The sequence below is a fragment of the Eptesicus fuscus genome, chromosome 11 (assembly GCF_027574615.1).
Source record: "Eptesicus fuscus isolate TK198812 chromosome 11, DD_ASM_mEF_20220401, whole genome shotgun sequence".
Taxonomy (NCBI): Eukaryota; Metazoa; Chordata; class Mammalia; order Chiroptera; family Vespertilionidae; genus Eptesicus; species Eptesicus fuscus.
Genome location: NC_072483.1, coordinates 77,040,863 through 78,194,295, shown reverse-complemented (window position 1 = coordinate 78,194,295; position 1,153,433 = coordinate 77,040,863). Strand labels below are relative to the sequence as shown.

Below are 1,153,433 nucleotides of genomic sequence, written 5' to 3'. Positions count from 1 at the left end.
GGAATATAATACCCATATGATTCATTTAGGAAATAATTCTATGCAACATAATAAATGTATGTAGTGATACACATATATTCATTAAAATACATGGCCTAAAATAGGGTTTAGAAACACATATTAATAGAATTCTAATCAAAATATGTACACTAAACATGTTTCTTTCATTAATTTAATATGTAGATGAGATGCTGTTATTTCCCAGCTCTCTTTCCTCCTTAACTTCCAGAACACAAGATACTAGTCTTGATTCTCTCAGCAAGACATTTGAAGATTGTTTTCTGGCAAATCTGTCCAGCCCAAGTTTGACATCAAAGTTCCCCAGCTAAAATGGTAGTCTAAGACATCCTACAGCCAAGCACACACCTGCAAGCTCCACTCATGACCTTCTAATCACTTGTTGGTGTTATATATCAACAGGCAGCCGATGACTAGTGCATATGTGAGGAAATCTTCTAACATTAAAAATAGAGGGGGAAATTGGAGAAAACTGAGCCTGAAGAGAGAAAAGCAGTGAAGAAGATTTGCCACTAATATTCTCAGAGTGGTGAAAACAGATTCTGCAGTCATAATGAAACAAAAAGGAATAATACAATAAAGTTATATTCCAAAAATATTAGATTTGAGAGCTAAAGTTGAAGATAAAGTTGAAATAGAACAAAATGACAAAGATAGAAAGGAAAGAGAAAATATAAAGAAATTATGGATTATTAATTCAGAAAATATAACATCAAAACGTAAGAATTTAGAAAGAAAAAAAAAGGAGAGGAAATTATTAATGAAATTACTTAAGAAAATTCTCCTACAAGAGAAGGAAGTTACTTTTCAGATTGAAAGAGCCATTAAATGCCCACCTAGTAGGTTAAAATTGATATGCAACACAAAGGCTATTGCGATGCAAATCCAGAGGATTCAGGACAACAAGTTCCTACAAGTTCATTCAAAAGGTCAGGGATTATAATACTTTTGGACCTCTCAGCAGGAACAGTGAAAGCTAGAAGGCAGTGAAAGAATGCTTTCAATATCCTGAGAAAAATATCATTTCCAAACTGAAATTATACACACAGCCAAACTATCAATCAAGCATTAGAGTACAATAAAGTATTTTGACAGGCAAGGTTTCAAAAGTTTACCTCCCTTGTATCCTTTCTCAAAATGGGCTCTAAGAAATAGGAGAATAACCCAAGAAAAGAAAAAAAAAATCAAGGGTTAGAGAAAGCACAGAATCCAACCCCAGGAACTGAAGGAGGGACATTTCAGGATGCTAGCTGCACTCCAGACACAGTGACAGCCAGTTCAGACTGAGGCAAGTTAGAAGGTTCTGGGAGAGAATTCCTTGAGATGATAGAATTAGTAGTTTAAATGATACAGAGGATGTCTTTATCATTTTTTTAAATTTCTTGTTATAAATCTAAAGGATTGGTACAAATGTAGGGGGCTGAATCACCAAAGTTTGTTTCTTTTAAGGATCCTTGTCAGTTGCAAGGACAGCCTTTTCTCTAAAGGTAAAGGGATAAACTCTTAGTACCTTGGACATATAAGGAATAATACATTTCAAAAAAACATCCTATTGCAATGACCCTGAAAATTGTCTAACATGGAAACAGACAACATAAGCCACTTGTTTGAGTAAGGTCAGTTTTATCTTAAAGTGATTATAGAGCAATGAGAAAGAATACACAAAAACAGAGTCCCAATTTATCTCTAAGAACATAACAGACATATCTCATAGTAATAAAATCAAATAGGTTTTTTGGTAAAATATATTGTTTTAGCAAAAAAAAAAAAAATGCATTGTGTATTAGATTTCCCCTTTACTTCTAAGTTAAAGGCTACCACCATCCCCATCTCTGTCATAATTACTCTCCTTGTTAACACCTCATAATGAAGAAAAAGCAAATCAGTTGTGTCATTATACCTTGCTGCTAAACAGAAGCAACACAGCTATTAATGACTTTAACATATGTTCATGTTTTCCTGGCCACTGGGAACTTCATTCATCTGTTTCTCCTTGAGGCAAGGCATGTCTGTTAATAACATGATTCTGAATTTCTTTCTCTGGGAGTTAATATTCAGAACAAAATTTTCAGGTTCAACCTTAGAGGTGAAGCGACCGAGAAAGAAGATGTCCATAAGGGATGGATGCCTCTAGGAGCATCTGTTCTCACATTCCCTCCCTAAGCCATATGTCTGCCTTCATTACAAATCAGCCCACTGGGTGGCGATATAAATATGTAGCACTTCAAAAATAAGGCATCAGAATCTTTCAAGACAATGCAACGGGTTTGTAATTTTGGTAAGAACATAGCATTGAGTAATTCACTAAGTATTTTGTCATTGACTTGGAGAGTATGAATTTTAATCTTTTCTTAAGTATATTTGTATTGATTTCAGAGAGGAAGAGAGAGGAGAGAGAGATAGAAACATCAATGATGAGTGAGAATCATTGATCGGCTGCCTCCTGCATGCCCCACACTGGGGATCGACTAGCAATCTGGGCATGTGCCCTGACTGGGAATGGAACCATGACCTCTTGGTTCATAGATCATTGCTCAACCACTGAACCACACCAGGGGGGCTGAATTTTAATCTTAGAACTGCAGTTTAAGTGATTACCAGATAATTAGTTTAATCATTTAAACTCCTCACACCACACCGTCCCCAAACCAAAGATGTGTTTTTAATTGTACATGAGTCATGAATCATTTAGCTCTCTGTTTCAGTTCTCATTTTTCCCCCTGTCAATTCAGTCTAGTCTTGGTCAAGTTACTTAACCTCTTCATATCTCATTCTTTTGACTGGTGATCTACTGTGAAGAAGCACTAATAAAAGTAATTATAAAACACTTTTCAAATTTTAGTGCCAAAGACAACTACACTGCTTTGAAGTCACCAGAAGTGTGACACATATTTGGACAAGTACATAATTAAACTGTCCAAACTGCATTAGCTATTGATGGCATTTAACTAGGGCTGTCTCTACAAACTCTGAGTTTAAATTGTAGCTGCCTCTGTAAGTCCCCTAGACTTTCCCAGAAAACTGGGAAGGGCATTGAAGTCTTAAAGTTTACCTTATCTATAAAGGCAGCAATGAAAACATTATCAGATTGAAATCTCTTCAGTTTCCCCTTTTGTTTCCCATAGAAAAAATGGTAACTCTGTTAATTAGTTTTTAAGGAAAATGTTGAGTGGCATTGCACATAATGACAAATCAATAACACTACAATTCAAAATGGAATGCTTTTTGTAACCTAAATGTCCCAGCTTTCACCACTCCATGAGTATAATTAAAGTCACATTAATATTTGTGCCTGAGTCTCACTGATACCAAGCTCTCAAGTGTGCACAGAGGAATTTTATTACTCCACAGTGTTTCTGAGAATTCTCGAGATGTGACTGAAATACATCCTAAACTAAGCCTGGTTATCCCTCACTCTCCCTGGTAGTGGAGCCTGATCCCTGAAGCTGTCAGCATCCCCTACAGCACCCCCAAGGGACCACTGACACAGACCTGCTTTGTTTCCTCTCATCTGAGGTATTATCACCCTGGTCAACTAAAGAAGTAGAAATCACTTCCATTATTAAAAAAAAAAAAGGAATTTGATGTATAAAAGTAGTTACTTAGGTAGAGGGTATAAGGGCTGAGAATCCCAACAGATGATCATGAACAACCCTAAGATTAGCAGCAAGAAGCCAGTATGCACCTGAACTGGAGGGATAAGGAGGAAGTGATGTCCAGAAGCCAATAGGTAGAAGCTGCTACCACAGAGGAGAGCCTGTCAAGAACTGGATTCATGAAAGAGATGCAGCTACTGCTCAAGAAGCTTCCAGAGCAGAGTAGAGGTATGAACTTCTTTCTCTCCCTTGGATCTCCCCCTGGGACTTTTCATTGACTTAACCCAGATGGCAGCCAGCTCTCACAGAGTCCTGCAGGGGAAATACACAACATTGCTGTATAGAGTGTAGCAGGTCAAGAGTGAAAAAAGGACAGTAGAACAAATGGGTGCAGGGCCTGAACAAGAAGACTGGCTGCTGCTGCTGGATGGATGGATGCTATCAGCTCCTCAGCTGTAGCTCAGACACCTCTGCTGGCTGACAGCTGCTCTGCGTCACCCATTCTGCTCTGAAGAATTAGTCACATGCCCTACTTCTGGATCAGGAAGCTACTCCATGGTCTTGCTGCCTCAGTATCTATTTTGTTTGGCCAAGTGGCCTTAAACTGACACTAGCCCCTTCATACAAATGCATACCCTAGATAACAGCCCACAGACTCACAAACAAATGTGAGATCCTTATACATCTTCCCCAATATCCCTTGTGATCAACAGTCTTACCCTTCTCCTTGTGTACCCCTTACAGAAGACCTCCATGATGCTTATCAAAACCCTACTCTTTAGTTTGAATTAACCAATCTGCCCTGAACTTGGGGACCCCAAAGCACTCCACCTACAGAACTTAATAACGGCATGTGCTCCAGGTCCTACCTCTGTGTGTATGTGTGCATTCTACCTTGATCTCCCTGTATGGCCCCTTGAGGGATGCCATGTACCTTCTTCCTGGAGCAAACTATTTCTTGAGGACTTCCCTGACTAATATGCCAAACATGGCTCTATTTGCCGGTACAAATCCTTAGAGAAACCTCAGGTTATTTTTTTGTTGTTGGGAAAGGTCGTTAGTTTGCTTTTTCTTTTTTTTTTTTTTTTTGTTTGAATCACTGCAGGGGCTCAGAAGCACCTGGTATTCTATGCTTTATTTTCAAGATGGGTTTGTAAATCATCCTGTACACATTTGTGATCCTAGAATGATTTTAAAACAAATCATTCTGATTCTAGAGTGATTGTTCTGGAGATAGAGAAGCCAGGTTTTAGAGGAACCAAATGTTGGGCTGGAGTGGAGGAGATGCAGCTGAGTTCAATCATTTGCATGTGTTTGTTGGTAGGCTTCCCTGGTTCTTTCAGCGACATCAGATAAATTTAGACTTAGATAACCTAGACAGGACCCTGTAATCAATCAGATTCAATACAGGATGTTGCAAAAGCACTAAAAAGTCTGTAGGAATAAAAAAGAAAGAAAATGGATCCATGGCCCAATGAAATAGGCTGATTATACTTATTACAGATTTGTTATTGATATATTATATATTTTAGACTCTGTCAAGAACAACAAACAAGTAAACAAGTAAAAAATCCCCCATGATAGGTATTTTCTTCCTTTGGGCATTCTACAGGGAAAAGAATAGAATATTCCAAGGTGTTAGCAGGGATTTAGGATACAATTATGTATGAATTGTAAATGCAATCACATTAGAATGTATGTGCTAGTCTTGCACAAGGATGATCAGTGTGACTCAGTTCCTCTACTGAGACCTGCATATCCTGACAAAATAGATTTTCAGAGATCATGGTCAACTGTTCCCCATCAGTTAACTTTCTCCCTCAGTGAGCAGGACCAGGTTTCCACTTGAGTAAGTCAAGTTGTAATCTGAACGTGTAACAATCAGTGTAAAAAGACAAAATTTTTGAGAGCAACTCTGATGGCAGAGCTTTGCCTGGCTATACAATGATAAATACAGGAAACTAAGAAGTAAAGGCATGGGGGTGGGGAAGAAGTTCCTAAGAATAAAAAACAGGACAGAAGGCAGAAAGGCAGGATTTATGAGAGCTCCATTCATGGGTGATATTGTATCAAATGAAATAGGAAAACTGTGAATGAGGCTGTAAATGCATGTCAGGATTTGGAAGAATTTTATTGCCCACTAGAGTTACATTCTTCTATATTTTGATATTTCTAGGTCCTTTTCAGAGTAATATACACTTTGAATTCTTCCCCAACCACATCAAAGCAGTATTCTGAACAATAGTTGCTACTATTCCAGAAGTTATAGTTTTTACTTTTATTTTTATTTTACTGAAGTCAGCAGTTTCTGAAAAGTAACCTAAAGCTCTTTTTTAAAAAATCCATCTTTAATAGTCTACTTTTTAACACTTTAGGGGAAGAAGGAGAGAAATATGAGGCCATATCTGAACATAAAACAGTAATATCATAGATAATAAAAAAGAAATGTTGATTTGTTCTCTTGTTTTCTGTCAGGAAATGGCAAATTTATAGCTTTTGTAGTTAGGACATGCTTTCTGAATATAGACTGTATGGCTTTTTGCATATTGTCATGTCACAGAATCTTTGACTCAGAAGTTGGAAGGGCTAGTTCCTCTAGTTTTACATTTACCACCCAACCAGCAATCAGCTGGTCACTATCTCTGAGAGAAGTACAGAAGCTCTGTTTCAAATGCCTGCGGAGATAAGAACATTCCAATTTCACAAGATGAATCTCTACCGAGTTGTCTAGATAACCAGAAAGTTCCAGCTTATATTGATCCAAATCCGTTTACTTGTGGCTAATGTACATCTTTCCTGTTACATTTATGAAACTATCCAGAATAATTCATCTTTTAAACTGGAGTCCTCCAACTATTAAGGCAGTACAGGAGGGACATGCTGAATTTCTATTCCAGAACCTCTTAGAAATATATAATCTGGAGAAACATTCCCAAACCATGTCTTAACCAAATTCAACCTTCAAAAAGAAGCACGTTAGATGCCAATCAAATTTACTCTTTAAATGAAAGCTAACTTACTTAACTTATACATAATTTAAATGCCACCATATCGTGTGTGTGTGTTTGTGTGTGTGTGTGTTTACCATGGATTTTTTATTAAATTGGTGGGTAGATAGATCCTTTACATAGCAACTCAGTCTGATGTGAGACAATCTTCACAATTAGTGTCACTGGAAGAATAATGGAGAGTGAAGAGAAGAGGGAATGATAGATTTATTACTGTATCTTATTGGATCTAACATGCCATTGGTTAAAAGATACACCTTATTTTATGTAGTGCTATGGATCAATGATTTGGTATTCATTAGTTTGAGATATTAGGAAGCTGAATCAGATCATTCTTTCTCTTTCTACCCTGGTCAAAGGGTAGGGATGGCTAATGACTGCAATAGGACCACATGAGGGCCTCTCCTCTCTATAGTTGTGTTATTTATGCCAAAAACTTAAAGTCAATCTTGAGAGTGACTAGGGATATAGCCTAAGGGACAACATAAATATGCTCCATATTTTTTTAAAAGTTGCATCATTTGAAGGGTAATTAACAGCAATTTTACTATCTTACCTAATAATAGAGAAACATGTAAATTGACCATACCTCTACTATGCCCACAGCCAATCAGAGTGAGTATGAAAATTAACCCAACAAAGATGGAGGTTAATTTGCATACATACCTGGGTCCCGGGAACCTCCTCGGCACCCAGGTCCCTTCCAGCCGGCCATCGGGTGGAGGCTTTAGCCTTGGGAAGGGGCTGAGCCTGAGATCGGAGGTGCGGGGGTGGGGGTGGGGGTGGAACCCCTTCCCAAGCCTACAGCCTGGGTCAGAGGCTTTAGACTTGGGAAGGGGCTGAGCCTGGGATCAGAGGGGAAGGGAAAAAATCAATGGAAACATATCCTCAAGTGAGGATAAAAAGAAAAATAAAGAAAGAAATGTCATATCCTATGAAAGACACATCTTGAAAATTTTTGCATGGTGAAGGGACTGGAGTTCGTGTTGATGAAAACACCTTGGTGGCTGCGGTGACTGGCAGTGGCTGCAGCAGCGGGGTGATGGGGCTGGCACCTTCCCCTGATCAGTCCAGTCACCTCCTGCAAAGGGAGGCCAGACTGCGGCTTAGGCCCACTCCCCAATGGGAGGACATCAGTAGGACATCCCCTGAGGGCTCCCAGTATGTGAGAGGGGGCAGGCTGGTCTGAGGGACCCCTCCCCAGTGCACGAATATCATGCACTGGGCCCCTAGTTTCTTTATAGTAAGATGTTCTACGTTCCTGGCATGTAGACAATAAATGTACATTTAATAAAATGTATCCTATTTTTAGATCTTATGGAAAGTAGTGATGGCAGGATGAAAATAGACTGAGAACTTTGGGGTGGGGTAGGTAATCTGGAAACATAAAAAAAAAGTGGTCAAAAAGGAGAAGCAAAGACATTCCGACAATTGATTTGCTTCACTAATGCTAGTCAATGTCCTCCTCAGTGTGTTTAACTTATCAAGTTCAAAGAACAAGTTGACAATACCACACAAGGAGAATATAATAAAAACTAGAAGGAAGAAGAAGAATGTGTAAGTGGAAGGATTTGCCATTGATAGTAGCAGAAACCAATATTTTCAAATATTCTGCTGTTATTGGATATACACAACCTATTGATAAATAGTGTCATGTTTTAAAAACTTAGGCTTAGATTAGTTTAGCATGTATTCCATTGCCAAATCAATGCTGACATTCTGGAGGGGGAATTTCACTACAGAAAAGTCCTTAGAGAAAATACAAACGGAAGTTTTTTTTTAAATAAAAAAGACTATAACTGAGAGCTACATGCTGCAATAGTTTAGTAACCCTTCACTGTATTAAATAAATCAGGTCCTCTTAAAACTTTCTTGAGTCTTTATAAGACAAGATTGTTTTACTAAACTTGTTTATTGACTTGAACATAGTCTATTATCCGGCAGTTAGGAATCATGACTTGAACTTGCTCAACTACCTTTACCAAATCACATACTCTCTTTTGAAATCCCTTGAAATGCAGAATGTTGACTGGCTCAAAAGGAGCAACAAAATTATTTTAAAGGATCACCTGATGTATAAATGAAAAAACTCAAGCCTTGGGCAGAATCCGAAGTTTCATGTTCATTACAATGGGGAAGTGTTCACTCCTACTCTTGTTTTTCCCTTTTCTCCCCTCATTTTTTTTACCTTTAAATTTTATGAAGAACCGTACAGTTTGCACTTTATCTTAACTTGACACTTAGGGGGAAAACAAAACAAAACCAAAGAAAAAAAAACATATCCATCATCGTTTCTCTTGGCTACTGTTAAGGAACTCTGTAGATACCAAGACAAAACCAGGAATTACTGGCAGAGAATAAAAATAAAGATTTGCTCAACTACTGTGCATGTTGGGTAACAAAGGTGAGGAAAGCCATCACCAGCAATCCTAGTCTGCAGCACCTATCCAGTTATTTCTTAAGAAGTTAATGTGAAATTTGCTTCTAATGTTACCTCTGACACCAGCCTACATGTCTGTACATAACTGTCTCTGGAGATTAATGGTGTATCCTTGTCTTTCACTTTCCAGATTTCTGGCAAGTGTCTTTCATTAGCTGATACTAATTTGCAACCAGCTGGAGAAGGGGATTCTGGGAAATCTATTTTCTAGCTTCTCTCAGTGATGCAGAAGTATCTGGTGATAAGGCTAAAATGGCAACAAAGAATCCAGCCTATAACCATTCCTTGAGGTAGTGATACTAAGTCTGATGTCCAAAGATTTTAAGGGAAAAAAAAAAAGGCTCCATATGTAGGTAGGGAGTGTAAGTGATATCTAAATATTACTTACATGTAATTTTTGAGAATTAAACCAGGAAAAGATTGAGTTGGGTATTCTTGTCATACTGTATAGGTATCAACAATTTATTCTTCACAAGGGGCTGGGGCAGTTTCTATTTTTCATTACATATTTAAACTTTTTTCCTAAAACTTACAAGCTTTGGTAAGCTTGGCATCCTGTTTTCTGATCATGCGATTTGTTAAATCGTTTCTTCCTCAGTTTCTGGAGATAATGTGCAGTAACATTTGACCTTCTCTTACCAATTGCATAAAAAATATTTCTAATATTATTTCCACCATATGACTTATTCTTGTAGCACTGCTGGCACTAACATTGCTTTTGTACTCCTTGGACCATAATGGAATTAATATTCTTTGTAAAAATTTCTCAAAAATATGACAAAATACAACAATACACTAGAGACAGTAAAGAACATAATTGACAAGTGTGATTAGTGGTGGTGGGCAGATTGCACAGGTTTTTAAACTTGCTAAGTTTGAAGTTCATGAGAAAAGGACAATCTGTATATATATATATGAATTTCCATTTCAAGCAAAATAAAGGTCAGTTGTGTGGCAGGGAATATGTGTCAAAAATTATGTTTACACAATTTATTAAATGCCCAAAACAAGCTGGCCAGGTGAGTATTATTCCCATTCTGTACTAGTTAGAGTTGAGGGCCAGTGAGGGTAAATAATTAACCCCAAGTTTCATAGTTTATAAAAGGCAGAAGTGGAATTTAAACCTCTGACTCAAACTGTGTGCTTTTCTTACTGCATCTCTCTGCCTCCACAAATGCAGTTTTCCAGTGCACAAAGTCCTTGCTGTTCTGCAGGGAGGAGAGTGCAGCTTTCTTTTCTATCTTGCTCTTAGCCTTACAGGCCCCACTACTGAATCTCAATTTGGAAGGGAGAGAAATTTAAAGAAATATAAAGCTTCAAATATAAAGCGTCTACCTTTCCTCTCTGGGATTTCTCACTTTCTGTCACCAATGATGACAAACAAAAGTTGCAAATGAAATTGTGTCTTGCCTGGCCAGTGGTGCTCAGTGGTTGAGCATTGACCTATGAACCAGGAGGACACAGTTCCATTCCTGGTCAGGGCATATGCCCGGGTTGCAGACTTGATCTTCTGTGTAGAGCATATAGGAGGCAGCCAATCAATGATTCTCACTCATCTTTGATGTTTCTATCTCTCTCTCCTCCTTCCTCCCTGAAATCAACAAAATATATAATTAAAAAAAAAAAGAAATTGTGTCTTACTTTATTGTGGCGGACATTTTTTTTTTCCAGTCCCCCAAGGATCTATTCTTTCTTCCTACCAGTGCATTGATTTCTTTTCAGAAGATTCCCATTGTCTTTCTGTGTGGAGTCCTAGGGGAATGTTGAAACCAGGTGATTGCCTCCTATGGAAGTGGCAGATACCTCGGCTCCCCACCCTAATACATTGAGGGTATGGATATATGACTCAATGTAATGGTCTCTTCTAGAGCTTTGAATTTTGAGTAAGGGATGGAAGTCACTCAGGCAATTTGGCTATCCTATATAATAAAAGCCTAATATGCTAAGTGTCTGGTTGTCCAGTCGGCTGTTCAACCAATCAAAGCATAATATGCTAATGATATGCCAAGGCCACTCAACCACTCGCTATGATGTACACTGACCACCAGGGGGCAGACAGTTAACCAGTTGACCAGTCGCTATGACATGCACTGACCACCAGGGGGCAGAAGCTCCGACTGGTAGGTTACCTCAGTGGTTGGTAAACTCATTTGTCAACAGAGCCAAATATCAAAAGTACAATGACTGAAATTTCTTTTGAGAGTCGAATTTTTTAAACTTAAACTTCTTCTAACGCCACTTCAAAATAGATTCACCCAGGCCGTGGTATTTTGTGGAAGAGCCACACTCAAGGGGCCAAAGAGCCGCATGTGGCGCATGAGCCGTGGTTTGCTGACCACTGGGTTAGCTTATTGCTGGAGTCCAGCTGATCTGGACTGAGCGAGATGGGCCGGACATGCCTTGGAGCCCTCCCGCGGTCCCTCCCCAGTTGGTCAATCTCCTGTATCCCTCCCTGGCCCCGATCATGCACCGGTGGGGTCCCTCGGCCTGGCCTGTACCCTCTTGCAATCCGGGACCCCTTGGTAGATGTTGGAGAGCAGTTTCAGCCCAATCCCACAGGCCAGGCCGAGGGACCCCACTGGTGCACGAATTTGTGCACCGGGCCTCTAGTTATGTGATGAAAAGGCAAACTATTTCTGCTGTAAAAATGACTTCTGCAGTGTCTGTTTCATTGTTGGTTTAGTTTCTATCAATTTCCAAATAACAAACTTCACTTAAATTCTGGGAATGTAAATTGCTACAATACTTGATTTTTCTTATTGAAGTTAGACACATTCAGTTTCTAGGTTTGAAATTAAAGAATCCAAATTAATATAATCTCTGTAATTATTAATCCCCTTACCTGCCTTAACTCATTTGAAATGTAAATAGCAAGTATTAAAATAAAAATAAATTAGAAAACTGGAAAAAATCACGTGGTATTAGGTAATTGTCATTTATTTAATATATAATATGTATAACAATTAGTAATGCTTTCAGTTGCAATTAGTCAAAATAATTTCAATTGTGTTTAAAAATCTTGAAAGAAAGTAAAAGAAAAAAGTGGGGATAAGAAAAGAAAAAATGGAGATGTGAATAATTATGGCACAACATTTATGCCATAAGTACCCTAATAAAAGTGTGCCTCCACTTTGATTAAGAGCTCTCTAGAAGTCTAAGCAAGAAGAAAACATTGTCAGTTGAATATGTTTGAAGATTCCTAAGAGAAAAACTAATCACTTGCTAAGAAGGATAATTTCTCCTCATACAGGTCCAGAGAAAAAAATTCCATTCTCACGTTTTTATGTGGGAACTGTACAAAATGCAATAAATAGAGTTTTCAAAAACACCTCTAGAGGAAACACTGAATTGTGATTCACAGACTGTTTTTAGTGATGTTCCTCACTGTATGTCAATAGTATCATACCAGAGAGAAATGCACCAAAAGTGGTTCTGTGGGGGACAAAAATATGACCCAGGTGTGTAACTCTCTGCCATGCTGCTGTTTTATCCATGGACAGATCTTACAATATTTAGAGGGATGGGTAAACTATTGACATTCGAGAACTCCTCCAAAACTATTGTTCTCCTAAAGTATCACTGAGAATTGAGTTTAAAGTTGCATGCTTAGCAATTATTTGTTGGGCAGTGGTTATACATTGGCAGTGGAGCAGATGGTTAATCTGGCCATTGTTAAATTGCAAGACAGAAGTATAAACAGAAAGAAACTGTTTTTCTGTTTGGAGAAAAGGAGAAGCATTCATGAACGAGAGACAAGATTATCCTTATGCAAGAATTAGGCAATTTAAATGAAGTACTAGCCCAGCCAGTGTGGCTCAGTGGTTGAGTGTCGACCTATGAACCAGGAGGTCATGGTTTGATTCTCTATCAGGGTGCATGCCCTGGTTGTAGGCTCAATCTCCAGTGTGGGGCAGGAGGCAGCTGATCAGTGACTCTCATCACTGATGTTTCTATCTCTCTCCCCTTCTCCTTTCTTCTCTGAAATTAATATATATATGTAAAATGAAGGACTAAAGACAGCATTAAAGGTAATGCCTAAAGGGAAGAAATGGTGGTAAAAGAAAGAAATCAGATAAATAGCTTTCTCTTTGCAGGGATATATAATTAATTATACAACCCATTATCTAACCAAAGCAAGAAAGTTATGAAAAAAACTCACACTATTTAAATTTTTAAAAGGATCAATAACAGATACAGAAAAAATTAAAACACATTTAAGAGTTTACGTGGCTCAACTATATAAAAATAGAATTATTAAATCTTGGTTAAAGTGATTATTTCTAAACATATACTTTTTATTTAATCTGACTATAGGAAAATATAAAAAGAACAGTCACTAGGAAACAGCTGTGAACTGAATGTTTGTGTCCTCTCAAGATTCATATATGGAACACTAAATTCTCAATGCCGTGATATTTGGAGGTGGGGCTGGTCTTTCATGAATGGATTAGTGACCCTATAAGAAGAGATGTCAGAAGAATGATCTCCTTTTTCTCTGCTCTGAGGATGCAATGAGGAGATAGCCATCTGCACACCAGGAAGCAGGTCTGCACCAGAGCACCGCCATGATGGAACTCTGGTTTGGACTTCCTAGTCTCCAGAACTGTGAGAAATAAATGTCTGTTGTTTCAGACACCCAGCCCCTGGCATAATTTTACAGCAGCCCAAACTGACTGAGACAGAAATTGTACAGTGGTTTAAGCCTCTACTGTTGTGGTTTGAGCAGCAACCGAAAACATATACATACCCCAAGTATATGCTAGAGATTTTTAGTCTGAATAAAAACAGCGGCATGTTGTTCAAAATAGAGATACTTATATAAAAATACTGATAGATAAAGTTAAAAACAGGAAGAGAGATACCATGCAAATAAATTAACCACATGAAAGCTAGTGTAGCTATGTCAATATTAGAAAAAGTTTACTTAAATTCAAGATGATTTAATTGAATTACCAATGATAGAGAATAACATTATGTAGTGATGAAAGGTTCAATTCAATAGGAAAACATAATCTTAAATGTGCATATAGCTGATAACAGAGCTGCAAGGTACATAAGACATAAATGGTGAACTGAAAGGAGACATATACAAGTCTACCGTTGGTAATTTTAACACATCTTTTTTATAAATTAAAAGAATATGCAGACAAAAATGTCAGGAAATTATAGAAGATTTTAAAAAACACTATTAACTGGTCTGACCACATTAACATTTATATCTATACAAAAAAAAACTACAGTAAATGAATTTTTTAAGTGTCCATTAAACATTCACCTAAATAGAGAGTATACTGTGTCATAAAACAAATCACAAAAAATTTCAAAGAATAGATATTATACAGTATATGTCATCAATTATTAAGGGAGAAACCACTAACAAAGAAGATGACTAAAAAACACCTGTCTGTTTGAAAATAAAGCAATATGCACCTAGATTATTCATTTTCCAAAGATCACATCACAATGTAAATAGAAAATATTTCAAGTAAAATGATAATAAATGTGCACGTATTAATGTTTATAGGATGAAGTCAAATCAGTTCATATAAAGAGTTCTTTTTTAGCTTTAAATACAGAAATTAGAAGGGAAAAAAAGCCGCTTGAAATTAATTACTTAAGCTTTAATATCAAGAAATGAAAAAGAACAGCATGAATATCCAAATAAACCAAGGACAAAAATCCTATCTAATAAAAGAGTAATATGCAAATTGACTGTACCTCCATGACACCCACAAGCCATGCCCACCAGCCAATCAGGAGCAAGTATGCAAATTAACCCAACCAAGATGGCTGTGGCCACAGAGCAAGCAGGAGGCTTGGATTTCCCCGGAAATGGAGGAAGCAAAGCTCCCTGCACACCCTGGCTGGCCCAGAACTCCACTCAAGCCTACAAAATTTCAATTATTGAAGATAAATAAATCCCAACAAAAATGGTGGCAGCCACAGAGCTGGAGAGAGCAGGAGGCTTGGGTTTTCCCAGCAATGGAGGAAGCCAAGCTTCCTGGCCTGCCTTGGCCTCCACTCAAGGCTACAAAGTTTCAATTATAGAAGATAAATAAATCCCAACAAAAATGGCTGCAGCCATAGAGTGAGCAGGAGGCTTGGGTTTCCCTGGCAATGGAGGAATCCAAGCTTTCCGCCTGCCCTGGCCTCCACTCAAGGCTACAAAGTTTCAATTATAGAAGATAAATAAATCCCAGATTCCAGGGCCTCTGCTTGGGTTGCTGGGGGTGTGGCTGGCCTGCAAACTACCACAGGCCCCTCGTTCAGGCCACCCCATGCCCAAGGGAATCCCCACCCTGATCCAGGACACCCTTCAGGGCAAACCAGCCGGCCCCCACCCATGCACCAGGCTTCTATCCTATCTAATAAAAGAGTAATATGCAAATTGACCATCACTCCAACACACAAGATAGCTGCCCCCATGTGGACACAAGCTGGCCGCCACAAGATGGCCAGCAGGGGAGGGCAGTTGGGAGGGACCAGGGCTGAAAGGGAGGGGAGTTGAGGGCAATTAAGCCTGCAGGGGAGTGCAGTTAGGGGTGACCAGGCCTGCAGGGGAGGGCAGTTAGGGTTGATCAGGCCTGCAGGGGAGGGCAGTTAGGGGTATCAGGCTGGCAGGGGAGCAGTTGGGTATCAATCAGGCTGTCAGGGGAGTGGTTAGGGGGTGATCAGGCTGGCAGGCAGAAGCAGTTAGGGGCAATCAGGAAGGCAGGCAGGCGAGCAGTTGCAAGCCAGCAGTCCTGGATTGTGAGAGAGATGTTCAACTGCCTGTTTAGGCCCAATCCTAAATGAGCAGTCGGACATCCCTCGAGGGGTCCTAGATTGGAGAAGGTGCAGGCTGGGCTGAGGGACACACTCCCTTATGCATGAATTTCATGCACCAGGCCTCTAGTAATACAGATAAGAATAGAAATAAATAAAATAGGAAAGAGACATTCCATAGAGAATATCAACAAAGCCAAAAGTTATTTCTTTATAAAGACCAGTAAAAAATGATAAAACTTTATCAGGAGGCATCAAGATAAAATTGTAGGGGGAAAATAGAAAAATTAGAAATGATAGAAAAAAAAATCTCATAGTAGACCTTACAGACATAAAGTATAAGGACATGATACCATGAATAAATTATGGCAATAAATTTGACAACTAATTTAAAATGTGAAAAGTCTTGAAAATGCAACATAGTGAAACTGGCATAAGCAGAAAAAATTCTGAATAGTCCTACATCTACTAAATATCCTATCTAATAAATAAGGAATATGCAAATTGACCATCACACTATCACAAAGATGGCAGTGCCCATAGCCACAAGATGGCAGCGCTCAGTCCCCTCAGCCCCACCAGAGTCCCCCAGTCCTTTCAGCCCTGCTGGGGGGGGAGGGGAGTGGCAGGTGCTCGGTGCAGCCAGACCCACCCTCAGCCCCCAGGGCCAGCCCAAGGTGCAGGCAAGCCTCAGATGTCAGCTGCCCAGCTGCCTAGGGCTGGCCCAAGGCACAGGCAAGCCTTGGATGGTGGCTTCCCAGCCGCCCAGGGCTGCCCAAGGCTCAGGTAACCAGGGCTGGCCAAGGCTTGTGCTGCCGACAGTGGCAGCAGCAGAGGTGTGATGGGGGCATCACCTTCCCCTGATTGCTGGGTTGCCTCCCGCCCCTGAGGGCTCCCGGACTGTGAGAGGGGGCAGGCCAGGCTGAGGGACTCCCCCTCCAGTATATGAATTTTCATGCACTGGGCCTCTAGTGTTTATGTAGTTCTTCAGCAGTTCAAAAAATTCCCCTTTCAAAACAGACAAACCAACAAGCCTCTAGACCTAGATGAATTCTCTGGTAAAGTCTATAAAATATTTAAGAAAAAACATAATACCATTCTATCACAAACTCTTTCAGAGTAAAAAGGAAGGTAAATATCTTTCAACTTCTTTTATATTTACAGTAGTTTACTAATACCAAGATCTGGCAGGGATATTCATGAAAAGAAAATTACAGGACCAACTGCTATATGAACATAAATATGAACTATCAAAATACTAGCAATTAGAATTAATGGTACATTAAAGACATAAAGTGTTATGACCAAGTAGATTTTATTTCAGAATCATCACTTGATTTAATGTTAGAAAAACAATGTAATTTCTCTTGTGACATAATAAAAAGAAGAAAACCATTGATTTTTTTAGATGTATAAAAATTAATAAAATTTATCAGTTTTCATAAGAAATATCTCTCCTCAAGCTAGAAATAAAAGGAAACTTTCTCAATCTGATAAAAGAATATTCACAAAAAGCCTACAGGTAATATCTGACTTGATTATGAAACTCTGAACACCTTTTCCCTAAGGTGAGGGGAAAAGAAAGATGTACATGATCACCGTTTTTATTTCAGGTTGTATTAGAAGGCCTGACTCATGGAATAATGTAAAAGAAAGAAAGAAAAAAAGGACAGAGACACCAAAACAGAGAAAGAGGGTCTGAGAGGGACAGAGAGAACCCTGAAGTGAAAACTAAAAAGTGTAACTGTCATTTTACACAGACAACATGATTGTGAATTCAGAAAATACAAGGAAATATACAAATTACAAGAGCTAGTTAGTAAATTTAGCAAGACCTCAGGATACATAGTCAATTGCATTTCTATTAATTAGCAATAAACAACTGGACATAAAAATTTTTAAATGGCATTTACAATTTTATCAAAAACATAAAGTATCTAAGAATAATACTAATAACCTATATGAGTTTTTCCTGAAAACTATACACATTTTAAATATTCAGATATCTAAATGGGTAGAAAGATATGTCATGTGTATGGATTGAAACTCTCTAAACTGCTAGATGTACATTTTATCTAAATAGAGTTGATGCAATCACAATAAAAATTCCTGCAAATTTTTTATGGATATATATAGGCCAATTCTAATAATTCTATGAAAATGGAAAGGACATGCAGAGGCAAGACCAACCTTAAAGCTATAGTAGTATAAACAGTGTCGTATCTGAATTAGAATAGGTAAAAACTTAAAAGGAGAAGAAAGTCCAGAAATAAGCCACATATATACAGCCTCTTGATTTATAACAAAAAGCACCAATGCAATTCAATAAAAATAAATATTATAAATTTAATTTATGATAAGGTGAAAACATGATAAAAGTTAGGAATAGCAAAACATTTCTCGTCTTAAAAACACACTCATATACACTATCTGTTAAGTTCAACCAAATATGACCATATCTGTAAATCAGTTGGCTAGTTATATACGTATTGTTTCTAATCCTTAAGTCCACCTTTCTATATTCTTTTCTTAGCTAGTATTTAGAGTCTTCAAAATACATTCACTAGACTGTCTTGCTATCTGCCTTTTTGATAGGTTCTACCAAGAAGAAGTACTCACAGGAGATTAGATCTCTGGGTAAAGGGCAAAGGAACTCTATTTCTGTTTCCACATCCTGTCAGCTTCTCTCTAGCTATGGCTTCAGCTTCCAGCTTCTCTTGACATAAGGAATAGCTGCTGTTGCCCTCCTCAGAGGTCCCAACCCAGAATTCTGGCAACTCCATCTCTTCTCTACCAACCACAGGAGTAGTAGCTGCTTCCTGCAGTTAATAATATTGAGGTTACCCGGAACCCTTTTTTATTTTTTCAATTTCAAACCAATGCCTTGTATCAACTCACACTATTTTATAAATACCTGATGTTTTTCACTTTTCTGGCTGGGACTTGAATCATACAAAGCCTATAATGCACAATAAATATTTCTCTTGAGGCAACTACATAAAAGTTTAAGATATTTATTTTGGGTTTAAATTTAGTTTTTAAAAACCCTCAGGCCACCTTAACCTTCTCAGCAACTAATCTTCCCAGTCCACTAATGAGTACTAATGAATTTCAGGTCAGTTAATGCAAGAATAAAAATAAGCAGAAGTGATTGCTTTCTACAATATTCAACATATCATTTTTAGAGAGAGGAATAAACATCAATTGGACTAATTATAATTTAATTTGTGATACAATAAAAAACTGCAATGTAGACTCCTCAGATTTTTCATACTTGCTACAATTTCTCACCACTGGTTTCTGTTTATAGGCTATTTTGGCAACATATTTCTCATTTAGGTTATGACAATTGTCCTTATTGCCAATAGCAAGTTAATCAATCATTACACAACAGCTGCAGATGGGATCCCAATATATCTGTTTCCAATCCCAGTATTCAAGTCCCTAGAGACAGTTGACTTGTAGTGAACAAGCCAAAGTAAATTTTTCATATGTCCAAGCAGAAAAACTATTTTGTTAGGAAAAGGTAAGAGTTAAAATAATCATGGTCAGATTTACTAGAAAAGAAAGCAACACTTGAAAGAATCAAAATATCTAAAGACAAAGTTCCTGCTTTCTATTTGCCCAAGTTCTTTCCCTTGACAACCAATAGATGAGAACTAAAATCAGGTAACTAGCAGAGGTGCATTTTAAATTTCATATATCTTATAGGATATAAATTTTAAAATGTGTTCCAAGAGCCCTTCAGAATCTGATTACTATAATTTTTCATCATATTATAGGAAGGAAATCTTAGTCATTGGAGAAGTTCACTCCAGGGCATCTACCAACTATTCAACTAATATAAATAGTCATTGCTGTATTAGTAATGACTGCCATATGTCAACAATTCTTCTCATTAAAGACCAAAAGCCATTTCTACCTCCATTAGGCATACTGTCTTGATTTGTTTTTTGAGGCTTTTGTCTTTTCCTAGGTGAGTTCAGTCTTGAAGGAGCTGTTGATTAAGGAACTCTGTCCTCACAGAATTAAATAATGGACACATGACCCAAACTAAGTTAAGTGAACTCCTCCCAAGAACTTGGAATCTTGCTTGGAGCAATTCAATAGCAACAATACCCTGATCAGATTCTCATATTTACTAGACTACTATCAAATTCTGTTTTCTGCTTTCCTTGAACCTCAATTACCAACATTTCCTTTGAGTCTCTAAGCTACTCAATATCTATCCTCCCAGGTCGTTTTCTGCTTAAAATATTTTATTGCCTTGAGTACTGCATATTCTATTATTTATTTATCTTTATTGTTAAAAGTATTACAGATATCCCCTTTGTGGTTTTCCCCCCATTGACTCCCTCCACCCTGCACCTGCCCCTGCCGGGCCTTCACCACACTATTGTCTGTGTCCATGGGCTATGCATATATGTGTATAAGTTCCCCAGTTAATCTCTCCCTACATGCTCTGCTTAAATGTATACAGAGTCAATTTCTGTTGTGTGCAAGAAATTTTTTTCTAAGGGATAATCTCTTTTTATAAATGAGAAAATTGATGCTTAGGGTGGTTAAGGAAATTGTCTAAGGTCAAACTGTTGGTAAAATGCAGAGCTGGGATCTTAACTCAGGTCCCTCTGATCTAATAAAGCCAGTGCTCTAGATAAAATGGCTTTGTAACTGAAAAGCAAATTGTATTCTATTCAAGGTAGAATATTTTTTAGCTATTTTTAGAAGTCTGGGAGGCTGCAAGCATTGGTCCTCGTAATTCATATTGTGAGAGAAAGGCTTTAATATGAATGGATAAAGATGGCCTCATGGCCCAGGTTCTTCCCATGGTTGAGACAGGGGTATAGCTAATCAGGCTGTATAATAATGAGTCAGATCCCATCTGGGGAACAGTATTCTGCTTTGATTTGCTTAGACAAAAAGAAACACAAAATACCTAAATAATATAAGATTTTGGTGAGAGAAAATAGTGACAGTTTAAAAGTATTTTGTGGTAAACAGTTTGTCAGTTCTTTAAGAAGTTAAACAAAGAATCACCATATATTTTCCAGCAATTCTACCCTAGTACTAGTATGCACCCAAAAGAATTAAAAACAGAGTCTCAAACAGATACTTGTACATGCATGTTCATAGACACACCATTCACAATAGCCAAAAGGTAAAAGTCACCCAAATAATATCCATCAATGGAATAACAGATAAACAAGAAGTGGCATATGTGTGTGTGTGTGTGTGTGTGTGTGTACATGTATATGTATGTGTATGTGTATATATACATATATATATATATATATATATATATATAAAATAAACACTACTCAGTCATAAAAAGGAATGCAATACTGATATATGCTACAATGTGGATACACCTTCAGAGCATCATGTTAAGTGAAAGAAGTCAAACACAAAAGGCCATATATCGTATGATTCTATTTGTATAAAATATCTAGATAGACAAATCTATAGAGACTAAAGCAGATTGGTGGTTTCTAGGGGCTGAGGGAAGGGGAGAATAGAGAGTGATTGTTTAATGGATATAGGGATCTATTTTGAGGTGAGGAAATGTTTTGGAACTAGATAGAGGTGGTGGTTACTAAATGCCATAGAATTATATAGTTTAAAATGATTGGTTTTATTTTATGTGAATTTTACCTTAATTCTAAAGCATGCCTCCTATGTGCTAGGTACAGTTCTAAATACTTTATATATAATATGCATTTACTTACCAAAATGACCAGTCAGTGGTAATAAACAACAGTCGTCTTAGCATCATCTTGCTGAGAAGCAAGATGGAATAAACTTAGAATAAAATATTAGATGAGGAATATATATTGGAACAAGATGCATTAGATATTTGCTATAAAAGAATTGCTATAAATGTAGTTGCAGACCTCAATGGTGCTTCATCCTACAAATATCTTTTATAAGGTTCATTTCTACTTGTCTCTTCACCAAAGTTAAATTTATTTTTGTTTCCGGGCCCCAGTTGTCATGTTATTTGTTACATTTATTTGTTTGTAATGCCTATCTCTTCAGTACAAACAACCAGGATTGCCAAGGCAAAATAAACATTTTTCAGCCAAATGTACCTCAGGCACACACCAGTGCACAATTTATAACCATGACTAAAATTATTCTTAAAAAAGCAAAAACAAAAGATATTAACTTTACCCTAAGCCATAGCCAGTTGTGTTAATTTATCACAAATTAACCTTGCACCTTGCATATGTCAAATACAAATGAATTACTTTTATTTATTAAAAAACAACATTTGAGTCATCATGCCAGATATACACTAAACACTGAAATGCAACAGCAACCAACAAAAACAAACATTCTTGTCTCATAAAGGTAGAAAAATAACTCTTATAGCAATTAATAGTTAATATTTATATGGAACTTAACATGTTTATTATGAGTTGGGGGACAACTATAGGAGTAGTGTGTTTGTGGATAAAGATTGGATGTTCTACTTTGGGCATAATAAGTCTGAGGACCAAAAGATACATAAGCTTAGAAGTTGAATAAACAGTGTTATGGAGGGGAGGGAGAACTATGGCAATAGCAGAGTAGGGTAAAAAAAAAAAAAATGAGGCCAGAGAAAGAGAAAGAGAGAGGGATGGATCAAGTAGGAGCTTATGGATCATAATACAAACTTACTAGTTACTTTTTTTTTTAAATCTGAGAACCCAATAGTGTGTTTTGAGCAGGGAAATTATTTGAGTTAGGTTCTATAAGACCAGTTGATCTAATGTGTTTTTAAAAAAAAAAAAAAAAGATGCTGAGTCCTAGCTGGTTTAGCTCAGTGGATAGAGCCTCAGCCTGAGGACTGAAGGGTCCTGGGTGCAACCAATCCATATGTCGATATGTGTCTCTCACATCAATGTTTCTCTCTCTGTGTCTCTCCCCCTTCTTTCCACTCTCTCGAGTGAGGATTAACAAAATAAAACAAACAAAAAAAGACCTTGGGAGATTGAATAAATTAGAGACTGGGAACTTGTGACTTCCGTTAAAAATGCTAATGGATATTGACTGGAGTTTGAATAGTGACATTAAATATAGGTCTGGGTTCGAGGGGAAAGGTCTATACTGGAGTACTAATTTGGGAGTCATCAACATATACAGGGTACTTTAACCTATGAGACAGGATGACATTTCTCAGTGAGTAAGTGTAGGTAGAAAAGTGTGGAGGTCCAAATACTGAGCCCTGAAATCTTAAAACATTGAGAGGTTGAAGACATAAAGAGGGATTGATAAGGAAAGGCCAGATGAATACCAAGAAAGCAAGGCAAGTGTGGTATCCCAGAAGGCAAGTGAAGCAAAAAAATCCAGTCTCTATTAGTGGTTTTCTTGAAGCCCTCAGTGGGCTTGAGTTGAGGTAGAAGGTTGGGGGCATAGGAAGTGAGGTGGTGGGTGAGGAAAAAAGGCAGCTCCCTCCTCTCCCCAGGAATGGGAGGGAAAATGTCTCAGCCCTTCCTAAAAAAAAGTAGATGGTTCTTTGCTCCTCTATACCCCAAATCCTAGACAAAAGACGTGGGGCATTCCTCTATCTCATGTCCTGCAAGTCCTTCAGAAACTCTCTTAAGAATGTGAAATTACGTTCCCTACGGGTTTTGGGCATCAGATAATAATCACATTCAAATAAAACCTCTCAATTACAATCCAGCAAATATGTTTTGTGCTCCTTTAACAAATATTTATTGAGCGCTCACTGTTCTTGGCATAGAATGTGTCTAGGAGGATGTAGTCTTCGCTCTCCCCTGGTTACCTCTTGGGAATAAGTGGCTGGTTTTTTACTTTCTCTTTTCTCTCATACAATTTCATACCATGGGATTTTTTTCAGAATGGTAGAAAATTTTATTTCTTTTGCATACATACTTTTAATTTCTTTACCTAATAGAACCATTCGGTTACTGTATTTTGAAAATGCAGGATGCTGGTCTTTTCCCTTAAGTTCATGACATTCTATGTCCATTGATTACAAGCTTTAGGAAAAGAAGAATCTCTGTTGTCCCAGTGACTTGTTTTATTTAGTAAGTGTAATTGCTCCTCTATACGGCATCGATTAAACTTTAGAAAGTAAAAGGTCAGATGTAGATTTATGCAAGATAAGACCACATGTTACTTGCCAGCCCATTCAAAAATGACATTGCTACTTGCCTTGTCCTTCTTTGTGTCCCTCAAAGATCTCTTTAGGATTTATAACCACTAATTAGAATGTATATCCTAGCTGCAATTAGCTTCTCTCAAAAGTCTCACTTACCTGGAGCAATTGGCTGTTTATTGCATCTCTAAAATCTATGAGAGAGATCTTTTCCTTCAAATGTGGGAGTTATGAGAAGGAGGAAGAGGATACACATCAAACACCATGTAGGAAAATATCAAATACCAATACATTAGTTGTCTATTGCAGTGTAACAAATTACTCCAAAACCCTGTTAGCTTAAACATTACCTTTGTTTATTATAACTTCTGTGATCCAAGAATCTGAACATGACTGAGTTAGGTACTTTTCTTTCAGGATCTCTCATAGTCTGCAATCAAGATTTTGGCTAGCGTTGCATTCATCTTGAACGATGGAAGGATCCATTTCCAAGCTCACTCACATGGTTGTTGGCAAATTTTCACTGACTACTGTCCTCGGGCATCTGTTCTGGGCCATGTAGGTCTCTCCTTAGGACTAGGCACAACATGGGGGCTAGCTTCCCTAACACTAACAGATTAGAGAGAGAGAGAAACGGTCATCCCTCAAAATGGAAGCCACAGTTTTGATAAATGTAATCTTGAAAGTGATAGTTCATTGTTTTACTCCAGTCTGTTAGAAAAGAAACTCTAAAATGAGCCCATCCTCAGAGAACATTATTATATTCTTCCTTGTCTGCAGAGTCAGTAACGGATAATGCTGTACAAGGGTGTGACTACTAGGAGGCTGAGATGTTTGGGGATAATTTTAAGGGCTGCCTACAACCTATATGACATTTTTATTCTCTATCCATATCATCTTCACTGCCTCAAAGTTCCTATTCTTCACCAGACAGAATATGTCTCTCATTCTTTCCTTCCTAGGAAGTCTAAAATTCTCTTTGTTTTTTAATGTTACATCTCCTCAGTTAAGACACTCCACTTAACAAAGGAAAAATACAGTAATTTAGCAGAATGTGGAAACTGTTGTTTCTTAAATATGCCCCTTGAGAGATCTCAGCAGTTTACATGGAACCATATAAACTTACTATAATGTTCTTCTTAGGATTAATTATTTCATATAACTATATAGCAATTAAGACTTTATTACTATAAAACACTGACAATAATCTCAACAATTGAATCTTTTAGAAAAGAGAAGCTATGCTCAATTGAATTCTATGTTATCATTGATCATATTTACAATGAGATTTCCCTAAATGAGTTGTGATTGTCAAAAGAGTTTTTCTTTTTCCAAGTTAAATTTTATTCAAGCAAAAATGTATGTATGTTTCCAAAGTCTCTCCTTATTGCTCTTCATGTGCCTCAAAGTAGTTCAATTACAGTAAAGAGGGACAAAGCTTTTGACATTTGGGCAAAGAACAATGTTGGTTATTAAACTCAGTCTTATCTTGGAACAAGCTGCCTCTCAGAGAACATTATTATATTTTTCCTTGTCCGCAGAGTCAATAACGAATAATGCTATACAGCCGTGAGTGCTCAGTGAACAAATGATACAGACCTTTGAGGCTTAGTGGTTTCTTTTCCTTTGCTGTTGATACTATGATTTTTTTGTTTTGTTCTTGGTTAAATTTAAGCTCTTTCCTAGGCTTGTCCAAATTTCAGAGGGAATAAACTTTTATGTAATAAGTCTCAGCCAGGCTTTTGCCTATTTTCAATTTCTCTCTAAACCTTGGAAATGGACTTTTTTTTCTGATCTTGGCAAAGAAAAATCACCCACAACCAATCAGCTAACTATCTATAATAACATGACTTGAGTATCCTAGGATTCTCTTGCCCAGGAAGATGGAATCACAAAAACTTTATTGGTTGTTTCAATACTTTTAAAAAAATCCATTGATCTGAGTAGAAGACTCAGCCATCCTTCATGAGGGGACTCAGGACAATATCAAATGACTGTTTACTTCTTAAGAGTCTTAATTTGGAACTATGAGTTCACTATCCATGGTCCAATATTATTATATCATGGATTTTACCTCAGCCCCAAAAGACCTTCACAGTAAAATCCCTTCTTTAAATAAGATTTCCCAAACCTCATAAATATTTTGTCCTTTTGTTCCTTCCCATCTCTGGACAATATTCAGACTCTAATAATGAAATGATCTCTCTTAGTTTGGCAGAGAACAATCTTATCTACAATTTAGTTACTTTATCTGGCTTCATTAACAAGTTGTTGCGGTTATTTTGAGGGAGTGGATAGTTGACAGAAGCAACCAAGTTATGCCTAAAATGGGAAAGAATTTATGTGTTAATCGCTGTTTATTCATCTCATATGAATCCTAATTTCTTCAGTGAGGGCTATAGCAATATACTCAAGTTGTATCATCTAAAAGTGATGAAAGAAATGTATGTAGGGAAAGTAAAACAAATTACTTAAGTGAAAATAATATAAAGTTCTATAGTGATAATAGTGACATGTCATATTACCTGAGATGAAATATGAGACATCGAGGAGTTCAAGCAAACAATGAGTTGAGGAATAAGTGACAAAGTATGTTGTATACATTATCTCCTTTCATCAGAGTTATGTGGAAAGGAAGTAATAGAAAGAGAAGATTTAAGAGAGAGCTTCTATACGCATGCAAATTGCATGGTCCTGCAACACTAGGGTGTTTGCTTTGAAGCTACTTCTCATTGAGTGTGAACCTGAATGTCCAAGACTTCAAGAAGGCTCAACAAAATGTTTGCTATTATAAAGTTGAAAACATGAAAATAACACATTGGTTATAGTGATGTTTATAGACATCGGGTGGATATAAGACACTGTCCCCTTAAGCACTGCTACGGAACATAAATTTCCCTTCTAGATGCAGATATGCATTTTCATTGTGCCAGCATCTCTAAGAACTCTGATGATCAATTTTCTGTCTAGTTCAATTAAAAAAGAAAGATATCACCTTGTCTCTCTGCTGAAGTTGTCCTTGAACACCAAGCTCTAGCTCTTCAGAGGTGGTCTTCCTGTCATTGGATTCCTGCACCTTCGTATCATGTTTTAAATCCAGTGGACATCATTGTCTCCAAAATAGAAGAACACTTCATGTTCTTATCAAGGAGTTCTTGGTCTTCCTCAATGAAAAAACAGAATAATGGCAGACTGAATCTCAGGTGACATAAAAGGAGGCTTCAGGAAGGGAGTTAAGCAGCCATTGAGTTGTCCCCATATTAATATTACATGAAGAAGTAAAATGAATACATCTTCTCGCTTGTTCCCTTTTTTTCTTTGTTCTTTTACTTTAATAAAGAAAATGTACATGGGCAAGGTTATGCATTGTTACGTGATGCTATATTAATTTTTTGACTGTGTCATCCATTTGCGATTTTGTGAGATTAAGAAGATTAAAGCAAATAACTTGATAGATAGACTACCAATGGCAGGTATCTTTTCTTTTTTATCTATACTTTAAGTTTATTTTTTTTAAATTTCTTTATTGATTAAGGTATTATATATGTGTCCTCATCCCCCCATTACTCCCCAACCCCCCACTCATGCCCTCACCCCACCCCACCCCCTGTTGTCTGTGTCCATTGGTTAGGCTTATATGCATGCATACAAGTCCTTTGGTTGATCTCTCCCTCTTACCCCCACCCTCCCCTACCTTCCCTCTAGCAGGTATCTTTATATCAATAGCAGGAATCAATGTAAAGTTTCCTTATAGAATTGTGGTAGCCTTCTTATCTTGGTTGTTTACTATTTTTATTTGGAATAACAGATTTTTCACTTCATGATACCAATCTGTTCCTGAAAGTGCTTGTCAAATTCATTTCCAATTCATGCAAGCATACTGAAATTCATGCAAGCAATATTCAAATGAAAATACACATACTTTTATCTATCACAAGATTTAGGGAAACTAAATGCATGTAAAGAATGCATACATATTTATAAAATTTTATTTTTTAATCTGAGAAAGACTTACCTTTTCTGATAATTAGACTCCATTTTTAATTTATGTTGCAAATAGTATTCATAGATATTTTCAAAATTCCATGTTAATGAAAAAATAATCTCTAATTTCAACATTCTTTTTCTGGCACACATGAACATTTCCAATTGGTCTTTTTTAAAATACCCTCTTATAAATAAAAACCAACAAAATAATGATTGTTTTCTTTGTCAAAGCCATATCAATGATCGGCTTTCTAGTGTTACATAAACAATCACCCAAAAACTTAGTGGTTAAAAAGACCCATTACTTGCACATGTTTCTATATGTTGAGCTGGGCTTAGTTGGGGGCTTGTTAGGCAGGGCTGTTTTGGGTCACGTATGTATTAAATTGGGGACAGGACAGCTGAGGGGAGATTCATCCTGGATGGCCTTCTTCATGTCTAGAACTTCATTAGGGACAGCTTGAAACAGCTGAAATGACTGTCACATGATAACAGCATCCTAGAGAGAAAGGGTAAAACTGCAAGGCTTCTTGAGATCTTGTTCAGTCACTTAACATTCCTTGTCTCATTGTATTGGTCAATCAAGTAAACCGAGGTTCAAAGGGTAAGGAAATATATTCTACATCTTGATAGAAGAGATTTCAAGAAATTGTGCCCATTTTTATTCCATCACAGTTAGTATCAGCAATGTTATATGAACATAATATTATAAATTCACTTAAATATGAATAAAAACATGTTTATAAAGACTATATTTTCTCCTAAAGGAACACTATAATGAAAATATTATGATTTATTGCTGAAAGTTAAATCCTAAACCCAAACAATAAAATTCTTATTTTAATTGGATTTTAAAATGCCTGATCAGTTCTTAAATATATGTGTTAGAATAAATATTCAGGATCTCCTATTAATATTGAACTTGAAAACAACATATTTATTTCAAAGTATTTAAATACAGTGATGAAAGACTTAACATAGGTAACTTATTTTAGAATTTATGAACGTGGTAATCAAACTGAAATCTGAAAATGTGACACATGTGTAACTCCTTAGATAAAAAAACAAACACAGAATACAGAATAATGTAATTGATTTGGTAAACTTGAATGATTCACCTCAGATTTCCCTTTTTTCATTGCATTTCTCATAGATAGAAAAACAAACATAGAAATACACAGAAAAGCTGCAAAGAAAGAACAATAAGAGGAGACCACTTTTATCAGGTGTTAAAATATACTATAAAATCTCTATAATTTAAAGCATATGGCACTAATGAATAGATAAAATAATTTATTGGATATATTTCCAGGAAAATCATATAAAAGAAAAAATAGAAAATATTTGTGACTTTGGGCAAAGGTTTTTTAATTAAGAAACAAATAAAATAGAAAAAGTATAACTAATCCTACTTTTTGAAAATTGAAAACATTTGTTTTTCAAAATAAACTTCAAAGAGAATAAAAAGGCTATAAAAATTGGAGAAAATATTTGCCAAGTATATACCTGACGAAAGACTTGTATTTAGGTTATATAAAGCACTCTTATGACTCAATAATAAGAAAATAGCCCAGTTTAAGAAATGAGCTAAGTATTTGATCAGACACTTTACAGAAGTAGATATGTGAATTACCAATAAGCACAAAGATGCTTAACATCATTAGTCATCAAGGAAATGTAAATTAAAACCAAAGTAAAATACTAACACACATCAAGTAAAATACTAACACACATCAAGACAAGGGTTTAATAAATACATTTCAATTAAACAAAAACTGTTTACAAAGATTATATCTTCATTTAATAAATTCTAGAGAACATACTTCATGAATATGGAGAATGACCCCCAAAGAATATTTGATATGCAAGAAGGAGCAGTAAACAAACTCATAAACATGTATAGAAATGTAATCAAGCAGTATATGTGGAAGTATTATTTATTATAAAATCTAAATCAAAGGGTTAGAAAATCAAAGAGTCAAGAGGATGCAAAGGAATGAGCCCTGAAGCCAGGAGGGTTAAAGCTTAGGCTTCACTCCCTAATTATTGATGCTCGTGGCAACATTCCTTTAAACTTTATATCTGTAACTTTATATTTATATGTATAACTCTCCTTCCCATTTTATAAAGTGGTTTTATGTTTCAAAGCTATTAATGAATACAAAGATTTTGAAAATTGTTAAATATAATGATTAAAATATCATGACTGTTATATAATAAAGAGCTAATATGCAAATGGTTGTCATGCCCTCATGCTCTCGAGCCCTCATCAGAACTGCTCAGACACTCAACACTGGGGAAAGAGAATGGGGACCAGCCAGGCACAAATGAGCTCGAGAGAGAGGAATGGGGACCAACCAGGCTGCAGCCCGGGAGAGGGACAAGCTGCCTGCCCCGCGGTCCCAGGTGCCAGAGACTGTGCCTGTGGCTGCGGCCTGAGAGAGGGATAAGCTGCCCGCCCCGCAGTCCTGGGCACCTGTGGCTGTGGCCTAGGTGAAGCCGCCTGCCCACAGTCCCCTACAGCTGTGGCTGGCCCGGGCAAAGCCAGCCCAGGTACTGGGTGCCTGCAACTGCCCAGAGGAGGAAATCCTGGGTCCCAGGTTTGGGGCGAGGCAGAGACGGTTAGGGGCGATCAGGCCAGCAGGTGATCAGTTAGGGGCAATCAGGCTGGTAGGGGAGCAGTTAGGGGAGAACAAGCAGGCAGGCAGAGGTGGTTAGGGGAGATCAGGCAGGCAGGCAGGCAGGCGAGCAGTTAGGAGCTAGCGGTCCTGGATTGCAAAAGGCAGTTGGACATCCCCCGAGGGGTCCCGGATTAGAGAGGGTGCAGGCTGGGCTGAGAGACCCATCCCCCTCCACTGCCATGCACGAATTTTGTGCATGGGGCCTCTAGTGAAATCATAAAATAACTAGAAAACACTTTTAAAAATCATTCATCTTTTCTTATGTTAGATGGGAAGTAGAGAAAGGCTAAGTGGCATGTCATAGATTATATGTCCCGTTAGTGACAATGCTTGTACTAAAATAAAGTAGGTTCCCTGACTCCTAGTCCAGTACAGTTATGTGCTGCTTATTGACTGGGATACATTCTGACAAATGTGTGGTTAGGCTGTTGTATAGCCTATGGCTCCTAAGCTACAAGCCTGTACAGCATGTTACTGTACAAAACAACATGAGATTAAATCCAGCACAAGAAAAAAATGATGTGATCAAGAGACTTGGTAAACAGGAGATATATGAGGTTGTCGGCAGTGTAACAGGGCATACTGTTTTACAGCAAACTTTTTATATAAGCAAAAAGACTACATTATAAATAACAATAAGCTATAGTATAGTAAATACATAGACCAGTAACATAATTGCACATGCCATACTTCTATACACATGGCAGACCAGTAGGTTTGTTTATTTTTATTATTAATTCTCACCAGAGGATATTTTTCCACTAATTTCTTAGAGAGAATGGAATGGAGGGGAAGAACCAGAGAGAGAGAAACATCAAAGTGAGAGAGACACATTGATTGGTTGCCTCCCACATTGCGCCACAACTAGCAGATCGAGGAGCCTGCAACCGAGGTATGTGCCCTTGACCAGAATCAAACCCCAGTTCAATCGTGTACTGTTGTTCTCTGTATGGAGCCAAACCGGCTAGGGCACAGTAGGGTTGTTTACACCACTATCATCATGAACACATGAGTAATACATTGCTCTCTGACCTTATGATGACTTTGACATTGGTACAGGGATAGGAATTTTCAGCTCCATTATAATCCTATGGAATATGTGGTCTATTGTTGACCAAAATGTCATTATGTGGGCACATAACCAACTATATATGATTTTCCTTTATTTAACATTCAGATTTAAAGCACTAACAGGAATGAACCCTGGATATTAAGTAGAAAGAGAATTGTTCCCTACTACTGTTTTTTTTTCAGGTTGCTTCCGTGCCTTTGTGAAGAGAAGATCATGGACACTTTGAGAATACAATGCAAAGGTCTTATGTAAGTATCTCAGCTTGTTTCTCTTAGGCCTATTATCTTTATAACATCAAACTTATTATAAAAATTTAGCTGAAATGTAATATCTTTCTATAAAGATACCCTCCCACAGACATACACAAAATTACTCTTTGAAATTAGCTTAAGTGAGTACATTTGATGAGCTTATTAAGGCTAATATGGTACCATTGCCTTCTTATCATCTTTTTCTTCATTAAGCCTTTATCAGAGGACACAGAGGCTTTTTTCTAGATGTGGTGCAAAGACAGAGATCCATTTCAGGCCGGGGAGCCAAGTCATTGAAAAGAATATGAAGTAGTGTTTTTTAAAAAGCCTTTGGTGTCCCATAATGTTTTACACCCTTCCTGAAGAAAATAAACACACACATACACACACACACACACACACACACACACACACACACACCGTGCACACTCACTCACGCAAACTTTGAATAGATTGTCAGGAGACCCAAGGGCCTCAAGTTAAGAATTTGTGGTCTGGAAATGGGGGAGGGGGGAGCAGCCTAACATATGGCTGTTCTTCTAGGAAACATGGCTGGGTTTCTGTGTCAGCAAGCACCCAACTCCAGATGGGAGTTATATTCCCTCAAATAAAATAAACCCTCTCAACACGCCATTCCCAGAAACTACAGCTGGCAATCTCAAACCTTCAATATCCCTCTAACACACCCCAAGTAGAATTCCATCTTAAGCTTAAAAATCACTTTGTTCTCTAGTAACCTTCATCTTTCTCTCTACCAACTTTCCTTTTCCCGGTTGTCTATTTTATATTATGTCTGTATCGATTATTTATTTATTTATAATTTCGTTTAATGCACTTAGCTTTAGAAAAGAAATCCTAACGCTTCAGTGGCCCACATGAAGCCAATGAATCTCCTGTGTGCCTGGTGGAACTCAGAACATTCCAAAAGTCTTCATGGTACTGCCATGAAGAAAATCGCAAATGGTTAAAATGTTGTAACCTTGAATAACCTGACCGCATGTGAACACAGGCAAATTGTTAGTGATCCTCTGTCATTCCTCCAGTCCTCCATGTCCAGGTGTCAGGTGGGGACAATTCATCATGAGGAGGATCCAATGCTCTGTTGTTTTTCCCCCTCAGGTTACAGTCTTGCAGGATTTCGTCTCAGATTTTCCATGAAAGCGCTTCACTGCTTTCTGCTTTCTTTGCTGCTGTGACCAGATGGAAGCATTACCTTCCCTTCCAGAAAGTCTATGAACAGGCAGAGTAAAGGTGACAGCTCACACGGAGTAGTGCCAGATGCTCTTGTTTATTCCAGAGTGGTAAGGGATATTTATTGGCAAAAGATCAATGGTTTTGGGGAGAATTTTCCCAAGAGGTACATTTTTGGCAGGTGGTGATGGTGAAAATGTGCTTCTGTGTGCAGCCCCAATAAGAGAAACATACTAGACTTCACTTTGTGTTTCTTGGTTTACATTCTTTCCTCAAAATACAGGAAGGTTTTTAAAACCCAAGCATGTGTACTTTAAGGGATGCAATATTCTTGTCAACTTGCTCTCTTTAAGAAAATTAAAATTAGGAAGTCAGAGTTGCAAATTTGCCCCTTACCTTTCTTTTATTTTACTGAAAATGAGTCATAATTGTATTGAATTGAAGTAAAGGTTATTTAAAAAATGGAATACAGAATAATAAGTACCAAGCCTGTTTATTTTACTATAAACTCAAGCTATCTTAAGACTGGAGAGAATAGCTATCCTAGTTTTGTTTAATCAACAAATGTCTCATAATACTACAGAGGATGCAGTATTGTTAATGCTTATGAGTGTGGGCATTAGATTCCAATTTTGAAGCTTACTAGTATCACCTTGGCAAGTTTATTTAACTTCTTTATTTCTCAGTTTCCTCATATATAAGATCATCATACACATTGTAGCCATCTCATCCAATCTTCTTGTTGGCTAAATGAGTTTTCTCATAAAACATGTTTCAGAAGGTACCTGACACATAATAAGTATGCAATAAATGTTAGCCACTACTACCACCATTGTTATTATCATCATTATTATTATGCAGCCATTTTTGTTTGACTCATTACCTTATAAAATGTGTATACTTTTTTCTTTGGGTAACACCTGTTTTCAAAAAAATATGTCAAAAATACTCTATTTAAGATGGCAAGAATCTCAAGAGATTTTCCAATCTCAGTTGTAACAAATAAATTACAGAAGTAAATGTTTATTCTTTTGGGGAGCATTCTCAAGACTCAAAACCAAAATTAACATTTCTTCCATGCTTTAAAAAAATTAAACCTCCTTCTGAGCAAAAAAAGAATTGTCTCCATATATATATATATATAATCACCCCATCTATTAATAAATAAAGCCAATTTTAAAATGAAAAGTTAAATTACTTAAATTTTTAAAAAGAAAAATAATTAAATGATATTTTTAAACAAAAATGAGAAGCCTTTGAATTTTATTAAATGAGAAACCCTTTACTAGTATGACTATTTTTTCACTTTGGAGGAAACCAATTTAGTCATATACATTTACAGTTATATATAAAAGGAGAAATTTCATCAGATAAACTGTAATAAAAATATCTCTACCTATGAATTCTCAAGATTTGAATTTTAAAACCCAAGTGACTGATTTATAAAAAATATTAATTTATTTTAAAAACTTAATATAATTAATTATAGTGCTACAAATAATATTTAAATGTGCTGAAATTTATGTAGCTTGTGAAAGTGAACCAGCTTTCATAATTCTAGAATGCTTGTTTTGTTTTATAAAATGGATTGTTTTAAAATGGTAAAATACAGCTGTTAAAAATGTAACTTTTGGCTGCATATACCATAAAAGTATGTGATGCCAACTTTGATTGTTTATATATAAATCATTTCTTTGACTCTCATTAACTCTGTTCCAAGATAATAATAAATACTTCTTGAAAGAATGAATCTAAAAGCGGAATTTGGAATGGAATCCACAAATCTCAGTTGTAGTGACACCAGTTATTGATGGCACCCCTTTTGCATAACTGCATAATGTGCAATTCCACCCACATTTGTCCCTGGCTCTAGCCATATGGCAATTCTTCCTGAATGTGTTGGCTTCTCCCTTCTCTTTTGCTATCATTAGAATTATTATGGCTTTATTCCCATCAATCCTTGCCAGCTGGGAAGCAAAAAGAGTATTATTTTTATCTCACTTATTTTTTATCCCTATTTGAATATTCTTGGTTGCCTTAAACATGAACTTCAAACTGCTTGTATCTACAATTTAAAAGATCCTGTTCATAGGAACTGTTCTATTAGGTGAGTTTTAGGATCCATATTTCTTTAACGCACCTTATTTTTCAATTATCTTTTAAAGTGAGAGCTGTGGATGGAGACTTGAATTCCTTGGGGTACAAGTTCCTACAAATCATGTGTATACCAGTATAGTGGAGAAAAGCCTTGAATACATCAGTATTTTTATGTGTTTTTTGTTGTTGTTGTTGTTGATTGCTAATCCTTAATAGAGGATATTTTTTCCATTGCTTCTCAGAAAGAGTGGGAGGGAGGCAGGGAGGGGAGCGGGAAAGAGAGAAACAGAGACACATCAACTGGTTGCTTCCCATAGGTGCCCCAATCTGGGGAGCGGGGAGCAAACCACAACCCAGGTATGTGCCCTTGACCGGGAATCCAACCCACTACCCTTCAATGCGTAGGCTGACGCTCTAACCATTTAGAAACACTGGCCAGGGCGTCAATGTGTTTTTTTATAACATGGTCTCCTGATTATAAATTCCATTGGGGTTGGCTCATTATGGCCAAACGAATATTCCTTTAGGGTAACAAATTTGTGACTTGCTTTTTTGTTTGTTTGCTTTTTCACAGCCATATATAACAATGCTGGTAGATTGGACAAATTGGAGATTACCCCCCTGTCTGAGAGAAAGTAATGTATAGCACTGCATTTTGTAAATATGAAAGTTTATTTCCTAAAAGCATTAACCTGAGGTCAGCAGCAGTCGGCCGACGGCTTTTATCATGAGTTAATAGGGACGCAGGCCTCTGCTTAGTCATCACAACCAAACCAGCCTCAAAAGAGCACATGCGCACCGAGAGAGGGTACCTGGTGAGTTCTTTCCTGTGGCCACAGAACTGTCCATTATCAAAGGAAACATCTGTAAAATGTTGATCCTCAAAAGGAGTTTCTTAACAAAGATCTCTAACCCTAAAACCAGAAAATGATCCACCATTTATTAAAATAAGGGACAGAAAAATAAACAAAACATAACTTTTTTTGTGATGCATTTGGGGAAAAGATTTACAGTGATTCACATTTTACTGACCCTGGGTCACCCAGGTATTATGGATACTTTTATTATACAGGGCTGCACTTGTTTGAGATTCACAACCTCCTCCAATTACATATGGTCTCCGCAAGTTCCCAAAATGTGCTCTTTGAAATTAATAGTTAACTAAAAAGATGCCATAGGTTTAGTTGTGTATTTTTTTTTATTTCTTTTATGTGGAGGAAGGAGAACATTGGTTCCGGAAAATGGAATACATAGGAAATTGCCTGAATGATCATAAAATAGAAATTATGCCATGCTTTAGGTTTCCAGGGGTTCAAAAAAATAATCCTTTCCTGGTGATCAAATCTATAGTGAAACATGTATTTATTTAATAATCTATTTAGTGTAATATTTGTAATCTGCAAATTTTCATTAAATTTTTGAAGCCTGAATCTATTTCTATATGATCTTCCAGTCAAGAAATACAATATAAATGTACTCCCAAAGGATGTGTCAGATGCATGTTCTGTGGTAAAACATGGCCGGTCGATAAAGATCCAACAGTGTTATGAACAGAAATAGATAATCACATCCTAGATTTTTCAATTATCAGACCATCTTAACCAAGGGAAAAAAAGGTTAGAGTGCTTACATTTAAATGATTCTCTGATTCAGTAAAAATGTTTTTTGACTAGAATGTAACTTCATGGGCATGTATGAATCTCATCCATATTTTCACAGTGGTCACACTGTCCACATTTAACATGTGAGAACCCATAACCTCAGCTAATTGGGATGAACTTTAGCATGCAGTATTTTTTTTAATAATTATTATTTTCAAGGAGCAGCACCCTCCCCATCATTATGACCACATTTATTCACTTGTTTGACATTTATTGACCACGTAGAATATTGCCACTACACAGATGCTCAATACAAAATCGAAAAAGACTCAATTATGGCTATCAGAGGGTTAATTGTCTAGTGGAAAAGAAGCACATTAATGCTTTGTTGCTGCTCTGAGTGATGTGTCTTATAACAATGGTGTAGAGTTCAGTGAGAAGAGAAAAATGGGGATTCACATTGTAATAGTCATAAGAAGGCATCAGAGAAGGAAGCTTCTTTGAAAGATGACCCTTTTTTAATTTTGAAGAATAGATAACAGAATATATCCAAGAAATGGAAATAACTCTACAAGTCATTTTATATTCCATATAAGACTGAATACACCCTACCCCCTCACACACAACAGCAGTGAGGGTAAGAATAAGAAAATGAAAGAGGGGTGTGTGTTGGGGGGGGAGGCTGCGTATGTGGGTGTGTGTGTGTCTATTGAGAGCTGGAGAGGAGGGAAATGGAAGAGGGCACACAGGATTTTGAGGAGGGATATTATGTAATAAACTAAACTCTGTGTGTTTCTTTTTGAATGCTGTAGGGCAGTATCAAAGGATTTTAAAGAGGGGAGTAGTAGGATCAGGTTTGCATCTGAATGCGGCAGTGGAAGCTTGTTTGAAGGATGCTAGGCATGTATCAGGTACACTCTGGGCCTCATGTAAGTCAGTTTGTAGGGGTAGCAGCCTGCATTAAAGCAGGAGACAAGAACCAGGCATTGCCTGTAAAACTTATACCTTTTATGACTCTTAGCTCTTTGGAGAGCAAATGCATGTTTTCTTCTTAAGGAAAAAAAAAATGAGGTTGTCCCTCTTTTCTTACAGAGTATATTATTTTTCTATTGCGGCTATAACAAATTACCACAAACAGTAGATGAAATAACACAAATTTATTATTTTATAGTTCTAGATGTCAGAAGTCTTAAATGGGCCTTGAAGGGTAAAATCATGCTGTCCGCAGAGCTGGGTTCCTTCCCGAGGCTCTAGGAGACTGTTTCCTGGCCTGTTTTAATTTCTAGAAGCCTCCTGTCCTTGGCTCTTGGTCCCTTCTGCCTTCATCAAAGTGCTGTTTCTGTTATCATAAGCCAGTATCCTTTCTCTGATTTTGACTCTCTTACCTCCTTGGGATTGCGTCAAGGCCCACAGGATAGAAGGCATCAGAGAAGGAAGTCATCAGAGAAGGATGCCATCTCAAAATCCTTAATTGCATCCATGGTCCCTGTTGTCATGTAAGGTAAAATATTCACAGCTTTCAAGGATAGGAACTGACTACCACACTGAATATCTAGGAATCATTGAAACCCCTCCCATAGTTGTGAAATAGGACTAAATTTAGTGCCTTTGTCTATAAGACCAGACTGAGGACCTGCTGGAATCTTATTCTGCGCTTCTTTAGCCCTCTGATAAGCTCATTCATTGGTTTAGCATACAAAGAAGAAGAAAAAAAAGCTATTTTTGCTACTATAAAACCTTCTAACCTCCTTTGCCCACCTGCAAGGTAAATGTGGATTGCTGTGTCAGATGTGTCATACGAGCAGCTTTCACTTATGTGTATTAGACCAGTGAAATATTGAGGTTAAAGCATGTTAGTCATTGAACAGGGTTTGTTTAATATATTCCCTAATTGAAATTTGCTATGCCCATTGCTTCCAATTAAAAACCATGCCAAAAAGCTAGACTAGATGCTAGAAAATCATTTCTTTTTTTCCTTATCTTTAAAAAATTACATTTAAAGAAAACCTAAAAATTATTGCTCTCCATAATGCAGTGGGGAATATTCATGGTCTCTATATTATCTCCACTTTCCCAATGATATAATAGAGAAATTGAAAAATTAAAATTCTGCCAATTGTAACACATACTGAATCAGTACGAAAAACATGCTGTGTTAACTAGCTCACTATTCTTTTAAACTTAAAAATCTTTTTTTTCATTTAACCCCTCCCCCCTATAATAAATTCTTAACTGTACTACATAATTTGATTATGCTACTTTCACTCAGAAAGGATTACTTGAACTTTCTTAACCATGAAAGCCAACAAACACTACTAGCAGTCCCTAAGGACATCCTCAATCCTGTGGAGGAGAAAGAGCAGATTTAGGTCTTAGCCTTTCAAAGTCATCTCTCTTCCTAAGCTCATGTTTATCTGAAAGTGAATATAATTTGGATCTGTTGGCTGTAATAAATATGAAATATTTCAGAGGTGATGTTATAAGGCAGGTACACTTTATGACTTACATTTTATAGGCTGTCCTCTGGGTCTTCCTGTTTATTGAATAAAAAACCAAACACTTAGGTACAGGGTGAGGCAAATGTAGGCCTACAGTTGTGAGTATGTGAGACACAGAGTTTATTCTTGTGTTATTATTTGTTAATTATTATATTACTTTCCATATGAACAACTGTAAACCTACCTTTGCCCCACCCTGCACACACATGCACAAACACACATTCTTCGTCTTCTTTCAGCCCTGAGAAAGAGCAGCAAGCTTTTCCATCTTCACACTTGTTGAATCAGAACATCGGATTTCCTGGTTGCATTTATTATCTTGGTAAGCCTTCCCTTTAGTATGCCTAAGTGAACTGATACTAAGATATGCAATTTGTTTTCCTTATGTTGCCGCTCAGCATAGGAGTAAATTAAATCCTAAAATCAGGAACATACATCTGTCATTGGCTTTGAGAAGGGTTGAAAGAATCTTTTCCTGGTAAATCATAATTGCTGATGACTGCTTATCCCATGCAAATTTTGTCACATGTGGGACTATTAATGTGGCAGTGACCTCAATGAAATTGTACAGCTGCTACTAAAAGGGCAAATTGTGAACAATATGGTGTATCTCCATGGTATAGGTGGCCAAGTCAGTGACTGGAACGCTCCCATAGCACTGATTCTGTTCCACATAAAAGAGCTTGATAAAAACAAAACCACAACATTTTATTTTTTATTTGGAATTAATTATGAATATTTTAAATCAGTTAATTTTAATTATAAATGCATTTTGCAAAAGGATTTTAGAATGCTAATGTCTGAAGCTCTAATTTAAATAACCAACCTTTCTATATCTCTACAGTTTTATGATATTAAGATGAAATCAATACTGACTTCTCTGTTCTATTAAGCTTTCTGAAATATTTATCTATAACTTTATAGTTGAATGTAAACTTGCCTATGACTGTGTCTCTACTGCATTGTTGATGTCTTAGCACTAGAACAAAAAGGATTTTGTGTGTGTGTGTGTGTGTGTGTGTGTGTGTGTGCAAGCTTTAAACTTATGTTTAACTCTGTATTGGTAAGAATGCAAGGTTAGTTGATAGATAAGATAAAGACCAAATAACAGCTATATATAAGATAGTAGTGAGTATCTCTCGATAATTGAACAAGTTTAAGAAATGTGTCATTGATTTTGTCATTGAAACTCTAAGGATCTAGGTTCTTTTTCTCTTGTTCTACCATCCTTACCATACAGCTTCCATTTTATCATTTAAATGGTTCCTCTAGCAATATCAACAGGAAGGAGAGAGGGACAGTGGAAGGCACAAAGTTTCAGTTTAAAAGTATGACCAGGAAATTGCTCATATCACTTCCTCTCCCCTTCCACTGATAAAAACTTAATTATATTATCAACCTGCCTGCAAGAGAATCTTTAGCATAAGCTCTTTTAAAATTAGAATTTCTATTACTAATGAAAAAGAAGAGAATGGGTATTGATATCTAATCAGCAGCCTCTGTCATATACTCTAACATTACTTTGGAGTGCTTTGAAAATTACTATGTCAAGGAGATCCAGAGACATAAAATCACACCAAGAAAATGTTGTCATTGCAAAGTTTGGCTGTCTTAAGCCAATTTTTCTTTTCTTGTTTCCTTCCTTTCATTCTCTCTTTCTCTAAATTATATCTTCCTGTATTTAACTTTCTTATTATCATTTATATTTTAGATATTATCTTACGCACTAAAGTTTAAAAGGTTTTTTCTCTCACACATAGTCATATAATAGGAGAAAGCAATAAGATAGCACAATATGGTAAGTGTTATTTTAACAAAACACTGTAGAGAACTAAATCTTAGGTGGATCAGGATAACATCCCCAATAGGTGACATTGAAAATTGATCTTCAGAATGGAATATGAGTTGCTGCATGATGCTTAGCCCTGTTCTTTTCCTTTGCTTGGTTGAGCTCAAATCCTATCTAAAGACTTCATTGATCTCTAGAATGCTGATGTCTGGCATGAATGACACCACATTTCTCCCCATTATTTCCAGTTTACCTCCTTCCAGGCATGAATTAGGATTGCCTTTACACCCTCAACTTTAGAAGTGGCCATGTGACTTGTTCTGTCCAAAGACAGGTGAGTAGAGCTGAGAAGCATTACTTCTAAGTAGATACACTAATAATTTCATGCATTATTCTCTCTCTGGCCCTGCTGAGATGGTAGTAAAATTACAATTTGATGCGGAGGTACAAACTGAGCTATCACATGCAGGGCAGCTATTTTGGAAGTGCCAATACCTGAAGCACACTCCCATAGAAATACATTTTTTGCTGCTTTAACACAGAGATTTGTGTGTTGTTGTTAAGTAACATCATTGAACCTACTTTAATGAATACATCTAATCACCAATTCATCCTGCCATTGCTCTTCTCATGTGCTCTGACTTTCATGCTTATACTCTTTTGTCCAACAATGAGGTGATAGTGATGATGTAAAATTAAGGGCAGAAATTAGAAAATTCTGGATTTTCCTCAATGAAGTAAATTCTTACTTATCCTTAGTGAATGTTTTTATTAGCTAAACATGGTGATTCACTTGACTTTGTACAGGTCATTTGAGTTCATTTTAAATAGATAGATTTTAATTTATTCTCTCTAGAAGAAATAAGAAATAACATCTTGCCCTGGCCAGTGTGGCTCAGTTGGTTGGAATATCGCCCCATGCACCTACAGGTCACCTATTCAATTCCCCATCAGGTTGTGGGTTCAGTCCCTGGTCAGGGTGCATATTATAGGGAGGCAACTGATTGATGTTTCTCTCTCTCATCAATGTTTCTCTCTCTTCCTCTTCCTTCCCCTCTCTCTAAATTCAATAAAAACATATTTAAAAAAAATATTTTATATCTAATAAGAAAGCAAAATATATGACATTTGCTCAAAACACAATAAGTTTTCACAAGTGGAAGATCAAAATAGATGCAATTTGTTTTTTTGCTAAAAAGACATTGCAATATGCCATTTAATGTTATCAGTTCCTAATAAAATCTATTTGAGGGTTTTTTCAATCTCTTACATTATTCACCCATTAAGATATAGTCTTCTCTGTTACCTACAATGAAGCCTAAGTTATCAGGATATGTAATTATTAAAATATGTAAGACATTATACTTTTGGGCCCAGCAGAAATATATATCAGACAGGGGAGCCCTCGAGGGGGGTACCCTTGGTAACTGAGCCTGAGAAAATGACCCTCCATTCACTCACTCTGTGAGTAAGCATTGAGGAATGTGCTGGAACTCTCACTGGCTCCTTGTCTCTGGAACTAAAGGCAAAGGGAGTCTTGATCTCTGTCAGGAGGAATCAGGAGAGTATTAGAAATAAAGAGCTGAGAGAATGGTAAAGAAGACAGAAGAGATAGCTCCAGATATGTCATGGGATGCTCTATTGGGACTTTAAAAGCCAAAGATGCTTCTCCTTCTAACAGAGAGAATGCTGTTTTATCTTTACAGTCAATGTTCAAAGTCAATGTTCATACTTGTGCCGTTTGCTCATTTCCGTTGGTTTCTCAAGCAATCACCATCCCCTTACTGAAAACTACCCACACATAAGTCTCATATGACAACAATAGACAAAACTTTTATGGAATTGCATAGGTGGAAACTTAATATTTATTTAATAGGAGGTTTATTTACATACTAGTAATATTCTGAATTTAAACACATAAATGGTCTAATCAATTTGATAGAGAAATATTTGATTTAGAAAAATCAGATATATGTGTCTGTCATTGTTATTATTCATTAAAAATGTTCAAGGTTAACATAATTAAACGGTAGTGTAGGATGAAATATAAAAATCTATCAATGAAATAATATATGAAAAATTCAGCACAGGTAGTAGGAATGAGGATGTGATTAGGAAGGAAAGGTTTCAATTATTAAAACATTTTTCTTTCTCAAGCTGGATTGAGAATTAGTACATAAATTTTGTAATAATATTTCATGCCATTTTGAATATCTGAAATGTTTCCTAATAATTGAAACAAATTTCCAATCTCATACTCTCATTATTCCCCTTAACCTATTTCATTTTTCAGATATTTTATTTTATTTTAAATATATTTTTATTGATTTCATAGAGGAAGGGAGAGGGAGAGAGAGACAGAAACATTAATAATGAGAGAGAATCATTGATTAGCCGCCTCCTGCACGTCCCACACTGGGGATCTAGCCTGTAACCCAGGCATGTTTCCTGACTGGGAATCAAACCATGAACTCCTGGTTCCATAGGTCAACACTCAACCACTGAGCCACACCAGTTGGGCCATTTTTCAGATATTCTAGAAGTTAAAAAGCATGAAGACAGTAAATCACTTTTAAAAATTATTCCAATCATTAATTTTCTTCTTATTTTGTTTGGATTCATTTGTTTCCTCATCTTTTCAGCTACTGCTGAACTCATTTAATCAATTCTGATGTAAATACATTATTACTTTGTTGTTACTGTTGTGAACTATCAAGAATGTTACTTTACTTTGATAAAGTGAAACTAAAATATACATTGTGGAATTATACTGATAATGTAGACAAAAAATTTATATTTGTGCTTTTATAGGAACTTTTGGAGTAAAGTAGTGATCTGAGGTTTAAGGGCCTAGATTTTCTAAATAACTGCAATAGCTGCTTTTACTTTGCCATTATAGATCAAAACAGTGAAACCACTAGTTCCAAAAGAGCATATCATTTCTATTTTTATTTCATTGTTTTCATCTATTCATCTGTTCTCATCAGCAGAGAAGCCATATAATAGGTTATGTTTTCTGATGGCAAAGAGATTACGTCCTGTGGGCTAAGATAAATGGGTCATGTTTTGAATATTTACGGGAAAAAAACAACTGTGCAGAAAGTGATATTTTAAGTATGTTTTCTTGCATTGAATTGTGATTTACAAAGTCTTGTTATTAATATGGGGGAAAAGGCATGCTATTTCCATCTAGCTGTGTTTGTTTTTTAGGTGCAGCCTCACTTACTCTGTTTACATTTTTTGTACCTCAAAGTATGTACTTCTCTAAGTTCAGGGGGTTTTTTTTAGAGGGAAAGAAGGGTCAGAACTTGTCATAGAACATAAGACATGTCAGATTTTAGGCCATTTCTCTGAGTTTATCTTATGCAAAACATGCACATTAATTTACATGTGACCTTTGTAAAACCAAACAAAGAAGGTGACATGAGGGTAATTTCCTAAGCTTAGCTAATGAACTGTTTATCCCCCAGAAGCCTGGGAGTCTGAATTACAATGGAGACTGGAAAGTTCACTTCAAATCCTGAGGGGCAAATTAATCCCTGAAGTAGATTTTTAATAAGCAGTTTGTATAGTACTCAGTATTTTAATTGTTTGTTACCAAACCGCCCAATACCAAGAGATCAAGTTTAATTTTTTATTATTTCTCTGTATCTGAACTATTGCTCTTTCAAGAGTCCTTTTTATTGGGGGAGGTAAGAAAGTGACAAAGATTTTCCAGAACATATATAATAAGACTAGAGGCCTGGTGCACGAAATTCGTACACGGGGGTGGTGTCCCTCAGCCCAGCTTGCACCCTCTCCAATCTGGGACCCCTTGTGGAATGTCTGACCACCCGCTTACGCCCGATCCCACCAGTCGGACATCCCTCTCACAATCCAGGACTGCTGGGTCCCCACTGCTTGCCTGCCTCTGCCTGATTGCACCTAATTGCTTCTGCCTGCCAGCCTGATCACCCCCTAACCACTCCCCTGCCAGCCTTATTGACTCCTAACTGCTCCACGGCCAGCCCGATTGCCCCTAACTGCCCTCCCCTGAAGGCCCAGTTGCCCCCAACTGCCCTCCCCTGTTGGCCTGGTCCCCCAAACTGTCCTCCCTTGCATGCCTGATATCCCCCAACTGCCCTCCTCTGCTGGTCTGAACTGCTCTCCCTGCTAGCCTGATCGCCCACAATGGCCCTTCCCTGCAGGCCTGGTCCCCCCTCCCAACTGCCCTACCCTGCAGGCATGGTCTCCCCCAACTGTCCTCCACTGCAGTCCTGGTTCCCCCCAACTGCCCTCCCCTGCTGACCTGGTCTCCCCCAACTTCCCTCCTTTGCTGGCCCAGTCACCCCTAACTTCCCTCCCTTCTTGCCTGATCACCTACAACTGCCCTCCCGTGCAGGTCTGGTCTCCCCCAACTGCCCTCCTCTGCCATCCTGGTCACCCCCAACTGCCCTCCTCTGCTGGCCTGGTCACCTTTAACTGCCCACAACTGCCTTCCCCTGCAGGTCATCTTGTGGTGGCCATCTTGTGTCCACATAGGGGCAGCCATCTTTGACCACATGGGGGTGGCCATCTTGTGTCTTGGAGTGACAGTTTTGCATATTACTCTTTTATTAGATAGGATAAATTTACAGACATTTTCACTTAAGCTTTATTTGTTCTCTAAAGCAAACAAATTTGATGTATAAACAAATTAAGAATATTTGTATTATTCTTTCCCCATATATATAATTTCTATACAAGCATATGGCATAATATTTCTAGATAGATATCTTAAGTGGTTGCCATGGAAATGATTTTGAGGACATTCCAGTATATAAATCTTCCCTATCATAGCAAATTCAAAAGAAGAGAAATGATTTACATTTGAGACTTTTAGACTCAATTGACACACTAAGGTTTTAAACTCGTCTAAGCCTCCATGTGTAAGGTTTAAGGGTAATGTCTGAACCAGAGACAGTAATGTGTGGTAAAAAGGACATAATTTGACATGCTTGCCAACTTAACACTGATGTTAACTGATTGATCAATGTTGACTGATGTTAACATTAACTGCTTGTTTTCTATGCACATTCCTGACAACATTTTACATTAATTAGCTGTATTAACAGCTGTATTATCTGTTTCATTTAAATATTGGTCAGAATGGTCTACTTATACAATTATGGATGAATCTTTCAAATAATTGATGTCTATGTTCCCTAATAACATAAGATTTCCTTTCTCTGTGAGATATTGATCTAAGACCTGAATGCCTCAGAAGTTCTCCAACTTTTCTAGTTATTCTAGGTAAAGGCATTAATTTAATATATATGACAATGTCATAATCAGAAGATGAAGTCTAGATTTTGAACTTCACTGAGTGCTTTTCCTATATCTATTATGATTACTATATAGTTTTATATATTTAATTTTTAATAAATAAAAATGTATAATAAATATTATAAAATGTTTTAATAAATAAAAATGCATTAATAAATCATAATTAACATATTCTTATATTCATGAATTAAATCAAATATTTATCACTTTTTATTACTTGTTTGCTGGATTTGGTTTAAAATATTTTCTTTTTCTTTTTTTTGAAAGAGTTTGTATAAAACTGGAATCATCTTGTCCTTATTGTTTATTAAAGCTGGTTTTGGGAGGTAGGATTTAAACTGCAGATATAATTTGTTTTCATGGTCATCAGTTTATTTACCATTGTTAATTCATTTTGAACAATAAGTTATATTTTTCTAAAAAATTATTCATTTTGTCTATTTTTCAAATTTATTTCATAATGTTCTTTGATTTATTTACTTTTCCTTTTATTTTTCCTTTATGGAATAAAAGAGTTAAGCTTTTGTTCAAATAATTCTCTTTTAATTATATTTTTATTGATTTCAGAGGAAGGGAGAAGGAGATAGATACATCAATGCTGAGAGAGAATCATTGATCGGCTGCCTCCTGAACACTGCATGTTGGAAATCGAGCCCATATCCTGGGCATTGCCCTGTCAAGGAATCGAACCTTAACCTCCTAGTTCATAGATTGACGCTCAATTACTGAGCCTCACCAGCCGGTCGGTCTCAGTTAATTTTTATACAATATTTCAGATCCTCTTAAACTCAAAGGCTTGTATAGTGAACAGCTCTAACTTCATGCAGGTTAAACCTTGATATCTAAACCTCTTGTCCTTTGCTCTAGGTCACCTTTTATGTTTAGTGGGGACTCCATGGGATCACAGTCAGGCCCTACGCTACGATCACATTCCCTAATAAAAATGTAGTGCCTTTACTCACCGTCTTAGGACTTGCGTTTAGGTTAGGACTAAATAGTATTTTTTTAAAAACCACACACACACACACACACACACACACACACACACACACAAAAAAACAACAAAAAAAAAACAGCTTCTGGCTTTGTTGAGTCTCTTCATTGTATTATTATTTTGTGTATATAGTTATTTCAATTCTTATATTATTTCTTTCAATTTTCTTGAGTTTCATTCTTTTGTTTTTATTACAATGTTTGAAACTGAATACTTTGTTAATTTTAGTCTTTCTTGTTTTCTAATATAGGAATTTATTGCTTTATTACCACTGACTTGTATTCCACAAGTTTTGGTATATAGTATTTCATGTTAAATTTGAAGTATTTCTGACTTCCACTTTGAATACTTCAAGTTAAGAAGTTGTTATTTTCAAATATATGCTTTGTTTTGTTTTATTTTTAATTGCTTATTGGTTTCCACTTTATCATATCATACCTATTGTATCTAATTCATCTTTATGATACTAAGCTTTACAATTTGTTGAAGTTGTTTTATGGCATAGTCTGTGACAGTTTTCCAATATATTCCACATGTGCTCAGAAGATATTAATTTCCTAATTGTTGGCTGCAGGATACCACATATGTCCTTTAGATTAATGTTGTTGTGCTGCTCAAATCTTCTATATCATTATTAAGTTTATGTCTGCCTCATCTATCAGTTACTGAGAGAAATATATTAAAATCTTCCACTATGACGGTCAATTTCTATTATTTATGTACAAATGCACATACATAAATTTGAGGCAATGCTATTAGCTGCATACATGTTTACAATTATGTAGAATTTTAATCTAGCCTTTTATCCTATTCTCTATTTCTAAATCTTTTTTTTTTTTGCTTTAAGTCTCCTTTGTTTGACATTATTATAGCAACTTCTTAATTTTAAAAATACTTGCTCTGCACACCTTTTCTATCCTTTTTGTTTCAATTTTTTCTGCCATATGTGTTTTTTTTTTAATTTTCCTCTAACAAGCATCATATAGATGAAATTTAAAGAAGAAAGTTTAATTCTGTAATATTTTTATTTTAACTTGCGGGCTTACAGCAGAAATTAATAAAGTATTACTCTCAGACCAAATAAGGCAGGCTGTCTATTTTGGTAAATAAAGGTATCTTGGAACAGAGCCACACATGCTCATTTTATATGTTGTACATTGCTGATTTCATGCCACACAATGACATAGTTGAATGATCATGATAGAGACCATATGGCCAGCAAAGCCTAAAATATTTACTATCTGTCCCTTTGCAGAAAAAGGTTTCTGACTTATGGATGAGTGAATTGATATTCACGATAATTACTTACATATTTGGATTTTGTGTTTTTTATTTGATTTGTCGTTGTTATATGTTTCCTGTTTTCTTTTGCATTTGAAAAATATTGCACTTTCTCTGTCTCAATAAATGGAAATTTATAGTCTATTTTTAGTTTTTATTTGTCACACTTACTGTTGTTCATACAACTCACAAAACAGTATTAATGAATAGCTCAATCATTCTTCAGATCAGTAAAAGGATTTCAAAGTATTGTCATGTTATTACCTTATTCATATCATATATGTAATTTGTTTCAAAATTTTAGTCCAATTTGTATTTTTCACAAAAGATAGTCATTAATGACATATATATACTAGTATATATAGTCTATTGATTTATATTTATCTTTTGTTTACTAATTTTTTTACCATCCATGCTTCTTGCACTTCATACCTTCATTCTGAATTTATTTTATTTTATATTTTGTTATTTTTATCCTCACCTGAGGATATGCTTATTGATTTTAGAGGGAGAGTAATGAGGGGGGTGGGGAGAGAGAAAGAGAGATAAAATCAATATGAGAGAGAGACATCAATCAGTTTGCCTCCTGTATGTCCCCTACTGTGCCCTGATGGGGGATGGAAACTGCATCTCAGATATGTGCCCTGACAAGGGGTCAAACCCACACCTTTTGGTGTACAAGATGACTATCTAGTCAACTGAGCCACTTAACCAGGGCCATTTATTTTATATATTTTTTCCTTATTTTATTTTTTTCATCATCATTTATCCCCTCTATGCACCCATCCACTGCCACCCACCCACTCTCATTCTTTTTTTATGTATTTCCTTGATCAGTTTTTTTTTTTTTACTGTTGTTAAGTTCCTGCAGTATTTTAAATGTATTTCTTTTTTATTCTTGCATACTTAGCATGGTTTATATTTAGAAGAGAATGTACTTTAGTTTTGATCATTATTTTATTTTATGTTTTAGAAAATACTAGAGGCCCAGTGCATAAAATTCATGCATTCGGGGGAGGAAGTCCCTCAGCCTGGCCTGCGCCTTCTTGCAGTCCAGGACCCCTCGGGAGATGTCCACCTGCCGCCTTAGGCCTGCTCCCTGGGGGATCAGGCCTAAGCTGGCAATCAAACATCCCGCTGGCAGCCCGGGAGCCTTCAGGGGATGTCCAACTGATGACTTAGGCCCGCTCTGCAGTCAGACATCCTTAGTGCTACCAAGGAGGCAGGAGAGGCTCCTGCCACCACCACTGCTCTTGCAGCCATTAGCCTGGCTTGTGGCTAAGCGGAGCTCACCCTGTGCAAGCACACTGACCACCAGGGGCCAGCTCCTGCATTGAGCGTCTGCCCCCTGGTGGTCAGTGCACATCATAGCAACCAGTCGTTCCTGGTTGTTCTGCTGTTAGGGTCAATTTGCATATTACCTTTTATTATATAGGATTCCTCTACAATCTTTCAGTTTTTATTAATGCCCTCTAGAAAATTATTACTTCATAATGATCTTCTTTTAGTAGGCCACTTTCTCTTTTCCATGGCTAAATTTAGGATCAGATTTTTGTCTTTCGTGTTCATCAATTCCATTAAAATATATATATGAGAACTTTTTTATTTTATGTTCCTGTACTTCATAAATCTAAATATTTATGTCATTTATCTGATTATCCTCTTAGAGGTTCTTCATAGAAACTTATTTACATGAGAAAATTTATATTAAGCATATTGCTCTCCCTTGTTTTGTCACTTAAAGATCCCTAGCACGTCATAAAAATTTTGAGTTTATCATAGTGTTTAATATTTTTATGCATGTTTAAATTACTTTTAGTTTTTTGTTACAAGCCTTAAAGTGAATAATTTTGTGCACATACCATTTTATATATGTAAATATAATATTAAGATAAATTCCCATAAGTGGGCCTTTATTTAAAGAGTATATATATTTTTAATTTTGATGGATATTGCCAAATTTCCCTGCAAATATATCAATTTGCACTCTGACCAACAATGTAATTTCATACAAATTAGTGGTTTTAGGTCAGTAGAAGTGGTCGTGGTGTGTTTTCTAATTCTTGTTGTTTTCTATTTTCCTTTGCTTTATTTCTGAAAGGAAAAAAAAAAGGCAGGGGTAATAGACTATAGCCCTTCCATATTTATACTATAATTCTTTTTATAAAATTTTAACTTGGAAACCAACTGTAGAAAAAAGTCAAACTTTAGTAAGGTAATTTGGAAACAAAATTATTTTCGGAGAAACAGGAAAAACAGAGGAAAGTGATAGAGTCCAAAGTGATAAGGTCACTGGTCACTGGAGATGTTGATAAAATATGCTTACACTTTATTTTTCCCTGAGAAAAGGCAGTGAGCCAACTGGTCCTGAATCTTATTCACTACAAGGACAGTTGAAGCAGGGAATTTAAGAATTCAAACCTATGAATTCTTTTCACCTTCTTTCTTAAGCAAGCTTGGAACCACAGAAACTTTCGTGTAAGGACAGAAAAAACAACCTTAATCATGAGTTCAGTATGGACATAGACCTTGGTAGGTAAAATTTTTCACCTTGGAAAAAACCTAATTAGTCAAAGCAGCATTAATCTACTTGACCAATACATGTTACCTTTGATTTGTCCCTTCTTGATGTTGAGGGTGATTTTATAAATGGGACCAGCTGGCCATCATCTTCCTCCGTTCTATGAGAATGCACTAATTGTAAAAGTTGCTCATAGAAAGGCTTTTCTCCTTAATCAAGTACAGAAAAGACAATCATGTAGAGGTATAAGTCTGAGTAATGACTCCTTCCTTCTCATGAATTTTGGCTCCTCTCTTGTTTCTATAAATTGCCCACACTTTAAACAAAGAAAGGTAATTGGAAGAACTAACCAAAGACTTAATTTTGTTCAGAAAATGAGAACTCATCAAGTATAGTTACATGATGCTCATTAACATCTAGTGTTATTCCTACTAGAATAAAAGCTATTCACCTTGTATTATAATTAAAATATGATTACTATGGATGGTCTGAAAGGTTTATAATACTGTACTTACTGGAACTCACAGCACCAATTTATTCATTTTCACATCTGTAAAATTGAATGCAATTATTTATAAATGATAAGGTTCTTTCAGCTATCTTCTCCCAGCCAACACAATATTAAAGGCAACGTGTGGTCAACAAAATGGCAAATAAGAAGCCCTAAAACTATGAACATGACTAAGTACCTTTTATGTCTATAAATCTGAAACTACTTTAGAAGGCTTTAAAATTTATAAGTACTTTAACTATTATAAATTTTTATCAAGTGTGGCCTTTAAAACTAAAGTTTTTATTCATATTATGTGTGGGGGTTTTTTTGCATGTGTTTTTGTGTTTTGCACAGCTGACTAACACCAATTATATATAAACCTTTATTGTCAGAGAATACCTCATTTGATAACCATATGTCCTGAAAACAATTAATTCAAGCCTAGTTTAGGAGCAACTTGAATTGATTTATAATCATTAACTATACAACTTTCCTGGGAAGGGGGAAAGAAAAGATGAAGCAAGGTCATTTCCTACATATTCCTTGATGATTATCTTTTAATAGGTCTTTCCAAGTCAATCCCCTTTGGAAACACATGGTTAGAATTCTTTTCCAAGAAAGTAGGAAAAAAGTAGAGCTAAGTTGGTGAATTTAAAAGTTGACTTTTATTAAATAAACAAAGTGATTTTTGCTATGTTTGGGCTAGTTCCTGTAGATTCTTCATGTTATATTTCATTTCTTCTCTTAGAAGACACAGCATTTCCTCAACCAGATTATGTTTACATTTAATGTTATTTTTTGATCTGGTGTCTATAAGAGGTGAAGGATCCTGAGGGGGCTCATTCATCTCAATATATGATCCAGCCTGGCCAGTGTGGCTCAGAGGTTGAGTATTGATCTATGAACCAGGACATCACAGTTCAATTCCAGGTCAGGGCACATGCCCAGGTTGTGGGCTCAATCCCCAGAGTGAGGTGTGCAGGAGGCAGCTGATCAATGATTCTTTCTCATCATTGATGTTTCTATCTTTCTCTCCCTCTCCCTTCCTCTCTGAAATCAATAAACATATTTTAAAAAAGAATCAATATATGAACCACATTTTACTCAGTAACTTCCTAATGCCTTTCAACTTTTCAGTTGAGATAATCCACCAAAATATGGTAATGATGTTTCTATAGAAGCAATTGTTTCCAGTTGCTGATTATATCAAAATCTCATTTTGAATACCAGTAACACTAATTAATCATAGGGAAAACAGTAAATATTTTACTGTTACTCTGTTCCGAGATTATTTAGAGAATAACTAAATTAATTATGCCTTTAGAAATAATATATTTAGGTAAACAAGCCTACATTAGATTCCAGAGTTAGAGCAATGAGTTTTAATGTGGAATGCTGTGGAACAACTCATTTAGAAAATGTCTGATTTTTGTCTTAAAGTGTGATTACTAGGAAATATAATAATTTTGTAAACTATAATGAATACTGACTTTTGAAGTATCTGCTGCTTCATAGTAGCTCAGGTTTAAAGATGTTAGCTATGAAATATTACAGTAGACATAGTGAAGCAGTTTGAAAATTTTATCTTGATTACCTGTGTAAGACACTATTTTGTTTGCTGTATTTCCAATAAGCAAAGCATATGTTTGGAAGTATGAAAGGATGACTTCAACTTCAAATAATCTCACTCTTTGTATTAACCACCAATGATTCTGGAAATATGTGTTTCTTTTAGTTTGGGTCTCTAAATATGTTTCTTCACACCTCTGTGTTGCATGTCCTACCAACCCTATCTTCCATGGTAAGTTGGAAGTTTCAAGGAGAGCTACAAATTTGCTCTAAAAAATGTATTTCATCAACATGTGCTTCCCTTATTATCTTTGTTTCCTATGGTTGAGTTTTCATATATATATTGATTTCAGAGAGGAAGGAAGAGGGAGAGAGAGACAGAAACATCAATGATGAGAGAGAATCATTGATCAGCTGCCTCCTGCATGGCCTCTCCTAGAGATCAAGCCTGCAACCCAGACATGTGCCCTTGACCAGAATCAAATCAGGGACCCTTCAGTCTGCAGGCCGACACTCTATCCAGTGAGCCAAAGCGGCTAGGGCTAGTTGAGTTTTCTTATTCTTTGATTCTTCTGATGTCCAATACCACTAACTTTATTAACTCATTGGCTATGTTCTAGGCTTTAAAGTCTGGCTGTGCTTCTTGATTTCTGATCTTATCCAAGTCCTGTACCATAAAGTATTTGGGAATCACGCTGTTGTTTGGAATGACTCAACGTCCCAGTTACCGATACTGTGTGTAGCTCTTACCCAGTTCTGTACACAAACATATCCTGAGCTTCTACAATTGAAAAATCAGCATTAGAAAGAATTTTAATAGCTTGTATTAAAATACAAAAGCATGAAAACTACATAAGGTCATAGCCTGAAGTAAAATTGCAATTATCCATGAAAATTCATGCATGTTTGCTTTTATATTAAGAAACAATGAGACCTGGCGAGACCCATCTGGAATGCCAGTAAAAAACTTTTTTAAAGAGAAATACAATAAAAGAACAGCACTCTGCACCAGGGATAAAACAAATACTACATCAAAATACTAAGAAAACAATGTCACTTAATTCTAGAACTATACTCTAGTTATATACATATATTTTATATATATACTGGCACATTTACATTTTATGATATTTTAATAACATATATAATCATATATAATAAGAATATGTAAGCTTAATCTTTTCAACTAAATATTAGTTTTGCTTAAAAAGTCACTGGTAAAATAAATATTTTGTATTTTTCCACAATGTCTTTTCCTTGGTTTGGATTACCTGCACAGTTACCGCTACCAAGGCATGCTTAACTCTGAAATCAAAATATTAACAAAGAATAACTTGTTATGACTACCCTCTACCTACTTGAAGCTATAGGTTTGTGGGCTATGATACATATTACATTTGCATCAAAGCTAGCAGCAACTTGGAATGAAATCTTTTTCATCAAGAACATCTTTAAGTATGTGAGGATTATGTAGATTTGTATGTATTTTGCATTATGTATTTCAATATTCCAGTTTTATTTTTCTCTTTCTAGTTTATTCTCATTCTTGGCAAGAATAAAAATGTACCAGAAATTATACATTAAATTGACTCTGAGCCTTAAAAAAAGCCACTGGTTATGAAAGTTTTATTTTGGTATTTTAAAAGAGAGATTCTAGAACAGAAATTGATAACCAACATTTGCCTTGGTTAATTCCTTTTCTTCATTGGGAAATAAAAGTTAACTATATCTCTCAAATAAAGATAATTTAACAGGGTAGGATAAGCTGAGAACATGTGCAAACTTCAAAAGAGAGTTAAATTCCTAATCCTACTTCTGAAGAATAGTACATCGGTATAGCCTTTGTTGATTAATTATAAACCGGTAACCTATACATTACATTTCCAAGACTAATGTTGAAGCAGTACACGCCCTATAGCTGCTTGGCTGGCAGCTATTCTGATTGACATTACCTATGCCATACAGGCAATTAAACTTTTTTTTTAATCCTCACCTGATAATATTTTTCCATTGATTTTTTTTTTTAGAGAAAGTGGAAGAGAGAGGGAAAGACAGAGAGAAATATTTGATGTGAGAGAAATACCATTGATTGATTGCCTCCTAAACATGCCTTGTCCAAGGCCCGAGCCTGCAATTGAGGTGCATGCCTTTGACCAGAATCAAACCTGGGACCCTTTGGTCCACAGGTCAACGCTCTATCCACTGAGCCAAACCAGCTAGGGCCAGGCAATTAAACTTTTGGATATCACTCCTGTGAGCCAAAAATTCCTTCTTGTTGTATGCTCTCTTTAAAAAATAATATATAAATATATATTCTTTGCAGTAATTCTTTATAATATCAGAAATTACAATTAAGGACATTTTGCCAACATCTATAGACATAAGAAAAGAAGATTTTGATGTGAACAATTACGTTGCATAAGTTTTTACTGGAAACTGGAACATCAAGTTACCAACTGCTGCTCCCAAATGGAGCCTGGCTGGCCCACTGCTTTAAGTAAGGCATTGTTGGTAGTGTTTCCACAATCTAATACCCAGCCAGCCTTTAGGAATGCAGCCTGAGAACTCTATGGTATTAGCCCTTCAGATATGATTGTGCTCTGAGGAACTGATTCACAGTGGCTAATCTCCCAACAAAGAGGACAGATAAACTAGAATGACAATTTATGAATTCACAATGCACTGATTTCTGCTAGGATAAACAGCACTTGCCATTTCCCTGGATTCTCCTTCTTGATTGTAAATCATCCCAGGGCAAACAAATTATAGATCACAGGGCTGATCTGTGTGCCCAGGACTAAAACAAAAGTCATGTTTTAGAGATATTTAAGTATATGAATCATAATGTGATAAATATTCTGCTTCAAAATTTTTTTCACCCAAATAACTGATAATTGTTCTTAAATTTTGTCACCCTTTTCCTGTTCTGAAATATGGAAATCTACACTAATAAAAGAGAAACATGCAAATTAACCGTCACTCCGCTATGCCCACCAGCCAATCAGGAGGGAATATGCAAATTAGAAGGACAAAGATGGTGACCGCCCAGCTGCTCCAGGTGTGGAGTAGCCAATCGGGGGCAGGATGCCTGCTATGAAAGGAGGGCGGGGGGGTGAAGGGATCTACAGGAGCAGCACCCAGCGCAGCAAAGACGAAGAATGCAGACTCTGGAGTCTGCAGCAAAGACCAAGATGGCAGACTCTGGCCAGAGTTGGCAGCAAAGATGAAGACTGCAACTCTGGCAGAAGTCTGCATCGAAGACAAAGATGGCAGACTCCGGCTAGAGCGAAGGCCTGGGTCCTGGGTGCTGGAGGAAAACCAGTGCTGGAAGCCAAGGGAAGGAAGGCTTATTGCATGAATCTTTTCATGCAACAGGTCTCTAGTATGTATATATTATATTATTTGGGTGAACTATACAAATACGCATATATTCTATTATTTGGTAAATGAAAATAATTATAGGCCATATAGGATATTTCTTTTCTTCTTCTCCTTCTTCTTCTTCATTTTTATTTTTCTGCTTATAGTTACTTTGAATATGTTTTGATATATTTGAAAATATATAGCCTTTTTTTTTTTTTTTTTCTGGCATACACCTGGTCTCAGGGCAGACCTTTGTCAACATGGCTATGCTTGGGAGCAATTTGTATGTCTATTCAAGATTCATTCAGCAAACTCTTATTGCCTGACATGTTGGGCATTGACAGACACAAAAATAACCACTCCTGGCTTTCAGAAAGGTTAACAGTTCAGGGAAAAGAAAGGTTAACATACAAACACTTCTTATTTCCAATGATAATTACTACAATCTCTAGGACATATGGTACTATAGATTCACAAGAGAAAAGACAAAAACAAAAAACACTTAGAAAAGAATTTCTAGAGAATGAAGAATTTGTACTGAGCTGAATCTGTCAATTGACTATTAGAAGGAATGTGCTTAAGGTCGTAGGTAAGATGATGTACAATGAACAGATTTTTGATTTATGAGAAACCCTAGCTTTCTTGATTGGAATTTGGAAATATTCCAATCTCGGTAGCACCTCTATTCTAAACCTATTAAGCAAACCTGTTCATTGAAATGAGAAATGTCATCTTTCATATTTATTAACTTTAATATCAGAGGGTGATTTTTTCAGTTTTGTAACATAATTCTCAAAGTTCACTTTATTTGGAGTTTTAGTCTATAGTGGAATCATTATAACTAGAGAAACTCATATCTGACTCTTACTGGCTAATTGGAGAGTTTGATATTATTTGAATTCCTACTTTATTGCTCTATCCAAGCAATTCTGTACAGTTGGTAACATGTGCCTTCAGGCTATGAGAGCTAGAATAACCCAGCATTGATTTATTTGGTGTTGAGTATGCATATTTTAAATTTTAATAAAAATTCCATATTTCTATTGTTTCACAATCCTTCATAACTTGGGTCAGGGTATTACTAATTGTATGCTATATAACACTTTAATGTTTAGCCATACACAGCTTTTCCCCTCTCTCCTTCTTCACTTGCCAACTTCAACAGCAAAGCCTACATTGTATCATTAGCCTGTTCCCCAAAGGAAAAATACAACTTTTAGAAAAATGTATAAGTCCTCATAATGAGAAGACAGTTTACAGCTGAACTCGTGCAATACTTTCAGTAATCCTATGAAATTGATGAAATAGGCACTATAATCATCGCTATTTTGTGGATGTGGAAACTGAGGCATTGAGATGTTATGTAATTTGTTAAATGTCACACAGCCATTTAGTGACAGAGTTGGGGTGCTAACCAAGTGTTGACTGGTTCCTAAGTACCATACTTATACTACTTTCAGAAAAAAAAAAATCTTGGACCAAGGGATGAATGTAGGGAAAGGAAGGTGGTTGAAGAAAATAGACATCAGACTTGTGTCCATGACAACTTAGGTGGACAAGTGACCATGAGATACTGGGTTCCATCATAAATGTCTTCAGCACCAAAATGTTCCCCTTCTGCCAATACTTTGATGCTATGTGAAAAACACCTTGTCTACTGAGACCTGTATGTTACTCTGCTGGGCTGGTTTATTTTATTTTATTTTTTTTCTGAAACCCCAAAGTACTTGAAATTGGAAGGTAATTCAATATAGAAGAAAAGAAAAGATATATTTAGTTTCTCTCCAAAGAGCAACAGGAGGCTCATTTAACAAATTAGCAAACTAAGTCACAGGATGGTTAAGTGGCTTACTTATGACCACTTAGTCCTCTTCAGTGTCCTTCACTATATCAATCCAACAGATGTGACAGGGACTTTCAAAATTAATGCTTATAGAGCCTGTATTTTTTCATACTTAAAACTTTAAATTAATAATTTAAAGTTGTAATTAAAGTTATTACACATATTTGTCATAGACTATTTGGAAAATGCAGAAAATTTAAAAAAAAGTTCTCTAAGTTTTTCCTCTTAGACCTCAGAGGAAAAACCATGTTGCATTTTCCCAGTTTTTTATTATGTTTCTGTGTATATGTATGAATGTGAATGATCTTATAACATGTATATAAACTTTTGAAAATTTGTATTATTACCTTTACATTTTGTTTATATACCCGTGACCTTAAATAATTTTAGATATATACTTCATAGTGTTGCACTGTGTCAAATCTATATGTAATACATCTAATATTTCTCTGTATTCTTTCTAGGTTATTACAATAATCAAAACTCTAAATGAACAACTTTTAATGAATTCTTGATAGTTTTATTTTAGAAGAAAAAAATGTAGACGTTATTAGATCAAGGGCCTAAGCATATATGTAAGATTCTTGATATAAATTGTCAAATTGCCCTCCAAAAAAGCTGTACTATTTTCCATTGAGTAGCTTTGTATAAATTTTAAAAACATATAAACAAACAAAATAAGTCCTGTTTTCACCTCATTGAAAACAGGTGTTAGGTTTGCTATTAAATTTTATTTTCTTAGCTCTGAAAAAATCATAACATAACTAGCAAATTAATTTAAATAGCTACAATATGGTTCAGTCAGTAAGCAAAAATCTTGCTTTATTCTCTATATTTTGAATCTGGCTATGTTGTGCTTATAGGACAAAGGTGAGTTTTGTTTTCTTGTATTGCTTTTGTTTCTGGTTACTACATTTAAACTCTATATTTTCACCTGGCTAGCTGAAATGGCCTTGTTTTTTAAATAAAGGAGTAGCACCTTTAGGGTTTCTATATGAAAATGAAGCAAAACAATTTAAGTTCTCAGTATTATACCAAACAAAATATAGTATGTAATGGTTTATTTATGGTTTATTTTGCCTTTCAAAACAGTTTGACACATAGGATCCTATCTGAAAGAACTAGGGAATAGTTATAGGCCTGCAAGTTTAATCTAGCATTTATCTTTGCATTAGGAATAAGGACCAATTTCCAAACACCCAACTGTAAGTTGTTAGATATTTCCAGTCTGGCTTCTCTATCTTTGATGATTTCAAGATGTTCTTTCTGTGGACTTTAGGGCCTTTATCAGGAAAAGACTTGCAGCAATCTGCTAATTATTTCTGACCCTGACAATAGGGGGCCTGTTTTCTTGATCACAATCAGAGATGATGTTGGTGACTAAAAGAAAGGTGTGATTTCCCTGTACCAAGTTGACTTTTAAAAGAAAGCACAAAAACTTATTCAATTCCTTCCTAAAATGAGTGAATATAACACATATAAACTTCTAGACAGCCTTTCAAAATAAAAATATGTTTTTTGTCCTTCAAATTTCAGGGAAACTTGTTTTAAATTTCCACACATAATTTGCAAATGTTTTACACCTGAGTAGGTGGTATATTCATTTAGAGTTCAGTCTTTTGTATTTACTTATTGGTTGTTGGTTTTTATTGCCTTGTTTCTTTTTTATTTTTCTTCAACTCTTTGAATTAGAAGTATTCAGTTAGTTTTCAACAACTTGAATTTAAACACAAGCAAATAATAAATCTATAAGCTATAATAACATCCTTGATTTTTTACTATTTTACTTATTGCTTGGTATAATTTGAGCACCATGAATACAATGGCTTTAAGATAATTAATTCTTCCTTAATCATAAGCAAAATAAAATTTATTACTCAAAATTTGCTTCAAAATACAAACTGTAAATTATAGAGATGAGATTAACTTTCATGTCTATGTATTGCAAAGTCTGAAGTCATTAATACAAGAATAGATATTATCTAAAACAATATTATATGAAATAATATTGTAAAAATTGTTTCATGAGCTAACAACTCATAAACATTTCTGCTAAGTTTCCAAATGACAATACGTGGGGAAAAACAAAAACTAAAACAAGAATGGTCAAGCATATTAGCTTTGCAGGCTTTCCCAATGGAATTTTCCATTTGCAAAAATTATTAGTGGGCATCCAGATTTGAAACAAGCCCACTTTTAATCATGATCAAACACTCTTCCCCTAGGCAATATCTGTGCTAAATAAGTTTATAGTTTCTTTCCTTTTTTTTTTTAAACCAATTTTTAGTTTTATAGCTATAATAATGCCCTCAACATGCTAGCAATAAATCAACTAATTAAAAATAAGTGGGGCCAAGACCGGTTTGGCTCTGTGGATAGAGCATCGGTCTGTGGACTGAGAGGTCCCAAGTTCAATTCCGGTCAAGGGCATGTACATTGGTTGCGGGCACATCCCTGGTGGGGGGCGTGCAGGAGGCAGCTGGTCGATGTTTCTCTCTCATCGATGTTCCTAGCTTTCTATCCCTCTCCCTTCCTCTCTGTAAAAAATCAATTAAATATATTTTTTTAAAAAATAAGTGGGGATTTATATCTATATTAACAATATCATTACCCAGATTTCACCTTAATTTAATAAAAATAGGTATCGATAACTTTAAGATATTTCATGGGATCATGATAAAATATACTTATTTCTGAAATTTTAAATTTTCTAAGTGAAAGTAATCAGATGAAGGCAATCCTATATAATAAAAGGCTAATATGCAAATTGACTGAAAGGCGGAACAACCGGTTGCTGTGATGCGTGCTGACCACCAGGGGGCAGACACTCATGCAGGAGCAGCACCCTGGTGGTCAGTGTGCTCCCACAAAGGGAGCACCGCTCAGCCAGAAGCTGGGCTCACAGCTGGCAAGCACAGTGGCGGTGGCTGGAGCCTCTCCCACCTCCAAGGCAGTGCTAAGGACCCCTCTGGGGATGTCTGCCTGCCAGCTTAGGCCCACTCTCCTGGCAGGTGGACATCCCTAGAGGGGTCCCAGACTGTGAGAGGGCACAGGCTGGGCTGAGGGACCCCCCACCCCCAGTGCACGAATGTTGTGCACTGGGCCTCTAGTTAAATTTATAAAAGTAAAATAAGAATTTCTAGTCCCTTAATAATGTTAAAATGTTGAATTTCATACTGTGCCCAAAAGTTCTGAAAAACTCTCAATTATTCTGTGGAGGTATCTTCTGTAGAAATATATAAACTCATATTTGATAATATTTTATTATAAAAGTTTGCAAAAGTACAAAAAATTTAAAGAATTCCATTGTGAGCCCTAGCCAGTTTGGATAGAGTATCTGCCTACAGACTGAAGGATTCCTATCAAGGACATGTACCTTGGTTGCAGTCTCCTCCCAGCCCAGTCCCTGGTTGGGCGCGTGCAGGAGGCAACTAATCAATGTGTCTCTCTCACATCAATGTTTCTTCTCTCTCTGTCTCTCTCCCTCCCACCCTGGAAAAGAAAAAAATTCTGCAATATTCAACAACAAGGATTGGCCCTGAGGCCATTTTAGTAAGTGGAATAAGTCAGACCCAAAAGATAAGTACTAAATGAGTTTACCTTTATGAAGTCATCTAAAAATAGGCAAATTCATAAAATCAAAGACTGGAATGGTCGTTCCCAGGATCTGGGGGAAAAGGGAAGTAGGGACTTATTAATCAATAGGCATAAAGTTTCAGTGAAGTGAAAAAATAAGTTCTAAAGATCTGCTGTAAAATATTGAACTATAGTCAACAGTAATGCATTGCACACTTAAAATTTGTTAAGTTTTCTTACCATAATAAAATTTAAAAAGAGACTATTATGAAATTTTATGGCAATAACATTAATGATTCTGAGATAGTTATAATTTATTACAACCAACTCAAGAAGATTAGAAGCTTAAATGTCTTAAAACTAGAGGCCCAGTGCATGAAATTCAGGGAGCGGGCCTAAGCCATCAGTCGGACATCCTTAGCTCTGCTGCAGAGGTGGGAGAGGCTCCCGCCACCGCTGCTGTGAGCCCAGCTTCTGGCTGAGGGGCGCTCCCCCTGTGGGAGTGCACTAACCCCCAGGGGGCAGCTCCTGTGTTGAGCGAGATCAGGTCGAAACTGGCTCTCCGACATCCCCTGAGGGGTCTCGATTGTGAGAGCTGAGGGACCCTACCAGTGCACAATCAGGGCCAGAGGGACGCGGGAGGTTGGCCAGCCAGGGAGGGACCACGGGAGGGCTCCAGGGCATGTCTGGCCCATCTTGCTCAGTCCTGATCGGCTGGACCTCAGCAGCAAGCTAACCTACAGGTCAGAGCGTCTGCCCCCTGGTGGTCAGTGCACATCATAGCGACTGGTCGACAGGTCGACTGTCTGCCCCTGGTTGGTCAGTGCACGTCATAGCGAGTGGTTGAGCAGCCTTAGCATATCATTAGCATATTACACTTTGATTGGTTGAACGGATGACTGGATGACCGGACACTTAGCATATTAGGCTTTTATTATATAGAATAATTAAGAAATTAAATTGGTGACTAAAAATATTCAAACTCATTCACATCAATTGCTTGTGGAATTGCACAAATCTACAATATTGTAACCACTTTGTAAAAGGACTTGACAGTATCTTGCAAATGAAAGCATATACCTACCCTGTGACCCCTTGGACAAAGGGGCCACAAACCAGGGAATACAGGCATATACTAGAAACTAAAGAGTCAGGGAAGTGTATTTTCCACTCAGACCTCCCAGAAGCAATCAGCCCTGCTGACACCTTGACTTTAGCTTAGAGAAACAAATTTTGTAATGATGGCCTCTAGAATCCTAGGAGAATAAATTTGTGTTGTTTATGCCATTAAGTTGTGGTAATTTTAATAGCAGCAATAAGAAACTAATATAGTCTGATAAAACTATGTGTTGATAAAGATCTATATTTTTATACTGAAGGAAGAAAAGTGAATTGATATTACCACTGTATAAATATCTTTAAAGTTCAACCTTTGTTTGCAATATAAGATCTAAGGGTCCCAATCCTAAGTGGTTAGTCAGAGAAACCCTTAAACATGTAAACAAGTAGATATGTGGAAAAGCTTCTACATTTTTTGTTTGACTAGTAAATAACTCTGAACAAATAAAATGACCATAAATAGGAACATCTCTATATATAAAAGGCTAAGTGACCGTCCAACCATCCGACCAGTAGCTATGACACGCACTGACCACCAGGGGGCAGACACTTAACACAGGAGCTGCCAAGCTGAGGTGACTTGGCCACAGCAGTTATCGGGTGATGCCCTCAGGAACCAGAGAGGAGGGAGCCCGATTCTTGGGTGTGTCACCTGAGAACTACCCTCTAGCATCCCCCCTTTGGGGGATGTCAGAGAGCTGATTTTGGCCCAATCCCGCAGGCCAGGCTGAGGGACCCCACTCACTCTGCAGACGCACTTTGAGCCAGGGCACTGCCCCAGGTGCAACTGGCCAGGGAGGGACCATGGGAGGTTGGCTCCAGGGTGTGTCCAGACCATCTCACTCAGTCCCACCCTGCTGGCCACCTTCTAATTAATTTCCTTTCAATATGCATGAATCCATGCACAGGGTCACTAGTAGATAAATAAATGTTGATGCATTAAAATAATCCAATAACACCTAGCATTAAAAATGTATGACAACAGCCCTATCCGGTTTGGCTCAGTGGATAGAGCATCGGCCTGCAGACTGAAGGGTCCCAGGTTTAATTATGGCCAAGGGCACATGCCAAAGGTTGTGGGTTCGATCCCCAGTGGGGGGCGTGCAGGAGGCAGCTGATCAGTGATCTCTCTCATCATTGATGTTTCTATCTCTCTCTCCCTCTCCCTTCCTCTCTGAAATCAATAGGGAAATATATATATATTTTTTAAATGAATGACAACAGCTACTCACACCAAAATGGTCTTAGAAATATGGAAAGTGAAAACCAGCATAATTTGAATAAATACACAGTGTTACTTCAAAAGCAGGAGAATATTTTAAAAAATCTAATATGGTGTTTCAATATGATAGTTCTCTAAGGGAAAGCAGAAGCATAGAGAGAGCTTCAAGTTTGACAATGTGATAGCTCTTAAGGAGGGTAGGGAATTCACAGATGTGATGGCTTTATTGAGGTGGCAACTTGGCGAGGCCATAATCCCCCAGTTACTCAATCAAACACTAATCTAGGTATTGCTGTGGAGGCTTTTTGGAGACATAAACCCCATAATCAAGTGACTCTTAGGGGAAATTACTTTGGGTAATCTGGGTATACCCAACTGCATCTATTAGAAGGTTAAAATCAGAGTTGAGGTTTCCTGGAAGAGAAGGAAAAAAATTCTGCCTGTTGTGTAGGTTCCATTGTGCTCATTATCTTTCCATCTTCACTGCCTGTCCGGCATATGTGGACTTGTTTATACAACCCCCATAAGAATGTCAGCCAACTCTTTGTAATAAATCATGTATTCATCCTATTAGTTTTACTTCTCCGGTGGAATCTTGACTGATACAACAGATGCTGCTTTAGTATTTTCTTATATTATTTACATACTAGAGGCCCGAAGCACAAAATTCATGCAAGGGGCTTTGCCCTTGCAGCCCCGGGTTCATCCAGAAGGTCATCCGGATGGTTATTTGGAAGGTCGTTTGGATGGTCGTTCTGCTGTTCAGTCTATTTAGCATATTAGCTCTTTATTATATAGGATGGATTCATAATCATTGTTCTGGAGCAGTGTAAAAGGTAGGGTATGTATGCTTCATTTTTATTTTATGTATTATTAGTTTTTGTAGATAACCAGATCATCAAAAATCTGTCACTATTCAGAATGAAGGGCTTACTATTGTTTTGTAATGACCACTGATAAAAAGTAAAAGGATTACATTTTCTAAATGAATTAGAATAATCTCATAATTCTGAAGGAACATGTAAACTAATTATGGTTTAGACCTATAAAGTGTTATACAATATCCTCTGCAAATAAGCTCTCATCTTAACAAGTGGGATTGTCTTAAAGCATTTATACATAGATATCTGGCCAGTTTAATCTCACAATCCATTTAAATAAAATATAGGAAGCAGACACACACACACACACACATACACACAGAATAAAATTTTAAAAGTGGATTTTATTTTAGGTCACTACACTGCCCCTTCTTATGTTTGCTGGGAGCACCTGTCACCTGTCACCTGCTTTCAGGATGGGGCAAACTGATGTTGGGAAAATACTAGTTTGAAAACACTCAAGGGGCTACAATAGGCTACTTTCATAGCTTTCTGAGAAGGAGTAGAAAAAGAAGCCTGAATTACAAAAACTGCACCAACAGGAGCAGCTTTTCTGTAGGATGGATGAGCTGAATGAATAAATGCTTTTATTAACCAAAGGTAAACTTTCCCCAACTATTTCATCTGCAGCAGGTAAGAAGAAAGGGAAGGATTAGCATAAATTGAAGAAAAAGTAGGTGGAGAAAGTGACTGTGCAGTGGGTGACCCCAGGATCGTCTCTCACATTCCCTGCATGTATGACCTTGGATAATTAATCTTCTTAGAATTGGTCTCCCACTCTGCAGAATGGGAATGCTAATAGAATCTACAATACAGGCAGTGGTGGCTTGAGACTGTCTATATCAGAGGATTTTGTGTGGCAACCTAATGACAAGCGGAGTAGAAGATGGAGGGTTTTCTTAAAGCTCTAAAAGCAAGCGCAGTATTTCACATTAGACTCTTTTTATTTACTGCGGTTGAAGGGGAAAGGTGCCGGGACTGCTAATAGGATTGCAGTGATGAATAATGAGATGATGCATACAAGGCAGTGAGAACACTCCTGCCCAATAATAAATACTTTTTAAATATAGCAGTAATTATTAAGATTATACTTTACTTCTTCCTTTTTTATTTCTTTATTGAGGTTTGTTAATAATGTAATATTTGTAAGTGAGGTGATTGTAATATAAAAAGATTGACTTTATTTAATCTTATTTTGACTTTATGTTATGTGATACAGCTAAATACATGAGAGCTAGTTAATATTTCTATTTGGAAATATTTTATAATACATTCATAAAATGTTTAACTTCTATTATCTTTATAGTGAAAAGCAAAAAAATCATAATTTGTTTTAAAGCAAAATATCTTAGCTAACTTAAAAAATTAATAGTGTTTTTAAAAGCAATTCTAAATCACCTCCACAATCTCCATTAGACATTATATACACACTAAAGTAGTCATATTGCACACCCAAAAAAGTCCAATTATTTATCCTAGGTATGTGACCATATTTTGTTGCTTTTCGTCTACAATATTCCCTAGTGAACATAAATGATCATTTTATCAAATTAAAGTGATGCCATTACTAACACTTTTTACACATTCTATAAAATAATGAGACAAGCCAACACATATTACTTCTGGAAAATCATTTCAATAACATATAAGCTCCTTAGATGTTGTTGAAGTTATCACTTATAACACAATAACATACCAAAGCATTCCAAACTGAAAATGCACTCAGTGTACGGAGAGGTAACTGTCATCATCATCATCATCATCATCATTATCATCATCATATTAATAATAAATTACACCTCACCTGATAAGAAATATGTTTTCCATGATATATACAGGCTGACTGAATTTAGGTAAATCCATTATAGTTGGAAGATTAAAAATATCATGGGTATCGAACTATGACATGGTTCTCATGAAGGCATAGCATTGGAAAACCATTTCAGTGAAACTGGCTCTCTTTGGAAATGCACTATAAGATTTTTAAATTAACAAACCATATTAATTGCCAAGTACAATTACCAAATGTGTGTTCCTATCGATCTTAGAGTTTAGCACAAATTAAACAAGCAGGGTGAAATTATTTCTTTCTCTGTTTCTCCAACTATATATAGTGAGTTCAAGCTCTAGAATCATAGGTATAAGAACTGGTCAAATGCATTCGCTATGACCTAAGAACATCATCATATTTTCTTCAAACTTAAATTTCCACCTTATTAACATTTATCCCTGTTATAGATTTGTAGATTTCTCCTATACTCAGTTTCCTCTCCTGATTTTCCTTCTCATGCAGTTTATCCTCTTGCTATACCAATTGATGATAATAGCAAACACTTATTTGCATATTTCTGGGTCAGGCAAGACTCTAAATGTATTACATGAACTAGTTTATTTAATCCTCACAACAATCTTTTGGGGTAATTACTATTGTTCCTATTTTGCAAATACAAAAAATTGAGGTTAAAATAGTGATATTATATACTTTGTTCACAATCATGCAGCTGGTTTGTGGGTAAGTGGTAGATGCAGCATTTTTATCTTTTATATTAGAAAAATTTCAAAATAAGTTTACTTCCAGTTCATCAACAACTCATGTCCACTCTTGGTTTTTATATAATACCATTTCACTTCACTTCCCAAATGGATACTTTTGAAATATATATCAGAAATATTATCTATTTAAAAATATGTCTGCATGTATGTCTAAAATATAGGAGCCTTTCTTAAACATGACAACAATGTCATTGTCACAGCTACAAATTAAGAATTATTCCTCCAAATCCAGTCAGTATTTAAGTTTCCATGATTGTCTCATAAATACACTTTTTAATTAGATGTTTGAATTAGGGTTCAAGCAATGTCTAAATATTCCATATTATTATTGTCTTATAAGTTTCTTTTAATTTATAGATATCTCTCCCTGTGATTCTCACTGTTTCTTTATTTAATACAAAAAGCAGATCTTGTTCTGTGAGGTTTTCTAAATTGTGGATTTCTCTAATTGTATCCTAAAATTTCTGCTGTTGTCATAATTAAATGTGTTGTCATTTAATATGTTCTTCTGTCCCTTGAATTACCTGTAAACTGATAGTTGCACCTACAGGCTTAATGTGAATGTCAGTATGTGTATGTGTGTGTGTGTGTGTGTGTGTGTGTGTGTGTGTGTGTGTGTGTGTTTTGTTTCAATTTGGTTTTGTTTGAAAAACTATGTCATAGATGAAGTGCCAGGGTTTTAACTCAGTCTAACTCCAGCATCTGTGTTTGTATCTACTCAGCTACACATTCTAACAAACATGTCATGCTCCTTTCATCCTGTTCACAGCTTATTGGCCCCTGCCTCTGAGGAGCCTTCTGTTATGCCACTGAGCTATCATAGAATCTTAGTCCTCTATTGCCTAGGATAAGATACTTACTTTGTGTGGAATTTTTTGTATATTTATCATATCTCAAGATACTAAAACAATTTATTAGTGATGTATTGCATCACTAATATTTTTAAACAAAATGATGTGCCTTTATCTTTGTATTTCTAGCATCCAGTCTATATCTGATTCACAATGATGGTACTAATAAATATGTGTGAGCGGAAATGTGTAAATGAATAGATGAATACAGGATTGACTGAAATGGAGATGCTTAAAAACCACAGAGCATCTAGACAAGGTAGGATTAAGGTTAGAGGTTGAAAATTATCAGTTTAAAATACTAGGTACAGAAAAATTCGGGACCCTGATTCAAAATCCCAAGCATATCATGAGGTGTTTTGACATATTAAAAGAAAGAGTAGAAACTTTGCATTATATTATATTATAATATGTAGCAAACAACTTTGGGTAACTTCAGAAAAAGCAAATTGGTTACAAATATAGAACCCTGAGAAGTAACATCAGAATCGATATAATAGTCTTGGAAATGGGAAGTCATGGAGCTGAGAGACAGGAAGTTCAAGTGCACTCATAGTGTCTTCACTGGAAGGAAACTGTCTCTTGTGTTTGTTTTGTTTGTTTATTTGTTTTTGCCTCTATGCTTAAGATTCAGTTTTCAGGAAGGGATCATCAAATCATGAAATGTAATCTCTTCTCTGATCTTGGACTGAGGGAAGGCCAGGTTCCTGATTTATAGTTCTACTGGTTACATCCCACGGAAAAGAGACAATTCCACCAAAGCAGAAGTGGTGCTGTTAAGAAGGAAAAGAATGTATACTTTAATTCCTTTACAAAATTCCCAGAGCTACTAATATTTCCAAAATATTTCTGAAGTGCCTACACTAAGAATACAACTAAGAACTAGACAAATATGAAACCTGCCTTTATGAAGTTAATAAAACATATAAGTGTGGTAATAGTCACAAAAAGGTAAGTAGAGAGTGCTGTAGAAACATACAACAGGAATAGCTAATTCAGCCTGGGTATTCAGAGAAGACCTCCCTGAGGAATAAACGTATAATCTGAGTCCTAAAAGATGGGTCAGAGTTACCTAAATAATGGAAAGGTGAAGGATGTACCAGGATAGAGGAATAAAGTGTGCCTGCATGTGTCCAGGCTAGACAATGAATCTCCTTTACTGAATAGAGACAACCCCTTGGAAAAGAAAATAAACTTTGAACAGAGCCCTAAAAAGCAACAGTTTAAATGTGGTTGCTGGTTTAAGAGGTGTCAAGAAACTGAGGACAAGGAAAGAAGAAATTTAGTAATGTGTGTTGTGATGAATATTAAGGAGAGAGAAGGTTGAAGAAGGAGAAAGTGATCAGCAGTACTGATGGCTGCTTGAAAATAAAGATTTAAAATTATTGGCTGGATTTAATTACATAGAAGCAGTTGTTAATCTAAGTAAGGAAAATTCAGTAGATTGGTGGGGATGGAAGTCAAATGGAAGAAAGTTAAGGTTTAGATGTGAGGAACTATAAATAAAAAAAGAGGAAAATTGTTTTAGAAGATTTGATGATGAAAAGGAGGTGAAATAAGTAGGTGATGACAAGGGAGAAAAGCTTTAATCTTGTTACCATTGGCAGTTGGAATTTTGGAAGCCACTATTGGATGGTTGACCTGTGTAAATAAGTCCCTTTAAATGGGCATGATACTGAAATTGTATTATTTTTATATACTTTGAGCCATTTTGTTTTATATCAGTGATCTTCAACTGTTTTAACCCAAACAGCCACCCAAAAACTGGAATGGCAAATACAATCCTTTGCAACACAATTCTTCAGGCAGCTATTCTAAAGAGTAATGGATTTAGAACTTGTAACAGTACCTAAGGCTGAATTTGGACTCAACAAGAAAGAGTGCCAGGATTGATTAGCCATGTCTGCCACTAGCTCAGAACTAGAGACTGATGCTGCCAAATACTTGCTGACAGCAGCCTAGAAACTTCACTTGGCAGCATAACCTTCTGAAAGGACTGGTTTAGTTGATAGTCAAGGACAAATAATTATGATATAAACTAGAGGCCCGGTGCATGAAATTTGTGCACTAAGGGGGAGGATCCCTCAGCCTGGCCTGCACCCTCTTGCAGTCCAGGACCCCTCACTTCTTACCACCCGCCTGCTCGTTGCTCCTTACCACTCAACTCACTGTCCTTAGCGCTGCCGTGGAGGCGGGAGAGTCTCCCGCCACCGCTGCTGCACTCGCCAGCCATGAGCCCAGCTTCTGGCTGAGCGGCGCTACTCCTGTGGGAGTGCACTGACCACCACAGGGCAGTTCCTGCGTTGAGCATCTGCCCCTTGGTGGTCAGTGCACTTCATAGTGACCAGTCGTTCCACTGTTTGGTCAATTTGCATATTAGGCTTTTATTATATAGGATTCTCTTTATGCCTCAAATCCTCTTTATGCTCAATGTAGGATATAATATATATTTCTAATACAGAGCCTATCTTTTATTTTTTTTTAATCTAATGGTATTGCCTCTTTATAGTTTGATAATATATTTGAGCACAGCTGTCTGGATTTGTAATTATGTGGGGGTTTTTATTCTCTACATTTACATAGTGGTTGAGATAGTTTACATGCAATAGTCCTATTAACATTAACTTTTCAATGTTAGCACATAAATGTTTATTTCTCAAAGAAATACGTCCCTTGTCTGAAAAACAGCTGATTGCAATATGTTCCATCTCGGCTCCAATGCTGTCACTAGGGGAAATGCATCTTGGCGGTCCTGTTGAGATTTGTGTTTGAATACAGACCTTGTCTGAACTGCAGATTACATCCACCTCATTGTCAGTGCTGCACAGGGGTCTGAAAGTGTGAGTTTTATTTCCCCACAAGTGAAGAATTATGGCAGCAAAAGAAAGGCAATAGAGAAATAAGCAAAGCATCAATTTTAAGACGAAGCCTTCAACCTGAGTGTTAAAATGGAAAGGATCGGGTCATAAAAGGAAGAAAAGATGTAAGGAGAGATCCCAAACTATTACTTGAGTGAGAATGTTCCTTTGCTGTGAAATGTACCCCAAAGGTCTTGTTTAGTTTCCCCAAGCTGAATGGCATTGGAAAGAAGACTACTAGATAATTAGAGCACAATGGGGACCATTTATTTTCTGACCATGTCTCTATGGTGCCAGTCAGCCAAATGTTAGAGGAATAAGTTCACTGTTCAGTTCATCTTCTTGGTAGCTATCCCTTTTTGGTAACAGGTTTCTGTCACCTAAATATGTACCTCACCCCAACACTAAAATATTAGATTATGAAGAAAATACATTTTAAGACATATATTTTAAATGTGTTAGAACAGAAACTATTTCTCTCAATCAATTAATTAAATAAATAATTCAAATGCTATTCAGATATTATCATAAATGAATGTCAGTCTTCAGATGGTTTCAGTTGATTTTACAGTTCCTAAGATCATTTCATGGTTTTGTTTTTAATAAGAAATGGATATTGAGTAAAATGAGACTGTAATTTAAATAAGTGGTTGGCAAAACAAAACTCTAGGGAAACTGACTTACCATGTGGATGAAAACACCCAAGAAGCAAGGTTTCATTGAAATTTAAAGAAACAAATTATTCTAATGGGATAATGTAATTGAATGAATATAGGCCTAAGTAAAACTGATTTTATTCATAATCTGCTGTTGATATTTTTTTATTGGCTTCAAAGGCATAGTCATAATGATAAAGCCAGTACCTCGGAGTCCTATGAGCTGAGCCACTTCATAGAAACCTATAAATAAATAGAATTCATAAGGCTTCTGTCTGCACACACAGGATTATTAGATTTGAGATCAATGAGCTTTCTTTCACCACATCCACAAGTCATTTGTGACCACTGGGAAACTTAATTTTCTAAGGATGATCAATGTTTTCTTAATATGTAAGAGGCACCCATGTTGATGCAATAAAAGGAAATAACATTGAGAAAATAAAGTTCTTAGAAGAAATCCAGTGGCTAACTATTGAGAACATCAAAAATGTGTAATCTGACATTTTCTAATAAAAAGTGTGAGGATGATTTGTTCTATAATTGTCCAGTAGAGAGTACTATCAAAAATATTTTACCCTTCGAAAACAAACAAAAAACACAAAACATTTTATTTACCCAAGAGAAAAATTTAGAGTGTGCTCTCCTAAATATATGCCTATATATATCAAACTACTTTTCCTAGTAGCACAAGAAATGATTCAATTATCAGTGTAAACTAAAGATACTATTATAGCAGAAAAAACTTGTTTTTTTCCAAATAAAAATATTTTTTTGTTTAAAATGTATTTTATATATTGGTTTTAAATGATGGAAACCACTTGATTTATCAGAAAAGCAGCTATTAATCTTTTCACTTTTTTATTCTTGGTTCATTTATTTAAGTCTCATAGTATGTACGTACTTTTTCAGCTACAAATAATAAGATATAAATGCATTTTTGATAACCAATTATAGAACCATTATTGTGTAATATGGTGTGGAGTCACCTACTAATTATAATATAAATCAGTCCAATGATTTTTATAATAAACAAGTTCTACTTATTTACATTCATCCTCATAAAATGTTCAGAAATTGATTTTTCTAAGCACAAACACATTATTTAAAAACAAATAGCAGGAATGTCTTTGAATTTAAAAACGAATGGATCAAAAAAAAAAGAAAGAATAAAGTGATAGTGATTAAGTAACAAGTGCCTTTTGAATTTTGAAATAACTCATGATGAATTATATTCATCAAAGGCAATTGACTATTCTTAAATACTCCAGCACTGCTCACAATGTCCCATCAAAAGACACAGATAACAATGTGACTTGTTTGATTTGTAACTCACAATAAAGCATGAACCAAAGTCTCAAAAAATGTTATTCTTGAATTTATTCCACAGAATTACTTTCTGGGAAAGAATCACTGATGCTAAGAGTCAAAAATCACCTGCCAATATGCATGCATCCAGTGGGGATCAAATAAATTTGAATCCATATTCTAAATCCAGGTTCTAAAAATCCGTGCTCTTTCTATGTGTCATACTTGATATCTCCCTTGTTTTCCTCACTTTGAACACTGCCATATCTGTGGCTTACCCTGACACTCAATATGCTGCTATTTAAGGTTATAGCCCAAGCACTGGTGACAGGGCTTAGGCTCCCATTTCTATAGGAACATTAAGAAATACTAAAGGTAGAAAGAGTGACGCAAAACAGTGCTCAAATTTATAAAACTGAAAATCACCAATTTTATCACTGACTAGTTTTTTGTTTCAAAAGGCCCATTTCATCTAAATCTTAACCCTGGTATTACTCCATTTTATTTCTTAGGCATTTCCCTTCTAAAGGAAAAATTGCCTTGTTGGACGCAAGTATCTGAATTTGGAAATGGGTATTTCTGGAATGTAGTAGAATAGACCTGAGATTGGATCAAGAGGGGCTTCCAGAGAAGATTTGACTTCTCAGCAACATATGAAGTTGAATGGAAACCAAAAGTGAATTACCATAGTTTTAAAGGGAATACACTTATTTAAGGCCAGGATATCAAAAGTGGATCAAGACTAGAAGGGGTTGCCATGTGCCTGTGTCAGGGAGAGAAGTCAGGGCAGCTGATGAAAGCCCACAAAAAGGTGAAGTTACAAATGAGAACAGGGGAATACAGAGGAGTCAGTGTCCAAAAGCATCCAACCCAACACACCCATGCCTGGGACTGCCCAGCTGGCTTCTACTTCTGTGTTTTCAAGTTATGGATTCTACCCCAGAGGAACCTTTAAAGAGTTCTTGGTTCCTAACAATTACTTAAATGACATGCTTTGAAATAGACACAGATTAATTATATAATTCTAATATTAGAAAATAAACAAACTGGGTGAAAGGAGGAGAGTGTTTCATCAGAAGATTAGAATTCTAATCTGCATAAAAATTGAATAAAACAGATCTTCATCAGAAAACTTCTAAGGAGGGGGCGGGGGCAGACTAGAGGGATCAATGGGGATATATCTTTATTACTTTCAACAATGAAGATAAATTTTAAAAAAGAAAATTTGCTGGGTCAGCATGGCTCAATGGTTGAGCGTTGACCTATGAACCAGAAGGTTATGGTTCAGTTCCCAATCAGGACACATGCCCAGGTTGCAGGCTCAATTCCCAGTTTGGGACGCGCAGGAGGCACCTGATTTATGATTCTCTCTCACTGTTGATGTCTCTCCCTCCCCCCCCCTCCTTTCCTCTCTGAAATCAATAAAAATATTTTTTAAAAGAAAACTTCTAAGGAAAACCAGAGGGAGTTGTTGTATGTTTTATCTCACTCTCTGTCTTTTTATTTTTTAACATCTTGAGAAAATTAATTCTAGAAAATCTACAGTGTTAGTTCTTTTGGAAAATGTATTCATATGAATAGAAGGTAATATTTATGTAAAGCAAATTGTGATTTTAAGGCTAAAAAATAAAGCTCATTTTTTATTGAGAGAGAGAGAGAGAGAGAGAGAGAGAGAGAGAGAGAGAGAGAGAGAGAGATTTGTTGTTCCACTTATTTATGTATTCATTGGTTGATCTTGTATGTGCCCTGATTGGGGATCAAACCCGCAACAGTGGCATGATGCTCTAACCCACAGAACTACCCACCCAGGGCCTCCAGTCTAACTTGTGAAGTCCATTCATTTGACTTTTGAGAATAAAATTTTATACTATCAACAACTACTTACACTTACCATTTAAAATGAAATCATTCTCTAAAATTATATTTCTTAAAATTCAAGCAATATTTGTGAATTCGGACCTTAATGCATCAGATATTTATTTGAATAATCTAGGGGCATTTTTTAAAAGTTGAATTATTCTTTTGTGAATGTTCCTAACTAATGAATTCCACTATGCTTTGGCCTATGGCTTAACTTTTTGGGGTCACTGACACATTTGTAAACTCTCTGTCCCTGGAAAAATACAGATGTGCTTACGCAAAAGATATTGCATTTCCAAGGGCACCTGGAGTCTTAGGTTTAGAATCTTTGGCTTACAACCTTATTTAACTATGTCATCCCTTGGAGTAGGAAAATTTCTCAAGTAATGTTTTTTCCCCCCACCCCCACAAGGTAATTTAAAGAAGACAGAAAGGAAAACCGTGTGTTTTCTCTCCAGGATGGTAAACCAGTAAGATTATGCAGGCTGTGCCCTACACAAAAGCACCTGCAGAGCGAGTAGAGATTGAGTGAGGGTTGAAATCTTCAATCCATTAGCCTTGTCGCCGGGCTATGGTCCCCCTGGAGATAGAAGCACACTTTCTCCATTTTGTCTAGCCAGAAGGGTGCCTTTTCCATTACGAATTGTTAGTTGCTGCCCTGCTTTCCAGCTCTTCTAGTTTGGCTCCTCTTGTACAATGAGCATAGAGAAAACCTGTATGTATAACAATGTGTGCACACATACAACTTATCAACTCAAGACAGTTTGATCATTAAAAATTGAAATCTTTAATTCATTTCTTTCAATCTCATTTCCACTCTTAGGAAATGATTCTTTTTTTTTTGTTCATGTTTTTAATTTGACATTGGCGATCAAGATATGACAAAAAAATATATGTATCAAGGCAGATTCTCTCTCTTCCTCACAAGTATAGTCTAACAGTGGAAGGTTATTTTTAGTTAATAGGAAAAAGTATTTTGTATTCCTCACAGCTGTGGACACAAACTATAAGAGAAAAAACACTGGGGATCCCTTAGGAGAGAAAGTTTTGATTTAACTGTTGCCTGTGTGTGTGTATGTATGATGGCCTCACTCCCATTGCCCACAGGGAGTTCTACCTAGCATGGCTCTCACTCTTCAACTCCATTAGCCCTCTTGGATCAGTGCTTGTAGAAACACTGTCGGACGTTCCCTGAAGCCACACCTTGCCCACGTAGGAAGGCACACCTGTCCCCTCTGACCCTACACAGCCTCAGTCACCATTCGGTTGGTTTCCGTAAAAACGAAACTTGATGAGTCTGAACACCACCACTCTTGCCACCTTATTCGGCTCTCTACTCTAGCAGAGAGCCATCGCTGCCATAACACTCTGGATGTATGCAGGGCCAAGGTCCTCTTCTCCCAAGGGAATCTTTCTCTCTGTGTCTTCAATACGTTTCCCTTCAACCACAGAGAACCCTGGGTGACAGCAGGCTCTGAGGCTTTTTTATTCTTCAAGCAGGAAAGAAGGCTGTCGTGTGTCTTTATGTGTATTGTCTAAATTGGAAGATGTTCTATACTCAAACTTAGTGCAAAGTCAGTCTTGCTACCAGTGTGCTCAGTAAACATGCAATAAATATTTATTGCTGTTAATGAATTCAGGAGCGGGATTTGTCAGCGCCCGCTGTGATGGACAGCTGCAGAAGAACGGAACGGAGTCATTGTCTAGCACAGCCCCATGTGCTGCAAAAATCTGGAGAGGCTCTCAGACTGGCGGTTTGCATGGCGCTCTGCCCTCCATCCCAGGTGTCAGGGCTTAAACCGCCCTGGCTGGTCCATCCCGACAGCATGAAGCGCAGCTCAAGTTGTTGCAGATGCTTTCCATTCCCATTCCCGCTGACCTCTCCCTGACCAGCGTGTTCCTTGGGGCGGTACCACAATCTCATCTTGTTCAAGCTCTCTGCATTCCTGTTTACTTAGATTTGCCAATGGAGCTTGAGCATTCAAATAAACATAGGCAATACAACCTGCAAGGATTCTGGATCCTCGTTTGCCTCCATTCGGAGGGGTGGCATGCTATTTTCAGGGCACTATTGTTATAGATCAAAATTGCTCTCATGCTATGCAAGCACGTGGCATGAAACGCCGCATTCTCAATTTTAAATGCAGCGGTCTGAGTGTGAAAGCGACAGCAACAGGCACCCAACTCCTTGACTGCCGGCATAGTTTCTCTCTGGTGAAGGGTTTATTTTCCTCGTGGGGCCAAGAGTCATGTGTAAATAAGAGAAACATATTTTCGGGATTGTCATTCAATAGTGCATGAAAGTGGTGTGATTATTTTTCTTCAGATATAAACAGCTTCTGACCTACAAAATCCTCCTCTGCTTGGTTCTCGTTGCACTATCTGGAGGGTCAGTCACACAGCCTCTAACAGGCAGGGCTGGAGGCAGGGCAGCAATGGAAGGGAAAGGTAGAGAGAGTGAGCTGCCTCTCGTTCTAGCTCAGTGCTGTTAGATGGAAAACCTTCGGTAAGGTCCCTACATTATAGCCTGTTTCCTTTTCTGAGCAATGGGTAATTTGTTATGGGAGCAGAGGTTCTGACTCCTGGCTGCATGCCAGAGTCATCTCAGGAGCTTTTAAGATGTATTCATACCTGGATGCCATTCAGACTAACTTAAATCAGAACTTCTGGGCCTGGGGCCTAGGTACTGGTATGACTAAATGCTCCCCAGACTCCTGCAGTTGCCTGGATGAACAGGATCTTTATACAGACAAACAAACAAACCCCACTCTCAGCCTCACACCTCACATAGAATGTCAGCATTAAAAGGTGCCTCAGAGTCTTGAGTTTTTCTGAAATTTGACATCATGCTCAGGCTTGCTTCTCCTTGGTGTCCTCCTTGCAGTTACTGGCATTCAACATTATCCTCTGCATATTTTGAGTTTCTTGCTTCAAAAAAATTAGTCCCTATCCTGCCTGTGTGGCTCATGAGCGTTGACCCATGAACCAACAGGTCACTGGTTCGATTCCTGGTCAGGGCACATGCCTGGTTTGTAGGCTTGATCACCAGTAGGGGGCATGCAGGAGGCAGCTTCTCTATGTTTCTCATCAATGTTTCTATCTTTCTACCCCCTCCCTTCCTCTCTCTCTAAAAATAAATTTTAAAAAACATTTTAAAAAATCAGTTCCAATCTCTTGTCTGCTCTTATCTCCTCACTAGAGGCCCAGTGCACGAAATTCGTGCACAGAGGGGATTGTCCCTGAGCCCAGCCTGTACCCTCTCCAATCTGGGACCCCTCAAGGAATGTCCGACTGCCCGTTTAGGCCCGATCCCTGGGATCGGGCCTAAATGGGCAGTTGGAAATCCCTCTCACAATCCAGGACTGCTGGCTCCCAACTGCTTGCCTGCCTGCCTTCCTGATTGCCCCTAACCGCTTCTGCCTGCCAGCCTGATCACCCCCTAACCACTCTGCTGCCAGCCTGTTTGCCCCCAACTTCCCTCCTCTGCCGGCCTGGTTACCCCTAACTGCCCTCTCCTGCAGGGTTGATCATCTCCAACTGCCCTCCCTTGCAGGCCTGGTCCTTCTCAACTGCCCTCCCTTGCAGGCCGGGTGCCTCCCAACTGCCCTCTCCTGCTGGCCATCTTGTGGTGGCCATCCTGTGTCCACATGGGGGCAGGATCTTTGACCACATGGGGGCAGCTATATTGTGTGTTGCAGTGATGATCAATCTGCATAGTACTCTTTTATTAGATAGGATAGAGGCCTGGTACAGGGGTGGGGGCCAGCTGGTTTGCCCTGAAGGGCGTCCCGGATCAGGGTGGGGTTTCCCTTGGGGTGTGGGGCGGCCTGAGCGAGGGGCCTGTGGTGGTTTGCAGGCGGGCCACGCCCCCTGGCAACGCAAGTGGAGGCTCTGGTATCTGGAATTTATTTTCCTTCTACAATTGAAACTTTGTAGCCTGGAGTGGAGCCAAGCCTGGGGCTCCCTCCGAGGCTGGCAGCCATTTCTATTGGGGTTATAATTGAAACTTTGTTGCCTTAAGCGGGTGGGCCCAGCCAGGGTGTGCGGAAAGCTTTGCTTCCCCTGTTGCCGGCGGCAACCCTGGCCTGCTCTCTCAAGCTCCATTCTGCCGCCATTTGTTTGAATTTGTTTACCTTCTATAATTGAAACTTTGTAGCTTGAGTGGAGGCTTAGGCCTGCAACGGCTGGCAGAAAGCTTGGCTTCCTCTGTTACCTAGGAAACCTTGCTCTCTGTGGCTGTAGCCATCTTGGTTTGGGTTAATTTGCATACTTGTTCTGATTGGATGGTGGGCGTGGCTTGTGGGCGTGGCCTGTGGGTGTGTCGGAGGTATGGTCAATTTGCATACTTGTCTATTATTAGATAAGATTTTAAAGGATTCTGTTTCCCCCATTTACTAGTGTTTTAATGGTGTCTTGAGAAAGAGTAGAAATGTAAGTATTTAATCCACTGTGTTTACCAGACATATTTTCCTCTCTCAGCATCTGAATTTCTCATTAGATTTGGCGGGAGCCTTGCTAAATGTCCTGCTTTCCCTGATATGCCAGCATCTAGAGAGCTCAATTGACACCCATCTGGAAAAAATGTATGGTGCACTTTCAACCCTCATTTTCCTCTGAGAGGCCAACTCACCTGTCATACATCCTTAGTCATTTCTGGTGTCACAGGGAAGAGGGGGAACTTTTCACATTATTCCAGAAGGCTTCTCTTCACCTTGTACTTCTGTTCCACCTCCCTAAATCTGTCAACACCCTCCCTTTTTAGTGATCTCCTTCACAAATCTCACTTCTATTTCCCCTAGTGAGAGATCTTTCAAACTCCTTGCATACAAACCAGTGCTACAACCAGTTTAAGAGAGAAAAAATAACCATTCAAAAATATTTTTGAAGACAATTAGAATTTATTTAAAAAGTCTTTTTAAACAATGGTAGAAAACAAACTTCTTTACCTTAAAAAAGTTATAAAGCCCTGACCGATTTGGCTCAGTGGATGGAGCATTGGCCTGCAGACTGAAGGGTCCCAGGTTCAATTCTGGTCAAGGGCATGTACCTTGGTTGCAGGCACATCCCCAGTGGGGGGTGTGCAGGAGGCAGCTGATCGATGTTTCTCTCTCATCGATGTTTCTGGCTCTCTGTCCCTCTCCCTTTCTCTCTGTAGAAAATCAAGAAAACATATTTTTAAAAAGTTATAAAGATTACTCACTTTGCAGCTTTTTTTTTTCCTTTAATATAATGTGGAAGTCTATAAGTAACTCCAACCTGCACTCCTGGCTGACTATGGTTCAATTTGATGACTATGGAAATGTCTACTAAGAAGTAAATGGGGGAATTCCTGATTATCTTGAAGAAATACACAATACACAATATACAACCTATATGATATCTTTGAAAATTTGAATGTCTTTCTAAAAGGAAAATTTCTGTCTTAAACTTATACATTTCTTCTGTCTCAAATTATTCCTCATTGTTGCTTTATTTATTTATTTATTTATTTATTTATTTATTTTTATATTTTATTGATTTTTTACAGAGAGGAAGAAAGAGGGATAGAGAGCTAGAAACATCGATGAGAGAGAAACATCGACCAGCTGCCTCCTGCACACCCCCTACCGGGGATGTGCCCGCAACCAATGTACATGCCCTTGACCGGAATCGAACCTGGGACCCTTCAGTCCGCAGACTGATGCTCTATCCACTGAGTCAAACCGGTTTTGGCCTCATTGTTGCTTTAATTATAATTTTAATTCCCTGTCTCTTACTCTTTTTTGTGTGTTAGCAATAATGGACAATTCAGATGGATTTTTGATGCCACTCTAGAGATATACCTGAATTCAGCTGACAACAAAATCACCTTGATCTGTAAACACTTTAGTAAACGCACCGAAGCTTAATGACTTCAACTGTTTCCATCATCATATATGACCCTGAGAGCACGCCAATTTCATACATTTCACAATAGTAGCAAAAATAATTATTTTAGCTTCAATATATTGAAGCTCTTCCAGTGTCAAAAACAAGAACAAGCTAAAAACAATCTATATGCTAAACCATATTCACTAAGATTTGAAACCCTGGTTTCTACTTTGAAGTTCATTAAATTTTATGCTGTGTGTCTATGTATCTGTACATTTTTATGCATATGTATATATGTATACATATATATGTAATATATATGTAATACATTTATATGGCATATATTTCCCTATTTGTGTATGTGTGTACATACACATGCACATACATGCACCACTCCAGGTTTTAGAAAAATGGAAATGAAGATCACTGTAAAGTTGAATTATCTTTTAAAAGTATTCTCTATTTAGATATTAATTATATTATTCTTCCAGTATTTAAAAATCAATATATTCAGAAAAAAATTTTAAATGTAAATATGATTCTGTCAAATTGGTGATTTTAAGAGCAGATCCGTGTAAACCCAGAGGAGTGGATGCTGGCCAGAGGTCTGATTGTGGTGAATGTGGGGTCCCACCCTTACCCTGTTCTTGAATGTTTTTCAATAAATAGCTACTTTATATGGAAGAATCTGTTCAGCTTGGTTGGCTGATATGTGCAGTTAGGTTCTTATGAAGCAGGTTTGATTTCAATAAGATGATCCTAGACCAGCCCCTTTCATTTACAGTTGCAAAAAAAAAAAAAAGTGTCGAAACTATTAGACACTGAGAATTGCAAAAGAAAGCCTTTCTCCTCAAAATTCAGGACACCATATTAATTATCCAGAAACAAAAGGGGATATTAATGGTGGTCACATTATACAAACTAAACATTTCAGAGGTTAAACCACTTTAAAACTATGCACAGTTCAAGTCCATCAAATTGTTCTTAAACATCTAAACTGTGCCTAGAGCAGGACTAGACTCTGTGGGAAAACTATAGAAAGGGGTGCTCTCCTCTCCTTTACAGTCTGAGCTGGTTGCAGAAATTAGATTCAAAATATAAATCAATTTGAGAACAAAATCCATTTTGTTTTTAACATTAGAATTACAAATTGTTGATTTCTGTCAACAGGTCCTCACTGTGCTGGTGATAAAACAAATAGCAAATACAGGCAAGGTGTCCACCCTCATGGAACTGATAGTACTTGGCTTTATCTCCTCTCTTTATCCCACTCCAGGACTTAGCCATTTCATTTCCTGGAGTTTCTTTCTTGGACACTCCACATACCCTCTTCCCCCAAATATGTCTCCCTTCTTATACAGAGCAATCACACTCTAAAGCCTGGGGGAGGCAATCGAGGAAGGCATCACTCAGCTTGGTAGGTCAGAAGTGACCTGCAATAAATTGGGATTTTCCCCACTCCCTTCTTGCCCTCCTTTAACTCCATAGTTTTGTTGTTGTATGCATGTGATAGACACAAACCAAAGTATTCCTAAAAATGGATCCTTGCTTCTTTCTGGACCATTGGTTGACAGTTAAATGCATCTAGGTAGGAATTTTGAAATGTGGACTCAGTATTTTTTCAAGAGTAAGTCTATTGAGATCATAGAAAAAGGTTCAAACTTTAAAATCACCAAAGAAAGATAATATAACAATTGAACAATTGTGGTTATAAGACATAAGAATTAAATTTTAGGGGGGAAAAATCCCTTTCTTATCACTAGCCACATAGGAGTGATACAACTTGATTTTTATTTGCACTGTGACTATGTTTGTTTCTTGTTGGTGCTGTGTTTGCAATGAAATCAGAAGTGATTAATTAACTCTATTAGGAAACTCAAGTATAAAATATTTCAATTCAACTTAAAGTGCATATTTGAAAATTACAAATGATTCTAAACTTGAAAGCTAATCCGTCATCTTCCCCACAACTATGTTTTCTTCAGTATCAATGTTGTCTCCAATTATGCACATTTTGCACATGACTATTAACTACAGATTTCACAGTAAAAAAGTCTCAGATTCAAATTTTCCGTTTTAAGATGATTTATCCATTATTTCCCTTCATAGTTGTATAATCTATGCAACCTCCTCTCTCTCTCTCTCTCTCTCTCTCTCTCTCTCTCTCTCTCTCTCTCTCTCATCAACACATTTGTGCCCAGTTCACACTCCATTGGGCTGTTCCCTGTGAATGATGGAGCATGGCAGGGGGACTAGTGCCCACCCATTTCTGCCTTCACAGGATTCATCCAGAAGATAACCTTTGCTTAGGGACCTTCCATTGGTCTGGTCAAAACTTTTTGAGAAATGTAGTGCCACATGACCCTCTTCTTATCCAATCCTTCCTTCTCTCTCCCTTTTCACAGGTGTCAGGTCCACATCTTGGTGTGAAATCTCTCCCTTCCTACTGTTCATTCTCCCTTCTATCCTTCACAAATGTTTTCCCAAGTAAATCCCTTGCACATCTAATTCCGCTTCTTAGAAAACCTAAACTAACACATTCGTGTGTGCTTTTAAATAGAATTTTCCTCAACTGCCCTTTAAATGTTGATGTTTCCCAGGGTTCCATTCTATATTCTTTTTATTTTATACTGTAATTCATTTTAATTACATATATATATATATATATATATATATATATATATATATATAACATAGTAACCATTTATTACTGCATCCAAATCTTTATCTATGGCACAATTCTCTTCCTGGGCAACTAGAACTGTGTATATAGCTCACTATTAGACATCTTCACTTGATAATATGTTGATTGTGGCACTACACAATCAACATATTACAAACTGTGGACCCCAAAACCCACTCTTTCCCAGTACCCAGCTTAGTAACTTCTAACACCATCCAATGGGAAACAGTTACCCATGTTAGACAACTGTTATTCCTCTATGATTTCTCTATTTTTCCATCCCCTCATCCAGTCACCATGGTCTATCAATCCTCCCTTCTTAATATCTCATTCATCTATTCTTCCATGCCTTGTATCAGCCAGCTATTGAATTAATGTATACAGAGAATACCAAGTGACTATAAGTCGGACTCCAAGGAGAATCAACACTATCCATGATGCAGAATTCCTGAAAAGTCTCAAGAATTGGAAACACCATTTATTGCTGACATTTTGTGTAAGATGTAGGGCTGAAAACAAAGGGATTGTTTAACAGCCTTTAAAAGGAGCTTTAGATCCTGCACAGCCAGACAATTGCTGGCGCCTGAAAGCTTCCTCGGAAGTAAACTGCATCAGACAAGCTCCAGGTTTGGGGACTCTGGGTGCAGTAGAGGGCTGGGAGAGGTGCCGTAATAAGAAGCGAGAGTCTTGAAAGGCAAGACCTTTTGTTCTTTTCTGCTTGGCTCCAATAACTCTGGTTCATAGTCAGACATAAAATTTCCAGTTTTCCCTCTTTCTTAACATAAGAAATCAAAAGACTCTTATGAGGGAAAACTGAACAGCTCACAAGAAAAAACAGAACAATTGTCCTCATAGGAGCATAGAGGGTTCCTGGGAAGACACCTTCAGTGGGTGAAGGTGAAAGAAGTTGATGTAGAAAACCAAGCACAGACTAGTGTTTAGAGCCGTGGTCGGCAAGCAAACTGTGGCTCGCGAGCCACATGTGGCTTTTTGGCCCCTTGAGTGTTGCTCTTCCACAAAATACCATGGCTTGGGTGAGTCTATTTTGAAGAAGTGGCATTAGAAGAAGTTTAAGTTTAAAAAATTTGGCTCTCAAAAGAAATTTCAATCGTTGTACTGTTGATATTTTGTTCTGTTGACTAATGAATTTGCCGACCACTGGTTTAGAGTAATTTGACAATTCTCTTAGATGGTTTGGGAAGAGTTACTGATGAAACACAGGAAATGAAGCAAATGAAATGGCAATAATTAACTCCAGGAATTAAAAAAACAACCATTAGGAAATGTCATAAAGCACAACCTAGAAGAGAACAATCTGAATATAATCACTGAGATAAAAGTTGTATATTTATTTAACAAAAGTGTGATATCAAAAAGTAAAGGACTCGTGAAAATGAATTAACTGCCTTTAAACAGGTATCTTAAGGGAAAAGCAATCTGTTCTCAAACATAAGTGGGCATCAGAATCAGCTGTGGTGTTTGTTGAAATATCAATTTCTGGGTCACAGCTTCAGTAGGTCTGGGTGGGACCCAGGAATGTGCATTTCTAACAGCTTCCCACGAGATGCTGCTGTTGTAGGTCTGGGGCCCACACTTGTACAATCGCTGCCATGGGATAGTGCACTTGCAGTGTTGCATCAGCTGGGCCCTCCCTGGAAGCACAGCTTATTTTTAATAGATCTTCAATAACAGTTAGGAGCTTATTTTTAAATATATTTTATTGATTTTTTACAGAGAGGAAAGGAGAGGGATAGAAAGCTAGAAACATCTATGAGAGATCGACCAGCTGCCTCCTGCACACCCCCTACCGGGGATGTGCCCGCAACCAAGGTACATGCCCTTGACCGGAATCGAACCTGGGACCTTTCAGTCCACAGGCTGACGCTCTATCCACTGAGCCAAACCGGTTTTGGCAGGAGCTTATTTTTAATAGATCTTCAATAAAGACAGTTAGGATATGACAGACATTGTCAAAACGTAATAATCACAGCCTTACTCTTTCCCCCCCGCCTCTGTATTTGCTCCCTCCTTGTAATTCCTTGTTGTCTAATTAAGGGAAAGTTGCTTACCTAATGAAAAAGTGGCCCAGTTAATAATTCACATAGTAAGAACTGGCTTTGGAAAAAGATCACTAAAAAAGTAGTAGTCAGTTATACTTGTATGAAATTTTATAGATGCAAGAAGAGAAGTGAATTCCAATTTTGTGTTCATTTTGGCTCCTTGTATACTGCTTTGAGTATACAGCTGTTTTAGACTTCTATGTATATATTCCTCAATCTATTATTTACTTAAGAAATGGTAAGTGAGTACCCGGGAAAGTACGGTTTTCCTGAATCACCTAACAGATGCTGAAAACGAAGAACAAAGAATTCTGAAGCTGGAACATAGCACTTTTATTCTCCCGAGAATTGAGTTTTAACTATTATCTAAGAGTAAGAAATCAGAAAGGAGTACAGAGCCAGCAAAGAAGGGCTTTGTGTGAATTCATCTGTGCTTGATAGCTAAACCTGCAGAAGCAGTCATGGGACACTCAGCCAGATGCAAATAGAATTAACCTGGATTAATCTCTGTGCTCCAAAGGGAAAAATCCTTAAGTCCCCCAAATAAAAAAAAAACAACATTGGAGAAATAAAATTCAGGTAATCCTACTAAAGTATGCCAATTCTTAATTGTAATACTCATCACTCTTAAATCACCCCCTACTTATATGCTCTCATTCAATAATGCATTTTGTTACTACCAGTTTTCTGCATGCAAACTTTAATGTAGCATGTACGGGAGGGGACAGAGTGATTGTTTCTATCATAATGCTTCACATTTTTCTAGTGCTTTAACTACTTTTCCAAAGCACTTTCACATCTGTTATACCTATCGTTTTTACCTTTAGAGCCAAGAAGAAATGCTTTGTTTTGGTTTCCTGGGGAATCTGTGGCTTACTATATTTTCTAAAATCGTGCAAGTTTATTGAAGGATAAGTCTCCAGTCCCTTTTTCCCATCTAGTTACTTACATGAAGACCTCAAGGTTAATCTCCTTCTAGCACTTAACTTTCCCTTGAGACAACTACAGAAGCTAGGAAAGGAGCTGGTCCACGTTCTTTCACTACAGAGTAGTGAAACATTGGCAATCTTCTCCCACTTGTGCAAGTGCTGTAAAGAGTAGAGGCTAAATGTGAATCCTTTGGGATTTTGTGTGGAGGTGATTCAAAGAACTGTGGAAGGCAGTAGATGCTTGTCACTACCTCTCAAACAAAGCAGTTCTTCTCTTACAGATCCACTCCTGTGGGATGCTTCCTGGGAATGGTAAGTGAAAATAATCCCAAACTAGTAGTACATAGTGGAATGTATTGTCCCATCTATCATTTAGTTTTATTTCTCTTAGCTTCTCAAACATGAAAGAGAAAGATGTGCGTGGCATAGTGGTAGGGGATCATATTTGTTTACTTCTTTTTAATAGATGCAGTATGCATCCAGTGGTTCTTAAATTTATTATTATTATTTAATTTTTTGGTCAGAAGCCTTTTAAGAATCTAATTGAATCCATAGACCACTTCCTCAAATAAATCATATCCTAATCAAAGACAAGGTTGTGCATACAGTTTTAAGAGATTCATAAACTCTGTAAGGCTCCTTTCTGAGGTTTCCTGAGAGTGAAACACATACTAGCTTTGAAGTTAAAACAGGTTCAAGTCTTAGCCATGCCACTTGTGGCCTCATTAGCCTTGTCCAATTTGACCATCCAAGTTTGCAGAGCCTCCAGTTGGAGAACTGACACCACAATGTGAGCTATTGTCTTCAATGGAGAACAAAGTTGAACTATTCCTAGTAGAGTCATCCCTCTATATCCACGGGGGACTGGTTTCAGGACCAAAATCCACAGGTGCTTAGGTCTTTTATATAAAATGGTGTGGTATTTGCTTGTAACTTACACACATCTTCTTGAATAACTTAAATCAACTCTGAACTAAATTGACCCTTGAACAACATGGATTCACTTATATTAAGAGTTTTCCCCCAGTAAATACCTATAGAAAACACAAAATATTTAAGTAATTAAAGCACCACCTACAAATTAGAGTATGGGGAATTATGGATCTAGGGAAAAGACATAGCAATAAGCTAAGACTTTAAAGATCTTACAATCTTACCTATTTCTTTCCATAAAATATTTTATGATTTACGAAAACAGTGCTATTAATAAAGAGAATTTTATTAAATCCTCCTGGGAGAGCCACCTCATCTCTCTCAATATCAATTCCCTAAAGATGTTTTACTTTTCTTGACACATTAATTACAGTTTGTTATTAATAGTTTCTGGATTTATTTGATTCCAATGATTTCTTTCTTGATGAAAAGAAAATGTCACTTTCTATAGTGAATTAAGTTGCACATATTGCCTCTCTCTGACTTCTGTGCCTATAAGATGGCAGCTACGGAGATAAGGTTGGCATTATAGGAAGAGAGCAGGTGATTCTGAGCAGTTGTTCATGGCAGCCATTTCCCATGGTCCTACAAATCAAGTCATTTCAGGATTACCTCTTAAGGAAGGGCTTATCTTGCAAAGAATTCATGGACGATGATATTTCAGTCTATCCCAGCTTACTTTACAGTTCGGTCATTTGAGCAGAGCAAATGCATTTTCAGGGCTATTCTGAATTTTCTTCTTGGCTTCTCGTTTTTCCTACCACTGCCCCTCCCCTGCCACACACACGGAAAAATGAAAGTTTGCTAGTTATAGTTTTCTGAATCAATTTGTTAAAATCTATAGACCTAAATATGAAGAAGAAGTTTAAAGCAATGCATCACAATATTGTACTTTTTTTTTCCCCTTAGGACTCACTCAGTATACAGAAAGAAATTGTAATGTATAGTAACTTTAGTTTCACTTTCTTGGGCCCTAACAGTAAAAGTTAAAAAAATAAAATAAAAGCGGTTTGGTTAGCCTAGATAAGGGTATTCAAAGACTCAAAATAATCAGGGTGACTAGAAATAATACTGAGAAAAATAAAGATAAGGTAACATACACTGTCTAAGGAACATTTTTAAAGAAAATGGAATAAGGATTCTACCAGGAACATCAGTGTTGGCTTATTTTATCCTAAATCCTTCTGGTGTTATTTTCTATCTGCTGTTCTAAGACTGACTCTTCTCTCTGTCTTTTTGTTTTGTTTTGTTTTGTTTTGTTGTTAGTCTTGTTTTGATGAGCAGTACTGCAATATTTCCAGGTTCATGTTTTTCTTTTCCTTTTTATCCCACTATTCATTCTGTATGGGAACAAGTGAGCATATTTGTTTTTTACAAACCTGTCAATATTGCTGATTGTGACTCTAGTAATTAAGAAACACATACTCTAAAGCAGTGATTTTCCACAGGTTACGGCAGAAAAAAAAAATAGCTGAACACATGGCAGCATTTTCTAACTACACAGAAAATTTCCCTTAAAGGTTATTATTTGACTATAAGCACACAGGGAACAACAGGCACCTTGCCTGCCTTCATTACTTTTTGCCCAGAAATGAAACTGGCAGATGGAAAGTGTGTGGGGGAGGAGAAGAGCAAATATCACCTCTCTTCCCAGACCAAGAAATACCACTGGCAAGATCCAATGTTAATAAAATGAATAGACCCTATTCTCAAGAGCATTGGGGCAGGAGGATAATTGAGAACTCCTCTTCTCTGCATGTGACGTGAACCCATTACATTTTAAATGCTTCTTTAAGGCAGAGAGAAGTAAGTAATAAATAATATTGCTATAAACACAATAGGAACTCACTGTCATAAAAGTTGCTTTAAAAGTTAGCCCGTGCCATTCTAACCTCCACATTATCTAGCGTTCCCAACTCAGTGGTTCTCAAGAGAAAACAATAAATATCTATTGAAATGAACCAAACAAAGATTAAAATGCTCATTCTCTCTGAAGAAAGATGGTTGTGGTAAATGCATTTGTGTTTTTATTTCTCAATCACATTAAAATTCTTCAAATTTTCTACACAAATTTTAACAACACAAAAGCTGGAATTTCAAACATGAGCTCAAATTCTTGATCTTCCACCAAATGTCATGTAACTCTGGATACTTTAGTTAGCCTCTCTAATAGAAAATCCATTTCCTCATCAGCAAAATTAGAATAATTATTTTATAGTGCTATCATAGCAACTGTACAAATTATACACTCAATAATAAGTGATAGCTATCATTTTTACATAAAATTAGGTCTGTAGGATATTGACCAATTAGTCAATGTATAGTTAAGTATGTGTTTCATTCCAGAAAAAGTTGTTTATTTAATTACAAAGTAAATTCAAAATAAACAAACACAAGTGTCTACTTTGGCAATTATTTATAGATTATTCTAGCTTTGTCACTAAAGAAAGCTTAAACTAAATGATAAAGGAATTAATTCTGATTGTGAATTTTCTATTTTAGCACATTTTCATGAGACAAAAAAAGAATAAAACGTCATCATTGCACCCTAAGAACTTATAATTTAATTCAATAATTTATTCAAATTATTGGGTTTGTGTTTTGTTTTCTTGGGGGAAAATTTGTCCGTACAAAATGTTAGTATACAATTAAGAACTACCACTTGCCCCAACCTGCCGAAGTTTATGAAATGCAACATATTCAGAGAAGAAAAAAAAGCCAAGTATAAAAAGTTAAAAGGAGACATATATTAAGAAAACAACTTTTCTAGGGAAACTAAAAATTATTTTTCAAAGCAGAAGAAAACACAGCATAGAAATGAGCCTGGATTAAAAGTGAGGAGACCTGGGAGTTCTTTCTGGGCTACCAATATGGCATAAGACTTGGAATGAGGCACTACTTTATAAAACATCATGCATTATTTTCCAGTTTTGTTGAAAAATTATTCACATGTGTTATTATATAATTTTAAAGTATAGAGTAGTTCCATTAGTTCCGTTAAGTGGTATGGTCTATTTCTCATCAACCAGTTTGCTCTGCCCTGAACATGATCCACTTTGTCTATGATCCTTTTAAAAGAAAGTCCTTAGATTTGAAAATAAGACTTAAACACAGTAGCAATAAAACATGATTTTACTGAATATTATATTTCTTAATGTTCATTAGTTACTTTTTTTTAATTTCACAGTGGATTCATGGTGTCTCTGATGCTTGCTCAGAAGTGTCATATGTTCATGTTACTGAGTGCATATTTGCAAACTGAAACAATTTGTAGGAGAGATATGATGAAAATGATGATAGGTAAATTGACTTTCAATTTTATACTGTCATATCCTCTTCAACTACCTTTCTTCCTTTTTCCTCTTAGCACTTTTATTTCTACATCCCAGAAATTCCCAAGCCTGGTTCCTCTTTCAAGGTTAATTTATTTGACAAATATATATTAAATGGCTACATAGTGCATGAATGGAGAGTGCTGCTGGTAAAATGCTTTATTGTCCTTTATTCTTCAAGCCACTGGCATCTTCCCAATTCTACATTTCTTTTACCCCATAAATTCTCTAAACTTAATATCCCATGTTTGCCTTTAATAGATTCAGTTAATATAAGGAGATATGAATCCCATAGACGCCTTGAGTTAGAGACAGCTTTTTGAGAGATAATCCAGAGGATCTCAACCACAGGGATTCTGCCCGCAGGGTGCATGTCTGGAGGCATAGTTGGTTGACACAACTGGAGCCGTGTATACTACTGACATCTAGTGGGTAGAGGCCAGGGATACTGCTACACATCTTACAATGCACAGGACAGCTGCCCCCCTAACAAAGAAGTGTCCAGTCCAAAGTGTCAGTAGTGCTGAGGTTGAAAACTCTTGAGCACAATTAAAGGAGACTTTAATCTACATTTTTATATGGATGGGTAAAACAGACAGAGGTGAATTATCAATTTGAATTTTGACTAAAAATTTTTAAAAAGCTTAAATTCGGAGAGATTGTTTAGCTAAAAGAACTTTCAGACTCTAGCTTCTTTTAGCAAATATTCAGAGTACTTAGGCATTTTTCTTGAATGGTTGCAAGTATATTTCTGCCTAAAAGCACTAGATAAAATGTGAGGACATTTAACGATTTTTACAATATTACTAACATTCTGTAAACAACAGATTGGCCTGTTCACCAAATAAACAAGCAAAATCCAAAAAGCAGGCCACTGCTTTGCAACTTTTTCCTGGTTTTCTTTTACTACCAGTGGTTATGAAATTATCTTCTTCATATATCAATATTATATCTTCAGTCTCATCACCGCAGGTTATAATATGTGATATTACCAGAAAAATAGCCTGATTGACATAAAAAATCTTAGCTCATTTTGCCAAATCCATATTTGTGTTACCTCTGTGGTAAATAGCTACAATTGCTATACTATTTGAAGTTTATTTGCACTCAACTATTTGAAGTTGATTTTGTACTCTTAAACATTATAACAATAAATTGTCCTTTCAGTTGATAGCTATTTTAACACAAAATACATGCAAATGCAATTCTGTGATAGTTCTAATGGATGTAGGCTCCCTCTCATTTTTGAAAAACAGAGCTCATCTTGTGGCTATGTAGATTTTCTGTTCGTTGTGTTGTCTGTGCTTGTTTTTACAAAAAAATGACATTTAAGAGATTGTAAATAAGAAAATTCAGGTAACTTACACTTGATGTTAAAAGAGGGTTGATTTTTCACAACTATAATTTAAAATACTTTAAATTACAGGAACTTTCTCCATCCTATATAATAAAAGCCTAATATATTAAGTGTCCGGTCCTCTGTTCAACCAATCAAAGTGTAATATGCTAATGATATGCTAAGGCCACTCAACCACTGGCTATGACCTGCTTTGACAACCAGGGGGCATATGCTCTGACTGGTAGGTTAACTTGCTGATGGGGTCCAGCCGATTGGGACTAAGCAAGATGGGCCAGACACACCCTGGAGCCCTCCTGTGTCCCTCCCCGGCCCTGATCATGCACTGGTGGCATCCCTCAGCCTGGCCTGTGCTCTCTCGCAATCCAGGACCCCTCGGGGGATGTCGGAGAGCCAGTTTCGGCCCAATCCCACAGGCCAGGCTGAGAGACCTCACTGTTGCACAAATTCGTGCACTGGGCCTCTAGTTAAATGATATTTTGGCATTCCTTGACTATTTGGAGAGCCCATTTTGAGTGGTTTTGATAGATTCTATTTTTTCCCCCAGGTATTAGTGATCTCTACATTCACTTCGGGAGAGAATAGCTTCTTCTATCTTGGATGATAGCTATTTATGTACATATCTTCTTTCCTTTTAAATTACAAACTGCAGAGACAAAAAAGTGCTCTTCTTAACCTTATATCTCCTAAACACTCAACCAAATTTCGAGAAAATAGATTTTCATACTGATGCATAAGTCTCTCTCTCTTTCTCTCTCTCTATATTTATATATATATACACACACATATATATGTGATGTGTATCTTCTCTATCTACTAGTGACCTGGTGCATGGATTCATGCACATTGAAAGGAAATTAATTAGAAGGTGGCCATTGGGGTGGGACTGAGCAAGACAGGCCAGACACACTCTAGAGCCAACCTCCCACAGTCCTTCCTCGGCCGGCCGCACCTGGGGTGGTGCCACAGCTTGAAGGGCGTCTACAGAGTGAGTGGGGTCCCTCTGGCAGGTGGGGTCCCTCGGCCTGGCCTGTGGAGATTGGGCCAAAACCGGCTCTCTGACATTCCCTGAGGGGTCCCAGAGTGCATCACCCAAGAACAACTGCTGCCAAGTCACTGCAGCTTGGCAGCTCCTGCACTGAGAATCTTCTCCCTGGCAGTCAAAGTGCATCATAGCTACTGGCCGGTTGGACGGTCGGATGGTTGCTTAGCCTTTTATATATTTAGATAATTAAGGAGGAACTGAATTGATACTCTAATGTAAAAGAAAAACACATAATTGTAAGTCAAAAGTTTGATATGGCTCTGGCATTAATGAGCCATGTGACCCGAGGCAGCTCATCTAATCTTTTTGGGACATCAAATCTTCTAATCTATGTATTTTTTTTTTATTACCTGTCCACCTAAATATAAAGTGACCAATAAGATATCTTCCCATTTTGTCTCAGAGATGAACAGAAATAAAGGTCCCATATTCAGACAAAAATACGCCCTGCTGCCAGATTTAATCAGAGTCTTAAAGTCATAGTCTTCTGGCAACTGTTCTCGTACCCGGATAAAGTAGTTGATGACAGCTTGATGGCCTTGGAAGCCTCTGGAAATTAAAGCTTTACATGGCCTTTCAAAGAGGGTTATCAGAGTCCATTTCTTTGCTATTGGGCATCCAACCTGGAATATTACTTGTGCCTCCTACGAGGCAAGTTGGCAGGTGGTTGGAGGAGGTCCTTATGGGTAAATGCAAGTTTGTCATCCACCAAACAGGCAGAAAATCCAAGAGCAGTAGGTAATTAAACTCCTGTTGTTCACCTACAAACCATCCTCCTATACTCGGCTTTGTGATCTGGGCACTGGGACTGTGCATACCACACTTCTCTTTTCTATCTGGCTCCCTTAAGCTATGCTAGTAGAGGCTTAGAGGAAGAGTGGAAAGGTGGAGAAAAGAAAAAAGAGTTATTATTTCCTCTTTGCTTTCCCTTCCCGTTAGCATCACCCTAGCAGCAACTCCTGGTCCAATTTCCAATTTTTTCTATACTCTCAATACCAGCGTCATTACACTCACAATCAGCCGACTTGACTGATGCACCCTTTACAGATGCCTTAGTATGAGCTCCAAAGTGTTTGTACTCCAAGATTCTGTGTCCTGACACCCTAACGTTATTTGTTGGTCGCCCCAACCCCAGCAACTATAGCTGCTTCCTGCATTTGCTATCTCAATGTTACTTTGGTCATCCCTTTTATCTTTACTGCCCTCCATATCTATAAATCCAATTCCTTATATTAAATGATGCTTTTTCTGACTGCATTAAAACTAATATACCAGCTAGATTCAAATATCCAAACAGGTAGATTCACAAGGCCATTAGCCAACAACGGAAACCTAAACACACGTCTGGGACTTGAAGATGGAACTCTAGTTTCATGATGGCGATGTGTACATACATATGTTTGCGTGTGTGTGTGTGTGTGTGTGTGTAGGGCCCGACAAGCTAAAAAAAGATAGGTCCAGCTTACCTCAAGACCTAAATAGCTTGGAAATCCAAGGCAGTTACTAATACCAAAACTTAATGATTCTTAAGATGGCAAAATTGCCCAACTGCTGATTTCATCCAGCAACATCAACCTTAAACTACAGCAGTAAAAATAAACTTGGTTTTGATTAACTAAACAGCACAAAATAAAATAAAAACTATAAGTTAATATGGAGAGAACAAAGGCTGTCTATGTCTGCCACGCTCATGAGAGGTCATAGGCAGGAGTGAAAGAAACAGGTTTTAATTTATGCTCTAACATCTATTGTCTTTGGACAAAGAGGGCCTTCCCCTTCATCTCAGAAATTGGCAGCAACATCCAGAATACTAGGGCCTCTGCATGATAAAATCAGAAATATAGACATATATCAGGTAAGGAGGTAAAAAAATATAAATGTGGACTGAGAAACCACCTTCTGGCACTCATTCTTCTGTTCCCTCCTCTTACCCCTAGGACTGACAGATTACAAATCAAAGGAGACTGCCTTCTCCCAATACTCTTGTCTTGAAAAGAGCAAAAAATTAAAGATGAACAATTGATGAGAGAATTGCCTGGGGAGTTGGAAGCAGGTAGGTATGATTAGCACTGGTTTGGACTCTCCATCCTAGGAAACAGGTGGGACACATAGTAAGATGTATACGCACTGAAGAATAGATAAATATCACACATAAGAATTCTCCCAGGAAGAAGCAGAAAAGAAGGCAAAGCTAGAAAATGCAAAAATAATGCATAACATTAAACCAAAGAAGAAACATTGTCTCCAATGGGAGGCGACAGGGAAAGAAAAAAAAAGTGCAGCATGTAAAAATTTGAAATAAGAAAACAAAAAATCATAATATAATAATAATTATAATATGTACATAAGTTATCTCACCAATTAGCAGCCATTAAAAGCTCATTAAGTTATAAAACACCAATACCACATATACTAAGTTTTTGCCATAATGAAATAAAATTAGGAATTAATGACAGATTAATAAAAATCCAATGGGTGGAAACTACTATCTCATTGAATAATTCTTTTATTTAAAGGCAAATTAAGCAATACTTAAAGATGAATATGATGAACATGAAATGTGAAATTTGTGAGAGGGCTAAAGCTGTAGAGAGAACTTCAGATTTGTATATCATTTATTATAAAACTAGAGGCCCAGTGCATGAAATTCGTGCATGGGGGGGGGTGTCCCTCAGCCCAGCCTGCACCCTCTCCAATCTGGGACCCCTCGAGGGATGTCCGACTGCCCATTTACATCTTAAACGGGCAGTCGGACATCGCTCTCACAATCCAGGACTACTGGCTCCCAACTGCTCGCCTGCCTGCCTTCCTGATTGCCCCTAACCACTTCTGCCTGCCAACCAGATCACCCCTTATCCACGCCCCTGACAGCCTGATTGATGCCTAACTGCTCTCCTGCCAGCCTGTTTGCCTATAACTGCCCTACCCTGCAGGCCTGGTCACTCCTAACTGTCCTCCCCTGTAGGCCTGGTCCCCCCAACTGCCCTTCCCTGCAGGCCCAGTTGCCCCCAACTTCCCTACTCTGCCAGCCTGGTCACCCCTAACTGCCCTCTCCTGCAGGATTGATCACCCACAACTGTCCTCCCTTGCAGACCTGGTCCTTCCCAACTGTCCTCCCCTGCTGGCATGATCGCCCACAACTGCCCTCCCTTGCAGACCTAGTTCCTCCCAACTGCCCTCCCCTGCTGGCCATCTTGTGGCGGCCATCTTGTGTCCACATGGGGTCAGTCATCTTTGACCACATGGGGACAGCCATCTTGTGTTTGGAGTGATGGTCAATTTGCATATTACTCTTTTATTAGATAGGATAGAGCCCTGGTGCATGGGTGGGGGCTGGCTGGTTTGCCCTGAAGGGTGTCCCGGATCAGGGTGGGGGTTCCCTTGGGGAATGGGGCGGCCTGGGCGAGGGGCCTGTGGTGGTTTGCAGGCTGGCCACATCCCCCGGCAACCCTAGCGGAGGCCCTGGTATCTGGGATTTATTTATCTTCTATAATTGAAACTTTGTAGCCTGAGCGGAGCCAAGCCTCCTGCTTGCTCTGTGGCCGCAGTCACTTTTGTTGGGATTTATTTATCTTGTATAATTGAAACTTTGTAGCCTTAAGCAGAGGCTAAGGCAGGCCAGGGCTGCGGAAACTTGGCTTCCTCCATTGCCGGGGTCAGTTCAAGCTTCCTGCTCTCTCCAGCTCTGTGGTTGCTGCCATTTTTGTTGGGATTTATTTATCTTGTATAATTGAAACTTTGTAGCCTTAACTGGAGGCTAAGGCAGGCCAGGGGAGGTGGAAAGCCTGGCTTCCTCCATTGCTGGGGAAACCCAAGCCTCCTGCTCTCTTTGTGGCTGCAGCCATCTTGGTTAGGTTAATTTGCATACTCACTCCTGGTTGGATGGTGGGCGTGGCTTGTGGGTATAGCAGAGGTACAGTCAATTTGCATATTACTCTTTCATTAGATAGGACTAGAGGCCTGATGCATGAAGATTTGTGCAAGAATAGGCCTTCCTTCACTGTCTGTTGGCACCAGCTTCCCTCCAGCACCCGGGACCTGGCCTTTGCTCTGGCCACTGCCTTCCACCTTCACTCTGGCCAGAGCTGCCTTCCGCCTTTGCTCTGGCCCTGCCACCCTCCTGTAGCTCCCTCCACCCCCTGACAGCCCCTCATAGCAGGTGTCCCACCTAGCCTCAACCGCTCTGCGCCTGTGTGCGTGCGCTGTCCAGAGGTCTGGAGCAGCTGGGGCGGGGCAGAATGCCTGCATTGTCGCCATGGCGATGACACAAGTGTCCCAGCCACTGCCATCTTTGTCTTGTCAATTTGCATATTCCCTCCTTATTGGCTGTGGGCACCTCCATCTTTGTCACGGAGTGATAGTCAATTTGCATATTCTGTCTTTATTAGATAAGACAAGAAAAGCCAAAATAAGGAAGCAAAAGATTTAATTACAGAAGTTGTAAAAAAGCTACCAAGTCAACCTAGAGCAGTGATGGGCAACCTTTTAAGCTTGGTGTGTCAAACTTCGCCAAAAAACTGAGCATAACTCGGGTAGTGTGTCACTTTGAGGAAAAAACATTATTTCGCAAATGTTTCATCCTCAGGAGCAGCAAATGTTTCATCCTCAGGAGCAGCAAATGTTTCATCCTCGGCATGCGGCCGCCTCAGCGGCCACGTGTCATCAGAAATGGCTACGCGTGTCAGTGCTGACACGCATGCCATAGGATTGCCATCACTGACCTAGAAACTCAGGCAATTATGAATGGGATCTGTAGTCAGGAGAACCAGGGTTAGAAGTTGGAGACATGGTCTCAGGTGGGATGGCTTAGTGACTAGAAATGAGATGAAAGATCAAACCGAGATGGAGTCAGAGTCAGAATGACTGGGAGCTAAATCTCCATGGTATGAAGAGAAACATCCTTAAATTCCTCATATGGATACTATTTTGGTCTGACTGAGGTAGGAGCTGAGCATACAAGTTGGAAAAAACAGTGATAGTAGCAGTTTAGTTGGACTAATTCACCTCTCAATAATTTACTTTGATCTTTAGGAAGTTACTTCTCCATGTATTTGTTTCCTTATCTGTCAAAAAGAGATAATAAAAGGTTCTACCTCATAAGATTGTTATGAGGATAAAATACCGTGATTCATGTAAGACATTTGGAATAGTAGTAAGCATTATATGTTATTCCTATTATTACTATTCCAATGAATTTTAGAGTATTGTATAATATGCATATACATTTACAAGGATTCATATGCATTTAATGTATAACCCAGGTACTATTACACTAAGTAGTTTGTATTAATTATCTCACACTAGTCATCTGTGACTATTTTTAGGCCTATTTTAGGGGTTAAAAAATTGAGGCTCAAAAAGGTTATGCCATTAACCCAAAATCATATAATTAGGAAGATGTGGTTCAAGCCAAGTAGTATGACTGTTCATAGCTAACTAAGAGAGATCACATCCAATGGGGGACAATTATTGGCCCAGATGACTATACATAATGTTTAATCTCTTAACATTAACTTAATTTTCTTAAGGTCCCAGCCCAGACTAGTTTGTGCATAGCTGACAGCTCTTTATTAGTAGTTTTGTGGAGCATGGGATATTTTCATTAGTTTACATGTTGCAGCTTTTATTCCTATGAGATAGCATTTTCCTGAAAGATGGTAAAGGATTAGGCTCCATTTAATTAGGGTCAAAGGGATCATCTGTGTAAGAACTGATATTTAAATGAAGTTGTCCTTTGGAACTGGCCCAGGAAAGGGCTTTAAACTAAGTTTGAAGACACTTTAGTTGAGAACTACAGAACAAATAAGAAGACAAGACTTTTTGAGCCTCCCTGAATAAAAAGTGGCCCTTTTTTCAGCAAAGGTAAGAATACATTTTGGAAATCTTTGAAAATATTGGAGATATTTGAAAATCTCATGCAAGTTGTAATACAGAAGTGGTAGAACCTTTAAAATGTAAGAAAATATGCCCTAGCCAGTTTGACTCAGTGGATAGAGCATTGGCCTTCAGACTAAAGGGTCCCAGGTTTGATTCTAGTCAAGGGGACATACCTGGGTTGCAGGCTCAATCCCCAGTAGGGGGGTTGCAGGAGGCAGCCGATCAAAGATTCTCTCTCATCATTGATGTTTCTATCTCTCTCTCCCTCTCCCTTCCTCTCTGAAATCAATAAAAATATATTTTTAAAAAATGTAAGAAAATAAGTCCCAGGACCACAGAACTTTCCACTTAGGTTTCACCTAAAAGCTTATCTCATTTGGCCACTTGTGCCCTGTATCAGTCAGAGATGTTATAAAGTTAAACCAGAACATCTTGCAATGATTTTCCAAGAAGAGATTGCATAGTGTATCTCAGAGTCTATTTCCTTAGGTTGTGGTTTAAGTAATAAGAGACCCTCACGTTTGTGAGCTCAAGGATCACCAACATTTTCAAACAGAGAAAAATATCATAGTTCACATGACCTTTTCCAATCATTAAAAAAGCTTGCATTCTTAGCCAAAATGCAAAACTATGAAAAGCTTTAGGAATATACTGCTATTATTTTTTACAGTTCTTAATTTAATAGATACTTAAAATAATGGCTTATTTTTCTTTCTATCATCATGAAAAAAGGCAGAGAACCTTATTATAAAGACTGAATAATGATCAAGTTGATACCACAAATCTTGAGTGACATACATTCAACTCAAATTTACTGGGCACCTACTGGTACTTGCTCAGAAATTGTTAGGGTGGTGTGGGGTTCGAGAATGAGAACTTAAAAATTGTGGTACTTATGAATATACTAGTGGCCCGGTGCATGAAATTCATGCATGGGGGCGAGGGGGGGGTGGTTGTCGCTCAGCCGGGCCTGCACCCTCTCCAATCTGGGACCCTTGTGGTATTGGGCCTAAACTGGCAGTCGGACATCCCTCTCGCAATCTGGGACTGCTGGCTCCTAACCGCTCACCTGCCTGTCTGCCTGATCTCCCCTAACCACTCTGCCTGCCAGCCTGATTGTCCACAACTGCCCCCCCTTCTGGCCTGATCACCCCTAACTGCCCCCTGCCATCCTGATTGCCCCCAACTGCGCCCCCCCCCATTGGCCTGATCACCCCACTGCCCCCCCCCTTGCTGGCCTGCTCACCCCCAACTGCCTCCCTGATGGCCTGCTCGCACCCAGCTGCCCTCCCTGCTGGCCTGCTCTACCCCAACTGCTCCCCCCGCCAGCCTGATCACCCCCAACAGCCCTCCCCTCCTGACCTGATCGCCCCTAACTGCCTCTGCTTGGGCCCCACCACCATGGCTTTGTCTGGAAGGTCTCCCAGTCTAGTTAGCATATTACCCTTTTATTAATAGAGATTTGGGGAACCATATTTATTGATGGGTAAAATATGTATGGTGAAAGAAACTGAAGTTCATTTTTTTGTCCATATTCAGAAGTTTGAATGTTTGAGCAGTAAATGTGCTATGTTTATATAAACAACTGAGATATTCTAAAACAGTTTTGCAGAATAAATAAAATTAAAATATCTCATTGATAAAGAATTAATTCATATTGTGTCTGTATGGTTTACTCTTTATCACTTTTAAGTATTGTATAAAGCCGATCCATGCACAATCCCAACAGCCTCCATCTTTTAAGACCAAACAATCCTTAACAAGAAGTCCAGATAAGAATTCTTTGAAGAACAATATATAAAGGAGTTATTGTTAGAAAGGTGAGTGAGATATATAAGAAAAGCAAGACTACATGTGCAAACCAAAGCCACTTAAAATTTCAATATCTTCCAAAACCTAAAAATAATCACACAAATGAAAATAAATGTAAATTCAAAAATAAACTTTGCAAGTTGACAATAAATCACTTGCTATTTATAGTCAAGGCAGAAGTTTTAAAGCTAAAAAGAAAATTGCTCTTCCAGCAATAAAAGATGCTTATCAGAATGTGACAGGACAGGGGTTACACATTCAAATGCACCAAGATTAGGCTTTGGATTCCCAAAGTAGGAAGGACTTGTTCAGCAGAAATGGTTTTTATGTCGCCTGTTAGGCTGCTTTAGAATCAATTCTATTTATCTTGGCATCAGATGTTTTTCTGAGTGGAGACTTTTAGTAAAAAAAAAAAAAAAAAAAAAAATCAGACATACTCAATTCTAGCATTTTCTTGATGATCAAAATGCAATGTGACATGCTTTTTATTATTCACAGATGACTTAAATTAATTACTTTTAATAAAATTATAAGATATAATTTTAAAATTGCATTTTCAATGTTTATATTAAATAAAAGAACTCCATAAAGGAGTACTTATATACAAAATAACTGATTTGTTACAGCTATCTCTTTTATTCCCCATATTTTCCAAAACCTAATAGTTAATTTTTTATTAAGTAAAAGAAACTTAAGTAAAATATTTAAATCTGAGCAGCCTTTTATTTTATGCCTGGGTAATATTTTTATCAAGCAAAGCATATGAAGGTAAAAAAAATGCATATGAACATTCACATTAAGGTCATATTTCTCTCTTTCTTAGATAATTTGGCTAGTTTTCTGAACTTTCTAGTTCCATTTGAAGTAATATTTCAAATAAAATAACTAGAGGCCTGGTGCATGAATTTGTGCATGGGTGAGGGTCCTCAGCCTGGCTGGCCTGGTGGAGGGAGAGCGGGAGGTTGGCCAGCCACAAGAGGTTGCCTGAGGGAGCACACTGATCACCAGGAGGCAGCTCCTGCATTGAGCGTCTGCCCCCTGGTGGTTAGTGCACGTCATCGCGACCGGTCTTAATGGTCGCTTAGGGTTTTATATATATAGACTAGAGGCCCAGTGCACGAGTTTGTGCATGGGGGGGGTCCAGCCAGCCTGGCCCCAATTGGGGCAGATTGGGGCCGGGCCTGTTGGGAGGAGGAAATGGTGAGAGGTTGGCCGGCCAGCCCACCAAGATCAGTGCCCAATCAGAGCCAGGCCAGCTGGGGGGAGGGGCCACAGGTGATTGGATGGTGGGCCCCGCCACAGAATGGGGTGGGGGGAGCTGATCAGGGGTCAGCAGCTGTGGGAGGGCCCATGGGAGATTAGCTGCCCAGCCCCACCCCCAATTGATGTGGAGGGGGGGTGAACAGAGGCAGAGCTAGCTGGGAGAAGGTTCCATGGACAATCAGGATGGAGGGCCCGTCGGGGGCAGGGCTGGCTGGGGGAAGGGGCCACAGGCAGTTGGCCAGCCAGCCCTGCCCCTGATTTGGGTAGGAGGGCTGATGTGGGATGGGGGTGGGTGGGGGGAGGGGCTGTAGGAGGTTGGCCTGCCAGCGCCAACCCCTATGGGGTGGGGGGCAATCAGGGGAGGGCTGGTATGGGGGAGGGACTACAGGCCAATAGGGGTGGTGGGGGCCTATCAGGGGTGGGGACAGTTGGGGGAGGGGCTACAGGAGGTTGGCTGGCTGGCCTGCACCCTATTGGGGTTGGGGGGACAATCAGTGGTGGGTCCGGCCTGGGGGAGGGGCCGAGGCAGTTGGCCGGCTGGCCCTGCCTGTGATCAGGGTGAGGGGACCAATCTGGGGTTGGGCTGGCCCAAGGAGGGGCTTCGGGCCCATCAGGTGCTGTCGGCTTGGGGGAAGGGCCGCAGGGGAGGGTTGGCTGGCTGCCCCACCCTCAATAGGGGTGGGAGAGGCTGATCAGGCACGGGGCTGGCTGGGGAAGGGGCCATGGGATGTGGGCTGGCCAGCCCCATTCCCCAATCGGGAGGGTTCACTGGCCACAGTAGGCATTATAGCAAACAGTTTTTCTAGTCATTACAGCATTCTGATTGCTGGCTTTTTATATATATAGACTAAAGCCCCAGTGCATGAAATTGGTGCACAGGGGCAGGTCCCTCAGCCTGGCCTGCACCCTCATGCAATCCAGGACTGCTGGCTCCTAACCACTCACCTGCCTGCCAGCCTGATCACCCCTAACCACTCTGCCTGCCTGCCTGAATGCCCCTAACCCAGTGATGGGCAACCTTTTGAGCTTGGTGTGTCAAACTTCGCCAAAAACTGAGCATAACTCAGGTAGTGTGTCACTTTGAGGAAAAAACATTATTTCGCAAATGTTTCATCCTCAGGAGCAGCAAATGTTTCATCCTCGGCATGCGGCCACCTCAGCGGCCGCGTGTCATCAGAAATGGCTACGCGTGTCAGTGCTGACACGTGTGTCCTAGGTTCACCATCACTGCCCTAACTGCTCCCCTGCCAACCTGATCACCCCTAACTGCTCCCCTGCCAGCCTGATTGCCCCTAACCACCTCTGCATTGGCCCCTGAACCCGGGACACAGGCTTCCCTCCCTCTGGCTGGCTGCAGGCACCTGGGACCCAGGCCAGCTATGCCCGGGCCTGCTGTAGTCGCAGACTCCTGGGACCTTGGGCAGCTTTGCCCAGGCCAGCCGCAGGCACCTGGGAACGGGGGTGGCTTCGCCCAGGCTGGCTGCAGGCACCCGGGACCACAGATGGCTTCTCCCAGGCCAGGCTTTGTCAGGAAGAATGTTGAGAAGACATCTGGTCTACCCTTTTATTAGTATAGACTAGGAGCCCGGTGCACGAAATTCGTGCACTGGGGGTTGGGGGTCCCTCAGCCCAACCTGCCCCCTCTCACATACTGAGAGCCCTCAGGGGATGTCCTACTGACGGCTTAGGCCCGCGCCCCACAGGGAGTGTACCTAAGCTGCAGTCTGGCCTCCCTTTGTGGGAGGCAACCAGGCTGGTCAGGGGAAGGCACCAGCCCCATCACCCCACTGCTGCAGCCACTCTCAGTCACCGCAGCCACCAAGGTGTTTTCATCAACACGGACTCCAGTCCCTTCAACAAGAAAAAAATGACAACTTTCTTTAGGCATTTTCAACATGTGTCTTTCATAGGATATGGATTTCTTTATTTATTTTTTATCCTCACCTGAGGGCATGTTTCCATTGACTTTTAGAGAATGTGGAAGCGAAAGGGAAAGACAGAGAGAAACACTTTGATTGGTTGCCGCCTGCATGAGCCCTGATCTGGGCCCCGGCCAGGGAGGAGCCTGCAACCTAGGTACATGCCTTTGATCAGAATCAAACCCAGACCCTGCTGACTGCAGGCTGAGGCATTATCCACTGAGTCAAACTGGCTAGGGCAGGATATGACATTTCTTAGCCTTCCAGCAGCGGACCTTCATTTTTTTCTCCAGAAGTGTGGTGGAAAAACCCTAGATCACCTTTTTGGATTCTTATTACCCAAGTTACTAAGAATATTACCAGTGGCATACAGGAAGCTTAGCCAATGTGCAGTCAGAAAAGGTGTTTCCTCTATAGTTCACACCAACTGAGGGCTGGGCCCTGCCCAGGCCTAAAGCCTCTGGCCGAAGCTTTAGGACTGGGCAGGCCTCTCCAGCTCCCTCTGATCACTGGCTCAGCCCCTGCCCAGGCCTTCCCAGACTGAAAGCCTCTTGGGCAAGAGTGGACCCCCAGCTCCCTTCAATCGATGGCAGGGGGTCCGCTCATACACCAGGCCAAAAGCCTCCAGAGGCTTTTGGCCTGGAGCCGGAGCAGACAACCAGCTACCCGCTTTCGATGGCAGGGGAGCTGGGTGTCCACTCTGGCTCCAAGCCAAAAGCCTCCGGCTCCGGCAGAGGCTTTTGGTCTGGTGCCAGAGCAGACCCCAGCTCCCTGCAATCTGTCGCAGGGGGTCAGCTCAGGGTGCCTATGTATGCAAATTAACAGCCATCTTGGTCGAGTTTATTTGCATACTCGCTCTGATTGGATGGTGGGCTTGGCTTGGCTGGTGGGCATGGCTGGTGGGCGTGGCTTGGGCGTAGCGAAGGTGCGGTCAATTTGCATATTACTGTTTTATTAGGTAGGATATACATCACTGTACAGATTGCAATAGAGTGAAAGATTGCTTTCCCCCAAAAAATGTATATGTTGTAATCCTAACCCACATATGAATACTTATAAATTAAACAACGTATTCTTAAACAAAAAGTGGGTCAAAGAAGAAACCAAAACGAGAAATAAAACATTTTGAGACAAATAAAAATAAAATACAACACGCAAAACTTATGGAAGACAGCAAAATAAGTTCTAAAGGGGAAAGTAGCCCATGCCAGGCTATCTTTGAGCTCCTCGACCGAGAGGCTGAGCTCCTTGTACCTTAACCAAACCACTAACCCAAACTCTAATGTTAACCCTAGCCTTGATTCTAAGCCTAAACATAATATTATCCCTAAACTTAACCCTAACTCTAAACCTAGCCCTAGCCCTAACCATTGCCCTAACCCTAAACCTAACCCTAACCTTAAACCTAAACCTAGCCCTAGCCCTAACCATAGCCCTAACCCTAAACCTAACCCTAACCTTAACCCTAATGCTAACCCTAACCCTAGCCATAGCCCTAACCATAGCCCTAACTCTAACCCTAACCCTAACACTAACCTATCTCTAACCCTACACCTAAATGTAACCCGAAACTTAGCCATAACCCTAATCCTATCCTAATCCTAACCATAACCCTAAACTAACCCTAACCCTAACCCTAACCCTAACCCTAGCCTTAGCCCTAAAAATAGCCCTAACCCTAACACTAACCCTAACCACAGTCCTAACCTTAACACTAACCCTAACCCTAGTCCTAATCCTAACCCTTACCCTAACCATAACCCTAACCCTAGTCCTAAACCTAAACCTAGTCCTAGCCAAAACGATACACCTAACCCTAACCCTAACCCTAGCCCAGTGGTAGGCAAACTGTGGCTCACAAGCCATGGTTTGCTGCTGCGCCAACGACTGACCTAGACTCTCAATTCCAGTAATTACAGGCTGTTATTTTTCCTTGTGATTAAGCCCCTACCCCAGTGGTCGGCAAGATAATTAGTCAACAGAGCAGCAAAACGCGGCTCCTGAGCCACATGTGGCTCACCAGCCACAGTTTGCTGACCACTGCCCTAACCCTAAGCCTAACCCTAGCCCTAGCCCTAATCATAGGCCTAACCCAAACCCTAAACCTAAACCTAACACTAGCCCAAACCCTAGCCCTAACCCTAACCCTAACCCTAGCCCTCACGATAGCCATACCATAACCCTAACCCTAACCCTGGCCCTAACCCTAACCCTAACCCTAGCCCTAAGCATAGCCCTAACCCTAAACCTAACACTAAGCTAAACCTAACCCTAACACTAAACCTAATCCTGGCCCTAACCCTAGCCCTAACCCTAACCCTAAGCCTAACCCTAGTCCTAAGCACAGCCTTAACATTAATGCTAACCCTAACCCTAGCCTTAAACCTAAACCTAGCCTTAGTCCTTACCAGACATAACCCTAACTCTAACCCTAACCCTAAACCTAAACTTAGCCTTAAGCATAGCCCTAATCCTAACCCTAAACCTAACGCTAACTCTACCACAACTCTAGCCCTAACCCTAACCCTAACCCTAGCACAAGCCCTAAACATAGCCCTAACACTAACCCAAACCCTAAGATAACCCTAACCCTAAACCTAACACTAGCCCTAAACCTAACCCTAAACCTAAACCTAACCCTAAACCTAACCCTAGCCCTAACCCTAACCCTAACCCTAACTCTAACCATAACTCTACCCCAACCCTAACCCTAACCCTAACCCTAACCCTAGCCCTAGCCCTAAACATAACCCTAACACTAGCCCTAACCCTAACCCTAACCATAGCCCTAACCCTAACCCTAACCCTAACCCTAACTTTGTGCCTAACCCTAGCTCTAGCCTTAACCCTAACCCTATCCCTAAGACTCTTTTTGTTGCTTGCTGGATTAAACAAATATGTTTATTTTCTACAAGTGGCAAAGCTATAATTTCAACAATGGTTAATCTAATCCAAAAGCCCATATTTCTTCCATTACATTGTTACTTCATGAATGAATGAATAAATACATTTTTAAAAATGAAAAATAAACTAATATATTTGTAAGGTAGTCAACTTATATCATAAAATGTAATCCAAATAATTTACACTTATAGGATAGCTTTCAAATCCTTTAATTAATCTTAATTACTAATCACATATAGAAGGCTCTCCAATTGTGTGTAGTGATATCACAATTTTTGCTAGGTGAAAAATGGGGACAGGGAGTTTCTTCTTAGTAGAAGAAAGTCAGATGGTGTTAGAGGTTATAAAAAACGTACATAGAAAAAGACAAATAAACCAAAAACATAATGAATCTTCCTTACTACCTACAGTAAGGAAAACTTCTAAAAATGTGTTGGCTCTAACCTGCCTCCTACACTATGTGCCTGGTTTAGGGTCTATAATTTATAGTTTGAGCCTATCAATTAACTATAAAATCAAAGAGATGAAGGTGTCTCATAGTTCAAGGATGAACTTGGAATATAAAGGTATGGGAAAAGGGTGTGTTGCTAGATTTCATTTATTATTATTAACTAGAGGCCCAGTGCATGAAATGTGTGCACTGGGGGGTCATCCCTCAGCCCAGTCTGCACCCTCTCTAATCTGGGACCCCTCAGGGGATGTCTGAATGTGAGATCAAGCCTAAACCAGCAGTCAGACATCCCTCTCACAACCCAGGACTGCTATTTCCTAACCACTCGCTTGCCTGATTGCCCCTAACCACTTCTGCTTGCCAGCCTGATCACCCCCTAACTGGCCCTGCATGCCTGGTCCCCCCCCAACTGCCCTCCCCTGCAGGCCCAATCACCCCCAACTGCCCTCCCTTGTCAGCCTAATGACCCCAACTGCCCTCCCCTGCAGGCCTGGTTGCCCCAACTGTCCTCCCTTGCAGGCCTGGTCCCTCCCAACTGTCCTCCCCTGCTGACCTGATTGCCCACAACTGCCCTCCCTTGCAGGCCTGGTCCCTCCCAACTGCCCTCCCCTGCTGGCCATCTTGTGGTGGCCATCTTGTGTCCACATGGGGGTAGCCATCTTTGACCACATGGGGGCAACCATCTTGTGTGTTGGAGTGACAGTCAATTTGCATATTACTCTTTTATTAGATAGGATAGAGGCCTGGTGCATGGGTGGGGGCTGGCTGGTTTTCCCTGAAGGGTGTCCCAGATCAGGGTGGGGGTTCCCTTGGGGTTTGGGGCCGACTGGGCGAGGGGCCTGTGGTGGTTTGCAGGCCAGCCACACCCCCTGGCGACCCAAGCATAGGCTGGAAGCAGGTATCCGAGATTTATTTATCTTCTATAATTAAAACTTTGTAGCCTTGAGCGGAGGCCAGGGTACACCAGGGCAGGCAGGAAGCTTGGCTTCCTCCATCACAGGAGGCAACCCAAGCCTCCTGCTTGCTCCAGCTCCGTGGCTGCCGCCATCTTGGTTGGTTTAATTTGCATAGTTGCTCCTGATTGGCTGGTGGGCGTGGCTTGTGGGCGTAGTGGAGGTACAGCCCATTTGCATGTTTCTCTTTTATTAGATAGGATGTTTTGGATGTATCATCTCTCCTAGGTATTGCCTAGTGTTCTGCATTCTTGGAAAATCAACTTTGGATTCTGATTACTAAAAGTCTCACATTCCTCCATCTTCAATAATAAAAACTTTCTTTATGAATAATAGCACTTGCTCACTCTCTCTCTCACCATCAGGTCATGACGTGGAGATGACCCCAGGAGGCTGTCAGCTGCACAGTAGGGGGCACTGACAGAGGAAGTATTAGAAGACTGCTGACTGCATTCTCAATCTATGTTGGATCAGTTTATCTAGGGTGGATCAAGAGAGTGACTAATCATGCTAAATTTGTGAAGAGAAAGAGGATGGCAAATTTCCTTTTTAAAAGTAGAAGTTGACAAAGTAACATAATTATCCAAACTCTTTCAAAAATAGCACTAGAGGATTGATGCTTGATTATGCTAATCATCAATGATTTTTCTTGATTTGAATTGAATTTAGAAATAACACTAAGTAAGGGTGATTTGCACATTCATCTTTTTGCGGAAGTTGGCCTAACTTCATAGGCTGGCATTCAAGGCCCTCAAAAATGATGAAAATCTATATTTGATTTTGATCTATTATTATTTCTGTAATAAAGTTGCCTTCGCATTAAAGCATCGTGTAACCTCTCTGTCATTCCTCATTCTCACAAACTGTCCACCCTTTAGGGCAAAGACTGGGGTCGAACTGGTTGTACATACAGTGTCTGACACTGTATGAACACAATAGATATTTTTATTGAATAAATTAACACTTATTGTTTACCCTTCTCTTGAAGTTTAGTTTTGTTAGGAACACTTTATGTCTAGAATATGATACATCACAATCATCCTTATCTTGAGGGAATTAAGGCACAACATCATATTAAAGGAATTTCACTAATGTCTACTTGTGCATGAATATTCTACTTATGTATTAATATTCTTCTCTGAGGTGGGCTTCAGAAAGATATCCTAGCCTATTCCAAAAACGGTAAGAATAGCTGAACTGAGATGGGGACTTTTCTCATCTGTACGAATGCCATTTTACTCTGGTTAACTGTACGTAGATTCTGTGTATAAGGAAACGGAATGCTAGAGCATTGGCTTTGGGATCAGACAGACAGGTACAGATCTTCTAGGCTTGTGACCCTGGCAAGGGACCCAAAGTTTTAAAGCCTCATTTGATTTTCATCTGTAAAATACAAATAACGATATATACCTGAGTGAGTTCCAAGTATTAAGTAGTATGCTGATAAAAATTTTTAACACACTGTCTAGCACATAATAGGTCTTCAGTAAATGTTTGAGACTTCTACTTTCTAGAGGCATGAAGTAAAATACCCAGTTTAAACTTGTATGGTGATGTACTGACATAATATGTTTAATGTTTTAAATGTAAACTTTTAAAAAAACATAGAAGTTATATATTCCAACAACTTAATCTATACTAATAAAAGTGTAATATACTAATTAGACCAGACAGCCAAACAACCTTCCAGATGTCATTCTGGACATCCTTCTGGACAAAGCCGCAGTGGCAGGGGCTGAGGCAGAGGTGGTTAGGGGTGATAAAGCCAGCAGGAGAGCAGTTAGGGGCGATCAGGCCTCAGGGGAACAGTTAGGGGTGATAAGGCCAGCAGGGGAGCAGTTAGGGGTGATAAGGTTGGTAGGGGAGCAGTTAGAGGTGATCAGGTTGGCAGGGGAGCAGTTAGGGGTAATCAGGCAGGCAGGGGAGCAGTTAGGGTGATCAGGCCACAGTGGAGCAGTTAGGAGCAATCAGGCTGGCAGGAGAGTAGTTAGAGGTGATCAGACTGGCAGGGGAGCAGTTAGGGGCGATCAGGCTGGCAGGAGAGCAGTTAGGGGTGATCAGGCAGGCAGGGGAGCAGCTAGGGGCAATCAGGCATGCAGGCAGAGGTGGTTAGGGGCAATCAGGCAGGCAGGCAGGTGAGTGGTTAGGAGCCAGCGGTCCCAGATTGCGAGAGGGATCCCAGATTGGAGAGGGTGCAGGCCAGGCTGAGGGACCTCCCACCCCCTGTGCACGAATTTCATGCACTGGGCCTCTAGTTTTACATAATAAGGCAGAGAGAGTTGAAGTAACATAGGTTAACCTATGGCACTTCATTGTGATATGCTATATGTTTTTAATTTTTTTTTCTTTTATCATTTACTTGAAAAGTATACACACAAACACAGTTTTTACCCTAGGTAACCTTCACTATAATTTTACAAATAAAGTAATGTAAGAACATCTGGTTAAGAGTGTCTATTGAGTTTGATTTAAAGCTTATCTGGCTATTTTAGGCATTATAATGCTAAACATGGAATGTAGATTTAACTTAAAATATCGGCAGCCCAGAATAGAATCCCTCACTATCAATAAAAATAGAAAAGAGCATTCATAGGAAAAAGTAAGTGGAATTGTAGTGAATATTGTAGCCAATTTTGATTTATTCTGGTGTCTAGGGTTGGTAAAAATTTGTAGAGCAGTCACAGTTTACGTGGAATGGAATTTAAAGTTATGTTTAGTTAAAACTTCTAATAACAGAACGTTCATACCACCCCTAAAAGGCCAAAGCCTTCAGGGGTAGGGCTAATTCAGAGAATATAGGTCAAAATTATTTGTTGCAGAATCTTAAGATATTTTATTGGCCTCATGTAACCCTCAGCCTCATTGCAACAGGTCTTGGAAATCTTAAACCTAGTCCATGTGTATAGAGTTAGAGCAAAACGCACATAAATTAAAAAGCATTGTTCAATGGTAATAACTAAAATACTTAATGCTTCAAAAATATTTCCCTCTATCTCAAATTATTTTATTTCAACCATCTCCATGAGGTAGGCATTATCATTCCCATCTTATGTATGAAGAAATTTAGGCTTGAGAAGGTAAGGACATTGCTCAAGGTCATATAGTAAACTAGACGCCCGATGCCTGAAGATTTGTGCAAGAATGGGCCTTCCTTGCCCTGGCTTCTGGCACCGCCTTCGCTCCAGCCCGGAGCTGCCTTTCTGCCTTCCCACATTGCCCAGAGGCCCAGAGATGGTGGGGCAGTGAGGAATGCCTGCGTCGTCACCATGGCAATGATGCAAACGTCCCACCCTGCCCCCGGCCACTCAGCACCTGCATATGCAAATCAACCCACCATCTTTGTTGGGTTAATTTGCATACTCACTCCTGAATGGCTGGTGGGTTTCGCGAAGGTATGGTCAATTTGCATCTTACTCTTTTATTAGTGTAGATGATAAATGGAATCAGGACTTGAACTGAGGTACCCTGCCTCCAGAGCTTGAAGTTCTATCTTATGAAACTGAACCAAACCTTAGTTACCTTCCAGTTTATGTCTCTTCTCACATTAGTACTAGTATAACCGCCAAAATGTTGGCAAGGATGTGGAGGAAAAGGGAACATTGTGTAGATTGATGAATCACTATGGAAAGAAAAAAAGTATGGGGTTACCTCAAAAAATTAAAAATGGAACTTTCTATGACCTAGTGATTCCACTTCTGGAAATATATCCAAGAAACCCAAAACACTGACTCCAAAGAATATATGGATCCCTATGTTCATTGCAGAGTTATTTACAATAGCCAAGATTTGGAAGCAACAAAAGTATCCATCAGTAGATGAGTGGATAAAAAAGCTGTGGCATAGTTACACAATATAATACAACTTGGCTGTAAAAACAGAAGGAAATCTTACCTTTTGCTGCAGTATGGATGGACTTAGTGGGTATTATGCTAAATGAAATAAGCCAGTCAGTGAGGCAAGTGTCACATGATTTCACTTATAAGTCGAATATAATGAACAAAATAACACACAAAATAAAAACGGACTCATAGATATAGAGAACAGACTGACATCTGTCAGAGGGGAGTGGTTTGGGGGACAGAGTAAAAATGGTAAAGGGATTAAGCAAAAAAAAACAACAAAAAAAAACCAAAGCTCATAGACAGACAATAGTACTCAGATTACCGGAGGGAATGGGAGGTAGGGGGAGGTAGATAAGGGTATACAGGGGGATTAAATGGTGATAAAAAGAGACTTGACTTGGGGTGATGAACACACAATACAATACGCAGATGATGAGTTATAGAATTGTACACCTGAAACCTACATAGCTTAAAGACAATGCTCTCTGCTGATAAACAAACACAAATTACAGAGGGACAATACAAGAACCTTTAAGAAGCTGAATAGAAGTATTTACAACTCACATCTGTTCATGGCTGTCTGAACAGTTTTGCTTAGATTTCATATTTCACTTTTTATGGCTGGTTTGATGGAAGTCTTAAGTGAATAATATCATTTTGTAGCTTTTCATGATGCTATTGTACTCTCCAATAAACTGTATATTCTTCATTTAGATATGCTAAACAGTTATTTTCCTCTTTTAATAATGGAAAACATCTCTTTATATGGTGTTCTGAATGAAAATTAATATTAATGTTAATGTTGTTCCCCTCTGGGTTCGTAAAATGAATTTCAATATCTTCAATCAGCTGTGGAAGAAAAAAGATGTTGCAATAAATGGACAAGGTTTGGGTGAGTTTTAAAAGTGATAATGATTTACAGTGAAAGTTGTTTTTATTAATTTAATAATATAAAGTACTTTTGTCATAAAAAAATCACATTTGTAAAATCAAATAAGTTGAGTTACTTCTACTAACTGTGTTCAATTTAAATGAGCATTGCTCACATAATCCTGAGTCTTACATGTCAAAATTCATTTGGATCAGAATGAACTCTAGAGAGGACAGTTAACACAGTTGGTTTCATTTCCATGTTTTGTTTTGGTCTTTAAAGAAAACTAGTCTCAAATACCTAGTAAAGCACCTTCCATAATTTGCTTCCTTCTCTTTCTCTGTATGCCAGCTGTAAGATTTAATATTTAAGCAACACTTCCCAGTTAAATGTAGTTCTCTATATTAACAAAGGGTCAAGAGAAAAGCATTAAATATCCAGAAATTTTGTATGTATTTTGTCTAAGACGTTGAACTTAGATTTTTATAAATATCATTCTCATTTTGCTAGGCATGTTTGCCAGATTCATTTATTCTCACCAATTATTGTGAGCATTGTCCTATAATATATATGTAGAATAGAGGTATGTGATCACTAATAAAAATGAATGTCTCTCATCTCCAAGGATGTGAACCAGTAATGATGCCTATAGCGGTCATACATTATGAGTAACAAACAAGTATAGTAAAAAAATATATATATATAATACCTGGCCTGGCTGGTGTGCTCAGTGGTTGAGCATTGACCCATGAACCAAGAGGTTCCAGTCAGGGCACATGCTTGGAGGCAGCTGATCAATGAGTCTGTTCATCAATGTTTCTATCTCTCTATCCCTCTCCTTTCCTCTCTTTCTAAAATCAGTAAAAATAAATTTTAAAAAAAAGAAAAAAGCATAGTGCCTGGCTTCCAGGCAATTTCATCTTTTCGTTTTTCTATCTTAACGTGAGGATAATCGTTATTCATCTTTCACTGCTTTGTGTTTAAATAAAAATATTATAGTGTAAATGTTGATGTTTTCCAAATAATATTAATAGAATCTTGCTCATCCATCTATGTGTTGACCTGGTCTTAAGTTTGGATCAAGTGTGGAATAAAATATATGCTGTAGTGTAAGACGAAAGGCAAAGGTCGTTGGCTAGGGTCTAGAGAACTAACTAAGGGAAGTACACACAGTCACAGTCCAGCACGTCAGCTGTCTGAGAATGAAGCTCATCCTTTATCATTTCAAATACTGTGCGAGGTGAAGAACAAGGAAGGCGCTCAGTGGTGGTCACGGTGGACAAGCACTGTTTTTGCAAACATGGACAGCCTACTGCAGAGAACGCATATTTCAGAGCCCAGCGAAATGAGCAAGCTGTTCGCACACGGCCAGGAGGGATGGTGGCTAAACCCTCCAGGCTATAAGTACACACCGCACCACCTCCTCGGAAACAGATCAGGTGTGCAATGGCAAATAGCCAGTACTTATCACACGAAAATGAAAATTACAGACTTTTGAGCTAAAATAAAATGTATGTTACACACTACGGTTAAAATATTTTGAATGGAAGTTACGGAAGCTAACAAAGGCCAGCTTGAACAGAAATAAGAAAATTGTGAATACGAATGTGGGTGGTTTATGAAACTAAAATAAAAACAGAACTTATTTAATTTTAAAGTTCTTTAGGCCCAGAGAGGGCCAGGAGGCTTTGTCCAAGGGTGGTGATCACGGAGTAAAATGTTGCTGTGAGAGGCCCATCTTGCCAACGAGTGAGGGCAGATTATGTGGTAATTTTCACTTAAGCAGACATCCTAAGAGTTTCCTGTTATGGTAAAATTGGCAGGGTCGTTACGAAAGGGCCACAAGTGGTATTTCTGACCAATTATCATTTCTAAACATTCACCTGATGATTTTAAATTCCACCATCCATTCGTGAGACAAATTAAGATTCTCCTGCCACTTGTTGAGTCTGGAGTTACTTCCATGTCAGCTTGGGAAACATCTGTTTCTTAGTTAACAATTAAGAGAAGAATCCACACAGTGATAAGGCAGAGATTTCAGGAACTGGAATTTGTCTTTGCATTGGCAAGGTAGAAAGAGAATAATTATAGCTAAAGTTTTCTCAGCAGTTACTAAGTACTGTTATCTTGGAAGGAACAGTAGCATAGAGAGTTTAAGTAACTTGCCCAAATTTGCATGGCTAGTGATGAAGGAAAAGCACATCTCAGCCATCTATAAAACTACGTGACACCTTAAGGCCAAATGTTACTTCATGAGAGAGAAAAAATATATATTTGTGTTGGAATTATCAACAGATGAAGATTATTAAATGTCCTTACCTCTTTTACTGTGATTCTGGAAATCATATTTCAGTATTTTGGAAATTGATTATAGTATGGTTCTCTGCACTTACCTTATTTGTTATTTATATTCTTATCCTCAGAGCAGATTTTCTTCACTTAGTATTTTCTGTCTCTGACCTGTCCCCAATACAGTGTCCCTAATACAGTGCTTCTACTTATTCATTGCCCAAGGCTCCCACTGGTCCCTTGTTCATAGCAGCTGGCACTGACTGAGCCTCTAAGAGCACTCAGGAAGTGTTTGTTGAGAGAATGAATGGATAAAGAATTGTTCTTTACTGCTTTAAAAAACTCAGTGGCTTAACATTTCTTAGAGAATATAATTCAAATTTATTACCATGGCCTTCAAAGTCTTTTTCAATTGGCTGTGCAACCTGTCTCATCTCTCACTGTTCACTTTTTCTTCCTATTTTGTGAAACAATTTACATCAGAGACTCTCAACTTAGCTTTCTCCAACAACACTTATGACAGTTGACATTCATGGCCATGGCATACTTCTATGAGCACAGCCTCTAGCATAAATAGGGAGGGCATGATTTATGGGGCATCAGTCATCACTTCACCCTTTTGTCTCCCACTCAGAAAATTGTATTAGAATGCTAATGAGTAGAACTGACATTATTTTAGTGAACACTTTCAATCCACTCTATTAAAAAACAACATTAGAAAATGTCAGTGTACTTTATTATTTTTAAAATATAGTTTGGAAAAAATAATTCTATCAAAATTACATGGTTGAGTATCATTTTTAATAATAATAGTTAATATTGACTGCTTGTTTTCCAGATGTTGGGCAGTATTAAATATTTTATATGTATCAATCTTTATAACAAACTTGTGAAGTAAATACCATTATTATCTATCCTTACTTTATAGAACAGAAAACCAAAGTGCAGAGAACCTAAGCAACTTGCTCAAGGTCACACAATCCATTAATTTTATGTGCCTTTTAATTAAAGTCCTGAAGATGTTTGTCAAACTCCTCCCTTCCCCTCTCTGCCACAGTCATTTCTTGCCTTGATGGCTTACATCCAACATACATACACACAGAACACACATACTAAATTTTAAGGTTTTTCAGTACAAATTATATGTTTTCAAGTGATATGGTATTGTTAAAAGTAAAAAAATCAGTACTTCTTTAGTAGAGCAAATTTCATTGCACAGCCGTGTACCAGGCATACTTGATCCAAGTATATGAAAGTTCAGACTTGATGTCATTTTTGGCACTGTGGCTTCAAGCATTGCCTATGCCAAGGCTCAAAGGAAGTATCCCTATTTTTTTATTCTGTCACATCAACTTGAATTTTCTGTCCCTCAAATTGATCAGATCCAATTCTGTTGTGTTTGCTTCCCATGCGAATGTGACTCCTTCAAACTTGGCTCTAATCTAATACATACATATTGGTTAAATACATTTTTTTGCATCAAAGATTATATATAGAATTTAGTGATACCTCCATGAGTGCACAGTTATAATTCCTCTAAAATGTTTTCAAAAACTTATTCTATTTTTTTTAATCTTTCATTTATATATATATATATATATATATATTTTATATTTTATTGATTTTTTACAGAGAGGAAGAGTGAGGGATAGAAAGTTAGAAACATCGATGATAGAGAAACATCGATCAGCTGCCTCTTGCACACCCCCTACCGGGGATGTGCCCGCAACCAAAGTACATGCCCTTGACCGGAATCGAACCCAGGACCTTTCAGTCCGCAGGCCGACGCTCTATCCACTGAGCCAAACCGGTTTCGGCTAATCTTTCATTTAATAGGAAATGGAGTTGCACGTGCACACACATTCACCCATGGGTACACACACACACACACACACACACACACACAAACGCACAATTTCTTTACAAGTATGGCTCTGTGGCACTTTCCTCCGTGAGGATATTTTGTGTAGTCTCCAATTTTTTCCTAAAATCCTATGGAAAGTAAACATTTTCTGAGTAAGCTCCTAACTGAGTCAGAGGCTTTACTGCAGAAACTCAGGTTTCCTCTGCATCTCAGTGAATGCAGCTCAAGGACCCCAGTGGGTACCAAGCAGCTCAGAGGAAATAAACATTTACTTCTTCCTTGTTACAACAAAATACAATATTTGTTAGTTCGTAAAAATAAGTAAGATATTAAGGAAAGGTGAAATACAAAATTTTGCAGAATTTAGAATCTTTTCTCTTCTTCACAGGTTGGTGATGTTGAAAAATACAAACAAGGAAATGGAGCCTTCGTTTTAGGACTTGGATAAAAATCCAAACAGAACAAAGTTAACTAGGGAAACATGACTTGATAGGATAGTGAAAGTAGATAAATAAATAATATCAGAAAGACGATAAACTAAGCAACCTAATGAGACAACTTTGAAAATGCAGCCCAAATTTGAAGATAAATAGGAAAGAAGGAGGTAAAATTATAAAAAAAATAACTTTTCCTCCAAGGGAAGGCCAGATTCTTGTTAGAATATAATAATTTTTGAAATATGGAGAGCTTTAATATGTTAAAATAAAAGAATTAAATGCCTCAATATTTGGAAAATAGAGTGCTTAGGGCAGGGATTCTTAACCTACCTTAGTACTATTGACATTTTAGACCAGATAACTCTTTGTTGTGGGAGCTGTGGTTTGTAAGAAGTTTCACAGCACCCCTCACCTCTACCCACTAGCTGCAACAGCACCCCATCTCCCATTTAGATAATAAAAAAGGTCTCAAAACATTGAAAAACATTCCCCAGGGAGACAAAATTCCCTCCTAGTTGACGATAACTAGCTTAAGGGAGCCACAATTATTAAGTTAGGCTGGAGGTGAAGAAAACACTGTGGATTGTAATGGATTTTTATATAGAATATACTATTAACTGGTTTTCTATTCCATCAAGTCACAAATGAATAGCAAATAGGATTTTTTAAATGGAAAAGTAAATCTTTGGGGAATGTACAACGCATCTCAATGGACGGATTTCTAATAGGAATCCACAGTTAAGTAAATTTTGCCCAATAGGGGAGCAGAATTACTTATTGTGGCTTTATGCCATTAATATTTTATTAATTACTTTATTTTATTATTTTATGAAATAATTAAATACTAAGTTATTCAAACATGTACTAGACAATAAGAAAATACATAATATAAATGCACAACCCACTTGGATTTAACAATACTTGGTCATATTTGCTTCAGATATATTTCTTTCTTGGTTCTTTTGCTTTTGCTTATGTTTTGATGTTGTAGTTATATCTAGAACATGCTCTTGCCTTGTCTTTATACGGTCCCTTCATGCCTAGGGGTAGGTAACCAATATCCTGAAGACGGTAAGTATTCTTTCTGGGTATGTCTTCATTTTACATCTTGATTATGTATAATTGTACCCATGACAGCATATGGTGTTGCATTCTTAGTATTTATGTGTGTATTTACATAAATAACATCTCTCTATTTGTAACATTGCATATTTTATTTTTCATTCAATTTTGTATTTGCAAGATTACTTATCTTAGTCATATATAGACATTTGCATTTATAGATACAATGAAGTACTATGAAGCAATTAAAATGATGAGCTATTTTAATCATTTATAAATAACATAGCTACAGACAAAAGAAAAATATAATCAAGCTGTTTAGTTCACTTATACACTAAATTTGGCAGCTAGCTAAGGCACGAGGATTCCAAAGTTGAAAATACCTGATCTGTCTATGACCCTGACGTGTACAGGAAGAAGAACTAGGGCATAATCAGGAAAAGTCAGTCTTTTTTTGTTTTCCGGGGGGAAAACATTCTCCTCGTAGAATCTGAGCGAGCAACCACAGACAGAAAGCCATAGCACCTAGGTGGGCAGAAAAGCCAGACTCTTCTCCTGGAACAGTGGTCGGCAAACTCATTAGTCAACAGAGCCAAATATCAACAGTACAACGATTGAAATTTCTTTTGAGAGCCAAATTTTTTAAACTTAAACTTCTCCTAATGCCACTTCTTCAAAATAGACTCGCCCAGGCCGTGGTATTTTGTGGAAGAGCCACACTCCAGGGGCCAAAGAGCCGCATGTGGCTCGCTAACCACAGTTTGCCGACCACAGTCCTGGGAGAAGAGGCCTGATGGGCCTTTCTAGTGGCCTCGCCAGCTTGGAGAAAGAAATGCATGGAAAAGCCACTGGAAGGGCCCTGCACACAACAGCAGCTGAGCCCTGAACTGGTCTGTCTTTGATGGGGAGAGTCTCAATCTAAAGCCCAGGGGACAGCCAGCAGCACAGGGTGTCTGAGAGCTGGAAAACTCTGTGGGTGGCAGGGACCGTGTTCAGGATTTAACTTTGGTCTCGGAGGGACTTAGCACAGTGACCATAGCTCCAGTGACACTGGCCACTGTAAGAGGCAGAAGTAACGCTGACAGGAAGGAAATAAGCCCCTGGACATGACTGGAGGCCCTCTCGGTTCAGGCCAGACGTGCAGGTTAACAGACATGGACAGCCACAGCAGAGCCTCTTCTTAAGCCACTTTACAATCATGCTCAAAGTGATACACCTGGAGGAGGCTGAGGGTCCGGTGTGTCCACTGGTAGGTGGCTGAGTGAATTACTTTGGTTAATGCATATTGATGCAAAGCCCTTGGCTGGTGGGATTTGGGAAATCACCTGAAACTTTTAAAAGCAAGGAGTGCTGCTTTAAGTTTAGATGGGCATTTCTTTGACGTGGCAACTTTCTTGCCTGACATTAAAGTTTTTTAAAAAGAAACCTTTGATTTGAAGCTTATTACAACTGAGAGGAGCAGGAAGATTTGTTTAGCAAATGTTAATATTTTAGTGGCAAGAAGGATCACAATCTCAGAATTCCCAATTTAAGGTATGTATCTTCTAAAACGAAATTAGGGCCCCGGCCAGGTAGCTCAGTTGGTTAGAGCGTCGTCCCTATATGCCAAGGTTGCGGGTTCCATCCCTAGTCAGGGGACATGCAGGAGTCAACCAATGAATGCATGGATAAGCAGAGTAAAGGGTCTCCCTCTCTCTCTCTCTCTCTCTCTCTCTTTCTCTACTTCTCTTCCTCTCTCTCTAAAATCAATAAATTTTTAAAAATGATATTAGGGTGTTTTGTTTGTTTAGATTATCTACAAATGCAGATTCTGAGACAATAGATTTCAAATGTGGTTTATAGAGAAAATGGTTTCAAGGAAGGAATGGAGGTAGTGGTAAAAAGGAGGAAAAGTGAAAGCAAATGTGCATTATCCTATTAGTCATCAGATCAATCCTGCCAAGATCTCCCAGGTGAATTATAGTATTGTCCACAGAAGCGAATAGCCTATGGGCTCATTTTTTATGAATGAAGGGTTGTTAACTCCATCTCATTCCCAGGTGGTCCACACATGAGCTCTGAGCAGGCTCCTGCAAGGGCCCCAGGAACTAGAGGGTACCTAGGTGGAAAGAGTGATATTCCTGGTACAACTGAAATGCAGAGCCCTCTAGTTACTAGAGGTATTCCAAGACAAATGCATTTTAATGGAATTTACAGACCAATTTCAAGTTACAAAAATGTGATTATTGATTTTGGTTAAAGGCCAAATATCAATAGGTATCTGAAAATTTTAAGTTAAAAAAGTCGTTACCTTGAGATGGAACTTTTTTTTATCTTGTTCAATCTAAAATAATCTTTTCAAAAGAGCATATCACTTTTGGTTGGAGACATTATTAATTGCAGTGATTTTTGGTTTTGGAGGGGGCAAAAAGCGGTGGTAGTATTAAGTTAATTATGGTAAATACTACAAAAGAGCATTATGTGAAAAATTTGAACAGGCTTATCAGGAATAATTTTTGCAGGATTGGCAATCAGACTCCAGATGAATGGAGTAGATCTTATCTTGAACCAAGGGCATTCAGAAGCTGAGTCTGTCCAATTATCATTAGCAATGTTCTGAGTGAGATAGAAGCCTGAAAATACTAAGAGAAAATTTTACAGTTATATTCTGAAAATTCAACTTTCAACAGGTAGAGAGAATCACACTGCTCATTTTCTTCCCATAAGACACCTGTGATCCAAGAGATGTAGTTCCAGAATGCAGATGGATATACCCCAGAGTCCAACCTGCTGCCCAGTCTAATGTAGAAGTGGTTCAGTACAATTTATCAGGGGAGGAAAGAGAAAAATGGAAAGGAAATAAAATGAGCTCCTTCAGCTACACTTAAATAGTGCTGAATAATGATGCTAAGTTTTGTTGCTAACCTAGCAAGTACGCTGATCAATATTGTACACAACCCAATGTAGTAGCCTCTAAGTCAAATGCTATTTCAGAATACTTCATCACTTTTGCCCGTCTTGTGCTGTGCTCAAAATGGGCAATGTTTTTTTACGATCTCAGATATAGTGTTTTTTCTTGGACTTTGAGTATAACTGAGAATTCTAGGAAAAGTGAAAAGTCTGGGAAATTCATCTCGACTTTGGCATCATACAAGATAAAAGTAGTTAACAACTTTCTCATGTGTAGCTATCTTTCTTAATCTCATTAAAGTAGAAATTAAACCAGTTTTTAGATTATTTTATTATTTTAGTTGGCTTTAAAGGAATGGGTGCACACAGTGATGCATTAAAACAGCACCAATTTTAAATCATCGGATAGTAAATTCTGTAGATTAATTACTGGCATTTTAAACATAGTATTTAAACTATACTCATTAAACCATTAATAGTCAAAATGCATCATGCCTGTGACCAAATAGATCTACTATTAAAATGAATAACACATGCCTTTTTAGTTGTAATATCTTATCATACAAATAAATGCATATATTGCATAGGATGCAATTCACATCTTTTACATTATAGTTCTAATTATACTGTGTCACCATTAACTTTTTTTCTCTCCATTGTGACTTTCCATCTGACTTTCAATAGAAAGGTGTTTTTTTTAAAGTTGATATTTAATTTTAATAAAAGACTTTCAAGACATTGAATATATGCTAGCAATTTTGAGAGACTGAAACTCTATTGCAGACATATTGTTCAGGGAATGGCTAATGTCAGGTAGAAATATACAGCCTGAAAATTTCTTATATCTTTCTTATATAAGTCTTTTCCTTGCATATTCCTACTCATTTAGTAGCTTCATTAATTTGGGGGATTCAGTATGTTTTCTTCCTCAGGGAAAATAAGGCATGATTTAATTTTCAAAGAATTGAAGTAACATTGTTTTATAAAAATTGATACATTTAACTTTTTGCTTTACTTTTATTTAGGTGCTTTATCCAAATGGCATCACCATTAACATGCTATTCTATTTGGAAATGCCAATTTCTAGGTTACTAAAAAATCTAGACTGTTAGAATAGGATACTTGAAAAACTAAAAATATTTTAAATAATGTAAGAATAGGAAAAAAGTTCCATGCTGAATATGTGCTGTTTTCCATCCAGCCTAGCATTCAGACAGAGGAAGGCATCAAAGAACTTGGAGTTTATTTTTCCAAATGTCAAACTGAAAATTTATAAGTGTGCCTGGACAGCATGGCTCAGTGGTTTAGCATGGTCCTGTGAACCAGGAGGTCATCTTTCTATTCCTAGTCAGGGAGCATGCTGGGTTGTTGGCTTGATCCCCAATAAGGGGTGTGCAGGAGGCAGACAATGAGTGATTCTCTCATTATTGATGTTTCTATCTTTCTCTTCCTCCCCCTTCCTCTCTGAAATCAATAAAAATATATTTACAAATAAAAATAAAAATCCACAGGTGTATTTTAAAATACCCATAGCATTCTAAATGAATAATTACGATTGCTTTCCAAAAATATTTTCTAAACCCATTTATATTCCAGTAGTAGTAGTAACAGTTGTTGTTGTTGTTGTTGCTGTTATTCCACATATTCTGGCTGGCAGAAATGTTTATGTATTTCCTCTGTCACTGCTAAAAACCAAGTGTCTTTGTTAACAAGTCCTCTGGTACGGCTCCTAGGGCCTAACCCAGTAAAGATTTGACCTTGTTTTTCCCCTGTGGTGTGTGCTTAGAAAACAGATACTTTTGCTTTGGTTTTCTTTATTGGGGGTAGGGGATGAAGAAAAGGTCATGCTTAAAGAGTTTACCTAAAGAGCCCCTTAAAAAGCAACCAGGGCCTATTGAACTGGGATGATCTGGAAGAGCTGCCCCTAAAATTTATACCTAGCACTTTTACTAATCCCCAAGCCTCTGCTCTAGATGTATAAAGCTCCACAGATCAGTGAGGATTAACAAGTACAAGTATGTTGGACAAGTTCCCAGAAGACAAATTTAGTCTTCTTTAGTCACACCCTGTTAAGGTAAAAAAGAACTAACAGCAAGGAGTTTTAACACAATTTGTTGGCAAGATGTGCTGTATACAGACAGAATATATTTGAGGTCTTTTGGAGAATTTGCAGAAACCTATGGAAACCTATTGACCACTGCTTTACCACAAATTTGTCGTAAACCTAAAACAAAAGAATAAAGTAAAAAGATGCTGAGTTAAGTTCTCATATCCCCAATATGCAAATTATATTCTTAAATTTTAAAATATATTTGCAATTAAAAACATACAGATGACAGAGTGATAAATCAATAGATAATGTAGCTAGATATTAAGGAGTTATTGAAAGCAAACAACTATGTAATTTACATCAAATGGTAGTTCTTTTTCTAAGCTATTAACAATAAACAAAGAGCCTCTGGCCATAGATAATATTTCTACAAAATATAGTATTTCCATGATATCTAGAGTGATACAGTGGACACCAGAACAGAGGATTTGCAAATTGAATAGCAGTGAATTCTATGTTAAGCAATTTCTTCCTTCCTTTCCATTACCAACCTCCATCTATAGACTCCTATGGAGTCCCAAGGCCCAAGACCAAGAGATGAATAAACTGGTAAGCTTATAAGACATTTGAGATTCAAAATTAACTCTTGCAGTGATTCTCAGAAAGATTTGTCACTAAGATTTGATGGCATAAGATCTATATTTGTTTAGAATATGATCTGAGTCTGTTTAATAGTATAGGATCATAGCACTCTATGTCAAAAAGCTTGTGGCTACATTAAAATATAAGGTAAGCCTTTCAAAGAAAATTTGAATGAGAATAGATTATAAATATGGATAATTACTTTACAGACCACCCATTCAGGCTGTGCCTATGAAAAATACTTTGAAGATGTATATTTGAAGGTACACTCATGGATATAATAAAGTAGAGATACCCAATTGAATATTCTATGCCTAAATATTAGTTGGCATATGGCATATTGCAAAGACCTGACTACCCTTGCTGACCGCTTCATCTTTTATGATATTAATACAGCAATAAGTGAATTTAATGTTCTAAACGTAACTTTGATCAATAATAACATGATTGGTGAACTATAGGTGTTTTTGAGAAAAAGTAATGGTTATTAGAGAGGCAAAAGAAAATTTATAAGCACATTGAGTTTATAAAACTAATCCTAGGGACACAATTTAATAAGGATTTCTGACCTGTGTGTTGGCTATTTCAGCAAGTTTCAGGTTCCACTCACCTAATGTTATTTTTATTACACTCTGAGTGGTTATGTGAGAAAAAATGGGATGAATGTTGAATAATTTTATACTCTTTGAGTCCAAATTATACTGAACTGTTTTAGATCAGATGATTAAACAATCTAAATTTTAGAATATTTCCATTTCTGGGAATATATCACAAGAAACACTAATTGGAAAGAACATATACACCCCTATGTTCATTGCAGCATTGTTTACAACAGCCAAGATTTTGAAGCAGCCCAACTGTTCATCAGTAGATGAATGGATAAAAAAGCTGTGGTACATTTACACAATGAAATACTACTTAGCTGTATAAAAGGAGGAAATCATACCCTTTGCAACAGCAGGAATGGACCTGGAGAACATTATGCTAAGTGAAATAAGGCAGTCGGAGAAATACAAGTACCATATGATTTCACTCATATGTGGAATCTTATTAACAAAACTAGAGGCCCAGTGCACGAATTCGTGCACGGGTGGGGTTCCTCGGTCTGGCCAGCGATCGGGGCTGATCGGGGCCACCTCACCCAGTCCTTATCAGGCTGATTGGGGCTGGCCGGCCAGGGGGAGGGACCGCGGGAGGTTGGCTGGCCGCGGGAAGTTGGCTGTGGTAGCGCACTGACCACCAGGGGGCAGCTCCTGCATTGAGCGTCTGCCCCCCCTGGTGGTCAGTGCACATCATAGCGACCAGTCAAACGGTCGTTCAATTGACAGGCCGTAACAGTTGCTTAGGCTTTTATATATATAGATGAACTAACAAAATAGAAACAGACTCACAGAACAGACAGCTGTCAGAGTGAAGGAGGGCGGGGTGTTGTGGGGCTGGGTGAAAAAGGTGACCAGATTAAACAACAACAAAAAAAGAAAAACTCATAGACACAGACAACAAACAGTATGGTGATTACCAGAGGGAAAAGGAGGAGAAAGAATAGGGTATGGAGGGCTAGATGGTAATGGAAGGAACTTGACTTGGGGTGGTGAACACAGAAAGCAATATACAGATGATGTATTATAGAATTGTACACCTGAAACCTATATTATTTTATTAACTAATATCATCTTGATAAATTCAATAAAAAATATCTTCTCAACTTTTGAATCTAGTAAAAATAAGATGACAGACTGGTGGTCTTTTTCATATAAAGCAACTAAGAAATCTCCAAGCATCCCTTATATGCCTAATTATGTGCTAAGAAATTAGTGTAGCTGAAAATATTTATTTGATTATTCTTCATCCTTCTTTTTCTGAGGAATAGTGTTTAATTTTTTCTTCACTTAAATAACTTTAACATAATGAAATATTGTACTCTAAATGCATATTTAGTTCTCTCCCTGAATTTTACATTTAGCCATAGTTAATTATTTTGCCTTTAAATCCCTTTTAGATGGTGCAATTTGTTGTTAATGCCTTACTTTCCTCCTCAGTCACACAGCTGGAGTGGAACATGAAGACTCCATGGAGCACGTCTCTCTGGGTGTACGTTAAAAAAAATCACAACTAGTAGGCAAAAAGCCATTTCCTCTAGTCAGACTGTAGTTATCTTGATCTAGCATGACAAATTGGTGTTCCCAGTGTGGCTGCAAAGTAATCAGACTGTGACAAATGGTTTACTTATAGCAATTTGTTTCCATTTTACCCGAAAATTTCCACAGTCCTAAAAAAATAAAAAGGTTTTTAATGGTATTTGAACATTGTTGAAATTGAACTGCTTGAAATGGCCAAAGCTAGACTCTAGAATTACTGTGATCTTCCATGCGATCTGACCAAAAACAGGACTTCTTGGGTCATGGATTACCAGAAGGAAGTCATGCTTTCATCCACTGGGCACAGAACTGAGTGACCCTCAATCTTAGGTAGAGCCCTTTAAGACTTTGCTTTCATCCTAAAGGATCGGTGGTATTTAATTTGGCACAATTTATCTTCTTTAAGGGTCTTCCTCAAGCCTGGAAAGGTCTGCTCTTGTTGCAATAAAGAAATGTCCATTTGGGCTTGGATTTCCCACCTACTAGCCCCCTTTTATGGCCATATCCCTGGTGACATATACTGATCTTTCCTCAAGTTCTCCTTTTGTCCCTGATTGAACCCTGTAAGATGACTCACAAACTGATTCATCCTATGCCTGATTGATCTCCTTCCTGGCTAAGCCCCTCTTTTGTCTCTTTCCCACTTCAGTAACTCTATGGATGGTCTTCAAGTGATGCTCTCCAGGTCTTTAAAGATACCTCTCCCTTCTGCCCTACTTTTTTTAAAAATTTCTTTATTGATTAAGGCATTACATATGTGTCCTTATTCCCCCATTTCCTCCCCAACCCCCCATTCATGCCCTTACCTCCCTGTTGTCTGTGTCCATTGGTTAGGTTTATATGCATGCATACAAGTCCTTTGGTTGATCTCTCCCCCTTACCCCCACCCTCCCCTACCTTCCCTGAGGTTTGACATTCTGATCCATGTTTCTCTGTCTCTGGATCTGTTTTTGTTCATCAGTTTTATGTTGTTCATTATATTTCATAAATGAGTGAGATCATGTGATATTTATATTTCTCTGCCTGGCTTATTTCACTTAGCATAATGCTCTTCATCTCCATCCATGTTGTTGCAAATGGTAAGAACTCCTTATTTTTTACCGCAGCATAGTATTCCATTGTGTAGATGTACCACAGTTTTTTAATCCACTCATCTGCTGATGGGCACTTAGACTGTTTCCAAATCTTAGCTATGGTAAATTGTGCTGCTATGAACATAGGGGTACATATATCCTTTCTGATTGATGTTTCTAGTTTCTTGGGATATATTCCTAGAAGTGGGATCACTGGGTCAAATGGGAGTTCCATTTTTAGTTTTTTGAGGAAACTCCATACTGTTCTCCACAGTGGCTGCACCAGTCTGCCCTACTTTTTAAAGGGGATGTAGGTATTGGGTATAGAAAGGGCAAGGTTTACGGTTGAGTTAGCTCTGTGCCAGGCAGACATCAGGTAAAGTGATTTGCCTATGTTATCCCATTGCACCCCATGAGGTCAGCATTATTCTCCCCATTCTATACGTAAATGTGACTCAGAAAGATGAGTGAGATTGATAGAGATTAAGAATTTCTGAAGTCTTCTTCTTGTTTACCCTCAATACCATGCCTTACATGTATTTCTCAATCCATCAGTAGCATAAGGCATTCTTCCTTTCCCATTGGTCTGTATTGTGAGTTAATACTGAAAAAAGTGAGAAAACTATCCATGAGTTAGTAGACAAATAGTTAATAATATAGAAATTCAAATAGGAAAAAAAAACAATTTCTTAAAGCCATTACAATGTTAAGCTTCAATTCATACATAACCCATTTAAAGCCACTTGCTTAACTCTGCATCTATTGGTTAGTTTTACATTATATTACTCCTTCACTTATGTTGTTCCCACTGTTATCTAAATGAGCACTGAAAAAGAAAAGTTTCTAAACAAGAAATAATGTGGTATTATTTACTTCAAAATCTAAGAAAGGCTTTGAGATATACACATAACTCTGTTTTGTCCACAGAAGGCAAAAGAGAGAGAGCTATTTAATTTTATTTAAATAAAAATATGTTTTATTTTTTCTCCCTTTTAAATGAAGCAAAAGTCAGGTATAAATGCTTTACACAAGACATGGTTCAAACAACCCATTGTCTATATAATCACAGCCCCCTTGCTCAAATACCATTGCTAATCTGATATATTTGCACTTTTTCTTATATTATTTCAAAATATTCTTTCCAGTCTAAAATAATTTAGTTTGATTGTTATAAAAATGTAGGACAAATAATTAAAGAGCAGATTTATGAAAATGTGTAAATAACCTGTAAAAAAACACAATGATTTTCTTAATTTGCCAGGACTTCAATAAAAATCCAGAAATAGTATTTAAGGATTTGTTGTCTCTTGATTTTTAAGATATGGGCTTTACATTTATCAGTAGAGTATATATCTAAAATTTACTTTTATTTTCATTTATACCTTCAATAAAATTTCTTTGTACTATATCACATAACTGACTTTTGGAGGAATTCTCTAATTATTAAAAATTAGAAAGAATCCATTCTGTTTAAAGTCATCGTGTTATTTATTGATTTAACTTGATTTGGGGCTTGATGACAAAGTCATAGCAGAAAAAACTTATTGTATATGTGGTATTATCCTTTTAATGCTTTGGGAAAGTTAGATTAGATAGACATGCTAATAGAAAGTTTGGGGAGGGAAAGATTTTTGGCTTTGCTTATGAATTTTAATATAATATCAGGCTACAGTATACATATTAGTTAAATAATGTAACATTTATTTATTTTTCTAGAAAACTATATACCAAACATGACTAATGCAGGTTGAAGGTTACTTAGTGCAGGGGAAGAGATTCTCTATGCTACTCTCCTCTCAGTATGGATTGAGTGGATATTTAGAAGCTCCTTGATCCTTTGCAATGACCCATAGCCTTCTAGTCACTTTGAATCACTATGATTGCATTAAGATGAGGTGATGTGATTCCTTCACATTGCTAATGGAATACTAGACTCAAAGCATGTCTTCCAGCCTCCACCAACATGCTCTAAGTGAATCTAGTAAAGGTACACTAATTAAAAATTATGAGCTCCAGCCCTAGCTGGTTTGGCTCAGTCGATAGAGTGACGGCCCATGGACTGAAAGGATCCCGGTTAGATTCCAGTCAAGGGCACATACCAGTAGTGAAGGCATGTGGAAGGCAACCAATCGATGTGTCTCTCTCATATTAATGTTTCTCTCTGTGTCTCTCTTCCTTCCCACTCTCTAAAAATCAATGGTGAGGAATCCTACCTAATAAAATAGTAATATGCAAATTGACCGCACCTTCGCTATGCCCAAGCCACGCCCACCATCCAAAAGCCACGCCCACCAACCAATCAGTGTGAATATGCAAATTACCCAACAAAGATGGCGGTTAATTTGCATATGCTGAGGGAGGGAGGAGTGAAGACTGAAGACAACTTGGAAGAGGGAAGAAAAGTGGAAAGCAAAGTGGCTGCCAGAGGGAAAGCCCGGGCAGGGCGGAGCTGGGTGGAGCGGGCAGGCGGTAGCGGTGCGCGGGTGCAGGCGCGGTAGCGGCTGCGCAAGCGGCTGCAGCGGCTGCTTGCAGGATTCTTCCTGCAAATGGGCTACTAGTAATAATAATAATAATTATAATTATAATGAGCTCCAAACTCAATTAGAGCATGAACTTTTGAAGATCTAATCTATATTCTTTCCAAATATCTTGGAGAGAGTTTATTGAAGAGCCATTCTCTAAACCTGACCATATCTCTTTAGAAATATTTCTGGATTCTATAGTTGCTATAGTTCTTCCTTCCTAGGTGTCCAGGGAGTATTCTCTTGAAACATAAATGCCCAATCAATCCATTTGAATAGTCAACAAAGACCACTGCTTACTATTCTTATCAAAGTAATAACTTTGAGGAAAATTATTTCAATTATGCCTCTCTTCCCTCTCATGGTTAGCCACCAACCCAAATTCAAAGCCCTTCTTTTAATTATCCACTCAGTGTCATGTTGCATAATTAAGCTCTCCAGTTCAATTCCTCCTTTCACAGATGGCTTTTCCTTTTTACCAGTGGGTGCTGGAACCTTCATGCTCTTACTATACTGCTTGGTATCCTTAATCTATTCACAGGAAAATACTGCTACCTAGTTGTTGATTTGAAGCCTGGATCTCCCATGAAAATACACATTTCCTTGTATCCCAGTTGAGTGAGAGCTTTTTATTCTTCCAAACCCAAAAAACATTTGGTTTAGAGTTATTACTGGTAATTTCCTTGCTCCCAAATATTTTTTATCCTAAAGCAAAAATCATTCTTTGTTGTTAATTCTCACCTGAGGATATTTTTCCCATTGATTTTTTAGAGAGACTGAAAGGGAGTGCAAGGGGAGGGGGAAGGAGAGAGGGAAAGGGAGAGAGAGAGAGAGAGAGAGAGAGAGAGAGAGAGAGAGAGAGAGAGAGAGAAACATATCTGTGAGAGAGACACATCGATTGGTTGCCTCCCAGGGTGCCCCAGGTCAGGGCCAGGGATCAAACCTGCAACCCAAATATGTGACCTTTACCAGGAATCGAACTTTGGTTTCTGGGCCAATGCTCTAAGCACCGAACAACACTGGCCAGGGCAAAATCATTCTTTTTTTAAGGTTTATGATAACTTAGTATGCCATCATTTACCCCTCTTTATTGATGCCATGCTCTGCAATTTTGACTACCCTTATTCATTCATGACTCTAAAACCTAGCTCTCAGTCATCTTTATTCCCACAGTAATATCAACCATTGTCAACTAGGTAACTTCTACATGAAGATAAATCTTTCCAACCAATAGTTTCAATTGCTTGACTTCAATATCAACATTCCTACCCCAGTTCCCTTCCCCCTAAACCACCACCAAAACAATACTATGGACCTCATCACTCAAATTGTATGAAAGCTTAAAATCTAAAATGTCATCATCCTAACCAATCTCCTGTACTTTTTTGGTCTCTCACTCTTGTTCTTTTTATTCATGAAGAACTATGGATTCTGTTTCCCTTCCACTTAATCACAGTTCATCACCCCTTATAGTTTTACTTTATTTTCTCTTTTTGCTTGGCACCTTAGCAGTTTGTATCAACACTTGTTTTTGTTTTGTTAATATCTGAACACTTGCATTCCTGCAAATTACAATTCTGAAAATGTTCAGATCATCTATCTGAACACATTGGTATTAGACAGTTACCAGTCATATTTATTGAATAGTTATTTTCTGAATTACATGTCCTATTGTTGTTTCTTTCCAACTTAAAAAAATTAAATCTCACCAAGTTTCAAATAAAGTTTTATTTTATTTTTGTATTTAAATAATGTTCCTCACTCCTGAGAGCATCAGGGCTTTTCTAAGACATGTAAAATCTTACAACTTTGTGGTAGCTGTTATTTATACAATGTGCCTGAAACTCAACATTTAATTTTATTTATCTGCATATGGCATTTGGCTGAATATCAACAGCTGAATGATGTGAATCCATCATCAATCTATGTAATGGAGAAATATTGGTATTAAAATACCCAGAGAAAAAAGTTATTAGTCATTTAAATAAAATTTATCCACGTCTGTCTTTAATGTATTTAATATTATTCACTGCTATTTTGACTTAAATTATAGCCAATTATATTATCAGTCATATTAGTATGAGGACTTCTCCAGTTTAAATCTATAAAACGCTGGAAAACCTTTTTTGCAGAACTAGCTTGTTAGCTCCCTTTCCTGTTGCAAGTATAATTGAACACTACTTCTCATTCCTTCCACCTAAATATATCACAAGCTTCTCTATTTCTTTTCATTTCTATCTATCAGTTTCCTATTCCTAATGTAACAAATTATCACAAACTTTGTGCCTTAGAACAACACATATTATTATTTTATAGTTCTGGAGGTCATAAGTCCAAACTAGGTCTCACTGGACCAAAAATCAAGGTATCAAAACGAGGCTACATTTCTCTTGGAGACTCTGGGGAAGCATTCATCTCCTTGCAGCTTCCAGCATCTCAAGATTTCCTGTAAATACATATTTCTCAGTGCAGCTCCCCTTACCTCCATCTTCAAAGTCAGCAGTATAACACCTTCAAATCCCTGAGTCCATTTTAAAGGAGTGCTGTGATCACATCGGACATACCCAGGTAATCTATGTGACTGTAAAAAAAGGAGCTCTTACCCTTTGAGACAGCGTGGATGGACCTGGGGATTGTTATGCTAATTATGGGAATCAGATTAACTATCTTCCCGTCTTTTCCAGCCTCAACTCCTACACACACAAACATGGAAGGAGACCGCATAATAATGACCAATTACATCTACTAAATACTTAATGTATCTCATTAGTTCCTGACAATAACCAACTAGTGTTGATATGGCTACGAAGCCCATTTTACATTTTTTTGATGAAAGAAATAATGCTTAGAGAGGTTAAGGAACTTACTAAAGATAAAAATTACCACAAAGTAAGCAGAAGTTCAGAGTATTGGGAAGCAGGGATTTGCTCTAAATATTGTTTCTCTTTTTTCAAAAACAGATAGGAGCAATGAAAAAGATAATAATCGGGGTTCTTTTCACCATGTGCATCTCCACAAGTGAGTTCAATTTAAAAACTGGGTGTGAATGTGTGTGTAAGTGTGCACATATATGCATAAGAGATGGAAGATAAAATGAAGAATGGATTAGTATTATGTCATTATCATTGGGGAAAAACTTAGAATATGTTTTTCTTTGACATTCTAGCCATGTTAACTTCAAGATTAGAAAAATATGCTATAGATTTAACAGAAATCTGTGTTCGGGGGGGGGGGGGGATTGTGAAAGCCTTCCATAGAATCCTGATCCATAGTTAATAACGGTACATGATTTATCAGTTTTAGACAGGAATCACTCCCATTGTGACAAAAAACAACAACAACAACAACAAAAACAACAATAAAAAAAAACCCTCTTGGTTGGGCATCCCTGGGGAGCCACCTTCTTACTGCACCTGATGACTCTATGAGGTCAGTACAACTCCATTGACAGCCCACCTACTGAGATCACTGTTTTTGCCCATAGAACTAAGGAGTTGGCATTTCTCAGGACTCTGCAATTACTATCCAAATGTGAAAAAGTGACCTCCAGATCTTGAGGCTAGCCTGATTTTTCATTGTGCCTTTCACATTTCCAAAAGTAGCTCACTCACCCCTTTAAGCTAACTGCACTTCCTTTCTTGGGGGCTGCCTGGGTTTTGCCTTTGAAGTTTAAACCTGGGAGCAGTTATCTGCCAGCTGTGATAAGCACTCCCAGGGCTTCCCCGGGCAGCAGTCCTAACAAAGAAGGGATACGACCTCTGAGTGCACTTTGCCATCTACCAACCTGCAGCAGAAAAAAGAGCAATCAGGGTTCTTTTCATGGGATGCTCCAAGAGTGAATCCCATCAAATCAGAAGAAAGTCAAAGAGAAAAGATAAAATAGCTTCAAAAGAGAACCCACAGCTATGGACTTGCCTGTCCATCAGCAGGAGCCACAAGCCAATCAGAGGTGAAGTAAAACATTATGTGAAATGAAATGCATTAGAATCAGTTGCATTTCACCAGAATAGGGAAAAGAGGAAAATGATAGTCAACTGGTACAAGGTGCAGATAAAACTGATAATCTGTACATCTAAATGCATCAATAAAGGTCAGACATGCCTAGCTGACTTGGCAGGATTTCTCTGTGTCCAGCCATGATTTTGCCATCCTCACAGGCTATTGTTTATAATCTCACAAAGGTGGTATAACCAAGAGAATTAACAAAATTCTTAAATAAGTATATTAGCTAATTTGTTAGGCAAATTAAATTTAGTAATTTGTGTAATGCTTTTTCCCCTTGACTCATGTAGGAGTGTGTTTACCCATCTTTAAAAAGTAGCTAAATCCTGGTGTTCCTAAATATAAAGAGTTCTTATACTTGTTTCAAAAAAAAGTGGCCACAGTATAATTTTCCAGGCAATACTATGCAATCTTGTTCAGAAAAGATCAGATTCATTTAAGCACTGGTGCTGGGTAACCTGTGAGTAGGAGAACAATGAAGGCTTGGAAAGGCCAGGCGTGGCTAGACCAGACAAGACAGGTTAGCTTGCTGAAATGGGGAGATGATGAACTGCAGGGAGTTTATGGGTCAGAAATCTGTGACCTACTTGCATGCAGTGCCATTGGTGGGGGAATGATAACAGGAAGCTCACTGGCTGAACACGTGTTGAGGCTTTCCAAGGGATCTATGGACAAGTCTGTAGTTGGTGGGGTTGGAAGGCCTATGACAAATCTTTGTATTCTCTTGGAGAAGTAGAACCTTACCTAAAGAATAATAAAGATAATGATAATCAAGGACCAAACCTACTTTTTTTCTGGAGGTCAGAATCCTAACCCTCCAAAGATGCCCACATTCTAATTCTGAGATTCTGTGAATGTCACCTTACATGGCAAAAGGGAACTTAAAGATATGATTAAATTAAGGCTCTTAAAATGGGGATATTACCCTGGATTATCTAGGTGGGCTCAATTTATACAAGGGGAATTAAAAATGGGAGACAGAAGTGTCAGAGTTAGAGAAGGTGATGTGAGAACAGAAGCAAAGGAGAGAGAGAGAGAGAGAGAGAGAGAGAGAGAGAGAGAGAGATTTGGAAATGTTACATTGTTGGCTTTGAAGGTAGAAGAAACCATAAGGCAAGAAATGCCATTGACCTCTAAGAGGTAGAAACAGATTTTCTTAGAGATACCCTGCCAAAACATTTTGAATTTCTAAATTCAGGAACTATAAAGTAATATATAGTATTTGTGCTATTTTAAGCCAATAAATTTGTAGCTATTTGTTACAGCAGTATTGGAAACTAATACTGGCATTTTTTAATGTAGGCATTCTTGTACAGACCATGACTCCATGAAATACTTTTGCAGCTTTTAAAAGTATATACATACATACATATGCAGAAAGCTATGGGTATGTCTTACATTAACACAGTGGTGAGTGAATATTATAACAAGATAGTCTATTATTCAATATATATTATAAAATAGTACTACATATTTTTCTATTTTGCATATCAAAAGCATCAATGGAGCTGCTTTTGGTGAAGAGGACCAATAGGGAAGTAAGGGAAAAAATGGGAGTAAGAAGGAAACAATCAACCAACTATTCAAGAAAGTATGAGTATCTCTACTTTTTGCACCTCAGTTTCAAACATTTGAAAAGGAAAAGTTACAAATATACTATTTGTCCAATATATTTTCACATGGGAATTTAAACTATATCTATGTAATAGTAAATATATGAAGGGACATGACATCAAATTCAAAACCTAGAAGAAATTATAATTTATCCCATCAAGCATACTACTTATGGAATATTACCAAATTTAATTGAATTAATGAAAATATTGTCTACCATAATAAAAAATGTCACTCAATTATTCTTCACTAGATATTTTTTATAATTGCTATTGAAATGAACACCCAATGCTCTACATCTATCACATTCTCTGCATTTTCTTATAAAAATGAAATGTCATTGACTATTTTGTAAAAGTAACAATGACTCACTAAGCAAAATTGCTCTTTAGTCTTAATATGATCTAGACTTTCAAAAAGGAGGTCAGATTGACATTTGGGGTCTACCAATTTCCGAGTCACAGATTGACCTGATGACAACTAGGAAGAATCCCCTGAATCCACTTGCAAGTAAGACCTGTAAAAAGAAAGACTGAAGGCCCAGCCGGCATGGCTCAGTGGTTGAGTATCAACCAATGGACCAGGAAGTCACTGTTTGATTCCTGGTTGGGGCACATGCCCGGTTGCCAGCTCCATCTCTAGTGTGGGGCATGCAGGAGACAGGGAATCAATGATTCTCTCTCATCATTGATGTTTCTATCTCTCTCTTCCTCCCACTTCCTCTCTGAAATCAATAAAACTATATTTTTAAAAAAAGATTGAAGGAGAGTGAGAGGAAGAAAAAGGAAGGGAAGAAAGGAGGAAATAGAAAAATATTTTAAGCCAACAGTATTTTTTAAAAAGCACAACAATATAAGAAAGAAATATTTTACAGATCATATCTGAGTTGTAATTATTAAATATAAAGGTAAGGAAAACCTTGATGTACTGGGAAAAATGCATCTTAGAGGAAGAGGGAAGGAAAAACAGAGAGAAACATCGATGTGAGAGAAACACTTCCATTGGTTGCCTCCTATACATGCCCTGACAAGGGCCTGGGCTGGGGACAAGCCTGAAACCAAAGTATGTGCCCTTGACCAGAATAGAACCCGGGATCCTTTGGTCCACAGGCTGACACTCTATCCACTGAGTCAAACTGGCTAGGTCAGACCTCTGATTTTAAGAAGAATTAATTTGGTATTTATCTTTGAATAATTCAAATAAAAGTGATCTTCATGTCTGTGTGTATGTGTGGTTGTGTTCTCTTATGATAGTTTTCATGCTAACTACAAAAAGGTCTCTTTTAAGAAATTAGCATTGGATTTCCTAAAGAAAAGTCAGTTTTATCCAAACATTACACAAGGGTTGTAGTGGTATCAATAAAAATTCGAAAATATTTTATTCTAATTTTAGGAGAAAATAGAATAGGCAATTTATCTGAAAATATGTGTAATATGCAAATTTCTTGGCAGTAATTTGGAAACTTTAAATATAAAATGGATCCTTGTGATGAATCAGTTGCTCATGGGATGAAAATGGTGATACTGACAACTCTTCTCTTTTTTCTTTTATATCTGACTAGTGCCCTGGTGTTCGGATTCATGCACATTGAAAGGAAATTAATTAGAAAGTGGCCAGCAGGGCAGGACTGGGCGAGATGGGAGGTGGGCTGGACACGCCCTGGAGCCAACCTCCCACGGTCCCTCCCTGACCGGCCACACTTGGGGCGGCACCGCAGTTCAAAGGGTGTCTGCGGAGTGAGCGGAGTCCCTCTGGCAGGTGGGGTCCCTCGGCCAGGCCTGCGGGGATCAGGCCAAAACTGGCTCTCCAACATCCCACGAGGGGTCCCGAAGTGCGAGAGAGCGGTTCTCAGGTGACACACCCCAGAATCGGGCTCCCTCCTCTCTGGTTTCGGGGTGCGTCACCTGAGAACCACCACTGCCAAGTCACCACAGCTCAGCAGCTCCTGTGTTGAGCGTTTTCCCCCTGGTGGTCAGTGCATATCATACCTACTGGCCAGTCGGATGGTCGGATGGTCGGATGTTCACTTAGCCTTTTATATATATAGATAGTTGAAATGTTACTCTTTCGCCCCCCAAAATAGTTAACACATATTTTACCCAAGAAAGACATTGAGAATATCCCATATAATAAAGAGCTAATATGCTAATTAGACCAAAGAGCAGAACAACCATCCAGGTGACCTTGCAGACAACTGTTGGGATGACCTTCCAGACAAAGCTGGAGCTGCAAGGACCCAGGCAGCCAGGGCTGCGAGGGCCAAGCCCCTTGCACAAATTTCATGCATCGGGCCTCTCATAGAGAAAATAAGATTCCTCCTGTGATTCCAGAGGCTGCACAAGTAAACACCACCAAGTAGGAAAGAAAAATAAAAATAGCTGCTTGTTTTCATTCTATATATTTTCTAAGCAACTAAAACATAAAATTTTACAACCTAAATTGGCATTGAAAAAATAGGTATGTCCTGGGAGAGCAATGGATATATGATGCTAGATTGAAGGCTTTTTAATTCCTCAGTGGAGTCATAGTCATTTCTTCCAATTTTTAACAGAATATAATTACTTTTTTTGAAAAGTAATTTAATTTCCCAACATAAGCTGTTTTTGTTCTCTGGTGAAGATGATTCTCCTCAAACAAAATGAATCAAATTGCTCATCAACTATGAAAAATATTCACAAAAACATTCTAACAAAAGAGAGATATGTTTCAATTATTACCAGTCACGCTCCTGCCCAGAGAAGTGACCTTAACTATGTTTAAGGAATAACTAAAAAAGAAAATCCTTTTGAAATGCTTGTTATTATTTTAAAAATGAAATAACAGGCTGCTGTCTTCCTTTGTTTGGACCAGCATTCTAGTTGAGTATGCTTTCCTATTCTACAGATTTTATTTCTTCACAATCAAATTCAACCCCAATAGTTCCCAGCCTCTTTCAATGAGGGCCAGCACAGAATGGTGGTGTACATATGCTTGAATTATTTTCTAGAACATATCAAAATGACCTTAATAGCTCACTTGAATCAGTGCTTCTTTTGCATTTGAGCTCTTTCCTTGTTAGTGATAATAAACTATTACATTTGAATTTGATTAGACATATTTTATCTAAATAATGCCCAATGAATTTAAAGAAAGAGCTCAGAAAATTATAGTGTACAGTATAGTCAAAATTGTGTGGGAAAAGAGTTTCAATAATTTTGTTTCAATAATTTTTTGGTAAGATTGATTTGAACAACTTGTATGATTTGAATGATATAAATATTTTACCAGTTTAGAACTTTATGCTGTCAACATGTGTTGACAAATCAGAAATGGGGTTTATTGAAGATATGTTCCAAATGAAAAGCGGGCCAGTCAAGAGAGAGTGAGAAAGAGAAAGAGACAGTCATTGGGCTGCTTTAGCTCACTCCTCTGTAGAATCTAATGAACAAAATGAACTAACAAGCAATATAGAAAGAGACACATAGATGGATCAGCTGTCAGTGAGTGGGGGTTTGGCAGTTGGGGAGGGTGGAAAGATTGAGGAAATAAAGAAAGAATATTAACAAGTGGAATAGCTTTTAAATTAGTTACAGTGGAAGGAATCTTTTGTTGTGAAAACTGTACACTCCCATCTTTATGAAACTCAAGTCCTACTTTTCTTTTTCTAAAAGAAGCTTCAGTGATGTGGTCAGGAGGATTTTTAGCCATAAATATAAGTGAGTTCTTTCTTCCCTGGACTCCTTTTATCCTATCCTCATGTACCCAATACTTACTTCCAGTAGTATTGATTCTATTCTGGCTTGTCATGAGACACTAAACTCTCTGGAAAGTGGGAGAGCTTTTATAGAGACCAGCCATACATGCAATAGAAAGTAGTAGGCTTAATAGCGGCGCATAAATCTTTAAAAAATAAATACACATATACACACATATATGCATTAAAGAATGAAATTTCCACTCTTAATTCTCATCTCAGTAGATTCAATCATTCTAGAATGAGCAAATTTCTAGTGCTATTTCTACTTTTCAGGGCTTTTACTAAATGACTAGAGGCCCGATGCATGAAATTCGTGCAAGAGGCTCGGCCCTTGCAGCTGCAGCTTCGTCCAGAAGGTCGTCTGAAAGGACGTCCGGAAGGTTGTTCAGCTGTTTGGTCTAATTAGCATATTAGGCTTTTATTATTATAGAAGATAATTAATAAAACAGTACGTGTTTATATGAAGAAAATCACACTAATTTAGAAAATAAATAGAAACAGATGTATCATATGGAAGATACAGAGTTCTGTTCTTCCATTTTAAAAAGCCTACCAATTAGAAACAGCAACAATAAAAGTGCATTTAACTTAGAAACAAGCCATGGTCTAACCCAGTACATCAAGCATGTCAAACTCAAAGGCTAGCATGGGCCAAATAAACAAGGTTTAAGTTTATGTGGGCCACAATAAAACAAAAGCTTCAATTTTCATAGAAACATAGATTTATTTCGATAGAGACCTGCTGAATACAAAGGGCTGAAATAAATGAGTTATGGTTAACATAAAATAATAGAGCATTTTAATAAAAATTAATATATTTTCTTGAAAATTAACTTACCAGACACTGAATAACTGCACAAATTAATAAGCATAATGCAAATAAACCTATTTTTTTTGTTCCCTGAAAGTGAAATATTTCCTGTTGTGCACACCAAACAAGTCAGTCCAAGACTAATGACGTGGCAATCGGTTGCTAAAATATTCACTGCTAGTATTAGTGGAGAGAAATGGTGCACATGCGTATAAGGCGCATAAAGAAAATGAAAGCAATGATTATAGCAGTGGTTCTCAACCTTTCTAATGCCACAACCCTTTAATACAGTTCTTTAATACAGCAGCGGTTCTCAACCTGTGGGTCACGACCCACAGGTTGAGAACCACTAGCAGGGTTGCCTAAGACCATCGGAAAACACAGATATTTACATTACGATTCATTAACAGTAGCAAAATTACAGTTATGAAGTAGCAACGAAAATAATTTTATGGTTGGGGGTCACCACAACATTAGGAACTGTATTAAAGGGTCGCGGCATTAGAAAGGTTGAGAACCACTGGATTATAGTAATCAGTCATTAGCAAATGTTGTAGTTCATTATTAATAATTATGTAAAAATTAAGTTACAAAATTTTTATTAAAATGTTTCTTATAGCCCTAGCTGGTTTGGCTCAGTGGACAGAGCATCAGCCTAAAGACTGAAGGGTCCCGGGTTTGATTCCAGTCAAGGGCACATGCATGGGTTGCAGGCTCGATCCCCAATGGGGGTGTGTGCAGGAGGTGGCCAATCAATGATACTCTCTCATCATTGATGTTTCTATCTCTCTCTCCCTCTTCATTCTTCTCTGAAATCAATAAAAATATATTTAAAAATAACGTTTCTTACATATCGTTATATTGGCTGGGCTGCAAAAATACTCGCTTTGTGGCATAAGGAAGGCCAAGAGACATATGAAAACATGCTCAAAGTCACTAATTATCTGAGAAATGCAAATTAAAATGACAATGAAGTACCATCTCACACCTGTCAGAATGGCCATCATCAACAAATCAACAAATTACAAGTGCTGGCAAGGATGTGGAGAAAAAGGAACCCTCGTGCACTGCTGGTGGGAATGCTGACTGGTGCAGCCACTGTGGAGAACAGTATGGAGTTTCCTCAAAAAACTAAAAATGAAACTCCCATTTGACCCAGTGATACCACTTCTAGGAATATATACCAAGAAACTAGAAACACCAATCAGAAAGGATATATGTACCCCTATGTTCATAGCAGCACAATTTACTGTAGCTAAGATTTGGAAACAGCCTAAGTGCCCATCAGCAGATGAGTGAATTAAAAAACTGTGGTACATCTACACAATGGAATACTACGCTGCGGTAAAAAATAAGGAGTTCTTACCATTTGCAACAACATGGATGGAGCTGGAGAGCATTATGCTAAGCGAAATAAACCAGGCAGAGAAAGATAAATATCACATGATCTCACTCATTTGTGGATTATAATGAACAACATAAACTGATAAACAAAAACAGATACAGAGACAGAGAAGCATCGATCAGACCATCAAACCTCAGAGGGAAGGTAGGGGAGGGTGGGGGTAAGGGGGAGAGATCAACCAAAGGACTTGTATGCATGCATATAAGCATAACCAATGGACACAGACACCAGGGGTTGAGGGCATGAATGGGAGTGGGATGGGGGGTGGGCAATGGGGGGATAAGGACACATATGTAATACCTTAATCAATAAAGAAAAATACTCGTTGTGGGCCACATGTGGACCGCGGGCTGCAAGTTTGACATGCTTGATCTAGACATTTAAAACTTTGCAATTAAGAGACATTTCATCTGGGTTTTACTTAATCAAAAGAGCTATTCCCTCCCTAAAAGAAATGTCTACCAAACTCTTAGGACATCCAACACAAAATATAATCAGGTTTTAAAAGCAGCTTTTAATCCTTCCTATTAAGATAGATATAAATATACTAGTAGCCCGTTTGCATGAAGATTCGTGCAATAGACCTTCATTCACCTGGCTGCCTGCACCAGTTTTCTGCCGGCACCGGGGACCCAGGCCTTGGCTGTGGCCACCGCCTTCTACCTTCTTTCAGGGTCCCGGCTTGGCCCTGGGCGGTGGCCTTGGGCTCGGCTGCACCCAGCGTCCCTGCTACCCGATCTCAGGAGCGAGCCGACCCCCAGGTCAGCTCGTTCCTGCGATCGGAGCAGGCACCCCGCTGGCGCCCAAGGCCGGGAAAGCCTCGGCCGGCTTTCCCGGCCTTGGGCTCCGCCGCACCCCAGTGTCCCTGCAAAGGTTTCCTGGTGGGCGTGGTTGATGGGCGTGGCTTGGTTGGTGGGTGTGGCTTGGGTGTAGCGAAGGTGCGGTCAATTTGCATAGTTGTCTATTATAAGGTAAGATAGATAACTGTGTGTGTGTGTGTGTGTGTGTGTGTGTGTGTGTGTGCCTGTGTGTCTGTGTGTGTGTATGTGCTCTGAAAGAATGCACTTCCAAGTGTTTATGAAACTTATCTCTGGTGGTAAAGTTGGATATTTGAGGGAGTTGGTGCCCAATTTTTAAGGCTTTAAAATTACCTGAATATGTTTTAATAATAAACAGGCAGTGGGTAATCTTTAAGTTAAAATATACATAATTCAAAGATAAATTAGGAAGCATCTCAGACAAACTAAAATAGGATCATTCCGACTTTTGAAAATAGATGTTTCCAGTGGCAAAAGAGAATCTGGGCCCCAGAGATTGCTCTCCTGTGGATAAATAGAGAAATCAGTGGTATCTCTCCCTTAGTACTCAACATTTTTCCTCCTTTAGCAAATGCTGACAAGTGTAGAGCTTCCCTGTCCCATGCGGTAGCCATGTGGCGATTGAGCACTGTAAATGTGACCGGTGCAACTGAGAAACTGAATTTTTAGATTCATTTGATTATAATTAATTTAATTTTAGTTTAAAACATGGTGAAAGTACAATACTTTAGATATTTTGGGCTAAGTAAAATACATCATACATATTCATTTCACTGGTTAAAATTACATGTGTGGCTCACATTATGCTTCTAGTTTAAAACTTGTATTCAATTTAGTTATTAGAAAACTCAAGGATATTTCTAAAAATTGGGTTCTACGAATCAACCTTTTCAATTGTACATTTTATGGAACCTAAATGCAGATAAAAATATTTCCCCAAAAAAACTTGCTATCTGAATTGAGATGTATTGTAAGTATAAAATGCATGCCAAATTTTGAGGATGAAGTATAACAAAAGAATATATCCGATCAATATACTTCATATTAATTACATGGTGAAAGTACAATACTTTAGATATGTTGCGCTAAGTAAAATACATCCTACATATTCATTTCCCTGGTTGAAATCACATGTGTGGCTCACATTACGCTTCTAATGAACGGTGCTGCCCTAGAAGACAAAGGCATAGCTTAGTGCAGAAGCCACACACTAGCAGAGAACACTGAGTGTACAGACTTCTGATGTTTGTCCATGCAATGTTTTTAATTTTTGTAACTGGATGCCAGCATTTTTATATATGACCTATATATAATTTTTATCTTCTATACATAATTTTTTGAAAAATCATGATATCTGTCTTCTGAAAAATCACTGGAACTGACAATGGCTACCCGCCTAGCTAGGTGAGAGCTCTTCATTTTGCAGAGCCCAGCTGCCAATAAAACATAAGCTGGCTCTGCCAGACCTCTGAAGATGTTTGCCTTCGAAACTCCTGAGGCGCATGACAGGATGATGTAAAAGAAGAGGGGATTTTACCCATTAAATTTGTTTTTACAAATGGTCTCTGCATTGGGCAGTTTCCCTTTTTTTTTTTTTAGCTACAAAAATTGATCAACATTTTGCAAGGTGAAAATGCCATTGAACATTTTAACAGCTGCTCATAAATCAGGTGACAAGGCCAGAATGCAGTCACATCTTGCACTGTGGTACAGAAAACCCTAGTTATATTTAATACAAAGCCTGCTCCTTTAAATCCCAGGAACCTCCCAGGTCCTCTCTGCACTATTGGCCTATATGACAGGCTTTAATTAGCACAGATTTTTCACGTTCGTGGATAGATTGGAAATTTGGAAGTGCTTAATGAAAAAGGTCTGTTACCTTGACCACTCTGAAATTGCAGTTAGAGGACATTTGCTTGCTCCAAAGGCTGACTGCATACAAATATATGAATATTAACACTATGCATACAAAAATAAAGTTTTAGAATTTTAAATTTAAAGGAATAATCATTTCAATCCACTGTTAATAATCCTGAAAAATGTGAGTGGCATTTTGTGTAATACCTATGAATTAAATATAACTAGATTTTTTTTTGTCATGTAGTCAGGCATCATAGCTTTCTTTTGCCTGTTGAATTAAAAAACAAAAACGAGGTGAAAAAATGATGTTGTTCATCTTGTACTTTAGCTTGCTTCCCATCTGTAGCTTACAGTCTAATAGGATACAGAGAATAATTGGAACACAAATAGATACATTACATATGGAGGGATTCAGATTAAGTCCCCCTAAAATGGCACACCAAACATTTGTTTACTAAACATTAAATCTCTTTATCTCCCTGTGAATTGCCTTACTTCCATTTGAAGTCTAAGACCCTCCTTCTATTTAGTCCACAATGATACTAGAAGATAAAGGGTCATCAGGAAAGACCTCTTGGGAGGAGTAAAATTTGAGATAATATTATTGCTGGGGTGTCCTCTGTGTCCCCACCTATTACTGGTGGCAGTGGAGTTCTTGGGGTGCTGTGAGAACAAGAATTTCCTGAGGCCCCCACGGAAGCCTGAGGTATTGTGGAAAATTTTATTTATGATGTAACATTGAGGGAGTTCCCTTCCAAGGTGCCATCTCCCTCTGTTCCACATGGAAAAAGTCCCATCTTACCCTCAGCAGAGCCAGAATGAAAGCCACTGCCCAGAGTCTTCTCTCCATATTACAGCACAGTCCAGTCCAGCATCTGACTAGCTAAGCCTGTGTTCCCAGCTGCAGCCCATTGCATGTGGGGTCTGCATGGCTATGCAGGAAGGATGGGTGAGTGCGGGTCACACAGTAAGATAATGCAAGGAAGCACCTTCCCTACATCACCCCGACTGCACTGTGCATGAGCCCATCTTCACCTTTGTTGGACCCTTTCCCGATGATGTGCTGGGAGGGGACTGATGGTGCCCTGGGGAGCATGAAGCTTCCTGGTGAAGTTGCCCAGAAGACCGTGCATATAATGCCTGGCCTCCCCTTTGCTCTCCTCCTAATTTCACATGAGCTAGCTAATTGTGATGATAACAGTAAGACCTGGAGAAAGAGACGTCTAGAGCAACGTGAAGAGCAGAAGAAGGTTCCCAGCTGAGGGAGGAGCATGTACAAAGCCTTGAGACAGGCATGTTTCTTTCTAAAACCGGGAGAAGCCCAGTATGGCTGTGACACACCCAGACCTGGCCACCCACCTTGTGGGCCATGGAGCAGACCCCATTGGGCACTGTCATCCTAGCTCTGGTACAGCACCTTCTTCACAGAGGCAGCCACACCCACCGTCTCTGGCAGGCTCTTCACATGCGCAGCATGAGCCACTCAGCCCCCAGTACTCCCCTAAACCAACAAGCCTACATGTAACCATCCAACCAAGAGTTCTAGAGACATTTCTCTCCTTAGATGGATTCACATGTTCCCTTTTTCTTTTTTTGACTTTAAAAGACCTACCCACTATCCCCTTGTCCAACTTCCTCACCCAGAGCCAAGACCCTGTGCTAAATTGGACTCCTTGCTGGACAGTCAAACTTTTCTACTCTCTGCTCATTCTTTGGTCTCCTAGCCTTTACTTTATTTCTTTAATATTTGAAAAGAAGAAGCTAAAGAGCAGTATAGATGAATTGGGGAAGTAGAAGTCAAAGGACATAATTTGGACTTACTTTTAAGTGTAAAGTCAGACTAATGAAGAGTATTAAGTAAGGGATATGACAAGTCCTAATTATAATTTAAGATGATTATTCTTACTGTTATGCAAAAAAAATGTTTGAAGATGAGTAAGAGTGGGATCATAAGAACATTAGGTAATAAGGTGTATAAGGGTGTAGAAGTCACTGTGCACTGAATGGATGTGAGATCAACATGTTGAATTAATATTTACTGTCATGCTAACAGTAAATGTTGGCAATTTCAACAATTGATGAGGAGAAAAATCAATGTTTATTGAGTACAAGCTACTTTATATGGTTTCTACATCAAATCCTTGCACAAGTCTATGAGTATGTTATTGAGCTCATTTTAGTTAAGAAAATGCAGACTCAGATAGGTAGCCTAAAGTCACACAGCAAGTAGCTGAGATCTAAACCAAACTATAGAACTACTGAGCTTGCACTATAACAGATGTAAATTTAAATAATTAACAAACATTGCTGAGAGGCTGTTGTTTGCATTACTCAATAAAAGAAAAACAAATGAACACTGAAAAAAAATTAAGTCTTTGATTATTGTTATATAATAAATGAATAAGATTTATTTTTTCTGTACAAATACAGGAATATAAATTATAATTCAAAAGTCTCAAGTTTTTAACCTTTTGCACTCAGATGTTGAGTGTGACTCGACACGGTTAGCATAGGTAGCAGCTCGTATGTCGAATTGTATTGAATGTATCAATACTTTGAAATATAAAAAAAATCCAAATAAATAAGTTTGTATGAAAAGAAACTCCAGTTTTTTATTCTACTGCCGCACTTTGTAAAATCTGGGGTATTTAAAAAATTAAATCCCGAGTAGAATAAAGGAATCGAGAAAAAAGCAAGCAAGTGCAAAGGGTTAACTTCTATTATTATCAACTAGAGGCCTGATGCACGAAACTCGTGCAAGGACTCGGCCCTCATAGCCGCCGCAGCTTGCCTTGGCCCTCGAAGCCCCAGCTTCGTCTGGAAGGTCGTCCAGAAGCACGTCTGGAATGTCGTTTGGCGGTCCAGTCTGATTAGCATATTTATTATTATAGATGGTACTTTTAAAGGTATAATTTAGTCCTATATCCCTTTTTATTAAAAATCCTCACCTAAGAATATGTTTAGAGAAAGGAAGAGAGAGAGAGAGAAAGGAAGAGAGAGATTGCCTTCTGTATGTGCCCCCACCTGGAATTTAATATGCAAACTTTTGCTGTTCAGGATGATGCTCCAACCAACTGAGCAACTGCCAGAGACTGTTCTAGATCTTAAAGATAGCTTTAAGTTTTACATAAAGTTAATGAAGGAAGCCATGTTTGTATCTCCTTTAAAAATCTGTAATTAGTGGATTTAGTCCTTTTCAAAGGTGGAAATAGGTAGGAGATAGTGAAGGAAATCAAGCCATGGTCTAAATAAAAAACTATTGATTTGTTAGTAGCTTTGCTGAATCTTTTTTTGTTGGGTGACTAAACGACCCAGGCACAAGTCAGGAAGATGGATTACTGTACTAAGTAACCTCATGGTTACACAAACAAGTCACCTTCCAACTCAAATCAGGAACATTCACTTCTATATACCCAGCCACTTTGTTCCTTACCCAACCTTGTTGGATGTGAGTGAGGTAGGGGATTTTGTTCTGTGTCCTAATCATACCCTATTAGCACTTCGTTTATTCCGCATATCCTTGCCTTTTGTTTGCTTTTCTATTCTAGTACCAAATTTTGGGTATCTGTATCATTTTAGTTCAAGCTAGTCATTTAACAAGGCAAATTATTCTCAGCATTAGAATGGAAAAACGAGCACGTTTTGCTTTCTAAGACCTTCCACTGAGGCATACGAATGGTCCATTGGCTATAAAAGTATCATTGTCTCAAGTGGTATATTGGAGTATGCAAGCCCACCTGCTCAAAAACAAAGCTTTTGGTATCCCTGCATTTCATCGGACTTTTCTACTTCCTGCCCCTGCTCACACCCTGTTCTGGGAAGATAGCCCCAGGCAACTGTGGAACTGTTTTCTTTTTTTTACCAACCCCCCAACTTCCATGAAATTAATTAAATGATGTCATGCTTCATTTTATCTGATTTGGAAGCAATTCATCACCCTTTTGCTGGTTGTATTAGTCCAATGATCAGCATATTAATTCATTCGTGAGAATAAGCTCAAGGGTAATTACAGTGAGGAGGTTTAATGCCTAAATGTGTTAATGTCTGTAATCAAAAGTATTTTCTCAGTGCGGAACAATTGTTAGACAATTACTGTTGGATATGATTGCCCTGGTAGACAACAGACGCAGTGTCAAGAGGGAAATAGCAAAAGCTTGTTTTGCAAGTCCTGTATTATCAGCAAGTTCTCTCTTTTTCCCCCAACAATATTTTCTACTTTGTTCAGCTCATGTATAACCCATCCTAGTGCTTATTCTTTACAATGTTAAGTGAAAAAGTTGTATTTGTTATGTAAAAGAATCATAGGAGACAGATTGGTGCTTCCTGAAAGTCTTACCCTTTTCTTATTCTTTCTCTTCTGGTGCTTTGAGTTCCTTTGGCATAAAATTACCAACTTAATAGCTTCCCTTTATTTCCCAATATGCCCCAGAGTCCCCATTACTTAATTTTTTTCCTGTACTAAGAAGATTCTTAGGTCTGACTGAATATCAAGATCCAAACACTTTTAACAGAGGGCAGTCCCTCTCGATTAGCAAGTTGCAGTGAATTGGATAAACACAGTGGGGAAACTTGATTATTGATTAACACTCATTACTCTGCTGGAGTGAATTTGAATTTAATCTCCATTACTTTTCATTTCCTTTTTACTCAAAGCTTTATGATATAATCAAACATGGAAATGCAATCATAGTTTCCTCTTTACATGGTATTGCTTTCCTGGACCTCTTTTAGAAATGTATGGGATTGTATCTAGTTGCAAAAATTAGAAAAGGAGCTCAAATAGTCCTTTGCAATATCACATGAAGAGAATATGTTACCTTGTGTACTTGAAACATCCCAAAGAAGAGGAGGTTTAAGCATGTTTAAGCAAGGACTCCAGTTTCATTTACTCTAATTCTATGATTGCCACACTCCACCCTATGTTAAAATATTTTTAATGTTCTCACTACCAAGGTTAAAAAAAATTCCAGGGATGATGGTGTTGAAATTGGGCCAATCCTGGCAAATTTTTTGCCACAAAGTGGGAATGGAAACCAAGTATATTGCCCTCAGTAACTATTATGGGGAATATATCCTTTTAGTAAAACAAAATGACTTAGGTATTGTAAGAGTTTGATAAGAGAAGATAGACGAGAATTTCATAACTCAGTTCCCACAAAAAGTGTAATAATAACAGCTATTTTTTAGATAATAATTATAATTCTTAAATAAATAGAATCACACAGGGATACAAATTGGAAAGGAAAAGAGAGGATTAGAAAAGAATGAGAAAAAAGGTAGAAATGATGGTGGAACCCAGTTAATGGCATGTATCAGTGAGAATCAGAAACTCAAAATATCATATGCTTAGTGCAGATGAACTGGTAATATTAAATGATTTCAATATCCATTTATAATAACCCAACACCACTCTAATAATAGCTTTAAAATTTATTTTTATTTAAAATTATTTGGGCCCAGACGGCAGTGCTCAGTAGTTGAGCATCTACCTATGAACCAGGAGGTCACAGTTCGATTCCTGGTCAGGGCACATGCCCAGGTTGTGGGTTTTGGCCTCCCATCCCCAGTAGGGGACATGCAGGAGGCAGTTGATCAATGATTCTCTCTCATCATTGATGTTTCTATCTCTCTCTCACTCTCCCTTTCTCTCTGAAATCAATACAAATATATTTTAAAAAATTTTTTAAATAAAATTATTTGGCATTACATTAGAGTTGTACAATATAGTGATTTATGTGAAAGGCATGTAATGAAACTGCTCCAGTCCATTTAATTCCTACTATCATTTTGAAGAGCCTTCTTCAACTGTTTTCATGTTAAGAAACATCTTTTCTTCTTATTTTTTACTTTTAGGCTCTTCAATTCTAAGGTGCTTTTTTTTCCTGTTGGATGCTGTGTCTACATGACACTACTATTTGCAAATAACTAAACTATTTAACTCTTATAATCATGTTTACCTGTGAATAATTGTTGCAAACAGCATATCCTAGAACAAGAAAATAAGTTTTCAATCCATCATTTGAATCAGTGAGAAGTTATACTATTTTAAAATAAATAAGACAAGAGGGAATAATTATGGGTTTCATAAAACTTAGAGTTAATGTTGCTTTAAATAAACAAGCAACAACAAGAGTGGAGGAAAAATAAGATTTCATACCTAAAAATAAACAAACAAGCAAAATGCTAAGCAATTTTAGTAATTGTCCATTGGCCAAGAAGAACCCAAGAAAGGAAAAAGTATAATCATGTACGGAATCTGCCATAATAGCTCATTAGTACATAGAATAAAACTTCCCCTAGTAAAATAACCCGGCAGGATGCATTGACATTCTTTTGAGAGTCTGAACCCATATGGCAAGACTGACTGACCTATTAAATTCCATATCAAAGATCTTTGATTCTTTTTATACTCCTTGGTTGTATTATGCTAACTTATCCTGAGATTTATAATTCCATATTCCTTTGGTGGATATTATTGAAATGAGTTCATTTTCAATAAAAATCTTACAGCTTAAGTTTAAAAAGGAAAAGAAATTTTAAAATTCTTCTTGGTCTCTCATATACACACCCACCAGATGGGTGAGATGTCTTCAAACCAAAATCTGACATGTTAGTATTTTTACTAATATTTCTTAAATCTGAAAAACACTTTCATGACTGCAGTTTAAAACCATCTTTGAAATGTTCACAGAAGCCTTCTTCATTACAACATTATTTCTGAATTTATCATTTGCTGCCATGGGCTGTTCACATTTTCTACATCCATTTATTACTTCCAGACAGCTTGCTTCAGTAAATTGAAGTTGTTGTATGAAAATATTTCTCTAGTCATGATATCTAGCGTTGATGTTATCCAAACTTTCCTGAAAAGCTGAGAAACTAAGGAAAGGAAGTAGAATTTTTCTTTAGGAATGTTGTTAAAGATACAGACTGGTTTTTGTGATTTTTTATGTGCTAGCTAGTCAATGTTTTCATGGCTCAGTGTTAAGATGTCAAAAACCATTAAAAAGAGTTGTCTTGTAATCCTCCTACCTTCTGGCCAAATTGACCTTTAAAATTCTTTCCTTTGCAGTTATTCTCTAGTGATAGGCAGAGTCACTGCCCAGTCAAGCAACGTGCTTTGGCATATGTGTTAGATATAGAGAGACCTTAGTACAGACTAGAGAATTGTTATGTCTTCATTGGCACATCTACCTTCCCTCGCAAGTGCATTCTCCTTCCTCACATTTTTTTCTCATCTACCTCATATTTTATGGTGAGCATTTTCATAATAGTCTTTACCATTATTGTAAACTCTCATTATTTTATGGATGTGTTTTCTTCAACTTGTCTGGAAAAAAAACGCATCTTTGAATGGATCCAGTGATTCTATTTCTCCACATGTAACGCTTGAATAAGCATCACTACCGAAACCAGGTCAGAGTGATTCCACTAAACATTTGTTATCTCACCACCTGTACTGGGACTTCCACAAGGTTTATTTCTAGGTCTCCCACTTCTCTCAGTCTTAACTTAGCAGGAGAACCCATTCCACCTGTCACTTCAACTGCCACGTATGAATAAATTGTCCTTGCATTCTATCCTCCAAGCACTCAACTGGCATGATGAACTGCCTAAACAATACCTCAAGGGTGCCTCCAAAGCATTAGCTACAAAACTGAACTTATGGTGATCTCTCCCAAGCAATAAAGTTCTTGAATTTGTTTCTATTTGAGATAAGGGCAAAACCATTTATCTAGTTATGATAATCAGCCCTAGCCAGTTTGGCTCAGTGGATAGAGCATCGGCCCTCGAACTGAAGGGTCCTGGGTTTGATTCCAGTCAAGGGCATGTACCTCGGTTGCAGGTTCCCCTGCTGTGGTCAGGGTGTGTTCAGGAGACAACCAATCAATGTGTCTCTCTGTCTCTCCATCTCCTTTCCACTCTCTCTAAAATCAATGGAAAAATATCCTCAGGTAAGGATAAAAAAATAGTTATGATAACCATAAATTTAGGAATCATCCTTAGAACCTCTTTTTCAACAAATCCAGCCATAAGAATATCTATATCTATATACCCATATCATCTGTAGCCATATCATTTTTCATTTCTTATATCACCATTCCCACTTCTAGTCTAAGCTGTCATCATCTCTCAGCTGAACCACTGCAAATAGTCTCTTAACTAGTCCCAGCCTCTACTTTGGCACTCTTTAAACTATTCTTCTCACTGTGAACAGAGAGAGTAATAGATTGCAAATGAGATTATGATCATTTAGGTCATCTGTTTACACCCTTCAATAACTTCCCAGTATTCGTAGGAGAAAAATCAAAATCCCTAACATGATCTCTAATGGGCTGGGAAGTCTGAGTTTTATTTATTTTCTAGCATGATCTTAAACTTCTCTTTGCTTTCTTCTCATTGGACAAAAACCTATCCTTTCTCTGCCCTGAGTCCTTTGGTCTTGCCTTTACATATTCAGTTTTCTCTCACAAGTATGCCCTTTCCTCCCCTCTTTGTTCAAATTATTACAACTTATCCCTTTATATCCTAGCTCAAGTGTCAATTCCTTGAGATCCTTCCCTGGCCACCCTGACTGGCTCTAAAATTTCCCATTACAGGGTTTCATAGCACAAGATAACTCTTTTTTATTACACTTAGTACTCTTGCAAAGTAACTTTCCTTTGTGTGTCTCTCCACCAGACCATAGTTCTATAGCAGCAGGAGATATATTGGTTGTATACAGCATTAGTTTTCACTCTCGATCTCTAACATATTATTTAGTTAACACCTCTCTAAGGGGAGTGTGTGTGTGTGTGTGTGTGTGTGTGTGTGTGTGTGTGTGCAGGTGGAGAAGGAATTGTTGAAGGTATTGGCAAAGATGGAATAAGAAAACATTATTATAGTTTGAAGCCTTAATTCTCCTGTTCTTGTTTCTCATCGTTGTCATCATCATCATCATCATCATCATCCAGTAATATTCTCTGAAAGCTTGCCATGTGCCAGGCATTAGCCTAAGGACTTTGCATGCATTAATCAATGTGTTATCTCATTTGACCCATTTTTCTTAGGAGAAATTGAATTTCAAAAAGATAAGACATCCAGGTGGAGTTGTAAATTTCAATTCAAGGTTTTCTGATTCCTGAACCTGAGCTCATATCACCTCACAATCTCCCAAGTCTAACTTAACCTTTACCTTCTCTAGGGGATTATCTTAAGTTTTACCCATGAAAATTAATGCATGTTCAATCTTCACTCTGATTCTACAAGCTACTACTTTTGTATAGCACTTATTTATTTCTCACTTTTATTACAGTTAGTTGTTTATAACTTTCTTTCTCTTTGAAGCAGTTGCTAAGTCTTGCCCCTCTCTCTATCTCCAAACAGTGCACATAGAATAGTGATTTAAACATGGCATATAGTCAAATATATTAAAGTGTTATATAACCATGCTTATTAAGCTGGGGTTGGGTATGAAAAAAAATAATGATTCTTCAAGAAATCCATATTCCTAGGCTCAATTGGCAGAAAATTACTATTGAATCAGAATGAGATACAGCTCAGGCATCATGCTTTTATAAAGTTTCTGAGGTGATCCTAAGCATAGTAATTTTGGCAGTTTGGGGGAGGGAGGAGTGTTCATTGAAATATGACAGGACTCTACCAGCCCTGAGATAACATGAGGTTACCATGTGGACATGTGGATGTATTCCTGAGTCATGAATCAGTATTTATTTATTTATTTATTTATCTTTATTGTTGAAAGTATTACATATATTCCCTTTATCCCTCTTCTAGCCTGCCCCCACTCCCCCACTCCCCTGGCCTTCACCACCCTATTGTCTGTGTCCATGGGTTATGCATATATGCATACACATTCTTTGATATTTTCACCTCTTCCCACTGACCCACCCCGCCTTCCACCCCTGCCTTCCCTCTGAGAATGAATCAGTATTTAACCATGAAATTGTGTAGACTAGAGATAGGAACAGAGAGGCAACCAAGGACCCTTTTGTTTCAGTCTGGGGGATTTGCTTTCACTGTTTAATGTACACCCTCTGTAAATTAAGAAGTGTGCACTTTAACGACAGCTATAACTAAAGGTAATATAAAGATTTTTATCAATATAGTCTATTCCCAAATTTGAAATTATTCTAAAGATAATGTCTAAGGGTGCATTCTCTTTTTAAAAAATGTTCTTTTAAAAGTCAAAGGTTAATTTACATAAGTTAGCATTGAAATTCTAACTTCACCTAATGTTCCATAGCATCTGATCCAGCTATCAGTGTCTCTTTATCAGAGTCCACCCTTAGTGAGACCCATTCCTCTATGATGATTGTGTTTCAATATGACATGAAAATACAAAATGTCAATCTCTTAAAATTTTTGGAAGTGATACCCTATAAATAGTGTATTAGCTTTCTAATTTCTAATGTCTAATTGTTGACATCACACATGACCTCATACTTAGTGCCTCACAATAACACATTCATTACCGTACAGTTATGAAGGTGAGAATTCCATCAGCAGGTCTTACAGGCTAATGGAAGGTGTCAGCAGGGCTGGGATCTTTCTGGAGGCTCCGAGGGAGAATCTGTTCCTTGCTTTATTTAGCTTCCAGATGCCACCTGCATTCCTTTAGCTCTTGGTTCCTTCCAGCAATGGCATCACTCTGACCTCTGCTTCTGTCATCTCATCTCTGTCTCTGACTCTAAACCCTCCTGCCTCTATTTTATAAAAACTCTTGTGATTGTAGTAGGCTCATCTAGATAATCCAGGATAGCCTCTCCATCTCAAAAATCCTTAATTTGTAAGGTTAAATATTTACAGATTCTGGGGATGAGGATGTGGACATCTTTGGGAGGCCATTACTCAGCCTACCAGGGACAGTATCTCAATTACAGACTACCTAATGCCTGAAACTTCATATAAAAACAAGAAAGTCTAGCTTTCAACTTATTGCATTTAATGTATATTGCATAGATAGGTAAATTATACTGTAATACTGCAATCCTATGTAATAAAAGAGTAATATGCAAATTAACCACCACTCTGCGACAAAATGGCAGCGCCCATAGCCACAAGATGGCAGCGCCCAGTCCTCTCAGCCCCGCCAGAGTCCCCCAGTCTCAGGGAGGACTGCCGCTGACAGCCTGCAGAGTAAGCGGCCTGGCAGAATGCTGCCCAGAGGCCCTCCTGACCCTTTATAAAAAACAAAAACAAATTCACTCCCCACAGCACAATCCTCCCCCACCACCTGCCACCTGGGCTGGGGTCTCGCCACACCCCCACGGCACGATCCCCTGCCAGCACTGGCAGCCTGAGTTGGGGTCTCAGCCTGGCAGGGGCGCCACACCCCCACGGCATGATCCCCTGCCAGCACTGGCAGCCTGAGTTGGGGTCTCAGCCTGGCAGGGGCACCACACCCTCATGGCATGATCCCCTGCCAGTGGCGGCAGCCTGGGCTGGGGTCTCAGCCTGGGAGGGGCGCTGCACCTCTACGGCGTGATCCCTTCCCAGCTGCGGCAGCCTGGGGTCTCAACCACTGAGTCACACCAGCCAAGCAGATATGGAGGAATCTTAAATGTTTCTTTTTTTAAAAATAATATATTTTATTGATTTTTTACAGAGAGGAAGGGAGAGGGATAGAGAGTTAGAAACATCTTTGAGAGAGAAACATTGATCAGCTGCCTCATGCACACTCCCCACTGGGTATGTGCCCCCAACCAAGGTACATGCCCTTGACCGGAATCAAACCTGGGACCCTTGAGTCTGCAGGCTGATGCTCCATCCACCTAGCCAAACCAGTTAGGGCTGTCCAATATGTTAAAGAAAAAACTCTATCTAATAAAGAGGGAATATGCAGGGGAAGGCATTTGGGGGTGACCGGGTTGTCAGGGGAGGGCAGTTGGGGATGATTGGGCTGGCAGGGGAACAGTTAGGTGTCTATCAGGTTGGCAGGGGAGTGGTTAGGGGGTGATCAGGCTGGCAGGCAAGCAGTTGGGAACCAGCAATCCTGGATTGTGAAAGGGATGTCTGACTGCCTGTTTACAGATCACAGGGATCGGGCCTAAACAGGCAGCTGGACATCCCCCGAGGGGTCCCAGATTGGAGAGGGTGCAGGTTGGGCTGAGGGATACCACCCCACCCCCAGTGCACGAATTTCATGCACCAGGCCTCTAGTTTATAATAAAAATATACATTTGGTCTTTATCTCTGTTTCTGGCAAAGAGCTTCTAAAACCCTTGAAATTTCCTAAGTGAGAAGAACTATACAAGTGTCTTGTTATTCATAACAAATGCCTTTCAACCATATCTGAATTCATGTTAATGAGGTAACTTTCTGAAAGCATCTAAGGATGTGGGCTGGTTACCAGGGGAATTAACCATGTGATTAGAGAGTTGGATTTTTAGTCCAAATTACCATGACCTTCTGGAAAGGGAAGAGAGGCTGCAGGTCCAAACTATTGACAATAGATAATGATTAAATCAAGTGAGCTTAGGTAATGAAGCCTTCATAGAAACCCAAAGAGTTGAAGTTTGGAGAACTTTTGGGTTGGTGAACACATAGAGATTGGAAGCAGTGGTGCACTCAGAGAGCATGGGTGCTCCATGCGCCTTCCCCATACCTTGCCCAATGCATTTCTCCCAACTGACTGTTCCTGAATTATATCCTTTCATAATGAACATGTAATCAAGTCAGTAAATTGTCTCTCTGAATTCTGTGAGCCATCTAGTAAATTAATGGAACCTGAGGAGTAGGTCATTGACACCTCCAGTCTATGGCAGGTGGGTCAGAAGCACAGAGGCACTGGACTTTCCTCTGAAGGGCAGGTGGGCAGTCTTATAGGAATGAGCACTTAACCTGGGGATCTGATGTTATGTACAGGTAGATAGTGTCAGAATTGAGTTGAATTGTAGGACACCCAGCTGGGAGAAAAGAATTGCTTGGTGGTATTAAAAAGAAACCCACATACATTGGCATTTAGTGCAGAATATTAAATGGATAGATAAATGGATGGGTGGGTGGACAGATGGATGGATGGATGGATACATACATAGAGTTTATAAATTTCCCAAATCAACTGGTAAATCACATAGAACTCTGAGGGACTAGAAAAGTCTCAATCAAAATGATAGTTGAGACTTAAGAAATCTCATGAGAGAGCCTATCTGTGTGCACAATGAACTTGTTCCCACAGAGGCAGGGGCTCTCTATTCTACACACACACACACACACACACACACACACACACACTCACTCACTCACACACACACTAATTTCATAACATTAGGAAAATTACCTTCATAGATGTCTGCTTTTTATTCTAAAGCACAGTTTCTTTATAACAGGTGCAGAAGACAGTAACATATCTCCCAATTTGTAAAGTCACTAAAGATCCTTCAAAAGAAATCAGAAATCATTGAGAAAAACATTTTTCTCGTTGTATCCTCAATTGGCTGTGACTACAGTTTTATTCTTCACCTCATATTGTTTCTGTTTTTTAAAACATGTTTAAATGTAATGGATTTCTAACTTTTTTTTCACCATCCCCCTAAAAAGCCTATAAGTTTAAAAAACAGATAGTGAGGGTGGGTAAGAAAGGCCTGGATGTCATTGTGCTCACAATATCCATGAATGTTCTTTCTTTTCTCCCCTTTACCTTTAATTTTTTCCTTTATTTTTTGGAAGAAAATTATATTTTTTAGAAGTGGTGGGGCAGAGCTGTCCTCTAATGTTTTATAAATTTTAGTGAACATAAGTTTTTTTTTAAAATTACTTTATTGATTAAGGTATCACATATTTGTCATCAACCCCCTCCCCCCGTTCCCTTCCCAATCACCCCCACACGCAAGCCCCCTTCCCCCTGTTGTCCGTGATCACTGGTTAGGCTCATATGCAAGCACACACAAGCCAATTAGTGTCTTGAAATTCAGACTCAACTATATGCAACAATGCTCATTGAAGTTGACTTGATTTAACTAAAATTGGAAACTGATTATTTGCTTGATTACTTACCTATTTTATTATAAGAGACTGAGCTTGAATCTTTTTTTTTCCTTACCAAAGCATGTTGTGAAAATTTATAGGGTAGTCTCTGAAAAGCAGAGTATCCATCATTCTGACAAGTTCTAAACTCATCGTCTGTTTTCTGGTGAACATGTAAAGAACAGCCCTTCTGTAAGAATAAACAATTGTATAGTGTTTCTTGCTAAAATATGTTTATTTAATTGACAGCAGAGAGTAACCACATTTTAAACTAGTTAGTCTACTTCCTCCCTGCCTGCATCAGAATACCAAGCACCCTGCCTCCTGAGCCAAACCTGCCACCTTATCGCTATTCACTTTGGTCCAGCATTAATGACGACTGATTCCTAACTTTCACTCACAGTGACAAAAATGCAAACTACGTGCTGACAGCAGAATCTATTTATTGGAAATTCCCAAAGTATGTAGCTTACTCTGCATTTCCAATTTCCCATGATTTAAAAAACAATCATTTGGAGATTGATGGATATGAAGAAAGAAAACCCTATAATGAATTGTGTTTGTATCATTGTTTCTGTAAGATGATATTTATCAAGCAAAATTAATGAGAAAAACATTTAAAATGGGTCTGTGTGCAGCACTCCACTCCTGCAGGTCTTTCAAACAGTCACTTTTTTTTCTTTTAAAATAATTGTCTTTTCAAAGAACAAACACAGCTTTCCCTTTCTTGATCAGAACCACCAATACCTATTTTATTCACCCACAATTTTAGGATTTATAAATGTACTGTAAAAATTTGTTTTATTTTACTTGAACTCCCACTTAAAATAAGCTAGCCTTTAGGAAATATTATTAAAGCATTACTTAATATTCTTCTAAGCAAAAGAAACAAAAATGCTTTATCATTTCCACAAACTTATTTAAAATTATACCTCTAAATATCTGGACAGCAAAACAAAAAAGTAGCCTGAAGTGTTAATGGCAAATCCCTTTGCTCCCTATCACCTGAGACAGGGCAGGTGACAGCTAAGGCTAGCCAGGACCCAGGACCCTTATGGAGTTGAATTCACCAGAAGTTATAGGGAAACTTTAGTTTTCACAAAGGCTTTCATACATTATTAAGAATGTAGAAGCCATGCATAATAGAATATTGGGGATCCTTGTTGCAAAATGTACCATATATGTCTTCTACTGATGCATAACAGTTCAGGTATTTACCTCCATAAGAAGTAAAAAACAAACAAACAAACAAAAAACATGTTATAGAGTCCTATCAGAATAAATTTTTAATCTCTTTTAAAACAAATTATAATGACACATGATCAAGTGAGAGGATGCACTTTTCTTGGGGTAGAAACCCATCAATCCAAGTTACTACAATTTACTAAGACCTGCCTTTGAATTGTCAGGTGTAACTTGTAGCTGAATATTAATTAGTCATCAAGTATTCTCATTAGTGAAGTCTTGATATGATCTTTTGCAAGGTAACTCAAGCCTACCATTGTTTCTGTTATTTTTTTTATTTTATGATTTGATTGTTTGTTTCTTTTGTTTTGCGAAACTACACCTGGGATTTCTGGGATATCTATCCCTGCAAAGACAACAGCAAAATTCAAATCTAAGATTGTTGATTACTTACATTTAAACAATGAAGTGAGGATGGTACCAAAACGTGTTAATGCTATATGTGGTATGCAGGATTGTTACACATTCCACTTTTGTTTCTTATCACACAAAAGAAACATAATCTGACAATAATGGTCATGTCTATATGCATGCATATGTGTATAAGAGCTCATCCAGCCAATAAAGTTTCTTATTTTAGTGAAGTCAGACATAGATATATTTACTTATGTGTTTTATATTTTATTTGTATTGGACAAGTTAAATAATAGTGTGAGCACCAACATTTACCAGACCTACCAAATAGTAGCTTGCAGAGTTCTGATGTGAACGTGTGTACCAAGCATTAACCAAACAATACTCTTTGGCAATGTGCACTAAAACCTAACACCTAGTCACACATTCCCTTTCTGTATGAATTGCAAGTGAATAGGAGTGCTACCCTGGATATTACTGATGGCGAGCAGATTCCAGGGAGCCCATGATCTCCCAGAGCATCTGGGAGGAAAGTCAGTAACAATGAAGCCATCAGCTGATTTTTTTTTCAAAATTCAACCATGAGTCAGTGACAAGAGTTTAAAACAACAGCAGCAAAATTCTAACTTCTGAACTTTCAGTCACACAAAATATAAACACAATTACCCTCTTAAGACTAACAAGGATGGAAACTACAGCCTGTCCATCTTGAATGGTGACGAAGAATATCATTCCATACGTAAAAGCGTATGGAATTCACCAATTTTAGAGGATGGAGCCAAAGGCAAATCATGATAATCCCTTGCAATTAGTCATTAAAATAAACTGTTGCCTCTTAGGCCACGATTTTGAAGGTTATTACCTAGTAGGGACATCTCCAGAAGGAATTCTGGAATCTGAGTTTAAGTTTTGAAAGCTAGATCCTTTTCTTGTAGGGATCCAAATAGAAATTAAAATAATCATTTTTATTTTTCTTAAAGTATTGTGGTTATGATGGTACTTGCTAGGAAGTACACCAGTATTTTTTTCCAGGTGACATAAATGCATGTCCTCTCAAATAAAGACATAATAGTTTTATGTGTCACCCCAATACAGAATGGGGAGATGTTTCAAAACATTTATTTAGCAGCTGTCAAAGAGAAAATTATACCACATAAAGTTAACCAGACAATGAAGAATTTATTGAATGCTACTGCAATAGGGGAGAGAACTCAGTCTGAGCTCAACTACCCTAAAACAGTGGTCGGCAAACTCATTAGTCAACAGAGCCAAATATCAACAGTACAATGATTGAAATTTCTTCTGAGAGCCAAATTTTTTAAACTTAAACTTCTTCTAATGCCACTTCTTCAAAATAGACTCGCCCAGGCTGTGGTATTTTGTGGAAGAGCCACACTCAAGGGGCCAAAGAGCTGCATGTGGCTCGAGAGCTGCAGTTTGCTGACCACGGCCCTAAAACAAAGCGCTGGAGTCTTTTTAAGAGCTGGGTTGGAGGTGAACGTGAAGACATAAAAGGTCACCTGTGTTTGCTAATTGGCCTTGCCTAAATGAACAGTAAACTTCCCTGGCCGGTGTGGCTTCTTGGTTGAGCATCAAACCATGAACCAGGAAATCATGGTTCAAATCACGTCAGGGCACAAGCCTGGGTTGTGGGTTCGATCCCCAATAGGGGCATGCAGAAGGCAGCCAATCGTTGATTCTCTCTCATCATTGATGTTTCTCTCTCTCTCTCCTCTCCCTTCCTTTCTCTGAAATCAATAAAAAACACACAAAACAAAACAAAAAAATCTTTCTCTTATGTTCATGACAGAAAGTCATTTTACAACTTGGAGCAAGAGTGTCTGCTAAAGTTAGGCTCCTGTCTTCCCACAGAGAACAGGAGAGAGAATCTGTGAGATAAAACTATCTATCCCAGTGATCTTCACACTTTTTTAAAAAAAAATCTCATGGCACACATAAACTAATTAGTAAAATTCTGCAGCACACACAAAATATATATTTTTGCCGATCTGACAAAAAAAGGTATATTTTTTATTCTTTCACAATGAACAGCTATTATTTGGTTGCTCCTTGTCATTTTTTCTTTGACAATCTAGGGCAGGGGTGGGGAACTTTTTTCTGCCAAGGGCCATTTGGATATTTATAGCATTATTCTCAGGCCATATAAAATTATCAACTTAAAAATTAGCCTGCTATATTTGGTCAAACATTTATTTTATTTTATTTTATTTTATTTTTTTAATATATTTTATTGATTTTTTACAGAGAGGAAGAGAGAGAGATAGAGAGTCAGAAACATCGATGAGAGAGAAACATCGATCAGCTGCCTCTTGCACACCCCCTACTGGGGATGTGCCCGCAACTAAGGTACATGCCCTTGACCAGAATTGAACCTGGGACCCTTGAGTCCGAAGGCCGATGCTCTATCCACTGAGCCAAACCGGTTTCAGCTGGTCAAACATTTAATTAATTCACCCCCAATGCCTTGGCAGGGCCAAACCAAATGATTTCTAAGGCCTTTTATGGCCAGGCCAGACATTCCCCACCTCTAAAGGGATAAGAGGTCAGTGTCCCTAACTAAACAGGCATTGCATGTTGTTGTTTTTTAATATATATTTTATTGATTTCAGAGAGGAAGGGAGAGGGAGTTAGAAACATCAATGATGAGAAAGAATCACTGATTGGCTGCCCCCTGCTGGGGATTGAGCCCACAACCCAGGCAGTAAATTAAACCTTGACCTCCTGGTTCATAGGCTGACGATCAACCACTGAGCCACACCGGCCAGGCATTGTATGTTTTAAACATTCTTGAAGCACACCGGTTGAAAATCACTAATCTCCCCTAATGATTGCATTTCAACAGGATGGTTCTCAGATCCTTGAGGAAGATAAAGATTTACACCTTAAAAAAAAAAAAAACTGCAGAGAAAGAATTTGTAATAAAAGTTTTCTAAAGTAAATGCTCTAAAGAGAGGGAGATAAGGGGTCTAGAGGTAGGGATTAACCTTCCTCAAGTTTGGTCAAGGTGAGGGAAACATTAAGGTCATTTTGGTCACATATCACCTTCCAAAAATTAAACAAAAAACAGTATGTTCTCATTTTCTTAGAAACTTTCTCACAAAGAAAGTATTAAGAAGCTGGAAAGATACATTTAGCCTCTCCATGTTTGCTGCATTGTCTGGAGTTTTATACCCAAAATTATGTCTTCTAAGGGTAAAGACTTTGGGTGCCAGGGCTGGAAACAGGATGTTGGGTCAAGCCTTAGAGCTCAGGTTGGGCTGAGGGGGATCTCTGTGAAGAGTGCAGCCCCTGGAAGATGAGTGTGCTCATGGCAGGAATTACTCAGATGTAGACTAGTACACAGCCACAGCTGGTGGTAATTATGTTAAGGGATATTTGAACAGGAGTCATACAGTGGAAATCTAAACGAAAGCAAATCAGTATGAGAAGGAAATAGCTAATAGTAAGCTTTTATTATTAAAAAAAACAACACCTAGATCTCTATCTAGATTTATACATTTTTTAATATTTCTACTTTTAAGATGAATCATTACTCTAATATGTAGCAACTTCTCTAAACTTTTCCCCTCCAAGTTAAACATGGTATTAAACTCTTTAGTCATCTCAAAGAAGATAACTTCTATATACCCTGGGATGCTGGTTAAAAATGCAGTTTCCTGCCCAGCTGGCGTGGCTCAATGGTTGAGCAGTGACTTATGAACTAGGAGGTCATGGTTTGATTTCCGGTCAGGGAACATGCCCAGGTTGTGGGCTTAGTCACCAATATACCTTAAACTAATAATGTCAACTGTAATAAAAAATTAAAACAAAAACAACAAAAAAATAATATGATATGAGAATCATCCAGGTCATTAAATATTCTTCAGTCTAATGAACTTAATTAGCTCAGAACTTCTGAAAGACCCAGAAAAAACTAGCTTCCCATTTTCCATGTGTTCTAGTAAAATAATTCTTCAAAAATATTAACTTTTTTAAAAATAATAACAAGCAGGGAATGTTTGCATTGCCATATACATCATAAGATGACTTACTTTGGGGAGAGATTTTTTTTTTCCCCTAGATATTTGCTAAAATCTTATAAATAAAATAATAATATTTATAATAAAAGAGGAACAGTGAGGAGGAAAATGCATGGATCATTCTGAGCCTTCGGCAAATTTAAATGGAATACCACAGATGAAACATTTATTTGCCAGGGGGTGAAAACCAGGAATTAGAAGGTCAGAGAGAAATAGAGAAAAGAAAAATGGGAGGGAATAAGGCAATTTTTTTCAATTTTCCTCATTACCAGATCTTCTAATGAGGTTTAGTTTGTAAAAGATTTACCAGGAAATATTATGTCCATATGTAAATAACTCTGTATATATATACACATATATATATAAAAAGTGCAGTTTCTTTATCAAAGATAAAAAGAAGATAATTTTATTATTTACTGAGGAAAAATAGACCCACTGTAAAAATATAAAGCACAAAGGACATAAACAGCAGTTAACTCATTAAATGAATGGTATAACTCTATTTAAATTTAATCAAAAGTGTTTGCTTGCCAATATACACTAGTACATTTCCAGTTAAAACTCTTTGTGCACCACTTCTAAAATTTTTATGTCCATTAAGTATTCCAATTGTGTGTATATGTTTTGCTTTGCAAATGTGTGTTAGTAAGATCATTGTCAGTTCCAAGTGTTAGAACACAATTTTACCAGCCTGAGGAGAAGACTGAGATGCAAGGAGGAAAGAAACATCTACTAAAAGTGGCCATTGCCTGGGAGAAAGTCATTCCCCTAATGATACTGAATTTGGAATGTTTTTAATATGTAATTGTACTTAATTTTCACAACAATTCTGTGAGGCAGAAATGAAAACAATCTTTATGAAGAGGTGAAAAAACTGAGTAAATGGGAGCTTATCCCACTTGGTAGTGGTAGGACTGACATGACATTAGAGCCTGTTTTCTTTTTAAATATTTTTTTTTTTTACTTCAGAGAGAAAGGGAGAGGTAGAGAGAGAGTTAGAAAATCAATGATGAGAGAGAATCATTGATTGGCTGCCTCCTGGGCATCGAGCCCGCAACACGGGCATGTGCCCTTGACAGGAATTGAACCCAGGACCCTTTAGTCTGCAGGCCGAGGCTCTATCCACTAGGCCTGTTTTCTTAATTGGTCACTATTTTGTCTTCTGCAGCCCAACCCCAATGCCACCTCAATTCCTTCATACCTGGAGGACTTTACAAAGACCCTTAGGAGAGAGTATATCTAAATAAGTTCTTAACTAATGTTTAGCAAGATTATATTAACAAGTAATGGAGGAATGACCAAGTAAACCTTTTAGGAAGTGACGAGACATTTGCCTAGTGTTGGGTTTTCCAGCTTTGTCCTGGCAGAGGTACCTACAAAATGAACCACTATTCTGTCTTCTATCTCAGCATACAGTACAAAAATGTTGCATGTCTAGGCATTGATTCAGCCTTCAACTGGCATCTTCTAAACTACTTGTAAAAAAAAAAAAAAAAAAGAAAGAAAGAAAAGGTTTGTGTTCTTTGGGATGGCTCTGGTGAGACCCTAACTTCTTGCTTATTGATTTTTATGTCATTGTTCCTGGTTATGAACTGTGAATTAAAAACAACACACTTTTATGATGACTAGCAAAAGAGAAAGGCAGGAGAAAATTCTTCCGCCATAACCCATACCACCTCCACTAGCTTCTTTTTATTTTTTATGTAAATCTATAAACAATTTGGAAAAAAAACAAACCCACAGTATATAAAAATCCAAAATGTGTCACAGAAAGGCATAAAGAAATGGCAAAATACAAGGTGTCTGAAAAAGGGAGAGCCTCCATGCCCCCTGCAGAGGGAGGTGAGCCAGAGAGGACATTAACCTTTTCCTTCTCAAAAGAACGTGCACCTGATGATCAATAATGAATTTCAGTCAGCAGTCACGGACAGGGAAGGACTAGTGTTTCTGCTTTCATATACCCAGTCCTTTAATGAAGCATCAGGTCTCATAACTTAATTATATCATTGCAGACAGCTGGGATATGAGGTGTTGAGTTGCTGCTCCTTTGCAAAGAATTAGAGCTCATAAGTCATTTTAATTATGGCTCATTGGCGATTTAGTCCAACCTAAATATATAGTTCACATTTTCTTAGGAACTGTCTCACAAAGAGAGTATCAAGAAGTTGGAAAGATACATTTAGCCCAAGCATGTCAAACTCAAATTCTAATTTGACAAATAGTTTCCTGAAAAACATGTAGATAGGGAGAAATCAAATTATCTTGATATATACATTAAATAATTGGTTTTATGCTTAAAAGGGAAAACCAACTTCTAAAAAGATTCTCTGCTAAATAAATAGCATTGCCATTTAATTAAAAATTCTGGGCGGTTTTATTAGAGTAATAAGCTCTTAAGAACAACCACCATTGCCCCAGGACTCAGTTTATGATTGGAAGGGGAAGACTTCTAGAGTCTTTTCTATCAGTACATTACGTTCTCAGAGATGTTATTTCTGACCTCATGGGCAGTGAGGATCAAGTGAAAAGCCACAAAAAATAAAAGATTGAAAAGCAGCATGAACCCAAGGGATAGTGGAATTACCAGCTGTATGATTTAGAAACTGAGACACTAATAATGACCACTTACTATTAAAAAAAGAAATGTGAGGAGTATTGAAACTTCAGAATGAGACCTGCCAACTGCTTTTGGGGGTAAGTTCTTTTTATGGTAAATAACGTATGCAGAGAAGTGAATATGCTAATTTAAGCAAATCTAGTTTATTTCCTAGATATAGACTACAGCCCAGAACTCCATATCACACGTGGGCCTGTATGGTATATTCGGAGAAGCTTCCCTGGGCTTTCCCTACTGTGAATGCTGATGTGCCCAGCACCACTCCAAACTCTCGGCAAATGAACCTTATTACATTTATCCTGCAGGAAAGTGTTATTCTCAGTGTTTACTATGCACAACTGTAATTCAGAGACCTTAGTTAACGACTCTAACAACACTGTCTTAACTGTCAGCTGTCCGGGAGCACGGCGCTCGGGTAAAGTTCAAGACTGTCAGGGTCCACTCAAGCGAGGCAAAATGAAAACGCTGTTTTGTTTGTTTGTTTGTTTTTTAATCAAAGATTAATGCATCCTTCATAACTGCAAAGAAATCTCCACAAGTGGTCAATCTGACTGGAATAAGGAATTTCTTCTTTTTCTCTTTTCTTTATACAATCTCAACTGCCAGTAGGATACCCTTAGATCTTCAGTGTGCCTTTGTTCATTCATTTATTTGTTCAACACATGAGTCTAGGATAGTAGTGTCGGAGACAGGCTGGCTGTGGATCATATTGGGTGCATTTGACTGCAAACGGGAGATGGGAAGATTTTTCAAAGGATTCCTGAGGTTTTGTTAATGAAAGCAGGTTTTGGCTTCCCCACTGTCCTCACAATTATTTCTTAAGCCTCAGTTGCTGGAGGACCCTGCTTTGGTGTCTTCCAACTCTACCCCCACCTGGTGTGAGCTTTGGTCTGAGTGAAGGGAAGAAGATCAAAGAGGAGCCTTCCCTGCACCCACTGGGGTTCCTCCACATTCTGGGACAACACCTGCGGCCCATGCCTGGGGTACAGCTCCTTCCCGTGACAAGGAAGGACTATCAGACACCGATGGGCCCAGGTTCACCTTGGGTTTAACCGTTCTATTAAAAACTTCATTAATATTGCTGTTTTTACTAGTATGACAATCCAAAGTTTTATTACACAATGGTATATTTTTCTTAAAATCTGCTATGTGAACACAATGATTTGCTGTCCCTTCAATGTTAAAAAGGTATTTAATAAAAGACTTTACCTTAGCATTTACTTAAAAAACCAATTTTACCTTATGTAGATGCAATCCTATATAATAAAAGGCTAATATTCAAATCAACCGAATGGCGGAACGACCAGTCACTATGATGTGCACTGACCACCAGGGGGCAGACGCTCAACTCAGGAGCTGCCTCCTGGTGGTCAGTGCGCTCCCACAGCCAACCTCTCCCAGCCGGCCAACCTCCCTGGGCTAGGACGGGGAACCGGGGTGGGTGGCGGTGGATGCAGCCCCTTTCCCAGGGGGCTGAGGGCTGGCTTCCTCCTTTGGTCAAGTGTCCAACCTCCTGTGCCCCATCCCTCCCCCTGGCTGGCAGGCCCCAATTGGCCTGCTGACCGCCTGCTGCAGTGGTGGCACAGTGGTGAGGGAAGGAGTGGGGGGAGGCAGGGAACTGCGCAGTGGCGGGGCGCCAACCATGGCGGCATCGGTGTCTGGCGTCTGTTCCTTCCGCACCCAGCCCGGTGACCATCGCCTCCTTTCCGGCCTGGCCCTGATTTGTCTGGCCCCAATCGGCCCTGATTGCCGGCCAGGCCTAGGGACCCCATCCATGCACGAATTTCATGCACCAGGCCTCTACAATATATATATATATATATTAACTAGATTAGAGTTTTCTCCAAGAAATCCAGAAAAAGGCAGAATGTGCCACTCACTGCCTAACAATGCAGATTCCATGGTAGACTGGGTGGAATGTAGCAGCAAGTCAGGGGCCGAGGTGAGAAACCAGAGTAAACTTGGTCCAGGGGCCTAAACAAATATCCGGCCTAGCGTCAGAACATAATCCAATCAAATGTTAAATTCTTTTTTAAGAGAATGAAAGCACTGTACAAATTATGTTATAATTACATATTTTCCAACTAGAGGCCCGATGCACGAAATTCATGCAAGAGTAGGCCTTCCTTCACCTGGCTGCTGTAACCAGCTTTCCTCTAGAACTTGGGACCGGGGCTTTCCTCCAGCCAAAAGCAGGCACCCGGGACCCAGGCTTCCCTCACAGCCCCGGCTTTGTCCAGAAGGTCATCCAGAAGGATGTCCGGTCTAATTAGCATGTTATGATTTTATTATTATAGATGGCTTGAAGATGTGCTATAAGTTGGGAAGTACATTTAATACTTAGAATCTTAAACCTTTTAGTCTCTTTCCGAAGCCACACAGAATTTTCTGACACAAATAAGACAAACATGATATGTTTCCTATGGGAGGTTTCAGGTGTGAATCAAAGGCCACACCCTGGGAGCACAGTCATATGAGTTTAAAATGTTGGTGCTTACATTTTAAGCTTTAAATTAAAGGCCAGAGTACTTGTTTATGAAATTTTCCTTTTGTCTTTCTTTCACAGGTCAAATTTTCAAGGTGTTAGAAATAATGGTTTATACCATGCTAATTCCTGTGGGCAGTGTGAAATGACAAAGAAATAAAAGGGTACTTGGAAGAGGAACTTTAATTCCTAATCTATCAGCTGATTATCATTGTGTTGTTCTTATATCCTTTGTGTCTCTCCATGTCTCAGAAATGGTGTTTCCTCTTTATCTCCAATAAAGAAACATTTAATTGCTTTTGTCTTGACAGTTTAGCTCATTCAATTTCTCTTGCAAGTGAGCCAAAGGCCCCTTACAGTGAGATGAGTAGCAGAGGTGGAGGGGATTGAACTCAGAATCTGAAACCCCATTCCTGCTTCTGCATCTCAATAACTGAGACTGTGCAGTCATTTAACATCTTTCATTATATTTTATCTTTTCACAAATACTATTAGTAATCTATAATAATAAAAGCGTAATATGCTAATTAGACTGGACAGCCGAATGACCTTCTGGACAAAGCCGCAGCTGCAAGGGAGGGGCCCTTGCACGAATTTTGTGCATCGGGCTTCTAGTGCTATTAATAATGCTTGTATTCTGTATATTAGAGGCTGGTCATGGTGATCATTGCTATGCAATGTATAAGCACTTGGTAAAATAGTATGTCAGTAAAAGAATTAACCATAGAATTAAAATAAGATACATCTAGATGGATACATTTTGGCTAATAGCCCCAGGCATTTTTAAAGTTCTCAAACAAAATAATCCTGACAAGATCAAGTCAGGAAAGACAATTTTGAGAAAAGCCTTGAACAAATGTTACCATGGGATTCAGAGGAGGCGACTTGGTGAGTATGTGCCTCCTGCGGTGGAATCATTTTTTGAGACAATGTCACTGTTTGTCTCCCCCTATTTTCCTTCTTTCATTTAGGCAAATAGGAGGCTAGGTGATCCCTTGCCTCAGGGGTGGGCTGTGGATAAAACTTTACTTTTTGGACTTCAAAACCTAAACTCACTGAAAGGATTATGTAAAATAATCTTCAGAAGAGCTAGTGCCTCTGAAGAAGGCATACTTTGTTTTAATGGATTCCTGGAGGCCAGCAAGGGACCAGAGAGCTGAGAAAGCAGAAGGCTGACACTTGATTCTAGCATCATATTGGCAAGTGGCAAGAACTCAGAGATGGCCGCCTGGTTCCCCAGCTTTTCAGAGAGAGTCTTCCTCGAGCACGTGCAAAAGTTGCAGAGCCAGGGACCTGAGATCATCATGTGAACTGAAACAATAAATAGCTTGTCAATAAGGTGTGGATTGCCAGCCATATGGACCTCCTCAGAGCCTAAGACCTTGAGATCTATTCTCCAAGGGGCAGCCCCAGGTGATCGCATTTGTCTTCTTGACCAGCATAATCAGCACTATTGTCAAAATTATATTGATGTTACAAAAGTGTTTATTCTTGCCACCTGAATTATGAGATTTCATAAAAACAAGTGTAATAATAATAAGGAAACCAACTTAATTGGCAAATCTACCTGTTTTTTCTTGCCAAAACTAAGCTACAATCTGATTGCTTTCTCTGATTTAATTATTATTAATTGGTCAATCAAATCTATTTAAGATATCACACCTGTCATTCAACTAATATCTATTGAGCACCCTCCTTGAACATAGCACCAAGCATGAGAACAATGTAGTTGTTCCATTGAATTAATTTTGTAATACAAATAGTTCTTAAGTCTTATGCTTCTTTCACATTCTGGCAGCTATGTGCCTGAATAAAGCAAATTTCAAAACCAGGCCTGAATCAATCATCATTCCCCAAACAACATTTTAATTACAGCTGTTATTAAGTAACAATATGAATTATATTGAATCTGTTCTTTTCATGTAAAATTATGGGATCTTAAAGCTGAAAGTGACCTTTGAGGTATAATTCCTACTTCCTTCCAACTCTTCTATTTAACAAATATGAACACTGAACCAAAACCTTAACTAATCTATCTAAAGTCACAAAGCTAAATAGTGACAGAAGAAGGGTTAGAATTTACAATTTCTGACTTCTGGCCTTAATTCTTCCTTTTACATTGTGAACTTATGTACCCTCTTTAAAATGGCTATCTTATCCAGAGAAATTATACCTGAAGAAAAACTAGCATTGAGTGATAACATTACTATCAGAACACTTATTGAGTTTTTACTATATTCCAGGCACAATTCTGCATGAATTTTTCTCATCACATTTTAAAAACAATCCTAAGAGGCGGGTAACATTAGTGTTGTAATTTTACATGTTAAACTAAATTGAGCTAAATGCCGAATGGAAAGAGTCTAGTCAAACGTCTCATAAGTGAAGGATTTTCTATTTAAACACAGGCAGTCAGACACCAGAGCTCAACCTAATGAGAGACAGTTCCTCAAATTATAGAAAATTGACCAAATTGATGTTAGTAGTTTACTCACTTTGCAAGTGTTTAAGTTAAATAGTTAAGACTTCTATGCACCAGGCTCTGATCCAGGCACTGGAGATAGACAGCAAACGAGGAGAACAAAGTCTCTGAACTTGAAGATTTTGTATTCAGATACCGTACTTTCCGGCGTATAAGACGACTGGGTATATAAGATTTTCCTGGGTTTAAAAAGTCGTCTTATAAGCTGGAAAATACGGTAGTCCAATATATCTAATCCATTACATCTAATCCCATCAATATAGTCCAATATACCGTATTTTCCGGCATATAAAATGACTTTTTAGCCCAGGAAAATCTTATACGCCCAGTCGTCTTATACGCTGGAAAGTACAGTACTAGTTAGGTGTTTTTAGAATGCAAGAAATTAAACCATATTTGGTTATTTCAATTGATAGGCAGTTCAATTAAAGAAAACATGGGAGGTAAGAAATACCAGGCAGCAGGCCACACAGCTACTTAGCCAGGCTTCCTGAGTGTGCAGGCCCCAGCAAAACTCTGGAGCCCTCAGGCACTCTGGGAATATGATGAGGTGTCCCCTGAGCTAGTGGTCAGAGATTTTGAGGATTCAGCATAGTCGCCTCTATGCTCTGATCATTTACTCAGTCTCTGGATGGTTCTCAAAATTCCAAGGAGAGTATCTGACTAGATCAGCTGTCATTGTGTCACACAGAGCAGGCCCGGTAGGCAGAGCCGCCGTGTCAGTAGCCTCCTGGTCAGTGGCCCACTTATGGATGGCTGCATTCTAGTCAGGTGCCAGCTCTTGTTAAGCCAACTCTGGCAAAGGTGCAGGATCGTGATAGGCAGGACATAAAGTGAGTCAGGGGGTGATGGGACTCAGAGAGCCATGTCCTTCATAATTGCAATATTCCAATTCTATAAATTGCAGACTCACGATTATTTGGGCTATATAAAGCCACTCATTTATTTTTGAAAACAAACATTTGTTGAGAATTAGATGAAACTTGGGTAGGTGGCATTGCATGAAAAACACTTTATATGCAAATAAAAATAAAACTTATCTTGACCAGATTCATTTAACTGCAAGATAAAATTTAAAGCTTCACACAATTTCAGTTTTTCTTACCTTAACAGAACCTTCCCTGATAGTCTCTCTTTTCACTTATATATAGTTCATTTTTAAGAATTGAAGATGAAAATTCAATGATAAAAAAAGACATAGTTCCCTTCCCAAAGATGCATGAGGAAGTCAGACAAGAAAATAAACATGAGTAATACATAAGATAACAATTCACTCTAGATACTAAGAGAATCCATGGCAAAGGTATCTTCTGGGGCTAGAGCTGGGAGTATGGAGAGGTTTGAAGAGGCTACCCAATTAAGAAGAGACAGGGTTGAATCAGATATGAGCATTTATTCCAATATTCAGGCAGTATGGTAGAGCAGCAGGTCATCCACAAAAATCTGTTCTAACCCTCCCCATAAGCCAGCTGCTTATATTGGGTAGAAGGGCAAAGATTATGTGGGAAAGTAAGAATTACAGGCATGGAAAAGCAGGCAGGGTATAATGGTTACAGGCCCTATTAATGGCTAAAGGCAATAGGACTGGGGTTGTATAGGGCGGGTGCCTCTGGGACTAGATTACAGGCAATAGGGGCTTGAAGTTGCAAAGAGAGGCAAGATGCCTCTGGGACTAGATTGTTTCAGCCACGGGTATGTAAATCTTTCCATATAATAGGCAGTTGTTGGGAAAGGAGGATGGACTGCATTCCGATGTTACCTCCCATGTCCCAGTGCACACAACTCACAGCCAGGTTAGAATGTGCTTTCTCTAATCAGAACAGAACTATCACGGTTAACAGAGTGTGATTAATATTTCTTATAATTATAGCTGGTCCCCAATATTCTATTTCTGCCCTTAACAGTTCCAAGTGTTGCATAGGATGTGGAGGAGGAGGAGTCCTGAGAACTAGGTCTGAGGGTGCAGGTTGAGTCCATACTGAGGAGTTTAGGAGTTTAGACTTATTCTGTAGGCAATGTCTAGTCCTGAGCAGAAAAATTAAACAGAGTACTTTGTGATAGCATTCTTTCATCTGATTACATGGTGTTATTAATAATAATTGAACATCTCTTCCTCTCTCTCTCTCATACACACATACACACACACACACACACACACACACGCACACACACACACACACACCAGGTACCATGAATGCACATTGTACATCCTGCAACTTATCCAGCATATAGCCTAAAAGATAGTTGGGCAGTTTACATATGTAATTTTTATTTATTTTTAGAGAGAGGGGAAGGAAGAGGGACAGAGAGATAGAAACATCAATGAGATAGGAACATCATCAATCAGCTGCCTCCTGCATGCTGGGGATTGAGCCCGAAACCTGGGCATGTGCCCTGACTGGAAATCAAATCAGCTTTTCTGGGGAGACACTCAATGATTGAGCCACACCTGCCCAGCAGCAGCTTTTTATTCACATGATTTAATATGCGAGCATTTCAGCTCATCCTGGGTAAATGCTGAGTTCTGCCCTCTCCAAGTCAGGCACTGGTGGGCATAGTCAGAAAATCATGTGATAGCCTCAGACTTGATAATTTTAGCATACTTGAATTTAGAAAGACATTTGTCATGGCTAGTCTGGTTGATTGTGAAAATTGCCAGCTTCTGGAGACTTAAGAGAAATCAGTCACTAACTAACATAATAAGTAAGGCTTTTTAAAAGATTTTTACTTCTTAAAATAAATTCTTGATGACATAAGATATTTTTTCCATTGATACTAAAAAGTGCCAGTCTTTTTTTTAAAATATTTATTGTTGAAAATACTGCCCTCTCCCTAGACCTTCACCACACTATTGTCTGTGTCCGGGGGTTATGCATAAATGCATATAAATTGCCCCTCCCCCCAATAATCTCTCCCCACCTACTCACCCACCCTCCACCATGCCTTCCCTCTGATATTCCTCAGTCTGTTCCATGCTTCTATGTCTCTGGATCTATTTTGTTCTTGAAGTTAAAGAGATGTGGTTTAAAATCTCAGCATCATCATTAACTTGTTGCCCTTATAAAAATGTATTTTACTACCTTAACTTAGTATCTTCACATGCAAATTGGGTCTATTTACCCTCCAGCTAATTCTGATGTTCCCAAGTGTGAGAACTAAAGATAATAAGGTAGGCCCTAGCTGGTTTGGCTCAGTCAAAGGGTACCAGGTTTAATGCTGGTCAAGGGCATGTACCTTGATTGCAGGCTCCTCCCTGGTGGGCCCAGGTTAGGGCACCGCAGGAGGCAACCAATCCAGGGACTTTATGTATTAAGGTTCAATATAAGGGAGTTGGATGTGTATTTGAATAACAAAGAAAGTGATCAGGGAAGACCTAGTGAATCTAGTGACCTAGTAAGTCTCCAAGGATTTGTTTTAACAAGTTAACTGTCATGTGTCCAAAACGGAAACCATCCCCACAAGCCACAATATTTTGAATTTAATTCAAAAAATCAATTTGCAATGAATATTATAAAAATAAATATATTACTCACAATTCAGGTGTTGTTGAATATTTCCAGCTGAAGATTCTCACGAAAAAGGATTTTAAAGTTGGTCAGGGCTGCCACCTAGGGAAAACATTTTTTTTTTTTTATAGACGCACATGGCGTGTGGGGAAGGTCCGCCGCTTGCATCTACAGACACTTATGACGTACAATGGGTAAAATATATTTTCATTGATTTCAGAGAGGAAGGGAGAGGGAGAGAGAGAGAAAAACACCAATGATGAGAGAGAATCAATGATTGGCTGCCTCCTGCACGCCCCATACCTGGGGATTCAATGGAATCAAACCATGACTTCCTGGTTCATAAGTTGACCCTTAACCACCGAGCCATGCCTGTGAAGCCATGGTTTTAATATGAGTATAGGGAAGAAAAAATATTTTTCTCTATACTCTTCTAAATTCTTAGCTGAGACCCATGTATTAAAAGACAGGCTAACAAAAGTTGTGGTAGGCAGTTACATAGACACGAGCAGAGCAAGGACTATAGGCCAGGTACAGAAGGTCATCAGGACGGAAAGCCCCAGGTGCCTAGCAACAGACAATAGTAGGGTGGGACCTTGCCCCCAGGGTGGCCTTTCCTCCCTAGCCTACTGCTGGTCATGTGATTTGGACCCCCTGACCTTTCCTCCTTAGAGAGAGCATCTAGGCGACCTTGTATTTCAGCTCCAGTTCCAGATAAGCAACAAAATCAGCCACAGCTGACCATCAGGACCAGCTGCATCGAATAATTACCCCCTGCCCTGGTGCTGGACAGTCAATCAGTGGAGACTTAGATCCTGAAAGGAAAACCACTGCATTGCCTTGCTGATGTAGCTCAGTGGATTGAGTATCATCCCATGAACCAAGAAGTCCTGGGTTCAATTACCAGTCAGGGCACATGCCCGGGTTGCAGGCTAGATCCCTAGTAGAGGGTGTGCAGCAGGCAGATGATTGATGTGCCTGTCTCATTGATGTTTCTCTCTCTCCTTCTCCCTTTCTCTCTGCAATTAATAAAAATATTTTAAAAATAAAAAAAGCTGCTGAATATTCTATTGAGATCTTCCATTGGGACTTCCCCTAAAATCTCCACCCTTAAAACTCTTAAGACTGAGGACCCAGCTTACTCTCCCTCCCCAGAGCACCCCTGCACCTTTCTCTTTCCCTCCCCCTGCCCCATCCCCCCACTTCCCCATCACCTGCAAGCACATCACCATTAGCTTCCTCTCTCTGAAGCTCCAAGGGTCCTTCCTTTACTACTTCTTCTACCTCTGCAATTTACCATTAAATGTTCTCCTATAGTTCGGGTCTTGGCTCTGAATTCTTTCCTAGCCAGAACCTAAGTACCAAGGTTGCTGAACTCAGGTGCCATGTGACCCCACCAGTTACTGCAGCATACAACAGAGTGAAAAAAGAAAAAGAAAAAAAACACACACAAGTTCATTAATATATTAACCTTGCCCTAGTCCAGTGGTTGGCAAACCGCGGCTCTCGAGCCACATGCGGCTCTTTGGCCCCTTGAGTGTGGCTCTTCCACAAAATACCAAGTGCGGGCGCGCACGTACAGTGCGATTGAAACTTCGTGGCCCATGCGCAGAAGTCGGTTTTCGGCCTGGGCGAGTCTATTTTGAAGAAGTGGCGTTAGAACACTCAAGGAGCCAAAGAGCCGCATGTGGCTCGCGAGCCGCGGTTTGCCAACCACTGCCCTAGTCAGTTCTGCTCAGTGGATAGAGCCCTGGCCTGTGGACTGAAGGGGCTTGGTTCGATTCCGATCAAGAGCACATGCCTGGGGTTTCGGGCTCGATCCCCAGTAGGGTGGGGGGGGGCATGCAGGAGGCAGCCAATCAATGAATGATTCTTTCTCATCATTGATGTTTCTATCTCTCTCTCCCTCTACCTTCCTCTCTGAAATCAATAAAAATATATTATATTAACCTCATGTATACATGGGAGATATTTAGGAAAAAGTGAGAAATTCTCCAAGGTGGCTTAGAATTCAGGCCATCTTAATAGGGAAGGGGGAGGGAGATGTAGGCCTCTTAGGGGAGAAGAAATGATTTTTAGGAAAGACAAGTGGACCCTTGGAAGAATATACGGCAAGTTTGTGACAAAGTTTGTCCGTGTATGGTATCTATTTCTCTCCTTTCCTGTTTTTAGTCAATCTCCCCTGGTAGATGAAACTTCTGGGGAGTACATTTATAACAGCTGAGTTCCTTTATGTCTTTCAGCAAACAAGGGGAGTTCAAAGAGTGTCTCCCTCAATTTTTGTTTTCAAGTGCCTACATATCAAAATAGTCAATATACCAACTTGGCATATGTTGGGGTTTGTGTGCCCTGAACTCCTGCAGTCATATTTTGGGGTGCATACTCTGCTACTATTCTTCAGGAAACTGAGACTTAACAAGGTAAACAACTTTTAAATATCAGAGTCTAAGCAGGAATTAGAACCAAGACTGCTGTAATACATTGAAGTCAGGGAAACAACTTTGCAGGCTGTATCATTACAGGTCAACTCTTCAGGTCAGAGTCGCTGAGAATGATGGAAATAGGATTGGGAAGGAGGGATAGGGAATGACTTAGGATTTATAGAATTTTTTCTAAGAAGACAATTCTCCATAAGCCTCAGGCAGATCAGAAATGAATTAAAATTTTATATTTAAGAATTTTCCTAGAACAACCCTCCACCCAAATAACATTATTGCTATTGGGAAGATAAAAAATAATTGAATAGACTAAGATCACCTTGATATAAATTACACTCCAAAATTGAAGATCCCGATATGGATTACAGGGAATCTATTTCTCCTACAAATTGAAGAGAATAACTATTAATGACTGATGCCAAATAAATTTTTTATCTGAAAATGGTGAGGCAGAAAGTGGTTCTTCCAAAAAAAAAAAAAAAACACAAACAAACACAAGAGCAGCTCTAGCTGATTTGGCTCAGTGGATAGAGCATTGGCCTGTGGACTGAAGGGTCTTGGGTTCAATTGCAGGCAAGGGTAAGTACTTCCGTTACAGGCTGGATCCCCTGCCCTGGTCAGGGTGTCTGTGGGAGGCAACCAATCGACATCTCTCTTTCACATTGATGTTTCTCCCCCTTCCTTCCACTCTCTCTAACAAAATCAATGGAAAAATATCCTCAGGTGAGGATTAACTACAACAAAAATAAATAAATCAATCAACAAACAAATGAACAAGATCAGTGGCAATGCCCCAGGCAGCCCAGATCCTCAGAGCTTGGTCCATGCTTTGCCCTTTAATAACCGTTGCCAACGCATCCAAGAGGAAAGACAAGTGAGCAGGAGGGGGAGTAAAGGGAGAGCCCAAGGAGAGATGGGCCAAAGTACCAGCAGAAAAACATAAATCTTCAGACAAATAAAGTGCAAACTAACAGGAATTGTTGTGGAGTGGACCCGAGTGAAGGACCCCTGGAGCCCAGACCAAATTAAAATTTAGGGAGCCTTTATTAGCTGGCCAGCTGGCCGGCCAGCCGACGGGCGACTGTTCTGCCTTTCTCCACGCAGGGAGACCAGAGAGCAGCAGCGACCCTTTGTGTAGCACCGCTTTTAAGCCCATTAGCCACATCCTGTTTTTGCAGAACAAGTAATCTAAGACAAAACAGTTTTTTCTAAGCTGTGTCAGGATCATGCCATTGACGATCATGTTATTCACAGGGTCATCCTGTTCTTCAGAAAGCTGACAGTGTTCTATGAAAGAAGCCCTACGGCCTGGCCTAGTGTCAGCACTGACAACTCCATCTGGGGCATAGTCCATGGCCTCTCTGGAAGCAAGCTCAAAAATTCCCACTCTCCAACAGAATGAGGGAGCAAAACGAAAAGAGGCAGCACTAGCCAGGAAACCCAATGAGAAGGGCCTGCAAGGACAGAAACCAGCCTCGGATGAAACAGGAGAGAAGGAAGCCACATCTGACTCCCACAGTACTTGTGTTATCTGTGCTGCCTGTACCTCCTCCCTCACGTACAATCTAGAACAGTGGCTCTCAACCTTTCTAATGCCGCGACCATTTAATACAGTTCCTCATGTTGTGGTGACCCCCAACCATAAAATTATTTTTGTTGCTACTTCATAACTGTAATTTTGCTACTGTTAATGAATCATAATGTAAATATCTGTGTTTTCCGATGGTCTTAGGCTCTACAGCAGCAGTTCTCAACCTGTGGGTCGTGACCATCAGAAAACACAGATATTTACATTATGATTCACAACAGTAGCAAAATTACAGTTATGAAGTAGCAACAAAAATAATTTTATGGTTGGGGGTCACCACAACATGAGGAACTGTATTAAAGGGTCGCGGCATTAGAAAGGTTGAGAACCACTGATCTAGAAGAATATTTTTATCACTTACTTTGTAAGTACAAATTTTTAAAGCTATAGAAATACAATTTTTAAAAAGGGTGACTCTCATTCTACTTTTAAAAACACATTTTAAAAAACATAGTGTACCAGTAAGTGCATTAAATAAGTGAAATCTTGTGCTGATTGGTATTTTTGTTCATGAAAATCCAAAACATGTTGGGATATGGATTTAATGCAGGTTTGTTTGTTTTTTTCATGTGTGTCAACATTTCAATGACTAATGAAACAAAATTTGAAAACCAGTGTTTGCCAGGAGAGAACTATAAAGACATGGAAAGCAGGGGAAAATGTCATCCAACATACAACCCAGGGCTGTGAACTTTGTGTAAGTTAGTACACACATCTATTTCTGACTTGTTATATGCAAGTTAACATAATCTTATATTCCAAATAAACAATGAGAAACAGGGACATTTCCAGTAAAGAGGATTAAATGACCTTTCCAGGCTAGTGAGTGTAAAATATCGAAGATATTAAAAAAACAAATAGTTGGCACCTAGGGAAATTGGAATATTTAAAAATACGCCTTGAAGAGCTAAATGACCTTTACTTTTTTGAACTAAATATAAAATGCTCACCTGCGTCCAGATTACACATTTATCTATTGAGAGAGTTTGATTTGAGGTAGTCAAGCATTTAGACTTAGGGCATTTGACTTGCCGAAACTCATAGCATTAAAATAAAAGGGAGTTTTCCTGGGAAGATTTTTATCTGTATAGCTAATGTCCCAGGAGAAACATAAATGGAAATTCACTTTGATATAGTACTTGGAGCTAAAACACAAAGCAACCACCACCTTCACTTACAAAACAGCTTTGCAGTTAAAAGCTTTAGTTTCCCCTTTTCTCTAATTTGGCCAGGGAATTAGGGGGTTCTATCAGGCTTAACAGCTATTGTGGTGTTTCTATCTTCTTAACAGCATATTCTAACAATCAGGTAATTAGAGGCGCTTCTCTTAGTACTTCTCTTCTAGGGCAGTAGACTGTTTAATAAGCATTTAATCTCCAATGCCATAAAATTATCATTCCTCATTTCTATGCTAAAATAAATAATGCCTGCTCAATAACTAGAAAGAAAAGTTAGCCTGGCCGGCATAGCTATGTGGTTGACCATTGACCTATGAACCAGGAGGTCACGGTTCCATTCTCAGTCAGGGCACATGCCTGGGTTGCGGGCGGGATCCCCCGTGTGGGGGCTGTGCCGGAGGCAGCCAATCAATGATTCTCTCTCATCACTGATGTTTCTATCTCTTGCTCCCTCTCCCTTCCTCTCTGAAACCAATAAAAATATATTTTATGAAAAAGTTAAAACTTTTAAAAATTATTATAAATACCTTATTTCCCTTTGCCTTCCTGGGAAAGGATCTCTATAGAGCTTGAGAAGCTACCCTTTATCCAGGGTCTTGCTTTCTCTTGGGTTTTGTTTCAAAGCCCTTTTGGTACAGACCATTAGCGGAAATACCCACATGATTTAGATCATTTGGAAATTTCTCATCTTAAATTCTTCAACGGATGCTAATTTTATTGAATTCAAAGCAAGGTTATCAACATGAAAAATAGATATAAAAATAGTAGCAGTGGCTACTATTGGAAAAAGGTAGGTAATGGAATGGAAGCAGTTTTAGTGGTAGCTTAAAAGGGGGCGAGTTTGACCTTAAATCCCTTCAAAAGGGTAGCAGGGTCTCATTGGTATTTCAAGTCTACATTATAACTTTTTATGTGAACTTGGTTTTTTCTTGAAAATAATTGATATTACTTCTCCAAGAGTTCTAAGCCACTAAGACTGTTAGAAGAAAAGTGATGGTATTTGCATAATATGTGCAGTTTTATTTTAAAAATGTGTAAGTAAGTGTAAGAACCTGGTCTTTAAAGTGCAGCTATTAAATCCCCATGCTTTTTAAAGCAGAAAATTAAGTATAATCTGTTATCGTTTTTGACTTGCTGCAGCAGCCATGGCATCCTTAATGGAGGAGGAATGGAAAAAAAGAATGGATCCCAGCACAAAGTAGCAGCAATGCCAGTTGGCTTATCTAAGAGCTACCAAATGAATGCTGAAGGAATCTGCTTCAAATCCCACAAGCGAGAATCACAAGGTTATATCACAAAACTAATGCAACTCTTCGTGGTTGAGTAGGAAGTAATTCAAATTAGGAAAAGACATTTCTATGGCTTCATAATCAGTGTCCTGCTCAATGGACTCCTGTGTTAAAGACGATTTTATATGGAAGGACAATTTGGCCTTTGATCTCAGATCAATTTTCTCTTGCCTGGCAATCCATCCCTGCTCACTTCTCTAGTACTAGAGCAGTGGTCGGAAAACTCATTAGTCAGCAGAGCCAAATATCAACAGTACAACGATTGAAATTTCTTTTGAGAGCCACATTTTTTAAACTTAAACTTCTTCTAATGCCACTTCTTCAAAATAGACTCGCCCAGGCTGTGGTATTTTGTGGAAGAGCCACACTCAAGGGGCCAAAGAGCTGCATGTGGCTCGCGAGCCGCAGTTTGCCGACCACGGTACTAGAATATAATCAAACTTATTGTCACTTGGGTAAAATGTTGCCAGAGAGGATGAGGAAGCTTCCTGAAATAGAGAAATCCTCCAGGTCGTATTTTATGTCAAATGAATAAATAAATAAATATTAAACACACACACACACACACACACACACACACACACACACACACACCAAAACATTGTGAGAGGAAGCTGAAAGTCAATACCCTTAGCCGCACTTATGCACAGAGTTCTGAGACTTGAATAGGCAAAAGTGGTACCCTGTGGGTTATTTGGATTTAAATGACTGTACATTTGTCCAGAAAGATCCCCCAAAGCCAGACATGCAAATCACAGCAAATTAAAACATTATTTCATAGTTTGTGAAAAAAATGTGCGCATTGACTGACTACAGAATTCTACTTTAAGAATTTGTCTGAAGAAAATACTGTATGATGTACGTGAAAGACCAGAGAAATGTAGATGTCATCAATAAAAAATGTGGTTAAAAATTTAATATATCCAGACAACGGAATATGCAAATATTATCAACAAACTTTTCAAAGAATGTTTATGAATTTGGGGAATGATAGTGATATGTTTTAAAGGAGGAGAAGAAGTTAATAAAACATATATGGCAAATAATCCCATATTTGCAAAATATTCTGTGTGGATTATTTTAAAATTTTTATTATTTTGCTTCTGTGTTCTCTGGTTTTTACCAATAAATGTGTAAAATTTGTAAAGTAAAATCTAAATTAATTTAAAAAGTAACCTGCCCAAGATGAAATATTGAGTTTGTGCTATACCTACTGACTTTCCCAGGCATTCTCATCGTGCCTGGAAAGAGCAACCTGGCTGGCTTCTCCTGGCTTAGCGATTTCAACACAAAGCTGCCCTTCTGGCTTCATCCATTTACTGGGAAAAAGACAAAGCAGCTTTAGACCATCAAAGGGTAATACTAATCACCTTCTTCCTTAAGACTTGGGATGGGACGGGGGAGGGGAGAGCAGGGAATGAAATCATTGGGTTGCTTTTCCCATCCTACCTCCAAAACATGTCAACAAAGATGTGTGGAACAAGTTGGCATATCAGTTCTGATTGCTCAATCCTTGCATGTTTCCAGGGAAGCCTTGAAACCATGATTGATCCTTGGCTAACTCCTGGGAATATGGCCCTCAGCATGCTTTTTATGTCACTTAATTGATGGTGCTGTTATGTGCACCTGGAGCAAAGGGGCATGCTGTACCAGCTTGTCAGGACTTGTCAGGATTGATTAATGCAAGCATGAAGATGGTGATGTGCCTGGTTTCACTACCATGGTTCAAATTTCCGTTACCATGCTTGGTTGCATAGCAGAATGTGCCTGCCTGGTCAATCCTCCATAAAATCTTTGGATCCTGAGAATTGAGCAGGCTTCCCTGGGCAGAGACACTTTGCCATGCATCTGCGCATTTCCCAGCTAAAAAGAATAGTGCATCTTATCTTACCTAATAATAGGCAAACATGTAAATTGACTGTACCTCCACTATGCTACCATCCAATCAGGAGTGATATGCAAATTAATCCAACAAAGATGGAGGTTAATTTGCATACACAGGCGCTGAGTGACTGGGCAGGACACTTGCATCATCGCCATGGCGACGACATAGGCGTTCTGCCCCACCCCCGGTCTCTCAGGGCCTCTGGCCAGTGTGGGAAGGCTGGCTGGAGTGGAAAGGGGCAGCTTCTGGAACAGAAAGAAGTGGCTCCCAGAGCAGAAAGAGGTAGCTCCGGGGCCTGAGCAGAAAGGGGCTGGGCCGGAGTGGAAAGGCAGTGCCAGCAGCCAGGGAAAGGAAAGCCCATTCTAGCATGAATCTTCGTGCATCGGGCTTCTAGTGTGATTAATAAAGGGGAAGGATTCAGAAGCCTGCTCCTGACTTCTCTGGACTCTTTCCAGAGCATACCCTTTTCCTGTAGCTCTGGCTCCTTTTGCTATAATAAACCGTAGTGGTGAATACATCTAGTAAGTCCTTCAAGTGAATCAGAACACTCCAGGTTGGTAGTCAGACCCCCAAAATATAAGCTCTCGATTCCACACACAACTTGCACGCTGTATAGCCTGTGTTGCCATTTCTGTGTCCTACCAAGATGGCATTTGATATATGTCTGGAGTGCATCTATTTAACAATCTTTCTGCGCAACTGAATCTAAGGGGCGCATCTCAATGGACACCTCTTTTTGTCTTGTGTGAGGAGTTGAACCCCTACACCCAGAGCTGAGAGCCTTCCTAAGACACGTGTGAAGCATAAGAAGAACAAAACAGTGAACTAGAGAGCAATATAACCAGTGGCGAGATTTCTATCCTGAAGATAAAAGAGAATGCCAGAGTGTCCAGGCAGGGGTCTGTAAAGGTGGTGGCTGCAGAGAAAACCAACAGAAAGAAGTCAGAGTGCCTAGGTTCCTAGCAGCTGCCTTGATTCTTTTGATTCTTTGGTGTCAATTGATTTTGAGCAATTATTTAGGTGATGTAGTCACTGATGTTTACTGTCACTCACCCCATGGATTCTTGTGCCTGAAGTGTTATTAATTTCCTCTTAAACCTTTTGTCTCTGGCTGTGTGAACTCTGTTCCATCAGGTTTTTTCCCTAGGAAATAATTTAAGATCATTAATTATTTGTTGAACATCTCTGAGATGTTTTGAAATTTTGTATACTATGTTTCAGACATAAAGCTTCATTGGTAAATTTTAGCTATCGCTATAGATCTATCTACTAGAAAATCAACAACTACCATTTATATATGTTTCTCCTTTGCACACAGAACATTCCCATGTCCCCTATCTAGATCCATTAATATAGTTGAGAGAATATACACATTTTTTCAAGTATTTATATTTCTTAGAGTTTCCTATAATGAGGTAATCTGGGTGGGTGGATGCACAGTACAGTTTTGTTTATTGGTCACTTGGAATTTAAAAATCTATGAATCAGATTATAATAATGGACGTTCACTATAAACACGATTAATTTGATTTATAATCATTATTCTTAAATAAATTTAATACTTGTTCAGGCGATTACATCTATATATAAAAAGCCTAAGTGACCTGACGACCAGACAACCAGACAGTAGCTATGATGTGCACTGACCACCAGGGGGCAGACGCTCAACGCAGGAGCTGCCACCTGATGGTCAGTGCATTCTCACAGCGGGAGCACCACTCAGCTGACAGACATGTGCCAGATGCTGGGCTCACAACTGGCCAGTGCAGCTGCAGTGGTGCAAGCCTCTCCCATGGACACTTCCCCTGTATGCCCGAGCTGGTGGCAGGCACAGTGGGGAACCAGGATGAGTGGGAGCAGTGGCACAACACCCAGCGAAGGCTTGGGCTCCTCCCCGGCTACCTGCTGCTTCACGCACTACTTCATGCTGTATGGGATTGACGTGGACAGCAGGCTGGAGCCTGACAAGCTGGCCCGTAAGGCCTGGCTGTGGCAGCACGGAAGACCACTGATCCCCGCAGGCTACTCCGAGGGACCCCACCAGTGTACGAATCTGTGCACCAGGCCTCTAGTTAAAAAATAAAAGAAAATAATCTAACATGTTTGAAAAAAAGAATATCTTCATGCACATTAGTTCCTTTGGAACTACTTTATTTTAATGGATTTCAAAATTTTCAGAAGGCCCATCATCTTTATTCCAAGACACTCTAAATTCTCTTCAACTTATTCCTCTGGTTGACACTGTTAGGCCTATCTTCCAATATTTTATCTTCTTCCTTCACCTTAAAAGTCAAGCTAACCCTTTGACTAGGCAGGAAACAGCAGAGCATCTGATTAGGACTTTGTTATCTATTCTTTTGACAACAATGACAGAAGTGTTACCAAATTTAGTTAGAATTCCAATTCAACCCAAAGCAATGTTATAATATGTTCTGTAATTTCCTTTCTATTATGAAAGAAAGATGTCAAAATATTTTTATCTTATAACTTTTCAACCTATACAATCTTTGAATTAGCTAATGCAATTAGATAACACTGAAACAAAAATTTATATTTTTTTACATAATAGTAAAGTCAATTCATCTGATAATGGAAGTTTTGAGTGCCTTCGGGATGATCACTACTGTTCTGTCCTTTACTGAAAGAAGGGACCTAGCACATAACAAGAGAGAGGTCAATCATTTTTGTAGAGTGTTAAGCAATTATATTCCTACTTCCAACAGTAAAGTGCTTTTGAAATTCTCCGATAAAACAGTACATTATATATAACCCATTGGATAGCAAAATGCTCTTTTACCAGAATTACAATGTCAATAAGCACAGTAATTTTATTATTAATGTAAAATTTCAAATTTATTTTTGAAGTAATGTAAGTACAGTTTCTCTCCTTCCCTCCAGACACCTTCTTCCTCACTCTGGAAACTCCAGGAGACAAGTGGGTACCAAGCACTGAGAGTTTGGAAAGCAGAATGAGCCAAGATAAAGTAGGTGTGGGCTGACAGGCCCTAGAGAGGTGAATACACAGTAACTCAACACATCATAGTTCCTAACAGCCATGCAAAATACACAGTGTGCAAGACAGAAGAGAGAAAAGGTCCAAACTGAAGAGTGAAAAGAAAGCCCAAGGAAGCCCTACTAAAGCAGATGTAGAAGAGATCAGATCCACTTAGAGAGCAGTATAGCTATGATCTAGGTGGGCCTTGATCTTCTAGCTGTGTGATTTTTATTAAGTAACTTACACATTCTACATTTCAATTACTTTAACTGAAAAGCAGGAACCATGAAAGCATTTAATATAATATTTCACAAGTGCTGTATTGACCCAGTTTTGAAAGCATGGTTAAAAACTCAATGTTCATTGTGGGAAGTTTGCCAAGTCTACACTCCGACACCTTCCCCCTTATCAGGCTTAACACTCCTGGGTCACAATGCACACATGTAACTAACTGCAAGAGGCCCCAGATGCCAAATATCTAAGATGGCCTCTTCTTAGGTCAGCAGAATATTCAAAATGATACTATTGTAATTAGCTACTTATTAATAATAGGAAAGGAGCAAGGGGGAAGCCACATATTATAGCAACCACTCCCCATAGATCACTGGAAAAAAGGGGTCCAACAAAGGGGAAATAGATACATGCACAAGGAACAGAGGTCATTGGCCACCATGGACAGGGACAGTGCAAGCCCTCGAAAATTTAGGAATACACAATCCCCTAAACAAAGGAGCTTGCTTTCTTGGTGCGCCTGGCTTTGGCTCTCTTGACTTTCTTCGCTTGTTTGCCTTTGCCTGTTTCCTCCATAGCCATGTGCACCCACATGCAATAGACTGATGGATTGCAACTGGGAACAAAAACTAAGAGAGCCTGGTGCTGGACTGAACACTGCTCCAATATGGAGCAACATTTCTGGACACTGGCTTTGATTCTACCTCTGTTGAAGCCACTGCTATACTTGTTCAATGGGAAATGAGAACTTGGAAACTCAGGGATTTAATTCCACAGAAATAAAGCTTTCTACAATACCTCATCCTCCCATGGGGGCCTCTGAGAATTCTTATTCCAGGTGTACCCCAAGAATCGCCCTTCCACAGTTAACAAAAATAATAAATCAACATGAAACCTATGAAACATACCTAACTTTAACCAGTATGCCATTCATAAGCTGTCTCCTGCATTTCCAACAGGCCATTACCCTTTCCCCAGGTACAACTGCCTGTGTGGCCTTGCCTGGCAGCCTTTCACCCACTGACAGAGCTGTAATCAATAAACAATTCTGCTTTTCATTTCTGTAGGGGTAATTTATTATGTCCCACCATCATCAGAAATCAACAACTGTTAAAATACAGCTCTTACCTTATAATTTATAAAGATGAAGGGAGATAATTCATATGATTTCCTTAGCACAATACCTATCATGTAGGTTGAGTTCCCCCACCCCCACAATTTTTTTTTTACCCTTTGAGGAACACTTCTTCAGGATATAAGGTAGGAGACCTTCATGGCACTACAGGGAACAGAACTAGGAAAACAAAAATCTTGGCCTTTCAATTCACTATTTAGAACAATATCGATTAGATGGAAACAATGCTTCACAATGCTCATCTTTCCCCACCAATCCCACTTTCCAATCTTTAAAAATCCTTAGATGTTAGGAAGGAAGAACTAAGATAAAGAAGAAAATGACATATTCTGGTGGATTTCCATGAATAAAATCTGATTCTATTCATAGAAATGTAATTTTGTTCTGCACCTTCCCTCAGGTTAAATTTAGAAATGCAAACAATTACTCACATGAACGCAGAGAAGGAACCACACAAAATTTTACTTGCCCTTGGATTGGATGTAACAGGGTAGATGGGTCAGCATGGGGAGCCTCAGGTAGCAGGACCAAGCCTCACAGTAGTGTGAGGAAGCATATTTTAATGTTTCCTCTAGAAAGGTCTGGGATTTGCAAGAGAGTCTGAAGATGCTGGTCACAGTAAGGAATTTGCATTAAATCAAATGACAGGATACTAGGTGGGAATGTAGACATCTCAGTGGAAGACAGAGTAAAAGAATGACCATTACAAACAATTAGATCTATAGCAAATATCCTAACACATACCATCATAGATTTGGCTAAGGGTAGACAGTACCCTTCATTGTCATAATGCTACATCAGAAATGTGTCAGAAAAATTATACTCAATCAATATCTATGTGCTCCACAGCTCCCTTGAACCTGGGCAGGACCAAGTGACTAGTTTTAAACAATGAACTATGAACATAAGGGATATGTCTTTTCTGGGCTGTGGCAGTAAAAAGTCCTTGTTCGAACTCCCTAACACTTGCTTCTCTGTTTTGGCAATCATAGAGGTAACATGTTGAGATAGATGAGACACAAGATAAAGGTAGTCTGGTCTCCTAAGGCATCATTTGAGATAAAGCAGTTTGACACACCACAGAAATTAGCTTTTGAATGATAAGCCAACGATATTTCCCAGTTATTTATCATGGCTACAGAATCTTGTAAATGTTTACCAACATAGGCATCCAGAATGAAAAATAACCCCTGATAGGAAATGATGGAAAAAAACTTTAAATTGGCTTAACATATTTTGAATTAATTCTGAAAAAATTTTAATTGGTCACTTTATGTTTTCTACTTCTAGATAAAATGGAAATTTGTGAAAGACACTAAGGAAATTAAATTTATTACATAACTGAGTTTAAAGTGTAAGGAAAATCCATACCTCCTACACCATTATTAATATTATAGACATATACAGTTGACCCTTAAAAAATAGGGGCTTAGGAATGGTGAATCCCTCATGAGATTAATAATTTGTGTATAAATTTTGACACCCCCCCCAAAAAAAAAAAAACACCAGAAAAAAATCTTAACTTGTTTCTTGGTATCCATGGGGGTTTGGTTCAGGACCTCTTGAGGATACCAAAATCTGCAATGCTTGAGTCCCCTGTATACAAAGATATAGATCAATACATACAGTTGGTTCTCCACATCCTCAAACTCCCAACTGTATGTGTTAAACAGTAAAATTATTTATTAGAAAACAAATTAGTGTAAAAGTATTTTGATATCACATGGCTTTATGTCCCAGTGATGCCACTTTTTGGGTGGCGTTGGATAAGCTTTTTTTTTTTTTTTTTTAATCTTTCTAATATTTTAGTTTTCTCATTTATGAAAAGAGAAAACTAATGTAACTTATAAGGTTGTAGGGAACATTGAAATGAGACAATGAGCATAAAGTTCTTAAAAGAGGATCAGACATAGGGAGTCTTTAATCAACACCTATTGTTATTTTAATATGGTTATTATTGTAATGGCTAGAAATCCACACAAATATAATAACTTTGCATAGAGTTAAAGTCAAGATGATTCAATAAATCTCTGTAATACATGGAAGACAATGATATAAGAAGGTATTTAAAGTAACTGGAATGAAAAATTAAGGATTTATTTTCAAGATATTGTAGGCTATGTTTATGCCTCTTGCAATAGGAACTGGTGGGCAGCTAACAAAATATGTCTTTAAAGCTTGGAATCTTTATTTTACTGTTTCTAAGAGAGGCAGAAAACCTGGATTATATTATTTTGTAGAACACTCTACTTATCTTGGAATTACAAGTAAGTAGAAACAGGTTTGCAAGATGGATATTTTTCTTTTAAAAATCTATGGGTAACTTGCAAGAGCAGGTATTTCAATACTCACATGTCTCATGTGTACCATTTGGTTTACAACCTCCTGATTGCTATCTTGTAGTGAATTGTTCTGTTTATGGCTCTAAAATTGCTATCTGGGTGACAGTCTTCTGTTTCTAATCTTAAGATGGTTGTCTAGTGGCTTTGATCCCCATGGCTCATCATGCAGCCTGATAATACTGTGAAGGGAAATACAATTAGCTAACCATGCACCTGCTCCGTTTAGAATATTATGAGTGTAACTTGTAATATGATTGACATCTTGAGGCTTGTAATCATTTAAAATAGAAATTCTGTATGAAATTCTGAAACATAAATATATGTAAATATTTTGTGTAATATATTCTCTCTCTCTTTATAATATATAAACCTCCCCAAAGAGCTTAAAATGTTAAATGATTGTGAATTGTGAATTCAGAAATCTTACAAGAGAATAGTTTGAATTTTTACATTTATTTTAGTTTTTAACCATCTATTCTATTGTATACCTCACAGCTTCTTCATAATCTTTTCTCTCTTATCATCATTTTAATTGAATTTTGGATATTGTTTCAGGATCATATTATTTTATTTAAGTATTTCCAAAGTTGCATCCTGTAGTCATTTATCATGTAATAAACTCTAGAAAATTTATCAACTTATTTGTAATCAACTTATTTAAGTACTTAATGAGAGAGGTTTGACTTCTGTTATCAATAATGTATTTAAAATATTGCTAGAGATAAGCATATTGGTATGCCATAGTCTCTGATATATGTAGGGGCCAAGTGGTTCCTTTACAGAACAGATTTATAAGACCTTGAGAAAAGAACACAACCAGTAGACCATATAGTAATTTTATAGAGAGGAGGGAGGGAAAAAGTGGAAAGGAGAAAGAGAGAGACAGTGAGAGAGAGAGAGAGAGAGAGAGAAATATTGATATGAGAGAGACACATTGATTAGTTTCCTCCCGCACACACCTGACTGGGGCTGGGATCGAACCTGCAACCCAGGTAGTGCCCTTGACTGGGAATTTAACCCAAAACTCTTTGGTGTGAGGGCTGATGCTCTAACCACTAACACCAACCAGGGCTCTACATAATTATTTAAAAAATATTTTTACTTGTGATCATGTTAATTTTTTTTTTCTTGAGTGAAATAAACCTGATTACCCATCATAAATGAGTTGCTTTTGGGTAGTTCGAGGAGCTGAAGTGAAGTTTTCAGTAGTATCAGAAGAACATTTGCAAGGGTCTAATGAAGACCACTGGTACTTTTAAAATAAGTCAATGTGTTAGCATAAAGTATGCTTCTATCAGAGTAAAGTTCTTTTCTCAGCAGAGGGATAAAGAGAAGTGTTTACTAATTAGAGGAAGAAAGATATTTCTTCATCAGAAGATAAAGCTTTGCGGGTAAGTACCACCTTCTAGTAATGGTCACATAATTATAGATTTTCCTTATTTTTCTTATCTGGATGACTAGGATTATTCCAACAAAATTTATATATTAAGTCAAATGAACCAACATATGCAGAATAAGTTTATACATGATAAAGCAGTATTAATTAATGAGTCCTACAACTGCTATGAACTAACATGGTGCTATTGGAAATGTCAACTGTACCTTAAAGCATTAGAAACACAAGTTGTTTCATTCTCTTCCTCAATTTATCAGTGGCTTAAAATACAGAGCACCTTGACATATGTTACTGTGAACACTATGGAATGACTATGATCTCAAATAAATGGGCCTAAACATCTAAGAGAGAGAATATGTGAATATCCATGCAATTAGCAGACGGTGTGATCAACAGGATCTTTAATACCAATACCTGATCTTTAATACCAATACCAATATTGTTGAAAAACATTTCCTATCCACTGACTCAGTTGACATCATATATAATCAAATAACCATAGCAGTTTTGAACAGTAATATAATCCTAAATGAGAAGTTACTGAAATCTTAAAGTTCTTACAGTGTGGAAGTATGAAGGGGTGAGAAACAATATTAAAAATAAGAAAATTGGAATATGAGAGTGTTGAGAGATCTTGTTCATGTCATCAATGTTTCTGAAATCACCCCCACACATGTCTGTGGGCTTGTCTCAAGTCACCAGTCACCAGTTACTAAATAGTGACAGACTCATAGATAGAGAGCAGGCTGACAGCTCAAGAGGGTGTGGGGGAGGGCTGGGAGGTGGAGGGATTAAGCAAAAAGAAAAAATAAATAAACCATGGACAGGGACAACAGTGTGGTACTTGTGGGGGTGGAGAGGTGTGGGTGGGTAGAGAAGATAAATTGTGATAAAAATAAAATTTTTTATATTTAATAAAAATAAAATAGAGGTTTAACCCTGAAAAAAATAAAAAAATATTAATGGTTTTTGGATACAACCTACCCAATATTTGTTTTTTTTTAATTTCTAAAGAAACAAACCAACCACAGTTAATTAAGCATAGTCTGTACAGATGAGTAGTCTATACACATCAGTAGGCATTTACGCTAGGTGGTAAAAACATATGGAATGTATCACATTTCAAACAACCAAAGGGTTCCTAGGAATAATTAATGAGATTCATAACTATGAACAAAAATAAGCTAATCACACATCAGATTATTAAACCAAAAACAAATCTTCCTCTCCCCAATTGGTTTTTCTTAGAACAAATTTATGACACAGAAGAGAAAATTTGTTTCATATTTTATTGAATTTCATTTATATTAAATTAAAAATATATTTCTGACAGATTCATGTAACAAAAAAGCAGAACAGTTTTCAAATTGTTCAGCTGGGATGATCAGTACGGAATGAGGCAAAGCAGGTCGCATTCTATAATTGCCTTGTACAGGTACAATTCTTTCCCAAGAGCCAAGAGAGGATCCTTGAGAACTAACTGAGAAGCCTAATTACAGAAATTTAAAAGACAGTGTGTCTCTCATTTTCAAATAACAACAGAAGTAGGGGGAAGGGGAAAACGAAGGGGTTGAAGGGTTACAGAAGAAAAAAGATTAAGGGAAATTATACTAAAAATATACCTAACATTAAAAAAGTTAGTATGAGTTAAGTGCATAATCCTTCATAGATAAAATAGAAAAAAAAATCAAAATAACATTTTACAACACACAATTGTCATATCCTATTGTGTAAGCGAGTGCAGAGGTTGAACATGTCACAATAGTGCTGAACACAGAATCACAAGTAATGTCAAAATTATAACTTCCAACCAAAAAGAAACAATCACAAGCCAATTACTTATATACAAATCAACCCTAAAGACAATTATGTTCCAAATAAAGATGTCCACAAAAGAAAATCAAAGCAACATTATCCTTATTTACAAATGCAACTAGCCATGTCTTTAACAAGCTATAAAAATACTATTCACATTTTCAAACATACAGTAGTATTTTTTGTTTATTTCAAAAGGCAGCTAACTTTGAACACTGGGGTTTAAATGAAACACTGATGGCTTACCAACTAGGTATTTTTACACCCCTGTCCTTTGAAGGTACTTCATAAGAGAGAGGGCTTGTTTTCTCTTTACAAGTTAAGAAGACAAGGAAATGAACACAAACGTATAAAATACCTTAAGCCTCTGTCTTTTTGGTGGTGTCTCCCATGAACACCTGAACTGATCTTAGTTACTATGTTGATGTGTGTATGAGATGAGTGTCTGAGAGAAGATTCAACATGACATTTTTTTTTGTGCTATGAATTGTCTTACAGATTGGTCTCATTTTCATTTGATCTTGTTACAATGGTGCTCAAGAAAGACATGAACAACCAGTCATACCATGAGACAATGCAGTTTCGACATGCAGCAGTGCAAGTCCCTGGAGCTCACAACATGAGATGTAGACGCAACAGCCAGTGAGATGTGCATTCAAAGTTAGCTGCCCTTGCACAGCTGCTCAGCTTAGTAATCGACCCATTTAACAGCAGTACCAGTTTATGCTACATATTTCAAAGTACCTTACTTTAAAAGAACAGCTCACATATCTACATTTAGAAAATAACTTTCGTAGCTGATTACTGTAGTAATCCCAAAAGTGGATTACTACAGTAATTACTACAGTGGAGTGCTATGGTGCAGTCCCTTCACTCCCTCCTCCCAGCCCCTGAGAGATCCAGAAATATACAGGAAAATGACTTCCACACGAGGGAAAAAGCACAACCCTTCATTAACTGAAAAATCTGGAAATGAGATCCAAAAATCAGGTTATGTCAATATATAGGATGTATGATTTGCTTTCCTTCAAAAGGCTACAGGCTGGGGCAAACTTTACACACCAGGGATAAAAATAGCAGTAAAGGCAAAGTGGCTTGGACCAGTTAGACTATTGCCTACAGGTATGAAACTTTGTTTTCTTATATTTGTATATCTGTACAAATATAACCATGTCTCATGATATGGGTCAAACTCATTAGAGTCTTGGAAGAAAAATGTCCTTGGAGAGCATAAGCAGAGAAAGAATGGCAACCTCGCAGACAACATGAATTTCCATTACAGTGAAACTGCACTCATTACATATTTCTTAGATGGATAAATGAACTAACAAAAGATCACAGGAGATTCTCAAAGCTGAATAGCCTTTACCTTTTAGGATACTAAGACTCTTCATTTGAGGGGGAAAATATAGCAGCTATACAATATTTGCCATCAGGAATAAAATAAGATAAAGTAAATAAGTTAATGTGCTGGCAAAACTAACTTCTCAGTGATATGTAAGGTTTTCATGAAAAGAATAGATCTAAGACCCTACCAAGGGCATGTGTCCCTATGTGAGTTTCAAGATTCATCACAGGGCTGACTCATCTCAAATCCTACAGAGAAGGACACAGTAAAGGAATCAATCTTCATGGAAAAACATGAAGCAAAAATTAATATCACCAAGTATACTATGTGCAGTAATTTATTTGTACATAGTTCAAATCATGTCCAAATTGCTGGGATCTTTTATGAAAAAGTCAGGCATGTGAGAGCAGAGGCTAAGTGATTATTTCACAAAGCAGGGCGTGGGACCTCAGAGATCCACTATGGCTTAAGAGAGGAACAGCATCGAGAGGACCACTCCAAACTAGAGTGGGGGAGAAGTGAAGACAATGGAGGTGGTTGTGCTAGTGGGAAGGGAAAGAGGATGGTCTTTTCCTCTAAGGTCCAGAGAGAAATGAGCATTTCTGTGATACCTACCAAGACAATCACTTCTAAAACTGAGGGTCAAAGGGTATTGTTTTCCAGGGAAAGCATGAGAACACCCGTGAAATGGGGGCTTAGAGTCTTTTCAGCTCATGACCAGAGAAGCATTTTCTTCTGCCCAAAATTTCACCTGGCTGGGAAGAGGTGAGGCAGGGGTCCGCAAATGTAGCACATCCTACATTTTTGCAAAATCAGGGGGATTTGAACAGAGTGTCTAAATTTTCTACTTTTTTTTATGGGGACTTTTCTGTGAATGAACATAACAAAGCAGCCCATGGTGTTAAAAGCCACTTGTCCACACAAAGAAAAGGTTTTCCTGACCCAACAAGGTGCCCACCACAGCTTCATGGTGGTAACTGGAGAGACAACTGCTCTCCAAAGGCATGCCTGGGATTAGAATATTGTATTACTTCTACCCAGAAATATAAAACCTGGCCCCACTGCAAGATCTGCAATATTAAGGTCTCCACTGATCTCAGTATTTTAAATTATACCCACTCTATCTCTCTAATGCTATTCTTTCTTAAGCAAATGGCAATTAGAAGACATGAGTCTGCCTTTATGTATCAACATGGGTTCAAAGCGATCCTTCAAAATTCCATATACACGAGAGGCACAGCAGAATTCTCTGTCCATAGCATATACAGGAGTGAATTTATCTGATTTTTTTTAACAACTAGCAGCTTACACACCTGGATTTCTTATTTGCTGTATTACAAATCATCAGTCTAATAACTGGAGTTCAAAATAATGAAGATACAGCAGTTTGAAATGCTGGTGTTAGCATTTCTTTATTAGAATATTGTTCACTAATTCCTGTTTGTTTTGGGAAACCGGAGGTATCAAGGAAAAAGAAAGGACATGTCACAAATTAAATGTTTTGTTTGCTTAGTAAATGGCACCACTCATTCTTTGACTCTGCCTAAGGTAATAGAACATTTACATTTCCCGGACTTCATTTGGAGACCTCTCACTTCAAGTCATAATCAACATATTTGCCTGTAAAACTCTTCAAGGTGGTGCTTGCAAAACAAATTTTAAAATGCCTCTTTACACTTAGTACATTTTATAAAGGTAAAGGAGTGAGAGTGTGAGAAAAGAATTAATTGTCGTTCTTTAAAGCAGTTTCACAAGTGGAACCAGCCCTCTCCATGCCTACTTTCAGTTACACCCAACAAATAGCGACTTTAAAGGGTAAACTTATGTTTCACTTTGCAAAATCCATCCTACACTCTCATATCCTGCGTTGTATTTTGTTACATTATATTTCGTGGTTAGTTATCTATCTTAATTTATTTAATAATATTAAAACCATTTAATGGCTGATGACCTAACTAAATCTACATCTTACAGCATTTTCATGGTCTGCCCAGTTATATACATGCTTTCGTGATCATCCTTCCTAGTACCTTATGAACTACATACACTAGATAAATAATCAACATTTATAGATGGATGGGTAATTCAAGTTTTGAAATAAAGGTTAGATAGCTAGAAAAAACTTGTATTTACATCCTTCCCTGTCGGGCTTAAAGAATTAAATTTTTCTTTTCACTTTCGACACTTCAAGAAGCACACCCATAGTCCCTCTCACTTCATATAGCAGTAGACCCTCACAGTCCTCTTAGGGTCTGTCCTTGGCATTGGGGATATCCCTGATCTTCATGCCACGTCCTGCCTTTAGAAGCTATTAGCACACATCATAACACGTCTTAAAAGAATACTCTCTTCTCCGAAGCTACAGATGATCATCCTTCTTGATATACTAAGAAAGAGTCCCATATTTTTACTTTGCATTTTTTAATATAATTTGAGTATTTCATTTTTTTATGCTATTTCAAAATTATTACTAGAGAAAGAGCTCTCATCCTAACCTGTGCCACTAACATTTGGAAAACCAACCGCTGCTCAGCAGCCCAAGCACCTCAGCATGGTGCAGGATGCTTTGTGGTTCTGGATCTACCCTGGTTTACAGAACATCTTTCCTCACCTGTCTCAGAAGTACTTCTTTAAACAACCTTTCCATTATACCGTTTTTCATACTTGAAAATAGGATTCCCTAAAGTAGATATAAACTACAAAATTGGGTGATTTAAAAAATATAGTTTGTGCAACTTTAATAGTAATTTTCTTCAAATTTACTGAATTGATTCTGCATATTAGCACGGATACATCTAGCCTCAGGAACATGATATTCCAATGCACCTTTCAGGCTTTGATTGGCATTGGAACATTACGCTCCACTGGGCTGACCAAGTTATTCTTTGGAACAAATGGAATTTTTCTTCTCCTTCTCATCCACTCTGAAATATGTTTTCCAAGGGGAACAAATATCTAACAAAAGGGAAACCCTAAAACAACTGAAATCAAGTATGTACTACAAAAAGCACTCAAAAGGAACAAGGACATGGAGCTCTCATGAAACATTTTGGGTCATTTTAGATTATACTCACATCTATCTCCAGTTATTAGTGGAAGATTACCTGATGTCCAAGGGTCTCATGTTCTTAGGATGAAGGAGATTACATTCACTGGATACATTTCTATTACCTTAAGAGTAAAACAAATTATTGTTCTATCCTTCTACAAAATAAATGATTGTGCTTTCCATATCACAAAAAAAACAAAAACATATGAATACTGTAAATCAAAAGAAAAAAATCAAGCTCTAGTATTCAACCAGCATGCTGTCAATGCTGAGTTGGTACAGATTTATCCAGAAGTTGGAGGCTGATATTTCAATTTTGATAAGTACTGAAGTGAGGTCCCCTTTTCCTGGAGACTCCTCTGAATGGGTGAGAGTGCTCTCAGCTGTCAGGCTGTGGCACCTGAATTATTCTTGGGAAATTTATGGTTGAACTTTACTAGAAAGGATCTCAGAAATCACTTCATCGCTTTTCCTCACTCTTTTAGCTTACCTCTCTTTTCAAAACCTAGAACAAAACTGATCCCAATGCCTCCAAGGTTCTTGGCCAAAGCCCAACATCGACTGCTGATTTAATGGTCAAGTTTGAATCCAGGCAGGCCAATAGGCCAGTGATGCAACATCCTTCTAGACCCGTTTGTGCTTAGAGGATAGCATTGAAACTATCCTATTTGTATATTTCAGTAACTTGTAGGATCTTTCATTTGTGTCTCAAATGAGTTCACTAGATTTTATAATGACTACTCACAAAAAGTTCATGCAATCTTATTCTTTAAATTTATGAAGAAATTCAAGTGTCATCCCAAATAAACTAGACTAAAATGTTTACGTTAGGAATAATATTACATTTATCTCAGTGTTTCCCACATAACACAGTGCTTTTAATAGACTCTAAATAAATATTAATTGAAAAAAATAAGTTGAAGGTATTAATGGATTTACATTTTCAAAATAAGCAGAAACCTAGATTTTTTTTTTTCTTTTGCATCCCCCGCCCCCCACTCCAAACTCTCTGTTTTACCATTTGGAGATTTTTAGTCTAATTGCTTCTTATAATAAAGTCAAATTTGATCCCACAATGTCAACATTAGAAAAAAAAATTTAAATCCAAATGACTTGGGATGGATTTTCCTGGAAAAGAGAGACATATCCAATTCTCCTGATAACTGACCTGAGGTTCCCTTTTTCTGGAGACTCATACCTACCAATTGTTCCCATTACTCATCTTAACTCAGCAGGTATTCTCTTGAAACAATACATAATAAAGATGGTCCTAGACTAGGATGCTGTGTTTGAGGAAAGGAGTTATTATATAAAGTATCAAAAGATTAGTATGTGGGATATTAAAATAATTACATGAGAATATTTTTCAGGTTTATTTACAAGTTTTGACCCAAGGACCTATCTATAAGCTGTGAATGCTTGTCTTTCTCTTTTGTTATACCAATTTATGTGCAAAGAGTTACCTTCCCCTTCTTATAAATAGAGTCTCATACTAGAAATTCCATGGAATTCAAGCCCATCCTTGCTTGCATTTCTTAATTTTCAATATACAAACTGGACAACTTTCCTTGCGTAGCAAATGTGATATCACATGTACATAAGGTGCTGTCCCTGTCATCATAATCCCTGGATACTGTTCCAAAGTCCTAATTGGCTTGGTTTGGTATTTCCACAGTCTTTCTTTCTTTAAGCACTTTTTAAAAAAATGTACTTAAATTAGCTATTTTGCTGGTTGCTTCCATATTGCTTCATTCAAAATCCAAAATGGAGTTCAGAAAGAGAACAAATAAAATTATAGTTTAAGTGCAAACTACATTTCCGAGTATCTGCCAGGTAGACATACCCAATCCAGTGTGTTTCTTCCAGTTCAATGGATTCCCCATTGGATAACCCCTGAAAATATCAGTAGTTTTCATGAACCACACAGAACTGTCTCTTAGTTTCCCTTCTTTTTTTTTCAACCATTACCAACTGCCTATCAAGTACTGTCATTTATAGAGAAGAAAACATTGAAGGATGAAAATGAATGGGGGGGCGGTGGTACATGTTCAATAGTGTAAAACTCAAAAGTGAGATTTGATGCTATATTTGACTAACATCTTGGCCTCCCTTTCTAATTTTAAAGACAATATATTTTAAATAGTGGCCATTCCACTTCCTTTTTTAAATTTCTGCCAATTTATAGCAATGCATAAAAAAAATCTTAGCCATTAGAAATTAAAGCCAAAAGTAGGGGAGAAAGTAATCATATGAAGGACTAGAGCCAAGCAAAAACAAAAAAGGAAAATAATAAATAAAAACACAAGAAAGCCCTCCACGCATAATTACGTCATAACTCTGGTGTCGATTCAGAAACGAAGGCTGAGTTAGCCACTCTTGCTTGTCAGGATAGAAACCGTGGCAGAAAGAAATTTGGATTTCCCCATCTGTTATATTACATGTTATAGAAAAAGGTTATCTTTTTCCTTATTCTAATGGAAAGGTTATTAGGGCTTTCAGGGATGCTGAAACTGTACACATCAGTTCCTGTAGACAGGAACAGATAGCATGGGTCTTTCAAGACTCTGCATTTAAGAAAAAAAAAAAAAAAATAGAAAGAAATTTGAAAAAAAGAAAAAAAAAATTGGAAAACTAGTTTGACAGCCGGCAGTATTGCCTGACATTTGCTGGTTCTGTCTCCTGACCAACCCATGCGGAGAAATGGAGAAACAGTGTGGTTTTTCCCGTCTTTCTCTCTCAAGTCCTTCCTTCTAATGTTCAAGTTAGATACGCACATTAACTATCGTTGCGTCTCTCGAGCTTCCCCTGGGAAGTCTCACAACTACTGGCCTCGGGAGCAGAAGGGGGACCGTCAGAGAAAGCGTGGTGGCGGGGAACTGGGAGCGGGCGTGTCTTCCCGCCCCGAACCCCCCGCTGAGCCTACACCACGGTATTCCGGTGTCTGTAGGGTGGAGGGGGCAGCACAGGGCCTGGCTTCAGCGAGAACTCAGAGAGGTACTCGGGGTTCTCTGCCACGATCGGCCGGATCCGTCCGTTTTGTTTATAAAAATACGTCGCGCTGTACTCCTGCAGGTAGTCTGGGTGCTGGAGGGAGCTGCGAGCGGGCAGGCTGTGGTTCCAGTAGTCGGGGTTGTCGAACGCCTTCCTGGCCTTCTCCGGCACGGCCAGCACGGGGTTCCTCGGGGGCTCCGCGGTCCCCAACGTGTGGGCGAAGGCGTTGAGGTACAGGGGCTCCTTCACGCACTCATCCTCTGCCTGGGGCGGGCCAGGGGAAGCGTGGTGATATTCGGGGTTATCCAGGGCTGGAAGGTCTCCGTTTTTCCTCCGGGAAACGAACGGGTTCTCCTCCACAGGGTTCAGATACTCTGACGGAACACGAAAAGGATCGGTTAGCATCCACTGCCTGGAAAACGTTCATCAGAGCAAGGTTACACAGAACGGCTGGCTGCTTTGTTCAGAACGGTAAAGCCATGGATTCTCACAGAACTATTTTGTTGATTACTACTGTCATTAAAAAAAAAAAAAAGAGAGAGAGAGAGAGAGAGTAAATGGGTCAAAAAAAAATATGATAAGGACAAAACAAGACACCTGCAGGGCTGGTATCAGTGTTTCTGTCGCCTAGATTGTTCTTTCTCTGTCTAATTGCATTTGTCTCTCCCACATAGGGGGCCAGTTATCCAAACTTACGTTGGAAGATAAGACAACCTATAAGCGTTAAATAGCCTTTAAATATGGAGAAATCAGAATTTTTTTAAAGGATAGTGAAAAATCTAAATATCTATAGCCGAATTCTACTCCAAGATCAGTCGATAAAGTGAAAGGATAGCATTTTTAGCAAGTGAGGTTTACTGTGGTGCCTGTACAGTAACAAGGATTTGATTACAGATGTTCTCCAGAAAGCTTTATTCATAGGAAGAGAAACATCTAAGAAAACAAAACTCAACTCCTAAAACAAATCTGGTAGACATCTAACATGCTTCTAAAGTGACTTGCTTGCCAGTACGTATGCTTAACAATAAAGTATAACAATTTCCAGTGGCTACTGATAATCACAAAATACCAAACTATTAGTTTGAATCATATAAAATGTCTCTATGATCCATTAGTCGATATTTTGTCTGATTTAATCGAATAAATTGATCTAAAATAGGTACTGGCTCAGAATTTTTTAAAAATGCTAATTAATGTTGTTCTCCTCAAGTTTAATTCCTGTATATTATGACTATATATATAGACATGTATCCAAATATATGGACCATATTTTTGTCTTGTCTTTTAGTATATACATAAAAATGACACTTTAGCTATTCTTACTTTGCTGAGATGCCAACATTCTGAAATAAACTTTCTATCCCCCATACTTAGTTTGACATGTAGAGAAAAAAATCTCATCAACTCAGGGTTATTTTCCCCTGGATATAGGCCTACTGGATGTACTTAAGTATTTAGCATCATGTGCAAGTTAAAAGGTGGTAATGAATATCTCATCATCATATACTACATGAATTACAGTTCAGTAATGTACAAGGTACTCTCATTTCATCCTGCATCAATCCTGTGAAAAAGGAGGTACAAGCTGTAGTTTTCCAGCTTTATAGGCAGAAAACAGAGATTCAATAATGTATGAAGGATTCAATTAGCAATGAACTAGACTTCAGGTCTTCTAACTCCTCCTGAGTAATCATCTTGTTCTTCTGCACTGTTTTCATTATTGCCCCTACAGGAGTGGGGTGAACTTTACCTTTGATAAAATGTTTTAATTTGAAAGGGGCTCAAAGCTACTGTCATTTTAAGAAAAAATATATGAATAAACTTAAAAGGGAGCAGAAATTGTTTTCCCCCCCAGATTTCTGAACTTCTTCCTTAAAAGTATAGGAATGTCTATACTAAAATGCTCTAGTCTTTGAGAACTACTAGTAAGCATTCCTTCTACAGAAACCTGGTCTCTTAGTATTCAGAGGCAAAATCTGAGGATGCTCTACAGAGAGTCTAATACACTGGCCACTCAGTGTATATGTATATTTTAATAGGCTATTTATAATGTGTATTTCACATTTTATAAAAGTGAATATTACAGGACATAATGGGCCCTCATACAGAGTCTTAAAATACAGTTTACTGTTGACACTGAAGATGCTGAGACAGGATCATCAGTTTTGAATAACAATCATCTATTTTCTTTTTGTGATGCTTTTAAGGTAGAAGGAAAGAAGCTTTTGCAAAATGGAAATGTTGCTTGATTTGGGTGTTTAACATTTCCACCACTAACACTGTATACTAGTCCCCCCTCATCCATGGGAGATACATCCCAAGACCCCCAGTGGATGCCTGAAAGTGTGGATAGTATAGATGAAAGTGTGGATAGTATGAAACCCTATATATATTACTGATTTTTACCTATAGATACATAACTTCTCACTTACAGAAAGAATTTTATAGCTTTTCGTTGGCATCCAAATTGCCAGCCTTTCTACTCTTGCACTTTGTAGAAATTATTAAGTAAATAAGGGATTACTTGAGCACCATCACTGTGATACAGTCAATCCATCTGAAAACCTAGATGGCTACTAAGTGACCAATGAGCCGAAAGTGTACACAACATGGACACACATCCTGGGTGGGTCAGAGCAGGGTGGCCTGAGACTTCATCACACTGCTCAGAACAGCACACACTTTAAAACATAAACTGTTTATTTCCGTCATTCTCCATTTGATTTTTTCAGACTGTGGTTCACCATGCGCAACTAAAAACATGGAAAACAAAACAGTAGATAAGAGGGAACCACTACGGTGCTTTATGAAACCACAAAGTATGGATATTTTTAAGATGGAACGGTGTATGTGTAAGTATATGAAGGGCTAGGACTTTAATTTTTGAAATGTGTCAGAAGAAATCATAATTTTCTGTAATAAACTGGGTCATTTAAATGACACCACTTTAAAGAATCCACCAAATCTTTTACTAGTGCCATTAAAATCTTTGGACACTTTTGCCAACAATCCCAATTTTTACGATCTCCACAATAAGTCCAATAAAACAATGGTTCTGAAATCTTGTGATATGCTACCTCATTCAAATATTTCAATAACGATATGTTTCGGTTAGTGTTTCTCAGACTTGACCATGTTAAAAAATACCTTGGGATCTTGTTAAAATTCAGGCTCTTATCCAGGCAGGGCCTGAGACTCTGATTTCTAAAAAGCCATCACTGCCTCGGATGCTGCTGGTTCAGACAGTACAGCCTGGATGGCAGCAGCCCAGGTCTGTTTCTGGGTCACAAACGATGCATAGTCCAGTGCTTTGGCCACTCCCCTTCTATACTTTGCTTATTTTGATGGATGTGAGTGTGGAACGGCAATCATTTCTGAACACCCTGTTTGTACCTTGTTTGGGTTTGTCTCGCATAGGGGTCATGTAGCCTTCTTCATCCAGCTCCCCTCGTGGGCTCCGTTCCGGGGCAAACACTGTGGGGTCGGCACTGTACCTCTGGGTGCTGCTATCTTCCTGGACATGGGGTGCCACTGGCTTGCGGAGGGTGCCGTTGCAGCAGGCGTCATCAAAAATCTCGGCTGTGGCCCCCTGAGCCACGGGAGCTTCTGGGATGGTGCTGGTCGTGGCTCTGTAGGGCACGGGCACTCCCTGTTCTGCAGCAAAACCCCCATCTCGGTACACAAATTGGTTCTGTCAATAGTAGAGACACATTCGGACAACGGTCATTGTTAGGAATAGTTGTAAAAAATGAGTGTTAAAAGCTAAAGGATATGGAAGCCCATCTTTCAGAAAAATGTCAGGTTTTTTGTTTGTTTGTTTGTTTGAATTTACCTTATTTTTCCCTAGTGGCTAATGGCTTTGAGTTACAGACTAATCACACCTAAAATTCCAATTTTTCTTAAAACTTAAGTCATGGAAAACAATTTGGAACTATATACAGTCTTTTAATATTACTAAGCACCTACCACCACATGATCTAATAAAACATATTTCACATTTCTCCCCCACAATTGCCCGTTTTTGATAGAAAATCCGAAGTGAATTTTCATGACATATAGCAACATAGTTAGTTATAGACAGTTGCCATTAAGAACAGAAGCACATTGGGGCCATTTGAATGGTGATGTTTCCTTACTGCATTCTACTCTGTAGTTACTGTGACTGTGAGTCTCCAGTACCTAACTGGAGAATCAGCACTGAGATTCTGACTTTGTAGCACACAACCTAACATCGTGGTAGTCAAGATCAACTCCTCACTAGAGATATAACTTATGAGCCCAGGTAAAAATCAAAAGCTACTGTTGATGTATAATATCTCCATTTTGGATTATCTACTGAAATAATAGATATCTAAAAAGGTTGCTTCACAATCTATAGCAAATTCTTAACTTACTGTTGGCAAAGGCAACATGAGGAAATTATGGGGAGACAAGAGAGAGGAAACATGGTAAGCAAAGACCAAAAATCCTAAAAGATGAAGGTTGATTGTGAGATACTTACTCCTGACATGGGGGTGTAGGCGGGAGGAGGGCTGTGTCCAATTTCACTCTAATAGGAAAGAAAAATGGAATGATGGATATAATAAGAGGTGATATGAATGAAAAAAAAAAAAAAAGAAAGAAAAAGAAAAGCCACACGAGTCGTATGAACCAGAGAGGAAACCACGCCCAACAGTGAAGTTTGCTAAAGAGTAAAATTCTACGCACTTTGAACTACAAAGCAAGTTTATTGATGTGTTTTGAGGAGATTAAATATTTTAACTCAGTCCTTAAATAGGAAAATCATGTAGAAAAAGTAAAATTTTTAAATGGATTAAAAATTAAGTGGACAATGATTACTCCTCTGATTAGCCCTAGGAGAAAGGAAAAAACAGTAAATGATTAACTGTAATTTTAAACAAGGAAGATTTTCTTCATTAATGTTAAATAACTGAAATGGCCTCATAGCATTGCATTAACTTTTCTCTTATAAAAAGACAATTCTCTCAAAGAAGATAGAAATCGATTTCGATTTGCCGGGAATATTGTTTTTTTCTAACAACTTACATATATTTTTCACCATTTCGGCAACGGGTCAATTTCTTTTTCTTTTTCTTTTAAGTTACTGTTTAACTTTTATTTTATTTATTTATTTACTTTTAAAATATATTTTAATTGATTTCAGAGAGGAAGGGAGAGGGAGAGAGAGATAGGAACATCAATGATGAGAGAAATCATTGGTCTGCTGCCCCCTGCACGCCCCCTACTGGGGATTGAGCCCACAACCAGGGCAAGTGCCCTTGACTGGAATTGAACCTGGGACCCTTCAGTCCACAGGTCGATGCTCTATCCACTGAGCAAAACCGGCTAGGGCAAAGAGTTAATTTCTTAACCTCTCCTTATAAAAAGGTACATGATCTTTCTCTTCAGTCTTATTTTTTGTTTTAATGTGAGACTTCGTTTTATTTTATTTTTTATTTTTTCATTGAGTTCAGCAAGGAAGGGAGAGAGATAGAAACATCAATGATGTGAGAGAATCATTGATTGGCTGCCTCCTGCACACTCCCTATGGGGTGGGTGATCGAGCCTGCAACTTGGGCATGTGCCCTTAGCTGGAATCGAACCTGGGACCCTTTAGTCCACAGGCCGATGCTCTATTCACTGAGCCAAACCGTCTAGGGCTCAGTCTTACTTTTTTTAAAGCTAAGGAACAGCAGGAAATTTTAGAAAATTAATTTATTTCATTTATTTAGAATCAGTAAAATCACATTGCAATTAAAAAACAACAACAACATAAAACAAGCCCTGGCCAGTGTGGCTCAGTTGCTTAAGCATACTCCCATGCATGACCCAGGAGGGTGCTGGTTTGATTCCTGGTCAGAGCACAAGCCTGGGTTGTGGGCTCCATCCCCAGTTAAGGGTATGCAGGAGGCAACCAATCAATGTTTCTCTCTCATTGATGTTTCTATCTCTCTTTCCCCTCCTCTCTCTCTAAAATCAATAAAAACATTTTAAAAGGAATAGCAAAAATATCTATTTTCTTATAGTTCAATACACCATCCAGACTATGGGCTAAGTAAAAGTAGATATAAAAATAAAATAAAACATTAAAGACAATGTTCCTTAGCATAAGTAGAAGGGGTTGTATAAACACCAACTCTGTTTCTTAACAAAAAATTACATATAGAAATGTATTCATCAAACACATTGTTGAGAACCTACTGTCTACATGGCCAGGCACGTTTCTAGGCAGTGGACTTAACCGAGAAAATAAAAACAGTTGATTTGATAAAACTTGTATTCTCTACAATTTGTCTTTGAATGAATAGAGACAACTAAACTAAACCTCAAAGACAAAAACATCTTGAAACATCAATGAAATATAGCTAACTATTATTCCAGGTCGTTTTTTTTTTTTTTTTTGGTACCATTTAGAGATTCATAAAACAATCTAAAAAGAATATGGTCTCATGGAGGTGAACTGTTTAATGTAAATTAGTAACTACTGGATAATATAATTCCTTTAACTTAGTCCATTGGACTAAAGGGAACAGTGAGTTTACATTTGAACTTCCCCACAACTGAGTCACTTACATGATGGCATAGAAAATATTTACTTCTTCCCTTCTCTGATAACAAAACTTAAGGACACATTAAAGATTGAGACATGGAAAGTTAGAGATATAATTAAAATGTAATGCCTAGAAGGTGGTATTCCACATTAAATAGACAGATTGCCTTATGATTTGCTAGAAGCTCTGAGTTCCAGTCCCAATTACAGGTGATGTGGCCAGTCATGAAACCCTTCAGATCCTCATTTTCATTCCTGGCCTCTCTACCTCATTCTTAGTGCAGACAAAGTAAGTTAATGTTTATAACTGTACTTTGAAAGCTCTGCACATATGTAGAGAATATATAAAATTTAAATATTCACATCTGCTTAATCGGATTTTTAAAGTCAAGCAATTAAAATGCCAAAGCTACTCATCAAAAAGGCATTTAAAAATCCTTACCTGTTCTACATTACTTTAAATATAGGTATTTTTTGCTAACTTTTAGAATGACATGAAATCAAATATATTGTTCATATTATTTGAGAAAGGAATTTTATATATAATCCAGTGATACACAAAACAGATAGATGGTATGAGAAATACAACAATTGCCTGGTGGAACTTTATTGTATTACAACCCTTGGTTTTACCCTATCATGAAACCCTCATCATTTAGCAAGCATTTAACAAAGATTTATTAATTCTCTAAAATAAAAGCACAGGAATGGTGGGAGATGCTGGAGGTGTCACGATGCACTAAGAAACACATGGTCACTGGCCTTTTGCAATTTACACTGTACTATCAAACATTACCTGAGATTATTAGAAGAAAAGGCGAGAAGGAAATGAGGCAGCAGTGGATTTATTTCAATTACATGATTACATATTGGAAGATAAGGTATAACAAAACATTAGTAATTACCAGTGTCCCTTTCACCTCTTACTTTGCAAGAGTTGCTGTACTAGGCAATGTCTGATTAGAATCACGCTGAGGAAACAGCCTTGATTCTTCATCAGGAAATACTTTAATATCTATATTCATGATCTGGGCCTGACCATCTTCAGTTGTAAAGGCATCATATTAACAACTAAAGGCCTGTTGCATGAAGATTCGTGCAATAGGCCTTCCTTCCCCTGGCTGCCGGCACCGGTTTTCCTCAGGCACCCCGGACCCAGGCCTTCACTCTGGCTGCCTTCTTCTATCTTTGCTCCAGCCAGAGTCTTCAGTGTTCGCTCTGGCTGGAGCCTTCAGTGTTTGCTCCGGCCGGAGCCTTCAGTCTTCTCTGCTCTGGCCGGAGTGCTGCTCCTGTAGCTCCCTCCGCCGCCCGCCCTTCCCCTCATAGCAGGCATCCCACCCTGCCAGGCTGCTCCAAGCCTGCATATGCAAATTAATCCACCATCTTTGTTGGGTTAATTTGCATACTCACTCCTGATTGGCTGGTGGGTAGCACAGAGGTACGGTCAAGTTGCATATTTCTCTTTTATTAGTGTAGGTAAGTAGCCCTCATGCATAGTCTGTTCAGACACAGGAAGTGAGGTGCTGTGCTGTTAGAATGTACCCACTGTCCCTGCCCTGACAAGTCTTTCTGTGAGCAACTTGCCAACTCGATATCTGGATAGACTGCCAGATACCATCACAGGAATAGGAGCATCTTCATGCTTTTGCCACTTTTAAATGCTTTTTGTTACACTAAAATAGAAAAATGCTAAGCAAAGCCCCTTTAGCATTCATTGTTTATTAGGGTTATTGGCTGCTTTTTATGTTTGTGCTTCCATTTTTTTTTTCCCTTTTTTCTCTTTTCTCTTTACCATGATGAAAAGCACCTCATTCATTTCCCCCTGGAAGGGCAGTGCAGCTACAAGGGAACATCTGTGAGGCCAATTAGCTGGGCCGGGAATGTGATATAATTGTTGTTTAAATATATTTAAATTACATGTTAATCGCTATGTCATAATTTATGGGCTTTGAAAATAACTTCTTGTACTTGAGAGCCAAGCCAGATTTTACTTGTTTTTTTTTGTTGTTGTTGCCATTTTTAGTTTTTGCATCAAGCTCTTCTCATTGCCTGCCACCTCCCGCCCCCCAATTCCCCACACTTGAAGAGCTGAACTTTAATAGTGGAAAGAATGACAGCTGCAAGTAAATTGGTTGAGTAGAAATTAAGATCCCCACAGTCAGAATGAGCTGGAGTGACCTTAACGTTCTACCCAGAACAAAGCAGGGCCCTCCGTGAAAGGCTTTTGTTTTTCCCTTGTGCCGCTTTCCGCTGTCCATCAAAGCCCAGCCTTGCAGACCTTCCGGAAGCAGCCTGGGTGCATCTGTTCAATCAGCTGGTGAGGGGAGCTGCGGTCAGCAGCGTGGAGAGAGTGGAGGTGGGTTGTACGCTGGCAGGTGATAGGGAGAATTGTTTTCCTGGCGGGGCATTTGTAAGGGTGATGGAGAGAGTTAAATTTAATTTTGTTGCCCATATCACTGGGACATTGTGTGATGAACTTGGACTCAAATGCCAGAGGGTATAGAGAAGGCAAATGTCAGCATATATCAAATCCAGTGTGAAAAGCACTTTTACACACATCATGTCCTAAAATTTACTTTTTAGTTGAATGACCAAGATTTGACCTGTCTTATTACATGCACTGTGTTTCTCGTATTTATTGTTCTAATTAAAATGTTGTCTTGTTTAATATTGTTCTTGGGAAATTTTGAATTGTTAACCAGATGAACTGTGACTTATGATTTTTTAAAAAAATATCATACAAATCTATCTGCTCATGAAACAAACAAAAACACAAGCTTAATGCCTGTCTTCCATCTAAATTAAGCATGTTCTTAATGAGAGCCAGTTTTTTAAAATCTTCTGATAATTATTTCTATCAATATTAACCATAGGATTAAAGTTTCTAGGGCCAAGAAACACTCCAATCCTTTTCACTGAAATAAAATGTGTCTCTGTAAGATGTTGCTAACACATCACTACTAACTTATTACATAGACACTTCCCATATAGCAACTTTTAAGGGTTCTCTATTTATCCTCTCCGACATATATTCTTAACACTTTGGTGGGCATTTTTTTTTTTACATTTTCTCAGGCCAGGTAGCTGATGGATTTAATGTTTTTTTTGCATTATGTACAATTCCTGATTTGTGGCTCTATCTTTTTCCCTACTTAGTTCAACATATGAGTGTTTGAGACATCTAGATTTAGAATCTTCATTTTTCATAGAACAATCAGAAGAAAAAAACCAAAATGTGGCCATATACAAAACACCAGTAAGGACTGGGGTAAGCTTATTGAATCTAGGCATCTGGCTTACACACACACACACACACACACACACACACACACACACACATACTACACAAACATATATTTCACAAATGTCTTTTATCTACTTATGTTTATTAATGTATTTATTTATCTATTTGGTTTAATTATGCAGAACACTGATTTTTTTTTTACAGAAACTAGGTTTTTACTCTATAGACAAAAATAAGTAAATTAATATTAATGATATATAAAATATAATAATGATATAATATTATAAAAAATAAACAAGAAGATAATAATGACCTAATGATCCAGCTGAAGAAATATTAACTTGGGCTCTTATCTTTTTTCACTTTTCATTAACCCTAAAATATTTAATTTTTCTCAGATGTCTCATCCACCCTATTCCTGAAAATTATTTTTAATAAAGGAAAGGTATGCAAGGCATCAGTAAATATAAATGGGAGTCAATGGATTTTACAAGTTATGTCGACATGGTGCCTTTTATAAACATTAATAATTCCACTTTAAGTCTGTTCTTGAAGTTTCCTGAGTTATAATGTCTATTCTGTTTCATAGATGAATATATGACTTCTCTTAAGAAAACTGACAAGCGGGAAGGGAAACTAACACATATCATGTACCTACCATATGCAACAGACAATTTTAGGTTTTATTAATGTTTATAAAGTTTTAAGGTAACTATCATGATGAAAACATATGACTCCCTTTTTACAGATGAGAAGACTGAGGATCAGGGAAGTTAAAAGTTCTTCCCATGTACACACAGCTACAGGTGGCTATGTGAATCTATTACCCTTTCATTATGCCACATGTAGATTTTGACTTTTCTATTTTCTTCTTGCCCTCCTCCCTTTGTCCCTGAATAGTACCTGAATTCTTCTGTCAGGTAAGTTGTCATGGTTTTTCTTTTGGGGAAAAAATAATCTCAAGGAAAAATTTAAAAACTCACTAGCCTTAGCTATAAAATACTGATAATGCTTTACAGCCTGGCCCCTTGAGCTTATTTGCATTTTAACTAACTATAGGATTTAAGCTGAAAAGGAAATGATAAGTAGAATGTTAAGCGCTAATAGGAGACATATATTAAAATTTATATAATATATTTATATATATATATATGAAAAATATTCTTTCCTAATAGTTTTTTCTTATTGATCTAAAATCATAGTGATATCTACACTAATAAAAGAGAAATATTCAAATTGACTGTCCCTCCACTACGCCTTCCAGCCAATCAGGAATGAGTATGCAAATTAACTCAACAAAGATGGCAGTTAATTTGCATATGTAGGCGGGGAGCAGACTGAAGACAGTGTAGAAGGAAGCCAAGAGCTACAGAAGGGAGCGAGGCAGTGGAGAAGGGAGGGAGCGAGGCAGTGGAGACGCAGGAAGCCCTATTCTTGCAGGAATCTTCCTGCAATGGGCCTTTAGTATATATATACATTCCCAAAAAATGTACACACACACTTTGAATAATTACAAATGCAGTGTTTATTAAAATACATTTTATTTACAAAAGTGAGCTATCAGCTATTAAAATGTGTATGCATTTTTTGGACACTCTGTATATATGTGTGTGTGTACACACACACACACACACACACACACACACACACACACATTTACCTACCTTGCCAGAGCAAAACCAACCCTGAAGCAGGTGGAAATTTTTTTTTTATCCTCACCCAAGAATATGTTTATTGATTTTAGAGAGAGGAAGGGAGAGTAGGACAAAGAGAGAGAGAGAGAGAGAGAGAGAGAGAGAGATAAATTGCTGTTTAAGAGAAACATCGTGACAGGTTGCCTCCTGTATGTGTCCCAACTGGGGATCCAACCTGAAACCTAGGTATGTGCTCTGACCAGGAATTGAACCCGCAACCTTTTGGTGTAAGGACAATGCTCCAACCTATTAAGCCACCCACCCAGAGTGGGAAATGGTTTGAAATAACTGGAGAGCACAAATATTTTCTATGGCAGCATTCTTGCTTATGAATTTATAGTTCCTAGTCCAGGGCTTAGTCAATAAATTCCTTTTCCTGCTTCACCAAAAATAAGTAAGCTATTGTGTCCCCAGGCAGCCATTCTTATACCCTTTCCAAATATCATAGAACAAGAGCATATTCCCTTTTAAAACATTCATGGCTAAATGAGTCAACAAAATGAAGGTGAAAATTCATCACTTTATATTTTTCTGCTTTAAATCTATGCTCATATTATTTGATGAAGTAAAAAAAAAAAACATAGTCAAAATAGAAAAGATATAAAAATATGATTTCATATTAGTGCCAACATTCCTTAGCCTCATTCAAGATAACCAATAAGAATTTTGTCACCATTCTTGAGATTAGTAATCACATGGAATTTATATCTCTTAACCCTGGTGAGAGTTTGAAACATTTTTGTTTGCTGGTTTCTGGCAACTTTCTTTTTGCCTGTTACATTTCTTTTCACAGCCTGTTGTGATATTTGAACCTTTTCTTAATCATCTCTTACCTGCTAATTAACACATTCAGCTAGAACTTTAGGAATTATAAGCACTTCTGGAAGGTTTTCTTAAAGACCTCCCAGCAGTTCTTTTCAATTAAAGATGAAATTGCTTTTTTCCCTTAAAATTCAAACTTATTCTTAAGAATGTCTAGTTCAATTGCAATATCTTTTTTAAAAGTCAAAATAAAATTATTCAGCCTTTACTGTGTCCAAATTCTTGGGCAGGTTGGTTACGGCTTCAGTGAAGATTGAGGTTGTCTGTCATTCTGCTTGAGTGCTTTCTTTTATCCAACATCATGAACATTATTTGTGCAGATTTCTTAGTACATGAATAATACATTGAGGTTGGGAAACTCTTGAAGACAAAAATTCCATAGACCTGGAACAAGTGATCACATGAGGTCCTTCTACCTCTAGAATTGTATTCTGAAACTTTTTGCCACGAAACAAGTGGCCACTAACAAATTCCTTAATCTCTTGGGCCCTCGGTTTATTTAACTCTGAAAAGAGGAATGGGGCAATAGAAAAGGTAATGAGGAAATTCACTTCCAACTATCAAATTGTTTGTATGTGAAATGAATATTTTGCCTTAAGCCCACAAAACTGATTATTAAATACTATAAAATGCTATTAGGATTAAAGCAAAGATGTCTACAAAATTTTTGCATTAACCCTTTGCACTCGCTTACTTTTTTTTTTTTTGAGCTGCTATCAATGCTAACCGTGTCGAGTCACACTCGACATCCGACTGCAAAAGGTTTTAATGTACTTTCCAAAGTAATCACTCCCCCGCCTCTTTTTCTAAATGGAATATCTATAAAGTATCTTAGCCTACGTGCAACATATAGTTGTATGTTTTGGAAGGCAAGATTATGTTCGGCTGGTGACTTGTAAAAATATAATTTTTAAATAAAATGATTGAATTTAAAGTTTTAATTTGAGAGATGGAGATACCGATGCTAAGAGGGCAGGTTAATTTTCAAGGCACAGGAATGACTGTACTAGAGACAGGATTCCCTGAGTCCCCACCTTGTGTGCATCCCATTATACTTTACAGCCTCCAATTGGTATTTAATAAATGATAAAAAGTCAGTTTTGGAGTTTCTGAGGCACATTTTTTATGTTTTTAAGAAAAAAATTTTTTTTACTATACCTGATAGGATTGGCCTTATCCACTATGGTATTTGTTTTTAATTGAAAAACACATTGATATGCTTTTATAGTGAATTCGATGGAGCTTCTTTTTAAGACAGATATCACTTTTTCGTATTCAATATGTTATAAGTTTATTAAATGAAAGTAATACCTTAATAATACTAAATACTATACATTAAAGCTGTCTATACACAGATTAATTAAAAGCAGAATTTGTTAAAATACTTTATTTACAAAACAGATTGCCTTCCATAGAGAGAAAATATGTTATTTAAATATATATATATAGATATATATATAGATAGATAGATATATAAAAGCCTAAGAGACTGTTTCGATGGAATGACCGGAACAACCGGTCACTATGACCCACACTGAGCAGGCAGGCAGGTGAGCGGGTAGGAGTGAGCAGTCCCGATTGCAAGAGGGATGTCCGACTGTCGGATGTCTGACTGCAGGGATGGGGCCTAAACTGGCAGTCGGACATCCCCTGAGGGGTCCCAGATTGCAGGGGTGCATAAGCCAGGCTGAGGCTGAAGGACCACTCCCCACCCCCCCACCCCATGCACGAATTTTGTGCAGTGGGCCTCTAGTTCTACCTATAAAATCCAGTTATTAAAAAAAAAAAGATATATGCATTTTTACCTTAATGGTGAATGGTGTTTATGTCTGTCTAAAACTATAAAATGAGAGAAGGTATGGGGATTACAGAAATAGTTTTAAAAATTAAAGAATTTATAGGGCAGGTTTAAAAAGAAAAACAAAAAAACAAAAACATTCTGAATTTGAATGACATTACTTTAGAATTTAAAATGCTATGCCTTGACTTGAGTATAATACAGGGTGGGCAAAAATAGATTTATAGTTGTTCATATGGAAAATAATACAATGATTAATAAATAATAATACAAGAATAAACTTTATGCTTCGTGTACTCACAACTATAAAGCTAAATCTACTTTTGCCCCAGCATGTATGTTTTCTTTTTGTACTACTGGTAAAGACTTATTTAGCCTGGCCAGCATGGCTCAGTGGTTGAGGGTCAACCTATGAACAAGGAATCACGTTTGATTCTAGGTCAGGGCACATATCTGGGTGTAGCTCAAGTGCAGGAGGCAGCCAATCAATGATTCTCTCTCATCATTGATGTTTCTTTCTCTCTCTCCCTTTCCCTTCCTCTCTGAAATCAATAAAAATATATTTTTAAAAAAACATTTAAATCACAATTTTAGGCTTTGTGTGTGTGCACATGTGTGTGTGTACACATATGTGTAGGTATTCATACACACACTAAGAAAATTAACAGCTTAAAACCAGATAGCAAAGGTATATTTAACCTACTCAAACTAAGACATTTTCTTTTATAGGCTGTTAGCTCATTTGTGAGCTTGTATTTGCTTTGTTTTTCCATTCTTCACATGTGGATATTATTTATCAGTGAATGACTCTTGTTCACTAAAACACTATGAATGAGAGTGTTCAACTTAGAAGTATTTCTTTAGTGGTTATTTGTAGTCATTTTATTTACTTGCAAGTAATAAGGCAATAGTAAAATATTCCATATTTTAATCTCCCACTTAGCAATAATCTAAGCTCGAGAAGTTTTATTGTATTTTCAAAATAACAATGACAGTTTTTAGACTAACCTAAATTAAGAGAATGTAAAAATTATGAGGAGCATAGTTTGTGTAGTGAGAGATAGAAAACAAATAATATAGAAAATAGAATTGCAAATTTTATAAAACAAAATTTGGCATTTAAATTGATTCTGTGTCTTATATGATAGGTGTTGGCAACAAACAAACAATTTAACATAATACAGATAAGGTTTTCAGTGTTCATGTCATTTCAGTATGGACCAGACTGGAAATATCTTCAGTTATGATAGTTTTATGCAAATTATTTACCATATGAAAAGTTAATTTGTAACAATGGCTGATTCATCTAACTACTGCTCTTTAAGCTACCAGGTGGCACAGCTGTTGATGTAAGTAGCAAGACTTCCAACAGTCCACCTGGAATTAGGACAGCTGGTTGGAGTGAGCTGATCTGAATAATATACTGTGGATACTTGGGTACAGCTACTGACAGAGCAAACAGCACATGGCTGTCCCATCAGCCCAGAGCAAACACCAGTTACATTTCACAGAAACAGGCTGGTATTTACAACTGATTTGAGCCAAAATGAATATCGGATTGAAGGAAGCAACCCAAGAGAAAAAAGCTCTTCCCAAAGCCCCCAAATATCATTTTGCTGCATATAAAAAGGAAAAAGAAAAGACACAAAGAACTCCTTCATCTATTTGTAAAACACTTTGGAATTTCCTAAAATAAAAAATGACCAATACTTTCTTAGTTTTCTATTTATATTCTAGATTAGCCAAGACCACGGTCATAATAATTTCCCTTTAAGTTCTAAAATGGCTAAAACTTTAATAAAGAAATATAAAAGAGGCAAACTATAAAATAGACCTGAAACAAGAGAATCCAGTTTAAATCTAACATGGATGCCAGAAATCACTGAATCACATTCTATTTTCAGCTAAGGTAATAGAGATGACAAGTGGTTTTTTTTTTTCTCAAGCTCACACAGAAATCAATAGGCTTAATTAGAAAAACATTTCATGGTTTACTATGGCTAGGAAAAAAATCTATTTGATATAACTAGATTAAGTTTGTCTAACTGAGTTAAGGGCAACCCAGGTGAAACTCTAAAGCAGGTGAAGTCTGATCTCAACATTTCCTCTCCATGGTTGACTTCTCAGTTGCAGGCCCATGAGTCTTGACTTATCCCTAACAGACTCCAGAGCCCACTGATTGCTGCCCTAGTTCTATAGGAAATGTGACTATATCTATTATTGTCTTCCTACCAAAGATGGAACATTTTGAGTCAGTAACTCACTTCAAAATGGTCCTCGCTTACTACACTCTTATCCTTCAGGGATTTGCCTCTAGCTGGACACAGCACATCCATTTATTCTGATTAATTTGGGAAATATTTCTCATATTGGTGTTAGTAGATCATAATGGCCCTGCATCAGGTAACACTGAACAACTGAATATCAATTTTTACCCATATAATTAACTGTTGGCCTGACTTCTCAATTGGAATGTTCCATAGCATTTCAAGTGTCACATTTCCAAAACTAAAATGAACATCTATTTTCCCTACACCAAATCAAATTCTCTTATCTTTCTTGGCTTGGTGAATGGTATCAACCACTTATCTACTTGTGCTAGTCAAATATCTTAGTTTCATCTTTGACTCCTCCGTTTCACTTTTCCTTTCTAAGCATCCAAGGTCTACCCCTTCAAATGTCTTAACACCTTGAGAACCCAGCCATTCTCTCCATCTACATTCACACTATCTCAGTTGTGGCTAAAGTGTTATTCAATTTTTATTCTAACAGTAATACTTTGAGTGTAAAAAAGTGCTATTAATGATTAAACCAGGATAATAGGAGCAAACCATGACTCTCTAGCATGTGATAAACTTAATTATGACATAATTTCTTAACTAGAGTATCTTAATAGCTGCTCAACGGGTCTCCTCAACCTTGCTCTTTCTCTTCACCCCACTCTAATATTCACACTTCATTCTCCTGCTTTAAAAACTGTAATCCTTTATTGCCTCCGGCTAAATCAAGTCTCAATTTCTTATGGCATTGAAGGCATTTAGTAGCTAGTGTCTTCGTCAGTTTCTCCAGCCTCACCTTGGGCTCCCTCAATTCCCTCTATGGTCCATTACCTCTTTCACCTCCAGGTCTCTGCCCAAGATGGTTTCCCCAATGCTTTTTCTAGCTTGTCTGCCTTCATTATAGGTTTATGCCATGGAAAATTATCATTGCAGTGATTACATTTCACTATTGCTTCAAAAATATTTTATCAAGAACTTATGTGCCCCGTATAAATAATTTATCAACTACATTTGAATTGTTCATTTACTTCATTAGTATGTCTTTTTTTCCTTAGACTCTAAACCTTCTTAAAAGAGGACTTTCTCTAATTTGTCATCATATCCTTCCTTGATTCTTAGCACAGGCCAGAGAAATGGGCATGGTGAATGTTCAGTAAAGGTCTCTGAATCAAAGGGTGGACACATAGGAAGATACATTAAACCCAAGCGTGTCTCTATTGATGTGAATCTCAGGGACTCAATTGAGCCATTCAGATATGTTTTAAAGAATACAGTATTTTAGCACTCCTCAAATTATATATTACACAGGTCTTACTCTTCAGATAATTCAGGGGAGTCCTAAGTTAAAATTGAACCCCAAAACAATGATCTGAATATTACATCTCATCTAGTATATTCACTCTTCCTATCAACTGGTATCGAGGCACTGTTTGAAATATTAATTCTAATAGCAAAAAATATATATTAAAAAATAAAAATAAAGTATTCCTACAAACAGTGAATGTTTCCAAATACAACGGACACTTCATATCCAGTTATAAAACTTCAGGATTCTATTACGAGCATGACAGTACTCCCTTGAGACATCTGTGTGTTTTCTACTGCTTTGGAGGTCTAGAAAGCTCAGGCTTCAGCCTGAAGAACATAAATTGTTAACTACGGACAAAAGGAAAGACAGACCTTGAGGATAAATTGCCTGTAGGCAGATGGAAAATGTAGTTTGGGCTCATAAAATTAAACACAAATCCCTACAAGTATCTTTTTAAAGTGGTACATACCACCCATCTATATTTCTACACCAAGGAGAATTACACAGACACCTATAGGGAAGAATCACTTAAAATTTTTCAAAAAGCATTTTTTAAGATAATCGTGGCTGAAAAGTATAGTTATAAGTAATTGAAATTCTAAATCAAAATTATAGAGTGCGGGTCTCTAGAAAGAGAAGAAGCTGCATTTGTGGGAAGAGGACTGCCTCCCAACAGCTCTGCTGCTGTAGGTAAGTTTTCCTCAAAGCGTAGTGTTCTCATCTGTAAAATGGGCATAATGTCTGTCCTGCCTCCTTTATGAGTTTCATAGGTTCATGTTCTTGTTAAATAACATAAAATAATGTATTATATGCATGTGCAACATGGTACTATTTCTAATCAGTTAAAGAAAATACAGGTGGATGCTAACTTGTCCAACATTCATACAAACCATACTAAATGCTGCAAACCAAATAAGCATACATTTCTTAAACACCAGAATAACATTATTTTTTCTTATATACCAGATAAAAGTGTTCATTCAGCTACATATTTATGTGTAATGATAGATAGAGCTTTCTAAAAATTTAGAATCGCACTTCATATGAAACAAATGTCAGAAATGTTTGATATTATGGAAGTAAATAAAATAATGGGAAATAATTTACAAGTTTTATTTGAACGTGTATTAATTACTACATAAAAAGACATTGTAAAACATTCCTTTGAAAATTAAAAATAATGATATGCTTTTCTTTGTGCATCAGTAAATCAAAGCAAGACCCTTTAGAACTCTTTTTCCACTTAGTCTCAGAAAGGTACATATTAAATGTCCAATGATAAAATCCTTAACCTACTAAAATAAATTAACTGAACAACCTAACAGTAGAGATTATGATAAACTGAAATGAAATCTTCATGACTTTTGTTTTCTTTAGAAGATGATGGTGAGAGTCAATGAAACACAAACATTAGAAATTCATATTTCTGCAGAGTATGTGTTGGCCTTGATTTTCTTGAATCACTTCTACTGAACACTTGAATGCATCCAGACAGACTCCTAATAAGAAATGTCTCAGAATTCATGCTGAGGCATTGTCAACAGGCCAAGGAGAAATCCTCAGTGCTGAACATGTGCTTAGATGAAATTTTTTCTTCTCTGGGATGGCTGATTTTTTTTTTTTTCAGGGAAAACTGGCACATTAAGAGAGACAACATAGTAATGCAGGAAATGTTTGAACTCTCTTACCCTGTTTGGTGGAAAGACAATTTCTCTGTCACCTCTTTAATAAATTAATATTGGAAGCATTTTATAGATTTTATGAGCATATTAAAGACTTATAAGAAAAACATGCCTCCAAAAGAAAGTAGCTAAGTTACAATAAAGTGCTTAGATTTGCAACCTGAAAAAAAAAAAAAAAACAACCTTGATAAATGATTTGGAGTTGGGAAAAATAAAATAGATTAGACTTTCCTACATATTATAAATCCCAGGCTTTCTTCCAAGGACTACCTTACCAAACAAACAAAAAATGGGTGAGACAGGCCTCTGGTATATTTCCCAGGCCACCTTGTCCTTTATTACGCACTAGCACAGATTATGACTTATTATTTTAAAGGAAGGTTTTAAGCCAAGGTGAAGCTATGTTCTGACAACAGAAAATATTAATACTTGATCTAATGAATACAATCACAACGAAAATAATGGCTGTCTTTTTTGCCATATGTCTTTAATGTTAGGTTCCCCAGGCTTTCTTAGGAATCTTTACTGTTTTTTATCATTTATACATATATCCAAGAGTTATAGAAACTGCTTCTAATTCATCTGAAACATCTTTTAGGACAACAAGCTCCTGAAATATATAACCAACCAGTTGTATTAGTGTCTCGTCTCTTATTTCTCTCAAATTTTCTTATCTAAGTATTTAAAAGATAATCTAGTTAGTCCAGTTTTGCAAAAAAAAAAAAAATCAGCAAGAAGTGGACATTTTGATAAGTCCTAGGCTTGATCTCTTAAAATCTGATTGAAAGGTCTGACACTCACCGAAGTTCAGGTAAGAACCATTGATAGGGGCAGAAATAGAATACTGGAAACCAACTAGAATTGTAAGAAAAATTAATCAGCTCTGTTAACTGTTATTGTTTTATTCTGACTAAAAAAGGCACATTCTAACCTGGCTGGCAGTTGCCTCTGGGACCTGGGAACTCTCCTGGAAATGCAGCCCTTCCTCCCCATTTGGAGCTGCCTATTATCATGGAAAGATTAACAATCTTGTTGCCCTTTGATGACCCCAGCTTTTGCCTATCACTAAGCCCTTTGAAGACCCCAGTCCTTTTGCATCTCTGTATACTGTCCATTTGCCCTTTTTGCCTACTTCCCGTGTAATCTTGTCCTTCTACCCAATATAAGCAGCTGGCTAATGGTGGAGTGCAGAGCAGATTTTTATAGATGACCTGGTGCTCTCCTGTACTGCCTGCAGTATTGGAATAAATGCTCATATATGATTCAACCCTGTCTCTGCTTAATTGCCTCAAGTAGTGACAAGCAGCACGGACCCATGGACTGTCCAGTTGCATAATTAGAAGTAATATTTGCACACGGACAGCACTTACAGGATTTTTATCCAGTCGGTTGCCATACAAATGCATATTGCATGTGCATTATGCAGGAGGAGAAGGTATTTCCAACACAGCTTGATTCAAGCCCAGGCTGTGAATTCTTTGCTTTGAAATACCTTCACATTCTCCTGCTGGAAAATTCTGGTCAAGAGAAGAGCAAAAACAAGCGGCAAGCTCATCCTAAGCATATGGTCAGGTGGACATTCATGAAATGTTTACCAGCCCACAAATGAAATTTTAAAAAATGCTCGATTGTCCTCCTTCACAAGGGAGGAAGGAAGCACAATAAATAAAGGGTTCTTTGTTATATTAAATTTTGGCCTACACCATCATCTTGAGTTTCTAAATAGAGAAGGCCCAAAGGAAGCTTTTCACTAACATGCTATTTGAAACCAAGAACAAGTTCATTCCCCTCAGCCATTTCATCTACACACTTTCTCACCTCTACCGAGGGGGAATTTACCTTAAAGCACGAAGCTTAGAACTTTACGCCCTCAATTGCATAGCCTGGAAAAAGCTCATTTCATAGGTTCACATGATTTGGTAAATTTGCGATTTTTATTTTCATATTTTTATTTTCATTTTCTTAGAGGCTCCACCCCTACTCCCAATGATGTATCTGGCTCCACAAAAACCTCATTCCATCCATACTCTATCCCCCCCATTTTAGGGAATGTTTCCTACAGTTTACTCTTGACCAGAAATCTGGCACTCACCAACAGCTATCCTGCCCATCCAGAGGCTTAATGTCCTTTCTCGTGAGGAATGTTCATTCCATGACTCAGTTTAGGCATCGGAGCCAGGGTTAATATGCTGTAAGCTTCCACAGCTTCAAATAACTCTTCGAAATTCATTCAAACCCCTCCTCTTCTTGAGGTTCATGCTGAATAATTACGCTATAGGCCCTTATCCTTGTGGTTATTATTACAGGCGCTTTCCCACACTCAGATTGTTCACTGGTATCTCTCAGGTTGCTCAGCGATATCTGATTCATTTCTAACCCCTTTCGCCATGAAGGACACTGGATATCTAAGCACCATAGTTTCCTCCTGGTCTATAATCTTATCTCTACTTCAGTTTATCTACCAGATAGCCATATCTTGACATCACCAGGAAAAACATCCTGTTGTAGAGTTTTTAAAAATAGCTTTTTCTCTGGCCATAACCACCTATTCACTCAGTTGATTTCCTTTTTCTAATTCAGTCATTTCTGCCTCCCCCCACCCCACCCTCTTGAGGGCTCCTCAATTAATTCCTTGACACTTTTATTTTATGTACCAGTATGAGCTTCGTAGTAAGCTAAACATGGGCCTGAATCCTCATCTTTTTGTTAATGTTATACTTTATAAGAACGTATGTACTCCTAGCTGGTTTAGTTCAGTGGATAGAGAGGCAGCCCATGGACTGAAGGGTCCTGGTTTGCTTCTTGACAAGAGCATGCACCTGAGGTGTACCTCGGTTGCTGGCAAAATCCCCCGCCCTGGCTGGCACGTGTGGGAGGCAACCAGTCGATGTGTCACTCTTACATCAATGTTTCTCTCTCTGCCGCTCCCCCTCCCTTCCACTCTCTCTAAAAAATCAATGGAAAAATATCATCAATTGAGGATTAACAACAACAACAAGAGGATGTATATAAAGGGAAACCTATTTAACACTCAGTTCATATTAGGGACATGATTATATATAAGTATGTAGATAAGAAGATAATTAGAAGGGTGGACAGATGAGAGATAGATAAAAAAAAAAAAAAAAAGAACTTACCTAGGCTATATGGTTAAGTTCTTCATTGATCCTCAATACAACCTTCAATTAGTTCCTTCAATTTCTATATTGTTTGGTACAGCTGTCTTACCAGCTCTCAACTCTTGATATGTCAAATAATTTTTTTCTCCCTTGCTCATATTTCCCTTGGTACAATGAACAATGATGCATCCAAGCAGAGAGGTGCCTCTAAAAAGCTACATTTCTACCTTTGGTGAGTCTAAAGATTTACTGGCCCCTAATTAGTCTTTGTTCATATGCCTTACCACTGCATTTTCAAAAACTATATATTTTTCTTGATTTCAGAGAGGAAGGAAGAGGGAGAGAGAGAGAGAAACATCAATGATGAGAGAGAATCATTGATCAGCTGCTTCCCAACTGTCCACACTGGGGATCCAGCCCGCAATCCGGGCATGTGCCCTGACCTGGAATCGAACTATGACCTCTTGGTTCATAGGTCGATGCTCAACCACTGAGCCACGTTGGCTTGGATTACCACTGCATTTTTTTTTTCCGCAAGCTTTCAGCAATTTTTTTAAGCTTCTAAACACATCTCTGTTCTTCTCCCTCTCTGAAAACAACCTTGCTCTCTGTATAGTAGAATATAATCTAAACATTGCAATGTTTGGTGCCCCTCAGTTTAATCTCTAATTTATAACAAAATGGAAAAGTTATTACTTGTTATGACTTGTTACTACAACTGGTCTGAATATCTCATGGGAGACATCTACCTGAGTTTGTTAACAATTACCAAAAAATGTTGATGAAGTGTTTGGTGTAGAAGGCAAATCAACCATGAGGTGAGTGTCGAGGCTTCTGATGGAAGGAAAAATTATACTATAAGAAAAATAAAATAAAATGTGGGTCCCCATATCATTGTGGTAAAGTGTGCAGCCTCTTGGGACACTAGCACCAGGCTGCCTGGTTCTGTCACTCAATAGCTTTGCTTCAATTTTTTCTTTTAAAAAAAAAATATATATATTTTATTGATTTCTTACAGAGAGGAAGAGAGAGAGAGAGAGTTAGAAACATCAATGAGAGAGAAACATCAATCAGCTGCTTCCTGCACACCCCCCACTGGGGATGTGCCTGCAACCAAGGTACATGCCCCTGACTGGAATCAAACCTGGGACCCTTCAGTCCACAGGCCGACATTCCATCCACTGAGCCAAACCGGTCAGGGCTGTTCCTCAGTTTTCTTACATAAACATAGGCAATACTAACAGTAACTATCTGGTAAAGTTTTCATGAATTTAAAGGAATAAATAATTTATATCTGGCACAAAATAAGTGATAAATAGGCATCACCTAATATTATTTATTCTTTGAAACACATCTTATACATCTGTGTAATTACTAAAAGTAAAGGAATGATTTAGGCATTTCCACGCAGTGAGTATCCAATGGCCTGCTCACTCTAACTACAGAATCTAGCTCCAATTAAAATGAGATTATACCAGACTCCAAAAAAAAAAAAAATCTGAATTATGTATGTCTCAATATCTCTACTATGCTAAAGAATTTTAAACATTATTGTTTTCTTTCAGAGGCAGAAAACTATTAAGTATGGATGTTACTAAACAATGCATATGGTTATTGTTGAAAAAGGCAACCAAATTTGTTGTGAATTAAACATCCAAATTCTTTCCCTCTCTGATTTACAGGACTTTTTTCATCACAATGTAGAAAACATTTCACAGCAAATATATATGGAAATCTTCTCATGGTGGTCTACTTACCCCTTAATGCAGCTTTTGCTCAAGTGTAATGACAGGCTGGTCCACAGAGCACAATTTAGCCTCCCTTTAGAACATGCTGGTGTGCCAGAATTCCAAACAAAAAGAGGCACTTTTCATTTGGGCAGGTGAGGGAGGAAAGAGACCAAGACGCAAGATGCTTGTGATGAGGGGATGTTCAACAGCGGGGAGTGCACAAAGGAAAGCTGATGAGCAAGCCCTGCCCCCACTATGCACAACGATCTTCTCCATTCTGTTTCACGGAGTAATCACAGGATATTCTGAACCTCTCAAAATGCCATCAGTCCTTATTGAGAATGAAATAGAGCATCTCTCCCTCACATCTTTGCAGAAATAATCATGGTCGCAAGCTGGCCTGAACAGGGAGCTCTGGCAGACAAAGATGGATTTGTACAAATAAATAAATAAATACATAAATAAATACATAAATTAACTTCCCCACACTATGAATGGGAAGTTGATGATAATCTCCCACTTCTATTGTGTAAAGGCTGAAGAAACTCACAATTATCCTCTCCAGGTCTAGTGCAGTAAAGAATAGGCTTCCTGATGAGATTGCTTCCAATAACGTACAGTCAGAGCTGGGAGTCTTGTGTCAATAATACTAAAAAATAACCATCTCAATGACTTAGATAAAACGTTCATTAACATTTGAAATCTAAGTATCATCTCTCGTTGCCCCTTCCTCCTCTTTGTTTCCTTCCCTAGATCTGATTTTTTTTTTCATTTCCACTTTTGAAGGGAATAAAAGCCTCTTTTGATTGTTCAAAAAAGCTTCTTATGTTAGCTGACAATTGCTCAAGAGTAAAATAATTTCATAAAGATCACTGAAAGATTTTCCTTAAACAAGCAGCATTTCTATGGTCCATGCTGTCTCAGTGTTTGTGGGAACCTGTTTGCAGTGTCTAACTCCAGTACTGATAAGAATCTACAGTGATGCCTGCAGGGTGTCCTTTAAGATGAATCATTATTAGTGGGCCACTCAGTTTGCAGTTAGAAGACCTGACCCTGGTTTGGTTCTCGAGTTACCAACCTATTAACCAAGTTACCAGTCATTTAATAGGTCAGGGATTTTGATTACTATGTTATTGGGATTCTGGTGTGAAAATAAAATGCCACCATGTGTCAGAGCTCTTTGTAAACTTTGAAGCATTATTTAGCTCTCACTTATTTTTGCAAATGGTCCAAGAATGAAAGTTTCTCTCTTATTTTATAACTAGTGGCCCGGTGCACGGATTCATGCACATTGAAAGGAAATTAATTAGAAGAAATATTTTAATATTGCTATTCATCCTTTCTCTATAATAGAAGTGTCAACCAAATTCATGATTGACAATGACAGATCAAAACACACGCGTGCGATTGGCGCCAGTGAGAGCTTTATATGTGTCATGCATGTGCGAGTCAACTTAGCCTTTTTTAGATATAAAATAAACTTGCTTAATTAGACCTGCTTTCTGATTTAGCTAAACTCTTTCCAGCCCAGTGAAGCATCCCAACTTCTCTTTCAGGTAATTGTCAGCAACACAGCAATAAATATCAATACGAAGCAGATGATTAGTGTAGATCATGTAGGGAGAACAAAGGGTAAAATATTTAACTGCAGCAGTGTTTGACTATATTCTGCACAGTGAGAAAACCAAAAATCATTTTCAAGGTCCACCATTTCTTACTTCTTTTCAGTTGGGTCAAGTTTCTAAGCTTTCTAAATCTCCATTTTCTGGCAAATGAGAAGAAAATAGGATTTCATCGAGTCTCCTATCTACCTACTCCAGGACTTCTGTGAGGATCAAATGAGATGAGGCATGGGTAAACACTTCATAGACATCTGGTTAAAGTGTAAAATGATTGCACCTGGCTACAAAGCAAGCTGTGTTCCTGGGCTAAGGAAACTCAAAGGAGGCTAGTCACTAGGAAGAGGAAGCCAGGTGTTGCTATGTGACTTCATTACCTGGTGCCTGCAGTGACCATTTCTGGACTGGGCTGGTCTATGGGCTGCATTTTGCACCATGGGGTCTCGGCAGTGTTGGCTGAGATTTGGTGGGCTGTGGCTCATGGGTGGTGGCAGGGTGTGTATCCCAATTGGGGGGAGCCTAGTGTTGCTTTGTTGGTGCCAGGTCCATGGTGTTATTTCTTTGTAAATGTCCAGTTTGCATCAGGGCAGCTCCTGTGTTGAGCATCTGCCCCCTACTGATCAGTGTACATCATAGTGACCAGTCGGATGGACACTTAAAATATCAGCCTTCTATATATAGACTAGAGGCCCAGTGCACAAAATTCGTGCACGGAGGGGGGGGGGTGTCCCTCAGCCCAGCCTGCACCCCCTCCAATCTCGGACCCCTCTAGGGATGTCCGACTGCCTGTTTAGGCCAGATCCCAGTGGGCAGTTGGACATCCCCCTCACAGTCCAGGACTGCTGGCTCCCAACTGCTTGCCTGCCTGCCTTCCTGATTGCTCCTAACCTCTTCTGCCTGCCAGCCTGATCACCCCCTAATCACTCCCCTGCCAGCCTGTTTGCCACTAACTGCCCTCCCCTGCAGGCTTGATCACCCCCAAATGCCCTCACTTGAATCCCTCCCAACTGCCCTCCCCTGCTGGCCATCTTGTGGTGGCCATCTTGTGTCCACATTGGGGCAGGATCTTTGACTACCTGGGGGCAGCCATCTTGTGTGTTGGAGTGATGGTCAATCTGCATATCACTCTTTTATTAGATAGGATAGAGGCCTGGTGCATGGGTGGGGGCCAGCTGGTTTTCCCTGAAGGGTGTCCTGGATCAGGGTGGGGGTTCTCTTGGGGTGTGGAGCAAAGCCTGAGCGAGGGGCCTGTGGTGGTTTGCAGGCCGGCCACGTCCCCTGGTGACCCAAGCGGAGGCCCTGGTATCTGGCGTTTATTTATCTTCTACAATTGAAACTTTGTAGTCTGGAGTGGAGCCAAGCCTCCTGCTTGGTCCATGGCTGCAGCCATTTCTGTTGGGATTTATGTATCTTCTATAATTGAAACTTTGTAGCCTTGAGTGGAGGCCAAGGCAGGCCAGGGCTTCAGAAACTTGCCTCCATCACTGGGGGCAACCCTTGCCTCCTGCTCTTTCCAGCTCTGTGGCTGCCGCCATTTTTGTTGGAATTTTTTTATTTTCTATCATTGAAACTTTGTAGCCTTGAGTGGAGGCCTAGGTTGGCAAGGGCAGGCAGAAAGCTTGGCTTCCTTCATTGCTGGGGAAACCCAAGCCTCCCTCCTGCTCTCTGTGGCCGCAGCCATCTTGGTTGGGTTTATTTGCATATTGGCTCCTGATTGGCTGGTTGGCATGGCTTGTGGGTGTAGTGGAGGTATAGCCAATTTGCATATTATTCTTTTATTAGATAGGATTATATTGCTTGTAGTGGACTTTGAAACCTCAAAGGATTCGAGGGAGAGTGAAGGTAATTTTCAAAATATTGCTTTGTAGGCAAGAATCAAAGAAAATTTCATAAAGATTGTCCCAAATACTTTAAAAAGAAATTAAAGAAATTAGAAATCTGTACCACCTATTTTAATGAACTTCATTTGAATAATTATATAGGTTTGTATTTATATTTTGTTTGTCCAAATCTATTAGAAGTGATTTTTATGATACCTGGAGATACAATTTAAAAAAGAAGTCTAAAAATGGTCTCTATATTACTTAAGAAATTAAAGAAAAGTTTAATTTTGTTTGTAATTCTAAACACAGGGTTAAGTGAAGAATCCACTTGTACTATAGAGGGTTTATCATTATCTTTAACAAGATGTTATGGCCAAAACTTAATGAAAATCCTTATAGAGTCAGAGTAAAATGAAAGTACTGGGTAAAAAATACTTTGTTAAAGAAAAAAAAAGCTTAGGAAGAGTAGTATAACTAAAGCAATATAGGCAGATTTTAAGATAGTCACTGGTAGAGAGGACATTATGCAAAAAGATACTGATATTTTGTTATATATGAAGTAATGATTCAAGAGGGTGAAGGATACTCTCTAATTAGTAGAAAATTAGAGAGATCAGTACTTTTTAAAAAATATCTTTGTAATTTTCCAAGGACTTGGAATAATAAACAAATGCTATTTGACACTATGTTCTTATTTAGGAAATAAAAAGACAAATTCATAATGCAAAAGCATAGACAACTCTTTGTTAAAATAAATCAGCTACCCACCCACACCTTCAATCTAAAACAGAAAGCACCAGATGATCTATATTTTGAAAGCGATCAATGTTGGAATAATGCTTACAGCTCTGGGTATTTGTGTGGTGTGAGCTAGAGAGTAGTAAAAAATAAATTGCAGGGGACTGGTCAACTGGAATGACCCAGGCATTTCCTGGGATAAATGTTCAAAAGTCCTTCAACTGTTTGCGACAATAGGATTATATATCATATAAAGAGAGATCGAATAAAATATATATCACTCAAATGTATCCCAGTGATGAAAATGATACTAGTAGGTGTATTCAAAATAATATTTTATTATTCCAAAAATATAAAAAGGAAGCAGTGCTGATAAATGATCAGGTGCTTGAAATAGTCACTCATATTGTTCTTCATCTGGTAAAATGTAAACACTATATTTAGAAATTGAGTACATTATTTAAAAAACCAGATGTCAGGGGGATATTGTAGTAATTCCTGTGAAGTGGTGAGGGCCTGAATTAGAGTCACGGTAGGAGAAAGAGAAGTTAGGAATTTCAGAGTTTTTTTTTCAAGAAGGCCAAAATGCATTTTGTTTTTAATTGGGTGATTTTAATCAGAAGCAAGAGATTCCAAACCTTCATAACACTGACCAAAAATCAGAAAACTGGAAGAAGGCCCATCCTACTTCCTTAGATAACTTACAAGAATTTTCAAGCATGTACAGTATAGAAATATTTTCATTTTAATACTAGGTTTTCAAATAGGTAATAGCCAGTATTAGCATAGCTTTAAGGCTTTGAATTAAAGACACCCAAAACAAAACAAAATACTAGGTTATTAAATGTAAACTTAAAAATGCATTTTTTTTGCTTTTGTTCCTCTTGGATTTTTATTGTTGTTTGCCTTCTGACAAGTTTCAGACCTGCTCTCTCAAAACTCTACCTTGGTTTCAAGCTACATGTTTAGATTCATCCTCCAAAAATAACACAGCTAAAATAACTTTCTATAGCTTCTTTAGTTGATTGGATTCCCTTTGTATTTTTCTTGTAATACCTGGCATACCGCTCTTAGAATTATCATTTCCTCAACTAGAATATAAATTCTTTGCAGGCACAAACCTTTGTCTTGCAACTCTGCACCCTTATGTCCGACATAGTGCCTAGACCATGATAAACATTAAATATATTAACTAATTTAATTCTTCATCATAATAAATTGGACGGTTTAAGGCATTACCACTTAAATAAGAAACATATTGTGACAAAAAAGACCCAGTGATATAGAATGTCTTAATAGGAAGAGCTCCTTCTTCTGGCTTAATAGATAAGGTATAAAACAAACAAACAAAATCCCAAGCATCAGACTAAGGATATTTTGCAGGAATCCTTGACATATTTTGGAAGAAATGTAAAACCAATATCCTGAGTCTACAATCATTTATCATCAAGTAGCATCTGAGGTTAGAATTGATATTGATCCTTGGTAAATTTCAACCAGAGTAACCTTGAAACATCATCACAAAGCTCTCCCACTACATCATTTAGCTACAAGACTTCTTAACGATGGGGTTTTTCTCTTCTATATTTAACCACATAAGAAAAAAGGTTGTGTAGAGGAGCAGCCCAACATGCTTTCAGTCATTTTCCAAATAATACTCTTCACAAGTAAATCAGTGCATAAATATAATCTTCATTTTGAAAAGTCATTCTATAGTAAGGTATTTTTTAAAATCAGAAAAAAACTTACAGGTGATCTATTTCCATCTTCTCATCATTGACAGGAAAAAACTGAGTCTGATTAAATGATGCAACCGAGGCTGAAGGATCAAAGCATTGGTTCTAGAATGTGAAATTCTTGACATTTAACTTTGTTACTGTTAGCCAGTTACCGCTGAATGAAACCAAAGTGTTTGTTCCATAAGTAGCAAGAAATTTAATAGTAAGTTGCTATGTCAAGAATAGGACTCCATGTGGGACTGCTGAAAGCTGGATGTTCCAGCTCTGCTTTTTATCATTTGTAAGTTACCTAAACTTTTCACAGCTCAATTTTCTTAACTCTTAAAATCAGACAAATATTAGCACCTACTTCATAGAGCTTTGTGAAATAGTTAATATTAAGCACCTAGCATAGTACCTGGGTTATAGTAAATACTCAGTAAGCTTTAGCTGATATCATTACCATTACTTTTATTCTTTCTTAAAATAAAGGTCATAGTTTTGATTTATTGGACTGCAAAGACAAACTCGAATGAAATTCTCATATTTTCAAATGTCATTATTAAGAATAACATCATTGTTTTTGCATCATCATTTTGCTTGAATTTCCACTAGTTTATGCATTACTAGAAACATATATATCACAATATTATAAATATTACAGGGAGACCAATGTTTTATTTCTATTTTTTAAGTGATGAATTGGTAAGAACATCAAAGATAACTATAATGTGTGTGGTAACCTTACTAAAGTATGTTTATCGAAGTTATGAAATATTATCTGAAGGCAATGTGATAGTGGTACAAAATAAAGTATACAGAGAAGTCACATATTTTGAGATGTCAGATATTTAGCCTATACTCAAGTATTGAGAAACTGATAAAAATTTGAGGTACCAAACTCTTATTTTACTCATCCTTTCCTTCTTCTGACTACATTTAGCCATATTTCAACTCATTTATATACCCATTTTTGGAAGAGTGAGGGCAAACAGGAACAATAAAGTACAAACCTGTTAATAGCGTTATTCCTTAACAAATAAAAAAAAAAAGTGGAGAATGTTTAAACTGTAACGATAAATCTACGGTGGGTCTTTGGCTTCACTGTATGCAGGAGCTACGCCTCCCCTGTCTCTGCTGGCTTGAGTGATTTGGAATCAGCTGATATGTTTTCAAAGAGGTGGGGCACTTAATCTCTAAAGCTACTCATCACAAATGACTGAATGGTTCTGTAACAATTGAAATAATGTCATCCTCTATAAAAAATGCACTGAATCTTTTACATTAAACTTTCTACTATTATTAAAACTAAAATCTATTTAGCCACATTCATTTATTACTTATCCGTTGCTGCTGCATTTAATGTACAGTTCATTATGCCAAACAAACACAAATCTAGGTAACTTGAAAGAAAAAAAAAATCTGCATTAACAGAAAATAAATGTACGCAGAAATTTCAAAACTGTATTGAACATTTCATTGAAATGTTGGGCAAAATGTATTTAAGTAAATATATCAAGAGAGAAAAAAAGGTAGCAATAGAACCTAAAACCTATTGATAGATTGGTTATACAAACAGACAATGACCAGATCATATAAAAAAAAAAAAAAAAAAAACAGAAATCTAACCCACAACTAACAGCAACCTTCCCAGGAAACCGTATGTGCCATACATGACCCAGAAAGCCAGTTGGCTATGTCAGATTTATAAGAAGCCAGGTTACTATCTCGAAGAGCAGTTCAGGAAGCTAAACGATAACTTGTGTAACAGTTGGTTCAAAATTACCAAGAGTTAAAAAAAATTTTTTTAAAATATATTTTTATTGATTTCAGAAAATAAGAAGGGAGAGGGAGAGAGAGACAGAAACATCAATGACAGAGAAACATTGATTGTCTGCCTCCTGCATGCCCCTGACTGGGGATTGAGCCCACAACCCGGGCATGTGCCCTGACTGGAATCAAACTGTGACCTCCTGGTTCATGGGTCAACACTCAACCACTGAGTCACAATGGCCAGGCACCAAGACTTGTTTAATAACTAACAGCTTCCTTCATCTTTGTCCCCACTTTCAAATTAGGAACTTTCAGAAAAAGCAAAATATGTACCCCTAATGAATAACATAAGATGCCCCACTTATACTCCGCCCACATTCAGCTTCCTCAGGACAACAGCCTCCAAGCAGAACGTACCCAAAGCCTTTCTTTGTCTCCCTATAAAGTTTTCTCTCTCCTCTGTCTGCCTTAGAGTCTCTGCCAAAATATTAGCGATGGTGGCTGATGCCTTTGCTATAGCACCCTCTGAATAAATAGACTTTGCTTTTCTTATTTAGTTGGTTGGTCTTCAACCAAATACCTTTGGGTGATTCTAAAAAGAAGGTAATAAGTGTTTACTTGCTGGGCACTTCAGATACTCTGCAATTTTTCAAAGTCATATGCCTAATAACCATCTTAGATAAATACTAATGTGTTTATTTTACAAATGAGGAAAAAAAGTCATAAAGTTATTCAGAACATTACCTAAAGCTGCTTGGCTAGTGAGCAGTCACTAGCCAAGAAAACTGAATTATCTTATGATTTCAAAGTCCAAAGAATATTCTTAAGAAACATCAGATTAAAATTCACTTTAAGATGTTTCTTTACCACATAAGTGGTCCACAGATCTTAAAATTGAAGTAACCTATTTTCTAAGTATAACATAACTTAGCTTTATAGAAAAGAAGGGGGTGGGAGAATTTTCACATGTTAGAAATTACCATAAATTTACATAAAGCCCGATTGGAAAAAAATAGAATAACAGAGATGAGTAGTAAAGCTTTTTAATGCCTGAAAATGAAAGTGATATTTAAGCATAATTCCTTTAACAATGACCAGAAAAAGTAAAAAGAATACTACAGATAATACTGTTTAAATAATAATGTAGAATAAGAAATGATGGGCTGAAGACCGAGTAATTCCTCCTGTGGGTTCTACTTTTTTCTCATTAATTCCATTTCATTACCTTAAATTTTTATTAAACATTCCTTGCATTGAGCATAAATTAAAATGAACAGAAATTTGGAATTTTAGAATTCTTATGAGAAGAGAAAGATTCAAGCTTTTGGACTTTGTAGAATTTCATGTTAAGGAAGGAAAACAATTTCCTTGAAATTTCCCTGTTTTAATAAAAAAGCTATAAAGTTGTCATATAGAATTATAAGTACTGAAGGCATAATTTGGCCATTTTGCTAAATGTACAGAGGAAAAGAAAGGTGCCTCTTTCATACATCTAACAACTGTTCCTTCCCATGAGAGACTGATTGTCAATATCTATTAGTTGATTTAATTTTTAAATCTTTTAGTTATATCCCCTCCCCACTGGGATGCAAGACATATTTTTCATAGAAAAGAAAAGTTAATTGAGGTCTCCACCACTGACTCTTTCTATATCAGACCTTCTAGGCTGGGCAAAAGGTGTGGGGCAGGTTGGGAATGCATTTTATAAGAAAATCACCTGGGAATTCCCCAAATAACATGTTGAGGTTGATGTCAATAAGAACAGCCATATCATGAAAATAACATATTCTATTAACTCTGAAGCAATAGCTTGTGGAGTAGAGACCGACTGCATTCATTAGAAACCTGCTCTTCCATTGGCTAACTGTGTGACACTAGTCAAATAACATCACTTTGTGACAATTTTAAGATGGGAACAATAATAATAGGATCTCATGGGACTGCTGGAAGAATTAGGAGACACTATATTTGTGTTGACACATAAGAAATACTAGGTATTACTTTATTATTGCTTTCAACTTTATTTTAGAGAATGAGCAGCAAGGTGAACATTTTGTTATGCCCATGGTCAAGACAAATAGAATGCTCCTTGTTCTGTGAGTTCTAATGTTCTTAGATGGAGGAGGAGATGTAGAGAAAAGAATTGTTCTTTAGGAAAAAAACAAACAAACAAAAAAACTTAGCATCATATTTATGCCTTTTCAATGGAAAAAAAAAGATTACAGGCATTATTTTACTGCTTCTCCTTGCTATACCATGGCCAGTTCTTGGTAACAACACGTATACTGTTGTACTCTGTCTCTATAGTTGTGTGTCTCTTTCATTTACTGGGCACTGTTGAAGGCAGGAGGTATGTCGAGATCCTTTCAATCTCTAGTGTCTAATAATGCCTCACATGCAGAGATACTCAATACATGCTGAATGAATTATGAATAACATTTTAAAATAAACATATAAATGAATACATAGACAGTTTTCAGAAAAAGAATGGTATTCATAGAGAATGGGCTTAATATGATCAGTGAAATGCAAATTCTTTTCAGAAGTTTCTTTCAAAACTTAAATCTACATCTTCAAAATGATTAAGCAGTCTTCCTAATATTATTAATTTCATTCAAAGGATTGAACAATTTTCTCCTTTTGCTTCTACTGACAAAATATTTAATGTCTCTGAGTGAAAGAGAATTGTATTGGTATTACCTCTTGACTAATAAGTTATATTATCTTATTAAGAAAGAAAAGTAGAAAGCCCATCTTGATAAAAAATTTCATTTATTTATACATGTGCAGTTTTATTTATTTGAATTGGTTTTAGGATTTTAAAAATAATATTTGTTTTAACTTAAGAGAAAGAAAACATTTCTCTTTCTGAAATCTTGAAGATATTTCAAAGTACATATTGTATTGCTATACTTTTCTTCCAAAATTAACTATGTATGGCAAGTTTATTGTAGCTATTTTTGGCATGGTATATGGTATGTTTTTAAGCTAGCAATCACACTGACTTGGGGTATAAAATTGTTTTGTAATTTTAGCCTTTAAATATATTTACATAATTTAATTTCTCAGTAATAATATGATACTAATATGATACTTGATATATAATTACTTCTTACCCTATTTGAGTCAATTCTTGCTCTGGAAGTATAGATGGGAGGTGGGATGTTGAAAGCTTGAGGGACCAAGTATTCCTCAGCATCCATCATATCTTCTAAATCTTCTTCATCCAAGAGATTCTGAAAGAACTTGCTGTCGTTTGGACTGGGAAGCTTCATACGATCATCACCCTAAAGGATTGTCCATGAGAAACACAAAAATTGATTCTTCCTTTTATCTTAAATACGTGGCCTTTGCAGTAAATTTATGTAATATCAAAACCAACGTTTGAAAATTCATGTACTCATGTAAAAAATAGTTCTTTAGCATAACTACTAGCCATAAAGGAGCCTGTAATATGCTCAGATATGACAAGGAAAACACATTTAATACAAAAAGAACACACTAAATGCCATTAGAGATAAATAAAGCAAAATGCTATGTTTTGAGGAAGGCAAAACACATTTCAGATATGAGAGTAGTGGTCGGCTTTACTGCCAACATGGTGTCTGGGGTTTGACTTTAAGAATCCAACCTAATAAAAGAGTAATATGCAAATTGACCCTAACTCCGCTACACCCAAAAGCCACGCCCACCAGCCATGCCCATCGGCCAATCAGGAGCACATACGCAAATAAACCCAACCAAGATGGCTACAGCCTCAGGAAGCAAGGTTTCCCAAGCAATGGAGGAAGCCAAGCTTTCCGCCTGCCCTTGCAGGCCTAAGCCTCCACTCAAGCTACAAAGTTTCAATTATAGAAGGTAAACAAATCCAAACATAAATGGCGGCAGCCACGGAGCTGGAGAGACCAGGCCAGGGTTGTCCCCGGCAACGGTGGAAGCCAAGCTTTCCACCTGCCCTGGCTGGGCTAGGCCTCCACTCCAGGCTACAAAGTTTCAATTATAGAAGGTGAATTAACCCCAACAGAAATGGCTGCCGGCCACAGAGCGAGCAGGAGGCTTGGCTCCACTCCAGGCTACAAAGTTTCAATTGTAGAAGGTAAATGAATTCCAGATACCAGGGCCTCTGCTTGGTTCGCCAGGAGGCGTGGCCGGCCTGCAAACCACCACAGGCCCCTTGCTCAGGCCGCCCCATGCACCAAGGGAATCCCCATCCTGATCCGGGACACGCTTCAGGGCAAACCAGCTGGCCCCCACCCCTGCACCAGGCCTCTATCCTACCTAATAAAAGAGTAATATGCAGATTGACCATCACTCCAACACACAATATGGCTGCCCCCATGTGGTAAAAGATCCTGCCCCCATGTGGACACAAGATGGCCACCACAAGATGGCCAGCAGGGTAGGGCAGTTGGGAGGCACCAGGCCTGCAGGGGAGGGCAGTTAGGGGTGACCATGCCGGCAGAAGAGGGAAGTTGGGGGCAAACAGGCTGGTAGGGGAGCAGTTAGGCATCAATCAGGCTGGCAGCAGAGTGGTTAGGGGTGATCAGGCTGGCAGGCAGAAGTGGTTAGGGACAATCAGGAAGGCAGGCAGGCGAGCAGTTGGGAGCCAGCAGTCCTGGAAATTTAGAGGGATGTCCGACTGCCCATGGTGGGATCGGGCCTAAACGGGCACCTAAAGGGGTCCCAGATTGGAGAGGGTGCAGGCTGGGCTGAGGGACATCCCCCTCCGTGCACAAATTTCATGCACCGGGCCTTTAGTAAATAATAAAGAGCAATTGATTTATCAATCTTTGTTTTTAGGGTGGTTTATTTAATAGTGTAGAGTTATCAGGATGCATAGGCTCTATATTTGTCCTACAGCACACAACATAGTTGAAGTGATAGCATTCAAAATCACAGCCCACATGGCATCTTACCTTATAATAGACAAATATGCAAATTGACCGCACCTTCGCTATGCCCAAGCCAGGCCCACCAACCAAGCCACGCCCATCAACCACGCCCACCAGGAAACCGTTGCAGGGACGTTGGGGTGTGGCGGAGCCCAAGGCCGGGAAAGCCGCCCGAGGCTTTCCCAGCCTTGGGCGCCAGCGGGGAGCCTGTGCCGATCGCAGGAGACCACTGGGGGTCGGCTCCTGTGATCGGTCACAGGGATGTTGGGGTGTGGCAGAGCCCAAGGCCGGGAAAGCCGCCCGAGGCTTTCCCGGCCTTGGGCACCAGCGGGGTGCCTTCGCTGATCGCAGGAGACCACTGGGGGTCGGCTCCTGCGATCGGGTAGCAGGGACGCTGGGTGCGGCCGAGCCCAAGGCCACTGCCCAGAGCCAAGCCCGGACCCTGAAAGAAGGCAGAAGGCGGTGGCCACAGCCAAGGCCTGGGTCCCCGGTGCCGGCAGAAAACTGGTGCAGGCAGCCAAGTGAATGAAGGTCTATTGCACGAATCTTCGTGCAAACGGGCTACTAGTGTAACATAAATAGGAGTGGGAGAGACACCCAAACCCTTGTTATACTCTTTCTTACTTCATCTATTTCATATATATACTAGAGGCCCGGTGCACGAAATTCATGCACTTAAGGGGGTTGTCCCTCATCCCAGCCTGTACCCTTTCCAATCTGGGACCCCTCAAGGGATGTCCGACTGCCCGTTTAGGCCCGATCCCTGTCGGACATCCCTCTCACAATCCAGGACTGCTGGCTCCCAACTGCTTGCCTGCCTGCCTTCCTGATTGCCCCTAACCGCTTCTGCCTGCCAGCCTGATCACCCCCTAACCACTCTGCTGCCAGCCTGTTTGCCCCCAACTTCCCTCCTCTGCCAGCCTGGTCACCCCTAACTGCCCTCTCCTGCAGGGCTGATCACCTCCTACTGTCCTCCTTTGAAGGCCTGGTCCTTCTCAACTGCCCACCCTTGCAGGCCGGGTGCCTCCCAACTGCCCTCTCCTGCTGGCCAAATTGTGGTGGCCATCTTGTGTCCACATGGGGGCAGGATCTTTGACCACATGGGGCCAGCTATATTGTGTGCTGCAGTGATGATCAATCTGCATATTACTCTTTTATTAGATAGGATAGAGGCTTGGTACAGGGGTGGGGGCCAGCAGGTTTGCCCTGAAGGGTGTCCCTGATCAGGGTGGGGTTCCCTTGGGGCGTGGGGCAGCCTGAGCGAGGGGCCTGTGGTGGTTTGCAGGCTGGCCACGCCCCCTGGCAACTCAAGCAGAGGCCCTGGTATCTGGAATTTATTTTCCTTCTACAATTGAAACTTTGTAGCCTGGAGCAGAGCCAAGCCTGGGGCTCCCTCCAAGGCCGGCAGCCATTTGTGTTGGGGTTATAATTGAAACTTTGTTGCCTTATGCGGGTGGGCCCGGCCAGGGTGTGCGGAAAGCTTTGCTTCCCCTGTTGCCGGCGGCAACCCTGGCCTGCTCTCTCAAGCTCCATTCTGCCACCATTTGTTTGAATTTGTTTACCTTCTATAATTGAAACTTTGTAGCTTGAGTAGAGGCTTAGGCCTGGCAACGGCTGGCAGAAAGCTAGGCTTCCTCTGTTACCTAGGAACAGAGGAAGGCCTGGTCCTTCTCAACTGCCCACCCTTGCAGGCCGGGTGCCTCCCAACTTGCTCTCTGTGGCTGTAGCCATCTTGGTTTGGGTTATTTTGCATACTCACTCTGATTGGATGGTGGGCGGGGCTTGTGGGCGGGGCTTGTGGGTGTGTCGGAGGTATGGTCAATTTGCATACTTGTCTATTATTAGATAGGATTCAAAGTTATATGATTTTTCTTTTGGTAAGTAGTTTTCTTTTAAAAGTTAATTTGAGGTAGATAGTTGGAGATCATTATCTTGTAATACCTAGCTTTTATCTTCATGTCAGACTCTATATATATGAAGATAATCACTACCTTGTTTTATTGAATGTAAGCCTGTCACCAGCCGGCACGGCCATGGCACACTCAGCCCCAAGGCGCCTTATGTGCCACGCCAGCTCAGCTAGGTTCAGTGACCCTGAGAGGGGGCGGTGAAGGACTGAGAAAAGACAGACAAGAGAATGAAAGCTGGGTCTGGGTGGGATGCTGCTTCTCTGATGGAGAGACAGCGCCACGGACTACAAGCCATGTCTTTATTTTATAGCCAGATGCCACGAGGCAAAGTAAGGTCGTGGTCAAGATGTTTACAACATTCTCATGGGTTTCGATCCTACTCAATTACATGCACCTGATCAAGCTTTGTTTACTTGGAGCTTATATCATGTAGGCACATGGGGCCACGTGTTCAGACAATAGGTTCAAGCTTACAACTCCAGCTGTTGGCTATAATTGTGCTGGGAAGGCTCTGCCCTCTAAGCTGGGACTTGCACGTGGCTGTGAGAGGACTGTGCCCTCTCATTAGTCGGAGGCTTGAACCTGTCCATACACTGTAGCTGCTCTCCACATAAACCAAGGTCTATTTGTATATGTTTTAGGTAAAAATCATCACAGAAAAATATTTTATACTTTTTTAAATTACCCAATCCATTTTTTAAAATATATTTTATTGAACTCAGAGAGGAAGGGAGAGGGAAAGACAGATAGAAACATCAATGATGAGAATCATTGACTGGCTGCCTCCTGCACACCCCCTCTTGGGGATTGAGCCCACAACCCAGGCATGTGTCCTTGTCTGGAATCAAACCCAGACCTTTCAGCCCATAGTCCAATGCTCTATCCACTGAGCCTAACTAGCTAAGGCTCCAAATCCATTTTTTTTTTTCTAGTGTTAAACATGAAATCTTTTGGCCTGTTATTTAATTTACTAGAGTCCTGGTGCACAAAATTCATGCACGAGGGGGTGTGTCCCTCAGCCCAGCCTGCACCCTCTCCAATCTGGGACCCCTCAAGGGATGTCTGACTGCCTGTTTAGGCCCAATTGGACATTCCTCTCAGAATCCAGGACTGCTGGGTCCCAACTGCTTGCCTGCCTGCCTTCTTGATTGCCCCTAACCGCTTCTGCCTGCCAGCCTGATCACCCCCTAACCACTCCTCTGCCAGCCTGATTGATGCCTAACTGCTTCCCTGCCAGCCCGATTGCCCCTAACTGCCCTCACCTGCCGGCATGGTCACCCCTAACTGCTCTCCCCTGCAGGCCTGGTACCCCCCAACTGCCCTCCCCTGCAGCAGGCCTGGGTCCCCCGAAACTGCCCTCCCCTGCAGACCTGGTATTTCCCAACTGCCCTCCCCTGCAGGCGTGGTCACCCCTAACTGCCCTCCCTTGCAGGCCTGGTTCCCTACAACTGCCCTCCCCTGTGGGCCTGGTCACCCCTAACTGCCCTCCCCTGCAGGCTTTATTGCCCCCAACTGCCCTTCCCTGCAGGCCTGGTTCCCCCCAACTGCCCTCCCCTGCATGCCTGATCACTCCTAACTGCCCTCCCTTGCAGGCCTGGTCCCCCCCAACTACCCTCCCCTGCAGGCCCCGTCGCCCTCGACTTCCCTCCTCTGCCAGCCTGGTTACCCCTAACTGCCCTCTCCTGAAGGCTTGATTGCCCCCAACTGCCCTCTCCTGCTGGCCATCTTGTGGAAGCCACATGTGTCCACATGGGGGCAGCCATCTTTGACCACTTGTGGGCAGCCATCTTGCATGTTGGAGTGACAGTCAATTTGCAAATTACTCTTTCATTAGATAGGATTTGTATATCAATTCATTTGAATCTGAGTTATACTTAGATACTACATATCTTCCCAAACAATTTTAAAAATAGTTTTCTATGAAATGAAATATCAATATATTGAAGCTTTAATTCATTGTCTTCAATCATGGACAAGATTAAGATAAAAATCGACCCTTTTTTGATCTGAAAAGAGAAGATTATAATAATGAACATGACACACATAATACTAACAAAAAGCAGAGTGCTGGAAGGCTAGTCAGAGGATTAAGGCTTTTTGTGTAGATGGATAATCATAATTATCTGGCTATTCAATAGCAGAGGCACTTGAATACTAAGGGAAGGTGCTTAGAAGAATTCTGACATCAAGTAAAAGCTCTTTTCCATAAGTCATTTCACATGATATTCTGCTTAGTTAATCTATTTGTGAGGGTGATTTCCACAGTTTCAAAGCCCAGATATTACTCATATTTGGAGTGAGTTTGCCATTGGGAGATTCTTAAAAATCTAAGACATATGTACTAACCTGAATAACTAAATATCTTTGAGGGTCCCGAGCCATCCTCGAAAATTCAGCAGCCAGTTCCTTAAATTTAGGTCTACTGTCAGCATCAATCATCCAACCTAGAAATTCAAATGCAATAAAAGTCATAATCAGGAAGAAATGGGACATGGAATTTATGAAAATATAGGCTAAAAAATGTTGTTTTTACAATAATGTTTTGAAAAACAAAGAAAGTTAATGAAAGAAACAACCCAAAAGGCGAGGGTTCTACTTCAATCAGTTTGTTGACACAACTAAACATAATATATTGTAGAATAACATAAATTTTTATTTTCATGATCTAAATTAAAATTGTTTTCTTCCTACAAATATATCTAACCTAGTTTAACTATACTAACTTACAGAGTTTCAGATAATTTTTTCTTAGATATAGAGAGAGTTCTCTTTTAAAACTTTCCTTTGGTGGTTATAGAAGAGGTGATTGGAATATAAATTATTATTCTGTATCAGGAGAGCCATGGAATAAAAGCTTTGGTTATAATGTGGCACAATAGCACAAAGGGTAAAAAAAAAAAAAAAAAAAAAAAAAAAAAGAGCAGAAAGCAACTTTTTAATGGTACCTTTTTCCTGGTTGGGGGAAATAAAAACCACAACAAACTACTGTACAGTGATTGGTAACGTTTGTTCAGCCATCACCATTAGCTTATTTTAGTACTAGCCTTTTCAGAATAAAAATTCTCTCAGCAATTTTCAAGGTATGCCTTATTATTTAGCTGTGAGTCTAGCTAAAGTGGGTCTCATCTCCCCAGGCTCTGTGCAGCTGATGCGATGACAAAAATAAAAGTACCAAGCTTTCCTGGATTTTCTTGCCAAATGACCCTTTTCTTAGGTATTAAAACTCCTAAAAGCAAGGTAAAACTCCCTATTGGGCAAAGTTTTCTTAATTTTTCATTATTCCATTAGGGTATCTAAATGAAGAATCTAAATCATCCTGTATGCTAGGTATGGGATCAAATTATATAATGAGTGCATGTTTTTAAACATTCTTCCATAGACGACTTCTGGTCAGTGCTTGATCCAATAGAGCCAGACAGCTCCTTTCTCTTTTGTCTAGGAGTTCAATATTTATTCTTGTTCTGGAAAGTCTTTGGGTGTCATTTTGTGTATTATTAATTACACGTAAATTTTATTTCTTCTAACAAAATTGAAATGCTCTGTATTCTACACGCATTCATTGGGGGAAAACAGTAATACTTTTGATGCCAAGATGCTAATAAGATGATAGTGTTTCTGGAACACATTGGAACAAAAAAAGGTTAACTTCACAGCGAGGTTTCAATTTCTTTCTAACTAAATATTGAGTAAATAGAACTATGCTTAAAGAAAAGGGCATGCTGACCTGCACTGGGAAGCACATTTTTTATTTCTTCCCTCACTGTCAGAATGTATCACACATGTCATGAATATAAATAGGGTAGACCTGGGTCCAAAGTCTCTTATTAATAAGATGCTTATTCACCTTCACCAGTTTGTTTCTTTGCTAATCCTGTGCAAATCAAAAGGGGAAAACCCCAGATTACACAAGAAAGATCGCTGAATGTTAATCTCACTTAAATTAAGTCAAAAACTCCAGAGACTTTTCTAATTCTATTTAAATTAAGAGCCTCGGCTTCTAAAACATGTGCCTAGGCATAGAAAGGAGAAAGAAAAGTAAGAGTTAGACATAAACAAATGATCAAATTGAAATAAGTAAACATGCGTAATCTTTTTAGTTCAATATAGATTCATGTCTACCCACTTCTCCTCTGCCTGGCTCATTTCCTGTGGCCAAAAACCCATTTCCATGTCATTCATTTTTAAGCTATCAATTTCAAGCTTTCTTTCTTTGTATTTAGACTAGAGGCCCGGTGCATGAAATTTGTGCATGGGGGCGTGGAGGGAGGGTGTCCCTCAGCCCAGCCTGCACTCTCTCCAATCTAGGACATCCCTCTCACAATCCAGGACTGCTGGCTCCCAACTGCTCACCTGCCTGCCTGCCTGATTGCCTCTAACCACTTCTGCCTGCCAGCCTAATGAACCCCTAAACACTCTCTTGCCAGCCTGATTGATGCCTAACTGCTCCCCTGCTGACCCAATTGCCCCTAACTGCCCTCCCCTACAGGCCTGGTCAATCTTAACTGCCCTCCCCTGCAGGCCTGGTTCCCCCCAACTACCCCCCCATGCAGGCCTGGTCCCCCCCAACTGCCCTCCCCTGCAGGGCTGGTCCCCCCCAACTGCCCTCCCCTGCAGGGCTGGTCCCCCCCAACTGCCCTCCCCTGCAGGCCTGAGTCCCACCCAACTGCCCTCCCCTGCAGGCCTGATTGACTCCAACTGCCTTTCCTTTCATGCCTGGTCCCTCCCAACTGTCCTCCCCTGCAGGCCTGATCAACCCCAACTGCCTTCCTTTTCAGGCCTGGTCCCTCCCAACTGTCCTCCCCTGCTGGCCTGATTGCCCACAACTGACCTTCCCTGCCGGCCATCTTGTGGCCACCATCTTGTGTCCACATGGGGGCGGCCACCTTGTGTGTTGGAGTTATGGTCAATTTGCATATTACCTCTTTATTAGATAGGATCATTTATTTAGCCTGGTTCCTATAACAATAAAAGCATAATATGCTAATTAGACTGATGTCCTTCCGGGCGTGCTTCCTTCCAGACAAAGCTGCAGCCGGAGGGCGCCTGGGTCAAGGCCCTTTCAGAATTTCGTGCATCGGGCCTCTAGTTTTCCTATAAAATTACTAATATTGTGACTAGTTACATCTCTTTATGTAAGACAATTTGATTGTCATGGAAATGATAAAAATCATATAATTTGACTTCATACCACAGAGGCATGATACAGCTTCATTTTAATAATGATCACAAAAAACACAGGTGTTTACATGCTGCTTCCATAATTATTTTTGAACTTTTATCTTTATCAATATACAAAAACATTATGCAGGTAGATTAATCTGTGCTATCACTTTACTAAGAATGATGATGGTGGTGATGAAATTATTTTGCTGTCTTACATTTGACCATGACCATGTAAACGTCAATAGTGCAGATAGGAGGCTGGGGCAAACGTTCTCCTTTCTCTAATAAATCAGGGATTTCTCGGGTTGGAATTCCATCGTAGGGTTTTCCTCCAAATGTCATCAGTTCCCATATGGTGACTCCTAAATTGGAGATCAAATTCTTATGTAAGCATATTAACAACGTATTTTGAACAATTGAGCAATACACAAGTGGCAAAGGAATACTCCCCCGAGGGCAATCAAAAATAGATTTTAAAAAGGCTCTTCTGATTCCTCTACTCATTTTTAGACACCCAATGACAAAATATTTGTAAGAAATTTAATTATTATTATCTTGAAATTTTCAATGGGTGGCAAAGACAATTCAGGATGGATATCAGAATAAAAAGTCTGTTCCCCATTTATTACTTATAAGTAACGCTAATGTTTGCTGACCCAAGTTAAGTTTCACTATACCACATTAGAGCAGAAAAAACAATCTATTTACTATATACATGTGTATTCAGCACCGAGTAAATATGATTGCAGGTAAAATCTGATATTGATTAAATTCAAGATTAACATATTTGCTATTAAAAGTTCTAAAGGCTAAGCTGGTGTTCCTGAATAATTAGCTTTTGTTAGGGTAAATAATTATGGCTCCCCTTTTTAACTAACACAAAGATAACACGTGGAATAAAAACAGGTTCATTTCTTTAGGATATATGAGAACCTGAGTGATAAATAATCCATATGTAAGATATTATACATGTGAAGTAGGGATTACAAAATTGAAAGAAATTAATAATCATTTTTTCTTTAGATAATAAAATCACATTCTTGAATCACCAGAACATTGATTTTCTTGGTAAAAGCAAACACCTAAAATATTAGCATGCAGATAGCCAGCTTTAATAATAATTATTATTTTGATTTGAGCAATAATACATATATTAGAGATCTCTTCTTCATTATGATGTATAATTAAAATATATAGTTTTCCTGAGGATAAAGACTCTAAATTCAGAAATAGGTATCTGGGCACAATAGTATTACCAAGAGAAGTGTCACTGATGCATATATTCAGTATCTTTTCATGTAAAACCTATTAATTAAGGCTATGTTTTCTTTTCCACTGCCATCTGTAATAAATTATTTATTCAAATTGAAGTCTTTTTAAAGCTCATAACACTTTTATGAATGAAAAAAGGTGTTCTATGGAAAGTAACCTCACAGGGCGATCTGATCATAAATTTCTAATTGGGCTGCTCATGGTGGGTAGTCATATCTTAGGCATATAACTTTTTAGTATCATTTATTTACCATAGCTCCAAACATCACTCTGATGGGTGAATTTCCTATAGTGGATACACTCCAGAGCCATCCATTTAATTGGCATCTATAGAGAAATAAAAAAGTAAAAGTTTTATAGTTATATAAAATATTTTCTATATTGATTTCTTAAATGTGAGTCTTGCTTCAATTATATTTTTGACTGTGTGTATTGCAAATGTAAATATGTTGTTTTTCAATACAGGGAACAAATAAATTGACATTTATAAATTCTTAAAATGAGTTAACTTAAAGATACATTCATTTTTTAAAAATCTTCATAAACAGAGAAAACTAAAATAACAAAATAAGCATCACTTTTTATAATTCTTAATTTATGTAGTAATTAAATGTAGATAATATTGTTTTACAATTCTAAACACCAACACATGTACTTCTATAAAATGGGATCATATTATATCTCCCCCAAAATCAGATTCCTTGAATTCTCACTTATCCCTTCTCACCCTCAGACAAATGCCAGCCCACCAGTAAAATAGACTCTCTACACTGGCCCCCTTCCCTCTCCTTTCATATAATTTGGTCACTAAAACACCTAATAAAATGAAACCCAAAGTTAGTCTTGCTCTGGTCCTCAACCCCAAATGATCTCCCTCATCTTGATTAGCTAGTATTGAAAATTTGTACCATTTTCAGTACAGAAATTATATAAAAGAATGTGAGGGAATCAGTACAAACCCACCATCACTACAAGCAAAACAACTCAACTCACATACCCTGCTGCTGATGGGTCAGCAGGATGAGTTTCACTATGAAGAGCAGCATTATATAGCTGAAAATATGACTAGATTCTATGGAATAAAGATAAACATGGCTACTTGGCAGTTGAAAGCTTAAAACTAAATAGGCCTTTGAAAGCATGAGGTTGGCTGCTCACCAAGGTGATACCAAGGTAACTCCATGACAGAATCACGGCATTCAGTGAAAGGGAACAGAAGACACATTGAAAATAATTTCCCTATGGGCAAGGAGTTAGCTGACTTTATGGATTGCGGACATTGTGTTGAAGAAGTAAGTTTAAATCACAGGTGGCTTGATAAAGACTTAATGGTTACTAGGCATTTAAAGCTATAATGAATCTTGCTTTAGACGAATCTTACAGCTGTATGTTCTCAAGACAAGTGAAGTCATGTGATTTATAGACTTTTTTCCTGTGCAATCTTGCAGTCAATTTCAAAGCTGTGGTCTCAAACTGCTGTGATAGGGTAATAAACAGGCAAAATAGGCTAATAAAATCAAGGAAAAAGCCAGATAATACTACAAAACTGCAGTTGTATTTTTAAAAATAAATTTTGTATTCTTGATAATATTTGAATACATATGGTTATGTAAGAACTGAATATAAAAAAAATCAATGATAAACCTTTAGAAGCCTATCACTTCAAAATATTTATAAAATATATTTGGATGGTGCATGTTGAATAAAGCATATAATAAACATATTATTTATATGATGTATGAATGACAATTTTTTGTTAGTAATAGCTTTGGGTCACCAGAAGTTAAGACTGCATTTTTGTTTTTTCATTTGGCTTCTCCTTATCTAAGTTTCCCCAATTCCAGCTAGAAGGACCTCCACAAGAAAACTATACTGGTTGGTTAGCCAAGAATGGAAAAAGACAAAACCTAAACCATGAACATCTGGTGGATTAGAGAGGCAGGACCACAGGTGTCAGGCAGAGCCTGGGGCTGGAGGGTCAGAAAAGTTAGGAGAAACTGTAGCTATTCAGACCCCTTGGGATATAGCAAGTTACATTTTAGAGGAAAGAGTCAGGTAATAAATAAAGTAAATTGGTAACACCTACACTATGATAAAAGCTAAAAACAAATAAGTCAGATAAGAGGAATCTGTTTTATCTGTTATAAGAGGATTAGAAGTTAAATAGGATGGTCAATCTTCCTATGGTTCTAGGTAAGCAGCCAAGCTTCTCGCCAGCCTATGAGAGAGAAATTGTATCCCATGTCAGAGTCAGTTCTATGCTTTTAGGACCAATGCAACAATTTTTATAGCCCTGGATTAAAGTTTAATTTCTGGAGTCCCTAAGGACCCACCCACTTTCCCACACTGGACCTGACATAAGGACTGCCTTTGTTTTATTTGAGCTACTTTTGAGAAAGAGAAGTTGGCAATATGTTCTTTCTGTATATTTTAACCCTGGCAGGAGAAAATGTAAATGGTAGAATTGGGATTATGTAATCTCTTAAATCTCAGGCTTATTGGCTTCTTCCTATAAAATATAAGTAGATTAAAGGATACCATAATATGCTTACAAGCAACATTGCTCTCAAAAAGATACTCACTTTTCCTCCGTCAGCATTATACTCCTTTTCATCTCCTTCCAAGAGTCTGGCTAGTCCAAAATCTGTGATTTTCACATGGTTCGGAGATTTCACTAAGACATTACGGGCCGCCAAATCGCGATGAACAAGCCGTCTTTCTTCCAGATACATCATTCCCTAAAAAACACCAAGTTCCCCAATGACAGTCAGTTAATGCCTCATCTTTTCTGTTGACTAAAAGGGCATTTTTAGCATTTAGTTTAAAATGCTTAACTGTTCTAAGTGAAGCAGATTCCTGGAATATTTTCAAAATTAGGGAAAATCTGGGATAAAAAAGTGAACAACAAATAGCTTTTTGCCTTTTCTCCCTGAATTCCTATAAAGAAGAATAAATTACCGGCACACAAGCTAAATGTTAGATCATTTTTTCCCTAGAGACTTGATGTTCTTTTGCAAACACTCTCCTTACTGAGGTGTGCAGGTGTCTTTGTAGATAAGCTAACATATATTTGGAATGATCCACATATTCCTAATTGTTTTCTTCTCAATAACTCCTGTGTCATGTCATCTTCCCCATGCATGCCCGCTCCAAACAAATACAACTATCCATAATTTTGAAAGGTATTTCATATAAAGATTTGATGGTGCCAAAATCACCATCATAGATTCTATCAAGGTTGCAGAATTAGATTATTCTTATTAATTATGCAAAAAGTGAAGAATACCCTGCAGTCATTAAAAGCCTGTAATTTAAAAGAGGCTTCAATGACATTTGTAGTGTTTATAAGAACACACGAATGAAATTACATAGCTTAAATGACCTTCAAATTAGCTTTTAATATGTTGTCTTCATGAAACATATAGGGTAATTAAAAATAAAATGTATTGCTGATTGCCAACAAGAGATACAGCTGGCTCACCCTACAATATAACATGTATATATGTGTATATATACATATGTATACAGATATGTATATATGTTATATCTACATCACTTATGATAGATAACATATATTAGTATTTACAGAGATTGTTAAAATTTCATAGAAGCAATAATTACTAATGGTTACCTCAGCAGCAGGGGAACTAAGAGTCATCATACACTAGCTTTAATGAAAAGGTTGATATAAAGCCAAGGATATGAATTCAGAGGCCTAGAGTGAATATATTTTGTTTAAGTAAACATATTTTTATTAAAGAGTTAGAGGGTATTCTTTATTGGAATATTTCAGTGGTAAAAAGAAAAGGTTGTCATTCCAAAGCAAATCAGAATTTTTGTAAATGGTTAAAGCATACTCTCAAGCCAATTGCAAATCAATGCTGTTGGCAGTTCACATTACAACTTCAGGACTTCGAAGGATTAATGGTTTCTGATATCAAAACAAAAGCTGTGGAAAACAGACACATAAATCACACAGGTCAGAAAATTATGAACTGTATGCCCAGTGTAGTGTAAAGAGAAGATTGCTTCAAACAACATCATGAGCCAAACTCTATATAAATGTCCATTAAACACAACCAGTGGAGATAGTGCCTGAGATGGTCCAATCAGTCAGCAGTTGGTGACACCACATGTATTACTGTTTTCTGAAATCAACCCATGACTGGGATTTATGGGGGATTTGCCCTCTTTTTTAAATAGTGCTTTCTATTTGATTATGCCAAATTGGACATTCCTAGAATAAAGTGAATCTGAAAACATATAGCCCTTAGGAGACTTGAAAGATCAAAAAACAACAACACCATATTGCCTAAGAGATAATCATCATTAAACTTTGTCATTCTAAGAAATGTCTACAATAATATTCATTATTTTCTTTCTTACCACACTCATATCAGAATATGGAAAGCGTGTAGGCAACTTACAATTCAGATCCACACACAATGACAGGACACAAATACTATGTGCCTAGCACTGTGCTAGACACCAGAGAGACAAGGAGTCAAAGTCTTTGCATTAAAGGAGGACAGAGCTAAGTTAATAAAGTGGGCAGATGTGGAATACAAACTCCAGTGGATCGGCGTGATGCATGTAAGGCATGTAAGCAGAGCTGTATCTTAAGGACTGTTTGTCGTACAGCCTAGCAACCCTATATGAGAGAGAGGCTTTAAGGAGATACTGAGTGATAAGTAAGACTTGAATAATAGCCACCCGTTGGACAAGATGAAGGCAAAACTGCAGATGGAGAGAACAAGTACAGGGGCATTAATAACAATGCATACTAGGACACAGGCATGTCATTCTGTATTTCTGAAGAATAATATATAAGGGAAAGGGAACGGTGAGTGATGAAACAGAAAAATTAAGGAGAAACTAGACCCAAGAAGGGTCCCTTCCATGTCATGGTAGAGAATTTGGCCTTGCATTTTGTGCGGCCTTCAATGTAGTGATGCTGAAGTTGTTTGAAAAATGAGAGTGAGGCAATTATCCGTGTCCTGAGGATAGATTGGACACAAATATAGCTGAAGTCAGGAGCCACTGCCACAGCCCAGAAGAAAAGAGATGAGAGTGTAAAATAAAGGTTGCATACTGGCAGTCTATGCGCTATACCCATTTTTCATATATATTTTCAGTTCCCATACCAGGCAAGTTTCAAACATTCTCTTTAGCTAATTATTAGATGTACCCCATTGGGAGCATCTGGTCTTCTGTTTCAGGATCCCACTATTTTGCTAGTATCCTTTATGATACTCATCCAGCTTTTACATACATGAGTGAGTGAATCTTCAACTAAACTAGGCCAGAAAGAATATTAGGAAATAGATTTCAAGGTACATTTTAAAATAAAATAATTACCCTTGTTAACTGACTGAATAATAAAGGATAATAACTTGAGAATAATTTTGGTTGTGTGTGTGTGTGTGTGTGTGTGTGTGTGTGTGTGTGTGTGTGTGTTCTATAATTTGGGTAGATAATGATTCCTTTAAGTAAATATCAACCTAATGGAAATGTCATGTATATATTTCTTAAACATGTGCAGGAATAATGATATATGCTATACCGATGGGGAACTAACATTCACCAAGATGCTAATGACATATTCTACGTTACAAGCAAAATTTCAAAAACTCTAAAGTTCTTTGAAACTCCATACACAAAGCCTCAGCAGGTGACACAGTATCTTGAACCTCAATAATATTTATCCAGAAAATGTATTTTCTTCAAAATAATGAAAAGTCAACTCAGGAAACCAGATGACAACCTGTGTACGATTTTCAGCACCCACCCGACCATCATTAAAAGAAGTAATAACAGAAGCATCTATGTTATTACGAAGCCATCAAAACACATTTGTATGGTTGCTTTGTGACTTGAAACATCATTGTACAAATGCACACTTTAAATCCTTCATTTTGAATGCCACCTTAGTTCTACCTTCACATCCTGAAGTAGAGTGCTGAATTGTCTATGGATTGCTAACAACAGGTTTCTGCACATCACAGTCATGAAGATAGGATTTCCTTACTTGAAGTTCTCATTAGAGTCATATTCTCTGCTAGACTCCTTCAAAATGAAATCACTCCTTAAATCAGAACGTGATGCAATTATGGAGGTAAGTAGCTATCAGAAACAGACAAAAATAAACTGATGTCCCTTAAAGTTCAAAGATGGTTAAAGAACAATCACTCATTGTGATAGAGGGATGCAGTATTGGTTGTAAAGAAACCTTTTACTCTGCCCTGTAGCAACTCTCATGTCCTTACCATGCCAGCTCAGGTGGAGTACATTATGGGAACAGTGACACTGACAATCACAGTTAACACTGACTGAGTACCTAGAACATGGCACACATTAAACCAAACAGTTCTACATCCGTAGGTTAACTTATCCCTATGAGATGCATACTGATTTCATCCCAATTTAAATATGAGAAAACTGATGCTAAGAGAGGTCAAGGCACTTGGATTTGATCCCTTGCTGTGGCCCCTAAATCTGCACGTTTAAGCCTACCCCCTCTCTCCATAGGTCACAGGGTCATGTGGGCATACAAAAATCTATGTACACAGTGCAGTCATATAACTATAAAGTATTCTAGCACTTTGGAGAAAAAAATATTAGATATTTCTGTGAATTTCAGGGCATTATGCAGGCGATTGAGTTATTTGCATTTATATTTAAAATACAGCTAAATAATAGAACCTTTTATAATATAGCAGGGCTTTGAATTGTGTAAATTGGAAACTCAGTTCTTGCTTTGGCCCCAGGGCATGCAGGATGTGTGGTGGGTTTGAGTGCAGATTCTGGAGTCAATTGCCTGAATCAAACTTGAGTGCTGCCATGTTCCAGCTGTGTGACCCTGGCCAGTTAATTAAAATCTCTGTCACTCACCTTCCTCCTCTTGAAACAGCCATAATAGCACCTATCTCACAGGTTGTGGTAAAGATTAGATAGATTAATATATGTAAAGCACTTAAATAGTAACTGGCATATAGTAAGTACAGAACAAGCATGTTTCCATTATTGTTCCATATTTAGATATGAATAGTTCTAGTGTGCATAAGAATCACCTGCCCTCATTAACTTGAATTGCCTATTGCAGAAAATCTGTAAACCTCAACTAATATATGTCACAGTAGGTATTCAATACATGTTTGCAAATGATGATAATACATATACCCATAATCTACTTGTTATTAATGTGTAGATAGAAATTTGAGAACCATTATTGTTCACAGTATTATGTTAATATAATTCACCTGAAGATGCTGTCATCTAAGGAGAACAAAAAATTAGGGACTCTATCAAAAGATTTGGTGCCCTCCATAAATACATCGCAAATTCAGGAATTTAGTGAAGATAAAGTTCGAGAACAAGATAGGTCGAAATTTTCAGTACTAGAAAATATTGTCCATGAGTAAATGACAATACCAAAGTCTCTGCCTTCTATCACTCAGCACTGAGGGGAGTTTTTTGTAAACGTGTTTTAGGGGCATTTAAAAATATGTTTTTATTGATTTCAGAGAGAGAGAGAGAGAGAGAGAGAAGAGAGAGAGAGAGAGAGAGGAGAGGGAGAGAGAGAGACAAGGAGAGATGGGGGGAGGGGGATGGGGAAGAAAGAGAGAGAGACAGGGAGAGGGAGATAAACAGGGAGAGGGAGAGCGAGAGACAGGCAGGAAGAGGGGGAGAGAGGGAGAAAGAGAGAGAGAGAAAGAGAAAGAGAGAGAGCTGAGAGAAACATGGATCGCCTTTTGCATGCCCCCTAATTGGAATCAAGCTGGCAAACCGGGCATGTGCCCTGTTCAAAAATCGAACCAGTGACCTTATGGTGCATGGGATGATGCTCAACCAACTGAGCCATATCAGCCAGGGGTTTAGGGGTATTTTGTCTATTTCTTGGTCTAGGTGCTAAAAGTCTGATTTTATACAAACTATTCAGAATTTATCATTACCCAAGCCATTAATAATTTTACCATTTTTCATACTTGCTTTTTACGTTATAAGTTTTCAAAGAATGCTTGTTTTCTTTTTTGCTGATACCTCTTAAAATGTGCATCAATAAATACGAACTAGCTAAGGAAAGACAAATTTTACTCTTGACTTTCAGAAACACACTTTAATACAAAATCCAAACATACTTTTATTACAACTGAATTTAAAGTTTTAATCTCTGGTAAGAATCAACTCATATAAACTGTTCTATTAAAAAAAAAAGATCAGTGACTCAATTTTAAAATATCAGTTTTGAAGAGCACCTACCAATGACCTTTTTAATCTTATGATATTTGAGTCAGAGCTGTCTAGCAAAACTGCATTATTATTGTTTTAATTCAATGTGAAAATGAATTCTTCCCAGCTGCAGGAAGCTAATGGAAGTCAAGAGAGACCAGACTATTTCTGACAATAAATATTTGCTTCCCATATATAGGCCATGCGACAATTTCATGAAACGTGTGGAGCTAAAAATTTCAAGCTGCAGTCAGCTCTCACAGGCATTAATCTCTGGAGTTAGCAAGAGTGCTTTTTTTTTTTTTTTTTTTTAGTTTTCATTCTAATAACCTGAAGCTTTCTTAATAAAAGGAAGCTTCAGGAAAGGTAGCTTCAAATGAAAATAACCCCTCTTTTTTACCTTTCCTTCTGAAAGCAATTCTATCCCTGAGGAAAAAAAAAATCCAACTATAATTCTCTCTACTGTTAGAGCTGAAGATATGAGCCTGTTCCAGGGAAGAAAGGGACATCCTTTAATGAAGTAACCGACTTTATGCAAATAGTGAATGAGGGAAACTAAGGGGGCTCTGTAACTGAATCAACGGAGAAGTCTTTTCAATAAGCAAAAGCTGGCTCATGGAAGCGTAGAAAGAACACAGGCCTGAATGTTGCAAGATAGAAGTCCTGGCCATGTCACTTGCTAGCTTTATGACCACAGGTACTCATTTTACCTCTCCTATAAAAGTGACAGATTGGCCTAAATGACCTCTAGCTTTAAATTTTTATTCCATGATAGAAGGGGCTGTAAAATATATCTATCTAAAATATTAAATTGTAGTCCAATAATAGACACAGAGAGTAGTAAAGAATGGGGTAGACCAGATGCCTCCCCCTTTCAATGTTTAGTGAGAGCCATGAATATGTTTTAGTAGAAGACAGTTCAGTGCATCCAATGTTTAAGGAGACAGACTAGAAATAAACCTGGCCACCTACTAGCTATATGACCTTGGTCAATTTATTTGTGGTTCACATTCCTTATCCATGAAATGGGGATAATGATAGCATCTACCCTGAGGATTTCCTTGTAGAGTCAATGCCATCATGTTTGTAAAAAACCTCGATATTCTAAGATACCATGGTTTTTTAAATAAACAAATAACCTCCACATTTCATCCCTCTTATTAAAAATACTATTTGATCACTATAAAGCAAAAGAACAGTCAGCCAACTAAAACATCTACTGGTTACTCAGTAGGTACACTGAACTAAACTAAACTAAACTAAACACTTGGATTTGTTCTGTTTCTCATTATCTTTGTCCCTGAATGTTCTTCCTATCATTCTTCTCACAGAGGAAGAATGCAGATTCACACGACTGTCCTAAACTGGCTTGGAGTTAACAATGCTGAATTCTCACATCTTCCAATTGCACCTATGATCTTCAAGAGACTTGGCCAGGTTATAGTTCTTGAGATTTTGAAATATTGAAGCCAACCGAATTTCGGTCATTTGAATAATGTGCAATGAAAATATTATTTGTTGCTATTTGAAACATGTTTTTCACAGAGTCCCAATAATATTTTTTGAGTGTGTTCATAGTAGATGCTGTGGTATCCCACCCAGAAACCTCTGCGGTACCAAAGTATTGATAAGCTCAGCTCTCCAATGTGTTGGCTGCTGATGGCTCTCATTAAAGTTGCATCAGTTTTGAGATATTGAAACCCCCAAACCAACTGTAAAGGGAGCCACAATGCGGGGGTTTCACCCTTTCACAGGAGACAGCTACATTCAGCAATCAGTTGATAGAGACTTACAAAGGCCATGCCCCCTTGGACAATTAGGACAGGCTAGTATGTTCCAGGGTACTACATAGGATCGGATGAGACCTCAGTTGCAATTTAATGATCGCCCCGAATTTCCCTCTATGTAATACTGCTTTTCACTGCCTTGTAGATGTTGTTCCTGAGAACACTTGCCAGATGACATCCTGCATACAAGTCAGTCTCAGAGACTGTTTTCTGGGAGCCAACCTAAGGCAATGTGTGTGAATTTCTTCTTTGTTTTCTTTTGTAATCTCAGGTACACATCATTTTGAGCTAACCCTACTCTATAATTCATGTGTGTTATTATTGCTGTTCCCTTCCATTCTCCACCCAAATATCATTTTTCTATCCATTATAAACATCCACGGCATCATCCTCTTCCAATCCATCATCCATAATTTATTTATTTTATCTATACATTTTTAAAAAGTGTATTTGCTATTTCTAATACATAAATAGTATTAGGTCTTAAACTAGGGGCCCAGTGCACGAATTCATGCACCTTATAAGGAACTGTGGGCCATGAGGCTGTGGTAGGCAGAGGGGTGGGTCTCAGCCCATCCTCCGCACCCCTGCCCTACCCCTCCCGCCAAGGCCCCTGGTCCCCTGTCTGCCAGCAGCTCTGCTCCCGCCACTGCTCCCACATGCTGATGGAGCAGAGAGATTGGGGCCAGTGCCATTTGTGGGTGCGAGCAGCGGCTGCTGCCCTGATTTCCCCTCAGGAGTATGGGGAGGTGGAGAAGCCCTCAGGAGCAATCAGGACCAGCAGCCACTGCTCGCATCTGCTTATGGCGTTGAGTGATCGGGATTGGTGCCAGGAACCACCAGCAGGTGTGAGCAGCGGCTCCGGTGCCAGCTGTGGGTGTGAGCGGGGTCAGCACTGGCAGTGGGTGCAAGTGGGGCTGGGGCTGGCAGGAAGTGTGAGCACTAGGCAGAACTGGGGCATACCAGAGCAAAGAATTTTCAGAAACCACCAGAGGCTCGCTCCGATGACAGCAACTGGCGCCCTGCCTTGGTCTGGCACCCCTCTCACCTGCTCCACCATACCACCACGGCCAACGCCCACCATGTTCCGCATATGCCCCCTGGAGGTCAGCACACGTCCTAGCAACCAGTTGTTTGGTTGTTCCGCCATTCTGTCTATTTGCGTATTAGCCTTTTATTATATAGGATAGGTTCATGTTTTGCTCATTATGCTTTCTTTAGATTCAAATATGTTACTATATGCAATCCAGTTTATTGCTTATCATTGTTGCATTAAATTTTACACACAAACTCAGACATATACACATATATCACACAGGCATGCACTGTCAATTTATTGTCTATTTCCCTACTGATGGGCACCAAGCTTATCTCCATGTCTTTGACACTAAACAAACTGAATTGAACACTAACACTATTTGTGCAATCCTATAAATTTGCTTAACAATATAAATAATGTCCTATTTTGTACTAATTTTAGCATAGGAGAATCTGGACACATAATAATAGCAATGGTTACAATGGAAAATACAACATGGAGATGTTTATTATTTGTGAACACTGAAATCACATGGGGAGGACAAAATATAATTATGTAAGTTATTATTAGGAATGTTTGTATATATAAAAATTAATAATTATTTAAGCACTTTGTGCCACGGCACTCTTTTAAGTGCTTTGTATATAAGAACTCAGAAGAACCCAAAGAGGTCTGTACTATTGTTATTCCCATTTTAAGATAAGGAAACTGAGGACCAGGGAACTAAGATACTTGACCAAGGGTCATAGCTAGTGGAGGACAAAGCTTAGAACAAATGAGACTTGACTGTAGGCAGTTTGACCCCAGAGGCAGTAATTTTACTACCATAGCCAATAGACTACGAAATCATATATGAAACTATTAAAAGACAGCTTATGTAACGGAATGATTATTGTACAGACGGGGTGCTCTGAGAATTCAATGAAATAAACACCCTTGTGCATAATAAACATTTGAGGCTTATAAACAGACCTGTTGAGTTTCGCTGGGTTCCCCTAGTATGGTGCCTCTGGAGGAACTTTACAAACTGTTTGTGAATTGAACTATGTATTTTTGACAATTTTTAGATTGCCTGCCATTTAACTACATGTTTGTAGTTGGATTAAATGAATGATAAAACCAAAATTTGTAAGGTTGTCCAAGCAGTAGCAATTTTTTTTTCTTTTAGTGCAGGGGGAGCAAATTTAAAAGTTTACAGTATTGGTGATGGGATGGAAAAAAAGGAAACCCTGCAGCAGTCAGGCCAAAACCCCAGAAGTTGACATTAGAATATCAGCAGGAGTGTGTGTGGACGTAATTTACAGATTTCTGAAGCTGGCAGTGATAATAGTATTTTCTTTCTTCTTGTTCCGACATTTCTCCAAATATTCCTCTAAAATTGAATTTGCTACCCTACCCAAACTTCTGAACATTTCATTGGAAAAATTTTCAAGTCATACACCTTGGAACTCAAACTTCTCTTAAAGAACAAGAAAATAACAATAATAAAATAAACAAGTAAACGAAGGAAGATTAAAAAGCATAGGTGAGAAGCCACTGCTTTCCTACTAAATAAATTGCAGGAAAAAGCTTATTGGCCTGGATCAAGGGAATATAAACACAGCACAGTTTTTCCCTCTCCCTGACCTCTTGCCAATATAATTACAATGGGAGGAGTGAATTGTAGAGTGTCCACACTCTCAGAGAAGTATACTTAAAATGGATTACTTCTGCTCCTTAGGCAGCTGATCAATAAAGACGTGGGTTGCATTGAGAGCAAAGGTATCTGTGGGATGCAGTAGTTACCCTCTGCGTCTCTTAAGAAATTAATTAGAAATCAATGAAGTGTGCAACCTATTAATGCAGCAACCTCTAGATTAAGAGATAGAAGCCGAGCCTTTCTCTGAGCATACATATTGTGCAAATACATTCAAACGCTATAGGGGAGAGGTGGAGTATCTGACACCTTAGCTATAATTGAGCAGAAACAGATCATTCCTAATATTCTGTACTTCCACAGAATTGCATGCTGCGGGTTGAAAGCCATGCAGTTCAATAAGTGGGAATATGTCTATACGATTTCCTTATGATAATGGTATCAATTTTTCTGAAATATTCTTGTTACAAAGCAAAACTTCTGCCATCATGCAAAATTAAAGAGTTTCAGTGAGTGTTTTCTTGAGTGTAGTTTACTCACTTATGAGTTCAGGCAGTTGAATTTCATTATAAGCACTGAATATTTTTAAATAAGTATCTTCTCAAGAAGAGAAAGTGGAATTCCTCGAACACTAAGTGCTCTCCTGGGCCGACTGTGCCAATGCTTACCCAGCACATGCGAAACTCACAGGGTGGTACCCACACACTTCCCACTGGAAGTCAACTAGCTACTTCCCGATCATCTGCTCTGACCCATGCTCTGCTGCAAAGTCCTCACAAGGATCTGAACCCGAGCTTTCTGCTTTCCTCCCAATCCCTTACAGTTGATTTGGAAGCCCAGTGTGATGCATTTCCTTTGTTTTAATCTTGGCACGCTCCCTCTGACAGAATCCTAGGGCTTTCTCTCTAACCCCTGCAAAGGAACATAAGGTAAAAAGATTCTTGCTTTATATTTTCACTCATTTTCTAGCTCAACATCATCACGGGAGAATCAGATATCACATAATTCTGAAAGGAGGATGGCCTATTCCTATTTTAACTGGTAAGAAGTTGTCTTCTGGGTTTCTGTTGTATTTATAGGCTTCAGGATACAGTGTCATAGGAATAACACAGATTTCACTTTTTCTAGGCTCAACCTGATTGCCCCTTAGAAATATTTTCTAGGTATTTCTGGGGTTCCCCAGGGAGCCTCACAGATGTTCATAAATACTTTATTGGTTCTTTATCTCAGGACTCTTGACTGACATCCTTAGTCATTAAACCCTCAGGTTGAACTCCTGTGAAAATGCTGGTATCTTTGTCCCCATGTACTTTCTGTCATTTCATCATCTCCCACCCCCTCTAACACATGTGTATACACATGCACACACACATGCACATGCACAAGCACTGAATCACCTCTTCTCTCCTGTAGCCAAAGAAAATCCTTAAGCAACTTGACTCTGCTTATCACCCTAGCTTCTTTTCTTGAAACTCCTCAGCTAGAACTCTATGGCCCAAGCTAACATGAAAATTATCTTGGCTTTCTTGTCTTTGAACTTACTATTCCCTTTACTTGAAACACCCTCTCACCATACATTACTACACTCCTCCTACCATGCTTTAAACAGATGATCTATCCACTGAGCCAAACTGGCTACGGCTGTGCTCTTTTTTTAATGTAAATGAATAAATAGTTACTGCTTTCTCTGAATCTATCCCCTACCCTAGTGCTGACCAATCAGTAGAGATCATGACCCTGACAATGACCCTAGCTCCCTTAGTCACCATGATTAATGACTTTTCCTCTGTATAACTCATCCCCTAGAAGCCATCAGGGAGCCAGGTCTCTGAGCATGAGCTACTTGTGACTCTGGTCATGGTGCTATCTCCTTAATAAACCCTACTTTCTTTGCTGCAAACTCCTCTTTGTGTCTTATTAAGCCTTGATGCATGCAGGCAAATGAACCCCTCAATCCAGTAACACTAACTTTAAGAAACTATAGACCCTTTATCAACCACTAAAAGAGTAGTACAATGAAGTAACACACACAAGCCAAGGAACTAAATATATGGATTTAATGAAACTGGTGACCTTGGGTTATAAAAATCAGTGGGTTTATTTTGCTGTCAGGGAGAATTTATTTGAATCATAACTTCTATATTTCTTTACAATTTTAATAATATTTGGCAAAGTTGGACTACCTTTATATGGCTTCACAGTATTCAGTTTCATTTTAAAAACACCTAATGCAAATTTAGTACTTTTGTCTTTTATGAGAAGACTTAGCTCAGTCTGCAATAATCGCTGTATTAACATTTTTTACCCATTCAAATAGTTCAATTCATTATTACAAAACAGCAAGCTTCCCCAGCCCGTCATTAATTCCTACTGTTTTAATTACAAGAAAAAAAATACTCCATGGAAGGCTTTTGTGGATAATGACACTGTAAACACAATCTTATGCAAGGAAATGAAAATAAAGTGAAATAGTATTTTTTTTCTACATCAGTATTCTGGTAGCAATACCATATTTTTGCCTCCCAAATCTGTTAAAATACAATGGTACTTTCTTTGAATTAAGTCACAAAAGGGCTCTTTGAAACTATATGTCAATTTTGACTATTTGTAAACCCATAAAAGCTACATTCAATACCAATATTTTAATAAAACAACTCTGCATCCATTAGGATTAGACATATTATTTTTCTTACTATACTCCAACCAAACTTAATTTCTGCTCTGTATATTGTGACTGAATGTAAATGACTTCAGTATCAGAAGAGTCAAGCTATACAAACCTTAAAATAAAGTGCCATCTTAGCTTTACCAAGAAACAAAATCCAATTTTTGACATCTGTGATAGTAGAATATTTAAATAAGAGTTTTTACAAAACTGAGTACTTCATTTAGAATATATGTTTCAAGGACTATGACTGAGGTTTTGACAAGTGAGGAGAAACTCTATAGTATATATTTGTTTAGCCTTTTTATTATCATTATTATGTTGAACTTAAATCAGAATATATCACTGAGGGAGATTCTCCTGAACTTTACATCCCAGAGAAGTTGAGTTTTAATCCAAGTACTCTTGGAGGATAAATAATGGGCAAAATACTCTAGCAGACACGTAGAATATTCTAGAGCCAATGGGCAACTGTACATGTGCACATCCTGTCAAATCTATGCAACAACACATACAGAGATAGAATGCATGGAAAATTGTGATAAATACTATAATGGAGGTACAAAGATTATATGCATACCTGGGGATGAAAAATGAAATCTGAATGGAGCATTTAGCAATGTTTGCTAACAAAAGTGAGACTTAAGATACATTTTGAAAGACCAGTAAAGTTTAGGAAAATTTTAGTAGAGATATACTGCATTAAAAAATATACTTATATACTCTTCAAAGATTAAACACAAGAATAGGTAAAATATTTTTTGATAAAATGTTTAAAATATGTAGAATAAAAATACAAAAAATAAAATTGTAAAAAATAAAATATGTATGTAGATCTACAGTAGATGTCTGCTAGCACGGGGGTCATATATCATAGTAGAAGCCCAGTGCATGAAATTCTGCACTGGTAGGGTCCTTAGAGGCTGCCAACTGCTAGCCAGGGCCTCCCTCCCTTCCCCTGGCCGGCCCTGCCCCTGGTCAAACTCCCTGACGAACTCCCGGTCGAGGGCACAATTTGCACACTACACTTTTATTATATAAGATATCTCCTTCTGAGAGCTTCACTAAAAGATATGCAGAACTAAGAACTGTGAGAGATTAAAATAATTAAAGGCACCTTTCCTATTCTTATAATATTCAAAATATCTTTGGGAAAGCTATAATATTCAAGGATACATATTTAATGTCTTTCAGTGTTCTCAATTAAAAAGACCAATCACTAAGTTTATTAACCACTCTTCTATTTACACTTCTAGCATCAAATTTAGTTACCCATATGAACTAAAATTATTTAAGTCTAGATAATCATATCCACTAATATCTTATAGGGCATCCAACACATAGAGTTTGATAAAGAATGTTTAAATAAATTATTGGTGATAGCATTTCTGAATTTCTATCAGAATCATCTGGCAGAACTAGACAGAATTTAACTTACAAAGAAGCTGCATTTTCATGTTATTACAGTATTTTCCTAAAATGCTTTAGATGGTATAGTATTACTAGCAGAATATTGAAAATTGTATGAAAATAAGATGTTTCCTCAGGGGTTTAACTATTTTATAAAATCTAATATTTTAAATTTGATAGCCCAAAGTTCAATTACTATTTTCACCTATTAACATTTGCAGTTGAAGCATAGTTTATTAAATTATCAAGTGGTTATTCATTATAATGTAAACATAAATTGAGCTACTACTCATGAATGTGTTAATTGTTCTTTTCTGTTGAGGACAGGAGTTTATATCCCCTTGTATTTCTATTTATTTATTTATTCATGTATTTATTTTGCTTATACCCACGTTTTAAAATAAACAAATGATTCATGTGCAATCTAGAGTAAATCTAAGCATGAAACAGAAAGCTCAAATAACATCTGTGAAGAAATAGCTTCATCCCTCATTAATGTGTATCAGGTATTACAACCCATTGCATTACTAAAGACAATATTGGGTTTAATAAAATAAAACTCATTTAATGGAAATGAGAAATTACCTACAGGACTATTGTACACATTGGCTACAATATCCTTGGACTAAAGAAGGATAACTTGATTCCCATGCAAGTTGGAAGTCTGGATGTATTTGTGCTCAAAAGAAGATAGGAAGGAGCCTCTAGAAGCTGACTAGGGAATCGTTTATCATTCTAGAAGTGTTTACAGAGAATCTACTATATTCTAAGCACTGTGACATATTAGCAAGAATTTCCATAATGGTAAACTCCCTGTGGTACACACTTTATACAACAAATTCATTTGATACATACTACTATTATTTCCATCTTATAGATAATAAAACTGAGGCATGGCAATATTAAGTGACTTTGCAAAAGACACACAGTAAACAATATAGTTGGAATTTTAACCAGGCAATTTGGCTTTAGGTCTAGGGAATAGCATGTGCAAAACTGAGGTTAGAGGAATATGAAATTTGGCAAGTCTATAAAAAATCCAATGTGGCTGGGCAGAAATAATGAGATGGGATCTTGGTGTGTGATAAGGCCTATATGCAGCTCAGTAATCCACTTTAGGGATTTTGACTTTTATCTTAAGAGCAATGAAAGTCATTGGGGTGTTTTAATTGGGAAGTCAGGGAAGCAAAACTACTAAATTTTATTTTGAGAAAATATCATTGGCTACAGTGTGTATTAGGACTGATTAAAGAGAGAAGATAAAAATGAACATGAGAACTAAGAGGCTATTTTATAGTTCAAATGAGAGTTGATGATAGTCTGCACTGGGGCGGTGGTCATAATGGTGGTAGAGATGAAGAGAAGTGGTTTGATTTGTAAGATAATTTAAGAGCTGATATCAACAATAGTTAGTATCACATAGAATAGGAACATGAGAGGAAGTGCCAAAGATAACTTCATATTTTGAGTTAGTGCTACTGGCTAGATGATGATATATGCAGGACTAGCTTTGACATTATTCAGGTTTCTGCTTAAATTTCCTCAAGAAGCCTTCTCAAACGATTTGAACTAAAATATCACACTCCCCTCTGTAAGTCTCTAAATCCTTATCCTCTTTATTTTTCTTCATAGTTTTTAAGATTACCTGACAATAGATAAGCATATTATTTATTTACCTGTTTACTGTCTGTTCCACCAACTGTAATAAAAGTACCATGATGTCACTCGTATGTAAGTTTTACTCTCTACCCTTGCATAGAACAGTGCCTTGCATATCACAGGTGGGCAATCAATTTTTATTGAATAAACACATGAATGGAAGGAAGAGTCGCCAGAATATGTAGAATGATTAAAGCTGTGGATATGGATGAGATTCCTCCAAAGGGAGGAAACATATATGAGCAGTAGGCAAAAAGAAGAAACACTGGGGAAGAATACTGAGATGATAAATTGGGGGGATGGGAGAGGAGCCAACAAAGAGTAATGCTGAGAAATCTGACGAACAAAATAAATTGATGAGCAAAATAGATCCAGAGGCATAGATGTATGGAACAGAATGACAGATCTCAGTGGGGATGGGGATGGAAGGGTCCAGAAGAAATTAACCAAAGAATATATATGCATATATGCACAACCCTGGACACAGATAATAGTGTGGGAAAGGCCCAGGTGGCGGGGGGGGGGGGGAGGGTAAGGGGGAAAGATGGGTGACATCTGTAATACTGTCAACAATAAATAAATTTTTAAAAATGAAGTAATTGACAATGTCAAATCCATAATGTCCATATAAGAGGAGTGAAGAAATGCTATTGGAATTGAAATAGGCACTTAGGAAGTTATTTGTAGTGTTGTTTTTTAAAATTATATTTTTATTTATTTCAGAGAGGAAGGGAGAGGGAAAGAGAGATAGAAACATCAATGATGAGAGAGAATCATTCATCAGCTGCCTCCTACACCCCACACTGGGATCAAGCCTGCCACCCAGACATGTGCCCTGACTGAGAATCAAACTGTGACCTCCTGGTTCATAGGTCAAAGCTCAACCACTGAGCCAAGCTGGCCAGGCATTAGTAGTGTTATTGAAGAAAGTTTTGCTTAAGTGTTAGGAACAGAAGACAGACTAATGGTTTGAAGAGGGAACTGGAGAAGAAAATGGGAAGATAGCAAGTTTAATCTATTCTTTCAAGAGATGTGACTATGAGAAAACGAAGGGAGGCAGGGCACTAGTGAGGGGTGAAGAGAGAAGATGATGCAAGAAGGAATAGTAAGTATATAAAGTATATAGAAATTGATGCAAGCCTCAGAGAATGGTGGTCAAGAGAATTTGATCAAAAGCACAGCCAAAGCATAACTATTCTTAGCTAGGGAAGAGGGTAGTAAGAGAAGAGCAAAGGTAGGTAGAGGGACATATAGAACCTAGCATATGGACTAAGCTATACTAAGCTGGTTTAAGCAACAAAATCAAACTAAATTCCAACTCTTGCAAAGCTTCTAGGTCAGCAAAATTATTGCTAACTTAAATAATATATATATAGCTAACTTAAATAATATATTCTAGACTCATGCTACACAACTTAAGGCTATATAAAAGTATCCCGTCTCAAAACAAGATTTAGAAAGAACTATTTTTTAATAGTTTCAAGTAGTAGTTGTTAGTGCCTAACTTAAGTGCTAGACATAGAGTGTGGACTCAAAAGTTATTAGATATTGGAAGTGTCAAGTTAGCAGGAGTAAACTTCTATTATCTGTAAACTTGGCTTGTTTTCTCATACTATAGTCATTATATTTCACTAGAAGTAGTACTCTTGGGAAATTTATTTTTTATTTGTACTTCTTTTAAGTGACATTCATCCCAAGAAACAGCTCTAATATTTGCCATCTAATCAGAACTCAAGCACACATAATTATATTTGAGTTAAAGATGAACACACATATTTTTGCTTAAGAAGGAATTAAATTTTTGGTTTGTGTTTCAGGTAATGACATTTTTAATAAAAATATATGAATAGATTTTTGTATTCCCATTTTTTATGTATGGGAAAATAAGTATTGTCCCATATGATTTTAATGGATCAACTAAATATTAATACCCATGAAAAATAAAAACAATGAAGTAGCTCTGTAACCAACTACCTCAATTTACAGCAGATTATCTATATGAATATGGCATTGGCCAAATTAAGTCATGTAGGTAAATATTACCAGATACTTCCTTTAAAACCATCTTTATGCACTATGTATTTCATAGTATAAGACCCTAATTACATTTCTATGACATCAAAATGGTAGAAAATATTGACATCACTGAGTTTTATCTAAAATAATGTTATCAGTATTCACGTTAAATAATTTGATATTCCTAATAGTTTATAAATAAAGCACAACCTATATAGACATAAAATTATATTGTACAGCAAAATGTGTACAATGCTAGCTGAAAAAATAACAAATAATTAAATATGTCTGTCACTATGTTTGAATGACAAGACATTGAAAATTTAATTTAAATCATTTTCTTTTAAGCTTTTATAGTACATTAAATTCATGCAATACATCTTTAATTTCTTTCCCCAATACTAAACTTTGAGGAGAAAAATTTTAGCCTAGCTTCCCAGTGATTTGCTATTGCTTTATTAATTGTCATATGTGTCTTTTCATTTGAGGTGCTAGATAATGGTTTCAACAATGAGATGGTAACACTTCAAGAAATGGGCAAATTAACATTTGATTAAATAAAATAATTATACTCATCTCATTTTGTAGGAGTATAATTAAATTCATATCTTTAAAGTTTAAGGTCTCTAAAGTCCTGAGCTCATTTTAAAAGTGTGTTAAAGGTACCAAACAGTAGCTAATACTCAGGGCCACGGCACATTACAACACTAAAAAGGACTACTCACGTACCAGATTTTGGTTTATTTCATTTTACCACGTTTATTCTTTCTCTTGAAATTTCCCTCATGTTCCCTGTTTCATAGTCTGGTACTCTTTAGTACCTTCACTAATTAATTATCATTTAACAAAAAGAAGAAAACAAGCAAAATGGAAAAGCACAAGAGAATTAATAGTGTACAAGGTGTTTTTTTACTACATCTACTAGACGTATTTTCAAATGAAAAGCTATAACGCTTTCTTAAATTCATGAAAATTGAAGCACACACTGCATTAGTGTACTTTGGGTCTTAACTTCATAGACATGTTATAAATCAAACTATTATCTCATCCACAAGGAAATAGCAGAAAAACAGACATGGATCCTGGTACAAAAACTGCTTTGTGTGGCATCAGACTAACTAACATTAAAAATGTATCTATGGCAACTAAACCATCTGTCTGCTTGCTATTTGGTAGAGAGTTGTTTATCTGCTTTAATGTACCTGTACATCCCATTTTACAAAATGCACTAGCACTACTTCAGAGAACTGTCTAGGAAAGAAACTCCTAACCTACTAAAGTTCAATATTAGTTGTAGGAACAGTAAATATATGAAAACTCCACATATCCTCACAAGCGGAGAAAGTCCAATAATCAACTGTAAACATACTAAATACCTTTAAGAAAAGACAAGTAAATCTCTAAACATTTATCTACAACTGTACTGTGTAGTTTTTCCCACCATTTTTATCTAGTAAAATATACTCATCAGCACTTTTTAAAATAGGGTTAATACCATGGATTAATATTAGAGTAAATCTAGCCTTTTATTGTTGCATTAATATATTTTGTTTAAAATTATGTATTGATTACATATGTGAAATATCCTCCTTTAAGCATATTGTAACCTGAAAATACTTATGCAGAGAATATAAATTATGACCTATTAAGCTTTAAGAGCTTATGAATAAAACCTTAGAAGGCATCAAACAGTAGAATATTTTAGTTATATCTAAGACATTACTAAGTTGAAAATCCAGTTTATTGGAAATCCATGTATTTGCTCACTTCATGTTTCACATGCTTAGGACATATTTTGCATGTAGTAGATGTGGTGGTACATATTTTGAAAATCAGGTACCCAATCCACTGATGCTAGAAGACCTAGAACATTAAGATTCCTAGAGCAGATGCATTTGTACCCTGACTTATTTTATCAATTTAAAGATTTTTAAGGTGGTGTCAGTTAATGCAGGAAACCAGATTTTTAGAGTACATGTGACAAGAGAAACTTACAGAGGATGTCAGTCAAGGGATTATTGTATTAATTTTGAACCTCACATCTACTCCCTGTTTTAATTGGGATCATTTTAATTGATGTTACTCAGTGTTTGGAAAGAGACACCCATGATAGCTCCATTAGATAACAAGCACAGGTAATAACTTTTCATTTTAAGCAAACAAAGACCATTACCAACTCTCGGATTGTCAGGGAGCCTTCCCACCAGGATGGTTCTGCCCCATCCCTTTTGTAAGGAGGTGGATGTGCTCTCCATATCACCTGGTAAGTTTTGAAACAATCCTATCTAGCCTATCTAATAAGAGAGTAATATGCAAATTAACAATCAATCCACTACACCCACAAGCTACGCCCACCAGCCAATCAGGAGCAAGTATGCAAATTAACCCAGCCAAAATGGCTGCGGCCACAAAGCGAGCAGGAGGCTTGGGTTTCCCAGGCAATGGAGGAAGCCAAGCTTCCCACACACCCTGGCCTGCCCAGGCCTCCACTCAAGGCTACAAAGTTTCAATTATAGAAGATAAATAAATCCTAACAAAAATGGCTACAGCCACGGAGCAAGCAGGAGGCTTGGCTCCACTCAAGGCTACAAAGTTTTAATTATAGAAGATAAATAAATCCCAGATAACAGGGCCTCCACTTGGGTGGCCGGGGGGCGTGGCCGGCCTGCAAACCACCACAGGCCCCTCGTCCAGGTTGCCTCACACCCCAAGGGAACTCCCACCTGATCTGGGACACCCTTCAGGGCAAACCAGCTGGCCCCCACCCCTTTACCAGGCCTCTATCCTATCTAATAAAAGAGTAATATGCAGATTGATCATCACTGCAACACACAATATAGCTGCCCCCATGTGGTCAAAGATCCTGCCCCCATGTGGACACAAGATGGCCACCACAAGATGGCCAGCAGGAGAGGGCAGTTGGGAGGCACCCGGCCTGCAAGGGAGGGAAGTTGGAGGCGATCAACCATGCAGGTGCAGGGGAGGGCAGTTAGGGGAGACCAGGCCAGCAGAGGAGAGCAGTTGGGGGGGACCAGGACTGCAGGAGAGGGCAGTTAGGTGTGACCAGGCCTACAGGGGAAGGCAGTTAGGGGCAAACAGGCTGGAAGGGGAGCAGTTAAGCATAAATCAGACTGGCAGGGGAGTGGTTAGACAGTGATCAGGATGGCAGGCAGAAGCGGTTTGGGGCAATCAGAAAGGCAGGCAGGCAAGCAGTTGGGAGCCAGCAGTCCTGGATTGTGAGAGGGATGTCCAACTGCCCTCGAGGGGTCCCAGATTGGAGAGGGTGCAGGCTGGGCTGAGTGACATACACCCCCTCCCCCCCCCGCCCCGTGCAGGAATTTCATACACTCTAGTTTCCTAAATAAAACTCTAATATTCTATGAACCATTCTTTTTCTAACGTATCAGTCTTTGGTTCTTAGAATGCGTTTTATCCTTAACGATGCTCCTTCAGTGTCCTTTTTATTTCTGCCTCCAATAAACTTCCTTAATGCAATGAAACAGAAATTACCCTGTCTAATATGACCATCTGTTTCAATAGAAAATACTCTTATACACATAGACAGCTTACATTTTTTTGAGTGTATGAAACATAATTCAGTGTTACATAATCTACTATTGACTGCAAGCTGAATTTTTTTAAAGGGATTATAATAATGATTTCCTACCAGATGATTTGAGAAATTATTTCTGAAGGCAACTCAATGGACTTGTCATTTGAATGCCATCATATTCTAGGCACTGCAGGGGACAATGGATTCACAGGAGTGCTTGACAGCTCTCTGAGCAGTAAGTAGGTGGCAGCACTGTTCAGCTGTCTTTTGCGTGTATGTTTTTGTTTGTTGATTGATTTCTTTGGTAAGTTGGTTGGTTTGATCTTTTGCCAAATGAAATTAGTTTATTTACCATCAGAACTAAAAAAAAAAAAAAGGGGGGGGTGGAAGATTCAAATGTCTATGTGTACATATAAAGCCCATATAGATTTCTCATAACTTGGGAGTATAAAATAAAATGATTACCTAAAGATCAAAATCACACACACACACACACACACACACACACACACACACACACACACACGTTCATATTATCGTACTTTTTTCTTAGCTTGTTCATATGTGATTGATTCCTTTTTTATTCTGCCCTATTTTACTATTTGGAGTAAAAAAAAAATGACAATAGTGAAATCTGTCCCCAAGAGCAGTGCTCTGAAATTAGTGCTTCTGTAAGCTTTCATTTTTGCCAGTTTCAAGACAGATTTATCTTTTGTGTTTCCTCAGATTCTTCACAATTCACACACGCCTAATGTTACCAATTCCAATAGTAATCATTTGCCTTTGAGTGACTTTTAAAAGAGTAGCCATAGTTTCAGCCAGTTCACAGAACAAAGTTTCAATTTTTTGAAGGTTCAAGCATTTAAACGTATGGTGGGTGATTTGCTAGTTTGTTTTACTCAGTATCACACATCCACATATGTACACACTTAAACATGTACAATTCAAGTGTACAAACTTATTGTTTATAAATTCATGAGGATTAGGCACTTGGGAAGCCACCTATGATAACTGAGGAATCTGAGGTAAGACACTTCTTTCAAATTTAATATTTTTCCATTTGTTAAGTGGGTGATAGCAACAGCTACCTCATGAGAGAACAGAATGACATACAGTATATAAAACATTCTGTAATTAGAATTACTCTGTTTTAAAAACCATTTTATGCCTGTCTTCTCACTAGGCAATAATCTAGGCAAACTATGTAAGAATATCAAATGTGATTTTGTATTATCAGGACTTAACACAGCACTATACATGCTTTAGGCACATAAAAAAATAAATGTATTTTGTATCAATAAATAATTGAGTTTGTAATGTAAAAAAAAACTAACTTGGACTTAACTCCTAACCTTCTTAAACAGAGATTACAGCAACTACCATCACAGCCTCTCCTGCCATTGCTGGATACCAAATCACTGGTGAGAGTGGCCGCTGGTCCAGGGTAGGTCTCCTGCTCATCTACTTAATTTCATACCACTTATATGCTATTTCGGATCCTTTTGCCTTATCTCCTGGCCCTTTGGAATTTTTTTGATTCTGGCTGCCACTGAGTCACTAATTCTATGTGGATTCAAGTCAGGATAATGTGGGACAATCATTAGCAGGTGCTTTGTTTCATTCTCACTCAAAATACCACTCCCTTACTCGTCACCCACCCGTGATTGCCTGTTGACAGTGAGGCTGTGAGACTTGACCAGCTACCACACATGCACAGCCAGGAGAGCAGAGGAGCTAGCCTACTGGAGGGTGAGCCTTTGGCCAATAGGAGGCAGGCCACTGTACTAGTAAATAAACTTCCCTTCAGAGGATTTTTCCTGAGATGGAACCATTCCCATGACAGATTGCCCCAGGAAGCGAGCAGAGATTTGCCTGACTCCATCTTTTCTGAGACTGTACCTCCTGAAAAAGGAAATAGCACATAAGCTTTTGCTTCAAGCTTTGCTTTAAGGAGAACCCAGGCTAGAATACACACTGCGAACAAAATAGAAAATCCAAATCAAACACACAAATGAAATCCCTCAACCGTTACCGGTGCTCGCAGAGTCTCCTGCAAACATTGAAATGAGCAAAGTCACAGTTTTCCACTGCTCTAAGAAAGGTGCACAGAGTGTTATTGACTCAACCAAATGTTCTGGAATCTGACAGTTTTCTTAGTTTTCTTTATTCTTTTCGCCTACATAGTGATAAAATGATCAAAATTAGAATCTTCTGAATTCAATTGAGAATTTGATTTCACTTACCATAAGTCTTATTTCATAAAAGCACAAACTAGACTTTAAAGAAACACCTAAATCGTGTTTTGTTTTTTTAAATACTAAGGTTATTTGCCTCACATCATCCCAAATAACTGGTTATATCTTACATTCCAAGCCAGCATTTGTCAGTGTTCAGAAAATCTTGAAATAAAAGCCATTCATTTCTTTAGTAACTTGTAGCACAAATTGTTTTAAGAAAAAAATGAGGACAACTGAAATGGTGGAATAGGAACGTGACATTGTGGTCAATGAACTATTTCTTTGGAGTGGGGATACTCTTTTTATTTGAACAGTCTGCTTTCCTTAATATTTTTTTTCCATCCAAGATGGTAATCCAACCATGCTCCTTCTGGGAAAATGGGACAATATCCAGGAAAAAATAACCCACACACATTTGTTCCTGAGAAGGAAAACTTTATAATTTTAGATTACCTCATAGTTGTTCATCTTTAGAATGAACACTGACTTGAATCACCACAAGTCAGCCAACTTTTGAACCTCCCTGTGTACCCTCTGTATTAACATCTTTATTGTATACATACGCACAGACTCTTGGTAAATGGTTAATAGGCAATATCAGGTCACTAAGGTTGGAAGAGAGGAACAAAAGAAATGTAAAGTTTAATTAGGGTCAGAATGGAAGCTGAGGGAAAGAAAATGAATATAAAGTAAAGATCTCCACCTTTTTTTTTTTTTTTCAGAAGTCCTGTAGTTTCAAAAACCTCCATAATAGCTAACTCTTTCATTACCTCCTCACCCAATTCCAGATCAGAATTCTAGGACTGCTAGAAAATGCCAACACAACTATTATAAATAATCGTTTTTCAAAATTTTGCATTAATTTTGTTATCAATAAAAATTGTAGTGTGAGCCCCACTGTCTCTTTCATCAGTCTGTACCCCTCTTAAGTCAAATACTTTCTCTATTGCTGATAATTATCTTCTAATTTCCATAGAACTGCAATTACCTCAAAAGACTTGTCTAACAGATTTATGTTTGTAAAACTTTAGTGTTCCACATAGTCCCTTGCATATAAGAGATCAATAACTATTTCCTGAGTAAATGGATGCATTTTTGTTGAACCTTAACCAGTCTATGCATTACTAGAACATTCATTTCTTAGAGTGAGTTAATGACCATTGTTAACTCAAAGTTGCACATCTCCATAATATATTCACTATAAAACAACTGGAAGTAGGCCTTGCAAATTTTAAGCATAATCATTGTTTAAAAACCAGGTCAATTCAATTTCCAAATTTGCATAATTTGTCAATAGAATCTTCTTCCTGGCAAAAATCTGATAAACCAAATTCTAGCCATGCACTTGTATTATGTATTATCAATAATTCATTATATTATTGAAGATTACTGCCAAGACCTGGGTTCCTATGTAATTGATGTAATCCAGATTCAAGGGAATTATTTCTGCCTTTTATTTTTATATTTCCTGCTCTTTTTTTTATTTTAATATTATGTGAATCTTTACAAATTTTTTGGTATAAAATAAAAGTTTGTACCTAGATCACATTAGAGGCTGTCTAGTCTAGTCTAGTCTAGTCTAGTCTAGTCCCAATTTAAGAACTGTAAAACTTTCTTTCAAAAACTAAAGAAAACATGATTCTGAATTTATGTTATTGAAGTTCTGCACTGACTTCTTTGACCAGGTGCCCTGTCATTCTCCTTGCTAACTCCTTCTCTTCTCTACACCATCACAGAAAGTAGAAAATGAAGTACAGGAAGGCTCTGATCTGATAATATGGCTTATATTAGAGAGCTGCTGGTATTCATGTTGTTTCCTTGTATAATTCCTAGAGATTGCAGGACATCTTGCTCTTGATTAGATCATCTTGCTTCACGGTTAATTTAAAAGGTATTTGGCTGCTCATATGTGTCATTTCAAGTGAAAAAAAAATTGTATTGTTCTATTTTTTAAAATCAATTTAAGACAAAATAAGTCACTTGTTTCTAAAAATAGAAAAATTTATTAGATGAATAAAATCAAAGATGATCACAGTGTAGTAGAAATAAGGTGGAAGAAAACACAAATATACTTCCGTGTCATTTTTACTGGTTAAAGAAGTAGAGACAAGAAAAATTATCAGAGCGATCAGAGGAACTCATTAGGGTAATTTCTTTTTCTTCATCTTTTCTTTTTTGTAGTATCCAATCTTCTCAATATCTGGTCTGTAGGAAAATATTTTTCCCAATGACTTTAAAATGAGCATAAAGACACAGATACTGATCAAATAAACCACTGCTTATATTTGGCCTGGGAAAATGTGTTTATGGTTGGGGAATGGGGAAAGGTGCAAGCAATAATAACCACAGACATGAAAACATGGACAGAGAGAGAGATGTACAGTATGAAAATGTGGGCAGCCAGGCTGAAAAATAAAGACACCAACTGAGCAGAGGTTATCTAGAAGAATGTATTAAAAATAAAATAATAATAAAACCTTAAAGAGGAAAAGGAAAATGGTAATGTACTTTTAAGATACTCTGGGACAGCCATTTTCCAAATGATTACATATTATTTCTAACTTGCAAGTGGAAATACAAGTGTAGATACAAAGCAACTGGAGGTAAGGTATAATAAGTGAGCAAGAGCTACCTATGATATTCACTAGGAAAACCCAGAAAGTATCAGCTCACAGAAAGCAAGTTTCATGTGGTCTAGAAGGTGGAAGAAGAAAAGGGTTGTTTTTATTTTTATTTTTTAAGAAAATGATTGATGCACTGAGACCCAAAATAAAATAGAGTCTATTGTTTAATCTGGCTTGCTCCAATTTAAATATATATATATTTATATATCTATATCTATATCTATCTATCTATCTATCTATCTATCTATCTATCTATCTATCTATATATTTATATGTCTATATCTATATCTATCTATCTATCTATATATATATATATATATATATATATATATAGTTTATTTTACAGAGAGGAAGGGAGAGGGATTAAAAGTTAGAAACATGATCAGCTGCCTCCTGTATCACCCCCCCACCCCCGCCCTTACTGAGGATCGAGCCTGAAACCACAGTACATGCCTTTGACCAGAATCAAACCTAGGACCCTTCCGTCTTGGGCCAAAGCTCTATCCACTGAGCCAAAATGATTAGGGCTGGCTTGCTCCAATTTGTATTGGGATATTAGGCTTCTTAGCATTCTTGGAAAAATTAGCTTTCCCAAAGCATACAACTGATATCCCTTTCTAAAAGTCAACACTTTGGAACAAACTATTAATTGAAGGGGAAAATATTTTATCAAATTTCCATACATTTCATTTTAGTCTATTTTTAAAAAGTTTGAATTTCTAACCTGAAATTATGCTTCTAAAGTTCAAAACCAATAATGATTTTTGTTTTTCTTCAATCCAATTCCAAACTATATTTTCTAGTTTCCCTTTTCTATTTACATAGAAAAAAAAATCTAAGAGCACACCAGAGTTCCATGTGATAGAAAACAATTTGTTGCTCCTTAGGGATAAACTACCATAGAAGTATCTTGCGACCGCATGGCTGGTTTAGGAGTAATTTGCCTAAAATTATCCTGGATCAAGGAGCTTCTGGGGACTCAAGGGCTCCGATGGAACATGCTCTTCCGCTGCCTGCTGGGATACCTCTGCTTCATAATGATTCCAGACCCGAGGAAGGAACTCGGAAGCTCTGTGCTTATCTGTGTAATTGGTAATTCTCCTTCATCTACAAAAAGCACAGCTATAGTTTTTAGTTCCAAGGTTCCTGGCTCAAATTCCAGCAGGAGTTGTTCATGTACAAATTGCAAAGCCACTCATTTAAGAAAGGCTAATTTAATGCTGTTGCGTGGATTCTACACATGCACCTCAGAGATTTTGCAAATATCCCTTCCTGGGGACTCACAGGGAGTTTCTCAGGTGCTAGATCAGCTCTGATTTGCAGAAGCATGTAGTCTCTTTGTAGCTTCATTAACCTAACTGGAAGTGAGCCTCATTTAGCATTACCCAGATGGCAACATGGAGGTTGATTATCTGCTCTCTGGATGCTGAAATGGGATAATGGGTCAGGCAGTACTTCACAAAGTTTAGTGGACATAGGATGCAGCTGAGAGCAATTTAAAATACAGATTATATAACCCTACGCCCAACATTCTCACTCCCCAGATCCTAGTTAGAATCAGCATTTTTATCAAGTATCCTCCAACCTCCTCTGGCAGGCCTTTTGTGGAAGTTGAAGAGTAGATCAAATGGCTCCTCAAATAGTGGCTTCCCATCTCATTCATAGCAATAGAGGGGGAGCCCCCCAATGACCTGCAGAACCCTACCTGACCTAGGCCTCTTTAGCACTCTGACCCCCTCTCTGTCTCCATGTTTCCCGATCACTCACTCTGCTCTACTCACACTGAACTCCCTGCTGTTCCCCCAACACACCGGGCATGTCCCCTACTTCCTTCAGTTTTTAGTATTCTTTCCCAAATATCTGCATGTGTGGGCTCCTCATTTCCTTTGTCTTATCTCACATGTCACTTTCTCAGTTACATGTGAGATAAGACACAATCTAAAATTGTGTCTTATCTCACATGTCAACACAATCTAAAATTGTAACCCCTTCCACACTTCTTTCCCCTTTCTTTGCTTAATTTTTTTCTTGGGCATATATGTTGTTATTTTCTGATTTCACTAATAGAAGATAAGATCCTCCAAAGCAGGAATTTTTGGTCTTTTTTGTTCATGTCTGTAACCCCAGCATCCAAGATAGTGCCTGGAACATATATAATAGGCAATTACTAAATACTGATTGAGCATATGGATTAAGAAGGAGCCACTGCATGGGGTCATGCAATATTGTGGCCTTACAAGCAACTGGAGGATATCTACATAAGCCTTAAAAAAAAAAAAACAAACAAACAAAAAACACAACAACAACAAGAAAGAAAGAAAAGATCTTTGCAGGTATAATGGTGTTCTTAACTTTTGGCCAGCTCAATAGAACCAAATCAAAAGCTCACAAGGCAGTAACTAAATGTCAATATTCATTTTAGAGGACAGTTAGATCAGGGGAGACTGATACTTTGCCAGTTTGTGCTGGGGGATATATATATTGTGATTACTCCATCAGAGTAAAAAACAAAACCATTGTTAAAGCCAGAAAGGCTTGGTTCAAGTCCCAACACCATCATTTATTATCTATTTGGTCTTGGTCAAATTACTTAAAGGTTCAATTTGAATAGTATATTACTAAGGTCACTGCTGCATATTCTCTTATCTATAAAAAGACAACAATAACAAATGCTTCTCTTACCCTACAGAATCTTGCAAACTAATGTGAGAAAGGCATTTTTTTATGAAATAATGTGTTACAGTGCTTGCATATTTTATGCAATTGATGTGACAGTGGTGGCTCTTAATGAACCATGCCTCACTATCCATGAAGTCCCACAGTGACTCATTCAAACCAATGAGAGATTAGCATTAGGAAGCAGGATGCAAAGAGACAGGATCAGGATCTATACAGCTGCCATGCTGTAAAGAGGTTTGTGTTAGTCTCTCCAACAAGGATAAACTGCATGGAGGATATACTGCTGGTGAGAGGCTATCTTAGATATTTTGGCCTCAAATGAATTCCCAGTTGAAAGTGTGAGGGGCTTCAGACACTCCAGGGGAGCAGATGTACTTCCCAACTGAGTCCATTCAACCAAGGAGTCAAGAAAAATGATAAACTATTGTTTGACTCCGTTAAGTTTGGGGATGGGTTATAATGCAGCAACATATCATTGAAATCCCTAGGTTTTTTTGAGACAGACACAATAGCCCAAAAGAGTGACTTCAATGGCAGAAATTCTATACATGCCAGAAGCCAATTCCAGCATGTCATAATTGCAAGAGTTTCATCTAAAGGTTGATGGAACTTGAAGACTCAACAAGGGCTGAGTCACATATGTTATCACCTGTTGGAAATGGCTAAAGGCATTTCCCCAAACCTGAGTAGGATACATTAAATTGATTGTTTGCTGCCAGACAGCTTAGGGCATCTCAATCTACATGTTATTGACTCCTGTTGGCCAAACACCTGAACAGCCAAAGGCAATTCCCAGTTCTGACAGTGGATTCTGTATGAAACCCTACCCTTTGAGTGTACATCTACCTTGCCTTAGGAAAAATTGTGTTAATAAAAAGCAAGGGGTCCTGAGACAAGAAGAACTTGGTTTCTTCAAGCCAATCTCCTCTCCCCCCCCCCCCCCCCCCGCCCTCAAATGCCTTTCAAAATTATGTTTCATCCCTGGACTCTTATTTAATTTATGCACAGCTCCTTCTCCAGATTGCTGAACCCTTCTAGATGCCAGATCAAGACCACCGGCGTTATATACACTGTGTGAAGTAGGAAACAGACCATGGAAGGAATCAGACATTGACCTATTTTAGACTATGTTTGAAGTCTAAATGACAGCTAGTACATAAGATATCACTTATTCCTATAAAAACAGAAAATGGAGTCATTTATGCAAATCCCTTTGAATTAAAATCGATATTGAGCAAAACAAAACAATAAAATATATAACATAAAAACGTCCTATCTGATTTTTCCAAGACTTGTCAATTGAGAGTAGCCAAGCCACTACCTGGGCAATGTTGAATTTTTCTACTGTAACTTAAGAGTAGTCCACCCTTTGGAGGGAGTCTATTGTCAATGATTAGCACTTCTCAAAGGGAGCAAAATCTCAGCCACTTCCAGATTTACCAGTGGGGATCTGCACCTTGATGAATAAGGCACTTTGCTGGAATTTCAACCTGGGTCTTAATCAGCTCTGAAGCTAAATTCAGGTAATCACAGGTCAACCCTTTTTGGCTGTGATTCTTGCTTTTGTAAGTGAGGTCCTGTTTCGAAGCATTTTGTCGAGCAATTGGCAAAAGGGTAGAAGCCAGGAAGTGAAGTTGTTGTGAAAGTGCAGGCAGTCACAGGGCATTTTATTATCATTTTGCGAAAAGTATTATTAACTCAGAAAGAGCCCTGACATTTTAAAAGAGACACTGCTAAGCCTTTACTTGAAACCTGTGCCCTCTGTGTTGGCATTGTTGTTCCGCACAATAGCTTTTACTTTCTAAGCACCAAGGTTGGGGAACTTTTCAATGTGAGGTAAAAGGTGTCTTCCTACTACAAGTAACATGTTTTCATCTCTTTTGTAGCTTTCTTTTTTAACCAAGAAACGCATTCATGATGCAGTGAAATATGGATGAGTTTCCTTTCTCAAATTTGTGGTTAACATCCTTGTTATTGTCGAGAAACTCAAGACTCAGAGGAGTAAATTTTTGTTGAATCTAGGACAGGCTGCCAAACTGGATTCTTTGGTTCTTACTTATATGTGACAGCACTGATATTCAGCAAAACTTCAAATGTAACAGAAAATGGGATGTGCTAATCCTGAAACATTTAGTGGTTACAAAAAAGGCACACCTATGACTAACTAGTACCTTTAATTTCTTATATAAGCACAATGAATTAAACAAATAGAAGAAAAAGGTGACAGCAACATGCTAGGTCTTAAAGGTTTTTTGCAGTAATTTGAAGGGCAGCAGAATATGCCAACTCAATTCATGCCATTTTGGCATATTGGTTATTTTGAGCTGTAGGCACTTGTAGAAAAGCAAATACGGGTAGAAGCTTTCTCTGAATTCCCCTTATCTGCCTCTAAAAAGGAGCTCAATTGTCATAAATCCTCTCCCCAAGAGTTTCATCAAAACCAGGGAAGGTGAACTCTTTTCACAGGAGGGGAGAGAAGCCAACACCACACCCAGACATATGTCACACATTGCCCTACATCACCTTTATTCTTCCAAGGTCCCTGTTATCTTTCCTAAAAGTCATTTACTCTCCCCCTAAGAGCCCTACACCTCCCTTCCCTTTTTCTTTCTATGGTGGTATTTAATCCTGAATTCTAAGCCACCTCAGGCTCATTTTCCCCTGGGTCTCTCTCACATATCCATGAGGTTCACATGTGAATAAGCTGCTGTTTTGTTATTGTTGTTGTCAATCTGTCTTTTATTTCAGGGGTCTCAGCTAATAACTCAGAAGGGTAGAAACGCATTATATTTCCTCCATTACAGACTTATTCCACACAAAGTCATTGAAAGAAGATATGCCAATGATCTGAAATCCTGGAGCCTCCATATTAAAATGCTCCAATGTAAGTACTTTGCTGTATTGGGGAATCTCTCACTTATAAATGAGAATACAGGCTGGGGCAAATGTTGGTTTACAGTTGTTCATATGGGAAATAATATAATAATTTATAAATAATAATACAAGAAGAAACTCTTTCATATATTCACAATTATAAACCTACTTATGCCCCACCCTGAATACGCCCTTCCCCATCTCTCTTTTTCTCACACACCCCCCTCCCTCTCTCAACAGTATTTAACAATATATAGATTGATTTCCCTTATGAAATATGTAATAAGTGGCAGTGTTGTAAAGTACTTCTTTCTTGATTTAAAAATATTTTTCAGGCATGATATATGATATGTTTTACTGGGATTTCACATGTGCCATTGACTGGACTCCTGTCCATGTCAGCAATTATTCTAAGAATCCTTCCTTTAGAGTAACTGGGTGGTTGTGAGGCTTAAGTTAGATGTTGTTTATTAACGCAATTTGCAAGAGTAGAGTAACATAGAGGCTTACGATTAGATGTGTTGTTTTTAGGAAGAATCAATCTAATTCTTTTTATTCTCAAATAATATCTTCTTGTCTGCATACTCAGAATGCCTCTACCTGTTCAGGTAGCAACCTTTATCCGTGGGGAGACTTCTATGGAAAAATGTAAATCAACAAAAAGCGCTCTGAATGCCTACCTGATAGAGACTCCTTGGAGGCAGTGGAAGCGGCTAGCATGGAAGGGTGCTTGCAATCACCCTTAAAGTCCTCCTGGCTTCTTACAGGACTAAACAAAGCAGGTGGAGGCTTGGCCATATTGGAGGAGAGAGGCTAAATTCCCATGGAACCCGGACACTCACTCCTCCTTCACCCCGAATACCCTAAAAGGTGATTTCTAGATAAAACAAGTGATTTTAACCCTCGATCAGCAGTCAGGAGGTACAGCGATTCCCAAAATACCCCTGACACTGTGCTAATTGGGCTCTTAGCTTGAGTAGGAAAGTCATAAACTCTACTGTACCTTTTTTGGGAAACCTGAAGGGGCAGTCTAAGGGCACTTTGACACCCAAATTTGAAGCAGCTGCTAACCGAGGCCCTGAAGAAGAGAGTTGGGTAAAGAATGCAGCTCTAAATAGATGGATTAGAGTCAGCGCAAGGCATGTATTTATAGGCAAGAGGATGTTTTGGACATATACATAATTATCATCTATCGTCTTTATGCAAACATCATTTGGGGATCCTAAAGAGGAAGGAAGAAGAGGAAGAAGAGAAGAAAAGAAAGGGCAAAGTTCCAGTAATGAAAAACTACCTATAGGCCACGATGTGCTAACACACAGAAACCAGAATGCGTTGGCAGAGAGAACAAAGGGAAGGGAAACGCAACCCTGCCAGGAAGAGCAGATCCAATGCTCACCTTTGTGAAATGGAAGAGCAGATCCAATGCTCACCTTTGTGAAAGTGAGGCACACAGCAAAGTGGCTGCCCCTGCCAAGGCATGTGGGGGGTTGGGGTTAGATATGCGGGACAGACAAGAGCATGTTCCAAGGATGAAGGCAGTTGACAGAGAATGGCACTGTGCTTGTAGAAGACCTATATGAAACTCTTGAAGTTACAGCCATGGAGGAGTCTGGTTGCCAGGAAAGTATACTTCTTATGACGTAGGGGGTGGGAGAAATGGCCACAAACCAACTCCGATAAGCTCATTAGTCTTCGAACTTCAAGCACATGAGGGTGATGAAGAAGGGCAGTCCTATTTGATGTTTAAGAAGAAGGATTTATAAACAGAAAAATATTAAAGTGGCATTAATATTTTATATGCCCCAAATGTAAAATAGCAGAAGAATAACACAGCAATGTTTTTATTATTAGCCTCAGGACAGAACTGTCCCTGGGTAATTCAGCTCCTGTACAAAAACAACAGCAAAACAACAACAACAAAAACACAGCATACGCTTTAAAAAATACAGTATATGCACATTTTCTTCTGTAAAGAACAACAATGACAACAACGACCCTTAAAGGTGGTGAGTCCTATGTTCTATGTACAGTGTTGTCAGCTCATCGGGCAGAAATGAGAAAGCTGACAGCCCTCTGGAGAGCTCGAGCCGGGGCAGCGTGCAGAAGGCTGGGAGAGCAGAGACTCCATTCTGCATGTAATGAGACCAAACAGAGCCGGGAGGGAAACTCTGCTTGCAAACCTCCTCAGACAAAGGATCAAGCGGCCAGCTGCCTGCCTGTCATGCTTCACCTTCCTCTTCAGTGGCCTTTTTTTTTTTTTTTCCAATCCTCTGGACAACATCAAAAGGCTGCAATATCTTACAGTTCGGTCAACAGCCATGTGGGACACAGTGTAAACATATTCATTTATTTATCCACTTATCCAACATTTATCAAAAGCTTTCCATATGCCTGGTGCTGGCAAAGTGTTTGGGATGCAGTGATAAATGAGGTATGTTCTCTACTAGGGAACCTTCATATTTACAATATCACAAAGTAGAGAGGGGTAGTGGTGGGGGAAGTGGAGATGTAAACACATACCCATGTACATCAGATATGCATGTACATTTCAAGCCAGCAAAAACCTCTTTCCACAAGTATGTCAATGCAAACAATAACCTATTCAATTAAAGAAACATATCTTTACTAATAAAGAAACATATATTTACCAAGATTCTTTATCCTTAAATCTCAAAAAAAAAAAAAAAAAGCTAATGGATTTTGATCTTGTGCATACGATTGGTTAGGAACTAAAATATTTTTAAATTAAAAAGTTGTAAAATTTGATTTGACTAGGTGTTAATTAGAATATTTTTCATATCTAAACCACATCTTTGTCATACATAAGTTTTTGTCCTACAATTATAACTAAGGCACCTAGCTATGTACCTGGGGTGGGAGTGTAAACCTCACCTACTCCTTTCTTTTTAAGAATAGAAAAATGTTTAGTAGAACAAAGATGTTGCTCTAGCAGCTTCCCAGTGGGAAACTGTCAACCTTAAGTATATTTAAGTGGGCTTGGGAGGGAGGTTCAAGTGTTAAATCATGTAATTTTTTGAAGTCAGACACCTGAGGAACTGGGGAGTTCTAGCAATAATCTTATACTTGGAAACATGAGGAACAAAGCACAGTACTTTCCCTCCTTTTATTTAAAATTAAAAAAACACATTTATAATTAACAATTAATCCCTCAAGAAAGCACTTAGTGATTTCTTAAAAAAAAACAAACAACCAACCACTTCACTCCTTGTGGTATCCTGCAGCAATCAAAAAGTTCATATTCAAATGGAAAGAAGTACTTATCCCACTAATGTAAATGGTAGTAAAGATGAAATTTGGAAATTGAGTTCCTAATTAACATTGCAAATTTTAAGAGGAATGAGACATTCTTGAGGGGCAATGAAGGAGAGAAGGTGGCACTAGCACTCTGGGCTGGGTCCAGACTGGACCCCCTTCTGTCTCTGACTCCCTACACATTATAGTATCAATTTGGACAATATTACAAAGTAGAGAGGGGTAGTTTTTCTTCATAAGCACATCAGGCAATAACTAAAGAAGAAATGAATGAATTAGAATATCTCTATTTTCAACCCTTAAGGAATCAATTGATTTGATCACCAATGTTTGCTAATATTACTAAAAGATAAGCAATAAGCTACTTTATTGAGCAATGAAAGAATACAATATCGTTTATCAACTTGGCTTGCAAAAAAAAAGGAAACTAAATCTGATTGAGTTTTGAGACTAACACTACCTTAGAAGAACTACATAAAGCAAAACATGTTAAACTGCTCAATAATGAGTTAAACAATCTATAAATTAAACAATCCAGTTTCTTCAACAAATAAATTACAAAGGAAGAAAGCATTGGAAGAGGTAAACCTATATGTAATGGTTAATTTTATATGTCAATTTTCCTGGGCCATGGTGGACAGATATTGGTTAAACATTATTCTTGATGTCTCTGTACATGTGTTTTTAGAATGAGATTAACATTTAGATGGTTGGACTTTGATTAAGCAGATTACCCTCCATTATGTTGGTGGGCCTAATTCAATCAGTAGAAGGCCTTAATAGAACAGACTGCCCTCCTCCAAGCAAGAAGGTATTCTGCCAGCAGACTATGTTTGGACTTGAATTGCAACTTTTCTCTGCGTCTCCACCACATTGGCTCACCCCGCAGATTTAGAATATACCAAGCTGCCACAAATGTGAGCCAAGTGAGCCAATTCTCTCTCTCTCTCTCTCTCCCTCCCTCCCCCCCCATCCTATATAATAAAAGCATGATATGCAAATTGACTGAATGGCCAAACAGTAGGACAACCATCTGGAACCACCTTATGACACCCACTGGTGCCAGGCCAGCCAAAATGAGTGTGATGCGATTGGTCGGGGGCCTGGCCATCACCCCATGATCACGCCGCAGAGGGAGGCCCAGGCCACCAGCCGGTGGGGTGATCAACCAGGGGGCTCCACGATCGCCCCAAAGAGGGAGGCCCAGGACAGCGGCCAGAGGGAAGCCCAGGTCCCAGGTGCTTAAGGGAAGCCGGTGCCGGCAGCTGGGGAAAGGAAGGCCTACTCTTATTTATAGATTTGATAAAAAGAGATTTAAAATATATACCAAATGAAAAAAGCAAACCCAAAAACATAAATTATAATTTTTAGGAATATTCACTCGTGCTATAAAACTATAAAGGAAAACAAGGTGATGGTCATAAAAGTCCGGTGAGTGGTTGGTTACCTATGGGATGAAGGACCCAGCTGTGATTGAGACAGGACAACCGAAAAGGGCTTCTAGGGTGTGTGGGAACATTTTGTTTCCTGATCTGGCTAAGGGTAACAAGGGTATTTATCTGATAAAAACATATTAATGAATATATAGGTTATATGCTATTTTTCTATATTTGTTTTAGATTTTATCTAAAAAAGCAAAAGAAACTATAGGAAAAGGATAACACTATAAATTTGCTATGGCTTTTAAGTATTAATGTTGAGTATTAATGTTAAGTATTAACATTCTAAAGAAGAGATTTTCAATCTTTTTCATCTCATGGTACACATAAACTAATTACTAAGATTCTGCAGCAACACAAAAATATATTATATTTTTGGTCGATGTGACAAAACAAAAGTATGATTTTGATTCATTCACCCTGGATGGCTATTGTTGTGTTGGCTGTCGTCATTTTTAAAAAAAATTGACAATCTAAGGGAAAAGAGGTCAGAGCCCCTGACCAGGTCAGGTATTACATGTTTTAAAAATTCTTGTGGCACCCAGGTTGAAAACTGCTGTTCTAAAGCAATATTTATTGCATAACATTTCTCTTTGCCTCTGTGGAACAGCTGACCTATTATTTACTAGAATAAAAGAATGATACTATAACAGCCAAATAACATTTTGCATAGTAGTTGTAAATGAATAAATTCAAAAGACTATTTGGAAGTATGAGAAAGCAGCTCACCTTCTGTGAGTTAGAAGAAGTAAATCAGCTAAGAAGAGGTCCCTCTGAGCAGTTCATGCTGCAATACCTACAACACCCCTTGGCTCATGTATTCTTAGCACTTATGGCCAACAGGAAGCGAGATCTGCTGTCCAGTTTGTGCAGGTGCATACTCAGCCAAATAAATAGACGCCAAGTCCATTCATGGGGTCATTAGAAAAAAGTATACAAAGGATACAGGCTAAAAACTGGAGATGGCATTGGGAAAATTACATTATCTATACCAGCATTGGCTAACAGCTTACAATGAAGAGAAATAACTTACTGAAACTCTAAGGATTCCTAAATTAATATTTGAATAGCTGGGGGGTTGGTATCAAGCAAAGATTAATCATATATCTTGATGTTCTAATATTAAAGAAAAGAGGTGAATTTCCAGATGTATGTTGGCTATTTCTACTTGAATGATCATGAGCACCTATTAGGTAAAGTGTGTATGTTTAAAGGCATCTAAGATTCCTCCAAAAACATCTCTTCCTAACATCCCTATTTTTATTCTTGGTACAATCTCATCTGAATTTCTGGAAACAAATTTATCTTCTTCCCTTCTCCCTCTTCATCTCCAACCAGAGGCCAAATACTTTTGTTTCTGAAGAACTTGAAACACCTCTTGCATCGTTTCATTTAACAGAGAAAACAACACTTGACTCTATTCACTGCTATTCATTTTTGCTTTCAACATCATAATTCAAGCTCTTACACTTCTTGTATGAACTACTATGAGTTTCCTAACACTTTACAACACAATTTTATCTTTTTAAATTCCTCGTGTAAAGTATTACATTAATATTTTTCATACGTACTAATGATAACATCTGTTTTTCACAAATAAAACCAAAACCAAGGGGGAGAAAAACTTCATATGTACATTATGTATAGCATAATGTTGAAATTCCTCAGTTTGTGAATTTAAGACTTTCTCATGCTTCCCCAACTGCATGTCTGGTTTTGCCTAATTTCCTTTCCCTATTGTTCAGTTGTTCACTTGGGCTTCCTTCTGTATGTAGCCCATATTTGTCATCTTGTCCTTTTGTTCCAATTGCCTCCTCTAACTCAGTGCTTCTCAAACTTGAGCCTGCATCACATTCACTTGGAGGACCCAGGGAAGCACGATGGCTAGGCACCAGCCTTAGTTTCTGATTCAGGGGGTCTGGGGTGGGGTCGGGAAATGTACCTTTCTAATACTTTTCCCGGGCGTGCTGCTGCTATTGGTCTGTGGATCACATTTTTAGAACCACAGCTGAACGAAATATGTTCTCTCTATTTCTGCAAGAAACCTATCACTTAAGTCTTCATTCGTTATCATCTCCTCCTATATCTGGGCAAAGGCCCCAGTCCAAAGCCATGGACACATTCTCTGAAAGCCTCTAGTGTCATATTTCTATCTTTCTTACAACACTTAAGATGACCCATTTTTCATACAGCCACACGGAAGAATTTAATTTTCCTTATAGACTGTAAACTTTTTGAGGCTAGTATCTATGTTTGAAAAGACTAAATCACAGATCCACAGCACACAGTACAATGTCTTATCAGTGAGGCATAAAAGAAATGTTTTCCGAGTGGTAAGAACACATTTGAAAGAGGATATAATGAGGCTGCCACGAACATCGCCTGGCGGGTAAACTGGCTAAGGTAATATACTAGTAAAGCTGTCTTTTGGTGGAATGCTTCCTTTTCACTTCACATGTGTCCAATAAATCTGGGACTCCTGCTGTGCTCCCATCTGTTGGAACCAATTACAATGTTTTGGGGCAAAATATTGGGGGGAAATATTGAAGCAGTTCAATTCAAGTATTTTGTCATCTGAAGACAAGAAAAAGAGAAGGCAGTATTTGCCACTCAAATATCATATATTTAACACACTCTGTTTTCTCCTTCCCTTCAGAGACAGGGTAAGTTTCAGAGCACAGTGATCATGAATCCAAAGTCTCATGGCCTCACGGGAACAAGGTGGGAGGCAATGGCATGCGGACGTGTGGCATAAGGTGTCTCTGCCAAAAATCACTTGAACAGCTATCTGATCGTCTGCCATCATTGGAGCTGATTTAATCCTTTATCTCTTTTTCCTTCCTTTTTTAAGTCATACTCAACATAGCATTTTTAGTCTTCCTGTTTTTCTTTTTGCTGTCTTTAGGGAGGTGACATGGTGCCCTAGACGGGTCCAGGAATGAGGAATCCTGTGTTCTAGTTTTGCTGCTGCCCCTATGAAGCTGGTAAAATACTTTATCTCATTAGGCTTCACAATCTATCTGTCAAAGGATAGGGAAGGATATGTTCTGTTTATGTCTGGCATTTCATAAATCTATTTCTCTCTTGAGAGGAGAAACCTCTATGGTACTATAAGGTAATATATCATTGTCTTGAAAGCTTTAATGAAGCCTTTGGAACTAGTTTTTATTTGAGTTGGGAATAGCATGCTCATTATTTACATTATAACTTAGTATATTTAGTTCATAAACTGCCAGTTCTATTATTCAATCAATTCCATATATCAGCATGACATAACTGCTCAATATCGTTAAGTGGGACTCACAACCTCCAGTCAATTGACTTGCCAATTACACACCTACATCTACATCTACATCTCTTTTATTCTAAATAGCATTGCTTTCTTTGTCAGGATTCCATTAAGGGGTTATAGGAACCCGGGTGAAATGTAATTGAATAACACTTTGAACTTAGATCAAAGCACAGTGGCATATTTCAAAAGTACTACTGAAGTAATAAGAAAAAGAGAATTGATATGAAGTAATGAAACTACAAGGTGGAAAAAAGCTACATAGTGCATATACATGTGTGAATGGTAAGACAGCAATGCTATTCTATTAGTTTCAACTTCTAATTGAAACTTCAGTATATCCTCCTGCTATCCTGCATTCATGTCTTAATCTTTTATAGCCTTCTGAGGGTAGGACAGAGTTAATATAGCATTTGTGCTTAAAATATTCTTAAACGATGAGACTAAAGTTCAGAAATGTGGAAAACTTTGTTTAAGATCACTCATAAGGTGACAGAACCAGGGCTAGAAATCTTTTTTTTTTTTTCTTACAAACTAATACATATATATATATATATATATATGTATTCATGGATACATATTTCATGAGGAAAGATGTTTATTAAGTAATTTTGTGTCTCTCACAATCTTCAATATAGCACCTATCATATATATTTAGGATAAATATGTTGAATAAATGTCACTTCAGGGTTTCATTTGTTCTGAAAAATTGTCATGTGATTGGTGATGGCCTTCTAACATAGTGGTGAAACCGAGGTATTATTAATAAATAAAATTCTCCTCAGTTTTTTAAAATATATTTTTATTGATTTCAGAGAGGAAGAGATAGAAATATTAATGATGACAGGGGATCATTGATTGGCTGCCTCCTGCATGCACCCTACTGGGAACCAAGCCTGCAACCCTGGCATGTGTCCTTGACCGGAATTGAACCAGGAAGCCTTCAGTCCTCAGTCCAACACTCTTTCCACTGAGCCAAACCGGCTAGGGCTCACCTCAGTTTTATGTTTATGGTCAAGATGGACAAATAGTGACAGGATTTTCCCTCTCACTTGAAACAAATAAAAAATCAAACAAAATATATTAAACAATGTTACTTAGGATACTGAGTACCAGGCATTGAAGGAAAATGACCCCCAAGAGATGGGTAACAAAGGAACTGAGCGCTCAGATTGCTCCCGCCTACTGTTTGGAATAAGTTTCCAGGTCATGGCGCAGGGGGAGGAAACCCAGATCCAGACTATTATTCTCCCTGGGTCATGGAGATGATGCTGGGAGCTCCAGGATGACAAGGAAGCAAGAGTTCACAGGCAGCATAGGCAGAGAGGACAGAGCTGCACACAGAGAATCCCGTAGAACTGCAATGTTCCTTTTTGAGGATTCACTGAATTCTTGATCAGGTCATGGGTGTGGAGAAACTACTCAAGGGCAGGTTAAGAATCTCCAAAATGATAACAGAGGACAGTGTTTGAATTTCATATCAACCCTCAATAGTTCTTGTTCCTTATAACTGGAGTAGAAAACTTTTCAATTTGGGAAACACTAAAGAACTATGAAGGATCATACCTCAGTAAATGGGAAAAATTAACTGAGACTAAATGTAGTTCTAGTCTGACATAACAAAGCTTAAAGCAAATCTGAATGGACCAAAGGTTGTCCAATAATTCAGCACCATTCTAGAACAAAGCTCAAGAATATTTATGTGAATAAAAATAATCTAGCTCTAAAAATATCTTAAAGTTTCTATTCTAGTTAATAATCTAGCTCTAAAAATATCTTAAAGTTTCTATTGTTAAAGTGAAAGGATGATAAATGTTATACCTTGCTAATAATAACTTTAGCAGCATGGAATGAAAACATCAATATGAGACAGAGTAAATTTCTGAGTAAAGAATATGACTATGGATAAACAGTATCATTTAATAATGACAAATGGGTCAATTCTTCAAGAAAACATAACAATCCTAAATATTTAATAACAGAGTTCTAAAATATTTAAAGTAAAAACCAATAGACTACAAGGACAAAAAATCTGCAAGTATACTTGGAGATCTCAATATCCATATTTCAATAATTGTAGAACAAGTAAAAGAAAAGTTAGCCCGTATGAACACTAATTGGACAAGTGATCAGTTCAGTAGTGGGTGCCATACCTTGCTCTAAGTGATATAATGAGAATTTTCGCAAATATTTTGAAATCATGACTGAGAGAGAACAGGCTCTTTCACGGCTGAAGCTAAAAACATTAAAGTCATGAGCAGTCAGCCCTCATCTTTTCTACCAAGACCAGAGTATGAGGGGGAGGCATTATGAAGAGATAAACCAACAAGGAGAGAAAAGAGACTGACGTGATGCTCCATGGTACTCTCGTTGCTGGTTCTCTTCCTGTTACCTGCCTGCATCTCCTTTTTTGTGTATGTCCGACTTTTTCAACTCTTAATTGATGTTGTGAGATATCGCAGAACCTATCTCTGCCTCAGGATCTTAGAGCAACACAAAAAGGCACACATAATGGGAACACAAAATCTGAATTTATTTGTCTGGTATTGAAGATCCTGCCCTGCTTCCCTGTTATTATTCTTGCCCACTCACTCCTCATCCATATGAAAACTGTAGACCAGCAGAGACTATTGTTACTCTCATACTTCATCCTACTTGAATAGACTTCTGTTTTTTCTACTTCCTCTTTCTGACCCAGTTCAAATTCTATCTCTTCAAACATGACTTCCTAGACGAAATTAAGTTCAGGGATCATGTGCTGCCCCCCCCCCCCCCTCTAAATTCCTAGGCCATGTTGTCTTTGCCACTATTACAATACTTAGCCAATTTTCTCTTACTGTTATACAACATCTTATGCAAATGTCTTGTCCCCCAATTCAGGCTGTAAATTTAGTAAGGCGATTGGGCTTTGTCTTAAATATTAAGACAAAACATCCTTCTCGCCAATCTGAGGAAAGTGCTTTAAATAACAGGTATTGCATAACTAGTCCAATGAAAATAAATTATCAGGGATTTCTAGGTTGCTATTGGGACCGAGAATCAGTTTGTAATTTATTGTTTTATGAGAAAATTTATTCTGATTTCCAACTGGTTTTATCAATGTTCACAACTCAATTCATTCTTACATGTGCTTTCTGTATTAATTTGTAAATTTATTTATACATTAGAAACTTGACTCTATAGTTTTATTTATAACAAGTTATCATAACTAGGCACATCCTGTAATTGCTAAAAAGTTTACAGCTATTAGCAAAAATTAATTCATCTTTCTTGAAACTTTGTATCTGCTGATAACTGTAGATTCAAGGAAAGAGAATACCTTGCTTTTTTCCCCTCTTAATTAAGGTTGCTTAATGCTGCTTCATTCCCAGGTGCAAAAAGAGACAGTTAATGAATGCTATTAATAAATGGGGAACAATATTAAATATTAATTTTCCATTTTTTCATCTCAACAGCAGAGAAGGATTTCCCTAAAGCATTCCTTTTAGTGACTCTGTTGGAAATGGATTCTTTAACTTAAAAAGTCATTATCAATGTCCTTAGTTTTTGAGCAACCTCAGCCAGAGTTCATCTCAAACAGAAACAAGTGATAGCTGCAAAGTACCTAAGATAGTTTTCTATTAAAAATGTGGAAGTGAGTCTAACCATATTTCAGCCACCTTACATCCAATATGTAAGCTGTGTGTAGGTCAGGAGCTCAGGGTTTGATTTTAAATGAATTTGTGATCAAATCCCATGTCTGCTGTCACCCTACCTGATCCTGTGTAAGTACCACAATTTCTTCAAACCTCAATTTTCCTCCTATGGAAATTGTGGATGATGTTAGTACCAAATCACAGATGAAGTTTAAATAAATCAGAATAGGTTAAGTGCCCACCACATGGTAATTGCATAATGAACTTTAGATTCAAATATTTGCAAAAAAGGTAACAGTTGTATTTTATTTGAATTGATGAGTAGATTTAGTATAGATTATCTTTATATAGTATATACTAGCTTTATTAAAGAATGCATTTGAAAAATAATTTATGTTGAAAATATATATGGAGAAACCTTATTTTTTATTTTAAAAATGGTGAAGTTTTATGTTATCCAACTTTGAGACTGCTTATATACTATGTTAGCATAACTGGTAATAAAATCCTATATAATAAAAGGCTAATATGCAAATTGTCCAGGCCCCTCCCCCCAGCTGGCCCCACCCTCGATTGCCCCCCCACCCTGATCAGGTACGGGGCCAGCTGGCCAACCTCCCACATCCCCTTCCCCCTCTGGCCCGGCCTGATTGGACCTGATCTGGGCAGGCCGGCCAGACCCCACCCATGCACAAATTCATGCACCAGGCCTCTAATTTATAAATAAAAACAAATATAATCACTAAATCATTGTTTTATAACTGCAATTCCAACCTCTTTGGACTAACTTTCTTTCTTTCTTTCTTTCTTTCTTTCTTTCTTTCTTTCTTTCTTTCTTTCTTTCTTCTTTCTTTCTTTTTTTTTTCTTTCTTGTAACTGAGTTGACTATATACTTTGGCATTATATGGACATATACTCAAAATGTCAGCATAGCAATATGACATTTAAAAAACAATTCTTTTCTATTTCATTACAAAGGTCAGAATTCCTGGGACCATAGGAACAAGTGGCATTGTAATGTGTCCACTAAACTAGAGCTTGGATATCACCCATTGATTAGGCCTGTGGTCGGCAAACTCATTAGTCAACAGAGCGGCAAACCAAGGCTCGAGAGCCGCATATGGCTCGCGAGCAGCAGTTTGCCGACCACTGGGTTAGGCAATTCAGAAGATAAATATGATAAAAGGAGGCTGTGCCTTTACATAACCAGGAGGAAAGCACAGTAACTACAGAATATTATGTTCTTCCTGTAAATTACACTGACAGCAGAGGGCCGTGGGGTTAACGAAAGGGAGAGGAGCTACACAATAACCAGTGGCTGGAGTAATTAACTGGGGTAATGAAGAGAGAGGAAAAGTGTGTTGGACACTCAAGCCCTGTCCTGTCAGTATTATTGTTCTCCAAGGCTTTGGAAGAACAATGCTCTGCTGAGCCGCCAGTAATTGTTATACATGACTACTCATGAAGAGAGTAATTAAGAAATGTCAGTGTGTCTCTGGAAAAAAAATTAGCACTCACACCACACAGAGTGTTTTCCCTGGAAGAATGCCAATATTCATTCTCTCTCTCTCTCTCTCTCGTTCTAAAAATAATTATGCACTTCAAAAGAGTGAGCTATGAATAGCTAAAAAAAACCACAAACCAACAATGCAATTGTTCCCTCCCTACCTCCATGCCTACCTCCCAGACTCAAAGAAAAGGCTGGGCACATATGAGCTGGATGGAAACTATTCGGAGCTTTGTATCCCAGATATCCCACATCTTCCAGCCTCTCAGCTGCTCTATGTCACATTGCCCTAGGCTATGTTTGCCATGGCACTCATCACTACTGGAAATTGTCTTTATTAGTCATTTATGAATTTATTACTTCATTTAATTTTAAGTGCCCCGAGAATAGAGACATTGCCTTTCTTGTTCACCATTGAATTTCCAGTGCCTGAAAGATTATATGGTAGTAGTGAATGCTGAGTATTTATTAAATTAATTCAATAACAGCATATTGTTCAGGAGAGTCTATTATGGAGTATGACCCATGCCTTAGGAGGCCAAGTCCTCCATTAAAAGCAACCATTTTTACTTAAAAATAAAAACTCCCAGGATAAGCAACACATGAAGAAGTCCTACACAAATCACAATTTTTTTTTTGCCTTTAAAAAAACAAACATATTTTTATCGATTTCAGGGAGGAAGGGAGAGGGAGAGAAGAGAGAGATAGAAACATCAATAATGAGAGTCAGTGATCAGCTGCCTCCTGCATGCCCCTACACAGGAGATCGAGCCTGCAACCCCGGCATATGCCCTGATGGGGGATGGAACCATGACCTCCTGGTTCATTGGCTGACACTCAACCACTGAGCACACTGGCCCGGCTTTTTTTGCCTTTTTATTTAATAGGCTAAATTTAAGGTATAAAACTTATTTGATAGTTATTGCTAAGTCAGTTTATCTAAATAATTCAAAATATCTACCAAACAAAAGTCCATCCTCATCTGGCAAATGATGAGATGTCAGTAATTTTTTGTACATAAGCAGATCAAGGAAATGAAACCAGACACTGCAGAGCAGAAAGATGAGAGCACTAATCCTGCACTAACAAGGCTAATCAAGTCAAACAGTGTTCTATTCCATTCCAACTTATTTACTCTGCACTCTGAATTAAGCATTTGTGTCTATATTGCTAATTGTAGCTTTGATTCTCCAATTTGCTCTTTAATCAGATTGCATTAGAGGTAAATATTTATCTCCCCAAAGTAGTAGACTTTATGGTAGTTAAGAAACAAAAGTTAATGTTTTGCATTTTCCAGGTAAGACCACATTTTAATTCAGGAAGAAAATAAGTTGAGCTCCAAGAATGAACAAGATGGTACATTAATTTGAAAGAACTTTAGCTGAAAACAGAATTGATCATAATTCCTAAATTTTCATCAAAGCTGACTGTTTACTGTTTTCTTAATTCTGAAATAAATAAATAGATAATAGAAATGTTTTCTAGCGGCTACAGTTCATTATCACTACCATAACACAGTATAATGTGGTGGTAATGAACTCAATGGGGGGAGCCAGAATGTCTAAATTTGATTCCTAGCTCTTTTACTAGTACGTAATAGCTACATGACTCTGGGCATTAAAACCCTGTGACTCAGCTTCCTCAAATGCAAATTTGGAATAATAAAATAATACAACTTCAAGGCATTGAAAATAAGATTATAATGATTAAACATGGATTGTTATGTGAACAATAACACTACATGATGGCTATTATTGATACTATTATAAAAATACTCATTAACTGTAAAAATGAAGAGAAATGTGTATATGAATAATTATTGATTTATATTTTAACATGTATTCAGAGTATTGAATCTGTGCTGGTCACTGGACATACAATGAACCGAATAGAAGCAGCCCCAGGGTTTATGGAACATACTGGCTAAGCAATAAGAATTTAAAAATACATATGCACACATACTCAATGACAAATAGCATAGGAAAGAAAGCTACACAGTATTAATTTATTCATCTACTCATTCTTATTCAGCAAAAATATTTTGAGGACCAACTATATGTCACATTGAGAAGATACAAATAGTGATCATGATATATAAGGTCTAGGTTTTAAAGAATTGCGAATGGAAATACCAGGTACTAAAGAATACTACTGAGAACATAGAGGTCATTTGTACACTTTCTTTGAGTGTCTTCAAAAACTCAAATTTGGTGTGGTATTGTATATAATTTCTGTTTTATAACCCTACAGCATTGCTATTTTTTGTATAAATCTTTAATTACTGGAATAAGCTCCTAGGCCAGTGGTCGGCAAACTCATTACTCAACAGAGCCAAATATCAACAGTACAATGATTGAAATTTCTTTTGAGAGCCAAATTTTTTAAACTTAAACTTCTTCTAACTCCACTTCTTCAAAATAGACTTGCCCAGGCCATGGTATTTTGTGGAAGAGCCACACTCAAGGGGCCAAAGAGCCACATGTGGCTCGCGAGCTGCGGTTTGCTGACCACTGTCCTAGGCTAATAGTTTTTAAAGCTGTAGAGACTATCAGCTCTCAGTGAAAAAATGTTGAAGTCACCTGATGACTTAAGACAGTGGCAGACCCAGAGCAGGTAGCCAAAATTTAGTAGTAGAAATGGTAGTTGTTATAATGCAAATTATTTGATATAATTATCTATAATAATAAAAACACAATATGCTAATTAGATCAGACATCCTTCCGGACCACCTTCCTGATGAAGCCTGGGCTTCGAGAGAAGCCCGGGTCCCGGGTGCCAGAGGGAAGCTGGTGCTGGCAGCCCAGGGGAAGAAGGCCTACTCTTGCATGAATTTTGTGCATTGGGCCTCTAGTTATCATTATAAAAGTCAATCTTGGATCACTAAAGGATATACCATTGTGATTTATTTTCCCTCCAAATATTCTAGTTCCTAGAAATTTCCACTAAAGGAAGTTCACATTAATTATCTTATTTTCAAATATGTTTTTCACTAAAAGTGAAATTGTTATGCACTTACAATATCACCTGAGGAATGCCAAGACACCCATGCAAATGAAAAATAATTTTCATTGACTACTTCAATGAAATAGGATATTCTTAACATCACTTAAATGTATTTTTCTTTTTATTTTAATTGGGGCAAAGTTTCTATTCTCTAGAGCAGTGGTTGGCAAACTGTGGCTCGCGAGCCACATGCGGCTCTTTGGCCCCTTGAGTGTGGCTCTTCCACAAAATACCATGGCCTGGGCGAGTCTATTTTGAAGAAGTGGCGTTAGAAGAAGTTTAAGTTTAAAAAATTTGGCTCTCAAAAGAAATTTCAATCGTTGTACTGTTGATATTTGGCTCTGTTGACTAATGAGTTTGCCGACCACTGCTCTAGAGAACTGCTTTCTCTTACTTGAATGGTCAATATCATATAATATAAATGACCACAGCTTCCTTGAACACTTTCTTTTACTTTCCTGGATTACCTCTGGCTTTTACATTCCGTTTTCTTTGTAGACTTTAGCGCCTGTCCTTGATTTCTTACTAGAGTCACTGTAGGTCAGTATTAGCCCACTTTATACACCGGCTCTATGTGAGCTCATCTAGTCCCACAGATGCCGCCTCTATGGTGACAGATCTTCGATGAATATGTCTGGAGCTTGGAATGGTGCTATAAGATATATTCTAACTGCCAGTTTGACATCTACATGGATGCTTCACAGCCATCTCATATTTAATGTGTCCACTAGTGACTTTTTATCTCCCCAAATCCACTCAACTAGTTTTTTTTTCTAATTTCTATAAATGACAACTCTATCCAGCCATGTCAGAAATATAATACATTCTCTGTCATGTCAGAAACAGGGAATTTATTCTTCATTCCTCCTTTTCCATTATCCTCACATCTAATTTTGTCAATTTTAACTCCGTAATATAGTTCCTAGATCCCTTTACTCCTATCTATTTCCCCTTGCCACCAATTTAGTCTAAGCTGCCCTCATCTCGTGTGGAATTTTTACTCCTTCTAAACCATTCTCCATAGAGTTATCAGAATAACCTTTATTTTAAAAGGGTGACATTAATTAAATCCCACAGGATTTAAGTTTGGTCCTTCAGTTCAAGAAATGAGCTGGCTCCTTCTTCCTTGCCTTCTGCCCACTTCTTAATTGCTCACTAAGTTCCACTCATGCTGGGTTTTCATCTCTTCCTCAAATGTGCCCATTTCTGGAATTGATATTCTCCTCACATTTTTTTCTAACTGCTACTTGTCCTTCAGACCCATCCATCAGAGAAAGCATTCTGAACCATATATTTAGGTCTTTGTATTACACTCTCTCATGAAACTTATTATTTCTTCCTTCAGAGCTTTTAACATAAATATCAACTACCTATGTACCCATTTATTCCTTCATAACCTATCTCTGCCACCAGACTATGAGTTCCATGAAGGCAGGGTGGTTATTTTTTTTCTTACTGAACCCAGCACCAATGAAGGCATTTCACCTATAATAGAATTCGGTAAATGAATGCTTAATAAATTAGTGGTTGAGTGAAAAGTAAATTGGTAAATAACTATCGAACTAACGTTTTGTAAATCTTGGGCAGCCCAGAGAAAGACCTTCAGGAGGTACAAAGGAATGAAAAGGTGGGCCTAGGTTGGAGAACTGACACCAACTCAAAGAGGTGAATAAGTTAGGTGCCTGTGGCTGGTGAGATGAGGGCGTATGGGAAAACGGAACAGGGACGCGTATTGAAGGTAATGTGCTTTTTCTTGCTTTTACCCCTATTGCCTTCCCGTTTTACCCCTCACTTACAATACAGCTTTATAAAACACAGGGGAAGAAAGGGATTTTTGATGTCAGTTGTTTGCTCTCCAGAAAGCCATTACATAACCCGCATTTATTTTCTGCTGCAGTTGTGTGTAGATTTAAAAATAAGAAACTGTAGGGTGTTTCAGTTATTGTTCATTTAATGTGTGCTATCAGGAAGACCCAACTCCTCATTGTTAAATCCATATTCCCCATGCACCCTGCTTGGATTCTAATGTGATGCTGACTATCTCGGGATCTCCTGTGGAATTTGTGAAGTCTCTGAAATCATCAGGTAATGATGTTTATACTTCTAGGGCATAAAGTGTTCACAGGAAAGGGAACATTTATCAAAGACTGATTTAGCAGAAATGACTGTAACGGTATAGTAGCAATTTGTGGTGGAGGATATTTTTTTCTTTTAAATCTTTCAGAATAAAGCCAAATTTTAGAACTAGACCAAGCCTCAAAGAGGATTTAATTTGATTCTTTTATTTTATAGAAAAAGAAACGATATCCAGAGAGAAAAATTGGCAGAATCAGGATGTGAATCAATATCTCCTGCCTAAAACTGATAATTGTTCAACTGTATAAAAGATGCCAAAAGGCATCACCACCATTTATTTAAATAAAACCAATATTCCTTGAAAATGCTCATAAGTGGTTAATAATTTCAATAAGTATCTAGGGTATTAATTTAGTATGTCTTAGAACCCCGCTCTAATTATAAATATATACACCATCAAATATTTATTGAACACCTACTATTCTTAAAAAATTGTGCTAGGTTTGGTAATTACATCAGATTATAAATAATAAATCATAAAGGTCCTGGGAATGGTGATTATACTGTAAATTAATACTAGAATTAGAATATTTAGAAAATAAAGTATGTTTTCAAATTGGAGTTTTAAAAATAAATCATGAAGGAGATCAATGAAAACATTTAAAATGTTAATTGGTTGCAGAAACATCTGTTTTGCTTTGTTTTGTTTTTATTCTGCCACATTATTTCTAAATCTTTTAGCAATGCCTCATTTAGGTCATGTACACAGTAGGAACTTGATAAATATTTAATGATAATGATAATATGAAAGCCTGAGGAGTCAGGGCCTGAGGCAGGGAGAATAGCAGACTATTTGTACTAATACATTGTTATTGCTGTGGGCACTTAGGGTCCTCCATCATGTTTCCAATCAAGAATATGAGGATGTCCATCATTCAGTGGCTAACTTAGGGCACAAGAAATCTTAGCGAGGATGGGAAAATGTGTCATAAGAAAGAAGAAAGACTTGTTTGTAACTAAAGACAATATATTGTAATAGCTAAAGAGTGTGTCATTCAGAAGCTTGAACTACTTTGAGAGCCTAGAAAGAGAGTTCCAATAAAATATTGACAGTGTCCATCTAAGAAAAGAAGTCTTAGCTAACACATTCAGTTGACGCTACTGGGGCCACTCAATTTCAGAGTTATATAGAGCAAAGTTCAAATCCTGACTCAACAACTTCAAATAAAACCTTCAACAAAGTACCGCATTTATGCGTTTTATTTCCTAAAATTGAGCTAATAATTGCTATAGTAATACAACTTACTGGGAACATTAAATGGGATAATACAATAATAATAACCTACCTATCACTGAGGATTTATTGTGTGCCTGGCACTATTCTAAACACTTTACATGTATGTTCTCATTTAATCCCTATTAAAACCCAAATGAGGAATATTCTACTGAAGTAGGGAAAAAAAAATGGTGTTCAATAATTTCCTACCTTGCTAATCTAAGAAGTAGCAAACAAACAAATAAACAAAAAAAAAAAACATTGAAAAACAGATTATCAGACCTCAGAGCCCACTCTCTTAAAAAAAAAAAAAAATATATATATATTACATAAAATATATATATATAATTAATTTCAGAGAGAAAGGGAGAGGGAGAAAGAAATAGAAATATCAATGATGAGAGAGAATCATTGATCAGCTGCCTCCTGCATGCCCCCAATTGGGGATCCAGCCCACAACTGGGGCATGTGCCCTTGACCGGAATCAGGCTGCAGCTCTATCCATTGAGCCAAAACAGCCAGGGCAGAACTCACTCTCTTAATCGCTATTCATACTGCCTACTTATAGCTTAAGTCACAGTAAGTGACATATGGGTAACATTTAATAACTAGTAACTAATTACTCATAATAATGATGATGTTATGATTAAAAAGTACAAACTATTTTAATTGGATCAACTATTTATTCAACACATCTAACTTGATTACTTGGTTCTGGCTCTTGCTCACCAAAGATGATTTAGTGACTAAAATTTAACTTTCCAAATAATGTATCTCCAGTAAGAGAAATGCTAATCATGAGACACTAGTGCTAAAGGCTGCTTGATATTATATTTTATAAATTAATAACTGGCATTCAAGCTTTATATATCATTAATGGCTTTGGTTAATTTAAGTCTTCCCAGAGAGGTGGAGTTATGGGCTAGATTCTGAGTAATAAATGTCAAAACATGAGGTCAATTGAGAGTTTATCAATCAACTTTCCCTTTTGGTCACTTTAAACATGTTTCTGCCTCCCCCCTCCAATTTCCACAGTAATCAGAATTTCTCTTTCAATTATTTATAATACATGTTTCATATTTTTATACCTCCAACATCATTAAAGCAAATGCTAAATTTATTTTCTCTTTTAGATAGAAAGCTGATTGAAAGCAAATAATTTTCTCAGTTTAATATATTGAATGAACACAATAATAAAATACATTCTTTCCATCATCATATTCCCTTGTTTAACTGAAAATCTCATTATTCAAACTCTGAAGAAATAATTTTCCCACAGCATAAAATAATAGAAAGTAATTTGGAATACTGGGTACCTAAAACAAAATGAGTAACGAAATGAAAAACAAACAAACATTATCTGACTTCAAAATAAAGATAAACTGTTCTTAAAATTGTTTTTATTTACATGTGGCTGGTTCCTTTTCTGATCCAGACTGTCTGGCCAGGCCCCTCCTGATTTTAGGAGCCTGAGCCTGCACTTACTAAGGAACTCTCATCTATGAAATGGATCCTCATTTGTAAATCTTTTAAAAAAATATATTTTATTAATTTCAGAGAGGAAGGGAGAGGATGAGAGAGAGAGAAACATCAATGATGAGAGAGAATCATTGATTGGCTGCCTCCTGCACACCCAATACTGGGGATCCAGCCTGCAACCTGGGCATGTCCCCTGACCAGGAATCAAACTGTGACCTTCTTGTTCATAGGTCAAAGCTCAAACACTGAGTAACACTGGCTGGGCTGAAATATTACCTAGAAGAGCAAATTTTCTTTAGATTAAATTTTAAGGCATTGTTGCTTGGAAAATATATAAAAATAATTTGTTAAAAATATACTAAATATAATCTAAAATATTGTTTCCTATAATTACTTATATATGATCATGTAATAATCAGTCTTTTGTAAAGAATAACTACTTCTACTATGAAAGAGCTTTGAAAAATAAATTTGTCTGTATATATGTACATGGAAGAAAACCATTTCATTTTTCTATTTGCAACACCAATGTTCCTTCACATACTCATTATTGTGACAACAGGTTGAATTTGCAATTCACCATCTGCCTAAATAGCATTAACCTTGCCGTAACCTCATAATATCATTGTTACGCTTTGTCTGATATTTGAATCTCTCTAATATAAGCTAGGAACAAAATATATTGTCCTGTCTATTAGGAACAAGTCAGTCCATTCTAGAAGCCAACAAAAACAAAGTATCACATGGAGATAGACATTAACATTAGAAATTCTTTCAATTAAAATGCATTAAAGAGTTCAAAAAATAATCAGAGAAAAATGAACTAGCTAGCAAATAATCTCAGCCAGAACAGATTTTAAATAATACACTGTAACAATGACAAATTTGTATAGCACCCTACAATTTACAAAATTATATTCACATGCTTCATTTATATCTCTGTTTAAAAATATATTTTTATCAATTTCAGAGAGGAAAGGCGAGGGAGAGAGAGATAAAAACATCAATGATGAGAGAGCATCATTGATCGTCTGCCTCCTGCATGATCCACACTGGGGATCGAGCCTGCAACCCGGGCATGTGCCCTGACCGGGAATCGAACCATGACTTCCTGGAATCGAACCATGACCTCCTGGTTCATAGGTTAATGCTCAGCCACTGAGCCACGCTGGCCTGCCCTTCATTTATATCTTAAAGGGAAACCTATATAACATGCTAAAGATATAGCCTTATAATCTCCATACTGATACATTTATTGGTCACTTCTTAATTCTCATTTTACTTGACTCATCAACAGCACTCAGAGAGTTAATCATTCTTTTCCTCCTGAAAAGTGTAATTAGCTCTGTTTTCTTCCTACCTTTCAGATGGCTACTTCTTTGTCTCTTTGGCTGGTTCTTCTGTATCTCTCCAACCTCCTAATTTGGAGTTCTCTGGTGGTGAGAATTTGGATTTTTTTTTCTCTTTTCTACCTACTGTCTCTCCCTAGGTGATTTTAGACTGTTTCATGGTTTTAAATGCCACCTAAATACTGATGATCTCCAAATGTGTAGCCCCTGCTGGGATCACTCCCATTAACTCTTTACCCCTATATTTAACACCCTACTTGACATTTCTTACTTTGAAATGTATAAATGTATCAAATGATATATGTCCAAATCGGGACTCCTCATGATTTCCCTCAAACCAGGTTATGGACCAGTCTTTTCCATCTGTCGCAGCAATACCCTTCTTCCAGTTGCTCGGTCATAATCGTTGGTATCATACTTGAAAACTGTCTTTCTCTAACACTGTGCATCCGCTTGTTGAATTTGTCTTCAACAAATAATCAAATTATGATTACTTTTCCATGCTCTCTTACTCCCACCATGATCCAAGGTATCATGTCACATCTCACCTAGATTATTTGATTATCAGTGTCTCTATTTTAGTCTTATCATCTTCATCTGTAGTCTGAACTCAACATAGATGCCAGACAAATCCTATTGAGATGATGGACTATCCCTTCTCTGTATCAGACACTACAATAGCTGCTCCTCTAACTCAGAGTAAAATCCGAAGTTCTTGCTAATACCTAGAAAGTCCTAGATGAACAGGTCCCTTTTACCTTCTGACTTTATCTCTTGCTACTCAGTGCCTCATCATTCAGCACCTGCCACACAGGATTCTTTCGCTTTCCTCCAATCTGCCAGGAACATTTCTGCCTCAGGACCTTTGGTGGTATTTGTTGTTCCCCTTGGCCTGTGTTATCCTCCAATCACATGGTTAGCTCTGTCACTTCCTTCATGTTTTCTCTCAAGTATTCACTTGAGGGTTCCATTCCATCAAAAATTAGGCACACACATACACATATCCCTGACATGTCATATTCCTTTCTCCTATTGTTTATGTTTTGACCTTCTGCCCTTTAAAAACTCCTTAAAGGCAGTATTTACTCTAATATGTCCCTAGCACCTAGAATAGTCCTAGTACATAGTAGGTACTTAACAAATATTTATTGAACGCATACATGAGCAGAATTAGAGTTGTTTACATAATGTATATGTTGTTTCAAAAGTGCCAAAATCAGCTATGATGTAATATAATTGACCAATTTATTGGCATACAGTGTTCTAATAATGTACCTTTATAGTTTAATAATTCTTTAATAACACAGAAACATTTTGGATGAGAAAAAAATGCAGGCCTGATTTAAAAAAAAAATGTTAGAGATGAGCATAAATGGTAAAGGGCAATCTTTTTCTGGTATTTGCTTTTTTAGTCTCTCCCTTGATATTCTAAGTACTTTTGAGAGAGCAGTATGAACAGTATGGTCTCAGTGTCTCAGACTGTTTAACACATGGTAGATATTCAATATTTGTTGAATTATGTATCTACTCATACCGGCATCCCATGAAAACATCACTGACAGACAGGAAATGAGATTGTGAGAAGAAGTGAGGTCAGCACCTATTTCAACAGGGACACCCACAGGAATGAAGCCCATTATGGAAAAGTTTTCTAAGAGAACACCACCATACGAAGGAAAGAGGGACATATATTTAGTTGAAGGAAAGACAGGACTTGTGTTAAGTGATTGAATAGAAGACAGGGAATAAAGGGATGAAAAATAGCATACTTAAAGGATGGAAGAGGCTCTTCCGAGAGAGATTACTTATTTCATGGCAAGTCCATATATTTGAAAAAGTAAATAAACTATACCCTGCTACCTATGCTGTGAAAATAGTCTGATTCTGAAAGGCAGAAGAGTGTAAAGGTGCTTAATTTTTCACATGACATGTATTTTTTGCCTACCCACCAAGAGGCAGGCAGGAAGAAACTTCACACACCAATATGGCCAAGTTGTTGAGCAGCAGGTGAAACAACCAGGATGAAAGACATGTTATGGGCAAGGTTTTGCCAGGAGCTCACCCATGGGTGGCTGCACTGTGTCCCATCACCATGACGCCTGCATACTTTAACGAAGATCATGTTGGTACCCCATGTGGAGTGCCGTGTGAAGCCCTCTCTTCCCCTTAGTGAGCAATGTGTGTGTGTGTCTGGTTCCTCCCCACAGTTTGCCAAGTCCACCACGTCCCTCACAATATGGTCTGCTGCCTTCTGGCAACCTGGACACCCTTCACAGTGATGTGTGCTCTCATTGGTGGCAAAGTCTTCAGCATGCCTTTTCATCATGTGGGATTTGCAACCCATTCTTGGTATTTAAGTATCCTGAAGGACATCGGATTGGAATTATTATACTCAAAGACATCCTTGTTTACTTTCTTTCTCTGTCATAAGACTAATTCTTAGTTCATTCAAATCTGGTACATTAATACCAACATATATGTGTGTGTGTATAATATTAAGATATACATATAATATGAATACATATGAATACATATGATCATTTGAGCAGTTTGATTGTAATTATTTCTAAATACTACCACTGCTAGTATATTGTGCACATCTCACAATCACTAAAATCCTAAGACATTATTAAGTACACATTATGTTACTGAAATGTTTTCCTAATAAACCATTATCTCAAGCATCATAAATGGTATCTGGTTGACTCCATAGAAGACATTTCAAATGTTTCATCAAATGGCTATTCACGTATTTTCTAACTTTCTCAGCAGGAGACTGAAAAAGTGATCTTTCCTGCAGCAATCCTTCCGATACCGCCATATTAAAATGACACTTGACAGAGAGGCCTTATGCATAGGACAGCCTTGAAAGAAGCTGGTCCTAAGCTGCTTATGAGTTCTGAGAGACGGAAGTTAGAAGGTTGTGTAAGATGAGCACAGGTGCCACCTCCGTTGGAAATATGACCAGAGAGCATTATTAGCGGACAAACACGAAGTAAGAATGCAACAGGTGACACTGCAGAGCTGCTGATGCCTCCATCGGGGACACAGATGAGGAAACTCGGCAGGATTGACTAGCAATGGGGTATGAAGCAGCTCTGCCATGTGCACAGCTGGACAAAGGCTTTGTCTGTGAGATTCTCCCTTGTAACTCCAGCACTGGCACAGAGCATGAGCAAGCATACAATCAGTTTGCTCGATTGAGGAATGAATAAGCAAACACTTCTGCCTGTATCCTCATCATTTCTTCCATTTCTTCATTCCCTATTATGTATTAGGCTCTGGGCCAGTTGCTTATGTACTTGAACTCATTTAGTATATATTTTTTTTTATGAATGTAATACCCATTTCAGAGATGAGGAAACTGTGACTCAGAGAGCATAATTAATGTGCACAATCACTAAGCAGCAGAGCTGGGTGCGTTGGTTATTCCATGGATGGGAACAATGTCTCTGGGGCCTGGGGGTCACCTAAATGTGTAAATATAGAAGGGGAATCACGAAGACTTTCTGACTGATTTCAGGGTACTTTTCTTTGTTCTTTTTATGTAAACACATAAAAAATAAGTTCTGGTTTTGAGATGGTGCATAAACTCTCTCAAATTGAGGCAGGGCAATCATAAATTTGCTGTGGAGAAAAGTTTTATTGGTTTCAAACTCAGTATCTTATCTCAAGGACTATTGCAGAAACATGTGATATTTCTAAAGCATAGGTGCCTGAATGACAAGGGGACACTGAAATCATGCATAATGCTGTACCCTACATGTACATGGTGTGTAGAGAGCACCTGGGAAGGCACGTGGGCATTTCTTTAAATTGTCAGCTGAATCCAGGGCTGTCAGCAAAGCCATGCCCTGGAAACATGCTTTGCCAAAAGGCAAAAGTGTTCTCAGCTAGACCTTCAGCCCAGGTGCCAGGAGGTGGGTTTTATTATGTAAATCCAGCCAAGCACCAGGAATGAATATGACCCTGGCCCACCCTAGAATGATCTCCTTTGTCTTTACTTTTAGTAAAACTTCCTGGTATTTGGGGTATAAAATAAACACGCTGTATTGGCTCTGGGTCCCGGTCTCTCCATCAGAGGATAGTGGTTCCACCTGGTCCCAGCTTTCCCTACTGTATCTGTGTCTGTCTCTTTCTTTCATTTCCTCAATCCCCTGTCACCCCTACTCAGGAACCGGATTGCCTTCTATCCGTGCTGGATGTGGAAAAGGGATCTCCCTCTACAGTGGTGTTAACTTCTACCTACTATTGCTGGACAATGGCATCTTCACCACATGGTGAAGAGTTGTAAAATCATAAAAGCCAGCATTTCAGTAAGGGCCTGAGGTCAGTTGAAGACAAGGTCAGTTGAAGACAATTAGAACAAGTCAGCCAAGAATGTTGAGATAGAAACCAGATAGCCATCTATGGCTGGGGGGAACTGATACCAAGAGCTTGTGCATAGCTAAAGAAAAATGTTTATATGTCAACAGACTTAATTGTCTTAATTGTTCCAGGAAGCAGAAAACCACAGTGGAAAGTTACCGGGTTGTAAAATGGAAAGACCCTGCCCCCTAAAGTGTATTTAACCTGTGCTCAAACCCTGCTTCGGGGCCCACAACCTCTGCTCTGTGTTCAGAGTATGTTGTGGGACCGGGCATGCCTGTACCAATAAACCCTTTGCTTTTTGCATGAGAACGTCTCTTGGTGCTTTGTGAGTGCGGCCAGCGTTCCGGGCGTTACAATGGAACTAGGAAACATATGAAAAGGTAAAGTGAGATTGATGGAAGTGAAGTGAGATTCTGAAAATATTTAGCATTTATTTTCTCTATCTGCTCATGGTACAGTCTGCCCTGACCTTTTATAAGTTCTACTAGAGGCCCGGTGCATGAAATTTGTGCATGGGAGGGGTGGGTCCCTCAGCCCAGCTTGCACCTTCTCCAATCCAGGACATCCCTCTTGCAATCTGGGACCGCTGGCTCCTAACTGCTCACCTGCCTGCCTGCCTGATCACCCCTAACCCCTCTGCCTGCCTGCCTGATCGCCCCTAACCTTCCTCCCCTGCTGGCCTGATCGCCCCTAACTGCCCTCCCCTGCCAGCATGATCACCCCTAACTGCCTCTGCATCGGCCCTCACCACCATGGTTTTGTCCACAAGGAGGACCAGATGACCAGATGATGTCCAGTCGAACCAGTCTAATTAGCATATTACTCTTTTATTAGTATAGATAATGACAGATTAATAATTCCATTCATAGTTTCTCTCTCACATACAGCCATTTTAAAGGGGAGAATTTAAAGCACATTACTTAGTCAAATATTTGACACAATATTTCCACAGGTATATGAAGAGTAACGTATTTTTAAAATTCTCACTGCTTTATACCTAGAATAGAAACTTAGCAGAACTCTAGATAATAGTTTGAAGCTTATTTACTAAAAAAAACCAAAACTTTAAAAATAAAGTATTTGATTGAAAACTGAGTTATTCACCACAATAAAGACAGTTTATTTAAATTTTAACCCATTAATAGGTCTGATTCTGTAAAAATATGAATCCAGTTCATTAAAAGTACCTCAATTCCCTTTTCAATTCCAGCCAGAGGGCCAAAGTGCTTCCTCACTATTATTAGCTTATCATTAAATTACTAGAGGCCCAATGCATAAAATTTGTGCAAGAGGCTTGGCCCCGTGCCACCCCGGCAGCTGCCTCTGACTCGGCCCCCGCCCACCACAGTGGCTGCCCCAGCCCTCCCAGCCCCAGCTTCATCCAGAAGGTCATTTGGTCTAATTAGCATATTATGCTTTTTATTATTATAGATTGAGAATTTGCTCTTTGTAGGTCATATTAAAGAAATGGAAATAAACATCCAAAGAGTCACAGTTGCCAGGAATAATAAAGAGAAGAATCTTTTTTGTTTTAATATTCTGTAAGCATATTATGGTTAACATTTCTAAATTAGCTTTTTGTGGGTTAGTGCTTTTTCCACAGTTTTTTGAAAGCTAACGTTTGGAAATGGTGTTTGTACACATCTCCCACTGTGAACACTGGTTTGCTAAGTCATTCTAATTATTTCATTTTTTAGAGACTGACTCCTGGTATAATAGGTTTGGCATTAATGAAATGAAAGGTTGAGACTAAACAACTTTAATGGTCTAACAATTCAAAAGTAAACATTTTTCTTTTGTCCCCAAGTTTATTTTCTCTCATTACTTTAGCTAAGGTTTGAAACATATATTTCACTGGAAGACCATTATCTGTTCATAATTTGCAATTCCATTAAGAACACTATCTAGTTAATTTATACGAGGCCACCTGTAAAAAATAAATAAAAAGGTAAGCATCCAATAGAAGCTAAAAGGGAAGGAAGCATTTATGTATCTCATTTGAAATATAGTTTATTAAAAAATATGTCCTCAAAGTAAGATTTATTAAATAGCATGTCAAGACATTTGACTTGTTTCTTTTGCTTTTTAAAAAACATAATAAGATATTGTTTTATAATTCTCCCTTTACTTTCTGAGTGTATATACCGACATACTTGAGTACATACTTGAGTATATATATATATATATATATATATATATAGCAATATTATATTCATCTAATGATAACTGCCATGATGTAATTCATATAACCATAGTTCTCCTAAAAAGAATCATTCATTTCACTTGCTTTCATTTTAATCATGCTACTAACATTTTTCTAAAATGTGTTGCACTCCTTTAATTATTAAATAGAATATACAAAATGTAACCTAAACATCCTATGTTGCTAATTCAGGGGCATCTTATGGACATCAATTACTTTCCACTGCTGCAGAGCAATGCCTTCAGGAGCTTGAGAGGTGTAGGGCCACATTGAATGTCTCTGAGCATTCATTAACTATTTGTTTTTATTTCTTGTTCTTCCAGATTCTCCCGTTACCTGAAGCTATTATTTTTCAGTACAACTACCTTTAATATCTTTACAGAAATATTTAGGGATCAGAAGTACAACCTACTTTTACATGGTCAAACTCTATCAAATGAATTATCTGTGCTCAACAAAGGGACAAAATGTAAGTTCACATGGCAAAGAGATTGGGAGAATGACAATAAGTAATAAAGTCAATTCCAAACAATAGTTATATAATTATGTGTGAACACACACACACAATATGTAGATATATGCCTACAATTGTAGCTATAGATTATATACTTATATTTAATTTTGAAATAAAATTTACTTTTATTTCAATGTGAATAATAATATTCTATAAGCCTTCTAATCCTAATGTAGATAGGTATTTAAATATTTCATCATTGATGTTTCTCTCTCTCTCACTCTCCCTTCCTCTCTGAAATCAATCAAAACATATTTTTTAAAAAAGAATTATTTTAATTATAAGGTAACTCAGAATAAACTATTAAAATAATAAATAAAATTTATACTTTAAACTTTAAACCTTCTGTTACAGCAATAAGTCATTATAAACAAAACAGAGGTATAAGAATTCTGATTGGATTAATTTCCACGAATTTAATGAACTCAAAGATAATTATGAAATCAATGTTTTATTAGACTAAAATGCCTAGTCTAGTTTTATTAGACTAAAACATGCCAAAATAAAATACATCATAATTTACATAAGACATTTAAAAATATCTGAAATGCTGAGCATGTATATAATCCTTATTATATTCTCAACATTGTCTAGCATTGCTTTTTGCACATGCTAGGACCTTGAAAAAATATATTAAGCTAATTATAGGTGATGGGATCTGCTAGCAATGTCAGAGTTTTTAGTTATTTTTATTGTGTTTTAGAGCATGGGAATGTGCATGTACTTGCATACAGAAAGAAATATTACAAAATAGCAACAGTGATATTATGAGAAGTGACACTAAAATGAAAATGGACTATGAGCATTACTGAAAGAGAATAATTTAATGGAAAATTCCTGTGATGTTATACCCTGAAAAAGCCAAACTTGAGCTATATCGACCATAATAAGAAATGACAAACCTTGAAAAGCTATCTATACATTTTCTTGAAAGCAGCATGCTTTTCAGATAAGCAAAACTGTTTTACATTGTTACCAACTTCTATAAATGCCAGTTCAATTTCAGAATCCATTGTTAAATTGTGATCATATCAAAGAGAAATCCTTTCTAGAGAGCAAACGCAATAAAAAATGGAAAAAGATTATGTTAATAAAGCAATTTATCTTGTTACCATGGTAACTTTGAAATTAAAATATTCAGAAAAGTATTTTTCCCCCTTATGCTATTGTTTTTCTAGGGGCTGGTTAGTTGATTACAGCTCATGGAACCATAATCCTTTTAAATGGTGTCATTTGAAAGGCAGAATATGAGACATATGGAACAATAAGATCATATTCCCATGCTTCTAGGGGAAAAAAATCAAGGAGACATAGCATGTCAGAGGGTACCCTAACCTAAACTATTGGGTGGATGTGAACGGATTTTTTTTTTAAGTATTGGTTTAAATTTAAAATTACTGTATGAAAGCATTTTAATGATAAAGCATATTATAAACTTTAAATGCAAAATTCAAAGATATTCTTTGGGAAAAAAACTAGAAACATCTAATTTGGAATGTTGGCTGGCTCTGTGGTCTACAACCCCAGGCACCAGAGTATACAAATGTGTCTTCTATTTTAAGGTATAAATTTTGGAACTTTGAGTATGAATTAAATGTCACATGTCCCATTTGGAAATTGTAGACATACAGTTCTTCCTTCCAACATTAATGTCATCTTAAATCTTGTTTTATAATACTTGGAGATCTTTGTAATATGAATAAATTTCAAAGGTAAGATCCTTTCAATAGAGCATTAATTTCTGATCTGAAGAGTTCTCTTGGTTTATTCTATATAAAAAATGTTCAATACTTTTCTATAGGAGGAAATTTGATGGCAACATTCAGACATTTGTAGACCTATTAGAAGTCACTACTGCCTCTGAGAAGTGAACAAACCCAATGATATTTTTAAAAAGTGGTTTTTACTTTCAGAATTACCCCTAAACATATATATAATTTTTCCTTCTAATCAACAAAAATTTGCCATTTTCTTAACAGTAAGAAAAACACATTTGCTGTTCGTTTCCAAAGAATATTATGCCTTTACACGTTAACAAAAACAGTTAACCTCAAAGTACAATTCTTTAAAAAGGCATTTTGTTTGGGTAGGAACATTCTCAGCGGGTCACCCACTGCCATGTTTGGAGATTTGCATAATAACACAACTAAATACCTGACCCATCTCTGCATGTAGAAATTAATAACAAAGACTTTTCTTCCTTCTAGGTGTCCATTGCCATAGTTACCTCACAAGTTTCTGAAAATACGCTTAAATAAAGGAAGTCGTAGGCACTGGGGTAGAAATTAATCATTGACTAGAAAATAAGTTTTCATGATGAGGTCAGGCTTTTGTTTCTGGGTCAGACTGAAACCATTAGACAGAATTCTGATTTGAGCAGAACTGATTGACTCTGGTTGGAGATCTGGTTCTTAGGGTCCCACACAAAACACTGGCCTACTGGAGTGGTCAGGGATGGCTGCTTTATGCAGTTATTCTCTCAAGTCCTATAAAAGGAACTTTCGACCACTCCCCTTGGCATGGTGAGCTCTGACAGCAAATCGGTAGTGGGAGTGCAGTGAAAAGATCAAAACAAGGACCAGTCTCATGGGAACAAATGTCTGGTCTAGATTCTCTAGCGATGGGCCACCCCTTTGCAAGGCTCTTTCATGAATAAAGGAATTTGGAATATTTTTGTGGAGATGACAATGACTCAAGCTGTGAAACTTAATATTAGGAAAAATCAGGCACAGGAGGAGCAAACTCAAAGCTATCCAATAATAATAAGAAAACCTCAGAGAAGAATAGACATAGCTTAAATCCCATAGAGTGTGCAAAGGGATAGGCATTCCCCTGTATACCTGGCAGGAATGCAAAGTGGTACAGACCTTCTGTTAAACAATTTTATGATGTCATCAAAAACTTTGAAATATTAAAATATGTTGATCCAACAATTTCATTACAAAGAATATTTCCCAAGGAAATGAGATGCTTGTCCCAGCATTATTCATGCTAGTAAAAAAATTAAAAGGATGGTTCCTTAGTATGTTATACATAAGTAATTATGCCATGTCCAAATGTGCAATGTTAAAATTATGATAAATATAATATTTAGCTAAAAATCAGAAAAAATATGTAATATTTTATGATATAATATCTATTTAAGAATATTCTTGCTTTATATCAAGACAGGTTGTGGATCTTATAGAAGTTTCTTAGAAATTTCCTCTCAGGTATTTTGAATTTCCTGGATACCAATTATGTAGTATTTTCCTTTCATGAAATGAAAGACTATTAGTGTCTTAATATAATACTGTTCCTAAGAAGATATTAACTATAGGGTCACTATATCTTTTTCATGTGAAGTTTTTGTAAATTTGATCCCAGATATTTTATTTAGGGGTTTTTCCCCCTTTCTCTATAAAAATCCTTAGTTATTTATATTTGTGAGTCAGGTACTTATGATTCAGTGTATTAAGCTTGCCTGGGGAGATCTCTGCCCTATAAAGTCTAAAAGCATTTAGATTGAAGATGGGAAGGAGAATGGGAAAATCTTTTTTTTTTTTTAATCAAAATTTTTCTTTTAAACCCTAGGAAAAGAAATCTTGAAAGCCCTTTCAGTTGCTAAGCAATAGATCTTTGGCAGCTCCTTCCCTCTTCATCTTGGCTTTTTCACCCTAAAAGGACTGAGTACTACAAAATAGGCTCAGGGCTCAAGACCATTGAAACAAGTGATGATGCTAATGGCTGAGTGTTGCTTGGGCAGTGCCTCTAAACATGAAACCTATCTCAGCTCCTTAGGGTCCTGAAACAGACAGGTCTCATTACAATGAAAAAGATGCAAGTGTGGTCAGCTGAGCAGAGCTGGTCACATCTAATTTAGCCTAAAGCCACCGTGCAATGAATGATTAGTGTTTCATGCCTTTCACCATTTCCAACATTTCTATATAAGCACATAACAGGAAAAAAAAATGAGTGAAAAAAAAGTTGAAAATTTCCCAGATAACTCAATCAATGGCTTATGGAAACCATCACTACATGCTGACTAATCCAGTTGTTTATTTACTCATTCAGCAAACATTTACTTCCTGTTTGAATTTTTCCCTCTCAGGCGCAGGTAGTAAGACTGGATTTGCTCATTCAATGAAGCCAACTCTCTTCCATCATTTAGTTGTAGATCACACCACTTTTTTCACACTGCTTTTGTGGACAAACATTTTAGGATGATGCTCCTACACTGGGAAAAGCCAATAACTTTCAAATAAGAAAGCAGCAAATGAATCAGAATTTCTCTGCTTTACCCTTTTAAAATTCTGTTTGCATTTTTCTATAATTTATTGAAGATACAATGCATTAGAATGAAAGCCTGTTGTACAAGTAGCCAAAAAACTTGGGTTCTAGCAAGAAATCTATACTTTCCTATCAAAAATGAGAGTAAATATCCCTATCTGTGAAATAGGGATAATAAAATCTTCTCAGCCAATTTTATAAAATTATTCATGAAATAATAAGGGCTACCTTTTTAAAAATATATTTATTTTATTGATTTCAGAGAGGAAAGGAGAGGGAGAGAGAGAGAGAAACATCAATGATGGGAGAGAATTATCTACTGACTGCCTCTAGCACACCCCATACTGGGGATTGAGCCTGAAATCCGGGCATATACCCTGACCAGGAATCTAAACATGACACCCTGATTCATCGGTCAATGCTCAACCACTGAGCCATGCCGACTGGGCATAAGGACTATCTTTTAATTTTGTACCTTAAGGAAGTGACTATAGTGAGATAGAAATTTGGCTACTTAGGGTTCCCATATTGCCATCTAAAAACAAAGGTTTTGTGGTGTTTTTTTTTTTCAAGATTCTTATATCTTTTCAAAATCTGGCATTCTTCAATGTTACAAACTGGAAAGAGAACATTTTATGGGTGATTGCTGATGGTTAGATAGCTTTTTTTTTTTTTTTTTTTACATTTTGTCCCATTGCCTTTGGTCCTGGTAAAATGTAAGCACACCTTGCTTAAATAAATAGAGTTCTGCCTATGACATTTATGACATTTCCTGCCTAGGAAAACATTAATTTGTATAAATTACAAGAAAGCAAATCACTATCCTATATAATAAAAGCCTAAAATGCTAAGTGTCTGGTCGTCCAGTCATTCATTCAACCAATCAAAGAGTAATATGCTAATGATATGCTAAGGCCACTCAACCGCTCGCTATGATGTGCACTGACCACCAGAGGGCAGACAGTCGATTGGTCGACCAGTCACTATGACATGCACTGACCACCAGGGGGCAGATGCTCTGATCGGTATTTTAGCTTGCTGCTGGGGTCTGGCCAATCAGGACTGAGCGAGATGGGCCGGACACACCCTAGAGCCCTCCCGCAATCCTCCCTGGCTGGCTAACCTCCTGCATCCCTCCCCAGCCCCTATTGTTCACCAGTGGGGTCCCTCGGTCTGGCCTGTGCCCTTTCACAATCCGAGCTGCGAGACCCCCCCCCCACCCAGTGCACGAATTTCATGCACCAGGCCTCTAGTACTTACATAAATTAAATAAAAAGCCAAGACATGCATTATAGAGCATTTGCGAGTTGTCTGTACTTTTGACATGCAGAAAATTAATTGCCAGGCCCACCAAGATAAATAATGATACAAAATAGAGGAGGTGAATTTTAATTTTGATGTCTTCTCTGTTGATAATCATAAAAATAAGAAATTAGAGCTTTCTTTCATATTAAGCAGCCTCATAAATCTGCCTTCTCCAAGTAGTATTATATTAGCTACTCATTTCACCACCACACATTTCTTCATTTCTGCCTGGTCTGGTTGTACCTATCTAATTATTTGCCCTCACTAGTAATTATACAATGAATGTATCTACTTGTATTGCCTGTGATTTTCTATGATTTGTGTGCTTCTCTTAAGACTTCTTTTATTGCATAGTATTTGAATCTGGGCTAAGGGCAAGGTCTAGAATGAAATTTAAAAAAAAATTCTAGGTGTCTCAGTTTTACTCATCTAAAAAATGGGCATAAAATTCTACCTTCCTCATAGGGCTGATAGAAGAATTAAATAAAATAGTCCATAGGAAGTGATGTATTCAGTGAGAATTCAATAATTGTTAGCTAGTTATTAATCTACACCAGAGATAAAATTGATTCATTAAGTCTGTCATTGAATTTGCATTTTCTATGCATATTAATACAAATATACATGTCTATAACATTGGTTGCTATTTATTTTATACAAATGGGAATATGTTATGTAGATCTTTTATTAGTAACTTACTTTTTTCACTTTGTATGTTATATTGTTCCAAGTTCTTACAGATTGGGAATATATAGGTATACTGCATTATTTCTAATTGCTTTATAAATTTCCCTAGGCATGTACCATAATTAATTTCTTCCCTTTTAGATATCACCTCTCTTTTAAACATATAGATAGTTCACTACTTTGGTATTATGAACAATGTACATTCTTTTGACCATGTCTTCTATACTTTAAAATTTTCCTTTCATTTTACTCAGGCTCAGCTGTCACTTTCAAATGCCTGTTAGCATATATAATTTTATCATTATTCTTAAGCACTTTTTCTAAAAGAGCTCTTATCTCTTTTTAAAAAATTATTATCATAATCCTTACATTATTTTAAAGTTGAACTTTGGAAAGGAAAATAAAAACATTTGACAAGTATTGAGTAATCTGTTTAAATATAGATATGGGTATTGATAAACAAAGATCCAGAATTATCCAAGTACATGATCTTCTGCCAAAGAAAATGATGAGATCATTGGAAATATCTAAATATGGACCAGATAACCTACTTTCAGAGTCATTTCAGAGGATAAAGTACTCCATGAGTGGTAAGTCTGGATTACTTTTATAAACTTTCCAACCTTGAGACATTAAAAAATTTGTAAAGAAGTTGGGGCTAGCCCTGGCTAGTTTGGCTCAATGGATAGAGTGTCAGTTTGAGGACTGATGGGTCCTGGGTTCGATTCCAGTCAAGGGCACGTACTTCTGTTGCAGGCCCTGGTCAGGGCAAATATAGGAGGCAACCAATCAATGTGTCTCTTTCACATAGATGTTTTTTTCTCTGTCTCTCCCAACCCCCCCATCCCTTCCACTCTCTCTAAAAACAGACAAACGAACAAAAAACACCAATGGAAAAAATATCCTCAGGTGAGAATTAACAACAACAAAATTTGGGGTTAACTATTTGTAGCACATGACTTTGAACCTTATTTTAAATTCACTCATATGTGATAAAATAACAATGGGCTAAGTAAGAAACATGGGCTGAACTATTTGGTCAAATATGCACTAATTTGACAAATGCAGTAAAATCTGGCTAAATAACTTGGTGCTCATGATTAGTAAAAAGCAAAAATTTCTCAGATTTACTTTTCTATGATTTCAGGTAAATTGAAATGAGATATCAATAGTATATTCCCATAACTATTGCCCCAACATGACTGATTATTCATCATTATTGATGCAGCTGCAGAATTATTCACTATGCTTTATTCTTATCTGTCCTTAGCAAATAATTCTTTTAGTTTTCAGTCCTTCTCAAAGTGGGAATTCCTTGCTATTAGTTGCTGTCAAATAAATAATTATTTACCCTTAATCCTTTTGTGCAGTATAGGTGCTGGTGGAGTAATGTAGGCTGAGCCTCTTACCATTCCTCATAGCATAGAGACATAATTCATACATATACTTATGACTTCGAATAATAGAGAAGTGGGCATTCTGCATATTAATACATGGCAGGGTCAACTCAGTAGAAAGCCACTTTTATTTTTGCTAAAAGGTCTTGCTATTTTAAAACTAGTAATAGCACTCTTGTCAAGAATATCTTTTGGTTATTAACTTTGGAAATTACATAAACTCTCCATCCTCTTACAGGGCATCATTACATTTTGGCCTCTGATGATAATTGTGATTTGAAATGGCCATAGCAACTAGGACTTTGACATTTATTATACTATGTTCCATGGGCTTTTTACCATACTCATAAGGGATGCTGCTTTGTAACCGTCATAATATTAATTGCTACCATTATCTTGCCTCTCATGCTAACTTTTGGGTCAAGTGATTGGTATATGTCTAAATGAGCAGTCGGGGATGAAAAGGACAAAGGAGTAGGAGGAATATGTGGCTAGTCTGAGTCCTGCTGCATACTGAGAGGTAATTTACACAAACAGGCTAGACGAAAACAGATGGGAAGAGGGAGAGGGGGAGAGAGTTGACTAATGACACCTGACTGCCAAATGACCCTGTGGGTTGGAATGCTGGCAGGACACCTAAAACCGTGCCAGCAGCCACTTGGAACTGCCCAGTGCTCACTCACATTTCATTTAACAGGCTCACCTTGGTCTTTCTATTGTTTCCGTGGCCAGGGAAATTTATACAGCCTCCAATCACGATCCAGAAAATATACTTTCTACCTGGGCTCTCTCTTCTTTCAGAAGCTGTGTGTTACTGAACTGTTAAGGAGTTTATTGTTATCACAGCCTTTGTTTCCAACAGGGAAAATGCGATATATTTGTTCTTTTAAGAGCCTCTTTTGTAAACCAATAGAGTATGTGCCACTTTTTGTGGCTTAATAAGAGCTGTGGTGAAAAAGAAGTAATTATTTATTCTGAGAACATGACTATATTATTAAAGACATTGTTCATGGTAAAATACCTTTCATTCTGACAAGTGAGGAGTTCCTAAAACTATACATTAGAGACTCCTACCCGTTTCCTATTCTCTTTTTCACTTTTGACTCTCAATCTCTTTGAAACCACCAAATTAATGTTCTTGGATGTATACTGAAATGCACCCTGAGCTTGGATTAAGAATTTTAGGTAACAGTACATGTTATACTACAAACTAACTAAGTGAGCTAAAACTTAATTTGGCATTCTTGTGCTTAAGTTTTCCTATATCCAAAAGAGAATAACGTATTTTCTCTAGTGCTATTGTGAAAATCATAATGAGAAAAAAATGTGTGTGTATATATAAAGTGGAAAATATAGATTATTATGTTTCCTAGATCTGTCTAGAATTTATTTCCTTTGAAAATATAGAACTTCATAGCCGACTGAAAGATTAATAGCAAAGACTGAAATTCTTCTATATTAGCTAAGAAGCCTTAGAATAAAGATAGTAATTATGCTATTGTATGCATTTATAAGCAGCATTTGTGGATCTTAAGAGTTACACATATTCTTGAAGACAAATCATCCATTTTTTTTTATCTTTAAGGAACAGCAAAGTTAAACAGGAAAGATAAACTGGGAATACAGACTGAGGCCTAGGCCATATTTAATATTTCTAAACTACACCCTGTTGAATGATCATCACTATTGTAATTTGAAAAGGCATTCTGCTTGCCTACCTTTTTCTGACTTGAAAAAGGGATTACATTTGAACACCAAGAAAAAAAATGAACTGCATTGTATAATTTTATAACTTTCAAGTTGAATGGAAAATTTTAGGTACCAATCAGTTCAACATGATAATGAAATTATTTCCCTTTCCACAGCCCTATCATTTCCTATTCCTGCATCTAAAATGAACTCTAAGTTTAATATGTTATTTCATCTCAACTGAAGGATAGAGGCCACTGGGTATGGAAGCAAATAAAGTCTAGATTGGGACAACTGAGGTGCCATATAATCAGGCAGCGAACATTCCATGTGCTGGCAACTGAGAAAGAGGAAGGTCCTCAGACATGTCGAATATGACCTGGAAGGTAAGCCTTGGCAAAGACTCACTCTCTGGGCCCTGGAGCCCAGAGATGCTTAAGGAAATGGTTGGGAAGTGTGGGAAGATGGGAAGACCCAGGGATAGCCAGAATGAGGATCCAGAAGAAAAGAGAGAAAAAACATATATGATCAGTGAAGATGGTTGTAGAACAAACTGATGGTTGCAAGATAGTAGGAGGGTTGGAGGCAGGGTGAAAAAGGTAAAGGGATTAAGAAGTACAGGTTGGTAGTTACAGATAGTCATGGGGATGTTAAGTACAGCATTGGGAATACAGTCAATAATATTGTAGTAACTTTGTATGGTGCCAAGTATCACTTGGTAAATTATATAAATGTCTAACCACTATGCGGCACACTTGAAGCTAATATAAAATAATATTGAATTTCAACTGTAATTAAAACTTTTCAAAAGGCACCGTTTTTCTTTATTCTTTGGTTCTAGCAATGCTAATTTCATAAATTCTAGAGATGAAATACTGTAAAAGGTACACACTTAAGAGTAAAACGTTTTACAGTTATTTTATAAAGTGACACTGAAAAATAATGAAACATTAAAATTAAGGAGATATCCACTTTCCTCATGTTTATACCCACCACTGTTCATCAGGAGGCTGATGTTGTCAAGGCTTCACCATTTGATCAATGAGCCCAATGGTATAGATTATATCTACTTTTCCAACGAATACAATGGTTTATAATGATATTTGTAAACAGAACAAAGAGTACAATATGTGATTTCAGTAAAATGCTAATTCAATTTTTCAGAAAGTTCTTTAATTATTTGAAATTTCTCAAAAGAGTGAAAAGGCTTTTCTTTAAAAAAAATGTAAAGAAGTGTATAGTTTTGCAATGAGTGAAGCAGGAATACAAGATAATTTGGAAAGCATTTCTCAGAGGTATAAAATGTTAAATTGTACCCTTTCTTAAGTCAGGCCCCTCATGTTAAAAGACATTTTCCTTTTAAAGGAAAGCTTTATATTTCTGGGTGCTTTTATGTTACTATGACTGCTTGTCAGGGAAAAGAGATGGTGGCTGAAGAAAGTATGTTTTGTTAAAGTACATTCTTTTATATCAAGATAAATATAGCTTCCAAATATAACATTATGTCCAATTCAACATTAAAAATGCTTTAGTGAATTTAAAATTTATACTTGTGTCACATAAAATCCAAGCTGAATTGAGTTCAAGTTCATATTAAAAGTAATGAAACAAAAGTCAAAATTGAAGTTCATTTTGTATTTTATCAATTTATAATGAGTTATGTACAAAGGCTGCGTAAATTTCTCTAATTTTCTTTTTCTCCAATCATCTTAAGGACAATTTTCTTAAGAACAAGTTTCTTAAAATCTCCTTTAAAAATTTATTATTGTTATTTTTTTTAACCTTCAATATTCCATTGATTTTTAGAGAGAGTGGATGAGAGAGGGAAAGACAGAAGCATCAATGTGAGAGAAACACATCAATTGGTTGCCTCCTGCATGCCCCTGCTGGCCCAGTCACCCCCAACTGTCCTCCCCTGCCGGCCTGGTCACCCCTAATTGCCATACTGTGCTAGCCTGGTCCCCCCAACTGCCCTCCCATGCAGGCCTGGTCCCCCACATGACCTCCCCAGCAGGCCTGGTCACCTCCAACTGCCCTCCCCTGCAGGCCTGGTCCCCCCAACTGCCTTCCCCTGCCAGCCTGGTCACCCCCAACTGCCCTCCCCTGCTGGCCCGGTCTTTCCTAACTGCCCTTCCCTGCAGGCCTGGTCTTCCCCAACTGCCCTCCCCTGCCAACCTGGTTGCCCATAACTGCCCTTCTCTGCAGGCCTAGTTCCCCCTCAATTGCCCTCCCCAGCAGGTCTGGTCGCCCACAACTGCCCTCCCTTGCTGGCCATCTTATGGTGGCCATCTTTGACCACATGGGGATGGCCATCTTTTACAACATGGGGGTGGCCATCTTGTGTGAGGGTGTGAGGATCAATTTGCATATTACCTCTTTATTATATAGGATAACACTACTAGTGTTATAATACAGTTATCCTTGAATCCTGAATCTATTTCATCAAAGTATTTCTATATAACATCTTATATAAATTATAATTGTATTTTATAAGATTATATGTACATATATAAATTCTGATATATATATATATATATATATATATATATATATATATATATATTAGTTTCTGAAAGCAGAGGTCAATTTTCTCTGTCTTTTACTTTGTGATTATGTATAAGAAACATTTCACCTGCATTTCCTTTTTTGGGGGCAACGGGTGAGTATAATGTGCTATTGCTCTATTTCTCTAAAGGCTCTTTGATAAGATTCTCCAGTTAAATATATTTTTCTTGATTTGCAAGAGATGTATGCTGTTTTCTCAGCATGACCCCAAAATTTTGTTAAGCCATGCAAGAAAAAAAAAAATCCTACTCTCAGATACTATCTACATTGTTAGTTGTTTGTTCACTTCCAAAGGCCTCCTTTCTTTTCAAAGTAAACTAAAATGAAGAAATCAAACTGCCTCTTGTGTTTCTATAGACTATCTTTTCTTCCTTATTCGCAGCCGTCCAAGTCTTGGGCTATAATTCTGCTATATTAATAGCATTGTTTGCTTCACCAGGATGTGCAGCTAAATTTGGTTGGTTTGGCGATCTCTTAGATTGCCAGAAAGACAGCCTGCCTCTGAATATTCTTGTCAGATCATGTCACTGCCTCCCTTTTCTCTAGAAAGGGTTAGGTCATTACCAAAGCTCAATCTTGGGTAAGAAGTCTTTGAAATTGGTTATGTGAGTTGTTTTTTTTCTCTATGTCATAGAAGGTCTTCATCAGGCCTTTAGCCAATGGAATAAGTATAGATGCTTACATCTGTTATAATTTCCAATGATGGGTATTTTCTTCTTTTTCTTTATGGTACTAGTTTGCTTTAATTGTTAAATAGATCATTTTCATCACTATTATCATTTATGAAGCTTATCAAGTTTTCACTATGCATGAGGCATCGTTAAACTCTTACTATCCAGCAGGCACTGTGCTAAATGATAATACTTAGTTACTTACATATGTTCACTGACATGTGAGTTATGTTAACACTCACAACTATAGCAGGTAAGTACTTCTATTATTACCATTTTCCAAAGGAGGATCCTGAGTTTTAGGAAGATTGAGACCAAAGCCAAAGAAGTGATTCATGGTGGAGGGAAGGCCCGTATGTTTAATATTTATACTGATACTATTACTTAGGTTCTTTTGATTTTCTAGGTTTCTTATTGGATTATTACTTTCTTTGTACCGAGGAAGTCTTCATCCTGTTTAATAACCTGGAGCCTAGAAAGCATTCCGCAAGTCCTTTCCTTGCATCTCTGGAATGATGATCAGCTTACATTCCGGGCACACGGAACTGAGGAGTGCCTCAGGCAGAAAGACAAACGTAGCCCATGGCCTGCAGGTGCTAGAATACTTCCCTCAGTCCCACACTGCTTGGGCATCAGAATGAAGCAGTCTTTTGTGGCTTCCCCTGGACATTCTTCCTCTAAAACAGTGAAGGAAAAATGCATTTTTGTTGTGGGCTCCTGGCTGTAACACTATAGAATAAAAGAGAAGGAAAAGGAACCGGGATCCTGACTTCACCCCAACCTTTCCATTCCCCACTCCTTCCCTGTTAGTCTGATCGCATCCCATGTAACTATGGCTCATAGGACTTATGGAGCTCTTTTCTATGGTTCTGTCATACTTCTGGGCCTTTGGGGACAAATAGTAGCTAGAAGCTTTATGCTAATTTGTGTGATAATACCTGTAAGTATTCAACATGATAAGTGAGCCAAGGTAGGAGGACTGAATAAACTCTGAACTGGATGCCTCTAATGAGGGAGAGGGAGAGGGAGAGGGAGAGGGAGAGGGAGAGGGAGAGGGAGGGAGAGGAAGGGGAGAGGGAGGGGGAGGGGGGGAGGGGGAGGGAAAGGGAGAGGGAGAGGGAGAGGGAGAGGGAGAGGGAGAGGGATTATTATACCAAGGGATATAGTTTCCCAAAAAGACCAAATCAAAACTGTATGGGAAAGAAAGGCCAAATAAATTTTGTCAGAGCCTTTTAATTTTGGAATCTGCTAAACTCTGAGAAGGAGAGGTAGGCGAGCCTATTTGCCATCCATTTTAGGAGTAGTAGTGTACAAAGCATTTTACTAAACATAAGCATTCATCCACGACCAAGTAACTGTAAGAGCCCCTTTTCCTCCTGCTCTTCAAGCCCTTTGTGAGATCATCATTTATCTCTCATGCAAACTGCTTGATAGCCTCCTAAGGGATCCTCCTGTTCCCTGTATTTAGATGTTTGCAGTTTGGGCAACTGGTCAAAAAGAAACTATAAGTAAAAGATATTAGATGCCAATATCTCATGGGTAAGTGTCCTCTGATATCTGTGTGTATTTTGACTAACACCTTTCATCTGCTTTCATAATATCAAAATTTGTTAAGTGATTTGAAATCAGGTTTTAGGCCTACCAGTGATGCATATGTAAATTCATTTTATCAGGACCAGTGTAAGAAGTCTTAATGATTCTACACCTTTCTTCCCTACCCTCCAGGCCAGTGGTCGGCAAACTCATTAGTCAACAGAGCCAAATATCAACAGTACAACAATTGAAATTTCTTTTGAGAGCCAATTTTTTTAAACCCAAACTTCTTCTAATGCCACTTCTTCAAAATAGACTCGCCCAGGCCGTGGTATTTTGTGGAAGAGCCACACTCAAGGGGCCAAAGAGCTGCATGTGGCTCTCGAGCCAAGGTTTGCCAACCACTGCTCCAGGCCATGTTCATGCTAAGCAGATCCTAAGTAACCTTGTTTCATTCAACAGGCCTTTGTTAAAACATTGAAAAGATGCCTTAGGAACTTAACTCTTGTTTACAGCAATTACTCTACGGTAAAATTGATTTTATTTAATTGTCGTTTCACTTTAAGTCTCAGAACCAATTGGCGATGTTAAGTGAGACCTTATTGTATAACTTTAATAAAATACCACTGCTGCTTTTATATACTGGGTGTCCCCAAAAATGTATACACATTTTAACAGCTGATAGCTCAGTTTTGAAAATGAAATGTATTTTCATAAACACTGCCTTCATAGTTATTCAAAATGTGCGAACATATTTTTGGGACACCCTATATTTGTGAAAAGAGGAGGCAAGTCAGAGATTGTCTTAAAAATTTGTTTTTTAAATTTTATCCCACCCAATTTAGGGAATTAGGAATATTAGTTGATGGCTTTGACTAAGACTAGCTAAGGTAGAAGTTTTACTTTTTTCCAATTTCCCCCCTCCTTACAGTACTTACATACAGATTCCCCTTTCCTTATACAAGAATGTGTTTTCAAGTTTTTAAAATTACTAATGACCAGAACTCTATCAGGAGTGATTATTCTTAAGTCCTGAAATCACAATTCTTTGAGACCATAAATGTAGCTTATGCCACATTTGACCCAAAATAGAGGTTTTTAAATTCATTCAATACCCAGGTAGTGTTTTCCTGTTAATTCTTTTTATTTAGAGAAATACAAGAGTAAGCTGTCAGAATAAGGAATCCTATTTTCACTGTCTGCATAGTATGTGTTGTGGGGATAGAAAAACTGAGAACTTCCCACGTAGCAATATCTGTTGACAAGAAATTCAATTAAGTTGTAACGGCAGTTGTTTTGCTGATAAAACTCCTGATTCTAGTAGTCCATTCAAGGTTGTAACCATTCATAAATTTTCTATCAGTCTTTCTTAGGCATACCAGTAAGGAGGGGGGCGGGATACACTATTGTGGATTGCACTAACATCAGTAGCTTTGAGGATACTATTTCTGTGGGTTGCATTTCCATTCTTCATTTGTTCTTCTCCCATGCCTATAATCCAATTTCTTTTAGACTTTAGACTCATATGGTGCCAATTTCTTGAAAGCTTATTGTAGGAATATTAAAAATCTCAATCTCAATATCAAATTAGCCCCCAAATCATAAGGAAATAAATCCATGTGGGCTCACAAAATTTCCCCTCAGGCCTTGGGATTCTAGTTATTTGTTTCTTTGTTTCTTATGAGGAACGAATTGTTTTTAATGTTGCATTTTAAAAAGGACTTAAAATATGTCGCTGTCTCCCAAAGTATTTGACTTTAGTGGCATTTTTTAAAAAAAAACACACAGAAAACAACAACCATAACTTGGAAAATCTCAATATTTGAGCGATGATAATAAAAATTGCTTTGGGCTGCAATTCTGTATTCTTCATCACAGTCCACAGGAAAATTTTACAGCTAAGAAATAAGCCTGGAAAATATGGGTTTATAATGAAAATGTTGACAGACTCCAGCAGACACTGCTGTAATATCTTGAATCTGATTTAGAAGAAGTTTTCAATAATATTTTTCCAAGCCAGTCTTTTGGGGAATGCAAGTTTAAAGAAAAACAGTTTTCCACTACCTCAATGATTGATGAAAATGTGAGGAATTTGGGGCCAGACACCTCAGGACACCTGCGAATAAGATCATGGGCACTTGTAACAAGAGCGCAAGCATGGAGAGCTACTGTCCTCCAGGTTGAAGTTAAAGTCATCCATTTCACCAAACAGGGATATTTTGGCATAATGTTTGCTCATAATTGCTCTATGGATGACACTGGTATGTCCTCAGATAAAGGTAGTAATGGAATAACTATCAGTCCACTTAGCTATGTTTTTTTAAAATATATTGTTATTGACTTTAGAGAGGAAGAGAGAGATAGAAACATCAATGATGAGAGAGAATCATTGATTGGCTGCCTCCTGTATGCTCCCCACTAGGGATGGAGCCTGCAACCCGGGCATATGCCCTTGACCGGAATTGAACCTGGGACCCTTCAGTCCGCTTTATCCACTGAGCCAAACTGGCTAGGGGCACTGGTAGCTATGTTTTAATAAAGAATTATGTGAGGATAATAAAAGTAGCTGGGACTAGGTGATTCTAGAAGTAATCAAGTTAATACACACACACACACACACACACACACACACACACACACACACACTTTCCCACATTCTTCTCAAAATTATGGTACAAGCTACCTGGGTAAACTTTTATACTTTAAATTTTACTGATTATGATAAGAAATATAAAATATATTTTCTTCATTTATTTAATTAAGAGGGAAAGCTAACTAGTTAGGCATGGGTACTATTAACTTGAGATTGCTGCCTTGCCGTGTCCATAGACTTGTACAATATAAGGCCTTGAGAGAGGCAATGTGTGAAAATGCTTAGGCTAAGCTAAGGAGCAGATCATCTGTGACTGAATCACACCACCATGCTTATTAGCTATGTGCCTTTGGACAGGTTACATAACCTCTCTAAGTCTCAGTGTTCTTCTCTGAAATAGGAATAATATGAACAATAATAAGAGGGATATTAAGAATAGCTAATGCTATTAAGTGTTGGTATATACCAGGTATTGTGCAAGGTACTCATTTAAACACTAGAGGCCCAGTGCATGAAATTCGTGCACGGGGGGGGAGGGGTGGTATCCCTCAGCCCAGCCTGCACCCTCTCCAATCTGGGACCCCTTGAGAGATGTTCAACTGCCCATTTATAGGGATCAGGCCATGGGGGTGTGGCCAGCCTGGGTAAGGGGCTGAGGGCTGTTTTCAGGCTGGCCACACCCCCTCCAGGGTGGGGTCCCCACTGGGGTGCCTAGCCAGCCTAGGTGAGGGGCTGATGGTTGTTTGTAGGCTGGTCACACCCCTGGTGACCCAAGCTCCCAGCCCCTCCTTTTTTTCTTTCTTTTTTTTTTTTTTCAGTGTCTCCTTGAGCGGAGGCCAGGGTTGGCTGGAAGCAGGTATCTGGGATTTATTTATCTTCTATAATTGAAACTTTGTAGCCTTGAGGGGAGGACAGGGCTGGCCAGGGCAGGGCGGGCTGGAAGTTTGGCTTCCTCCATCACCAGGGGCAACCCAAGCCTCCTGCTCGCTGCTCCAGCTCTGTGGCCACCGACATCTTTGTTGGGTTAATTTGCATACTCACTCCTGATTGGCTGTTGGTGTAGCAGCGTGATGGTCAATTTGCATGTTTCTCTTTTATTAGTGTAGATATAATAGTATATATCTTATAGTTTGTTGTAAGAATTAAAAGAGGTATCCCACGTAAAGCCCTTAGCCCAGTGACAAGCATAACCTCAAGGCAAGTGTTAGCTGCTTTTGTTACTATAGGATTGATCTCATTTCATGAACACTTAGGGTAAAGAGACATAAGGGTCATTATGTTCCATCATTGTTATTGGCATAAACTGTCAGTGTCGGGCTGTACAAAACCAAACTATGACACAACAACTTATTCCACAAAAATCTTTGATCAACACCAGTCAAGATTAGCTGCATACCAGGGACTGGGAGGAATTCACAAAATTTTATCGAGCCATTATGAAGGACCATTGGTATACACACTTGGTTTAAGGATTACCATACATTCTTCTACTCTACAGGAGGAACTGAGTCATTTCAGGCTGATGTTCTGACTTGATGTGCCCAAGTTTAAAGAAATAACCATTTAAAAATGTAAAGTATACTACATACAACTAGACTCAAACTTTTTAAAACAATACATTTTTTTTCACAAGCTGAGTACCAGCACCCAGATTAAGAACAGTACTGATATCACGGAAGCTACTCTAACTCTTATTAGCTATATTTTATGGAATTCTTTAACCTTGTATAGAAATTAGCTTAAGAATATGATTTTATTAAGCATTGAATGCATTCTTGGTGAAATCTTCATTAATTCTAGTTCACGTTGGTGCAGTAACTTTGGCAATTCTTAATACATAGCAGAAAGAATATGAAAATATAATCATTCATTTTATTTTAAAAATAAAATAATTTAAATTTTAAAGTTCAGCTCAGTCTGACATCTAACCTACAAGAGACTTTATAACAAAACCCTTGGCTTAAACCTTATATACTACAGATTCTAACTGAGCAGCCCCATTAGTAAACTGGATTCATGCTAATGTGCTAGCTTGGGGCAATGATCATCAGAGTCCTTCATTCTAGTCCTTGCCAGTGAAAGTGCACTAGGAGTGGGTGATGTAGTGTTGTAATTATATAATTAGCCTTGTCAGGGCATGGGGCATTGGGAATAGAAGGATCCTGCAGCTTTAAATGTGGCTACCTGATAGATGACTGTCATTAAGCTCATCCTTGGTTCACTCTGTGATGGAATAGACACAGCTTAGGAACAGGATTCGTAATGAAGGATAAAATCTCTGACCCATAGCCACTCTTGTTCATGGGCTCATCACCACTCAGCTCTCCATCCTTTCCACAGCTACACCTATATCCTGTTGATCTCTCACCTTAGCCTGATGAAAAATAACATCTGCCAAAAGCTCTTTATAATCAATCAAATTCAAATGATTAGAAGTGAAATTTTATACAGATATTGTCTAGCTGAGGACTTCTAATCACAACAACAATGGCTCTCCCCATCCTACACTCCTGTTCATAAATATTTCCTAACTTGTGTAATTTTGGCTGCATAGACTATTATATATTTAAGACATAAATTTTCCTTAATAATTATATGAAAGATATATAAAAGCACTGATACAGATACATATGTGTTAATGCATAAATGGATGTCTGTATGCACATGCATACATACATATCATGTAAGCCGTGTTTATTTTATTTCACCGTGCATGATACTAAATAAAAGTTTGAACTTGCTGAGAAGATAGGAGATTGGTATACAGCCTTAAGCTGCTTTCTCTCATTCATTTTCAGCTTGTCTTCATTATTAACCTAATTTTCCTCCCTCCTGGCTCCATGCCCTCCTGGGTTTGGTTGGGCTATCTCTCTTCTGCAGCAGTGACCTTCTAAACCACTTCTCTATGGTAATTAGAAGGTGCAGAAGTAGGAGTGTAGATGTTCCCACTAAGTAATTGCAAGAGGACCTGGTACTACATTTGGATGTCGCATCCCTCCTATGTCACGTAACTGTGCACAAGCAAGGTCTCCTTTTTCATAGCCACTGTTCTAAAACATGTTTGTGCAAATCTATAGAGGATGTCCCTTGAAATAAGACAATGTCAAATTAACCAATGCTAGAATAAAACAGTGTTCAGAATAGTACATGTTCATTGTAATGTTTGAAACAAATTAAGTTCAGAAGTTATTACAAAATAGGTCATTATTACAAATATTGATCATGGTAAGACCCAAGTACAATTAACAATAAAAAACTAGGAGGTGTGTGCATGTGATTATAAAGGGATGATATGAGCTCATAAAATAGTTCTATATCTTGATTGTGGTGATAGTTACATGAATCAACATGTGATAAAATTGCATAGAACCACACACACACACACATACACTTGAGTTTATGTTCTTGATGCACATATTTGTCTTCAAATGTACAATTATTTATCCAATGCATTGAACATCTATAATCTCAAATGTTTTAGCCTGACTGGTGTGGCTCAGTGACTGAGTGTTGACCTAGGAACCAGGAGATCACAGTTTAATTCCCGGTCAGGGCACTTGCTGGGGTTGTGAACTCAATCCCCAGTAGGGGGTGTACAGGAGGCAGTTAATCAATGATTCTATCTCATCATTGATGTTTCTATCTCTCTCTCCCTCTTTGAAATCAATAAAAATATATTTTAAAAATGCACGATATATGTATCTATGAATTATAAACAAACAAAAATATGCCAAGAAATAACCCTAAAGTATTTGAAAATCACTAGTTCATCTGAAGTGTATTGCGATTTAACAAAAACAAAGAGATGTTTCTTTTTGCAGTTACACCTATATCAATGGCCATGTCTGCAGTATTGTACTACAATTATTCAAGATGTTATCAGTGGAAAAATTGGGTGAAGAACAAGGAAACCTCTCTTTAAAATTTTTGTAACTTCCTGTGAGTCTACAATTATTTCAAAATCAAAAGGTTTTAAAAAGAGCTATCTGGAGAAAGAATTGGGAGGATGTAAAATCTGTTTTGCCTTCAGTTCCACTTCCTATTTCTAGTCAAATCTCTTGATCTCCTTATTCTTTTTTTTCTCCTATGTGTAGCAAAATGCAAGTCCTATCTCTCTGAGTTACTGTAAACATTTTAAATCTGTGGGAAAATGACATTGCACGCATACATCTGAAAGATCATGAATATATACCACAAGTGCCTGAGAGCAATCCTGTAACACCCACATGCCTCTACAGTTTTAGAAACAAAAGCCATAAGGGAGCCATAAACTAGATGTGCCAGTCTCGAGACTTTGATTCTGCATTGCAGTAAATCACTGTGTTCCTAAAATCTGCCACAATACCAAGCTTCACATCGTCAGGACTAATAGATGTCATTGTGAGCACTTTACACACCTGAAGTACAATTTAGTCCATTTAGGTTGGATGGCTCTCAGTTTTCTGTCAAAAAAGTACATTAAAAGTACTAAAGTATGAATTTACAGGAAAGAAATTAAGCTTTTTATTTTTTGAATGTGTGTGGTAGGTGAATGAAAACCTTTGCCATTTGTAAAGTAACTTCCTGACTGAATTAGAGCTGCTCAGCATGCCAAAGTCACAGGCAAAGCAAAGCAAGACGGAAGCTTGCTATTGAGAAACCAACTAAATGACTTCTTCTCTGAGAGAGAGACCTTTGTATTTCATGCAAACCCCAGGAAATAATTAAGGTTTCAGCGCAATTCTGGGACCTGTGCTCCAGAAACTCCCACAATAGACTTTATTCTCATCTGGTGCAATTGAGATTCTCTTTTATCCCTCACTACCCCTTGTATACTGTTCTCCTTTAAGGCAATGAGAACTCGGCACATGAATAAAAAAGCATGCAGTTGTTTCAGGGATGGGATAAACACAATTCAAATTCAGCCAGTTGCTTTAGCACCATTTTGGGAGGACGCAATGTTATTAGACATTATGATATAAAGATGGAGAGGGAAAACTATTGGTGGAAATGCGATATCCTATATCATAAAAGCAGAATATGCTAAGTGTCCAATCGTCTGGTAGTCCATTCAACCAATCAAAGCATAATATGCTAATGATATGCTAAGGATGCTCAACCAGTTGCTATGACATGCACTGACCACCAGGGGGCAGATGCTCTGACTGGTAGGTTAGCTTGCTGCTGGGATCTGGCTCATTGGGACTGAGCGAGATGGACAGGACATGCCCTGGAGCCCCGATCGTGCACCAGTGGGGTCCCTTGGCCTGGCCTGCACCCTCTTACAATCCGGGACCCATTGGGGGATGTTGGAGAGCCGGTTTTGGCCTGATCTCGCTCAATGCAGGAGCTGCTCCCTGGTGGTTAGTGCACTCCCACAGGGGGAGTGCTTCTCAGCCAGAAGTGGGGCTCACAGATGGTGAGCACAGCAGTAGTGGTGGGAACTTCTCCTGCCTCCGCAGCAGTGCTAACAATGTCCAACTGCCAGCTTAGGCCCACTCACCAAGGGCAGCGGGCCTAAGTCGGCAGTCGGACATCCCCTGAGGGCTCCCAGGCTGGGAGAGGGTGCAGGCCTGGCAGAGATCCCGCCCCCACCCCCCGCGTGCAAGTGCACAAATTTCATGCACCGGGCCTTTAGTTCAAAAATAAAACACCTTGGAAGCTAAAACAAAAACACTAAAGTACTAACATAAGCTAGCTGCCTTTCACTTAATATTCTATAACTGGAAAAGTTCATTAGATTATTTAAACATTATCACAAGAAGTATAGACTGATTCTCTCTTGTACTACAGTAGTCGTTTCCTCTAAATTACAGATGAGGGACCCTCAAATCTTGTGGAGTTGAGGTAGGAGATGTTGACTGTCAGTCAGTTGATCTAGGCTGAGCACCTGGGTTGCCAGGGTCCTCTATGAATTCAGACCCTGGCTTTGTCACTGAGAAGCAATGGGGTCTACGTGGACCCTGTCACCCGTTAAGCTGTCATCAGTTTCTGGTCTCCGACTCTGGTACACCAAGTCGTAAAGCCGGTCTCTGGGAGAAACTAGGGAACTCTCAGGTTCCATGACGGCCCCTCAACACCCTTTGCTGCCGCACTCTGGCTCAGCTTTATTTAATTAGGTTTTCAAGTAAGATTTCATTTGACAAAACAATTTCATGCCTTCATTTTTTTTTTTTTTTTAAATCACAGAACTAGATAATCTTTTCGGGCTCTTTGCTTTGAAAAATTTTAACAAGCATGATATTCTTTTTTTTTTTTTCCCCAAAGATTCCCCACCTCAAAAAACAAAAAACTGCTCTGGACTCGGTTCTTTCCATGTGAATTTTTTATTGCTTTCCTTTCTTTTTATATACACAGCAACATATTTTTTTAAGATATCAATTTGCTTTTTCTGCTTGCCTCTTCAGAGTAAATAGGATAATCTGTGTGTTTCTGTCCCAGCTCTCTATCTTGAAAGGGTTTTTAAGGGTTTTTGTGCTTGTAAGACCTAAAATTGTAATTCCAAGGCACAAGCCTCACTTGGGTTTTGTTTGATAAATTGCCTTATTTTTATCTAGAAGTAGAGGTGAGGGTGGGATATGAAATAGGCTGAACTCAACGACCTGAGGAAAAAAGGCTAAGTTCTCCAAGATTAAAGAAGGAAGGGGATCACTGGTCCCACAGGGGGCTGGCAGTGGGTGTGGTGGGAGGACCTCTGGTCCTACTCTCATTCTGTACCCGCAAAGGTCCAAGCCTCCCAAGGTGTGGTGTGCGGATCGATGTGCAGGCCCTGAGGGACTGCACACCATGAGGCAGAGTTCGTGGGAACAGTCTCAGGCTGGCTTGCAGGAAGAGGAGAGTTATGTGACTCAGAGCCCAATCCTCCAGTCATCCCAGTCAGCTCAGCCTAGATCAGCTGACAGCCCGTGGTCTCCTGGCGTGTGAATGAGCGTAGCCAGGGTCCCAGAGCCACTCACTCATGAGCAATAAACTGCTATGTTATATGCCAACTACAAAAAGAGAGAGAGGGGTGATGATATGGAAGCTGTAATGATTGCCCGTACCTGACAGATTGCACAGCTCTGCTTCCATGGAGCTGAACAGAAGCGCCTTTATGTGTCAATTCTAAAGGTCAGCAAGCTGGAGATCCTGCCCCTGTTTGTTAAGCCCCAAGTATTCCTCGTCAGACTCTTCACATCCCTAGAAGAAACCTTGTGGGAACCTTCCAATAAATGATGAAAATAGAGTTTTTGACTTTCACAGGTTAGCCCGAGGCTGGAATACTTCTAATTTAGAAAAAAAAGTGCTGTGATATTTCTCTAATCTAGTATATCAGACCATGAAGGAATACAAAAGTTAGTACAGATCAATAAAGAAATACGTATATTCCTGTTTTGTAGAAACCTTTGTTTTACTTTTAAGATTGATACCAGTTGCTCCTATTTATTTATTAATTCCAATTTGATAAACAGAGGTTATTCAAGCATAAGTATTCTCATTTGGTGAAAGAGAAAATGCCTCTCCAAGGTCTCAAAACTATGATTCAGAATTCAAACCAAGATTGTATTTCCCTGTCGTTCATATTTCTCCTGCTACACTATGCTGTCTTTCTATAGAATTCTTGTCTGAATTAATTTTGATGATAATAAATATTAGATCACATATTATCATTTTACTTAATATTATATTACAATCTATTAGGCACTGCAGCTTTGGTAGTAAATGTGCAGAGCTGATGCATGATGTATTTAACCATCACCACAGATGGACCAGTGGAGGCTACTGGCCATTTTATAGGTAAGGAAATGGGTTCGGAGACAGTAAGTAATTTCCCTAAGTCATACAGATGATAAGTGGTACAGCTGAAACTGGGACACTGTAGTGCTTCCATCTCAATCCTGCTCTAAAAACTGTTGAACGGTACCATTTCATCTTCACCACATGAGGCAATATTTCTTTTCACTTGCTTTTTTTTTTTTTTTTTGTGTGTGTGTGTGTGTGTGTGTGTTTGTGTGTGTGTCTATCTTCCCCAGTGTCATATAAAACTGATAAAGAGACTTGTTGTTCTTGAATTCTCAGATCTTGGGATCGTAACTGTTACATCATAACTTAATATTTTTTAAGTTAATAAACAAACTGCTCCTGGTTAAAAAAAGACCGCAGATATTCTTTTTCAAATCTCAATTATTGAATTAAGACATGGGTGTAAGACTAGACAGAGATTATGAAAAATTCACCCACCAAATTGCCTCTTTAGAAAGAAAAAAAAAAATAGCATCTTCATGGAGTAATCAATGACCTGTCCATGATTCTGAGTTCAGTTCTACATCCTTTGATGAGTTCACATCATGGCCCTGGGAAAGTCACTGAAGATATTATTCTGAATATAATTTTACTACTGAGTCAGATTTATGGCACTGAATTTTCCTAAAGATATAATAGCAATTCACAAGAATATATAATGCATTCAAAGTTAAATAATAGAAGTAAAAATGTAAATATTAAGCAACCTTATGTCCTTACCTCTCCCAAAAAGTAGTTATATGATAAAAAAAATAATCTCTTTATTTTAATTTAAATTAGTGAAATGTCATTAAATGGAGTTTAGCTATGTCACTAATACTATGACTTGCAATTCCAATATTCCTCTTCTATTTTACCTTTATAAATTATAATAATTTCTGTGTCAAAACATACCCAAAGAATGTATTCAGTATACTAGTATTGGTGTTCATAAACTCCTAAACATATTAAATATCATTACTATATTATTAAATGTGATAAGGGCCAATTTTTTCTTTTTAGGAATGTTAGTACTATTCTCCCTTTTCTCTAGACTATTATTTTAAAATTGGATACATTAATTTTATATATATTATAGACTTTTGTGAATATAACTGAGGTGACATCTACATATAGAGTCTGGTCTTGACCATAGACAAAAATTCAGTGCTCAGTTCATGAGTTTAATTGGCATAAGATACTCAGATTTTAACTTAATATTATTTGTGCAGAAAAGAGTGGCTAGATTAAATGGGAAATTACATTTTCCTGTCACTGCATAGCTGCTGCTAGAGAAAAATGGAAAAGAAGAAAGAAGGTAAATGAAGTCTCTGCTCATGTTACACATTCAGGCCTTAAGGAAAACGCTGCATCTGTGCATAGGAGAATGCATTTTTTGACACAGGAATCTGCTCTTCTTCCAATCATCGAGAACTACAGTGTTGAACTGAGAAATATTCTCTCTTCACCCCTCCACTAACTCCCACTGCTGCCAATAGTTAAAATAAAACCAGTTTCATAGACACCTCCCAATGGCCACAAAATGTCAGGTTTCACAACAGAATTCTCATTAGTGCGAAAAGTAATTTGGGAACAAACATAGTAGAATGTAAAATTAAAAAAAAAAAAAGTTGGAGGAAATCTATTAAACTGGCCTAAAAGTCACACTGACCTTTGAGTAATACTTTTTTTAGAAACCATAAATGCTAGAATCAATCTATTAGTAAAATTATGACTGTGAGACTTTTATTTATAGGCAGAATCTAAATTATTCTAGTTAAACATATTAGACTAGTTTTTATTCTTTAAAATATGGAATGGTTTTTATTTTCATTTCCTTTTGGAAGGATTTTAAGATTGGGTCAATTTATGACTTAATCAGGCAATGAATCATCTTGAAGTATACCATGGACCACTGACATATGTTTTTAGAATTATCTCTTTAACTAGTTTCAATGGTAAACTACTGAGAAAGAAAGCCATTGGGACCCTACATCTGAATTAAACTGCAAATCAATTAGAGCTCCCGAGGAAATCTGACAGTAAAGTAAAATAGGCCAGCAAAGCCCTCAGGAAGGCTGCAAGATTTTGAAAAATAGTAGCTTATATTCAGACTTTACAAATACAGTAACAACAGAAAAAAAAAAAAGCTGCAAGTAATATTTTCCTTAGAAAGGAGTCAGGAGCTTATAGTACAGTAATAGGAAGTCAACCCAATATTAACTTTTTCTAGCCTGAGATTGAAAAGCTAGAATTTACTCTTTGGTCTCTTCAGTAATAGACTATATTAGTCAAAGAATTACAACTGACCTCAGATCTTTGCCAGGTCACTGATGGTTTCACATGTTTTTAATATTACAAATAAACCAACAAGAAAATTAGAGGTCATGATAATGGAACGTGTATAATAGCATCTTAGATAAATGTGTAGGAGATCACATGAGGATGGAAGGCTCAAGTCCTTTCTTCTAAAAAACAGAAATACTAAATATTAAATAGAAGATTATGTTCTCCTACCTCAAGTATGGTCTAAGAACAAATGCTTAATCTTTTATATTTGAGATTTAAAAATTGAGTATTTTTTAAATGACATCATTAGGGTGTTGCAACTATAAATGCGTATCTTTCCTATTGTTTTCATCTTAGATATTATCCAAAATAACACATAGTGTACATGCCTACTCTTTGATAAGCAGTATTTTAGTAGGTTACAAATATTATCTTATTCTCATAATTACTCTAAAAAGTATTATTACTGTATCAAATTTTAGGGGGCACAGAGAGATTAACTTACTTGTCTAAGACTACACAGCTGATAAGTGGTGAAGGTGGAATTTGAACCTATTAAGTCTGGTTCGTGAGTCTGTATGCTTAACAGAAACTAGTGCCAAACTACAAATTTTAAATTCTTAATGTAGAGTGTCACTTGTTATCATATTTATACTACAAAATAATTCACAGAACACTTTTGAGCTTCCTTTATTATAATATTGTATTAAAAAATCACAGGTTGAAAAAATTCCCATATGAATGAATATCTAGTATGTTTTCTTTAAAATGTGACACAGATGCTAATGATAAGGCAGTAAAAATTTTCATGAAGACAAGTATTATTTATGATAGAATATTTTCTATTATGGGATTAATGCTGTCACAACTACAGATAAAATGTCAGGCTCCTCACAACTCCTCAAATTCACAAGTCCTATTGGAGGAGTGTGAGTGCCTTCAAGCTGCAGTGATGTGTGTGTGTGTGTGTGTGTGTGTGTGTGTGTGTGTGTGTGTGTGTGTGTTTGGAGAGGAAAGTGCAGATTGTTTTACAGGCCTGGCTCAGGCATCAGTTACCTGGTATAGAATCCAAGCATCTCAATCTATTGTTTTTATTAGGACTTACCTTCACCCATTTTCCTCATCTATCAAGTGGGAGAATAATGGCATTATTAACTATAACAGGGAATACAGACAGCACTGAGCAGATGCTATGAATGAAAGACATGCTTTATCTACATGAATTCAATAAATATCAGTGTTATTCACCATGAAGCTTTTCCACTGTTAACTCAAATACACTTTTCAGAATCTGTGAAATTGTCTTGTAAAAAGCTGTTTGCACAACTTGTTAGTAACAACTGTGAAAGAAGAAATTGTCACTATTATATGTCTGGCTTCATAAAGCACTTGGAAGGCATTGTTAAATAATAACATGTTCTGCTCTGCTTACCAAGTTAAAGCAAGATTCAAATGAACCATGTGCAGAGGAAATATAGCTGCATATAAGAAGCAAGCACAAAATGTTGGTCCTTAAATTTGTGATTTCTATTGAATAACCTTTTTAAAAAATTTATTTTTTATTGATTTCAGAGAGGAAGGGAGAGGGAGAGACAGAAACATCAAAGAGAGAATCATTGATCGGCTGCCTCCTGCACGCTCCACACTGGAGATTGAGCCTGTAACCCGGGCATGTGCCCTGATTGGGAATTGAACCATGACCTCCTGGTTCATAGGTCAGTGCTCAACCACTGAGCCACACCAGCCAGGCCACTGCATAACCTTTGGTAGAATAATGAACCAAGGGAAAAATGTAAAAAAGCCTTGAAATATGGCTGAAATATTTTAAATACTTTCTTAAATGTAAAAACAGATTCGTGATTCTACTGTTCATTTATTAGTGTGAATTTAATCAAGTTACTTAAATTCCCTGTGACTCTATCTGTGAAATAGACATAATGATCCCTAACCTGATAGATCTGAGATGAGACTAATTAATTAATAACATATACAGCTGTCCTCACAGAGAGTAAGTGCTTAATATTAGCTATAATTCGTATTTCTTCCACAAACAGTTAAACTTTCCACTGGGAGATTATAACACAAATATCAATTGGTTATTTCACAGCACCATCTCCCCTCCTCCCAGCTTTGTCAACCAAAAAAAAAAAAAAAAGGGGGGGGGGAAGGATACAGCCCAAATGGAAGTGGGTATTGGAGTAAATAGGCTGATATTTCTCTTACTTTCATAGTCTCTTTTGGTGAGAATTGAAAGCAAAGAAAAAGAAGCCACTAAGTTATTGAAATAGCTATTTATAAAATACTCATCTTTACTCAGACTATGCTACTCATATTTTACAGACATTTCTAAAACAGCTCTCTGTTTCATGGTTTTCAGGCTATAACTAATAAAGGGGATTGTTTTTAAACACTCTATGTTCTAGGAGCTGAGCCAGGGACCTTCAGTAGGCTATTTTATTTAATCTGTGGAAATCATTATGAGGAAGCGTATTTGTTTTTTATTGCTGTAAATAATAACCACAATTTTAGTGGCTTGAAACAAGACAAATTTATTTTCTTACAGCCCTGGACATCAGAAGTCCAAAATCAGTTTCCCTGGACTGAAAACAATGTGTTGGTAGGCCTGGGCTTCTTCTGGAGGGTCTAGGGGTGAATTGGTTTCCTGCCTTTTTTGGTTTCTAGAAATAGAATAAATTCTTCAGTTTGTGGCCCTGTCCTTCCTCTTCAAACTCATCATCCAAAACTGTTTCCAACTTGGTATCTTCTCTCTCTTACTCTGGCCCTTCTACCTCCCATGTACATACAAGGTTCCCTGGATTACACTGGGCCCACCTGAGGAATCCAGGATAATCTCCCCATTTTAAAATCCCGATTTTAATCACATCTCTGCAGTCCCTTTTAACATGTCAAGAAACATTAATAGATTCTGGGGATAGTACATAGCATCTTTAGAGATAAGGGGTTGATTTTCAGTCTACTGAAGGTAGACACTATTCTACTTATTTTGCAGATGAGAAAAAATATAATAATTATTAACTCCATTTGAGAAATACAATTCAAAGAGACTGAATAACTTACCCAAAATCACCAAACTAAAAGTGGTCATTGACATACTAATGTAGGTCCTTCTGACCCTAATGCTGTTTCTACTACACAATTCTGGCCCCAAAGTAGAAAAAAAAAAAAAAGATGAAGGAAAGGTTCCTTCTTTAAGAGTATATTTTAAAATGTTTTATTGGTTAAAATATTTGTTAAATTTTTTATTGAATGGCTACTATATACTATTAAAAAAGACTCAATTTTAGATGCCGAGAGGATATATGAATCAGACCTAGTCAGCCCTAGCAATCCCCTATTTTAGCCACATATTTCAATGCCTATAACTCCTAGTTCTACATCTACAGTCCTGGACAAATTCAACTATCTAACTGACAACTCCAGTTTTGTGTTCTATACAGTTTTTCAATTTGCCATGTCTGGAACTGAACTTTGGAATCCGTTCCCTGCAAATAAGTTTAATCTCTCAGCCTTCTCCACTTCAGGAAAGAGCATCGCCCTGCTTCTCTCCCTCATAGCCCACAGCTAACAAATAATCAAGTGCCTGAAATTTGTCTCAAAAATATATCCTGATTCTATTTATCTCTCATTATTTTCATTACCCCCACACTTCTATCTGGTATCTTCATTTCCATTCTTATATTGCCTCAATCTATTTTCCATACATAAACTCCTCTGAACATAAATTGGATTATGTCAATTCCACGGTAATATACTTCAACAACTACCTACGACATTTCAGGCATACTTTGTTCTGTTTAGGACATTTGTGTGCCTGTTGTCCTGGAGTAACTAGTAATAGAGCCTCCATTCACTTCTAACATTCTTCCATTTAGATAATAATTTACATAGCCACCATATATTAGGGCTTTGTGTAATCTTTTCTCTGCTTACAATTTCTTCCCAGAGCCAAAGCCTTTTTCCCTTAGGACTCATTGGGGCCTGCCCTGGAGTCTCCCCCATAATTACTTTTCTTCAAAAGCTGAGCCACAGTGTTTAATCCTATACTTAATTGTTTTGTTTGTTGAATGTCTGTTCATGCTATTAGGGTATACAGAGAGAAGCAGACCCATGCTGATGTTGTTTACCCATAGACACTTCAGTCAGCATAGAACCTGGCACATGGTGGGTATCCACAAAATATGGATATTGAAGGATTAATGGCTAAGTAAACTTGCCATACAGTCAGGGAGTTATGTAAACACACAGTATGCCATTTAAATAATAAAAATGTGTTCAAGACACCAATGACCAAAACTAATACAGAAGAGGAAGAATTACTTCTGTTTAAAGAGAGAGGTTGACTAGGGAAGGCACCATAAGGGGAGGAAGTCCAATCGGTGCTGATGAATGAAAAAGAAACTATGAGAAAAGATTTCCAAGCAGAAGAGATGGCATTTGCAAAGGCAAAAAGGTTTAAAACAGTGATTATTCAGGGAACTCAAAGCAGTTTCTTTTATTAGAGTATACAGTCTTGCATAAATGATATATTAATGCCATGTATCCCTAAGGACAAAACCTAAATTATGGAAAACACTGCAGGAAATATAGAGAAGCATTAAGAAATTTGAAACTTAGCTTTGTTTTCATGTACAGTGCTAGGATGCTTTGAGAATTCTTATTGCATATTTAGCTCACCTTATGAATTATAGACATTCTTAGATAAGCAAATCACTTTTTGAAGAGTTATATTTGAAACTTCATTACCATAAAGAATCCTCCCAGTAGTGAGTTTGTCATGCAATATTCACAAAATTATAATACATAATCCATAAGAAGCTATATTGAGATTTATGGTATATAAAACTGAACTGGGATTTTCCTTCAAATAATTCTTTTAGTTTTCATTTTAAGAGTTATCTCAAATTTCTTCTTTGAGATATGTATTCCTATTCATTCTTTGATTGCAAAAAAACAGGCTAAGACTACTAAATTAACACTTTCACATTTATATTATACAACTGCAAAGATGACTATAACTGTATAATTTATAAAATATCAGGTCATTTTTAAAAATATATATTTTTATTGATTTCAGAGAGGAAAGGAAAGTAGAGAGGGATAGAAACATCAATAATGAGAGAAAATCATTGATTGCTGTCTCCTGCATGCTCCACACTGGGGATGGAGCCTGCAACCCCGGGCATGTGCCCTGACAAGGAATCAAACCATGACCTCCTGGTTCATAGGTAGATGTTCAACCACTGAGCCATGTGGGAAATTGAGTCATATTTTAATGTAAGAGTTGAAACAGTGAATTAAAACTCAACTCAGGGGTATATATCTAGAAGGAGAAATTTCTCAAGAAATATCCTTGGTATAGATAACCATAAATGGTTTCCTAAACATAAAAAAAAAAATGTATACCAGAAATTGAATACTGGTGGACTGCAGGACATGAATGCTTTATTTGACTCTCAGAGCAGTTCAAAGTTTGAGTCAAGATTTAAATTTGGAGAAGTCACATAAACCATCCAGTTCTAGTGCCTCTTTAAAAAATTGAAAACTGAGAATACTGGTGGTAAAACCAGTCTCCTACAGGGGAGTAGTTACTCTTAAGTTCATCAGAATCACCTACCCCATCAGCCCAGGTTCTGAAATCCAGACCACTTCCCTCATGTATGTTACATACCTGAAACCTTGTGCCAGACCAATAAAACCCCCAACCATTAAAGACCAATTAGCATTATCAAAATGTCTACAAATGTATTAAAATTTTCACATTTTGTAATACTGAAAATAACATGTACATACTATTTTCAAAAATCATCTAAAGATGGGACTATTAAGACATTTAATCTCTTCTTCTTTGGGTTTTGTTTTTTCACTAAATAGCACCAAAACAAATAAAAAGCCAAACAAGTTCAGGATATATCTTCAACACAGGATATATCTTAAAGCCGATCTCTGTGAGGACATAGGGACCATGAATCCCTCTTAACACCCTCCTGCAGCTGAACCTATGACTTGGTTGTATTTTTTCAGATTTTCAAGAAAAATTTCACTTCACACAATTAAGTGAAATTTTTAAATCATGGAACTAAATAATGTACCAAAAATGCATTAAAAAGCTCCAGAACATTATCTTTTAATTTTATTTTTAAATCATGGAACTAGATAATGTTCTGGAGCTTTTTAATGTACCAAAAATGTTAACAAGTGGCTATACTCATTTTTTAAAAAAGATTCACCACTCCACAAACAAACTTTTCTGGACTGGGTCCTTTCCATGTCATTTTTATATTGCTTTCCTTTTCTTTTATATGCACAGCAAAATGTTTTATTAAGATATCAATTTGTATTTTATGCTTGCCTCTTCAGAATAAATTGAAAAATCTGTGTGTTTCTGTCTAGCGCTCTTTGAAAAGGTTTTTAAGGGCTTTTGTGCAGTAGGACCTGAAATTGCAATTCCAAGGCACAAGCCTCACTTAGGTTTTGTTTGAGAAATTCACATATTTCTCTGGCAGTGGAGGTGAGGGTGGAACGTGATTTCCTTTTCCTTTTCCTTATCAAACACAGGTATATGCATTTTCCCCCTGGCTGGTGAGCTATTCCTTTTGTCATCTGGTCACTATAACAGTCCAAAAATATATAAATATATCATGCCTTTGATCAGTGGTTTGAATATAAATACTTCCCTATACTATATCTTTTAATTGCAAGCATAATGTATTTAAATAGATCAAAAATATGACATGTTTTCAATATCGAAACAGTTGTAGGTCAGGAAATATAAAGCTAGAAAGGTCATTTCCAAAGGAAGGGATGGGCACGTACCTTAGCTATCTGGACACACCAGTTAAGCAGCAGCTGTGAACCAATGTTATCCTTGTGTTCATGGACGTAATCCAACAGGCAGCCATGCGGCATAAGCTGTGTCACCAGCTGAATAGTGGGGCTCAGACACACCCCCAATAACCGGACTAAATGTGGATGGTCCATACTTGCCATGATCAGAGCTTCCTGTAAGAGAAAATGTAACACCATCATTTCAATTCAAAGTTCTTTACAAATACAGTTAGTTGCACTGCACTCGTGGTGCTGATAAGGATTTTGAAATGCATTCTCACTTAAGAGGTCAATTAAAAATGTTGCTATTATATTCTTAGTGATTTAATTCAAGTAAAATTAAATAAAAAAATAAGCACTACACATGTATCAAAGTAGAAAATATTTTAGAATAAGTGAATATGAATTGAATAGCAGTATTTTCTCTTTTGTAATACAGAGTATATTAATTGTTATTTACTGCCAAATAAGTTGAAATGGAATCCTGCCTTATACTATGGTTTTTCACCTTTGGTCTTTGGTTCTAGAGTACAGTAATTTGTACAAATACAGTTATTTACATGTATAGTAAAGTGATCCAAACTTAAGTCACCCATTATTCATAAGCAATATACCTATTGTGTATTTATGTGAAAGAATAAACATTTTAATAAACATTTTCTCCTGTTTGCCTTAACTCAAATTTATTTTATTTTCAAAATTATAAGTGACATCTTATTTATAGAATTATAAAATTTGAGAGCTAGCTTGAGACTAAAAATATTGTCTATTCCAAATTCAATGAATAGGAAACATTTCTATTTTTTATCATAATTATCAAGGCACTTTTGCTTAATGGATATAGATTTTAGAGCATACTAAAGTGAGTTTCTAATGAAAAGTTATTGAAAATGTCTTTATATGAATTTGAAACAGATATGACATTACACACACTTACCCCCTCCCCCCCCCCCACACAGGGGTGTGATACATATATGACAATTATTATCATCAGTTTACCTATATGAAGGTTTGTTCATTGTACTTGAACAATTTCTGTAGCTTAAAATTTTTTCAAACCAAAAAATCGAGGACAGAAAGCTATATTGAACTTCTTTTTAAGATGGCATAGCATATTGAATACACTCATTTACTTCCATTTGCCCTCAATTCCAATTTAGTATCAATAAAGGAATTATTAAAAGCCAGAAAGCAAATATCACACAGATGAAGCAATAAGGAAAGAATACTAGAAGTAGGAATTGGCTTGGCAAATATAAGAAATCCGAAGCCTAACTTGGCAAGGGGAAAACTGAGAAGAAATCCGATTTACATCACAGGTATACACAGGCGTACACTATCAAAGGCTCAAAGAGTGTTAGCGCCATAAACCTCTATAAGCCGAGCAGGAGGGCATGCATGACTTCCGAAAGATTGCATCCAAGTATATTTAGGAACAACTTGGACTACAGATCTATTTCTTCCCTCCATCCTTAGGAGAGACTAACAAAAAGGATTGTGAACTGTACTATTAGGCACAATAGAAAGAGAAGGACTCTGACAAAAATACTAGACTTATGTAAATTAACACATGTTGAAAATCGGGAGCACTCTCTAGTTCCTTCTTCCAGATGGAGCCGTGGCTTCAAAATTCTGAGGTTTGTTTAAAACTTGAATTCTATACCCAGGAAAATGTTAACAAGGTGAGTAGATATACAGACATGTTCAGACATATCTGTTCTCAAAAAATATTGTCTCAAGTGCTTCCTTTCTCTGTTAGATGTGTGTATTAAATAAAGAGTACATTAAATTGAGAACACAAGGAAATAGCAGTGATGGAATATTTCAGAATAAAGGATGTGCAGCAGAATGAGATAACAACGTTCAGTCTGGAGTAGAACATGTCACTCCGGAAAGGTGATCCTAGAAGATGGAATTGATAGAATACCTAATGAGATTAAAGTACATTAAGAGTGCCTGGCTGGTGTAGCCCAGTGGTTGAGCATAGATCTCTGAACCAGAGCTCATGGTTCAATTCCCAGTCAGGGCACGCGCCTGGGTTGTAGCTCAATCTCCAATGTGGGCATGGAAGGCAGTCTATCAATGATTCATCATTGATGTTTCTATATATTTCCCCCCCCTTCCTCTCTGAAAACTGAAAGTACATTAAAAGCATATCCACTTTTCTAGCAAAGGGGAAAATCAAATCAGTGATAGATATATAGAAAAATAAGCAAAAAGCAAAAGTAAAAAAAATTAATTTGATGTGAAACCAGAATTCCACAAGAAAATAATTTTATTTACTATAGAACACAGCTGGAAATAGTTATATAATCATAACGTAAACACAAAATGCTGAAATAAGCAAACATCATATGACTAGATTGGAATATGAAGAGCAGAGAGGTACACTATAGCAAGGTGGTGATGGAAAGCGTGTAAAAGGTATATTTCTATTGTTTTAGTGAAAAGTTAATACTAGATGATGCATAAAACCGAAAAAACAAGAGTTGACAGTATAAACATATTATTTAGATATATGGAGTTATGCTACAGGAGAAATTGCCAAAAAGTTGAAAGTGATTGCTTTGATCTATGGAGAACGGGGTTGGAGAAGGGAGAGGTAGGTAGCTAGAGACTGCTGTTTTTCATCTTTAGCCTTGAAGAAGTACTTGGCTTTTACTGTTATTATCTTAAAGCTATTTCTGAGGCTATTATTCACTTTTAACCTCCACTACTATTTTAGTGTTGTTGAGTTCAGTTGAGTTTAAAGGTTATTCACAGTTATGGGGTCTGTCTGGCGGAGTATATGTAAATTTACAGGATCTAGCCAGAGTCTTAGGTGAGGTGTAACATTTTACAGTTTTTGAGTAAGTAAGGTGGGACAGTATGGGCACATGCTGGGAGAAAGGAGTGATTCAGGTCCACACAGAAGAAATAAGCTGGTAGGATGGCATCAGCTTTACTCAAAGAACTTTGTTTTAGAGTCAGTTTTGCAGAAGCTGAAATAATCATTTCCCAGATGCTTCCAAGTACATTAGTTCCTCCAATTCCCCTTTCCTGAGACACCCCAGGAACCAGGGTGAGTCATAGAACACCGGGGAGAACACAGGGAGAGCACCAGCTCCTATGCTTCCTGGCTGAGACCACCACCACCACAACACCTTGAAGATGGGAAGCCCGGAGAGGCATCACCTCTGGCAAGGGCACTGGCATTCTCAGGTGGTGCCAGTCAACAGTACCAGGGGCAGGACCTCTCAGCGGCTCCACCTGGGGGAAAGAACTGGTAAGAAAGGACAAGGACTCTGTAGATACCACAGAGTGACTGAACTGGGAGACTGGTTTATGAGTGTGTATGAGACCCCCAGGCACTTACCAAACTATTTGGGAAAGGTTCACTGGGGACTGGAGTTTCTGCAGAATCAGCAAATCCAGAAACTTGAGTTATTATTATTGATATGGCCCCATCTAGATCAACATTTTGGTTTTACTTACTGTATATTTCAGTCAACATGTGATGTAAAGCAAATTACTATGGTTATAGGAGAGTACAAAGAAGAATGACAGCCAAGTTAAATGACCTGTTATGCAATCAGTAATAAGATTAGTTGATTAATTCAACATTAATTAATATTAAAAGTGTAAGTCAGAGGGTTCCTGTGCTGAACTGTGTGATACGCACACATAGAAATATGCACACACACCAACAAATAAGCAAAACATGCCATCAAATGAATATCGAAGTTCGTCAAGTACCGAATTAAATATTTAATTAGCCATTAAATATTAGCTATCTTGTTAACTTAAATGTATTCTGATTGTATTCTCTCTATTTTTCTTCCCTGGTAGCTCTCAGTCTTTCGTGTGCATAAGGGTCATCGAAGTTTATTCCAAGTGCAGCTTTCTTGATCCCACTCCCAGAAAGTCAGGTGTAGAAATGGATCAGAAGTCTGCACTTGTAACAAGCTCCCTAGATGAAGCCACTGTAGGAAATAGGGAACTCTGAGAACTTCTAGAACACCTCCATTAAATCTGTGTCCCTGTAATCTATTTCTAAAACAGTAACATGCAACAGTGTTTTGATCATTATTATAACCCTATAAAGCAGTCAAAAGAGGTAGTAATTCTCCACTGTAAAATTAAGCACCGGGGTAAGTAGGATTGCTGCCTCAGGTCAGCTCCCAAGGCAGGATCAGTTTTAAGACTCCAGCTTCCTGATTCTTAGCGCAGTGTTATTTATTATGATAGTGAAAATATAATTACTTTTACTTCGGTTCCGTCAGCACTCCGCACTGTAGATGCCTGTCTTGTTACCAAGAAGACAGCCTCAGATGCCTGAATTAGCCAGACCTGTATAAATGGGGTTTACTTCTACTTTAGTTCCTGAGAAGCAACTAAAGTCAAACAACAAATTTGTACTTACAGTTAAACTGCTATCACTTATAATATGCTTTCAGAAAAAGAAAAAGAAAAATCTCTCTAATTTCCTAAGAGTGTTATCTGGTACAGACCATTTCTTAAGATAAAGAAAAGAATAAAATTCCAGATAAAAGAGAGATTTTGAGTTTATTTCAAGCTTCTTTTTAGCATGAAATATATAAACAATAGGTGTGTGTTTTTTTTCTTTCCAACTCAAGGAGTAATGATAATTCTATTCTAAATATGCATTTGAAAAGTTTACATCAGCAGAATGTGAAAAAATCACTTGGAAGTTCTATCTTAAAAAATCTATTAGTAAGTCCTGGCAAAAATGCTGGGTTGTATTAAGGAAAATAGCTCATTACACTACAAAGAGTATTTGAAACAAAATTGCAGAGTATTTGCATAATAGTTCTCTTTTTTGTTGTTGTTGAGAAAGAAAAGATGAACAAGACACTAATTGTAGGTTTTATTTTTTCATAAAGAAAATAGCAGATGGCTTTTTTGAGGGATAGGGAAATAGATAAAGAAATGAGAATATGGATTCATTTAGAGTGACGAGTGTGATGAAAAAGAAAAAAAAATCCAGTATTTTAATAATAGAGTGTTGGGTTTTAATAAATCACTCTGTGTTAAAACTAATAATGTGTGCTGCTGCATATTTCGTGTGGCCCATGGAAAGAATTTTGGAATCTTTGCTGCTGTCACTAAAAAAAAATATCACCAAGGCCACTGGAATAAGTACAATTTGACAGGCGCATTATCAATTTTTCCAGAAATAAAATTATTAACTGTCTTTGTTTTCCCTTTCATACATTTTCTTCTTGGAGGTGAATTAAAGGATTTTCTCATTGGAAAGGGGGAAGATGTAACAGGTACTACACTGAAAACTAAAGCATGGACATTTTTCTTTATAATGAGGTCTGGTTTGTATAAGGACATTTTTTTTAAAAAAACCACCAAGGGACGACCAAAATCTCTGAAGCGTGTATACCATTTTTCTCTAGCCTATGCTATTTGTTTCTCTATTTTGGTCTGAAGGGAAGACGTTTCTCTACAATAATAAAACTGAGCAATGCCATTTGTCACATTAAGGCATCATTTTGCCCAGCCTTCAGATGTTTATACCTTGCCACTTAAACTTGTTTTCTCACTCATGTTGGTTAACGGTTTCACAAAAAGAAAATAAACACACACATATGGCCAGTGAAAACTTATGGGCTAGTCTGTTGTTTTTTTTTAAAATGTTAACTTCAGCCAAACTTTTACTGTTTCATTATATCTATGGGCCATTAATTCAATACCCTCCAGCCGAAAACGGAGAAAAAATATCATTGTAGCAGGGATAAGGAAGATAAAAAGGGAGATAAAGAAGAAAAGACACACAATTAATGTAGACATATAAAACTGTGCTTAATGCAAGAGTCAGCACTTATGAATTCTCCAAAGGAATGTTCCTAAAGACAGTGATGGTGATGAGGAAAACAAAGAAGATAATGGTGATGGCACTGATGAAAATGAAATAAAATCATTGGTCCATAATAATGTTTTGCAAACCTGTTCTGCTACAGATGCTACCCAGATAATAAATTAAATGGAATCTCCATTTCTTCCCTCATGTCTAGAATAAATAATAATTTACTTGTGCAAGTAGTGAGCAGCACTTAGGCTGAATCAATGTCATCAGTTTAAGTTTGTCCACCTTGCTCAGTGGTCTTAGCATTCCTTCCAATCTTTGGTACATTTTTTGTGGCTCGAACAATCCAGATTAGGATCTTCCCAAACTTTTAGAACCATCCTTTTCTTCCATTTCTATTCCTCATCACTCACCCATTGGGAGGTTGAAACTTAGATTTAGATAATTCTTAGACATGCTACATGATGAAGAACACTGAGAATAATTTCACACAAGGTATAATTCTACTTTCTCACTATGTTTTCTATATTTCCCTTGCTCCTCATTAGACTGAATTTCCCTTCATTCTCTTTTTATTTTCTTATCCTTCTGTTACATAGTCATTCACTTAAAACATTTATTGAAGACCTGGCATTGATGAAAATTGGGTCTAAAATATCATCTCTATCCTCACGAAGCTTTCCTTCTACCAAAAGAGCCCACAAATAAACAGAGAAACCGAATAAATATAAAATAGATGTATAAATAATTATAAATTATATTAAGTATTATGGAGAGAATAAAGAGCTCATTGTAATAAAGTAATAAAATGGTGTTGAAGAGCTACTTCAGATAGGGTTAGTCAGGAAATGTGTTCTGAGATCTGAATTATGAGCAGAAGCCAGATAGATAGATGCAAGGAATGAGCCTAAGAACTTGGCAAATTTCGGAGTCTGAGAAAGCTAATGTGCCTGGTGGGGGCCCGATCATGAAAGGGCTTGCAGTCATGGGAAGAAGGCTGAAATTATTCATAATTGTTAAATGCTTGCTTTCTGTTATGCTTCTTTTCTCTTCATTATTAATGATTTCAATGAAAGCATTTACCATCATCATATGATCTTTTCCCATAGATTTTCCCATTTTGCCAGTCCTTGGCCAAAGGGTATTGCCTCCACCTGAATATTCAAACTTTCAAATGTTGTTAGAGAAAGGTATAGATTCATGGGGATTTGTCCTAAATCTTCTGATCTGTTCCTCCTAAAATAGCCCTCTGTTTCTGTTTTTAATTTCTTATTGACTCTTTATCACATTATTATCTGTATCGATGAACAGAAAAATAAAAAAAAAACCTTTCACAATATTTACTCTGTAAAATGTACTCCTGACATTCCATTTGCTTTCTTTAATCATTTTACCAGTGTTTCCTTCTAGTACAAGTTCAAGCTCACTCTATATTGTCACCTTTAAGGTATATTTAGATGCTCCATATTCTAAAAATGAAAGTTCCTTCAATTTTGTCATTTCTCTACTTTGGGAATATTTGCTATTCTTACTTTGGCTGTTTATTTTATAGTCTTTCACTCCTTAGAGGTCTAGTGTTCTAAACTTTGCTGCACTTCTACTATTCAAATTAGTCTTGAAAAAGTTACCAAAACCTCATTTTCACTGGTCAACAGGTTTATTCTCTCATTCATACATTTTCCTGGCATTCTGCACTATTTTAATTCACTGAACACCCTTCGTTTTGAAACTCCTTCTCTGTCTGATGTTACTCTTTTATTCTAACCTAATTTTTCAGTCTTTCTGGGTATTCTTATTATAATCATTGACACCTGCTTTCCCCTCTCATACCTTAAATGCGGAAATGCTACAATGGCTTTTAGGAAATATAATTAGCAAACACCTGGAATCAACTGAAAAAAAATTGTAGTTTTTCAGAATTTGCTTTCGTTTGAAGCTATTTAAGTAACATTCCTATTTACAAAGTCAGAAAACAAAATCCATTAGCATTACATCCAAAATATCTGTCCGAAATATTCCCAATATGAGAATTATGCTGTGCCTTTATTCAAAGCAGTTTTGACGGGGCACTTGTTTGATTTCAACTGTCATTTCTGAGCAGGAACTAACAGGTCTTTATTTATGTATACCTTCCATATTGTACTACCTATCAGAGTCTTATTAGACTGTTAAGTGTCTGCCATCTCTAATGATTTTTCTGAAAGAAGTAGTATTAGTTGTTCATTAGTCTATGACTAAATTCTTGTTGAGTATATGGCTCATAGTAAACAAAATCAATATTATTTTATTAATAAATGAACAATATCTTTATTATATACCCTACTTCCCATTCCATCTCATCCTTATTTCAAATGCCTCATATTGACATAGCTATCCTGCTGAACTTCAAATTTAAGATTCAAAATAAAATCCTCCATAAGAGATCGTCTGCTAACTCTATTAATTTTATAAGTTTCAGAAACATTTTCTAATTTGGTTTTAAAAATCTTAGATTCATATTTGGCACTCTCATTTTTATTGTTTTCCATTCCATCCCATATCCAATATTTTGCCAAGTTCTAATAAATGCTTATTCCAATGTGGCTCAAACATGTATCCTTCTATGTATTTTGATTCTGATTGCTACTTAAGTTCAGACTCACATGAGTACAGTAAAAAGAATGCTGATTTTGTCATTAACTCTAGTCTGTTTTTGCTATAACCTACAAAAGTATCTGGAATTTTTTGGAGTATTACACAGAGAGCCTTAACATTGCATATGCTCAATAAACATTTGTTGTATCAAACTGGATATGTTGAAAACTGCAATACATTTTGTCATGAAGAAGCTTAGACTGTGCTTCAGCTATGACTCTAACGATCTGTGGGATTGACCTGCATATTTGTCCTTGCCCTGCCAGGTTCATTCTCTATCCTCCTCTACTCTGCCACGTGCCCAGTGAAACTGACCCAAATGCATGATCAGAGGCTAGCTGTCCCCTGGCTTTCACTGGGTTCAGCCAATGAAAAGCAACAGCAGACGATAAGATAGACGAGTGAGTTTGGTTTTACCCCTGAGCCTCCACTTTCCTGCAGACCACAGCTGCTGTCAGGTCAGGGTAAACTCCCCCTTGCTCAGTCAGGCCTGGTAATTCTGTGATGCGTCTTGAGTTACTTCAACAATCTCAGTGGCTGCTCCTCAACCCTGCCTATACCTTTATAAAACCTCCTTTGCTAAACTCTCTTCCGTTACTCTAACTTTGTACACCATGTATTTCCTGCAGGGATTTTCCTGATACACTAATCTTGGACAAGTCATTTAACCTAACACTTTTTTGTAAAATGACACACTAGGTCACTGATGGCAAAACATAGCATGCATAATATACCAACACCCCCTCAACTAATCCATGGTGAATATTGCTAAGCAATCGCTGCAGTAGGTCGATAATGAATCCCCCAAAATGACTGCATCCTAATCACAGGAACCTGTGAATGTTACTTTATTTGGGAAGAGTCTGTACAGGTATGATTAAGTTAGGGATTTTGAGGTGAGGAGATCATACTGTACCCTGGTAACAGGGAGCAGAGGGAGATTAGCACAGACACACAGAAAAGGTAGTGTGAAGGAGGAGGCAGAGATGGGAGTGACGCAGCCACAAGCCAAGGAACACCGGATGCAAGAAACAGATTTTCCCTTAGAGCTTCTGGAAGGCAGGGGGCCATATCAACACCTTGATTTCAGAAATCTGTCCCCCAGAAATGTGATGTAATATATTTCTGTTGTTTTAAGTCACCAAGTTTGTGGTAATTTTTTACAACAACCTCAGGAAACTAATACCATCACTGTATTCTTTCCTGCCTGGACTGGATGAGGGCTCAAAATCTTTCTCAACTCAATGCTTTAGGTAACAAAAACCAATTTACTAGGAGGTAAAGGTGAGGTTAAACATTGTTTCCCTGATTTTATACATACTTTAAAAATTAATATTGCTACCATACCTTATTTAGTTTGGATGTACTATATGAGTCTAGCCTAAATGACCCAGGTACTATTTAATTCATTAAAATATTAACATATATATCTAACAGCTACATGATATAGTAGAGGCAATGAGCTTATCACAGAGCCTAGTACACTCTTAAAATGGTAGTTATTACTACGTTTGTATTAAACCGATTATATCTAAAGGGAATGAAATTGTTGAATACCAAAGGCATGGCCAAGAGTCCGGAAAAAAAGCTGCAACTGCAGGGTAAGTGGTCAATTTGAGCTTTTCCAGTCCAGTGGGGATATCTGGGATGCGAGGCAGGAAACCTTACCAAGAAAAACAAGCAAATAGGTTTTTGTTTTTTTTGTCAGCATTTTAGAAGCTATTCTTTTTCTATTTCAGCCCAAGGAGAGGTGCAACTCTCTCCTCCCACCTTCGATATAAAATAGTCATGAAGAGTTAGGAGATTATGGGGTTGCAAGAGAAATTCAAGGGCTACATAAGTAACAACAGCAATAACACTGCATAGAAATCTGGGTTAAAGTAGATAGTAGACACCAAAGGGTACTGGCGAGTGCGTGTACAGTACTCCCCCTTACCTGTGGCTTTGCTTTCTGCAGTTTCCGTTACCCACGCCTAACCACAGTGTGTGGCATTTTGGGCAGTGTGATGAAATCTCAGGTCATCTCTCCTGTCCCACCCAGATACTACCCACTCAGTAGCCATCTCGATTATCAGATTGACTCTTGGGGTATCATAGTGCTTGTGTTCAAGTCACCCTTATTTTACTTAATAATGGCCCCAAAGTGTAAGAGTAGCGATGCTGGCAATTCAGGTATGCCAAAGAGAAGCCATAAAGTGTATGTATGCATAGGACAAAATAGTAAATAAGTACACACATATATCTATAATAATAAAAGCATTATATGCTAATTAGACTGGACAGCCAAACGACCTTCCGGATGTCCTTCTAGATGAAGCCAGGGCTGTGAGGGCTGCGAGGGCTGAGCCCCTTGCACGCATTTCTTGCAAAAGGCTCTAGTGTAGACATATGGTTCCGTACTATCTGCAGTTTTAGGTATCCACTGGGGTCCTTGGAAAGTATCTTCTGTAGATAAGGGGGGACTAGAGGGGACTACTGTAACTATGTTTATAGCTTACTGAGTAATCATAGCAAAGCTCTAGAAAGAGAAACACAGAGGTGTCTGCTATGAACATTTCAGGACTGATACAGAAGAACAAACTCAGCAAGGTCCAACATGAGTCTTTTCCAGAGGACACTACAGTGTGCCATAAAGAATAAAGACTCAAACACACCTGAACTAGAATAATTCCTCTGAGATATATTCTACCACCAAGGAGGAAGAAATAATTATTATCTTCCAAATAATGTCTTTCTTTCATTTTGTTCTCTCTCCATAAAAGTCAATTTCTTTAAGGGTTATTTAATCTGTTGGGTAATTCCTGTATTTAGTTCATCTATATAGTTTACCAGTTTTTAGTAAGTCTATTTATGGTCCCTTTACAATCACCTATTAAATAATTTCTCCAGATCATAATACCTTTTGTTGAATTATGCCTGGCACAACACTACTCGTTTTACATACTAAAACTCAGTTTTCAGGCAATCTTGTCTTGTCTAACAGATATTATTCTATCAATTAAATGATAAGGAGACAAGTTTGAGAAGGATAAGCAATTTACCAATACCATAAAGTTAGTAAGTTGCCAACCTGGGATTTGAACCTGGTTCTCATTGTGTCTCTGGCCAAGGCTTTCTACCATGCTGCCTCCTCAGGAGTTCCTCAACTGCTTAAAATTAATCCTCTAATAATAAATGGCTAAATTGCCTTGTGGAAGGGGACTAAGACTAATTTGTGTCTTTATTCTCATTTCTGCATAGGAGAACTTGATTCTAGGAGTACTTAATCAATAATTTTAAAAATTCAATTTGACTTAAGGTAGATAAGAATCTAACAATTTTGGTAATAGCTCTTATTTAATCACTTAGAACTTTCTGATTTGCTGTTTTGTATATTTTATGGAAATAATAATTCTGTTTTGCTAGATACTACATCTTCTTTAAAGGAAGACAATTTACTGTGTTTCTAGTTGGCAAGAAAAATCTGTTAATTAATTACAATTAGATCAAAGGCATGAAATGACAAACAACTAAATAAAATTAGAGAAATCCTTCCTTAACATCCAATAAAATATCCCACCTACACTGCTGGCAAAGGAGCAGGCTGGATGGTGTTTTTTTATGATTCATTCAAGATTAAATAGTGAGTGACATTAATTACTTACCAGTCGCATGCTCACATGGGATAATTCATATAAAGAAATAATTTGTCTTATCATTTATTTTATTCTTATCTCCTCTACTTTTTATAATGAATTTAATTATTACCATCAGATATATTAAATTTGAAACCATGATTCATATGCAAGTTCTTATATTAAATATTCATGCCAATGTTATTTTAATATTCTACACCTACCCTGATGTCAAGGGCATGCTGTTAGAGGCAATAACTAGTGAAAATCTACATTAATGTTACTTATGCTTTTATGTTTTTAATATAGGAGTAGTAAATATGATTACCACCCACACAAGCCAAATAAGTTATGACAAACCCTTAACAAAAATTATATGATGTGACAAAGACCCCTACTGCTAAAATCTTTATTTCAGGCAGATATGAGTCAAAGGGTGTGTGGATTTGTGGTTAGACACATACATGAGGGGGTTAGAAAGTGACAGTGAAACAAAGAGTACCTCATAAAAAAATTCTCTGCGAGAAGACATTGAATCCTGATCTGGCATTTGAAATGAGCCATTAAAAAATAACTAATATTTTTATTTATTTATTTATATGTATATTTTTAATCCTACCTGAGGATATTTTCCATTGATTTTAGAGAGTGGAAGAGAGAGGGAAAGACAGAGAGAAACATCAATGTGAAAGAAACACATTGATTGGTTGCCTCCTGCACACGCCCTGACTAGGGCCCAGGCCGGGGAGGAGCCCATAATGAAGCAAAGCCAGCTAGAGCTTAACTAATATTTTAGAAATGAAATGGTATCTTAGATTTAAGTAACCTAGGAATGGTTTATTCATCATAATTATATTCATCACCAGCAATCTCAAACATACTGCAGGGCACTATAGTGGTTTTTGTGTGATATATTACTTTATTAATAACTGTATAGAGTTAAGGAGTATTTATAAGGAATACCTAGTCATTTTTTTTTCATTCATTCAAGCTCAGTATTGACTGGAAGATTGCTCTATATATTTCCTGAGAGCCCAAGAATTAAAAATACATATATTTACTCTTATATAGCTAATATTCTAGTAGAAGTCTTTAAAATGTACTAAAAGTAGATTATAAATATTAATAATGGTTGTGACAAATATTTATGATGCCTGTTTTCCATAATAATTCAACAAAGATAGAGACTACCGTCTAACTGAATAAAAGGATAATTGAATACTGGGGGTGGGGGAGAAGGAGGACTTTGCTGAGCAGAAAAATCGGAGTGCAGATACTAGGATGTGGAAAGAACATTTTACAAAAGAATAACTGACAAGGGTGGGTGGTGTGATGAGGAGAAAGAGATATGGACACTAATTCACACCAGTTCTCTCCGGAGTCTGCTCTGTCTTTTACCAGCAATGTCATAAGAAGCAAGTCATTCTCACTGTCAAACCCTCAGGTTCCTTGTGTACAGCAGAGGATCAATAATGCCCGTCCCGTGAAATAACAATTTCACAAAATACATATGAAGGATCTAGGACAGGGATTCTACATTACAATTATCCAATATAATTAGTTTTCTTTTCTCCTAAAATTAAGAAATTGGAAAAGTGTCACATGCTTGGGGAATATGAATAGATCAACTAACGTATATGCAGCACCCACTATATGACAGAGCACAGTAAGGGAAGATAGGTTGAGACTGGTGCTTGGAGGACTGTAAATAATAGGCTGATATTTGAATTTTATTCTAAGCAAACTGGGGATCAACGGAATGTTCTTGACCAAAAAACTCACCTAATTTGGCAGCACTGGTCTGGTGTAAATCATAGGAAAAGGGTCTGTATGCCAAGAGGTTGTTTGGGAGGTGCTGTCCATGAATGAGGTAATGGGATCCCGGCACAGACAGTATATTCTGAAGAATCTGAAATGTATGTCTAGCTTGCTAAAGGCAGATACATTTTTAAAGGGCCTTGTGCTATGTCTGGGGTTACCTACTTTGACTCCTTTTTAAAAATCCTTCAATATAGAACAGATACTTTTGAGAAATTTCTCTTGTGGGTGATGACACTACAAGTCAAGATAAAACTTTTTCCTGTTCTTTCTGGACAGAGATGCCCTCTTTGAATCCTTCTTCCCTGCAGAGGGAAATGATGTGCATGTAATATAAGTAAAATTTTGCTTCTCAGAATCTTTCTTCCCATCATTCTTACAAATGGTTGAGCTTTCTTAAGACTAATGGGTGCATTTACCCCCTCCATCAAATTTCATGTATGTGCTGGTCAGTCAGACCCATTGCCTTGTTCACACATATCCTCCGCTTAATATGGGCATACACATTATTCCTTGACCACTCTGCTAAACAATTCTGAAAAAGGCTAAAGAAGTTACAGTATTCAAGCCCGTGTAACATCGAATAATGTCTTGGTTCTTCATACATATATTCAGAGACAGCTATTCCAATGCAGTACAGAGACTTTTGTCTGTGGTCTCTATTCATTGTTGCTGTTATTGTTCTATCCCTACAAGTGAGGATAAACCAAACTCTGAAGCTATCCCATTAATCTTTTTTTTACTGTGCATATTTTACAGTATTATACCTTCCAGAATTTCTGAATTCTCTGAGTAAATACCACATAATGTTAAGGTTCTGATGATGGCCATGACAACAACAGTGTGATGATGTCCAAACGGAAGCGGGTGCAAGGGTGGGGGAAGAGGGATGGGGGAAGAGGAGGAGGATGGGGACATCTGAAATAGTATAAACCCGTGGTCGGCAAACTGCGGCTCGCGAGCCACATGCGGCTCTTTGGCCCCTTGAGTGTGGTTCTTCCACAAAATACCATGGCCTGGGCGAGTCTAATTTGAAGAAGTGGCGTTAGAAGAAGTTTAAGTTTAAAAAATTTGGCTCTCAAAAGAAATTTCAATCGTTGTACTGTTGGTATTTGGCTCTGTTGACTAATGAGTTTGCCGACCACTAGTATAAACAATAGAAATAAAGTAAAAAAAATAAAAGTGAAACAAACTGAACTGAGATGGAATGGTTCTAGAAGCCTAAATGCTAGTATAAGATCATTTTGAGAGTTAAAAATAAAAATTGTAAAGTTAGTATTTATGATTATGAAAATTTCGGACTATTAGGAAATGTTTCTGTGGCACTTCAACTCTCAAGATATTTTGCTTCATTTTGTTTCATCAAAGGAACCAGAAAAGTATTATTTATGATAACACATAATTTACTTAGATTAAAAGTAAAAGAATTCATATATTCAGAGTAATTATTCATCAAATCTTCTAACGGTATGCAAAATCCACTCATAAGAAATAAATTCTTCACTTTTTAGGCATTTTAATTGTAATTTATATAAGTTAATATTCACGGATGTGTTAAAACATGTACTGGAACATCATAACCTAAAATTTATTTCGATTTTTAAAATCATAGTATAGAGAAAGCAAGCATTTGAAGGTTCTTCTAAACCAATTTCAGTGATTTTTAAGTGAAAACTATGCAATTAAATGTTAAGTGTGATTAAAGAAGCAATGAACTTGAGAATATTTGAGTTATCAGTAGAGGTATGGCGCTCTTTAACATTAAGGCATTTTTGCACCTGTAATGTATTTCTTTTGAAAATGTGATGAATACTTCATTTAGTAGTTGTAACATGATATTAGATAGCTTTGAAAATAAATATCTACATATATTCTGTTTCTGCACTAAGAGTTTATAATGGAATAGTGTACTTTTTAGATAAAAACATAAACAATAGAATTAATTTGATCAATAAACATAAAGATTTACTTACATTTAATATATATCCAGCCTTATTCTAAAAACAAGAATGAATTGCATATCACTTGATATTAATGAACAGTTTATTGTTATAATTTTCATGTTTTTAGTCTCAACACAGATTTAAAATTTGTTATTTAGTGATTATGATGTTACAAATATTTTCAAATAATACTAGTGGGTGGTGGAAGAGTTGAGAAAAATGAATTTTGATCTTTTTTTAAAATTTCAGAATAAGCATTGGTGAGTAAAAACGAGCTAAAAACATAAAAAGTAATAAACATTAATTGAAATATTCTTTGGGAACTATTTATAAACTATTTATGTTTTCAAGATTTTGGAAGTTGAGTACAATGAATTATCTTCCCTGGGTAAATTATGTTTTTATATTTTAAGAGTTATATTTTCTAAAACAAATTCAAAATAAACTATATTAAACAATGTATACATTTAAAAATGAGGATATAGTGATTACCTGTAATAAATAAATACTTGTATTATTGTATTTTATATCTTTTAAATAAAAAAAGAAAGAGGAATGAAATTTAGAAAAATATTTCTGTAGATATGACACGTTAATCAATACAAGCACTGCAATTGGTGAGCAGAAAGAATACAGAAGGGCCACAGAGGTTATTTTTTGTCAATTATACTAATTAACAGTATTTTCTTTTTGTAGGTTCTAAAAATGTCTCCTGGAAATAAGAAATTGTTCTTTGCCTTTGTCCCTCAGTTTCCTTTAATGATGCATTCCAAACAATTTAAAAGTCACCAAATACAGTGCTTGTCACTTATTTTTTGATGAGTTGAAAACTCCTAGAAGTAAGAATCAAATACTTTAGACCATAGTGTGAATTCTGCTGGAAATTCATAAGCTGTGTAACTTCAGCTGAGTTGATGATTTAACTCATTGGTTGGCAAACTCATTAGTCAACAGAGCGGCAAACCTTGGTTCGTAAGCCGCATGTGGCTCGCGAGCCACAGTTTGCCGACCACTGATAACTGAATCACCACTGCCCAACTTTTTTTTTTCTTTTTTGTTAATCCTCACCTGAGGATATTTTTCCATTGATTTCTAGAGAGAGTAGAAGGGAAGGAGAAAGAGAGAGTGAAACTTGGATGTCAGAGAGACACATTGATTGATTACCTTCTGCACGTCCCCCGATGGGGGCCAGGGGTCGAGCCTGCAACTGGGGTATATGACCTTGGCTGGAATTGAACCCAAGAACCTTCAGTCCATGGGCCGATGCTCTATCCACTCAGCCAAATTGCCTAAGGCACCATTGGCTCACTTTGAAGATGGGCATTATAATACCGACCTTGTTGAGGTTCTGTAGGATGTGAGTTCTTTGTAACCTGAAGCATAATGCCTGACATGTTGCAAGCACCCAGTGAATTGCTGCTGTAAAGGATGCATGGAGACTGGAAGTGAGAGATGAGGATGACTGAAGGCTTCTGAAACTGATAAAGGATTCAAAGAGGTCAAAGTAGATGATGAGAAAGGGAACCTCACTGGGAGAAGCCCAGGAGGAGGTTCAGAGCAGTTCCAGGGCCAGAAGAAATGCAGGGATCCTAAGAGTGGAAAAAAGGGTTTTGGCACAATAACGAGGGCTTTCTCCATGTTGACACTAGAAGAGGGGAGAATCCCCCTTGTGTGGAGCCTGGATGGAAGCTGGCAAGGCGATTTTAACAGAAAGTCAAGAATGGTGGTGGTAGAAATCAGAGCTGTAACAGACCGTAGAGTGGGGGAGTGGGGGTAAGAAAGTAGGTGAAGAAGTTGAAGTGATGGATGATGGGCCGTGAATACAAGGCAGGCTTTGGCAGCTAACAGACTTAAATGAGAGAGGACGCTTAGGGGCTCTGAGTAGGGCCAAGCAAATATTTAATGAAGTGTGGGAGCAAGATAAATGCTAGAAAAGGTCATTGTGGTCAAAAGCTGCACGTCTAAGAGTTTGATTTCTCAGAGGTAGAACCGTTTTTATGAAATACAAGACAAATCTATCTTACCTAAGGATAGTGCAGCGTGTTCACCGTCCCTAAGCCTAGCCAAACCAAATCCAAATGAACTCAAATCTTAGCCTTTCTGCTTCTCCCTAACATTGAAAAACTTATTAAACTTTCTGTTCACTGAAGCACAAAATATAATACTTTATAGCATTTCATCTTGCGTTCTTCCAAGCACATTAAAATCCCCCATCACATATACTCGTAGAGTTTGATGGTCATGTTAAGTCAGATTTGTGTCTTATGTCATACAGAGATAATCCAGTACCTGACCCCCTGTTTGCAAAGTTTATGTTGCCCACAAATAGATTTATTTGTTAATATGTGGTGGTGCAAGAGGGCCACTGTCCTGATCCCCCTTCAAGAAAGGACTGGTTTACACAGCATCTGAGACTGCCACTGGCCAACTGCCTTCGACAGACATACCCTGCATAAAACCACTTCATACAAGTCTATACTCCTTCCCAGGGTGACCCACACCTAAGAGCTACTGGACAACTTAGGTGGCTCATTTTAGCTCAGAGCTACCAATGGGATCAGGTGAGACTGTTGTCAAGCCTGATTTATGTGTCCAATCCTACTTCCCCCATCCCAGCTCCCTAGCTATTGAGCCCAAGGGCACTTCCAAAGAACGTTTTGCATATTAAATTCTATCTTTTCTGGGGAATACAACCTGAAACAAATCATTTAAAAGTGAACTAAACAATAGTTTTAGCAAAAATTTGTAGACATTTTAGAAATAGCTACTAGTGTATCATATATAGAATGTCTACCAATGGAGCTAAGAAATTTTGTTTATTTATCTTTATTACAGTCTCCTCCGTTATGCCAGGAACTAAAGTCATGACCAAAACAGACATGAAACCTTACATAAGAAATCTATTGTATTTATAGAAATAGCTAAAACCATGTAAAATATAAAAATAATGATAATGTAGGTAAAGGGTTTTGTTACTTTCTAATGGGCAAATTACTTAGGGATTTCACTCTCGCATAATCTCAAGCTTCATGAAGTGAGTGGAAGCAAAAACAATACAATCCAAGACTGAAATACTAAAAGATTATAACAAATGTGGCAGTCATCTATCTGCTTAAACTTACCCAGTTTAAGAATAATTTATTGCCAAACAATTTGCAGTTTCTCTTACTGTTTTTTGAGGAGGATTTCCTTTTCTTTATATGTACCTAGAAAGTAGTTTAGGTTATAGCCTGAGGAAATCTAGTTTATCATAAATTTGTCTGAGAATAAGAATAATTCAAATAAAGTAGGTATTGAAAAAGCATAATATATTTTCTGGTGGAACTTTTCATAAAACCAGGTAAAAACAAAACCTGCCTAAACGTTGTAGGCAATGGTGTGCCTAGAAAAGACAATTAATGGAACCACTTGGAGAATCTGCACTGAGAGACTTGATGACTGCTAAAGATTATTCAGTAAAACCATGGTAAATTGTAAAAGATAAGATTACTGGAAAGCCTATAAGTCTAAAATAAGTAGAGAAACAAACAAAGGCATATTAGAAAGAAAAAAGTCACCAAATTTGTAGAAATGGAAAATTAATTTAAATGAAGATAGAAAAAAAACGTAAACTATAGTTAAGATATCACAATAATAAAGTTGGAAGCCTTAATAAGGAATGGAAAATACAAACCTAAAACATTAAGAATAAGGAAAATAACAAAACTGTAGGGGACATAAAAACAAGATAAAAACATAGTTACTAGAAGGATTTGCAATAGTAGGAAAATACTACTATTGTTTAACATTTATTTCTCTAAAGGCTCCAGACTTTGATATAATATAAATATGCAAAATCAGAAATGTTCTTTTGTGTCAACAATATCCAATTAAAAATATAAATGAGAAATAATATTATAATGAGACCTAAAAGTACATAATACCTAAGAGTAATCTCAGTAAGAAAAATACAATCATCATTTAAGAAAATTATAAAATACACCTAAAGAAAAATTTTAATATTGTACAGATTCAACTTCCCTAAAATTAAACTACATATTTAATTCAATATTAAATAAGATACCGCTTGGGAAAGAAAGAGATATTAATGCATCAATTACAAATTTTATCAGAGAAGGGAAAAGACAGTATGCTTACTGTTTCAAATATCTCAATAAAGAGAAAGTAAAACAAATGGTGTTTTATTTCATTTTATGAAATAGGAATAGACAAGTCAACAGAACAGGGGTTTCAAAATAAGATAAATATTTTCCGGTCCAGCCAGCATAGCTCAGTGGTTGGGCATCGATCTATGAACCAGGAGGTCAGGGTTTGATTCCCGGTCAGGGCACGTGCCCAGGGTTGTGGGCTCTATCCCCAGTGTGGGGTGGGCCGGAGGCAGCTGATCAATGCTTCTTTCTCATCATTGATGTTTCTATCTCTCTCTCCCTCTCCTTTCCTCTCTGAAATCAATAAAAATATACTAAAAGAAAGATAAATATTTTCTGGTAATTTATACTGGTGGCTTGGATCTAATTTTTTTTTCCTTCTAAGAAAAAAAAATAGAAATATTTATATTAACTCTGACTTGTCTCAAAGTTTCATATGGTGCCAATATGTAATGTGTAGAAACTCTTAATCAATTTCCATCTTCTCTTCTCTGTTCTAGCCCCTGGAGCCCCTGGAGTATCTTGCCTAACTGTGAATAACTTTCTCTACTTCTAGTTTTGCATTCTTGTTCTTCTGATATTTGTTTGTCTCTAAGCTATCACCTCTTGAAAGCCCTTTCTCCTATACATGCAGTAACTAGAGAAAACATTTTTGAATACTTATTCATTTATAGTCAGAATATAGTAAAATAAATGATTTATTTGTACGGAATATGTTAATTTTCTTTTTCAATCACCATACATACAACTATTTGATGAGTAATGTTTTCCTTCATTGCAACTCAGCTACTCATTCCTGTATCAAGTAAATTTTAAGGGTTAAATAATTTTTGTAATATAGTAAAATGATTTCAAAGTAAAATAATTATAGAGTATGGTTAAATTCTCATTTAAATTCTCATTTTCAAGGCAAATTGACTGTATTATACAACATTTTAGAATAAATTCACAATTTAAATGTATCTTTTACATATTCATTTTCATTAGAGCTGTACTTAATTAAGAATTAAAGCATCAAAATGGTCATAACTTTGCAAATCATCATTTAAATTTTTATTTTTTGAACTTTTGAGTCATATAAAACTATCACTTAAAATGATCAGTTGCTAAATGAACTTCATCAATGGATTTTACAATTCAGAGTCCAACTTTTTAGCATGAAATGGAATTTATCCAAATAATAGAAAATTTATGTGTTCTTATAATGGTATTGTCTGATGAGAAGATCTTGTATTTCATTAATATTAGATCGTAATCAGAATGTTGTGAAAACATGGGAAAGGATAATTCAACTAAAGTAGCAGTTGGATGCCTGTGGGGAATCGGAGGAAACATTAGCTAGGTGCCCTGATGGCTCTTGGCAGCCTCTCCCAATTGTAGGTATAAGGCATTAGAGCAGCTGGTACACTCTCTGTGAGCCTTTACGTTATGAATACCAACTGCTGAGAAAGATTAGAGAGTTCTGGGTCATGCCATCTCTCAATGTTCCTCTCCTGCCACCACTTCCAACCCCCCTTGTCCCCACCCCTGTCTCTGACACTAGGATTAATGTTTCTAAGCTGCCTCATACAAAAATTCTAAACAAATACTCTGCAGTTAAATCATTGGCATTTTGCTTCAAGGACCTTTGTGGCAAGCTTGCAAAGCTTGGACTAGAAAAGATCAAGCCTGGAACCATGAAGATCAGGGAGAGTTCACACTGGAAGTTTCTTTACAATTTGGTGTTGGAATGAGAAATACAAGAAAGCTGGAGGTGCTTGGCTCATGGCGTATGGTGTTCTCATTCACTAGGGCAGGAGGCACAGGAACAAGAAAAGCCAGGTCTAGGAGTGAAGAATAGGTCAGTTTGGGGCACGTGGAAATGAGGGCCTATGAATCCTCCATGTTGTTTTAACGAGTAAGCAGTTACATGTTCAGATCTAAATTTCAGAAGTAAAGTCTGGGCAAACATCTGGGAAATCTATTCTTCATCTTAGTCTAAAATATTTTTACCACTTAAATATCTAATTTATTTTCCTTGTGTAACCTCTACGTTTATTTTACCTATTTTTTTTCATTTATTTAAAAAAAGCTCCTAGCCCAGGGAAAGTTCACACTTATATAAATAGAAAAATACATCATCTACTAGTAAAAAGAGAATTTGGACATTCTTTTCCACCCAGTTGGTGTTACTACTATGTTTTTTTTTTTTTTTTTTAGGTTCCTCCAAGGCTGAATGATATTCCCACTATCCAAATATTTTATGGTAACACATATAATATATTATCAGGTCCAAATTTATTATTTCTCACAAAAGGTATTCAACAGTGTGACATGATAACCTGGCTTAAGGAGACATTTTTTGATCCAAGTCATGAATTTGAATACAGTCTCCTCACTTACTAGTGAATATTTGGGCCAATTATCCACTCCTCTCAGAATTTCAGTTTCTTCATAGTAGAAATGTATTTTCCAGATTGTTGTGAGATTAAAGAAGGTTAGATACACAAAGGCCCTGGCAATTTTCCTAATATGCTGTCATTGTTGAAACAACAATAACTTAGAATAGTTTCTTGGGCAGTCTAAGTACATATATTAACCACTTAAACCTCCCTCTCATTGGATCTAGGAATAAGTATGCTCCTAAGAGAGGCTGATGAGAATTTTTTTCCTAGATTATTATATGGAGGAAATTAGAGGGTACATATGGCATCCTCCTCTCTAAACTCGGAGCTAGTGGGGCACTTTACACAAGCTTCCTAGAAGCTGAGATGAGAGAATTATCTGTGGCTACTCGAAGCCTTTCATTTTCAACGTCCAGATCATTCCTGAGCCACAGCAGTATTTCTGTGTTCCACCAGATCATTATCATTGTTCAAGTGGGTGTATTTAATTTACTTTTCTGATCATAAAGCCCCGCATTTATAGAGAAACTCTTTCCACTCTCTCAAACTATCCGTTAGTTTATAACATTTTATGTTTTCTCCGTGACAAACTACGGGCTGAGTCTCATAGTCCAACACATAGGTCAACAGATGTTGCAATGGCAAATTGAAAATGCCAGTCATCAGGGATAAAATGGAGATATATTATGATTCTCAGGAAAGTGTTATATAGTAATCAACACCCCGAGAGAAAGAAACATGATTTGAAGAGTCAACTTATATGCTTCTGCGGGTCATGGTCTCTTTCTAAATCTTATTTGAGCTTCTACCTATTCTTTTGTTTCATATGACTTTTTAAATGGTGAGGCTAATTTTATTCTTACTTACAATTATTTCACCTTGGAATTAAGCCACTATTCCCTATCCAACACTGACATGTTCCCAAATTTAAGCACTTTTGAGAATGAGAAATCCAAATGATAAATATCACTGTGTAATCCTCCAAGGCCCCTTGTCCCTGAATATTTTATGCTCTAATGCTGATTTGTAAGTCAACGCGTTGAGGTGGATGCCAGTGTTCCCATTCAGCCTTATCAAACTCCTAGCACAAAGAGACCTTGTAGAGTGATATCTCCTCACCAAAAGGACAGTGAGATAACACAGGATCGTGCTTCAACAATGGCTTAGCCGGAAAGCACATATTCTTAAGCAGACTGCGTGGTTGACTTGCATATCAGAACTGTCTTTCATCAAGTCTTGATTGGCTGGACTGTTAACCTTGAACTAATAGTGGGCCTGTTCGGAATACATTTCATTTAAGGCGTTGAAAATAATATCTTGTATTATTAACAGAGATTCCTTAAAACCTCCATTTACTATCCACATAATAACAATCTGGCATCTACATTACCCTTTAGAAACCGAAACATCACTGTATCTATTTGAATTGCTAATGGGAAAAAGGAGACATGCAGAGAAAATTCTTAAGTAATAGGAAGTTCTTAAGCATAGGCTTTCATTTTCTTATTGTGAAAAGTTGGCATTAATAATTCAGGTCTCTGTGCTAAAGTATACTTTAAAGCCGACTCATCTTTGATGCTTTATTACCATTTTAAATGGGAGAAAACTTGGTCAACACACATGATCACAGTTAACAGATTTTAAACAAATTGTTTCTTTTTTGCTTTTTGATATTGTTTTAAGAAGTTCAAAGTAGTCAGAGCCTAAATCTAAAAGGGAGAAAATAATTTATTGATTCAAATGGGCAATGGCATGGGCCTTGTGATGAGATACATATTAAATTTACATCACCTTCATTCAGACTAGGAAATGACATATTGTTCTTCCTAGGGAAAAAAGACTTTGGAAAAAATACCTGGAGATGGGGTTCCTTTCAGAATTAACAGCAAAATCTGCTGGACCACATTAGGGAAATATAAGCATTCTCAGCCACTGCCCATCTCACTATAACATATGCCCTGTTGTATTTCTAACTTCCTGAAGTCAACCTAAGTCATGGAACATGACCTAGAATTGATTTCCTTTTAAGAGAGCTAAGTGTCATTGGGATTGATTTAGTAATTCCCAGCTTATTCTCAGTTCTAAAGTGTGCCATCTGAAGAGAATACCACTCAAAAGATTGGAAATGAATGGATGCTACTTTCCCATAAAAAACAACAACACTATTTCATATTTATATCATACTTTATATATGGAAAAATAATTTTAACATATTCAACAACACTTGATCATCTTTCATTAGTTTGCTTTACAAACTAAAAGATATATCTGAGTTGCCTATTAAGTTTCTACCTTATAGGAAGTAGAACTAGAATTTAGATAAAGATCTTCTAAACCAAGAGTCTAAATTATGTAACCCTAAACGGGCAGTCAGACATCCCTCTCACAATCCAGGACTGCTGGCTCCCAACTGCTCTCCTGCCTGCCTTTCTGATTGCCCCTAACTGCTTCTGCCTGCCAGCCTGATCACCCCCTAACCACTCCCCTGCCAGTCTGATTGATTCCTAACTGCTCCCCTGCCAGCCTGTTTGCCTCTAACTGCCATCCCCTGCAGGCCTGGTCCCCCATAACTGCTCTCCCCTGCAGGCCTGGGTCCCCCCCAACTGCCCTACCCTGCAGGCCTGGTCACCCCCAACTTCCCTCCTCTGCCGGCCTGGTCACCCCTAACTGCCCTCCCTTGCAGGCTTGATTGCCCCCAAATGCCCTCTCTGGCAGGACTGGTCCCCCCCAACTGCCCTCCCCTGCTGGTCTGATTGCCCACAACTGCCCTCGCTTGCAGGCCTGGTCCCTCCCAACTGCCCTCTCCTGCTGGCCATCTTGTGGAGGCCATCTTGTATCCACATGGGGGCAGGATCTTTGACCACATAGGGGCAGCCATCTTGTGTGTTGGAGTGAGAGTCAATTTATATATTACTCTTTTATTAGATAGGATAGAGGCCTTGTGCACGGGTGGGGGCCAGCTGGTTTACCCTGAAGTGTGTCCTGGATCAGGGTGGGGGTTCCCTTGGGGCATGGGGAGGTCTGGGCGAGGGGCCTGTGGTGGTTTGCAGGCCAGCCATGCCCCCTGGTGACCCAAGCAGAGGCCCTGGTATCTGGATTTATTTATCTTCTATAATTGAAACTTTGTAGCCTGGAGCGGAGCCAAGTCTCCTGCTTGCTCTCTGGCTGCCGTCATTTTTGTTGGGATTTATTTATCTTCTATAATTAAAACTTTGTAGCCTTGAGTGGAGGCCTGGGCCTACCAGAGTGTGTGGAAAGCTTGGCTTCCTCCATTGCCGGGGGCAACTCAAGCCTCCTGCTCTCTCCAGCTCCATGGCTGCTGCCATTTTTGTTGGGATTTATTTATCTTCTATAATGGAAACTTTGTAGCCTTGAGTGGAGGCCTGGGCCTGCCAGGGTGTGCGGAAAGCTTGGCTTCCTCCATTGCCAGGGAAGCCCAAGCCTCCTGCTCGCTCCATGGCCACAGAAATCTTGGTTGTAGTTAATTTGCATACTTGCTCCTGATTGGCTGGTGGGAGTGGTTTGTTGGTGTAGGGGAGTGATGGTTAATTTGCATATTACTCTTTTATTAGATAGGATTTGACAGTTCTGTTTACTTCAGGAGCAGTGGAGAGACTTTATGCCTTATTAGGGAAGGGCTTTAATTTATTTTCAGTTAGAAAACTTAGCATAATTATATATAAACTATTTTTAAATATCTTAATCTCCATTGTAAATAGGAATGTTATTTCTTTAACAGCTACAAATGTATATGAAGTATTGAAGTATAGATTTTGCATCTACATTTGCACACAAAAAAAGATTACTAAAGAGATATGTAGATACTATAAGACAATATAACCCAGCTGAGGAAAAACAAAAGTCTTATGAAATGGCACTATTTTTTTCTATAGGCAGCTACTTTCTTTCTCCTTTTTTTGTTTTGTTTTTTTTTTGTTTTTGTTTTGTTTTGTTTTGTTTTGTTTTGTTAATCGTCACCCAAGGATATTTTTCCATTGATCTTTGGAGAGTAGAAGGAAGGGGGAGAGACAGAGAGAAACATGGATGTGAGATATACACATCGATTGATTGGCTGCTTCATGCACCCCAACCAGGTCTGGGAAACTAGCAACCAAGGTACGTGTCCTTGACTGGAATCACACCCAGGACCCTTCAGTCCATAGGTTGATACTCTATCCACCAAGCTAAACCAGCTAGGGCTAGGCAGCTACTTTCAATGACAATTAGATTTCCAAGCAGAAAAGTTGATTTATCTTAATGAACCAGTTTATATTATTCATAGCTCTCAACAATTAAAAGATAAACAAAAAATACTGCCACAAACAGTATTTGAGAATTTTGTGTTTACAGTGTATAAAAGGTTGTTCTTTACCTTTTCAAAATATGTTCATACCTACAACCCAATAATATGTCACTCCTTTGGGTGAGCATTTATGGCCAGAAAATTTTAATAAGTAATAATTACATTTAAATGGAAATCAACTAGTTTTTCCTTTTAAGTAAAATAGAATATGTATTAAAATTTTAAAATAAACATGTTAGAAACAGTAAGTTTCAGCATTTAAATTAAGAAATCAGCACCTATATCTTAGAACTGTATTGAACTTTAATATCATATGAGGATATTAGTGTTAAATGAGTTGCATGAAAATATTTGCATATTCATTTATCCTCTCCTTACTTAAAGTGGTTTTCAAAAAATAAACCAATGAAAATCACACACACATAAGATGGTTAGAAAATCCATACAGTGTATGTGTATATATACACACATATATATGGCAAAAATAAAATCAGGATAAACAAATAAACTAAAACAAGTTTCTGTTTATTTCATAAATGCATGCATTTTAGATAAATGCATCCAAATAAATTGGAAGGCCAAAAAATGTTGGCATTCCTGCACTGCTGAAGAGTTTAAAATATCTCTAAAGCCAACATTAATGATACTATTCTCTTCTACTAATCTCCGATCTTACTTTCTCTGTACCAACCTGATGAAATATTCTCTTTTGTTATCAATTTAATATGATACTAGACAAATTTCATTAAAGTTAAGCCTATGCATACTCCATCTTTACAATACATAGATAGCATGGGTCTTTGCACATAGTAAGCACTCCATAAAAGTCTAATGAAAAATAAATAAAGCAAATATATCTTACCCATCCTTCCAAACTAAAAATAAATATGTACTGAACACTTACTATTCAGGATATGGAAATTGTGGGAGCTACAATGTGTAAAGTAGCTATTAAGCAAAGACACTGACGACCTTGTTGGAGATGCAAAAAACAACACACAGGTTTTAGGCGTTGTTCTTAGCACTTATATAATATATTTATAAAATATTAGAGGAAAAGGAGTAATCTAGGATGAAAGTCACTCTTTCAAAACCAACATAAGGTGAAAAACTAGTCAATTTGTATTTTAAAATATCTCTGCAAAAGAATGAAATGCTTTCCTTTAATGAGAGTATAGTAACATTTTCCTTAAGTGAATTATTGTTCCAGATCTTGAAATTAATTTATTTTTAATTTTAAGTGAACTTAACTCATTGCTTTAAAAAGAAAAAAAAGATATTCTGGTTTATAATCACAGCTATTGTGCTTGGAATCCTCCCAAAAAGCTCACATTTCCTATGGTTCATTCGCCACATGCTTGCTAGAGCTGACAATTTTTAATTAATTTTTAATTAATAGGTGTATTGTTTATAGGCATTATACAAAATATAATCCTGATTCACTAAAATTTCATTGTGGAGAAACAAGGAAATTACAGTGACTATGACTGACATCAAGTGGGCCTTGGATCTTAATTATAAATTATCAAAATATAATAATAATAACTGGCTCCCTTGGCTATTTTCTTACCAGGAAACAAATGAAAAAGGGAAATTTATTTCTGACCCCAAATCCCAAATGTTTCATTTTCATTTTCCCCAAGTTAACTTTCTCACCTAGCTAAGCAGCATTTCCTGCTATTATTAGCTGCTGGTCCAATATCACTGAACAGCAGCCATCCACCCCCTAGCTTCAATGAGCTTAGGGACTCCCAAGGAAACCCCTGTATGCAGACTTCTGCTTACAGCTCCTAATTATTTTCTAAGAGATAATGGTGCATTTAGAGGTTAGATTAAATTTGTAAGTGGATCAAAACCCTAGATAAAATTGCAGTATCAAGTATCACTGTAGAAAACCCTAAGCTTTTTAGTTTTGAGATAAAGAGCCCTTGCTGATTGCCTATTTTCTGTGACAAACTGGTCCCATAAATTGACTACCTCAGAGGTGCTCATTCTTATGTCTAATCACACTGTGCCAAGCTAAGGGTAAAGTTTAAGCTCTGAGCAACAAAAACAGGGCTTCTTAGGAGCTACAGCAGCAGTTACAACTGTTCCAAAGACTGTCTTGATATTTTTGTGGAAAAACAAACAAACCAACAATTGAGCTGTTTGTATAGCATGCATATTACAACTTATTGTCTTAACAGGCTAAAAGAAGTATGGATATGGTAATCCCATTATGCAAACTGGTAATTATGAGCTTAACATGTTTATACAATACAATGCATTAGAATTCTTTTTGTTTGTATAAATCAGAGGATTTGTCTGGAATTTTGTCTGGTAGGAAGTCAGACGTAGTCAGTTTGATTTCCTAGTCTGAGGGCAAGAATGAGTGACATAAAATGTCATATGAAGCAATAATAAATAAGAAGAAAATGATGAGGTCATCAACAGGGCTTTAAAGAGCAAGAATACCTCTTGAGGCAACCTTGAATTCAATGAATACGACAGGTCACCTCAGAAACTCAGAAGAAAAAACTCAGAAAAAATAAAAGTATAAAGGAACTGCTACTTGTTTTATCCCTGTGACAACTGTCTCTCACTTAGATACTGTGATTTTTGGAGAAGACAGAGTAATGTATGAGGAACCAATAGACTTCGGAGCTGGAGAGATTTCTGTTGAAATCCAGGTTCTGTCTTCCTTTACTGGCTTTGGAATGAGAAAAATGATTTAAATGCTATTTGTTCTCCTCACAAAAGAGACATATTAATACCCATCTTCAGACTTAGCTTTTGCTCAGTCCAGATGCAAAAATAATAATAATTATAATAATTTCTTTTGTCACTTTCTAATCTGTAATTTTGATCTCGATTTTACATATTAGGTTCTAGAAAATATAGTTAAAAACCGCTGCTATTTATAGGTAATTCGTGGTAAACATGATCAAGGACACAATAGATAGATGTCTTCTCATTCTGATTTTGCTTCATCAAGTTGCAGTTTTTGTCCAAATCCACCATAGCATATTGCACAGATCAGCTTTTTCAGCTTAATAAAGGGAGGGAGAATTGAGTGCAAACAAAACAGTACCCGGATTCATCCTTGCTGAAATAGTATCTTAATCTAGATGGAAATCACTCCACGTGTGATCCACGATTACTGACTCATTTTTCTAAATGTGGGCTTAAACTAAACATGAAGATCTCCAGCAATCTTAGGTGAATTTCTGTCCATGTCCATGTCAGAACATCCTTGTACTATAACTTAAGGATGATGATAGCATGGAGGCAATGCTCACAGAGTTTCTATTTGCAAATATTTTGATGCAACCAGACTCTGTCAATTTGTTTAGTTCTGGACAGTCTATGCTTTGCAAATTGTAGACACAAACCTATTACTAACATAGCATTGGTGTGAGGTTCAAATGTGAAATACATTTGATCATTTTGAGGAAACTATTATAAGAAAAAGTTTGAGACATTCATGTGAAGTAGTCACTTTTGTATTATCATTTTTAGCAATACCAACTATTTGCTAGTTATAATAGATGATTACCCAGTGGTGAAATTATATTTGCAAAGGCACATTAAAGTATGGTGGAGAGTATGTTTGCTATTTATCCCTACACCACAGTGCAGTGAATATACATACATCATTGTTGTAGTGGTGGAGTTAAGAGACAATCCCTGTTATTAGGGATCCTGTAATCTAGTGGTGGAGAGTGGGACTCTACCATAAAAACTAGGACACATAAACATATCATAACCTATCATGATAGATGCACTAAGGAAAATTTCTGAGCGCTGTTAGTAGGATACAATTTAGATTAAAGTGGTCAGCAAAGGGATCTTTGAGGAAGTATAGTTAGGCTGAGAAAATAAGGATAGCTAAGAGTTCATTATGTGGCATTGGGGGAAGGACACTCCAGGCAAAATCATTGCTTGGCTTGGTTGGCTTGGAAGAGGCGTGGTAAGAAAGTCAGTGAAGAGAAAGAAGACGTGGAAAGTAAGTAGGAGCTTTAGGAGCCAAAGATCTAGTATTTTATTTTACTTCATAAAGACACTAAGAGGTTTTATTCATGCTTAGTATTGACAATTGGAAGCTATTCTCATAATTCAAACTGAAGACACTGGTGGCTTTGATTAAGGTGGTGCCAATGGAATATATATATATATAAAAAGAAGCTGCCCTCCCAATGTGTTTTTGGCACAGAATCAAAGTTTTTGCTTTTGAATTGGAAGTGGATATTGAAAGTTTGAGAGGTCGTCACATTCAAGAATAAATCCTAAATTTCTAAAAGAGACAAACAGTGTGGATGGACACACACATTATATAAATAGGTAAAACTGAATGCAGGAGAGATCTAGAAGAGAAGATGAAGGGGTGCATTCTGAACATGTTATACTTGAGATGCCCCTGAGATATCAATATGGCCATATCAAGGACAGAGATGAGGTTAGTTTTATAAAATACACTAGAGGTGGAATTCGATAATCTTGTGAGATGATCTAGGGAAAATGTATAGATTGAAAGGAGATATAGAACAAGGCACTGAGAAATAATATTTCTTGGATTGCGTACTGCCAGTTTAATACTGAAAAGTGAGAGAGTTGGAGATTTTTGTAAGAATGTCATTATAATGCTGGGCCATGAATATAAGTTGGCTGTGGAGGGATGTGAGAATAGGTGGCAGCTGAGGGACAGTGAGAAACAGGAGAGAGTCAATGACTGGGAGATATCTAAGAGGATAAAACATTCCTCACCTAAGTATCGTAGAAAATACCTAGAGGAATAACTAGAGGAGCTGGACAATGTGGTCAGAGAAGTGGGTGTTTGAAATAGTGATTTCAGCTGTGATATCATTTCCAGCCAATTTCTATACACTAACAGGTTGGGTACAAAGGACAATGAGACAAACTATAACAGAAATAATTTACTTTAGTCACTAGGAACTTTTTCTTTTCATTTTAGTAGAGCTTTGACTTTAAATTCTGTCTCTAATGGAGTTTATATATTCTCTTCTGAAGATATTATTTTTATGAGTAAAGTAACTATCTAAAACTTTTAACTACTTTACCTTATTTTTTTTTAAGGAAAAAAGGATTTAACTAACTTTCATGATCATACAAGCATTTAAGTAATGGGCCTTAAAAAAAGAATTGTGCATTTCTTTTTACCTCTAAAATTGATGAATTATATTCATGTCTGTAAGTGAGAAAAATCTATCAGGTCTAAAAATATGATTGGATTAAATTATATGAATTTTTTAGAATCCACTATTACTATGACATGGAGTCTAGCTAAGAATTAGTGATAAATGCATGAAGCTATATGCATTTAATGCAGAAATAGGGTTGTAGAACAAAATATCTTTTCAAATCATTTTGTGATAGGTCTGCTATAATCTGAGAGAATATACAAATTCTGGCAACAAATTATATTTGTTCAACCCACTAATATGACATCAATTAGTGTTGAAACAATTCCCGTCAAGACATTGACTGTTATAAAGACGATATATAAAAGAGAAACATATAAACAAAATTCACATGAAAATTTCTTCCAAAAAACAGCAACATGACAGTAGCATAATATAAACAGAATGTCCTATTGTATAGGGTAAGGAAAAGACATAATTTTTCTTTTAATAAGAAAATCACCATTTACAAAATAAGGCTGGGTGATTTGAAATGCATTTCCTTGCGGCACCTGACTGTGAACTCTGTAGTTGATTTGGTGGTGAAACAAGCCAAGGAGGCTCAGCTAAATTTAACTATTATTGATAAGGCACTAGAATTTAGGATAATTATAGAGCTTCTTTTATCCAAATATTAATTTTTAAGAAAACAAATTAATTTAAAATAATTAAAAACATATGCCCTTCCTAGGCAAATATAATTACGTCAAGTGATATGAATTTAAATATTAGGAAAAAAACACACAATAATGGTGGAAACTTAGGAAAACTTAAGAAACTGCTTGATTTAAATGGACCATGGACTCCAATTCCAAGAATCCTGTTCAATAGCCTCATTTTTAGGTATGTGTTCTACACCACATAAAATAAAAGACAAAACAAAATGAAGCATTTCCCCAATGAAACAGTATTATTTGAAATAAAAAGGAATAGATGTAAGCATTCTTCTTATAAGGTGGACCTTTAGATAATATTCCAAATGTTGCTCAATGTGATCTTCCTTTATGGGAATGAAGAATGTACTGGCCATTCACTAGCAGTACGTTATTACTGTCATTATGAATCCATTAGACATATTCAGGTGAGCTGAGTAACAGCCTGGTGACCAAATTCTCCTTCTCTAGCTTTTAATGTAGCATTTAATAGAACACAAATTGCTTCTTATTTATTTTTTCCTGTAGTAAATATTCTAAGAAAATGTAAAAGTCCTCGCCTTTGCCCTTGGATATCAAAGAAATGTTAAATGTGGTGAAGTTTCAGTCTTAAGTTGCTGCATTTGTATTGTTTATTATAATAACCAATAAAGCATAGTTATAGCTGATAAAAACTAGTAGTAGAGGTTACTGAATCTAGAATACTCGATCCTAAGTGTAAAGTTTGGGGAGTGGTGGGGGGAGATGTCTAATGCTTAATAGGAGTGTGCAGTTTCCATTGTTTTTGGAATATTTATTCCCCTTCTATAAAAAATGGTATAAAACACATGCACACATGTACAGATAATACAAATACACACATGCATTTGTTTGTGAAAGAGACAGGTAGCATGGTTGCAGTAGACCTTATATGAGTTTGAAAGATATGCTTGGAACACTCTAGTCTAGTTCTGTATTAGCTGAATTCTACCTGCCTTCCTTTGGCCAATGGCTCTTTCTACTAAGCCTGTTGTACCACCCTTGGCAGGTAGGACATGCAAGAGCGTTCAACCAATGACTAGCAGCTGGAGTCTTTACATCAGCTTCCTTAACCCTTGAGTAGGATAACCCTGAAGTATGTGTCCTATACTGGCTGCCAGAGTCTCTCCAATGAAAAAAAAAAAGTCCAGTCACTCACCATGGCAGCTGGCATTAGTGACTCCCCTGTCTCTTTTCCATAGTCTGCTACTGATAGTCCGTTACCTCCTAAATAAACTACTTTCACTCAAATCCTTGTCTTACCTTCAGCATCTGCTTCTAGAAGAATCTAGACTAAGACATATGCCAACCATATGACTTTTAATTTAATAACCCTGAGAATATTTGAAATTTCAACTTAATACTTAGGTACAAATTAAAAATAATTTTGCTTACACAAACCTTTTTATTGTGATTTAATACGTTGTTCAAGTTTTTATAATGATCTACACCCATAACAGATGAGCCAAAAATGTAGGTATGAGATGTAGGCATATGTTTGCCTTAAAATTATACCAGGCTATTTAAAATACTACTAAATTTACCATTAATTTTGCCAGTTCAGCTATGTTTTACTAATCCTCATCTGAGGATATATTTTCCCCCAAGATTTTTAGAGAGAGTGGAAGGGAGGGGGAAAGACAGAGAGAGAAACATTGATGTGAGAGAGATACATCCATTGGTTGCCTTCCACGTGCCTCGACTAGGCCGGAGACAGGGATTCCAGCCTGCAACTAAGGTATGTGCCCTTGACTGGAATCGAACCCAGGATCCTTCAGTCTGCAGGCTAACGCTCTATCCACTGAACCAAACTGGCTTGGGCTAAACTGTGTTTTAATCATTGTGTTAGCCTTATAATGTTTTTATTTATTTTTATTATTTATTTATTTTATTTTTTTATTGTTTAAAGTATTACACATAGTAGTACATATATGTTTTTAAATGTCATAAAAATAGTAAGAAGTGTTTCCGCTTGTTATTTATTGATATTCTGCCAATAGCAATTGATCAATCTGTTAATCTTATAGCATTTATCCACAAGGAACAGTCAAAATATTTTCCTTAACTTTTAAAAAACTTAAAAAAAAAAAAAGATCACCATCCATCAACCATCTAGGAAAATGACTCCTTTTACGACTCCATCACAGCTTCATTTCAAATTCAGCAGAAACCTAAGACTTAAAGCTGCCACCTCACTCATGTTTCCATGGGAATAGACCTCAGATCAGGGAAAAAGAAATGGATGGGGTTAGGAGCTCTCAAATAATCATTCAAAATCATGATGAGGGTTTTAGAGCGTCTTTCTTAGGTGATGATTTTGTAGCCTCTTAACCCCTTTTTGCCGGTCTGTTTCCATGGAAATATGACAAAAATGGCTGTACAAGCTTCCTGCAGAGACCATTAGTGTTCTTGTGAATTTCAGCTTCCTCTGCAATCTAGGCTGGGCAAGATCTTTTTTCTATCAGTTTTACGTATTAACCTACACTGTTTCTACACTTTGGCATTTCCTTTCTAATTTCTACTTTCTTTGAAAATTCTCTTCACAAATTTGTAGCAAGATCAAATTGATTAGTGATATCACTGAGAAAGGCTTCAGTTTTACATTTTAATACATGAACCAGGACATGTAGCCGCAGAGGGTCAGAACTTTTAGAGACCTACAGAAGGAAACATTATTCAGTTACTAGACTCAAAGTCTGATAGATAGGTTTGGTGTTATTATCACAATTAACTAGTTAATGTTAATAATAGGAAGAAAGCAAAGGGGAGGCCAGACATTGTAAGCATGACCACCTGGGCAGCTTCACTAGGAAGCTACAGCTTCACACTCCCCAGGGAACCACCAATCCATTCCCTGCAGATCAATGGGGGAAGGGATCTGATCGAACAAAGGGATGGACACTTCCAGTGAAGTCAGAGTGACAAAGGGGAGGTGCTTGCCTGTCAGTCTAGCCTGGAGAAAAAGATCATTGGCTAGGAGGGTGGGAGCCACAACAAGGTGGAAAACCTTGGAAGGAAAAAAATGCTCAGATAAAAGAGTCTTCTTACTCCCTTTTCCCTCTCGCCCTCTTGCTCTGTGACCCACACTCACCATGTGCTCACCTGTTCTCTCTCCATAGCCATGTGGCCTGAGGCAGCTGCACAGCCCATGGCCATGAGGACCCTGCACACAATGGATTGCAGCTGGAAACACAAGCTAAGCTAGCCAGAGGCGGACTAGACTGGACTGTATTTTAATTTGGAACAGATATTCTGGATAGTGACCTTAATCCTGGCCCTGCTGAAGACACGATTGAGCTTTTTCAATAGCAAGATGGGATTTTGGAGGGGAACCTCCTTTATTTTACACTAGAGGCCTAGTGCACGAAATTCGTGCAAGGGGGTGGTGTCCCTCAGCCCAGCCTGCACCTTCTCCAATCTGGGACCCCTCGAGAGATGTCCAACTGCCCGTTTATGCCCCATCCCGGTAGAATTGGGCCTAAACGGGCAGTCGGACATCCTTCTCACAATCCAGGACTGCTGGCTTCCAACTGCTCGCCTGCCTGCCTTCCTAATTGCCCCTAACCGCTTCTGCCTGCCAGCCTGATCATCCCCTAACCATTCCCCTACCAGCCTGATTAATGCCTAACTGCTCCCCTGCCAGCCTGTTTGCCCCCAACTGCCCTTCCCTGCAGGCCCAGTCGCCCCCAACTTCCTTCCTCTGCCGGCCTGGTCACCCTAACTGCCCTCCCCTGCAGGCTTGATCGCCCCAACTGCCCTCCCTTGCAGGCCTGGTCCCTCCCAACTGCCCTCCCCTGCTGGCCATCTTGTGGTGGCCATCTTGTGTCCACATGGGTACAGCCATCTTTGACCACATAGGGGGCAGCCATCTTGTGTGTTGGAATGATAGTCAATTTGCATATTACTCTTTTATTAGATAGGATCATAAATCTTTCTATGAAACCCTATCCTCCCATTGGGGCCTCTAGAAATTATTTTCCTCACGGCACCCCAAGAATTCCACTTCCACTGATAACACTGATAGATATGTAACTGGGGTGATATTTAACTTATTTAGTAATTGATAAGGCACAGCACCAACTGATCAGAGCAGCAGGTTTGTATTAGCTCATTATCAGCCATGTTACTACCAACAATAATTTAAACTAAAAGTAGTTCTACATAAGATAGTTAGCATCGTACCCAGATAAAATTTCTAAGGTCACAAACTGAGCTCCTATAAAATTTACAAAACACTTTATAACAGAAACTGGGTACAAATAACATCATGCTATGTGTATAGCTTCATCTCTTCTACCTACTGAAATTTGCTGAACAGCTCAATCCACAATTTTTGCCAGGGGAAATCTTAAAGTTCTGATTGACCTTATAAAGTACTTTTATTATTCAGAACTCTCTTATTTTTATAGTTACAGTTTCTACCTTTAAGATCTTGTCTTCTGAACTTGAATTAAATAAAAGTAAATTTCAATTGGGTAATTATCTGATTTAGCTAGATTCCTAATTTAAATTCAATACAAACTAAGTTACTACATTAATTACTCTCTATTGATGTTTTCAACTAAACAGGTCATAACAACAATAATATCCAGCAGTCTGAATAATTTTTCAAATCATCATCACTATTCCCAAATGCAGTTTGTCATATTAAACACATGGCCCTTGTGGCCAGGGTTTGGCCTGCAGGCCAAGTCTGTCCTTCAGATTGTTTGTGTAAATCAAGTTTTACTGGAAAACAGTCATATCCACTTCTGTGTTTCCTCTCTATGGCTGCATACTTACTAAAAAGACAGAGTTGAGTAGCTGCCGCAGAGACCACATTGCACAAACGCCTATTTATTCTCTGTGGTCTTTTAAGAAAAGTTTGTGACTGTGACGCCAGCTCAAGCCTTTAATTTTAATAAGATTATAACAATTTTGGAGTCTTTTTTTTTTTTAATTCTAAAAGCAGTATCTTAAGAATAGACCAAAATGAGATTGCCTATGTCTGTACTTACATCCATGAATTCCACATTGGCTTTGGGACCAGTTGTTTCATTAAGAATCTTAATAGCCACAGGAATCTTCACTGTTTCTCCTTCCGGTACCCAGATACCCTTTGAGGGAAAAAATTTTCACATTAAATCTTTATTGAGACATATACAATATTCAATCTAGGAACAAAATTTGATTTAACACTCAACCTATTAATTTCTTGAACATAATTTGCAAGTTCTATATTCTTTCATGTAATCAACAAATATTTATCAAGCACCTGTTATATGTTACAAGTTACTCACAATTTGTCTGCTTTTATTATCTGAAGATGAATTGTGCATGTGTTCTGCTTTCAGGGTGTTTACACTATTATAAAATTCCATTTGTGTGCATAAAAAGGCAGTAAATAGTGAAAAATCATTGAAACAAGATATAATAATATATTTGATGTGAATTATATCATCAACTTTCCAAGACTTTGCGAAGGCTGTTCCAATTTTTGAACTTCAATTGTCTCATTTGTAATTTAGAAGGTTGGACTAAGTAATATTGGAGGTTCTTTGCAGCTTTAATATTATCTAATTAATTCTGAAACCAGAAAGAAAAAAAAAATGTTCTCATGTTCCTGAAGTTTGATTTACAAATTAATTTTCTAAGGTGATTATTTAAGAATTAGTTTTCAAAGGCAAATACTAGGGAGTATTAAGCACATATTAATTTGTCTATATTATTAAATAGTGTTGTGTATCAAGGATTTTTATCTCCAAAGTAATATAAAATATTTAGTTTGGCCATTGCCAGTTCTTTCTTCTTATGGAAATGTAATTATAATATCTGAGTAGGATCTGTATATTGGGAAAGTATACAGAGTTTAAGTAAAGTACAACATTAAACTAAATAACAGCATTTCTGCATAAACAACTAACTCATTTGAATAAAGACCATGATTTTGGTAAGGCTTAGTTGGATGCATGTATTACACAAGAATTTTTTTTTTCATCCTCAAATTATATTGAAAGAATATTCAACTATCAGGTGTCAGAATGCTGGCTGAGGAAAAATTGATCATCCTTTAACATGTTTACCTTCTATAATTGAAACCTTGTAGCTTGAGTAAAGGCTTAGGCCTGAAACTGCTGGCAGAAAGCTTGGCTTCCTCTGTTACCTAGGAAACCTTGCTCTCTGTGGCTGTAGCCATCTTGGTTTGGGTTAATTTGCATACTTGCTCTGATTGGATGGTGGGCGTGGCTTGTGGGTGTGTTAGAGTTATGGTAAATTTGCATATTTGTCTATTATTAGATAGGATTGTCTCAAATGAACACATAAGCAAATATGAGGTTATATTTTAAAAATCTTAATTTTTTTTATTTGTTAGCCCTGAAATTGAAAGAATCTTCTTAGGTCAGTTTTAACATTAAAATGAAAGAAAGAAAAATTTATATTTTAATTGTTAAAATGTTCTGTTTAAAAATTTTGTCTTAAATAGAAAAAAATTTTGTAGAGCTCTGTGTAGGGGAAAGGAAAATGGGATGGGAGCTGGATATTTTGGATGAGGATAAAATTTGTCAGAGGGGAGATAATATCAAAAGGGGATCCAAGGGGTGTTGAGAGAAAGAACTAAACTTAGGCTTTGTACCAATGTTTCCTGTTCACTCACATTTGTACCTGTTCCCAACTTGATTAATAAAAACTAATGAATTCATTTGTGCATCAACATCTCCATACTATAAAGCTTCTCCTCTCTGGATATTAAAAGGGAATTAAGTTGATTAGAGCAATAACCCTGGCTATTAATTAAAACACGCATGGGAAAAACTTAAAATAACTGATGGTACATACTAATTTTTTACTTACTTTATAGACGGTTCCAAAAGCACCTGAACCAAGTACTTTTACTCTTTTGAGTTCAGTTTCTTTCAAAATGCGAAGTTGAGCTTGATTGGGCGCTGTGCCACTTGGAGTTAAGGGTTCTACCAACTAAAAAAATAAATAAATAAGACAGGTTACAACTTCCAATCCAACAATCAGTGCTTCTCTTTCTTTCTCTATCCCTCGCTGGTTCCCATTCTCACACATACAAAAACACACAAGCACACTTTTTCTTGAAAAACAATATTTTTGTAATATAGATGTCACCATCCCTTCAGACTCTATCCTTTCTCTTCTCATGCTCTTTGACTTGGTGAGCTCAAGTAACAAATGTGTGTCTACCTGGAGTTATACTGGGCTAGGAGATTCCCATCCCCCCATTTTTAGAAAAACTTAGAGACTAATGAGAGGCTCTTCATTCTACTTTTTCAGCCCCTTTCTTTTTGGCATTTTCAGCTAAGACTTGTTGCCTGCATACTCTAGTGAAGTTTTCTTTCTCATTTAAGATGGTTTGGCACATAAAAACACGAAATGGTGCCTTCTTGGCACTTAATAGCCAGAGTAAACATGTCAGAAGAGGAAAAGAAAAAAGAGTTAGCACAATGCCAATACTCCTGGACAGTGATTCTAAAACTTCCATGTACATATCAATTACTTGAAGCCCTTGCTAAATGGCAGATTCTGGTTCAGTAGGTCTGCAGTTGGGGCTGAAATTTGCATTTTACAGAACTCCCAAGTGATTCCTCTGTATGATGATGGTCCCTAAACATATTTTAAGTAGCAGGACCCAGTTATCTTCTAGATAAAAAATTCTGTGAATGGATTCTAGATCATGAGTGAATGCTAGGAAATGCAAAGGAATAAAACTACACCAAGAAGTGAGATTCATGAGGTTTGGTTTCCTGAAGGAAGAACACTAAAACTGTTCTTGAGATGATAAAAAAACAGGTTGTCATGAAAGATGACACTGCCACCATGAACGGTTTAGACACAGCATTAAGGAGAAGGAAGATACCACAGGGAGTGGAACAGGTCTGAAGGGTGGGGACCACCAGAACATGATGTGGACTGGGTGTGGCCAAAGGAGGTAAAATGAGGCTAGTACTGTTAGATGTCATAGCTTAGATGCCATTCAGTCAGAGAGGGTGAATATGAAGGGGATATGGATGTGAATGTGTGCCAATGTCTTGCTTATGTGAGAAAAAAAAATGTAGACAATGAAGAGACCCTGGCACCACAACGTCTATATCCTATGTTCAAATTTTAGGTGTTTAATTATGCTTAAGGAAAAGGCAAGTGAAATGGAAGTTGCTTTTTTTTAAGTTAAATAAAGGAGCTAAATTTCAAACACAGACAAATAGCTTGTTCTTTATCAGCATAAGGGAGTAATTAAGGGCTACACCTACTCAAATTATCTTGAAAACCAGCACAATATTTCAAGCTGTCTGTTTATAGGGGTAAGTGCACCGTGGCCCTCCAGCGTGGTTATTATTAAGCTTCTGTGAACATCATGGTTCAGTGAACTGACTGCACAGAATGTTGGATGTAGGTAAGCTTAGCCATGGCAAGAATTTTGGGAAGAAGATGATAAAAATTATCAATAAACTTACGTTGTTTTCTAACAGTCTGACAACTAATACACTTTTATTTCATCTTCAAATTTACATTGTTAAAACACATAACTGCATTTAAGTCACATAAAAGAAATCTTAGAAACAATCACAAAATCCTTTGTTAAATCTGAAAAAGGGTCTCCTGAAGAGATTCCCCTTGATTTGAATTCACCTCTGTTGTGTAGCATTTGGTTAGTACATTTTGATAAACACACCATGAGTAAGTTTTATGAATTATTTTTAAAAGCCCTGTACAAAAGTCAAATAAAATCATCTGCAAGATTAGAGGCTAGATTACATACTTTAGGCTAGCTTTATTTAAATATATATTTTTAAAGGAATATTCTACACCATATTATTCCTAATTATTCTTAAGCAATAATTACAATTGTAATATATATTGTATTCATGCTTTGGCATACACAATGCGATAATTTCATATTTTGAAAGCTTCACAATTCTACCTGAGATGTTTAGTCTCTTACAATTTCCTGGGGTATCATTTAAAATTGTCTTAAAACATGTTGTTTTTCCCCCCCAGGAATTTGAGTATTATACCTTTAACTAAAGCATAGTTTCATTTTGTGAGCCAAAATGGTAGAAAGAGAATTAAGTTTACAGTCATAGGTTTGTATACCAGGGCTACCATTCACAGGCTTAGAAAGCAACTTACCCTTCATGCCCCTTCATTCCACATCAGTGAAACAGGTATACCAATAATTACCTTAGGAGATTGCTAAAGAAGGCAATGGTTTATAATATAGAGTGAAAACTTTGGAACATTGCCTGTCATATGTAGGCACTGAAACTGTCACTCTTCCAGGGGTAGGATCAGCTGTCATTAATACATTACAGCATCTATCAAAGTGTCAAGCTTACAGTGCATCTCAGTAAGTATGTGTTGAAAAAATATACATTTCCTACTTTTATTTTGTAACAGAAGAAAGACAAAATCTGAAGCAAAAGTTTTGGAAAAGTATGTCAACTTGAAATACATTCTAATATACTATGCTTTAACAAACTGTTCACTGGTGAGTCAAATTTTCAACTTGGATATTAAGGATTTAAGTCAATCCTCTTAAAAATTCCTCTTCTATTGCCCAACCAGCATGGCTCAGTGTTTGAGCATCATCCTATGAACCAGGAGGTCATGGTTCAATTCCCAATCAGGGCACATGTCCAGGTTGCAGGCTTGATCCCTAATGTGGGGTGTGTAGGAGCAGCCGATCAATGATTCTCTTTCATCATTGATGTTTCTCTCTCTCTCCCTCTCTAAAGTAATAAAAATATATATTTTTAAAAATCCCTCTTATATTTAGATGGTAAAAATCATAGGTATTTACTTTTACTGAGAGAAAGATAGGAATGAATTCAACAATTATCTAATTTAGTTCTACATAACTTTCTACATAAATAGAATTTATAGATAACTTTCTACATAAATAGAATTTGCTTTTGGAACCAATCAGTATGAGTTTATTTAATAATAAAATGCCAATTTGAAGGCACCATATTAACAAAACAAAACAACTCTTCATAACAATGAGTTTTTCTGCACCTGGTTAAGAGACATAATTTCTCTCCTATATATTCAATCACCTAAATGTCTACTGCTGTCCCACGCCTTCAATTCCTCTCCAAATCTTATTTATTCGCTTTCCAGAATTCTCTCACTGACTGCCCCAAGCTAAACACGAGGGAAATTCTATCTGCCTCCAGCATCCTACCTAAGCTGAAAATACACACAGCACATGCACTGTGCTCAAACTTATTCACATGTGTGAGCGTGAAACCAAGTTGCTCTGTAAACATCCAACTCAACTAGAAATCACTACTATGTTGTCCCATGTATGCAACTAACTACCTTTTTAAAGTTTACACATGTCTATTGATGGGACAGCCCGTTCTAATTTTAGATAACTCTAATCCTTAGGAAGCATTTTAATATATGTAACTATAAAGTAGCTTCTTCTATCTAATTACGATTTCTTGAGAAAAAAGCTAAAATTTAATTCATTATCAGTGTGCAAAATTTATGAATGAGTGAATATTTCAATTTCTGTTATTGTTAAGAGGAAAAATCAAGACTGGCACACACAATTAGAAAAAAACAACACAAAACCCAAGGAAGGCTGTGTCTCAGAACAGATTAGCTCTGAATAGCTCAGCCTGGCAGGGGAGTGTGTATCAGGAGGAATCCACAGTATGCCAGTTAGGACGAATCTGGTAATACATATTCCTCTGTAATTGTTTTTTCCCTATAACCAGTACAGTGAAAGCTATCAGCTTTCATGCTAGGGAACTCAGTGTAGCAATAGAAAAGAAATTATAATAATATATGGAAATTTACATATTCACAATGACTGACATGCACAATATTAAATGCATCTCATAAATTGTGCGGTAAGGTCTGTGTGATTACAACACTAAGCGTTCTCCTGTAAGCTCAGCCTTTCACTGCTAGAATAACGACCCCAATTAAAGCATAAACTGCTTGCCTATCTGGCTTTATTTTGAACCAGAAAAATTCTATCCCTAACATTTTTCTAGATCTGCTACTAAGATATCCTCTATCTGGATAATTTCTAGATATACTAGAACTTGGTAATGGGACCCCGCCTCCAAAGAAACAGCTGCCTTTTCCTCAATAAGGTAATTTCCTTGACCTCTGCTTTTTATCCCCTTTAAGCCATGAACATGCCTTGACTACTTTTACTATATACTCCGATTTTTTTTATAAAATATAAACCCTCTGAACAAAATTTTCACTTGGATTAAAAACTGAGTATTTTATAAAGCCTCCAAACCTAATGAAAATCCCTAAACACATGAAGAGAAGAAATAAACAGGTCACCTCTGTTTCCAGGAATCTTCTCAAGGCTCTTTTCTTCTTGATGCTCTTTCTTCTCGCATAAACTGCAAACGTTAGAGCCACGATGACCAGGATAAAGAGCCCTCCAATGACTCCGGCTGCAATTAGAGGAGTTCTGCCAACCAGAATGGAGAAGAGAAAGAAAAAAGTATGAAGAGAGAAAAGACAGAGGAAGATCAAAGAGCAGTTGTACATAACCACATATCACAAATCTAGTCAGTTAGATGTAATAAAAATAAAAATGCTTTAGAGCTATAACAAAACTTTTATGGTAAAATAGGTAGTTGTTTTTTTTTCAAATAACAATTCATGCACATACAACTAATCTTGGGATATGAGCAGCCACCACATGCAATTTCATTAAAAAATAAAATAAAACGTGGTAACAATGAAGAACTCAGGCCAAAATGTTAATATAGGAGCATTCCAAATTATTTTAATGTAACTTTTACCTATAAGTGAATGAAAAATACATCTTAATTGGATTGTGGTATTATGTAATATTATTTTCAACATTTTCTCTAAAATAGGCTTTCTCAACAGTGGCACATTTGGCATTTTGGGCTTCATATTATATTTGTTGTGGGGGGCTGGCTTGCGTTTGTTAGGATGGTTAGGAGCATCCTTGGCCTCCACCCACTAGATGTCAGTAGCACCTCTGTTTTCCGGTCATGATGCTATCTCTACATATTTTCAAATGTCTACACAAATCACCCCTTGTTGAACCCCACTCCTCTGAAATATGAGGGTACCAATAAGAGAGATGTATTGGCAGAAGTGCTATTTCAAACTCTGGCAAAGGCAACTCTGTTGACAGGAGAAAGATAAAAATTCGATCAGACAGAGTTATGATGACAGGAGTACATATTATTATCAAAAGTGTGCCTAAGCATCATTTGGCCATAAAACAGGTTTACAAATTAGGTATTACATAAAAAGGTGTTAATAGAACCAAAAAGGGATTAGAAAGAGACTGAGAAGAGATTTTTACTCTTAACATTGTTAGCTAAGTTATAGTTTTGTTTTGAAATATATTTTCATTGATTTCAGAGAGGGAGAGAGATAGAAATGTCAGTGATAAAAGAAAATTACTGATTAGCCTCCTCCTGCATGCTCCACACTGGGTATGGAGCCCGCAACCTGGGCATGTGCCCTGACTGGGAATGGAACCGTGACCTCCTGGTTCACAGGTCAGTGCTCAAAACTGAGCCACGCTGGCCAGCAAGATGTAGTTTTAAAGTGAATTTTTATTGTTTTTTAAGATAAAATATTAAAAAATAATTTTAAAACATTTCTTTAAAAATAATATTTGTGGCTTTAAATTCTTGTTCTAGAGTACAGTAGTATCTAGTAGTATATATGTATTCCAGAAAATATTTTAAATTTTCAACTCAAGGTATAATTTTTAGTTCAAGTGCCTAACATATCCCTGAAAAGCCACTATTCTAAAAAAGGGTGTATTTTTGTTTTCTTGGCCCAATTTTTAATTGCAAAGGATTTAAGTATGATTTAGAATAGTGCCCAACATTTTGTTAACTCTAAACTTGCACTAAACTCTAAACTCATCTTGTTTATTTTGCAAAGAATAAGTGATATGTATTTATAAAAATATATACCAATATCACTGTAAATGGTAAGAAATTATCTATTTGGCATTTATTTATTTTGTGTGTGTGTGTTAAGAAGGATCACTATGGACCAGAAATTGGAAATATTGGGTTACAAAACTGTAGGATTACAAGTAGGGAAAATTGAGACTGTGTGTGTGTGTGTGTGTGTGTGTGTGTGTGTGTGTGTGTGTATGCATAGATGTATGTATAAAGATCTGTAATAACTATATAATAAAGATGTAATATGCAAATTGTTGTTACACCATGAATTGTAACGACCGACCACATAACAACCAACTGTAATGACCAGATTATGGAGCAGCAGGAGGGTGGGGCAGAGAGCTACAAGTGGGCAGCGGAGAGCTACAGGAGCAGGCAGAGCAGCAAGCTATGGGGGATTGAGGGGAAGGGGGGAGGGGGGAGCTAAAGGAGGGCAGGGCAGTGGGAGCAGAGCTACTGGAGGGCGGCAGCAAGCTACTGGTGAGCTACTGGCACATGGATTCGTGCACAGGGCTACTAGTATACAATAAGACACTAATTAGTAGTTGTCTCTGAATAGTATGACTATGGTGCTCTTATTTTTGTATATTTACTGGTGGGAATTTTCTAATTTTCTACAATGTATTTCTTTTTTTGAAATGAAAGTTTATTAAATTAAAAAAACACAAAAAACAAATCATTGTCTAAAACAAGCATGTCAAACTTGTGGCCCATGGGCCACATGCCTTGTTTATTTGGCCCGTGTTAGCCTTTGAGTTTGACAAGCTTGGTCTAAAAGTTTATTTTTATAATACTGACTTTTTTTCTTGAATGTTTACTTGGTTATTTTATTTTAAAATATATTTTTATTGATTTCAGAGAGGAAGGGAGGAGAGAGGAACATCAATGATGAGAAAGAATCATTGATTGGCTGTCTCCCACATGCCCCCTACTGGGGACTGAGCCCTCAATCTGGACATTCTTCTAGGACTAATGCGGGCTATTGCCAACTAGTCTATATTTCTGAAAGTGTTTCCTCTTATATAAGTGAGCAATAAATGTTTACCCATATAATTGTTAGTCCAATTTAGAGAATTAAAGAGACCTCAAACTAACAAGTCTTTATACAGTGTGTGTGTGAATGAATGGTTCATAAATTAAGGTCAGATGAGATGATTCTCTGTAATCTTATATATATATTTTTAAAAGATATAATTAGGTAACATTGCTATCATCCTATACTTTAGCTTCCTTTTGACAAATTTATAGTGGCCATCAGACAAAAGCATGAGTCTAGCATAAACCAGAGGTTAAATGTATTTTCAGCAATGTACTCCATGTTTCTTAATTTGCTCTTGCTATCAGAAAACATATAGTTGATCAAAAATATGTTGCTTCTTTATTTAAAGAAAATTCTTACAATCACTTGTCAACTGAGATAGAAAACATAACTCTGAAAATAACATTTTCACTATTGTATTAACTATGTAAGCAGTTTTAAAATAGCAAGTTTATACAAGAGAAATGTAAGATTTGACTGACATCAAAGTCAAGGTACTGATGGGTTTTATAAAACATTTAGTGTCACTAAAAATTCACTTCATTTTCAATGGGAAGTAATCTAATAGAAATTAAAATGTCAAAGACTTTCTATCCAGATATAAAAAACATTCACTTCCATAGAAGTAAACCTGAGATTTATTTTGTCCTATACACTACCCTTAAATTCAAATAATTTAAATAGATTAAATATAAACTTTCCAGTCTAATAATACTTGTATATTTTTCATGAATATTTCTTTTTATAAGCATTGTCTATTTTTATAATAATATGTAATGTAGATCATATTACCTTCACACTTAATAAGAAATAGACTCTCACATAGTTAATAAACCTAGATAAGTTCAAACATAAATAATAATGCTAACATTTTACATCTTAGAATCTCAAGTCCATTAATTTTTTTAGCTATGTCATGTTGTCTCTCTTTCTACATATGATTCAATAGAATTGTTTTTTAAAGTAACTAAATATGATTCATCAGATTTTTCTTCAATACCTATATTTGATAGTAGAGAATAAAAATGCACATGTGTTTATTTAGGGGTTCTAATAAACTCTTTGATTTTACATTTACTTACATCTTACTACTGTGATTCTCATCAGATTTTTGTTTCATCAGCATTGCTATGTTCATTGTGGTTTAAATTTAATAAATACTTTATGACCTTATTAGAGTTGGTAAGTGACATTATTCTTTACTTAGATTCATTTCATTTGTTTTCTCAGTTAAGAGGAGGGAGGCTTTAAAAACTGCATTTCCTTTAAGGAAGGCAGCGACAAGCATTGTCTATTACCCTCCTGACAGTGCCTCTGCATTGCTACTCTGATCAGCCTTCCCCAAAGTAGCTTGGATTTGAAACAGGAGACCTTGAAGCACTAGGAAACACTGAAATTCCTAGTGCTTTTAAGGGTTACTGCCTAGGGCAAGGAGAGCCGCATTAACACGATTTTTTTTCCTCCTGCAAATTGTGCTTATTCTGACCCAGAATTCCACCTCCTCTATAAATATGACATATATTTTCCTTTTGAGGAAATGAATGTGATCTGGGTCAGAATCTGATGTAGGCCACAGTTGACAGTTACAGTATTTGTATGTCTTTATGCTTTGATTACAATTTGAGATTCCTCTGTTATGTCTTAAATATGACCAGGATATACATTAAGTGCTGAAACAAATGACTTTCAGCATATTCTCCTTCTTTCTAAGCATATTTGAATGTTTCGTGATTTTTCTTCATGTGTTAAAATAAAAATTTTTTCAATAATATTTCAATATGTAAATGTTACATATTATTTAAAACCGAGTTTCAAAGCATTCCAGTGGAAATATCATCAATATGTAATATCATCTGGATTCTTTATTTCTAGATTAATAACAGAAAAATGTCTAACAGTTTCACAGTAATTCCTTCCTTCTTTTTATAAGCAATGTTTACACATATCCATGATTTTTGTTTGTTTGTTTACAAGTCATAGGAAAATATACAACTTGTACATTTGATTTCTGAAGCAATCACTCTATGATTAAAGACACCATCCTGAGGCTATCTATAACTCACCTATGAATTTTACACCTCTGAATTTTTTTCCAGATTAATTGAGGCATAATTGACAAATAACTGAATTTGTCTAAATAAAACAGTGAATGGGAATTTGACCTGGTGAAATTCAACATTTTTACCTACAAAATAAACATAATTTTATATGGTAAAAACATAAAATAAAATAAAAGGTCTTTGTATGAGCTCAGATCAATTTTGGTAGAGCGGGTTTATCATTGTACACATAGTTCAAATATATAAATATGTTTAATGCCACAAACAAAACATTGCCAACTTTTAATTAAAAATATATTATCTACTAAGTACTATTTCATCCTATTATGTACTCATTACGTAGACATGGTAATCTGAAGCAATATGCCAAAAGATTAAAAAAATTGAGGATAAAGCTCTTAACTTCAGTTGTATTACCTACCAAAATGGTTCAACATGTTATGGGATTTATTAGTTTCACATAAGGCAATAAATATTTTTTCATAGACTCTGTTTTATGAAAAAAGTGGAGGTTAAATCATTACAGGCACCATTCTTTGTTCTCATATGCTAAATTTTCTTTAACCTCAAAATTGTCATTCATTGTAAGGACTGTAATTTCAGATACCTGTGTTATCAACTGAGATTATATCCTATTGCAAAATGCATCTCTCTATATCTACCAAAGCATTAAGCCACACATTTGTGCAATGTTTACTGCGCACAATGAATTACAGAAGTAAGCAGCCTCATTTTCTGAGAATTTACAACCTAATTTTTAAAGTAATAGTTCCACTTCTCTTTAAATGCAATTCTGTATATAAACATCTTTGAATAGTTTAGTATACTTTTTATACATCCCAATCTTTGCCTTAGAATAAAAACATTTTTTAAATAAAATGCTTTCACAAAAGTACTAAGGAAGTGTCATCCTTTAGAAGCATCATTCTTTTCACTCAGATAAGTTTTCTACTTATTTTGCCTGCTGGTAGCCTCCTTTCCTTCTGAGAGGACCTCTGAGTGGTCACTGAGGAGTTGATAGCCTTTAAGAATTCTTAAGATTTGGAGGAAGTATGATGGGAGAAGAGTTTCAGAGGCAGGTACAATTGTGGGAGCAAATGCCAGGAGTTTAGATATCCATGCAGGCTCACTGAACATTTCTTGCAAGATTAAAGGATGAAGCTACTTTTACTAGGTGTTTCATATATGTGACGCCAAATAATTCTTCCAACATAATTAATTATGTATGATGAATCTGTGGTGGGTTACATACAACTTGCCCAAGGTCACAAGCAAGACTTGAATGGGCAAGACTTGAATCTTGGCAGCTTTAGCTCCAAAGCCTTCTGCTTCCACTAAAATATGATTATAAGCTTATATGAGAAATATTATTCTGGTAGCAAGTCACAAAGAGAAGCCAGGGAACCAAGATATTTTTAAGAAGACTAGTTAGCTGACTATTTTAATAGTCCTCATCAGTGGCAATGAGGGACAGACTCGGGAAGTATAGGGGATGAGGCAGAAAAGCATTACAGTAACAGAAAAGATTTGTTTTTTTAAGTATAAACTCAAGGTGAGGACATGTAAGAGTCACCAAAGATGGCTGAACCCCTCCCTATGCCTGGGTGAGTGGAAGGCTAATGAGGCCCTTCATTCACTCTGTTACAAATAAATGAAAACTTCATTTAAAATGGAGGAGGGAAGCCCTGAAGAGGGCGCTCTCAAACACTGCCATCCAAATCCTAAACTGGAAGACTTACACAGAATTTCCCCTTGCCAGGCAAAACACCTACCTGAGCCTCTTTATTTGGATGCCTCAGGTTTGTGGTGGGATTTACAGCCCAGCCAATGAGAAACTGCCACACTCAGCCAATGTGAAACGGTTACCACCCTCACTTTTCCAAATCTCCCAGCTTCCTCTATTCCTCTGTAAAAGCAAGCCTTTTTCCTCTGTTCTCCAGACATGCCTATGGTTTGCCATACTTTTTTTTTTTTTTTAACATATTTTATTGATTTTTTACAGAGAGGAAGGGAGAGGGATAGAGAGCTAGAAACATCGATGAGAGAGAATCATCGACCAGCTGCCTCCTGCACATCCCCTACCAGGGATGTGCCCGCAGCCAATGTACATGCCCTTGACCAGAATCGAACCTGGGACCTTTCAGTCCGCAGACCGACGCTCTATCCATTGAGCCAAATCGGTTTCGGCAGTTTGCCATACTTTTTTTGTCCCAAATATCTATTCCTCTACTATGCCCAAATAAGCCCATTTTGCTGGCAAAATGCCTGGCTTTTTTTTTTTTTAAGGGCAACAATAGACACGGGAAAATCAGAAGGAAGACAACATTTTGAAGGGAGAGGTTTTTAGTTATTTTGAATATGTAATTTAGAGGCACTGAGGCATATATGGCTATATCATTATTGTTTTTATCTGCTTTTAAATGTCTGTGTCCACTTGTTTCTCCTGTAATTTTGAAACTTCTGTGTTTATTTTATTAGTAGCACTACATTTTTTAATTAAAGAGAGCTACAGATAACAATGTCATTCCCTTTGAATTTCCCCCCTACTTTACCCCCCTCCCCACCCCCAATGCTAAAAATGAAAAAGAGAGAAAGCATGGTTCAAGGGTGTGTTTTGTTTTGTTTTTTCTTACTTATTTCCTTCCCCAGCTTTTCCTTTTGTTTTCTGGATACACTGTTATTATATGTGGTTTGATTTCTCTCATTAAGATGCATTCTGCTGTTTCAATGTGTTTTTGTTCTTATCTCTTACTGACCTTTTGAGAGCCATCACTTGCAAGCAGAACACACTGTTAAAAACACATATTTAATACATTCAAAATCCTGTTCATACTGTTGTCCATGGAGCTGCTCTTCACCTCAGATAGCACATGCTGGAGCCAGATGCCTTAGTAAACCTACATGGATTTCTGTTCATTTTGAGCCCTCATGGCAGCCCAGGTATGTGCCCTAACCAGGAATGGAACCTGCAATCTTTTGGTGCACAGGACGACCCTCCAACCAACTTGAGCCACCCAGCCAGGGCATCTTAGACATAATCTTAATCAATCAGGTAGTAACATTTCATAAGAGTGACTACTTTCCCTTTCTCAAAACAGTGTCTTCCTTAGAAGTTCCATCAGAGCACTTCCTGCAAGTGTCTCCTCTACCTGGTCACTCCTTTATAGTAATTTTTGCAGCTTTCTCCTAATCTCCCTGACCTTTACATGTAGGAGTTGCCAGGACTTGATCATTGCATTTCTCTTCTCTACTTACATTTTCTCTCTAGATATGACATCACCCAACTCTTTATCTATACAATGATAAGCAAATATGTAGCTTCTGTCCAGACCTGTCTTCTGAATTCATATTCAGTTGCCTTCTTGATGTCTCTACTCAGATATTTATATACCATCCTTATTAATTCTAAAATAATCTTTAATTCCAACACTCCTTCTCTTCCCCAGAAATATTGCCTGCTCCTCTCTAAATCTCTCCTATTTTGGTAAAGGGCAATTGTATCTTTCTGTTTTCTTCCACATGCCACATCTATTAAAGCTAGCCCAAAATTTATAAACATATAATCAAATGCTTGCCTCTTTTAATCCTTTCCTCTTTTTATTTAGGTACAATCTATCCCTTTGAGGGCAAAGATTCTTTCAAATCTATATCATTTACCTCTAACATATCTCATGGCATCCGCAGATTTCTAGTTTAATTTAGCTCAACTAGAAGTTCTAGAATAAAGTTGCCATTTAAGGGCTTTATTTTCATGAATTATGTTTAAATTTCAAATAACTTTAGAGAGAAAAATAACTATATTTACATATTCAGTGCTAAAGGGTAAAATAATGGTGTTTCTATTTTTTAAAGTACAAATGTAAGTCCTTTAAAGTGGTAGAGTTGTCACAGATGTCTTTATATTTATTTGAAGGCAAAGTTATTGTATCATGAAAAGAGATAATAACTATTTAATAAAAGTTAATATTATTATTAAATAAACTATAATAATAAAAGCATAATATACTAATTAGACCAGATGTCCTTCCAGATGAAGTCATAATGGCAGGGGCCAAGGCAGTTGCCATGGGTGGTGGGGGCCGAGCCCCTTGCATAAATTTCATGCATCAGGCCTCTAGTTGTTACATAAATAACCAAATGAATAGTTTTCTTCAATAATTATTTACATACTATTTATCTTAAATAAACGCTTAAAAGCACATATTTACTTCAACAGTTTCAGAACTTCCTATCAATTTTTAAACTTACAAGCACAATTTTAAATATCTGTAATGAAAAGACAATGGTAAGAATTATTTATTTAATACTTCTCTGAACATGTTTAATATTTGCTTATTCCTGATTTCATGCTGATTGGTAAAGTAATATATTCTTATAAAAGCACTGGACATAATCCTGAAACCAGTTATTATTTTGTTTGCTGCCAGAAGCTAATTCCAACAGGTCATAAATGCAAGAAGTTCATCAAAAAGTTGGTGGACCTTGAGCCTTCAGCAAGGGCTGGAAAATATATATTATTGCCTCTTGGAAATGGCTAAGGGCATTTCCCCAAACCTGAAAAGGATGTATAAATGATTGCTTGCTGCCAGACAGCTGAGGGCATTTCAATCTACATGTTATTGCCTCCTACTGGCCAAATACTTGAACAGCCATTGGCAGTTCCCCCAATCTGACAATTGATTCTGTATACTAAACCTTGCCTTTGATCTGTTTATCTACTTTGCCTTAGGACAATTTGTGTTAATAAAAAGCAAGGGGTCCTGAGACAAGCAGAATTTGGTTCCTCCAGCCAAGCTCCTCTGGCCCCCCAAAATGTCTTCAAAATTATGTTTCATCTCTGGACTCTTTAATCATTTACAGCAGCCCCTTATCCAGATTCCTGAACCCTTCTAGATGCTGGACAAGACCCCCGGCAGTTTGCCTGTTGTAGTTTAGTTGATCTCTCATACCACCACACTGTGTCCAAGTCCCTGGTTGACTAAACCAACAGTCATTCCTATTCGCCTGCTCCCTAACACCTTCTAATTTAGTAATTTTTAAAAAGTTAAGTAACTTTCCCAGTCTCTCTGCATCTTGGTGTGAACACATTTCTGACCAATGAGAGGAAAGCAAAAGTTGGAAAAAGGAATTCTGGGAAAGGACAGGTGCAGCTGATGGAGCTTGTCCCTCCACTCTGCACTTACAGCTATAGCAGCCTTCTTCTACCAAAACAGAAAGATAAGAAAATTACATAAATTCTGGCACAGATGTTAGTGATCCACGAATCAATGGCAGCAATTCTCCTACTTCTAGCCTTTTATTATGTTAAAAGAACAACATAGAAAACTGTTTATTGAAGCCAACTAATATCTGGCTCTATTTTACTCTTAGCCAAGTGAGGGCCTAGCTGAAAAAAGAACTATATTCAGATTTTCCACCGTTTTCTTCTTTCCTTGTATTTAAACTGCCAGATGAATTATCTCAAGATAATCAGATTTATAAAACTAAAACATGAAACCAATGGTCATTCCTTTCCAGATAACAGTTAATAACCCTGGTGCATCTTTTATGTCTGCTTAATTTTCACATCCTCCTGGTCATTCATTAGGCTTTAGCTACATCATTCTTGACTGAACACTTTTTTTTGGGGGGGGATGGGAGAGGGTGCCCTATACTTTTACAAGTACCACTAAATAGAAGCTTGTAAAGCTTCCTCCAGGATGTAGTTTCTGTATTTTGGAATTCAAATATGTTGTAAGCTTCCTCCAGGATGTAGTTTCTGTATTTTGGAATTCAAATATGTTGTAATGGACAGCATGTTCATTGTCATCTGTTTTCAAGTTGTGATAAAATTCAAAAGTAGTAAGATGCTTTCCTAACTTACGAACCTCAAGGAAATATTATACTAGCAGACCAATAAAAACAAACAAACAAACAACAACAACAACAAAAGAGTTCTTAATTAGCATTTAACTTGGCTAACATGAATTTCCAATTTTTCTAATTTCTGGTTCCATAGTAGGTTGGAAGTAACTCAAGGAAAAAAATGAGAGGGTGAGGCTGTTTCTGTCTATCTCTTTTAAAATATTCCACAGAGGACTCGGGGAAAAGACAAACAAACCTTTTTTTGCAAAGACTTTTGGTCACTGCATCTTGCTTTAAGTAATGATTTTAACATAGAATAGATTGCTTTATATACTAAGGGGAGGTTGACTGTGACCAAACTCACAAAAACACATTTAAAATCTTATATAATAAAAGCCTAATATACTAAGTGTCCAGTCATCTGGTTTGCCATTCAACCTATCAAAGAGTAATATGCTAATGATATGCTAAGGCTGCTCAACTGCTTGCTATGATGTGCACTGACCACCAGGCACAGACAGTCAACCAGTCGACCAGTTGTTATGACATGCACTGACCACCAGGGGACAGACACACTGACCAGTAGGTTAGCTTGCTTCTGGGGTCTGGCCAATCGGGACTGAGTGAGATGGGCTGGACACACCTTGGAGCCCTCCCATGGTCCCTCCCCAGCAGGCCAACCTCCTGTGTTCCTCCCTGGCTCTGATTGTGCACTGATGGGGTCCCTTGACCTGGCCTGCACCCTCTTGCAATACGGGCTAAGAGACCCCCCAACTCCTGAGTGCACGAATTTCGTGTACCGGGCCTCTAGTAATTTAATACTAATGGTTAGCAATATAACTCCTTTTTAAATTTAAACAAATGTCCAATCCCTGATTAAAACACATTTCTAATTATGGGGAAACACATTTTTTACTAAAATGATTGCTTAGAAGACATTAGGATTCTGAAGATGTTCTGAATACAGACTTAGAGCCACCAGATAATGTAAACAAAGAAAAAACTGGAATCTATGTCAATTCAAACATTGAAATAATATAAATGGTTTCAGACAAAGTGTCAAGACAACTTTACACTTTGCCTGAAACCATTTCATTTGCATGCAAAAGAAATCATTACTACTACAGTAAACACATAACAAAATAAAACAAAAAACATCTACATGAACCAGATTCTCTTGCTAGCTGTAATAATAATTTTTCAATATGTTCTTTGCCTATTATTTTTCTATTATTGGAGTTAGTTATACTATTTATATTAGGTCACATTTGATGGTCTGAATTGCTTTGGACATCCAATAGATAATATTTTAAAATCTCTTTGTTTTGTACAGGATTATTCAGTAGATAATCTAAAAGTAGTAAGGAATCTCTTAATAGGGGATTGGTAGTACATCAATAGAAAATAAATACAACTATAAAAAAAGTTATAGTGATCCAGAAGGCTGTCCATAATGTACTATTCAATGAGTAAAGAAAGTTGCTGATAATGTGTGGAATATGTTTCCATATATTTTCCATAAACAAAATTCTTTATTATTGTATATATCTTAGTATACAGATATATGTGTGGAAGGAAAAACAAACATATAAACACATACATCTATATTTAAAACACTAAGTATGGATTACTTTTATAATTTTAAATTTTATTTTAAAATATAGTAAAGAAAACAATCTTTTAAAAAGGAAGAAAAAAATACCTAAATTATGGCTGGTGAGCTTTACCCATCAGGGTAATGAATTCTACATTTACTTGCTCTAGATTTAAAAAGGAAATATATAGCAATAATTGCTAAGACAGTAATCATTGCTTGAGGATAAATTTAGTTACATCAGTACAATAAAAAAGCCAAAGATATTTTATTTGTGAGGTATTCTTCATCATATTTCCTTACTTAAGAGTATTTCCAAAAAACATACTGAAAAAATATTTCAGTATGATTTCCTGATATACTAATGCTCTGTTCCTATACAATCACACAATTGTTTATGTTTATAGTAATGGTGTAATTTGGAATCATTCTTATATATCAGCATTTGCAATTATCATTACAGGTACTGAAATCTGTTAATTTCTCATAATGCATACAGGATGCTGTTAGATACTGATTAAATATTTAATGATCTTCTAATTTAATGAGTCCAGAATCACTGATAGCAAATCATAACCTATCATTTTCCATGCAAAAATAAAATATGTTGACATGTGGTTCAATACATATAAAGTAACACATTGAGAATTATTGATGATTTATGAATTAGTGACAGAATATTTTGAATGTGAAAATTAGCACAGTTTCTATTGGAATTTAATATTCAAGACCGTCACCTCTTTAACATGCTGAGACACCAAAACCCTCCTTCCTTTTGGCAAGATAACTTCATCTACAACTTCAGAGAGAATGTAGAACATTCAACAGAAACTCCCTCAGCCTTTGTCAATTCATCTATCTACACCTTTCTGTATCCTCTACTTATTCTCTCCCGATGACCAGGTGATGGTTTTTTGTTTTTGTTTTTTAAATCTCCAAATCTAATCTTTTTACATTTCCTTTGGCTCCTACTCTAGTTTATTTTATTTTTTTTCCAGGAGACTACCATGATTGATTGATGACCTCTTTTCTCCCCTGTATCTCCAACCTTTCACTCTCTAAAGATATTCCAAATGAGACTCAAATTTCATACATCTTTCAAATGTCTTTCTTTTGATATAATTTACTATTTCCCTATCTGTCTCCTTTCCTTCATATGCAAATTTCTCAAAATACATCAACACTTGACTCTCTGTATTTCCATATTTCCTACTCATTTTTAATTCATGTCTACATATAGAAATACTTCCATATCTGTGTATTAAAATTCCCATTTAACATTACTTGGATTTGTTAAAATCACCACAAATTCAACACATCAATTCATAATGAGTTTAGTACCCCTCTATTGTGCCAAATCTCAGTTGACATTAACAATATCCATCCAATTTTGAAAGCTAGAAGCCCAGGAGTAATTATTAACCATTTCTTTTCTTAATTATGTCATATACAGCTAATGGTCAAGCACAGGAATGAATATTAAATTCTAAATATTTGTTACATCTTCCCACTTCTCTCCATCTCCATTCAACTTTCTGGTTTCCCAATTCCCTACTTATTCATTTCCAATAGTTTCAGCCACCCACTTTGATTCATTATCCCAAATACAGGGTGTCCCCCAAAATGTATACATACCATAACAGCTGATAGCTCAATTTTGAAAATGAAATGTATTTTAATAAACACTGCCTCTATAATTATTCAAAGTGTGTGTATATATTTTTGGGACAGCCTATATTTATATTCCCAGTAACTCTACCTCCTTCAGAATCTTTAGTTCAAGTACCCTACTCTAAGACCAGCAGTTCTGTTCTTTTGAGTTCACCTGCTGCAGTACCTCCTTTAAAAAAGAATATGGTATGTTTAATTGATCAATCATGGGAAGAATATTTCTTAGCATAAATAACTTTTCACCTTATCAAACACAAAGAACAAAATGATGCATAATCTAGGATTTATACTCTACCACCTGAACCCATTACTACTCTCAGTCAACTTCGCCCCATCTCATAAATCCTATAGTAAGAACAGGGGAGAAAAATCATCAACAATCAGTGAGTATCAGGTCTTATGGAAGTGGTTCTCATACATAACACAGTAATTTTACCATATTTTTCCAGAATTTATAAATAAGTGACATTTTAGAAAAGATGAAAAACTGAGCCTATTTACTCATAAATGTTTTAAATTAGTCACAGATGTATTAAGAATATATATATATTTATATATTTACATTATGTTACAATATATATACATTATGTTACAATATACAGGAGTATATATTTTCCCCTCTACAAGTAAACTTTTTATAAAAGATGTTGTGTGGAAACAAGCAAATTACTAGACATTGGAGGAAGGCTCAATAAGTAAAATAAGTTTAGGGCTAAGAGAAAGATAAAGGGTGACATTGTTTAAGTAGACTATAAAATATTCAGTCATCCTTATCATATAAATAGCTCTTAACTGTTCTTCTAGTTGGGAACCAGTCTGTTAGAAAAATAAAATAAAATGTGTTCTTTAGAATCAGACACACTGGAACGCAGATCTTTGTTCTGCCACATACTAGCTAAGTGATTATTATAAGCTAGAGGCCCGATGCACGAAAATTTGTGCAAGAGGCCTTCCTTCCCCGGCTGCCGGCACTGGCTTCCCTCCAGCACCCGGGACCCAGGCTTCCCTCCTCTGGCCACCAGCAGGCACCCAGGACCAGGGCTTCCATCCTCTTGGCCACCCACAGGCACCTGGGACTCGGGCTGGCTTCCCTCCAGCCCCCGCTTCGTCAGGAAGGACATCTGGAATGACGCCTGGAAGATGTCTGGTCTAATTAGCATATTACCCTCTTATTATTATAGATTGCTTAATTCTCTGAACCTCTTTCCCCATTAGTAAAATGGTAATGGTGATGACTATTTTCATATATTTTTCATAAAAATTAAGTATAATTATTTAGTGCAACTGAGATATATTAGGATTTTTTTAAAGAATGGTGAAAACAAGCCTCTAAATCTGAGAAGGTTTTGGAAAAATGTTGAGATTTTCCCACTGGTCCTTTATTTCTTGGTTGTAGAATAATTTAGCTATCCATTCTGGGATTTGAACTTGGGATCTGAACTCTAGGATTTGGGATCTAGAAGTTCAAGAGAAAAAAGTAGCTTTGGGTGTAGATTTTGCTTTGTTTCATTTAAAAAATAATAATTTATTTTCCCTTCTACAAGTAAACTTTTTATGGAAAGATATTTTTGTATTATTGTTTAATTTTACTCTACTAAAAGTAACTATAATTATTCTATAAATGACTTAAGCATATGGAATTCTTTACTCTGGGCAAAGTAGCAGAATGCCATAAAAATTGCAATGGCTAAAAGCATTTGGAGTTTATTAGAGGTGTATTTTGCTTCCCTTATTATTCATTCTTTACTACTGAGTTATTGTAATATTACAATGAAATTATATCACTTTGGGTTTGAAGGTGGATGGTAGCAGAGAATGAAATCACTGAGAGGAATTTCGTTGGTAAATCCAAGTGCTCTCCGTTAATTAGCTCCTGCCTACATGCATAGTATGTAAAAATAATTGTATGTTTATGGAAGAATGATTACTTAGGAAATGTGCTGTGGTAATAAGAATAAAGCATGAAGAGAGCAATCTGAGTTAATATGTAAACATCATTTTGTGTAACAACATCACAGAAGGGGCTCCAGTTAGATTCCTTTAGCTATACAGGAAATATGGGGAAAAAAAGTACTTAGGGTCTACTATAATATACGGTATACTTACTATATATGGGGAAATAATTTGGAATCTTTTATGAATATGTAGAAAACTAACAAAAGAAACTTTGACCTATATTTAAGAAATATTGCTATGTAGTGTTTTTTATGACATATAAAAACTGAAACAATATTTTAATAGAAATATTGGCTACAAAATGTAATTTTAAGAGAGTTTGTACAATATAATTCCAAATCTTTAAGTAATTTTTAATTTAAACTGTAGACAAAGCCAGAAATTCTAAATGCAGACTCAAATTATCATATTTTAGTATTCTCTTGTGAAAAATCCGTGTGGACATATAAATGTACAGGTATAGACAATGAGTTTAGGCAAACAGATGTTTTTCCTTGGCTGGGTCTGACTCATTCCATCTGTCATCTATTGAAGATGCAAAATTAACACCCTTCTGTGAATATGCAAAATCATTTCCTCCACCATTCTTGTGTGCAAAACTGTTGCCAAAATATCATTCATAGAGAAAAGGCCTACTACCTCTCCATCCAGATATGGCATTCTAGAATCAAAATCTGAGACCTCCTAGGTGGGGAAGCAAAAAAAAAAGTTTTATAATTTATATTTACATTAAATTTGTATTTCATACTTTTAAATATCTATCATCAATTCTATTTATGTATTTGCATAGATTTGTGTGATGAAAAGATTTTCACTAGAAAGAGTGAGTATTCAAAGTTCCATGATGACCACTCTAGAGCAATGCTGTTTAACAGAGACATAATGCAAAGCAGTATGTTATTTAAGATATTCTAGTAGATATATTTTAAAAAGATAAAATTACGAACATAAAATGTCATTTAACCCAATATTTCCACAATTTTGACATGTAATCAATACAACAAAAGTTCAATGAGATATTTTGTATTCCCTTTTTCAAACTACTGTATGTCTTCAAATTCCAGAGTACCTTTTACAATTACAGCACCTGTCAATTTGCTTTAACCAAGATAAAGGGCTCAATGATCACATGTGGCTAATGGTCACCACATTGAACAGAGCAGGTTTGGAGCACTCTTGGGGAAAACTCACTATACTGATAAATACATAGAAAGGCCATAAGTTTGGTGTTAACATTGGGGCAGTTTTATCGTACTTGTCTATTTATAGCTTACTGCTCAAAAGTAACTGCTTCCTGAACACTTTAAGTCAATGTGTATATTGCGACCTTACCTTATATAGTTATATAAAACAAAGGACTCCTGTCTGTCTGATTTGCTCAGTGGATAGAGCGTGGGCCCACAAACTGAAGGGTCCCGGGATTGATTCCATGCAAGGGCATGCACCTGGGTTGCAGTCTCCATCCCCAGTGGGGGGCGTGCGGGAGATAGCGGATCAATGATTCTCTCTCATCATTGATATCACCCTAAGGACCACGTACACAACTCTGTGCCACTAAATACTTTTGTTTAAAGTAACTACTTTAACTGTATGAAGAGCAACAACTGAGCTGAGATATTTTACTCTTGCCTTATATTTCTTTGATAATTTTGTATTTTATGAGTACTGAAAGTGTGGAACACAAAACAGCTGAAAAGAAGAAACTCACACCTTCCTTTGCCTCTTCAAACTGTAATTCAAAAGTGAATGTAATATACAGAATGTGGTGGGATGAGGATAGACTTATAATAAAAAGCCTGTGCGCTTTTATTTATTGGAGTTAGGGGTCATAACACAACTGCCACTCATCTAGGCTAACCATCTATAGGCCATTTTGGCCATTTGATTTGGACATAAGTTATGAGGCCAAAACAAACAAAGGAAACAGATTATGCCACTTGTCTCATATATCACACAAGGGTCACACTGCTAAAAGATAAACTGTTTATATGACCTCTTAGGTAATAACCACTCTACCATAAAGTAAAAATGTGACAAAGGAATTAAAATGCGATGGGAATATAAAACGTTTCAAATATCTGCTCATGTGAGATTTAGAGAGTTAAACTGAATTCAGTGACCTCTTTCATATTGTGAAACATCTAGATTAATTGACTTGGAGCTGATAAGCCAGATAAAAATACTTGAACATATACCTAGTAGTTTTCATAATTTCTGTCATGAATTCAAAAAAATTATTAGTTTAAATTTTGGATTACTAACAAAGAATAGTTTCCCAATAGAGCCTTTGCTTATTGAGATGAATAAATTTAGGCCCTAATGAAATAAGAGATGAAGATTATAAAATTCTTTGGATATACACTAAGTGGCCAGATTTTTATGATCTCTGAGTGCATAATTATCTGGCCACTCAGTGTATATTCTATATAATAAAAGGCTAATATGCAAATTGTCCCCTCGACCAGGAGTTCGACCAGCAGGCAGGCTGGCCAACCACCCATGTCCCCTCCCCCTGGCCAGGCTGGGGGAATTCATGCACCAGTCCTTTAATATATATATATATATATATTTTTCATGCACCAGGCCTCTAATATATATATACACACTGAGTGGCCAGATTATTATGCGTTCAGAGATCATAATAATCTGGCCACTCAGTGTATATTTGCCAAAGAAACTAAATTAGAATAGAATCTAATGTTTTGTTTTTGTCTAAATGCTTTGTTCTATTAGAATCTATATAAAAAGAGCATTGTATAAGCTAAAATAGATAGCACCTAAAAATAATAAAAAGAACTTGTTGAACATATTTCTTCATAAGATTCTTGATGGAAAAGGAAGCACATCAAAGAAGCACATCAAATATAAATTCTATTTCTCAGACATATAATTCAGATAAGGAAAGCATGGAGAAGTCCTAAAATATCAAGTATTATTTTCACTGCAAGTAGTATATTCCAGGAGGCTACATGCAAAGAAACAACCACATTCTATTCTATACTATCCAATCTTTCCGGAAGAAATTCCAGCAGCAGCCTGGAAAGTAAATGGAGTGTGGAAAACCAATTCACAAATTGCAAGCTTGGAAAAGAATAACACTGCTTAGAAAATGAAAGTCAATCAAGATTGGAAACATTTCACCTGTTTTCATTTAAATCTTCAATCTTTTTTTTCCTGCTGGTTTAAGAAACAGCATCCAGCATAGAGGGGCAGGAGGGAGTATGAACTCAGTATTTCAAAACAGCCACATTGACATGCTCAAGGAAATTTCCTGTGACTAAAATTTTTATTTGACTAAGAAGACAACCAGGCATTTGGATAATCTCCCAGTCACAACATTGTTTATGAAACTTAAAGCTATTATTTTCTATCATGCTTTTTGTCCTCCCTATATGTAAGATCCACTTTAATTAATTAAGACAAAAGCTTTTTAAAAAACCATCATGGAATTTATAAAAAGGTAAGTTACCTGAAACATTACTTGATTAGTCCCCTGCTTTCAATTAAATGTATATCCACCCCATTTCAGAGCAGTAAACATTTACTGCAATATTAAAGAACTGAAAAGGCAATGGCTGTTACTTTCACTTTTCATTCAACCTGCATCAAAATTCCCCGCGGTCATAAACACTCTTCCAAAGTGCACAATCCAAATCTTTCCTATAAATTTCAAACTGCTTTATAAATAGCCTCTGACAAGTCAATGCTGACAAAGTCAATGGAATCAAAGAACAGAGTCACATTGCTTTAAATTTAAGTCTAAACCAGGTATTACATTTTAAGACAGGTATTAATTAAATATATCCAGAATTTTCTAAAAGGAACAGTTGGCCCCCTATTATGAATTCTTTGAAATCATTATATTTAAAGTCTCATACAAAATTGAAATGCTTAAAATCCGAGAAATTTAACATGTCAATTCTGTAGCTACTAAACTATTGAATTAATGCCATACTGATATCCTATATAATAAGCCCTAATATGCAAATCGACCGAACAGTGGAACCATCGGTCGCTATGATGCGCACTGACCACCAGGGGGCAGACGCTCAATGCAGGAGGCCCACAATGGTCAGTGTGCTCCCACAGGGGGAGCATGGCTCAGCCAGAAGCCAGGCTCATGGCTGGAGAGTGCAGCAGCGGTGGCGGAAGCCTCTCCTGCCTCCGCTGCAGGCAGGCGGTAAAAAGCAAGGGGTCCCAGACTGCTAGAGCCCCAGACTGAAAGAGGGTTATCTGCCTGCCAACAAGCGGACATCCCCAGAGGGGTCCTGGACTGTGAGAGGGTACAGGCCAGGCTGAGGGACACCCCCCCTCACCAGTGCCCTCCCCCCACACACACACCAGTGCATAAATGTTGTGTACCAGGCCTCTAGTATATATATAAATTAATAGAACACAACCTCATAAAATTTTCAAAAAGATTTATTTTTCCAGTATTTCAATAGGAGACTTAACTATCATGAGGGTCCATATACTAGCTAATGGATCCTGTGCATCATCTCAAGTAATCTTCACACCAATCTTACTAGGTTTAACAATTCCCAATTTTAAAAATTACCATTATCATCTAATTTTACAGATACCAAACATGGCAGAGCCAATACTGGGACCCAGGCTTTCATGTTCAAGAACCCCTGCTCTTTATCTGCACAAAGGTATACAGGTGATTTTTCACAGGAATGATAGATGAACTGTACTATCTAGTCTCTGTTGCTGGCCTCGATGATCAATTTTTGTCAAAGATAATATGAATTAAGTGCATTAATCTGAGACTATAGGGAATGGCCTGGGAATCCAGGCAGGTAATAGGATTAAAAATTACCAAATCCCTTTTGTTTGAATGTTGGAAATACTAAGGCAATAATAAGATATTTTGAACAAAAATGTGGCTCTGTAATAACTCTGACCAAAAGTAACCTCACAGGTTGATCTGATCATAAATTCTTAATGGGGCAGGTCCTGGGTGGTCGTGGGTGGTCGTGCCCCAAGCCTATATAAGCTTTATCTTAGCCTTAAGCAAGCCCTGTCCATTGTGCTTGTGCATGTAGGGTAACCCACCACTGAAATGCCAGAGTAAACCTCTTTTTCAGACCCCTGGGAGGCTTAACCACCCTTAGGGGAACAAACAATCTTGTTAACTATCCTGTAACTTGCTTTCTCCCATCTTCATGTAATCTTCCTTATGTTCCCTCCTTAAATCCAGATGTATAAGAGGGCCTGAGAGGGGGAGTGGTTGGGAGGGGAATTGGTGGGGATAAGGACACATATATAATACCATAATCAATAAAGAAAATAAAGGCACTGTAAAACTGTCATTCTCCAGAGCTTTTGAGGTTTTGCTTCCTGACATGTCACCAGTTTGGCAAAAATAAACCCAAATACACTTTTATAAATATTCTCTAAAGTTTTTATGTTTTGTATGTTGACAATACACTATGATTTTGAGTTATACAACCTCATATGGCATTGAAAGCCACAAGTGAACCATCACTATGGTTTTAAACTTCTCAGTCTCTGTAGATGCCTCTGCCTGTGACCTACTACCATTGGTACCTGTAGCTCTCATGCCAGTGAGAAAGAAATCACTTCCCTTCCCTCAAAGGACCATCAGAGGAGTGGAGGTACATAGGAAAGCTACCTGGGTTACTTTGAGTGACTTCCCTCCTCTCCCTGGGAGGTGTTTTCCCCATCCCCAACATTAAAAATCCTTGATCTATAGAGAAATAATAAATAACACATATTGAGTGATTTATCTGAGCCAGGCACTGTTCTATGGATTCATTCAATCTTCACAACCAATTTATGAACTATATTAATATTACTATTTTATATATGAAGAAAGTGAGGCTCAGATAAATTAAGGAACTTACCCAAGGTCATACATCTAAAAAATGGTAGAGCCTGGCTTTGACCTCCGAAAGTCTGATCCCAAAGGCAGCACACTTAATCACCATACTACACTGCCTCTCACTAGATGGTTGAAATCATTACTTAAAAAATAATTAAAACAAATAAGAAATCACCCTTTAGAGTTATAGTAAAGAGACTCAAAGACTCTAGGAGGAAAAATTATTTCATGAATATAGGTCCATTCCAATCTAAAACAAACCTTGACTTATAAAACTTTAATTTGGACCTGGGGGTGGGAGGTTCTCTCTCTCTCTCTCTCTCTCTCTCTCTCTCTCTCTCTCTCTCTCTCTCTCTCTCTCTCTCTCTCTCTCTCTCTCTCTCTCTCTCTTTCTCTCTCTCCATGTCTCTCTCCCTCCTTCTCCCTTTCTCTCTCTCATGTGTGTTGACTTTTGTTTCTTCATAATTTTGGCCTTGCTCTAAACAACTGTTACAAACTAGTCTTGATTGTGCCCAAGTGCCAAAGTGCCACTATTGTATAAATCGCCAAAGTCTACCATATACATTCTTTTTTAGAACTTGTCTATTTATTTCATTAAAAAATAACACTACTGACATATCACTTATTTGATTGCTTTAAAAATACTTTAAGGCCAATATCATATAAATCTAAACACTATGACTAAATGTAATGACATAAGTGAATCTCATAAATATAATATGTAGAAAAAGAAGCCAGATGTAAAGGGTACGAACAATGATTCAATTTATGTAAGTTATAGAAAGTACAGAAACAGGGAAGCTGACCTACAGTGCTAATGTTCAGGACAGCAGTTACCCTTGCAATGGGGCACAAGAGGGTTTCTGGTTCTGATACTATTGTGTTTCTTCTTGATCTGCCTGACGGTTACACCAATGTTGCATTTGAAGAAATTCACTGAGATTTACACTTATCTTGATGTACTTTTACACTACATATGCTATATTTCAACACAATGGTTTGCATTAAAAATCATTAAGTCATCCAAAACTCTCATTTTGCTAATTATAATTTTGCACTACTTTTTCTCTTCCAAAAAATACAATAAATGCTTCATAAAGAAAGCGAACAATATTTCTATATAATATTGTAAAATTACTATTTTCCTATATATGAGTTTTAAATGTCAAATTTATCAAGTTATCATTTATGTACAGTAAAATTCATCCTTTTTAATGTACTGGACTATGACTTTTGACAAGCACATATATTCGTGCAACCATCACTACTATCACGATGCGGAACAGTTTCATTAACCCCCCAGATTTCCTCAAGCCCTTTTGTAGTCAACCTTATGCCTCCTTGCCCCGGCCTTTGGTAACACCGGCCGATTTTCTGTCCTACAATTTGCCTTTTTCAGAATGCCATATAAATAGAATCATACAGTATGCATTCTTTTAAGTATAGCTTCTTTCACTTAATGTTTCTGAGATCCATCCATGTTTGTTGTATGCCAGCAGTTACATCCTTTCTATTGCTGAGTATACTTACAATGTATGGATATACCATAACTGAAGAACATGTGAGTAATTTCCAGTTTGGGGTGATTCTGAATTAAGCAACTACATTCATACTTAGGTTTTTGTATGTGCATTAGTGACACATTTCGTTTTTAAATTCCAACTTGTACTTTTACCTTCACAAAATATTTTCTTTATTGCCTTTAATCTATGGTAATTCTGATACCTAGAGCATATACCTACCAGTTCAAAATAATATAAAATCAGAAACTGAATCAAATAGCAAACATCTTATAAAAATATATCAACTTTTGCAAATTCCTCCCTTAAAATACTTCTTTTTTAAATAATCTACAGAATTAAGAATGAATTATTTTATAAAAGTGCTAGCTTAATTCAAAATTAGTTAATTTTGTTTAATTGTATAAAATTTAGAATAATTATATTACTAATTTGGATTTGAAGTCATAATCAATGAAGTGAGAAGAGGTAAGAAATGTGGCTTGAAAAGTAAAGTGTAATATGTCTTCCTAATTCCCTAATTTAACATATTATAAATTTTACCCAACTGGTTAGTACTTTTCATCCATGATAACTGGGATAATTTGAGTGACAAAATGGAAACATGGTAGATGTTACCTAGCATGTTGTGGTAAAGTGGAATGGCCCGTCCAAGGGTAGTAAATGCAGTCATGACTAGTGGGACCGCTACACCTGCAGGCAATTACAGAACAGAAAACATCATTCTCCATTCACAGTGACATGCACACACATGCACCAGTGCTCACACATGGAGCCGCCAGGAAGAGCATGGGAAGCAAGCACACCAAGTACCTATCCATCAGGCCGATGCAGTCTTCAATACTTGAGCCTATGCACCTGCAGAAGATCCAAATTTTAAAAATACAAGGAAAAAATTAGTCATTTAAAAAAATCAATAAGATAAATACCAATTGTGTGAAATTCTTAATTATAGTTATTAGACAATTTTGGAACACCATGAATTTAAAGGCAATGAGGAGATTATTGCTGCATGGATACACAGGAATAAATTGCAAATACTACCCAAGTGGAATGCACAGAAATATATTCACAGAAAAGGACATTTTGCTGTATTTTGTGGGTAGTTTCCAAACACATATTGCTCATTTCTAATACTTTCTATTCATTTGCATCATTCATGATTATATGTCTTGATGAATAACTTGATATTTCCATGGCTATAATTGGTTTTATGCATACGGTTTCTTTTAAAAGCTCTTCAATTTAAGTAAACACAAAATCAATAAAAAAGGAAACATATACTATTGAATATAATATAATAACTTGATGCTTAATACCCATTAAAGATTGATTTTGGCAGAAAGTGAGTTAACATTCTTTAATGCTAGTCTCATGGATACTTTACATAATCACATTATTCCATTCCTTGGATGTGACTGTCTTTATAACATACTTATCTTTAAACATGAATTCATTTAAAAAGCAAATTAACTGGTTTCACCATACTGCAGTTTATCTTGACACTCTTTTTTAAAAGAGCAGTGCCATAACAGGCAAACAAAAACTGGTTTTAAACTGCCAAAATATTTAACGTAAACAGTAACAAATAAATCCTCTCCAAGGAAACGGATACGTTTAGACTCAGGTAACTAAAAGTCCACTGAGATTAACATTTACTAGTAAGTGAAATAATATAAATTTCACAAAATTCAGATGTACAGTCCCTATAATTTCATTCTGATGTATTCTAGAAATAGTCTTTTTCCAACTTCCAATGTACTTGAATTGCTTTTCTTTCTGTTTTTCCACATCAAAGACATATAGCTCCAGTGCATCAAGATTCCTCATACAGCTATAATTTATAGAACTGTCTAATTCAGTGGTAATGAAAATGACTTTTTCCAAACTAAAATTTCTTAAACATAAAAAGAAGTGATGTTAAAATCACTATATAATGAATAAAAATGTATCATGCATAAGGCCAGACTATCCATTATGTTTTTAAACAACTAAACATTGTTGAACTATTATTACTATGCCCCAAAATAATTATGTCACTATGTTCCTATTTCAAAACTATGTTATAACATTCAGACTAGGTAAAAATTGGAATTGGTTTGTTTTTGTTTTGAGGATTGTTTTTGAGAGGTCAGACATTTTTTAACATATGGGAAATACACTATAAAAAGTTTTTAATATGCAAATAAATAACTAGAGCACATAGTTTTTAATTGATACCATAATCTGTAATTAAACCTTTTTTGAAAATGGAAAATTAACTGCTTTAAAAGTTTCCAAATTGTCTTATTATGGTTTCTTTTTATTCAATTCTGAAGAACTTATTTTTTCTAGGTTCCTATTATATTTTCTTCAAAATGTTATTTTTAAATATACACTATTGCCATTTTGGGAAACTATTAGCCTACTTACTTCCAAGTGAGAATTTGAAAACTATGGTTAGTTTGTAATCTATGTCTTTTTTTTTAATCCTCATCCGAGGATATTTTTCATCAAATTTTTTAGAGAGAGTGGGAGAGAGAGGGAAAGGCAGAGAAAAATATAAATGTGAGAGAAACACATTGATTGGTTGTCTCCTGCAAGTGCCCTGGCCAGGGCCCAGGCCTGGGAGGAGCCTGCAACAGAGGTAGGTGTTCTTGACTGGAATCGAACCCAGGACCCTTTGATCCACAGGCCAGTGTTCTATCCACTGAGCCAAACCAGCTAGGGCTGTAATCTGCATCTTTATAATAATCTTTGGAAAATATTTCCAAGTGAAATTAAACTTGAGGAGAAAGTGTGAATAACAAAAAATCATTCACTCATTAAAAACAAAACAAAATTTGTGTAGCATGCCTACTCAGCATTCCTACCATTTTAGGACCTGGAGGTGAAAAAAGAAAAGACGAGTTAGACATTTGCCTATTTTTAATGAGCTCACAATTTAATGAAGGAGACAGATGAGGCAATAGGGACAGGGAAAAGTAGAACCTAGAGCATGAGACAGGAACCAGAATTTGAAACATAATAAAAAACCACCAGAGGGTTTCCAAGAAGTAGCGAAATGGCTGGCTTGTGTTATACATAGATCTCTTGGTGGAGACTGGTCAGTTCGGAGCCAGGAAGACATGTTTGTTACAGAGACTCTTTTAGTCTATTCAAAAGATGATGGACTAAACTAGGAAAATGGTACCTAGGATAGAGGCAAAGGGACAGACTAAAAAAAAAAAAAATCTCAGAAGGTATGGGGGGGGAAAAAAGAGAAGTTAATGGCTAATTTGATGATGAGAGGGGAAGAAAGAGTTAAGAATGACTTACATTCTAATTTTGAGACTAGTGCTACCATTAGTGAGAGAGTGCAAGATGAGGATCGTCGTTGTCTTGGGCGTGTTGGGGCAGGAGGAGTTGCTAATTTCAGTTTTGTGTAAGAGCTTAGTGTGGCTCTTCTATAATCCAGCAGGAAATGTTCCTGAGCAGCTAGAAAATGAATCTGCCGCTGGAGGGTGGGGGTAGAGGCAGACGGCACAGTGTAATAATCCATTTTGAAATAGTATACAGGAGAAAATTGAAATCATGTAAGTGAATGAGATGGTCGAAGAAGAACCTATAAAGTGAAAAAAGTATAGATTGAGACTGAAACCCAAGGAACTCCAATTAACTAGTGAGTCAATGACATGCGATGAGCTCATATCAGAAGCATGGGGGAAAATAATAAAGTACAATGAATTAATTACAGCATCCTTGAAGCCCAATCATAAGTGAACTTCAGGAAAAAGGGTGATCATCAGTGTCAAATGCAAGGAGAGGTCTAGTAAAATAAGAACTACTGAGAGTATTTCAGTTGTCATTGTTGAGCTCACTAGAATTTAGGTTGTTGTGAATTGAGAAGCTAATTGAGGATAGAGGTAAGCGAAAAGGAAAGAGAGAGAAAGAGGGGACAGGACATGTGCTAAAGAAAATTTGTTGAGAGACTTGTGTAGGATATTAGAGATTTAAACATATTTATAAGCTGAGTGTACAAGAAACAATGAAAGACAAAGAAGAATGAGGGTATGACTGAAGTGGTACTATCTTTCTCAATAAAAGTCAATGTGTATTTAAAGATGTATATTCTATTTCAACTCTGTACTTTATATAAACAATTATTTAGCACATACAATTTATATTGATTCAGCAAGATCACATAATAATGAAAAAAGCTTTTGAAGAGTCAAAAATCTCAAGTAAGAGGCTGAATAAGGATATGGAATAATACGACTTTCAACAAAATTAGTGTTCTAAAGTAGAACATTGATGGAAATATCAGAAAGAGAAATTATGATATATCAGTGTAACATTACAAAATATCTGGAATTTCAAATATTAAACTGTTTAATATTTGTCAGTAACATAGTTGAGATTTTTTTAAAACTTCTTTATCAGTTTATATATATGTTCACAAAATCTCCAAATTCTTAAATGAAAATGGAGGAATATTTAAAAATCAAAATTAAAATAGTGTAGACAATAATTCCACAACAGCCCATCTTTCCTCCTCTCTATCAAGAGAAATTATTTCACTAAATAAATTTAAAAATATAAAAAAGAATTGACAATAAAGAGTAAGACATAGAAGCAATTTAATAATATAAAATCATGCTTCTAATATTAACAGACATTTAATAAAGTTTTTAAAAAATGCCCTTATGAAAAATAAATATCCCAGTCCATGTCTAAAAACCAAATTAAATTGACATTTATCCTGGACTAGCGGCGCTAGTGAGGAAACTATAATCCCTGTCCTTATGGTCATTTAATTACATAGTAAACTTACAAGTCCACTTTAAAGATTTCTGTCTGGCTGATTTCACATATGAAAATCGTCCCTAACATTTAAATTCTTGCTCATCATTTCAAAATGTGGGCAAGGGTCTCTAAAAGACAGATTTAAACTGTTTAGAATAAAACTTCACTGCACAGTGACTTCCTAGTGGTCCAGAGCTGTCTTGCCTATTTCTGAAGTTGGCTATCACTCACTATTTCTGATGCCCAGCAGGTGTTTAATGAGAAAAGACTGCTAAACTACAGTCCTTTAGTCAAAACAAAAAGAGACAACATTATTATTTTCTTTTCTCTGGGAATATTAGTGAGAATCTCCTGACAGGTGCTAAATGGATAACCCACTTTTTTAAAAAGTATCTAAAGAACTTATTAGAGCCAATTTATCTAATGCACTTTTAGAGTAGTAAATGTGCTTTCAAGGTATTAAACAGATAATTTCATTTTCAGAAAATCATTAAACAGTATTCAAAGTCAGAAGTCTCCTTCTTAAAAAAATAAGTGATTTGAAAGACTATGTCCATTTACTTCGTTCTTGAATGATCCAGCTGACATAACATCGGCAGATAAAAGAAAAGCTGTTTTCTAAAGTGGAGCTGGCCTGGTGAGCTCACACATCCTAACAGGGTAGTAATTACATGTGTTTTGAAATAAAAATAGTCACTCGTCCCATCATGCCACCCTGCCCTGGCGATCTTTCAGGGCTGCGCAGAGCACTCCACTGCTGCAGGACGGATCTCAGTGCACAGTGCTTCCCAGCGGTGCTGTGCAGAGGGGATGCAGGAAACACGGACAAATCTAAATTCTGTTGGGTGGCTGGGGCCACAGAACTTGCATGAAGTGCGTGAACCCGGACCGTATGGAGGCTATTAGGAAAACACACAAAAGGGCCCTAAACTAAATAAAAGCAGAATCGGAAATCCTTCAGTCGCTCATTACTGAATCCATGTACCTTGGAAGATGCCAGGGAGTAGACTCTTCAAATTCTGTCTCCCCTCCATTCTGTAGCAGTGAATGTAAAAACATCTTTCTATTTACTGGGCGGTCCCCAATGATCTGGTCAGGTGTGTTCCCTATTACACCTGCCTACTCCTCCCTTTTGGCTGACATCCACCTGTGGTTGCTGTCGTAAATTGATATCTTCATTGTCTCTCCTTCTACTTCCCCCCATGATATACGTTTTCTTTTTATCGTATAATCACGATTTAAAAGGGCTGAGGGCAAGACACACCAGTGACACACGCAGACTGGGGCTCTGTGATCTCACTTTCATTTCCCTAATGGCTTCCTTGTTATTAGATTCGCAGAAACAGCAAAAGGCCTCCTTTTGAATGGCAACAGCTGTTGACGTCAACATTATATTAAATAATTTACTGGTTTAATTTTAGCCGCAAAACAATAAAACCCTCTTGTGGATGATGATTTCAGCGGCAAAGTTTTCCCTTTCAGTTGTTGGTGCTTCTGCTCCAGCAGTACCAGTAGTTTCTTCGTGAAATACTCTTAACCCAAGCGTGCCCAGAACTCACAAGGCGAGCTGTTTATTCCTTCTAGTTTCCCGGCAGTACAGTATCTGTGTGACCACTTCAGGGCCCTCAACCTGGGTGCTTATATCTAAACCAGTGAGTGGCATTAGCTCTTCCACGCTGAATCTGAATGGCACAATATGGCTTTACCTTTGAGGACCTGCCATTCCACAGGGCGACTTAAACTGATTTCTTGACCTGCAGGAAACTGTAGCAGCATCTGCACATTGATGCCCTCTTGGCAGAAGATAATGTTGCTTGCTTCACTTCTCCAATATCCCCCAACAGCTAGCCCTTAATTTGGCAGAAAAATCTCTTTACGGAATCTCACGCTTTCCTGCCAGAAATAAAGTAACCAAGATGATTCTCAACAAGTGGATGCGTTTGTACATGTGTGTGCACATGGGTATGGGCACTCACAAGAGAGATGAGGTTTTATGGACAGAAAGGAGAGAGAGCATGTGAAACTGCTCTCGATTCTAAAATTATCCACATTCTGGAGGAAAGAAAAAGAAAAGAAAATACCTTACTAGCATAAATTTGTTGGAAAAAAAAAAGTTGTTGGGATTTGTTTGGTAACTGACATTATTTCCATTATAGTTCAGTACTTTTCTTCGTTCTGTAAAATGTCTTTGTTATTCAACTGTTATCAGTATCGAAGATAAATCTACTTTTTATTTATTTTATAACATCTTTTTAAAAACAGAAAAAATGTGTGTCCATCTTTGAATTGTCCTACATCAAACAAAAAATAATTTCTCAGTTATAGGTTAACCTGTAACAAAATTATTTTCAAAAAAAGCACTCATAATTCTATTAAAACACACATTACTAGGGTCCCCTCTTTTCTGCCACTACTACTTTTGCTTATATTTTGTTGATGGAGTAATCCAAGGCAGTATTTCCAAAGAGAGCTAACCTTACTTTAAACTGGTTGTAACAACAAAGAAACAGAAAACCTCTGCTAAAGATTTTCTAAGCACACATCTTAAAAGTATGATTACTATCTTGTCATTTCTGATAACTTCAATCTCCTGTAAGTTTGAAAGAATTTTCACACTCCATACCAAGTATACCTGACACCAGCTTCTTGAAGACGGCAATAAAACAGTTCTGGTTAAAAGGAAATATTTCAAAGGGTATACATTTGCTTCCTTAAACCATTCTCTTAGAAAGGACTTTTCTTAAAGTCAACATGTTAAATATAAAGATGAATAGAATTTTGTATGAGAACACTATACATTTTGTAGCCTGTGTCAGGGATGCAGGCATGGGCGTGGACCTTTGGATTAGCAATACACGCAAGCCTGAGTCCCTGTCAGCCGATGCTTACCCTTGCGTGCAGTTTGGATGGCATGGGTGGCACTCCCGATCCTGATCAGCATACTTGAAAATGAAACTGTTTGCCCCCTGTAAGCCATCTGGACATTTTTCCACACAGTTTGGGCCATCCTTAAAATGGGAGCACTTTGTACAGTTGTCAGGTCCCTGAAATGTGAAAAACAAAGTAAATTAAACAAAGAAACATAGATGCCATTTACCCTGAAATGTATTTGGTTGGCTTAGATACTGAGACTTGAGTGGGTGGTCAATACGCCTCTATGTAATTGGGGAACATTTTCAGCAATAAAAATGGGGATGTAGCTCTTATAGATTTTTGATCAGCAACATTTTCCAAGGACTTTCAGAACACCAGTATTTTATTTCTGTAATTTATTAATAGTGATATTAAAGATCAACCACATTTGATAGCAACACTTTTCCCCCAGAAATATGAGAGATTTCTCACTAAATAGTTAATTTGGAAAAGAAAATGGTAGGAATTACACAACACCGAATTTCATATAAAAGTAAGATGTTAACTCTCCTTTGGTTGTCCAGTGACAATTTGAACACTAAATATTAAAAATCAATATGGCTGAATTATCAGAAATTAGGCAGTGTGGGCCAATAATAGTTCATTTCTACGTTAAACCAGCCTGTGATAATGCTAAAAACCATATCACAATGATTTTTAGGGATTTTACTAAATCATACAACAGTACTAAGAGCCACAGAAAGACATCCTATATAATAAAAGGCTAATATGCAAGTTGACTAAACAGCAGAATGACCGGTTGCTATGACACACACTGACCACCAGGAGGCAGACGCTCAACGCAGAAGCTGCCCCCAGGTGGTCAGTGCGCTCTCATATGGCTGGCGAGTGCAGCGGAGGTGGCAGGAGCCTCTTCTGCCTCTGCAGCAGCGCTAAGGATGTCCGACTGCTGGCTTAGGCCCGCTCCCCACTAGACATCCCCCAAGGGCTCCTGTCCTGCGAGAGGGCACAGGCTGGGCTGAAGGACCACCCCTCCCCCCCAGTGCACGAATTTCATGCATTGGGCCTCTAGTACTCTTATGGTCAAATATCCAAAGCTTCATAATAATAAAATAAATACATACAAAAAATTAATGGAGAAACTTATCTAAGAGTGAAATTAATATAAATATGAACATGATAAATTTAAATAAAACTGATGTTATACATTTATGTTTATAATATACAATAATTTTATAATATGTAGGATGTTAGTAAGCACTAATAATATGCATTAAATATATTACAAATACCTAAGTACCATAGCAAAAGTAAAAATTTAAAATGATATTAAACTTCTAATAATTTTACAAAAATCTAATTTGCATTTGGTGCTGGAGGAAACCTGCAAGAAATAAAGTAATATATCCTCTCATCATTTTGAGAATATTTTGATTAAAAATGCTATTTTCTAAGAGAGGCCCATGTGTTCACGTTCAGCTCTTTGAAATAATGATATCACTTGCTTGAAATCCACTTTTAGGTGTTCTTTTGGAATATCATATTGTCTTAGGATTCCTCTTTGCTGTGACCACCTCCCTGGAACTTCTTTCCCTGACCCATTTCTCCACGAAATCTGTCTATATTCCATAGGACTCAACAATTAGGACAGATCACACTGAACATCATTTGGAAAAATAAGATACTGTAAGTATAGAGGGAGAAAATTCATTTTATTAGGTTAATAATTACTGACAGTGTGAATTTGGGAGCCAAGAGCAAGCAGACTTTATACAGAGCTATGTGTTATGTAAGGGAGTGTGGGAATCAGTCCATTCACGAGAGTTATTTCATGTAAATGTTAACCCAAAAGCAGTTAGGCTTTGAAAACTGGTAACATAGGAATCCAGAAATCAAGAAATATGAAGTTTTAAAATTTAAAGAGAGAGGCTGCTGATGAAGAATAGTAGTGCCAAGAAGTCAAAACTGATCTGGAAGACTTTTCAGGAAATCATGACTGCTGAGGTTCCATCAAACACCTGTTTATATCTCTATTTTGATGTGAGACTTAGAGCTTTGAAAAAAATAAATTATCCTATGACACCTAATCCCTATTCAACTTGAAGAGTTTGCTATTGGAAACTTCTTATTTCCTTCCAGAAAAAAATACTTCACATGCTTCCAATTTTAACACCTGCTCATGGGTACTTAGGCACGTAATGCCTTCTATTATACAAAATCATTTACTGTGCAAGTATGCTCAGTGGCATGACTTATTGTACAAGACAAGAGACATGCTGATGTCTGCTTGCAGAACACAAGAATATAACTTACTATGAGTAAATTAGGCAGCTACAAGTGGCAACTAGACATTATTTTTCTATAAAATTGTAATGCAAAATAATGTCCAGGTAAATCAGAAGATATAAAAATTATGAAGCTAAAATTAAATTCACATTTAAATTTAAGTACACTATAATAAGATAAATTGTTTTTGTTTGCTTATTTTTTTTCAAGTATCTCAACTATTTCATTGTGTTATCATTATACAAAACCTGATATCCTAAGCTGAAATAACTAAAAAATGTCATGGCAAATTTCAAAAGAAATGAAATGTACTGTTTCTCCACCTCATTTCAATAATAAATAGATATATGTGTGTCTAATGCTTATTCTTTTATCATTATATTCCCAAAGCTTTTAAGAACCTAGGTTCAGAGAATGAACTAATAAATGCAATAATCGAAAACATAGGTGAAGGCAATATTCTTCCTTATCTCTGATTTTAAGCTATCCTTGGACTCAATAAATTAGACAGACAACTATAAGATAGACCACATCCTGATGGAAACAATGCATTTTTTTTCTCAGTGACAATGTTTTTCCCAAGCAGCAATTGTAAGAGACAAAACTGCTTTTCACCAGTAACCAATTCTCTTCCACTTCCAATTACATGGAATCTTGAAATTCTCTTCTCACCAGAGGTGAGGTATATCTTGCTTTGGACAATGAAATTAAATAGCAGGCATTTATAGAACTGCCAATGCTAAACTCTTCAACCTTCTCTTTTCCTGCTTCTGTGATGCAGGTCACAATGTAATAAAAGAATGATTTAAAAGAAACTCATAAACTAATTATTTACTAGAATAATTTATGCCACAGGAGCCAGCATGAGGAATATAAAGAGCATGGATTTCTCTAGCAGTCTGACATGGTCAGAGGAGATGGTAAATTCTTGATTACACTAAATATACATTTCCAAAGTGTCAGTCTCTCTAAAAGAGATTTTATTATTCTATGACTTATGGTCAAGAAGGTGTCTAAATATGTTAGTTTTAAAAGAAGTCTTATATCAATATCTCTTTAATAACCCACTATGAAACTTTATTTCCCTATGTTGTTTCATGACATTCTTTACAAAATCTCTATTTCTCAATCTCTATTTCTCAATCTCTATTTCTCAAGCCATTTTCTTTTGCCACTAAGGATAGTAATGGAAAATTGTATTTTCCATTACTATCCTTAGTGGCAAAAGAAAATGGCTGCATATGCCCTTTACATACATGGAGATCATTACGTATTAAACTGTCTTTTAGACTGGTTCTTCAGGCCAAATCACACCACTTCTTTTTCTCAGAGATCTGATTTTCCAAGTTTTCCACATCCTTCTTCAGATGACGTTCCAGTACGGCTCACTGGGGCATAGTGGAAGTTTGGAGGGCTCAATGATTTTTTTTCTAAGTTAATTAAGTGCTGAATGAGCACTGTGGCAGAAAAATCAAAATTCAATTTTAAAATAAATTCTTACCAAGAAATGTTGAGGCCTTGGCTACACCCAAATGTTGGTTCCTAAGTCATCTATTGAGAGATGACTCAATACACAAATGAACTGGAAATTTTTTAAAAAGGATGAATATGACACTTTGGAATGACAAACACATACCAATTTCATTATTAAAATAAAGCCTGAATGATGGGACTCAAAGGGAAGACTGAAAAGTAATGATCATTTTCTCTGTGAGGCTAACTTCAAACTCTATAAATGTCAACTTATCCATGAAGACTTCCTGATCCCACACCCTCTACCACACCTTCTCCTAAAATTTCCATAGCTCAATTTTCCTCTTTGCCATAGTACTTATCACACTGCTTAAGACTTTAGTTTGTATTTGCCTTCCTCCTTCTTTCAATGGGCCTTCATAACTATTATGTTAACAACTAGAGGCCCAGTGCATGAAGATTCATGCACTCGGGGGCGTCCCTCAGCCCAACCACCCTCTCACAATCCGGGACCCCTCGGGTAGGGTCCCTAGGCCTGGCCTGAGATCAGGGCCTATCAGGTCTTTCCTTCCCAGGTCTGCAGGAAGCTGGCCCCACCCCCGCTGCTGCCACTGCTTGCCATCTGTGCAGCACTGCCTCCCCTTCCCTGCCACCAGAGGCCTCCCTCTGCAGGCGACAGGTTGGGGTGCAATGGATTGGCTGGCTTGGGCCTCCCTCTTTCTTTGCTGGGGGGTAGGGCCAGCCATGCAAGGGGCTGTCAGCCTACCTGATTGCCCCTAAGTGCTAGCCTACCTGCCTGATCACCCCTAACCACTGGTCTGCCTACCTGATCACCCCTATCCACTCTGCCTGCCTGCCTGATCGCCCCTAACAGCTCGCTTGGGGGCATGGCCAGTCCAGTGAGGGTCTGTCTGCCTACCTGATCACCCCTACCGCTGGTCTGCCTACCTGATCTCCCCTAACCACTTGCCTGCCTATCTGATCACCCCTAACCACTGCTCTGCCTACCTGATCACCCCTAACCCCTCTGCCTGCCTGATTGCCCCTAATCGCTTGCTTGGGGGCGGGGCCAGCACTGACTTCCAGTTGGTCAGCCTCTGGTTGTCGCAGGAGCCGACCGCCAGTTGCCTGCCATCCATTGCAGGCTCTCCGCTTTTGCCCAAGGCCGGAAAAGCCTCCTGTGGAGGCTTTTCCGGCCTTGGGCTCGGCCACACTCCAGCATCCCGGTGACGGATCGCAGGAGCCGACCGCCAGTTACCTGCCATCCGTCGCATCTCAGCGTCGCCAATCAGCCACCCGGGCCACCCAGAGTCCTGCCCCCTGCGCCTCCGCTGGCCCAATCGTGGGCATAGCGGAGTGATGGTAATTTACATATTACCCTTTTATTATGTAGGATGACATAATAGTTAAATAATTAAACACAGAATATTATAGTTTACCTCAAAACAACACCAACTTTCACATTTTCATATCTTTGCATATTTCTGCACTCCAGATTCTTATTCAAAGCATAGCTCAAACATCACTTCTCTATGGCCTGCTTTGATGGCCTACTTTCCATCCCAAAGACAGATTTAGTTCCTCCCTCAACTTTGTTCCTATACCAATCCTATATAATAAAAGCCTAATATGCTAAGTGTCCAGTTGACCAGTTAGCTGTTCAACCAATCAAAGCATAATATGCTAATGATATGCTAAGGCCACTCAACCGCTCACTATGATGCACACTGACCATCAGGGGCCAGTCGACCAGTTGACCAGTCGCTATGACATGCACTGACCACCAGGGGGCAGACACTCCAACCGGTAGGTTAGCTTGCTGTGAGGTCCTGCCAATTGGGACTGAGTGAGATGGGCCAGACATACCCTGGAGCCCTCCCGTGGTTCCTCCCCAGCAGGCCAACCTCCTGTGTCCCTCCCCAGCACCGATTGTGCATTGGTGGGGTCCCTTGGCCTGGCCTGGGCCCTCTCGCAATCCAGGACCCCTCAGGGGATGTCAGAGAGCCAGTTTCAGCCCAATCCAGCAGGCCAGGCTGAGGGACCCCACTGGTGCACAAATTCATGCACCGGGCCTCTAGTTTATAAATATTTTAGTTTATCAATTATTTTTCTTCAAGTTAATTACTTGTTCATCTCTGTTTTCTTTTCAACACTGCAATCTTCAGGGTCAAATCCATATCTCCTTTTGAATACATAATCTGGTACTTAAATATTTAAGAAATTAAATTTTTACATATTTTACCTCCATTACCAAACTTAAAAAAGTCTCTTGAGGGTGAAATATCAAACATGATCCCCCCTTACATCCTATAAACACCTATAGAATGAATGGATGAGCAATACAGCAATGACACAAACACTCACACATGAAACTCAATAAGGCAACGCAAGGACAGATGTCCTCAGGCTTACCGGTCCATGGCACGTGAGGATGCCATCTTCCATCTTCTCACACTGGGGGTCACACTCCACACAGATGGAGCTGTTCGCAAACTCCCGAAATTCTCTGTGAAAACATCAGCTGCATGAGGTGGTGTAAGCAAACAAGCTGTCAACTTAACAAATGAAGTAACATCTGCTAAAAGTCCTATTGGCAGAGTAAATTCTAGAGTTTGTTTCTCTCTGTGCCAGGAGCATCAGAATCATTTCCCTGTACATTAAGGAGTAAGTTCTCCATTAGGAGGGAAGATAAACTGCAGCCAGATGGCTCTCCTTGGCCTCCACTGGGTTCAACGATAGACTCATTCAGAAAACCTCTCACTTGTGAGAGATACTGTAGCCATCTCAAAAAAAAAAAAAAAAAAAGGAAAACTCTTCTGATGACACAGCAGAACCATTTTAACTTTTGAAGTAAGGCTATCTCTATAAAATTTTACTCTTGGTGGAAGCTTTGTTATTTTAAACTCTGAAAGGACTATTGTAATTTTTTTGTTGCAAAGTTGCATGAATGTTCTCCATCCTTGTCCTTCAAATCCCAAGACTCTTTCATTTATTTTTGGTGAAACTTCAAAAAATGCTTTGATTTCTTTTCTTCTTTTAAAATATCTGCCTTAGAGAATTAGAGAAAAGACCTTTTTATGGTGGGTTTTATTTTCTCAGATTATTGATCTAATAACATTTTTTTCAGTTTAAATTCCTTTTGAAGTAATTTTATATGGCCTACAATAAAAAATAGTTTAATGGTAACATTCTAAACTTGATAATTAAAATCTGGAATGATGATCATACCTCCTCACACCGTTACATATTGTGACTATTTGAATATTAAATGTTATCCATATAAGTTTGATAATCCATATCTACTCTAAAATTTTCATTTTAATAATTGGTTATCAGTCATGTCCAATATGTTTAAATGATTCCATTCCCACTACTGTGTGAGTGGGTGTGGTAATGGGCAAAGGTAACTTAAGATGTCATTAGCAAAACTTGAGCCCTAGCCAGTTTTGCTCAGTGGATAGAGCATCGGCCTGTGGACTCAAGGGTCCCAGGTTCGATTCCGGTCAAGGGCATGTACCTTGGTTGCGGACACATCCCCAGTAGGGGGTGTGCAGGAGGCAGTTAATTGATGTTTCTCTCTCAATGATGTTTCTAACTCTCTCTCTTCCTTCCTCTCTGTAAAAAATCAATAAAATGTATATTAAAAAACGACAACAAAAAAAACTTGACTAAATATTTATAGCTACTGTATTGTTTTGTGCCTTTGTACTATGAGCTACCATTCCAACCTAATAGCATTGCAAATATAGCAATTATGGATTAATTAGGTGATAAATTCAAATTTATTTTTCCCTTGAGTGAAATATTTCCTTTTTTTTTCCATAGTAAACTATCTCATTTGGTTACTGTAAAGCCTTAATAAATGACAGAAGTCCAAAGCATGGGCTCTATTTTCTATTGGATAGATTAATTCGACACCTATTCCAAGGCAAAATAATTACATTTGGTTTTCAAAATGAATAGCATAAACTGATGGTTTAGTTACGTGTAAATGCAAATATTTAATTGCCTGGATTTAACATTTTCAAAGTGCTAGTTTGCTATTGATTGTTTTATGATTTTTCTTATGTTTAAAATTGCAATGAATCAAAACAGATTTTTTCTTGCATGTTTCATCAACATGAGTGATATAAAATACTTAACTAGGAAATCTGCAGAATATAAAGGGAAACATGGCCTCCTATTGGGAGGAGTACCTAAATTGTAAAGAGAATCAGAAGCATTATCTATTTAATGATAGTGCATGACCGTTACAACAAAGATTGTGTCATCAGCAAATTATTTATTTTGCAAACAGGTTTCTGAGGTGACTAAAGGGTTATGGTACTAAATGAAGGTCATAAATTTTGTGATACTAGAACATAGGTCATGCTTATCTCTCTCTTCTCTAAAATCTCCTTTCTGGCATGCAGAGTTGATATAAAGTTAATATGTGATTAAAAATTACTACAGCGCTAGCCAGTTTGACTCAGTGTCAGCCTGAGGACCAAAGGGTTGCAGGTTTGATTCTGGTCAAGGGCATGTACCTCAGTTGCAGGCTCCTCTTGGCCTGAGCCCTGGTCAAGAGGCACCCGATCGATGTGTTTCTCTCACATTGCTATTTCTGTCTTTCCCTCTCTCTTCCACTCTCTCATTCCAATGGAAAAATATCCTTGGATGAGGATTAAAAAAAAAAAATTACTAGAGACAATCTAGCTGCCTTTTCTTCTATGGACTACATTTCCATTTGTAGGGCTCCTGGCTTTCTTCCCTTCTGCTCTCAGAACAGATACTTCTTACAGCTTCTATGACTCCTGCTCTATATTGTTAATGCCTCCATCAGTGTTCTGTTTCTTCCTGGTCCACCTTGCCAGAGATTCCCTTTCACTGGAATCCGACCTAAGAAATCAGTCTACTGAGCATGTGCATCGCATCCAGAGTGCTTTATTCCTTGTTTTTGATGCTCTACATTTTTCAGTTTGTTGTGTGTCTGCTACCTTAGCCAATCCTATGATCAATAACAAATACTTTGAAGTCACACCCTCCTCAAATTCAAATCCCAGGATCCAGGCTAATATTTCTAGGCTTTAAATCCCTCAACTTCTCAAAGCTTCAGTTTTTAAGCATCCTCTGTAAAAGGGAAAAAAAAATGTTTCAATGAGAGGTTGTGATTATTAATGTAAAAATGCCTACAAAGAGCTTAGACAGGCACTCTTTTTGATGTTTCTGTGCTCTTAAAGTTTCAGAAGTGTTTAATCACAGTGCCAGATAAGAAGAATGCAAGATTCCATTGCAATTAGCTTTCTCTTTCATTTTGATAGCGTGTGCATTGTAGTTAAGGGTTGCCCAAATCTAGTGACTCAAATGATTTGAATTTTGAGTGTTAATAGCTAGAAGTTGGCTGATTTTCTTCTAACCCTTTTTCAAAAGTCCTCTATTTAGGATTTCTTCTCTTATGATAATAAACCTCTTTTATAAATGTGAATAAGATTTTGGTAAATGTCATACTGTATTTGTATTTATTTTTAGCAGTTTCTAAGGTAACTTTTCTACCTAACCATTTGATCAGCTCATATTAATAGACACAGAAAGAAAATAATGAGTTTTAATGGGCAGAACGCTAATAAAATGTTATTATCTATTCCTCATTTAATAATCACAACTATTTTATGAAGTTGGCACGGTAACTATTCCCGCTGCCATAAAAGAAAACGGAGTTTACAATGGTTAGGTTATTTGTCCAAGGTTGGACGTTCCAACTAGAGAGTGATGGTTAGCTTTGAATTCATTTTCCCTCACCTGCTGTTTTAACTATGAGGCAATGTTGGGAGAAATTATCCACTCCCACAAAACTGGAGATGAGTAAGTATATCCTTGCTTGGGTAGACAAGAATTACATCAGATTCTTATAAGATACTGTTGTTTATTTTTCAAATTAACCCTGTGAGTATGACTTTCTAGGGCCCTATCACTTTTTCAAAATACATAAAAAGTTTTACATTTCTTTAATTCATTTCATTTAATAACATGGAAAATGGTAAGTTTTCAAAAACAATCTGGTAATCATTGTTTACTTAGGAAACTGGTAATTTTCCTTTACTTAGTTTTCATTGTTTTGCACAATTGAGAGAGAGGATGATGTATACATCCACATATTTATCAATTTCATATTTCTGATAAGTTTAAAATGAAATATTTTTTTAAAAAGCTATGGCATCTGAAAAGGAAAGAGAATGAACATGATGCCCTGGGTTGTAGTAATGGCTTGGGCCCCTTACAGTGTTATGACCTTGGCCAGTACTAATTCTACCAGTTCTCAGTGATTATAAGATGCTGCTATAATAACATGAATCCTAGTATTCATTACTTCTTTAGAACTGCACATATACAGAGTGGCCAGATTATTATTATCTCTGAATGCATAATAATCTAGCCACTCAGTGTATATCCTATATAATAAAAGGCTAATATGCAAATTGTCCCCTCGACCAGGAGTTTGACCAGCAGGCAGGCTGGCCAACCACCCATGTCCCCTCCCCCTGGCCAGATTATTATTATACATTCAGAGATCATAATAATCTGGCCACTCAGTGTATATTCAATAAACTTTTACTATAACATTCACTTAATGGAATTAAAGTCTATTAGTTTCATTTTAGGGGTATCAATTGCCACCCACAAACAAGCATATTTTAATCTAAGCTACTTTATGTACAGAAAATATATTACTTTCATAAAAATAAACAACCATGAATACATTTCACTGAGACAAACAGCACATAATTTGTTATTCGTTATCAAATGTATGAGCTGATTGTACCTTGCAAAAATAACAAGCTGAAATTTTCCTGAAAAACTATTAAATTCTAATTTAAAAATTTTATACTTAATTTTCTAATTTTAATGTTTTTCCTCTAAATTGCATGGACAGAATTAAATTTGGTCATCTTTCAAAGAAGAGATATATCATTATTACTATTATTCAAAATAGTAGACTTGGGAGGGGTTTAGGGTAGAGGGGGTCAATGGGGGGAAAAGGGAAACCTCTGTAATACTTCAAAAAATAAGATAAATTAAAAATTATATTACTATGATTCAGACATTTTAATTTTTCTTTTATAAAATACAAAATTATAATGTTATCTAGGATCATGAAAACAGTTGCTAAAATTGGACAATTCATAAGGCAGAAGAAGAAATGAAATAAAGAAATTCAAAACTGCAATTTTACAAAACTGTTGAAAGTACTCACTGTGAGCAATATAAAAAATTTTGACTCAGGGACAGTACTGAAAAATGTGTTATAACACTAATGAAGGACAACTATGATGCATGAAATGGCATGTTATGATAAAGTGATTTTATGAGCATGTGAGATGTCATGCAGGAAGGTATATACTAGGTTTTATTATAGTAATAGAAGAAATGTAAAACATTTTATTTAAATTATTGCTTAGGTTATCTTTAGAAAGTGGCAGAACACTTAGAAAAACCTATTCAACTACAAATTATGAAGGTAGTTTTTCTATAAGGCTAAGCAATTGTCAGAGACATAGAAATGTGTGTCATTCCTAAAATAAAATCAAATAGACATGCAACCTAAATGGAAAACATAAATAAAAGTTATGTATAATTAAAGGTGAACATTAGTAGAAATTATGAGAAAAAAAGACTATTGGGACATATAAAAGGAAAGATTGCTTATAACAATCCTTTTTAGAAGGAGAGGAGAAATATATTTTCAATTTTATTTAAAGTAAATTTCAATAATTTGTTAATAATTATCTGTTTTGTTACATGTTTTTAAAATGTGAATAATAGTCAATATATATTTGGACTTGATATTTCCAGTAATATTATTTACTCTTTTAATAATTCATCTATAAGTTGTCTACTTTATGCAACTAAAGCTCTCCTTAGTATAAAAATCTTGGCTTGTATACCCATACTGAAATTTTATAATATTCTTATCATTTTATTTTATTTTATTTATTTTATATTTTATTGATTTTTTACAGAGAGGAAGAGAGAGATAGAGATAAACATCGATGAGAGAGAAACTGATCAGCTGCCTCCTGCACACCCCCTACTGGGGATGCCCGCAACCAAGGTACATGACCGGAATGAACCCGGGACCCTTGAGTCCGCAGGCCGACGCTCTATCCATGAGCCAAACCGGTTTCGGCATATTCTTATCATTTTAAAATCTGAATCAACCAGTACCTCAAAAGTCAAGAGGTAAAGGTGACATGTAAGATCCTTACCCATCGTAGAGGTTACAAGAGTCTATGCAGGTCCTGCCCCTGCTGAAGCGACGGCAGGACAGGCACTGGTCTGGCCCGGGTCCCCAACAGCCATCGCTTGAGCACAGATGGTTACACACCATTCCTTCAGCAGCTGGAAAACACACCAAAATCAAAAGGAAATAAACAGAAGCTTGTGTCACAATTTACAATCCTATATAATAAAGAGATAATATGCAAATTGACCCTCACACCTTCACACAAGATGGCTGCCCCCATGTGGTCAAAGATGGCTGCCACAAGATGGCCGGCAGGGGAAGGTAGTTGTGGGCAATCAGGCCAGCAGGGGAGGGCAGTTAGGGGCGGCCAGGCTGGCAGGAAGGGCAGTTGGGGGCGACCGGGCCTGCAGGAGAGGGCAGTTCGGGGCGACCAGGCCTGCAGAGGAGGGTAGTTGGGGGCAATTGGGCCAGCAGGGGAGCAGATAGGCATTGATCAGGTTGGCAGGGGAGTGGTTAGGGGGTGATCAGGCTGGCAGGCAGGCAAGCAGTTGGGAGCCAGCAGTCCCAGATTGTGAGAGGGACATCCCCTGCGGAGTCCCAGATTGGAGAGGGTGCAGGCTGGGCTGAGGGACATCCCCGCCTCCCCAGTGCACAAATTTTGTGCACTGGGCCTCTAGTTTTAATATAAATCCAAGTAAAGCTATTTCTGTAGGAGTTTGTTTGAAAGAGATCTATGGCAGACCACTTTGGTGGCCTCTCTAGTCACCATTATTCACATTAACCCCAACTTCTTCCATATTGCAGAGCTCAGTCACTGTGGTTGTGTAGCAACATTGCGTTTTTTAAAAAAATGAACAAATGCCAATTGTTTACATCCTAACTCTAGGGAGAAGGTGTGATAGAAATTGACCTTCCAGTTAAGGTAAGGAAAAAAATCCACATCTTTCTCAAGTCAACCCTTTGTTCCACAATTACACCAAACTTTTGGCTTCAATTCCATAGGACAGCATCATTAAGATAACAAATGACACTTGTTATAAGACAAAAATAATATTAAACGAGCAAATGAGCATGGCTGGTGTTGCTCAGTGGTTGAGAGTTGACCCATGAACCAGGAGGTTGCAGTTTGATTCCCAGTTAGGATTTCAGGCTCTACCGCCTTTAGGGGGCATGCAGGAGGTAGCCAATCAATGATTCTCTCTCAACATTGATATTTGTCTCTCTCCCTCTCCCTTCCTCTCTGAAATCAATCAATCAATATATATATACATATATATATATACACACACACATATATATATATATATATATATATATTTTTTTTTTAAAGAGCAAATGAAAGAAAAAAGAATATATGAAAGATAAGGGGAGAAAGGAATAGAAATAAGATACAAGTTTAAAGATGTCTGCTGTAGTCTCAGTATTTGGATTTGCATTTCCCAAATGATTAAAGATATTGAGACTCTTTTAATGTGCTTATTTGATATCCATATATCTTGTTTGGCGAAGTGTCAACAGCCTTATGTCCATTTTATATTGGAATGGTTGTTTTCTTACTATGGATATTTAGAGTTTGTTATTAAATTCCATAAGTATTTTCTCCCAAGTCCTAGCCTTGACTTTTCCTGCTTTAATATTGTTTTTTAAAAAGAACTTTTAACTTTGGTAAATCCAATTTATCAATTTGTTCTTTTGTGAATTGTGCTCTGGGTATCATATCTAAGAAGTCTTTGTCTAACCGAAAGTAACAAAGATTTGCTCTGATGTTTTATTTTAGAAGCTTTATGAGTTTTGGTGTTACATTTATGTATACATCCATTTTGAGTCAGTTTGTGTGTATGGTATTGTATTAGTCAGGGTTCTAAGAGAAACAGAACATGATTCTAAAATACTGAATCAGCTTTGTATCCCTGGAATAAACCCCATTTGATTATGCTGAATATTAATTTTACATACTGTTGAGTGCTATTTGCTACTACTTTGTTAAGGATTTTTGCTTCCATATTTTTGAGAGATATAATGGTTCATACTTTAAATTTTTTCATGAGTGTAGGGCACTTTTTGTTCATACATGGGTGCTAATCTTCAACTCTATCATGCAAAGTAGGAATGCTTATTCATTTGACAAATGGGCAGAGGTTCAGAGAGGCTAAACTGCTCAAGGTCACAGGTGTCAGATTAGGGGTTTAAACCCAGTCCTGCCTGGGCTCTTTACTGCCCAGTGGGGACGAAAGCCCCAGCTCCCTTCTCTGCCTTCTCTGACACCATCTTGTGGGGGTTGGGGCATTTCTCTACAGCCTGGCGAAGGTGGGAAGCCTACACTCCTATTCTTCTGATGCACAGGTGAAGTTGGGGCTACAGATTTTTCCTTTGACACTTGGCTGGGGCTGAACAGTTATTGTCTAAAAGGTTTTTGTCTTGCTCCTCTGCACCTTTCCAGGCCCTTTGGAAGAGAAAACAGACTTTTGTTGGGGGCTTTTTTGGTCTGCACCTGTTCATGTTTCTGAGTTGCCAATTTCTACACCTCCAAATCTGGGATATATGAGACAAAGATAAAATCTAGGGAACTCACATCTGTGTGCTTCTTGGATTTCAGGGTGCCAAACCTGTCTTCCTTCTTCTCTCTTCCTTCCAAAAATTTTTATGTTTCTGTTATGTATATAATACTCATTGTTTTTAGTTGTACTCAGCAAAAGGACTAGAGAAAAGTATATCTACTTCATCTTCTCAGGAGCAGAAATGTAGTATATCTCTTTAAGTGACTGCAGTCTATTTGGAAGTTATATTTTACTACTTCATACAAACTCTAAGGACCTGAAAATAGGATACTTCCATTTCTCCATTCCTAACCTTTGAGCTATTGTCATACACTTTACTTTTCCATATGCTTTTCACTGCACACTCATAATTTTAAACATTAGATTGTCTTTGGACATGATTTAAATAATAAGATAATCTATAATAATAAAAGCCTAAGCGACCATCGCAACCGAATGGATGACCGAACAGGCTGCGTGGGGCGACTAGGCCGGAAGGGGGGTTAGTAAGGGATGACCAAATGACTGAGCAGCAGGCTGTGTGTGGCGACCAGGTCCGCATGGGGGCAGTAAGGGGCAACCAGGCCAGTGGGCGGGGGCAGTTATGGGCAAGCAGGCTGGCTGGGGGGAAGGGGGCAGTTGGGGGTGACCAGGGACGGCAGGGGGGGACCAAACCAGCAGGGGGGGTGCAGTTAGGGGTGATCAGGCAGGTAGGCAGGTGAGCAGTTAGGAGCCAGTGGTTCTGGATTGTGAGAGGGATGTCTGACTGCCGGTTTAGGCCTGATCCTAACAGTCGTACATCCCCCGAGGGGTCCCAGATTGGAGAGGGTGCAGGCTAGGCTGAGGGGACCCCCCCATGCATGAATTTAGTGCACCAGGCCTCTAGTTTTATATATTTATCCATGGAGTGTTCTTAATCCCATGTATAGAATCATATATTCGTCTGGCATTGTTTCCTCCTGACTAACAACCTTCCTTTACTATTTCTAGGAGTGTGGTTTTCTTCCCTGTGCTGCTCTCTTCTCTCTGGCACTGTCTGCAGACTTGAGCCTCTTTGGGCTATCAGCTCCGCCTCCTCAACTCAAGAGTCTTTGGGATTCTACCTGGGTCTCTCCAGACTGTACTATGGCTCAAAAATTCTCAACGTAGTTAGCCAGAGCAATCACAAGGCTCGCCTCATTTGTTTCCTCTCTCTGCTTCATTATCTGATATCTACTCCCTTGCCAACTGTCATTTCATATATTTTGTCCATCTTTTGGTTTTTTCATGAGGAACGGTAAATATAATCCCTTTTATTCTATCCTGGTAAAAGTAGAATCTGATATTTATTTCTAAAAATCCAAAGTAAGATTACTTGCTGTTTCTTGCTTCTTGTGTATAAACACAATTTTTATATAGAATTTCTCCAAAATGCCCATAGCTTCTAAACATCCATAAACTTTATTGAAAATTATAGTTCCTTCTAATCTATTTTAACTTATTTAATTTTTAACATTATTATAAATAACATAAAGGTGAATTTAAAAAATAACCCGAAAGAACAGAGATCAAATAGAGTGTTTTCCTGTGTACATAGGATTGTCCCTCTTCTCAAATAGATTTTCATTTTTTAGGTAACTCATCAGTTTTGCAGACCAAAGTGGTACTCTCCATTTTTAAAGATGTATTAAATTGAAATAGCATATATTATAACTATTTTTCTCTTCTTATGTGGAGACATTTCTTTTCAAAAGTTGAATGATTTGTTGCTCAACTTGGGAAATTCTGACAGTTTATCTCCTATATTGATTTTAAACTAATTGCAAGAGTTCTTTCCTTCTGACTCATTCAGTTCTCTCACCGTGCAAAAGAAATGTCAGTAGAAATGGAATCTTAATATAGGTCTCATATCACTGATTCCCTAGGAGTAAAAGTGACTTCCCACTGATTTATGAAGATGTAAGAAGTAAGAAAGTTCAATCAAGCTGATGGAATATAAATGTTTAAGAACAAAATCTATATAATAGCTTAAGAGTTAAAAAGGAGCAAAGATAAATTATATTAATGGATATAAAGCTATAATACCCATTTTTATAAACATTCAGCCATTTTAAGGTTTTTTATGAACTATTTCATAGTCTGAAACATATATGAATTTACATATAATTCTCATATATACTTGCTTATGGAATAAACATGATCATCAGAGGAACCCTTGAAGAGGGGGAAAAACACACCATAAGTTACATTACAAATGCAACTTGTAAAGATAAGTAGAATATATTCAAAATCATGTTGCTCAGTGTTATGAATCTCTGGCTCTTCGTATTAATCACCTTCATATTTGTATAGAAAACATAATCAATGCCTCAAATTCTTAGTTTACCTACTTGTCTAAGGCCAAAAAATACATTTTAAGATTCCGCCTTCAGGCTGTTGGTAAAGGTATCAGTACCTCTTTGTTACTGCCCATTTCCTGATAATCCATCAACTCCCTGATCTACTTATTTCTACATATTATTTTTTTGGGGGAAATGGACAAATGACTATTTTTGAAAGGAGATAGGATAGTATAATATTGGGTTTTGGAATCTGCAAATAGTCAACTTAATGTGAAGCCTGGTTATTTTTCATGTTCTTCTTTTAATTTATCTATATATTGTAACACTTTTGGTAATAAACAAGTATTCCTTTTATAATAACAATAATATAGAGACTTATTACAAAATAAAAACTAAACAAAAAACACTATATATATATTTTTTTTTAATTATTATTTTTTTGTAGTTTGAAAACCTCTCACTCTTGTCCCTTCACCCTCCCAAAGCTGCTATCAGCTACTCTATAACAAGTGGAACTGTTTTGTCATATGGTAGTATTTTTAAAAATTTTTGAGGATCCTCCATACTGTTTTCCATAGTGGCTGTACCAAATTACACTCCTTTTCCCCACATCTCATCAGCACTTTTCTCTTCTCTTTTGAAAATAGCCATTCTAACAGGTGTGAAGTGATATCTCACTGTGGTTTCAATTTGAATTTCCCTGGTGATTGGTGATGTTGAGCACATTTTCATATATTTGTTAATCATTTGTATGTCTTCTTTGGAGAAATGTTCATTCAAATCCTCTGCCCATATTTATTCAGATTTGTTTTGTTTTTGTGGGTTTTTTTTTGTTTTTTGTTTTTTGGTTTTTTTTGGTTATTGAGTTGTATGAGTTTTTTATGTCGTTTGGATATTAACACCTTATCAGATACATAATTTGCAAATATTTTAGCCCATTCTGTAGGTTCCCTATTCACTTTGTTGATGGCTTCTTTTGCTTTGAAAAATGATTTAGTTTGATTTAGTTCCACTTGTTTATTTTTGCTTTGTTGCTTCTGTTTTTGGTATTGTATTCATAAAATCATTGCCAAAACCAATATCAAGAGGCTTATCTCCTATGTTTTATTTTAGGAGTATTATGGTTTATGTCTTACATTTAAGTCCTTAATCCATTTTGAGTTAATTTTTCCAGCTTTCAGCAGCCACTTTGGCATTCCTCTGCTTGTAAATACATCATTCCAACCTCCGTTTCCATGGTCACATCACCTTCTCCTTTATTAAAATGAAATCTCCCTTTTTCTGCTTCCTATAAGATCACATGTGATTACATTTAGGGCCCACCCAGATAATCCAGATTCATCTTTCCATCTTAAAATACACAGCTTGATTACATATGCAAAGTCCCTTTTGCCATATAAAGTAGCATTCCCAGATTCTGAGGATTAGGATGTGGGCATCCTTGTGGTAGGGATTATAAAACTCTATTGCAATAAGCTCTTTATGTAGGGAAGGTTAGACATATATAAGTGGGAATGACATTATGGGTCTTTGGAAAATGTTAGAATAAGTTAAAGCCATAAAATTTAGGAAAAGGTAGGAGTGGAAGAATAAGACATACCCATTCACCATACTGAATAGGGGAAAGAGATGTTACTGAAAGTTTGTTCATTCTTCAGTGCTCTAGGTACTATATCTCTGACTTGAGTGGGACCTGGGGAGAAAACTCTGGTAGAGGGATATATGACAGGCAGCTGTGACAGCAGTGATAAAATATTGAAAAGTCCTTGCATATTCTTAGAACACTGAGCACATTATAAAGTACTTCTCAGAAGGCACATTAACTTTAAAAAAGTAAAAGAAGTTCATAAGTGTGTTGTTGAAGTTCTGAAGTAAGTAAAATATAATAGTAAAGTATATATTGTACTATAATTAGTCAATGTGTAAATAAGCATTAAATATCCCCTTTATTGTCTTGAGTGTGTTAGATTAGTAAAAGGATAAAACAGAACACTATTCATAAAATGCTTTTTTGGTCAATTCTTTCTCTTTGTCTCCCAAAACTGTTATTAAATACTAGTAGCCCATTTGCAGGAAAATCCTGCAAGCAGCTGTTGCAGCCGCGTGCGCTGCCACTGCTGCTGCCACCACCTTTGCGGCCACCGTGCCTGCACCTGCTTGCCACTGCCGCCCGCCCTGCTCCACCCCGTTCCACCCCGCCCCGCCCCGGCTTTCCCTCTGGCAGCCACCTTGCTTTCCGCTTTTCCTCCCTCTTCCTTCTAAGTTGTCTTCAGTCTTCACTCCTCCCTCTCTCAGCGTATGCAAATTAGCCACCATCTTTATTGGGTAATTTGCATACTCGTCCTGATTGGCTGGTGGGTGTGGCTTTGGCTGGTGGGCATGGCTTGGGCGTAGCAAAGGTGTGGTCAATTTGCATATTACTATTTTATTAGGTAGGATACAGTGTTAAGTTGCCCAAGAGAAAATTTTCTACAACAGGTCCTTTTTGAGAGAACAAATCCTCAAAAGATGAAATGAATTACCAGGACAACGTGTTTTTAAAATATATTTCTGACTACAGAATAAAAGGGGGAATAATGGGGGGTGTTATAAAGTACAATAGAGTTTCTAAAAGGATTTTCCTCAGACACCTGCCTCAGAATGATCTGGTATTAAAAATGCAGAACCCTGGGTCCTTGCGATCTATATTAGTTTTCACTGTTATACCACTGTCTATATTAGTTTATCAGGTCTGGTATAACAAAATGCCACAAAATGATAGCATAAAATGACAGACATTTATTTTATCACAGTTCTGTATTTCTAAATCAAGGTATTGGCTGGCTGGATCTTTCCTGGGGGCTCCCTCCTAGCTTCTGGTGGTTGCTGGCAATACTTGGTTTTCCTGACTTATGGCTGTGTAACTCGATTCTTTGACCCTGTCTTCATTGGTTGTCTTCCCTTTATGTGTGTACTAGAGGCCCAGTGCAGGAAATTCGTGCAAGGGGGTGTGTCCCTCAGCCCAGACTACATCCTCTCCAATCTGGGACCCCTCGAAGGATGTCCAACTGCCCGTTTAGGACATCCCTCTCACAATCCAGGACTGCTGGGTCCCAACTGCTCGCCTGCCTGCCTTCCTGATTGCCCCTAACCACTTCTGCCTGCCAGCCTGATCACCCCCTAACCACTCCCCTGTCAGCCTGATTGATGCCTAACTGCTCCCCTGCCAGCCTGATTGCCCCTAACAGCCCTCTTCTGCAGGCATGGTCACCCCTAACTGCCCTCCCCTGCAGGCCTGGTCCCCCCAACTGCTCTCCCTGCAGGCCTGGGTTCCCCCCCCCACAACTGCCCTTCCCTGCAGGCCCGGTGGCCCCCAACTTCCCTCCTCTGCCGGCCTGGTAAACCCTAACTACCCTCCCCTGCAGTCTTGATCACTCACAACTGCCCTCCATTGCAGGCCTGGCCCCTCCCAACTGCCCTCCCATGCTGGCCATCTTGTGGTGGCCATCTTGTGTCCACATGGGGGCAGGATCTTTGACCACATGGGGCAGCCATCTTTTTTGGAGTGATGGTCAATTTGCATATTACTCTTTTATTAGATAAGATATCTTTACATGGTGTACATGGTGTTCTCTTCTGTGTGCCTGTCTGTCTCTGTATCTCTTCTCCTATTCTCACAAGTTATAGTGGATTAAGGGCCCATTCTAATCTGGTATAAATTCATCTACATTTTAATTACATTTACAAAGAATCTCTCTCTACATAAGATCAAATTCATGGTGCCAGTAGTTATAACTTCAACACACACACACACACACACACATATATATATATATATATATATATATTTTAATCCTCACTTGATGATATTTTTCCATTGATTTTTAGAGAGAGTGGAAGTGAGAGGGAAAGACAGAAAGAACTATCGATGTGAGAGGAGCCTGCAATGGAGGTGCATGCCCTTGACCAGAATCTAACCCAGGACCCTTTGGTCCTCAGGCCGACACTCTATCCACTGAGCCAAACTGGCTAGGGCTCAACACATTTGTGTGTGTGTGTGTGTGTGTGTGTGTGTGTGTGTGTGTGTGTGTTGGGGTTGGCAACACAATACTATCTAAACAACAATCATTGAAAATTGGAGACCAGACTTAAAAGTTTTTGCTTTAAAATATCTCAAATACTGACCTACAGGCAAGTTATTAAAATGTTGCCCTTTGTAATAAAAACTGAAGCCTGCAGTAATCCTGGCTATTATTGTTGAGAGGCCTTTCATTCTTTTAGAGTTTCCAGATTACAAATGGAAGGGATGCCATTTCTGAATTTGTAACTGCTTATTAACCTTTTGATAAGAACACAGAGACCATTTTGCAGCATTGTAATTAAACATTGTGCTGTTTCAAATACAGTAAGAAAATCTTATTTGAGGGTTTTTTTTTTGTTGTTGTTGTTGTTTTTTACAAAGAACAGTGTATTAATGTATTACTTTGGTAATAAAAAATCTTAAAAATACAGTTAAGATTTTCTATCTTCTGATTACTTAGAGGAATAGTGACTTTACTATATCCCAAGTTATGCACTTTATGATTCATACTGAGCTATGGTTTACCTAAAGGTGTGGCAAATGCAGAATGTTCAGTTATTAGTAATTAACTATAGTTTTACAATTCCTTTTTACTAATTGCATGTTAAGTGAGGTAGATTTTTTCTACTATCAAACTTCAGGAATATCAAAATCAGAGATAAATATAGAACTGTATATTTCTTTGATAATCTTTGTGCAAAAAGTATATTATACATCAGCAAATACTTGTATACTGAACCAGTATACTAAATTCATATTGTGTAGATTTTTAATAAATCACTAAGTCTGTTACTTAATAAAGCCAATCTTAAAATGTTTAAATTACAAGAGAAAAGGAAAAACATTTTAGAGGAAATCAAGCATATACCTATTCATCGTTTAAGCTCTTAGGAGATCATTTTAAAATTCCTTAATATCTAGGCTCCTATTCATTACTCTTATTCCTTCCATGTCTACCACTGGTTGAGTAAATGTGGGGAAAAAATATTAAGAATTAGAAAAAAAGAAAAGAAAACTTTCTGTCAAGAATCAGAAATGTATAAAACTAAGGATATAATCTAGGCTAAATTAAAGGACACATCTCATCCAATGTAAACATACATATTTTGGTATATAATAAAATTTTGTACTTCTTGAGTCTATGTGGAATAGAAGAATGTGTAAGAACTTAAGTTCACTCACAATAGGAATCTCATGTTGCAATAGATCTCTTTTCTCTGGAAAATATTTTTCAGGATCCAAAACAGCTAAAATGTGAGTTCCTCACAAATTATAATTATAGTTTATGAAAATTGGTAACCTGAGATGCCTTAAACCCTTTATAAAACAAGGTGGAGTATTAGTAAATAAATTATTTTACTGACTACTTTACTTAGTAAGCTTAAATTATATTGCTTTCTTAAGAGTTTATATTTTCTTAAAATGATCTAACCCTAACCGGTTTGGCTCAGTGGATAGAGCATCGGCCTGCAGACCGAAGGGTCCCGGGTTCGATTCCGGGCAAGGGTATGTACCTTGGTTGCAGGCATATCCCCAGTAGGAGATGTGCAGGAGGCAGCTGATCAATGTTTCTCTCTCATCGATGTTTCTAACTTTCTATCTCTCTCCCTTCCTCTCTATAAAAAAAAAATCAATAAAATATATTTTTAAAATGTCCTATATTATCAATTCACATATATAAAAAATAAATTTAAACATATGTGTTTATACCCTTGTAATTGTTCCAATGGATTAAATAAATAAGAAGGCATCCTGATAGCAAAATATTTCTCAGGGGCTGTGACTTTTTAACAAGATTAATTCATCATAACCACAATTAGAACATGTTTTTATGAACAAATCATTTAAATTCTAAGTATTTTATTTGATATTTATCATAAGCAAGTCAGACAAATGCATAGTAGTGGAACTCATAGGATGTAAAAGATAGTAATACTCAGTAGAAAATCAGGGAAGTATAAGACAGAAATGGTCTAGTTATGTACCCATGAAAACATCATCAACTTCTGTATAACAAAGAAATGATGGAGTGGATCAATAAGTATTAAAATAAGTGAGAAAAGAGATAGTGAATGAGAAATGCACTTATGAAATGAACTTTTTTTCTTGAATAGCATTTCACACTTTTCAGAAGAAAACATCTTCATTTTTTCCACCACTCCCAAATGGGAAATACTCTGTTATCCTATGTTATCAAATTCACTGAAAGCGAACAGAAAATTCAATGGGGTGAATTTCCACAAACTGATTGGATCCAAAGAATTACCCAGATGCTTATTAAACATTTAGGTGTCAAGTCCCACTTACACCTATTGAATCTAAATCTCCACAGGTGGATGCTTATAATTAAGATTTGCACATACACAATCTCTATATATAAAAGCATAATATGCAAATCGACCGGACGATGGAATGACCGGTCGGCTATGATGCACACTGACCACTGACCCCGATGGGGAACTGGGAACCGGGGGTGGGTGGCGATGAATGCAGGTGGCACCGGGGCCCTGATTGCCCTGCCTGTCGCCCAACACACAGAGGGCACCCCTCAGCAGCGGCGCGGGGTGGGGCTGGCTGCCAGCAGCCTGGAAGATCGGCTCTGGTCACAGGCCAGGCCTAGGGACCCTACTCATGCCAGGGTCCCTAGTATACTATAAAACAAGTCACTTACTCTGATTATTATTTATGTGCCAGGCCTCTAGTATACTATAAAACAAGTCACTTACTCTGATTATTATTTATACTAACCATTCTTAAGGTTTGAGAAAAAAAAAGAAGGCTAGAATTCTGACCCACTGTAATTTTAACTGTTTGGGTCAAATATAGAATGGGAGAAAATGTTTAAAGCTTCCATTGTTTTAAAAATATATTTTTTTATTGACTTTAGAGAGGAAGAGAGAGAGAGATAGAAACATCAGTAATGAGAGAGAATCATTGATTGGCTACCTCCTGCACACTATGGATGAGAGAAAATCATTGATCGGCTACCTCCTGCATGCTCCCCAACTCAGGTATGTGCCCTGACTGGAAATCAAATTGTGACCTCCTGGTTCATAGGTTAATGCTCAACCACTGAGCCACACTGGCTGGGCTAAAACGTCTATGTTTTAATGTCTGAGTAATGTACTTACTACAGTTTTCAGCCTTCCTGTTGTCCCGAATCACTATTCTTTGGTTGATGGTGCTGAAGAGTGTCGTCCAGTTGATGGTGTGATAGTAGCACAGGTTGCTGTTGTCAGTAATATAGATGTTTCCTGCACTGATTTCCTTCAGGGACTGGAACTGCAGGGAAGTGATACCTTGTTGCTTGAGGATAAGCAAGGAGAGGCCACTAAAGAAAGGGGAGAGGGAACATGGAACAATAATAAATATTTTTTGGCCAGGACATTCATTTCTGAAGTAAAATACCAGGTGTCACATCTTACTCCAAAAGAAGATAAACAGACCACAGAGAGAGATTGAGTCAATAAATCTGAGCTCAGAATATTAATCTTCACATGCTATATACTGGAGGTTTTAAAAGTAATACCCAAAAGAAACATGTTCACTTTTAGAAGTATGAATATTAATGTCTTTGTGTACTTATTTACCACTGACGTATCTACTCACTGCCTTCTCTCCTTCCCTCACATCTCCAGTTCCTCAAGGATGAAATCCTGTGTAAAGACTAAATAATTAAATAAATGTATGTAGAATGGCTTGCATATACCCTAAGTAAGATAGTAATTATATTCTATTTAATAGATGCAGAATGATTTCCAAGGATAAATATTGCAAAGAATGTCTTTGATATTAGGCTTTAATTTATTTAGGAACAAAAGAATAATTGTAATAGCTGAAGAATGTATAAGTAAAGGCAGGGGATATAAAAATTTACAGAGATGAATGAACTTAAACTTCAATTTTACAAAATACTCAGAAGGCTTGGACAACTGGGGAAAGAATCTCTAAATGTTAAGTAACAACTACAAGGTAGAAATGATAATTTCAAGGAAATTGTTTTTATTTCAAAATAGTTCACATTTGTAATTAAGTTCCTTTTGCATTCTCTGAAAAATAACTGTGTTTCCCACATTTCAACTAATCGACATGATTTTACATTTTGGAGATCTAAACTGTTGCCTTTTATTTTACTTCTAAATCTAAAAATAGTTTGCTGACATATATATCAGCAAAATATGCATGTGTATGTGTGCACTCAACTGAGCTGTAATTCATTTTCTCAAACCCTGGCTCCCATTATAAATACTTTGATTTGTAGATTATAATATGAGTATAATGATGCCTTGATATATTTATTTTATTCAGTATATAGTAAAATTCGTTGCATATAACACTTGACTAAGTTGTATCTCTGAACTATCCTTTTATATTAATACTTTCCCATTTACCTTTTAAAACCTCTTATAGATATATACCTATTTTAATAGAAAAATTCAATGAATTTTCTGTGAAATACGATCATAAAATATTTGACGACAATATTGATTTCAGGAAGCATTTAGATTTAAGCAATAAACATTAAATATCCTTAGGTACATCAGTTTTTAACTCTTCATAAAGAAGATTTTCATAAAGATAAAAATCTGAAATAAAATAAAAGCAGTGGCTTAATAAATATTAACTCTACTTTTATTACATGAATAAAACTATTAACATTGGAAGAGCATCCTTTTGAGCCCTGATCGTTCTGTTTATTACAACTAACACTGCACACAGGGATGGGGACTAATTCCTGAAACATCAGCTCTATGATGCTTGGTTCAAATGAAAGCACCAGAGGCAAAACAAGAACTTCTGGTATGGCACTTGTATCCCCTAAGTCTGAGCCATTTCTAAGCCATCCAACTCTCTCTTTTGATTATAATAAAACTAGAGGCCCAGTGCACAAAATTCGTGCATGGGGGGGTGTCCCTAAGCCCAACCTGCACCCTCTCCAATCTGGGACCCCTTGAGGGATTTCCGACTGCCTGTTTAGGCCCGATCCCGGTAGGATCGGGCCTAAACAGGCAGTCGGACATTCCTCTCACAATCCAGGACTGCTGGGTCCCAACTGCTCGCCTGCGTGCCTTCCTGATTGCCCCCAACCGCTTCTGCCTGCCAGCCTGATCACCCCCTAACCACTCCCCTGCCAGCCTGATAGATGCCTAACTTCCCTCCCCTGCAGGCCTGGTCACCCCTAACTGCCCTTCCCTGCAGGCCCAGTCACCCCCAACTTCCCTCCTCTGCCAGCCTGGTCACCCCTAACTGCCCTCCCCTCCAAGCTTGATCGCCCCCAACTGCCCCCCTCCCTTGCAGGCCTAGTCCCTCCCAGCTGCCCTCCCCAGCTGGCCTGATTGCCCACAACTGCCCTCCTTTGCAGGCCTGGTCCCTCCCAACTTCCCTCCCCTGCTGGCCAACTTGTGGCGGCCATCTTGTGTCCACATGGGGGCAGTCATCTTTGACCACATGGGGCAGCCATCTTGTGTGTTGGAGTGATGGTCAATTTGCATATTACTATTTTATTAGATAGGATAGAGGCTTGGTGCACGGGTGGGGGCCAGCTGGTTTGCCCTGAAGGGTGTCCTGGATCAGGGTGGAGGTTCCCTTGGGGCATGGGGTGGCCTGGGTAAGGGGCCTGTGGTGGTTTGCAGGCTGGCCATGCCCCCCGGCGACCCAAGTGGAGGCCCTGGTATTTGCAATTTATCTTGTATAATTGAAACTTTGTAGCCTTGAGCAGAGCCAAGCCTCCTGCTTGCTCCACGGCCACAGCCATTTTTGTTGGGATTTATCTTGTATAATTGAAACTTTGTAGCCTTGAGTGAGGCCAAGGCAGGCCAGGGCTGCGGGAGCGTGGCTTCTTCCATCGCCGGGGACAACTCAAGCCTCTTGCTCTCTGTGGCTGCCGCCATTTTTATTGGGATTTATTTATCTTCTATAATTGAAACTTTGTAGCCTTGAGTGGAGGCCTGGGCCTGCCAGGGCAGGTGGAAAGCTTGGCTTCCTCCATTGCCAGGTAAACCCAAGCCTCCTGATCTCTCTCAGTGGCCATAGCCATCTTGGTTGGGTTAATTTGCATACTTGCTCCTGATTGGCTGGTGGGCGCGGCTTGAGGGTGTAGTGGAAGTATGGTCAATTTGCATATTACTCTTTTATTAGACAGGATATGATAAAAAGAGGGCTTAATTTTATGCTTCATATCATGAATTCCATACCTGCAAAACATTACTATTACTTTAATGATAGGTGGTCGGAAAATACAGCTGTGTATTCTGTATACTTTAAGCACAACTGGGGTATTTTTTGTTGAGCATACATTGGAATTAAAAAAAGAAACCCAATATTTATAGAATCAGTAAATTCATGAGGCTAATAGTTTTGATGTAGTATACGCATGATACTACTCTTGAAATCAGAGAGACCTGCATCTTTGAACATATAAACCTACCTGTAGAGTACTCTTCCACCAATGGTCACCAGGTTAGAAAAAACACTGAAGTCAGTCATGTTTGGGGGCCATGACTGTATGTTCAAGAAACCTATAAAAGAAGAGGACAGTAGAAAAATTCATTACATCATTGTTTGAGCAATAGTGCTTAACACTGATTATTCTTGAAATATGATGAAAATGTGTTGAAAGAGAAGAAAAGGGAAGTGAATATTCCTACTTTTGAACCATTCTATCTCATATTTCTTCTTCCTAATTGGAGTGCCTTAGCCAAAGTAGGGGGACAAAGAGGGAGGAATGGGGGACATCTGTAATATTGTCAATAACAACAATGATAATAATGACAATGAGCACCAAAATCTATATTTCTCAGACATATGGAATTATATAATTGTAGATGTTAAACTACATAAATCTTAATTTAATGTATTCTTCTAAAAGAAAAAATATTTAATCTAACTAGATAAAGAGAAAATTTCAATTACTCTGAAATCTTTTACCACTGTGTCTATATACTTGACTCCATTTGCCCATCTTCATTCTAAGACATAGATATATATACTTATCCCTCCTCATTTGACTTTATACTCTTTAATAACAAATCATGTTTAATTCATGTCTATAAACCCATATCATCTACTATAACAGCACCAAATGTATTACATGCTCTCTAAACATGTGCTAAATGAATGATATGCATTACCCACACTAAATAGTACTTCCTGTGAAAAGGTAAAAACAAAACAAAACATGCTTTGAAAGATCAATTGACACTTGCAAAACAGTAACATCAAAATTTCAAGGATATTTTACTCTTTAAATTCCATGGGCTTTCAAAATGTGCACACATGCTAAGGAGTAGAGACTTGAATTTACTTTGAAATTGAGTTTCTGGTTCTAATATTATGTAATATTTTCAAGAAATCGTTAAAATTCCCATGGTTAATAACACAACAATTTTACTTGAAAAATTACCTGTTATCTCTCGAACTGTCCGAAATACATTCAGTTTCTCTGGGTCTATAGCTTCAATCGCATTGTAAGGGTCCCTAGAAAACCCAGGAGAGAAGCAGTCAGATTCAAAATTAAATAAAGGAATAAAAATATAAAAATATGACATTATTTTATTTAAGTTGAATGGTCATTATCAAGAGGAAGTTTAATAATGTCTGTCCAAATTTTCCTGTCTTGGATATGGAGGAAAATTTAAAGTTGCTTTGAGGACCATTTTGATGACAGAGAATCTGAGTTCATCAAAGCAAGTCTAGATTTAGAGAAATGATTCAGTTTGATTATACTGAAGGATCCTCCAAATATAGGAAGTCCATTTATTAACCATGCTTTATATTTTGCTTTAAATGTTTATTCTTAACTGAGAAAATAAAACCTGCAAACAAATTATGTTAGAGTAAGGACATTGCCTTCCAGGCTCTTCGAAGCACTCAAAATTGTGAATAACACTTGTAATTTTTTAAGAAGCATAAAAGCAAACACATGAAGTCACCTTTCTTGCTGTATCTCCACATTTATCTATTAGTGATTTTTCATAATATTTATAACATTATATAAAAGTTACTCTTCATATGAATTATTCAGAGGAATTCTGTTCCTAACTGGTATTTATATTCATTTTTATAACAGACCTATTTGCTTCCATTTATATAAATCATACTAACATTGAAAAACACAATTTACAACAAATTTAATAACATTCAAAAGGTGTTATAAATTTGAAGATCTAATGCATACACATATTTTTGTTAAAAATGTTTTTGATATATATATATGGAGAGAGATGCCCTGTCTTTTCAAAAATGAACATAAATATCTTTTAAAATTAAATGTTTAATAGGGTTTTTTTCAGAGGTTTTCATCTTAAGAACATTTTTTAGGTATAATATACTGATCACATAAAATAATTGCACACTTGAATATTAAACAAAACATAAACATAATAATACCAAATATTTCTCCATAATTCAAGGAATATTTTCAATATTTAAGGAATACATAGTATTTTTTAAATGTTTGATTACTTTAAAATTATTTTGTGTTATCCTGAGCAAGTAGAGACCCAATCTTAATATGTACTCTTCAGACAAAAATTGAATTCTCTTCATTGGTCACTTCTCCAAGAGAGATCAAACCTTCTAAGAACAATGAACTTAGACTTTTATAGAAGCATATTCACCTGTAGCAATAAATTGAGTTTTATTCTTGCTGTGAACATCTGCCAATTTTTTGCACCTTATACATACATACAATCTTTATTTTTTTTATATTGCTTCTTTTTTATTTTTAATTAAATATATTGGGATGACATTGGTTAATAAAATTATATAGGTGCAAATGTACAATTCTATGCTATATCACCTGTATATTGCACTGTGTTGCCCACCACCCAAAGTCAAATCTTTTTCTGTCACCATATATTTGACCCCCTTTACCTTTTACTACTCCTACCACCTCTCTTCCCTCTGGTGACCACCATACTGTTGTCTGTGTCTAAGTTAATACAACTGTTGTTTTACCAATCTTTAGGAACCTTCTTTTATGTCCAGGGAATAAACACTAAGATATGGTGGTCCATTGGATGTAAGTTTCACAGGGTTATCAATCCAGGTGCTCCATAGTCCCCTGACAAAATGGCATATGGCCTGTTTGGGGAGAATCTGAGTGTGAATCTACTGGCATTTATTTATCTTAGCGCTTCTTAATAGACTCTATTAGTTCCAGCAACCATGATATATGGAACTACCTTTAGTGTAGCTCTCTCCACGTGACTCATTGGCATATTCTTCTACACTGTGAATATCCCATATTGTCAAAGTGGAAAAAAAATTGCTTGATTAAATGACTGTTTCAAACTAAGAAGTGCGGTCCATTTACTGTACAACTAGTTTAACATGGAGAGTTTTGGAGAGCTTGGAGAAACACTATAAATGAGTTTCCCTGTAATTCACACATAAACAATGAATATTTTCCTAAATGTGATATGAAGAGCCCTCAAAGGCTTCAAGTCTAAATTAAATGTTCTGGCAGACATGCTCTATTTATAACTGAAGATGCACAGGATGAATGACTATGCTTTGTATGAATAGAAAGCAAATAAATAAATAAATAAAAAATAAATAAATAAATAAGTTCACTATGTGGTAAAATTCTTGTTGTTATCCTATTTTATGGGCAGACTTTTGTATGCAGAAAAAATGTCAGCACTACAGTAGCAGAATGAACTTTCAACATTTGATTTTTGATGAAAAGCAGTGTCTAGAACAGCTCTGGTCATACAATAAAATATTCTGACTTTATTGAGAAACACTCAAAACCCAGGGCAAGCACACAATAATGGGGTCACTTCAGTCCTATATTGAGAATGTGTCCAGGTTGTGGGGAATTAAGTGAATTCTGGACTGTTCACATGAAGCCCAATGGACCACAGAAATTTTATATATTTAATTTTAGAGGTTCGGGACTCTCATAAAATAAATTGACAGAATCCCACTTACCAACTTCAGAGTACCTGTAGGGAGTTTCATTCTACAGCCACTTGAAATCCATAGAACTATAAAATTGAGAAATTTACTAGCTAAATTCAGAACCGTGAGTAAGAACATTACATCCACTCTGTCACTGTTGTTGGTGATCCAATGTAAAGCTCAGGATAAAGACAGAGCAACATGTTTTCACAATTGCATCACAATATATTTCTTCATTCAACCTATTATCACATGCCCATTGTCTTTCATCGTTGCAGTCTGTCACCTGAATACTTTCTTGTCAGTGTCTCATTGTGACACAGCATGGACATGTTTATCTGGGGAGCATTTTGTTGCTTCAAGCACATGTGCATAAACCATGTCAAACATGACAAGATTAAAGTGGGATCATTCCCATGGATAACCCTAAACACTGAGTTTGGCCTGTGGTTCCCATTCTAAATAAGGAAACAAGAGTACCTAGTCTATTTCTGGCAATGGCACTATTGTTCTAGAAACTAAACATTTTCTCTTATTTCTTCTTTAAATAGATCCAGAGACACAGAAGCATGGAACAGAGTGTCTAATCTCAGAGAAAAGGTAGAGGTGGTGGGTGGGTGGAAAACGATTAACCAAAGAATTTATATGCATAAATGCATAACGCCTGGACACAGACAATAGAGTGGTGAAGGCCTGGAGTAGGGGGATGGGTGTGGCCTAGAAGGGGTCAATGGGGAAGAAAAGGGATTACCTGTAATACAACAATAAAGATAAATTTATAAAAATAAATTACAAGTGAAGAATTAAAATCACTTTATAAAATTATATATATATATATGTGTGTGTGTGTGTATATATATATATGGAAGCTTTCTTATCTATGACTTTTATTTCAGAATTGAAAAGGAAGTATTAAAATGCTGAATATATAAGAGATGGATATTGGTCTGATTGGGATGAAAACCACTTGTGTAATGCAATTAATGTGTCTGTTTTCCACATTGATGGACTTCAGGCCAATTCATTTATTATATCCAGGTGAAATCAGGCACTATGAATCAAGTGGCTTATGTCTTATTTCTCAGAAGATACTGTTAACATGATATGATCTGTCATTCATGGTGATATTTGGTATTCAGTATAGTTAAAATATGAATATGTTGTTTTACTAAGTGTCACATATGCATTAAATTATATGGAAGCATCTAAATATCAACACAGGTCTTCTACCCAAAGGCCAAGGAGGCAATGAAAAATGGATACAAAGAGCCAGTGGGGTCTATAGTGAATTTGATTGAATATATCCCATCTAAAAGGGCTAGTACTACCTTGCTTGAAGAGATTGTTGCTATGTAAAAATGTGGGCTAAGAGCCAAGTGCGTACATTTTTTAAAAGAACTTAGAAATCTTGACCTTTAAAGAAAATACTACATGGGCCAATATATCATACCTGGGGTAGAAATTATATACATATTATTAGAGTATCTGGCATAGACCCATATTCAAAGTTACATTCTAAAGTAAAGAAATGCTTATGTAATAAGACCAAGAGTAATTTATTTAAATAGAAGAAACAAACAACTCTGTTCTATTTCTCTTGCTGTTTCTGTTAGGACATATTTATTCTAAATGTGTTAAATTATGTTCCTTCTAGAAATGATGTGATACATGTTTAGAGTAAGATTTTGAACTGAAATATGGGAGTGATATTTTTTATCTGTAGCCTGTAGCACTAATATATAGGGGTTAGGTAGTAATGTAGACAAATAGATAAAATATAGAGTAAAAATATTGACATTTTTATTGCAATTGAAAGACTACAAACTGGGTTGTTTTCCTAGTTAAAACCAGCAGGTGGTTCTGTAATGAAGGAGCCCAGAAAATGTTACGATTTTTACTGCTAAAATGAAATTCATTTTATAGATCTCTTAGAGCAGTACTAACTTTCCAGTCTTAGAAAAAAGAAAACTACATGTAAGGACAAAGAGACGTTCTAAAAGCTCAGGACAATTTTAATTTCCTTATTTGCTTTTTGTGAGATACTTTTTAATAAAGAAGTATTAACTTATATTGCTTTAAACTAATTTTTTAGAAATTTGAATGAAATTCACCACTTCACCCATTGATATTGTTTCCCTAATCATATCTGAAGATATGCCAAACTTACTGAAATCTAAGGATTTAATGAAAATGTCCTGCAAATACATTTTAGCTTGTATATAAATTTATATTTTTAAATCTAACCAGTCACTAATCTCATGATCTGATGCATCCCAAACTTTGGTTTACTATCACTGCTGGTGACGCCTGGCATCCGATTTTGTTGGAGAAGAGCATTAACATGGGTAGAACTCTTCTGGGTCAAAAGATCAAACAGACAAAGCAAAAGACTGTTTTAAGCTTTGTCTACACTTATAAAATAATTTTCTGCAAACATTTAATACTAACCCATGAATACCAGTGACAAGGAAGATCAAATTCCCATTGATTTTGGTGCAGTTTATGAATTTGTCGATGTTGCTGGAATCCACGGTCTGCGCTGACATCAGTGATCCCGTGCCGATGCCATCACAAGCTGGAGAAGCAAGAGTCACAGTAGGGAAATTGAGAAACTCTTCTCAGTCAATAAATCATTGCATTTTCATTATAAAAATAACAGTATGTTTTCATTATAAAATAAAAATATTTACCATAGAAATACATTGCTTTCTAACAAATAAAATAATAATACATTCAAGCAACATTTACTACTTGGCCTGTTTATAAATATTATCCTAGTATTATTGTCTAGTGACCATGACTTATAAGAATTATATTTTATATCAAGACCCTGTATATATGCATAACAGATACAAAACTAAAACAAAACTTTCCACAATAAGTACGTCCTCTTACTACATAAAATCACCTCATTTCTAATCCATCCTAAAATATTTCTTTAAAATACTTTTTAAATGCTGGTCATTTAAATAATTTCATAGCCTAATGATAGTCTACAATCTGCAGTTTTAAAAACACTGGTCCAGTTAAGAATATATATTAAACAGAATACTAATGATGTGAGTTGAGTTAAATTAAGTATTACCTGTGCCTTCTGAAGGCTGTACTTAAAAAGAAGAAGAAAAAAAAACCCAACACAAAACACTTGTGTGTTTGTGTGTGTGGGAGAGAGAGAAAGAGAGAGGGAGAGAGGGAGGGAGGGAGGGAGGAAGAGAGAGAGGGAGAGAGAGAGAGAGAGAGAGAGAGAGAGAGAGAGAGAGAGAGAGAGAATGTAGTCTAATAGTAAGTCTTAAGTTTGTCCTTTTAAGACTTTAAGGCATTCCTGCTACTTTGAAAAACTCAAAAATATTAGAAAGTTTTGAACTGCACGTTTGTCTGGCTTAACTTAAGTTTCATTCTGGTGAGGAATTTGAGCATCATAGCTGGAAGGTATTTCTTTCTCCACTAAAATTATAGAACATAAATTATATGTGTTTATTTAACACTTATGGTAAACATCTTTGTCATTTTATATATTTTATCTTTCAAAATATTTTTAAGACCTTGAGAATAAATGTCACATTGCATTTCTCTTTGTGCCCCTTTTTATGCATAGCAGATCATTTTGCATACATTGGCAAGCAACTAATATGTGTTCATGATGCTAAAATAATTGTGTAAACACTTGTTTGGCTCCTAATTTCTAAGATTTGCTGCATATAGAAGAAAATGCAACATTTTTCTGAGTTCCTATCAAACTTAACTCTGAGTTTTATCTGGACCATTCTGGCTTATATCATTCAAAATCAGTAATAGACACTGTTACAATAATAGATACTTTGGGGAACTGTTCAAAGTTATGGACAGTTGTGGGGGGGTAGGTTTGGTTGTGGGAGTGGTGTGTTGTGAGAGGCCCCATTAAAGCACACAGGAAAACTTTGTTGTAGTCCCCCTCAGCTATCACTCACCTTTTGGGCAAATATCAGTGCAAGGTTTGCACATTTTAATCCCATTTTCCTCCACTTCCATCTTGGAACTTGGGCAGGCACGCACACAAGAACTGGAATCGACCACAAAGTTATCTGATAAAAAAGGTAAAATTAGCAATAATGTGCATGTTCTGCAAACAAGTTTACAAGGAGCTATTTTCGGGTGTGAACATAATTAAGCATTTTTGATAGTATAAATGTCTGTTTCCCTAAAACACCTGTTTAAATATCTCAACCTGAAACAGCACCCAGGACCATCCACATTCGAATCTGAGGCCCGCGTGTATTAGCAACACCTAGGACTTGCTTGACTGAGCTCCACAGCCCGAACTGCCCCTAAGATAGAGCACATTTCCTTTATAGACTTAGGAAACTACATGACATTTAGTTTGTGTTTTTCAATAGTTCCACTTCATTTCAGGTCATGATGCCAGTCTGAAGTCTAAAATACTTCAAGTCACAGGAAGCACAAATAAAGCTGGAGTTAAACTGCCTTGGATCAAGAGAGTGCACTTCAGATCCCGGAAGAAATGTTTAAAAAGTGTTCGATCTTTCAGTGGAGAGCCACAGAAACTGTCCCGTAGCTGGACATGATGAAACAAAATGAAAGCTTAAAGGGCACGACTTAAGAAAGGTATACAAAATAGACCAAGAAGATCTAATGGCCTGAAACATGGGTAAACTGTTTAGGGGTCCAGGGATATGGAATATGCCAGAACATTCTCCCTCAAGGAAAGGTCACAGTATTGCATTTTGAGTTTGGGGTGTTTTTTGTTTGTTTGTTTTTTGTTTTGTTTTGTTTTTAAATATATTTTTATTGATTTCAGAGAGGAAGGGAGAGGGAGAGGGAGAAGGAGAGAAGATAGAAACATCAATGATGAGAGAGAATCATTGATTGGCTGCCTCCTGCACGCACCCCGTGGGGATTGAGCCCGCAACCTGGTCACGTGCCCTTGACTGGAATTGAACCTGGGACCCTTCAGTCCACAAGCTGATGCTCTCTCCACTGAGCCAAACCAGCGAGGGCTTAAGTTTGGGTTTTAAAGGCAGCATCCTTCCATGTCTGTGAATACAGCTGCTGGCTCAGTGGTCAGTGATATGGGAGGTTTCTGGCCTTCAAGGGGACCCAGAGCACAGAAGGCATATGGTGCAGGTCCAGGCTGGGGGGTAAGTAGCACTGCTACTTGGGTAAAATCTAAGAGGAAGTATGATATTAGAAGTATCTATAGATGCCATGTGGAGTTATGGCAATTTATAATTAGGAAATCACAAGAGACCGCTAGGATTCTAGAACTCAGCCACACCATCTACAGCATAAAATTATATGCCACTTAATAAACAGCACCTGGGTCAGGGAAGAGACAGAGTACCTAACCATGGGTCACTAATTGACCTGGTAGCCAGACTTTCCCTTAATAAACAGAGTTTGTTAGAATCATGATGTCATCATGTTTGACAGACCCCACAGAAATCCACAGGAAGATGGAGTCAGTATATTTGGGATTGGATGTGACCTCCAGCAGACACACAAGTAAAGTACGTAAGCAGTTGGTCCAGACCTCCACATCGTCCCCCATTGTGCTGGCACTGCCCACTCCGGTCACACCTACAGCTGAGTGAGGAGGAAGACAGGGCTCTTATGACAAGCTGATGGAGGAGGAAAAACACTAAGCTTGGTATGCGTGTGCGTGTGCAAGCAGGTGAAATTGGTGGCAGCTGCCCTGTGGCCTCTCTAAGGAGTGGACTTGAAAGGTAGTCAAATGATCATTTTCTTTGTGTGGAAGTGACCTAAGCTTAGAATAAACATGATCTCATGAGTAGTGGCTTGCCCTGGGAAAAGAAATCCTGGAAATTCTGGAAGTGAAGGGAGTCTGGAGTAGATGGTTATATATATGAATCCATGAGAGTGGGCAGAATGCCTGAAGACACTTGTATTCCAAGTTACCACCCACTAGAGGGCACCCATCACAAAAGGAGGCACTCAGGTGGCTGCATCACAGCCTGATGACACTTGCCTTCCTTCCGCCATAGGACTTGATTTCTAGAACACTCCTTAACAACCTAAACTCTATCTCAGGACAACCCAACCTGATGCAGGTGCAGGTCCTGTATAATACGCACCCATCCTTTCTGTAAGGCCTTTAGGAATATCCCTTATTCCACATTTTTGCAGCAATTTATGCCACAAAGAATAAATAAAGATTATAAATAGCTTGGTGTCAAATTCAGGTTCAGGTTCTTCAGCCAAATGGGTTTGTTATTTGGAATTTTGGGGTTTCAGAACTCTGGATTAGGGATTGCAGAGCAGTATTTAGAAGCTAAACATCGCTCCCTTCCCCCCACCCCTCCAGTTTAGCAACCATGCCTTATGAGCAAAGTCCACCAAAGATTTGAATTTTAAATAAATGCTGAAGTGTTGTTTTTTTTTTAATATATTTTTATTGACTTCAGAGAGGAAGGGAGAGGGAGAGAGAGAATGTTTGACTGGCTGCCTCCTGCATGCCCTCTACTGGGGATTGAGCCTGCAACCCCAGGCATGTGCCCTTGACCAGAATCAAACCCAGGACCCTTCAGTCTGCGGGCCCACACTCTATCCACTGAGTCAAACCGGCTCCGGCTGAACTGTTAAATTAGTCTGTAATTGGTAGATCTAAGCTAATCTGAAAAAGGAAGTGTTTGAGATACCATTATCTAAGGTAGCTGGGCATGTAATTTCACCAAATAGTTCTCAGCATTTAGCCACTTGCCAAAATTTACAAGTTAAGAGCCTTCAGATGAGCCACTGTAAAGGATATAGTAAAGAAAGGGAATTCCAGAGCCCAGATTTTCATGGTAACTCTTCCAGCCCACCCCCTGGGCCTCAAACTCAGGACTTGAGTAAAAGGTAATGTATCAAAAATCACCCCAAAAGCATAGTTTTGACTGTCTTTGGGCAGAGGCATCATCATTTGAAGGTAGTAGAACAGAAAAACATTTGTCTAAGAAAAGGAAAAAGTTCATCATCAAGCCCCATCCTATAATACTTTCAAGACCCCTATTTTGCAGGGATACTAGATGGTGAGATACAGAGTAACTTTAAATAAGAGGTTATTAGGTCAAGAATGTAAGTTTGAATATTAAAGTACTTAAAATGGAAAAATCTCTACTGACCTAGAGTTAGTGTGTCTGTTACTTTAAAATCCTAATTCAGAGGCATACTAAATATATATATATATATACACATACATATATATGTATATATGTACATATACATATATATGTATATATGCATAATGATTCATTTAATGAATATAAAATATTTAATAATAACTAGAATTGTCATTGTATTCAAAACTTGTTTTTATATACTATCTCTCTGATCCTTTTTCCCTCTCCCTTTGATACTTATAATGACTCTGAGAACGAGAGGAAAGATATGATTATTACCATCAGCATCTTAGAGAGGAGGAACTAAAACAAAAACAAAAACACACAAAAAACCTAAGTTCACTTAGAATCACATGGCGAAAAGTGGGCAAAGCCAGAAGCCATAGCCACTCTGACCCCATGTCACACTACCTCTACCATCACATGCACAAAGCCAAGAAAACCATAATGTCTCAGCAGTGTAGACTGTAAAGCCTTCTTCTTCTAAATGAATATGTGAACAAATGTGGTGATTTTTCAACTTTTCCATCAAATAAAACATTGAAAAAATATCCCATTTGGTCACTCCAAGCAAAGAAACATACTCAAGCAGATATCAGGACGCATTTTAGTGAATTATTGATGAAAGTTAAGTTGGTCACCTTACATCCCCAGGATGAATTATCAATTTGGTGAAGATCTCTTAGTGTGCCCTTCTTATCTACTGTTATTGTTTACTATGATTTGATATTAAAACTATAATGCTATATGTTCTATTACAAATAAGTAATCAGAAATAATTTTAGGTAAAAATTAATTGGTATTAGAAGCATACTCCATTCATTACATAGCTTGCTGCCCCAAAACTAATCACTCCTCTGAGAAACAGCATCATGTGTAAGAGCAATGCTGTACAGTGAAAATAATGAGTTTGGAAGTCAATGAGACCACACTCTTACCTCAAACATACCACTTCTGTTCTGAGACTTCGGACCGATCACTTTAATTTAAATTTCTTTATCTTTGAAATGGTAGTAATAGTCCCCATACCCAAGTAATTCATGATATGACAAATTTTAAGTTAGAATAAATTTACATGAAATTATTTTGTTTTTAAATAATGATGTAATTGATTTGGCTATTCTTATCCTCTACTTACGTGGGCATTTCTTGACACAAAATGCTCCATATGTGTACTTCGCATTGAAGTTATGCTCCAGTTGAAAGGTGGTTGGATTGTAGACAAAAGTTTGGGGACACTGAGTCACACACGCTCCACTGTCATTGAAATTCATGCAGGCCTGCAACATAGCAAGTATTAATTTCATTTAAAAATAATCTTAATACTACTTTATTAAAGGAATAGTTTTTAAAGAAGTTTGTGTACTTTACTAAGAATATATCAATTTCATAAAAACTGTAAATTTTGATAATTTCATAGTCATTAGTGCTTAATTTTAATTTCAAATTTGCTTAGGACTTCTACAATTCTACAAAACTGTTTTTCCAATGTTGGTAAATATACCATCTATAATTTATTGATGTTCAAATTGTTTAGCATCTGTCCACTAATTTATACATTTTCATTTACTTTAAATTATTAAAATTAGCTAATAGTGAAAAATTATTAAGCTCGCACTGATTCAAAGGGTTTATGTTGAGTCTTAGAGTCTAGCACTAATAACGAAATTCCCAGTTCTACAGGGGATTTCGTTATTAGTGCTAGACACTTTTTAAAAAATATTTTTATTGTTTTCAGAGAGGAAGAGCGAGACAGAAACATCAATATTGAGAGAGAATCATTAATTGGCTGCCTCCTGCACTTCCCCTACTGGGGACTGAGCCCGCAACCCAGGCATGTGCTCTTGGCCTGAGACCCTTCAGTCCACAGTCTGACTCTCTATCCACTGAGCCATACCAGTTAGGGCCAGGTTAGACTATTCGTAAAGCTAGTGTTTGGAGAGTTCAGTGCCTTAAGTGACATTCATGTTCACTGTATAGTGAGAAAACACATGGTAGCTCATTACATTGAACTCAAAGAAAGACTCTCGCAGGTGACTGGTCAAAGAGTAAATGGAGGGGTATTTAATGCCAAATTGAATAATATGATGCTATTTCCTGTATGATCTTTTTCACAATGCCACACAACTTGGTACAAGCTACCAATTCAAGTAAAACAATTAATTTCCACTGGCATATATTAAAATCTAAATTTGTTAAATTGTTCAAATGCCTTTAAGAATAATTAAAAATAAATTTACTACCCAAAAGTGAGGTATTTATTACAAAAATGGAATATAATGACATAAAAACATGTGATTAACAAAGAGTGGATGAACTAAATCTCTTAATTAAAATACATTAAACCTCCTTAGGAATAATTTAGGCCTTGCAAAGCAGGCTAATGTGAACTCAAATAGTATTTTACAGTCATCATAAATTGTATGTATGATTATTAATAAGCACTAATTTATTCTGTTTCCTCAAAACATTTTCTTCATCAATTGTTGTTTTAGCAAGCACTTTATCACCAACATGACAATTCCCTGATGATGGTCTACTAGATGCATAATCAGAACAAGAATCACTGATGATACATTATTCACTGAGCTGACACTTTCCAGGAAGAATCTATTAAAAACCAATCTAGAAAACTCAGTAAGTTTTAATTTATGGCTATAAAACTTCATGTGTCCTCATAATTGCTTTACTAACATACTTTATGAGATGTTGTGCACAGATTGCTTAGCAACAAAGGAACATAAGCCAGAGGAACGCGACAAACACAACAACATCGCTTACACTCAGGCCTTGATCTGGCATTCCTGAGCATCCTGTAGCCAATGCCAAAGTGGAATCACGGGGCCATTCCATAAAAAATGCAATAAAAATTCCGAAGCTCTCTTGGCACTCTGCTTATCATGGCAATGGGACCATGAACAAAAACAGAGTGAAAGCTATGACTATTGGTGTTTTATTGTCGTTACTGTTTTGGAATTGTGAACCCAATGCTTGTTTAGCGTCCTCCAGATCCTGTTTCCATCCCATGTCTGGAGACAAGCAAATGAAAAGGGACTCAATCCAAGACCTGCTGAGGAGCTGCTCTAAATTTTTAATATTTTAATATTCTCTTCTTCCTCGTGACTCACTTCCTCTGCAATACAGACTTTGTTCACTGTAGAATCAGGGTAGACAAGTTAAATTTTTTTGTGACATTAAAAAAAATTCACAAGTGACCATAGCATAAGAGCTGCAGTTTCTATTCTGCTTATTTTTCAGAATTAAGTGCCAATTTGAAAAAAAAAATTACTCAATTCTAAATATATATGTGTGTTCTCTGAATATTTGAGAAGGGGTAACAAGAAAATAAATTCCTGGGTTTATTTTTACCAACAAAAACAACTTATGAGTCAGCTTAAAGTGTTCTGTGTGTGTATGAAATTGCATTAACTATAGCTCACAGAATTGCTTGTGTGTATTCAAAAGAACAGAAAGAACTGTATCTGAGCTATCAAAATATAATTAAAAGTGTCCCCAACAAGTGGTACATGTTAATTTTAAGAATGTAAAAGTATCCTCTTCTAAAATAAAAATCACACAGATTAGCAATGTAAAACGCTTCAAGTGTGTATTTGTAAATCTCATAAATTTTGAATAATATCCATTTGTAAACAACATAAACTAAAAATGCTTAAATTTATAAACATATCTTAAACTCATATTTAAGAAATAAAATCCAAGTGCCTCCACTCAGAAACTCAATGATACAACAACATAAAGAGGTAATCACTATAAATTTTGGGAAAATGCTATTAGTTTTTAAAAGATGTTTCAATATGCTCTCCTTCAATTCTCTAATAAATCTCACTGGTAATATAAATTGCAACAGAAAAACATAACGGACAATCCTAGTTCATCAACTGCCACCCAGTGAATGCATGACTTGTAGGAAGGCAGGTAATCGTTCTTAATCCTAAAATGGTTAAATGAGATCTTTTTCAATGAGGTGTTAAGGATTCGAGGTGCCTGAGTCAAACCAAGAAGGGCGGGGAAAAAGAGCACCCAGACTTACAAAGCAGTCGGTGTCCTTCGGACCTGAGCAGCCTCCAGCACACTCTCGATGACAGCAGTCACTGACATAGGGTCCGTAGCATCTGCCGTCACATTGTTCTGCACACACCGTCCTTGTCACTGCAGAAGACAGATATGAAGCCTGGTCAAATCAGCCACCAAGGGAAGCATCTAAGGGGACTTGGAGTAAGTAGCTGGGAAAAGCTGGCCTCTAGAATATCCATTGACCCACCATTGACTCCATTCAGCCAACACATGCTGAAAGAAGTCTGCAACAGATCAAAATTACTGCACAAAAATCTTCAAAATTAACACATAATTTATAGATTATTTCTTGTGCAAACAAATACTATTGTGATTTACTAAAACCATACAATTTAACAGGAGAGAATCGAGTTTGAAATAACTGAATGAGGCACTCTAGTAGGTTACGAAAGATGGAATCAATTCCCACTGGGCACAGTTAGGTCCTATGGCAGGTGTCCCCAAAAATAAACCTGAGGATTTTATCAGTCAGTGAAAAAAGAAAAATATAAATCTTTCCATGATCCAAATTATATCTTACATGATTCATATCAGATAGACAGATGGATATACAGATGAAATGAGAGAGGGAGAGAGAGAGAGAGAAAAAGAGAGAGAGAATTAAGCAATAGTAGCACAACTCTTTCTATTCCTGAGCTATCAGTGAAATTTCTACTGAGAGTCTTCAAAAAGAGGAACCCATGTAAGGAACAGAGCAATATTCTCAAAGGAAGGGATGGAGAGAAAGAAAGAAGAAGGTAAGAAAGAAAAACGGGAGTGAGGGAGTACAGGAGGAAGAAGACACATTCACACTAAACACAACAAAAACTTCCACTGGTCTTTTTTTATAACACCCTTTAATACAGGCTGGCAGAATCCTACAGGTACACTTTAGTAGAATCAGTGCTATAAACTGGGCTTCAACATTATGGTATTGAGTAAAATAATTCTGCTTATCTCACTTATTAAAGAGATATTTTAAAGTATTTTGGAGAACTAAATTTTATAGGATACTAGAGGCCTGGTGCATGACATTTGTGCATGGGGGTGTGGGGTGGAGCATCCCTCAGCCCAGCCTGCACCCTCTCCAATCTGGGACCCCTTGAGAGATGTCCAACTGCCCGTATAGGCCCAATCCCACTGGAAGTCAGACATCCCTCTCACAATCCAGGACTGCTGGCTCCCAACAGCTCGCCTGCCTGCCTGCCTGATTGCCCCTAACCGCTTCTGCCTGCCAGCCTGATCACCCCCTAACCACTCTCCTGCCAGCCTGATCGACACCTAACTGCTCCCCTGCCAGCCGATTTTCCCTAACTGCCCTCCCCTGTGGGCCATCTTGTGGTGGCCATCTTGTGTCCACATGGGGATAGCCATCTTTGACCACATGGGGGCGGCCATCTTGTGTGTTGGAGTGATGGTCAATATGCATATTACCTCTTTATTACATAGGATGTGTAGCATGTCACTTCTTGATTTCTGTATTTCCATTTTAGCCTTGTGTCTTCCTACCTCTTTCACTAGTTATTCAAAGCTTCCTTCACTGCTTCGAAAGCAAAGCACAACTCCTTAAACGTTAGTATTCCTCAGAATTGGTTGTGGTTGATCTTGGCAATTTTCTTGGGCTATGGGCTCATGCCTGAATGAAATCATTCATATTTTACTTTGCATACTACCTATAGGGAGATTACTTTCAGATTCAGATCTGAATTTTCTATTGAGCTACAGCATGCATCTCTCTCTTTTATTTCTCTTCCTCTCTCCATCCCTCCCTTCTGTCCCTTCCTTCTTTCCAGCATTTTTGTTATAGCATCAATCACCATCTAATATATTTTACAACTCATTTGTTTGCTAGTGTATTCTAATGTCTACTTGGCATTCATGTACTTTTTATTAATATTTTATATACGTTATACAACATATATTACTTCTACATTATACAGTATATGAAATATACCCAAAAAAATTATATTATATATACATTAATGTTCCTACATTTTACCCAAGTGGTATATTTATTTAGATGTCCTAATTTGTAAACCATACCATATAAAGAAAACACTTATATTTCATATTATATTTAAATAACAAGTTTAAATATAATTCCTCTTTCTTATTTAAAAAGGCTTTTTTTGATGTACCAAGAGCTGCTAATTAAAACAGCAGATAAATGTTAAGTAACCAAATTACTAGATTTGAAATAAGTTTTATCACAGGGTTGTCTATTAATTTGCTTTTAGTAAAAAGGAATTGCTCAGCTGGAAAATAACATGAAGTGAGTCAGCAATCATATCCTATATTTTAATCCAAGTCATGTACATTGCAGTGTTAATCTTTATTTTTAACTCTATAGTGATTAAAGGTAACTTTACAAAATGCCTTTCTCTTTATTTATATGCTTTGCTTGGTCTCTCCCACAAAATGAGGAAATTAGTGTAGATAATATTTATAAAGATAATTAACCATACATTTATTTTAAAATTATTTATTAAATGTTTATATTAAGATTATTACAGCCGAAACCGGTTTGGCTCAGTGGATAGAGCGTCGGTCTGCGGACTGGAAGGTCCCAGGTTCGATTCCGGTCAAGGGCATGTACATTGGTTGCGGGCACATCCCCCGGTGGGGGGTGTGCAGGAGGCAGCTGGTCTATGTCTCTCTCTCATCGATGTTTCTAGCTCTCTATCCCTCTCCCTTCCTCTCTGTGAAAAATCAATAAAATATATTTAAAAAAAAAAAAAGATTATTACAATGAGTACACTATTTAAATATGAAAATAATATGCTATGATTATAATCTAAGAGTACAATCTTATTTTCTATAATAATATTATACTGTGGAACTTTTAAAATATGTGTTTTAAATAATTACACCATATGTATTGTTGAGTCATCTTTAAATTTTTCAAAACAGCTATTTATTTTATATAGTGGTCATATATGTCATATTTTTAGGACATTTTGATCTTAGATATGCCATTCCATTTGATGGACATGCAAAGGAATATCTCTCTAAGTCATTACCTTTAAATGTTTTAATTTAAGCTATTAAAAGATAATGAAATTACTTTATTTGCTTGAAATAAAGGATTTGCTTCAAAACCAATCTAGCATTGATTTTAAAAATAAAAAGTGAGATACATTTAACACTAAAAATAGCACTTTTTGGCATCATGGTTTTCACATGCCTTAATACCAACTGAAAATTCAGCCTGGCTGGTGTTGCTCAATGATTGAGCGTAGATCTATGAACCAGGAAGGAGGTCACTATTTGATTCCAGGTCAGGGACATGCCCAAGTTGGGGGCTTGATCCCCAGTGTGGGATGTGCAGGAGGCAGCTGATATTTGAGTATCTTTCATCATTGTTGTTTTTATCTCCCTCTCCCTTCCTCTCTGAAATCAATAAAAAATATTTTTTTTTAAAAAAAGGAAGTTCAATAAACATGAAACATATTTTGGAAGTGTTTGCTTGACATATATAATATAGTGTAGATAATATTTATAAATATTAAGCAAAAAGGACAAAATACGTTTAATCTCTAAACAGTGATGTGACATAGTTAAGAAACATTTCTTCGCATTATGTGAGGTTTGTTTTTAGAAAGAAAACATTCTCTCTGTAAAATCCATTTAAGGGCATTAGTTGATTAATAAACATTACTTACTATGAATTAAACACATCAAACTATACTCATATTTTATTATGACAGAAACAAAACAAAAATAGTTCCTGAAATCAATGAGATAACTCACTTAGCCTCCATGGGAACATTAACTTATAATTGCTTTGGTTATATTAATTTCTATCCTTGCTTGAATATTAATTCATTAGCGTTTTCCCTGTATTTTACTAACATTTATAAATTGCTTCATTGGGTACATTAAAATATTTTGGTCAAATATTAACGAGCTTAGTCATTGGTGATACATCACTAACTGTGATTGTTTAATACGAAGGATAAAACCTGGGAAGTTAAATGTTTATTGTATTAGGGTGAGTAAACTTGACATTGGGAATGGGGATTCATTCAAAATTTCCATGAGAATCATATGTGTAATGTTTAAATACCAAATATCCCACAGTTAGGGGGTACTATTGAGAGACTATCATCTCAAACTGTTACTGCTACTTGTAGTCCCAAGGAGAATAACCGGGCACCTCTGTGTACCCAGTGCCATGGAGACACTAGGAAGATTTAAAGTAAAGATGCATGCCCTCCTCCTACATTGATTCAGCCAGTCTGAGGAAGGGGCCAGAAAATTCATTTTTTTATTGGGAGCCCATGTTTTCAGAAGTAGACTTTATAAACCAACATTTCAAAATCTTTATTCTACGACTCTTTCTTCTTATTCATGAGAAGACATCCATGAAGGGTAAAATATTTGTTTAGATGGAAATGGGTCTTGAACTGCATGGCTGCTTCCTATCTCAATTAGATTGCAGACTAACTAAACCAATAATTGTTGCCACACACAGTAAGGTCTCAGGATGTATAAGGCTATCTCCTGATTTGGATAAGAAAATAAATTTTTACTGTAAGGATTTATCAATTATTTTAACCAGCAACATAAGGTCTAACATATTGGGGGTGGGAGGGGAGGCTCTCAGAGAATTTATTTAATTCAAAATATTGAATTTAGCCAAGCAGGATTATAAAAAAGTAATTGGGCCTTCCAAACTACCACAATCATACCCAGTTTCACATCACAGAAGAAAATGTAGCTGCTTATCTTCTACACCTCATTCCTAATCAGTCGGTGAAAGCGACCTTAAAGAAATTGGCTAAGGCATACCAGGAGGTATACACTTCCACAGGTAACATAAACCACTCAAGAGCATTAACCACTATAGTTCAACTGAAAAAAAAATGTGGCAAACACATGCAAAGCCCTTATTGAAATTGACATTCAGAGTCAGTTAATTAAAATATGCCCAAAATTTAGCAGCTAATAATCAGGTAAATTATTTGTCCCAGATAAATCCCTAATGATCTATGGGCTATGACATGATAATATTGTTAGTTGTGTCAAATAGGAAAGGAATCTTGCCTCATCTATTCTTTATCACCAGCTGCCTTATTCATCTATTTAATGAAGTTTTATTTAATATATTTTTTAAAGACATGTGAGTCAGGATTTAAAAAAAAATATTGCCTCTTACAATAACTTTAAAACTATTCTTGAATGTGAGCATAAATTTTTTACGTATCTCATAGGACCGTATATGCAGGTTTTAGGATAATAAAAGAAGTGCATAAATCTGAATAAGAAAATAAGGTGTTTTTAAAATGTTTTTTACATGTGAATTGAAGACTACACCTTACAGTACATATATAAGTGATACATTGGAGATAAAGTAATAAAAAAAATGGAATCATCATATTATGGACCCCTCACAAACCAAGAAATGAGAAAACATTGCCTTCAACTTTTCAAAATCACCTCTCATTATAATAGACCACACATCTCTGCATCCAGACTTGGTGGAAAACACAGACACACACACACACACACACACACACACACAATTTCTTATCCTAGTTCTCTATCCAAAATATTCATAGATGGGAATAAAGATAATCTCTCTTTCTCAATAGGAAATCTGTTTTATTCAGTGATTAAAATAATCATAAACTATTAATATGGAAAATACACAGCCTCACATCAGGTAAGCAATGGATAAATATTTGAACTAATGAATGTTATCTATTCTAAATATATCAATTTATTGATGAGGAAAATGAAAGTGAAACAAACTATGGGAAAATCCAAAATAATGTCCATACATCTCTAAGAGATCTCATAACCACTTCAGGTTTTCCAAGCAGTTTATTAACATAACAGCAAAGCATAGCCTATCTAATAAACAGGAAATATGCAAACTGACCATCACTCCACCACAAAGATGGTGGCACCCAGTTGTCTCAGCCTTACCAGAGTCCCCCAGTCCCGGGGGGGGGGGGGGGGCGGCCACTGAGAGCGGGCAGCATGAGTGACCTGGCGGAATGCTTGCTTCATCGCCACAACTAAAAGGCAAGCGTTCCACCCCAGCCGCGGAGGGCATCTGGGCAGCGGGCACAGAGCAGCTGGGCGGGCGGGGGCACACTTGCGTGGCCGGGCATGGAAAGCTTGCGTCGTCACCCCGGCAACTAGGTAAGTGTTCTACGCCTGGCCGTGGGGGGGCTATGGCCGGGGAAGGCAGTTGGGGGCCATCAGGCCAGCTGGGGAGGGCAGTTGGGGGCCATCAGGCCAGCTGGGGAGGGCAGTTGAGGGCCATGAGGCCAGCCATGGAGGGCAGTTGGGGGCCATCAAGCCAGCTGGGGAGGGCAGGTGTGGGGCATGAGGCCAGCAAGGGAGGGCTTTTGGAGGCCATGAGGCTGGCAGGGGAGGGCAATTGGGGGCCATGAGCCCAGCAGGGAAGGGTATCTGGGGGTGATCAGGCCAGCAGGGGAGGGCAGTTGGGGGCAAGCAGGCTGGCAGGGGGGGTAGTTGGGGGTGAGCAGGCTGGCAGACAGAGTGGTTGGGGTGATCAGGAAGGCAGGCAGGTGAGCAGTTAGGAGCCAGCGATCCTGGATTGCAAGAGGGATGTCTGACTACCAGTTTAGGCCTGATCCCACAGGGACATTCCCCAGCAGTCGGACATCCCCTGAGGGGTCGCAGATTGGAGAGGGTGCAGGCCAGGCTGAGGGACAACTCCCCCCCATGCACGAATTTTGTTCACTGGGCCACTAGTGTTTTTATAATCAGTTTGGGAATTAAAATAAGAAATGATAATGAAATGCAAGAAAAAAATACTTCATTTATAAGCACTAGAAAACTGAAAGTTAGTTATACTCAACTACATTATTGTGCTCCGTTCTGACATCAAATGTTTGTTTTTCTTCATCAAAATCTAAACTCATTCACTTTGTTTCTATCTCAAGATAAAAGGAATGTTCTTTTTTCTGCTTTAGGTTTCTCCTGAGCTCTACATTTCCCCACCCCCCCTAATTTTCAAGTACAATTTTTTGAATTATAAACTATTTATATTCTCTCTTCTAAATCGGCCTCCTTTTTTTTTATGGTGGGACACAAATATTTGATCTTTTTCAAAAACTTTAAAAATCAGCTATTGTGAGAAAAGTAACTAAACCCACCATTAACTTTTCTGCCATCTTCACTAAGCCAATATATCATCAGAAAGATGTAAAACAGCACATTTAGAGCTAAATTTTTTTCTATTACATTTATTATAAAGAGACGGGCCAGACACACCCTGGAGCCCTCTCACAGTCCCTCGCTGGCTGGCCAATCTCCTGCATCCCTCCCTGGCCCCACGCAGGAGCTGCCCCTGGTGGTCAGTGCTCTTCCCCAGGGGGAATGCCACTTAGCCAGAAGCTGGGCTCATGGCTGATGAGTGCAGTGAGCACAGTGAGCACAGTGGCGGTGGTGGAAGCCTCTCCTGCCTCAGCTGCAGGCAGGTGGTAACAAGCAAGGGATTCCAGACTTTGAGAGCCCCGGACTGCTAGAGGGATGTCTAACTGCCGGCTTAGGCCCAATCCCCAGGATGATCAGGCCTAAGGTGTTAGACAGACATCCCCTGAGAGGTTCTTGAACTGCGAGAGGGTGCAGGCCGGGCTGAGGTACCTGCGATGGATAGTCCCCACAGAGGGAGGCCCTGCCCACCCAGCTGGGACTCTGCAATGGATTGCCCCTGCAGAGGGAGCCTGCTGCATCCTGCTGGTTGGTGGCCTGGGCCTCCCTCTGTGGGGCGATCATGGGGCGATGGCGGGGCCCCCAACCAATCGCATCGCATCTGCCTTGGCTGGCCTAGCACCAGTGGGTGTTATAGCATGGTCATCCAGATGGTCGTTCCACTATTCGGCTGTCCAGTCGATTTGCATATTATGCTTTTGTTATTATAGATAAATATTTACAATGATTATGTATAAAAAAAGTCTTATATAGCAAAATGCAGTAGAACAATTGAGCCAAGAATATGAATAGAAAATTTAAGAAAGATATTTAGAAAAGGTTAATGATTATGTAAAAAAACTAGTTGGGCCTCAGTTATAATCCAGGAACTATGAATTAAAACAGGGAAATAAGGGTACTGTGTATATAATTCCTAAATACAAAAGAAATGATATCTAATTTTGATGTGGATAAAACATTGGGAAAACTACTGGTGTGTGTCTAAATAGATACAAGATTTTTGAAGAGCAATTTGTCTCTATCAAATTCATGTATGTAAATTCATGTTGATCAAATACTTCTATTTCTAAGAACCTGACATAAAAAATGGGCACATATGGACAAATATCTCTCTATATAAAAGTGTCCTGCTAAGTGTCCCTCCTACCATCCACTTGGTAGCTACGATGCACACTGACCACCAGACGTTCAATGCAGGAGCTGCTGAGCTGCAGTGACTCAGCAGAGGTGGTTCTCGGGTGACGCACCCCGAAACCAGAGAGGAGGGAGCCTGATTCCTTGTGGGGCCATGTGATTCCACCTTTGGCCATGGGTTATGCTGTTGCTGGGGCACTGTTGGCCCCAAATCTGGTTTACTGCACACTTGTGTTTGCGTTCCACACTCTGTAAGACAGCAGCTTTGCAAAGTGCCCACTCACACTCTGGGTCCCCTCAGGGGATGTCAGAGATTCCCACAGGCCAGGCCGAGGGACCCCACCTGCTGGAGGGACCCCGCAGATGCCCTTGAAGCCATGGTGTCACCCCAGGTGCGGTCTGCCAGGGAGGGACTGCAGGAGGTTGGCTTCAAGGCATATCCAGCCCTTCTTGCCCACCCAGTCCCGCCCCACCAGCCACCTTCTAATTAATTTCTTTTCAATGTGCACAAATCAGTGCACCAGGTCACTAGTATATTTAAAATGTTCATTGGTTGTAACTAAAACTAATACAATGTAATCTAAATGTCCATTAATAAGGAATATTTATGTGAATAAATATACCCATAAACACACATATATATGCCAAACTTGTTACCATATAGTAATCACTTTGTGGAAAAATATAGGGTGGGGCAAAGGTGTTCATTGATGGGAATACATTATTATACTTCAAGTCTATATACTTGAGTTATATGGCCTTAAAAATCTATAATATGAAATAAGCTATATACTTGACAGAGCAAATTAATTATCCCAGTGTTACAGATGAAGAAGTTAACATTTAAAAAATATTTAACTAGCTTATACTGGGTTGCATAACTTATCATTTCCAGACTCCTATATATCTTCACTAATATGTTTACATTAAGAGCCACAAATAATAGGTATCTCAATTTAAAGACCAAATGGGGTGGGGTGGGAGGAAGATAGTTTCAGAAGCTATTTTAAATGTAATATGGAAAAACTAAAATGATCTACACATCTCTGCTTTACATGCTTGAAACATAATTTGTTCTGGAGTAATTTTATGTAACAACACAATTACGAGTGATGAGTAATGAAAACTAAGATATTACTCAAACACACTTCAAATGGTGAAAGCTACAAAAATAAGATTATAGTATACTTAGCACTTTATCAAACCTCATATATGACTGATTTTAACCTATTGATTTTAGAGGAGGACACTGAGACCCAGATGGGGCCAACATTCAAGTCCACAATCTCAGTAATAATAATCTTAAAGTGGAACCACCACACACATGCACTTCAAGTATATGAGGAAGAATGATTTCAAACTATGACTTTTCTTCTCCCAGAACAATTCCAATATTTCTGACTATTCTGCTCAATGTCCTGTCAGTAATCTTTCCAATGTGCTTCATTCACTCTCCAATCTTGCTGATCAGGTAAGATTATCTCCCTGCACCAAACCACAGCTTGCATTTCTGTAGTTAAGTGCCTGATACTAAGCTTTTGATAAAGCCAACCAAGGAGCTGTGTTTGAAGACATCTATCACAAATAAACATATGGTCAGCTATATGACACACTACTATTAAAATACCTAGATAAGAAGCTAGGCCGCCATCCCCACCCATACAATTCCCTTTTTAGAAAGCCCTGGTAACCTAGGTGACTGACAATTTAAGTGACCCCACTTTTTCCTTTCCACACACCAATTCCTGCTCTTACGTTTTAAATTGGCCAAGAAAGAGTGAACCCATGAAACTCTAGGCATCCAAACCTGGATTCCAATAAAGCAGAGTCCCATGTTCACATTCATTCTCTCTCTCTCTCTCTCTCTCTCTCTCTCTCTCTCTCTCTCTCTCTCTTCTCCCCTCCCCCCCATGACCTTTTTGTGTGGCCATTGGGCCATCCCCTCCGGGACCTGGGAATAATAAGCATTATCATTGTCTTATTGAAGTTCCCTGATGGTTGTTGCTGAGGTATGTCTTGCAATCATAATAAGAACCACAAAGTCTGGTCCAGCCACAATGTTGGCTCTGGTTCAAAGAAGTCTGTGAGGGTGGGCCACCAGTAGAACAGGCTGAGGGGAGTGGCTCAGGCATTCCAGTGACTGTATCACTATCAGCAGGCTAAAAGGGACATAAATCAATCCCCCAAACTACCTGTATCTATGTCAGTGTCTCGTCTATGTGTATATGATCTATAGCTCATCAGTGAGTACGCGTACAGGCACACACATGCAAATACCCTTACCATGTAAGAAGCAAGAACAGGTATCATTGTTTTCAATATTTTTATTGTGTTGATAAGAGAACTTGAGGAAACTGAGGGCCTTGAAATTAAGTTTAGAGTTAGAACTACATCTCTAGTCTCCTGATGCCCTTAGTCCAGTATTTTTATTTTTTACCTTTTCAAACATTCCTCATCTTTGTCTTATACCTTTAGACATTTCCAGAGAACAGGCACAACTTTACATATTTGCTTTATATCATTTGAGCCTTTAACATGGCATTAAGCAATCTCTCTTGAATTCAAATGTATTTTATAGAACTTTTAATATAACTATATCTTCTGTAGTTAAAATGAAAAACATCCCATTCTTTTAAATCTTTAAAAAGGTCACCAAATTACAACAAATACAATCAAATCATAGCAATATCAACAGCATAGTAGAAAAAATATTTCTCTTATTTTCTTCAAGCAAATTATTGGATATCTTTTGGAAATGTTTTAGATGGGCATAATTTTAGAAATGTATGCAAGTCATCAGACCATTATAATGTTTCCATTAATTTTTACAACATCTCCAGAAACTACAAACACAAAAAAATGGAAATAAAAAATCAATAAGAAGGCTTATGGACATTTAAAGTTATTAGTAAAATACAAGAGTTTTAATTAAAGCTGTTGACTTTTCACAAAGGCTAGCTGTTATCCTGATTGATTGAGCCTGCTGGCTCAGCTCTTTCCTTTTTCCCCATTGGTTCCCACTTGGCCTTTCTCTGCTGGGATTGGATATTTACCACACCGGCACCTTCTTTTTAAACAGCATTTGTCCCACTAAAAACAATTACATTTTAATTAAATTGTATGTGTATGCATTTATGTGGGTGTCATTCGTTTATTACTATATTTATGATTTCTCATTTTGGTTTTACGACTACTTTTGGAAATTTCATGAAGAAAAGTACATTTCCATTTTGAATTGCTACATTTTCTTGCTTGCTGAAAATTTGAGGACCCGAAATATATAATTATCTTCTCATATTTGTAACATTCCCTTCAAAGAAATTCCGGATATATTTAGAACAAGTAAAAGTATATATGTATCCTTCCTCTAAAGCTTGCCCTGGTAGTAAATAGACTCCACAAGCCAGGCTATGGTGGTTTTGTTTTTGTTTTGTTCCTATGGTTAAACTAAAAGTTTTCATATATTACAACTACTGAAAGTAAATTTGTTTATACATAAATATAATTAATTATTGAGGAAAATGCTCAATACTTTTCTAAATTTTTCCTAGTAAGTTCTATAATATCTGCATAGAAACAATAAGTAACAGGAAGTGCTGTTTGGAACTCATTTCTATTTTGCCAGTACAGTAAAGTGCTCCATTCACCATTATCTACAACAGAACAAATACACTGCTTTTATTAATTTTAAGGCTGTTCTATTTTTAATTTAAAAATATTTTGAGATAATCTAGCTAGAAACAATATTGTAGAAGTAATAGGTGAATTTCACAATGTAGTTTTCCTTTGGTTAAAATGATGAATAGGCTTTAATCAATTTCATAGACATTTCAATGATCAGAGTATATCTTTTCACTCCAGTAGTTGAAACATGCTATTGTCAAATGCACTTACATTTTTCAATTAGTTTCAAGGCAAGAAATATCATATGTAAAACAACTTAGAAGACTGAAGTGTATAGCGAGTAGTAATCAGCAGAGAATATTTTAGTTAAATAACCTTCAGTTGAAGACAATTACAACTACTTTAATGCAAGATGTATGCAAAGATGAGGGGAATCAAACTCTAATGTTTTGATATATTCTCCTCCTTCTAAAAACAAAAATAAAATGCAGTGTCTTAAGGAGGTGACACTGGGTCTCAGAGGACAAAAGGAATGTCTAAAATGAAAATCCACACTGCCTAATAGGTCACTGGAGAGAACTGACCTGATACTGTGTTCAAAGAGAAAAATGGGCTTGTGGTATCTACTTTAAATGAGATAAGTGTGCCTTAGACATCTTGCAGGCACAGAGATAACATTGTTCTTTTAATCGTTATTATTTACTTCTTAAAGCTTAGTCTCTCTCACACCTAAACCTATGTAGCTCAGGACTCAGTTCTTATGACTAGAGAGTTGTCATTCTGACCAGTAAGCCTGCTAAATACAATTCTATAAGCTTCAGAATTGACAGAGCAGATAAGTTTGTCTCCCCTGACATGACTATATTAATCCACCAAATCAATTTACTTAAGGTTAAGCTGTGTTGTGGAGTAATGCGGCCACGATTTAACTGAGCTTACAAGAACTTTCAAATCTGAGTCACTTCTCCACATGTAATGCAGCTCTCAGTACTGAATCACGAGCTCTATGTTGACCTATTGCAACTATGTAAGAAACAGTCTTGTTAGGTTTTTAGAGTCATGATGCTGTAACATCAGAAAGAATTTAAGGAGAATAAATTTTAGTCACTTTAGAAAATCATGAAGTAAAACAGTAACAACGCTTGGCTAGATTCTATAAGCACGGTTTTCTTACTTTAATATTTATAAAATTCTTTTGGTTGCCTAAAGTTTTTCCTTTAGAAATTTATTTATAAAAATAACATATTTTAGAGAAACGTTTAAAAATAGGTGCTGGTGCTGCAGTTAGTAGGCTGAACATTATATAAAGCTATAGAAGAACAATAACAGACTTAAATTATTCAACATGCAATGAAATCTAAATATAGCACACAAGCCAGTATACAAAATAAGTCTCATAATGTTACTAAATTTAACAAAAACTTACAAAATTTTATTAAAATTTCTATAGGCATGTATAAGTTTTTTGTTTGTTTGTTTTTGTTTTTTGTTTTTTTTTTTAAATATATTTTATTGATTTTTTACTGAGAGGAAGGGAGAGGGATAGAGAGCTAGAAACATCGATGAGAGACAAACACTGACCAGCTGCCTACTGCACAGCCCCTACCGGGGATGTGCCCGCAACCAATGAACATGCCCTTGACCGGAATCGAATCTGGGACCCTTCAGTCCGCAGACCGACGCTCTATCCACTGAGCCAAACTGGTTTCGGCGGCATGTATAAGTTTTTGCCCATAGTAAGTTGTCAATTTATTTATACCCTCCTTCCATTTCACTAAATTATTCTTTTTCATTCCTTCTTTTAAAACTTCTGGACCTTTCACTATTTCACTTGACATAATACCCTCTAGATCCATCCATATCATTTTACTTATATGTGAAATCTAAAGAGTATAAACAAACAAACAAATTAATTTACAGACAAAAAGAGCAGACTGATGGTTGTCTGAGGGGTGAGGTTTGGAAGACTTGCCGAAAAGGGTGAATGGATTAAAAAGTATAAATTGGTAGTCAAAAAATAGTCATGGGAAATATAGTCAATGCTATTGTAATGGCTATATGGGGTGCCAGTCGGTACTTGAGATATGGAAGGGGAGGAACTTTGTAACATACACTATGCTATACACTTTAAACTAATACAAAGTAGTATTGAATGTAAACTGTAATTAAAAACTAACATTTAAACAAACTTCTGCCCCTTGCAGACTTTCCTTCAAGCTTACCACTGTTACCCACATTTTTATTTTCCCATATCTCTATTCAGAGATATCTCTTTCTGATCACCTCTCTTTGCTTTATTTCATCCTTACAAGTCATTCATTATCACGGATTTGTTCTTCCAGAGCCTGAATCATTTCTCTTTCCTTCCATTTCTCACTATTTAGTCTTATTGAGGGTAATTCCTGGCACATTTGCTGTTTTAGGGGACACCTGTGGGAAGATGTCACCATTGATAAGATGTGGTGAATGAACACAATTCTTAACATTGGATTCCTTAGTGGAAATGTGGGATTTTAACTATTTTTATTGTTCTTTCCTAATGTATGAAGAGTCTCAAAGAATAATTATCCATTAAAAAATAAGAAAATACTTGGCAAATCATAAAGTTGAATATCCCAGAGAAGCCCCTGAATGTATTTTGGTCATTAAGAAAAGAAATCATGCCCTAGCTGATTTGGCTTGGTGGATAGAGCCTCGGCCTGAGGACTGAAGGGTCCCGGGTTCGATTCTGGATAAAGGCATGTACGTAGGCTGCAGGCTCCTCCCTGGCCCGGGCCCTGGTCAGGGCTCATGCAGGAGGTAACCAATTGATGTGTTTCTCTCACATTGGTGTTTCTCTGTCTTTCCCTCTCTCTGAAAATCAATGAAAAAAAAATATATATATATTCTTGGGTGAGGATTAAAAAAAAGAAGAAAAGTCATTTCTGAATAATATAAGACTATGTCTTTCAGATCTTACAATGTACTTTTGTGTGGTCAATCAAGAAGAGCTCAATATTTTCAAAAACTTGCACAATGTATGCTTTCTAATTTCTTAAACGGTCAATCAGGATTCAGAGATAAGTGCAGCTCAAGTAGGCCTAAGGAGAAGAAACAGTTTAACTAACAGAAGGATCATAAAAAAATCTAAAATAAGCCTGGATAATTTTACTTTTTTTTTTTTTGCTCATGTTATGTTACATCTCTATGGAACTCTGGAGGTCTCACGTCTCTATGGAATCTCTCATGAGATCTAATTCTCAAAAAAATATGACCATATTTCTAAAATTCAGGTTCTACAATAAGTATGTATATCTTTGAGTAGTTCCAAAATACATTTTGCCTCAGGATGTTGGGCTTTTTAAATATGGATGAGCAATTTCCCTTTCAAGTAACTCAAACTAGGAGAGAGAGAGCAGGAGTGAATGTCAAGGGCAACCAGCCTCCACTTCAGGAGCCTCCTCTTCACTCCAGGGCTTTTCCCAGCCATGATGGTCAGGAGCCTTCACAAGGGGGAACTGGGCTACTCTATCTTTTTAATTCATTCAGATTTAAGAAAGATTGTTTTCTAAGAGCATCTCCTTTAGTATATGAAAATATTAGCTATTCTTTATTAGGTCCTTAGTATATGCCAAAAATATTTAAGCATTTCAACTACATTACTGGATTGCATTTTATTCCAATAGAGCAAACTTCTTCTGAGAAAAGTGTAATTATTTCTATTTTATAGATTTGGTAACTGAGATATAAAAAGATTAAGTCACTTTTTCATGCTAGGAAGTGGAAACAACTGGGGTTTGTTTCAGCTGTTTGACTTGAAATCTAATGTCCTCTCCCACTAAGTTGTGTTATGCAATATGGTATACAGGAAACAGTGTTGTAATTTTCTCAGCTTATATTTCCCCAATTGTTAAAAAGAGGTTAGTGATAACTAAGCCTTTTTAACTCATAAGCATATTGTGAAAACAAATCTTAAAATGAAAATATGTTATAAGCTCTACAGATTTATGTGAATAAAAACTAATCTAAAATTTAGACTTGTACATATCAAATACATGTAAATGTCTATTGAATTTAAATTTTATCAATTCTGCCTAGCTGGTGTGGCTCTGTGGTTGAGTGTTGACCTATGAACCAGGAGGTCACGGTTTTATTCCCAGTCTGGGCACATGCCCAGGTTGCAGGCTCCATCCCCAGTGTGGGGCATGCAGGAGGCAGCCAATCAATGATTCTCTCTCATCATTGATGTTTCTATCTCTCTCTCCCTCTCTCTGTATGAAATCAATAAAAATATATTTAAAATTTTTTTATTGATTCTTTGGAGTAGGCACAGTGACCATTAAACAAATTTTAGGTTATAAAGTAAAGTTAATGTCTATGCTGAAAAATTAGGTGAATTAAATGCCTTTTTGGCTGATGATTTAATACATGAGCTATGGTGTGATGCTTTTCATACAAGACTCATTCTCATCCCCACTTTGTGGCAAGTAACAAAACTCATTTAAATGTACTAGAAAAACACTGTTTCTTAAGGCATCAAGAACAGAGTAGAGCTAAACCACATGAAGGCCAGAGAAGTAGGTAGGAAGTAGGAACTGTCAAACTACCTCTCTCTCTCTCTCTCTCTCTCTCTCTCTCTCTCTCTCTCTCTCTCTCTCTCTCTCTCTCTCTCTCCCTTTTTGTTTCTGATTCCTGTTAGTCCCTCTATGGCTGATTTATTCTTCTGAGTCACTGAGGACTGGCTGTTTCTCTTTCTCATAACACATGGTTTAAAATGGAAACCTCTACTAGGTTTACTATCTCTTCAAGTTCAAGTTTCTATGATTGTGCTACCAGTATCTGGATCCCAAGTCCAAATTCTCTAGGGAGAGAATCCTATTGGTCTAGCTTGGGTCAATATCTACTCTTATTACAGAATCTCTCAACCTTCAGTTCTATTAACATTCTGTTCTGAATCATTACTCTTCGTTCTGTGAGAGTGGAACTCTCCTGTAACTTGGTAGGATGCTATTAAAACACTGCCTAAAATATTATAGCAAGTATACCTATTTCAAACAGTAATTTAATCAAAGTCCTGCTTAAAATTATTGTCAATACTTTGCCCTAAAACATTGATTTTATGAAATAAGTTAATTTAAGTCTACTCTGATATACTATGCTTCTTCTAACCTTTTTTCAAAGACCCAGATCTGATAATACACTGTTTTGTCCAGGGAATAGAAAAACAAGCATGTACATGCATTGCTCTTGGCAGAGGAAATTGCTATAAACTTTACAGAGAACAACATCTCCATGTTGGTGATTTCTATCAAATTTCTTATACACATATCCTTGACCCTGCAATGACCACTTCTAAGAATTATCACCACAAATAAACTAATGCACATATGCATGAAGTGAAAAAATCAAGGGGCACTGCAAAGCCTACTAACCTTTGAGTGAAAGATGGGACAGATACTAACTAGTACACCACAAGGAAGCAAAAACTCATTTCCATGTTTCTTATCCCCAGAAATCTGAAAATCATCAATTATTAAAATTACTTGACCATTTCAAGCCTCTGCTCTCTAAGAGTTGAGCACTTACAAGTCTGGCAATGATTTTCTGTGGGTCCCCAGCATCGGCCAGTACAGGACTTATGGCAACGCCCACCTGCAGAAGAGGCAAAAACACATTCAGATTATAATCTTTCACTCTTTGACTTTATCTCCTCTAATGAAATATTCTTGCTCCTTTATGAGGATGTTTAAGTCATGCTAGAGTTGAAGCATAGCTCATAAAACGCTTGCTTAAGTAACAAAACCTGAATGTCAAATGCATGTGACGTGAAAAACAATCTCTTCATATTCAGAATCTTGTCATCATTTTATATATAAAAAAGGAAATCAACGAGTTTGTGCATTTTACTAGCTAGTAAGAAGCAAATATTTACAATAAATACATTTTACTTTGATTGCTGAACAGTTTTATGCTTATGAACTATTGTATTCGATATAATTTCTAAAGTGCATGGCTTACTGATACCAACAGTTATTAAGGGTTAAGTCAACACTTAAGTTCAAGTCTATAAAAACAAGAATATGTTCTTATAAGTACATAACAAACCATCAGAATAAAAGGCTGCATACATCATTTAGATTAACGTTAATTGTAGGAAATCATCAAGAGGACTTGACCATCACTTGAACCTTGACCTGGACCTGGGCAATTGGAAGACCCTCACCTCACCCCTGTCCTTGGAATGTATATCCTAGCTGATGTCCCCAAACCAGCGCTGTTTCAAGGGTGTAACCTAGAGAGAGTAGGTGTTGTTGAGACCATCTGGCCTGAACACATGACTGAACCCATTAAGGCCTCTATATTAACTTTTAAGATGCTAATGGGAGTGTGTGGAAGTCTACTCATCTTGTGGCCATCAAAGACAAGCTTCATATATAAATTCCCTGGCTTACTAGGATTAAACCTGCCACCTACCAATCTGGAGTTGCCTGCCTCTTTCTTCCATCTCTCCTTGACCTCAGTGTACAGGTCCAATGTGTGAACCAATATCTTAATATAAATTTTTAAATATATATTTTTATTGATTTCAGAGAGGAAGGGAGAGGGAAAGAGAGATAGAAACATCAATGATGAGAGAGAATCATTGATCGGCTGTTTCCTGCATGCCCCCTACTGGGGATCAAGCCTGTGACCTGGGTATATTCCCTGACTGGGAATCGAACTGGTGACCTCTTGGTTCTGGCTGGGCTTAATATAAAAATTTTAAGCATTTAAACAGCTAAATTTTTTTTTTTTTTGGAAATCTTAATTTCATTATTTGATATCCTCCTCTTAAATTGTTATTGTGACTACCTTCATTTTCAAATAGCAGCCTTTATCTCCTGCAGTAGCATCTTCCTCTTAAAGACTATGCTAGCATGGATATTTGCCTCAGCAAATACAGTTGTCTCACAGAGAAAGTCCCATAAGGACTCAACAAAAGAACATTAGCTAAAGCAATTGTACATAATAACTTTCTTTGAAGTTTGTTTCTGAATTTTATAAGCTCACTCTACATTTTTGTTGGTACAAGGGTATGGAATGGGCTTATTTTTAGAATAAATAGTAGACATGAAAAATGATTAAAGATGAAAGCTTAAGCTCTGTTAATTTTCTAATATTGACTTCAAGTGGGTATATGACTAGTCAAGATGTTTATTATAACACTAGAGGCCCAGTGCATGAATTCGTGCACCAGTGGGGTCCCTTGGCCTGGCCTGCGGAATCGGGCTGAAACTGGATCTCCGACATCCCCCGAGGGGTCCCAGATTGCAAAAGGGTGCAGGCCAGGCTGAGGGACCCCACCGGTGCACGATTGGGGCCGGGGAGGGACATGGGAGGTTGGCCAGCCGCAGGAGGGCTCCAGGGCGTGTCCAGCCTGTCTTGCTCAGTCCCAATCAGCTGGACCCCAGCAGCAAGCTAACTCACCGGTCGGAGCGTCTGCCCCCTGGTGGTCAGTGCACATCATAGCGACTGGTCAACTGGTGGAATGTCTGCCCCCTGGTGGTCAGTGCATATCATAGCGAGCGGTTGAGTGACTTTAGCATATCATTAGCATATTACACTTTGATTGGTTGAACAGACAGACACTTAGCATATTAGGCTTTTATTATATAGGATGTTGCAAAAATTATGGAATAGGGTTCTATCAAATGTTTCCATCTTTTCTTGATCCAGTTTTTAACTCTTCAACTTACAGTTGGGCAGCCTCTCTCTCTCTCTCTCTCTCTCTCTCTCTCTTCTTATGGTACTGAGTATGTTTATTAAGTTAAATGCTTTCACAGTTAAGGAACAGGTTCAGCAGACACACTTTTTAGAATGAACCTCAGACCAGCCTCATGGTTGACCCTTCTGCAAGTAAACAGTACTAATCAAGTTAATACAACACGTAGGCTCAACTCCAGTCACCTTCTTAAAAGTGTCAGGATCCAGAGTTTATTTAAAGCAATTCTGTTTGTGAAGCGCTGCTGCTGCTGACATCACCAGCGTATAATATCCTGTCACTGGGCCATCTGTTTATTTAGATCTAAACACATTATAACTACATAATCAAGCTCATTCTAGCTGACAGGAAAAGCACTCCATCTGGCCTGAACAATATAACTTTAATCAGTGATAACGATAATTATTATTAAAAACCTACTGGAGTTCTTTTGTACAAAGCTAATAAATCCAAATAGATTTATACCAGCGGAAATTAGAAAGTTCTGTGAAATAAAATGTGAAGCAGTAAAAACTTTTTTTAAGTATAAACTTCTTTTATGAGAAAGCAGCTAATGTTAATGTATTTCTTCAGATGTGTTAAAATCCTTTAAATCGACCCATTAAGTGGTCTGTTAACCCAAACTATCTTAAGCAGAGGATGATCTCCCATTTACTCCATTAGTTGACAAATTGTATTTGGAGCTAATAAAATATATAACTTCATTCATTGTACCCAGAGTACTCTCTGTAGCCGGGGGCGGGGGGGGGGGGCGGGGAGAGCTTAGTAATATTAGACATTTTAATACTTTCAGTGTTCCTCTTTTATTAAATTACATATATTTTTAAATATTTTTATTGATTTTGGAGAGGAAACGAGAGGAAGAGAAAGATAGAAATATCAGTGATGAGAGAAAATCATTGATCAGCTGCCTCCTGCACACCCCACACTGGGGATGGAGCCTGCAACCAGGGCATGTGCCCTGACTGGGAATCAAACTGTGACTTCCTGGTTCATAGGTTGATGCTCAACCCTTGAGCCATGCTGGCTGGGCAGGATTACCTTTTTTTTTTTTTTTTAATTACTACGCCAAGACCTACTCCTAGATGCAAGAAGAAAAATACTATGACTATACATTTTGAATTTGCTTATGATCCTTCAGAAAATATCATGCAATATCTACCTAATTGGGAACAAGTAATACAGTGTCCTTCTCCTGCCCCACCCCCCACCCCCATCCCACCATCCACACACAAAGTTTAAATAGTGTAAACTTGACTGCCTACATGCCACTATAAGATTTTGTTGGGCAGTTTTCATTTTTCATTCATATTTAAACATAAATATCTTTTACTGCTATAAAAGGAAGCCAACAATTGCTTCTCTTCTGTGATTTTACCCTGTCTTATTTGTATTCTCTCCACCCCTTTGGCAAACCCAAAGGAGGTGATCACATCTCAGCATTCTATTTCCCCAAATGTGCTGCGGAACCATGAATTCAATGTGCTTCTATAAATGGTTGCTCATTCTGCCCTGTCCTTCATGTTATTATCTCTAGAGCTTTGACCCTGTAGAATCTGCCCAGGCATTCAGTTCAGCATTCGTCTTCCAAACTGTGTGATACATGGCACTTGTGCTAATACTATTTTCACTGAGCTTTTGCAATTAAGTAAATGTCAAAATATTTTATCAAAATCTCCAACTGGAAATATTTTTGAATTAATGCATTTGCCACACTTTCATGCCTGCAACCTTGGTTTGATTCTTGTATACAATTGGGTAGTGTAGTTTTATGGACTGTTAAGTTTACTCTGTTTTAAATTCTGTTTGTAGCTTTTAGTTCCAAACATTTCTGCTACACGAAAGTGTCAAAAAATGAGAGGTTAAAAAAAAAGTGTTTCCTTAGTAATTATCTAACATTAGGAAAAAACACCTATAAACTTTTTTCTTACCTTCCTTCCATCCTCCTATCCATAAGTATTTCTTGAGTACCTTCCACGTTTATATATTAAGAACTATGTTAAGAATTGAAACACTTAACATAGGCTGAAACGGGCATGGTTACTCCACTAACAGAGTTTAGAGTTAATTCAGCATTATTTTGAAGGGAAAATTTTTTGACTGTTCTATATCCAAAATTCACTATCTATGGGTTTAAGGAAAGAAGCCAGTAAACCTGAATGCTTCACAGACCCCTAGCTCTGGAAAGAAGAGAAGGACAACGCCAGGTGAGCGGGGGCATTTCCAATGTAATGCCTGGTGGCTCAGAAGTCTGCTACATTCCTTACTCAATGATTTGTCCATTGACATCTACAGTGACATCAGCTCAGAGCATTTCAGTGGAGAGGAAAGTACAACCTCTGGAGCATCCCTTGTGGGTCTCCTAACAAAAAGAGAAATACTTTCACTATTGCTGGATATCTTATGGAGAACTTGTCCTCTATTCTCAGATACACGGTGCTTCAGGAGGCCTGATTTCATGAGGGAAATAAATCACATACACCACTAACATTTTAATGTGAATCATTTTTATAAACTACTCTCCAGTAGTACATTTTTTTTAAAAAAATATTTTTTTATTGATTTCAGAGAGAAAGGGAGAGGGAGAGAGAGAAACATCAATGATAGAGAGAATCATTGATCAGGTGCCTCCAGTGCCCTGACCAGGAATTGAATCATGACCTCCTGGTTCATAGGTCCATGCTCAACCACTGAGCCGCACTGGCCAGACTCTAGTAGTGCATGTTTAAGATGAGGACAGCAAAAAGAGGGATTAGCCTCTGTAAATAGGAGAAATGCTTTGGGGCACTAACACTTTGCCAGTGCTATACAAATCTGCCTACTTGCAAGTCCAAATCAAATTATTTTCTATTGTTTATTGCAATAATTCTTTTAAAACTATGTGAGAAAATATGCCGATTAAAAATAAGAATCTGACTGTCCAAAACAGTTGTTAGTGATAGCAAACATTTAAATTAATTAACATTTCCATCTCCTGTCATTCTGGCTCAATCGGAGAGGTAAAATATAAAATGAAAGTTATGAACAAATATTTCTGCAACTTTAGCAACCATTGAAATCTTTTAAAATAAGTGCTGTTTATTGCACATCAGCATTATTTTAATTCACAGCCAATCGGCTCTGCTTTGACAGTGCATTATTCATCATAGAAGTTAGCAATATGACTAAAGTCATCTTTTATGCTTGTCCAGCGGATGTTACTAAAAATGTAGCCTTTGCATTCTTTTTTAGGGACTGGAGTCCCTGAGCCACTTTGATATTTATAAGAGTCATAAATCCACGCTAGAAGTTTGGCTTGTTTGTGGAACTGCCAGCAGAGATGGGATTTAATTGTACCTCTGGATTGGTTTCTGCAAGTAATATGCCAGGACAGTTGAAGAGTTACAAAACATGAAGTCACTGGCCACCATAAAAAAGATTATAGCCTCCAACTGCCTCTAGCTAAAGACAATGCAGTTCCATCTCTGGATTCTTCCTTCAGTCCTTTTAAATTATGGCAAACTTGACCTCTTCAAACTACCTTTACTGGGGAATGAATGAGAGAATAATAATTTTTTATGACGGTATAATTCAAACAGGGAAGCACAACATTTATTGAAAGTCTACACAACACCAGTCCCTATCTTGGCCAGAGGCTAAAAAGGTGACAAGTTAGTTCTCTGTCTTCCAGGAGCCTTTAAGATGCAGCAAATAGACAGAAAAAAATGGCAAATAATTTTGATAATAATTATATTTTCTATCTGTCTGGATAAAATGGACAGGAAGGATTTGAAGAAGGGGTGTACATTTCAACTGGGCTTGAATGTCTCCTTGGTCCATTTTAAATAAATATGAGTTTGTGGTGAGTTTTTATTTTTTTTTGGAGGATTTACCTTCCATCATACAGACTTAGAATATTTCATTTAACCAATTCGTGTTATGGAATATTTTGCTAGTACATGTAGGAAATAAATACATATTTTTAAATGGAAATACACATTAAATAAATATCACTAATTTTACATCCTATTTTTCTGAAGATTTGTAGCTCTTGGAGAAATGATTTGGATAGCAGAAATAAGTTCATCATGTCCTTTTTATACCCTTCTGTTAAACAATAGTGGGATCTGGAACAGGCGTGTGGATTGCTAGGTGACAGGCACGTGTATCAGAACATTGATAGAAGAACTGATGTCAGTTCTGGCCTAGTCTGATGCTCTGGTTCTAGCAATGTGCCAAAGGCCCCCATCCCTATCTATCATATTTGGCCTTTGAATTACTAAGTTGGATCAAAAACATTGAAATACGGGTACAAAATTTGCAAAAGACACAGATCTAGAAGGGGTAGCAATTGCTCATACTTGAATAACTATTCAGAATTAGAAAGCAATTGGTAGATGAAGTAATGAGCCAAAAGTAATCCTATGAAATTTAATAGGATCAATGTAAGTTTCTGCAACTGTGATTTTAAATCAGTATTTCATGTGCATCTCCACACGCACACACACAAGTACACAGAGTCTGTTTTGCAGGGGATGAATCAGAATTTCAATGCTTACTCTGGTAATGGCTGATTCTGTTTTTTATTTTGTATTTCAGTGTTTGTCTCATACATGGAAGTTCACACAATGCTCCATCATCCACTCTAGAAATCATCAACATCATTGGTCTCACTACATCATCTATAGTTTATTGAGTGCTTTCTACATTCTAACTAGTAGACCAAGTGTCTTACACATAGTATCTCATTTAATTTACATAATAAATCATAGCATAAATACTATTATTTGTCTCATTTTATAGGTAAGAAAACAGGAACATCCTTAAAGTGGAACTAGAGACTTGTTCCATTGTATCATAGTAGCTCTTTTTTACATATCATATTTGCTTGTCAACATTTTTTGTACTTTTTTGTTTGTTTCTAAGTGGCATTTATTTTGATTCTATTACTTGCTTATTAAGGTTCAGCAGTAATGGGGCTAAAATAAATGTCAATTCAATAGAAACACATTTTAGTAAATTGGCATTTTTAATTATTGTAGGAAATTACAGCCCTAGTTTAGGGAAAATGAAATATTTGAAAATACTATTGAGTATGTAAGCAATTTATAATATTGCCACTTATTGGTCTAAGTATTCATTAAAGTGCTGGTAAAACGCAGAAAATACAACCTCTGAAATCATTTTAATCTGTATTCAGTTTCCACTATTTTAGTTGGTGGGAGCTTAGGCAAGGAACTTTACCTTAGAGCTGACTTTCCTCATTATTAAAATATACATGATAATGCTTCTTATATGTGTCAGAAGTAACTAAGTGAAACAGCATGTGTAGTAAAGTGCCTGGCATGTAATAAGCCTCAATTACTGTTAATTCCCTTCTCCCTCCCTAATAACATTGTATATAAAAATACTAGAGAACAACAAAGAGAGACAAAGAGTCAGAGAAAGTGATGTGGCAGACAAATCAAGTAATCTGAGACAGAAGTGTTTATGCAAATAGAGTTGACATTTTCAGTAGGTACCACAGTCAGGCTATAGGAAAGGGGTGTGTGTGACACCGTAGGCACTTTGACAGGCTTGGCAGACAGGGACAAGTGGGTTTCAGAGGTCTCTGCATGCCTTGGCAAAGTTTGAGACGCCATAGCCTCAGCAGAAATGTTACTAACAATCCAAGCACAGTGACATCTCACTCTGCTCCTAGGATACCACACTCTTGTATATTTCAGGCTAGTGGACATGGGAGGAGGAAACGGGTGCAGATAATATTTCAAAGTATGTGTCAGAAACAGAGAGAAGAACCCAAGAGTGGAACTAATCTTTGGATAACTGCAGAGGATTAGATGTCATTGATGCTGGGATCTCTCCTGCTCCATGATCCTCATCTGTGAGCTTGCTAATTAGAGGTGCAAATGGATCCCTGAGGAACTGCAACCACCGACATGTTCAGTTTGTGAGTGGTGTCATACTCGGGAAGCATGGTTCAACAGCCAAAATTCAACCAAAAGAACTTGACTAAAAACAAAAACAAAAACAAACAAACAAAAAAACACACACAAAAAAAACCCCTGAAAACTTAACTCCTCTCAAAGACCATTCATTGGATCCAAAGCATGGGCCACAGTTCTAAGTCTTTTCTCATTTTTCTCACATGACTCTCACTTTCTGATACTTTCATTCCCCACAACCCCACCCTCAAGAGCTCTCTCTTTTTGTGTCTTCTCCATTCACAAAGCTTTCACTCTTCCAATCTCCCCCACTGAATCATTATGTCATTGGTCAACTTAGCCATCCTCCTTAAATACTTTATTCCATACAGCTTTATGGTCAAATAATTCTCTGTTCATGTTTTATTATGTATCCTGAGTGTGCAACGTGATACTCTAGGAAGACTGTGTGTGTGTGTGTGTGTGTGTGTGTGTGTGTGTGTGTGTGGGTGGTGTGTGGTGTGGTGTGTGGAGGAGTGAGAAACATTTTGGTCTAGTGGGCTGGAAAGATCAGGCTTGCAGACACAGAATGTTTGAGCAGGAGGGAAAGGAAAACCGTGAACATTCCCATATTTGTCCTTTTTATCCTGTCAGAGTAGATACTACTTGAGAAGCAACGTCCTGGACTCTTTCACCATAAAGAAGTTCCCATCATCTGGGTGTGGCATAGTCTCCATGAGCAGTCTCTGTTTTCATCTGTCTTCTACTTGACAGCTCTAAGAATAGATCTATCTCCTCTAGGAATTAATAAGAAGTGGGTATTGTCATGGGAAAACGGAAATGGGTGAAATTATGACAAGCTCCTTAAGGAAAGATTCTAGCAGTACTCAAAGCACAGCAGGCTTCACAGATTGACGAACTCAACATTTCCTTTAGTAAGAGGCCAATATCTTCACGCTAGAGTGCTAACCCAGCTTCTTCCACCATGAGTAAATAATGAAGGGTCTTATCATGTCTGTAGTTTGGGACTTTATAATTATAGCTGGAACCATTATTCTTGCAACCTCTTTTTTTAAATTTTATCTGAGATTGAGAATGCTTTTTTTGTTATAGATTGCTAGCCTGTAGCAGTCAGTTAGGAAGAAGAGACATCACTGAGACAGATAACAAAGAAAAATGGGAAACAAATTGGAAAAGATCATGTAGCTGCATGGCACTATATTAAACAAACTCCTCTGAGGTATAGCAGCCAGAAGTCTCAACTTGTGTTCCTACAATTCCTTCAGCTGTCAAAGGGACTTAACTATATGGGTAGATATGTATTCACCCCTCTGAGTCCTCACACTTAAAATAAAAACTACCACATTAGCAAACAGGCACATTTCTAAAAGCCACCGTAAGCCTAAGGAATGAAATGTGATTTTAAAATTGATGGAGGTTATAAGAATGTGACCCAAAAGGCACTACAGGTAGTAATGAGCCTAAAATGTCTTGGTGTAAAATGTTTTCATTAATTTGCCTTTGAAGTTCATACACAAAAATGAAAATTCAAGAATAATGGATTTATAATTTATTTTAAAAATAGGATTCCATCAACAGGCATTTCAATGGAGTTTCTTGTTGATGTACTAGTAGACAGATGTGGAAACTGAGTTATTTACAAAAAATCCTATATAATAAAGAGGTAATATGCAAATTGACCCTCACGCCATAACACTGTCACAAGATGGCGGTGCACACAGTGGAGGCTGGGTTCCTGTAACACTAGATGGCTTCACCCACAGGGGAGGCAGGGTTCCCATAACAAGCGATCAGCAGGGACCTGAGGCTGCATGGTGCCAGGCCGAGGTGGGGACATGAGGCTGCATCCCCCGCCCACCCAGCAGGGCTTAATAGGGGACCTCAGGCCGCACTCCCTGCCTGGCGATGCTTGACGGGGACCTGAGGCTGCACCCCCAACCCAGCACCAGGCCAGGGGACCTGAATCTGTGCCCCCTGGGGGCAGGCCGGGGCTGGCCGGGTCTGGGTCTCACGCGATTTCGAGGTGCGCCCTGGTGGGTGGGGACTTGACTTTGGTTCCCACAGCGCACCCCAGACTCTGACAGGAGGAAGAATTTCATATACATTTTACTAATTTTCTTTCATCTCTGACACTTCTATTATAAAGAAAGGGCAAATAGCGATATTAAAATGTTTCCTCTAATTAATTCCTTTTTAATGTGCACGAATTTTGTGCACCGAGCCACTAGTATATATATAAATTACTTGCAAACCACTGCATATACACTGGTTGTATTCCATCACAATATGATTTAGGCCTAAATATCAACCCTATTACCTATCATTCTGCCTTAGGGAACTGATTTCTGAAAAAATAATATTGGTATTGTAACCATCTGAAATGCAAATCCTCCAGATAGAATCAAAGTCCCTATCAACTAGCACATTAAATATTTAGCCATAGCTTATATGTAATGTTATTTTATCACACAGCATGCATTGTTCTAGGTGATTTATTTCCTGTGACAACCTTAGGAGAAAAATAATACTACAGATGAGAAAACTGAGGCCAGGGAAGTTTAATAATATGTCCAAGCTCTCACAGTAAGTGATAGATCTGAGGTAGTGTGGAAATTGGAGTCCAGAAATATTGGTTCCTTACTCCATACTCTTAATCAATACATAAGCAAGTATCTAATTTACATTAATATATATAAGAATATAGAAAGTCATGTGGGACAAAGGAGGGCAGAGCACAGAAAACAGATTATTAACATCACTAGAGAGACAAACTTTAACTATATCACAATTGGCTTGGTTATCATAGGATAAGTATAAATACTGAGCAAGTTCAATGATTTTAGGAGTTCAAAAAAAACATTAGGCAAGAATGTTGCATGAGATCAATGATCCATACACATTCAAAGTCACCTAAGGAATGACTGGCATGGAGTTAAAAATATGATTTTAGGTCACTTGCCAAGATCTTTGATTTGTATGTGATGAATATACAACGTTTAGAAGATGACTTCAAAGGGCACAGTGGAGGGTTCCATATGTGCATGTCAAGAGCTTTAAAAATGCTCTTCCCCACCCAACTTCCCATTCCCACAAAATTATAGGTGCATTAGGTTTAAATTATGATGGAATGGCCCTGGTCACTGTGACTTAGTGGTTAGAACATCCACCTGTGCACTGAAGTGCCGCAGGTTCGATTCCCAGTCAAGGGTACATACCTGGGTTGTAGGTTCAATCTCTGGCAGGGAGGCAACCAATTGATGTTTCTCTCTCACATAGATGTTTCTCTCTCCCTTTCCCTCACTCCCTTCTAAAAATCGGTGGAAAAAATATCCTCCAGCCCTGCCAGCCTGGCTCAGTATTTTTTGTTTGTTTGTTTGTTTGTTTTAATTTTATTTTATTTTTTAAAGTATTACATATAGGAGTACATATATCTCCTTTTTTTCCCCCATAGACCTTCCCCAGCTTCCCCTATCCCCTGTCACATGCCCTCATCCCACCCCCTCAGTGTCTTGTGTCCATTGGTTGTGCTTATATGCATGCACACAAGTCCTTTGGTTGATCTCTCAGTGGTTGAGTGTTGACCTATAAACCAGGAAGGTCACAGTTCCATTACCCTTCAGTGCACATGCTTGGGTTTCAGGCTAGATTCATAGTGGGAAGCATGCAGGAGGCAGCCAATGGATGATTTTTCTCTCATTGATGTTTCTATCCCCCTCCCTTTCTCTCTGAAATCAATAAAAATATATTTAAAAATATTATCGGGCAAGAATTAACAACACAAAATATTATGATGGGACGCTAAGAGAAGGTTGATTACAATCCAGCTTTAGCATAGGTTGTAAGATACCAGGTGTCTCTATAGGAGGAGCAGATCTCCAACTACAACCACTAGAAATGACACCTAATATTTATGTACACTTAATGTGGAAGACACTGTTTTAAGACTTTTCATTCATTATCCCAATTCAGTTCAGTGTGAGAAAATGAAGAATAAAGGGGCTAAATAATTAAGTTAGAAATTCCTGGAGTCAAGATTGAAATTCTTATAGAAGCCTAGAGCTTGAGCTCAGTCTTTAGGCTACTCTTTAAGGCCAAGTGGTAGAAGAATAATTGTGCCAAAAGGATGAAGATTCGGTGGGGGAGATGGGATGCCCTAGAACAGGGCTAGGTAAAAGGTGTTAGTAGGGAGGAAAAGAAGAGGAGAGAAGAACAATGATGTAATTTTTCTTTCTTTATGATTATCCATTTAAATATTTTTAAAGTACCATGTATTACATGCTTACTCTAAATGAATTTACTATTGATGAAACAATATTTTGGGTTTTTCCCCCTCAGATAAAATGCCTGTGCCCACAGTATGGATTAACAGAAATCATGTATGACTTCATAGGGAGTCTTATGAAACTGTACAATATTTATTTACGTTTCTCTACAAACTCAAACCAGGCAGGTATCTGTCAACTATACAAGAAGCCCCGGACACTTACTTATTCCACTATAAATACACAGCAAATATTTTCATTAAAATATTTGATATATGAAATTATAAAACATAATGCAATTTAGAAATGAAGACGTGATGGTTACCCAACATTCCATTGCTTTTAAAAACTTTTATAGTTTTATCATTGTAGTTTTCCTATAAAGCAAATTGTTTTACTTTGAAAAACACACTGGCATATGGTAATTAGCAATAGCTAACTATTAACAAAGTAGCAACTGTGGCATACAGTTAACTAGTTTAATTTTGTATTCTACTTCTTGAGTACAGAGTTTGAATTGATTCTATAGAAAATATTTTTTAAAGAAACTACCCAGATCAAAATCTTTGTTTAATAAAGCGTGAGGAAGTAGGAGAACAAAAGTGGCTGATCAAGACACCTAATTTTGAGATGACTTTGCCTTTGCACATTTTTAAATCAGGCTCCCTCCCTCCTTTTATATATTTCTCTTACTTATTCTTAAAGGAGAACTTTAAAAGAAATGTCACTGCATAATTTCCATCCCATTTTTTTCTTCCCTGCTTAGAAAGAGCACCTACAATTGCCAAAAGAATCACCTCTAAATAGAACATAATTTGTTCTTGCCAGGCAGCAAAGAATTAAATAAAAGTTGCATAGGGCTGCTTGCAACAATCTAGGCTTGAAAGATTGTTAAGTGGGTTAGCAGCTTGATCTCCTTATTCATTTTTCTCCAGCTCCCTGGAGAGATGCCAGCCCCTCCTGTCCCAACCCTCCAGTGTAACTAGCAATCTCTCCTCTACTTCTGCTCCAAACTTTCAAATAAAAGTGGCTTAGTGAGAGGATACCAATAGAAGACGGACAGCACATGTATAACTTCATCTTGGTAAATGTTATGAAAAGAGGAACTTAAATGAACAATTTTCAGTTACTTGTAAACATCTTCCTTTTACTTCAAAACTTTCTCTAAGTGATGAGAAATTAGAGAAGAAAAGGAAAATAGTAAGCTCTTTAAATTCTACTGAATTGTGCAACTGAGTTCCATGAAACCACTTTCATTAGTGAATGGGAATAGATATATGAGCAGTAATGAAATGACTGAGTGATGGTTGCAAAACAGGATCCAGGCACAGACATAATCACTCTGAACCCATTACAGAGTAAACAGATCAGAGAGAAATAGAAGCTGGGTATGCTGAATGGATTCAGTGTAATTTTCATTCAGTTTTACAGTTGCTTTAAATGCCAACTACACAATTAGGGTTTTATGTTTTTAAAAATCAACTATGAAAATCTTTGTGAAACTCTTTGTTTAAGGCATTTGTTACTGATCAATATAATTTTTTGTTGTTCTGATGAGTATCTTTCTAAAAATTTAAGTCAGTTTTTTATCAATGTAGCATTTCAACCCCTATACCTAATTCCTTCAGGCTTAGAATTATTTGAAAATTCTCATATTGCAGGATGTTTTAAAACATTATATAGGGGTACATTTTTCAATTATAAAAAAAGGAATTAAAATGTACCAGATTACCAGATGTGTCCTACTAATAATCCTTGATTTATATTTTTTTTAAAAATTATTGTGAATAAATACACATAAAATTCACCATCTCAACCATTTCAGTGGCATTAAATGCATTCACATTTTTGTGCAACATATATGGCCATGAGTCTTTTCACCTTACATAAATGAAATAATACACTGAATCATTCCCATCATTCCCTGCCCCAGTCCCTCACAAGCAACAGAATATTTTCTGTCTTTATAATTTGGACTAGTCTAAATATTGTATGTAAGTGAAATCAGACAGTATTCACCCTATCTAATAAAAGAGTAATATGCAAATTGACCATTACTCCAACACACAAGATGGCTGCCCCCATGTGGACACAAGATGGCTGCCACAAGATGGCCAGCAGGGGAGGGCAGTTGGGAGGGACCAGGCCTGCAAGGGAGGGCAGTTGTGGGCAATCAGGCCATCAGGGGAGGGCATTTGGGAGGGAGCATGCCTGCAAGGGAGGGCAGTTAGGGGTGACCAGGCCGGCAGGGAGGGAAGTTGAAGGCGACTGGGCCTGCAGGGAAAGGGCAGTTGGGAGGGACCCAGGCCTGCAGGGGAGAGCAATTGTGGGGGACCAGGCCTGCAGGGGAGGACAGTTAGGGGTGACCAGGCCTGCAGGGGAGGGCAGTTAAGGGTGACCAGGTCTTCAGGGAAGGGCAGTTAGGGGTGACCAGGCCTATAGGGGAGGGCAGTTAGGGGCAATCAGGCTGTCAGGGGAGCAGTTAGGCATCAATCAGGCTGGCAGGGGGTTATGCTGGCAGACAGAAGCGGTCAGGGGCAATCAGGAAGGCAGGCAGGCGAGCAGTTGTGAGTCAGCAGTCCTGAATTGTGAGAGGGATGTCTGACTGCCCGTTTAGGCCCTATCCTAGGATCGGGCCTAAACGGGCAGTCGGACATCCCTTGAGGGGTCCCAGATTGAAGAGGGTGCAGGCTGGGCTGAGGGAAACACCCCCCCCCCCGCGTGCATGAATTTTGTGCACCGGGCCTCTAGTCATTTTTATAACTGGCTTACTTCACTTGGCATAATGTCCTCAAGGTTCACTCATGTTGTAGCATATGACAGAATTTGCTTTTTTAAGGCAAAATAATATCCCATTGTATGTAAATACCACATTTTGCTTATTCATCCATCACTCCATAAACTTTGGAATGATTTATCCTTTATTAAATTACTTTGATTAGATTTTTCTTGGTTGTCATAAAATTTAAACAGAGTGTGTAGCTCTTAATACTTTTTCCTTCCAATAAGATAAATGTCATTCAATTCCAAAAAACTCCAATTTAAAAAACTCACTATATCAAGAAATGTTAGCAGTTACTAGTTAAAAAACAAAACCTTGATAATTCTGATTGCTTCACCTTTATTCATCCTGTCTGAACAATGTAAAAGCCTTTTTCATAATAACAGTGACTTTTAGTTAAGTAATGATATTCTTTTTCAATCAATAGTGAAAGGCTAAAATTTACTTTTAAGTAAAAATATCCAGGAGAAAATAAAATCTGAAGGCTGCCCCCCACTGGATAATTTGAATCTCAGAGATCTTCAATTTCATGAACTTTTCATCTTTCAACCATTCACTGGAAGATAGCAAGTCCTTATTACTAAAAATTGAAAGTTGTCAAGGCTCTCAGCAACCACAAAAGGGATTCTGAATACCTATCTTACAGAACTTCTATAAGATTTGGAAGTGGGGTTCTTTAAATGCATGTGATACACCAGGCCCAGAAGGTCACAGGCACTTAAAGCACTGCTATTGCTATGCTGAAAGTAGTAACAGAAGTTTCATATAACAACAGTAACAGAAGTTTCATATAACAATCCTCTCTAAGAGGGGATTCATGTATTTGGTATTTGGCTCATTTGCAGCAAGCCCATATTTTCTATGCCGTTTTGAGTCAGGAGCAGGTCTGAAATATATTCATCATAATAAGCTTTGCTAATCATCTTAAGAGCATAGAAATCCTACACCAGGTCAATGCTACTTATACCTGTCATTAGAATCAATTGGAAAACTTGGTGATAAGTAGATTCCCATCCTTAAGCCAAAATTACTCAGGGAGAAACTTGAGGAGTAGATTCTAATGCATGTCTAAGTTTGGAAACCATCAATCTACTTATCTCTGGACATAAATAACCTTGTCCTTTCATAATGTTAGACCATAATACACAACACCTCTGCTGTCACTTTACATAAAAATAATTTTCCTTCTAACAGGCCATGGTCATGGTGATTTATTTGAAGGTAGAAAAATTTAAGAGCTAGAGCAGCATGCATGTGGGGTACAGAGGAGTTTATATATTTGGGGTAGAAACTCAGTTTACTCTGAGAGGGAACATTTCTGTAAGATTTTTATTCAAATAGAAGTAATGTCTAGCCATTATTCTTGCAGAAATCGTGTGTGCAAGAAGTCACATGAATGCAGAAGCTCAGTATACTGTTTAATATTTCAAATGAAAAATGTTAACAGAATATGACTGTAGAGTCAGATATTTTATGGCTGTAAATTTTTAGTTAAACTTCCCTGTTCCTAAAGAGGCTATTTTTTCCTAAGTTGTTTGCCCGTGTGTGTGTGTGTGTGTGTGTGTGTGTGTGTGTGTGTGTGTGTTGTGTCTTATTCAACATTTGCTCCACAGGAGACTAAGGTCCACGGTCTGTTCATATCATGCATGATGGGTAGGCTTAATTTTGTATTTGCATCATTACAGAGGTAAATGATAAACACTGGACAGGGCTTAGCCCTGCATTACCTCCCCATGACAGTAGAGTACACAGACTACCATCAGATATTCTAAATTTTGAGAGCTGGTTGTTAAGTACAGCTGTTATAAAATATTAAATTATATAATAACTAATTAAATTTTATTTAAAGAAAGCAAATATATACTTAAAATTCATCATTTCATTTTCTGATTCACTTACTATTATTTTACTATATTATCTGTACAACTGAGCATATTTACATCTCTTGAATCTGTATGGTGGAAATACTATATAATGGCAAGCAAACCAGGCATATCTTCCAAAATCCACATTAGTTTCTAAAAAGGGACAATGATAGGAATGGTTAAACCATGGAAATAAGAAAGCTCTACAAATTAGGGTGTTTCCCCCTCGTTTTGAAGAGTGCTATTATACCAGCACACCGCTGACACGAGGTATCATTTGAGACTGAAGAAACCGTGCTTTGGGAAAAGCACTATTAAAACTTCTCTAAGGAGGTCACAATATATGCCATGCCTGCAAGGGGCATTTCCTTAGGAAACAAATTGATTCCACTAATTCAGAAACAGAAGATGAAAAGAGCCTTTACCGGGAGAAGAAGTAAAGAGCCCAGGAACAATAAAGGCGTTGGTGCTCCAAAGTTTGGAAATGAGCAGAGGGATATCCTCGCCTGAATTTTATGGAAATCCTCTTCTTATGATTCCGTCTCACAGACTCTCATATATCAGTCAGGTCGAGTTCTTACTCTCTCATTACGAACATTAAAACGATAGCAGAGCTGTGGCCCATTTGACTCTGGTTAGAGTGTCAGCCTGTGGACCAAAGGGTCGTAGGTTCCATTGCTGGTCAAGGGCATGTACCTCCGCTGCAGGTTCAACCCCTGGCTCCTGTTGGTGGTGATTACTGTGGGAAGCAATCAATAGTTGTGTCTCTCTCACATCCAAGTTAATCTCCTCTCTCTCTCTCTCTCTCTCTCTCTCTCTCTCCCCCCCTCCCTCAGGTGAGAATTTAAAATAAAAAAGACAGCAGAGCTACACTTGAAATACATCCTAGATTCTATTAGTTTTATTTGCTAATATTTTGTTTAGAATAATTATAACTGAATTCCCACATGATCTTTTTTTAAAATATATATATTTTTTATTGATTTCAGAGAGGAAGGGAGAGAAAGACAGAGATAGAAACATCAATGATAAGAGAGAATCATTGATTGGATGACTCTTGCAGCCCCACACTGGGGATTGAGCCCAAAACCTGAGCATGTGCCCTGACTGGAAATTGAACCGTGACCTCCTGGTTCACAGGAGGTCACGTTGGCCAGGCCCTATGTGATCTTTAGTTCATTTGTTTTATTATTGATGTTCATAAAGAATCTACTTCAATTTAATAGGTCTGTTCTAAGAGCTATTCTTTGAATTGATAAGAATTCATTTATTCTTCTCATATAGATTTTTTTTCTATTGATTTAATTTAAACTCTCATGTAAAAATCTTTTGAGAAGAGTATGCATGATTTGACTATGTTTGCATTTATTTGGGACTGGATATCTGCATGTACACTGATTGGCCAGATTATTATGATCTCTGAACGCATGATAATCTGGCCACTCAGTATAGCCTATCTAATAAAAGAGTAATATGCAAATTGACTGTACCTCTCCTACACCCACAAGCCACACCCACCAGCCAATCAGGAGCGAGTATGCAATTTAACCCAACCAAGATGGCTGTGGCCATGGAGCGAGCAAGAGGCTTGCGTTTCCCCAGCAATGGAGGAAGCCAAGCTTCCCTGCACACTCTGGCGGGCCCTGGACTCAACTCAAGGCTACAAAGTTTCAATTATAGAAGATAAATAAATCCCAACAAAAATGGCTGCGGCCACGGAGCAAGCAGGAGGCTTAGGTTTCCCCAGCAATGGAGGAAGCCAAGCTTCCTGCACATCCTGGATGGCCAAGGCCTCTGCTCAAGGCTACAAAGTTTCAATTATAGAAGAAAATAAATCCCAACAAAATTAGTTGTGGCCACGGAGTGAGCAGAAGGCTTGGGTTTCCCTGGCAACTGAAGGAAGCCAAGTTCCTGGCCTGCCTGGGCCTCCGCTCCAGGCTACAAAGTTTCAATTATAAAAGATAAATAAATCCCAGATACCTGGGCCTCCACTTGGGTCACCGGGGGGGGGGGGGGGCGTGGCTGGCCTGCAAACCACCACAGGCCCCTTGCCTAGGCTGCCCCATGCCCCAAGGGAACCCCTACCCTGATCCAGGATACCCTTCAGGACAAACCAGCTGGCGCCCACCCGTGCACCAGGCCTCTAACCTATCTAATAAAAGAGTAATATTCAAATTGACCATCACTCCAACACACAAGATGGCTGCCCCCATGTGGACACAAGATGGCCAGCAGGGGAGGGCAGTTGGGAGGGATCAGGCCAGCAGGAGAGGGCAGTTGTGAGTGATCAGGCCAGAAGGGGAGGGCAGTTGGGAGGGACCAGGCCTGCAAGGGGAGGGCAGTTGGGGGCGATCAAGCCTGCAGGGGAGGGGAGTTAGGGATGACCAGGCCTGCAGGTAAGGGCAGTGGGGGGCACCAGGCCTGCAGATGAGAGCAGTTAGGGGTGACTAGGCCTTCAGGGGAGGGCAATTAGGGGCAATCAGGCTGTCAGGGGAGCAGTTAGATATCAATCAGGCTGTCAGGGGAGTGGTTAGGGGGTGATCAGGCTGTCAGGCAGAATCGGTTAGGGGGAATCAGGAAGGCAGGCAGGCAAGCAGTTGGGAGCCAGCAGTCCTGGATTGTGAGAGGGATCCCAGATTAGAGAGGGTGCAGGCTGGGCTGAGGGACACACACCCCCATGCACGAATTTTGTGCACCAGTCCTCTAGTGTGTGTGTGTGTGTGTGTGTGTCTGTGTATTAGAGAGTGGGGTCTGGCCAGCCTGGCCAGGGGGAGGGGACATGGGCAGTTGGCCGGCCTGTCTGCTGGTCAAAAGTACAATTTGCATATTAGCCTTTTATTATACAGGATATACACCGAGTGGCCAGATTATTATGCATTCAGAGATCATAATAATCTGGCTAATCAGTGTATAATACACATAAATTGAAGCTGTATTGAAATGCTTTGTGGGCAAATTTTCCTGCTCCTTTTTTTTTTAACTCTTCTACAAAAGTTCAAACTTAGAAGAGTGCTTCTATTTTATGTAAATATTTCAATGTTGAAGAAGTAACTATTTTGGAAATAATATCAGTTTTAATTCTACTCTATTATTTTCTAGTTCAAGAAAGTTATCTATGTGGGATACAATATGCAATATTAGTAAAGAGTGAGCAATTATTAAGATATATGAGTCATTAAAAGAAAAATGTAGTTTCAAGTTTTCCTAATTGATTTAATTCAGACAGACCATCTGGTTTAAACAAATAAATTACTCCTAGAATTATATTTGTGAACTTAATGCTCTTTTATGTATTTGCCAATTCCAATATACTTCATGTCTATCATTAGCTGGTTTGGGTTTTAGAAAGCAATTCATAATTAGTGGTGAATCTCAGCCTGGCTTGTGCCCTCTCACAATCCAGGACTCCTCAAGGGATGTCAGAGAGCTGGTTTAGGTCAGATCCCGCAGGCCAGGCTGAGGGACCCCACTGGTGTATGAATTCGTGCAATGGGCCTCTAGTTGTGAATAAAGCTACTATGCATATAGATGTGTAAATATCTCTTTGAGGCCCCGCTTTCAAATTTTTTGGATATATAATAAGAAATGGGATTGGTGGATGATATGGTAGTTCTATTTTAAAATTTTGAAGAACCACCATACCATTTTCCATAGCAATCGCACTATTTAGCAATTTCATCAAAACTGCACAGGTGTGTAAATTTCTCCACATCTTCACCAAAACTTAATATTTTCCTAGTATTTTGATAGCAGTCATTCTAATAGGTGTGAAGTAATATTTCATGGTGTTCATTGCATTTCTCTAATAACTAGTGATGTTGACTATCTTTTTGTATGCTTATTGCTATTTGTATATCATCTTTGGAGAAATGTCTATTGTGATCTTTTGCCAGTTCTTGCATCAGGTTATTTTGTTGTTATTTTTGAGTTGTAGGATATTAACTCCTTATCAGATATATGATTTATAAATATCTCCCTCCCATTTTGTAAGTTGTATTTTTACTCTTTGATTGTATCCCTTGATGAACATAGTTTTAAGTTGCATGTAGACCCATTTTTCTATTTTTGATTTTGTTGCCTAGACTTTTAATGTCATCTATCATAATCATTGGCAAATCCAATGTCATGAGCTTTTCATCCATGTTTTCTTCTGGAAGTCTTATAGTTTGGGGTCTTATATTTAGGTCTTTAATCCATTTTGAATTATCTTTATATATAATGTAAGATAAAAGTCTAACATTGAACTTGTGGCTATCTAGTTTTCTCAACACTATTTGTTAAAGAAACTGTCCTTTAAAAATAGTATTTATGCCTATCACCACTTCAAAACTCCACTACATATTAATTATGCTATGAGAATTTTTTATTTAATGTACAACTAAAGAAGCATTTACTATATCATATATTTACTTTTTAGTATGATGATACATGTATTTAATATAATTTTTATTGCAATCCTTTGTAGTAGATTTCATAAATGTATTAATTTTTATGAATTTAAAATATAACATCTTTATTTTTGTGCTTTTTTATTTATTTAAAAAATATTATGACAAGGGGACTATGGGTTTCACTATACTGCCACAGGGTCCATGGTCTCAAAAATATTAAGAATTCAGAGAATTTTTTTTTCAGTAACTCTGGCAACAGATGAAGTCTTGAGCTAGAGTAATGGAAGTAAGAACTATGCAAAATAAAGAAATAAGCAAATTTACCATGATTTAATGATTAAATAAATGCCAAGACCAAAGAAAAGGTGAAGTCAATGATGACTATCCTGTTTTAAACTTAGGTGACTGAGTGGTTGGTGGTGTGTGGCTCTGGGAGTCAGCAGTGTAAAAGTTGCATTTAAAACCACGGGAGTATCTGTGATCACACATGGGAAGAAAGTCAAGGAAGAAACTAAGGATAAGAACATAGGTGATCAATATTCAAAGACCAACCAATTCATTATCATCAATTATGGTGAAATGCACTATATATAATGAGTCAGCAAATAGAACTAGTATATAAAGAATAAAACTTTGATAAGCAATTGGTGGTTAATTTTCAAAGTACCATTCATTATGACTCTATTTTGCATTTATAATTTTTGTGCTTGCAATTACTTGCAGGCAAAAAGGAATGCAGCTCTAGTTGCCTAATTATAGGCACAACCATCCAAATTCACTCAGAAAAGAACAGCACAAAGCGATACCATCTGTGAGTGTGCAGCAAGCCCCTCAGACCTTTTTTCTTCCATATTCTATATGGCTGGTGGACACACTTCCTTTTGCCTTCTGCCCTGGGCTTTATTCTTGTCTGATCTTGTTCGTGCATTACAGGCTAGTCCCTCTAACAAGCTGACAGACAGTCAGTGGGCCATTCCTCTTATCAAGCCATTATGCATTTTCTATACATAATGTACCATAGTCTGAGCAGACTGAAAATGGAAGCCATTTCTGAAACACATCATTTGCCTTGTTAGTGTGAACAGATTCAATCTTTTATTCTCATATAATTTTATGAGGTAGGCAACTTGAACACTGTAAAGATGAAATTACATACAAATTTCTGCTCAAAAGCGAGAAGAAAATTATGTTACTCTACTTTAAAAAAAAGTTCCAGCCATTTATTGAAACACAGCTGTCAGTTTGAATCAAATATATTCATATTTCCCCCATTAAATTCTTAGAACTGTAATGAAACTTAATACTTGTCCCTTGGAGTTTGATTTCCTATAAAGCATCATAACACAATCAGTACAATTTCAAATAATTGTTGAACTGTGTGACGATAGTTATGATTTCAGGTGGGAAATATATAATAGATGAGAAATATAAAACCCAGGTTAACACTGAATAAAGATTCTATTCTCATACAAACATCAGTAATAAATATGGGGACAAGATAGCCTCCTTTATGAAAATGACACCGATTCTTGACAGAAAAATTTTCAAAGGTTTCAATGACTGAATATTACTTGCTTATAATTTAATTATATTGAACACTTTGGATTTGATAAATCCTCTCTGGTAGAAATAATTCATTTTTAAGATTGGTAAATTGGGTTGTTTGTTTGCAGACTAAAACCAGAATATGACATGTATTTCTTATATATAAAGCATATATTTTTACACTCTACTTATTGTGTTTGGGATTGTCATGAGGGTTTTAGGGGCAAATGAAGGCTTAGGAATTTTAAAATGTTCAATAGTTTTTAATTTTTTAAATTTATAATAAATAAAAAAGCACATTGTTGTTCTACTACCTTAATCTCAGTGATGAAGCAGTCGTTAGACATCAGCCTTAAGTTTATGGACAATGGGGCACATATTTATAAGTTGAAAATATGGTAACATAATTTTGATTTATTGAAAAACTTCATGTTAAGGAAACAGTAATTTGTAAAGGGGAAGTATCATTCCAAAAAAATAGAGTACAGTACAAGTAAAAGATGTATAAAACAGAACTGTTGTATAAAACAGCACAGTTCAATAGATGCAATCAAAATTCAAAATATTATCAATGGCATGATAAACAAAATCTGTTCATTTTCACAAGAAGCAGAAGAACATTTTCAGACATTAAAAAGGGTAATGCTACTCACATCCTGAGCTACCATTTGTTGACACCAGAGTCAAGTTGGAAGGCCATGGATTCCGAACAATATCTTGCCAATGAATTGTGTTTGCGTAACAAAGAAATTTGTTCTGGTCTACATAGACTCCACCATTTAGGATTTCTGTATTAAAACAAACAAACAGAATTTGTTGTCAAACCTTTTGTTGATGAAAAGGTAGTCAATAAAAATGAGTTACCCTTAAAATATTTTCAATGTTAGAATTACTTCATTAATAGCCAGTGTATCTTTAAACATATTTTTTCTGAGTCATATAAATTAAATGGCAGAAATTGAAAAGGTAAAAAAATACAAAAAACAAACAAACACTCATAACCCAAATGTTCAGAGAGAAAACATTCTTAACATTTTGGCATAGACGCTACTGATCTCTTTTCTTGTTCTTTTTTTTTTTTTCAAAAATGGGGTAATATTACATATAATATTGCATAGGCTGCTAATTTTAATAGTAAATGGTGAGTAGTTATTGGTAATCAAATAACATTCTACATTATTTCTAGTGAGAATACAATATGCCAAAGAATAAATTAAATAGTACTTATTTGACGAATCCCCTCTTTTTGGTCATTTAACTTGTTTATCTCAGATTAGTTCTTTAAAATAAATTTCCACAAATGACATTATAAAATCATACATTTTTAAGACTTTTGGTACAAGTTGTCAAATTTCCCTTACAAAAAAATTGTTTCAAGCAATGTGACATTGACTAGACTCACTGGGTAAATAATTAGTCCCAAATGGAAGCTAAAACTAATTAAGGCTCCAATCTTCAAAAAATGTTCTTTGTCTTGGATGGAATCTATAGAACTGCCAATCATTCCTTGAGAACAACACAATGCAAGATAGAATAAAAACACTATGGTTCATTGGAACAATGGTATGACCATGGGATAAAATACACTGATGCCAATTTTTACTTGTTTCACCTTTTCACAACACTTGCCTTGATCAGGTAACTTGTCTCCCTGAACAATGGTTGATCATATACATTGATTCTCTTTCAGTTATCCAGAAGTAAAGTTAATATTATTCTGCAAATACTATTGTTATTTTCTGAAGAAGTTGGTTAGAAATATACATAGCATCTTCCTGCTCAATATCTACCACATTTTCTCTTCTTGTTTAATAAAAATAACAACTTAAGATAAAGTCATATATTAGTCTATAAAGCATTCAGTTACAAGTACAAAAACTGAACTAATAGTAGCTAAGGGATGGTTTTTCTCACGCAATAATAAGAAACCCGTAGAAGGCAGTTGCAGATCTTAGTTTGGTGCTCTACTGTACATGCAACCTGTTCTGTGTGTTGGCTTTATTCTCTCCAGGCACAAGAGGGCTTCTGCATCTCAAGGTGCTAGTCTAAAGTCAAGGCATGTGAGGAAAGGAGAACAAGCAAGATACTTCCTCCTAGTAAGGCTCCAACTATCTCTTTGGGAAGAGATGCTCTCCTCAGGGGTTAAATGTGTATTCATTGGCCAGTACGATCTCCCGTGGCCATCGTTCTGCAAGAGAGGCTGAGGAAGCAAGTATTTAGGTGGACCTATTGCTACTTGAACAAAATCTAAACAAGCACTAGTGTTAATGAGGAAGAAGAGGATATTGGGAAGGCAAGTGACTGTCTCCCATGGTAGCCTTGAGAGAATCATCTCTCCTGTACAGTATCCCACGCTAAATTGTTATGAGTGAGCTAAAAAAAATGAGGGAGATAAAATACAAAAGGAATAGGTGACACCAGAAAAGGGGTATTTGTGAAAGTGAGACTGCTGGGCACCCCTAAATTGCCATACTGTGTTGCATGTATAAAAACCTCCAGATTTATTTTGATACTGCATGGCTTTGCACATTTAAAATCACTTGTATTTCCATCATCAATCCTTTCACTGACGATGGGCTCCATTTTCTCAAGTGAGAAAAAATAAAGAAACAATAAGGAATTAGATAATTTTTCTACTTCTAAAACTCAGCTCATTATTTTTCACAACCTACCCATATAACCTTCATCAAAGCAGAAGGGAGATGTAAGATGCAAGAACGATTGTGAAAATGAATGTCTACATTAATGTTTGGCATTACGTTTCTATCTAAGAAATGTGACAATCTCATACTAATAGCTTTCTCATGAGACATTAGGGGATGCTCTTCTTCTACAGAAATAATTCTTCATTAGGTGACAAAGAAAGGAGATTTTGACTGCTATCCAAGAAATAAAGGTTATTTTTCAGTCTACATTTGGAAAGTTCCACTTAAAAAGAAAAAAAAAGTGAAGAGAAAAGTAATAGCTCACACATTGTAGAAAGAGCCTGCATTTTTCAGGAGTCACATTTTAATTCAAATAGTTTATACTTAAGGAACACAGTATCCATCTTTAACTTCCTATCTAGAAATATTCAAATAGAATCAGATTACATTATATTGAATAATAATCTCATCAAATCCCTTTCTTCAATAATATTAATCTGCTACCAATGTTTACATTTATTTCTTAGGAATATTCTGATCGAGAGCTTGGTTTATACTTTGGAAAGGATTTAGAAAGGAGGCAATAATAATGCCAGTATAATCTTACATGTTAAAATTTCAAATTAAGACTACAATCATAAATCTGAATACTTTTGTCATCCTAAATTCAAAACCCAGCATCTCCTAGCAGTTTTGATCAGGAGGATTTATAATTTTTTTGTATTTAATGATAGATAGTTTATTCATGTATGTGTGCATTTTCTCTGAAAATAGTTTTTTTCCTTTATGTTTGGCTTAGAACTATTCTTTGTTGAATGTCAAAACCCACAACCAGAAAATGTGTATTTTATTGATAATTACAAGATAATTTTAATGTATATTATATCTTATATTTTCTTTTTATCAACTTGATTACCTAGTTATGTCAGGATATAATTTAAAAATTGCATTTATTTGTATAGTTTACAATGATTTTATAATGTTATATGATATTTAAATATTAATTAAATATGTTTTATGGGGAAATATTTAGTTAGATTTATTTCTGGAATAAGAAAATTCTGGGAAAGGTATTGACCTATAAGAAAGTTGTTAAGGTACTGATTATTAACTGGACAAAAGGATTAACTAATGTTTCTGCCTTGGTTAACTATAGAGACAAGATAACATTTTTTTACTAGAAAGAGGGATAAGAACTAGAAAAAGAGAATAGCTTGATAAGATATTTGCCTAAGAAGATATAAAAAAAGAAGTCTGGCTATACTTTAGATCTATCTTTGCTAACACAAGAACAGCAGAACTTTCCATCAGTATTATTAAAGATTTATTAGAAGGTACCATCTCTGTTACACCAAGAGTTTCCTTCCCGCTATCATGAAAGAAAATGATAATTAAATTTTAAAACCATGACAAAAAAAGACAAATTCTAATTCTTAGCAGGATAAGCAAATGAGGTATAAATTTAATGGATAGTCAAACAAAGATACATGCAGTCTAGAAGAGTTAAAAGTCTCAAAAAATGTTGAATAAGTAAATAAGTTCAAGGCCATCTCATCCCATTCCAAGTCACTTCCATTGTAGCTAATATATTGGAGTAAATTGAGAGGGACACAATTAAATTCTTGGCCATTGGAATAATTGGTAGAAAAAAGCTACTATGAATTTTCTTTTATTATATAAAAATATTTCCAGCAAGTTCAGAAAACAGTACTGTGTCTTCTTAATAAATGGCATGGTTAAATATAGTAAGATATATTAAATATGACATTTTGTGAAAAAAGCATTTCATTACTGAAAAATTCCAGTAAACACTTAAATATGTTTGTGTCTCAAACATTTTCTACTAGATTAATACAAGTCAAGTAAAAATATTATGAATCATTTTGTATTTTCAGTAAATTGTAAACCACACTATTTTTTAATATGTTGAATTTAATATATATATACATATATATATACTGTATATCACAATATTAACTGAAATATTAGATTAAACTGCATGAAGGCAGGGGATATTTTTCAGTGCTGCATCTACAGCATCAAACCTAGAACAATGAATATTTTTTAAATTGAGCTGAAAAATAAAAGTACCATGGAAATTGCCACGAACATTGATCAGTTAACTTCCATTGTTTTTCTAATTTTAAATTATAGTCTGGTGAAAATAGAATAAGAATAAAAGATGTCTTTTTTCATAAACACTCAATAGCTCATCTCATCTTGTTCTACATTTAATTAAGTCTGTTTTATTCAAAACTGTGTCTAATATGCAAGGCATAAGTAAGATACACAATAACTACTGCTTCATTAAATAAAATCTAATAGTTGAGTATAGAAAAAATTAAAAATATACATATAATTTTGAGGTTAGAACTTATATAAGCTGAAAGAGAAATATCATTGTTATAGAAAACTCTTTTAATTGATAATGTACAAAATTATTGCAGGCAGGGTGTTTGATATTTACTATGCACATTTAGACACGCTCTTTGGTATCCCTAAACCTATTTTGTGAACCAAATTCAATTATTTATCAAGTGAATAATAATGACTTTGTGCTACCCCAGACATACCAAATTTCCCCATATCTGTGCAAATTATTTAGCATATGCTACACAGACGTCTAAAATCATGTTTTTGTATTGAACCATAAATCTACCATATATCGTTCCTTAGATTATTTTTTAGAAAGTTCCAAAGTGCCAATATGACATTTTAAAGAGGATATATTATACTAGTGTCATAGCCTTCTACTTCAAAAAGGTTGTCAGTTTGACCATTTTCCCCCATTGATTCAAATTTGCATAAGTCTAATGAAGAAAGAAATGTTTGCGTTATTTAAAGAAGTTCTTTTGTGCTCTTTATTTCTTTGCAAATGCGGGGTTATAATAGTGAATTTGGGGATGAGTGACCATTAAGAGAATCATTGACATTTTGCAAATATAATCTCTGAAAAGAAAATGTGATAAAACACTGAATCATGGCTTTTTCTCCTGCCCTGTATGAAATAGCCTAATTGTGATGTAGATCCCTGCTGAAAATACAGATTAATCTGACCTCCTTACCACACTTCGCAAGTCGACAAAATTGCTTTGATCCCATGCACAATTGGTAACCATTTCATAAAGAAGATGGAATGTCCTTTCTTTTTTTAGAAAATAAATATTATAATGTTAACAGCAGTTAGCCATATTCCACTTCAGTCTCTATGACTGGCATCAAGAGTAAACATTTTATTTCTACTCACAAAGCTACCAACCACAATTATATAAGAAAGACCTAAGAAGCAAGAATTAAATACTTCATCTCAATTCCTGATAGTGTATCTAAATGTCTTTTTTTTGCGTGGGTGTATCTACAGGTCAACCTCACAATTATAATGATAATAAAAGTAAAGATTAGAAATATTGCCCTTGTCTAATTACAGTGGGAATGTTTTAATAGTGCATATATCACAGTTACATTGCCTATCCAAACCAAAGGTCAAGAAGTCAAAATCCAAAGTGGCAGCCCATTTTCAAGATGAAGCTGCAGGAGGAAGCAGTTACTAGATTTTCTCAGACATAAAGCAATTCATCTTTCTCGCTGTCATCACTGAAAGCCACACAAGTCTGTTGTCTGATAGGGATACAAAAATAATATAGCTGACATCACCTACCTTTGATACTTAATACATCATCTCTGGAATGGACTTGGTCCAGAGATTCCTGCATCTTCCCAAACCCAGACCTTTCAGCTGGGAGCACAATGAATAGTTGCTACCCCACTGGGTCAGCCCTCAAGGTTCATTATTAATAAGCTGAGACTCTAAAGGATAATGAGAACTGGGTGCTTGAGGAGACAATGGCTCATTCATCATCAATCAAGCTTTGAAGTTTTTATACAGATGATTTAAGGAGAGTTGAAGTGTGCAAAATTGAAATGTCACATTTGTATTGCGAGTGGGGAGAGGGTGATAATGTAAATGAGTGATGTACCGTCTGTATTTCAGCTCAATGGTCAGAGTCAAAAGCTCATGGATGCAAATACCAAATGTTAGGAAATAAGAGTAGACAGTCTTTTGATCAGAGCAAGGCAATTTCTAGAGAAATTATTAGATGTATTGGATAAAAATAAGTTTAAAATGGAAAATAATAGCAAAACTATCTTAGTTTGAACTAATGGACCTCAATAATGTTCTCCATAATGTTTCCAAAGCATTAATATATACTTTAAGGTCCTCTATAATTCTTTAGCTTTCATTATGTTTTCAACTTGAGTCTCAGCTCCTCTGAGAAGTCTACCGTGACCACCTACTTTTTAGAGGTTAACTGACTCTAACTCATACAACACAGATTATCTGAGGCACTCATCTAACAGAGCAAATGCTACATCACCTTCTTTATTGTTTTGTGTAATTGTCTCCCCTATAATATTGTAGGTCTCTAGAGGATAAAAACCATGACATACATCTTTTTGTGGCCCTAGTGACAAAGAAAGAGTCAAGCATATAATAGAAATTCAAATTTTTGAGTGATAACTATGGTAATAATATCTTCAGCACATGACTAACATTTGTAAAGAAGTTGTTAGTGGCTTAATTGACAACACAATGTTGTGTTCTTATGCGCTAGATAATGTTTACATTATAAATCACATACATATTGATTAAAATTAGTGTGATGTTAATGTATTAATTATTTCTAAAGATTAGGGGAGTAGTAATCCACTTAAATTCATTGATATTCTCTGGAAAACTTTAAAAATAAGTTGCATCTTATAACTGTCTTTAAGTGATAAAGACAGGATTTTCTCCTCAAATTGTTCTCTAACCTCATTTATAATTCTATGTGTGTGTGTCAACATGTTTACTATTTTTCCTGTAATGCTTTACCCCAAACTTATACTCTCCCTATATTTTCTATTTCAGGTAAAATCAGAACAATATGCTGAAAAAGTCAATTATAGTTGAATCTTAAACAAACACAGGTTTGAACTGTGTGGGTCAAATTATACAGGTATTTGTTGTTGTTTTTTTCAATAAATACTGTGAATGTATTTTTTCCTATGATTATGTTTACATGTTCCTTCTGTATCTTACATTATTATAAAATATAGTATATAATACATAAACATACAAAACATGTGTTAATTTACCATGTTATTGGTAAGGCTTTAAGTCAATAGTAGATATATAAGTTTGGGGGGCGTCAAAAGTTATATGCAAATTTTTGACTGTGCAGAGGTGTCAGCACCCCTAACCTTCATGTTGTTTGAGGGAACACTGTAGAGTCAAAACTCGAGATTTATCATGAATTCCTCCACCTCTAATCAATACCGTATGCTTTCTTTCTTGTTTGGCTTCCTTTTGCCCAACACTATGTTTGGGAGTTCATTCATAGTGTTCATTTTCATTGTTGTATGGCATTCTTGTTTTGTTTGCCCATTCTACATTGATGGGCATTTGGGTACTTTCATATATGTGTTATTACAAATAGTATTATTACAAGACAACTTGAATATGTCTTTAAGTGACCAGATAGATATATAGGTTTATGTTGCTTACATACCTAGAAGTAGAATTTCTGGTCCTTAGTACAATCAGTTTTCCACAGTGCCTTTACCAATTTATACTCCCATTTGTGTTGTATGAAAAATATACTTGCTTCTTAGCCTTGTTAACCCCTGTTTTTTTCTCTATATATATTTAATTGTAGCCACTATGGTTGGTGTGACGTTGTATCATTTTATTTTGCACTTACCCAATGATTAATAAAGTTGAGCCTCTTAAATACTATTTTTCAAGTATAATTTATAAAGTCAAGGGGTTTATTTCTGTTTACTTGAGGAAGAGTCTCCCTATATGTGAAACAAAACACTGTGGAAAACCTAATCTCTATTTCAGGCTACTAGTAAACAACTTAATAAATTAATGTGCCAGGAATTACACTCCTAATTTTAAAAAAAATTTTTTGTGAGACACTAAGTCAATATTTTGAAAGTGACATTTTAAAATGTTGAAATATATTTAAACTATTTCAACAATTATAAAAATAAAGAGCAAAGAATTAATTCTGGAAGATAAATGAGAAATGCATATTAAGTAAATATGTCTCTAATAAGAAAGATGAACACAATTAAAGGTATATTAAAAGAAAAGAATGAGAAATTCAATATATTCTTGCTATTAAAGTAGAACACTCCTTTACATAATGATCAAATATGTTTTATTCCCCTATCTACCAGAAAGCCCTCATTACAGACAACAATCCTCTTAGATAACTGCTCCAAGTTTCCAGAAAAATGTAATTGCTTCAGTAGAACAAATCAGTAGAGTATAATGTTTTCATTACCAATAAGGGGGATGTCATAGATATATCCAGAAATGATTTGTCCCTTTAATTTACAGGCTTTACTACAATAAGCCTGGGATATACTGCAAGGTCACTTTCAAATATCTCACCTATGATATTAGTTTTTATAGTTTAATAACTACTCTTCTCATAGTGTGATTTCTTTACTACTTCTTCCTTAGAGTAGATAGTTCAGAAAAGTATGATTTTTCCTGATGACATTAATAATAAATAATACTGCTATGTATGTCTGTGGCTGGCAAGCTAAGACTTGCAAATAAAAGATAAATAAAATGAAAGAGAAATGATTTAATCTTGTAAGATGATTACAGTACAATTTCAAACATATATTTTTTTAAAGTTTTGCTTGTGTATTAAGTTTATAGAAATGGGATGATACAGCATGTATTCTCTTTTCTTGATTTTTCTTACTCAAAATAATGTGTTTGAGATTTATTTATGCTGTTGCCTGCATTAGTAATTTGTTCACTTTTATTGTGTAAAATTCTATTATATGAATGTGATACAATTAGTATACTGATTAGCTCATAGTTGAAGCACATCTTGGCTATTTTTTCTTGTGTGATTTCCAGAAAGTTAAAGTTTCTTTTTTAACTAGATGGCATGTAAACTTTCACCTATTTAAAATTCGCATTACAGTACAATTCGCATGTGACTTCAGTGGTGGGAATGTGATATACTGTAGGGATATTTCAGCAGCACACATTCCAAACCTCATTATATTACCAGAGGCTTATGCCACCTCCCTGACCACTAATGGGGATCAGAAGAATGAAGCCGAAGTACAGAAGCCACGGCCTTCTAGAATCTGTTCTTCATGTAACTGTAGGAACTTCTGCACTATTCTTTACTCTCTCATCCTATATAATAAAGAGGCAATATGCAAATTGACCGTCACACCATTGCACAAGATGGCCACCCACATGTGGTCACAAGATGGCCACCACAAGATGGCATACAGGGGAGGGCAGTTGGGGGCGACCAGGCCTGCAGGGGAGGGCAGTTGGGGGTAATTGGGCTGGCAGGGGAGGTAATCAGGCAGGCAGGCAGGCAGGCGAGTGGTTGTGAGGGGTATGTCAGACTGCCAGTTTAGGCCAGGTGGGATTAGGCCTGAACCAGCAGTATGACATCCCTCGAGAGGTCCCAGATTGGAGAGGGTGCAGGCTGGGCTGAGAGACACCCCTTCCCCCAGTGCACGAATTTCATGCACCAGGCCTCTAGTTAATTATAATACTGCCTCAGCTTCCCTTACCATTCTCTATCAGTACGTAGAGGAGCTGATAAGACTTGACCAATAAGATCCCATTTCAATGTGGTTATTGATGTAAAGACTGGTTAATTATTGAGGAATACGCATATTTAGTGATTTATAAACCAGATGTGCTAGTCAAAGGTCATAACTGGACCTTAGACATGCTTTTCACAGGCAGTGTAGAAAAAATTGAGTTATTTACCAATAAATTATGGGTTTCTGGCCCCCGTGAACAAAACTGAGTTCTGACAACCCTGGGTCCGCACTGCCTTTTGGTAACACTTTTCCAGATCTGGGCAGTCACTGCACTTTTTTAAGTGCAACATGTGCTCTCCAGTTTGTAACAGTTCACCCACTTCCTTAAATATCCCTTGTCTTACCCATTAAGGCCAAGCTCCAAGAGATGTTTGAATTTAAAAAAGGATTTTGTTTTTGTGTATGAGAGCATTTAAAAGAGGAGGTGTTATAGAATTCATTATAATATTACCTCTTTCATAATAACTTAATATGCACTATATAGATAAAATTATAGAAAGTTTATGAATTTTGTCTTTATGTTATCTAAACCCATTTATTTTCTTAGAATGCAGTCCTTTTTTAAAAAATCCATTCAAGTAATGATGTACCTTGGATTGACTTCTCTTTAATTACCTCTGAAAATAAATGTAGGTTTAGATAAAAAATTTAACTTGATATATCGCCCTATAATTAATATGCTTTTGCTACCTGTCAGCCAACTAGATTCAAAACTACTTAACAAAGTTGAGCGAATAAATGGAAAAATGTATAAATAAATGAACTTCTGCACTTTATCGCTTTAGGATGGAACTGTGTGGAAGGAGTTTCCTTGAAAACGTGCCAACTTTTTGTCAACTTTTGGATCACATCTTACTATCCCAGCTGTAATCAAGAATCTTGTGAAATTAAGAACCATTAAATTCAATGAATTTTCAACATCAGAAATTTACCCAGAGGCATCCAACCGATGGGTCTGCCTAAACTTGGGTTTTCAGACTTCTCCCTCCTCTCCTCCCATTCACTCTAAAAGGGAGCTTCTTTTCCATGAGCTAATTAATTACACCTGCTGGCAAGCAGATGGGTCTGTAGGCTTTGAAGCAAGAAAATAGCTAGGTGCAGATCAGCTAGCTGGAGCTTTCTTCAGTTACGATTTAGATTATAACTCTTGAAGCTCCGGACAAAAATAAAATAGTAAATAGTTACAAAGAAAACAACATCTTAAAATAATTTTTATTTCAAAAATGTATTTTAAGTTATAAAATGACATTCCTTTATTCTGATCTTAACACGTTCTTTTAAAATAATCTTATTTAGCACCTAGCTTGGAACAATCCTTGCCAGAATTCGCCATTTAATTGCTTTGAGCTCTGAAGTTGAGAATGTAGGACCAGGGCCACTTAGAAAAATGTTAACAATTTTCAAAACATTATAGCTTTTTAGTAAATACTGTTATTGTGGTATTTTTTTATTTGTTTGTTTGTTTGTTTTTAGCTATGGGAAAGGTGTAAGTGTCGCAATGGTGAAAGTAGGTCTGCTAACACTACCACTTGTATTGTAGAATTTTATGCTAATCTGGTTCTCCCTCTGCCTCCTCCTCTCCCTTTCCTTCTCCCTCTCCTCCTCCTTCTTCTTAGATATTATCACTGGAGCTTAATTATCTGAGTGAATAATTTAAATATGACATAGCTATATAAACACATGTCCTACAAAAGTAAATTAGACTTAGACTATAAATGCATTCAAGATAATCTATGTAAAATTATCTTTAGTAAGGTCACATTAAATATCTAGTTGAAATCTTTTTGAATTTATAACTAAACATTTAATTTCATAAAATTTCTAAAAATACTGGTATATTTCCTAATTCTACTTTATATGTGAAAAAACAATGAAGTCTATCCTATCCTTTTGTTAGTAGAATAAACATTCTTCTCCATATAATATATTATATACTTATCTGTGTTCTCAGTACATTTATGAAGTTAATATAAATAAAATTAATGAAGTATCCTTACCTCTCATATAAAATCACTTCCTCATTTACCACTCTTTTAAATAAAAGTTATCTGACAGGCATGTCTAAAGATGAATATATTTAATTATATCAACCAAAGGTAGGAGGATCATTTTAAAGATTTATGCCCCAAGAAGGCACTTCTGTCTTCTAACAATATTGAGTGCTGTGCTATCCAATCCAATAAGTTTACCCGCAGAGAAGATGCTCTGGTAAAGCTATATTTAACCATGTGTTTCAATTTTGAATTCTTTTTCCTTCTATCATATGAGCTTTACCTCATTTGACTTTAAAATGGTTGGGATATTAAGCTTCATATTAGAATAAACTTTTATTAATTTGATTTCACCAATTTGAATGCTTTGCTCTTTTGATCTCTTTGAATTAACTGCTCAACAGTAATTAATAGGAAAAAAAAAACACATTATAAGGAGAATGGCGACTTGACCAGGATCAGAACCAAATACCCTGCACATTTAAACTGCCCATCTTTGTGTTTTTAAAAACACAGTTGCAAAGAACATAGAGGCAGATTCTACTTAGGCTATGATTTGGGATAAGGTAATTACAAATCAGTTTACCCTACTCATTCAAAAGAGCTCCCATGGACTAAGCACAGAGTTCCCACAGTACTTGAATATAAAATTGCACTTTTCTTTTTTTTTAAATTTAGTCATTTTATTTAATTGAAGGGCATTTTTGTAATTAGGCTGAATTTTTGAAGATTCATTGTGCTTCATTTTCCTCTGTGTCGACTTTTGACAGAGGCAGAAGGAATACACCTCCAATGAGGAGGTTGGGATACAGTCCAGACATCTAATGGAGCCAAGATTCTTGTTTCAATGTACAGCTTTTCATGCAGAAAATTTACCTTAAAAGCATAATTTTACCTTTCAAATCAATAAAATATTTTCAAAAAGTGCTTCAGGGAAATTATGTGAGTTATTAATTATACTTAGAAATAGATTACATAAAATAGAATGGTGCCTCAGCTCTGCTTAAAGTTTCGTCATCCTTTAAATTTCCCAGTCTTTCCTTCTATTAGGAAAGTAGTATAGAATTAAAAAGCTTAAAAGCAGGATTTCAATTCAGCACTTACAATGAGTTGGAATAATAGTTCTCTAGAACTCTTACCAGCTATTTACCTCTCTAAACTTGTTTTCTCAACTGTAAAACAGGACCAGTAATGCTTATCAACCAGGACTTCAGTAAGAATTAAGAGAAATATTGCATTACTAGAGGCCCGATGCATGAAGATTCGTGCAAGAAAATGGACCTTCCTTCCCCTGGCTGCTGGCACCACCTTCGCTCTGGCCCGGAGCCACCTTTCCGCCTTCCCATGCTGCCCTGAGGCCCGGAGCGGCTGGGGCGGTGCAGAACACCTGCATCTCGCTCGAACCTCGGCTGCTAGGTGCCCGCGTATGCAAATTAACCCACCATCTTTGTTGGTTTAATTTGCATACTCACTCCTGATTGGCTGGTGGGTGTCACAAAGGTGCAGTCAATTTGCATCTTACTCTTTTATTAGTGTAGATAAATATGTTCAAATGGTGGCAGTGTGACCAAGATCCAGCGTGACTGGCATGAGCCAGTCAACATGGACTTTGGAGCCTGATAAGCAGGCTTTTGACTCCTAGCTTGACCCCTGTGTATGTGTGAGGCATTTGGCACCTTACTTCATCATTCTGTGTCCCATTTGTTATGCCTTTGAGGCACAGGAATTCCACCCAAAGAAAGACAATTCTGAATTTAAAGATCTTAAATAATTTTAAGGGCATCCAGAAACCATAATGTTCTCCTAAAAGGGTATCTGAAACTCATATATGTAAGTTGAAAACACCTTTTTTTTTTTTAATGAGCAAACATAAACCCACATATTCTAACTTGGCCTAATAATGTTGCCCCAGGTTCAGCTCTCTCTAAGGTGTATTTATGAGAAGGAGCAGAGAAAATTGTTAAGCAAGATAGATGAAATCTGCTTACCAGAGAACTTGTAGCATCTTTCCTTTAAGAAGAATAACAAGAGTACATCAGCTGAACATCTGCTGTATGGCAGACAATGGTGAGCATAAACATATATCAAACTCATTTTCTCCTTACAATTGCCCGGGGAAAGAGGCATTCATAGTATCTGTATCCCATTTTATAGATAAAGAAACTGAGGCTTGGAGAAGATAACAAATGTGGCTGTCTCTATAGTGGAGTCATGGTTACCCAGTCTGACCTCGTAGCATGTGGAGTTATTTACCTTCCTACAGTTTCTGCTTCTTGAATATTGATATCTTGAGTTGACTGAACCCTCTGACATTGGCAGGCATTGGAGTTTTGGGGTCATTTCTTCATGTCTAGCCTCAAACAGCAGCCAAATATCTCAAATTATTTTTAAAACATACTTACTAAACCTGGGAAAGTGGAATCATTCTAAGATAAAAGGGTATTTTCATATTGAAGACATGATAACAGAGGTTACAGAGCTATACCATTGCATAGTGAGTGTATTCCATTATGACATCAAATTTTACAATATAAAAAATAATTTTTAATAGAGAAAATGTGATTGGTAGTGCTAGGAACCATAGACTATAATGATTCATTAAAAATAATGTAATGAGTATAGATATTTAATGTCATTTTTCTTTTGAATACTTTAAATATATAGCTTTAACTATGAAAATCTCTGAGCAGCCTGGCTACTAGTGGCTCAGTGGTTGAGCTTCGACCTATGAACCAGGAGGTTGAGGTTCGATTCCTGGTCAGGGCACATACCCTGGTTGCAGATTTAGTTCCCAGTAGGGGACCTGCAGGACACAGCCAATCAATGATTTTCTCTCATATTTGATGTTCCTCTCTCTTCCTCCCTCTCCCTTCCTTTCTGAAATCTACAAAAAATATTTAAAAATGTTTTAATGTCTAAAACAGACAAAACAATAAATATTCATATTCAAGACATAGATATAATATCCTGATAACCAAACAGCTTAATGAGCCAGAGTATAAGCAAAACAGGAAGTCGCTGATTTTCACTATGTTAATGTATTATTATTATTTGTTTAGTAAATAGAGAAATAACAAGCTGTCACAATTCAGTAATGGCTGTGCATACTGGAGATAGACCTCCGAGGCCAGGGTTACACGCTGTCAAGTGTCTTGAGTTGCAATATTGTGTTGTTTTGAAACCCATGAAGCACTGAATCTTGAAAGAAAAAGAAAAATTCCTACAGGGATCATTTTTATTGTACATTCCATGCCTATGGCATAGTTTGTAACAGAAGATATCCAATGTTCTTTCTATTTCATATATTGCCTTTCTTTACAGGAATTTTGTGTTCTTCCCTATGTATTCTACTTATCTTTGCATCCAGTGATTGTTTTTAGTAACAGCAAAATTTTCAAAAATATTTTTGGGATATTTCCACTTTGTCCTAAAACTGTGACTTCCAAAACAGGTAGATGCTTATTGACTTAGCTCTATGAGAAAGGACAGTATACTAGATCTCCTGAATTCCTTCAACAAAACTTGCAACTTGAGTCTCCTATTTCCAAAAATCTGAATGTTAATGTTAAAACTACTCTCATAATTAATCTATAATAATAAAAGTGTAATATGCTAATTAGACCAGACATCCTTCCAGACAACCTTCTGGACAAAGCTGCGGCAGCAGGGGCCGAGCCCCTTGCATGAATTTTGCGCATCGGGCCTCTAGTTTATTGATAAGCATGAAAAAAAATCTTAAGTTAGTAATTTCCTTCTAATCAGAGAATTAGATAAAAAATCATAATAAATTCATATTTGTATTATATATAAATGAAACTATTAGAAACTTGCCAAATGTCAATGAAAATTTTTGGCAATGAAAAGCAACTTTTCTTTGAAAATTAGAGTAATAGCAATCTCCATGAATTTGATTTAACGTATAAGTTTAAAAACATAAAGTGCTATAATTATTAAATTATTTTTACAACACCAAATATATTTTTCATAAAATAACTTTATTATAGAAAGAAAAGTGTTTGCCTTTCCTCAGGTGTTATATTTTCCTGTTTTGGGGAAAAATATTAGCAATTTGCTTTTTCTCAAAGGAATGAGGTAAGGAAGCAATATATCACATTTCTAGAGATTGTCAAAAATGTTAAGAAATAATAACAAAATAAGAGAAGTATTTCCTTCAGGAATTTCAAATACTATTTTTAAGACTCCACTTTTGTGACAAATCCTATACAAATATTTGATTCACTGCATATAGCACACACTTAAATTTTTATATTTTTGTTTATGGTGTGTAATGCTAATACAAATGTAAAAATTCTATTTAACTCCATAAAATATTAGTTAATACATAATATATGTTATTATGTATTATTTATGAAGAAACATTGATAAACTTTTTTAAAACAAAAAAGTTGAACATTTGTGATAGAAAAAAACAGTCACATACCTCAGCAAGTTTTAAATAAAATAGTTAAATTACACTAAACAACCATCACCAACAAGCACCACCACCCTTAAAATGCACAAACTCTTGAACAAATAATCAATACATGAATTCACAGAAAAAAAATATTGTGATCAGTACTTAATATTTACTTCCTCTATTTATAGAAGCATTGTCAGTAGTTACCAAGCAATAGAACTTGAAATGCGATGCTATTAAGGTGTAGCTGTCATATCTATACTAATAAAAGCCTAGGTGGCCCTTGCACCCTCACGTCATCACAAGATGGCCACCCCCACGTTGTCACAAGAAGGCTGCCACAAGATGGCCGCCCCAACGTCATCACAAGATGGCTGCCACAAGATGGCCAGCAGGGGAGGGCAGTTGTGGGCAATCAGGCCTGCAGGGGAGGGCAGTAGGGGGCGACCAGGCCAGTAGGGGAGGGCAGTTGGGGCTGACCAGGACGGCAGGGGAGGGCAGTTGTGGGCGACCAGGCCAGCAGAGGAGCAGTTAGGCATCAGTTAGGCTGGCAGGGGAGCAGTTAGGTGGTGATCAGGCTGGCAGGCAAAAGCAGTTAGGGGCAATCAGGCAGGTAAGCAGGCAAATGATTGGGAGCCAGCAGTTCTGGATTTTGAAAGGGATGTCCGACTGCCGGTTTAGGCCCGATGTGGTGTCAGGCCTAAACCGGCAGTCGGACAACCCACGAGTGGTCCCAGATTGGAGAGGGTGCAGGCTGCGCTGAGGGACACCCCAGCCAGTGCATGACTTTCATGCACCGGGCCTCTAGTCCTATATAATAAAAGCCTAATATGCAAAGTGTTCCACTATTCCTTCCACCTTTCGACCAGTTGCTATAACGTACACTGACCACCAGGGGGCCGACACTCCAATTGGTAGGTTAGTTTAGTTTGCTGGGTTCCGGCTGATCAGGCCAGGGTGAGATGAGCCAGACTCACCCTGGAGCCCTCCTGCAGTCCCTCCCGGCCCTGCTTATGTACCAGTGGGGTCCCTTGGCCTGGCCTGTGTTCTCTCACAATCCAGAACCCCTCAGAGAGCCGGTTTCAGCCTGATCCCTGCTGGCCAGGCCCAGGGACCCCACCAGTGCATGAATCCGTGCACCGGGCCTCTAGTATAATTATATTATTTTTACATGTAAAACATAATGATTCAATATTAGTATACACTGCCAAATGATCACTACAGTAAATCTAGTTACTATCTGTTGATATATAAAGCTACATTGTCTTTGTGATGAGAACTTTTAAGATTTACTCTTTTATCAACTTTAACATATGCAACACAATATCATCGACTATAGTACCTATGCTGTACATTACATATCCATGAGTTATTTATTTTAAGAGTGGCAGTTTGCCACTGGAATTTTGATACCAATTACAGTGACCTATAGGTCATTTTGAGTAATATGAACATTGTAAAAATAATAATGCTATAATTTTATAGACAGTAAACCCTCAAGACTCCACAAAAAAACACACAAAACTGTTAGAACTAAGAAATTAATTCAGTCAAGTTGCAAGGTACAAAATCAATATATTAAAATTGGTTGCATTTCTAGACACTAACAACAAATTATCAGAAAAAGAAATTAGGAAAACAATGCTACTTACAATTGCATGAAAAAGAATAAAATTCCTCGGAGTAAATTTAATCAAAGAGATGAAAGGTCTGCACATTAAAAACTCTAAAACACTGATGAAATAAACTGAAGGAGATACAAATAAATGGAAAGATATTCTGTGCTCATGGACCAGAGGTACAATTTTCTAGACGAGATGGAAAATTCCAGGCTTGAACATAAGTGGCCATTAAAACTCTCAAGGGACCTTTCAGGGAAAGTGGAAGTGTTTGACTCAATGTACTGGCTTGATTTCAATTATTTACAACCAGCCCACCTGGATTATTGTAGATTGTTTTATGTGAGAATGTTGTTGTTTCCTTGTTTAGTTTTGGTGCCCGGGTCTTCCTCTGAAAAGTGCTTCTCACAAAGATAGAGGGGGTTTTCTTATAGCTGATCATTCTTTTATTTGCATTTATTTTATTTTAAAAATCTTTATTGTTGAAATAATTACATATGTCCCTCTTTTTCCCCACTTCTAGCCCACCCCCTACCCCACCCCAGGCTTGATCATTTATTCACTCAACCACTGAGTCATGCCAGCTGGGCTTGATCATTTCTTTTAAACAAAAATGAAAACCTAAGCTTGCTTAGCACCAATCTCAAAGGCTTCAAATAATTAGAGTCCTGAAATTGAATTGATACTGAAATTTGAATATGCCTATATATTTAGATTTCGATAGAAGGAAAGCATGGAGAACCTCTCCAATTTGGAGCCTTAAGAGAGCAGAGTACCTACTTATCAACGGAGGTGGGGTGAATTTGGCAGAGGTGAGCAGTTCTAATGTCTTCACTGAATCTCTCTTAGGTATAATTGTGATATATCTGATTATTACTCCACCCAATTACAAATAGCAAATATATACATATAGGGTTTCCCAAAAAAATATACACACACTTTAACAGCTGATAACTCACTTAATTTTCACTCCTTTTCTACTTTAACTGATTTGAAATAATGGGTGAAGCCAGATTAAGCTTTGAACACAGAAGCTAAAGTGCCACTATCCTTTTTTATGGGGATACATAAAAGATGAAGTTGATGGCACAAAATCGGCAACAGTAGATGGATGGAGGGCACACAAATACCTAATGAAATGATTCTTGATGTTTGTGATTCCATTGTTTCGTGTTATCAGCTGTGCCTGGACCAGAATGGTCATCAGTTTGACAATAGGCATTGAAAAAAGTTATTCATTCCCATAGATTCTTTTAAATTTTGAAAATGAACTGTATGTTAGTAAACACTGATTTTATAATCATTCCAAGTGTATATATATATATTTGGAGACACCCTGTATATATCAACCATGCAAAAAACACACAGCTTTTATTTTCCAGAGCAAATATTGGACACTATCATCAATTTACTCTTTGCCTCCGATGTCGTAGCAGAGATTGCTATTGTCATCCCAAATTCTTCCCTTTCCTTTCCTCTATAGTATTAAGAGATTTGCTGGTCATATTCCCCAAACTAAAGACTATCTTCCCCGGTGTTCCTGGCAGCTAAGTGTGGCCATATGATGAAGTCCTGACCAATGTAGTGACGTGGGCAGTAGTGAGGTGTGCCACTTTTGGATCTAGCCTTTAAAGTTAAGGTGTGAGCAATTCTGCTCCCTTCTCCAACAGCACATACTTGAGAACCACTGTTTAACTGTACACGTGAGAGCAACTTCTAACGGATGGTGGTGCCATGTGATAGAAAGCAAGGATCTGAGTCCTCAACAACGTGGAAACAACATATGAGCTTTAGACTCTTATAGAATTAATGTATTTAGGCTGCTGTAGGAGAGAGAGAAAAAAAACTTGTATCTTGTCTAAGTTACCATTCTTAATGTGGTTCATTATTTCTTAGTTGAGCCTGTATCTTGACAAATGAAGAACATTACACGATATCTCCCTCTTCCTATCTCTCCCATTAAAGAATGTTTTATAAAGGCTTCTTTGCTGTGGGAAATTCTTTATGCCACAATCAAATGAAAACTGAGATCTTGATAAATAGATACTGTTTTAAGGATATGCCAGGTACTCTGTTAAGTGCTTCTATTATGGTTATTCATTTAATCTACACAATCTTTCCATTAACAGGATGCTACTGTTTACCCCCATTTCATGGATGAAGAAATGGAAAAATCACGTGGGCCAAGGTCACAGTCTCTTAGTTGACAGAGCTCTTAATTGACAGGTCTGAGACACAGCCTCATGCAGTCTGTCTGTAGGAGCCTTGAATTCACATCATTTGGGGAGTCAGGTAATGCAAATGATAAACATGTGTGCACAGGGACTGTGGCAAATTGGACACCACATGCCTAATTTCTAAGTCAAAGTTGTTTCTTAGTTCTAGCCACCTTATCAGAAGTGTAGAATGCAATGGAATGATCCTCAGATTCTATTTTCTTTAAAAAAAAAAACAACAAAAAACTTGGAAAATGTTATGTCTAATTATTAGGGGGACAAATTGAGATGGTTAGCAGATACTGTGCAGAACAAAACAACTTTGGCTTATCAGTAGAGAAGTTGCAATGCATATGATATGATAAATACAGTCTCTACTAGGCATCTGTCTAATGGCGGAGTGAGATACAGCATGGTAAGAGCTAAAATAGGGTACCGTGAGAACACAAAGAAGAGCCATCTTTTGTTGGAGAGTCTTCCTGAGCCAGGAGATGTCTTGGCTGAGTTTTGAATTACTAATATTTGCCACTTATATAAATATGGGGGTTTGGGCAGAAGGGTATTCCAATAAAAAAAAAATACTAACAATGGTCTCTACATGAGGAAATGCTTATCTACTTATTTTTAACTACTTTGAATTGGGCATGAAATAAAGATAATCTTTCACTTTCAAAAAAGGATAATATATGTGACTCTGAAAAAATGAAAATTACGGCATTAGTTCTTAGAATAAATACACTAAGGCTAACATCCTACCTAATAATAGACAAATATGCAAATTAACCGTACCTTTGCTATGCCCGCGATTGGCCAGGAGGCGTGGGGGGGCGGGACTCGGGGTGGCCGGGGTGGCTGATTGGGCCGTCGGGATGCTGAGCTCACGTTGCCAGCGGCGGCTCGAGCTCAGCATCTGCGCCATGGCTATGCTGCGGCACAGAAGGGGCCTCTGGGGCAGCGAGCTCACGTCCCACCACAGACCATCAAAAGCGGGGGAGCTGGGTGCCTGTTCGCTCAGGTACCAGGCCTTTCAGAAGCCTCCAGCGGGGAGGAGGCTTCTGAAAGGCCTGGTGCACCAGCGGACAGGCACCCAGCTCCCCTAGATCGAAAGCAAAAGTGTGGGAGCTGGGTACCTGTCCACTCAGGCACCAGGCCTTTCAGAAGCCTTCGCCGTGCCAGAGGCTTCTGAAAGGCCTGGTGCACCAGCAATCGAAAGCAAAAGTGTGGGAGCGGGGTGCCTGTCCGCTCAGGCAGCAGGCCTTTCAGAAGCCTCCGCGGCGCTGGAGGCTTCTGAAAGGCCTGGTGCACCAGCGGACAGGCACCCAGCTCCCCCCCACTAAACGTGCATGATTCAATCATGCGCTGGGCCTCTAGTATATATATATTTGATTAACTTGAAGATTTCAATATTTATGAAAAGAAACAGTGGATATATTTTTAAAAATCTCAGGCCCATAATGAACACAAATTATGTGAGGAGTGATGTGCTCAGTGAGTGGGAAAGTCAGACCACTAAGAAGAGAACACAAAAGTGGAGAATACAATTCTTGTTTTTAGTTAAATATTTTTCCACATGTATTTATAAAATGTCTGCTCTAAAATGTGATACATTTTACATTTCTTAAAGTACTATTTAAATATGATTTTTCTCAGTTTTTCTATCAAGTTTTAATGATTCATTTTGGAAATCTAATTTTGAGTGTTATTTCCAGATTCTAGATACAAGATAAAACTCAAATACTAGTACTATGATTTAAACCGTGCCTAAATTTTTCATTACAATGATTCACCTGTGGCCCAGAGTACATATATGATTATTTAGAAAAATAATTGTCACTCATGTATTCAATTATTACTTATTTATTTGCTAACTGGGGACATGCTTAATAATTACCCACTGTGTGACAGACCTTGTGTTAAGAGCTAGAGACACAAAAATAAAATGACATAGTCTTCATTACAAGGAAAACATTCTCCAGATAAAGAGAAAGACATAAAAGTAAATTGTCACTGGAAGAGGCCCATGCTATGATGAAGATACTAGAGGCCCGGTGCACGAAATTCGTGCACGGGGAGGGGAGGGGTGACCCTCAGCCCAGCCTGCACCCTCTACAATCTGGGACCCCTCGAGGAATGTCTGACTGCCCGTTTAGGCCCAATCCTGGTAGAATCGGGCCTAAACAGGCAGTCGGACATCCCTCTCACAATCCAGGACTGCTGGCTCCCAACTGCTCACCTGCCTGTCTTCCTGATTGCTCCTAACCGCTTCTGCCTGCCAGCCTGATCATCCCCTAACCACTCCCCTGCCAGTCTAATTAATGCCTAACTTCTCCCCTGTCAGCCCAATTCCCTCTAACTGCCCTCCCTTGCCAGGCTGGTCACCCCCAACTGCCCTCCTCTGCAGGCCTGGTCCCCCCCAACTGCCTTCCCCTGCCAACCCAGTCACCCCTAACTGCCTTCCCCTGCCATCCTCATCGCCCCTAACTGTTCTTCCCTGCAGGCATGGTCCCCCCCAACTGCCCTTCACTGCAGGCTTGATTGACCCCAACTGCCCTCGCTTACAGGCCTAGTCCTTCCCAACTGCCCTTCCCTGCTGGCCTGATCACCCACAACTACCCTCCCTTGCAGGCCTGGTCCCTCCCAACTACCCTCCCCTGCTGGCCATCTGTGGCAGCCATCTTGTGTCCACATGGGGGCAGCCACCTTTGACCACATGGGGCAGCCATCTTGTGTATTGGAGTGACAGTCAATTTGCATATTACTCTTTTATTAGATAGGATAGAGGCCTGGTACATGGGTGGTGGCTGGCTGGTTTGCCGTGAAGGGTGTGCCGGATCAGGGTGGGGGTTCCCTTGGGGTGTAGTGCGGCCTGGGAGAGGGGCCTGTTGTGGTTTGCAGGCCAGCCACGACCCCGGGCACCCAAGTGGAGGCCCTGGTATCTGGGATTTATTTATCTTCTATAATTGAAACTTTGTAGCCTTGAGCGGAGGCCAGGGCAGGCCAGAACGGTGGGAAGCTTGGCTTCCTCCATCGCCAGGGGCAACCCAAGCCTCCGGCTGGCTCCAGCTCCATGGCCGTGGCCATCTTGGTTGGGATTTATTTATCTTCTATAATTGAAACTTTGTAGTCTTGAGCGGAGGCCCAGGCAGGCCAGGATGGTGGGAAGCTTGGTTTCCTCCATCGCTGGGAGCAACCCAAGCCTCCTGCTTGCTCCAGCTCCATGGCCACTGCCATCTTGGTTAGGTTAATTTGCATACTCACTCCTGATTGGCTGGTGGGCGTAGTCAAGGTACGGTCAATTTGCATGTTTCTCTTTTATCAGATAAGACTAGAGGCCCGGTGCACGAAATTCGTGCACTGGTGGGGGGGTGTCCCTCAGCCCAACCTGGACCCTCTCCAATCTGGGACCCCTCGGGGGATGTCCAACTGCCTGTTTAGGCCTGATCCCACAGTCGGACATCCCTTTAACAATTCAGGACTGCTGGCTCCCAACTGCTTGCCTGCCTGCCTGATTGCCCCTAACTTCTGCCTGCCAGCCTGATCACCCCCTAACCACTTCCCTGCCAGCCTGATTGACACCTAACTGCTCCCCTGCCAGCCCGATCGTACCCAACTGCCTCCCCTGACAACCCAGTCACCCCCAAATGACCTCCCCTGCATATTTCCTCTTTATTAGATAGGGTTTTTTCTTTAACATATTTTTTTTGGACAGCCCTAACTGGTTTGGCTAGGTGGATGGAGAATCAGCCTGCAGACTCAAGGGTTCTAGTTTTTATACCAGTCAAGGGCATGTACCTTGGTTGGGGCCACATACCCAGTGGGGAGTGTGCAGGAGACAGCTGATCGATGTTTCTCTCTCATAGATGTTTCTAGCTCTCTATCCCCTTCCCTTCCTCTCTGTAAAAAATCAGTAAAATATATTTTTTTAAAAAGGAAACATTTAAGATTCCTCCATATCTGCCTGGCTGGTGTGACTCAGTGGTTGAGCACCTAGGCTGCCGCCGCTGGGAGGGGATTGTGCCATGGGGGTGCACGTCCCTGCCAGGCTGAGACCCCAGCCCAGGCTGCAGCCGCTGGCAGGGGATCACGCCATGGGGAGTGAATTTGTTTTTGTTTTTTATAAAGAGTCAGGAGGGCCTCTGGGCAGCATTCCGCCAGGCTGCTTACTCTGAAGGCTCTCAGCGGCAGCCCTCCCTGAGACTGGGGGACTCCGGTGGGGCTTAGAGGACTGGGCGCCACCATCTTGTGGCTATGGGCGCTGCCATTTTGTCATGGAGTGACGGTTAATTTGCATATTATCTTTTATTAGATAGGATAAGCAGAGTGCAAAGGAGGGGAAGAATCGTGGAATCTGCCAGAGAGAGTTAGGAAAGACTTTACTCTGAAGCTTGTCGAATTAACAGGAATTTGGCATAGGGATTGCTGGAAAGTGAGTATTCTAGGAAGATGCCCAATATCTGTAGGAAACAAGAGATGTAAAAAAGTGGTAATAACTAGTAACTGCTAAAGTAGTTCTGTGAAATCACATGGTAAGAACCGCATTTTACTTCAGATGGCTAGGGTCTTCATGCTGTTCTCTAGCTGCCAAGAACCCTCCACTGAAGCATGTTAAAATGGTTGCTAAAAAAATATTTTCTACTTGATGGTTTCCTCCACTCCTCCTTTTAAAGTTTAAGCTGCCTTGATTCTCACTCCCTTTCAGCTAATTGATTTAGAAAAGCAGCATCTGCTACACTAAGTCCCCTCAAAGGACTGGACTACTTTATGTGATATCTGGTCCAGGAATATTTATTATTTAGCAAAGCGTACCTGCTCAGGCTGCACGAGTGAATGCAATTGTGTTGTTGAGACACTCTGACAGTATGAAAGGCCAGGCAAGGGAATAATTTAGGTAAATAAAAGCTTTGTAGTATATTTCAGATTGTAACATTTTTTTACAATTATCTGTTTCATTTATACATGATCTGCTCTGGGGTCAAATTACCTCTTGTTAAATTAAGTTTAACCCATAATACTGATTTCCTTGAAAAGATGAAATGCTTCTTCAAATAAATGCTCATATATTTATAAGTAGAATTCAGGAGTTCTTTAAATAAATTGTACCAGAAAAACCTGTGTTGGTTTTTTTTTTTTTTTAAGTGTTTTTATTGACTTTTTGGAAATAGAGGGAGGAGCATCAGTTGGCTACCTCCCACATGCTCAAAACCTGGGCATATTCCCTGACCAGGGAGTTGAACCGGTGACCTTTTGGTGCATGCTCAACCAACTGAGTCACACTGGCCAGGGCCAGAAATACCTGACTTTGAAATATATGTTTCTATAGAAAAGAAATAAAAATTTTAAAATAATTAGTCGATGGTTAAAATTAAGATCTAAGAATAGAAAAGAAGGAACATGGAGTGCACATTATTACAAACTATTATTATGTATTATTTTTCCTACTTCCAAAGATTTCTGTAATAGTTAATTCATTTGCAAGACATGTATTTGACTTCACCTTCGTTAATATCACTATATTCTACATCAGTGTATTGTAATACTTTCATATATTACCTTCTATGTAGTAATACTGTTTTAAAGCTTATTATGATTGCATTATAAATGACTGATTTAAATAAAGTTAATAAATCAAAAGAGAGGAACAAACCTATGGCAGCATGACAGAGCAGAAATAAATGTTGGCAAGGAAGGAAAAGGACAGGCTATACTTTCATATCACAGATCACTGTATGTTTTATTTAGCAGAAAAATCAAGCATGACTTAAACTGTAAAGTTTACTGAATAGTTTGAATAAAATTAAAACATGTAGATTTATCACCATCATCACCATCGTAATGATACTAAGTAGATAACAGTGATGAACATACTTGTATTTATTCCAAAGCTTTTATGAGGCTACACAATTGAGAGCACATACTTATGAGCCCTTATTATTTCCTTAATGGAGCCACTCTGAACAGGCTCCATGAAAAGATCCACAGATGACATTGTATAAATAGCAAAATGAATTTGATCTTTTGTTTTGTCTCTCCTGTCTTCTGTAACTTTGCAACAACAGATTAAATATTATATCCTGATTCTCTGTAACACTATTATGAAATTTTCTACTTAACAAAATGGATTCTAGTCCCCAGCTTCTGATCTAATTGTTCTGAGCATTTAGAAATTCAGGCAACTTCATTAAATCCTGCAATGTGTTGTATGCTTTGAAGATGCAGAGATTAATGGGAGTCAGTCCCTGACCTCCAGGGGCTGTAATATGTTAGGAAAAGAACATTTTAAAAAATATTCTCTAAAATAAAGCTGAATGTTTAAAGCAATCCAGATAGAAATAGAATATATTTGTTACATATATTTATATTCATGCATCATAATTCATTTAATATTTATGAAATATTCCTGTTAATTTAGGAGCTTTGGCTTAGGGAAAGATCCCTAAGATCTTTCTTATCAGAATTCTCAAGTCAGACTAATGTTACGAATAGTAACTGCCTACATATGAGTTTCCTAAAATGTACTTATTCCAAAGATAACATGGCGATAATTTGTGGTAAGCTTTTGGGCTTTCATAGAACACTAAGAAAATGTAATAAAATATATTCAACATAAACACACTCTGAACTTTAATATTTCAAATATATTTTATAATGTGCTAGTTTAATATGAGGATAATTTCATAAATAATTTTATAATCAAGAATCATGAAGTACATAATATTCCCTCATTCATTTATGTTTTCTTTTACCCAACACATATGAATGAATATCTACTGCATTTCAGCACTGTCCTATGGATTAGGGTTATAATTATAAGCACACACATATATTTCTCCTGCCTTCATGGAATATAACTTACAAAAAGATTTTCAAAATGTTAACAATGAGTTTTGGGGAAAAAAAAAATCCCTGTTTCTTCATAGCTGTTATCAACCTCTCATAGTATTTACTTATTATGTTTATTACTGAGTTTTTGTCTCCCCTTGAGAACATATCAGCTCCACGAGGGCATGAGTCTGTCTGTTTTATTCCATGGTGCGGGCAAAGCATTCAGAGCAGTGTCTGCCATTCGGTAAATATTTGTTAGATGAATGGATAAGCCTGACTTTGCTTAATAACAATATTATGTAGAATGAGAACTAGAAACTGAAATTTAGAAAACAGGCATTACTCTGAGACCCTATGCCACCTTAGTCACCTATTCAGAACATTTACTATGAAAACCAGTGTATAGACCTTAGAGTTTCTTCTAGCCCTTCAAGTTTTGCTACGGATTTGTCAATATATCTTCCTGCAGCAATTTGCTAGCACATCAGTTTGCTCCAAGATGTCTTTGCTGAGCTGCACATATTTATGATAGGACAATGGATGACACAAAGATATCAAATTACCATATAACATAATTGAAATAGGTTCATTGTAAGGAAAATGAAAAGCAAACCTAAACCAAAAACCAAAACAACAACAAAAAAAACCCCACAACAAAATCATTGTAAGTTTACCCTAAAGTTAACACTGGAAGCAGATGGCCCTCAAGTTAACACTGCTCATTTCTTCTAATTCCCATCTCCAGAGGTATGATTTTGAACTTGTACTTTTTAGAAGGTCCTGCTAAAGGTAAAATTTTGACTAAGATGCATTGTAAGAAATATTCAGCATCTTGGAGCCGGTCTTGATCATATTAAAAGAGAATCCAAGCACATATTAAGTAAGGCAACAATAAAGGTACAAAGACACTGGAAACTTGACCTGCAAGGAAGGTGAAAGTGTGTGTCTGAGGGACAGACAGCACTGAGTTCCTTGGAGTTGGTGAGGAAGCTCTCTAGAACTGAAATTGGGAAGAACACACAAGATAAGAAAAAAAAATTGTAATAATGTCTAGTCCTGCTTAAAAGAACAAAGAAATGTTAAATGCAAATAAAATAAGGTCAACACTTCCATGGATGATCTTTATGCCTATTTATTCATATAAAAAGTTGGTTGTTTGCCCTGGATGGTTTTACTCAGTGGTTAGAGTGTTGGCCCTCAGAAAGAAGGGTCTAGGGTTTGATTCCTGGTCAAGGGCATGTCCCTTGGTTGCAGGCTCGATCCCTGGTTGACCAGAAGCAACCAATTGTGTCTCTCTCACATAGATATTTCTCTGTCTCTGCTTCCCTCCTCTCTCCTCTCCATTCTCTCTTAAAAAAAAAATCAGTGGGAAAAATATTCTTACGCGAGGATTAAAAAAAAAAATTAAAAAGTTGGTTGTTAATATATATTTAGCTTTCTTCATGGGGATTTATGAAGAAGTTGGAAGAATCAAGTGAGTTCATGCAAATATACTTTGTAAATGATGGCTGTGTGGGAGATACCAAAGATTCCCTACTGGAGGAACTCATGAAACCCATATATAGTTGTATATTTATTATTAAAATTGATTACAGGAACCATAGTAAGGATATATAGCCAGATAATAAGGAAAACGCAGGCAGAATCTGGAAGAATCCAGGTGCAGGCTTCTACACAGATAGCATTCTTCCTCCAGCAATAAACATGCAACATGTGTGCAATGTTTCTTCAAAGGAATCCCTTTAGAGATTTGGTACCAAAGCTTTTATTGGAGGTTGATCACATAGTAGGTACCCTCTGCCTAGCATTTATTAAACTTCCCGACCCAGGTATGCAGCATAAACCACATTGTTTGTACAAACAATGTAGGAAGAGTAAAGCATTCTTACAAATTGGGAAATGGTTGGAACACTTCAAAAATCCAAGTTCTCAAGGGCCAACCTAGCAAGTAGGACTCTCTATGAACATCATTTTCATGGCTGTTAGGCTTACTCTTTTCTGAATAATAGCAGTTACACAATAGCTTGCCATATACTATTATGTTATGCTAATCTATCTCTATCTCTATATCTATATCTATACCCTTATTGATCACATAGTAGGTACTAATAAATGCTAGGCAGAGGTTACCTACTATGTGATCAATAAGGATATAGATATAGATTAGCATAACATAATCTATCTATATCTATATCTATATCTATATCTATATCTATATCTATATCTATATCTATAGAGATAGAGATAGAGATAGAGATAGAGATAGATAGAGATAGAGATAGATTAGCATAACATAATAGTATATGGCAAGCTATTGTGTAACTGCTATTATTCAGAATATATTGCTGGAGGAAGAATGCTATCTGTGTAAAAGCCTGCACCTGGATTCTTTCAGATTCTGCCTGTGTTTTCCTTACTATCTGATCTATCTAGATATAGATATAGATATAGATATAGATATAGATATAGATATAGATATAGATATAGATATAGATATAGATATAAAGGTCTAAGAGACTGTTACAACTGGACAACCGGATGACCAGCCAGTAGCTATGATGCACACTGACCACCAGGGGGCAGATGCTCAATACAGGAGCTGCCCCCTGGTGGTCAGTGCACTCCCTCAGCCCACATCCCACTGCCAGCCAACCTTCCACAGTCCCTCCCCCTAGCCAGCCAGGCCTCTCGGGCCCTGATCGCCAGCCAGGCCAAGGGACTCCACCCATGCACGATTTCGTGCACTGGGCCTCTACTAAATTAATAGAATAGTAAATAATAAAACATTATAAAAAGTTTTAGTAAGGAGTAATGTGTAAAATTGTTCTTTTTTCATTGCCCTTCCCATTTCGACCCTCAAAAATGAATAAAGGGGAACCAAAATGGCAGCATAGGTAAATGCCTGTCCTTACCTCCCACAACCACATCAAAATTACATCTAAAATACAGAACAACCATTATCCAGAACCACCGGAAAGCTGGCTGAATGGAAGTCCTACAACTGGACAAGTAAAGAAGAAAGCACAATGAGACTGGTAGGAGGTGCAGAGGCCCGGAATGGGCTGGTCCAGCATCCATGTGTGCCACTTTTTTAATTGGGAGGGAGATTTCCTCTGCGGAAGCCACCTGGAGGAGCAAGGGGTTCCAGCCCCACACCAGATGCCTAGGCCAGGATCGCAGAGCTGAGCAAAGAAGTCCCTATGGGCAGCAAGAATGGGCTGTAAAAACCAGTGCGGATTGGGGCTGACTGACACACAGGCTACTGGAGACCCAGCTGCTCTTCTTAAATGGCCGGCACCATGAACTGAATTTACAAGGTCCCACTTCCTTTGAGCTCCAGCACCAGGGCGAGGTTCTGGGGGACCAGACACATATGAGCAGAAACTGGACTGTCTCACATTGAGGCAGGAACTTGGGGGTGGCTTTCCCCAGACGGAGGTGCTTGCAGGGATCATTGTTCCCATGCTGGGACCTCCCTGGTCACAGGGCTGACTGGCAGCAACTCTGTTTGCTCTGCCTAGTGATTCCTTGAGACCCTGACCCACCTAATTTACAACCCCACCAAAGTTGTGTGCAACGGCTGTTGCATATGAATGGCCTGTCCTTTCTCAAACTAAAAACCTGTCAAACAAGCTGCACCTGGGTCAGGGAGCCCCAAACCTATCAATAAAAGGCCCAAGACCAGGCACCAGCACCAGCCTGCCTTGCTTCACAGCTTGGATCATCTGGGCATTTCCAAAGCCAATACAAAGAGGAGGAATCTGCAGATCTCTCTATAGCTCCTGCTGGATGGCCCCAGTCAGTGGCTGACTTTGCACTCCCTGGAGACCCAAGAGCCAGTATACCCAGTGGTCAGTGTGAGACCATACCAGATTACAACTCTTCACATCCATAAGCAACACACTCAAGGGGCAGACTCAGTGAGCCCCGAAACCCACTGGAAGCAACTCCTGATCCATAAAGGTGTCTCCTGCACAGCAGCTCTCCCACTATAGTCACAGCTGGTTCCCAGAGCCAATTGTCCTGGAGGTCAATTCCTCCCAGTGACACCAACAGCAATCAAGTCTCAACTACAAGACTGTGCCCATAGCCCACAAAGGGGTGCACCAAAAGTGTCCACCTCAGGTGACTGGGGAGGCTGAGCCACTGGGCCCTATAGGACACCTACTACACAAGGCCACTCTATCAACTCAAGGAGACTTAGCAACTATACTCAATACATAGAAACAAACACAGGGAAGCAGCCAAAATGTGGAAACAAAGAAACATATCACAAATGAAAGAAATGGCAGAAAGCAAACTACTGGACATAGAGTTCAAAACCACAGTTATAAGGTTACTCAAGAATCTTCTAGAAACCTCCAAGGAACTTAGTGAGACTTTCAAGGATCTTAGTAAGAATGCCAAAAAAAATGAAAAAGGACCAGTCAGAAATTCAGTAAATTTATTTTATTGAGTAAAATAAAGAATAATATTTGACATATGAGGAAGCAAAAAACACCCAACCAGAAGAGCAAAAAGAAAAAGAATCCAAAAAGATGAAGATAGTGTAAGGAGCCTCTGGGACAACTTCAAGTATACCAACATCTGAATTATGGGGGTGCCAGAGGAAGAGAGAGAACCCCAAACAAAAGGAATCCAAAGAGGACACCAAGACACATCATAATTAAAATGCCAAGAGCAAAAGACAAAGAGAGAATATTAAAAGCAGCAAGATAAAAATAGTTCGTTACCTACAAGGGAGTGCCCATACGACTGTCAGCGGATTTCTCAACAGAATATGCAGGCCAGAAGTGAGTGGCAAGAAATATTCAAAGTGATGAATAGCAAGAACCTACAACCAAGATTACTCTACCCAGCAAAGCTATCATTTAGAATTGAAGGTCAGATGAAGAGCTTCACTGATAAGAAAAAGCTAAAGGAGTTCATCACCATCAAGCCAGTATTATATGAAATGCTGAAGGGTGTTCTTTAAGAAGAGGAAAAAGAAGAAAAAGGTAAAGATAAAATATATGAACAACAAAGTGGCAACAAATACATATCTATGAACAATTGAATCTAAAATCCAAATGAATAAAAAATCTGATGAACAGAATAAAGTGGTGAATGGAATAGAATCAGGGGCACAGAAATGGAACAGACTCATGATTCTCAGAGGGAAGGAGAAATGGGGGGGTGCGGGAAGAGATTAGACAAATATCTTATATGCATGTATGCATTACCTATGGACACAGACAATAGGGTGGCGAGGGCCTGGGGTGGGGTGAGAACTGGGTGGAGGGGAGCTATGGGGGGGAAAAAGGGGATATTTGTAATAATCTCAACAATAAAGATTAGTTTTAAAAAATGAATAAAAACCATACCCAAGTATTTTTTATTATGTACACAATTAGCATTGCATCACATGTAAACAATATTTAATAATGTTATAAAATTCCTTAATTAAAAAATGTATTATTTGAAAATATGCTAGAAATAACAAAGTAGTTCCAGAAATACACCAGTGAGTCTGTGATTTGGAGATAACTGCACTGAAGATTATTTCCTGTTTTAAGGTACAGTGTAAACTGTATCACCTTCAGAGATGTTGATAGAACTGAAACTAGTGAACTCTGATTTTTCGCCCAAGGAAAAGCTATTTTCTAAGCATTCTACTGTGAAATTTGCTTACAGCAAGGAAAAAGAAAAGCAAAAATGATTTACCAACTGAATAAGCCAAGGCAAATTTACTGTGTGTACATACTTAGTGCTTAATACAACTATGGACCACCTCTTTGTACTGGAGTATAAGATGGCTTTTTTCATAATGCATCGCCACAATCAAAGGCAAGATATGGAAATATTTTTTTAAAAAGAAAATTTAATTGTTACCCTTTACTCTCATATATCTTCTCTATGCCTTGAGCTAGTTCACTTAAAAAGTAGCTTTTCATAGAGAACAGATATGCAAGGTTTTATAAGAAATAAAACTCAACCTTTAGGGGGTATATAGCACTTATATGATGAATATAGAACAAACTGCATTGTAAGCATTAAGGTAACCAGATTCAAAATATATTCTGGCTGCTTCCCAAAACAATTCTTAACTAGGTTTTTCCAGATGCTTCTATTTTCATAGTAGAATGTACATCCATACCACAAAATGAGTCATGGGTCACCTTTCATCATCACCATCCTCATAACAATAAAAATAATAACTGTATGTCTCTGACTTTATTCTGCAACAGAATCATTGATATAAAGTTTCGATAATTCAAATCTCTCTCTAAATATATTGAGACATTTCTATGCATTGGTACAAAAAGTATAATGCTTAAAACACTAGTGTGAATTTAAAACCTGTCTTGATCTAAGTATTACTGGACCGAATGCTAATGTTTTAAGTTTACAGTCTATGTAGGTCTCTAGAGTAATGGTCTCAACAAAAAAGAGGGGGTTGTATGCACTCCTGAGTGTGCACACGGTATCCATTGAGTTAAAGAAATAAAGTATTATAAGTTCTATTTTTATTTATTATTTCAGCAAAAATAAGCAGAAATAAACCCAAGCTTTGCTAATAATACATAATGTGTGGACTGATGCTGGGCCCCTACTCATTAGCTGTGACAAAGCCCTGAGTCTACAGTTTGCAAAGGAATCTCAAGGGGAAAGTTGGAGCTGCAGAGAGCAGACGATGGCAATGAGGCTCTGCCTCACCCTCATTTGACATGTTTGCTCTCAGCATATTTCTACTTTCTATAGTTTTCATGCATGAGCCTGCCTAAGGAAGTTCACAAATTATATTACCTAGGTTTAATTACACTAACCCTCATGAAAAGTACAATAACTTTTCAAAGTTTCTTCAAAACTACGGAGGAAAACATTAATAAGGCAAGGGAAGAAAGACCATAAGAGTGGCTGAGCTGGTACTTCCCTTATGCAAGTTCTTAACCACATTATGCAGTAGAAACCATGATGATCTAATTAGATCTGACATGTAGTAGGCACAAAATACAACAAATTGAAGCAAACTATGCAATATGGATTTATGTCCACTATCATTAATGACAAACTTTGTCTCAGCAAGGTGTTGTGCTTGGAATTTTAATGAATAATAGAAGTGCACTTTTATGCAATTTACAAAAAAGAAGAAGAAGAAGAAGAAGAAGAATACCTTAACTTTTTAACAATGGTGAATCCTATTTAAAGTGTGAAGATCATTATTCAAGTGAACAACTGGCCAACTGCCTTTGACTAAGTTAGACATTTTAACAATGTTAAGTAATACATTTTATTTTTTCTACTTTCTATACTGGCATACCCAAATATTTGCTTAGATTGGTCAATTCCATTATAATGAAAAATATGATTCAAATACACATGGCCAAATTTGATACAAATATGAGCATTAAGAAATTGAAATAATATGACATAATTTACTTTATGTGAAAAACTTCAGAAAATTCTATTCTCAAAAAGAAATAAGATTCAAATCAGGCAAACTAAATAAGTTGTTACTATGTTAAGCAAAATGACACTTGTATGGGTTTCGAGGGCACCAGCCTTTTGTTTACAGAAGGAGGCACTTCTCTGAGTGATTTTCATGACTATTGGGCTATTACAACATTACCAGTTATCATAATCAAAATGACGTTTACAACAATAACAATGGGATATGTTATGATTATAATAAGGATTCATATACAAGAAAACACTATCATGGAGTAGGCAACATTACTCTTCTCTATGATGCAATTTTGAGTATGTTTTTAATAACATAACTCTATTTTCATATTTTCTTCCTGACCTTTACTATCTTTCTTCCCCTAGAAATTTTAGATGCATTCCTAAATATATTAGTCTAAATAAATAGATTAGTACTATAACTCTCCTTAGCTATACTCTATCCTATTTAATAAAAGAGTAATATGAAAATTGACTGTTACTCCAACACACAAGATGGCTGCCCCCGTGTGGTCAAAGATGGCTGCCCCCATGTAGACACAAGATGGCCGCCACAAGATGGCCAGCAGGGGAGGGCAGTTGGGAGGAACCAGGCCTGCAAAGGAGGGCAGTTAGGGGCAATCAGGCTGGAAGGGGAGCAGTTAGGCATCAATCAGGCAGGCAGGGGAGTGGTTAGGGGCAATCAGGAAGGCAGGCAGGTGAGCATTTGGGAACCAGCAGTCCTGGATTGTGAGAGGGATGTCCGACTGCCCCTTTAGGATCGGGCCTAAATGGGCAGTCAGACATCCCTCGAGGGGTCCCAGATTGGAGAGGGTGCAGGCTGGGCTGAGGGACACCCCCCTCCCATGCACAAATTTTGTGCACCGGGCCTCTAGTAAGTATATAAACACACACACACGCACACACAAACACACACACACACACACACATAAACACACACACACACATACACACACACACACATACACACACACACACAAAACCAGCTTCAAAGCATGACAGTTTTGCATAATGACTCCATAGGCAATCCTATACCACCAGTAGAGATCAGTATTTATTTGTTTTTTTTAAATTATTGTCTTAGCTGGCTTGTGTGGCTCGGTGACTGAGCATCGAGCCATGAACCAGGCTGTCACCAGTTCCATTCCTGGTCAAGGCACATGCCTGGGTTGAAGGCTCTGTCCCTGATCAATGTTTCTTTCTCATCAGTTTTTCTATCTCTCTATCCCTCTCCCTTCCTCTCTCTCTAAAAAACTCAATGAAAACATAGTTTTAAAAATATTGCCTTATGAAACTTTAAAGGAAAAAATTTAAAAGATGGCTATGCTTCTAAATGTTATCAGATGGCAGCAAATAACATTTTTTTAAAAATGTTTTTCTCTGTGCTAGTTTGATGCTTGTTATTTAGTTTAGTTTTATTCTACTTTTATTTTAATGCTATGTGAAGTCTTGACTAGCATACATATTCTCTTTAATATGCTTCAAATTTTTTACCTACTAAGAAAAAGGCTATTTGTTCTGTATAAATATCGCAATTGAACATGCCCCATCTGTAACTCTATAGTGCATTTCCCTCATACTTGATAAATGTGGGACATGTAAAATCTAAGCAGGGTTGACAACATTTCTAAGGAAACATGTAAATGTCTTAATAATAGTATTTAAATTAATGATGATGGTTTCACAAATGAAGAAAATGAGACTCATGAATTGCTAACTTTCCACAGAGAAGTCTGTAGTGGGATTGAATCCAGTCTATCACCAAAGCCAATGTTTTGTTTATTTAAACTACAGTGCCTCACACTGAGTGTTGTATTTTGTCAAGTAAAATCCCTGAACATAGCCCTGGCAGTTTCAAGTCCTATGTTAGCCTGACACATGGAAACACTAATGTTTTTATTACTAAATAGTATTTGGGTAGTATTTACATAGTAGTACATATTTTTTCTCATTTATCTTACTAACCATTCAAATATGTTGTTCATTTTAAAATAATATTAAATGAATAAATTATTTTTAAGGGCAGTTAAGTGATTTCCCAAATACTCCAAATCTAATAAGTATCAGAGCTTCATCTCTTGATCTAGAGCTTTATTTCTCTCCCATTGAAGAAGTAAGTCTTAATCCAGGAGTCTGAAATTGTGTGTATAATTCTGGGTGTATTGCTGAGGGATAGGCTTTATCACTCTACAAAATCTCAATAGGCTAGATACTTCAAAACTCTTAAGAACCTGATGGCTCTTTCATAAAATAACAAATAATTTTCCATATTTCTATTGTTGATTGTTCAGTTTGTTTACATTCACAATAATGAGTGGTATGTTACTGTAGTATTTTAATACTTCAGGATTCCTGATAGTCACTGAACTCCAAATACAATCTATTGAAGTCATAAGCCTACATAGAACACTACTGAACCCTGGATATAATAAACACCCTGCCCACTTTCACAGAGTGCAATTACTGTTGGGGTCCTCCAGCAATGTGATCTGAGGCATGGTATGGGCAAGGGAAGGGCACTGCACTGGGAGAAAGGAGTGCTATTTTAGAGGCGAAGATGCTGTTCTTGGGAAACACTCCAGGTGGCCTAGGCACTCTGCTCTGAACTGAATGAAACGCCATCAGGTCCTCCTCACTGACAGTGGGCTCTGTTCTCATGCCCAGCCCATTCCCTCCTTCTGAGCATCAAGTGAAAAATTTCCCCAAAGCTTATGCTGCACACCAGCTCCCGAGGAAGCTAAAGCATTTGTTCTCAAAAATATCAACATCCCAGACAAATTAAATCAGAATCCTCCCCTGTTTCTTTTTCTCCCTGACCCCATTACCTTCCCCCTCAAAAAATCACTCCCATCAGGATCTGTGCAACTCTTCCCTAGATTATTTTAATGAGGAGCCACAGGTATAGCGCTTCTCTGTTCAGTAAAGCCTTCTTCGGGGAGTGAAACCCCACAGGAGGTCATTACCACAGAGAGAGAACTGGCTGAGTATCATTCCCAAAAGGGAAATTTAAAAAGCCTTTGTCTCCCCCATCTCTGTTGTGGGTGCCAGCAGCCAGCTCACCTGGCTACCAGCGGCCTCATCCCTCTCAGGGAATCTGTAAATCTCTCATCATTTCACTAGATTACCTTGATCATAGGTTGCGGGGCCTGTGTGGACCATTATTAGGGATTTAAGAAACATATATCGCCCTAACCGGTTTGGCTCAGTGGGTAGAGCATCGGCCTGTGGACTGAAGGGTTCCAGGTTTGATTCCGGTCAAGAACATGACCTTAGTTGCGGGCACATCCCCAGTAGGGGGTGTGCAGGAGGCAGCTGATCTAAGTTTCCCTCTCATCGATGTTTCTAACTCTCTATCCCTCTCCCTTCCTCTCTGTAAAAAATCAATAAAATATATTTTAAAACAAGAAACATATATCATTCTTAGCTCTTTTTGAGGGGGAACTCCCATTTGACTTTAGCTCGTTCAACTTTTGTAAAAGATTGAGAAATACTTTTCTGAACAAAAAAAGAAGACTCCCTATATTTCTGTGTTGGGCCATTTGTTTAAAACGTTGAATACTGTACCGAACATACTGATCTATTGCAAACTTGTCTTATTTTACCTGCGTTTTGTCAAAGTAACATAAGCCTCTCCTCTTCCGAGGTAAGATAGCTGTGATGCTTTGTTATCCCTTTTGTTGTCTGGTTATCAAAGGACATGAATGACACTCAGAATTTGAGAGCATGCAAATTATTTCTTAATCTTTATGCATTTCCTGAATTGTCAATTAGCCTAAGAAATGAAAAGGGAGGTAAAGTATTCCTAACAAATCAGCACAGGCAATAAATGCTTTTTCAATTAAAACACTGTTTAGTTCCCCCACCCACATTTATAGTGAATATTATTCATGCTGTCCACTATATAAATGACTTATCCCTAGGGCATTTCCCTCTAACTGCACTAGTTTTAGCCATATCACTCACTGTAACGGCTGAGATTAGTGCAGCTTTCCGACCATCTTTAAGTAAGAATATTCAGATGCTTTAGCAGCTGCCCTGCTTCTTAAAAAACTCACTAATCCTTTAATCTCCAGACACTTTTTTTTTTCATAAAAGATTCACAAGCAAAACAAATGCAATATGGATCAAAAAATTTAATCAGAGTGCTTAAAATGCAATTACATTCATCAGGGTGTTCTGTTAGGCTGGGTATTAAATCTGGGCTTTATTCAATATCCTCCTTTTATTATAAAGCAATATTTTTCCACTCTGTAAACCATCTGATCCCTAGGCTAATGTCCTCTCCGCTAAATATTAAAAATAGAGAGCGCTATGAAAAATGAGCTGAAGAAATATTACTCTTATTTCAATGAAAAAAGTTCAAACCAGACTCTTCCTGAAATCCTGTTGTACAATTGACCGGATAATTTGATCACCTGGAATTCTAAAGTTACACTTTCAAACAGTAGGGACTGGATCCGCTATCCTGTTTTACATGTCTAGTGTATATCCTCCTCCACACCTCCTCAATGGAGTTAAACATGTCGACAATTTAAATATGAAAATAATAGCCTATTCCGAATTCAGTATTTTCAAAGTGAAAAGGAAACGCTGGCTTCTTCATGCAATCAGAATAGCCCTACAAGTTTTCTTTTTAAAAAATCCATCTTGGTTATATTTCTCCTATTCTCTATTTCACATCTAATGGCATTCAACTGTAACAATAGCTTTGAAATAAAGAGCTGTCCAGACAGCATGCTTTGAAACAGCTGGGTGCTTTCTGTTAAGCCTATACCCTAGCTGTAACACCATGGTGGTTGGAGTTTTGTAAGACATATGGAAGCTAAGTGAAGCAGTGAGAGAGTTCAGAGATTTCCCCTGACAAATGCCATCCTTGGAGTAAGGGAAATGTACTCAAAGATGCAGATGCTCTAAAACCTTAAGCTTCGGTTAATATTTAATGGATTGGTTGCACTTTTTTTTTAAATCTCCCAATTATGTATTAAGCCAGTTTGCCCTATTTTTCTTCCCAAAATGAGCTTCTGCAATGAAAAAACAAACCAAAACCTTTTTCAATTCCAATTTTCCCCCATTATATGAAAACAGAAACAATTGGTTGATGTTATTATCACAATCCTTTACATAGTAATCAAGCACTTAGTGTACTAATGCTAAAATCTATTATATATCATTAATTCAGTTTCCATTTATCATGCTCCCAACTGAGCCCATATGAAGACACTACATGGACCACCAAGGAGATCTGACATCTCAATGGGCTCAATGCCCAACTGCCTGTACATTCTCTACAAGCTAGGAACTAGTGATAGCTTTCGATTTCTGAGGCCATCCCATGTGCCAGGCTTGACATGTATTTCTTATTAAGTCTTCATAATAGCATGATGATTTTGTTCAGCGTGTATTATAAACTTGCCTCACCTAGGTCCCATCAGTCTAACTTATATATACATGGTTATTACAATACTTATGTTACAGGTGAGAAAACTAAGAACTAGAGAGGTTATGTACCTTGATCCAGGTCACTTGGCACGTAAGGGACAGAGCTGGGTTTCAAACCCAGGCCGTGTGACTTAAGAGGCCATGCTCTTATTTTTCAGATGAACGCTACCTTCCAATGTCAGCCTGTACCCTGAACTTAATTCTCTGTCTGGACCTATTTGTCATGAGGCATGTTGAACCATAAAGATTGGGATGATGTCTCCCTAATAATAGGAACATCACGCAAAACATTTAAAAACCTGATTCTGGCTAAAGTGGGTCCATTTCTGTTTGTAGATGGGGTATCCCTCTGTGTCATGTGCAAGATGGGCCAAGGCCTGGCATGGTGTAGCCAAGGTTAACAGGAAGACATAGAATGAAATAGTCTGCAAGTAGCATGGTGGGACAAGAATTCTACTTTATATGGAGATTTAAAGTGAACCGTGAATCTTGACATAGTCTTTAATCTAGCCGCGGGTGTAGCATGCCACAAGTCCACTGCTTTCCCACCTCATAGGATTCTCAAGTCTCTGCAGGCTACATGGACCACCTGACTATGGGAGTGTCTCTTTAGGAACTGGAAAGCATTTAGGGGGCGACATCTATTAGTTTGTGTCCTTGCTTATCATTCCTCTGCTTCTAGGTTGGTCCAGAGGTGAATGAAAAGAGAGCAGTCATGAAGATGGTCAAAGTTGTAAGTCTTGCAATAATATGAACATGCATTGGTCTTTGTGGTCATCCTGGCACATACAAGTTTGCAAGCAAGAATCCAAGTTATCCAGCAGAATGCAGTATAGTCTCTAAACTCTTTCTAGAGATTCCAAATATGAGAGGCAGTAAAGACTACGACATAAGTAACAAATAGAAATGTGTTAAAGTAAACCAGTAATGTATCAGCTGGAATGCTACAAGGAGATGCTCAGCTGAACTTGACAATGTCAACCTTTAGTCTTTACAGCACTTAGATGGACTTCCAAAGAAGTGATTGTATGGTATTGAGTAAACCACATACAAAATGATTTTTCTCAGCAGATAATGGTTCCAATTTTCTGCTTAACCTAATAATTCTCACATTCATCTATTTCTAAACATTCCTGATCATTCTTAGACTGTGGAAAACTCACTGGTGATATGTAAGCAATGAGCATAGTTATCTTTTTCTCTGAAGAATATGGTCAACATATTTTCCCCCTATACATTTCAGCATGGAAAATTTGTGACTATTTATGCTTTATAAATGTATATACATGTTTTTATTACCCAAGCCAGGACAATTTTGATAGTGAAAGTACACATTAATTACTAACTTTGGGAAAACAGATGGGAGTAGTCCAGGCAAACTGGAACATATGGTCACCATATTTATAACGTACTGCAGAGGAATTTGTACTATTATTGTGTATAATTCAAAGTTTGAAATAAAATTTCCACTTTTATATTACAATGGATGAAGACAATTTCAATGAAATAATGCAAGTATTGAATTATTATAGTTATAATAAAGAATAATTACATTTTTATCCAATGTGTAATTATCAAATTTGACATAGATCTTGAGCAATATTCCTTTAAAATAGGCATATGGTGCTAGCTAGCTCTTCAATCGTTTAAATATTCCTTTATAGACATGTTTAAAGTTACTTATTGTTTTAAAAGTGTGCAGCAGCCAAGTCATTATTTTTATGTTCCCTTTAAAAAACAACAACATTTCATTTTACTTTTTATTGTCAATATGCAAAGTTACTAAGATTGTTTTTAACAAATACAAAAACACACATAGTCTGAAATGACATTTTTATTAAGGTCATCGCTCTACACTGGCATTCCAAAGAAGAGAACCCCAAATATACTATCCTATGGCATAGCAAAGTACAATTATAAAGAAGGTAAGAATAGCAGTTTATGTACAAATAGCACACATTGTTTTTAAGAATGACTGCCAGGCAAAGCCATAAAACAGTCTAATAAAAGTTTATCCGTGGATCTCAGCCTATTCATTAAGCTCTTATTATGTTGTTCCATAATATATCCAGAGTTGACCAAACTGTCTCACAGGTCTTGCCTGCAGTCATGATATTCATGTTACTAACATTTCTATCTTTCATCTAAGCTTTAAGCTTCCATCACATTCTCATAGAATTATGTATTTATTTACCAATAGTTTCCAGTTTTAAGTGACTTTCCTTCCCATTTAAGCTTACAATGGTAAGCAGCAATTTGTTATATTAGCAACTATCCTATGGGAATTCTGAAAATGCTTTGTTTAACCCTGTGTGCTGAGATTTTGTTACATATCGAGGCTGTGTTTTTTAGCTCTTCCAGTGTAAATTCATGTTCACTTATTCTCCAACTAAGCAGTAATCAAAATATTTATTCAAAAAAGGTGAGAAATTGCACCAAGGGTTACAGAGAACCCCATCATGAATAAGGTTGAGTTGTACTTTCAATGAACATATAAGCAAGCAGAAGAGAAAAATTATTAAAGATAACCACAGAAATTAAATAATATATGAAAGAAGTAGCACTTTCTACAGGCATTCAGAAATCAGAAAGGATATCTGGTTGGAGTAACTAGAGAAGACTTATCAATGAGTTCATTGTTACCAGCAATGGTGATTTTAGATTACAGAGTTGCCATGGATGAGTGGTAGAAAGGATACAGTGTTGGAAGAATGACATAACTTAATATTTATATGGGCCAGTTCATAGCTCTTTCGTCAAGAATTCAATATTCTTCACAGATAGAAAGGACAGCACTACCTAAAATTATTTTTCTTTTTCTTAGAACTGCAGGATATCTAAAAATAAATAACAATAAGCAATTGCTAAGATTTGGAAGGATTCCGATTTGCTCACAATTATGTCTGTTATGTTTAAGGCAAGACATTTGGACCTTGCCATCTGACTCAAAGGTTGATTTGACCCCGCTTTGCCTATTATTCACTACAGTTACAGAACTGCAGCTCATCTTAAATTGTTTCAGAGACTCAATATTTAAAACATATTATTTCTTTTAGAACTAACATGCCTAAAGCAAAACTAATAACACATAAAATGGAATACAAAAGTTTTGTTTTGAATAAAAATTAACAGAGCATGGCCCTGGCCACATAGCTCAGCTGGTTAGAGCATCATCCCGATACACCAAAGTTGCTGGTTAGATCCCCAGTCAGGGCATATACAAGAATCAACCAATGAATGCACAAAACAACAAATCAATCTCCCTTTCTTTCTCTCTCCCCCTGCCTTTCTCACTCAAATAATAAATAAAAATTTAAAAATAAATTGACAGAGAATATATGGAATTTGACTTGAGAAAATGTAACTCAGTAAGAAATAAAGGCTGTAAAAAAATTCACAAATGAGGAAATGCATCTGATAATATTATCTAATGGAGCAAACCATTACTTTAAGATCTATAAAGAAATTATTTAGCCAATAAAAATAAATTTGGTTAAAAATGAAAAAAATATGTATGTCAAAAGCATGTTCAGAAATTAAATTGCCTCCATGCAGTTAAAATGAGAAAATAATTTAAAAAGCTGTACTAGGTCAAAATAGAAGGAGCAAAACATCTAATGGGTCAAAAAAAATATGGTCCAATTATTTGGAATCCATTATAGCTTTCTCCTTTGCTAAACTAGAAGCTCTTGCTTTTTTCATGTTTATATTAAAAAGATTTACCACATCTTCTAAAATATGATAAATAACAAATGTATATGAGTTGAATAACATGGTTACTGTAAAACTGAACCGTGTGTATGATCATATTTATCAGAATCACATAGTATAACCTGGGAATAAAAAGGGCATGAAATGGTCCTTGCTTTCAAGATGTTTTTGATCTTATTGTGATAACAGGATGGGTGAAAAAGTAAACATGAGATACATGCACAAAATGATTAAAATACAGCAATTTTTTCTTAAAAATCATTTCTCAAAAACTTTTATTTTTTTATCAAAAGCAAAAATGAGATGACCAAAGGCTAAGCATTCTACATTTTACTGTTATGAAACACTGAAATATATCTACCTTGGTAGATGCTTGTGTTAAGCTCAGTAAGGTCTGTGTTGATATTCTCTGCTATAGGGATATTTTGCCAAATAGTCACACAAAAGAATTGAAAACATTAATAAGCCTCAGCATGCATTATTTTATCCCTCTCGTTATTTGTAACTTCCATTCAGTTTCCACTGCTTCCACTCTAGTCTCGGCCCCCATCATTCCATGTCAGTTTCTTATGGGTCTTGAATGCTTCCAATATCTCAGATTTTCATCCATTACTAGCAGATTAATCATCCAAAACCTTAATTTCCATATATCACCTCATGCTCAAGCCACGGGGGAAAAAATCTGACTTTAGTCAAAGGACAGTAAATGAGAAATATATTTAAACTTTCTCTTAATGACCAAGGGACAGTATTATATATTTTAACAGAGAGAAGATGATAGCTATTATCCTAAATCCATCCTGACCTACATAAAATCTTTAACATCACGTCTGATGGGGAGAGTGCAGTAACAATGATCTCTAGCCCACACCAGCACATAGTACAGTAGCCAACCTTTTTGTCATTGCCATCACTAAGTGCTCTAGCTACACTTCAATGGGCATTCGTTTGTCTAAATAAATGGAAAAAAATGTATTTTACCCTTTTTTAAGATCCTACTATTTCCTGCAAGAGGTTATGCTTTTCTTAGCTCAGTGCTATCTAAGGAGAAGTGAGTTGTATGGTTCCCTCCCTGGTGCTGCTAATGATGACTAGAATTTAGAGACATGCCCCATAAAAAAAAATAAACTAAAATAAAAAAAGAGACGACCCCACTGGCATACCATGTTAACTTCCCAAATTCTTAATGTCACTGCGGCTGGCCTCACAGTCCTGTCACCACACTGACTGTGGGTCCAGTAATGCCACTTTCTGCTCCCCTTCTACTGACACGTTTTCCTCTTCTTGGGGAGACAGCGATACAAAGGGTGGTATTAACACATTGCGGACGGATCACGAGAATTCTCGTGTTTCCTGTTATTACACAATGTTTTATGAAGTATCATACTTTAAAAAGATATTAGCTTGTAAGAACATGTAATAAATAACTTGAAAATGCAATGGGTATTTAGTTTTAAAGTGTGTCTTTAACTTTCATGTAAAACGTTTTTTGTACCTGTTCAATAGAAACTTACCTGGCCGCTGGGTAAAGTTGGCAATAAAACTACTGGTCCGCAATTTAAGTAGACCAGCCTCTGAGACTCCAGAACTTTCTAATATGTATATAGTTTGGGGCTGAAAATGCAAACTAGATCTTCACATAGTTGTTTGGAAAAAGACAGAATCACCAACACATTTTGCTCTTTTCCCCCCTTTATTTATCTGTAATCTTGCAATAAGTTGATAGGTTCAGAGTGAGAAGTTTACATTGCTTTCTTTTTAAATTAAGAATCTATTATCTATCTATTTTAGGACAAGGGCTTTATTCTACAGTGACAACTTCAGTCATATAATTCTACTATATACATATTAGAAAGTTCTGGATTCTGGGATGTGTTTCTATAAAGAACCCTTTTATGTTTATGATTTTTTGCTGTTGTTGTTAATCATTGTCTGATGATATTTTCCCATTGATTTTTAGAGAGAGTGGAAGGGAGGAGGAGAGACACAGAGAGAGAAACATTGATGTGAGAGAGACACACTGATTATTGGTTGCTTCCTGCACATGCCCTGACCAGGGACAAGGATTGAGCCTGCAACTGAGGTATGTGCCCATGACCAGAATCGAACCCAGGATTCTTCAGTTCTTGGGCCAATGTTCTATCTACTGGGTAGGGCTATTTTATTTTTTAAAATATATTTTTATTGATTTCAGAGAGGAAGGGAGAGGGAGAGAGAGAGATAGAATCCTCAATGATGAGAGAGAATCATCAATTGGCTGCCTCTTGCATGTTCCCCACTGGAGAGCCCATAATCTAGTCCAGTGGTCGGCAAACTCATTAGTCAACAGAGCCAGATATCAACAGTACAACGATTGAAATTTCTTTTGAGAGCCGAAAACCGACTTCTGCGCATAGGCCACGAAGTTTCAATCGCACTGTACGTGTGTGCCCGCACGGGGTATTTTGTGGAAGAGCCACACTCGAGGGGCCAAAGAGCCGCATGTGGCTCGCGAGCCGCAGTTTGCCAACCACTGATCTAGGGCATGCCAGTGACTTCCTGATTCCTAGGTCAATGCTCAACCACTGAGCCCCACCGGCTGGGCTAAAGAACCCTTTTAATCTGTGTATACAGCATATGTTCCGGCTCCTAAAAACTTTCTCCCCTACAATCTCCTCACAGCAGACTAAAAGTGGCAGCACTGGAATGCATTTTATAGGCATAACCTCCTGAGAGAATAACGTGAAACTTACTTTTTTCCCCCCTCCTCTCCTCTAGCTTTTCTTTCACATAGTTTCTGAATTTTAATAAAAACATAAAAAAAGAACAAAAAGAAAAACAGAAAATCTAACTTGGGATAAAAACAAAGGACAATTTTATAAGCCTCAGCATATTCTGAGAAATTAGGTAAAATCATATTTTCAAATATGACTTACCAAATAGTAATACAATCAATCTACGTGAAACTGTTTTACTTGGGTAAAATCTTTTACAAAGGCACATTTTACACATTATAGGTAGCTCAAGTGGCAAATTTATTATCTAAAAAGAGGGAATTTGAAGCTTCTGAATACTCCTCTAAGAGAAAATGAATGTATTCATTACTGTAGGATTAAAATGCATGGGTAAGGTATCACCTTCCTATGGAAAAAGGTGAGTACCTGGAGGATCTGCAAAGTTGCAGTTAGTGAAGGGCATGGCCAACCTAAGTGTGCTGATAGTTCTGTAGTTTGAAAGCGTGCATGTGTTTCTCAATGTAACACACACACACACACACACGCACACACACACACACACATAACTGCAATTAGGTTTGCGTACATATGCCTTGCTATTAGGGAAAAAAAGACTGAGAGGGGTAGGTGAAAGTGAGAAGAGAAGAGGAAAGAGAAAAAGAAACAAAACACACAGTCATATAGAGACACAGACTGAGGGATGGTCAATGAAGATGAGTTGGCTGATGTACAAAGAGAGGAAAAGCAAGAAGTCATTCCAAGGGTCAGGGGAGTAACTCCCCCCACCCTCTTCTGGTATCATGACTAATTGCATAACTAAGGTTATCTGCTGTGATTATCCAAGGCTGTTATCATATGAAAGTATGTCCAATAAACCTACTTTCCTAAATGTGATATTCAGAGTTTATGAAATTAAAAGTCAAAACAAATTTTTAGAGACTAATAAAGAAAAGTCCTTAATAGAATGTGGTTTAGACCATTTTGTGTGAGCTTAGTAAGGTTCTACCCCATGTTAAATGAGTAACATTAAAAACAAAACTGAGAGTGAAGGGATAACATAATCATACTTCACAAAGGAGATTTTTTTTTCCTACTGGCCACAAGAACCTTTGCTAGCATTTTCACTGTTAGCTATAACAAAAACCTAGCTGTATATAAGAAATAAAATTCTGAGATAGATGTTAGATAGACCATAGAAACAGACTTTCTATTATAACCTGGTATATTATGATTTTCTCATTCCAAATAGACAATGTATGTTTCAATGTGATCATGCTACCCACCACCTCTCTCACAGATGTATTGTTAAAAATCATTCCATTTTAATCATAAAAACTGTAAAGACATTGAGTTATTCAGCAAGAAATGAAATAAAAATGAACAGTCTTTGTTGTTACCTATTCCTCATTCCATCCCTTGAAATCTTTTGCTCTAGAAAAATAAATCTTTTGATAGATGCAGTTCACAAATATATAGCAACCATTATTTTTAAGAGATAACTCGATCACTATCCTGTCTGGTTCACATACATTATCTGACACTTGTCAAATTATAAAAATATTTTTGTATGATTCAGGTAAATGCCTTTTTATAACATCATGCTATGTGTAATTAAGTTTAATATTAAAATTTCCCCAAATTAATTTTAGATTCACTTTATAGTTATAGAGCAATGTCTTCTGGTTATATAAACAATTATATATCTAACTTTATATGGGAATATTCCCTTTGTTTTATTATAGAACTACTTTGCGTTGATGGCTCATTTTGTGAATTGAATTGCTCACATTGGATGTAAAAGCTGAAGGTAAGAATGGCAGACACATGCAATTATTAGTTTTTACACTCAGAAGTGATCAATTCTATAAAACTCACTTCCTCACTGTACAATATGCAGAAATAGTTAACAACAATGAGGAATGCAATATTTTTTTCTACCACCTTTTTGTCCTATCTGTAGTAGACATATCACAAAATTAGTAATTTCTTTAAAACTTATAGTGGCAATGGTAAAACAAAATAAAGCTGCTGACATGATGACTAAACTCTCACACATTCCTAAAATTGCATAAAAACATAAATCTCTTGGCATTCATCCTAATTATTTGTCAAAAAGCAATTTGTTTCTAGAAGCCTTTGTAAGCAGAACCACAAGCCCATTGCTAGAGTAAGTCACGAAGTCTAAAGAGCTCAGTAATGGACGATAAGGAGAGTATACTGTGGTTGAATGATGTTGGACACAATAAAAAAAAAAAGATATTGCCTTTCACTCTTTATTATTTGACTCAAGTTGTGCTTTTTAATTACTCAAATTATTTCTTCGTTGTTCAACATTATTCTGATTAATTTCCATCTACAGGGTCTTCGAAAGATTGTTATAAACCCACCGCTCTTAAATTGCTGCTTTCTTTGTTTCGGCAAGCATCAAGAAACTCACAAAACAAGTTTATGCGTGTCAACTTTTAGATTAAAAAGAGATTGCTCCTTTTATGTGATAACAGATTTGAAGCAAGATGAAGTCACCTCAATTATCAGTGTCCCTGGGTTTTATTGTGCACTAGCCATCTAGATAAAGAATTACCTAGGCTTTCTAACTTGCAAGCAATTCACACATTTTAAAAAAGTCTGCAATTTTCTGCATTTCTGTCCTCCTGCTGGCACATAAAGTTTATTGAGAGTAAATATTATAAATGTCTATATTTTCCATAGACATACTCACTGCTATGTAACTGATATAGATATCTTTCAAAAGTATATTTAAAAATCAAAAAAGAATAATACTCATGGCTACACAAATACTACCATGAAGTTAGGTTCCTTAAATAACCACTGTCTGGCCAGTGTGGCTTAGTGGCTGAGCGCCAACCTATGACTCAGGAGGTTGAGGTTCGATTCCTGGTCAGGGAATAAATAAATAACCACTAAAAATACTTTGGTATACAAATAAATTATTCCTTAAATATGTTGTTTTGGAAATAAAGGCAAAAAATTCAGAAAGAATTAGGAAAAATCCAAAGACAACATTATATATTTAAAAAAATCTTACCTATATTAGCTAGAGACTGACAATGAAATGTTTTTATAATTTTCCTCATCTATCACAGGTAATATATGTGCTATACACACACACATACATACACATTCCTGTGTATATATATGCACCATATTTTATATTCTAAATATTGCCGAAGGAAATTATATGCAATCAATATATACATTGAGAAGGAGGTATCTTTAGAAATACACTAAGCCATTCATACTTAATCCAGATATGTATGGCACCTTTAAATGGTTAGCTTTATGATAGGTTCTGCAGAAGATATAAATTAATTCTCTATAAACCTGTTTGATGTAGGGCTCATTTTACCTCACTGATATCATAGTGTATCCATGTGATGCAACTCTCTAGGACTTGCTATTATTTGACTAGGGTCATAATCAGTCAGTCAAAATAATTTGAGTTCTGAGAAGTAAGTTAATTGAGAGAAAGTAGGTTATCTTTTAGACTGAAATAGTTATACAAAACAATGAAAGAAATCATATTATTCTAGAAGAGATGGGTTATGAGGATTGGAGACACAAGGAAAAAACTAAAACAAACAACTCAGTAGGTGGGATAAGTGTTTGTGATCAATAAACAATAAGAAAACTAATAAACTAGAGCAGGGGATCTGTAATGCTGACTAATGGGGTAATAAAACTATCATATTAAATTTTTACTGCTCTCAAAGCCAACACAAATATTTTTTTCAAATTTAAAGCATAAATAGATAATGTCATTTGATTAAAAAGAGCAATTCTTTTTCTATTTCTACCTTTAACATTTTACATTACATGTTATTTGTATTTTAGTCAGTATAAAACATGAATAGCCAGTAAAATTTTAATTGTCCTTGATGCTCCTCAAATATTCAAAGGCACTGATAAAAAGAAGAGCTGGCCTGGCAGGTGTGGCTTACTGGTCGAGTGTCCACTTATGACAAGGAGGCCAGGGTTTGACTCTTGGTTAGGTCACATGCCTGGGGTGCTGGCTTGATTCCCAGTAGCGGGTATCAGGAGGCAGCTGATCAATGATTCTCTCTCATCATTCATGTTTCAATCTCTCTCTCCCTCTCCTTTCCTCTCTAATATTAAAAACAAAAATGTATTTTAAAAGAAAAAATAAATGTGTAAAAAAAAAAAAGAAGAGCTATGTCTCACAGGAAAATTTTATTCAAGATTCTGGTTACATGGCATATAGAACAATCATTAGATGTAGAAAGTGTTCATTTTAAATGAGAACTTTGAACTTTTGGGGCAATAGATAATGAATGACCCAGAACTTAAGTTGAAATGTCTAAACAGGAATATATCAAATCAAAATATTAAGATCTGTAACACAGAGTATCCATCTGAGACTAGGTAAGTAATTTTCCTTTGTCTTCACAAGTATTTAATTACATTTATTCAACAATTCACTTATTTTTAACATATTGACATTATTTTAATCTCTCTAACCCTATATTTTTAATTTTCTTATTTTTATTCTTGAAATCATTATATTGTCAGTGGTTCTTTGCTCTCAACTCTATGTCATAGCGTTAAGTTATGATTGACTAAATATCTATAGTAAAGAAGTTAAAAGATGGAGAGTTTAAAGTTGGAAGAGAGAGAATCTGAAGGACAAAGAAGGTAGAGAGGGAGAGAGAGAGAAGCAGACAGAAAAATAGAGTGTCAAAAAAAAAGTTTTCTTTCATGTACTTTAAATAAAGCATGGGTTTTTGTTTGGCTCTTTAAGTAATCAGAATAGTCCTGAAACATAGAAATGCTCAGTACACACTTGTTAAAGAAAAAATATGGTAAGTATTTTAGGAAGATACATATTATAAAATAGTTTTAAATTAAAGAGGAGAAATAGTAAAATCAAAATAACCAGGTAGAAAACCAGTGCCATGTTTCTGTATTTATACTTCAATGGCTTCAACTATGATAATAAATACAATAGACATTTCTGTCTAAGCACACCTAGGCAATGGGGGCCTCAATAAACACTTTCTAGAATCTAGTATCACAAACCCAAGAGGTCATGCCTGAAGATTTCTAAATTGTTTCGTCGAAGCTCTATAATATTGTATTATTGTAGAAGTATAAGCACAGGCCTTCAGAGAGATTGCTAGGGTTTGACAATCAAAGCAAACATCCCTTCACAAGGTGAACACTGCTCTGATCAGAATTTGACACTTACAGACTGTAAATGATTTTCAATCCTATAAGTCAAGTGTGAATTATATAATGAAGGGCACATGAACAGACTTACATAGATATTTAAAAAGTAAGCCAGGAAAATAGTATTAGTTGACTCTGTGACTAATATGTACGTTGATTTAAAAGTATTATATAAGCTTGTCTTCCTGGAAATTTCTTCAATCACTTGGTAATAAAAGCAAATATAAATTTAAAAATATATCAGCAGAACTATGACAACAAACACACTGACCTAGATTACCTACGGTTTTTTATTTTGCTTTTCAAGTGTTCTGAAATTCTAATGTGATCTGAAGAATACAAGTAGCCTGAACTGTCACAAAGTATAAAATGTGTAAAATGACAACTAAGTCTACACATTTTTTCAGATTCTTGTTAATTCTGTCCTCTGTGGATAAAGAATGACACAGTATAGTTAATGTTATTATATCTGCTTTTAATATATTCTTTAAGGATTTTGATTTACCTATGCAAAAACAACCATCGAGGCACAAAATTGGCAAATGGGCCTGAAATTCATATTTTCTCTAGTAAACCATCTTATAATCATTTGCAAGAATTGAAAATTTCTGTAAATACACAGATCTGCATAGGGAATAATTTAAAATTATATAAATACATGCATCATCAAGGACTTAAGTGATAAAAAATAAGGATAACATTAATACAGAAAAATGGTAAAATAAGTTTTAAAAATTAAAGTTTAAAACATATAAAAGAGGCATGATAACAGAAATAGTAAGACTTTCAACATAGCTTTAAAAATCACATGGAATGCCATTTATTATGAATATAGAATTCTTATAAAGCACTCCCTTTTTATCAAATCAACTGTTAAATTAAATCTTTGTGAAACAAATGAACCCCTATGTTTGTTGTTTTGCATAATAAATGTTCAGACTAGAATTATGTTTTCCAGCTTTTGAACGTGTGCCCATTCTATCCCATAATAATTCATCCCTGTGACTGAGGAATTTAACAGCTCAGCTCTCAAAATCACTAGCACTCTTTTTCTAAGAGAAGTATTATTTACAATCATGGCATCTGCTCAGGAATGAGACAAAATGCATATAACTCCTTCAAGTTATCAGACCTTACTATGACATTATAGTAGGGTTATCCTGGGGAGCAGCTGTCCTCTGATGAACACCCATCCTTTCAGATTTCAGATCAGACTTCGTTAGAAAAGAGAGAACCTGTGATGTTTAGAGATGGGAGAAATGTGCCTATGTATAGAATTGGGGGTCTGTCCTGGGAAGCAGTGGAAGAGTAAGCTACAGAGGGAGATAAATATAAGTAAGTAGCTCTTAGTCTCACAAAAAAATTTCGACTTTCAGTAATAAGAATTAGAAAATTAATGAAGCTCTGCTCACTTCTAACAATGTTTGTCTCTTTCGGTTTTGTGAACTCAAATCATTCTTGTTCCCCTAAGTGGAGATTGCTAAATATAGTTGTATGGTTAGTCTACAGGATTTCCCTAATGTCTGATCCTCTGAAATGAAACATAAATGGTTCATGCGAATCTTTTTGACTACATGGCAGAGTGGAGATAAACATGTTGAACATGGTGAGTGTGAATGAAGAGCACAGGATTATCTTTGAAAACCAATTGTAGCATTCATAAGTGATACTTTTTAATTGAATTTATATGTCCTGTAGCTCAGCTATTTGATTGTTCTTTGGTTAAAAAAGCTCTAATTTATTCTTTTTATTTTCATTAACTGTGGTTATGTTGGTGCTTGATAATCTAGGCTAAACATTATAGAGTGTATTGAATAAATGAATACTTTTACAATTACTATTTAGTGTCATGGTTGATGACTTTCCACATCTCTCAATGTTTTCTGACCAATTCCTGAAATAATGCCTCAAGTTCATAACCTTCAACATGTTTAAATTCCAAATTTCCTCACCTCTCAAAAAGTCTATTGTAACAGCCTCTTTATAAGATCCTTGTCTTGTTTTTCTTTCCTAAAATATAAATATCATTATGTTTCTCCCTACATGAAAATGTGTGGTGCCTTACCATTTCCTCTAAGATAGTTTAAATATCATCAGCACAGCAGATAAGCCCCTTATAATCTACTCTCTACAATGTTTCATTTGATTTTTAATCATTCCAAGACATGAAACCTTTGATCCAATCCAACAGAATGGCTTCAATTCTGCCAGAAACCACTATATTACAATGAAACACAGTTTAGCACAGTGGTTAAGAGTATAAACATTGAAGCCAGATGCCTGATGTTACCCATATATAATCTTACAAGAATAGCTGGCACATGGTTGTCTGTTATAATAATATGAAAGCTACTCCTGTATAGATTCACTCTCTCCTCCCAATGTCTGCTTAACCTGCCTTTCTCCTGCTGTATGCCATGCCTTCTCATCCCTGTCAAAGTTAGCATAAATCTAAGCCTATCTAGCATGGCTTCTCCTACTTCCCATTTGAATCCTATAATAATTACTGCATCTTTATTATACCATTTTATCACCTAGGAGCACTTTGGTCTATTTACATTCTTTCTCTACAACTGCATATTTGATTTATTAGACTATGGAGGCCAATTTGTTATTTTAGTAATCCTAGTGCTTAGCATATTACTTGGCCCATAGGAGAATTTTCAATAAATGTTTGTTTATACTAAGTTAAGTAAAATAATGCAAAAATTAAATCACATTGCTTAAAAATACAACATTGGACAAATACTCAGCTCGAACATGTATCGAAGGGGTATTTTCATATTCTGTTGGAGTATACTTATTGCATTTTTTCTAGCAGAGTATTATCAATATGTCCATTATATTAATAAATTTAGTATTTTTCAGAAAAACTTGCTTTATTGACCTTTAAATGTCCATGGAGGCAAATGACTTATCTAGATGGGCTGTTTGTTATAATTCTCTTAAGAAGTGATATGACTTCTAACAGTATCCTGACTCAGAGTGAGTTGTATTCAGTGCGAGTCCACTACCCTCCACTGTCCTCCAAGGTCCTCTTATAGGTCTGACTTTTCTAGCATTTCTCTTGGTACCTGTTATCTTGCTTTTCTTCCTCCAGCTTTTTTCCTTCTTCTTCCTGTTTCTAACATTACTCTTTATAGTTATATATACAATTCTAATAAGATTTCTAAAATTTTAACTTAAAAATATATCACTTAGCATTACATAGATTGGGGAATGCAACTTAATATATTTCATTGTTCCTGCCAATCATCTATAAAACATTGTTGCTGTTTTTACTTCCCAAGTACCAATGACCATAAAAATACCATTTTTCCCTAGAGTTACATCAAATTTATAAACACTCTTATGTTTTCTTTTTTATATAATTGTGGCATTATATTGAAATACTTTGTTCCAGTAATTCATATTACAGATATTTGTTAATAATGGATTTTCACACTGAAATATTATAGAGATTTTGCAAATGATACGGCCTATATTTTGAAGCTTAGCCAGATGTCTTTTATAGAGTTATTTATATTATTTTGAAAATAGAATTATGAGATATATACAACTTCCATTTACAAAGGGGTACTTCAAAATGGGTCACTAATTTTTATTACAAACAGTACTGCTTTATCCAGATAAACCAAAACAAATGAAACATATTTTCAGTGCCCACTTTTGTGAACTTAGAGCCATCAATGAGAATCCCCACTTCTGTGGTTTATGAAATAAGGAATATTGGATTTTGATACATGTTATTCTTATGTTGATTTCTTATTATCTGGGGCAGTATTAGGGATTTCAATTATCCACTCAATAAGCAGCTATTTCATTTCTGTCACCTAACAGACATGGTGCTCATTCCTGACATAAATGTACTTAAGACCTGAACTGACTTTTAAGAATTCACAGTTTAGTGTGGGAATATAATTCTAAATATCATGCCATAGTGTGATTAGTGCTGTATTCAATGTTGCATAATATTTTAATAGCATTGTCAGGAAGTGAATAACTTCTCCTGAAAAAGTGGTGAAAAGGCAGACTAACAACAAGCATAAAGTCTGGAAAGAGAAAAAAAAAAAAGAAAAAAAAACACTGAATGGGGAGGTAGAAGGTGTCAGTTCAAAATTCTTTAACCTATTAAAAGATATTCACATTAACTCCTATTCACTAGGACCATGTTTTCTGGTAACTAATCAAATAATTTGATCTGTGCCAATAGATTAATTGATGATACAATACTTAACTATGTGCCTATAAAAGGCCTTTATTAAAGGCAGTATATTGACAGCAAGGATAAACTTTAATAATGTGTCGTTCAGACTCTATTGTGGACAAATTGCAGAGCACAGAGCCACAGTAGTACATTGCTGGGGTTGACCAGACCCTGAGCCATGGATGAATGATTACTCTGACACATGTTTCTACGAAAGAGAAGGCTAAGGGACTGCCTGGCTAGAGAAACCAAACAGCCCGTTCACCTATTTCCTTAGGTTTTTTATTATAACAACAGCTTGAACTAAAATTAACTATTAGATACTATCAGCAGGGTAAACATCTTTGAGAAGACACATGCGTCTGCAGTGTCCTTTAATCAAGGATGTCTGAAGACTAAGCATAAAGATTCTAGTAAAGACCCAGGGGCTCACATTTGTTTGGAAAAGTCAAGGCAGGGATGGCTGCCTTCAGCCAACTCCCCCTGGAGGTTCCAACCTTTCAGAATTTCCTCTTTACAAACTTTCCAACCAAGTTCTGTGCTTCCCCACAGTACACCTATATATTTCTGAGCAATAAGTATAAGAATACACTTTAAACCTTATTTCAAAAATGAATAAAGGAAATTTAACTTCAGCAAAATATGTCTAACCTGTGTTTTCATTCATAAACAAAAGATAAAAATGTCTACAAATAACTTTTAAAATTTTATCCAAAAAGTTTCATTATGGTGATGATAATGTCAATTAGCAGCTATGGCTATTATGCTTCTTACTAATTGCACAACACTAAAGAATACTAAATAGCCCCGCCAGTATGTCTCAGTGGTTGAGCATCTACCTATGAACTAGGAGGTCACTGTTAGATTCCCAATCAGAGCACATGCCTGGTTTGTGAGCTCAAGCCCCAGCAGGGGCATATAGGAGGCAGCCAATGAATGGTTCTCTCTCATTGATGTTTCATCTCCCTCTCCCTCACCCTTTCTCTATGAAATCAATAAAATATATTAATAAAATAATATTAAATGACACTAAACAAAAAGAACACTAAAGACTAATAAAATACTAATATAATCCTATATAATAAATGTAATATGCAAATTGACTCCCATGCCCTCACACAAGATGGCCGCCCCCATGTGGTCAAAAGATGGCCGCCACAAGATGGCTGGCAGGGAAGGGCAATTGTGGGCGATCAGGCCAGCAGGGGAGGGAGAGCAGTTGGGGGAGACCAGGTCTGCAAGGGAGGATAGTTGGGGGCAACTGGGCCATAGGGGAGGGCAGTTAGGGGTGACCAGACCAGCAGGGGAGGGCAGTTGGGGGCGACCGGGCCTATAGGAGAGGGCAGTTAGGGGTGACCAGGCCGGCAGGGAGGGCAGTTGGGGGTGACAGGGCCTATAGGGGAGGGCAGTTAGGGGTGACCAGGCCGGCAGGGGAGGGCAGTTGGGGGCGACCGGGCCTATAGGGGAAGGAAGTTAGGGGTGACCAGGCCGGCAGGGGAGGGCAGTTGGGGCGACCAGGCCAGCAGGGGAGGGCAGTTGGGGGCAATCAGGCAGCAGGGGATCAGTTAGGTGTTGATCAGGCTGGCAGGGGAGTGTTAGGGGGTGGTCAGGCTGGCAGGCAGAAGCAGTTAGGGGCAATCAGGCAGGCAGGCAGGTGAGCGGTTGGGAGCCAACAGTCCTAGATTGTGAGAGGGATATCCGACTGCCAGTTTAGGCCTGATTCCACAGGACAGTCGAACATCCCTCAAGGGGTCCCCGATTGGAGAGGGTGCAGGCTGGGCTGAGGGACACCCATGCCCCCCCCCCCCCCAGTGCACCAATTTTGTGCACCGGGCCTGTAGTTACTATAATAATTATATTACAAATCATTAATATTAAATACTTCTAATACTAAAGAATACTAAACCTAGTTAACGCAGATTCATAAGACTATCTGTGATCATTGTAATACAAATGAATGGAGAGAGAATGAGAAAAGAGATATCCAAAGCTGAAGGAATGTACTAAGATAGGCAGAGGGTACAAGGAGCAGGACTGCAAATAAAAAACAGCAGATTAAATAAGCATGCATTTTAATATTATGCCTGTGAAGTCAGACATACATGTTAATAATTTCCTTAATGATTATTCATAAATTAATTAATTATCTGAACTAAAAATAACATTGCATACTTGCTAAATAACATTCCCTCAAATGAAAAACTATATATGAAAGGGCTAAAACCTTTTACATCATTAGTACTTTTGTAAAGTCTTAGTGTTTTATCTTGTTATAATTAGTGTTTGGTTTGTTAGAACATTTCCATATGAGAAATTACAATATTCAGTTTCATATATGGTTATAGTATACATGGAAAAATATTGTCAATGAATTAATATTCAGTGAGGTTATAATAAAATTTTGTGTGTACTAATATATGACTCTGCATGGTAGTCTCTGCAAAGGTCAGATAAAAGATTTTTAAAAGACTTTTATTTTCAATATCTCTTGAGAATATTAATTATTTGAAAATCTAGGGCTTTGTTAACATGTTTTGCATTAGGATTATAAAAATCCCCCAGTCTGTAGAGAAAATAGATTCTGAAATGATGGAAAAAGTTCTTTCTTTTTCTGTTTTTACTTAGAAAATAATAGTAGTAGTCATGCTGGAAAGTGTATAATTAAACAGCAGGTCAACATATTTAAAGGTTAATATGCTATAGTAATTGCCCACCAAAAAAAATTATCCAAACCCACTTAGAAATAATTGTTGTATATTTATTTTTATAGTTCCCACATAATAAATATACTTATATACAAATAAATGTATAAATTTTATCATGTGTGTGTTGATTCACTAGACTTTACTGATTTTCCTGATAAACTTCCATTGTAAAGAGAAATTAGATCCATTGTGGTCATGGACCTACAATGTAGAAAATATTTCTTGATTAGTTTACAAGATGAAGTATACAATTTTTTTTTAATGATAGCATGTATTCTCATGCTTAAAATACAAATACAAATGAAAAGTAAATAAAATGTTTTTAATGTAAGGAGTATGCAGGCTGTCTCTTCCAAAGCAGATAGATCTGCATTTATTTGGTTGTTGGTTATTAATATTTCATTAATTTTCAAGCTATTGCAAACTCCCACTGATATATAATTAAAAAATACATCTGAATCAGTAAGATTAGAGTTAAAGTAGCTAAACTAGAGAGCCCATTTAATTACCTAGAAATTTTAAGAGTGCTGAGCTCTTGTTTTAATTGAAAGAATCGAATAATCCTATGCTCTTATGATTATAAAGAGCTTTAGCTTTCTCTCTTTGATTGGTAATTATATTATTTCTCATATTTTCCCCACATAGATGCATTCTTTTAGTTGCCATTTTAAAGTAATCATGAGTAAATTTTAAGGGCAATAGATGAGTACATATATTTCTGAAACAAAATGGAGAATTGACAAATATGCAAGCAGTTAACATTTACAATATCAGTCTTTTTCTCCTCAGTTTCCAAAGTGATTCATAACATTTTTAATCAAGGAATATGCTCAACAAATTAATTGCATTAAAATCACCAAAATATTCAAATTTCCAGAATTGCTTTAATCTTGTACTAACTCTAAGGATACCAAATTTGCTGATTCTAAGTGAAATGAGTAACAAAAATGACTACTTAAAATCACAAATTTTTGTATGGAAATGGGACAGAATAAAAAGTTAAATTCCACCAAGAAAAAAAATATTTGCAACATATATGATAGATTAATCTTAAGAAGCTCTGATAATTCCATGAAAAATAATTAACAATAAATATCCTTTAGAACAGGCAAAAACATAAAAAAGCAGTTTTCAATGAAAGCAATCTAAATGAACAACAACCAGCTCTAGCTGGTTTGGCTCAGTGGATAGAGCATCGGCCTGCAGACTGAAGGGCCCCAGCTTTGATACTGGTCAAGGGCACATGCCCCGGTTGCAGGCTAGATCCCCATTAAGGGGTGTGCAGGAGGTAGCTGATCAATGTATCTCTCTCATCATTGATGTTTCTATCACTCTCTCCCTCTCCCTTCCTCTATGAAATAAAAAAAAAATTATTTTAAATAATAAATAAATGAACAATAACCAAATAAAACCATGTTTAACTTAACTGATAATCAAATATTCCCAAGGTTGAGCATATTAAGTTATGCTACTTTTCATCTTTTATATTGGTTAGTGTTCAAATGGTTGTTATTGCCATTTTGGCCAGGGTGTGGCAACATAGGCATACTCATGTACTGTGTTAGAAGAACATATTTATAAAAGTTTTTAAAACGTAAGATATGTACCCATGTTTAGAATGTGCAATAACCCTTTTGTGGTGAGACCACCCATTTAATAATTTAGCCTAATTAAATAAAAAGGAAATGTAGTTGACATAGTCATATCTGTAAAAGTGAAGAATTAGAAACTAGTAAAATGTGTATCTATTAGAGATTGGTTAATCAAATTATAGTACATTTCCACAATTGAATATCATCCAATAATATAAAAGTGAATATATAAACAACTAATCCTAATATGTGAAGATGTCCCTGGTAAACTAATAAATAAAACAAAAAATTGTTACACAATGCAATGGATTGAAGGGCACTATTTATGCTAATAAGTATATTTTACATGTACTTTTTAAAGCCAGGAAGACTTTACAAAAAAAATCTTATCACTGATTGGCTTAGAGTGGGTTAGAATGGGAGGGGATGGGTATGAGAGTGGGAAGAAAGATTCCAGAGAAGAGTTATATTTCTGCTTACTAATGACTATATGGTTTTATATTAACATAATTATTTAAATATTTTACAAAAGACAGTAAAGCATATTTACATCTTGAAACAAAATCCTTTGCATTCTATAATACTCTATCTGCCTTCTGCCTGCCAATCATTACACTCAGCAGCTAAATCTGATTCTTAGGAAGGTTCTCACCAGAATGAGTGCCCTTGTTTTTGGATCAAGACTTTATTCTCATACCCAAGACAATGGTTGTTTTCTTCTCTTCCTAGAATGTTCTCCTCTTTCCAATTCTACCTGTCAATAACTCTTTAGTAGTAGGTACTTCTCAAAATGCTACTCACACCTTGGAACTTTCTGTGTTATATCTTCTCTCCTGTTTTTCATTAAAAACAACAGAAATAAAAATTCTTAGAGGACTTACCACAATATGGTATTTATTATATAACCTGTATGTTTCTCTTCTCTAGGAACCTGTAAGCTGCTCAGTGCCAGTGCCTTCTATATTTTTGGCCTTCTACCATGCCTAGCCCTCAAGCATGTAGATGCCCCTAAATGTCCACTGAATTGCTTAATTAAATATATATTTAATTACATATAGAGAACTTTAAAATGATAATGTGATTGTTTTGTCAATTACTGAAACAAATGATTTATCTAGAGTGAGGCTGGCTTTCACTGCCTTGAGAAAATGGATATTAAAATTACTCACATAACAACAAGAGGCGCAGCAATGTTCTTAATACGTGAGGAATTTTAAGATAAACGATGCCCGGGGGAAACTTTTTCAGTGTTAACGCAGGAGCATAATGGTCTTTATTAAAATTGTAGTATAAGTAAAATTCTTGTGATGCTAACAAGGTTGAGAATCTGAAGTTCTTAAAACTCTTCAAGTGAAGTCACCTGACTCCAGGTAAGGGCCTGTAATTCCTACACTCAGGTACCGGTTCTACCAATTGAAGGGACTGGCAGAAAACTGTGAATCAGCATTAAATCAATCCTTGTGCAATTTATCTTCATTTCACTTAAGTCACATCTATTACCTTCTACCTTTTCTCTGTGTTGGGTTCTAATAGCTGCTGTTTTCTCACCTTATTCCGTCTTAGCTCCCTTGCCAACCCCCCCCCAAAAAAAAATAAAACCAAAAAACAACAACAAAACAAACAACAAAACACTATAGTTTTTTTTACAACTTGGAAGTTTTTGAGATATAATTGCCTTGTACCTTCTATACAGTACAGAAAATCTCAAATGCTGCTATCACCTAGCAAATAATATTTCAGACAATTCACATAATTCTAGGGATGGGGGATTTACAGTACTCTATAGTAAAGTCTCTAATTTAAATTGTCTTAGTATTAAAGGAAATCAGTTTGAAATTAAAATGAAAATATGTCTCCTTATAATTTCTACCTATTGGTTCTATATTCTGCCTTTGAAACAGCAAAATATAAAATAAACTTGGTTGCTTTTCAGTATTAAACCTGAGTCTGTTTCAAGTGTCTCAATTCCCTTCCACTCTGTCTTTATACTAAGCACTCATACCCAATAGCAGCAACTCTGGATACTTGATCCCAGTAACCTTGCTTTTCATTTCCTGTGCTCTCACATTCTTCCTATTTTACCCTCTGTCCAAGACACTAAGACAGTCTTATTGTCCCTATTTTTCAAGTCCCTTCATTTTCTCTCAGGCTTTAATCTTGTACTAGTAAGCTACCCTGCACTCTGAAAGTTGGCATGTTGAGTTGTCCCTCCAAACACTAGTACTCCTGCCTACCTTTCTTGAAACCCTGTGAAAGTCTGTCCTGAGAATCTATTTTCTACTTTCACTCTGTCATCATATGTGAATTTCCTATTTTTTATTCTTTGTCCAATCTGTTTCTGAAAGCTGAATCTAGATTGTATATACAGAAGGGTCATCTTGCACCGATGGAACCCCAGATATTAGTAAAATGTGTCCATTTTCATGATTTCTAAAGGAATTTGATATTCTTCTACCAGTCACACCTGCAGATCATAGAGTTTTACCATGTCACATTCATAATTCATTGAGATAATAGCTCCTATTCTTTTTTAAAAAAATATATTTTAATGATTTCAGAGAGGAAGGGAGAAGGACAGAGAGATAGAAACATCAATGATGAGAGGAAATCATTGATCGACTGCCTCTTGCACACCCCACACCAGGTAATGAGCCTGCAAACCCTGTATGTGCCCTAACCGAAATCAAACCGTGACCTTCTGGTTCATAGATCTATGCTCAACCACTGAACCATGCTGGCCTGGCATAATAGCTCCTACCTTTAATCTAAGTCCATCAACACAGACTTGCAACCAACAATTAATACCTACATATCTTATAGTGAAGGATGTAATTTTCCAATTAGATTAAGCTGAAAAAAAAATTTGACCATAGCACTATATCTCACTTTTTTCTGCTATAGAGAGCCAACTCTGAGAAAAAAAAAATTATACAAAATTGTAATAAAATTAGAATAAGGAAAATAATGCTATCCTATTACCCATTTTATTTTGAATAATAAAACAATAACAGTGCTATCTTGTTTATCCTTTTATTCTGATAAATAAAAATATCTTATTTCTAGAAACAAAATAAATAAGAAAAATAGATTAATTCTACTTAAGATATATGTATCAATTCAGATAATGGGTTGAAAAAATATATATATATATTTAAATGTATTTACTTCTCTTTAATTAACCATTTTAAAATGATGACTGTATGTATAGCTTTTTTATCAAAGAGATATTTAAAGTTAAAATGCTTTCAAAGGTAATGACGCCTTCACCATCTCTTCAATTTCAATCTGGCTGAAACCTTCCAATGAAGCCCTACCACAAATTACAATTTGTTATGACAAATCAAAGAAAAACAATAAGCACGTAGTATACCAGAGAGAGGCCAAACAGTTAACCTTTTCTCTCCCAGGCCTGAAAGAAAATCAATACATGCATCTCTGAAGCTTTTACCAGAAAAGCTGCACCTTGAGTGATAGTGAAGAAAATCTACTCAGAAATTGTACCTTTTAGAGAAAAGAGATGGAACAAAGAATAAAAGAAGTTCTCTAGAGAAAATAAAGAAACAGTTGCTACGGTCTTTGAAAAGTTCAAGTGAGTGTGATCATCTTCAGTCAACCTCACACAGGATTCAACATTAGTTCAAATGGATCTTTTTTTTTTTTAAATAGATTTTTATTGATTTCAGAAAGGAAGGGAGAGGGAGATAGAGAAACATCAATGATGAGAGACAATCACTGAATGGCTGCCTCCTGCACGCCCCACACTGGGAATCCAGCTCGAAACGCAAGCATATGCCCTGACTAGGAATTGAACTGTGACCTTCTGGTTCATAGGGTGACGCTCAACCACTCAGCCATGCTAGTTAGGCTCAAAATGGTTCTTGATGAAATATATCTTTAAGGTTAATGTCATTATTTTAATGTTGAAATTTATCTTTCAGTATTTCAGAGAAAGGTAAATTAGAGAACAAATCATGTGCCAGTTTGAAGAATCAAATAATGGTGAAAATTAAATATGATTAATAACATTTCTTTCATTTTTTATTAGCTCAAATTACATAGAGCATGGAAGACAAACAGGTGAAAACATATTTCTAATTTTATTGCAAAAGGTGACGAATTTTTTTTTTTATTGTGTATTATTGGGCCTTTGTACTTCCTGTTCCCTCAGCCTGGATCTTACTGCTCACATGTATCTGTACGTCCTCTCTTTTGCTGTTTTAGGTATTAATTCAAATACATCCTTTTAATCACACTTTCAGTGTCCATCCTATTCAAAATTGTAAATCCCACCCAACCAGTTCCTATCCTTCCCTTGGCATTTTTCTGAGCTCTGATATATACCTTCCCACTAAAATGCTTCACAAGAGCAGAAATTTTTTAAACGTTTATTAATATATTATTAATATTTATTAAAAATTTATTAATATATTCTAAACAACAAGCATAATGTGCAGCACATGGAAGGCCAACAATAGGCATTGGTTGAAATAAAAATGAATGAGGAAGGAAACCTAGAAAATACTCATATAGTAAGCCTATTAATTTTTAACTAGAAATTCAAAAAAGTTCAGAAGAAAAAATAAACATATAAGCATTGATTTAAAGGGCTAAAAGAAATGTGTAAGGCAGAAAAAAGCAGAAGTCATAGAAATAGAAAACAATAGTAAGCACCTTTCATGTTTAACACAGCATTTTGGGGAGGGCTCTACTGTAATTTAATTTTATCAGAGCATGTACACAAATAAAATAAGCACTTTGATGTTAAATTAAGAAGTCTCAATTTAACCCATATTCTTCCTTAATCTCCTCAGCTATTCAGTCAGACCATCTCATTATTTTTATGGGCTCACCACACTGCCAACACCTATGCTTAGCCTGCCTAGCCTCCGCACAAGAAAGGCATTGAACTGTCGTTCAGTTACAACTGACATACTTGAAATGGAGATTCACCATAGGTGCTCAGACACAATTGCTGAAGACTTTCATTTGTTCCATACAATTTCCAACTTCATTACCATCATTGTGCATCTTTACACGCTGAATTCTTGGCTTTTATTCTTTAAGTTATTCTTTGGACATAGTTTTTTGGTTTCAAAACAACAATATTTCTTAATAGGTTCAGACATTATGTATCATTTTCTTCTTCCTTGTAATGGAACCACTCTCCTAAGTCAAGATCTGTGTACCAGTTAGAACTCTACTGCAGTGGCAATAAAGATATAATGTACAGCTTGGCCGGTGTGGCTCAGTGCTTGAGCACCAACCCATGAACCAGGAGATCACAGTTCAATGCCCAGTCAGGGCACATTCCCAGGGTTGTGGGCTTGATCCCCAGTAGAGGGCACGAAGGAGGTAGCCAACAATGATTCTCTCTCATCATTGATCTTTCTATCCTTCTCTCCCTCTCACTTCTCTCTCTGAAATCAATAAAAATATGTACAGTAAACAAAAAAAGATAAGAGTAAAAAAGAAAAGAGATAATGTACACATTCTACTCTAGAATTAGTGAACATTGTAACTGGAAAATTATAGGGACTTCTTCCATACACACCCACACACAAATGGAAAACAAAGGAAAGAAAGAAAGTAGGTTTACTGAATGATTCCTTTAAACCTAGATAATCACACAGAAAGCCTGTATTATGTTTGGAATCAAGATTTCATGGACTTAACCTACTCTATGATGTTCAGTACCTGTATCTCTCAAATGCCAGATTTATCATTTTATTTATATAATTAAAATGCAGCAGGATTATAATTACCTCAAAAAGATAATGTGATTCATAGTCCTCTTTGATATTATTCTAATTCAACCTTTCAATATTTTTCCTAACATTACTTGGTAAACAAATCTACCTAATCATGTCTCTTCAGATGCCTACACTTTCCCTCCCAAATTGTTCATAGTCTGATATTTAATAATTTTATCATATTCCTCCAATGTTGTTTTTCTTTTTAATTATTTATTAATTATCACACAAATTTGTTGATCCGTCAATGCCGGTCTATTTTGCTCACTGATATATCCCAAGCACTTGGAATATTGCTCTATAAATTATTTTAAAATATGTTCTATTCCCAAAATGACCCTGAGTCATTGTTTCCTCTTTGTATGTCTGATTTAAATTATGCTCTCATGAACACTTTCCAGGAAAATTATAACTCTTCTAGCTAAATGCATTCCCAATATTTCTCTAGGCCAATGAATCCTCTCCTCAGAAATGTCTACTAAAACAAAAATCTGATCAGATAATTTTTCTCTTAAAAATTAGTCATTTGTAAGAAACTTTGTTTTATAGTCTTACCTAAGTCTACTTATTCAATTTCTTCAACTGCCATTCCACAACCAGACAACTTCTCTTTGGGTAACTCTACTGAAGAAAATAGTTGTTGTTTTTTTATAAGCAAAAAACACAGACCAATGAGGTTTTATAAGAAATAATGGAAACTCAAGGTTAGTGAAAATATGGCAAAAGATGGTGACAGAACATAAAGCCCTCTCAAACAATGACTTTCAAACTAGTTTATTCACCATTACTTTGCCTCTTAGGTATATACTACATAAGAGTATGTGTAAATCTAAATTTATATATGTATTACCAAGTTCAATGGGATATTTGTCATTACTAAATGCAATCCCTATTTTTATTTTTATCCTATTACTAGAGGCCCAGTGCACAAAATTTGTGCACTGGTAGTGTCCCTAGTGGCTGCTGGCCAGTGCCTCCCTTCCCCTGGCTTCCTGCCACCTCCTCTGGCCAGGGCAGAGTCTGTCGGGGGGAGGGGCCACAGGCGATGGGTCGGCCAGCCCTACCCCCTGGTTGAATTCCTGGTTGAGAGGATAATTTACATATTAGGCTTTTATTACATAGGTTGTTCAATTTTTGCAGGTACAATTCACTAAAATAATTTTATAAACCACTACTGAGCTGTGATGCACAACTTGAAGACAGACAAATCTGCTAAAGGAGTTTGAATCTTTTCACGTGGCTGAATTATAGCCCAGGTTACAGAAAGCATTATTCAATAAAACAGAGTTTCTGTTGCTGATTCTGCAACAGTCATAGAAAATTGCATTGATCTGTAATACTGAGTGAGTAAATGCTACTTCAATTTTCAAAAAGAACAGGGAAAAGTCATAGTTCATAAACTACATCAATGGTAATAGTCTAAGATGGATAATTTAAGAACCATTTGAGAACATAAAGAAAAAGAAGTTGTAATCACTAGTGCCCAACATAACTTCTGTAAAAATTAATCAGACTAAACTCAGCTGCCTAGTTGCTATGCTAGTATATTAAATAAAGGTAGTTTAATTTTCAAAAACATAACATCATAAAGGTTCCTTTCATTACTATGATAGAGATAACATGGTGTGGTCACTATCCCTGTTTCCTTCTTCAACTGTATATACAACTAGATTTCATTTCCCCAGTCTCCCTTAGGTTAGAAGGAACCATTGACTGAGTTTTGGCCAACTGATTGTGAGCTGGGAGTGATACACACTGCTCTCAGGTGGAACCCTCTTCCATGTTATGGCAACACTTCCTGTCTCATTCCCCTCACACCTATTCTACTAGTCAATAATTTTGATTCCTTTAATGTTACCACCTTATTTCTCCACTCTTGGCATGTCCAAGATCAGTCATTAAATTCCTTCTCTCTGCCTAAGCTCATTTACTTAGAGGAGCTTTCACTAAGTTTCATGCCTTTAAATACCAATTACACACAGATGACTGACAAAATATATGTCTAGCTCAGACTTTTTTATTTATTTATTTTTTTTACATCGAGGAAGGGAGAAGGATAGAGAGCTAGAAGCATCGATGAGAGAGAAACATTGCTCAGCCACCTCTTGCATACCTCCTACTGGGGATGTGCCCGCAACCAAGGTACATGCCCTTGACCGGAATCGAACCTGGGACCTTTCAGTCCGCAGGCTGATGTTCTATCCACTGTAGCTCAGACCTTTTAATTGAACATTAGACCTGCATATCCAACTGCTGAGTAATTTTATCTAATAAGCATTGCAGAGTTAACAAGTCCAAAACTAAACTCCTCTCCAAACCTAGACTTCACCAATCTTCTTTATTTGGTAATTGATAAATCCATTATTCTACCTTTAAGCAAACATTAAAAAAAAGCCTCAAAATCATTCTTGAGTACTGTCTTCTATACTCCACACTCAGTCCATCAGTAAATCCTTTCCCTTTAAAATCTAGCACAAGCAGAACAATTTTCATCAGTGTTCCCACTGCTATTATCCTGGTCCAAGTTGTCCTCATCTCCCATATCTTGTTATTACAATATTTTTCTAACTTGTGTCCTTATTTCTACCCTTTTTTCAACCTAAAGTCTGTCATCCATACAGAAGGCTGGGTGATCTATTTAAAAAATTTATAGTCTTAAGAATATTGGTATAATAACAATATCCAGGATGATCCTTTTATTTATTTATTTTTAAAAAGTATATTTTTATTGATTTCAGAAAGGAAAGGAGAGGGAGAGAGAGAGATAGAAAATCAATGATGAAAGAGAACCATTGATTGGCCACCTCCTGCATACCCACTATTGAGGATTGAGCCTGCAACTTGGGCATGTGCCCTGACTGGGAATCAAACCGTGACCTTCTGGTTCATAGGTCGATGTTCAACCACTGAGCCATGCTGGCGTGGCCAGAATGATCCTTTGAAAATGACAATTGGATCATATCACTTTTCTGAACTTCATACATATGTTTACAATCCTACTTATTTGGCCTTGTGAACAAAATATATAGAATTAATTTGCTTAACCTAATCTGCCAACCTGCTAGAGCACTACTTGGGGGATTTAGCATTAATTTAAATAGTCATCATTCTTCAGTAACATGTATCACATGCACTGTAATTATATTCTCTTAATATTCTATATTTTAATATGTATATAATATATACCTACAAAATATACTTGAAATTATACAAACATTATCTAAGTTTGAAGCTCTTGATTATGCTGATAAATATCAGTAAGACTGTATTAATAAAATGAAGAAAAAAAAATCTAAGGGAAAAATTACATAAGCACACACTCTAAACTGTACGCCTTATTTTACTATAGTCTTACATACATACATAACATAACTTTTTAATCAAGTATAGACATAATTTTATGAAAGTATGTGCATATTATCTCATGTTAAACAGGTCTGAAATGAATTTTTGCTAGTTGCTACTAGAGGTTTATAGATATTTAGCTAAGTAGGAATATAAATAAATTAAACAATAGCACTTTACCTTTATAATGATGCATGGGAAGGGCTGTTTTCATCTGGTATAATACCGCAAAGCATAATTTGTTTTAAATTTATAATTGCAGTCCTCCACACAAATTGAAAAATCAAGAATATGGAATCAGACCTTTACAATCTGGCTCATAAATCCTCCCCCCGCCCCCCGCCCCCGCTGCGCTAGCTCTTCTGAATTAGACTCAGTAGGATTCCTTTCCTTGCCTCCCCCCAAACCTGAAGATAATCGATGCTAAGGAATCCTTTTTTCTTGTCTGATCCAACTCTGTTCCTTAAAAAGAACTTTTATCTATGAGTTTTCTTTCTAACAATAGTAAACTTTAAAATGGAGAGGTCATAATAATACCTTTGAATATATAATATCTTTCAAAAGAGAAAACAATAATATTGTAAAGTTAATATATATTTTCCTTTAAACTAAATTATTTCTTTATATTTTAAATGTAATATTGCCAGTGTGCATTATCCCAAGTCTCTGGAAGAACGTTTTGATCTAGTTGTTTTAATCATTTTGACATGAACACTATATAAAGAGGATGTCTCATGACTGGATTAAACATGTTATTTCATTGGCATTTCTTTTAAACTTAATTTGTGCCTCTAGCACAGAAGAATTAGAACATTACCTGGAGTTCACTGCCACAAGTGATATTATGGAGGCGTAATAGATTTTCTTCAAGTGCCTATCCATTATAAATGTAAGTTACTATGTATCTGACAAAAGTAATTTGTAAGAGGGTGTTTCTAAACTATATTACATGTATTTATAAAGCATCTTCTGCACTTAAATTAGAATGACTACAGAAATTTGCTAACCTTTTAGGACACAGTGATTTAAAAATCCATTAAATGTTTAAGAAATGTACTACTTGACTCCTTTGTAATTCTAAGAGCAAATAGCTATCTAACATTTTCAGGGTCATTAAATTAAAAATGATAAGGAGAGAAAATCATTACCTAATTTGTATTTCTCTTCTAATGGGAACAGAATTAGTAATTACTTTTGCTGATGAAACTTCCTATAGTCAGTCACTTGTGTCGACATCATATGCCTATCATTCAAGGTATGGGACCTAATGACCTTCAATTTCAAAAGCTCACAGTTGTATTTACAGACCAGTATCAAAATAAGTGAAATGGAATCTTCAAGCTTATGCATCTCATCTGTTAAACTAAAATTTCCTTTTCCTATAATGCATTTACTTTTTTATTTTTTATAAACTTTAATCATGTTTGGCCCAGTACCTGATTAAATATTTACTAAATTAATGTGTGGGTCAGTTGGGCATTTAGGAAAAAAAAAAAGAGAAGTTGCCCTGCCCAACTGTTGCTCAGTTGGTTGAGTGTTGTCCAATGTACTGGCAGGTCACAGGTTCAATTCTGATCAGGACATATGCCTGGTGCTGGCTCAATCCCCAGTAGGGGCCTGTGCAGGAGGCAGCTGATCAATGTTTCTCTCTCATTGAGGTCTCTCTCTCTCCCTGACCCTCTCTAAAATCAATAAAAACATGTATATTTTTTTAAAAAAAGATTACAAGCAAGGCAAAAATTGTATATTCAAGACTTTCATTCAAATATCATAAAATTCACAGAAGTTATAATGATTATCCATCAAAACTTCAAGTTTTACTTACTCCATAGAATAACTTATAAGCACACAAGGAATTAATTCCTTTTGCATTTCGCCTGCTGTCCTTGCTAAAATGATTATAGAATCTCTGGTTTGAAATTTTTGAAGATACCTTCACTTTGTCCACCTATTTCCTTGACAGCATAAGTGATCTAACTGGTCATATTTTATTTCAGTTTTAAGACTCTATTTCATATTCAGACAGTGCATCCATCAGTAGCATTTGCTATATTTTTTTTTCAAAAAAATTCATATAGGGCAAGTTAATAGATTGTCACTCTTCAATAAAAATTATGAAACCAACAATAAAACATTTTACAGAATTTTTGAAATGATATACCCTTGCCAAAACAATAAATGTGATTTAAACATTGTATCTCCACTGGTATGAGCTATTTTAATTTAAATGTCTTAAAATACATTTTTATTTTTTTTTTGTTTTTTTTAATTTCTTTATTGATTAAGGTGTTACATATGTGACCTTATTCCCCCATTACCCCCTATCCCCCCCCCCACTCATGCCCTCACCCCGCTGTTGTCTGTGTCCATTGGTTAGGCTTATATGCATGTATACAAGTCCTTTGGTTGATCTCTCCCCCTTATTCTCACCCTCCCCTACCTTCCCTCTGAGGTTTGACGGTCTGATCGATGTTTCTCTGTCTCTTGATCTGTTTTTGTTAGGGTCTTATATTAAAACTCTATAGAATTCCTATAGGATTCCTTAATGGAACAAGGCCATATCTCTGGTAACTTGAGTTTAGCACTAATAATCTTATATTTTCTTAATTATGGATTGCTATAACCCTAGAGATAATAGTATCATACAATGAAAATGGTATGATATATAACATTGTCAATCTGGTATCTTTTCCTTGTTTTGGCAATCAATTTTTGCTGTATTATTGGCAAAAGAAATACTCTCTAGCATTAGGCAGAGAAATGTGAACTTAACCCAACTTATAGACTTATACTGTAGTCCTCAAATAAATTTAATAGGTCCTCCTGTTGCAAACAGTATAATGTTAATACCTCTTTCAATCAGCAGCCAAGGTGTCCTACGCCCAATCTTACAGAAGGGGCTGCTCTGCCCACGCTAACCCGCGGTCTCAGCTTCCCAATGCAGGCAGCACTCCACATATACGCACCCAGCAACTTCCTGAACTATAACACGATCCCTACACACAAGGCTTGTTTGACAAGGAGAACTTCAAAAACTGAGTGGCTCTGGGCTGCTCAACCAGAAATTCTCCTCATACTAACTGGGATTTCAGAGTACATCGACACAGAGCAAGCAGTTGTTCCCACATCTTAAAATAGCACAGACTGAACATTTAACCTTTCTGTTGTCCAGTCAGGGTCTAATTACTATTTTATGTTTAAAAACATACACACACAATTTCCATGTTGCATTTCTCATAATGGGCTAGGGCATAGATGGAGGTAAAACAAACTCATTGATCTTTAAAAGTTGGAAATTAGAAACAGTTATTTGCAAGAATTTTAAAAAAATTAGGTCACACAAATTTTCTATTAAAACGTTCGTCCTTCAAAATAACTCTATTTTAAGTAATTACCCTTTAACTGAAGGATTGGGGGACTCTTTAGATTATTCATGATGACGGGTAATGATATTTTCTAATCCTGGTGTTATATTTAGCAACTTACTAAGGCTTTATAGAGGACATGAACTCTCAGGGCACTTAGAAGAAACTGTGGCTGCCCAAGATTTGTCACATGTTCACTGTTTATAAGTAACCTAGTTTATTTATTAGATACTGTCAATGCCTCCTCCTAGCAACCTAGATTCCCGTTACTGACTTTTAGTCAGCAGGATTGCCCTAAATGTATTGCCATTTTCTATTTTCCTTAGGAATATTTATAGGCCTACTTATTTTTTCCATTTTAAAGTTATATATTAAATTTAAGAACATCTCCTAAGCCAACATCTCAAATCTGAATCAGAATGGCTAAACAATAAATTTTCAAGTTTTTATGTTTAATGTAATCATATTGAACTTTTCCACTGTACATGAGATTAAGAAGCAATTGGGTATTAAAATCAATTAAATGACTGTTTGGTTTTATAGATATATATACTATATAGTATTTTTTATCTTGAAATACATTTGAATTTATTTCCTATTTTTCTTTCATTAGGTCAAACAAATGGGTGGTAACATGGATGATACATTAATTGCTCCAACAAAATAGAAGCATCATATTTTTTTTATGACAAAACCCAGAGTATGTGCCTTAGCTCTTCTCCTTCCTGCCCCTTGATCTTGGGTAAGTCAGTTAGCTACTCTGAAACCCATCTTCTTCACATCTATTAGTGTTTGCTCTCTTAACTCATCTTCTTCACATCTACTAGTTTTTGCTCTCTCACTTTATAGAGATTAAGGCAGCAAATGGGAATTTTTCTGTGATGGAGAAAAGATTGTCTGGTAATAGATACATCCGATCCCTTCTGGGAGTGTGACAGGTACATGGCGCTACTCTGTGTGCGGGCACTGATCCTGGCAGGAACAGTGAATGACCTGCTGTCCGAGCCCATGGAGATAATTAGAAGGACTGTTCCAAATGTCCTTCCGAAAGCATTATATACCTGGGGAAACTCCTCATCCAATGACTGCTGTGAGATAGCTCTGTCATAGCTGTGCTTTTCGCTGTGGCCTCCTCGCCACTTGCACAATGTCTACCCTGTTTGAAGATGACATCTGTGGTGTTTTCCCATATCATCATCCCAGAGGATGAAGGCATCACGCATAACTGGGATCATTATTACTATGATCACATCTGGCACTTTTGGAATTGTCAAAGAAAACTGACAGATCCTCTAGCCTAATAACTTTTTTCTACATTTCATCATCCTTGATATGAAAACTCTCAGTTGATGTCCTCACTTGTGAGCTGGATAAAGGATGCTGTATCCGCAAGTATAATTTGAAAAAGCAAAGAGAATGGGAAATTTGGCTTTTACATAATTATGATAGTAAGAGTACTTAATTTGTAATGCTTTCTTTCTTTATAGAAATGCAACTCTTCAGATATGCATGTATAGGTACAGAATATTGGGTGGTTCTGCTAGAAATCATGCCCCACTTTTGTTTGATTTATTTTTATTATGACTTTTGTCAGATTTTTAGATTTACAAAATATATTTTTTTTAGTTATAAAGCTTCATAACTCTACCAGTTCATATGCACTCAACTCCCTCACTCCTTTCCAGTATTGTTTTACTCATTTATGGGATTTGTTTAAATCTGTGATTTCCTTGTGGGATGATATATGCTTTTTTGAGGACAGAGATCACTATGCATTCATCTCTGAGCTCCCACAGTGACTTCTCCCTTATTTTGCAAAAAAGGAGTTAATTAAAATTTTAGTAGATTATAAAGAAGTAGAAATTGTTTGTAATGAAGAAGTCTAATAACATTTTAAGAGGAATATTTTTTTCCTTTTCTAAAATCAAATTTATTGGGGTAACATTGGTCCACATGATCATACAGGATTTCTATGTTACAAGATCTGTATATTGCATTGTGTGCCCACCACTCAAATCTTCAGTCACCATATATTAGGGTACCCTTCACCCCCAACCCGCTTCCCTCTGGCAACCACCACACTGCTGTTTGTGTTCCTACATATGAGTGAAATCATATGGTTCTTAGCTTTTTCTGACTGACTTATTTCACTTAGCATAATATTCTCAAGGTTAAAAGTAGTCAATGAAATTTTTATTAAATTATAAAGAAGTAGAAATTATTTGTAATGAAGAGGTCTAATGACATTTTAAGAGGAGATTTTTTTTTCTAACACTAAACATTTAAACAAAACAACAAACATTTCTAACATCTGTAACATGTAATGGTGGAAGATTTTTAGTCCTATTTCACACCAGATAATATGCACAGAGTATTTATTGACATCTAAGAGCTGACATATAATAAAGTGACTAAAATAAAACTAAAACAACTGTTCTATCTATATTTATAAAAGCCTAAGCGACTGATTGACCATTAGACCAGTAGCTATGATGCACACTGACCACCAGGGGTCAGACACTCCAACTGGTAGGTTAGCTTGCTGCTGTGGTCCAGCCAATCGGGACTGAGTAAGTCGGGCTGGATATGACCTGGAGCCCTCCCATGGTCCCTTCCTGGCCCGATCATGCACCGGTGGGATCCCTTAGCCTGGCCTGTGCCCTCTTGCAATCTGGGACCCCTCGAAGGATGTCCGAGAGCTGATTTCAGCCCGATCCCTACAGGCTAGGCTGAGAGACCCCACCAGTGCACGGGCCTCTAGTATATGCATAAGAAAGACAAAAGCTATTCAAAACTAATCAAATTTCTAGAAAGAGTTTGAGTTCTTCTTTCCCTTTGTTTCAGCTAATATTTTTGAAAACCTGTTGCAAAGCAGATTTAGTGAACTAATAAAGTCTCAAAATTTAATAATTTTCCTTCTATGTATTATTAAACTATTGTGGACTATTACTATCATATATTACTGAGTTAGTTTAATCAATGATATTACAATGACAAAAAGAACAAGAAAGAGAAATAACTCTAAAAACAATTCAGAAAGTTTAATTGATTTTAAACTTTGTTTAAAACCAATTATTTTTTTATTATTTAAAATTATTTAAAATACTAAAGGCCCAGTACATGGATTCATGCACTCGTGGGGTCCCTCGGCCTGGCCTTCAGGGATCGGGCCAAAACCGGCTCTCTGACATCCCCTGAGGGGTCCAGGATTGTGAGACCCCTCCTGCAGGCCCAGCTCCCAGGACCTGGATGCCCACCGGCTCCCTCCTCCCTCCTCTCTGGGTCCAGGGTGTGGGTGAAGCACATTTGGGGCCAACAGTCCCCAGCAGCAACCTAACCCACAGCTGATTCCGCAAGGAATCGGGCTCCCTCCTCTACTGATCAGAGTGTCTGCCCCCTGGTGGTTATTGTGCATCAAAGCTACCGGGCGAATGGTCGAATAGTCACTTAGGCTTTTATATATATAGATACCTTAAGTAATGTTTTTTTAAACTACTATATTTTAGAAAACTAAGAGAATTCATTCAGTGAGACTAATTATCTCTATAACCTCAATCACTGTACTGTATTTCATTGAAATATATTAAAAATTAATTCCGTTGCACTTTTCTCCAGAATATCTCATATATAGCCCTGATATTGCATTTTTCTTCTCTCCTATTCATTATAAATAAATAATTATTTATTACAATAATTTACAAGTATGTTTCCTTCCAAATCCCCCACAATTTCCCTTTCTCTCACATTAATCAATCAGAACTTGAGAACAATATAAATGTTATCACTCACAGTTCCACAAGTATTGTTTAAAAATACTCTTGATAATCAATAATTATGTGATTAATTAAAAAAAAAAACCTTTGTATTTACACCTTTATTTTAGAATAAAAGTAAACACCATATAGAATGAAGGTACACCTTAATGTCCCATAGTGTTTTACCAAATTTGGTCAGCTTGACTTAATCCCTGAAATGTGATCTAAAGATTAAAAAAAATACAGAAAAGAAATCTAAACAAAATGTAAAAAATCCAAATAAACAAGTTGCAATGGGAATCTCACTTTGAGAGAAAGACCAATTAATGGGAATTAGGTTCATGAAATTTCAAATCCTGTATCATCATTCCTGTATGGAAACATGGTTGCTTTTGTAAGTTGCCTTCATATACTTGAATAAACAATTTAAATTTCATACATGGTTCCTATTGAAAACGGTACTAAATAAATATGTAGGTGACTGACCATCTTTCAATGGAGAAACTCAGCAAGGAACCATAATATTTAATTCCTTTGTTTAATTTTTCTCCTAGACAATATACTGATCAGATAAAAAAAGATTCATGTTAAATGCTTTTCTTTTGCTCTGCAGTATTGATTGCACAAAATGAAAAGAAGGAAATGCCATCTATACTTCAAGCTCATCTTCTTGTTGTAGGATGAATGGCCAAGATTCACAAGAAAAGAAACACTGCTAAATATATGCTAGAAACATGTCCTTACATGTTACCCCCATTATATCAAACAGATCTTAAATTGCTAAAACTCAAAACTAGTTAAAGAAGAAAATAATAACACATCAAATTATTAACTAAATATAGTGCTATAGAAAGAATATTCTGAAAGAAATATTGGCTGTTTAAAGATAAAGGAACATTAGGGTCAGCCATTAATGTCAAAGGCAAGCAAATATCATTCAAAGTATCCCAGATAATATGCACTAATAGTGGGTTTTAGCTGGATTCAGGCTGTGGCAGGTGCATGATTAGCAGCTGCAGAGGCAACACACATACACACACACACACACACACACACATGCAAACAGAGCATAATATAAACAGGCTCTCTTGAAATGCAGACAAGAAAACTGTAAACAGAGAAACCTCAAAAAGTAATGAGCTCATATAAATGCATAAACACTAGCTCTCCATCTCCTTTTGATAGTTTAACCCATAACAGTCCAAGATTGTACTAGCTTTTTAAAAAATTATTTTATTTTTAATTATTTATTTTGAGAGAGAGATCTGTTGTTCCACTTATTTATGCATTCATTGATTGATACTTTTATATGCCCTGACCTGGGATTAAACCTACAGCATTGGTGTATCAGGATGATGCTCTAATCAACTGATACCTGGCCCCTGCCAGTCCAAGATTTTAAAGCATACAATGGACACATACTTAGGAGAAAATTCTTTCTCCAAAATACTTACTTGCTGGTGGGCCCAGAGCCATTCATCTAATTTTCCTTTACCCTAGTTTCCTCCTTCTATAAAATACCTTAACAGTTGAATTTATAACAAAGTCTCATTTATAGGATCATGTATAGGCATAATATCTACATATAAAGTAGTGCAATGCTTGGTTCATAGTGCTAAATAAGTTTTAATTATTACTTCATTAATATTATTCAATAGCCAATTAATAGTTGGATGAAGTAATAAACAAAATTATCTGTTTTATTATCAGACCATGTTACTTGAATTCATAAAAGCATACTTTTCTACTAATTTTCCAGTTATTCAATATATGTGTTTTATTAGACTTTTAAATAACACTAAATACAATGGTTATTAATTTGTAAAAGAACAGTGGCTCTCAGTCGTACTTTTCCTATGTTAGACTAAAAAGAGATGAGGTAGTCACTGACAAACTTAAAACAATTACACTCCCTCACAAATACACAATTAGCATTTCTGAAAACATGGGTACTATTATAGGTTAGACAGAAAGGAAAGGAGGCAATATTTTTGGTTTCCTGTTTTTGTTTATTATCAGAAGCAAACAAAAGTATCCTCATAGATGTAAAAAATTGCCACCTTAAGCAAATACCTTGCCTTAGTTAAGAGAATATCCAAATTATATTAACAGCATCATGGTTGCGGTGCATAAATAGACTGTCGCAAGGCATGGTTGGAGGCAGAAAGACCAGCTTGCAGGCTTTTCTAATAATCCAGGTGAGAAATAACAGTATCTTGGACCAGGGTGAAAGCCAAGAAGGTAAAGAAACATGTAGTATTTGGATATATTTAGAATGAAGGGGTGACACATTTTAATGGTGAACAGAAAGTTTCAAAAAAAAAATGTATCCTGTACAGCCCCCAAATTTCTATCCTGAGCCAATGGAAGACTATAGGTAATTTATAGAATTGGGACAAACTATAGGGAAAGCATGTTTAGAAAGAGCCAAGCAAGAGCTCTGTTTGGACACATTAAGCTCATAGACACCAAAGGGATTCTGCTGTCGGATACTAATAGTAATCCATCAATATTCATCCTTGCCTCTTTAATAACAGAACTCTGGAGATGAAGCCAGGCACATTACTTAGACTCTCTTCCAGCTTGCTGTGGCTATGTGACTTAATAATGATGTCCTGTTTGATCAAGCAATACCTACTTTTTACTAGCATGTAAGAGCAAGTGATGTGTGGCAACTCTGGGCTGTGCCTGTAAAAGAATTCTATGTGTATTTCCCTGACTTTCTCCATTCCTGCTACTAAATGTTGGAAAATCAGAGTTGTCCTACCAACCTTGGTCATCTACACGAGAGACGCATTGCTAAAGTCAATATATTTTGGAGTGCTTTACAGCAGCTTAGCTAGTGCTTGATTAAACATAACATATAAGTAAAGATACTGATTAGAATGCTGACTCCTGCACTATATGACTTCCCTGTTCAGGGGATAGTTCAAGGACAGAGAAATGCAAGTGGGACTCTTTAGCATCCAGATGATATCTGAAGCTGGGGATTGGACAAACTGCATATGTCCAGCATTTTCTTTAGATAAAAAATCAATATTATCCACATTCATGGATCCAATCTACTGGGATGAAACAGTATGGCTTTTGACTTGACTCCTCCTCCTCCCCCCCCTTTGATTATCACTCAGCCGACTCATAGTACTAAAGACTAGACATCCATCCATCAAGCCCATAGTAGAAAAGTGGTATTTTGTCTTGGAAGAAAAATACATCATCTTATTATTCATTATTTTACTATACAGACTCAAGACTTTTTATATCTTCTACTTGGATATTTAAGATTATGTTCTTGGGTCCTAAATAATATGGGTTTCTTCCTATCAGAGGTCATATACTGAAGAATCCAGAGGGCAGAGATGTCCTGTTTGATCAAGCAATACCTACTTTTTAAATTAAATCTAAGTGCCTTAGGTAAAATTTTATCTTTCTAGAACCCATCAAACCCCACAACTGTCTATGGTACTCATTATCTGACCCACACAAGAATACAATCAAATTGTCACTGCTAAGGATGTAAGTTTGGGAGTGCAAGCTAAAACTCATTCTTCTTGAAGGATTGAACCCTTATGCAAAAGTAATACATGTTTTATCTTGCAAATTTCTTTACCTTGTACACATCAGCTACTGAAACATCATAGTGAAACATCATAGTGAAACATTATGGCCTAAATCCATATATCTTCCATTCTCTCTCATAGCAATTTTACTGAAGAGCTGGGAAAACATACTCAGGTATCTCCTTCACATTCATGGCATATTGCTTTATACAGACAGCACAAGACAGGGAAGAGATTAGAGTTTCATCAGACTGGGAGCCAGGACTTGAGCTCTGAAAGTCTCAATGGACCAAGAAGGGTTAAGGACGATGTAGGCGTTAATGACGATAGGCGTAAACATTTCAGAATATCACAGTTATAGCCTCACTTTTGTCTTCAAATTTGTGTTATGCAATAAGCTAAATATTCCTGACATTAATGTACTTTCAAACAAACTTATTTTAAGTTGGGATTGCAAACAGAGCATAACACTTGTTCCTTTTTCTCCTATAGTAATGAACTCTGGAAATAAGAACCATTAAATAGATTTTCTTATTATTATACTCTTGATTTCAAATCTATTGAGCAATTTTTTCTCACAAAATCTTACTTAATAAAGTTCTTCAATGGGAAAAAATCTATATAACTAAATAAAATCACAGACATAACTGATTATATATCAATGTGGGTACAACAATTGTATATGAATAAATTTAATTGGGGCACGAATCTGAACATGAAGTGAGTCAGGTTGTCCCCGGATTCAGCCAGCATTTTATGAAACCTATTATTCTTATCTGACATTACCACAGAATAATAGAGCATAGTGACATTTGATTACGCTCTGTTTTATTATTGCTTTGTAGCAAATTGTTCTCACCAATAAGTGATAAAAATACAGAGGCGGTTATAGTACACTGTGAAGACATCTATTAACCTTTTTGCGTAGTGTGTCCAGAAGTACATGAACAGCATGTATCTGGCCTCTTTATTTAGCCCATCTTGAAATAATTGTGTCACAGATAGAGAATTCATATACTTTACCAGAGAGATAAAAGTATATTTCTAAGCCAATAAAAAGAAAAACAATGAATAGGCTTAACTATTTTATCTGTAACTTAAAGACTGACCCAAAATGTAAAATATTAACTACAAATATATGTTTATATCCATGGAACTTATTAGAATATTGTAAACAAATAAAGCAATTCACTCTAAATGCTTATAGTCTATTTGTTACAATACTATTCAGTCTTTTATAGTGGAGGAATATTTGCTGCAATAAACATCCACAAGCTATTTGAAAACCATACATTTTCCCACTATTCTTTTTGACAAATATCTCCTGGGAATGAGCAAGTGCAACAGTGTAGATTTGATTTATGTGTTCAATTCCTTTAATATCTTTATTTTTCCATGATTGTCATAAGGTTATGATTATATATCCATATATAACTCTGTGTCTGTGTTGATTACTTTTCCATTTAATACCAGATATGAGAACAAGATAACCAATCTAAACAAACAAGAAAGTCTTAATTTAACTTAATTAATACACTTCCCAAAGTGTATTACAAATTAATTTTACAAATTAACTTTATTCAAATTACCTTTAATAAATGTAAATGGTCATATCGAATATTGGCTTATATTTTCAACATGATTTTCCATTCAGTGATAACATTTTTATCCCTTTGCCATGCCACAAAACATTATATTGATTTGCATTATTCTGTTCAAGCTTATTTCCCATTGTCCATATGGTAACAGCATTGGAGCCAAATAACCTGCATTTAAAATTATAAGGTAACCATAGGTCTAGATGATCACATCTCATGTCCTTCTGAAAGAAAACTCTTTTACTAAGAATTAAAAGACTATGTTATTTTAGTCATACTAGACAAAACCAAGTACAAGTGCCAACCAAATTGAACCATTTCTAAGTAATAACCAATATCCCTGCTTGGGAACATCATGGCCTGCAGCACCAGTATTTATGAGAACAAAATACACTTAATTTGTTACAGATTTCCCACTATTTTCACTAGAAAATGACTCTACAATTTATGTAAATAAGAAATATTTGCAGCTTGCTGCATGCATTTTGGAAACATGTGTATAAGCTGAAAATAAACGTCAATTTGAAGAACCCCACAGATATTTATTTTTTCCTTTCGTCACCTAAACATAAGACCTGAAACAATAAATTACATAGAAGAAAACATAGGTGCTAAACTCAATGACGTTGGTCTTAGATAGGATTTTATGAATTTGACCCCGCAGGCAAGATAAGTAAAAGCAAAAATAAATGAATGGGTCAATATTAAACTAAAAAGCTCTGCCCAGCAAAAGAAACCAGCAACGAAACAAAAAGGCAACCAATCAAATGGGAGAAGATATTTGCAAAACACAACTCTTACAAGGCATTAATATACAAAATACATAACTTACAAAACTTAACAACAAAATACATAAAGAACTTACAAAAAACAACAACTTATAGTCATTGCTTAAGGTAGTTAATTTCTGTGATAAAAGAATGGACATCTTCATTTAGCCATTATTCATAAATTTAGCATGCCAGCATTTTATTAACTATTTTAATGTTACTATCTGCTTAAATAGATTGCAAAAGCCTATGTAAAATCAAAACAAGAAATAATGTGGAAAATAAAATGGACCTAAACGTTTGAAGTAAAAACAAACAAACAAAAAAAGAAACTAGAAATCACTTTGTAATATTGTTTCATCCACTGACTCCAACTCTCCCTTTTGCATTCACAAAATCGAGATACAATATGATCTCATAAGGCTGTCATGAGGAATAAAGAAGGAAATCTATGTTAAATATAAAACTTAGGATGGGACCGTCTGTAAGTAATAGATGCTTTTAAAAAATATCTAAATGCAATAAAATATTGCATGGTATAATAAAAGTGGAATAAAACTGGGTAACTACTTGTTACCCATTTCAACTAGCTATTTGGTAAAGTGTCTATCACAAATGGACCTTTTCTCTTATTTAGTCTCTGGATGTGTGCTGATTACTTATTTATTTTTTCAAATATATTTTTTTAAATATTTTTTATTGTTTAAAGTATTACATATATTAGTACATATATCTCAAATTTTTTTCCCCATTGACCTTCCCCCAGTCTCTCCTGCCCCGTCGCATGCCCTCATCCCACCCTCTCTGTGTCTTGTGTCCATTGGCTGTGTTTATATGCATGCATATAAATCCTTTGGTTGATCTATTTCCCTCCCTCCCCAACACTCCCCAGCCTTCCTGCTGTAATTTGACAGTCTGTTGGGTGCTTTACTGACTCTGTATCTATCTTTTTATTTATCAGGTTATAATGTTCTTTATTTTCCATACATGAGTGAGATCATGTGGTATTTTTCTTTCATTGCTTGGCTTATTTAACTTAACATAATGCTCTCCAGGAATAATGAGATTCTTGAATGTTTAGAAGGTGTTTTTGTGCATGTTTGTTTGTTTGTTTTTAAAGCAAGAGCCTGAACAAATTATATACAAGACTAGAGGCCCAGCGCATGAAATTGTACGTGGGTAGGGTACCTAGGCCTAGCCTGTGATCAGGGCCATCTTCTGCTCGCTCGCCAGTCCCCAGTCCCACCCTGCCTCCACCCCCCAGTTTGCTGTGGTTCCAATCGCAGCATGGCTCCAGTTCCCCAGAGCCTGCAGGCCAGGGGGGAGGGACCAAGAGGCCAGTGTGATGGCAGCATGGCTCTGGTTCCCCAGAGCCTGTGGGCCATGGAAGGGACCAAGAGGCTCGGTCCGCCATGGTTCCCCTTTCGCCATGCTGTGAACAGAGCCTATAGGCTGGGGCAGAGAGACCGAGAGGTGGTCAATGCACCTCATGGCGACTGGTCGAGCGGTCGTTCTGGTCGTTACGCTTATGGTTCCTGGCCTTTTATTATATAGGATATTGAGTAGTAAACTAAATTTATACTGTAGGACTTGCTTTTATTTATTTTATATTCTTTTATTGATTTGACATTGAGAAAGAGAGAGAAACATCATTGTGACAGTGAATATCTATCAGTTGCCTCCATCATGCACCCTGACTGGGGATGGGAACACAATCTGGGTATGCGCCCTGATGGGGAATAAAACCTGCCATATTTTGGTGTGCGGGACAACACTCTCACCCACTGAGCCACACTGGGCAGGGCTTATTTGCTTTTAAAATTTTATGTATTAAAATATTCAAATGTAATCAAATTTAAATATTATTTTATATAATTTATACTAAATTAAAATGCCTAAGGTGCTAGGCAATTCAATTAGTGAAAATAAGGAAATTTATGCCATAAGATGAAATTCTTCTTAAATAGTGAGGTTCATGAAAATACCTATTAATCTACAGGTTTTATATAAGCAGATAAAATAATGCAAAAGTGTTGTACTATGTTATATAAAATTATAATCATGGATTTAAAAACAAAAACAAGCCCGGCTGGCATGGCTCAGTGGTTGAGTGTCTACCTATGAAACAGGTGGTCACAGTTCAATTCCTGGTCAGAGCCCCATGCCAGGGTTGCAGGCCTGATCCCCAGTTTGGGGGTGTGCAGGAGGCAGCCAATCAATGATTGTCTCTCATATTGACATTTCTATCTTTCTCTCCCTCTACATTCCTCTCTCAAACCAATACAAATACTTTTTTTAAAAAAGCCAAAAACAAAACAAAAACAAGATGTTGTATTTTCATTCAACAAATTGGATAAAAGTGTTGAGGTTTGATCTAAATTAAATATTAGAAAAGTAAGTAAATGAATGGATATAAAAGACCTTGGAATAAAAAGAAACAGAAAATTATATGATATGGAAATGTGTTATCTCATTCATTTTGTGTATGTATGTAAATTTGTTTATCCATTTTGCAAGACAGTTTGAAAATAGCTATTAAAATTTAAAATGCCTATATACCAATTTTTACTGGTATTACAGAGAAATATCCACATATGCGCATAAGGAGGCATGTTTAATAATGTTTAAGAAAAGACATTGAAAATAAATATTTTGTTGATGAGAATATTAATAATGTACTTATACCCTGGCATATAAATACTATGAAATATAGACTAGAACCAGGTATAGTAGATCTATATGCGTTAAGAGTTAAGGGTTCTTGAGACTTATTTATGAAAATGAAAAAGAAAACCATACAGATATTGATAATGGATGATACCTTGTGGTTGGGTGAGGGGTAGTCAAGGTTGGCGTGAGGATCATAAAGCCACACCCTCTGTAAGCCCACTGGGGACAGATCAGGATATAAGAAAAATAAACTGAGCTGAAATGTTCTCAGAGGGTTTGGTGCTTATGGATGGCTCATCTCCTTAGACTGGCCCTACATTTTTACATATTTTTCTGAATGTAATTTTTATGCTTCCCCCGCCCCCTTCCCATGGAGAGCCATCTTATTCCCTAGTTCCTCCCAAAGCTCTTCTTTCCCCAACCGTGAACCCCCAAGTAGGAAGGGCTCTGGCTGGTTCTGTGAATTACTGTTTTTAAGAATTGGTTTTCCATATGGCAGTTTCCAACGTAATAAAAGTGTTTACCTGTCTATCAACAATAGAGAATTATAAATCCCCCCTGAAGATTTCCAAGCTCCTTCCAACTGAGGTAAAGGTTAAACTTGAGAGCAAGTGGTTAATGGGATCACCCAAGCTGAGAATCCAGCTGATCCGCTATCTAAAATCACCTCCCACGCTTTGAAGGAAGAGAGAAAAAATAAAAGAAAATCCTCCCGTGTCCGCTTGCCCATGCTATTCATCTTCCATTCTCACTCTCCTGTTGAACAACCACTAGACATGAAATACTAAGATAAAAAACTAATTGCTTACGAACATTTTTATTCAGATACTCTTACACTAGGAGCCTAAGCGTCTACTCATTCTGGAGCCAGACTCAGGGGTGTGAAATCTGAATGAACCACTAAGAGCCATGGTGGGCATGCCACTTAACCTCTGTACGTAGACTGTGACTGCTTGAAATGCCCTAATGTTTTTATCAGTTTTATTTAATCCTCCCCTGAGGATATTTTTTCATTGATTTTTAGAGAGAGTGGAAGGGAGGGGGAGAAACAGAGAGAGAGAAACATGGATGTGAGAGAGACAAATCGATAGGTTGCCTTCCGCAGAAGCCCCAACCAGGGCTGGGGATTGAGCCTGCAATCTAGGTACATGCCCTTGACTAGAATTGAACCTGGGACCCTTCAATCCTTAGGCCGATGCTTTATCCACTGAGCCAAACTGGCTTGGGCTTTATGCGTTTTACTTAAATGGAATAACATTTCTAATATTCTTGGCCCAATGGCTGGCTATTTGGATTTACTAAATAAGTCTTAAAAATAAACTTCTGCCCTAGCCGGTTCGGCTCAGTGGGTAGAGCATCAGCCTGCAGACCAAAGGGTCCGAGGTTCGATTCCGGTTAAGAGCATGTATCGTAGTTGCAGGGTCCTCCCTGGCCTAAGCCCTGGTCCAGGCGTGCGCAGGAGGCAACCAGTCCATGTGTTTCTCTCCCATGGATGTTTCTCTCTGTCTTTCCCTCTCTCTTCCACTTCCTGTAAAAATCAACGGAAAAATATCCTCGGGTGAGGGTTAACCAAAAAAATAAATATATAAACACACTTCTAAGACCATTAGCCGTTTAAATGGAGTCATGTTATTTTATAAAGCTTCATAAACTACATATAATATTCAATATGAATAGTATCTCTGAAAATTATAGAGTTACATGCTATCCTTACGGGGATAAACCCAAAATTGGGCAGGAAAATGAACATTTATGTCATTTGATGGCATCATAGTCATGTAAATAAAAATTAAATGTAATAAAGAATGAGTAGAGCAAATAGAAAATAACAATAAACTGCATAAACAAGACCTTATTTAATCTCACAAGGTCTCATGGTATTTATTCTTTGGAGATTTTGAAATGGGACAGTTTAAAATGGTCACTGACCACTGGAAGGGTTAGCACTTTTTAATGTCTTTAATTCACAACATTTAATGTTCAGATGTTATCAGGCATTAATATAAAAGTGATTATATAGTGTTAAAAGTGTTCTAGTCCTTAGAAGTGAGAAGTTGTTTATAGTTCCATTTCCATGCATGGTCTGTGATAAACAGATCCCAGAGAATTGCTGAAATAGTACCAAGGCAGGCAATTCAGTATGCAGACATGCCTTCATATGATGCAAAGAAAAATTCCATTCCATGAACTCTGCCAAATCTATTGATCAAAATGATGGAAAATACTCTCTATTCTGCAAAACTGTCATATCAAATATATAGCATTATGAACAACCACTAGTGTTTTTGGATTATACAGAGAACTATTCCATTTCACTTAAGGACGTGTGTGTGTGTGTGTGTGTGTGTGTGTGTGTGTGTGTGTGTGTGTGTGTAATAAATCATAACTTTGTCTTAAACTTAATTCTAAATTAATTCACAGTGAATTAATTTAAAATGATAAAAAATCTGGTGAAAATTATTATGATTTTAAGAATGCAATTGACTGCCCTGGCCGGTGTGACTCAGTTGGTTGGAATGTCAACCTGTGCCCCGAAAGGGGGCTGGTTTGATTCCTAGTCAAAACCCATACCTAGGTTGCAGGTTTCATCTCTGGGTGGGGCATGTGTGGGAGGAAAACAATCAGTGTTTTTCTCTCTCTCTTTCTCTATCCCTCTCCCTTCCTCTCTCCCCTCAAAAAATCAATGAAAACATATTTTAAAAATAAAGTAAAAATGCAACTGACGTAAACACGGACATAAAAACATCATTTAATTTAATGTATAGGCAATTATAAAATGAAGAATGGAGTCAAACATGTCCAGTTTCAAAACAGCCCTTTATTCTTATTGCATATCAGAAAGTGTAAGGGATTTGTCACTAAACTCTTACATTATACTATAGCTTTCACCTTTAATAGATATGCAAGTCAAGCTTATCTTTATTGAATATTTTTATTTTCATTCCTAAAATTGAACCAATGTGCATCATCCTTCTTCCTACCATACATGATAGATCTTATGAGTCTTAACAAGAGTATCTACTCATGCAGAGAAATGATAAAAGGTGGTACATTTCACTCTGAGCTGTTTATTACTCTCAGCATACACTCAAGTATTTATTGTAATCACAGAATTTAAAAATGTCTAACTCCAACATGAATGCTTTAGCTTGGCACATTTCAACCTTGACCACAACACTGCAAGATGAGGGTGCCAATATCCAACACAAAATCCCTCATCTGCACATGGTAAACACTTTTAAATCACCTGGAAAACAAAAACTCCAGTAGCTGCTATTAGCAAGCTGTTGATATTCTTGGAGCTATGACTTCCTTTAGAGTGCTCTGGCTATAATTTTGAACTGTCTCAAGACTATGAGCTTTTATATGCCTATAAGATTGTGTTTTCATTCCTACTTACAGGGTGATCAGTAATTAAAGAGTCTTATTTATCACTTCTTTTAGGGATCCCTTTCAATAACAGAGTATGATACAGTACAGAGTTACTGAAGCACACCTATTTTAACTAGTTTCTTAATATTGAAATCACTTTAAATGACACATTACATTCAACCCAAATGTATATTTTAAGCACAAATGAATAAGACATTCAAATACAAATACGTTTTTAAGGTAACCAATATTTTTGCCTATATGAGAAATAAGTAAAACTTGGTGTCAAACTTGTTAAATCACCTCACTGCATCTGTTGTCATATTCAATTTCCTGATAAATATTATCATTTCTCATACACCTTACTAGAATTGGTTCTTTTCCTTCTATCATAACAAGCACATCTTTAGATTGAATTTCAGTTACATCTCAAATTCCTTTTATTCAGAGATTTCTTTTTACCCTCCCTTTCTTGTCATTAATCCTCATAATATATCTGAAAAAATAGCCTCTCTTACCAGCTAGTATGATCCCCACATTCCATGAAAGTAACAGCTTGTACACTGGACCACAGGTACACAAAGAATATGAGCTGAGTGCAAAGATAGCGTAAGATTTGTTTTTGAGATAGAAAATAAACAAAAAGGATCAAACTAAAAAAACAAAAGCAAACAGACTGCCCAATTGTGTGAATCTAAAAATCAAATTAGAAAACCCTCCATCCCACTATTCAACAAAGTTATATTATATCAGTGAATGAGAGGGAAGAGATTCCTATTCTCTTCAAACAAATATTCTAGAAGGAAGAGACAATAGGTTAAAACAATAAATGTTACTCCTTAATTTAAAAATAAATAAATCCATAAATAAACATATAAGAAAGCATAAGATGAAGTTAAGGGCAATGAAGAAAAATCAAACAAATAATTTTATAGAGTGACTGGTATAGGGCAGGGGAAGAGGTACTGGATTACACTGGATAAGACTGTGGGGAATGGAAACTAAAGAGAAAATAAACAAGTGGGACTACATCAAAATAAAAAGCTTTTGCACAGCAAAAGAAACCATCAACAAAACAACAAGAAAGCCCACTGCATGGGAGAACATATTTGCCAATGTTATCACCAATAAGGGTTTAATCTCCAACATTTACAGGGAACTCGTACAACTTAACAAAAGGAAGATAAACAACCCAATCAAAAAATGGGCAATGGACCTAAATAGAAACTTTTTGAAAGAAGACAGAAGGAAGGCCAAGAAACGTATGAAAACATGCTCAAAGTCACTAATCATCAAAGAGATGCAAATCAAAACGACATCTCACACCTGTCAGAATGGCTATCATCAACAAATCAACAAATGACAAGTGCTGATGAGGATGCAGAGAAAAAGGAACCCTCGTGCACTGCTGGTGGAAATGAAGACTGGTGCCGACTGTGGAGAAAAGTATGGAGTTTCCTTAAAAAACTAAAAATAGAACTCCCATTTGACCCAATGATTCCACTTCTAGATATATATCCCAAGAAACTAGAAAGACCAATCAGAAAGTATATATGCACCCCTATGTTCATAGCAGCACAATTTACCATAGCTAAGATTTGGAAACAGCCTAAGTGCCCATCAGCAGATAAGTGGATTAAAAACTGTGGTACATCTACACAGTGGAATACTACGCTGCAGTAAAAAAGAAGGAATTCTTACCATTTGCAACAACATGGATGGAACTGGAGAGCATTATGCTCAGTGAAATAAGTCAGTCAGAGAAAGATAAATATCACATGATCTCACTCATTTGTGGAATATAATGAACAACATAAACTGATGAACAAAAACAGATCCAGAGACAGAGAAGCATCGATCAGACCGTCAAACCTCAGAGGGAAGGGAGGGGAGGGTGGGGGTAAGGGGGAGATATCAACCAAAGGACTTGTATGCATGCATATAAGCCTAACCAATGGACACAGACAATAGGGGGGTGAGGGCATGAGTGGGGGTTGGGGGTCAATGGGGTGATAAGGACACATAAGTAATACCTTAATAAAGAAATTTTAAAAAAATGACTGTCAGGGAAAGCTCCTGTGGGGTAATAACTTTTGAAATGAAAATTGAATGATGAGAAGGAACCAGCCATGGGAAGAGTTGGGGGAAGAGAGAAGTAGAAAAAAACCATTGTGGACAGTAGTGAGAGATACAAGCAGGAATATGCTGGTGGTATCTCTTCGGTCATGATCATATAGAGAAGAGTGACATATCTATAGTAATAAAATAACATAACTGATATCTAGCTCTTTTAATGTAAAGAAAGTAAAACAAACGTGATCTTAACAAAGGTGGTAAAAGAGCCAAGATTAGGACTCACCCTAAGGTGACCAGATCGTCCCGCTTTTGGCGGGACAGTCCCGATTTTTAACAATTTGTCCCGTGTCCCACGGCGTTTTAAAAAAGTCCCTATTTTTGGAAAGATTCAAATAGGGACTTTTTTAAAATGCCGTGGGATGCGGGGCAAATTGTTAAAAATCGGTTTTGTCCCGCCAAAAGCGGGACGATCTGGTCACCTTACTATCCCCCATTCATCCATCTCCCTCTCCAAACTGCCATTACTTCTAAGTCTTTTCTTTCATGGCAATAGAGGGTCTGAGCTTGAGAGGGTGGTTAAAGGAAACTGATAAGTAAAAATAGCTTAGAGACAGAACTTTGTGAAAAGTTTCTTTTCATCATCTAATCAATGAGTCTCCAAGCCAGAGGCAGTAATAAAGCTTCAAAATTCACGTCTAGTTGGAGACTATTTGCTCTGCACACAATGAGAAAATGCTGACTGCAGTTAAGAGCCATCTAGTTGGTAGAATATTTCATAGAAACTTCCATACTAAAATGGTACCGAGTTTCATGAGATTTTATCAACACATAAACTTTCAGAAGATTAATTTATTATAAAAATAACAAACATAGTCATATATAACGTCAGAGATGCAAATACTACCAATTTATCTCCACTCCTATCATTTTTGAAAGATGGAATAAGACCACTCTGGAATCAAAGTAAGGCTGCTTCTAAAAATTATAAGTCCATAGTGATATTTAGTATTATGTAGGATTATAATATTTTTTTATTTTAGTAATATGTATATCTTTATACATATCCTAACAAATAGAGAAGGTTGAAGTAGGAAGGCATTTCTACTCATACATCTTTTTCTCTTTTTCTTTTGCACTCTTTTGAGTGTAGAACATAATAACCTTATTTTTAATTGGAGGAGGTGACCTTGCAATATTCTGCATTTAACCTTAAACTCCACTCCTCCCCTTAGTGAAGTAGAACTAGATAAAATTGAAATAAGCACTAAGGAATTTCAAGCTTCACAGCCAGCTGAGAAGGCAAAGGCCAAAGAAAACTGTGATCTATTGTGGAGAGAAAGACAAAGGATTGCTGAAGGGAGGCGGTTAAAAGTCATTCAGCTATGACGAGGAATGGCTGGAGGCCGCATAAGTGCCTGCCTTGACAAGACCAATATCATGGCTGTATAGTCAGCAGGACCTACAACTACACACACACACACACACACACACACACACACACACACACACACACACACCTTGTTTCTTTCTCCATCTTGCTATGCATTAGATACCTACTCAATTCTTCATTAAGTTCTACCATTAGCTGCTGGACATTATTTAAAATACTGTATCAGCTGAAACTAAGTGCCTATAAAATAAGACCCATTTTCACAAAGCATAAATATTTACAGAGAAAAATACTAGAGTTTGAATTTCAAATCACTGACACAGACTAGAAAAACATTTTTGCTTCACTGAACATTATATTGCTTTGTATATGATAAGTTCTTGGGTTTTTTACCTATCATGATCTTAAATAATCCTAATAATTCAAATATATATCATTAAATTAATGTTTTTAAACTGCAATAAGATATCATCTCACACCTGTCAGAATAGCTATCATCAATACGTCAACAAACAAGTGCTGGCAAGGATATGGATATATCTATACTATCTATCTACATATCTACAAATATATATGTGTATATATATATATTAATTAATTAGGAAAAATAGGCTCTAAACTTTTTGGAACATCAAGCTGTAATACCATGATCAAAGCAATGGAAAGGACATTTGTTTTTACTTCTGGCTTCTGAAATAATAAGAATGATTCATTTACTGTTCTATTTATGTAAATAGTGAGATCTTCAAATAAACAGAGATAATTATCAGGCTCCACACCAACAGAAGCCCCTCAAGCAAAAGAGCATGATGACCACATAGGCTTTAGATTCTGGGAAGCACCAACGTAGAATGAGGAAAATAAAACCATTACACAAAGTTCAAAATAAGTGGGTTCTACACATGACACTAGCTACGTCGGTATCTTCTGGAAAGTCATTTTTCCTCTCTATGTCTCATTTTATTGTTTGTTTGACTGGTTACTAATTTGTAAATTACGGGAGTTAGTCCCTTTCGTCACTAGAATATTATACTTACAAGGAGTATAAATACTATTTAACCAGCATAACTGTTGGCAAAATACAATAGTATTTTATTGTGCATTCATAAGTATTTACACAGTAAATATGCATTTGCTAGCAGTATTACTATTTTTAATATTTACTATGTAATATTTTCTATTAAAGTAGTTCAATCTTCTTTTATGATGCATATGGCAGTAAATCTCTGATAACCACCTATCATATAATTCAGACACTCAGAGAGAGAAGGGAATATTTAAGCATTTTCTCTCCTTCTGAAATTCAGGAACAGTTCTGCCCCAAAACAACACCATTTAACACCTAGGTATTCACAGGTTCCCCTTAGCAGCAAGAACTGTTCCCTAAGGACAGGCAGGCCCCGATGATTTGTTCAATCTCAGTGAGACCTTTGTGGGAGTGAAAAGGTCTTGTCAAATGTCACGTCTTGAGTTTAATCTGTATGTAGAATTATATTTTTGACTTCTTCCTAAGAATAATAATTGCAACCTTTCATCAAGAGTGGGCTTGTTCTCAGCACAGCCAGCCCTTCCACCACCCACTCCAGAGAACAAAACTACCATTGTCCTGTGGAGAAGCCAGCAATGTGAAAAATGGGAGGATGGCACCTGTTAGTTCACTGTTATCAAATGCCAGCCCAGGGGCCACCCCTGGGAAGAGAGCTCTGACTTCTAAACCACAGAGCAACATAAACTCTTCTGAAAAAAATCTCGTGTGTGCAAACGGAAGTTTAGAAGCATGCCTTCTTCCTGGGAGGAAAAGAACATGCCTCTTACCATCAAGCCTTGAAGATACATTCATTCTGTGTAAGCTCAGTCATGTACTGAGTATAAGTAAAGTTATATTAAGCTTCCCAATGATTGTCAAGCTTTACGTAAGAGATAAAAGTAAAGGACTCAGGATCAGAAATTGATATTAGTATATCACCAAGCTAATGTTTGTCTTCCAAAAATGTAACTACTTGAAAAACTCATAAAAATTTTGAATTTTGGGTCATGTTTTTAAAATAAAAATCAGTTTCATATGGCATATTTAAAAAGACATTTACCAGGATACTTCCTTCTAATTTATAGCTTCCTAAACAATGTCTTATGTGTAAGTTTAAGGTGACTAGAAGCGTGGTTTCAACCTGAGATCACTTAGGTTCAGAGTACATTAAAATAGGTTTTTAATTGTCCCCTTTAGTGGGAGAAGTGTAAAGCAAATAGTTTTAAACAAATAAACATACAGCCCTAACTGGTTTGGCTCAGTGGATAGAGTGTCAGCCTGCGGACTGAAGGATCCCAGGTTCGATTCCGGTCAAGAGCATGTAACTTGGTTGTGGGCACATCCCCAGTAGGGGGTGTGCAGGAGGCAGCTGATCGTTGTTTCTCTCTCATTGATGTTTCTAACTCTCTATCCCTCTCCCTTCCTCTCTGTAAAAAAAATCAATAAAATATATTTTAAAAATACATTTAAATAAATAAATACACAAACCAATAAGCAAACAGAAAGAAAACTTAGGTGCCTGTAATAGGTATTCCCTTCATTGCCATCTTTTTTGATTCTGTCCTCAGTTAATACTGTTTGTGATCTCAAGTTCTGGGAATGCTATTTCACAAACCCTGACTGTGGACTGTGCAGCTATCTCTGTAGAGACACCCACACAGGTTGAATGCTTATCTTGGGAGTGTGTGTGTGTGTGTGTGTGTGTGTGTGTGTGTGTGTGTGTGTGTGTGTGAGAGAGAGAGAGAGAGAGAAGAGAGAGAGAGAGAGAGAGAGAGAGAGAGAGAGAGAATATGAACACACAGTTCATTTGTAATTTACTCTTCTTCTTGGCAGTATGTTTCAAAAGAAACCCATGCGTTTTAAAACATAAAAAAGAAAAGAAAACCAAAAGGGTTCTTGCAAGACAGACCCTAGAGCAGTCTGACAACATCAAATAAAACCCCTCCAGCATGTTCTTCCCATGTGATGCCTTTGTACATTCTTTTCAGCCCGCGGGCACATTTCCCCTGACACTCCAGAGGTTTCTGTGCCATGTGGGTAGATATAGACACATATGGATTACTCATTTCCCATGCTGTCTGGTACGTTCCATACTGCTTTCTATAAAAATAATTTTATATGAAAACGAGTCCTTGGAAGCCCATAACATTTCATATGTGATTAGAAAAGTAGGCTTATACCTAGTTGGTTATGCTGATTTTCAGATATGTGTCAAAGGCAATTTGCATAGCTATGCATCATAGTCAGAAACTATATAAACACATCAACATATGCATACATCTTGGTATGTGTGTATATTTACATATATGCATATTACATTTCCATGAAGAAATATCATATATACATATATATTATATCTCTGTGTATGTGTGTATATATACATATATGTATATAATATTTCTATATACACAGCCACATATAACCTCTTTTTCTATTATCTATGTATAAGCCCATTTTTTCTATGTCTCTCTTTGGTCTTCTTATATGTCTTTTGCTTAATTTTAGGTATGTGTTGGTACTTTTTTTAAACTTTGAAATACATATGATTTGTTCACCAGTATGGATTTATTATTACAATTATTTCATAAAAATGATTCTATAATCTAACATAAATAGTAATGTTTTATTTACAATTTTTCTCTTAAGTTTCATTATTAAAAAGTTTAAACAAAGATATAGAAATTGTTGTTAAATATGCTTTTATGCCATGCAAACAATAAAGCCATGGTGATTATTTGCTTACATTACAAAAGCTTTTTTGTTGTGCCTATACATTTTAAAAATGATATTAGTACTCTATAGTGGTTCTGTATGATCTAAACTTTTGATTACCATATTATAGGGTAAGGTAATATATTCAAACATATGAAGTAGGTCTGTGAACATATGAGAAATGCCACTAAGAAGGTTTCCCTGAGTCTTTATCTTCGGAGTAACGCAGCTAATTTTAGAATGCAAACCCGAAGCTTCAGGCAGTCCGGAGTCCGGAAACCAAGCTGACTCTGCAGGTGCCTCGTGTCTCCACTGTTTTGACAGCACACGGTTCACCTCTCGTTCACACACTGACAGAGACCCAGCCATGCTATAGCAAGTAGCTACCAAAATACTAGCAGCAGTGTCCTGCCCTTTCTTAGAAGTTCAAGTTGAGAAACAAATAATATTTTAATCATTTCTAAATGCCTCAGAGGATACTTTTCAAATAGATTTAGCTATCTATAATAATATAAGCGTCATATGCTAATTAGACGGGACATCCTTCCAAACAACCTTCTGGACAAAGCCGTGGCTACGAGGGAAGCCCCGGTTCCGGGTTCCTGCAGGCGGCCAGAGGGAAGCCTGCATCCTGGGTGCCAGAGGGAAGCTGGTGCTGGCAGCTGGGGAAAGGAAGGCCTACTCTTGTAGGAATTTTGTGCATTGGGCCTCTAGTTCTATATACTAAAAGGGTAATATGCAAATCGACTGAACGGCGGAATGACCGGTCATTATGGTGCGCATTGACCACCAGGGGGCTGCCATGTGGAGCGAGCCTAAGCCATCAGTTGGATATCCCCTGAGGGTTCCCGTGCTGTGAAAGGCCACAGGCCAGGCTGAGGGACCTCGCGCCCTCTCTGAGTGCACGAATGTTGAGCACCAGGACTCTAGTTTAAAATAAGTCATCAAAATATCCTTATTGTAAATTCAGCAAGTGGGGAGAGCTGAAAATAGACTTTGCATTACTTCTGCTTATTTAGAACCAGGTATGAAGTACCTAGGCATTCAAATCGCATTCTTTCCTGTGCAATGAGGATTTAAAAGGAAGCAATGATTAATGAGTTTCAGATACTGTATAAAAGTAATCTCTGGGGAAACGAATTCTCAGCAGAATTGGTAGCTTTACCCAGCATGGGCATTTGAATACTGGAGAGGAACTAAGAAATTAAGAAATGAGAAACAATGAATAGGATTTGCTTGGCACCACTGGGAAAATTTGGCTTAAACTCGGTATTTAAAACCAACTGAAATGTTTTTGTTGCTCAGCTTACGTTCCTCTTTGCTTTCTCCCTAAATGTCATCCAATGGTGTGCTTTTCCCCTGAGGTTTCACAATCTTACCAGGAAAATAAATGTACACACATGTGGATATTATTACTGTGGCACGTTGTTATCTCTATGTTAGGAAATAAATGCACACTGAACAATTAAACCCTAATAAAAGTTCCTACCCACATGGACTTGCATTTTTTTCATTAAAGGCTTGAACTTAAGTTGCCAAGAGTTCAGAGAGCAAAAATTTGGTATCATAATAAATTTAGTATTATTTGAAAGGGTTAATATCATGTCCTCAGTTGTCCTAAAAAAAGAAGTTAAGCAATAAAGATGTATACATATTTTTAAAAATATATATTTTAATTGATTTCAGAGAGGAAGGGAGAAGGAATCATTAATTGGCTCCTCCTGCATACCCCCTAGTGGCAATAGAGCTCTCAATCTGGGCATGTGCCATGCATGACCAGGAATGGAACCCTGTCCTTGTGATTCATAGGTTGACACTCAACCACTGAGCCATACTGGGCGGGTGCAGACACCTTTCATTCAATTCTCATTTTCGGGTGAGAAAACTGAGACACGGCACTTAAATGGTTTTGACATTCCCCTTGTCAGTTGCAGTGCTGGTATAAACTTTCAAATTGATCAGGTTTCAAAACCCAAGTTCTTTTTCCTAGTCCATGCTGCTGAGATTAGAATAGAGTGTGTTGAAATTATTGCTTTCATAATCTAGAAACATACCTTTTCATCTAGAACAAATAAACTGGTTTTGAACTATGGGTTATAAATCAACATTCTAAGGCAAAATTTATATTCCTATGTCAAGAATCCTTCAATCATTTTACCTGAGCTCAATTTTGATCATTTTCTCCTTCTCCAAACTATCCCTGACTTTATGCCCAAGTCATAGAGTATATCTTTCACACAATAAAAGCTATATCATTCTCTGTGACTGTTTTACATTTTTTCATGAATGAAGGGACAATCAGAGAACTATAAATGGCAACAATCAGTGTTGGCTCTTAGTTACATGTACAAAGATTATAGACACCTATGGATTTTCAACTGTCCTTTACACCTTACTAATTTTATTGCATTTATTTCAAAGGACTTTTTCTACTTTACAAACTACTTGGTTTAAGTAGTCTTTGGCAATTATAATGAGAAATGTTTTTCAAAGAGAAACCATCTTGTGGAATATCATTTTATGTTTATTTGCACATGCAAAATTTAGTTATGTAGTTTGAAGCTTTAACTTCTATTAATTTAAGTTTTATACATTATCATTTATTCCTTCTTTTAAATGTAAGATTTTGTGATACAGAAGGAAAACGTTTCAAAATCTTCTCTGATACTGAATATCTCTAAGTCACATTTTAATGGATTAAAATATAAATGAAGTAAAAAGCTACATTAAATCTCTCACTAATTTAAATATAAATCAGGCACCATATTGACATAAAATGGTTCAATAAGTACTACTGAGTTTTAAATATTCTTCAATGTTTTATATTTAATAATCAACCAAATGTAACATGAGAAGTCACTGACCTGGTAATACATATTAAATACATAAAATAATTGAATAGCTACCTAAATTATGCAGATAATCCTCACTAATGTCACAAAGGAGGTGATCTCTGATATATTCATGTTACACAAAAGATAGTAGGATTTTTCTTAATTTTTAAGAGGCACTTGAGCCAAGACACTAATTGTTGATTCACCCCTTTTCCCTGAGCACCATAGGCCGGCATTTGAAGCATGATGCAATTTTAATTGCAAAGATTTATCATTATGACATGTAATTTCTAACTACATGATATGACAATGTAATGCATATGTGTGAAATTCAGCCTCATATTCACTATGTGAAAAGTAATAGCAATGATGTGGGCTGCTTCTCTGCTTCATTTCATTTTTCTGCCTTTACTATAGAAAATATATATCTGTACATATGGCAAGTACTGCCTTCATTGTCTTCTCTATCTTTGCCTTGCAATACATGCTAAATGGTATTCTTTGAGTGATACTATAAAGCTCGTGTCAAATTTCACAGTGTTTTGTAGATAAACTAGAGGCCTGATGCACGAAGATTCGTGCAAGAATGGGCCTTTCTTCCCCTGGCTGCTGGCACCGTCTTCACTCTGGCCCGGAGCCACCTTTCCGCTAAGGACCGGAGCCACCTTTCCACTTTCCCACACTGCCCAAAGGCCTGGAGCAGCTGGGGTGGTGCGGAATGCCTGCGTTGTCGTCATGGCAATGATGCAAGCATCACACCCCACCCCCAGGCGCTCGGTGTCAGCATATGCAAATTAACCCACCATCTTTGTTGGATTAATTTGCATACTCACTCCTGATTGGCTGGTGGGTATCGCAAAGTTACAGCCAATTAGCATGTTACTCTTTTATTGGGTAGACCAGAGGCCCAGTGCATGAAATTTGTGCACGGGGGTGTGTGTCCCTCAGCCCAGCCTGCACCCTCTCTAATCTGGAACCGCTCAAGGGATGTCCAACTGCCCGTTTAGGCCTGGGATTGGGCCTAAACGGGCAGGCAGACATCCCTCTCACAATCCAGGACTGCTGGCTCCCAACAGCTCACCTGCCTGCCTTCCTGATTGCCCCTAACCACTTCTGCCTGCCATCCTGATCACCCCTTAACCACTCCTCTGCCAGCCTGATTGATGCCTAACTGCTCCCCTGCCAGCCTGATTGCCCCTAACTGCCCTTCCCTGTTGGCCTGGTCACCCCTAATTGCCCTGTCCTGCATGGCTGGTCCCCCCCAACTGCCCTCCCTTGCAAGCCTGGTCCCCCCCAACTGCTCTCCCCTGCAGGCCTGGGTCCCCCCTGACTGCCCTTTCCTGCAGGCTTGATCACCCCCAACTGCCCTCCCTTGCAGGCCTGGTCCCTCCCAACTGCCCTCACCTGCTGGCCATTTTGTGGCAGCCATCTTGTGTCCACATGGGGGCAGCCATCTTGTGTATTGGAGTGACAGTCAATTTGCATATTACTCTTTTATTAGATATGATAGAGGCCTGGTGCATGGGTGGGGGCTGGCTGGTTTGCCCTGAAGGGTGTCCCGAATCATGATGGGAGTTCCCTTGGGGCGCGGGGTGGCCTGGGAAAAGGGGCCTGTGGTGGTTTGCAGGCCGTCCATGCCCCTCCCAGTGACCCAAGAATAGGCTGGAAGCAGGTATCTGGGATTTATTTATCTTCTATAATTGAAACTTTGTAGCCTTGAGCGGAGGCCAGGGCAGCCCAAGACAGGTGGGAAGCTTGGCTTCCTCCATCGCTGGGAGCAACTCCCTCCTGCTTGCTCCAGCTTGTGGCCGCCACCATCTTGGTCGGGTTAATTTGCATACTCGCTCCTGATTGGCTTGTGGGCATGGCTTCTGGGAGTAGGGGAGGTACGGTCAATTTGCATGTTTCTCTTTTATTAGATAGGATGATGCATTTGGATTACAATTGGGTCATGTCCCAGGGGAAGGGGAGATGGGAACTGGCTGAAAGAAGGTGAAGGGATTAGCCAAAGAACATGTATGTATGACCCACAGACATAGACTATATAGTGTAGTGAGACATAGACTATATAGTGTAGTGATGGCCAGAGGGAAGGCAGGATGGGAGCCCTATGGAGGCAGGAAAAGGGGGGGAAATGGGGACAATTATAATAGTGTCAAGAATTAATGAGTTAAAAAAACAAATGAAGGAACAACAACTAATAAAATTCTGGTAATATGAACATTTTAAAAACTAGCAGTCTGGGTGCAGTGGCTAAGTGGTTGAGCCTAGACTTGTGAACCAGGAAGTCATGGTTGGATTTGTAGTCAGTGCACATGCCCAGGTTGCTGGCTCAATCCCCAGTGGGGGCCCTGCAGAAGACAGCCAATCAATGATTCTCTCTCATCATTGATATTTCTTTCTTTCTCTCTTCTCTTTCTCTCTCTCTCTCTCTCTCTCTCTCTCTCTCTCTCTCTCTCCATTTCTCTCTGAAATCAATAAAAATATATTTTTTTAAAAACTAGCAGAATTTATAATAGGATTCTTGATGGGATATTAGCAGATGTAGAATTATACATAATATAGAGCCATCCTGCTAAATATTAAAGTAGAAAGTTTTGAGAATTGGGGGAACAATTATGATTAAAGATATTATTTACTTTGTTAATAGTTGGCAGAATATGCTCATTATATGTCACTAAAAACCTTTAATTAAAGTTTGAGGCCTTTTATTTCATAGTAGATAGAAAATTAAAAAATGACCTTTCTGATATTAGCTTTTCTCAATATTACTGATACTATAAAATAAAACTTCTAATTTGTATCACAGAGCAAATGAGATTAAATTAAATTATCTTAGAAGGAAGAGAGAGGCTCACCATCTTTCTTACTTTTCCTTGTAAATATTTTTGAAAATTGTAATGATTATTACAATTCAAAACAATTTGACTTAGCCTACAATACAATTTTAGCTAGGATGTATAAAATGTATTGCACAGAATGGGTCATAAAATATTAAGGGTGGGGGAAGGGAAAATATTATGGGAACTACTGTAGAGCAACATAGAAAAGCCATGTATTGAATTTCTGGGTAGACTGGTATTACATGGGTTAAGAAATTACAAGTGAAAAGATCCTCTTTTCTCTATGATATTCTATCATGAATTCTAGCTCATATGTATCACTAAGAGGGCAAAGTTTAAGAAACTTCCTAGTGTAAATGACTTTTCTCCTTTGAACAATAGTTTCTTCTCTTTCACCAGTATTGTCAATAAATCAGCTATATCTCAGGAAAAAACAACCACAATAATTCAAATTTCCTGGCTAGTAATGTTTATTACATCAAAAGGTGTTGAGCCATGCAAATTCTCATTTATCTATTCCCTGATAGATACAGATAAATGGAAAATTCAATTCATCATGTATGAAATATTGGCCACTTCATTTGCAACTTGTTTTATATACTTCTACAGTGAACAGTTTCACCATTATAATAGAAGTTATCTTGCTATAATTCTAGGAAAGTAATGAGGTTTGTTGTACCTCTTTTTTTTTTTTTTTACATATTACTATATTTAGATTTAATGATATATAGTAGATAACTATTTCAGAAAATGTTTTATGGAGGAGTTTCTTTTGTGCTTTATTTGTTGTTAAATAAATGTTATATTATGATGATAAACTTTGAATATGGACTTGGGAATCCTAAAGATATAGGCAATGACTATGCCAGAAATAATTCTCAACACTTTTCAACACAATTTCTCTGCAATAAAATAATTATAATCTTCTCGCCCTTACTTGTCTCTATTTAGTCATTAAGAAACAGAATATGGGAACTATTTATAACTATCCTATCTAATAAAGAGGGAATATGCTAATTGACCCTCATGCTGTCGCAAAGATGGCAGCACCACAGCCAATAAGGAGGAAATATGCTAATTGACTGTCCCACCCTCAAAGATGATGGCACCCACAAAGATGGTGGCGCCCAGTCCCCTCAGCCCAGCTGGGGTGGCAGGCACATGGCAAGGCCGGGCCCGCCCCCAGGTAGGCCTGGCCGCTCGGCACACCTGCCTCTGGAGTCCCTCAGTCCCCTCAGCCCCTCAGCCACCCAGGACCAGCCTGAGGCACAGGTAAGCCTCGGATGGTGTCTTCCCAGCTGCCTAGGGCCACCCAAAGCTCAGGTAACCAGGGCCAGCCTAGTCTTGTGCTGCCGGCAGTGGCAGCAGCAGAGGTGTGATGGGGCGTCACCTTCCCCTGATCACCTGGTTGCCACCCGCCCCTGAGGGCTCCCGGACTGTGAGAGGGGGCAGGCTGGGCTGAGGGACCCCCGCCTCCAGTGCATGAATTTTCATGCACCAGGCCTCTAGTACAGTGGTCGGCAAACCACAGCTTGTGAGCCACATGAGGCTCTTTGGCCCCTTGAGTGTGACTCTTCCACAAAATACCACAGCCTGGGCAAGTCTATTTTGAAAAAGTGGCATTAGAAGAAGTTTAAAAAATTTGGCTCTCAAAAGAAATTTCAATCATTGTACTGTTGATATTTGGCTCTGTTGACTAATGAGTTTGCCGACCACTGCTCTAGTATACTTATATTGTGGAAACTGAATGTGAGAGTAAAAACAAAAACTAATTTTTAAAAAGTCACATTTCTGACAAACAAGAAAACCTAAGTTCAACATCTAGCAGCTTAAAGCACTTTAAGAAGCAATACCTGGACTCCAGAGCCCAGCTGACTCAAATATAAAATGCGGTTAGATCCTAAATCATAAATGACACATTTTATATTTTATAATTTAATTACATGAGCCTAACATGCTTTCAATTATTATAAAAATAGACTGTTTCTATTACCTTTCACCAAAAGCAGACTTTTTTTCTCAAATAAGGCATAACATTTATTGCAGGAACTACATTTAATGCTGTATGTGAAATTTATAATTTCACTTTCACAACCATCTTACCAACTGTCGATTCTCATTATACTCCTTTGAAGATGAGAATACGGAGGCTTAGAAAGGTGAGTTTCTTGCCTCGGAAGAGAATGTGAACAGAGGGAGTCTGGATCCAGAGCCTGCACTCCGATTAGCCATGCTTGGTAATAAAGCCCTCACCTCCTGATTGGGTTCCGTAAAACATGGTGTCCATTCAGTGCTGCACTAACATGATCAGCACTAGCACACGAGGCTATTTATTTATTTATTTTATTTATTTATTTTTTTGCACATGAGGCTATTTAAATTTAACTGAATTAACATTAGATAAAATTAAAATTTAATGCCCTTCACCTCACTAGCCATATTTCAGGTTTTAAGCAGCTACATCTTGGCTACTGGCTACTCAAGTGTGCGGCAGAGACTGTCTCCACCATCACAGACAGTTCTATTGGGCAGTAGTGCTTTAGAAGGTAAAACAGGAAAATAGTGGTGCTTGACTCTTAAGTAATAATAATAGTAGTGGGGAAAATACTTTCAATGCATTCACACAGTGGCTGGTGGGTAAATATTTGTGAGAAATTTAATATTTACTGAGAGGAGACAGATGTGCAGAGATAATTTGGAAGGGCTCGTATCTCAGTGTGTCTTGAATATACAAGTAGAACAAAACAAAGCCAACAAATATTTGAACTGGCATCACATTCCAAAGAATCCTAAACGTTTCCCATTAAAACTAACTATTAACAAATATTTGTCAGTTAATGGCTAAGAGTATAGTAACCTTGATTGTCGAAAGCCACTGTTGAATGGCAGTGGTTATAAAATGAGTTAATTGATCTTTTAAATCAAATCTAGTGTTTACAATAGTATCATTTTGTGTATTTATTTATGTATTTTTTGTCAACTTACTGCCATTTTCCGTACATACACCCATGATGTATTCAAGTATCATGCCACAATTAAAGTCCAAGTTCTTTCTAAAATATAAACTTAAGTTCTTCTGCTTAATTTTGAAATGTTTATGCTTAAAGGAAATTTATTATTTTGCTGACTGTGGTCCTATCCTGAGAAACTGTCCTAAGCATTGTTATCAATGGCACAATATGAAGAGATGGGAACTTACCTAGATTTCACACAAGTTAGCCCTATTAGCCACAAGACCTTGGGTCTGGTGTCCTTATACGCAAAATAACAATAAAAATACTTTCCCAGTCAGCATTCTTGGACTGTGTGTGTGAGAACATTTTAAAAAGGAACATGAAAGCATTTTTAAAAATGTATAAATCTATAACAATGTAAGAATTATAATAATTGTGCCTTCGATAAACATTGGAAGACAGCAACATGAAGCCTCACTTCTTATCTAAGACAGAGAAAGTTTACTAGATGATACATTTACATATATTTTAAATTGCATTAGAGACTTGTCAAAGATTGCATACATTCTTTATTCCTTCTAAAATACAAATTCATGTTATTCCCAAACATGACTCACACTGCCTCCAGAGCTCTGGTTTGATTCTAGCAATTCAGAAGGTGCAAAGAGCTAATGACTCTGGCCCCTGCACTGCTTGGTGACTGGGAATGGATACAGAAAGTTTGCCAACTCTTTTTTCCCCCTTTTTACTAAATTTTTTGGGGTGACACTAGTTAACAAAATTATACGGGTTTCAGGAGCACAATTTCACACACATCATCTCTACACTGTGTTATGTGTTCACCACCCCAAGTCAAGTCTCCTTCCATCATCGTTGGTGTCTGCAGGCCAAACAAAGCTAATGTCCAGCTCTAAAGACGAGGAAGCAGATATTCTGATTATTTTTACTGCTTTCCTCAGAATGAAATCATAGATTCATGGTGATATCTAATCAGTTTCTATTATTGCATTTGGGACCCTGCAGAGCCAAGACTCTCTTCCATTTTCTGAATGCCATAAGCAAGCAAGCATGCTTTCTCAACAAATGAGCTTTCATAACGGAGTATTTTTACCTTAATATGCTTTCTCTCTTAGGGAAGGGTACACACAGATCTTAGTGTATCTTAGGAACAACAAATTGGTTCTCTAAATCTAGGAACACATTCTAGAAATTTGCGGAAATGATCACTCTATCTGATCCCATATTTATAAGATTTCCTTTCAATTATATGTTTCTGTTTTACCTGTACACAAAAACACATTGCTTATGGTTTTCCTTCTTTTAGTCACTATACATCATCTGGCATGACGAGCAAACCATGTTCTTTAAAATCATTGATTAGAATATCATTTTTTTAGAAATTGTAGACCTGCTCTTAAAATTGGCACCTTCATAAGAATGTACCACTCTTCATGGATTCCATCTGACTCAGAGGATTTTCAGTATGTCAGTTTTGATTAAATTAATGTTTCCAAATAATTTATCCTTAAGTTAGGAGTATTCTTGGAATCAATTATTTTCTTCAGATTTCAGAACATGCTGTGTAGCTCTCTTAAGGTAAATATTAGCAGTATATTTGTCAAACATTGTATCTGACAGCAATCTGAACTAGGCTAGTTGAACCCACTCAAACATTAGTCAGACCTTACACAGAGCAACTGAAGAATGCTTAGCAACTTTAATGTCAGAAAAAGAACTCAGAATGAGTACGTCTGTTGTTTAGGTCAAGACAAATGTCAGGGTCAATGAAAGATGAATCATGATGATGGAGACTGGAAATGAAGGGCTGGGGCAACAGATGCTTGACCCGAGCCACTGAACAATAGGAGAGCGGTACTGGGGAGTACCGAAGACAGCAGTAGTACTGAGAGTAGACAAAAAATAAATAAATAAAAAGCCTCAGGCTTTTCACTTCCAGAGAAATGATCTTATACATAAAGACTTTCAAAGCAGTATCAGAATAGGCTATGAAATTCGGTGCCACTTTTTGTCTAAACAAGTCACCTTTACAAACCTCAATGAAGCAACAGGAAGGATTTGAATATACAGAACATGTAAGGTTGTTTCATCAGTGTGCTGACACAAAGGAAAGCTAAAAACAAAACAATACAGAGAAGGAAAACTAAGGTTCCCTAAGCATCCTCTATGTGAAAGGGCCGTGGTTGACAAGTTCCCTGCCTTATTTCATGAATGCCTGAAACAACACCGTGAGGTGGAATTTTCCATTTTAAAGAAGAAAAGGGAGACAGACTGTCAGTAGGGATCTCACTTTTGAATAGAGAATTTTCTCATTCCACATCCATACTTATTAAAAATACACTGAGTCATTTACAAATGGCCTGTCCATTTCCGTATCAGGTTATTTATTTGAACATTACTGAATAATGTGAAGGGGGTTGAGAAACGTAAACTTTAAAAGGTACTGTGTTACTTGTACTATTTTAATTAATAGCTTATGTTTATTTGAAGACAGACATTCAAATGTAATGGTCATAAGTTACATTCTTCAAATGCAACATCATTCAGATGCATCTCCTGGTCTAAACATTTTATTTTATTTTTGGTTGACCAGAATTCAGTAAACTTAATATTTTTTTTTACTTTTTTATTGAGGCCTCCCCAAAATATTTTGGCATTTCACTTTTTGTTTAAAATGTGTTTTTGTCCACATCTCAAAAACAATCTAATCAGGATGACCTAACATGCAGTTAACCAATTAGAATATTTATAAAATCCTATATAATAAAGATGTAATATGCAAATGGTCATTATGCCATGAAGCGTAATGACCGATCACGTAACAACCAGATCATGGATCAGCAGGAGGGTGGGGCAGCGAGCTACAAGCAGGCGGCAGAGAGCTATAGGAGGAGGCAGGGCAGCAAGCTATGGGGGTGGGGGGGAGTGGGCAGCAGAGAGCTACAGGAGGGGGCAGGGCAGCAAGCTATGAGGGATGGAGGGAGATGCAGGAGGGCGGGACAGCAGGCAGAGAGCTACAGAAGGGAGCAGGGCAGCAAGCTATGAGGGGGAGGCAGGGGGAGCTACAGGAGGGAGGGACAGCAGGCAGAGAGCTACTGGAGGGCAGCAGCGAGCTACTGGTGAGCTACTGGTGCACAGATTTGTGCGCAGGGCTACTAGTATTAAATAAAGGCACTAGTACATAAATACGTTGGTTTTAAAAAAGGAGAGTATTTAGCCAACTTTTGAAAAACATAAATTATATATTTGTAGATCCCAAATTTCACATACTCAAATAGATATCCTTATAATTCATAAAATACAAATTCAAATATTTAATGTAAAGTATGGTGAGAAAAATGTACATATTTATGTATTAAATTTGTACCTATGTATGGAAAAAGTCTGTAAGTATCACATATTATAAAATAATAATATAATTCAAGAATTATATAAATTTCAAAACCATTATTCATTTATTCTTTGATTTAATCATAGAAAAATTGTGAAGAAAACACAATGCTTCCTATGCAACTTTTAACTGAACCATATTATTTTTACAGTCCTAATTTCAATCATGCAATTTGCTCTATCTGTTCCGTTTCCAAGTTCTTCCTCCTATCATTATTTCCATGCAAGTAGTAATTTAGTAAAAAAAAAAAAAAAACTTGCTTTTTTTGTAAGATAACTATCTTTGAAACAAAATAAAAATGTTGATGAAGTAATCTATAAATTCAAAAAATTTTGCATTTATCATCAAGCATTCAATTCTATGGCAATCATGTCCAAAGTCAATAACATAATCAGTATTCCTTTCTTCATCCAAAATATTCCAATTTTAGCTCTCATGTCTGGCTAATTATGAAGCTACTTCTAACTTAAAATGATATATTTTACATTCATTATAAATAAAATAAACTAGTCATTTAAATATCCTGTTAATAATAATCTTATGTATTTCTTAATATTTTAAAGTAATATTTCTAAAGTATTTCATTTTTTAATATCAAGAAACATTAATAGTGAATGAACTCAAATACATAGAAGGGCACTATATATTTTGATGCAAAATATACAGATATTAATTTAGATTAAATTAATAGCTTAGACTTCTTTATCCCACTGTGGGATGATAATTAATTACTAATTAGCACATTTTGATTACAGGCACACATGGCAAAATTTATGATTAGAAACCCTGCCACAAAAAGCCTTCCACCGCAGCCTTTATGAACTATGAACTGTGTGAACTATGAAGTGTCTGAACTAAGAAGATATCAGTGGGTTGCAAAGATCAGTTTAAAAACAAATTCCTACCAAGTGTGTTTTTTTGTAGCAAGATGATAACATTAGGTTGTTAGCAGACTGTCTCCTTGATTAGGGGGGGAAATCACTGATGATATGAAATTAAAGCGCTCTGAGAAAAAATCACAGGGGCATTTAGCGAGTTACTACATAAGAGAAATCAAAACTTAATTAATAAATTAGATATGTTTTCCAAAAATATGGAATTGTACAAAGTTCTAGATACAACGGCTTGTGTATTTACTGAGCTTTAACGAGACAGTTGCTTCACTGCAGCTTTGATGATATGGTCGGCCATTCACCTGAGACCCCCAAACACAGCATTCTTAAACCTGCTTCCTATCTCAGTTTTCAGTCACTGAACATTTCCTGAACAGTGTACTTCTGTTCAGCTGAGATAACAGTATTAAGGTCTCCCTCAGACTGCACTCACAATATCTGTTCATAAAACAAGGGAATCATAGGGAATACTTTCTCATAAAATGAATAAGTAGTAGATATAAGTAGTGTTCCTCAATGTAACACATACTGCAGTAACCGCACACACACAGGTGTGTGTCTATAACGTTATATTGATGAGAGTATTTTACTATTTTATATATTTTCCTTACCTGTCAAGTTCTTCAATCCAAGTTCTTGAAGCCCAAAGTTGCCATCTTTTCTGTAGTTTAAAAATATTGCCAAGGCATATCGATCCTCATACAGTTTTGTCCCACGAATAATGCGTAAATTCTCCAGAGGCAGGTAACGAAACTGGTTAAGAGCCACTAACACGTAGCCTGTGACTTCTCGAATAGACTGAAAAGATACAAATAAATGCCTGTGTTAAAATATTAAAGATTATTTATGTAGTCATTTACATAAAAATAAGTCAGTTGTCTATTTTTTCAGTATTAATAATATACCCATTTCCACACCGTGTTGAAAACAATTGCCTTGATAATACAAGATCACAAAGAGTTAAAATATCATTTGAAATATGAGTTGTATTTTTTTAAAGTCATGTATGTGCCTACAGTAAAATAATGGATTTTGTTTTAGGAAGCATTTTTTATACTTGAGAGTTGAATATAATGCAAGGCATGGAGATGTCATTTATTTTTATTTTTTTAAATATATTTTTATTAATTTTAGAGAGGAAGGGAGAGGGAAAGAGATAGAAACATCAATGATGAGAGAGAATCATTGATTGGCTGCCTCTTGCAAGCCCCCCACTGGGGATCTAGCTCACAACCCAGGCATGTGCCCTTGACCAGAATCGAGGTTGGGACCCTTTAGTCCACAGGCCGACATTCTATCCACTGAGCCAAACCAGCAAGGGCGAAATCTTGTTTATTGACAGACTAAAATGAGTAAGAACACATAACCATCAATCAAATTTCATATAAAAATGCAATTGGTAACCTTATCACAAATAAAACAAAGCTGTATCAGTTTGTAAATTGTGGGCAGATCGCAAACTGCTAATTTGGTGTTGAATGCTATACTATCGGAGAACAGTGGCCTCATCTGTCTCTGGGGAACACATATATAAAAATATGCACTAAAGACACTATGGTCAATAATTTGATTATGAACACAATTTTTATTTTTACTGTCTACTTTTTAATATAGTTATATATAATATAAATTAATTAATTCAAGGTTTGTGAGACATTTTAAAGCAAAAAAAAAGTCACAAAAAAAGGCTTTAGGTTTCGTTTAAAGAGACTTCTCTTGGAGCAATGGGTGCAGGATGCAGTGGGCGGATGATGTTTCATTGAGTTGTACACTTGAAACCCTATATGGTTTAGTGAACCAATATCATCCCAATAAATTCAATTTAAAAAATAAAGGTATAGTTTTCCAGTAAAAAGAATAAGATCATAATGACAGTTATGAACATGTGTGATATTTTTGTAAAAAATTAAATACACTGCAAAAGTACTAAAATGTTTTATATTTTTAATGTCAATTTTATGTTATTTTAGACCTCTTAATTTCAAATGTCCCAGTGCTCAGTCTTTGGTATTCTCCTCTCCTTCCACTTTTACTCCCTTGGTGATCTTATCCGGGTTCAACTTTGCCAATCTCCAAACTTTTACCTCCAAACTCACCCCTAAACTCCACACTCATGTCCAACTCCCTTCTCTACATCTTCACTTGAATATCTAATACACTTCTTAGACATACAACTCTAAAACTGACCCAGCATCTTCCTTCCCCCATCCCTCCAATAGTCTTCCCCATCTCAGCTGAAGTCAATCTATCCTTCCTATTGTTTAGGCCAAAGTCCTGAGATCATTCTTGACTCTCCTCTCACACACCTTCCTATATGTCCAATATTTAAAATGATCAGGGATCCAAACACTTCGTACTATGTCAGCCACTGCTGTCATCTGAGCCACCATCACTCCTCATCAAGATTACTGCAATAAATCTCTCTGTTTCTACTCTTGATCGCTTATGGTGTTTTCTTGGTTAAGGCTACCCCTGATCTTTAAACAAAAATCATATCATGACACTTAAATTCTTAAAATACTGAATCTTCTCCCAAGTCACTCAGAGTAATGCAAAATTTTTCCAATGATGAGTCAAAACCTCTATCTGGTCAGCCTGGTGCAGTAAGCACTAGCCATATTTGTCTATTAAGCACTTGAAATGTAACTAATAAAGATTGAGAGATGTGTTGTAAGTGCAAAATACACTCTGGACTTCAGAGATTAAGCATTAAAATTACATTTTAGATATATTGCGTTATATAAACTGGATTATTAAAGTTAAGTTGACCTGGCTCTATTTAACTTTTTATTGTGGCTACACAAAAATTTAAATTACATTTTATAGGTATCATTATAATTCTGCACTATGCAATCTGGCCATCAGTGTTTTTATTCTGACTTCTCTCTTTTTTTTTTTAAACTCTCCACCTTGTTCATTCCCTTTGTTGTTCCCACATGACAACTGTGGTCCTATCCCTAGGTGCTCACACCACTCTGAAAGGCTTGAGTTTCTCTCCGTCTTGTTATCTTCTTGGCTAATTTCCTCACTGCCTTCAAGTTTCTACACAAATCTCAACTTCTCAGTAGAGGTCAACCCTGCCACATTCCCCGCTCTAACTTTCATTGTTTCTACATTACTTCTCACTTTCTGATGCACTATAGAGTTTATATATTTATTAAATTTAGCAATAACAATCCATCTCTCCTATTCCAAGAATATAAGCTCTACGAGGACAGAACATTGATTCATCCAATCATGTGTCCCATGTGACCAGAACAGTGATGGTACATAGTGAGAAACCAACAAGTATTTGTTGAGCACTCCGGCTGTTCTCTGGCCACACCTTCACCACTAAGCAAAGTCTGTGGAGTCAAGAGAAGTGCCCATCTGGAGTCAGCACTCATTTTTTCTTGACCATGCTCCAAGCGACTTTGATTCCAGAATTCCATTTCCAGATATCCCTGAGTCATCATTCAGGGCCTGTGATACCATCTTTCCCAGCTCGGACCCCACACAGTAGACTCTGCCACCAATGTCCAGGCACCTTGGAAGAATGGGTAGACCAGGCACAAATGTCTGAGTGGTGAGGGCATGGATTTTGGATGTGTGGGCTACAGTGTCCATTCAATTGTGTACACTTGTGCTCAATGGTTGAGCGTCAATGTGAACTGGGAGGTCACGTTTCCATTCCATGTCAGGGCACATGCCTTAGCATGTAGGGCTTGCAGGAGGCAGCCGATCTATGATTCTCTCTCTCATCATTGATGTTTCTATCTCTCTCTCCCTCCCTCTTCCTTCATCACTGAAATCAATAAAAATATATATTTAAAAAAGAAACTTAGGAGTGAAGAAGTGAAGTCAGCAGCAATTTTATAGTGTTTATTAGGGAGATGAACTATTTTTAGCTATCCTATATAACAAAAGCCTAATATGCTAAGTGTCCAGTCATTTGGTCATCCTTTCAACCAATCAAAGCATAATATGCTAATGATATACTAAGGCTGTTCAACCGCTCACTATGCATGCACTGACTACCAGGGGGCAGATGCTCTGACTGGTAGGTTAGCTTGCTGCTGGGGTCCAGCCAATCGGGACTGAGCAAAACAGGCAGGACATGCCTTGGAGCCCTCCCACAGTCACTTTCTGGCTGGCCAACCTCCCGCATCCCTCCCAGGCCCCGATAGTGCACTGGTGGGGTCCCTTGGCCTGGCCTGCCCCCTCTCTCAATACAGGACCTCTCGAGGAATGTCAGAGAGCCGATTTCAGCCCAATCCTGCAGGCCAACCCGAGGGACCCCACTGGTGCACAAATTCATGCACCGCGCCTCTAGTTAATTAATAAAGATGTGCTATTCAGCATGGCTTTTAAAACACACATTAGCAGAAGCTACAAATAACGAGCAAATAATAAGGGCTCTGATATAAGAAGTGTTCTAGGTATGAGCCAGAAACAATGCTGAACACAGAGAAGGATCAAATCAACATAGAAGAGGAAGCTCCAAGTGCATTCAGTTATAAGAGAAAGTACATCATAACTCTGAACTTATCTGCATCTGCATATTATTTAATGTTTTTATATTTGAATTATTTACATTGTAAAATGTATGAATTTCTAATTCTAGGGTAGTCATTAAATTATTCTTTGAAACAATTCTGTTTTCTTCATAGAAGTCCAGGTTAAACCAACAGCTACTCCTTTGTTGAGATTCAGGGACTGGAATAATTGTTTATTATAACTGAGATTCTGGTGTTGAAAATGAGTCTCTTTTATTGTACATTCTGCTTGTTATTCTCTTGTCTTGCAAAATAGTGTGTGCAATTTAAACATCGGCTTAACCAATATCCTTTTGCTATGTGAACTCTGGACATCATTATGTGTCAATGCCGAGGATGCATCTGTTTAACCCACTTTGAACAAAGCCACCAAAAGTAGGTAATATGTAATTCACCGAGAGTGAATTATTTGATGATAATGATGGTGAAGGCCCTATTCACCTTATTCCACATATCCCCTTCTCCTATCCAGACAATGTAAACAATAGGGGGAAAAAGATAACACAAATCTCTCAACCCAAGATTTATTGCTGTAACATTTTATGTCTGGAGGGGCTCACAGAACCAATAGCTTTTTAACAAATTTTGGAGGATAAATTTAAAATTCTTTTATTGTAATACAATCAATTATGCCTTAATTTCCATCACCTAATTCTTCTATTTATCTGCTATTCATAGTCACATCCTTTCAGGTACTCTTAAGACCTGTCTGTGAACAAATATCTTGAAATATCTCAGTAAGAAGCTCCACTGCAGATAACATGAGCTACAATGCATACTGATTGCAAATAAAATCACAGGAAACAACTTAGCAATGGTCGGATTACTTTCAGCTTAATGCTGAGAAAGATGTAACAGTCTGATCATCACTCCGATAAATATGTCTTTTTAAAAAGGTGCTGTGTAAAGTTAGTCTACTCTAAAGCCAGAATTAGAATTCCTCCGAGTGATGCCAAGTTCCATTTGAAAGTTATTTACAACTGGCTTGGGTGCAGAAGCCATTGTCTTCCAAAACCTTGTTGTAGTTGGCGTGACAGTCACTGTGTGGTGACCTGGAGTACACCACTTAAAGTTTATGTCGTTATTAATGATTGTGGGCATGTTCTATGCAATAAATATATCTAAATTGAATTATGGTACCAGATAAAATTATAGAAGGGAAGAAGCTTGTCTAGCATCTCTTACCATGAGTAATCAACAAACGATTTCATACCCTCCTTAAAAAAAGAGTCAATAACATGGTTATATGTTAATTTTGGCAGCTCACTAAGCAATCCTGGTAAAAGTCAAGAGTTATCTGAAAGTGACAATTAACTTTTACAATGCCTGATAAGGTCACACAATCATGCCAGTTACCCATTGTTCTTTCCTCTTCAGGCATCAGAATCTTAGTAGCACAATTTAACTACCTAAGAACTTTTTATGAAAATAAAACAACTCTTAAACAAAGGACTTATCGAAGGAAATTATAATAGTAAGAAATGAAGGTTCAACTGCCAAGCAAAGCTAGGCTCAAATCCAGCCTTTGTGCTCCCTGGCTTCATGATCTTCATCAAATTGTTTATTCTAATAAACCTCAGCTTCTTCATTATTATAAAAGTTTTAAAAAGATTAAAAGATATAATAAAAGTGTCTGACAAATAATAAGTGTTCATAGATGCTAACTATTACAAATATTATCTCAAATAATAGCCAAATGAGCTCTCTGTGAAGAACTGGATGTGAAACAAAACTGAGTAGAACATCATTGCATAAGAACTGTTGCTTTTAATTCCTTTGTTATGTAACTTTGATATGTTTATGTCTTGCCTCTTCCAGTTGTAATGTATTCCTAAATGAAAGGCCTGGTTCCTTATACTTTTCTTCTGTGTATGTTACAGCCCTTAGTACAGACTCTGGCACTGAGCAAACGTTCACTAATGGCTGCTGAATGGAATGGAATTGGAAAGTAAGAAGTTATACTTAAGGTCTTTTGAAATATCGTTTCCCATGGAAAATGTTTCATAAACGTTCTGCTAACAAAATCGTTGTTGGAACAACACAATCATGATTTGTGCCCAAGAACCACAGTGGTGAGAAGACCTCGCCAGAATGCCTCAGCGAAGAGAAAACCCTGACTCTGGTTCTGGCTCAGTAAGTTTTAGTCTCAGGAAATTGCCTATTTTGTCAACCAAAGAGTGAATACTCACCTGCCGATATCTCTCTCCTTGTGGTGTAAGCTTCTGCTGACTATAACTGATTAATTTCCATTGTCAAAGCTTCTACATCTGCTTTGGTCAAGGAGTGAATACAGCTGAGGATCATTAAAGCTTTAAATGCTTCAAAACTCTTCTAAGCCAAGGGGCAAATTTGTTTTGCTCATGGCATTTGATGATGAAAACCAAAATAAATGGCAAAACACAATAAATTTTACCAATTTTCCATACGATACTAATGATCAATCTTAAAAAATACATGGTTTCTTCTAAAGGACAAAAAATCATAAGTATTCTTCTCATAAAATATTTTTAATGTGACATCTGCAGTTATAAACTTCCTAAGATTCCCAGTGGATACGAGTCTAATCAAAGATTAGCAAGATTTCATTGCTTCAGTGGGCTTTCCATTTACCTGCAAATCATTCCAGGAAAAAAAAATCAGCATTATTTTTAAAACTCTATTTCATTTCACAACTAACTGTAATTTTTTTTTTTATGGCACAATTCCTTTCTTCTTTTATAAATGTTTTTATTGAATTTCAGAGAGAGAGGAAGGGATAGGGATAGAGAGATAGAAACATCAATGATGAGAGAGAATCATTGATCAGCTGGCTGCCTCCTGCATGCCCCCTACTGGGAATTGAGCCAGCAACCCAGGCCTGTGCCCTGATCTCAATCAAACTGTGACCTCTTGGTTGGGTCAGTGCTCAACCCTGGAGCCACACCCGCCAGGCTTTTATTCTTTCGTTTTAGCATTTTTCCCCTGTCTTTGTCCTTAGTGGGAGTAGTAAATAGATCCTTCAATGATTCTTTATCTACCTTAAGATTTAAGTGATTTCAGAACCTCAGGATTCCTGAAAATTTAATCAGTGTTTAGGACAAATTTATGTACATTAAAAGCAATTATACATTTTTTACTAAGTGTGTAAAACTCTTTCCTAGATTTTCTCCTACTCGAATTATGCAGCAAATCTACTTTTGTTGGTTATTTTTCTTTAATATAAGCATCATTTGAAAATGTACCTCTTTACTTTTGTTAGAGACCTCCTGCAGTGAGTTGAACTAGTTCTGAATTCTTAAATTCTACTCCAGTTTCTTGTGTACTCACATCCAATTATATATCATTCAAAAATAATCTTATCTAAGAAAGAGGAAATATGCTAATTGACTGTCACACCCTCACAAAGATGGCAGCACCCACAGCCAACAGGAGGGAATCTGCTAATTGACTACCACACTCTCAAAGATGGCAGCACCCACAGTCACAAGATGGTGGCACCCAGTCCCCACAGTCCCACCAGGACAGCAGGCACACGGCCCGGCAGCTCCGCGCGCCTGCCTCCAGAGTCACCCAGTCCCCTCAGCCCCCTAGACACGCAGGGCCAACCCAAGGTGCAGGCAATCCTTGGATGTCAGCTGCCCAGCCACCTAGGGCTGGCCCGAGGTGCAGGCAAGCCTCAGATGTGGCTTCCCAGCCAATGCCCAAGGCACAGACAAGCCTCAGGCGTCGGCTGCCCAGCCGCCCAGGGCCATCCGAGGCTCAGGTAACCAGGGCCAGCCAAGGCTTGCGCTGCCAGCAGTGGCAGCAGCAGAGGCGTGATGGGGCGTCGCCTTCCCCTGATCGCCAGGTCACCTCCTGCCCCTGAGGGCTCCCAGACTGTGAGATGGGGCAGGCAGGGCTGAGGGACCCCCACTCCAGTACATGAATTTCCATGCACTGGGCGGCCTCTAGTACAAATATAATAGTGAATACTATGATCCCTAGACTTGAAACTAAATAATCTGCAGTATCCCAGAAAAGAGTAAGGAGTAGAGAACTATGGGGGTGGAAGGTGGGGGAGAAAGCCCCTCCCCTGGCAATGACTGTAGAATGTATGTGTTCTCTGACAGTGACAAATGTTACAGCAAATTGTAACCTCTCTATCAGTACGGCTTTCCATTAAGTTTCCCTAGGCAATTAATTTCTGTCTCTGCCCCTTAGAGCAAGTCCGGGAATGTCTAAAGCAGAGAACATTCATAACTGTGGCATAGTATTTAGAAATTTACCAGGAAAAATATTAGTAAGGATATCGCAAACGTTACATATTCCTGCTGCATGTGGAGAGAGAAAGTGACTGACTATATACCTCATTCCCATGCAAAACCTCTGCATGTGATGGTGCATTTGGCTTTGGCATCTTGCTATCAGTTTTCTCACTTTCCTTAAAGCTCCCATGATTTCACCACACTGGCGAGCAGGGACTCAACGTCTGTTCTAATTAGATTTGGAAACATGGAGTAATGTGAGATGTCATGTACCCTGTGGCAGGGTTGAATCCACACTCATTTTACACAGCATGAAGCAATACTGTATATGGACAGAGAATCACATCCAATTCTTCCCCGCAAAACGGCTAGCACTCAGCGACTATGAGCCAGGCTCTCGGGGGCTACTGCTGCTACCATCCCTGCTTTCCTAGAATGTACACGCCATTCATTCATCACTAGCCACTCAGCCAGCTCTCAACCATAACTTCCTGGCAGGGTATACCTTAGTTCCACTGAAAAGAGGACTTAACTCTCCTCTCTCAAAGTAATCATCTTTTTCATTGTCCCCTTATATCTTTCTTAGGTAGCCTGAGAGTTCTTAATAGTCGTGTGTCAGGTCCACATTCCCAAATGGTTGTTCATCTCCTGACCTCATCTCAGGAATATCCCTGTATCATAGACTTGCAACACTAGAGTTAGGTTACACAAATTAAATTGGGAGCTTTGGTAGATCCATTTATATAATCATACACAAATCTCAATTTCATGTGTCTGTATTACCAAAAATCCAAACTGCAAAAACTCCAACATCTCTAAAAATGTATATGTATAGACATATGTGTTTACGTATATGTGTTTATATAGGTACAATTAAATTTTTAAACCTAAGTTAACAAAGTACCACACACTGAGTGATTTAAACAGAAATTTACTTTCTTTCAATTCTGAAACTAGAAGCTACTGATCAAATGATCAATGTGTCAGTCCTAACAAACTAATGCACTGCCTAAGTTCAAAGTCTAGCATTTAGCTACATTATAATGGGTATATTATTTATCTTTTTGTATCCGAGTTTCTTCATCTGCAAAACGAAGATACTAAGGTCCCAGATTCCTAGGATTGTTTGGAGAAGTAAATCCCTGTAAATTGTTTACATGCACAACATTTTTATCCACTCATCTACTGATGGGCACTTGGGTGGCTTCCAATGGAATACTACTCAGCCATAAAAAAGAAGGAAATCTTACATTTTGTGACAGCATGAATGGACTGGAGAGTATTATGCTATCTAAATGAAATAAGCCAGTCAGCGAAAGACAAATACCATATGATTTCATTTATATGTGGAATCTATGAAAAAAAACACAAACTAACAAACAAAGAGGAGATAGATCCATGGATATAGAGAAGAGACTGAAAGTTATCAGAAGAAAGGGTTTGGGGGCTGGGTGAGAAGGGTAAAGGGATTAAGCAAAGAAAAAAATGAGGATTCATGGACACAGACAACAGTATGGTGATTGCCAGAGGGACGTGGGTGGGGGAAGTACAAGAGGATAAAAGGGGGATAAATGGTGATAGAAGGAGACTTGACTTGGATGGTGAGCACACAATCCTATCTAATAAAGATGGAATATGCTAATTGACCATCACGCCTCACAAAGATGACAGGGCCCACAGCCAATAAGGAAGGAATATGCTAATTGACTGCCATGCCCTCAAAGATGGAGGCGCCCAGTCCCCTCAGCCCTGCTGGAGCCACAGGCATGCGGCATGGGTGGGCCTTCCCCACGCACCTGCCTCCAGAGTCCCCCAGTCCCCTCAGCCCCCGAGCCGCCCAGGGCCAGCCTGAGGCACAGGCAAGCCTCAGATGGTAGCTGCCCAGCCATCCAGGGCTGGCCCAAGGGACAACCAAATGACTGAACAACCAGGCTGCGTGGGGCGACCAGGCAGGCAGGGGGGTTAGTTATGGACGACCAAACAACTGAACAATCAGGCTGTATGGGGTGACCAGGCTGGCAGCGGGGGTTGGGGGGAGGCCATGAGGGGCAACCAGGCTGGCAGGGGGAGTAGTTGGGGGTGACCAGGACAGAAGGGGGGCTGCTGGGGGTAACCAGGCCGGCAGGGAGGCAGTTGAGGGTGACCAGGCCGGCAGGGGTGGGCAGTAAGAGGAGACCAGGCTGGTGGGGGATTGCAATTATGGGCAACCAGACCAGCAAGGGGTCAGTTAGGGGTGACCAGGCTGGCAGATGCAGGTAGTTGGGGGCAACCAGGCTGGCGGGGGGCGCCAGTTAGGGGTGACCATGCCAGTGAGTGGGGGCGGTTAGAGGGACCAGGCCATCAGGGAGGTGACAGTTGGGGGTGACCAGGCCAGCAGGGGGGCAGTTAGGGGAAATCAGGCCAGCACACAGAGGCAGTGAGGGGAGATCAGGCCGGCGGCGGGGGGAGTTAGGGGTGACCAGGCAGGCAGGCAGGTGAGCGATTAGGAGCCAGCGGTTCAGGATTGTGAGAGTGATGTCCGACTGCCGGTCTAGACTGGCAGTCGGACATCCCCCGAGGGGTCCTGGATTGAAGAGGGTACAGGCTGGGCTAAGGGGACACCCCCCCATGCACGAATTTCGTGCACCGGGCCTCTACTACACTATAAAGATGATATATACTAGAACTGTATAGCTGAAATCTATATAATTTTATTAACCAATGTCATCCCAATAAATTCAATTAAAATAAATAAATAGGTAAATCCCTGTAATTGTTTTTTTTTAAAAAAGGGGGGCCTAATTTATTACTGGCTCTCAATATTAGATGTTATTTTTGCGTGTGAATCCTGAATTTTGACTCTTGTTCAACATGCTGCCTCTGAAGCCTAGCATCTATAAAACTGTATTTCTCTCTTTCTAAGTGAATAACTACACATCGCCAAATTTATGTGAGAAAACTGCTTGATACCACTTCAATTTCAATTGAGAGTGACAGTTTCAAGTCTGAGGTATTTTATAAATGTGATTTTTTTGTCCTCTGAAAATTTAAAGGAGGAAAATGGTCCTTCATGAAATGATGTGTGACAACAGCTGCCTCTTTTGAAAAGGATATGGGAAAGGGCCTTTGAGCATTCAGGAGGTAGAGGTGACTGCTTTTGTGACTAGGCTGCTGTTATTTTTAAATGAAAAGGGTGAGCAATTTCAGAAATAGTAGAGCCAAAGCATCAGGACTGGATGTGACAAGTCTGCCAGGAAACACTTTAATATCTGTGTAAATATGTGTTTGTCAAAACAGAAAACAAACGTCTTAATTATTATTTTAAAGAATAAATACTTGAGTCATCTTTTCCAGTGATGAGGTCTTATGTTATGATGTTCTTATTATTCAAGTCAAACAAATGCGGCAGATATTCTATAGATATCTATGGATACAGTCAACACTGCAGACATAACATAAATTGAGATCAGAGTTTTGGAGGTTAGATATTAAAATGCTTTTCATATTTAAGTAACTTTGTGCAAGTCAATTTGGTGGTACAAGCAAGTTATTTAAATTTGGAGAACTAGTTTTTAACTGTATGACCTATGTCAATATGTCATAGTACTTGGCTAAAACTGTGCTTTATTATTAGTAGCAGTAGTAATAGTGGTTAGGCAATCATTTACTTTACAACATGTTCCCCTCATATATCCCGTTCCCACCATACATAGTGAAGCTGTGCTTTCTTAATCAAATTTTGGAATTAGAAACTAGATTTATATCTAAAAGCAACTGGCACATACTAGTTATTTAATAAAATTCACTTGACTTCCATTCCTCATAAAATTCGTTAAGTCTCTATGCTTTCCACCTTATCCTTTCATCCATCCATCCATCCATCCATCCATCCATCCATCCATCCATCCACCCATCCATCCATCCAATCACTTACTCCACAAATTACTTATTGTCCCCCTACTTTGTAAAAAGCACTGTTCTAGATGCTGGAGGCACAGTGGCACACAAAATAGACCTGGTTCTTCCTCTCATGGTGCTTACTACCCTTCATCACTTCCAATCTCAAGAAGATAAAAGCTCAGCCAAGAAAGATAAACAGTGTCTTGAAAGCTTTCTATCGTATCTTTGTTTCTTTAAGCATAAAATTTTATTTTAGAATTTCATGCATTAAACATCTCTTCATCTTGTATAAAGTTATCCCACATTCTGTCACACATCACCGCCTTCCATTTCTGAGAAAAAATTTGCATTTTTCTTTTTATATGATATCTTACCAAGAGATGTACTTGTGTATGTGTCTGTATGCCTGTGTGTGTGTGTGTGTGTGTGTGTGTGTGTGTGTGTGTGTGTTTTCAGCAGCCTCAAATAAACAAATTCACCCTCAAATGTTGTCCACCCTGTTTCCCCTTTACAGAGTTCTCAAGTGCGGAAATCACACAGTGTCTTCTAAGATAGCTAATATATTATTTACAAGGTACAGGTATATTGATTTTAAAATATTTTCTAAATGTCAAGGCTTTCTTTTGCCTATTTTGGTTTCATTCATTCAACAAACTGTATAGTGTGTTAGAAGTTATGCTTTGCTTTAGGTTATTAAATACCCAGGGACCTAGCATCTTGCTTGTGGTTTTGAAATGTGCTTTCATGAAATACACTTTGAAATACACTTTTTGTTGTTGTTGGAGAAATCTCAGAGCCTGAGTCTGGGGCAGTAAATGTACAAGATAGGCCTAAAACATCTCCTAATACCAGATAGTGAGGACGCTATCACAAATGACTGTGGTCATGTCAAAAGGGCCCTAAAGCCAGCTGGAAGAGACCCTTCTGGGTCAATGATGGGGCAGTTTGAATTACAGAAATGATGAAAATCACAATTATGGAATCCTACAACATATATTTGAATCTATGAGTTTATTTATAATAATATTAAATGAATTTAACTAGTCAAACTAGGACAATAATAGAGAACCAATTTGTTTTCTTAATAACTAGTAAATAAAAGAAAATAAGCATTTTTTTTCTAAATGAGCTAAAACATTGGGTAAGCAAATAATAGGTTAAATACAGCATGTCTTTATAGAGTATTCTAACTAATAAATAAGGAAAAAGTTAAAATGAGTGTTAACCAATACCAGTTTTTAATTGGAACAAATTAATATGAACAATAAAGAAAACTGAATGTGAGCTATATAGGAACAGTCTGTACTTCACAATTTCCCTATTTACCTAAAACTTTTCTAATAATGAAGTTTATTTTAAAAATTAGAGCTATATCCTTCTAAAATTTCTTCTGAATGAATAGTTCTAGGTATTCAACATCAATGACTGATCATTACAAATCATCTATAATAATAAAAGTATAATATGCAAATTGACCAAACCACCGAACAACGGAACGACCATCGGGATGACCACGCTATGACATGCACTGGTGCCCGGGCAGCCAAGGCAGGTGTGATGCGATGGTTGGGGTCCCAACCATTGCCCCACGATCGCCCCGCAGAGGGAGGCTCAGGCCACCTGGTCGGTTGCACTGCGGTAGGTGGGTGGGGCCTCCCTCTGCAGGGAAATCGATCTGGGGGCCCTGCGATCAATTGCCCCACAGAGGGAGGCCCAGGCCACCAGCCAGCAATGCTGTGGCAGGTGTGCAGGGTTGGCCAGCCATCACCCTGCAGAGGGGGGCCTAGGCCAGCTAAGCAATCATACCCTATTCCTGTTGCCTGCAGAGGGAGGTGACAGTGGTGGGGGAGGGGAGGATCGCTGGACAGATGGCAAGCTGTGGCAGTGGCAGGGGCAAGGCCAACTGCCAGCAGCCAGAGGAAGGAAAGCCCTCATAGGACCTGATCGCCAGCCAGGCCTAGGGACCCTACCCGAGGGGTCCAGGATTGCAAGAGGGCACAGGCCCGGCTGAGGGACACCACCCACCCCATGCAAGAATTCCATGCGCTGGGCCTCTAGTATCATAATAAGAAAAATTGATGGGAGACAATTCTGTATGGCATTTCTGCATTGCTTATGACAGCTTTTGTTCTGGACTATGTTTTCAAGGATGTGTGTATAGCAAACAACACTGGAATATAATAATAGTTTCTCCCTACAGAGCAGAGGGTAAATTTTCTGTCAGTCCTCTTTAGAAGACAGGGGTTTCCTAAACTCAGAGTTTTTCAACTTGACAGAAAGTATTTTTTTTTTTTTTTTTTTTTAGGATCCACTTGTGCCTGCTTTCCAATCACCCCACGGAAATTGCCCAGGGGATACAACATAAACACGAAGCTCAGGCTGATTGTTGTGCCAGAGAATCTCATGTCTTCTGCCAACCCAAGTGCCAGGCTATGTTATTAGCTTGCAATCAGGCTAAAATTCTCAGACCTTAGGCAATTCTCAACAACAACTAGCCGCTATGTGCTTCTGGCTCACCTCACCACCACCCTCGCTTTTACCAAAGGAACTGAGCATGAATATGATAAAGGTTCTGGATCCAACCACCAATTCAGAGGAACTCCAGAAGACAGAGGAACATGTTAACCTCCATCATGAGTAAGCAATAAACAAAGCACAAGCTTAGGAAAACGCTACAGAAAAATGTCCTAGGCTTGAAGGGATAACATTATAAGGAACTTGTAATTAAAAGTCTTAAATTAAATATATATATATATATAAAATCCCAGCAACAAAATGGCAGAACTACTCGTCGTTATGATGCGTAATGCTGTGGCCAACCAGCTGATCTGGCCCCATTGGCCACCCCACCCCGATCGGGGGCGGGGCTGGTGGCCAACAGCCTGTGGTCTCTCCCCCTGCTGGCTGATCCCGATTGACCCCCCCCCCCCAGCTGGCCAACCACCTGCATCCCCTCCTCCCCACTGGCCTGGCTCCCGATAGGCCCCCATTAGAGTGGGCCGGCCGGAACCCACCAGTGCATGAATTCGTGCACCAAGCCTCTAGTATATATATATATATTTACAAAAACCAAACTATGGTATCTGAGGAAGCATTATTTAGTTATTATAAAATTATAAACAAACTCAAGAAAGCAACTTCTGTAAAAGTACGAATAGTGCTAATTCTTGAGGTACATTGATAGTTATAAGAGTGTATGTCTTGCTGAAACCGGTTTGGCTCAGTGGATAGAGCGTCAGCCTGTGTACTGAAGGGTCCTGGGTTCAATTCCGGTCAAGGGCATGTACCTTGGTTGCAGGCACATCCCCAGTGGGGGGGGTGTGGGAGGCAGCTGATCGATGTTTCTCTCTCATCAATGTTTCTAGCTCTCTATTCTTCTCCCTTCCTCTCTGTAAAAAATCAATAAAATATATATTTTTAAAAAGAGTGTGTGTCTTTTATATACTCCTTAAGCTATGTATTTGTTTTATGAAGTTTCCAGTATTTGTCTTATATTTTCAATATAAAAGTTATAAAAATAGTTATTAGGTGGAAAAAACAAGCAAACACATAAAGGTGTCACACCTTACCATTTGATATCTGAAATTTTGGACTCAATCAACTTCAGATTACATGGTATTCCTCTTTCTAAAATCTTCTCTATTCAAACTCAGGAAATGAATGTGTTAGAAGGGCATATTTGTGCAATCTAGGCTGAGCCGATGACATGTCTATTGGCAGACTGGCTTGAGATAGCCTGATGTGTTCACAGGTCTAAAAGTCCTGAATAAAAAAATGAGTCTAGAGGACAGCAGACCCAATATGAAAAAAGGTAGAGTGGAAATTCAGATTTTTATCTTTCAGGAAATGGGGATTTAATGGTGCTCTATACAGGAAAATTAGGCTGTGGTTTGTTTTGTAGAATTATCTGCCTGGTCGCAGTGTAAAAATGAAGTAGGGTGGCAAAAAGCTGGTAGAGAAAGAGAAAAGTTAGGAAAATCTTGCCAGGTAAGAGAAGATGTGAGTACAGAATAGCCAGGCTGATATTCAAGCCACCTATCATAGGTGGAATAACAAATACTTTTGTGACTTACTGGATATGGTAATTAAGGAAGAAGGAAAAAAGTGGTAAATGACTACAGTCTTTAGCTTTTGAGACAGAAATGTCATTGACTGGGATAAAGAACAATTTGTTGAGAGAATTTTCCCAAATACTACATGAACTTTGGGTCATCTGAAGCTAAACTAACATTTTCTTCTTTGTAAATACTTTTTAATGACATTATATATATGTATGTTAAATGTGAGTAACAAGCACATGTATCTGGATATATTTTTCAGTGTGCTGGGCCTGTTTTTATCTTAAATTGTTATTTTATATCTACTTATAGCTGCCTATTTACATTATCCTTTACATATAATAAAACAGTGTTTCTCAACTGGGGTGTCTTTTGCTTGTAAGGGGACATTTGGCAATATCTGGAGATATCTACTACAGTGGTCACCTTTGGGGATGGCTAGCATCTTGTGGATAGAGAACTGGTATGCTAGTAAACATTATACATGTGCAGACAGACATTGCTCACCCCCAATAAAGAATTTTCAGGTCCAAAGTGCCAATAGTAAAAGAGTTGAGAAACCCTGGCATAGACTTTTCAATTTGGGGCAACTGTGTAATTTTATTGCTTGTAGAGATGCTTGTAGAGATGTAGTGAAAATTAATGGTGTCTACTCATGTATTTTTAACACAATCCATACATATATGTTCATATATATATATATATATAATTTAAATTAACATTCTTATATTAATGACAATTTCTATAAACTAAATTTATCATTATACATATCCAAAAACACAAGCAGGTAGAGAAATAGATAATTATACAGACAGGCTGACAGAGATGGCTGTATGAATGGTGAATGGATAAATAATTTCATATATGTAAATTATAGAAAAATAAGCACTCTCTTCCTTTTCTCTTTTTTCACTTTGTAAGCTATTTTTGCAGTAGCAAAACATTATACATTGACTTTTCTTTCACTGTTAAAAAGCTTGCCTAATGTAATGCAGGGACATTAAAACTAACATGTTATATTTATAAACAGCACATAGATGAAGTCAGTCTTAATTGACATAATTCTCTTTTCTTCCTGAGGTTTTTTATACTAGAAATATGATATTTTATAGTCTCCAAGCTATACTCAGTAACTAAACTTGGTTAAATATATATATAAAAGAGTCAATATCTCCTGGGATAGGAACAAATGATAAAATGAACAGTCTCCTCTTAACTTTTCACACATGCTTATGATGAACTTTTTAGTTATTCTCTTTTACTGAATTCCCTTTAAGCCAAACAACAAAGATATCTGATTGCTTCTCTCTCCTGAGTCAACACCTTCCTATTGGGGATGGATTTATTAATCACACCAGGCTTCAGTGAGGTAGACAACACAGGATTGCATTCCTAACAGTGGCTACTTGATTCATTATGTGTTCATTAAGACCAGAGACATTAACATCCTAGACCCGTTGTCGGCAAACTGCGGCTCGCAAGCCATATGCGGCTCTTTGGCCCCTTGAGTGTGGCTCTTCCACAAAATACCACGTGCGGGCGCGCACGTACAGTGCGATTGAAACTTCGTGGCCCATGCGCAGAAGTCAGTTTCGGCTCTCAAAAGAAATTTCAATCGATGTACTGTTGATATTTGGCTCTGTTGACTAATGAGTTTGCCGACCACTGTCCTAGACAATGAATGAGGGTATTGACTTATTCTAATTCCAATCACTATCTTCATCATCTTCATCAACATTATCACAGCTCTAGTGTCTTATCTGTACATCACAATTTATAAAGCCTTCCACATAAATAACACATTTAACTTCCAATCACAACTTAATAATTCAATGCATTTCAATAGATTATTCAGAATATGTTCAACTATAAAATACACCACACCTTTATGTTAATGAATTTACAATAATCTTAGAAAGGAACCGATATTAATAAAATTATTATAAAGGTAACATTTGTTTTAACACTCTTGAATTACACTACTGGAAGACATTTCACCTACCTTTCCTAGAAGTTGCTCTTTTAATCCTATATTAATCTCCTGAAGCAGTCCCCAATCCTAGGATCTGATGCCATCTCTACTGGTTGGCACACTGATATAAAATTTATAAAATAATTCAGACTAGGTTCTGTTTAGCTGACACAGTTATCTCAAAGCCCTTGTAGAAAGAGTTCATATACAAAAAGATAGATGAAACAAATTAGGTGATGGGCATTAAGTTTCTGTAGATAGATGTTTCCTACTGCTCAGCTCCACTTCCTGTGCTGCTGTTCACAACACTGCGACTACCATTATTACTCTTACTACCGTTCCTTCCCCTTTTATAACTGACTACTTTTATGCCCACCTACTCTGTAACAGTTACTGTGCTCGGGGCTTTTATATAAAACATAAAAGCTACTACTGGCTGGGTAGTTTGGTTGGTTAGAGCATCTTCCTAAGGTTGAGGGTTCAATCCCTCCCTGGTCAGGGCATATACAAGAAACAACAATGGATGCATAAATAAGTGGAACAACAGATCAATTCTGTCTGTCTCTCTCTTCCTTCCTCACTCTAAAGTCAATCAATAAATATTTAAAAATAAATAACTAAAATATGGAATTTAATTATCATTATCGCCATCTTACATTTCTCTTAAAGACATGCCTAGTTTGATATGTCCAATTATACCACAATTCTTCTGTTATAATCCACAGAATAAACTGTCATCTATCCTGCATCAACATAAAGCCATGGCTGATTACCCAAATTTTATAATTAATTGGTCCCCATTACTAGAAAACAATTTATTGACATTGCCATGCCACAAAAGAGGAAAAGACAATAGGGACAATATATAAAAACATTTTGTGCATCGTGGAATCTGTTGAGAAAAATTATGTTTTCTGACATAACAGTATTTTACCAAAAAAAAAAAAACAACCTACTACAGATGTTAGAATTGTTACTATTCCCACTATAATAGTAACAAAAAGTAAATATCTTATTTGAAAAAGGAAAAAAAATATTTTTTAAAATGGATTTAAATATTAGATATAAAGGATCGATATAATGTTTTCTCGTTGGTTTTTAATTACCATTAAAGATATAAATATGCCTTCTTCAAAAATATTTGTCTGAAATAACCAGATGAATGCTCTGGTGTTGAAAGACATTTCCTTAGTAACAGTTCTACACTTTTATTTTACTTCAGAGACTGTAGTACAAGACAGCAAAAATCAATCAAGTTGTCAGATACATACTTTTTTAAGTAATAAGGTAATACACAGCAAAAATAAAAGTCAATATTATTTTAAGAGAAAATGGAAACTCCAGAATTTGAGATTCTGAATAATTGTGCTAATATTAAAACTTGAAAAGATAATCCCTTCCACAAAACATAATTAAGAAAGCCATTGGTTTCTACACATATTTCTCTAAACTTAGTTAAATAGATGCACTTACTTTTATCACTATATAAAAAAAATTAGTCATATTTAAAGAAGTGCAAATATTTATCTTTAGCATCACATTTTAAAAAATTACCTCGATTTTAAAAAATCTTTCAAAATCAAATTAAAAAAACAAACAATAAAATGAGCCTGACTAATGTGGCTCAGTGGTTGAGCATCAACCCATGCAACAAGAGGTCACTCTGATGTTTCTTTCTCTCTCTCCCGCTCTGAAATCAATAAAAATACATTTTTTAAAAAAGCTAGAGTATGACAAAGTATCAATTTTTATTGAAATTGAATTTAGGCTACACATTTATTACATTAAATTAAATTAATTATACTTGTGAAATTTCCCATAATCTATGAGGGATATGCATATTTATTTTCATGCTAAAGTAATGTAATAAAAATGTCAAACTGTTTTTGCAGTCATTTTCTCCTGCTTTTACCTTCACACTGAATATTCTTTCTTTTTTTTTTTTTTCATCTCATAAACTTGTGATTTCAAACTCCTTTAGGCATCATTGGTTTTTCAGATGTACAGCACAAGCTTCAGTGAAAACACCCTCAAGTTTAACTGAATGGTTTGTGGACACAGTTCATGAAAATAGTTTCTCTAGTGCTTGATAGTAAAACAAATGGAGCATCACTCCAAGAATCGCTCTGCCAGTTACCCACAATGTTACAATGAAAAATATTAAGAACATAAGTTTTAATGCATGTTTTAGTTAGGTCCAAAATGTCTGTGATTAAGATGAGGGCATTTTTTATGAATTAGAGTGGAATATGTTTTTTATTGATTTCAGAAAGAGGAAGGGAGAAGGAGAGGTAGAAACATCAATGACGAGCAAGAATCATCCATCAGCTGCCTCCCAAACGCCTCTACTGGGTATTGAACTAGCAATCCAGGCATGTGCCCTCACCAGGAATCGAACCATGACCTCCTGGTTCATGAGTTGGCCGTCAACCACTGAACTGCACCAGCTGGGCCTATATTATTCTTTAATCAGTGTTGTAGATGTTTCATTTATTGTTGTGATATACTTTTGTCAGCCGTCTAAATGGGTTGAACATTTTCAAATCATAAGCTGAAAGTGACTGTTGGATTGGATAAAGTAATAAAGCCAAAGAGGGTTTCTAAATTTCCAGATCACAACACCAATAAAAGTATATAAAATTAGTAACTTCTTTTTAAGTTATATATTTATTTCTTTTTTGTTTCTTCAATTTTTTTTATTTTTTATTTTATGGGCCAAGTAGTTATACTTACATGTAACATAAACAGTTGCCCAATGATTTAGTAATGATTTCTTTTAATTTTCTACCTCTCATCCTTTCAACTTGCTCTCTCCAATTCACAAAATAAATGTCATTTCTACCCACTGAGAATCAATTCAAACTAAAGCCAAACCCAAATTAGTAATTTGCATTTACTGCAAAACAAGAGTTTAAAGCCTCCTTTTTTCCCTCTTGTTGTGCCACTGAGAGTATATAACAAATGAAGCAGCAGCATGAAAACAGATGCTTTTTTTTTTCTCACCGTCCTCATAAAATCCTCAAATCAAAACAGAGATGCAGATAAACTTTACATCACTTAGCCATGCTAAGACAGGAAGTAAAACAACACAATTAATTTCAGAAGTGCATTAAAGCATGCCTTTTTATATGAATTAAAATATAGTTGGCACACACTATTATATTAGTTTCAGGTACACAGCAGAGCAATTTGACATTTATGGATCTTATGACGTGATCACCACACTAAGTCCAGGAAGCATATGTCTCTGTGAGCAAGTCTTCTTCAGCAAGGCAGTGACAAAAATTAAGACAAGTGAAAATGATACTAATAGCTGCAATAAAATCCTTTATAAGAGATACCCTTTTACATGTAGAGCTGGATGCTCAGTGGAGTTTGAACATTATGTTAGATAATATAATATTTTTTTGAAATTTTTTTCAAATTCAGTCTGGAAAAAAAAAGTATATTTTTACCTAAAAAATTTCAAGTTTTTTCATGAGAAGCCTGAACTACTGCATATAATTTGTGGTTATTGTATGTAAGTATATTGATGCTAATTGAATATTAAACTATATATACATGTTTTCTCCTAGGTGCAGATTAGGTCTTTCCCAGTATAATTAATTTTTATCGTATTCATAAAGTTGAGAGTTGCGGAAGCCTCTAGGTGTGGTTGAGGGAAGATCTGAATTGGCTACCAAGGCAATTCTTTTTTTTTTTTAATTTCTTTATTGATTAAGGTATCACATATTTGTCCTCGTCCCCCCATTCCCATCCCACCCCCCTCCCCACACATGCCCCCACCCCTCTGTTGTCCTTAACCGCCGGTTAGGCTCATATGCCTGCACACAAGTCCTTTGGTTGATCTCCCCCTTTACCCCCACCCTTCCCTACCCTCCCCCCGAGGCCCGACAGTCTGATCCATGCCTCCTTGTTTCTGGGTCTGTTCTTGTTCATCAGTCTATGTTGTTCATTATTTCCCCTAGATGAGTGAGATCATGTGCTATTAGAAATATACTTATAAGAACCGAAAATGAGACAAGCAATAATGGTTATGGTGATCGGCAAATGAATCAGTGTGTAGTGAGTTTCTTTCTGGGCCTACAGTTCTTTTGAGACCCAATTTCAATATCCTATTGCACAGACTGTAAGGGGGCTCCTAGAGAGCATTTGTGAACTAGGCTACTGTCTGAGTTTCAATCTCTCTTGCACTTTCACTATCAGGGCTACAACCAGACCAGTCTCTTTATCTTGGTAACACCAATGCCCACCATAGCTCATAGTAAAACCTCGATGAATATGGAAAGGAAGAAATAAAAAAAAGCAACAAAGTAGGGAAAGAGGGGAAATAGAATGATAAAAGAAAATAACATGGTGAAAAGCTCTTGATTATTGTCCAAATTTTGCCAACTAGCAATATAACCTTAGGTAAACTACCTAACCCTTGTCTTTCATCTCTAAAATAAAGAATGTCTATTAAAGGATCTCTAAGATTCCTTCCAGCTTATATTTTACTTATATATTTTTTTCTTATTATAGAAATATTACTTCAGCAATTTAATGTATATTCTTCCAAATATGTTCACTCAGCAGAATATAAATATTCTTCAAGCATGATGTTGAAATGCATACATTCATGGAATCCCCATCAGAAACTAGTATAATCAATGATTTTAAGTTCTTACATAATCTTCATAATCTTCATAAAACTTAAATAAAGAAATATAACCCCACTCTTAAATAACTGAGCCCAACGGGGAAAAATTAGACCATTAAAATCTTTTCCAATTTTGTCCAATGGATCCTTAATTCACTGATTCCAAGATACTAAAATAAATTATAGAGCACACTAAAGAATCTGCTAAAGGTTGAAAGGGAAGCCTAGCCACACTGTTAACACTCATTGCCTCAGGGACTGAATTTTGGAGCTCCATTTTGCTCTTTTAACAGAACAATCTCACTTGGAAAAGACAAATGGTCAAAGGAAGAATTAGTAGCAACTCTATCATAAAAACAGTTTACAAATAACCTACAAGTTTCCCCTCTACCTACTTAGTTTGTATTGTTTGCTTCAAATTATGTCTTTTGAAGGATTAAGCTCATTTGTCCCTAACGAGAATGTTCTTCCATCATCTATCAATATTAAGATGTCTTACTCAAATGTGTTCCTGATTTACCTTCATTTCACTTACCTCTTACAAAATTTTTCAATATATATTAGTAACAGAATTCACAGGATGGATGATCTTGTAAATGCCAATGAATTTACTATCAGTAACCATGCTAGCCCCTGCAAAAAGTCAATGTTTGCTATCAATGAAATAAACACTATTTTATTTGCAACCAAAACATCCTCTCAAAAAGCAAGTGTTAAGAAAAATAGTCCCTTCCAACCAATTCTTCACTAATAGTATTCTATTTAAATTTTCCTCTGCAAACCTCTTCTCTGCCTACCTGTGAGTCTCTAAGAATATTTAGGATTCATCTAGCATAAGAAAAGTTTTGATAATATAAATTATTTTAGTCCATTTCATTTGTATTATATTGCATTAACTTGTGCAGAACAGTCAGACAAGCTATGTACTCATCTTTAGTTGAAATCGAAGATAACACCTGGGAGGTTTACATATTAACATAATATATCATTTGCATCAGCTATTCCATTGAAGTTTTATAATCAAAGCTAAATCAATTAAAATAGATAAATCTCTAATAAAGTTTAACTCTAAACCAAATTTAAGCATCCCTCATTGCCTGGGGAATGAGCAAGGATACCTGAGGCCAAATTTACTTAATTGTTTCAGGATAAAGACCTGGGTTTAATCACATACTTCTTCAAAGGAATTCCAGACAGTTTTAATTAATTAGCTTCCTTCCTCAGTCATTAATATAATTGAAAATATTTTATATCCTTTATCATAGGTGAAAAGCTGATTTATTTATATACCTGTTTATTTGTTTATTTATAAACTGCAGGCTATCTTGGACAGTTTCCACCACAGGGAATAGAAGGTGAATCAAGATGGCTAGTACATTCGTACCCCCTTATGTTCAAGGCCTCCAAGTGCCTGAAACTGAGGATAGTGCCAAACCCTACACACTGTGTTTTCCCTACACATACATACCTATGGTAAAGTTTAAGTTATAACTTAGGCACAGTAAGATTAACAATAATAAGTAATTATTTAATTGAAAAGAAATTGTAAAATTTACTTCAGCTAAAATAAACAAACTGCCTATAACAATTTGTACATCATGTTTATACATTTTGTCTGTTTTTACGCACCTTATTACTTGAAGAGTAATATCAGTTCAAAAGCTCTTGAAACTGCACTAAAATGCCTGATTCTTCCATTTTATTTGCTGGGCAACTGCAGACTTTAGATTACTTGGGACCAAATTATACTTTGGCAATTTTGAAAATTATTCAAGATTATTTTAATTTTAAAAGAACATTTATTTTAAAAGATAGCTCTCGTTTTCCTTTCTGACTGTCTCTTAGTTCACTTCATCAGAGTGAGATAGCCAAGAAGTGAAAAGTAGAAGTTGGTTATTTGATTACAAGAATTAGTGGAGTGTGAAGTATTACAATACAAATTTTTACAATAAAAGTATATTTCAAATTTAGAATTAACATTCTAATAATTACTAAGAACTATTGAGAGGCTTTCAAAACTTGATTTACATAAACAGCTCAGTTGATAGAAGTAATGATAATGTAAGTGGTTGAAAAATTTTCTGCACTTTATGCTCCATTGAACCATTTCTTCTCAAAATATGACCATTAATCAGCACCATTTACATTACCACATGTATTTACTTACAGGCCCAGGAAAGATACTACTTCTGTCCTAGAGGCTTTTGTTTGTGTCTTTATTTGTGTATTTGTTTTAAATAATGTTAGTAGATAAGGGGCTGTTTATCTGGTGGGAAAATGAAAGCACTAACATCACAAATCTCCCTTCTTAATAAACTAATGTATACGAATGGAAAATTATTCAAATTAGAACAGCATGGAAACTGGTCTTCCTCAGTGTCCCAAGTAGTAAATTGCTGTTCCCTTTGTAGCTTTTGTTGACAGGGATGAACTGGGGTGACAGCATTTCATTGCAAAGAAGAAAGAGTAAATTTTACATATTCTGTCTAATCCAAAAAGAACTTGCTAGTTTAACTGCTTGTATTTGTGTATCCATACCAATAGTGTGAAATGGCATTTCTTTAACAAATAATGGTTATAAATATTTCATATGAAAATATTTGAATTTATGCTAAGCCACAAAATGTACTCCTGCAATTATTTATTTGATATTATTATAGCTTAGCATGAGGTTTTAATATCCAGAAGATCTGGCTATTTAATTATTTTAATACAACTCTCCTTTTCTGTCGTTGTTAATCCACACCTGAGGATATTTTTTCCATTGCTTTTCAGAGAGAGTGGAAAGCAGGGGTGGGGAGAGGGAGAGGGAGAGGGAGAAAAAAAAGGAGAGGGAAAGGGAGAGGGAGACATCAACTGGCTGCCTACCACTCTTGCCCTAATCAGAGACATGGAGCAAACCCACAACCCAGGTACAGGCCATTGGATCAGGAATTGAACCCACAACCCTTTGGCACATGGGCCAACACTCTAACCACAGAGACACACCAGCCAGGGCTAACTTTCCTTTTTAATTGTTATTTCAAATTAACTTTGTTTATATTCAACAAAAGAACAATATGCAAAGTCTTTTGAACCAATATATATTTTATACTGTAATAGTTTGATCTCTCTCCTTTGGTGACAAATGCAGTAGATAATTGCAAATTCCAAAAGTGTACGGAAGCATATAGAAAATTCTGAGTATCAAAGTGAATTATATTTAGATTCAGGTTCTCCATGGTAACACTGAATTAAGTTCAGAGTAGCACCATCGAAAAGATGGTGGCACCCACAGCCAATAAGGAGGGGAATATGCTAATTGAATGCCCCACCCTCAAAGATGGTGGTGCCCATAGCCAATAAGGAGGGAATATGCTAAATGACTGCCACTCCCTCAGAGATGGCGTCATCTACAGCCACGAGATGGTTGTGCCCATTCGCCTCAGCCCCGCCAGTCACACAGGGCCAGCCCGCGGCACAGGCAAGCCTCAGATGTCAGCTGCCCAGGGCTGGCCCAAGGTGTAGGCAAGCCTCGGATGGTGGCTGCCCAGCTGCCCAGGGCCACCAAAGTCTCAGGTAATCAGGGCCAGCATAGGCTTGCGCTGCAGGCAGTGGCAGCAGCAGAGGTGTGACAGGGCATCACCTTCCCCTGATCACCGGGTCGCCTCTGACCCCTGAGGGCTCCCAGACTGTGTGAGGGGGGAGGCCGGGCTGAGGGACCCCCCCCTCCAGTGCATGAATTTTCATTTCCATGCACCAGGTCTCTAGTAGTTTTAATAACTCCTGTAGTATTCTTGATACTTGATTTCTACTGTTAATAGGTCAGTAATTTATCAACAAACCATTTTACTCAATTCAAAGTACTTCCATTAAGTACCTATGATGTAAAACATTAGCCTCTTTGGAGGCTAAAATATAAAAATAATGTAAACTCTTATCTTAAAGAAAGTTTATTTTCTAATAATGAGATAAAACAGTAACAATGATAAATACAATAAATGTAGTGAGGTGAGTTTTGTGGGAACCTAGAGGAAGATAATTTTTTTCCAGTTAAGATTGACTGGGACAGATATGAATAAAGGTTGTGAAAAAAAAGCAATAGTGAACTACTAAAAAAAATATCACTCAGTAGTACATCATAAATTTTATATTCCCTAGTTTAGAAACTGCCTTATCTTTACAGAATTTAATCAGATGATCATTTCTTACAAGTTATTCAATTCACTCTTTCATTAGCAATGCTAACTTATAATAGGACTGTCATACTTTGAGTTCATATTTTTTCCTTATGCTAGTGGACTTATTTAACTTGGCAAGCCTGTATAAGTTTCTCCTATATGAATATATCAGCAGAGAAAACTTGAGTCTTGAAATAGCCTGATAAAACAACAGTTGTTCATCAACCACCCACTACATGTGACTACACCAATTTATCTCCTAATAAATGAAAGCCTTGCTATAAAATGTGTGGTTTGGATCTTTTCTCTATTTCAGCTATTTATTAAGAGTGCTTTCAGTCAAGCTACTTTTATATATTTCATAGCCAAATATATTGCTATACAAATAGACGAAAAGATAAAATGTGCTCTCAATCACTTAACAAAAAATATTCTAATGAGATTCCTTCTCTTTGTACCTGTCTCATTGATCCATTTACTAAACAAAGTTCAACTACCTGAAAATTACACATTTCTTTCACATTGAAGATTTTCAAACATGCCTCCTTAATATGTGTATATGCTATTTACACATTTTATGATATGCTATTTTATTGACATAATAAGAAACCTCAAAAGAAACTTATAGACAGTCACTATTAAGGGCGATTAGTAAAACAATAAGTCTAGTATATAAAACTTTAAACATTACCAGAAATATATACATTTGTCTTCATATTATTGATGTTTTGTATAAAAGCGTCAAGCAAATGTTGAAAGCCATATACTGACACTAGCTCATATCTCAATATATATTATGCACTAGGTCAACATTCTTCATTAAAGATAGTATATGGAAATCCATATTTCATACAGTCTTTTTTTTTTAAAAACATATTTTATTGATTTCAGAGAGGAAGGGAGAGGGAGAAAGAGATAGAAACATCAATGATGAGAATCACTGATCGGCTGTCTCCTGCATGCCTCCCACTGGGGATCGAGCCTGCAACCTGGGTATGTGCCCTTGGCTGGAATCGAACCCGGGACCTTCAGACTGAAGGCCGATGCTCTATCCATTGAGCAAAACCAGCTATGGCCAGTCTTCTTAATCATTTAAATTTCTTGCTTCTTCCTTGTCAGATTTTATTAGATCATCGCTAGTTGTAATGATGTAAGCTTGTAGGGCAGCTGAAGAACAGCTAAGAAATGTCCTGTTGGCACTACTTCTTCCCCATCCCACTTGTATTTATATCATCATTTCTCTTCAACCCAAAACTTTTTTTTAAATTTTTATTTATTTTTTAAAAATATTTTTTATTGATTTTTTAAAGAGATGAAGGGAGAGGGATAGAGAGCTAGAAACATCGATGAGAGAGAAACTTCGATCAGCTGCCTCCGGCACACCCCCCACCAGGTATGTGCCCACAACCGAGGTACATGCCCTTGACCGGAATCGAACCTGGGACCCCTCAGTCCGCAGACCGACGCTCTATCCACTGAGCCAAACCGGTTTCAGCCCAAACCTTTTTGAAAGAACTTTATATTTTGTGAAGTGTCAGTTTCATTAAAAATCAATAATATTTTCCAGAAAACCCACTTAATCAGGAACACAATCTACAATACCAAAAATATCCTGAAAGCAAAGTTACAGCTGAGAGAGGGTACCACTGTGTACCCCTTTGCATGATGGGACCCCACTCTTTACTAAGAGCAATTCCTGTAAGCGCCTTGTATGGGACCTCTAACAGGCACATAAAACCAGGACACCAGTGCCAAGCACATATTAGGAAAGCTTACTGAATTTTCTTATTATCCTATCTAATAAAAGAGAAGCATGCAAATTGACCATACCTCTGCTATGCCCACAAGCCATGCCCACCAGCCAATCAGGAGAAAGTATGCAAATTAACCCAAGAAATATGGCGGCGGCCACAGAGCTGGAGCAAGCAGGAGGCTTGGGTTACCTCCAGTGATGGAGGAAGCCAAGCTTCCCACCACCCTGGCCTGCCCTGGCCTCAGCTCAAGGCCTCAAAGTTTCAATTATAGAAGATAAATAAATCCCAGATATGAGGGCCTCCTCTTGGGTCGCCAGGGGGCGTGGCTGGCCTGCAAACTACCACAGGCCCCTCGCCCAGGCTGCCCCATGCCCCAAGTGAACCCCCACCCTGATCTGGACACCCTTCAGGACAAACCAGCTGGCCCCCACCCGTGCACCAGGCTTCTATACTATCTAATAAAAGAGTAATATGCAAATTAACCATCACTCTAACACACAAGATGGCTGCCCCCATGTGGTCACAAGATGGCTGCCCCCATGTGGACACAAGATGGCCAGCAAGGGAGGGCAGTTGGGGGAGATCAAGCCTGCAGGGGAGGGCAGTTAGAGATGACCAGTCCTGCAGGGGAGGGCAGTTAGTGGCAATCAGGCTGGCAGGGAAGCAGTTAGGCATCAATCAGGCTGGCAGAGGAGTGGTTAGGGGGTGATCAGGCTGGCAGGCAGAAGCGGTTAGGGGCAATCAGGAAGGCAGGCAGGTGAGAAGTTGGGAGCTAGCAGTCCTGGATTGTGATAGGGGTCCCAGATTGGAGAGGGTGCAGGCTGGGCTGAGGGACACACACCCCTGTGCACGAATTTTGTGCACTGGGCCTCTAGTTTTAAAATAAAAAGATATATAAATATCAAAAACCCAATATATGATCTTGCCATGAAGAACAGGTTGAAAACTGTTCCCCTACATTCTAAAAGAGTGAATTTCTAAAAGCCAAACCTACTCAAACTCTAGTGGCTTGCATTTGACAACTATTTTGTCTAAATTCTTTTTTTTTTTTTATGGTATTCGAGCCTTTCTGATCCCCTCTGGCTTCTACCTTAAATGCAAGCTTTGCTGCAATGCCATTTTCCTAAACACTTGGTGATACCATGGTTCGTTCTTGCTGTTTCCTCCACGTGGAATGGCCTCCTTGACATTCCATTGTGCTTGAAACACTCAAGTCACTTCTTGCAGTTTTCCCCTTTGAACACTTTTGCAACACACCCAAGCATACTAACATACTTACTGATACACTTTTTAGTTTTGGCAAAGAAGGGTCTAGCAATTTTCAGAAACTAATTTATAATGTTAAACCAGAATATGTATGTTTTAAAAATTATCCAGATTTGTCTGCTGACAGTGATAGATTAATAGTTGTCTGAATGTTATAGAGTGAAGACAGAAATATAGAAAATGAAAAGGAGGAAGGAAGGGAAGGAGGAGAGAAGGGGGGGGAGGAAGAAGGAAGGAAAAGGAAAAGAAGAAGACTGAGTGAGGGAAGACAAGGAAGGAAAGGAATTAAATCCATTGTAAAACCATTTTTTTTTACTCTCATTTCATCAATGAAATTAAAGTTTATTGGCATATTCTTTAATATTTGGCATATTCTTCAAATATTTGGCATATTCTAAATATTTACTTGTTTACAGTAAATAAACAAGATTCATATATTTACTCTCATTTCATCAATTAAATAGCCAGTCTCCCCCACTGCCCTCCTCTGCTCGATCTATAGGTTGTCAGTGTTTTCATACTGTCTAATAAGTACAGCGAATTCAATCATAAACAAAGGAATATGTCTAAATTACTTTCTAGAACAACTCCAGGAAAACAACTTCAAAGTCTACCTCACTGACCAAATCACCCAGCAGGAACAGGGCTCACAGGGGACAACAGGAGCAAAACTTACTTAGTCATCACGCAGACCCTGGTGGTATTAAAAGCAAACGATATTTTATATGTAACAAGTTTTTTTTTAACCAAAAAGACATACAACATCAATAGTACTTGAAATATAAAACATAAAAATATAAATACAAATGCAAGATACTAGTTACAGCCAAAAATGTAAATAGTTCTGTCACTCATGATTATTTTCTCCTATTTATCAAGGGATTATGTCGCTAAATGCTTTAGTAGGTAAGATGATATTTTTTGTTAACAAATAATAATTACAACTAGATTCAGAAGGACTAAATTGCACCTAGTTTATTAACATAATCAAAAACCGATTTAGATGAAGGCTTTCTCATTTTCTTATATCTTACCTAATTCTTCTTATACATCTTTATCTCATTAGGCTACAGAGGATGAGATTAGGATGGAAAAAACACACAACTGTGTTTCATTTCCAATAACTCATAATTTACAATTCCAAAGTACATAGTCAATACCTTAGACATTTTAAAGTCTTAAATGATTTATATTACATTCAACCAAAACTAAACTTTAAAGTTTGAAAAATAATTTCAAAAATAATAAAAACATCTTGGGCATTTTAAAATAAATTTTACTTAAAGTAATGAACCAGGTTATAAGCTACCATTAAAGTTTAGATTTTTAAGGAACCATACCTTCTGTGACTTCATGTTTCTCAAAGGGAGTATTCTTAGTGACATTATAGATTTCTGTTTTTCATAACTTTAAAATTGTTCTTGATGTGAAAATAATAGTGTAATTATTTGTAATATTCTTTGCAAATTTTAATTAGGTCTTTTTGATGATAAAATGAAGCTTAATTAAAAAAAGATAATTTACTAGATAGAAGAGATTTTCTAGAGTACAAATATGTATACTATTAATTTATACCTATGAGCTTACTTATGCTTAATTAATTTTCACAGTTGTTATGATTAATGTACTAGAGGCCTGGTGCATGAAATTTGTGCACTGAGGGGGGTTGTCCCTCAGCCCAGGCTGCACCCTCTCCAATCTGGGACTCCTCGGGGAATGTCTCACTGATGGTTTAGACCTGATCCCTGTGGGACATCTCTCTCAAAATCTGGGACTTATGGCTCCTAACCGCTCACCTGCCTGCCTGCCTGATTGCCCCTAACCGCTTCTGCCTGCCAACCGCTCCCCTGCCAGCCTGATCTTGCCCCCAACTGCCCTCCCCTGCTGGTCTGATCTCACCCCCAATTGCCCTCCCCTGCCTTCCTGGTCTCCCCCACCGCCCTCCTCTGCCAGCCAATTTGGTTCTGATTGGTCAGTTTCTATGCCAGTCAACATCAAAAGCTCCCCCTCCTAGGCAGCCATTGGCTCCTCACAGCTGACCCAGATTTGGTTTTGATTGGTTGGTTTCTATGCCAGTCAGCATCTCTGGACCTATCAACAGGGCCTGATCAGAAAGATGGGGCTGATCAGCAGTCCTGGTGGAGGCCTAGAGAGAAATGGAGGTGAGGCTGCTGACCAGGATGGGAAAGAAAGAGAGAGGCAAGTGCTGATCAACAGCTACCACAGAGGCTATAGATCAGATCCTGCTTCTCTCTTCAGGCCTCTCTCTGTGTCTGATTAGCAGCTCACTCAGCAGTCAGTGCTGGGTCACCATGCCTGCAGCCATAGCAGTCAGTGCTGGGTTGCCATGGCAACCCAGGGCTGACTGCTGCAAGGACTGCTTAGTTGCACCTCCCAGTCATTGCAGATGTGACAGATCCAGGGTTTTTACATATTAGGATAGTGTTTAAGTGTGAGTTCAAACTATCACTACTTAATTTCTGATTCATACAATTCACTAGTTTTCTAATCTTGAGCAACTTGGTTTCTCTCCAAGCCTCATTCTCCTCATCTGTAAAATAGGGATACAAATCCTAGTTACAGCAAAGTGGAACTTACAATTCCATATCACATTTACCATGCAGACAATTGACCTGGCCTACTTAAAATTTACTTTTCTAAAATAAAAAAACATGCATAAATTGAAACATTATTTTCTTCTTTCGTTAATATAAACTCTAAGATAGCATTGCCATTTTTCCAAGTTTCTTTTTTATTCAATATCCCCATTTATTTCTTGTTTAAGTAGAACCATAACCATAGTAGAGATCCTTAAAGGTCATTTTTCTGCTTTGGAACAATAAAATCACAGGAAGATAAGACACTTGTTTACCAGATGGCTCGCATTAATTAGAATGGGTCTTTTGAAATATGTTCACACTAGAGGCCCGGTGCACGAAATTCAGCATGGGTGGGGTCCCTAGACTTGGCTGGTGATCCGGGCCCATCAGGGCCTTCCAGCTGCCAGCCAGGGCCTTCCTTCATTCTGCGCCATCTCCTGGTGGTCAGTGCACATAGTGAGCGATCAAACGCCCAGTCTCCTGGTCGAACTCCCAAGGGGACACTTTGCATATTAGCCTGTTTATATATATATATAGATGGGTGGAGTCCCTGTAAGCCTTCTCTAGGTCTTCTTGCAAGAAAGATCGAGCAAAGTCTTAAATTTTACCAATTACTATATGCAGTATGTTCCCCAGCAAAGCATTTATTTATTTTTTTCTTTTCTAACTTTAGCCACTTATTTGATTGAAAAGCATTCCCAATACCAAATGAATTGGTCATTTGAATTTTACAACTGTAATTGATTTAGACAACTGTTGCCTAATGTCATTCTTTATATTGATCCTATGTTCCCATGTTTGTATTTGTTCCTTTATAGTATCCCTAAAATATAGCTTATGGTTGTACAATATTTCTTCTTGATTCAATTTAAAATAGTAAGAGAAAAATGTAGTTTTCTTATCCTCTCCCTCAATTATGCTAAGCATTGAAATTCCTCCATCAAGACCACCATCTTATATTTTTTTCTACTTTTCAGCTGTTAGTAGGGACCAATAATTGGGATTAGCCAGTGGGTGATTGGCTATGCTATAAAGCATATTGATAATCCTGGCAGAGGAGCATTTTAATGGCATTCCCTAGTTACTTTATGCACAAAACAAATGTCTTTGGTGAATGTGGTTAATAATATATTAAAGTAGTACTGCATTCACTTTTATAACTCCACCCATGTTTTATGTGAATGTTTTCCTCAGAAACAGAGCTCTCGTTCATTTTAGTAGTATGAATTTGGTATATGAAATTAGGGTACAATAGACTCATTTATTTCTTGGCTTGTATTTACTATCATATTTATTGTACAAATTAGCAACATCAATAAAAATGATATCAATAAGTAAAGAAAATCAGTTTAATTAATTTAGGGGAAAATACATACAATATTCATATTATTGCTTATTAAATCCCCTTAAAGTTCTTTATAAAATAAAAGAAAGAATTTATCATACCATTTCCAATCATGAATATGCCAGGCAGTAAACAATTCTTAGTGGGCATTTGAATAAATGTCTAGTCAGGAAATGTGAAAGTGGATTATTGTGTGGGCAGTGAATTGTATAATGCTTTAGAAATTTATATTGCGTTATTATAATGAAAAGCCATAAAAATGTCTTTGGGTTTAACACAGGGCTGTAGAACTTCCAGCAACTTCAATATATTTGTGTATGCTATAGGCATCCTACTTCTTTTTTTTTTTTACAAAAAACTATAAATGTTTCTAGAAGGTTATCTTAATATTCACACTACTTTGAAATGACTGTATTTTCTACAAGATTCAATAAGATTTTTCTGAGTGCTTACTATGGGCATAGCATTGCACCGAGCTGCGAAGGCAGTAACAAAAATAATGATAATATAAAAGTACTATTCAGACAATCCCCAATTTAGAATAATTCAATGTCTAACAATTTGTCAAATGTAAAATACCCAGCCTGTTACGGCCATGTTATTTGAAGAAGGCAAGACGTTCACAAATAAATTTAGAATCAGTATCACTCAGTCTGCTTCTTGGGTGCTCAAATGAAAAATCCAGCCTGAACATGCAAATGGAGTCTTGGACAAGCCTCTCTTAAGGATGTCAGATGCTGCAAAGTTTAAAAGATAAAAATATAAGAAGCCACTAATGAGAATAAGGTATGATTCAATATGAGTACCAGGAAAAAAGTTAGTAAGTCCAGATTTTTTTATGTGACTGGAACATTTTAAAATTATAAAAAAATACGTTAAATGGTGATATTATTTTAATTATATAAAGATTTAAAATGAGAAAATTTATTTGAAATGCAAAGTCTCACATATAGATTTTTAAATGGTTTTAAGAATTTACTATGAAAATGCTTCTTACTACCTTAAACTAAGTATATTTTCTTCTAGTATATATAGGGTGTTATTTTTATATTTAACTTCGAAATATCATTGGGAATACATAGATGTTTACAATCTTTCATCAAATAATTGTTTGGTGGTTTTTCCCCCCAAAAAAAACCACAAAACAATTTATCTATACAGGTATGTGTAACTTGTCAGTCTAGAAACTAGTTTCTTTTAGACACAAGAATTACACCTATAAAACCCTCTTTAATTCAAAGCACAGTTCAAAGAGTCTTGGATAGCACACTGACGGAAGGAATAGAATTTAGCCATCGTGAACAACAGCAAAAACAATGTAATTAACAGAGAAGGCACTCCTAGGAAACAGATAGAAGTCATTTTGCAAAGAATACAATGAATTCCTAATGATTCATGAAGCTGTGCACAGTAACATGACTATCCAAAACTGCAGAGTCTAAGATGACTAAATACCAATCCATTAAGGCCTTTGACTTTCTGAGAATCTGCTGATGTGGATATTAAAAGCTCTCAATGACCACAGCCATCATTCCAACAGCGAACAGTGGACAACATGGGACACAGAACAGAAATTCTGAGGAGAATTTAGCCATTCCCTTTAGACACGCCTATAAAAGGGATTCACTAACTTTTTGTTATTTTCTAGACACTTTATGTCAGACCAGAATGAGAATGCTTTATAATCAGCTGTATTTAATAACTAGAGGCCTGGTGCATGGATTTGTGCACATTGAAAGGAAATTAATTAGAAGAAATATTTTAGAGGCAAGGAAGGGACTGTGGGAGGTTGGATCCAGGGCAAGTCCAGCCCGTCTTGCCCAGTCCCGATCTGACAGACCCCAGCAGCAAGCTAAACTCCTGGTTGTCGGTCCCCTGGTGGTCAGTGCACATCATAGCGACTAGTGGCACGGCCGAATGGTCGGACACTTAGCATATTAGGCTTTTATATATATAGATGTTTGTCAATCAAATGCAATTTTTGTTCCGTTCTTTGATTTATCAAATTTTCTGGTCTAAAATTTTTGAGTTAAAGAACTCGTTTAGAAACTTTTAAAATAGATATCCAGTCCTTTTAAACTATATCTATCCAGGTGAACTCTGATACATGATTAATAATAATTCTTAAGTATAAATTTGGTTGAAATCTCAGGAGCTTCCCATTGCCTCTAAGACTAAAATCCCAGTTCAACATTGTTTTCTTAGGCCCTTGCCATTTTATCCAAGCTTTTACAAATTTTACTCCTCAAAATTATGCAGAAAAACTTAATTCCTCGTGGTTATTTCATGTGCTGTGCTTTCCCAGAGCCCCTGCACATTACTGCCCATGTCTCAGACACTGCACCTATTTTACATGGCCTCTCTGTAGCCTCTAAACCCCTTTATACTGTATTTCCTTCAGGTCTAGGTGCAATGTTACCCAGCTGCCAAGACTGGACTAAGAGAAACTTCTTTGTATTGTGTACTCCCATATCCTTTCCATCCAGGATTCAGAGAATACCTTTGAATCAATTAGCAATGAAGGCAGCTAAAAAGGCATTTGATATCCATAGTGGTCAATTTAATAGGCCCTAGGAGAACAGCACCAAACAGTATTCTTCTTTGGTACATTGTATTCTTGAGTGTACACCTGATTCAATATGTTCTTTGCCTTGCCACCCTAACAGAAGGGTTGGTTCTGCAGAAAACATCCATTTTTGCTTCGGAGACCAGGAAGGTACACACTAATTAGTATCATTATTTCTTTCTAATATTCTAAAAATAATTTAAAATAATTTTACCAGGTAGGCCTTATCTTTTTTGTTTTTGTTATTTATATGTAAGACTTCATATATTTTTATAAAGTAAAAATTGTTGTTTATCATTATATTTTTATGTGGCAAAAACATCAAATTAAGTTTAGATATTAAACTTAGTTTTATTATTTATCGGCCTCTGGTAACTATTGATAATAGGATATATTCCTGTATTGGGCATTATTCAAACCTGAACAACATTTTTGGAGCCTCCCTTTTCCTAATTTAAGAATGAAATCCGCCTGGCCAGTGGTGGCTCAGTGGTGTGGCTCAGTGGTTGAGCCTGGGTCTATGAACCAAGAGGTCACAGTTCAATTTCCAGTTGGGACCAGGTTGTGGACTCAATCTCCAGTGTGGAGTATGCAGGAGGCAGCAGATCAGTGATTCTCTCTCATCATTCATGTGTCTCTCTCTCTCTCCCTCCCTCCCGCTTCCTCTCTGAAATCAATAAAAATATATTTTTTAAAAAGAATGAAAGCTGGTAGAGTATTTATAACAAGTCATTGCCTATTTTTGCTACTTATGCCTATAGGGAGTGATTATCACATGTATTTAACCAGAGGAACCCCATTAGAAATTGAAAGCACCCACTGTTAAAATCTAATTAAGGTTTTTCCCCAAGCTGTTCATTGACTTGCTCAGTAAGAAAAAAGCATTAAAAAATATTTGTTTAAGACTGCACGTTTTTAAAAAAATATTTTCTAGATAACTTGTACAATCTTTTATGTACAAATCCTGATTATTCAGACCTCTGGTTTGTTCCCTTAGTTTGCAGTAAGAGTTGTTTGCATAGCAAAAGGAGCTTGCACATGGTCAGTTCACTCATAGTTTCCCTGTATGTGTCAATGCATATGAGAAGGGTCTTCCTGGGACTGGCCCCCTAGATAGTCATCATGTTCAATTTAATCAATCACCATAAAAAACATAAATGTCTTGCTGAAACTAAGATGGACTCTGAATGCCAAAAAAAAAAAACCCAAAAGGAGGTTTCCACTGGATTTGTAACATGGACGGTCTCTCTTGGTTAAGGCCAAACATCACTATGAGGCTTGCACCCATCCCTAGCCTATGTTTAGCCATGAAACAGAGGTTGGAAGAAATAGAAAGAGAAAATCTGCAATGTACAGTCGACCAACTGAAGAAATAAGGGGAAGAGAGTATCGGCCAAGTATCTAGCTGCCCTGACTGCAAATTTAGATGAGGTCTTTGTCCTCTAATCTATCAAAGAAGTGATGGACCAAACAAGCATTCTAAAATTCAAGGCAGCATCAGGAACACTGATCCACTCTGTAACAGACAAATTTATCCAATCTACTACTGTTACCTTTTTTAAAATTCTCCAGACCCTCTGGTAGCTTGTGCTACATATACTATATAGGATATCCCAAAAATTGAATACACACTTTTGACAACTGATAACTCACTTAACTTTCACTCCTTTTCAGGTTTAACTGATATGAAATAATGGGTGAAGCCAGACTAAGCATTGAACAAAGAAAATTTATCCACTAGACTTTTTATGGGGATACATAAAAGGTAAACTTTATGGTACAAAACCAGCAACAGTTGACAAATTGAGGAGGCACAAATACTGAATGAAATGATTCTCCGTGTTTGTAATTCCACTGCTTCGGAATATCAGCCGTTTCTGGACCAGAACAGACATTGGTTTGAAAACAGGTATTGACCAAAAAAATTCATTTCTATCGATGATTTTAAATTTTGAAAATGAACTATAAGTTAATAAACACTGACTTTATAATCAAAGTGTGAATAAATTTTTTGGGACACCCTCTATATAGCATTTACTGTAGCAAGTAACCTACCCAAAATCTAACTCTTGATTTCTCAAAAAAAAAAAAATCAAACAATGAAAAGTATTGAAATTGAAACCATCTGTAAAAATTTACAAAAGGAGAAATACACATCTTAATAAATACTTGGCAATACTGCTAAATATTAAAATCAAAGTGAACTACTTGTATATTGGTGAGAAGTCTTCAACCCATTGGCAAACAAGCATGCACTAATAAGGATTTGTTCTTTAAGATTTGTCAGAATCACTTCTATTTGGAAATTATTTCTTTATAAATTGGCCAAAATAAGGTATGCTTATATTTATTTTTTGGTATAAAACTTGGCAAATTTCTTGATGAAATAATACACTATCATGGATTAAACCCTGTGTGAAAAAAGTAAACTAATATATCCCATTGGATTGTCCCCAAATTTATCTTTTCAAATATTCAGGTCAATGTATTATAGAAAGAAGATTTATTGAAATTTAGATGTATTAGTAAACATTCAAATAAATGCATATGAACATATTTGTGTGTATGCTAAATCATTTTGAAAGGGTTTCATGCAGGAGGAATATTTACATATAAAACAATTAGTAAGCATAGGTTTATACCAATATAATATCTAAAGTAAGCCGATTACTTCTAATAAGTAACATTATAGTTGAATTCATATATAGTTTTAATGTCAAATACTACATAAATTTTTTGATGTTGTAGACACAATCCATGGTATCTATGTATCTGTATTAAATGATAAATTCTACATATAATACATGTTTATAAACATTATTATCAAACATTCCTTAAAAAGGCTATACCTTTGGTGCAATGTTAACTTTCTTCATTTGTCATAAGTAAAGTAGGTATCCATTCTCTCTCTTTCTTGTTCTTTCTTCCTCTCTCTCTCCCCATGCCTTCCTCCCTTTCTCCTACTAAATACTAAGTATAAGCAAATGAATTTATTAAGTACCAGAAACACCACGTTGGCAATCTTTGCCTACATTATCTCATTTAATGCTCGGTATAGCATAAAATTGACACATATTTAATCTATTTATCTCTCCATTACCACCTAAAAATGTATACATTATGGACTGTTTTCATACATTGTGTCCATCTTGAGATTATTCTACACACACACACACACACACACACACACACACACACACACACAATTGCCTGAGTTTAGATAGAATACATTATGTATTAAGTTCAAATATACCTAAGCATTGCAAACATGCTTTCCATTAGAAATCACTAATGACTGAAAAATCAGTACAGACTTTGTTAGATAAATAATCACTTTTTAAAAAATTTGTAAGAGAAGCTTTTGTATTCTTGCTTAGGGTACAAAATGGCACTCGTCCGTTGAAGGAAGATCTCTCTAACTAATGTCAATGGTCAATCTAATGCCTCTGTGTTCATAAACAAATTAGAAGTCTAACTTTGTGATTTCTTAAAAAATAATTTCATAACCATAATATTTTGGAGTTGTTGTGAGGATTAAATGAGATATAAGTATATTACCTTTTATAATGTGATATACTACATAACCTATTGTTATGTAGTGTGTGTGTGTAGAATAATCTCAAGATGGACACAATGTATTTTTAGGTGGTAATGGAGAGATAAATAAATTAAATATTTATCATTTTTGTGTTATCTATTTTTATTAATAAGAAAACATTATAAGTCACTACTGTGATTACACTAATATCAATTTGTCTTTACCGGGGAGTGAAGTAATAAAAATTTCAAGTATTATTCATGTTGATATTTAAGCATTTAACAAAAATCTTTTATAATGAAAATGTTTGGCCATATCCCAGGCTCTATGTTTTTCATTTCTTAGGGTGTTTTATTTTTAATTAAACTAGCAAAAATCTTTCCATAGAGACATAATTGGATTTTATGAGTATTTAATAACTGATAGTATATTCTTTTCTGAACTACAGCAGACTTTATTACATAGGAAAATTAGTTTTCTCATATAACTCTATGCTCCTCATTTATCTGATTTTATTGACTGCCTTAATTAAAGTGACAAAATATATTAGTAATTGATTTTGTGATAAGTAATTGTAATTAATTAGTTTTTAAATTATTAGCATAAATCAATTTTCTACTAGCTTTCCTTTATGTTTTTTCAGAATTCATACACTTGGATCATGATATATACAACAGTGATTCATCTTCCCTTGGACAGATGACGATACAAAATATCCCTTTTTCCCCTATTTTTTTAAAAGTCAGCAGTGGTCTCTTGATAAGTCTTGAACACTTCTCAATAGTTCAGACTCCTTTACTCTACTTAATGTCAATAGCTGCAGGTGCCTTGAACTAAGAGCAATGTGAAGTTAAACAACTGAATATAGAAGAATCGGGAGAAAAGGATAAAATCCCTGCAAAATAGCATATGCACAGAGACCCCCCAAACTTTTACTGCTTTGTGAATAATCATGTTCATTTATACACTGAAATAAATGTCACTACATATGGATCACTTCTCTTTAATTTCTTTTGCTACTACTTACAAACTATATTTTCATTTGAAATTGATTTCTCTGTTTTTAAATTTGCTAATATTTTGGGGTTAGAACCATCTTACTCGTATATTTTACTGTAGACTCTGACTCTAGGAAGTGTAGTTTGATGGTCAGTAACACGTCAATCATTGCTTCAATTCTGTTATTTAAAAAATCTCTCTTTATATTAGACCACATAACATGACCCTATGTAAATCAAATGTCATATGTTGTCTCTAGCTACAGTACTAATAGAACATTTGAGGGACTTTTGTAATTCCATTCTAAAATACATGTTACATACAGTTTCTAATCTTATGACTTGTTTGTCTGAAAAGGAAGACTTCATAACCTCACTTGTAAAAATTAATAAAAAATTAATGCTAGCATTTATCCTTTATGTTTCTCATGTCAATAAAAAAGGAAAAAATGTATCAGATAGACTTTACATTGATATCTGTCAATGTTTTTGACATCCTCATATCATATGGCCCAGCAGTTACTACATTAAGTTTAAATGGCCAATGATATAACATTGATCTTAGAGAAATGAGGGGAGAGAAACAATACACTTTCTTGCACTGGATGGCTATTCACAAAGTCCAAAAATGGTTTTACAATATTAATTGGCTGCCTCTTCAGCAGATTTCTGTTATTGATAATCAAGGGAGATCTTGTGGTTGACACTATGCATAAAGGCCGGGTGAGGGCTGAGAGAAGGAAGAAGTGGGAGTTATACTTTCCCTTCTTCAGTAATCATTTACTCTCCACAGAGTAATAACAGTCAGCATCACAACTAGTTCTCACTCAAGAACATGTGAGCAAAATAGAGTGAAGGTTGCAATACAGCACAGGAGCATGGCCAATCTTTCTAAAGTTGAATTCTGAATTGACTTAAATTCAAAAGTTGACAATAATTCAAAGCCATGACAATATGGTTAATGAGGTCAGAAAAAACTATCTACCAAAATCTATATATAAATAAAATTACATATACAATTATATTTCATAACATACACTTAGTGATATAAAACTACAAGGAGGTAAGCATTATGCAATATGGACTCTGAACATTCAAAAAGGTCGTAAAAGTTATGTTTGTACTAAATCTAAGGAAAAAGGTAAATTATATCCAACAATGAGCACCAATTCATATTTTAGGTAGAGAGAATATTTTGGCATTTCTCATTTTTACATTGTATATTTCAGAGGAACATAAGTATTTTTTCAAACACAAACTTTTAAAGATGGATTTTTAAAGGATGATGTTTCAAACATAAATGTTATTTAAATAATCCCTATGCTATTAGATTCTTTTAAATTTTGCTGCATGAATATTAATTTAAATCTTTCTATCAATTAATTATATTTAAACCCTGGTTGTTTCAGGCTATCATGTGAATTTCCAGATACGGACAGTGGTTATTTAAGAAAAGGATCACTGTTTCACTTCATACCAATAAGACATAACTAAACTTTTTTATTTATTGTAAGTTCAGTTATTTCTTTTTATTGCTCATATGTCCTGAGATTACTGTATCTTTCACAAATATGTGATAATTCTATATTTTCTGCCTTCAATTTGAATGGTTTCATAGGTTGTTATGTTTGTTCCCTGGGAACATTATTTATTTCCCATGGCCATTAATCAGTGTCACTTGTGCTAAGAGGCTATGCAGGGATTTCTGCCTAACGACCAAGGAAACTGAATTTATTGTTAGGGAAATTTTCAGCTACAGCTACTAAACTGCTATTAGTACAATCCTTAACAGCTCATTACCACAGGGATATGTGCATGTACAGCGTGGCTTAAATGGTAACCACATTTAAAGAAGAAAAACAGTTATTTGATTATCCTTCCCTGACAGAGCTCAGCCAGCAGAATAAACTTCCAACATGACAACAAGAAAAAAAAAAAAGACTCTGACAAGATGAAATAGCATCTCTTTCTTGTTAAGAACTGTTATGAAGCATTCAAACTAATATGTACAAATTGCTTCATCCAAAATTATCAATATCGTGTGAGGCAACAGATTGTCCATATCCAGGCTCAGATAGAAATGTACATAAAAAAGTTCTAGTAAAGAAGCAAATAAGAAAAATGTAGTCTCTTATGTAATACCTTAATAAAAAGAAAAAAAAACAGAAAAATTTAGTCTCATGTTAAGCAGTGTGAACATTAAAAAGGGCATACTTGGTAGTATCTTGGAATTTACACCTTGTAATTTTGGTAAGCATTTATAGATCAGTTCCTAAAGAAATAAAGATTTTTTACTGTTATTATATGGGTACTATTAAAAGAACAAACAAACAAAAAAGCATGATCAAGAATAATCCTGTGTCAACAAGGTAGGCTGGGCACATGGTCTCCTCTCGCCCCACTGACAGCTTTAGTTATATGACCAAAAGATGATGCTAAGGTAAATAAACAACTCCAAGATATGGCTGATATTAAAGCAAAATATATCAAAAGGTTCTAGAAACTAGAAAGCAGACGGAAGCAACTCTAGTGATAGACCTAAAGAAGCAAGAACCTAAAATTCATGCAGGAGAGGGTTCCAGGTGTCACGGTGGTTCAAGGTCACTACAGGATGGACCAGCTGATATAAAGTACAGAGGTCAGTACAAGAAGTTTCTCCAGAGGGATGACATGTAGTACTCTATTTGAAGCCAGTTAGAGCTTCACTATTATCACTCCATCCCTAACCCTATATGTTTGTGATAAGCAGAGGACAACAGCCAATTTTGTTCTGAGGTAAACTGAAACCCAATGGCAAATCATAACAAAAATAAAGTATAAAGATAATATGATCATACAACAAGGCAGATATTTGAGAAAAAAGTAGCCTTTATAACACAGGCAACCTATACACAGAATTAACATCAAAGAAAAAAAGAAAAAGTTGAAAATAAACATAGTGAACATTTCAGGGGAGTGAAGAGATTGATACATTTCCATAAAGCAATAGCAGTGTGTTATGAAGAAAAAAACAGAAGTCTTGGAGATTTGAAAAAAGATTGTCAAAACAAAAATCTCAGTTGGCCAGCTAAATGGCAAAAATAAGGTGTAATGATAAGGCAAGTTGAGATTTGGAAGACTGAGCGAAAGCATCCCCCCATAAATGAAGAAAAAAATTAAACATTTGTTTAGGTCAAATAAGTACCAATGCAAATATTAAACAAAATCTAAAATTAAAGTCCTAAAGGGAAGGTGAATGGGGTTAAGAAGATTGGGAAAGGAAATGTTCACCTTTTCCTCTATCTTAAAATATAGGTTGTCCCCAAAAATGTATACACACACTTTAAATAATTATGAAGGCAGTGTTTATTTAAATGCATTTTATTATCAAAATTGAACTAATTTAAAAATTGCTTAAGAGAATATATCACTGAAGCAACATTTTAAAATATATTTTTATTGATTTCAGAGAAGAAGGGGGGAAGAGAGAGAGAGAAACATCAATGATGAGAAACATCATTGATAGGCTGCCTCCTGCATGCCCCCAACCCAGGTTGTGGGGTTCTAGCCTGCAAACAGGGCATGTGCCCTGGCCAGGAATCGAACTGTGACCTCCTGGGTCATAAGTGGATGCTCAACCACTGAGCCACGCCGGCTGGGCAGCAAACATTTTTTAAAATGCAATATTCCATAAATAATACCAAGCTTTAGAATAAATGAATCACAATGTTAGAAAAACACTGTAATACCTTGTTTTAATTGAAAGAAGTGAAATTCATACTCATCAAAAACCTTAACTACTACTTAAATGTAATTCTTCCTTCAAAATAAACAAATAGAAATATTGCCATTAAAAATCAATGGGTTTGAACATCATCTCAATAACGCAAGGTTTCAGGTTCAATGCCTGGTCAGGGCACATACAAGAATCAACCAATGAATGCATACATAAGTGGAAAACAAATTGATGTTTCTCATTCTCACTTCCTCTCTCTCTAAAAATCAATCAATAATTAAAAAAAATAAAAACTATAAAGAAGGAAGAATATGAAGGGCTGGGGAGAGAATAAAAATGTTGTATATTTATTTCTTTTCTCATATACATTGATTACTGCCAATCCTATACAATAAAGAGCTAATATGCTAATTAGACCGAACAGCAGAACAACCGTCTGGATGGCCTTCTGAACGACCATCTGGATGACCTTCCAGATGAAGCCAGGGCTGTGAGAGTCGAGCCCCTTGCACAAATTTCATGCATTGGGCCTCTAGTAGTATATAATTTGACAAACTACCAATGGTAAAATATTAAAATAAGTCTGAGGAATGTTATAAATTAAAAAAACAGAAGTTATGAAATTCAACCATAAAGTATTAGCACAACATAGAGTTGGAAAATGGGTTTGAGGTGGATTGTGGAGGTCATTGAATGTCATCTTAAAGAACCTTGGGCTATATCATCATGCTGTTCACAATGATTCAGTGCAGGGGTTTGAGGAACAGAGTGACATGACTGGAACAATTATTTTAGTAACAATGATTTAAAGTTTGTAGACTATCTTTTCAGGAGAAGACAGACAGTCTACAAATCAAAACAGGAATTCAACCCAGCCAGTGTGGCTCAGTGGTTGAGCACTGACCTATGAAACAGGAAGTCAGGGATTTGATTCCTAGTCAGGGCACATGCCTGGGTTGCGGGCTCCATCCCCAATGGGGGACATGTAGGAGGCAACCGATCAATGATTCTCTCTCGTCATTAATGTTTCTATGTCTCTCTCCCTCACTCTTCCTCTCTAAAATCAATAAAAATATTTTTAACAAATACAGGAATTCAGTAATGAAGCAGACAGATTCAACAAAAGAAAATGAGATCAAGAAGCGGAGGAAGGGGAATATTGAGAGATGAGATGTTTTGAAAGTAAATAATTACTAGTGAAGTAGAGGAATAGTGAAAAGGCACAAAAAATAAATAATGTTTCTATGTTGATTAGCTAGGAGAATGGTAATACCGTAAAAAGTGACTGACAGAGAGAAATTAGAAGCATGAATCAAAGAATTCCAAAATGTGTTAGATAAATTGTTCAAGGAATCCAAAGAAATTTAGTTGAAGTGATTCAAAATCTTAGACATGAAAAACTCAAGGTACCATTGACATTGTAATTTTTTTTCAAGTTGAAATCCAATCCCAATAAGTGTCTTTAATTACCATCATTCTGTTACAACCAGTAATGACTAAATCCATATCTTGTTTCTATCAAATTGCTTAAATCTCCACAATCAGATACTTAAATTCTTGGTTCATCGGTGAACAGTGACTGGAAGTACTTTATTGCCTTTCTATTTTTAATTCTGGCATAATTTGTGATGAATAAGGACATTAGAATCAATGAACCATAATGCTTGGCAGATTTATGACAATTTCCTCCCCTTACTTTGTTTCTTGGTTTCCTATCTTAGTCGGAGGTGCTAAATGAAGACAAAGACAAAGAGGGATGAGACCCTTTGCTACATCTAAGTCAATCTTTAATACATCAAGTCAATTAGCATCATTATAACTTAACCACAAACATAGAAAGAGCAGTAGTAAATTATAAAGATCAGTAATTTACTTTTACACATTCAAAGAACTGCATGTTAAAGACCGGGTTATTCATTTTCCTTGTCCACATCTCAACTCAGAGTGCTCTCATTTATGGACAGAATGGTCCAATATTCAGGGTTCTGACCCAAAAAGACTAGGATTCTTATTCCAACTATCACTGAATGGCCAAGTAACTTGGATAGAGTGTACACACACTTTCTAAGCCTCAGTTCCCGCAATAGGGATGACAATACAAGTCTGTACATCTGAGGTTGTTGTAAAAGAGATAATCTTTGTAAAGCAGGTGGAAACTGCACTGTAGGCCTTCCATAATTGCTAGATAAATGTTAACCACTGCTATGACTACTAGTGGCAAAATTATTCATAGTATTGCTTAATAATCTACATATAAATGATCTGTAGTGGTATTTGGTATTATTATCATAGTAAGGTAAACTTTTGAAAATGGAAAATTATATGAGAGAGATATTTGTAGAGCAAAAAAAGCAAAAGACTCAGAGGGAACAATTCAAAAAGCTTCCCACATATGAATAAAACAGACTTTGAATATTTGCCTTTTAGGCAGTATTTTTAGTTACTGAACTAAATCCCCTTTTCTGCAAACTGTGACCCTACTTTTAGAAACATACCATCCATCATCAAATAAGACACACCTAAAATTCTGGAAAGAAATTTCATTTTTGCCTCTCTGGAAGTGAGTAAACATGTTAGCTTGACCTAAATACCATATGGATCCCAACTCTTGTTGACACTTACAGTCCTTTAAGTCTTGAGCCATAGTATTCTCTCTGATCTTGAAATTATTTCCTATTCCTGTCAATCAGGTTTTCAGTGTCTGCCAATCCATGTCTAGGGGACAATTGCTAAGCCACTCTTCTAAATTTACTGATTTTAAACTTGACTGATTAATCCAAAAACTTTGATATTACTATTACCTGGCACTGGATTAAAAGGCAACTAACATGAGTCCTGTCTAGGTATCTCAGTTGGTTAGAGCATCATCCCAATATGCCAAATTGTGAGTTCAATCTCCAGTCAGGGCACATATGAGAAGCTAACAATGAATGCATCAATAAGTGGAAAACAAAATCTGCCTGTCTCTCTCTTTTAAAAATTCGAAGGATAAAAACAGAAAACAACACGAAACCTTTGAGGTAAATTCCTAACACCTGCAAAACCAAATAAGCCATGAGAGATTAGCTACAGAAAGACCCATTTCAATCACACTACAGAGAAGTGTTAATTAATTTAATTTATATTTAAGATACTATAGACCTCAAAATAGGTAATAAAATGTAACGTGTATTCTAAGACCATTACCTTTGGAGGCCACCAGATATTCCACATATACAGGGTGTTCTAAAAATATATATACACACTTTAACAGCTGAGAGTTGTTAAATAAAAATGAAATGTAGTTTAATAAACATTGCCTTTATAATTATTCAAAGTGTGTATATATTTTGGGGGATACCCTATATTTATCTTTCCTTTCAAGATTGAATTATTTTAAAAAACATATTTAGTTATTTTAGTAAGGTAAAAGTCTGGAACATCTTTTAACTAATTTTATTTTTCCCTATGTCTCATCTGACCTTATTTAATGTTTCATTTGCATATTGCCAAATTGTTGTTTCTCTAATATATGCTATCTCAATCTTGATTATGTGGTTGAATTAACTTCAATAAGTATATACTAAATTATCAACTACAGAAAAATCTATTGCTTTCAACTCTGTACATAAAACGCAGCAAACACCAACATATTTAGTTCTTTTGGGTCAACATTAAGATAAAGAGTCAAAGCCATGCCCCGCTAACTGGGGTTAGCTCTAAAGCAGAATTTAAAACCTTGTAACCATGACCTCCAGAGGGCGGACCTGGAACATCTAAATGACCACCTTTTAGAGCACAGTAATGGAGACCTGGGGGCTGTAACCATTTACTTCTGCATTCAAATACATGTTTACTGGACATCTACAAGGTTCTAGTCAGAAATAATACGAAAGATTCTGTATAACCAGTAATTGTAAACAGGAAATTACACATAATACAATGTGCTGCTATAGCATTTGGGTACAGAGGATGCATTACAGATGTCTTGGAAGATCAAGGGAGGCTTCCTTGAGGAGGTTCTCACCTAAGCTGAACATAAATGGGTCAGACAAGGAACTTAGGGACAGTGTTCCAAACCATGAGAGCAGAAAATACAGACGGCTGGAGAAGAGAGATTTGTAGGAATACCATATGAAGTTCAGAGCACCCCCTTACAGGGTAGAGCCCATACCTGATGGATTCACCTGGTAAAATGTATAAAAATAGCTCTGAAAATAAGCATAAGAGAATATTTTTTCCAATACTGGGCCAACTTTGTTTTTATACATTTTGCCAGATATTAACAATAACCTAAACTTACATATTAGGATGGGGGGGGGGGAGGGGACATGTGTTGCTGTAAAATTATGACCTGACTTTGAAAAAAAATTAAAGAAAAATGCCAAGTTCATTTAAACTAATGCAAGTATTATAAACTGATTCAAGTTGGAAAATAAATGATCAAAAAGAATTACTTGACCAATGGCCCATAGAGAATATTATTTGAATGTGTTGTGATTGAAGCAATCACTCATTGGTCAATTGTGTTCTGATTTCCATTATGTTAGGCTCTGAGGATATAAAGATGAATAAAATGTGTGTTTTCTTCATTCTTTTCTTCATTCATAGTAACTGTTTAACACTTGTCTGTTGAATGACTGAATGAATGAATATGAACAATTGAAAGCTCTGCACATTCAATCACTGTATGCACAAATACACAGAAGTGAAAAGGCAGCGACTACATTAATTTTTAACAGTTCATAACACTGTCCTCTACTCATGAAACCATATATCTTAAAATGACTGTCAGGTTCTTAGAATCTGCTTTCTAAATTGGATTAATTTCATAGGAGTACATTTAGTGGCATCTACAATACTAGAACTTTCATAGGGGGTGAACATTACTTCCAAGTTGTCAAGAACTTGAGTAGAATCATTTCCCAAGAGAAAGTTAGGAAACTGACAGCATTTTAAGATCTGTATTTGCCCCTAGAATGCACCAAGTCAGCGATACGTAAGTCAGCAGCTGCTCCCACTCACTCAGAGGACAAGATCCACACTTGACATGACATCTGTCTTAGCCCTTGCAGACAGAGCTCACATGATTAAATCTATACTGGCAACAGCTCTTTTTAGAGATTTGGAAGGTGGCATCTATAAACAAAAAACTTAGAAGTTTTTCTGAATAGAAAAAAAAAGTTTCTCAATAGAAATTGTACTGACATATTCATCAAAATAAAAAGAATTATAATACTCTATTACAGCTAACATAATGTGTTGAATGTTGACTCTCTAAAAAGATATTTCCAAAGAATGTAGCATCATTTGGAAAGGTTTATTGCAGATGTAATTAAATTAAAAATATCAACCATAAGAAAAAATGAAATACTGACATTTGCAACAACTTGGATGGAACTTGAGAATATTGTGCTAAGCAAAATAAGTCAGACAGAAAAAGTTAAGAACCATATGAGTTCACTCATATGTGGTTATAAAAGTAAAAGCAACAGATATACAAGAAAACAACAACAACAAACAAAACAAACCCTCACAGATACAAATAGTAATATGGGGGTTCCCAGAGGGAAGGCAGGGAGGGAGGGTAGTAAAGAGTAAAGGGGATCGAATATATGGTGACGAAAGATGATTTGACTTTGGGTGGTGGGCACACAATACAATATACAGATCGTTTATCATAGAAATGCGTACTTGAAATCTACATAACTTTATTAACCAACGCCATCCCAATAAGTTTAATTAAAAATAAAAAGAATTTAAAGGTTAGATCATCCTGGAATATCCTAAATTCATCCTGGAAGATCCTAAATTCATCCTGGAAGATCCTAAATTGAAGACAAGTGTCTCTGTGAGAGAAAATGAAAGAGATTTGAACCATGTAGAGGAGAAAGCCATCTGGAGATAAAGGCAGACACTGGAGTTATGCAGCCATAAACCCAGGAATAGCTAGGGTACTGGATGCTGAAGGAGCAAGAAAAGCTTTCCTTCTAGAAGGCACATCACCTTGATTTTGGCCTCTGAAACCCAGAAATGTGAGAGCATTAATTTACGTTGTTTTAAGCCATCCAAGTTTTTGGTTCTTTGTTACAACAGCCACAGGAAACTAATACAGTAGCCAAAGTAAAACCGTTTTCAAAACAGTTATTTTCATTGGCACAGGGGAGTTAAAGGCTGGTAGTAAGAGTATTACTTCCATGGGATTAGTAGGTTGTGTTTAGGAGTAGAATTAAACCTGAAGATGTGACAATAAATTGAGCTCACCATTCTTTCCAATCTACCCCCCACCTTTTTATTTACTGTCACAGTGAGCGGCTTCATCATGTAAATAATATTCCAAAGCTGAAATGTGGGAGTTTTGCTGAGACACCTTCCTACCTCCATCTCTTTGACATCCTGTTCCTCCTAAATGTTTTTGAAACCATCCTCCTCCCATCCTCCTTTATTCCTACTAGATATATAATATCTCGTGTTGCATATTCCTTTCCTTCTTGTGGTCATGGTAATTCCCCTGTAACTCAGACAGCAGAATTCTATTGTATCTATGTACTCCCTTTTTAAAATCCTTATCCCATTATCCTTGCCTAATGATGTATTTTACCTGCATTGGAGTCTCTTCAAGATGTAGTCCTGTTATATCTGTCTGGCCTCTTTTTGGATCATACCAACACAGAATTAACCTGGGCATGGTTAAACACGTCCCTTGTGGCTCACCGAGTACCTGAGACTTTGTTACAGCACTTTCCTCATTGCTATATACCATCTGGCTTCTCTACTAGCTATGTCTCCCTTGAAGCCAGGGATTAGGTGTTATCTGCCTTTAATCCTCAGAAACTAGTACTATGGCAGGAGTCTCAACTCTAATTGGGATTCCATTGTTCTGACAACACTCGGTAGATGTGTTCATTTGTAGGAAAAGATGGGTAATTATTTTTGTTGTTGTTATTGCTATTACTTTAACTTTCCAGAGGGAAGATTGTGTATCTTTGAGAATGGCTAAGGAAAGCAGTATTGATTACTCCAAACTAGGCATATAATATTAAAAGAGAGCTCCATAGATGAAGTAGAAGGATTTATCATAAGCCACTCTAATGTGAGGACCTGGGAAAGTATATTGGGGTTTGCATAGTTGCCCCCCCCCTCCAAATTCATGCTCAGAGGAATTCTATTTGAAAATAGAATTTTTGTAGACATAATCAAGTTAAAATGAGGTCAGTAGATTAGAGCAAGCCCTGAACCCAACATGACTGCCTCCTCATAAACACAGGGTAATTTGGACAAAGACACAACTACACAGAGAAAAAGACCGTGTAAAGATGGGAGCAGAGATTGAAGTGATACATATATAAGCCAAAGAATGTCCAAGATTACCAGCAACCACCAAACGCTAGAAGAGGAAAGGAAGGATTCTTCTCTAGAGCCTGTGAAGGGACCTGGGCCAACACATCGATTTCATACTTTTAGCCTCCAGAACCACCAGAGAAAAAAGTTGTCTTGCTTTGAGCCATTCTGCATAGTGTACTTTATTATAGTCGTCCTGGGAAATGAACACAGTAACTGAACATGATACCCAGTGTGGGGAAGAGCATTTTTCCAATTTCTATGTGGAACACAACTTGGATTTAATGCTCACAGGCTTTGGAATTTATAACTTTGGAAACATTGGAGAAAAAAACTCTCTTGACCCAGACTTAGCATTGTCACGGTGGATGCGGGCCAGAATAGCTCTTGTGAGATGCCATTCTCAAGTGGCTTTAAGTACAGCCAACATTAACAAGGAAAGGTCAAAGTGAAAGATTATGGAATAACGTTAACATACGCAGCCTATGTGACACATCTCTGGGGCCTCCCAGATATAAGTAGACTAGACTTTTGAGAAAAGCTATACATCCTTATTAAGCAGACCATGGTAAGAACCAGAGTTCATCACTGTCAACAACATTATATTAATACTCTTAGTCTAGTAAAAGTCAGGTTTAGTACATTTCTGGCCTCCAATAAATGTCTGAATTATTTGTTTCATCCTTTATAGGATGGAAGACAATAGGAAATAGTTGCCAATGAAAAAGGAAGAGAATATTTTTAAGAAAAATTCGTATTTTATGATAAGAATGCTATTAGTTAATTCAAATATTTTATGAGAATTAACTCATGCTACAATTATGGGAGAAGGGGAGAAGCTGTAAGGTACAGAAAGAAAGAAAATGTGTTCCGTTGCCAGAGTGTTCCTTGTCTAGTTGGATAAGCAGACATGAAAGCAAATGATGATGAAATTTGACTAAGAGATATACACTAAGCACTTTGGAAATAGAGGAGACAGTCTATGTCTGTTAAGGAAGACTTCTCAGAGCTGATGTGTGAGCTGCTTTCTGAAAATTCAGGATTATGAATTTTCTATGACTAGAGCATGACAGAGTTTGCCATGGTCTAGAAGTATGAGAAACCATGGCACATGCAGGAAATGTAATTACATTATTTTTACGGTACTAAGCCTAAGGGCTAGTGAAAGAAGTATGTGTGAGAGGTTGGATGAAAGGCAGAGAGAAATTGCAAGACTATCCTATATAATAAAACCCTAATATGCAAATCGACTGAACAGCAGAATGACAGGTCACTATGAAGCTCACTGACCACCAGGGGGCAGATGCTCAATGCAGGAGCTGCCCCCTGGTGGTCAGTGCGCTCCCACAGGGGGAGTGCTGCTCAGCCAGAAGCAGGGCTCATAGCTGGTGAGGGCAGTGGCAGTGGCGAGAGCCTTCCTGCCTCCACAGCATGTTGGCTGTAAGGAGCAAGGGGTCCCAAACTGCGAGAGAGATGTCTGACTGCCAGCTCAGGCCCGATCCCGCCCCCCCCCCCCGCCCCCCCAGAGATCAGGCCTGAGTTGGCAGGTGGACATACTCCAAGGGGTCCTGGATTGCGAGAGGAACCCATCCCTCCTCCCCAACCCCCCAGTGCACGAATTTCATGCCCTGGGCCTCTAGTTTCACTATATCAAGGCAAAAAAGTTAATGGCTTAATTAACGTCATTTGTTCCTCATTCATAATTGAAATTTTTTCTTCTATGTAACAAATAATTATATGTATAAATAGATCTGCAGTCCTTTCTCAACCATTGTCCCTTGTAAATTCTAAGTGAAAACACCGAACAGATTTAGTTGAATATTATGGGTGTGGAAAGAAATGTGTGATATCTTGGGTGAAGTGCCTCTCTTATAAAAGTGAGTCAAAAAAGCAAAACAGTGAAAGCTTGATTTTCCATGTTTACATCTCTCAGAATTGTATAAGCTTCATTGAACACCCAGCTGCAGAGCCAGCTGTTTACATTAAAGATGGAGGTCCTGAGGTAAGTGATGTCAATACTGGTTAAGACTTCTGGGCCCAAGGCTTAACTCTGGGAAGGAAAATGGAGCAACTGGTCCATCTTCATTCATAATTAATGACTTGGTCCCTAAGTAGCTTAGGAATAAAATGAGTATTTAGATTGGAAGAATCAGGAAGGCTTCTTGGAGGAGTCATTATTTCATATGGGTTTTCAACAGGCTCACTGTCCTGATTTTGTGAAAAGAAAAAAATATACAAGGAAAAATGTTAACATTGTGTCATCAGCCACCTACCTAACTCAATCCCAATAAATGATTCTCTCTGTAAACAGACTGCTAAATTTTTAACTGAGAATTCACTAGGAAATTTGTTTTAGTCTAATTTCAATCCTTGGTTAAAGACAATACTAGAATAGACAGAATTCATGGCTCTAATTCTGAAGATTTTACCCTACTAGATCAAGCCAAGTGTAGATGTTTTACTTTGTAAACAACATATTTATGTATGTTATATACTTTAAGTAGTAAAAGCGGTTTTGCTTTCATGAGCAACGAAGCATAACTGATGATAGAGGGCAAAGAAACCTTTTCAAAAATAAAAAACAACAACAACATTCAACAGTAGCAAAGGGCGTTTAGAAACTGAATAGGAAAACTTGCTTTTATATGAAACATTATTCTTTTTGAAACTATCTCCCATGTAAAAGCTCCTTTTGCGAAACTAGGTTTTCATCATCTCTCACAAGCAAGCTATAATGCCACGGATGGGCTTTAAACCATCAGAATGGTTCCTTACAGCAAAATACTGAAAACGCAGCCAGCCATTCCTGCTGAACTGATTTTAATGAGCTTGGGTTATCTTGTAACAAACCTAAAACTGTTATTATATTGGCTCCTGCTACTGCTGCTCAAGTTTTAAGTACAAATCCATTGCAAATTCAACTCTTACCTGCTTGGAATGCAGTTCAAAACATCTTGCTTTCAAATAAAACTATTTGTGCAAATGCCCATCTTCAAATAGAGATAGGCTCTGTAAAAATGACTTAAAGTGAAATTGGACAATTAAAACTGTATTGTTCAAGCACAACACAGATCTGGATACAGATGCCAGAGAAAACAGGAGAGGATATGTGCTTTATAATATTGTAAACAGGGTCAATGACAAATATGTAGACATATACTATCTTTAGAGCATGATTGCCTTGATCAAATCTGGGCATTGTTTTTGAAAAGTACTGGATCCCAGTGAATGAGAAGCTTTGAACTGGAAGCTTTTTCCACCCCTCACCCCTGCTCTCCCACTTCAAAGAATCTAAAGAGTACACGTACTTACAGTGTGTGCAGTTCAGACAATTCAAATGTAACAAAAATTACCTGAAGAAATCTAACACTCAGCTTGAAGGTCACAGAAAACACATCTTTATTTACTTTTTATATTTTTTATTAAAATTAACCCATGTTTTTAAAAATTACAAAGAAAGCAGATAGATGTAAAGATTATATATATTTTCCTAATCATAAATGTGAAAATAAGTTATTTTATCTCTCAAACTTAGCATGCCTTTTTCTTTTCTTTCCATACCTTGCATTTTATATTCCCTTAGGGCATATAAATAGAACCCCCCCCCCCATTTCTCTTCTTCACCTGATAACTTACTCTCATCCACTTATACTTCCAGACTATACTCAAAACCTCCTTGTTTCCATTAACATTTACATTCCATATATCCCTTTAAATACTTTCATCATACTTGTATTTAAATACTTTCATCATACTTGTTAGCAATAAATCTTTAAATATATGTTCTCTAGTAATTATACTATTAATAATATTTAATGTATAAAATGTATTATGATTTATTCAACACCCACATAGGACAAAATAATCTTTATATATAATGGATTTTATATAAATGTATACATATCATATATACATATATATAATTTCTTTTAATCAAATTTGAAAACGGATCTCAGCATTTAAGTAATGTACTTAAAGACACACAGCTTATAAGAATGTATTTCTGTATTTATCCCCTTCATGAAATTGTGGGCTCTCAGAAGTTAGAGATTGTATCTCAATCTTTCTAAAACCCTGGTAGGCTCTAAGTAGATGTTTGTTAAATAATATACATTTTATAAATGAAAAATGCAAACCTATATCTTTTAGAAAAGTCAATTTAACTGAGAGTATTTCTTGATCTTTTAAGATTTTAAATATCAAATATTTTCATGTTCCTCACACAAATGAGCATGTATTATTATTTACTTTCCTTTGTTGAGATTATAGAATATAATTAAATGACATCTACTAGTAAGTGTGATAATCTTTCCATCACCTCAGAAGCTTATAACATGTTGTCAGTATATTAGGGTTCTAAGGACAAATATGATACTTAACATTTCATGATAAACCAAACAAGCACAGTTATCCGTGTTCAAAACTAATCCTTTATTTCTGGCAATATGTGATAAATATGAATGATACTTTTGAAGAAAACTTCTTTCTTGCCTGCTCAGTAATGATTAACATTTTTATAAACCAACTAGAGGCCTGTTGCATGAAAATTGTGCATGGGAAGGGGGGGCGTGGTCCCTCAGCACATCCTGCACCCTCTCCAATCTGGGATCCCTCTCACAATCCAGGACTGCTGACTCCCAACAGCTCACTTGCCTGCCTGCCTGATTGCCCCTAACCACTTCTGCCTGCCAGCCTGATCACCCCCTAACCACTCCCCTGCCAGCCTGATTGATGCCTAACTGCTCCCCTGCCAGCCCAATTGCCTCTAACTGCCCTCCCCTGCCAGCCTGGTCACCCCTAACTGCCCTCCCCTGCAGGCCTGTTCCCCCCCAACTGCTCTGCCCTGTAGGCCTGGTCCTCCCCAACTGCCCTCCCCTGCAGGCCTGGTCCCCCCCAACTGCCTGCCCCTGCCAGCCTGGTCCCTCCTAACTGCCCTCCTTTTCTGGCCTGATCTCCCACAACTGCCCTCCCCTGGGGCCATCTTGTGTCCACATGGGGGCAGCCATTTTTTGACCACATGGGGGAAGCCAACTTGTGTGTTGGAATGATGGTCAATTTGCATATTACTCTGTTATTAGATAGGATTAATATGGCTCTTGTACAGTTTCAGCATTCAAAATGTATTAACTTAATTTTTAAAAAAGCTTTGAGATAGGTAGCATTATTATCACCATCTAAGGTACAAACTAAGGCACAGGAAAGATAAGTAATTTGTCTGAGGACATACAACTGGTAAAAGGCAAAGTCAAGATCAAAACACAGCCCAGCACTAGAGTGCCTATCTCTACAACCATTTCCTACTGCTTCCACACCCATCTTCCATTTGAACATGAAGACATTGTGTTTTGTCTCACTAAATAAATCCATGCCTTCCAACTATTCTTCCTGATTTAAAATACATAATCAATAATAAATTTAATTCTTAAATACAGAATTGAAATGGACTTAGTTCTTAAATATGTAGCTTTCTTTTAATAAGTCATGACTGAAAGTTGAGTAAATAAATGTCCACCTCATTGTTCTTTTATACCCTTTATTGACATCAAGCTTGTACGTTGTAACTTTTTCTTCCCTTTAAATATTTTTCTTCCTCTTCACTCCACTACCAAGAGAGTTATTTTTCTAAAATGCAAGTGTTTCTTATCATCTGCCTTGAATGATTGTTCATTACCTTAGGGATACAGTCTGAACCCATATCAGGGATTTCAAGGTAAACAAGAAAAATCTTACAAAATCAGATGAATGACTATGTCCCATACAAATATACTCAAAATTTTGTGCCTAGGGCCCCTTGTCATGAACTGATCTTGGCTCTATTCCTTTCCCAAATTTCCTACTCAAGAGTTCCTCCATTTATCATTTGACAAATGATGGCCATACTTTTCAACATTTTTGGTAATTATTTGTGTCTTTCTTCCCCACATAATTTAAATCTCCCTGAATATCTCTCAATTCACCTAATCAAATGAGGGGAGTGCCTACAACCATCAATATAACACTCATTCCAGCTCTCTCCTTATCTCCACTCCAGTGTCTAACAAATCCTTCTGAATTCCACACATCTAATGTCAACACAACCCATTTGTAAATGGTTGACTATTTCTATATGTCCTATAAAAATACAGAGCATTCCCTAAATAAAGATAAATATCTATGTTTAGATTTATAAATCCTAGAACCACCAAACTAGTGATTCATCTTCTAACACAACCCCCAAATATACAAAACTCTCAAATGTACTGCCTGCCAGGAATGGATGTACAGAAAAAACACAACTTTAATTTCCACAGTTGCTAAATAGTTCTTCCCTTTCAACAATGGTTTGAGGTTTTTTTTTTAACTTTTTTTTTTTTTTTTATCAATTTGTATACCCCTTACTTGGTTTTCATCAACTTCACATCAGGGGAACCATGGGATAATCAGATAGAAACAGGTTCAGCAGAGGAACAGCTCAATAACCAGTGGGAAGCAGACACAAATCTTTAATGACCAATGAAAAGCTGACTCAAATCAAAATAAATCAACTCTAAAGTATTTAAAAGAATAAAAAAGAGAAGAACTGGAAAACAATGAAAGATAATTACTTTTAAGTACAGACCAATAAATTCACACTAAAAACTTACATTCAATTATTCTGAAAAATATTCACATGCAGTGCTTTAGTTTTAGTTAAATTTACGAAGAATAATCCAATAGCATATTCCACCTGTTTAGAAATCTAGTATCAAATATTAGTTAACAAGTTAATATTTTTCCTCAAAATAATATTTGATATCTCCATAGGTTTTTTCTGATTTCAAAATTGGAGGTGAGTGAAAAAGTCTTTATTTAATATGCACAATAAAATCTTCTAGAAAAATAGGGAATGTGATTTATATTTTCAACTAATAAGGTATTTATACAGCAGTATAATCCACACATTCTTATTTACAAAGAAATAAGGATTAGAAATATACACTGACTGGCCAGATTATTATGATCTCTGAGCACATAATAATCTGGCCACTCAGTGTATATGCTATATAATAAAAGGCTAATATGCAAATTGTCCCCTCGACCAGGAGTTCGACCAGCAGGCAAGCTGGCCAACCACCCATGTCCCCTCCCCCTGGCCAGGCTGGCTGGACCCCACCCATGCACGAATTCATGCACGAATTCATGAGTGGCCAGATTATTATGCATTTAGAGATCATAATAATCTGGCCACTCAGTGTATATATTTTTTGGTAATCCTCACCCAAGGATTAGAGAGTATTGTTAGAGAGAGTATAAGGAGGGAAGGAAGGGGAAAGACAGAGAGAAAGAAACATCAATGTAAGAGAGACACATCAATTGGTGCCTCCCCCACTCTTCCCGACCATGGCCAAGGATCAAGCCTGCAACCAAGATAATATGCCCTTGACGGGAATCGAACCCAGTACCCTTTAGTCCACATGCCGACATTCTATCCACTGAGTCAAACTGGCTAGGACAGCATTAGAAATATTTTCATAGAAAAGTTGCTTAATTGTATTTTATTTCATGGTAGTCACCTCAATGGTTTTCATTCTAGTATCTTTGGGGACCAATGGAGCAGTCTGAGTTACATTGGAATGGTGTCTGTGTGTGAGACCTAAAGTAGGTTAGAAAAAATGTGCAGCTTTATGCATTAAAAGTAATATTTGTGTACCTTTTTTACTATGCTCCATACCACTTATTTTTAAGCATAAAAAATTTATTTTCCCAATAAATTATTTAAGGATAGCATATACTAAAAGGAGATGCATTTTATTACCTGCATAGTAACTGCAAAACCACACTTAATATGTTCTTTATAATATTGAAAAAAAAATTACTCTTGTGTGTGCTCTTTTTTTCCTAAAGTAAATCAAATTTCAGATATGCTGGGTATTTAATTATTTTAGAGACATTAGTGGATTTTTTTAAATTGTAGATGATGATCACTCCTCGTGGACGATCCCCATGCTTCTGGAGCTTTATAATAGTGATAAGGAGAAACCAAGATGGCGGCATAGGTTAAACACCTAACCTGCAGCGGGGCACAACAATTTCAAAAATACAACTAGAGGTCAGAACGGACATCGTCCAGAACCACAGGAGAGCTGGCGGACTGAAATACCCACAGCTGGGGGGAAGGAGAAGGCCACGGGGACAGTCGGGGAAGCCGTAAAAGCCTGAGGTATGGAGAAACGGGCGGAGACACGAGCACACGCGCCTGCGGGGAGGATGGAACCGGAGAGGAGGGGGCGGCTGATGACCTGGCCGGAGTTCACTGGCAGGAAGGAGATAAAGGCTCCGGAGTGCGCTGAGCACTGGCTCCGATTGCACTGAACCCCATTCCGGGCGAAACCCTGGGAAACTCACTCACTTTCGCAACTCCGCCGCCCCCGCAGGCCGCCCGGCCCGGGACGCTGGGGACGCCGCCGCAGCGGCGGCGCCCGGAGCCCGGCGGCCTCCCAGCACCCGTCCCCGCCGCGCAGCCCCCGCGCGCCTGGTGCCGCGGGCCGCGCGCCCCGCACACCGGACGGAGGCCCGGGCGCCCTCTCCGTGCACCTCCCGGCGGCGCTAGACTTCAGTAGAGTTGACTGAATTCAAGGGATTAAGAAGTATAAATTGGGGGGACGCCGCGGCAGCGACGTCCGGAACGCGGCGATGGCGGTGCCTGGAGCTCGGCGGCCGCCCAGCGCCCGTCCCAGCCGCGCGGCCCTCGCGCGCCTGGTTCCGCGGGACGCGCGCTCCGGGCACCCTCTCCGTGCACCTCCCGGCGGCGCTAGACTTCAGTAGAGTTGACTGAATTCAAGGGATTAAGAAGTATAAATTGGGGGGACGCCGCGGCAGCGACGTCCGGAACGCGGCGATGGCGGTGCCTGGAGCTCGGCGGCCGCCCAGCGCCCGTCCCAGCCGCGTGGCCCTCGCGCGCCTGGTTCCGCGGGATGCGCGCACCGCGCACTGGACGGAGGCCCGGGCGCCCTTTCCGTGCACCTCCCGGCGGCGCTAGACTTCAGTAGAGTTGACTGAAATGAAGGGATTAAGAGGTACGGATTGAGAAGTTTGAAAAAGATGGCGGCGGAGGTTAGGGGCTGTTCTGTTGCCTCGCACCCAGCGAAATCGGAGGGGATGAGGTGTGGAGGTGCGTGGGTCTGGCTGGTGGCGGGGGAGAGGGGCTTTTGTTCCAAACCTAGGGGAGATTGGCTCTCCATCACCCTGAAACCCATCTTCTGGCGAACCCCGGGAGACCCAGATGCCTGCGGGGAGAGGCGGGACTCTTGCGGAGGTGCGCCCAGCAATCAGTGTTTGCTGCGCTGGAGTGCGGAACGAGGGGACTTAGATACGTGGAAGGCAGAAGGACCAGACTCACAGCCATTGCGGCTCGCCGCACCATGGCCTGTGGGCGCCCTGAGACCCCGCCCCCCCCTGGGACCCGCCCCGCACGTTTTGAAGACCTGCCCCGCAAGTCTCGCAGGCACACCTGCGCCCCAAGCAACGGCTTATGCATGTGGGTGGCCTGCCCTCTGGCAGCGGACCAGATGATCTGCTGTTCTAGTCGGACTGCTCCAGGGCCACTCAGACAGGAGGAAGAAACTACAGTTTTTGCTGTAATCCTTGCTGAGTGCCTAAGGCAGTAGCTGATCTACACCCCATTGGAGACCCAGAAACGAGGGCATCTAGTGGTCTGTGGGAGATGACACCAGATTTCAACCACGTGCATAAGGGACACATTCAACGGGAATATTCAGTGAGCGCCAAAGCTTTGCTGCACCAAGACCCGGCCCATAAACGTGTCTCCTGCACAGCAACTCTTCCTTTATAGACAAAGAGAGCCCCCCCAGTGACACCAACAACAATCAAGACTTAACTATACAAAGGAGGACCAAGATGGAGGCATAGGGCGGAAGCCTGATTGTTGCCTACCACAACAACTTTGAGACTACGACAAGAGAGCAGAGCAGACACCATCCAAGACCACCATAGGGCTGGCTGAGTAGATGCTCTACAACTAGAATAAAAGAGGGGTATGTGGGATGATGCTGATGCCGGTGACCCAAAGACCACACTTTAAGAACTACGGCTCAGGCGACACAAAAGAACTATGGCTCAGGCGATACAACAGCGGCCTGGAACGTGCTCGGCGCAGTTCCCCCGGCGGTCTCCGGCTGAGGGGACGGCTCCACTGGCAGCCAAGCACGGACAGACGAACCCCTATGAGACATGGGGTGGGAGACTCCTCGCTTGCTGACCTCCGAGTCCGTCAAGAATCTCAACGCCCCGGAAGCGGCCAGGTGCGCATGCTCGGCGACCGGCCACCGATGCAGACCCAAGGGCCGACGCAGCGACGCCAGACCGGCCCACCGCCATGCACCGGGTGCACCGGAGCTTCGCCGAGCCGCCGCCCGACGAGTTCTGCAGCAGCCATACTGGAGCTCTGGAAGGATGGCCAGGGGAATTGCTGAGGGGGGATTGACCGGCAGGAATTGGGATCGGGAAGACGGGGCCCCGCTGAGACCCGGGTGCGGGCGGGGTTGCGCGCCTCTGGGCTCGGGTGTGGTCACATGCCTCTGGGTATAAGTGAGGCCTCAAGTCCCTGGGTCTAGGTGAGGCCACATGCCCCTGGGTCCAGGTGAGGCCGGACTCCGGGTCCGGGTGAGGCCAAGTGCCCCTGGACCCGGATGACGCTGGATCCCGTGCCCGGGCGAGGCCAAGCGCCCCTGGGTCTGGGAGAGCCCACACACCCCTGGGTCCAGGCGAGACCATGTGTCCCTGGATCCGGGTGAGGCCGCGTGCACCTAGGCCCGGGTGAGCCCAAGTGGCCCTGGGTCTGGGAGAGGCCAAGCGTCCCTGGGTCCGGGTGAGGCCATGTACCCCTGGGACCGGGTGAGGCCAAGCGTCCCTGGGTCCGGGCGAGACCATGCGTCCCTGGATCCGGATGAGGCCTCGTGCACCTAGGCCCGGGTGAGCCCAAGTGGCCCTGGGTCTGGGAGAGGCCAAGCGTCCCTGGGTCCGGGTGAGACCATGTGTCCCTGGATCCGGGTGAGGCCTTGTGCACCTAGGCCCGGGTGAGCCCAAGTGGCCCTGGGTCAGGGAGAGGCCAAGCGTCCCTGGGTCCGGGTGAGACCATGTGTCCCTGGATCCGGATGAGGCCTCGTGCACCTAGGCCCGGGTGAGCCCAAGTGGCCCTGGGTCTGGGAGAGGCCAAGCGTCCCTGGGTCCGGGTGAGACCATGTGTCCCTGGATCCGGGTGAGGCCTCGTGCACCTAGGCCCGGGTGAGCCCAAGTGGCCCCGGGTCTGGGAGAGGCCAAGCATCCCTGGGTCCGGGTGAGACCATGTGTCCCAGGATCCGGGTGAGGCCTCGTGCACCTAGGCCCGGGTGAGCCCAAGTGGCCCTGGGTCTGGGAGAGGCCAAGCCTCCCTGGGTCCGGGTGAGACCATGTGTCCCTGGATCCGGGTGAGGCCTCGTGCACCTAGGCCCGGGTGAGCCCAAGTGGCCCTGGGTCGGGGAGAGGCCAAGCGTCCCTGGGTCCGGGTGAGACCATGTGTCCCTGGATCCGGGTGAGGCCTCGTGCACCTAGGCCCGGGTGAGCCCAAGTGGCCCTGGGTCTGGGAGAGGCCAAGCGTCCCTGGGTCCGGGTGAGACCATGTGTCCCAGGATCCGGGTGAGGCCTCGTGCACCTAGGCCCGGGTGAGCCCAAGTGGCCCTGGGTCTGGGGGAGGCCAAGCGCCCCTGGGTCCGGGTGAGACCATGCGTCCCTGGATCCGGATGAGGCCTCGTGCACCTAGGCCCGGGTGAGCCCAAGTGGCCCTGGGTCTGGGAGAGGCCAAGCGTCCCTGGGTCCGGGTGAGACCATGTGTCCCTGGATCTGGGTGAGGCCTCGTGCACCTAGGCCCGGGTGAGCCCAAGTGGCCCTGGGTCTGGGGGAGGCCAAGCGCCCCTGGGTCCGGGTGAGACCATGCGTCCCTGGATCCGGATGAGGCCTCGTGCACCTAGGCCCGGGTGAGCCCAAGTGGCCCTGGGTCTGGGAGAGGCCAAGCGTCCCTGGGTCCGGGTGAGACCATGTGTCCCTGGATCTGGGTGAGGCCTCGTGCACCTAGGCCCGGGTGAGCCCAAGTGGCCCTGGGTCTGGGAGTGGCCAAACGTTCCTGGGTCTGGGTGAGACCGTGTGTCCCTGGATCCGGGTGAGGCCTCGTGCACCTAGGCCCGGGTGAGCCCAAGTGGCCCTGGGTCTGGGAGAGGCCAAGCGTCCCTGGGTCCGGGTGAGACCATGCGTCCCTGGATCCGGGTGAGGCCTCGTGCACCTAGGCCCGGGTGAGCCCAAGTGGCCCTGGGTCTGGGAGAGGCCAAGCATCCCTGGGTCCGGGTGAGACCATGTGTCCCAGCATCCGGGTGAGGCCTCGTGCACCTAGGCCCGGGTGAGCCCAAGTGGCCCTGGGTCTGGGAGAGGCCAAGCGTCCCTGGGTCCGGGTGAGACCATGCGTCCCTGGATCCGGATGAGGCCTCGTGCACCTAGGCCCGGGTGAGCCCAAGTGGCCCTGGGTCTGGGAGAGGCCAAGCGTCCCTGGGTCCGGGTGAGACCATGCGTCCCAGGATCCGGGTGAGGCCTCGTGCACCTAGGCCCGGGTGAGCCCAAGTGGCCCTGGGTCTGGGAGTGGCCAAACGTTCCTGGGTCTGGGTGAGACCGTGTGTCCCTGGATCCGGGTGAGGCCTCGTGCACCTAGGCCCGGGTGAGCCCAAGTGGCCCTGGGTCTGGGAGAGGCCAAGCGTCCCTGGGTCCGGGTGAGACCATGCGTCCCTGGATCCGGGTGAGGCCTCGTGCACCTAGGCCCGGGTGAGCCCAAGTGGCCCTGGGTCTGGGAGAGGCCAAGCATCCCTGGGTCCGGGTGAGACCATGTGTCCCAGCATCCGGGTGAGGCCTCGAGCACCTAGGCCCGGGTGAGCCCAAGTGGCCCTGGGTCTGGGAGAGGCCAAGCGTCCCTGGGTCTGGGTGAGACCATGCGTCCCTGGATCCGGATGAGGCCTCGTGCACCTAGGCCCGGGTGAGCCCAAGTGGCCCTGGGTCTGGGAGAGGCCAAGCGTCCCTGGGTCCGGGTGAGACCATGTGTCCCTGGATCCGGATGAGGCCTCGTGCACCTAGGCCCGGGTGAGGCCACGTGCCCCTGGGTCTGGGAGAGGCTAAGCGTCCCTTGGTCCGGGTGAGACCATGTGTCCCTGGATCTGGGTGAGGCCTCGTGCACCTAGGCCCGGGTGAGCCCAAGTGGCCCTGGGTCTGGGAGTGGCCAAACGTTCCTGGGTCTGGGTGAGACCATGTGTCCCTGGATCCGGGTGAGGCCTCGTGAACCTAGGACCGGGTGAGGCCACGTGCCCCTGGGTCTGGGAGAGGCCAAGCGTCCCTGGGTCCGGGTGAGACCATGCGTCCCTGGATCCGGATGAGGCCTCGTGCACCTAGGCCCGGGTGAGCCCAAGTGGCCCTGGGTCTGGGAGAGGCCAAGCGTCCCTGGGTCCGGGAGAGACCATGTGTCCCTGGATCCAGGTGAGGCCTTGTGCAACTAAGCCCGGGTGAGGCCACGTGCCCCTGGGTCTGGGAGAGGCCAAGCGTCCCTGGGTACGGGTGAAGCCAGATCCTGGGTCCGGGTGAGGCCGTGCGCCCCTGGATCCATCCGGGTGAGGCTGGGTCCCAGGCCCGGGTGAGACCACGTGCCCCTTGGGTATGGGTGAGGCCACGTGCCCCTTAGTCCGGGTGACGCCGTGCCCCTGGGTTCGGCCGAGACCAAACCAGAGGGAGTCGGACCTCCGTTACCACCATTTGTCCACCATCCAGAGCTGAGGGTTCAGTGCTGACATGTACACATAAGGAACTACTGGACATCGAAATTGGGTCTCAAAAGAACTGTTGGTCCAGGGGGAAGCTCGCTACAGATTGATTCATTTGCCTGTCAGCATAAATATTATTGCTCGTCTCACATTCAGTTCTTATTAGTATATATCTAGTGACATATGATCTCGTTCATCTAGAGGAAATGATGAACAACATAGACTGAGGAACAAGAACAGAACCAGAAGCAAGGAGGCATCGATCGGACTATCGGGCCTCAGAGGGAGGATAGAAGAGGGGAGGGGGAGGGTGGGGGGAGGGGGAGAGTTCAACCAAAGGACCTGTATGCATGCATATAAGCCTATCCAATGGTTAAGTTCAACAGGGGATTGGGGCATGCGTGGGGAGAGGGGTGGGATGGGAATGGGGGGATGAGGACAAATATGTGACACCTTAATCAATAAAGAAATTAAAAAAAAAAAAAAAAAAAAAAAAAAAAAATAGTGATAAGAATGAGAACTTTGACCCACTGCTTCATATCTGTCCTTCCATAACCCTTAAAAACATGCCATAAGGTAGATTTTATAAGTAATAAAAGGCTCAGAAAATTCACCTTATTCAGAGATGGTATACAAATTAAGATAAATTCCAACTCACTTCTGATGCAAAAGCTATGCTCTTTTCAGAAAACAATTTTGTCACATATGTAAATTTCTTTTTATCTATATCTTCTTCTGTGTCTCAGGCATTTTAGGGAAACATTTATGAAGTTTTACGTATCAGCCAAGATTCTTAGCACCTGGTAGCAACCATTAGATTTTCAGTTATTTCACAACATTCTTAGGCAATACTTAAAAGAGACAGGTAGCATACTCAAACTGGGCAATTTAAGGGTAGTTGAATAAAAGGATTATTTACAAAGGCATATCTAGGGTTTAGCGGAAGCAACAAGAAATAATTCAGAACCCAATGGTTCGTATCTATGTGAAGCAGTAGTCCGGGGCGTCCAAAGGGGTCTGACCTCACTTTGTTACTGCCCTGCTATCCCCAGCTATTGGCTCACTAGTACACCAAACAGCAGCCAGGGGGCAAGAAGCCCAGGCGAGGCAGCCCATAGGGGTCAGCCTCCAGAGGCCCAGAACATGAAGGAGCAGGGAGAATTGTTCTGGAGGGACAAGGACAATATCCAGCACAGAAGATTCCTTCACAAAATTTATGCAATCCCTATACAAAGTGTTTGGAGAAATGCTGGGCCTTCGATGAATGTATGTATGATGCCGGTGTGTTTTATACAGCCGTCTTTAAATAAAAGCAACAACAAAACTTCTAAATCCTAGTGGGAAATGAGCTTTATTTTTCCCATGTTTGTTTATTCATAATCTGCCTTTTTCCAGAAAGCTTTTAGGGCTATTCACAAAAATGCAAGCATACATACAGGAAGATAATATGAAATGGCAAATAGAGAAAAAAAAAAGTCAAAGGAATGTAAGAATAGGAAGATAATATGAGGCCAGGTATAAATCTCTTATTCTGAGGTCCAAAATAAGCGAGACCTGGAGCCGATATTTAAAGCTACATGTTCTAGCAATCAGAAGAAACAATGTACTTAATCACATTTATAACTCAGAAAATAATTTAAAAACTGTAATCATCTCCTTGCTCAAGAAAGCATGATTTCTAAGAGAAGATGATTTTTACATATGTCCTCACGAAGAAAAATTTACATTGATGTCTCGTACTTGTGTGTATAATTGCCTGAACGATGCCTAGGCCTTAATAGATCGTTCTAATGGCATTCAAAAAAGACATGTTAAATGTGTGCTTTGTTTGTTTTATATTATTATATCATATTATATCAAGATTTTGTTATATGACAAATGGTTATGTAGTAAATAATTAAGTTCTCCAGATTAACAGCAGTCTTTTGAAAGATAAATTCTCTGCCTCTGCTAACATATTCTTACTTTAGTGTAAATGTATACAATTAGATGAGAATCTTAATAATTCCTTGTTAGATAGTAATGAGGCTGTCTTAATGGACGTACAGAGATATTTTTTACATGTTTTCATTCACACATAATTTAGTGCTGAGGAAATTTCACAAGAAATATCTCTGACATGGAATATATGCCTAGAAAGTGCAGTAAAAAGTAAAAAATACCAAAGAGAGAGTCTAATCTGGAGCCTTCCAGTCTGGAAATGGGCCATCGGACAACTCAATATTCAAATCACAGCTTAGGTTCTAAACTTTGAAATTATTTTACTAATTAAGTTTTTTAGTCCATTGTAGCTCAATTTAAAATTTGATTACCAATGTTTTGCTTGTTCTGAAATTCTGTGATTTATGACCTTCTTAGATTGTTATTCTTTTTTTTTCTCTTTCTCATACATGCATGAGACACTGTTTCCAGACATTTATCTCTTAAAAAGGCATTAGCCAAGAATCTTCAAAAGACAAGTGAGGATTTCTCAAGTATAGAAAAAATTCTGTTGAAGATCAGTTCAATAAAAGTATTTATAAGTGTTAACTCAAAATTAATATATACATAAATCAATAAAAAGCTCTAAAATGATAAAAAGCAATGTAATTGATCTATCATTCCTTATTCATAAATTAAATATATGCAAACATAAACTAAATAAGTATGCAAAAATTTTCTGAAGTGGAGAAGATAAATATAAAGTTTTTGCTAACTCCAAGTTTCTTATTTAATGAAAGAAAAAATATATACTTTATTGCTCTGGTAAGGAGAGTCAATTAAGTCAAATCACTCCATAGGTGTCCAAATAGCAGTGACACCTAAATTGGGAAAGAAATATAGCTTCTTAAAAATGTGAAGGGAATAAAGATGTGTTTGTAATGATTTTTAGGGAAAAATATAAAATATACAGCAAAACCAGACACATAAAAATTCTGGCTATTTATTTATTTATTTATTTTGGTAAACCACATCTATTATAATATCTGGAAAGTTATCAAATAAAATATAATAATTGACTCCTTGTACTGTAAGATTAGCTTTCACTTTTCTTTCATTCCTAAAATTCTAATTAGATAGGGTTCCATTCTGTCTCTTCCTATCTCCTCTGCTCTTGTCTCTGAACACAAGCACATACTCTACTCAAGATACTTTAGGTGGGAGCCATTTAACTCTTTGTATTTAAAACTGCACTATTAAGAATAAATGCACATAGAATGTCCCGTTATTTTTATGAATATGTTGTCTCAAATCAAATAACTGCAAACAAAATATCTATAGATTATATTTGTAGTTCTTTTTTTCTACATCCTTTTTCTTCTTCTGGTTATGTTTTTATTTACAAAATAGATAGTGGTTATTCAAAATAATTTTGCAAAGTATACTAAAAGCAAAACGAACTTTGTTTAACTTTACATTTAACATTATTGCCAGTAATAACATCTTCCTCATTAATGAGACCTCCCAGAAAAACAATCATAATATTCAATGAACACCAAAAGAAATACTTTGTTTAATCATGACTTTCGTTCACACACACATTCTAAGATAGAAATGGGTTCTACTTGCTCCTTAGATCTTCATACTTCTAAGAATCCATTGCCAAATTCCTTGTAAGTCATTTTGACATTTAAAAGGAACCAGATCAAAAAAGTTCTGTTTCTGTTTCCAAAATCACTTTTTATTTTTCTTTTACCAACAGTCCAACACCATGTATTAGTTCCTACTCACCTCTAACTCTTTTTTATTCCTAGATTATTTTATTGAATTTACTGGGGTGACATTGGTTCACAAAACCATACAGGTTTTGTGAGTTGGCCCCCAAACCTGTGGAAAAATAAAGTGACAATCACCTGTATAAAAAGGAAAAAAAAAAAGTAAAGCATTCAGACAGGATCTACTGGTCATCTGGCCTAACACCAGTCCTAATATCTTCACTCTAAAGAGCAAAAATCTAGTTGTAGTCCAATGTAATATGAATAGTGAAAGGTACAGAACTATCAAACTATAGTAGCGACCAAAGACCTTGAATTCAAGACAATGTAAGTTAAAATCCCCTGTGATGTTAAATAAAACTGTTGAGATTCCTTGAGTTGTCCTCACTACAATAAAGAGCTATTGATACATTCTTTAAGGAGTTATCCATTAATATAACATTAATTATATAGTAGATACCTAACACATGGCATCTCATATTATCTGTATTAAAGGTAATAATTTAAAGAAAGGGGAGGTCGAATAGGATTTATAGAGAAAAATAAAGAGGGCATTTACTATCAATTGGTGCACAGAAGAGATTATAATCATCCATTTGTAATATCAGCCAATTAAGAGAAGGCATTTGATAAGTCCTCTGATTGACATTCAATTTGCAGACCACTATCAGAGAGTATCACCAAAATATATTTCAAAGTATTATCCCTTACTTAACAGCCTAGAAATAAACTTAGAAAATGCATTTAGTCACATTGTGTGTGTCTGCATTTGTAGAGAATAAGAGGAATTATTTTTTAAAAAATGCTGATCCTCAAAGTACACTCCTGTTAAATGCAGATAATTTTTCTTGCCCATTATGTCAATAGAAAAAAAGGAATAGTTCATTTGAGCCTATAAGATAGTTTTCTTTTTTCACTAACACAATATCATTCAATTATATTCTTAAATCTGTTGCCTTAATTATAATGTATGCCTTAATATATTAGCTTATCAAGAACTTCTCCATTTAGACAATTAAAGTTTCCATTAAAAACATTCAAGCTGACAACTAGTAAATATACTAATATTACTCTCTCTTTTCTAGCATTGATCATGGGTAATCCATAAAAGAATCCTTAAGGTAAGCCGATGAGCCAAAATTTATAGAAACTCTTCTTTTAGTCAAAACATAATTAGATCTATTTTATTCTGAAATGCCCCTAGAAAATAAAGTATGTTCAATTAGCTCCCTTTTGTGTGATTGAGGGCAAATCTCTGAACCTCTCTGAACCTTAATCCATTCTCTTGTTCATAAGAATGGAATACAAATAACTGTTATGAACAAGAGTTATTTATAAAGTTTCATCACCATTGAAACTTTATCGCCCATAAAGTTTCAATAGGGATGAAAATGAATAGCAAATGTGTAAATGTTTTGAAATCGACATAGCACTATACTAATACTATTATTGGGAATGATATAAAATGGTATGGAAGCCACAGCAAGTAATAGTCCTAAGGTAAAATCCTACATAATAAAAGGCATTAACAAATCTACTGAACAGTTGAACTACTGGTTGCTATGACGTGCACTGACCACCAGGGGGAAGACACTCAATGCAGGAGCTGCCCCCTGGTGGTCTGTGCACTCCCACATGGGAAGTGCCACTCATCCAGAAGCCCTGAGCCAGGATCACAGCTGGGGAGCGCAGCCGTCAATCCAACATCCCTCGAGGGCTCCCAGACTATGAGATGGCACAGGCTGGGCTGAAGGACCCTCCAACCCCCAGTGCTGAATTTCATGCACCGGGCCTCTTCTGTAATGATTTAAAAAAAAAATTAAGGACAAGCAAGAAATAGGCCTTAAAAAATAGTCACTTAACATATGCTTAATAAATATATATTAAATAAAAGAATTAATGGATGTGAGTACATGAATCAGCATAAAACATCTGAATGAAAATATCACAATATCAAATAATAACAATAGATTCTGCACTATTTAATATTCTGAGCCTCAGTTTATTCATCTGTAAATTGAGGTTAGTTAGGCACAACACTGGAGATAGATGCATACTTTAGATACCTTAATTCTAACTCTTTGGCTTTAGTTTCCATCATTCTCAGCCACTCGTTTCCATTTATTAATTATCTGAAAATAGACCACACTTCCATGGTGATAGTTATACAGACACTGTCCAGAAATTTGGGCAAAAATTTGGATAGAACTGAGATCTGCATAGTTGTCCTATGGTTTGCTGTCATTTTCTGGTGTTTTTTTTGTTTTTGTTTTGAGCTTTTTGTTGTTGTTTGCTGCCATAGTCCACTTTTCTGCTCTGTCTTTCTACCTTTGTCTGTTTGTCTCTCCTTTCCCCCTCACTCTCTTTTATTTTAATTTTCTTGCATCTGAGTCATGTGGATTGAGCCCAGACATCCATAACTGTGGAGCACCCTGAATATTGTACTCTAAGGGCAGGCATAGGGACTGGGTGCAGGACCCAGAGCCCTTGAAATATAGAAAAGCACTGAACATCAAACTCTGTGATTGTATGGAGCTCAGGGAAGTTCAGCCCAAGAAAATGAGGACATTGCAAGTTCCTGTCTCACACTGGAGCAGGCAGTGATTCCAGAATCTGTCTGTGAATACCAGCCTTCCTTCAACTAATCAGCAATGCCCTTATTTTTCAGCTTCAAGTGCTGTGTGTCCTGTGATGCCCTGTCAGGTCAGTAAGGAAAGAACAGTCTTGTGACACACCAGGGGTCTGACAAGTTTGGTCCCTCTGAATTCCTTAATTCCCCAAACCCCTGATCTGAGAAAGTGTCTTAACCAAATGCACCCATAATTTAACCACTCCCTATATTAAAGAAAATGAAGTTGCCATAATGGGCTTCACCTTCTTGAAACTATCTCTGATTGGCAATGGTTGGTATCACACATGCAATTATGATTTCTTTCTCCTATAGTTTGAGAAAAGATGCCTGACATTTAAATTTCAAAAACAAACTTTCTCATAAATGATGATGCAGTGGAAACTGGACAAAAGCCTTCTCTGTTGATTTTAATAAATTGCAACAATTTTTGTTTTGTTTGCCATTGTAAGCAGGGGAACTCAGCTGGTTCAAAAGGTTGGACTCCACTATATGAAGAGCTACTGTGTATTAAGCTGAAAGGCCACATACAGGGATGCTGTGAGCAAAATTGTGAGAGTTTCCCTTCAGTCTCTTCATCTGTGCCCTTTCCGCCCTGTTCTACCTTCAAAATCACAACACACTTAAATTCTGTACACTCTTTTTTCAATGCTGTGTTTCCTTTATGGAAGTGACAACTCCTAAGAGCATTCGCTTTTATGTGGTGCCAAGCAGACTTAACCCAAAGAAATTTATGTCTAAACGTAAAATGTGATTGCAAAAAGTAAGTGGGCTGGAGAGGGCCATTCTAGAATGGAATCATACTGGCAGATTTCTACACTCAGATGTAATAGCCGTTTTGAATCACACCCAAACATAACTAAGCAGGCCCTGTTTAAATTACAAAGGGCTTGCTATCTGTGTGAGGTTTCAAAGCGTCACATTTAAAAATTGATTCAAGATTGTATTTAGGACTTAACTTTCTAAGGCAATCAGCATATACAAAGAGATGGATTCTGAATATTCATGATATCATGCTTTCTACAATTTGCAAATCTAGGTTATAGACCTTAAAAGATATGAATGCTGGCTTCATTTAGATGCATTTATCTCTGGTAGAGTCTTCAAAATACCACTTCTAATCTTATATTTTATTTGTATTCGTATTTCTGAAGTTCCATTAATGTGTCTAAACATTTTCTCAAGTTTGCCTATGTATTTAATGCTCAGGGTAATATAGTGTTTACTCTATATAATGTCTGAAGTGACATAACAACATTTTAAATCAAATTCTACAGCTCCCCCTCCAACCCTTCTCATTTGCCCCCTGTAATCCCTACCTTAATCTGAATTTCTCTGGCACAGAGCATTTTGCAGGCTGTGCTCTGTACTTTCAAGCTATGCCAATTATGGATTTAAACAGCATTTGTTGGGCTTGTACAGAGAACCCGTGTCATGGCTATCGGTAGTAAGTGGCACTGGATGTTATATTCCCTGATTGCCAAACTCAAAAAGTTTTTGTTGTTAATCCTCACCTGAGGATATTTTTTCATTGATTTTTGGAGAGCGTGGAAGGGAGAGGGAGAGACAGAGAGAAACATGGATGTGAGAGAGACACCACATATATCAGTTGCCTCCCCACACGTGCCCAGACCAGGTTCCTTGGTTAAAGCCTGCAACCAAGTTCCGTGCCCTTGACCATAATCAAAGCTGGGACCCTTCAATCTGCAGGCCAGTGCTCTATCCACTGAGCAAAACCGGCTAAGGCAAACAAAACTTTCTGTTCATTATTTCATAAAAATAATTTATCTCTTCACCCCATATCCAATCAATCACTTAACCCTATCAAACCTACTTCAAATGCAACTTCCTATTTATCTCTTTCTTAGTTCTCTATGCTTGTCAAGTCTCTTCTGACACAATTTTGCAACTATCTTTGAACCAGTTTGTCAATTTCCCACCACTCTAACCCCTGTCTAATCTCCCCTTCTTACTGCTGCTAGTTCTCCTGCTGGAATAAAAGAGTGTCTCCATCTTCAGGTTAAACATATCTTTAGTGGCCTTCTTTGATAAACAACTAAATAACATCCAAATCATTTTCTCAGGAGACAGTGTTTTCTTAGTTTGGGTTCTTCTAGAAACCAAGTCTGAATCAAAGATTCAAGTACAAACAATTTTTTTGATGAAGTTACTCCAGGAAAGAAGAGGAAGGGGAAATAAAACAGGGATGAAAAAAACAAAGGTATTTTATCCATGGAGTTACTTTTGTTGAATCCTGCTGGGACTTTCTGGGGGCTTATAAAGAATACATACCTCACAGTTATTTAGCACAGTAGGTGAGGGGACTGGTTTTGAATTCACCAAATTTGGCAACTGGTATGAACTATTCCTTAAGGGAGGCCAACTCTGCAGCATTTCTGGCTGCCCCCACTATAGGCAGAGCAGGTCCCAGGGGACAAAGCAATGGGCAAGAATTACAGGAGGAGGAAGTTTGAAATCTGGCCAGCAGTCACACAATTGTAAGTACTAAGAAGATATGAGAGTGTGATCAGGAGTACATATCCAGCAGCACCTGTGATTCTTTAACTTTTCACACCAGGCCACCATTTCGAACTAATCACTTAAGCTCCAACCAGCCACCCAGCTCTTGACACATAAAGTTGCCTTCTTTTCTCAGACATGATAGATATTTTTTATGATTGCACTAGGGGCTATCACTAGTTGCCCTTTCTCTTGCAGCATCAAGCCCTGGCCAGGGCTGCGCGGGATTCCCTCGAATACCAGAGTCCTGCTCCGTGGGTCCAGCACCGCGCAGGACTCCCCCGATACACCTCCTGATCAAGTCCCCACCAGCGCACGTGGGGACACATTGTCAAGTCCCCGCCCAACCGCGAGCACCTGCTGTGCAAGCAGCCTCCTGTGATCGGTCTTTATGGCGTGATGGCATGACGGCCACAGGCCTTTTATGATATAGGATGATTATGCCCACCCTATTCCTTCTGGCCCCATTCTTGGCCCCCCAAAGTCTTTGAGATTAAGAAGCTGCTGAAGTTTTGCTTTTTCATGAAGGCCTTTCTTCTCAAGTTGTTAATTGTTATTCAAATTTACAGATTATCAAGTTATTGTGTGTCCTTCTTGGTGCCAAAATGCTTGGTAAAATGTAGGTTTTTTTATGAATCAATCATCCAAATAGCCCCATTTCTGAGGAATGAGCCTTTCCTACTTGAATGATTCATATATCACTCTATCATTCTACAGCTGTGGTTGCGAGGATTAAAGGAACAACATATGAAACATTAGAAGAGTACCTGGTACATGGTAATCATTATATGTGTATACTATTATTTGTTTAGTATACTTAAAAATCACGCAGAAAGCATGCAAAAAAAATGCAAATCCCAGACTATACCCAGATATTCTAATTCAGTAGTTGAACTCTAAGAATACAGATTTGTGAATCACACCAAATGATTCTCTATGGGCAGTCTATGGTAAGGTGACATGACCAGATCTCTGGGCATGCTGGGGCTGTCTCCATTTATACTTTTTTCATGGTGTAATTATTAATAGTAACTCTTTTTACTTTCAAAAGTTCCACAATTTGAAAAAAAATGCATGGTTATCCTATTTATGGACCATATTCTGATATCACTGTGCAATAGAAAAGACAATGGCTATTTGCATATCTCACATTTTCAGAGACATTATTGTCTGACACTTTACATTAAATCCCATAGCAGAGAAGACTCCAAGAAGGGAACAGAAGTGATGATGGAGATTATTATGGCACTTTCCCTGTTCACTCACCTGTCTCCTGCTACATCCCTGCTGAGTGCAGAGTAGGTATTAGAGTGGAAGGGAAAGGAACTTTGTTGTCTTTGGTGCCTCCTTTGAGCCTGAACACAAACAACACTGCTAAGTATATTAATATTGCTAACTGTCATTCTAGAAAATAGACCATTAATCTGTAAATCAAGATTCATACCATTAATGAGAGTTTGGAATGTTCAAACATGCCATTTCATATGCAGTGTTGATGCATGCCTTCTCAGATAAATCCAAGAAGATAATGAGTCACGGCTGGTTCTGCAGTGAGCTACAGCTATTTACAGTGATACGGTAATTGGAAGTGACACTGTAGGTCTGTGTGTTTATTCCAAATTGCCATGTGGTGGTTATAGTGCAAAACTGAGAAATACTAAAAAACATCAGATATGTATGTCAAGTTAATTTCACACTCCTTTTGCCTCCGGCTGATTAAATTTCCCACTAATAAACTCAAGATGTTAGAAAGCAATATGGAAATGCCATATATGGACTCTGCTGATTATGATTTTGAAAATACAAGCTCTTTGCACAATTTGTTGATGTACAACAATTATTTTATTCTATAACTACTGAAGGTTTGAAAAGAGGAGATATTGCAAGGCAGTAATTTTTTTTCTAACTTCAAGACTGAGATTGTTTACTTTGATATACTATTGTAAAAACTGGAAATAAAAAATGTATATTCAGTACAGGTATACCTTTAAAGGAACAGTTTAGCAGGCTATTTTACTAGGAGTTGAAAATACACCAACATATGTTTGCAATCAGCTACAAAAAGATGAATAGCTTCATATTCAAAGCAAATATTAACTGATGGAGACCTGTTTACTATAGTACCTTCACTACTTTTTATAAGTATATGTTTAAACATCATTTTTCTACCACATGGGATATTTTAGACATAGACATAATTTTCAGAAAACAGCCTGTACAGAAAAGCATATTTTTCTTTATTCAAAATAAATAAGGATAGCAGAGAAAATACTTGTTTAGTAGCATATTATTTTGGGGGAGGTGGGGGTATTATTACTATCCTACAGATTTCTGTAGGCACTGATTCTTGAGTTTAGAGATAAGGAAGTGGATGGGCAATAAAATGGTTCCTGGAATAAGAAATGCCAGGAAGAAATATGTATATGTGACTCAGAATATAATAAGAGAGAAGAGAGTTCGGTTTGCTTTATATTTTTCTTAGGAAAGGAAAGGAGTAACAAAGAAGAAATGAAGGAGCGACTGGTGACAAAACAAACAAATAAAACCCTCAAAGCAAGAGTGAAATACTTAATTTCCAGTGAGAACTGATAGGAGATGGGGAAGGACATTGAGGGTTGAGTAACCTTGAGTCTGTTCACTTACTGCCCTACCTATAGCAGTTTAAAACTAAATAAATGGAGGGGGGAAATGGTGCTCATTACAAATATAAAAATGTTCCATTTCAGTCTATTTTAAAACATATGATAATGCTGGGGACTGGTTTCTATTCCCAAATCTTCTATTTATTGTTTGTGCATTTAGATTGGTCATCAAAAAATAAATTAGTGATATCATAACCACTTGTCTAATGAGGGTGCTGGAGGACCCCTGGGATCTGGGAGAAGCTGGGTATGTAGCCAACCATTTGGATTATTAAACACTTTTTCATTAAATTTAGTGATTCAGCTCAAGGCATCCAAAACAATATCATGTCAGAGTATTAAAATCAATGACAAACAATTAAGGACTAATTTTTATTCACTTTTCAAAGAGCCTGCATATTAAAAGTGTACGCCTTCTCTAAGATCTATATTTAAACACACAAGAAAATCATGTAACCTTCACAACATAGTTCTTAAAACTTATAACTAAATATTTTAAAAATAAATTATGTCATATTAATTTAGGTCCATAAAGGGTAAAAAATTACATGCAAAGGGATAACATTTACAATATGGGAATTAACAGCAATAATAAGAAAAAAGAAACATGAAAGCTGTATTAGGTGGTAGTTAAAAATACAGGCTCTAAGGTCATGAGATTTTAATATAATCTCTGAGACTTATTAGCTACTTGATTTCTGGTAAATTATTTAACATCTCTGAGCTTGAGTTTACTCATGTGTAAAATGGGGATATTAATACCAAATGAGGTTGTGAAGATTCTAAAATGAAACGATATAAGAAAAGCACTCTGTCACCAAACATGTAAAAATAAATCTGAATAAGTCATAAGCAATAATGAATCATTATATGCCCCCATTTAACAACAGAAGAAAGCAAAAATCTTTAAACAACTGTAGATTTAATGAAATGTAAAAAAATAAAACTCTTTATTTCTTGCCTCTTACTAGTAAGTTCAGTAGGGGTTATGAGGAAATAAGCTACTGCCCTAGTCTGAAGATGGCATGCTTCCCACTGGGTGTACACATAATAAAGATAATTATTCACACATTAAAGAAGCTGTTATGACAAGCTACTAATCTCTTTCTCACTTTTACATGCCTCTCCAGAGAGACTTCTCTGTAGAAAATATCAATATGCATTTTCCCTACGTTTACCAATATTTGCTTTTCTCTGTTTTCTACTTTATGATGGCTAAGGAGGCAGGCAGACAATTAACTTGGCTTTTGACTATTAGGCTATTCTTACATAATATACAAACAAACAAACAAACAAACAAATAAATAAATAAATATCTAGTAAGTAAAATGGCTTCCTTAGCTGACATTTTGATAGAAATTTTCTCTAGTTTCTTATCCTACAAGTGATAAGAAAGAGTTGATGGTTATGATTCCTTTTTTGTTTTGTTTTGTTTTGATTTGTTTAAAATAAAATTTATTTTTAAATTTTTTTTTTAGTATTTAATGTATTACTTTTTAACTGACAAAGGAAAGCTATCCTATAGAGTTAATGATTGATGGGGAAATTAAACCTAAGTGATAGTATAATGTAATTTACTTATCCTTCAGAAAAAGGCACTAAGCTACCGAGTAAAATAATAAGCAAATATTTATTTAGAGGAGTAGTTAATGGTAATATATAAATTTGAAAGTATATCAAGATAAATTAAGTATAGAGCTTAATAAATGAAAGCATTTGGGGGAAAAATTTATCAAATGCTAACTTTTTTATCAACATAATCAAGATGTTATAAACTTTTTCTCTTATTTTACAATCATAATTGAAGTTATATGAACATAAATAACTTGGAAAGATCTAATTATTTTTCCTCCATGCATGTGACTCTAAGAAATAGACATGAAGCAAATGAAAAAAAAAATGCTCAGCCCAAAGGACCATTTTATTTGAACAAAGTGAATTTCCACCTTTTTCAAAATTCCATTTTGTGCTTATATTTTTAGGACCTAACTCCTTAAAAACTAGGTTATTTCATATTTTCCCATCTAATAACTTCCCACTGAAAAACAATAGAAAAATATCTTAGATAATAGCTTAAAGACATTATCTAAAAGGTAATTCATATGCTACTACTTTAATAACAGAATATTAATTAGATCAATCCTCCTCTTTGAGAAACACTGGTAAAAAGTGATCTTTCTATAATTCAAACCTAGCCACATTAATCTTTCATTTAAAACTGTAAATGGCTTCCCAGTTCCTACTTCTTAGCATAATTGGATTCTACCTATGTAAAGGTTTTTATCTCTCCCCACTCACTCCCCTTTTAATGGGCATTAATGTCAAATAGTTTGTAGTTGCTTGAACATACTATGCTGCCTTACAAGGCCATGACTTTGCATCTGTTAGTCCTTCTATCTGAGATGTCTCCTCACAAGAAGCCTCATCCATTTAAAAAATGTCCTATTTTTTAAGACCCAGTTTAAGGGTCATCCATGACCTTACAAAGCCTTTACTGATGTCATCAGACAGGATCAACCTTCTCTCCCCACCCTGTCATAATGTCCTAACATAAATACATTCCACTCACTGCCCATATCAAACAAAATAGATCCAGAGACATAGAAGCTTGGTACAGTTTGTCAAATCGCATAGAGAAGGAGGAGGTGGGTAGGTGGGAAGAGATCAACCAAAGAACTTATATGCATACTAGAGGCCCAATGCACAAAATTTGTGCATGGGGGTGTGTGTCCCTCAGCACAGCCTGCACCCTCTCCAATCTGGGATCCCTCTTACAATCCAGGACTGCTGACTCCCAACTGCTCGCCTGCCTGCCTTCCTGATTGTCCCTATCCGCTTCTGCCTGCCAACCTGATCACCCCCTAACCACTCCCCTGCCAGCCTGATTAATGCCTAACTGCTCCCCTGCCAGGCAGTTTGTCCCTAACTGCACTCCCTTGCAGGCCTGGTCACCCCTAACTGTCCTCCCCTGCAGGCCTGGTCCTCCTCAAATTGCTCTCCCCTGCAGGCCTGGTCCCCCACAACTGCCCTTCCCTGCAGGCCCGGTCACCCTCAACTTCCTTCCTCTGCCGACCTGGTCACCCCCAACTGCCCTCCCTTTCAGGCCTGGTCCCTCCCAACTTCCCTCCCCTGCTGGCCATCTTGTGGTGGCCATCTTGTGTCCACATGGGGCAGCCATCTTGTGTGTTGGAGTGATGGTCAATTTGCATATTACTCTTTTATTAGATAGGATAGAGGCCTAGTGCACGGGTGGGGGCCGGCTGGTTTGCCCTGAAAGGTGTCCCGGATCAGGGTGGGGGTTCCCTTGGGGCATGGGGTGGCCTGGGCGAGGGGCCTGTGATGGTTTGCATGCCGGCCATACCCCCTGGTGACCCAAGTGGAGGCCCTGGTATCTGGGATTTATTTATCTTCTATAATTGAAACTTTGTAGCCTTGAGCGGAGGCCAAGCCAGGCCAGGATGCTTGGCTTCCTCCATTGCTGGGGGCAACCCAAGCCCCCTGTTCGCTCTGTGGCCACAGCCATTTTTGTTGGGATTTATTTATCTTCTATAATTGAAACTTTGTAGCCTTGAGTGGAGTCCAGGACTGGCCAGGGTGTGCGGGAAGCTTGGCTTCCTCCAGTGCCGGGGAAACCCAAGCCTCCTGCTCACTCTGTGGCCGCAGCCATCTTGGTTGGGTTAATTTGCATACTCACTCCTGATTGGCTGGTGGGCATGGCTTGTGGGTGTAGTGGAAGTATGGTCAATTTGTATATTATTATTTTATTAGATAGGATATGCATAACCCATGGATACAGACAATAGTGTGGTGAAGGCCTGGGCTGGGGGTGGGGTCAGGCTAAAAGAGGTCAATGGAGGGAAAAGTGACATAGGTAGTACTTCCAACAATAAAGATGAAAAAAAAAGCACACATTGTGTTGTTTCTGTTTACATATTGATAGTATTCTCTATTAGACCATAAACTCTTTGAGAGCAGGTTTTTGATTGCTGTCTCTTAGGAATCTAATAGTTCCTGTAATATAGTATGTGCTCAGTAAATAGAATAAATACTTCACTGCATAAGTAAATAAATGAGCTCAGCTTATTTCCATTTTCTAGTAGACTACCCCACCCAAACAGGCATAAAGTAAAAAAAAAAAAAAAAAAGTTCCTAAGTTGAAATGGTTTTAAAAAGAAGTTTGATTGTTATTATTTTTTTAGTATATTTTTATTGATTTCAGAGAGCAAAGGAGAGGGAAAGAGAGATTAGAAACATCAATGATGGGAGAGAATCATTGATCGGCTGCCTCCTGCATGCCCCACACTGAGAATCGAGCCCGTAATCCGGGCATGTGTCCTGACCAGGAATCAAACCGCGACCTCCTCATTCATAGGTTGATGCTCAACCACTGAGCCACACTGGCCAGGCTGATTATTTGGTTTCTTAATGATCTGGGCCACATATGCATAAACATTTTATGGATGTAGTCCCAATTCCTCAGTTATTACTTAAATAAAATTTCTATATATTACATATCAATAATTAATATGCTAAATAATATCAGTCACAAACCAGACAAAAGTAATATAAGTTCCCTGTATCAAACTCATCACTATCTACTTGAGGTACATGTAGAAAAGAAAGCCTAAAGACCCCAATGTATGTAACCAGTCACAATTTGATTTAAACAAAAATACTAAATCCTAGTTCAATTTCTTGTCAAGTTATAGCTACATGAAAGTTTTAGTTGTCTCTGATGAGGCAATACAGAGTGCATTTTTAAAAATATATTTTATTGATTTTTTACAGAGAGGAAGGGAGAGGGATAGAGAGTTAGAAACATCGATGAGAGAGAAACATTAATCAGCTGCCTCCTGCACACCCCCTACTGGGGATGTGCCCACAACCAAGGCACATGCTCTTGACTGGAATCGAACCTGGGACCTTTCAGTCCGCAGGCCAACGCTCTATCCACTGAGCCAAACCGGTTAGGGCCAGAGTGCATTTTTTAACCCGGCTTTATTTTGGAAGCATATATTAGCAAACCTTATACACACAGCATTCAACCAGACCATGTAGGATATTAGATAAATACAAATCATGAAAAAATAAATGTTCTGATATTATCCTTATAAAGCACATCAATTTAGACCCCATATTTCAAAAATATGACCTACCACCCCTTGATTGAAAGTTAGAATTCTCCAAAAGAAACATCAATGATGATGAGAGAATCATTGATCAGCTATCTTCTGCACATCCCACACTGGGGATCAAGCTGTAACCTGGGCATGTACCCTGAATGGAAATCAAACTGTGACCTCCTGGTTCATAGATTAATGCTCAACCACTGAGCATCACTAGCCGGGCTTTAGAAATTCTGTAAGTTTAGTGAAATATGGCCCTGCATTTAGGCTCCCCCTAGGCTTCTTACTATCTCTGGGATCCAGCTCAGCCCTACCTTTACCAGGTCCCCAGGGTGGCCAGCAAAGCTTGTGACTGCAACAAAAATAATTAGGGTTCACAAATATGTCTATCTAAAATATATCTTTCTGAGATGTGTCTTATTTATCCACTTCGAACGTTCCAACTCTCAAAGCTGTATGGGTTGCTCATTCATCCCTCCCTTTTTTCTTCATTTTTTCCTCCTCCATAAGGAAAAGAAGAAAGACTTTCTAGCCCTTTTTCTTCCTCTCTAACTAAGGGAGCAATTGGATTGGTAAAGTTCCTTCCACTTTAACACATCAAGAAATTATGATGTTAAATTTATAGAGAGGAAGGTGCATTTTATAATATTTATGGGTAATACTGCTCAGTTAAATGCTGTACTGAGATAAAAAATGATAGTTATTGAAAATACATTGTTTTCAGTTACTTAAAAAAGTGATCAAATACACTCTTTTTAAATCGTGTTCCTCATTGTTCCCTGGATATAAACATTGCCTCTAGGGAATGGCAAGGCAAGGGAGGAAAAGTAAAATGAAATATAATATAAATGTGTGTGCTTATTATCATTGTGTTACATACATATTTTGTTTGGAGAATGAAACATAGCTTCTGGAAAATTGGTAGTTCATGAATTATAATGAATTTATAGGATCAACATCCTTCTTAACCCTGACTCTGTCTCCAAACCTGATAAAAGTTTACTCATTTGCTTATTACTTATTAAGTATATATGGCAAGTGCTAATCTAGTTTTTGGAGGGCATAAAAATGAAAGAAACAACTTCTATCTTTATGATGCCCAGAGTCTAACAGAGGAAACTCCTAACAAAATTAGTGAGTGTTCAGTATGTCTTTAAGGTAAGTAAATGTGTAATTATAATGTGATATGCTATGTAAGCCCTGTGAGTGTGTGTGTGTGTGTGTGTGTGTGTGTGTGTGTGTGTGTGTGTGTGTGTGTTTTCTAAGGATTGTAACTGTGCTGTAAATAATACTGATTATATGCCTTATAATGATTCCAAGATATGTTCATTATCTTGGATTCATTACCAATAAAACCTTTTGTCATCCAGTTAGAAATAGCATTAGTTTCCTTATTTTGTTAAGCTCACCTCTGACAATTGCAATTCTTCACCTTTTGTGAAGCATCTTGAAGTGAGGAGAGTACTTTACATGACTACACTTAGTTTTTTTAATGCTTAATACCTTTTTTAAAAACATTTTCTTTTTGATTTCAGAGACGAAGCTAGAGGGAGATAGAAACATCAATGATGAGAGAGAATCATTGATTGGCTGCCTTCTGCATGCCCCCTACTGGGGATCAAGCCTGCAACCTGGGCATGTGCCCTTGGCCTGAATGGAACCAGGACCCTTCAGTCCACAGGCCGACGCACTGTCCACTGAGCCAAACAGGCTAGGGCACCTTTTTACATTACAGATTGAGACAACTATAATTAACATATTAAAAGAAAGTCTTAATTTCATGGATTTGTTATACACTTTTAATAACATCTTATTAAATACTGCTGAGCATTGTTCAGTAACTCTGAGGCTGAATAGCAACAATCGTAGCCAGTTTTAACTGAGAAATTACATGTGCCAGCTTCTGTGAGAACCATTTTAATATGGATTTTTAATTTCCCAACAAGCCTGCAAGACAGAATTTATTATTACCTCTATCACAAGAGAAAATAAGGTTCAGAGAGGTTAATTGAGTCAGTTCCTGGGAACATTCTGGCTCTAAAGCCTTTATTCCTTCTACTATAGAGGTGACACCTCACAAATCCCCTAAAAGAGTTCTTGTCATCCCAGCCACAGCTTCCTGATGGTGTTTTCAGCTGCACGCCTCACTACAAAACATGCTCATCCACCTTCTCCCACTGATAGAATTATGTGGCTTAACTATGCATTTCCCCAAATTTAAGGTAACTACTTTGTTCATGGTTAGGGTATTTTTCTTCTAAGTTTTAAGTAGCTCAATAGAACACAGAGATAAGAAAGTAGACATCTTCAAAGCACCTGCAAGTTTTAGGAATATATGTCTTAATTTAAGAATCTCATGTTTAAATGTTATTTTTTAATTTTGAACTATCCTAGATCATAAGTATTTTTCAATAATTCTTCTTCCTTTAAAATGTGTGTTGCTTTTATAATAGTTTATGTTAAAGTTTAATGATGGGAAATAATATACCGTTATTTGATCAATTAAAAGAATATAGCAGTGTTGTTATTTTTTCCTATTGATTTAAAAAGAAAATGCTTATTTATTTTTCTCAATTATGTGGCTTATCTTCCCAATAATACAATCTGATGTGAACATTCGTACAAAGAAAGGTAAAAAGTATAGTTCCTTATACCGAATGTATGAAATTATTAATATTGATGATTTTATAAAACAACACAATACAATTTCAGCAGGAATTATAGTCTCAGAATTATAGTCCCTTTTTGTTAGTTTGAAAACAACTTAATGGAGTAGTTTGAAACTCTACTATCATTTGGGGGAGTGAGGTTCTTGGGGCACCACTGAGAGAAGCACTTTCAGAAGCCCCCATGAGAGGATGGACTGTGGAAGGCGGCTTTATTGGCATGGAGTTACATTTCTTGGGTTCCAAAATCCCCTGCCCCTTAAACCAATCCTGAAAGAAGGTTAGCTGGGAGTCCAGTAGATCCAGAAAGAGGACCAGTGTCTGAAGTTTCTGTTCCATGCTGCACTGAGTGTGGTTCAGTATTCAGGCCAGATTAAAGTCCACTAGGCCATGTGTGGAGCTCCATATGGCCAAGAGCCAAGTAAATGCAGGGGACCGTGCCCCTACAGCAGGAGTCCCAAGAGGGCTGGGTGCCCTGGATCCAAGAGCCATGAGAGAGAAGAAGGGCCGAACTTCCTTTGTTTGGAAGTTTATATATTTAGATTTTGTGGGCTTGTAGTGGCCACACCCACCCTGGCCCATTACCTGTTTCCAGGTGTGATTGTCACTTAGACCTTATTGGACAAGCATCCAGTCCCTTTCCCCATCAATCAGCGGGGAATAGACTTGGAGAATGTTAAATGCAGCCTTTTCACAAAGCTGTAGTAATGCCATGCCTATATTGCATTTAATTTTCCCTTTCACTCCTTTTCTGTTAAATGATAACCAGGCTATTACAGGAGGGCATTACTATTTCTGAATCCTCTGCTAAGTGTCCTACATTCACCCCCATATCTAGCATCGTTGCTCCTATGTGTGTTCATCATAAGCATTTGGGAAATCCATATATACCGGGTAGTACAAGTTAATGAGCTTCTCTGTGAATTTCTCATTTGGGCCTTCAGGCTGTTTGTGATTGGACTCTAAACTAAGTCTGTAATCTTTCCTCCTGGGGGGTCTCTTTATAGACTTTCCAGTGCAACCAAATTGATCTCTATTTGCCATCTTCAATGTTCGAATATTTAATTGCAGCTTTCTTCTCTTCTACCTTCATGGGCTATTTTATCTTTCACTATCAGTTCATTAAATCTTGCTTAACTACTCTGTTGCAGTGGAATATAAAAACCTCTCAGGAATTCTTCCAACAAACTTCTGGATAGACAGCTGGGAGAAGTGTAGATTTAGCAGAGTATGACACTTGGGTTCTAATCCCAGTTCTACCATTAGGAGATATGTTATCTTAGCCAACATATTTAATTTCTGCTCTGGTATAATATGTATGGATAGCAATAGAATTGCAGTAGAAATAATTAATATACATAAAATCTTCAGAACAGTGTGGCATATACATGGCCACTCTGCTAGTACTATTGGCAAATGGATATGAAATTGTAGCTGCCTACCACATGTTGCCCTGTTTACTTGTTGCTGTTTTTCTTTTTAATCCATTCAAAGGTCTTTACAGTAAGTAGATATTTCTCAGCTAACAAATTTTGAAAAAAAATCATGCTACCCATTGTTATAAAAATAAAGGGGTAACTGCCAAATATTTCTCAGAAGGAACAGCTCAGGTATATTAAAAAATAAATATGACCACCTTCAGCTTATAGAATTGTTCACATAAATTATTTCACTTTGAGCTTGTTTAACTTTTAGTTTTTAGTTTATTTAATGACCTGGGGAATACAAAATGAGTCAACACTGAAAAAGAAATAGCAGCAACATGGATCATGCTATATAAAAAATTTAACCATCACTAGCATGTCACTCTCAAATTACTGGGCTCTTTCATAGCATATGCAACAGAAAGATAATAAATTATGGAAAAGGGAACCAGGAAATAACTATATCAGCATAGAATAAGCTATTCTCTACAAAGGCTCATCTGGAATGTCAAAGGCATGTCCTTCAATATTTAACTTTTTCACTCTTTGTTCCTGATCTCAAGTTGAACAATACCTTAATTACCTGATGAAGCATTATAATTACTCTAACAGCTCCACTCTTACTTATAATTACTGCATCAACACTTTCTTTTTCATATGCTTCAATCTATACCTATTACATTGTCATGATGAAGACACATTAACATTATAATACCGTATAATTAGCTGATGAGCAATTAAATTATTCCACTGCTCTTGTTCCTCTTTGCCAAGAGGTTGCTTCCAAGCTCTATTATCTCCTCTTTCTCTTCACTTTGCTTTAGTGGTTCTTTCCCCAAAAAACAAAGAGTCTCATAAGCTGTATTCAAAGCATTTTGATTTCAAATTCAGAATAGGTAAGTGCTAAAGTTGGTGTCGGTGGAAGAAATAAACTGGCACTATAGTCATGTTTAAAATTATTCTCATTTTTTCCCTATGATAAAGAAAAATGTAAATCTCTGGAACAATAAAACATTGTAGAATCATCCTTTCTAAATCCTAACTTTTTTTTTTTAGAAATTAAAATTTTCCATAAAGTAAAATTGTTTAAACTACATTAGATTATGTCTGAAATATAGCCCTCATGAATTATTTTACAAGTACTTCAAATTAAGCTGTTCCAGAAACGTCAAAGATTTGAAGATTGTGAACATAAAATAAAATTATATACTGATTGCCCAGCTGGGTGTGGCTCAGCAGTTGAGCATCAACCCGGGAACCGAGCGGTCACTGGTTTGATTCCTGGTCAGGACATATGCCAGAAGTGCAGGCTCTATTCCCAGGAGGGGGTGCGCAGGAGGCAGCCAATCAATGATTCTCTCTCATCATTTATGTTTCTATATCTCCCTCTCCCTTCCTCTCTGAAATCAATAAAAACATATAATTTTTAAAAATGATGTACTGATGGTATAATTAACTAAGATAGTACGCTGCCCAATGTCTTCAAGATATTATTTTCTTTGTTATATATCAAAAAATATATCCTTGTATCTGATTGTCCAGCTGGCATGAAATAAGCTTTCTTTAAGTGCCCCTGCTCTTTCTTTGTAATTTTAGTCTCTGCTTTTAGGAAGCTTTCTCTAAGAAAATGGATCTCTCTCCTGGGATAAAGACTTACTTTAGCCCAAATAAACTTTAGAACTAATTGAAATACATTTTTAATGACTGCAAAATACTTGGTCTCCATAAGGTTCATCAGCATTATCATCTGTTGCATCTATATTGCAAACTAGCACAGTTGTTGCTCAGTTAATATTTTATGAGAACTAAATCTTTCTTAGACATTTTACACTATGCGCTATGAAAGAAAAGCAGAAGTCATTTATAAGCAAGGCTTATTTTAATAAGATAACTTTAAATATATTTTATTGCATTTGCAGGGGTGACATAGATATATATAAAAATCCAGCAACCGGAGCCCTGAATGCCCGACCAGGTGCTATGACAAGCACTGTAGCCAGTGATCTGGCCTGATCGGGGGTGGGGCCAGCCAGCCAACCTCCCTCAGACCCTCTAGCCCAGCTGGCCCTGCCCCTGAATGCCCCCACAGATCCCAAGAGGGGGCGGGGATGGCCAGCCAACCTCCTACAGCCCCCCCTCCTGCCCAGTCCCACCCCAAATCAGCCCCCCCCCACCCCTATCAGGGACAGGACTAGTCGGCCAACCACCTGTGGCACCTCCCCCTGGCTGGCCCACCCCCGATGGGCCCCCACCACTCTGATTGGCCCGCGGCCCCTCCCCACAGTCAGCACCCTCCCCAATCGGCCCCCCCACTCCAATCAGGGCCAGGGACCACCATCCAATCACCCTCTGCCCTTCCCCCTCAGCCGGCCCAGCCCTGATTCGGCCCTGATCTAGGAGGGCCGGCCAACCTCCTGCCGTCTCCTCCTCCCAACAGGCCCAGCCTCAATTCGCCCCATTGGGGCCAGGCCAGCTGGAAACCACCCCCACCCCCCGCCCCATGCACGAATTCATGCACTGGGCCTCTAGTTAGTTAATAAAATTATATAGTTTTCAGGTGTACAATTCTATAATACATCTTCTGGTTTTGTGTGTTTGTTGCCCATTGGAGTTACCCCTTGGGACCTTGATTCTTTTCATCAACACAGAAAATATTTTTAGGTCAACAAAAATGAAAGTAAAGCAAAATGGGGTTTACTGAAGATACATTCCAAACAAGGAGTGGGTCAGGAGAGAGACAGAGAGACAGAGACAGAGACAGAGACAGAGACAGAGAGAGCCCTAGAAATCATGGGTTTAAAGAGGGATTTTCTGAGTGGAGCCTTTCATTTGCATTCAGGGATGAGTGACAGAAACTATATATCTTCTGGGTATGCCCTTTCCCATAATGTCATAATGCATACAGAAAAATCCACAGGGGGTGAGGTCAAAACAAAAATGCAAATGTTATTATGATTAGTCCAGGGCCCTAGTAAGGTTGCATTGGCATTGAGGTCATGGTTTTTCCTCCGAGCTTGTGCCAAGAACCAGTTGGCTCTGAACCTGCCCACTGGCAGTTTGCTGTCCTGCCCATAGAGAGGCGGTCTGAAGGCAATGTTGGTGCACCCCAGCTCAGGACCCCAGGGTAGGCCCCACCACAGCTGTTCAAGTCTAACTTCCTACCTAACATGTTCACCACCCCAAGTCAAGTCTCCTTCCATCACCATTTATGCTCCCTTTATCCTCTTCTACCTGTGTCTGAGTTTTTTTGTTGTTTGTTTTTTGCTTAATCCCTTCATCTTTTCAACCAGTCCTCAAACTCCCCCTTCTAACATCTGTCAGTCTGTTTTCTGTATCTATGAGTCTGTTTCTACTTTGTTTATTTTGCTCACTAGATTCCACATATAAGTGAAATCATATGGTATTTTTCTTTCTCTGACTGGCTTATTTCACTTTGCATACTTTCCAGGTCCATCCATGCTGTCACAGAAGGTAAAATTTCCTTCTTTTTTATGGCCAACTAGTATTCCATTGTGTAAATGTACCATGGCTTTTTATCCACTCATCTACTGATGGGCACTTGGGCTGCTTCCAAATCTTGGCTTTTGTAAATAATGCTGCAATGAACATAGGGGTGCATACATTCTTTCTAATCAGTGTTTCAGGTTTCTTTAGATAAATGCCCAGAAGTAGAATCACTAGGTCATAAAGTAGTTTCGTCTTTTTTTTTTTTTTTTTTTGAGGAAACTCCATACTGTTTTTTATAGTGGCTGCACCAACCTGCATCCCCACCAGTAATACACGAAGGTTCTCTTTTCTCTACATTCTCACCAACACTTGTTATTTGTTGACTTATTAATGATATCCATTCTGACAGGTGTGAGGTGATATCTCATTGTGGTTTTAATTTGCTTTTCTCTGATGATTAGTGATGTTGAACATCCTTTCATATGTCTGTTGGTACAAACTTATCCTCTTCGGAGAAATTTCTATTCAGGTACATTTCCCATTTTTAAATTGGATTTTTGTGGGTTTTTTGTATTGAGTTTTATAAGTTCTTTATAGATTTTGGATATTAACTCCTTATCATATGTATCATTGGTGAATACTTTCTCCCAAATATATTTAACCAAGAATGTAAAATACCCATACTCAGAAAATTACAAGACACTGAAGAAAATACAAATGGAGGCATATATCATGTTCATGGATAGGAAGAATTAATATAATTTAAATGTCCAAACTACCCAAAGCAATCTATATTTTCAGCATAATTCCTATCAAGATACCAATGACATATTTCACAGAACTAGAACAAATATTCCAAAAATGTATATGGAACCACAAAAGGTCCTGAATAGCCACAACAATCTTGAGAAAGAAGAACAAAGTTGGAGGAATCAGACTACATGTCAAACTATACTACAATGCCATAGTAATCAAAACTGCATGGTAATGGCATAAAAATAGACATATAGATGAATGGGACAGAATAGAGAGCCCAGAAATAAACCCACATCTTTATGATTAATTGATGTTAGACAAAGGAGGCAAGAACATACAATGGGGCAAAGATATCTAATCAATAAATGGTATTGGTAAAATTGGACAGATACTATGCAAAAAATGAAATTAGAGCACATTCTTACATTATACACAAAAATAAACTCAAACTGGATTAAAGACTTAAATATCAGACTCTAAACCATAAGAATCCTAGGCCCTAGCTGGTTTGGTTCAGTGGATAGAGTGTCAGTCTGTGGACTTAAAGGTCCTGGGTTCCATTCTGGTCAAGGGCACATGTCCATGTTGTGGACTGTATCCCCAGTCAGGGGCATGCAGGTAGCAGACAATCAATGATTCTCTCTCATCATTGATGTTTCTATCACTCTCTCCTTCTCCTTTCTTCTCTGAAATAAATTTAAAAAAATTATTTTAATCCTAGAAAAAATATTGGCAGTAAAATCTTGGACATTTCTTGTAGCAATATTTTTTTCTGTTATGTCTACTAAGACAAGGAAAACAAAATTAAAAAATCAACAAATGGGACTATATCAATAAGATATTTTTTTGTTTGTTTTAGCTGAGTTTTCTTAGCTATGAGGTAGAGGAATATCCATTGAATACAATGGTTTCATATGCAGAAACTTGCTTCTTTGCTGAGAAAAGCTAGATGTGCCCTCCAACTTCAAAAAATCATTTAGGATTATTAGTATCAATATACTTGGGAAGTAATGACAAACAAGTAGCTCTGATTTGAGATATGAAAATTAAGTCCTTGCTTAAGTGACAATTACTTCAGCTATAATCCTGTGACTTTTGAAGTCCTTAACCATAATTTGATACTTCTACACTGAAAAAGACTCAGACATTCATTCATAGGAGTACTGTTGTGTATTTGCCTCAGGTCAAAGATAATATCTGAACCTCTGAAAAACTTTGTTAGCACTGCCATTTGTTTTTTAATTTATTATAAAAAAAGCTTATCTACCCATTAATGAATGAGAATCTTTATGTAGAACATGTACTCTATGTCAAATATAACTTGGTGTACTGATGGATATTAAAGTTCAAAAGGTATCATAATCCAATCAAGATTCACATGGCAGGATTTTAGGTAGAATGTTAGCTGGAATAACTTAAGATGCTCACTCCAAATTATTAATACATTGTAGAAAAGAATAATATATTGGTTTTAATTATTTATATACAGTTAAAATGACTACTATTTTCAGCTCTCTCAAGTAGGCTATAATCTATATAAATGTTATAAGCAAAAGAGTGTAGAGAATAAGAGCCTGAAACTAGAATCAGGTCCCGCTTCAAAACTTACTACCTGTGTGACCTTGAACAAGTTATTTCATCTTCTTAAGCCTATTTTGCAGCTATAAAATAACAGCAGTACCTATCTCATAAGGTTACTAGAAGGATAAAATGAGAACTTTAATGTAAAGCACTTAGCACAGTGTCTAGAATAATGTGATCAATCAATAAATACTAAGTAGTATTATCATCAGCTTAAAGATTATTTTTCTTTCTTTTCTTTGAAAAACACATTATACAAAGTTCATAATCATCAGGTGCTATAATTTTTCATGAAACATTTGATCTGGGAAATATTTTAATTTTTTCCTAATCCAAGTGCTTTATTTACATTTCCTAAGGAGATAAATTAATTAGTGTCCAAGTCAGTAGTACATGGCAATGCCTCAATTCCCAGCAGTATGTTTTTCCATTATAGTATTTTTATAGTTTTAAAATGTACCTACTTGATTATAGTTTTATAAATTATATATATTTATGTATATATATATATATATTATTGAATGGAAAACTAATGTGATCTCTTTTAAATTAGTTATTGCAGTGATATTGTTTAATCAGTTTCTACAAAGAGATACCACCTAAAACCTATATATATATATATAATATAAAATTTTAATCATATAAACAGAATATAGCATGAAAACAAAAATATGAATATATAATCACCTGTAGCTCATTTGCATCTTGTCATTACTCAAGACATAAAAGCAACCACTTTATTTTATCCTATCTAACAAAGGAGTAATATGCAAATTGACTGTGCCTCTGCTACCCACACAAGCCACACCCACAAGCCAATCAGGAATGAATATGCAAATAAACCCAACCAAGATGGCTGCAGCTATGGAGAACAGGAGGGAGACTTGGGTTTCCCCAGCAATAGAGGAAGCCAAGCTTTCCGCCTGCTCTTGCTAGAGTAGGCCTCCACTCAATGCTACAAAGTTTCAATGATAGAAGATAAATAAATCCCAACAGAAATGGCTGCCACCACTGATGGAGCAGAAGGCTTGGCTCTGCTCCAGGCTACAAAGTTTCAATAGTAGAAGATAAATAAATCCCAGATACCAGGGCCTCCACTTGGGTCACCGGGGGGCGTGGCCAGCCTGCAAAACACCACAGGCCCCTCATCCAGGCTGCCCCACGCCCCACGGGAACCCCCACCCTGATCTGGGAAACACTTCAGGGCAAACCAGCTGGCCACCACCCATGCACCAGGCCTCTATCCTATCTAATAAAAGAATAATATGCAGGTTGACCATCATTCCAACACACAAGATGGCTGCCCCCATGTGGTCAAAGATCTTACCCCCATGTGGACACAAGATGGCCACCACAAGATGGCCAGCAAGGGAGGGCATTTGGGAGGTACCAGGCCTGCAAGGGAGGGCAGTTGTGGGTGATCAGGCCAGCAGGGGTGTGCAGTTGGGAGGCACCAGGCCTGCAAGGGACTGCAGTTGGGGCCAATCAAGCCTGCAGGGGAGGGCAGTTAGAGGTGACCAGGCCAGCAGAGGAGGGAAGTTGGGGGTGACCGGGCCTGCAGGGAAGGGCAGTTGGGGGGGACCCAGGCTTGCAGGGGAGAACACTTGGGGGGGGGGGACCAGGCCTGCAGGGGAGGGCAGTTGGGAGGAACTAGGCCTGCAAGGGAGGGCAGTTGGGTGCAATCAAGCCTGCAGGGGAGGGCAGTTAGGGGTGACCAGGACAGCAGAGGAGGAAAGTTGGGGGAGACTGGGCCTACAGGGACGGGCAATTGTTGGGGGGACCAGGCCTGCCGGGGAGAGCAGTTGGGGGAAGGGACCAGGCCTGCAGGGGAGGGCAGTTAGGGGTGACCAAGCCTCTAGGGGAAGGCAGTTATGGGCAATCAGGCTGGCAGGGGAACAGTTAGGCATCAATCAGGCTGGCAGGGGAGTGGTTAGGGGGTGATCAGGCTGGCAGCCAGAAATGGTTAGGGGTAATCAGGAAGGCAGGCAGGCAAGCAGTTGAGAGCCAGCAGTCCTGGATTGTGAGAGTGATGTCCTACTGCCCTTTTAGGCCTGATCCCCCCGATCCCAGTGGGATCAGGCCTAAACGGGCAGTCAGACATCCCTCGAGGGGTCCCAGACTGGAGAGGGTGCAGGCTGGGCTGAGGGACACCCCCTCCTGGGGCATGAATTTTGTGCACCGGGCCTCTAGTTTTATATAAGAAAACAAAATTGCTACTTTCAATGCTGATATCTTGCCAACTTTAAGTTGAAATATTGAGTTTCTGCCCTAGCCAGTTTGGCTCAATGGATAGAGCATATGACTGTGGACTGAAGGGTCCCAGGTTAGGTTTCAGTCAAGGGCACATGCCTGGGTTACGGCTTGATCCCCAGTGAGGGGCATGCAGGAGGCAGCCAATCAATGATTTTCTCTCTCATCATTGATGTTTCTATCTCTTTCTCCCTTTCCTTCCTCTCTGAAATCTATAAAAATATATTTTAAAAATATTGAGTTTCTGATAGTTTATTTAACCATTCTACTTTTAAACAACAGTACCAGAATTACTATATTTCTTTCACAATAAATTATTATATCTAATGGTTTCTCAAAAATCTTCCTTCTATATACAGTATTGCTTTTCTTATGTCACAATTAATTTTAACTCTTGAAGACTACATAAATTTCAACAGCTAATCATAAAATTTTTGATGGCTGTATTCAGTACTTTAGAGGAATAAAATATTTATGATTTGTTAATGCTACCTTAGTAAATCTTATCCTGATAGATATCCCATAAAACTGATACCTTTATGATTGAGGGAACCTCATAGATCCCAAAATCCTAATAATAGAAAAAAAGGACCAAGATGACCTTGATTGAATCTGGGAAAACTTTTGCTTTTTATTTTTCTCTCTCTCTTTTTTTTTTTGTTAGTACCAACTGTTATCTGCTGCTTTGGTGGGAAGCTATGAAGAATAACAAGATTCTCAAATAGAATAGAAATTCAGTATCATCAGTATTTGACAGCAATGGGGTGAACCTGATTCTAATAATAGGCCTTCCTCACTCTCTTACCAGGTGTGTAATAATAATAACCTAATAGCTTTCAAAGCTTTAAATGCTCCATTCTCACTGTAAATTTTAAATTAATTATGTTATGTGAGTCTCACATAAAATTAGTGATAATTAATTATGTTTTCTCAGCTTTCCTCAGGGACTTGGATTCCCACTTGATGTTTAAACATACTGTATGAAAATGAAACTGGCACTCTATTATCGTACTGTAGGGTCGTATGACTCTAATTCAGTTTCTAGATCCTATTCCCATAAAAGCACTTTAAGAAGATCCAAGCTACAGTTGAAGTTGGGGTCTCAGACAAGGTTAAGTAAGAGTTGATAGTATCTGGAAATAAGACTTAGTAGCCAACATGAAGGTCAGTAAGAGTTAAGGCTGATAGATAAACATGAAACGGCTGCTTTCCCGGTTCTTACCAATGAGCCACAACTGTGTCCAAGAATAGCTTTTACAATAGAGTAGTCTGCTGACACAACCCAGAGTGACAATCAGTTCTTAACTTCAAAAGGCAACTTTACATTCCCCAGCGTTTCCTCTACAAATGACCAGCGGTGTATCTCTGGCAGAGATGAGTATTTGTAGCCAATTACTAACCACAAGGACAGAGATATCAAGCTCTTCTATTCTATATCATCCATATAGTCTATAGAATGGATCATTGTAGGCAGTGGTCCTCAGGGATTCTCTGACCCCAGCTATCATAATTGTCATCATCCACAGTCTGCCAGTGAAGAAGATAATTTGAATAAATGAATAAATATGGGACACTCAATCCCCATGAACATTTTCCAGACACATGAAATAGACGAGAAAATCTGAGAAGTGTAGTTTTGAATAGAGATACAGAAAGTTTAAAAATGGAGAAACTTACTTTTGATGAGACGTGCTGAAAAAGCCAAAAGAAACAGAATCACAGCAGGTCAGAGCTGCAGGAGACCTAAGAGAACAAACTCACCTCTCACCTTTACAGATGAGGGAACTGAGGCCCACACAGGTGAATGCCATTAAGCAAGTTTGCCGCATGTAAATGGTAGGACAGCTGGGACTTGTTTTCTGACCCTAAAGCTGCTGCAATAACAAAACTGGTGAGGGAGTTTGTACTGTTTATAATTTAAATGTGTGCAATTTGGGGCGGGGGGAAATTAAGAAAAATGTAAGATGGTTAAGATCCAATATCACTCCTAAATAAAATTTATTTTATGCATTTAATAATACCTAGCAATGTTGCCAAGTTATTATTTATCTTCATATTCATCAATTAATATGAAATAAAAAAGGACTTTGTATCACAGGCCAGTAATTCTTAATTTTCACCAAATTGCCTATTTGTCAATGAGCAGGAGAGGAAAATTACATAGCCTGGGGATTGGGGGATCACTAATAGAGAAATTTATTCAAAGAGTGATATTTTATCTTAAAAGAGTCAGTAGCATTTTGTATTTGCTTGTTTTCTTGGGAAAATAAGCTATATTCCTTTTCCTATTTGGAAGTCTACTATAATAATAAGCACAAAGAACTGAGTGCAAATATAATAAAAATGTGCTTTTTATCATTCTCTTATCCATGTAACAGCAATTTTTCACCAAAAAGGAACATAATTTAACGGAAGAGAAAATTTACATTGAATTTTAACTGCATAGGTCATACTGTTTTCCTATGGTAAAATATAAAATATATTCTAATTGGCTATCTCCAACATCCTTTACACCTAAACAAAAGACACCTATACTTTGCAAATTATTCAGCAATGTTTAAAAAATGTTTATTTTGATATATTTTATTGATTTTTTACAGAGAGGAAGAGAGAGGAATAGAGAGTTAGAAACATCGATGAGAGAGAAACATCGATCAGCTGCCTCTTGCACACCCCCTACTGGGGATGTGCCCGCAACCAAGGTACATGCTCTTGACCGGAATCGAACCTGGGACCCTTGAGTCCGCAGGCCGATGCTCTATCCACTGAGCCAAACCGGTTTCGGCAAAAAAAAACACGTTTATTTTGAATAACATATGAGTATCAACTGGTTAATCAAACCTAAAGTTCCAAAATATTCTCTAGTCACAATGGTTCATCTAAAATGAATTTGTATAGGACAAAAGTATAAAATATACTTCATAATAATTATAGGATTTTTCAAGAATAGAAAGTACCTTAATGTTCTCATTCTGCCATCTGACCATGCTTAATGATTCTCCACAACATTAATTTTTTAAACAAATATTTATAGAATGCTCGGCATGTGATGATCCTTAGACAGACACTGTCCCTATTTTCATGGAGCTTAGACTTTGTGATCTGATTGCAAACAAAGAAATAAAAATCAAACTGCAATAGGTTCTGTGCAGAGAATTAAAACAATGTCACACAATGTGGAGTGAGGATTGCGTTTTATTGGGTGCTCCTGAGAGGCCTCTCTGCGAGATGATATGGCAACCCGAGCCCCAAATGACCAAGAGAAACCACACATGCAAAATCAGAAAAGAAAACTTCAGGAAAATAAAATAGCTTTACAAAGTCCTTAGGGCAGGAATAGAAAGAGTGCCACATAGCTGGAGCAACACGGTTAAGGAAGATGAGGTAGTATCAGAAAGATGGGCAGAAGGATTTCATTATTTCACAAAAAAGTACAGAATTTGGCCTTATTTCAAGTACATTGGGGGAAATGGGGTACTTAGGTAGTCTATCATTTTAAAAAATACAATAAAGGTGAAATATTTAAAATTGCATTTAATGCTGTGCGGTTGATATCCCTTCTTGAGTAAAGAATTAAGTAGAAACTAACCCCACCACGTTTCACTGTAAAATCAAATATTCTTGTCTTCACTCAGTGAGCTAGTATGGAAAATACGTGGACCGCAATTATTATTAGAGTGATTAGAAATACTGCACCTTTCTCATTTTTGGCCTTTTTAGTTTTTAATTTTTGCTTCCTGATAACTAAGAACCCCATAGTTGCTTTCTGTTGCTCTAAACATAAGATCCTTAAATAACGCAGGAAAAAATCACTTTAGCCACTCCCAAACCACTTCCAGATTTCTGCTTTACTAACAACAAGAAAAGGTACATTCGTAAGCTTCCATAATAGACAACCAGAAAATGTAAAAGAGCCAGCATTCTGTAGCAAAGCAACACTGTAACTAGAATAGCAGTCTTTCCCCCAGAGAACAAAGGCACTGCCATAAGGTGTCCAAGTGTTTGCTCTATGCCAACATTCCCCCAGATCTGCAGACATGTTTAGAAAGAATGCCTACATCTCCTACTCAGCAATTCAAAGGGAGAACTTCCAAGCTTTGAAAGGTAATATTTGGGTTGTGTCAGAGCCTAGTATTTTATTTCTTTGTTCTGCTTCAGAGTTCATATTGACATACAGATCATTTCACTTCTTTAAGTATTTTAAAGCAATTTCTTTAAATTACTCTTTAAGTAATTTCTTTAAGTGCTCTAAATATTAAATGTATAAAATAGCTTTAGCTATAAAGATTAAAAGTGAGACGAGAGAAAATTGTAATCAAATGAGAGTTTTTATTTAAATAGCATGATGTCACATAGTATTCACTAGAGCTTTTTATTTTGTAAGGTCTCCAAATACATTTAAAGAATATTTTCATATTGTATTTAAAACTGATGTGACTCTGCCTTTTAAGTGATATCATTTCTCAAATAAGAAAACTATCAAATTTCTATATTGAGAAAGTGCTTTCCCTCCATAATCATGGAAACACGAGGATTTAGAGAACTATTACACTTGGTTGAAAGAACATATGAACATAAAACAACCCTATCTTAAACTATAATGTGGTCACCTTTCCCTCACTTTTTCCCTATATTTTCTCCCATGAACTTTTATTATCTTTCACTTCCCATTGCCTCTTTATTTTTAAGATTAAGTTTTACAGTAGTCTACATTTTACTTTCATTACCTATCATGGTTATTATAATTATACTAGAGGGCCGGTGCACAAAATTCGAGCACGGGGGCGGGGGTGTGTGTCCCTCAGCCCAGCCTGCACCCTCTTCATTCTGGTACCCCTCAAGGAATGTCCGACTGCCCGTTTAGGCCCGATTCTACCAGGACTGCTGGCTCCCAACACAATCCAGGACTGCTGGCTCCCAACTGCTCGCCTGCCTGCCTTCCTAATTGCCCCTAACTGTTTCTGCTTGCCAGCCTGATCACCCCCTAATCACTCCCCTGCCAGCCTGATTGATGCCTAACTGTTCCATGCCAGCCTGTTTGCCCCTAATTGCCCTCCCATGCAGGCCTGGTCACCCCTAACTGCCCTCCCCTGCAGGCCTGGTCCCCCCAACTGCTCTCCCCTGCAGACCTGGGTCCCCCCCCCACTGCCCTTCCCCTGCAGACCCGGTCTCCCCCAACTTCCCTCCTCTGCCATCCTGGTCACCTCTAACTGCCCTCCCTTGCAGGCCTGATCGCCTACAACTGCCCTCTCCTGCTGGCCTTATCGCCTACAACTGCCCTCCCTTGCAGGCCTGGTCCCTCCCAACAGCCCTCCCCTGCTGGCCATCTTATGGTAGCCATCTTGTGTCCACATGGGGCAGCCATCTCTGACCACATGGGGGCAGCCATATTTTTGTGTTGGAATGATGGTCAATTTGCATGTTACTATTTTATTAGATAGAATAGAGGCCTGGTGCATGGGTGGGGGCCAGCTGGTTTGCCTTGAAGGGTGTCCTGGATCAGGGTGGGGTTCCCTTGGGGCATGGGGTGGCCTGGGCAAGGGGCCTGTGGTGGTTTGCAGGCCGGCCATGCCCCCAGGCGACCCAAGTGGAGGCCCTGGTATCTGGGATTTATTTATCTTCTATAATTGAAACTTTGTAGCCTGGAGCAGAGCCAAGCCTCCTACTTGCTCTGTGGCCACAGGCAAGTTTGTTGGGATTTATTTATCTTCTATAATTGAAATTTTGTAGCCTTTAGTGGAGGCCTGGGCCTGCCAAGGTGTGCTGAAAGCTTGGCTTCCTCCATTGCCGGGGACAACTCAAGCCTCCTGCTCAGTTTGTGGCCACAGCCATTTTGGTTGGGTTAATTTGCATAGTCACTCATTATTGGCTGGTGGGTGTGGCTTGTGGGTGTGGTGGAGTGATGGTTAATTTGCATATTGCTCTTTTATTAGATAGGACTAGAGGCCCAGGGCATGCAAATTCGTTCACTCGGTTGGGGGGTCTTCCCTCAGCTTGGCCTGCACCCTCTCGCAGTCTGGGAGCCCTTCGGGGATGTCCAACTGGGATTTAGGCCCTGGGGAGAGGGCCTAAACTGCAGTCGGACATCCTAGTGCTACACTCACCAGCCTTCAGCCTGGCTTGTGGCTGAGCAGCACTCTCCCTGTGGGAGAGCACTGACCACCAGGGGGCAGCTCTGTCCCCGCCCCCTATTGCTCCACCACTGCCGCTGCCCCTTAATTGCCATCCTCTCCCTCTGTCCACTAGCACCGGCCTTGGCTGGCCTGGCTCTGCCTGCTGGCCAGCCCCACCCCATAGCAACTGGTTGTTCCACTGTTCAGTTGATTTGCATATTAGGCTTTTATTATATAGGACTATTCTTCTTGGTTTTTTAATATATATATATTTATTTCAGAGCTGAAGGGAGAAGGAGAGAGAGACAGAAACATCAATGATGAGAGAGAATCATTGATCAGTTGCTTCCTGCATGCTCCACAATGGGGATCGAGCCTGCAACCCAGGCATGTGCCCTGACTGGGAATTCAACCACTGACCCACACAGCCAGGCTATCCTTCTTGTTTTAAATTTTTAATAATTACTCAAATACCATGATGATGGACTACTTTAAAATAATACATAGACAAAATAATAACAATGATTTAGGCCAGAGAGTCATACTTAGTTTCATATTCTGACCTTAACACTTACTAATTGGTTGCTTCAGTATTTTTATATGTAAAATCAGAATAATACTTAACAGGATTGTGGTGCATGTCTAAAAATTACTGCAATCTTAGCTTTTTAAAAACAATACACATCATTTCTCTTTCCACATCTGTTACTTCTCCAAAATGAGTAATTTTAAAAAGGGGCTGGTGATAGGAGAAGATACGACTTTCGGTGGTGAGCACATGGTGCAATGTACAGATCTTGTAACACAGAAACCCACACCTGAAACCTATATGTTCATGTTGACCACTGTCACCCCAATCAATTTAATAAAAAAGATACATAAAAATCCTTAGAAAAAATACACTTGAATGAGGATAAAAAAAAATAAAAATAAAAACACAAAAAATCAAAAATAACATAAATAAGCATTTAATGCAATGCTTAATTAAAATTTATGTAAAAATCCATGATGAGTAAATGTTTTGAGGGGTCGCTTGCATTGGAACCAGACTAGCCTGTGCATGGTGTGGTCTCCACCAATTAACAGCTTCATAAGCAAGTTAGGTAACTATCCTAAGTGTCTCTGTCCTGTTATGTAAAACACAGGACTACAGAACCTACCTCACAGAGTTACGGTGAAGATTAAATCAGACAAAGTATATAAAATGTTTAGCACAGAGAGAAAAATGGCGGCTGATAGGCAGACTTGTCCTGCGCCTTCTCATGGAGCAGAGAGAAGGGACAACTAAATCTTATAACATCCACCTGGAATTGGAGAATTAGATACAGCTGGTGAAACAATCCCAGCTGGAAAGGGCACAGGGTGCCTGGAGAATGGAAGGATTGGGGATCTGGGCTGGAGAGGGTCAGAAGGAACTTGTGCTGCACCAAGTCTGCGTCCCTTGGGGACACGTGTAACACCTGATTGTGGAAAGGAGGTCCACAGGGCTGCTGGTGGCCAGGGAATCTAGATCTAACTCCAAAGGCATGAGAGGCTATGCCCAGAAAGGCAGCCTGAAGAGCTGTCCCAGCTGCAAGGTACCAGGGGGAGACAAACTTGCAGTGGTGTGGCTGTTTTGCCTCTATTTTGTCTTTATTTCCTAAACCCAGTTCATAGGACCTTTGAATTACAAACGCTCACCAAGGCTGAAGTTCAGGTGGAGGTGCAGTTTTGTGGAGGCTGGAGAAAGGCTGTGGAGGGGAACAGGGCAGGGAGAGGTGACCAGGAATCCAGAACTGATACATTCCAGACCCCCTAAAACTAAGCAGCTATTTTTCTCCTGAAGAACCAGCCCCTCCCAGCAGCCTCAGGAAAGTTACTACAGCCCAACCCAGCCTTGAGCTTTGCAGAAGAAATAAAGACTCTGAACAGCCCCAGGGAGCCCTTGGGGACTGGGTTGAGGGCCCATTTGGTCCCAGAAACAAATACAGTAAGACCTCAACCTAAAGCCATTGTCAGAAACAGAGGCTTGGGTAATTAATACGGACAATAGTCAGGCAGGCAAAGTGGGCAGATTGGTCCAGCTTGCTTGTAACCAAGGCTGTGGAGATAGACACAGAGGAGCGGTAGATTGCTTAGAACGTCAACACGGTGCTGACTACCTAACAGGAAATTGAGAAGTGACAGATAGAACAGCAGAGTGGGGTCTTAAACCACCCGCCACGAGGCATTAAAACTCGGCTGAAGCGAATGACACTTCGCCTTTTCCTTTTTTATCTTTTATTTTAAAAATATTTTTTTTCTTTATTTTTTTTTGTTTTGAATTTTTTTCCTTTTTTTGTATTTTCCTTCATTCTATTTTATATTCATTATTTTATTTTATCTTATTTTTTCCACCCTTTTCTTTCTCACTTCTCCCTTTTTCATCCTGTTTCTCTTCTCCTGTCCCCACTTTAGTTTTTCTCTCTCCTTTCTTTTACCCCTTGTTAAAAATTGATCTTTATCTGGTTTATTGATGTGTTATTATTATTGTAGTCTCTGTTGGATAACCAGTATATCTAATTTCCTCTCCCCTACTTGGAGTCCACGCACCCTTCTCTTTTCTCTTTCTTTGCTAGCCAATTTTTTTTTATGCTTTTGTTTTTCCTCTCCTCCCTTGCTCTCTTCTTTTCCAAATTGTTTAATTAGTTTCACTCACTAAACTCAAGCCTATCTGTTCTCTCCTCTCCTCTCCTTTTCTAAAACTAGATGAGTAAATAGACAGATAAATTAAAAATATTTTATCTTTTTAATTTTTTATGTATTATATTGTGTGTTTTTCTTTTCTTCTTATCTACTCATTCTCTTTCTAGCTCCTCTACAATGAACTGTGGTCCTTCCCTATTCATTCAACTCCTTAACCTTATATTTTGTATATAAGCTCTACCTCTACAGATTCTAATCCCCCCTTTTTCTGGGAGTTTGTTATTTGCATTTTTGCTTTTGTCGTGTTTTCTCCCCATATTTATTTTTTTCTTCTTCTTTTTTTCATTTCTCTCTTACCTTTTTTCCTTTTCTCAATAACATTTCTGCTCTCTTTTCTCTCTTCTAATTCTTTCTCTGGTGCTCACTTACTGGTATATTGGATTATTGGGGTCATGAGTACATTCCTGTTTTGTTCCCTTTTTGTTGTGTCTTGGCAAGTTGTATTTTGTGCTGTTCAGTCAACATGGTAGAGAGTGAGCCACTTAAACAGACACCCTGAGAGGAGACTCCATCCACGAATGGGACAATAACACTCAAAACCCAACTACACCAAGAGAACCCAAATATCCCAAGTAGGGGGCATCCCTAGAATACCCAGCCCAGAAGACCTGAGAAATTATAACACTGGGTTTGTCTACTATATAAGACAAACTCAAAAAAATCTGGATGACATGGAAGTTTGATCTAATACATAGAAACAACCACAAATGAACAGCAAAAATGGCCTAAATCATTGTTATTATTTTGCCTATGTATTATTTTATAATATTACCTTAACCCCAAAATCACATAAAGACACTACAAAGAAAGAGAATTACAGTCCAATATCCCTGATGTATGTAGATGCTAAAATCCTCAACAAAATTCTAGCAAAATGGATTCTGCATTACATTAGATAGATAATACACCATGACCAAGTGGGATTTATTCTGGGGATGAAAGGCTGGTACAATATCTGCAAATAAATAAATGTGATACATCACATAAACAAATTGAGAGACAAAAATCACATAATCAAATCAATTGATGCAGAAAAAGCATTTGACAAAATCCAACACCCATTCCTGATAAAAATCTCTCAGCAAAGTGGAAATAAAGGGATCATACCTCAACATAATAAAAGCATTATATGACAAACCTACAGTCAACATCATACTCAATGGACAAAAACTGAAACCATTTTCCCTAAGAACAGGAACAATACAGGGCTGCCCACTTTCACCACTCCTGTTTGACATAGTACTGAAAGTGCTAGCCATAGCGAAAGGACAAGAATAAGAAATAAAAGGCATCCAAATTGGAAAAGGAGAAATAAAACTCATTATTTGAAGATGACTTGATATTGTACATAGAAAACCCTAAATAATCCATCAAAAAAGCTACTAGACTTAATAAGTAAATTTGGCAATGTAGCAGGATACAAAATTAATCTTTGGCTTTTTTACACACCAATCTATGGCTTTTTTATACACGAATAATGAACTCACAGAAAGAGAAACAAAACAAAACAAACAAACAAAAAAAAAACATTTACTATTGCAACAAAAAAATTAAGATACCTAGGAATAAACTTAACTAAGGAGGTAAACGACCTTTACTCGGAAAACTACAGGACGTTGAAAAAAGAGATAGAGGAAGACATAAACAAATGGAACAATATACCATGTTCATGGATTGGTAGAATCAACTTCATTAAAATGTCCATACTACCCAAAGCAACCTATAGATTCAATGCAATCCCTATTAAATTACCAACAGCATATTTCACAGACCTAGAACGAACTCTCCAAAAATTCATATGGAATAAAAAAAGACCCCAAATAGCCACAGCAATCCTGAGAAGGAACAAAGTTGGAGGGGCCACAATACCATATATCAAACTATATTATAAAGCCACTGTTCTCAAAACTGCCTGGTACTGGCACAAGAACAGACCCAGTGATCCCACTTCTAGGAATATATCCCAAGAAACCAGAAAAACCGATCAGAAAAGATATGTGCACCCCTATGTTCATAGCAGCACAATTTACAATTGCTAAGATTCTGGAACAGCCTAAGTACCCATCAGAAGATGGTGTAGATTAGAAAACTGTGGTACATCTACATAATGGAATACTACGCTGCTGTATAAAAGAAGGAACTCTTACCATTTGCAATAGCATGACTGGAACTGAAGAGCATTATGCTAAGAGAAATAAGCCAGTCAGAGAAAGATAAATATTACATGGTCTCACTCATTTGTGAAATATAATGAACAACATAAACTGATGAACAAAAATAGATCCAGTGATATAGAAGCATCAAACGCACCATCCAACCTCAGAGGGAAGGCGAGGGCGGGGGTGTTTAACAGAGCAACCAAAAGACTTGTATGCATGCATATAAGCATAACCCATGGATACAGACACTTGTGGTGTGAGGGCATGTGCTGGGGGATGGGAACAGCTGGGGGAAGTCAATGGGAGAAAAAGGAGACATATGTAATACTTTAAACAATAAAGAATTTAAAAAAAAGTTTAGCACATTGCCTAACATAATGGAAGCTATCACATGCCTTCATATGAAACCTATTTAATAGTAGAATTAAATTAATAACATAGCCTTGATACATTATTTAAGGTTAAAATAAAATTGTGTTTCTTTTTCCATCCAAGTCAGGAAGCTTACTATAAAGCATAATAATTTATTCACATCCTATTCCTATATAATAAAAGCCTAGGTGGCGCGACGCCCTCACGTAACGTCATCACAAGATGGCCACCACAAGATGGCCAAACTCACATTGTCACGAGATGGCTGCCACAAGATGGCCGCCACAAGATGGCTGGCAGGGGCAGGCAGTTGGGGACAACCAGGCCTGCAGGAGGGCAGTTGGAGGGGACCAGGCCTGCAGGGAAGGGCAGTTGGGGGGGGCAGGCCTGCAGGGGAGGGCAGTTGGGGGTGATCAGGCCTGCAGTCTGAGGGTTCCCAGATAAGAGAGGGTACAGGCCGGGCTGAGGGACACCCCCTCCGTGTACAAATTTCATGCACTGGGTCTCTAGTTTAACTATAAAAAGAGTAGAAAAAAAATCAATATGATTGATGTGTTCCACCAGAACTTAAATAGATGATTTAGAACATTAACAACAAAAATGTAAAGGTATTACTACTAACACAATAATAATTAGGTCTATTAATTTAAAAAGTGTTTGCATATATAAAAAACATTATAAATATGTTATCGAAAATATTTGAGGAACCAGTGAGATATTCAATAAATAACTGGATAACTGGATGATTGGATAGCCATTTTGGAGAAAGTCATGATTACTACTCCAGTAGTTAAGCATAAACACATTTCATATGTTAAAATGTAGCACATAAAAAGAGAAAACATTTAAGTACTAAAAAATGTAAATGCACATTTTTATAGACCTGAGATTTTTACCACTTAAAGTATGATATGATATTAAACCCAGTAACTATAGGGGGAAAATTATATAATTGAGAACATAATAATTAAAAATTCATAGGTTGCAAAACAATATCTAATAAAATCAGCCAACTAAATGAAAAAGCCACAAATAGGTTAAAGATAGAACCCCAAATAGAAAAAATATACATACATTACCCTTGCATAATCACAGTAGCTAGACATTAATTCAGAGTCGTTCCACTTTTGAATTAATTATGATTTGCCATCTACCAGGTACCACTACTTTGAATGGCATTTGAATGGCCTTCCTTAAGAGTAGCAGCTATGAAAGAACATTAAAGCTGGAGGTGACTTTAGAGATTATTCTGGTTTACCCTCTGCATTTTTACAGACAAGATAACTAAGACTTGATGAAGTGAATATAATAGATTTATGAACAAAATGCAGTAAGAACAGGAAAAAAACATACATCCTCCCTACTTGGAGAACAACGAGGTCAAAGAGTCAAAGAAATCTTTGCTGAGGAAGTGGCATTGCAGCTGAATTTAGACGGTTGAGAAAATAATCCCCTTTAGGGCAAGAAGATTCCAGGCTAAAATACCCAACCAAACTAAAACAACAAAAAGGAAAACATATACAAAGGCACAACACAGAATGTAAGTCCAGCACATTGTAAGCCATTAGGTATAACTGCATTATATAGGATATTAATGATAAATAAAGTTTAAAATATGGGCTATGTGCTAAATATGTGTGTCATGTTAAATGATTTCAACCCAGTCCTACAGCTGATGGCAAACTCAGAACCATCATGAGGTTGGTATTTTAGAAAACAACAACTTTGGTGGCTGTTTGTGTAGCAGATCAGAGGAAAGAATTTAGGGATTTAAAAATGCCTACCTCTCCTTCAAGATCCTGATGAAATATTCCATGGGGCCTTCTGGGTTCTATGTTGGTGGATGAGTAGTCCTTCCCTATTTACTCTTTGCACTTTGTGTAGGTTTTATTTTTTATGCACTTACTATGTAGACATATGAGACTAACATGAGATTCCCAAGAAGGGATATGTTTCTTTGAAACCCTTCCTACAAAAAATACAACTCACCATATAGCCAGCATTAAGACATTCATTCAAGCAACTCATAAGGTTGGGTTCTCTATGGGTTTCAAAAAGGAAAAACAAACACCCTTATGCTATGCCAGTGAAGTTAATATATGTAAAATCCAGAATGTAAATAAGCACCTGTAGTCTCAGACTACATATGTGCACTATATACACATATGTAACTATAGTATTAGAAAAAAGACATGCAGGCAGACAAATGAGTGAGAGTGGAGTGTTTATTTTCACAAACTGGAGATCAAAAGAACACTCTGTAGAGAAGTTGCGATTTGAAATAGGCCTTGACACATAGGCAGGATTTGAGCACAAAGTGAGTTGATAGAAAAAGGGGAAAGAGAAGAAGGAAGAGCATAAGCAAAGGCATTGAGAAAGACAAGGATGAAGGGAAGAAGGGAGCTAATGTTTAAATTACAATATCTTGTTAACATTAAAATATCCCCGATGTTTGTTGTTTCTGTGGTTGTTGTTAGCAATTTGTTTGTTTGCTTGAATCCAATCCAAAGAAGCTATATAAACATTGTGATTGGCTGATATGTCAAATTAAGTATTACTTAAATGATATATTCCACCCACATAATATTTTTTTCTTTCAATTTGTTTTCTTTCACTGAATAGAAGATAGTTCACTCAATTATCGACGTTTTTACTAATTCTAGACAAAGCACTAAAAAGTGGTTCCTCGTTATGACCTTAAATAATTATCTGTTTGCTGAGTTTATTCAAATATATATTTAAGACTTTGCCACTATGATGCATGTAAAATTATGTACATTTGATGAATGAATCAATATTTTAAAGGGCTAGTGTCTGAGCTTTAAGGGTTAATTTCATTTTACTACTATTTTCCTTTCTAAGCTGAGAAATTTCAATTTGCGTGTCTAAATTTTTTAATACATTAGCGAGAACCACATAAAACTGCCTGCAAAAAGAGCAATTCCCTTGTTTAAACATAATAGAAATGAAAGTGATTTTATTTTTCACAATTGTATATAATCAAATTGTCAGTTATCTAACATATTTGATAGGGCATATTCCCATGCATTAATTAAGCAAATTTATAAACATCTACAGTAATGGCCAGATTACTCTTCAAAGACAGATTGCTGTTTTAGTTTTTATATAATTCTCTAATTCAGTGTCAAATTTGTTCTTAAAAAGGCAACTGGAAATATTTGGAAAGATGTGAGAGAGGGAAAGGAAGTGAAAATGGTGTGAAAAATGTCTATAACGACTTACACAGATTATGAATTGGTATGCTCCCTTGGGGATGCCAAGGTCAAAATAAGTGAAGGTATTCACTGCTCATCAGTGAAAGTCTGAGAACAGAGCACAGTCACTTTGTAAGAACTATTACCCAACCCCATAGAACCAGGATTAATTTACAGAATTTAACGCTTAGTTGAAATAAAAAATGTGCTTGTTCTCAGTGAGTCGAGGATAAAGGTGCATGTAACAATCATAGGTCTGAACTGGAATTATTTAATAAGTAGTCTGGCTGGAAGCAATTGGTCTCCAGGGAATGTTAGGCAATTTTCCCTCAATTTGAGTTAGACGTCATGCCAGAAAAAGAACTTTAATGACTGGCCACAGAGTGACTGCTGAACTGGCTTTTTAAAAAGAATATTTGAGATGAAAGTAGTTGCTCTTACTTATTTAATTAGGTCTTAAAATACTCTCTTTCTGGATGTAAAGCAACAAGAGCACATTTGAAGCCCTGTGGTTGGCTCTGACTTGTACCCTAAACTCCTGCTTAAGAATATAAAGATCAAGATGGTTTTTTTCAGGAAAGTAGAGTGACCACGCCAGAAAGCCACAACTACGCAACTAGCTTCAGCCTTAATGGCCTTACCTAGGAAAAACAAAAATGGTCTTGGTTTAGGAGGAAGAACAGTTGTTAAATGAAGGGGAATGGTAGCCATGTGTCGTTGTCTACGAAATTAAGCATGAATGTATGGAATTTGGATAACACCTAAGTGGATTTAAAATTTCCAGCCAAAAAAAAAAAAAAAATCATAACATCAGCAATGTGATATACCCTTAAAGGACAAGTCTGACGACCTTAACATACACAGTTGGAAAAACCTAGTGCCCTTGAGAGTTATCCAGGAAGAAAGTTATTCCAAAGAAGAAACAACTTCCCTTAATATTTTCTGATTCTGATTACAACACCTTCTCTGGTTTAAGGAGCCATTGAGAAAACTTCTGAACATGTGAATAAACAGATGCCTCAAACATTTTTTTTTGAAAGAAGCAAATCTTATCTACTCTTAGTGTCACTGGCTTTCACTTATATTCAGCTTCATTTCCAAGATGGTGCCCAGGTGAAATACAGCCAAGTGTCATTTTGCCTTAGGTATTTTGTCTCAATAAAAAAGGCAATGGTTTGTATTCTGAAACTATGTCACAGTTTTATTTCTGTGAATTTTTCTGGGATCACTGAAAGATCATTGAAACTCTCCATAACTCAGTTTTAAGAATTACGATAGATTGGTATTATCAAAAGCTACAGAAATGCCAAGGAAAATGAGACCCAAGAAACCGTAAATTTTTTTGTACTGTGTAATCACATTGGAGAGATTAGCAGGAAGAGGGTAACTAGTAATGATGTCCAATTGTATAGATGTAAGAATGTAGGCAATGAAGAACTAGAACTTTCAAAGATAACCACTTGAATCTTAGAATTAGTACAGAACCAAACAGATCCTTAGAATAATCTAGTTGTGCTACTGAATCCTATCTAATAAAAAACGGAATATGCAAATTGACCATAAATCCATGACAAAGATGGTGGCGCCCACAGCCAATAAGGAGGGAATTATGCAAGTTGACATGACAAGGTGAGAGGCAGAAGGCGGCTCTGGTGGGAGCAAAGGTGGTGCACGAATCTTCGTGCATCAGGCCTCTAGTTTTATAGTTAAAGAAAGTAAAGCCAACAAGAAGAATTGACTTCTTCAAGGTCAAAAGTTCATGAGAGATAGAAATGGAATTAATTTCCTAATCCCAATCAAACATTCATACCATTACATCATAATAGGTAATTAGGAAGGGGGGGTGAGATGGGCAATTGTAGTAGAGTTAAAGTTTAATTACTTACATTATTTTCTGAAAGTTTTCTATAATCTGGAAATAAGCCTTAGAGTTCTTAGATACTGCAACCTGGATATGGAATATTTAACTTTCCAACATGAACTATTATTAAGTATGTGATTCTTCACTAAAATTAGTGAATTGCATTGCATTGCATTTAAACCAGGTTAAAACAAAGGTTTTTCATTTAATATTGCATGCATTAGTATACAATCCTCTATGGGGTGGGACTTCTAGAATGATGCAGTCGAAAACCTCACAGATACTTTCCCCCAGCAAAAAGCAGTATAACTGTGAAAATCATTAAAACACAGATACACACAATCATTTAAACTATCTGGATTACTATCCTAAGGGCATAGAACAAATGGAGAAACAGTCATTCAAAAAATATACTGAAGCCAGCCAGTGTGGCTCAACAGTTAAGCATTGGTCCAGGAACCAAGAAGTCACCAGTTAGATGCCCAGTCCAGGCTGCTCCATGCCAGGGTAGCTGCTCCATCCCCAATAGGGGCCGTGCAGGAGGCAGCTGATCATTCTCTCTCATCATTGATATTTCTATCATCTATCTATCATCTATCTATCTATCTATCTATCTATCCATCTATCATCTATCTATCTATCTATCTCCCTTCTTCCATGAAATCAATAAAAATATATTATTTAAAAATGTACCAAATATGTACAAGAACACAGAGGGTTTACAGAATGTATGCTATGTTGGCTTCAATACCTGCACTCAAGCTCTCTGATCTGGCAGCTCTACTTAAATCATTTTCAGCTGACAGACTGGGGGCATTCTCATCCTCCCACTTCACCCCATTCAGTGCTTCAGAGCCTCTATTTCAGGCAGCCACAGCCAAGAGGACCAAGTCTCTCTCCCAGCCAGCCTCCACCAATAGGGCAGAAGTTCTACCCCAGGTGTAGTAGGCCAAGAATACTAGGGTCTAGATTGCCCTCTCCCCTAGGGTAGAGGTTCCATGTGAGGAAGGGCAAGTGAGACTAGGGCCCAGCAGTTCCCTCCATTGCCCACACATAGGGTCGTGCATCTGTCACTCCTGGAAAAGTAGGTTCCCACTCCCAGCTCCTGTGCAATGGCACAGGGATTCTGCAAGGAAGAAAGACAGACTTTTAGAATAAGGTACCCCATAGCTCTGTGTTTGGAAGGAGAAATGAGAACTCCATGCCTAAGGCCATTGTAGAAAACAAGAGAAACCTTTTATAGAGAGCACTGAAAGGTTCTCTGGCAGCTATGATATAAGCAATACAGTGGAACATCCAGAAGTTCAGAAAACTGACGGAGAGGAAGATACAGCCAAGAAGAGCCCTCCTAGAGTCACAGAGAGAAAAACACAAGACTGAGAATCTCAGAGAGAATGCAGAGATGGGGGAGGGGTGGTGAGAATTATCTGGGGAATTTATATGATGTATGCACAGCCCATGGATACAAAAACAATAGAGTGGTGAAGACCTAGGAGGGGGCGGCTGTGGGCTGGAGGGAGTCAATAGGAAGAGAAAAGAAAAGAAAATGGGACATCTGTAATACTTTCAACAATGAAGATAAATAAAAGAAAGAAAAAATAAAAATCAATAGTAGTAAGAAACATTTTACTCCACTTTCAATGACAGATTAAACAACCAAGTAGAATAACAAGGAAATGAAACTTGAACAGCAATAAACACAACTAGACTTAGACATCTGGAAAACATTTCACACAACAGCAAATACACCCTCTTCTCAAGTACAAATGAAACATTTTCCAGGATAGACGATGCACAATTATCAATAAATATAATAGGATTAAAATAATACAAAATATGTTTCTGACCATGATTGAATGTCATTAAAAAACAATAATAGAAGGAAATTTAGAGAATTCACATATCTGTGTAAATCAATACCACAATCTTTAAAAACATATGGGTCAAAGAAGAAGAAATCACAAGAGAAATTAGAAAGTATCTTGAGATGAATTTAAAAAAAAAAAACACACACAACACACTAAATATCAAAACTGGAGCAGTGCTCAGAGAAATTTCTAGCTGTGAACACCTATAGTGAAAATGAAAGATTTCAAATCAATAACATAACCTTGCACCTTAAGAAACTAAAAAAACAAGACAAAACACTAAACTAAACTCACATCAAGCAGAAGGAAAGAAACAATAAAGATTAGAAATACAGAAAATAGAAAATAGAGAAAATCAATAAACCCAAAACTTAGGTCTTTGATAAGATCAATAAAATTTTCAAACCTTTAGTTAGACTAACCAAGATAAAGAGAAGATTCAAATTACTAATCCAGAATGAAAGAGTGGATCTCTACCAACATAAAAAATAATATAAGGGAATTATATGAATAACTAACTAAATGTTCATAATTAGATAATTTAAATGAAAATGACAAAGTCATTCAAACACTCAAAAATACTAATAACTACTAGTGAAGAAATTTAAAAATATGAATAAACAAATAGCAAAGGATTAAGTAATTTAAAAACTTCCACAAAAAATTTCCAGACTCAGCTGCTTTCACTGATAAATTCTATTAAATATTGACCAAAGAATTAATAACAACTTTTCATAAATCGTTACAAAATATAAACAAGAATATAACACTTCTTGGCTATTCTTTGAGACAAGTATTAATCAGATGAGATATTATACACACACACAGCCACATACACGAGACAAACAAAAATAACTATAGCCCAATATATATTAGTAACAAGCCAAACCAGCAACATGAAATGTGATTAATCTCAGCAATACAAGGTTGGTTTAACATCCAAAATTAAATTAATCTAATACACAATATTACTAGAATAAAGGATAAAAAGACTCAATTGATGCAGAAAAAGCATTTGACAAAATCCAACATCCTGTTATGATAACAATGCTAAATAAATTAGTTATAATAGAGCTAACAACTTAGAGGATCTATGAAAAAACCCACAGCAAATATCATACTTAATAATCTGAATGGTTTCCCTCTACAGACAGGAATTAGTAAAAAAATGACCACTCTTGCCACTCCCATTACATATTTTACAAGAGGTTCAAGTCAGGACAATTAGACTTTTTTTAAAAGTCATTGATAATGGAATTGAAAAAAAAACTATCTTTAGTTATACATAATACAATCATGCATATAGAGAATCCCAAGCAATATGCAGACATGCAAAAACACTCAACTATTGGAACAAATAAATATGCTTAGCAAAATTGTAAGATACAAGACAATATAACAAAACTAGTGAATTCATGCACCAGTGGGGTCCCTTGGCCTGGCCTGCGGGATCGGGCTGAAACCTGCTCTCCGACATCCCCTGAGGGGTCCTGGATTGCAAAAGGTTGCAAGCCAGGCCGAGGGACCCCACTGGTGCACAATTGGTGCCAGGAAGGGAAACAGGAGGTTGGCCAGCTGGGGAGGGACCGTGGGTGTGCCCAAGGGTGTGTGTAGCCTGTCTTGTTCAGTCCCAATCAGCTGGACCCCAGCAGCAAGCTAACCTATCATTAAGAGCATCTGCCCCCTGGTGGTCAGTGCATGTCATAGTGAGTGTTTGAGAGGCCTTAGCATATTCTTAGCATATTATGCTTTGATTGATTGCAGGGATGACCGGACGACCGGATGACAGGACACTTAGCATATTAGGCTTTTATTATATAGGATAAATTGTATTTCCTTCACAAGCAATGAAAATATATAAAAAAAATAGTTAAAACGATTTATTTATAATAGTATAAAAAATACTAGGAATAAATTTTTAAAAGGAAACTCAACACTTCTACACTAAAAATTATAATGCAGTGTTGAAAAAATTAAAGATCTAAATAAATTGAGAGATCTTATGTTCTTGAATAGGAAGTCTTAATATTGTTAAGGTTTCAATACTTTCTCAAATTGATCCATAGACTTAATACAATCCTTACCAAAATCCCAGATGACAGTCTTGTTGTAGAAATTGAAAAACTGATATTAAAATTGATATAGAAATTCAAGGGACCCAGAATAATCTTTAAAAAGAACTAAGTTGAAAGACTCATACTTCTAGATTTTACCATTTGCCAAAAAGCTACAGAAATTAAGCTGTATACAAATTATTTTCATTATTATTATTTTTAATTTTTTTCTCTCAAAATTACATTTAGTTCTACTTTGGCTTAGATGATAGACAAAGTAATAGAAATAAGAATTGAGTATGACAATTCAACTGTGACATTAATAAAATAAGCAGCTTCGGTATATCATTTACCTCGACTTCTCTGTACACCATTGAAAAGATGTTGAAACAAGATGACCCATTCGATATAGTTTCTTCAGGAATCTGTAACTTTGTCTATCATGTTGACCATTTCTTAGCACATACAGACAAAATTGCTATAAAAATATTTGTTGAATAACGATTTCCATAAAGTGATCTATACCTATATTTCTAAGCTACTGCTGGCCTTTGTTTGGATGAGAAACAACTTCAATTAAAGCAGACAGAAGAACTGAAAAAAAAAGTCCAAAACACAGTTTAAATCAATATTCATTGATTCCTGGGGCACTATATTCAATGAGCAATAAACACAGGCAGATCTTAAAAGTAGTGGTCATACACACTAATCAAAGAGATATTACATTTACAAGGTAATGCAGTCTCAAGTTCTTCAAAGACATTTGCATAATCAGGTGATAGCAGCTTCATGAATGCAATTTTTGAGTACAAAAGACAATAATCTTCCATCACTGTTGCAATCATTAAAAGCCATAAACTACTGCATTACAGTGTGTAGTCTGAGATAATGTTCAATCAAAATGTATTCATGAGGAAGAATACTTTAACCACAGATCGACAAAGTATGTCATTTATCTTTTTTGGTTTTGTTATGAAAGCAATTTGCTGTTGTTACAAGGTTATTATGATGAAACATATGACATTTGAAGTAAATGTGACATTTGCTAAACATTCTTTTCCAAAATGATTCATTAGTGGGGAAAGGCACATCTAAGTTTTTAGTCCGGAGTGTTAATAAAGGCAACACTATTGAATGCTTACTATGTTCCATCCATGCCAGTTTTTTTGCCAATTGTTAAGCTTTATCCTCCCAACAATATTATAAAGTCAGTCCTGGTATTTCAGTTTTACAAAAGGGGGAACTGAGGTGCAAGGAAATGAAATACCCTGCCCAAGTCACACAGATAGCAGAACAAGGCTTAGATACAAATTAGTTTTGACTCCAAATTTTGTTCTATTCATAGTGTTTTCCAATATATTAACTTCCAAATGTTTGCATTCAGCCCCAAAAGACTCTGAGTGAACGAGTATAGAATTTGAAACTCCAGTCTAATTCTGCTAACCTTGATGAATACCATCATCCTCACCTGGGATTCAGAGGATATTACTACTTCTACTTTTACGATGCTTGTTTTAAGGGAAATCTTGTGTTAATTCATTGAAACAGTCCAAGTCACCCTGCTCTAGATGTCATGGTGGCAAGACAAGTGGTAGGACAGGTGATGGTACGTCTCCCTATCCAAATGTCTAAATGTACAGATTCTCAAAATGTAATCTTTCTGAATCCACAATGCATTCTCTCTCTGACAGTTACATCTGTTGCAGCATCAAACAGGGCTCAGTGTTAAAGGGTCAGAGGTGACAGTTCTGGAATGGGTTCCCTGGAGAAGGATGGTTCCTTGCCAAAGCAAGCAAGAGGGCTTGGCAGTGAGAACTCATTCACATACTGCAGAATTATTTTAGATCTGCTGGTCAAATCTCATTATAATAAACTGCAGAGCTTTTCATGAATGCTCACTGCTACTTAGTTTTTGCCCCCATTCTGAGCTTTTGCTGCCTCGCCTGATTCATGTATTCAGCCACTTAAGAGAAGAGATATGGAAAAAAGCGCCTACTGGGTGCCAATCTTTGGCTAGGCAAGGAAGACACAAAGGTGAAGAAAAAGAAAGCCCCTGTTTTCATGGAGCTTGAGTTTATTTAGGATAAAGCGGGCTTAACCACATTAGTAAGTACGCAAGTATATATTTAGAAGTTGCATTAATTCTAAGATGTATACCTGCATCGATATAACATTTAATAGGTTACTAGGTACTTTGTAAAATACCACCTTAGTGACTGTTCCCAAGAACCTGGGGAGGTAACAATTGCATCCGTTTTATAAGATGATTAATACTCACAGAATTAAGGACATTATATTTGGGAGGGATGTGATTCATTTGGTGTTAGGTTTCTCAAATTCATATTCTCAAAAAAAAACAAACAAAAAACATACCGATTTGTGGTTCTGGGAGGAATTTACATTTTTAAGCAGCCCATACATAATTGATTCTAAAGGATTGCTTGGTTTGGGAATTCTGGACCCAGACCCCCATCTATCTAGTGCTTAATTTCTTCTCTTTTCATCAAATCATCCTCTAAACCTTGTTTGAAATGTACTGGTCAATGGGTACTGGCGATTTCTAGAGGCATTCCACCACATCTTAGGACCATGCTAACTCATTGAAGTTTCTAGTTAAATACTTACCTAAGATTCAAACCCAAGCCTTAATTTCAATTAAAGGGGCTCTTTTCACCATAATATACCTATTTTTCTCTTCTACACATAATAAAAATGAGCATAAAACAAGTTAATAAATTTTATTGAAATTAAGGCACTTAAAATGTTAAAGTTCTATGCTTTAGAACTATACTTTTTTTTTAAAAGAAGTACTAATTAATGGCTTTGGTTAATCCAATCTCATGCACAAGACAAGCTATATTTATTTTGTAAGAATGCTTTAGTGGGTAGGCTGTTGAAAACCTCATGCAGTAACTGCCTTGGGACACTGAAATATAATATTTAATATATGTATTCTAGGGCACAGTATAACTTGGATGAAAACCAGAAAAAAATTATGCAATCATTGAATTAATTATACGTTAGATATTTTTTATTAAAAAGGCTTAAACATTTCTCAGAATGCCTGGGTCACATGAAGGCAACCATATTGGACTTCACTCTGTGGGAGTATATCTCATTTTGGGTGGTTTACCTTAAAGCCAACAGGTCAGAAAAAATTCAAAGAAATTAATACTATATAATTTGAGGGATCACTATAAAATCTGAGTTCTCTACTTTTTAAACAATTATAATTTATTTATTTCCTTGATATACAGATGTCACCCATTTTGCCCAGCTCCCCCTTTGCCCAGCTCAACCCAACACTCACCACCCTTTCCCTGGCCTTTACCACAATACTGCCTGGGTTCCATGGGTTACATATGTATTTTCTTTGGCTAAACTCTTTGTCTTATTTTATCCAGTTATATATTGCTTATAAGAGCTAACTGAATTGAAGGACAAAATATTGATGTAGCAATCATGGTACTTACTAAGACATTTCCCATGTGATATATTTTTGAATATTATTGCAAAGATTTTTATTTATGAAAAGTTCTCTTCATTTCAAAATGGAAAACAGCACAAATAAATCTGTGATAGCTAAAAATTAATGTTTAACATATTTTTATTTCTTCTACTGTTACATTTATCATTACTTATCCAGTCAGAAGATAGTAGCTAAGTAAATGTCATAATTTGTTTATAGTTCTGACTAAAAAGTTTTTAATTTATCCTATTAAAATATTTAAGCAAAATCAGAATTTGGAATGAATGACTAAACATCTAAGAAAACAAAGCCAAAGGAATGAACATATTTTATATACAATCAAAGAGTTTATGGTCTAATAGAGAATACGATCAATATGCAAACAAAAAAACACAATATGTGTTTTTTTTCATCTTTATTGTTGAAAGTACTACCTATGTCTCTTTTCCCCCCATTGACCGCTTTTAGCCTGACCCCACCCCCAGCCCAGGCCTTCACCACCCTATTGTCTATATCCATGGGTTATGCATATCCCATCTAATAAAAGAGTAATATACAAATTGACCATACCTCCGCTACACCCACAAGCCACACCCACCAGCCAATCAGGAGAGAGTATGCAAATTAACCCAACCAAGATGGCTGTGGCCATGGAGCGAGCAGGAGGCTTGGGTTTCTCCGGCAATGGAGGAAGCCAAGCTTTCTGCACACCCTGGTGGGCCCAGGCCTCCTCTCAAGGCTACAAAGTTTGGAGTATAGAAGATAAATAAATCCCAACAAAAATGGTGGTAGCCACAGAGCTGGAGAGAGCAGGAGGCTTGAGTTGCCCCTGGCGATGGAGGAAGCCAAGCTTCCCCAGCCCTGGCGTGCCTTGGTCTCTGCTTAAGGCTACAAAGTTTCAATTATAGAAGATAAATAAATCCCAGATACCAGGGCCTCCACTTGGGTCGCCTGGGGGCATGGCCGGCCTGCAAACCACCACAGGCCCCTTGCCCAGGCCATCCCACACCCCAAGGGAACTCCCACCCTGATCCGGGACACCCTTCAGGGCAAACCAGCCGGCTCCCACCTGTGCATCAGGCCTCTATCCTATCTAATAAACGAGTAATATGCAAATTGACCATCACTCCAACATACAAGATGGCTGTTCCTATGTGGTCAAAGATCCTGCCCCCATGTGGACACAAGATGGCCAGCAGGGGAGGGCAGTTGGAAGGAACCAGGCCTGCAAGGGAGGACAGCTGGGGGCAATCAAGCCTGCAGGGGAGGGCAGTTAGGAGTGACCAGGCTGGCAGAGGAGGGAAGTTGGGGGCGATCGGGCCTACAGGGAAGGGCAGTTGGGGGGGACTAGGCCTGCAGGGGAGGGCAGTTAGGGGTGACCAGGCCCGCAGGGGAGGGCAGTTAGGGGCAAACAGGCTGGCAGGGGAGCAGTTAGGCATCAATCAGGCTGGCAGGGGAGTGGTTAGGGGGTGATCAGGCTGGTGGGCAGAAGTGGTTAGGGGCAATCAGGAAGGCAGGCAGACAAGCAGTTGGGAGCCAGCAGTCCTGGATTGTGAGAGTGATGTCCGACTGCCCGTTTATATCCGATCCTACCAGGATCGGACCTAAACGGGCAGTCGGACATCCCTCGAGGGGTCCCAGATTGGAGAGGGTGCAGGCTGGGCTGAGGGACACACTCTCCCCATGCACGAATTTCATGCACCAGGCCTGTAGTTGGTATATAAATGATGAATATGTTTTCTAGTTTAATTAAAGTTAAAATATTTCTGAAGAGCTATACTAATTAGTCCATATTAACCTAATTCAAATCACAGTTTACTTTTGAAATTAACAAAACTAATTATTTTAAAATATTCTGTATTCCAGACTTTTAATTACTTCAACTTTTTAGATAATTCATTAATTATTTATTTGCAAGTATCTTCCATATAAAAAGTAATGTGTTAGATCATAAAAGAGATGGAAGTGAATATAACAGATGCTTTGCCTTATTTGATTTTACCATATGATAAAGGAGATTGAATCAAATCAATGTGATCCATTCTTTACGAGTCCATTTTAAGTATTAACTAAACTGAACTGGATAGCAGAAAATGAATAAATTCGTATTTCTTGACCAAAGTCACTTTGTGGTATAGTGAGGGAAACATGAAGTAAACAAATAATTAGGACATAATATGATAACTGCTCTAGTCGACATATAAGTTATTTTTTAAAATAAAGTGGAAGGAGGCACTGAGAGCATTATGATATTTGTCAGCTTAGTCGAGCGACGAAAAAAGCAGTTTACTCTTGGAAACAGGGACCACCATGTGCACAGTCACAGAAACCACATTGCTTATGGAGGACTGGCTTGTGGAAAAGCACTCTGGTTCTAAGGAATAGGATGAATAGACACACTTCCAGTATGTCCATTTATCAAAAGGCAGTTTAAGAGTGAAAATGCAAGTCACAGAAAGGAGATGTGTATTTGAAACACATGTAATGTGCAAGGAGCTTTTACTTAAATTATTTAAATTAGTTTTATGGTTCAATAAGGAAGTGAGGACCAAGCCAATAAAAAATGGGCAAGAGATATAAATGAACACGTCAAAAAATAGGATATCCATATTGTCATTGAATAAATGAAAAAGTGCGCAATCAGATTAGAAATCTGAGAAACCCAAAATTAAACCACAATTAGTTCCCACTACATACCTACTACACTGTCTAAAATTGAAATTATCTACAAAAGCAAATTAGCAAACATAGGCTTTTACGGTAAATAAATATTAGTACAACCAATTAGGGGGAAAATGATCATTGTGTATAAATTTTAACTTATGCATACCCTATGTATGACCCAGTTTACCTAACAATAATACACATCACAAGACACATACAAATATAGTTAGGACAGTGTTAGTCATAATAGACAACATTTGGAAACAAATTAAATGTTCATCAACAGTAGAAATAATAAATATTAATATATAAGTATAATAAAATACTAGATAGCACTAAAACTAATTAACTTCGTTTACATAAAGCAACATGAATTAAAATTTAAAAAATATTGAGCAAAAGGAAGTCAGGGTAGTGGTTACTTTTGAAGTGGGATTGGGACAATAATCGGGAATGGCTTGCATGGGACATAGAAAGTTAGCAAGACTAACTTTCTTAACATGTGTAGGTGCCAAGACAGTATTTGTTTTTTGTAATTCCTGAATTGTACACTTATACTTTGTGCACATTTCATTATATTGCCTATATTTCACAGTTATTTTTAAAATGTAATACTTGGGACCTGTCTTCCCCACCCAAGTCCTCATCTTTCAATAATGATTCTGTTTTCTTATTTCAGAAAATATTAAAATTCTGGGCATTCTCTGCTTTTTGATTTGGAATAAACCTATTATTCTGTTGAATCTCAGCAGTTACCAAATTAAAAAAATTAAAATGGCAATAATTCCATCATTGTGCTCTTGACTAAAGATAACATAAGAAATAGTCTGTCAAGAATTATAGTGAGCCAGTCAGAGAAAGACAAGTACCATATGATTTCACTGACATGTGGAATCCAATGAACAAAATAAACTAACAAGAAAAATAGTGACAGACTCATAGACTTCTATAGAGAAGGCTGACAGCTGTGGATGGTGGGGGTAGAGGTAGGGTGTGGGGGTGGAGGAATTGAACAAAAAGGGGGAAAAAAAGAGAAAAAGCTCTTGGACATGGACAAAGATATGGTAATTGCCAGTGGGGAGGGGAGAAGATTTTAGGGAGGATAAATGGTGATAGAGAGATGAACACACAACACAGTATACAAATGATGTGTTGTAGAATCCTGTACTTGAAATTTGTAAAATTTTGTTAACCAGTGTCACCATAATAAGTTCAATTAAAAATATAAAATTAAAAAAGAGAACTAAAGTAATTCCAAAAGAAGTTACTGATTCTCTTGATAGTTACATAAAATAATTCTATAGGAAATATCATTATCAATTATTTAATGTTTATTATATACAAATTTATTACAAATACTAGAGGCCTGGTGCACAAAATTCGTGCACGGGGGGAGGGGTTCCCTCAGCCCAGCCTGCACCCTCTCCAATCAGGGACCCCTTGGGGGATGTCCAACTGCCTGTCCGACATCCCTCTCACAATCTGGGACTTCTGGCTCCTAACCGTTCACGTGCCTGCCTGCCTGATTGCCCCTAACTTCCTCTGCCTACCTGCCTGATTGCCCCTAACCTCTCTGCCAGCCTGCCTGATATCCCCTAACTGCCTTCCCCTGCCAACCTGATCTGGCTCCCAACTGCCCTTCCCTGCCAGCCTGGTCACCCCCAACTGCCCTCACCTGCTGGCCTGATCTCTCCACCACACCCCAGCCAACTGGGGCCCACATTTCAGTTCCTGGCCCCCAAAGGCCTCCCTTCCATCCAGGCCTCTTCAGGCCCAGTCTGTTTTGTTTTCATCTCTCCATCCCAGTCTCTCCCAGTCTCTGACTCTCTTTGTTTTTCTCAGCAGTCCTCCAGGCCTCCCTCTCTCTCCCTCCCTGCCTCCCTCCCTCTTCCTCTTCCCCAGCTGGGAGGGGGTGGGGCCAGTGGGATCAGCTCCACCCTCTGCCTGCCCTGGAGCCTCATTCTGATAGAGGCTCCAAGAGTGAGCTGGGAGGGAGGGAAAGAAAGGGAGAAAAGGCTGTGAGCTTGTGGGCACTGTGTGTATCTGTGCGTGTGTAATTGTGAGTGTGAGTGCCGGCAGTCGGGCATCCCTCTCACAATCTGGGACCACTGGCTCCTTCACCTGCCTGCCTGCCTGATTGCCCGCCTCCCCGGGCCCCATACCTGCTGCCACAAGTCCCCACCCAAGGTCTGCCGTTCAGTCAAGCCTTCAGTCGTTTTGGACGTTATGGACCCTGGCTCTTTATATATATATATATATAGATACTGTACTTTTCATCTCAGGCATGGCCCTGGGCTACCTCCTTTTGATAAACTAAATTTCAATTCTGTTCATCTCATAAACTCTTTAACCTTGCTTTTTATTTTCTTTTAGTTTCAAAAATGTTACTTGAACCTGAGAGTTTAGTGACACATGATTGGCAAAATCAACCCTGAATTTAGTTTCCTTCAATTTTATATATTATTTGCTTGAGAATAATGTGACATATATTTCAATATGACTAAGTTATCGATTTTAAATATAGTTTTTAAACCTACTGGCAATTCCACATTTGTTCATTATTATTGCTGCACTGTAAGGCAACTTGTAAGAATATGATGTTCTTGTAGATATTTATGAACATGAGAAGTCTACAGTATTTCACAAGCCATAAGGGCCTGGGTTTGTATTTCAGTTGTTCCCTCTAACCATTCTGAAGTCCCTCTTCTCTGTTCTCCTAGATTTTTCCAGCTATCTCCTTTGATCTCTTTTACTAAACTGTTTCATTTCTTTGAATGTTTATTCTCCTTGTTGCTATTTGGGTTTCAAGGGAATTTCAAGATTTTACAAAAATAGATATTTTCCTCTCTTCTGGATTTATATTCAGCTTACTGGCTTGTTTGTTGATAGTGGTCTTTTTCCTATGTATCATGTAATAGGTTTTTGCATCTCTTAATAAGTAATAACATCAATAAAATATTAACCTTTTGCACTCGGATGTCGAGTATGACTAATCACAGTTAGCATTAGAATAAATGAATCGAGAAAAAAGCAAGCGAGTGCAAAGGGTTAATAACAACAATAACATTGCAACAATAAAATAATATTGATATTTAGAGAGTGTTTTTAATTAGGTACTATTCTATTTTGGGCAGCTATGCAAATATATATTTAAATAGATATTTTTATGTAACCGTAACAATTAATATTAATAAACATTTTCATGTGCCCCCTGATATTCTAAGTATTTTACATGTATTAATATCTTAATCTATATAATAAAGAGCCAGGGTCCTAATGACCCTTATGAAGGAAGGCTTGTCCAGACTGGAAGTCAGTGCTGGGTTGCCGTGGTGACCCAGCACTGACTGCCTAGGGGGCTACAGATCAGGCCTGGAGAGAGGCCTGCAGAGAGAGAGGCAGGGTCTGATCCGAAGCCTCTGTGGTAGCCCTTGACCAGAACTTGCCTCTCTTTCTCTCCAGGCCTGGCCAACAGCCTTGCCTTTATTTCTCTCCAGGCCTCCACCAGGACTGCTGATCAGCCCCACCTTTCTGATCAGGCCCCATTGATAGGCCAGAGATGCTGACTGGCATAGAAACTGACCCATCAGAACCAAATCTGGGTGAATGTAAGGAGCCAATGGCTGCCTAGAAGGCGGAGCTTTTGATGCTGACTGGTATAGAAACTGACCAATCAGAACCAAATTTGCTGGCAGAGGAGGGCAGTTGGGGGCGATAAGGCAGGCAGAGGCAGTTAGGGGCAATCAGGCAGGCAGGCAAAGGCAGTTAGGGGTGATCAGGCAGGTAGACAGAGAGGTTAGGAATAATTAGGCAGGCAGGCAGGTGAGTGGTTATGAGCCAGTGGTCCCAGATTGTGAGAGGGGTGCCCGACCGCCATTTTAGGCCCAATCCCATAAACCAGCGGTCAGACATCGCCCGAGGGGTCCCTGATTGGATTGGGTGCAGGCTGAGCTTAGGGAACCCCTTCTCCGTGCATGAATTTTGTGCACCAGGCCTTTGTATCTGTATAATCTCAATGACATGAATACTAATTCTTCTCATTTTTTCAGGTGAAGAGCCCAAGGCCTAGAGATGTTAAATAATTTGCAAAAACTCACAGCTTGTAGGCTGGCTACCAGGCTAAGTTTCAAATCTCTATTGGTTGACACCAAACCTAAAGTGCTTAGGTACCAACTTCTGTCATTTTTAATGGTAAATCTAAACGATTCATATATCCTAAGGAAATTCTATAATTAGAAAAGGGTAGGCTTCCTGACTATTCAACGCAGAGGAAAAAATCCTCTAATAATTAAAGTTAGATACCATACTTTGCACCCAATCTGACAAACTAGCAGCTGAACTTCATAGCTAAACAAATAATGCAGAAGAAAGAAGGAAGAAAAGAAAGAAAGGGAGGACGGCAGGGAGGGAGGGAGAGGGGAGGGAGGGATGGAGGGGGGAAGGAAAAAGTAAACTGGACCTTGGTTCTACTGCCAAACTATACTTCTAGTCCTGCTCAGATTTTTTTGGTGTTCTGTATTATCTTTGAAAATGATGACAACTACATAAGTATCTTCAAAGTAACAGTGCAGATTATTTTCCACTTTTGGAAAAATAAATTTAAATGTATATTTTACACTAGATTAGTCATAACAGTGGTAATAAAAGAAAAGGCCTATTGCACTAAAATTTGTCATTGCAAGGAAGGAAAGTCAGAAAGCATGTTAAACACAAATACACACAAACATATATGTGTATATATATAATTTATGTGGTGGCCTTTTATTTTTTAGAAGGGTACTATGAGTTCATTGTATACATTTCAATCATATAAAAAATCAGAACATAAAATTTCACTAAGATCACTCTCTCTAAAGATAATCACCCTACAGTTATCTATCTGTGTAGGCTTTTATAGATCTACTCTATTCCTTTTCATTATTTCATTTTCCCCTATATATGCAAAGCATAATTTATTTAACCATCTATGATTGAACAACCTTTGTGTCCTTTTTAATATTAAATGTATATGTATATATATATATATATATATACATATATATATATATATATATATAAACATTTATATACTACACATACAAATATAACTTTCTGGAAAGATCAAATTATTAAGAGATTGCTAAATTCCACCCACCCAATTATATATATTTTTATTCCCTTATGCTTGCGTTAGCCATAATCATGTGCATTCTTAGTAACTCTCTCTCTCTCTCTCTCTCTCTCTCTCTCTCTCTCTCTCTCTCTCTCTCTCTCTCCCTTCCTCTCCTCCCTTTCTCTCTGAAATCAATTGATGAACACCTCCAATTGCTTTCTGAGGAAACAACTGACAGTGTTGGCTGGGTGCATCTTTGTTCTTTTGTCTCTGCCAGTTAATTCAATTAAATCAATCAATTGATTTCAGAGAGAAAGGGAGAGGGAGGGAGAGATAGAAATATCAATGATGAGAGAGAATAATTGATCTGCTGCCTCCTGCACATCCCTACTGGGGATTGAGCCTACAACCCTGGCATGTGCCCTGACCGGGAATTGAACCATGACCTCCTGGTTTATAGACTGATGCTCAACCACTGAACCCCTCTCTATTTTTTAAAGGCTGTGTCCTCACTAATACAATTAGCAAACCTAATGAATTAACTGGCAGAGACAAAAGAACAAAGATGCACCCAGCCAACACTGTCAGTTGTTTCCTCAGAAAGCAACTGGAGGTGTTCATCTCTTTAATAACTGAGGTCTGTTCTGTACAGAATTTGCTAAATGACTAAGCCTGTATTTTATTTTTCTGTATAACAACCCCATAGTCTTTTAATAACCTCCATTACAAAAAGTTAATTATAAGGAGATTATGAACAAACCTATATGGAGCTATTATATATTATCAAGCAATAAACACCTGATCACTTCAGGTTAGGCAGCACATCTTTTGTATTTGCTAAGTGCCTTTGTGCAAAGTATATAAATAAGAGCAAGAGGTATGCACACAGTAATATAACATTTTGCTACACGATCATAACTGGCTTCAGATTTCCTGAGTCTTCTTTCTTTAATAGTGCAATATATATCTATAGATAGACAGACAGATGATAGATGATAGATAGATAGATAGATAGATAGATAGATAGATAGATAGATGATAGATAGATAGATAGATATAGATAGATATAGATACATAGATATAGATACACACACACACACACACACACACACACACACACACACTAGTTCCAGTACAATGAGGATTATATAATGGACTTTTCATTAACTATTGTTTTAAATCATGTATATTTGTAAAACAATAATTACTTTCTAGTCAGCTCATCAATCATAGCATACCAGCTTCTCACATAATAGGAAATGAACAGAGATCTGGTCTCTTTCAATTTAAAGAAAAGAGGCAAGCAAGGATAACACATTTGATGAGGTTGCTTAATAAATCTTTTAAGATTAAGGTCTATAATAAAATTGGTTCTCAAGTAATGGTTATTCAATCTTATGTTTGTTGGACATTATAAATGTGTTTTAAAAAGCATCACAGCCTGAGTTCATTGAATTTAAGACATTCTAGAAATTCTGCACATGTCAAAATTTAGGAAATGAGACATCAATATGGTTTTGTCTCATTGTATGATATATGATAAACAGTAAAAAGCCATTCTCTACATTCAAAAGTTTTCTGAAACATTGCATTGCAACTTTTTATACATTGCTTTCAACATTTTTAAAAAATTGTGAAACTATCAGAGCCTCTCCACTGGTTTTCTCCCTATCACCTCTAAAATGACAAAATGTTGAAATATACTGTATGGAATATACCTCATCTAACATGTTTTGAAGCATCCTCTTAAATGGAATATTATTTCTAGGTCCTTTATTGATTAGTGGACATTTGGTCTTGTTCAAATTATCCACAGATACATTTGGTCCACACCAAGGTCTTTAAAAATTTGTCATGTTCAAAACACCCATGAGCATATTTGGTTCACGCCAAATATTCCATGATATTTGGTCTTACAAAAAGCATCTACACTTAGAAATCATCCCTGGTTCAAATAGCCTATAACATTTATTTATATGTTTGATTTACATAAATACATAAAATATTCTACAATAATTTCTTGGTATAATAAATGTGCTGTGGCTGTATTACCAATAATAACACTTCTTGTCTCAGTAGCCTAACTAGTCATGGCACATGGGGTGAGGTAGATTGGTTGGCATGGACCAAATGTCTCCATAAGTATTTTGAACAGGAACAAATATCCTGCAAGAGTTTTATCATCATTTGATAGGTCATATAAATGTGTTTCTAAATATATTCTTTGAAAGATTCTTTATAGTCTGTCCTTCTGAGTTTAGAGCAAATGTATAAACTAACAGTCTAATGTCAGTATTGGACATTTTTGTCTATACTAACTTTTCATTTCTTTTCTTGCAATAGGATGAAAGAAATCACTCAAAGGTGTAAAATGTTTCTGACATTTTTGGCTTACAGAGTAAGAGTTTCAAAGAACTGAAAAAGGTTATTTTGATTAGCAGAAGCATTTTCTATAAATTGGCTGCTGAAACAAATAATAAAGGGATGTGATAAGGAAGGTAGAAGTTTGTTGTCAGTGATCAACTAAACTGCACTCAGCCTGCAGGTTATAGAAGATGAAATGCAATTGAACATCTTGGGATGCAATGCTTTTCTACGATGTTTTAGAACCTGCAGTATTGTTTGCCCACCAGAAAAAAAGGAGAAAGTGTGTTAACACATTGAGTCATTAAAGAAAAACAAACACAAAAATTTTTTTAAAAAAGGTTTTTTTCTGGATGACACTACGTGACTAATCATAAAATGTCATCACACTATATTAAAGATCCAAATCATATTATGTCCAGAAAAATCACAATATTCCTTTTGGCTTGAGATCAGTGTTAATGTTAAGCATGCCAATGAGAACTTCTGTGCTTGTGCCTGAGCAATTTTACTGATTAAAATGATAAAAATCCTTACAAAGAGGTGCTTCCAAAAGTCACATACTTCTCCATATCCTCCTGCTTTTAACACAAAGGATGTAGCTCTTTGGATAATTCTTTCTAAACAGTCATGACTGCCTCCAAGGAATCTGTAAACATCTGTATTCCTTGTATGCTTGAAGCTGAACACAACATTTCATTTCCAGTGGAAATTTAAGGATATATGTATGAATCTGAGGTTGTCAGTTCTGAGTTTTCCATATGTGAAATTAATTCTTATAGGCAGTAACCATCAGACAATTATGAAGCAGTTCAAATGGCAAACTTCAGCCTTCATTAGACTTAAAAAGATAACTTGTCATTTATTTATGAGACTTAAACTATGGCCAAAAATTGTATAATAACCATCCTGCCAAAGTTCCAAAAAAACAATTATAATATTAAAGAATTAATATCTAGAAGATAAAAAGCAAGGTGATTTTGTATATTAATGAAATAACTTTTTCAGTTGGTGACATTCTAAATGACCACTGAATGAAAATTCTTCCGTGTACGGAGGCCATGTTAACTTTCATGTAGAAAAGCAGAAGTTTTTAACTTTTGGCACCAGACTTAGATTATATATGTAGCAATTAATGCACTTAGTTATAAATAAAAATTTGTATAAAATACCTCCTCTTAACATCTCTTATGTTTAATTTTCTTTAAAATTTTTTTTATTGATTTCAGAGAGGAAGGGAGAGGGAGAGAGAGAAACATCAATGATGAAAGAAAATCATTGATCAGTTGCCTCCTGCATGCCCCACATTAGAGATTGAGCCTGCAACTCAGGCATATGCTCAGACTGGGAATTGATCCATGACCTTTGGGTTCTTAGGTTGATGCTGAACCACTGAGTCAGGCCAACTGAGCTATGTTTAATTTTTAAGGAAGAAGGAGAAAATTCAAGGAGATTTCTATTTGCTTGTAAAATGTGGCAATATTGTTAAATGATGCCAAAATTAAACCCATAAATACAGATTTCAAGCAAAGAAATTGAAAAAAGAAAGCTATAAACTATTTTATGAGAGAACTTGTATATTCTGGCATATTTAAATGGCATATGTAGTTATTAGAACAGGGCTTTTTTATTGAAGACTATTAGTATGAAAGAAAATAGTTGCAGTTTTTCAAGGTATTTTTGACTTTCTATAAGAATAACTATTTTTTAACAAAACAGATTCATATGCCATTCAGTCTTAAGAACCTGTGACAACATTCTTGACAGTGATTTTAGGAAGAGTATAAAAAAATGTTGGTGTCCCTCATTCATATATAGGGAACTATATATGAAATAGTGTCCCAGGAAAAAGAAATAACATCACAAAAAAAGTGAAAAAAATATGACTAAATAAATAGAGGCAGTAATAAATATCTATTGGCATTAGTGTCATGTAGCAGGAACAGGAGACTGCCTGTCAGAAATCCCCTGCTCTGATCTTGACCAACTAAACCTGCATCAGTAAGTTTATGTGCTCATCTGTCACATGAAGATTTACAGTAGGGTCCTCCACATCTACTGATGAACAAATTAACGAGTCTAATATTTCTATGATTGATTGTGTAAGAACTAATCTAATCTGTTTTTTACTAAAAGAAGCCACTAAGATTAAGCATTGTACATAGACACGATAAGGGAAGTCCCATGAGTAATAAATGATCAGTATGGACATACAGAGAGCAAAACATGACAGACAAACCTGATTGTGGCTTCTAATAGAATTACAACATTAATGGGTGAAGGTAGTGCAGTACAAGGAATATATTTGGATTTTCATGAAGTACTTAATTCGATGTTTCATAAGCTCTGACTTGCAAAATTAATTCAAATTGGCTTGAAGATGATTATTCTCAGATGGTTTGAAAGCCACTTAAAGAGCTATAAACAAGAGGTAATGGTAAATGGCAACAGGCAGAGCTGGGGGGCGGGGAGTGAGGTGCCACTGAGGTTGATCTGGGTCTTGAGTTTTAGTGTCTTAATTGCTAACGTGCAAAACGGAATAAACAACACACAAACAAAATTCAGAAATGACACCAAATTGGAAGGCATCTCAAATATAGGAGCAGTAAAATAACCAAGTAGATGTCAGCTGGAACATAAAGGGCACTACACAAAAGGCTGCCCACACTACAAAGGTGACTATGTTAAAGAGCAGTTTGGATTTATTACAAACAAGCAAAGCCAAACAAACCTGGCCAAACAGGTTGACAAAACAGGCCAGCGCGACCCCCCTTCCCCATGTAATGTATTACAGAAACCCCTTTAAATAAGTATGCACAGATTTTTATTCATGTCTCAATACTGGCAGATCTATAAATGCAAACGAGTCTAAGGATTACAGTTTAATTCAACTTCTAACTTTTAATATGGTATTTGAGATAGGCTAATCCATATCCTTATATATGAGCTGACTTTATACATTCAATTCTCTATTTTGCTCTTTATGGATTATTCACAGAAAAAAAAATTGAACAACTTGGCTGTCCTTTGACATTGAGCACACGTACAGGCCTTTCTTGCCTCATGAGTGCAGTTCAAGTGTATGTAGGAAATATCACCTACACAAAAGGTAATCATGAAGGTAAAACTTCAGTAAATGACTTTCGGATTATCCATGGCACAATGCTCCCTCTTCATCTGTGCAAATAATTGAGAGTCAACTGTACACACATATAAGGAGAGATAAATAGGAAGACAAATGACTTCCATGAGAAGATTATTATTTTACGCCACTTTATCCCCTTCTATCGGACAACTCGACAAATTAGAGGGAATTGAGAGCACTGAGACAAAAATGATAGAGGCAGTGAAGTTATCCACTTATGATAATGAATTAGATGAGCTAACCCATAGAGTGCATCTGACAGCCACGAGCAAGCTATAATGGGCAATACTGAACTATGGGCTGAAAATCCGCAAGAGGAAAGACGTTCTTTTCATGGGATAAGGGCAATTTCCCTGTTGCTCAGATTCACAGTAAGAGAAAATTACAATTGAGAGAAAATTCTGTTGCCTAAATTATTGTCAACCAATTTGATTTAGACTTTTACAGCAGAAATATTTTTCAAGAACTAAAGAATCAACTCTTGATTACCCATGAGTAAAGACATTAAAAGTTAGAAGATACTGGTAAAAATCACAGCAATTTTGAAGTTAGATAGAACAAAGGTTTGAATTGTGGCTCTGCCACATATTATGTATATGGGTGTGGTCAAATATCTTTATCTGAAATTTGAGATAGTAAATCTATAAATTTACAAATGTGTTAAAGAGAAAATAGGCACCCACAGAATGTCAAATATTAAATAGTGGAAAATGTCACATTTCATTTTGAAATATATATAAATATATACTATATATATATATATATCCATTTTACATATTTTACTTTTTTTTTTTACAAATCTGATTTTTTATAACTACCATCTCTAATTGGGAGAAAGGATGATAGAAAGATCATGATATCTAAGATCCTAAAATCTTAACTGTGACTGTTTCTTCCCCATTTACAAATTATATGGCCTGGGTAATTCATTTAAAATCTGAATTTCATATTTCTCATTTATAAAGCTATAAAAATGCTGTCCAGGCCAGTAGATTATCAGGCAGTGGGATGGGCATAGAATGGATATGGAATAAGCATTTTACTTTCTTAACCCCCATCTCTATCTTTGCCTACTTACAATAGATACTTTTACTACTTGTTTGTTTTCTTTTCTTTTATATACACATCTTCTTGGTACATATATCAGTCTTGGCATCCGAACTAAATCTGGGGTAGGGAGAGCATCCTGAATATGTTTGTTTTTCCACATTCTAACAGTTTAAAAATTATCAAATAAGATAATATATTTGAAATTACTTAAGGTCAGAGTGTTACATTAATGAAAGATTATATATTATTAGCTTAAGCATGCCTACATGCGCTATCTTTGCTTTGTGAAATCTTAGAGATAAAAGGCTATATTTATAGAGCTCATTCTGTTCAGCAGTGAATACAAATGGGTGATAAATACAAACGTAGGCTTTTTGATAATGATGACAATCAGACCTATACTGAACCTCTTTCTGCTCTCCTGACCCTTTCCACTTGGCACTCGGCGCTGGAGCCTGACATGTGACTGGCAGCTGGGCTTAGGTCACCTTCTTTGCCTCTTTACTTTTGACAGTTGTAGGTCATCTTCATAGAAAAAACACACAAAACTATTAAGTAACATAAATATATTAAAATAAAACTGGGAACTTGAAGAGCTGAGATTCCCTCTTTGCAGGAAATTTATTTTAATGTGTGTGGGTTTGTTTGCTTTTTTTAAAACTACATCATGCCTTCACATTTCTTCATTGTCCTTAATGATAGAAAGATACCTCTCTCCCCATCTCCCAAAACCTAGGGTTTTCCAAATGAATACAGGTGGGCAATGGTAGAATGGTTTTCCAACTCCAGGAGTAAGCGAGCCATGTTGTTGAAAGAACAGAATGCACCTTGAGGAAGAGAGTCTGCTTTGGGTGAGGATGGATCGGTTCCCAAGAGTTTTCCACCACTAGGAACTTCTCAGAAGGAAGAAGAGGAACCTCCTCTATATTTCAGGAATATTTCTTAATTGAAAACAATTACTGAGCACCTATTATGTTCCAGTGAACTACTCCAAATACTGGGAATACGAAGATAACCAAAGCGTGGTTCTTACCCTTCTGAATATTTTAACCTAGTGAGAGAACAAAAAAGGGGGGGGGGGATGCAGAAGAGATTGTAACAACATGTAATAAGTGTAGTGAGGCAGGTGTGCACTGGAGCATTACCACTTGAAGCTATGGATGAGATAACAGAGGTCCATAATAGCTCAATTATTTGCCCAGCATCATACAACTTTCAAGTGGCTGATGTGGAATTGAAAAAATAACATTAGTTTGAGTATATAATCACGTCTTAATTTTACAGGATTTCTACTACAGTCGCTGTCCTCTGTATCACACCAGGTAGGGAAAAGGGGGACAAGGCTAAAAAATTCAAGCAACAACTAGTCCTTCTCTCCCAAACCCAGAAATGTTGAAAAGAAAGATCATGGGTAGGAGAATACCTTTTCCAGAGATAAAACTTTTGGATTCCAAGAGCCAAACAAATTGTTTACAATCTAGGTAAGACTACTTGTAGGCTTCCAATATTCTCAAATATAGCCTGACAGAGACACGACCCTCCCCCATCATCTGTCTTGCCCAATCATATCAACTTGTACACTCCCAGGAAAGATGTGCAAATACTAGTGAATGTGCATCAGTGATGCAGAGCAATGGTTCCCTAAAAAGATCATCTGTCAATTGTTAAGACCATTGGCCTTTATATAGGAAATGTGTCTCAAAATAAAATACTGATATCTTAGGACTTTAACACATTCACAAAAACCTCCTGTAAAGGGCATCCCTGAAATACACTTCACTCCATAATAAATGTGCAACATTTTTGTCCTATGCTGCTTAGAGACTGAAAACCATTTTCATGAACAAAGCAAATTAACCCAGAAATACGAATAATTTTACTGCCATGAGTAGACTGTATCTATAAATTTATGGGAGCCAATGAATAACAATTTTATAACAGTACTAATGTCACCAATTTCTAAACTGCCTTCCATAGCTATACTCTTGTCATCCGTCTTTGTTTCCAAACCACATCATCACGGTTTCTGGCACATAGTAAATGCTTAACAAATGTTTGGTGAATTAATAAAATTTATTAACAATCCTCACCCTGTGGGTTTCTCTGTGAACCTTCCAGCAGCCTAACACTCCACACAGTGCACAGGGCTTTAGAGGTGGAAATTTGCCCTCCAGTGGAGTGCTAAATGGGGGCCAGGGGGCGAGGCTCTTAGCCTGAGCCCTGTCTAGACACTTGTATTGGCTTTCCTCATCTTAAGTCATGCTGCTGCCCAAAATATTTCTAAGAGCTAATTCTAACAACAGTCTAATAACAGTCTTCCTTTTTCAAGGACAAGGAAGATACCATGGATACATTTCAAAATCAGAAAAGGGTTAAAATACTAGCTTTACCATTTACTAATAACCTTGGAAAAATTATTTAAGCTTTCTAAACTTCTGTTTCTTCTTTTGTGAAATAGGAATAATAATACTTCATAGAACTGTTACCAGAGTCAAGTGAAATAATGTATGTAAAGCTCTAAGTACAGTGCCTAGTAGTAAGAGCTCAGAAATCATTATTTGGTACTATTGTTCTTACTAGTAGTCTTTGTTTGTTCTTGTTGTTGTTACACATATGCTCTTTTCCCCGAGCCAGGAACAAGTAGAGATTTCTTCATCTAATTAGAATCTTGTGGGAAAAGCCATCAAGGAGCCTAAACCCTGCAGCTTTAATATATAAAGAACAAATCAAGTAACAGCATCAAAGAGTTATTGAACTGTGTGGTCTTTGAACACTTTAATAAATAGAAGCTTTCTATTACAGGCATCATCTTATTTTATAGCAGGGCACAAATGAAATTCTAAATCACATTAAAGGAGGCCTGGGATGATTATGTTTATCAAAGAAAGGAATGGATTTTAAAGATTCAACAGCAGTACTAGCCCTACTGTGGATGGAGGGCCAGATCGCACAGGGTATAATAATCTATATCCTATTACGAGAATTCTGGTAGTAACCATCACAAGAACTTGACCAATCACACAAGATTACCACACTCTGCTATTGTACATCCACCCCCCCCCCTCCTTTTAGAGCTTCCTTCTTTCCTATGGACAAAATAATAGATCTTTTCTTTTTTTCTGATAGGGTTGGTCAGAAAAGGGTAAGAGGGAGTCGGGATGAAGGATTTGTTTCACAAACAAAATTTCTTACAAACATTTCAAAGCTAAAATAAATCTCAGTTTTTCAGATAGTCTTCTCTGATTCTCCCACACCGTACAGATTTCTCTCTCTCTCTCTCTCTCTCTCTCTCTCTCTCTTTTTTTTTTGTATTTGAATTTTTATTGCAGTTGTCTGGTTTACAGAACAGGAGATAATCTTGGAGGTCATCTAATAATGTAAGATTTTACGTTTACACATGAGGAAACTGAGGTAACTAATATTCCACAGTATTTTATATATTTATACATTTATTATGTCATTCATTTGCTACAAAGTTCTAGATATGTAAGAGAGAACATGGCAAAAATGACTACAATGTCAACCAAGTAGTAGGAGTGTTTCCTGGAACATTTTAGAATGATGCTTCTATGGTTCCATACCTGCTTAACCAGATTTCTTAAATAATTATAATTTCATATGAACCCCCCGCCATCTTTCTCCACAACTGTTATAATGGCTCCATGTTCCACTCCTACCCTCTTCAGTACATTATCAGCAGCCAGAATTATCTTGTTAAAGCATAAATCCAATTCTAGGGTGTTCTGTCATTTGGGTTATAAATTCCACACTCAAATCAATTCTGTCCTTTCCTCCCTACCTCTTCAGCCCAAGCCAGGCTAGGTCCTGGTCCAGGGCTATGACCTGAGCTATTAGTTAAGTAACATTCCTTTGTGTGAATGTTCTGGTTTTCAAACAGCTTACTCCTTCTTGTCATTCAGGTTGCTTCTTAAATGCCACCTTCTCCCAGAGCCCTCCCCTGACCCCTCAAACTAATTAGCTAGACCCATTAAACCCCTATCAGTTACATTTTAATTCTTTGCATAGTAATTGTGGCTATAAAACTTTTTCCTGTTTAAATATGTGCTTTTGTTTCTGTATTTTCTTTGAGTTTCCCATAAGCAGGATCTGAGCATTTTTTATCACTTCTGTAACTTGATTGTCTAATAGCATGCCTTGTAGCTCTGCTGGTGTGGCTAATTGTTTGAGCTTAGACCTATGAAGGTTATGGTTCAATTCCTGGTTAGGGAACATGCCTGGGTTGTGGGCTCCATCCCCAGTGTGGGGAGTGTAGAAGGCAGTCAATCAATGATTCTCTCTCATCACCAATGTTTCTAGCTTTCTCTCCTTCTCCCTTCCTCTCTGAAGTCAATAAAAACATATATTTTTTAAAATAATAGCATACCTTATAGATAGTGCTTAACAAATAACTGTTGCATGAACCAATGGATAAACCATATTCATTTTTACATATTATATATATCTGGGGTTAAAAATAGAAATAATGAATTGTATATCAAATATATTAAATAACAAGATGCCAGTACATTTATTATATCAGATTAACTCATTTTTTATGGAAAGTATAGAATAAAGCATTACTCAATTTTACATGTAAATTTGTTTACTGCCACTACCCACTTTAATGCAAAGGACTGCATAGTATCGGTGCATGTTCTTGTCAATACTGCACTGATAAACATGTAATAGGCAATGCTCTGATAACATAACATATTGTATATTTAAGTTGGATGTTTTTTGTCTGACTTTTATTCTATGAGCAATCACAATCATTGTTACATATTACATAAGATGTGAATCTTACATAACTTGTGCTTATTAAGTATTTAAATTTTTTAAAATGTCTTTTCTTGGGGACACATTGCTTAGAGCAACCTAGTATGAGATCAGCTTATCACTAAAGAACTTATCAAGGCCTTTACTATTAAAGGTTTCTGATTGTTATTGTCTAATGTGAATACTGGGCCCATACCCTTCCTGCTCAGATGTGTTGGCTCTGTTTCAACCGGCAGGCTTTCAGAAACCCGCACCAGATGACCAATGCCATGAGAACACAGGGCTGGTCAACAGCCTCTCAACCCAGAATTTGTAGCATCTTCATCGACCCCTCTGCAAATAAACTCTACGACGTCTTCACTAAAGAGTATCCAAGATCACACCCTTAAGAAACATCAACAAAATGAGATGCAACTTAAAAGAATATATTAAAATATTAATTAAGCTCATTAGTTATAATCACTGCTGTCCCATCAGTTATTAATGTCCATAGCATATTTCTTGAAACCTCTTTGACTCCTAACAATTTTAGTAATCCCTCCCTTGCACCCAAGTTAGAAGCTTCTGCTCTACTTAACCCTAGCATTTCAGCATAAAAAATGCCTCTGTCACACCCTGGAGCTCCAGTGACAGTGACCTCAAGCTGGTCTAACTATAGTTGCCTCTAATCTTGGAAACTGGTCCCAGGGCCCAGACACCTGAAAACGGACTCTCTTTATCTCTCATTGAGAGTTGGTAACTGGCTGCTCACTGAGATGTGTTCCCTGTGCTTCTCAACCTTAGATGTATATTATAATCATGTTCAGAGCTTAAAAACAAAACAAAATACTAATGCACAGGCCATAACTCCAGGTTCTGATTTAATTCTTCTCGTGTCTGTACAATCCATATGTTTTACAAAAAGTGACCCATGAAGTTGCAACATCCTCACCAGCACCTCAAGGAATTGGTAGTGAAAACAATGCTTTACTAGCAGGCAACACTGACAGAAGGGGTTCTGCTTGTTTCTTCTGTTCCTTCTTTCTACGTCTTTGATGACTTTCTCTAGCTGTTAAAATTAATATGGGGCACATGCAATGTTTATTTTATTTCACAACCCCCCACCCCAAATAAATCTGATGTCTATTTTATGTTGTCTTTTGATATGATTACTTCACCTGACTCTCCAAGCAGCTCCTGGGTTCCCAGCATGAGGTCATAACTAACACTTCCCCCCAAATCGACAAAAAACATTTGTATCCAAAATGTTATATGTGTCTAAAACAAGGATAAACAGAATATAAACAATAATTGCATTTCTTTTGGGGTAAGAGAGAGGAAAGATGAAGTGGAAGAGCAAGCGAGAGGACATGAAGGTGTAGATAGAAGGTGATTAATGTTGATTGATGTGACAGGTACAGATTCTTTCCAATACTCAAGTATGAAGACATACAACTTCATTTTTTTGCAGTCATCTTAGCCTAAATTTAAGTTCCATTTTGGGCCCTTTTCCCACCAGGCAGGATAACTAAAATCTCATTTGATTAGGCAATTACCCACACCCCCACTTCATGGACTTTTCCTTAGAGATTCATCTAATTTCCATTCAGCTTGAAGGAACTATCATTAATTCAGGTAGGTGGGTTAAATTTACTTGCAATCCTGTAACCATGCCGCTCCAACCACCGGCACCAAATACTCCCCTACATTTTTGCACGCCCCCTGTAGAGTGAAAGACTATCCCAGATTAAGAACCATTAGACTAGCTGAAAGAGAATAGGCAAGAAAATGGTTAAAATTTCAAAAGTATTATCCTATCTTTTAGTATATGTACAGAAAAAAAGAATAAAAATATAAAACAAAATGTTAGCAGCGACTAATAAAAATATAAAACAAAATGTTAACAGCGACTAATTTTAGATTGGCAGATTATGTGTGTTTTTTAAAATGATTTTTGTCATCGTGCTTGCCCATATTTGTTAAATAAACTTGATTTACTTTAAAATAAGAAACCAATTTTCAAGGCATATTTTAAAAGTTAACGAAGCGAAGCAAAACTTATTGAATGATTAATTCAGCATGCAGGACAGCGGTCCCCCTTTCGATTAGTAAGAGCATATTGGCAAGCAAAGGCTGATTCCCCCAAGTGACATTCTTCACAGTTCCACTCCACTTAAGGAACCTCTGTGACCTTGGAAAAATTATTACAACTCTAGGTCACAGGTGGAGAGTTATTAATGATGTCTAATGGGAAACAAATTTCTTTCCTAAATCTGTCTGATTATGATCATTGTGTGTATGTAATTTTCACATATTTTGTGAAAAACATGTTCAATGGTTCAATTTAAATGCCATTAGAGAATTATACACAGTGATTAGAGTTGTAGAACAAGGATGGAGAGACTTTTCACATAAAATTAAAGTTTTATTTCTACATGAGCTATTGCATTGCATTGGTTTAATACCGCTTTTGCTCGGTACTCAGAAAGTAAAATTTAGAGACTTAAAAAAGAAACACTTTCTGTTCCCTGGAGATTGAAATTGTGCTAGCGTTTATATCTCTATTATGTTACAATCAAGTTCACATTAGCAAAAGCAGGCCAGGCAAAGAGTGGGAGAGGTAAGCACCATTATAATTTTTCTGATGTATGTATCTCCTTTTTCTTTTAAAAAAATGTTTTAAATATGTTTTTATTGATTTCAGAGAGAGGAAGAGAGGAAGAGAGAGATAGAAACATCAATGATGAGGGAGAATCATCCATCAGCTGCCTCCTGCATGCCCCCACTGGGGATCGAGCCTGGAACCTAGGCAGTGCCCTGACTGGGAATAGAAACATGACCTCCTGGTTCATGGGTCAATGCTCAACCACTGAACTACACTAGCTGGGCAGTGTATATCTCTTAATAGATCAGGAAGTAGAGATACATGAGACTGAGAGAAACTAGGTTGTTTCTAGGAGGATAATTTAAAAATATATTTAAATATGTAGAGATTTAACACCAATCTTGTCTGCTTACTATTGGGTCCTCCTATGGCTAACAGAATAGCTTATAAAAGCTGAATTACACTCCCTCATTAGTGAAAATAACTTTAAGATATCATTGTACAATAAAGCTGGCCATTAGAGGAACACTGGTAAACTATATTGAGACAAATTCTACCTTACTTAACGTGTTTGGTTGGCGTCAGTGCTGTACTCTGAACTAGCGAATAAGGAGTTAGGTATTCCTTCTCCGTTCTTCTTCTGTATGGAAAATCCCTCCATCCTTATTCTGTTCCAGAAAGCAGGCTCAACTTCATTCTATTTTACTTTATTTAAATGTGTGTGTTTTTATTGATTTCAGAGAAAGGAATGGAGACCGAGAGAGGGAAACATCAATGATAAGAGAGAATAATTGATTGGCTGCCTCCTGCACGCCCCCTACTGGGGATTGAGCCCATAACCCAGGCATGAGCAGGCACAACTTAAGAACAGACCTTTTCAAAGGGTAAGTATATAAGAGAGTGATACCCAATGCAAAAGTATGTCTAGAGAAGGTCTTTTGTAATAATGAAATAAAAAGATAATACTTTGGATTTCACTTATCAAGTACTTACCACTATACTTAGGACTTTTAAATATAGCAAGTCATTAAAACTTCATGAAAGTCTTATGAGGTAGATAGTATTATTATTATTATTATTATTATTATTGATAATAGATGACAATAATGAGAGAATAACTGTTCTTCAAACTTGTGGTGAAAGGTAACAAGAAAGAAAACTCAGAACATCCTAACCCAATTCCTGGGTCTTATCTGGCATCTAAAGAGTGAAGACAACAAAGTCATTTTGCCTGGGTTTGACTATTGACTCTTCCATTAAAAAGCTAAAAAACTCAGTCAAGTTACACACCCTTTTCAGTCTTCTCCTGTGCAAAAAGGAGAAATTGCTAATTCTCACCGTGTAGTGTAATTAGTATAGAGTGTTTACAACTGTGGCGAATCCAGCAGTGAGTATCCTATATAATAAAAGGCTAATATGCAAATTGTCCCCTCGATCAGGAGTTCGACCAAGGGGCAGGGCTGGCCGGCCAACAGCCCACAGCCCCTTCCCCCTGGCCAGCCCAGCCCCATCAGCCCTGATTGGGGTAGGCTGGCCGGACCCCACCCATGCACGAATTCAAGTACCGGGCCTCTAGTAGCATTATAAATATTAAAGTATTGGTTCTTATTACAATGCCATTTTATTTCTTTTAGGTAAGAAATGTGTAGCTACTAGTGATCACTGAGAGAAAAACAATAGACACTTTAATTCTCTAATACATCAGGAAAAAATGTATATGTATTTCCAGAGAAAGAGACTACGCAAGTTATAGCACTGCAACAAAGTCGTGAACTAACATGGTCCGATTACAAATTAGCAGCTTAAAAATAAGACTTTCATCCATACATAAAACTTCTATGTTTATGAAATTAGAGGCATATATGTCACCAAAACTAATCATTTAATTCAAATTTTTATGAATTGAATGCATTGTGTGTATTTTACTTTCATGAAAAGAAATCAAAACAGAGGGCATAAAGCTCTCTAGAAAATCTCCAGCACAATTGCTAAGATTCTGAAGAGATCTGTTTCTTTCCTACATAAGCATGAGCAGTTGCACTGCTGGGCAGAAGGACTGCCTTTGCCCCAGAGCAGTCCCAACACCTCGCTGCATATGTTGCCCGATGGCCGCATTTATAAGAATTAGTCTGAAAAAACACAGTGGTGAGGCATTCTCTGAGTTCTGATTTGAGACATTTTTTAAGGTACTGAAGAAATTGGTGTTTGGCTTTGTGGTACTCCAGGCACCAGAGGCATGCCTTTATTAAAACAACTCTTGTGCTATGTTCCCTCTCCTTATTAAATTGATTTTATTAAACTCGTTCCTGGCTGATTTGCTATATGCCTGCCACACTTTCTTCTGGGATCCATTTCTAAAAAAAATCACAATGGACGTGATCATTTTGGATGGGTACATCTCAGCAAGTCCTCACATTCTAATAAAATCCCCAAAGTTTGCATGAAACCCTAGGGAAAACATCCAAGTGGTATAAATGTTTTGGAATGAAGTGTTAGGGAGACATAAAAAGCAACAGAATATTAATTGTTTTGTGATACAAATCCAAGAAAGGAGAGTCTTGTGAGTCAATTAGGGAGTTTTCATTTGAATCACTGTGTCAGAATACAGAGGATTTATAACTAAATTTCTCAAAGGAAGTATTCTTGATACACAATGGGCAGACTTGCACAACGAGACACGAGAGCTATTTCCTACATGTCCTAATATTTTGACAAATCTGGGACTATGCAAGGAGAAAGAAAAGAGACTATTCCAACTGCAAATGATCTTTGATTTGCTTTCTTTCTCATTTAAAAAAAGAAAATGAGAATTGTGCTTCAGAGGGAGAAGTTCATGTTTGGGCATGAATTGAAGAGAAAGGGTTTAAAGAGGTCAGATAACAAATTGGTATAGAGAAGGCAAAATCTGAGACACTAGTGGTAAGAAAACCCTAGATTTAAAACTTGAGCAGACTGATAGCAGTGTAGCCTTTATGCGAGTCAAGCTACAAGTTTAAGGATAAAATAGGAAAGGAAAGAAACCAAATGCCATAGTAACCACAGAACACCCTCAGAGAATTTGGTGAACACGTTAAGTTACATAACTCATATGTTATTTATTAGAAAGCATCTGTTGTTCTCCTCCGAGTGATGAAAACAAAGCTAAAGGCTCATTTTGGTCTTCAAAGTGAAGGAAAAGTGGTGGATTACTCTAGGTTTCAGATTTCTGGAAGTTTGTTTCAGTAAGCCGCTGATATTCACACAGTACACATTTCATTCATTCTCTAAACACACTGACCTTTTCACATTAAACATTTTATTGTTGCTATTTGCCAGCTCATAATTTTAGCATTATGCAAAGTACATATCTGCCTTGAATTATCTGCTTAGCCCTTAGAAAAGCAGGGCAACAAAAAGGCCAGAGAAGGTCAAGTAATGTAGGCTGAAGATGCTTAGATAAATTGGACAGTCAGACAATGGGCATTGGCAGGATTCTATTCAGCAGGATTCTTGAATACTTTGCTGTCCAAAAGCAACCTACTGTTGTGCCTGCCTCTCCTACACTGATCCTTCCAACTCCCATTTCTCCATTATTGTTACATCTAATATCTACGTGCTCCTTTAGCTATTAAGTTGATGTTTAAGGAAAAAAATATGTAAACCAATATACAATAAGTTGTGCTTGAGGTTTGGGCAGTAACAACCCATTGAGACACAGCTTTATGCAGTAATTCAACAAATGTTTATTTAGTGCCTACTGACAAGGCCCCTGCTTAAGCACTGGGGATACAGGGATGAAAGACAAATGTTGTCTCCACAAGAAAATCACAGTTTAGAGACTGGAGGTGGGGTATAGAGACAAACAGAAGAATCAACAGTCATAATTTGGTTATTGTGATAATAGTGCACCCAGGATGCTACTGAAGGGAAAGAGGAACAGTATGTCACTTAAATTTAAGAAGACAAGGGGTATCTCTGAGTTGGAGACACTGGAGTTGGTCACTTACTGTGGATCTAAAGGTAGACTTTTCTTCCAGCTCTGAGAGAAAGATCCTGGATAGAGACAATTTGTGGGGGAAAGGCAATGTAGGCCAGACCTAAGAAAAATGCTGCCTCCTGTGCTTCACTAAATTTAAGAAACACCAATGGGAGAAATGTGGATGCGTATCTAAGGCTTATCAATGTGCTGCAATGTAAAAGTATGTAGTCAAATCTTTGACAGACTTTGATGAAAGAAAATCTCCACACAGAAATTAGTATGGTGATTGCCAGAGGGAAAGGTGGTGAGGGGGGGTAGGAGAGGGTAAAGGGGGCATAAGTGATGATGGAAGGAGACTTGACATGGGGTGTAAAGCACATACTACAATATACAGATGATGTATTGTGGAATTGTATACATGAAACCTATATGATTTTTATTAACCAATGTAACCCCAATATATTCAATAAAAAAAGGAAACCTCCTCTTTGATGAGAGTGGATTATTTAATAGGCAATCGGACATGGGGTGTTCGTTTTTAAAGAACTGTCAAACCCTTGGGAGATGTTTTGAAAAAAAAAAAAAGATTTTTATTTTGTTTTTCAGTGTCTTAGGGATATTATAAAATACTAGAGGCCCATTGCACGAAATTCATGCACGGAGAGGGGGGGTGTCCCTCAGCCCAGCCTGTACCCTCTCCAATCTGGGACCCCTCGAGGGATGTCTGACTGCCCGTTTAAATGGGCAGTCAGACATCCCTCTCACAATCCAGGATTGCTGGTTCCCAACTGCTCGCCTGCCTGCCTTCCTGATAGCCCTGAACCACTTCTGCCTGCCAGCCTGATCACCCCCTAACCACTCTGCTGCCAGCCTGTTTGCCCACAACTTCCCTCCTCTGCCGGCCTGTCACCCCTAACAGCCCTCTCCTGCAGGGTTGATCACCTCCAACTGCCCTCCCTTGCAGGCCTGGTGCCTCCCAACTGCCCTCCGCTGCTGGCCATCTTGTGGTGGCCATCTTGTGTCCACATGGGGGCATCCATATTGTGTGTTGAGTGATGGTCAATCTGCATATTACTCTTTTATTAGATAGGATAGAGGCCTGGTCCATGGGTGGGGGCCAGCTGGTTTGCCCTGAAGGGTGTCCCGGATCAGGGTGGGGGTTCCCTTGGGGTGTGGGGCTGCCTGAGCGAGGGGCCTGTGGTGGTTTGCAGGCCAGCCACACCCCCTGGCGACCCAAGAGGAGGCCCCGGTATCTGGAATTTATTTACCTTCTACAATTGAAACTTTGTAGCCTGGAGCGGAGCCAAGCCTCCTGCTCGCTCTGTGGCCAGCAGCCATTTCTGTTGGGGTTAATTCACCTTCTATAATTGAAACTTTGTAGCCTTAAGCGGAGGCCTGAGCCTGGCCAGGGTGTGCGGAAAGCTTTGCTTTCTCCATTGCCGGGGGCAACCCTGGCCTGCTCTCTCCAGCTCTGTGGCTGCCGCCATTTCTGTTAAGATTTGTTTACCTTCTATAATTGAAACTTTGTAGCTTGAGTGGAGGCTTAGGCCTAGCAAGGGCAGGCGGAAAGCTTGGCTTTCTCCGTTGCCTGGGAAACCTTGCTCTCTGTGGCTGTAGCCATCTTGGTTGGGTTTATTTGCATACTCACCCTGATTGGCTGGTGGGTGTGGCTGGTGGGCGTGGCTTAGGCATAGCGAATGTGCAGTCAATTTGCATATTACCCTATTATTAGGTAGGATTGTTTTATAATGTGATGTGCATATATACCCAAAATATATTCAATACAATAGAATGAATGTTAATATTTATATAAAAACTAGTCTTTGAATTTGAATAAACTCACTCTTATAAGATTTATATCCTATGAGTTTTCGAATGCACAATTAATGACTCCTAGGTTTATCCAGAAATTATGAATGGAATAAAAACAAACCCAGGGAGGGGCAGGAAATCACTTTCTAACATCTGTGCTACTCATGTAACTGCCTGCACATACTTAGGCATTTGAATATGCATATTAAGAGGCCACTGCTCAAAGAATTTCTGAGTCAAAAAATTCCTCTGAGGTATAATAATATAATTTATAGTTTATGGTATTAAAGAGAAAGTCATATGCTATCTAGTTACACGAAAAATTATAAGAATAAAAAGGTATCCATCAAGACCTTCTCTCCAGCAGTAAAATAACAGCTACCCTTCTCTATTTACAATAGCTACAGTGCACTGTGATAAGTGGGCCTTCATACAGTCCAGGTATGCCTTGCTTTAGTTTTAACTTGGTGGCCTTGGTAGCAAGGCACAATTAATGGCACATCTCCAATCCATATGTAACAGGCATGGCTATGAAATGGTGATTTCTCTTAAGGTACAAAAATACATTGTCCTTTCTTTCTTACAAGCTCTACCTTATCTGAAAGCTTTAGTTTAGCTCTAGGATAATGCCAGTTTATAATTCTATTAGTCTATTTCAGAAGTCCGCTCTATATACCTTTACTTAGGAAATTTTTTTTCCAGGATGACTTTATCTAATTGCATTCTTTAAATTCCCCTCTTCCTATTTTTCCCCTGCCATGAAGTTATCAGCATTGGGGAATGTGGGGATTAGAAAGGGCTATCTACAGTTAGTGAGTTATCTGAAGCCTGCTAATTCTATTTTAAAGATAACACTGATCACAAATCTATGCATGCAGGTGAGAAGATAAATGATAGATATGCTCTAGATTTAAAACAGCTGCTCCATTGAGATAGGGTGATTATTTCCATATTGAAGTGAACTGCTGGCAAGGGATTGTTTATCAAGGGTCTTACAGTCCTTGCCGAACATCAGGATCCTGTTCAGTATGTGTGCGCGTGTGTATATGTGTGTGTGTGTGTGTGTGTGTGTGTGTGTGTGTGTGTGTGTTGATTTTGAACCCTAGGATAAATCGACATCCTGCAATACATCTAATTGACAGGGTGACTGTTTGCAGCTAATGATTTGTTACATCGATGGACCTTATCCTGACCTCAATTATAGACACCAGCATATACTGCAAAAGAAAGCTGCATCTAATGTGGAGGGTAAGGTGATGAAGAGTGGGTGGGGGACAAAAAGCTAAGTAGGTCTCCATCCCTAGTACTGAGCCAAAGATGCTGCTGTAAGTTTTGAAGCCAAACTTCTCTCCCTTTTCACTGTACTTGATACAGAAAACAAATATTATTTTCCATTGGTCTTGTAAATTGTTGGGGTGGTACCACCTTAATTTTGTCCATTCTCATGGATAGTTACCTTCCTACAAGTGTGCTCATGTAAATATTCATAGGAGTGCTCTTTTTACACAATTAGAGTAAGTCAGTTTCACAAACCACAAATGCTCACTATGTGCTAGGCAAGATGCTAGGTTGCAGGATACAAACATATGTAAGTCACAGGTCACAGTCCAAAACCTCAAGGGAACAGCCAAGTAAACATATAGCTACAACATGGTTTCATAAATGCAATAACTGGTGTGGATACTGGGAGCAGTGGGAGTGAAAGGAAGAAGAATCATTTTGTTTGAGTGGGTGTGGGGAAGGCTTTACAAAAAAGAAAAATCCTGATCAAATGTAAAGAACCTCTTAAGCACTTAGATAACTGGGTCTTGAACCCTTTAGCGTTATTAAAGCAAAGTTCTGGAGGGCTGCTATTCTCCAAAGACAGGGGTTTTTGTTTGTTCTGCTTATTGTAAGCCATAGGTAAGTAGTTACATTTGCATTGCTAATCATCTTATTGCAAAATCTGCTGACATTTTAGTGTTGTGTATGAGCTGTGTAGGTTAGTCAATTTTTAATGACTGTTTATCTAGACTTGGGTCGAGCCAAGGGACCAGCCCTTGATTGGTGAATCTGTTAGGGAATAAGCATTGTTGCACATATGAAATTTAAATATGGAGTGCTAACTTATGGGTTTTCATTAATGGCATTAATAAACAGATATGCAATGTACAAAAAAAAAAAAAAATAAGAGTATCCCCGTCTGTGGTACCTAGTAAGCACTCCAAATACAATGATTGAAGGAATCAATTTAGGAATAAGATTACAAATGGCAACTCTGAAATGTGCTATTCATTTGTGTCAAGATAAAAACATATTTTATGTTAATTTACTTTTAATTTAGAAAAGACAAAACTTTTCTTTAAAGTATTTCTCTTCCACTCTTTTAGGTTAAACGTTTCTACCTTCTTGAGGGACAAAGTATTAGGCTATGTAAAATTAGTGATGCAATATTCATACCACAGAAATAATCAGGCTATGTCTAGAGGAACCATATCCTGATTAGCTCAGAGCTATAAGAATTAAAGTTAGAAACCTAGAAAGTTGAAAAGGCTTCTCTCCACTGGAACTGAAAATGTTATATGGCAAATGAAAATTGTTAGAACTTTGTTATAACAGACCCCTAAATATTATGCAATGCCCATATTTCTCATTTAATTTATTCCCATAAAATATTATTAGGTGGTCTTTCATAAGTAAAACTATGTCAATTACAAAAATATCTTCCTGTGTAAATAGCTTCCTCTCCTAGTAGCTTATTTTGTGGCTTTGCTTTGTTCTATGCTCACCACACTCCTATGGTTCCCATTACTACCCTTTTGAAGGGCAAGGTTTACCTCACATTTTTAGTTTTTTATCACCCAGTTCTTTGTTTCCTTCAGTATTTGTTCCAGATTAGTTTTTCCAGTATATGATAATATCCTGCTCAAATTAATTGTATAGGACTCTGAACTTTGCACTTGCCCCTCCCTATTCTTTGCCTTCTTGGAGACAATAGATTTTGGAAATAGAAAAAGATCAGGTCAGATCAGCTTGTTTTATTAATTCTGGCTTTCTCCAAAAATGTATCTCCGCTCTTTACTATGGATCATTTTCATAATTTTGTTAAAGGAGTGACTTTTAAAAAAATATATATATATATATATTTTTTAATTTCAGAGAGCAGGGGAGAGGGAGAGAGAGATAGAAACATCAATGATGAGAGAGAATCATCATTTGGCTGCCTCCTGCATGCCCCCTACTGGGGATCGAGCCCACAACCTGGGCATGTGCCCTTGACCCGAATGGAACCCGGGACCCACAGGTCGATGCTCTATCCACTGATCCAAACTGGCTAGGGCCATTATCATAATTTTATTTCATCTATTTTTGGTATTTGAGTCTTTTTCCTTTTTGGAAACTCATTTATTTTTTAAAGGTTTTCATGTGTACTAATGAAAATCCAATCAATTTGCTTCTAAAATGAAATTGTTATAGATTTTAATAAATTGAATAAAAATTTAACCATTTTATTTCATTCATCTTTGTTACTCTAAGGTGTTGGTAACTTCAAAAAACAATTTTGATGTTGTAATTTTTTATTTTTATATTTAGGGATATTTAGTCAATTACAAAAATAGTCTTTTTCAAAGGGAGGGTTTTCCTCTTGTTTCTCTTATGTTTACACATTTTTCTAAAACATCATGGGATTGTTTGGGCAATTAATAAACATTTACTGATAACCCTGTGCAGAAGGGCATACCATTAGGCATGACATGAACATCCTAAGGGATAATACCAAAAACCTACATTTTATAATCTTACTATGAAAGTATAGCATTTCCTATTTCTCATATATAGCATTTCCTAAGTTGACCTACAGTTCCTTGCCATGTACTCTAACTCAGTAGCAATGGAACCTCTTCCACCAAATTGTCCTTCTATTTTATTCTCCATTCTCAACCAAAGAAATCCATACTTGATAGCAATTACTACTAATTCTATCCACTAACTATGTTTCAAATCTGTCCACTCCTTTCAAATGACAATGACTTCCATTATGCAAGCCACTATTTTCCTGTGCTTAGACTTCTGCAATGAAAGAACCAGTATTTCCACTTCAGCTTTTGTTCCTCTCTACTTCTATACTCTGTGAATGTACAGCGCTGTTATGCCTGCCTCTCCATCCATCCATCCATCCATCCATCCATCCATCCATCCATCCATCCATCCATCTATCCATCCATCCATCTGTACATTATAGGTAGAGGGTGCTGGGCCCTTTTTTCTTCCAGAAATTCATCAACACTGAATATTCAATTCCTTTCGGTTATTTCCAATCGCTTTTTCTAGCCTCGAGGCTTTACACCTTCTGCTACTTCTGCCTTGGATGTGTTGTGTCCACTACTCTTCACTTTCAGGTAAGCTGCAAGGGCACTGATTTTGAGAATTCTTTCTGCACCTTCTAGGCCAGCACTCAGCAATGAATGTAATGTAAATCAATACTACCAGCTGCATATGTAACTTCAAGCTTTTTCATGCCTATATTTAAACTAGAGGCCCGATGCACAGATTCATGCATGGGTGGGGTCCCTCGGCCTGGCCTGCACCCTCTCACAATCCAGGACCCCTCAGGGGATGTTGGACTGCTGGTTTTGGCCCAACCCTATAGACCAGGGCGAGGGACCCCATTGGTACACGAATCCGTGCACCACGCCTCTGGTATGCATATAAGATCTTTGGTTAATCTCTTCCCGCCATCCCCCTTCTCTCTGAGAGTCATCAGTCTGTTTCATGTTTCCATGCCTATGCGTTGAGTGTCTGCCCCCTGGTGGTCAGTGCACATCATAGTTACTGGTTGAAAGGTCGCTTAGGCTTTTATATATATAGATAAGTAAAAAGAAACTGGTAGAATTAATTTTAATAATGTGTGATTTCAAAATCATATATTAAAAGTATCTCTTAAATATGCAATTGATAAATTATAAATGAAATACTTTATATTCTTTTTTATTTATTAAGTCCACAAATATCTGTGCATATTTAACAGTTATAGCATAACTATTTTGACTTTTCTCTTTTGTGATAAAAACATAATACTTCTGAGTGGGTATATACCAAATTTAAAATTATTTTTAAGTTGCATAAGGAAGGAGAGTGCTTATTAGATAGAGAGAGGTAAGGCTGCCTTTCCTATCAAGCACAATTTGGTCTTTGACTTTGTTCTTACAATGTAGCTCTTCTATTTCTTACATGAAAAAGACATTACCATTTTGGCATAATAACTATACATGATTTAAAAGGGAAACTTTCCAAAAGTTAAAGACCTATGATGTATTATAAATTTGGTGTCATTTGTGAATATGTTTTATAGTTTGAAATAGTACAGTGGTTAAATACATGTTGCTTTCTTGTATAACACAACACAGAACCATGTAATCATTCTTAAAGGCAATTCATGGTTCATTTTTCAGCACTGAGTGGTTCTTAAGAACTGGGAAGGAATTAGTTGATCAAAACAGTTTTAAAAGAGTGATTCTATTGAACTAGAAAACCACGCGTGAACTATACCATCATTTATTACATCAGTTCAGATTTGTGGATCGTTCCTATCGCTATTTCACGCTGCCCAGTCATTTCGTTCTCACCTCTATATGATCAATATGGTTTCACATTGTGAGAATTTGATTTTTGTTTCTCCCCTTGCGTTTTGAGCTCTCAAGTTCAAAGAATTGATCCTGTTCATCCTGGTGTCCCTAGCATCTCACACAGTATCTGGCCCATAACAGGATATATTGTTCAAAGTTAACCTAATTTGGAGTATGTTTCCATGGGATATATTTTATGATTTTGAAAATAAAACCTAAAATTTAGCAGTTTCACCTGAAATTCATCGTATCTGTTTGTTATAAAAATATAATACAGTACATGCATATGGATACATAATAATTGTTTAGCCCTATAGATTTATACTGATCTATGTTTGGGACACAAAATTTTTTTAAATTTCCATTTCATTTAATAAACTGAGAAAACAGTAAAGAATAGAGAGTCTCCTCATTTTCCTTTGTTTATTTTGCTTTTGTTTGATGTAAACTTTAAATTACATTTTCTTCCCTAAAAGCTGACAGACTCATAGACTGGATGACATATATCTTTGCCATGAGGGTTGAAAATTTTAGTTTATTAAATGTGTCTAAATTAGAGATCATGAATGATGAATATACATGTTTCTTTATTATCCTATGATGTTGTTGAATTTGGAAAGCACATTTAAAGTGAGACATTGTCAGAGTTTTGGGGTATTGCAGTATGAAATTATCAAGCTATTAATCCTAATCAAAGGGACTGACTGATTCCCAGAGCTTGAATCTGACCATCAACCTACAAAATTATGTAATCCTTCTTAGGTCATGGAATTTAAGATGCTGGTGCCCAGTCTCTTTCTCTTCTTTCCCTTCCTCAAGCTCTTGTCCAAGGAGGAAAGATTCAAAATAGCTTGATTTGTGAGCAATTTGTTCCGTAGCCCCTGGAGTTTTCAACCAAACATAGTTTTCACACATTCTTCTAACACTGGTTGCTAAAGACCAATGTGGGTTGAGAGTGTCCCCAAGTTTAAACTGTGCACTGAAGTCCATGACTGAGACTTGTGTAGATACATCCCCACTGACTGTGGGGGATGCGGTAGTGAAATGTTGGATAAGCGTTTCACCACCGTGACCCCAAGGTTCAGCCAACAAAGCCCACCAACTCGGAGCTGCTGACAAAAATCTTGGAAGTTTGCGTGTTTTAACTGCGGGGATCTCCTTTTCAAATAAAACTTTCAAATGTCTTCAAGGTCCAATCAATAGAATTTATCAGACACCGAAATCATTTTTCTCTAAAAGGTATCATTTCTCAAAACAAATGGGACCTGGAGCAATGCATTGGGGAACTTTCTAAGAAATAAGATTAGAAGACTTCTGTAAATTCCACTGGCCCCCAGATGTCTCCTTCAGAATTCCATAAAACTTAAAATTCCTAAGAAAAATCTATCATGTCTACCTGTTAGAATCATAGGATAAATTAGTTTGCCAGGTCATGGTCTCTGGGATTTGAGACTACTGCAGACACATGAGTCCTGTGTTTCCCAAAGGGTGGAAACAAGACAATTGCAGGCTTATAGAGTACATGAAGGAGTACTGAATCACACTGTATGGATGTTTTTACCTCTGAGGACATCAAAGAGAAAGTCTCAGTATACCTTTAACAACTAACTCTGGCCATTCTCCTTTTCTAAAGAAGAGAGAAGGAAAGCCTGAGGCTCAGTCTTTGGCAGCCATGCTTTTTTCTTCGCATTAATGTTTTATTATTTCATATTTATGTTGCAGATATTGGAGTTTCATTTTTGGTAGTAATCATGAACTTCAAAATATATTTATTTATGTATGTGACAATAAAAAATTGAAAGAGCAGTGCAGTTTCATATCGGTAGCAAAGGAAAATTATAAAGGGAGTTTAATAGTGACTAAAGCTGTAAAATTCCGTCCTAATCTAATATTTTCATTTTACAAAAGAAGAACTGAAAACTCAGAGAGTTAAATAATTTACGCTTTATCACACCACTAGTTGAAGAGTTTAGATTCTAGGTTTTCTATTTTTCCATGAACTATGTGAAATAAGCACTGTGCAGAAATGAATCATGAATGTGCATGTTTTAGGCAGGAAAGAATAAAGACAAAGCAAGGGCAAGAGTAACATGAGACTCATATGAAGGGGACCCAAAAAGCAGCTCAGGGAGTAGATTGAGATTCTTTCTGTGACATCATTCAATAAGCAAAACTGTTAGTCGAGAAATATCAGTGAAATGTCAAGTAGCTTCAGTCAAAATAAAATCTAATAGCTGAGATGGTGGCTACTAAGTTTTAACCCTCCCAAGGCAAACCACCCAAGCATATTAAAATTTTAATAAAATACTCTGAGAAGTAAAAAGCACTCAAGACCCAAGGAATGAAGTTTTAAAGAATAAAAGATAAGCATTGTGTTCAGAAGCCATGCTACTATTGTCTAAACCATAACTCAATACTCTCCAAATCCCTGTTTGATGCAACCAGGTAAGAAATGTCATACATGAAAAAAGTTATAATGAAAAATCAGGGGGGTTTTTTGGATAAAACTGATTCTAGAAGTGTATCAGCTAAGACCAGATACCTTGCTAAATCCATCGAGAGGTTAGAAATATTACTATCTGCCTTTTGAGAAGTGCAAATATAACTGAATAGCAAAGAGTATCTGCTGGGGTAGTAGGGACATTCTCCTGGGAAATGGAAGAGTCCAAAAGAATAAAAAAGACGTTAGCAGTTTTCTACCAATTTTCTACCAAATGCACAAAATCCTGTCCCTCCTTTGCTGATCACCCTTGATTGAGCATCTGCGGTGGAAAGAGAGTTGAATTGTATGGCAGAAAAGGCAGTGATATTGACAATGGATGTGAGGTTCGGAGGTACAAAGATCTGGATTCAAGACCTAGCTACACCCCCTTTCTTGCTGTTTGACTTTGACAGACATTGTCCTCCTCTGCAAAATGTTGATAATCGTGACACTGTCATTGGATCACTGTGACTATACACAGGAAACACTTAGTGAAACCAAGAGAACTAACTAACTAACTAACTAACTAACTAACTAACTAACATTAACTGGGTGCCTATAATGTGCCAGACTCTTTAAATTCATCTTTTCTTTCTTGTGTTTTATGATGTCAATGGCCAGAGCCTAGAAAATAAAAGGTGTTCAATTAGGAGTTCCTGTCCCTTTTCCCCATATAACAAGGCACCCCATTATATTGGTAGAATGCTCTAATTGTAAGTAAAATTTTTATTTTAAGCCATACTCTGACTCTTTTTAACTTCTGCCTAATTCTGTCTTCTGGAACAACTCGAAACTCGTCCACTCCCTTTTCTATGAGAGCCCTTCAAATATCTGAAAACAATTACTGTGCTCGCTTTAGTACTCTCCTCTCCAGGGTCAACACACCCACTTCTTTCAACAGTTCCTTTGGAGATAGACCTTTCTGGAAACATGTTGTCCCAATTGCCTATTAGAGACACAATCTAAGCCAGTCCTTAACTATAGGGTCTTTATCTGAACATAATAGGCCAAATGTAGTCGGAGAAAAGATGTTGAATACGTGCTGAGTGGTTTTACTAACCAATGAATTAGACCAGTGATTTTCAACCTTTTTCATCTCATGGCATACAGAAACTAATCACTAAAATTCTGTGGCACACCAACACATATATTTCCCCATATGCCAAAAAAAGGTATAATTTTGATCCATTCACACCACATGGCTATTGTTGTGTTGACTGTTGTCTTTTTTTTTTATTTGACAATCTAAGGAAAGAGAGGTCAGTGCCCTGACTAAACAGTTAGGTACTGTATGATTTAAAAATTCTTGTAGCACACCAGCTGAAAATCACTGAATTAGACTATCAGTGTAGCTGCATTCATGCTAGCAGGACACATGATTATTTTACACATATATTTGGGGGTGAGGGAAGGCTGTTACACAAGACATGATTCAACAACTCAACATCAATACAGACCAGATTTGTTTCTGTTTGAAAACATATTGCAGCAATTTGTTGCAAGGTTTCCCTTTCAGTTAGTTAGCCACAGATACAATAAGAATCTTGTAATGAAGATATAGAGGACATTAATTGCCTTAATTAGCTGCAAACTTACACTTTATGGTAAGTTCTTCAGTGAGTCTTTTCAGAATGTTCTGAGTTAAAGTTCTGCCAGCCACTGATGCATGACCCTGGCCAAGTCTGTTAACCTCTCTGGGCTTCAGTGCCCTCATCAGAAACGTGAAATCATCCCATAATTTCACAGGGATGGTGAGAATTGGTGAGAATCGCTTAATTAAAAATACAAATTGTGCATCAAAAGACACATTGAAGACACTGAGGCAAAAGGTGCCTTATAAATCATGAATAGAGAAGTCAACGGTTTTTGAGGTGAAGTTATCCCACTCAAAAAGATTAAAAACCTGAGCCATTCGGGGAGCACCATGGAGTTCATTTGACACATGCTTTCTTTATTAGCACTTCCCTACACTCTAGGCTTCCTCTCAGGTAACCAGAATCCACCCAGGCCTCAGACTTTTATTGCCTGTCTTTCTTTTCTTCTCATCATTAACCTGGCCTATCCCTTTGTAAAGGACTCAGCTTCTTTCCTTTTACCGTATTTCTCTTTATTTGCATCATGTTAGTTAATGTGTGGCTCCACTTCCTCAGGAAGGATATTGGATTGCTGACCCAATGAATGCTAACACCTTCCCCACAACCTCCTGCATGGGGAGTAACAGGTTGAGGGAGTTCCTCTGTATTCCTAGTTTACTAATAGATTTTGCCATGAATGGGTGTTACATTTTCTCAAATGCTTTTTCTGAATCTATTGATACAATCATTTTTATTGTCTTTTTTTAGTCTGTTAACGTGATAGATTACATTAATTGAATTTCAGATGTAGAACCAGCCTTCCATACCTGTGATAAATCCTACTTGGTTATGATGTATAAATCTTTTCATACTATTTTTGTTTTGACTTGCTAATATATTGTTGAGAATTGTTGACATCTATTTTCATGAGAAAATGGTCTGTTTCCTCTCTGTAAAAAATCAATAAAATTATATATATTTTTAAAAAAATTAAAGAAAAAAAAAGAAAATGGTCTGTAGTTTTCTTGTAATATCTTTGTCTGGTTTTGGTATTAGAGTAATATAGAATGAGTTGGGAAGTATTCCCTCTGCTTCTATACTTTGAAAGATATTGTAGAAAATTGGTGTAATTTCTTTCTTAAATGTTTGGTAGGATTCATCAAGGAATCCATCTGAGAGAGGTGCATTTTGTTTTGGAAGATTATTAATTTTTGATTCAATTTCTTTAGATATAGACTGAATTAAGCATAAATCCAGCACATTGCCTTGCACCTACCTCAACAAATAGTATGTTTCAAACCTTGACCGGTTTGGCTCAGTGGATTGAGCGTCGGCCTGCGGACTGAAGGGTCCCAGGTTCAATTCCAGTCAAGGGCATGTACCTTAGTTGTGGGCACATCCCCTGTAGGGGGTGTGCAGGAGGCAGCTGATCGATGTTTCTCTCTCATCGATGTTTCTAACTCTCTATCCCTCTCCCTTTCTCTTTATAAAAAAATCAATAAAAATATATTTTAAAAAATAGTATGTTTCAGGTGTTAGTCCATGAGAACCCAAAAGGTGTAACTCTAAGAATGCCTGTAAATACTGTGTTTCTTATTACAGGGAATATAGTTTCTGTATAACAATATTCACTGGGAGAAACCCACTTAACCCAGCTCATCTGCTCAAAGAACCAAAGTTGACTGAACCGTTATTCTCATTTACTTTACACATTGTTTATATAAACTGATATAAACATCTCAAAATACATCTCACAGTCCAACACAGGGTGCTATGAATGGCTATGAATGTAATAATGGGAGGAACTCAGTGAGGCACAGTAAGAATTTTGGCCATTGTTCTCTGAGGAAAAGTTTTAAGAAAGAAATACAGTGTAGCATGTAGTTCATATTTGCTTGTACTTTCCTGTTTTTCTTAAAGGGACTCTTCCCAATGCTTCACTCATCTCTCATTGATTTCTAGGATGAATGCTTCCATGTGGTGATGTCTTTTAGATTATTGAAACAACCCTCACTCATTAGGTAGAGCCTCTGTATTTTTTTTTTTTTTTTAGCTATTGATCGCCTCTTAATAAACAACCAAGTATTTGCCTTGCAATTTCACCTCTCTGAAAATACAAAATCACTACCACCCAAAAGCTGAACCTCTAAAAAAGCTTTGTAAAAATGTATTGTCAAGTCGTCAGAGCTTTGCTCAATAGTGACTGCCTTGGGAGTCAAAGAAGGAAAAAAACCAATGGCGTTTATAATGCCAGATTTTACTAAGGTACCACGAAGTGCCAGGAACCCTGATAAAAACTTTCATTTTCGGAAACAAGTGTGGCACTGAATTGTTTAAGAGGATTTACTTCAACATTCAAGTAGATATTTTGATTTCCAATGTAGAGATATAAAAGAGATGATTTCAAAGAGGCTTATATTTACTAAAACAAATAATTTTTATCACTTTCATTATATACTTAAATAAAATATTTTATAGTAAGTGGGTTCAAATTAGAGACCAGGATACATAATTGCAGTGTTTCTAAATGCAATAGTTTTCACATTTTATTTTTCCACTCTTGAACTTTAAATTATACACTTTGTGATTGAAGAGAGACCTTTAAAACTGATTTGATCTCATATAAAACTGTTCATCAAGTTTGTCTGTCCTTTTTTAAAAGAAAATAAAATGTTTCATTTAAGACAGAAAAATGGAGCTAATAAAAATGTACATAATTGTGATTTTTATTAAAGGTTTTATTTAATTATATTCCAGTATGTGGATTTTAGAAGTAAATAGTATCCCATTGTCCAAATGCTTCTATTTAGTCTTGAAAGTCTCTTATCATTTGTTCTCTCTCTATGAACCAAAGTCTTTGCTACTTACATATAAAAGAGGTGAAGAAATAACCATTATATACCCAATTCCCCAGATCAGAGTATCTAAGAATCATGGAGTGAAGTGGGCTTGTTACCTGCATTTTTCTCTAATTAAGGTTAATGACAGCCTATAAAATCATTACACTCAACATTTAAGCCAAATTTAAATAATACAACCCCCAGAGGTATAAAGGAACACTTTGCATCTGTTCAGCATCCTAATAAATTCATTTCTAATTTAAGTACATTTGCAACAAGGGCATTGTCTGAGAAGTACATTACAATTTAGGGACTTAAAAAACTTCTATTAAGCAATTTTACTTTTATTAATATTCTCTTAGAAACATTATGTATGTTTATAATAATTTGACTCAATCCTAGAAAAATGTAACTAATTAATATTTACATATATAAGTATATATGGTCACTAATTTATATTTATATTACATGCATGCATATTTATATATGTTAAAATTATAAATTATATTGATATATTTCTTATAACTATCCTTTCCAATGCTTCCTCGAATATTTATTTTCTAATAAATGTACATATTTTTGTAGGTACTACTGAATTTGCTATATATTTAATATTTTTAACAATGAAAGAAATTGAATACACTTTAATATTTCATTTCAATGGTTAAGAATAAAGTCCTCTTGAAATATGTTTATATTACTACCAGATCAATAATATAGACATTTAATTTTTTTTTATTGTTATCGATTTCAGAGAGAGGGAGAGAGAGATAGAAACATCAATGCTGAGAGAATCATTGATCAGATGCCTCCAGCAGATCGCACATTGGGGACTGAGCCTGCATCTGGGACATAGACTGGGAATGAACCTAGATCTCCTGGCTCATGAGTTGATGCTCAACCACTGAGCACCACTGGCTGGGCAGAATATAGACTTGTTTAATGTTTTTATTGATTTAAGAGAGGGAACATTGATGAGAGTCATTGATCGGCTACCTCTTGCACGCCCCACACTGGGGATTGAGCCCCCAACCCTGGTATGTGCCCTGACCAGAAATCCAACTATGACCTCCTGGTTTAAGCTAAACCACTGATACACACCGGCTGGGCAACATTTTCATCCTTTGGTTTATCATGTAGGATTGCTGAAGAGCATCCGAATTTTTAATCAATGTGTATTTTCAGATGAAATGGTATTTAACCTCTGAGGAAAAATATATTTCCCTAGAATAAGTGTAAATTGCATAGCTTTTACAAATGTAACACAAGTTCTATGATTAGATTTAGTACAAAAAAACACAAGTTTCAATTTAAAAACCGGCTGTAAATGCATACATACAAAATTGCATATGTATTTGTCTAACAGTCTTAGGAACAACTTTCAGAAACTATCAAAGCTTTGAAAATTCCATTTAACTCAGAATGTCTGCTTTGGCTCAACAGACATATTTAAATAGTATCCTCTCTACTTCTTTTTTTAATATTCTCCATCATACCTAGCTAAAATTTTGTCATCTAAATACAGCAAATATGTTCTACTTCAGCACAAATGTAGTTTACATGAAATTCCAACCAAAAAAAAAAAAGAGGAATTACATATAAATTGGAATACCCTATCTACTCTCATGCTGTTTACCTGACTGATGTATTTCTTTTAGGTGAAGTTTCTTTGAACATAATGAAGATTAGTTCTAAGGATTTTGAATGTTAATCTTCATAGTCCTTTCTTAACATCTGTTCCAATTGGTGACTATTGTGCTCAATGAGTAATTAGTAAGAGAATACAAATACTTGAAATAGGAATCTTATTTCCTTGCCAGCCATTTAACAGAGTTATGAATATACCACTTATTTATCTCACAAAGCTATTCAGGAAAAATTTAAATTCAGGCTTGCTCTCCCAATGAAAATGTGTGCACAGCTGAAAGAGACATGCTATATTAGAAAATGTTGCACTTACATTATCTATATTATCTTTTACGTTAAGTGTGAGAATATAATACTTGTGGACCCACCTTATTATGCCACAGATCTTTCATTTAAATGGTGTTTTCCTCTCCGACTTTTAATGACTCTAAAATATGACAACCTTTCTCATCCTGCTTTCCATCCATCTCTCCAACAAAATCTCTCTTACACCAGTCATTCCCTCTGGTATTTAATGAGCTAAAAACAGTCACAGATAGGCCGTGGTAGCTGGTGTTTACACAAACTATTCAATACATCATTTTCCAACCCAAAGGAATGAAATATTTTGTAAATTACCTATTTTCTTTTAAATACAAATTCTCCAAGATAGGGTTTCGCTAAATCATGCTATGCAGCATAAAGCTTAGCCCAGGCATAGATATAAATGTGAGCAAGGAGGATAAGGCAAACAAACACACAAATATAAAGCCACCCCCTATGCTGCTGGATTTAATTCTAGTCAGATGCTTTGATGTAGGCTGAAATGGAAATATTTCAGAATTTTATATTAAAGCTGACTGGCTGCTCATCCTTACTGAAAACAGCTAAGGAATAGGCAAAAGCAGGGTTACTTGTTGCAACTTGAAACTCATTATTGCCACGTACCATCCCTGATTTTACTGTAAGAAATCCATGCTAATGAAGCCAAGGTCTTAGGTGACAGTGAGCCAATCAGCATCTTATAGTCTCTGAGTCACAGCTTTATCTGCTTTCTTTGAAATATCTATCCTTAGAAGAGAAACTATGCGTGAGTATGAAATAGTGTCTGTCTATTACCAGCACTGGAAAAGCAATGCACATTCCATGTCTTATGGAGAATGATTGAAAAGCAGCATCGTCTCATTACAGTAATATAAAATAATCTAAAATTTCCAACATGAAAGAGAAAGGGGCGGGAAAGAATATTACTAGCTAAAGTTACCAAAGTAATATCTGATTAGTCCCGTGACTCTCCTAGTTTTCCTCTCTCCTGCAATTCGGAACAAAGACAGACTTGCTAGATGGCCTGCCCTACACCCTGGCAGAATCTTGATCAGTCTTAGGGCAACAGTAACTGCACCGAACTCAGAGTGCCAGTCACCATGGCAGTGCTACTCTTGGTCTCTCTCTGCGTGTGTCTTGGTATCTCTTATCTCTGCCTACAGACATGGTCCCTGCTGGCCAGAAGAGCATTGCCATCAGATACAAGCAAGCTGATCTCTATTTACTAGTATGCATTGGGACACCACTGATCGCTCGCAAAGAAGAGATAGAAGGAGATAACTGTACCCGCATAAAGGAGAGGTCCCGGTTGTGCTCGATGCTGGTTATCTCCAGGTTGCCCATGACTACCTCACAGTTCTCATAGTACTTGCGCAAGGCTCGATACTGCTGCTCCAGGTCCGAGAGAGAGCTCAGCTTATTCTCTGTTCCTGCACACACTGCCAAGACAAGAAGATACACGGGGAGTTATATAACCTTCATGTGACATGTACAGTCCCATCTCCCTCAACTCTGTATTCCACACACCACTACAATGCCCCCAATTAAAATATTAAAATGTCATTAAGACCGATAACCCACACACTGATATCTGTACTTTTATTTTGCCAGCTTTATGGAGATACAACATTGTGTAAGCATAAGGTGTACAGCATGTTGATTTGATATATTTATAGATACCTTGCAAATTTATTATCAATAGCTAGCTAACACCTCCATCACCTCGCACAGTTACTATGTCTTTCTTGTGGTAAGAACACTTAAAACTTACTCTTAGCAACTTTCAAGTAGATAATATGATATTGTTATTTATAATCACCATGCTGCACATTAGATGCCCAGAACAGATTCATCTTATAACTGGAAGTGTATACTCTAACATATCCCCCACTTCCCCTACCCCCAAAGCCCCTGGTAACCACCATTTTTCTTTCTGTTTTTATGAATCGGCTTTCTTTCATTCCACATATAAGTAATATTACATATTTTCATTCATAAATTGCATGGGTTAATGACAGAGATTAAGAAGCCATAGGTTCCACAGAAACACGTAGCAAGGAGATAAATTTAAATAATCACACTTCTAATGAGCACATAAAGCATGTAAATACATTTAATTTCATTTAAACAATAATTTCTTTTGGACTTATAATTCACCCTATTTTCTAACAGGGTACATTCTATAAATGAAAATGAAAATAACATTTTTTTCAATTTTAATTTATCTTTATTGTTGAAAGTATTACAGATGTCTCCTCCCCCCCCCCCCGCATTGACCCACTCCAACCCCAACCCACCCCTCCCAGGCCTTCATCACACTATTATGTGACCATGGGTTATGATATTCCCTATTGCAAAATAAGCTGAATACAATTTTTACCTAATTAACACTTGGGTTTTCAAATCCTCAAATACTACTTTTTAAAATACAAATAATAAACAGCTTGGATTGAAACATTTATAAGCATATACTACAAAAAAGATTGTATAATAAAATTTAACCTTTTTTATATATAAGCAGGGTCATTACTACATATATTCATCAATGTGCTGAGATATAATGGACTGCTAATAAATGAACTTTGTTTGCCATATCTGGGGGCATGGTTATTGAATCTGTTCAAATGTGAGCACATGAGTGTACAAACATGTTTTTGGTTGTGTGTGTGTGTTGATATCTTTTCTGTCCTCTAGAAGTCAGAGTTTTAGTGATGACTTTTCATGGCTTATATACTTGCCTGAACAAAATCTATACCATTGAATGTGCCAATTTCAATCTTTAATGAACTGAAAAACTCTATTATGGATCTTATAATAATAATATGTAAAGTTTTAAAAAGAGATAGTGAATAAATCTTCTTTGACTAAGTTACATAATACAAGAGGCCTGGTGCACAGATTCTTGCACCGGGGGGGTCTCTCAGCGTGGCCTGTGGGGACTGGCCCGAAACCAGCAGTCCAATGCTGCCTGCTGCTCCTGCCTGTCGCTCCCACTCATCCTGGCCCCCCTTGCACCTGCCGTGGGCTTGCACCCAGCCAGTCCTGATTGGGAGAGGCTCGAGCTGCCGCGGCGGCACTCTCCAGCCATGAGCCCTGCATCTGGCGCCCTTTGGTCAGCTGAGTGGAGCTCCCACTGTGGGAGCACACTGACCTCCAGGGGGCAGCTCCTGAGCTGAGCATCTGCCCCCTGGTGGTCAGTACACATCATAGCGACTGGTCGAACAGTCGTTCAGTAACTTAGGCATATATATATATATATATATATATATATATATATATATATATAGAGAGAGAGAGAGAGAGAGAGAGAGAGAGAGAGAGAGAGAGAGAGAGAGAGAGAGAGAGAGAGAATTGAAGGCAAGATATAAAGTGCAAACTTTGAAGACACTGGAAACAGGACCTGGTAATCATGTCATATACACATTTGTGTGTCATGTACACAGAAATGATGAAATAGTCATGATCCCATGTGGTGTTCAATGGAATGGGATTTAGTACAGAAAGAAAAAAAATTCTAGTTGTGGGCATATTTTAATAATTAGGGCCACCTTAAAGCCTGCTTTTGCCTATTGACACATTTAAAATAACAAAAGTTAGATCCAAAATGCGAAAAGTAATGCAGACCTTTAAGCACATAATAAGCACCTTATAAAAACAAAACATAACCTTTTCTTGTTTGGATTTCTAAAGCTCACCAAACAGTACATTTTCTAGAAATACTCTTTTAATAGTGGAATTGGGTCCCTCTAAAAGATTTATTGAAGTCTTAACCCCTGGCACTTGTGAATGTGACCTTATTTTGAAATAGGGCCTTTGCAGATGTAATCAAGTTAAAATGATGATATTAGGGCGCACCCTAATCCAATATGATTCATGTCATTCTAAGAAGAGCAAAACACAATGTGAATACGTAGGGAGAAAGCAATGAGGCCACAGAAGCAGAGATGGGGGTGATGCAGCTACAATCTAAGAATGCCAAGAATTAATGGTCATCACCAGAAGCAAGGAAAAGGCAAAAACAGATTCCACCCTGAATCTCAGAGGCAGCAAGATCCTCCTGCCTCCTTGCTATTGGGCTACTGGCCTCTGGAACTGTGAAAGAATAAAGGACTTGTTTTAAGCCACTGAAATTATAATCCATGATTTTCATTTTATTACTCTCAGCACTTTGTTATAGTAGCCCTAGAAAACCAATACATAATCTTTAGACTATTTCTCAGTGAAATCTCACATTTAAAGAAATTGTAAAGATCACCTCCTCTCTCCAGGGTCCTATAGCTTATCACCTCCTAGCCATTCTCCCTTTCTCCCTTCTGAATGCCAAGTCCCTCATACAGCATGATGGAATTCATTTGTTGTTTCTGAGAATGTAGTTTTTGTAGAGTGATAAGAATGGATGCAAAGACATCTAGAATCCTCAACATCCATTCTCCTCTTCCTTCACAGTAACAGACTGAACAATATTAGCCATGCATGTTGCCACCCCCAAATAAAGATTACATTTCTCTGCTCATCTTGAAGGTAAGATTAGCAAGGGACTAAGTTAGGACATATTCTATGATACCTTCCTAGAACTTTACTTAAAACTTGGTTGGAGCCTGACACTGCCTCCTTTCTTCTTCAAATCTTTCTCCAATATTCTGGCTGAAATAGAAATGTGGAAGCTTAAACATGAACCATCATCTTGGACCACAAGGATGAGAGATATGCCTTAGAGCATGGATGGGAACCTTTCTTCTGCCAAGAGCCATTTGGATATTTATAACATCAGTCAATTAATATAAATGTATGTTGTTATGAAAAAAGCTCCTAGGTTTATTGAATTTCGAGTCCCACCTGCAATACCTTGGCATGGTCACACCAAATAACTTCTTGGGCTTTTTATGGCATTTGGGCCAGACATTCCCCACCGCTGCCTTAGAGAGACTGAGAAATGAGCCAAAACTAATCAGGGTTTTCATAAAATGGAGATTTTACATTGTTTTATTATCATTAACATCAGGATAATGGTGAATTTTGGTCCTAGCTACTGCAATAGTATACAAAGAAATGATTAAAGTCTAGTTACATTCTATTGTTTAGACCTTAAGAAATGTTAGCAATTCTGTCTGGTTGTTTGACTGAATTTATTCAAATCATAATGAAACAAAAATCATTGTGAAAGTTTTCATTGTTACTAAAGCCAACAAACACCAAAAAATTAATTTCTATTGATAACTACAATAATATTCAATACAAGGCGGAGAACAAAAAAACAACTGATTTGGGTACATGATCTTTGTGATCAAGATTAAAGTCCATCTTTTTTCCCCTAATTCATTCTAGAGACTAAGAAACATAATAATCCATGATTTTCATTTTATTACTTTCAGCAAATTTATAACAAAATGTTCGTAAACTTGTTAAATGGCTGTTGAAAAAAAGCTACTATTATATAGTTCATGAAATATAGATTTTAATTATTTCAAATGTATCTGAAGACAAACTTATATTTAAATGCAATTACTGATGGGAGTAATTAAGCATCACTTAATTAACTTGCTGTGCCATTTCTAAACTGTATACAATGACACATTGCAATTTATGTACAACCTGTGTTCTACAAGTTTCTTTCAATTGGAAATAAAACCCTTACTTTAATATTAACATATTAAAAAATCAATATGTAAACATCTAAATGAAAAAATTTCTAAAATAGTGTATTCCTTTCTATGAAATCCTAAACAAATTTTGAGAGAAAGATCTATTAATATAATAATAATGTATTGTTGCATGTGTCTCATCCTGCATATATGAGGTACTTAATAAATTATTATTAATTTGTATTACAAAAATATGCTTATATAAGAAATCCTCAAAATCTGTAAACTCTTTTAAGACAGGTGTAATATTTTAATCATTATTTTGAATGTGCTGAGCTTTGCAAAAAATTACCTTTTCATAATATCCATTTAATTGCTATAAAAACAATTATAACTCATATTCATATAATAACCCTCAATTCAGAACAGTGTCCATTGTTCAATCAATGATCAGTTGTGTTTTGTATATACAATATAATAAATATTTTTCAACAACAAAGTAATCCTCCAATAAACAGAAAATCTGATTTATCAGAATATTCTATTTTCCAAACATTATGGTCTTTGGAACTTTCACTACATACAGTTCCATTTTGGAAATATTTTTGTCTTAGTGAGAATCTCCTTTGTATTTGTTTGACTGAAGCTACATAATCAGTTATATATTCCTCTAAACTTTTATCTTGAAAGACAGACTTGATTTTAAAAGAACTAGTTTGGGTAGATGCGTAAAAATTGGTTGTATGTGTCTTCACGATACCTCCACTGAATGCCTCACAACTTCCATTTGTCAATCGATTTTACAATCAAGCAATGTATACAAGACAATGCTAAAGCCATCAAGTTTCATTGATTTCACACAGCTGTTTATCAAACAGAATTGAAAATTCATTTCACCAGCCAAAACAAGTTTAACAAAATCCAGCCCCCTTTGCCAACACTATTATAAAGTCCTTAAACTATAAGCTTACAATAGTTCAAGCTTCAAATGCCCTGAATTTGCATATGCTCCTTAGAGTTTTCATTCCAACTGTAACTCCAGGAGTAAAGCTATATATGTGGCCTTGATAAAATTTCCAATTATTGAATTTGGTCTGATTCCATTGTAAATGTAGCTATAGTTGCAAACATGGCTTTTTATTCTTCTTGACTTACAATTTACATCCAACAGTGAGTGAATTACATAATCTTCATTCAGTAAAAAAAAAAATTAAGACTATAATTGGGATTTTGAAGCAATATAAAAAGGTTGATTAACAAAATGATTCTCTTGGTTCATGGGGAAAATATATTAGAAACAAAATAAAAAAAAAAACATTAACGATGCCTATATTAATACTAAAAATCATTATTGCTTCCAGGCTTGCTATGACTATGGAAACCATTCACTAACATAAGAAACACAAGAAGAGAAATAATATATATAATTAAATCAAATTTTTGCCTAACTTTCCAAATGAATGCTTACATGAGCTATGTATTAAGAAATGAATAATTATTTAGCATCTACTGTTGAACTAGTATCATGACTGAATGTATATTGATAAAAATGCCATGGTCTTTTGTAAGAGCTCATGCAGTTTTAAAAGGCACATAAGAAGGAAACTATGCATAAAGTATGTGCATATTGTGTGTGCACCATTCATAGACTGCCTGCATAAAAATATTCAGTAACCACCCTGGATGGTGTGGCTGAATGCATAGAGCATCAGCCCATGCACTGAAGGGTGGTGGGTTTGTTTCCCAGACAAGGGCACATCCCTGAGTTGCAGGTTCCAATCCAGGCCCTGGTCTGGGTGTGCAGAGCAGGCAACCAATTGGTGTGTCTCTCTACCATTGAGCTTTCTCTCTCTCTCTCTCTCTCTCTCTCTCTCTCTCTCTCTATATATATGTATATATATATATATATATATATATATATATATATCTTTCCTCATCTCTCCCGCTCCCATCTACTCTCTATAAAATTTAATGGAAATAATATCTTCAGTGAGGATACCAACAACAACAAAAAATGCAGTAACCTGCTAAAAATTATCTAAATTTTCTATCTGATTTGACACTAATAAGTACTTACTCTTAAATAAATGTTAGCATAAATAGTATGCTTTCATTTAATGCACTGTGTTGAGCATTTAGAAAGCTGGAGTTCTAGTAAACCTCAAAATATAAAATATTTAAGGAGAATGTGAGAAATAGCAAATATTTTCAATGACTATTATTGAGTGTTATTATAGTTACACTAGTAGCCCTGTGCACGAATCTGTGCATCAGTAGCTCCCTGTGGGGCCTGGCTGCTCTGCGCCTGCTGCCCAGAGGCTCTACATGGCCCAGAGGAGGCGCAGAAAGCTTGCCTCGTCACCGCGGCAATGAAGCAAGCATCCTGCCAGGCCACTCACATTGCCTACTCTCAGCAGCCGCCCCCCTGGGACTGTGGTACTCCATCAGGGTTGAGAGGACTGGGCGCTGCCATCTTTGTGATGGAGTGATGGTTAATTTGCATATTACCCTTTTATTAGATAGGATGGACATGGCAAGATTTGGCAACTTTGTGCTCAAAATGCATCTGAAATGGGGCCAAACTTGCCACTTTCACTACAACAGTTATTTAATCCAAATTACCCCCAGCTATCTCTCCAATGGACTTCAATGGTGTCCTCCTAACTGACATCCTGGAATTCCTACTTCTCCCTGCTAATGAGTTCCCCACACAGAAATCAGAATGATCTTTTAAAAACCATAAATCATTCATATTCCTTCCTTCCTTACGGTCCAAACTTTGCACCATAGCCTATAAAAATGTATATTCAGATCTTTGCTCACTCTTTCAAAAAAGCCTTCTCTGACCACATTATCTAAATAGGTATGAGGTGCCCATACACCATGCTCTGTCTTCTTTGCCCTTATTTTGGTTTTTACTGCTTTATGAAATTACATTATACATGTGCTTGTTTATTATATGTCTCTATATTAGGATTGAAGCTCCACAGATAGCAGGTCCTTTCTCTTTTTAACACTTAGAAGAACTGACACATAGTAGACTCTCAGTCAATATTTCTTGAATAAATAAAAGGACTTTGGAGTCATTGAGGACCATAAATTAACCAGAATCAAATGCTGATTCTTCCATTTTCATTATATATAATTGATTTCAGAGAGAAAGAAGAGAGAGAGAGAGAGAGAGAGAGAGAGAGAGAGAGAGAGAGAGAGAAAGAAACATCAATGATGAGAGTAAATCACTGATTGGCTGCCTCCTGTATGCTCCCCACTGGGAAACGAGCCCACAACCAAGGCATGTGCCCTGACCACCGAGATCAAACCATGACCTCCTGGCTCATGGGTCCACGCTCAACCACTGAGCAACACTGGCTAGGCTGATTCCTCCATTTTCAAAAGCTGATTGAACTTGAACAACTCACTTCACCACCTGGAGTCTCTGTGTCTGTATCTACAAAGTGGAATTTTGTGATGAGTGCTCTTATCACTAGAACCCAGCTATAGAGGATAAAAACACAGGGCCTAAAGCTCAATGTCTAGCATTAAAATCTTGCTCAATCACTGACCTGCAATGTGATATTGGGCAAGTTACCTAGACTCTCCATCATTCTATGGGCAAGTTACCTAGACTCTCCTCATCTGTACAGGGACATAATAACAAAACCACCTCATAGGCTGTTGTAACAATTAAATAACTCAATGCTTATAATTTGCTTTGCATAATGTCTGAATCACTGATAGAGTTAACTATTGTAACTCATTTAAATGTATAGTGCATGGTGTGTACATTATGCAATATTTTAAGTCAAATTAAAGTACGATGCTTGAAATCAGTCGACAACAAGGAATGAGCACTCAGCAAGGACACTAGATATCAAGACCCCTTAGCTCCAACACTTTCTAGCTGTGTAAACTTGGAAATTATTTTCTTCTTATTAGGTCCAATTTTCTCTTATCTTTCCAGCTTATAAGTTCTGAGATTACATTTATTTCTAAAATACTTATTTAAAACACTAGAGGCCCATTGCATGAAGAGATTCATGCAATAGGCCTTCCTTCCCCTGGCTGCCAGCACCGGTTTTCCTTGGCACCGACGACCCACACCTTCCCTCTGGCTGCCGCCTTCAGTCTTCGCTCCAGGTGGAGCGCTGCTCCTGTAGCTCCCTCCACCCCTCTCCCTCTGCCCCTGGCCCTCCCCCTCATAGCAGGCATCCCACCCTGCCCGGCCACTCTGTGCCTGCATGCATGCTACCCAGAGGCGTGGAGCAGCTGGGGGACAGGGCCACCGCCATCTTTGTTGGGTTAATGTGCATACTCACTCCCGATTGGCTGGTGGGCATAGTGAAGTGACAGTCCATTTGCATGTTTCTCTTTTATTTTGTGGATACTCTACCCTATGCAATAGGCTGCATGCAATGGATGTTCTTGAGGAGCTTACACTGTGACAATATCATCCTATATAATAAAAGCCCAGCAACCGAACGGCAGAATGACCAGAACGACCTGTTGACCAGTCACTATGACATGCATTGACAACCAGGGGACAGACACTCAACTCAGGAGCTGCCCCCTGGTGGTCAGTGCACTCCCACAGTGGGAGCGCCACTCTGCTGACTGGGATGAGTGGTGCTCCCACAGTGGGCTGATCCCCACAGGCCACGCCCCCCACCAGTGCACAAATCCCAAGTACTGGGCTTCTAGTACAGTTATAAAGTTAAACATACATGTATCAAATGACTCAGTAATCCCATTTATAAATATATTCTTAGATAATGAAAGTTATGTTCACATACAAATATCTACATGCATTTTATAGCAGCTCTACTCAAATTAGCCAAAAATTTGCAGGGGGGAGAGGGGCAATAAATGTCCTTTGATGGATGAATGATAAACAAGCTATGATATATCCATTCCATGAATATCTATAAAAATGAACAGAAGAGTGACATGTCAACATGGAAAATTCCCAAAGGCATTATGCTGACTGAAATAATCCAGGTTCAAAAGGCTGCATCCTACATGATTCCACTGATACGGCGTTTTGAAGACCAAACTACAAGGATGGAAAACAGATCAGAGGTTTCTAGGAGCTGGGTGGAGTGAGTGAGGGTTTGATTGAAAGATAATGAGGGAAATTTGGGAGATGGCTGAACTTTTTTGTATACAAATCATGATAGTGATCACTTAAGTCCATACATGGGTTAAAACTCAGAGAACTATACACCAAAATGTCAATTTCACTGTATGTAATTAAAACACACATTCACATTGGCTTGTATGTATGTGTAACCAAGTTAAATATGTCCCTTTTTGTAAATCACAAAACATTCTCAATCTATTTGTTTCTGGGTAGTGTATGCTTTTGTCCCCTTAGGAATAATTTTTGTTCCATTTTGAGTTGGATAATATTGTTATTCTAGTATATATATATTTTAAATCATAATGATATTTGTATGATTTTTCTCCCAAACCTGGCTTCATTGCTAAATCCTTGCAATTTATAATTAGTTCTTATTTGATTTCCTTAATTTATTCAGTCTTCAATCATATCATTTTATTTTGCTTTCTTGGCTGATACTAGTCAGTCTTTCTAGGATAATTGCTTTTAATTAATAGGCATAGCAGTCATGCCTCTCTTTCCTAACCTTCATGAAATGCTTTCCTTGGCCCAGAATTTATTTTATCAATTTAGATGTTCTAAATCTGCCTTTACTAGGTTTTTATTTCAGATTTGAATGTTGAAGTTTATCATGTACTTTTAGCTACTTTTGAAAAAAAACACCACATTTTAATTCATTAGAGTGCATTATTAATGTATTCCAAATACTGAACCATTCTTATATTCCTGGAATGAACTATACTTAGTACTCACTCATTATTCCATTAATATGCCTCTAAGTTTATTGCTTTTATTTAATTTGACTTTTTTAAATATTAAAAATATCTAATAATGATTTTAAAATATTTGTATTAGATGACATTACACATAAAAAGATAAATAATGAAAATTGATTTAAACAGGGGCAAAAGTAGGTTTATAGTTGGGAGTATGCAAAACACATTTTATTCTAGTATTATTTACTAATTATTATATTATTTTCCATATAAACAGCTATAAAGCTATTTTTGCCCCACCTGGTATTTCAGAAATTTTGCATTTTATATAATTAACTTGAAAAGTATTAAAGAAAAAAATTGCACCAAAATAGTAAATTTTTTTCTAATTTATATTACATAAAACTGGATACAAAATAGTTTTCAATGCTAAAAATAAGTATCCTTTAAAAAAAAAAATGTGACCCTATAGTGTATTATTTGAATCTTTATATTTTACCACTGTTTTTATTGACCCCCAAAGTAAGAAGACAGGATATTAAGTAAAACACTTTCTAAATGATTCTTGAGCCAAAGGAAAAGGTCATTTGGCATCACACATCTTCACTAATAGATCTGTAGCTAGAGAAGACACTGGCATTCTATACCACAGACTGATGAAAACTAGTGTATAGACTATATACTGCTATATGCTGATCCATTTAAAATCCAATTGATCTCTATTTTACCTCTTTTGTTTATTTATGCTAGTCTCTAGATGTCCTCAAAGTTGCTTAAACTACTAAACCATATTGCAAGGGAGAACAAGCTCATCATTGGAGATTATAAAAAATATGATAGATTTAAAAATTATACATGATTATCTTAATTTACAAATGATATGCTTTGTGAGTAGTCTCCTCTAATCTAGCTTTCCCATATAATAGGTTATTCTTGTAATTATTTTTTCATTTTGTATTTCAAAGATTAGCTTAGTAAAATTAAAATAACTGCAAATAAATTTAAAAGGCCATCAAAACTGACTTGTAACTACTCGCATACAAATTTTCATTCCTGTTACTCACTAGTTTCCTGCTTTTACATATTTTATTGGATTTATTTCTTAAATTATGTCTCCTAAAATCCCTATGATGAAAGCTTCAAAACATAATACAAACACTTCACAGACTTAGAAATTATATTTCTGTCATCTGCCCTCGGAAGAAATAATATATCCCCCCTACCCACTATCGCCACAATTCCCTCCCAGCCGGTTTTGTTTTCTTTTTTCATCATCTTTCGCACCCCCTTTCCCTCCCAAACCCTAAGAGCACTTCTTATTTACTTTGTAGCATTTTGTTTACTGTGAATGTGCTAGGTCCTTAACTTTAATGTAGGTACTGGACTTGACAAGCAATTAAAGCAAACAATTTCCACTCATCAAGGCTGCCAAATGAGTCACCGGCCATCTGCCCCATCATCTGGCCCTCCTTGAAGTCTTGCTGTGAATCTGGACGCACTCACTCAGATTAAGAGGGACCGTGCAAACCTCCAAACCGGTGAAATGCCACTGGGAGCTGAGTGTGTAAACGTGAGCAACCATCTTTCTTCGCTGGATTATCATGCCTTCAACCACCCCCTTGTGCGTGATAAAAACCAGCCTGCCCGTGATGCCTTACCACTGCGAGACCTTGGCCACGCACTGCAACCGAGGTGGCCGTTTGTGGGATATTCCCCCCCTGTCAGAAGTATTTAAAGGAAGAAATTAGACTAGATGTTCTTAATGTGATGCTGGCTCTTACATCTCAAGGCTGGTTTCTTAAACAATGATAAATATGTAACTTAAGAAAAGGACCAGGGCCTTTCTACTGCCTTGGTTTGAGGATGAAGCATTCTTTGTGATTCTTCCCATCAGCAAATGTTCATTTGGCTGATAACATGCAATATAATGAGTGCTTCCTAGGGACATTCAAACAAACTATATCACAACTGGAAACAGCAAGTGGAGTGGGCCTGTTGTCACCCACATGCTTTCTCATGGGTCATCTTTCCTTAAGGCATTCTCCAACCTATGGCTGCTCTGGGGAGACTGGTGCCCTGGCGCAGACGCAGTAAGATGCCAGTCTTCTGGGTGAGACAAATGTCACGTGAGGTGGGGCACATGGTTTGGCCATCTCAATGTAGGCTGCATTTTTTCCCATATGCACCCTGGTTCTTAGCCCTTTTGCAGTGATTAACCTATGAAACCGTAAGCAGAGGCCTTGGTCCACTGTCCAGGACCAGTCATCCAAACTGGCTCATTCAGGTAAAGTTGTGTCTCAATAACTAAAAAAACCCTTAAAATTAAAAGACAAACCAAAAAAAGACAACAATGCGTGCTATTGCTAGACTTGGGCTACAAGGAAGCAGTTAAGGGGGCAACGTGTTGACTGAAGATCCTTTACTGTATCTTCAGTTAAAGCTCACGTAAATCCTAATCTGAGACCACCCTCTAACAAGATTTTTGGAGGTTTTTATTTGGAATTCTTTGTCACATAATCTTCTTGGATAACAACAACAAAAAACACTCATCTAATAGTGGTATAGACTACATACTAAAATATGTCAGGTTGTAATTTATTTTAAATGGTTTTCTCATAATGCAAAGTCTGTTATTCTGGAGATCAGATTCTATAATCTCCAGTAGTTTGGTCCCTTTAAAAAGTTTTAGATGAGCTAGAGCTGTGGGTATTTATTTTCACAATATTATCATTTGTAATTTGTAATAGGTATTTGATAGGAGACAGAAATCTCTAGGTTAATCTCTGTCACTCATTCATTCTTTCTGTCATGCATTTATTCAACTAACGTTAATTGGGTAACCACAATATGTGTGGCTTCAGGCTAGGTGTGAAAGAAACAATAAATAAGATCCATGTCTCAAATTTATAACATTTTCTGATAAAAATCTTATAAATAATAATAGTATACACATTTAGTTAAGCTGCTAGTAAAGATAACTTTTCCTGACTTTGATTCACTGTCAAACAAGATTCACAATATCCAAATTCATCTTATCTGCAATAAAATATGAATCAGAAAAGATATAAGTCGTTTTGTGTAATAAAAGGTGGACATCACTGTGAGAAGCAATTTTCCAGGAGGCCTTTCTCTATAACAGTAGTAAATGATGTTACAAATATATCCAGCATCATCTATGTCTGAAGAAATACCACACCTTACAAATGCTTTGTTCAGTTAACCAGGTTCATTCTTATCTTTGACTAGGTTCTCATTTACTTGTCAAAGAAGACAAAAGGAAATTTGTCTGATACAGACAGACAGACTTATTTTTCATAACCATATATTCTATTGTATACTTTTAAAAATATATTTCTTTATTGATTTCAGAGAGGAAGGAAGAGGTAGAGAGAGACAGAAACATCAATGATGAGAAAGGATCATTGATTGGCTGCCTCCTGCAAGCCCCCTACTGGGAATCAAGTCCACAACCCAAGCATGTGCCCTTTACCAGAATTGAACCTGGGACCCTTCACTCCGCAGGCCGATGCTCTATCCACTGAGCCAAACTGGCTAGGGCTCCATTGTATACTTAACTGTGTGACACAACATGTTAGTTTTTCTTTTCGGATTTATTTCTTTTATTTTATTTAATTCAGATACAAGATATTATAGTTTTGAGATATTGCCAAGACATGCCACTACTAATCTGGCCAGCAACTTCCCTACTCATTCCACAATCTTAAGGGTTAGTTAATGGGGCATATGATAATACTTAGACAGTCACTTAATTTGGACTCATCCCCTTCTCATTTTCTATTCCATATTGAATAAAGAAAAGAGGTGCAAAGGTAGCCAGTTACTCAGATAAAAATCTAGTCAGCCTACTCCTCTCTTTTCTAAAACCACTAATCTAAGTCACACACAATTCCCATAAGCACTATCTTCAGAATGTCTAGAGGACCTGCTGGGCATTCTGTCAGCCACATCTGACTAATACATCTGTCCTTCAGTCGCCACAGCTTCTATATGATATTGCAATATGCTTCCATCTGATGTTCCTGCCTGCCTTCTTGTCTTCTTAGTCTATTGTTTATCAAATATATTTTATATGTTTTAACCCTTAAACCAAATCACTTATTTCCTTTGTCCAAATATGCCCCAATGGGTTCTCATGTTAATGAGAATGTAAAAGTCTTTATGTTGATCTATAAGAACCTCATGCAATCTGAAGCCCTGCTCCTTTCCTGATGTCATTTCCCATGATGTCTGACCACAGGACGATCTTGCTTATTATTGAACATCTCTGTAAGTTTCCAAATATTTATTATCAATAATGAATTTGTCTCCTGGAAGAGTAAACAGACTGGCGTTGGTCTGTATATAGTACTCTGAATAGCACTTTTCTAAAACATTATACTTTATACTTATCACTACTGGCCATATTATATCTTTATTTAGAATATAAGCTCTATGAGGATAGGAAATCCATTTTGTTTACTTATATCTATAATAATAAAAGCATAATATGCTAATAAGACCAGACATCCTTCTGGACAAAGCCGGGGCTGCGAGGGAAGCCCAAGTCCCGGGGGTCCGCCAGCAGCCAGAGGGAAGCCAGCCCGGGTCCCGGGTGCCAGAGGGAAGCTGGCTCCAGCAGCCCGGGGAAGGAAGGCCTACTCTTGCACAAATTTTGTGCATCAGGCCTCTAGTCCTACCTAATGCAAATTAACAAATGTGGCGGCGTCCATAGCCACAAGATGGCGACACCCAGTCCTCTCAGCCCTGCCGGAGTCCCTGGACTGGAGTGGAGGGTGGGGGGGGGGGGCGGCCACTGAGAGTGGGCAGCATGATCGGCCTGGCGGAATGCTTGCTTCGTTGCCGCAGCGATGAGGCAAGCGGTCTGCGCCTGGCTGTGGATGGGCCTCTGGCCAGGCCAGGGCGCTGATGGGCCTGTGGGCCGTGGAGTGCCTCTGGGCAGCGGGCACAGAGCGGCCAGGCCCCGCAGAGAGCTACTGGCGCATGGATTTGTGCGCAGGGCTACTAGTATATATATAATTTCTAACTACTTGTCCCATAATAGGCAAGTAGTTAAATATTTAATGATTGGATAAATGGATGGATAAACGGATGGATGGCTATTGAAGTGTTAGAATTCCTAGCTCATATGTAAACTAAATGTTATTTATCAGAATGTTATACGTTAAACAATCTTTAAAGATCATCGAGTCCGGTTTATACATATAGATGAGACAGCAGAGATAAGACATGTTAAAAGCACTCAACAAAGGTTACAAAGCTAGTCAGGGGCAGAAAGCAAATAGACCCTTCATTCTGGGTTGAGTGAACATGCAGAGTGCCTCGTGTTACACTGAGGGCTTCCTGAAACTGTCCTGCTGCATGAAAAGGGTTCCCAAGCACACTATTGTGCAGCTGGTAGAAAAACAATGCCATGAAATTTGGCCAGGGTGCTTCAGAACATTTGTCTAAATAGCACTAGTCGATTATATAATTAGAAAATGGGTCCTTAGCAACATCTTTTTATTTCAATTCCTGGTTAAATAAAGTTAAATGTAGCTTTTAAAAAGGAAACTTTGTTTTTATAAAGAGTCTGCTTAATAAAAGCATGCATTACATGTATACAGAAACTAATATTACATAATTAACATAATGTTGTAAAAATTCTAATAGAATACTTCAATCATATTTTTAATATACTACTGAAATTTAAAGAAACTTGTGAAGATTATTTTGTAAACAAGGAATCTTTCTGTAATGCAAATAACCCCCTCTTAATTTGACTGTTTAGTAAATTCCAATTTCAAAGATCATGTTTACTTAAATATATGCACACCTGCAGTGGCACTTAACAATTATATGACAGTTTAATGTCAGTGGATTTGATTATCAAATTTTTCTTCTGGCTATTATTATAATTAATAGCATTTATAAAGTGTTTTATAATTTATAAGGCAGTTTTATTCATATTGACTTTTTTGATCCTAAATATATTTAAGAGATGATTTTGTAAGAGCCAAAATTATTAGATTAAGTGCCAGAAATTTAAACTTCGGGTATCCTGGAAAACATTAACTTCTGGGAAAGATGTTCTGAACTTTTTTAAATCTAGAAATGATAAACATTTCCACCAATATCATTACCTTGATATTATAAATGAATTACTGAGAAGAAATAGCACAAATGGCATTAAGTAAAAATCGGTTGATTAAACTTTTCTATACTCATGGAAAAAGTGAGAGGGAACAATAAAATCAACTGATTGAATTACAAGCCTGTTTTCCTCTTCTTTGCACATTGTTCAAACAAAAATTAATTAGAAACAGGAAAATCAACTAGAAATCAATCAAGGATAGAAAACAGCTTTGAGCACCATTGCAACTCTGGTCATCAGGGGTTTCTGTTGGTTATGGACCAAATGCGCCAATTTTATTTTTTTCTAAAATCATAACTTTACTTCAGCATGAATTCTCAAATACATGTTTCACTACCATTTATACACATGAGGTCATCGTCTTTGGACATTATGTTTAATACTAGAGGGCCGGTGCACGAAACTCATGCACGGGGGTGGGTGGGTGTGTCCCTCAGCCCAGCCTGCACCCTCTCCATTCTGGGATCCCTCTCACAATCCAGGACTGCCGGCTCCCAACTGCTCACCTGCCTGCATTCCTGATTGCCCCTAACCGCTTCTGCCTGCCAGCCTGATCACCCCCTAACCACTCCCCTGCCAGCCTGATTGATGCCTAACTATTCCCCTGCCAGCCTGATTGCCCATAACTGTCCTCTCCTGCAGGCCTGGTAACCCCTAACTGCCCTCCCCTGCAGGCCTGGTCACCCATAACTGCCCTCTCCTGCAGGCCTGGTCCTCCCCAACTGCCCGCCCCTGCAGGTCTAGTCCCTCCCAACTGCTCTCCTCTGCAGGCCTGGGTCCCCTTCAACTGCCCTTCCCTGCAGGCCCGGTTGCCCCCAACTGCCCTCCCTTGCAGGCCTGGTCCCTCCCAATTGCCCTCCCCTGCTGGCCATCTTGTGGTGGCCATCTGTGTCCACATGGGGGCAGCCATCTTTGACCACATGGGGGCAGCCATCTTGTGTGTTGGAGTGATGGTCAATCTGCATATTACTCTTTTATTAGATAGGATTACTAATTCTTCATTACCTGTGGAATGAAATCCTAGTCACCTTTGTTATTCAAGATTTTCCATGAATTGAGATTCTGCTACAATATCCATTCAACCTAATCCAAAGTTATTTTTCAAAACAACTCTTCAAAATAATCAAAAGATGCTTTAATTGTCATCCATCATTCAACTCAGACACAACTGCTCCTTTACTTTTCAATTTGCTCCTTTCACTTCACCGTGAATACTCCCAAAGTCTTTAATAAAATTCATACCCAGCACTATCTCCAACACTGGCCTAAATAATTTTATGTCTTTTAAAGAAAAGGTCTGAACTATTCACTCAATTTACATTTCCCTAAAATTTATATACCAAATTTATTTTATTTTTATATTTTCTATGTTCTATTATTACTAGTTAGGGAGACCAGATACAGTACAAAGGTTTGTAGGTTTTAACCTAAACGAGTTTACTGCAACCCAAACAGAGCAAATAATAATACCAAAATTAACAGGTGCAAGAATACAAAGTAAGACACTGGACTTAATATTGCTTAAATCTAGAATATGTTTTTTTTAATTCTAGTCTTAGTGTTTATCTTATTTAACAGTGGATGTCTCACCTTTATACACCACTTCTGTGGAATTCAAAAGAAAGTCTTTTAATTGAATGTTTACCTCAGCAACCTCCTATAAATTTAAGAATACTTGTGTTGTTGTTTTTTTGTAAGCATATGTCAACATTTTCTGAGTAAAAAGTATGAGTGCATACATAAATGCATTTTCATTGTCCATGTATATCATTATTTAAAAACTGTGTTAGTAACAGCAGAAAAATTCTAGCAGGTTTCTCAAGCTGCAGGCCTCTGACTCGTAAAGTTTGAATGGTATTTTCATTTCCCAGAGATAGATACACTAGTGATTGCAAAATTACTATTCATTCATCTGCTATTAGAGCCTCCTTGTACCTCATGAATATACCATCATATTCCTCAGTAAATAGTATTTGGTACCAATTACATTAAATTTCAGGATTCTTTAGTATAAAATTAACTTTCTTTCAGTATCAAAAGTATTTCTTATGCCATCCTAAATTTGCTTCACCTTTATAGGGACTAAAGATAAGGGGGGAAGACCATCTATAATAATAAAAGTGTAATATGCAAATAGACTGAACGACCGAACAACAGAAAGACCATCAGGACGACCTTCCGGACTACCAAGTTATGACACCACTGGCGCCAGGTCAGCCAAGGCAGGTGTGATTTCTATTGGTCAGGGGCCTGGCCATCGCCCCATGATCGCCCTACAGAGGAAGGCCCAGGCTACCCGGCCAGTGGCACTGTGGCAGGTAGCCTGGGCCTCCCTCTGTGGGGGCGATCCATCACGGAGCCCCGGCCATGTGGACAGGGCCTACCTCTTTGGGGTGATCCATTGAGGAGCCCCAGTCGGGTGGGCAGGGCCTACCTCTTTGGGGCAATCGATCACAGGGCTCCCAGACTATGAGAGGGCACAGGCCGGACTGAGGGACACCCCACCCCAGAGTGCACAAATTTTGTGCACCAGGCCTCTAGTTGCTTATAAATGCCTCTGAGGGTTTTGCTACACATTGTTATCCAGTCTTCCTGTGACAAAACAAAACAAAACAAAACAGAAAGTTAACTTAGAGATGCCCAGTCCACTTACTCAATAACTTGCTACTTAATGCAGCCAACTCAACAGCCAAGTGTACAAGCTTGGCTCTGCCCACGCAGCCTTGAGCCCTGCAGCCTGCATACAATAAGCACAATTGTCTGGACTCTGTCTCTGGTACCTTCTAATTCCTATGTTCTTACTTCACTTTGCTGACCTGTTTTAGAACTCTCAGCCTCCTAATGATCTCTCCTCTTCCCTTGCATCCTTTAAAACTGCCCTCACTCCCCGTATTAATCCAGTTCCCCTTCTCAGCACTGCTCTGGAAACCTCTGCTCGAATTGGCTCTACCCTAATTCAGGCCCAATGAGCCTGCTCCTAACCTACACCCATGGGGACCCCGAGGGGAGAGCCCACATATGCTTCCCAGTGTGTCTCTACTGGGGGGCCAGGTTACTGCTTCCTTTCTCACCAAGGAGGTCTGACGGAAACCTGAAGTTTCATTTAGCTTCACCTTATCCTGACATATAGATAGCATGGCTTGACTTAGCCCTGGCCAGTATCTCCAGCTTTGGACCTAAAAATTTAGCTGAAGCAAGTAATTAATTATTCATTCTAGTGCCAGCTCTATTTTTAGACCGGGCTCCTTAATAGCGAAGTGCACACCTTGTCTGTTATCCTGAATAGTCACTGACTGGGAACTGCTTTGCCAGTTTTTATTCAGTTTCTTGCCTTCTGTTGATATCACCCTGTTTTCAACCTCAAAATTAAAAAAATAGGCAAATGCCAAAAATGGTTGACAACAGAAATCTAGAAGCATATGGTACTAAGTTCGTAGAAAAAAACAATCCTTAGCTAAGTAATAGTCTTCATTTGAAAATATGTACAATTGCTTCTCTTTCTTCTTTGAAAAGTCAGCCCACTCAAGGGCCAAGTGTCGCCTGGGGACTTTCACTTGCAGAACGCATTGTGTTGGCTCAGAAGCAGTGAAATTCCATAGCAACAGGAGCAACACTTAAACTTCTCCAGGACTCCTCCATTATTTATCTCTGAACAGCCAGGGGGCTTTTTGCAGGGAGGCCCCTAACTACTGCAAGCATTCACTCTAGTTAATGCTTCTTAATTAACATTGCACAAACACCGATTCTGTATGTGCAGTGAAGTCTTTGTACGCCCTGGATTTGCTTTCTCAATAGATGTGGAAATGTGTGTGCCAGAATGGTGTGCCAGACTTCCCCTCCCCACCCCAGTTCTCCCTCAACACCCGAGGACTGCAGTTCAAAAAGACACTGGTTAAAATAGGATAAAACTGACATGAGGACTAGGTAAAGGAAAGGAATATCTGGGTTTTATTTTTTTTTTAACAGAAAAAAAGCCTTTGCTTGTTATTATTTGCACACTTTTAAAGTAAGAGTTATAATAGTTTTGTAATACTTGGATTTTTTCATTAATACAATATGTGGACCTAACCTAGAGTCCCTTAAACATTAGATAAGATGATCTCTAAGGTCACTTCCAGTTCTAAAGTTCTATCTGGGGAGCCTCTAGGTTGCATTCTCTAATGGGACATCAACTGAGGATTATTATTCCAAAGCACACAGGATAAAACTCAAAGAATGCAACTGAGATACAAATGAAGCAACCACAAATGCTAACTACTCTAATGCCCAAGTCTAAAAATCTCTGTGTAAACATATGAAAAAGAAAGAAAAGAAACATCTACTCAGGCAGAATTGAATAAATCGGGGGTGTATATATTGAAAATCTCCTTCAGGGTCTGACTTCTCAGAAAGAAAATTATATCTACTATAACAAAATCCTGTTCATCTGAGAAACTTTGTAAACATTTGTTTTGCTATCATTTTCTGTTTGAAGCTTAATGGTAACCTTGGATTGAGAAAATGATTTCCTAAAGCACAGTAACATTGAGTTTCTTCACATTTGCAATAGTGTGAAGGCACATGCCTTAATCTTCTCAGACCAACTGCCTCTCCTGTGATCTGGCTTTCTTGATCCTTCTAAGATATGACAAATAATTGCTGTGATGTCATACAACTAAGTTGTGGCATTCACACTGTTTATTTTATTACCTTTCTGCCGAGTTTGTGTTGGAATTTGCATTCATTATTCATGAATAATACCTATTACCAAACTTAAAGGTTCTACTCTATTACTACACTTATCACCAGGGGGCAGCACAATTCCCAAAGAACATTCTTCGGACTCAGAGAAAAGTTACCATGGAAAAACTGGTACAAAACACCGGAGCAGTTTTAGGCATACACGGAATTATTCCATTTTTCTCCTGCAGACTAAAAACTAGCTGGATTCAGGGAATCATATCTACAAAGAGCAGTATGCATGTTAGCAGGTCCCTCCAGCGACACCTAGCATAATTCAGAAGGGGAGGAAGTATCATTCAGTGTGTGTGTGTTGGGGGGGGGGGGGGGGGGGCGGGGGGGCGTTGTGTATTATCTCTGTGAAGTACAAGAAGAATGAAATTATTATCATTTTCAGGATTCCATTTCAGTTTGAAAATAAATGTGACAGCAAAGCATATCAAATGGCATAATTTTCCCCTGATACCAAGGGAAGGAAACATGAGAAATACAAGTGCACCGGGAGCTTTACAAAGTACTGGGATGAAGGAGGGGTGGAGAGGCAAAGAAAAAGGGAGACCTCCAAGATTTTTAAAAAATGCTTGAGCTCCTTAAAGAATTTACAGACCAAACATACCACAATTTGGTCAAGTCAATAAACTGTTATATTTTATCTTTAATTTTGATTTGCTAAATTTATATGAATGATATATAGGAAGGGTGGTTTACCATTAGTTTGTTTTTCAAGCCTTACATATTTTCAAAACCTAACTGCTGCCTGAAGTATCATCTTTAAAAGTTTACATACATTCACACACAACTTTTATTTATGTTAATTTTTTTTAATTTTTAATTTTTAACAAGAGGGATAGAGAACTAGAAACATCAATGAGAAACATTGATCAGCTTCCTCCTACATGCCCCCTACTGGGGATCAAGCCCACAACCCAGGCATGTGACCTGATGGGGAATCAAACCAGTGAACTCATGGTTCATAGGGTCGATGCTCAACTACTGATCCACACCAGCCGGGCCACACACAACTTTTAAACCATCAGGTTCATTTCTTGAATTCTTTTTACTTTTTTCTAAATTACTTATTGTTTTTATGGATTCATAAAATGAAATAATACAAAGCTAAAAGGCATTATAAGTTTCACATGAAAATAAACAACTTATAAAATCCAATCACATCTGAAGGCAACAAAGCCTACAATATCACCAAAGGAGAAAAAATATATTTTGCTCACCTACACAGCAAGATAGAAACAGAAGCAAAATAGTATATGCAGTTGAAAATGTTTCACATGTTCTTACTCATTTACAAGAGACATCAAAATGTTCTTATATTTAAAAAAAAAATACAAACACATACACACCCTATGTCCCTGCTTCTTCAGTAAACAATAAAATGGCTTTCTTCTTTCACCCCAAAGTAGAATTCATTCATTCTGTTTTATTCAGAAGCATTTTTTTTATACTAAAGAAATGCTGGCAAGCAGAAAGCACTAAAATAATACTACTCTAGCAGAAGGCATGCAGCAAGTATTTGTTCATGTATGAAATACCCCAGATCGCCCTAAACGGTTTGGCTCAGTGGATAGAGCGTCAGCCTGAGGACTGAAGGGTCCCAGGTTCAATTCCGGTCAAAGGCATATACCTTGGTTTCGGGCACATCCCCAGTAGGGGGTGTGCAGGAGGCAGGTGATCAATGTTTCTGACTCTCTATCCCTCTCCTTTCCCCTCTGTAAAAAAATCAATAAAATATATTTTAAAAAGAAAAAGAAAAGAAATACCCCAGATCACTCGGAATCAGAGCGGGAGATGCAACTTGAAAAACGGCAGTATTACTTTCCTCGGGCTGCCATTATAAAGTCCCACAAAATGAGTGGCTTAGAAAAATAAAGGTAGCCTTTCAGTTCCAGGAGCCAGAATTTTGAAATCAAGGTGCTGGCAGGGCCACACCCCCTTCACATACTTCAGGCAGGATCCTTCCTTGACTCTTCCAGCTCCGGTGGCCCCTGTCACCTTGGCTGTGGCAACACAAGTCTACCTTCCGCCCCCATTCCCACAAGCTGTTCTCCCTGTGTCGCCCTCTTCACACGACTGCCTTCTTCTAAGGACACCAGTCATGTTGGAGCAGGGTCTACTCACTTCAGTATGGACTCGTTTTAGCGAACTACATTTGCAATAACCAAGTTCCAAAGAAGGTCGCTCTGAAGCTTTGGGACTCAGGACCTCAACATATCTTTCTAGGGGACACCAGACAGACCACAACTAGTGACAGTAACTTTCTCCTCTTCTGCACTTTGATGTTTCCCTCAACCCGCCTTTGCCTACCTTCCTCCCTCTACGTTGATATCATTTTGAGACTCTGCTGTGGAACACAGACTCCCCTCATCCCTCTCACCCCCTGAGATTAGCCAGGATTTTGCTAGACCCGCTAGACTCATTCTGCTTGTGCTCGGTGTGGCTGTGCTAGTCATACAAATTAGCATCATTTGCAAGAACTGCTTACATTCATGCCTAATTATCATGCAGTAGAATAACAATTATGCATATCGTTAAATTCATGTGAGATAACCTTCAATGTAAGTTTTATTTGATTATAGCACTAAGCTCCGTTCATGCATGCTTGAACTTCATAGTGGGTTGCTCAGGAAGAATGACTGTCTCTGCCACTTAAAAATAATGACAGTAATATTGGCCATAACCCTTGCCTCCAACAGAAATATTGCTTCCATAGCGTGGTGCCCACCTTGGGAAAGGTTACTGCAATCAGTTGTGTATTAAATAAAATCAATATTTTACCCATTAAGTATGAATGAAAATGTTCTATTTTATTCAACATTCTTAAGCTTTCTAATTTGCATTTGTTTTTTCTGACTGGAAAGATACATAGTTTCACAGTATTAAAGCATATGATATTGTGGTTGAACAAATATATTCTAATCTCCTCATTAAACTTTCTAGCTGTAGAATTTTTTTAAAAATACTGCCATATAAGAATGCATAAGTGCTCTATGTTCTGTTTTCACACATTTTTGGTTACATTTTTTATTTTTAAATCATATGAGGTAGCAATGTGATATAAAAGCAGTGATGTCACTGTATTCAACATCTAGTAAGTATCTTGGCATTCATTTCATATACACCAACTCATTTTAATTCCCCCAGGAATATAATTAGGTGGGCATTTAAAATTATATATATATATTTATTTACATTATAAAAATAATAATTTTAGAATACTTAGAAATATAAAGTGGTACAAATAAAAATGATCCATAATCACACCATCCCAAACTAGCTACTTTGAACATTTCTGAATATTAGTGCTACTAAACTTGAAAGTCCCTAGTTCCACTCATATTCCAGGCAATCTTGGTCATTTTATTCCAATTTATCCAAATGAGGATCCTAATTTACAAAAAAATATGTAACATGGCTTTAATTTAAAGTATATCACAAACATTCATTCATAAAAATAAGCAATTAATAGGTCATATGGCTGTATTTGGTTTTTGAAAATTTAAAATTTAAGTCTATTTGGAATTCTCAATTTTTGCAAAGCATAGTTAAGAGATCTGGCTCTAAATCAGTTTTCCTGTGGTCAATTCTGTTCCATTATCTACTACTTTTCTGACCTTGAGCTAATTTCTTAATTTTTTCCCCCGGCTCAGTTTCCTCTATTAAAGGTAGTTAAGAATATCTTCTAGAGTTATTGTGATGATGAAATAAAACAATCTACATAAAATATTTGGCATACGTAGTACCTAGTGCATCCAAGGGCTCAAATAAATGACCTTGTCAATAATCACGTTTACATAATGTGTTTCTTTCTATTGCACCCATTTGTTGACTCTCATGGTTTTCTTCTTTCTCTCTGGAATTTCCCTTCTTTGTAACTGATTCTCCCTTTGCCTTTCAACTTAAATGTTTTTCTGTAGAGCCTAGGTCCTCTTCTACATTCTCTCCCTTCACTCCCTGGACAATCTCATTACTCTCATCTATATACCGATGGTGCCGGTATTTCTATCTCCAGGCCACATCACTCTTTCTGAACTTTAGCCTGTATGTCTAATTGCACATTTCCACTCCAAAGTCTGAAAGTGCTTCAAAACCAACAGGTCCAAAACTCATCCTTGGGTCAAAATGAGCCTCTCCTCCTTCGTGCTTTCTCATTCAGTGAATGACCACCAGTAGCACGCAGCTAGTCCCGGCTGAATGCTTATTATCTACTCAGCACTTTCCCTCACCCCACAGCAAAGGCATCACCAAGTCACTGTGATTTTATAACTAAAATAGCATTAATTACGTTTATTTCTCTGCCACCCGACTGTCCCTTCCTATGCTGCACCTAGATTGCTTTAGCACCGATCTAAACAGGATTCATCCAAGCCATTTTGCATACATCCATGAGAATTTTTTAAAACATGAATTAAAAAACAATGAAATCTGGTAATGCAGCAGACCCTACTTAAAATATCTCAATAGTTGCTTGAGCTTCTATGATGAAGCACTTTAAAGTCATTCATCACGTGATCTCTCCTTTACCTGTCTAGCCTTACAGTTCACCCACCCCAAATCCATCCTTACACAATTAGCACTCTTCACACAACCATCCTGAACTTCTCTCAATTTCAGGTGTTTACACACTTCTTACTGCAGGGAACACTATTATTTCTACTCTTTCTTTATTAATCTAACTTCTCAATCAATCTTCAGGTCTCAGCAGATGGACAAAATATTTTTAAAAGGCAAAAATCTATTGCTATAGTTCCTGGGTTCCAGTGAGCACACTAACAGCCACAGTAATGATTAGTTGTACAGAAAATGTTTTTAAGAATTATTATATATTGAAATTCAATGGAATGAATGATCTACACTATCCAAATTCCACATGAAATAAATATATCTATGATTATATATAATCAAATTCAGACTTACCTGGCAAGTTAGAGTCTGTAGAAGGAAGTAATATCAGGTGTGAAAACGCACACATGTTAGTTTCAAGAAGGAGACACATCATACCATGTTTCAACACATTCCGCCGCTTTGTAAAATTAAATCAGGCATAAGCTGATGAACATTCTTAGTCTCCACCACAGTGAGAACTACAGAAAACAGCCATCTCTACAACAGATATATGTATTAGGAGAAAATCCCCAAGGCTTGAGTTTCCAGCTAACATTGAGTAGGTTCTTAATTTGTATTCCCCCAAAACTAAGAAGACTTTTACAGTATTTTCTCCACCCCTAGAACATCTTAACATATGCTATATTCAGCAACTGCATTTCCTGCCAGGGATAAGAAATATATAGATCATTAGCAAATTTATTTTTGTTTAAATACACTTGAAAGTCTACTCTCAAGAAGTGAACATTAAAAGGGAGATTTCAACATTCTAACAATGAGGTTAAACCTCCTTTTCTTTAGGTTTGGGGGCCAAAGTAATCCTAGAACAAATGCAGTCTTTATATACTCTAACCTTCCTGCACCTGACCCTGTGGAATGACAGTCACACTCTGCTTTTGCACTCGAGGACAGCAGATAGGAAATAAAGCACAGCTCAACCACTATGTCCTCTGCTTCCCACTCCCAGATTCCTGATTCCTCCAGTCCTGGCTCTTAGCTGAGGGGTATTGCATTTTTGTTCCCAATTCCTCCATTCTGACCCCAAACTGCTTCTTGCCCCTCCCACCAAATCAGGGGTGGAAGTTGCTGATGTCCTTTGCCACTTGACGTTGCACTTCCTCTCACTAAGGCAGGCTGTATTTCCACACCAAATTGATACTGGATGTGGTCTTGTGACAGACATGATTTGGCCAACAGAATGTGTGTAGAAGTGAGAGTGCTAATTCTAGGCCAGGGCACTAAGAGATATTGCATGTTCCCTGTCCCTTGATATATTTTTAATATATATTTTTATTGATTTCAGAGAAGAAGAGAGAGGGAGAGAGATAGAAAAATCAATGATAGAGAATCATTGATTGGCTGCCTTATGCATGCCCTACACTGGGGATTGAGCCTACAACCCGGGCATGTGCCCTGACTGAGAATTGAACCATGATCTCTTGGTTCATAGGTTGATGCCCAACCACTGAGCTACACCAGCCAGGCTGTCCCCATATTTTGCTTCTATCAATCCCATGAGAAGAACAGGTCCCAAGACACTGGAACAAGCCCAGATTATATCAGCTAAGCCATGCACGTATTATTAAGAATAAAAGAATTGTTTCAATCCACTGAGATTTGAGACTCTTTGCTACTACTATGTAAAGTGTTAACTGATATTCTACCAAAAATCTTAAACTTTATTTGCCTATTTCCTAAAAATATATCTTACCAAAACCCCAATTTGTTTTTCTTCTGGGTTCCCTATACATTAATCCCATGTCAACTTTCCATAGCCCCAAATCCCTCTGTCCAATGTTAAAGGCACCTGCTTCCCAAAATGAGAGGGAACACACGGCTGCCAAAAAGACAAAGGCCTCCTTCCACCTTGACAGAGACCCTGAAACATCCTTCAGAGGCTACTCACTGACCTTCAATAAAAGCCATGCTCTTTGAAAGGCACAGAATCTATGAAGACCTATGAAAAGGAAAATACAATGTGCTATGACCAACCTCATATTATGTTTATTTTTATTCCTTTTAAATCACACTATTACAATGTCTGCACATAAATATGATACAACCATATCACACAGAGCTCCCATCTCCTATTTTTAATCATATGTTTTTGTGGCCCATTCCAGTTCACAAAGTATTGTCACTCCATTGTTGTATATGAAATAATCTATTCATTTTCCTGATAAAGAAAATAAATGTCAAATAACTTTTAAAGTAGCAACAATAGGTAACATTTATTGTGTTCTTATGGGTGCCCAACTCAATGCCAAGCACTTTACAGAAACTGTTTCATTTAATCATTACTAAATGGAAAAGTACTATTATTATCCCCCTTTTTTACATGAGGAAATATAACTAAGAAACTAGCAGAGGCCAAATTACTACTAAGTGTTGTAGGCAGGTTTTGTGCTGCTCAGACTTTTGTATACATTTATGCAATAAATATTTAATAAATCTTTACAACATGAAATGTAGTGAGATCCAAAACCTAGACTCTTAACAGCAAAATCATACTAATTATAAAGCTGAGATTTCTGTGTAACTTCCAAAGTGGTTCTCAAAACTGGTATGCAAAAGTATCACTTAAAATGTGTGTTGAAAAGTCAATGATTCATTGGATCTTAAAGGGGCTTGTGTTTTTAGCAGCCTCAAAGTTATTTGGATGGATGTAGCCAATTGAGACCACAATGACCCCAAAATGTACCCCTGATGATGCTGGGAAAAAGAAAAATAAAGACAATACAATTAGTTTTTCATAAAGCCATATATGTTTGTATGTGGGTGTGTGTTAATATATAATTTTGCAGAAGACAATGCGAGTGACCTTATGTTAGTTATACATCATAGGGGTAAAGAGTTTGGTCAAAGAAACTCCTAAAACTTAGAATTTTTGGTTTAGGGCTTCTTTCAGTATACCATTCTTTAATAGATAATAACTGTCATTCAAATACAGGGGGCTCATTTTCTATACCCTCCAATAGTCTTCTATAGGGGCAGTTGGGGTTGGGTTACATTGTCTTAAACTGAAATGTGTAGAATCACCATAAGAACAAACAATAAAATGACTTAGAGAGAAAAAATAATAAATGCATTAGAACAGAGAGAGTATCAGAGATGATCTCTCCTCTGGGTAGGTATAGAAAAGGGATTATAAAATGGAGGAAAGCTAGAGTAGAACATGTGATTCTATCTCAGTAAAGTTAGGTAGATTGCAGAACTGTAACTATTCACCTTAATTTAAGAATGTAAGAATATGTATAGAATGATTCATTTTAAAATATAAAATTTAATACTCATGAACTATTAATGACTTGATGCTTTGAACATCTAGCATAATACCTACTATGTAACCTCTCCCCTACACAATAGTCAGAAAGGGGTCATTTTAGAACATATTTCTAGAACACTGTCCCAGGCATTTTAGCCCCAGAAAAATATTTGCTGGATAAATGAGTGAATGAATGAATGGATGAATTGCTCAGCAATAGCCATTCTACCTGGGATACTATCTTCTGCCCCAACACTGAGATAAAAAGGATATAACTTGGAAATAGAGTGGGAAGAAAGTGATCTCCATGACTTACATATTTTTTTAACTGACCCACAAACTCTGTCCATGCCAGCCCTACGTGAATGTATATAAAAGCCATTGATTTCTTCTATAAATTAAGGAAGCTGTGGATTTCACATAGAAATGCTCATTTTGTGTGTGTGTGTGTGTGTGTGTGTGTGTGTGTGCATGTATTCTGTGAGTGTCCCGTGGATTACAATTTATTTCAAAAATAAATAATTATGTGGATAGATTTCTATATACATTGCCCACTTAAACCTATGCAGCATAGTACTGAATATGCTACAAGTTTAAAAGCCTACATGTTAACATAGCTCAAAGGTATGAGTAGGCTAGTTCCAGTTGAGTGGCACTTAGTGTGGATTTACTCACTGCAAGCCGTCCTTGATATGTTGCCTGTCTCTTCCTGGTAAATGGAAGTGAAGGTCAGTGAATCTAATTTGACAATAATGAGTCTGCTCTGCAATGTGTTACAATATTGTGCCTCTACTTTTTTTTTTTTTAAATATATCACCCAATCAAAAAGGCTGTTCAATGACACTAGGGAAACCCCAGGAGACCCGGGGAGAGTAATAGAACAGTACTCTCTTATTTTCCTTTTTCCAATAATGGAGACAGCAGAGGTTATGAACATGTTCAATATGCATTAGAACAAAACACAGCCTGATCGGAATGTTTTAATTAATAACAATTATCTTCTGCTGCATTGTGATTCCAGCCAGGTCTCCGAGCATGAAGGAGAAACTTGACACTCCTGCTTCTTTGTGGACAGAGAGATTTTAAGCAAAGTTAATGGAAACTCAGCGGATGAGTGGTGCCGCAATTCAAATGTACTGTAAAATTACTGAAATGATTTCAATGTCACAGGACCACACCGCGTTGCATTTATGATTATTACCTCTTGCTATGCTTTAGAGATATTTTGTTAGCTATCTGAAAGTTTGTCTTTGAAAAAAAATTGTATCTTTCAGGGAAAAAGGATAATATAATAAATAATAAATTATTACTTCTATAATAATTTCTATATAAAACATACACATACCCTAAATTTTCTCTATGTATGTGATTTCTGCATATAAAAATTTCTATACTAAGTAACAATAATTATTATAGAAAAGATACAAAACCTGGAATGTTGACAAAGGATAGGGACCTCCTAGTAGCCACACCAGGCCCCAATGTCTGCCAATCTTGTTCTACATCCTAAACATTTATTTCTTTTTTAAAAAAATGTGTTTTGATTGATTTTTAGAGAGAGAGGAAGGGAAACGGAGATGAGAAAGAATCATCATTTGGCTGCCGCCTGCACAGCCCCCTACTGGGGATCGAACCTGCCACCCAAGCATGTGCCCTGGCCAAGAATCGAACTGGTGACCTCTCAGTGCACAGGACAATGCCCAACCAACTGAGCCACAGCAGCCAGGGTTCCTAAGTGTTTATTTCACAAAGGATAATTCTGGAAGCTAATATGTGAGAATCACATTTAGTACATGTTTAAAATATATATTCTTGGGCCCCGCCCCCAGATGTTTGGAGTCAGCATCACCCGGGAAAGAGCCCATAAGTCTGTGTTTTAACAATCTCCCCAGATAATTCTCATGCACACTAACACTCGAGAAGCATTGTTCTTTGCCAGAGGTTCTTAAGCGGGTGGCCACAGAATTCAGGATCCATGAACTTGGGATGGGAAAAAAAAAAAAACGGTCCTTAATTTTCATTGGACTCTAACTGAAATTTAGCACCCCCTTCAATTATGAATGTAGTCATCAAATCACAGTGGTGTTAAAGTGTCTGAGACTTGTCACCAATAGATATAAGAGAAATTATCCTATTATATTATAGTTTTTAATGATATCTCCAAATTTTATTGACATTAATTGCTACTTTGAAATCATGTTAGTTATAAGAGTTCCTAATGTAATGAATTCTGAGCACATATATTACAATACAAAAAAAGTTTAATAATATTGTGATACCTGCATTTCAGTATGACTGGCTTATTTTGTCATTCTATGTGTTTTATTTGATGTATGTGACATTGTATTTCTGAACAGAGTGCGCAGGCTTCACACGACTAGCGTAAGCCTCCATGACATACAGGAAGGTCAAGAACCGTGCCCTATTTCTCCTGGGCCTTTTATTGATGCAGAGAGAGGAGGAAAGGGTAGAGAGAGCTAAATGCAAAACCATGTCTCTGACTCAAACAAACCCTCCCTGGCATTTCCTCTGAGCGGACATAGACGTGGGAGCACAAAGGAAGGTGACATGAAATTCCAGTGTGTGTAAGAGAGGTGGGAAAAAACAGCAAAGGGAAGCGGGAACACCTGTCAGTCATGAATGGCGTATTGGCTGAGTTCATCAGCAGGGGAGCTGGATTTGATCAGTTCTGCCGTGATTAGTGTCACTACAGTCAAGTGTAATTTCTGTATAAACAGCAATGGTGGATAGGAAAATAATTCAGTCCGTCCCTCTAGATTGTCTTAGTGCAGACATCAAAATCGTCAGCCCAAGGAGGGGAAAGCACACATACCCAACCAAGCCTGTAATTGTATTCAGCACTCAAACATTTCAAACCGTAGAATATTATTTTCAACGTAAAACCAAAGGAAAATCAACGTTGATTGTGCAGCTTAGCTCGTTGCGAAAACACCATTTGTTTATTTTTCATTGTCTTCTTTGGTAAAAGTAAGCAAACAAGCTTTATGTTTTATCACTTTCACTAGTAGAATATTTCCTTTAAATAGGCCTCTTTTCTAATTCCTTAGCTTAATGAGCGATCGGTCTGCCAAGCAGTCGTCCAAGACAGAAACCTGAAGACATCCTTTTCCTCTTTCAGGAAAGCGATCACTTAAGTCCTACCTATTAATTTTATCTCCCTAATATTCCTGAAAAGAATACACTTCCTTTAGGCCCTCTGTCACTAGGTTAGTTCAGACCATCATTGTTCTGCTTGTCTTCAATCTTTCCTCCACATGGACATTAAAATGATGTGTTTGAATGCAAGTCTTGACATCCTTCTCCTGCAACAACACACATGGAATCCCACTGCTCTCGGGGCATATGCCATACTACTCAATGTGGCATGGCAGGTGCTTCATGATCTGGGCCCAGGCTTCCATGTGCAGCCATACACTTGGCACAGTAACACATAGGAAAACCACACACCAGGACTATATCACTGTTTGCTCATATGATAATGCAAGTTCTGTTCCTAATGATGACCCTGTATGACATGACAAGTCAATCATCGGTGAATTGTGGTCACTAGTTTTTGTTAGTTTATTTATGAGGCCAAGAAGAAGAATGCCTCTTGGGAATTTTTACTTCTCATATGGTCAGGACCCATTTGTCATTTAGATGGTCAGTTATTCAACATTTTTGCATAGCAGAAGCCTGTTTACAAACATGCACATAACACACACCTTTCAAAGAGCTGGTAGTCAGGAGACTGGCTCTCTCTCACATGTCTCTTTGTCTTTGCACAAGTCACATTTCACTAGGTCTTGATTGTCTCGCCTGTGAAATACATGGAAGAAATGCATGCCTGTCTTTAAAATCCCAAGCCCACATGGTAATTTAAATGATATTTCCACATAATCTTTCATACTTCTGCCATTAGGAGCTATAGCTCAATTCCCCTCCATTTGAGTGTGGGCTGGACTTAATGATTATGTTCTAACAAACAGAATATGGTAGAAATGATATGTCACTCCTATGGTTAGAATGTAAAAAAGACAGAGACATCAGGTTCCCATAAGGGGTACATGCTTGCTTTCTCTCTCTCTCTCTCAATCTTTCAGACCACTTACTCTGGGGAGCAAGCTGCCAGGCCATGAAGATACTAAGGTGACCTCTGGAGATGCCCAAATGGTGCAGGTTTGCAGCCAATAGCTGGCAGAAAACTGAGGTCTACCAAGGATGTAAGGAGCTCAGAAGCGCATTCTCTGGCCCTAGACAAGCCTGGGAGTGACTACAGCCCTAGCCCCTAGCTTGAATGTAACTTCCCCAGAGTCACTGAGAATGGCTGTTAGCCACTCTCCTAATTTGACCCTCAGATCTGTGAGATAACAGGTGTTTGCTGTTTTAAGGTGCTTTAACCTAGGGTAATTTTCTTATTCAGAAATAGATCATTAATATAGGCCAGAATCCTATCTACATGTAATTCTAGGATATCATTATCTTTCAAGTATTTCCATTTTCTTAATCCCTACACTTTTCCTAATGTCTAAGATGGCAAAATTACCGCGACTGTAGATTTCCTTCTTAACTACAATTACTGAGGTTAGAAAACAGATTTTACATTTGTACGATGTAGATTTACACATGTATTACTTATATTCTTAAAAGATTAGAGTTAATATGTTTTCAATGGAAAGGACCTCATCTAAATGCCAGATGAGTTGCATAACGTGGACCCCATGCTGTGGGACTTGCTTCTTCCCCAAACTGTGCCTGACAGGCTAGTTGCAATTACAGCAATGAATTGTTTTCTCTCACTCTCACCGGTGCATTAATGAAAGGCTGCACAATTAAAGGAAAGATCACACTGCTTCGGAAGAAGGCAAGGCAACCAGTTTAAACAAGTAGATGAAATTAAAATGATTTCTCTAGCACTACTAGTATTTTCCAATCCAGTAATTGTTGAGACTACTCTGAAATGCTCTGCACATCCATATTCAAGGATCTTAATATACTCGGAACCAGAGTTACCATTGAAAATGCAATCATTGGCTAATATACTTTTCTTAATTACTCTATTTAAACTGGCAACCTGAGAATTTACAAAATAATAAAAGATGAAGAACATGATTTTCAGGTTTACTCTATGTTAAAGGCTTAACTCACACCCTGGCTTTCACAACAGGCTTCCCCAACATAAATCCATGTTAGGCCCGAATGCATTGTCTTCATATTTCTCCACCCCCTGCTTTCATCAAACATCCTTTTCTCTAGCTGAATCCCTACACCCGATTTTAGCATCACCCTTTTTTCAGCAGGGTAGCTACTTCTTATACACTTTGGCTTCAAATAATTCAAATGAGACAGGAACCAGTTAGTGTCATGTCAAACAAAGCAATTCTGGGCTGGAAGTTTCAGACTCATACCCATGGTTTCAGGAGCCATGATAGCAATACACACAGAGAGGGAGCCACAAGGAAGATGAAGGTAGACAACCGCTATTCAAAATTAATCACATAAAAATGTTTATAATCAAGAGGCTCATAAGTGCACTTCTCTTCCATTCACTTTTCATATCCCCTAGTAAAGTGGGTACAACCTTCACCCACATGAGTCCTCTATGAAATAAAATATTTTTATAAAAATCTGTATTTATCACATACCCAGAAGTCTTATAAATGTATATAAATGTTAGTGAAAAACTAAAAAATAAAATAACTTTTCTATAGCCCCTTAGTGTCTAAGTCCACATTTTAGTTCCATTATAATCATGGTGTGGTTACACTTCAGCATCCTACATTTTCCTCTTAAGGGAAGAGAGATATGTCACATCCTAAGTGCCCTTAGAAATTCATAGTTCTAGGCATAAGGGGTGTTCTTTCTTCAGAGACTTGGAGAGAGCATTCATGGATGTCCTTAATCAAGCTACTCAGCTATTTTCCCACTGAGACCTAGGACATCTGACACTCTAATGACCTCTTCTTAATTGATACCTCAACCTTTGTGGGGTAGCCACACAAACTTAGCCCTGGCTGGGAGTAGGCCGAAGAGGGGGAAGCACTTGATTTCAACAGCAATTACTCCTAAAAGTACAAACTCAAAAGAGGCACTGCAAATGCTAACAAAGCCAAGGGTGAAATAAAATTGGAAAGAGAAAAAAACATATATTACAGAAAGCAGTATGTTTAATATTGCAAAATTATTCATACATATGGAGACTGTAATAAAATTTTAGCATTAAAAGACTGAGGGCTGCTTAAAATAAGAACCAAAATAATAATACTAACTCAAAATGTCTTATATGCAAATCTTCATATGCAACACAATTAAAATCATATCAAAATATATCTGTAGCTTCTCCTTCATTCATCTATCTTTATATTTAATATTCACTGAGTATAAAAAGACGGTTTGATGATATTTTCTTTATTAATACTTTCCCATGAATGATCTTCAGACTAACATAATTAACTTTTCTAGAAATTACCACCACACCAATTTGCCTGAATTTTCAATTATCTTTGCCTCCAGACAGAAGTAACCATCTTGTGAAATACTATCAGGATAATTCTCCTATATCCATAATGCCTCTGTTTCTACCACAGTTTGATAAAGTCATTAGTGATTAAAAATTAAGACTAGAAAAAGTGTTCTGCCAAATTCTCAACTCTTTCGTATTAGGGGTTTGTGTCTTGATTATTTCTTCCTCTAAGGTTTCATGTTGTTAAAAATCTATAGTTCTTACCATCTTCCTAATATTTGTTTTCAACTGCCTTTTAGATAAGAAGGGAAAATTGTATGCATTCAAAATAAATTTTGAATGAAAAGATAAGGAAAATGCTTATTATTAATCTAGTCCTAGTGCTCTCATCCTTTGAGTTATATGACCATAAATGGTTTTAAAATGCAAAATACAAGAACTGAATCACCACAAAACCTTCACATTCAATAAACAGTGCAATTAGTAGTAAAAACATTCTGCTATAAATATGTCCTAGTTCCTATAGTAACTGATATGTGACCTATACATTTCTCTTCAGTTTATGCTTCCACTTTCCATCATTGCATAAATAATTCCAAATGTTAGTGAAAATAAAAAGCAACTAGAATGCTTACATATTGTTTGTGGAAATATGAAATAATGCAATCACTCTGAGAAAATAAAAAGCCTACAATTTTCATATAAAACCAAACATTAAATCTAATCGATTGGCCATCAATTCTACTGCTAGGTGTTTACCAAAGTAATAAAAACCTAATACATAAGAAGACTCTAAGTAATATTTATAGCGGCCTATTTATAATAACCCAGCTGTTCATGAAAGGGAAAAGAGAAATGAATTATAGAATACTCATATAATGGAATACTACTCAGCAATGAAAACATGAAATGACTCTTACATGCAGCAACATGAATGAACTTTTAAGAAATCACCTGAACAAAAGCCTTACACGAGAGTATATAGTGTAAGATTTGAATACAAATTAAATTCCAGAAGGAGCAAAACTAATCTGTTGTGGAAAGAAATAGAAACAGTGTTTACCTTTGGAGATGGGGTTGGGATTCTTTGGCAAGGGGCATGAGGGGACTTTTTAGAGTGATGGTAATGTCTATATTTTTATATGGGTTTGCATTACAAAATCGCATGCATTTGATAAAACACAATGAATGCACATTTAAGATTTGTACAGTTCACTGAATATATATTCCACATCAAGAGAATAAACACTGATGTGTTTAGGTGGCAGTGTATTGATTCTGAAATTCATTTTGGAATGCAATAGTTAGAAATGTGATAATGGAAGAATACTAAAATGTTAGTGATAAAATCTATGTGGTGGGTATACTCTTTCAAATTTACTCTGTTATAATCTTCATAATAATATGTTAGGGAAAATAACAATGCATTTACCTTCTGAACATACAAATTAAGGAATTGATACTTTAAAAGCAATTTTATCGTAACAGCACTAAAACTCATTGGTAATCCCCTTGGGTTTCTCAAAAGACCTCTGTTTTGTCCCAGCATGTGTAGCCCAGTGGTTGAGGGTTGATCTATGAACCAGGAGGTCACCATTTGATTCCTGCCCGTGTTGCTGGCTAGATACCCAGTGTGGGGCATGCAGGAGACAGCCAATCAATGATCCTCTCTCATCATTGATGTTTCTATGTCTCTCTCCTTCTCCCTCTCTGAAATCAATGAAAATATATATTTTTTAAAAAACAAACAACGTTGCTTTTAAAAATATATATTTCTGTTTTGTTTCCTTTCCTTAGCATTTGAGGACAGGGATATCATATCATTTTACTGACATCAGCATCCTTTGGTAAACAATTTGCAAAATAGGCAATAATTCAGTTTATCTCCATCTTTTGGAATTTCAGAATGAGAATCACTTTTCTATAAGAAAGAACCAAAAGCAATTTTATGGAACATTTTCAGTTTTGTTTTCTCTTTTCCTACAAATTTAACATCAACATGCTGAGAAATAAATTTAACCTTAAATGCTGTAATATAACAATATTTTCATTTAATTTTCCTTTTCTCTTAGTTACTCCACGATTCCATAACTGTTTTTCAGATTTTACTTTTTATAGACCATGACAATCAAAACAGGATGAGTGATATAAAAGCACTATTCATCATAAAGGAGGAAAGCTAAACAAAACATGGTTAAATTAATTTGGTAACTGCTGCAACACCTATAGATTTTCCTGGTTTTAAATAATTCTGGAATTCAACTCTTTTATATATATAAAGATTGACTTTTATTTTTAATCTTAAACCAAGTGGTAATTAGAATTTTTACATGTGACTACTAATCAGTCTACAATAAACTGATGATGACCCAAAGAATAATAGTTTCAAGTGAATTATAATTGGAGGTGGATCAGAGGAAAAAACACACAAAGCAACCGTAATTTAGCATTGTACCTATTTTGGCACTGAATTTCTACCATTAAAAATCAGTCACACAATTGATATGATTGGGCTTTTGTATAACTTGAGGCTTTCCAGCTCAGGATTAATGCCAAGTTTGAAGAGAAGACCTTTTGTACATGACAAACTGAACAACTTTTTGTTATCAAGTAGACTAATATTACATATTCCCCAAGGGCAAAAGCTGGATGAATATAGAGCTACACTGTCCAATACAGTAGCCACTATCCACATGTGACCACTGAGCATTTTCATAAGGCTCGTCTCAATTCATATATGCTGTTAAGTGTAAAAGTCATACCAGATTTTGAAGCTGTCGTACGTAAAAAATGTATAAAATATCTCATTAGTAACTTCACTTTGATTGGATACTGAAATGGTAATATTTGGCTATATTTAATTAAATAAAATATATTATTAAATGAGCTTAATCTGAGTATTTTTTTTTAATTTGGCTACATTAAAAAATTAAAATTATATACATGGAGAATATTATGCTAAGTGATGTAAGCCAGTTAGATAAAGACAAGTACCATATGATTTCACTTATATGTGGAATCTAATGAACAAAATAAACTAAAAAACAAAATAGAAATAGACTCATAAAGAAAAGACTGACAGCTGTCAGAGGGGAAGGGGGTTGGGAGATGGAGTAAAAATGGTGAAGGGACTAAGCAAAAACAAACCTCATAGACACAGACAACAGTATGGTGATTACAAAAGGGGAAGAGGGTGGGGGGAGGTAGAAGAGGGTAAAGGGATAAATGATGATGGAAGGAGACTTGCCTTGGGGTGGTCAAAACACAAGAAAGATGATGTATATAATTATTCACCTGAAACCTATATAATTTTATCAACCAATGTCACCCCAATTCAATTTTTTTTTTAAAAAAAAGAAAACAAAGCTCTGCCTTTTATTCTACTCTCCAATTATCTGCTTTCCATGAACCCCTGCCTCTTTCTTACTAGAACCCTAGCTTTGTGAAAAAGGAATTTAAAATTTTATGTGTGGCTAACACATTTTTAATGGAATTGCTGAGGTAGAGATTTGACCCATGACAGAAATAATTTTATATTTAAATATGAGAAGGCAATTTCTTGATTTTGAAATACTGTAACAGGAAAAATGGAGGAATATGATGTGGTGAAACATGACTCACATAAGTTCCTTATTTCATATGTATCAATATTTATCATATACATGTGTACATCTTCTGTTTCCTAACTCAATAGAGAATTCAATTCACAAATGGTGATATGTCTCTATAATAATATTCAGATATTTTTAAAATAGGCCTATTATTGCTAATACACTATGTCTTGGTTAATATGTAGAAAAGGTCAGCTGTAGAATTGTATGTGTAGTATTGATCCATTTGTGGAAATTAAAAAACAAACAAACAAACAAACAAAAAAACAAAGTTGCCCTGGCCAGTGTGGCTCAGTTGTTTGGAGCACTGTCACATGCACTGGAAGGTCAAGGGTTCAATTTCTGGTCAGGGCATATACCCAGGTTGTGGGTTCAATCCCCAGTCAGGGTGCGTAGGAAAGGCAACCTGCATTCCTGAAATTAGTATTGCAGACAAAAAAAATTACATAAATAACTAGATTATAGCAAACTAGAATTCACCATAATGACAGAGAGAACAGGAAAGGGAGCTAATCAGCCCTAAGTTAAATAAGGTGTACAGGCAGGCTACTCTGAAACGGCAGCTCTTAGCAGAGACCAGAATGAGGTAACTCGAGAGGTCACTTGTAGAATTGTATGTGTAGAGAACAGCTCAGGGTAGAGTACCCAAACTGAGGGAATAGTGAGGGCAAAGGCCCTGCATCACTGTGGAGGAACAAAGATAAGGTCCTGGTGCAGGAACAGTTAAAGCCGGGGAAAGGTGATAGGAAATCACAGTAGGATAGTGACAAAAACATGTATCCGGATTGCGGCTATAGCTGCCTAAAACAACAGAACATTTCTGGTATGTAGCCACGGCTACTGTGTTAACAGGGGCTTCCACTGAATGCACACACACAAAAGCATCTTTCCGAATTGCCAGGAAATGAACCTACATACAACCTGAACTCTAGTATAGACTGTTGGCTTTATGTTGATTCACGTAAGGCAAATCCTAAGAAGAGATTCAGAGTCTCCTGGGGCCCGCTGACAGGAGGCGGGAAGGGGTGGAGGGAGAGAATAATGCCGGTTGCCCGTGGACAAGTTCTTTTGAAAGCTCTTCCAGGTAGTCAGAGAGATAAAAGACAAGGACTACAAAGTACGAAGCCAGTACCGTGAAGGTTAAATATGAGCTCCTACTGCCATGATTTATCCACTGAAACAGCTGGGAAACTTCCGAAGGAGTTCATATATCACAGGAGCGGAGGAAGTGAGTCTGACTGTATAAACACACCTCGGGGCTGCCACTGTTCCCATTAACTGTCTGTCTCAGTAAAGGTCTGCCATTAAGCAGGTTCCTGCTGCAGCCGAACTGATAGAGAACTGCAGGCGCAGAGAAAAATTAGAGGGAGACATATGTCAAGCACACTCATGAGAAATTTTTCAGAGCAAAGGAGGAAAAGGAGTTATACGATAGGGCTATCGTAAAATCTGACATTTTTGGATTTCCATACTGTCCACACTGACTACGTTGCCATTTGATGCCATATCCCTGGCTTTCATCAATTATGAAAGATGTTCATTATTAAGTGTGTGCCGTCTCTCCTTTCTATAATACGTCCAATGTGTTTTTTGTGAACGTTCCTTCAATTCCTCTTATAATTAATAGGCATGAGGAATGATGCACGCAAATTAAAATAAATAAAGATTTCAAAACAGGATCAAGCTTCCAGGGACCAACTTTATATAAAATGGCATCTGCTGTCCATGAAACCGGCACTCACTTGCACTTACTTTCTGCTGACAAAACAAAAGTATGACACTCTCAAAAGCCTAATGATACTTTGGAAACTCTTATCTGTTCCAAGTTATTTCTCTTAAATGATCCATGCTAGCCATTCTACCTGATGAAAGTCGGACTAAAAGATCACATTTGTGGGCATACGCCTGCTTGAACCAGTTCACCTTGGCACGGGGACTAGGTTAAGCTGAGTTGTCCTGAGTCCTCTCCAAACACTGCCCTGGAAATAGTTTGGTCACAGGCAGCACTGGCTTGGGAGGTGTGACATCACAGGTGGTTTTACTATACAAACATCAGCTGCCTTTCCTGTTCTACTGCTGATCAGTTCTGTCCTGGAAATCTACTTTCTTTTTTCACAGAGAAAATGCTCTCCCGGTTCCAGCACCCTGACTCCCCTCCTACTCCTCCCTTCCATGTCCATTCCCTTAGTCATTAAGCCCTCAGAACAATGAGGTTCTCGTTGTCACCAAATACTCTTAGGAACAAAGCTTCTGGTCTGTTGACCACAGAGACAGAGCTTCAGTCAAACGAGAGGTAACATCAGGCCTCGGTTGTGTTTCGGCTCCAGACCCAGAAAAGCACAACCGCTCAGCGGACCACACCCTTGTGAAACTCGATGGAGCAAGGCCATGCCGACATCAAGACCAGATGCTAGGTCAGCTGACCCCGACCCCTACTACTGGCCAATCAGCACATATCATGACCCTAACTCCCCTCCTCACTGTGATTAATGATCTCCCCCTATATAACCTAAAAGCCATTGGGGATCTAGATTTTTGTGCATTAGCTCACCTGTGACTCTGGCATGAACCACTTCCTTAAGTAATAATCCCTAACTTTCTTTGCTTCAAGTTCCTGTTCCAATCTTATTGGGCTTTGACTTGTGAAGGCAAATGGACCCCTTTAGTTGCGTAATATATACGATACCAAAGATCCTTATGATGCAGCTGAATCTTGATGACATTTGAGGAGTAAATTGGTGTTATTATATTTTTCTCATTTTAAAATCCCTGTTGCATATACAGCCCAACCCAACAAACATTAGGAGAGTTGGTTTTTTGTTTGTGGTTTTTTTGGTTTTTTTTTGCATGCAATTTGCTAAGCATTGAGGGTGCCCCCCAAATAAAAAAATAAAAGGAGTGGACTATAGTTCAGGTTTAAGAACATTATCTTCTAAAATCACTAAGAGAGGATAAACAAGGGTAGACTAAAAGGGCAGGGTAAGCAAATTCTATGAGAAAGGAATAGCAAAGAAATATATTAACACATAAGTGGAAAAGATTAGCTCGGGCTGATGGGATTGGGAATTAGAGATCAAGTTGCTGGCCCTTGGGCTGCATTTGTGCCTGGATTCATTTCCTCAAAAGTGAATGATGACTTATGTTAATTTGCGAGATGCCATTTACAAGTGCTAATATGGATGTAAGAGTGAATTATTTTAAGTCAAGTTGCTGTAAATCAAATATGTTAGATATTTGAGCTAGAAAGCTCCTCTCCATGGAAAATGCACCAATTATAAACAACATTCTGATGGCATATTTCATTAGGTTGATCCATTTGTATTAAGGAGAATGGTCTCTTAAATCTATATACATTTCTCAAAACATTTATTTTTCATGATGTTGAGAAAACCCTTTATAAAGTGATGTGAAAGGTATAACTGTGATGAGAAAGCAAATGTTAGAATATAAGAAATAAATCTCATTGAATGACACCTAGAAAATTGGCCCATTGGAGTAAATATGATTTTATGTACACTCCTATAAAAATTTATACCTAAAAATGGTTATATAAATCCATGCAGCTCCCTTTGAAAGAGAATGGTGTTGAAAATCACCAGTGCACACCAAAAGAATTGGTTTTGCTGATCAAATATGTTCCTGTTAGGTTCTAAAATGTAACATCTGCCTCTGATATAACGTAACAATAATTGAAGTATATCTTATATCCTCACGGGGTCTGCACTGCTGTTTTATTTATTCTTGCCCAACTGTGAAGGTAAACTTCACTAAATACATGTGATTTCCTGTCAATGCAGGAGAAGCACATTTTTCCTTGGACAGATGGCTGGCGGGTGAAACACCTGGATCATCCCAGGGCCACAAATTATAATCATACTGGATACATGATCTCAGAAACATGCCCACGTATACCGAAACATTTTCTTCAAGAATCTGAATGGGCAATAACCCTCCCCCCTTTTCCAGCTCAGCAGTAAGCTAACTACCACCTCATTTTCCTTTAAAGCCATTATATTCCATATGAAAGGTTTATATTCATAGATTTCCCTTTCACAGATTTCTTACTCCCTATCTCGAAACTTACTAATCAGAAACAAAACATTATGTTGTCTACGATATTTGCAATGGGACATTCATTTCTAATTAAAATTTTGGGGTGACACTGGTTAATAAGATTACATAGGTTTTCAAGTGTACATTTCTATGACACATGACCCACATATTGCATTGTGTGCCCACCACCCAAAGTCAAATCATCTTCCATCACCATATATCAGAACCCCTTTTACCCTTTACTAACCCTCTTCCCTCTGGCAACCGCCAAGCAAAAGAAACTGCCAGCAAAACAAGAAGGTGACCAACGGAATGGGACATTCATCTTAAAAGACAGGATCAACTCCTAACTTCTAGAATATTCTCTCTAATGTTACCAACTGTTTCACTCATGATGAACACATTTCCCATTGATCATTTCCTAATAGCACATTATCCACGTAGAAATGCGTATTTCTAATCACACCCTCTTCTGCCTCATTTCTACCTTCAACTGCACATTGCCTCCGATTCTTTCACGGTATTCCCGGAAGCAGTTAGTGCATGTTTCCTGACATGTGTCTGTGGCCAGCAGAATAAGTATGCCCTCAATGATTGCACCCCATCAATAACTTCATTATAGTCACTACTAATATTTATTGAGTGTGTTTAGTTTATGAACTAGACTCTGTTCTAGGTGCTTCACATGTAATAAATCATTTAATACTCACAACAACCATATGAGGTCAGAACTACCATTTAAATTCTACAGGTGATTACAGTGAACTCCAGTGGTCAGACAACTTGCCCAAGGTCATGCATCCACTACAGTACAGCCAGAATTGGAATCCAGGGAGTCTTTCTCCAGATCACCTGTCTCTGATCAAACTTCTGTACTGTTCTCCTATAACTTGGCAGGATTCATGGTAAAGTTTAAATCTTAATTTTATATGCATTTTCCTTTTTATTTTTTCAAGTGTTTAGCTCTGCCCGTATCAAATAGCTGCCACAAATATATTCTTTTCTATCAGGCTGCTGGTAGATGTTAGATATGAGATACATAAAATCTATGTATCTGACACAAAATTATATAACATACAGTATGATAGAAAACACAACCCTCTGTTGTTTACTTGGGGAAACTACAAATAATGTATTTTATTAAAATCATTGGACTGAATAATATCATACTGTTACTACTAATAAAAATACACATATGATTACCACCCAGAATTTCAACTTATACTACCCAGTTCTACATTCATTCAGCAGAAATCTGGGTTTGCTCCAATGTACAGCAGTTATGTTTCATGGCTGACAATTATCTCATAATGAAAAACAAGTCACAATTAATAAAAATCAAAACTCAACCTGCTACATTCATTTAATGATTTAATGAACTAGGAGAGTTTTATGAAAAGACCTATAAAAGGAAGGCACTCGATTTCCAATTAGAATAAAAATTCATGAATATTCAGTCTCTTATGGGTAAAGAGAAATCTATTGAGCTCTTCCTTCTTAAATTTCTTTCCACCTGGAAGGGACATTTCCTTTCAAAGAAAATCATGGTTAAAACTTCCGTCTACCTGGGATAGAAATATTTTTATGAGATTTTTATGAGATAACCAATATACTATGAAAAACACTATGGTGATGTAAGATCAGAAATTATTTATGTGGCATGCTTACCACATTTTGGTATCTGATTTATAATTATAGATATATGTGTAAACTTATCTTAATAACTTAAATAATCCTTAAATGAATAGATATAACTGATAATAATAATAGTTAAAATTCATAATAGTTAGCATTCCCCAAATACTCTCTACAAGCCAGAAATACTCTAAATCCCTATCAACTAGTAACTAATTCAATTATTATAACACAATGACATCAGCAGTAACATTATCCCACTTTAATAATGAGGAAGTATGCACGGAGAAGTTAAATAACTTGTCTGAAGTCATATAGGAACTGCCGCGGTCACAGGTGAACCCCAGTGATGGGTCTCCAGAGCTTTTATCCTTGACCATGCTTCTAGACTGCTTTTAGATTCATCCCCTTTTTATAAACTGTTAGTTTACTTCCAATTTTGTAGGATTACAAATAAGGTTATAATATGAGAGCAGGCCAGTACCCACATGTTTTTGAGCTTGTGCTGTTATTTTCTTAGGATAAACTTTGTAGAGGTGTAAATGCAGGAGGGGTAAAGGGCAAGCACATTCATCTTTGTTAGGCTTGCAGGTAAAAAATTATGTTTTATTTTGCATTTTTTATTCATGAGGATAAGCATGCTTCATTTTTTAAAATATATTTTTTATTTATTTCAGCGAGGAAGGGAGAGGGAGAGAGAGATAGAAGCATCAATGATGAGAGAGAATCATTGATCTGCTGCCTCCTGCAGGGCCCCCACTGGAGATCTAGCCCATAACCCCGGGCATGTGCCCTGACTGGGAATCAAACCATGACCTCCTGGTTCCTAGGTTGATGCTCACCCTCTGAGCCACATCAGCTAGGCAGAGGATAAGCATATGTTGGCTCAGTGGTGTGCCAGCTTATACAGGTTTTGAGTAACTCTTTCCAATTCCACCTTCAGTGACATCAAGTTGTTAGCTTAAAATTAAGCATGTTCACACCTTGGCGATCAGCAAATGCTATGAACCAGGTTTGTTTGTTTTCGGAGAGTCTCTTAAAGCCCACCTCCATGTATAATGACCATTTGTGTTCCTGTTTTGAATAGACTACTATTATTATTTGTCCAGGTAAAAAGCTCTGCTTTGTTTGATCCTTATGGATCTGTAAGATAAATGTTTTTGTCTAGTAAATTTTAAGGGGAGAAAAGGATTTGTGTTAACTCTGGTAACTGTTATTGGTAAACTTGACCACAGAACTTATCCATTTGTTCAAAAATTACATAGAAAAAAATCTAAAGTGGAAAATATTATCAGTTTCAATTTAGAATCTACGACAAATTTTAAATGAATTATTAGACATACCTATGTAAAACTAATATTTTATATTTTATTTAAGTTGTTTTATAAAAAAGCATGAGCACAACATATACCTTTTAGAAATGCTATAGTATCAAAGGTGTTAAAGAAATATTTGGATATTAAAAATATTTTTAATTCTTCCTTTAAACACACATATACGTAGGATATGAAAGGCAAAGGATTGCAATTTTATTGTCATAACTGTTTAAACGTTGGTAGATTTTATATTTTTTTAAGTCCTCACCTGAGGATATGTTTTTATTGATTTTTAGAGAGGAAGGGACAGAGAAACAGAGAGAGAGAGAGACATTGCTGTGAGAGACATTGATGTGAGAGAGAAACTTCGATACTGGTTGTGTCACATATGCTGCCTGAACCTAGGATCAAACCTGCAACCTAGGTATGTGTCCTGACCAGGAATCCAACCTGCACTCTTTTGGTGTATGCATGATGGGGCCATGGTGGTAGCTTTTATATCTTAAGGCTAATGTTGCAGTATTAAAATAAGTATGAGTTATGGGTAGCCTGGAGAACAAGCCACATAACTTTAAAGGAGCAGGTGACATCATACTGGTTTTCAAAGAGAAAAATATTCTGGAAGATACATATATCTAGCAAAGCCTTTCAGTTATAGTATCAAAGATAAGATATGACTATATTAGCTGACATAAAACATACACATACTAGAATTGAACTTCATACTTCAAACAAAACTTCCTTGGAGTTTTTAAAGAAATTTAATTGCTACCATCACTTTTCATATAACTTTGTACTTTCTATTCAAATTCATTGAAATTCTGTACTATGAAGCAAAAATTTTTGCTGGATTTTCAGTTACTTTATAAAAGTAGACCATACAAGATTCTACCACTCCATTATACCAAAATAGAAGACCATTCTTTCAGGACAAAGAAATTAAAGTTCTTTCAATACGAAAATCCCCAAACCAATTGACCATGAAATTCATTTACACATAATTTTACTACTACTGGTCAAGAACAATCAGAATATCCTTATTCTTCCAAAGGTATTTTTACAGATTAACCATAGAAGAAAAGTCTATTCTTTTTCATATTTGATTTATGATGTGAGAACCTGACCCTTTCAAAAAATGCCTTATTACTGCTTTCAGCATGCTCTGTTTCTACTCAGTCTGTTTTCAAAATCATTAAATCATATTTATGAAGTGACCACACACATCACTAGTAATTTTGATAACTGCTTTTCTCCTGCCTTAGATCATTAGTGCACTGAACATTTTAAAGTGAAATGAAACATTTTATGCGTCACAGAGGGAGAAATGGACTGAAGCAAGGGGCATGGTACTTGGTGTTCTCTGCTATTGCCTAGGGCTAATTCTCATTTCTAGAACTTTGCTTAAAACTTGATCCTTTCCTGAAATGAACTGGTCTGCTATCTCCACCAAATCTGAACTTCACCACTTTCTAAGGCCCGGCTGAAGATTTGATCTTCTTGATTATTTCAACAACCATCATGAATCACCCTCTTCCCCCCTTGACTGCAAACACTCGGAGTTATACCACACACTATCATATCAATTCATATGAGGTTTTGAATTGGTTAATGTTGTTTGAATTATATTAATGTAATTTAACCAAGAAGTTATCAATTCCAATAGGCAAGGATTATGCCTTATAACAGCGATTTTCAACTGGTGTGGCACACACACTGGTGTGCTGTAAGAATTTTTAAGAGATGCAATGCCTGACTAGTCAGGGGCTGACCTCTTTTCCCTTAGATGGTCAAATATAAAGATGACAACAACCAACACAACAATAGACATCCTGTGTGAATAAATCAAAATTATGTGTAAATTTTTCAGACCAGCAAAATACACACTCAGTATATATATATATATATATATAGATATAGAGATAGAGATAGAGATAGAGATATATAGAGATAGAGATAGAGATAGAGATATATAGATATAGATATAGATATAGATATAGATAGATATATATATTAGAGGCCCGGTGCATGAATTCGTGCATGGGTGGGGTCCGGCCAGCCTGGCCAGGGGGAGGGGACATGGGCGGTTGGCCTGCCTGCCTGCTGGTCGAACTCCTGGTCAAAGGGACAATTTGCATATTAGCCTTTTATTATATAGGATATACACTGAGTGGCCAGATTATTATGCGTTCAGAGATCATAATAATCTGGCCACTCAGTGTATATTTTTGGTGTGCTGTACAATTTAGTAATTTGTTTATCAGTGCCATGAGATGAAAAAGGTTGAAAATTGATGTCTTACAATGTTTTGAATTCCCTACTCCTGACAATCTCCCTGACACTTGCAAGTATAGTCCAAGACTTCACATCTGTCCTATCACAGTTCAGAGCACCTAGTAAATGCTCACAGTTTAATAGATTGCGGACAATTAACCAGATTTTTGTTTGCTTGCTTGTTTTTATCTATTTTACATAATCTTACTGCAATGAGTTTTTTTTACAATTTCACATAAGTTTGGAAGTAACAGGAAAAAACATAGCATTGAAATTTTAAGAAGTGATATTTCAAGTCCAAAACAGTTTCAGATGGGCCTCCAAATTAGTTCTATCTTAATTCAACATCAGTCCCAACCATCCATTTTTCTGGCTTCCTTAAGGACAGTTTAGGTTAATTGGAAATTTTCTTAGTAACTAGTTGCCTATCTTTACAAGCTAACAAAATGTATGGATTTACAAGGACAATCCACAGTAGGCTGCTTTTGTTTGTTTGTTTTTATATATTTTATTGATTTTTTATTTATTTATTTTTTTTTTTGCAGAGAGGAAGGGAGAGGGAGAGAGAGTTAGAAACATCAATTCAGCTGCCTCCTGCACACTCCCTACTGGGGATGTGCCCACAACCAAGGCACATGCCCTTGACCGGAATCAAACCTGGGACCCTTCAGTCCGCAGTTTGACGCTCTATCCACTGAGCCAAACCGGTTAGGGCAATAGGTAGGCTGGTTTTTTTTTGTTTTTTGTTTTTTAACCATAGACACACACAGCAAATCACATTACTTGTTGTTTAGGTGGGTGCTTATTAAGACTAAGATAAAAAGATTGCCTCACCAACTTGAAATCACTTAAAGAATATAATGTTAACTGAGGTTTTCAATTTTTTGGCTATTTGGAACTCATCTTCAATTGAAGGATGTATATACCTCAAAGATAAAGACAAATACATATATATTTATACATATTTATCTGCTAACACATTGTAATTACTTCAGATCTGTCCCAGAGTGACAGCCAGTTCTGAATCTAATAATAATCCTGGTCATCATGAGGGGAGGATGCTTAGGGAGGAGAAAGGATATTAAATAGGATCCACAGTCTAAATTGCTGGGGAAACAGGACCAGTCTGATACCTGAGTGAATGGAGGAAAACAAGCAATGACAGAATTAGGGAGCAATCTGGCTAAAAGAGGAGAGAAGACAACCTGAAAATCTGGCAAATGTTTTCTCAGCTGTAAAGTAAGTAGGTGCGGGCGACAGAGAGGGGAAGAAAAGAGTTTGCAAATTATACGCATATTTTGGGAAAGTTTTATTTCTCTCTATGAATATAAAGTGCATATTTTAATACTTTATAAATATGTGCCATTGTTCTAAAATGCAAATAAATACATTAAGATTTCTCAGGCAGTTGTCTAATGCATGTTTAAACAGTAAAGTTAATTTACAAGTTAAAGTAATTAGTGTTTGATCAAAACAGTTATGTTACCATTGAATTCAAATGTTTACTTACAAGAAATACATTCCTCTTCATTGTCTTCACCTCACTAAAGCCGAAGCATTTTGAAATAAAATAGGTTTGTATTCTCCATATGTATATAAGTTAGATTCAAATAGAAACACAGCACTGGAGAATGGCTCCTGAGGTCATTTAGACCATTTCTGCTTCTGGCAAGTTTCACTTAATCACTTCAAATATATGGCTAACTACTTGGGCCATGTTTGTTAAGCAATCCTTTCTTGGGTGCCTGCAGTAATGGTGTGTCTGTGTACAAACCGGTTGAACCACACTGTCTAATTTAGCTAGTCAAGGGTGTCAGTTAATCCATCTACTCAGATCAGTCAAACTGCATATGTGTTCATCTGACTTAGCTCATTTTTGGTTTTACTTCATTGGTAAAGGCAATTAAAACATTCAAACAAGTGTGGATGTGAAGAAACTATAAGTCAGGGTCGTCCTTAATATCACTATATTGTTCCCGACCCCATTTTAATCAAATTTTACTCAACCTTCCCACCCTGGAGTAAGAGACTGTCTAATTATCTTTCTATTCTGAAAGGTCTTGAATAAGTCTCCTTTTTCCCAGCTATTTCTTTTTTTAAAATGTTTTTATTGATTTCAGAGAGGACAAGAGAAGGAGAGAGAGACAGAAACATCAATGATGAGAGAGAATCATTGATTAGCTGCCTCCTGCACACCCCACACTGGGAATCAAGCCCGCAACCCAGGCATGTGCCCTGACCAGGAATCGAACCACAACCTCCTGGTTCATAGGTAAGTCCTCAACCACTGAGCCATACCAGCCGGGCCCTGCTATTTCTTTAGGTAAAGTAAACTTAAGAGTCAAAGAATAAAGCAGGGATCATAATGATCGAACAAAAATTTATAAGAAAATCCAAGAAGACATTTGTTACAGATTTTTTCTAAATCAACACAATGATATTGTAATGAACAATACTGAACAATGAGGGTTTGCAACTAAACAACACACCTCAAAATTTCGCTACATCTTTTCATTACAGTGGAGCTTTCAAGAAATAAACATTTCAGACTTGTTTTTGCCTTTATTCCCTTTTCACATTTCTGGGAAAGCAGTGAAAAATGTTTTAAATGTGTCTATTTTTTTTTTTAAATAGCATTTCTACCTTAAAGTCACATTTAAATATATAATCATAAGACTTGCATAATTTTCTTTTCTTTAGCCAGAGATAGGATTTTAGGTATTGCTCAGAGACTAAACCCTAAGACCAAACATATTTGGAGTTTACTTCACACTACTATTTAAAGGGGAAGCAGAGGAACATCATTCTATGATGATATCATCTAAAGAACAAACACAGAATCACAACAGTACTGAGCTTTAACAGTGTATGGAACATCTGATAATTAGTGATACTATTGAAGCTGTTATTTAAGATATTGTACAACAATTAATGGCATGTGAGATGGCAATACTTCAATTAAAGATTTCCACAATAAATCATTATTCTTTCTTTGTAATATGTGTTATCAATAAATACTCCACAATATGAAATCATCGATGTAGCTTATGTTCAAAAATATCCAAAGAAATTTGACAGCCAGAATATCAGTCCAAACCCTGTTAAAAATTTAACAGATGGGATCTTAAACTATACAATGGTCAATCGGTTACTATTTTGTGAAATTAATGGCATATCATTCCAAAGGAGAAGACACATTTAAGTGACTCTAACTTGAGATAACATAATGAGCTCCTTTCAAAGGCTGTAGCTCGTGTTGTGAAGGCGAGCAAATAATAATGCAAAGGCAGATACAAATTACTCTCCGAGGCCTGAGTGATCTTCAAGGTGAGATATTAGAAGTGACGTTATGAAATACAAATAATTGGACTGAGAGCTCCTAATGCTCTGATATATGGCAATATGTTCTCACTCATTAAAGTCTAATTTTAGTGCATTGACAGTTTACAACCTCAAGAAATAAGACATCCAATTTCCATCTTAGAATACACTTTGGTGAGATACCCTTGCAACTGCTCACATACACTACAAAGAAAATATTCAAATCTGAATTTACCGTCCCCCCGCCAGCTCTACAGTGGTATCTGTATCTTCCCGAATAGAGCCATAAGCAACTCAGATGCTCAGGTTGGTCAGAGATGAGGAGCTCTCCCTGTCAACCCCAGATCCTGTGAATTCTCCCTTGCAAATGCAAATATCACTCAGTTCTCTCTCTCTCTCCCTCTCTCTATTTCTCTTCTCTTCTCTTCTTCTCTCTCTCTCTCTCTCTCTCTCTCTCTCTCTCTCTCTCTCTCTCTCTCTCTCTCTCTCTCTCTCTCTCCCTTCCTCTTCCCCTCCCTATTGTTTCCACTCTACTGTAAGCTATTATCTTTAGCCTGCCTGGACTACAAAACCCTCTTAAATGACTAAATGATCAGCATGGACACCTCCCCCACGACCTCCTTATTCTATACCAGTTTGTTCTTTTCACTGCTTTCTGCAGATTGGAAAGCTAATAGTGGCACTCACCTAGATAAACTTCGTCAAGGGCTTCCCATTGTTTTAGCAATGTTGGCCTTGATCACAAAGCCAATTTGGCCTCCGCCTACCTCCTCAGTTTCATCTAGTGCCACTCCTTTCCTTGCTCAGTGGATTTTATTTCTTTATTTAGTTCACTTATTTATTTTATTTTGAAAGTTTATCTTTATTGTTAAAAGTATGACACATGTCCCCCTTTTCCCTTTCCACCCCACTACCTCCCCCCTCCCCACCTTCAAGGCACTACTGTCTGTATCCATGGAGTATGCATACGTGCATATAAATTCTTTGGTTAATCTCTCCAGCCAAGCACATCTGAATTAGGTTTATTTGGCCAGCTACAAGTTTCCCTAAATTTAATTGCCCCTCCTTAAAGATCAGAATACTAATTAGAATAGGACTGAGGACATTTTTTTTTTAATTGAGTTAAACTATACCCCTCTATAACTACCAATTTTACTAATAAGTATACAATTTCACTACTAAATAAAGCACCTCAAAACAAAGGTCCAAGGAAGTAATTCTCAAACATTGGACTACATTAGAATCACAGAGAGGAATTGCAATACAAATTGCTGATACACCCTGGGATTTGTAGTATTTGCACTTCTAACAATTGCACAATCATGCTGATGCTTCTGGGCTGGGGATCACACTTTGAGGACCACTGGTTTAATTTAAGGAATCATCCAGTGTTTCTGTCACTGCAAATGAGTTTTGTCTTTGTTTTTTAAATATACACTATATGAAGAAATAGAAAATTTTACAACTTACTTATAGATATATGTATTCTTTTTAATTTCTTTCTATAATTCTGTCCCGCTAACTAAGTCTTTAAAACTAAGACAGAGTAGCTGTATGAGACACTATTCCTAATTGAAATAAAGCTTGGTTAATCCTTCATACTGATTTGAGCACTAGGAGCTAGAACTCCTTGATACTCATAATTATTTATTTCAATTTTTTTCTAAATATTGTAATCGTACTATCATTCCAGGCATGTGGAGGTTATATTTCACTCTGTATTTATTTTATGTGTTTTTCCCATGTATATTTTTCCAGGTTTTCTTTATTTTTTTTTCCAAATTACTTGATAAAAGCCATTGGACCAATTGTAAAAAATACTGGAAAAGAGAACAAGTAAAATTATGCTTTTGGTCTTCAGCCTTTTCTTGTCTTTCATGATCTTATCATAGACACAGGGCATGTCTTTTACAGAAGGATTCATACTGAGAGACACAGGTGGCCTCTCTGGAGTCACATACGATGTTCACTAATAGAGTGCCTTTAATTGGGTTCCCAGCTAGTCCACCTGATACCTGAAAATTTTTCACAGTTGCACTATAGACCAATCAATAATGTGATTTATATCCATGGGGGGCGAGGGGGACCCCCTCTGATACTTCCTATTTTTAAACAACTGAAGTTGTTTTGTATTCCCTAAACCATATTGATCCGTGGAGCTAATGATAGTGTTACTAAACTCCCTTTTGTAAAATCCGTCACAGAGGAAACCTTAGAAAATCATAATTAAGGGCGGGAAAATGTTGGAAATCTATTTTACCACATAACTTTACTGCCAGCTCCTGCTATGTATAAAATAAAGCAAGACCCACATGTTCTTCCCCCTGGGTTTGGATATGGCTGGCCTAATGCAGTGATAATGAAGATGGCTTATATTATACCTCCAGGGGGCTTTAACTCCCTCCCAAATAACTTGCCATCTTGTCCATTATGAGAATGAGCAGTAACGGCTGAATTGGCATTGTCCCCACTTTTCCATTTCAGCAGAAATTTAAAAAGGAGGTTGTCACTAGATAGGCTCAAGTGATGCCATCTGCTTTTCCATTTGGGGAAATGTACATAAAAATAGTAAGGGATGCGCTGGCATTTAATTAGCGGTGGACTGTCTGTTTCCCCAGTCTTCTCTAACCTGACACCTGCTGGGTCACACCCTGAATACAAAAAAGAATGCAAAAAAGACTCATGAGCTCTGGTGGAAGAAATACTAAAACTAGGTTGATCAATAACAAACACATATTTCACAATTACAATGGAGCAAAGACAAAAGTCTTCATAAATGCATAAGAATTCTTAGAATAGTACAATTCGAGGTCTCAAGAAAGTAATCCAATTGTTCATATGTGAATCTAGATTTATAAACAGATACATTTCTGAAATTACATAATTAAAATTCATATTTAAAATGGAATTTAAGAATCATCATCAATAATAGATGTCTTATTTTACCTACCAATACAATCTCCTACCTATGGAGGTACACATAAGCATAATTCTTTATTTGTAGTGTTAAAAGTTATGTCATTACTATTATAGCTTCATTGGGCCAGTAATGTTTCTAGTAGACTTTAGGAGACTTTCAAGAAGGTTGAGTGTGTAGTTTATCCAAATGCTAGAGTTATTTTCCCCTTACAACTAGAGATCTACACTGCTGTTTTGACTAGGGCACATTTCAGCACATTTCAATAAAACAGTATGGTTGGGAATTCACAGTCTAATAAAAAGGGCTTTAAAAGTGCACTAAATTAGAATTTAAGATGTCTCCTGCATTTGCAGCATAAATGCTAATAAAAATATAAATCTGTTATTAACTTTTTATAGCCATGCAAAGTCATAATAACTAAAAAATCTTGAAGATTTATCAGCACATATCTTTAAAATGGACAGAATAGAACAAAGTTAGGTTGTGAAACAAAGCTGTTTGAGAAGAAGGAGACATTTTTAGGGGAGAGGAAAAGAGAAGTTACACACAGAAGCACACACATTGTTTTCTTTAAAAAATAATCAGTGTTATTTTGGTCTGTGAGGCAACCTGCAATTGATCTATTATGATGATAAATGCCAATAAAAGATTTTCCATCCTTCCAGGCAGCGTGTCCCAATGATTGAGCATCAACCTATGAACCAGGAGGTCATGGTTCAATTCCCAGTCAGGGTATATGCCCAGATTGCGGGCTCAGTCCCCAGTGTGGGGCATGCAGGAGGCAGCCAATCAATGATTCTCTTTCATCATTGATGTTTCCATCTCTCTCTCCCTCTCCCTTCCTCTCTGAAATCAATAAAAATATATTGAAAAATAAAATATTTTCTATCCTTTAAATGACTGGAGCTTTAGGCTAGGAGATTCTGTTCAAGGGGCAACACTGTAACATGTTACTATTTCCCTAACACAACAATATATGGATTGACAATACAACCAGTCTAGTTTATTAGGATCATACAACCCGTTAGCTGTGGCTTTGTAATACATCGCCTATTCAGAATGTCCATATTTTTAGCCATAATTGCACAGATCTAATTATTACATGCAGCTGGGAAATTTAAACTTTGATCCTTGGAGACAGTCAGTTCTATTTCAAAATTAATATAATAATTAATATCAGAGGTATTCTAAAGACTTCATATTCAGATTTTAAAATAAAAGTTATGGTTCTCAAAAAGAACATCAAAATGACATACTTCCATCTACTTAGCCATATGGAGAAGAAAAATTTTAGGTTTCTTGGAAAATAAAAATGTTAAATTAAGATGAAAAAAACCCACAATTGTTTACTTTTCACCCACATAAGTCATATTTATTTGGGATATATTACAATAAAAATGCATTAAAATGTAATATAGGAAGCCCAGGGCATAGCGTGATAAGTTGCATTAAAATCCAAATAAAATTTAAAAAATCTTATATAGCTGTGGTTATAATAGATGATAAAATTTTTCTGGGGCATAATTTTTGATGTGACATAAGCAAAATTTATAGGTTTATTAATGTTTCAACAAACATTATCTTTATAATAATGCTGGTATGAACATTAATGCACAAATACCTGTTCATATCCTTGCTTTCAGTTCCTTTGGGTACCTACCCAAAAGTGGAATTGGTAGATCATATGGTGATTCTATGTTTGATTTTTTGAGGAACTACCATTCTATTTCATACAGGGGCTATACATTTTACATTCCTATAAAAAACACAAGTTTTCCAATTTCTCCATATCCTCACCAATATGTGTTAGAAATATTTGATTTTTATAATTTCACATTATCCAGAAAACCCAAAATAATTACAGCTATTAACTCATTACTAATCACAGGTAAGTACTTTAATTTTCTGTTTCCTTTCTTACATATTTTTCCAGTCACCATTTCTTTAACTTCTAATGTAATGCAGTGTCTATTACATTAAGGCAATGGTAGCAGCTCCTTAAATTTGAATGAATGCATGCACCTCAGATGTGGCTATATATATTATTTGGATAAATCTAAGTAATTTACCCAGACTCCCATAATTATTTAATGGGATTTGAATTGGGTACATAACAAACTTTGGAGACTAGTGCTCATGAGCCTCACCCTATGGTCACAGAGAAGGAAAGAACATACAAAGCAAACTTATTCAGGCTGAATTGCTTTCTACGCTACCTGCTAATACATGCACAAATAACTTTTAAGGTCACAAAGCATTATTGAAAGCTTGGTTTACCTTCTTGAGACTAGTGCCATTCCAATAAACAATTATACTTCAGACTTCTAGACTTCCTCAACACTATTCTTCAAAATGCTCACCAGAAACTTTAAAATTTTAAATGATTAGAGATGAAGAATTAGCACCATCCCACATGTATTTTCCTAAACCTTAAAACATGAAATCTTTACTGGTCTTCTGGTCTGAGAGACTCTGGGGACAGACAACAAACCAATGAGAATTCACTGAATGCCAGTCTGACCTGCATGCCTAGCATGGAGACAGTCCAGTGAAGTAAGAAAGGATGTGTTGACATAACATTAGCTAAATTGTAATTCATACAGTTAAACTATTTGCAGACGTGCAGAGGCAGTAGGTAACAGGAACGGAAGCATTTTTAGTAAAACAAAAAGTTTATTTAAGATCCTTGGCACTCTGGAATCTCCTTATTTAAAAGTCTATAAAAGGCCGTGGCAGCTGGTAATTACAGAACATTAATTTCACCTCAGAAATTGGTGATGGTCTCAGTTTGATGAAAATCTCCTCTTCCAGATAACATAAAATAGGAAAGACCTATTCAATTTCATTCCACCTTGGGGAGATTAACCTACTTATATATACTCAGTGGTAAACCAACCAACCACATTAAGGGACATAAGGGAAAAGAAATCTGTAGACAAATAGAAAAAATCACATATGTAGACTGTTATCCCAATAATAGACTGCATGAAAGGGTTTCCTATCATTTGGATCTAAATATATATTTAGAGAAGAGTTTCAAGTTTTAAACTTAAAGTTTCTGTGAATATTTTCAGAAAGTTAAAATGGGAAAACTATGAAGATAACTGGTTATTTTGTATACAATATGAATATATTTCAGTGCTACTTAATTAGAAAGTTTTATTAAGTAAAGTTAATTATAGTACCTATATCAGAATTATTATAAGGCTTAGACACTAATATTTGAAAAGATTTGGGGACATTGGCTTAAAAATGTTCTGCCAAAGAAATATATTAACAGTGCTAATGAGGCCAATTAGCTAACAACTTTGCAATACTAATTTGTCAAAAATATGTTGGAGTTAGAAGCAACTCAGATTCAAAACTGATTATGAATTACTGGCATTCTCTTTCTAAAACAGAATTTTCTCCACATTTCCTCTGTAGGCAAATGCAAGCAAAAATATTTTCACTAAAGAAAACTGAGGGATGGTAACTAATTAGTATCACATGACTAATTAATTAGCATTCCACATACCTATAATTGGAAAGTGTTTAATATGGTCTGCACCAGAGTGATTTTATAATCCTGGACTGAGGAATCAATCAGTCAGTAGGGTAGTATTTGTTTTTGAGTTTGAAAATAGCAGTTGTCAAATGTGTTTCCAGGAAAAATTTGCAAGAATGTCAACTCCACTGAGCTCAAGTTAGAAGAAAACTAAGAACAATTCAGATGCATAAGCATTACTTTTTTTTCTTCCTCAGAATTAGTCAATTCGATATTGAGGAAGGTCATTTAAAATTTAACTCTCCAAGTTTTCCTTCTTTTATAACTTACCCTGATATTTAATTACCCTATATTTGTTTATTATTTTCCATCTTTCCTGTGAACATACTAGCAAGCAACCATAACTATGTTAAATTATCTTTAAAAACACATAAAAATCAGTGGAGCATGCTGTTTTCTTTTTCACAGTACATGAAATCGGCTCTAAACATATTAGAATATTTTAAAAGGTTAAGGGAGTTTTTATTTTAGCTCTGATTCTATCCCAGCTCGGGCTGAGTGAACCTGTTGAGTGGCACCTGTGGTTCTCTGCATGGTATGCGGGACTGTTATAATAAGGTGCATCCAGGATGGCTTTAATTATTTCCACTCTTGATTTAATCAACAAGCACTTTCAGAAGTGGTACCAAAAATATTAGACTCTTACTGGCTAAACTTGGATTTTTATCTCTAATGTTCTTACAAAATATTGCTTCATTGAGAAGATAACTTTATCAAAATATTTCTTTCATTAAAAAGTACATTAGAATTACTGAATCATACTCTCCTTTTTTTAAAAGTTCAACTAAAGGAATTATTCATTTTATCCTTTCTTCGTTTACCCTTCCTGATTTATCAAGTTAGTCAAACATAATCTCTAAAATTATAATAATTATTAGCATAAAGCATCAAATCATTTAATTTTAATAGAAGCAATCTGTAAAATCTAGTCAGATCTATTTTTTTTCAATTTTTATAGAATTAGTAGCTGATTTTACAAAAATTATATCTCATCTTTGGAGCATTTTGCCCTCTAATTATTAAGAATTATATTAATGCTACAGCAAATTATTTCTCATATTAATAATTGGAAATTTTACAGGGGACCTGAATACATTCTCCAAAGAGGACATACAAATGGCCAACAGACATATGAATAAATGCTCAACATCACTAATTATCAGATAGATGCAAATTGAAATGACAATGAGGTACCACCTCACACCTTCCAGAATGGCTACCATTAATAAATCAATAAACAAGTGCTGGCAATGATGTGCAGAAAAAGGAATACTGGTACACTGTTGGTGGAAATGCAGAATGGTACAACCACTATTGAAATTAGTGTGGCGTTTCCTCAAAAAATAAAAAAATGGCACTGCCATTTCTAGGAAAACAACCCAAGAAGCAAGAAACACCAATCAGGAAGAACATATGCACCCCTAGGTTCATAGCGGCATTATTTACAATAGCGAAGATCTGGAAACAGCCCAAGTGCCCATCAGTACACTAATGGATAAAAAAAGCTGTGGGACATGACCTCACTCATATGTAAGATATAATGATCAACATAATTTGATGAATAAGAATAGATCCAGAGACAAATGGTAGGGGAGGGGGTGTTAGAGAGCAATCAAAGGACTTGTATGCATGCATATTAGCATAACCAATGGACACAGACACTGGGGCAGTGGGGGCTTGCCCGGGGTGGGAATGGCTGGGGGTGGGGGGAAGGTCAATTGGGGAAAAAGGAGACATATGTAAAACGTTAGACAAAAAAATAAATAAATAAAATAATAATAAAAAGCTGTCGGACATTTACACAATGGAATATTATGCAGCTGTAAAAAAGAAAGTATATCTTACCATTTGAGACAGCCTAGAGGGACCTGGAGAGTATTATGCTACTAGTAACTGAAATAAGCCAGTCAGAGAAAGACAAGTATCAAGGATCTCGCTTATATGTGGAATCTAATGAACAAAATAAACTGATGGACAAAAGAGATCCAGAAACTTTGAAGCATGCAACAGACTGGTGTATTTTAGAGGGAACTGGGTGGGGAGAGAGAACTTACATGCATATATGTATAGGCCATGGATAGTCAATAGTGTGGTGAAGGCCTGGGGAAGGGACAGGAGAGGGGAGGGGGGGGGGTCAATGCAGGCGGTTAAGAGGGGATATCTATAATATTTTCAACAATAAAGATAAATTTGGCCCTAGCTGGTTTGGCTCTGTGGAGAGAGCATTGGCCTGTGGACCCAAAGGTCCTAGGCTCAGTTCTGGTCAAGGGCACATGCCTGGGTTGTGGGCTCAGTCCAACGTGCAGGAGGAAGCCAATCAATGATCCCCTCTCATCATTGATGTTTCTGTCTATCTCTTCCTCTCCCTTCCTCTCTGAAGTAAATAAAAATATATTAAAAAAATAAAGATAAATTTGTAAAAATTAAAAAACAAAATAATAACATTTTATTCTGTTAAATTGTGTCATTTACCTTCTGAATTCAAAAACACCCACACATATTGAAATTTAAGTTAATTCCTGAAAACTAACTCCATTCAATATTAAATAACATATCCTTATTTGCCATAAGCATTGTTACATGTCAATAAGGGTCTTAGAGATAGAAGGAGATCAATCAATAGCAACAGATATCAGAGAGATAAACTAGGAATAGCCAGTAACTCACAAGACATCATTATTCACTTTTTAAAACATCACATGTGGTTAGAAGTTTCAGAACCTGACTTGGTGATTTAGCATTTTAATCTAATGTCAGAACTTCATTGCAGAGCTTTCTGAGTAATACTCCTAAAGCCCAAGAAAAAACACTAATCGGGTTTCTTCAAGTGTCCTAATGTATAGGAAGGACTTTCCTCTTGTCAGTCCTTACAGTGTTCAAGATAATGTTGGTAATATTTTATAATCAGTGGCTCTTATTTATTATAATTTTGATGGTTATGGCACTGAAACTAATAAAGATTTCCAAGCTTGTCCATTCCTCAGCTGGCCCTGATTCCAATGGCCTGTCTTATTTGGGTAATACTGTCAGTGTAACCCAGTCCAGTTATCTCACAGCTATCCTGAATACCGCTGGAACCCCAGAGCCCAGCTCAGGCTCTGACACAAGCCGGGGAGGGGGTTTGTGGAGGCAGACAGAAAGTGCTTGAGAGAGAAATATCACTAGATAAAACTGACTTGGTTCAAATCCTAGAATTGCCTTTCCAACTCTGTGACTTTATTAACAAATTACTTAAATACACTTACAAAATCTTTTCATGTTTGTAAATATTACATGGTGTTAAATGAAGTAATACATGCATTTAGCAGTGAGTACTTTATGTAAAAGCTTATTCTCATTATTCATTAAAATTCAAAAAGAAAACAAAAAACTGGGGATGCTTTAGGTCTAATTACACTCTGTTTTAGACACATGCACTAAGAACTATCTCAGTCTATTCTATCATTAAATGTTCTCTTTTATCTTGTTTAAGGAACCATAAGCAGTGTGATAATGAATTCTGATGAGTATTGAAAAAAATGATTTTTGTAAGTTTTCATAAATACAATAAAGTAAAGCAATGTTTACAAATGCCTATTCTACAATCATCTCTAAACTGGAATTAGATATAAACATATTCAGAAAAATTATCTCCTTAAATTCCTTTATTTTGTTCCTATTGAAATGATCAGTGATGCTATGATCAAACTTTTTGACAAGAATAAAAGACTGTCATGTAAAAAACAACCAAAAAACAACAACAAAAACCTCCTTCTGATAAGAGCTGGAAAAAGAGAAATGTTGCCGGTCCAGTCACATTAAAGAAAGAAAAGAAAGTGGAGTCAATGTGAACAACGGCAGCAGATCATATTTATATTAAAAAGATTTTTCAGCTAATGGAATTATCTGTTTGTTTTCTAGTGAATGATGCTATGCACTCAGCAGCAGTAGCATCTGTTCTTATATAATATATGAAAGAAGGGGAATTAATTTGTCTTTCACCATGTGCTATGAAACATATTAATTGTGAACTCAATGAATAATGAAACATTATTCCAATTGAAGTGAAATCAGATCTAAGATTATTAATGTGATCCAATGCTGCATTAAATAAAGGCTATTAATAAGAAGAATAAGAACTGAAACATTTTTTAGGGATTAGTTGGGATAAGATTGCTTATACATAATGCCATAAACAAATTACATAGTTAGGAAACAGCACAGACTTTGTAATATGTCAGACATAGGTTTGAGGTTTATTTCTTTTCTGATTTGGGACAAGATACTTGAACTCTCTACATCAAATCTCCTCTATAAATTGGATTGAATTTTACCTACTACAGGAGGTCATCTTCTTAAAGTGTTTAGGAACTAAATGTATGTCATATAATGAAGTGTAATTGCCTTTCTTTCATCCCGTTCTTCTATTCTGAAAGGCATATGAGTTTATGAGTAGTTGTTCTTTATTATGGTAAGTAAACAATTAGACAAAAGACTAAATTGGACTATTCTAAAGTCCTATGCTTCTTTAAAATTTACTTTTAGAGGCCAATGCATATTATTACAAACAATATTACATAGTAAGCAGCTGATTGGACAAAGAATTTAAATACTTGCATATTTTATTCATATGTGGTCTCTTTATTTGGGGATTTATATCCCCCTTATTTAAGAAATATTTATGAAGCTTGAAAACAAGAAAAAGAACTGAGTAATTATCAGTCTCTTGTACATTTGCTGTCTCACAGTCCATCCACTGTCACATCTGCCTGGCTTGTGCTGCCCTTTCACACCGGCAAGACTAATTTCTTCTCCTACTTTCAATTTTTATTCAAAAGCCACTTCCCCAGCGAAGTTTCCACATGCTAATGCATCTAAAATTTTAACCCATGTCCTTCTCTCATTGTTTTTTTTTCCTCTTAATACATACTACCCTAATATATTACATAATATGTTCATTTATCTTAGAGGAAGATTTCATAGAAAAAAAGAGACCTTGATAAAGGAGAGACACATTTTGAATTATATAAAAATGAATAAGGCAAGTGCTTATATTGAAATAGGATACAATTGATATTTAGAACTACAGAAAGAGAATTATGATAAGAAAATTCACCAGTCTTGAAATGCAACATAAGAATTATGATTTAATAGGAAGATCTTGAGGATGTTAATGGATGTTTGGTGGTAGTGAGAAATCAAAACACTAAGAACACAAGTTTTACTGCTTACTGAATTTACTATCAGGAGATGAGGTAGACACTTGAAAAGAGAAACTGTCAAAATATGCCAATAACATGGCATCACTTTTAAAATTCCTGTAACACTTCTGGCATTAAAAAATTACTACTCAACTAAAGGAAAAAAAAAAAGAACTTAACCTCGCTATCTCATAATTTCTCAATTACTAGTAAATGTACAAAATTATTAATCAGAGAGACAGTTACCCAAAAGTTGATTCACTGGATAGAGGCAGACAACAGGGTTAAGTGGAGTGGAATTTAAAGTAGAAAAATTATTATAAGTTATTATTAATTAGTAGAATTTTCATGTCTTTATAATGCTTGCTTTTCTAGGAAACAATAGAACTGAGAGTCAGGTAATAGATACTCAGATAAAAAGCTTTTTTCTGTCACCTACTCCTCAATATCTTACTCTAAGTCCCATTTTCTATTTATCCTGTAAACAGTCCCTGAGTGCCCTCATGTTTTCAATTATTTTCTGTGCTGAAAACTCCCTAATCCATAACTCCAAACTAGGTCACATTGATGAACTCAAAACTCCTATCTCCCAGGCTATAGGATGTTTGCACACGGCACCTCTATTTCATCATGTCCAAACAAACATCACCCACCCTCTTTATCTTTGAACCTATTTTTCTTCGCTTGTTTTCCTTTTTTTTCATCTACATCCATTCAGGTTTGCAACCTAAGAAACCAACCGTCATCCCTGACTCCCCTCTGTTCCCCAAATCTAATTACTCACTATGTACTGTAAATTCTGCACTTTAAATATCATTGTATCCACTTCTTTATTCCACTGTCACAATGTCACTCCAGGCCACGATCCACTAATGCTCGCACCACTTTAGCTTCCACGAGTATCTAGGCCACTCATTTTTATTGAACTCCCACTGCCGCCTCAAGTATTTTTGGTCAAAGCATTTCTTGAAGAAAACACACACACAGAAACAATAAATATGTGAGGTGATGGTGATGGTTGTGTTAACTAGATGAGGGGTATTTTTTCACAATGCATACATGTATTAAGTCACCATGATGTCAACTTTACATCTTAGAATTTTACCCCACTTTCACCTCAATAAAGCTGAAATTTAAAAAGAAACATAAAAAAAGAGATGCTGAATATGATGGAATGATATAATCTCATTAGTAAATCACTTTTATTTCCATATTATTTAGGGCAATGGTATAAGTCAGCAAAAAAATAATTTACATCATTGAAAGGCCTCAGTTCAATAAAGATCTGAGCTATACCAAAACCACTGATTTCATTATTTTTTAATTAAGAAGTAATATCTTTAAAATGTATATAAGTGAATCTGGCCTTGACCTAATCGAACCAGGATCTTCTGGTTCACAGGTCTATGCTCAACCATTGAGCTACACCGGCCACGCTGGAGAGACAATATTTTTGTTGAAATGTGCAAAGTTGAGATCGCCAATAGTTTAAAGGATGGATTTATGTCAAAATAATTTCATGCTTTTAATACCTTTATTGGGCATTTTTTAAAGGGGTAAAAATGAAATATCTGAAAGAAGCAACTTATAATTCAACAGTGTTGTTTTAATTTGAAGAGGAATGCTTCTTTCTTCCTAAAAACCCTGCTGTGCTATCTTTAAGACTTGATGAATTCTGTCCTTAATCTCATAGTATTTTCTATTAAATGCATAAGAGTTCCTTAAATTATCTTCATGCTGTCACCAAATTAGTTATGAGGCTATGATTTTAAAAATCAGATTTATTTTAGTGTTTTTAGTTTAACCTATTTGTTGTATGAAAGGTAAGACTAAAGTTGATTGACAGTGAGGATCTCCTTAAATCACAGATCCCATGTAAAGATAGGTCTAAGATGAGAACTGAGGTTTTCTGATCCAAGAACAATCTTACAATCACACTGAGCTTTAATTCTTAATTCTTATACTTAAATACAGGATAAATTATATCTAGTTCCAATAGATAGCAGGCTGTTATAAATGAAATATTCCAATAACATAATTTTATGTTATAGGCAACAATATTTAAGCTTTAGAATAGTTTTAATGAATATATATCTCTGTGATAATAAAAGTATATATCTATATATATAAGGCTAAGTGACTGACCCTATGTCCTTCTGACCATCCAACCAACCAGCTGGTACATATGACATGCACTGGCAACTTAAAAATAAACACTGACTTGCACATGCATGGTACATATAAAGCTCTCGCTTGGGGCAATCACACACGTGTGTTTCAATCTGTCATTGTCGATTGTGAATTTAGTTGTTTTTGTTGACATTCTGAAGCTAAAGGAAAGTGGAGATTTTCACACCTATTTGAGTGATGATTCCATCCATTCAAGGGATGATGCCAAAAAGGAAAATTTTCCTATCAAATTTCTTAATAGTATTACTCCTTCGGGAATGCCGTGTTATAAATTAAAGTTGAAAGTAGGTGCAATCATCATGCTACTGAGAAATCTTAATAGTAAATGGGGTCTTTGTAATGGTACTACATTTATTATCACAAGATTGCAACCTAACATAATCAAAGCTGAAATATTAACGGGATCTGCAGAAGGTGAGGTTGTTCTGATTCCAAGAATTGATTTGCCCCCGTCTGACACTGGCCTCCCATTTAAATTAATTCAAAGACAGTTTCCCGTGATGCCAGCATTTGTGATGACTATTAATAAATCACAAGCACAAACTCTAGACAGAGTAGGAATATTCCTACCTGAACCCGTTTCCGGACATGGTCAGTTATATGTTGCTTTCTCTCAAGTTTGAAGAGCATGTGACATTAAAGTTAAAGTTGTAAATACTTCATCACAAGGGAAATTAGTCAAGCACTCAAAGTGTTTTTACTCTTAATGTGGTATACAGGGAGACATTAGAATAAGTTTAATCAATTTATCAGTCATTGTTTTTATCAATTTTGTTTTTACATCATGTTTTTGTTGTTTTATATCATGTCTTTGTTGTTCTTATATCATGTTATTTTTTATTTATTAATCAACTTATATATTATTTTCATATACACTTTACTAATTTTATTTCATCTCTGACACTTCTATTATAGAGAAAGGGCAAATAGCAATATTAAAATACTTCTTCTAATTAATTTCCTTTCAATGTGTACCAATCCATGCCGCGGGTCACTAGTTTTATATATGTGCTGCCAATATAGTAACCAAAATCCACATGTTTATTGAGCACATGCACTATATCTAATGCAACTAAGAAACTTAACTTTTAATTTAACTCAAGTAAACTTGAGTTGCCTGCCCCACCCCAGCTTACCACACTCTGACCCCCACCAAATGAGGAAACTGTAAGACAGACTCCAGAGTCAGACAGATCTGGGTTCGAATCCTGGCTCTATCAAGGATTAGCTATATGACTTTGGCAAGTAACATATCCCTTGCAGGCCTAAGTTTCCTCGTCGGAAGGGTGGGGTTTGCCTGAACAAACCCTCCAGTTTTGGCTACTATATTGAACAGCACAGTCTTTAAACAAAATTAGAAGTATGCATTAAATTACCTTAATAGTTGTTATGTTCCACGACATTATTATAACATTGCTAACTGAGATGTACACTAAGATAATATTAAGGAATAAAGTATTTATATTTTTATAAGTCCATTTGCTCATGTCTCAACTTGGATGAGAGAATACTAAGAAAATTAGTTAAATAAACTTGCTATTTGTTTCAAGAATATTGTTGAGAATGCTGCTTAGTATCACCTGTATGAAAATCCAAGGAATAAATCTTTCATAGGACTTTGTACCAGGAAAAGTCATGAAATTAATAATTTATTTTACATCTCTCTTTTTTTCTTCATGCTAGAAAACGTAATCCAAATGTGCATCCCATCTTAAAATTGAGTAGCCATTGATAACATATTTCTAAATAATAAATTTACCAAATTTACTGTTTTGAATGAGGTTTCCTATTCCTTTTATTCACCAGGCTTCTTTCTCCTTTTACAAATCCTATTTTATTTCAATATGGATAGATACATATATTTTATATGCTTTACTAAAATATATATATATAAAGTGGCCAATAAGTACATAGAGAGTTCTAAATTTCAGTAATAATTGAAAATATATATTTTAAAGCCATAATGAGCTACCACTATACTTCTACAAGAATGGTGAATAATAAATAAACATACCCCCCAATAAAAAATGGTGATATCAAGAGTTGGTCAAAATGTAAACAGGAACAACTGAAATTTCCATATACTTCCAGTAGAAGTATAAATATGTATACCAAATTTTGCTACCTATGTGCACTGAAAGGCATGGACAAGGTGTTCATCGCTCTATTTGTAACAGCTGCCAAGCAGTAACCACTCCAAGGTCAGCAACAGTAGAATCTATAATAATAAAAGCCTAAGCAACCATTGCAACCGAACGGACGACCGAACAGGCTGCCAAGGGGCGACCAGGCTGGCAGGGGGGTTAGTGAGGGATGACCAAATGACAGAACAGCAGGCTGCATGGGGCGACCAGGCCAGCAGGGGGTGAGGGGCAACCAAACGACTGAGCAGCAGGCTGTGTGGGGTGACCAGGCCAGCAGCCGGTTTAGTGACAGGCGACCAAATGACTGAGCAACAGGCTGTGTGGGGCGACCTGGCTGACAGGGGGGTTAGTGAGGGGTGACCAAACAACCGAACAGCAGGCTTCATGGGTGACCAGGCCCGCAGTGGGGGCAGTTGGGGGCAACCAGGTCAGCAGGGGGCGGGCAGTAAGGGGTAAGAAGGTTTGGAGGGGGGGCCAGTTAGGGGTGACCAGGTCAGCAGGGGGGCAGTTGGAGGAGACCAGGCCAGCAGGGGGGCAATTAGGGGCGATCAGGCAGGCAGGCAGGTGAGCAGTTAGGAGCCAGTGGTCCCAGATTGTGAGAGGGATGTCCGACTGCCGGTTTGGGCCTAAACTGGCAGTCGGACATCCCCTGAGGGGTCCTGGATTGGAGAGGGTGCAGGCTGGGCTGAGGGGAGCCCCCAACCCCGTGCATGAATTTCATGCACCGGGGCTCTAGTTTATAAATAAATTATGGTATAGTCATACAAATTATGCTACTCAGCAAGGAAATATTGAAATAATGATACTAATCTCACAAACATACTGTGGAGTGAATAAAACCAGAAACAAAGGTAAACGTATTTTATCATTCCATTTATATGAAGTTCAAAACAGGCAAAGTTAACCTTTGGTGTTAAAGTCAGGTGTTGGTTGCTTTTGGGGAAATGAGGAGTAGTGATTGGGGATGAGCAAGAGAATAAACTTCTGAAGTGCTTGTAGATTTTGTTGATTTGGGAGGTGACTAGATAGTGTGGCTGATTGCTGAAAATTCATAGAGATGTACGCTTAGGATTTGAACAATTTTTTTTGCCTGTTTGTGATACATGAAATAAATAATCAAATTTACCTTAAAATTATATTACATCACAAATATGTGTGTGTCACAGTCCAAATAGTCTTTGGAGAAAATAAATAAATAAATGCATACATTTAAAAAATAGTGATAAGTCATAAAGGTCAAAAAACCCAAAGGAATTTTTTCATCAAGTGCTAATATTGAGATTTTTTCATCATATAAACTCACTGTCATTTGTGCATAGTGCATATTTTAGAGAATTTATTGTCTAAAGTGAGTTATGATTTCTTAACATTTTAAACATAAGTCTGATCTATCCTATATATTATGGAATAGAAATAAGAGCATGAGAAATAATAATTTCCAAAATTCAATTCAAGAAACATTAGCTTTTATGTTTGTCTAGGAGCTATTTACCTTGAAGGTTAAAAGGAAAAATCAAGCCTCAAAATATTACTTATCTTCATGCTGTTAAGTCACCAACAAGGACAATACTTCGTTAGTTAAAAAAAAAAATCCTGTGAAGCAAACCTTCATTAGCAATTTAATATGGGTAGTTTGCATACATTATAATTACCCAATATTTAAAACCTCTCGAGTGAGTTTTTACTTTTCGTTTGGCTATATGCCCACTTTCTTAAGTTGATTTATTAATGTCCAAGGTTGCTTTGCAGTTTTATCCTTTTAGCAATAATAGATGCAATATATCACAAAAACAAATTTTTAAGAGAACATCATTAGAGTGATGTAGCACTAGTAATAAACCCCTTCACACTTGGATGAACTTAAATCAGTTTCTCTTTATTGATTTTTGGTCATAACATAATTTTAAAGTTCAACTCAGTTAATAAAAAAAGATTTCCTCTGGTGTTATGGACAAAATTCTTGTGTTCTAAGTTTCCACTTCATTTGTGGAAGACTGTTACACTTGTATCATATATGAATCTTGAAGAGAGAAGCAATGAGAATATTATTTTGTGATAATTTTTATGTATATTTTCCTCCCCTTTTCTTGATGTGAATTCTTCAATTCATCCTTAGCATGATAGGATTCAATAATTCCATGAGTGAAAATTTACGAGGACATAATTGCCTCCAGTTTATGTGTATCTGTGTGTGTAGGTGTTGGTGGTGGGGGGGTTAAAATGTAAAAATTCAGTATTTATCAAACACAAATAAACTGTTTAAATGATGTAGACTGTACATTTTATGAGAGCATTTTAATTGTTTTTGCTATTTATGTGATCATTTTCTTTAGATTGCTACTTTTTTATTTTAACATGGGATTAAAAGTCCTACATGTGGGTGGTTTTCTGATTTTGTATTTTGTTCACTAAACTAGACTTAAAAATTAATCTAACTTGTTTTAAACATTATGAATCAAAGACTCTATGAAGGGTCTATTCTATCAGGAGAATTCGTTTCTTCATCCAGAATTAAGTAATTAAATGCATATGAAAAGGTTAAAAATGCTAGGTTGTATATGAACTCAAATAAGGATGTTAAACTTCTATTTACCACTATTCTTCCTGCAAAACTGTGTCTATAATAGTAATTCTCTTTTTCCACCACTGCAATATAACACATTACATGTAATTCATGATTCCCTGGGCTCAGTCAAATATAGTCCACAGCATTTATAAAATTCCCAGCTCTATCAATATTTCTTGGCCTTTAGTTTTTTACACAAGGAAACTAAACAATGCATGAGAGCAAAAGTTCACACTATTATAACCTAACATCCACTTTATTTTTTAAAGCAAATTATTAACAAATTAATTTGCTTTATTTTTAAACATCATAATATAATAATCACACACTAAAGAGAAAAGTAGCATCAGACAATTAGCAATCAATGGTTTGAAGAACATTTAAGGATAATTGTATTATTAGCTTGGATGACAATATATTTTCACTGACTCTTGATTTTGACAGAAAGGCAATGGATACATGCTCCATTATGCATCAGCTTAAAAAAGATGAGATCTATATTTATTAATTTATCTGTAATAAAATAGTCCTCTATGAAGTTGACCAGAGCAAAAATTCAAACTATACATCTCCAATATCTTTCCATCACCTCTTATCAAAACATCTTGATGTCTTTGCAAGTTCAAATGTTATCTAACTTTTGAAATTCACTTAAAATGTGTTCACTCACTCACCAAATATTTATTTAGTGAGGCATTCTATATTAAGAACATAGGGGGAAATATAAGACAGAGAATTCCCTCCTCAAATAAAAGGTCAGACACTCTAAGTGAATCAGACATGGAATCACTTGTCAGTATACCAAAACATGTAGATAGGGGGTGGTCAGGATAAGTTAAGCAGACAATAGACATCGGAGCATAAATTCCCAATGAAAAAAGAAGGAAACTATCCCATTTCTCGCAGTGACAGCCAGGCTGCCATCAGAACACATCAAATACATTTGGAGGTAGTTTAACATTCAAACAGAGCCATTCAAACAGAGGTTTCAGAATCATAAAGAACTGTTTCAAATTCAATTTAAGACACTAGCCATGCTGCAGAGTCTAGATACTTTTCTTATATTTATGCTAAACATACTTAACCTATAAAATGAGACCACTAGAATTTTTGTGAAGGTTGAATGAAATAATTTGTGTAAAACTCCTACGTTCTAGAACATAACACATGATCAATAAAGTGCAGGTTTCACCTGTGCCATCTATAACTTACGACAATTTTTTTGAACCAATGGGCAGAATGACCACAATCAAAATTATTATTTATTAGAGGTCCAGTGCATGAATTCATGCACAGGTGGGGTCTGGCTGGCCCGGCCCTGATCGGAGCAGATCAGAGCCGGGCTTGATGGGAGGAGGAGATGGTGAGAGGTTGGCCAGCTGGCCTGCCCTGAGCGGGGCCCAATCAGGGCTGGGCTGGCCAGGGGGAAGGGACCGTGGGTGATTGGCCAGTGGGCCCTGCTTCCTATTATGGGGAGGGGGCTGTTTGGGGGTGGGGCCAGCCGTGGAGAGGGGCTGTAGGCAGTGGGCCAGCCAGCACTGCAGCCAATTGGTGTGTGTGGGGGGGACTGGGGTCTGGGCCAGCTGCGGGGAGGGGCCATGGGCAGAAGCCACCTTCCTTGTCCCTGATCAGAGTGGGGAGCCAATTGGGGGTGGAGCTGGCTGGGGGGAGGTACCGCGGGCTGATCAGGGTGGTGGGGGCCCATCAGGAGTGGGGCCACCCAGGGGGAGGGGCTGCAAGAGGTTGGCCAGCAGCCCCACCCACGATCGGGCCGGTTCGCTGGCCACAGTGTGCATCATAGCGACCAGTTGCTGGCTTTTTATATATACAGATTTGTAAATAAGCTAAAACATTTAAAAATATTTTTTTTACTGAATGCCCAATACCATCAGCATGGCTCTATGACATCATGTAACATAATGATCTTCAAAATGAACATTAGAGAAATGATAGAGCTGTTTTGGTGAAGAGAACTGCGTTAGAAACATTGGCATATAATCTTTTTTAGGTTGCACATAATTACAGGACCTATTTTGAGTTTCAGTTGGTAAGAATTTCAGTCCTATGTGGCTTTATTTACTAACATTTGTTGTACAAATTAAATTTTTCTAAGGAAGTCTTATTTAAAAAATTATAGCCAATTTAATCCTCCCATAATATATGGTAGAAAAAATTTTTTTTTCAAAACCTTAACTCTATTCTTCAAAGACTAAAACATTATTATTCAGGCTATGGCAACCATCCTTTTGTTTCGTCTGTTTGTTTGCTTGTTCATTTATAAGAATCCTGAGATGGTAAGACAATAAGAAAATAGAGGGCAGAGTCAGGCCATGTTCTCATGAGACTTACCCCTATGAGAGAACATCCAGAATTAATAACATCTGAACCTGGAACTAGTCAACCAGCTAATTGCTTTCAAGACTGGTCATCATTAATCCAGAAATTGCCATTTCATTTTAGTTAAATAAGGAATCTCACACTGGCAAGAGAGTCTACAGTACTCATATCTTGCTCAAGGTTGACTGCTTCTTTCATAGTAAGCCGATGGCTCATGCTTGCATTGTGGTATTTACCCTAGTAATCTAAGTTCCTGCGTTTGGAAGAGATGGGAGATCCACACAAATCCTCAATTTACACTAATTATATAGAATGAAATCATCAAAATTCCAAATATAATCATGTTTACTATTTTTTAAATCCCAACATATTTTTTATAATTTCATATTTCCTAGAACATTTATTTTGCAATATATGCTGCTTTGTTAACCACTCAAATGTACTTATTTAAAACAAAGACGCGCGCGCGCACATACACACACACACACACACACACACACACACTGTGGAGTACGTGGAACAAAGTGTGATTCCTGCTAGAATCCTTTCTTTTTGTGATACTGAAAACCATATATAATTGCATTATTTTCTGGTTTTAAGAAAAGAAGGGAGACTGTACAATCACAACATCATGAAGAGGAAGATTTTAAGATTAGGGTCCAACCCCCTAAATTTAGAAACTAAATAAATGAGATTTAAATAAATTATAACTTTAACCAGTAAATGATGAGCTAAGCCCATTTCCTAATTTGCCCTCTAAACATTATATTTCTGTAAAGTATAGACATATAAAGTAAGTGGTAAAGTAGTGTTTCCACAGAGTTGTTTTCATAGTAATCAATAAAGAGGTATTATTCTACCTTTTTACTGTAATTCTCAGATGATACTTTAAAACTGTTAAACAAGCATGTAGAAAGTCCCCAAATTATAACATTACTCAAAATTCTTCAATAGATATTCTTCAACAACAACAAAAAGAATATTTAAGCAATTCCCTCATCTTGAGACTGACAAGATATATTGTGATTCCAAATAGTCCACTTTGATAACCTTCTTCCACTTGTGTTGGTTAAATTCAGAATAGCTATCTTTGAGGGAAAGAATAAAAATATAAATGCATTATTCACACTAGCTCCATCTGCAGCATCTCTCCACTGCTTACTGAGCCTCCCTAGATGCTAAAAAGAGCCAATGGACAACTATATCATATATCTCCCATGTCCTGACCTATATCACATATCTCCCACCCCTGAAATTATGCATGGTTTACTCCTAACCCTTATAAACAGTGATATAAATTGTGAGTGTAACCAAACTTATAATATGAAACACTCTTAGAACCAAAATAGAAGCCTGCCCAAACCCTCCTGTTTTGTCAATGAAAATAGTCTTTTAATATAAAGTAACAGTTTCATAACTTCCTAAATGAGCTTTCATTTTTGAAGAAACTTTAATTCAGAAATGAAACATGTTGTTTTTTTAATCAATTTGAAAAAAAAAAAAGGATTTTTCATCAGTATTGCCAGAGGTGAAGGAACCTTCTAGGGTGAAAACCTATTTCAACCACTGCAGTACCTTCGGGATAAAGAAAATAGTTTTAATTTTGGATAATAAATCACGTTTGCAGCATTTCAAAGATCAAGAAACTTGCTTATCACAACAGAATTTTGTTATCACAATGTAAAGTCCTCAGGCAATGAGGACTGCACAAAATCTTTCTTCTTCTATAACTGGATCAATATTTTTGAGTATATAAATATATGTATTCATTGAGTCTCTTTCACCTACTATATTTCATATTTGCTATAAATTCTTCAATGTCACAGGAGACTAGAAGACCTAAATTAAATCTGACACGCAAATACACTATGAAGTAGCCATACAGACACACACACACACACACACACACACACACACACACACACACAAAGAGTTTTTACTCACTATTCTGAATACTCAGCATTGCATTGCCCTAGTTATAAAACCAGAAATTTGGCTTTGTTTTCCAGCATAAGAGTCTATTGAGAGGAATGATAGCAGAAGGTAATAAATAGGCTATACTGTTCCCTAGGACCTCTTGATTCTGGAATAATACACACCAAGTGCCCTCTGAATCACCTAGTGTATCTTTAGTTCCCATCTTGTTTGAGATGACAACAAAGAACATGTTGATAATGATCAACCCATGATGCCAAAAGGTCTTTGCATGTACTTTTCTCTCTGGCTGGAAGGTCCTTCCCTCCCAATCTAATCCAATTAATGATTTTGTATTCTTCATTTTTTAGACAAATAATATATTTGGAGGGGTGTTTTCTGGCTTGCCTTTTCAGGCTAGATCCCCCAAATATATATTGTCTGTACTTCTATGCTTATCCTATTATTACTGGCATGATTGATCAATTAATATTTCAAGACACCATCACTGCAATGTAAGCTGAGGACAAAGATCATGCTTATTTCTGACAATTATGTGTCTCTGGTTTCTAGCAAAGAATTTGATAGTTTTCCATATATTTGTCTTGAAAAATATTAATGATCCAATTCAAGAACTTTCTGTTTTCTGGTAGACTTCAACATTACCTCCCTACTCGTTAATAAAGGAAGTCACCATTGTATCTCATGCTATGATTGAAACATGTATCTAAAAACAGAAGCCATATTTGAGTGGCAGTCTCTAGTCTGTAAATATACATACAATTGAGTATAAAAATGAAACTTCTTTGAGTTAATGACATCAGTAACAGCAATTTGGATGTCAGCTGCTGAAATCGATTCAAAAGAGCACATGCATATGAGATTCAGGAAATTATTACACAGTAAATGAACATGTAACTTCAATTGATATGCAAGGCATTCATTTCCTAACAAGGGTATCTTTGGTTAAAATTTACCAATAACCAGACCCTCAACATAATGAGGAAATGGTCCAGTATATAATTAAGAAGACATGATTTTAAGTGCTATAATCACTTCAAATTTGTCTCAATGTTAATTTTTTTCTAGTTTTTGCCTTTAAAGTAACTCAGTACTATAATTTTTTGTTATTGATTTAGTCTCTTCTTAGAAAATTATTTTTAAATTACTATTGCATTAGTAAATCACTATTATTTGATGTCCAAGCTTTTAGCATCCAATGAAACAATATCACACTTTTAATTCTTCCATTGAATCATTAGTGCTTGAAATTACTCAAATTAATGCCAGGAAAATGAATCCTGAACACTTTCAATGAACTTTTTGTGTTAATTGCTTTCCAACCAATATAACAGATATTAGACTATTAGTAACCTAAAACATCTATAGGGAGCTGTCAAATTTGTTTTGAACTCATCCATAAATATTAAAAATCATATATTTACTTATATGCATATTAACATTATTTGATATTATTATCAAACATGTTTAGTAGTAGAAGCAATAATTTTATTCTCTAAAATTATGTACATTAATGCTATAATTTTTGCTATTTAACCACATATTTACAGCAAATTTAAAAAGTCAATTCAAGAATCATATTCAACCCTTCTCCTGTTCTCAATCTACATGAACTTCATTGTTCAAAGATGTATGAAATTGAAAATAAAGGTCACAAGTCAAGCAAAGTCAGTGTTCTGTGACTTCATGTATGCTATTCTGCAGTTATCTAATAGATTTTCATGTGGCTCCTGAGCTTGACACTTAGAAATAACTTGGGGGTGATCAACAGAGCTATGCTATATTTGTTTCAGAAGGAAGGTAGAGATAATGAAGTCAAGTTTTCCAGTATAAACAAAAATAAAACCCGGTTAACTTGTATTCCAGCAAAGAAAAAATAGGAAAGAAAGGGACACATGTATATTACTCTTCGGCTTATCCATTTATCCTTCACAAATTAAAATACACACACAAACAAAAAAGAACAACAAAACAGTGAGGGCTCTGAAGTGTCTCTGAGATACCAATAGTCTGACCATCGCTCTAAGTAAACAATTAACTCTCCTACTGAGTGGAAGAACCAAGCACCATGGCAGGCAGAGGCAACATGCAGGGTAAAATGCATAAACTAAGTAATGAAGAAGTAATGCATCTAGTGTCACTACACCATTTTAATGGGAATTTGGGTAAGATTGCAAAAAAATGGGGTAGCAAAATGTTGCAAGTGAAAGTTTCCTAAAAGGTAACAAGTCTTTTAATATTGGAAAATATGTTCTGAATTTGCATTTTAATTTTAAGAAAATATGTTACAATGCCCGTGTTCTTTGTAATGTTGAAATAATTCTAACTAATCAATCTCAGTCAAAATTCATATTTTTCTAAGCCATTTTACTATATTAAATTCTGAATTTATTATATGCCAATCCATTCATATTTAAGTCTGTCTTAGAAATCATGTGAAAACTTTTGTAGCCCTTTTTCTTCATAGAATTTTAAGATATTTTACTGTGTAAAAACTTTTATCTTCAAACAATTTTCACAGCTTTTATATTGGAAAAAAATTATAATAGCTCCATTATTAATATTATAATAAACTATTACTAGTATCAGTTACAAATTGAATTGAAATAGTTTTTATTAGTTAAGAATGCGTTAATTCTCTGAGAATACAAAACTAAGTATATGATAAATTTTAAAAAATAAAAGCTTCCCAGAATGTGGAGAGGTAATTTCTCATTGCTAACATTTACATGAGCTTGAAATAGATCACTGGGCTATAATCTGAAAAGATCAATCTATCATCACTATGCATGATCTGTTAAAATATGGAAGAAGCAAAGCAAAGTCACTGTAATATTTTGTCACATGCTATATAAAGTTTCAATCCTATATAGGACTTACTTAAAACAATGTATTTAATGTATAGTCCCATAAAAAAGTCTGAATTAATCCATCTGCATTATGTAATAATGGAAATTTTAAATTCAGTTTTTTCCTCTAGGATACTTTTCTTTCTCTATTCCTCTCCTTCTCTCTCACCCTCCCTCCTATTTCTTTCTCTATGGCTTCAAACTCTTCCCAAAGTCACATGGTCTTTTTGGTAGGCAGAATTCTAAGATGGCCCTCAAGAATCCTGCCCCATAGTGCAACCTTAAATTTGCCTGAGTCAAACGAATATGATATAATTTCACTCTCATAATTGTGTTGATATTTTTGCTGATTGTAAAGAAATGTTGCTTTTGTAATTAACAACATCAGTCAGGTGCCGTTGAGTTAATAAAAAGGGAGATTATCACGGGTGGGCCTGACCTAATTAGGTGAGCCCTATAAAAGTCAGAGCGATTCAACACAGCGAACACGCTCTTCTGCTGGCCTGGAACAAAGCAAAGGGTCCTACTGCAAACTGAGTATGGACGAAGTCACATGGTTAGGACCTGAGAGTGGCCTGGAGGGTCTGAGAGGAACCCTAGGCTGATGGCCATAAGAAAACAACAACCCTAGTCCTGAGCTACAAAGAGCTAAGTTCTTCCAACAACCTTAATGCTCTTGGAAGAGGACCTCCATCTTCACAGGAGAAACCAGCACTGAATGACATGTTGATTTCAGCCGTTTAAGGCTCTGAGCAAGGAAGCCCAGCCATGCTGTGCCTGTATTTCTACCCCACGGAATCGACATAATTAAATGCATGATGTTTTGAGCAATTACCAGTAAGTGGCTCATAATTTTTACATAGCAATAGAAAACGAAGTCTTAGTGCTTTATCTGAGTCAAAGGAGTCTTCTTCTTCAATAAAGAAAATGATACTATACGGTTTTGGGAAGATTTAATAAATTTAACCTACCTCAAACCAATGTAAAACATAATCACTAATAACCTCCTTTGCTGAATGACATGCTATAACTACACACTACTGCTTTATATCAGTCCATCAAAACTCCTTCAGCAATGTACCCCCTTAGTCTATGTTCTGCAGAACATAAAGTTATTTTTATTGTTTACTTTAGGTCCCAGGTATTATCAGAGTACTGTCATGCTTAAAACAATGAATGACATACCAAAAACAGTTTACTTGAAAAAAAAGTCCAGCTTGTAAGGCCAAAGAGGTTGGAATTCCTATCAGGATTCAGACACGTGCAGCAATGACAGGAACCTAACTTACCTCCTTTAAGTCACACTGGGATCTCCATTCATATGAGGGAAACCGGTTCCCACATTGGGAACTGGAAATAGCTTCTAAGAAAATATGTCCACATAGAAAAATGGAGATTACTGGCAGCAATATGAACTCTGATGTAGCTGTAGAAGAAGCAATACAAGCAAATGGAAAGCTGGCTCAGGACCATCAAAATAGTGATTCCGACATTGTTTCTGTTGTTGAGAAAAGAGTATATGTGATGATCCCTTTTGTGCCTCTGAGGTTAATCTCCCCTGAATGAAGCTTTGCTAAAAACATATCCATCTCAGTATTTCTCTCAGCTCATAGAGAGTGATTAATTTGAATAGTTGCTTGATCTACTGAGAACCAACTCCTTCAAAATAGCAGCTTTATCTTAGTCATTTTTTCTCCTCATAATCAATGTCCATTTTATTGAGCATTCAGAGGTGGCAGAGCATCATAAATTAAAGAAACACATTATAAGTAATTAAGTCTTTGAATGGTGCTCTTTCCTTACCGTTAGTTGTAAAAAACAACAATAAATTGCTTTATATCAACTTGGATTCTTATATGAGGAAAGCCTATGGTTTTAGAGGGAGAGTTTAAGTGAAACCCAATGCATTACTGTCCAGTATTAAAAAAAATACCCACAAAAGACAAACAACAACAACAACAAAAAAAACAAGTCTTATGGGAACTTGCTCTGAATGAAAATCAATGCACATTCACATAGCATAAATAATAATGAGATTTCGAGTGATGAGACGGTGTGCTTTGGCATCTCGCTGTCAGAGACCGGGCGAATCCGTGGCTTTCTGCCAATCAAACTGAGCTTAAAGGGCATGTCGCCATGTTCAGATCATGTTACACAAATGAAAAGATTACACAAGAGAGAAACCCATATCCCTCACTTGCTTTAAGATTCTGTCAAACAACAGAAAACATTCCCTTTCACGCCCACCTCTCTGATTTATGTGAGGCCCCTTCTGATGGTTTCCTTGTTATAAGCTCAGAAATCCCCACAAGGATTTTAAAATAATCAGCTTTGGTAAATAATCCCATTTACTTAAAAAGCAAGAAGCACAGACCATCATCTAAAAACTAGTGATGTGCAATTTTGGAATAAGACAACAAAAACGGTGTATACACATCTGTGGAGGATTTCAAACACGAGGCTGTATTTGGAGGATCTGAGCAGCATCCGGTGGGGAGGCCTCCTCAGAAACGCTTCTGTATTTGCACATTTACTTATGATGTATGTTAGCGTACAATGTAATAGAGGAGGGGAAATAATTTCTCATTAAAAGCACATATTTCCAGTAGACTAAATGAGCCTTCAAGATCTTCACTGGATACTTTAATTCACATATCCATTCAGCAAGAACATTTTTATGGGGCTATTGTACTCCTACTGATGCCTAGAAATATAATACTGAAGGAAGGAAGAAGCAGAGAACAGAATTTTCTCTCTTCAGAGCCTATCGTTATGTGAGATGGTAGATAAGAAAAGCAAAGACTGTGCCCTCGGAGCTACAGTACAGTGGCAAGTAACTGGGGTATAAGAGTCTGACACCTGGAAAAATAAATAAAAATTCAGACAACCAACCAGATGGTGATATATGCAACAGCAAATTGCCACATGTACTAAACCTTTCAAATAGCTCATTTTTATGTAAAGTTTAGAATCTAGACAATAAATGTCAACTAATTGTATCAACTAGGTGAAAATTTATGTACATGTGAGGTATGCTGGCAAGTTTGTAATGCTTGTCTTAAAAGACTCAGGATCTCTAGAATTGAAGAGATCAATTGCTCAAGGAAGAAATTATATAATGAGAACTGATAATATTAGTATGAATTCATGGAGAGGTGGAGAGGTACAGAGAGAGAGGGTGAGAAAGAGAGACAAAGAGAATGGGGGGGTTATAAGTATACAAAACAAAAATGAATAATATACAGTGTTATAATTATAGGGGGAAAAACATAGTCTAAGCAGAAAATATATGAGAAAAACTAGCTAATAATAATACAGGGTAATACAATTAGGAGAGCAGAAAGAAAAAAGTCCTATGTAAACATATCGGAGCAACTAACCCAGAAAAAGGGGTAAGAGGGGCTCAGGAATATCTTCACATTAAAAATAAATGCATTGGTGGAGCCTGGGTGGATTAAATGCAGAGCTGAGAAAGGTTGGAGACAGAGTTCTGGTGATGAGCAAGCTGCCCCAGTACAAGGAATCACATATGCAAAGCACATGGTGAAGTGAAACCATGGCCTGTTCCATTCGGAACGCTGTAGAATGGGGTCCAGGTGTCACAAGAACCAAGAACGGAGAGATTTCCAGGGGACAGTAAATCAAGCTCAGTATTTGGATTTTACAGTGAAGGCAAAGGAGGTCATGAGAATACTGTACCAGGGGACTGTCACAGTCAAGTTCATTTTAGAGAACTCTCTTTGTTTTAGAAGGAGTTAAGATTAAGAGCAAGAAGGTATATTTTAGGGTTGTTACAGTTATCCAGGTGATTAATGAGGGTCTAAGAAAATAGTGGTTCTGGAATAGAGAGGAGAGGAGAAGCCTAATATATATATATCCTATCTAATAAAATAGTAATATGCAAATTAACCATCACTCTGCCACACCCAAAAGCCACGCCCACCAATCAATCAGGAGCGATTATGCAAATTAACCCAACCAAGATCGCTGCGGCCACGGAGAGAGGAGGAGTGAGGCTTGGGTTTCCCCTGTGATGGAGGAAGCCAAGCTTTCCACACACCCTGGCTGGCCCAGGCCTCCACTTAAGGCTACAAAGTTTCAACTATAGAAGATAAATCCCAAGAAAAATGGCGGCAGCCACAGACCTGTAGAGAACAGGCTAGGGTTGTCCCCGGTGATGGAGGAAGCCAAGCTTTTCACCTGCCCTGGCCAACCTAGGCCTCCATTCCAGGCTATAAAATTTCAATTATAGAAGGTGAATTAACCCCAACAAAAATGGCTGCCACCAAGGAGCGAGCAGAAGGCTTGGCTGTCCTCCAGGCTACAAAGTTTCAATTGCAGAAGATAAATATATCCAAGATACCAGGGCTTCTGCTTGGGTTGCCGGGGAACATGGCCGGCCTGCAAACCACCACAGGCCCCTCACCCAGGCCGCCACATTCCCCAAGGGAACCCATACCCTTGATCCGGGACACCCTTCAGGGCAAACAAGCTGGCCCCCACCCATGCACCAGGCCTCTATCCTATCTAATAAAAGAGTAATATGCAGATTGACCATCACTCCAACACACAAGATCAAGATAGCTGCCCCCATGTGGTCAAAGATCCTGCCCCCATGTGGACACAAGATGGCCACCACAAGATGGCCAGCAGGGGAGGGCAGTTGGGAGGGACCAGGCCTGAAAGGGAGGGCAGTTGGGGGTGATCAAGCCTGCAGGGGAGGGCAGTTAGGGGTGACCAGGCCGGCAGAGGAGGGAAGTTGGGGGCAAACAGGCTGGCAGGAGAGCAGTTAGACACCAATCAGGCTGGCAAAGGAGTGGTTAGGGGGTGATCAAGCTGGCAGGCAGCAGTGGTTAGGGGCAATCAGGAAGGCAGGCAGGTGAGCAGTTGGGAGCCAGCAGTCCTGGATTGTGCGAGGGATGTCCTACATCCCTCGAGAGGTCCCAGATAGGAGAGGGTGCAGGTTGGGCTGAGGGACACCCCTCTCCCATGCACGAATTTCGTGCACCAGGCCTCTAGTGTGTATGTATGTGTGTGTGTGTGTGGATGGATGGATAGATAGATAGATAGATAGATAGATAGATAGATAGATAGATAGTAAATTCATGGGATTTAGGCTTCGTTTCCATGTTGGGGTGAAAGAAAAAGAGTTGACAATAACGACCATAGGCCTGGTTCAAGTCATTGGTTTGATGGTATCCCCTTAAAAGAATATGGTATGTAAAGAAGGAAATAAAGATTATAGAGAGAGAGGAAGACTATGATGCTAGGACAGAGTTTACCAAGATACCTTCCTTGGTGATTTGGTCTTCCAAAACTACCTTTCTGTTTCTGCAATTTTTTCATACAGTTTTACAGAAAACCAGAAACAACTGAGCATTATTATAAACAGGGTTTTGAAGGAATGATTTCATGGTAAGAATGAAGAAAAAATATGCGGGCATTACTCACAGACAAAACCTTAGGGTGTCCCAGAGAACAACTTTTAAAGCCTTTCGCTCTGGCCTTCAGTGAGTCATTTGCCTGGACTCCTGATGGGCTTATACCTAGAGAGGCTTGGAGCTTAAAAAAGAGCATCTTTTCCTTCCATCTTTCATCATTTCAGATTGAAATGGCAAAGCGCCTGGATACCACAGGTAAGTGCCAGAAACAGCATTAAAAATTTGGCTCTTGTTAAATGCCTTCGAAGAAACCTCTGTTTCCATCAGAAAATGGCAATTACATGGATAATATGGCCTGCCAAGGTTCATTCTGGAGAAAGGAAGTAGCCCACAGTGTGGGTCTTTCCCTTACATTTGTTTCCAGTTTCTTCATATTACTTTTCCTGGAAGCACATGATAAAAAATAAGTAGCTACAGTTCAGCAGTGTGTGTACCATTTATTCTCCTTATAGTTTTTGTCCTCCAGTACTCACACAGGTAACCCTTGCATGCATTTATGTATTTGAAGGAAATCTTGCAATCAACTAGGATAAAAAATATGTTGGTTCATTTTTCTATTTAATTTTCTCTTCATTATTTATTTAAAATTTAGTTCCTTCTTTAATCTCCTTTTTAAGAGAATTTTAAATAAGGATTTACTAATCTTAATGTTAAATCATGCAACTATCAGCAACAATGTTATATTTGCAGTAGGGTTTTTTTGTTTTTGTTTTTGTTTTTGTTTAGATTTCTAGTCTTCCTATAACTCATGTGAAAAGCAAGAAGCCAAATGTAATATTACAATCTCCTGTAGATATAGGAGTGCCACATACAATCACTCTCCAAAATATTCATAATAAGAACAATGGAAAGAAAACTGAATTTGGGGCGGGGCTTCAAAGTGCTTTATCAGTTATGGCATTCTCTCATGAATGGTCTTTATTAAATCACTTAATCTCACTGAGATTTAAAATTTATTCACAGGCAAATAGGAATAACACACAAATGTATTTCTGACAACATTATGTGAGGGCTACATGCTACAACTTACATCAGAGTGCTCTGTGGGGAGTAAATCACCTTCCAAAATATTATCAAGATAGTTATTTCCAACCTCCATTGGGGTCCTGAAACCACTCCTGGAGGTAATTTTCATCATCTCCACCTTAAGTAGTCAGATGTCGCAAATGCCTGTCCTGCCCCTCTGCTGCTTGTTATTTTCAGGCGGAATGGCAGAGTTACACCCCACTCAAAGTATTTCCTTGCTGAGGAGGCTTGCTTTTCCTCATAACCTGGGTTTTTTCCTCCATTTGAAACACAACTCAAGCATCAAGAGGTATGAAAATGAACACTTTTGCTATAAGAACACAAGTGAAAGACAAAAAAAAAAAAAAATGCATTTGCCAGAACTCGAATACTACAGGGATTGGATAAGAAGCTTTTCAGAGGAGGGAAATCAAGTTAAATGGAAAATATTGTTGCGCATTCATGAGAAAAGTAACACACAAAGAAGTGAAATGGAAAAGCAGCAAAATCACCTACCGAGAGTTTGTAAAATCCAAAGTTTAGATTAAAATGGCCATCTTGTTGGCTTTGTAGCCAAGGTAGGAAACCTTCATCTTTCTGAAGTGCTTATTATGAAATCTTGAATTGATGCCGTTGGCAAATGGAACATCTCACTTGATCTCTCATGGACATGGGGTAAGAATAAATAAGAGCAAGGCATAGCCCTGGCCGGTTTGGCTCAGCGGATAGAGCGTCAGCCTGCAGACTGAAAGGTCCCAGGTTCGATTCTGGTTGGGGGCATGTGCCTTGGTTGCGGGCACATCCCCAGTGGGAGGTGTGCAGGAGGCAGCTGATCAATGTTTCTAATTCTCTATCCCTCTCCCTTCCTCTCTGTAAAAAAAATCAATAAAATATATTTTAAAATTTTTTAAAAAAGAACAAGACATAAATGTTTTCTTTAAACTGTGAGTTACTCATTAAGAAAATTGGCATAGGGATTTGAATGCTTTCTTAAAATCATATATAAAAATGTAATTTTACTTCCAGGAAATGACTAGCTATTAAATTGATTTCCAGGTAATTAATAAAATGGAAGTATTCAAGTAGGGGACAGAAAACCTAGCAACTTCATAATGCTATCAAAGAGTAGCAATATATTTGAAAAAAATAAACATTTATATTTTTCACTGTTAATGACAAATACATAGATTGATAGAACATTTTTAGAAGGTAAAAAACAACAACACTGATTCCAGGATTGCCAGGGGAGTCATCTATCTCACCTACAGATGGCCTAACAAGAGGTCAGCCCACCTTTGCACAACCACCTTCAATGATGAGAAATCCACCACTCCGCAAGAGAGGCCATTTTATTTTGTCAGCTGTAATTCATATTGAATCCTCCCTATTACTAGAAAATATATTTTCCCCTGCAACGTCCACCATTACCACCCCTTAAATTTTCATAGAACTTTCCCTTCCCTCCTGCATGTGATAGCCTTTATATATATTTAATATATTTTTGGTTTCATAGAGGAAGAAGAGGGAGAGAGAGATTGAAACATCCTATATAATAAAAGCCTAATATGCAAATTGTTCAACCAGGAAATTAGACAGCTCGCTATGATTGCACTGACCACCAGGGGGCAGCGCAGGACATGGCAGGCATCGGAGATGGGGCGCTGCTGGCCCGGAAGGGCCCAGATGAAAGCGGGACCAGTAGAGCAGGTGAGCGGGTGACACCAGGCCAAGGTGGGTGCAAGTGGGGGCCCGATTACCCCGCAGATCACCCTGCAGATGCTGACCAGTGGCAGCTCTGACACTTGCATTATGGAGAAAGGGCAAATAGCAATATTCAAATATTTCTTCTAATTATTTTCCTTTCAATGTGCATGAATCCGTGCACTGGGCCACTAGTCAGTGATAAGAGAGAATAACTGATCAGCTGCCTCCTACATATCCCACACTGGGGATTGAGCCAGAAACCTGGGCATGTGCACTGACAGGGAATTGAACCGTGACCTCCTGATTCAAAGGTTGATGTTCAACCACTGAGCCACACTGGCAGGGCTGTAAAATCTTTTTTAGTTACTACAGTCTGAATTAATTACTCTTTAGGGCTTCTATAGTCTTTTTTATTTTTTTAATCCTCACCCAAGGATATTTTTTTCCATTGATTTTCAGAGAGAGTGAAAGGAAGGGAGGAGAAGGGAAGAGAAAGAAGAGAAACATCAATGTGAGAGAGATGGGGAGCGACCAGCAAGAGAAGTATGTGCCCTTCACTGGGAATTGAACCCGCAACCCTTCAGTCTGAGGGCCAACCCTTAAGTCCTAACCACTCAGCAAACCAGCAGCACCAGCCTTTGTATTTTTGAAGATAGTTTCTTCTCCTTGAATTTTCTCTCTCAAACTAAATATTTCACTCTTTTAAATTTATTCTTCTTATGACATTATATCAGGTGCCTCCACCATCCCAGATCTTCAAAAAAAAAAAAAAAAAACAAAAACTCCAGTTTCAAACCATCTCTTAAGACACAATGTCCAGAGGTTAGAACACATCAAGAACTTAAGATCAGAAACCATAAGACTCCTAGGGGAAAAAACGTGCTTCTTGATATTGGCCTTGGCGATAATTTACTGGATATGACATGACACCAAAAGCATAGTCACCAAAAGCAAAAATCAACAAGTGGAACTACATCAGATTAAAAAGCTTCTGCCCAGCAAAAGAAACTGGAGAAAATATCTGTAAGCCGTATGTCTGATAAGAAATTACTCTCTGAGCCGAAACTGGTTTGGCTCAGTGGATAGAGCGTCTGCCTGCGGACTGAAAGGTCCCAGGTTCGATTCCGGTCAAGGGCATGTACATTGGTTGCGGGCACATCCCGGTAGGGGGTGTCCTAGAGGCAGCTGTTCCATGTTTCTCTCTCATTGATGTTTCTAGCTCTCTATCCCTCTCCCTTCCTCTCTGTAAAAAATTAATAAAATATATTATAAAAAAAGAAAAAAAAGAAATTACTCTCTGAAATACAAAAGGAACTCATACAACTTGACAACAACAGCAACAAAACCAAATAGTCCAATTTAAAATGAGCAAAATAACCAAACAGGTATTTCTACAAAGGAGACAAAAAAATGAACATATATATATGAAAATATCACTCATATTATTAATTATCAGGAAAATGCAAATCCAAAACCAAAATGCAATGCCACCTCACACCTACTAGGATGGCTATTATCAAAATAACAAAAGATAACAAGGATACTTTTTTATTGTATTTATTGGGGTGACATTGGTTAATTAATTATATAGGTTTCAAGTGCACAATTTTATAATACCTCATTTGCATATTGTGTTGTGTGTTTATAACCCAAAGTCAAGTTTCCTTTACCATGTTTTACCACCCCCACCCCCTTTCCCTCTGATAATCACCACACTGTTATCTGTGTCTATATGTTTGTGTTTTTTATTTTGGCTTAATCCCTCACCTTTATCACCCAGCCCTCCAAGCCCCCTCCCCTCTCAGAACAAGGATTCTTTACAAGGATGTGGAGAAAAGGGAACCCTTGTACACTTTTGGGGGGAATATTAATTGGTACAGTCACTATGGGAAACAGTATGAAGGTTCCTCAATAAATTAAAAATAGAACTACCACAGGAGTCAGGAATTGCACGTCTAGGTCTATATCCAAAGGACCTGAAATCAGGGTCACAGAGGTATATCAGCATTCACATGGTTACAGCAGTATTATTCATGGGAGGCAAGACACAGAAGCAACCTAGGTGACCATTAATAGATAAATGGCTAAAGAAAATGTGCTAAGTATATAACATGGAACATTTTTCAGCCTTAGAAAGTAACAGAATCTTGGCATTTGAAACAAAATGGTTAAATCCGGAGGTCAATTTCCTAAGTGAAATCAGCTAGACACAGACGGGAAAATACTATATAATATTACTTAAATGAGGAATCTAAAAGAGTCTAATTCATAGAAGTAGAGAGTAGAACAGCGGTTGTCAGGGGTAGGGAGGTAGAGGGAGGTGTTAGTCAAAGGTATAACATTTCAGTTATACAAGATAAAAAATTCCTAGAGATCTACTGTATAGCATACAACCTACTGTTAATAATAGTTCTATTGTACACTCTAATATTTGCTAAGAGAAAAGAGCTTATGCAAAGTGCTCTTATCACAAAGTAATAATAATGGTGATGGTTAAATAAATAGTTATTTAATCCTTATGAAAGGAACTTTGGAGTCACAAAAATTATGATGATATTAATGATGATAGTGATGATGATAATGCATGATCTATCATCTCATCTTAGAGGTGGTTTCCCCATGAATCAATAAAGACAATTAGCCTGGTAGAAATTTCTAGTGAGAAGATAAATTAATTTTAGCAGAGTAAAATAAATAAACTTGTATTTATAAGTTTTGTAAATTTAAAACAATAGGTAATTCTCATTCAGTTATAAAGTATAACTTTTCAAATTGAGTGTTTTACACTGAACTTTAAAATTATTATTAAAGGTGGCATAGCAAGTTATAAATTTTAACATAAGTTGATATTGAATGTTTTTATTTTATTATTTTATTTTATTTTATTTATTTGCTTCTTATGACTTACATTGTGGCACTACAATTTGGAGGCTGTGCGGCTTGTTACTCTAAGACAAATCTCACCTAAGAGGATATGGCAGCGTTCCACACTGCAGTCTGGTTGCATTAGACCAAACACGGTGAAAGAAAGAAATATTTTGACAGGGGAGATTGCACTTGAACACATCAAAGTGTCAGTTCAGATATGTGGCATCTGAGAAGCACCCCCTCCTCTTCCCAGTTGCATGAAATTTGCCACCTCTTATTGTCTTCCCAGATGGTGTGCTGAGTTCTCTTCAGCTTTATTCCTAGAGAGCTCTAGTCGACATCAATCTGTTATGCCATTTTCTTGTAATACTAATGTGGCTTATTTATCAATGCCAATTAATCAATGGCACAGAACAGGTTCTTCCTTAACAGCTAATGCAGTTTCTTTTTTTTAATATTAAAAAAAAATGTTTAAAGAGCAGTGACCAGATTGGCAAGCCATGTATCTGGCAGACTGTGGCCTCTTAGGAGGCATTCAACTGATGTAAAAGTGAAAGTGTTTTCAAATAATGACCAGCGACCATATTTGGATGGTATGATCTCCAGCTGCAGAGTGAGGATAATTCTATGAGATAAGAGGGAAATTAATATTTTTTGTAATAGCACAGTCACCTCTGCCTTCATGACCTCATATCACATATAAGAAAAAAAACCTACCGCATTTGTGAATTTTTAGCTTCCTATTAGTCTTAAGGGCACCAATGTCATTATACAAAAGATATATGAAAGCAGCCAAACCTACTACAGTTATAATTTATAACTGGATGACTTGTTTTAGAGTAAATATACTGTTGAACAGACTTGCACGGTAAAGTAACAAGCCATGATATTGACAACAAATACTCATAAATAAGTATCATATTTTCAAATTTTGTTTTTAAAAAGAAAAATGAAGTGATGATTAGATGCAAGCTAAAAACCTGAAGTAGATTAAATTGTATCCACCAGACTCAGTTCATAGAATGAACTAGAGGGACTTCATGTCTCTTCAAGTCCCACCATAATAAAAATATTTCTAAAACTATTATGTTTCTGGTGCACAGTATGATAGTTTTCAGGCAACCAGGGACAACTATGCTAGTCGTTCTATGACTTTCAGTTCTGGCGAGTAAGTAGTCACACCCAACTCAATTCCTTCAGAGCTCTGAATTGAGGCAAATATCCTCTAGCTATTGAACGATGCCCCTACCTCTGGAATGAAATAATAGCTATAGAACCAGAAAGCCTACATATAAGCAAGAAAAAAGAAGAAATAGGGGGAGAAAATAAGATTTCTCATTAGTAATTGGGATTCAATAAGCGATTATAGCAATGGACTTACTGGTCTCTAGTTCCTTCAAGTAGCTTTTTTTTTATCAACTTCCTTATACTCGTAGTTAGTAAAGCCATGTATGTGTAATGAGAGGTGTGCTTTGAGAATATTAGAATGGACTGTGTAATTCAAGTTAATTTAGTGTAAGTGCTCAAAAAACAGTCTTTTGCACTATGTACTTAATATTGATGGTGTGCACAATCTGCAGGGAGGTGTTCACGGGGTAAAAAGCTTATGGTTCTAACAACATAATAAAAAATATAAAAGGGAGGAAGGAGAATGGTGTAGTGCAACTCATGAATGCTTAGCACATTAATAAAAATAATTTTGCACTACACAGAAAAAGTTTATGAGGTATGTGAAAGAAAATAGCTAAATCATACTATACCCTTTTTACCATTGTATATTAACATCACAAAAAAATCATTTTTTCAATAGTGTCCAAAGGCAACATAGAATAAGTTCAACGAAAAGACTGTGGGTACTACATAAAATAAAACCCAGAGGTTATGTCTGGAGCATTCTAACAAGACCTACAACAGTGATCTTGCCTTTGAAAACTCCACAAGGCAGAATTTAAGATCAAAATTTACTAAAAAGATGAAAAGTGGTAGAAGGGTCAATGAGAAATTAATTTTTATTAATTCTGCTTTACAGCAACCACACTCACCGAAACCTGTTTCCACTTTCAAGCTCTGAAAAATGAAAGAACTAGGAAAAAAGATATGTCTCTGGCAGTGTTATTTTTCACCCTAATGTCTTTTATTTAACCCTGGTGATTTTCCTTTCCCTGAGGTTTTACCACTCCTATCATCTTCAAAGTCAGAGAAAATACCTTTCAAATGTTATCTATTTTTTACAATCTGGATAAAGTGTTAACTCTTCTAAAATCTTCTCCGGGGATCTCAATGACCTGAACTCCTATCCCTCCATCACTGGTTATTGGTACTGTTTCATCATTTGTAAGCTTGCATTGCTATATGAGTGCTTCAATTATCTGTACCCTGTCTCTCTCCTCTATAATACAATAATTAATATGTGCTAGCTAACATTAATTAAGCACCTGTTATGTATCAGGCACTCACTCCTACAAGGGATTTACATATTTTTCCTCATTTCAACCTCATAACAATGCAAGATAGTTGGGTTGTTATTACCTTCCTTTTATAGATGTTCAGGTATTTGCCCAGGGTTATACGAGTGCTGAAGACAGAAACTGAACTGAGGTCATTTGACTCCTGAGCCATCACAAAGCTTATCCTACACTGCAAAGGGGTGCAAAATGTCCCACCAAAACATCTGCATCTTAAAAATGGCCTTAAAAATACAAAAACAAGGAAGGAGCTCAGCAAAGTTCTTTGGAATTCCATTGCAAATCTTAGTCTGGAGATTAAAAAACTGAGGCAGCTTCTATTCAAGTCAGTCTCCAGGACTTGATAATTCAAGAAACTTAAGTTACGTGAGTAAAAATGTTTTACTTTATTAAAGAAAATTCACAACACTGGTACAAAGGAACTTCTTGACTTTCATATGCTCAACTTTCATACAACTTTTGTACCTTGGACATTAACATCCCTACCACTTTCATACTCCAAAATTGTATTTCCCTACCTTAGTGGGCAAACCAACATTTGGAACTCGCATATGAAGTTGCGGCCTGCCTGTTAACAGTTCAGCTTGGGGAGTTAAAGATATTTTTCTATATAGAAATGGTTCAACTATTTGAACATTACTGTTTTCTATTTTGATAAAATAGCGTGAGACTTGAAAATCTAAAGTTTACATAGAAAGATACAGATGAACATTATTAGGGTGGCTAAAACGACAGCCTTAGCCAAATAGTCGCTCTACTTAAATTCAATAGAGAAGGGACAAAAGAAAATGGAAAGAACATGAATAAATTATTGAAAAACAGAAAAATCTTAGAAATTTAAAAATACTTATTAGATCTTGAGGAATCAAAGTTTATATGTAACTACAAGCCCAGGTTTTGTGACCAGAAAGAGGAAAATGTATTGCTGAGCAGGAAAGACAGAATCTAGACTGACTTGTGTTGACTAATTTACTTTGAATAGAGAATCTGTCAAGTGCCCTAACTTCTCTGAAACTCAGTTGCTTACTCCCTGTCCCTTTCTTACTGCCTGATGTTAGTCTTATAAGGATAAAAAGTAAAAGACATTAAGTTGTAAGGCATTCTATCTATGCATATTTGTGTATGCTAGTATTAAATATACTATAATGGCTCCAATTGCTCAGTGAGTATTGCCACCCTCATGATATACAAAACATCCCCTGCCTTCAGAAGTTTGTAAATTATTTCAGTAAAAGTGTGACTTGAAAACAGTCACCTTACTATTGTTTAAAATAACATTTTCCTGTTATAAAATACAAACATGCTTATAAAAACTGTTGTCTACATAAAATTTTTGAATAGATATCGTTTCTAAATCATTCCACTAGTATTATACCAGTATTTTCCTTTGTATGTATCTGTATGTGCCAAAGTTTTTTTTTAATGTTGATTGCATTGAATACATAAATTACTAACCAGCATTTCCTATTAATATTATCTCATTCCTTGCTTTTGAATCATTTAAGAAAATATTTTAAATAATTGCATGAAGTTAACCTACGATGATGGTAAATGAATAATCAAAAATCTCTACAATTTCATCCCAGTATGACTGAAAAATATTGGTATAGTTCACTACCAACATCAGTAATAATAAAGTTCATATCTGGCATAACTTCTTATAATTTACAATATATGAAAACAGCCATTAGAAAGAACTCTCTCTTGCCTGAGATTTTAAAAAGACACTTTCAGATAACTATACCTGGTAGGATTATTTCCACCTCTTGTCTTATAATTTTTACCTTAGATTTAATTCCACTGTAAAACATGAAATTATAGAAATGCAAGTAAGTTTCCTACTATGCGAAAACTTCCTGAGGATGGCAGGCACCCTGACATCGGTTGTTCTTTCCAAGCATTTATGGAAACAACCATCACTGCTCCTATCCAGAGCCAAATCTGGATAGTACTGCCAATCTTATAACTACCCCCACTTCAACCTCATAACACCAGCTTATCAGGGAAAGAGAGGGGCTCAGAAATCCTTCTCCTATTCTTCTGATACTCTCTGAGATACTTTCTCCTTTTTTTTTTTTTTTCTTACCAGCTACAACAGGGAGGAGGGAGAAAAAATTCAGGGGTAGATAATATATTAAACATTTTCCATGGCTGATCTAATTGTTGTAGGGCTGTAACGTTCATAATATAGGTATCCTGAGCCAGCAGCTTTGCATCTGTCAGTGCCCCTTTGCAAACCTCAGGAGAGCCTTGAAGATTGGATAGATAATCCTCTATCAGAGCTGGCTCGGGTATGTGCTGTCCCAAAGAGTCTGTAAGTATAGATTAACTGACCTCTGGGTCCTTCTCTAAATCCCATGCTCCGAATAAAGAAATGACAGTTCATATGTGTCTGCAATATACTACTCCAAGTAGTAGAACATACAAGAACTAATTCATGCTAATAAGACCATTTAAGCAAAGAAGAAAGCTGCAAATTGTTTTGTTTTAAATGCTCAAATTAAGTGAGTTAATATTTCGTTTTAAGCATCTTGAATGTGGCTACATGACAAATAAATGTGTGTAAGGTAAAATGTTTTCACTGAATGGGCTATTTATCCTTGGGGGGGGGCGCAAATAACAGGGGTGTTATCTGCACTGTAATAACAAATCTATATTGCATTCCAGTCACTTATCCAAAAAAATATGTATTGAATGTATTTAAACGAAAGACTCAGTTGAACTTGTAGGAGATAAAATGATAAATGAGATATAATCACTGCCTTCAAGTAGTTGAGGTTAGTGTGAGACCATAGAGAATAAAGATAAAATACAAAATACAAAGATGTCACAAGAGATGTAGCTAAAAAAGTTAGTGTATGCAGAGAGTAAGAAATGGTAGCAGAGAGTGAGAAATAATTGACACCTCTGCAATCAGAAAGGGCATTCTTTGATGTATATTTGAGCTGGGTCTTGAATGGAATTAGAAATGTGGAGAAGAGAAAATAACTCTAGAGAAAATTATGGAAGGAAAAGCACTAGGGAAGGAAATCTTCAGCGTAAATGTAGACAGCAGCCCAGTTTATTTACTTTCTATGTGACCAGATTTCTGCTGGAGCTACTCAGTAGATTCTCACAGGATTTACAGTCTAAATATCCTCAGTTTCCTCAACTAAAAATACACCTATAGGATTAGATGAGATGGATATAAAATTTCTTATGGATCAAAACTCTGAAAATCTAAGCCATTTCAAAATCACTTTGACTGAATTGTCTAGCAAATATTTATTTTAAGAATTTTATATATTAATAAATTCCTGGAAATAAAATTATCCATAATTTGAGGAAAGATAATAAAAAAGATTAGTTTCAGAAAACATGCAACAAATATAAAATCATAAATCTGAATTGATAATATTCAAATAACATTCAATCTAAACTCATGCATTTCTTGATTCTTCATTAAAAGACAAGCACTATCTGAATGAATGAAGTCAATGATTTTCCTTTCATGTTCTAGTCAAAGCTCACAAAAGCAACCCTCTTGTTTTGTTTAGTTTTTTTATTCAAAAGAATAATAACCTTATAGTGTTTAAAAAACCTATTAACTCAGAAGAGTTTAAAGCAAAACAGGAAAAGTCCTACACCCCTGCTCTCTCATTTCCATTGCTCAAAATTAATTACAGTTAGCACAAACATTTCTTAAAAGATGTTGACAAATTGCATAACTCTCAGATATTAACTCATATATTTTGAAACATGAAGAGGTTTTTAAATCACTGGTCCACAATTATGGAGTTAGTTTATTTATCAAATATAATCTATGACTGGAAATAGCAGCTCAGCTCCAACTTGGTGGGTATGAAGTTCTTCCAAATTTTCTAAGTTCCAGTGTTGTTATACTGCAGAGCGTATATGTGACTGAATTTTAAATTTCTTTGTATTTTAAATTCCAATAAGAACTCAATTCATATTTTAAAATAATTACATATAGAGTTTGTTGAGTGAGGATTGGGGGGAAATGGGGAGTTAAGGACACATATGTTATACCTTAATTAATAAAGAAAAAAAGTTCCTTCAGTAGAAGTTTATTGAAAGCTAACATGCTAACCTACGAAGTTAAAAGCTTTATTCGTTCATCCACTCATTCATTTATAAATATTTACTGTGTACTTGATATGCATTTTTCCAAGCACTTGAAAACAGCAGGGAATAGCCAAAATAAAATTCCTGCACTCAAATACCTCATAGTGTAGTGGGGAGAGAAAATAGAAAAGATAAGCAAGTAAAATATGTAGTATGTTTGACAGCAGTAAGGAATACAGAAAAACAAAATACAAAAACGATAGGTTGTGTCAGGAAAGTTTCAATTTTGACTGGATAGTCAAAATAAGCACTTGTCTGGAGAAACTATATGAAGAAAGTGAGACATGGAGCTGTTGAGATGAACAGGAAAATCCTATACAGCAGAAGGAATAGCAAATGCAGCAGTCCTGAGGCGGGAGTATGACTGATATGTTCTAGGTATAAAAAGAAGGTCAGTGCTACAGGAGAGAAGCAGCAGGAACTACAGTTAAGAAGTGAGGTTGGAAAGTATGGTAATCAGCCTACGAAGGGGAAGGGTTTAAAAAAAGGAGAACAGATTGAACGCCATTGCAATAATTCAAGGAAGAGAGAAGGGTGATTCTTACTTGGGTAGCAACAGTGGAGGTGTTGGGATATGGTTGGATTCTAGACATATTTTGAAGATAGAAGTTCAAAATGTGTGACATTTGAATGTGGACTGTGACAGAAACAAGTTAAGAATAACTCCCAGATGTTTTGTTTTGAGCAACCGGGAGAATTTAGCATCTATTTAGAAAAAGGTATAAATTTGTGAGTTAGCAACATAAGCATTAAATAAATGAGGCTAATTATGATCATAGAAAAAAATGTCCTAAAACTCAACTCTATGATGCACTTGAAGATTTTGAAGTAGAGAAGACGAAAACAGATGAACAAAAGAGACTGAGAAGACCAAAAAGGTAGAAAGAATATTGGTATCCTAAAAGCCAAGTATAAAATGGTTTCACGAAGAGAATTACTCGTTATGAAAAATGCTGCTGATAGACTAAGTAAGATGGAAACTAAAGTTTGAGTTTGCAATATGGAGGTCGTTTTATATCTTGATAAGAGCTGCCTGGTAAGACAGTAAAGTCAAATGTCTGACTGGAGTAGTTTTAAGAAAAGATAAAGGAGAAAATGTGAAGATAGAAAAACTTAGTCATAGTTCTAAGAAGCTTTTTTTTTCTTATAAAGAAAAGAGAAACCACGGGGGGTAGTCAAAGGATAAAGTAGGGTGCAAGGAAAGCTTTCTAAGGACAGGAGAATTAACAGTATCCTTGCACATTGATGATACGTCAGAGAGGAGAAAATTTGTAGGCCAGTGTCTTTGAGAAAGTGATGGTAGATGGTATTAGACTGCTAGAGGGCGAGACTTAAAAGCATAGACATTTTATCTATAATAACAGGAGACAAGACAGCATGCAGGGACATGGATGGCAGTAAATATGTAGGTGTGATGGTGAAAATGTCTATTCCAATATAGATATATGTATTGTAAAAACTAAAAAGTTGAAAATGCCACATTTCCTTAGCGTGTCATTTAAAGAGACTAGGATCTCAGATACATAATCAAAAACACATTAATAAAAGTGAATATCTTATGACAAAATTTGTATAAAATCATCTACATTTCTTATAATATACTATATGACAGGTTGACATCTATATTCTATGTTTTCATTGGAAAAATTCTTCAATTATATATTACATACTTCATTAGCTTATACGTCTCGGAATCTAAATATCTGTACATTAACTCTATTTAATTTGAATAAACATCATGTAGTGGGGGTGATACTAAATAATCTAGCACAGTTCCAGGGCTCATGAACTAAAATGTTAAATTAAAACTACGTACCATCTTCCTGTAAATCCTCTTATTTTGTGTCTTGATTCAAGAAAACAATAAAAGTGAGGCAAGACAGAAGTTATAATCTCCCAAATTTAAATATTTAACAATGCTAAAGTAAATAAAAATTAAATTAATATCTTCAAATTCTGCTCAGGTAGCTGTGATATATATGATTGTTGATTCTATTGTATTTTTCATCTCAGTTCTTCCATTTACATACATTTAAAAAAAACACAGAATAAGTAAAACCAATACTTTTCAGATTTTCAAGTACATAGAAATTATCTGGGATCTTGTGAAAACCCAGATTCTGAAACAGTAGGTTTAGTGTGGGACTTTTATAATTCCTCATTTCCTAATAAGGTCTCAGGTCGTGGCCACGCTGCAGGTTAGCAGAGCACATGTGAAGTGACCAGCGTCTTCTAATTTAAACCACTATGTCTTTGGCATTTGCACAGAAGTTAATAAATTAGTTATTTCATATCTAATTACCTGGGTGCCCTTTTATAATATTAGAGTTAAGTATTTTAGTTAAAAAATTTTAGTTGATCACAAATATGTATATTCCTGGAAGAGTATATAAATATATGAATACAATTTAGCCTCTAATTATAAAAACAAAACAAGTAAAATTCACAAGTCCTCAATGCAAAAGGACTTATTCCTTATTTTATTTACATGATTACTGTCTGAAGCATGAAGCCCAATTCCACACCAATCCACTCATTAAATAACAAAACCAAAGGAATAGAGATGAAGTTAAAATGCAGACATCTAGGCAGGATCTGACGCACCGATCACACTGCAGAGGGAACACACAGAACAAATAGCATTATTTAGAATTGCAGTCCTGTAAGTGGCAATAAAGGTTCTGCGATGACTCTGCTGTGCTGTGTTTCTCACACCTGCTCCCACTTGCCAGGTTAGACTGGCTCAATCCTCTCTACTAGGGGATCACAAGCATTTGAACAAACCCCCTCAGGGCATCCCTAACCAGGCAGCTAGCCCTGTTTCAGAAGAGCTCCTGACACAATTCCCCATGAATTCGTAATTGTGTTTACGTATAGTAAAAGCATGTCACAGGAAAAATACAGCATACTACTGATGGGAAAACTTTCTAACCTGTTTCCATAAAGCAATAAGCTCTCTCTGAAATATTGCAAAAATTAAGGACTCACATTGCTTGTGTATTAAAGGAGGATAAAGGGCAGGCCATAAAGGTCCAGTTTCAGACAAACTGTCATTCAAGAAGGCTGATTCCTATAAACCACCCTCACAGTTTAAGACTCAAATAATACATTGTATAGTGAATATTTTGTCATACTAAGAGAGGTAATTTCTGATAAAATATAATTTTATTAGCACAATCCATATCTATTTAAGATGATACAAAGAGTAATTCATCCTTAGATTATTTAATGATTAAAGCGCTATACCTTAATCTACCTTTACACACACACACACACACACACACACACACACACACACATACATATATCCACCTATCCATGTATACATATATATATTATCGCATGAAATGGGGTAAAGAGTTCACCATTTGATAACAATACTTTATATCAATACATTCTTATTGTTTAACAAGAGGCCCAATGCACTAAATTAGTGCAAGGGTACGCCTTCACAGCCCAGATGCTGGGGCCCTCACAGCCCCAGCTGCCTCCAGGCCCCAGGCTGCCTCGCAGCCCCGCTCCCCACCCACACTGGCCTTGGCCTGGCATAGCCCACATCTACCACCACACACCCCCAGTTCCCTGATTCCACAGAGCCCCCACCCTCCCACGATAGATCACCCTGCAGAGGGAGGCCCCACCCACCTGCCGCAGCCCACCAGTCGGTGGCCTGGGCCTCCCTTTTTTGTGGCGATCTTGGAGCCCCCCCTCCCCCCATTGATCACCCCACCAGCCAGTGGCCTGGGCCTCTCTCTGCCGGGCTATCATAGGGCGATGGCTAGGCCCTTGACCAATCACATCGCACCCGCCTTGGCTGGCCTGGCACCAGTGGGTGTCATAGCGTGGTCCTCCTGACAGTTGTTCCGCTGTTTGGCCGTTTGGTCAATTCGCATATTATGCTTTTATTATTACAGATACTACCCATGAAAATAATTATATCCTTAAATAAAATCATTAAGATGAGAAGATATAAGTATGTTTTACTACCATGAACAAAAATGGCCACTTTCCAGAAGATTAAAAATATATATACATAAAAGTCGATCATTCTGCTGGCTGTGAAGGAAAGAGCCAGTCATTTCTTATTTAAGTACCTTATTCAACAAATTTTCATTTTTAACTAATACATCTCCAGTTTTCCCAAAAAATATTATGCTACAAAGGTCACAGTTCACTTAATCTGCCAATTATTTTATTGTACAAATAAGAAACTTAGGGCAAACATGTGAATAAAATTCTTTTGTACTGTTACGTCAAAATACCCTACCAGCTCTTGGTTGCATGAATTATTTAAGAGCATATTAATTATTCCAAGTCACCATATATGTATATTTAGTATATTTTGTGCCATTTAAAATAGTGTTTACTTTGCTAAAGAGAGCATTGAATTTTCTCCCACACATTATCTCATTTGATTCTCAATACAACCTTCATAAAATAAACAAAAATTACTTTGTTAACTAGCAATTTTTTAAGATATAAAGCATCATTAACTTTGGCTTGCTGACTCAAATATTTTGCCTTGTCATCTTCATCATCATCATCGTCATTATTTTATTAAGGGATGATATCAGTTGCCTCTTGGGCCGTAGTGAGTTAGGTCACGGGAAAAATATTTTGATGGTCAGATTGTAGATGAGGATGTCATCAATGGGATTAGAAAGAGCAGAATGTTGGGTGCATTCCTTTGGGAATCTTTCCAGAGATGAAAGAGAAGTGAGTTTTTATTGAACATTTATTGAGGACCTACATGCATTAGCATGATGCTATATATTTCACTTGGTTTACTTAATCATGCCCTTAGGTAAATATTGTAAGCCTCACATTGAAGGTAAAAGGAGACAGAGAGTAAGTCACCCAATTGGGAGTAAGTCACCCAATATCTCTGGGCTAGTAAGTGGCAGAATCAGAACTCAAACCTGGATCCTCATGACTCCAAAACTTAAGCATTTCCCGCAACGGATGAAATGAACAATCTAATAACGTTATCAAATTTCCCAGATAAAATTTTGTCATAGCCTAAACAAATACCGCAAAATATTAAAATATTTGTGAGTAGAACAAAGGTTATCTGTAGTAACCAGTGCCCAAAACTTATGCCCAAAACTTGTAGATTCCAGAAAGACTAAAACAGTATTTTATTTCTAGTTGGCTAAAGATCTGAATCAATATTTTTTTTCTATTCTTTTTTTAATCCTCCCCCAAGAATATGTTTACTGATTTTTAGATAGAAAGAGAAGGAGAGGGAGATGAAGAAGGAAAGAGAGAGAGAAAAAAGACATCGATGTGAGAGAGAAGTATCAATCCATTGCCTCCTGTACACACTCAGACCTTCTGAATCCACAACCTAGGTATGTGACCTGACTGGGAATCAAACCTGAAATCTTTTGTTGTATGGGAAAAATAATCTGAGTTCATAAAGATCCATTAAAATCTCAAATTTCCTTACCTAAACAAAACTATATCATACACTCTTAACAACAACAACAACAAAAAGATACCACTCACATTCTTAGGAACAATTACACATCAAATGACAAATTGCTTAGGGTAAAAATAAATATTAATTTATCATCTAAGTTACAATTCCTGAAGATCTCCGTATTGCATATGTTTGTAGATTATTTAATAACTGAAAAACCATAGTCCACAATTCCCTGAATATCTTTTATTTTTACCCTTGAATCATGCTACTTTTTCTAAAATTCTGAAACAAAAGAAATTTATAAATATAATCCAAACAATACATAAAATTAAATTGCGAGCCCAAAAATAGCTATGCTGAAATACTGTGTGTGTGTGTGTGTGTGTGTGTGTATGTGTGTTTGTGTGTGCACACGTATGTGTGTAAAAGTTAACTTTTAAAAATTATTCCAGGGAAAATACTCACCATTTTATATGCAAAAGTAATTAGATTTGAATATAACATTGGGGCTATCTACTTAAAACTGCCTAAGTAATAAAATGTTGTTCAAGAAATGGGTTTCTGGAAATTATTATCTGGTACATAATGCTACAACCTGTATTTCTCCCACCCTTTTCTTCATTGCATATAAAACTTATAAATTGGCATATACAATTTTGGGTAATACTAAAAGCTTTTATAACTCCCATTTAATTTGTTATATACCTTGCCTATGTCTCAAACAAAGATTATCTGAGAGGAAAGTCATACAAAAAGTCACCAACGAAATCGAGGAGCAAAATAAGACTCAAGCCTACTGATAACTTCACCTAACTAAAAAATGCCTCAAAAATTATTTGTGGATGAATAGTAAAATGTAGTTGTAGCATTTAGGAAGTGGGTAGTTGTGTATTTACTGTAAAATCATTTCAACTTTTATTTACATTAAAATTTTCATAATAAAATGTTGAAAACAAAAGAAACAAGTTAATGAACTTTATCAGATCATTTAACTTTATGTAATATAAGGATATCAATATTACCTTTAGTGTTTCTCACTTTTTTTTAAATATGAGATGTTAAAATAATAAACGAAGAAAATCTCAACCAACACGTCCTCTTTCTACCTCATAAATTATACTTAAAAATCTATTCTGAGACAAGTACTTGGAAAACACACACACACACACGCGCGCGCGTGCACACACACACACACACACACACACACACACACTTTAGGTTGAGACATTCCAGGTATAGCCCATTAAATGCTCTGACCCAAATCTAAAAAAGCAAAACTTGTTTAAACAATGACTCTGTTTCTATTGCTGAAAATTAATGAGCCAACCAAATGAATACGTTTACTGGAAAAATACAGTAATGTTACTTTTGAAAATACACTATATATTCTATCCCTAAACTAAAAGACATTCACATAAAACTGTTTTCATTGATTAACAATCTAAATATTTAGTGAGTTCCAATTTCTAGAAATTGCAAGAAAAGGAAGATGATATGCCATAATTTTTTTAATCTAAGCACCTTTTGTTGAATTGTGCAAAGTTAATAGTACTTTTCCTAATTTTAAGTAGTTATTTTTAAATGTCGTGCTTAAATAATGGGAAGACTAACAGAATAGATTAAGAAATATATTTCTTATACATATATATAAAAAACTGTGCCTTATAGAATATCCACCTTAAAAGAGATAAAAGAAAATTAAACTTTTACTTGTTTTTTAAGTGAAAATGTCTCATGGATGTCCTGTGGGGATACTGCATGGTAGGGAATACTAGAATATTAAGAGTCCAAAAAGGTACTTGTAAAGCTGGAAACAAGAAACAAAAGAGCAGAGAATTAGAGAAAATAAAAGATAGGCTTAACTTGACCCTGCTATTTGAAATTAGTAAGATTTTACACCTGAAAGACTATAGATTATTGGGGTAAGAAAAAAATTGTGATCAAAGTTTGAATCAGAGTTTTCTACCAATTTATAGAGGACAAAAACTTAGTCAGTAGCACTAGTTTACTTTAGATATTCATAATGCCATCAACAGTTTGGTACAGAATGGTGGTGGTATTAAGAAACAGGCTCTTTTCAGAGAAATAAAAAACTTATTATGTTTTGAAAAATAAATTTGTGAATTAAGTACTAGATATGGAAATGAGTAAACTCCAAGAATATGTTATGAAAAGTAAAGTGGACTCAATTTGAACCTAGAATGAGAAAACCTGGGTTCTAATTCTGGCTTTGCCTTGGACAAAGTACATCTCCTCTTTGTAGCTACTTCTACTTTTTGCAAAATGAGTCATTCTGTCTGAATGTTCTCAAAAAGTATTTCTGCATATAAAATTGCAGGTTTCTATGGTACCAAAATACCTGGGGCACTTACAATATATGACCAATATGCTTCTTAATTATACACAGAAAGTATATAAAGGGATAGAGTTGATAATAGGAAAAATAAAGGACAGGAATCAAATGGAGGGAAAATGGGATATTCCTGATATGTTAAAATCCAGGTGACAATGAGCTATTAATAAAAATCATTCTTGGGTAGTTTTAAGTACAGGAAATTTAAACAGAAATAAAAGAACAACAAAAAGTTAACATCTGTGTCATCGCTATATATTTTTTAAATCAGTCTATAAAAATATGAGGATTCAGGGAGTAAGTAGATATTGCCTTTGACAAAAAGATATCCCCAAATAGAATCTATACTAATGTTTTCTTTTTTTATAAAAGAAATTAAAATACTCTCCAATAATTCTACTCAAAGACTCTCCAAGAAAAAGAAGACATAAAAGAGAGGCAAATACAATCACATGTGAGGACTGAATTTGTGAGTAAAAGGTTATTCAATGTTCAGATGTTTTAATGACTTAGAGAAGTTAAAAGGGTAGTAATAAAAGCACAGCTTCATAAGAACTGTGTTTTAACCTTATTTTGCAATAGACAAAGTTATTAAAACTTGTATTATGTAAGTAGAACTTATATTTCTTTATTGAAGAAAAGATAAAAATAGAAATGGATTCTGTTTTTGTGAAATTGAAATATCTGGGTACACTTTATTAAGAAAAAGAATACAATATTAAATGAATGTGCAAAATTAGTTACAAATACAAATATTTATATTTAATCAGAATGTAAATTACAACGCATTACTGATATTGTATAACTCTAACAAATACCAAAACATCATATATTGTGCCAAAAATAGCATGCTATATTTATTGAGTTATATTCTTTCCTTTATTTTTATTTTTTGGCTGAGTATAGAGAGATAATTGATTTTCCTTTCTCGTGGAAATAGTTATTGCAAGTTTCTTTCATCTCCACAACCTGTAGGTAGTAATGCCATGTAAATTGTTAGGATTGCTGTCAGACTTGGGAAAACAGCTCTCAAGCTTTTATTCTAGAGGAGCTGTTATTATTAAGATGCATTTTCCACAGAGTAGCTCAGGCTCCACACATTTCAATCCCTGTTTCTCCTCTACTACCCACATATATTCATAGCCAGGCACCACTGTGCATATGAATAACCCTCTACCACCTTTGGCCCTGAACTTTTGTATTATGAAGGGAAATGATCTGGAGGGGAAATCAGAATGGAAAGTGAGGCCAGTGTTAACTAATTGTGGTTAAAATGTCTTCCTATCGCAAATTTTACAAAATTATAAGGTTAAGTGAATCCATTGCTAGGGTTTCTCCCAAGTATTTGAAATAAAGTAGTCTCTACATTTTAGTCTCAAAATCAGCCTGCCTCTTGAGACTAGTGGCTTTAGGTAGGTTAAAAAAAGTAGAAAGAGTAAAAAACTAATTAGAGCCAGAGAAAGGTAAATCTGAAGGGCAATGGGTTTGCTCAGCTGGATCCATAATTATATATTTTGACATTCTATTTTCTTTCTATAACTCTAAGGAACACAAATAACAAAAGGGAAAATAAGTTAAGCATTACTTATATTTAAAGGTATATTTGGGACCAGCTGGCATGGTTCAGTGATTGAGCATTGACCTATGAACCAGGAGATCATGGTTCAATTCCTGGTCAGGGCACATGTCCAGGTTGCGGGCTCAATTCTAGTGCGGGGTGTGCAGGAGGCAGCCAGTCAATGATTCTCTGTCATCACTGGTGTTTCCAACTCTTTTTCCCTCTCCCTTCTCCTCTGGAAAAGAAAAAGTATATTTGGAACTGTATATTCTCATCAAACAAGAAAAAAATGAATACTCCAAGAATCTCTGGGTTTATCATGCCTATTTGCAATTACTATCTATAGCGGGCTGCATAGAACCCCAACCCCAATTAAAGTGACCTTACGGCCCTAACCGGTTTGGCTCAGTGGATAGATTGGCGGCCTGCGGACTGTGGGGTCCCGGGTTCGATTCTGATCAAGGGCATGTACCTTGGTTGCAGGCACATCCCCAGTAGGGGGGTGTGCAGGAGGCAGCTGATCGATGTTTCTCTCTCATCAATATTTCTTTCTATTCCTCTCCCTTCCTCTCTGTAAAAAGTCAATAACATATATTAAAAATAAATAAAGTGACCTTATGGAATAAGGATTTTTGTGATTTTATTAAGGCAAAGCTCAAGATAAGACCATGGTGGATATGGGTGGACCCTTAATCCAATGAGTGTGTCCTTATAAGAAAGAAAAGAGTAGACACAGAGACATAGAGAAAAAGATGATGTGAAGATGTCATCAGAGATTGGAGTGAATTGTCTACAAGCCAGTTATGCCAATGATTGCAAGCAACCAACAGAAAGAAGAAAAGCATGAGGCAATTTATACCTGATAGTCTCCAGAGTAGCCCATCCCTCTAACACCCAAATGTGGGACTTCTGGCCCCCAAACTGTGAGAGAATACATTTCTGTTGTGTTAAGCCACCTAGTTTGTGGTGACTTATTATGGCAGCACCAGGAAACTAATATAGTATCTCTACATGGAAACATACCCAAAATGGTTACCATGACATCGGATTTGTGATTTGTATGTTTATATGTACACCTAAAGACCCATGCCTTAACGGGGATCCTATCCAATTACTGCAAAAACATTTTCACAGAGGACTGCCATGCCCCAGATTGAGTTTCTGCCGTCACTCTAAAGCCTAGAGTATGTTAAATGTTAAAGCGACTGAGATATCAACAGGGAAAATAAATGATGTGTTATTTCTGGGAAAAGCTAATAATTCTACACAGTAAGTTTCTTTTCTGTGAGCAATACTATAAAAACATTATAACACAATGTTATGCCTGATTTGATATATTCTCTAATTTTCAAAATATTTTAATGTCCCCATCCTGGAGAGAGAAACCAATAAATGTAGTACTTGACTACCTGAATCATCTCTTCATCTTTCTTTTACATATATATATATATATGTATATATATATATATATATATATATATATACACACACACACACATATATATACACACACACACACACATATATATATATATATATATATATATATATATATATATACATATGTATAAAAAGATTTAACAATTACAGGGCCATCTCAGAAGTGATTATCAAGATACAGTTATATATGTGTGTGTGTATATATATATATATATACACACACACATATATATTTATATAAATGATTGTATTTCCTCACATTCTCTGTGTTTATTTTGTGTTTCACTATGTGAACTGTATCTTGATAATCACTTCTGAGATGGCCCTGTAATTGTTAAATCTTTTTATAGGTTAATAAATAGCTATGGCTTGTCCACACTGCTAAATGTCAAGGTCCTACAATGCAGCATGCCTATTTTGTGCAACGTTTTCTTTGCTCACAATGCCTGGCCCAGTGCTTGCTACGTCTTAGATTATGTCAGATGCTTATTATCTTGAGGTGTATTTGTTACCAACGACGTTGATCTCACCACAGAAAGGCATTCGGTTTCAGAATCCCTTCAACTGTAAATATCTACAGAGCAATCTATTTGAGAACATGTGCATTTATGTTAGTTTAAAATTCAACTCAAATGCAGTTTGTTTATATAGGGTTCTATAACTGTGCTGGTGGCTTTCTGTTCAGCGAGAAAAAGCTCTAGTTGGTCATATTTAACGGTGCTGGTGGAAGGCCAAGAAATAGCTCTTCATTAACATATACTCAGTAATTACCAAAGGCACATAGACACATCTCATTTCTACCCTGCCATTATGCTCACTGGCCTGGAAAATGGGATTGGGCCAAGTGGAACTGACCCAAGCACATGCCCTGTATATTCCTGGAAGGAGAGTCACACATTTGCTTTATAGACAAGGAGTCTATGTACCTTAGCAACTCTCCCACGGACAATTTTCAGAGCCCCTTGTCAAAATGACCAAGACAGGTTTACCACAATGCATTGTCATTCCCCTTAAAATATCATGATCATATTAATAACGTCATTATAACAGAAGAAAGTGTTTAAGTTATTATACCCATAAATACCCTTAAAAAAAGGAACCAGCTCTCTTTCATGCTACATTTTATGCATGAGTGAGGTAAATAAAAGAACTGAATATTATGTATAAAACTTTTCACTCAAATCTTTATTAAATAAAAATAATAGGTAACAGAAAAGCAGCCACAGTAAATCACCTTGTGATTGAACAATAAAAAGGTGTCTACAGGCTCCTGATAAACTTTTTGCCTCAAATAGACCAAGTCCGGGTGGCTCCTGGTGGTATGGTCCCTTCATCATGTTTCCACCTAGTGAGACAGTGGGATGGACTATTGTTGGCTTTCCCCTGCTGGCCTCGCTTTCCCTGAGTAGCCCCACTGGGAGGGTCCACATAGATTGATTCTAGCATGAAGTTCAACAGGCACAAGGGAAGTAGGTGTTCTCACTTGTTCATTCTGTCAACACACAGTCAGTGCTCAGCACAGTCAATTGAAGCCAGGAAAACAAATCGATAGGACCAGACCACTGCCCTTCAAACACTCACACTTTAATGGATAAGACCTGATATATATTACACATAGCTTCTGTGGACCTCAGTGCCATACATGTATATGCATGCATCACAGAAACATGGCAGAGATGAATAAACAAACAAACAAACAAAAAAACAATCATTTACACCATTGGAAAGATCACTGTCATATGGGAGGGGAACTACAATTGGCTTTTCAGCAAAGAGTGGGAGAGACAGGGACCATCCACAAAGTCAAAAGTCTGCACATAACTTAAGTAGGCTCTGGGCATATGCAAATTCTCAGTTTCAGGTTAAAAATACTATTATATACTAGAGGCCCGGTGCACGAAAATTCATGCACTCGGTTGGGGGGGGGGCGGTCCCTCAGCTATGCCTGTGCCCCTCTCACAGTCCGGGACCCCTCGAGGGATGTCCACCTGCCAGCTTAGGCCTGCTCCCCAGGGGATCAGGCCTAAGCTAGCAGTCAGACATCCCTCTGGCAGCCCTGGAGCCTTCAGGGGGAGCAGGCCTAAGCGATCAGTTGGACATCCTTAGCGCTGTTGAGGAGGCAGGAGAGGCTCCCACCACCACAGCTGTGCTCGCAGCTGTCAGCCAGGCTTGTGGCTGAGTGGAGCTCCCCTGTGGGAGCCCACTGACCACCAGGAGGCAGCTCCTGCTCTGAGTGTCTGCCCCCTGGTGGTCAGTGCAAGTCATAGCGACTGGTTGTTCCTGGTTGTTCAGCATTAGGGTCAATTTGCATTTTACCCTTTTATTATATGGCTAGCAATCTGATATGATATATCCAATGCTCATTTTTATTTTTTTTTTTTTTAATTTTGAGGGGCACATACATTTTTAATAAACTTTATATTTTAGAGCACTTTTAGGTTTATAGCAAATTGAGCAGACAGTCCAGAGAGTTCCCACACATGTCCTGCCCCCACACATGGACACCTTTCCTACAATCAACTTGCCACACAGATAGGTGTATTTGTTGCAATTGATGAACCTACAATGACACATACTCACCAGGTTCATAGTTTGAATTACGGTTTACTCTGGGTTTGTACATTCAGTGCATTTTGATAAATGTACAATGACATGTACCCACCATATTGCATAATTCAGAATATTTTTACTGCTCTAAAACACCTAAAGTCATCTAGATTTTAGTCTCTCTTTCTGTAAGTTCACTATTGGTGTATAGAAATGCCATAGATTTCTTGGTGTTAATTTTGTATCCTGCTACATTGCCAGATTCATTTATTAAGTCTAATAATTTTTGATGGAGTCTTTAGGGTTTTCTATGTACAGTATCATGTCATCTGCGAATAATGACAGTTTTACGTCTTCTTTTCCAATTTTGATACCTTTTATTTCTTCTTCTTGTCTAACTGCAATGCTCACTTTTAAAATATTGCTTTCTGCAATAATATTCAAACTAATAGGTACAAACCTGTTGACAACATCACTTTTTGAGGAAATGTAACTAGAAAAGCTCTGTGACCTAGTACTATAGCATATTCACATCAATTTACTCTTGTAAGATTACAGGGTCCAGAGTTTTAAAGAGAAACTGTTGTCATAGAATGTCAAGGAGCTCCGGGGAGTTTTCCCATTGCCCAGATCCCACAGGGGGAGGTTCTCACACTGAGCACTCCAAAGCTAGAAAGATGAATGAAGCCCTTCCCTCCCTATCCCTGTAAGAACCACGGACTTGAGTAGGAAGTGGGCATGGACTTTGAGACAAGTCCACCATTCTCACAGCGCTCAGCACCTGCATAAACCTCTTCCATTTTGCACCAGAAAAAACAAACAAACAAAAGAAACACTTTTATTATTGTTCAGAGTATGGCTTTCCCTTGCTTTCACATTTTAAGCACCAGAATACAGTAAGACATAAAGAGTTGGTTTCAGCACGTTCATTTGTTAGGAAGGAAATTCAAGCAGTAAAGCTGGCTTCACGATCTCTCAAGTTAGCTTGGATGACCAAGCACGGGATTTCCCACTACCTATTAACGCCAAAAGATCTACGTGCTGAAAGCTCAACCCAATGTTCTCGTATAATGAAAACGCTTTTGATGTTCCAAGCAGAGGATCCCATCACAAGAGTTAGCCAATTGAAACAGTCCCCCCTCAGACAGGTTTTATATATATTTTTAAAAGACTATGACAGATGCTTTAGCTTTCAAAACAGTTTAATAACTTGTTTCCTTATTCTCAATTTAAAATCCTACTCCATATCAGGTGTGAATTCAGATCTATAAGAGTAGTCACTTTTCTGCTAGGAAGACTAGTGCCCAGTGATAATATAAATCAACAATAATCGTAGAAATTCTAAAGAAAGTAATCTGAGTTGGTAGCAGCATATCAACTCTTAATGTTTAAATTTGATAATAGTAAAGCAGAGCATGGGTTTCCTAAGATACATATCTGTGGGTCCTGTCCTAAGCAGCGCACCCGCCAGGCACAGGAATGGAGACGTGCAGTCTACCCTGCAGGCTGTAGGGCCTCTGATGCTTCTTTAATGTCTACGTATGAATTTCAGTTCCTCTCTTCACTGCTCAAAGATAACACCATCCTCTGAGTCTCATTCAGCACAAAAACTGTAATGCGTAGATCCCAAAGCTTATTCATATAATTTAATAAAAAACAGGAAAGGGAGACTGGAAAATGAATTTGCAAAATATACCCCAGGATGCAGGAAAACGCTTCTCTGCCGAAACTTCAAAACCAACAGACTGTATCTAATCCGTCAATTACTTTGTCTCTGTGAATTAGTTTAAAAGGAGGTGGTAAATGATCAAACACACGTTAAATAGAAAGCCGGCCGAGAGTCACATGGGGTTCTTTCATGAATCAAAGTTTTCACTTCTCCGTGTCCTATGCGTTACTGTAACCACTGAAGCGACATATAGTATAGAGGACACAGAAAGCCGCTCTGCTAAAGGGTCCCCACAGGCCTGGTCTTGCCCTCTGCTGCAAAAGCAATTTTCATCGTGAACTCCAATCGCCTTTAAGAGAATGCCAGTGCTTCAAACATAATCAGAGCGGGGTGTGAGAGACTTAGAGCCTCTGCTATTGCATACAGCCCTTGTTCTACTCTCTCTTTCCTCCTTTCTTTGCCCTTAGCCTGAGGCCTCACATGGAATTTCTTTCTTTCTTTTCCCCCCCCCCCCAAAATGAATACTAGGAAGAACAGTATTGTTATATGAGACCTTAGAGAATATGTTTGGTCAATTACCTTTTCTTTAAGACTCAGAGATAACCATCCAAAGTGGATGACTTTCCATCAGAGTTCTGTCTTAAGAAAAGCTTTCCTTTTAAATGGAAACTAAATCTACGAGGAGAGTCTCCACCAAAAACCAAACCAGAACGCTTATCACCAAAGAGAGCCTTGGCAGCAGTTTCAGGGGGAACGTGCTGGTTCTTTCCTGGACCTTTCTTCGTGGGCTCTCACTTCTGATTTCTTAAAGTGAGATCTGAAGGCAAAAGTCACCTATGGAGACTACCCATCTCCCACTACTGCTGCTGAAAACAGTGCTTCCAGGTGAACTGCCTGGCCTTCCTCACAAGGAGATCATCCTACCAATGAATGAAGTGCTGAGAAGAAAAGAAAAAAACCCTCATATTTCAACTGAGGAGTAAAACTGGTGACAGGATTATTATTATTAGTTGAATATTTCTTCAGGCTAACAAAGTATTTAAAAATAAGACAATGCCTGCCAACTAAGTTTAAAATTAAAACTGCAGCTAAAGTCAACCTATGTAAAAACTGGACTTCTAGATTTAAAAAGGTAAAAACAAACAAAGAATGCATGAGAGGGAAGAGGGGGTCGGGGCTGGGTGGAGGTGAGCAAAGTGGGGGAGGATGGAGACATCTATAATACTGTCAACAATAAATGTAAAGTTAAATAACAAACTGAGCCCTAACTGGTTTGGCTCAGTGGATAGAGCCTCGGCCTGCGGACTCAAGGGTCCCAGGTTCGATTCTGGTCAAGGACATGTACTTTGGTTGCAGGCACATCCCCAGTAGGGGGTGTGCAGGAGGCAGCTGATTGATGTTTCTCTCTCATTAATGTTGCTAACTCTCTCTCCCTCTCCCTTCCTCTCTGTAAAAAATCAATAAAAAATATATTAAAAATAATTGATCTAGGCATCCCATGGTTGGGTATGGATCTCGAGATGGTTATGATATATGTAAATTATCAGATGTAAACCATTAATCAGAGCAAATGCATAATAAATATCCTTAAATTAAAAACAATAAAACAATAGGCCCAAATAATTCCCAAATAGTTTATTTAATTTTAATTGTCAAAAGTTGTATTTCTTTAAACATTACATATCTCTATTTTCATAATGGAAACGTGTCCTTATTAAAAACAAAAGAATGGCCGAAACCAGTTTGGCTCAGTGGATAGAGCGTCGATCTGCGGACTGGAAGGTCCCAGGTTCGATTCAGGTCCAGGGCATGTACACTGGTTGCGGGCACATCCCCGGTAGGGGGCGTGCAGGAGGCAGCTGGTCGATGTTTCTCTTTCATCGATGTTTCTAGCTCTCTATCCCTCTCCCTTCCTCTCTGTGAAAAATCAATAAAATATATTTCAAAAAAAAAGAATGAAAGGTCATATTTAATTTTGTTCACATAGTAGCAGATACTATTCCCAGGATGTTAATTTTGAATTATTTCTGTCAAATATAATGAAAAGAACCTACACTAATATATAATTTTGTACCTAATATTAACCTGAAATTTGGAGCATTGAAATCTAGATTTAGCAGATAAACAAATGTCTAAATATTCATTGTAGATAATTAAATGCTAGTCACAGCTATTCTAAATTATAGCTGTACGCACACAGAGTATAAAAAAGCCAAAATATTACGCACCACCAAATTCAGTTGCCTCCTGTTCAACAAGCCTTAATCAAATGGGAAAAGCTAAGAAGAGCTGCTTTGTGAACATGCATTTCAATAAACCATAATGTTTGTGAAATCAGAACATGGAAACAGAGAATATCAATAAAAAGAAAATAATCCCCCATGAAAATTACCCACTTACAATTTTTCAAGTGCAAGTTTAGGGAATATTACTGCATAGTGATGCATAATAACAGAGGCAAGCTCATAGGTAAAAAAGATCTCAGATTTTATATACACGTTAAAACAAAAACAAAACCTCAGTAACACAGTTGAATACGTGTAGGTTGCTGGTTTACCTTAGCTTATTTCAATGTATACATTTCAGGTGACTGCCTTAGTAGACAAATTTAGTAGATCTGAATGTCTTCAGTAATAATGCCAAAAAATGCACTCCTCCCTCCAAAGAAAACACAGCATTTTCATTTCTAAAACTCGCACCATTAGATCTGGCACAAGGGAATAATTATATAGTCCACTAGCAATTTAATTGTCATTTTATGGAATTGTTAGTAAATCAGGGATATATTTTAGGATAACCATGTTAAAATACAGAGCAATCATTATTTACAATCATCTGAATGTCAGCAGTGTGTTATGCCCAATTTAAACAAATCATTGCCTCAGAGAGGGCTTAACCATCACTATCATACTAACTGTCAAATGCAATTTCCAGTTAGCATGCTCTAGATGAGAATGGGATCCATAAATTTTTATCTCACATGAACATTTAGAGTTAACATTTCTGCCTATGGGCAGCAGAAAAGTGCGCCTAAGTTTATCATTCAGCCAAGGAATTTCACTGTAATTCTCAGTGCAGTTTCCTGAAATTTGCAATAAAAGAAAACGTTTTGATTGCACTTCCATTTTTGACCCTCTGATTTAATAGGATAAAGAATATATATTTTCAGAAAAATTGAATAAAATTTAATATCAGACAAAAATAAGATTTCATTAAGAATAAAAGTCCTGCAAAACTCTGTTGCTTTTTGAGACATTAGTTTTACTAAGTGATGTAACCACATACATTGGTATATTACAGCTCCATATTTATACATAAATAGCCATGCATTACTATAAAAACAGTGAGGGACTTAGACTTTCAGCATTATTAAAATGCCTGACGAGTTAATACCTGTTTAAGGAACTAAAAGATGGAGGTGATCTGATCATTAGCAATACCTGGTCTTTTTCATTGCTCCTTTTTACCATGCTTATATACACAAGTAACATTCATGTTGGTAGGAAATAAAGTATTAATTTTTTTATTTGGTATTTTTCTATATTGAATACAGTAATTTAATCTACAACTTTCAGAATGTCTTTTTGAAAATGATTCCAAAGGTTAACAAAATTTTATTTTATGGTTAAAAATTTAAATATTTCTCAAAATATCTTTAATATTACTTACGTATTAAAATTTTCCAAAATCAGAAAGCACACTCACACTTGCAGTGACTGAAAAATATCACTATGAGATCTGCATTCCTTCTAGAATGTATTTTTAAAATTGTCAGTACATCTTTCTTATCTTTAGTGCTCTCTTGTTCTAATAAGCAAGTGGAAATCAATGAGTCATTTCCCATACACTTTTTCAGGTGAATCTTCTCATTATTCTTCATATAGTAAAACTGAGGTCATCTAGCAAACTTAAAAAGTCCAGTTCTTTGAGATTAACTAAATCCCCATTAACTTTTTTTAAAGACCTATGCCTGAGGCATAAATTTTGAATGTGAAAAGTACAACCTCACCTAGGTTTTATCATATTCAACCTCAGTATTCTCCAATACCCTTGATTTATCTACCTGTTCCTAAGGCAAATCTCAAGAGTATGACAGTGATCCATACTCTGTCATACTCTGAGATTTGCCTTATACACAAGGTAGATAAAACTTGGTTTGACATTCAGAAAATATATCCATGATTGACCACAGCCAACTTCTGTGATACATATCTGTCATCACTATGATTCTCACATCCCATTTTTTAAAAAGCTGAAGATACGTAACCATTCCTGGTAGAAAGGAAATACCTGGATACCTTTAACCATAGTATTTCTTTATTCAAAAATGTTCTTCGTGTCACATTATATCCATCATTTGATATATATCATGCTTCCTTTCCCACAAAGCTTTGTCTCATTACCTCATTGAGAAGTATTCTGTCCATTTTCAGAACTCTGGCAATATTTTATCTATATTATTGTCACACTTATCAAGACTCTGTTTTATTATAATTAATTAAAAAACACCTTATTTTCCGAGGAAATGATAAACTCCTTGAGCAAAGGATCTTTTTTTCACATTTGTGTTTCTCCTAATACATAGTACAAGATATATGGAAGAAGAGATTTGGAAATGCAAATACACACAGTGCATTGTGAACTAGTGGCTTAAGAAGAGTCCAGATAGTAATGGCAAACACCTTATAGCATTTACTATGAGTCAGCCAGTGATCCATGGGCTTTTACATTCTTCAAATGCTCTGAAAACAACTTTAGCAAGTCAGTAATATTATATTATTACTCATATTTTAAAGATGTGGAAATGAGACATGAAAAAGGAAATTAGCTTGTTGGAGCTCAAATACCTAGTAAATGGGGGAAGCATATTTAAATCTAAGAAATGTGGTATCATGGTCAATATAATTAATAAAAACATAATTTTCTCTGTTTCATCACAATCAAAATATTATCCCAAGTGTCTTGAGTCTGACTGATTGTATCCATCTATTTTCCATGGTGGAGTAGAGCCCCCTAGAACATAATAGTCATTCAAATATAAATTTTTATTTGAATTAAGAAAGGAAAGATGATACTGAAGATATGTTTCCTCATAAAAAAAACATATTAATATCCAGAAAGCAGAATAAAAAAAATCATCACAAATTTGAAATCTAGCTTAGCAAAATGTTTTTATTTCCAAATTCAACAAGAGACTATGCTGGCATGCTTATGGAAAGTAGATGGGGACTTTAGGCAAAAATAGATGAGGTAATTAAACACCCATGTAGGACATATGGCATAGAGATAGCTTCCCTCTGGAAACTAGTCATTCACCAAGGGAAGGGACGAAGGGAAGAAAGATCTCTGAGAATGTGCCCATGGATTATGGCCAATCGCATAAATTAGAAGCCTTGATTCTTAAAAGTAAAGGGACCTCATAATTTTTCATATCTGTGATCATCCAGAGCCAAAATTTTCCCTGTGATCCGATAAGTAACTCCTTGGTCAGAGGAAAATCATTATAAAACTTAGAGGATTTCACCCCCATCTGATTATCATTTGAATTCTTTTTCAGGCATTTTACCCCTAATTTTTGTTTTCACTATTTGTTTAATTTAATTTCTTAGAAAAGCTATGTCATAAGCCATCTGATGACTTTGTAAATGCAAAGAGCCAATGTTGTGGAACAGACAGTCTAATGACATAGTGTTTAGTGTTCCCTAAAGCCGGAGACAGATGAAGAGAAACGGTGAACTGGCAACCTTAGCATAATTAAGACAAGGCTGAGTGCTTGCCATGGTGCCATTACATTAATCTCACATCAGTGGCACCTGGCTAAAATTTATGAGATATGTAAAAGGGGCCTTTCCAACTGACCTTGATAAGGCAGGGTTATTTATCACGTGAGAGAATAGTCAGCAAGCTGGGGGAATGAGGTATATTAGAAATAAGTTGGCAGAGAGATTTAAGGGCAGTGGGACGCAATACACTTCCACTGAAAAGATCAAGAGAAATATTTCCAGGACTATGAACCTTAAGAAACCTTGATAAGTAAAACATAAAATCATCCATCATGTTAATAAGCAATATATATGGGAAGGGGTACTTGTAAATGCCAAGTTTTAAACTGATGCCAGTTTATTGGACGAATGGGATTTTGTGACCACAATGAATTCCCAATTATTTCCCCAAATAAGTAAGCAAAACATATTCACTGTGAGTTCCTGAAGGGCACTATCTCATTTTATTCATCACTGTATTTCTGGGTAGAACCTGGAATGTTTTGGTCACAATAGATCACCAAATATCACAGCTGGCTGCTTCCTGTTCTTCAATTCTCAGTTCACACAGCCCCTCTACCGAGAGGTCTTTCTCAGTCATCCCATCAAAAGACTTACCAATATATGGAAGTATCTTTTGTACTGTCTCTATGCTCATCACTTGCTTTTCCTCCCTAGACTCAAGGTCCCCTGTCTTTCCTGTTCACCTTTACAGGCCAACATAGATGCAATACCTAGCACAGGACATGGTAGGTGCTTAATAAATATACTAGAGCCCAATGCACGAATATTCGTGCAAGAATGGGCCTTCCTTCCCCTGGCTTCCAGCACAGCCTACACTCCGGCCGGAGTGGCCTTTCTGCCTTTGCTCTAGTCCAGAGCCGCCTTTCCGCCTTCCCACGCTGCCCAGAGGCCCAGAGCAGATGGGGCATGGCAACTACACAAGCATCCCGCCCCCGGCCTCTCAGTGCCTGTGTATGCAAATTAACCTGCCATCTTTGTTGGTTAATTTGCACACTCACTCCTGATTGGCTGGTGGGTGTCATGAAGGTATGGTCAATTTGCATCTTTCTCTTTTATTAGTGTAATGCCAAATGAATGAAAGAAGGGGTGCTTATTAAATAAATCTTGGAGATTAATAAACAGCAAAGTATGATTATTATACTCCAAAATATATTTTGAAAGATATATATTTTTCTTTTCAACCACTGCATTATCAGTAGTAACAATCTGATAAAACTGATAATGGCAATTCTTCACCAAGGACTATGTGATAGAATTAGTCTCACAGTAATCTATTTTCAACTGCTTATGTATTTCCTAAAATCACAGACTCTTACAGCAGTTGCTGCTAGCGTTGTTAAATATGACAAACCTCCTTAGGCTGTACAACCCTGCTTTGTACTTCCAATATTTCAACAAGAAATATGGAGGGAAACAAAGAGGTTTGTCCTTTTGCGGGAATGTTGTTTATGCCACTACCATATAAAAGGCACCACATAAAACAGTGGTAGCTGCAATCCTTAGAAACTGCGATAATGTAAGTGACAATTGGTTTCTGTTCCGGGGCCAAGTGGGCAGCACAAGGGTCCTTTATGTTTATTTTGTAAAATGGACAATTGGAAATTTCTCTTTTACTTTATAACATGTAATTGAATTTATACTTCTCCTAAAATGGAGACGAATGGATAAAATCTATCCTTATATAATGAAATCCCTTGCCCCCCCCCCCCCCCCCCCACTTCTACCCACAGTGAGGAGGAACACAGCACAGCCGGGGATTTCGCACAGAAAACCCACATTGGCTCAAGCAGACACGACTGGGTTATAGGCCACACTAACACCAAATGGTTTTATACGTTTATTTTTATTTGTTTTATTTTGTTTAGTTTTATTAGTTTTGATTGGTGGTTCATTGGCTTTGTGCATTTTAATTCTTCTCTATACTTTCATATTTGATAATACTTCTATGTAAAAGTTCAGAGGAGCTGAAATCAGCAAATCACGAAAGACAATTTTTCTGGTCTTTCACTATACCTTAAAACTACAATATTAAACTTACCCACCTTTAACAGCTGTTATTTTAGAACGAAATTAGAAAAGCAATCTTTACTTTTAATAATGCCTAAATTAATACAATCAACATATCTATATTTGAACAAATATGTTGATTTGCCTCACTTCTTTATATAATTGGTCACTTAAAACACCCAATTAACATTCATCCCCACACAGAAAATTAATCCCTTATAATATTTGTTTGGATTCTGAAGCACCACTCGTGATCTATGTCAGAGGCACAGGATATAAAGATACTTAGTAAATTATAAAGCTGTGGATGGTTTCCTTTGCATGTACATTGGAGATTATGAAATACACACTTTTGTGAGCACAGGGTTTTCAAATTAAGTATATCAAAATAATTAAACATTGCTCGTTTAATTTAAATGTGTGTATATTTGAATACAACACAACTTGACTGATTATTAAATAAGTATTTTATAAATAAGTTGTGAAGGTAGAAGAGAATGGGAAGAAATCATGGAATTTCTCTTCACTATACCTGTCTCTAATAGAAATTAATTTCTTTTTCTTTCTGGAATTTCTGCATATGATAACCAAAAGATCTATAAAAAAATCAGATTTAATGTTTTCCAATGCTCTTATCTAAATCTGTCACTCTCCATTTAAAATTACTTATTTGAATTATTAATATTCGATAGTAAAATACTGAAACTTCAAGTAACTAGTAGAATGTTGCTGATTTCTACGTGCAATGGGAATGTTTTGAGAGGGTAAAAGGGGAGATATGGTTTATATTCAAAATTGAGTCACTTGATCTTATTTTATTTAAAAATGAATTAGCCTGTACGCTTATCTCATAATAATCACCATCACCACAATAAGTGTTCATAATAAGAAGCTAATTCTTTGACCAGCATATCTTATTTCTGCTCATCCTCATCCTATCAATTGCTTTCTAACTATGTCTTTACATTAATTTTATGAGATAACTAGAGGCCCAATGCACAAAATTCATGCAAGAGTAGGCCTTCCTTCTCCAGGCTGCCAGCACCGGCTTCCCTCTCGCACCCGGATCCCGGGCTTCCCTCTCAACTCCCACTTTGTCCAGAAGGACGTCCGGTCTAATTAGCATATTTCGCTTTTATTATTATAGCTGTTTGCTTTCCCATTAGTCAGAGAACCTTTGGGATCATCCTCCTTCAAAATATATGCCAACCTCAGAGGCATATTTTTCACTTGAAAATTGGTGAAACTTGATTATTTTTATTGCTTGCATTGAAATGCTATTTTCCCTTTAAAATTAGAATTGGAATCTCCTAAATGTATAGGTCTTTAGTTTTCTAAAGAGAGTACTTAAAGACAAGACTTTAAGAAAGGGTACAAAAAGTTATTGCATAAATAAGCTGAAAATGCTTAATTGTAAAAGAGAAATATGACTATAGTCTAAAGTTTTAGAAAATAATTATATCTCCTAATAGAACTATTCATTTTTAACAAAGATCAAACATTTAGGATAATTTTGGTCTCTGTAACTGAATTACAATAAAAAAAAATTTCCTTAAAAAATACAAAAACACTTGAAAATCTGACTCAGAAGTTGGAAAAAAAAATTCTTTGGAAATAAAACAAAATCCTAAATCACAATTTCATGCAAACACAGACTGAATAGATAATGAGAGGTGGTACCTCATTTCTTATTTGAACTTTAGCCACCCAGTTTGCTCTCACAGAGGTAGGAGTTGTTAGATAAATGGGAAATTTTTACTAGTAGCATGCTCATTAATTTGTTCTTATGGCAACCAAGACATTTTTAAAATAAGACATAAAAATCAGTTCTGTCAAAAGCTGGCAGGGGCCTTACCTGAACAGTACCTGAAGTCTCCTTGGAATGATCAATAAATATATGAGAGAAAGAAACCACAAAGCTTTCACATGTGCTGTAAGACTAATGAACATTGAAGTGATTCATAAACAAGGTTTCCTCGTGAGATGTGAAAAAAATAATGTTAAATATCTTAAATTTTCAATAAGAAGTTGGGCTAAAGTTTAACCAATCGCCTTTTAATCTTAAAAGCATTTCCTCATAATCCAAAGAATCAGAACTGGATTAGTGCCTGTGACACACACTGTTCTGTGCTCTCTGGATTCTTTCTGTCAGTCAGACAATGGAATTCAAGGGGGAGTGGTAAGAAAAAAAAATGGGAGGAGGGGGAATCACATACTTCCAGGAATTATTTACTAACACTGTTCTTCCCATTCCTCCTAAGTGGAATCAATAAACTCTCATTTTTTTCTTTTTATAAAAAACACAGCTGCTATTTTGAAAGGCATTTGAAAGGGTTATAGATACCAATTTTCTTTTCTCTATACTTTAGTTATTAACATAACTGATTTTCCTTAAAAGATCCCAATGAATTTGCCTCCCTCTTTCTATAATATTGAAAGCAGTATGTGACTTTCTTTATTTGTAAAATGTAATAGTGAGATGCAGAAGTGTAAAGTTTAAAAGGCATGCCAAAACATGAAGTTTTATTTCTGTATATGTAAAATAGTGTCAGACTAAAGGACTTCCTCCTAAAATAATGCTACTCCAGTCAAATATAGATATTTGGGAAATGGAAATCATCTATCTCACCATATGTTTTACCATAAGCATGCACTTAAATAAAAAATAGACAGTATTATGCTAAGCAAAATAAGCCAGTCAGAGAAAGACAAGTATCACATGATCTCACTCATATATGGCATCTAATGAACAAAATAAACTGATGAACAAAATAGATCCATAGACACAGAAGCATGGAAGAGTCTGTGGAATTTCAGAGGGAAGGCAGGGGTGAGTGGGTGGGAAGACATCAACCAAAGAACTTGTATGCATATATCCATAACCCATGGACATAGACAATAGGGTGGTGAAGGCCTGTCACGGTGGCCAGGGGCAGGCTAGAAGGGGCTAATGGGGAGCTGGGGCAGGGGGGGGGGAAAGGGAATATATGTAATGTTTTCAACAATAAAGACTAAAAGCAATAAAAATAAATAAAAATTATATACAGGGTGTTCCAAAAAATGTCACTTTAACAGCTGATAGCTCAATTGATCTTTCTTTTCAAATCTAACCTAGTGGAATTATTAAAGCAGCCAAAGTATACATTTTTGGGGGACACCCTGTATATATGTTTATATTAGTCAGGCTTACCCATATCATTTGTATCACTTGCTCCAGCTCCCCATGTTCAGCTATTTGGGTCACTCTGTTCTGTTTTGTTTTTCAGTTCTTTGCCAGTTCTCTCCTGATAAGGCAGTCCATTATTTCTGGAAAAAATTCTGCACTTAAAGTCCTAGAGTCTCTGTGGCACATTATGTGGTTCATTAAATACAATGGAGCTTAAATTAGTATATCATTTTTCCATCATTTCCAAAACATCATCTTTCCATCCATTTAAATTATGTGCCTATAGGTGTGACATAGTACAATTTTAGGCCTACTTACCTTTCAAAATAGTAACAAGTCTAACTTGAGCAACTCTACTTCAATGTATTGGAATGTGTTATATTAAAATCAATTGTCGACCCTAGGACTACGTATCTTATGCCATTAAGTACATGATGAATTTATAAAACTAAATAAATGCAGTGTGTGCCTGGGCATAAGTATCATTTAACGTCATACCTGACATTGCAATGTGATCATATAGAAATTATTTTTAGGAAAATGCCCAAACTCTCAGGTTATTATAATGTTCTCTGACAGTCAATGAATGACTTCTGAAGTGGACAATTCTACTATTAGGACTATGTCACATAATGTGATGATGTCCCTATGAAAGATTATCCTGGCAGGACCTTAGCAGTGATTTTTCCCAACCCCCTCATTTTATAGGTAAGGAAAATGAAATCCAGAAAGCTAAGGCGATTGTAAACTTGGTGACAAAGTGACTCAGTTGCAGAGCTGGGACTAAAACCAACTACTAGTCACAGTTGTTAATCACAACCAGGCAAAAACAGCTCTTTGAACTCTTGAAAACACTTTTCCCCCATCTCTCTCTTTATCATCACCACATCCTGTGATGTGGCATTATCACCCTAACTTATTATGGGAGGACACAGGCTCTGGGAGATGTTGTGACTGGTATGAAGGTACATACATACCTGGAATCTGTTTATCACATTTATTTCAGAAACATTTCAAGCAAGTAAGAGGGAATTACATATTTGTTATTCATTATGGACAAAAGTAATGGGATATATTGTGAGCCTCTCCAAGTGTGTTTTCCCAACTTGGCTAACTTCTCTAATCATTAGAGTCACTTGAGATTTTTCTGGCTCTGCCCCAGACCCACTGAATCAGAATCTCCGGGGAAGGCGCCTGGGAATTTGTATTTTTAAGTGGCTCCCTAGGTGATTTTGGGAATTAGCCAACTTTTAGAAACCCTGGCAATAGCATGGGAAGTTAAGAGGGTCCGACCTGGTAAGTTTAGAATGTTTCAAAACAACATACGCCTATGGTAAAACTGTCCCGATCTAGTTTCTATCTTTTACAAACAAGCAAGATAGATGTCTTTGTCACAAGTGGGTAGACAAACTGCCAAGGACCACCTATATTTCTGGGTCAGAGACAGATTGGAACTCCACCAAAGAGAGACTTGGCATTGGTACTTGGGCTCTTTCCATGGCAGGGACAAAACAATCCTAATCTTACTGATCTTTTCATTACAGAATAAAGCAATCTCAGGGCATTAACTGCTGACAATAGATTTCACGGATTAACCAAACCACAAACAATCTAGAACGTGTCCACAGAACAATGATTTGATTGGGTAGCAGGGGATACAAAACAAAAAAGCACTCAGTCTGACTTAACTGTTGGGTTTAATTACTCAATATAACATTTGCCACATAAAATTCCATATGCTGATAGCATAGCAACAGTGTCTCACAAATGCTTCGAGATTCTCTGTTATATCACATAACGTGAACGGTGCTCAACCGATTCCAAAGCACTTGCACATACATTAGTCTACTTTATCTTTACAATAGAGCTGTGAAGTAGATAGGACTTTTCAACACTTTGAAAGGATGATTATAATTAAAACGTATTCTTAGCTAGAATGCAAATATTCCGAAGTGTATCTGCTTTACTTAGGGTTTCGTGCAAAACAAAATCTATATCCCCCCTTACACTGTGAAAGCAATTTTAAGTTCTAAACTATTCATGAAATTCCTTTTTTAATGAAAAATGATTTATGCAACGCTGATTTAAATGCTGAATTTAAGATTTAAAAAGTAAGTGCATCAAGTAATCAAGCTTCACTACTTTAAATCTCAGGCTTAGAGACCCTAGTTTATTTCATCAAAAAGAGTTTGTCGGCTACACCAAAGGCTAGATGCTTTCCCCTATATGACAGACAACGCTGCTGAAAACAATGGCGACTGTAATAAGATGGGACGATGAAGAGCTTGTTTGTGAAAAATTGAATTTCTAAACTAATATTATATTTGTCCACATGCAAATTAAAACTCAAATCCAAAGTTGTTCTTTATTTTTGTAGTTTATAGGTAATTTGATACTTCTTCCTTCCTTACTAAACCCTCGAACTTTTAACTTCGTCTCAGCATTATGATTCTATCGATTAGAAGGACTTCAAAGATAACCTTCAGCAAACTTTTTCCGGATAAAGCGAGCAGAGCTAGGAACATTACAGTGAGAGGAGAATTCTGGTAAATCAAAATATCCAGAGACCTATTACAACGAAGAACTATTTAGACACACAATCATCTATCAATGTTATTTTCCAACTTACTATTATCCACAGGTTCAGATAACAATATAAGTTTTTTTCTCATGGGAGAAACTCCATCTGAGTTTCTAATTAAGTAACTTTTGTGTGGTTCCTTTTCTTCCCTGCACAAAAGGTCTTTTTTTCCCCCCATCCATTCTTGCTCTCTTTCTTTCTTTGTGATACTGTTTACTTCCAAGCCTGCCTCTGAACTCTCTGCCTAATTAGCTCTTGATAGATCCGCTGCCGTGTTTCCACCAACATTTAATTCTGCCGCCAGCCCCATTTACATTGCCGCATGTTGCACTGCCTTTTACCAGGCTAATTCTGTTTGAGTGAATGTCAATCCCATTAAACAGTCACCTGCTAGACGGTGGCATACACCCTCCAAAAAGCCTCTTTATTACAGGAGGCCCGATTGATAAGAGATTTCTGAGGCATTTCAATTTGTGGTCTACTTCAAATATTCTGTCTGCTTGAAGCTTAGGCAGCTTTGTCAACAAAAGTGTTTGACAAAGCATTTGAGTATATTTCAACCTGTATATTCCATAGCATGATATATATAAAAACATCATTTGCTCGCTGTCTTTGGGGGAAATTTTGACTTATACCTAAAACACAGGTTAAATATGTATTCTGCCCCCATTGCTGCCCGCCCGCTTTGGTGCCCTGACCACATTATTTACAAAAGATTGCATTTAAGGCGTTTACAACCATCGGGATGGCTTGCAGAGAGATCCCCATGGAAAGAGCGCTTCTGGGATACTAAGTAACTGTGCAGAATTCCAATAAGCATCTCTGTTTGCTGATGGGTGTAAGGCAGCATCCTGAGATACAACCCAGACAACACGAGCAGATACTGGATTCAGAGACAAACAGGTTCCTCTTATAACTTGGATGCCATTTGACAGCCCCAAACCAAAGAAGCAAGATGTAAGAGACCATTAGGGTTACTCACATTTATATCAATATACTCAGTAAGAGCTGTGCCAGGTACTGGTATCTCTCTACGTGAGGATTCAGTGGAGACTTTCCCCAAAGCTGAGTGAATCTTCAACACTATGGTCACGTAATTGTGTGGTTTAAGGTAAGAGTGAGAATGGCTTTCTTTCCATTTCCTCCTGGTAATAAACTCAGAAAGACACCCATGAAGTGCAAACCCTCACACACAAAATTATTTCTCACCCCTGCAGGCTTGTCAAAGCCAATATTTCAGTAAAGCACAGGTTGCTGAAGGGGACTGTGATTTTTTTTTTTTTTTTCCTGCTGTGAGTCTCTAAGGACAACAAACATTCCAAAAGAGACCGGAGCCAAAATTGTTAATAACTTCACACAGCTTTTTTGCCATGACGAAAAAAATCCAGGAGAAGACTGCATAGGTGATGGGTTAGGCATTAAGCCACAGCTATTCGTGGAGGAATGAAATATGTATGGTTTCAAATACTAGTTATAGAGTCAATCTGAATAAAAAATAAAAAATCAGAAGTGATCTTGACAAATATATTGAATGTAAAGTGAATCCTTCTTAACAGACTTAAAGCTTGATGCAATGAACATATAAAGAAAAATCAGTAAAGTATTTAAACTACATGGCTTATGTTATTTTAAGAACATAAAACAATTACAGAATGATTATCAGAAATGGGTTTATACTCTAAAAGTTTGCACCAATACCCACCCATACTTGCGATACAAAACTTTTTAAGTAGATATTACATGAATCTAAACTCGAATAACCAAGTTCCAGAGTAGCCAGGAAGGTGGGTAAAAACAATTTTCTTGGATGGTAGGATCATTCTTTCTCTCTCCATAGGTTTACATTTGGGTGACTGGGCTTGATTAGATATTACATATATGTGTTTGACATGACTGCTTCTTTTTGCCCATTACATAGAATTAAGAATATTTTTAATTCAGCTTCGATAGAGGGAACTAATGGGTTCCAGCTGATCCTTTTGGATGCTCCCTCATGGTCACTCCAAATTTAACTGAGACCAAATTTCAAAGAGAAAGATACATTGTGGATTGGTGGTTCTTGTTCTCAAAGGGGGCAACGAGGAGTATTACCTTGGTTCTTCTTGCTTACTAACATTTTTCTAAAATATTAACATTATTATTGTCCAATATGACTAACTTAAAAAGAAGTTATTTTTTCAAAGCTGTAAAAATATTTTAAGTGGACCTAGGAAAAACATAGGTGATCCACAATAAGTATACTGAAGAAAGTTGAAAGTCACTGAGCACATGAAAGTTTCTACATCCTTATAGGTTTCTGTACAACCTATAACATTTACATGAGTAACTTTAGGAGTTTTTCTGTAATAGTTGTATAATAGGTCAAAACAATCTGTATGTCTAGATGGGCTACATGACCTCTCTGAGCCTTAGTTTCCTCTTTTAAAACAGAGAAACTAACTAAATTGTTAAGATTAAAGGAGACAATTAAATAAACAAATATTTGATGACTTATTAATACAAATCATACACTATAATATCTTCAAACATGATAACCAGAGTATCTTTGGATACAGTAGTGAATAATCCCTAGTTCTACAGAGCTGTAGTGAGGGCAGCCAAGAACCTGCATATAATTATAAGTTTAATAAATAATATATATATATATATATATTATTAATTCCAGAGAGGAAGGGAGAGGGAGAGAGATAGAAACATCAATGATGAGAGAGATCAATGATGAGAGAGAATCATTGATCAGCTGCCTCCTGCACGCCCCCCACTGGGGATTGAGCCTGTAACCCAGGCATGTTCCCTGACCTGGAATTGAACCATTACCTTCTGGTTCATAGGTCGATGCTTAACCACTGAGCCACACTGGTTGGGCTATAATTATAACTTTTAATAACCTCTATCATGAACACATAGTTTTGGCTCTTCAACATGTTCGTTCCTGTCCCACTTCTCCCATTAAAGGAATGTTTTACTTTTGCCATAAGAACAGAACCATGAAGATAATATGAGAACAGAATTGTGTTGAGCCCTTTTTGTCACAATTTGGGAAAAGTCTGACTAAGAATGAAGCCCAGAGAGAGAAAATTAGAGCTCAGATATCAAGAAAGTGAGACAATGGTATCACCCCTGGATCTACGTGTTCTTAAAGCCCAAAACATTCCTGGACTTACCATTTTTGTTAGCCAGCAAAGTCCCTATGCTTATGCTAATTTAGACTCAGTTTTGATAATCTACAAGTGAATGGCCTATTATGAAAGGTTACAGATGGCCATAGTAGGGTAAAGTGAGGACAGGCCAGTCCTTCAAGCCGAGGACATGTCACGAAGGCTCTGAGATAAGGAAGATGCTAGTGTGCTTGAGGAACCACAAACACAATAGCATTATCACTGTCACCATAACTATAACCCTTTATGGCTTCTTCCAGGTCTATACTCGAGGCCCTGGGAATGATACTCCTTCCTAAGAAGAGGCTTCCAGACAACCTTTTCATTTGCAATTTATAATTCATTTATTCTACTGGGCTATCAAATGAAAGGACATTTTCTAAATCCAGATGCTTTACAGAAAGTTAGGAAAGAGCCCAGCCAGTGCTGCTCAGTGGTTAAGTGTTGACCTATAAACCAGGAGGTCACAGTTCGATTCCCAGTGAGGGTACATGCCTGGGTTGCAGGCTCAATCCCTGATGTGTGGTGTGCAGGAGGCAGCTGATCGATGATTCTCTCCCAGCACTGATGTTTCAATCTCTCTCTCCCTCTCCCTTCCTCTCTGCAATCAATAAAAATATGTGTTTTTTTTAGAAATAAAGTTAAGAAAGAGGAAGGCTTAGGTATGGAAAGAAGAAAGGGGAGGCCTTAGTGAGCCAAGAAACTGAGAGCCTTGGGAAACCCAACGCCAGTGAGAAAACAGGAGCCTTTGTCACTGCTGAGCAGATGTTGGAAAGAAACAAAACTGAAGACAAAGACTACCTAATCCCCAATGTTGCCTAAGGCCAGCCCTGGCTATATAGTTACTTTGAATGAAATAAGGGTGGTTTGAAGTATTGCTTTCCATCACTATTAATTTGGAAATCCTACTGTTTTAAAAATAAATTTAGTACATCTGAAATCTGTCTTCCCTTGTTCATTCTGATTGTTTCAAAGTAAATGATCAGAAGACAATCTGATAGATGGTATTCTTTCTAAATAAAGAACTGCATTGAGAAAGCGTGATAGCTAGAGAATCTTGGGTACTTGACAGTTAGTTTGACTAATAGAAGTTACATTTGGTGGAACAGAAAGAATTCATGAGAAATTCTATGAGTCAGTAGATATCCAATGGATAATTTATAATTGCCAAAGTTCTTTATGAATTATTTGGTGCAATACGGTAAGATCCTGAGTCGGCCATGCTTACACAAACACTCCCCTTTACTGCCTTTCTTCCTGTATCTATGGTGCCTATTAATACAGTACCTAAGTGAGACTGCTTACATTCAAAGAGAGTTTAGCCTGAAGGGGGAAACAGAATTGGGCCCAGTGGGAGTTCCGCCTGAGTATCTGAGGGCAGAATTTAGTCTACTGGAAGGGCAGTTCCTAGCAAGGGATTTAACTACAAGAACAAAGTTTTCAGGAAGAAAGAAAGCAACAATTATAGGGGCCTTTTTGTTCCCACAACTTTCCTAAGTCGAATTATTTTGATAAAGGAAAAACCTTAATTAGAGAGACTGGCTTTAAGTTGTAATATTCTGCAATATGATTTTCAATCTATGAGTCTTGAATACCATTCGGATTCTGTATCACACAACATCTACAGAAGATTTAACTGAGACCAAACCTGTCAGTTTTGCAAAAGGCAGTATGAAAAAATACAGTAAATATATCCCCTATCACTAGCATATACGTAAATCCTTAACTATAAAAATGTCACATATAAGTTTAACAGCTAGTAATTCATATAACTCAATTAGCAGTCTAGATTATAAAAAGAAATATAACATCTAATTTCCCCTGCATCTTAATAGCATAGGTTTCAACATTTTATCCTCATATTTTTAATTTTTAAAATAACACAAATCAAATATATATACATATATACACACACACACATACACACACACACATATATACACACATATACATATATATATGTATATATATGTATATATATGTATATATATATATATATATATATATATATATATATATATAAAAATAGGGTAATATGCAAATTGGTCAGGACACCTTCAAGTACCGATCGATCAGCAGGAGAGCTGAGCATAGAGCTACAAGCAGCGGTGAACTACAGGAGGGTGGGGCAGAGAACTATGTGCGGAGGAGAGCTACTAGAGGCAGTGGGCGGGGCGGCCAGCTGAGGAACACAGCAGTGAGCTACTCATGCACGGATTCGTGCGCAGGGCCACTAGTGTGTGTGTGTGTGTGTGTGTGTGTGTGTGTGTGTGTGTATAAGATATATATAAATATATATCTTAAATATATATTTAAGGCAGGAAAGAGACAAATAAAACGAAGTCCTTTTGACTTCACATGTAGTTTTATTTCCCTCTTCTCTCATCCCCAAAGTCACCACTATAATTCTGACCAGTACCCTTCCAGCTACTCTTATATGTACAGATACACACATATACGTATAACAACACAGCTTTGTTTGATATGAGTGTAGTAGTTTTAACCCATCGACAAGGGGAAGGAATGTCAATTTAAAATCCAGAATGTAAATTAAAAAATTTAGTTTTTAGTGGGCATGGATCCTAGAAATCACCTCTTTTATTTAATAACTATGGATTCCATGCCCAGGGGAAGAGAGGCTCCTCAGGGCACACAACTAATTAGTGGACGAGTTCCCATGAAGCAAGATCTCTTACTTTCTAGTGAGATGCTTTTGCATAATGATAGGCCACCAATTGTTAACAGTCACACATCACATGCTATGCTGTATTTCTGTGTGTGTGTGTGTGTGTGTGTGTGTGTGTGTGTGTGTGAGGAGTGAAGGCAATTAACGTACTAACCAAGTTGACAAAGTGAAAACATCAGTGACATTCTCTACTGTGTGACAAATATTCAATATGTACGCTGTAGCTGGTATCGTGCCAATCAGTGTAAGCACAAAGAAGAACAAATAAGGAAAAACTATCTGTTATTGACAAGCTTACAGTCTAATAGAGCACAACTGAAATCACAATAGCAATGATTATGCGATTGAGTGTGACCGACCGTACATGAGTGTGCAAAAATGATTCTTCCAAGGGTATAAGAGTACCCAGAGAACAGGCAACTGTTTTCAGACCTTTGGGTGTTTTCTGTGGCTACTTCTTCAAATATCACATCTACCACCCCACACTGCCAGGAGAAGCAGGAAACTTGGTTTGTGAACAAGAGCTTGCTTCAGTCATTTAGACCCGGGTATTTAGACTCATAATGTGTATCTGTCCAAAGACATGCAATACTGAAACAGCTTTTACATGGCCCATGACAGTGTCCTATAGCCTGTACTAATTAATAAAAGAGAGCATAGAATTACATATGATTCTAAGGAATACTTAAGAACATAAATTAATAGACCTACATATACTTTAATCAGCTTCAGCATAATCCAATCATGCATTCTAAAAAGGTCTCCTTCCCCCCTCATGGAAAGTGAAAATTCTGCATTGGAAGAAACACTTTATTTGAAATAGAAAACAATTACGTGAGAGAAAACTAAAAGTACAGTGAAAGTGAGAAATGTGTGTCTCTATCCTTACCAAATCTAAAATATATTCAAGAATGATGTGTTTTGCAGTAGATTTTCCCCCATTATCTCACTTTCTCTCATATCATTTATAATCCTGTCTTAAAATTATAGTAATCCTGACTTCAAAAAATATATGCATGTATATTTACTTCAACCTGTAAATTATAATACACATTAGCTATTTTTATTGTGCCCAATCACCTAATTGAAAGTTGTGACTTTGAAATTTGTCAGAAGCATCTCCTTTTATAACAATTTATATGGATTCTATCAAAACTGCACTTAGAATATTTAAAACAATTTAAAAACACTTTTATAATTTTTAAAATATTTACTACTGCCTAGCTTTTTAAATTATTGTCTTGAATTTAGTAAAATAATTGAAAGGTGAGAAATAAGGATAAGGGTAGAACAACGAAACCACCTTTAAAACTCTATGTATAAATAATATAGCTCTCTTTGCCTACTTTAAACAGCTTCAATCATGGAGTCAGGATAGGGAATGACTACAGGGAGCTTGATAAATTTCATTCAGGTTCAGGTCCATATGCCCTGAGGGCAAATCCAGGCATGAAGCCTTCATGTGTTACCTACTGAACTGGGTCATACGTGGCAATATTTGCTGTTTGGTCCTGTGATGAGGCAGCATGGGGAGAACCAGCTGGCCAAGGCTAATGCACCATCTGGGCTGAAAAAATATTGCCAATTTCATTGGCAGAGTGGAAATAGTGAGTTTGTAATCGAGCTATAAATCACAAGCAGGTCTTGCAAGTTGTCAATTAAAAGTCTGACATATTGATGTCCTCAGTGCATGAGTAACTTCTTGCTTTTTAAATATCATTATTTACATAATAAAACCCTTTTAAATATCAATCTCTACCTAATAAAAAATTACTAGAAGCACCCACAAGGAACAAATCAGCACCTTATAAAATGTGACCTACAACCTTTAAAAAAATGAAGGTAAGACAGGTTGATTGCTCATACAGCTGTGGTGGCATTCTGCATATCCAAGAGATATCAATTTTAACTTAAAATAAATTTAAATTGAGAGAATTTTCACTGACTACATTACCTCCATGTGTTTCTATGCCCCAAATGAGAAAAAAAAACATACAACAGCACTAATTTTTTTCATATATAAACAAATTATTGTCTACCACAATATCATGATCTAGTAGAAAGAATATGTGTTTGGGGATCTGGTAAACTTGAGCTCAAATCCTTGCCTTGTTTCTTACTAGTTCTGTGGAATTGTGCAAATGAATCACAGAGATGCTGCAGTGATATGGAAGGGTTAACAGTGGTGTATATAAAGTAACTGGAACATAATAGTTATGCTGTAAATGATAGCTGTGTTACTGTGATGTAGGCAAATGATACATTTGCACAGTTTGATTTAAATGTGTGTTGTTTCTAATCAGAGCAAATACATGAATTTTAGTCAGAAAGCAGAGAATATAAAACTCAGACTGATTAGCCCTAAAATTTTTGCCAGCCATTCCTCAAATTCATCACCAGATTTTATGCACTCAACTCTTACTCTTTTCTTTTTTTAATTTCGTTTTTGAGATTATCTCAAGCAGATAACTCTAGGATTGATCAAGCTCTGCTGCCAGTTGTTAAAACTTCTGGGATAATCAATGGACAAAAGAACTCAATCAAGAGCTACCATTCACTGAGCACTCACAATTTGTGAACGGGTCTATATTAGGTACTTTATAAATGTTATTTCCAACTTATGCTATAATAATATATTAGCAACCCAGGGGATCACCATGGTAGTCAGCATTCAGACTCTGATTAGATTTGATCAAGGCTGCAACATCAGGGACGGCCAGACAGATATTACAGACTCTTTGCAGCTTTCTACCAATTTCTACTCATCAATATACTATATCCCTGGAACAATCTAGGATAATTATAGAATGGAACAAGGAAAGTGATCAAAGAGAAAGCTGAGGACCGGTGCTTTCCAATACAGAATTTTGTGTACTTCTAATCCAGAAAAAGTCATTGACCTATTTGATATGAAATGCCATATTATCAGTTCTTGAGTAATGTACAACAATATTTCAAGGTCATATATTAGAATCTGAGGAATATCTATATAAGTATAGTCAGAAGAACGTAATTAATTTAGTATACTCTCTTCATCCTCCTTTCTCTCTGCCTCTGTTCTAAATTATCTGCACACCCCAATCCATTCTCTACCCTACTCTACCTCGGGAGGATGAGAGTGCCTCCTGTGTGCCACTGGCTTCCACTCAAGTGTGAACAATCTGAAGAAATTTCAGGTGTTTGAAGAGTAAGAGGGCAGAGACTACAAGTATTCATTCACTGGAGCTGAGGCCAGGGTGAGACAGGGGAGGAGTTCACTCTCGGGTACTAACCACATTAATCCACCCTGATTTTGTTTCCAAGTCTGCATCCCTCAACAAATACAGCTCCCTTCAGATAGATTATCCTTGATGGTTCCAACTGTCATTGGAATCCCTAACTGGTCAACCCTAAGGGTGATAATCATTCACTAATGTTGCTAATCTTTGTCTCACCAGCCCTATTTTACACTCCCTAGTCTATCTCTTTTATCTAGGATACTATCATCTTAAACTTGCTCATGATACTCACTGAAACCCTTCCATATTCAAGACAGTTACTAGGAGCTTCAAAAAAGAAATTAAAGAATATACTCTTTTGCAGAGCTGTCTAAATATACAGCAAAGTCAGATATACAGCAAAATGATGATTTTGTTGGGATGAGAACTAGGTGAAGGGCACATGAGGGATATAGAGGTGTCATATCAACCAATGCTTAATGAAGTCCTAGAAATTAGGATGCCAGGTCCTAAATGATTTGTTCAAATGGATATATGCCTATTTTTTCATCCTGAAAACACCATATTGATTCTATGTATTCCATAGCAAATCTCCCTTTCATTGTGAAATACTTTTCTACACATGGTAATGATTATCATAAGAATAGGTAGCATTTATTATGAGCTCAGTTTTCCAAGTGCCAGCTATGGGGTTAAAGGCTTTACATAGATTATCTCTTTGATTCCACATAACAAACTGTGATGGAGGTATTACAATTGTTCCCATTTTATGCAATCTGGGAAGTGAGGCATAATTAACAACATATCCCAGAAAAGACACAGCTAATAATAATAATAATAATAATAAAACACCTAACAAGTCAAACCATGAGGCTACCCTGTTTTCATATATTACCAAGAAGGTGGGAGGTGATTACTCATAATGACATAAATTACTTTTTGCCATAAATGCAAGAAACATTCATGAACCACTAAATCCTAATAATGACACTAATGATGACTAATGCTTTACAGAAGGATGCAATGGATACCTTCTCAATTTTAAGATATGGAATTTACTGGAAAAGTCTTTTGTTTACAAATATACAATAAAAATAATTTATGAAATGTCTTCATTGTTTTAGAAAACATGTAAAACAAACATTTTAAGTGCACTTTTCCCATCTGCTACTATTTATTGAGTACCAGTAGTTAATATGAGACTGACCTAGGTATTATGAAATCATGACTAACTTCCCCTGATATTTTGCTTTGAGTCTCATAACAATGGCAGGGTCACAAAGGTAATTATATAGCATTATCTATAACTAGAGGCCGGTGCACAAAATTCATGCACGGGGGGAGCGGGGGGGGGGGGGGGGGGGGTTGACCCTCAGCCCAGCCTGCACCCTCTCCAATCTGGGACATCCCTCTCACAATCCAGGACTGCTGGCTCCCAACTGCTCGCCTGCCGGCCTTCTTGATTGCCCCCAACCACTTCTGCCTGCCAGCCTGATCACCCCCTAAGCACTCCCCTGCCAACATGATTGATGCCAAACTGCTCCACTGCCAGCCTGATTGCCCCTAACTGCCCTCCCCTGCAGGCCTGGTCCCCACAAACTGCCCTCCCCTGCAGGAATGGTCTCCCCACAACTGCTCTCCCCTGCAGGCCTGGCTCCCCCCCAATTGCCCTTCCCTGCAGGCCCGGTCGCCCCCAACTTCCCTCTTCTGCTGGCCTGGTCACCCCTAAGTGCCCTCCCCTGCAGGTTTGATCGCCCCCAACTGCCCTCCCTTGCAGGCCTGGTCCCCGCCAACTGCTCTCCCCTCCTGGCCTGATTGCCCAAACTACCCTCCCTTGCACACCTGGTCCCTCCCAACTGCCCTCCCCTGCTGACCTGATCGCCCACAACTGCCCTCCCTTGCAGGTCTGGTCACTCCCAACTGCCCTCCCCTGCTGGCCAACTTGTGGTGGCCATCTTGTGTCCACATGGGGGTAGCCATCTTGTGTGTGGAGTGATGGTCAATTTGCATACTACTCTTTTATTACATAGGATAATAAAAGCATAATATGCAAATTGACCGAACAGCAAAACAAACATCCGGATAACCTTCTGGACAAAGCCAGGGCTGTGAGGGCCAAGGCAGCGGGGCTGTGAGGGCCGAGCCCCTTGCACAAATTTTGTGCATCAGGCCTATAGTTTATAAATAATAGCCCCAGTAATGCCAGCATAGTATCACCATCCTAGGCATCAGCATAAGCAGCAGGACCCTGGAAATTTAGATTTTAACCTTTTGCACTCGGATGTCGAGATTAAAATTACTCTTTGAATGTATCAATAATTTGAAATATAAAAAAATCCAAATAAATAAGTTTGTATGAAAAGAAACTCCAGTTTTTTATTCTACTGCCGTGCTTTGTAAAATCTGGGGTATTTAAAAAATTAAATCCTGAGTAGAATAAAGGAATCAAGAAAAAAGCAAGCGAGTGCAAAGAGTAAAGCACTAATGAGTATTGATAGTCAACAGAACAGCAGTCCATTGTTTGAAAAGATGAGTGAATCTTTATAATATTTTTACAAATGATCTTTCAATTCAGTTTGTTTTATTCACAGCACTGTGGCATGGCATTGTGGACATTTTGTGTGTTTTCAGTTCGATATTTTAACTACATTAGTTCAGTTGGAGATGGTCTTGAAATGTGACTTGCAGAACAGAGCAGTTTAACATTCTTTACAGTAAGATATAAACTTATGGCCCCATATTTTAATTTCTCTCCTTTTCTTACCTAAGTTATTGGAGCAGAAGTGAGAAAAGTCATTACATCAGCAAATTAGTTCACCCAAGCAGTTGCCTCAAACTATAGGTTAATTTGAACTGTTCAAATATAATTACTTTAAAAAGGAAAGGATTCATTACTTTTGTGGTATTTGCTGGTTCATTGCACCATTGTCAGAGATTGTCAATAAACAAATTACAACTAGCACTGTGCCCTTCTGCTGAGCAGGCCTCCTGAGAATACCTACTTGTAGATCATGCTTTGCTTCAGTGTGTGTGTGTGTGTGTGTGTGTGTGTGTGTGTGTGTGTGTGTGTCCCATATTCACATGCTCTTGGCTTTAACATTTTAAAACATTCTCAATTTTATTCAACAATTACATAAATGCACTGCAAGGCATCTATATATATAAAAGCCTAAGCGACCAAAAGACCGATTGACTGAATGACCGGTCGACCAGTTGCTATGACGCACACTGACCACCAGGAGACAGACGCTCAACACACAGGATTGGGCTCCCTCCTGTCTAGATTGGGCCTGCAGCGATTGGGCCAAAACATCTATCCAACATCCCCTGAGGGGTGCTGGATTGCAAGAGGGTGCAGGCCAGGCCAAGGGACCCCACCGGTGCATGAATCTGTGCACCTGGCCTCTAATCTAACATAAATAGGGATGCTAAATAAAAACACATGATGTTATGTAGAGTTTGCTTATTTTGTGTGTGTGTGGTTTTGTTTTTTTGACCAGGAGCTTCATGAAATTGATAGAAAACGTTTAGTTTGCTAGTATATCTGCATTTTACTTTCAAGAGTGACCATAGCTTCCTATCTAATAAAGAGGGAATGTGCTAATTGACCATCACGCCCTCACAAAGATGGCGGCACCCACAGCCAATAAGGAGGGAATATGCTAATTTATTGGCACACCCTCAAAGATGGCAGCGCACACAGCCACAAGATGGTGGTGCACAGTCCCCTCAGCCCCCCTGGGGCGGCAGATGCACGGCACAGCCGGGCCCACCCCCAGTGGGGTCTGGCCACTCTTCATGCCTGCCTCCAGCGTCCCCCAATCTCCCAGCCCCCCAACCCCCCAGGGCCGGCCCGAGATGCAGGCAAGCTGCCGATGGCAGCTGCCCAGCTGCCCAGGGCAGCCCAAGGTTCAGCTAACCAGGGCCTGCTGAGGCTTGTGCTGCTGGCAGTGGCAGCAGCAGAGGTGTGATGGGGGCATCGCCTTACCCTGATCACTGGGTCGGCTGGGGACCCCCTCTCCAGTGCATGAATTTTCATGCACCGGGCCTCTAGTTGATTTATAAAGGATCCAGTCCACCAAAAAAAAGTATTACTTTAGAAAACTGTTTTTAATTGTGACTTATAACTTAGATGTAAATTGAGATAGGTCAAAGAGTTGTACCTGAAAGAAACCACTTAATAATTTCAAAGTAGGTGCCAAAGTTATGCAATAGACCTAGTTTGTTATCTTATGAGAAGCACAAAAATATAGGAAATAAAATTCCCTATATTTTTTCAGATTAAACACTTACAAATGGACTCAGACAACCTGAGTTCTAATCTTAATTATGCTTTTGATCCATAGATAAACATATCCCTCCAATGTGCAAATGTCACTATTTCTGTCTGTTACACTGAGACATTATAAGGATAAAATTTAGAAAAATGTACATTCACTTAATTCAGATCTCTACAAAACAAAACCCCTTAACTTCTAACATAACAGTTTTTATTCAAAGGCTGGAAAATATAGCAGGTTTCCTCTCTGATATTTTAAAAGACAGGAGTATTATACTATTAAAATGTTTCCTATAAATTGTGCTTAAAGATTTTGAGAGTTGCATAGTTAATCTCTGGCTAGATCAATATTACTAGATGGCCTATGCCAGTATGTTATTATAATACTCTCAAAATATTATAAACCTTTTCTTTCCTGAGTCTGTCTTATCCTTTTCTTACTATAGCTTCCTCTAGCAAAACCATACCCTCATATAAAAAAATCCCCAGATATTTTACTACCATTCCTATTTTTATTTAGCCTATATTTTTTTTACAATATTAAATAAAGGCAAGCTTAAACATCACATCTTCATTAGATGCCATACCAATTCCCTATAATGTATAGTATGAAAGCTTGAAATGAGGTAAATTGCTTTCAAAATCAGTGACCAATATTATCCATCTAAACAAATATGAATAAAATATTTTTAAACTTATTCTAAAAAATAAGTTTGTGAGGTATGTACTGTATCATCTATAAACTTGCCTTAGTCTATACTATATTATGTGTCTCAGGAATGATTCATTCATACAACTTACATTAACTAAACATCATTTTTAACAGGCACCATGGTAAGTGTTTGACATAACTCAGTAAACACGACAAATTTGGCACTACTGCCAGTAGAGTAACTTTTGAAGTTGAAATTACCATATCCTCAGGGATGATGAGAATGAGTTCAGAGGTGGTTCCTTCCCCATCCTGGCATTACCATTCCCACAAACAACAATATCAAAGCCTCTCCCTGTACAACTTCCTTCAAAAACCCTAATACTATAAGTTGTCCTAACTATTTGCTTCTTAAATATAGATACTGTGGGCCAGGAATAATTTGAAATCACAGGAAGTCACCATTTTGAGATTTGGTAAATGATATCACATCCTATTTTATTTATATAAAAACATACAATTAGTAATCCACATACAACTCAAGATAAAATATAAACTGCAATAAAATATTAAAGCTATCCTGTGGACATATATGAGCATAAACGTATCTTGTTGCTTTTGAAAACTCTCCATTATTACCATGAGCTGAGCACCTGACTTCATTTAGACCCCTTGATCCCACCACTTAGTAGACATAGGGTCTTAGTAGACAAATTACTTAAATGCGATAAACCTCAATTTCCGCATTTGTCATAGGATGCTATCACCACCTACTTCAAGGGACTGTTCACTGGGCTATAATATACTAGTATAAATCACCTGGCACACAGAAAATTGAAGAGCTATCAGTTCTTTTCACCTTCCCCTAGAGCTACATGCTGACGAGAAGATAATACACTTAAACACATATTTAATAATATACTTTCTTCAAATAGATCTATTATATGTGTACAAAATCCCCCACTGCAGAAAACTGAGTATAGCTCTATTAAGTATAACAGAATCAACATGGCCACATAACAGCTGTGATTCCACAACTCCACATGTTTGAATATATGAGCAATAAAAATAAAAAAGTAAATTCCATTTTCTTACTCCATATACTGTAATTGCAGTACAAAAAGAATTAGCAAAAGACGAGTTTCAGGATTTCTAAGCAATCACCTTCTATATTTCTATAAGTGGTATCTCAAAAGTCAAATAATTTATGTAACTAAGGAAAGAGATAAATGGCTCTTGTGAATTTCCAAAAGGATAAAATATGACCTCATATAAAATGTAAATACATATGTTAGCATTGTCTAATTAATTAGTGTGATTTTGGGGGTGGGGGTTAAGATGGCATTTTTTTTTTAAGAAAACAGAAGTGAAAATGTTTTATTTCTATTTAAATAAATAACCTTGCCTTGCTTTTGAAGCTATGCTCTCCTTTGTTTATGCAAAGAATAATAAAGGAAATTCACTCCTCAAAGGAATGTATGAAGAAATGAAGGGAGGGAGGAGAGGAATAAAGGAGGCAGAAAGGAGAAGGGACAGAGAAATGGGGAGGAGGAGAAAGGAGAGATGAGGAAGAAAAGGGGGAAGGATGAGAATGAAGGGAGGAAGACATTCAAATTTTTATTTTCCTTCTCTGTCAAGAGGAAGATTTATATTTCAAATCCAAGATGTACTTGGACCAAAAGGAGGCAGACGACCACAATGGATTATCTAACCCGTTATCCCTTAACAGGGACTGCTAGAATGAGCAGACAAGCAGCGCCTTTCAGTAAAACTGAGCATTTGTCCATATTTCCATCTCCAGTGCTTCAGGGATTACAAAGCTTCAGACAGGAGAAAAAGTCAGGATGTCCCCCTATTTCACCTTATTGACAAAACACTACAATGACATGCATTTATATTTGATTATACCCTCTGCCTAATCACGTAAGTATAGTTATGTTTCTTTAACCACAGCTATTAAGATGTTTATTTCTTCTAACCTGGCTAAAGTTCACACATTCAGAGCCATTGACATTGATTTTTGTAAATCATGAGGACAGGTTCTGTTTACCTAGCACAGGTTTAATATTGCTTAAGCCCTGATGGTTGTAAAGAAGAAAACTAATCTCAGAAATCTTCTTGAATAGCATCTATACATTTGAATTCCAGTTTAATTTTGTAATAGGCTCCAGAGTTAGGCCATGCTTTTTAATATATGACTACATTTCCCAAAAGTGGCATTTGTTTTGATGAGTTCAAAGAAAATATTGATCAGTAACTTTAAATTCAACTGAGTAACTTTAAAATAAAGACAAATGCTTGAAATTAGTGCCATGGTCTTGTTTCAGGCAGCCATGCTTTCTTGAGACAACTAGCTCATCTTATAAATGTTAATTTAGGGTAGAAGAGCATGGAGAAGAATTATCTGAGGAAAAATACTCTTTGGAAACAGTACAAGTAGAGACATAGAAGAAAAGTAGTATACAAAATGATTTTAAAATAGATAACTTTCCTAACTTCCCAATATAAAGAAAAAAAAATACATGATTTCCCTTCTTTTTATCATTATGATGTCGTCTTTAAAGAGTTGATAGCAATACCATATACTGGAGATTTCAAATCATGCATGTACCAGCCATGTAGTAGTGACCCCTTTTCCACAGTTTTGCTTTCCATGGTTTCCGTTACCTGTGGTCAACCGTGATATGAAATATTAATGGGAAGTTCCAGAGATGAACAATTCATAAAGTTTCAATTGTATGCTGCTCTGGGTAGCATGAAGAAATCTCTACTCCGCTTCATCCTGCCAGGGACTTTAATCATCTCTACGTCCAGGGTCTCCACACTGTACATACTGCCATCCCTTAGTTACTTCCTAGTCATCTAGGTTTGGTATCAGATCTACTGTCATGGTACTGCAGTGTTTATGTACAAGTCACCTTTATTTTGCTTAATAATGGCTCCAAAGTGCACTAGTAGTGATGCTGGCAGTTTGGATATGCCAAAGAGAAGCCGCAAAGTACTTCCTTTAAGTGAAAAAGTGAACATTCTAGATGTAACGAGGAAATAAATGGTATGCTGAGAATGCTAAGATCTACAGTTAAGAATGAATCTTCTCTGTGAAATTGTGAAGAACTAAGCAATATGTGCTAGTTTGCTGAGAGACAGACAGACTACACTGAGTGGCCAGATTATTATGATCTCTGAACACATAATAATCTGGCCACTCAGTGTATATCCTATATAATAAAAGGCTAATATGCAAATTGTCCCCTCGACCAGGAGTTCGACCAGCAGGCAGGTCAGCCAACCGTCCATGCTCCCTCCCCCAGCCAGGTTGGCCAGACCCCACCCATATGTTCAGAGATCATAATAATCTGGCCACTCAGTGTATATTAACTTTTATTACAGTACATAGTTATAATTGTTTTATTATTCTTATACTTATTAATATCTTACTTGCTTAATTTATAAATTAAACTTTATCATAGGTAAGTATGCATAGAAAATATAGTCTATATAGGGGTCAGTACTATCTGTGGTTTCAGGCATCAACTGACATCTTGGAATGTTTTCCTCATGAATAAGGGGAGCAGAGGCAGGGGCTACACTGTAATTGAGAAATGTGCCTTGGCCAGCAGAACCTGAATTTGGGATGTTTAGAAATTCAAGAAGCTTCTATCTAGTATGAACACAAAATACTCAATACAGAAAAATGTCACAATGTACAAAAGAGGAAGAGAACAGATTTGAAGAAGGCAAAAGTTGAAGTTTCTAAGAAAAAAATCTAGAGCAAGTTATCAGAAACAGGTAGTCTTAAGTTAAAAATGTGTCCAAAAAATAAGAGAAAATGAATAAAAAGTTTGTGTAAATTAAACATTAGTAGCTGTGGGTACTTATTTAATAGAGCTTAGTAGAATTTGTATATGTGGGTTTTTTTTTTTTATTTAGAGAGAGGAAGGGGGAGAGAGAGAGAGAAAGATAAACTCTGATTTGCTGTTCCACTTACTTATGCATTCACTCATTGAATTTTGTATGTGCCCTGACTGGGGATCGAACTTGCATATCAGGACACTTTGAACCCATCCCCTCCTATCCCTTGTCGGATTAAAATAGCTTGCACCATAGGTTTACTCTCCAAAGTTCTCAAATCAGCTCTCGTAGCTCTATTTCCCACATCCTTAGAAGCATGCTACTTTTTTCCCTATTAAAAACATAACCAATTTAATTACTGAATCACTCTAACGCAGGCGTCCTCAAACTACGGCCCGCGGGCCACATGCGGGTGTTTTGCCGTTTTGTTTTCTTACTTCAAAATAAGATATGTGTAGTGTGGATAGGAATTTGTTCATAGTTTTTTTTTAAACTATAGTCCGGCCCTCCAACGGTCTGAGGGACAGTGAACTGGCCCCCTGTTTAAAAAGTTTGAGGACCCCTGCTCTAAAGTGAACACTCTTAGTTTCTATATCCTTCTTTCATAGACAGTCTTAATAGAATAATCTATCATTCTCTCTGCTGCCCTCCCCTACTCTTCGTAAATTCACACAGGGACACCAGCTGCCTCCCAACCAATACACATGTGTCTCTCAATCCTTTCCTTTAGAACCACAGTCTCTCCTGAATTCTTCCACGAAGAGTCTGTTCTCCTGTGGCCTTCTTTCCAGACTGTTTTCCTCTGCCAGCCCTTCAATGGTGAGGTCCCAGAATTCTGTGCTTGACTTCCTTTTCATTCTTCCAGGGTATTCTTGCCGATTCTCAGAGTTCCATCATTCCAAGTATAAGATGGCGATACTAAACGCTGTATTTTCTACCTAAATACTTTCCCTGAGCTCTAGACATGATTATATAGTATTTCCTCCACATGTTCCAAAGGCCACTGAAACTACATGTCCAAAACTGAATTATCTTCTCTCCTCAAACCGGTTCTTCTGCCTCTACCTCTTAGCTACATATATATAGCACCTCTATCAAACTGACCCTCAAGTGAGTGAGATGGAGGCATATCCATCTCCTAAGCTTATTCTCAGCACTGTTTCTTTTCAGAAACTAGGCCTAAGTCCAGTATCCTGCATATCCCATCATCAATGAACTACTTGCACTTCCCCAAATTCACCGTGCTATTTCAAACATCCATGGCCTTGTCATATTAACTCTTCTTGCATTAAAACTACTGATGTTTCACTTTAACTATACAATCCACTCTTGAAACCAAACCCCAGATAATACTGTCCATCCATTCATTGTGCCTCAATTGAGACTTCTACACATTTCTAGCATAATGCCTATTGCATGTCATTGCAAATATATTTATTTTCACATAAGATACCAAGTGTTTTGATAGCAGAGATTTGTCTTATTATATTCTCAGCACATAACACAATAACAATACATAGAACATGCACAGTAAGCTTTCAAATTAAGGGAAGGATGTGGAAGGAGAAATTATAGAAGTTTTCTGTACAATTGTGGTGGGGGATTGTTTTGCAAATTACTTTTTAACTTTAGAATCAATCATATAAAGCCAATGAATCTCATTATCTTCCAACCCTCACTGCCATTCTAAACTATACCTGGATTTGGTAACTTTTTTCTAATAAACTACTAACAAAAATATTTTGAATTTCCTTTGTCATATCCCCTAGAAAATTTCTTCCACACACTAAGGTCACTATGCATCTGGAACGTTAGGCTGATGTCCAGGCTGGTCAGAGAGCAGAGTGCTTAGTTTAATGTAAAGAATACATCCCCCCTATATTTCCACCAATCGATCTAGATGTCCAAATGTATTGTAAACCCCCATTGCAGAAAATGAATAAAATGTGCCAAATTATTGATCAATAACTTGGTTGTTTCTACTAAATATAAATCAGAATTAGACCAGGATTATTCTTTGAACCAATATCACAGGAGTATAAAATTGAAGCAAAATTTACATGGCCAGTTTCCTATGTTGTAAGGTTTCCAGATTCACTGCTTAAGAATCTGAGCCTTCCTAGAAATGAGAAAACCTTAAGTGGTTTACAACATCTTCAACAGACAATAAATGACTATACAAATAGCATCATTTTTGTTTTGTTGTTTTATTATGATATTGATAAGAAGGAAAATAAGTATGGAGTTTGAACATTCTCCCTTTGTCTACGTGGGTTTTCTCTCAGGACTCTGGTTTCCTCCCACATCTCAAATATTGCAAGTGAGATGAATTACATGTCTGAGTGTGGGTGTGGGAGAGCGTGCCCTGCAATGGAACGGCATCCTGCTCAGGACGGAACACCACCTACCCTGAGCTGCAGGGAGAGGTTTCAGCCACCTTGACCCTGAGCTGGAAACGTGGATTGGAAAATAATTACTTTACTTGTTTTTATTCATCTTAAATATATGTAAAATTCTTCTTTATTTCGATTTTTAATATTAGAAGTGTTTGGGGTCTTTATTTAGAAGTTAGGGATATTTCTGTGACCTTAAATATGACTTAAGAGCTTAACTTGTTCATTATCAATTGACCTTTGGTAAAAACAGTTTTATTTGCCACTTCACGTAAAGCTGCAGTTCCAAGGAACTATGGATAATGTTAAGTAAGGATGTACTGTGATAGCTTATGAATTAGGTTCATTGGAGCTCATAATATAAAATAAGCAATCTGATGCACAACTGATTTTTATAGAATCAGTGAAAGATAAGAAGCTATGCAAATTACAAATTATGTGACTTCATCTTTGTGTTGTGTGTATATATCAGTACGTATGTGTGTGTATATATATATATATATATATATATAATTGTGGCAATCAAGAGAAAAAAATATAACCTAACATTAAAATATTACTGAGTCATTAAAAATGTTTTCTTCATATGAAAAAAGAAAATATACATTCAAACTTATGAGTCCCCAATTTAGGAATGATCAATTAACATGTTCAATTTTTTTATAAACACTAAATCATTTCTTTTTTCTTTGAAACTAGATGAAGTAATAACCAATGTTTTTCCATTTTAGTATACTTAGTAGACAAAAATCTATTTCATAAGGTATTACTAGTTTTGGTGTACCTGTACCAAAAAACAACAAATATACAATATATACACATATATACACACATACATATATATGTATATTAGAGGCCCAGTGCACAAAAGTCATGCACTGGAAGTGGGGGTGGAGAGTGTCCCTGAGCCTGGCTTGCACCTTCTTTCAGGGAATCTGGCCTAAGCCAGCAGGCAGACATCCCTCTTGCAGTCTGGGGCTCTCACTGTCCAGGCCTCTCACAGTCCAGGATCCCTCGCTCCCGCCACCACCACTGTACCACCACTGTGCTCACCAGCCATGAGTCTGGCTTCTGGCTGAGCAGCACTCCCCCTGTAGGAGCACACTGACCACTAGGGGGCAGCTACTGCATTGAACGTCTGCCCCCTGGTGGTCAGTGCATGTCATAGCGACCAGTCATTCTGGTGTTTGGTTAATTTGCATATTAGGGTTTATTATATAGGATATACTAGGTATAGTCACCTAGTTTCATATTAACATATGCTATTTAGTGAGTGCTTAGCTTATTCTGAGCAAGATACTTTGTCAAATACTTTCTAGATATTATTTCACTTAATATATTTCATGGTTTTTATCTACATTTCATTAATATTCTTTTATAAATAAATAGATTTTAATTGGCCAAGATTACATATATATGTGCTTCACAGTTTTAACTCATTTTATGCTATCTATATTTTTGTTGGCATTATTCCTCACATTCATAATATAGTCATACTAGTGACCCAGTGCATGAAATTCGTGCACATTAAAAGGGAATTAATTAGAGGAAATATTTTAATATTGCTATTTGCCCTTTCTCTGTAATAGAAGTGCCAGAGATGCAAGAAAATTAGTTAAACGTATATGAAAATCTTCCTCCTGTCAGAGTCTGGGGTGCACCATGGGATCCAGAGTCAAGTCCCTGCCCACCCACATGCGCCTCAAAATTGTGTGAGACTCAGACTCAGCCGGCCCCACCCCCATTGGGCTAGATCCAGACCCAGCTGGCCCCACCCCCGTCAAGCCCCTCCAGGTGGAGGGCACGGCCTCAGGTCGCCTCGCCTGGCGCCGGGGAGGAGGCGCAGCCTGAGGTCCCCCTGTCAAGCCCCACCAGGTGGGGGGTGCGGCCTCAGGTCCCAAGGCCCAGTGCCGGGGCGGGGGGCATGACCTGAGGTTCCCTGTCAAGCCCTGCCAGGCGGGGGGCATGTCCTGAGGTCCCCCGTCAAGCTCTGCTGGGTGGGATACATGGCCTGAGGTCCCCCATCTAGCCCTGCCAGGTAGGGGACGTGGCCTGAGGTCCCCCAGCCTGGCGCCAGGGCAAGGGGCACAGCCTGAGGTCCCCTTCCCTGACCCAGCACCATACAGCCTCAGGTCCCCTGCCCCAGCCCAGTGCCACGCAGCCTCAGGTCCCTGCTAATTGCTCCTTAAGGCTCATTACAGGAACTCCGCCTCCACTGTGGGCTCAGCCAGCTTGTGTTATGGGATCCCCGCCTGTGCTGTGGGCGTAGCCATCTTGTTACAATGTGACAGTCAATTTGCATATTCCCTCTTTATTAGATAGTATATTTTCTCTCACAAGGGAAACTAATGATGAGATAAATCTAAACAAAACACAGCCCTAATGGGTTTGGCTCAGTGGATAAAGCATCGGCCTGTGGACTGCAGGGTCTCAGGTTCGATTCTGGTCAATGGCATGTACCTTGATTGCGGGCACATCCCCCAGTAGGGGGTGTGCAGGAGACAGCTGATTGATGTTTCTCTCTCATCGATGTCTTTAACTCTCTATCCCTCTCCCTTCCCTTCTGTAAAAAATCAATAAAATACATATTTCAAAAAAACACTAATGTTACTTTAATATTTTTAAAACAATTTCAATGTGTCTCACTATAAAAGAAAATTAAAGAAAAATATCATAACCTTATATGCTTTTTATTAAAATACTTCCAAATATAACTATATTCCAACATCTGATGTAAATAAACTTTAAAGTAAACAAAATAAAACATAAGCAACTTAAATGCATAATTATAGATTACGAACCTAATTATGTCCCTAAATATCAAGGAAAATATATCAAAATGATATTCTGAAAGAAACATATATATGCATGCTTAGTATATAGCCTGTATCTTCTTTTTGACATCCTAATATATATCATCTGAATCTACTGATATTTTTACAAGTTAATATGTCAAACATGAAATATTTACCCTGGCTGCTTATATATAAACATCTAATTAAGTGGTGAGTGTATATTTTCATACCCTCACCTACATACAAAATACCAAACTCAGTACTCAAGATAATAGCATAAAATTCTTAAATATGTGCAATAGTAGCTAATATAGAGTAGCATTCTGCTTTTAATATTTATGTCAAGGAGTAAACTCTTTCATATCTGCCACACACACCCCCAAAATACACCATTTAATTGTCCTTGGCATTTTTAATCCAGCAAGATAATTGTTTTCCTTCCATTTGAGATACAATATTTCAAACAGGAAAAAGACTCTGTAAATGAAACTCTCCCTGAGTCTACATATACTGTGTACAAACTCACAAATGAGCCCCTTCTCAGCACTGTGATGGCAGAGAGCCTGGGCATGATGGATGTCCGCTTTGCCGGAAAAGTCAGGCATGGACACCCCTCTGCTCCTCCACCCATTTCTTTATTTAATTACATGGCACTGAGAATACCAGGCAATAAAATTGCATTTTCATCCATAGCTGATTTCCTTTTAGAGCTTGTCATGTTAATAGTGAAATAAATTGCTCTAATTGTCAGCAAACTTCATCAAATTCACATTTCCTCCTCATTTTATTCAATATTTATTAAACTCCATGTCCTAACTTGCCTGGCAAGTAAAAGCAGTCCAGTTTCTGAATAAATTTATATCCTAATAGTCAGTGTGGTCACATTTTTTTAAACTAACGTTCTAATTTTATATTTAAAGTTTAGATGCATTTGTTCATATCGCTTTTGGAAAATCTATTATGAATAGTTGCGTATAAATTTACTTATCCAACAATTATGATTTTACACATGGAAATAATAAAAATTTAAACATAACAAAAGTCAAAAACAATTCTTTAAGTCTTCTATGAATATAAGATTTGATTTTACAGGTTTCTGGGTGGCATTTTCAATTGACTGAACAATATTTTGTATTCCATATTTAATCATTCATGAAGAACACTGCAATAGTTTAAGAGAGAGACATAAATATCAAGTAAGTATTAAAATGAGTAAAAGAACAGACCTGACAATAAAATGTCAGGTCAAACTTGAAGGCAGAATAGCTGCACTCCAATCTGAGCTCAGTCCCTGTTACCGATGTGTTTTGGCTCAGTCACTTCCTCTCCCAAAGCCTCAGTTTCCCTTTTTCCTAAACAAAAGTTGTATCAGATGACTCTTCAGGTCCCCGTGAGTTCCAAAGTCTTTATTATTTTAGTGATAAAGAAATAGAAGGTGGGGAAAGCATATAGTTAAACTGTGTGCTAAGTAGCTTCTTTGATTAAATACAAACATTAGCTCTTAGAACCTCAGGTGTAAAAAGAAACACTAAGATGTTACTACTTCACTGAACAAAAAAATATATAAATAAAATATGCTGATTATTGGCAGAAACAAAGATTTAAAAAAACCTACTTCTTTGCAAATATATTACAAATAGAAGTTTGGATTACATAAAATCTATTCAGTACCGGTTATTTAAAAAAAAAAAAAAAGCATGCCACTTTTTCTTATGTCCACTAAGAATACAATATTAAACTGCTATTCTGAAAGGTATTTCAACAGGTGTTTAAGTAATACAGACCAAGTTTGTAATTTTCTGATCATTTGTCTAAAGAAGAGCATAAAGAACTGAGTCATAAATGCTTACAATAAATACTTAGTATGTGTCTAGCATTGCCCTTTCAAATAATAATTCCTTGGGATATTTTTATCACATACATGAGATGGATGTCACAGGCTCGTGTCTAAAATATAAGGATTATATGTAGTTGTTTTAAATAATGAGGTGATATGAGGCAAAGTTATTATAATATTATAACCTTTTGAAAATAAGATTTGATTTAACTTCTGACCTAAAAACAGGCCACCAACCACATCTTGATTAAAAGCGTTCTCAAGAAGTAGTTGAAAGCTGGTTAAGATTTTGAACAGTAGCTTTACATTTTCTCAAATATTCAAAGAAATAATACATTGAAGTCCCCAAACCATGTGTCATAACCAAGAAAGACATAACTGTTTTTTTTTAATAAAGCAGTTGCTGTTTTTTTTTCTCTTTATCCTATCCAGCACTCCCCACAAAAATCCTCTATAATTCCTGTAAAATAACTGAGACAGAGATGAATGGGTTCAGATGAGAGTTGCTTGATAAAAATACTTGATTGTTGACTTTCAGCTAAATTGCAATAGTTGAGAAAGCATAAGCATAATTGGTAAAAAAAAAAAATACACATTAAGTTTTAACTGAATATCAATTTATATGAAACTCCTCTTTTAGGATGTTACTTGCCAATTATAGCATATAATGAATTATTTCAGAAATAATGAAATAGTTACAAAGCATACCAGAGAAATTTTCTTTCCTCATTCATTTATTCGTTCATTCAGTGCAGAAGATAGCAAGCCTCTTCAATATCTAAAACTACATCATATTTTAGGCACTAGCTACACATGAATGAGTCCGAGGAAGCAGCTTTGTTAATAACATTTAGAGTTGACATTTTCTCTGCCAAACATCTCATTCCTACCTGCATTCATTCTCCAACTGATAGTTCTATAAAAGGCTTGAAGAAGCATTAAAAGACCAAAAGGTAGTTTGAAGTTCTATAGTTTGACCCGTAGACATCGTCTGTCTGAAGTATCAAAGGGTGATCAATACTTACTGATCAAATATTTTACCTTTAACTCCCCCCCTCCCCGCATCAATTAAAGAAAATAAAGGTTAGAAATAATGAGTAGAAAGAAAATTGTGAACTCAATTCCTGCTATTTTTTCTAATCAGGATATTGGGTCATGAATGTCAGGGTAAAGTTGATTAAGTGTGTTGAAGCAATGCCAACAGACTTAAAGCTCTGTAATTTGGCCATACTAGAGGATCACCATTCATAGTCCAGGAAAACTGTAACTTGTAGACATGGTGGGAAAGTTATATTAGAAGTTAATTAGAGAAAATATTTTTTTGAGAATTTGGGTCTGAAGTCCATTACTGAGTATAAATCACTCCAGCAGAAAAATAATATGCATGAGGTCCTTTTCAATTTATCATATGTGAAATTATAAAACATACTAAATCTGAGGGAGGATGTGATGGTCTATCAAATTTAGAATGAGTATCGCAGAATATTAAATAATAACAGAGCTCACCTAACCATCAGGGTAAATTTCAAATTTGAAAATAAAGCAATGGTTCATAAAGAAAGATGGGGAGAAAAAAACTGTGACTATTTTTAAAAATTCCCTAGTAACTTACTTAAAGTCCTCTAATTTGAGAACTTTATTTTCATGAGCCAAGGAAACATATAGCAAACAAACATTTTTAGTTTGTTCTCATCTTTCCAATCATTTCAAACTGTAAACACATAAAAGATATAATCTTTAAGAAATCTACATTATACACACATTCATATATTTATTCAATAAATATTTACTGAATGCTTATTATGAATAAACTAGAGGACCAGTGCACGAAAAACGTGCACGGGGGGGTGGGGGAAGGTCCCTCAGCCTGGCCTGCACCATCTCCAATCAAGGATCCCTCTCACAATCAGGAACCACTGGCTCCTAACCGCTCACCCGCCTGCCTGCCTGATCGCCCCTAACCACTCTGCCTGCCTGCCTGATGCACCTAACTGCTCCCCTGTCTGCCTAATTGCCCCTAACCACCTCTGCCTGCCTGCCTGATCGCCCCTAACCACTCTCCCCTGAGGCCTAATTGCCCCTAACCCCTCTCCCCTGCCAGCCTGATTGCCCCTAACCACCTCTGCCTCAGCCCCCACCACTGTGGCTTTGTCTGGAAGGATGTCCTTAAGACATCCGGTCTATCCGGTTTAATTAGCATATTACCCTTTTATTAGTATAGATATTTGGCTAGGTACTTTAGCAAAGATGAATAAGACAGTTTCAGTTGCGATCCTTTTTCACCTTTAAAATAAAAACAATGACAATTACTCATGAGATTATCATGAGAGTAAAACACCAGAATGAGATATTTACAAAAGTATCTACCACAATGACTGGTGCATAGCAGGCACATTATAAACATGTATGATCATTACCTGCTATAAGAAATGAATGAATATTCTAAATAGAAATTTTAAGATGAGGCAACTATTCAATAACCAAAGAGCAATGAAAGACACTTCAGGTTACTACTTACATAATTGCAACTCATCATTTTTATTAAGTGGCAATCCATGTCACAACTTTCAATGCCTTTATAATCTTTGAGAGTATTTTGTCAAGGAATCAGAAACCTTTAGTTCTTCATTTGTATTGTTATCAATGATAAAAAGTGAGAATTCTAAAAAGTTGTATAGCACATTTAATTTCAGAAGATTGTATCACAATCCTATATTATAAAAGGATAATATGCAAATTGATGGAAGCCTCTCCCACCTCCTCTGCAATGCTTAGGATGTCTGACTGCAGCTCTCCCCAGGGAAGCGGGCCTAAGCAAGCAGGTGGACATCCCCCGAGGGGTCCCAGACTGCAAGAGGGCACAGGCCAGGCTATGGGCCCCCCCACCCCAGAGTGCACGAATTTTCATGCACCGGGCCTCTATCCTATCTAATAAAGAGGAAATATGCTAATTGACCATCACTCCATCACAAAGATGGACGCACCCACAGCAGAGGCCAAGTTCCCATAAGGAGCCTTAAGGAGTAATCAACAGGGACCTGAGTCTACGCCTTCCCCTGCCCCCGTGGGTCTTGACAGGGGACCTCAGGCTGCACCCCCCACCCAGCAGGGCTTGACAGAGGACCTCAGGCCGCACCCCCCACCTGGCAGGGCTTGACAGGGAACCTCAGGCTGCACCCCCCACCCTGGCATCAGGCTGGGGGACCTCAGGCCGCACCCCCCGCCCCAGTGCCAGGCCAGGGGACCTGAGGCCATGCCCCCCGCCTGGCGGGGCTTGACGGGGGACCTCAAGGTGCACTTCCCGTCCTGGTGCTGGGCTAGGGGACCTCAGGCTGCTCCTCCCACCCCAGTGCCAGGCCAGGGGACCTCAGGCCATGCCCCCCACCTGGTGGTGCTTAACAGGGGATTTCATGCTGCGCCCCACATGCCGGCACCAGGCCGCCCCCCCCCCAGCACCGGGCCAGGGGACCTGAGGCTTCGACCCCTGCCTGGATGGCTTGCCAGGAGACCTCAGGCCACACCCCCTACCCAGTGGGGCTTGACAGGGGACCTCAAGGTGTACCCCCAGTGCTGGGTCGGGGAAACTCAGGCTGCACCCCTGCTGAGTGGGGCTTGACGGGGGATCTGAGGCTGCACCCCCTTACTGGTGCTGGGCCGGGGGACCTGAGGCTGCAACCCCCCGCCTGGCAGGGTTTAACGGAGGACCTCAGGCCATGCCCCACACCCAGCGGGGCTTGACAGGGGATCTCAGGCTGTGTACCCCACCTGGCGGGGCTTGATGGAGGACCTCAAGGTATGCCCCCACCCCAGTCTGGACTGGGGGACCTCAGGCCATGCCCCTCATCCTGGTGCCGGGCCAGGGGACCTGAGGCTACGCACCCTGCCTGGCAGGGCTTGACAAGGGTGGGACTGGCCAGGTCTGGATCTAGCCCAATGTGGGGGGCCAGCCGGGTCTGGGTCTCATGCGATTCTGAGGTGCATGTGGGTGGGCAGGGACTTGACTCTGGGTCCCGTGGTGAGCCCCAGACTCTGACAGGAGGAAGGTTTTCATATACATTTATTAATTTTCTTTCATCTCTGACACTTCTATTATAGAGAAAAGACAAATAGCAATATTAAATTATTTCCTCTAATGCCCTTTTAATGTGCACAAATTTTGTGCACCGGGTCACTAGTTATGTAATAAAAAGAAAAAACACTTTTAAAATACTAAAATTGTACATCAATATGTTGGCCAATATATATTTTTTAAATATTTCATTGATTTTTTTACAGAGAGGAAGGGAGAGGGAGAGGGACAGAGAGTTAGAAACATCGATGAGAGAGAAACATCAATCAGCTGCCTCCTGCACATTCCCCACTGGGGATGTGCCCACAACCAAGGTACATGCCCTTGGCCAGAATTGAACCTGGGACCCTTTAGTCCGCAGGCCGACGCTCTATCCATGGAGCCAAACCGATTAGGGCTTGGCCAATATTTTTAACCTTTTGCACTCGGATGTCGCGTGTGACTCGACACGGTTAGCATTAGAATAAAGCAATCGTGAAAAAAGCAAGCGAGTGCAAAGGGTTAGTGTTAGAGTCCCATACTTGAAGTAAAAATTTAAGGATCTGACCCTTTAAATTTTAAGAGTTATTGTGACTGATTCCACAGAAATCAATATCTTTTTCCATGTCAACAAACTGGTTTCTATAGCAAACTTCCTCCCTGTTAAATTTTAGCTCATTGTCTTTAAGTCTCATACAAGGAGTACTATAATCATTTCATCACATCCAAAATTAAAACTCACCAGTCTCCCTGTTACAGCCAAAATTATTAATATTGATACTATTTTTAATATATTTTCAATTTGCATTTCATTTATTCAAATATCATCACATTGAACACTTTTAATTATACTCCATTGTTCAGGACTTCACATGGGTGCCAGTTAATAGTGGCATCAGCAGAGAGACTGACATAAGCAATATCCGGCCTGTCTTTGTGGAAGGGTTTGGGGGAGGAAGCTAAAACATTCACCTAATTAACCTCTGTTACTTCTCTGAAATCTTTAATAAATATTTGCTTTTATTTTTTACACAGTCAGCAATTGTTACTACTTCTGGACTGTTATACATAGGCATATATATATATATATATATATATATATATATATATATATGTATATGCTTAAAAGCCATGATATTTTAATGTATGTACTGTTTCTTATATCACTTTCTTAAGTAATCCTAAACGGTTTAATGTCTCTGTGTTTGAATTCCTCCCTCAAAAAAAAAAAAAAAAAAAGTTCAGAAGTTTCTTGCAAACTAAACTAAAAATTGGGGGAGAAAAATAAGTGAAAATTACTTCATTTCCAAGAAAGAAATGAAATGATTCACTTAAAACCATGACAACTAGAGAGTCCTTATTGGCCACTGAGATTATAGAGGAGCCCTTTCCAGTACAAATACACTATGAGCCACATGTATAACTTAAATTTTCTTGCAGCCACAATTAAAAAGTAAAAAGAAACAAGTGACATTTTAAAATCATATATTTATTAAATTTAATATACACAAAACATTATATAAAACAAGTAATCGATGTAAAATTTATTAAAGACATACTTTATATTCCTTTACTTGCCCTAAGTCTTTTAAGTCTGGTGTGTATTTTACACTTAACGTGCATCTCATTTTGGACTAGCCACGTTGCAAGTGCTCAGTAGCTGCATGTGGCTGGTGGCTATGGTTTCATGGCAAATGTAGAGAATGTAAGCTTCCTTGAGGCTCAGGCTTGACTTTGCATACTTCCCTATCGACAGGGCTTAGGACACTACCAGACATTTAGTAAAAATCCAAAAAATGTTTGTTAAATTAAATTTTCAAGTTAATAATTTAGCTTGAAGGTGAGGTCATCACACTATAGTTACAATCAGAGAGGCTAAAACAATGTAACTGGGTACTAGTGGCAGATTAAAGATTAAATAAATAGGGAAATTAAAAAAAAAAAAAACCACTAGAAAAAATAATAAAACTGTAATATGCAAATCGACCGAACAGCAGAACAGTGGAAAGACCTTCCGGACGACCTTCTGGACTAAGCCGGGGCTGCGAAGGCCAACTCTTGCACAAATTTTGTGCACCGGGCCTCTAGTGAGACAATAAAAACAAAAGAAAGTGGGGTGTATGGAAGGTTGAAGCAAAATGCTATCAACTATTAATGGCACTCATCTTTAATTTTTAAATAACTTATTATCATAGTGTTGCATTTTAGAGAACAGGCTCTCTGTTGAATGTCCATTAAAGCTATAAATCACAATTTCTCACTGTGTCTATCACTGGTCATTTTTCTTTAAAGAAACAAGTTTATTTCTTTAAACATCAACTTCCGAAGGACAGTTTTATCCACATTATCAATTTCAGAGCCTCCTGTTCCACAAGAGTGGCCTAAATTCATCTATCTCACATGAGCAGTGCAAAGTGCCTTTGACAATCAATTAAAGAAAACTATAGGCACCAAAATTATAATCACAAGCAGTTACACTTGTCCTTTTCTTATCTCAAACAAACTCTCAGGTCTGTTCGTGCAAACTAGTATGAACTTCTTAGAAAAGAAGGGAAAGATTACCAATTAGTAAACTCATCACTCATGCACATTGCCTCAAGTTCTAAACCTTTTAAAAACTAAGAACAGGACACTTTTTAAAGAATTTTTCTATATCAAATTAGAAACAAAAAGGATTCCATAAATTGGCCAGAAACAGGGAGGAATTCCTTACTTGGGGAAATTAGATGGGACAAAACTGACAAATGAAGAGAAAGCTACATCCACATCCTAAAATGTGCACAGGCCAAAACTTTTGGGAAGATAAAAGCAAATCCAAAGGCTCCTAAGATTAAGCTCCAGTAAACAAATAAGGAAAGACAGAGGACACCCTGGGGCAATTTGTTAACATCCCTAAAGACTTTCAGTCCAACACTGGAAACAGTTCAATTCTTAGCCCATCTTTCAGCAGATTGTTGCCTAGAGGTAAAACCACCTCCTTGGACCCTGAAAAAAGTGAAAACCCTTCCTGAATAAGCTGGCATAAGAGTCCCTAAGTCTCTCTCAAAACCTTATATTTCTGATCTTAAGGGCAGATGGAGGTGGTTGGAGAGTAAGGGGAGTGGAGAGAGCAAAGTGAATTAAGACTCCTTTCATCTGTTACTCTTTTTTTAAAAAAATATATTTTTATTAATTTCAGAGAGGAAGGGAGAGGGAAAGAGAGATAGAAACATCAATGATGAGAGAGAATCATTGATTGGCTGCCACCTGCATACGCCCCCTACTGGGGATGGAACTACAACAGGGCATGTGCCCTGACCAGGAATCAAATTGTGATCTCCTGGTTCCTGGAGATGTTTTTTTGTGTTTGTTTTTTTTTTTTTTATTGATTTCAGAGAAGAAGGGAGAGAGAAAAAAAACAACAACACATCAATGATGAAAGAGAATCAGATCTGCTGCCTCCTACACACTCTCCACCAGGGATTCTGCCCTGACCAGGAATTGAACTGTGACCACTTGGTTCCTAGGTCATCACTCAACCACTGAGCCACACCCTCCTGGCTAACCCTTACTCTTCAAGGAACTACACTGCAGTGGAGCTGGTCAAAGACAGAACTTATTTATTTGTAAAACTGTGGTTCATAACTTACCTGCCTTCTTAACATGAGCATTATAAAGTGAAGCAATTCTTATTTTGCTGCCATATATTCTTAAATATATATACTTTTAATATTTAGTGGGAGCATTTGGTGGCAAAATTTCCAAGACTTGTTGAATAAGAAAGTATGCATTTATCTGCATATAAATTTATTTATTACCTGTGTCCCAACTGTATTATACACTCTATTAAAAATAAGAGTGTGTATTTTATCCATAAATTCACTAACTTAGTGCTCAATAACTATTTATTGGGAAAAATCACTGATTTTATGGTTGGCAGGTACCACTTCTAAATTATATAAGATTAAATGAATTAAAAGAGTAAACCTGCTCTAAATAAATGTTTAACTATGTAAGCCATAAATGTAATTCACTTAAAATTAAGATAAAACTCAGATATACACAGAAATAATTCGTGTCTGTTCTATTGAAGTGATTTAGATTGCAAACAGCAGAAATGTATGTGACTATTAAACTGAACAGCTCTAAAGTGAGTAGAGGATCCCAAACCGCTTTCTTCTCTTCCTCCCTTTTCTTCTCCCTTAGTATTCATTCTATTTTCTTTGTCTCTATTCTTTTCTTCTCCCTACATTCCTTCCACCTTCCACCTTCCACCTTCTCTGTCTTTGATTTTTTAATTAAATCTTAGGTAGCAGATTGTTTCTAAGGAAGAAGATAACACAAATTTCTTATGCATTCCAAGCTCAATGCAGGAGCAAATATCTGACAATTGCTTAGATATAAATCTTTCCAACAAATGAATTAAAAACACTGCTTCTTTCACATTTCAACCCACCCTCTAATTAACTGAAATGCAACACGACCAAAGCCAAAGTAGAAATGAAGTTTATAAGGAAAAAATATTAAAATCATTACTATTGTGAAATTTCATAAAATTAATAGTTTTTAAAAGTTATTAGCTAGTAAATCTTATGTCTTGTAATTACAAAAACATCCATTAATGAAAAATTTGGTACTGACAAATAAACAATATCAAAATAGAGCTCTTAAAACTATCTTTCGAGAAGTCAATAAATTCATTCTGTCCTTCTGTGCTCATCTGATGACACTTAGCTTTCTTCTTGTATAATGTGATTGTCACATATTTTATATACTTCAGTGAAGAAACATACTCTCACACCACTGTTAACTACTTCATTTTATTGACATCACGCTGATACTGTTGTAATTAGCTAGTTATCAATAACAGGAAAGGAAAACCAGTCATGACTGGCATGTTTCCTGCAAAACACGGGGGGAGGGGTCCAACAAAGTGAAGACAGACAAACGCCCAGTAGAGCTGGATGTCAAAGCTAAGGTACTTTCTTGTCAATCACACCTAGGGACAGAGATGTTTGGCCAGAATGGGAGTGGCCACGGCAAGTGTGTGGCCATTTGGGATATAAAATCCCTGGAACAAAGACTTTCACTCTCTTGGTTTCTCTTGGCACACATGGCTCATGCCTGGCTTACTGGCATTCTCCCAAGTGTTGGCTCAAGCCCATGCAGACCCCCCATACACAATGGACTAATGGACTGCCGCTAGCTTGATGTTGGACTGGACCCGGCTCCAACATGGAATGGAAACTTTGGACAATGGCTTTGATTTTAGCTCTACTGAAACCTCAGCTACAGTTCTTCTATGACGGGACTAAGGGAATTATAACTCTGGAAATAGAGGGCTTTAACTCCATGCAAATAAAAATCACTCATTCTCCCATGCACATCTCAGAAAATCCCTTTTCTATGGATATCTCAAGGACTCCACCCCCAGCAACAAGCAGGGGAGATCAGGCATGTTTTTCCTCTGGTAGCAATGCAACATATACATTTAAATGCCTCAATTTAAAATAATAAATGAGAATCTGATTCAATGCTGCATTCCATCCCACCTGTGCAGAAACAATAAATGTGTCATTTTATGAATATCATGAAATCTCTTAAAATGACACTTTTACCACCATCACGATTTAGTTTTCTTTTCAGGGATTATTTATTTAGGGGATTTTCTAATTATCTTTCATAGCTTCTCATTTTGAAACATTTCTTTAATTCTTAATAAACTTGGGTAACATTTACCAATTTGGGCCTATTTATAAATTTCATTGACTACTTTTTACTCTCTTCTACTAAAACATCAAGGTGGTAAATGAGACTGAACCTCTAATTTCTTGAGGCATTTTTCAGCATGACAACTTCCATTTCCCCCAAACCCAAACTTAAAGGATCCACAACTTTCAAATCTACTTCCATATACTTAGCTTAACAGTGAAAGGAGTAGTTAAATGAATTATAGGACCAGAGAGTCCTTTTCCTAAAAAAATGTGAAATTGCACTTTATGATGAGTTGGCTAAATTAGATCATTTTTTAAAATGCTGAATTTACTAAAACACTGAGTTAGGAAACCCTGTTATCAAGTTACTTTAAAATTTAACTGAGATCAGGTTTGTCAAGGATGATTTGAAAAGCACTGGATTGAAAATACTGTACTCAGATTCATATGAATAAATAGTTTTTCAGGTTGTCTTTGTCTATCCTTGCATCAGTGGGTTGCTTTTTATGTGTGTTTTTTTCTTTTTTTATTTCATTATATATTTTTTTCTGAATACATTTTCAAGGACTCTCTTCAACCAAACACCTAGTGACTTACACCTTCCCAAAGTGGATGCTTAGAGGTTTAAATCAAAGTTTGTGGGTAGGTGGATATAATATATATGCTATAATTTTTTTAACTGATATATATATATATATATGTGTGTGTGTTTACAAATTAGTTTACATATGTGTGTGTTTACAAATTAATTCATATACATATGTGTGTGTTTACAAATTAATTCATTGGAAAAATGTATTATTTTAAAAGTTTACTTGCCTAGCCAACATAGCTAAGTGGTTGAGTGTCCACCTAATCAGGACACATCCCAGGTTGCAGGCTCAATCCCCATTAGGGTCATGCAGAAGGCAACCAATCCATGATTCTCTCTCAACATTGATGTTTTTATCTCTCTCCCTCTCCCTTTCTCTCTGAAATCAATAAAAATATTTTTTTAAAGTTTACTTATATAGAATCAACCAATTTTCTATTGTATCAAACAGTATAGACAGGGAAAAAAGGAATATTAAAATTACCATATTTTGGTGACCCCCTTTCAAGAAGGAGCAACTTTTAACACTTCTGAGAGTTATTTAGTATAAACAGTTGATTAGCATGTGAATTCAATTACTATTAAGTCATTAAAAATTAAAGAAAATTGTCAATTAAGAATGCAATATATTTGAGCCAAAACCTTAATTGTGATCTCCATCCAGGTATTTTAAGCTAAAAATAGCCTTTTCCTTCCATTTACTGTTTTACTATGGGCAAGTCATTATAAGTCATCATCAACATTATGTCTTTCACTATTTTCAATTGTTAACAGATTTAGAGAACATGAATTGAAATTCTAATTGTATAATGAAGTGAGAATGAATTAATTAACACCCCTATGTTTATGAAAGCCTTTAAGCTAATTTATTTTTTTTTCTTAAAATAAAAAGACCAGTCATACCTTGAGGTACTTCTATGTACTTTGAAATCATTCAAGTTATGAACAGGAATGTTCAGCATTATACAGTACATATTATAATCACACATCAAAATAATAAGCTCTCAGAACTATGGGCAAGAATTGCAGAAAAATGCTTGTTATTTACAAGCTTTTTAGTTCTCCTTTTAATATTTGATCCTACAGTATAGCTGTTGCAAATAAGACTTTAAACAATTTAAAAAGTATATGATATTATAATGCCCCTCTGTCTCTACTTTCACATTAATCGTGAGGTAAAATAATGCAAGAAATAACAATAAGCACGTTATACATCATTTTGAGTATTGGGGTTACAGATTTGGTTTCACTTAATTATATCAGTCTTAGAAAGGCTAGCTATTCAAGAATGGGTATCCAACAGATGGCCCATAGTGAATTCTAGATAATATACACAAAGGTATGTATACACAGATACACACACACACACACACACACAAACACACACATATCACAAATGGAATTATTATATTTCACTTCTACTAAAGGTTTTAAAGGTACTTTAAAATGTCTATACAGCAACATAGCTTTGATTTGATACTGATTTTAGGTTGGCAACATCAATATTATCTCACAAGAACTCCAATGAATCTAATATGACAGCGTCATAGCCATGGCTTCTGTAACTTCTCCAGACTTATGAAAACAACCTCCCATGTGTGGTTGAAAAGCACAGTTGTTGTGATTTTCCAGATAGTCTTTGCCACTTTGGCAGGTCAAACAAAAAGTGATACTTAGCTTTCCTTAGTACCAAATACAACAGCCAGAATTCAGACATTTTGTTGAACATGGATTTTCTTTTTGAATTTTGAGGCTATAGGAAGAAGCATATCCTATCCTACATAATAAAAGGCTAACATGCAAATTGTCCCCAAGGAGTTAGACATGCGCTGACCACCAGGGGGCAGCCTGGAACATGATGGGTGTTGGCGACATGGCACTAGCAAAGGGCGGCAGTGGAGGTACTGCCGGCCCCAATGGGCCCGGACAAGAGCTGGCCCATGGCGGGATGGTGGAGCAGATAAGCGGGCGGTGCCAGGCCAAGGCAGATGCGAAGGGAAGCCCCGGCCAGAGGCAAGGGCAGGCAGCCGGGAGAAGGGAGGCACCGCCAAGGCCCTGGCTGGCAGCCAGCAGCCACTAGGGACCCTACCCATGCATGAATTTCCTGCACAGGGCCTCTAGTTATACAATAAGACAACATTCCTGACACTACACTGAGCTAAATGTTTTCTAAAAGCAATAATTGCATTTAGAGAGGACACGTTTACAATATGGAGCTGAGTACAGACTTACAGTCCCTCAAAAAGAATTAGCAGAGGAGCTGCATCGTGAGCTTCATCTTATTCTTTTAATAAATACATCTCCAAATCTTAATTACATTAGGAAGAAGCCAAATATCGATTCCTACAGTACAAGTTAAAAAAGGTTCTAAAAAACTTTATGTGCATGAATAACATGGATTTAATGCCATGGCATGGCTTTAAATGACATTATCCTTTGAGGAAATTATCACAAAGCATCTTGTTTCCTGTGTACCTTTTATTATTTTCTACTAATGGTATCTTCGTAAATAAGAAAAACCTTTTTGATTTTTTTTCTGTTCCATAGAGTAGAATGATGCACTGTCAGGATCACACACACTTAGACCACACACACAAACACACACTCTCTCTATCTCTCTCCCTCTCTCTCTCTCTCTCTCTCTCATACACCGAAGGATGTCCTTATGGACTATATTGAACTCTATGTTCCTGTTGTGGAGGTGGGAATCACTTGATAATCCAACATCAAGGAGCATCTAACCCCGCAAAGTAGTATTTAATCAAATTTGATGGCTATGCCCTTGCAGCAAATTCATCTGAATCCACCCTCCCCAATGCCCCCCCCCCCCTTTTATCATCAATCTTCTCCAGCTTTGCATTCATCAAGCTGCATGGCAACGCTCATTCTCACTAAATAAGCTTTCAGGTGAATTTACTTTGGAATCCCGAATGATCCAGTGTAAGTTCAAAATCACTCTTTCACAGAATTGCACCCAGACAGCCCCTGGCATTCTGATAAAAGTGGTTTGTCAATGAAATGCTGAGTGAAATGGCTTGTCTGGAATGTCTGGTGTCAGTTATGAGGCTAGGAGCTGAGCCAGCATCTTCCTAAAAATGGAAAGACTTCTACCGGCAGGTGGTTAACAAACACTTGCTTGGGATGGCCGAACAACTATGTCTATACAGACAGTCCGCGGGTTACGTCGGGCTCGACGTACGTCGTTTCGTGGTTACGTCACCATCTCCCATTTATTTATATTAAAAAAAAAGTCCCATCATTTTGACATCTGTACATATGTGCTTTATGTTTTTTTATTATTTATTTACCACAAGTAAAGGTCAGGAATTGGTATCTTTCTTTTAATTTTTTTTTTACTGTGTCACTGCGTTACTGCTGTGTATGTGTCCATGTGAGTGACGTAGGTGCTTATGTAGGTGGGTTCTGACTTAGGGCAGAAATCACATTAAGTCACGCCATATGAACGGAGCTCCGAGGTAACCTGGGACCTACTGTATACTGAAAACAACTGAAGGAGGTGTACACTTTTTAAGTGGATGCATTTATGGTATGAGAATATCTCAATAAAGCTTTTTTCAAAAAGAACCTACTTGTGTATTGTACTTGTGAGAATAAATGCTTTTTTATCTTCTCTATTTGACTCAGCTACAAATTGAGGGAGTATTTGAGAATGACTATATTGAAGATTACATTAAAATCCAGAGTGCTTTTGTTCTCTTATCCATTGTAATATCTTCTTTACTCAATATTTTCAAAATTTTGGAGCAAATGTGTTTTTTTTTGTGTGTGTGTGTTTTTTTTTTTTTTATTTAGAGTGCCTGAGAAAAGTTTTCATGTATAAGTGTTTTAATGTATAAAATAGCAAAGTATTTCAGGCAATTACATATATATATATATATATATATATATATATATATATATTCAAAACCATACATTAAAACAAAACTATTAGAAATTCCTTGATTGCATTATTTCCTTTACATTCTTCATTCATTTTAAGTAGCAGAGTAAGACAGGAAAAAAAAAAAAAGTTCTTGTAAATCCACTCTTTTTGCTTCTCCATGCTACATAGAATTGTATTTCCTTAGCAGCATTGATCCTATTTTTTTTAAGTTTTCTTATTTTGTATTGATATCATGATCGAATCACAATTTTAAAAAATTGAATACTTTTTCTTAAATGTGCATTGCTCCTCTGAAGGGTTCAGTCTTCCATTAATCCAAACACCCGCATATTTACTTTGCAATGGACAGAACCTATCATTTTCTGATGACTGTTTCCACTGCCCCATTCTGCCCTATTTTCCTTTAAAATGTTCAGTAAACAGAAAGACATCTTTAAAAATCTAAAAGGCAGTCAGGCTTTTCAAGCCCTGTGCCTCTCTAGAAGAAAAGGGGGGAAAAATCATTGAATAAAGTATTTCATGAAAAAAGAGCTTTAGCAAATATAAACCACAGTTATCCTTCAGAATAATGCTCACCACTTATCTTTCAAACCCACACACAAAGAACTATCCAAAAAAGAGATATGAGTAAAACTATTGGCTTTATCCTCCCTCAAGTTAATTAAAATAATCACAAACTTTCACTGAATAGTTACCCTTTCTTCAGATAGCCCTAGACTGTATTTCATTTTCATTGTCATAAAATCCATAAAGTAGATATTTTTATATTCCTAGTTTACAAATTCGGTAAACTGAGGCTCAGAAGGATCACATAAATTGCTCAGATATTAACGGTACAAGCAGCACACTATAAGGTCTACATGAAAAAAATATCTACCTAAAAAATGTCGTTGAACTTAAGGGTTCAATATACAGTATAGTCCACCAACATACCTCTGGGTTTCTCAGTTTAGGCTGTGTTTTTAAATTAGAATATTTTAAATTTCTCTGATATAATTACTGTGGTAATCAGGCCTTTCTTTGATTTGCTTGTTTTGCATAATTGGGAACACAAATGGCATAATGAGAAAAAAAACTTCTTCCTAGTCTAAAGTTTTATGCATTTGATTTCTTTCTCCTAAAGGGATTGTTTTGAACTAGTTATTTCTTTTCACAAAATAAATGTTGTAAGAAATAAATTGAGTTAGTCTCTATAGAAAGTGAAAGAAAAATAACAAAAAATTCAGAAAGGGGAAAAAGAAGAAAACATAATAAGATAGCTTTCTTGTAAATTTAATTTTACCTATAACATTTTGACAGGTGGGAACAAGACAAGAATTGTTTTTTGGTTTGTGGGAAAACTGAAACAGACTTACTTCATTGAAGTTTTAAAAAGTTGCCTTAAGCCCTGGCTGGTTTGGCTCAATGGATAGAGTGTAGACCTGGGGACTGGAGGGTCCCAGGTTCAATTCCGGTCAAGGGCACATGCCTGAGTTGTGGGCCCGATCCTCTCTCATCATTGATGTTTCTATCTCTCTCTCTCCCTCTCTCTTCCTCTCTGAAATCAATAAAGATATATTTTTTAAAAATTCCACATACAAAAAAAAAGAGTTGCCTTAAACCTGAGTAGATTGTTATTATATTACTAGAGGATCAGTGCATGAAATTCGTGCACTGGTAGGGTCCCTAGTGGCTTCTGGCTGCCAGCCAGGTACTCCCTCCCTTCCCCTGGCCGCCTGATGCTGCTGGGGCCTCCCTCCCTTCCCCCCCCCCCCCGGCTGGCCCCACCCCTGGTCCAACTCCTGGTTGAGGGGAAAATTTGCATACTATGCTTTTATTATATAGGATTATATAGGATAATAAATAAATCTATTGAAGAGAAGCATGTTTTCTAAGGTTGTACTTAAAAGACTTTTTTATTTATCATGTAACTCTCACCAAGATATTCTCTCCAAAAGCTGAAACTTCTGGCCTTCCTACCCCCGGCAGCATAGAATGGAGAAGGAGAAAGCTGAAGTAAAAGACTCTCACAGCTTTGCTGGTTGATGGCATTTTGCCACATGCCACAGCTAAACAAAGCCAAGGAAACTAATTTCTGTAATTCTTCAATGTTCTCTTTGTGTGAGGGTCATGAGATCATACTTATGTCACACTTCTGGCCCAAATACAATGATCCTTGCTCTAATATCACTGTGATCTGTGTTACAGCCAACACCTTGGGTGTTGAACTCAACACCATTCCACACAGTTTATTTTGTGGGACAAGTCTAATTGCTAGAAATTTCATCCTCATTTAGGACCAAAAATGTATCAGCTTGTAATAAATTTTTCATGTTGTTTTTACCTTTGCTTAGCCAAACAAAATGAACCAAATTCACCTTTCATACATCAGAGCCTTCAAAGGATTAGGAATAACAGACCAAGCCCAGCCGGTGTGGGTCAGTGGTTTAGCACTGACCTGTAAACCAGGAGGTCCTGGTTAGATTCCTGGTCAGGGCACATGCCAGGATTGTGGGCTTGATCCCCAGTAGGGGGTGTGTAGGAGGCAGCTGATGAATGATTCTCTTTCATCATTGATGTTTCTATCTCTCTTTCCTTCTCCCTTCCTCTCTGAAATCAACAAAATATAATTTAAAACAAAAAGAGTAACAAACCAACAGCTCTTCCTTCTTCAGGTATCTCCATTTTCAAACTCCCAGGCCCTTCAATTCATCCGACCTTGGTTTCTTTTGTTCTGGCTTGTTTGTCAGTTATTACTGGGGTGGGGGGGGGGGCAGGTGTTGTCTGTGTGTGTGTGTGTGTGTGTGTGTTGCTTTTTGCTTTGTGATTAAACCTGTGTGTTTTTTTAAATACAAATATTTGCCCAGCTTTCTGAAAATTCCCAAACAAGTTTAAAGTGCAGCCTTTCTTAACGATATCTCTGCAGCAAGTCCAAGCATTTAAATCTGTGTAAAAATTAAATCTAGCTATAAGTGAATATAAGTTGGCCAGTGGTGAAACAACTTTGAGTATGTGGCTTATTACTTGTCCTAAGAAGCTGTGCATTTTAAATTTGAAGCATCTAAGTACATTTTATCCAACACTTTCAGTTTATGATTGAGAAGACTGAAGCTCAAAGCCTAGAAGGTATTACTCACATAATACGCCTCCTGTTTTCTCCCAAAGATCGATGTTCAAATCAATAAACAGTAAGTTAGAATTTATCTCTTTAGGTAAACAACACCAGCCCTTTTCTCAAAGCACAACCGTATACTTGTCTGTAAGAGCTCTGAAGACCTGCTTTACCTGATTAACTTGGTTTGGAGTTGCAAAGCTAGGAGTCAGGAACACAGAAAACTCTCCCCTTTTCAAGATCTGTTTAGAAATTCCAGGTGGTCAGTTTCCCCTTCAAACAGACGCAGTAGGGTTTTTCTCCAATGAGATCCCAAAGCAGCTGTAATGAATTCTAAGACAACCCAGGTGAGCTGCCTGAGCAAGTCAAAGTGATGGAGTTGCATAGTGAGGTGAGGGCAGAGTTAAGGAAGAGGCTTCAGGTGAACGGGACAGACAAAGGCTGATCTTTCCCGAGTGGGTAAATCTGTGCAGCAGATTCCTGGTCACACATTATCTATCTATCTATCATCTATCTATCTATCTATCTATCTATCTATCTATCTATCTATCTATCTATCTATCATCTATCTATCATCACCTATCTAGTGGATGTCAGGGATTAACCATAGCTACTGTCTCAAGTTTGAACCTTTTATTTTTCTTTAGTAAGAGTGAATACATAAGAAATGATGCACTTAAAGAATATATGCACTCTGATTCTCTGGTTCCTCCCCACATCTGTTGTTATACTTCCACAGGTGAAGAAAAATAAAATAAAATAGTTAAGTAGGACTTTTACACTCAAAGGCCTAAAGGAAAGTGTATCTACATGTCAGAGGAAACAGATTTGGGTTATTATGTCCTGAGTCCGTGAGTGTGAGGGGAGGAAAGGTGAGCATTATTGGGGGTAAGAGGAAAGGTAAGGGAAACGCTTTAGGGTGCTATAGGGAGACAGGCCTGGGCACACGGAACACCAGGGCTAAGGAGTCTTAGGCTTTCCTCCATTTCTCTTCAACCTTCTGCCAGCCCTGCGCCAGGGTCCTACTTAACTCACGGGTGGGTGATGTTTACCTTCCCTACATATCAGCCCGATGGTGTTGAGAATCAAATGTAATGATTAGCATAAAGTGACTTGAAATTTTACAGTGAAGTGACAATGTGTTGTTATTATTATTATTATTATTATTAGGCTTGAAATCTTGCTCAGTAACAAAATAAAGTCAGAAGAACTCATTTTGCTTTTATTATATTAATATTTTATTTATTAAAACCAATTTGAAAAGCAGCAATTGCTCTGCTTCTAGAAACTAAATCAAAAACTCCCATACAGAATTTTAATATGAGATAATTAAAGGAGCAATATAGACTGATGTGATCAGCTTTGTTTCATATCATCTGTGGGCTACTAAAACATATGCTCTTTATTAATACTGGACCTATGCTATTTTATCATAATGTTTTCAGCTTAATGCCTTAATATTGTATAATCTGACATATTAAGACCTCACTTATATTTGAAGTAAAGAGCAAGTAAGTTAATTAACAGATTAGTTGAGGGACCACAGATTCACTAAAGTAATAAACCCAAGCAAATGCCTACCAACTAAATCTTGTTCTATAGAAGCTGACAAGGGAAGGGCCTCGCTCAATGCAATTCCAATGACATTTGAGATCCTGAACTGTTTACTGAAAATAATTTAAAAGTAAAACAACAATAAAACCTCTGCTCTTGCTAACAGCTGGGCTTAAATTTCAGAACCTTTCAAATACAACAAAGTATTAGAAATACCCTGGGATTATTCACAGTGAAGTTGATTTCTTGGTGGTAAAATTCCTTGGTGGTAATATTCATGGAATACTAAATAAGAAATGCATTCTTCATCATTCCTCCAAAGTGCTTATAGTCAGTTGACTGCACTTCTTTTAAAAATAGATATAAATATGGAGTTCTACCTTCTTGTGGTTGACAGTTTAAGAAGAACCATCTGATAGAGAATAATGTGATTTGGGAGGTACATTAAATGTCTATAGATGCCACAACATAGATAAAACATCAATGGTCCTCCTTTTCCCTTAGGAATTATTATCCAATATAACGCTGGACTTGAACACCTGAATCCATATATATAAATGTAAAATGCTGGAATATAGTCCTAAAATTATAGCCTCTTGTGATGAGGCAGAAACTAAAGAATGGACTGGTTTAAAATCAGACAGATCTGATTCGGGTTCTACAGTTATGACTTTGGGCAAATAACCTCCCTAATCTCAGTTCCCTTTTCCTTATCTGCATAACAAGGATAGTAGAGTCAATGTTGAATACAATGTTGATATGAGGATGTCTTGTGACAACATGGGAAAGGCATTAATAGCATAATGTCAGTGACCTGATACTCAACAAATTAACTGTCTTCCTCTAAAAATCCAGATCTCCTAATAAGCTGAAAAGAAAACACACACACACACACACACACACACACACACACACTATTTTAAAAACATCTTTTTACAGTGATTACTAAGCATCTTCTAGAATGTCTAATCTTCAACTATCTCAATAGATATTTTAATGCATATACATTTTAGAACTCATATCACATTCATTACATGCCCGTTAACCATCGGGGCAGAGTTTATTAGATGAAAATAAGTCTGTTGTAAAAGATTTCCTTGCAATTACTTCACTGCCATTATCCTAGCCACATGCTTATGCAGCTTTTCAAATTAATATGCCTAGATTACTGAGCAAGTAATCAGAGCAGTGGAGTTCTATGACGAACTCAATTACTAAAGAAAATGATCACTCAAGCATTTGAGAAATTGGGGCTACATCTAATTCTGACTACTGGGTCATTATTGACATTATGTTCAGTACAAACACTGGACATTTAGCACCGGAATGGTACACACTTTGTATACATGTGGTACTCGAACTAGCTGCTTGCTAGTATCTCTGTTCAGTGTTATTCTGCCTAGCTGAAAAAAGAAGAATATCAATCTTGGAATCAGTACTTTAAAAAAAAAGGATCTGATTGCCTGATTGAATAAAAATTGGATTGCTAACTCACATTTAAAATAAACAATTATAACTTTTCTACTTGAGGTAAGAGTAATCCTTTATAGCCTGGAAATATCCAAGGAATGAAAATTTAAAAATTGCTTTTTACATATTTCCATATAGAAAATGTCATAAATACTTTTTGACCATTTCATTTTAATCATGCCACCACCAAAAAGCCCTCTTTAATTAAGTAATCATGTGACCATGTTCCACGTTTTTACTCATTTAGTAATTCTTTTTTTTAAAATATATTTTATTGATTTTTCACAGAGAGGAAGGAAGAGGGATAGAGAGCTAGAAACATCGATGAGAGAGAGACATCGACCAGCTGCCTCCTGCACACCCCCCACCGGGGGATGTGCCCGCAACCAATGTACATGCCCTTGACCGGAATCGAACCTGGGACCTTCCAGTCCACAGACTGACGCTCCATCCACTGAGTCAAACCGGCTTCAACTCATTTAGTAATTCTTAATCAGACTTTTATTTTCTCCAAAGTAACCATCATCCCGAGCCCAGTTTGATGAAAACTATATTTCTAAATCTGATTTTTTTATCTAAGATTTAAAGCAAAGACTATTTTAATAACTTAGCCTTATCTTCTAGAAAGCATATGACTTAGGAAAGATGGTCTAGGAAATAGGTTGAGATTGTTATGTTTATTGCTCTTTTCTACTCTCTACAGAGGTAAGCAGTAAAGAAAAGCCCATTCAACAGTGAATAATTCCTAATAAACCCAGCAGTCATCAGCAGTGTGGCCTCGGGAAGTCTCCTCACCACTCCAAGTGCAATGATGGTGATGATGGCAACTAAAAACATCAGCAACACAAGAGGAGGTAGTATTGCTAAGGTACAAGTGTTGCAAGAGATTACTGTGATTATTCTGAGTTCTTTTTTTTTTTTTTTAAGAGTATTGATTCTCTGTTACATTCATGTACCACTTGAAAATATGCTGAAAGATTTGGTCCCTTTCCACAAGAAAATAAATATATGCGCAGATAAAAAATGTTAATAAATTTGAGGAAGCCCTGGACTATTTAAACATATTTATGGACTGCCCTGTTTAAGAGTCTCATTGTTGTGAAAGGCATTGGTTGTCTTATCAGAATCTATCTCTTCACATGCCTCAGACCTTACTTCTACCTTCAAGTGTTTTCTTTTTTTTTTTTTTCCAAATATATTTTTATTGATTTCAGAGAGGAAGAGAGAGGGAGAGAGAGAAACATCAATAATGAGAATCATTGAGACCAGCTGCCCCCCTGCATGCCCCACACTGGTGATCCAGCCTGTAACCCAGGAATGTGCCCTGGCCGGGAATCGAACCATGACCTCTTGGTTCATAGGAGAATGCTCAACAACTGAGCCCGGCCAACGGGGTGAAATTCTGAAGTGGTTAAGTATCCATCAACCCATGTATATCTCCAGAATAGCACAGGCCAATCAGTGCATGAAACTCCTCAGTACATAAGTGACGTGTGACATTTTTTTCTTCTGTTGGACAAGAGAAAGGAAGCATGTTGCCACAGTTGCTTTTGGCAGCCTTCTCAGGACCCCAAGGCTAACCAGAGCTAAAGTGAAGCCAACACGGTGAAAGGTAGATGACATTACTAAGCAGGTGGAAAAATAACCTGAATTACTCTGAACTTCCTGTTATGCCAAATAATAATGTTTCTATACACATCCTTGAAGTCTAAATTTAGATAGTGTTTGCTTGGTGCTGTCACAGACGGAACCAAGCAGGACTGGTCCGTCAGGCCCTCACTCTCTAAATATCTAATGTATGAACTAAATCATTGTGTTTAACAACATTACAACGAGGTCTTCAACAGCGTAAGGCAGGTTTATTTGTTTTTTAATTTGTTTGGTTCATTAGAGTATCGCATTCACATAACAGTGCCTGCCACATAACAGAAATTCTACATGTTTTTGGTAAATTAATGAACAATAAGAGTACAACAAACTCTAAGATAGGAATTTTAAAGATAAGTGAATCTTGCTTACATTTTCCTGAATCCTATAATTAGAATTTTATTACTAACTCTATTTCCTTGTTATAAGAGGGAGACAGAATTCTTCATAAAAGCACAACAGCAAAGAATGTTCGTATGAGATTTTCCAAAGTGATACAGGTTACTTATATGTGAATGGGTGAGGAATACTGAGTTCATTTTTAGGCAATTTTTAAAGATGATCTTTGATAATTTAAGGAGAGGTGCAGTCCCTAACATTGAGTCCTGGCCAAGAAATGCGTTTTCCTCTTAAAATCTGGCATAATATTCATACAGAAAAGTGCACAATTGTAAAGCTTAATTAATAAACATAAAGTGACCACATCCATGTAACCATTGTCCAAGTCAAGAAGCTAAATTTGCCTAGAACCCCCAAAGACCATCTTCTGTTCCAACCTTTAGAATAATATAAAAAACATATGCAGTCCTTAGAATAATGTAGTTCCAAATTACTGAAAGTAAATAATGAATAATCACTGAATATGTATTCTTTGTTAGAAACTCTAGTCATTTGTGGAAGAACAGATGTTAATCATTCTAAATTTATTTTATCTTGTCTAATCTCTTAGACCCCCTCAATTTCTAAGAGTAGAGTGAAAGAATATAAAGGTAATCCATAAAAAGAGATTTGTAGACTTTAAATCTGAAAAATATTTTCATATAAACTATATTCAAATTTTATCACTGATCAATTTGTCTTGCTCATCCCTATAGTGAATGAATTCTCTCTCTGAGGAGTGATAAAAGAAAACAAAATTTTTTCATTTAGAAGAATAAAGCTGGAGAAAATGAGAACCATAATAAAACAGTGAGATGAAATACTTCAGAAATTGGTTGATTGATTGCCTGACAATTGTAACAGAAATGCTTTAAATCTGAAACCCATCAATCCCTGCCTCTGTTTTTCTGTCTAGTTAATTAGAAAAAAAATAAAACATAAATGTATTCTTGTTTAGCTGGAACTTTTGGGAAATACACAGGGAGTTGTAGTCAATAAAATACCAGCTGCTTCTTTGTTGCTAAGTTTACCAAAGTTAGCAGCAAATGTGTCTTTATAATTTATAATTCCTGTGCATCAAGGTTTTGCAACTAGCTGCTTAGGAGAAGCTGTAAGCAAAAGCCATGTTACCAAAGCCACACTACCCAAACTGAGCTAAAATACAGCACAGAGAGATAAAGGTGTGAAATGGACTAGACCAATATTTATACATACAAGAAATATTTTTTCCTATTACTTTCCAAATAAAATTGTTTCTCCATGATCTTATCAGCCTAATTATATGGGCAACAAACTACACCTATTACCAAGACATGTTAGATGAAGAGTATATTTTAGACAAGATGATAATGAGGAAGTCTGATATACCCTTGAGGAAAACAAAGCAACTAGTGACCCAAACAGCCAGGATTAATGTCTTGCTGATTATATCCATAATAATATATGGGGGAGGGGGGGCAAAAATAGTTTATAGCTGTGAGTATGCAAAACAGAGTTTGTTCTTGTATTTTATTTATTAACTAGAGGCCCAGTGCATGAAAATTCATGCACGGGGGGGGGGGGGGGGGGGGAGTACCTCAGCCCAGCCTGCACTCTCTCACAGTCTGGGAACCCTCGGGGGATGTCCACCTGCCGGCTTAAGCCCACACCCCGGGGGATCGGGCCTAAGCTGCCAGTCAGAAATCCCTCTGGCAGCCGGGGAGCCCTCGGGGAATGTCTGACTGCGGCTTAGGCTCACTCCCCACCAGTCGGACATCCTTAGCACTGCCGAGGAGGCGGGAGAGGCTCCTGCCACCACCCCTGCACTTGCAGCCATCAGTCCAGCTTGTGGCTGAGTGAAGTTCCCCCTGTAGGAGCGTCTGCCCCCTGGTGATCAATGCGTATTATAGCAGCCAGTCATTCCAGCATTAGGGTCAATTTGCATATTACCCTTTTATTATATAGGATTATTGTACTATTTTCCATATGAACAACTGTAAACCTACTTTTGCCCTACCCTGTAATTCAGGGACTGTGGTCTCTGAATTTTGATATTTTAGTACGCAAAATAGTCATTTGTATACATTTTAAGATAAATCCTGGTGAAGAAATCTGCCCATAGAACATTCCAAGGCAAAAAAGTAAAAGTTTACATACATACCATGATTCTTACTATCACATATTTATCATCCTGTATTTGTATTAAGATAACTGTTACCTTTCTCTACCTAATCATTCTCAAATGTAATGCATTTTAAAGCTAAATGATGACTCTGAACTCTTTTTTCCTCAAGCACACATAAGACATTTTATAATAAACATCAATATTATGCTTATTTAATATGGTAGCTGAACACAATTGTGAACTGTCTCCTTGTAAAAATAATGCTGACTATGACTATCATATGGTCATACATTTCCTAAACTGAACATGACATATGATGACTTTTGCCCAAAAGAACCAAGTTTAAATTACAATTACAAATGCCTTACTTTTATCCCTATTTTAGTAAACAGTTTAGCGTGTGTGACACAAACCCATTATAACAACAATCGGCTTAATTTAAAACCCCTTCAGTTCCTTATACATCAATCTCTGTTCCAACCAAGAAACCTTTTCAAAAAAGTGAGTTAGAGCAAGAAAATTAGGAGATAGGGATGGAAAAGAACAATCAAACAAACACATACACACACAAACCAACCCACCAAACAAACAAAAAACATTTCAACAAAGGGGACAGAAAAACTGGGTTTAAGCTTTGATCTGGCCACCAACAACCATTGTGTGAACTTCCACAAGACACTTACGGCTTGCTGGGTTCAGTTCTCATGTATGAAAGGAAGACTAGGGCTGGATCTATGGGGGTTTTGTTTGTTTGTTTTTGTGGTGCTGATGGTGCTGTGACTTTTAAACAGTAAAAAACACTTCCTAGCAAAATATATTAAAACTAAACAAACAAGATTGGAGCATTTCTGGGTGAGGTTATCTGGAGATCCAGTCACAAAACCTTCCCTGTTCACCAATTCTTCTTCCCCTTAACCCTACCATGGAATCCTGTCTCTAAGACATAAAATTTGAAAGCCCCTGGAGTATAGTCCCTAAAAGCTCCTTGAAACACAAATATTCCTATGAACTAGAAGAGTGTTTACTGGGTAAAGTATTATAAAACAAATGTGATAACCATATGGGTAGGATCATAGATATACATGTGTATTCATAAATATACCCATACCATTTAATTAACACATGAGTCTATGAAGCTGAGTTTGCATGTGAATTTATAACTTTAGGTGTATAATAAAAACAACTACTACTAACTCAGAGACTACCTAATGACATTTAAAGATCATCTACCATCTCCAAGTAATCTTAAACTAGTTTCCTTCCCGTCATAGGAGGTAACATAGGTTTGAGAAGGTTAAGCAACTTAGATCTTAAAGTCAAAATATGTGCTTTCCCCCCATCCTACTGAAATGGCTCCCATTGTGTCGGTAGGCTTCTCATCTCTGTGAGAGGTTGCATCTAAGAGCAAGTAGATCAGGGCTTTCTCCTGCAGATTGGGTTGAGGTTACTCCCTGATTCTTAGCTGGGATGGTGTCAAAACTGAGGATCAAGTGCCTGTTTCCAAGGAAATGGTACAGTGGAGAGTATTTGGGGAAAACAGGGATGGAAAGGTAAAGTTAGGCCTAAGCTTGCATCCTGCACCTCTCTTTCTTCCTTTTTTCCTCTGGATTTGATGAAAAACCTCAATAACTAGAGAGTATAGGGTTTCCCAAAAATGTATACACACACTTTTAATAATTAAAATGGCAGTGTTTATTAAAATGCACTTTATTTTCAAAATTGAACTATCAGCTATTAAAGTATGTATACATTTCTTTGTGATACCCTGTATATCTGGGGAAAATTACATATTTACACCTAATCACTTAGAGTGCCTTTGGTTATAAGATATTGATAGCTATAACTAATGGCATACACACACACACACACACACACACACACACACACACATGTAAACACACACACATTCCTCTTTGTATGTCTAGTTTTACAAAATATTGTATGTGTCTGCTTGTATGTTTTTGCTAAAGATCTATCCTTCCATCTCTTTAGCCAATGAGACTACTTAGTGAAAGCAGAAAATGACCTTATGTATCACCTGGATCAACACTGTCATCGACTCAGCTACAGTCAAATAGTCTATGGGCTGAACCCGGAGTTCCTCACGCTAACATTCTCTAGTAAAGGGAATCGTGGAAGGCAAAAGATTACACACACACAAGTATGAATATGCTGCAATAGGAATTTTTAAAGTAATAAGAAACTTACAGGAAGCCTATTCCTACTCTTACATTTTTTAGATTACAAAACTAGAGCTCAGAGAAATGGGTGGGGGGATCAGTACTTCAAAGTAAATAACAGATTCCAATCTAGAGCTTCCTCCCATTATATATTGTAATTAGAGATAATGATCTTAAACAAAACCAAATTAGTGTGTAAGACTGATGAAAGCCTAACCCACTCAGAAAATAAAACTTTTTAAATATAACTCTCTTTTTGTTCATTATATATCCGTTGACAGGTATTAAGTTTCACATATTTTAGGCATTTTTGCATAGTGACTTACCCTAGTTAGTGCTAATCAGTATTTATTTAAGTAACAACAACCTTAAACTTAATGACGGACACTAATCCAATATTTAAGCATAAATAAGTCTATATTCTGCCAGAGAACAGTTCCAGAAGACACCCCCCCAATCATGCATCCTATTGCCTCAGGTTACCCACAAATTAGGATTAGACTACTTATGGCATTTTCCAGACAAACTGACTAATAAACATAAGCATCATTTGTCTCTTTAGAAGAGGCTATTTTTATTATTCTAAAAATATGCCTGTATAAGCCTGAAGGCAAAAATACATACCACCCCTCTGTCTTCGCTCTTTTAAACCAAATATAGATTATTCTAAACTTATCTGTCCTATTTTTATCTATAATTAGTTAACATCATTAATGCCTTCATTATATTTTATTGTTCTTAGAACCTTTTCAAAATTTCTGGTATTGTTCCTTTGATATACACAGAAAGGGATTAAAAGAGTTTAATTTTTGGAACTTAAATGGCCTCCTCAGTTCCAGAAATTGGTGATCTTTTTTTACCTTGACACTTCGTGGAATAATTTAAAGTTTAAAAATTAGGTCAATAAAAGAATGCCTATTTGGACTTTTTGTGGTAAGGTCTAAAAGAAAATTTGAGTTCTCCCTGCCAAAAATCACTGGAGCTGTTATAAGAACTATTGAAAATCAAGTGGTGATTTTTTTCCTTGTCAGGGATTCTGCAACTAAAGAGAACATGAGTCCAGAAAAAAAGGAATACAAAATGGGATATTGACCAATGTGAGATCATGACTCTAGCTTCCTTGGATGTAGAAATACTAACAATTCTCAGAGATAATTCATGTTAGGTGGTTAAAATGAAATTGTGTATACTTATACAGACACTGAAATTTAGTAGATCCACGGAAAATATAGAAGTACATTCATTCATTCAGCAAATATGTAATAAGTGCCTACCATATAATTAAGTACCAACCATTTACCAGGATATGCCTGAGGGGGAAAAACCAAAAAAAAAAAAAAAACCATGATTAAGCTTGGCTGGAGGTGCTCAGTTGGTTGAGCATTGTCCTGTGCACCAAAGGGTTGGCAGTTCGAGTCCTAGTCAGGGCACATACATGGGTTGTGGATTCAGTCCTGATTAGGGCACATGCAAACGGCAACTGATAGATGTTTCTCTCTCCCCCCTCTCTCTCTTCCTTCATCTGGTGAGGATTAAACACAACAACAACAAACCTAGTTAAGACATGGGTTCTGATTGCTAGATTTTAGAGTCCTACTCATTTCTTATTTGATCTAAAAATTCTTGAACCTGAGTAGTCATAACTAATTCTCCAATAATAGCTCCAAAATCTGATCAGACAACAGTATAATCTGGGTAGCTTTTAAAATATATATTGCTTCCTAGGCCTACCCATACACCTATTGAACCAGAATCCCAGTTTTGGGGGGATGGGAAATTGTGCATGCACGTGTGTGTGGGTGTGTGTGTTGTTATGTGTGCGTGTGTGTGTGTGTGTGGGGGGGGTAATGTGTTTTAAACCTCATCAGTCATTTTCTTTTCTTTTCATTTTTAATCAGTCATTTTGATGCAGCTTTTTTTGTGGATCAGAATTGTGGAACCACTAATCTTAGCTTCAAAATCCTTATTTCTAAGATGAAACTATTAACTAATTCAGTGAAGGCACCTATTACATAAACCCATTAGAGTTACTGTTCCAAAAGGGCTATTCCTATTCAGATAGTGGCATTGCTGTGTCTATTAGGATTATAAGCACACTGGGTTGGAGGCTTATTTTAGGGGAGAATCTTCTTTTTAAGGAGCTTAATATCATACTCATTTAAATGTATACCTTCTTCTATCCATCGCTCTTAAAAACCTTAAAATGTGGATATCTGCAGATTTTCACATATAGAAAAAGACTGGATAATTTAACTTTTTCAGATTCTCTCAATAAATTGATAGTAAAGATGCATATTTGAAATTTACTTACTGACATATCCTCAGTTCAAGGACAGTTCCTGGAACAAAGTAGATGTCCAGTAATTACTTGTTGGATAAGTGAATAAATGAATGAATGAACAAATAAAAATAACAGCAAGTTATTATTAGCCAAAATGTTCTTGGTCATTTATCAGTAGCTAATGGTAGTTAATATAACATTTATTTTAGCACTGGTTATGTTGTGCGGTAATTATTTGGTTCCATGACTGACTCAAACTAAGCCTTGTTTATGTAAGTTCCAGTCTCACTCGGGACAAGGCATATGATAGGCATTCAATAAAGGTCCCTTGAGTGAATGGTCCAATAGAACAAGCTTCCTCTTAAAATTCATATTTAACTTGTTACAAATCTGATACCAATGACTTTAGATTATTTAGACATGATTCAAATAGAGTAATTTAAGTGCTCATTTCAATTCATGACAATATTCTTTATTGTTAGGGAAAACATAATCCCTAGGGGACATTATAAATATTTCAGTGCTCAGATTTCACTATCAAACAAGTAAACAGTTCCTGAATAGATCACTTTATTAAGGTTTATATTTGGATAAGTTCTTGTGCAATATCTTAAAGAAAACACTGTCTTTTAGTTTACCTTTTTACTTACCAGTGTTACTATTATATTTCTGAATCCTAAATGAGACCTATTCAGTAAGACATAGAATCTAAATACTGTCCATGGTTACAGTTCTATCTTTATAACCTTTTCAATGTATAAATTATTAATAACAGAGTAGAAGGGCATGTATAATTTGTAAAGGTTCTAAAAGTGTATAAAGAGGAATTACGTATTTAAAATAAGGCATGAATAATTTAAAACCCTTCTTATGTAATACACAAGATTATTTTTCACCATATTAAATTGATCGGTTTTTGTAAATCATTCATTTTTTGATAGCTTAGTAATTTTACTTATGCAAGTGGGTTAAGAACAAATGGAGGCATAAGTACATCAATGAAACATGGCTTTACTAGTATAACCCATGATAATGATCATGGCATGGTATTCCAGGTAGATTGGAAATTATCTGATTCATCATTGTAAAAATAATTTATAAAATAAAAACAATAATGAAATTGTGGCAAATCAGCAAAAATGTCCACGTATTAGAAGATGCCTATCATTTGGATCTATAAGTAAACTTTAGATACCATATACGTTTATTGCTCAACAGTCAACCAAAAGTACATTATGCTTACCATTTAACAAAAATTAAAATTTTGAATAACTGGAGCAACAAAAAATATGTTGTATAACTCCCAATACAATATAGAATAAGAAAACTATTGATTTGTAATTTTATAAAGAAAATTAGGCTGAAAATTTTGGCATTTGTATCAAGTTCTTCAAGAAAAGTGAATAGAAATAAACACACAAAACAAACAAACAAACCCACAACTTTTCTTAAAATACCCATAAGAAGATGAAATTTGGATTGACTTCATCAATAATAGTTACAAGGAATACCACTAGATTGGTTGATATGGAGAATACAAAAAAAAAAAAGGAAATATTTACTTAGAATTGCTAAAGTGACCTGGCTGGTGTGGCTGAGTTGGTTGAATGCCATCCTGTGTAGGTTGAATTCCTGGTCAGGGCACATGCCCAAGTTGCAGATTCTGTCCCTGGTCCATTGTGTTCACTGTAATTTTGGCTTATCTCTGACCTCTTTCCATCAACTTCCCTTTAATTGGGGAGTTAACTAGATTCTTAATTAACAATATTTCTATAATGTCTCTGCCTTCTTTTCATTATGATACTAGAGGCCCAGTGCATGAAATTCGTGCACAGGGGTGTGTGTCCCTCAGCCCAGCCTGCACTTTCTCCAATCTGGAATCCCTCCAGGGATGTCTGACTGCCCCTTTAGGCCCGATCCTACCGGGATGGGGCCTAAATGGGCAGTCGGACATCCCGCTTACAATCCAGGGCTCCCAACTGCTCACCTGCCTGCCTTCCTAATTGCCCCTAACCGCTTCTGCCTGCCAGCCTGATCACCCCCTAACCACTCCCCTGCCAGTCTGATTGATGCCTAACTGCTCCCTGCCAGCCTGATTGGCCCTAACTGCCCTCCCATGCAGGTCTGGTCACCCCTGCCCTCCCCAACCAGCTTGGTCACCCCTAACTGCCCTCTCCTGCCAGCCTGGTCACTTCCAACTTCCCTCCCCTGCAGGCCTGGTCCCCCCCACAACTGCTCTCCCCTGCAGGCCTGGGTCCCCCCCCCCCAACTTCCCTTCCTTGCAGGGTTGATCGCCTCCAACTGCCCTCCCTTGCAGGCCTGGTCCCTCCCAACTGTCCTCCCCTGCTGGCCATCTTGTGGCGGCCATTTTGTGTCCACATGGGGGCAGCCATCTTGTGTGTTGGAGTGACAGTCAATTTGCATATTACTTTTTTATTAGATAGAATAAGGTCATTAGTATAAATTGAAAACAACCTTATAAATGTCCATCTTTCTCCAAATTTAAGGAAATTTATCTGGATTTTTATTTGCCTTTTCTTTCAGCATTCATGTGAGTTACATATTTTCCTTTTAAAAACATAACTCTGCCAAAGATCTCTTGAAAACTCATAGACACAAAGTGCACTCTCAACCAATATTGGTGTGTAGACACTTGATGTCAATGATACACTTTTGCCTACTACACTGAAAAGTCTTTTTTGACACAGAGTTACATTTCTTTTTTATTTTGATAGCCCCGAGAATCACAGGCAAAATTTCAGTCTTCTGTGAGGGCACCACGCTGCTCCGAACTACCTGAACCACCAGTGAGATGTTTTTGCTTTTGTAAGTGATGTTCTTGCAAGGACTTCTGAATCATAGCAGGGATGGAATAAAATGTTATTTGAATAACAACTAACTCTCCTCTTTTCCCTAGAGATTTCCCAAATACAAGCAACATTTTCATCATTTCAGGCACTTCTGCTTGCAGAGCAGTGCTTCTCAAAATTTTAGGCCTCTATGAATACTTTGAGTATCTTACTAAAATACAGATTCTGATTAAATAGAGCTGGGGTGGGCCTGAGAGTCTGCATTTCTCATGCCTGTACTGCTGATTGTGAACCACCTTTGAGTTACAAGGCCAAAATGCATAAAATGTCACTGTTGACTTGGAAACAAATCCCCTCAGTTTCTATAAAAGTTATTGCCTAACATCCAGCATATTATAACTTAAACACTGAGTATGTTCATGCCCTTCTCCCCAAATAAATCAGTATGCATTATACATGCATTACCCTATTTTTTTCTGTTTGCATTGCCATTTTCCCCCTACACATTCTTCCTTTTATATCATTTGTTAAAGAAAACTTTTTTATAGTAGTATATGACCAACCAATAAACTCTGTCTTTTACCTATTATAATGTTTCATTTACACTCAGGACATGAGAACCCAATTTATATAATGTAATGTAAAGATTATTAAAATCACCCAGAACTAATTAAGACAGCTTTCAGATTCTTTAAGTTTACATATTTATTTGCAGCTTATATTCAACCAAGGCACCTTCAGAACATTTTTGGATGGCATCTGTTTCTTTAAAACTTCTGGCTCTCTCTAATCTCTAAAAATTATTATGCTTTAATGTGAATAGGTATCACCAGGAAGATTATTGAAAATGCCAACTCCATGCCCACCTTAGGAAAGTCTCATTCTTCAGGTCTGTAGAGAGGCCAGGGAATCTGAATTTTAGCAAATGCCTCTTGTATGGTTAGTGTAATCAGAAAGTTTGATAAACACTTCCCTAGGTGCAATTTTGACCAAATTTCCAACATCAATCCCCGCAAGCTACTTAACATGTGACACTGTTCATTAGCTCTGAAAGTAAGTTTTTGCACTGTTTCAAAGGCTGTGTTTTCAAACACAGATGCTCCTCATCCACAATTGTTTCATTTCTTTGAGTCACTCTTTTGATAATCTGCCTGGTGTCGCCATTTCTTCTTGGACTGAGGACTTTAACCCTAAACCTTCCCAAGGAAGACAGTGTATCTTTCAAACCACTTCTGAAAATAATAGGAAGTGTTATTAATAATTATGCTAGGATAATTGACATAAACTGGAACTGCCCAGAGCAGAGTTTATGTCATCCTGATCTTGAATCCCAACTATAGAGAATTATTTAACCACGTTTAAAACTGATGGCCAATTGCTATCTACTGCTGGATTCTATTCTCAACAGAATCCTATTCTCAGACAGAAAACTCCTACATGACTTCTAGCAGTCACTCCTTTCCTTTACTACCTTTGTTGGCACACCTTCAGATATTCTGGTTTCGAGCAGATATGATACTTTTATGGCGGTCCCAGAGATCAGTCTATCTCTTCAGACCCAGCCACTGTGGCAGCAAATTTATTCCCAAATCATCCCATGGGATGCAATTAAGTGGGACATAAAGGACTATATTTATGTATGAGACAACATGAACTCAAGTGGCTGTTTTAATTTAGTCATCCATATTTGAAAGGCTGACATCTTTAAAGTCTCATGATGAAAAAATAACAGGTAAAATTTGTAACATTTCATCAAGTGAATGTCTTATATAGTTTTCATCACCTTTCTCTTAGTGTTTCCAAATGTGAAATAACTGTTGTAATTTAGAGGAAAGAGAGGAGCACTCAGATGCATATTATGTGTGTACACATACCCCAACAACTCAATGACAGGCATAACTCAAGCAACTGCTTAGGCATTGCATCAATATTGACTCATGTCACTCTCCTCAAAGTATTGATTTACCTAGTCACACAAGGAAGGGCATTCAGAGAAATAATCCTTTTCAATTTTAAAAGGATTAAAGTATATTTAAATGGATGTTCCATGTCCATATAAAGAAACTGAGAATGTCTCATACAATGCAACATAAAATTAATTACATAAGCATAAAAGATGACTGATTTATAAATTCTAAAGACTACTTCATCCTCCTGCTTACTGTATCCAATTGGAATAATTTAAGATAATTAAAAAGAAAATATCACCTTTAAGAAATGTTTCTAGTACATTAGTTTTAAAGAAAGCAATAAAATAAGTAGAAAGTTTTACAATGTAGTATACTATTAGTAAATCATATACTCTAGGCTAACTTCACAGGTATGCATTGTTTTTATAAATTAACTAGAACTGGTTCAACCCTAGGGTCAGGTTCAAGTGGTGTACACCAGCAATCAGATTACAACTGGATGCAAATTTTGTTTCATTAAAAAAGTCACACACACCACCTATGCATTTGCAAAATAATTGTGTACCTGGCCAAGGTCAAGGGATTTTTCTACTTCTTTTACTGAAATACCTCAGTTTCTTCAAATGTAGCCAGACTGTGGGAAAGATTACCTACCTTATTTGCGTTTGAGAAAATATCAGGGGAAAACAAACTTAAATAAAACTTAGAAGTGGTGCTATAGGTTTTGCTGCTAATTTCTTATTTTTCATTTAAAAAATCATATATAAATATGCTTGTTTGATAGTTGGAGAGAGAATATACTATACTATGATTCTAGTCCAGAAAATTCTCATTCCATAATTTATAGGGAGAAAAAAGAAAATTACTAATGACAAAATAGCTATAATTCCCATAGCTTGCTTATGATATGAATTTTAAAAATGTGTTTAAACTGTGTTCAAATATACAAAATGAGCTCCTAGTAGAAATGAAAGAATTATGGTCCTTTTAGGTCTTCAAGATGCATCAACACCTTTAGGTTCTGGGTTAATTTATATTCTAATATTTTCTGGCCTCAGGGTATTTTCAGTCACTTTCTTCTATAGTTAAACTCAATGATTTAAAAATATATATTTTATCTATTAGATACTACTAAAATTTATGTAGGTAAGCATTTACCATATATATTCTCTTAGTTAAGATTCTTAGATAATCACAGTTGATTTAACTCACAATATTTATCTTAAAAATCATATATGAGGCTCTTTGCTTCATTGAAGAGATGAATCAGTGCCTCACTATTAAGCTTCCAAATGTGATAGCTAATGAAGTATTTCATTTCATTTTGAATCTTTAAATTTTTCCACAAAGACAAATAGCTGATATGCAACAGGAATGTTTGGGGTTTTTTAAATAAAATAAAAGCTAATATTTGCAAAAATACATTGAAAGGAGCATGGCAAAATACTAGATATTGCATAAACATATATGATTACTATATAAGGTATTTCTTTGATTTTATAGAAGAGTATACAAGTATTGTCTTAGAAGTAAAACTCATTTTAAACAAAGTTCTTTTAACAAACTAAGTCACTAACAATTTTGAACATAATCCAGAAATGTCTTACATTTTTGTTGGTATATCTTTTTATTTGCATATATATCACTCATTAGGTGTTCAGATGTCCAATTTTTAACTACACTTTACTTTCATTACTATTTACAAAAGAGTAGTTAGATGAGTTGTCGTTTCAGCATCAAATTTCACTCCCTTTGTAATTCTTCAACTTGAACTTTATTTATTATAAGAGCTATTGGCTGTTCAAGAATAAGGGCTTCTCATATTAAAAATCAGAGACCATCTCTAGTTTACTATATGACACCGACTCTCTTTTGACCAAACTGGAGTCAGGCTCTTCTGACCCCTCTTTTCTAAGCTCTGACCTGTCCTTGGCCAGCTCAGTCCAGAATTCTGCTGAGTCAGTTCAGCAAAGATCCCCCCCATCCTTGCATCTGATCCCCCTGGATATCTGATTAAATTCTATGCCCTCCACTTTTACTAGCTTATCACTCTGTCCTGCCTTCAGCAAGAATCCTGTCCAATAGCTCTATCAAGGATTCCCCTAGCCTTAATGTTTCCTCTTATCAATTTTCCATTCCTCAGGATCCCATCCCACTCCTTAGCTGTAAATTTCCACTTGTCCTAGTATTCAGAGTTGAGCCTGATTTCTATCCCCAACTCCAAAGCCCCTGCTGCAGTGGTCCCTTTCCCTCAAAAAAAAAGTATTCCTCATTGTCTTTACAAGTTTTATAAAGCATTTTTGTTTAACAGAAAGACCCAATATATGTTCTATAAAAATATTAAAAATAAGGCATTTCTCTAGCCTTTATCTAGTTAACTCAAATTATATTTCAGCAGAGCATAGAGAACAGAGAAATCCAATCTGTCAGAGGTTATCCTCATTCCCATCAGTTTGGTGTTTGAGTTTCAAAGATAGCAGGGCACTACCTAGCAAGAAAACCAGTAGGAAATGGATAATCCAGAGAGGAATCTTCTTAAAAGAGCAATTACAGAATTACATTAAATAATTGAGACTTTACTTTTTAGAGTGAATACACTAAATACACAGAAATATGAAGTAACTTGATAGAACAAACTAGAGAAAGTTAACTAGTAAAACCAGAGTATTCTGTGGTCCAGAGAGATTGTTCATGGGAGAGTATGAAGTGCCTGTGGATCAGGAACGGGTAGATTAATATCTGACAGGGCAAATGACTTCTGCTCTGTCAGTGACTCTGCAGAGCTTAAGTTGAAAGTCTTTCCTTCCTGTCCAATTTGAGGGCCGTCCCTACAATGCATCCCTGCTCCACCGAGCAGCCACGGCACTCAAATGTACTCAGAGCCTGTGCCCAGAGAAAGGGTAGGAACAGCCACCTCCTCAGGTAACTGGCAGGCATGTTTAGGGAAGCTCATTCAAGTAAAACAAATACATGTATGACTCAACAGTGGCATGGGCTTGTGCAACATTAGAGTGGGATATCTAGAGTTACATGAATTAAGTTGCAATACAAGCTTTAAAATATGAACTTCGAGAAAATTATAGAGATTCTGAATCCTCTGCAACTGATAGAGCAAAATTGAAGGTAAAAATGAGGTTGGGGCCTTTTTGCATCAAACCAACACAGAAAGGATAGGACTAAGAAGCAGCTGCATGGATCTAGACCTTGGTCAGTGTGAAAAGATGACCTGCAAAAAACTTTACAGAAACATGTTCAGGTAAAACTGAGATACTCATGTAAAACTGAGATACTCATGTAAGAGATTTATTACGGTAAATGCCTCTGAGGGGAGTAAGCACTGCACCAGACCTGAGTGCAGGTCTCAACCTCATCAGGAAGAGGCAAAGAAGGATGATTGGGTTGGACGAGTCTGAACCTCAAACTGTTTTTGCCCTTCTAAGTTCCACTAGGCCAAAGGTGAGTCCTCAAGCCAAAACTGATAGAAATAGGAGCTCCATGTCTCTCAAGAATGCTTGGATTAGCATCCACACCATGCTCAGTCATTTGCTGGAAGCTGTCCTGGCAAGTGAAGCTTCAGCATTGTAGTGCTTAGCAGTGACCAAGGTAGGAAACCGAAGAAGGGAATTTTCATGGCTGCCTCATAGGTATCACACTAAGAAATTAATAAGCATCAGCTGCTACAGCAATTTAAAATATTTTTGTATTATAAATTTTTATTCTTTAAACGCAGTGTATACTCACCTGAACTTTACATATAGCAGCTCATAAATGACAATTTTGTGTTATCAATTTGTGGAAAATCCTAACAGTTGTCAATTTAATTTCTAGAACATCTCATCTTTCTGTGAGAACAGGTATACATTTTTAGTATTTTAAATGTAAAGGTTTTGTAATTAAAGAGATGCCTGAAGTTTGGAGAGGTCATCTGCCATTCTTCAACCCAAATGGCTTCCTTTTATCTGTTTTGCATATTCAATATCCAGGTGTAATTATGAGAAAGGGTTCTGTTTCTGTGTTTAACAAAAGACTGAAAACTTGTTATTACTGAATTTTGTCCTGATTATTTCATTAGAGTTATACAGAAAATTTAAAAATGAGTGTGCTTATCCTAATAATTAGAATCATGAGCCACATAAATTTAATAAAAGCAAGACAAAGGTGCTGAAAGTAATGGATTTTTTGGCGTCACATTTATGAAATCAAAGCCATATCTCTGCATTTTCAATTATGAGTGGGAAACATTCATCAACAGTACTTACTCCTGCCTAATTGTAAAAAAATAAAAATTACTGTAACAAGAAGTATGCTCCATTTTTTTACAAGATCATTAAACTTCCCATCTCTTTATAAGTTATGAATGGATTATATTGTAGTTCCTAAATAATGACTTCCCATTATACAATACTGGAGTTTTATAAACATATTTTAAAAATACTCCTCTTCTTATTCATATTTAGCTTCTAGTCTATGAATAAAGAAGGCCGAAGCTTTCATATCCTCTATTTATGGGCCCACTTTTATTTATAACTAGTGGAATTATTCCATTAATCTTTTACCCATGAATTTCTTGTTTTAATTTATTCTATTTGTAAAGTAACTCTCAATTCAAATTATCAACAATAAACCCCACAGTACCAACCTAAAAATGTGATATTAAAATTTTATAGATTTTTTTTTTTCATTTCATCAGCTAGGTCACCAATGAACATGTTTAATAATTTTTTACATTTTTTAAACACCATTCAAAAAGCCCTTGACCTACAGCTCAAATTCAGGCTGACACTGAACCACTAATAATGCTCTTGGGATTTTACTACAAGTAAACATAAGTCTCAAGATATTTCTACACACACTACCAGAAAGAATACATCATGTGGAAATAGAGTCCATGCTGAGAGAGAGAAGTAAAAACTATCTATTGCTTTATCTATGCTTCTTATTATGTCACAGTCCAGAAAATTCAGATAAAATTAAATTGTTATCTTTGTTCATTCATTTGATCCTAATGTGATAGGATTAACACATGGTTTCCTGGTTATAGAGAGAAGCATATTATAAATCACTATGCACTATCACATAAAATTCGTTGAATATAGCAAAAATGTACAAAGGCGTTTTACTGAATAGGGGAGAAGTCCAAGAAAGCATAGATTTCTAACTAGGAAGTAAAGGCCCTTAGGAAAGCAATCCTGTCATCTTATTCTAAGCACATCAGTGCAACGAAGTTCATTACAAAGCAACCCATACCCTCAGTATTACACATAGCTACTTTCAACATTGTAATAACTTTGATGTGCTTCTGCTCATACAAGTATAGAAGAAGTACCATGCTTGCTTGATTCTGCCAAAAGCTGCATACATTTCACTAGGGTATTTAAATGTTATGTATTAATTTTTCATGATTAAGTCTACACTTTATACTTCTACCTATGTTTACATTTACCAAATATTCATAATGTTGTATATATCATTCATGTACAGCCATTCCTGAGAATGCAGGATATAAGTAATAAAATCATTCCAATTCAAAATTATTTTCCATTTTTACATAATTACATATCCTAAAACAAATTCTATTATTTTAGGGGATAAAAATTAACAAATAATCTTAAAATCCTTTCATAGAACTTGGTATTTGTGTGAAAAACTTAGGGAATAAAGAAATTGTGCCTATACAGATGTGTCACAGATTAAACTATATCACAGAAGAAAGTATTATATATCAGTAGGTATTAAATAATATACAAAAATAATATCTTTAAGCTGAGTGCTCAAAAATGGTTAGAGCAAATTTCTGAACTTCTGTACTGTCAGCATGTTGCGGGTTGGAGCTGTATAAATCTTGGTCAGGGGTCTCTCCTGTGCACTATAGGACACTTAGAAGCATCCCTGGCTTCCAGCCACTAGATGCCAGTAGCATCTCTCCTCATACCACCCCCATTCCCCCAGAGTGCTGTCAACCAAGAATGTCTTTAACATAGGCAAATGTCCTCTGGGGTAAAATTGCTCTCAGTTGAGAAACATGTGGTTAAGGAAATAAAAGGATATATAACCCAGTGCGGAATAGCAATAATCACATAGCTAACTTGGATTACGCACTATATGCCAGGCAGTATGCTGAGGACTTTTATAAGCATTGCTTCATTCGATTCTTGCAATCACCAGATGAGATTTCTGCTGCCATTATTCCATTCTATGGATTTTTTAAAATTAGGGTTTAAATACATGCCCTAAATCCTACAACTAGTGATTGTCAAAACTGGATCTTTCCTAGACCTTTCTAAATCCAGAGCCAGGGCTCTTAGCTACTCTACTATACTAACTCTAATTGATCAGGGGACAGTAAATTAAATGATGCCATCAACCTTAACTGCATTATTATGTAGCATGAAATTAGGACTTTTTAGAGTTCAAATAAAGTGTGGTTTCTATTGCCTGATGCATTGGGAGAATAGAAAATAAAAGTTATGTTTTTTATTATACAATCAGCAAGATTTCAACATCAGGACTCTTTGCTATTGCTTCTACTTTACTTTTCTTGTAGCTACGCCTTGTGTTAACAGTCCTTAGTTGTCCTATCTGCATGGGTAGATAAGAAGTATACTTTCCTCTTGAGACCAGAACCAAGCTACCATAATTTCAACTCAAAACTATAACTACAGTTATAACTTTTGGCTGAACTATAAGACTGAATGTCACTTTGAAAGCTACTTATAATCATTGTGAATTTATATACCATCCTCATTTCCAAGGTCACATCCCTGATTTTTATTGTTACAAAAGAGAGAACATTGCCCTCTTCACAAGAAGACGTTCTATAGAATACAATAAATGTTTTATTTTTGGCTAGGTTTTTTTTTCTTATCTTCTTATCCACATTCAATAAACAGATGAGTACATAAACTTACTAATAAAATTAGAGTATCTTGGCTAGAGAAAGATCATAATTGAGCTTGGAATTGTCACATGCACATGCAAATATCCTACTTCCTTCCTGCCTTATCCCCAGGGCTTAAAATGATGGAAGAAGAGGAAAAGAATTGAATATCACCTATATTTAATAGGATAAGTAATTCTTGATTTTAAAATAAAATTATTTTTATATAGGTTTCCCCAAGGAGGCTTAGAAACATCATTGAATTATTGTAAGGAAGAAAGAAAACCATTAATGTTGGTGCAAAATTTTATGCAACCGGTAAACAAAATAGGTAGATATAAAGAGCCATAAGGTAGGAGGCTGATATAGTACATACTCTACTTGATCTCTTGTAGAGTTCATGGTACACTCTCATTCTGATTATGTTTTCAAGATCTATTTAGATTGCTTTTCTAATTGCACCTTTGTGTCTGACTGTTGCATGGTGGGCTGTATCAGGCATGCACCACATTGCAGTGGTATATACCACCTGGGTGGTCCCCTTGGCCGCTCCTAGGTCCTCACTACCACAAACTGCTTCAGTGAACAATTTCATATACAGCTCCTGATAAGACCTACATGAGAGCTTCCCTGGTTTAGATGGAAGAATGGGACACCTTAGTTGCATGGTAGTGCCACATGTATTTTCACCAGAGTGTCTTTCTGAAGCTTCTGCAAAAGGGGGGAAAAAATCCATCAATTATGTAACTCACAGGATTCTTTGGATCAGCATTACCTGAAAAAAGAGTCACCAAGACGTTAACTGCCTTAAGGAAAGGGCTACCAAAAAACCACATGTGGGGGAAATGTTCTCTTCACTAAAGAGGCTACTCGACTAGAGAGCTGCTCAGTGCCTTTTATCACGCTAATGCAACCTGTACATGATCAAGAGGCAAGAAGGTAACACAATTTTCCCAAACATGTTTGAGCCCAAACCATGTATTTTTCAGGCTCTCTTACAAACATCTTCTGATACATTAGTGATTTATGGGACACGGTTTAGGAAACATTGCGCAGCATTAGGCAGAAATTGCTTGGAATGAAGCACAATGAGTGCTGATACTAACACCTAAAAGAGGGGCTCCTCTGGAGCCCGTGTAGAAAAACAACGATTTAATGTAGTGATCTGAATCTTCAACAAACCTTAACATCAGCGGGGTGTATGTCATAAGGCTTTTCACTAATATTATCTTGGAAAAAAAGACTTAGTAAAAAGCGAAGTGATGGGTAGCTAACAAAATATAGCTCAGATGCATAGCTCTCTGATAGTGTGGCTTTTGGGCAAAGCATAATGCCTTATATAAATACTACATGTAAATTTAAAATGTAAATCCTAAGTCATTATTTTGACAGTGGTACTGTATCTCAACCAACCTAGTAGACTCGGGCTTAAGAAACATAATTGTTCAGTTCTGAGGGCAATGTAACTAGAAAGCAGAAGGAAGGATAACTTACTTTAAGTCTGAAAAGGATACAGAAGAAGTACAATAAATATTTTCCACTCTCTGCCCGTTAAGAAATTCAAGATTGCACTTACACTTAAAACTGCGTGTTCTTTCAGAAGTCCATGTTTTGGAGAGTTTATTTTAGCTGATAAGTGAAATTTTCTCTAATATTAGTTGTCTAGACAATTTCACTTCCATTTTAGACACACACTCTCAGAGTAGAGATAGGCAGTTCTTTGTCACTGCAGATAAAATAAGCTCACAGCCAAGAATACCAGAGCACTATTTTTGTCAGGTGCATATCAACATTTACGTTGTCACCCTAGACCAGCAGAACATTTAACAGATCTACTGTATCTACATTTCCTAATTACCTGACATCTATTTTTGTATTTCCTCAATGCCTCTCCCCCAAAAGGCCATAAAGTAACACAGAATGTGAAATCAAAATGTTTTTTTAAACCGAATACATAATGCTTAGATTTTGTATGTGTTGTTGTTTTTACAAAACCTAGTCTAAAGTGATTAAACTTTCAATTCACACTACATTTTGCTATCTTGCTTCATACCAAGCACTAAAACCCATATTTGAATGAATGTTTATATAAATTCCTACTAGGGGGAAAAAAGGTACAAAACACAAACAAACATCAAGTGAAAACAAATTGTCCAGCTATGTTTTGTGGCTTATTTCATAGCACCTTTTATGTGCCTCTGTTACAGCACCGCCTTAACTAACTGGTCTCTGGCTCTCTCCCACAATACATGTTGACATAGTTAAGAACAGGGAGGACCCTGTTATTTCTAAGTATCAGGACCCAGGGACTTAGGGGAAAATGGAAAGCATCACGGGCAGAAGGGAATTAACAGACAGCACAGTGATTATTACTTATAGGAATGCCAAACTCAACTTTTCTTTCCATTAAAACAAGTATTTTTTCCAGGCACTTGTGCAACACTCAGTTTTCTGTTTTGATTCGTCCTTCTCATTAATAAAAACAAAGAAGATTGTCTTTGACATGTAAATTAGCTTGGCTTTGCAGCAGACGGAATGTGAACTTGTCTGGCGCAGGCTTATCTAAAGGAGTCCTATCGGATAAGCCTGAGTGCTAACACTGTAAGTCACAGCACCGGGAAACACACTTGGGCAAGTTTTCCAGAACCCTGAATCTCCTCGTGGAAATAGTAACACATTTCATTTTCTAGAAGTGTAATATGCAAATGATATTTAAATACAAAGGGGGAAAATGTATTTAGTGCTTTGCATTTAATTTACAAAAATAAAACCACAAAACCCCCAAAAATGTAACACACAAAGTACAACCAACACAATGACGACAATTACTGAGGAGTGTCTATGTTTTCAAAGATTTCCATTATTGTCCTCTGATGTTTAATTTTTGGTAAATGGATACAACTTTAACTGATGCTTTAAAATCATTCTTAATTTGGAGACTTAAAAAAAAAAAATAACAGGGCATGAAAAATCATGACTGTCTCCAAACTGAATTCTGAGGGAATAAACAGGTATTGGAAAGCTTTATGGAATGGAATCAGTGTTCTCTTTTGTGATGATCAGCTTTCCTTTTATAACTCTTTCCTGGAAGACTTGAAGAACTAGTAAATGAAAGAAAGGACTGGTAATTTACCAATTTTAAAAAATATAAGTAATTTGGGATATGATATTTAAATGTCTTAGTGGCCTTTTGGGGGTAAAGTTTGAGAATGACATTGTATAATATAATACGTTAAAATACAGTTTAAAGTGATTTCCAGTCTGTTTAGCTAGCTTTAGACATTATGGTGTCTAATCCCCATTCAGAATTTCCTATTAGTTTTATTTCTGGATGGAAGAGTATTTTGTCAATTCCCTTATCAACCAATTAACTACAACACTTAGCATCAAGAAACATTTTAGGACCCACAAATGAAATGAAATAATTATTTCACAATCAAAGAACGCTCACCCAAAAAAGGTCACAGGAAAAGAAAGAAATGGTGAAATCCTGCCATTGAAACTGGGTTCATTTATACCTTGAAATGTAACACTTGGGTGTTTTAGCATCAAATCAATATATTTATGACACAGAAAAACATGCTGAAGAAAACCTCACTATTTTGTTAGGGTCCCTGCATAGAGAGCCACATAGTCTCACGTATTACTGCTGAAAAGATTCCTCCAAATCATCATAGAAAACTGAGAATGAAGCTAAAAGCACACACTGACTTACAGAAGACTAGGAAGAAAAGAAGGGTCAGTGTTATTACTTACAACTAATAAGCCAGGAGGAGGACTGAATCTGATTATCTAAAAAAGAATAAACATCATTTTAATACTCAGGTTTTTAATACATCCCTTATAATAACAAACAAAGGGTATCTGTTACAGATTGTGACTAAGCTATTCCTAAAAATAAAAATGTGAAAATAGAAGAAAGTAAACCTAAAACTCAGTGGAAAGGCTTGGCGGGAGACGGTTCAAAGCCCAGGGCCGTGTAGTACAGGAGTCCATGGGGGCACTGAGTCTGTTTTCCTTCAGCCTGCTCAGTCTGCCAGTTTGACCACTCACTACCAAGTCCTTGCCTCTTCTGAGCAAAAACAGCTTTTGAAAAAGGATGCAAAATCTGTTCATAGTAACACTGACGACTGGCAAATGAACTTCCATAATCATAATCCCAGACATAGGCAAAGAAAGAGAGACTACAACTTGAATAATTAAAGAAGTTTTTAACCCAAAATCTGCTAAATTCACATTAAAAGAACAGGAGATTCTATGTTAAGGCCAGAAATATGCATGGGCCTATCTATGGGCCTATGCTTTCACAACAAGCAATGATTGCCCAGAATTTATCAGAGGAAGACAATGAGTTTCAAGACACAAATATAATCACCACAGGGTGAAATTTCATGGTCTTCAGTGGATGGAGACATTAATTTGAATTTTTTAATAACAAAAAATTGAGTTAATTATTCTCCCTAAGTCTTAGACCTGTATTGTCCAATAGTTAGTCACTAGTCACAGGTGGCTATTTCAATTTGAATTTGTTCACTAAGATAAAATTAAGAATTCCATTTCCCAATTATACTAGCCCCCTTTAAATTGTTCATTAGCCCCGTGTGACTACCATACTATTAATCACCATATTAGACAGTACACATATTGGACTTTTCCACATGGCAACAACGTTTTATTGAAGAACAACTATTCTAGATTATATACAGTCTCTAACAGTTAAGAATACATGTGAGTAACAGAAAACTAACATAGTCAAACAGGAGTTTGCTTTTTTTTTCATAGTAAGAAGTCCAGAGTTAGGTACTTGCTCACATTAGTTTGAGTACTAAAGGATGACAAAAAGAAAGGAGATGTTTTCTGTATTTATTTCCTATCACCCTATTTTTGAATCAATGATGAATAATTAACCTCCCTTTTTCTTGGGCCACGTGAAAAAGTAAAGTTAAAAAACAACAACTTCCAATTTATTAGTGTAAGGTATCGCAACAAAAAGTGCTGAAAACATGTTTTTAATTTATTGTTTTGAGAGAGAGAAATATATATTATTCTTCCACTTAGTCATGCATTCATTGATTTGCTTCTTGTATGTGCCCTGACCAGGGATCAAACCTGAGACCTTGATGTATCTAGATGACACTCTAACCGACTGAACTACCCAGCTGGGGCCTAAAGTGCTGAAATTTAATCAAAGCAGATTATTATTGCTAATATGTTCTTATTTTTGTGGTTAATCTTTTGTGATATATTTCTTATATGGTATTTTTTAACATAAAATTAATTTTCCTAGCTGAGAACATGACCATTTCTTTAAATATTGGGGCTAAGACCTGTGTCAAAACTATTCTTGTTCAATTAAATAAAGCTAAGATTCTAAATATGTACTAAGGAATAAGTATTATGTAAGATAGACTCTAAGGAAATAGGCAAATGCTTTGTTTTTTTAGCCTAAAGAGGAAAGTCATAGGAGACATTATAGAAACCACTACACAAAAACTTAATTTAAAAGCCTGTGTTGCTTAAAAAGACGTTGAATGCTTCCAAAAGCAATAAGATAAACTAAAATTGTATTCTCTTCAAATCAGCTATTGCCCCTGGTAATATCAGAACATGTTGAAGAGATATTGAGTGGTTCAAATCTGTCATGTGAGTTCTATAATCACCAGGACTCAAATATTTATCTATTTCATGAGTTTTTAAAAATTGTAGGCCATTCTCAGATACAAGTTTCCAATACGTGGAGAATCCTTATCAGAAGAAGACATTTGCAACCAAAAAGAAACATCAAGGATGGGTGAGCACAAAGGAAAGAGGACCATGTGAGAACGAAGAGAGCAGGTGGCCATGCCAAGCCAAGGAGAGAGTCCTCAGAAGAAACCCACCCTGCTAACACTGACTCTGGACTTCTAGCCATCAGAACTGAGACATGAATTCCTATTGCTTAGAGTTAGACCATCAGTTTGTGATATTTTGTTATGCCAGACTTAGCAAACTAATACAATAGAAATGATTGAATAGAGAGTGATTTTTTTTTAGCTATTCTACATAGTGTGTCTTCAGGGGTTTTATTTTTAACTAACAGCCCGTTTGCACGAAGATTCGTGCAATAGACCTTCATTCACCTGGCTGCCTGCACCAGTTTTCTGCAGGCACCAGGGACCCAGGCCTTGGCTGTGGCCACTGCCTTCTGCCCTCTTTCAGGGTCAGGGCTTGGCCCCGGGCGGCGGCCTTGGGCTTGGCTGCACCCCAGCCTCCCTGCTACAGATCTTAGGAGCCAACCCACAGTGGTTGCCTGCGATCCCTGCAGGCTCCCCGCTGGTGCCCAAGGCCAGGAAAACCTCGGGCGGAGGCTTTCCCGGCCTTAGGCTCGGCCGCACCCCAGCGTCCCTGCAATGGTTCGCTGGTGGGCGTGGCTTGTGGGTGTAGCGAAGGTACGGTCAATTTGCATATTACTCTATTATTAGGTAGGATAATACAAAACTTGGGTTAATTATGGTCTATAAGTTTTTGAAGCTGTGGTGACCAAAATTTAACTTAGATCAATTAAAATTAATAAAATTAAAAATTTAGTTCCTCAGCCATGGCCAAAATAGCTATTGCATTTTCCTGATCTTTTCCCATTTGCTTCAATAATTGAACATACAACGAGAGCATGTATGAACAGCTCGGCTGCTATAGATTATACCAACAGAAATAATCATGTTGCTAAAATCATACAATAGCAAATTACCCTCACATAAATAGATTAGCACAGTATCAACTTTCAAAGAATGTATATTATAATGTAATGGAATGGATGTCCTAAATATGGATACAGAAAGAAATCAGGACAAAAGTCTTGACCAATAAACTAGAAGTTCTTCTTTGGGGGAAGGGGAGAGAAGTAATAATTTATAAGATGATATTAATCAAGGTAGGTCGTTGGTTGAAATACCAAGTTAAAACATCATAAAGAAAAGTTTGCTACTCTCCTAGATGCAATAAGTAAAATATATAAATGTATATGTGTAATACTATAAAAATAAAATGATCTGAAATTCACTTGTATAAAAACATATTTTTGTGTGCCAAATCAAACTACTCTAAACCGTGAAATAAAAGTAAAAATATACTTCATTAATAAAATGCCTGTTGAAAAATCTTATTTTTATGAGCTGCCTGGCTTTCTGGAAACTTTCATTCTCCCACTTCACAAATCTACTTTAATATGGTCTGTGCCAAATGCAAAATTCAGACCAGTCTTGGGGAATAACTGTTTTGTCACTTTTAAACTGTCTGGCAATGACTGTATGATCCTAAACTTTAGATAGGGGGCCCACTATCTAATAATAAAGGGTTGATATGGATTATTAGGGATCATTTTCTAGACAAAAACAATCTATAACAATACTTTGGTATTTTCCTGTGTACCTCCAAAGATTTACACTTTAAAAATATATGACCGTCAAACCTCAGAGGGAAGGTAGGGGTGGGTGGGGGGAAGGAGGAGAGATTAACCAAAGGACTTTCTATGCATGTATAAAAGCCTAACCAATGGACACAGGCACTAGGGCAGTGATGGGCAACTTTTTGAGCTTGGTGTGTCAAACTTCACCAAAAAACTGAGCATAACTCGGGTAGTGTGTCACTTTGAGGAAAAAACATTATTTCACAAATGTTTCTTCCTCAGGAGCAGCAAATGTTTCATCCTCGGCATGCGGCCGCCTCAGCGGCCGCGTGTAATCAGAAATGGCTACGTGTGTCAGTCAGTGCTGACACACGTGTCATAGGTTCGCCATCACTGCACTAGGGGGTGGTGAGGGCATGAGCGGGGATATGGGGGACAATGGGGGGATAAGGTCATATATGTAATACCTTAATCAATAAAGAAAATAAATAAATATATATTTAGTACTTCTGAAACTGCTCACTAGAATATAGTTCAAATAGATATTGGAAAAAATGGGGAAGTAATCCACACTTAAAAACATAATTTAGTAAAGCAGCGTGTTATAGGAGGTAGGGGGCAGAAATCTTGAAACAGCAGACTGGAGAGTTAAGAACCTGATCATAAGGCCTCTGGCACAGATTCAATAAACGTTCCTTATTATATCAGGAAAGCATTAGTAAGACTAGCCAGTGGGCTGAGTGGAAGGATTTTTGTAACTTCTAGGCTAATGCAGTTAAAGACTAGTGTACATCCTTCATTCCTCTTTTCCTTATATGGTGATTTGGGAGGCAACATGTGCTAGATGGAATAGCCACAGATGTACATGTGTAGCTGACTAATACTAGTACATATCCACCCTATGAGAGAGAAATAAGTGTGTCCTCTATTAAACTTTTGTTACTTTCTGAATATATCCATCACTAAATGATTTATCGATTACTTGCCTTATCCTAACCAATAAAGGCTTATTTTTGTTCCTACAGAAATACTTGTGATTAGTCTTTTTCCACAGGCAGTGGACTAATCTAAAGAATATAATTATTATAGAAATGAGGTTTAAAGCAGTTGTCCCTAAGCAGCTTCACACATATAAATGTTGACAGTTAGGAGCTAGCAAAAGGTTTAAATTGAGGCCACGTGATGTTTTTCAATAGTGAAGAGCCAAGTGATTCCTAAGGTGCTTTGCAACTTTAATAAGTCCTATGTCAAGAAGACCAGAGCCTGGACATGAGGGGCCACAGGAGAGAAGAGTTAACAGAAGTTTCAGATCAGATCAAGGTGTCCCACGAAATAGTCTCAAGTGTACACATAAGTCCACATTGACATACTCACATACATGCACACACATCCATGAATACACACACACACACACACACCAAGTTTGGGTATTCCTGGGGTTGTCATTTTTATGCCAGCAATATCACAAGTAAAAACTATTTTTATCTTTAGACCTACCTCCCAGATCTGTTTATAGACAGAGAGCAAGATGGGCAATTGTCCCTGAAAACCAGAACTGCCTTTATGGAGTTATTTCTGGGTCCAAGAGACTCTTTCATGGTAACTTTTCAATTGCAGGAAGATAAGCAAGGGATGGTAGATTAGAAAAAGTAAGTAGGTATAAATCCCTTGATATTTCCAAGTGATTTTAACCCATTAGAGTTGGGCTTGGGAAGGCTTGTACATATGCCAGATTTCTTTTCTTTTCCTTTGTCTTGTTTTCGGGAAGACCTAGTTAACCTTATGTTGAATGCAAAGACGTGTGCTAGGCTAATGACTGCTCTCATGTGGAACAAGGCAGAAATCTCTGTCCTCAGGGAATAGTCTAATAAAGAAGACAAGACTTCGATATTTAATTTAAATTATGTATCTTAATATTATTATTTTTATATTTTTATTGATTTCAGAGAGAAAGGAAGAGGAAGAGAGAGATAGAAAAATCAATAATGAGAGAGACTCATTGATCAGATGCCTCCTGCATGCCCCAAACTGGGAATCGAGCCTGCAACCCAGGCATACTAGTATGCCCTGACTGGGAATCGAGCCATGACCTTTTGGTTCATAGGTCAATGCTCAACCACTGAGCCACGCTGGCTGGGCTGAATATTATTGTCTATTTAAAATTATCTTGAATAATTTTACAATAAAAAAGTTACTAAGCAGTATTTTCCAGTTCAATCACTTATCATATCATAAATCACACTGCATTTTAATCATTGTATTATGTGTCATTTCAGGCAGTCCTGTATTTTATGAACAAGACTATTACATCTTTGCTAAAACTGTGAAGAACAATCCCAGTTTATTTTATGAATCCTAGAATTCCATACTGTAGGATCCCAAGGAAACTATCATTAAATAAACTTTAAGTGAGTGAATCCATGGCTGGTACAAAAGTGGTCTGTAGTTAATTATGAATTTTGCTCCCTTTGGAAAGAAAAAGGGCCCTGATCTACAAATATATTGAAATCCTTCAATTTAATCAGTGAAGGTGGGGTGTCATTTGCCAAGCTTTAGCTGAATAGCTATGGAAAAACCTGAGAGATAAATCAGCACGTTGAAGCTTTGAGGCACAGCCACTAGTCATTCTCATAATCATGAGTCCATTTTCCTAGCTTCTCAATAAAACACATTTTAAAATCTTGTCTATCGTTGTAATATACTAACAGTTAGTCATCATGCCAGTATGGATTTATTGTAGCATTTAAATAAAACCTAGCTTTTATAGGGTATATGTTACATTAACTATTATGGGGTTGGAGATAGTGCAAGAAGTCCACATTTTCTATTAATAAGCCTAGTGAAAACACTGTGAATCTGCACCCACGTTCTCTGTCCCCACCTCGGCCTCCAACCTTTCCTAAGGAGGTGAACCCTGTCAACTACAAGGGAAATGTGTCACGTGCATTTCAGTCCCACTGGGTTAAGGGAAAAAGCACCAAATAACATTAAATGAATTCTCTTTCAGGTGCAGTCACATGTTTCAAATAATTCCCAAAGGTAAAACGGTTGTTTATCCTTACATCTATATTCAGCTTTGAACATAAAAGCGATTTGACCTTTTGTATGAAAAACTGATTTCTGTTAACAAGTCCAGTAGCTTTAAAACACATTTACTGCTCTAAAGGACTCGGTGCAGACTGTTTCAGCCAGCACTTTGCAGGGAGCAGGCAGCCATTTTGCTGTACTGATCCCCACACAGCTACACCAATTACACATATGTTATCACGGGAGACGCAAGACCTCATTAATCAAGTTATACTCACTTCCATCGGCCATGGGCAGGGTCAGTTGGTCTGTCCCAGATGTCCCACCCTAAACTCTGTTTTCCTTGTTTTCCTAATTTTGTTTACGGAGAATAAAGTGTTTTGTTTTGTTTTCATCTGAAGGCTATACTGATGGCATAATTTGTTTCTTGCAGTTACTTCTCTTCCTTCCCATAGCAATGATATTTAAAGTAATCATAAAAAAACTGATTTCAAACAAAGCATGCCAATGTATCACCTAAATTGTATCTGAAAGAAAAGTGTTACTTTTTGCCATTTTACATGTTTATCTATAACAACTTAATATATTTTACAAATTCTTTTTACAATTGCCTAGCCATGTTCCCTGGTTTTAAATCATGATCTCACAGTACTCTTGCTTTGCAGGTGGACAGAGGGACCCATGTAGGAACTTTCCTTTGTATGATAATTTGATGTCACCAAGTTCTATCTTAGTAGTATGAGAGCTCATGTTGAGGCAAATTACTTGAACATTTTCTACGTAATACCATTTTCTATGTGGAAATAAAATGAAAATGAATGTTTTTGTTTTGCTATTTTTGTAACTTGTTCATAGGAATACCTTATTAAGATATGTTGTTAAATGTTAGGTGTTAAGAATCAAACATGAATATGTTTTGTTCTAATACTATTGTTTTAAAGAAATTTGATGGCCTCACAAAAAGGCAATTTTAAATATAATTTGAATTTTAATATATGCAAGTAAATTTTTTCATAAATATGACACATAATGGATTATATCAGTGTCTTATCTTTCAAAAATTATATAGAGAGCTTTGATATTCCAGAAGATAATTTGTCTCTCAGCTTTTTCTTTTCCTCCCATTTACACTTTGTTTACAACACAGATACTTGCTAATGTTATTTCATTTGAACACTGAATTTTAAAATAAAAAGGATTCATTTCTTTAAATATTATATAGTTACCTCTTTATTATGATAAATTATAGTTTCTTTGGATGGTGTCATCCCACTATTAAGAAAAATTAGTAGGACCAATGTATCAAACAAAGGGATATTTTTACCCATCTATCTGTGAAGCAAAAATGCTAGGATAATATGACTTTAAAAATAGAGACCATGTATACACAGTTGCAAAAAGTTATTAAAATATATGAACTTGTTATAGATAAGTTGTGGAGAATAGGCAAAAGATAATTTAGCAGAAATTTATAATGAATATTTTAGATCTTTGTTTCATCAAGCTTAATCCTCTGAAATACTTCACCTTTTCTCTTTCCATCTTCATCACATGGAACTATACACCGCCCATAATAAAGCCCGGAAACTGACAATGGTCTCATAAACACTTCCCTTTGATCAGCCTCCTTACCATTGTGTAACACTGAATAGTACAGAAATGTGGCTTTCTATCAAAGGGACAGTGTGCTGCCCTGCACTGTGTGGGAGACCTGAAATTGCTCAGCCTTACAGTCACTTGGTTCCTACATCACACTGCAGGGATACAGCAGGTAACCACAGCATGTCCTCTGAGCTGTGGGGGTATGTAGTGGACACACAATGATGGATTTCACGGTGATGGATCCATGTGATTTCCTCTGGCCTCCTCCAGAATCTCCATTAGATTACTCTTAAACATAGTGTACTCATTCCTTTCCTATTTGTCAAAGTACATTTTCTAGGTCAAACCATGCCTTTTAGAGCATTTCTAAATGGCTTCCTACAGATGTGTATAAGTGTTGCATACAAATTTGCTTGACACTAATACTATTCAAACATAGAAATTATTATTTCTATTTCCATTTCTAAAATAGTAAGAGGAGTCCTATTTTCCCAAATGTGAATTCATTAAAAAACCCCACTAAGGACTATTGAAATCTTTCCAAAAGCAGAATTCATAAAATCCTTAAGTGACCTATGCTATTCATGTTATATTATTAGTACTTTTAGCTACTTTATATGCTTAAATATTTTACCTTAAGGTTATTTCTTTTCATATAGATTCAATATTTGATAGTCAGCCAACAATATTTGTTGTCAAAGAATACAGTCAATCCTTAGCATGATTGTGTTTGACAAAATTCTGGCTTATCTATGAAATATTGACATGTAAAATGCAGTTGTACACAAACACTTTGTGTGCAGATTGTATCACTCAAATAGTGGAGGATTATAAATGTTCCTATGGGAACATATGTTTATTTCTTGATTATATAATTTATGTGTCATCTTAGCTCATTGTAATCTCAGTTTTCAATTAGAATATCTTGATTGTTAAGATTTTTTTTCATTATAGGAATTCCTGATTTTCATATTTATATTAGTTGTCTAAATTTTGAATCATTAATTTAATATTGAAAAATGGTAGCATAGCATAGTCTTTAACTGAACTGAAGATCACTAAAGCTAAACGCTGCAATTATTGACACTTATTATGACAATTAAAGAACAGAAGAGCCCTGGCCAGTATTGCTCAATGGCTAGAAGCATCCCAGCTTTGCTTCCCAGTCAAGGGCATGTACCTGGGTTGCAGGTTCACTCCACACCCCTGGGAGGGGCACATGCAGGAGGCAACTAGTATATGTTTCTCTCTCACATATACATCCATGTTCCTCTCTCTTTCTTCCCTTCCCTCCGTCTCTTCCACTCTTTCTGATAAAGGAACGGAAACAATATCCCCAGGTAAGGATTCACCAAAATAATAATAGCATTAAACAGAAGAGATATTCATAGTTTAATAATGTCTTATCAATAACTCACCAGTATTAAATATTGGATTCAGAATCTAACTTCAACTTTGAAAGCTTGGGGCCAAAATATGTTTACAATACATGAACAAAGAGAAAACACTTGCACTGAATATACAGTGATTTCAAATAGTATATTATCCTCATTTGTGGCATGAGTAATTGGTATAAGTCATTCTATTTCAGCTCCATCCTAGTACAAAGTAATTAATATTGCTTATGAGAATTCTTCCTCTGGAGACCCAGAAGATAGGGGGAAATAAAGAGCCCAGCATCATATTTTGCCACACAATTTCACAATAACTGTAGTTCTAAAAACAACAAGATCTTGAACAACAAGACTGGTTTCAACTCAGAATATAACTCCCTCCCCTATTGATACCACTGTATATAGTAAACTAGTTCTAAATTTGATATGTGTCCGCAAATCAAAGATATTTTATTTTTGTTAACTTGGAGACAATTAATATATATAACATATTACTACAGATATATATTTTTCTCCTTTATAGAAAACAAGAGGCCCGATGCATAAAAATTCATGCAAGAGTAGGCCTTCCTTCCCCTGGCTGCCAGCACCGGCTTCCCTGCAGCACCCAGGACCCGGGCTGCTTCCCTCTAGCTGCTGCCGGCAGGCACCCAGGACCTGGGCTTCACTCCAACCTCAGCTTCATCCATCCGGATGGACGTCCGGAATGACGCCTGGAAGGACATTCGGTCTAATTAGCATATTGCCCTTTTATTATTATAGATTAGATGATCTGCATTAAGAGAGCAGTTTTCTGTTCTGCCTTAGGGATGGTTCCGACATGTATGTATCAGAAGAAACATTTAGAGGAAAGTCAACCAATAAAATCTACACCAAATTGCTAACCACAAATTGCCAGGGTTTTATTTTTGGCAAATGCATCCCGTTTTTCCTAGTTTCCAACCTCACAAAGGGGAAGAGCAGAGGGCTGGCAAACACTGGCTTAATTATCCCCATCAGTCTCAGAGACAGGGCTCTTAAGAGTTTTAGCTGCTGTAAACACTCCCCTGATAGCAGATAAGAAATCTGCTGAAAGGAGGTTTTGTGTGGGGAAAGCTCAGGGGCACAACAGTTAATCATCAGCGCAATATTGTATGTGCATTACTGCATCAAAGGAAACAGAAACCGATATTCTATTGTGAAGATTCTCTGTGTTTTCTTAAAGGTAAGAAAACTAAGGCCAACCAGGAAAAAAAAAAAAAAGAAAGAAAGAAAAAAAGGATTTAAAAAATTACATTTGCTGCAGAAACAAAGCATGTTCTACTTTTCATTCATTTTTTTTTCCAAAAGAGAATGTCCTTGTTGTTTGGTTTTTCAATATGTGCCTGCAGAGCTACCCAAAGGGTCCACTGAAGTCAAAGATGCAACTGTTGTCTCAAGAAGAATTTGCACCTTTGTATCTAAACGCACGGACCAGAACCAGAGAGTATCACATAACCTTATTTTATCACAGCACTAGAAGTAAACCAATGTTCTTCCATAGCAATGCTCTGTTTGTCTACGGGTCTGTTTGTGGAAATCTGACACCTCACTGTCCCTAACAGAGAACCTTTCTAATCACTTCACAATGAAGGCATCCACAATGACCTCCTATTCTTTAAATGCAATAGACTTCTCCTAGTCCCACAATCAGAGAATCTTGGAGTGTCCCAATACCTTCCCAGAGTTAACATCCCCTCACTCCCTCAGCCCCTCTGCCACTCTGTGCGAGGAAAACAAACGTTTTGGTGTCATACACCGCTTGCCCTTTCCCACACCCTGGCCTTCACACATGCGACTTCTGATTGGATGCCCATCCTCCAGCCCCATCCCTACTGGTTCACCTTCCCTGAAAACGCCAGGTCTCTTTTCTGACTGCTTCACACACCATCTCGGTTCCTGTTTCCCTCGTGCAATTGAGAGCAATCTCTTTTTTCCTGGGGAGTCTTTTAGCAACTTTTTTATCATAGAAATGTCTGTTCCAATATCTGACCATCGTTAAGTGTTGCTAAATGACTGAACTTAGTAAAAACTGTCAGTTATTATTCGTGATTGTTGTGTGGATATTTAGTGGGGTTTTAGAGAGGATAAGACAATTCTTTTCTGTGGTCCCTTTCAACATTTGCAGGTTTCTTAAAGGGGAAAGATTAACTACAATTTATAGAGGACTTACTGTGCAACAGGCACTATGCTAAATGTTTTACATCTTAATAAATCTACATAAAGATTATTAACCTGTAATGCTACCTTATCAGTACCTATCTAATAACACGTCAATTGTCACTTTTCATTTTTGATGAAAGATTTGGTGGTATGCACTGATGTCTACTTAGCTAATAGCTTGTGAATTAGCCATGGTAAAACACATGTATCTCACTTAGTTATTTATTTAAAGTTCAAACTTTGCTATTGACAACATCTGATACGGTCTTATTTGTTAATAGATGTTTCTCAGGGGAAAATTTTTGTTAACCCCTTAAATCATGGCCAAGTCGACCATAGATTCGATATGAGAGAGTTCAATATTTAAGCAAATAAAAGATACTTAAAGGGACGACGTTACTAAAGAGGTTAAATTTGTGTGTGTTTTTTAATCGTTATATTTCACAAACGTGTGGTCTCTGTATTACCCCAACCAACTCCATCCTCAAAATCTGTAAAGATTTTTTTTCTATGGAAAAGTTTCATTGAAATAAAATCTCAGTATGGTTCATACTGGTAGGACTTAAGTGAGTAAAGCCTTAGTTATATTGATGTTAGGTCTTTGGGAAGATTCTCCTCTATTTGTGTCAAATCATATGCATCCCATTACCCAGCCACCACTAGGCAAATAAACTAGGGAATGTTTCAGCCTGACTGAGCACTCCTATACCTCTGAAGGCTGACACCAAGAGGCAGTGGCACTGTCTAGAGTTGGCATATTCCGGAGGAGATGCTTTGAATATGGACACAATGTAAAGTAAATGATATCACAGTTGTGTGATTTTGGCCTTCAAAAGTAGATTGCACTGCAGAGTGCTATCAGGAGTTAACTCTTTTGCTGGCACTCATCTATATATATAAAAGGCTAATATGCAAAGTGTCCCCTTGGGCGTTCGGTGAACTGGAGTTCGATCGCTCACTATGACGTGCGTTGACCACCAGGGATTGGCGTGGAACATGGTACGCAGCCAGCCGCGGAGACTGGGTGCTGAGGGAGCAAGGGAAGGAGGAGGCAGGGAGGTGGGGAGGCGGGGTTAGAGGTGGGACCACATCATGGTGATGCACAGGTGGCGAGGGAAGGAGGAGGCGGGGAAATGGGGAACCTGATCAGCCCTGATTGCTGGCCAGGCCTAGGGACCCTACCCATGCACAAATGCCATGCACTGGGCGTCTAGTAGTAAATAATAGTAATTTGGGCCAGGCTTTCCAAAGTTAGAAAATAAAATCCACAGTGCATTAGAGTACATGGTTAGATGAGAGCTTTTCCTTAAAAATGTAGAATAATGAATAAGGCAAGGGATCTGTAGCTTGCTGGTCACTAATTTGAAATCCATTTCTGGTGTTGCTAGATATATTGCCTTAGGCAAATTATTTAACAGTCAAGGTCCTCAACTGGTTCATCTATGATAAAGGAGTAACTAATAATATCTACCCGGCAATGTCTGGCACATGGAAATCATGTTTCATTTGATAATAAAAAAGGCAGAAGTACAAACATTTCTCTATACATTCAAAAGGAAGAATAGGACAAGATAACAAGCCTTTTTAACCCTAGATATTGAAGCAGAGACAAAGAGATCAATTTAAATTATACTGGCTCTGGAGCCTGAATCACAACAAACTGCAGCTAGAATTCATTCTTTTCCTGATATACTGATAAAAGATTAAACAAAATTAAAATTGGGAAATATAATATTAGTGAAATTTATTTTTTCAGGTGTATACTTTTTGGACCATCAAATTGATTATGTGTTGCAAAATTATGATACCAACATTTTACATATAACTGTGTATTTTAAAAGTGAGTATTTAATAATGTTATTTAAGTAATAACATTTTAATAGCAAGTATTTTTATAGATTAAATATTTATAATAAATTATAGCTATATAAAGCAGTTATTTTTATATGCATAACATTTAAAAATGCAGTTTCGTGAGGAAAGCTTTTTCTAGGTTATAAAACATTTTGAGACACAATTTGAGCATTTCAAATAGTTATAATAAATATCTCATTTCAAGCTACGTATATTTTTCTACTCTGTTACAAAGTTTTGAATTCAATAACCACCTATTTGGATTTCCTTACTAGTAGAATCTGGCAAAATCATGACTTTCAAATATTTAACTGAATACTTCCAACAATATGCTAAAATAAAGGCTTAATAACTTGAGATGAATTACAAATAAGTTAACAAAAGGAGAAGACAAATCAGCAGCTAATTTTAAAGACAAGGATTAAAGGCTTATAGTATATACTTTTAGATCGTCTACTGGGTGCTTTATATTTTAGACATATACCCACACTTTTTAGCAACAAGTTCTTTTTGATGTGCTAAATATTTAGTCCAACACTTTAAAAAAATAACTTTTCACTTCAGTTATCTAATATGACTTTTTTTCTACGGACACTGATTCCAAATAAGCTCACAGATGCTGAGTTATAAGGCACAAAGAATAATTTTTTAACGATACATTACCTGCCTATAAACACATGATTTAAAACATGAAAAAGTATCTCTATTCATTGACTGCATAACATATACATTGACAAAAAATTACTAACAGCAGATATTAGATTTAACATTTTGTTACATATCCTATTATACTTACAATACTAGAAGTTATGCATCAGATTCATGTTTATGTAATGTGATACATAATTTTTTAATTTAAATGTTGATGGATAATACAATTTTTAAAGGTATACATTGTTTAAAATGGTGATTAAGTAGCACACATGCAGAAATATTTTGCAAATATGCAATAAAAATATTTTATTTTTATCATATATTATTCACAAGACATTATTAAAGAAAAGACCATTTTGTACAACTAACATTAGAATTCAATAATAAAATGACCCTTGACTGATATTTATCCTACCTCATTATAATTGACAACAGAAATATATTGTATGTTCTTCATTAAAAAGTAAAATATACTGGATGCCTAAAAATAATGGAATAGGTTAATAAAATCACCACTTCACTAAATTGTTAAAATTTCAAAATATAATATTCACATTTACCCTGAAACAATTTCCACTCCTATAATACACTTAGATGATAATGAACCAAAGCCAGCTATCTATGTAAAAACTAAATTAAAATAACTTACATTTGACAACAAATACCCATTTGTTGCTTTCTTATAAAAAATAAACGCACATATTCATTTGGAAAACAGTTACATAAAATAATGTTAGGTAATTCAATTTATATATGAATTTATACTGCAATTTTATTGTATTTTACAACACAAGGGAACAAATGAAAATGTACCTTGTATCTACTTGACTAAGCCAATAAATTCAATGAAATAATATAACCCATTTATCTGCAGAATAATTGATATTTTTCTGTTTAAATGGCTATGTTGGTGCCAAGTAAACACAGACTTCGAGGACTTAAAAATAAATATTTGATTTCTCAAATCAAATGTTATAAAACACAGCTCTTGATATTTGTATTTTCAACATACTGTGAAGTAATATCACAACTCAACCAACCTCTATACATGCCTACATAATACATTTACAAACTTTTTCAAGAACTACCAATTTAGTATCGCCAATCATTTCCACTGTAGATTTGAACTGTGACTCACAGATAGCAAACAGGTAATGGGGAGAAGATCAAGGTGAGGAACAATTGTGCTTACAGATGCTAACATGCCAAAGGTTATAAGGGGAACCATGAAAATAATCTAGTGACCGCTGGTGGAACGGTAAAATTTCACCCATCTTTAAGAAGCTGGACATTTTATTAAGAATCTACACATAAAAAAAAAATGTTCTCCAATTGTGGAATATTGCATATCTCATTACTTAGCTGCAACTTCTTGGCTACTTGAGTAGTTCTAATTTCTTCTGCAATTAGCCATTTTTAAAAAATCAACCCAGCATACAGCTAGTTGATGGTTTAGGGAGATGGGAGGAAAGAGATGGGAGAACATTAGGGGAGGGATTCAGAGCATGTCCTGCCAAAATTGTTATACTGTGCACGTTATGCTTTTCCAAGTTGACCTGTGCCCAATTAGAACCTGATTTTTTTTTCTTTAAAAAATGAATTTCTGTCTCAAGCCCCTTGACTCCTACCACTGCTAATAAAGAATTCTCAGTCAGCAATTTGCAGAGTAGGGAAGCCAGGAATAATGGAACTGGGCAGCCTTTACATGCAAAACAAAACACCAAAGAAAGGGAATAAATAGGCTTACAAACAATGTAAGCTCTCCCATAAGGCTTATCCTTATTTTTCTCCCTTTAAAACGTAGCAGGGAAAAAGTTAAATCAGCTGTGACTATAACGATGCAAATCTTTGATTATTACGACAAATTGTACCTTTGCTATTCAGGAGAAAGCAAAAAAGTTTTGTGGTTCATCAAAAGAAGCTGGGCATGTGAGCCAAGGCCACTGACATTTGTGGTGGCAGATTAAGCTGTGAGCAGACTCTAAATAAATCCCATTCTCCCTCATCCCGAAATACACTATTCTGACTATTAAGACTGACTTGCATTCTATGCATGCCAGTCCACTATCCATTCAGGATCACTTATTTCAGTGGGAGACAGGGAGGGCAGTCTTCTGAACTAGGAAGCTGTAACAGATTAGTCGTGTGTGTCGTGTGTGTGTGTGTGTGTGTGTGTGTGTGTGTGTGTGTGTGTGTAACAGCCTGGGAACTATGAATGATTACAATCTCTGCTTCAAGTTTAAATAAATCACATATTTTATAAAATAGTCAAAATCTTTTCAAGAAAAAGATTTACTTTTTGAACCAGTAATTAGCCTTTCTGTCACCTCGAACAACTAACTAACATCACTCTTTAAGGAACACAACATAAGTTCTGCAAGGACATGTAACAAAATCAGCCAAACCAAAATTTTCAAAAATATATAAGCTTATATAAGAAAAAAAGACAAATTATCTTGTGAAAATGTATTCCCATTTGGAACAAAATAAGAAACACAAAGCAAATGAATTGTAATAATGCAAAAAATCATAACGATTCTAAATTAAACTATAGAAGATGAAATAATTAAGGACCATAAACCAAATGTCATTAAAAATATTTACAAATCTATTGCAAATTCTGTATTATTGTTCAAATTGAATTAACCATAAGTACAGGAAAAATATCTCATAATCTCAAAAATATATCCTTCACTACAATTTTATGAATTAAAAAAATAAATGATAACTGTATGAAGGAATAAATAGTCTTTGATAGGTCAGTAAAATTTGTTTCTTCTATATATAATAATCTTATAATATGTTTTCTATGTATTCATCTACAAATCAAGAGAACATAATCAAACTAGCACACAAAGAACAAAAACATGTTCAAATGTATAAGAACTCATGAATAACTATAAATACATATCGATGAGAATAGCTTCCTATTGAGGAAAAATGTCTTTACTCAGTATCAGGAAGTGTGTCTTGAAAGCAAAAGCCCCCTGAATCATATCAGCCAAATCAACAATGACAATTAACCACATGGCAGACAAAACTGCTTCAAATCCAATGAAGTGCCCTAAACATATATCATATGTCATTCAGTGATAGTGATGCAAGGAAGAGAGGTATCACCCTGTCCAAGTGCAAGCCTTCTAAGACATAAATATTATTGGCAAAATCTGCTTAGAGATTATTTACATACTATTTACATAATAAGAATGAAGTATTAGAATGTTGTCTCTGGTGCTCACTATGGCCTATCTGATGATATACACTGTGATAATACTAAGTATCTTGATAGTTTTCATTTTCTGACCTGGTTTGTGCAAGATAAGATTGCAAATATTGTTTTCTGCAAAAAAAAATAATAATGCATTAAAACAACAATTAAGTTATTATCCCAGCTTCATTGGACTGCATATGTATCACAGAGGATATACAAATTATTAAGCCACCCAGCACGTGGTATTTTAGTACTGTAGTCCTAGCACACTAACACTGTCTGTGTAAGTACCATTGTTTGTAATCTTACTACTTAACTATGTAAAGCTGAGGAAATCATTTAATTTCTCTGAACCTCAGATTCTTTATTTGTAAAATGAGAGGGGTAGGCTAGCTAAGGGATGCTAAATATGACACTCTTTTTTTTTTTTCTTGTCCAAAGACACACCAGTCTAGGTAACCATAACTAGTCAGTAGGACCTGGAGTCTGAGATAAGGCCTGTTCACCTTAGCCAAGTTGGAGATAAGATATGTTATAGCTGTAGCAATGTAGGTCCCTACTACTCACTGCATGTGTGGCTCATGGACCAGCAACATCAGTATCACCTGGAAGCTTATAAGAAATGCAGAATCTCAGACCTTACACCAACCTTTTGAATTAGACCTACCTTTTAACAATATGTGCAGAGCGTGTTAATGTTTGAGGAGCACTAAGCTAGGATTCGGAAGTTTCTAAAAGAAAGGATACAAAAACTGGCAAGCAGCAAGCAAAATCTGGTCCACTCTATATTTTGTTTGTCTCTAAACAATGTTTAAAATCCTTGTCAAAAAATTTACTTTGATAACACATAAAATTAGTTGTCAAAAGAATAGTGAGAGTTCATATAAAATATTAATTTTTAATAAATTGAAAACTTATGTAAAACTGGGCTAACATTTCTGCATAAGCTGGATCTAGTGACAGCACCTCTTTTAGAAAGGAAAACACCTTTACCCTGTTATAGGGCTCATCAGTTCTCTTCATTTATTTATATTATCTACCTGGTCTTGTTATGCATTTGACTTTGTAATCCCTGCTTTCACATTTCGTTCTTTTCCACGTATTTTAGGATTAAAATATATATATATATTTAACAGTAAGAGATTTTAAAATATATATTATGTCTCTGTCCAAAATTAATATCCTAGTTTTCTATTTATGTTCAATATTAATTTGCTTTGATTTAAACCTTAACATTACTTCCTTTAATGAAAATATGTGTAGTATGATCAGCCCTTAATTGTTTTAATCAATTAGTGATACATTGCTGACCTCAATTTCTAGCAGTCTAGGAATAATTTCTTTTCTTGGAAGAAATACACTAATTTAGATGGTCTCTTCTACTTCATGTCTTGAAAATCTCTCATATTGAAATACTAGAGGCCAGTGCACAAATTCATGCAGGGGTGGGGTCCAGCTGGCCTGCCCCGAACAGGGCCAATCAGACCGGGTGGCCGGGGGGGATTGGATGTGGAAGGTTGGTCGGCCAGCCCGATCCCATTAGGGGTAGGTGATGAGGGGGGAACAGCCAGGGGGAAGGGCCACAGGTGGTTAGGTGGCTGGCCCCGCCTCCTGGTCGAACTCCCAGATGAGAGGACAATTTGCATATTAGCCTTTTATTATATAGGATTTTTAAGAGTCTAGAAACATGTAAAAATGAGAAATTAAAGAAAGGTGTAGATGTAAATAAAAACAGTGAATAGATAAAATAATTTTTAACTGACCAAAAACTAAATTCAGAAGAATATAGGAACTAGCTTAGATAATGCCAAAAATCGAGTTATGGTAACTGCCTTGTATAGCTACTTGGAAATATAAGGAAAATAATCATGATATACTGCCTCAAAGACATTTCAATGAAATTTAAAAAATGATGATACATTTTTACCTACCTTAAATTTGAAACTTTTAGTGGTCATGATTTTAATTGGAAGTAATTAAAATTAAGAAAATAGGTAACATACTATTAATATTATTCTCATTTTCACTTCCCATTACATTAGAAATTTTATCCTCCTACTCTCAAACCTCAAATCTTATTAATATTTTAATGTTCAGAATCATGAAAGCCATTTATATTTCTATTTAAAAACACAACCCTTGGGTGCTGATTGCATTAAATACTGCATGTATTCACATAATTTCAACCTTGATATCAATAACAAGAAATCTTTATCAATAGTTCTATTGATCCAAGTTCTCATTCTTCACCTCTTATCAAACACCAAAAATGTCTACCTAATAAATTTAAGTCACCCCAATCTCAAATATCTATTACATAATTTTATTTCTCCCACATAACCATTTTTTTCCTTAACTGACTATTGATGTAAGTAACAAGCACTATAGAAATCACATGGTGACTAACTGAATATAAACTAGATATAGAGTAAAACATGTCACCAAGTTCTCAGCACTTTTTCAATAACAGCTTCTTTCAATGAAACCTCTAGATTTCACTGACCAATCACAGTGGGAAAGATTATCATTGCTTTTCCCCATTTTATTGGTCTTACTGGGACCTGCCTCTTCCAATCCTCTCACCTACTCTCTTCAGATTCATCTTTACATGTCACTGCCAACTAAGAGTTCCCTTACTGTTTTTTTTTTTATTTATCTTTATTGTTGAAAGTACTATGAACGTCCCCTTTGTTTGTTTGTTTGTTTCCCATTGACCCCCTTCACCCTGCACCTGCCCTCCCAGTCCCTTATTATTTTTTTTAGAAAAATCAAATGTAAAATCTCTTGGTAGTGTAAGGTCTTCAAAAATCAGACTACATCCTTTCTAGCTCTCTAAACACATTCTCTACTCTGTACCACCCAATTTCTTTAATATCTCAAATACTTGCCAATGCTCAAAACTGCGTTTTTTTTCTTTGCATATTCATTTTCCATCACTTACACTCCGATTTCCTTCTACCTCATTTTAATTAAATAAATATGTATTTATTATTACTGTGTGCCTTCTTTTAATACCCAAGTTCCACTGTTCATGACGTCTTTCCTAATTACACCAGCACTCACTCATTTGTGACTATCATTACTGATAATCTCAATAGCTACCCCATTTGGACAGCTTGCTGTTGCTACATGGCCAGTGAAACAATTTACATACATTATTTCTTTTGTTCCTCTCAACTCTCTGTGAGGTAAATATTACAATTCCCATTCCATAAATGAGTCTCAGAGCTCTCATAACACTTAGTCCAAACCACAGGAGTTACCACTAGATCTAGATTGCTTTGTATAGGTAACAATTACTTAGTGTCCCCAATTAGATTCTAAGTGCTTTGAGGACAGAGAACATGGCTTATTTCTCTGTATCCCTGTAGTAACTCAACACGGTGCTGAACAACTAAAAGATCATCAATAAAATTTAGAAGACTAATAAATTAAATGTCCCAGGCTATACCTTCAGGTTGCCCAGGTCATACAAGTGAGACCTTTCCACTATAAAAAGTCAAATTTTGAGTTAAGAGGCTCATTATTCTCATTCCATTTAACGAAAAACAGAAAAATGCATGAAAGCAATAAAGTGTTAGGTAGGCAAGAAAAATGGGTTGTGTAAACAACTGGAAAATTGAAGCTTAGTAGTAAGGTTGTTTTACTATACTTTTTTCTAATTTATAAAATAAAACAGCTATAGTATTAAAACATTTTAAAGTTATATTACATTTTCTCAATACAATCTTAAAGGTGGATTACTGGGCCTTCATTTACATCGTTGGAGGATCGGGAGCACATGCGACCCAGATAGCAATAGGCCAAGTTTGAACTGAGTCTCCCACCAACCAGTGTGTCTTTTCTCTTTGCTTAATAAATAACAGATCTGGTTAAAAACAGGGACATCAGATATAAAGAGTAGCTATTTTCTCTCTTTTTTCTGTTAACAGTACCTCATGGCCCTCACAGACTCATGGATTCAAACTGAATGTAAATTGATAAGCTAAACAGTTAGACTTTATCATAAAACAAAATATATGCACTTTGATTTGATTGAAAGTGTAGGACCTCTAATGACATAGAAGAAAGAACCTGGAGTTGACGTTGAGTCCTTTAGGAATCTGTGTTCCTTGCTTGGCTTGAAAGGCCTGCTGTGATATAACCGACTACTTCACTGACCATCAATAGAGCCATGCCCAGCTATTTGCCCTTCTTTGTACACGACATCTCATTTTCTAACCCCATGCTGTTCTAATGCTCACCCCTTGCCTGGAATAGCTTCTTCACTCAATCATCTCTCGAGACAAGTTCAACACTATACTAAATAGCAAGACAAAAACAATAAATCAGTAATTGATATTGAAAATAGCAGGAAAAAACCTTCAAAGTTAATTTTATTAAACAATATCTTTGTTCTTGATAAGTAAAGTGATATAAAAGATAATGATAACTTATAACAATACTAAATAATTTTTATTAAGTTTAAGTAAGTTGTCTAATATTATAGCTGGTGAATGCAACAGTTACAGCTAAATTGATGTGTTAGTCTGGAGAGAGCACCAACCAAAATAATATACTACTACATCTTTTGTTAAATTATTAATCAAATTATGGTAATGACTTTTTTTCATTAATCTTCACCTGAAGATATTTTTTTCCATTAATGGAAGGGATGGGATGTAAGAGAGACAGAGGGAGAAGACAGAGAAAGAGAGAGACATTGCTGTGAGAGAGATACATGGATTGGCTGCCTCATGCAATTCACTCAGAGCAGGGCTGGGGATCAAACCCAAGGCCCTTCAGTCCACAGGCCAACACATTAACCACTGAACCAAACCGACCAGGGTGGTAATGACGTTTTTAAGGAAACTTTTTAATTATTTTGCAGTCAATGAAACTGGTAGTAAATCCATAATCTATAATAATAAAAGCATAGTATGCTAATTAGACTGGACAGCCAAACGACCTTCTGGATGACCTTCCAGATGAAGCCGGGGCTGCGAGGGCCAAGGCAAGCTGCTGCAGCTGTGAGGGCCAAGCCCCTTGCATGAATTTTGTGCATCAGGCCTCTAGTCCTATATAATAAAAGCATAATATGCAAATCGATCAGGCAGCAGAATCACCAGTTGGGGGCAGGGCCGGTGAGCAGGCGGAGCCAGTCCAGCCAAGGCACATGCCAGCAGGCAGAGGGAGGGAACCGCAATGGGGGAGCGGCGACCAGCAGCAGCATAAGGGCAATGGGGGGGGAGGGGGCGGGCAGCACCATCCCCTGATAGCCCATCCAGTCACCTCCCACAGAGGGAGGCCAGGCAGCAGCGGTGGGGTGATGGGGGCAGTGCTATCCCCTGATCGGCTGGCCCGGTCGCCTCCTGCAGAGGGACATATCCTGAGGACTCCCGGACTGTGAGAGGGTGAAGGCCAGGCTGAGGGATGCCCCCTAATGCATGAATTTTCATGCACTGGGCCTCTAGTAATAACAATAATAATAATAATAATAATAATAATAATAATAGTAGTAATACTTTTCATCACTATGTGCTATTTTACTTACTCAAAGATCATTCCTGGATTTTTACAGAGTTTATTATAGCTTGCAAAATAATAAAAAATAAAAGTACTAAGAATAATTTTATAGAGGTTTAAATAATTTTAAAAGCTAACAATATCACAAAATAAGATAATTGACATTGTTCTATTTTTACTATGAGATGGTTAAAGGTGACAAAATACTATATAATAAAAGGGTAATATGCAAATCGACCAAATGGTGGAACTACCGGTTGCTATGATGCGCACTGACCACCAGCGGGCAGATGCTCAATGCAGTAGCTGCCCTCTGGTGGTCATTGCACTCCCACAGGGGGAGCGGGTCTAATCAATCAGTCGGACATCACCCGAGGGCTCCCAGACTGCTAAAGAGTGCAGGCCGGGCTGAGGACCCCCGCCTCCCGCTAGTGCACAAATGTTGGGCACTGGGCCTCTAGTCAATATATAAAATAACCATGAACTGATTTAAATCTATGTAATTACACAAACACAGATGTTTATGCAAGAAATAAGATACTTATATTTTTTCATTTCTAATTTTTGGAAAAACAATAATAACCCTATATTACATTAAATATCCAGCTAAACCAATTCTAAGACCTTGACAGAGACTCTTGACTGTGCAGAAAGTCTGTGGTAAGTATTATATGTATTAACAATCACTACATAAAATATAGAAATGATGAAGAACAAAAAATTAAGAGTATAGCCAACATGGCTATAATAAAACAAAACACCCAACACTCTAAAGCAGTGATGGCGAACCTATGACACGCGTGTCAGCACTGACACACGTAGCCATTTCTGATGACACGCGGCCGCATGCTGAGGATGAAACATTTGCTGCTCCTGAGGATGAAACATTTGCAACTAGAGTCTTGGAGTTAGTTTTGTCCTCAAAGTGACACACTACCCGAGTTATGCTCAGTTTTTTGGCGAAGTTTGACACACCAAGCTCAAAAGGTTGCCCATCACTGCTCTAAAGGGTGTACAGACACCACTTTCTATTATCGCTCTGTGAAGACCTTACAGGTTTGAACTTGTGAAAATGCAAATAATGCAGTGTGTTTCTTCTGTTTATTTATCTCAGAGTTACCATTTTTTCATATTTCATTCAGAACTTCAAAAGGCTTCCATTTTTAAGAAGTCAACCTATTGGAAATGTTGTGAATATAAAGCATATGGATATCTTTGTGAAGAGGAAGAGACCTGTGCTCTACAGTATAAGAGGGGTCAATGACAAGGATGGTGTATGTTCTGTTGTTGATTTCCAGAGGTGCCTACTAATTTGTCTTTGTAGTCTGCTTGCAGAGACCAACAAGCAAAGGAAAGTGTATATGATTTGGGGCAATGTAATTTCCTTCAGTAAATGAATTGCTTTGTGACAAAACCATAGCAGCTACTGCCCAAATTCACAGGAGAAAGTAAGAAAGTCTGTTAATTCAGGTATTTCCTGAGAAGATCTTTACCTATAAGTATGAGAGAAAATAAGTAATGCTCTTCTCCAAGACTAAATTAATACATGGTTAAAATATGTTTGCTAATGATTGTTTAATACATTCTAGCTAGAAGTGTATGTCGACCTGAAACATGAAACTAACTGGAGGTAAGATATCCTCTTATGGAACAATTATTAACAGAGTCCAAGAAATCAAAAACCTCATAACCAAGCCAGATGAATATTATATATGTATGACAAAATATTACAGAAGCTGTCATTTTTATTATAATAATCTCTTCAAAAGTTAGCAAAGGTACTATCACATTAATATTGGTGTGGCAATATATATTATTAAACTGTTGGATTGTAAACAACTAGAGGCCTGACCCCCGCAGCCCCTCACAGCCTCAGCCGGCCCTCGCAGCCCCCACTTCGTACAGAATGTCATCCGGAAGGCTGTCCAGGAGGTTGTCTGGAAGGACGTCCGGAAGGTCATTCAGCTGTTTGGTCTAATTAGCATATTAGCTCTTTATTATATAGGATTAGCCCAGGCTTAAACAGTTATACATGTGATTAAATAATAATGTGAAGTTTATCTGATAAAGAATAGTCACTTAATACCTAATGCTGTCTGATCTTTTAAGAAATAGAACTAGCACAAAGATTATACTATGTATACATTTTTCTCACTAAGCCACTCATTAATTTGTGGTTTGCACTTTGCAGTTTTATCAATAGCCAGTTGCTGGTCAATTCTGTCTTTGAGAGAGCAAATGTAGATTATTACCTGATGCTTCATATCAAGGAAAGCAGCTTATATATTTTTATTTTATACGTTCAAAGAATATAAAAGAAGGATGCAAACCACTGTGAAAACACCACTTCTTCCCATCTGTCTTTATCTAGCTTCTGCACTGCAGAAACAATTGTTGAAGGAGATATGGAAGAACCTTTACTAAATCGTCCCCAGTGCCTAACTCATCGCACATGGGTGCTGCTTTGCTGACATTGCAGTATCAGAGCTTAAGGCGTCCTGTAATTCTTCCATCCATCACAAAGACATGTGGCAGTACAACTGATAACAGAGTTGTTTTAATATTTTAAATACTGCAAAAATATTCTTAATGTGTATGGGGGCTCTGTTAATAGATATTAAAAGTGTCAGATAATGAGCGTCATGGAACTTACCTTGACTTTTGATTCTAATTTTATACAAAAAGTTTTCTTACGTCTTTGCACTTCAAATTGCATTATTTCTGGATTTTGCTGTATAGTTTGGACCTCACATTGTTGTCAGCATGGTGTGATGCATACAGATGATTTTTAAAAGTTTTAATGGCTTTGTATCTATTTTAAGTATCATATTAAAAACTAGCATATCAAATGTAAGACTTCAAATTATTACTTGATTATGTCCTTGAAAGAGGATATATATATATATATATATATATATATATATATATATATATAAAATAAATATATCTTATGTGGTATTTCCAAATTATAAAGGTGGTAACTGAATGACTGAAGTTTGGGAAGTACTTATATGTCCCTGGTAATTAAAAATATATTTTGAAGGTGATATTATAACACTATCAAAATATAAAATTTCAAAAGTCTCAACAGAACCAATGAATGTTCCTTGTCTGCGTCAATGGTAAGGAAGAAAAAAAACTTGCATGAGTATTAAAATCTTTGCTAATCCTACTTCAAAGATGAAGACACAACCCACGATCAGAAAATTAAGCTATTTAGGAAATATTAACTGCAAGAGATACTTCTTTGTGTTTGACATGGATTTGGGAAATCAGTCTTGACAGACTTGCCTTCATTCATTTGAACACCATCATTCAAATCACTCATTTTTTTCTTTTCTTGGTCAAATTTTCTCTACTGCAAACATTCTCTTTAGTCATATTTATCTCTTCGATTGTCTTTGTGGATCCATGATTAAGACTTCTCCAAAGTTTTGACAATATGAACTGAATGGAGTACAGTAATATGCTATACATTTAGGCCATCCATTCTATTAGACTGGATGGAAATTAGATGATTTCCTATGCATTACCAATGTATTAATTAACAATGTATAAAGCTTTGTACTAAAATAATAAGTATTATCATTTGTGATATTTTTGACACTAGTATTTAGAAGTGAATATTTATATCTGATTATAAAATGCATTTTAATATTCTCAAATATTGTAATATGTTCATTATTAAAACCCCAATTGTCTTTTATAGTTTTGAATATTTTATAACATTTATCATGACTAAAATCAAAGTCTGCATTTACCACTCAGAATCAGGAAAGAAGTGTTCAATTTTTGTGAATTCACAGTTGAAAGCTTCTAATCTTAGCTGATGTTTCCTATCAAAATATTTTATTTTATTATCTAAAGAAGGGGGACATATTAAGAATAATAAAGAAGTAGTAAAAATATTTTATAACATTTATCATGACTAAAATCAAAGTCTGCATTTTACCACTCAGAATCAAGATTAAAGTGTTCAATTTTTGTGAATTCACAGCTGAAAGCTTCAAGCCTTAGCTGACGCTATCAAAATATTTTATTTGATTATCTAAAGAATAGGGACATACTAAGTGTAGTAATGTAGTAGTAAAGTAGTAGTAAATCTCAAAGTCATTAATGTTATCCTCTTTTGCTCATGTTTTAAAAATATTTTGCATTTCCACACAAAATCAAAGTAGTCGTCAATATTAGGAATGACATATGATAAGAAACAACACACCGAGGTGAAACTCAAAACACCTCTTTATTAAAATCTACATGGATTAAGAAATGAGTGTAATGCACTCTATGTAAATGCACAAAAATGAAAATGTATCTATATAAACAAACAATATATAAAGAGATTCAATGTTTGTATGAATTACCTTTAGTAACATCTGGTTAGGAATGATCATTGAGAATTATCTTGAGCCTAAAATATTTTTTTAAAAAGAATCTGTGTCACTATATTGTAAAGAAGGCCATTTCCACAGCTCTTTTATCTCTAGTAAGCTATTTTTAGCAAAGGAAGAAAATAAAATGGAAAAGAATCAAATGGCCATTATTATAACAAGATAAAAATGACACAATGAGATAGAATCTAAATTAATCCCTCTGCTCTGAGATTTTCAAAGATAAAGTTCAACTTTCCTATCATTACCTTTATATTTCTTTCATGTAACTCTTTACATTGTTTGTGTCTGTGTGTGCACATGCATGTACATGCTTGTTTACATACTTCCCAGTGACAGATTGAAAGGAGTGCAAGACAAAACAGGGCAATGTTCCATTAGTATTTGACAAAGGAGGCAAGAGCATACAATGGAGTAAAGACAGTCTCATCAATAAAAGGTGTTGGGGTAATTGAACAGGTACATGCCAAAAGTTGAAACTAGACCACCAACATACACCACGCACAAGAATAAACTCAAAATGGATAAAAGACTTAAATGTAAGTCATGAAACCATAAAAATCCTGGAAGAAAACAGGCAGCAAAATATCAGACATCTCACTTAGCAAAATTTTCACTGATAAACATCTAGGTCAAGAGAAACAAATGAAAAAAATAAACAAATGTGACTACATCAAAATAAAAAGCTTCTGCACAGGGAAATAAAAACAGTATCAAAATGAAAAGGGAACTCATTGTATGGGAGAACATATTTGCCAATGGTACATCTGATAAGGGTTAGTTTCCAAAATATATTAAAGTACTCAGACAATTCAACAAAGGAAGACAAACAACCCATTTTAAAAATGGGCAGACCTGAATAGACACTTCTCTAAAGAAGACATATAAATGGCCAAGAGACAATATGTAAAAATGCTCAACATCATGAATTATCAGATGCAAATTGAAACAACAATGAGGTACCACCTCACACCTGCCAGAATGGCTACCATCAACAAATCAACAAACAACAAGTGCTGGTGAGGATGTGGAGAAAAAGCAATCCTAGCATCCTCCTGGTGGGAATGCAGACTGGTGCACCACTATGGAAAACAGTGTGAGTTTCCTCAAAAAATTAAAAATGGAACTCCCATTTGACCCAGTGATCCCACTTGTAGGAATATATCCTAAGAAACATGAAACACCAATCAGAAAGAATATATGCACTCCTATGTTCATAGCAGCACAATTTACAATAGCTAAGATCTTGAAACAACCCAAGTGCCCATCAGTAAATGAATGGATTAAAAACCTGTGATATAAAGACACTAGGGGGTAAGGGCATGTGCCAGGGGGACGGAGGCCAGGGGAGGACAATGGGGGAAAAAGGAGACACATGTACTACTATTTGTAATACTTTAAACAATTAAAAACAAACAAACAAAAACTCTGTGATGCATTTACACAATGGAATACTATGCAGCTCTAAAAAAAGAAGGATCTCTTACCCTTTGAGACAGCATTGAGGGACCTGGAGATTATTATGTTAAGTGAAATAAGCCCTTCAGAGAAAGACAAGTATCATAAGATCTCACTTATATTTGGAATCTAATGACCAAAATAAACTAATGAACAAAAAAGATCTAGAGACATTGAAGCATGCAACAGACTGAAGTATTTCAGAGAGAAGGGTGGGTTGAGGGGCAGGAAGATATTATGTAATGAATTTATATGCATCCTAGAGGCCTGGTGCATGAAAATTTGTGGGGACAGGGGGTCCCTCAGCCCGGCCTGTGCCTTCTCGCAGTCCTGGAGCCCTCAGGGAATGTCTGACTGATGGCTTAGGCCCGCTCCACCAGGGGAGCGGGCCTAAGCCATGGTCTGACCTCCCTGTGCGGGAGGCGACTGGCCCTCCCCACCCTCCATCGCCTCGCGACACCTCCAGTCACTGCCGACCCCTGATCACTGTCCCCTCCCTCTGCTTACTGGCACCTGCCTTGGCTGGCCTGGTGCCGCCCGCTCACCAACTCTGCCACCCACCGACCAGTCATTCCACCATTCCGTCAATTTGCATATTAGGCTTTTATTATATAGGATATGCATAATCCATAAACAGACAATAGTACTGGGGAGGCCTGGGGAGGAAGTGGGAACTGGGTGGAAGGGGTGCCTTCCCACTGAAGTTTGGCAGTCTGTTCAATGATTCTTTGTCTCCGTATCTATTTTTGTTCTTCAGTTTATGATGTTCGTTATATTACACAAATGAGTGAGATCCTAAACTATATGTATTTATTAAATTTTTATTAAATATATTTGTTATAAATATTTAAATGTTAAAATACTTTTCTCTCCAAAACTTCCAGTCCTTTGGAAATGCATATATCTTTACCATTTATAACTGTTACATGACATATGTTTTTATAATTGTTACAATTATATTTTGCATACTACAGATATTGAAAACACTGGATTTAATTAGGGATCAAATAGAACATATTTGTTTCTTTTATTAATTTTAATTTTACATATATAATATTTTCACAGTTTAAAACAGGTCAATGCTCCATTTCATAATACACAGTATTATATTGGATGATCAGAACTGAATGAATATGAATTTTCTAAGCAAATTATGGGCAGGAGATAGAGGGTTTCTTTTCTGTGGCCATTGTTTTGTTAAAAAGTAATTATTTTTCCATAATTCAAAAAATAATCTCAATAGCATTCCAAACAAAAAAGTGACAGTTGCATGTGTTCCTACATCAAATAAAATGAAAAGTTCAGATTAATTATTGCTCATTCATTTGCTTTTTAAAATGCTGACAAGCTGAAAGCATTATCTATATTTCATGAGAAAAATAATACAAATTATTCTAAAATAACTGAAATAGCAAACCAGGCTCTTATAAAATGTAAGCCAGTTCAGAAGGCAGGTAGAAGGTTAAAGGTTAAGTTCAGAAGAAGCAGTTGTGCCTTACATGATTAAGGAGCCACTTGTAGGGAGATCCTTTTCACTCTGCACTGGAGAAGTGCACAAAAGGTAATGTAAACACAATCTTTCTCATCCATATAAAGGTTACCAGACAACCTTGTGTGCTAAGTTGTGCTCCTGTGCTTGGAAAACCATATACAACCCACACAATCCTATTACATATATATATGTGATGTGAAAAAAACAGTGATGTTCCATGATTTCTCTCCCCACCTAAAGGATGGAGGGTTACTACGCTCTCGGAGTAATTGTAGCATGCCTCCATGTGCCACCAAGCCAACCACTTGGAGTAAAATTGGGCTCTCTGCCAAACAGTTGCCTCGTTAGACCTACTTTTAATAGAATCACATTATCACGCACACAAAAAACCCACAAAAAACGGACCCTCAAAAAAATCCAGAGCTGTCTAAGCACAGCCTAAAATTAAATCTAATAAAAATAAATTCAGTGAAGAAAATAAACTCATAGATACAGACATTAAATTGGTGGTTGCCAGGGGCAGTGGGTGGGTGAAATGTATGTAAGGATCAAAGATACAAAAAAAAGTCATAAAATACTTAGGTACTGGGGATGCAACGTACAGCATGGTGACTATCTATAATAATAAAAGCATAATATGCTAATTAGACCGGACGTTCTTCTGGACGAAGCCGGGGCTGAGAAGCCCAGGTCCAGGGTGCCTGCTGGTGGCCGGAGGGAAGTCTGAATCCTGGGTGCCCGCTGGCGGCCGGACGGAAGCCCGGGTCCCAGGTGCCAGAGGAAAGGCGGTGCTGGCAGCAAGGGGAAGGAAGACCTACTCTTGCAGGAATTTCGTGCATCGGGCCTCTAGTAATTAATAATACTGTATTGTATATTTGAACATTGCTAAAATAGTAGATCGTGAAAGTTCTCATCACAAGAAAAAATATATAATTCTGTGTGGTGATAGATGTTAACTTGACTTACTTGGTGATCATTTTGCAAAATATACAAAAATCAAATCATTCTGCCATACAACTGAAACTAATACAATTTTATGTCATTTGTATATCAATAAAAATAATAAATAAATTAAATAAATTAAAGATAAATAAATTCACCCATAAATGTACTGCATACTCATAACCAACCCTTAATGAGGTCAAAGCTCAGAATTTTCTATTATTTTTTTATATTTTAATAACAAATATATTCTACTCCCCAGAGCTAACCAATGTTAATTTTGTTCTACACATTATTGGGTGTGTTTTTTTTATTTAATATTAAAAATGACGTTCCCCACAGCACTTAGGGCCTGTGTTATATTCCACATTCCTCAATCCTCAGACGGGTGCATGAACCAGAAGCAATAGCATCACCCAGGAACTTATTAGAATCTCAGACCCCAACCCAGACCTACGGAATCAGAATCTGCAGTTCGTAAGATTACACATACATAGCCACACATTTACCTATGCATATACATGTATGTATATACACCTAATGAAACTATAAATGCATTTTCATAAACCGTATGTGAAAAATTATGCATTTTTCCTACAACATAATAACTGTGCAATAGGACAATGTAAAGTATGCAATTACATATACAATATGTATATCTCGGACAATCATACATATAAAAAGTAACGGCAAATACAAAGCACTTCTTTAGTTATTTGTGTCACCTAAGAAAATTCTTCCTTCATTTACTGGAATGACCTAAGTGCATGCCATGCCGCCCAACTAATCACAGATGAATGCTGAAAACCATAGTGAGACATTTTCAATGTCCTACAGAGCACTCAGCACAGCGGCTTTGCCTATTGTCATTGCTTAATCGATACTGGTTCAATTAATAGCTTTCGATTTTATATGCAAGTTTTTTTAAACATGTCCTACTCCTGAATACTATTCATTTCACCAGTGTCCCCAAGTTGTACTTTAGAAGAAAGCTGCCCCCAAATTTATGAGAGGCACCACTTTCTGGCCCCAGTGGCTACTGACTCCTGATGAATACAGAAGCTTCTGATGCTCCTTCCCTCAAGCGAAACCTCATAAAAAGTAAGAGACAGCAATCGTGACCCTATCTGTGGAAGTTTATGAGACTGATTTGCGGACCGATTGAGTTACAATGTTATTGTAACACCTCATCAAAATTCTTGTCCAGAATTTGAGCAGTGACTTAAGACAAGTGAATTGGCCTATAACTGCTGGGATCACTTCCAGCAACTTACCCAGAGCGCAAAATTACCCTTTTCAGTTAACCCCAGTTATCGCTCTCTCCTTGTTGTGGCTGAGGGAGTGTGTAAGGGAACGGGGACCTGCCAGTCTAGGACAGGGAGGCAAAGGGCTGGAACATCCCTGCTGTTCTGAAACGACCCTGACATTACATTAGCAGAGAGACGGATGAAAAGGTCACGTCCGAAGACTTCATTTAATTTTCTTTTATCAGCTTGAAGCCATTGAAGAGCTATATTTTAATTTTAGAACTATTTCAATAGAGCAGTATATATATGTAAGGACACATTAACTATATTTAAGTACAAAATGACAATAATTTGTGCTGGTACACAGACATGATTACAGCATCCATTTTCACCATTCGTTTCCAGCTGAAGTCAGTTTTCTAAAGGTAGTGGAAACCAATATGGACTTCCCTAAGAAAACATCTGGCAGTTAAATTTTAGGAGTGACTTTCAACATGAGGGAATGTTGTAAAAGCAAAGAAATAATCTAATTATTGTTCTTAAATTGATTTTTGTAGATTAAAACAAAACATATATATATACATATGTACATACTAGTAAACTACAAGATATCCTGTAATATATTATTTTTTAAAGAGAAAGAAAAAACTGTATAGCTGCACTTTTCATGTTTATGACAGAAAAATTCAACAATGTTTGCAAACTAAGTGAAAGATTACACTTTCATGCAAATAAAAGCCTTAAGAAAACTAATTTGACTATGATTGATATAGGGGATGACAAGTTAACTTCAAAAATGGCACACACAGGCAGTAAAAAAAGCTTTTTTGCAAAAATATACTTTAGGATATAGAATTGATGCATTATATCTATTAGGCTTAATTCTACATTTAAAATAAATCATAGGGTAGTAAATCACAAATCAATCATGAGAGAAAATATAGTATTTTATTATTTTTTTCCAATACTCTACAATATTAGCATACATTCAAGTAAAAAGAGTGGAAGCAAAACCTCAGCATCTTAGATATAAGGAAAATAAAATTAATAACAGATAAAATTTACAAATAAAATTTATGTATTAAAAATTTTGTTTTTTAACTTATCCACAACCAAGATTTGACAATGTTATATAATAGACAGACCAACTGTTTTATATGCATTTTAAAAATGTGCTACTTATGTAATTTTTTTTCTTAAAAATGGCATTTGCTTAAAACCCCTATTTTTCTTATTTACTGAAATGTTTATAAGTTAGGCAACTAGTCACCTTCTCTGTGTATCTTTTTCTCCCCAAGTCCTTCCCTCTTTCTGTCTCTCATCTCTTCTCCCTTGGTATCTTCTACTTAAGTGTTTCTATCAACTTCCACTGGATTCATCTTCTAGGTCAACACTTATTTCCATACTATATTTGATCCATACATCTTTCCTAAAATTCAAGTGCAGTTATACATGTAGTTATATCCCAGATACTCTGATGTCTCATATGCACATCAAATAGTAACTGGCCACAAACATCCTAGCATCTTTCTTCCTTCCCTTCTCAAGGTTTGAGGTGGGGTATGTTGCAATGATCTATCCACGTCCTCAGTGCAGATATGAGAGTAACCACATAGATCAGGCCTGTCAATTAAATCTACCACATAGGTTTCTTACTCATCCCCTTTTCCCTACATGGGTACACAGAAAGACTCTGCTCATTCCCCACCCCAATAGGAAAGTTCACCCTGATAAAATCAAATGTACTTTTTTAATGAAAAATCTATTAGTAAGTTTAATCACCTCCCTCCAAAGGCAATTGCTGAGCATGAAATGAATATATCTAGGCCCAACCATACATTATGTTCTACCATGTACTCTAACTTGTTTTGTTAATGCACACCATTACTCTCTACCTGGGATAGGCTCACTACTCTTCTTGTTCTTTTAGTATTCTTTATGGAAATGTTTTATGGACACAGAACCAATAATAAATAAAACTTTAGCCTTTTTCTGAATTTTAGCTAATATCAAACATTGTTTAAAGTTGACAAAAGCAAAAAAATAAATTAATTAAATTAAAATAAAGTTGCCAGAAGCTACAACAAGCAGAAAGGAAGGATATGCACAATAGGCTATATTGAAGAATTCTGGTCCAGTGTCTATAACACGATGAAACAATAAAATTTTATGCCTTGCTAGCTTCTATTCTTTCTGCCTTGGATGAGCCCTGACTACTTTGGAAAATCACCCTTTATTTACAGAACTTCTGTAAAGAATCTGAGTGTAAGCCATATATACATTCATTGATTTGTAATCTTGCATTGTAATAAAATGATAACACTGACAATTCTGGAAAACAAAAGGGATAAGACAAAACTTACAAAACTTATAAAATGAATATAGAAAAATTAACTAAAGGGGACGAAATGCCTTGAAAAATAGAAGTATGTTAGCTAAGGCTTTAGTGTTTCCTATCTCAACGTAAGTCTTAATTTGATAAACCTTCCTCCTACAGTTGGAAAAACTTTAATCTTTAACATTTTTAATGCATTTCATTCTAAAATTTCTATAAGAGAATTAAATGTAATATATCTGTTCATATGGATTGAGTTCTCAAGAGTATCCTCGTTTTGGTTAAAGTGAACAAGTCAGCAAATAGGATGATTACCAGCAAAGAGTGGTTGTGTACATACTTTAAGAAGGGTACTGTATAATTAAGTATCTATAGCAAACCAAGCTCACAACATGTTTTCTGATCCCTTGAGGCTCACAAGCTAAAAATAATATCAATATTAGAATATTATCAAAAATTACAACATATTGCAAACAAATACCTTCTTGGAAATGCATTTAGAAGAAATACAACAATGCTATCTAGATTTCTTGGTATAACAAATGGGTTTTAAGTACTTAGTAGAGGATTAATTAATAAGCACATGACTAATCAGATTGTACTAAATAGAATTTTATTAAAAGTTACCAAGAATGCCAAAACCGGTTTGGCTCAGTGGATAGAGCGTCAGCCTGAGGACTGAAAGGTCCCGGGTTCGATTCCGGTCAAGGGCACATCCCCAGTGGGGGGTGTGCAGGAGGCAGCTGATCGATGTTTCTCTCTCATCGATGTTTCTCTCTCATCGATGTTTCTAACTCTCTATCTCTCTCCCTTCCTCTCTGTAAAAAATCAATAAAAATAAATAAAAAAATTAAAAAAGGTTACCAAGAATGTAGTAAAGCAGGGAAGAAATGAATGATTTTCTAATTCAGTTGGAACTAGCCAAACAGAACTACAAATTGGCTGCTGAGCATTTTGAAACAGAGAAAGTGGATGATAGGAAATTCTAAAGCATTTTGTTTGAGGTGGCCCAAATAGGATTAAAGCAGGTCCTTTTAAAAAATTATATTTGAAATTAAAAAGTGACTGCTACAAGTGAGGCTGTTGAAAGAAGCAAATGCATACAGGTGAAATGGCTCCAGGATGCGTCCCAGAGCTCACCTTGATGAGATAACCAGAACTCGGCACAGAGGGATTTTGAAGAGCCACAACTGGGAGGGTAAAAAGGAAGGCGAGAGGTTATAATAATTTCCCTGCAGAGTGGAGCCAACAGTGCACTGGAATGGATAAAGCCACGCATCATCCAAACAGGCTGGGCCCAAAGCCATAAGAAATATGATATCATTTCTCACGAAAGAAAGAGATCAAAATAGCCCATTAAATGTGACAACTAAATGGAGGCCAGGATGTTTAATTTGCATTTTGGAGTCAGTACCATCTAAACCTGTGTTTTGATATATTGATTTAAAAAAATAGAGTGAAAGTTCAGAGTCAATGAACCATTTCCTTACAATGGAATGAATATATTTGGTTTCCTCAGCCATAAAACAGAGTATCACATTAGACAATTTTTAGGATGCCTTTCTACTCTGTTTTATTGTGTGTACACAAAGTATAAGCGAGCTGATAATGGGTACCACTTATTTTTTATCACTACCTGTATAGTTATTTATGAACATGTTACATTTCACATCTTGATTAAGTCTATATTTCCCTTACCTAAAGGGAATCTATAATTTAATGTCCAAATAGGATCCCTTTTGTGTGAAAGTCTGTTTTATTAATAATTATGTACACATAATAAGTATAAACTTGGTCAGTTCTGGGCAAATTAGAGCTCATGATCTTCCCACCCCAAATCCATCACATTTCTACTATGTAAAAATGAGTAATCAAATACTGTTATATAAACAAATGTATGGAATAAACATGTTCCTGCCATCTATAGGTGAATAAAGTTCATGCACTAATATTTGTCTATTTCAAACAAATGTTGACATTGTTTTCACTTGTAGCCTTTGGTATTATGAAACCTTACAGTGGTATTGGGACCAGTCTTGTGAGCCTCAACATATTTTTTAGCAGATATGAGTTGATGGAAAGAGTTGTTTGCTTTTGTTAATCAAAAGTTGAGAAAGCGAATAGGTTTCTCTGATAACAGAGAATAATCAGAACTAGAAATGAACTAATATAATGGTTAGACAAGATATATCTAAATATCCTTTAACTTCTAAACTGAAATGTCTACCAGTTCTACAAAACAAAAGAAGATTTACAGGAATCAGCAAAACTAGTCTGAAAGTGTATGTGTATGGACCACAGATTAGGCAGGTTGGTCAGAACTACCACAGGCAAAGTTTAAAAGTTTCAGGTGAAAGTGTGACAAGCTACATCAGGTAATCCAATATAATAAAAGCCCAGCGACTGAACCGTAGAACGACCAGAACGACCAGTCGATCAGTCGCTATGATGCTCACTGACCACCAGGGGGCAGACGCTCAGTGCAGGAGCTGCCCTCTGGTGGTCAGTGCGTTACCACAGTGGGAGCCCCACTTGGCTGACTGGGATGAGTGGCTGCTCCCTCTGTGAACCCTGGGCCACAGGCAGGAACCCGGGCTACGATTGTCGCCCCCTCACCCCAGGCTCCTCCTCCTCGCTCCCTGCCACCTCCAATGGATGACCGCAGCTCACACAGCACCGCCACCAGGCTCGCAGAGCTGACCCCGAAGGCTGGGAGGCCGCCGCAGGTCTGAGGCCTACTCTGCCACCTCTCAGTGCTGTCCTCCATGGGCTCGGCCCAACTGGGTGGTCTGGAGAGGTGAGTGCTCCAGCTCCATGGAAGATGCTATGCCAGGGAGCAGCCGCTCAGAGGGCGGGTCCACAGCCTCTAGGCTGACGGAATGAGCGGTGCTCCCACAGCAGGCAGATCCCCGCAGGCCACGCCCCCACCAGTGCATGAATCCCGTGCACCCGGTCTCTAATCGAGCATAATACAGGATGGGGTAAAAGTAGGTTTACAGTTTTAAGTACACAAAACACAGTTTATTCTTGTATCATTATTCTTTTGTTATTGTATCATTTTTCTGTACTAAGCCTATTTTTGCCACAGTTTGTATTAGCAACCTTTCTTACATTTTGGTAAATGTGATGAAGTTACAGAATTATTATACAATAAGATAAAAAGTGACATATAAGAGTGTGATTAAGAAAATGGATACATTGAAAATGTATAATCAATCAGATATTATACTACAAATAAAATACACGTGTATATAATTATATACACGTACAAAAACATAGGCATGTTTTGTCAGAAATAGGGATCAATGTACAAAATTTAGATTTTAAAGTTTAAAATACACACTTATAAAGCCTAAAACTGCAATTTCAAAAGCAAAACTACATCTAATATTTTCCTTATTTCCTGGTTGTACAAACAGTAATCATAAGAAATTCTAAAAAATTCAGCTCTCTGGTCACTAATCTCCCAAGGCGGTAAAATAATTCACTCAACTCATTTATTCAATCTTTTAGCAAATATATGTGGAACACATTCTATGGGCTATGCGCTCTCCTGGGCAATGGGAATATAGCAGTGAACAAAACAGACAAGTCTTCATGGAGCTCATGTTCTAGTGCACAGTAGAATAATAATAGTAAAAATTAGGTTAGTAACTATTTACTGGACATGCATTATTTTCTAGGCATTGTACCAAAATGAATCTTTCTTGTGTGCATATAACTCTGAATGCCATTCAGAGCTTTGTGAATTTTGAAAAGCATGCAATGAAGAAGTTTAGATAAAAAAATATACTAAATTTTAGAAAACATATTAAAAATGTCCCAATTACTGATATGCAAAGCCATGAGTCAAACCCAGGTATGCTTTACTCTGAAAAACATGCTCTTAACTCTGCTATGTTGCCAATATCTAGAATAAAAGAAATAGCACAACTTACCAATGAGAATAGATAGGTACAGAGAGATTAAGTAATTCTCCTCCTTAGTAATGTAATGCCCATGCTAAAGAGGCTAGAAAGAGCAATTTGTAACTTTAAATGAGGAAAACCTGTTAATGAAGAATCTTAAATTACTAATCCATCTATCTGTAAGTTATATAAGATACCAGGAATTGTTTAAAACATACTTTACAATGTATCCAGATGGAAAGAGGAATTTTCACTGAATGAAGTTCATTAAGGATTTTGACATTGTAGTTCTTCAGGCCAGAGACCTCATTTATTAGTATCTTAAGTGTTATGCAGGATGGTATGAATTCCTTTAATTAGGTTAAATTTTTTTAAATATCAAGTTTTACTTAATTCTGTTTTTGTTGTTGTTGCTTTCATATAAAGTAATTTCTCACTTGTGATCTCTGAGGAAGTCTGTACCCAGAACGAAAATAAAAATAATCAATGTATAAAATATTTTTAAACTAGCAACTCTGCCAAAGTGATATGTACATAACATCTATATTTCTCCCTTTGCTTCATTTATATTTTTCAAACACCATTGCTGACCTAAATGCTAGAAAGGAAAGCTATGCTGTGTCCTTCAATACATAATGAAGGATTACAGAATGTAATTCACTGAAATGGAAGAATATAATATCTAATACATATGCATTTTTCTTCAAATGAATTTATGAACACTTGCTCTACAACATTGCTCAAAAACATTACATTTTCTTAATTTCTTTCCTGGTACTGGATATTTACCACAAGTCTCCATTTCCCCCACCATTTACCAGTAGAAGAGGGGGTGGGTCAAATCTACATTAAGATCAGGTGTCCTCAAATGTCAACTTCCAAACCCAAGAGTGATTATCAATGTGTGTAATGCGAGTACCTTCACAGATGTGCTTCTAGGTTTTAAATATGTACAAGTTACTTATTGCTGTGACTGAGTCTACACTTTGAAATTGTAATGCCTGTTATATGCAGTTTCTTGGGTTATCCAATGCAGTATAGAATAGGATTCCTTGGATTCCTCATTAATTGATATGTAATCTAATAAATAGTAAAAACACAATTCTTGCACTGTTTTATTCCCTGTGTATCACAAAGTACGAACAAAACTTCAAAACTATGGTTACATCTCATGGAGGACAGGAGAGAAAGACAGAAAAGGAGAGACAGAAACGTTAGCTTTGTACACGTTATACTAATGTTTTAGCATTAGCTGCAGATTCACTGGCCTTCATTCTATTATAAAATAAATAAAAATAACAAAAGGTAGAGGTGAGATATGCAAAGAACCAATATTGATAATGGATCATGATGATAAATTCATTTTGTTCACCTAAGTTCCTTACTACCATCATCTATACTTAGCAACAAACCAAATCAAACAGATAAAAATAAACGCAGCTTGTACAAAAGAAAGCTTGGCAACAGAAGCGCATACATTTGTTCACTGGTACTCAAGAGCATCTACTAGTATGACTTGGGAGTATTTGTGAGAGTCAAGGAACAAAAGTAGAGAGCTTACTCTTTTCCTCAGTGTGAAGGTCAACCCAGTGGATAAACATTGAAGCTTTTATAGAAGCTATGAGACCGTGTTAAACAGTAGTGGTGATTGTGTGATAATTACAGCAGGCTTGTGGCCTGGGGTCTTTTAATAACTTTAAATTAGGCTGCCAAAAATTTCACTATTTAAAAGCATGCTCAAAAAGAAAGAGTTGGCAAAGCACTTGTCTAGGAGTTTGGAAAGAAAGGAATAGTTTTCCAGTATACTCTTTAAAAATGCTGTAATGAATTCCAGACTTCCTAAAAGATGTGGGACAAATGTGTATTTTGCTAGAGACTATTAGAAGTTCATCCCAATCTAAAATTCAGAATGAACCCAGAGATGATCCTCTAGAGAGCAGTGGTCGGCAAACTGTGGCTCGTGAGCCACATGCGGCTCTTTGGCCCCTTGAGTTTTTAGCAAAGGCCAGCTTAGGAGTACCCTAATTAAGTTAATAACAATGTACCTACCAATATAGTTTAAGTTTAAAAAATTTGGCTCTCAAAAGAAATTTCAATCATTGTACAGTTGATATTTGGCTCCGTTGACTAATGAGTTTGCCGACCACTGCTCTAGAATTACTTAAACTGATCAAGATTTTTAATTCTTAACTTAAGAAACAGTATAGTTTAGCAACTTTTACAAATTTTTTATTAATTTTTTAGAGAGAGAGGAAGGGAGAGGGAGAGAGGTAGAAACATTGATGATAGAGATACATAGAGCTCACTGCCTGTTGCATGCCCCCTACTGGGGATGGAGCCGCAACCAGGATATGTGCCCTGACCAATGGGGAACTGAACCCTGACCTCCTGGTTCATAGGTGGACACTCAACCACTGAGGCACAGTGGCCAGGCAATGACTTTAAAGCTATATTGCCTGGATGCAAGTCCAAGCTCATCCACACACTAATTCTGTGACTGGAGCAGCCACCATACCAAAGCTGTCTCTGGCTTAGTTTCTTCCTCTGAAAAACAGATAAAATCAAGACATCTGTATTATAGTGTCATTGTGAGGCTTAATATATATAAAATCCATGAAATATGATTAATGCCTCATACACAGTAAGATTGCCTAAATGTTAGACATTATCACCTTAATTGTAACTTCAGGGCCTACACAGAAGTGAAAAGGTGTTTTCAAATACGTAATGTGGCAGGTATGTTTATGGACCTGGTTGACAATAGCTATGGTCCTGCCACAGCAGGGCCAAACTAAGGACTCCATATGCATTCTATTATTTGCTTAATGACTTTAGTGTTTTTAGAAAATGACTTCCTGGAAAAAACTTTTAATCATTTATAATTTGTGACTTATCTTCCTCAGCCCACAGAAAAAGAGAAAGTTTAAGAATTGTTTTAAGTTCTTACCACAATAACCTCCTTTTAAATTTTAACCAAATAAGAATATGTTCATGCATATGATGTAAAATAAAATTATGTTGTTTTGTAATCCATTTCCAACTGACAGTAATTTATTTCATTTTAATATTTAAATATGCCATTTAATTATATTGGTATAGAATTACTTGTATAACCAGTTAATCACATAATTTAGATTAAAAACTATTTACTGCCAAGTTTTATCCTATTATTTAAAAACAAAATATAATAACTGCCATTTTTTAACAGATGTCAAAATATTTTCCTAGAATAAAGTTCTACAAATTAAAATGGCTTAAGACATTTTTAACATATATTGTTACATTCTCTTTCAGATTAATTGGATTTTACTAGGTTGTACTCATACTCATACTAGCCAATAGGAGCCTGTCTCCATTCCTATATCCTGTCAACATAATGTCTGTTTTAATTCTGCCCATCTTAAGTCCAAAAGAAATAGCAAAGTGTTGCCTCAATTTGGATGTATGTGATTAAATATTAATGTTTATCAAATTTTTCAATTGTTTTTATGAACAGCACAGCTCATTTATCAAGGCATCTATTCTTATTAGTTTTAGAAAGTTTTATTCAACCAAGAGTATTAGACATTTGTCAAATGTTTCAATTAAATTTTCTAGCCAGTCCTTTTTATTTTATTATTGTTTATGATGCTTACCGTTTCATTTTGAAATGGAAAAAAAACCTGGTACAATTTTACTTACTAACATTTTGAATATGAAAGATCACTATACTATTGCTTCATATAGTGAAGCATTTTTGAAGTATGCTACATGACAAAGAAAAATGTTCATGCTAATAATATGTGAAATGAATAATAAAATGCCATATATATTATGACCTCTATGTTGAACAACAGAATATAGAATTAAGATAGTAAGATAAAAACATTGGCTGTTCTTATCTCTGGCTGAAAGGGTTGTGAGTGATTTTTGTTGTTCTTTGTGTTTTTTCTCTTGAGCACCCATGTGGTTTTTAAAATCAAAGAAAAATATATTAGTAAAACCAAACTTTATCACTGACAGTTTGAACCAAATATCCAACATAAGAAAAGCTGATGCCACTTATGGATTTCTGCACCTGTCTGTAAACATAATAAATATCTACATCTATACAAGATACATACTTAAATCCCAGCAAACACATTCATCCCAAATGCCGACATGATGATCATTGTATTATTAATTAAATTTTATTATAACAGTAAGAGTGGCAAGACTGCAGGATGAAATGGTTTAATTATGGAGCTAAAATGTTTTACTGAAAGGTTTGCTTGTAGACAGAACTAATTAATTCCATTCCATTCATATTTTTTATTAAAAATAGCATTTTTAAAAGACAGTTCATTGAAACAAATAATTTTACATGTCTGAGCAATGTGGTCATGTTATGACAATGATATAAGGGAAGCATTTAATGAGGAAACTCATTGCAAAGAAAGTGATTCACCAATCCAATCATTCCAATTCAAGACTTGTAAAGGTTTCTAAGACCAAAGCACATTGAACATTGAGGTATTAGTGTATAAATATAAAGCTGTTTTTTTTTTTTTTTCTGAAAACATCTTTTATTTTAAGCTATATCTGACAGTATTCATCTTGTTCATCCTAAATTTTCTATATAAAGACTGGCATTATTTACTAATCCTAAATATAGAAAGAAAAAAAATATGAGTATACTTTCTAAGTATAGAAAGATATGAGGCAAATATTTAATTGTTCAATTATAACTGGCTCACAGTCAAATGAATGTATATGTATATGCAAATACATGTATAAAGAGGTTATTTACTTTAACACTTGTTTATGATACAATATGATTTTTTATAATAGTGGCCAGTGGAAATTTTGTCAATATATTAACCTTCAATCTAAGAGCTGCTAATAATAAGGCAGGCCTCTTCTGATTTATGACAAAGTGACAGAAAAGGTTATGGAAATGCAGTTTTTATTTTCTCATTCATTTAGTAGTTATTTACTGAGCACTGATTATGCTTCACTCCTTACACTAGAATCAGCAACGGCAACCAAAACAGAGCTGGTTCCTATCAAGGCACCTTGTGGGACAGTGGGACGAGGACAGAAACACATAGCATAACAGAGTGTGATGAACGTTATGATGGAAGATTTTAGGATGCTTCAAAGGCCCACAATCCTAGGGGCAAAGAAACACTGGCAGTGAAGGCAATGGGACGCTGGCAGGCTGAAAGGACTGGGACCCAGGCAGAGGGAAGTGTCCATAAGAGGACATTGAAAAAGTCAGTTATGGCTGAAGATAAAGGTGGCAACGCATGTTGCTGAAAAGATGAAAAAATACTTCACATCTGTGCAGGAGTTTGGACTTTCTCCTAAGAGCAAAATAGGAAACTTCTAAAGATTTGAAGTAGGGAAGGGACATGATTATATTTGCATTTCAAAGCACTCTTGCTACCTTGGGGAAGAGCCTGTAGAGGGGAACCAGGAGCTGCAGTTGTGGGGTGGCCCAGAGAAGGTGGTGGCGCAGTACCTAGAGAGGGAGCTGGACTGGGCAAACATTTAGGGAGAAAGTCAACAGGACTTGGTGATGGATTGAATGTGAGTGTGAAAGACAAGGAGGCTTCAAGAATGACAGACTGCCAGATGTGTGGCCCCAAATCTTTGTTTTCATACAATATAGGTAAGCTCAATTCCATAGTCACTGAAGACAATCTGATTCCCTAAGAGTTCTCTTCATTAAATATTATAGCATTTCTTTCCGTCAGTAGGGCTAACAATTTATTGTCCAAAATACACACTGAATTGATTTCTATTATATACTAGAGGCCCGGTGCACAAAATTCATGCACTCAGGGAGGTCCCTCAGCTCGGTCTGTGCTCTCTCACAGTCCAGGACCCCTCAGGGGATGTCCGACTGCCACCACTGCTGCTGCGCTCGCCAGCCGTGAGCCCGGCTTCTGGCTGAGCGGCGCTCCCCCTGTGGGAGCGCACTGACCACCAGGGAGCAGCTCCTGCATTGAGCGTCTGCCCCCTGGTGGTCAGTGCACGTCATAGCAACCGGTCGTTCAGCTGTTCGGTCAATTTACATATTAGCCTTTTATTATATAGGAGGATTTTTCCATGTATTTGATTAGGTCATAAGTTACATAAAGAAAAAAATGCCTTAAAATAAAACACAATGGATGCACTGTTTCTATTTCTTATATACCATATTTTCCGGCGTATAAGACGACTGGCCTTTTTTGAGCTCCCCCCACCCAATGCGGCGACCACAAATTCTCCAGTCGGGCTCAGAAGTTTCAGGGCGGGTGCTGAAACTTCCGAGCCAGACTGGAGAATCGGCATAGCTGCATTGGGTCGGGGGGAGCTCAAAAATGGCCGCACTCCATTCTTATACGCCCAGTCGTCTTATACGCCGGAAAATACGGTAGTTTACTTTTAAAAATAATTAAATATAGCCCACCCTGCATGACTCAGTGGTTAAGCATCGACCTGTTAACCAGGAAGTCACAGTTCCACTCATAGTCAGGGCACATGCCTGGGGCTGTTTGTGGGCTTGATCCCCAGTGGGGGATGTGCAAGAGGCAGCCAATTAATGATTTTCTCTTATCATTGATGTTCATATATCTCCCTCCCTCTCCCATCCTCTCTGAAATAAAATATAATTTTTAAAAATAAATGCAATTATTAAAGGCTATATCTGAGTTCCAATTATGTTATTTTTAAAAAGTCACAGGATTTAATCTCTGGAGCTCAAACTAAAGGGCTGAGAATTGAACAAAAAAAAAATAACTACAATTTTACAATCCTAATTTAACCTCATTACCTGTGTATGTACAAGACAGTTTAAATTGTCTTGTTATTTGAACAAAAATTATTCACTTCTACCAAATATTGTAAAAAAAATAGAACTTTTAAAAGATAAGCTGGCTATAATATATTTGGGTGTGGAGTAACGATTTTATGTTCATATTATTAGCAGAAGCTTTTCAAAATTAATTAATATTTGGATGTGTGAAATACAACCTAAAAGTGCGCCTTTCCCAGTAGCTCAATAAATGCTAGCTAAATCTAAAGTAGCTAATTGATTAGCTAGAGAAAGCAATGTTTTGGTCCTCAAGATACAGCATTTTCCATCAACTAGAAACTATTTATTAAAAAAGTGTTCATCTCATGAGCATTCATCTTAAAAATTAATCATGGACTTTATTATTCACCCAATGTCTTCATACTCATTCCTGCTTTTACTAGATAGAGCACCTTGGGATTAGACATGGATCCCAGTCATGCTCCTACCAGGACTGGCTGTGCAATCTTGGACAAGACTTAACCAGCAATTTAGTCATAATTCTCATTTTTATAAAATACCATGCCTTCCTCATAGAGTTATTATAAGGACCAAACAAAATAGTATATATAAAAAGGTGAAACCCAATATAAATATGTGATTAGTTCACTTCATGATTGGCTGGTATATAAGTGTTTTTATTATATATGCCCTTTCTATGAAAGCTGTCTTGAAAGTTCATATTAATTTGAAATACAAATGTTTTATAAATTTTTTTGTAATTACCATTTGAACATACCTGCAAAAATGACTGAACATATGCCAAAATAAGTAAGCAATATAAGCTTATCTTATGAATCATTCACAGTAATTGATTTCTTATCTCAGAGAAAGATCTCTTATGTTTATTCAAAGCTGAGAACTTTTTGTGCAGAAATCATGTTATTATACAATTGTTTCTTTCTCCTTTGGCAATCTGTTAGTGAAGCTTAAAGTGTGAAGTCAGGCTCTTTCACTAATAAAATTAAAAGTCATACATATATTTACCTAAAAACAGTGGCATTATTGCTACTTTCAAAATGGCTAAAGTGAAAAATAGTGACATCACCAAATATAGGCAAGGGTATGGAATGTCTGAATCACTTGTATTTTACAAGTATAAAATGTAAAGTGATACAACCACTCCAGAAATAGTTTGGAAGTTTCTGACATAATTAAGTATATATTACACAATTCAGGATTGTATTGTTGGCCATTTATTGCAGAGCTATAAGAACTTATTTTCACACAAAAGCCTGAACACTAAAATTCAAAGCAGCTTTACTTGTAATAGCCAAAATCTGAAATCAGCCCAGAAAACATTAAACAGGTGAACGCTTATACAAATTGCAGTTCATCTATACCACAGAATACTACTCAGCATCAACAATTATGCATTGTTGCATGCAATAACCTGGATGAAACTCAAAGAGAATTATGAGGAGTGAAAAAAAAAAAGAAAACAATCCCAAAAGATTCCATATTTTATCATTCCATTTATATAAATTTAAAATGACAACATTTCATAAATGAAGGACAGATGAAGAAAACTGAATCCTAAAGATGTTGAGGGACTAGCCCAAAGCCACTCACAGTGTGGCCTGATGGACCCCCAAATCTACATTTTTCACAACATAACGTAATGGAGTTCAAAATAAATATGTTTTATCAGTTTCTATCCAAGCTAATTCTGAACTTTTCTAGGTCTTAAGCTTACTTAGAGTATCCCACCATATGCCTAATTTTATACTCAGAACTATTGCCACCAACTCTGTAACTTATGGCTAAAGACTGAGATGTTTTTGCCTCCCAATACCTGCCTGCAGCAATACCTGGCGTCCCAGTAAGTGACTATAAAAGAACTCCCTGAGAGTCAAAGGAAACTACAAAAGTAGGTTCACTTTGGACCTGGAACTAGCATGACCACTCAGTGTGGGAGGATGAAATGGCCAATTTCTTGGTGCAAATGGAAACAGTATATATGACTGAAAGCCATATTAGGAACAAAATTACTACTACTTATGTGCTGTTACAAACTGCAGATAAAAGAAGATTACACATATTATAGTTATCTAGTTTTCATTATAAGGACTAAATGATTGAAGATTATAGAAAAGCCAGACTCAATGAAGAGCACAGGGCAGGTACATTAACGAAACATTTACCTTTGTTGCTCACTGTTAAAAACCTTTCAGAGACTCGTCGTAGGCTAGGAAGGGGCTCTGGTTTGTCATTTTGGATAATGTATTTGTGAGTGCATTGATTATTGGTTCTAAAAATACCAATACTTGCATTGTAAATCCTTCAGCCATTTTCCATTACCAAGGCCAAACTCCTATGAGATACAAAGTTCTTCGTGGTCTGGCTCTTCTCTCTCTCTACACACATTCTACACCCACCCATTCTCACCTCTCTGCTGTTTTCTGAACATGCTATGCTTTCAACTCTATTAGCTTTGCATGTATTCCATTCTCTGCACAAATACTCTATCCCTCACCTGCCAATTGAGCAAATTCCCTTAAAATAGTTGCCTTCATTTGGAAACCTTCCCTGAACCCCACTACCCATTCCCCTAAATTAGCATCTCTTCCTCATCTAAATCCTATTACTGTTTTTGAAAGATTATTTATATACCTGTCTCTGTCACTAGACTAACACTGATAAGGAAATTGTCTTGTTCATGTTTGAAAAAGCAAAAATATTGAGCTGCAGAGCTGAATATAAAACAAAAGTAACAGTAACTAACATTTATTTAGTGCTAAATAATTGTCAGACACTCTTTCAAGGTTAGGAAACAGGCACAGAGAATTTAAGTAACTTGTTCAAAATTAACAAAGCTAGTAACAGACAAAGGCAGGATTTGAACCCAATCACTGTGACTTTAAAGTCCATGTTCTTCATCACTATACTACAAATACTTCTTGAGTATACATAAACATTTATGTGGGATTTTTAAAATATATTTTTATTGATTTCAGAGAGGAAGGGAGAGGAAAAGAGAGACAGAAACGTCAATGATGAGAGAAAATCATTGATTGGCTACTTCCTACATGCCTCACACAGGTGACAGAGCCCACAACCTGGGCATGTGCCCTGACCGGGAATCAAATCGTGACTTCCTGGTTCATAAGTTAATGCTCCACTAGAAAACACACTGGGTAGGCCACATTTATGTTTTTAAGTGAGTAAACAGGTAGGCATATATATGGATATATACTACTCACAAGTATATATGTGTATATACTTTTGTATACACATAACAAACTTTCAGAATGAACTCTAAACAGCAGTATACAGTAAGTTCCCTCAATGAATTTGAAGTTTGAAAAAAGATCACCTAATACTCTAAAAATCAACTTCCTTCCAACAAATATATCATAGTAACCTACTTAATAATTTACAGAACGTTGTACCACTGTATGTAGATTGGTTTTTATTGAGCTGTGTATCAGGTCGACATTTATCATCATGATAAGTGACACACTTAACACTAGGGAGATAATTTGAAAATATATGCATAAGGTCCTCAGGACAAGATTATATCTGAAAAATAATTTTTCTTGTACAGACAAAAAAAGCCATAGATTTCTGGGTGATTTTTTAAGTTGAAGAAAAAATATATGCTTCTAAAGATATTAAAAACTGTTTTTAAATCTTAGCTATTGTAGATTGTGCTGCTATGAACATAGGGGTGCATATATCCTTTCTAATTGGTGTTTCTGATTTCTTGGGATATATTCCTAGAAGTGGGATTACTGGGTCAAATGGGAGTTTCATTTCTAGTTTTCTGAGGAAACGCCATACTGTTTTCCACAGTGGCTGCACCAGTCTGCATTCCCACAGCAGTACAAAAGGGTTCCTTTTTCTCCACAAGGGTTCCCTTTCTCCATATCCTCTGCCAGCACTTGTCATTTGTTGATTTGTTGATGATAGCCATTCTTAAAATTGTGAAATGGTACCTCATTGTCGTTTTGATTTGCATCCCTCAGATGATTAGTGACTTTGAGCATGTTTTCATATGTCTCTTTGCCTTCTGTAGGTCCTCTTTCGAAAAGTGTCTATTTAGGTCCTTTGCCCATTTTTTGATTGGATTGTTTATCTTCCAATAAGTTGTATGGAATTCCCTATAAATGTTTGAGATTATACCCTTATCGGAAATAACATTGGCAAATATGTTCTCCCATGCATTGGGCTATTTTGTTGTTTTATTGGTTTCTGTGCAGAAGCTTTTTATTTTGGTACTAGAGGCCCACTGCACAAAATTCATCCACGGTCCCTCAGCCCGTCTTGCACCCTCTCCAATCCGGGAGCCCTCAGGGAATGTCCTAATGACGGCTTAGGCCCGCTCCCCATGGTTCTCTGCTCTCTGTGGGGCCTGCCTGATTCATACCACGGCAATGGGCAAGCAGGGCCTGCTGAGTGCTGCTTGTGCGCCCACTTGCCTGCTCACGGGTCACCATGGCTACGGCCAAGCAGGCCCTGCTGTCTGCTGTCAAGTTGTGTGGCCGCCCTCACCTCCTGGGGCCGACGATGGTCCCAGGAGGCTGTGGGCTTGGTGCCTGTCCCTGGGACCCAGCCGCTTGGTGCCTGCGTATGCAAATTAACCCACCATATTTTTGTGTTGATTTGAATACTCACTCCTGATTGGCTGGTGGGTATCACGGAGGTATGGTCAATTTGCATCTTTCTCTTTTAAGAGTGTAGATTGCCCCATTTGTTTATTTTCTCTTTAGTTTCCATTGTCTTGGAGCTGTGTCAGTAAAGATATTGCTACAGCATAGGTCTGATATTTTGCTGCCTATGAATTCTTCTAAGATTTTTATGGTTTCCCATATTACATTTAAGTCCTTTATCCATTTTGAGTTTATTTTTGTGTATGGTGTAAGTTGGTGGTCTAGTTTCATTTATTTATTTTTTGCATGTATCTGTCCAATTTTCCCAACATCATTTATTGAAGAGATTGTCTTGACTCCACTGTATGCTCTTGCCTCCTTTGTCAAATATTAATTGAGCATAGTGGTTTGGGTTGATTTCTGGGTTCTCTGTTCTGTTCCATTGGTCTATATGTCTGTTCTTATGCCAATTCCAGGCAGTTTTGAGAACAGTGGCTTTGTAAGATAGCTTGATATCTGGTATTGTGATCTCTCCAACTTTGTTCTTCTTTCTTAGGATTGCTGCAGCTATTCAGCGTCTTTTTATTCTATATGCATTTTTGGAGAGTTCATTCTAGGTCTGTGAAATAATCTGTTGGTATTTTAATGAGGATTGCATTGAATCTATAGATTGCTTTAGGTAGTATGAACATTTTAATACATTTGATTCTACCAATCCATGAACATGTTATATTCTTCCATTTGTTGATATCTTCCTCTACCTCATTTTTTCAACATCCTGAAGTTTTTCAAACCTCCTTAGATAAGTTTATTCCTAAGTATCTTAATTTTTTTTGTTACAATGGTAAATGGGTTTTATTAGTTTATCTTTCTGTGAGTTAATTATTTGTATGTAAAAAAGCCATAGGTTTCTGGGTGTTGATTTTGTATCCTGCCATACTGACAAATTCATTTATTAAGTCTAGTAGTTTTTTGATGGAGTCTTGAAGGTTTTCTATGTACAAGATCATGTCATCTGTGAATAATGACAGTTTTATTTCTTCTTTTCCAATTTGGATGCCTTTATTTCTTCTTCTTCTCTGATCGCTATGGCTAGCACTTCCAGTACTATGTCGCAAAGGAGTAGTGAAAGTAGGCTTCGCTGTCTTATTCCTGTTCTTAGGGGAAATGTGTTTTTTTTGAAACAGCCTAAGTGCCCATCAGCAGATGAGTGTATTAGAAAACCGTGGTACATCTACACAATGGAATACTACGCTGCTGTAAAAAAGAAAAAACTCTTACCATTCACAACAGCATGGATGGACATGGACAGCATTATGCTAAGTGAAATAAGCCAGATGGAGAAATATAAATATCACATGATCTCACTCATTTGTGGAATATAATGAACAACATAAACTGATGAACAAAAATAGATCCAGAGATAGAGAAGCACTGAACAGGCAGTCAAACCTCAGAGGGAAGGCAGAAGGGGTGGTAAGAGATCAACCTATGGACCTGTATACATGCATATAAGCATAACCAATGGGCAAAGATAGTAAGGGGATGAGGGCATATTTTTGGGGGTAGGAGTCACCAGTGTGATGTCAATGGGGGGAAAAGGAGATATATGTAATACTTTAAATGATAAATAATTTAAAATTTTTTAAAAACCTGTTTTTATTCAGTACTATTATTTTACATTCCAAAGGAGTGTCTTTTAATTTAATATTTTATATACCAGCAGTTGCCAACCGTGGCTGCACACCAGAATCACCTAAGGAGCTTAAAAAAAACACCTGATGGTTGGACCACGAACACTGTCCAGCTGCCTTAGCAAGAGGTTTGATACCGAGCATTAGGATTATTTTAGAACTCACAGATTATTCCAATATGCAGCTAAGTTTGGGAACAAGAATTCTACTAAACTTTACCTGAATTTAACATTTTACTTAAATTTTCTCCATATCTCATTTAAAAGCAAATCTGACAAGTGAAATCATTCTAAAAAATCATCAACCAAAGAAAGCCAGAACTCAATTTATAATTTCTGGCACCAAATTTATTACCTGACAATTTCATTCTTCAAATAGAATTTCTTTCCTTCTGGCTAATTCTCTTTACAGGTAATAAAATAATTTATTTACTAAATCATATTTTCAAAGACATTATTAGATTTTAATTTACTTACTAAACCATATTTTCAAGGACATTATTAGGTTTTTCTACCTAATTGCCAAGTTTAAGTATGCAGAATTATTTGTTTTCATGAAATATCAATTTCCATATGTGTAAAATTGAAAAACATGTAGTTTGGACAGGTAACAGGTTATTCAAAGAAAAGAAGCTGGAATAATTGTGAAAGTACATAGAAACACAAATTTATAGGACTGTATCACACCACACACCATTCCCCAATCTACCTGTCCATCCTAATCCCTATTTATAATCTCAAATGTTATCTCATGTTAAATAATGGTAAGGGAACAATAATAATGTTCCTGTTTATGTGAAGATATGGTTTTACAAACACCAACTCTTTACCTATTTAAATGTAAATACATTTACATCACATATATATCAGTATTCTATATCTATTAGTCATTAACGTTGTTCGCAATATTTTTTCTCTTCTTTTGGACCTATGGTAAAACTGCACAAAACAACGAATTCACATGTGACCATGAGACCTGACTTGATCAAAGAAATGGAAGAATAAGTATCATGTGTCACGCCAAAGCAGAACCTTCAAGCGTCAGTAGAACTTTGACATGTTCTCTTTTCCTTCCTGCACAACAAATGACAAAGTTCTAGACAGTGGCTGCTCAATCCGCTGAGGTATAGAAGAAAATGACGACATGGAGAAGGGCACCCAGTCATGCCCCACTGGACCTTTAGCATGAGTGAGAAATAAATCCTGATGCCTCAAAGTTCTTGAGATATGTGGATTATATTTTACTGTAGTGTAATCTAGCCTGTCCTTAATAAAATTGCATATTACATGTCAGTATGTATGTAAATATACACCTATATCAGAAAATATACATCATATGCATAAACGAACTTGTTAGGAGTAAGAACTGGCCATGTCCCTCTCTTCTGCAGGAGAAATGATGATAAAAATATATCCTAAAAAAAAAAAAAAGCAATGTCTAGTCTGCAAAGCATGATGTCCAAAGAGTTTTGTTCATCACATGTTCATGCTGAGAATTCATTAAGCATTTTCACTATGAAATTTGTAGAACAAGTTGTTGGCTCTACTGTGCTGACACCATGATTCGCATTCATTAGTCTCCAATATGAGGAAAAATCACCGAGTGATACAATGAAAATGTTGATCATTACGCTTCAGTAACAAATGTTTATCTAAGTCTGTGCTCTCACAAGACATCACGACAGGCACAAATTCCAGAGTGAAATGATTCTTCAGACTAAACATCACAGCATTCTGAAGTTAAAATTCATGTGTTCCAGTCATAGACATACATACAAATAAATCCAGACTCCATCTGCAGAAAACAGCATATCTAAAATATTAGCCTCAAATTGATAGATGTTGATGAAACCTCATGGTCTGGTTAGTTACAAAATCTGAAAGAAATAACTGTGTTTCATTTTAATTTTCTGGATTTTCAACTACTTTATAGGTATAATAACTATAAATAGAATCAAGACATTTTATACATCCATACAATATCATAATCAACAAAAGACCATATCATTATGACTTTTTATTAAGAAATATATGGTAAGAATCACTGTGATTAATGATGAAAATCATATAAGATTTTTATTGATGATTGGTTAGTTTTAGAGTCTGGGTTAGGGTTAGGCAGTCAAAAATTGTAAATACATTCTAGTGCACTAATTAATATATGTAAAATTTCATAGTTTGTGCGATTCATCACAAATAGGAAAGAGGCTGTTTCACTTTTTAAAGAAACTATAATTGAGAAGGTGAATTTAAATTAAGAAAATATGGAACATATATATGGATTTAGTATGAGAAAATTATGTTTTCTTTTCTTACTTAAGTTTTGTTAGTTTGGAAAATCTGAAAGTAATTTAATGTTTGTTTTAAATCATGTATAAGACCTATCTACATCATGAAGTACATGTGTGGTCTTATTAATAATATTCTCCTCTGATTTTCTTCATCTAAGACTAAGAATTATTTAAGGCAAGCAAGCTGAATATTTTTTTGGAAAAAATAGAAGAGTGGTACATATTATTTCAAAAGCAAAAAAAATTGAATTTAAATATAATTATGTATTATGAGCAGTTATTTCATGTAAGATTATGAAACTGTTATTAAACTGTTCTTGTATTATCTTATGCATCATGTAAGTTTCTAATATGTAACAAATATGCATATCTATACTTATATACACTATTTATATAGTTTCTCAAAGATAATATATTGAGTAATTTCTAGCCTCAAAATAATAAAATACAGCTATCCTATATAATAAAAAGCTAATATGCAAACTGTCCCCACGGGCAGGAGTTCAACTGACCAGGAGTTAGATGTGCGCTGACCACCAGGGGACAGCGCGGAACATGGCAGGCATCGGTAACACCATGCTGGCAGTGGGCCCTGATGAGAGCGGGACCATGGTGAGATGGTGTAGCTGGTGAGTGGGCGTCGCCAGACCAAGGTGGGTGCGAGTGAGAGCACCGATCGCCCGCTGGTTGCCCTACAGATCAGCCGTGATCGCCAGCCAGGCCTAGGGACCCTACCTGTGCATGAATTTCGTGCACTGGGCCTCTAGTACTCTATAATGATTGACTTTGTTAATCCTCACCTGAGGATATGCTTATTGATTTTAGAGATAGGGGAGGGGAGAGAGAGAAACATCAACGTGAGAGAGAGAACTGATTGGTTGCCTTACATACGTACCCTGAACCTGGGATCAAATCCACAACCTAGATAGATATGTGCCCTGACTGGGAATAGAACCCGTAACACTTTGATATATGACACAATGCTCCAACCAGCTGAGCCACACCAGTCAGTGCTATGATGATTGACTTTTTAAGTTCTAAATCAGGCAAAAGTTTTACCTTTGTTTTGTATTTAGACAAATTAGGACATTTCTGTCTAAAAGTTATAATATAAAAAAGCAATTTAAGTAAAATTATATAAAGTATTTTATTATAAAGTTATAATAAAATGTTTCAAAGTTATATATTCCAGTGGCATAACCAATTAAGCTAGAAGTTAAAAGCAGTCTTTAAATGATGCCCCTTACCAAATTCAACTATATCATCTATTCAACTATATCATAAAAGTATAACTTTTTTTCTCCCCAGAGGATTCCCATAAATTTTAGAAATTACCAAGATGGATATTTGTGAAAACAAAACTTAGAAAGACACATTGACATATACAAAGAAGAAAATTAATCAAAATAATCAATGATGGAAAAGATACATATTCATTATGATTCCTACTTTGATGACTAAATACTGCTGTGAAGGTCAGGGATGTGATGGCTTGTCTCTTACCCTGGCCTTTGCTCCGACCCCCTCTCACTCAGCTTGCTAACGCCAATTTCTAAAGTCTTCCAGCTTTGGATCATAAAGTGAGAAATGGAAAAGTTCTTACTTGATCGGTAAAGGAGCTAGTATTGGAGCTCTCAGAACTTGCCAAGTGTTAGAAGTGATTTTTCTCTCTTAGGTACTTTCAAGAGCTCTTCTAGGAAGCCACACTCCCTCTTGTCACCTGTCCCTTTAGTCGAGATTCTCTTACCTAAAGTTCCTCTGACAACAGTTAGTCCCGAAATATCTTATAGTATCTGCAACTTCTATCCTTAAAGATTTTCCTGACCCTATACCAATGGTTGGCAAACTGTGGCTCGCGAGCCACATGCGGCTCTTTGGCCCCTTGAGTGTGGCTCTTCCACAGAATACCACATGCGGGCGCGCACGTACAGTGTGATTGAAACTTCGTGGCCCATGCACAGAAGTCGGTTTTCGGCTCTCTAAAGAAATTTCAATCGTTGTACTGTTGATATTTGGCTCTGTTGACTAATGAGTTTGCCGACCACTGCCCTATACCATCCTCTTGGACGGAACTAAAATGACACTACACCAGCTGTTTCCTACAGCCCTCATCTGGCCCACTGGAAAGATTTATTCTTTTTCTTGAATCAGCACCGGGAGTCCAACAATTATGTCTTGGTCACTCTAAAGTAAAGGTAACTAGTCAGACTATCTATCTCTCATATATCAATCCACTATATCCTTCAAACTGATAAACCTGCTCTTTGGTTTTCTTAAAGGCAAAACGCATGGAGAGAAATAGGCCCACAGGGCTCCCCCTACGGAGGATGAGGGAATGGAAATCAGCACACCAGAATCTCTCTTCGTAAATCTTGAATCTCAGCCTCAGTTTTGCTGAAGTGTTTAAAAACTCCAATAGTCATTTTCCCCTTGCCTTCTCCTCTCAGGTTGATCATGGTAGTCTCCTACTTCAGAATGGTGTTCCCATTGCCTTCAGGTCTCAGCTGAAACATCCATCCCAATGTATTCAAGTACATATATGGTTTAAAATGAGGTAACTTCTGTTTTGCAAAGCAGCTTAAATGCATTTCTGTACCATGCCTGGTGCATTTAAATAATAGATCACAAAATGTTCAGTCCCGCATTGTCAAGTTTTTCATCCACATCAGCCTGATGAATAGGATAATTCCCTTTACACTATTTTGTGACATGTTGATACACAGTGAAGTAAATGGTGTTTTTATGAGGCTTTACAGGAAGAAAAGTCCTTACACACCTAGTCTTGCATTTACCTATGATTTCACATGAGTGGGAAAGCTAATTACCCACATACACATCTGGCTATATCATTAAAATAACTCAGAATATTAAACAGTCTCCACTATTATACTCTATTTACTCAACTGGATAAGCCATTTTTACCAAGTTTAATCTAATTAGAATGAATGTAATTAATGGTGGTTGGAAGGAATATAACTATAAAGCAGTCCTATAGTTTATATACCTTGTTTGTCTTATGCTTGCTAATGGAAAGCATCTGGTTAATTTTAAAAGCCAGTAACACAAACAATATGGGTAAAGCATGGTAGAGCTCAAAGGGCCTTGTGCTTGAAATCATTACCCAGTTCAGCTCTGTATTCCCACTTCTCTTATTTAGACTATTTTATAGGCATTACCAAAGTTATTTTAACAAGCACTTACTTTTATATGAACATGTACGCATGTGTGTGCATTCATAGGCAGCTATACAATATTTCAGTTATCTTATGATGCATTATCTACAGTGTCTCTGTTCTAGAAAAAATCTTCAAAAAAATAAAACAACAGTATATACCAGGACAATCTAGAGGAATCCAGTAAGCTCACATACATACATATACACACAGACACAAAAATTCCAAAATAACCGCAGTATCTCATGGGACTTTCTGAATTTCCTGCCTGCACTTTGGGATTCTTTACGTTTCAACAGTAACATGCCTTACCATTAGAAATCACCATTTAGTGTTTTATGTAGAGGAATGTTTTGTAAAACTTCTTGTTTGGCAGATTCATTGCACTATTAGGGAAAGGCTATAAAAATTATATTTTCATTCTATATTCTTTTAACTAAGAACTTTAAAAAAATCAAAATGATTTAATATTTGCAATTTAACATGCTGAGTGTCTTTGGTAGGTAGAGGTGTCTTGCATACCAGAAGTTCATCTACAATTTGGAAGGTGATCTTCCTCTTAGAAATCTGAAATGCTATAAAAACTTTATGTGGCACTGAATTGCTTCATTCCAAAAATGCAGGGCTTTCTAATATGACAAGTTTAAAGAAATTTCAAGGCTCCAATCTGAGTATTTTAAACCAAATTGGTAAGTTAATACTTAAGTTTGAAATTTCTGATCCTAATAAAAATGGGAAGTTTAACAATTCCTTCCCAGTCCTGCAATGTGCAGAAATTAGAAATGGGAACAGCACTTTTTTTTTTCATCTTAGCTTTCATTCTGTTTCACAGAAATCTGAAATAGCATTTTGAATTGATTTAAATCGGAACCCGCAGAAGGAAGCTCGCTAAAGACATCGAGCCTAACTCGTCGTCTGTAACCGGACTGGTTTGTCTAATGCTGTAGTTGTTGTCACAGTAAATGACAACACACAGATTTCTGTCTAGTTAGACATTTGGCTTGAAGTAAACATTCGGAGAACTGGATCCAACTATTAACTGGGCTAAAAGTAGCCTTAAACTCTGCCAACCTAATGTTAATTCAGCTAGGAGTAACGTGCTTTTTTGTTTCACAACAAATGAGCCATTGAATCTATTAAACTGAATCTGATGATGACTTCAGAAACAACTCTGTTGCAAACATTATCCCCACTGCAACAGGTCTAGAACCTAATATTTCTGTCAAATGTCACTTACCTACTTTGGCTTTCTAGAAATGGAAGGAAAGATTGAAGAATGAGGAAAGGAAATATTTCAGGTGTGTAACTTGATTGAGAAAAAAAGGCTCTTGTTTAACCACAAACTTTATTTTGTTATACCTACTTTATAACTTAGTGTAGTTATTATATCTTTGACTGCAATTAGCCCCAGCCCACCTTACTAAACCATCATTAAAAGCAAAACGAAGTTAATAAAAAAAAACATAACAATATAGGTAAGAATAATGATATAGGACCCCTCTTTGTGTCGTTTATTTGGAAAGCTCTATATTTGCATTTCCAGATCTTTTTATGCCAAACAGCTGAATAGAATGTCATCTAGAAGAGGGGGTAAAATATTAGTAAATAAAGGATGTAACAGAGTTATCTAGATGTAAATATATATACCAAACTGGAGACTTTCCAAATTTCTTGAAGACTAAAGGGGTATACTTGTCTAATCAACATCAGATGTAATTACTAGGAAGACACTGATATGCTGTGTATATCATTGATATACATTGATATTCTAGGACAACATCAAGAGAAAATACATAGTTAAATACAAATAAGAATGCCTGGTTATAAAGCACCACCATGATACTTTCTAAATAGCATTTCTAATGGTGTTTATCTTCCATTTTGAAATAATAAACTCGGTGTTAGTTTTCTGTGTTTATGTCAAATACAGATATGGCTCTTTATTTATTGACATGCAACAATTGGAGAATTTCTGTTTTCCATTCAACTTACGATATCATCCCTGGGACCACAGCAAGCTACAAAATTTGTGGGGCCCAGTTCAAAATAAAAATGCTAGGTCCATTATTCAAATTACAATTTCCAAGATGGAAATAACAAAACATGGGTTCCTTCCAAGCCCAGGGCCCTGTGTAACTGCACAGGCTGCAGACTCATGAAGCCAGCAGACTCATGAAGCCAGCCACACAGGGTCCACCACCCAAACTTGCATTTGTCTTGCTAATAGAATTGCAAAAGACATGGAGGGTAGTTACTAAAGCATCACTCCTTGTCAACTCAATCAATGGAAAGTCACCCTCCCATTGGGTCCACCCATATCTATTTATCTGCCACAGCAAAATGAACAGGCTGTTGAAAACATGGCAGCAAGGATAAGAAGGAGGGGAATTAAGACACACATCCAGCCCGCCAGTTTCCTGCTTTTGATGGAAAAGCACAATAGTGTACTGTTTACAACATCCTTTCATTCCTTTGCTAGAGAGGTCTGGCTCACACCACTGGAAACTTGTAAAAAGTTGCAACCCTGAAGAAAGGGATTTAGAGCCGTTTGCTCACTTTGGGGATCTTTTCTTCCTACATTCAAAGATAACAAATATCGATACTATCTGAATTAAAACTCTTGAACTTCAAACTGCCTTGTTCTTGAATGATTCAGACTCACATGATACATTTACCTAAAATATGAATAAAGCCTTTAATACCATGACAAGTATAAATGAACTGATCTATGTATATAAACTTTGTGAAAAACCCAAGATCAACCCTTACATCATTATTAACAATGCAGAATATCACTGACATATATATGTACTTTTGTCCTTGATTTCTTTCTAGGACAATGAGATCTGTTCAAGGTTTCCCAATCAACAAGTCAAAACGTTGGATCAAATCCACATAGGCCTCCATCTTTTCAGACAGGGTTTCTGCTTTTTCATTTTAAATATATATTTTTAAATTTTATTTTATTGTTTAAAGTATTACAAATAGTAGTGCATATATCTCCCCTTTTCCCCCATTGACCTTCCCCCAGCCTCCTCTACCCCGTCACATGCCCTCATCCCCCCACCCCAGTGTCTTGTGTCCATTGGCGGTGCTTACATGCATGCATACAAGTCCTTTGGTTGATCTCTTTCCCCTCCCTCCGCAACACTCCCCAGCCTTCCTGCTGTAATTTGACAGTCTGTTCGATGCTTTACTGCCTCTGTATCTATCTTTTTGTTCATCAGGTTATAATTTCTTTATTTTCCATAAATGAGGTTCCTTTCTATCTCCCACTCAGAAGAACGATGTCATCATTCCCAAAGTCCTGCTCTAGATTTCTAAATGAATCATCCTTCCATTGTGAAAAGAGCATGGCATGGTACCAAACAGCCCTCTTCCATGGCATGGCTCACACTTCACATTATTTACACAATGGCTCTCTTTCCAGGCAGATGACACACATTATGAGGACAGGAGCTGTTCTATTCTTAGACAGAGCACAGATCCTGTATGCTGAAAGAATGGATAAATGGATGAGAACAATGCTTTTATTGTATTGTTTTGTTTTTAGGGCTATTGGTTAGTGCAAACTTGGAGATTTAACTCTGGGCTCACATTTACTAAGTTTAAAGATTGTAATATGCTGTAAAGATGACTCATAAAATTGGTTACGTTTCCAATACATGGTGTTTGATTTTATACCCTATAGCCAGAAAGGCAAATATTTTTAAAATCTATCTTTTATTGATTTTTTTTAGAGAGAGAGGAAGGGAAAGGAAAAGGGAAGGGAGAGGGAGAGAGAGAAGAGAGAGAGAAAGAGACGTGTGAGAGAAACACACACCCTGACCAAGAATCAAGTAGTAACCTGGACATGTGCCCTGACTGGGAATCGAACCAGCAACCTTTTGCTGTACAGGATAATGCTCAACAAACCAGCCAGGGCAAAAGTCAAATATTTTTTAAGTCTATACAAAAACCACCAATTAAATAATCTTAATACATAAGATTTATTTCAAAAAGTTCAGTGGAAGTTGTGGGTTATGTATTAAGAGAATACTTACAAAATCAATATTAACTATCTCAGAACATGTTACATTTGTACAATCAGAAGTTCTACACTCTTGCAGGTTCTACTTCTACTTACTGACAAGAAATGGAATTGATACTTGCTAGTCAGTAATCACAATCTCCGTTTTGAAAAACTTCGTCAGGGTCACATTGACAACTGCCAGTTATCAAACTAAAGGCTGTTTATGCTAGTAGGTTGCATACAAGCATTTAAACAACAATTCCAAAATATAAATTGCCTCAATACTTTTCTTGTGTCACCTAATCTTCTTTTCTACATCTACTTTGCCAAGAAGGACTAGAAAATAATGTTCATTCTAAATGAGAAACTACTTTCTTTGTGGTTTGTTATTTTGGGATACTGTCATAAAACAAGAATGTGGAATTTCACACCATGTTTGGTTTCTTGCATTGTAAAAGTGAAAACTGATGTTTTTCAATAATTCCTTTAAGGACCATAAAGTGGAAGAAAGTAAGAGATTGTTGAAACTATTCACGTTATCATACAGGAAAATTTGAAGACATGAGAAATATTGTGGTTTTCTTTAGGGTTCTCTGCTTGAGAGCACAGAATTTGGACCTGACTGCATAAATTTGTGGAGTAATTAGAGATATCTTTGTAATCACAAGAGATTAAAAATGGAACCAGTAAAAAGAATAAATTTACTCAGGATACGATTAGAAATGTCTGAAAAATTTAAAAATAAAAGTCTATTATCTATACAACTTTGATTCAAAGTATAAACTCAGAAGATATGACACAAACACGTAGGAAGGAGTGACCAACTCAGAGAAGGCAAACATGATGGGATGGTGGCATAAGTGGAAGCATGCTGTGTTAAAGATGCTCCCAATGATAATGCACCATTGAAACTTACCACAGATTGTTAAATATCAGAGCTCAATGGGACAATATGTAATATGTGCTTATTATTTGCTGTATGCTGGTAAATTGTCATAAAAGTATTAATGCGTTAAGACATGGGGGAGAAATCAGCAGCTTTGCAAAGTTAACAAAAAAAAAAAGAAACATGCATTAACAATTTGTCTTAAGTCACTTAGATGATACCAACTTTCACCAGGTGTATTCTATGCACAACCAAAAACTTTTGCTGTAATAGGAAATTTCTCATGGAGTCTACCTCACCACTGGTCTACCATCAGATGACAAAAAAAAACAGTCCTAGATTCTATTCAGAAAATTTTGGTAAGAGAGAAGTTATCAAGTTAGACACTCTGTGGTCACAAGTTAAGATATTAAAAGAATTAACTAATACCAATGCAAATAGCTAAGTTAAAATTGTCAAAATTAATCCTCTCAGCTTTAGCATCATTTCAACAGAGTATCTGGCATTGTTGATAAAATGAACACTACTTTAAAAGCCATTTCTACATATAAAAGCCTAAGCAACCAATTGGCCAGTAGCTATGACATGCACTGACCACCAGGGGACATACGCTCAATGCAGGAGCTGCCCCCTGGTGGTCAGTGCGCTCCCACAACAGGAGTGCTGTTCAGCTGACCGAAGGACGCCAGTGCTGGCAAGCTCAGCTGCAGCTGCAGGGGCCTCTGTGGCAGCGTTACTGAGTGGCGGCGGCAGGCGTAGCAAGGCCAGGAAAAGCAGGGCCGGGATGAGCGGGAGGCCTCCTACCGCTTCTCTCACTACTACATCCCTCAGGGGATGTTGGACTGCCAGTTTGGATCCCCTGGCCTGCGGGGATCAGGCTGAAACCAGCTGTCAGACTTGCCTTTAAGGGATCCTGGATTGCGAGAGGGTGCATGCCAGGCTGAGGGACCCCACCAGTGCACGAATCTGTGGACCGGGCCTCTAGTAAGCTATAACACCTTTAAAGAATTTTTGAAACTTAAAAATGCAGAATATCATACTATATGTTTTTTGGAATATAACAATACAAGTACTTAGGTTAGTAATAAAAAATAATGTTAACATTTAGAATAATTTGAGTAAACAAGAACTATGAATAGGCTAGAAAGACAATATTCATGACACTTAACACCACAGGAATAAGTATATAAGGAGGGCAAATAAAACACAATAGAACTACAAGTGAAGGCAAAACGATAAGCATGCTTAGAGAAACTATTAGCCATATTTGTGACTAATAATACAGTAATCACAGGCAGTAACAATAAAAGCTTTGTAGCTTAGCTACTATCTTGAAAAATGACACAGAAGGTTCCAAGAGCTGTGAGTGACAGAATGAGTCACAGAAAGGTGTCATCTTTGAGATAAAGAGAATACCATCGGTAGAGGTTCAGCTAACAATGTCAACAGTTGGTGACCATGGTAAAATTACAGGCATCTACAGTAGGAAAATGCCATATGGATCAGTTCATACTGCAATTAGGAGCAGCAACTTAGTATGACATGTGTGTGCTTTATTTTTGTCTATACATGGGATGTCTGCTCTTATAAAGCTTCTGGGTTCATGTATAAGTACCTAGATGAAAATGATTAAATGATAATTAATTGTGCCCACACAGCATAGGAAAACTAACTATAATTATCATTCTGCATGCACATCTGTTTTTAACATTCTTTAATTACAGTCTGTGCATTTGAAGCTGCGTCTTGTTAGCTTTGCATTTTGTGTGTTCAGATTTAAGGAGGGTAGTAACACAATGCAAAGAGAACCTTTAGTTAAGGTACACTTTCACTAGGTGAAGACAGATAGTTACTTAACATGGGATTTAAAATACTGAGCCAACATGATAGGAAGATTTGTTTATGGTCCTGATTTTGCCATGAGTTTTTTCAAAAACCACCAAAAATATATTAAAACCTGAATAATATTTTGGAATTCTGTGTTTTATCATGTAAGGTCAAGCTTTTGAAAATAACAAATCTTGAAATCCAATCTACAATTCTTAATCATAACTATTGTTAATCATGATGTTCTTTACTCTTCCTATCATGTTGGCTCAGTATTTTTTAATAAAAACTTTATCATTATTAGATTTAGATGTTCTTTACTCACCTTGAAATTATCATTATTATTTTGCCTGAGTTTCCTTGGGGCTAATACAGCCATGCTACACATCAAGCTACCTATGATTAAAATATATACTTAGTGCCTGGCCAGTGTGGCTAGTGGTTGAGCATCGACCCATGAACCAAGAGATCACAGGTTCGAGTCCCAGTCAGAGCACATGCCTGGGTTGTGGTCTTGATCTCCGGTAGGGGGCGTGCAAGAGGATGTTCCTCTCTCATTGATGTTTTTATCTCTCTGTCCCTGTCCCTTCCTTTCTAAAGAAAAAAAAAATCAATTAAAAAACATATTTAAAATACATACTTAGCTATTGGAACCCAAAGAACAAACTTTGTTTTACTTTCAGGCCTATAGATTGATTATTTAATTATTGATTATAGCATTTATGAAATACCTACTTACTCCATACCTGGCATTGCCTAGACCCTACAATGGTCCCCGCCCTGCCACTATGGAGCCCAGAAAATCAGTGATAGCCTGGACTAGTCGTTGTGCTATTCCTGTTGACTCTTCTAGAGTACCCTCAGTTCAGCTAAATCACTTACTCCCAAAGAAAGGAGTATAATGCATCTATGAATATAAAAGTCCACTTATTTCTTTCCCAGTCAGAGGGGGACAACTTTTCAAGTCTATATTGAAAAAGAGTGCCCTGCCATTTCCAACATTTCAACCAATGAAAGTAATATGTATCCTCAAAAACTCGGCTACACAAAATAAGTTGCTTTGTTACTAGACCAAAGAGTTGCTGTCTAATAGCTGTGGCTCATCTACAGTTATTAGATAAAATTCATTGATTCTAGGTTAGCATATGAATTGTTTTGATGTGGAAGGGAAGCTGTTGTGAACTGGGAAATTCAATATACATGTATATTCATAGAAATCCACACTTGTTTACTTATGTCCATTTTCAAGAAGAAAAAAAAAAAGCCTTTCACTGATCTTTAGGATGAAAACTGTATTTAGAAAAACAACTCATCAATTTGTCAATTGTGTTATTCTACCAGAGACAGTGACCCATGTTCACGATATTCATGACATACAGAAAAATAATGGTATAGGTGATATCTGATGTTCACTATGTATTTATGAAGAAAAATATTCTCCAGAAATTTAAATATAGCTACTCATTGCCAAATCTATTTTTACACATGGCATTTTAAAGATGTAAGCAGATTGCTCTTGGCCTTTTTAAATGTCATTATAAAATTGTATATATAAAAGGCTAAGTGACCATCCGACCATCCAACCGGCTGGTACATATGACGCACACTGACCACCAGGGGGCAGATGCTCAATGCAGGAGCTGCCAAGCTGCGGTGACTTGGCAATGGAGGTTCTTGGGGAGGGGGCCCGATTCCTCACAGGGCCGTGCGATTCCACCTTCGGCCGTGGGTTACTTGTTGCTGGGGCACTGTAGGCCCTGAATCTGGTTTACTGCCGAGCTGCAGTTATCATTCCATGTATCTTCATCATTTCACTATCTATGAATTGATAAATCAATGAATAATACTTTTAAAAATCATTGTCTGTGTTTCATTCTATTCTCTTCTAGCATCTTTTTTTACTAGCTGGTATACATCTTTTAAACCATAATTTGGAACAGAAAGGTATATATTTTTCATTTATTTGTCCCTGTCCACTAAATGCTTTAGTAATCAAATTGCTGATATGCAGGATAAGTCACTTAATACTGTGGATTATTACCTTCCCAGTTCAATTATAATAATAAAGCTTGCTTCTGAATCAATTCACATTTGAACCATTTATCTTCAGAAAGGTCTTCTTATATCAAAAATTACAATCTGAAGCTTCTCATCTTTTTCATTTATAAAAAAGCTGAACCTCTTTGCAAAATATTTATTTTAGGCTAACATCCTTGGAAGTATATTATTTGTCATTGTTCTTTTTAAGTTTTACTATGATATTCTTCATAGAGGCTTAAATCATACCTCAAAATAAAATTTTGGATGGCTTTATTAATTCTTAAATCATTTTATTGTGAAATGTATATTAAAATAATTATTTTAAAAGTCTGTGGTTATAACATACAAAGTAGGCCCTTTTCCATTGTGCATTTTCTTCTAGACACAGATTTCAATATGTTTTAATAATTTATTTCTGAGGATGACACACAGAAGTTATTTTAATTGAAGTCTTTTTTAAAAAATCTCATCTTGGTCTGTCTGCACACAGACAAGTGCACACACACAGGAATTTGGGGGAACGTTTATATTAATAATGAGTATATAGACACTTGAATGCACAGGCCAGCGTGTGTATTAACAACACTTACCTATAAAGCATACAGTGAACTTTGGCGCAGTAATGATGACTTTGTACCACTATCCACACTCCTTCACTATCACCCCTTTGAAATAAAATCTATATTTTAAAAATAACTATTGCAGATTGTGAGTGTAACCTAGGATCACAGAATAAAGCTCAAAGCTAAATGGCCCACCATAGGAAACAAGAGACATAGGCCTCCAGCCAACTAGTGCTGACAGACTCCTACAGATATAAACGAATGTTACACCCTTGTGCTGATACATGGAACTATATTTTTCTCATAAATCTACACTTTTGATGCTTTGAGTTACAGGATGAAGTGTAAAAATGGTCTTGTGCACTTATCTGCATTATTTAATATTATCTACATGTAAGAGGTACCTGTTTTACACCATTTTCCTAGAGAATCAATTTATCATTCCATTCCATTTCTAATGCAGTAGTCCAACCCAACCCAGAATGCATTATTGATATGGAAATGAGTGTAATTAGCAGCGTAAATGATCTGTTATTTATGATACAAGTCAGAGCTGTAAATCACCATTGGTTCACTATCATTACTATGCAAATAGAAGAAGCCAGTTAATGGTCCATGTGTTAAAAACAGGCCACTTGCATGCTCATTTGCAAATGAAAGGCAAGGGTGAGAGTTTAAGGTAGAGATGATAGTTTATCAAATTGTCAGTCCTAGCAGTTGGACTTACGGAAAAGCAAAGCACAAAAATAGTTGCACTAGTTTTAAAAGTCACCCTCCTTTCTCTATTGCATATTCTGCCTTGAGCATATTCTAATGGCACCTTCATAGGTATCTTTAGTTTCCTCCAATTTGCACAACAGGGATTGGGAATGCGTGTGAGTGCTTGTAAGCGTTTTGCAGTGTAGAAGGTACTTTCTATGTCCTATTGAGAAGAGAGAAGTTAGGTAGGCAGAGATGGGACCATGGAGGAGGTAGGGGAGTAGAACGGGAACCCAGCTAGGCGGAGTTACTAAGACAACCCAGCTGGGCTGGGAAAGAAGGGCAGGCACAGAAGACTAAGCTTTTAAAATGTATAGCTGTTACCAAGATAGGCAGCTTGCAGATAACCCATCACAAGGCAGTGTGGTGTATAACCAATCCAAAGAATGTTGTTACTAAGGCAGGATTATTTGAAAGGAACCATCAGAAGCTAGCAAGGCATGTATCTACCCCTAGATTAAAAAACGTGCGCTTCCTCCCTCTCATCAGCCTCTGGATGAGCCCAAACAGAACCCAGAAGCAGAGTCCACTGACAATCACCTACTCACCAGCCTTCCACCAGGTGGAATAGCAAAGCCAGGATTCCCAAGACAGAAGTGGAGCCTATGTCTTCAAGGGGTCATATAGGTTTAGATAGGTGTGCATACCAGATGCGACTGTCAAGGACCAAAAAATTATAGTCCTCCCTCAAAATTTTATAGGGCATCTGACAACATGTCTGAGCTCTTAATACATCACATGGATTGTCCTGAGAACTTTACCTAAATGACTTTTTCAGTATTTTGAGATATGCCCTATTATTCTCACTTTATAGACCAGGAAACTGAGGCACAGAAATGTAATTCTACATAATCAATTTAAATACTTGGGTTTTTTTATATAATTACTTTCCTCCAATTGAAAATGTATCATCATATTTAAGTCAAACGTTAGAAAGCATTATACAGGCATCCCTTGGAGAAATCACAAGTTCGCTTCTAGAATACCACAATAAAGCAACTCAATAAAGCAAGTCAGACTCTTTTTTTCTGGTGGAGGATCTTTCCTTCAATTAATAAAAACTGCACCACCTGTGAAGCACAATAAAGCGAAGTACCAGGTATGCCTGTATGTGGTTATTCAGTGAACAGGCTCTAAAACCAGACCCAGACAGAGGTGTGAATCCAATTGCCATAATTTAATCGTGTTCTTTAGCAAGATTATTGTTTTATTCCTCTTTGTGTTTGTAATTCCACATCCTGTGTCTAAGTAATTCCTACAGTCTCCCTTTACATTTAAAATGCATCTAGAATCCCACTCCCTCTCGCCACAACCACTGCTACTATTCCGAACAAAGTCACACAGATTACTGCCCTTGGCCCCCATCAGTGTATTCTCAACCAAAGAACCAGGGTAATCCTCAGAGAATATATGTCAAATCAGGTCACTCCACTTCTCAGAACTCCTCAGTGGATATGCATATGTCTGAAAATAAAATCCAAGGATGTTATAGGCCTTTCTTTCCATGTTATTTCAATAGCCACATCTCTAATGATGCTCATGTTTTCTTATCCCACCATACACATAGCAGTGCTTGCCATTTCCTTGAACAGAAGAACCACCACAGGGCCTTTGCACTTGCTGTTGTAACAGCCTGCACTACTCTTCTAACAGCTTCTTCACTTCCCTCTGATCTTTAATCAAACAGCACTGTTCCAGTAGGTCTTTCCCTGACCACCCTGTGGAAAACTACAATTTTGATTTCCAACATTCACTGCACTCTTTCTTGGTTTATTGCTTTCTGTAACACTGATCATCTGGCATTCCATATGTTTTATTTGTTTTGTTTCCTTCTAAGACAGTATAAACTCTACCAGGTCAAGGATTTCTTCAAGATTTTTAACTGCTCTGTCCATGACTGTTTTCCAATGACTAAAACATTTGTTGAATTGAAGAAAAAGTCAGGGAAAGACAGGATCTTTTTGTAATTTGGGTAGCCTGTTCTCTCTCTGTGAATATCATTCTGAGGGATGTCTTTCCCTTAAAGGAGGTGGGATCAATGACTCAATGGTAGTAATGAAATATTAGTAATGTTTATTAAGAAAGACCAACAGAGTTTTATAATTACCAAAGCCATTTTAGACTATAATTTTAGAATCCGTTTACCCCAATGTGTAATCTTAAAAAAGAACCGATGGCTTTATGTGTCTGTACAATGAACTATTGGTTGCAATGTGCTTTCAGTTATTTTTAATATGATTAAACTGTAAGCAACCAGGATCATGCTGCTGTGAAACTTTTGCACCCAACTGTGAATCATAGGCTATCTCTAATGTTTTAATGGATGCTCTCTCTAAATGTAATGAACCCTACAAAGTGTTGAATAACTTGGCTTCTGTAACTATAGCCTTGGATTTTTAAATTTAAAAGTAAAAGTAGACTTCAACATGTCTAAATGTCGCCAACAGTAGTTAGCACTTACATTACTTATTGAGAATTAGTTGATAAGGATACAATTAGATTTTAAAATCATCATTGCAAATTACTGAGCTCTATTTTCAAGAAACATATTTTACATCACTAAGGACCCAGAGAAGCTGTAGAGGGCAACATTTATTTTTAAAGAATGACCGCTGAGATACCTTCTTTTAGTGTGCCTGTTCAATGAAGAATCACTCATATAATTAGATTGCCTCATCTCTTTCTTGATTTATTCAGATGGGCAGAGAGGGAGGCAGCTACAAACTCCTGGAATCATCTCTAAGTCTAATAATACAGCATTTTCCACATGTTATTCAGCCTCAATTATGTGGTAGAAATTCAATACTAAAATATAGAGTTACACATTGTATATTTTAAAGGCATAATATTTTAGAAACTTTATACTGAATTTAGCTAAATTACTTCACTTATAGAGTAGCCTTCAAAAGATAATTGTTATTTTCTAAAATTCCATTAACCAAATTTTCATAATGGATATTGTTATTCAAGTTCCAGTTTGTATCCATTATCACTGTGACAATTCATGCAGAAGCTATATGAAGTATAAAAAAAAACCTTTCTTTTTACTTTTATATTAGTCATAGAACATTTTTTCCAAAGATCAATATGTACTTTTTTTTTTTAATTTCAGAAAGCACTGAGGTAAATGTAACAATATTCACTTTTGCTATAAATTATATACGATCTGAAAACGCTAACATGGTCAATCATTTCAATTTTATAGACAGAAACATCTTCACATTTAAAAACAGACAAACTATAAAATGTTACAAATTGAATCTCCTCCTAATACAAGGTTCACTCTTTATTTATTCTTCACTACACACACCAGGTCCTCAACAAGAAGAATTGATTTAAGAAAAAATGGGTCCTCGACATAAGTCTTTCTTGGAAGAATTCTGATCTATGTGTATCATTCATTGGCAGTGAAGAACACATATATATCTTGACATGTTAGAAAATATCATTTATTACTTCTTGGTTCTAAAGTAAGTCATTAGGAAGAGGCAACTACTCAACATAACAAATCAAACACACTGAAATTTCCACACTTAGGTATGACGAATGAATTCTATGGGATGGCAGTGTGCTTTCTAAATTCAAAGCCTGTTTGTACTGTTGATTTTGTCACTCACTCTCAAAGCCATTACTTGAAAGAGGCATACCCAAAGAAAGACTTTAAGCTTGAGAATTATTTTTCTCTGTTCAGCTGTTCAACTACCTCTCAGGAAACCAGTAATTCACCAAGTGAAATTAAGCAAGGTGACTCAATTACGTAGTTTTATGTTCCAGTTCCTGTACATGCTTTAAAAAGGCATGTTAAAAATCATTTTACTCCTTAGTAGTCAGCAAGAACACAACCAGTCCACAGTGGAATTCCATGGTGTGATTCCATGGTTTTGTAATCTGAGTTGGGCCAGCCCTCTGCATTTCCAGGGACCACTGACAGTTAAATCATGGTGGTTATGATGAATTCTGAAATCTCACGACTCCATGAGTAGAAATGTGATTTCATGTGTCCAGCAAGTCTTTGAATTTGAGAGGTGTTAGAAAGACAGAGTTACAATCAAATGATAATACCTGTCCCTCAAGTACCTACATGACGCTTAAGGGAACTACAGGTTCTTTTCTCTACTACTGAACATCGGCAATTGAGAAAGAATGCTGGAATTCATATTTTTAGTAAATTACATATTTGATACATTGCTTATTTGGAACATCTATATAAGGGTTATAAGACAAAACTTTCCCTGACACAGAATCTCAGGAGCCTTGGGGTGTTGGTGGAAAGGATGTGGACAAAAATAATTGCACTGTTTTTATCACAACTTGAAATCTAGGGAATCAAAAGACCTCACTCGTATCCATATACCCATAAACATATTCGCCGTAGTAAACTGCATATGTTCAAAGATAATCCTGAATCTTTGTCTTGTGTCATGGCTACTTTCACCAATCAAAGGACACCCCATTCTTATTTTGCCAGCAGTAACTCTTTTGTAATATCCTTACGGCATGGAATAAAAACACCACGGTCCACAGTCTTCTATCAAGATCACCCTCAGTGCAGCTGGGAGGAGAGATGTAAAATGTGTGCAGATAAAACCTGCCTGTTAGATAAAAAATGTAAAATATTAAGAGTTTTACTACTCAAGATATTCCATCTTTCATCACTTTTCTGGGGGAGGGGGGGAAGCTTTCAGGGAAAAAAAGTTACTAAATTCAGATTAATCTGATCCAAATATGAACCCAAAGTTTTTTCTACTTAAAAATGTATTCATGAAATAAATTGAATAGCTTCCTTTTTATTCATTCACATTTCTTTAGGAAACAAGCATTGTTGTTTCTGTTTCAGGGGCTTAAAAAAAAAAAGCTAAGACTGTAGAAGAGAACATTTAAAATCAAGACATGACCAGACGGAATTATGAACAGAATTATGTGCAGGTTCCTCCCAGGGACCACATGTTCTCCGTTACCATCACCTACCATTCTGCCTGGTCCCCACATAAAACCTCCAAAAGGCCCATTACACCACAAACCCCTCACCTCCATGTTTTTTGGTATTGTTGTTTGTTTGTTTGTTTGAATCATGAGCAACACTTACATAGGAAAAGAATATTTTGCAAGTGTAAGCACCTGCTTATTTTGAACATATAATGTTGCCTTTCCCTGGAATTCTAAATTGGTGACATTGAAAGACATCCTTCCACTGAGTCAAGAAAACTAACATAAATTCTTATTAATATTTCTATTACGGAAAATATAATAAGTAAATGGTGAACATAATTGTAAAAAAATCTATACTTATAGTAATAAAAACATACATAAAGCTAATGGAAAAAGCTAACATCTATTGAGCACTTATTAAATTTCATGCTCTAGACAAAGTATCTCCATATATTTCCTAATTTATTTATATTGTCCCTGAGATATATATTAATATTATTTAGATTTCAAAACAAACATCGTCTTAAAATTATACCTGGCTCACTCTCCAGAGCTTGGACTTGACCCCATGGCTCTCTGATCCCAAAGTTCCAGCTCCTAACACTTCTACTTTAATATGAGTTCCACTGCTTTAGCACTTATAAATTTACATTTAAATATAGTGGATTGAAAAGAAATGATAGTCCTTTGGTATGTTACAGTAAGTTCCCAGATATGTCATGACATAGAAATGATTCTCTGTTGAGAATCTTGACCAATGAATTACAAAATCAATACATGATCCAAGACGAGAGTAATAGTAATCATAAATGTGGGGATAGGATGTGCCATAAAAGGTTGTCAATCACAGTATATAATAAAGAGAAGACCAGAAATTGATAAATAAGTTAGTACATGCAATCTCGAGAAAAGGTTTCTAGTCTACACTGGCAATAAAATAAAATAAAATAAAATAAAATAAAATAAAATAAAATAAAATAAAACACAACATTACAATATGGTTACTTTGTAAGTGCTTGTTGAGTTAATAAATAATTATCCATAAGTAAATACATAAATACATTAAAATACATAATTGGTATAGTATGTTTCTATATCTCAAGCTACTAAAATAAGCAATATTTCCTAATTAAATTTTGACTAGAAAAAATGTTAAACAGTTCTGGTTGAAAAAAGCCCAAAGACATGACTTAAAATAAACATCTTGCTTATACAGGATTTCCAAGAAACTCATCACTTGCATCTGTAGTCCTCATCCTACATTAATTGTTACAGCAAATAATATTTATGATCGTGTCAGACCAAAAGGTCTATAGGCCCCCAAACCTGTTTATTAAAAATGGATAAATGAAACAATCCTATATAATAAAAGCCTAACATGCAAATTGCCCCCTTGACCAGGAGTTCGACCAGGGGTCCAGGCCTGCCAGCCAACCACCTGCGGGCCCTCCCCCCAGCCGGCGACAGCAGGTGGCCAGAGGAAAGGAGGCCCCCACAGGCAGCCAGCAGCTGGCAGCCACTAAGGACCCTACTACCCGTGCATAAATCCCATGCACTGGGCCGCTGGTTTTATAATAATCACCTAAAGTTTCAACATCTTAGATTTTCTCTCCCTCAGGGGTGGGCAAAATTAGGTTAAATTACCAGCCATAATTGCCTAAAAGCTTAATCATAAATAAGGGTAAAAAATAACAACAATATTAACACCGTGGTTTGCTTGCCCATGATGCACTTTCCTTGCAAACTTCTCTGCTGTTTTAAAAACCAGTGTCGGCATAACCAGAATTCAGTGTTGAATCCATTAAAATTATTTGTTAACCACCCTATAACTTTTGTCATGTTTTAAAGCATAAACAACAAAAATTATGAGGGAAACATGCTATGATTTTCTATAGGATGCAATGATACATCTTTTTTGTAAATCACATACATGTGAAAGTAAATTCAAATAGATTTTTTTGAATTTAGTATAACTAGTAATTTTGTGAGTCATAGACAGTACTGTGAAATACTGAATACAGGTACCAAATTCCTATTTAGATGTCAGGGGTTTTACAATGATTATTACCAACGCTTACCAAAGTCCGACAAGGTAGGTGACTCCCCTTTTATACATGAAGTTCGATTCTCTCTCCAAATAAATATAAATAAACAAATATTGGACATAAAGAAAAAAATCACTACTTACAGATATGATAATTATCTACAAGGAAACATCTTAGAAATTAACTGGAAAACTATTAGAATTAATATGATTATTCACTATATTTACCAGAAATAAATAAATATATAAAAATCAATAGGTTTTCATTTCCAAAGTAAGGAAGAAAAAAGTATATTCACATTAATATAAAAAGCTATAAACTTCCCAGCAATGAACTTAATGAAAGATTCAAAAGACTTACAAGTAAATCAATAAATTTTATTGAATGAATGGAAAATCTGAATCAATGGAATATAAAACTTTTAATGACACTATTGTAAACATTTCAGTAATCCTCCTATTAATCTATACACTTAATGTAATTGCAATCAAAATCATAATGGTGGGTGGTGGTTGTGGGAAGATAAAATTTGAGAAATTGATACTGTTATCAAACCAGAGAAACTGTACAAGTAGAGCCATTTACTTTATTGAAACGTTAAATAGCATTAAATTGGCTCCAAAATAATTAGAATAAAGAAGCAGAACAGAAAATACAAAAACAGATTTGTTTCTGTATGAGATTTAAACATATATATATGGTATTACAAATCAGTGGGAAATGGAGGAATCTGCAGTAAATTGTGTTTTAAAAACTGGATGTATGTTTGATATTCAGAGAGACCAAGTAACTAATCCAAATCATAAGCTAGAAAGTAAGTAGTCATTAGACTGGAACTCTAAAGAACATACCTGAAACTCTGAAAGTCATTGTTTCTCAAACTTGGCCTTCTGAACCGTACAGGAGCTCTTGCTGAGAAAGGAGGCCCCATGTTCCAGATGAGTAAAATGACTCCTGCACAGGTAACACTGCCTCAGGTTGCCCTGCCTGTGGTGGCGGAAATAGAGCTGCCCCCTTAATTCCTAGCTCATCCACATTCAAAAGGAAATATTCTGCCTCACTTCTAAATTCCCCATAAAATGGGTTTCCAGCTCTAATTCCCAGATGTTTCCATTAATTCAATCAAATGACTTAATCTTTTTTGAGAACTATTAATACACATACTCAGCTGTGATCTAGATAAAATGTGTCTAATATCTATATCTACAAGGCATGTGTGGTGCTGAATTCATAGATTCTGAGATGTGCCTTCCTCTATTTCAAAATAACTCGTTGAGATCACTAAGGTATGGAATTTTTCTGTAATTTAATCTTTAATTTAAAACCGTTCCCCAGGGTTAAACTGCATTATTTGTGAAGGCATAAACTTTATACACTATTGATCAGGTATAACTATGAAAAAAACAGAATAATGTGATAGAGTGTTCTGGTGGGAATGGAAGAAGGAAGTTTTTGGTTTCATAAAAATAATCAGGAAGGGCCTTCTTGAGGAAGAGACATTAGAGTTTATTCTAATGAGACTCAGCCAACCATGGGTTGAAGAAATAATGTTCTAGAACAACCACAAAAATAAAGTATTAAAAAACCAGGATTTCCATGGGTAAGCTTATTTCACATTTGATGGCCAAAAAAAGAAAACCAGTATAATAGCATGGTAAATCGGGGGTGGGGAGTGGTACTAGATATGATACTATCAGAGAGGTAGTCAAGGAATGGCATATTTGGTGCCCTGTAGGACATGATAACAAGTTTGCAACTCAAATAAAAGCCAAAGAAAACTCAAAAAGGCTCTGCAAGAGCCATGTTTAGCAGAAATATAATAACACCATGCATAACTTTTCCAAAGAGAAGACGAAATCCTAAAGTAGACAGGGTAGGTGAAAAACCAACTTATCCTTCATTTTAAAGCATAAAAGTGGCCCAGCCAGCATTGCTTAGTTGTTGAGCATCGACCTACGAACCAAGAGGTCATGGTTTAATTCCTGATCAGGGCACATGCCTGGGTTGGGGGTTTGATCCCCAGTGTGGGGAGTGCAGGAGGCATGTACCCCATTATTTTCTAAAATGTCATCATTTTTATATTGGAGAATATGATTTAAAGTTAGGTAAACCTGAAGAGCAAATATTGAATAAAACTTATAAATAATGTCTAATCCATATGTCTCTAACATATTTGAAAAGTGTCCACTGGGAGTTAATAGGAGGAAATAGCTTGATCGATTATTTTATCAGGAAAGGGAGAAAATAAAAAAAATCCATTGGTATCAGATTTTTTTAAAAGGTAAACTAATACATCCCACCTCAGGTTTCTAGCTAATTCCTCTAAGTCGTTCTTGACCTAATCTTTCTGTGTAAAAAATTGTGGCTAATTAAGCTAATGAAAACTAATAATTACATTTCCCTAGAAATAGTTTTAAGATAATTCCTTGTCTTTTATTACTTGCTAGACTATATATCAAGAAAAATTATTTCCATAAACATTATTTTGGGTTTCCTTAAAAATACCATCTGCATGTATTTAATTCAACTTTAAAGAAAAAATAAATATATTAAGCTTTATGATAGAGATTTAAGAGTTATAAAAGTAGTAAGAAAATGTATAACTACTTGAATGAGCATTCTAGCAATGAAGAGTAAAAGATCATTTTCTGTCACATAATACACTGAAAATCTAACTTCATAAAAAAGATGTATAGATTTATTCAACATGGTGTGTGCATTCTACAAAGACTATGCTTGTCGAAAACATTGCTTTATTCCACGTTGGTTTTCAAACTGCCCCAAACTTACACTGTGTCTTAATTATTTTCATATTCTTATCTGAAATCTTTCACAGAAATATTAAGTGCTTCATAAATAGTTACTTAATTAAATTGAATAGAATATCACTATCATTTGTCATGAAGTAGATTCAATAGCACATTGAGTCTGGTGCTAGGCTGTCTTAATTCAGACTCAAATTCAGTGCCTTAAGAGGTATCGGTAACTGAATTTTTCAAAACATTCTCATTATGAGAAGGTTCAATTAAAATATTGATCTCTAAAATAATTAGAAGATCCCTAAGCTAATATCACCATGATGTTCCAGTTTGCAGTTACACGTTTAACGGATACTTGCATGCAAAAAAAAACAGTAATGATTTTAATGCATTTGTCAAGTCTAAAAGTTTGTTCCTGTTGTTCTGTGGACTCAACAGAGCTGACTTCTAAAGAAGAAGACTGGGAGAGATAAGCATGTAAACTCAGTATCAGAATGTATTACAAATATATATATATATATATATATATATATATATAATTTTAAAAAATCAAACCATTTCTGAAAAACTATTCAGAGATTTAGTGACCTCACATTTACTAATCACTCACAGTGTTACAGAATGCCACCATTTGTTATCTGCAAAGCAAAAGCACAAATGAATAAACTGTATCCAGCCATGTGTATAATTTCCCTCAGTTGATCTTCAGGGCATTGTACTACAGTGGGTGTGTGACTTTTTCTGCCTTTTCTATGTAACATAAAAAAGGTTTTAACTTTCACTTAAAAAGAAATAATGAAGGAAAGAAAAGGCAGCTTCTGTTTGTACATCAACACTGGGCATGGAGATTCTATACTACTTCCTAGGAGAAACCAGGGAGCCAAAATAATGAGCTTAAAACCTAAAATGTCTGTGCCTGTGGTTCAATTATTTGAAAGCAGTTGCTAAATAATCTCTTACATGACTCTAGCACATTTTCCCTTGTACAATCTGCTACTTTGTTTATCCACCCCAGAATTTTGTCTTTACTTTAATTGCTGTTAAGGTCTTTGCTCTAGATTTTATTTTCTTGTCACTTAGGTTGCATTCAGTTTTCTACTTTCATGTTTAGCCTCACTGCCTCAATCTTTTCCTCCCACCTAATACATATGAAGTCATTTAGCTTTTCATATTTATATTCAGTCTAAGTTCTGATTCTGTATATGTTTTCTTTTCTTAAAAAAAAAAAGTGTGGCTTCTCGTATTTCTCCTTAACTCATTAAAATGTCCAAAATTATTTTCCTAGTGCTTATATCTTCTTTATAACTGAATAGCACAAAGCATCACCATTATGTATTAACTTGAAAGAGATTTACTCACCAATTTTATTGTGTCTTAGAAATGTATTTCTAGTTTGCCATGAAGTCAGATGCATATTAACCAACTGAAGTGTCAGTAGCAAAATTATTTTATTGCCAATGATAAATATCAGCTGACTTTTGAAATTTGTTTTATGGCGGGAGTAGTACAAAAATATGGGACACAAGTCATTTTTAGTAATTTGTGATCAAAACACCACAATTTCTATAATAAGCAAAATTTTTCAAAAGAAAAGTAAGTCAAAAGTACATTTGCCTTAAAAGAAAGAAGGCTATATGTAATTATATATATATCTTTCCCCAAAGAGATGATAATAACAAATATCAGCCCAAATTCTATTTGCTACCATATATTTTCCAAATTAGGTTGAATATATTTCATAAGATTACTTTTATTATTGCTCTTATGTAGTTACCATAATTTGCACTATTTACATTTTTATGACTATTTACTTAAGCTTTTGGTAGACACTATTCACAGTGCATTAACTTTTACACTATTCACACTACATTAACTTTTTGCCCTCAAGAGCAAAAGCTATCAAACTCCTGTTCAGTGATCCCTGACCAACATAAAAAAATGACATTCACAGGTATAAAATATTCTCCCACTATCACATATTTAGTAATTATAATCCATAATTACAGTTAGTCACATATAATATATGCAAAATAGACACTGAGGATTTGGGATATGTATATTATTTGCAAGTAGATCACCCACCTATTTTTCTCCCATTCAATAAATCATTAGAGAAAAAGTTATGGGAATAGCTTTGCCTATATTCTAGTTTATTTGAAAAGAACTAAACAATTTAAAAAAACTGGCATGTAACTAATCCTGGTCACAAATTAATTGGGACACACTTCAGAGGTGATCATGATATCTCATGAGCCTGGCAACTGCTCACCTAGGGCTCCATTTCAAACCCAACATAAGGCAGGAGGCAATGGTAATAATAGTCTAAACTGCAATAGTGCTGCATGTGAGCATCTTTGTGGCAGGCAGAATAATGACTTTCAGAGATGCCCAGGCCCTAATCCCTGGGAGTTGTGAATGTGTTAAACATACATGGCAAAAGGGATTTTGGAGCATGATGAAAAATAAAAAGCTTGCGAAGGGAGATTATAATGGCTTATCTGGGTGAGCCCCAAGTGATCAAAGGCGTATTCATAAGGGAAAAAGGAGGGCAGGAAGCACAGAGTTAGAGAAGATATGAGAAGGGAAGCAGATACAAGAGTGATGAGACTGCCGGATGAGGACCAAACCTGGGGAATGCAGGCAGCCAGGAGAGGAAGCTGGAAAAGACCAAATGGATTCTTTTCAAGGGTATCCCCAAGGAATGTAATGCTGTTGACACCTTTGGTTTTAGCCTAGGGAAACCCATCTTAGACTCCTCACTTCCAGCACACTGAGATAATAAACTTGTGTTGATTTAAGTCACTGAGGGTAGTCACTTGTGGTAGCAATGACGAAAGTCTTCAGGCGGTGGAGAATGTTTGCGTACAGTGAGTATGTCTCCCGAAGCATCTGACTCACTGCCGAAAGAGAGTTTAGTTGACAGTGACTCGATGACAGCACGGGTTCAGGGAGATATGGACATCTATTTTGTACACCTCTTCCTTCATCAAATCAGAATCATCCATTGCTTTCATTCTTCCTGTTTTTCCTACTTTACCACCTGAAAGGACAGTTAATAAAATCAAGGGTCCTATGACTTGGATTACATTTAGCTTTAAATCCTAGATCTAGAAATCACATCTATCTGTCTATCTACGTATCTACCTAGCGAGATAGCTAGCTAGCTATCCACCACAGAGACCTAGCAACCCCGAGAGGACAGAGGGCAAAAGCCGGGACCTGACTAATGGTCACAAGGACCTGACTGATGGTCACAAGGTCTGGGTCTCTGGCAGGCGAAAGGTAACATCCTGACCTAGGTTATGTTTCATCTCCTGAGCCCTAAGGTGGAATTACCTTTCCCATGGAACCAGACAGAGGAAGACAAACAGTTCTCAGAACTGTCCTCAAGACCTGAAGAAGTGGCTTATTACCCTAAGCTCACCTCGGACCACTCAGCTCCCAGCACAACCCAAACCCACTAACCCACGGTATCTTAAGACTTTGCCCTGTAGAATGTGTAACCTACCGGCCACTGGGAGTTCTAGCTTTGGAGCATTAGCTTTCTATTCTCCTGGATGGAGTCATTCGTAATCAAATAGACAATATTTCTCCACTGCAATTCTCAGTGTTAAGTGTTTGGCTCTAGTGATGGGTAGATTGAACCCCTTCTGTTCCATAACATTAAGGGATGAAAATACATTAAAAAATTAGGCAGTTTAGAAGAGAAAGTGAAAAGTTAAGGATATAAATAAATGATATTGTTTTCTTTAAGAGTGAAACGAATTGCATTCTTAATTACATTAATTTTATTTAGTGCTTTTAACGTAATTATGTTCTTCTCCACGGTGATTACCACTTCTACAGAAAACCATATGTTTTTAATGAAAAGAAAAATTTCCAACTTTTCAGATAAAGACCAATCTCATCGTTGGATTCTTCCATTTTCAAAAGTATGGATTTTTGTGCTTTTATTCTAAATTATGAATTCTTCACTTTATAATCATGCAGCTGAAATGTAAAGCAATATGGCACAGAAAGTAAACACTCTCTTTCCAACCAGTTAGTAAGAGATATAACATACCTTTACACTCAAAATGTATCACATTATATTCCTGTTATAGTTCTATGAGCAAAGTTTAAATTAAGAGACACGTTTTAAAAAGAAAAAAAATGTTGTTATACATAAAATCTAATATACTGGCTGCACATCAGTCATGTCATACAAGGTATTTCTTAATTAACAAACATATCTTTTATGTGTTAAGGGAATCAAGGGGAAAAAAAAAACTGTAGTAGCTACCCGGTCCCTATATATTTCAGGCTGATCAACAGAGGTTGAAACAGTAATCCTCCCCACGTGAGCCTAGATAAATCCTCAGAAGGCATAAAAACACTTTCGACTGCGGAGGGAATGAGCTACCTAAGGCCTGTTTCCCTACAGGCTAGCAGAAAGCTAGATGGAGTTGAGTGTTTAATGTTACATAGTGTTACACCTGGTGTTCATATCTAAGATATGACTGAGGAATATGAGTCCACAGTAGTGTCGCTAAAACCCATGTCTACATTATGTTAAGCAGAAGGCAGTCATTGTATCTTTAAAACTATTGCATCCTAACACATTAAGTTTGTGAATCAATCAAAAAATATTCATTGGAGTGATTACTATATCCTAGGCACTCTAATAGGCAGTAGAAAGTTGCAAATGAGGAATGTTTTAAATAAAGAGAATAAGGAGACAGTCTTGTGATTTTGTAGCCCAGTTGTTGAGAAGGCCAGGAATAAAATAGATCAATACAATTGTCAAGGGCTATGCTAAACATTTGGCACAGGAGTAAGCCACTCATATTCTGTGGTGAAGTTGGAAAACATTTTTAAAAAGTTGATATTTGCACTGTGTTTACAAAAAGATTTTTATTTTAAAAAAAGGGATTTCTGTGTCTCATAATGTTGAAAAAAGCATTTTGTTTAGAATATTTGATTTTATATAAAGTTAAGAGATTTAAAGTATGTCTCAATGGAATTGACTGAACTGATATAAATATGGCCTAGTCCTACGTAAGGGCCTCCTTATCTTCACCGAACACCACCCATCATCACATTTTCTGATACAGTACAAAAAAGATCACACAGTAATAACTATACTAGAAACTAAAGTATAGCAGTTATTTTTTTCTCTTTTTATTAGTTCATTAGCTAATACATTTTAACTTTATATTAAAATTAACCCACACCCAATAGTGATATTTCAATAGCCCAACTGTACTATGTAAAGAAGTTAAAGCAAAACTAGAAAACACACACTTAAGAAACATCACCGCCCTCACCAAAAACCATTAGCTCCAGCATCTGCAGCAACGGCCCAACATTTCCCCACACTTAGGTACAGCTGAGCTCCAACAACGCGGTAAAATGCTATACTTCAGACTTGAGCATACATTCCTTTCATTTCTGTCTAGTTGCTACAGGGCACGGCTATTCATATCTACAAAGCCTGCTGGATTTACATGTAAGGGGAGAACGGGTTGAGATGAAGGTTGTATCACAAGAGAAAGCACGGAGCACAATAGAACAGAACAAGAGCATGATTGTCTGAGGCACCTCTTCCGTACACTGCATGGATTGTGAGTGTCCGGTTCTTTTTCAGATATTTATCAGGGGCAGTTAACTATCATTCTTTTTGTTGTAGAAAATAAATGGGTAGGGGTGGGGAAAGATGTCATGAGTAGAGGAGAAAGTTATGTGTGGAATGAAGGGGGAGGATGATGGGAGGGAATAATTTACCAAGGTTCTTTACATCATGCAAGCTTAATGACCGTGCACATTTTATTCACACATACGCTTTGCAACCTCCAGGGAGAGACTTAAAGACTTGTGACAATGCCGGAGTCTCCTGAAAAGTTTAAAGTGTAATGTCTTTGCAACTCAAAAGTTTAAAACCTGTAAAAGTGAAATGTAACAGTCTTTCGATACCTTTGTAGAGGGGAGGGGGAAACATATTTGTGTCTTTAAGTTTTGGTTTCAAAATCACAAACGTTTTATAAACCAACATATACTAGTATATCCTAATGTGTAAGCAACTATGACCAAGAAACAGAGAATTTATTTAGCTCTCCTGATCAATAGCTCAGAGCATCTTTATGGGAATGTATCGAAGGATGTTACATGAGAAATGAATATTTCATTGGAGAAGGTAGGTAGAATCCGTTATCATTTAAACACATTCATGTAAATTTTAATATGTCTACATATACCAATGTCTACAAATAAACTTTAGAATCAACATTTGCAACTGTATCTTAGAATATAAATGTACCCTAAGTTTACAGACATTTGAGCAATTAATTTCTTTCTGTAAGACTGACCTACATACTAGAAATATTAAAACAATCAATATAAAAATTAAAAAAATGTTTTTAAACCTAAATATTTTGGGACAAATTGCAATTATTTTTATACAAGAAAATTTAAAAGCTAGCATTCCTAACTTGATTCTCAACACTAAATAATTTTAATAGAAAATTTTAATGCCCCACTACATTTGTTTAATTTACTTTATTGGAACAAACTCAGAATCTAGGATGAGGTAACACTGTTCAAGTTCTAGCTTTGACATTTTCTAGTTATGCAAATTGGGGTGAATCACCTAACATGTCAGAGCTAAGTAATTTCAACTATAAAACAAGAATGATATTTACCTACCTATATCTTTGTGTGAGGATGATGTAACTGCATAAAATGTTCTATGATAATATAAAGTATCAAACATATAACTCTATAGCTGTTAGTACTTACATTTCATCCTCACCACCACCCTCATATAGACTGTAACCCTGAAAAGTCTATTTTGAAAAGAGGGTCTATGATAATTCCCCATTTGAGGTCCAAGGGACAACAGGAGATGTGCCAAGGACTATAGTAGAAGACAAATTTAAACTCCTTCTGCTTTCAATAACTGAGATATTTTAAAAATGCAAATACCTACTAATTATACTTATATTAGAGCAAGCAAGACACCTTCCAAAGCAGATAATATAAAACTAGTATACTACTTAAGATTAGTGTGTTTTGTTTTTTATATGAGGTTCATAATTGTCTTATATTTATTTCATTGATCTCTACCACATGTTGATATTAGCCTATTTTTGTGAGATTTGTGAAAAATAATTTGTTACCTCTTTGTACAACAAATGAAGTATGCTTTTCAGTGTTTCATATAACCATTATATCAAGGTTCTTTGTTGTTGCTATTATTTTTTTAATTTTTAATCTTTTATTGTTTATATTTTAAATTTTTAAAATGGTTTTACCTGTCTATCAGAAAAATGTGTTTAAGTGTTGCAGAAAGAAATTGAGGGATGAGGATGTAAAAGGTCTAGTGGACTGGATTCATGTTTAGGGCATTTAAACCTAATCTTGTCGATCTCTTAGACATCTAGAGAGGCAGAGCAAGTATTGTCTCTCCAAAATCATTGGATGCATCACATAATTGCAAAACTTTTATATGTCAACAGATACAATACTGTATTTCTTAGCCTCTCTAACTTACTGTGCTGAGGCACTAGAAGATGACAATTTGTCTTCTTATTCACTGAGAAGACAGACTAACTTAGGGTGATTTCCCTTTCATACAACCCAAAACATGCTGTCAAACTGAAAGATTCAATGACAACTTAGCATGAAAATGCCAATTTAAAAAGCTAGCTAATATCTGAGAGTACGCCCGACACTGATATATTTCAGACAAAAATATATATGCATAAACCACACATATTTTTAGAATCTGCATAAGAATATGAAAACTTTTGAATTATGAGCTCCTGTAGAAAGGTGAAAATTGTTTCAGCAATAATTTACTGTTTCTAAAATAGCTTAAAGATTCCCATGAGCCTATGATGAGAACTGTTCATTAGTCAAAACCTTTAACTTCCAGTAGAAATAAGCACTTTATATTTTGACCAGCACTCGCTTCTGGACCAATCAGCAAACAGGACCCAACTAATTAGTAACTGCAGGAACACACTAACAAACGGTGCAAACTTAGTAAGTCACTTTGACTTTCTTTCTGGGTTTGTCTCCATGTCAACAAAGTGAAGCAGTTGGACTCCATTTTTTGTTAAGATCTATTTTTTTTATTTCTTTATTGATTAAGGCAGTGGTCAGCAAACTGTGGCTCATGAGCCACATGCGGCTCTTTGGCCCCTTGAGTGTGGCTCTTCCACAAAATACCACGTGCGGGCGCGCACGTACAGTGCGATTGAAACTTCGTGGCCCATGCGCAGAAGTTGGTTTTCGGCTCTCAAAAGAAATTTCAATCGTTGTACTGTTGATATTTGGCTCTGTTGACTAATGAGTTTGCCGACTACTGGATTAAGGTGTTACATATGTGTCCTTATTCCCCCTTACCCCCCTGTCCTCCCCCACTCGGGGGGGGGGGGTGAGAGCATGTTAAGATCTATTTTGATCTTTCCATTCCACATATACATGAGATCACGTGATATCTGTCTTTCTCTGTCTTATTTCACTTAGCATAATAATCTCTATCTAATAAACAAAAAAATTGACAAGCAAAATAGGACCACAGACACGGAAGCATGGAACAGACTGACAGATCTCAGAGGGAAGGTGCGAGGGAGGGTGGAAAGAGGTTAATTAGAGAACTTATATGCATATATGCACAGCCCATTGACACAGACAATAGACAGGTAAAGAACTGGGGTGGGGCGAGAACCAGGGGGAGGAGGTCAAAGGGGAGAAAATGGGGGACATCTGTAATATTATCAACAATAGAATAATATTTAAAAATAAGTTAGTTTTATAAAAAAACATCCATTTTGATTCTATAATTATCTGAGGGTTTTTTTCTTCTTCTTTGTTTGTAATATAAAACATTAGGAACAATGACCATCATCTCAGAACTCATTATAGAGGAGAATATGTGGTATATGTTTTAAAAAATAATGCAAAGTGTCAATATTAAGACACTAAGAGCCCGAGCCGGTTTGCCTCAGTGGATAGAGCGTCTGTCCTCGGACTGAAGGGTTGGTTGCAGGTTCCATCAATGTCCATGGGCTGCAGGCTCTATCCCCAGCCCCAGGCGGGGCACCTGTTGGAGGCAGCCAATCTATGTTTCTCTCTCTCTGTCTCTCCTCCTCCCTTCCACTCTCTCTGAAAATCAATGGAAAAAATATCCTCAAGTGAGGACTGGAAACAACAACAAAAAGACACTAAGAAGTAATGATAATTAGCATGGAAAATCTGATCCAAGTTATAAAAAATTATTGATCCTCATTTGTCAGTTAAAACATAAACTTAATGGATCTTGTTGCTGTATTTGACATGAAGGACCTCAGTATAATATTCCATTCATGAAAAAGTAAGAACATTAATTTACATATTATTTTCTCAATCTTTGCCCACATCTCTGACACTCTAACCAGTTTCAAGGGATTATTAACCAACACCCAGGTGTGTTTCCCTGAATGTGCTGCTTCAAGCAACCATCATGCTTCTCTCCATCTCTCATAATGGAACACAATTTCATGTGTTCTCTTGGTTTTATCAGCCATGTCCTGATGATCCCTAAATCTTTATCTTGTGCTCTGACTTTTCCCCTGAATTATAGACTCACATACCTCGCTGCTTATCCACATGAATTGACAAGTATCTCAAACTCAGCATAAAAAATGTGTATCACCCTTCTAATCATACTCTTCATCTAGATTGAGGGCAACCGTCCAGCCCCGAGGCACCCAACAGAAATTTCTGCACTGATGAAAAGATCCTGTATCTGCAATGTCCCGTATGATGGCCAGTAGCCACATGAGGCTGTTGAGCATGTGACATGTGGCAATTGGAGAACTGAAGGATGAACTGAATATTGAATTTTGGCATTCCAAATTTCTTTACCATTAAAACATGTTTTGGTGTGTACTAACTTCCTGTTGGGTTGGGAGAAAGATTGTGGATAGAACACAAACCACAGTAATGAGAAAATTCTAAATCTCAGATGCAACCTCAATTTATTTTGTATTGAATTGCATACAGAAATGAATGGAAAGAGGGGTTAGTTTTACAAATATTAATCACAAAGCGATAGAAAATACTAATGTTAATTTATCCCATAAGAAGAAAACAAGTATTAAAACAATATGTTAAAAATATCACACATCCATTTATCAACTTCACAAATATTTACTGAACACTTGCTATGCTCAAGGCACCTTTCTAGGTGCTGGGCATTCTGCAAGGATATAAACAGACATCAGTCATGACCACAAACATCTTCTATACAGTGGCTTCTCTACCAAGCTGCCTTTCTTTTTGGGTTTCAAAATTCAAGTGTATTTCATAGTTGAAGGAGAACTGGGAAAAATTAATCAGGAAAAAACAAGCACAAACATTTGCCTCCTGAGGCAGTCCTTTATAAAGAAAACTGCCATACACCTTTATTTAAAGCAGTATTTTGTTTTTATTCGATCTAATCTTTCTATAGCAGCCTTTTGGAGAAAAAGAAAATGCAATTGCAAGAAACAGCTTCAAAAGAATTCTTCTAACTACCTAATATAAGAGGAATTGGTATAAAGAATGGCAATAAAATATACATTAACAACAACCTATGTAGATATATTTTCAGTCTTAAATCACTACAACAAAATTATATTGCAGTTGTCAGAAAATATGGCATGCCTTAAATAAGTGTAATAGTTTTGTAGTACAAATACTGATGAGATAAATAGGGTATGAGATTAAGTGACAGGTAGAAGAAATAGAAATATGTAAGTGTTGATTAATTATTATAGAATTGCACTCTCAACTGATTATTCTTAGGTATAAAAAGATTGAGTCTGCTGTTTATAAATACCATGGTGTTTCTTTCATTAGTCATCGTCTCTTAAAAAAAAAAAAAAGAAAGAATACTGGGTTGATTATTTGTGAAGGTTAAGAAACAATATTCTGTGAGAAATATTTAAATGCAAAAATAACTAACAATTAAAACAACAAAAAGAGTGGCATGCCATTTACACTTAACAGATAACATTTTGACAGGGTTTTTAAAGACAAGAAATATATTTTACGTTTATGTCAAAATATATGAAAACATCCTATCTAATAAAGAGGGAATATGCTAATTGACCATCACACCATCACAAAGATGGTGGCGCCCACAGCCAATAAGGAGGGAATATGCTAATTAACTGTCCCACCCTCAAAGATGGTGGCGCCCACAGCCAATAAGGAGGGAATATGGTAATTGACTTCCCTGCCCTCAAAGATGGCAGCACCCACAGTCAATAAGGAGGGAATATGCTAATTGACTGCCAAGCCCTCAAAGATGGCAGCGCCCACAGCCACTATATGGTGGCGCCCAGTCCCCTCAGCCCTGCCGGGGAAAGCAGGCATGCTGCAAGGCCGGGGCCACTCCCAGGCAGACCAGGCCGCTCCATGCACCTGCCTATGGATTCCCCAATCCCCTCAGCTCCCCAGCTGCCCATGGCCGGCCTGAGGTGCAGGCAAGCCTCAGATGGCAGCTGGCTAGCTGCCCAGGGCTGTCTGAGGCTCACGTAACCAGGGTTGGCTGAGGCTTGCACTGCCAGTGGTGGCAGCAGCAGAGGTGTGATGGGGTATCGCCTTCCCCTGATTGCCAGGACCCCTACTTCCCCTGAGGGCTCCTGGACTGTGAGAGGGGGCAGGCCAGGCTGAAGGGCCCCCCTCCAGTGCATGAATTTTCATGCACCGGGCCTCTAGTAAGTTAATAAAATACTGTGAATATTGGAAAACACAACTTAATAAAACTTGGAAACATGAGGAAGACATGGAAAATAAAGTACAGCTTAAAACTTCCCAGTATAGACAACAGGTAACTGGGGTAGGAAAAACAAGAGAATAATTTTCACAAGCATCGTAAAGAGTGGAAACATATCTCATTCATTTTTATCCATTGTACAACACAGGCGCATTATAGGCATTTACATGCAGTGAACTAAGGAATAAATAACATTCATTTTTGCAATCAGTCATTTATTACCATCTCCATATTTTCACTCACAAATCTGCTAACAACCAAAGTAGAAAAGTGTTTTAAGTGTAGTAGAATGTTTCATAGGTAAGTTGTGCAGGATGAAGTTTGGGGCCAAATACCAGAATACATTGCTCTTCACATGCTAGGACACCTTTTCTTTCTTTTTTTTTAATATATTTTATTGATTTTTTACAGAGAGGAAGGGAGAGGGATACAGAGTCAGAAACATCAACCAGCTGCCTCCTGCACACCCCCTACCAGGGATGTGCCCGCAACCAATGTACATGCCCCTGACCGGAATCGAACCTGGGACCCTTCAGTCCGCAGGCCGACGCTCTATCCACTGAGCCAAACCGGTTTCGGCAGACACCTTTAATTTGTGTTGAGTTACTTGTTCATGAACAGTATAGATTTGCACAGAATGTCTCCATAGTCTCAAATCTAGGTGGTTTCTTTAAATTACTTAAGGGAAGTCAGAGTGAAAATCTTTGGTAACAAAACACATAGAAGTGTTTATAAATAGGTATATGTACTATATAAGAGTGTGTGTGTGTGTGTGTGTGTGTGTGTGTGTGTGTGTGTATAGACTGATGCATGAAATTCGTGCATGGGGCTTGGCCCTCACAGCCGCGGCTTTGTCCAGACTGTTGTTCTGCTGTTCAGTCTAATTAGCATATTAGCTCTTTGTTATATAGGATATATATACTAGTAAAACTGGACCACATACCTCTGATTATGAGCAGCAATTTGTTTTATTTTACACAATTTCTAAATTATTTTTATTTATTTTTAAATATATTTTTATTGATTTTAGAAAGAGGAAGGGATAAACATCAATTGGTTGCCTCCTGCACACCCCCCACTGGGATCAAGCCCACAACTTGGGCATGTGCCCTGACCTGGAATCAAACTGGCAACCTCTTGGTACATGGGATGACACTCAACCAACTCAACCACACCACCTGGGCTCATTTTCAGATGGTAAACTGTACACATGGATAGTCTTATTTTATTTAAAATAACAACCTAAATATTATTCTCCACAAATGCTTTCATATGAGAGGTACAAAGTAATTATTTTGTGTGAGTCTCCAGACAGTTTCCTTCAATTAGTGACTCAGTTCAATCAGTGATTTAATTCATGACTCAGTTCAAAAGGTGATAATTGGCTTCTGTTTCGTTCATTAGAGTTACCATCCTACCTATGGTATGCGCAAAGACATTGGAATTTTTTTTTACTTAATCACCTTGTCTAAATGTCTACACTAATAAAAGAGAAACATGCAAATTAACCATCACTACGCTACACCAAGCCACACCTAGCAGCCAATCAGGAGCAAGTATGCAAATTAACCCAACCAAGATGGCAGCCAGCCACAAGCTGGAGTGAGCAGGAGGCTTGGGTTGCCTTGGCAATGGAGGAAGCCAAGCTTCCCGCCCACCCTGGCCAGCCCTGGCCTCCGCTCAAGGCTACAACGTTTCAATTATAGAAGATAAATAAATCCTAGATACTTGCTTCCAGCCGGCCCTGGCCTCCGCTCAAGGAGGTGCAGGAAAAAAAAAAAAAAAAAAGAAAAAGAAAAGAAAAAAAGGAGGGGCTGGGACCTTGGGTCGCCGGGGGGTGATCAGGCCAGGATGGGACGGCAGGGGCCATTGGGGGTGAGCAGGCCAGCAGGGGGGAAATTGTTTACAAACAGCAATGTGTTACATATAGTAGGCACTCAAAACATTTGTTTAAATTAACCCATAAAAGAATTACTAAAGTATTACAATCTACTCAGAAAGGGAACTGTGATTACAAAAAAAATTAGAGAGGAACATTTAAACTATTACAAATGGGAATTGAGCAGACTACTGGATATAATATTAGAATGACAGTCAAACTAGGTTGTTACCTAGTTCTGTCATTATCTAGCTCTGTGATATTATAAAGCCACATGCTTAAAATAAATGGTGCCATGAAGCAGACAATATTACAATGTTGAAGAATGAACACCGGGAAGCCAGGAAATAAGATGCCTTGGTTTGCAATCCAGCATTTATGTGAACCTTTCTGGACATGTTTCCTCATTTTAAAATGAGAGAGTTGAATTAAATGACCTCCTGGTTCCTTTTCATCACTAGAACATTATAATTACACTAGAGGCCCAGTGCACCGCTGGCTCCTAACTGCTCGCCTGCCTGCCTACCTGATCCCCCCAAACCCCTCTGACTGCCTGCCAGATCACCACTAACCACTCTGCATGCCTGCCTGATCGCCCCTAACTGCCTCTGCCTCAGGGTCCCGCCACCTCGGCTTCTTAAGAAGGACGTCCAGAATGACATCTGGAAGGTCATTCGGCTATCCGGTCTAATTAGCATATTATGCTTTTATTATTATAGATTTTTATAGATGAAGGGGACAATAAGTAATCACATAATCCAAACTGCTAAGGTTAAGCCCTGATAACTTCCTAAGTTTGGTTTTATTTGAAATTTGCTGGAGAAGGCAAATATGAATAAACTAATGGGAACACAAACAGCAACAGTCACAGAATACCTGTTTTTTGAAAGGATGGATGGATGGATGGATGGATGGATGGATGGATGGATGGATGGATGGAAGGAACAGAAATAGAATGACTATAATAAGTAACATTTTAATCTATTATTTGCCAAGTGTCTTCCTACAAATTATGCATGTACCCATTTCATAGTATAAGGAATCCTTTGAAAAACTTAGTAAATTACTCAGACTCACCAAGACATATATAACAGTTTGAGATATGCTTCAAAGCCAAGCATTTGGAGTCTTCTGAATGGATCAGACAGTTACCATGACTTTTTCTCCCCTTCCTATTTTCCTGCTTCTCCAGGCTTCAGCACCACCCTATGCAATGCCCTTTTGTGCTCTTCACCAATTACACCTTAATCAGTGTTCTCTGGCTATTTCAATTATCCATACACATCCTTTTACCCCTCTCTTTTTCCCACTCTCTTTTCTAGCCAAGTTTGATACAGTTTTTTTTTTCTATTTTAAATTCCATATCTCACTTAAAAATGATATAATAGTGTTAAAAATCTATCTAAAATGGAAACCAGGCTTGATGACCTCAAGAACAGACAAAACCATTTGAGCCAGGTAAACAAAACTAAATCTAGCTTATTTTATGAACACAAGCGAAACTGAGGTTATTTCTTGTAAATGCCTCTGACAATCATAAAAGAAACTTGCCATCTTCCTAAAAATGGTATCAGATAATCAGGTTTAACCAACCTCCTCACCATCTGGAAACCCCCCACTGTAATAACCAATTGTAAAAGTTTACAACTTCCTCATTTTCACTTTATAAGCCATCCTGTCACTTCACACCCTCGAGTTTTTATTTCTGAGAGCTCTAAATTTGTGAGCTATTCTTGTATGTACAATAAACTCAACAAATATGACCTACTGGTTTACCATTTTTGGATTTTTGACAATAGACAATAAAGTAAAACCAGTGCTATGTCTAACAAGAGAAAAAAAATGATAACCATGAATTGTAAGTAAAATTAAAACCAGAGTCACCAATTACTACAGATCCTGGAAGTATTTAAAGCATCCTAAAAGTTCTCAGAAGTCTTTATTCTGCTTTAAATAAAATGTTTTATAACAATATTCAATAAGCTACCATCCAATTTTACAAGTTTTAAAATATTATTATAATTTCAAAAATAGCAACTTTCTTTTTAGCCTTTGCAACTGTATATCATTTTATCTGCAATAAATATTAAATTGCCTTTTTTTAAGGCCTAACTGAAAACTATCAGTTTCCTTTATAACTTACCTGTCATATTACCATTTTAAAAAATTACTCAATGGTTACAATGGTTTCTTCTTAGGAAAATAATTATGTTTCTCTTCATTATATCAGTTTACCAATGCTGATTTGTAAATTATTATAAAGATTAAACAAATCCACTTTTTCAAATATTTTAACTGCTTTAATAGTCTAAAAAATGATAAATCTAAAGAAACCAAACATACAACAAATAGGTATCTTTCTCTATATCATTTAACTCAGTATGGAAATGCTTTTTAAAAATTAACATAAAATACAATGATGGCAGTCTTCAAATAATAAAACCTCAGTACATAGTCTGATTACTACAAATAGCATCATCTTATTATTCATAAATGTTCCATAAAATAAAGTTTTGAATGTTTAAGGTAAAAATACCTCAAAGTTTTCTCCCAAAATGAAACAACTGTGATCTCTGCATTTGGATATCTCTTAGGATAACATAGCTTCAAAGGATTAGGCACTTGGAAACACTAGGGACAGAATTAAAATGAAATTATATTTTATAATAATTGTACACTTCCTTTCAGCATGATTGGCCAAAAGATATAATGTCATATATCTATATATATGTTTCTGTCACTCTTGGACTGTCATTGCCACTTCAGAGCCATGTAATGTAACTTGTTACTTGCAGTTCTAAACGATGTTAACGTGTCTTGGGTTCCAAAAGTACTGAGCACTATAAAAAGCTATTCAGATTTTCCTGTCCTGGGTTACTGCTTTCTAAAGACAATCGTTGAAGCTATTCATTACATATTAATGGTGTCAGTGTTTTTAGGTTAATGTTTTTGGAGAGTAAGACCTCAAATTTGAGACCAATGTATTGATTTATATATTTGTGTTTTTAACAATATACACACATTTCAGATTCTCAATGCCTTCAATAGTCTAGTCTCACCATATCTATTCAACCTTTTTATTTTTTTCTCAGCCTTTTTCAGTCCTACAAGGGACCAGTGTCATGACCTTTGGGACATCCAGTGCTTATTCCTGTTTTTAATCTATTCCCTATGTTCTTCTTTTTGGACAGAGCACCAGCTTTCTTTAGCTCTACTTATTAATTAGTGAACTTCTCAATATCTTTCTAAGAATGTAGCGCATGCTGATCTTGACATTCTCTGAAATGCAATTTCAAATATAATCTGCAATATCAAATAAGTTCACAACAGGCTGTTTTTTTGTTTCATATCTGGTCATTATACATCTATAAGTAGAATGTAAATTTCTTGCCAAGAGAGTTGAAGTTTATTATTTCATGATTTGTTGTTACCCACTCCAGAAAAAGATATAACCAGCTGTAAACACTTACACTGTTCTAAAGAAAGCAAAGATATTTTTCTGACAACACACCTACGCAGGGAATAGGACCAGTTTCTCTGTGTTTTAACCAGTCACAACCCATCATCATCAGCTCCAGCATGCAACAGTGTCTGCCTTATTTGGGGAACCTAGTATCATGGTGATTTTATATACACACCTATTATAGAAGGACTAGAGGCCTGGTGCACGAAATTCGTGCATGGAGGGGGGTTGTCCCTCAGCCCAGCCTGTACCATCTCCAATCTAGGATGGTGGGCGTGGCTTGTGGGCGTGGCTTGTGGGTGTGTTGGAGGTATGGTCAATTTGCATATTTGTCTATTATTAGATAGGATTCCCACTACCTAGGTAATTAACACATCCATCTCTTTACATTTTTGTTTCATTTTGTTTTATACTCTCTTACAAATTTCTATTATATAGTACAGTGTAACAATTATAGTCACCATGTTTTATATTAGATCCTTGGAAGTTATTTATGTTATAGCTGAATGTTGGTACCATTTTTCAACCATACACACACACACACACACACACACACACACACACACACACCCCACCTTCTTCATTCACTGATGGACACTTAGGCTTTTTCTGTTGTAAATAATGCTCCAGTGAATCAGGGCAGTGTGGTTATCTCTTCATTATTCTGTTTTCATTTCCTTTGGGTATGAGGGCCGGATTGTTTGTAAAATCTGTTATTATAAGATAAATGAAACATGAAGCCACATTCTTAATTGGCCTATTCCTTTTCCACCTATCACTATTTTTGTTATTTTATCTGGGGCTGAAATCATAAAAGAAGTTCAAAGTTCCATTGTGCATACATAGATTCTTTTACTGGTAATTTATTAATGCTAATAACAACTACTAGGGTATAGTTAGTAGTAATATATATATTTGAGCAGTGTTACTAGCATTAACAATTTACCAATTATTATACCTATTTCATATTTTCATGATAGCCAATAGCAAATCTAAATCACATTTGCTTAATTACCCAGCTAAAAGAGAGATTTTAAACCCCCATTGACTGTAGCTTCCTCTGACTCAAATTAGAGACAAAGTAACGGGCACTTGAAGGTCTCTACTGCTGTAAGTGAGCAAAGTCTATTTCTGTTGCAAAAATCAGGAAATCCTTTTGTATATCAACTATCATTGATAACTATGTTTAATCTGTTAGATATTTAAAATGGCAAATGTAACATATGCCAATAAAGCTTATCAATTGTAGGTTTGTATAATTAACGGGCATAGTACATGATGAAAGGTAGATTCATAAATATTTTGGTTTTATTTTTTTAATTTGACTCATCTACTAAGGGGAAAAGAAAGGGGAAAGAGGGAGGTAAAATGCATTGAAACTGAAAATATATGTATTGGCACAACAACCCTTTGATGTAGATATTACTATCTCCATTGCACAATTAAGAAAACAGAGCTCAGAAATGGAGAATAAATTACACAGCTAGAAAGCGGTATATAGCTCATTTTTATCCAGATCTATGTGGCTCTGCAGTCTTTCTTTTTCCTTCGTACTGTTGCTTCTTTTTTCCTTAATTTATTTATTGTCTAAAGGTTTACATATATATCCTTTTTCCCTGCTTGACTCCCTCCCGCCAAAGCCATTCCCACCCCAGGCAAGCCCCCACCGCCCCAGTGTCTGTGTTCATTGGTTATGCTAATTGTACTGTTGCTTCTTCACTTCTTTTACTCCTTATTAACACACGGGCAGAAAATAAAGTTACTAAGAATTTAATTTGAAAAGTCTGGAGTTCCATAAATAAAATCACCCACCTGAAGAAATTTTTTAATGGCAATAGTAGCTGAGAGGTAAAAAGTATTTACTTGGAGAGAGGAATGCTTCTCAAACTACCGATGCTAAAGGAATAGGTTGTTCGTTTGGTTTCAACTGCCACTCTACAATATTTTTTAAAATATGTAGTTACTAGAAAAAATAAATTTCTATAAAAATGATCATGTACTTGGATGTCACAGCAGTGTCAAGTTACTATAAAAATTTCTAAATGCTTACTCCCAGTTTTTTGTAACTTGCCCATAGAGAAACAGCAGCAATCAGTGGACCACAGTTAGCAAAATTAAAATACAGTACAGGTGATAAAAAGAAAGTAAGTTTAACACGTTAGCTTATATATTACCAAATATATATATATAAATATAAATATATATATATATACCTAGCTTTTATTAATTTTTTAAAATCCCTATCCCCCAAACTATTTACTGTGAAGTCTTGTTACCTCATTAAGTTGCTTTTCAAGATAGGTTACTGAAAAGAAAATAAATGTCTACATAAGACTAAGAAAGTTGAAACTACAATAAAAAAAATATACTGTCTTACTAGACCAGACTGGCAAAACACATAGGCCTGTCAACCAAGTTAGCATTCATTTTGTTGTGTGTGCTTGTGTATATACATAAAATTATTAAGCACCAATAATACCAACAGTGTCAATTTTGAATATTATCATTATTATTTTATAGTTAAAATTATTTCATCTTCTTTTCTGACAGGCTCAGGGGATATGTTTTGCTCTTACTGAATGTATTGATAATCATGGCAGTAGAGAAGGAAGATGACTAATGTGTTTATCCTTTCTGTGGGATCTGGCACATAAAGCAGGCTTCTGCACTTGCCATCTTCCAAAATGTGGCATCAGTTCATAATAAAGCGCTAAATGCATTTTGGGAAAATGAAAATTTATGTTATATCATGAGATCTGGGCGATGATTCCAAAAAAAAATGTGATAATTAAATTTAGAAAAACAGAAACAGGAAATGATTTTTTCCCATAGCATAGTAAGTCCTCTGTATATATACTATGTAATGACAATGTTATTTCATTTTTAATTTTCTCTTTCCAATGTTATTAACCATAGAGTGCACTTACACACAATAGCTAGGGTAATAAGATTAGTATTTACTGATTGCTCTAAATAATTATCAACATTTTTGTTATTTGGGAATAAAACTGTCATATTAATTTTGGTATGTGAATAAAACTACAGCTTACTAATATTGGAATTTTCATTTATTTAGCATTTTCTTAGCCAGAATGCATAAAGAACACCTAATAATACTTTATGGTAAAGTTTTTAATTAACCAAACAGTATATATTAAAATGTACATGGCTATTTCTATTATGAAGAAACAAATATTTCATGATATCACAAAATTGAAGTATATATGCTTTAATATTTTCACTAATTCTGAACAGACCAAACAAGATAGCTTTGATAAGTACTTTATAATAGTTAACACAAGTCAGTAAGTTGTAGAAAATGTCTTTAAGTTATACTTTAACACTTAGTGAAATATAATACAAAAGACAGCTTGAAAATCATAAAATAAAAAAAATCAACCTATTTTGTTCAATTATTTTTTTTGATGGAGCTATTCCCATTTAGTTGCCCTAAATGAAGAAGATAATAAATTAGCCTTGGGTGATGGAAAAGCCAATTAATAGCCCAATATGCCTCTAAATCTACAAGCAAAATAGTGATTTATTACTGTGATGTCACAAATCTGGTACATTTTCAAGTAGGAGGTCAGTAAATGATTGTTTGATTAACACATGTTAATATAGGAGGCATGCACGAGTAATAAGGTTCAAAGCAGCTAATTCCCTGGTTACTGAAAGGACATTGACCATGCCTGTCGCACACTGGTATTAACTTCATATTTTCTTGGTAGAGAAAAGCTTGCATTAATGTTGAATTCCTGGAATGGCCACCATGGTATGGTATTAGTATCTCTTAGCTGCAAAATAAATAATTTGGGACAGCCCTAGCCAGTTTGGCTCAGTGTACAGAGCTTCGGCCTGACGACTGAAGGGCCCGGGGTTCCATTCTGGTCAAGGGCACATACCTCTTTTGCAGGCTCCTCCCTGCCCCAGGCCCTGGTTGGGTACATGCAGGAGGCAACCAATCAATGTGTTTCTCTCACATTGATATTTCTCTGTGTCTTGCCTTCTCTCTTCCACTCTCTCTAAAAATCAATGGAAAAATATCCTCTGGCGAGGGTTTAAAAACACACACAACAACAACAACAAAGAAATGACCTGGGACGTACCAAAAACTTACCAGGAGCCTCCGGGGGGGGCGTGTGTGTTGCAGATTCATGCTATGTATTAAAGATTATGAACCAACTTTCTGAGAATGTTGGGGTTCCCAAGGGTTCTGCCCATGGCCTGCGCTCTTCTGTCTTCTTGATTAACTCATTTACTCTCGTGACTTACAAATCAACAAAATTCTCCAGCCCTGCCCTCTACCAAGGAATTAAAGTTCTTCCCATATCCCCTATTTCTGTTGGCGATGTCAACAGCTCCCAAGCACTCAAACTACAAAGCTTGAAAATCTTCTGAAAGCTTGCTTCCCCTTTGTTCTCCAGATTCCCAGCTTTCCTCTAGCACTTCCCATCATGGACATGCAACCTGCGCAGTTACACAGGGCCGCTTGCTTAGAGGGCCCCATGCTTCTCTAAGGTTCTGCTGTCACCATCTTGAAAGTGTGACTAATGTTTTAACAAGGAGCCCTGCATTTCTGCACTGGGCCCTGCAAATTGTATGGCCAGTCCTGCCTCCCATGCCCTTCATCCTCTGTAAAATCTGTGTTATATCCTCTAAACATATCATGATTTCTCACGTCCATGTCTTTGAACTCATTTTCCCTCCACTGAGAATGCCTCATTTCCTGACCAAATCCTCAAATACTCATTTCGGTAGGTACCACCTCCCCCAGCAAGCCTTCCCTGTATAATTAAGCTAGATTAAGTACTCCCATAAAATAATACCATTATTATAACTCTATTATTTTAATTACAAGACTGTACTTTTACCTGTTTTGGTATCTCATGTTCCATGAGCTCATACAAAGGAAGGAAATAGGAATTATTTTGAAACCAACATAGTATTACATGAAACACACAATCAACTTTTGTTCTATGAACCAAAACATGATGAAGGAAAGTATAAGCAGTGCTTTTTACTCTCATGAATGTGTTTTCAGAACCAAAAGCTACTGGAGTTCAGTTTTTTAAGCACATATATATATATATATATATATATATATATATTCATTTGGGATGTAGAATTAATTGAACATATACATATATATGTTCAATTAATTCTACATCCCAAATGAATTTGGAAACTACCTACTTCTCCCTAGATTTTTCTTCACTCCCAATCAGTCTGATAGCTTTCTTCTCCAGTCTGAACTATTGTAAGTGCTCTTGTGCCTTCCTTCAATATTACTTTGTTGATGATGTCTAGAATAATTACTTGGCTCCATATATTAAAACAAGCCACTCCCTACACACACACACACACACACACACACACACACACACACACACGCGCGCGCGCGCGCGCGCGCACGCGCGCACATAATGTCTCTCAATATACTTTTTCTTTTTAGCACTTAGCTGAGTTTATAATTTATAACTTTTGGTTACATAAGTTAATAAAGCTTGTCTTTCTCACTAGATTGAAAACTTTGATTTAGGGACGATGTCTACTTTGCTCCACATTCTATCTGCCACCTAACATGGCAGATATTAGGTGCCTAAAAAATAATTAAAAAAAGAACATGGGGTCTTCAAAGTCTATCCTGATAGTAAATATTATTCTCCTTCTTCTCTGCCCACTGTAATACAATCATTTGTATTGGCTGGCCTGATTCATGGTTCTTCATATTGCACTTCATTAAACTGCAAATACGATGGGTAGTTGAGGCATCCCAGAGTGCATTTGTTCAGTTTATACATCTGAGTCCTTCCCTGAAGACCCTGTTACACATCTGAGAACTCCAGGGAAATGATGCAGAAGGCCCACAACTTTCTGAACAATAAACACCACTTCCCTCACATATGCATTAACGCAAGTTTTCACATTTTATAAATATGCAACTAGGGACTATAAAATACTTTTCTAGCCCTAGCCGGTTTGGCTCGGTGGACAGAGCATTCGCCTGCGGACTGAGGGGTCCCGGGTTCGATTCTGGTCGGGGGTACATGCCTGGATTGTGGGCTCAATCCCCAGTGGGGAGTGTGCAGGAGGCAGCGAATCAATGATTCACTCTCATCATTGATGTTTCTCTCTCTTTCTCCCTCTTCCTTCCTAACTGAGATCAATAAAAATGTATTTTAAAAAATACTTTTCTAACTCAAACCCACAAGGCTTCAAACTTATTTTAAATGCATCCTTTTAACACTGACACATGCATAAAATGACTCCAAAAATGACTTCTCTGTGAAGCAAAACCTGAAGTCAATACCACTTTAGAAACCTATATTCAATTATGAGGATCCTATTTAACTATTTCTCTCCCTCTCACTGTGCTTTCAGAATGGCTTTCAGAACATTGATTCTTACGTGTTCTACATCCCTAAGCCTCAGTTTCCTCATCTACAAAATGGAATAGTAATGGTACCTCCATTACAGGGTGCCTGTAAAGATTAAATGAGATGATACACATAAAACAGTATAATGTTTCTCAACTTATGACTACATAATAAACCCTAGCTAAAAATAATAACTTCTGGAAATCACAGAGAAATGAATAAAAGTGACAGCACTACAGAGCTCAAACTGAAAGGCAAAAACTAAAGCTGAAAGACTGTGTGTCTGTCTGTCAGGCAGTTTGGTTCTCATGAGCTCCTCTATGGCTCCCACCATGTTGGTACCACTGTGCAAAAGGACACCTCCAATTCAATCAGGTAAAGAACGCAAAAGGAACCGTTACAATTAATTTGACTGAGAACTAGGCACGGAAGATAAACGTGCAGTACACCCTCAGGACCACAAACACTTTACATTTATCTCTATTTATCCACATGCCAATTAATGAACCAACCGGCCAGAAGTCATTTAATAAGAAGTAATCATTTCCAGCTAAAGTTGCCAAGTTCCTATAAATCAAATCTGTATTCTGTGGTGACTTTTAAATGAAAAGAAAACATGTTTTTAAAAGCAATGTTCCCTCCTTGAATATTTCTACTTTATTGCTTTTGAATCGCCCAAGTTCAAATGAGATAATTAAATGCTGTCTTTTTTTGTTGTTGTTCAGAGGCGAGATGAAGGTAATTTGCTGCTTCGTGCATCTGTTTCCTCATCAACACAGTGAGGACTAGGCTAATTAGGGGATGAAAACAATATGGTCATATGGATGGGCCAGATTGCTTGTCACTAAGTTTTCCAATAAGTGGGCTCTGTTTTGAGGACAGGAAACAGATAGTGATTCTCTGGTGTCTCTCTTGCAATGCATGAAAAGAAAGAACTGGGAAGTGTTCTGATGTTTACCTGCTTATTTTTAGCACTATTCCTAGGAATGATCTTACTGGGCTGAGTCATTTGTTTTGTCTTTACAAGAATATTCTTTATTGGAAAGTGTCAACCCAGCCTACTAACTTCCATCGAGAACACAGAAATCCAACCAGCCCACTCTGAGTTCACTGCAGTATTCTCAAATAGTCTATGGGCCAGAAAAATTAAATCCAAAGAAAAAAATTAAATCCAAGGTAGATGTGCCCCCATTTTCAGAAAGTCTACTTTAACTAAATTGACTCAGTAGGGGGAAATTAGCACCTGAAAATATAAGATTAATTCTAGAGTTTGTATCAGGCATGTGTTTGATCTCAGCCACTTGGCACGAGATATAATTCAGGCACAGGGCGTCCATTCACAGGCCTGGCTCAGAAATGTGAACGAGTACAATTAGATTCTCTCTCTTGGACATCTGAACTGGGAAAGTCCAAACGGAATAGTGGAAAAGAAGTTGAAAACATGCATTGAGAGATTCATGAGTAAGCACAGACAAAAGTTATAAGTAAATGTAAAATAAGAGTGAGCAAGATTGGCTAGATGGTAGAGATAGCAATCTAGAAAAGTAATGAGGAAAGCAGAAATACTGAGAGAGAGAAAGAAAGGAAGAGATGCTTTCTATTCCTGACAGCCCCAAGAGCCTCATCCCCTGAAAGTCCTTGATTTCTAGTGCCAGGTACCAGTTCCAACGGAGCCTGACCATTCTGCTTGTCCTATCCTTGGATTTTCCCCAAGACCATCATCTCCCTTATTAATAATGTCATATGCTAAATGCCACTAACTACTCCAACTGGATTTGATCGCCAGTTTTCCAAGAGATAAGTACAAATTGGCTGATGTACATTCGTTTCAATTATCATCAGAAACCCTGTATCTCTCTGAAAATCTCCAAAGACCAATTTTGGGTAGCAACAGTGACTTATGGTCTACTCTTCAGCCCTAGCTTTGGGTTCCCACTTCTACTATATTGTCTCTCTAAACCCTAGATTCTGCCTTTAGCATTGTGCTTTTTCTGCATCATGACAGCCCAAATGGGAACTACCCGAACCCCTCTACTCTCCAAAGTACCACATAGTCAGAGGGGTTTGTATGGCCAACTCTATCAAAATTTGGAACCAGAAGGACTTAAGTACCAGACATCCCTATTCTCAAAGTCCCTCAGCCATTCTATAACAGAGGAATTTATTCTCCTTCTCTACTCAAGTTCCGCTTCCTGCCATGTGGTTAGATTTGCTTTCATTCCCCTGATTTCTTGGAATCAAACCTTTGTAATCTCTTAGAGCTGCCTCATTCCCTTAGGTATCTTATCCCCATTACCTATTAAACATGCCAATTACACCATTCTCAGAAAGATAACCCCTTCTCTCCCTGAGAGGAATTCTGATATTGCAATAAGAAAAGTAACTTTTTAAATGAAAACAAGAGATATACTATGTCCCAAGAACTATGCTTAAAAGTCGTTAACTCCTTTAATTCTTATGTCTTCATTATATTGAAGATGCCACTAATATCCCTATTTTAGTGACTAGGAAACTTGCTTAAGGCCCACAATGTTAGGAAGTACAGGACTGAGCCCATAATAAAATCAGAACTGGAACCAGAACCTCCACTCACAACCACTGCAACTCTGCATCTGTCTGGATGTCCCATATGTAACGCTACAATAAAGCTGATGTGCTGATGATAGAAAATGCATTGGACATTCTCTGGGATATGTTGTATAGCGACCATACGCTCTAGAACTACTAAAAGACTAGAATAGAAAGAGGCAGAACACAGAGGGTTTGATGAAAGTAAGTGTCATTTTAACAGAGCAAGTTTATGATGATTCCTGCCTAATAAAAGGTCATGGTCTCACATAGCACATCTCCCATGAGGTTTCATGTTATTGAAAGACATTCCTACATTTATGATAGCTCTATTTTTTTTCTGTCCTGTTTATAAACAAAGAAAAATTCTACAGGTATTTCTGCTTCCCAATAAAATAAAAGCAAAAGTAAATTCCCACTGTTAACTTTTATGGGGATTAATTATTACTTAGGTAATTGTGCCTGAATTATTAATTGTTACCTATTTTCAGCTCAGCCTCTAGGCAAGCAGACACCATCAAAGGCAGATAAAACATATGAAATAACTTTCTAATAATTTTGAAAAAAAGTGTGCTTCCTATAGTCAATAAAACATGACATTTCATTGACTATCTATGTAAAGCAGAGACTCTTCATGCTTGTGAAATTAGACCTTATTAATATAAATATACTATCAAGGGCACTTTACAAGGAAGGCACCGTACGTAAAAGGGTTGGTATATGTAGGAGGAAACAAAGGAAGGCCAGTGCGGCTGGAGCACAGAGAAGTGCAGCAAAAATATCGTGAAGAAAACAATGTGTGATGCAGGGCTTGCTCAGCCATGGTGGAGAGTTTGGATTTTTTAAAAGGGAAATGAGGAATCTTTAAAGATAACTGGGTAATATTCTCCATGAGTCTTCAAATAAGAACTAAGGAGCTCTATTTTTATTGCAACCATTTAAAGGTTGTGCCTTATTATATAAAGCATGTGTGTCATGAAGAATGTATGTAAACACCACGCTTGCGAACTGAACTGTGGTGCGCTGTGCCACTTGCCAATGACAGGGAGACACCACCGAGAGGCAAGAAACAAGCCATATGTGCAGTTGGCACCGCTGACACACTGTACAGCTTGGGCATACGCCTTGAGTATCTTAAATTTATGTTGGTTCTAGTTTTACTGCTAAGTTTGATTATATATTTAAGTTTATTTGGAGGCTTTCAAAGAAGAAATGACTTCACACTCCCAATCTTATGATTATGCTGTTAGCAACTAATGACCATGTGCTGTTTGCTCGAAAGAATACACATTGGGAGCCAAGTTTCCTGACGCAGCCTTTGAATTTACATTAGCGTAATTGTACTCTCAGTTTTTAAGGATTTAAAAATTTGTATTTTCTGAGCAAAACTGAATATGATGATATGCAGTTAGACCTATAAAGTGTATGTGTGTGTGTGTGTATATATATGTAAATATATATATATAAAATATATGTATATAAATTACATATGTAACATATCACTTGTATTATATCCATATATATGTGTATATATATACATGTATATATATATAATACAAGTGATATGTTACATATGTAATTTATATATCTTATAAAGTATAAATATGTAAGTTATATATCATGCATGCATAGGTGCATGTATATACACACATATAAATTATTTTTAAAGCAAATTTTAATGCAGCAATACACAGAACCTTTCCAAAGATACAAATTGTTCATTATCTTATAATGAAAATAATTATATGTAAATTTTATACTATACAAATCAGAAACTCTAATACAGAAAACTAGGAAAGTGGAATACTTTTTAATCCCAGCCTGGATATGTTCTAGGTTAAACCTTTCTATCTCCAACAAAGAGGGCAAAAGAGAAACTAATAGAAGAGAGTGACCCTTGAATCAAATTCCACTTCCTCCAATATCAAGCATGCTAACACTGGGAAACATACCCCTTTGAGCCCCAATCCTTTCAACTCTAAACTAGCAATACATTTTCCAAAACTGCAACAGATTAAGAGAGATAATATTGGATACCAAGGATAAACTCAATACCCGTTTCCTTCCTATCTCTTTTGGAAAATTATACCAGCCGTGTGCCATGAAAAAATGAATTCACAGCAATGTTTCCCAAAGATGGAGCACCCACAATCAACTGCTGTGAACTGTTACAGAACAAAGAGTATTTAAGGAAAGCTGGAAAAATAACACCGTCACCAAAACATTTCCAGGCTGGGATAACTTCAAATGTGCTACGCAGTGGTCAATTGCACTTGGGTGCTTCGCTTTTGGTTTGTAAGTCTTCTCCAAACAAGTCTAGGGATGGTAAGCATCCATCAAGACTTGTGAACTTACACATTATAGAATTGTACACCTGAAACCTACAGTATCTAATTTTGTAAACCAATGTAACCCCAATAAATTCAGTAATTTTTAAATTTAAAAAAAATTCAGGATGAATTCACACACACTTGTGAACCCAAAATACAAATTTCAGTTAATATGGTAATAGTACACATCACGCTTCTCAATAAATTTTCTGTGGATTTACTCTTCAAGTTAGACATAGCTGTTTGAACATTTAGAGTTCACTTTCAACCTTGCTGACACTGATGACTACGGGGTTTCACATAATAACCACGTTAGTGAATACAACAGATTTCACTTGAGAAAGAATGCACATTGCCTGGTCTTAAGTTTAAAAACAAACTAAAAATCTCGCCAAGTCTGAATGAATGTGCTAAGGTCTGCAGAAATAACTCCACAACTGAGCTTTCTTAGGAAAAGAAATACTTCTCTTTCAGCTAGTCGATGAATGTAAATAAAGGTTGGAAGTCATTGGGAATGTGGTGTAAAAATTAGTGATAACTTCTGTAATCTGTATAGCAGATTAGAATTAAATTATTTTAAAATCCTTAATCAACTGTGATCCTTACTAATATCCCGAGATAAATTTTATTTTAAAGGTGAAAAAAATTTGAAACTCCAAAAGGCTTATAACATTGTGGGGTTCACATAAAGGCCGATAAACCTTAGAGAAAGGTCAGTGATATACTTGTAACTATAAGGAAGTAAAACATTTAACTCAACTTCCTTGCTGATATTTTTGGAGAACTTAAAAATTTGATTAAGATCTGACAGTCAGGATCTCACAAGCACTGGAACAAATACCTTCTATTCCCTAGCCTAATATTCTTGCCACCATAACCATTCTGCCTCACTAGTAGATAAACAGGACAGGGTGAATGGCTGGGACCAATCATTTCACTGCTCTCAGTGAGCTTAAAACAAAAAGACAGGTACCCATGGAGTGACTATTTAACCCAAGCTACTCTCAGAGCAAAGGTTGTACCATCTGCTGAGCTTCCATCCCATCTTCCTGTGAAATTAACTAGAACAGATGACTGACATGTTGTTCTCAGTGCTCATAATTTTTGCAGGAAGAAAATTAAAAAAGTAATTAAGCAAAGAACATTTGGGATTCCAAAGGATTATTGATTATGTCTTAAAGGTGAGTCCATGTCTATAAGATGTGATCCTCACTGAATTTCCTTTCTTAGACTGTTTCTGAACTGCAGAGTCTTCTGATAGTGTTTTGCTAATGCTAGTTTTTGTGTTTATTTGGACATTTTTAAAACCTTAGGAGTGCTAAACAGATATTTTAAATTTATCTACTTGCACCTAGCAATAAGCTCTTAGGCAAAGTGCTTTAAGGCCCATTAGCCGATTCTCCACATTTCTCCATAAAAATTATCTATAGTTCAGACACTAAATATTTTTTCTTCTCGTGGCTAAAGATACTGTCTTACTTTAGATCCTCATCTCCTCTTCTGAGCCTCCTGCTAAAATCTCTAGTCTCTTTCTATTTCTATTAATTTCAAAAGCACACAATCTAATCTTATTGTGTTCCTTAAACACTTCAGTTGCATCTGGAGTAGTATTAATGTTCAATTTCTTGACCTGGGTGCTGGTTATACAGGTATATTCAGTTTGTGAGAAAGTATTCTTCTCACACTAATGATTTCTGCATTTTTTGAATGTGTGCTGTACTTCAATTTTTAAAAATCTAAAAAAAAAAAACCTCAGTGTCCTAAATACCAGTTGTGACTTCTACATTGCCACTTAAAATCTTCTACAATAAATGTTTCACTCAATTAAAGGAGGAACAGAATTGAAACTTGTGTCCTAAACTCAAAGCAAGATTTTCTTGTGAAGAGCAGAGTAACATTCTCTTCATAATCCAGGTTTCTAGTGTTTTCTCTCATCTCTTTCTGAGTTGTCTATCCATTCATTGCAAGGTACATTTATAATTATCATAAAGCATTGATATTTTGAATTTACTAAGAGTTTTAATGAGAGGAACTTATTTTTTGTTGCTATTTTGATTTTTATTCCACTTTCCACCTCTTCTTTCTGGTCTGTTTGTTGTTGTTTTTTATGATTTCAGGGAAAATCATTTAAAAAGTAAAGAGGTTTAGAAAATAAGGTTGCACCTAATAATAAAAATTGTTTAAATTATTAAAAAACAACTCTTACATGTCTCTGTCTAGGGGGAAAAGAAAACTGCGTTGGCATTGCTTCAAAGGCCCTTCTAGATGAGGACTACCTTACCTTTCTCATCCTCATCCGCCTCCCTCCCACTCACACATCCCACCCACCTTATGCATTCTGCTTACACTTAGCCATTTGTTTCTAAAACTTCACTTTCACTCCTCCCAGCATCCATTTCTTTCACATGCTGCCCCTGCTAACCCTGAACGATGTGGAGGCTGCTGCCTTTTCCCAGGGCTCCTTACACCCACAGTTCCCAAACAAACATGACTACTTTGGACAAACTACAATGCTGTCCCGTCTCTCTCTCTGGCCATACTGACTATCCCAGAAATGAACATCAGCAAAGTGCAGCCATTTGAAGGCCTTATCCAATATTTTCCATCTGGAGTAAATAGGAAAACAATGAAGATGTGATTTTATTAATGAAAAAGCCAGAGAAAATAGGGAGAAGACAGAAAGTAGCAGAGACAGGAGACAGAGAGCGTTTTGATGCTTTGATTCTAAGAACTCTGATTCCAATCACTGAAGTACCAAAATAAATCCCTTGTTTCTATAGTTCTTCATTGAATTCGATCAGCTCCATCACCTGCTCTGTGAAGCTCTCTCTAAAAGCTTCCCTTTCCAGTTCCTTACAGAGGGAAAGTTAGTCTGTGCCTTCTCTGTATTGCTAAGCCTTTGTAATAAATAACACTAACCTGAAGTTATTTGTTTTACTAGCCTGCATGCTCAACTAGAACTACAAACTCTTAGAAGGCATGAGTTTATATCAGGTGTAATATACCCTTTACGCTTAGCACACAAGAAAAAAAATCAACACCTACTGAAGATTATAAAAATGAACTACCCAGAAAAGAATATAGATACTGGATGAGTAAGTGAAAACAGTAAGGAATTTCAAGTACTCCAATATGAATATGTCAGTAATATAATGATATATTAAAATTATATGCATATGAGCATAACCAATGGACACAAATGGGGGGGGTGAGGGCACGTGCTGGAGGTTGGGGATGGCTGGGGAGAGGTCAATGGGGAAAAAAGGAGACTTATGTAATACATTAAATAAAAAAACTTAAAGTTTTAAAAGATTTTATATTATAAAAAGCTAAAATAGGTTTTATTTTAAAAGCACATGGTGTGTACTAACAGGCCAGTAGCATGCTAGTACTCAAGCAAGAGTGGCCCTTAAAACTGAACAATAGACCATCTGGCAGTCCAGAAATTTCACAGGGATGGTGGAAAAACAGAAGATAAATGCAAAAAGAAAAAATGCAAACAACATAAGAGAGGAACAAGGGAATGAAAGTAAGACCGTAAGAATATTAAAGTAAGCAGGATATATTACTTGAGAAATGAGTAGAGAATGAAGGATAACAATAATCATAAAACATTTAAAGCTACTTCAAAAGTAGAGGTAAATATGATGTTATCATTTTTATTAGAATTCAAGTACAATCTTATAATTTCCATGGATATTAAACAGGTTACCCAATATATTATAAAATCAATATTTCCTAAATAAGTCAGTTCATGATTTTTCAATAAAAATAATTTTGTAGTCATTTTTGTTCCCAGGACAATCTGAATGATCGATATGAATGTTATAATGACAACTTTGAATCAAGTTTTGTCCCACACTTCTGGGAATTAATTTGTATTGCTATTCCCTTGCCACCATGTGGTACTTGATTTACTGTAGTGGGCTAATGAGTAAAGAAAGCTGGGAAATTTAAGACATGAATGAATAGCACCAAGTGAAAGCTGAATGACGATGAAGGTGAGCGTTATGAAATATGTGAATGATGGTGAATGTGGTGGAAGAATGGAGTCATTAGGGCAGACAGAAGCATGAACATGGGGAACTACAAAGACTGTGCCTCTGAGAGGTGGGACCACATAAACTATATCTAAAATAGCACTATTGCTTCACAGTAACGATGCTCATTTAAAATATTATTGGTTTTTTATTATGTTTGTTTTAATTCATTTTATTTTTTTAGTTTTATGGTTGGAACTAAGCTATAATACAATGAGTAGATAATTCACTTTCTAGTTATACTATATTAAATATATATTTTTTGAAAACACCAGAATTTAAAGCAGCAGTACCTAGAGAAAGAGAAATATTCCCCACTCTGGCTTTCCACACTTTTATTCCCTTTGAAGTTTTCACTGGTATTCATATTTGCAAAAAAAAAAAATACTTTTAAAAAATATATTTTTTTATTTATTTCAGAGAGGAATGGAGAGAGAGAAATAGAAACATAAATGATGAGAGAAAATCATCAATTGGCTGCCTCCTGTGCGTCCCACACTGGGGATCAATCCTGCAACCAGGGCATGTGCCTTGACCAGGAATGAAACCATGTACGCCTGGTTCATAGGTCAACCCTCAACCACTGAACCACACCAGCCAGGTACAAAAAAAATTACTCTTAAGCATTGTTTTTAAATGTCATAGGCTAGAGGCAATTACTGAATTATATTGATATATCTTGTAATTCTCTAATTCTACAATGACAAAGATAGTAGTGTACCAGACATATTTGATTTGCTTTGGGGAGAGAAGAGATTATAACAGCATTGAACATTCTGTTTAAAGCTATAATTCAGTAACATAAAGCATCTACTGTATATATATGCTTTTATGTGTTTATCTCATGGAAAAAAACATTTTTGAATACTTACCAGAATATATAATTGATTTTGGTAAATTTTTCTTCTATAAGAAAGGAAGGAAACAAAAAATGGGTGATGAGACAAATAAAAACTAATGTTTTAAATGGGGTCTGTAAAGAACTGGAATGTTTTAGGGAAGGAGGAATTAATATTTACTACATTCCTACCAGGTTAAACATTAATTTATTTGTTGTTGTTTTTTAATTCAACAAAGGTATGTTGAGAATCGGTATGTGGAAGCAATACAGCAATACTCCAAGAGCTGGAAATACAACTAGAAAATAATCCATATTACATGACATCAAAGTGACTAGAGTATAGGGGAGGAACTAGAGAAATAGCAAATGTCCACTGGCATGATAGCAAAAAAAGACACCTAGAAAGTGCTGTCTAAGCACCAAGCTCAGCAGACATTATCTCTATCTTAACAGACACTATGTAATGTGGTTCCTGTTATTCCAGTTTTACTGATGAGAAAACTATGTAGGATTCCAAGAAATAATGTATCTCAAATCGTGACTTTGCTCCACCTACTTTCTAGCTTTCTAGAGTTTTCTCTACTTTGTGTCCCTAAGCAATCATCTTCTTTTTCAAACTGCATGATGACATATACTCTCCTCTTACCCTCAGCCAAGTTTACTAGAAAATTATGCTGCATTCATTTTGTCACGTTGTCCACCTCCCAAGCAGGCCTCTGAGATGTGGCTTCTAACCCTATCATTTCACCTACACGTTCAGTTCACTGGTAACATGGAACCCAGCCAGCCTGCGGCTATCTTCTAACTTTAATTCTTCTTGACTTCTAGACACTTTGAGTCACTTCCTTTGACATGAAAGTCTCTCATCTCTTGGCTTCTGAAATACTACTCTGCCTAGCTTTTCCTGCTATTTCTTTTCACTTTTTACTCCATTTCCTCGCTGGGATCTCTTTGCCAGTATGTTTCAGGCCACCAAGGAGAACACGGGAGAGTACTCCTGAACTCTTCACTTTCTTACTCCTTCTGAAATAACTTCTAAAGGCTATGAATTCCTAAATCTCCTATTTATCCTCACTTCCTTTTATGAGTTTAGGCCCTCATTCTCTCCCACCTGAACAATTAGAAGTCTTTTTATTATATTCATCCCGATAGCTCTGACCCTTACAGTCCATCATCCGTACATATGTTGTCCAGTTGATTTTTCTAAATCACAAATCTCCTCTAGTTGCTTCTCCACTCATGCTCAGGAATAGCTTATGAGCTAAAAGAAATAATGTGTAGACAGAACATTTCAATCACCCTACCAAACTGTACAATCGGGATCTGGGTTACAAAGGACAGAAACTGACTGGTTAGCATGAGCAGACAAGAACTGGAAATGTACCAGATAACTCACTGAATCAAGAATAAGTCCGGAGAAACTCCAATAAGAACCAAAGAAGGAAAGGCCCAAATTCCTACCACAGAAATAGTCTGCTTACAATTCCCCTCACCACTGTAATGGCCACTGGACACTCCTAACTTGTAAATAGACATTCATTACCTCATATCCAAATTCTTGAATTCATTTCAAATACCATAAAAAATCTCTACTGAACCTTCCCATTTGTGTTACTCCCTGAAAACCTTAGTCCTGAGCAGAAGTATCTGAATAGTCACACATAGGCCAGGGATGGCCACATCTTGCTACCATCTTTCTCACGATGCTCCCAAAGGAAGAATTTATCTGCTAGGCAATTGATAAGTGTCAAGTCACAACCCCATATGTCTCAAACAAAATAAATTATCTAAAGCTAAATTAAAAAAGTCATTTAAAAGTTTAAAGGAATAATTATTGGGTGCAATGGATTGAATAAAAGAAAAATAAAAGATAGAATTGGCTCCAATGATCTGACACTCATTATTAAATATATTTTCCTGAGGGTAGATGCAACTAGTAATGAATATCATATTAACAGCCCAACATGACTTATCTTTCCCTGGGAGCACATTTTAGTTGTTTTTTTGTCCTAAGGTGACAAGGGTGATTTAAGGCTCAATATATGACTAAATTAGCAGGACACCCACCAAAACAAACCCACTGACCAAGACTCATACCCCGTATAGTGCTCCCTTTATAGCCCCCTCTCCCACATTTAGAGTCATAAAGATTAACCATCTATGGAATACATTTTCTCAAATCTATTAAGTCAGGAATGAGGTACAGGATGTTTATCTTTCTTGACTCATCAACTTTATCCCACAGGGAATATATGCCTATATCAGAAATAAAAATATTAATCTTGCTGGATCATGATTGCTAATAAAAATAACTCCATATTATTATGTATTTAAATAATTATTATCTAAAACTCAAACATCAGTATATATAGGACTTACCCATTTCAGAATAGAGGAAAAACACAAAGTAATGAATTTGTATAGTCTTCCCTGCTGCATATATATATAGTTCAATTTACCTTTCCAAGGTTAGCTAATCAAAAACAGAACTTGAAGATAACTCTTCTACTATAATTCACAACTTCCTCTGCAACTTAAGACCAAGTCTCCCCATTGCTTAAGAGTCATGCTCCTTTATGTGGTCACAAAGGCCTTCTGGTCTACCATCCAGATTTTTCTTTTATCACTTTCCTCATTTTTCTTCAAATATCTTTCTAAGAACATTATCTTCTAACAATACTGAACTCCTTATAGTTCCCTAAAACCATTGTACTATTTCTACCCCCATCTCTTACCACTCCTTGGAATGATTTGGGCACAAAAAACTTCTAACTCTTAAAATATTTTGCAAAAGCATTTTTGTGAAGTCTTCTCTTACCTGTCCCCTAGCTAAGGAACATAACTAATCATTTTCTTCAATCTGTATTTCACATGCATACTTCTATCGTCTATATACTATATTTGCCATAATAATTAAAATCTATATTTTATTCACTGTTATATCCCAAAAAAGAGCAGTGTCCAGCACATAGTAAACTATCAAATATATGACAACAAACAGATCAACTAACTATTTAACAGCATTTCTACTGTTTCTGCTTCCTTCTGCTTTTCATTCCTTTTGTTTCTCTTTGATGTTCGCATGGACCCACTATCTAGTTCTTTCTGCCTTCTATTCTACCAAAAAAATTACACCTGAAGTTTCACATCTCTGTCTCTTATTAGTAAAGAGTACTAGACATCGTGTTCTCTGTTTACCAAGATTGGAAATGTAATTTCAATGCAAATTCAAAATGAAGTTTTAAAAATACGGTACTCTGTACAATATGTATAGTATACAAAAGATATCTTCCAAAAGCAAATTTGATTTGCACATTTGATAGTGCTGTAAAACATAAAAAGTACCTGAAAATATGGTGAAGTTCAATAGTATTCAGAATTTTTATTAAACCTTTTCTTTTATAATAAACTTTGGGTTTAAATAGTCCTTTACATGTTGATGTTAAAAAAGAGTCAAAAAGTAAAAAGTGACTCTTGTAGTTTTCAGTAATTAATTTTAAGACCTCCATGAAATAAAATGGCCCTCTATTGAAGTGGTGGGGTTGTGTGTTTTTTTCATGTTAGAAATCGTTGGTACCTTTGGAGTTAATATTATTTTTGTCTTGAAATGGATATTTCCTTTTGTCCTAGGGTCAGTCTAAACCTGTTTTACTCTGATCCTCTTTTTTTTTTTTTTCCCATAGCTATTTCTTTACTATTTTCTTCCCTTTTAAAATTAAGATGGTCAGGCCTGGCTGGCATGGCTCAATGGTTGAGCAGCAATCTATGAATCAAGAGGTCACAGCTCTATTCCTGGTCAGGGCATATGCCCGGGTTGTGGCTCAATCCCCAGTGTGGGGCATACAGGAAGCAGAGGATCAATGATTATCTCTCTTCATTAATTTTCTCTCCCTTTCTCTCTGAAATCAATAAAAGCATATTTTTAAATAAAAAAATAAAAGTAAGATGGTCAAATTTTAAAGGGTGGTGATACAGAGTATTCTAGCATCTAACTGAGGATGGCTCTATAATTAAATCAGATGGACTAAACGATCACCAGCAAAAGAAAAGATGCAAATGTCTGCATTGTTTTAACCCTGGAGCATGTGAAGTTTGCAAATCAGTTTATTTCCAAGCACATCTAGAACCTATTCTATATGAATAGAAAATCTATTAGGTATATATTTTCTGAAAAATCAATGAAAAGGACTCATTCTATTTCCTAGATTCATTTTGTTTTATTAATATTTAACTTTAAGAAATAAAGTTAGGAATAGGACAAAGTTAGGGCCTTTATAATTCAGGATCCCCCTCATTTTAAAAAGGTAACAGGTTCATTCTTCTTTAAGTTATAGTATCATGTTACTTAAGAGTGTTTTATTGTTTGTTTTCTTTCTGGTACCATAAAAAATAAAAAGGAACTTATTCACAGAGGTTAAAAATGGAGTTTACTGCTTTAAAGTGGGTGAACTTTGAAAACATTAAGCTTTGAATAGGTCTATCTCGGTAGATAATAATTTCAGTGGAATTTACTCTAAAAGTATACACAGAAGTAGATGACTGCCTTTAACTGATTCACCTTGTAGAATTTTCTTCTTTTAAAATTATAGTCTACAAAGTTATTTTTATTCCTACTATGGCGAGTCTATTATTTTTGGCAAACCCATCCTTTAGTTTCTAAGATATCTTCTGAAACATAGATGCAATACTTTATTTCTTTATTCACCCTACCAGTATGAACATTCAAAACTATTGACATTCCAAATAACACATAAAATCTGGATTGTTTAAATTTCCTAACCCTGGTCTCCATTTCATAACATTTGTGAATACTATCCCTGTCGTGAGAACAAACATTCCTTATTGTATATAAATGTTGCATACAAAGTCACTTGCATGCAAATTCTTGAAGTGCTACTTAAATATATATATTCAAATGTTTATTTTTAACATTTAATGCAAAAAAGTGGACAAGTTTAAAAGTATTACATTATTTGGAAATAATTTTCATTTTATAAAGTTTTGTTGTTGTTGTTAATTCTCACACAATGATATTTTCCCATTGATATTAGGGAGAGTGGAAGAGAGAGGGAAAGACAGAGAGAAACATTGCATGTGAGAGAAACACATTGACTATTTGCCTCCTGCACTCACCCAAACCAGGGCTTGGGCCTGGGAGGTGCCTAATACCAAGGAATGTGCCCTTGACCGGAATCAAACCTGGGACCCTTTGGTCTGCAGGCTGACATTCTATCCACTGAGCCAAACCGCCTAGGGCTACAAAGCATTTTTTTATTTAAAACTACAACATCTAAAACTTCTAAATACATTAATTATTATGAGATGGTAAATTTTGTTAACATTGTATAAATAATCCAAAAATTATAAATATATTAATTAGTTCTATTAAACTAAAAATACAGTCAATATCATTCATATTTAGGTTAATTAGCAATTACTTTTCAGATACTTAGTTCAAATTTCATAGCAAATTTAACATTAGCATTTTAAAATTTATTTTCGTTGAAGACAGTCAAAGATTAGCATTAGAATTCACTAAAATCTAATCACATGCAATTATGGCAACAATAAAAATTTATAATAAAAATAAACAATTTTTTAATTCTAATCAACATACTTCATTCTGTCATAACACTTGAAAGTTATGTGTTAACAGTCTTTAAATTAACACTCATTCCTGTAACTATGCCTTCTAGTTTATGTACTGTTTTCATTACAAAATGGGATTTTCAGTGGTAATCTTTGAATTTTTGTTGATCAATTTTCCTTTTCCGTCTGGAAAAAAAAAACATTTTAATTTTTTACTTTTCCAGTAAAGCAGTTATTAGTAATACATTAACAAAAATAAACAAGTTGGCATTATTAGTAGCTTATAATACACCATTAAGAGAAACACAAGGGGAAAATTTAGTAAGAATATATACATCACAAAAAATAATGGTCAACAAAACCAATATATAGGTATTGATTAAGAATAACATTCATAGATGACTGATTGATTTTTTTAAGGCAATCTTTTTACCAAGTTGAACCAGGGTAAAAAAATAAATTCCTTCAATAGAATAAAAACAACAAGCCAATCTGATGAATTTTATTCTAATAATCATAGGTATAATCTCTACCTACTGAGTGTTTATATTAAAAAAGAGGTAACTTTGAAATTGATATACAGAAAGATTCCATGGATACCTACCGTTATTGAATATGTTTCAGAAAAACAAAAATGCACTAGAATTAATATTAAAATAATTTAATGCATTTTTATTCTTACCACATAAAAATGACCTCAGTTAAAATAAATTCATAGAGCTTAGTGACCAACTGAGGTTAATGGTCTGAAACTATAGGTTAGGCCATTAACTCCACCTAGTCATTCATTAATCCCCAGTAAATAGCCAGGTCTACAATTGTTACTGCTCAATTATAACCCAAATGGAACCATGAGACCAGCAATATGATTGGCTAATATGCAAAAATTAAGTTCTCCATGAATGCCTTATACATATCAATTAAAACTGCATCACACTTTAAAAAAAACTCACATGCCAATATTTCTTTTCCATTTTCAGATCATAATAGCAATAACGACTATGATGCTCGGCATTTTCTGGAAATTAATGGCAGCAGATGTTAATGGTCCTTGGCTGTACCTTGAGCCATCCACTCCTCCCTGTTAGTCATTAATCCCTATGAAATGCCCAGTTATTGCTTAATTAACTTTACAATGCAGTTAATGCAGATATGATATGATAGAATGAGTTTTACTTATAAACTTCAAAAAAAAGCAACAAAATCTTTAACTCAAAAAGTCTTGCAAAAATCCACTTTCAGATTTCTGAAACTTACACTAAAAATTAAGAATGGGGAGGTGACATTAGCAAGATGGAGGGCTAGGGGATCCATAAGCTCATCTTCCAAAAAAAACAACAACAACACAAAAATAACAACAACAATAAACAACTACACACTGAAGAAATAAGTGTAGAAAGCTCTGGACTACAACAAAGCAGCAGCAAAAACTCTGTGGAGCTCAAAAACCGAGGATAACCACATAGAAAAGTACAGGAAGCCTATTACCTGTGTGACCCCATTCTCCTCTCCAAAGAATCTGGAAGCCAGGAGGAATAGACTCAGAGGAATTTTACCTCATGAGGAAAAGGAGAGCAGGCGAATCCCAGTAAGCCTTACTATTGTGGATGTCTGTAGTCTTTGCTGTAGCGGCCTTCCACAATCTTCACCAATGCTGCTCCCAGCTGATGGAGCTGCCTAGAGACCCTTCAAACCCACCAATCTTGGGCATTAAAGCTATTGCTATGGTTGCTCCTGGATGCTTTCTGGGGCACCAGTAGCTTCTATGTTCCAATGTCCCAGAGAGAAATACCATACCACCTAGCCATATTTGGGACCAGAGTTGCCATCGCTCTGTACCCCACCCTTGGGTGCCAGGTCTTGGTTCTGAACCCTCACTGACAGGGCCACACTGTCATTGCTGTGAGCCCCAATTCTTTCCCAGATAGGGGCTCTGATGGGTCATGGCCAGGAAATGCTACCTCTGTTCTAAGCTCAACTTTACTGTGAACAATTATTGGCCAACAAACAGGAAAATATAGAAGAGGATACATTCCTAGAAACTTACAAGACTATCAAGACTGCATCATGAACAAATAGAAATATATCCCATGTTCTTGGGTTAGAAGAATTATTATTGTGAAAAAGCCCATACTATCTAAAGATTCAATGCAATTTTTCCCAAAAAATTCAAAAGACATTTTTCACAGAAATAGAAAAAGTTATCCTAAAATTTGTATATAATCACAAAAGATCCTGAATATCCAAAGCAATCTTGAGATATGGAGGCATCACACTGTTTTCAATCTATATTACAAAGCTACAGTAATCAAAACAGTATGGTAATGACATAAAAACAGGGCCACAGACCAGTGGGACAGTATAGAGAGCCCAGGCATAAACCTATGCATATATAGTAAAATAATTTTTGACAAGGGTGCCAAGAACACATAATGGGGAATAGACAGCTTCTTCAATAAATGGGGTTGGGGAAACTGAATATCCACATTCAAAAGAATGAAGCTGAACCTGTACATTACACTACTCACAACAATTAACTAAAAATGGATTAAGGATTTGAACATAAGGCCAGAAACCATAAAAATCCTAAAAGAAAACATAGGGCGGAGGAAAACATTGACATTGGTCTCAGCAATATTTTTTTTATTCCCATTCTCCCACTTTCCTCCCCTTTGGCAACCATGAATTTCTTTCTGGGTTTTTTTATTCATTTGTTAATTTTGTATTTTTGGGTAATAATATGGTATTTTTCTTTCTCTGACTTATTTCACTTAGCATAATACTTTCTAGTTCTACCCATGTTGTCACAAATGCCAAGATTTCAATGTTTTATAGCTGAATAATATCCCATATTGTCTGTGTGTGTGTGTGTGTGTGTCCCCGAAGTTGTGGGTTATTGTTAAGCTGTTAGAGTTTGGTTTGTTTGTTTTTACAATTGCTATATTTCATCTAAACTTGCCAAATGAACAGCCAAGTTTCTTGAAACTAATAATTTGTAGTCAAATTTGCTCTTTTGGGAGAGTTTTTAAAGCTAGCTTTTAAAAATGACTATAAAACTTATTTTAATTTACACAGAATTTTAATAATCTAGCAAGCCTTTGATGTAGTCCCATTTGTTTATTTTCTCTTTAGTTTCCATTGCCCTAGGAATGGTATCGGTGAAGAAATTGCTTCAGCATATGTCTGAGATTTTACTGCCTGTGGATTCCTCTAATATTTTTATGGTTTCTCATCTTACGTTTAAGTCCTTTATCCATTTTGTGTTTATTTTTGTGTATGGTGCAAGTTGGTGGTCTAGTTTCACTTTTTTGCATGTGTCTGTCCAATTTTCCCAGAACCATTTATTGAGGAGACTGTCTTGACTCCATTGTATGTTCATGCTTCCTTTGTCAAATATTAATTGAGCATAGTGGTTTGGGTCAATTTCTGGGTTTTCTAGTCTATTCCATTGATCTATATGTCTGTTCTTACACTAGTACCAGTCTGTTTTGAGAACAGTGGCTTTGTAATACAACTTGATATCTGGTATTGAAATCCCACCTACTTTGTTCTTCTTTCTCAGGATTGCTATAGCTATTCGGGGTCTTTTTTTATTCCAGATGAATTTTTGGAAAGTTCGTTCTAGATCTGTGAAATATGCCGTTGGTATTTTAATGGGGAGTGCATTGAATCTATAGATTGCTTTGGATAGTATGGACATTTTAATGATGTTGATTCTACCAATCCATGAACACAATATGTTCTTCCATCTGTTTATGTCTTCCTCTCTCTCTTTTTTCAGTGTCCTGTAGTGTTCCGCGTATAGGTCTGTTACCTCCTTAGTTAAGTTTATTCCTAGGTATCTTAATCAAAATAAAAAGCTTTTGCGTATGAAAAGAAACCATCAACAAAACAACAAGAAAGCCCACTGCATGGGAGAACATATTTGCCAATGTTATCACTGATAAGGGTTTAATCGCCCACATTAACAGGAAACGCATACAACTTAACAAAAGGAATATATACAACCCAGCAAAAAAATCGGCAATGTACCTAAATAGATACTTTTCGAAAGAAGACAGAAGAAGGCCAAGAGACATATGAAAACATGCTCAAAGTCACTAATCATCCAAGAGATGCAAATCAAAACAATGCGGTACCATCTCACACCTGTCAGAATGGCTATCATCAACAAATCAACAAAGGACAAGTGCTGGCGAGGATGCGGAGAAAAAGGAACCCTTGTGCACTGCTGGTGGGAATGCAGACTGGTGCAGCCACTGTGGAGAACAGTATGGAGTTTCCTCAAAAAACTAAAAATGGAACTCCCTTTTGACCCAGTGATCCCACTTCTAGGAATATATCCCAAGAAACTAGAAACACCAATCAGAAAGGATATATGCACCCCTATGTTCATAGTAGCACAATTCACCATAGCTAAGATTTGGAAACAGCCTAAATGCCCATCAGCAGATGAGTAGATTAAAAAAATTTGGTACATCTACACAATGGAATACTACACTGTGGTAAAAAAAAAAAAAAAAAAAGAAGGAATTCTTACCATTTGCAACAGCATGGATGAAACTGGAGACCATTATGCTAAGTGAAATAAGCCAGTCAGAGAAAGAAAAATATCACATGATCTCACTCATTTATGGACTATAATGAACAACATAAACTGATGAACCAAAACAGATCCAGAGACAAAGAAGCATCTACCAGACCATCAAACCTCAGAGGGAAGGTAGGGGAGGGTGGGGGAAGAGGGAGATATCAACCAAAGGACTTGTTTGCATGCATATAAGCCTAACCAATGGACACAGATAACAGGGAGGTGAGGGCATGAGCAGGGGGGGTGGGGAATGGGGTAATAAGGACATATATGTAATACCTTAATCAATCAATAAAGAAATTTAAGAAAATAATAAAAAGCTGTGTGCAGGCTAAATAAAAAATAATAATAATCTAGCAATCCTTTTAAAGTTTTTTTTTCCTACTTACTTTGTTTTTATGTACTCGGGACATTTTAGGAGAACCTAAGTAAGAAATGTGTTCAGGTTATTGAGCTATAATAATATGTGTTTTTCTGTTGATCTTATTCAAGCAGAAAATTGTACTAGTGACTAATAAATGATTTTCTCCTTGCAAATCTTAATGTTTTGTTTTTGTTTTACTTTGAATGTTTTAATTAATTAAACTTAAGATTAACTTTTAAAAATAAATTTAAAGTTGGAAAGGACTGTGAGGAAATGATATATTTCTTACTGCTCTTCAGATATAACCTAAAGCTATCTTCTAGTAAAATCTAGGGCATAATAAAGGATTATCCTGCTGCCCTATCACTTATTCTAATGCTTATTTAACATCATTATGTTTGTCAAATTTGTTTTTCTTCTTTAAAACCTTGATAAAATAAAAAGAAAGTCTTGTTTTTATGTTAGAAAAACCCCTTCTTCTCATCTTTGTGATTTTCTCTGTTCTGCCTTTCAAAGTTTATAAACAGATTCCATGAAAGGGAGTTACCTACTTGTGTCAGGGTAGTTAAAACTTGATAAGTTTTAGGGCCCATTCTTCTTCAAGGGCAAACAAGAAATTGCATTAAATTGCAAATCTATTTTATTAGCCTATTAAGGGGGCATTTTTCAACCCTACTAGCAGCTAATTAAAGAAACACAGTCTCTGTCTCTAACCATCTGGTCTACTAGATGTTGACAAGTGTATCTGTTTTCCTGCTGCATATAGTTAAACTTTTTAAGTTAATACCTAGCCATGGGAGAAAGCTACCTGGCTGATCATGTGCTTTGCCTCACCTGACAGCACTTGTGAGAGTACCATTGATGCCTAAAATGACTCTTGTCGCTTAATCACAGCCTTCAGGAAAGATCAGATCTAGAATATATTAACTTCCTACAAAATCAACATCTCTTAAATCACATAGATGAGTGCCACACATGTACATACCTAGAAATTCTGGATTCCATTTTTACTTATTAAGCATATGGTTTGCAAATGTAACTATACAATATGTATTACTATTTATTATGTTTATTAATTTTTATATATCTCAGTTTTATTTTGCTAATTCCACTCACAAAAATAACAACCATAGGATTAAGTTATGACTTTTACAATTACATTGTAAAATTTTACTTAAAATCACATTTGTTCAGTTAAAAAACTGAACAAAATTAATGTTTCTGTAAGTACATGTGTCTTGGAACATGAGATTCCAATGCTTATGATAGGGATATAAAAAATGTTAGCCCTAGCTGCTTTGGATGGAGCGTCAGTCTACAGACTGAAAGGTCCCTGGTTCGATTTCAGTCAAGGGCACATGCCTCGGTTGTGGACTAGATCTCCAGTGTGGGGCATGTAGGAAGCAGCCGATGGATGATTATTTTTCATCATTGATGTTTCTATTACTCTCTCCCTCTCCTTTACTCTCTGAAATCAATAAAAAATATATTTTTAAATATGTTATATAGGCACAAAATAGATGAAATTATTTCACTCTATACATTTTAGGATGAGTGAAAATTTTTTGAATAGAAGTAGAGGTTACGTCTAAAAGTAGGAATAACAAAATATATGTGATGTTTGGTTCCTCCAATCCAAAAAATGTGTATTGTGCAAATTATGTTCTATATACATGCACATGTGTACACACACACACACACACACACACACACACACGATCAACCAACTTAAGAGTAATTCTTGGGTCTTAAATGGATCATACCATTTCTTGCAAATATCTGTAAAAATATCAGAAAACCAGAGCCTGAGAAAAACTCATTAGTCTATATATTAAATGGAGAAAACTGTCAAACCCAAAATTTTGATGAACCATTTTTTACAATAATTAGATTTCCAAGTCTTCCCAACACACAATACTTAATAGGAGACTGCTAGAAAAATTTTATTCTCATGTAACTTGATGATACATTCTTTTAAATTCAGGTAAGTAAGTTTTTTATATTCCAGTTTCATTTCCCCAATCACGGGGGGGGGGGGGGGAGGACACAAATATCAAGTCTATCTCCACGCAGACTTTATAAAGTTATTTAAATAAAAATAAATATGATTTGAATATTCTACAAAAATGTTTTCCAATTTGCTTAGATTCTATGTCCTACATATCCACTTTTTTTTTTTCAGATAATGGGTAAATAATTTGTATTTGTTTTATTGAATAACTACATTAGGTTCATTTGCTTGAATATTACCTTTTAAGTCCTAGTTTTCTTCCTTTATCACAATAAGTATCAATCCAATCTAAGAATTCTTAGACTTAAATCCATTCATTAACCAAGACATGAACTATTAATACATGAAAAGTATGAATATTTTAGTAAACCAACACATAAGCATATAAATATCACCAACAGATTCAAAATGTGGAAAATTTGACCAAATACCTTTGACAATGATATAAACATCTGGATAAGGTTCTAGAAAGCCAACCACTTTTAATTTCAATATTCTTTTGGTGTGTGTAAGTCCTACATACTAGCTCAATTTCATAAAGGAAATATTATTCTGCCATTCAGAATGTGCCTAAAGTATCAATATGTTAAAAACAGAGAGATAATTACTACAAGATCTGTAAACAAAATAAAAAGATCTTCACAATACCATAAATATCTAAGGGCATAATATAACAGATGGAAAATTAGAGGCCAGTGACTAAATTCAACAAGAAAACGGGCTAATTTTCCTACATAAAAAAAAATTTAATTAAGTTGTACACATATTTGAAGTTGGGGGTATTTACATAAATTTCATATTTCCAAATGTAGTATTGTATAATTTTATAACCAATGTCACCCACCAAATTCAATTTTAAAACATATTTTTTTAAATTAATAAATCCACAACAGGTAATTAAAATAGTGTAGTCATTCCCTTTGATAGGAACTGCATTCTCCAGTCACTACTGCTCCCTACTACCTCATAATATATTACACCCAGCCAATCACTATTTACACTTCCATCCAACAGGGAAATAAATGGCTGAATCATTTTGGTGTGGATGTGTGTGCATGTGTGTGTGTGTTTCTGTGGAATCTCTGATGTATGTAAGGCTTTTATCTTCTCCTGCCCAAGCTTCCTGCATACACCTTTTTGAACCCCAAGTCTTTCAAATGAAAATGAGCTCCTATAATCAAATGAGCTACTGTTCTACTAAGAAAAGACAGGGGATTAATTTGCTTGCTTCTTTATTTTTCGAGAATGACTTACATTTCCAAATTGACTAATTTGACATTGTATTTCAGCTATTTAAATCCTAAAATCTATTAGAATACTCTATAGCCAATATAAAATAAGTAAAAGTAAATTATTTTCAAACTCTACATGACTCTCCAAGGAACTCAGATATATTCCTTTTGCAAAAATAGTTCAATTATTTTCAGATGCTTTTTATTATTTTCATTATATATGTATTCCATTTTAGGTCCAGGAGTTTCACCATGATTAATACCTGTATTCTAAGCAATTAAGATTAATTATATTCTTTCATTTATGGAATCACCCAAAGTATAGTTAGTATTTTTATGATAATGCATTAATATTTTCATCTTTTTGGAAATCCATCAGGATAATGGAGAGTTCTATAAGAAATAAGTTTCTTAACCTTTAACCCTACCCATTTCACTATAAAAAAATCATTGTCTTTATTTTCAGAGACCTTAATTTTTAGTGAAAGTTAATTAATAGTTGTGTAGAAGATCAAACACATAAGGACGTGGGTCTATAAATCAGCTGGGCCTCAAAAATCACCTAATCAATTGCGAAAATACAGTCTGAGGCCCATATATATATTGAGACTCTGATCAAGTGAATCTCAGTAAATCAATAAATCAGAACCTCTCAGAGCCGGCAATAGAATTTTATATAAAGCTCCTTATATGATTATACTTCTCAATATGGTTGAGAAGCACTGGCATAGGTAAAAGCAATAACATTAAAAAAAATTATCTCCTGGACTATTAAGGCATTAATAAAACAAAAGTGCTTAGTTCAATTAATCAACTATTAGTTGGCTCTGTTAAAACTGTGTTAAATGCCATAGTAGATTCCTATGAGGGGTCTACAATCTAACTGGAGAGTCAGGGGACTTAACAGGCAGTATTTGAAGTATTTACTAGGTGTACCGGTTAATAATGCAGATTTTTTTTCAATAGAGTTACACATGTTGATATATATGCGATTTGATATGTATGCTATTTTGTTGTATTGACAACAAGCTTCAAAAAACTTCATATGTCAAATTTGCTGAAGGTGCTAACATCATAGATATTTTTACACTTAAAAATGTCGTTTAGTGTCAAAAAAAAGAACATTTGCGGGAAGTTTTAATTCATTACGTTTTTGGTTTTGTTTTTGTTGGGTGTTTTTTTTGTTGTTTTTTTTTTGAGAAAAGTGCTGCTAAATACTTCAGGAAGCTTACGGTGAACATGTTCCATCTCAAGATACCTGTGAACGCTGGTGTAAATGCTTTAAAAGTGATGATTTCGATGTGAAAGATAAAAAACGTCCAGGTCAACCGAAAAAGTTTGAAGACCTACAATTACAAGCATTATTGGGTAAAGATGTGTGTCAAACTCAAAAACAACTTGCAGAAAGATTAAACGTTGCTCAGCAAACAATTTCTGATTGTTTACAAGCAATGGCAAAGATTTTAAAGGGAGAAAAATGGGTACCACATCAACTAAACAAAAGACAAATGGAAAACCAAAAAGTCAACAGTAAAATGTTGCTTCAATGGCACGAAAGAAAGTCTTTTTGCATGGAATTGTGACTGGAGATGAAAAGTGGATTTATTATGAGAATCCCAAACACACAAAATCATGGGTTAATCCAGGTCAACCATCAACATCTACTGCAAGGCCAAATCGCTTCAGAAAGAAGACAATGCTCTGCCTTTGGTGGGATCAGGAAGGTGTGGTGTATTATGAGCTTCTAAAACCAGGTGAAACCATTAATAGTGATCACTACCGACAACAAATAATCAATTTGAACCATGCTTTGATTGTGTAACGACCAGAATGGGCCAGAAGACAGGACAAAGTAATTTTGCTTCATGATAATAATGCACCATTACACACTTCAAAACCAGTTAAAGACACGTTAAAAGATCTTGCCTGGGAAGTATTAACCCACCTGCTGTAGTCACCAGACCTTGCTCCTTCAGATTACCACTTGTTATGATCGTTGGCACACGCACTTTCTGAGCAGCACTTCAAAAAATAAGAAGTTGAAAATTGGGTCTCTGAATGGTTTGCCTCAAACAAGAAAAGTTCTATTGGGATGGTATCCACAAATTACCTGAAGATGGGGAAATGTGTAGCTAGCGATGGGCATTACTTTAAATAAAGCACTTTTGATATTTCTCTTGAAATTACCGTGTTTTCTTTGATTACAAAATCTGCTATTATTAACCTGAACACCTAGTACACCAGCCCTTTTCAGTAATTTGGTACTAACTGGTCCTTTCTTTCCTATGAGAAAGGCAATACGAAATTACTGAAGGCCTAGAAACTAATGCAAAATATTTCAGATATTTTATACTTGATGCACTGGTGAACAGAATACTTTTCTAAGTAGAGGAATTGTGAATAAACCGGGTGTTTGCTATTCAAAGGATTATTTGGCGAAATGAGAATGTTTGGTCAGCAAAGGCTATTGCAGCTCCTCAGTTGTGAGCCTGTGAAGTCTGAACAGAAATGATAGCCCAAATGCAGATGAAGCAACTGGAGACATTTTCAAAGGATTATTGCCCAAAAAAAGGAAGATGATAGTGTGGAATCAACACCTGTAACCATTCATGTCTGAAGGAATGCTAAATTAGTGGTTCCTTTGGCATTGACAAGAACACAGAAGTTTGAGAGAGAAAAACAACCTTATTTTTTGGGAAAAAAATGTAATTGGCTTATATCTGTTGAAGTTCACAGGATGGGAAGTGAAGACACTTAATTGGAAACATGCAGAGGATACCTAGAGAGTTAGAAAAGGAGCCTGATTGGCAAAAAAGCTGAGGATATAAACCAGAGAAAAATCCAGAATTTATTCATGCTATCTTTCTGCCTCACATCATATTTCAGGGGCAAAGGTCACTCTGTAAGTGACTCCTCATATGAGATAACAACTTACCGAAACGTGTTAAATACAATACGTGCTGAACGCCAATTGGTAAAGTATAATCCCTTTCCTCTGATTTATTTTTTCTTAGAGAAACAATGTCTAATTCACAAAAAGTCCGCTTAGCATTTTTAACTCACTCTTTCTTGATCAAATGAGTAAAAGAATATGGACTGCCTCAGGTAAATTATTCACCATTTCACTGAAGTGTCTTTGAATGGCATTTATTTATTTTATGGGCTCACATTATAAGGATTCACACCCACAGCTTAGCTCTCCTTCCTCTAGGCTGGTTACCTAGCTGTCCTAATCACCCAGTAATTAAAATAAAAACCACTCCAGATAATTGGCAGTCTTTTCTAATTGAAAACAGGTAGATAATCATTGGCCCAAGGAAATGCCCCACTCTCTTACTGTAATGTGAACTACCATCTGTCTATTAAATTAGTCATTGTGAAATATTAACATATAAATGACTACCATTGAGGTATTTTAAAGTGGTCCCAGCATTTAATTAATTATTTCCCTCCATTTTGTTGACTTACTGATTTCTTTCTAGGGAATAATAAGGAAATTTATTCTAAGCTGATGGGGCTGGGGGCAATAACTTTTATCATGCAACACAGACATGTTTAGAAGACTTATAACTACCTCTGCTATATAAAGTATTTGCTCTCCAGTGAGTCAAATAAACGTTAAAACCAGAAGTTAGAATAAACTACATAAAAATATTCAATCCATCGATAGAGCTGATAGATCCTAATTTACACACTTATTTCCAGGTGAAGTAGAAGTAAAAGAGGAAAAGAAAGTAAGTATAGAAAAAGAGAAGCAACGTGGAATCTTAGAAACTGTCCACTGAAGTAGAAAATGCCTGGAATACACCTGTATACATTGAGGAACTAGCCTAACTCTGTCCTTCCTGAAAGGAAAATTCTTTTTGAATGAGAAAAGAGGGGGGAAATTAATACATGTCAACACACTCTGAAAAGAACACCAATAGCCTTAATGAAGGGGTAACTTGATTCTGTGCTTTGTGTAGACAATTTGCTACAACACTGTCTTTATAGAAACAACAAATCATACCTGTGGCAGGATCTTCAGGTAGAGTTCAAAGATGCATAGTTACACATCTAATGACACAAGTTAGACAAAAGCAGCATGGATAGATTCTCCTTTTCTAGTCAAAGTCAATCCTAGCACTAAAAGAATGCCCCTCCCCAAATTCTCTATGTTGACTTATAAGATGTTGGGCACCTGTGTTTTGTCTATTTGCTGGCATGAAATAGGCCTTGTGAAATGAATCACTAAATTTGAATGCGAAGTGATGATGCTCCAGACAAGGTCAAACCTCATTCATGTAAATATTCATCAACTGATTAGGCAGAAATTACTCAAGATACTTGATAAGTCAAACTAGCTCAATAGATATCTAATGTAACACTGTAAATGAATGATCCAGAATAACACGTGGCCAATGATCTGAAGTCTCTGAAAGTCAAATGAAAATATAAATTTTATTGTTATTAATTAAAAGCTGTTTTATATTTTTATACTTAATTGTAATATGTTCTTTTCCTCCACTAGATTCTTTTATGTACAAAGCAGAGAAGCATTTAAATCACGTTCTTGTTAATAAAAAGCTGTACTTTTTCTAAAAGTGAATTCTCATGGATTATTTATACTAAGTGCCATGACAAAGTATGCAGCACATTGTTTCCTTTTTAAATGTACAACTAGAATTATATTAGATTTTAAATGACTTGAATAACTAAGATACAAAAATATTAAAATTATAAGAGATACATTACCATACAGTAGATAGATATTAGAGAAATGATAGAAAGTCTCTGTAGCGCTCCCTCTCTCTCTCTCTCTCTCTCTCTCTCTCTCTCTCTCCATATATATATCACATTAACTCACACAGACAGACACATACATACACACACACCCAAATTCAAATGCTGATATCTATACCCCAATGTGATAGTATTAGGAGGTAGGGCCTCTGGGAGGTGATTAGGTCATTAGAGTGGAGCCCTTATGAATGGGGTTAGTGCCCTTAATAAAAGGGACCCCAGAGAGCTCCGAATGAGATGACTATTTATAAACTAGTAAGTGGGCTCTCACCAGGCACCAAATCTTCTGGCACCTCAATTTTATCTCCTCTCTCTCTTTCTCTCTTTCTTCTCTCTCTCTCTCTCTCCCCAACCCTCATTTTTTTTACTCATTTAACTACTCTGAAAGTTATAATTTATTGCCTTAACAAATTCAACCATAAGGCAATGTTTTCCAGATAATACTTTTAAAATCAGTACCTGCTACCTAAAAAGAAAATCAAGTATATGTGGAGTTTGTGTTCTAACTGCCCCCAAATATAGGTGTACAGAATAAATATTTCTGTCTTGATCTGCTTTGGAAAGACGCTAAAATGCACATTTTTTTTTTTTCTGGATAGCTAAGTCTTTTCCTGCATTGTGCTAGGCACTCTCTACACATTATATCATTTTTCATAATAACGCTGTGAGGTAGGTGTAGTTTTCCCATTCTATAATTTAGTGTGCTCTGACAAATAGAAGATTAAAGATGAATAATTTGCCCAGGGTTACACAGCTTATAAATGGCTGAGCTACACTGTTTTCCTTAAGGCTGACTGACCTCTAATTTAAATCACTCTTCACTATAACACCGAATCTCCCCCATTAAGTTTCCTGGAGGAGATTCTGCTGGAGGTTTACCACACCCACTTGTAAGCATACAGCTTGAACGTATTTCCCTTGGAGTTGGATATGTCAATGAATTAAATTCTAGCCATGAGAATATAGGCAAAAATACTGCCTGCCACTTTCAGGCTTAGCTCACAGAAATTTCCCACATGCAACCTTCCATTCTCTCTCCCCCATCTGACTGCAGATGTCCACGAGGGTCCATGGAGAGCCATGGGAAGACTGTAGAACCCCTGGCAGCAGTTCCATCAGAAACATCTGCATTAACTGTTATGCAATGGAAAATAAACCTTATTGGGCCATGCCACTATAATATAAGGGTTTTTATGTTCTACCAGCTGTCAATACTGTAACTTATACAAGTTATGTCATCTTTTTTTAAATATATTTTATTGATTTTCCACAGAGAGGAAGAGAGAGAGATAGATAGTTAGAGACATCGATGAGAGAGAAACATCGATCAGCTGCCTCCTGCTCACCCCCCACTGGGGATGTGCCCGCAACTAAGGTACATGCCCTTGACCAGAATCGAACCTGGGACCCTTCAGTCCGCAGGCCGACGCTCTATCCACTGAGCCAAACCGGTTTCGGCAAGTTATGTCATCTTATAGTTACCAAATCAAAATATGACTTTAACTCAAGTTCTTAATAAAAATGTTTCAATTAAAATTAAAATGTATTTTCCTGACCATCAAAACCTTTCCCTGAGTGACACAATAACCTCTTCTACTAGAAACACAGATATTAAGTTAAAATGGGAACTTCAAGACAGGAAGTCCAAATGAACTGCATTTTTATCACTTCAAATGCAAATAGCATCTAAATGCAGTTTTGAAGTGATGTCTAGACACTTTTTTAAAGCAAATTCAGGTGTCAGGGATTATAAATGAATCGTGTATTTGATGCACATAATGCTTTAAAGAAATCAGTACATTCCCCCAAGGGAAAAAAGCAACAGCATACTCAGAAGCATTTCATCAGTTGAAGTTGATATAACAATGCTGACAAGTACAAAAGACAACTACTTTGTTCTGTCATGCTGTGTCATGTTGTAGAAAACACTTAAGGATTATGTGACCTTTAGAGGAACAGTCAAAAAGTAGCTTGCTCTGTGGTGTTTAACACGGGCATTTTTGAATTTTCAAATGTCCTGATTTTTGCCAGGTATGGCCAAAGCTGTGTCCTAAGGGATTTCAGGCATGAAGAGAAAAGAATGCTGATGCATTAAACAAATGCAAGGGGAAAGAGTGGAAGGAAAATTCACTGCTTGTGGAAAACAAATCTAGTTGTTAAGTATCTGTATATAGTCTCCTTGAAAATTTCCATCTAGTAAATATTAGTTCTAAAATTGGTGCATATAGATATACTGATAGATATGTACATACATACTTAGAATAATCATAAAGGCAGTGTTCATTAAAATACATTTCATTTACAAAAATGTAATAGAAATCAGCTGTTAAAGTATAGATTCATTTTTTGGGGGACACTATATATACATATATATATATGCATGCCATGGTTAGCATTAGACCATCTGGAGACTACATGCTAATCCATTTATTTTTTAAACTCCTTTTTCAAATATTGACTACTTTCATGCTACTTCTGACTGACTAGAGATTCCTAGTGCAACTGCTCCAAATTCTAGTCCCACCAAACTTCAGTAAAGTGCAGGGTTCACACTGATTCAAAGGTGGTACTTATAAGTGACAGGTAGATACTGTCATATTTTTATTTATCTATTCATTCAGTTAGTTAGTTAGATAGTTCATTCATCTTTGCCCGAGGACAATTTTCCATTGATTTTTAGAGAGTAGAGGGAGAGGGAGAGAGAGAGAAACATCCATGTGAGAGACACATGAATTAGTTGCCTCCCACATGTACCTAGACCAGGGCTGGGGGACCAAGCCTGCAACTGAAGTACTTGCCCTTGACCGAACCAAACCTGCAGGCCAATGCTCTAATCACTGAGCCAAAAGAGCTAGGGTGATAGTGTCATATTTTTAGATATGCATTACCACTTACAAGGAGCTGAGCTATAATTTTATTGGGCACCTCTTCTTCTAAGGTTAATTCCTTAACTCAAAGAAATCATTAAGAGAGGAAAATTCCACCCTCTAGTTTGATACCTTTAATGTATAGATATTATGCATTGGAATTCCCTTAAAATATATAATTTAATCTTTAGAGTATTAAATACAAAATATACACTGAAAAAGCCTTTAGAGTAGATATATAAAAAACTAGTACTAATAATATGGCATGAGTAATGAAGTCCTTTGTTTCGGACCCAACAGTCTCATTTCTTCTGAAATCATGTACATATGACACAGTAACAGACTACTTATTAACATGTAAGAGGGTAAAATCAAATCTCAAACACAGATTACTATATAGGAATCAGGTTTGGTTAACTTTATTATCCAACTGTCCAATTATATGTAAGGCCCAAATATTAAACATAATACACTTATGGGATCATGAACTGTATCATAATTTAGCAATCACATTTTATAGATCAACTAGAGGCCTGGTGCATGAAATTTGTACACGGGTGCAGTCCCTAGGTCTGGCCGGTAATCAAAGCATGAGCAAGGGCAGGTCTCAGCTGACCTCCGGGCCCTGGGCAGCACCTGGACCTCTGGGCTCCCACACACACCCCTCTCCCTCAGCACCTGGAGCCAGGCAGTGGCCCCACCCATTGGGGCCACAATACCTCCACTGCTGCCCGGCTACCAGCGCCACATTGCCCACATCTGCCATGTTCTGCATCACCCCCTGGTGGTCAGCCCAGGTCATAGTGAGCGGTAGAAATCCCAGTTGAGGGAACAATTTGCATATTAGGCTTCTATTATATAGGATTATTCCAGAGAAAATTATTTTAAATTTCTAATTTCTCAGTCAAATCCAAAGATATCTAAAAAGAAGTTAACTCCATAATATATGCATGTATCAAATCATATTGTATACCTTAAACCTATACAATATGGTATGCCAGTAATATCTTAGTAATGCTGGAAAAAACAAATTAAAAGAAACTAAACTCACATTTAAAAGCATAAGATTCTTCATGTACTTTATCAAATAATCACAGAGTTAACATAGACAGCTGGAATGCTATTAGAGACCCAAGGCCATCATAAATATAATCTCTTAAATGATGTATAAAGTTCAGGAGCATTTTAATATACATGTTCAGTATATATATAATGTGTGTGTGTAAAAATCATAGTGGGTAATGATGCTAATTTTAGCATTCTGGAACATTTTCTTTAGTAGTTTTTTTCTAAAAGGCTCTTAATATTCACAATGGCAATTATGCAGTCTTCCCTCAAGCATTTTTTGAGATTTAAAAGATGAGTATATTTCTGAAATTTTTCCAGTATTGCTTTTATTGCATCTCCAAGTTTTCCTTCTTCATCATCTGCCAATTTCAATAATCAACTGCTTCTGCACTTTTAAGCCTGCCAAGAGCCTCTGAAAATCCGTAAGTCTTTGAATTAATGTGACATTTATTTCCTTTGGCCTTGTATCATTTCTTGTTATACCTTTTCACATATGCTGAAATTCGAGTTCAACTCCTCCTAATGTTTCTCTTTCCAGAATAATATCCTAAAAGTAGATTCTGGGAACAGCCTACATAAAACTTTGCTCATGGTATTTTGTCAGTGCCTTTAGGAATGATGAATAAGTAATTGTCTAAAAACCCTATTACCCAATCATGATGAGAACAAAAGAAATAATTGCAATTTTTTTTTAAATCTCAAAAATAAAAATGTAAAGGGGAGAGTGAACTTTTAGAAGGTTATCATACCATTTCATAACAGTTGCTACAATTTCTCTTTTGATTCTTGTTCATTTGCTATGTGCTATTCCTAATGTTGCTTTCTTATATAAATAATGCTAATGTCTGAACTAATAGCAATAGAGTCAAAGTATCTTTGTCAGATTAGCATCAAAGAGATTAATAATGTTGACATGTTTCTTTAAATTTTTTTATAAAAATTATTACAAGTTTTCTGTGGTCAATCATCATGAATGATCACTATTAAAATTACTTGTAAATAACTTATGTAAAATAAGTTTACACTGCAAATATATATGATAGAGTATCTAAATGGGAAGATCTATACCTAGCTCTGGAGTTATAAACATGAATTTAAATACTGCCGCCACTGTTTACTAGCTATGTAAGCTTAGGAAAATTACTGTCCTCTGAACTTCCTCATTTCTTCATTGGTAATATGTGGATGAAAATCCCTACATTGCAGGATGTTTTTCAGATTCTAATGAAATATTTTATGTAAGGCATCTATCACAGAACCTGGCACATAGTCGGTGTTCCAGAAATAGCAGTAAAAACAATTACTGTTACTGATACTACATATTGATTATTAAATGAGTTAGAAATTGTTAAAATGTGCATATTAGTTTTATTTTCGTTAGAATGTATCTGAATGAAATAGTTTACTAAATTTAGTATCTTTACTCCAAGAATTTGTTAGCAGACACCAGCATGTAGTGTGCATTTATAGAAACATTCCAAATGTAACATAATCCTACCTAATAAATGGGTAATATGCAAATTGACCACACCTTCGCTATGCCCAAGCCATGCCCACCAGCCCAAGCCACGCCCGCCAGCCAATCAGGGTGAGTATGCAAATAAATCCAACCAAGATGGCTACAGCCACAGAGAGCAAGGTTTCCCAGGCAACAGAGGAAGCCAAGCTTTCCGCATGCCCTTGCCAGGCCTAAGCCTCCACTCAAGCTACAAAGTTTCAATTATAGAAGGAAAACAAATTCAAACAGAATGGCGGCAGCCACGGAGCTGGAGAGACCAGGCCAGGGTTGCCCGCGGCAAAGGAGAAAGCAAAGCTTTCCACACACCCTGGCTGGGCCCAGGCCTCTGCTTAAGGCTACAAAATTTCAATTATAGAAGGTGAATTAACCCAAACAGAAATGGCTGCCTGCCGTGGAGCATGCAGGAGGCTTGGCTCCGCTCCAGGCTAAAAAGTTTCAATTGTAGAAGGTAAATAAATTCCAGATACCAGGGCCTCTGCTTGGGTCACCAGGGGGCATCGCCGGCCTGCAAACCACCACAGACCCCTTGCTCAGGCCGCCCCACGCCCCAAGGGAACCCCCACCCTGACCCAGGACACCCTTCAGGGCAAACCAGCTGGCCCCCACTCCTGCACCAGGCCTCTATCCTATCTAATAAAAGAGTAATATGCAGATTAACCATCACTCCAACATACAATATGGCTTCCCCCATGTGGTCAAAGATCCTGCCCCCATGTGGACACAAGATGGCCACCACAAGATGGCCAGCAGGGGAGGGCAGTTGGGAGGCACCCGGCCTGCAAGGGAGGGCAGTTGGAGGCGATCAACCCTGCAGGGGAGGGCAGTTAGGGGTGACCGGGCCGGTAGAGGAGGGAAGTTGGGGGAAAACAGGCTGGCAGGGGAGCAGTTAGGCATCAATCAGGCTGGCAGCAGAGTGGTTAAGGGGTGATCAGGCTGGCAGGCAGAAGCAATTAGGGGCTATCAAGAAGGCAGGCAGGCGAGCAGTTGGGAGCCAGCAGTCTTGGATTGTGAGAGGGATGTTCGACTGCCCGGGCAGTCGAACATCCCTCGAGGGGTCCCAGATTGGAGAAGGTACAGGCTGGGCTAAGGGACACCCCCCCCCCCCGTGCACAAATTTCGTGCACCGGGCCTCTAGTAAAAACATAACATTAAATAAACACTCAACATTTAATATTGCAGACATTATAAATCTGAAAAGACATGCCCCATGTTACAGTTCACTTTGCTCTCAAAATGTATTTTCTTACTTCTGAGCCTTTAAAGACCTGGGTTTGAACTGCACATGTCTACTTATACACTGATTTTTTTCAATAAGTATACAGTCAGTTCTCCCTATTTCTAGTTTTCACATCCATGAATTCAACCAACTGTGGCTCAAAAATAGTCATTTGGATTCATGTATGCAGGGGGATGACTGTATGGTATGCATTTACCTACCCCATTTTATATATAAGGAACTTGAGCATGGGCAAATTTTGGTATCTGCAGGGGGTCCTGGAACCAATCCTCCTGGGGATAACAATGGATTGCTATAGTTAAGTTTTGGGAGAATCAAAAGTTATACACAAATTTTTGGTTGCACAGGACTGGTGCCCCTAACACCTTCCGTTGTTCAAGGGTCAACTGTAGTTACTTACCTAACACTTAACTACTAGACATTACAAAAAAGCATAATCATTTACCTATAGGTAAGATGATTATATAACTACTCTCATCTAATTGATTCATTCAATAATAACTTTGGATAACTTCCAGTATGACTATTGTGTAATGTAAATAAAACTGAAGTGTACAGAAGTCTACATTTATATAAACTAAAGAAGTAACAAACTGGTTTGACAGGTACAGAAGAAAGGAGAAAATTGTATAGGTAGCTTAAGCATTTTAAAAGATTTTATGGACTAACATCTTCCTGACCTTGTAAACTTACATCTCATGGTTTTAAATCATAATTAGGATATGGTAAAGGGGTTTTTCATAATCAATGACACTATTTGTTAAGACATCTAAAATATTACAGAAAAACCAACTAATACAACGTTAGGGCATAGTATACATGAAATTAATTATCAGACTATGAACTTCCTTAACTAATGGGAATTTCTACATAAATGCCTATACATAGAAGAGCAGGGCAATTCATATTTTATACATTACTAGAGGCCCGGTGTATGAAATTCATGCACGGAGGGGGGGGGAGGTTCCCTCAGCCCAGCCTGCACCCTCTCCAATCCACGACCCTCCGGGACCCCTTGGGGGATGTCCGACTGCTGGTTTAATCCTGATCCCAGGGATTGGGCCTAAACCGGCAGTCGGACATCCCTCTCACAATCCTGGACCGCTGGCTCCTAATCACTCACCTGCCTTCCTGCCTGGTTGCCCCTAATTGCCCTCCCCCCGGCCTGATCGCCCCTCACTGCCCCCCCCCCCCGCCAGCCTGGTCTCCCCGCAACTGCCCCCTCCCTGCCGACCTGATTGCCCCTAACTGCCCCCCCACTACCAGCCAGGTCATCCCCAACTGCCCCCTCTCTGCCAGCCTGGTCACTCCTAACTGCCCCCCCTGCCGGCCTGGTCACCCTTTACTGCTCCCCCACAGGTCTGGTCACCTCTTACTGCCCCCCCCTGCTGACCTGGTCATCCCCAACTGCCCCCCCCCGCAGGCCTAGTTGCCCCTCACTGCCCCCCCACCAGCCTAATCGCCCCCAACTGCACCCCCTGCCAGCCTAGTCACCTTCAACTGCCCCCCTGCTGGCTTGGTCACCCCCAACTGCCCCGTCTGCCAGCCTGGTCACCCCTCACAGCCCCCCAGACAGCCTGGTCACCCCATACAGTCTGCTTGTTTAGTTGTTTGGTCATTCCTCACTAACCCCCCTGCCATCCTGGTCACCCCACACAGCCTACTTGTTCAGTCATTTGGTCATCCCTCACTAACACCCCTGCCGGCCTGATCGTAGGAAGCCATCTTGTGAGGGTGTGATAGTCAATTTATATATTACCTCTTTATTATATAGGATACTTATCTGATTGAAAAGCCTAAAACCATTATGTCAACCTTCAATATTTTAAGCAGGACATTTGCTTATATAAATACTTGCTTAATATTCAACCAATAAAATGTTTATATGGAAAAGTTATATCTAGAAGAAGCTAATAGTCATTAGTGACAGCAGTTTAAATGCCCATTAATTAATAGAAAATTGAAGTAAAAGTATTCTTTAAGTATATATGGAATCACCTAGAGCCGTGGTCGACAAACTGCAGCTTGCGAGCCACATGCGGCTCTTTGGCCCCTTGAGTGTGGCTCTTCCACAAAATACCATGGCCTGGGCGAGTCTATTTTGAAGAAGTGGCGTTAGAAGAAGTTTAAGTTTAAAAAGTTTGGCTCTCAAAAGAAATTTCAATCGTTGTACTGTTGATATTTGGCTCTGTTGACTAATGAGTTTGCCGACCACTGACCTAGAGTATCAAATGACTTTATTATAACTATTTAACTTACAGCCAAATAAATCTTAACGAAATACTAAGAAAATATTACTCCAAATATGCAATGCAATAAGTTATGTGTCAGTAATTAGTCCAGTTTCTAGTGTATGGTAGGAATCAATAAATATATATTTTAAGCTGGGGGAAAAACAGCTAGTGTTTATCTAAATTGAATATTTCTACCTGAAAATATATTAAAAGTTTGACAATGCAGATGTATAGAACAAGCCCTGGCCTATGTGGCTCAGTTGGGTGGGCATCATCCCATGCAAGGAAAGGTCACATGCCCAGGTTGCGGGCTCAATCCCTGGTAGGCAGCGTGGAGGCAGCTGATGGGTGTTTCTCTCTCACATTTATGTTTCTCTCTGTCTCTCTCTAAAAATCAATTAAACATTTATTTTTAAAAGATGTATAGTACCAAAGATGCCACTTCAGTTTTAACTTCCTTTTTGTCTTTTCTCAAACCATTTTAGGCTTTCTACAATCAGCATGCCTTTTCGCTGAAAGCTGATAAACAAGGCTTCCAAAGGCAAAATTTTGTGGGAAGTAAAACACCTTCTATCCTACCCACAGAACTTTCGTGACAATCAAATAACTGTACCTAAAATTTAAGTATATTGTTCAGGGGATAATGGACACAAATATGTCCAAAATTAATTCACTTTTATCATTTCTCTTGTAACTATTACAAAATTTAGGACAAACTTAAAACAATGAAATTACACAACAAAGGTTTGGAATTTATAACCATTTTCTGTATAACTCTAAGCAAATTACCTTTTTAGTCTTTCATCTCCTTTCTCACATCTCTTTCAGATCTGGATTGTCTAATACTAATAGATGCCTGATTTTTCCTTCACACTTCTCTCTTTCTTCCTCATGGCGACAAAGAGGGAGTGAACTTAAAGTGAAAAATCATATGTTTGAATGAAATTATTACATGGCTGAGCAAATAAACCAAATAGCATTTGAAAGTTTAGGATTTATATCAGTTAAAACAGTTTGGCTGAAAAAGTGGCTAAAAAACATAAGGTGTTTAATGCCTTGATTGTATAGGGTCCGGAGAGAGATATTCTAGAGTTGGTTCAGGGGGCTCCAAAATGTCATGGAGAATCCAAGTGTCTTTCCACATTTGCCTTTCTTAGGCGGCCATCAATGTCTTCACCTGGGACCACAGGATGGGTTTCCACAATTCCAGGTGTTACAAAATGACATGATGATATCTAGTCAAAGGAAGGGAGTGCTTTCCCTGTGTATTACTTTTCCCTAGACCGTTGGTCGGCAAACTGCAGCTCGCAAGCCACATGAGGCTCTTTGGCCCCTTGAGTGTGGCTCTTCCACAAAATACCACGGCCTGGGCAAGTCTATTTTGAAGAAGTAGTGTTAGAAGAAGTTTAAGTTTAAAAAATTTGGCTCTTAAAAGAAATTTCAATCGTTGTACTGTTGATATTTGGCTCTGTTGACTAATGAGTTTGCCGACCACTGCCCTAGAAGGAAACCCTTTCTCTTGATGCCTGCCAAACTTACTCTGTCACTGCCCAGTATTCTATCCGGGCCTCTAGTAATGTATAAAATATGAATTTCCTTGCTCTTCTATGTATAGGCATTTATGTAGAAATTTCCATTAGTTAAGGAAGTTCATAGTCTGATAATTAATTTCATGTATACTATGCCCTAACGTTGTATTAGTTGGTTTTTCTCTAATTTTTTAGATGTCTTAACAATTCTATTCAGTTATGAACTTATGTTCATAACTGAATCAAGCACTGGGATGGAAAATAAAGTGATAATAATTGCTCTAGACAAATTATGATTCTCCCCACCGGAATGGGGGAAAACTCAACCAAATTTAATTCTGAAAGCAAGAAGTAAAGGAAGTCACTGTTGAAATAACTACCAATAGTCTCCACCACATGCCTTTGGAGTCAAGGGAAATTGGACTTAAATTCCCACTTAGTATCTTAGGAACTTTTCAACTTTATGTGCTTTCTTAACCTCTATTAAAAGCTATAGATGTACATATAGAATATATATAGATAGAGAATGTGTATATATATATATATATATATATATATATATATATATACACATTTTTAAAAAGTCTGTGTTGCATGCATATAAGCATAACCAATGGACCCAAGACACTGAGGGGAGGGGGCGCGGTGTAACGGCATGTGCCAAGGGGTAGGGGTGGCCAGGAGAAGGTCAATGGGGAAAAAAAGGAGATATATGTACTACTATTTGTAATACTTTAAACAATAAAAATTTTAAAAAAAGCTCTTGCTAGTTCTGCCTCCAAAAAAAAAATAATAATAAATTAAAATAAACAAAGTAGTTTTGTGCCCTAAAAAAAAAATAGTCTGTGTTGTAGGAAATATAGAAATATATGTGTGAAAGTGCCTAGCACAAAGCCTGGTACATGGTAAAAGCCAATCATTATTATTTAATCTGTTTTCTTTCATCTATAGGCCTTCCTCAATTCCTTCCTTACCACAAGAAAAGCCTAGTACCCAAGGAGTATGGCATAAATTTAATTATGTCTCAAAAATATTCAAGTCTAAAAATTCTTAGACTTCTTAGCCTTTTTTACAGAGCCTTTTAGACTTTGTACTTTAATATTTTCTTAATATTCTACTATGCTAAATATAAAGGGTGCCAAATATTAGTTTATTTTAACTGTAGATCATGTACGTGCTTACCACACACACTCTCTCTCTCTCTCTCTCTCTCTCTCTCTCTCTCTCTCACAGACAATAAATTCTGCAAGTCAAACCAGCATATAAAATCCATCAATTGCTTTCAGAAACAAACAAAACAAGCCCCTAGTTGGGTATCAAAGTTCCCTTGTCGCCTATCTACATTTTCAGTCCCACCTTTTGCCCATCTCTGACATATTTAAGTTTTAACACTGAATGAATGGCCCACTATACTTTCCATGATAATGTCCATCTTCTTTAAGTCTGTTGTTGCAGGTTCTTCTGTTTGGAATATCCTCTCTACCACTCACTCTACATTTGACCAATTCTTGTTCATCTTTATGATTCATTTCAGAAACCATCTCCCCTCAAATATCTCCAACCTCCAGATTGGATGTACCTCTTTTTCATTCCAGAGCACGTTTTGCTTACCATTTATCATTAAACTAGCAGCCCGTTTGCACGAAGATTCGTGCAATAGACCTTCATTCACCTGGCTGCCTGCACCAGTTTTCTGCCAGCACCGGGGACCCAGGCCTTGGCTGTGGCCACCGGTTTCTGCCTTCTTTCAGGGTCGGGGCTTGGCCCCGGGCAGTGGCCTTGGGCTCTGCTGCACCCCGGCGTCCCTGCTAAGGATCATAGGAGCCGACCCCCGGTGGTTGCTTGCTATCAGTGCAGGCTCCCCGCTGGTGCCCAAGGCCTGGAAAGCCTCTGCCCAAGGCTTTCCCGGCCTTGGGCTCCGCCGCACCCCAACGTCCCTGCGAAGGTTTCCTGGGGGGCGTGACTGGTGGGCGTGGCTGGTGGGTGTAGCGAGGGTACGGTCAATTTGCATATTACTCTATTATTAGGTAGGATACTGAATGTGGCCATTTTTGCATTTGCCTTCTTCAACAGAGTATTTATGTTAATTACATAAGATATATTTCCTGATGCAATCCCTGGTAGATAGAGTGTAGACAAAGTTTCTTATATAAGTCCATGTAAAATTTTAAAGAGAGCATTAAAAATTATCACCTAAAATATTTTGATACAAATTACAGGAATATTTCTCAAGTATTTACCAAGAGCCACATGTCCTGCTAAGTGCCTTATACATATTTCCCCCATTGTAAAGATGAGTATACCAAGGCACAGAGAAGTTATGAAGTTTTTCAAGACCACACAGCTAGCATGTCCCAAACCTTGAAATTTAACTCAGATTGACTGACCCTAAAGCTCATGTGTTAGCTATTATACTCCAGAAGAGAGAACATTCTTTTGTTACCGTATTTGTTATCTATTCTTAATTGCAAAGGGTCTCAGAAAGCTCCAAGACAATTAAATTTTATCGGAAAACAAACAAATAATCACTTCTACAGACATGAGAAGACAACAGAACATCTTATGCCAATTAACTTTTTTTCTCCCTTTACTGAAATCCATGTTTATTCACCATCAACAGCACCTGTCCTAATATATTGCACTGAAATTGCTAAAACATGTTTTGCTGTAATGTAGTAAACCTCCTAAAAGAAGTGTTGGCACATATTTCCTTAAACAAAATGACCAAATTTTACTATTACGTAATAGTACTATCCTCCTCCCTCTTGAAGTAGAATGTTAAGGATTACATTTGCTTCAAAGAAATTTAGTAAGCATGTGTAAAACTTTAATTTTATTGTTTAAATATTATCCTGTGTTCACATAATTTTCAACATTATTCAAATGCAATAATTTTCATATAGACCCAGATATTATATGCATGCAACAATTTTAGTGATAGCTGTTAAAGATAAATTTATTTTGGCAATTAAAAGTAGACTGATGCAAAAAGAAAAAACAGAACAATGGAAAAAATGTAAGTTTAGTTACCTAATTATATATTGCTGCAAATAGTTCCTTAATATGGGAAGACAGGGAACCAAAACTGTGGAAATATTTCCTAAAGATTATAAATTGTTAATTTCAAGATACATTAGTAAACATTCACTGATTTATATATTTGAAAATATAAAATGATAAATAAGAAAGACTACCATCAGAAGTATCAAAATAGAAGCCTGCATGAAGAAAAGGAAAACCAAAATGTTTTTGGATGTGCATGTAGCCCAGAGCTTTGAATCCATACTGAACACACAGGTTTCTTTTATGGAAAAAACACCAAGTGCTGTATACAAGAATATTTCCAGTATCAATTTATCACCATTCAATATCTGATACAGATTAGGTACTCCATTTCTAGTCAAATAAATTATTAAAATTAACACTATTATGTGAGATGATTAAAGGCTTTTAAAAATATTTACTTTTTACACATTGAGGTTAAATAATTTGGGAGTAAAAGAAAAATATGTATTTTAATTTCTTTAGGGACCTTAATTTCTAAAAAGTGACTAAAATTTAGAAAATATAAATACATGTTTTAATAGATATATCATGAACTCATGTTGCTATATGTAATAATATTAAAGAACAGAGAGTTTCAAATTTAATGTAATTTTTAAATTTAAATTTAAGAGATTAAGTTATAATTAATTAACAATATACATAACTTTTAAGAATACTCAGGAAATAGCATTACTATAAAGATAGCTTACATATCTTAATATAAAGATAAAGACAAAAACTAAAAGTTTAATTAGTATATTGATATTCAAACTATTCACTAACATCCATATTCATATTTAGGAAAACTACTAATTACAGACAAATCTAAAATATTGTAAAATAAATTTCTAAACGGTTAACAAGAGTAGATTAGTACAAACTTTCTTCAGCATAATGAACCAATGAATATATAAAGGTTACATTTTTCTTAATTTTTGACCTTGCATAAATTTATTCTGAAAAATAATCACAATTATGTACACAGATTTGACTAAAGTATGCTCTCTCTTTTTTTTTTAACAAAGGAGAACAAGTAAAATTGAAAAAAAAAAAAATAAGGGAATTTAGTAGGTAAATTGTTTCCAAATCATGAAAAAAATTGTACCACTAAATATATTGGTAGAAATAAGAATTTCGGATATAAAAATATGTACAAGATACACAATAAATACAAAACTTGCTTTGAAATAGAAGAGAAAATAAATGTTTGTAAAAATTACTATAGGTACACATAGACACATACATGAACTCACTTGCATATTAAAAGGCATTTATCACCATGCACAATACATTAGTGCAAAGCATCAGTAGTGGTTTTCCTAAGTGATAAGATTACAAATAATATTTTCCTCGCTTTTGTATATATTGATTTTGCTGAGTTAATATCTTATTTTAATAATATAAAAGTTGTATTTTAAATATGCAAAATAAAATGCAGTCTGAAAACTGTCTAGTGTTCTATTTCTCCTCCAATTGTATAAAAAGTAGTTACGGGGTAATACAAATATGTCAGATGATGTGGTTCCATTATTTTACACTAATTGGCTGCCTATACTTAGGCAAATAACTTCTCTGAGTATTTAAATCATTTTCTGTAAAATAACTGGAAAAAATGCTCATTTTAAGAACTCTTTCTGCAAACAATTCAAAGTCTTATATATGTTAGAAAAGGAGTAAACATTAAAATGTATTAATATGGTAATCACCAAAATAAGCAGTAACCTCAGTAGACTGAACTGGATTTGTGTTTATTTATAAAAATCAACCAAAACTTTTGAGCATCTCAAGTGTTGTTGTTACTTATGTTTAAATACATTAAATCCTAATAGTCCCGGCGTTTTATATAAATTAAAATAATCTAATTGTGGAGCCAGGTCCAAATTTCCTTGGTCTTTGTCTTTGTACATCAGACTGTCTGATCCCACTGCTGTGCAATGCCCGTTCGGTGCTGGACAAATGAATGGCCAGGCAGAATGTATAAATAAGTACAATGGACTGAGTCCCATTGAACTATGTTTGCATGACTTCCATAAATTTCAATGAGATCAGTCTGAGCAAAGACTTTAATTTCAGGCTGACAATCACTGTGAGAGTGTCTTAATTCTCTGTATCACATCTGTTGAAAGTCTTAGCAAAACAATATTTGTGAATCACAATGGAAAATTCAAAATGAAAGAATATTTTAATATTTTCATTGAGGAAGAATGTAAAGGTCTTAGTTTTAGTTTGTTCTATAGCATTTGGTTTCTTTTTTATTTATTAAACATGTCATTGTTTATAATTAACGGAATTTTTAGGGAAAGTACAGGACAGTATGAAGATAATATTGTCATGCCTTGCATTTAGAAAAGCTTTAAACATACCTTTCCATCTTGTCTAAAACTGTATTTACTTATAATCACTGCATCATTATGCTCAACCAATAAAAATGTCTCAGTACAATATTTTACCTGTCGATAAAATGTTAACAGAAAATTATACAGAACTCAGGGAAAATGGAAATAGACTGTTTATTATATATCCACCATACCATTATTGTCCATGACTGTCCGAATGCTTAGACTACAAGGGGTTATTTGCATGTGTTGAGGGGTAAATTCGATGTAATAAAAATAGTCAGTGTAAACTCCCGCTTGTTGGCATGAGAGTGACGGCAATCCAAGGTCTGTTCTTTTCTTTCATTCTCTTCTTTCTTCTTCTCTCTCAGCCATGGAAAGAGCTCCGTTATTTCTGCATGGGTGCAAGGTGAATGAGGCTGTCACTTCTCCTTGCAGGGCTATTTATTACAGGTCACTGACATCATACAGCTATTTTTTTTAAATAAAAATAAGTTATCTGGCATCATCTCACTTACACGGGTATTTGAGAGAAATGTGCAATGTTACTTATTTATACAGAAATCTGCCAAGCAAGAGGCATCCTCTTGCTTTCAGGGGCCTCCTACTGGGAAAGTGAGCAATCCTGTCATTCTAAGAATTAAAGCACTGCTCAGTGTAGGAGAGAAAACATAACACTATCTGACAGTTTGGAGCTCTTTTGATTTTCAACCTGCAAAATAAGTTATGCCAATAAGGATTTGAAAAGAAAACGCCAAAGTGTATCACTAACTGAGAATTTCTATGTAGTTTTAATTGTTCTCAGCTATGAGATATGCACATTACATACGTTTAATGCATAGTTTCTGGTGTCACAGACCTACTTTGACCATAAAGCAGTCTAATACACTAATACATTAATTGATAAGGAATTGACTTTCTAGATAAGTACATCTCAGTTTGCATTTTTCAAGGGACAGAGAGTCCATCCCTAGAAAAATAGTCTTAGAAAAGGTAATTCTAATCATTGTCTTCTGATTTCAACCACAAATATAACACCAAGTAGATTTTCCTCTGCAATGTCCTCACTGCAAACTACACAGAGTGCCCAGATTATTATGATCTCTGAACGCATAATAATCTGGCCACTCAGTGTGTAATATATATATTAGAGGCCCGGTGCATGAATTCGTGCATGGGTGGGGTCCGACCAGCCTGGCCAGGGGGAGGAGACATGGGCGGTTGGGTGGCCTGCCTGCTGGTTGAACTCCTGGTCGAGGGGACAATTTGCATATTAGCCTTTTATTATATAGGATATACACTGAGTGGCCAAATTATTATGCATTCAGAGATCATAATAATCTGGCCACTCAGTGTATATTCATGAATGAATGTTATTTCTCAATGATAAATTATATAATCTTATCTCAGAATTTCCCAAGACCCACCTGAAAATCTTGGGAAATGACTGGACATTTAATAGTATCAGGGCTATTAAATATTCTTCAACATTTGCATACTTGTGAAAAACTACAGATGCTCTAAGAGAACTGCAGCGATGCATGAAACCACTAAGAATCAAAATATCTGTGTACAACGAAACCGTTTTGGGCTCTGTTAGGCCCTGCTAGGTCCAATTTTGATCCTTGGTGTGAAGGGCAATGTTGGCAATCCACTTCCACTTAATACTTTCTAAATAGGTTAGACAAACCAGAGCTCAAAGTAAAAGCACTTGTTCACAACAGCAGTATAGGCACGGGAGGGAGAACTGGCCAAAAGGAATGACTGCAGTGCTGGGGTAATATCTGCGGGCCCAGCCTCCAACTCCACATCTGACTCTGGCTGGAGAAACAGCGGTGGGGGAGGAGGCGGAGGGTGGGGGGTGAATGTAAGGTCTCAGGACAGGAATAGTTGCATGTCAGAGTATAATCCTGGAGAAGATTTCTTTCACAAGCCCTGGGACTATTCCAAATAGGGATCACAGTCGAAAGGGACAGCTGCTTACAACCTCCTCTGAAATATTTATTTGGGACTCCCATTGCTACCATTCTTGTGTGTTCCCGAATCACATGCACCGGTGTTCCTCATCAAGATTTCTAGTCAAGAAGAGTGAGAAACCCGTAAAACCCAAATTGCTTTTCTCAACTTTATTTCTTTAAGTGTAAATAAATCCAGAGGAGCTTGCTATCCTCCTTCTTAGCAATATAACGTAGTGATTTTTTTTAAAAAGTACAATAAATTCTACTCAGTTGGAAATCATTTTAAATCTTATCATTATGAGAAAACATAAGAATTATCATTTAAACTGTAATTTGGAGTTTTATGTAATACAGATATACCAAAATTTGATCTAACAGTACGCACAACTTCCTTACACTCTTTTTAGAAAAACTACAAATCATCATCATCTTTTCCAGGAATGTCTTGATGGTTATAGCGACCTTGGTGATATTAAAGCAACTGCATGAAAAGATAAAGGGTAAATAAAATGGCTATTGGAAATTGGCCTCACTAAAGGCTGAGGAAAATAATTCATTTTAAAAATCAATAAGTTTCTGCTTTAAAGCTGTATTCATTTCAGGCAGATATTTTCACAGACAGCTCACTTTAGTACATTTGCAAAAACTAAATAAGGGTACAAGATGATTTGAAATAAAAGAAAAGAAAAGCAAAAAATACAAAGTGCTACACACAGATGATGGCTATAGAGCTAGACAACATTGAAGGAAACGGGCGACACATTTAGAGTCATGACCAATTCCTTCAAATGCACAAGCAGAAAAGAGGAAAACTGCTTTGCTACTTGGTGGCAGGGGTTGGCGGACGGTGTTAATTCATAAATACCTGGAACCTAACAAATTTCAAAGTGCTTTGAAGTCAAAAGTCGTATCATAGCTGATCGAACTGGACTGTCCTTTTCTTATGGGAAAGGCACTCTCTCCACTGGTTTTTAAGTAGGATATTGACGGGCAGTGAAAGATGAACACTGCTTTGTAAGAACAGAATGAGCTGGTTCCTGATTCATGGGTGTAATTAGAACCACTCAGGGGTGGAGAACAACTGGATCTAACACAAAAGCCAGCAGGGAGTGAGATAAAGGCAGGGGAGGCAGCTGAAGTTATGCGGTGGTCATTTCATCACTAGCGCTAATTTACCCTGTTCAATATCTCTGCTTTTCTCATAAACTCAGCGTATCATCTTTCTTTAAATTCAAGCCTTGAATGTTAATCACTCTAATTTCCATTACCTCACCACCCTTATTGTAGAATAGGACTAATTCAAATTACACCACCAAGTACCTGGTAAAGGTTACCATAGTAACAACTATTGTCTTTCACAGAACGCATTCACGAAGTTTAATCTGCTCATGGCATCTTCATTTAAAATAAGCATATCAGGACACTGTAATGGGATATCTTTGTAAATGTCTTTGTATTCAAATATGCAGATAACACTTTGTCCTCTATATTTGTGATCAGCCATAGGTTAAAGAGAATGTCCTATTAATGATAAATAATAACAAAATCAATGGAGGAAATCAGTGGTATTCACTTAGATTATGGTTTCATATTCCAATTTGTTGGTTTGCATTTAAGTAAAAAAAAAAAAAAAGTATAGATATAACCACATAAAAGCTTGATACCAAAGTCAACACCTGCATATAAAAATATACATTTAGTACTTTTTAAAATGTTAGCATGTGATAATCATTTTGTTATTATCCTCACATCTGAAATTTTCAGTAATTCAACTGCTACAAGGTGTTTATTTCAAGGGTATAACTCATAGTGCATCCCAGAAACTTTGACAGAAGCCTAATCAAATATCCCTATGGCGGCCCATATTATTCTGAAGTGCCACCTTTCAGCTGAATAAGGTAATAACATGTGATGGAGCTGGTGAAGTAAATCTCTACCTGCCTTTGGCTAAAGATAAGAGCCTAAACCTTTTTTTAAAAAATTATTTATTTATTTAGCCCCAAAATGGGCAATTCACAGCATCCTTTAAATTTCCAGATTTGCAAATTGGAGAAATAACTATTTTTTTATGTAACTCCCTGTCTGTGGGAAGTTTGAGCTTGTTGCAAGAAAGCAAGCCGTTAACTTCTAAAGAGCAAAAACTGCCCTTTCCCGTAATTAATACTATTTCTAAACATGTGCGGTTTTGAGGAATTCCAATGTTAATCGATAAGTGAGCACTAGTGACATAGCTCTGGGAATTAAATGTATGAGGACATGAGTAGCTCTTACCTGATGCCTTGATTATCTAAATGAATTGTGAAAGCTGTGATGTAGGAAAAGCATTTAATAATCACAATCATTTTCAGATTATTTTCCATGTGGCAAAATCTGTTCAGCATTTGTGTACAGATCTTGAAGATTCTGCTCCTAGCATGCAAAAACGTTTCCAAAAATATTCAGTCATACTTTATATTCATTGTGCCCTATCTCGAAAAGTTTAAATGCCTATAAAAGGTAACATAAAAAAGTTATCCCATAAATTTGATTAAAAACCACTTTCACTTGAAGGTGCTTTAAAAAACAATAAGGATGAAAGGACAGAGTTTGAGTTTGCCAGGTAAACATAAATCTTTGGAACAAAACTGTCTCTCTAAGCACTTTTTTTTAAATACCAAAACTATAAAAACAGAATATGAAGGAAAAATGATTTGAGAAAACTGCCCCTCAGAGAGAGCCAAATTCTTCCCTAAGTAGCCTACTTATAGTACTCACACCAGTCCATATATACAATAATCCTACAAACCAATATTTTATCACCTGTGTATAAACACAACTTAAATTCAAATTATGAGAAAGAGAAAGTCCATGATCTTATCACATTTAACATTTTGTAACTTTAAATTTATGATGCTTCATTTTTGCTAACTGCCTTAGCTACCACACTGCTATAATAGCACTATAGTATACATATGGTAATTGACATTTATTGGGCATTTACTATGTGATTGACATTGTTTTACATACACTATATCATTTAATCCTCACAAGTAGAAAGTTCTCATTAATATTAGATCCCAGTTTTAAATGAAAAAAGTTGAAGCTTAAAAAGACTAAGTAATTAACCCATCTTTACATGGTTAGAATTCAAACCTTGGCTATTTAATTCTTAAATTCCTCTATTTAACCTCTACTTCAATTCTTTGCAATATTTTACTTTAATATTGGCAGTTTTTAAAAGTTACTAATCTGGTTCCTCTATTTGAAGTATCATAATGTACTTAAATTATAATGACAATAGAAAATTAGCATATATTGTTAATATGCATGATTCTGTTTCCAAGTTTGGCATATTCATAAATTCACCTGGTTATTAATAATTATTGTGGACATCACATAAAATAATTGTTAATGGCAAATAATAATTAATCAACATAATCTATATTATTAACATACTTCTTAAATGTTTTAGCTTATTTTGATATATAAAATATTGACATTGATGTAAAATAAATAGTTAGAAGTTGGGGCATAACTGATCTGCCACCTACACAGGCATGTGTCATTTAGTCAACTGTTTAATCTCTCTAAGCTTCTGTGTCCTGGCCTGTAAAATGTGGGCAACAGTGTCCATATTGTGAAGATTAGGTGAGATATCATATCACCTGTGCTTCTCACCTTTCCTGACACAATAGGCCTTTAATAAATGTTAGATATTATGATTTCTTGTTATTTTTGTTATCAAATGCAGAGTTCATTTGTGTTGTTATAATAATTTATACCAATTAAGATAAGAAAAACACATTAAATTATGAAAAGAGAAAAAGTAAAATGATGAACAGACTGAAATGAAAACACTGGTATATCCAAGTAAAGAAATTTGGACAGCAGCGGTGACAAGGAGTCTGAGGCTCTGGAGAGAGCTAGGAGCTCCGAGCAGTCTACACAGAAGTAACATGGGAAGGTATCCAGAAACTAAGACAAAAGAGGCATGCATAGGACCAAGGCTCCATAAAGCTTGAGAGAGACATTTTTTGTTTGACTTGTCTTCACTCATTGTCTCTTCAGAGATACATAACCAAAATCTAAGTATAAAATATATCCCAGGATAGCCAAGTAGATTATTAGAAGACTAGAGGCCCGGTACAAGAAATTCATAAGTGGGGTAGGGAAAAATCCCTCAGCCCGTTCTGTGCCCTCTCCCAATCTGGGACCCCTCAGGGGATGTCCAACTGCCAGTTTAGGCCCGATCCCTGCAGTCAGACATCCGGCAGTCAGACATCCCTCTTGCAATCTGGGACCGCTCGCCCACTAACTGCTCACCTGCCTGCCTGCTCAGTGCACGTCATAGCGACAGGTCATTCTGGTCATTCCGATTGTTCTGCTGTAACAGTGGCTTAGGCTTTTATATATATACTAGGGGCCCGGTGCACAAAATTTGTGCACTGGGGAGGGGTCCCTCAGCCCAGCCTGCCCCCTCTCACATACTGGGAGCCCTCATGGGATGTGCTACTAATGGCTTAGGCCCGCTCCCCATTGGGAGCGGACCTAAGCCGCATTCTGGCCTCCCTTTGCGGGAGGCGACCGGGCTGAACAGGGGAAGGCACCAGTCCCATCACCTGCTGCTGCAGCCACTGCCAGCCACCGCAGCCACCAAGGTGTTTTCATCAACATGGATTCCAGTCCCTTCACCATAAAAAAAATGACAACTTTCTTTAAGCATTTTCAAGATGTGTCTTTCATAGGATATGAATTTCTTTATTTTTCTTTTTATCCTCACCTGAGGATATGTTTCCATTGATTTTTTCCCCTTCCCTCAGATCCCAGGCTCGGCCCCTGCCCAAGCCTAAAGCCTCCGCCCCAGACTTTAAGCTTGGAAAGGGGAACCCCCGGCACCTCCAATAGCAGGCTCTGCCCCTTCCCAAGCCTAAAGCCTCCGCCCCAGGCTTTAGGCTTGGGAAGGGGGACTCCCCGCCCCCCCCTCCGATGGCTGGCTGGGAATGACCTGGGTGTCAAGTAGGTTCCCGGGACCCAGGTATGTATGCAAATTAACTGCCATCTTTGTTGGGTTAATTTGCATACTCACTCTGATTGGCTGTGGGTGTAGCGGAGGTACGGTCAATTTACATGTTTCTCTATTATTAGGTAAGATGTACATGCCTTTGCTGAGATGTGGCTTTGTGATCTTGGCCAATTTTATAATTCTGTGTCCCTGTTTCCTACTGTATAATGTGGAGTTAATATCAACTACCATTCAGATTTTAGGGAACAGTGGAGGTAATGTATAAAAGTCCCAGTGCTTGGCATGGATGAGGCATTAAAATACATATAGACTGCATACATTGGGGAGAGGTGGTAAATCAAAAAGACCCCTGGAAGGGTATATATGACAAGACTGTGGTTTTCATACCAGGAGAACCTAATATAATGTGTTTTGGGTTTTTTTTTCCCCAAATGGCCACAAAAGAAAAAGTTAAACATTGCATTTAGTGTATCATACAGTATGTATATAAAAGAGACTGAAATGGCCCTGGCCAGGTTGCTCACTTGGTTGAAGCATCATCCCCTACACCAAAAGGTGCAGGTTCAATCACTGGGCAGGGAACATAGAGGAGGCAACCAACCAATGTTTCTTTCACACATCACTGTTTTTTTTCTCTCCCCCTCCCTTTTTCTCTCTAAAAATCAATAAAAACATATCCTCGGGTAAGGATTAAAAAAGAGAGAGGCGGAAATATCAAAGGCCTTGAAGTAAAATACTTCCAAAGCTAACTAATAATGAGCTACTATATTTGTAAGTAAGACATACTAGTACATATGTGCCTTGGTGTTTTTTGTATCCTTTTGATGTTCAGTTGCTTTAGGAAAGCACTCCTCTTTTCCTGTTTCTCTACAATTTACCCTACACTCACAACTGGAGGCCCAGATTTCTAATTTCCTGCTCCATACCCCCACCTGCTTACATATTTCTCCCTCTAGCTGCGATAGACCCAGCTTATAAATACCTGCTGAGACAACACAGGAGCACAATGAAATACATATATCTTAAGCTTGTATATTTATTCTTATTTAATGTTGTCTGGTTTTTAAAATGGAGAATAATTTATCTGTGACAGTACATTAGAGATATAAATGTCTAACCAAGACTGTTGAGAAAGAAATAATAACAAAATTCTATATATTTAAGAAAAACAATCTTTAAAAGATCCTTCTGATCTATGAAGAGAAGGTATGATAGTGAAAAGCATTTGGATAGGAATCCTACCCACAGAGACATGGAGTTTGCATTCCATGCCTCTGATTTTGGAGCCCAGGAAGGGATATTTGGGCATGGTGTGCTTGTGACAGACTCTCAGGGTGGGAAGCGCCCTCGGAAGTCACGAACCCAATCCCCAGCCCCAACGTCACTGGCCAGTTGTCCCTCAGCTGCCTCATTCATTCCTTATTATCACAGAAGAGGTGAGATCAGAGCCCACCACCCCTCACACGAAGGAACTCACCACCTCCCAAGACAGACCAGGCCAACTTTGGAAAGCTCTGACTGTGAGAAACTCCTTGATGGTGTTCAGCCGAAACCTGATGCCTTACAATTTCAAACAGCTGTTAATGTTTCTGTTCTCCAAGGCTACACAGAACAGTGCTAATCCCTCTTGTATGTAACAACCCTTCAACTTTTGAAGATAGCTATCATGTCCCCTTCCCAAGCCTCCTCTTTTCCATGCTTGGCATCTACTTCTCCTTAATCATTCTTCAAATGAAGTGGTACTCCATTACTCTGATATAATACAGTTTTGTTTGCAAAAAAAAAAAAAAGTAATAATAATCACAAATTTAAGTTAGCAAGAGTATCATAATTAAGCTGATGTTAACTCAATTTCTATTACAATATTGCATTTTAAATGTGTAGAAAAAAGCTTTTAATTGGATGTTTTCTTCTCTTTATCCACCATAAATGGAAAGAGTACGTGTGGTGCCCTCCAGGGATAGTCCCCTGTCTTAAGTGACTTAATACACACACATGAGACAGCTGATACCTTGCCAGATAACTGTTCATTCTGATTAATAATATAAGCATGCAGCATGGTTATTACTCACATATTATGGCAATCGCAAATTGAAATTCTGATTCTTCAGCAGCCCAATTAGTAGACATATGACCCACCAGTATCCACACCTACTTGCAGGAGAATTCATCCCATCTGCCTCACTGAAGTCCTTTGGCCTGGGTCCCTCATGTGATTTTTCTCCTAGGCTAATCCAATCTGTGGACCAGACATTCTACCTATCATTTTTAAGCCATTTCTTTTCACAACTCAAGTTAAATAAAAAAGCACCTATGCTGTAATACACAATTTAGAAACATGCCTCCTTCAAAGTAATACTTCATTGTGGCAAAGTTAGTATAATACTATTCATATTCCTATTACTTTAAAATACACCAAAATTCTTATTATGTGTAAGAGTAACAAAGTCTTGAGTGACTATAATGGCAAAGACACATCAGAATGGATCACAGCATATGCCTAAGCAAAGATCTGAAGGTCCATTATTATGCCGGGTATTAATGCTTTAGTTGTTTGATCGGCAAACGTCTAAGGAAGCAGAGCTAGGGAGGGATCTGGGAAAGCCAATCATATTAGAATGTATTTCAATATTTTAACAATCAGTAACATAGCAAGAAACATAGGTCTTGAATATTTGTCCTGGTAAAAGAATATACTTTGTTGCTCATACCTTTACAAAAGGGTTTATAGGATTTTTAAAATGCCAAACAAAAGTCTCCACATTCTTAATAGAAATAAAAAATAAACATTGAAGGTTTTTTCCACATATTTGAGTAGGAAGCATTGAAAAGCATTTGATCTTGACTCGGTATAAAATCAAAGATGTCGTTAGTTTAAAACCTTCATGTGCTATATCAGCACATATACAATTACTATGAACTTTAATCAAGAGAGAAGCTGTCTGGAAAAAATTAACCTTGAAATAACCACTGGAAATGTGATGAGATGAACAATGCATGAATATGAGTATTATTCTCTATAGTGAGCTTGATTATGGGGAATGTAGTCTTGAGCTCTAGCAGATAAATGAATAATATTATAACTTTTCAGATGCCTTACAATTCACTATGCTACAAAATACTTTTAGGAATTCCCAAATGTGGATATTCTTGTACAAATTCCTGGCTTTTACTAGTATCACATTTCCATCAAATGTGACCATTTTTTCACACAAGTTAGCCTCCTTTAGAAATGTCTCTAAAATTCCTTTTGGATGATGGCACTTTTTTACAATGACTAAGGTCTGGGTTTTACGTGTTTTGTTTTGTTTTACTGTCACTTACTGATAATTACAATGGACCTCATCCTGATTTCTACATCCAATGAATGACTAGTTCCAGAATATAAGTCTAACTATACACCAGATTCAAATCACAAAAGTATCATAAAATAATGAGACTTCTGATTCACTTACAAGTAATCAAAATCCTCAAATACCCAAAACCCACTATGTCCATGAAAGAAAGATATTTTGAAATTTTTGACATATTTTATTTTCTGCAGGCCTGGAATAATTGAAATGTTTTTGTTTTTCCTTTTTTCAAATTAATAAATCTAACTTCACAGAGCTCATCCTGCCAGAGAGAAATATGGTACTTAGAGAAATTTATTTTTATATAGCCTATAAATATTGAGTGAAAGCTGTTAAACTGTGGAAGACCAACTTCATCGGCTCCTTTCAAAGAGTGACTGAGTCAGTTTGTCGGAGTGAAATCACATGTATCAGATCTAAATTTGCTCAACAAAATTAGCTGCGTGCCATTCTATTTGTCTTATCTCTTTCTCTGGCTCATGGCGTGCTAATTCTGGCCACAAGCAATATAGTAAGTACAGAAAAAATAATGAATGTCCCTTTCACCAACAGTTGCATAAAATGTTTTGTCTATTTCAATTTATCTCAAAGCTTTTTATACTTTCAAATTTCATCCCTTACTTAAAAGAAAAAGGCCACCAAAGAACTATATCTGAATACCAATAACTTGAGTTTCTATAAATTCCAAGTACACTTTTAGAGGTATCGATATATCACCAGAGACAATGGGACTGCTAAATTTGAAGTTAAAACAACTGGGAAATATTATTAACTATTTAGTTGATATTTTTACATAGTAAAATTGTGACTTGCAATACTCCTCCTTTTATTATTACTTAAATGTGGCAATATATTAGTTAGAATATGAATATTAGAGCTATCTGAGTACTGACACTAATTTAGATGCATTGTTTTATTCACAACTGGTAATAATGTTATTGTAGTTAAAATGGTCACATTTAACTTAACCAGAGGATAAAAGTAAAAGGTAGATTTTTATCTGTGCTAAATAATAAATGATTAAAAATTAAAAGTGCTATATTTTAAGAGGTAGAGCCTTAGGAATATAGCTTTTATATACCCAAACAGGCAAGATCTTTTAAATCACACCCAATCATTATAAACTATACAATTGCGTAAGAGACAGCACATGACCCATTTTTAAAATATGATGTCAAGAAAATATATATCTACCTGTATTAGGCACATTTATATTTAGAGAGAAAAATATTCTTAAAATTATCTCTATACAGTACATTATTTTATACAAGGATATACTGAAGTCCTATACTGTGTGATTTACTACAGGTGACAAGTTTTGTGTGTTTTTCCCCTCAAAACAATGCATTGTTCTATATGAATAGTGGGCTTAACTACATCCAGTAGAAAAAAAAAAAAACAATTACAACTATATAATTATACCCAAAATTCACAGAAAAGAATAATATTCTTTCCTAAAATGTATAATTTTCAAACACAGGAAGATTTTAGATGATTTTTTTAAATAAGTATTTTACTGATTTTTTTACAGAGAGGAAGGGAGAGGGATAGAGAATTAGAAACATCAATGAGAGAGAAACATCAATCAGCTGCCCCCTGCACACTCCCTACTGGGGATGTGCCCGCAACCAAGGTACGTGCCCTTGACCGGAATCAAACCTGGGACCCTTCAGTCTGCAGGCTGATGCTCTATCCACTGAGCCAAACCAGTTAGGACTAGATGATGTTCTTTAAGCCCAGCTTTAGAGCCCCTTTCTCAAATAGGGGCCTCCCAAGGCTCTGTACTTCATTTGCATTTCCATTTCTGTATGGTTTTTAAAGGGGTTTCCCAAATTGTATAAACGCATGTCTCCAAACTTGGATATGTCTCTGCTTTGAGGTTTTTCACAAAGACAAGGCTTATATGATGGTTTCCTTAACATATACAGCACAAAGAAAGAATTCTGGGGGATATAATGGAGGGGAAATACATAGTAACCCAACGGAAGACTCCTTAAAGGGTAGATATATTGGACAAGGTCCTTTGGCTACAGGGAAGAAAGAGCTGTTGACCTGAAGGCAGAAGGATCTGGGTGTGCCAAGCATCCCTTTCTCACACAGTGGGGCAGGTAGAGGGGAGGAGCCACACCTGTCCTGGGAGAGGCACCAGAGCAGCTGAGAAGCAGAGGCAGAGCCAGCTGGCTCTCAGGACAGGCAAACACGCAGCTTGGACCAGACTGGTGCGCCAGGCAAGCTTCACCCTTCCATACCACTTCCTTATATCTCTACACAAAGAGGGAGCAAGAATCTCTGACTCAAATGTCCTTCTCAGGTGTGTTCTTAAACAAAAACAATCAGGCATGTTCTAAAGGAATTTCAGACAGAGGTCTGAATGTCTCCATTGCCCAGATCTATAATTAATAGATTGCTCTGCAGACTATTAGCGGAGTTTGAAAACTATATTAACTCTTTCAGGCCATTGTAAATTAAGATACAAGTAGGGCACCATGGCGATCTATAAAGATTGATTGTTTCTCAGAATCTAGTAACCTGGGAAGAAATGTCTAGAAGACCATTTTCACTGGTAGAATATGACTCTATGAAAACTAAATTCATCGTGAGCATGAATCGCATAAAAAAGCAGCCAAGAGAATCCCAGTCACCTCTCAGCTCAGTTATGTTGCAAGGGCTTCCTTTATAGGATCCTTTTGAAACAGTAGGCCTAGGACTACGTAGTTGTCTATTTTAAGACACTGAGAGGCCTTAGTTGTAAGAAAGCTGTATTATCAGATACTTCTAGGAATAGAAAATGCCACATTCTGTTGGAACCCCCTTTTTTTTCATAAAATGCTATTAGCATTTCTCTTGAGGCAAATATCCCTCCCAAGAGTTTGGAAAATCACTTAGTGACATATTGTTTGTATTGTGCTTTATTGGCCTTGTCTAACCATCTCTAAGCGAAAGAGGAAAGTTGGCATCCTGAGTTTCTTATATGTCCTCCTCACTTCCTAGCATGGTCCTGAAATACACTGACGGGTTAGTAAATGCTTACTGCTTACACTTATTGGATGGTGAGCACATAAAGAAATATATAGGAGATGTGTTATAAAAACGCACATCTGATGTTATTAACTGATGTTACCAAATAAACTTAATTTTTTAAAAATTTTTAAATAGGATGTAAGAAATCACAATGTAATAGCCACATAAAAATAATGGACTACAAAACACATGTTTAAGAATAATATTCACAAATATTTAACTCACCAAAAATAAAACCAACAGAAATACTTTATACCATATTATGAGCAGACTCTAAAAATGGGAATGGGGACAAATGATAAACTCTTGGAAACACTCCATTGAAAGAAATACCCTAGGAAGCTCGAGAAAGCAGCTAAAGAAATTCCCAGGGTAAACATGTCTAATATCTATTATTAAGAATTCTATAATTATGTTTTTAGAACAGCTTACTTTGTGCACTATATGGTTTAATTACAAATAATAACCATCTGTGAATGAGCTTAAAATTGTTTTGGTAAATGTATGTTATTCTTACATTTAAAAATATTTTTAAAGAGCTTGCTATGTATGTGGTACCACATTAATCTTTGCAGGGAATAAAAACTCTTGCTTTTAAAAAGTTAAAAGTATAATATAGTTTGAGATTAAATTCCAGGCAAGTGGTATAGACAAGGATTATTTACACTGAATGGCCAGATTATTATGATCTCTGAACGCATAATAATCTGGCCACTCAGTGTATATCCTATATAATAAGAGGCTAATATGCAAATTGTCCTCTCGACCAGGAGTTCGATCAGCAGGCAGGCCACCCAACCACCCATGTCCCCTTCTCCTGGCCAGGCTGGCTGGACCCCACCAATGCACGAATTCATGCACCAGGCCTCTATACACACACACACACACACACACACACACACACTGAGTGGACAGATTATTATGCGTTCAGAGATCATAATAATCTGGCCACTCAGTGTATAGTCGAGGACAGTGGTCGACAAACTCATTAGTCAACAGAGCCAAATATCAACATTACAACGACGGAAATTTCTTTTGAGAGCCAAATTTTTTAAACTTAAACTTCTTCTAACGCCACTTCTTCAAAATAGACTCGCCCAGGCTGTGGTATTTTGTGGAAGAGCCACACTCAAGGGGCCAAAGAGCCGCATGTGGCTCGTGAGCCGCAGTTTGCCAACCACGGGTCTAGGGTCATCAGTGAAGGAAGATGTAACGATGAGGTGTGACTTCATGTCGATCTGAAAAGACTGAACAATTAGGACAGGAAGAGGCACCAGGTGACCCATAAATTCCAGGGAAAGGTGTCAGCAAAGGCAAAAAAAATCAAGCAAGGTACTATCATGGAATACTGACTACATAAGCCCAGTGTTTGGAATACCTAGTAAGAAACTCCTAAGACTAGATTAAAAGGGAAACTTAAGACAATTTTAAGAGGCTTTGAATTTTACAAGGGGAATCCATTTGAAGGCTTCTAAGTAGAAACCGGGATGATAAAAGTATTACATTCAAAATGGTCATCTTGGCAGTGACAAGAGGGAAGACATAGAGACAAGAGGTCATTGAGCAAGGGAACCAGTAAAAAGGATCTTGCCATAAAACTGCTCTGAGGATTTTGAGGACTGGAGGAGGTCAGTAAAAATGTTAGGGAATGGATTTTAATAAGCCACGCAATCAAATGTCCTTTAAAAAAACAAATAATCGTTTAACTGCTCTAATTCTAGACAAAATTGTCAGACAAAGGAAACTCTAAAAATGAAAATACATGTCTAAAAGAAATATTATTCTGTGTTTTTGGGGTCTTTTTTTCTGTTTGGTTTTCATATGTCCTTATAGAAACAAATTCATATTGCCTAAACATAAAGGGAAGAATAGAAAATGATGACAAAAATAATTTCAGTAAAAGGAGAGTTCATGTAAAGCAAAGTATTCACTGCCATCCATGACCTCAACTGCACACCGCCCTGCTAGTGGAGGGCACCATCCTGAAATACAGCTTTGCACAACTTATTACTAAAGCCACAGCCATGCTAGATACAGGCAAAGAAACCAGAGAATCCAGGGCCATTTTCTTTTCAGTCTTAACCAGACACGAGGTATCCTCAGAAGACCAGCATATGCATCTTTTGAAGGCAGGTTCAGAATCCCCACTGGTATCCTTAAGGTTTAAACCTGGATGTCCACCTATACCAGATGCACCAGACCTAAGTAAAAGTCAGAAGACTAGTAAAGATGTGGTTAAGTCAAAGTGAGTATTTACAAGTCTGATCTGTTTGGAAAACAAACTAATGTTTATCACACCATTTTCTTCTCTTTAAACACCTTTAGACTATGTTACAAAGGAAATATATACATTCATACAGCCTTGGTTTCTATTAACGCTCTAGATTCAGACACTGAATCTTACATATTCTTATTGATGTTTAGTATGCTTCAGTAATACCTACAATATTGGAAATAACATGATAAACAATAATAATGACCTACCTCTATCTCTCAAGGAAAAGTTTTAATGATGTTGCACAGTAAGTCACATAGTATCCATGTTAATGTTTGACAGGGTCCATTCTCATCTCACATTCCTAACAGGAAGTGATTCTCCCTGCCCAACCAAGTACCAACCCTCCTTTCTGTCACTATGACCCATGAGAATGCTGACCGTCACTGAGAAAGGTCTGGAGCTTGAAGAAAGTCAGTGACAACCAGAGAGAGTTATAAGTCAACAACATTGCCAACTCGCTAAGCCTAGAGGCAGCATTTGCAGGAGCCAACTAGAGAGAGGCAAATGTGTAATAGAAATAAATGCATAAAGTCTTAGTAGTGAAAACTTAGCTTACGCACTTCTGCAAAGAACACAACTGTGATACTAGCAGGTGCCTGAAGAAAAAGAAAAGAGGACCCAACAAAGACAGTGTAAAAGATACATAACTGGGATCTGAGGATGGATGTGGACAAACCTGAAGTATTCCCATGGATTTGCTGATTAAGGGTCCCATCAACTAGCTGGTGCTGAGAAGCCCACTGTTCATCCTTCATACTCCATTTTGTTTAAGCAGCCATACCGCTTAATAAAGAAGGAAGAAATAAACATTCTGTACTTATTGGTCATCATTATAAGTTTCACATAAAAGAAACTAGTGTAGGCAACTCTTATCTGACTTTTAGGGTCCAAAACCTATGTTCAGAACAAAACCCTGCCAAGTAAACTGATCCTCTTACAAACCGTCTGAACAAACGTGCTTTATTTATTTCATCTCCATGTGCTGTAAATTACCAGTACAATCAATGATTACCTCCTCAATATAAATTACAGATGCTGATGATCCCATAGTCTTCCACTTGAAAGGAACTTTATATCATTAGGACCACGGTTCCAATCCATGTGTTTTCATTTCGATTTTACAATTTTCTTTTAAAGCAATACAGCCTTGTATTTATTTTTTAAGTGTCTGCAACTTTTCAAGTGCTTCTATGTATGTTCAAGAAAATTATATTGCTATCAGGATATGACAACTAAGTTATATCACCTAACTTCCCTGTGCTCTCAGTTTCCTCAGAAAATGAGAGGACAGAAGGCAGGCAGGCAGGGGTGGGTGGGTGGGTGGGCAGTGATCAACCAAAGAACTTGTATGCATATATGCATAACCCATGGACACAGACAATAGGGTGGTGAAGGCCTGGGGCAGGGGGTGGGGGTGGGCTAGAAGGGGACAATGGAGGGAGGAGAAGACATATGTAATACTTTCAACAATAAAGATTTTTTTACAAAAAATGAGAGGACTAGATCTGTGGTTCCTAAATAGTGCTACATTTCTACGAAGCCAGCACAGAGACTAGAGAAAAGAGTGGAAGAACATTGGGGGAGTGCTACAGCCAAGGCCACAAAGCTGGCTTCCTGCTGCAGCTGTAACAAACTCAGCTCTCTTTTCCCTTTACCTGTTTGAGATACCAGGGCTACACACGTGAATTCACTTAAAAAGAGAGACCCACTTGTAAAAATAACTGAAATGCAATGGATTTCTTTTTCGTAAAAGTCTAAGCATGGTATTTCTAATGAACTCATCTTTTAAAATCATGTTAATCGTGTAGGCATCACTTTCAGTTTCACCAATGGAGATGAAGAAATTGAGGCGCACAGCGAGGAGCCTAACCCAAGAGCACATAGAAGATGGCTGTATGGCCAGAATTCGGTTCTCCTAACTTTTATGCTGGTGCTTTATTCTGTAGCTTCACACAACAGCAGGGCTGCTACTGCACTGCCCACAGCTCAGGCATGTATGTATCCGTTAAATCCTACGTGGCTGCTGCCCTCTGGAGTTGTGCAAAGCAACATGCTTGCAGAATAATCACATTCAAAATGAAAACAATTATAAAACAGTTACTACATGTTCAAAAAGGCAGTTTAGAATTAGGCTTCAAAATATTCATAAATTTCACCTCTCTGCCATAAATATGAGGCAGTTCTCTGCCCTCCTGAAAAATTAATGCAAGTAGAAAGCACGAGTCTAGGTGTCAAATATTAAAACAAGGAAGTAGCTTTAAAGCTTTAATCAAAGCATTGGAAAATAGGTCAATTTCTTTAATAAACATGTCCGAATTATCAACAACTCAGGAAAAAAAAAAGGTCATATACAATGAAATCTGATGAGACCATAGAGCAATTCTGAAAAGTAGTAGTATTTTGGGGAAATGGCCTCAAAGACAAACATTTTAATAACCTCTTTACTTCACTTAGGTGCACTTGTAACAGAGATGGTCTGCTAGAAAATTCACAGTATGTTTTTTAGCATATGTGTACATGTTTTAAAATGTCAATTAACTTGTTACTGGAATGTACCTCAATATCACATTTTTCAAAAAAACTGCTATACAGTGGAGAAATAGAGTACATGTTCTCCACACACACCCTGCCCCACCCCCCAGGGACACACAGGCCAAGTGACAAAGACATGGAGTTGCTCAAGGTATTAAGAAGAAATAGAGGAACTGTCCCCCAATGTAGAAATCCTTATCCAAACCACCTGCTTATGTCCTGTCACACCCACAAAATTACTTGAAATCTTCAAATTATGCAGAAGAGCTACAGCTTCAGGAAACATTGATTTCGGATCTTTTCATTGTAAAAAAGACAAATTAAGAAATCATTTGTCATTATAAACTGTAAACTCCAATCAATAACTGTATTGGAAAGCAGGAAATGTAAGGGTTTACTCCAACTGCCCAATAGTTATAATAATTTAGAAAATGAGTATTAGAGAAAAGATGCAATTTGGTTCCAAATGCTCAAATGTAACATAGTAGATCATTTCTAAAATGATGTAACCTGGATAAAAGTTTATAATTCGATTAATTTCTAGCCTGCACAACAGATCCAGTAGATCATTATAAAAGATAACAATAGAATATAATTGATAATTAATTTCTATAGAATAGCTGTAGGCTTAAACATGTATAAGCTAATTTCAATGTAGGCATTAACATTTCTACAAAACTGTATTTCTCAAAAAGGATCAAATACAGTGTTATAGTGGTCATTTGTCGTGTTGATGTTTTTGGCACTTAAAAATTACACATGGATATCCAACAGCAGCAGAACACTGCAAAATAAAGCAAAAACTTGCTGCTATTTTTAATATATGTTAAATTTTCTTAATAATTTGTTTGAAATAATGTAAAAGTGACACAGCTTTAAAGCATTGCAAAGTATAAGGCACCCTAATTCAATTTATTTTCTAAAAGTACACCTTACATAGTCATTAATCTTAAGAGGGCTCTAATCACCAAGTTTCAGAGAATATTTAACAACAGCCCCAATTGTTTGCATCCCTAGCTTTTTTGTTCAATGGCAGTGGTCTACCTTCCTTCCTTGGTCAAGAAGAGAAAGAGGGAGAGAAAAAGGGACTTCTCTGTAGAAATATTTGGCCTTGTAGTCAGGACTTTTAAGATGTGCTAGTGATCTTGGATCGATGCCTTTTTATTTTCTTTCAGGAATAAATCTGAGCAATGGAATGGCTTGTGATCGTCTAGCCAACCAGCCATATCAGATTTATCAGAAAGAAAGAAAGAAAACTGGCTCAGAGGACTCCTGCAGAGGCTGAGTGGCAGGTTGCTGGTAAAAACACACACACAAAAAAAGAATATGTTTAGTGATGGAGGGGAAAATACATACTCACATGTGTAAACTCAATAAACAATAAGATATAAAAAAAGAATCCATAGTGATGGAAAGGGTGAATGCATAAGACAGATGATAAATAGTACTTCTATTTAAGAACCAAAGGGATGAAAGCTCATGAATATTAAATATTTGAATCCACTTTAAGGAGGAAATATGATTTTCCCTCAAATGAATGCAAACTCTAAAATTCTGCCAGTGCAAACTTACTGTGTTCACATTAGAATAAAAAAAAAAACTGCAACTCTTCCATGAAACACATGCCCTGGGAAATATTCTAATGTAATTTCTTAATTAAGACACATTTCCAGTGACTAAATGAAAAATATATATACAGCAGTAAGTGCCTTGATTTTCAGAAAAACTGACTTTTGATGCATGCATGATTAAAATAAATAAAAGCAGTTTCATTTGAGAAGGAAATCAGAAAACAGGAATCATGACACAACCAAGAATCTTTCAAGTTTTATCACAACAGTCCATATTAGAGTGCTTTCAAGGGATGTGCAGTTATATTAATAAGCATACATTTATTAAGCTTTCTGAAGAAATAAATAATACTTTCTAAAAGACCCCCTTTATACATATAAGTTCAAAATTAAAAGAAAAGGAACAGTGTACATGGATGTGCTCACAGCAAACACATGTAGGGAAGTATTGATGTGTGTGTTTTTAAATATCATTTTCATCTTTTAACTGTTTTATTAACCTTTTCCTTCTAACTGTACAAACAGCCCCTAATATTGGAGACAAATCTTAAATATGTAGGAAAATGTAGGTTCTTTTATAGAATGAAAAGCAGGACTAAGATACTTGCAAATAAGAAATAGGAACTGGACTGGTTAGTCACTTATCTGTGAAGGTATGTAAGGCTATCACTTCAATACTACCATATAGTTCATTTCAATACAAAGGTAATATTGATTATATTTCAGGAAGACAGAAATTTGGGAATTATTCCTTTTAGTGGTAAAGGCTTTATAGTAGCCGTAGAAAGGGCCCTTGACTATAATATTTCTCGATAAAATAAATCACTGGAAAAAACAATCGCCTTCTCTAAAGCTGATATTTTTTTCCAAGCAAAGAAGCAAAGGTCCTCATCAGTTACAATTATTTTAAGAAATGTCTTCAATCCATACAAGAGGATCGCCTCCCCCCCCCCATATTTTTATTCTATTCACATAGAGCAGTAAATAAGGTGCATTCCTTCTGCTCCTTCAGAAATTAGCATTTCAAAAATATGCCGCGTTCCCCTGAACTCCAAGTGTGTCTAATAATGCGAGAAGCAGATTGTCTCCCTCGTTTCCTTAATTTGTTTCATCTAAAAGCAATTCACTCAACATCTTGTCGCCCTCTGGCAGCTTAGTTTACTTATCCGCACTTAATTTCTCATTTGGACCAAAACAAACTCCTCCAAACTGCTCCTGACTGCTGCTCACTACGAGAGGGGAGATGCGATCTGTATGTACTTGGGGACGTGTAGCCACCACACAGGGACGGCCACCAGCACGCAGATCCTCACTCCCACCCCACACAGCCACTTGGTTTTCCAAAAGCGCCACATCCAAACCAGCTGCGCTCTCCCTGCCAGGTGCCGCCGGGTGAGGGTGGGGTCGGCAGAAAAGCACACGTCCCCCAGGGGCATTTCCAGTTCCCAGGGGATCACCTTAGCCTGCGCGGTCGCAATGGTACCGGGGATGCACCCGACAGCAGCTTTTCTTTGCGCGGCTCTTTCATCCAGATCACTTTGTGTTTGGAACAAGTGAGGCTCGCCTTTGTGTCCCCAGAATTTCAAGTGCAGAGTCGCACACGGAACAACAATGGCACGCTAATCCTCGCGCTCTAAATGGGCTCACTTGTGGGTCTGACAATTCGCGGGGGGGTGGGGGGGGCGGACGAGAGGAGACCAGCTGCAGAACTAATTTGGATTACATTCCTTGCAGAAATTCTGAAAAGGGCTTTTCGGCATAGCTCAACCCCAAGCCCCGCAGTTGATAGCCAAATTGCTGCGGACTCGGAGCCGGGTCCCCCCGCGGCTGAAGCTGAACCAGACAGCCCCCACCCAGTAGGTCGCCTCCTAGAAATCCCCCTCGGCTCCGTCTGCACGTCGGTCGCCCCCGCTTCTGAATGGGTCAATGTGCATAATCAACCCATTGAGGGGGAGATACGCAGGGGCGCGGGGGGAGAGGGAGATAAAAAAGGGATGTAGCTAAGAGGCCGCTTGGAATCTCAAGTCCGTGCTGGTGTGATTCCGGAGGTGGCTGGAGCGCGGGACCTGGTATGCGCGAGGAATTTCAGAGAAACTGGGACCAGCACCAACGGCGCACACTGTGCCACCCGAAGGTCATTTTGAAAGGCTCAGGGATTGTAACTTGTTATTTACTGGGTAAAGCGAGGAGGGGGAGGCGGAGGCGGCGGCGGGGGCGGAGCGGGAAAACCACGGCGCGCTGACTTCTTGGTGAGGTCAGAAGGACACCCTCCCCCGGCCCAGAGCTCTCCCCATCGCCGCTCCCGGGGGCTTTCTCTCCCGTGGCTGCCTCCCACGCTCGGTTGCGCAGCCCCCGGATGGTTCCGGAAATCTCTCCGGCCCTCCTCGAGGGCCCCCCTTGGCCGCGTCGGACACCGACTCTCTTCAGTCCTTTCCTGTCCCACTTTCAGCCTCGGGAAACTCCAGGGTCAGAAAGTTTGCGTCCCTGGCACCGCAGGTGCTGTCAGCAGCCCCGCGGGCCGCGGCGCGCCAGCCCCGCCGCGCTGCCTCTCGAGGTCACTGAGCCTCCGCCCGTGCAGGTGGCGGGGGCGCGGGCTGGCCGGCCAGCGCTGGCCGCGCACCCGGCACGGACGCGCCCGCCCCGGGTTCAGTCCGTCCGCACGAGGAGTCGGTTCGGCAGCCGCGCTGGGCTGTACACAGAGAAGTTGGAAGGACTCCGGCCAGTTGCAAGTTTAACTTCAGGAAGAACTCTTCCCGCAGCCCAACCCAGCCACTGGCGGGAAGGCCAGGCTGTCCGGGCTCCAGTATGTCAGCCTTTTTTTTTTTTTTTTTCTATTTTTATAAGATGTCAGGCAGGCAGGCAAGCTCCCTTCAAGTCAATCCGGAGAGAGCGCGAGGCAGCCGGGAGTTCCGGGCCCCCGGGCCAGGGCGCGCCCGCCCGCCTGCAGCTGCCCAGCCCGGGCTCAGGTTGGGGCTGACCCAGCCGGGCTCCGGCGACGGGCGGCGCAGTGGCCGCCGGCAGCACGCACAGGTGCAAAGCCCGTTCTTCCAGCTCCACTCCCCGCCGCCCGCCCGCACAGAAGGGGCCGGCCCGCACCGCTCGGGACTCCAACCCTCCCGTGGCCCGGGCGGTGCGCGCTTCTCCCACGCTTCTTCCCTCCGGGTCCCCTCTCACTCGGGGGTTTGGGGCGCCCGTGTCCCGCACACCAGGCGTGACCAGAAGGGATCCCTCTCAGGCTCCCAGAAAACGTGCGAGAAAGAAGACAAGGGAGTTAAGGAGAGGGAGATAGGGGTGCACAGTGGGTTTTTTTTCCCCACGAGAAATAAAAATGCATGCACACACAGATGGTAAGTTTGGGGCAGAAGGAGAGGCGACCACGAGCCCAAGGAACAGGACCCAGTGGAGTCGTCCCTCCTCTCCGGAGAGCCAGAGGGTGTCCGGCGGGGCGAAGGGGAGAGAGAGCCACCCCAGCAGCCACGCCGGCCGCGGCAGGTTCCACCCCCGGAGCGCGAGGAGGAACCACGACCCACCTGACTGCGAAGCGCTGCGCTGGACGGTCCCCGCCGCCACCAGAAGGCTCAGCCAGACGCACAGTCCGGTCGCCAGCTTCATTTTCTGCAAGTCTCAGATCCCGTGCTGACAGTTACATGTCCAAATGGCATATCCCCTTCCGGGCCCACGGAGGAGACCCGTCAGCCAGGCGCGCGTGGGGGCGCGAAGGGGGCCGGCGCGGCGCGCGCGCGGTGCACCGGCTCCGGGCGCGGCGGGCGAGGGAGTCCGCGACCCGCGGGTCCGTCCGGGCCCCGGGACCGGAGGCGGGGGGTGCGCGCGCGGGGGAGAGGTGCTCGTGTGTGTGCGTGGAGCTCCTGGCCGGACTGCAGCGATGCCCCCGCGCGATCGTCCGCTCTCTCCTTCCCTCCTCACTTTCTCTCTTCCCCTCTGGTTCGGGCGACAATAAAAAGGAAGGGGGGGGTGGGGGAAGGTCTCCCAAAAAAAAGTTGCTTTCAGAGAGGCGGTAGGTTTCCGGCCTCTCGCCCCAGCCGGGCTCTGTTCGGCTCTCTTTTTAGTTTCCAGCACCTCCAGTCCAAATTGGGAAGAAAGTGGGGAGGGGGGAGCTGCGGGCTCCCTTCTCCCTGTAGCCAGTCCTTTTTCCCGTCCGCGTTCCTCACACTTGTCCGGCGGCTGCGGTCATTCAAGCTCCGAGCGTCATTTCCAACGCTTCGCAGGCTCCAGCTGCAGCCCCACGGAGAAATTAATAATCAGACTCCCGGAGAGGGGGGAAAAAAAAAAAAAGGTGGAGGGGGGCGGCGGATCAAACACCCTCCACACAGGAGCAGGCTGGCCGGAGCCGCGCTAGCTCCGCCCCCGCTCGGCCCCGCAGCCACGCCCCTTGTCCCGCCCTCTCTCCCAAAGGGAAATCTTATTGGCTCAGCCGCTCCCCAAAATCCTCGGCCTCTGGAGTTGGGAAAACACCTGTCAGGGCGGTGGAGCTTGGTCTTGTTTGTGGGTAGGAGAACCTGGATTTAAAGGGCTCACCGGAGGCCAGGGATTGAATGCAAGAGAGGCCCCACGACAGCTGGCCCGCGGAGTGCCAGACCACTGGAGGGATGCTTATATATATACTTTTTTTTTTCACCCTTTTCCCCCCATTGTCTCACGGTGCTCATCTAAAGACCATACTTTCCCTAGAAACAGGAGAAAATAAAACGTTGCCTCAGGCATAAAGCCTCCGCACTTCGGCCCCCCCTTCGCGCTCCACACTCAGAAATCAGTGTAAAAACTGGTTCTGTGCATCCGATAGCCTCTGCGGTGGAGGTAGTCCTAAGGATATGATCACCTGCCCTTCCTCTCTACTCCCGTTCCCACCCTCCCAAGCTGACCTACACTGAGTCAAACTGCAAGTCCGCAGTAGAATTAACATACATCCTTAGCTTTTTAAGTCCACGTGTCTGCTCACTTTTCCCTGGGACTCTTGGACAGCTTGGTTTGGGGTTCATTCTAATCCAAAGCTACCAATTTGGTGATAAAGGGCCAGAAATGGTTCCAGGTCTGAGGTATTCAGTCTGCAAGAAATTGAAATGGCCCTCTCAGGACAGAACCAACCTCAAATGGTAACCTGTATTCTACAATGGACCCAGGTTTAGGCTCCTCCGTGTTCTCGCTCTGCAAGTTCACCCACCCCAATCCCCAGGCCATTGCTAGCTATGCGAGTGCCCGGGCTTTTCTTGATCTAAAACGTCCTGGCATTGGGTCGTATCAGAGTACACATCGCTTGCCTATTGCAGCTCAGAAACTGTACCCTGAGGAGCCAGAATCTCGTGCGGGTCGTAGTTTTATTGACTTGCTATTTGCACAGGCATACTGTGAATTGTTTTCTTTCTTTTAGTTTCTCCAGGAGCAGCAAATGCATAAATTAAAAGTATCCGGAGAACTTAAAAATCAAGCCACCCTGCCTCCTCACTCAACATTTGAGACCTTCCCACTCCTCCCCCACATCTTTTATCTATAGCCTTGTCCCCACAGAATTTCCATGGAGCTGAGGACAGAGGGAAACAGCAGTTTCAACCCAGAAGCCTGAAGTCTTCCCTTTCTTAGGCCCACATCAAGTAGCAGGCACGGAGAAGAGGCCAAGCAAGCTGAGCACACTGCTTTACACAGAAGCAGCCTCGGGCCTGGAGAAACCAAGCCTAGAGCCCACAGTGGTGATGTGATGCTGGTACTGATTTCGGAACTATGCACGCTGCTCTTTGGGATTATCTTTGTTTTCTATTTTTATCTCCACCCACCCGTCCCCCTTTGTTTTCTTTCCTTCAGTCTCTTCTCAGTCCCCTTTCCTTAAATCCCTTTGGGCTTCCTGCGATGACTCTCAGATACCTCTTTTCCATGAAAGCTCCTTATTTTTACATGTCCATTCTGTCCCCAGAAAAACAATTGAAGTGATTAAAACAAAACAAAAACTTCTTGCTTTGGGAAAATTTTAAATATCTATGTGTGTTTATTTTTAAAGTCTTATTCATAATAATCTTAAGGAGTGAAGAAATAGATTGTGTATCTTAGCTTACATTGAGGGGAAAAATAAAAATACTTAATATTTGGGTTTTTTTCCTACTTGTGTCCATTGTGATAATTTTTACTCCCTCATCAATGTTTTTTGTTCTTCTGTGGCAGGAACTCTCCTATATACCTTAGTCTCACTCTTAGATCTAAAATAATTATTGGTGCCCTAGCTGGTTTGGTTCAGTGATTAAAACAAAACAAAAACTTCTTGCTTTGGGAAAATTGTTATTCTGGGGACAGAATGGAAATTTTAAAATAAGTAGCTTTCAGTGGATAGAGTGTTGGCCTGTGGACTGGAGAGTCCCAGGTTTGATTCCAGTCAATGGCACATGCTCGGGTTGTGGGCTCGAGGGGGTGTGCAGAAGGCAGCCAATCAATGATTCTCTCTCATCATTGATGTTTCTATCTCTATCTCTCTCTCCCTTCCTCTCTGAAATCAATAAAAATATATTTTTAAAAAGATTAAAAAATAAAATAATTATTGGCAAAATAATGTTAACAATATTCAGTGGTTAAAAAAAAGTTATAGTCTATTTTTGGGGGATGCTACATAGCCCATACTAGGTATCCACCAATTAAATTACTTGGCACAACCATAATTGTTAATTTGCTCTGCCTTGACACCATTTTCCTGGTTCTGACTGTTGAAACAATAATTGATTCCTGGCCAAAATTGGGTATCTGACCAGCAGCCTATAAAGTAAATTAGCATGAAGCTCTACCCAACAGCATATCCCACATTCTAAGGTGACTGGAATACCCAATCAGAGTCTAGCCCAAATAAGAAGGTGCTACCCTGGGTGGCCAAACCAAAGGAGTGGAAAAGCAGAGGCCATGAGCTAGAGTCAAGATTTAATCCTTTATGTGTCTGCTCTCACTGGCTTCCCATACAAACTGAGTCATCCTAAGGAGTAGGAGACATTGGCTACCTGATGTGGAAATGACATGCTAACTGGATTGCTAGAGGATTTCTAAGATGAATCTCTTCACTTTCCCATGTATCCTTATAATACATCTATACCAGTTGAATTAACTAAAATATGTTGTTCTTTATAATCTTGGAAAAAAAAAAAAAAACAACCCACAAGTGAATACCAAGAATTATCTGTTCAATACCCCTTTTCTAGGAACTACCCTTCCCTCAGTTTGACATTTTTAATTTGGATCTGCCTCCATGGTAAAACAACCCCTACTTTCTTTTCTAAGTTGGACCAATCAAAATTCTTGGTCACTGTTGATTGGTTGAGAAATGGTCACTCCCCCTGAGTCTCTTCTCTGGGAAGTTTGTGCATGGGAAGAAAAGAGTTAATACTCAGTCATTCACTGGTAGCTTTTGAGCTATAAATGGCCACTGCTGCCAAAACCTGTTTGGCTCAGTGGATAGAGCGTCAGCTTGCGGACTGAAGGGTCCCGGGTTCGATTCTGGTCAAGGGCATGTACCTTGGTTGCGGGCACATCCCCAGTGGGGGATGTGCAGGAGGCAGCTGATCAATGTTTCTGGCTCTCTGTCCCTCTCTCTTCCTCTCTGTAAAAAAATCAATAAAATATATATTTTTTAAAAATGGCCACTGCTGGTCTGTTGCCTTTTATGAAGAGACTTGAGGCCTGGTGCATGAATTTGTGCATGTGTGGAATCCGGCCGCTTGCCCCAATGGGGACCCATCAGACTGGGCCGGTGGGGGGAGGGGTCATGGGCAGTTGGACAGCCATCCCCGCCCCCAATCAGGGTGTTGGGGACCAATTGGGGTTGGGGCCGGCTGGGGGGAGGGGCTGCAGGCCATTGGCCTGCCGGCCCCTCCCCTTATCAGGGTGTTAGGGGCCGATCGGGGCTAGGTCGGCAGGGGGGTGCCGATCAGGCCCAGATCAGGCTGGTTGGCTGCCACAGTGCGTGTCATAGCCACCAGTCATTCTGGTCATTCTGCTGGTCCAGTTGCTGGGCATATATATATATATATATATATATATATATATATATATATATATGAATGATCAGGCTACAATGATGAAGAATGAAGCTGCCATTTTAAAGGAGCAAAAGTCCAGATTGGTCTGGAGAATGCTCGAAATCCTCTTTTGGCTTAGTTGTTCAAATCCCCTTTTTCCTTATGCTAGTTTAATTTTTTGTTTTTGTTACCTGAAACCCAAATAGCATGAAATGATAAAAGAACTTCTTCAACTTGAGTGCTATCATAAAGGCCAAAACACCCCTTGTGGAAGATATCTTGGTAATCAAATCTATGTCACTTTTATGTCCATATTCTTTAGTTTCCCTTCTGAGTTTTTCTTGATTTCCCACAGCTGAAGTCATAACACCAATATAGAAATATCTTTAGGCTTTGCCCCTTCCCAATATTCCCTTCTTACCTTCATCTCTTCCATTAGTAATAGAATTTCAGGAGAGTCTTGACTTCATGAATGATAAAGCTGCTGGTGGAAGAAAAGAATATATTGACCTCTGAGTTCGTTATATTAGATATATTGTCCCAGTCTTTTAGTTCACCCCAATCTTCAGCTAGTTTCTAAAACTCCCCTGAAGATAAGATTAGAGCTTGCTGCTTTACACATTTGCATTGGCTTTGAATATAAATTTGGGACAAAAAATCACTAAGAAAGAAAACAAGATACTATGATAATTCAATTATATTCTACAGAACATTTAAATATATAGGATTCTAATTCCCCTCTCATCATCATCTTCTGCATCATCTACTAATAAGTTACATTGTGTTCACAAGCAACTTCATATATATGAGTCCATTGTCTCATCTTGAAAGGAAGATACTGTTATGTCCCAAATTGAAGACTTCATGAGTCTATGATTTATTGATCACCTACCAAGTGCAAGTCATAATTTTCACATACTTCGGTTGTTTCTTACATTTTTCCTCTTTTTTGCCCATTTGACCACATTCAGCTCTTCTTATGGGACACCAATACAGCCACATCTTAAAATGCCTTAAGGAAATGTCAAAATAAGCTCACTACTATAATACTGTGAAGGTGTCAAGACTTTGGGTCTTCACTATTCCACCAACCAAGAAGAAATTTTGGCAAATACAAATCAGGTTCAATATTATGATGATCTTTCAAATGAGGGACATGTGGTGGTTTTTGTTTGGTTGGTTTTATTAATTAACTAGTACTTGAAATAACATTTTTGCTCTTAACCCTCAGAGTTCTGACATTCTCTGATATTTTGGTACTCTTCTATGTTTCAAACATAAAAAATTCAAAAGTTCAAGCATTTTTAAGAATGCATCAATACACATTAATTAAATATACGTATTTTCCAGCGTATAAGATGACCAGGCATATAAGATTTTCCTGGGTTAAAAAGTCATTTTATATGCTGGAAAATACAGTAGTCCAATATATCTAATCCATTATATCTAATCCCATCAATATAGTCCAATATACCGTATTTTCCGGCGTATAAAACGACTTTTTAACCCAGGAAAATCTTATACGCCCAGTCGTCTTATACACTGGAAAGTATGGTAGATAGTTTTGTTATCTTAGTTAATTTAATATCCAAAGTGGTAGACTTCAATTTTGGCTAATAAATGTTGTTTTCTTTCTATGTGCATGGTTAAGCTTTAATTTTTAAAGTGCTAAGGAGAAGTGATTGAACATAAATAAATCAAATCTGTATCACTTTTATGTCCATTCCTCAGTGTCTGTCCAAGTTCTTACAGAAATGTTTGGTTTGTGATTGAAACTCCAAACTAATTTCAGCTCCATGGACAGAGTAAGCTTTTCCAAAGCTATGCAAAAATCATTTTCCTAGTAAAACCTTTTCATATTGTGTATCTGCTTCATATATTTTTTTAACCTAAGTTCTTGTATCCCATATAGCAATTTCTTCTACTGCTTTGTAATTTTAAAGATAAAGCAAATTTTCAATATCAGTTGTCAATTAAAAACTAAGAAGAAAAGAAACATTTCTACTTTTTTGTGTTTATATATTTATGGGTAAGTTAACAAATGAGGTTACTATTGAGGCTATGATTGTACCTGGCCTGAAAGCTTAACCACAATAAAGTTGGCTAGTTTCTTTTTCAGGTAGCCTCTTACGTTTCACTTCCTTCCTTCTGTATTCATAACTTATCCAAGAGCTTGATTGTGTTATGGTTAACACATAGATTTGTCAATAGAATCTGAAGTTACATTTGCAATGCACACCAAAAAAAATGGATGTTATTCTGAGAAGGTCACAATGAGTTTAGAATTTTTCTTGAACTCCTGACAAATAGTCAACTAAAGTAAGCATTTAGAAACCATGTCTTTTCTTCTTAGGTTTGTACGGGCATGGGGGAACCTTCACACTTGAGCAAACATCTTCTAATGGTTCAGAATGGGTCCGAAACTTGTTGAGTCTTCTTCTTTCAACACTTACATAGCCTGGTACCTCCTTGCCTGATCAATTACTTCTCAGTATAATCTAGTTCCTTTTCTTTTATTGCAGTTCTCCAATTCTCTTGGATTCTCTTGGTGCCCACCCTTACCAAGCCTCTCCTCACCTCTGAAAAATCTGTCAGTGAGGCCCAAGCCATCCAGTGGGTTCTCTTCTTAGTCCTGGGCCCAAATGAATCACAGTTTTCTAGTTTCCCAGGTTATGCATGTCAGAGAATATTCCATGTTCCAAAATATTTAATACTATATTTTATCAGTAGAGAAGTTCCAACATATAACCTACTGGAATTTTTTAATCTCACAAAGTAGTAGCAAAAAAGTTTTAATAGAGAAATGGCAAAAGTTAAACTTTTCATCATCTTTGATGACTAGGGATAAATCTACACTATAAAAGAGAAACATGCAAACTAACCATCCCTCCACTACACCCACCAGCCTATCAGGAGTATGCAAATTAACCCAACAAAGATGGAGGTTAATTTGCATATGCAGGCACGGAGCGAAGACTGAAAACAGTATAGAAGGAAGCCAAGTGCTGCAGAAGGGAGTGAAGCAGCGGAGAAGGAAGCAAGGCAGCGGAGATGGGAGGGAACGAGGCAACAGAGAAGGGAGCTAAGCCCGCTCTGGCCAGAGGAAGCCCTATTCTTGCAGGAGTCTTCCTGCAATGGGCCTCTAGTTACTAATAAAAGCATGTGTGGTGGTATCTATGTCTTTTCTAGAGAAGGGTCGTTATTAATTTATATTGATCTATAAAAGTTTTCCCTTTAGATGTGCCATAAAGGTCCTTAAAGACGCTACAAAAAAACAAACACTAGCTGGTATATCTTTGCTTTTGAGGTTTTAGTTTACCACTTAAGAAATCAAAACATGAATATATTTTTATTCACATTTGAATGTTTAAACTGCGGATATAACAAACATATTACTAATGTACTATTATATCAAAGCAATATGACTTAAGAAAAATACAAATATCCCAACAGCTGATAATATTGAGCTCAAAAATAACAGCATCCAATATAATTTTATTACGATAGGAAAAGGTCGGGCTGGGCAATATTTTGAATTTGAGGTTAGAACTTCCATATTTACAAAAATAATTTTAGTAAGGAAAAAAATCTAAAGCTATATAAAGTTAGAGAAATATTTTTTGTTCAACAAAACTTTTACCTAACTCTAATTAGGAGCATTTTCTTAAAAATGTGTAAACAACACAGGTTTTTTTAAATATATAGTCCATTGAAAATAATTGTTTTAAAATATATAATGCCATAATGTATACTGTCATTTCCAATTTTTTTTATCATAAGCCTAACTTACTTTTAAAATAAAACTAAGTCATAAGCAATTGATATTCTATATAAATTGAATTAAGAAACACTGCACCAGTCCTAGCTGGTTTGGCTTAGTGGTAGAGCACTGGCCTGCAGACTGAAGGTTTCCATTCTGGTCAAGGGCACAGGCCCTGGTTGGGGGCTTCACCCCAGTAGGAGGCGTGCAGGAGGCAGCAGCTCATGATTATCTCTCATCATTGATGTTTCTCTCTCTCTCTCCCTCTCCCTTCCTCTCTGAAATCAATAAAAATATATTAAAAAAGAAACACCCAACCAGATTCTTCTTTGTAATATTTTCTTATATTGCATGAAGTATTGCTATTGACAAATTTGTGTATTTCTGTATATTTTCAAGAAAATATATTAACAGTTATTATGATATAAGGTATTAATACTTATCTTAGCTAATAATATATGTACACTGACCCCACATTTTTTTCTATGTAGACATTTTCAGTAAACACCGAAAGAAAAAGAAAAATGTTTTTATCTATCAAATACTGAAAGAAAGTATACAATTGTGATAATTTATTGTTGTCTATTAGATAGTGTGAAGGATAGGAATAGTCTGCTTCACACAGCTTAATGTGACTTTGTAAAATGAATACTGTTAGACAAATGGAATTAGTACTTGTCTTACTGCATCTACTTATCACTCCGTTTAGGAACTCCCCAACACACTGGAGAAGATGTAATGCATTATACTGAAAATCTAATGATCATTGTAGATGTTTTCTGTCTTTCCAGTATTTCTTTTCAACATACTATTCTGAATACTGTCATTGTGTCCTTTGAATAATAAATCTCAGAGAATATTACTTAAATATCATCAATCAGTGATATTAGTTACACTAAATTCAAAACTAATTATCATTTTGTCTTAACATGATTACATTTCAGCATAATATTATTTTCCAGCATTTGAAGTGAAATAAATATATATTAAACACTAATACATATAATTATATACATCTGTATGTATATGCATATATTGATAATTTCACCCAAATTTTTGCTATATGTAAAATGAAAAACATTACTTTCAACTATCTTTTACTACCTGAAATAAACAATTCATAAGCTTTAATAATTTTTTCAAAGTAAAATCTCCAGAGGTCTACCTCTTCCCTTTACCTTTCCCTACATTTTTCCCCATGGAGCAATTGTTTTCTAAAGAAAATAATTCTACTTTCACTTGTAAATGAGGAATGAAAAAAATAAAAATGCATTGAGCACTGCATTACAATACCATTTGTGAGGCCAGCAAATATCAATGACAGCAAAATGTTAATTACAAAGGCAATCAAAAGACAGACAATAAGGTATCATCTTTAAAAATAATAAGGAAAAGTGCATAATTTAGGTGATTGGACTATTTTATGCATACATGCAATGAGATTATACATTCAAACTTATTACTTGAAAAGGGTTAAAATTCACTAATAATGAAAAATTGGCACTTTTATTTTTTTTAACCACATAAGTAAAATCAACATAGCTGGCAAGATAAAAATAATTATTTCATCCCTTGCTGGTGTGGCTCAGTTGGTCGGAGAGTAATTCCATTTCTATACACCAGAAGGTTGCAGGTTCAATTTCAATCAGGGCACCTACCCATGTTTCAGGTTTGGTCCAGTCGGGGTGCCTATGGGAAACAACCAATGGATGTATCTCTCTCACATCTCTTTCTTTCTCTCTCTCTCTCTCTCTCTCTCTCTCTCTCTCTCTCTCTCTCTCTGTCTCTCTCTCTCTCTCTCTTTCTCTCCTTCTTTCCCTCTTCCCCTTCCTCCATCTCTCTGACAATCAATAAAAAATAAACCTACACATTCAAGGAATAGAAGGCAAGAGATCCTGAAAATATACTGAGGTTGGTTCCCACTCCCATGGCCTTCCATGTACATTAATCAGAAGTGTTTGCTGATGCAAATCTTGTCATACAAAGCAATTATAGTTATTCCTAAACTGACCTCATGTTTATTACTTCAGCTTTTTAGTCCCAAACCTTGTCTAATCACAGGCAATTTTAATGCTGCTTTTTAAGAGTACACAATAGAGTTGTTTTACTGTATTTGCACCTGGCATAAATGGAAAGCTGTGTAAATCCCTCAATCTGCAATGCAGTCTTAGTGAGTCTGCATAGTATTCCAGTGACTGCTCGTGCAAAATATTTTCACCCAGGGTCTTTGTTAGGACAAAGAGGCCCTTCTAATAGCTTAAGGCCCTGATACCTTGTTTGGTCTTACTCTGCAACATTAGCTGATAACTAATGGATACTGTCAGCTACAGTACACTAAGCAGAATATAAAAAGCATTTTATAGCAAAGTGATTAAAAGTAAAAAAAATATCCAAAAGTTCATGGCTAACCATTTATTTATATATTTCTCAAATGCACCTGCCCTCAGCCAGTGCAACTCCTGTAGAGGTTGAATTCATCAAGAAAAATAACTGGGAAGCATAAAGCCTCAGTCAATAGTTGCAATAATGCTCTTTAACGAGCTAATATTATATTGCCACAGGAATTCCCATTTTGTGACTTCTGGTTGAGCAACAGTGGCATCCAGTGGCCAGATAATTATTTCCACCATTAAAGTCTCCTGGACAGTCCAGGTGAATGGTACTCAATGCTTCAGATGTATTTAGCCTAATCAAAGGTATTTACTAGGAAAGCAAATCCAATGCCTCTGTTTCCAGAGCAACCCTGGATCAAGTCTAGGTCATGAAATTCAGCTCTAGTGACTATACTGACACTCTCTCCAACACCCCTTAATAGCATCAATTTAGGATACCTCGTTACTGTCTACTGTGTATGCTCATGATGACTCCATTAACTATAACCTTGCTATACTAGAAAATTTCCCTGCAATCAACTAGACACCAATTCTATAACAAACATCCCACAAAATCAAAGGCTGTAAAGCTGATAACATGCCCTCAATGTGTTCATTTTGTACAAAAGTGCACGGATGTATTAAATCTGATTCCTAATATTTACATGCAATCCATGGGTGAAATTTGGGTTCAAGTGAGTATTGCAGTGGTATAATCAGGAGTCCTGGACCTCAAAGGTGTTGGTCCCAAATCTTTTATCTACTGGCAGGTCCTATAAACCTCTGACCTCAATTATATCTACCTCCAGGGGTTTCTGAAGCTTAAATATGATAAAATGCTTCCAGCACAATCATTGACCCAGAGTAGGTACTCACTAATGAAGAGGCAAGGAATACACATTCTGCACCCAGGCTTCCTGCATTCAGATCCTGGCTCTGGCACCTACAAGCTGTGTGATCCAGGTAAGCTATTTTCACAACCTAGACTCCTTGCCAATATATAAAACAGGGGATAATACTAGTACCTTCCTCCTAGGATTATAACATATTTAAATGAAATAGTCCATTCAAATTTTTAGAATAGTTTCTAGCATATAGAAAACATTCAATAAATACTCCCTGTTCAAAGTTGCATTGTTTACACACAAAAAATATATATAGTTAATTAAGAGCAACTATAAGAAATGCTCTGTAATTTCCCCCTACTTCTGATTATACTTATCTCTGAACTGTTCACTGTCTACGTCATCTTTAAGATTAATGACACACATTTTTCAAGTGGGCAAGCCATGATGAGAAGTGCAGTGTGTGTGTGGAGATAGAACTTGATCAAAGCAAATAGATTGCTTCCAAGCAGAACCTTAAGAACTGGGGAGGACTCTCACTCACTAAAAAGAAACAGCAATAGCCTGGGAGGAGAGGTGGAAATGTATAAAAGGCACCAGAAGAAGGGAGGGAGGGTGGGAGGGAGGGAGGGATTCCGAATGTAAAATTCCAAAGACCCTAAGGAAGAGTCTTTGGAGATTTAGCTGCTTACTTCCACCTGGATGAGCCTTTATGTCGCCTCTGCTCTTTTTCACTCTCCTCCTCTTCCTCCTCCTTCCTCCTCTTCTATCTTCAGGACAGATTAATCTCTGCTTCCCTCCAGGATACAAATGAAACAAACATTAGAAAAAAATAACTGTTAGAATAATTATGAAATGGGTTCCCACAGCATACCAGGTTGTCATATAGTCAAGCTTATTATTTATTATTTGATTCTACCTTAGGTAATTATATTTCAACTAGAGGCTTGGTGCATGAAATTCATGCACTCGGGGGCGGGGGGGCGGTCCCCCTGCGTGGCCTGCGCCCTCTCACAGTCTGGGAACCCTTGGGGGATGTCCAACTGATGGAACGGGCCTAAGCCAGCAGTCAGACATCCTTAGCACTGCCGCGGAGGTGGGAGAGGCTCCTGCCACCCCCACTGCACTCACCACCTATGAGCCTGGCTTCTGGCTGAGCAGCGCTCACCCTGTAGGAGTGCACTGACCACCAGGGGGCAGCTCCTGTGTTGACCATATGCCCCCTGGTGATCAGTGCGCATCATAGTGACCAGTTGTTCCATTGTTCGGTCGATTTGCATATAAGCCTTTTATGCCTGCGGGACTGGGCCAAAACCAGCTCTCTGACATCCCTTGAGGGGTCCCGGATTACGAGAGGGTACAGGCCAGGCCGAGGGACCCCACTGGTGCATGACAGGGGCCGGGGAGGGATGCAGGAGGTTGGCTAGCTGAGGAGGGACGGTGGGAAGGCTCCAGGGAGTGTCTGGCCCGTCTCACTCAGTCCCAGTTGGCCAGATCCCAGCAGCAAGCTAACCTACTGGTCAGAGCACCAGCCCCCTGGTGGTCAGTGCATGTCATAGTGACTGGTCAACCAGTTGACTGTGTGCCCCTTGGTGGTCAGTGCACATGATAGCGAGCAGTTGAGTGGCTTTAGCATATCATTAGCATATTATGCTTTGATTGGTTGAATGGACAACCAGATGACTGAACACTTAGCATATTAGGCTTTTATTATATAGAATAAAAATAACTGATTTAAAAAAAAAAACTGAGAGTATCAAAATCCAACCCAGTTTGAACAAGAGGCATGTTTGGCTACAATAAAAGATGCTAAGGGGGAGACCAGTGAAGGTGGGAGAGCACTCATTCCTAGAACAAAGTGTAAGAATGACCAAGTAGGGAATGGTCCAGGAACAGTTGGCCATAAATGGGTGAACCAAGGCACGGGGTCCAAAATGCTAAGCCAATTCTAATAAGAATGATTGGCACCATGGGACCCAGTACCGAAAGCAGAGTAGCAATTGCCTAAGACATTCCATTCAGGAATCAAGCAAGGGGACAACCTTGGTCATGTTTCGTAGAAACAGATGTTCTGATTTGGTAGAACCTAGACCAAAAAAGGACTTCCCACCAGGACCAAGAAGCCCATTTTTAAATCTCAAAGTATATCACTGTAATTAAGATAGTCTTTGTGCTACTCATTTCTATATTCCTTATCTATTCAAATGTAAATACCCTATAGAAATGAAAACATTAAGTCAATAATCCTTTAGTATAAATTTAATTCATCTCAAGCCTTTCCATGTAGCAATAAAGAGGGGGAACTAGTGACATAAAAAATAGGTGGGAGTTGAAGAAAACAGGAAACAAGGGAATTAGTAAGCACTTCAGGCAAATGCAATTTTCTTATTCAAAAGAAGTCTCCAAAGCTATCAAACTAAGCATGTCACCAGGCCACTGGCTGAGAACAAGTTAAACTCTTGGCCAACTTTTTTTTTTTCTTCCAGTTTTATTTATAGAAGCCCTCTTATAAGCACAGACATATGCAAACATTTATTAAGTGCTGACTCCGCATTGTTAATGCCGTCATTAAAGAGCAGCATGAGAAATACAATGAGAAAATGGCCTTTGGTTACAACTGAAGAACTCTAATTTCCTCATGTCACCTGTAGGGAAAATAGCCACCACAGCGACTACTTTTCACCTGGGATGGAAGTAAACCTTCAAAAATGTACGCTGTCTTCTCTGCATTTCTTTTAAACTTCAGTTTCAGGAAGTTAATATGAGCTTGAGGCATTTTATAAGAGGCTAAAAACAAAAAACTCAAAGTAGAAATCCACTCCAGGGCCACGAGGTTTTTAAAAAACCCTGCACAAATCATTCAGGATGGGGGTGCTGCTTCTGGGCCTCCAAGGACAATGCAACCCTATGCCAGGCAACAAAGAAGCGAGTGATTGGCTGAATAAACAGGCACTTGCCTTGTAGTCTCTCTTGAAGGGAAAGTGCTTGTTATTAAGTATGCACTATATTGAATCGCGCAGTTCAATTGAAGAGAGCTTTATGGTAAAGAAATTGTTTTTTGGTGTGTTTTTGTGCGTGTGTGTTTCTTCACTATTTAGAAATAGAACATATTTCCCAGAGCATCTTGATAACAGGTTGTGCGGGGGCTGTCAGCTGGCTCTGGCTGATTAAAACAAGCATGATTCAGCAGTCTTGGAAGAAAAACTGGGATGTAAAAATCCTCCATAAATATTTTCAAAACATGAGAAACACAGGAACAAATTCTGCTGTCGTTCTGTGAAAGAGCTGGGGGAGAACGGCTGTGCTTCAAATGATGAGTCTGGATGTTCCTTTTCTGTTCTCTTCCAAACAGCACAGAGAAAAGCCTTGATGTATAATTTGTTTCCCTGCATTCTCTGGTTACTAGAGAGGATCTACAATAGGTACAGTGTTGATATCAGATTGATGTTCAGGGTTTAAGAGATGATGTCAGAACAAGTGGCAGGGCCGCATGAAGCAACAAGTGGACTGTGAAGTCAGCTTGTCCTCACAGCACCTATTGTCACTTGGTTTACAGAACAATGGGCTGCCTGTTTCAGGAACAAGGGTGTGTGTTTGTGTGACTATGTACTTGTGTGTTTGTTATTTTATTAGTGTAGGAAAGATTTCCAAAATAGTGAGCTTCTTAGCTTATCATAAATTACTATATGTCATATATAGATATATGAGTGTGGCTGAAACAGTATTATGTAGGACGCTTATTCTGCCAAATTATCGATCACTGAAAAAATAACTGATAAATAATAGGGGAGAGAGCCCTTATGTTAAGGTAGACCCAGCGAAAGATGAGTGTTGTAAACTGATAGTCTTTGACAGTATATCTTTGGGAGGCTATTTCTGAGGACAGGTGTAAAAACTAATGATCATAGAGAAGAAGTAAGGGGGATGCTGACCGAATGCGAGTGGTGTGGTATTTGCCACTGAGGAAGCTGTCTTCAGCCAAAGGATAGTGAATTATAATCCAGAGGTGGTACATCCTAATCAAAGGGGTCTGAGATATAAGGCAGTGTCCTGAAGCAACTGGAAACCATACTCTCTAGAAATATGCCTGTTATTGAACTTGACTTTCTATATTAGATATTAAGCAAGTGTATTTGTGTGTGTGTGTGTGTGTGTGTGTGTGTGTGTGTGTGTGTGTTTCTGATAAATGGCAAGGAAGGATGGAAAAGGAAGGAAGGAAGAAAGGAAGGAAGGAAGGAAGGAAGGAAGGAAGGAAGGAAGGAAGGAAGGAAGGAAGGGAAGAAGGAAGGGAGGAAGGGAGGGAGGAAGGAAAGAAGGAACCTGTGCTCTTCTGTCCTCTAATAGTTAAATGGTGTGGCTCTTTACAGCCACTTTTAATTCTTTTTAATTGATTTCAGAGAAAGGAAGAGAGAGGGAGAGAAATGAGAATCATGGATTTGCTGCCTCCTGCATGCCCCCTACTGAGGATCAAGCCTGAAACCTGGTCATGTGCCCTGACCAGGAATCAAACCATGACCTCTTGGTTCATGGGTTCATGCTCAACCACTGAGCCACACTGGCCAGGCAATTTAAAGCCATTTTTTAGTCTCATACCCTCAAAGGAGGCCTTAAGTAAGAAAATCAGAAAAAAATATCCTAAAACATGGGTGAGGGAAGAGCTGATTTTTTTTTCTTGCCAAATTCAACTACAAAAGCTTTAGGAACTCTTGCACAGACACAGGACACAATCATCAGGAGACAGAGCTGGGATGTTTTGGGAAATCCTGAATACGTTCCTTAAGATATAGGTGCTCAGATATAGAGATAAAATACTTCCTCTATAGTCAGTATTGTGGTACGTTGACTCACAAGTGTGTATGTTGGTGGAAAATACCACAGTATGGTTTGCCCTGGTCGATAACCAAGTCAGAATAGAGAAAAGTTCATGTCTCGCCTGAATTTATACCAAGCTGAAATAAAGGTTTTTCTTGTTCCACTAAAAGTGATCTTGCCACACTGCTTCTTACACCTCAGCTCCAAAGCAACCCAGACCCACAGCAAATGCCCTCCAAACAACAAAACAACTCACCCAATATCCTATACACAAAGCTATCCTAACCTTCATTCAAACTAACCAACCAATCCACCCAATATCAGCATAAACAAACAAAGCCACCACACCACACATGAAATGTCCCCACACCAACCAACCAACCAACCAACCAACCAACCAACCCAATACATTGCCCCTCCCCCCTATACTGCCCAGCCCAGAAGGCAACTAAAACACTATCTGGAATGAACCAAACAAAGAACTAGATGACTTCCCAAGAATAACAGAGTCAAGAGAGAACAAATTACCAGTAAGTCAACCTATTTAAAACTTAACATTAGAAAATCAACAACAAAAGTAATAAAAATCACAGTATGTGCTTTTAGGACCTGTGATTTTTCTGGATTTACTTTGATTCTATCAAAGTAAATCTATCAAATAAATAATATGAAATGTGCCATATCAACTGGCTGGGAAGAAATCTGAAATCTTGACTATATCAGATTTCTTACTGATCCTAACAAGGCTGTGAAGCTTTACGATCTCCTGTACATCCGCTTTGACAATATGTAGGATACAGAAAGGCTCAGAATGAATAAATTAACATTTGTAATTTTTGCTTCCTGCTTCAGCAAAAAAGATATTATATATAATGTAGCGATTATAAAGGAAAAACATATATAAACATAGCTCAGGGCCCTGGCTGGTTTGGCTCAGTGGATAGAGTGTCGGTCTGCGGACTGAAGGGTCCCAGGTTCGATTCCGGTCTAGGGCACATGCCTGGGTTGCGGGCTCAGTCCAACGTGCAGGAGGCAGGCAGCCAATCAATGATTCCCTCTCATCATTGATGTTTCTATCTCTCTCTCCCTCTCTCTTCCTCTCTCAAATCAATAAAAATATATTAAAAAAACCAAACATAGCTCGGGTACACCAAGGGTTCACCTCCAGAACACCACAATAAAGTGAACATTGCAATGAAGCAAGTCACACAACTTTTTGGCTTCCCGGTGCATATAAAAGTTATGTTTACACGATAGTTGTTGTCTATTAAGGGTGCATTAACATTACCTCTAAAAACGGTGTATACCTTAATTTAAAAATACCTTATTGCTGAAAAGTGCTATCATCTGACCCTGTTGAAAAAACGGTGCCTGTGGATTTGCTCAACACAGGGTTGTCACAACCCTTCAATTTATAAAACACACGATGTCTGTAAAGCAAAGCACAATAAAACACGATGCGCCTGCATAAGAACCATTTGCAGGCATTATTTAACAAGCTTAATTTCTAAAGTACCCCCGATATTATTCTCAACACAGGACTGAAAGTCTTAACAAAGACAATGACAAACAGAGAGACTACTGGAATGGACATCCTTTTCCATTTAACCGCCACATCAAAATCTGATGGCTCCTCACCTGAATCAATGGAGCAAATCACCTCGTAGCAATCTGAAAATCAAGCAAATGTGCGATTCAAAGCACAAGCCATACTTACTCATTCTTAGTGGGTAAATTATTAATGGTTACTCCAGCTAAACATACAAAAACAAGTGAAATAATAAATGAAATTCACTTCCAACCTGAAGCACGATTTTTTTAAAACTGTGCACACCATCACTGCATATGTTCAAATATTACACAAGGTTGACACTGCCAGAAGCATATACTGTATCTGTTCAAAATACATTTATGAGAAAAACTTCTTAAAATGGCCACTGAAATGTTTCCTAGTTTCCAGACAAATGCCAAGACACTTTCTTGAAAACCGAACAATGTTACATTTGATTACATTGTGTTGCCCCTTTTCTTCTTTCCTTCTTTATCTAAATAAGAAATTTACCTTTGTTGTACAGCCAAAGATTTAAGTATTTGGCGTTTCCACATGATGCCTCTGAGGAGAATACAGAGGTATCGTAATAGAATCACCAGCAACAATAACAAGACGCTGGTCATTTTACCTCTGAAACGGTTACCTTGGACGTTGAATCCCTCCATAATTTCTGATAGTTTTACAGATGGGAACGGTGGCATATCAAGGAGAAATTAAATTTCATCATTTTGGCTTTAACACGTACACTATAAAAGTGACAGCTTGGTGCACTGTAGCTGACAGTTCCCATTAACTAGAAGCTAATGTTGCAGAGTCAGTCCAAACACCAAGTCACGGCCTCTGGCTACAGGAAGGTCCCCTTCATACTAGGATTCTCCCCCACTCCCTCGCCCCCTGGGAAACAAAGGCAATCAATATTTTCCACTAGCTTACTCTTCAGAGTGATACAATGAATACTCACCCACTGGGACCCTTTTCCTACCCTAAATCTTCTTGGAAAAATACCTCCACAGACACACGGTATTGGTCTGGGAAGGTGAGCCAAGCTGGCCCTCCTTCCCTTCATAATAAAGAACAGCATGTGCTGGGTTTAAGGTTCAGTTTCTGAATCAGTGGTAAACAGCAGATAAAGGGGGAGAAAACATGTTTTGTAGGTGTGTGTGTGTGTTTTGTAAGGAATTGGTGGGAAATATAAAAAAAAAAAACAGCTAAAATATGAAAAACAAATATTACAAATTGGATATGGCATGAGAAATAGTTTGAATGAGACTTCAAAAAGAAATTCAATGCTAAATAGACTTAAACATTTAAATGCAGAAGACTATTGAAAAATAAATCCGTTTTTTTGTATTTATGTTCATTTAACAAGTTTTTTTGAGTATGAGTTGTTGGCCATAGGTGCTGTGAGTTTGTACGCGTAGGTGGTGGGAAGGGAGGGGAGGCAGATAATACAAAGAATCTGTCTGTTTACAAAGTGCTGACATTATAGTTTTAGAAACTTGCAAATCAAGTTTTCCAGAAGAGGTCACAGAGCACAGAGAGTAAGCGCAGAGACATGAGAGCTACACTGCCTAGGGCCAGTGTCAGCACTGCCACTTACCAAGTGGGCAACCCTGAGTAAGTAAGTTATTCAACTTCTCTGGGCTAGAGTTCCCTCCGCTGCAAAATGGGGATAATAATAGTACCCAGCTGAGTTTGAGAATTAAATCAGTTAACATTTGAAAAATGATTAGAGCAGTGAGCATAGTGAAATCATAGTATATTTAAGAGGGTAATTAGTGACCCATACGAGAAAATCATGATAAATCAAAGATAGCTCTTGCCCTTCATGGAGCTCATTGCCTACTCAGGAAGAGACAGGTTAAATAATTCAAAAATCTCAAGAAAGTGGGTAATTGCAAAGTCCAAGATATGCATAAGGTACTCTGGGAATACAAAGGAGAGATCTACCCAACTAGAATAAGCTGAGAGAACTGGGAAATGAACCCTTCAGGGACATTTAATGAGAAGTAATGCTTAGCAGGGCACTTGGAGGATGAATATGAGTTCCAGATGCTGAGAGTTCCAGGGGACGGGTTTGAGCATTTTGAGCAGAGAGACCAGAATGTGCCACAGCTAAGGATGAAATACTTGGCATATTTGTGTCTTAGAAGGTATTTTGGTACATGTGGATTATAGAGTACACTGGACAGCAGCAAAATGGAAAGGTCATGAAGGGCCTTGTAAGGATTCTGGATTTCAAAAAGAATTAAATACTAGGTAGTGGGAAGGGAGGGGATCAGATGAGAGTGGACTGAATGAGAGTGGACTCAAAGAGTTACAGCAAGAGTGTTATAGTAATATTTACATTTCAGAAATATTACATGAGCAGCAGGGTTGAGAATGGATGGAGGGGGGTGACAATAGTGATCTAGAGATTAGTTGGTTGTCATAATTACTAAGTGTAATACATAATCAGGGATGAAATCAAGGAAAAGAACCTACAGAGCCAATTCTATGGTTAGATTGGGGTAGGACTAAGGGAGGGGAAGAGTCAAGGTTGACTAGCCAAGTCTGGCTTGAAAGACTGGGCTGATGAGATATCTTTCCCTAAGAAACAGAATAGAAGAGAAAGCAACAGCTCTATAGAAATATAATGAGTGTGACAATGATCTAAGGTTGATGTCTAGAATACACATTTGCACTTAGAAAAGAATTCTAGTTTTGGATTTGTGTTCAAGACCCCAGCCCAGGCATCATCACCTCCAGGGTTCCTCCTTGAAATCCCACATTGACTTAAATGTTGATTTTTTGTGTAGGACTCTACAACACACATAATTGTCCCATTTATCACATTATACTGTAATTTTATGTTTAGACCTATATCCCTTCATTTATTCATCCCATCATTTCTTTATTTATAAAAACATTTTTAAAAATATATCCCATGCTACACACAGGCGAGATGCTGAGGATACCCAGTGAACAGCACCAAGTGATCCTTGCCCTTCTAGTACATTCAGCCTAATAAGGAAAGCAGATCCTCAGTCACTGCTCATTCAGTTCCATGAAATAGATTTGGGGACGATAAGTCTAAGTAGTATTCATGTGAACATGCATAAAATCTTTTCAGAAAATGAAAGGTAAAAAGAGACTCATACTGAGTGAGAATGGGGAAACCCCAATATGGAAATGATGAATGAATTCAGGAAGGCGAGAGTGTAAAGGAGAGTAAAAAAAAAGTAAAGCTGGCTCATGTAGAGGAAAAAAACATAAAATAGTTTTTAATCCAAGGAAGCAGAGCTTCAGTGAGTAATTCAGTGTCAAGTGCTGCAGAGAGGTCAGTGAAAAATAGCGCCAGAGTACTCATTAGACCAGGTGTGGTGGACACAATCCCATCCCCATGACCTTCACCCCTGCTCTCACTCCTGTGAATTTATTAGGCTACATAAGAGTAATATAATTAAGGTTATTAACCAAATAAACTTAAAAATGAGATATTATCTTGGATTATCTGTTTGGGCCTTAATCTACTCACAA

At 37.2% G+C, this 1,153,433-nt stretch overlaps 1 protein-coding gene across 1 annotated transcript; it reads right to left on the bottom strand.

Annotated features, from left to right (window-relative positions):
• Positions 1 to 200,948: 200,948 nt before the first annotated feature.
• ERBB4 (erb-b2 receptor tyrosine kinase 4) lies at positions 200,949 to 1,132,341 on the bottom strand. Its single transcript, XM_008145201.3, has 28 exons — positions 1,132,104 to 1,132,341; positions 771,450 to 771,601; positions 609,933 to 610,119; positions 501,285 to 501,419; positions 477,687 to 477,752; positions 460,150 to 460,268; positions 457,237 to 457,378; positions 452,931 to 453,044; positions 451,432 to 451,558; positions 446,480 to 446,553; positions 445,505 to 445,595; positions 442,209 to 442,408; positions 430,182 to 430,314; positions 424,351 to 424,444; positions 418,195 to 418,349; positions 411,160 to 411,234; positions 387,382 to 387,514; positions 382,900 to 383,022; positions 381,066 to 381,164; positions 343,550 to 343,735; positions 248,738 to 248,893; positions 246,407 to 246,482; positions 245,099 to 245,245; positions 242,067 to 242,164; positions 236,035 to 236,205; positions 205,522 to 205,569; positions 204,414 to 204,711; positions 200,949 to 201,394 (listed from the first exon to the last, which is right to left on the bottom strand). Exons 1-28 carry the CDS (start codon positions 1,132,183 to 1,132,185, stop codon positions 200,949 to 200,951), a joined length of 3,927 nt encoding a protein of 1,308 aa, XP_008143423.2. The 5' UTR covers positions 1,132,186 to 1,132,341.
• Positions 1,132,342 to 1,153,433: the final 21,092 nt, after the last annotated feature.

Bases quoted from the DNA above. Each gene is read 5' to 3' on its own strand.
- ERBB4 (XM_008145201.3), bottom strand. From the start codon at position 1,132,185: ATGAAGCTGGCGACCGGACTGTGCGTCTGGCTGAGCCTTCTGGTGGCG. The intron at 451,559-452,930 runs GTGAGTGATAGC...TTGCTTCTCCAG, and splicing joins CACTGATATTTGCCCAAAAG to CTTGTGATGGCATCGGCACG. The intron at 383,023-387,381 runs GTGACCTGTTTA...TTATTTTTTTAG, and splicing joins GAAGATTCCTGGAAACAGAG to TTGGTAGAACCCTTAACTCC.